Here is a 1,153,433-nt window from a genome sequence, read left to right on the forward strand (position 1 = left end):
ATAAGGTATATTATAGAAACAAATTTTTAGATGTTGAGCCATCACTGCAACCCTGAGATACACCCTATTAGTTGTTTTTTGGTTTGTGAGCAACTGTTGAATTGAGCAGCAATGTCCATTAAGTGAAATGATCTATAATTTCCATTTATATTGTCCTTGGCCTGGTTTGAGATCAGTTAATACTATACGTGTATTGGATACTTTTTTTAACTAAAGTTTTTATAGTATAGGAGTTAAGTATTCTCTGAAGGCTCAGTAAGTCTGATATCATTTGTGGGGAGAATACTCATGATTATCAGCTTGGTATCTCTAATGGTTATTGGTTTATTCTGAGTTTCTATTCCTTTTCGAGTCAATATTAATGATGTATCTTTGTAAAATATACATTTCACCTATGCTTTCAAATACTTTGGTGTAAAGTTAGTCATCTTTGGGTGACTTTTAATGCCTTTATTGGTTCTGAAGAAGTATGATTTCTTCAGTTAATCATCAGTATACCAGAAAAAACTGGTCATCATTTGTTATCTGGGTCCAATGATCCTTTTCATTTTTAAAAACATTTTTAAGTTATTTGGCAAAAATGTAGAGAATAAGGAGTTACTAACAATGTTATTAGACATCTTAATAATAATGTAAACATAGGAAACCCAAAATTTTATTATTTTTGTGGTTTTGAGAGTATTTAATTTTCGACATAGGAAACCCAAAATTTTATTATTTTTGTGGTTTTGAGAGTATTTAATTTTCAAGATGGGTAGCATCAATCACATGAACATAAATATGTGTTCATCCACTGTCATGAACCTAGACTATATTCATTTTATGAACCCTGACTCCAGAGTTTAAATACATCTCTAATGTATTTCACACTAGTGTTTATTAACACTTCTTGTTCTTTTCACATTTGCGTCTTCATAATGCAATACATTTAAGAACTTTAATGTCATGTTTCTGTAAAGAAAAGGATCATCTTTTTTTTTGCCTCATAATTGCAAAACACTTTCACTTTCAGATTTATAAACAGCAATTAGAATAGTGACTCCAACTGATTTTTCACTTTTACATCATTTATTGCCTTTCAATAAATTATGAATATACATCTGCCTTCAGTATTTGTCTACCTACAATTTTGAGTAATAAGCATAAAAGATGTTCTTGTCACAAAGTACAGTGATGACGACATCTTTCCTTCTGGATAACTGAGTAAATGAGAGCATCTTATTTCTTTTGTCCTTAGAAGTATTGTTCATTCATTGATTCTTGAGCGTGAGAAAAATTTTCTAGGATATTGTCATATGAAAATTTATAGTCTGAGTTTGCTTTTAAGAGTCCAGAGTGCTGATTCATTTAATAATCATGAAAAACCAGTTTTTTTTCCCTTGCCATTATGGATGAAAAAAGAAAAATGCTAAGTTCCTGCTGCTGTGGCTAAGTCGCTTCAGTTGTGTCTGACTCTTTGTGACCCCATGGACTGTCCATGGGATTTTCCAGGCAACATTACTGGAGTGGGTTGCCATTTCCTTCTCCAGAGGATCTTCCCAACCCAGGGATCAAACCTGCATCCCTTGTGTCTCCTGCACTGGCAGGCAGGTTCGTTACCACTAGCACTACCTGGGAAGCCCTTAATTTTCTTTTCCTTACCATTATGGATGAAAAATGAAAAATGCCAAGTTCCTAATTGTCCCCAAGTAAAAGCTTAGTAAACGTTGACAGAGATTGTGTCTCTAGACCTCTTTTACCCTCTTGACAGGTGATGTAGGATTTAGTAAGGCAATGCAAAGAAATCAGAAGGATGATGCAACTGATGATTCATTTCACTATTCTTCTAGGTGATTCCATCACTATTGTTTCCCTACTGTAGTCCTTTTCCAAGCATAATTCCTGATGTCACAGCAAAGCTTAATATTTATATGTTTGCTTTTTTTCATCAATACTATTTTTTTTTTTGGTGCACAATGCAGCTTGAAGGTTCTCAGTTCCCCAACCAGGAATTGAGCCCAGGCCATGGCAGTGAAAGCCTAGAATTCTAGCCAACAGGCCACCAGGGAAATTCCTTTTCATCAATTTCTATAGACTTCAGTTAATCCAATGAATAGGTTTGTTTTTGCTGACATTCTCCATAATTTTGTCTTCTGTTTTACTAATTTTTTGAGGGAGGATATTTTTGTTTTTAAATTTACTGAACACTTTCGGTCAGGAAATATAATCCATCAAATCCTTGAAATGTGCAGACTCTGTGATTTGGAACATTTATAAAAAATTTGTTAAGTACTTGAAAAAATATGTATATATTACATATAATTTCTATTTTATATACCAGGTTTTTTTCTCCCTGCAAATCCTATATCTGCTTGTTATATCCATGTCCAGTGCGTGCTTAGTTGGTTCAGTTGTGTCCGACTCTCTGCAACCCTATGGACCATGTAGAGGTGTGCTAAAATCCCCTCTGTGATTTGAATCTTTTTATAGTTTTTTTAGATGTATCTTTCCTTAACCAGCAAATAGATTACATTATCTCTAATCTTATCTGAAAATATGCCTTTGAAAAGATTTTACTTTTTTAAGATTCAGTGTTATTATTGGAACATCTGGATTTACTCTTGTCATTTACTTCTTTTCCTCCTTCCCTGACATCTCTTAGATTTATGGTTTACCATATTCCTCTTTCTCCCTCTTCTGATGATTTGAGAGCTTTAAATTTTTTAGTCATATATTTTCTAAAGTAATTTTGAGAAGTGATGTACCCTTTTACTTTAACATAAAAACAACATTTTTAAGTTTCAAAATCTTGCAAAGAAAGTCAATTCAGTAACACTGACTTTTTAAGCTAATTGTCATAGTAATTTGCTATCTAAAAACACTCCTTAACATAGTAGGAAATTTTACACTACCTTATTCCCAATTCATGTTTCTATTTTATTTCCCCACGTAACTTTTATCTCATTGTAATGAAAGTGTAATGTTTAGAAGTCCTTTACTGATATCCTGTCATACACCTGTTTCTCAAAAATGTGTGAAAAATATATTGAAATTTAAAAAATCTATTTCAAACGGCTATAAACCTTCAAGTTTGAAGACTGTTATCTGGATTATCATTACTATTCAAACAATAAATAAAGACACCATAAATATTACTAATTGCTAGAATGAGACAATTATATTACTATTTTTAAACTATAGATAAAAATGCTGAAAGTGAAAAGGGACAAAATTTTGTTATAGTGATGTCACTTTTTCAGTTATATGCCAGAAATAATAAATTGATCATCAGATTATTTTTAATTATATTTAATTGATAATCTGATTAAGCTTTTTTCAATTTTGTTGAAAACAATTGAAGAACCACCCTCACTGAAGTCTTTTGCTGCTCAGGCCATTTTCTTTCTCAATTCCTTGGAAACTTAAGACATCAAGATGTCTTTACCAAGACATCACTTATTCACTGAGCATCATCTTGCTTATGGAGCTTAAAATTAAGACAATCTAGAGCATAAATATCCCCATAAAACTGGAAATTGCAAATATTTATTGAGGATAACTCTACATAGGTTAGAAGCATGATTTTACATTTAAAAAGTATGCCTTTTACAGAATTAGAACAGAATATAAATATCTGAGAAGAATTAATCCTAATTAAGTAAAGCTGGATTTCTAATGTTACATGAACATTTTTTTTTTTTTTTTTACATGAACTTTCCTAGACTGTTTTGTAAAACATTTACACCTATACATGAATAGATGTTCTGCTTTTTAAAGTATTGTTTAAGGTGTTTTATCAAACTAAGATGCACATTTTAACATCTCTGAAATTGAGATGCAACCTATAATCAATAGCATATTATAGTTTAGTTGGCAGTATTTTTACTAAGTGGTACATAAGGGATTATATATAATCATGTAATAACAGTTTCTTAGATGAATGTTAGAATAAAAATTAAGAGCAAATCAGCAAAGATGTTGGGTCACTACTAAGTTCAGGGTTTATACAACACATACTTATGACTACAATGTTTTAGTTAGGGTAAAATCCACAATATGTTTCAGTTAATTTAAATGTAAACACAAAGTAGAAATGAAAAAAAAAAAGAGAGAAATGTCTCAAAGACAGTAAGTAGCTGGCTTGGGCCACGTAAGAAATTAATATGGATTTACAGAATCTAATAATGAACTGGCAAAGGATAATAATGTTTTTTGAAAGAATCTGAAAAATGCTCTAGTAAATATAAAAACCACAAACTTACCTCTGAAACAAGATGTTTTAACTTGAAGATCTAAGGTTAATATATCAGAAATAAACATGGACATTTTAACTTCTTCTTGAAATCATGCAAATTATATTATTAAGACAGGTTTGAGACATATTCATCAGGCTCTTTATCATTATTGAAAGTGGGGAAAAGACAGTTTGCCTGACAGCAGATTCACCAAAACACATCATGCTTTTATACCAATATTGAATAGATTAGACAGATAGATAAGGCAAGCAACTTTATCATTTGTTTCCTAAAAATAAGGTGCCTTTCTCTTCATGTTATGTTCATGCTCTCTTTGTTTTACTTTCACATGATTCACACAAAGGAAAAATCCTTTTTTGAATAGTCAGTAGACAAAAAAGGAAAGGCAAGGTCATTAAACAAAAACTGTCATAGCTCTATCTTTGTATCCCCACATCGGCCAATATAACTGATTTCTAAGACCACACTTCACCTATAATGAAAATAAATTAACTTTCACTATACTTCCTTGGGCAGTCAGAACAGTCTGCTCAAGTTGAAAGGCCAGGGACATAAGTTTACATCTTGATGAGGTACAGAAAGGTTCTAGGAGTCTCAGGGACCTGAAATATTGTTGGTATCATTTTTGAAAAACAAAAGCTGCCATAGGTATCTTTTGTCAAGTGGGAGAAGGGTAATTATGAAAAGGCAGAAGGGAAAATAGAGAACTAGCATCATCCACTGATGACAGAAATGTTTTTAAACACATCATTTTAACAAAGAGTACATTTGGGATCTGAGGATCTGGATCTGAATCCCTTAAAGGTATCTCTGTCTTTAAGACCCAGCTATAGATTATACTTCTGTTCTTCAACTATATGAATATTTAAGAAGCATGCTTAACTATAAATTTCCCTAAAAAAGTTATTTAACATTTCTACAGAGGTAAAAATGTGCATTCTGAAACGATTAAAAGTCATTTTTCATTTAAAAGAATGATCAATTTCTTCACTCAGCTAAACAAAATAGGCTAGTAACATAAACAAATCAATATCAATGTTTAAAGACCTTTGATAACTATGTACACTAATAACCAGAGCAAAAAAGCAATTTACATTTACCGAGGACAAAAATGTTTCTTTTAAAATCAGAAAGGTCAGATATCTGGAAGCAGATGTTGGTAACTTGGCAAAAAATAAATTCTACATTTAGTTGTTTAAGATCACACTTATAGCTAGTAAAAATGTACATAAGCCATTAGAAAATTATAATTTGAATGTCTTACAAATATGCTAATATATATTAACATAAAACATCGGACTTTTTTTTTGTCAATAATCCAGTGATCTCTAAGCAATGGCCTAATAATTATTTCTAAATCCCATTTCTTAGAGATTTTCTTACCTACAAAGTTCAATAAAAGTATTCTACTTGCTCTAATTTTCATCACACATCATGACCTCAAATCATCTAGAAAGACGTTAAGAAAAGTAGGACATTCCCTTTAGAATATTGGGGGGAAAATTACTATCTTCTTTGTATACAGCAGATAAAGGCAGAGCAATATAGTAGTTGTAATCAGAATGTCAGCATCCATTCGCCAAATATTTATTAAGCAGCTACTATTTTCCAGGCATCATCCTCAGAGCTGAGGATATAGGGGTGAGTGAGAAAGTCACAGCTGCCATTTAGAGTGCTTACTATGTGCCAGGCTCTGGCCTAAGTCTTCACGCATATAAACCCATTTAATCCTCAACACAACACCTCTATGACATGGGTACTGTTAATTTTTTCATTTTACACATAAGAAAATTGAGGCACAGAGAAGTTAAATAACTCACCTAACTAGCCTGCCTCTGAATTTCTCTATTCTTCATCTTTCAGTATAGTAATAGTATTAGAATATAGTAACAGTAGTAGTCCTGAGTCTCATGAAGCTTTTATTAATCTAAATCCTTATTTTCTGTTTTGCCTTTGTGAAAGACCTAACATACAAATAGAACTGGTTATGGCTCAAATAACTGGTGTGACCGTTTCCCTTTTAGAAGTTTCTTTCTGGGAATGTTTAAACAAAATTTTAATGAGCTATACTTTCATCTTATATTGACCCCAAAATACCTAAAAAGCTTGAATGTTCTAAGACTTAGTTTTGTTTAAATAGTTGGGGAAAATGAAAATCCCTTTATATTTTTCTCATTACCACAGGCATAGGTACACAGCATTCCGTCCTTTGGAAAACCTTTCTTTAGTCCCGGTAGGCCTAGTGGGTCTAAGATCATGGGACTCTGCCTCATTCTAGGGATGGGTCCATGTTCAAATTTATTATGCTACGCTGCCTTGATCATAGTTATTGGATCAAGACTACAAAAAAAGACCAAGCATGACCAATCTGTCTTCACTGGGATTGACGAGAGTTGGGAAATATTCTCTTCACAATGGAAGTGATTTGAGACTGCTGATAGCCATCTTCCTAGACTCAAGAGAAAATAATTCCACAATACTGGGAGATATGGAGTAGAGAAATTCAGACGCAGAATTCTTTAATCTAGCTATGCAAGAAATAGGTCCATCCTTGCCTTTTTCAGTTAAATGAGTATAAAGGCTAGAAATAGTTTTAAATTTAAGCGTAAGTGGGTTTCTCTAACTTTCTACCAAGTTTCAATGCATTTTTACAAAAGCATTTCATAAAATATGGACACAGAACAATGGTTATAATATGAATAGAAATTTTTTTTATTCTCTTCCTTTACCCCCTTTTCCCTATGAACAAATATATAGACCTGTCTACAGCACAAAGTATGGTCTATTTTCAAAAGCAGTATCCAAAATATATTCTTATGAATTCTAACTATGTGATTACAAAGCATTATTTTAATAATTCTTTTTTAGCATATGACAAAAGCACAATATAGCTAGAAAGACAAACTGCTTTATTTTAAAACACTGGAAAAAACATTAAAAGGCAAATGTCCATTATATAACCAAGAATGTTAAGCATTTGGAAAATGTTAATCTTCTAAATTGTGGTAGGCACTTCCAGAGAGCTAAATATTGCAAATTATCCTACCAGATGTCTTCTGTAATACCAAAAATACTTGATATGATGAAACACACAACTAATTACCCAAAGTCACCATGTTAGGTTTCAATTTAATTACAAGTAAAAGTTTTGTCCAAGATGTTCCTGACACATGAAGCGTCCAGTTGAATTTCAGAAATGTTAACAAAAGTATCTTCCTTTTTTGCCTGTGAATGTTTGGGTATTGCTGTATTGTTGGCTTATATCCACTACAGATACTGGTTCTAGGCCAGCCCAAGGGTCTTCAAGCATTGAAGGCTTGAAATAACTCTCCAACTCATTAGACATTCTCTTTTCTCTACCACGCCCTGATCCAAATGGTGTAGATGTCCTTGGAGAACCCTTTAGGAAAAAAATCATTAGTTAAAGACATTTAGCAGAGGTAAGAGTGGAACTTTTTTCTTTAGCGGCTAGTGGGGGTCACACTGCTAGTTAAAAATTATGTCTTGAACCCAGTTATGTTCAATTTCAAAGTCCATGCTTCTTTTAATCTAGTGTTTTTAAAAAGTAAACCAATTTGGTATACTTAATAATTTTATGCCCACTGTCAGTTCAAATTCTTTTGGATTTCTAATGTGTTAACTTTGCCAAATGAAAAGCTGATGATGAAATAAGAAATGTAGTTTTCTGTTATTTCTCTATTTTTTCTGGAGGCAAATTTCTGGAGGTAAAATTCTTTTACCCTACAGCTTCAAAATTTCTAAACCTTCCCATCTCATTAGCTCCACACTCAAAGAGGTGTTTTGGTTTAGCATAAAGTTGGAAAACTACTAAGCACATTTAAGTTGTAAACCACAGAATCCTAGAAACACTACAAAGACTTGGAGCAGAAGCCAGTTGTATTCGGAAAACCAAGGTAAAAAAAAGTGGAAGAAGAAAAGAAAAAGGTGCCAACAGTAGGGATATGGCACTAGCCTATAACTCAAGACAGATGAGCTCTACGCTAGGGATTCATTCGCTGTTTTTCCCCCTCGGAGAGCGGGGACTCGGCATAGTCTACTGCTACCAACAGGCCATGCCCCTGACAAAGGAGAGGGAATTAGGGAAACCTCCTGTGCACAAGCGGCACGGTACTGGTGAAAAAGCAGGAGGGCTCCAGAAACAAGTCGGGCTCTGCCACTTTGTAGAGCATTCCAAAGAAAGCTACACTTCTCTGAGCCTCAGTTTATTCATCGGCAACACAGGGCTAACGACAGTATCCCACCTCATAGAGGAGTCAAAATAATCCACGTAAAGGGAGTACCATGCCTGCCATACAGTAAGAGCTCGGCAAACGCTGGCTATTATTACCTGGGGGTGGGTCTGCTGCTGCCCTGGGGAGTAGCCGAATTGCTGCTGGGACCCCGCGGGGGACTTGGAGTAGTTGCCAGGGTAGCCGCCAGGGGACGGAGACCCGAACCGGCCCCCAGGGAAGTTGCCGCCGTGTCGCGGAGAAAGGCCGCTCCCGTAGGGCCTAGATCGGGGCCCGTACGGCGGCGTGTGGTGTGGACTCCCGTACCCGTCCCGCGGGGATGGCGGCCGCGGTCCGCCTCCGCTCGGGGTACCCCGGAAGCTGCTCCCGTTCCCCCAACCTCCTACACCCGGGCCGGGGTAAGGAGGAGTCGGGGGTCGAAAATTCTGTCGCTGCATCTCAGCGGACGACGACAAGGATCTCACTGGCGCGTTCTCCTGCCGGAACTGTCGCGAGCAACCCTTCTCTTATACTTGGCGGTCCTTCACCAAAACACTCCTCCGTCCTCCAGCATTATATAGCACATTGGTTCCGGGCTCACAAAGGTTCCTCTAGGGCGGCAGGATAAGTACGTTATCGAATTGGGTACAGATTGAGTTAAGTGAAGGAAGGAGGCGGAAAATGGATAAAGGAAAGGCCAAACACCGGGGAAGCCCCAGCAATGGCCTTTGAAGTCTCGCGGGCTTTGGTTGGGACTGACCCACCGACTAGACGCCTGCCCAGAGCTGGGTGGGTGGTTAAGGGAGCTCGGCCGGGCCGAGCCCGGCCCCTCCCACCTGGTGCCGGGAGAGGGATGAGTTGTCCGCGGGCGCCCCCAGTGGCCGCGCGAGCGCGGAGTTCTCCACTCGGGGAGCCAGGATTTGTGAGCGGCGCGCAATGCTGGCGTCGCTGGCGAGGGTCGCCGCTCTGCGGAGAACCGGCCTTTTCTCCCGCCCGGGCGGCGGGACGGGGCTGTGGACCGGCCGCCCGCAGTCAGGTACCCTCCGAAACTCGGTCCAGGTGGCGAAAGAGACCCCAGTCCCAGCCTTCCCACTCAGGCGGCAATCTGAGCAGAGCGGTGCGCTTTCCTGTAGTATCCGCTGACCCCGTCGCCCGCCCTCTGACCTTTCGCGTCTCCCCAGCGCCCTGGCTCCGCGATCGCCGAGTGGTCACCCTGCCCGACGTCCGGGTTCCGGTCCGGGCCCCGCGCGGGCCTACCGGGCGGACTCGCCTTTCTCCCTTACTCATCCCTCCTCGTCTCCCATGTTTAAATAACTTGAAAAATGTACCCCCTACCCCCCACCCCTGCAACCAGCTGCATTTCAGAAAGGATTTCAGACTGCATCTTTAAATAACTCGGGGGTGAGACTGTTCGCAGATGCCGGACTTTATTCCCTTCCTTGTTCTTGTTAAATGAAGTCGGGTAAGGGAGGTGATTAGGAAGCAGAGATCCTGATTTTCAAAACGAACATTTGTCCAGAGCTCTTAAAATAATGGCCATTTCACAGACCTTTGGTTATAAAGAAAAATGTGATCATTCAAGAAATGACCCCTAAGGTATAAACACACCTTTGAACCGAAGACCTGGCTCAGAATTTTATTTAGAAGATGAAATTTGGATTTATTGCAGTTTTCTGAAACTATCTTGACTCCCTTCGAATTTGGGGATGAAAGTCTACGGTGAGCCTTGAAATCAGCTTGTAGGAAAAAGAATCTTAGAGAATTTTAGGACTCATTTAATCATAGCCTAATGGGTAGCGTGGATCTGTGCCTTTCAGCCTATGAACATTCTTGCAGCTTCCACTCCTCACCTTCCGTTTGACATATTCTGTGGCATGTGGCAAGCTGAAGAATGTGTTGTTTTCTTAGCTTCTATCCTTGATGAATGGAGAAACACGCAGTTTTTTTGCCATTGTTTGAGAGAATTTGGTTCTTCAGATTTCTCCTTTAGACACAAGTTGTAGAATCAATCAAGGCAGGGTAATCACGTTGAGGCTTTGTGATGCAATTAAGGCCTGAGGATCCTCCCAGAGTACCCTCTTTAAACATACCTCTATCCTAGTGACTTCCCTGGTGGCTCAGATGGTAAAGCGTCTGCCTATAATGCCGAGACCCTGGTTCGATCCCTGGGTCAGGAAGACTCCGTGGAGAAGGAAATAGCAACCCATTCCAGTACTCTTGTCTGGAAAATCCCATGGACGGAGGAGCCTGGTAGGCTACAGTCCATGGGGTTGCAAAGAGTCGGACACGACTGAGCGACTTCTTTCTTTCACTGTCCTGTCCGGAAATTCACCTTCCTGGACATAGTTTAATGCCTGGTAATTGGGCTCTCAGATATTTATTGAATGAATGAGTGGGTCACATCATAACCCACATGAGTGGGTTAGTGAGTCTCACTTGTAATGACCTTTAATGTCATCAAGAGGTAGGTCACCAGTCTACCTCTTGGTGGGAGGGCGCAGAGAAATGAGGGTGGCAGGGACTAAATTACCTTTGTTAATAGTTAAATAATTAGCAAATGATTTGTTGAATTGAGTGAAGTACTGTAAGTTGTCTTTTTACTTGGCTTGTACTTCTGGAATGTTCTTCCCTGTAGCGATATCTTGTTATCTTCCACACATATGAACTTGTATTAGAAACAAGAAATAAAGTGTGAAATTTTTGACGAGTAGATTATGTATGACATTGTGCTCTCCGTTATGTTTTCAGGTATTAATATATAGGAGGAGTGAGGGAGAGCACATTCTTAATTGTATGAAAACTGAAGATTCCACTTGAATCACTTCTGAGTATAGGCAATTTGCCTTTTTACAGATGAGAAAGATTGTCCAAGAGAAATTAAGTGACTGAAACGGGAATCTAACTTCTTGTTCACGGAGTCGAAGAATGGAATCCACGAACATGCAGACTCTCATGGTAGCAAGCAAATAGGATTTATCAGAAAGGAGGAAAGTACAAAGCTCTCAGCATAGACACTGGGGGTGGGGGGTATTAAAGAGTCCCTAAGAAGGTGGGGATTACAGCAGTCTTATATCTTTACCAGTATTAATCTGTACATTTTTGGTTGGCTCCTGTCCTTAAAGTACATCATTTTTGACCAATCAATTTAAAGGTCAAAGTGTTTAACTTAACATCTTCATGGCTTCATAATATGTACTTCATGGCATATCTTTTTTAGACATTTAGAGATTAGTAGATATAACTTTAATTGTGAACATTTGTAAATGTAGCTAGAGTCTTCACAGGTGTTAACCTGGGGATTGCAATCTGACAGCCTAAGCTGATGGGTCTGAGGTCCCAAGACGCATATTTCAATTTGTTTATGTGGTGGTGAGTTCCGGGGGAGAGAAATGTAGGAAGTTTTATGTTGTATTACCTGGAAATAGAAAAGTGAAGTGGGATGATGTATGTGAGAGTATGGTGGCTGCTCCATGAATGAAGTCGGAATCCTGTGAGGAGAAAAGGGCACTTTAACATTTGTGTGAGTAACACGAGTATTGTTCTGACAAAAAGAGAATTGTAGAACTGTTTAGGGAGGACCACCTTTAGAAAACAGGATCCCAAATAGGATAGTGCATTTATTGAAGACACTATTAATGGCTAGGTGATGTCTTCAAGTGACATTGTACTTAGAGGACATCAACAAGCAAAGCGTTAAGGAACTTTCTCAGTACCTATGAAGTATATGGGGATCTCCAAAATAATTGGCTAACTTTCTGATGATGCATGTTTTACACGTTTTATATTAATGCAAGTAAGAGTATCACAGATTTAAGTGTAAATTTAAGTGTAAGTGAAAATGGGAACTTGTCCGTTTCTATAAGACTGGAGTGGGTTGCCATTGCCTTCTCCTTCTATAAGACAGAAAATCTTTATTGGGGTTACCAAAGTTTTTTTTAGTGTTTCTTTTTTTCAGTAGATTAAAAACAATTTTTTTTTGGTAGAGCCGTTTTGAGAGCATATGGCTTCGTGTTTGAAGGAGGAATTGGGATTCCCAGAGCTGCTCACTCTGTTTCCTCCTTTATCTGCCTCCTTGAAAAGACACTTCTGGCACCTCTGAGGAATTTCTAGGGCTCTCCAGAAAGGATTTGAAACCCAATATGTTTGGTAGGCATCAGGTATTAATGAGTGCTGAAAACGTAAATACTTTGGTTAGTTTTTACTACTTATTACCAAGGAGTGAATATTTTCATGTTTCTGCATGGTCAGGGCTTTCTACGCTAAGAAAACTAGAACTTGGGTTAAAGGCCAAGCCTTGGAAGTTAAAAGATGACTGAAATGGTAGAGAGCTTCCAGGAAATTTATGTTTATATTTCATAGGGGTATAAAACTCAGAGCCTTGGATACTTTCCCAAGATTGAGATTGTTAACCCAGTGAAGTTTATCTTTCCCCCTGGAGACATTTATTTACATTCCAGAGAGTCAGCCCAGGGACCATCCCCCTTTCTTCCTGAGGAGAATTTGCTTACTTTAGGGCCATTAGTGGTCTCTGCTTTTTTGCGGGAAGGTGCAGTGCCAGCAGCTGTCTCATACAAACTGATTGGTTTATAATTTGGGGGACCTTTCCTTGGGTTCAGTCCTTGGACGTGCAGGTGAAGTCCACCAGCTCTCATTATGACTCCTGCAACTTATTAATTGGGGAGAAAATGGTGCATGTCTTGATGTAAGAAATAATAACTCTGATCTCTGCTTCAGAAACCACGGTTTTGAATAAGTATGGGTATTAAAGACCATGTATTTTTAATGAAAGCACTTCTTAGGACAGGAGAGTGTATTTAATAGTTTCTATGTTAGAAATGTTTGTTCCAATTTTAGTATATGTGCTCCTGAAGCTAGTCCTGGAAATGTTTGTTCTGGTATCTCTCGGGATCTGCAGAGGATTGATTCCAGGATTCCACCCCCTTGGATACCAAAATCCAAGGACGCTCAAGTTCCTTACTATATAAAATGGTTTGGTATTTGCATATAACCACATGTTCTGTGTTTACTTTATAATACCGAATACAATGTAAATAATATGTAAATAGTTGTAAATACAATGCAACTGCTCTGTAAATAGTCGTGGGAGGCATATTCAAGCTTTGCTCTTGGGAATTTTTTTCTCCCCAATATTTTCAATCCACCATTGGTTGAATCTGTAGTTGAGGAACCCATGGATGGGGGGTGGAGTGGAGCTACTGTGATATACTTAGAGCATAAGCTACCATAGTATTCCCTGAGGCCTTTCAGATTATCTCTGTTTTCCTCTTCTCTTGTTAGCTGTTTAGCTGTTGCATGTTAAAGACTGTCAAGAGTAGAAAAGTAAATGCATCTCTAGGATATGATTAGTTCATTCATTAATAGGATGAGGTCTGCATTGAACACAGTAGATCACTTAACTATCACTTATGTAATGTTCTCATTGATTAAGCAGGTGTTGGAAGCAACTTGTTCTTGTCTCTGAGAGCCAAACTACTGTTAATGATCTTCTTTTCAGTTCTAAGCATGTTTCCATTGTCCATAGTAGTCAAGCACAGGTGAAATGTTTTATACAAGTGTATTTCTTTTTGATTAATATTCAGCCATGTGTAATACGTGTTAATGCATTAAGTCACTTATGAAAGTTTTTATTGAATATAATAAAATTGTTGACAGAATACTTTGACATGAAGAAAAATGTTAAAGAATGTAATTATTCTTTTCCAGATACAATTTTTTGTTTTAAAAGAGTGAATAAAATTTTAATGTCACTAGAATTTGTATCTTTGTGTTTTGTACTCATAAAAGGTTAATATTCTTACTACACGAAGAACCCGTACAGATCAATAAGGAAAAGATAAATGTGCCCGTAGACATATGGGCCAACAAGAAGAAAACATTATTTACAGGAGAAGATAAAAAAAAAAAGAGAAAGTATGAAAAGCAGTGTAATTTCTTGTCACTAAGTAAATGAAAATTAAAATGGTAGTAATGTGCAAATTTTTAACTGTTGAATTTACAACAAACAAGTAAACAAAAAGCTCCCAAAACTAAGCCGTTGTGGGTTATGGGAGCTAGTGGAGAACATTGTTTTCCACGGCTGATGCTGGTATATATTGGTGCTGCTTTTCTGGTGGACAGTTTGATAGTATGTATGAAAAGTTTGAATGAATTTACAACAAGAACATAGCTAGGCCACCTTAAGACCTGCCTCTGTCCTTGGAAACATGCTCCTCATTGTGCCTTCTTAACCCCCCCAATTTTCATTCCATGGGGATAGTCTTGATCCCTGTCTCCTGTACAATGTCACGAACCTCATTCCATAGCTCATCAGGCACTCTATCTATCAGATCTAGGCCCTTAAATCTATTTCTCACTTCCACTGTATAATCATAAGGGATTTGATTTAGGTCATACCTGAATGGTCTAGTGATTTTCCCTACTTTCTTCAATTTAAGTCTGAATTTGGCAATAAGGAGTTCATGGTCTGAGCCACAGTCAGCTCCTGGTCTTGTTTTTGCTGACTGTATAGAGCTTCTCCATCTTTGGCTGCAAAGAATATAATCAATATGATTTCGGTGTTGACCATCTGGTGATGTCCACGTATAGAGTCTTCTCTTGTGTTGTTGGAAGAGGGTGTTTGTTATGACCAGTGCATTTTCTTGGCAAACTCTATTAGTCTTTGCCCTGCTTCATTCCGTATTCCAAGGCCAAATTTGCCTGTTATGCCAGGTGTTTCTTGACTTCTACTTTTGCATTCTGGTCCCCTATAATGAAAAGGACATTTTTTTGGGTGTTAGTTCTAAAAGGTCTTGTAGGTCTTCATAGAACCGTTCAACTTCAGTTTCTTCAGCGTTACTGGTTGGGGTATAGACGTGGATTCCTGTGATATTGAATGGTTGGCCTTGGAAACAAACAGAGATCATTCTGTCATTTTTGAGATTGCATCCAAGTACTGCATTTCGGACTCTTTTGTTGACCATGATGGCTACTCCATTTCTTCTGAGGGATTCCTGTCCGCAGTAGTAGATATAATGGTCATCTGAGTTAAATTCACCCATTCCAGTCCATTTCAGTTCGCTGATTCCTAGAATGTCGACATTCACTCTTGCTGTCTCTTGTTTGACCACTTCCAATTTGCCTTGATTCATGGACCTGACATTCCAGTTTCCTATGCAATATTGCTCTTTACAGCATCGGACCTTGCTTCTATCACCAGTCACATCCACAGCTGGGTATTGCTTTTGCTTTACCTCCATCCCTTCATTCTTTCTGGAGTTATTTCTCCACTTATCTCCAGTAGCATATTGGGCACCTACTGACCTGGGGAGTTTCTCTTTCAGTATCCTATCATTTTGCCTTTTCATACTGTTTATGGGGTTCTCAAGGCAAGAATACTGAAGTGGTTTGCCATTCCCTTCTCCAGTGGACCACATTTTGTCAGATCTCTCCATCAACCCATCTTGGGTTGCCCCATGGGCATGGCTTAGTTTCATTGAGTTAGACAAGGCTGTGGACAAAGCGCCTTACAAATAGCTGTGAAAAGAAGAGAAGCGAAAAGCAAAGGAGAAAAGGAAAGATATAAACATCTGAATGCAGAGTTCCAAAGAATAGCAAGAAGAGATAAGAAAGCCGTCTTCAGCAATCAATGCAAAGAAATAGAGGAAAACAACAGAATGGGAAAGACTAGAGATCTCTTCAAGAAAATCAGGGATACCAAAGGAACATTTCATGCAAACATGGGCTCGATAAAGGACAGAAATGGTATGGACCTAACAGAAGCAGAAGATATTAAGAAGAGGTGGCAAGAATACTCAGAAGAACTGTACAAAAAAGATCTTCACGACCCAGATAATCCCGATGGTGTGATCACTGACCTAGAGCCAGACATCCTGGAATGTGAAGTCAAGTGGGCCTTAGAAAGCATCACTACGAACAAAGCTAGTGGAGGTGATAGAATTCCAGTTGAGCTATTCCAAATCCTGAAAGATGATGCTGTGAAAGTGCTGCACTCAATATGCCAGCAAATTTGGAAAACTCATCAGTGGCCACAGGACTGGAAAAGGTCAGTTTTCATTTCAGTCCCAAAGAAAGGCAATGCCAAAGAATGCTCAAACTACCGCACAATTGCACTCATCTCACACGCTAGTAAAGTAATGCTCAAAATTCTCCAAGCCAGGCTTCAGCAATATGTGAATCATGAACTTCCTGATGTTCAAGCTGGTTTTAGAAAAGGCAGAGGAAACAGAGATCAAATTGCCAACATCCGCTGGATCATGGAAAAAGCAAGAGAGTTCCAGAAAAACATCTATTTCTGCTTTATTGACTATGCCAAAGCCTTTGACTGTGTGGATCACAATAAACTGTGGACAATTCTTCAAGAGATGGGAATACCAGACCACCTGATCTGGCTCTTGAGAAATTTGTATGCAGGTCAGGAAGCAACAGTTAGAACTGGACATGGAACAGCAGACTGGTTCCAAATAGAAAAGGAGTATGTCGAGGCTGTATATTGTCACCCTGTTTATTTAACTTCTACGCAGAGTACATCATGAGAAACGCTGGACTGGAAGAAACACAAGCTGGAATCAAGATTGCCGGGAGAAATATCAATAACCTCAGATATGCAGATGACACCACCCTTATGGCAGAAAGTGAAGAGGAACTAAAAAGCCTCTTGATGAAAGTGAAAGTGGAGAGTGAAAAAGTTGGCTTAAAGCTCAACATTCAGAAAACGAAGATCATGGCATCCGGTCCCATCACTTCATGGGAAATAGATGGGGAAACAGTGGAAACAGTGTCAGACTTTATTTTTCTGGGCTCCAAAATCACTGCAGATGGTGACTGCAGCCATGAAATTAAAAGATGATTACTCCTTGGAAGGAAAGTTATGACCAACCTAGATAGCATATTCAAAAGCAGAGACATTACTTTGCCAACAAAGGTCCGTCTAGTCAAGGCTATGGTTTTCCCTGTGGTCATGTATGGATGTGAGAGTTGGACTGTGAAGAAGGCTGAGCACTGAAGAATTGATGCTTTTAACTGTGGTGTTGGAGAAGACTCTTGAGAGTCCCTTGGACTGCAAGGAGATCCAACCAGTCCATTCTGAAGGAGATCAGCCCTGGGATTTCTTTGGAAGGAATGATGCTAAAGCTGAAACTCCAGTGCTTTGGCCACCTCATGCGAAGAGTTGACTCATTGGAAAAGACTCTGATGCTGGGAGGGATTGGGGGCAGGAGGAGAAGGGGACGACAGAGGATGAGATGGCTGGATGGCATCACTGACTTGATGGCCATGAGTCTGAGTGAACTCCAGGAGTTGGTGATGGACAGGGAGGCCTGGCGTGCTGCGCTTCATGGGGTTGCAAAGAGTCGGACACGACTGAGCAACTGATCTGATCTGATCTGATCTGGACCCTGCCAAACTCTAAAAGGCTTAGAGAATCATTTTTATCTTTACTACTTAAAGAGACATCCCTGGGAGGGTTCCATAGCACTTCACAGCAAGTATCCTAAGTTCTTCTAGACATCTCCTTCTCTTCAGAATGACCTATTGGAAGCTGTTGAAAACAAATCAAATCATAAACATTTTTTTCTGACATATGTATCTGTCTACTCACTTCTCCCAGGCTGTCCCTTCCCTTTCCATCTGTTCCTCCTGTTTTATTTGCAGTTGGTCTGTAAAATAGGGTTCCGTTCCCTTTTTGTGTTTAAAATAGGCTCATCACATTCACCATCTAACACTGCCCCCGGTTCCCACCCTCCCACATCTCGCACTCGCATGTTGTCTTCTTTTCTGTGATAATTAGAATGCCCTTCAAGTACCTATGATGGTGTTTTGCTGGTTGTCCCCTGGAATGGATGACTTTCCCTGATTCGCACGAAGGTCTTCCCTTTGGTCGGTCTTCTTCTGGAAGAAAGCCTCATCACCTACATGGTGAAGTTTCAGGGGTCTCATGGGTTTGTGGGCATTCATATTCTGTAGTTTACAACTGTCATTTGCTCCACGAGTTCCTGGTTCAGCCACTTGTTATCCCTGAGTTATTCTCTTCAGGCTCATTAAAGAGGCCTCAACCCTGAAGCTTTTTTCTCTGGCTTCCTGACTTTTGGTTGTGAATCCTATAACTATAAATTGATTACTTATAAAGTCTCTAAGTTGGTACTGTTTTCTACCCTTCAATGTTCCAGTCTACACTAGTGGTCTTTCTCCTAAATGACTTTTGATTAGCAACGCATTGCATATACTAAGTTCATATTAAAAAATTTGTTTATCACAAATAAATTTTATAGTAAGAACTAAGGTGAGGGTAAGATCTGTAATGTGTGAGGAATATGCTTTCCTTTTACCCAGTGTAAGAAGCCTTGTCATGAAAGAAGGCTTATTTGTAGGTCTTCTTTGATCAGTTTTGGGGAAAAATATGTATGGAAGCTTAAGATCTGGAAATTGATTTCTTTAAAATGATTCATTGATTTCTTACGAAAGTCTTAACGTATCTCCGTTTGATGACTGCTGCTAGCAGTGAAGCAACTTACCCCTGAAATGGAACTCTAACTGGTTGGCTTGGACACTCTACATCCGCTTAGAGGAGACTACCATTTTTCTTCTGCCCATGCCTCATTTCTTCATTGGTCAGGAAAGGCTAGATGGGGCTGTGGTACAAATTAGCTCACAGTCACTGCAGTAGGACCATAGAAGCCTGGAGGACCTAATCGGATGTTTTTAAGGATTAGGGCTGGAATTAAGCTTATATTGCTTCTGTTTATGTGTGATTGGCCAGACCCCAGGCATTTGGCCCCAATCTAATTGCAAGAGAAACTGGGAAGTGAGAAGAGCAGAGGGATTAGGGATTAGCACCCATTGGTACTTTGGTTGTGTAATGCTTTACCTATCATTTGGTAGCCCTTTATTTCTAGTCTTTTTGCATTTTTTCTTCAAGTTTTCATTAAAATAGTAGCATCCAGCCATTTTAAAACTTCTTTGATTGCAAATCCCACAGTAATAGCCAAGTCCTTGCAAGGGAAGGGCAGTTCTGAAGAAACTGAGTGTCAATGAAGCATGAATTATAAACGATTATACGTTCTTACCCATCTTTCTATTGTTTTCTGTGTGCTTAGTCACTTAGTTGTGTCTGACTGTTTGTGACCCCATGGATGGTAGCCTGCCAGGCTCCTCTGTCCATAGGATTTTCCAAGCAAAAATACTGGAGTGGGTTGCCATTTCCTCCTCCAGGGAGTCTTCCCAACCCAGGAATCGAACCCATGTCTCCTGCGGCTCCTGCACTGCAGGTGTAGACTTTACCGCTGAACCGAATTGTCTCTAAATGTCTCATAACTTGAGTGTCACTTCCACACTATCTTTTTACCACTCAAAAATTTTAGTTTCCCTGGAATGTTTTCCAGTGGATTCTGATTTTCCAAGTACTCTGAACCCCTAAAATTTCCTGCCAAATTATACTATTAGGAACAGAGAATTCCTTCAAGACTCAACCTGTGCTAGAAAGAAAATATCCTGCTAACTTTTCTAAATAAAGCTTGGAAGAGATATCCATCTACTGGCTCACTCCTAAGTTCTGGTAATTAAGTTCTCTGTAAAAATATCAAATCAAGAAAGCCTTCTGATGTATATCACATGTTGTATTTGATAGTGATATTCGATCAGTTTGTTTTAGGACTTGACTTTTTGTTTAATGTCTCAGTAGTTGGCTAGTACAGTGGGAGAGGGATGTCATGGTTGCTGCCACACAAATGAGCCACTTGTGTGGGCATCTGTCAATTATATCCACACTGGTGTTCAAATTTATTTGTGTCATGGAAACCTAGGGCCAAATACCAGAGGAGTCCTAGAAGCAACTCTGGCAAGCATAAATTTGATGGCAGCTTCATTATAATTATATTTCTTTGCATGGTTACTCAGCTATATCAACATAATAGCTTTCCATCCTAGAGGCCAAATAAGATAGAGCGATATACAAGCTGCTCACTATATCTCAACAAATTACGTTATAAAGGATGCTCTTTTCAACTGTTTTTCACCCTGAAATCAGTCTATTCTGGTCTTTCATAAGGAAACAAAATACGGCTGTAGATATCTTTTTAAAGTATAGAATATTGAGAATAATATTATTTTCTGTTCCTTAATCATGAGTCATGTGATTGCTTTCAAATCTGGATTATTTACTTAATAGGTATTGGGACTGTATATTACATTGGTGATGAGGATGATAACAACAATTGTTGGTATTAGTGAGCATTTACTATATGCCAGGAGAAGGAAATGGCAACCCACTCCAGTATTCTTGCTTGGAGAATCCCAGGGACAGAGGGGCCTAGTGGGCTGCCGTCTATGGGGTCGCACAGAGTCGGACTGAAGCGACTTAGCAGCAGCAGCAGCAGCAGGAAGTGTACTTTGTGTGTGCCTGTGTGCTAAGTCGGTTCAGTCATATCTGACTCTTTGCATCCCCATGGACTATAGCCTGCCAGGCCCTTCTGTCCATGAGATTCTCCAGGCAAGAATACCGCAAGGTTGCCATGCCCTCCTCCAGGAGATCTTCCCAACCCAGATATCAAACCCAAGTCTCTTATGTCTCCTGCATTGGCAGGCGGGTTCTTCACCACTGACACCACTGGGAAGCCCCCATATAACATTTCACTTAATCTTTGCAAACTCTATGATGTAGGTGTTTCAAATGAGGAAATTGAAACAGAGAAATGTTTACCTTGGTCAAGGTCATTAGGATAGTAAATAGTGAAGCAGAGAATTAAATTCAGTCTCTAAGGTTTATGCTCTTACCTGTTTAAAACTCATTAATTGATTATGACTTAAATATGCTTTAGGGGATTCCCTGGTGGCTCAGACGGTAAAGCGTCTGCCTGCAATGCGGGAGACCCGGGTTCGATCCCCGAGTCGGGAATATCCCCTGGAGAAGGAAATGGCAACCCATTCTAGTACTCTTGCCTAGAAAATTCCATGGATGGAGGAGCCTGGTGGGCTACAGTCCATGGGGTCGCAAAGAATCGGACACGACTGAGCGACTTCACTTTCACTTTAAATATGCTTTAGAAGTCCTTTTTGGTTATCTTCGCAGATCATAAAAGTAAAATGCTATTGGTTGATGTTAAATGAATTCATTTAAAAGTTTTTGCATCATTAAATAAAATTTTACTAATTTATTACGGTTGTGAGTTGACCTTGGTAGTGAAATATAGACTTCTCTTTATAGATTTATGATGAGAAGAGATTTATGAATTGAAGAGATCTCTAAATATATTTCCTGTATCATTTGAAGTAAAACAGGGGCTCCCAAAGAGATGAGTACAGAAGACTCATATTTTTGGAGTCTTATGGACAATAATTGCTTGTCAGTTCATTCCTAATGATATCAAAATATCTTCTCATATTTAAGATCTTTTTCTATGTTTTACTTTCTCTAAAATATCTTGTTTCTCTCTCAATTTGTTCTTCATGTTTTCACTTTTTCTTTTTTTCCCCTGATTTAAGGATTAAGCAAAATTACAGAAATAAGTAACTTAGCTAGTGAAAGTGTTCCATAAATTCTTACCCCAAGACTTAGCCAAGAGTAGAACATTATGAATGCTCCAGGTACCAACATTATTATTAATATTATTATGTATGTTTACAAACATAGGCTCATATTACACATTCTATTCTACAGCTTGAATTTTTAAAATTATTTATTTATTTGGCTGTGGCACTGGGAGTCTCTAGTTGTGGCACAGTTGCTTTGCAGCATGTAGGATCTTAGTTCCCTGATCAGGAATTGAACCTGGTTCCCCTGCATTGCAAGGTGAATTCTCAACCACTGGACCACCAGGCAAGTCCCTGATTTATTTTTTAACTTAGGAATATATCTTGGTCGACTTTATATGTCAGGGTATGTAGATCTGTCTCATTTTTTCTTAACATCGGCATGGTATTTTTTTATATGGATGTGCCAGTGCTTATTTAACATTTCACATGTTGGTGGATTTTTGCATTGTTTTGAATATTTTGCTTCAGTATTTAAAAAACAGTGAGACAATTCACAGTAGAAGATACATAAATGGCCTATTGTTACATGAAGAGATTTTGAATAGCATTAATCATCAAAGGAATGCAAATTGAAGCCTCAGAGAAATATCATATACCCATTAGAATGGGTAACATTAAAAAGATTAACAAGGGACTTCTCTGGTAGTCCAGTGGTTAAGACTCAGGTCCCAGTGCAAGAGACCGGTTTGATTCCTGGTCAGGGAACTAGATCCTGCATGCTGCAAGGAAGATTGAAGAGCCTATGTGCTGCAACTGAGACCCAATGCAGCCAAATAAATAAATTTAAAAAAGGTTAACAATACTTAGTGTTTCGAGGATGTGGAGCTTCTAGAACTCACATGTACTGCTGTACAGTCACTTTGGAAATCTGTTTGGCAGTTTCTTAGAACGTTAAGCATAACCTTACCATATTACCCAGCCATTCCACTAGGTATTTCGTCAAATGAAAACATGTCCAACAAAGACTTGTACATGCATGTTCATAGCAGCTTGATCCACTGGAACCTAAAACGAGCCTACTCAGTAGGTTAGAAAGAATAAAGAAAAACGTATATCCATGAACAGGATAGTACTTATACAAATTCAACAACATGGATGAGTCTCAATATCATTATGCTGAATGGAAGAAGCCACAAAAAAGGGTGTATGCTATATTATTTTAGTTAATATTTTAGAAAATGCTGATTAAACTGTAGTGACAGAAAGCAGATCAGTGGTTGCCTGAGGTTGGAAATGGAGGGAAAGGTAGTTTGCAAAGGGCAGGTGGAAACTTTCAGGTGATGGAAAGTTCTATTTGTGAGTTTGGAAAATGTGTAATGACATGTATCCATCATTATGGTATCATACAGAGTATTTTCAGTGTCCTAAAAATTCTGTGCTCAGCCTCTGTGACCCTCTCTCCTCCAACTTTTTATTTTTCATTAGGCAAATGATTTTACGTGTAGCTTTGGACTTTATTAAATGGGGAATAATCTGGTGTTAGAGGCTTTAAAATTTTTACAGATTCATAAATTGGATTGGTCAAGGGTTCTGTGTTATACACAGTTCCCTTTAGTAATCTGAAGGAAAATATATTTATTTATTTGGTAGTAATAGAGAGTACTTTCAGAATATGAAGAATTCTGCATTCAGTTCAGTTCAGTCGCTCAGTCGTGTCTGACCCTTTGTGACCCTGTGAGCTGGAGCACGCCAGGCCTCCCTGTCCAACACCAACACCCGGAGCCCACTCAAACTTATGTCCGTTGAATCGGTGATGCAATCCAACCATCTCATCCTCTGTCATTCCCTTCTCCTCCTGCCCTCAATCTTTCCCAGCATCAGGGTCAGCTGATGAGTCAGCTCTTTGCATCAGGTAGCCAAATTATGCATTATTCCTTCCTAAAATTAGTAATCAATTATCTTCAAGTATTTTCTCTGTTTTGCCAGATACTGACAATGTGAAACCACTGGAGGGTGTAAAGATTCTGGATCTAACGAGGTGTGTATTGGTTTATCTATGTTTTGGTGATTGAGTTTTCCCCTTCTCTAAAAAAGCATTTGTTTCTTGGATTATAAGAAGGTGCTTGTAAGCTTATCATTGACATTTTGGAAAGACAAATATCCTATAATTTCATTATTCTAAGGACAATTCACATAATATTTACACATTTCTTTCTAATCTGCGTATCTATGTATACTTTAAAAAAATGAAACCATATTGAAATTATAGGTTTATTCACATTTTATGCATTATGTTATATTTTGGCTGTTTTTTCCATGTCATTCAAAATTCAACAAAAATATACGATAATATTTTATTATATAGTTGTCACGTAATTACTTAGTCATCCCCCAGTGTTTTTCTAGTATAAAGTAGACTCCTTGTATGTAAATCTTGGCCTTAGAAAATCTTTCAGTTTCTTCTTTAGGGTAGAATTATGGAAGTAGAATTATTGCATCAAAGGGAATATACTTTTTAAAGCTCTTGATACATATGGCCAATTCACTTTTATAACAGTTTTAATTCTTACTAATATATATGAGCTTGTCTGTGTTGATGGACCATTAAGAAACAAATAAATATAAAAATCTTAAAGATGGTAATGAATTTATTTATCACTGTTAACATTGTAGAGTACTGGCCGGACCTTTTGCTACTATGAATTTAGGAGATCTTGGAGCAGAAGTTATAAAAGTGGAAAGACCAGGTAAAACTGTTCTCTTTAAAACATAGAAACAAGCTAATAAACAACCTATTTTTACAGATCATACTTTATGTTGATTAGCAAAATTAGTGTCAAGTAATAACATGCTTCTTCCTGTGTTTCTTGTGAATCTTTGGAGGGCAGGTATTGATGTCTGGTATTTATGATACAGTATGTAAGTGGGTGGACAGTAACTGACAGTATTGTGGTACTTGCTGTACATGTCTGATCTTTTGAACAGATTTTTAGTAAGCATTTTCCAGAGGTAAAACTAGGTTCATATCCTAATTTTATTTCTAGGGCAAAATAGATAGGGATGATCTCCTTGAATCTATTCCCAAATTAATATTTTTATCTTTGGTGTTTCTACACTTTAAGGCCACTTTGTGCAATTTAAAAAGTATTGGCCTCTCTTCCCCTAGTCACCTTCAAAATTAACTTCTAAAACCTCAGGAACAGTACAGAGATCGAAGCCCTCAGTATGGCAGCACAATTGGCTGTAGTATGTATTAGGGTACAACTGAATCAGGTATTCCTGGTGGTCTTATGCACTTTAATTTCTGTTATATTGAGACTTAAGAGGATGAAGAAGAGATCTACTTAATAACACTTAGGGCAGGAATATCTGCATTTTTCCGTTTGTTTTCTCACTGTTTTACCTCTGCAGACATCTTCCTGTGCAGATCACTACTTCAAAGTTGCCAAATGTTAATTAAAATATTGACTTCTGAAATTCATTATCAGCAAAGTTATGAATGTTGTTCTGTTTCTAATTAACCTTAGCAAGTGTACATAATGTCATAATCTGATAGTATTTGACAGTACTTATGTATACGATATTTCATAAGCATTTTTAATAAGATTTGTATTTTTAAATTTAGTATATAATAAAAAGATGTGTTTGAGTGTCAAAAAAAAAAAAAGAAACAAGCTAATAAATATTTTTAATAGTTCTTTAAATATCCATGTACCTGTATGTGGGACGAGGAAAAAATAGAAATGAAATGATTATTTTTCTTCTCCATTCTTTATTTTCCTCTGAACCTATACTAAAGTTAGATCTCTTTCTACTCTTTACATGCCAAGGGTTGAGCCCTAAGCCAGTTTCTGTAAGCCTCTATTAGAAACACTGGGGCTTCCCTGCTGGCTCAGACGGTTAAGAATCCGTTTGCAATGTGGGAGACCTGGGTTTGATCCTGGGTTGCAAAGATCCCCAGGAGGAGGACATGGCAACCCACCCCAGTATTCTTGCCTGGAGCATCCCCATGGACAGAGGAGCCTGGTGGGTTACAGCACATGGGGTCACAAAGAGTTGGACATGACTGAGTGACTAAGCACACTGGTAAACTGACATGCAATATGATAACAGCGATGCTAATGACATTTAGTGCCGGGCACTGTTCTAAGCACTTTGCCTATATTAATTTATTCAATCTTTCCAACAACCTGTCACCTGCTATTATTCCTAGATTATAAATAAGGACACAGAGACCCAGAGAGATGAAGGGATTTGTCCACGGTCACACAGCTAGTAAGGAGTGTTGGGACATTCATCTCTGATCCTGGTCCTCTTGAGCCCACACAAGAATTGCTGCTGACACTGAGGTTCGAGTGAGCCTGGCCACTTCCCTCACTGCGGGATGAAAGGGAGCCAGGGACCAGGGGAAGGGAAGAGGGGAGAAATAGGTTGTAGAAGAAGGAGGAAGAAAAGGAATCAAAGTCCTTCCAAAAGGAACCCAAATACCCCAACCTAAGTCATTATTTTCTATTTCTAATAAAAGAAACATTTTCCCATTTCATACTTTTAAATATTTTGAAGAAAAAACACTGAAGGTAAGATGAATTCTTTACTTTTATGTTTTTCATCTGACAACTTTCCTTTCTTCTCTTCCCTTTGTCCACCAATTAAACCTATACTGGGTGCATAACTCTCACTCTTATTTGGTGCCTTCTCAACTCTTTGATGTTTAATTCATGTTGCTGTTGATGAAGCTACTTAGAAAAGTGTCGTGTTACCTTCCCTTTCTCTCTAATAAGCACTTAAACCAGGAGTCCACGTTCTCTGCATCGTCTCATAAACAGCTTGTTTTGGAAGGTTTCAAAAATCAGCGTTATTATTTATCTTTCAAGATCTGATGCTGGGACTTCCCTGGTGGTCTGATAGTCAGAATTCTGTGCTTCTATTGAAGGGGGCACTGGTTTGATCCCTGATCCAGGAACTAAGATTCCACATCCCATATGCCATGTACCATGGCAAAAAAAAAAAAAAAAAAATCTGATGCTTATGGATTTGGAACAGAATTCCCAAATCAGTGAAAATGGTCCAGCCTTCTTGAATACTGTGCATGTTTCTATCAGACCCATAAGAGACTAGATTGCAATTATGTCAACATATGAATTCACTGTAAGTGATTAAACGTTATAAAGTTGAATACCTGATCTGGAAGATTCAACTTTCTGCTAAATCTTCTTAGGAGGCCCAAGCAGTTAGCAGAAGATTCTGTGATCAGCATGAGAAATATTACATATTTTATATTACATTTTTTCTGACCCTGCCTTTGTCAGGCTCCAGGTGATAGAAGAGCCTGATAAATCCTGCTTTCCAGAAATAGTGCTTCGTTTATCCAGTCCGTGATATTTATTGCTTTTGGTCATTGCTGGATACACGCTGAATAACGTTCAGTTTCTAGCTGAACATGTTTTTTTCTTTCTTTGTTTAACAGTTACCACAAAACTTCTAATTACCGAATTGCTGTCCAGTTTCAATGCCACATACTTTCTAATTCAGCCATGGGGTCTTCCATTTACAGGCAGAACAGTCAATCTAATTTCTCTTGCTATTTCCCTTGGTCTCTACGTTAAGTATTTGTACAGTTGGCCCTTTGTGTCTTGTTGCTTGAGTCTGTGGACTTGTGAACTTTAATGATCTGTGTTTGGTAGAATTGGGGGTACTGTACCTGTGGGTATAGAGGGCCAGTTGTAGGACTTGAGCATCCGCCAATTTTGGAGTCCTCGTTGGTGCTGGAACCCTCGAGGATAATGAAGGAATGACTGTATTTTTATGAATTTTAGAAATCACTCTTCCCTATTTGCTTAGACCTGTTTCTCCTTTGTTATTTTTTCCCTTTCCACCCCGGGGGACCCTTTCCTTATTTAGAACTTTATTAAGTCCCATAGCTACACACTAGGCATCAAACTTTTTTCCTAGCAGGTGTTCATTGCTCTTTTCCTAACTAATTTCTCTCTTTCCTTTAACCCTTCTGCTCAGCACATTTTAATGTTCATATATTTTGTTTTTCTGAGATAATTATTCAACAGACATGAGGGTAAAGTGATTTGGCAGTATTTTCAAATTTTAGTAGAGAGTTAGTCTTTTTTAGTGTCCACTTCTCCACTTCTTAAATTAAATTTGGTTGGTGGCTTAGACAGTAAAGAATCTGCCTGCAGTGCAGATCTGGGTTCGATCCCTGAGTTGGGAAGATCCCCTGGATGAGGGAATGGCTACCCACTCCAGTGTTCTTGCATGGAGAATTCCATGGACAGAGGAACCAGGCAGGCTACAGTCCATGGGGTCACAAAGAGTCAGACACAACTGAGCAACTAGCATTTTCACACTTCCACTTTCTCTAGTTTCTGAATTAAATTTGGCTGTAGTTTTCTGACTTGGGACTTAGATTGTTCTTACTTGAGTAATCAAAGAACATATCAAGCTTAAGTATGTTTTTTTCTCCTTTTTTTCGAGTTTGTTGATGAGTGTAAACTGTGTGCTGACAGGGCCAGGCAGGTAACCTAAATGAATGAAGTAGGATGATGCCCTGTGTCTGCTCTGCAGACAGTGGTGCTTGTGATCTAGTAGGCACCCAATAAATCTTTTCTGAATGAATGAATATTTTCAAATATCATTTAAAAAAAGAAGTCTGAATTTTTATATACTGCTTCTGGATTTTGAAATCATGGCAGATAGTTAAAAACTTTAAATAGTGTGTGGGTCAAATAAAACATGTTTCTCAAATTGCTAGTTTTACAAGCTTGTGACCTTTAACCTTTCATGTGCCATTAGCACTCACTTTCTGCTTCTCTTAAACCCTGGTTTGTATACTAGAGATTATATACTAGGGATGGGCTTCCCTGGTGTCTCAGTGGTAAAGAGTCTACCACATGCAGGAGATGTGGGTTTGATCCCTGGGTTGGGAAGATCCCCTGGAGAAGGAAATGGTAACTTACTTCAGTATTCTTGCCTGGGAAATCCCATGAACAGAGGATCCTGATGGGCTGCAGTCCATGGGCTTGCAAAAGACTTGGATAAGACTTAGCAACTAAACACCACCACCACCACCACCACCAACAGCATACACTAGGGACAGGTCCGGTAGGGAAACCATGTGTGCGTGCATGCTTGATTGCTTCAGTTGTATTTGACTCTGTGCAACCCCTTGGACTATATAGACCGCCAGACTCCTCTATCCATGAGATTGTCCAGACAGAAATACTGGAGTGGGTTGCTGTGCCCTCCTACAGGGTATCTTCCTGACTTAGGGATCAAACCTGCATCTCCTCCATTGCAGGCAGATTTTTTTAACTGATGAGCCACTGGGGAAGCCCCCCAGGAAAGCCATGTGGGCCTCCAATTTAGATTTCTGACATTATCTCCACCCGAGAGATGAATGTGATCAGAGATGAATGTGATCATTTAAAATAAGCTAATTTAAACCTTATCTTGATGTTGCTTCCTTAAAAATTTTTTTTTTTAATGTATTGAGACCTTCAGAAAAATAGAAGTGGCTGGACTGTCTCCCGACTCTGGGAGGTCCTGGCTGGTCTTGGAGATTCATATTCACACATACATTTTCCATGAAGACTCTAACTGGTCTATTCCTGGGAGGTTGTTTTTGTGGATTCTTGCACTTTGTTTTTCCCCCTGATGTTTTGAACATGTGTTCAGTTTGATACTTAGCATTTATTGCTTTGTGTTGTTTCCAGTTCATCCCCCCGTTAGAACTAATGCTTCTTATTTCCTCTTGTTCTCTCCCCTTCTCTTGTGAGGTTTTTTCCCTTTTTGTTTTTCTTTTTAAATCAAGGAGTCTATTGTTTAGCATCTGTTTTGTTTTCTAAAAGGCTGTGTCTGTTTTTCTTTATCAGTTTCAGTGGGTAAAGTTTAATGGCCTAATAAATTAACAATATCATTTAAATGAGATTAGAATTTAAACTTTAGCCCATACTCACAAATTATCTCTTATTGGACGGGCTAGTAATGCTTAGGTAGTGATTAGTTTCTAGTATCTATATTTAATTGAACTTATACATTTTTAAATTTAAGTGATATAATTTGTGCCTATTAATTGTTAATTCACCTTCTCTGTTCCATCTACATTGTTTGCTTTTTGTGCAAAGAAAACTTTTTTCTGTAACTCTATAGTGTTGTCTTTGAATCAAACATAAGTACTTTTCAGGTCATTTGACGTAGATGTCTCAAAGAAAATACCCTATTTTTGATGGTTTTAAACATTTTACTTTGAAGCAAGACCTTGAAATTTTATTCTAAGCTAGTATTTTAAATTATTTACATTTGCTACTCAATTGCTTATTTTGCTTTTTCTGATTTATTACTGCAGGATTTTAAAAAATAGATTTATTTATCATTATTTTATACCTAGCCTCAAATACCACTTTATAAAGACTTACTTATCATTTTTCTGATTTGAATTATATATAACAAAAATCCTTTACAGACCTAACACTTTGTTTGCACATTTAATGCCAAAAACACTGAAAGAGCTGACTTGTTTGTTGAATCAAACAAGGAGAGTAATTTTTTCCCTTCAAACTTGCTGTTTATATATCTTAAGGCATTTGGATATTCTGTTCTGGATTTTTACTTTCAGGGTTGGGTTTTAGTGAAAGAAATTATGGGAGTGATTTACATGAACAGGGAAAGAATTTGGGCAGTTCTAACAAGCTCCCATGGCTCCTTTAGGTTGCTAATTCCACTGAACTAAGCTGATCTTAGTAGTCATCTGTGAACGTGTGAATGAGTAAATTTGTTGGTTTGAAATGTCTCGTGATGTTCCAAGGTTAAAATAGCTCATGCTGTTATTTTCAGGAGCTGGTGATGATACACGAACTTGGGGTCCACCTTTTGTGGGGACAGAAAGTACTTATTTTCTCAGTGTTAACCGAAATAAAAAAGTAAGAATATTACCCCCTTTTTGCTTTCTTTCTATAATCGTCTTGTAGTAACAAAACTTTTGATAGCATTGTGGCTCGTTTATTTCTACCCTTTTTTTTTTGTGGATATAAGTAATATTTTCAAGAAGTGAGGTTTTATTCTATTCATTTGCCAGTTACCAAATAGAAACAGTAGACCTCTTTATTTTCCTTTTCTACTAACTTAAAACATATTGTGAGAATTTATAATGATTTTGAATGGAAATAATTTTATTAAGGAGAGAAATCACTTGATTCTTTTATGTTTGTTATTCTTTTGGAGATTGCTTATTATTTATATTTGGGATCATTATTTGAAATTATTTTACTGTAATCCTTGCTATCATTTTAACATATCCAAATTGCAAATAAAATCAGTAAAAATGATTTAAATGTTTCTTTCTGAGGAAAATACATTTACTTTAAGAAGAGAATTGATGATATGAATGGCTCTCTTAGTGAACTGTCAGTAATTTTTCTTTATCATAAAGAAACATCTTTATGATATTATTTTAATATGCTTATTTTTAATTTTTAGAGTATAGCTGTTAATATCAAGGATCCAAAAGGGGTGAAAATCGTCAAAGAGGTACAGTATGCTCTGTAGAAGGCATCTTACGCCCTGGGTTGTAATTAGGGATTTGAATATCAGAGTTAAAGTGTTTAAAACATGATTTTGTTGGCAGTCTGAAATTTTGCTCTAGATGTCTTTGAAGAGTTTGTTGCTGTTCAGTCACTCAGTTGTGTTGGACTCTTTGCAAACCCATGGACAGCAGCATGCCAGGCTTCCCTGTCCTTCATCTCCCGGAGCTTGCTCAAACTCATATACCTTGAGTCGGTGATGCCATCCAACCATCTCATCCTCTGTCGTCCCCTTCTCCTCCTGCCTTCTTAGCCAACTTTCTAACTAGTTGGCTTTTCCCATCAGGTAGCTAAAGTATTGAAGTTTCAGCTTCAGCCTCAGTTCTTCCAATGAATATTCAGGACTGATTTCCTTTAGGATTGATTGGTTTGATCTCCTTGCAGTTCAACAGTTTAACTGCTTTTACAGTAAGTATGACTTGCTTTATACTTTCTGGTATATTGTGTATGACATCTCCATGGTGTCAGAGTGTTTAGTTATGGTGCTGTTGTCTATTGACTGAGTGCCTCCTTTGCATCAGATTTTAGGCCTGGGCACTTTGCTAATATTATTTTCTTAAATCTTCATAATTTGCTTTGAAAATGACATATTATAGCCTCATTTTCACAAGAGGCAAAATGGGTCTCAAGGGGCTTGAATGATTGTCTAAAGATCACAGAACTGATAAAGGGAAGAGCTGAAATTTGAACCCTGGGTCTACATCACTGTAGAGCCCAGTCTTTTTCTAACATTTATTCAGATGGTTAATGTGTCCAGACCTGATCTTGGCATCTTTCCTTGAGGGGACAGGGAAGCACAGTGGTTAGGGGCATATTTTAGTGTTCTCTTCTAGAATTTAAATCCTGCCTTCTTTAATTTCTAGCCATGTGACTTCAACAGGTTACTTCTTTATGTATCAGTTGCCTTATTTGTAAAATGAGGGCAATAATAATAACTACTTTTTAAAAGGTTTTTATTTTATATATATAGGGATGAGTGGCATGTGGGGTCTTAGTTCCCTGACCACGGATCAAACCTGTGACCCATGCAGTGGAAGCGCAGAGTCTTAATCACTGGTCTGCCAGAGAAGTCCAATAATACCCACTTCTTGCTGCTAAGTCGCTTCAGTAGTGTCCGACTCTGTGCAACCCCATAGACGGTGGCCCACCAGGCTCCCCTGTCCCTGGGATTCTCCAGGCAAGAACACTGGAGTGGGTTGCCATTTCCTTCTCCAATGCATGAAAGGAAAAAGTGAAAGTGAAGTCTCTCAGTCGTGTCCGACTCTTCGAGACCCCATGGTCTGCAGCCTACCAGGCTCCTCCGTCCATGGGATTTTCCAGGCAAGAGTACTGGAGTGGGGTGCCATTGCCTTCTCCAACCCACTTCTTAGGGTTGTTAGGATTGAATGAATATGTATAAAATGTATAGAAGGGTGCCTGCATAGTTAGCTCTCATTAAGCATTAACTTTTCATTGCGATCACAAAAAAAGGCAATGCCAAAGAATGCTCAAACTATCTCACAATTGCACTCATCTCACATGCTAGTAAAGTAATGCTCAAAATTCTCCAAGTCAGGCTTTAACAGTACTTGAATTGTGAACTTCCGGGTGTTCAAGCTGGATTTAGAAAAGGCAGAGGAACCAGAGATCAAATTGCCAACATCCATTGGATCATCAAAAAAGCAAGAGAGTTCCAGAAAAACATCTACTTCTGTTTTATTGACTATGCCAAAGCCTTTGACTGTGTGGATTCCAATAAACTGTGGAAAATTCTTAAAGATATGGAAATATCAGCTCACCCTACCTGCCTCCTGAGATCTGTATGCAGGTCAATAAGCAACAGTTAGAACTGGACATAGAACAACAGACTGGTTACAAACTGGGAAAGGAGTCTGTTAAGGCTGTATATCGTCACCCTGCTTACTTAACTTATATTCTGAGTGCATCCTGTGAAATTGCGGGCTGGATGATGCACAAGCTGGAATCAAGATTGCCGGGAGAAATATCAATAACCTCAGATACACAGATGACACCACCCTATGGCAGAGAGTGAAGAAGAACTAAAGAGCCTCTTGATGAAAGTGAAAGAGGAGAGTGAAAATATTGGGTTAAAACTCAACATTCAGAAAACTAAGATCATGGCATCTGGTCCCATCACATCTTGGCAAATAGATGGGGAAACAATGGAAACAGTGAAAGACTTTATTTTGGGGGCTCCAAAATCACTGCAGATGGTGACTGTAGCCATGAAATTAAAAGATGCTCTTTGGAAGAAAAGCTACGACCAACCTAGACAGCATATTAAAAAGCAGAGACATTACTTTGCCAACAAAGGTCCGTCTAGTCAAAGCTATGGTGTTTTCAGTAGTCATGTATGGATGTGAGAGTTGGACTATGAAGAAAGCATGGAAGAATTGATGGTTTTGAACTGAGGTGTTGGAGAAGTCTCTTGAGAGTCCCTTAGACTGCAGGGAGATCAAACCTGTCAATCCTAAAGGAGATCAGTCCTGAATATTCATTGGAAGGACTGATGCTGAAGCTGAAACTCCAAAACTTTGGGCATCTGATGCAAAGAGCAGACTCATTGGGAAAGATCCTGATGCTGAGAAAGATCGAAGGCAGGAGGGGAAGTGGACGACAGAGGATGAGATGGTTGGATGGCATCACTGTCTCAATGGGCATGAGTTTGAGCAAACTCCAGGAGATTCTAATGGACATGGAAGCCTGGTGTGCTGCAGTCCATCAGGTTGCAAAGAGTTGGACACGACTGAGTGACTGAAGTGACTTACTGAGAGAATATTCTGATATTTTATCCTGAATTGTGAATATTTCAGACTTGATTTAAAAAATACTTTACAAGTTCATTAAAGTTATTCATCTAAAGTGTTAGATGTGCTTTTTCCATCTAAAGTGTTAGATGGAATTCATAGCTCTTGCTCTCAAGACATCAGTGTACATTAGAGTATTTTAGGCCTGCATGTATGCTTCTAACCAAAAGAAAAGAATTTGCTGAGGTGTCTTTCTTACTCTCTTTGGATACTGCCTATGTCTTCCAGCATACTGTGATAGGTTTAAATTGTAACTTTATGGGCAGGGTTTCTCTTCAGATCTGATTGATAACAATGAAGTACATTTCAAGTAATTAAACTTAAATAGATTTTCTTGGGTCTTAAATCTATTGCTTTCAGCTAGTTATACCATTCATAAGTTTTATATCCGTGTTGTGAGTATGAATCATGGCCAGTAGAGCAGTGTCATGGGTCTTATTTTCCCCTAAAATCTTATCAGGAAAAATTCAAACATACAGAAAAGTTGCAGGAATAGTACAATGAATTCTTAAAATTTGTTTTCCATCGGTGAATGACAGCTTTTATTATTTTTCTCTCCTCTTTAATCCAAATTCCTTTTAAAATTATTTATTTTTAATTGGAGGATAATTGAGGAAGAGATGGTTGGATAGCATCACCAGCTCAATGGACATGAACTTGTGCAAACTCTGGGGGATAGTGAGGGACAGGGAAGCCTGGTGTGGTCTAGTCCATGGGGTTGCAAAGGGTCAGATATGTCTTATGGAGTGAACAAACACCACAAGCAATTGCTTTATAATGTTGTGTTGGTTTCTGCCATGCAGCAACATGAATCAGCTGTGAGTATACATATGTCTCCTCCCTCTCGAACCTCCCTCCCACCTCCATCCCACCTCTCTAAGTTGTCATAGAGCACCGAGTTGAGTTCCCTGTGTTATACAGCAACTTCCCACTAGCTCTCATATGTAAAACATTACCATATGTTTTACATATGGTAATGTATATGTTTTACATATGGTAATGTATATGTTTCAGCACTACTCTTTCAAGTCATCCTATCCTCTCCTTCTCCTTGTGGACTCTGTCCACAAGTCTACTCTCCATCTCTGTCTCTATTCCTGCCCTGCAAACAGGTTCATCAGTACCATTTTTCTAGATTCCATATATATTCATTATGGAATTTTTTTCAGTATTTGTTTTTCTCTTTCTGACTTATTTCACTCTGCATAACAGGCTTTAGGTTCATCCACCTCACTAGAACTGACTCAATTCATTCCTTTTTATGGCTGAGTAATATACCATTGTTTATATGTACCAAACTTATTTTTTCATTCATCTGTTGATGGACATCTAGGTTGCTCCCAAGTCTTGTCTATGTAAATAATGCTGCAGTGAACATTGGGGTACATGTGTCTTTCTCAATTATGATTTTCTCAGGGTATATGCCCAGTAGTGGGATTGCTGGGTCATATGGTAGTTTTATTCTTAGTTTTTTAAAGGAATCTCCATACTATATCAGGTTACATTTTCACCAACAGTGTGAGAGGGTTCTCTTTTCTCCACATCCTTTCCAGCATTTATTGTTTGTAGCTTTTTTTGGTGATGGCCATTCTGACTGGTGTGAGGTGATACCTCACTGTAGTTTTGATTTACATTTCAAAGTAAGTAGAAGACATCATGAAACTTTGCCTTTAAATCCTTCAGAAGATATCTCCTGGGGGTAGAGCTCAGGGATAGAGTGTGTGTTTGTAGAATACATCTCGTATGAGTAATAACATCCTTGGAGGTACATTTAAAATTTATGGTTTTTTTAAACAGATAAATGTAGTTAAATTATTATCATTATTCCCCTTTATTCCTTGTCTTGTTCCTCCAATGTGTTCCTAAATTATATCTAATGAAAACAACTCAGAATTAAGTATCTGGTATTTCAATTGATTTTAATTTTTTTTAATGTGAGTGGAAAGAAGATTTTTTTTTCCCAGAAGAAATGAAAAGGATGATGGCTTCTCCAACATGCAAAATTGTGCTTTTTTTTTTTTTATTGTGGGCAAAATCTAGAATAGATTATTAGTTGATTTGTGAACACCTCAGTGAGGAAGAGGTGATCACCAGTAAAACTAGGACTAAGTTGTTTTTCCCTCTCACTTTATTTTGTAGTAAATTCTTACATCAGGGAAATGTGATAAATGTTTGGTCTCCACTGAAGCAGTTGACTTGTATAAACCTTGTAGACAGTGTGGAGATCCATAAAACTCAGGGTGATTTCTGATGTGTCTGATTTCAGCACTGCACTGTTTAGAATTTTAACAAATGCCTTAGCTAATACTTTAGGGAACATACCTGTTCTTGAAATGAGTTCTCTCAAAACAGAGAGAGAAGGAGAATATGTCATATGGCAGACTCACCAAGAATCAGTATCTAGAAAATAGCTAGTATGCTGCTGCTGCTGCTAAGTCGCTTCAGTTGTGACCGACTCTGTGCGACCCCATAGACGGCAGCCCAGCAGGCTCCCCCATCCCTGGGATTCTCCAGGCAAGAACACTGGAGTGGGTTGCCATTTCCTTCTCCAATGCATGAAAGTGAAAAGTGAAAGTGAAGTCGCTCAGTTGTGTCCGACTCCTAGCGACCCCATGGGCTGCAGCCCACCAGGCTCCTCCATCCATGGGATTTTCCAGGCAAGAGTACTGGATTGGGGTGCCATTGCCTTCTCCGAATAGCTAGTATACATTTATTTAAAAGAAATGTTTATAAAATGGAGAAAAGAATAACTTATGTGCTATGTACTTTTCCAGGGATATTTTACCATTAAATATCAAATGCATACGTATTGAAATCTTGCGTAATAATAAAAGCTACTGGGGGACTCCCCTGGTGGCCCAGTGGCTAAGATTCTGCACTCTCAGTGCAGGGAGGCCTACTTAGGGAACGAGATCGCACATGCCACAACTAAGAGTTTGGATGCCACAACTAAAAAAGCCCACAGGTTGCAGACAGAAGTTCCCATGTGCTGTAACTAAGATCTGGCACAACCAAATAAATAAATAAACATTTTTTAAAAAGTTACTGGGCATCTTTATCAGTAGAACTCTTTAGCTCCTAAACTCAACTTTTCTGTATTTTTCTTATAACTTTATAGAGTCAGACTACTGACTCTTTTTAGAGCACAGCTCTTTTTAGCTTAATTTTTTTTTCTATTGTTACACAAGTAATGTCTGTTCATGGGCAAAAGATCACTATTTTAGCATATAATATAAAATCTCTTTATGTCCTTGTATGCTCATTTCTTCCGATAAACATAATATTATGTATATTGGTTTTTAAAATTTTTTTGTTTACTTTATCCATTCTGAATACTTTTCTATTAGCATAGCTTATTCATTACATTTATTTTCTTGTCTTATTGAAAATTGATCAAATCAAGTTGAAAGTTGATGAATCATCTGAATTCACCAAATTCAGATGAATTTGTGATTCATCTGACTATTTTATGTGATTTGAAATATAACTTATGATCCTATAGAAATCTAAAAATACAAATACCTTACAAAACTTTAAATCTAAAAATACAAATGCCCTACAAAAATAATTTTTATTGTGGTATAACATATATAACATAAAAATGTGGTTTAACCATTTGTACCACACAATTCAGTAGCACTGATTACATTCATAATGTAGTATAACCGTCACTGTTATGTATTTCCCATATGTTTCATTACCCCAAACAAACTCTGTATCCATTAAACAATAATTTTTCACTCCCGTCTCCCTCAGCTTCTGATAACCTCTAATTTACTTTCTGTCTTTATGAACTTGCCTATTTTAGATATTTCATGTAAGTGAAATCATACAATATGTGTACTTTTGTGTCTGGTTAATTTTACTTAGCATAATGTTTTCAAGTTTCATCCATGTTGTAACATGTATTAGAACTTTGTTCCTCTGTATGACTGAAAAATATTTGACTTTATGGATGGGAACATTTGTCTATTGATAACTACTTAGGTTGTTTCCACCTTTTGGCTATTGTGAATAATGCTGCAATGGACATTTGGATATAAGTACCTGTTCAAGTCCCTGCTTTCAAATATTTGTGGTATTTACCTAGGAATGGCATCTTTGGGTCATATGGTAATTCAGTGTTTAACTTTTTGAGGAACACACAGAGTTTTTAAAATTAAAAATAATTTATCAAATGTCATTTGCATAAGGTACTGTACGGCTAAGGCTAAGTCACTTCAGTTGTGTCTGACTTTGTGTGACCCCATAGACAGCAGCCCACCAGGCTCCCCCATCCCTGGGATTCTCCAGGCAAGAACATGGAGTGGGTTGCCATTTCCTTCTCCAATGCATGAAAGTGAAAAGTCAAAGTGAAGTCGCTCAGTCGTGTCCGACTCTTAGTGACCCCATGGACTGCAACCTACCAGGCTCCTCCATCCATGGGATTTTCCAGGCAAGAGTACTGGAGTGGGGTGCCATCGCCTACTATACTGTTAATATGTGCCATTCAAGTTCTGCAGCCAGGAGATGACTGGTATAGAAGCCTAGGTGTATTTGATGTCATTTGTTTTCTTTAGCGCCCACAGGAGAGCTTTGTAAGTAGTAGACAGAAACTCAGAACAGTATGTGGAACAAATTGAAGTGTAACTGTAGCCTTGTGTTTTATTTACACTAACACCCACTCTCCCCCCACATTTCCCAAGCAATACTTGGTAGAATTGTTAGAATCATTAACAGTAAATAAACACATCTCAACTTGGGCTGTCCCTGGAGCATACTGCCCATGTGAGAAGCATCTCAAAAGTTAATTGGCACCTGAAATTTGGAAAGGATGTCTGTATGGCTTGAGATTTGGAGTGCATACCTGGAATCTGTTCTTCTCTGTCCTGTATCTTAATGTATTTATCATTCCTTTTCTGACAGGTGGTCACTTGGATCTCCAGTACCTCTGTTTCAGGAGATCTGGAGGATGACAGCTTATTTCCCTGAGATGCCTCCTAAGATCCCCTCTCCCTAAGTTTTGTTAAGTCAAATAGTTCCATGTATCTACTCCAAATTTGTTGACAACATAACAAATAGGCAGTCCATTTATTTACATTTCCATCTAAAGTTTATGTAAATTCAGTTATTTTCCATCTAGAGCAGAGGTTGGCAGACTGTGGACCAAGTCCGACTTGTTTTGCATAGCCCATGGACTAAGCACGAATTTTACATTGTTAAAGATCATTAAAGAAAAATAAATATGTGACAGGGAATGTATGTGGCCTGGAAAGGCTAAAGTATTTGTTGTTTGATATTTTATGGAAAAAAGTTTGTCTACCCTGGCCCAGACTTATTCTATTTCATTAGTTTGTGTGTGTGAGAATGTATCTATGTTACATGGCAATTAAAAAATTGTTGAATAGTTATTAGGCACTTGGATATGGTTAAGAATTATGTCATGAATTTTTCTATATGACCTCGTACAATTTTTGTGATATTTTCAGAAGATACGTAGTCACAATTGAGATTTTGAAAAGAAGTTTAAGGTTTCAGTGGTTTGTTTTCCTCTATTTCATATATTAGTAATCTGGGAATCAAAATTGGGGTCTTGTTTCTGACAGTTATTGATTTACTGAATTATAGTTTAGCATTTTTTTTTTAGTCATTCATTAAATACATTTAAAACTCTTTGGGAAGGAAGCATCTGGAAAGTGTGAAAGCAATTGACAAGAGTTTACAAGTGTTAGGTGCCAATATGTACATGTTGTAATGATGTAATGTATCATGTAATATAAGGATAAGTAAGGATAAGAATAAGGATAGGGTTGTAAAGACGTGTTTAGTTTTAAAGGAGTTAAAAGATATTTTTCATGTATTTTATGTCCTTATAGTCTAATTTTTAAAATTTCTGAGAATATACTTGGACAGACCACACAGCCTAGATATTTCTTACATTTAATGTAAGCAGAATCCACTTAACACTATGGTATTAACTGAACATTTTAATAGCCATTGTTTAATTGACAGTCATACCTCAAGTAGTTGATTAGAGCCTTCACGTCTATCTAATTACACCTTGTAATTCTACTTTTCCTGTGATTTTTCTGAGCTTTTAGAAAGTGAGGATAATTGTGTTTACTGAAATCAGAATTCATGTGGGGATTTGTTGAAAGTTAGGGAGTCCCTTAAGTCTGACTTGTCTTCATTTCTTCCTTCAGCTTGCGGCTGTTTGTGATGTATTTGTAGAGAACTATGTCCCTGGCAAACTGTCTGCGATGGGGCTGGGCTATGAAGATATAGACGAGATTGCACCTCACATTGTCTACTGTTCCATCACAGGTATTTCCACCCCACACCCTTGTCAGTGAGGAGCTTTTCCAGGTTCTGTGTCTTTCTGTACATAAGAAACCTCTCACTAGCACTGGTTTTCTCAAAGTGGTTCTGCTCTCCTTCCCTGCCAAGGCATTTTAGGTTGTTGAAAATTAATCATTAAAGAACATTAATGCAAATGAACAATTTTCATATATTTACTGGCTGTTTGTATTTCTTCTGTGAATTTGTCTGCCTGTGAAAGTGTTAGTTGCTCAGTTGTGTCCGACTCTTTGCAACCCCATGGACAACCCACCAGGCCCCTCTGTCCATGGGGTTTTCTAAGCAAGAATACTGGAGTGGGTTGCCATTCCCTTCTCCAGGGAATCTTCTAGACCCAGGGATCGAACCCTGGTCTCCTGCATTGCAGGCAGATTCTTTACAGGAAATTTTTCTATAGAAATTTGGCAATTACCAACAGAGTACTATTATTAACTCATATGTAGAATTACAGGTGAAATATTCATTGGCTCTAAGATAGCATAGGAACTCAACATATCATTTCAATATATTCAAAGGTACTAAGCCAAGTAAAGGAAAAGAGTGCTATAAAGTATTCTACATTGTTCAGCTCTTGGTGGTGAACTGTGTGTGTGTGTTTATGTCTTTAGGCTAAAGGGAAAAATATTGAATTAGTTATCTTTACATAGTTTATAAGCACTTAACTATTAATTAGGGATATAGTATTAAAAATTATTCTTAAAATATAAAGTTATAGTGATAGCATTTATGAGAATAATTGATAATATTTTCAGCTTTTATTAATTCATCCACCAAATATATTTACTGCAAGTCTGTGATCCCCCAGGCAGTATTCTAAGGTTCCGAGATACAGCAGTGAGTAACACATATTCATGCTCTACGGCAGATTTACATTCTAGGTTAGGGAGATATTAAATAAGTAAACAGATTCTCTTTTGTGTTTTGTTTTTTTTGTAGTTGAGTCTAGAGACAAATAGGACAAGGGAGATGAGGGAAGGATAGTCTGTTTTATACTGGGAGGTGAGACAAGGCTTCATTGATAATGGGAACATTTAAGCAGAGACTTGAATGAAATAAAGGAGTGAATCATATAGATGTTGGCAGTGAGGGTTTCAGGCAAAGGGACCAGCAAGTGCAAAGGACCTGAGCTGAGACTGCATTGGGCATATTTGAGGGCCTGCAAGGAGGGCCGAAACAGTAAATGAAGGAAAATGTAACAGAAAGAAAATAAGAGGCACGGTGGCTAGTAAAGACTTGTGGACTGCTCTTAAAGAATTAGGCTTTTACTTTGAGTGAGTTTGTAAGATAATAGAGAGTTTTAAGCAGAGGAATGGTACAATCTGATGTATTTTTAAAAGGATCACTCTAGCTACTATGTTGAGAATAGATTGTTGAGTGCAGGGTAGAAGTGGAAGAATAGTTATGAAACTATTGAAATAGTCCAGACTAAAGATGATGGGGACTTGAATTAGGAATTAGGGTGATAGCAAGCTAGTTGAAAAGTGATAGAATTCTGAAGGTTTTTGAGAAAAGTAGATGAGGTTCTCAGATGGATGGGATGTATCAGAGAAAGACTGGAGTTAAAGATGACTCTAAGGTTTTGGCCTGAGCAATCAGAAAAATTGCTGTTTACAGAGTTGAGTGAGACTGCGGAAAGATGTTTTGGTGGGGAGAATGTCAAGAGTTTGGATTTGGAATGTCAAGAGTCTAGCTTGAGATCGCTATAGGTATCTAAGAGGAGATGTAGGGTAATTGCTTGGATCGAATTGTCAGGAGATGTAAAATTTTATAGTTATGAACAAATACATCGTATTTGAAACCTGTGTTTGATCATTTATAGAGTGAGTGTAGACAGAAAAAGGAGAGTGTGAGTGTGTGAGCCTGATGCATTCCAAGTAGTAGATGTTTAGGAGATAATGATGAAACAGTGAAGGAGGTTGTGAAGGAATTTTCAATGAGGTAGGAGGAGAACCTCCAGAGGTAAAGGGAGGCAAGCATTTATTTTCATAGATGGTTTAGGCAGAAAAACATAAAACATAAAGCATAAAGAATATATGAACCTGAATTACTTGCATCTTCTAGATTCACCATGCTCGCCCTCACGGCAAAACATTTACACACGATGTTCCCATTGCTTGAAACCCTGATCCTCTGCCACACCCAGTGACTCTCTCTTTGCCCTTTAGATCTTACCTTGGTTGTCATTGCTTCTGTGCAGACATTTTTTCTTGATCCCTGAAGGTTGGGTTGACTGTTGTCGATCATATTTTGTATTTGCCACTTTTCTTGTCTGTCTCATCCACTATCTTGCAGGCTTTTGTTCTTTTCTTTTATTAAAAAAAAAATTTATTTATTTGACTACACCAGGTCTTACTTGTGGCTTGCAGGGTCTTCGATCTCTGTTGTGGCATGCAGGATCATAGCTGAGATATGTGGGATCTAGTTCCATGACCAGAGATCCAGCCTGGGCCCCCTACACTGGGAGCGCAGAGTCTTAGCCATTGGACCATCAGGGAAGTCCCTGTCGGCTCTTGTTCTATTCTCAGTTCCACCCACAGTGCAGAGCACATGGTGGGGAGTTTCTTAAATCAATGAATGAATAATCGTAACTTGACTGAAGAGTTTTTAATAGTTGCAATTTTTTTAGAGTACCACTTTTCAGGGTAAGTGGTAAAAGTTATGTTTACATTTTCCAAGGACGCTTTCAGAGGATAGCCTGGGCTTAGGGCATTGTTGGCCTAGTCTGTTATTTCTTATATAATTTGTCCATAGCACTATATAATGATCATTAATTTAAAGTACCTAAAGAGTCTAACCCCGGAGGAGGAAATGGCAACCCACTCCAGTATTCTTGCCTGGAAAATCCCATGGACAGAGGAGCCTGGTGGGCTACAGACTGTAGTGTTGCAAAGAGTCAGACAAGACTGAGTGACTGAGCACACACATACAGGGTCTACATCATGAAGTAAATATTCAGTTGCTGTTAGGTCACTATGCCTTAGATTATTTCCTAAGACAGAAAAGTGAAAGTGAAAGTCTCTCAGTTGTGGCCGACTCTTTGTGACACTGGAGACTATACAGTCCGTGGAATTTTCCAGGCCAGAATACTGGAATGGGTAGCCTTTCCTTTCTCCAGGGGATCTTCCCAACCCAGGGATTGAACCCAGGTCTCCTGCATTGCAGGCAGATGCTTTACCAGCTGAGCCACAAGAGAAACCCCAAAATACTGAAATGGCTAGCCTATCCCTTCTCCAGAGGATCTTCCCAACCCAGGAATCGAACTGGGGTCTTCTGCATTGCAGGCAGATTTTTTACCAACTGAGCTATCAAAGGAAACTAGTATATTAAAAACATATTTAAAAAAAGAACCAAGCAAACTTTACTTCTTATATTTCAGTAAATTTATCTTAAAATTAATACCTATCTGAAAATCTTGTTTCACTGTAAAAGCTGCAAAAATGTTATTTTAAAAATATTTATTACTTGTAAAATTATAATAACCGAAATACCCCTATTTCTCTTCATTCGGTTAATTGATATAATACTTTGACTAGGACATATTACTTCAGTATGAAGTGTGCTTTTCATGGTAAATTATCTTATGTGGTGGTATTTTTATATAAAATAAACATAATTGCAACATTTGGCTGATTGTTATTTTAGATAGGATGAACAGCCCGGTGCCATTAACTTCTCTTCTGACTCAGCACTAGGGATAGGTTCTGTTCATAGCAGATCTTTGCCACTACATCTGACTCTTTTTCAGATGTACTATTATATAGATGTACTATTATATAGACGTGTAATCACACTTTTGTTTTTTGTATATCAATACTTATATGAGTGACAGGGTGAGATTTTTCCTTAGACTCTCACAATACAATGGACAGGTTGAGGTCTAAAATATTAAATAGGTGAACTATTATCCGAATTACCCTACTGCTGTAAAAATTCTGCATAACTACCAAATGCAAAATCTCACATGACAGTAAGTGTTTATTTCTCCTTCTTGTGAATGTGGGTTGGCTGGAATTCAGTTCATCTAGACTTGTTAGGTTGGGTTCCAAGTTGCAGGTCTGCTCCGCACATGTCTTAGACTCCTTACACGAGTGGCTACCAAGTGCAAGTTCTCCTCATGGGGAAAGAGCACAAGAGAACAAAATCTCACAAGCACATTTAAGGCCTCTCTCTGCTCATGTCACTCCTGCTAATATTCCTTTGATCAAGGCAAGTCATCTGGCCAAACCTAACACCAACAGGTGGTTCAGTGTACTATTCCAGTGACAGGAACTACAAAGTCACATTGAAAAGGGCCTGGAATCTGGGAAGGGTGAAGATTGAGAATAATAAAATATTTCATCACATCACCCAGCTAAATAAAATGTTAATCCCTTTGGAAAGCCTCACACCTCCCCAAAGTTTCACAGCTGTATCTAACTATGGTTAGAATCAAAAGTTCTTCTGGGCTTGGTTTTGTGACTGGGGAATTTCTCGATTTTCTTCCAGTTCTCAGATCCTGTATTAACATTTTAGTGTGGTAAAGGGCCTTGGAGATAGATGATATAATCCAGTGCATGCTAAGTCACTTCAGTCATGTCTGACTCTTTGCGACCCCATGTGCTGTATAGCCCACCAAGTTCCTCTGTCCATGGGATTTTCCAGGCAAGAATACTGGAGTGGGTTGCCATTTCCTCCTTCAGGGGTCTTCCCAACCCAGGGATTGAACCGTGTCTCCTGTGGCTCCTGCACTACAGACAGGTTCTTTATTGTTGAGCCACTGGGAAGCCTGATACAGTCTAGTGGTTCTCAGCTAAGGGGAGAATGGGAGTATCATGCTTTTTGCTAACAGGGATGGGGTGTGAAGGGGTGGTGTGGAGAGGCAGGTGTGGTCTGAAAAAGCAGCTCTCCTGATTCTATAATCCTCTCCCCACCTCCTGACAGTCAGTAGAAAAACATTCACATAGCTCATTCTCTTTTATTTCCTGATAAGGAAACAGATCCAGAACACCTAAGGGACCTAAGGTCACACAGCTATTTAACGTAAAATGGGTTTAAAACTCAGGCTCCTTGACTTAGGGTTAAGTGCTTCTATGCTTTTTCTGTTTAGACACACATCATTGTTAAGTGATGACATGGACTTTGTGACTACAAGACACTGAGCAGCTCTACTTGAGATTATATATTTTTGTTATTCTCTTTCATGTGTTGTTGATCATATTTGCACTGGTGGAAGTCATGAACAAATCTGCTCATCAGGGAGTTGAAATTTCAACAGATTCTTTTGGAAGCAACCCTCCTTTGTGAGTCATGAGTTTGTGTGTATATAAAGCAAGGGCCATTTCTCTCTCTTTTTTTTAGAAGTTTGATATTCTTGGTAATAAATGTTTGTTTTTTATTTTTTAATAAGACTGATTAGATCAGTCTAAAGTTGCACATGTTATTATTGGGATCCTGGACTTGCCTGATGTTTCCCAGCAGTATTGATGTCTTGTCAGTGCTTTCCAAGCACAAATAATCTGTTCTCACTCACATGTTGGCCTTCTTACTGATGAGAGTAATCTTAGAATGGCCGGGAGATTTACTGTAATGCATTCTGACAGTTGTGTGGTTGAGACTGCCTCAGTCTGTGAAATCTGGTCTGCAGGACAAAAATGCTGGACTGATCACAGGGGAGGAAGGACCTGATTATTTTTATTAGCATGGTCCTCTTAACATTTCAGAAGAGGCTGCATGTGAACATTAGGGGGCAGTGTTTAAAAAGCTATAATTCAGCAGAAATCCCTTTTTGAGAAAACTGTAGTGTTGCCTGTGTACAACTGGGTAGAGAATCACTGAAAGGACATATCTGTATATTTTCAGAAGTATTTTTTTCCAAGGTGACCGTTCTCCACTTCTCTATACGTTTATAAGTATAATGATATTTTCCTTTGCAATTTATTTTTTTTTAGTATTGTGAAAATATATTTTTTCTTTTAATTTTTAAATTGAAATGTAGCTGACATACAGTTTATATTACTTCCAAGTGTGCAACATAGTGATTTTGTATTTTTACATTATGAAATTGATCACCACAATAAGTCTAGTAACCATCTGATATCATATAAAGTTATTGCAAGATTATTGCAATATTCTGATTTTATTCAATAGAACCTTCTATTCTTCTTAGTGAGTCAGCTAACAGTTTGCAAATTTTGTTTATCTTTTCAAAGAACCAGCTTTTAGTTTCACTGATCTTTTTTAATTGTCTTTTTGGTCTTTATTTCATTTATCCTCTCTGATCTTCCTTCTATGAACTTTGGGATTCATTTGTTCTTTTTCTAATTTTTTTAGGTGTAAGTTTAAATTGCTTGAGACTTTTCTGTGTCTTTTTTTTTTGAAGTATATTTTTTTAATATAAATTTATTTATTTTAATTGGAGGCTAATTACTTTACAATATTGTATTGGTTTTGCCATACATCAACATGAATCCGCCATGTGTGTACACGTGTTCCTCATCCTGAACCCCCTCCCACCTCCCTCCCATCCCTCTGGGTCATCCCAGTGCACCAGCCCTGAGCATCCTGTATCATGCATTGAACCTGGACTGGCGATTTGTTTCACATATGATATTATACATGTTTCAATGCCATCCTCCCAAATCATCCCACCCTCGCCCTCTCCCACAGAGTCCAAAAGACTGTTCTATACATCTGTGTCTCTTTTCCTGTCTTGCATACAGGGTTATTGTTACCATCTTTCTAAATTCCATATACATGTGATAGTATACTGTATTGGTGTTTTTCTTTCTGGCTTACATCACTCTATATAATAGGCTCTAGTTTCATCCACCTCATTAGAACTGATTCAAATGTATTCTTTTTAATGGCTGACTAATACTCCATTGTGTATATGTACCACAGCTTTCTTATCCATTCATCTGCTGATGGACATCTAGGTTGCTTCCATGTCCTGGCTATTATAAACAGTGCTGCGATGAACATTGGGGTACACGTGTCTCTTTCAATTCTGGTTTCCTCAGTGTGTATGCCCAGCAGTGGGATTGCTGGGTCATATGGCAGTTCTATTTCCAGTTTTTTAAGGAATCTCCACACTGTTCTCCATAGTGGGTGTACTAGTTTGCATTCTTACCAACAGTGTAAGAGGGTTCCCTTTTCTCCACACCCTCTCCATTGTTTATTGCTTGTAGACTTTTGGATCGCAGCCATTCTGACTGGCGTGAAATGGTACCTCATTGTGGTTTTGATTTGCATTTCTCTGATAATGAGTGATGTTGTGCATCTTTTCATGTGTTTGTTAGCCATCTGTATGTCTTCTTTGGAGAAATGTCTGTTTAGTTCTTTGGCCCATTTTTTGATTGGGTCGTTTATTTTTCTGGAATTGAGCCACAGGAGTTGCTTGTATATTTTTGAGATTAATTCTTTGTCAGTTGCTTCATTTGCTATTATTTTCTCCCATTCTGAAGGCTGGGCAATTTAATCTTGAGTTTACCTTCTTTCCTTTGTATCTTCTGAGCATTAGTTACACAAATTTAGCAATAAGAATGCTCTCTACCACATTTTAAAGTATTTATTTTTTCTTCATGTTAACTTCACTGCTGTTTCTTTCTAAAAGGATAAACATTACATTATGTTATTGACTAGACTAATTTTGTAGTAGTAACATTGTATATACCCTTTAAATAAAATTTTCAATTTTCTTTTAAGAAAAGTTTTTTGCAAGGTACTTTTTTGATTTTTGAAAACAAGTTGCAACACATGATATACAGAATAATGTTATTCATATACAGTTAAAATCATATAAAATATATCTTTCTTGGTACTTTACTCATATGTGATTAGAAGTATAAAGATATGCATGGTAATGAAAAATTGTTTAAGAGAATGATTACCCCTGGGGGAGGGAGAGATGGGGCACAGGGAAGGGATGTGCATAGGACTTCAACCATATTTGTCAAATAAACCAACTGGCAGTGCATAAGTACTTATTATGTTATTTTATACCTTTTTATATTTGAAATAGCAATACCCAATGATTCAGAAATGCCCAAATAATTCCCTCCCTCCCTTCCTTTCTCATTCATTTCCTTTGTCTCCTCCCCACCCCCACCGCTTCATATATATTTCTTGAGTTTCCATGGATTTCTGTAGAGTGTACAGGGCAAACAATGCAGGTGTGGTTCATGCCTTTAGAGAGCTTACAGCCTCGTGTCAGAGACACTTCATAAACAAGTGAAAAAGGCAGTATATGTACCATCCAATTATGCTATTATGAAAGACTCAAACAGGGTACTGTGGTGGAAATTAATAGAGTAGGGGGTGCATAAGTAAATGAGAAGGTCAAGGAAAGCCTCTTTGGGGAGGTAACATTTAATAGACTTAAAGTATGAGAAGGAGCCAGCTATGCAAAGAGCCAGGGGATGAACGATTCAGGCAGAGAGAATACCATGTGCAGAGATAGAAAAGATCTAGCTATCTTTAAAGGCCTGAGAGAAAGCCAATGTGCCTAGAATACAAATAATGGGGAACAGCATGCTTGAGAAGGTACTGCATAGAGGTGTGCAAGTGCCAAGCAGACTGGAAGGGGTTTCCACAGTAGAGGGATATGATTCAAATTCCATCAAAAATCATCTTCAAAAGAGGTAGGAATCAAATACTGATGGACTCATGGAAGAACTTTATTATAAACATTGGTCTTGAAATAATGTTTATGTTTGAGAGAGTAACGATTAAGATAAAATTTTCTTTAGATTACTAAAGGCTCCCATGGTGTTTCAGAATCAATAACAGAGAATGATGAGCCCAAATGGATATGGCAAATCATCTAGCAACTGCATCCAACATTCATATCATGGCAACGATAATACAAAACAAAACACTGCTGCTCTTAGATTCTTATGGAGTGAATTAGTCTGTGTGTCTATGTATATTCTCCTCTTTTTCTACATATTCACCACATAGCCATGTCTTTTAAAAAAGAATAATTAGAAGTCTGCCTGCACTCTAAACCCATAAAGGTTTTGAAGGGGAGAAAAACAAGAAGGAAAGGGAGGAAAACAGGGATGGAGGACAAAAATAGAGAAGGAGAAAAGATGAGAAGGAAGAAGGAAAGGAAGGAGGTAGGGAGGAAGAAATGAAATAAGGAAAGAAGAGACAGAATCAGAACTAAGTTTGATGGAGTAACAGTGGGCAAGTTTTTTTAACCTCTAAAAATAATTGTCCAGTTGAGTTCATGAAGCATCTTTCTAGACTGAAGAAACAATACAGAGATGACATTAAAAGGAGTCCTCATAGTCAAAGTAATTGGAAACTACTGGTCTAAATTATGAGTGTCTCTGCTGTTCCCCTTCTAACAGGACATATTTTTTCCCCCAGAATTTTAGAGTGTTGTGATCATCTGTCCAACTTTATAGTCAGTGATCCCTAGCAAAAGTGTGGTTTAAGATATTTACCATTTCATACCAAACTCATTGTTTAAACAAACAATGACACCATCTCTGCAGGGGAAGAGAAACTTAGCACATAAATACAAGATTTCAAAACACAGCCTATAAAGTTAGGGACTGAGATAATATTTTGTCTGTAGACATGGACAGACTCCAGAAAGTGACTTTATGCCTTCACTGTATCCTCTAAGGGCGTACCCTTTTTATCTTTAAATACTTCTTTCTAGCCTTACACATGTAACAGATGTGTCATACAAGTTGGACTCAGTGGCATGTAAGCGGAAACTTTATTCTTTCCCGCCCTACCTCTGTAAACCGGCACTTCTAACTCATTTTCCTTGCTCATGGCCGAAATCCAGGAAAGTCCTACAGATTTTTTTCTGGTTATTTTACTTCAAGTATTAAAAGGTCCAGTCCAATCTAAAATCAAAACTTCAGACTTATGACTTTTCCCTTTCCCCAAGTTGGGCCTGACTTCCTGGAAACCTGAAGTGTGTGTGTGTGTGTATGTGTGTGTGTTGTGCATGCGCGTGTGTTTGTTGGAAGAGCATAGTCAGTTTCTTCATTCATCCATAATTCTTCTTTTCCCTGTTTCTAGCTGCTGTTTGTGATTCTTTCATTGTCAAGCTTCCGTAGGGAAGAGTAGGTTAATGGGTACGAAAGAACTGGTGCTTGGTGGGGGTAGTTGAACCCTGCATTGGGGGCCTACTGTGAACCTGAAGCTCAGTTGGTGGCTCTTTGTTCTGTGGGGAGCTTTGTAGGCTTCTCTTCAGTCCTTGACTTCTTGTGGTCTTCTGTATATAGAGTCTACCTGTTCAGGTCACTTTTTCCTATAGGCAGCCCTCATGGTAGAATTCCTTTTTTAATTTTTAAATTGAAGTATAATTGGTTTATGATGTTGTTAGTTTTAGGTGTACAGCAGAATGATTTGATTAAATATATATGATTGGTATACATATTCAGATTCTTCTCCATTATAAGTTAGTACAAGATTTTGAGTATAGTTCCCAGTGTTGTATGGTAGGACTTTGTTGTTTATCCATTCTGTATATGAGTTTGCATCTGCTAATCCCAAACTCCCAATCCTTTTCTCCCTTACTCTCTCTGCCATAGCAACCACAATCTGTTCTCATGTGAGTCTGTTTTTCAGATATGTGCATTTGTGTCATATTTTAGATTCCACATATAAGTGATATCATATGGTATTTGTCTCTCTCTTTCTGGCTTACTTCATTGAGTATGATAATCTCTAGGTCCACCTACTACTGCCGCTAAGTCACTTCAGTCGTGTCCAACTCTGTGCAACCCCATAGACGGAAGCCCACCAGGCTTCCCCGTTCCCTGGGATTCTCCAGGCAAGAACACTGGAGTGGGTTGCCATTTCCTTCTCCAATGCATGAAAGTGAAAAGTGAAAGTGGAGTCGCTCAGTCATGTCCAACTCTTAGTGACCCCATGGACTGCAGCCTACCAGGCTCCTCACATGGCAATTCTATTTTTAGTGTTTTTGAGGACTCTCCATACTGTTCTCCTGATTGACTGTACCAATTTACATTTCCATCAACAGCATAGAAGGGTTCCCTTTTCTCCACACCCTTTCTAGCATTTGTTATTTGCAGGTTTTTTAGTGATGGCCATTCTGACTGGTGAGGTGATACCTTACTGTAGTTTTGATTTGCATTTTTAAAATAATTAGTGATGTTGAGCATCTTTTCATGTGCCTGTTGGTCATATGTATGACTGACAACTCTTTCTAAGGAAATTCTTGCTAAAGGTCTTATTACCTTTTCACCTTTTCCTCACATACCCTAAAGTGTATGATAAACTAAGAATGGCAAAACTGGTTTCATAGTCTTTTAGCTTGACCTGTGTTGGTGTTCTGGAACTTATGGCATTCTTTTTGGATTTGAAGCCTTAACTAAACTGAAGCAAGAGAGTTCTGTTTGAACATTCTTTAACTCAAAGTTTGTTGAATAAATATGTTTTTCAAGTAGTAAAAATAACACTAAGTAGGAAAAAACTCTAGATATCTGTCTTCAAAATTTTTAAGTATGAAAAGATACTATTCAGTAAGCTAAGAGTGTTTGGACTAATTTTATATGTATTTTAAATTATTTAGACCCAAATGAAAAAGTCAATCATTCCCATATTCGTTAGGTCTAAATAAATATCTTTTCCCAATAGCAAATACCAACTTAAAGCTGATACTGAATTGTTACTGGGTATAGGGAACATTATGATAATTTTCCTTGAGAATTCTTTGTGAAACCTTGGGATTAAGAAAATCTACTGAACTAGAACATAGATAAAATGATACCCCATTATGCTAAAGAGACAAAATCACTCTTCTTAAAAGTTTTCTGCTGGGTGTAATTAGGGATGTGCAGTGAGCACCATCTCATGACAGTTTTATATATATAAATATGTGTTTGAGCTTCTCCAGTTCTCAGACACTTCCATTTTCCTTGAACAGTTGATTGATAAAAGAGAAATCCATGATTTGAAAAGGAACTTGAACTTTTTTCTCAATGGTTTAAAATTCCAAAAGCAAAGAGATAGCCTGGACCTAGAAATATGGTATAAATCTAGGATCACTTAGTTTTACCTTTGCTCTCTGATTTCTAATGCATGGATCTATTGCTTCCCAGTTTAAAGAACCACTTGAGGCCAAAGACCAACAGAAAGAAGGGAAGACGATGACACTGTTAGTATCAAAGCAGCAGTTATTAAAAAAAAAAAACTTCATAGATCAAATGCTTCATAGATCATGCCAGATAAACATGCCAAGACTTAGCCACAATCTCGAAATCCTGTCATCAGAACTAAATTGTTTCCCCTTATGGTAATAGGTCTGGGATATAAACCCACAAATTAAACAAGCAATGCTAGATAGGAAGAAATGTTATACTTAAAAGGATGAAAAAAATGAATGTTAGATAAAATTTAGAGAGCATTTATTTCATGAATGCTAATGATTTTTTTTCATTCTTTGCATGGCCTTCTGAGCCAGCATTAGTGCAATACTACAACTTTCAGCCCTTATTTGAACCAGATTAACTTCACAAAAGTCAAAATATATTGAGTAAGTAACAGTCATGTACCCTGAAAGATAAGGGATGTTGATATTAATAGAATATCAGATTGTGGAATCAGTGAATCTGTTTTACAAATGACATAAAATTCATAAAAATACCAAAGTTTAAAAAAAAATTTGTAAATATTTGGTTATAAGAAAGACCGTCTGACAGTCTGATTAAAAAATGAGTCAAGGATGTGAATAGACATTTCTACAGAGAGAATATACACATTGCCAATGAGCACACGAAAAGATACTCAGCATTGCTAATTATTAGGGAAATACAAATCAAAACCACAATGAGACACCATCTCACACCCACTGGGAGGACTACTGTCACTACTAACACTGTTGGTAAGGATGTGGAGAAAGGGGAACCCTTGTGCACTGTTAGTGGTGATGTAAAATGGTGTAAGCCACGTTGGATGTTTCTCAAAAAATTAAACATAGAATTACTGTGTAATCTAGTGATTCCATTTTTGGTTATGTATCCAAAAGAATATAAAGCAGGTACTTGAACAGATATTTGCATCATGTTCTTAGTGGCATTATTCAAAAATAGTCAAAAGTGTCAAAAGGACACAACCTGTGTCCCTCAGTGGATGAATGGATAAATAAAATGTGGTATATATTCATTGGGATATTACTTAGCCTTAAAAAGCAAGGACATTTTGACAAATGCTACAACATAGAAGAACCTTGAAGATGTTACGCTAAGTGAAATAAGCCAGTCAGAAGAGGACAAATACTGTCCACTTACATGAGGTTCCTAGAGTAGTCAAATTCATAGAGAAAGAAAGTAGATGATGATTGTTAGGGGCTTGGCAGAAGGGAAAATGGGGACTTACTGTTTGATGGATGCAGATCATCAGTTTAGGAAGATGAAAAAGTTTCAGAGATGAATAGTAGTGGTAGTTACACAACAATGTGGATGCCACTGTACCACACACTTAAAAATGGTTAAACTGGTAACTTTTATGTTATGTGTACTTTATCATGATTAAAAAACTTAAATGAAATAATGCATAAAAATAATGCAAAGAAACAGAGGGAAAAAATTGAATGGAAAAGACTAGAGATCTTTCAAGAAAATTGGAACACCAAGGGAACATTTCATGCAAAGCTGGGCACAATAAAGGACAGAAACGATATGGACCTAACATGCTGCTGCTGCTGCTAAATCACTTTAGTCACGTCCGACTCTGTTCAGTTCAGTTCAGTTCAGTCGCTCAGTTCTGTCTGACTCTTTGCGACCCCATGAAAAGCAGCATGCCAGGCCTCCCTGTCCATCACCAACTTCCGGAGTTCACTCAGACACACGTCCATCAAGTCGGTGATGGCATCCAGCCATCTCATCCTCTGTCGTCCCCTTTTCTTCCTGCCCCCAATCCCTCCCAGCATCAGAGTCTTTTCCAATGAATCAACTCTTCGCAGGAGGTGGCCAAAGTACTGGAGTTTCAGCTTTAGCATCATTCTTTCCAAAGAAACCCCAGGGCTGATCTCCTTCAGAATGGACTGGTTGGATCTCCTTGAAGTCCAAGAGACTCTCAAGAGTCTTCTCCAACACCACAGTTCAAAAGCATCAATTCTTCGGCGTTCAGCTTTCTTCACAGTCCAACTCTCACATCCATACATGACCACTGGAAAAACCATAGCCTGGACTAGATGGACCTTTGTTGGCAAAGTAATGTCTCTACTTTTGAATATGCTGTCTAGGTTGGTCATAACTTTCCTTCCAAGGAGTAAGCGTCTTTTAATTTCATGGCTGCAATCACCATCTGCAGTGATTTTGGAGACCCCAAAAATAAAGTCTGACACTGTTTCCACATTTCCCCATCTATTTGCTATAAAGTGATGGGACCAGATGTCCGACTCTGTGCGACCCTCTAAACGGCCGCCCACCAGGCTCCCCCATCCCTGGGATTCTCCAGGCAAGAACACTGGAGTGGATTGCCATTTCCTTCTCCAATGCAGGAAAGTGAAAAGTGAAAGTGAAGTCGCTCAGTCGTGTCCGACTCTTAGCGACCCCATGGACTGCAGCCTGCCAGGCTCCTCCGCCCATGGGATTTTCTAGGCAAGAGTACTGGAGTGGGTTGCCATTGCCTTCTCCAGGACCTAACATAAGCAGAAGAGATTAAGAAGAGGAGGCTAGAATACATCTGTTGGATCATAGAGAAAGCAAGGGAATTCCAGAAAAACATCTGCTTCTGCTTCATTGACTGTGTTAAAGCTTTTGACTGTGTGGATCACAACTGACAGAAAGATTCAAGAGATGGGAGTACAGACCATCTCACCTGCCTCCTGAAAACCTGTAAGCAGGTCAAGAAGCAACAGTTAGAACTGGGCATGGAACAACACACTGATTCAAAACTTGGAAAAACAGTACATCATGACTTTATATTATCACCCTGCTTACTTACATATGCAGAGTACAAGGTAAATGCTGGGCTGGATGAATCCCAAGCTGGAATCAAGATTGCCAGGAGAAATATCAACAACCTCAGATAAGCAGATGATGTTACCCTAATGGCAGAAAGCGAAGAGGAGAACTAAAGAGCCTCTTGAGGAGAATGAAAAAGGAGAGCTGAAAAAACTGACTTAAACTCAGCATTCAAAAAAAGAAGATCATAGCGTCTGGTCCCATCACTTCATGGCAAATAGATGGGGAAACAATGGAAACAGTGGCAGATTTTATTTTCTTGGGCTCTAAAATCACTGTGGATAGTGACTAGCCATGAAATTAGAAGACACTTACCCCTTGGAAGAAAAGCTATGACAAAACTAGTTCAGTTCAGTTCAGTTGCTCAGTCGTGTTGGACTCTTTGTGACCCCATGAACCACAGCACGCCTGGCCTCCCTGTCCATCACCAACTCCCAGAGTCCACCCAAACCCATGTCCATTGGTTGGTGATGCCATCTGACCATCTTATCCTCTGTCATCCCCTTCTCCTCCTGCCCTCAATCTCTTCCAGCATCACGGTCTTTTCCAATAAGTCAGCTCTTTGCATCAGGTGGCCAAAGTATTGGAGTTTCAGGTTCAACATCAGTCCTTCCAATGAATATTCAGGACTGATCTCCTTTACGGTGGACTGGTTGGATCTCCTTGAAGTCCAAGGGACTCTCAAGAGTCTTCTCCAACACCACAGTTCAAAAGCATCAATTCTTCGGCGCTCAGCTTTCTTTATAGTCCAACTCTCACATCTATACATGGCCACTGGAAAAACCATAGCCTTGACTAGACAGACCTTTGTTGACAAAGTAATGTCTCTGCTTTTGAATATGCTATCTGGATTGGTCATAACTTTCCTTCCAAGGAGTAAGCGTCTTTTAATTTCATGGCTGCAATCACCATCTGCAGTGATTTTGGAGCCCAGAAAAATAAAGTCAGCCACTGTTTCCCCATCTATTTGCCATGAAGTGATGGGACCAGATGCCATGATCTTCGTTTTCTGAATGTTGAGCTTTAAGCCAACTTTTTCACTCTCCTTTTTCACTTTCATCAAGAGTCTCTTTAGTTCTTTTTCACTTTCTGCCATAAGGGTGGTGTCATCTGCATATCTGAGGTTATTGATATTTCTCATGGCAATCTTGATTCCTGCTTGTGCTTACTCTAGCCTAGCATTTCTCATGATGTACTCTGCATACAAGTTAAATAAGCAGGGTGACAATATAGAGCCTTGATGTGCTCTTTTTCCTATTTGGAAACAGTCTGTTGTTCCATGTCCAGTTCCAATTGTTGCTTCCTGACCTACATACAGGTATCTCAAGAGGCAAGTCAGGTGGTCGGTATTCCCATCACATATGGCCTCACCAGATGGTCGACACAGATTGATTATGAAATCAGATTGATTATCTTCTTTACAGCCAAAGGTGGAGAAGCTCTATACAGTCAGCAAAAACAAGACTGGGAGCTGACTGTGGCACAGATCATGAATTCCTTATTGCCAAATTCAGACGGAAATTGAAGACAGTGGAGAACACCACTAGGCCATTCAGGTATGACCTAAGTCAAATCCCTTATGACTATACAGTGAAAGTGAGAAATAGATTTAAGGGACTAGATCTGATAGACAGAGTGCCTGATGAACTATGGATGGAGGTTAGTAACATTGTACAGGAGACAGGAATAAAGACCATCCCCAAGAAAAAGAAATGCAAAAAAGCAAAATGGCTGTCTGAGGAAGCCTTACAAATAGCTGTGAAAGAAGGGAAGTGAAAAGCAAAGGAGAAAAGGAAAGATATACCCATTTGAATACAGAGTTCCAAAGAATAGCAAGGAGAGATAATAAAGCCTTCCTCAGCAATTAATGCAAATATATAGAGGAAAACAACAGAATGGGAAAGACTAGAGATCTCTTCAAGAAAATTAGAGATACCAAGGGAACATTTCATGCAAGGATGGGCTCAATAAAGGACAAAAATTGTATGGACTTAACAGAAGCCGAAGATATTAAGAAGAGGTGGCAAGAATACACAGAAGAACTGTAAAAAGATCTTCACGACCCAGATAATCATAATGGTGTGATCACTCACCTAGAGCCAGACATCCTGGAATGTGAAGTCAGGTGGGCCTTAGGAAGCATCACTATGAACAAAGCTAGTAGAGGTGATGGAATTCCAGTTGAGCTATTTCAAATCCTAAGAGATGATGCTGTGAAAGTGCTGCACTCAATATGCTAGCAAATTTGGAAAACTCGGCAGTGGCCACAGGACTGGAAAAGGTCAGTTTTCATTCCAATCTCAAAGAAAGGCAATGCCAAAGAATGTTCAAACTACCGCATAATTGCACTCATCTCTCATGCTAGTAAAGTCATTCTTAAAATTCTCCAAGCCAGGCTTCAGCGATATGTGAACTATCAACTTCCAGATGTTCAAGCTGGTTTCAGAAAAGGCAGAGGAACCAAAGGTCAAATTGCCAACATCCGCTGGATCATGGAAAAAGCAAGAGAGTTCCAGAAAAACATCTATTTCTGCTTTATTGACTATGCCAAAGCCTTTGACTGTGTGGATCACAATAAACTGTGGAAAATTCTGACAAATCTAGACATCATATTAAAAAGCAGAGATGTCACTTTGCTGACAAAGGTCCGTATAGGCAAAGCTATGGTTTTTCTGGTAGTCATGTACAGTTGTGAAAGTTGGAACATAAAGAAGGCTGAGCTCTGAAAAATTGATGCTTTCGAATTGTGGTCCTAGAGAAGACTCATGAGAGTCTTTTGGACAGCATGGAGATTAAACCAGTCAATCCTAAAGGAAATCAACCCTGAATATTCACTGGAAGGGCTGATGCTGAAACTGAAGCTCCAGTACTTTCCCATGTGATGTGAAGAGCCGACTCGTTGGATAAGACAGTGATTCTGGGAAAGATTGAGGGCACAAGGAGACAGGGGTCACTGAGAATGGTTAGATGGCATCACCAACTCAATAGACATAAGTCTGAACAAACTCTGGGAGATCATGAAGGACAGGAAAGCCTGGCGTGCTTCATTCCATGAGGTTGCAATGAGTGGGACACAACTTAGCGACTGAAAAATGGAATATATGGAAAAAAACAAACCCTTTTTTTCTTATACATTTGAAGTTGGCCTGTATGATTCTGGTTTATAAGAGGGACACATATGATTTGTTATTCAGGAATGTGCTTCTAAACCCTATGCATCAATGATGCTTTTAGTGGAAATTCTCCACTAAAGAAGGTATGTGATGTTATCTTCCCTTTAAAGGTCCCCCCTTCCCATTTTTTCCTCCAGTTTTGATATTTATTTTATCTCTTCATAGGTATTTTGATGGAATATTGAGAGAAAGCATACTGCCATGGCTGTCTGCTCTCATGTTAACACAGAAGTTAGAAGAACCACTTTTGATATATCCCCTGCTATTTCATCTGGCTCTAATGATATCTCCAGAGTGTTCCAGATATTTATTTACATCTGGTGTGAAGTTAGTGTTAATTAAAAACATATAGTTGGCTTTGGAACTTGAGTATATCAGGAGGAAACTTAGTGTTGGTTTATGACTTTGTGGTAAGTCTGTTACCAAGTACTTTCAGGCTATCAGATCATCAGGCCAAGTGATAGTCCCTGAGTGATGATGGAGGAGCATGCTGCTTAATCTAAGTTGCATGTGGAGATGACAAAATCTCAGTCTTTAATCACTTCTGAGTCAAATCACTTTAAGCCCATTTAATATAGGGCTGCAACAGTTACTATTTCTGCAATAGCATCTCATGTTATTTCATTCAGTCGCTCAGTCATGTCCTATTCTTTTCAACCCCATGGACTGCAGCATGCCAGGCTTCCCTGTCCTTCACCATCTCCTGGAGCTTGCTTAAACTCATGTCCATTGAGTCGGTGATGCCATCCAACCATCTCAACCTCTGTCATCCGCTTCCCCTCCTGCCTTCAATCTTTCCCCAAATCAGGGTATTTTCTAATGAGTCGAATCTTTACATCAGGTGGCCAAAGTATTGGAGCTTCAGCTTCAGCATCAGTCCTTCCAATGAATATTCAGGACTGATTTCTTTTAGTATTGATTGGTTGGATCTCCTTGCAGTGCCAGGGACTCTCAAGAGTCTTCTCCAACACCACAATTCAAAAGCATCAATTCTTTGGCGCTCAGTCTTCTTTATGGTCCAGCCCTCACATCCATACATGACTACTGGAAAAACCATAGCTTTGACTAGACAGACCTTTGTTGACAAAGTAATGTCTCTGCTTTTTAATATGCTGTCTGGGTTTGTCATAGCTTTTCTTCCAAGGAGTAAGTGTCTTTTAATTTCATGGCTACAGTCACCATCTGCAGTGATTTTAGAGCCCAAGAAAATAAAGTCTGTTACTGTTTCCTTTGTTTCCCTATCTATTTGCCATGAAATGATGGGACCAGATGCCATGTTCTTCGTTTTTTGAATGTTGAGCTTTATGTCAACTTTTTCACTCTCTTCTTTCACTTTCATCAAGAGGCTCTTTAGTTCCTTTTCACTTTCTGCCATAAGGGTGGTGTCATCTGCATATTTGAGGTTATTGATATTTCTCCCGGCAATCTTGATTCCAGCTTATGCTTCATCCAGCCCTGCATTTTGTGTGATGTACTCTGTATGTAAGTTAAATAAACACGGGACAATATACAGCCTTGACGTACTCCTTTCCCAATTTTGAATCAGTCCGTTGTTCCATGTCTGGTTCTAATTGTTGCTTCTTGACCTGCATACAGATTTCTCAAGAGGCAGGTAAGCTGGTCTCGTATTCCCATCTCTTTCAGAATTTTCCACAGTTTGCTGTGATCCACACAGTCAAAGGCTTTGGTGTAGTCAATAAAGTAGAAGTAGATGTTTTTCTGGAATTCTTTTGCTTTTTCTATGAACTAACGGATGTTGGCCATTTGATCTCTGGATGCTAGCAATTTGACATCATCAAGATCAGCCATAAATATATATATATCCCCTTCCTCTTGAACCTCCCCCCTAGACCCCCACTCCCCATTCCATCCCCCACTCTAGGTTGTCACAGAGTTCTGCGTTGAGCCCCTTGTGCTAGACAGCAACTTCCAATTATCTGTCCATTTTACATATGGTAATATGTATGTTTCAATGCTACTCTCTCAATTCTTCCCACCCTCACCTTTCCCTGCTGTGTCCAAAGTCTATTTTGTATATCTGCATCTCTATTCCTGACCTGCAAATAGTTTCATCAGTACCATTTTTCTAGATTCCATATATATGTGTTAATTTATGATATTTATTTTTCTCTTTTTGACTTACTTTGAATTTGTTATAATATCGCTTCTGTTTTTATGTTTTGTTTTTTGGTTGCAAGGCATGTGAAATCTTAGCTCCCTGACCAGGGATCAAACCAGCACCTCCCTGCATCAGAAGGCAAACCACTGGACCACTGGGGAAGTCCTTCCATAGTCATTTTTAAATTAATAATTTTTATCAGACATTTATAGTTTCAAAAGAAATAGTTCTATACAATTTATAATCTCAAGTCAGAGAATTTGTTCCCAAGAGCTTGGTAGATAAGTGGATTTATATGTGATTCATGCCTGAGATATTTAGAGAGCCAGTGGATGTGTGGAGGACTGTAGTTTGGAAAGTCACTGCTGTCCTGTGGAACAGGGTAAGCAAGAGGAAAACAGTGTTTGGTTGTTTAAGATCCTGTCCAGGAGGCAGAAGGAAGCTGATGGTGCTGACGACACCTGGGGCAGAGGAAGGACTCACCTGGAAAAAAGATAGATTCAAATGTAAAGCGATCCCCACTGATGGGATAGGGGAGGTCTTTGAAGAACCCAGTAAAGTCCCCCATGTGACAAGAAGAGTTTCAACCTCTGCCAGGCCCAGAGAGGGACAAAAATAGCTCACCATGATGGGACCAATTAAGTGAGAGCTTTCTTGCTGAACAGACCTCTTCTCCTCACACCCCTCTAGTTCTGGCCAACCATGGAGGCATTAGAAACTGTGCTGAGCAAATGGAGAAGCTACAGAGATTTGGATTCTGTTCCTATTGGACATTGATGATTTTTCCCAAGTGCTACTGATTTTCTTGAAAGTACTGTTGCCACATAGTAGATATTTATCACATCAGTATTAGTGGAATACTGTGTTATACTTCTTTACTTTTAGTTACAAAAATTATTAAAAATGAAATGACTCTCCAGGTTCCTACTTTGGATTTGAGCACAGTGGTGAGTGTTCTTTTCATTCCTCAAGTTGAATGTTAAGGCACTAGTTGGTAAGCAACTTTAATTAGCTTTCCTGACCTCTTTATAACCTTAGTCTTGTGTCTTAAGTGCTGCTGTCAGTGTGGCCAGGAACATGGTGAAGGATAATAGTGTAATCTAGTGTTCAAAGATTATCAAGCCTTTTCTTCAAATATCTTACCTAGTGGCCCAACACAGATAAAGTGGAACTGCTGAGATTCAGACAGGGCAGAGAGGAGGAAGGAGCATTTTCCCCTATAGACCAGCTGAAATACTGGCCCTGCCATTTGCAACTTAGACGACTTTGGATAAGTTACTGAGCCTCCCAGGTGCAGCCACCTCATCTGCAAATTCCAGTGTCTATTGTAAGGATTAAATGAGATAATGTATGTGAATCGATTGGCATTTACGAAATATTGAGGAAGGGTTGGCTGTTCCTTCTTTGCTGCTGCTGCTTCTTCCTCCTCCTCTTCCTCTTCTTTTCTCGAATACGGGGGCAAGCCGAATGGTTTTCAGGTTCCTCTTAGAACTTATTACTATAGTCAATTATTCTGTGGTTGTGGATATACAATTTTGCTTCATCCTTCTTTCTGCCTCTGTGTATCTATCTGTGTTTCTATGTATCCGTCCACCTACCTTCCTGTCATCTTTCTATTATCTGTATCATCTGTCTAATCTACTTACATTTTTTATGAACCATATAAAAATAAGAGAGGCAGGTGATGTCTCTTTACCCCTGCATTTTTCAATTTGCATTTTACAAACATGTAATTCTATTATGTAACCAGAGTACAATTAACCCAAATCAGGAAATTAACATTGAAGCAATATTATTATATAATTCACAGACCTTATTGATAATTTGTCAGTTGTTTCAACAATGTCCTTAATAGCAAAAGAAAACCGAAACTACTCTGCATTGTATCTGATTGTCTTGTCAGGAAAACCCAAACTACTCTGCATTGTATCCGATTGTCATGTCACAAAAAAAGAATATGTTGTTGGTGAGGGGTGGTGGTGGTGGTGGGGTGCTATACTTTGAGACTGTGTAAATATTCTCATTTGCCTAGCCTATCATCCACTGTTTTTATCACACATTGATGATTCTTGCCTGAGCTTACTATTGTTAGGATGTTGTTAAATAGTGATTTTCTAATTCCATCATTTCTTTATATTTATGAATTTCTTTACATTTATTATTTACATTTATGGCTTTTTACTATGAAGGTAGCTCTCCATTTCCTTTACTGATTTGTATCAATGTGGACTCTTAAATTCATATTTTATTCAATCAGTTACAGTCCTTTATTATCATGATTTATTTTTTATGTTCAAATTACTAGACCATACAGGTATGACCTAAATCAATTCCCTTATGATTATACAGTGGAAGTGAGAAATAGATTTAAGGGCCTAGATCTGATAGATAGAGTGCCTGATGAACTGTGGAATGAGGTTCGTGACATTGTACAGGAGACAGGGATCAAGACCATCCCCATGGAAAAGAAATGCAAAAAAGCAAAATGGCTGTCTGGGGAGGCCTTACAAATAGCTGTGAAAAGAAGAGAAGCGAAAAGCAAAGGAGAAAAGGAAAGATATAAGCATCTGAATGCAGAGTTCCAAAGAATAGCAAGAAGAGATAAGAAAGCCTTCTTCAGTGATCAATGCAAGGAAATAGAGGAAAACAACAGAATAAGAAAGACTAGAGATCTCTTCAAGAAAATTAGAGATACCAAGGGAACATTTCGTGCAAAGATAAAGGACAGAAATTGTATGGACTTAACAGAAGCCGAAGATATTAAGAAGAGATGGCAAGAATACACAGAAGAACTGTACAAAAAAGATCTTCACGACCCAGATAATCCCGATGGTGTGATCACTGACCTAGAGCCAGACATCCTGGAATGTGAAGTCAAGTGGGCCTTAGAAAGCCTCACTATGAACAAAGCTAGTGGAGGTGATGAAATTCCAGTTGAGCTATTTCAAATCCTAAAAGATGATGCTGTGAAAGTGCTGCACTCAATATGCCAGCAAATTTGGAAAACTCAGCAGTGGCCACAGGACTGGAAAAGGTCAGTTTTCATTCCAATCCCAAAGAAAGGCAATGCCAAAGAATGTTCACACTACCACACAATTGCACTCATCTCACATGCTAGTAAAGTAATGCTCAAAATTCTCCAAGCCAGGCTTCAGCAATATGTGAACCGTGAACTTCCTGATGTTCAAGCTGGTTTTAGAAAAGGCAGAGGAAACAGAGATCAAATTGCCAACATCCACTGGATCATGGAAACAACAAGAGAGTTCCATAAAAACATCTATTTCTACTTTATTGACTATGCCAAAGCCTTTGACTGTGTGGATCACAATAAACTGTGGAAAATTCTTCAAGAGATGGGAATACCAGGCCACCTGATCTGCCTCTTGAGAAATTTGTATGCAGGTCAGGAAGCAACAGTTAGAACTGGACATGGAACAACAGGCTGGTTCCAAATAGGAAAAGGAGTACGTCGAGCCTGTATATTGTCACCCTGCTTATTTAACTTGTACGCAGAGTACATCATGAGAAACACTGGACTGGAAGAAACACAAACTGGAATCAAGATTGCTGGGAGAAATATCAATAACCTCAGATATGCAGATGACACCACCCTTATGGCAGAAAGTGAAGAGGAACTAAAAAGCCTCTTGATGAAAGTGAAAGTGGAGAGTGAAAAAGTTGGCTTAAAGCTCAACATTCAGAAAACAAAGATCATGGCATCCGGTCCCATCACTTCATGGGGAATAGATGGGGAAACAGTGGAAACAGTGTCAGACTTTATTTTTTTTTGGCTCCAAAATCACTGCAGATGGTGACTGCAGCCATGAAATTAAAAGATGCTTACTCCTTGGAAGGAAAGTTATGACCAACCTAGATAGCATATTCAAAAGCAGAGACATTACTTTGCCAAGAAAGGTTTGTCTAGTCAAGGCTATGGTTTTTCCTGTGGTCATGTATGGGTGTGAGAGTTGGACTGTGAAGAAGGCTGAACGCCGAAGAATTGATGCTTTTGAACTGTGGTGTTGGAGAAGAGTCTTGAGAGTCCCTTGGACTGCAAGGAGATCCAGTCAGTCCATTCTGAAGGAGATCGACCCTGGGATTTCTTTGGAAGGAATGTGGCTAAAGCTGAAACTCCAGTACTTTGGCCACCTCATGCGAAGAGTTGACTCATTGGAAAAGACTCTGATGCTGGGAGGGATTAGGGGCAGGAGGAGAAGGGGACGACAAAGGATGAGATGGCTGGATGGTATTACTGACTCGATGGACGTGAGTCTGGGTGAACTCCGGGAGTTGGTGATGGACAGGGAGGCCTGGCGTGCTGCGCTTCATGGGGTTGCAAAGAGTCGGACATGACTGAGCGACTGAACTGAACTATCCATATTTGGCTGGTGGGAACAGTTTCAAAATATCTCCTGTATATTTTTTTATATGTCCTTGTCACCCTTTGAGCACTTTCTTAATTTTTAGCACAAGATAATCAACATTTATTCACATTCTCCCCCTGCCATCAACCCCCCCCAACCCTCCTCCGCGCCCCCACGGCACCTGCACTACCCCTGCCCACAGGCCTGATTTTAACTGTTTTTCCAAGGAGCCCTCGTTCCATTGAGTGGAGAATGATATTTAAGAACCAAGATCTGAGCACTGGATTTTGGTCATAATTGCAAACTTTTAAAACCCATTAGTTTATTCTGCAAGTGATTATTTTAACTAGCGTCGTTACATGTTATACTATTTTTTCCTGACCTCATGTTATTTATTTCTCTGCTTTTGGCCTTGGTGTTAACTATGTGTATTTGCTCACTCAGGAAGCATTGCTTAATCACAAGTCTGCCTTTTTGGGAAGACTTTAATTGTTCCCAACTTTGGGGAGTTCAAAGATAACTGGGTTTTGTTTGATATCTTTTTTACTTGGATTCCTTTTATTTTTTTGTTTGTTTCATTGATCTCTATGAAATAAAGATGTGGACTGTATTTAACTGAGTACTTTTCTCTTGGCAGTGGAACAAGGCTAAAGGTGATTCTTGTTAATTTGTTACTCACTTGAGTTATCCGTTTATCTGGGTTTGATTTGAGTTGATGTTTAGTCTCTGTAAAGAGGTCAGTACTGGACGTTTTTGTGTTCTTTGCCTAAAATGTCCCTTCTCAGGCTGACGTAGTGCTGCTATTTGGAGTGTGGGAATCTCGCTATAGGGAATTGGTTTATATGAGAGCCTGGCTGGGCTTTTATTTTCTTTTCTCCTCATGTTTTATATACTCATGTTTTATGTTTCAGTCATTTAAAATTTGATTTTTCTCCTAAAAATGAAAAGTATATAAAAACGATAATTCTCTTTATTCTTTAGTAATTTTATGGGGCATCTGTCAGAACGTGAGCTGCCTTCCTCTTATGCAAATATTGAGTCTTGGGATATAGATATAACTCTTGGTAGTTTCTTTTGAATAGATTCCATGAAAATATATTCGAATTCTTAATCTGAGGACAGATTCTGCAATTTATTTTCATTATATCAGTGATTCTTAATAGTTTTTTCCCCTCCCTATTTGAATAAGTCTTCTGAGATTTAGGATAATCTGTGTGTGTGTGTGTGTGTGTGTGTGTTTATGACTTACATGATTGTGGGTGTAGTTAAAGTCACTTTTAACAGATTGTATTTGCATGATCATCAAAGCTTTTGCAGTTGTAGACTTTATCTGGATGATGAAAGTTTGAAGACCTTTTACTTCTTTTCCATTAAAAACATACTCTATATTGTAGGCAATATAGTATCTTGACACCCAGTTACCCCTAACCCTTGTCTGTCTTATAAAAAACATTGGTTTTGATAGTTTATGTGAAGAATATCATAGGCATGCATGAAATAATATAAAATACAAAAATATGTATCAGTCAAGTGAGTGTTTATTAAGTTTCTACTGTCTGCTTAGTGTTATATTAACTAGTTGGGGAAAATGAAATCTATGTATAAGAAGCAATCATCAAAATATATTTATATATATGAGTATCATCAAATTGACTATCATAAAAGTGGTAATTCTGTAGTAAAGACGGCTATCACTATCATCAGTAAAAACTTTTTTGCTTAGTGTGCTTTTTTTCCTGCATTATAGTAATGCTGCTTAATTTACAAATTTATTTGCCTTTTCTGACTAGGAACATATACTTATTAGTATTTCAGATGTTTTAGTTGCTATACAATTAATCAACCAATTTTGCTGCCTCTCAGTGGTAGACATTAAGGGATCTAAATTTCATAGGTTATCTGAAATTGAGGTAACAAACTGTATTAATCGAATTTTTCGTCTTTGAAAATGTATGAGCTGTTAATACTCATGGAAATATTTTGTAAAAGTGGTTACATAGTAACAAGTGTCAAGATTTCAATACCTATAAAATCATAGCGAGTACCTCTGTGACCTTGGGTAAGGTACTTAATCTCTCAAAACCTCATTTTTCTAGGTAGTAATTCAAATAGGATAATACAATTTACCTCATGTAATTCTTCAAAGACTTAAATCAGATGACACATACAAAGTACCAGCACAATTCCTGGAACATAGCAAGTATTCTATACATGTTAACTATTATTATTATTATTGTCACCACCGTAAATTACCACTGTTGCTTTATGGAGTCCTTGGTTAAGTATTAGTCTTGATTGGTTGGCGTATTTGCAGGGAAGTCTCTTGCTCTATTGAGATTTACAGGAATCTCAGTAGAATCCAGCTGAGGTTAGTTTTGTAATCTTGCATGTAGAAAGGTACATATCTTATAGTCAAAAATTCTGTATCATAACCTAAGGGAAAAAGAAAAAAAATCCACCAAAATGGTGTAACCGTGGAGAATCTAAATTGTTATGCATGTGACAGAAGGACAAACTCTATTAAGTGGAAGGTATAATAATGGGAAATCTTTCAAATTAATAGGAAGATTTTTTTTTTAAATGCCAATAGGCATCACTGACTCGATGGATGTGAGTCTGAGTGAACTCCTGGAGTTGGTGATGGACAGGGAGGCCTGGCGTGCTTCGATTCATGGGGTCGCAAAGAGTCGGACATGACTGAGCGACTGACCTGAACTGAGAAAAGTTGAGTGAAATCCATAAGAATATAAAACTTTGGCCCATTTACTAAATGCCTCATTTAATTCTCACAGTGGAGGAAAAATGTATGACAAGGAAGATGTCCAAAAAGCAAAGCACAGAAACTAATAAACAAAAACAAAAACATTGAGACTGGCTCTGGAGTTTTTTCTGAATCAATCCTATGAAGTTGAATTTAGAAAGTGGCTAACTAGAGTCTTCAGACATCTTGTTTAGATGAAAGAAAACCCAATGGGGCAGGTGTGGAGGTGGTGCAGCTGCTTGGGTCATAGCGAGAACATGGAAACAAACTAGGTGTCCATCGACAGATGAAGGGATAAAAAAGTTGTGGTACACATGCACAATGGAATATTACTCAGTCATAAAAAGGAATGCATTTGAATCAGATCTAATGAGGGGAATGAACCTAAGGCTATTATACAGAGTGAGGTAGGTCAGAGAGAAAAGATAAATATCATATCAGTTCAGTTCAGTCAGTCGCTCTTTCGTGTCTGAATCTCTGTGACCCCATGGACTGTAGCACGCCAGGCCTCCCTGTCCATTGCCAACTCCTGGAGTTTACTTGAACTCATGTCCATTGAGTCGGTGACGCCATCCAACCATCTTATCCTTTGTCGTCGCCTTTTCCTCCTGCATTCAATCTTTCCCAGCATCACGGTCTTTTCTAATGAGTCAGCTCTTTGCATCAGGTGGCCAAAGTATTGGAGTTTCAGCTTCAACATCAGTCCTTCCAATGAATACTCAGGACTGATCTCCTTTAGGATGGACTGGTTGGATATCCGTGCAGTCCAAGGGACTCTCAAGAGTCTTCAACAAACAGTTCAAAAGCATCAACTTTTTGGTGCTCAGCTTTCTTTGTAGTCCGACTCTTACATCCATACATGACTACTGGGAAAACCATAGGTTTGACTAGACGGACCTTTGTTGGCAAAGTAATGTCTCTCCTTTGTAATATGCTGTCTAGGTTGGTCATAACTTTTCTTCCAAGGAGCCAGCGTCTTTTAATTTCTTGGCTGTAGTCACCATCTGTGCTGATTTTGGAGCCCCCCCAAAATAAAGCCTGTCACTGTTTCCCCATCTATTTACCATGAAGTGATGGGACTGGATGCAATGATGTTAGTTTTCTGAATGCTGAGTTTTAAGTCAACTTTTCACTCTCCTCTTTCACTTTCATCAAGAAACTCTTCAGTTCTTCTTTGCATTCTGCCATAACGGTGGTGTCATCTGCATATCTGAGGTTATTAATATTTCTCCCAGCAATCTTGATTCCAGCTTGTGCTTCCTCCAGCCCTGCATTTCTCATGATGTACTCTGCTTATAAGTTAAATAAGCAGGGTGACGATATACAGCCTTGATGTACTCCTTTCCCGATTAGGAACCAGTCTGTTGTTCCATGTCCAGTTCTAACTGTTGTTTCCTGACCTGCATACAGATTTCTCAAGTGGCAGGTCAGGTGGTCTGATATTCCCATCTCTTTAAGAATTTTCCAGAGTTTGTTGTGGTCCACACAGTGAAAGTCTTTGGCATAGTCAATAAAGCAGAAATAGATGTTTTTCTGGAACTCTCTTCCTTTTTCGATGATCCAGCGGATGTTGGCAATTTGATCTCTAGTTCTTCTGCCTGTTCTAAATCCAGCTTGGACATCTGGAAGTTCACGGTTCAGGTACTGTTGAAGCCTGGCTTGTAGAATTTTGAGCATTACTTTACTAGGATGAAAGATGAGTGCAATTGTGCAGTACTTTGAGCATTCTTTGGCATTGCCTTTCTTTGGGATTGAAATGAAAACTGACCTTTTCCAGTCCTGTGGCCACTGCTGAGCTTTCCAAATTTTCTGGCATATTGAGTGCAGCACTTTCACAGCATCATCTTTTAGGATTTGATAGTTCAACTGGAATTCCATCACCTTTACTAGCTTTGTTCATAGTGATGCTTCCTAAGGCCCATTTGACTTCACATTCGAGGATGTCTGGCTCTAGGTGAGTGATCACACCATCGTGATTATCTGGGTTGTGAAGATCTTTTTGTATAGTTCTGTGTATTCTTGCCACCTCTTCTTAATATCTTCTGCTTCTCTTAGGTCCATACCATTTCTGTCCTCTAATGTGCTCATCTTTGCATGAAATGTTCCCTTGGTATCTCTAATTTTCCTGGAGAAATCTACTCTTTCCCATTCTATTATTTCCCTCTATTACTTTGCATTAATTGCTGAGGAAGGCTTTCTTAACTCTCCTTGCTATTCTTTGGAACTCTGCATTCAAATGGATATATCTTTCCTTTTCTCCTTTGCCTTTCACTTCTCTTTTCACAGCTATTTGTAAGGCGTCCTCAGACAACCATTTTGCCTTTTTTGCATTTCTTTTTCTTGGGGTGGTCTTGATCCCTGTCTCCTGTACAATGTCAGAAACTTCTGTGCATAGTTCTTCAGACACTCTGTCTATCAGATCTTATCCCTTGAATCTATTTCTCACTTCTACTGTATAATGGTAAGGGATTTGATTTAGGTCATACCTGAATGGTCTGGTGGTTTTCCCTACTTTCTTCAAGTTAATTCTGAATTTGGCAATAGGGAGTTTATGATCTGTGTCACAGTCAGCTCCCGGTCTAGTTTTTGCTGACTGTATAGAGCTTCTCCATCTTTGGCTGCAAAGAATATAATCAATCTGATTTTGGTGTTGACCATCTGGTGATGTCCATGTGTAGAGTCTTCTCTTGTATTGTTGGAAGAGGGTGTTTGCTATGACCAGTGCGTTCTCTTGGTAAAACTGTATTAGCCTTTACCCTGCTTCATTCTGTGGTCCAAGGCCAAAGTTACCTGTTACTCCAGGTATTTCTTGACTTCCTACTCTTGCATTTCTGTCCCCTATAATGAAGAGAATATCTTTTGTTGGGTGTTAGTTCTAGAAGGTCTTGTAGGTCTTCATAGGATCGTTCAACTTCAGTTTCTTCATTATTACTGGTCGGGGCATAGACTTGGATTGCTGTGATACTGAATGGTTTGCCTTGGAAACGAACAGAGATCATTCTGTTGTTTTTGAGATTGCATCCAAGTACTGCAGTTTGGACTCTTGTTGACTATGATGGCTACTCCAGTTCTTCTAAGGTATTCTTGCCCACAGTAGTAGATATAATGGCATCTGAGTTAAATTCACCCATTCCAGTCCATTTTAGTTTGCGGATTCCTAAAATGTTGATGTTCACTCTTGCCATCTCCTGTTTGACCATTTCCTCTTTGCCTTGATTCATGGACCTAACATTCCAGGTTCCTATGCAATCTTGTTCTTTACAGTATCAGATTTGACTTCTATCACCCATCACATCCACAACTGGGTGTTTTTTTTGCTTTGGTTTCGTCTCTTCATTCTTTCTGGAGTTATTTCTCCACTAATCTCCAATAGCATATTAGGCACCTACCAACCTGGGGAGTTCATCTTTCAGTGTCATATCTTTTCACCTTTTCATACTGTTCTTGGAGTTCTTAAGGCAATAATAGTGAAGTGGTTTGCCGTTCCCTTTCCAGATAGTAAATATTGCATACTAACACATATATACGGAATCTGGAAAAATGGTACAGAAGAATTTATTTGCAGAGCAGCAATGGAGAAACAGACATAGAGAATAAACTTATGGACATGCGGAGAGGGGAGGAGAGGGTGAGATGTATGGAGAGAGTAACATGGAAACTTACATTACCATATATAAAATGGATAGGCTGTGGGAATTTGCTGTGTGGCTCAGGAAACTCAAACAGGGGCTCTATCAACCTAGAGGGGTGGGATGGGGAGGGAGATGGGACGGAGTTCAAAAGGGAGAGGATATATGTATACCTATGGCTGATTCATGTTGAGGTTTGACAGAAAGCAACAAAATTCTGTAAAGCATTTATCCTTCAATTAAAAAGTTAATAAAATTAAAAAAAAAAAAAAACCTGATGGGGAAACTGAAAATCTGAGTGTTAATTCTTGTGTGCCGTTGGTTGGCTTTATGACTTTAGATAAGTCACTTAACCTCTCAGAACTTCAGTTTTCTTATCTATAAAGCAAGAGTTTTTGCCCGTTTCATTCAACTCTAATATACCTTGGTGTACTTTTATGAAATGAAATTTGCATGTAATTCTTAAACTTATTTCTTTTTGGCATTTTATTGTGGAAAATCTTAAAGTTACGTAAAAGTAGAGAAACTATTATAATGGCTCTTGAAGTGCATATTAACCGGGTTAATAGTGATCAAGTTACAGCCAATCTTATTTTGTCTACAATCCTACCTATTCTCTCTTCCCCTGATCACTTAAAAGCAAATCTCAGATGTTAAATTATTTTATTTCTGAATATTTCAAAACATGCCTAAAATAAAAGGACTGCTTTTAAAGCATAAACACCCAATGTCATCACATGTAAATTAAACCAACCCTATAATTACTTAATGGGCTTCCCTGGTGGTTCAGACAGTAAAGAATCTGCCTACAGTGTGGGAGACCTGGGTTCAATCCCTGGGTTGGAAAGATCCCCTAGAGAAAGGAATGGCAACCTACTCCAGTATACTTGCCTGGATAATCCCACAAACAGAGGGGCCTGGTGACTACAGTCCATGGGGTCACAAAGAGTCGGACATGACTGAGTGACTAATGCTAACTAACTATAATTACTTAATGACACCAAGATATTCAACTGGTGTTCAGGTTTTCTCAGTTCTGTCTCTCTGTTTTACTGTTTGTTAATTTGAATTGGGATACAAATAAAAGTCTAACCATTGCGGTTCATTGATATGTCCCCTACATCTCCTTTAATTTATAGTTCTTTCTCAGTCTCTTGTTTCTTACCGTTTGTTTGTTTTAAAAAACCCAGTTTATTTTTTTCTGTTGGTAGATTGAATTTTGCTGATTGCACTCCTATGTTGTTTAATTTTTCTTGTTATTTCCAAATTGACATATCTATAGGTTTGCTCACATTTGGGGTTTTTTTTTTTTGGATTGCAATATGTCATAGAAGGTGATGTGTAGTTCCACTCAGAGGCACATATGGATTGGCCCTGTCTCTTTTTTGTGGTATCAGCAGCCACTGGTGATGATTGCCTAGGTCTATTGTGTGTGTGTCTGACTCTTTGTGACTCCATGGACTGTAGCCCACCAGGCTTGTCTGTCCATGGAATTTCCCAGGCAAGAATACTGGAGTAGGTTGCCATTTCCTACACCAGGGGATCTTCCCAACCCAAGGATGGAACCTGCGTCTCTTGAGTCTCCTATAGGCAGATTCTTTACCATTTTGCCACAGGGAAAGCCCCTTGGGAGTTACAAAAGGATGATATCCTAATCCTGCTGTTCCTTCTTTGTATATTGATTGGAGTACTTTCATAAAAATAATGTTCCCCTCATCAACTGTTTGATTATCCTGAGATAGAGATCACTAAGTAAAGGCAGGATGGCTGTAAATTCTATTTACCAATTATCATAATAATGAATTTATGCCTTAGAATCTTCCAAGGGTGACTGATGATTAAAAAAATATCATTATGAACTCACAGAATTTAACATATTTGATGCGTTTCAGTCCACTGCAGCTCTTATCCTTATTGATTCTCAAAATGGTCTCATCTTTGGTCAGTGGAGGCCTTTTTAAGTTGGCTTGTGCATACTTTTGACATGAGTAGTAGTCCGATAACTTCTTTGATTTCTAATATAATAAGATATGGGCTTCCCTGGTGGCACAGACTGCCAGTGCAGAAGATACAGGTTCAATCCCTGGATTGGGAAGATCCCCTGGAGGAGGAAATGGTAGGCTACTCCAGTATTCTTGCCTGGGAAATCCCATGGATAGAGGAGCCAGGTGGGCTACAGTCCACGTGGTCTCAGAAGAGTTAGACATGAGTTAGTGACTAAACAACAACATAATAAGATATTATAGGTGAACTTTGTACTTTTCCTGCCCTGTCTTGGAATCAACCATTTCCCCGAGAATCTTAATTTCTTTTAGTGGAAAATGGCATTTAGAGACCACAGTCTAGATACTAGGGATGCTCTTTGCTACTGGGTTAGTCTTTGCTTCTAGGCCTTTTCAGTGTTTCAGTGCACAGATAAGAAAATAAATATTTTTTTAAAAATAAAATACATCGAGTGTATAATCTTTTAATTCAGAAATAATTTACACACCAGAAAATGGGCAAAGAAAGGAAGTCTAGACATTTGTACACATTTTAAAGGATTCCCTTATTTATTGTAGAATATTTTATTGCTTCTGTTTTTTCAAGTAAGCAACCTGTTTTTGGAGTTTTTATAGCTGCTGGAATGATACTGACTTTAAACATACTCCTATTTTGGTTAAGGAGAAGAAGGAAACAAAAAGTTAAGGCACGACTAAGAAGAAAAATGAGTATTCAGGGCAAACATTAAAAGATAGGAAGGAAATCTTTTCCCTCTAGTTCCCTTCCCTTGCAATTTTACTCATGTCTGAAAGTTCATTTTGCTTTATAGTCAGTGTTCGTAAGAGCCACAAGATGGCGCCATTGCTCCATAAAATGAAGGTAAGTGAGTAAGGGCTCTGGGAAGTAAACAGCAGAGGAAAAGATGTTCCTCTCTGATTTTTCGTAATTGCCTTAGTTTTCCTTACCTCCTGTACTTGAATATAAAATATAAGTAACATGCTTAAATTTGTCCTCTTTATTTTGGATTTGATCAGGATCGTTTTTGGAATTGTAGAGCTAAAAATAAAATTTAAAAAGAACTATCTGGATCCCATGCTTACCATTTTTTCAGCTTTGTTAAATTATTAATTAATAATTCAATCTTCACATTGCCCACAGAGTAATCTTTGCAAAATGCCATTTTGACAATATCAGTTTCCTGTGGTAAAATTTTTTATTTATTGTCATAAGTATTTGTTGATGTTACTAGTTGTCAGTATTTAAGTACTTAAGGCAAGTATAAGGTGAAAGGTAGAATAAGTTTTGACTCATTACAACAAAAATATATTTTGTTATTGTCAAGTTTCTTTTCTAAAATGGCCACGTGCTAGTTTCCAAGTACATAAACTTTCAAGTTTAATGGGTTCTTAAACAACATAATTGCAATGCCTAGAATATTATTCTCATCATTTCAACATACCTCAAGGCAGTTCTTGTTATTCTGAATATCTTGTGGAAAGGGAAAACTACTATATTATTACTATATTAATCAATGCATATTTATTAACTAAATACATTTAGCTATCAATGTAAAATGTACTTTGCTTCTGATATTTTATCAAATTGAACCCTCATAATTATATCTTTGGGGGCTTCCCAGGGGCGCTAGTGGTAAAGAACCTGCCTGCCAATGCATGAAATGTAAGAAATGTGGGTTCGATCCCTGAGTTGGGAAGATTCCCAGGAGGAGAGCATGGCAGCCCACTCTAGTATTCTTACCTGGAGAATCCCATGGACAGGGGCGCCTGGTGGGCTACAGTCCATGGGGTCACAGAGAGTCAGATATGACTGAAGCGACTTAGCATGTACACTTGCACAATATTTCTATGAGATAAGTGTGAATACTGTGGAAACTGAAACTCAGGGGGATTACATGAATTGTTGAGGATTCAGTACTTCGCAGAGCCTTGGTTGGAATCCAGACTTTTTTCAGTCCTGGAACTCATCGTCTTATTCACTATGCCACGCTGCTTCTGTGAGAGTAACTATTTATATTTCTCTTTAATAGAAATGTCTGGAAGTTGTAATTTAAAGTAATTAGGATATTTGTGCCTCCTCCTTGTTGTAAGCTGAACAAGAGAATTTGTATCACAAGGCAAGTATTATGGTGCCTTTTACTTAGCAAACTGTTTCTCTGAGCATGTTTTCCTGCAGGCCTTATTTAGAAGACTTCATTTAGAGTTGTGCTGATGATGAGAGCCTTCTTTTTGTCCCATTTGAGGCACTGGGGTTCCTGGCTGCTGATACTCCCTACTCAGAGTGGACTGAAATCAATTCCTTCTCTTGACTTCCTGCTGAGAGAACAGGTGGTTCACCAGCACAGAGTGTTCCTGCCTTACGTGGAGCTTCTCTCTGCTCCTGGAGGCCTGCTTTATGCTGGGGATGCTGGTGGTTGGAAAACCACTGTGTCCAGGTCTGGTTTAGGATGCCCTTTACAGCTGTCAACTAGCTGCCCTGGACTATCAATTCTTTAAACGTTTGGTAGATAGAATTCACCATTGAAACCTCTGGTCTTGGACATTTGTTTGTTGGGAGGTTTTGGTTTACTGATTTCATCTCCTTACCAGTAATTGGTCTATTCAGATTTTCTGTTTCTTCATGATTCAGTCCTGAAGTTTCTAGAAATCTATCCTTTTCTCCTAGGTTGTCCAATTTGTTGGTATACACCTTTCCATAGTAGTCTCTTATGACTCTTTGCATTTCTGTGGTGTCAGCTGTGACATCTCCTCTCTCCTTTCTGATTTTATTTATTTGAATTCTTACTCTATTTTTTTTGGTGAGTCTAAAAGTTTGTCAATTTTATTTATCTTTTCAAAGAACCAGCTCTTAGTTTTACTGATCTTTTCTATTGTCTCTTTTAGTCCCTCTTAGATTTATTTCTTCACTGTTCGTTGATATTTTCTTCCATCTTCTAACTTAGAGCTTCATTTGATACTGTTTTTCTGGTTACTTGATGTTTGAAGTTAGGTTGTTTATTTGAGATCATTCTTGTTTCTCTTTGAGATCATTCTTGTTTCTTTATGTAGGAATTTACCAGGTGAACTTTACCTTTAGAACTGTGTTTGCTGCATCCCAAAATTTTGGTAGGTTGTATTTCCATTATTTTTTTTGTCTCAGAGAATTTTTTGATTTATGTTTTGATTTATTCTTTGACACATTGTGTGGTAATAGGTTTGCTGCTGCTGCTGCTGAGTCGCTTCAGTTGTGTCCGACTCTGTGTGACCCCATAGACAGCAGCCTACCAGGCTCCCCAGTCCCTGGGATTCTCCAGGCAAGAACACTGGAGTGGGTTGCCATTTCCTTCTCCAATGCATGAAAGTGAAGTCTCTCAGTCTTGTCCGACTCTTAGCGACCCCACGGACTGCAGCCTTCCAGGCTCCTCTGTCCATGGGATTTTCCAGGCAAGAGTACTGGAGTGGGGTGCCATTGCCTTCTCCGGGTAATAGGTTTAATCTATATCTATTTGTGAATTTTCTATTTTTCTTCTTGTAATTGATTTCTAGTTTTCTGTCACTGTGGTCAGAAAATATGTTTTATATGACTTCTGTCTTCTTAAAGTTTAAGCCTTGTTTTGTTGCCTACATATGATTTATTCTGAGAAATTTCCCTGTGTGCTTGAGAAAAATGTGTATTTTACTGCTGATGGATGAAAATGATGTAAATGTCTGTAAATTCCATTAGGTTTAATATGTAGTTTAAGTTGAGTATTTTCTGTTTAGATGATTAAGCTACTGTTGAAAGTGGTGCAGTAAAGTACCCCACTGTTACTGTGGGGCTTCCCGGGTGGTGCTAGTGGCAAAGAACCTGCTTGCCAGTGCAGGAGACCTGAGACACCAGTTCTCTCCCTGGGTCAGGAAGATCCCCTGGAAGAGGGCACAGCAACCCATTCCAGTATTCTTGGCTTGAGAATCCCATGGACAGAGGAGCCTGGTGGGCGACAGTCCTTGGGGTTGCAAAGAGTCAGACACGGCTGAAGCGACTTAGCACGCGTCACGCACTGTTACTGTTGTTGTTCAATGGCTCAGTCATGTCCAACTCTGCGATCCCAGGGATTGCAGCACATCAGGCTTCCCTGTCGTTCACCATCTCTCAGAGTTTGCTCAAACTCATGTGCACTGAGTCTGTGATGCTGTCCACCATCTCGTCCTCTGCCATCGCCTTCTCCTTCTGCCTTCAGTCTTTCCCAGCATCCGGGTCTTTTCCAACGAGTCACTCTTCACATCAGGTGGCCAAAGTATTGGAACTTCAGTTTCAGCATGAGTCCTTCCAGTGAATATTTGGGACTGATTTCCTTTTGGATTTACTTGTTTGATCTCCTTGCCGTCCAAGGGACTCTCAAGCGTCTTCTCCAGCACCACAGTTTGAAGGCATCAGTTCTTTGGCACTCAGCCTTTTTTGTTGTCCAGCTCTCACCTCCATACGTGACTACTGGAAAAACCACAGCTTTGACTAGATGGACTTTTGTAGGCAAAGTAATGTCTCTGCTTTTTAATATGCTGTCTAGGTTTGTCATTGCTTTTTTTCCAAGCAGCAAGTGTCTTTTAATTTCATGGCTGGAGTCACTGTCCACAGTGATTTTGGAGCACAAGAAAATAAAGTCTGTCCCTGTTTCCATTTTTTCCTCATCTATTTGCCATGAAGTGATGGGACCAGATATCATGATATTCGTTTTTTGAATATTGAGTTTTAAGCCAGGTTTTCACTCTCCTTTTTCACCCTCATCAAGAGGCTCTTCAGTTCCTCCTCACTTACTGTCATAAGGGTGGTATCATCCGCATGTCTGATGTTGTGGATATTTCCCCCCACAATCTTGATTCCAGCTTGTACTTCATCAGCCTGGCGTTTTTCATGATGTACTCTGCGTATAAATTAAATAAGAAGGGTGACAGTGTACAGCCTTGATGTACTTCTTTCCCAATTTGGAACCAGTCCGTTGTTCCGTGTCTGGTTCTAATTGTTGCTTCTTGACCTGCATACAGATTTCTCAAGAGGCAGGTAAGTTGGTCTGGTATTCCCATCTCTTTCAGAATTTTCCACAGTTTGTTGTGATCTACACAGTTAAAAGCTTTAGTGTAGTCAATGGAGCAGTAGATGTTTTTTGGAATTCTCTAGCTTGTTCTATGACCCAACAGATGTTGACAATTTAATTTCTGGTTTCTCTGTCTTTTCTAAATCCAGCTTGTACATCTGGAATTTCTCAGTTCATATACTATTGAAGCCTAGCTTGAAGGATTTTGAGCATCACCTTGCTAGCATGTGAAATGAATGCAATTGTGCAGTAGTTTGAACATTCTTTGGCATTGCCTTTCTTTGGGATTGAAATGAAAACTGACTTTTCAGTCCTGTGGCCACTGCTGAGTTTTCCAAATTTGCTGGCATATTGAGTGCAGTACTTTCGCAGCATCATATTTTAGGATTTTCAATAGCTCAACTGGAATTCCATCACCTCCACTAGCTTTGTTTGTAGTGATGCTTCCTAAGGCCCACTTGACTTCATGTTCCAGGATGTCTGGCTCTATGTGAGTGATCATACTGTCATGATTATCTGGGTCTTTAAGATCTTTTTTGTATAGTTCTGTGTATTCTTTCCACCTCTTCTTAATATCTTTTGCTTCTGTTAAGTCCATACCATTTCTGTCCTTTATTGTGCCTATCTTTGCATGAAAAGTTCCCTTGATATCTCTAATTTTCTTGAAGAGATATCTGATCTTTCCCATTGTACTGTTTTCCTCTATTTCTTTGCATTGTTCACTTAAAAAAGCTTTCTTGTCTCTTCTTGCTATTCTCTGGAACTCTGCGTTCAGATGGGTGTATCTTTCCTTTTCTCCTTTGCTTTTTGCTTCTCTTCTTTTCTCAGCTATTTGTAAGGCCTCCTCAGACAACCATTTTATCTTTTTGCATTTCTTTGCTGTCTATTTCTCCCTTCAGGTCTATTAATATTTGCTTTAAATGTCTAGGTGCTTGTATGTTGGGTGCATAAATATTTACATATATTATATCCTCTTGTTGGACTGACCCTCTGTCACTATAAAATAACCTTTTTTTCTCTTGTCTTTGTCCTAAAGCCTACCTTAGCTGATAACTATAGATATGTTACTTTCTTCTAATTTTTATTTGCATAGAGTGCCTTTTCCCATGCCTTCACTTTCAGTCTGTGTAAAGCTGTATTGTAAGCAGCATATAGTTGAGTTTTGTTCATTTTATCCATTCAGCCACTCCTGTGTTTTTTGACTGGAAAATTTATCCCATGTACATTTAAAGTAATTTTTGATAGTTATAGCTTCCATTGGGAAGCCCTGGTGGCTCAGAGGTAAAGAATCTGCCTTCAATACAGGAAATGCAGGTTTGATCTCTGGGTTGCAAAGATTCCCTGGAGAAGGAAATGGCAATCCACTCCAGTATTCTTGCCTGGGAAATACCAGAGACAGAGGAGCCAGGCAGGCTATAGTCCATGGGGTTGCAAAAGAGTCAGACACAGTTTAGCGACTAACCAACAACAATGGCCTTACCATTACCATTTTGTTAATTGTTTTCTGGTTGTTTTATAATTTCTTTGTTCCTTTCTTTCACTCTTGTTTCCTTCCTTTGTGATTTGATGATTTTCTGTAGTTATATGCTTAGATTACTCTTTTGTGTACCTACAATGGAATTTTGCATTGTGTTACCATGAGGCTTACATAAAACATCTGAAAGCTATAATAATCTATTTTAAGCTGATAGCAACTTGACTTCAGATGTATAAAAAGGTTTTACATTTTCACTCTTCTCCAGCATTTAATGTTTTGATGTCACGATTTACATCTTTTTAAATCTTATGTATCATGAACAAATTCTTGTAGTTATAGGTGGGCTTAATACTTTTAGTTTTAATCTTTATACCAGTTATAAGTGATTTACTCACCATTATTATAATATTACAGCATTCTGAATTTAACCATATATTTACTTTTATCAGTGAGTTTTACACTTTCATGTTTTAATGTTGCTACTTAGCATCCTTTTGTTTCAAACTGAAGAAATCCCTTTAACATACCTTGTAAGAACAGTCTAGTGGTGATAAATTCCTTCAGCTTTTATTTATCTGGAAATTCTTTATCTCTCTTCATGTCTGAAGGACTTTTATTGAGTATTCTTGTTTGGCAATCTTTTTTTTTCTTTCAGTACTTTGAATATCTCATCCCACTGCCTTCTGACCTGCAAGGTAGAATCCACTGATAATCTTATGAGGGTTCCCTTGTAAGTACCAGGTTGCTTTTCTGTTGCTGTTTTTATGGTTCTTTGTCTTCAACTTTTGACAATTTAGTTATACTTGGTACTCCCTGGACTGCCTAGATTTGGATGTTTTGTGCCCCCCCCCACCCCCCGCAAAGGTTAGGGAAGTGTTCAGTCATTGTTGCTGAGTTGCTAAGTCGTGTCCGACTCTTTGTGACCCCATGAACTGCAGCACCCAGGCTTCCGTGTCCTTCACTATCTCCCACAGTTTGCTCAAACTCATGTCCATTGAGTCAGTGATGCCATCCAACCATCTCATCCTCTGTCTCCGCCTTCTCGTCTTACCCTCAATCTTTCCTATTATTTCTTTGAATAAAGCCCTCCCTTTCTACATTTTTCTTTGAATAAAGCCCTCCTCTTCTTCTAAGGGACGACAGAGGATGAGATGGTTGGATAGCATCACCGACTTGATGGACAGGAGTTTGAGCAAGCTCTGGGAGTTGGTGATGGACAGGGAGGCCTGGCGTGCTGCAGTCTGTGGGGTCAAAAAGAGTCAGACATGACTGCATGACTGAACTGACTCCCCTTCTAGGATTTTTATAATGTGTATATTGACCCATTTTCAGTGCCTTATAAATCTCTTAAGCTATCTTCACTTCTTTTTTAGTCTTTTTTTTTTTTTTCTTTTTGCTTCATTGCTTGGTTGTATTCCACTGCTCTGTCTCCTAATTCACTGATATTATCATTTGATCTGGTCTGCTGTTGGTCCTTTCTATCGAATTTTTCAGTATAGTTATTTTATTCTTTATCTCTATACTATCTGTTTGGTACTTTATAATATCATTAATCTCTGTTGAAAAATCTTTCTTTGCTTATGCACTGCTTTCCTGACCTCTGTGAGCATCCTTCTGAGCATTATGTTGAACTCTTTGTGAGATAAATGACTTTTGTCTGTTTCATTAAGATTGGTTTTTGGAGACTTTACTTGTTCTCTTGTTTGGAACATATTCCCATGTTTCTTCATTTTCCTTGAATGCTTGTATTGGTTTTCATGCATTAGCTAAAACAGCACCTCTCTCAGTCTTGGCAGATTAGTCTTGCATAGGAGATAAATCCTGTGTATTAACCCAGCCTGGATTCGTGGTTGCCTCACAAACCTTTGTGATTATCCAAGCCACTGTCTTTTTATTTCATGCCTTTTAGTAGTTTAGGGTATGTGAAGACCCGTCAATGTTCCAAAGGGAAAGACTGTTGTGAGGCCTAGATACAGGCAGATTAGAAGCCAGACCCTCAGGCAACAGCTGGGAATGTATGCTGTCAAGCAGTTTCTGGGGAGAAACTGGGAGATTGGTATATTTGTCTTCTTGCTTTGCACTGAATCTGGGTAGATAGCTGTGTGTGTGTGTTGGGGGGAGGGTATTCCTGAGCCCATTAAAAATCTGCTTATTTCTTTGCCATAATCCAGTTTGACTTATTAACTGCAGGCACTGTTGGTAGTCGGAACCAGGTGATATGGGGGCCCATCTCCCAGGCAGTATCTGCAAAAGTTGGGGCACAAGACATGTGCCCCATCTCTCTAGAAACTCCTTCTAGAGAGATGATGGTGACCTGATTTTATTGTGGGAGTGAGCTGCATAGAGAAGGTGGGCAAGTGCCCACTGATTCCTTCAGGTTTCAGTTAGATGTCAATTAGGTAAGGTCATTTAGATTTCAATTAGTGTCAGGATCCTTAGGCAGCAGCTTGTAGAGTATGCAGTTAAAGCCTTTCTGGGGGAGGACTGGGAGATGGCCGTTTTTGCTGCTCCTCCAGTCTTGAGACCTGTGGGGGATAGCTGTGGTTAATGTTCATGAGCCTGTAATTAGCTTCTTTGTTTGCCATAGTCCCGTAGGACTCATGAATTCTGGCTGTCAGAGATAGGAGTTTTAGGGGACCGTTCCTCAGGGAGGAGCCTTAAAAGCCGGGACACTTGGCTGTGCCGCCTGTACTGTTTGTTCCTTAGGGAGACGCTGGGAGTTTGGAGTTTCCGCCTAATCGTATGGTGCTGCGCCTGGACCAAGGTTAATGGTGAGACTGTCTCAGCCTTTATGGATCTTTTCTGTGTTACCCAATGTGTAGGAGTCATTCTAGTCGATTTCTCTAGTTTCTCAATTCCCAAATTCCTCTCAGAGGGAAGTGCTCTGTGTGGAGCTGTACATCCACTCTGTGCACGGAAGGAGGAAAATGCCTTCTACGTCATCATTTTAGTCCAAAACAAAACAGAGGAAAAAGCCTCTTTAGTTTCTGTAGTAATTAATTTGTTTCTTTCTTAAAAGATAACTTTTTTTTGTAACCAATATTCATTCATTTATTCATTTGGTAACCATTACTGAATTCTATTCTAGATGTTGGCAATACTGCAGTGAATTAAATTGAAAAAAAAAATCTCTTGAGCTTACCTTTGAGTAGGGAGGATACAGAAAATAAATAAACTTTATTATGTATCTTGTGGTGATGAGAGGTATAAAGTCAAATACAATCATGAAAGGGGGATTAAGAGTGAGAAGTAAGAGTGATCTCTCATAAAAGTTCTCCAGAGAAGACCTCTCTGGTAAGGACACATTCCAGTTTAGGGTTGGAGGATGTGAGGTATGTAGATATATAGAATGAAATAGAGGGAGGGTGTTCCAGGTTGCTGGAGGAGCAAGCAAAATATATGGAATTTGGAGACAGATTCATGTAGCTCCTCATATTATCCAACGGTAAGCCTAGGACGGAGGAGAGCAGGATAAAACATGTTTCTGTTCTTCTAATTTTTGCTGATGGCAAAGAAAAGGTGATAGCTTTCCCTTCTGTTTGTAATCCTAAAAAGCACTGTCAGGAGATATATTAATTCTCTTTTTGTTCAAATTTCAGGGCATGGAAACCCACCTCCAGGGGATCTTCCTAATCCAGGGATAGAACCCAGGTCTCCCACATTACAAGCAGTGGCTCAGACAGTAAAGAATCTGCCTGCAGTGTGAGAGACCTGGGTTCGATCCCTGTGTCGGGAAGATCCCCTGGAGAAGGGAAAGGCTACCCACTTTAGTATTCTTGCAGAAGGCGGTGGCACCCCACTCCAGTACTCCTGCCTGGAAAATCCCACGGATGGAGGAGCCTGGTAGGCTGCAGTCCATGGAATCGCTGAGGGTCGGACACGACTGAGCGACTTCACTTTCACTTTTTACTATCATGCATCGGAGAAGGAAATGGCAACCCACTCCAGTGTTCTTGCCTGGAGAATCCCGGGGATGGGGGAGCCTAGTGGGCTGCTGTCTATGGGGTTGCACAGAGTCGGACACGACTGAAGTGACTTAGCAGCAGCAGCAGCAAATACCTATTGGTTGATGACTGAATCAGACTAAACCATAAAGGATTAAGGAGGGGTGGAAATTGGGGCAAACTGGAGAATTTATGCCCTATGCAAAGGGAAGAACGTGGCTTATTGGTTATTGCCATGTGAGGATGTGAGCCTAGGTTTGAGCGTATGTTCTGTTTTTTTTTTCAGGTAAAGCCTATTTTATGTGCTATTTCCTGATCTTTAAACATTGGAAACTAAGTAAAAACTTTTCAAAACACTCTTAAGTCCAGATAAAACATTCATACATGGAGAATCTGGCCCACAAGTGACAAGTTTGCAACGTCTGTGGTGTAACACCATAATTAAATTTTTACTGCCTCCTTCAAAGGAACTTCCCTGGTGGCTCAGACGGTAAAGCGTCTGTCTACAGTGCAGGAGACCTGGGTTCAATCCCTGGGTCAGGAAGATCTGGAGAAGGAAATGGCAATCCACTCCAGTATTCTTGCCTGGAAAATCCCATAGACGGAGGAGCCTGGTAGGCTATAGTCCATGGGGTTACAAAGAGTCAGACATGACTGAGTGACTTCACTTTCACTTTCAAAGGATGGTGTAGGTTTAATACAACAAAATGCTGCAGAATTTCTGGATACAAATGCTTTTAACACGCTATTATACTATTGGACTTCCAGGTGGCGCTAGTGGTAAACAACTTGCCTGCCAATGCAGGGGACATAAGAGATGCGTGTTTGATCCCTGGTTTGGCAAGGTCCCCTGGAGGAGGGCATTGCAACCCACTCCAGTATTCTTGCCTGGAGAATCCCATGAACAGAGGACCCTGGCGGGCTACAGTCCATAGGATCGCACAGAGTTGGACACGACTGAAGTGACAGCACAGCACACATTATAGTATTGCTCTCCCTGGGTGGTGCTGAATATATATCTATTCTTGTTGTCTTAGGGTATGGTCAGACAGGTCCACTGTCTCAGCGAGCTGGTTACGATGCTGTTGCCTCTGCTGTTTCTGGTCTAATGCATATCACAGGACCTGAGGTAAGTATCTTTCTTTAGAATAGTCATAATTTCCCCCCGTTTATTCCAAAGAATTTTTCCTCTTCACTGACCCCATAGGCTTAAACATGAGTCAATTTTAGAAAGAAACAATGGAAAGTGAATGCCTTTAAAAATGGAAGTGTTGAATGTGCTTGATGCTAAATGTCAATATGGCCCCATGGGAAATAACAGTCTTATTAGCAAGAAGCAATAGATCAAGTGGTGAACACATTTTCCATATGCATTATATTACTCAAGCTTAGTAAAGGCACTTTTGTGTGACCTTGGAATATTCCTGTGTGAAATAGAATGGCTGACTAGACTAGTCTGCGGATGTCCAAGGGGACAGAGGAGCCTGGTGTGCTATACTCCCTGGGGTCACAAAGAGTTGGACATAACTGGAGAAGGCAATGGCACCCTACTCCAGTACTTTTGCCTAGAAAATTCCATGGACGGAGGAGCCTGGTAGGCTGCAGTCCATGGGGTCGCTAAAGTCTGACACGACTGAGTGACTTCACTTTCACTTTTCACTTTCATGCATTGGAGAAGGAAATGGCAACCCACTCCAGCGTTCTTGCCTGGAGAATCCCAGGGATGGCAGAGCCTGGTGGGCTGCCGTCTCTGGGGTCGCACAGAGTCGGACACGACTGAAGCGACTTAGCAGCACCAGCAGCAGAGCGACTGAAAAACAACGACTTTGCTTTGACCTATATACATAGTGGAGGGTTTCTTCTTCCCTCTGGAATATTGTAAATGGTTGTTTATTTTCAACTATGTTACTTAACGCCTTGGGTGTAGTTGTGTCTGATTGTTATATGCATTGATTCTGATGTGAAAGAATTATTTGACTTTATAACACTCTTCTCCATGATGATGGGTTGGGAAGTTCCTCTAAAGTATATAGATGACCAAAATGTGGATAGTTCGATCAAAGAAAATGGACTCCTGGGGAAAACTAAACATGCCATTAAATAAAGTAAAAAAAAGGAAAAAGTGTGAACACACTGAGTAAAAATACTAAAGACATAGGTAGTACATGTTCCCTGGTGGCTTAGATGGTAAAGAATCCGCCTGCAGGAGACATGGGTTTGATCCCTGGGTTGGAAAGATGCCCTGGAGAAGGGAATGGCTACCCACTCCAGTATTCTGGCCTGGAGAATTCCATGGACAGAGGACCCCTGGCAGTCCATGGGGTCACAAAGAGTCGAACATGACTGAGTAACTTTCACACAATACATTTTCTAAGTAATAATTCACCTATATATTATGATACATTTAAACATCAAGAATTATATCAATCAATGAAAAAGATGTATTGACCATCTGTTTGTAGTGTTGTTTTAGATACCAGAAATAATTTAATGTTACCCTATAAGTAACAGTTTGGTTGACTAGATTAGACATATACTCATGGAAAAGTTAAAAAATGAAAGAAAATTACATAAAATTAAGCTGGGAGGATCCCCTGGAGAAGGTATGTCTACCCACTCCAGTATTGTTGCCTAGAGAATTCCATGGACAGAGGAGCCTGGCAGGCTACAGTCCATGGGGTTGCAAACAGTCGGGCATGACTGTGTTACTAACACGTTCACTTTCAAGTGGAACATTATGTAGCACTGTGACTTGTCTTTGTCACCCTGTATCTGAGTCTACAATGTAAATCTCCTTCCCTCTGTCCTTAATTCCCCTGCTTCTCCTTGGAGAGAATCAATGCTATCACTTTTCTTTTGCACGCTTTCAGAGGTGTTCCATTCAAAAACAAACACAGTAGTCTCCCATCTTTTAAAATACACAGTTGATAGTGTACTTTCTCAAATTTTCTCCCAGGTTTTGCAGATATAATTGACATACTGCTGCTACTGCTACTGCTAAGTCGCTTCAGTCGTGTACGACTCTGCTCGACCCCATAGACGGCAGCCCACCAGGCTCCCCCGTCCCTGGGATTCTCCAGGCAAGAACACTGGAGTGGGTTGCCATTTCCTTCTCCAATGCATGAAAGTAAAAAGTGAAAGTGAAGTCCCTCAGTTGTGTCCGACTCTTAGTGACCCCATGGACTGCAGCCTACCAGGCTCCTCCGTCCATGGTATTCTCCAAGAAAGAGTACTGGAGTGGGGTGCCATTGCCTTCTCTGAATTAACATATAGCAGTGTTTAACTCTAAGGTGTACAGCATAATGATTTGACTTAAATATATGATGAAATGATGACCACAATAGATTTAGTGAACTATTGTCTCATACAGATACAGCATTAAAGAAATAGAAAATTTTTTTTTCCTGTGGTATGAGTACTCTTAGGATTTACTGTCTTAACAACATTCGTATATATGGTACAACAGTGTTAATTATCTCTATCATGTTGTATGTTACATCCCTAGTACATATGTATCTTATAACTGAAAGTTTCTACCTTTAGACTGCCTTCATCCAGCTCCCACTCTTCACACCCGCTGTCTCTGGTGTCTACAATGTGATCTCTTTTTCTATGACTTTGTTTTTGAAGTATGATTGACTTACAACACTATGTTAGTTTCTGGGGCGCACCATAAAGAATCAGTATTTGTATACATTTCAAAATGATCCCCTTGTTAAATCTAGTTGTTATCTGTTACAAAACAGCAGTATTATATAATTATTAACTATATTCCCCACATGGTACACTTCATACCTATGACTCATTTATTTTGTAACTCGAAGTTTGTACCTCTTAATCTTCCTCATCTATTTCTCTCCTCTACCCAGCCTCCTTCTCTCTGGCAATCAACTTGTTTGTTCCTTATAACTCTTGTTTCTGTTTAACTATGTTCCTTCATTTGTTTTGTTTTTTAGTTTTCACAATTGAGTGAAGTCCTACAGTATTTGTCTTTCTCTATCTGACTTTTTTCATTTAGAATAATACTCTCTAGGTGTAAAAGCACTTGCTCAGTCGTTTAAAATTTTACCATTTTAAAAATTGAAGTATAGTTAATTTACAATGTTGTGTTAATTTCAGCTGTATAGTAAAGTGACAAATGAAAGAAAGTGTTAGTCACTCAGTCATGTCCGACTCTTTTTGACCCCATGGATTGTAGCCCACCAGGGTTCTCTGCCATGAAATTCTCCAGGCAAGACTACTGGAATGGGTTGCTATTTCCTTCTCCAGGGGATCTTCCCAACCCAGGGATTGGACCTGGGTCTCCTGCCTTGCAGGTGAATTCTTTACTGTCTGAGCTGTATATATATATATATAATTTTTTGGATTCTTTTCCATTATAGGTTATTACAAGATATTGAATATAGTTCCCTGTACTATAATAGTAACTTGTTTACCTATTATATATATATTAGTGTGTGTATGTTTATTCCAATCTCCTAATTTAGCTTCCCCCAGTTATCTTCTTTCATAACCATAAGTTTGTTTTCTATGTCTTTGAGTCTATTTCTGTTTTGTAAATAAGTTCATTTGTATCATTTTTTTTAAGATTCCATATATAGGTGATATCATATGACATTTGTCTTCCTCTGTCTTAATACAATAATCTCTGGGTCCATCCATATTGCTGCAAATGGCTTTTCATTCTTTTTGTGGCCAAGTAGTAGCCCATCTTTAATGGTTTTTAAATCTCATAAAAAGTGAAGTATACCTTACATATAACAAAATGAAAAATCTTAAAGGTATGGTTCAGTGATGTTTTACAAATATATACACCAGGATAAATACCACCCAGTTCAAGATACAGCATATTTCTATCACTCCAGAGAGTTCCCTCATACCTCTTCCCAAACAACACCACCTCCTCCTAGAGGTAAACACTATTTTGACTTCTACTGGTGTAGACTAGTTGTACCGATTTTGGACTTGTGCAGATAGAATCCTGTAGTATATGCGTTTTAGTGTCTGGCTTATCTTGTCCAACACAGATTTTTTGAGGTTCGTTAGATTGTTGTGTGTATCAGTGATGGTGTAACATTCTGTTGTATGACTATACCACAGTGTATCCATTGTTCTGAAAATGAATATTTGAGCTGTTTCCAGTTTTTGTCTATTTTGAATACACACTTATTTCCCTTGGGTATATATACCTCATAGTGGAACAGATGGGTTACAGGTTAGGTGTATATTTAACTTTATTAATACTGCCTATTTTCCAAAAATGTACCAGTTTTCCAAAATGGAAAAGAAACTCAATTCCAGTGACTGATATTAATACTGCTGATAGTTATTATTGAAGCTTATTTGAATGTTCAGCTATTATTCCATAGAACTTATATCACAGTGTAATTCTACTTTGCTTTTCTCACATTTGGCCCCCAAATGGAAGGAAACCCAGAGAAAGAAATTTCTCTGTGAAATTTATATAAGAATGCAAAAATCCTCAAATTTCTCTAAAACTTTTTTTTTCTAAAGCAGTGTTCTAGTAAGAGATTTCACACACATGTCTTTCTGCCCCCATACTAACAATACCAATTTTTCAAGAAATAACCTATTTCTTGTGAGAGGCGAAACCTCCCCTATTAAAAAAAATTTTTTTTCTTTTAGAGAAAGCATTCATTTTAGAAGTATTATATCTTATTCTGAATTATCTAATGTTTGCTAAAAATTTCTTTATTCTGTAAGGGGTCATGTAATCTCATATTATTTAAGATGTCAGTTTTATTCTCTATCTCTGTCTGTGTTTTTGTAATTCAGATGACCTGGAAAAATTTATCTTCTCTTTTTTTCTAGAAAGTTCTTCAGAAATTTAACACATTTATGTTTAGTGATTGATGAGCTTTCATATGATAAAAATCAACTGTTACTTTAAAGTCTGAAACAGAATAGCAATAGACATGTCCTTCAGTTTGAATTCATTTACAAATTGAAAAGAACAATAGAGGGAGGATTAGGTAAGAAGCAATTTATTTTTGCTTGACTCCATGAAACAGTTAAAAAATACCAGGCTGAATTATCTGTTTACAATCTATAGGTTTGTGCATTTTTTCTTTTTTGCAGTCTCATTTTCCTCTGATGTTTTCTTTTGATCATGACAGTCTGAGAAGATTTTCTCATCTAGAAAATTTCTTGTTGGGATTACAGGGACTAAGGAATGAGGAGGCAGGTGTCTTCCCTTTATCAGGGTGAGGAAGCTCAGCACTTATGTCTGGTTGGGAGTGAGGATTCTTAATGGTCAATAGTCCTTGTTATAGAGGCTGTTATTATTCCTATCTTTTAAAACTGTCCAGTAAATGCAATCAAAATAGGAGTAAATTATTTTTGTTTAACATTTTATTTAATCAACTTGTTTCTTTTTGTCAATTCTCTTGATATTGTCAGTATCGTGTTGAACTGGGACCCTTCTTGTTTCACATGGCAGAGCAAGATTATTATAGCTCATCTATATATAGCACTGGTATGCTTGGAACTATAATACTGAGTTGGTTTATAAGCACCAAAGATGCCATAGAAATGTCAACAAATTGGAAACATTCCAGAGAAATGTGAAAAAAAAACTTTATTTTTAAAAAACTAGAAAGAGAAAAGTAAATATAAACAGTTTATTTAAATGTTGTAGGACAAAAAGGACATTTATGTATGTGTGAATACCAACACAGAAAGGGAGTATAGATTGGGATCATTGTTTTGAAATATTGTCCATGCATATTTGCTTCTTTCAGATTTTCTCAGCTGGAAGATACTTACTCTTAGCCTCTTTCTTGATGGTCCTATGTAATTTTCATTCTGTTGCTAATTGTATATCTGTCTGTCTGTCTGACTTTAGAATGTAAGTGCCTTAATTCAGGGAGAGTGTCTTTGAGATGCTTACTTTTGTATCCCTGGAGTATAACACAGATAATACAGACTTGGTACTTACTGATTTATTCTTTTGGTTTGATTTGGTTTGGTTGCTGCTTATTGATATGTTTTTGTATTCCTAGGGTATAACACAGATCACTACAGAGTTGGTGCTTATTGATTATTTGTTATATATGAATTTGGAATCTTTAAAGATTCAACTTCAGTTTGATAGTAAGAGGTTGATACGTGTAGCAACAACCATGGCATTCTGGTTGGAGTCCTTTAAGGGATATTGTCACCCTGCTTATTTAACTTATATGCAGAGTACATCATGAGAAATGCTGGGCTGGATGAGGCACAAGCTGGAATCAAGATTGCCAGGAGAAATATCAATAACCTCAGATATGCAGATGACACCACCCTTATGGCAGAAAGTGAAGAAGAACTAAAGAGCCTCTTGATGAAAGTGAAAGTGGAGAGTGAAAAAGTTGGCTTAAAGCTCAACATTCAGAAAACTAAGATCATGGCATCATGGCATCTGGTCCCATCACTCCATGGGAAATAGATGGGGAAACCGTGGAAACAGTGTCAGACTTTATTTTTGGGGGCTCCAAAATCACTGCAGATGGTGATTGCAGCCATGAAATTAAAAGACGCTTACTCCTTGGAAGGAAACTTATGACCAAGCTAGATAGCATATTAAAAAGCAGAGACATTACTTTGTCAACAAAAGTCCATCTAGTCAAGGCTATGGTTTTTCCAGTGGCCACATATGGATGTGAGAGTTGGATTATAAAGGAAGCTGAGCACCGAAGAATTGATGCTTTTGAACTGTGGTGTTGGAGAAGACTCTTGAGAGTCCCTTGGACTGCAAGGAGATCCAACCAGTCCATCCTAAAGGAGATCAGTCCTGGGTGTTCATTGGAAGGACTGATGTTGAAGCTGAAACTCCAGTACTTTGGCCACCTGATGTAAAGAGCTGACTCATTTGAAAAGACCCTGGTGTTGGGAAAGATTAAAGGCAGGAGGAGAAGGGGACGACAGAGGATGAGATGGTTAGATGGCATTACCGACTCAACGGACATGAGTTTGAGTAAACTCTGGGAGTTGGTGATGGACAGGGAGGCCTGGTGTGCTGCGGTTCATGGGGTCACAAAGAGTCGGACACGACTGAGCGACTGAACTGAACTGAAGGGATATACTTGAATGAAAAAGGAGTCTTTTCTATCGAGTAGAGCACTTCATACAAGCCTCATACTCAAAAAATATGAATAGAGAACTTTTGGGTTGTGACTGGAAAAATGTGGTGAAAATACTTGGAAAACCCCTCTACTTGACATGATTAAAAAGCATATAAAACAAGTTTCTTCCTAATGTTTTTGCTTTCTGAATCTTAAGAAAGATTTTTAAATCTTTGTAAGTGGTTACTTTTGAGAGCATTGTGTTCATTTTGAGTCATCATGCTTTGAAAAAGTTTTATAATCAGAGAAAATCCTAAAAAGAATGGCCAAAATTATCTCAGGAGTGAAAAATAATTCTTCAGGGAGAATGTGTGGAGAACTGGATTTGTTTGCCATAGATAAGGCAAATAAATGATTTGAGTACTGTTTTCAGCTATTGATATTTTGGAGGATGTGGAATAATTATTATTTACAGAACAAGGAATAAGAGAAAATGAGCTCATATCAGAGAAGACATTTTAGTTAGCTGAATGAAGAGCTTTATGACCATTAGGGTATTGAACATTGTCATGTGTAAGGAAATTGGTTATGCAGTTTCTATTAGCATGGTGGAATGGAAAGATCTTGTCCTGGCTTGAAATCCTAGTTCCATTTAACACTTCTGAGCCTAGTTTTTTTCATTTGTAAAAATGAGAGTACTAACACACATCCTGGAAAACGTACTCAGATTCAATGAGATAATATGTAGGCAAACACCTGGGAAATAATGCTACCTCCTTTTCCCTGTCTGGTGCATGCCTGGCATGTATCAGATACTCAACAACTGCTCTGTTTCCTCTGGAGATTTTTAAGGAGAGAGGGATAAGCATCTTCCTGGATGACTTAGTAATTTTCCTGCCTAAAGGCAGGAAGTTGGACCAAATGATCCTTTGAGAATTTTTCAGCTTTTGGGGTCTTTATGTACTGTTTACTTTGGAAACTAATACAGTAGAATTTTTTTCTTTCTTTTTCTAAAGTTCTTTTGTAGGAAAGATTGGGTAGTCAAGGATATAGTGTTTGATTCATACTGTAATATTTACATAGTAAAAAGAAAGATGCAAAGTGTCTTGAATGACTATTTGTATTATAGAGAATTTTGATGGCAAGTTATTGGGAGCTTAAATTCTGAGTTAGTATCTTTCCTAGGAGATTGGACTGCATGACAAATCACAGTGAATACTCTGCACTCAAGCATTTTTTATCTAAGTAAAATTAGGGTAAAGTGACTATGAGCTGACTGTGGCTCAGATCATGAACTTCTTTTTGCCAAATTCAGACTTAAAGAAAGTAGGGAAAACCGCTAGACCATTCAGGTATGACCTAAATCAAATCCCTTACCATTATACAGTGGAAGTGAGAAATAGAGTCAAGGGATTAGATCTGATAGACTGAGTGCCTGAAGAACTATGGATGGAGGTTCATGACATTGTACAGGAGGCAGGGATCAAGACCATCCCCAAGAAAAAGAAATGCAAAAAGGCAAAGTGGTTGTCTGCAGAGGCCTTACAAATAGCTGTGAAAAGAAGAGAAGTGAAAGGCAAAAGAGAAAAGGAAAGATAGAAGCATCTGAATGCAGAGTTCCAAAGAATAGCAAGGAGAGATAAGAAAGCCTTCCTCAGTGATCAATGCAAAGAAATAGAGGAAAACAATAGAATAGGAAAGACTAGAGATCTCTTCAAGAAAATTAGAGATACCAAGGAACATTTCATGCAAAGATGGGCTCGATAAAGGGCAGAGATAGTATGGACCTAACAGAAGCAGAAGATATTAAGAAGAGGTGGCAAGAATACACAGAAGAACCGTACAAAAAAGATCTTCACGACCCAGATAATCATGATGATCTGATCACTCACTTAGAGCCAGACATCATGGAATGCGAAGTCAAGTGGGCCTTAGGAAACATCACTACGAACAAAGCTAGTGGAGGTGATGGAATTCCAGTTGAGCTATTTCAAATCCTGAAAGATGATGCTGTGAAAGTGCTGCACTCAATATGCCAGCAAATTTGGAAAGCTCAGCAGTGGCCACAGGACTGGAAAAGGTCAGTTTTCATTCCAATCCCAAAGAAAGGCAATGCCAAAGAATGTTCAAACTACTGCACAATTACACTCATCTCACACGCTAGTAAAGTAATGCTCAAAATTCTCCAAGCCAAGCTTCAATAGTATGTGAACCGTGAACTTCCAGATGTCCAAGCTGGTTTTAGAAAAGGCAGAGGAACCAGAGGTCAAAGTGCCAACATCCATTGGATCATCGAAAAAGCAAGAGAGTTCCAGAAAAACATCTACTTCTGCTTTATTGACTATGCCAAAGCCTTTGACTGTGTGGATCACAAGAGACTGTGGAAAATTCTTCAAGAAACAGAAATACCAGACCACTTGACCTGCCTCCTGAGAAATTTGTATACAGGTCAGGAAGAAACAGTTAGAGTTGGACATGGAACAACAGAATGTTTCCAAATCGGAAATGGAGTGTGTCAAGGCTGTATATTGTAACCCTGGTTATTTAATTTATATGCAGAGTACATCATAAGAAATGCAGGGCTGGAGGAAGCACAAGCTGGGATCAAGATTGCCATGAGAAATATCAATAACCTCAGATATGCAGATGACACCACCCTTATGGCAGAAAGTGAAGAACTAAAAAGCCTCTTGATGAAAGTGAAAGAGGAGAGTGAAAAAGATGGCTTAAAACTCAACATTCAAAAAACTAAGAGTGTGGCATCTGGTCTTATCACTTCATGGGAAATAGATGGGGAAACAATAGAAACAGTGAGACACTATTTTTTTGGGCTCCAAAATCACTGCAGATGGTGACTGCAGCCATGAAAGTAAAAGACGCTTGCTCCTTGGAAGAATAATTATGACCAACCTAGACAGCATATTAAAAAGCAGAGACATTACTTTGGCAACAAATGTCCATTTAGTCACAGCTATGGTGTTTCCAGTGGTCATGGATGGATGTGAGAGTTGGACTGTAAAGAATGCTGAGTACTGAAGAATTGATGCTTTTGAACTGAGGTGTTGGAGAAGACTCTTGAGAGTCCCTTGGACTGCAAGGACATTCAACCATACCATTCGAAAGGAATCAGTCCTGAGTGTTCATTGGAAGGATTGATGTTGAAGCTGAAACTCCAGTATTTTGGCCACCTGATGTGAAGAACTGACCGATTTGAGAAGAGTCTGATGCTGGGAAGGATTGAGGGAGGGAGGAGAAGGTGACAACAGAGGATGAGATGGTTGGATGACATCACTGGCTCAATGGACATGAGGTTGAGTAATCTCTTGGAGTTGGTGATGGACAGGGAGGCCTGGAGTGCTGCAGTCCATGGGGTCACAAAGAGTCGGAAATGACTGAGCAACTGAACTGAACTGAACTGCCTATAAAGGAGGAACATAAAGAGATCCCTAAATGGCAACATGCAGCTTTGAGGAAATAAAGGAAAATAAGCTTAGCTCAGTCAGTTTTTGTTCTGAAGCACCTTCTTCTCACTCATGTTACCCCCTGGACTGGCAGTGTAGAACCATAACCCTGTTTAGTTGTAACTGAAGAATAGTTTCCACATTGACTTTTGAGAAAAAAAAAAGTTTAATTTCTGTCTTTAACTGCATAGTCAAAGAGAAGACATCTGAACATTAAGCATGAAGAGCTCTGAAATATTACAAGGATTAATAAGTCTGTGTAAAAGAATACCTTTAAGTAGAGTCAAATGTACTTTTAGTCATCTTTAGACATTCTTTTTATATATTGAGAATTTGAAAGTGAAAAGTGTTAGTTGCTCAGTCGTGTCCAACTCTTTGCAAACCCATGGACTGTAGCCCTCCAGACTACTCTGTCCATGGAATTTTCCAGGCAAGAATACTAAAGTGGGTAGCCTTTCCCCTCTCCAGAGGATCTTCCTGACTCAGGGATTGAATCCACATCTCCTGCATTGCAGGCAGATTCTTTTCCATCTGAGCCACCAGGGAAACCCATATATTGAGGATAAGCAAGTGCAAAAATAATAAATACTACAGTCTATGGCCTACAGTCATAGTCACTGGAAAAGAACTTTGAACTTGTAATAAAGCTTATATTTATGCTAGTAGGTCATAATTCCTGTCCTGAGGGGTAAGAAATGTTGAGAAACTTTTCATTACAGTTCTATGAGATGCAATTCTACAAGATTTACACAGCCTGATTGAATTAAGGATTTTCAGATTTGGGTCTACTGATTCTTATTTTTCTGTATACTTGAAATCTTTAGAATTGCTTGGAGAACTCTAATACATATATTCCCATGTCTTAGACCTAATGAAACAGAAACCTGAGGTGGTGTTACTTGTATATTTGTATTCTTAGAAAGCCTTCTGAGTGGTTCTGATGATCCACTTCGTTTCAGAATCACTCGTTTAAGTAACGAGAGATACTATTTCTGTTTCTTTCCTCAATCTGTTGAATTCTGGCCTCCATAGGCACCTCACCAATGAAATTGTACTTGGGAAGATTACCAGTGACCTCTTTTTTTAAAAAAATTAATTGATTTATTTTAATTGGAGGCTAATTACTTTATAATATTGTTGTGGCTTTTGCCATACATTGACATGAATCAGCCACAGGTGTACATGTGTCCCCCATCCTGAACCCCCCTCCTACCTCCCTCCCTACCCCATCCCTCTGGGTATTCCCAGTGCACCAGCTTTGAGTGCCCCGCTTCATGCATCAAACTTGCATTGGCCATCTATTTCACATATGGTAATATACATGTTTCAATGCTATTCTCTCAAATCATCCCACCCTCACCTTCTCCCACAGAGTCCAAAAGTCTGTTCTTTATATCTGTGTCTCTTTTGCTGTGTCACATGTAGGGTCGTCATCTCCATCTTTCTAAATTCCATATATATGTGTTAATATACTGTATTGGTGTTTTTCTTTCTGACTTACTTCACTTTGTATAATAGGCTCCAGTTTCATCCACCTCATTAGAACTGATTCAAATGCGTTCTTTTTAATAGGCGAATAATATTCCATTGTATATATGTACCACAACTTTCTAATCCATTCTTCTGCTGATAGACACCTAGGTTGCTTCCATGTCCTAGCTATTGTAAACAGTGCTGCGTTGTTTGGGGTACATGGGATACACATGTCTGTTTCATGTCTGGTTTCCTTGGTGTGAATGCCCAGCAGTGTGATTGCTAGGTCATATGGCAGTTTGATTTTCAGTTTTTTTTAAGAAATCTCCACACTGTTCTCCATAGTGGCTGTCCTAGTATGCATTCCCACCAATAGTATAAGAGGGTTCCCCTTCTCCAGTGACCTCTTAACTCAAAACTACAGTGGATACTTTTATTTTTTTGTGTATGTGTATATCTATCTATCTATCTATATATAGAGAGAGTCTTCCCACATGGCAGTAGTGGTAAAGAACCTGCCTGCCAGTGCGGGAGACATAAGAGTGTTGGTTCAATCCCTGGGTCGGGAAGATCCCCTGTGGGAAGGCATGGCAACCCCCTCCAGTATTCTTGCCTGGTGAATCCCATGGACAGAGGAGCCTGGCAGGCTACAGTACATAGGGTCATAAAGAGTTGGACACAACTGAAGTGGCACAGCATGCATATATGTGTGTGTGTGTGTGTGTGTGTGTGTGTATATATATATATATATATATATATAATATGAATTTACAGTTAGTTTTTCTTGGTTATCTATTTTTAAAGAATATTTAACTATTTATTTATTTATCTGGTTGTACTGGGTCTTAGTTGCAGCATGTGAAGACTTAGTTGCAGCATGTGGGATCTAGTTCCTTGCCCAGGAATCAAACCTGGGCCCCCTGCACTGGGAGTGTGGAGTCTTAGCCACTCGACCATCAGGGAAGTCCCTGTCTATTATATTTAATTTATTTTTTAAAAGATTTTTTGTTTTTTGATGTGGACCATTTTAAAAGTCTCTATTGAATTTGCTGCAACATTGCCTGTGTTTTATGTTTTGTTTTTTTGGCTATGAGGCTTGTGGGATCCCAGCTTGCCAACCAGGGATTGAACCTGCACCCCCTGAGTTCAGTTCAGTTCAGTTGCTCAGTCGTGTCCGACTCTTTGTGACCCCATGGACTGCAGCACGCCAGGCCTCCCTGTCTATTACCAACACCTGGAGTTTATTCAAACTCCTGTCCATTGAGTTGGTGATGCCATCCAATCATTTCATCCTCTGTCATCCCCTTCTCCCACCTTCAGTCTTTGCCAGCATCAGGGTCTTTTCAAATGAGTCAACTCTTTGCATGAGGTGGCCAAAGTATTGGAGTTTCAGCTTCAACATCAGTCCTTCCAATGAGCACCCAGGACTGATCTCCTTTAGGATGGACTGGTTGGATCTCCTTGCAGCCCAAGGGACTCTCAAGAGTCTTCTCCAACACCACAGTTCAAAACCATCAATTCTTTGGTGCTCAGCTTTCCTTATAGTCCAACTCTCACATCCATACATGACTAATGGAAAAACTATAGCCTTGACTATACAGACCTTTGTTGACAAAGTAATGTCTCTGCTTTTTAATATGCTGCCTATGTTGATCATAACTTTTCTTCCAAGGAGTAAGCATATTTTAATTTCATGACTGCAATCACCATCTGCAGTGATTTTGGAGCCCAAAAGAATAAAGTCTGCCACTGTTTCCACGGTTTTCCCATCTATTTCTCATGAAGTGATGGGATCAGATGCCATGATCTTGATTTTCTGAATGTTGAGCTTTAAGCCAACTTTTTCACTCTCCTCTTTCACTTTCATCAAGAGGCTCTTTAGTTCTTCTTCACTTTCTGCCATAAGGGTGGTGTCATCTGCATATCTGAGGTTATTGATATTTTCTCGTGGCAGTCTTGATTCCAGCTTGTGCTTTATCCAGCCCAGCGTTTCTCATGATGTACTCTGCATATTAGTTAAATAAGCAGTGTTACAATGCAACCCCTGAATTGGAAGGCAAAGTCCCAACCACTGGATCACAAGGACAGTCCCAGTTATCTATTTTAAATATAGTAGTGTGTACATGTCAATCCCAAGCTCCCAGTCTATTCTCCCTCTCCTCCCTGCTGGTAACCATAAATTCATTCTCTAAATCTGTGAGTCTTCTTTCAGATTCCACATGTAAGCAATATCATTTATTTGTCTTCCTGCGTCTGACTTACTTCACTTTTCTTATTTCACTTTAGTGACAGAAGACAGGTGTTGGCTACCTACCCCTCCTTAATGTTCTTTTTCCTCCTTGTCTCCCATGATATCAATCTTTCCTAGTTTTCCTCCCACATGTCTGTTCTCTCCTCAATTTTCTTCATGGCCTCCTCTTCCTCAGCCTCCTTTTGAAATGATTGCACCCAGAATTCTGTACTTTGGCCTCATCTATTCTTTTCACTCTTTTATACTCTCTAATACTGCAGTCATCAGCCACATGGGACTGTTAAGCATTTGAAATGTGGTGAGTTTGAATTGAGATGTGCTATTAAGTGTAAAAAGTACATTTCAAAGACATATCAACAAAACCTTGTAAAATTTCTCATTAGTAATTTAAAAAATGGATTGCATTTGGAAATGATAGTATTTCAGATATATTCAGTTAAATGAAATACATTATTAAAGTTAATTATACTGATTTCCTTTTATTTCTTTAGTGTGGCTAATAAAATTTTGAAAATTACATATGTAATTTTTATTTGCTCACATTATGTTTCTATTAGTGTTCGATATGTTCTTCCCAGATAATGTCTCAAACCTACCATGGTTTCCACTACCATATATAATGTTTGGGTGTCAAATTTGTATCTTCCACCCAGTTCTTTTTCCTTTGGGTTTTAGGTTTGCATATTCAACTCTTGATTGAATATATTACTTAAACTGAATAAGCAAACAATTCATCAAACTTCTCTTTCCCTTTATTTTATCTTAATTGAAGTACTAACCCAAACCCAGAAGCTTAAACTTCTGTCCAAACATGTACTAAGTCTGATTGGTTCTGTGTTTTAACTCTGTGACTATTTGTTCTGTCATTTTATTCCTACTGCTGTTGACTTAGTTTGGTCCCTGATCTTTTTCATGAAGAATTGCAGTAATTTCCAGCTTGATTCCCTGCTTCAGATCTCAAACTTTACGATTATTACTCCTGTTTAATCTACACAGTGATGCCAGTGATTATTTTAATTTGTATTCAGTACAACTGAGCTTGGCATTTTTTTCTGGAAAGCTTTAAATTACTCCCTATCCTAGTAAGGGAAACAAATAAATAAACCTAACCTTGCTACATGTGTGATATCAGGCCTCCATAATTTGTCTTTGGTTGTGGTCCAGCTTCATTTCTTATCATGCCCTCACATTCATTCTTTGCTTCAGTCATCCAAACTACTTGCAAACTCTTCTCCAAAATTATAAATAAATTTAAATATGTTTTAAAAGGGTCATAGATTTCTCTGAGAATGTGATGAAGGTTATTGAACCTTTTCTAGAAAATTAACATACAGAATTTTTGCATATAGTTTCAGAGGGATCTTGGAACACTTAAAACTGGGACAAGAACTATTAACCCAAATATGGAAACTCAAACTTCTGTTTATGTCCTTTTGTTTCCCAGGCATTCTTTCTACATTGTATGCCAGTTTTCTTGATTGTTTGGTAGCCTTGATCTCTGTTCTGCTAACAATTATTATGTAACAAGTCACCTTGAAACTTAATGACTTAAAACAAGGGCAATCATTTTATTAACTTTCACAGCTTCCATGGGTCAGGAGTTTGGGGAGGGCTCAGCTGGGTGGTTCTTGGGGTTTTGCAAGCAACGGCTCTGGGGCAGCTTGGGGCTGCCAGTCATCTCTCCATGTAATCTCAGGGCTTTTCCATGTGGTCTCTGTGCTTGGGTTACTTTGGGTTTCCTAACAGTAGGTGACCTCAGAGCAGTCAGACTGTTTATATGGGGCTTAAGGCTCTACCAACACAAGTGTTCTGGTAAAAAAGGCAAAGTCACTGATATACATGTTCTATGACACAGTTGTGAAAGTCATACTGTAACCCTTATGCAAAATTTTATTGATTACAAGCATGTCACAAGACCACCCAGATTCAAGGAGAAAGAAATTAGACTCCTTCTGTTGCTGGAGTAGGCAGTTTCAAGATACTAAAAGGGACGTGTGGAATGGGAGATATTACAGCCATCTCTGGAAAATGCAATCTGTCACAGTCTCTCAACATGCTACAAAGAGCAGGTAGGATTTAGGAACAATCCTTCCACTTTGTGGAGAAATCAGTGGACTTTTGTAGCTTTAATTACTCTTTTCTTGACTTTGCAAAAATTGGTTATGGATTAAATTTTATGATCTCAGTATAGACATAATTTTAGTGTCTGAAACTAATTATCAAAGATAGAACCAGAGTGAATGAAACAGAACAGCTATGTCTTGATACATTAGATAGCAATTCAGAGCAAATAAAAAAGGATGCTTTCACTATTTATTCCCACCTTTTTTTTTTTATTTTTTAACTTTATAATATTGTATTGGTTTTGCCATATATTGAAATGAATCCGCCACAGGTATACATGTGTTCCCCATCCTGAACCCTCCTCCCCTCCCTCCTACCTCCCCATACCATCCGTCTGGGTCGTCCCAGTGCACTAAACCACCTTTTTTTAAAAGATTTTTTTTTGATGTGAATCATTTTGAAAATCTTTATATAATTTGTTACAATAATGCTTCTGCCTTATGTTTTGGTTTTTTGTCCACAAGGCATGTGGGATCTTAACTTCCAGATCAGGGATCGAACTTGCACCCCCTGCACTGGAAGGTGAAGTTTTAAACACCAGGGGAGCACCCTATTCCTACCTTTTCAAATGTGTATTTTAATGACTTGATAATCCATGTAGATTAAATGAATACACTGCCATAGACAGCAGAATGTTAAGTGTTCTGCATGCTGATGGTTTGTTATCATGTTCAAAGGCTGGTCTTAATAAGCCACTGGTTCTATCTAATTTTTGTCATAACTCAATAAGGCTAAAATAATTTTTAAACCAGATTATCTGTTGGGTTTATGTGGCTTATTCTGGCAACTCCATGCATGTGGTTATCACAACTGCATAAAATATTTGTAACCAGTTTATCTTGGAGGGTTCAGGAAGAATTGTATTGGATAACCTATAGTTCTCGTGTGGACAGATTTTTCATCACAAATAATTTCATTCAAAGTCCATAGTAATGGGGGAGGGAGGAGGGAGGAGGGTACAGGATGGGGAACACGTGTATACCTGTGGCAGATTCATGTTGATATGTGGCAAAACCAATACAATATTGTAAGGTTAAAAAAAAATATATAACACACTAAAAAAAAAAAACAACAAAGTCCATAGTGTAGTTCTTTGAGACATCATTTATTGATAAGAAATGAAAATTAAATGAAATAGGTAAACTTATAGGGTAGAGAAAGTCCTCACGAGTTCCTCTGTTTTGTTTCTTCTAGGTATGACTTACCTAAATCATTCCAGATATAGATAACTCTTGACTGAGTTATATAAGATTGACTTCAGAGGGGGCGTGTTAAAAATAGGATTGTTTATATGCTGATCTTAGTGGATGTGAAAGATGTTTCATCTCAGAAATTAGAGTCATTGATGTTTCGTTTAGATTTGTTTCTCTGATCCATTAGCTCAGAAGCTATAGTGCAGAAACTAAAACTGGGAAACTTTTTCTTGAAGAACAACATGAAGCAAAATAACTTTTCAAATTGTTTCTTAGGCCATTCCTTAAAATATCCCAATTCCCCAACCATCCATTCCATTTTCTCCCAGTCTAACCCTGTTTAAACTCAAGAGGACAGCCAGGCCGGATGATATTTTGGGCATCTCACTGTGGGAGCCAACTCAGAATGATTTAGATGGTATTTAATCACTAGACAAAAAAATAGTGTGTTTTGTGTGTTAATGTATCTTTGAAAATTTGTAGTTTTGTCTACTTTTTAATTTAGCAGGCTCTCAGTGAATGGATTCTTCTAGTTATTCTTTGAAGAAGTTTTGGTTTACATTTTCCAGAGTGGTTAAAGTATGTTTCTCTGTAGATGCATTCGATTACTTGCCACTCACTTACATTTTGTAGAACAAACTCTCCTACATCAGAACTGATTATTTCTTACTAACAATGTAGTACAAATGACAAACCAACTCACGCATTTAAAAATTTTGCTTTTGGACTTTCCTGGTGGTCTAGTGGTTGAGACTCTGCATTTCCAATGCAAGGGGTGCAGATTTGATCCCTGGTTAGGGAACTAAGATCCCCCCATGCTGTGCAGAATGGACAAGAAATATAAACAAATTAAAAAATTTGCTTTCTAGGGATTGTCTGAAGAGGAGTGATGATGAACATTGGAATTAGGATAATATATGGAGGCAAGATGGTAGTGAAAAGAACAGAAGCTTTGGGGTCAGGATTCCTGAGTTCTAGTTCTAGTTGTATCTTTTGGTCTCTATGACTTTGACAAGTTAATTTATCCACTAAAATGGGGATACTGTTGGTTCTTGTGAAAGTAAAAGTCACTCAGTCACATCCAAGTCTTTGCGACCCCATGGACTATACGGTCCATGGAATTCTCCAGGTCAGAATACTGGAGTGGGTAGCCTGTCCCTTCTCCAGGGGATCTTCCCAACCCAGGGATCGAACCCAGGTCTCCTGCATTGCAGGCAGATTCTTTACTAGCTGAGCCACAAAGGAAGCCCAAGAATACTGAAGTGGGTAGCCTATCCATTCTCCAGCGGACCTTCCTGACCCAAGAATCAAACTGGCGTCTCCTGCATTGCAGGCGGATTCTTTACCAACTGAGCTATCAGGGAAGCACTGATAGAACTGATCGGTACTTACAGAATTATCACTGAGAGTTAAATGTAACCACATATGTTCAGGCACTTTGAAAAGTTGTACGTACATGACATTATGAACATACAGGAGACCTGAAGGTAGTTTATTACTGGCTTACTAAATACAAAATAGTTAAGAATCCAAACCTGGTCATGAAGGCTTAAGAAAGGCAGTTGAATCCAGTAATGTGCTGGAGGCAGTGGATTGAGGGTCAGCTGATTTGGAGTCTCCTCCCAACGTAGCTTCTAAATGCTTATTACATCTTATACTATTTACTTAACCTAGCTGTTCCTTAGTTTCTCATCTGTAACAAGGATTGCTTCCTCCTAAGGGTTGTGCAAAAAGTTAGTTAGACACTGATTTTAAAGTGTAGTATAGGATGTTGCATTCTGTAAGGCTGATATCTCTAAGTTGTTACCTTTAAAATTTGGAAGGGCAGAAAGCTTTATTATTAGGAAGAAATTCTTAGTGTTAGGTAAGCAAGCATCCACATGGAATCCAGAGAATGGCACAAGTCAGTTTGTTACATTTTCCCATAAGTTGCCTGATGTGCAAGTGAATCAGGAGAATGGACTCTTAGAAAAGAGTCTTAAATCTTTCTTTACTTCCCTCCTCCTGGCATCCCACTTTATTATGTTTTTGGCTTCTGACCTGTGCTTTGTTGGTGTTGAGAAGGAAGTGTGAGTGAGAGATAGATTAGAACTTTGAACCTTTTAGGATGTGATTAATAAAAATGTTCCAGGCTCTAGGTGGAACATCTAAAAACTTGCTCTTGTTGCTGTAGTGCATTACAATGCTAACTCTCTTTTCTTTGTCTCGCCAGGGATCTCTTTGCCAATAAGTAGCAGAGGCTGATCTTTTAACACCTGTATGCTTTGCTGCTTCTCTGCCTCCACTGATAAGAGGAATTAACTATAGAATCTTTTCAAATTCTAAAAAGAGGTGATTTTGGTTGGAGGACTCAGAGTCACTAAGTCACACAGGTGGTAGATTTTTTTAATGCCCATTTATAGGTGAAAAAGTGAAGGTGCTTACAGGTAAATCTACAGCTTTGAGTTTCATGTTTCAGCCATTAAACAGAATTTTCTTCATGTAGAGGAAGTGTTACTCTGTGAAAACTTGTGATTGTCATTATAAGCATTTTTTTTTTTTTTTTTTAGCATCGATGAATGGTTCGAGTAGATTACTTATTTGGAACAGGAGGTTCAGACACTGTAGTTCCAGACTCTGTACTCATGAAGTGTGAAGGCAGGGACCGTGGTGACCGTGTTCTTCCTATTCATTAAAACCCTTGTGTGACCTGAATATACCATTTTATGTTCTCTGTACTGCTCTATTTCTACTTAAAGATTCTTTTCCTAACTAGGGCTGCAAGTCATACTTACAGTTGCTTTCATAATCAAAATATTACCATCATATTAAGAAACTTAATTTCCTGTTGATTTTTCCCCAAATTGACTTAATTTTAATCCCTCCTTTACCAATCAGTAATCAAAGTCTGTGAATTCAAATTTCTAAGGATCTTTTGAATACATACATTCCCTCTTTCCTCTATCTTGATTGAGGTTCCCATATTGTCTCTCTACCCTGAGCCATTTCAAATCTTTCTGGAGGGTCTTCTATCACCACCCCAAGTTTCTTTAAAAAGTCACATTTATACAGTCTTTTATACTCATAAAGTGCTTTTTTATACAACTTTTCTTTAATTTTCATGCCAATTGATGAAGTATATTTTATTACCAACATTTTATAATTGAGAAAAAACTAACAAAGGCTCAGAACTTCCCAAAGCTTATGCAGTTAGTAAATGGTCAAATTCATATTTCAGAAAATAGATCATTGAAAAAACTCATGTGCCCCAGAGTAACAACAAAATTTTCTGTAGGTTGCATTTGTATAATGAATGACTCATTGTGAAATAAAAAATATGACATAGAGACATGGATGTATTTAAGAATAACTTTTTATTTTGGAAATGAAACCAACTTCTTTTAAGAAGTTTTAACGTTTTTGTTTTATGAAGTAATTAGGTTGAGTAATAGACTAAGGAGAAAAATGCTTGGTGACCTTTCAAATTTATGCCTGTTTATTAACTATCTGCCAGCACTGATTTAGAGTTTCTTATGCACTTTTTAACCAAAGTTTTAACAAGTAACTTAGAAAAACAGCATTTTTCCTTTTCCCTTCTCTCCTTTCTTTCCTTTAAAAAATCTATTTCATTTGGCAAACTCTGAAAGTAGTGAGGATAGATATGGGGAAATACAAAATGTTCAACACTCTTAAATTGTATCTGGGAAATAATCTTTTTTATATTCTTAATTTTTTAGTTAAAGAGATTGTGCTGTAAAGGAAACAAATGAACACCTTTACAGGTGAATAGTTTTTTTTTTTACCACCTTCTTCTCTAGACTGAATAATTTTCTAAAATTTTATCAGTAAAAACCACAAACATTTCTGCCATTTTGAAACTGTCAAATTTTATTTTTTAAAGAAATAATTCAGATTTTATGTTTCAAGTTTAAAATTTAAAGGCAATTTTATACTTAGAGAAAAGTTGCAAGCATAGTACAGAAAGTTCCTATACCCTTCATCTGGTTTCCTCTAATGTTAATGCTTTACAAAATCATAGTATTGGGTTGGCCAAAAAAGTTTGTTCAGGTTTTCTGTACCGTTTTATGGAAAAATCTGAACAAACATTTTTGCCAACCCAATACAATGATCAAAACTAAAAATTAACAGTGGTATGATACTATTAGGGTTTCCCTGGTGGCTCAGCAGTAAAGAATGCACCTGCTAATATAGTAGATGTTGTTCAGTTGCTCAGTTGTGTCCAACTCTTTGCAGCCCCATGAACTGCGGCATGCTAGGCTTCCCTTTCCTTCACTATCTCCCTGAGCTTGCTCAAATTCATGTTCACTGAGTCACTGGTGCCATCTAACCAACTCATCCTCTGTTGCCCCCCATCTCCCCTGGCCCTGAATCTTTCCCAGCATCAAAGTCTTTTCCAGTGAGTTGGCTGTTTGCATCAGGTGGCCAAAGTACTGAAGCTTCAGCTTCAGCATCAGTCCTTCTAATGAATATTCAGGGTTGATTTCATTAAGGATCTACTGGTTTGATCTCCTTGCTGTCCAAGGGACTCTCAAGAGTCTTCTCCAGCACCACAGTTCGAAACATCAGTTCTTTGGTGCTCAGCTTTCTTTATGGTCCAGCTGTCACATCCATACATGACTACTAGAGCTTTGACTGATGGAAAAACTAGAGCTTTGACTAAAAGAACCTTTATTGGCAAAGTGATATCTCTGGATTTTAATACACTATGTAGGTTTGTCATTGCTTTCTTCCAAGGAGCAAGCCTGTTAATTTTCTGTCTGCAGTCAACATCCGCAGTAATTTTGGAGCCCAAGAAAATGAAATCTGTCACTGTTTCTATAGTTTCCCCATCTGTTTGCTGTGAAGTGATAGGACTAGATGCCATGATCTTTGTTTTTTGAATGTTGATTTTTAAGCCAGCATTTTCACTCTCCTCTTCCACCCTCATCAAGAGACTCTTTAGTTCCTCTTCACTTTCTGCCGTTAAAGTCGTATCATCTGCATATCTGAGGTTGTTGATATTTCTCCTGGCAATCTTGATTCTAGTTTGTGAGTCTTCCAGCCCAGCATTTCACATGATGTACTCTGCATATAGAGGCTTCCCAGGTGGCACTAGTGATAAAGAACGCACCTGCCAATACTGGAGACATAGAGATGCAAGTTCAATCCCTGGGTCAGAAAGATCCCCTGGAAGAGGGCATGGCAACTCACTCCAGTATTCTTGCCTGGAGAATCCCGTGGGCAGAGGAGACCGGTGGCCTACAGCCCATGGGGTTGCATAAAGTTGAACACGACTGAAATGACTGAGCACACATGCATTCATTCTGCATGTAAATTAAATAAGCAGGGTGACAGCCTTGACGGACTCCTCACAGTTCAATCCCTGGGTGGGGAAAATCTCTTTGAGAAGGAAATGGCAACCCACTCCAGTGTTCTTGCTGGGAAATCCCATGGACAGAGGAGCCTGGCAGAGTTCAATCTGTGGGGTGGCAAAAGAGTTGGCCACAACTTAGCGACCAAATAACAACAATAACAATGATACTATTAACTTCACATTTCATTCAGATCTACCTAATTTTTCCACTAATGTTCAGGTTTTACTTATAATGAGTTTTTAATACATGTGGTATGAGTTGGCAAAAGAAAATAACATTGAAACAGTGAGAATGGAGAAATACACAAATGAATATGTAAAGTGAGTAACTGGGAGGACTCTTAATATTTTTTATATTGTACTTTGTCCTCTAACTATAACTGTATGTCTTAACTCTTAAGTAGAATCTTCTTCTTGTACCTTTGTTGATGATAGGCATACTCGTTTTAGCTATTTAGGAAAATCATCACAAATTGTTCTTACAAAGGCTACATTAACTTAATATACAAAGCAGTTCCTAAGTGACCATGAAAAAAATCATTCTACTGTTGATTATTAGAGTTAAAATTTAGTAAAATAAAAATATTGCTTGATTTCCAGAAGTCTACATATCAGTTTAAACCCACTTCTTCCAACAAATTATAATGAGATTCTAGGACATATTGCTTAACAAGGTCAGTGATGACCCATTTTTTTATGTTGTATTTCTACTTTTTATATTAAAAAGCACACAAGTTAAATAGACTTGTGTCTATAGATACAAGACAAAATATATAGACAAAATATTTTGATGCATATACAACCCATGTAGTAACTGGCTGTGCCTGAATTACCCATTTATCCTCAAATACATTTATTAAGGATTGTGAGGGATGAATTCCTATACCCATTGACATAAAAAATTGTTCAATCACTAAATCGTGTCTGACTCTTTGTGACCCCAGGGACTGCAGCACTATAGGCTTCCTGTCCTTCATATCTCTCAGAGTTTGCTCAAATTCATAGTTTATTGAGTCAGTGATGCCATACAAACATCTCATTCTCTGTTGCCCCCTTCTCCTCCTGTCCTCAATCTTCCCCAGCATAGGGTGTTTTCCAGTGAGTCAGCTCTTTGCATCAGGTGGCCAAAGTACCACCCCATTTTTCTTAGACTTGAGGAGAAGAGATGCACTGGCTTGCACTGTCACAGCATTAGGGTTTCAATGGGGCTCCAGATGTAGAGCTCCATTTCAAGCGTATACACAGCCCCTTCTCTGATTCTGCCTGATTGCACCTGGGAATACTTAGTCATTTGACAGCCGCAGTGTGGTTCTCTGTGGGGTTTCCTGCCTGCTAAATGGTGATTTATTTTTACTTCCTTATTCCTCTGGCATGCTGACAATTCTTAGATGACAGGAATGTGATTATGAAGGATTTCCAGTGTATGAGCATAGTCATCTCTGAATTATACTAGAATACGAACAGGTATGTCCTCTGTAATTATTGTTACCAAATCAGATATGCAAATGACACCACCCTTATGGCAGAAAGTGAAGAGGAACTCAAAAGCCTCTTGATGAAAGTGAAAGTGGAGAGTGAAAAAGTTGGCTTAAAGCTCAACATTCAGAAAACAAAGATCATGGCATCCAGTCCCATCACTTCATGGGAAATAGATGGGGAAACAGTGGAAACAGTGGCTGACTTTATTTTTCTGGGCTCCAAAATCACTGCAGATGGTGACTGCAGCCGTGAAATTAAAAGACGGTTGCTCCTTGGAAGAAAGGTTATGACCAACCTAGATAGCATATTCAAAAGCAGAGACATTACTTTGCCAACAAAGGCCCGTCTAGTCAAGGCTATGGTTTTTCCAGTGGTCATGTATGGATGAGAGAGTTGGACTGTGAAGAAAGCTGAGCACTGAAGAATCGGTGCATTTGAACTGTGGTGTTGGAGAAGACTCTTGAGAGTCCCTTGGACTGCAAGGAGATCCAACCAGTCCATTCTAAAGGAGATCAGTCCTGGGTGTTCTTTGGAAGGAATGATGCTGAAGCTGAAACTCCAGTACTTTGGCCACCTCATGCGAAGAGTTGACTCATTGGAAAAGACTCTGATGCTGGGAGGGATTGGGGGCAGGAGGAGAAGGGGACGACAGAGGATGAGATGGCTGGATGGTATCACCGACTCGATGGACGTGAGTTTGAGTGAACTCTGGGAGATGGTGATGGACAGGGAGGCCTGGCGTGCTGCGATTCATGGGGTCGCAAAGAGTCGGACACGACTGAGCGACTGAAATGAATTGAAACAGCCTTGCATGAAATATAACTTCTAGAGTTCCACTAAATATATGTTCTTTTGTTGTTGTTGTTCAGTTGCCCAGTCGTGTCTGACTTCTTGTGACCCCATGGACTGTAGCACACCAGGGCTCCCTGTCCCTCACCATCTCCCGATGTTTGCCCAAGTTCACGTCCATTGCATCGGTGATGCCATCCAGCCGTCTCATCCTCTGATGCCCTCTTTTTCTTCAATACAAGAGACTAGTTCTTTAGCAGGCCTTTAAAAAGATTTTTAAAATTAATTTTATTTTTGTTTATGTTTATTTTTCTGTTTTAATTACCAGCATCATGATGGTATTAATATTTAAACAATGAAACAGCTTTATGGAGATAAATTCATGTACCATACAATTCATCCATTTAAAGTGTGCAATCCAATGTTTTCTAGTATATTCACAGAGTTGTGCAATCAATTTTAGGACATTTTTATCATCCCCAGAAGAAACTCTAGGCCCATTAACAGTACTCCCTATTCCGTCTTGCTCTCAGCCCCAGGTTCTACTTTTTCTCTCTATGGATTTGTCTATTATGGATGTTTCATAAAAATGATATATAATGTGTGACATTTTGTGACTGTTTTCTTTTTCTTAGCTTAATGTTTTCAAAATTCTTCCATGTTGTAGTATGTATTAGTTCTTCATTTCTTTTTATTGCCTAAAATATCCTATCATATAGCTATACCACACTTTATTTATACATTTTTCAGTTGATGGATATTTGGGTTATTCCCACTCTTAGGTTACTGTGAATAATGCTGCTATGAAAATTTGTGCACGTTTCTTGGGGGAACATATGTCTTTTTGTGTGTGTGTTAGTCGCTCAGTCGTGTCTAACTCTTTGCGACCCTGTGGACTGTAGCCCGCCAAGCTTCTCTGTCCATGGGATTTTCCAGGCAAGAATACTGGAGTGGGTTGCCATTTCCTTCTCCAGGGGATCTTCCAACCCAGTGATCAAACCCAGGTCTCCCGCATTGCAGGCGGATTCTTTACCAGTGGAACCAAATATATCTAAAAAATCAGTGCCAAATTGAAGATCATGAGGATTTACTCCTATATTCTTTTTTAAAAATAGTTTTAGCCTATATGTTTAAGTCTATTGTCCATTTAGAATTAATTTTATATATAGTGGGGCTTTCCTAATAGCTCAGTTGGTAAAGAATCCGCCTGCACTGCAGGAGACCTGGGTTCGATCCCTGGGTTGGCAAGATCCCCTGGAGAAGGGAAAGGCTACCCACTCTAGTATTCTGGCCTGGAGAATTCCATGGGCTGTATAGTTCATGGGGTCGCAGAGAGCTGGACACGACTGAGCAGCTTTCACTTTATATGTAGTGTGAGGAGGGAGTCCAACTTCATTCTTTTAAGCACTTTTTGAGGACCGTTTCTGAATTATACTTGGTATGCTTGTCAAAACTGAAGGTGAGAATTTCCATTGTCTGTGTTTCTACCTGGGCTATCCATGCGGTCTTGTTTACAATAGCTTTGTAGTAAGTTTTAAAATGGGAGGTATGTGTCCTCCAACTTTGTTCTTTTTCTAGATTGTTTTGGCTATTCTTTGTCCCTGAAATTTCCATATTAATTACTTTCTAAGACACCTAGGATTTTGATAGGTGAAATTGCACTAAATCTGTAGATCAATTTGAGAAGTATTGCAATATTAAAAAATTTGAATCTTTTGAAACATGACAGTGAGGTGTCTTTCCATTTATTTAGATCTTCTTTAATTTCTTTCAACCATATTTTGTAGCTTTCAGAATATGTTTGTATTTTTTTTGTTAAATGTATTCATATTTTAGTTTTCTTGATGCTATTGTAAATGAAATTGCTTATTAATTTCATTCTTGGTTTATTTATTCTTTACTGTGTAGAAAAAATATTAATTTCTCTATGGTGCCTTATATCTTGCAAACTTTCTAAACTCACTTATTTGTTCTAAGAATTTTCTTAGTGGCTTCCTTTGTATTTTCTGTATAAATAAGTATGTCACCTGCAAATAAAGTTAGTTTCATTTCTTTATTTCCAGTCTTTTTTTTCTTCCCTAACTGCACTGGTTAAAACCTACAGCATAATGTTTAATTGAAGTGATGAGAGCAGACATCCTTGTCTTGTTCCTAATGAGGAAAAACATTCGGTCTTTCACCTTTAACTATGATTTTAACTTTTCTTCACATTTACCCTTTAAGGGCTTGAAGAATCTTCTTCTATTCCTAGTGTGTTGGTGTTGAATATTTTATCATGAAGGGTTTTATCTTATGTTTATCTTGACTGTTGTAGTTCAGTCGCTAAGTTGTGTCCACCTCTTTGCGACCCTGTTGACTGCAAACATCCCAGGCTTCCCTGTCCTTCACCATATCCCTGAGTTTGCTCAGATTCATGTCCATTAAGTCAGTGATACTATCTAACCATCTCATCCACTGCTGCCTCATTCTCCTTTTGCCTTCAGTTTTTCCCAGCATCAGGATCTTTTCCTATGAGTTGGCTCTTCACATCAGGTGGCCAAAGTATTGGGGCTGCAGCTTCAGCATCAGTCCTTCCAGTGAATATTCAGGATTGATTTCCTTTTTTTCTATTTATTCTTTAGTCAGTTTCAGTAGTTTGTATCTTTTTAGGAGTTTGTCCATTTCATCTAGGTTATCAAAATTGTCAGTGTATAATTCTTCATTTTATTTCCATATAATACTTTTTATTTATGCAAGTTGTTAGTGATGTCCAACTTTCATTCCTGATGTTAGTAATTTGAATAGTCTCCTTTTTTCTTGGATGATTCAGCTAAAAGTTCATCAGTCTTACTGATCTTTTCAAAGAGCCAACTGTTCATTTTGTTGATTTTCTCTGTTGGGATTCTATTCTGCATTTCATTAGTTTTGTTCTAATATGTATTATTTCCTTCCTTTTGCTTGCTTTAGTTCAGTTTGCTCTTCTTTTTCTGATATCTTAAAGTAGAAAACTAGGTAACTGATTTGAGATCTTTCTTCTTTTTTAAGTTGGTATTTACAATTCTTCTTCTTTTTTAAATTGGTATTTACAATTCTAAATTACCTTCAAATACTGCTTTAGCTGCATCCATAAATACTGGTATGTTGTGCCTTTATTTTTATTATCTTGAAGTATTTTCTAATTATATGATTCCCTCTGTTACTGGTGTTTTGGGAGTACACTGTTTACTGTCCACATAGTTTTGAGTTTCTCCAATATGCATGTTATTTACTCGAAATTCATTTCATTGTGATCTGAGAACATATTTTGTATGAAGTCACTCACTTAAAATTTATTTCAGCTTGTCTGATGGTCTAGGATATGGTCTGTCCTAGAGAATGTTCCATGTGCACTTGGGAATGTGCATTTTATATCTGTTAGATATACTTGGTTTATAGTGTTGTTTAAACTTTTTATTTCTCTTTCTAATCCTCTGTCTAGTTGCATTGTTCACTATTCACGTTTCAGGTTTGACATCCCTACTAGTGTTCCTGCAGGGTTTATTTCTCTCTTCCGACCTGTTACTTTTGCTTTTTGTATTTTGGTGGTTCAATTTTTGGGTGCCTGTATGCTTTTGTTATACTTCCTCGTGCATTGATCCTTTTTTTGTTATAAAATCTCTCTGTTTTTCTCTGGTAGCTTTCTTTTTGTTTCTTTTAAGCCTATTTAGTCTGATATTCATATAGTCACTCCAACATTCTTATGTGTGCTGTTTGCATGATATATTCATTCCCATGCTTTTATTTTCAGCCTATTCATATCTTTGAATCTAAAAAGTGTCAGCAAGTTTCTTTACCTGAAAACAAAACTCTTTTAAAAAAAATTGGATTATAATTGCTTTACAATGTTGTTTTAGTTTCTGCTGGACAACAATGTGAATCAGCTGTATGTATACATATATCCCCTCCTACTTGAACCTCCCTCCCCTCCATCCCACCACCCTAGGTCTTCTTCACAGAGAGCAAGCCTCTTTAAATTAGTATTTCACGTGGCAGAAATTGTCGTTTTTCAGCAGTGGCAATTTTGTTTCTAATATATGGATGACAATGTTTATTTAATAGTCAAACATCTCACTATTATGCTGGATAATGTAATGATGTTTTTAGAATATTAGGTATAGTCTCTGCTTTTCAGGAAATTTAAAATATAATATAAAGGATTTATTATCTTATTTGTCCCTATTTGTCTGAAAAGTATGGCAGAGAAAATGTGATTATATTAATATTATAGTGAGAAAGCAGGTGATCTCTATAAACTTAAGTTTGAACTCGCCTCTCACTTTTAATATATTAAAGTCTTAAATCCAAATGATGGTATTAATTTTAAATTTATGGATTCATGCCATTAAAAGTTTTGCCAGTAATAATAGAAGAGTCCCAGAAATTTCCAGTTTTTGTAGCACTATCTTCCTTGAAATTGTGTTGACAAGCAGGGGGAAAAAATTGTTTATTCACTAAGTTGTGTCTGACTCTCTTGCAACCCCATACACTGTAGTCCATCAGGCTCCTCTGTCCATGGGATTTCCCAAGCAAGGATACTGGAGTGGGTCTCACTTACTTGCTTTTGACCTATTCAGCTGTCTTGTAAGATGATTAGCATAGTTTGTGTATAGATTTCAGAAAAGGAAAAATTAGCTTCTGAAAATGACTGAACAACAGCTGGAATTAATGAATAAGGAGGTGAATGAATTAATATGTCAATCAGGTGAACTGTGAAATGTAGGTTTTATAGGCATTATGTGCAATGAAAGACTTAGCATAATTCAAGGTAGTAAAAAATAGAAACTGACTCAATAATGATTAATAATAATGTTGATAAAAAATTTGATAGTTAATTTTTATGGATACTTTTTGTTTGCCTTGTTCAGTCACTCAGTCATGTCCAACTCTTTGCAAACCCATGGACTGCAGCATGCTAGGCTTCCCTGTCCTTCACCATCTCCCGGTGTTTGCTCAAACTCCTGTCCATTGAGTCAGTGATGCCATCCAACCATCTCATCCTCTGTCATCCCCTTCTCCTCCTGCCTTCAATCTTTCCCAGCATCAGGGTCCTTTCTGATGGGTCAGGTCTTTGCATCAGGTGGTCAAAGTACTGGAGATTCAGCATCAGTCCTTCCAATGAATAGTCAGGGTTGATTTCCTTTAGGATTGACTGGTTGGATCTCCTTGCAGTCCAAGGGACTCTCAAGGGTCTTCTCCAATACCACAGCTCAAGAGCATTAATTTTTTGGTGTTCAGCCTTCTTTATTGTTCAGCACTTACATCCATGGACTGAATAGTCCATAGGGTAGCAAAGGGTCGGATACGACTGAGCCATTTTTACTTTCACTTTTCTCACACCCATACATGACTACTGGAAAAGCCATAGCTTTGACTAGATGGACCTTTGTTGTCAAAGTAGTGTCTGCTTTTTAATGTGCTCCCTAGGGCTTCCCTGTTGGCTCAGCTGGTAAAGAATCCACCTGCAATTCAGGAGACCTGGGTTTGATCCCTGTGTTGGGAAGATCCCCTGGAGAGGGGAATAACTATCCACTCCAGTATTCTGGCCTGGCGAATTCCCTGGACTGTATAAACCATGGGGTAGCAAAGAGTCGGACACAGCTGAGCGACTTTCACTTTCATGATTATCATAGCTTTTCTTCTACAGAGCAAGTGTCTTTTGCCTGGTACTATTCTGATATCTTTACATATCAGAATTCAAGGATTCTGATTCAAGGCCAAGGATTGGATTGTCAACTAAGACTGACATAAATTGAAGATGCTAATTAGTATTAAAACTTTACTTAAATATTCTGTCATTGTGAGGGCTTCTCTCAATGTCTAGAAGCTGCTTCTGCTTCTCCTGTGCCTTTTGATTGCTTGACTCTTTGAAATTATAAGTAATATATTTACAGTATATTTATCATATTTCTGAACCCACCCTCTACCAACCAAACTAAACAAAACCAAATGCAATAAAATATTTTTAAAAACATGTCTGAAGTTCCCTCTTAATATGTTTTACAGTGGGAAGCTTTTATTTCATTTGGTTTTGTTTAGTTTGGTTGGTAGGGGGTGGGTGGGTTGAGAAATATGATAAATATATAGTAAATATAAATACATTCTTGCCACCAACAGATATCCACAATAGCAGTTTGTTGTATTTCTTTTGTGTGTATGTGCACATGATATACAATTCTTTCTTTTATTTGACCTTAGAATATTTGTGAATTTATATGATGGTTTTAATTTTCAATTTGTGTTTTCCTTCACCCAACCTTCAAATCAGGATGGAGATCCAGTTCGTCCAGGAGTGGCCATGACTGATCTTGCCACTGGCCTTTATGCGTATGGAGCCATTATGACTGGATTGATACAAAGATATAAAACCGGAAAAGGACTGTTCATTGATTGTAACCTACTGTCATCCCAGGTACCAATCCAAATAACATTTCAGATAATGGAGGAAAAACATATATCTGTGTTATACGTTTTCATATCAAATCCTGTGGTCATGTGCAAAAACAAAAAACAAAACAAGAGGAACTGCTCCTCCTCCCCCAAAAAACCCAACAACAGCAAAAGCTGTTCTGTTTTTGTGTCCTTGATGTTGTAATATTAAAATCAGTGGACCACAAAAATTTTGTTATAATGTGGATATTGCTGTGGAACCAGAATTCTAAAGACTGTTTTTATTAGGTCTGTTACTATTTTTGAGACAGAAATGCAGTTGTCATCTTTTTTGTGCCATAGACCATTTGGGTAGTCTGGTGAAGTCTATAGACCTTTCCTCAGAATTATGTTTTTGAATGCATAGAATGAGATATTTAGAATTACAAAGGAAGCCAATTATATTGACATACAGTTGTTTCAATGTAAAAGCCAAATTGTGTTATAATAGTACGTATGATTTTTCATTAATACATTAAAATAGAATTATCTATTAGAGGATTCAATAACCATTGCAATTTTAAAGTAGTGACTGAAGTAACTATAATATGATAAGAAAATGTGCTTAGTATTTACTGGTAATCAAGTCATACTTAGGCACTGCTCATACTCCTGTGGTTTGTTGCCCGTGTTCATAATGGAACAAAATGCTAAATTTACCAACAAAGGTTCATATATTCAAAGCTGTGGTTTTTCCAGTTGTCATGTATGGATGTGAAAGTTGGACCCTAAAGAAGGCTGAGTGCCGAAGAATTGATGCCATTGAATTGTGGTGTTGGAGAAGACCCCTGAGAGTCCCTTGCACTGCAGGGAGATCAAACCAGTTAATCCTAAAGGAAATCAATCCTGACTATTCATCGGAAGGACTGATGCTGAAGCTGAAGCTCCAACACTTTGGCCACCGGATATGAAGACCTGACCCATTAGAAAACACCCTGATGCTGGGAAAGAGTGAAGGCAGGAGGAGAAAGGGATGACAGAGGATAAGTTGGTTGGATGGCATCTCTGGCTCAATGGACATGAGTTTGAGCAAGCTCCGGGAGATGGTGAAGGACAGGAAAGCCTGGCGTGCTGCAGTCCATGGGGTCACGAAGAGTTGGACATGACTGAGCGATTGAACAACAACAACATACTCCTGTGGTTTGTTGCTTACGTTCATAATGGAATAAAATGCTAAATTTAATTTAGAGGTTAATGAAAATAAAGGTATATTTTTTTCCATTCAAGTTAATTACTTCCCAAAATTCTTTCCATAAGCTCCAGATTAAAAACACTTGGTCTGTATTGCTGTCAGTTATGTTATGCCAAGTGCTAAGCGCTAAGCAGGTAGAATAAAAGGATTATTTAACTCACTCTCAAATTGACATTTTGCCTGCTTTTCACTGGATGAGACCTAGATGTTGTACTGTATGTGGAGGTTGCTTCTGAATAATTTTTCAGGGAGAGGAAAAAAAGAAAATATCTAATTTGTTCAAGGAGACATTTTAGTAAGGGAAAAAATACTTCATAGAAACCTCAGTTGGGAATTTCATATTTAAATGGCATTCATGGGAAAATAGTAAACTTGGAACTCTCCTTTGGAGACTTTTTGTTTTCTTTTAGACAAAATTAAGGTGGTATATAGAGGCAAGAAACACTAGTATGGTTGAAGATAAATACTATTAATGGGTTTTCATTACTAGCTTTGAGTTACAGTCAGAGTTTTAATGGTTATATAAAAGGGTGAAAGAACTCTCTCCAAATGAATGATCTATCTCCTTAACAGAGAGGCAGAGGTTAGGTATGGAGTGAAGTTGAAAGTCTTTTCTTCCCTGCCTTAATTTTATAGCTGCAAGGAACCTGAAATAGGTTAAGTCACTACATAAAAATTGCACACCCAGTAAATATGGAATCCATGAAGGTTTCATGGGTTTGTGACTTATGCAGTCACAGAAGGCACTGGGCTTAGTTTAAATGCTCTGCTGTCACTGCCTTGAAATTCTTAATAATTGTAAAAATTGGAATATAATTGCTTCATAATGTTGTGTTAGTTTCTGCTATACAATGAATCAGCTATATATGTGTGTATATATATATACACACACATATCCTCTCCCTCTTGAGCCTCCCACCAGCCCCCAACTTAGGTCATCACAGAACACTGAGCTGAGCTCCCTGTGCTATACAGCAGCTTCCCACTAGCTATCTGTAATAGTTTTTGTTTTTTTTCTTTTTTTTTAAATTTTATTTTATTTTTAAACTTTACATAATTGTATTAGTTTTGCCAAATATCAAAATGAATCCGCCACAGGTATACATGTGTTCCCCATCCTGAACCCTCCTCCCTCCTCACACCCCATACCATCCCTCTGGGTCATCCCAGTGCACTAGCCCCAAGCATCCAGTATCATGCATCGAACCTGGACTGGCAGCTCGTTTCATACATGATATTTTACATGTTTCAATGCCATTCTCCCAAATCTTCCCACCCTCTCCCTCTCCCACAGAGTCCATAAGACTGTTCTATCTGTAATAGTTTTTGAATGAGAGGCCCTACATTTTTCATTTTGCCTCAGTACTCACAAATTATGCAGCTCGTTCTGTATTTGAGGTTCTACTTAGGTCTCCTGATCTCTACCTGGACTGCTTTTCTTATAGTATATCAATTCTTAACCTGGGAAAAAAATTTCTTGTAGAGTATTATAGAGTTTAATTCTCTTCTGACACCTAACACAGTGATTCACAATCTGGAGGTGTGTGCTTCCCTGGGGGTGGGAATGAAGGTGGGTGAAGTCACAGGTGGGGCTGTTTCAAAGTGAGAGTACAGTAAGTACAGACTCACGCATACTTAGAGTGTGTGTCTAAATCTGTTGTTTGCGTTGCTCCCTGAGGCTGTAAGTTCCATGTGTGCAGGAATAATGTTCATTTTTATTTATGTCTGTAGCCTCTTCAAAGCCCAAGTATTTGTCAAATAGCAGGTCTACCAATCTTTGGAGATAAGTCAGAGAACCACTGTTACCAGTGGATATGCCTCATATCCCTTAGATTTGCTAGGGAAAATTAGAAAAAAGTAGTGAACGATTGACTTAGGATAAGAACTTGATAAACAACTAATGATGAAATGATTTGCTTTTGGTGAACACAGTAGCAGTGATTTAGCCTATTATGTTACAGGTAACCCAGTCAAAGGTTGCTAAAATCACTAGTGTATTTAAGACTCATTAGATCTCTTTTAATAATTGACATAGAACATTATATTAGTTGCAGTGTAAACATGATGATCTGGTATTTGTATATATTGTGAAAAGGTCATCATAATAAGCCTAGTTAGCTTCCATCACTATATAAAGTTACAAATATATTTTTCTTGTGATAGCTTTTAAGATATACTCTTTTAGCAACTTTCAAATGTGCAATATAGAGTCACCATGATGTACTTTATGTCTCCTTAACTTTTAAATTTTATTATTGCAAGTTTATGCCTTTTGACCGCCTTCACCCATTTTGCACATCCCCCATCCCTCACTTCAACCATCTATATATATATATATATATATGAACTTGGTATTTTTTTTTAATAAAAATAAAAAAAAATTTAGATTCCAGATATAAGTGAGATTCATTGATGGACACTTATTTTGTTTTCATAACTTGGCCAATGTCATTGACTACGCTTTAATGATAAAAATCTATTATGCCTTATTCTAGGGCTTTGCACTTGCACACATACTATTTTATTTAACCCTCATAATCATCATTTGAGGGAGAGAGGTAGATGAGGAATTTCTATTTTCATTTCACTTACAAGAAAACTGAGGCTAAGAGAGGTTGACCTGTTTGAGCAGCTGAGTCACAGCAAGACCTCTGGTTTCTGACATCCTGACTGGTTCTCTTGTCCCTGCTTAATGAAGGAAAAGCTTTGGCATTGAGAGACAGGCAAGCTTCAGTTTTCCTTTGGTGAAGCTAAAGAGAAGGCAAATTGAGTAAGAGGCAGGGGAAGCAGAAGAACACTCAGTAATAAGGAAACAAATAGTGAGACTGCCCCTACTTCCCCAAAGCCTGCCAAGAGCTGCAGTAAGACAGTGCAACCAAGTAGGCCCTTCTGGATCAATATCTAATCATGTTTAGATCTGTGAGTGAAAACTGTCATGGAATTTAATGTTACAGATAAGTGCTTCTGTTGAGATATGAGAATCTTGAGAAAAATAGCATTTAGAGTCATGGGATGATGGGATTTTTTTGTTTCAGTTCTAGTTCACTGAACAGTCACTGTGTCCCAGCCTCTGTGCTCCAAAGGTTGGAGTGGAAGGCAATGCTGCTGTTCAGGGTTTACTAGAAGAGGCAACCAAGTTGGATGGAAAAGTTGGAGGTATAGATAGTTTGCTGTGGTGCCCTGACAGGGTTATAGAATGTGGTTGGACCTTATATGTCATGCTTCAGAATTTGGATTTTAACTTTTAAGACTTCTGTTTCTCTCTCTGTAAATTCTGTTAGCTCTTTTCAACCAATGACCATGTTTGCTTGAATCCTTGTTGCTGTTGCCACTTCGGAATAACCTCTGAGCTGTGAGCAGTATCAGAGAGTTTCTGAAGGTGGTGACATGCAGGTAATAATTTATGCGGAAGCCTTCCTGAAGTGTTGTGCAGTGGGTGATAAGAGCCTGTTCATTCTCTGAACCCACTACAGCCTAAGCTCTCTTTTTTTGGATGCTGTGCCTCTACCCTAATTCTTTGGCTCTGGACTCTCTTTTCTTCTGATAAGGGCTTCTTCTGACTTAGGGATCTCTTTTCTCTGTTTTTTTTTTCTTGTCTTTCTTCACTTTCCTGCTTTCATTCTGTGCTCTCAGCCTTTCTCCTTTTCCCTCCCTTTTTCTCCATCTTTCATTGTGTGGCACTAAAGTTGTTAGCAGTTGTCAGGACTTCCCTGGTGGTTCAGTGGTTAAGACCTTGCCTTAGCATGTACAGGGTGCAGGTTGGACCCTGGTCGGGGAGCTAAGATTCCACGTGTCTCACGGCCAAAAAAGCAAAACATAAAACAGAAGCACGATTGTAATAAATTCAATAAAAACTTTAAAAATGGTCCAGATCTTTAAAAAAAAGTTGTTAGCAGTTCTGTTTCCAGATCTTACATCCTTCCACTGTACTACTCAGGAAAGTTTCAAAATCTTTCATTAGTTCCCATGGAACAAAAAAGAAGTGCCCTTGCCTAGAAGTCCTAGAACACAAAACAGTGACCGTTAAGTGACTGAGTTAAGTGACTATTCCTGAACCAATTAATGAGACCGAAAGATAAAGAATACTAATTGGCTTAAGCCATTTCTGGTACAATGGGTGGGGTTAACTCCACCCAAACTATACTGCTATGACTGGGGAGAGGTGATTTCCTTAAAGAATAGTGGGGTTATTTTTTGGCCAGAGGAAGAGGAAAAGGATGATAGGCAGTTCAGTTCAGTTGCTCAGTCGTGTCCGACTCTGTGACGCCATGAATCGCAGCACGCCAGGCCTCCCTGTCCATCATCAACTCCTGGAGTTCACCCAAACTCATGTGCATTGAGTCGGTGATGCCATCCAGCCATCTCATCCTCTGTCGTCCCCTTCTCCTCCTGCCCCCAGTCCCTCCCAGCATCAGAGTCTTTTCCATTGAGTCAACTCTTCGCATGAGGTGGCCAAAGTACTGGAGTTTCAGCCACAGCATCATTCCTTCCAAAGAAATCCCAGGGCTAATCTCCTTTTGAATGGACTGGTTGGATCTCCTTGCAGTCCAAGGGACTCTCAAGAGTCTTCTCCAACACCACAGTTCAAAAGCATCAATTCTTCAGCACTCAGCTTTCTTCACAGTCCAACTCTTACATCCATACATGACCACTGGAAAAACCATAGCCTTGACTAGACAGACCTTTGTTGGCAAAGTAATGTCTCTGCTTTTGAATATGCTATCTAGGTTGGTCATAACTTTCCTTCCAAAGAGTAAGCGTCTTTTAATTTCATGGCTGCAGTCACCATCTGCAGTGATTTTGGAGCCCCCCAAAATAAGGTCTGACACTGTTTCTACTGCTTCCCCATCTATTTCCCATGAAGTGATGGGACCAGATGCCATGATCTTAGTTTTCTAACCCCGTGAACAGTATGTAAAGGCAAAATGATAGGATACTGAAAGAGAAACTCCCCAGGTTGGTAGGTGCTCATAATGCTACCGGAGATCAGTGGAGAAATAACTCCAGAAAGAATGAAGGGATGGAGCCAAAGCAAAAACAATACCCAGTTGTGGATGTGACCGGTGATAGAAGCAAGGTCCGATGCTGTAAAAGCAATATTGCATAGGAACCTGGAATGTTAGGTCCATGAATCAAGGCAAATTGGAAGTGATCAAACAGGAGATGGCAAGAGTGAACATCGACATTCCAGGAATCAGCGAACTAAAATGGACTTGTATTGATGAATTTAACTCAGATGATCATTACATCTACTACTGTGGACAGGAATCCCATAGAAGAAATGGAGTAGCCATCATGGTCAACAAAAGAGTTCAAAATGCAGTACTTGGATGCAATTTCAAAAATGACAGAATGATCTCTATTTGTTTCCAAGGCAAACCATTCAATATCACGGTGATGCAAGCCTATGCCCAACCAGTAAAGCTGAAGAAGTTGAACAGTTCTATGAAGACCTACAAGACCTTTTAGAACTAACACCCCAAAAAGATGTCCTTTTCATTATAGGGGACTGGAATGCAAGAGTAGGATGATGGGCAGCTCATCAAAAACTATTCACCATGCTAACATACTGGGTTGTTTTGAGGTTCTAGTGCAAAAAAGAATATGAAAAATTCTTTGTATATACGAAAGTATTCTGCTGATGAGTAATATTAATTTTATTAGGCTATTGAAAAAGTATTTCCAGTGTTAAAAATATGCTGAGATTAAAATGATGGCTATTGACATTATTTTATCATAATTATTATATCTTTTCATAATAGAGAAATCTTGACTAACTTCACTTAGTCTTTCAATTTAAGATAACATTGATTTGTTTTAGATCCCCAAACCAAACCACAAAATGGTTAAAATCTGCTTTATGTAAATGGGAAGTGCTAGTTCTAGATACTTTTCAAAATAACATAATAGGAAAGCACGTTTTAAAAAAAAGTATTCATTTTCTCTTTTTATATAAATGTTCACTGTCATTAAGCAGATAACATTTGAACTTAATTTCAGCTGCCTGAAAAATGACTGCCATTTCATGCAGTCATAAAAAACATAGTTTTCTACTCATTTTGATTGCATTGCATAGGATGACAAATGAATGATTATAACATTCAATATCAGTTGCTAAAAATGAAATTTTGTACCCTTCTCTTAAAAGTGATCTAATGTACAATAGACAAATTACACTTGATTTGAATAGTAGCTAATAATTAACTCAGAGATGATTGCCTCAACCACAACAAAACCATTTCACTGCAGAGACATGACAGTTGCCGGGATGTGGTTTGTAGTGGGCACAAATTTTTTTGTAGTTTCAAGGCTATAAACTTTTAACCCATGTCATAAAATTCTTTGATTTTTTTTTTTTTTTAGTTTTAATGTGATTTAAAGTTGTCAACTGAAGATTGTCTAATGCCAGCATCTAGACAGTATTCTTTAGATGATATTGGTAAATAACAAGGAAGTGGGTTTGGATGTGGTTCCAATTATTCTGTTGCTCTTATTCTTCTGTTGTGGCTTACAGAAATATCTTTTGGAAGTTTTAATATCCTTCCTGTACTTAATTGCAACCAGGCTCCCCTAATTACTACTACAATGAGTTTTTTTTTTTTTTTTTTATCACCAAACTCCTGTAATTATTTTCACATATAGAATGTTTTGGCATTTTTGATTCACTTTTTCATCCTTGTTTGTATATTGTTCATATTCTGTTGTTCATTCACTAAGTCGTGTCTGACTTTGTGACCCCATGGACCACAGCACTCCAGCCTTCCTTGTCCTTCACTATCTCCCAGAGTTTGCTCAAACTCATGTCAATTGAATCAGTGATGCCATCTAACCATCTCATTCTCTGTTGCCCCCTTCTCCTCTTGCCTTCAATCTTTCCCAGTATCAGGGTCTTTTCCAGTGAGTTAGCTCCTCGATCAGGTGGCCACAGTGTTGGAGGTTCAGTTCCAGCATTAGCCCTTCCAATGAATATTCAGGGTTGATTTCCTTTAGGATTGACTAGTTTAATCTCCTTGCTGTCAAAGAGACTCTCAAGACTCTTCTCCAGCACCATAATTTGAAATTATCAGTTCTTCAGTGCTCAGCTTTCTTCTTGGTCCAACTCTCACATCCGTACATGGTGACTGGAAAAACTGTAGCTTTGACTATATGGACCTTTGTTGGAAAAGTGATGTCTCTGCCTTTGAATACGCTGTCTAGGCTTATCATAGCTTTTCTTCCAAGGAGCAAGAATCTTTTAATCTCGTGGCTGCCGTCACCATTCGCAGTGATTTTGGAGCCCAAGAAAATAAAATCTTCCACTATTCCCACTTTTTCCTGATCTATTTGCCATAAAGAGATGGGACAAGATGCCATGGTCTTAGTTTTTTGAATGTTGAGTTTTAAGCCAGCTGTTTCACTCTCCTGTTTTACCCTCATCAAGAGGCTCTTTATTTCCTCTTCATTTCTGCCATTAGAGTGCTATCATCTGCATATATGAGATTGTTGATATTTTTCCTGGCAGTCCAGCTTTTGATTTATCCAGCTCGGCATTTCAACTGATGTACTCTACATATAAGTTAAATAAGCAGGGTGACAACATACAGCCTTGACGTACTCCTTTCCCAATGTGGAACCAGTCCATTGTTTGATGTCTGATTCTAACTGTTGCTTGTTGTCCTGCATACAAGTTTTTCAGGAGGCAGATAAGGTGGTATGGTATTCCCATCTCTGAAAAATTTCCATGGTTTGTTTTGAATCACACAGTCAAAGGCTTTAGTTTAGTCAATGAAGCAGAAATAGATGCTTTTTGAAATTCCCTTGCTTTTTCTGTGATCCAACAGATGTTGGCAATTTGATCTCTAGTTCCTCTGCCTTTTCTAAATCTAGCTTGTACATCTGGAAATTCTTGGTTCATGTTCTGCTGAAGCTGACTTGGAGACTTTTGAGCATTACTTTGTTAGCATGTGAAATGAGCACAATTATGTGGTAGTTTGAGCATGCTTTGGCATTACCTTTCTTTGGTACTGGAATAAAAACTGGCCTTTTCCAGTCCTGTGGTCACTGCTGAGTTTTCCAAATTTGCTGACATATTGAGTGCAGTACTTTAACAGCATCATCTTTTAAGATGTTCATATTTAAGATAGATAAAATTTTAACTCTCCTTATTGCAGCACATTTTTATGGATAAACTTTGGAATTCAAGCAAGCATAATAATCTGAAATTCATCTTTTTGTACCTCTAAATACACTTTTATTTCTACTTTTCCTATTTAATCTATATCTTTAAATTTTTTTATTGAGGTATATTTTACATATCATAAAATTCATCCTATATTAAGGGTAACCGTTTAATAGTTTTTAGTAGATTTAGTGAGTTATGCAACTATCACCATAAATCATGTTTGGAATAAATAATCTATAGTCACCTCTGGTCTGGGTATTACCCGTCCAGGTAGAATGGACAAGTTCTTTTTTTTTTTTTTTTTTATTTTATTTTTAAACTTTACAATATTGTATTAGTTTTGCCAAATATCGAAATGAATCCACCACAGGTATACCTGTGTTCCCTATCCTGAACCCTCCTCCCTCCTCCCTCCCCATACCCTCCCTCTGGGTCATCTCAGTGCACCAGCCCCAAGCATCCAGTATCGTGCATCGAACCTGGACTGGCGACTCGTTTCATACATGATATTATACATGTTTCACTGCCATTCTCCCAAATCTCCCCACCCTCTCCCTCTCCCACAGAGTCCATAAGACTGATCTATACATCAGTGTCTCTTTTGCTGGAATGGACAAGTTCTGATGGAGGAGGATGTAGGGTTGTGCTGACGCAGAAGAATTCAAGGACTATTATGACTTCTGTGGGCCCAAGAAAATTTTGCCTTTATGCATCCTTTCTTCCATAAACATATTTGAATTATATATTTATAATTGCACTGGTGTAAGTTCAGTTCAGTTCAGTTCAGTCGCTCAGTCATGTCTAACTCTTTGCGACCCCATGAATTGCAGCACGCCAGGCCTCCCTGTCCATCAGCATCTCCCAGAGTTCACTCAAACTCACATCCATCGAGCTGGTGATGCCATCCAGCCATCTCATCATCCTCTGTCATCCCCTTCTCCTCCTGTCCCCTCCCAGCATCAGAGTCTTTTCCAATGAGTCAACTCTTTGCATGAGGTAGCCAAAGTACTGGAGTTTCAGCCTTAGCATCATTCCTTCCAAAGAACACCCAGGGCTGATCTCTTTTAGAATGGACTGGTTGGATCTCCTTGCAGTCCAAGGGACTCCCAAGAGTCTTCTCCAACACCACAGTTCAAAAGCATCAATTCTTCGGCGCTCAGCTTTCTTCACAGTCCAACTCTCGCATCCATACATGACCACTGGAAAAACCATAGCCTTGACTAGACGAACCTTTGTTGGCAAAGTAATGTCTCTGCTTTTGAATATGCTATCTAGGTTGGTCATAACTTTTCTTCCAAGGAGTAAGCGTCTTTTAATTTCATGGCTGCAGTCACCATCTGCAGTGATTTTGGAGCCCCCCAAAATAAGGTCTGACACTGTTTCCCCATCTATTTCCCATGAAGTGATGGGACCAGATGCCATGATCTTAGTTTTCTGAATGTTGAGCTTTAAGCCACCTTTTTCACTCTCCTCTTTCACTTTCATCAAGAAGCTTTTTAGTTCCTCTTCACTTTCTGCCATAAGGGTGGTGTCATCTGCATATCTGAGGTTATTGATATTTCTCCCGGCAATCTTGATTCCAGCTTGTGCTTCTTCCAGCCCAGCGTTTCTCATGATGTACTCTGCATAGAAGTTAAATAAGCAGGGTGACAATATACATCCTTGACGTACTCCTTTTCCTTTTTGGAACCAGTCTGTTTTTCCATGTCCAGTTGAATGTAATTAGTTATTATGTCCATTTTTTCTTCTGATTTAAAAAAAAATTAAAATTAAAGCATTTATGTGTACTCCTAAAGCATTGTTGGTCTTAGGCACTATCAGTTTAGTTCTGTTGAGTTGCTCAGTCGTGTCTGACTCTTTGTGACCCCATGGACTGCAGCATGCCAGGCTTCCCTGTCCATTGCCAACCCCTGGAATTTACTCAAAGTCATGTCCGTTGAGTCAGTGATGCCATCCAACCATCTCATCGTCTGTCATCCCCTTTTCCTCCTGCCTTCAATCTTTCCCAGCATCAGGGTCTTTTCAAATGAGTCAGTTCTTTGCATCAAGTGGCTGAAGTATTGGAGTTTCAGCTTCAACATAAGTCCTTCCAATGAACACCCAGGACTCATTTCCTTTAGGATGGACTGGTTGGATCTCCTTGCAGTCTAAGGGACTCTCAAGAGTCTTCTCCAACACCACAGTTCAAAAGTATCATTTCTTCAGCACTCAGCTTTCTTTATAGTCCAGCTCTTACTTTCATACATGGCTTCTGGAAAAACCATAGCTTTGACTAGATGGACCTTTGTTGGCAAAGTAATGTCTCTGCTTTTTAATACGCTGTCTAGGTTGGTCATAGCTTTTCTTCCAAGGAGCAAGGGTCTTTTAATTTCATGGCTGCAGTCACCATCTGCAGTGATTTTGGAGCCCCCAAAATAAAGTCTCTCTCTGTTTCCACTGTTTCCCTGTCTATTTCCCATGAAGTGATGGGACCAGATGCCATGATCTTAGTTTTCTGAATGTTGACTTTTAAGTCAGCTTTTTGACTCTCCTCTTTCACTTTCACCAAGAGGCTCTTTAGTTCTTCTTCGCTTTCTGCCATAAAGGTCATGAAGTCGCTCAGTCGTGTCTTACTGTTTGTGACTGCATGGACTATAGCCCACCAGGCTCCTCCATCCTTGAAATTTTCTAGGCAAGAGTACTGGAGTGGGTTGCCATCTATGTATCTGAGGTTACTGATATTTCTCCTGGTGATCTTGATTCCATCTTGTACTTCATCCAGTCCAGCGTTTCTCTTAATGTACTCTGCATATTAGTTAAACAAACAGGGTGATAATGTACAGCCTTGATGTACTCCTTTCCCGATTTGGAACCAGTCTGTTGTTCCATGTCCAGTTCTAACTGTTGTTTCTTGACCTGTATACAGATTTCTCAGGAGGCAGGTAAAGTGATCTGATATTCCTATCTCTTTAAGAATTTTCCAGTTTGTTGTGATCCACACAGTCAAAGGCTTTGGCATAGTCAGTAAAGCAGAAGTAGACGTTTTTCTGAAACTCCTGTGTTTTTTCTATGATCCAACAGATGTTGGCAATTTTTACCTAATTAATAAGTCAGCTCTGGAAGAATTTCCTTGAGAACAGCCTAAAATGTGCCAAATCTGTGAAGAAAGACTATCCTGCATCCAGGAAGGAAGTGGAAGCTGAAAGGTGATATTATGCTGTAGGGTGAATAGAGGATGGAAAGATGGAGAAGCAGCAGTCTGTGACCAAAGAATTTGAAAGACTGGAGTCGAGAGAGAGAGAGAGAGAGAAAAAAAAAAGTATATTATCACAAAGTTCAAGTGTTTGGGCACTACAGGTTTGCGCTTGAATCTCCCCAAGAAGCCTAATGCATTCCTGCCTTGAAGGCTTTTGCCAGCTTGCCAGTCCTTGGCTGTTCATGTGTGTGCACTCAGTCACTTCAGTCGTGTCTGACTCTTTGCAACCCCATGGACCATAGCCTGCCATGCTCCTCTGTCCATGGGATTCTGTAGGCAAGAATACTGGAGTGGGTTGCCATGCCCTCCTCCATGGGATCTTCCCAACCCAGGGATGAAACTGCATCTCTTGTGTCTCCTTGATTCTTGTGGCCAATTTTTAATCCCCATCTAATTTCTGCTCTGTAACTTGCTAAGAGTTCCCATTTCTCTCTGAGTTTAAATTTAGGGGATAAATGAATATGAACATTTAACTAATATTAGGATGAGTAAGTAAGAAGGTAAAGACACACCAAAAAATGAGAAATCAGAGGACTTCCAAAGGAAACTACGAAGAATTTTATATAATTATTTTATGTTATTATTTTTTACTATTGGTTCAATTAAATGCAAGTTGACTGCATTAAAGAACATCATTCACTATTTTTTTTTAAAAGAAGTTTAGGCAAGATGCAAGTGTATAGTTGAGGATGCTCTGATTTTGTACAGATGAAATCTTTACTTATATTCATGGACATGTCATATTTTTATATGACGTGGGCCATAGTGAGGGAAACCAGGGCTTTTAACTTGTGCTGATTGGTAATTGGGAGAATGTCTCAAAGGAGAAAAGAATAAAAGAGGAAGACAGATTTCATTGTGATGTAATTTAATTCTCCCATTAGATGCTTTAAAACAATTTGGTGCTTTCAAAATGTTCTGAAAACTAGCAAGATAGTTAAGATAAAAATATAAAAGAAATAGGAGAAAGAGTCATTGGTCTTGACAAATATTCCCTGAATTTAAGTTTTGTCTTTGCAGGATCTTGTAGAATAGTGAACCTAATCGATTGTTCCTAAATGTAAGCTTCCCAATCTTAGAATCAGTTCTATTCTCTTACTAGAGTTAGAACAATTTGGTTTTGTTGTGAAGTTAATCAATTCCACCTTCATCTTTGTGGTTTCTAGGGTCAGAAAATTTTATACTGGTAGACTAAAATATAGTATTACATCCTTCTGTATTGTCTCATTGATGGTGGCTCTTTACCTGCTCTGAGTTATGGTCCAACTGGTTCCTGGTGGAACATAGCTATTTGATCCCAAGTCTTATGTCATCATTGCAGCTAATAGATAAAACATTTAATTTCTAGGAAAATCACTTTGGTTCTTCACAGAATATGTATATGAGGTATAAGGACAAATGCTTTTTTCAATTTTTTTTTGTAGCCTAGAGTTGTTATATACCAGCAATTACCAGCAGCTGATTAGCTAAAGTGCTTAGAAATTTTGATTTTCTGGTTATTTTTATTTTCTAGATAACTGAGAGCAAAAAGAAAACTGTTTTGATTTCAACCATTTTTATAGAAAAATCTTCTAAAATGCTTAGTTTACTTTTCTATTATGGTAAATACTGTATACTAAATATATTTTCACTTTAAACGTTATAATTTTGGTCTTTACTCATTTTAGGTACTAAGAAATTAAGTTGAATCTGAAGTAACAAATTCATCCATCCGTTATTCATCTTTCCATTTATCCACACTTTTTTCTTATGCCAAATTATATAAGTGATAAATAAACCAGCCAGTTTCCTGCCCCCATGAAATTTACATTGTAGTTGGATATATAGACAATAAACAAATGATAAGTCATAAATTTGCATGAGGAAATAAACAGTTTGATAAAGATAACAGGGACAGTTCTGTTAGCCAGGGCGAGGTTATTCCAGATGGAGGGAACAATTAATACAAAAGCCTGAAACAGGACAAAACTTGGCATGTCCTCAGTTCAGTTCAGTCACTCAGTCATGTCTCACTCTTTGCGACCCCATGAATCGCAGCACGCCAGGCCTCCCTGTCCATCACCAACTCCCGGAGTTCACTCAGATTCACGTCCATTGAGTCAGTGATGCCATCCAGCCATCTCATCCTCTGTCGTCCCCTTTTCCTCCTGCCCCTAATCCCTCCCAGCATCAGAATCTTTTCCATTGAGTCAACTCTTCTCATGAGGTGGCCAAAGTACTGGAGTTTCAGCTTTAGCATCATTCCTTCCAAAGAACACCCAGGGCTGATCTCCTTCAGAATGGACTGGTTGGATCTCCTTGCAGTCCAAGGGACTCTCAAGAGTCTTCTCCAACACCACAGTTCAAAAGCATCAATTCTTCAGCGACAAATGGCCCAATGAAAGACATCCCTTAGAAGTTGACATTAACACTAAATCTGGCTAAATAGTCACCTAAATAAATGGGAGGTGACATTTAATCTAAATAATAATCCAATATTCTGTGGTTAGTAGGCCCATTAGAAGTTAGAAGTCAGTAACAGACTGTTCATTCTTGTGGGGAGAGAATTTATTGGCGCGGGTACTAGATCAAGCCTATAGAGCAAATGTTGCGTTCTGGTGCTGTTTTTGTAGAATGACAGTGAAATCAACACAGCATTGCAAACAGTGTTAAATTTTTTCTCCTATTTGGGCTTACTGGAGACTGGTATTGAGAAGGTCAAGACAGGTTCTGGAAAAGGAGTGCTGTGATTCTTAACATAATAATATAAGGTGCAACATTGTGAGAAGTGCTATACACTTGCTGACTTTGGAGTAGACGGTATATTGTATAGACTGTTTACATTTTCCAAAGTTGAATTAAAAACATAATAAAACTTATATTTACTTTATGCTAAACGTTGTTCTAAGTACATTGTATATATTAACTAATTTATTTCCCCAATAGTTCTGTTATCCCTATTTTACTGAGGAGGTAGCAGAAACAGAAGAGCATTGTAACTTGCCTTGTGTTACACAGACAAATAAATAGCAGAGTTGGGACCTGAACTCAATCTGCACAGAGACTGTGCTATACTTTACTCTCCTTAAGAGTATAAGGCTCACCCAGTATTCATTCATTCATTTATTTACTTAAATGTTTATTGAGTTCTTAGTGCCAAGCATGCTGTTATTCCTGGCAATGTTACGATGAATAAGTTGACTGGGGAATATATTTTAGCTTTTAAGAGAGGTATACAAATATAAGAAATCTTGGCCTATCTTTTGGAGAGCAATTTTGGTAAGTAATGTGGTTAGCACTGAGCAGTAGAACTTACCATAATGATTGTACATTGATCTTGTATCTTGCAATGTTGCTGTGTGTTAGTCACTAAGTCATATCTGACTCTTTGTAACCCCATAAACTGTATAGCTCGCCAAGCTCCTTAGTCCATGAAATTCTCTAGGCAAGAATACTGGAGTGGGTTGCCATTTCCTCCTCAAGGGGATTATCCCAACTCAGGGATCAAACCCGTATCTCCTGCATTGTAGGTGGATTCTTTACCATCTGAGCCACCAGGGAAGTCTTGCTGGGCTTGTGTTTTTAGTTCTAACAGTTATTTTAGTGGATAATAAGATTTTCTGTATATAAAGTCATGTCATCTATTAATACAGGTAGTTTTACTTCTTCTGATATAGATGCCTTTTATTTCCTTTTCTTGCTTATTGCCCTAAGTAGAAAGAACACCAGTACAATGTTGAATAGAAGTGCCAAGAATAGACATTCTTTTCTTTTCATGATTTCAGGGCCAAAAATCCAGTTTTTCACCAGTATGCTATTAGTTGTGGCTTTTTACACTGATGCTCTTTATCAGATTGAGGAAATTTCTTTTATTTTTTGTTTGCTGAATATTTTTATCATGAAAGAGTGTTGGATTTTGGCAAATGCTATTTCTGTGACTATTGAGATCATTAACTGGTTTGTATCACCTATCCTGTTAATATGTTATTTGATTATTGATTGATTAGCAACTGACATTGATTTTTGTTTATTGAATCAATTTTGCATTCCTGGGGGAAAATCTCAGTTGATCTTGTTGTGTGAAGCTTGGTATAGTTGGTATATTTAGTTTGCTACTATGTTGCTAAGGATTTTAAGGTCTATATTCAAAAAGGAGAATTGCCCTGTAGTTTTCTTCTTACTGTGATTTTTTTTTGTTTGTTTTTTACTAGTTTTAGTATCAGGGTGATATTTCATAGAATGAGTTGTTTTCTCCTCTTCTAGGTATTGGAAGAATTTGTGAAGAATTGGTACTTTTTATTTAATTGTTTGTTAGAACTCATCAGTGAAGGTAAAAATGCCTGAGCTGCTTCTTTTTTGGGATAAATTTTATGACTGTTAATCTGGGTATTGTATGTCTATTCAGTTTTTCTATTTATTATTTAGTCAGTGTCAGTAATTTGATTCATTGTAAAATTTTTCTATTTCATTTAGCTTATTTAATTTATTGGCAAATAATTATTAATAGTAGTCTTATATAATACTTTTTTTCCTATAAATTAAGTACAAATATTCCCTCTTTTATTCATAATTTTAATAACTTGAGTCTTCTTTCTTTTTTCTTGGTCAGTCTAGTTTAAGGTTTGTTAATTTTGTTGATCTTTTCAGTAAACCAACTTTGGATTTCATTGGTTTTCTCTACTGGTTTCCTATATTCTATATTTCATTAATTTTACTTTTATCTTTAGTAGTTTCTTCCTTTCACTACTTTTGGGTTTAGTTTGCTTTTCTTTTTGAGGTGTCTTAAGGCAGAATGTTAGGTTATTGATTTGAAGTCTTTCTCTTTTTTAATATAGGTGTTTTCAGTTATAAATTTCCCTCTAAGAACTGTATTAGCTTCATATCACAAGTTATGGTGTGTTGTGTTTTGCTTTTATTCATCTCAAGTTACTTTCTAATTTCCTTTGAGGTTTCTTCTTTGATTTGTTAGTTTTTAAGAATGTTTTGTTTAATTTCCACCTGTTTGTAAATTTCCCAAATACCCTTCTGTTACCGATTTCTTGCTTCATTCCATTGTAGTTGGAGAACATTCATTATGGAGTTTTAAGCCTTTTAAATTTGCTGAGGCTTGTTTTTTGGTTTATCTTGGAAGATGTTCTGTGGCTCAGTGGCAAAGAATCCGCCTGCCAATGCAGGAGACACAAGAGACATACGTTCAATCCCTGGGTCAGGAAGATCTCTTGGAGGAGGAAATGGCAACCCACTCCAGTATTCTTGCCTGGGAAACCCTAGGGACAGAGGAAACTGGCAGGTTATAGTTCATAGGGTTGGAAAGCCGGACACGACTGAGCCTACATGCATGCACAGAACACGTTTCATGTGTGTTTGAGAAGAATGTGTATTCTGCTGTTGTTATGGAGTGTTGTATAGATGTTTGTCAGGTCTAATTGGTATACATGGGAAAGTTTCGTGTAACACTTGAGGGGCTATTAAGTTTTTTTTTCCCGAAACAGCTGTATTATTTTGTATTCTCACCAGCAATTTATGAGGTTTATAGTTTTTCCACATTCCTGTCAACACTCACCATTCTCCATAATTTTTACTTTAGCTTTTGAGATGGGTGTGAAGTGGTTTTGATCTGCATTTTTGCATTTTAAGTCTTCTATTTCTGTGTTGATTTTCTGCCTAGTTGTTATATTAATATCTATTATTGAAAGTGGTATTTTTAAGTCTCTGTTACTGTCTGATTGTCTTTTGCTTCCTTCAGTTTTATCAATTTTTGCTTCACGTTTTGGAGGCTCTCATTAATAAATGTATATTTATAATTGTTATGTCTTATTGCTAAATTGAGCATTTTATCATTCTACAATGCAGTTTGTTTTGCCTCTAGTAACAATTTTTGTCTCAAAGTCTATTTGTCCGATGTTCTTATATACTCAGTCTGTTTTTGGTTACCCTTTTCATGACGTATTATTTGCTAGGGCTGCCGTAACAAAGTGCCATAGACCGGTGTCTTAAGCAACCAAGTATTTGTTTTCTCACAGTTCTGGAGGATTGAACTCTATGGTCAAGGTGTTGTCAGGATTAATTTCTTCTGAGGGCCATGAGGGAAGGATCTATTCCAGGCCTTTCTCCTTAGCTTGTCGATGACTATCATTCCCTGTGTTTTCACATCATTTTCCTTCTGCATATGTATGTCTGTGTCCAGATTTTCTCTTCTTATAAAGACATCAGTCATTTTGGATTAGGATACATCCAAGTGACCTCATTTAAACTTAGTTACATCTTAAAAAACCTTATGTCCAAATCTGGCCACTTTCTGAGGTGCTGGGGTTAGGACTTCAGCCCAGAGAAGTTGACACATAAAATTAACAGTCTCAAGTGCTACCTCCCTACATATGTAATTTAAGTTTTTCTAATGGCCACATTATGTGTGTGTATGTGTGTGTGTGATCGCACACGCACGTGCACGCATGCTCAGTCACTGTCATGTCTAACTCTTTGTGACTCTTTGTAGCCTGTCAGCCTCCTCTATCCATGGGATTTCCCAGGCAAGAATACTGGAGTGGGTTGCCATTTCTTACTCAGGGATCTTCCTGACCCAGAAATCGAACCCAAATCTTTTGCGTCTCCTGCAGTGGCAAGTGGATTCTTTACCACTGTGCCACCTGGGAAGCCAATGACCACATAAAAGAAAGTAAAAACAAATGTAATTAATTTAAATTACATATTTCATTTAATAGGCCCCCAATTTTATATTTCAAAATGGAAAATTGATATAAAACTAATGAGAAGATAGTTTACATTTTTTTCTGTACTGTCTTTCACATTTGAAATGTACTTTATACTTATGGCTCATCTTAATTTGAAATATCCTCATCAAAGGCTTAATAGCCACATATAGTTAGTTAATGGCTATTGCAATGGCCAGAACAGTCTCAGAATGCAGAAGAATGGGAACATGCATAGAGAGTCCAGTATTTCCTTTATTCCTTTCCCACTTGTTTGACAGTAAAAAGTGGTATTTAACCATAACCTTTGTCCACTTTCTACTCTTTCCCTATTATTACCTGTGGTAGACCAAACGATGGCCAAGAAAGATGCCCATGTCCTTATCCCTGGGACCTGTGATTATGTTACCTTACATGATTAAAGGAACATCATAGATATGATTAAGTTAAGACTTTTGAGGCACTTCCCTGGTGTTCCAGTGGTTAAGACTTTGCCTTCCAATGCAGGGGGTGGTTTGGGAACTAAGATCCCACATGCCTTGAGGCCAAAAAACCAAAACATAAAGCAGAAACAATATTGTAACAAATTCAATCAAGACTTTAAGAATGGTCCACATTAAAAAAAAAAAATCTTAAAAAAATGAGTTTTGAGATGGGGAGATTATCTTGGATTATCTCCCTTGGCCCAATGTAATTACAAGGTTTTTTTAATAAGAGGGAGGCAGAAAGATCAGAGTTAGTAGTTTAAGATCTGACAATGGCAGTAAGTGGTGGAATGTTGCTTGGGGTCATTTGTAACAGTAGCAGTAGGAAACCAGTTCACCGCTTTAGCAGGTAGATATGGCTACAGAAAGTTATGGTTTTATATATAAATTTTAGTTAATATTAAAAAAATCTTGAGTTCTATATGAATGAGGGGCTATATTAATTCTGATTCAAGTTTTACATCAATGATTAATTCAGCAATTTTAGTTTTTTGGTGGATTTTCATAGGGGCAGAGGATTAAACATTGCTGAGGGACAACTGCCAGAAATTTTGGTGTTGCTCTAGAATCCATATATTTATCTCTAAAATTACAAGAATACTCTTCTTCTTGGTGGGATAGTTTGTTTTTGGTTCAATCCATTCCTCCTGAAGCTGAACCACACTTACAGGGTGGGTGATCAAACAGATACATTCTGAGGTTTTATCTCAAGGAAGCTGCAGAAACAAAGCATGGTTTGAAATCATGTAAACCATTGACTCTTTTCTGAAATGATGACTTCCTTTCCACTAAATTGCTCTGTAATTCTTTTATATTTTTGATTCTATTGACCTCAAGCCAGGCTGCAATAGTAAAATGAGTACATTCTCCTTTGGCCTTTTGTTCACTCTATAAGTGCAGTTTGAGTCTGAAATTTGTAATTCTTTGAGTAAATACATGCTTTTAAAATTCTGTAACTGTAGTTTCAAGTCCACTGTACTAAGATATGTTACTCTCTTATAAGCCACTGAGGGAAAACAAAGTGCATCGTTCAGTCTTTTAACTACAGAAGGCCTTGACTTGAGAAAGTAGCTTGCTGAATCATTTTATTTCTCTGACATTGATACCTTATTGAAAATCTCCTTCATATCTTCTAAATATCCTTAAATTGTTGCAGATTGATTTGTAATAGTATGAAATCGTTGCACAATATTGGTCACTGCCTCCATCATATTATGTAATAAAACTGATTTGTAATATTTAGAGCATAAGTTTTCTGTCAATGAAGCCTGGACTTAATAAGCATCCTTGTTTGACTCACATTAATTATTGAAAAACTTCCTCCTCTTTTTCATCTGTTTCATATTGGTAATGAGGACTTTTCTGTGTTTAACTCATACTTAACATTATTTTTTATGGCAGCATATGAAGTCTTTTTTGTTGCCACAATAACTAACTGGGTATTAAACATTTTTGCTGTTGTTGTTCTTATTCTTGTTAAAAATTTCAACTTGAGTAGTGTTTGACACTCATAAAGACTGAATTTGAAAATGCCACAGACAGAGAAGCCTGGCAAGCTACAGTCCATGGGGTCACAAGAGTCAGACACAACTCAGTGACTAAACCACCACCAGCACCAAGCTGCATGTTGAGGCTTTAGTTTATAACACTGATGCTTCGACTTGGCTGTACATTGGAATCATCTGGAAAGTTTCAAAAACTACTGCCTTTGTCCACCCTAAGAGATTCTGGTTTAATTAGTATGAGGCATGGCCTGGGCACTGGGATTTTAAAAAGCTCTCCAGATCATGCTAGTGTGCAGATGAGTCTGAGAATTGCTGTTCCATAAAATGATTTCCAAACTTACGGTATAGGAAAGTCACCAGGCAGCTTTTTTTTAAACATATTTTTTAGAGCAGTTTTAGGTTTACAACAGCATTGAGAGGAATGTACAGAGATTTGTCATATATCCCCTGCCCCACACATGAAGAGCCTACATCCACCGGAGTGTATCAACATCATTCACCAGAATGGTACTTATTTTAAACCAAGAGTTAACCTACACTGACACATCTTAATCCCCCATAGTTTACCTTAGGGTAAAGCCCGTAGTTTACCTTAGGGTTCACTCCTTGTGTTGTGCCTTCTATGGGTTTGCATAAAAATGTAATGACATATACCCATCATTATAGAATCATGCAGAATATTTTCAATGTCCTAAAAATTCTCTGTGCTTATCAGTTAATTTCCTGTCTCCCCACTCTGGCAATCAGTGATCTTTTTATTGTCTCCAAAGTTTTGCCTTTTCCAGAATGTCACATAATTAGAATCATACACTATGTAGCCTTTTAAAATTGGCTTCTTTCACTTATTGATATGCATTTAAATTTCCTCCATGTCTTTTCATGACTTGATAACGCTTTGCTTTTTAGTGCTGTATAATATTCCATTGCCTGTATGTACCAAGTTTTCACAACTATGAAAAAAAAGCTACTATAAATATCCATGTGTAGGTTTTTGAATGGCCTAGTTTTCAACTTCTTTTGGGTAAATACCAGTAGTGCAATTGCCAGATCATGTGGTAAGATTCTATTTAGTATTGTAAGAAACCACTGAACTGTCTTCCAAATGGCTGTACCGTTTTATATTCCAGCCAGCAATGAATGAGAGTTCCTGTTGTTCCACATGATCACCAGCAATTGGAATTGTCTGTGTTCTGTTTTTTGGCAATTCTAATAGGTGTGTAAGTGTCCAGGGAGCTTTGTAAAAGAACAGATTTCTGGATCTCATATTCAGTTGTTCAGATCCAGCGATCTGGGGCAGGATTCAAGAGCCTGACAGTTTGAAGCAGCATCCCAGGTGACTCTGATGTAGTAGAACCCGTGGGTCACATTTGAAAAGAAGGTGTGTTTTAGAGTAAACCTGTATCTCTGTCACATATCATCTTGATACTCTTAAAGTTAAATGGCATTAAAGTTCCCCCCAAGTTTTTTTTCAAGACTCAAGTCATATTTGAAGCAACTTTCCTGGCTGGTTCCTGTGGGTTTGGTTATGGATGTCACTGTACTTGAAGTTTTAGTTCTGTGAACTCTCAAGGGGCCTTTAGCTTCTCAGGAAACTAACAGAGCAAAGAATGGTTTAGAAAGAACCTTATAGCTTTAAATGACTTTATGGCCCACTGAGCACAGCTTTAACAATGATGATATGGACTAACTGCAGATCAGCAGCTGGTTTGACGGTGGACTTGCAGTCCCTAAGACTGTGTGAACTCCCCATCCTGAACCTTTGAAGGGAAACAGCTGCAGAAGAGGGATGTTTCAAAGGGCCACAGACGTGAACCTCAAGACTCCATTTCTCACATACTGGTGATCAGAGTTAACATATTTGTCTTTTTAATCATGCTTACTCCCACAGACATGTTGTTAATCATGGCATTTTAAAAATGAAAGAATTTAAAAGTTGGCTTAGCTGCTAATTGGAAAATATACTTTACAAAACAATTAGATTTTAAGTAGTTCTGTGAAGGTATTTATTAATTTAAGCAAAAGCTGTGTTTTCTTTGTGTAAAAATATCAATCACACGATTGAAATATATAAATAGAGACAAACATCTTATTGTTCATTGTTTCTTCCTGATGATTATAGTTGAGTGGAGCACAGGACTTTTCTATACTTTTAACAAAAGAAATGCATGTCTGGGGGAGAAAATGCCAAAGATACACAAATGTATAACTTTGAACTAAAACTTTTTTGGTCATTCCACTCCTTAGCAATAACTATGATTCAATGTTTGGTGAATATTTCAGAAAAAAATAGAAGAACTTATTTGATGTGTCAGTGTAGGTTCATCAGTTGTAACAAATGCACTACTCTGGTAGGGGAATCTTTAGTTGGGGAGGCTGTGTATAATGTGGGGTAGGACATACATGGGAAATCTCTGTACCCTCTGCTCAATATTCCTGTGAACCCAAGACTACTCCAAAAAATAGAGTCTGGTAAAAACAAAAAACAACACCCCCCATACAAACAGCAGCGACAACAAACAACTCACTGATGAGACTTTTTTTATATATAATTATTTTGTCTTAATGGTATAATCAACATAATATGGTTTGGGATGAAAACTAGACTTAAGAAATCAGTTTTCATAATGTAGACATTGTGCTTGCTTGGCTTCCCTCCTCTCACGCCCACTTTCCTTCTCCACCTGTGCCTCATTGCTGCATCTGTCTCTTTTTGGAGGTTCCATAGTGCAGGTACTGCTGGTCAGGGATCTGCCTGCAATTTCCTTTGCTATTTGGAGCAGGTGTTTTCAGACCTCCTCTCTGGCTACCCACTGAACAGAATTGAGAGTCCAGAAATAAATCCTTATATTTATAGTCAACAAAAAGTAGCGAGGCAATTCATTAAGGGAAGAATTGTTCAACAAATGGTGTTGGGAAAGTGATGTCCACATGTAAAAGGGTGAACTGAGGTGCTTACCTCCCATCATACACAAAAATTCAGTAAAAATGTATCAAACAACTTTAAGAAGAAAACACAGAACTCCTTTGAGACTGTGGGTTAGGTCAAGATTTTGTAAATAATACCAGAAGAATGGTACATCAAATTTTTAAGTTGACAAACTGGACCTCATTAGAATTCAAAGCTTTCGTGCTTCAAAGGACAGAATTAAATGAAAAGAGATAGACTAGAAGATTGCATCACATATCTAATAAGGGACTTGTATCCAGATTTTAAAAGAACTCTAATCATTCAGTAAGATAACCCAGTTAGAACATGGGCGGAAGATGTGAATAGACATTTCACTAAAGAAGATACACAAATAGCTAATAAGTACGTGAAAAGATCAACATCATTAGTCATTAGGGATAAAAACAATTGAGATATCACTTCACACTCATCAGAAAAAGTATAATTAAGACTTCCTAATTTATTCACAAATAACAAATATTGGTGAGAATATGGAGAAATTGGAGCCCTCATACATTGATATCAATTAATGTACAAAGGTGCAGACACTTTAGAAAACTTGACAACATTGTAAAAGTAAATTAACTATGCCCCAGCAACTCCATCCATTCATCTCTTCCCAAGAGAAAAATGCATGTTCACACCAAAACATGCACGCAAATGTTCATTAATTATAGCCCCAAACTGGAAACATTCTAAATGTCTTTTAACTGCTCAGTGGATAGACAAAAATGTTATAGAGTGGTAAACCACCACTAATAAAAAAGAAGTGAACTGAAACATACAACATGGATGAACTTCAAAACATGTTAATGAAAGAAGCCACACATGAGACACTTCACATATTTCATTTCTACTGCTGCTGCTGCTACTGCTAAGTCGCTTCAGTTGTGTCCGACTCTGTGCGACCCCATAGATGGCAGCCCACCAGGCTTCCCCATCCCTGGGATTCTCCAGGCAAGAACACTGGAGTGGGTTGCCATTTCCTTCTCTAATGCATGAAAGTGAAAAGTGAAAGTGAAGTCGCTCAGTCGTGTCTGACTCTTAGCAACCCCATGGTCTGCAGCCTACCAGGCTCCTCCATCCGTGGGATTTTCCAGGCAAGAGTACTGGAATGGGGTGCCATTGCCTTCTAGGAGATGCCTAAAAAAGGCAAATTTATGAAGACAGAAATAGATTAATGATTGCCTGGCCAGTGGGAATGCAAATTAACTGTAAATGATCACAAAGGTACCTGTTAGAATGAAGAAAATATTCTAAAACTGGTCATAATGGCTCATTTTGGTACATTTACCAAAAATCTTTACCCTTGAAATGGGAAAATTCCGTATGTAAAATATACCTCAATGAAGCTGTTTACAGAAATAAAACTTGTGCAATGCAACCAAACCAGGCTTTACAGGAAAATTTATAACTAAATTCTTGTAATAGAGGAACAGCTAAAAATTAATTGAGCTGTGTTTACTAGTCCATAAAAGAAGAGAAAGAGCGAATATCAAAAGACTCAAAATATCAACAGAATGAAAGTCAGTATTTCAAAAGATAAATATAATGAAGGAAAGCATTCAGGGAGCACACACACAAAAAAGCATCAATTTGCAAAAAGAAGTAATTAAAACGTTTAGACGGTAGTATGAATCAGTTCAGTTCAGTTCAGTCGCTCAGTCGTGTCCGACTCTTTGCGACCCCATAAATCACAGCACATCAGGCTTCCCTGTCCATCACCAACTCCCGGAGTTCACTCAAACTCAGGTCCATCGAGTCGGTGATGCCATCCAGCCATCTCATCCTCTGTCGTCCCCTTTTCCTCTTGTCCCCAATCCCTCCCAGCATCAGAGTCTTTTCCAATGAGTCAACTCTTCGCATGAGGTGGCCAAAGTACTGGAGTTTCAGCTTTAGCATCATTCCTTCCAAAGAAATCCCAGGGCTGATCTCCTTTAGAATGGACTGGTTGGATCTCCTTGCAGTCCAAGGGACTCTCAAGAGTCTTCTCCAACATCACAGTTCAAAAGCATCAGTTCTTTGGTGCTCAGCCTTCTTCACAGTCCAACTCTCACATCCATACATGACCACAGGAAAAACCATAGCCTTGACTGGACGGACCTTTGTTGTCAAAGTAATGTCTCTGCTTTTCAGTATGCTATCTAGGTTGGTCATAACTTTCCTTCCAAGGAGCAACCATCTTTTAATTTCATGGCTGCAGTCACCATCTGCAGTGATTTTGGAGCCCCCCAAAATAAAGTTTGACACTGTTTCCACTGTTTCCCATCTACTTCCCATGAAGTGATGGGACCGGATGCCATGATCTTCGTTTTCTGAATGTTGAGCTTTAAGCCAACTTTTTCACTCTTCTCTCACTTTCATCAAGAGGCTCTTTAGTTCCTCTTCACTTTCTGCCATAACGGTGGTGTCATCTGCATATCTGAGGTTATTGATATTTCTCCTGGCAATCTTGATTCCAGCTTGTGCTTCTTCCAGCCCAGTATTTCTCATGATGTACTCTGCATATAAGTTAAATAAGCAGAGTGCAATATACAGCCTTGACGTACTCCTTTTCCTATTTGGAACCAGTCTGTTGTTCCATGTCCAGTTCTAACTGTTGCCTCCTGACCTGCATATAGGTTTCTCAATAGGCAGGTCAGGTGGTCTGGTATGCCCATCTCTTTCAGAATTTTCCACAGTTTATTGTGGTATTATGAACAATACTTGCCAATAACTTGGGTGGATGGCATCACTGACTCAATGGACATGAATTTGAGGCAACCTGGAGATAGTGATGGACAGAGAAGCCTGGCATGTTTGCAATTCATGGGGTCACAAAGAGTCAGACACAACTGAGCGACTGAACAACAACACTGGCTACTTCTGAACTCCAAACTCCACTAACTGAAAGATTATATTAGGAAACACTGAAGTACCCTATATGGTGCCAATGTTATGTCCTCACTGGGTGAATTAAATGGTATTCATGAAACATTTTGAATGATTGTTTGGGGAAAATGAAATACTAAATTTTCAGCAAGCAAGCTTTCTTACCCTCAAGTTAATAGTTTGGGATTATCTTTTCTAAGTCATATGTTTCATTAAGAAAAAATGGAGAGGACATTTAAATGTAAGGGTAATTTGGGAAAAGTTATAGTAAAAATTAAAGATTATTACTAATCTAAGTTTGCTTTTTTATGTGAAAATTCTGTATTTGTTATAGAAAAGATAATGAAAACTTGCAGAAGAGGATACACACGTGGTTCACCTCTCCTGTCACTGGATGGCACTATGGGCTTGTGAGATGCACTAAAAGCAGGACGTCTTGGGTGGTTCAAATATTGTGCTCATGTCTTTCTGAAGAAGGCTTTTTATATTCATTCTAATGTTTGTAATTGTATTTGTTATCTGTTGGCAAGTACACAATAAAATTTATATTGTGTTTATTAGGTAGGACATTTTAATCTGCATGCAAAATATATATTTTTCTCTATAAGATAGAATCTCAATTTTTTTAAAACTTAATTTTAACCTTATTGTTGAATTAATTTCTTTCCATTTGGTAACCTTCCTTTTCAGGCCTCTGGAGTGGTGGTTAGGAACATAGGCTTGAGCCAGACTCCTGGGTTTAAGTCCTCAATATGCCACTAAGTAGCTGAGGTCTTTGAGCAAGTCTTGAAACAGGGTCTCGCCTTAGTTCCCTTCTTCATTAAATGGGGACAACAGCAATGTTTGCCTCCTGAATTGCTAGGGAGATTAAAATGTGTTTATATATATACAGTGTTGACAGCAGTCCTCACTACATAGTCAGCACTAATAAGTGTTAGCTTTTATTATTATTATTACCATTGTCTCCGTGCATGCTAAGTCACTTCAGTCATGTCTGACCCTGGGTGACGCTATGGACTGTAGCCCTCCAGGCTTCTCTGTCCATGGGATTCTTCAGGCAAGAATACTGGAGTGGATTGCCATGCCCTCCTCCAGGGGATCTTCCCGACCCAGGGATTGAATCCGAGTCTCTTACATCTCCTGCATTGGCAGGTGGGTTCAATACCACAAGAGCCACCTGGGAAGTCCAGTCTCTTCACCACACTCTTACTTTTTTATCAATACTACATCCCTTAACCCTTTATATACTGACAGAGAAGTGTATTGGTTGCCTCAAGAATGATTTTTTTTGCCCAAAGTCTTTACTTTTGATGACCTCTTGCAGTTATTTAGAACGTAAACATTAAAAAATAAAGGTCTTACTTAGCTACTGCTTTTCTTGATGTTTTTAATTTAATTTTTATTTTACATTACAATACAGTTGATTTACAATGTTGTGTTAGTTTCAGGTGTACAGCAAAGTGATTCAGTCATACCTATGCACATATTCATTCTTTTTCAGATTCTAAGTGGAAGGAATGTGCATGTTAAAGTGCTTCAACCAAAATTAAGATAAAAGTACTGATGACATTGTGAGTGCACGTTCAGTCACTTCAGTTGGTGTTTAACTCTTTGTGATTCCTTGGACTGTGTAGCCTGTTGGGCTCCTCTGTCCATGGGATTCTTCTAGCAAGAATACTGGAGTGGGTTGCCATGCCCTCCTCTAGGGAATCTTCCTGACCCAGGGATCGAAACTGCATCTCCTGTGTCTCCTGCATTGTTGGCGGATTCTTTACCCACTGAGCCACCTAGGAAGCCCCACCAATGACATTATATTGTGTTTTCAGTCACTCAGTTGTGTCCAACTCTTTGCAACCCTATGGATTGTGGGCTGCCAGTCTTCTCTGTTCGTGAGATTTTCCAGGCAAGAATACTTCAGTGGGTTGCTATTTCCTCCTTCAGGGGATTTTCCCAACCCAAGGATTGAACCTGCATCTCCCGCATCTCCTGCATTGCAGGATGGATTCTTTTACCATTGAGCCTAAATGTGGGAGTAAGGCTCTAGGATGCTGGCTGCTGCTTTAGACTAGGAGAAGAACTGATATAGCTTGTTATAAGTCCGGGAAATTTACTTCTTTGCTAGTCAACTGTATTACAAACCTGAAAATTTCAGTTCTCACAAAAGAACTCAGTTTTTTGTGAGGTAAATGAAGTAGAGGCTTTTAGCTTTAAATTGGTAAAAATTAATACACTGAAACAAAGCTCGACATAAGTCAATGCAGCTGGTGCTTTACTAAATGAAGGTAAAACTCTTGTTCTTTTTGCTGTTGTTTTCCTTTGTTTTTTTTTTTGGTACTACCACAAACTCTTCTTGACTTTATTTGGATCATTTCCTTAACTTTCCTGTGTTCACTCTTGAATGTCTCATGTGTATCAGAGTGTATGGAGGCAAATTTTTATCAAGAGGATCAATAGTAACAGTATTTGGATTCTACCCCAAAGTTTATATGAAGAGCAATCTAAAAGGACTTGGGATAGTTGCTTTCCTCGTTCTCTTTTAGAAACTTCATTCCTTTCTCTGATGTTGCCTCGAAACATGCTTTATGTCCTTTTAGTTTTTCTTTTCTTTCCTTTCTCCCTCTCTCCCATCCTTCTTTCTGTTTTTTCTATTTATTTAATTTCCTTGTTTTCTTGCTGCTATAAAAATGATCTTATTATAATTTGGGGGCTAGCATAGAAGGCCAAACACTTGTTCATTTTGAGCATTTTGAAAAAAAGGCAAAATCAGTAAGCAAGCTAAAGTAGGTCTGGGTCTGAGACTGAAAACAAATTTAGTGGTAGATAGGAGAGGAAAGAGAATTTTAGAGGCAGTGTGTTGAGACAGAGACTCCTGACAAATGCTCACATTGCCCCTTTCTCCTGGTGGTGATTACTGTTAGGAGACCGTCCAGAAATACAAAAGCTGTTGATGGGAACTGTTTCAGGAACTTCCATTGGTCTGTGTTCTTTCCCTAATTTTGTCTTTTATTTTTGTTTTTGAGACCTTGGAAAGTGGTTTTGAGAAAATGCTTTTCTTCGAGCGGGTAGGACTGTCATACTTATGCCCCAAGGGAAGGGAGTGATAATGAAAGCATTATTGTCTTTGGAAGCACAGACCTACATATTAGGGCAGGCTAAGCAACAGTCATCTGTGTATGAACCCACGTAATGTGACATGAAAGGGAATTTTCTTGACCGCTATTATATCTGGTTTCATGTTCAGACATTCTTATTGATAGAGTCATTTAATCAGTGGTTTGTCTTGTGTAAGATTTTTTTCTGCCCAGGTTTTCAAGATTTCCATCAAATATCCATATAAGGTCTTCAGACAGATCAAAAAGCCTTCATACTTTTGACAATGATGATTTTTACCTCTAGAAATAAAAATTCTCAGTTTTTCATATTTTGTTTCTTGAGAATATGCAATTAAATAATATTCTTATCTTTTAAAAATATTCATTTTGCTAACTGCTCAATTTATGACTTGAAATCTGTTAGTGTTCTTTTTTACTTAAATAACACAATGATTAGAAAAGGGAATAAAAGGAACCTAAAGATGGTATTTCAGTTTGTTCAACAGTGTTCAATTTATGCCTGCTCTTTGTTTTTAATTGTCAAGCGAGCACAGTGGCTTGGCTTTTTTTCTTTGCTATCCTAAGAGTTTTTTTTGTTTTTTTTTTTGAGAAGAGTATGACTGTAAACCAAGAGTTGCAAAATCAAATGCTGAAATATGCCAGCAAGATAATTAAAATAAGTGAACTAAGCCAAACAAAAGACAATAAGGAATAGTGGTAGATATGGACTAAAGAGCCCACATCCTATCTGAGGGCATATTCACTACTCAGTCCAGCCAGTTGCTGTCATGTGAGATTGTGGTCCCAAGTATAGAGTGTGCTTGTAATGTTTAACCGGATTTCTCAGCTCTGTGATGACCTAGAGGGATGGGGTTTTGGCGGGGGGAGGTGGGGGGTGTGTGGCACGTGGGTGGTGGGCAGCAGGGCCTTAAGAGAGAAGATATATGTATACTTATACCTGATTCACATTGTTGTACAGCAGAAACACAACACTGTAAAGCAGTTATACTCCAACTAGAAAAATTAAAAAAAAGCTGTGATCTATAGAATTTGCCAATTTTAATAGTGTAAATATTCCTACATAGCTCATTTGAAGTCTCTAATGTGATCATTACTGAGCATGTTTGAAAGATGGCTCTCATGAGCCAGGAGAAGCCTTCTCTATCACACAGCTAGCCCAGAGTAGCCAAATTTGTATTTTTTTGAAGTAAGAAATCTGAATTTTTATATACAACTTTCAGTTTTTGAAATATTGGGTTGGCCTAAAAATTCCCAAATGAACTTTTCAGCCAACCCAATACTATGTAAACCAAGCAAAACACATTAATGCAATGAATCATGCTCATTGAACTGCCAACCTACAAACTCTGGAGGTAAACTGATAATACTTGTCTTAGAAATCTTATTAGAAATGATGAGACAAAAACCGAGGAGCATACACTGGCGTGACATCTACATTAAGGCCCCCTCAGTGTGTCAGAAATTTTGCTACTCTAGAGTCAAACCACAGATGCTTTTTTGGTGTTCTAAACCAATAGAGTTTTCATGTGTGTTTAAAATTTGTAGAAAGGTGAAAAATTTGCAGTTTAGAAATTCTTCTTTGATTAATAAAAACAATAAATATACTTGGAATTTCTAAAGCTGACTGACCTGGTTTGCCATTTGTGGGAGAAGCTTTTCCTAGATATATTATTTATATCAGTAAACTATGAAAAACATTAATTAATTGAAATTACTAAATTGTCATAAAACCCCAAGTTTGCTGTTTAGCCTATATTTTAATGGATAATATGTTTCTTTAAATAATTTTCATTATTTCTGCCTTTGAGTGTATTCAAAGCACTCTCACAATATTGTTCTGAAGTCACAAACAGGGCTACGAGGAGGTTAGTGATGTCTCACAAACTTGACTGAGAGCTTTGCAGTAAGGGGCTAAGCTGAGACTGAGACTCAGGCCTGTTGACTCAAGATCCAAATTTCTTTCTACCAGACTGCTGAGGATGTCAAAAAGATCCAAGAGTATGCCCTCTTCACAACTGTCTAGCCCTCCAATTGTGGTTAAGGAGTAGGTGGAGGATGTGGCTAGTAGAATGATCACTGTCTGATGAATATGAGAATTGACACAACAAAGCAGAGTGACTCCTTAAGGGCTCTATCATATTACAGTCTTCTAGCATATAAAAACATATTTGTGGATATGTTAGAATGCAGATCATATGCAAATGTGCTGAATTAGGGACATATGAGAATATGGATACATGATACAGTATGTCATCAAAGGCTGCTTCTGTCGGTATATCTTTGAGGTCTTTTAGAGGTGATGTTGAAAAGCCCAAACTCGTCTACAATTTGCAGCTTAGATCTTAAAAGCCATCCAGCCTGTGCCATGTGGCGCATCGTTGATAAGTTCTGACTGTGACATAAACTAGTGAGGTTCTGAAATCAGTTGACTTGATTTTACTCTCTGGTGAGATGTATTAGAACAGTGGAGAAATTGGCCAAGTGTTTGTGTAAATATAGTGAAATATTCTCATTGTTTCTGTTCCTGTGAAGTGACTCCCAAATTAGTAAAGATGACTGTTATATTTGCCAAAACATTTGTGTGTGTTGGTGGGAGGAGGGGGCGAGAAAGTGTGAAAAGAATGTGCTTGTCATGCAAACTCCACTTTGAGCTAAGTCCCCTAGGCCTGTTTCCAATCACATTGCCGCCCCTAAACGCCTCGCATCACTGGAAAGTGTGTTCACCGTGTGTCTTCTCACTAGACCCTGTTACATGAAGGCAGAGAATCCATCTCTTTTCACCAATATATTCCCAGCACCTTGCACACTGCCTAAACAAAGTAATCACTCAATAAATATTTGCTGGATGAAAAAATACAATATAAATACAACCTTTCAAATAAAACAGAATTAGTATATAAAGCCTAGAATGTGTTTTCTTTATTTGGCTATTCTTAGAGTTGTTTTTTCATCACTGAGTTGGTTTTGTTAATGAACATGGCAGTCTTTGGCACTGTGTACCTGTATTCATTGCCTGAATTTTTTGCTTGAAGTGCAGTGACATAATACATATTTTACCTGCTGAGTCATCTGATCACTGACATGATTTCTTGTCCTAATCCACACCTGGCTTTGCGCCTTTCCCCAGAACTCCCATGAGGTCACTTTCAGACGAGTCACCAGTAAAGAACTTAATTATGTACTGCATTCTAGAGAGTACCCCCCTCCCCTGTTATTCTGGGAACCATTCCACAGGAGCTCAGGAAAGCAATGTAATATGACATGGCCAGACAGAAATCATCACCACATTCACCTTTACAGGCTTGGATTTTAGTCACTTAGAATGATCAGATGTAGGCAGAGTTTATAAGTTAGTTAATTTTGTTCTCATGCCGGCACTTGGTTTATAAGCTGTTGTTATATTCAGGGTTGTTTTATGTAGTTCTGTGACTTAAAGTTTCTAGGAAAATGCCTCCCTTGATTATAAAATCTTTCTCCCATGAACTTTGGAAAATGCCTGAAATTCCACCAAGAGAGATTCATTCTTTAGTGCCAAGGCTTTTGATCCTTGATTAATTTTCTATAAAAGTCAATATACCCCAGAAAAGGTGGCATCATAAACAGTCTTCATTTGACACCATTTTTGGTGATTTGGCTATGCATTCCAGCTATTGTTCATCTCTTTCCTTTTTTTCACTGCCAAACAACGTATTATTTGTATTTGAGGTTTTGCTTCCTATCCTAATTTTCTTAACCCTTTGCATTTCACTGTCTTCTCCCCTTCCTCTACTGATACTGCCTTTAATGGCTCATTTCCTTTTTTTGTTTACTTTTAAAATTAAGTTCTAGGGAGTATATAAAAATATGAGAAAATTCTTGTTAAGTGTAAAAATCAGGATATAAAAGTAAGTATAGTCCCAAGGTATGTAGTCCTTTCCATTTGCTGGATATGAGAAAAATCTCTATTTAGGAGAAAATGCAAAAGGTTTGTCTTTTAAAATTGAGATGAGGAAGGCTTTTAAAAAAATTGAGGTATAGTTTATTTACAATATTAGTTTCAGGTGTATAGCTTAGTGATTCAAAATTTTTATAGATTATATTCCATTTATAGTTATCATAAAATATTGCTGTATGCTATATCCTGTAGCTTATTTATTTTGTATTTAGTAGTTTGTTCTTCTTTATCTCCACACTTATCTTGCCTGTCACCCTTTCCCTCTCCTCATTCAGTTCAGTTCAGTCACTCAGTCGTGTTCTACTCTTAGCGACCCCATGAACTGCAGCACTGCCAGGCTTCCCTGTCCATCACCAACTCCGGGAGTCCACCCAAACCCACGTCCATCGAGTCGGCGATGCCATCCAACCGTCTCATCCTCTGTCATCCCCTTCTCCTCCTGCCCTCAATCTTTCCCAGCATCAGGGGCTTTTCAAATGAGTCAGCTATTTGCATCAGGTGGCCAAGGTATTGGAGTTTCAGCTTCAACATCAGTCCTTCCAATGAACACCCAGGACTGATCTCCATTAGGATGGACTGGTTGGGTCTCCTTGCAGTCCAAGGGACTCTCAAGAGTCTTCTCCAACACCACAGTTCAAAAGCATCAATTCCTCAGTGCTCAGCTTTCTTCACAGTCCAACTCTCACATCCATCCATGACCACTGGAAAAACCATAGCCTTGACTAGACGGACCTTTGTCGGCAAAGTAATGTCTCTGCTTTTGAATATGCTATCTAGGTTGGTCATAACTTTCCTTCCAAGGAGTAAGTGTCTTTTAATTTCATGGCTGCAGTCACCATCTGCAGTGATTTTGGAGCCCAGAAAGATAAAGTCTAACACTGTTTCCACTGTTTCCCATCTATTTCCCATGAAGTGAATTGACCTAGGAATGGGTATAGGGTGAGTTTGTAATGGGAGGGCAGGGGGAGTTTGTATTGGGGGGGAGCCAATAAGTTCTAAGAGGAACTTATTTTTTTTTACAAAAAAGCAAAATGGCTGTCTGGGGAGGCCTTACAAATAGCTGTGAAAAGAAGAGAAGCGAAAAGCAAAGGAGAAAAGAAAAGATATAAGCATCTGAATGCAGAGTTCCAAAGAATAGCAAGAAGAGATAAGAAAGCCTTCCTTAGCGATCAATGCAAAGAAATGGAGGGTATTAGGCTTAGTGAAATAAGTCAGACAGAGAAAGGAAACACTGTATGTTATTACTTATATGTGGAATCTAAGAAAAAACTAGTGCATTTAACAAAAAAGAAACATACAGATATGTAGAGAACAAATTAGTGGTTACCAGTGGAAACAGTGGCTGACTTTATTTTTCTGGGCTCCAAAATCACTGCAGATAGTGATTGCAGCCATGAAATTAAAAGATTCTTACTCCTTGAAAGGAAAGTTATGACCAACCTAGATAGCATATTCAAAAGCAGAGGCATTACTTTGACAACAAAGGTCCGTCTAGTCAAGGCTATGGTTTTTCCAGTGGTCATGGATGGATGTGAGAGTTGGACTGTGAAGAAAGCTGAGCACTGAGGAATTGATGCTTTTGAACTGTGGTGTTGGAGAAGACTCGTGAGAGACCCTTGGACTGCAAGGAGATCCAACCAGTCTATTCTAAAGGAGATCAGCCCTGGGTGTTCTTTGGAAGGAATGATGCTAAAGCTGAAACTCCAATATTTTGGCCACCTCATGAGAAGAGTTGACTCAATGGAAAAGACTCTGATGCTGAGAGGGATTGGGGGCAGGAGGAGAAGGGGACGACAGAGGATGAGATGGCTGGATGGCATCACCTACTCGATGGATGTGAGTTTGAGTGAACTCCGGGAGTTGGTGGTGGACAGGGAGGCCTGGCATGCTGTGCTTCATAGGGTCGCAAAGAGTCGGACATGACTGAGCGACTGAACTGAACTGAATACCCTCCAGGTTCCAGGGACAAAAGATTATTAGGACATAAAAGCAGAGGTTATCAGAACTAGAGGAAAAAAGTGACAAAATAGAAAATTGGAGAAGGGCAGTATGTGTGCTCAGTCATGTCTGACTCTTTGAGATCCCATGGATTGTAGCCTGCCAGGCCCCTCTATCCATGGAAGTTTTCTGGCAAGAATACTGGAGTGGGTTGCCATTTCTTCCTTCAGGGGATCTTCCCAACCCAAGAATTGAACCTGTTTCTCTTGCATCTCCTGCATTGGCAGGCAGATTCTTTACCACTGTGCCACCTGGGGGGCCCAGCTGGAGAAGGTACCCTGAACTAACACAACTAAATAAAGTGTGTGGAGCTCTTCCCAAAATAAGACACCACATTCTGTAGAGGAAAGCTCTTGGGCTCCAGGGAACAATGAAGGATATGTACAGGGTCAGTAGGAGTCAACCTTTCTTCAACATTTTAACCTCTGAACTGAACTGCCTAGAGGAGCCTGGTAGGCTGCAGTCCATGGGGTCGCTAAGGGTCGGACACGACTGAGCAACTTCACTTTCACTTTTCACTTCCACGCATTGGAGGAGGAAATGGCAACCCGCTCCAGTGTTCTTGCCTGGAGAATCCCAGGGACGGGGGAGCCTGGTGGGCTGCCGTCTCTGGGGTCGCAAGGAGTCGGACACGACTGATACGACTTAGCAGCAGCAGCAGTGTTCCTCTTAGAACTTACTGGCTCCACCCCCCCATCCCCTTATTACAAACTCACCCTATACCCATTCCTAGGTCGATTCTGACTTAAGGGAGAAGTTATTTTGTGTCTCTACCCATCCATGGATCTTTTGCATAATCATATACTCATTTTTAGCTCAATAAGGTCTTGACCTCTGAAGCCTCCATTGTTGTTACTAAGCCACCTTTGTGGCTTTCCTCACCCTGAACATGAGGCCTCAGGCCTTGAGATTGCTATCTAACAGCCTCTGTGTTTATCCACTTGATGAATGGTAAATAGGGTTGCAAGGAGTCAGAATGACTGAAAGTACTGAGCAGGCACGCATGCACGCATGCATGTGTGCTCTGTGTGACTTTAGTATGCAGAGGCAGGATTTAGGGGAAGCAGCAAACATCAGCCTGTTCTCCTCATCCTAAGAAGATGCCTGCTATTGTCCTGCTTCTCTGGGGAGGTTGCATCCAACTTTCTTCTTTTTCACTTAAAGATTTCTTCTTCTTCATTAAGATTCTCCTCCCAATTAGAGGAAAACTTCCTTTATTTACCGATTTAACTATTAATGACTGAGTGTCTATAGTATGTCTCAGATAATGTTCCTGCTCCTAGGGAGAGAGCACTGAACAAACTGGACAAGTTCTTTCCTTCCACAACCTTCCATGCTACTAATGGACAGAGATAGAGGGGAAATGACCTCTTCTGAATGAGTTAGGGAAGACTTCACTGAGAGATGGGATTTTTAAGCCATAATCCCTTAACTTGTATTTTCTTTCTTGTCCTCTTACATCTTGCTTAAGACTTCACACCTCCAATTATTTTTTTCTTGCATATTTGAATGAATTGCAGGGTTTTCCCTCATCTTCAAAAATAAAACCTCTGTCTTCCTGCTCACCTGCTTGAGCTACGATTGAGTCTCCTTCACCCTTTATGCAAGCTTCGAAAATATTCTTTCACCTTCCACATTCTTTTCGTTCATTCCTTAACCCTTTTTAATATGGCTTCCCCCCCCCCCCCCACTGCTTTATTGATACTGCGTCTTAATAAGCATTTGTGATTTCCTGGTAATCAAATTTAATACCTTGTTTCATTTTTTATTTCCATTAATTAATTAATTAAAAAATCCCAGTACTTTTCTATCTAGGCTGTGACTTTGCTCACAGTATTTCTTTCATATGGAAGGTCCTTTTCCTCATGTTTGCATAGCTAAATTGTTGAAGAGTCAGCTCAAACATCACCTTTTATCCCTACTTGATATTTTAAAAATAAAGTCTCCTGTAGAACAGATTATTTCTCTTGTGAATTATAGTTTTTAACCTTCTTGAGAGATGAAACTTTTTAATTGACTTTGGGGTCTTCCACTGAACCTGAAAGTGGTTTGCATGTAGTAAGTGCTTGTTAGATATTTGCTACAAGCCTGAAGGAAGCAAAAATCAAAAGTAATTTCATTCTTAGAACTTCTTTCAAAAACTAGTGTTTCAGAATAATGTATTATTTTATTCTACAGACAGACATATTTTAAAAAACTAAGTCATTTAAAATGTCGACTCATGTTTGAAGAAGATGTTTGAAACTGAAGACGTGCCATCACAGGGATAAATACGTAAATCATGTCACTAAATGTTACTTTTCTACATTTTCACTTACTCTTCACATTTTTTTAGAGGTTCATAACCACTTTTTGAGTCAAATGATTGACTGGGTCAGTGGTTCATGGTAAGAAATATGTTTGATGTATTATCCTAAACATGCTTTTGAAATTCTGCCTCTCTTTGCTGTCTGGTCTTACCTTCTGGCACTCAATATCCAGTTTCCTCATATGTCTGATTTTCATTCAGATGGATTGGCAAAATTATTCTGAGTATAATGCAAATATGTTTTTCTTTTGAGTTCAGAATATAAAGTAAACATCAATATGATTTAACTATCGTTAGTGATAATTCAGAGAAATGTGAAATGTGTGTGTTCCTTTCATTAAGTTAAATAGTTGCCATGAAGAGAAGGATATGATAATATGTTTTTCTTTGCTAAGTAAATAAAAGTAGAGATTTAAAATTTATATAACAGCTCCACTGGTTTTTGGTGTTTACAGGTAAAATGTTTATAGGTTGAAGTTTATTTCTAATTACATTGGAATAGAAGCCAAGACATAGTTTCAGCAGGGCAGAAAACTTAGAATGAGTACTACTTCAAGTATTCTATAATAAAATTTAGACTTAGCTGTAGATGTTTACTTAATTGAAAAGGATGTTTAATCACTGTTTTTTTTTTTTTTTTTTTTAGACAGGTAAAACAGTAAGATAAAACTTTTTAAGATCAAGGCCTCTCAGAAATCTTAAGGAGCCTGATTCTGTATGTAATTTAGTATAGAATGCCAGAATCCAGAGCAGTTGAGTTCAGGTCCTGGCTTATGTGTTTATTAAGTACACAACCTAGGGAAGATTATTAACCTACTCCATGCTTCAGTTTTCTCATTCGTAAAATGGGTTCATCAGAACATCTCACACGTAAGAGTTCCCTGGTGGCCTAATGGTTAGGATTCCAGGCTTTCATCTTCATGACTTGGGTTCAATCCTTGGTCGGGGAAATGAGATCCTGTAAGCCACTTGGCGTGGCCAAAAATAAATAAAAAACCAAACAAAACATCTCACTTATATTGTTGCTGTGAGGATTAAAAGAAGTATTTCATATAAAATGCTTAGAACAGTGCACAATTAGTGTTCAATAAGTATTAGCTTTTATCATGAATAAATACTAGAAATGTAAAATGATAAATGTAGCATGAATAAGTGGAATTCTTTTCTTTCAACCTGAGATAGTCAAAATACTTTCTCTACTTCCAAATGTTTTTCCTCCTTGGTCCTTAGTGGTCCTGAAGAAATTAGTCTTCTTTAAAATATGAGGGACAAAGCAAAGCGGGTTAAATTGTGTAGAAAGTTTGTCATATAAGAGAATGGCATTAGGATAAAAAAGAGCGATGTCAGGATCTCTTTCTGATGAGGGCTTTTTTGAAGAAGTTTTCTTCCTGAATAATGTGTTCTCCATGAATGTTAGCTTCTTAATTTCTCTTTTAACATATTTCTCCCATTAACTAACTTTTACAGTTAGTTAATGAGTAAGGCTGAGCAGAAGAACATGAAGAGAATTAATCGATTCAGTTAAGGATGTGCAACCTTAGCAAATGCAGAGGACAGCAGAGTGATTGTGGGGCTTCTAGTCTACTCCAGCGATTTGGGGGGCTTTGCAGGGAATATTGGAGAAGGCGATGGCACCCCACTCCAGTACTCTTGCCTGGAAAATTCCATGGACAGAGGAGCTTGGTAGGCTGCAGCCCATGGGGTCTCGAAGAGTCGGACACGACTGAGTGACTTCACTTTCACTTTTCACTTTCATGCCTTGGAGAAGGAAATGGCAACCCACTCCAGTGTTCTTGCCTGGAGAATCCCAGGGACGGGGGAGCCTGGTGGGCTGCCGTCTATGGGGTCGCACAGAGTCGGACACGACTGAAGTGACTTAGCAGCAGCAGAGAATATTAAATGTGAAACCAAGGATATATATGCAGGACAGAGCTGTAACACTAAGGCCTGCTAGAGTGGGAGGGGCTGGGAGCAGAGAGGTTAAACAGAGAGGAGGCGGTGGTATAGGGGTGGCTTAGAGACTAGGGAATTTGAGTGTGAGTTGTAGTTTTGCTCTTCACCAGCTGTGACATCTAGACAACATATTTAAGCTCCCTAGGCTTAGTTTTCTGAGCTGTACAAATGGACATTGTGATACCTACCTCATGTGAGATCATTTGGTTTCACTGATTGCCTCTGTATACTCCATATAAGAACCAGATTGTCTAATTCTATAAATCAATGGCTTCCCATAACCCTTAGAATACTACTGCAGATCCTTACCAGGCCTGTAAGGACCCTTATGATCTGACCCTGGCATACCTCCCTGACCTCACCTTCCACTATTGCCTCTTTTACTTACCATGGTCCAGCTCCAGAGACGTTAATAACAGGGGAGCCGAGTGTGTTGTATATCGAAACTCTTCTGCTATCTTGGTATTTTTTCTATAAATCTAAAACTCTTCTAAAATAGTTTAAAAATTTTGTGAACATTTTCTTACATGGCGCTGTATCCTTCTGTTTCATCATTTTAAGTGCCTACTTTGTGTTCCATCACGTATGGATGTCATAGTTTATTAAACCTATCTCTGATTTGGTGGTGTTTCAACTGTAGCTAGTAGTTTATACCCACATCTTTGACCATACCTGTGATTAGAGGAAGGGTTCTTTTGATATGGAGGCTTGTCTTCTTTTGTTTTATTTTATTTATGATTTCTTCTCTAAGTTTTCCTCTGTATTTTATACTCTTGGGGGATGACTTTAATTTACTTTTATTAATTTTTATTAAAGTATTTGTTGTTTTAGCCACTCAGTCATGTCCAACTCTATATGACCCGGTGGATTGTAGCCTGTCAGGCTCCTCTATCCATGGGATTCCACAGGTAAGGAACCTGTCGTGGGTTGCCATTGCAATGTTGTATCGGTTTCTACTGTACAGCAAAGTGAATCAGTTAAACGTTTACATATATGGGGGGTATGGCTTTAAATACTATCTGTGTGCTGGTGATTCCAGCCCAAGTGATTGTCTCACAGGAATCTCCAATTAAACATATTTAAAGACAGACTCTTATTTTCTTTGCCTTCAATTTGTTCATCTGTCCAACTTCCTTATTTCTGTGAACGCCTTCAGAGCCTACCCAGATATTCAGCCAGAAATCTGGGAGTTACAGCTGGCTCCTACCTTACCATTCTATCTGCTATCCCCTTCCCATATACTTTTTCACATGTTCTGTCCCTTCAGATCCTAAAACATGTCTTAAATTCACTGTTTTCATTTCCATTGCTACCAACCTGGTCTGAACTATCAGCAACTCATGTTAGACCCCTGCATTAACTGGTCCCCTTTCTTTCCTTTTCTTCATGTCATTCTTTGGGTTTAATTACAAATGTAGTGGGAAGCCTGATGAGTTTTAAGAAGAGGAATGACATGATATGATTTGTGATTTTAAAATGATCGTCTGAAGGATGTGGAAATAACAACTCCTTACCCTGATCTGCAAGGACTGGCATTGTCTGGCTTCTCTAAACCTCTTCAATTTCATTCCTTTTCTCTTTCTTTTCATGCTTTGGTTACAGTGGTCACCTTCAGTTTTTGTTTTCTTCCTGTATGCCAGTCTCTTTCCTACCTTAGGGCTTTCTCATGTTATTTTATTTGTTTTTAAAGTTCTCCTCCATTTTCTCTCCCCATGGCAGTTCCTATGACTGTTTGTTTAGTTGTCTTCTTCATTATTCTTAAGTCCAAAGAGGGCAGGACAAGGTCTTTTTCATTTCCTTATGTATAACCAGTACCTAGCATAATGACTCACACAAACCAACACTCAGTATGTATTGAATAAATAAACAGTAATTATTGTTTTCATTCATGCTTTAAAAATATTAGTGTTCAAGTTCTATTTTAGGTGCTATGAGTACATACAAAAGGTTTATAATACATAATTCTTACTCTGAAATAGTTTCCAATTTAAAAGAAGTGATTAATAATGTTGTAGTATGGAGAAGGACGTTATCATTGGAGAAAAGTTCTACCACTTACCTACGTGACCTCCGATAAATTATTTACCTTCTCTGTTCCTTTATCTATCTATAATATACAGAGGTTTGATTAGAGTTTCTTAAAGCTTTGGATCTCAGATATGTGTACAGTTAATGATATGTTGGTTGAATCTTTTCTTCCAGGCTCCATTTTGGTTAAGTCTGGCTGGAGTTGTGGAATTCCCCAGGTGATTGTGATGCACCGCTAGGTTTAGGGACTACTGATTTAGGAATATCTAGCTTTATCATCTCATAGTTTTAATTGTAATATGTGGCAGACTATGAAAGCACATCAGGAGTCAGGCAAATTAAGGTGTTGTATTTGCTCAGAGGCTTTCTTTTTTGGCTTGGGTGATGTGGGAGCTTAGGGCTTTCCAGGTGGCACTTGGGTGATGTGGGAGCTTAGGGCTTTCCAGGTGGCACTAGTGGTAAAGAACTCGCCTGCCGATGCAGGGGATGTAAGAGATCTCCTGAATTCCTGAGTCAGAAAGAGCCTGTGGAAGAGGGCATGGCAACCCACTCCAGTATCCTTGCCCAGAGAATCCCACGGACTGAGGAGCCTGGCAGGCTATAGTCCATAGGGTTAAAAAGAATCAGACATGACTGAAGCATCTTAGCATGCATGCAGCACGTGGGAACTTAATGAAATGGTGTTGTTGAAATGGACTTTGAAGAGTGAATGCAGATTTCGGTAGATGCAGAAGTGGTGCATGATTGGTGTGTAGTCTAGCTTAGTCAGAGGCCAGAATATATGCAAGGAAGCAGTGTAACAGGGAAGAGTCAATTTTGACTCCATATTGGATCTGTTTCTTTGACTTTAACCATTGCTTTTCATTGCTTTTGTTATTATCATCCCACGTAATTGCCTGCCTCAGGGGACCCTGCACCTCTGCCTGAATGTTAAACTAAAATGGCTTTGTTCAGCTCACAGGGAGGCAATCTCTTTGTTGTTGTTTAGTTGCTGGGTCATGTCCCACACTTTTGCGACCCCATGGACTGTAGATCGCCAGGCTCCTTCTGTCCATGGAATTTTCCAGGCAAGAATACTGAAGTGGGTTGCCATTTCCTTCTCCCTGCCTACCTATGAATGGCTGCAGAAAAGAAGAAATGAACACATTTCCTCCTATTTTGCAAGATAAATGACCTTTTAACTTTATTTCCTCACCCTCTTATATAAAAGAAATGGGCATCCAGACCTCAATAAGGTGCTTATTTTGAGAAATTAGTCTGCCATGTTCTCAATTCTCCGGCTTTCCTAATAGAGTTGGAGTTCCTTGTCTCAACACATCATCTGTAGACTTATTGGCCTGCCATGCAATTAACAGAGTGAGCTTGGTACCAGCAGAAAGGAAAAAATTATCCCTTTTGATGCAGTGGGGGTACGATTCTAATCTTGTTTTTCCTCTTTTACTTGTGATGTTTGGTTGTCCTTTTGGAGATGAAAGATTATATTGTTGCATTTTATCTTCATTTTGGTAGAAGTAAAACGAAGTGATGGACATCATGGGGCTGCTTTGGGGAATGGACATATTCTTTCTCAAACCTTCTGGGGCTGTGTCCTTTGAAATCCACATTGACCACCCCATTAGTTTTCTGGTTAAATGCAAAGAATATCAGGACCCATTATTTTATCTAAAATAATAATTTTATTGTCAGAATGATTATTATTAAGCCAAAGTTGGCTGTTTTGTTTAGATGAAACCATATAAAGGCAACATTCTGAGTAAATTATATGGCATCCACATGATGAAATAATGAGCCTAAGTTTAGGGGATGAAAATAATGATCTAATGCAATATTTAGAATGGGTATACAGTATGTAGTTATTAACCTAAAAGTCACATCCTGTATTCTTTTGATCTGTGGAAAATTTGTCATTAATTGCCAGGAAGCCTCTGATTTTTTCATACATAATCACGTCATAGCTGTTGACTCTCTCCCCTTTCTCCTGCTTTAAAATATGTCTTTGTAAATAGTAGATTACTTTCAGATCTGGAATGCCCCTTTTAAACATTGGGTTGCTAAGTTTAGCCCTGTTGCTCTGTTTTTAAAATAGAATTCCACCCCCCCACCCAGACTTCACCTCTGAGTTGTCACTGACAAATCATACTTTGTTTTTTGATGGCAGCTTGTGTAAAATCTTATTTAACCTTCCTCCCTGGTGGGAACCTGCTAGTTTTGAAATTGCTTCTTGTTTTTATGAGCTATCGTTGTGTGGAGAAAATGGATATGATCTTCCACTTGGAAACAGTCTGTGAGATGAAGTCTGACCCTTCATTCAAGCTCACTCTACAGTTGGTCAAAAACAAACACAGAAGTCAAAATTGAGAAGAAAGAATGAGGTAGTAAGGCAAGAAATGAGGAAGCTAGGCTGACCTCTAGCCTGGCATCCAGCCCATGGTTATCCCTGGCAACTGTCTCAGAACAATCTAAGAGCTTCACATTAACCTGTGACCAACGGTACTGATGAACCTATTTTCTGATCAGGAATAGAGAGGCAGACGTAGAGAATGGACTTGTGCACACAGCAGGGGAAGGAGAGGGTGGGATGAATTGGGAAAGTAGCACTAACATTTGTACACTGTCATGTACAAATGGGAGACGCTGTGTAGCACGGGGAGCTCAGCTGGGTGCTCTGTGATGACCTAAATGAGTGGGATGGGGGTGGATGGGAGGGAGGCTCAAGAGGAAGGGGATATGCGTATACTTACAGCTGATTCGCGTGGTTGAATAGCAGAACCTAACACAACATTGTAAAGCAATTATCCTCCAATTAAAAATAACAACAACAGCAATAACAAACAAAAACCTGTGACCATCCAGTAAGCCCACAAGTTGATGCAGTCCTCTCTGTTGTTGGTCTATTGATTATCACTTGACTTTGAATTAGAAAAGTGAAACTAGCAAGCCCCATGGGACTTTTTGCTTGCAGGGCATCACCTTTATTAATGTGCATTCTTGACCTTCAGTAGCACCTGAGCTCCTTAGAGAGTGACTTTCACTAGACGTTTTGAAAGGAACAGCACCTCCACTCCCCAACATAGCTATTATCAAAGAGACACCTTTCTTACGGTAAAACTTCAAACTTGAGAAACTGTCCCCAGTTTCAGGAAGAGCCTTCATGGGAAAATGACTTCTGTTGCATCCCTGCTATCTTTTCTTCTGCTACATTGTTAAGAAATATAATATAGTCAGAGGTATAGACCTTGAGAACAAATTTAGACCATTTACTAATTTTCAAATTGTGTTCTATGTTCACATTTCCTAGGGTGGCATTGTAAGGTCGCCTGTATTACAGCCAGTCCATGGCAGGGTATTAGCTGCTTATGTATTATTTATACATTATTTAGTTTGATACAGGAATTATACCCTTTTTTTAAATAAAAAAAGTTTTGAAACTAATTAGTTTAGGTCAAATGCCCAATATTTTATAGAGAAAGTGTCTAAAGGTCAATGAGGTTAAATTATATACCTACAGTTGACAGAAATTAGGAACCATGAATCTGGACTTCCCATCCAGTACATTTTTTACTACAAAATGTTGATTTGATTTTCCATTTTGAAAGACACAGAAGTGATCTGTGAAATGGTGATTAGCACCAGGCAGCCCCAGGCAGCCCTGGAATGCTCCATGGTTCAAATGCCCAAGACCAGATGGAGGTCCAGAAGTGGATGACTCAAAGTTTATTAGTTTTGCCACCTGGGCAGTACAGCCAAACCAGCTGCCACAAGGCAGTTCCAATTTCAGCAGAGCAGTAAATGAACATAAAAGTGAGTGTAAATCCCAAGAAAAAAGCAAAGTAAAGGAGAATGACTGCTGCTGTTGCAAGGAGATTCATCCAGGCTGAGCTCCATTTATAACTCTTGTAGGAGACACAGCTCCCAAGCCAGGTAGAGGGCAAGGACAGGTTGTAGAACCAAGCCCTGAAAAAAACCACCCCTTGAGTTGCTCCACAAGCCAGTCTCAATTTGGGTTGTCTCTTTTGTTGGCTTGGTAGATTCCTTATCACATCTGATGATAATAGAATAAGAAAAGCCAGCCTATGCAATATCATGATGGTGCTATTAGGCCAGAAGCTTTTTGTCCTGCAAACTATGGAAAGTTGTTATTTGGTCACCTCCTTTCCATAGTTCTGGGCCCTTGAAGCCATGGATAATCATTGGAACATAAGCCCTGTGTGGCAGATCACTGAATCAAGTCATTATCCTCATATGGAATTCAATAATTCAGTTCAGTTCAGTTCAGTTGCTCAGTCGTGTCCGACTCTTTGCAACCCCATGAATTGCAGCACACCAGGCCTCCCTGTCCATCACCAACTCCCGGAGTTCACCCAGACAGACTCACGTCCATGGAGTCGGTGATGCCATCCAGCCATCTCATCCTCTGTTGTCCCTTTCTCCTCCTGCCCCCAATCCCTCCCAGCATCAGAGTCTTTTCCAATGAGTCAACTCTTCGCATGAGGTGGCCAAAGTACTGGAGTTTCAGCTTTAGCATCATTCCTGCCAAAGAAATCCCAGGGCAGATCTCCTTTAGAATGGACGGGTTGGATCTCCTTGCAGTCCAAGGGACTCTCAAGAGTCTTCTCCAACACCACAGTTCAAAAGCATCAATTCTTTGGCACTCAGCTTTCTTCACAGTCCAACTCTAACATCCATACATGACCACAGGAAAAACCATAGCCTTGACTAGACGGACCTTTGATGGCAAAGTAATGCCTCTGTTTTTTAATATGCTATACAGGTTGGTCATAACTTTCCTTCCAAGGAGTAAGCGTCTTTTAATTTCATGGCTTCAGTCACTATCTGCAGTGATTTTGGAGCCCCCCAAAATAAAGTCTGACACTGTTTCCACTGTTTCCCCATCTATTTCCCATGAAGTGATGGGACCAGATGCCATGATCTTCGTTTTCTGAATGTTGAGCTTTAAGTCAACTTTTTCACCATCCTCTTTCACTTTCATCAAGAGGCTTTTTAGTTCTTCTTCACTTTCTGCCATAAGGATGGTGTCATCTGCATATCTGAAGTTATTGGTATTTCTCTCAGTGATCTTGATTCCAGCTTGTGCTTCTTCCAGCCCAGCATTTCTCATGATGTACTCTGCATAGAAGTTAAATAAGTGAGGTGACAATATTCAGCCTTGACGTACTCCTTTTCCTATTTGGAATCAGTCTGTTGTTCCACGTCCAGTTCTAATGTTGCTTCCTGACCTGCATATAGGTTTCTTAAGAGGCCGGTCAGGTGGTCTGGTATTCCCATCTCTTTCAGAATTTTCCAGAGTTTATTGTGATCCACACAGTCAAAGGCTTTGGCATAGTCAACAAAGCAGAAATAGATGTTTTTCTGGAAGTCTCTTGCTTTTTCGATGACCCAGCGGATGTTGGCAATTTGATCTCAGGTTCCTCTGCCTTTTCTAAAACCAGCTTGAACATCAGGAAGTTCACGGTTCACGTATTGCTGAAGCGTGGCTTGGAGAATTTTGAGCATTACTTTACTAGCGTGTGAGATGAATGCAATTGTGTGGTAGTTTGAACATTCTTTGCATTGGTGTTCTTTGGGATTGGAATGAAAACTGACCTTTCCCAGTCCTGTGGCCACTGCTGAGTTTTCCAAATTTGCTGACTTATTGAGTGCAGCACTTTCACAGCATCATCTTTCAGGATTTGAAATAGCTCCACTGGAATTCCATCACCTCCACCAGCTTTGTTCGTTGTGATGCTCTCTAAGGCCCACTTAACTTCACATTCCAGGATGTCTGGCTGTAGGTCAGTGATCACACCATGGTGATTATCTTTGTCATGAAGATCTTTTTTGTACAGTTTTTCTGTGTATTCTTGTCACCTCTTCTTAGTATCTTCTGCTTCTGTTAGGTCCATACCGTTTCTGTCCTTTATCAAGCCCATCTTTGCATGAAATGTTCCCTTGGTATCTCTAATTTTCTCGAAGAGATCTCTAGTCTTTTCCATTCTGTTGTTTTCCTCTATTTCTTTGCATTGATCGCTGAGGAAGGCTTTCTTATCTCTTCTTGCTATTCTTTGGAACTCTGCATTCAGATGTTTATATCTTTTCTTTTCTCCTTTGCTTTTTGCTTCTCTTTTCTCAGCTATTTGTAAGGCCTCCCCAGACAACCATTTTGCTTTTTTGCATTTTTTTTCCATGGGGATGGTTTTGATCCCTGTCTCCTGTACTATGTCATGAACCTCCATCCATAGTTCATCAGGCAATCTATCAGATCTGCTGCTGCTGCTGCTAAGTCGCTTTAGTCGTGTCCAACTCTGTGCGACCCCATAGACGGCAGCCCACCAGGCTCTGCCATCCCTGGGATTCTCCAGGCAAGAACATGGAGTGGGTGGCCATTTCCTTCTCCAATGCATGAAAGTGAAAAGTGAAAGTGAAGTCTCTCATTCATGTCCGACTATTCACGATCCCATGGACTGCAGCCTACCAGGCTCCTCCGCCCATGGGATTTTCCAGGCAAGAGTACTGGAGTGGGGTGCCACTGCTATCTAGTCCCTTACATCTATTTCTCACTTCCACTGTATAATCATAAGGGATTTGATTTAGGTCATACCTGAATGGTCTAATGCTTTTCCCTACTTTCTTCAATTTAAGTCTGAATCTGGCAATAAGGAGTTCATGATCTGAGCCACAGTCAGCTCCTGGTCTTCAATAATTACAGGTTTTCATTTTCTGTATATGAAATACTGCAAGAGTCAGAGGTTGACCCTACAGTTTTGATGACCCTTTAATAGATCTGTAGTTCTTGAAAGCTGAAACAAGTATTATAATGAGAATATGGGCTTAGGGTCATTTTGAAAGAAGTCTAGTAATTTTTATTTGAGAACGATTAGTTAATTAATTTAAAAAGTTAAATAATCTTGATCCTCTGTGCCAGGAACAATGCTTTGGGCAAAAGGAACAGAAAGCTTGACCGAACTGACTTAACAAAGTAGAGGTTGTTTATTATTTTTTCATGTTATGAGAAGTTTAGAGGAATGTGGCACCTGATCAGTTCATTTGCTCAATGACGATATAGGCTCTTTGTGTGTCATCTTGATGGAAAGAAAAAGGGTAAAGTAATATACTAGTTGCTGATGTATTTTGCAATGACTTTGATGCTAAAGGCTGGACCAGGGTTCCATCCACTGGGTCAACTTCTGCCTTCAGATGATCTTTTCAGGAGCGGGTGTTTCTGTATTTATATTTCTCAATTGACCGTTACTCAGGACTTAGTCTCACGCAGTAATGTAATACTGCTCTGTTTTTCTTTGTGTGATGAAAGTGTGGTTGCCTGCATATTTTCTAACCAAGCAGAACAGTTTTCTCTTTCTCTTTTTTTCCTTTTACAATGACATGAAGTGAAATCAATTGAGAATCTTCCTATTATGACCTTTTATTTATGAGTGGAAATAAACAAGCGTCTTCTTCTTCTTTTTTCTTTCTGGTAGGTGGCGTGTTTGACCCAGGTAGCTGCTAATTATCTTATTGGCCAAAAGGAAGCACAAAGGTGGGGCACAGCTCATGGCAGTATTGTTCCTTACCAGGTAAGACGACAACAATATAGGATCAGGCTACTGGAATCTGCAGTTTTGTATGACATGAGTTTGAGAAATGATTCCCTCTTAAAAAAAAAAAAACAAACTTCCAGTGTATTCTGTCATATATCTTTGACTCTAATAAGGTTCTGTTGTTCACTTCAAATTCTGTGTTTTGCACATTTCTTCATCAGCAGATTAGTAACAGGACACTTAAACGGATCAAAAGAACTTGCTGAAAGTGAGTGACTTTTGGATTCATATGATGGTTTGCTTTTGTTTTTCACCAAAAAGAGGCACTGATTATAGCCATTTTATAAAGCCTGGTCTGTTTGTCATGTCAATTAAAAACCAAATGTTACCTACCCCAGCTGACAGTAATATTCTCACAGGCATGGAGAAAGACGAATATTTGCGGGTGACAGATCTTCAGTTTTTGAGAAAAGCAGATGGTTCAGGAACTGCTGTTCTTTATTAAGTGTCTAAACTTGTCCTCAGAAATTCTTGACTTTGGCTAGTGTGAATGAATATGTGAAGAAACCATGATCTTTCAAAAATAAAAACAAAAACTCGTCTTCAGCCTCTTAACAGAGGACAGTGTTGGAAACCAGGGTAATTCATTTCAAATGATGGGCATTCAGGCTGCAGTTTTTGATACATATGGAAAAAGTATCTTTGAGTTGCAAGGTTTTCCAGTAAAATTTCATATCAGAGGATATAAGGAGGTGTTCACCATATTCAAGTTTAAGGTGTATAGTCTATTTTTTGCTTATTTTAAAAGTTAGAATGTCTTTAACAAATGCTTAATGTACACCTCAGTATCCCTCCTGGGTGTTTATATTCAGAGCTCTGGTTCTTTGGTGTGCTTCTCAATTATTTCACTTTGAGGTGAAAAAAAAATTTAGAATTCTTGGCTTTTATTATTATAGGTAAGAGATATGGGAGACTGTGTGTGTGTGTGTGTGTGTGTGTGTGTGTGTATTTCTATTCTTGGAAGACAGAACATGTACTTTTCCTTCTTGAATTGTCCCAGTCACATAAAATGGGATACTGTGCTTATTTGATCAGTTGATTGCAGCTTTATAATCTATAAGAAATAAGAGAAGATTGACTAGTCTTTCCTCAGAAGCCCAGAATTACTTTGTTTCCTCTTGGTGGAGAATGAGTTCAACACTGTGATTAAGGAATAAATGCAAATTTAGCTTGAATGAAACTAGCCTACCAAGATGGATCCTTGATATGCTTGTAGAAACTGGTCTGTTTTCAATTTTTAAAATAGATTTGGGAAATATTTTTATGGGTGAATTACAGGGTAATTATGATTCAGTTTTCTATAATAATTGCAGCTTTGTATCTCATTTGTGTTGTCTGAGTTTTGAGCTGAAAGTCTATAATGGAAGATTCTGATGGTCTCAGGAATAGTTTATGCATCCACTTCATTCCCCTCACTTTTGATTGAACCCCATCTGTGGCATCAGGGACCTCAAATGAGCGAAATAGAAATTTTTGAGAAGTAATGCTCTTTGATTTGTGTATTATTTTGTATACACGTAGTTCTTGATGCCTTAGATTGATCATCCACTTGAGCTCTTTCCTCCCTGTTTTTTGTCTGCCACCTTGTAGAAAATGGGGCTTCCTTGGTAGCTCACTTGGTAAAGAATCTGCCTGCAATGTGGGAGACCTGGGTTTGGTCCCTGGGTTGGGAAGATCCCCTGGAGAAGGCAAAGGCCTCCCACTCCAGTATTCTGGCCTGGAGAATTCCATGGACTGGATAGTCCATGGGGTCATGAAGAGTAGGACACAACTGAGCGGCTTTCACTTTTTGTTGACTATGAGTAGATTAAACAAAGTTTCCCAGGTGGCTCAGTGGTAAAGAATCCACCTGCCAATGCAGGAGACACAGGTTCAGTCCCTGGGTGGGGAAGATCCTCTGGAGAAGGAGATGGCAACCTTCTCTAATATTGTTACCTGGAAATTCCATGGACAGAGCCTGGCGGGCTACAGTCCATGCGGTCACAAAGAGTCACACACTCAGCGACTAAACAACAACACAGTTATCAATGGGTCCACTCCTCTTTTGATATATGACTACCATGATTGTTGTTGTTGTTCAGTCACTAAGTTGTGTCGGACTCTTTGTGACCTGATGGACTGCAGCACGCCAGACTTCCTTGTCCTTCACCATCTCCCAGAGCTTGCTCAGACTCATGTCCGTTGAATCACTATGCCATCCAACCATCTTATCCTCTCTCGTTCCCTTCATCTCCTGCCTTCAGTCTTTCCCAACATCAGGGTCTTTTCTAATGAATCAGCTCTACATGTCAGGTGGCTAAAGTTTTGGAGCCTCAGCTTCAGCATCAGTCCTTCCAATGAACATTCAGGACTGATTTCCTTTAGGACTGACTGGTTTTATCTGCTTTCAGTCCAAGGGACTACCATGATAATCCCTTAATTTAATAGCACATATATATCCCAAACTGTCTCCCAGAGCTCTTCAATATCCTGGGAGCCTCTGTTTGCATGTTCTCCTCTATTTTCTGGGCTCATGATCCATACTGATCTCCACTAACTATAATTATCCTCTCCAGTATTATAGAAGATCCACTCACAAGTACACTAAAAGCCTAGGAGATTATACTGAATATTTTGAAAAAAAATGGAGTTCTTTTATGGATGAAAGTTATACAATCTCCATTAGGACTCTCACCTCTAATAGAAGTATACTGAGCCATCTCTGTATTCCCGAGAAGACTCCCTCTCCCCCAGTCCATATTACCTGCTGCAGGACTTGAGGGAGCTCACCAAATTACATGTGTTCTTTCAGCTACACTGTTGCCTCCACGATCAGTATAAACTGCCCAAGAAACCAACCTGGAGAATGAGACCACAGCCACAAGATCCTTCTCTTACAAGACTGCCAGAATGATTCTGTTGTTCCTTACACATTTGCCTCCGTCATTACCAGGACTCTGAGCCTTCCAGGCCATCTGTTATCACCTGGACAATGACTCTGAAATGGCTCTGTTCACCTTTGACCCAGTCATTTCTTCTGTCATCGGTCTTGGTGGTCTAGGATCCACGTAGCAAACCAAAGCAACAGCCTGGCTTCTCATAGCCTCCTGTTGCTCTTAATGATCTTTACCTGTTGATTTGCATGGATCCCAGACACTTATTTCTCTTAAAGGTGAACACGAATCATTTGGAAGTCCTGTTAAGATGGTGATTCAGTATCCAAGCAATGTTGATGTTGCCCATCACAATGATAAGATTGTAGATCTAGACTTGGCTATTATTGATGACTACACCATCTCATTTATATTCTGCTGGCAAATCCCAATGCTAATTGGATATAATAGTCCATCTATTCTGGGCCTGTGCTGAAGTGGTGAATATGGCTGGAAAAAACATAACTACCATGTTATGTTCTCACTCTTAATTCATGGCTATCTCTCTGTCTTACTTAGCAATCTAGCTATATTCACCTACATGTTTATCGTCTCTCTCGGAGGTGACTATTTCACACCTCTCTCTTGACATTTTCCTCTTCTCTCCTCATCCTTAGCCAAAGACTTTGTCTCATATGACACTAAAAATTGATGTGACCAGAAGAGAATTGCCTCCTTTTTGTTCTCAAGACATCATTGCCTCCTATCACAGTGGATGAACCCCCTTTTCATGTTTTAGCTCCCTAAAGGCATTGGGAGGCATCTCCCAAAAAAGATGTCCTTTTCATTATAGGGGACTGGAATGCAAAAGTAGGAAGTCAAGAAACACCTGGAGTAACAGGCAAATTTGGCCTTGGAGTACGGAATGAAGCATAGCAAAGGCTAATAGAGTTTTGCCAAGAGAACTCACTGGTCATAGAAAACACCCTCTTCTGACAACACAAGAAAGACTCTACACATGGACATCCCCAGGTGGTCAACACCGAAATCAGATTGATTATATTCTTTGTAGCCAAAGATGGAGAAGCTCTAAACAGTCAGCAAAAACAAGACCGGGAGCTGACTGTGGCTCAGATCATGAACTCCCTATTGCTAAATTCATACTTACCTTGAAGAAAGTAGGGAAAACCACTAGACCATTCAGGTATGACCTAAACCAAATCCCTTATGATTATACAGTGGAAGTGGGAAATAGATTTAAGGGACTAGATCTGATAGACAGAGTGCCTGATGACATATGGATGGAGGTTTGTGACATTGTACAGCAGGTAGGGATCAAGACCATCCCCATGGAAAAGAAATGCAAAAAAGCAAAATGGCTGTCTGAGGAGGCCTCACAAATTGTGAAAAGAAGAGAAGCGAAAAGCAAAGGAGAAAAGGAAAGATATAAACATCTGAATGCAGAGTTCCAAAGAATAGCAAGGAGAGATAAGAAAACCTTCCTCAGTGATCAATGCAAAGAAAGAGAGGTAAACAACAGAATGGGAAAGACTAGAGATCTCTTTGAGAAAATTAGAGATACCAAAGGAACATTTCATGCAAAGATGGGCTCGATAAAGGACAGAAATGGTATGGACCTAAGAGAAGCAGAAGATATTAAGAAGAGGTGGCAAGAATACACAGAAGAACTGTACAAAAAAGATCTTCATGACAAAGATAATCACCATGGTGTGATCACTGACCTAGAGCCAGACATCCTGGAATGTGAAGTCAAGTGGGCCTTAGAAAGCATCACTATGAACAAAGCTGGTGGAGGTGATGGAATTCCAGTTGAGCTATTTCAAATCCTGAAAGATGATGCTGTGAAAGTGCTGCACTCAATATGCCAGCAAATTTTGAAAACTCAGCAGTGGCCACAGGACTGAAAAAGGTCAGTTTTCATTCCAATCCCAAAGAAAGGCAATGCAAAGAATGCTCAAACCACCTTACAATTGTACTCATCTCACACGCTAGTAAAGTAATGCTCAAAATTCTCCAAGCCACGCTTCAGCAATAAGTGAACCATGAGCTTCCTGATGTTCAAGCTGGTTTTAGAAAAGGCAGAGGAACCAGAGATCCAATTGCCAACATCTGCTGGGTCATCAAAAAAGCAAGAGAGTTCCAGAAAAACATCTATTTCTGCTTTGTTGACTATGCCAAAGCCTTTGACTGTGTGGATCACAATAAACTGTGGAAAATTCTTCAAGAGATAGGAATATCAGACCACCTGACCAGCCTCTTGAGAAACCTGTATGCAGGTCAGGAAGCAACAGTTAGAAGTGGACATGGAGCAATAGACTGGTTCCAAATAGGAAAAGGAGTACGTCAAGGCTGGATATTGTCACCCTGCTTATTTAACTTCTGTGCAGAGTACATCATGAGAAATGCTGGGCTGGAAGAAGCAAAAGCTGAAATTAAGATCACTGGGAGAAATATCAATAACCTCATATATGCAGATGACACCACCCTTATGGCAGAAAGTGAAGAGGAACTAAAAAGCCTCTTGATGAAAGTGAAAGAGGAGAGTGAAAAAGGTAAACATTCAGAAAATGAAGATCATGGCATCTGGTCCCATCACTTCGTGGGAAATAGATGGGAAAAAGTGGAAATAGTGTCAGACTTTATTTTTTTGGGCTCCAAAGTCACTGCAGATGATGATTGCAGCCATGAAATTAAAACATGCTTACTTCTTGGAAGGAAAGTTATGATCAGTGTAGACAGCATATTAAAAAACAGAGGCATTACTTTGCCAACAAATGTCTGTCTAGTCAAGGCTATAGTTTTTCCAGTGATCATGTATGGATGTGATAGTTGAACTGTGAAGAAAGCTGAGCACCGAAGAATTGATGCTTTTGAACTGTGGTGTTGGAGAAGACTCTTGAGAGTCCTTTGGACTGCAAGGAGATCCAACCAGTCCATCATAAAGGAGATCAGTCCTGGGTGTTCATTGGAAGGAGTGATGCTAAAGCTGAATCTCCAATTCTTTGGCCACCTCATGTGCAGAGTTGACTTATTGGAAAGGACCCTGATGCTGGGAGGGATTGGGGGCAGGAGGAGAAGCGGACGACAGAGGATGAGACGGCTTGAAGGCATCACTGACTCGACGGACATGAGTTTGAGTTAACTCAGGGAGTTGGTGATAGACAGGGAGGCCTGGTGTGCTGCCATTCATGGGTCACAAAGAGTCAGACATGACTGAGTGACTGAACGGAATTGAACTGAAAGGCATTGCTTGTGCACTTGAAATCTTCCATCCCCTGTGTTATCCATCAGTAGATAAATATATGATTACATCCTTTACCTTAAAAAAAACCTGGCCTTAGATACCACCTTCCCCTAAACCCTAATCCCCAACTCCAGGGCATGTCTTACTCCCTTTACCGCCATATTTCTTCTTTCTCTTAATTATATCACACTGCTCTTCAACAGTGTTGGGTGGTGTCCACTGGAAGGAAGCACTGCAGCTTGTGTTCTATAGTGCTATTTGTGCCTCACAGGTAAAGAGCTTTTACAGCACCCTCAAACCTCAGGAGTCTGGGTGCTGTGGACTAGCTAGGGGAAGCTGACTTTCTGGATAGTTCATTCATAAGAAGAGTCTTACTCTTTATCCTGAACGTTTCAAATGTAGGGCCTTCAAAGAGAATTTTTCCTGTTAAATGACCTGTTAATTCACATAGTGATTTCTTTTAAATATAGCCCCCCAAAACTTCCAATTCATGAGAGTGAAGAAAACAGTTATTCAGATAATTAAATAAAATCATGTCTCCCTTTCTTCAGTATGAGCTCACTCAACCAAGGAGTAGAGCAAGAAGCAGTGCTGTGTTATTTCTGGTAGGGACATTATACTGTATATTTAATTTGACATAAGCAGAAACTTAGGCAGTAAATTCCAAGTTTGAAGAGATGCAGCACTTTACTATCATTCCTTAGAAAAATGTCAAAATGATGTTAAATCATAGCAGATTAGATAACCTTGGGAATCTTTTTTTTTTAAACCCATGTTTAAGAGTTTTTAAAAAGCCAAAATGTGAATGACACATATCTGTTTCTTCTTGTATGATTTTTTTTGTACCATAGTTGCACTAAAACATTCATTCACTGAAGTTTGAAAGTACAGTTGAAGCAAGCATATGATTGTAATGTGTATCTTATTTAATTGATAGATTGATAATGACAGTAATAATAATCATGCTGGCTTTCACTGAACACATACCATGTAACTGGGATATATATATATGCATTTTTTTCTTTCTCATTTTACATGGATGAAATGGACATTTAGAGAGATAAAGCTGTAGCTGGGAAAGTCAAAGGGCCTGGGTTGGAACTATGATTTTCAGTTTTCAAAACTTGTTTCCTTTCTCACTGTATCCAAACTGTGGTTCTTTTGATGCTCCTCACAGTGTGGCTACCTGTCTTAGGTTCTTCTGCAGATAGAATTCTTCTGAGCTGTTTCCATCGTTTCTGTGACAAGGTGCATGTGAGCATGCTCAGTCGTGTTTGACTCTTTGTGACCCCATGGACTATAGTCCACCAGGCTCCTCTGTCCATGGAATTCTCCAGGCAAGAATACTGGAGTGGGTTGCCATTTCCTTCTCTAGGGGATCTTCCCGACTGACCCAGGGGTTGAACCCACATCTCAGGTTCAGCCTCAGTCGCAGGCAGATTCTTTACCACTTCAGCCATCTGTGAAGCCCCTCTTTGACAAACACCCTGTTTATTATGAGTTTAGAGGGTCTCAAATCTAATTAGTGACCTGGCTATAGAAGGATATTTGAATTCTTAGCCATGTGCCTCTGAGCTATGTGCCAGTTGTAGGCTGGGCATCTCTGAACTATGTGCCAGTTGTAGGCTCCCATCTACTGTGTTTTCATTCATACTTTCAAATGACTCCTGATAAATAAACTGTAGTTTCTTGAGCCCCCTATGGAATACTGTTTTATTAATAGTTCAGAAAGCCTTCCAAATAAGGAAGAACCAGGCACTTGATTTCAGAGAACTCAGAGGCAATATAGCAAGTGCAGATGAGAGGATTTGAGCTTTGGAGTCAGATAGACATGGGCTCCTAATTTGACTTTGCCACTTAATGTCTGTGAAATCTTGGACAAGTCTTTTTTATCCCTGGTGTTAGCAGCTCCTATGCAAAAAAGGTGAGGGTGATAGTTGTTTCCATTTTCACTGATGTGTTTAAATGAGATATACTGCATGCTCAGAGTTTTGTGTGGTACTTGACTCTAATAAGTATTTGATGAAAGGATGGCCTGTTACTATTTCTGTTGGTGAAATGATAATTATACCTTTGTAAAACAGTTTCTAGGAAACTATGAAATAGTTCCCTATGAATATGACCCATGACAGCTTAGGGGCAGAGTAAATAAACATACATAGCTTATTTACTTTCTTAATGGAATTTCCACTTTAATTTCTTCTTCTTCTTTTTTTTTTTCTTTTGAAAATAAAAAGGAGGACGATGTTCTGTGGTACTTTTCTGTTAAAAAAAAGCTATCCTCAGGTCTTTTTTAGAAACTGTGGTATCGAGCCATTGCCCAAATATAGCATTATTGAAAGAAAGGAAGTTTGAAGAGAATCATATATAGCACCACCACTCAAATGTCAAAGGGAATAGGGCTTCTAGCTTACTGAAGTGTTTAGTTAATTAAGATTTAGTATAAATTCATACTGAATGATGGAGAAGGCAATGGCACCCACTCCAGTACTCTTGCCTGGAAAATCCCATGGACAGAGGAGCCTGGTGGGCTGCAGTCCATGGGGTCACCAAGAGTTGGACACGACTGAGCGACTTCACTCTCACTTTTCACTTTCAAGCATTGGAGAAGGAAATGGCAACCCACTCCAGTGTTCCTGCCTGGAGAATCTCAGGGACGGGGGAGCCTGGTGGGCTGCAGTCCATGGGGTCACCAAGAGTTGGACACGACTGAGCGACTTCACTCTCACTTTTCACTTTCAAGCATTGGAGAAGGAAATGGCAACCCACTCCAGTGTTCCTGCCTGGAGAATCTCAGGGACGGGGGAGCCTGGTGGGCTGCCGTCTGTGGGGTTGCACAGAGTCGGACACGAGTGAAGTGACTTAGCAGCAGCAGCAGCATACTTAATGAAATGAAACATGACAAAAATGATTTTCAAAAGTAATCTCTGAGGAGCCCACAAGGGAGCCTATTTCTATAAAAGATACATACCTACCTCTTTGAGAAGCAAAAATTGTGGAGATTTCTCCTGTTTTAAAAAGTGAGAGAATGACAGAATATTCTGAATATTTGTTCTTGTAACCTTAAGATTACAGTGAACTTTGATAATCTCTACCCAGTAAAAAATGCCGTAAGATTTTTTATTGGGAACAGAGGTGCAAGTGATAGCAAATAGGTTATGTTTCAGAGGTTTCTGCAAGCTTTTGGAACTTAGCACTGACAAGTTAGAATATTCAAAAGTGTTTTTTTTTTTTTTTTTCTTTTTAATTTAAGGTACGAATTGTCTGAATTTCCCCTATCCCTTTTGTTCTAAAGGTTTTCTGCAGGTAACTTTTGATTATTTGCTTTAAATTTTATTTTTGTATTAATCCTTATGAATCTGGGATTCTTTTTAAAACAAAACAAAATCATTTATTTGAAGATCTTGGTTACTTTGAAACCACTTGGCTAGGATTCTGCCACAGTCTTAAGAACATAAGTAACTGGGCAGTCCAACAGGAAGATAAAATTAGGGCAGACATTTCAGCTACCAGCAATATGGCTGCCACCCTTTCAGGTTCTCCTTAGAAAATCTTCACCTTTCTCTAATTTAAAATAAAATCCCTAAATTTAAAACATTAATAAATTAGGCAATATGATGTTTAAGGAGAGCATGTTGCACAAATAATAAACATATATATGACTGTTCAAAAACTATTGTCATTTTTAAAAATGAATATTGCCTTTAACTGATAAATATGGTCTCTTTAATACATTTCACTAAGAGGTAAAATAGAAAGTTGGACCATAAAGAAGGCTGAGCACTGAAGAGTTAATGCTTTTGAATTGTGGTGCTGGAGAAGACTCTTGAGAGTCCCTTGGATTGCAAGAAGATCAAACCAGTCAATCCTAAAGGAAATCAACCCTGAATATTCATTGGAAGGACTGATGCTGAAGCTGAAGCTCTGATACTTTGGCTACCTGATGTGAAGAGCTGACTCATCGGAAAAGACCCTGATGTTGGGAAAGATTGAAGACAAAAGAAGAAGGGGGCAGCAGAGGATGAGATAGTTAGATAGCATTACTGACTTGATGGACATGAATTTGAGCAAACCACAGGAGACGGTGGAGTACAGAGGAACCTGGCATGCTGCAGTCCATGCGGTCACAAAGAGTCGGACACAACTTAATGGCTGAACAACAACAATAAAAGTAAAAAGAGGCACAAGGAAAGGCATTCTTTCACATGGAATAAATCTGAAATTCATTTAGAATCTTACCAGTTTCTGTTGCAATCTCAATATTCTTCTCAATATATGTGCAGAATTGATGGGACTGTATATTGCCTTATGCTTATCAAATTTGGCTAAAATGATTGGCTAAATAATCAAATGCCATTTTGAATATTCAGCTAAGTAATAATATTATTGACTAAATAATATTGTATTATAATAATCAGTGTCATCACCATCAGTAACATTTATTAAATGATTGCTGTGTCTGTTATTAAGTATCAGTACTTTACGTATATTAATTCTATCCTCACAGCAGCACTGTGGATTAGATATAGCTACCATCCTCACTGTCAGATGAGGAAACTGAGGCCTGAGAGGTTAGGTAACTTGCTCAAGGTAACACGTAAGTGTGTAGCTGGGATTCAAACCAAGGTAGGTGGTTAGTCACTAAGTCATGTCCGACTTTTGTGACCCTATGGACTGTAGCCTGCCAGGTCCCTCTGTCCATGGGATTCTCCAGGCAAGCACACTGGAGTGGGTTGCCATTTCCTTCTCTAGCTGGTATATAGGCAGATGATGTGATGCTACTTACTTCAACTGACATGTGTAGTTTCATTGTCTATCTTCATCCCACTTTTAAGGAAGAATTATGTGACATTTTCTTCTACATAATTTCCCCTTTAGGACTGCCAAGAGCAATTGAAGAGGTATCAATAATTCTGTTGTTTACTCCTTACCAGAATCCTTAATTATGCCTTAATAGCAAATTTCATTTGGGAAATCAGGTTGTACATCTTTAAAAGAAATCCTCTGATTGCCTATGCTAAATTTGTAGTAGATTTAAAATCAAGTTATAGTGGAACAGCCATCTCCTGCTCCATCTATGTCATGGGAACAGTACTGTCCTTGAGCAGTAGAGGAGCTTGAGAGGGCCTTAGCTATTGTGAGGCTTATAGTTTCTGGTTTTCAAGTGGTATTTCTGTGAGTTTTGGAGGCTTTGGCAGGAATTGGGGTGGGAAGAAGTGAACGTGGGGAGGAGAGAAGGGGCAAGGGGTAGGGCAGAAGCCAGGTAGGCAGATCTCCAAGTGCTCCAACCCCATTTCAATCAGAGCAGCTCCACTTTTTGTTTATTTGAAAAACAGGGTCCATCACTTAACAATGATTATTTGTCATGGAACAGTCGACCTGTACTGAAGGTCCCACAGGACCAAAAAGTGGGTTTTTTACACATCTGTGTGTGTGTTTCCTTCTTGTTGGTGGTTCCTAGAATCAGTAAAGGGTCTAATCCAGCTGAGATGGAGGTTTTGGCAGGAGTTTGTATGAGGCCTCGCAGAGCCCCTCTGTGGAGGACCACACATGTTACCTCCCAGCTGAGAGTCTAGCCCGGTGTCTCTGTGCAGAGGTCAAGGCTCTTTGCTTTCAAGTTGTGGTGCTGGAGAAGACTCTTGAGATTCCCTTGGACAGTAAGGAGATCAAACCAGTCAGTCCTAAAGGAAATCAACCCTGAATTTTCATTGGAAGGACTGATGCTGAAGCTCCAATAATTTGGCCACCTGATGCAAACAGCTGATTCATTGGAAAAGAACCTGGTGCTGGGAAGGATTGAGGGCAAGAGGAGATCGGGGCAGCAGAGGATGAGATGGTTAGATAGCATCACTGATTCAATGGACATGAGTTTGAGCAAGGGCAAACTCATGTCCATGAAGGGCAGGGAAGCTTGGTGGGCTGCAGTCCATGGGGTCACAAGGAGTCGGATATGAGTTAGTGATTGAAAAGCAAGGCTCTTTGGCTCGGGTAAATCATGTGAAACTGGATTCCAGAAACAGCTGGACCGGGGGATGTCCAGGGCAAATGCTGTTGAAATCCTGAGTAGGTGTGCTTAGCACTGATACAATACTCTGATGGCTCCCTGCTCAAGTGCAGTTTACCTGGGGGGAAAGAACTGTGTTCTGATGTGGTACAAATTACTCTTATAATATAACTCAGTTTTGGGCCCAAAAGCATACAGTGAAAGAAAAGCTATATGATATTAAGTTCTGAAGTGAGCGTATGTTGGAGACTCGAGCACATCATGTCCACATATATAAATGTGGCTGTGAAGTATGCTCTTTCCCCTCCTAGTTCTGTTTCTGGCATTTAGGGGAAGGGGTTCTGCTGCAGGGACTCTGCTCACAGAGGAGTTGTTATGTGTGCAAGCTGAGTGAGGCTCAGTTCAGTTCAGTTCAGTCGCTCAGTCATATTCCTACTCTTTGCAACCCCATGAATCGCAGCACGCCAGGCCTCCCTGTCCATCACCAACTCCCGGAGTTCACTCAAACTCATGCCCATTGAGTCGGTGATGCCATCCAGCCATCTCATCCTTTGTTGTCCCCTTCTCCTCCTGCCCCCAATCCCTCCCAGCATCAGGGTCTTTTCCAATGAGTCAACTCTTCACATGAGGTGGCCAAAGTATTGGAGTTTCAGCTTTAGCATCAGTCCTTCCAATGGACACCCAGGACTGATTTCCTTTAGAATGGACTGGTTGGATCTCCTTGCAGTCCAAGGGACTCTCAAGAGTCTTCTCCAACACCACAGTTCAAAAGCATCAATTCTTCGGTGCTCAGCTTTCTTCACAGTCCAACTCTCACATCCATACATGACCACTGGAAAAACCATAGTCTTGAGTAGACGGACCTTTGTTGGCAAAGTAATGTCTCTGCTTTTGAATATGCTATCTAGGTTGGTCATAGCTTTTCTTCCAAGGAGCAAGTGTCTTTTAATTTCATGGCTGCAGTCATCATCTGCAGTGATTTTGGAGCCCCAAAAATAAAGTCTGCCACTGTTTCCACTGTTTCCCCATCTATTTCCCATGAAGTGATGGGATCAGATGCCATGATCTTAGGTTTTTCAAAAATTATGTTAATAATTTATTTGACCTAATTTTATTTTATTATTATTAAAGTTTTTTTTTTTTTACCGGGTTATGGTTGATTTATGTTGTGTTAGTTTTAGGTATACAGTAAAGTGAATCAGTTATACATACACACACATGCACTCTTTTTTAGATTCTTTTCCCATATAGGCCATTACAGAGCGCTGAGTAAAGTCCCCTGTGCTATAGAGCAGGTCCTTATTGGTTATTTTATACATGCTCGTGCTCAGTCACTTCAGTTGTGTCTGACTCTTTGCGACCCTGTAGACGGCAGCATGCCAATTTCCTCTACCCATGAGATTCTCCAGGCAAGAATACTGGAGTGGGTTGCCATGCCCTCCTCCAGGGAATCTTCCCGACCCAGGGATTGAACCTGCATTTCCTATGTATCCTGCACTGTAGATGGATTCTTTATCCATTGATTCATTTGGGAAGTCCACTTTATACATCAGATCAGATCAGATGAGATCAGTCACTCGGTTGTGTCCGACTCTTTGCAATGAGTCGAAGCATGCCAGGCCTCCCTGTCCATCACCAACTCCTGGAGTTCACTGAGACTCACGTCCATCGAGTCAGTGATGCCATCCAGCCATCTCATCCTCTGTCGTCCCCTTCTCCTCTTGCCCCCAATCCCTCCCAGGATCAGAGTTTTTTCCAATGAGTCAACTCTTCGTATGAGGTGGCCAAAGTACTGAAGTTTCAGCTTTAGCATCATTCCTTCCAAAGAAATCCCAGGGCTGATCTCCTTCAGAATGGACTGGTTGGATGTCCTTGCAGTCCAAGGGACTCTCAAGAGTCTTCTCCAACACCACAGTTGAAAAGCATCAATTCGTTGGCGCTCAGCCTTCTTCACAGTCCAACTCTCACATCCATACATGACCACAGGAAAAACCATAGCCTTGACTAGACGGACCTTTGTTGTCAAAGTAATGTCTCTGCTTTTGAATATGCTATCTAGGTTGGTCATAACTTTCCTTCCAAGGAGTAAATGTCTTTTAATTTCATGGCTGCAGTCACCATCTGCAGTGATTTTGGAGCCCAGAAAAATAAAGTCTGGCACTGTTTCCACTGTTTCACCATCCATTTCCCATGAAGTGATATTAGTGTGTATATGTCAATCCTAGTCTTCATTCTCCTAATTTTAACTGGGAAAGTATTTTCGGTGTTTCTTGCCTCTTCTCTTTCTTACGTTTGAAAGCAGGTGTGAAATGCCAGGTCTTTGTCACTTCATGGAGCAGTGGCATCGGAATTACCTGGAAGCTTGTTAGAAATGTTAGATTCTTGTTTATTCTACTGAACTAGAATCTGAGCTTTAAGAAGATCTCCAGGTGATGTATTTTCATGTTAGATTTTAAGAAGTCAGCTCTCAAGTGTATGAGAAATTCTTTTGGTCATTGCACTATGAGTCCACTAGATGTCATTCTTGTAACCTGGTAATGGGAAGGCCGCCCCCTCCACCCTCCCTGCAAAGTGGGAACTTGGAAGAATCTGTGAATATGAACATGTTATTAGGTGATTTCCTCCCCATCCATAGAGCTACTGATACACATGTTGATTATGTAAGGTAAAACGACTCTTCTTGCTGGTTCACAGTCCTGGAGAGAGATTCCTAGGAATGATTTTCATTTTGTGGAATTAGAACTCATGCCTTCCATTTTTCCTTCCTTTAAGCCTCCTGTTGCTTGGGTGAGTGCTGTCATTATATAACCTTAGCATAGCCTATTCTGCCAGCTGCTCTGACTGACTGGTTCACTTAGAGAACAGCATCTTGGCCTGCTCAACACAGTGACACAGACTAAATGGACAGGTTTGATCTCTGTAGAAATGATTGAGAGCAGAAAGAAAGCAAGGCTGTATTCTGAAATTATCATCCACCTCTGTGTGATTGTTGGAGGAAGGGCAGACCTTTTCGAATTCTTGGGAGTATCTCAGAGGTGGTTTTACAAAGAAATCTACTTCTGCTTAGAAAGAAGTGTCCCAAGTATAATCTTGGAGGGTGTTAGTTTCAGTCATGAAGATGAATATAAAGGACATTTACAGGTATAGTAAGATCCAGAGGGAGATCCTGTATTTCAGAGACATATGAGGCCCCTGGGACAGGTCCTGTTAACAGCTGGTTAGGTCCGAATATTAGGAATGAGGGGTGAAAGGGCTAAGGACTACGCTTTAGAGGATCCAATTTTTTGCTGGATGCCCAGTTTGAGAAAAGTTACTTCTTGAAATAGATCAACCCTTGCAAAATTCTTCTCCCTTTGAGTCTGATGTGTGTGTGTTTTATCTGTTTCAGTTAACAAGGGTAGCAGACAAGTAGTAGAGTAGCAGGTGTGTGTATGTGTGTGTGTGTGTGTGTTTGTGTGGACTTGGGTGTGTTTTGTGTTTTTGTGTGTACTTCCTCTTCTTGGTGTGTGGGAGGGGCATTTATAATCTATAATATCACTAAATGAGTAAAAAAAATGTTTAATTTGATTTCAGCCGAGCAAATATTGATGTGAAAACAACATGGTTATAGCTTAAATATAACTTCCTTTTGTTCAAAATAATTAAGGTGGCCATAGTATTTACTTTGACTCTTAGAGTCCTTTTGCAATGTTTTGTTATTATGTGATTCCTGATGACCCAGTGCAGAATTAACTTTTTTAAGAATGTTACCAAGAATCAGTTTCATTTTTAAAAATGATATCTAAATTATGGAAAACAAACCTAAAAGGCTCATTTTCCATCCCTAGCCAGGGTCTAAATTTCTACTTCTGCAGTTGATGGGATTTTACACCACCATCCCCATCACTGTTAAATTTCCTTTTTAAGTGTTGCTGCTGAAGTTGCAGATGCTACCAGAGATAGCAGCATATTTTTGATGTATTATTTGAAAGCATGGGCCTTGGATTCAGACAGACCTTGGGCAAATTGCTTCATTTCACGAAGCCTCAGTTTCTTCATTTGTAATCTTCCCTGTCTCATGAGTGGTGGTGATGATTTAAGCAGACAGTACAGATAAAGTATGTAGCCTAGAATCAGACACATGCTGTGTGTTCAGCAGATCATACACCATGCTGCTAAGTCACTTCAGTCATGTCCGACTCTGTGCGACCCCACAGATGGCAGCCCACCAGGCTCCCCCGTCCCTGGGATTCTCCAGGCAAGAACACTGGAGTGGGTTGCCATTTCCTTCTCCAATGCATGAAAGTGAAAAGTGAAAGTGAAGTCGCTCAGTTGTGTCCGACTCTTGGCGACCCCATGGACTGCAGCCCACCAGGCTCCTCCATCCAGGGGATTTTCCAGGCAAGAGTACTGGAGTGGGGTGCCATTGCACATACACCATAGGTATATATTATCCCAGTTATTATTCCTACTCCTCTAGCTCTTGTCCTTATCTTTCAGTTGTTAAAATACAGTCCACCAACTGTGGCAGGAGCCCTTGTTCCTACACTTTTCCTCCACCAGATGACAGCTCCAAGTCAAGGAGCTGTCATTTCCCTCTACCTGGCAAGTGTGTGTGTGTGTGTTTGTGTGTGTGTGTAGATGGGTGGCCAGTGAGCAGATCAGTTCAATGCCCAGTGGTAGGGAGGCTATTGATCCTAGCATTGCAGCAAGGAGAGAAGTTCTCTTTACAACCCACACTGAAATCCTCAGGGAAAATTCCCCTCAGTGTCATACAGTGGTGGTCAAGTTCAGCAGAATGGAGACTAGTTAGCTTGGTTAGTATGTTTGGTACAGCCATATCACAGGCTGGCCCAGGGTCTTATTCACTTATTTCTCAAGAGAAACAAACTTGGAGATGCAAAACTGAAATCTCAAATGAATTTTTGCAATATAAGTTCTGGATCGCTTGTTCTTTATAATCTTTACTGCTTTGGAATGACCTTTTTGATTCGGAGAGGACCCCTAGGCTTTGAGTAGCAGCAACTTCTATCTCAGGGGTCCCTGGAACATCACCTAGTTAGCAGCAGCATCAGAAAGCTACTGTGAAGAAGTTTCAAGAGATCTTTTATCCTGAAAGCACCCTTGTAGGAATCTTTGCAGTTTCAATATAAGTTACCTTATGATTTGACATGACGATATTCTGTTGATGAAGAACAATGGAGATTTTGGTGTAATAGCAATTGTATTAGTGTGCTGCCTCACATAGAAGAAGATATAACATATTAAACAATTAATTAAGTTTTTTTTGCTAGACTTTTGGAGTCTGCATTGGAATTATTTTTTGTTTTTACACAATTTATATATATATATATATATATATATATATATATTTGATAATTGTTTGAAAGGCTCTCCAAAAAAACCTTAAAAGGGGTATGAATTGTTCTTTTTTCCTTACCATGTAATTCTTGTTTCAATTGCAAGGAGTCAAATCAGTAAGGTCAGTCCCAGTTCAAAGAAGCTGGCGAAGGGGAGGGTGGTTAGGGAACAAAACTTATAATGGTGTTACTGTGTAGATTGCCAAATAATCTGAGGTTTGTTCAGCAAATATAATGGTGCATTGAGGTGTTGTGTTAATGTGGGGGGCCAGAAAATGAGCTCTGTGTGTAGTGAATCTGTTAAGCGGCAGTTTACGGTTTAACCGAAAAATTGGGAGAAAGTTGATAAGTGCCGAGGAAGCATGAGACCCAATCTGACACAGACTGGGAGGGCGACCGTGGTGGTGGGTGGAAGGAGGAGGAAAGTGAGAAGGGGATTCTGTGGAGTACTGGGAGAAGGTGTGGATGGCAAAATTCTCCATGTGTATACACAGAAAATTAACAGTCTTTATAAAAAAGCAAAGCCCCAAGTATTTAAATGCATGTAGACTCTAGGGCTTCGCAGGTGGCACTAGTGGTAAAGAACCCACCTGCCCCTGGGTTGGGAAGATCCCCTGGAGGAGGGCATGGCAACCCACTTCAGTAGTTTGCCTGTAGAATCCCATGGACAGAGGAGCCTGGCAGGTTACAGTCCATAGGGTCACGAAGAGTTGGACATGACTGAAGCAACTTAGCATGCATGTATGCAAGGATCCCAATTCCATTTTCTTTTCATAGGCTTAATAGAAAGATAAAATGTAGACACTAGTGAAAACTGGTACCACAACTTTAGGAAGCTTCCCTGGTAGCTCAGACAGTAAAGAATCTGCCTGCAACGTGGGAGACTTGGATTCGATCCCTGGGTTGGGAGGATCCCCTGGGGGAGGGCATGGCAACTCATTCCAGTATTCTTGCCTGGAGAATCCCATGGACAGAGAAGCCTGGTGGGCTACAGTCCACAGCATCGCAAAAAGTCGGACATGACTGAGCGACTGTGCACACACATGGAAATCTTAAGGATGGATGAGCTGTTGAGATTATTACATTTTACATATAAAATGATGAAAACAGAATGAGTATAATAAAAACAGTAAACAAAAATGTATAAACGGATTCTGGACAAATAAATTCTCTGTGGATGAGAAATTCATGCTCACTAATAAGATTAAATTTAGGGACGCTATGGACTAGTGGCTCTGAAGTATTTTATTTTTTCTTTCTTTCTTTTGGCTCATAATTACTTTGAGAGGCTGACGAAAGCTTGGAATCCTTTCTTAGAAAAGTCCATGTACCCATATACATGCATGATTTTGCCTATAATTTCGGGAGCTTCTCAGACCTCTTGAGATTCATCCCTGTTTTCCCACTGAAGACCAGCTGAATAGGGTTAGGCTATTGAAATTCTATCAATAACACAAAAAATCTAGACCAAATAGTAATTAGGAGGGAAATCACACCCTGAGGCTGGCAGATCTCACACAAATGTCTGCTTCACAGGGTTTGAAGTTTTTAGAATTAAGGATAGAATGGACTTATACTGAATTTGGGCCTAGGACTAGACAGGGATTGGTGCAGGAAGTTATCTGTGACTATTGTAATAATGCTCACAACTCAGTTACACTCAATCTTCTAAAGGGAGTGAAAGAAACAAAATTCCATCACATTGTTATTCAGTTTTAGAAAATGGAACTCTGATCAGATCAATGTGTGCATGAAGTTAAAATTGAAAGTAATATTTTAAAAAGTTTGTAACTTGTAGGAACCCTGGAACTGCTTTAAACACGTTCATGGAAAGGCAGGAAAATATGTCACATAACAGAGATTAGGAACTCCTACAAAAACTTTGGCATCCATCTCATAAAGTAAAAGAAGCAAATATAAGGGGAAAAAGTAGGCAAAAGATTATTCAAGTGAGAATAGGGAAAGCCTCAAAGTGTGACAGGTCAGGTGTAAATAAGAAGTCAGTCAGACTATAAAGGAATTAAAGAAACAGCACAAAAGGACTGCAATCCAGAAATAAAAGCTTTTTATACATGAAAGGCAGAATGTCACTTGGAAACTCAACGGGACTGCTTGATGATCAGGGTGCAAAAGACGTGCTCACAAGGAAGAAAGGAGATCTAGAGGCTCAGTGAACTCTTTGCTTTGCTCTTTGTTGAAACATAGATATTTCCTCTGTCATCATGTCTTTTGAAGCAAAGAGGTGAGAGATGTAGTATTAGATCAAATAGTGGTTGGGGAACATGATGTTCTACTTGATTGACATGCTGGATATAAGTAAATTGCTGAAACATTCTGTCATCCATTAGAAGAGTCTAAAGAAACTCAAGGGAATAAACTGACCAAAACGCAAAACAACTCACTGCACTTACTCTTTAGTGTGAGTGAATTCCATTCTGGCTTCCATTCTAACGAGGGCACCCTACAATCTATCAGTGAGTCTCAATTCATATGGGTGGACTTCAAAAGTGGTAGGATGGTTGATTACTTAGTATAGTGAATGGAGGAAAATAGCCTGTTTTCTTCTGGGACAGGGTGGATTATCTAAAGAGGTAAATAAGCACCAGGAAAAAAAAAAGAAAGCAAATGTAATTTGTCTAGACTTTTAAGGAATCAGTGACAAAGTTTCACAAGAAAGCTATTCTGAATTGTGTTACCATGGTATTAGGAGGAACATTTTATCACACATAGGTATTAATAAAGGAAACAAAAAGTAGGGTGTATGAGCCTGCTGTTGATGAAGATGTGTAAACAGCGAGGCTGTTCCAGAAATTTCTACTGGTCCTTTTTATTCAACATAGATAACCTAAAAGAGTAAGTACACTATGAAGTTTCCTAAGGTGCGGGACTAAGCTTTTTTGGCTAGTGAAATTAGGAATCAACAGGAATAAGCTTTTGAAAGATAGTTTAAGTGGATGGGAAAGTAGCAGGAAGGCTCAGTACTGCAAGAAGTACTACCCATTTAGGGAAAAAGAAATCAGACCAAGTGTGTAAAATTGTGGGCTCTGAATTATTTAGAAACCTGCTTTCATTTAGGGACCAGGAAAGGAATTTAGAGGCATTGTAGTTGCATCCTTCTGAATAGACCATTGAATTTCAAAAAGTTCAGAAACCAAAGGCCCACGTGAAGCAAAACCATTGTGCCTGTGCATTCTTTCAGGTTTTTTTTTTTTTTTGTATCTCGAAGAGAGGTATGAGAAAGACCTGGTGTTAAATCCTGACTTAGTCTTCAAAGGATTGTTATGAGGACCAAATTAAATATATGTGAAATTGCCTAGTAAGGTGGTCCATGGCAATCTTTGAAAGTAGTATCAGAGGGACGTGATGAAATTAGGCTCTCCTGACTGGAACAAATTATTCAAGCTCTTACCAGGTGTAGGAAGATGCTGATCCAATTTCTTTCTAACTCAGCAACGAGTAGCTTACTTCTTACAAGGGAGACAATTTCATTTTTGCACAGCTCTGATTGTCACTAAGACTTTATTCTTAGCTGAAAGCTACCTTTCTTGTGATTTATAGGCAACAGAGTAACAGAGAAGAAAGGGGACTTGAGAGATCATGCAGACAAAACCTTTTATTTTATGGAGGAATATAAGGTGTAATCATTTCTCAGGAAAGCAAATGGGGGTGAATTGCCGATTTGTGAACTCTGAGCTTCTGTTAGCAGGGTACTCAGTCATAAAGTTCTGTACACATGAAAGTACACACCTCTGTTTAGTTCATAGTTACTAGATGTTTAACTTAAGGGTAGGCTCTTTGCAGAGTGTGGGGAGTACTTGTATTCCATTTTTTCCATTTTTGAGAGTCTTTAAAAAAATTCCTAAGAGACTTGTCACCCATATCAACACTTTCCAATCCAAGCATACTGGAAGTCAATAGAAGGTTCCAAGATTTTAATACTCTTCCTAAACCTTGAAAGAATCTAGTCTTAAATATCTTGTTTTTGTTTTATTTTTCTCACATTTGTATTTTATTGACATGTAGGGACTTCCTGGGTGGCTCAGATGATAAAGAATCTGCCCACAATGCAGGAGACCCGGGTTCTATCCCTGGGTTGGAAAGATCCCCTGGAGAAGGGAATGATAACCCATTCCAGTATTCTTGCCTGGAGAATCCCTATGGACAGAGGAGCCTGGCAGGCTACAGTCCATGCGGTCACGAAGAATTCGACATGACTGAGTGACCACCACTTTCACTTTAATTGACATATAACACTGTATTAGTTTCCAGTGTAAAACATAATTTTGATATATGTATATATTGTGAAATGGTCACCACATTAAGTTTAGTTAGTATCGATCACCTCATATAGTTACAAAAATTTTTTTCCTGTGATGAGAACTTTTAAGGTCTACTCTCCTAGCAAATTTCAAATATTGAAATATGTGTGACATATAGGAAACTTTCTATGTGAAGTAAGTACTGTTGATAAACATCTTTGCTTTCTTGATTATTTATAAATAAGTAAATAATATTTGTTTACTTATATATGTATTTGATAAGTCTCAAGGCTAAGTTAAGAAGTAAGATCCATGGTTATACTCCAGTGTATTTATCTACATCCACTGTCACTCTCAGATTTATCTCAAAATTTGATCCTAATTCATCTGTTCAGTCCCTAAGATGATTATTGTTATAGCTGTTAGAAATGAATATTGTCTCATTAACTTACAGCTACTATAATTACTTGCATGATGTACATTACTATTAATTCATGTTATTTTATTCATCTATACTAATTACCAGCATGCCGTATCACAGAATGTGCCAACCGCACTCACAGAGTAAATTAGACAGACTTAGGACTTGAATCCAGAACTTTACAAAGCCAGGGAATCAGAAACCAACCCTTTTGAAGCTATGCCAGGGTTTCAGACATGGACTCTGTCTGAAAAAAGGAAAAGGGAACATAGACACCTATGTAGTTGACATTTCACAAACTTTATCAAAAGAGTGGAATCTGTTGGACTGATCCTCCAACTTGAAATTTTTTTTTTTTTCCTCCCCACCACCTCTGGCCCCTTCCTTCCCTAAACATTTCTATTAGTAGGAAGTCTTATCTCCTTTTCCTTCCCACCTTCATGCAAATCCCAGGGCCAGGTGACCAAGTGGTGGATACCCAGTGTATTAGCCCCATGGCAGCTATGGTAGCTCCTTGGGTGAGGTACACTCTGGTTCAATGATGGCATTTTATTTTCTTTCTTCCTAAAACTTGGGAAATTATAAATTTAAATTGCCAGCTTGGGATGTGTTTCCACGCACATGAATTCATAAAACTTTGTCTCATTGATATTTCTGTTTGCATTACTTATTAGTGTGTTTATTTTACATGGATATTTAGAAGGCCCTTACTATGCAGACCTATCTTGAGCTCCCCTTGTTTAGCATTCATTACCAGTTTTTAATATGTATCCCACTCTCAGGCTGATTTATTTCATTTTCTGTATTGTAGCTGCTAGGGCAAATCATGTACTATGGGCCAAATCCCTTAGGTGTCTGATTCTTTTGTGGCATGTGAGGTGAGAATAGCTTTTACATTTTGAAAAGGGGTAAGAGAAATCAAATGAAGAATAATATTTTGTAATGCATGAAAATTATATGAAGCTTAAATTTTAGTGTTCATAAGTGAAGTTTTATTGAATCTTAGTCATGCTCATTTGGTTATGTATTCTTTGCATCTGCTATTGACAACAGAAGAGCCTGGGCAGAGACTATGGCCCACAAAGCTGAAAATATTTACAATGAGCCCTTTACAGAAAAAGTTGGCTGACCCTTGTTGTAAAGTGTCTGCAAAGACCCAGTCAGCATCACTCCATGTTCCCCATGGATCTTTTCCTTTCTTAGAGTTCCAGCTTGGATTCCACTTCCTTCATGACCCAATTAAGCATTTGACTGATTGCATAGTTCTCTCATATCAATAGTTTTATATATATTGTTTTGTCTTTTTTCTCCTTCTTTTTTGTAAATGTAATATTTTTGAAGACAGGAACCATATACTGTGTTTAGCAACATAGCATTAAGCCAAGGATTAGACATGAGGTACTTGGCTCCAATGAGGTATTTGCTGACTTTAATTGAAATTCTTTAAGTTGGGTCTTTTAGATTTCATTTAAGGAGCCACAGTGGGGAAGACAAGATTTTGATATACAAATAATTATGTGATCAGTGTTTTAATTGTGGTTTGTATACAGAACTGTGGAAGCCCAGAAGAGCAAGTAACCAGAGGAGTCAGAAAAGGCTCCCCATAGGAAGTGGAATTTGATCTAAATCTTGTGTACGAGGCATGGATGGAAGAGTGCAGCCAAGCGACCTTTCATTCTGTTTCATTTGCTGGGAGAGGGATGAAAACCATCCTAAATCTGGTGTTATCAATTTCATGAATACTTTTATCCTTGCATTACATTATATCCTTGTATATATCTTTTGTGATTGTGTGCTAAGTTGCTTAGTCATGTCTATCTCTGTGCAACAGATTCATTTTGATATTTGGCAAAACTACTTCAATTATGTAAAGTTTAAAAATAAAATAAAATTAGAAAACAACAACAACAACAACAAAAAAACAGATAATTGACTGTAGCCCGCCAGGCTCCTCTGTCCATGAGATTCTCCAGATAAGAATACTGGAGTGGTTGCCATGCCCTCCTCCAGGGGATCTTTCCAACCCAAGGATTGAACCCCCATCTCTTAAGTCTTCTGCATTGTCAGGCACATTCTTTACCACTAGCACCACCTGGGAAATCCCATATATCTTTTAAAATATTTATTTACTTGGCTCCACCAGGTCTTAGTTGCAGCCCTTGGGGTCTATCTTTGTTGCGGCATGCAGGATTTTTTTTTTCAGTTGTGGCCCGTGGGATCTTTAGTCACATCATGTAGGATCTAGTTCCCTGACCAGGGATGGATCCCCACACCCTGTATTGGGAGCACGGAGTCTCAGCCACTGGACCACCAGGGAAGTCCCCTGTACATGACCCATTCTGTTACTGGTTGGGAATAGGGTCAGTTCAGTTCAGTCGCTCAATCGTGTCCGACTCTTCGCAACCCCATGAATTGCAGCACGCCAGGCCTCCCTGTCCATCACCAACTCCCGGAGTTCACCCAGACAGACTCACGTCCATCGAGTCAGTGATGCCATCCAGCCATCTCATCCTCTGTCGTCCCCTTCTCCTCCTGCCCCCAATCCCTCGCAGCATCAGAGTATTTTCCAATTAGTCAACTCTTCCCGTGAGGTGGCCAAAGTACTGGAGTTTCAGCCTCAGCATCATTCCCTCCAAAGAAATCCCAGGGCCGATCTCCTTCACAATGGACTGGTTGGATCTCCTTGCAGTCCAAGGGACTCTCAAGAGTCTTCTCCAACACCACAGTTCAAAAGCATCAATTCTTCGGCGCTCAGCCTTCTTCACAGTCCAACTCTCACATCCATACATGACCACAGGAAAAACCATAGCCTTGACTAGACGGACTTTTGTTGGCAAAGTAATGTCTCTGCTTTTGAATATGCTATCTAGGTTGGTCATAACTTTCCTTCCAAGGAGTAAGTGTCTTTTAATTTCATGGCTGCAGTCACCATCTGCAGTGATTTTGGAGCCCCCCAAAATAAAGTCTGACACTGTTTCCCCTGTTTCCACATCTATTTCCCATGGAGTGATGGGACCAGATGCCATGATCTTCGTTTTCTGAATGTTGAGCTTTAAGCCAACTTTTTCACTCTCCACTTTCACTTTCATCAAGAGGCTTTTTAGTTCCTCTTCACTTTCTGCCATAAGGGTGGTGTCATCTGCATATCTGAGGTTATTGATATTTCTCCCGGCAATCTTGATTCCAGCTTGTGCTTCTTCCAGTCCAGCATTTCTCATGATGTACTCTGCATAGAAGTTAAATAACCAGGGTGATAATATACAGCCTTGATGTAATCCTTTTCCTGTTTGGAACCAGTCTGTTGTTCCATGTCCAGTTCTTACTGTTGCTTCCTGTTCTGCATACAGATTTCTCAAGAGGCAGGTCAGGTGGTCTGGTATTCCCATCTCTTTCAGAATTTTCCACAGTTTGTTGTGATCCACACAGTCAAAGGCTTTGGCATAGTCAATAAAGCAGAAATAGATGTTTTTCTGGAACTCTCTTGCTTTTTCCATGATCCAGCAGATGTTGGCAATTGGATCTCTGGTTCCTCTGCCTTTTCTAAAACCAGTTTGAACATCAGGAAGTTCACGGTTCATGTATTGCTGAAGCCTGGCTTGGAGAATTTTGAGCATTACTTTACTAGCGTGTGAGATGAGTGCAATTATGCGGTAGTTTGAGCATTCTTTGGCATTGCCTTTCTTTGGGATTGGAATGAAAACTGTCCTTTTCCAGTCCTGTGGCCACTGCTGGGTTTTCCAAATTTGCTGGCATATCGAGTGCAGCACTTTCACAGCATCATCTTTCAGGATTTGAAATAGCTCAACAGGAATTCCATCATTTCCACTAGCTTTGTTCATAGTGATGCTTTCTAAGGCCCACTTGACTTCACATTCTAGGACGTCTGACTCTAGATGAGTGATCACACTGTCATGATTATCGGACAGTGAAAGGTCAGTGAAGGGTCGTGAAGATGTTTTTGTATAGTTTTTCTGTGTATTCTTGCCACAGTGAAGGGACAGTGAAGGGTCGTGAAGATGTTTTTGTATAGTTTTTCTGTGTATTCTTGCCACCTCTTCTTAATATCTTCTGCTTCTGTTAGGTCCATACCATTTCTGTCCTTTATCGAGCCCATCTTTGCATGAAATGTCCCCTTGGTATCTCTAATTTTCTTGAAGAGATCTCTAGTCTTTCCTGTTCTGTTGTTTTCCTCTATTTCTTTGCATTGATTGCTGAGGAAGGCTTTCTTATCTCTCCTTGCTATTCTTTGGAACTCTGCATTCAGATGTTTATATCTTTCCTTTTCTCCTTTGTTTTTTGCTTCTCTTCTTTTCACAGCTATTTGTAAGGCTTCCCCAAACAGCCATTTTGCTTTTTTGCATTTCTTTTCCATGGGGATGGTCTTGATCCCTGTCTCCTGTACAATGTCATGAACCTCATTCCATAGTTCATCAGGCAGTCTATCTATCAGATCTAGGGCCTTAAATCTATTTCTCACTTCCACTGTATAATCATAAGGGATTTGATTTAGGTCATACCTGAATGGTCTAGTGGTTTTCCCTACTTTCTTCAATTTAAGTCTGAATTTGGTAATAAGGAGTCCATGATCTGAGCCACAGTCATCTCCTGGTCTTGTTTTTGTTGACTGTATAGAGCTCCTCCATCTTTGTCTGCAAAGAATATAATCAATCTGATTTCGGTGTTGACCATCTGGTGATGTCCATGTGTAGAGTCTTCTCTTGTGTTGTTGGAAGAGGGTGTTTGCTATGACCAGTGCATTTTCTTGGCAAAACTTTATTAGTCTTTGCCCTGCTTCATTCCGTATTCCAAGGCCAAAGTTGCCTGTTACTCCAGGTGTTTCTTGACTTCCTACTTTTGCATTCCAGTCCCCTATAATGAAAAGGACATCTTTTCTGGGTGTTAGTTCTAAAAGATAGGGTAGAGCTGGTATAAAGCTTTGGCCTCAGAGGTCTCATCTTAATTTTGTCTAGTCAATTTTTGCCAAAATATACCCAAAACCTGAAAACCTGAATAATAGTTTTTCCTCCAGCTAACTCCTGGAATCACTTTTCTAGTTTGGTGGGTATTTTTTACAGAGCAATGAAGTTTCCTAAAATGGAGTCTTTGGGCTGTTTGGCTCTCAGTAAGGCAGGCCCATATCTTTTCCCTTCTTCTGTACAAAGGGCAGTATGAATTAAGCTGAAACGAGAAAGTGAGAAAGGGATCAGAAATCAGAAGTGAGAAAAAGATTAGACTTCTGCTTCAGAACTATAGAGTTATCTGGAATATTTTGCAAATGGTTGCTATATCATCAACAGCAAAAGAGATAATTACGAAATATATACATCACAACGTGCTTTTGTAGACACTTTGCATTGTGCTCTACTCAATTCAGTTCAGTTGCTCAGTCATGTCCGACTTTTTGCGACCCCATGGACTGCAGCATGCCAGGCTTCCCTGTCCATCACCAACTCCTGGAGCTTGCTCAACTCATGTCTATCAAGTCGGTGATGGGTGATGGGTGCTTGGTTAAATACTTTACATAATTTATTCCATTCAATCATCATATAGTTATGAAATTGGCCATATCAGGTAGCAGATATAACTCTTGTCCAAAAATATGTATGTAATTTTTTTTATGTTAACCCAGATTTGACTGTGAACCTTTACTGCATTTGGTAAATTGTATTTCACTCACTATTTTGGTGCCTGCCCTCTCCATGGAGTTGCATATAAATCCAGGAGATTAAGCATGGTGCCATGTAAATGGGGAGGACCCTAATTTCCAGGCCTCTAGATTCTGCTTACCTTCTCTTTGTTTCTTGGAATCCCTGGATTTTCAGCCTTGAGTGGGATCCTGGTCTTTGTGGAGGCTGTCAGCCCTGTTGAACTCTCTTAATGGGGTCTTTCTTTATCTTTCCTAGAGTCATAATCTATGTCAGAATGGAAGCTTTTGGTGAGACTCATAGGCGGTATATTGTCTCTTGTTCCCCCTTTAGACAAGGTTATACTTAAGAGTTTTTAATTCTTATTGGAGTATAGTCACTTTTCAATGTTGTGTTAGTTTCTGTTGTACAGCAAAGTGTATCAGGTATATATATATATATATATAGACACACACACACACACACACACACACACACACCCCCTCTCTTTTTGGATTTCCTTCCCATTTAGGTCACCGTAGAGCACTGAGTAGAATTCCCTGTGCTACACAGTCTGTTATCATTAGTTGTCTGTTTTATAAATAGCAGTGTATATATGTCAATCCCAATCTCCCAATTCATCCCACTCCCCTTTTCTCCTTTGGTGTCTGTATGTTTGTTCTCTGTGTCTTTATTTTTGCTTTGCAAATAGGTTCATCTGTATCATTTTTATAGATTTTCCATATATATGCATTGATATGAGATATTTGTTTTTCTCTTTCTGACTTACTGCACTATATGACAGTCTCTGGGCCCATCTACATCTCTGCATGACACAGTGTCTTTCATTTTTATGGCTAAGTAATATTCCATTGTATATATATGCCACATCTTCCTTATTCATTCCTCTGTTGATGGACATTTAGATTGCTTGCATGTCCTGGCTATTATAATCTGTGACAATTTTTTAATTTACATTTTTGTAACCTATTTTCCCTTGGAAAACATAAACCATTCCTACTTCTTAGAGATTGTGAGATGCCCCATTTTACCATCAACTCTTTTGAGCAAGGGTTGTTTCCCTTTTTTTGAGAAGGGGAAAATTTAGGCTTTGGAGGTCAGAAGGCAAAGTTGAAGATACTATATAAGTACTTATTTGATAAGAGAAAAAACACATTTCCACAAAATTTTGATTGATTAAATTAAAATAAAAATAATTGCAAAGCAATTTTTTGGTAATATGGATTTGCTAATGAGAAGAATGGAAGTATTTTGAAGGAGGATAAAATTTCACTTAATTGGGGTGCAAGTTATGGTTTCCCATCATCAGAATTGACTGCAAATATTTATCTCTTAATGCTGATCTGTAATAAGAATTTATATATTTCATCTTTGAAAATGTCTTTTCATCCAATAGTTCAGTTCAGTTGCTCAGTCATGTCCGATTCTTTGCAAACCCATGGACTGCAGCACACCAGGCTTCCCTGTCCATCGCCAACTCCCGGAACTTGCTCAGACTCATGTTCATTGAGTCGGTGATGCCATCCAACCATCTCATCCTCTGTTGTCCCCTTCTCCTGCCTTCAGTCTTTCCTGGTATGATACTGCCAAATAGTAGCATCAGTCCACAAGTATCTGATTTTAATTAAGCATGTTCATAGCCTAGAAGGCATTTATAGAATTTACTAGATTTTTATCCTGATTATTTTCCTTTTACATGTCATTATATTTCAGATTAATTACTTATAATAGAAAGTTAGGTGGGAAGCTCCTTAATTGCACCCAGTTAAAAGAATTTTGAAATTTGGAAATTTCCTTTTCACTTGCATTGAATTTTGAAAAACATTGCTATAGTTTGAGCTCACAAAATATATATTCTCTCCATCTATGTGGGAATGAAATCCTACTTTTTATTTTAACCTTTGTGAGCATGGGAAGTATGTAAAATAGCCTGACATCATTTGTGATTCAGACATTAGTTGTCGTTGAAATGACTTTATTGTTATAAAATTTTGGCATGTATGTGCTGTTTTGTCATGGAAATTTAAGTAGAATTCATTGAAAAACATTCTCAAATTCATAAGAAAAGCTGATTTCCAAAGCTATTCAGTGTTCAGTGTTAGTGATTGGGGGTGGGTTTTTTTTTTTTTTTTTTCAGAAAAGACTTGTTTTGGACTCTGAGTTAAAAAAAAAAATCACAGTAAAACTTTACACTGTTAATCCATAAAACTTTTGTGTGGTGGAATGAGTCAGGATATTCAGCTTATATTTTCTGAGAAAACTTCATGGGACTAACAATGGTTAAGCCACTAGAGCAAATGAAGATCACTATTAACTACTACTATTAACATCCACATGATGAAATTCAAATATTTTCCTCAGTGTTCCTCCTGATAAATAATAAAATGAATAATCTTGCATTTTTACAAGCTCTTTATTTTTTTTCAACCAAGTCTCTTTGCTCCGCATATAATTTTTAACCACCCTAAGTAGTTACATATTTTAGCAGATTCCACTTAAGTTGTATTGGATTATTACTTTTTCCTACTCATGTGGATATTCTTGTCTGTAGTGGTTTCACGCAGCCTCTACAGGCTAATTCTTCAGTCACTTCAAAATCGACATTGACTCTTGGTATGCAGAGCAACTGGGTAGTATCCATGACATCTGTCAACTCATTAAAACCAAGGAAAACCACTCAAAATAATTAGCCTCATTTTTGAATTGACTATATTGATACTGCTCCCAATGTCTTTATTGTTCTTACCAAGACTAATACATAGTCCTACACAAGTTTATTTTCTCTGGACACATTGCTTCAGTTGCTGCAATCAAACACAACTTAATTAAGTTAGCATTGGTAAATGACTTTCCTTGCTTGGCTAACAAATGAACCACTTACTACCTCACTTTGGTTGCAGGCTCATTTTCATTTTTTTTTTTTTTAATATCTGTGAAGAAATTCTTCTGTGATGAGATAGTCTGTTTTCATTTTGTAATATTTTCTGACCATTGAATTTTCTGTGAGTTGGGAATACTGTGATAAGTGCTTAATCTGGAATTAAGTATATTCTTTTAGCCCAGATATAGTATCATTGATATACAAAGTGCTTTGTCATCTGATTCAGTAACAACAAGGTCCATCTTCCAGTGTGTTCTGAAAGTTTGGCACACTTCTCTTCTTATTTTAGCATGATGGGTATCCACTGGTAATAAAAAAGATCATGGTAAGGTAATTCACATGACATTTGAAATGCCGTTATGACTGAGCCACTGTGATTCATAGTACACCAAACAGGTGTGCAAAGCAGTGAGAGTGTGGCCTCTATCACACCAATAAACTTTTTAAAAATTTTTTATACTTTTATTGAAGTATAGTTGACTTACAATGTTGTGTTAGTTTCTGGGGTACGGCAAAGTGATTCAGATATATGTATATATCCAAATATCAGCAATAGCAATATAGTCTTTATATATATGTATATATATAAATTCTTTTCCATTATGGCTTATTACAAGTTATTAACTATATTTCCCTCTGCTATACAGTAGGACCATATCATTTATTTTTAGACATAGTAGTTTGCATCTACTAATCCCAAACTCCTAATTTATCCTTCTTCACACCCTTTCCTCTTTGGTAACCGTAAGTTTGTTTCCTATGATTGTGAATCTATTTCTGTTTTGTAAATAAGTAGATTTGTATCATATTTTAGATTCCACATATAAGTGATATCACATGGTATTTGTCTTTGACTGACTTCACTTAGTATGACAATTTCTAGGTCCATCCATTTGCTGCAAATGGCATTGTTTCATTCTTTTTCATGGGTGAATAGTATTCCATTATATACATTTTATATATATATATATATATATATACACACACATACCACATCTTCTTTATCCATTCATCTGTTGATGGACACTTAGAAAACCACCAAACTTTTGTAGTGCAAAAGCAGACATAGATGTAATCAGATGAGCTTGTCTGTGTTCTAAAAAAACTTCATGTATATATACTGAAATTTGAATTTCATATAATTTTCATCTATTATGAAATGTTATTTTTCTTTTGATGTTAAAAACCGTTTAATATGTAAAGATAATGCTTCTTTGTGGTCATATGATAATGGGCAGCAGTTGGATTTGGCTTTCAGGCTATTGTGTATGATCTATGGTAATTAGTATGATTCTCAGTTGCTCAGTCATGTCCAACTCTTTGCAACCCCATGGAGTGTAGCCTGCCAGGCTCCTTTGTCCATGGGATTCTCCAGGCAAGAATACAAGAGTGAGTTGCCATTCCCATCTCCAGGGAATCTTTCTGACCAAGGGATCTAACCTGCATCTCCTACGTCTCCTGTATTGGGTGGTAATTAGTATTGCGTTGGCCAAAAAGTTCCATAACAGCTTATGGAAAAACTCAAATGAACTTTTTGGCCAACCCAGTAGTATCTCAGAGACACTGAAAAATACAGACATTTAGGTCCTGCCTTAAGAATGGGCAAATAAAGTTCAGAAACCCTGGTTATATTGTTTACCATCAAATCCCCAGCATGTAGTTGCTCAGTAAGTATTTTTTTTTAGTAAGTACATGATAGACAATTTCTGGCCTATAATAAGCCTATGAAGGTCTATTAGATGAGTGAAATTAATCAGTGATTACTATATATCTTATCTAAAGATAGTGAGATTAAAATGAATTGTTTAATCTTAGAGATGTTAAAATAGAGAGGCCAGCCCCGAGGAGCATGAAGTGTTTAGTAGCTGGGGATCATTTTGGTTAGGTTACTAATTTATGTAATAATAACTGAAGAGCATATTATTTTGGTTAATTCAGGCATGAGGGAGGAATTAAATTCTTTAAAAAAGTTGTGCAGAAAAAAATGAAAAAGTTTTTGATAAGGCAAGATTTTTAAGCCAAGAAGCTAGTAGCTATTGCATTTTTCAGAAGGGTGAACTCAGTGCATTTTAGTTATTTTAATATGCTAGACTATTTAACTAAAGTTCCCCCTCCCCAATGAATATATACTTCCAAGAATCTGGTTTGTATCTGCGTGCGTGCATGCTAAGTTGCTTCAGTTGTGTCTGACTCTTTGTGACCCTGTGGACTGTAGCCCGCCAGGCTCCTTTGTCGATGGGATTTTCCAGGCAAAAATCCTGAAGAGGGTTGCCATTTCCTCCTCCAGGGGATCTTCCTGGCCCAGTGATTGAACACCCATCTCCTGTGTGTCTTTGACATTGCAGACTGATTCTTTACTGGTGAGCCACCTGACAAGCTCCCTGGTTTGCTCCAGGGACAGTGGGACATACGATTGTTAAGCAGAGGTACATTTTGTAGTACATTTTCGAACTCATTTAGGCTGCACTCAGATAAAGAACTTGGTAAGATTTTAAGTATCCTCTTTGGCATGGGCTATGTTCCATGAATATGCACCATTTTATTGACTTGAAGGCATTTCTCAGTCCAGCAGCCTTAACCTTGTATTCTGTCACTTATTAGGGCAAGATTGGATGTGACATGGCAATATTAAGTATAAGTTTTGTGTTCGGTTTATTTTTCTGCTGTAAAGGTGGGATACTGGCTATTTCACATCCTAACTGTACTATTGTAGTCTGTGCTTACCCTTCCCTAGCCTTGGTTTCTTCCTCTGAGCAGTTGTAATATGATCTGTTTGAGAGCTTGATTGTGGAGATTAAATGAGACAATACGTGTCAACTGCTGAGCGCAGTGCTTGGAGGATGGTCATAGTGGCTGCTATTTATATTAAGAGACAAATTTCATACTTTAATATTTCTTAATTTAAGATGACTAGGTGACTGTTGACACTGCATAATCCAAGTTCATTATGGACAGAGTGAACAGTAACTACTTACAAATGTTGGCTGAAATGAACTCCAGCCCTTTCATATCCACAGGGTAGACCATGGGTCTGCTGTGCATGTGTGTGCAAGATTTCTTTTTAACAACTATTTTTCTTGTATCCTAACTTTGCTTAAAGAGGGTTAAAGCAAGTTTCGTTAATGAGATTTGTGAGGACTACAAGGGCTATTATTCATTCATCATTCATTGTTTATTTCAACAAATACTGAACACTTACATGTGGCAAGCATGGGCAATCATGAAGAATTGTCTCTGCTCCTGAGGCACTCAGTCGTAGCGGGGAATAGTCAAGTTAGTGATTGATGCAGTAAGTAGAGTAAGTGCGTGGTGATATGGCCATGAACGGAAGGGACACCTGGTTTGGGAGACTAGAGAATATTTTTCCAAAGAAAGAAATTTCTGTTAAAGTGAGATAAAGGGATGATGAGGGGATTGGACCAGCCACAGAGGGAGCAGTGAAAGCATCTGGAGTGGCTTGTAAGGGCCTTGTAAACCAAATGCAAACACTATCCTCAGGGCAGGAAGGAGCCTCTGAAAGATTTTAAGTACACACAAAACATTTGTGTTTAGAAATATAGTTTTGGTAGTGCAGACCAAGTAAGGATTTGTGGGCAAGGAGACCAGTTAAGAGGCTGCCATGGTACTCCAGGCAAGAGAACATGGTGGCCATGGGGATGAAGAGCAAGTAAACAGATTTATGATCTCTTTAACGGTTAGAATTGATGTTACTTAGCCAATCATGAGGATGAGGATGTGAAAGATGGAAAATTAAATCATAATTCCCCAGTTTTTTAATTTAGCCACTGGGTGGGTGTTAGGGCCATTTAGTGAGAGGAAGAGCAGATTTAGTCTGGGTACATGGGGAAATGATGAATTCTTTAGCAGGCATATATATATATATTTTTTTTTTTTTCTTTAGTGCTTTTGAGACCTTTAAATTGAGGCCCCCCCACCGCAACACCCAGTGTCTGTAGTTTAGAAAAGACGTGCTTACATATGTTCCATTTCCCAGGAGGCAGTATTATCAGTTTTTTGCGATATGAACAAAGCACAGGTTCTTCACTCCTCAAAAAAGAGAAAGAAAATTAGAAAAATCTAGGAAGAAATTATTTAAACTTTAACATATTTTAAAATTTTGTGTCAGTTAAATAAAAGTTTATCTTGTGGTTTAGTGGTTGTTTTATCTCTGGCTCCTGAAGGTGGTGGGAACTAGAGATACAGATTTGTGAGTTATTGGAATAAGGATGATAATTAAAATAACTAAGTGAATGAGATTATTGAGGGGGTGGTGGGATGAAGAGCATAATTTTATTTCCCAACTGCACATTAGAATTTGGAGACATTAAAAAAAAATCCTAATGCTTAAGAACCACCACCAGAAATTCTGACTGAATTGCTATAGGTTGACATTGGCTTAGAGAGAGAAGAGATCCCAGTAAAGAATATGGAAGACCACAACATTTAAGGATCAGGCCAAAGAGGAAAGTTAAGACAGCTGGGCTGCCAGGGAGTTCAAGGAAACTGCTCTCCAGGCACGTCAGATCTACCTGCATCATGTATGCTTGTTTCAGATAACAGAAGTTCAGGAACCAACCAACCAACCAATCATCATAGATCTCCAAAGTCTCCATCGCTACCAACTAAAGTGCTCCTCCTGGGATGTATAAGGATGAAAATGACTGCTATGGTTAAAGATTCTGGTACTAAATTTGCATGCCAGAGAAGGTAGCTTGGGAAAGGTATTGATATATGTATCTGCTCTCTCTCTCTCTCCATCCATAAATATATTTATCTTTATTATAGTATAGTGGCTGTAGTAGAGTGTATAGCATATAGCTATTAGTATTAACAGTGATCATATTAAACATAGGAGAAATGCTGAAAGTAGAAACTTGAGCCTGGAAGCAACAATGTAGTTTAAAAAAATTTATATAAAATTCATATGCTATAAAATCCATTCTTTAAAAATGTATAATTCAGTAGTTTTTAGTGTATTCACAAGGTTATATAATTATCAGTACTACCTAATTCCAGAAAAAATTGTAATTTTGACTTGTGTGGTAGGATGAGAATTTGCTTTTAGTCATTCTATTTGTAAAATATAATTTAGTCTAATAGTATATGAAAACAGTTTCAGTTTTAAAAAATACGAAGCAAAAATGTAAAAAAACCCTAGTCTATTAAAACAACTCTGGCACTAAGATATTTACTAATAGTAACTGCTACTGCTGCTGCTAAGTCGCTTCAGTCGTGTCCGACTCTGTGCAACCCCATAGACGGCAGCCCCCTAGGCTTCCCCGTCCCTGGGATTCTCCAGGCAAGAATACTGGAGTGGGTTGCCATTTCCTTCTCCAATGCATGAAAGTGAAAAGTGAAAGTGAAGACGCTCAGTCGTATCCGACTCTTAGCGATCCCATGGACTGCAGCCTACCAGGCTCCTCCGTCCATGGGATTTTCCAGGCAAGAGTACTGGAGTGGGGTGCCATTGCCTTCTCCATTACTAATAGTAAATAAACCCACTAAATAACATAAAAAAACTCACCACTCTTTTTAAAAATTTTATTTTGTTCTCTAGTGCTAAGACCTTGCTCCTAGTGCAGGGGGCTTGATCCCTGTTCGGGGAACTGAGATCCCACACCTGGCAACTAAGACCTGGTGCAGCCAAATAAATAAATTAATTAAATATTTAAAGAATTACATTTAAAAATGTTATTTTACTTCCATACAGTGAGAACCAGCATCATTTGCCGTTAATAGTAGGTAAGAATCAAAATAAATATAATGGAAATTAATAATGTAAATTTAAGTAAGGCAAAGATATTTCTCCTTCAGTTCAGTTCAGTTCAGTTCAGTTGCTCAGTCGTGTCCGACTCTTTGCGACCCCGTGAACTGCAGCATGCCAGGCCTCCCTGTCCATCACCAACTCCCAGAGTTCACTCAGACTCATGTCCATTGAGTCAGTGATGCCATCCAGCCATCTCATCCTCTGTCGTCCCCTTCTCCTCCTGCCCCCAATCCCTCCAGCATCAGAGTCTTTTCCAATGAGTCAACTCTTTGCATGAGGTGGCCAAAGTATTGGAGTTTCAGCTTTAGCATCATTCCTTCCAAAGAACACCCAGGGCTGATCTCCTTTAGAATGGACTGGTTGGCTCTCCTTGCAGTCCAAGGGACTCACAAGAGTCTTCTCCAACACCACAGTTCAAAAGCATCAATTCTTCGGCGCTCAGCCTTCTTCACAGTCCAACTCTCACATCCATACATGACCACAGGAAAAACCATAGCCTTGACTAGACGGACCTTTGTTGGCAAAGTAATGTCTCTGCTTTTGAATATGCTATCTAGGTTGGTCATAACTTTCCTTCCAAGGAGTAAGTGTCTTTTAATTTCATGGCTGCAGTCACCATCTGCAGTGATTTTGGAGCCCAGAAAAATAAAGTCTGACACTGTTTCCACTGTTTCCTCATCTATTTCTCATGAAGTGATGGGACCAGATGCCATGATCTTCGTTTTCTGAATGTTGAGCTTTAAGCCACCTTTTTCACTCTCCTCTTTCACTTTAATACCTCTCAAATCTCCCCTCTTATGTTCACTTACCTCCATCACTGCTGCTGCCCTCTGGTCCATTACCTCTCAGAATACTGCAGGTTCTCATCTCCCTTCTTCCTTTCCTGCATCCCAAGCATCAAAGACCTGTTCTTGAACTTGGCTTTCCTGTCTTGCATGACCTATCTTTGCTTCCTTGCCCATCTTTATCTCCCATTATTCTCTTCCTCCTTATTGCACTTTAGATAAATTTCTTTCAGCCTCTATGCCTTTGTTCCTGCCTTTTTCTCACCTCCCTGGAACACACTCTGCTGCCTCTCTTCATCCAGTAAACTCCTACTTGCCCTTCAGACTGTAATGTCACCTCCTCAGGAAGTCTTCCCTGACCTCAATTCCATGCTTCCTGCCCTTCCCTACTGAGTCAAATCTTCCATTATACAAGTTCAGTCTATATTTATGTATTTATTTTTGAGATTATTTGTTTCATGTTCACGATCTGTGTCAATAGATTATAAATTAACAAGAACAAGAGCTGGACCTGTTTTGTTTATTCTTGTATCCCCCACATATAGTAGAGTCTGGTATACAGTGGGTTCTTAGCACATATTTTCTTGAAAAAAATAAATGAATGAGTAAGCAAATGGACCCACTGTCCTTGATTGGTTGTGTTCTGAGTTCCATATTCTTTCTTGTTCTATCTGATTGGAATGTTTATCTTATACTGGGACCAATATGATGATTATCTGCAGTTGCCTCAAGTTCAGACCTTCTCTTCACTGGCCATGTATCAATAGCTGAAGCTAGTATCGATTACCACTACTCAAAACTAGGCAACCACAGAATTGAAGTCTATTTTTCCAATTTGGCTGATTTTCAAAATCATCTGGAGACCTTTTCAAAATGAAAATTCCTGGGTTTTAGGCTTACTGAATTAGAACTTTTGGTTGGGGCCTGAGTGTCTGTATTCTTAATGAGTTCTCCAGGTAGTTCATATTCAGTAATATTAACACTGCACTGCAGAGTGGTATTTGGGAACCAATTCTTTGGAAAACTTGGCAAAATGCTTTTTGTAACTGTTTTCCCTCTTTGTTTTGGAGATGGGGTGGAGGGTGAGGAGAGAGTGTGTAACAGAGCATGGTTGAGTGCAGACCTTGGTGAGGATGCTGTTGCTGTGACCCATTAAACCCCACTCCACACCTCTGTTACCAGGCAGTGTTTACTACAGGACCGTTACTGGTCCTCCTCCACCATTTGTTGGCACTTCAGTGAGCCCCTCCCCCAAGCAACCAACTGTCAATGAACAGTGGTTAATGGTCCTGCTTAGCCATTGGTCGGAGCTGCAGTGGGCCCCGCCCACAAGCAGCCAACTGTCAGTGAGCAACCGTTAGTAGGGAGATTCAACCGATGGTTGGTGGAATGGCGGTTGTCAGGCTGAGAGTAAGGTAAGAGTTGGATCCCGGCCTTCTACCTGGGGTCCTCCAGCTCATCTGGCCTTGGACCAGTGGGTGAGCTGAGGGAGGGGCCCAGGGAACAGGCTGGGGGCTGTGTCCTGCAGAGCTCCAGAGCCCTCAACAAGGCTGTCCACTGACTGGGCCCAGGCCTTGAGGTGATGGTGAAACTCTACCCTATCCCTACCCCTGCGACCTAATGGAAGGGACAACCAGGCTAAGTCACAGTCTAAAGGACTTGGCCCCAGCTGTTTGGGCAGCCTGAGGAGACTGAGGGCTAGATGGGTCCTGGGCAATTGGCTCCCTCAGTGATGACAGCTGGGCAGGGTCTGGAAACCTGGCTCTAAAGGAGCCACCAACTGAGATCTGTCTCCTCTTAGCCAGAACCTGGATCTCAGAGGGTGGAAGTGAGCTTGGGGACCTTGCCCTTTCTTGTCAGAACAGAGAGTAGCATTTGTTTGGTGGAGATTTATATGAACATCATTACCTGACCGTGACCTGACATCAAGTACGAAGAAGTGTGCAACAACTCACCATGCCCGTCCCTCACCTTTTCTAGAAAAGGGCTTTACCTAAAGCTTTCAAGGAGTTCGAGGTTTTTAAGGCATGAGTCTCCTGTCTCCTTGCATGACCCTCAATAAACCTTTCTCTGCTCCAAACTCTGACACTTTGGTATTATTTGGCCTCACTCTGTGTCGGGCACACGAACTTGCATTTCGGTAACAAACAGACTATTATATTTCTTTGGCTTTTGTGGAAAGAAAACAGCTTCTCAGTTGAGTGCTTCCTGAAGAAACTAACTCCCATTTACACATGTAACAATCTCTCTATCACTTCTTCCCTATTTTACACTGTCAGTCTATTCTAGTCCTGACTTCATATGTCCATACTGCAACAGTTTGGCCTGAACTGTCTTACTATTTTATATACATTTTCATCTGGCCACTCATGGAATGCTACAATCAGCCACAGAGGGAAGGAAGTTGAGATGAGGTAGGGCTGTTCCAAGAAATGATTCTGCAGCAGTTCTGGTTTCTAAGAAGGGGGATGGACAGACATCAGCTTCCATCATATTATTTAAGAGAGATAGAAAAGTTAAATCCAATCTGAGTTTAATATCTGTCCAATTATAGTGGGCAGGAAGTGGCAGTAGATGGAGGAGGAGTATTGGATGGAGGTCAGCAGGGATTCAGGTGGCCCTAAGGATTATGACTTCAAGGATCAGTTGCAATAGACCCTTGTTATTGTTCAATTACTCAGTTGTGTCTGACTCTTTGTGACCTCATGGGCTGCAGCATGCCAGGCTTCCCTGTCCATCACTATCTCCCGGAGTTTGCTCAAACTCATGTCCATTGAGTTGATGCTATCCAACTATCTCATCCTTTGTCGCCTCCTCCTTCTCCAGCCCTGTCTTTCCCAGCACCAGGGACTTTTCTAATGAGTCAGTTCTTTGCAATAGACCCCTAGGCTCCTGTGAATTGTGTGAGTTATTCATGTTGGGAACTGGTGAAGTTTGTTGAAAGGACAAAAGAAACTGGAGATATCTAGTAGTATTTCAGCTTGATGGCTGCTTTAAGATGGTTCATGGCCAGGCTATATGTCCCAGTGGGGCACTGGACTGTGATATTTTGGACAGGTGACAGAAATTCAGTTCAGGGACACGTGGTTCCTGCAACACATGACATTATTCAAACACAGGATACTGCAGCTAAACTGGGAGCAGGGAAGGTAACACACCCTGGGCACCTTGCATCCTGAATTTAGAGCAGTCTGCATATATCCAACTCTGCCCATTAGTGGGAATGGAGCTTCTGATCTTTTGATCAACTGATCTTCTGATCAACTTCTGGGGTTGATTCTCACAGGCACAGCAGAGCTGAATAGTAGAAAGCTGTCCCATCACACTTGCCTTCTTTCCCTTCAGCTTAATTAGAAAAGGGTACCTAGAAGAGGTAGGTAGAAAGGGAAGAAGAAAATAATAATAGTTTTTGCAAAAGTCAGGGAAGGATCAGTTTTAAAGACCCAGTTTCCTTTTGGTTCTTTCTCTGAATTTTTTTTACTTTGTTTACTGAGTTGCCCCAACCAGAAACATTGTGGTCAGTCTTGAATTCTCTTCCTCCACTTCCCCTATCCTTACCAGGTATTGATTGTACCACTGAAATTCTGTGAAATCTCTCTCTTCTCTCCTGCCCTTAGCTGTTCTCTGCCTCCTCTGGTTCCTCAAAGTTTTCCTTCTATACCAAAAATATGAGTGTCACTATCCAGCTCAGAAGGCTTCAGCATTTCCTTCTGACAAATAAGGTAAATATTTATGGAATATTTCTTAGTGTTTCTGTATGCAGCCAACCCTCATTATTCATGGACTCTGTACTGTGAATTTGCCTACTTGCTAAAATGTGTTTGTAATTCCTCAGTCAACACTTTCTTGCTTTCATGGTCACTTGTGCACAGAGCAGAAGAAGACTTGCCACCTGTCAGGCACGTTCCCAGCTGAGGACAAACCCAGTGATGCTCTCCCTTCTTGTGTTAGCTCTCATATGTAACCTAGTGTTCGTCCAGTGGTCTATTTATTATTGTGGTTTTCACATTTGTGTTCTTTCTCGTGACTTTGCTGTTTAAAAACAAAGACCCCAAGTATAGTGCTAAAGTCTGTGTGGTGTTACTGTGTTCCAAAGTACAAGAAGCTTGTGACTTACAGAGAAAATACATGTGTTAGATAAGCTTCGTTCATGCATGACTGATAGTGCTGTTGACTGTGAGTTCAATACTAATGAATTGGTAATGCATTTTAAATAAGGTGTCTTTAAACAGAAATGCACATAAAACAAGGCTATGTATCACTGTAGTGATAAAAATATTGTGACCAGAAGCTCTTAGGAATCTAGCCCTGTATTTCACCCAGGAGAACAGTTATTTTGTAATTTAGTGCTCGCTGCAACTTTATAGAATATAACTTACTGCAAATAAGAATTGACTGTACAGTGATGAAATTCTTTTACACATGCTATCATCCCTGTTTTACAAATATGGTAAACCAAAACTTAAGGAAGTTAAGTGATTTTCCCAAAGTCCAGTTAGTGATGTACCTGGAACTAGAACTCAGCTCAATTTGGTGCCAGAGTTCATGCCCCTAACCGACAGGTTATGAGATCTAAAAGCCTCAGCATGGCAGATGAGTTCTTCTACTACCTGTCCTTCCCTCCTTTCTAGGCTCCCTTTTTCCGTAACCCCTTCTCTGTAGCAGAGGAGCCATATAGGACAAATTTAATGTCTTGAAAATACCATCTTCCCTCCGGCCTCCCTGCTTTTGGGAATGCTATTTTCTTTGCATATCTTGCTTTCTTATTTAATGTAAATTCATGCTTAATTCTTTTTGCATTTCAGTGCTAACTTTAAAAAGCATGTCCATATTGAAACACATAAAGCAAGTTGCAAAACTGTGTACAGAGTGATGCCCCTGGAATCTGTAGTGCTGATAATTGTGAGAAATCCCTGAGGGCGGAATGAGTCTTCAGGGGAGATTTGCGGGATCATGAGAGGTGCTCCTCTCTGTGCACATATTCCCCAAACTTTACTCAACCTGGAGGATCAGAAGTGTTTCCCTCCATGAGAGATAATTGCTGGGTCTCTGTATATGAAAGTGATTGCTTTATGTATAGCAGAGGCTGCAGGAAGAGCGACACCAAGGGATCATCACCTGCAGAGGTTCTTTTCACTATGCTTAGGGTGGGAGTGAAGGGAACACTGAGAAAGAAAGAAAAAAGAAATGAAGGAAGAAAGAAAAAGGAGGAGGAGGAGGAGGAACGAGGAGAAAGGGGAGAAGGAGAAGAAGGAGGTGGGAGAGGAGTGGAAAAAATGGAAACAGTGTGATAGAGATGGAGAGAGAGAGCCAGAGAAGTACACAGTGTAGAGGCACCTAGGTGTTAACTGTGCTCAGCTCAGTTTTAAGATTTAGGATAATTTTCATTTCTCTTCTTTTAGCTTCTTGAGATTTTCTAAATACTTCAATAATTTAAGTATATTAGTTTTTAATAAGAAAAATATTTTTATACAGTACCTCAGCTACAATTTGCACTCATGTAAAAAATGTGAGCTCTACATGCTTTAAACTAACAATAACAAGCTTAGTGTTAATTTACTGCACATAGTGTGTTAAACATTCATCTTAATGAACTCTCAGTCACATTGTGCAAGATGTATTATTGTTACTTTACAGGGTGAGAAACTGATGTTCAGAGAAGTTCCATGACTTGCTCAGGGACTAGTGGAACAAATGGCCCGAAACTAAACAGTCCCAACTCAAAAGACCATGGACTTTTATTTTCTGCTAATTATTTCCATTATTAAGAACATCTAGAAAAAATTAACCAGAAAAGAAGATTCCATTTGACCAGTTCTCAGCTGTGACTTATTCAATTTGCATTCTCTCCATGTCTTCCTGACTGTCACTTTCTTTTTATTACTTGAACAGGGTTTATTGCTGCAAATCATAACTGCTCAGTAAATGTTGATTGGTTACTTTCATTGACTACAGAAGTTAAATACATAGGAAGAGACAGGAACTCTCTCTCTTTCTGTATTAAAGCTTTGCATTCAGTGCTTTATTTGATTTGTTATTTTGATTTCTCCTGCAGCTGGTTAGCACATAGATAGTGGTGATGCCAGGTGAGGGGAGAGTTGGAAAGGTTACTGCACAAAAGAAAATCAGTAATGGATTTTAAGGAATGCAGCTGTGAAGTCAGATAAGGCAAAGCATGATTTCCCCTATACTTTAACTTTCTAAGAGTTATTTAAAATATAGAGAAGACAAATTTGTTACATTTTGTTTTCTCTACTCCAGCTAAATGAATGGCTTTGGCAACTTGCCATTTTAAACATTGTTTAAAAATATTATAGAGAAATCTCAGCTATGTACCAGAGATTCATTAAATTTAATATTTTTAAAAAGATGTTTTCAGTCATTAAAGGCTGTTGGTATTGTTTCCTTAGCATTTTACTTGTCACTGCTTAGAGAGAGCATTCAATATTGTGCTGATATTTGAAAAGATTATTTTAAAAAGTTCATTTTATTTCCTGAGGTATAAGAAGAAAATCTTCTGATCTTCTCCTCCCTAATTTAAAAATCATGTTCACAGGAAATTCTTCATAACTCTTTTAAGTAAACAGGAAACAATTATTTGCTTGAGGATGTGTATATATGTATGTTAAAATTAGTATAATTAAGAAGTACAATGTGCTTTTTTTAAAAAAATCAAGATTATGCAACATATCCTTCAAATAAGACCTGAGGCTGTGTGTATATTTTTGACGTGGTCTTACTGACTTGAGGTTTTTATTTACAGTTTTATTTTGGGGTTTTATTTTTCTGATGCTCTTCCTGTTTTCTTACAAGTCCCATAATGAAATAAGAGTTAAAGCGCTGACAAATTCACATGGAGACATTCTTTGTAACATCATCTGTCAGGTGTCTCCCTTAGTCATCTGAAATTTTGAAGACAATCGAGGCCATTACAAAACATCCTGCACATTTTAGACACTACATCTTTAATTAATTAATGTTCAGAAAGCACTTTGCAATTGATGAGTAAAACTGGCTGTTGAAACATGCTGAATGATGAACTCTTTTTGTATTTTTCTCTTATTTCCACACTAAGTGCATTAATCTGACTTTTAAAATTCTGCCATGGCTTGTCTTAAGCACTTTTTTCTTGTGAACTCTTTTTTAAAAAACATTTTTGTTGGAGTATAGTTGCTTTACAATGTTGTGTTAGTTTCTGCTGTACAGTAATATGAATAAGCTATACATGCACATGTATCTTTGTGCATTATTTAACTTTTGTATAGGGATATCCTCCATAGTTTTACTTCTTCTGTTTTCCTGGTACATATATATTTCTCATCTGGAAAACACCATTTTAGTGTTATTTTAATTCTTAATAGAATTAATTTTTTAATTTGTTGGAAAAATCTGTAATATTATTTGGACAAATAAACCATACATCTATATAAACCTTTAAAGAAATACCTAAAGATCACAGAGAATGCTGTCTAAGAAAAGGGATTATTCTATGAAAAACTCTTATTTATAAGAAAAGTTAATATTTGGCTAAAACCCAGGAACAAATGTGATGGTGAGAAACAGATATGTACTTGATCAAATAACCTTAACAGTTTCAATGCAAGTAATCTAGATATACTGTGCTCTAAGAATTCATAATCTCAAATCCACATCGATTGTCACAAAAGAAGTCGTAGCATAAGTATGTACACACAGAGGATTATTAGTTTGCAGGAGCAAAATCTAGGAATCAAGGTTTTTACTGCATGTAAACAACATATCATGTGACTTGACTGTGTATCATAGTAATAATTACTGCTATTAATAAATAATTTCAGATAATTCATAAATGAAAATTAGCAACAGTCAAATCCAAAGGAATAAAACTGTGATACTATAAATTCCTAGATGATGTGATTTAAAATTAGAAAGATTTTTTTCTTCTTTTACTTTGTGTGGAGAAATTGAAGATTCTAGAAATACAGATATTTAATTCTATAGTTTTCCACTTTGTTATAATAGAATAAAATTTATAGTAAATTTAGATCTGTGAAAAATAATCCTAAAGCTTTATAGATTTTATCCTGAAGAGAATTATGAGATTTAAAAATTACTTTTAAGTTAATAATACCCTCATAATTTGAGGATATTCATTTTGATATATGAGAATTTTCAGCAGGAGAGTGTATTCCTAAAGAAGGGATATAATACAAGAAAGTCCTTCAATTCAAATTTGGAAGATACTGAGGACTTACTTTTGTCTATATGTACGTATTTCTGATTGTCCTTGATTTTGGAAGTTGAGTGCCAGTTTATTTTTGTAAATAAGAGCAGAGATAAGCAGGTGATTTGTCTTTGACTCATTCTGTTTGTGGCACAGTACTTTTGGAAAGTATATTTTCAGGGGTTTTGACAACTCAGTTTTTAATAGAAATGACTCAATGACAGGAGTAATAGAAATCTATGAGGATGTTTCACACATTCTGTAGATAAAAAGTATTTCCAAGTTCAATTAATTATCATAAGGAGTTCATACAAGTAGGTGAAAGATACTTATATAAATCATTTTATGTCTGCAGTTTATTGGCATATATAACTAGGATCTCTTCTCTATCTTGTCAGATACAAAGATTTTTTGACTTATATATATATATATATATATATTTTTTTTTTTTTGCTGTGAAGTAAGACTTGGAATTCTTAGTGAAGCAACCAAGTTACACTGCACCGTACTTAGGGATATATAAACTCATAAGGCAAAATATTAATAAAGTGTTGTTAGGCACTTTGCTGGGCAAGTGCTCATACAAAGGACTGAGATAAGAGGAATATTAATTTAGCTCATGAGCAAGAGCCACTTTCTGGAATGAGGATTAGGAAAATCAACACTTATAGTCTGAATTAATATTCGTATGATTCTTTTTAGTTGTATTTTCTGAGTCAACATTCAAAATGACCTTGTGAAGTAGGTGTTATCTTCATTTTATAGATGACACTAAGGTCCAGATATATTAATTTCCTTAAATCATAGATGAACAAATGGATTTATCCCAGAGCTTCTGGTTCCATATTCTTATCTTTCCATCAAGTGGAGACAGAGGCAAAGTATTATTAATCCACATTGAGGAGATCATCACAATTTTAATGGGAGAAGTAGTACTTGAAAGCCTTAAAGGAAAGGCAAAATCTAGATGTGCAGAACCAGGGATATCTCAAACCGAATGAGTGGTCCGTAAACTGAATTCAGCCTGCAGATGAGTATGGCATGATAAGTACGGTATTTTTTTAAAAGTCTGAATTTGAACAATTAGGTTGAAGAGTATTTTCTAAACATATGGCTTTTATTAAATAGGTATTTTCTAGTGTGCTGTTTTAATTCCTTAAAAAAAAGTTATATTCTTTTGAGTTATTTTTTAGGTGGTTATCCTGGGGACTGCAATTAATGTTTTAACTTATAAAAATCTAGTTCATATTACTCTGTTTCATGCACTGTAGTGACCTGAATGGGAAGGAAATTCGAAAGGGAGGGGATATATGTATTAATACACATATGAGATTCATTTTGCTGTACAGTAGAAGCTAACACAATATTGTAAAGCAACTATATACTCCAATAAAAATTAATTTAAAAATCTACTTCATGTTAATACTAACTTAATTTCAATATTGGGGCTTCCCAGGTGACACAGAGGTAAAGAATCCACCTGGCAATGCAGGAGACACAGGAGACGTGGGTTCAGTCCCTGGGTGGGGTAGATTCCCTGGAAAAGGAAATGGCAACCCACTGCAGTATTTTTGCCTGGAATTTTTGCATGGACAGAGGAGCCTGATAGGCAACAGTCCATGGGGTTGCAAAGAGTCAAACATGACTGAGTGACTGAGCACACAATTTCAATATTGTACAAAACTTTGTCTACAACTTCATTTTCTCCCTCTTTTTTAACTCTTTCCTTTTTGTATTTATTTTATTAGGTTTGGAAGGGTAGAGGTTTTATGACCTCACTTCTTTCTTTTTACTGTTTTCTCCTAAAATGACATAGAATTATTTACTTTAAAATAAATAGTAAATGTCCATAAAATGAGAATTTTGGCTTTGGGGAAATCAGTATGTAGCCTTTCTTTTCTGGCTTGCAATAGTAAGGCCAGTTGCTTACTGTGATCACACTTAGTTTGTGCTAATGAAACAATGCTATCTGCAAAAAGATGTATTAATATGTATTCTCAATAGGTAGAGTATGGTAGAATGCATTGAGAAGAATGAGAGATAGAATCCACTTTCTTTTACTTCTTTTAGTTCATTGAATCTTTGGTTCTAAAAGAGTCAATTTGATTTTTATGATAGTTTTAAGCTATAGGTCTCTGTGCACCTGAATGTGGCTGGTTAGAATAGTAGTAGTGATAGTAGTGGTAATAGTAGAAACTTTTGATAATACAGAATGGGAAAGACTAGAGAGCACTTCAGGAAAATGAGAGATGCCAAGGGGACATTTCATGAAAAGATGGGCTCGATAAAGGACAGAAATGGTATGGACCTAACAGAAGCAGAAGATATTAAGAAGAGGTGGCAAAAATACACAGAAAAACTATACAAAAAAGATTTTCACGACCCAGATAATCACGATGGTGTGATCACTGACCTAGAGCCAGACATCCTGCAATGTGAAGTCAAGTGGGCCTTAGAAAGCATCACTACGAACAAAGCTAGTGGAGGTGATGGAATTCCAGTTGAGCTATTCAAATCCTGAAAGATGATGCTGTGAAAGGGCTGCACTCAATAAGTTAGCAAATTTGGGAAACTCAGCAGTGGCCACAGGACTGGAAAAGGACAGTTTTCATTCCAATCCCAAAGAAAGGCAATGCCAAAGAATGCTCAAACTACCGCATAATTGCATTCATCTCACATGCTAGTAAAGTAATGCTCAAAATTCTCCAAGCCAGGCTTCAGCAATACATGAACCGTGAACTTCCTGATGTTCAAGCTGGTTTTAGAAAAGGAAGAGGAATCAGAGATCCAATTGCCAACATCTGCTGGATCATGGAAAAAGCAAGAGAGTTCCAGAAAAACATCTATTTCTGCTTTATTGACTATGCCAAAGCCTTTGACTGTGTGGATCACAATAAACTCTGGAAAATTCTGAAAGAGATGGGAATACCAGACCACCTGACCGGCCTCTTGAGAAACCTGTATGCAGGTCAGGAAGCAACACTTAGAACTGGACATGGAACAATAGACTGGTTCCAAATAGGAAAAGGATTACATCAAGGCTGTATATTATCACCCTGGTTATTTAACTTCTATGCAGAGTACATCATGAGAAACGCTGGACTGGAAGAAACACAAGCTGGAATCAAGATTGCCGGGAGAAATATCAATAACTTCAGATATGCAGATGACACCACCTTTATGGCAGAGAATGAACAGGAACTAAAAAGCCTCTTGATGAAAGTGAAAGTGGAGAGTGAAAAAGTTGGCTTAAAGCTCAACATTCAGAAAACAAAGATCATGGCGTCTGGTCCCATCACTTCATGGGAAATAGATGGGGAAACAGTGGAAACAGTGTCAGACTTTATTTTGGGGGGCTCCAAAATCACTGCAGATGGTGACTGAAGCCATGAAAGTAAAAGATGCTTAGTCCTTGGAAGGAAAGTTATGACCAACCTAGATAGCATATTCAAAAGCAGAGACATTACTTTGCCAACAAAGGTCCGTCTAGTCAAGGCTATGGTTTTTCCTGTGGTCATGTATGGATGTGAGAGTTGGACCATGGAGAAGACTGAGCACTGAAGAATTGATGCTTTTGAACTGTGGTGTTGGAGAAGACTCTTGAGAGTCCCTTGGACTGCAAGGAGATCCAACCAGTCCATTCTGAAGGAGATCAGCTCTGGGATTTCTTTGGAGGGAATGATGCTGAAGCTGAAACTCCAGTACTTTGGCCACCTCATGCGAAGAGTTGACTCATTGGAAAAGACTCTGATGCTGGGAGGGATTGGGGGCAGGAGGAGAAGGGGACAACAGAGTATGAGATGGCTGGATGGCATCACTGACTCGATGGACATGAGTCTGAGTGAAGTCCAGGAGTTTGTGATGGACAGGTAAGCCTGGCGTGCTGCGATTCACGGGGTCGCGAAGATTCAGACATGGCTGAGCGACTGAACTGAACTGAACTGAATTGCATTTTTAGCTCATTTACGCAGGGATAAGAGAGTTGTATTATTTAGACTTTTTCTCCCACGTCTTATAATACTTTGATCTTTTGTTCACATTGGTAAAATATTAAAATATGATTATGAAACCTTTAAAGCTTTTTCAAAGCTCCAATTGTTTTAAAAATGGTCTGTAAAACTTTGCCATTTTTGCTTTTGTAAAAAAAGTAAGAAAACCTACGTTTGTTGACTGGTTGTTCAGAAAAAATACAAAATTCAGTAATTTCCAAATCAATGTGGATGAGATTGTTTATATGTCTCAGGAGACATTCTAGACCCATCCTAGCTAGTATGGATGTAGTAAAATTTAATACTTTGATAAGGAATATATTGAAAAGTATATGTCATATCATCCACCCCCATCTCTCCCAGTGTACTAAAAATTCTAATCATTAAAAGTCAGAAGCAAGTGGACACACAACAATCCCATCAAACCAAATAACTACATCTGGAAAAATGTCAGGTTTATTTACGTAACTAAATAATGAGTAGTCTTTTTTCATGTCAATCATTTGTGCTCTATATGTATTTTATATTTGTTTCATTGGACAGTTATTTTAGAAGGAGTTTATGAACTTATAATACATTATGCCAAGTGTTGCTGATTACACAGAACTGGTATAATTACAGTTCCTACCATCAAGGTGGGAAGGATGTCTATATATAACTTGAAAAATTTCTTGAGTGTGATAATTATTTAATAGTGCATCTATTCTTATGTAATATTGCTATTTTTATTTTTCAGAAAACACCTAAGATATTTGAAAAAGTAAGCACTGATCTTTAGTGTATTTTTTTTTTTTTTCTTATGTCTCTATGTATCCTGTTTCAGGATGAGGTGGCTTTTTGGATAGAATGAATATGTTTTTTTCAGAATCCTGCAGGATCTAGTGGCTTTCAGAATTATGTTGTCAGAAGTTGAATTTTATTGCCTGTAGGTTTACCCTTCACATGTTTATACATGTGATTAAAAAAGTGAAAAGCTATTTTAAGGTGGAAGTGAGCTTAGCTTATACTGTGTCATCCCGTGAGAGACCATCACTTTCAAGGATTTGGCACTCTCCTTTATTGGATTGGAAGAGGTCATGGGTCACCAGCTTCAGTCAGTTTCTCCTTTTTATGGAAAGGAATACTCCCCAAGTGTACAGAAAGGAGCACATGAAAGAAGATAGAGAGCTTTGGCTTTGCATCTAAGATCATACCTTTAACTCATAATTATAGTGCTAACTATAATGGTTTATGTGGACTTAGACAGTTATAAAAAGTTTTAGCTTATTAAATCAAACATATTTGTATAAATTTAAGAGTATTCATAGGATAAAGAAAAAGAAACCAGTAAGTTTGAAAACTTTATGTCAAATGAAGCATTTCAGATTTTATTTCCTACTGCTTGGATTAGTTCTATCATTAAGATAACTTTTAGACTTTTTTTATTATTCACATTGAATATTTGCAATAATAAAATATGACATATGTCATTGATATTAATTATTAAACCTTTTAAATTTGTTTGTTAATTAAAAAAATCAAATACTAAATTATGTCTGTTTACAAAGAAACATTCTTGTTTTTCCTGCTCATACTAAGATGTTTACTTTCTACATCATAGAAAGAATCTCTAAATAGATATTTTTACCTAACTAATGATCCAAGAAAACACATGTGATGAGTTGTTTAATAGATAAATTTCTTTAGAATGGAGAAAAAAAGTACAAATAAAAATAAGAATGAGCTTAAATAAAAGAGATTTCATATTTAGAAATAAGTCTGTCAGAGGAATTTCCCTCGTGGTTCAGTGGTTAAGACTGAACTCCCAATGCAGGGGATGTGGGTTCAATCCCTGGTCAGGAAACTAAGAATTCCACGTGCTGCTTGGCATGGCCAAAAAATAAGTCTATCAGAGACAATATTCTTTGAACATATAAACTGATTGAAATGACACCTAGGTTCTTGAGAACTGTTTTACCTCTTTGAAGTTGTGATCACCCAGCTTTGTCCATCATCTTTAGAAAATATTTAAATGCTGAAACATATGTGATTACTTAACTACAAAGAGAGCTGCTGAAAAAAAATAGTTTTGCTTTGTAAAGCCATATATTTTAAGATTACACGCATTCATTCATTTTATTGAATATACATGGGATAAGTAGGAATAGACTTTAAATAAACAAACAAAAATAAGTACGGTAAATCCTGCAAAGTGGAGGTTTATGGTGCCGTAAGAACATTATGTGGAGGGATTTGATGTAGCCCTGGTCATCAGGGAAATTTTGCTGTGAAAGTGATGATGAGTTGAGCTCTGAAGAAAGACTGAAAGTTACTAGACATAGGTAAGGGGAATTGTGTTTCCTCTTTCTGGAATTACTCACATATTTTATACTATGTCATGTTTTTACATTTCTGTAATGACCTGAGAGATCAGCTGTAGTTCATCTTTTTTTCAGATGAGGAAACTTGAACCCATGGAGTAACTTGCCTGAATTTCATAGCTAGCTTATGAGAAAAACTGAATCAGGATTTATGATGTATGGATGAGTAATGCAATTTTCATTAAGCCAGATTCAAGAATAAGAATAATCAAATAAAAAATTCTTTTCACTTTTTTATTCATTCATTCATTCACTTAACTTATAAAGCAGACACTATGTAGAAGGCCCTGCACTGTCTGATGTAGAAGATAAAGAAGTAAATGATGTGTGGGCTTTGCCTTTAGGGAGCTTATCGTCTAGTTGGGAATATAAAACAACTGAATTTACAGAGTCAAGTTGTGTCTGTCAAAAAACTATAGATCAAATGAGGGAATTGAGACGAGGAAAGGGTTATGTCCATTTCCAATGAATTTGTGAAGCCTTCCTGGTAGACAAGATAATTGAACTGAACTCAGGTGTGAAAATGAAGGGCATCTGGTGCAAAATGTACTGTGTGAGCAAAGGCAAGAAAGTTGTCAGGGCATCAGCAGGTTGTTCTCTTTAGATGACACCAAAATGGGTGGAGAGAGGGATAGTGGGAAATAAGTTTGGAATAAGAGTTGCAGCTTGATTGTGGATAAATACTATGGATACAGGAAAGCCATTATAAAAAGGAGCATAAACTCATAGTGGCCATAGGTCAATGCTAAGTGCATTGGGTAGAAGATAGAGAGAGGTTGAATGTGTAGGTGCTTTATGGTGTGCTGGTGACACAAAGATAAATATGTGCATCCTAGAGATGGGAGTAAGTGTGGTGTTCAAAACATGGAGAAAGTCAAGTGTGAGAATTTCGTGCCTTGGTTGGGGGGATAACCATTGGGGAAGAATTTGCAAAGGCTTTGTAGGGCAGTGGGGCTTTACCTACTATTGCTCTCTGCTCCTGCTTGATTTCCTTTGACCGTAGGTTCTCTACAAGTAATCATGATCCAGCAGTTGACAATGAAGTGTTACTTAGCCAGGTGCCACCTGTTTGCCGTTCTTCCCGTAGCTCATAAGGCTGCCATGGCCCCTTCAATCGTTCCTTCAACCAAGTTTTATTGAGAGCCTACTACGTGCCAGCAGAGAAGGCAATGGCAACCCACTCCAGTACTCTTGCCTGGAAAATTCCATGGGCGGAGGAGCCTGGTAGGCTGCAGTCCACGGGGTCGCTAAGAGTTGGACACGACTGAGAGACTTCACTTTCACTTTTCACTTTCATGCATTGGAGAAGGAAATGGCAACCCACTCCAGTGTTATTGCCTGGAGAATCCCGGGGACAGCGGGGCCTGGTGGGCTGCTGTCTATGGGGTCGCACAGAGTCCGACATGACTGAAGCAACTTAGCAGCAGCAGCACTATGTGCCAGGCATTGTGCTGAGGTGTTGAGATTAGTGGTAAATGAAGATAGACCCTTTTTCTGTTCTCAAGAGTCTTATAGTCTGGCAGGAAAGACATGTTAAAAAAGTAATACCTTAAAATAAGGTAAGATTAATGTTAATATTAATGATAGGGGAGGAGTATGAGTAGCATGGAAGATAAAGCCAGGATTCCTTTCCATGATCATAACATTTCAAGTGAATTGGAAATAGTCCTATCAGTTCATACTTTGTCACTGCCAGAGTCCTTGACGGCTACCAGGAATGATCCATATTAATTCTGAAATGCATACCATCTCTTCACTGTGTGTAAGGGGATACAGAGAAAAAGAGGTCTCATGGCTGGAAGCATGGGCTTTGAGTCCAACAGCAGTCCTTGTTGGAATTCAGTCAGTACTTATTTGCTGGGTGCTCTTATATAAGCTTCTTGATACCACTGCTCTTAGTTTCTTCAATTGTACAATGAGGAAAATTACATCCACCTCTTTGGGTTGTAGCAAGATTTAAGTAAGAAGAGTATTTAAAGCATAGTGCCTTGTACATACTTTTCAATGAGTGATAGCTTTTAAAATGGCATAGTGCTTGTAAGAGACTAGGATATAACAGGTGTCTTAGTCTTCATGTAGGACTTTAACCCCATCTCCACCAATCACTGCCTGAGGCAAGTGATCTGAATTTGTGCTGCTTCTCCCAAAAGGGATCATGTTGCCGCTTCTTTCTTTTTAACAAACAGGTGTCAAGATTAATTACATCCTGTAAAGGTTTTCTTCACTTTCAGAGTAGGTGCTACATAAGTGATGTTTTATTCCTTTCCTCCAACTAATTTTTCTACAAAAATTGAAAATGCTTCACATCTCTTTCTATTTTTTAAAAGATGCATGTGGCTGTTTACTTCACTTTTAAGGTGATGTGTGGACATTTCTCCTGAAGTAATATTTTGTGTCACTTTATATAGCATTGCCAAAGTCCTTTCTTGCAAATCTTCTCCTGACATGTAACAATTATGAGGTGGGACGGATGTGTATACAGATGCTTAACCATATTTTCTTGATTATAAATAAAATAGTTTAAAAATAAAAAATTAAAAATATAATTACTGCTGCCATTTTCATAAAAAATTCAGAATAAAGAAATATGGGTGTTCTCTTAGGGACAGAAGGATGGCTTGGATTTTTCTTCACTGCACTAGGACACAGATGCAGTCTGGAGAGTCACGTTCAGAGCCGTTAACAGTACAAAACGCAATGCGTCTTCAGGAGTGCACATTCCTGCAGGAGACAGGATGAGCGGGATCCTATTATGCTTTCAGAAAGCCCCTGACACTGTATTCTTAAAAACGAAACATACATAGGACATATCCATCTACTGAATAAGCCCCAGTGTGTAAAAAGGCCATGTTACTTCTTTTTTTCTTTTTTCAATCAACCTAAATCCATCTCTGAACTTCCATCCCATCTCTTGAAGGGAGTTCAGCCTCGGTCTTAAAGGGAGTCCCTCTCTTATTCACAAAGTTGTAGGGGCAAGATCATGGGGGTGTTACACAGAACAGTGTTTGAGGGCAATCCTTGCTTTTTTATTTTATGCTTTAAGTTAATTAATTTATTTTTTATCTGCACCTTGTGGAATGTGGGATCTTAGTTCCCTAACCAGGAATTGAACCTGCACACCCTACATGGGAGTATAGAGTCTTAATCACTGAACTGCCAGGGAAGTCCCTTTAAAAAAATATAGCCACTCCTTGGTATTGTGTTCTGCTTTCAGTCCAATTAGGTTCCTCTCTGATGCCCGTCATGTACTGGTTTTTGCTGACAGGGTGTGGGGCATCCGAGTAGAACAGTTTTTGTGGTGCAGGACTGTCCTCTACATTGCAGTGTTTTTAGCATCCATGATTCTCATGCATTATGACACTGAAGGAAGCTTCTCCTGACTTTCCAAAGCCCCTTTAGTTAGCCCCATAATAGATCTACTTTTATCTTCCCAGCCAGCCCCTTGAAATCTGACTGTTTGGGGCGGATCATGTTACCTAGTATGTGGGGGCCTAGGTTGGCTCAAGTGCCCTGAACAGTGCCTTGCTTGTAGGACCACTTGGCTGTTGTTTTCTGTGGAGAAAAAACCTCCTGAAGTCTGCAAGAGGGAAGCTGTGGGTCTCTTTTTCTGGAGGTTCCACAGAGCTCAATGCTCCCTTAAGCTGGGGGCAATCATTTTCTTCCTCTGGCAGCTCTGTACACCTGTCTGCACCTTCATCCTCTAGTCTCACACCAAACTCAGTGACTTCTCTTATGTTTCCTCCATAGCCTAAGACTTGGAAAACTCTGGTCAGGAAGAGAGGTTCTCTTCTGGCCACTTCTGGTTTAGCCTTGCAGCCTTCCCTGTGGCAAGGGAGTGAAGGAGCTCTGGCCATCTTCTTAGAAGGTAGGGGTGGAGTGCAAGGAGAAACAGAAAATACAAACCACTCAGTGTTGTTTCCCTCTTGGGTTAGCAGCAAAATCAAAAAAGCTAATTAACATCTCAACCTTACCTGCCTCCTGAGAAACCTGTATGAAGTTCAAGAAGCAACAATTAGAACCAGACATGAAACAATAGACTGGTTCCAAATTGGGAAAGGAGTACATCAAGGCTGTATATTGTCACTCTCCTTCTTTAATTGATATGCAGAGTAAATCATGCAAAATGCCAGGCTAGATGAAGCATAGCTGGAATCAAGATTGCTGGGAGAAATATCAATAACCTCAGATATGCAGATGACACCACCCTTATGGCAGAAGGCATAGAGGAACTAAAGAGCCTCTTGATGAAAGTGAAAGAGGAGAGTGAAAAAGTTGGCTTAAAACTCAATATTCAGAAAACTAAGATCATGGCATCCAGTCTCATTACTTTATGGCAAATAGATGGGGAAACAATGAAAACAGTGACAGACTTAATTTTCTTGAGCTCCAAAATCACTGCAGATGATGACTGCAGCCATGAAATTAAGACGCTTGCTCCTTGGAAGAAAAGCTATGACCAACCTAGACAGCATATTAAAAAGCAGAGACGTTACTTTGCTGACAAATGTCCATCTGGTCAAAGCTATGGTTTTTCCAGTAGTCATACATGGATGTGAAAGCTGGACCATAAAGAAGGCTGAGTGCCAAAGAATTGATGCTTTTGAACTGTGATTCGAAAGCCCCTTTGGACAACAAGAAGATCCAACCAGTCAATCCTAAAGAAAATCAACCCTGAATATTCACTGGAAGGACTGATGATGAAGCTGAACCTCAAATACTTTGGCCACCTGATGCAAAGAGCTAACTCAGTAGAAAAGACCCTGATGCTGGGAAAGATTGAAGGCAGGAGAAGAAGGGAAGGACAGAGAACAGATGGTTGGATGGCATTACCGACTCAATGGGCATGAATTTGAGCAGGCTCCAGGAATTGTGAAGGCCAGGGAATCCTGGCATGCTGCAGTCCATGGGGTTGCAAAGAGTCGAATACAGCTGAGTGACTGAACAACAACAACACATCAACAAAATATCTTACCATGACCCTAAACAGATTTTTCATCACATTTCCTTCAAAATAAATGTTCCCACCCTACTTCTGAGGTTCTGATTTCTTTTCCCACAGGAAATCAGAGGTCTTTAATTTGGGCAAATAGGATACATGGCTAGTGGTAACACTGAGGCAAAGGCAGGGAATAATTTGACAGGGTAAAGGGTTGTACTGCTTTTTTTCTATCAAAGTTCCTCAACTAAGCAACAGAACACAAAAAACTATTTGAGCTACTACTTTTCTCAATTCTCCCATGGATAGTATTTTCCAGTTTGATAGAAATGTGAAAATCACTCAGTCGTGTCCGACTCTTCGTGACTTCATGGACTATACAGTTCATGGAACTCTCCAGGCCAGAATACTGGGGTGGGTAGCCTTTCCCTTCTCCAGGGGATCTTCCCGACCCAAGGATCGAACCCAGGTCTCCCGTATTGCAGGTAGATTCTTTACCAGCTGAGCCACAAGGGAAGTTCAGTTTGATAGAAGGGAAGTTAATTCATTCCATGCAGTGGATGTTGTAGGGCATTAGGTTTTATTTTCCTTACTGAACCCCCGGGAGTGGTTTGTGCTAATCCCTGTTTATTTGGTCCTGTTGTCTTGTGAAATCATCAGAACTATGATTTACAGATGGCTTCTTCTCTTCTCCAGGAGCATGATAATAGGACTATATCACATGGGGCTGTTAAAGGATTAGAGGAATTAATGTATGCACAGTGCCTAGAACACTGCTTGCAAAAGTGCTTTGTAAGGGGATCATGATAATGTGTCCAGGCACTATCGATACATCTTTGTGCATTCTCATTTATGCTCTCCTAAACCTTTCTGTGATAGATATTATCATCCCCATTTCAAAGCAGAGAAATATGAGACTTAAAGAGTGTTGTTGTTTTAATTGCCTAAGGAAATACAGCATGTCAGTTGATGAATTGGAATTGGTAGCAGGTACAGAAAGAAGAGGGCTTCCCCAGGTGGTGCTAGTGGTAAAGAACCTGCCTGTCAATGCAGGAGATGTAAGAGTTGCAGGTTCAATTCCTGAGTCAGGACAATCCTCTCGAGAAGGGCGTGGCAATCCACTCCAGGATTCTTGCCTGGAGAATCCCATGGACAGAAGAAATGGGCGTGCTACAGTCCATGGGGTCACAAAAAATCAGATAGACTGAAGCGACTTCACACATGCACACATAGTAAGAGATTCCTCTTCCCAAATGTAGAGCAGAGAGGGGTTTGGGCTCATCTTATTGTAAAAGTCTCAGTCAGTATTGTGCTGAATTTTGTGCCCTCCATGCCTGCACACTGCTTTTGATTGAAAGTAGAAAAATGAAGTAGAAATCTAATCAAAATTACAGAAAGACTGAAATAAAAATGAATCTGGTTGCTTGTTGAAAACAGAGTCCACACCTGGAATACATTTGTTGGGTTCACCTTACACAAACTCCTGTAAAATATATGGTAATTACAGGCATTATTTAGTGAAGCAGGCAGGTGGGCACTTTGGTAATAGATTGCATTTTATTTTCCTTAGGGTAATGAACAGGCTTATGATATAATGAAAAAAATTTGGTTTTGCAATTGAACTCTGTTTTAACACAAATCACTGGAAAAACAAAATTCAGAACATTTTAACATTTTTAAAATTAACAGATGTTTTTCTAGAACTTCACATTTTATATTTTCACAGTATCATGCTCCGAAGTAAATTAAAAGCAGAATCTCCTATTTCGTGTGTGGATAACTCATAATAATTTAGTAAGAGGAGTCATTTTTTCCCCAGAAAAAAGGCATCCATAGTTCCTAATATTTGTGTTTTTACCAAGTAAGAATTTTACAATGTTTAGAGTTCATTTATTGTGAGAAATACTACTCCCCTATCTTTTCACTGGCGAGTCATTGCCAGACTTACCTTGTTTTTATTGTTTTAATATGTGTCAGGATTATTTCCTTTTATAAGGAAGAGACATTTGTAAGGAATAAGACTAACTTAAATTAACAAAATATCAAAATATTTTGCAAATATTCTTTTGCAAAAGTAAGACTTTGGTAGAATTACTGAACACATACATCATAGTTTCATATTCTGACTTTAAAATCAACAAAGAACATTGATAAAACAACTAAAATTCTAGTTTATTGGGTTCTTACTTTGTGCAAGTTTATATCCTAAGGATTTTATCTCACTAATTCTTAATGACAAAGCAGTAAGGTGAATATTTTACACATGACTAAATAAGGTGTTCAAGAAGTTATATGATTTTCTCAGGTACGAATGTTGGCAAATGATGGAGCAGTGGTTTGAATCCAGATCACTGTCACTACCCAGTTCTCATAGCTACTGCATTATGCTATGAAAAATATAGACATGCACAGGTTATTGTGGCCACTTAGTCAAACCTGGAAGACTTGAGTATTTAAGTGTATGAATCAGCTAAAAGTGTTTGTGAAGGGGGTAAGGAGTGTAGGAGAGAAGAGAAATGAATTCCAGGTAGTTCAGTTCAGTTCAGTGGTTCAGTCATGTCCGAATCTTCGCGACCCCATGAACCGCAGCTCGCCAGGCCTCCCTGTCCATCACCAACCCATGTCCATTGAGGTGGTGATGCCATCCAACCATCTCATCCTCTGTTGTTCCCTTCTACTCCTGCCCTCAATCTTTCCCAGCATCAGGGTCTTTTCAAATGAGTCAACTCTTCGCATCCGGTGGCCAGAGTTTGGAGCTTCAGCTTCAGCATCAGTCCTTCCAATGAACACCCAGGACTGATCTCCTTCAGAATGGACTGGTTGGATCTCCTTGCATTCCAAAGGACTTTCAAGAGTCTTCTTCAACACCACAGTTCAAAAGCATCAATTCTTTGGCACTCAGATTTCTTTATAGTCCAACTCTCATATCCTTACATGACTACTGGGAAAACCATAGCCTTGACTAGATGGACCTTTGTTGACAAAGTAATATCTCTGCTTTTTAATATGCTGTCTAGGTTGCTCATAACTTTCCTTCCAAGGAGTAAGCGTCTTTTAATTTCATGGCTGCAATCACCATCTGCAGTGATTTTGGAGCCCAAGAAAATAAAGTCAGCCACGGTTTCCACTATTTCCCCATCTAGTTGCCATGAAGTGATGGGACCTGATGCCATGATTTTAGTTTTCTGAATGTTGAGCTTTAAGCCAACTTTTTTCCTCTCCTCTTTCACTTTCATCAAGAGGCTCTTTAGTTCTTCTTTACTTTCTGCCATAAAGGTGGTGTCATCTGCATATCTAAGGTTATTGATATTTGTCCTGGCAATCTTGATTCCAGCTTGTGCTTCATCCAGCCCAGCATTTCTCATGATATACTCTGGATATAAGTTAAATAAGCAGAGTGACAATATTCAGTCTTGACGTATTCCTTTTCCTATTTGGAACCAATCTGTTGTTCTGTGTCCAGTTCTAAGTGTTGCTTCCTGATCTCCATACAGGTTTCTCAAGAGGTAGATCAGGTGGTCTGGTATTCCCATCTCTTTCAGAATTTTCCACAGTTTATTGTGATCCACACAGTCAAAGATTTGGCATAGTCAATAAAGCAGAAATAGGTGTTTTTCTGGAACTCTCTGCTTTTTCAATGATCCAGCGGATGTTGGCAATTTGATCTCTGGTTCTCTGCCTTTTCTAAAACGAGCATGAACATCTAGAACTTCACAATTCACATATTGCTGAAACTTGGCTTGGACAATTTTGAGCATTACTTTACTAGCGTGTGAGATGATCACAATTGTGCAGTAGTTTGAGCATTCTTTGGCACTGCCTTTCTTAGGGATTGGAATGAAAACTGACCTTTCCAGTCCTGTGGCCACTGCTGAGTTTTCCAAATTTGCTGACATATTGAGTGCAGCACTTTCACAGCATCATCTTTTAGGATTTGAAATAGCTCAGCTAGAATTCCATTACCTCCACTAGCTTTGTTTGTAGTGATGCTTCCTAAGGCCCACTTGACTTCACATTCTAGGATGTCTGGCTCTAGGTGAGTGATCACCCCATTGTGATTATCTGGGTCATGAAGATCTTTTTTGTATAGTTCTTCTGTATTTTCTTTCCACCTCTTCTTAATATCTTCTTCTGTTAAGTCCCTAACATTTCTGTCCTTTATTGAGCCCATCTTTGCATGAAATATTCCCTTGGTATCTCTAATTTTCATTAAGATATCTCTAGTCTTGTTTTCCTCTATTTCTTTGCATTGATTGCTGAGGAAGGTTTCTATCTCTCCTTGCTATTCTTTGGAACTCTGCATTCAGATGCTTATATCTTTCCTTTTCTCCTTTGCTTTTCACTTCTCTTCTTTTCACAGCTATTGTAAGGCCTCCTCAGACAGCCATTTTGCCTTTTTGCATTTCTTTTTCTTGGAGATGGTTTTGATCCCTGTCTCTTGTACAATGTCCATCCATAGTTCATTAGGCACTCTATCTGTCAGATCTAGTCCCTTAAATCCATTTCTCACTTCCACTGTATAATCATAATGGATTTGATTTAGGTCATATCTGAATGGTCTGAATGAGTGGTTTTCTCCACTTTCTTCAATTTCATTCTGAATTTGGCAATAAGGAGTTCGGATCTGAGCCACAGTCAGCTCCTGGTCTTGTTTTTGCTGACTGTATAGAGCTTCTCCATCTTTGGCTGCAAAGAATATCATCAATCTGATTTTGGTGTTGGCCATCTGGTGATGTCCATGTGTAGAGTCTTCTCTTGTGTTGTTGGAAGAGGGTGTTTTGTCTGAACAGTGCATTCTCCTGGCAAAACTCTATTAGCCTTTGCCCTGCTTCATTCTGTCCTCCAAGACCAAATTTGCCTGTTACTCCCGGTTGTTTCTTGACTTCCTGCTTTTGCATTCCAGTCCCCTATAAAGAAAAGGACATCTTTTTTGGGTGTTAGTTCTAAAAGGTCTTGTAGGTCTTCATAGAACCGTTCAACTTCAGCTTCTTCAGCATTATTGGTTGGGGCATAGACTTTGATTACCGTGATATTGAATGGTTTGCCTTGGAAATGAACAGAGATTCTGTCACTTTTGAGATTGCATCCAAGTACTATATTTCAGACTCTTGTTGACTATGATGGCTACTCCATTTCTTCTAAGGGATTCCCGCACACAGTAGTAGATATAATGGTCATCTGAGTTAAATTCACCCATTCCAGTCCATTTTAGTTTGCTGATTTCTAGAATGTCGAGTCTATGGGGTTGCACAGAGTCAGACACGACTGAAGCGACTTAGCAGCCCAGCAGCAGAATGTCGACATTTACCTTTACCATCTCCTGTTTGACCACTTCCAATTTTCCTTGATTCATGGATCTAACATTCCAGTTTCCTATGCAATATTGTTCTTATAGCATTGGACCTTGCTTTTATCACCAGTCACATCCACAACTGGGTGTTGTTTTTGCTTTGGCTCCATCCCTTCATTCTTTCTGGAGTTATTTCTCCAGTGATCTCCAGTAGCTTATTGGGCACCTACCAACCTGGTGAGTTCATCTTTCAGTGTCCTATCTTTTTGCCTTTTCATATTGTTCATGGGGTTCTCAGAGAAGGCAATGGCAACCCACTGCAGTACTCTTTCCTGGAAAATCCCATGGACAGAGGAGCCTGGTGGGCTGCCATGTATGGGCTCACACAGAGTCGGAAACAACTGACATGACTTAGCAGCAGCAGCAGCAGCATGGGGTTCTCAAGGCAAGAATACTGATGTGGTTTGCCATTCCCTTCTCCAGTGGACTGCATTCTGTCAGACCTCTCCACCATGACCCATGCATTTTGGGTGAGCCCACACGGCATGGCTTAGTTTCATTGAGTTAGATAAGGCTGTGGACCATGTGATCAGACTGGCTTGTTGTCTGTGATTGTGGTTTCAGTCTCTCTGCTCTCTGATGCCCTCTCTATGTGTCTACCGTCTTACTTGGGTTTCTCTTACCTTGAATGTGGGGTATCTCTTCATAGCTGCTCCAGCAAAGCGCAACCGCTGCTCCTTATCTTGGACGTGGGATATATCCTCACAGCTTCTGCTCCTGACGTTGGACGTGGGGGAATGCCTCTTGGCCACCGCTTCTGACCTTGGACGTGGGGTAGCTCCTCTCAGCTGCTCCTGCACCACACAGCCGCCGCTCCTGTGCGGCGTAGAGGGTTCTGCAAATAGGGGATTCTATTGCTGTTATTTGCAGTGTACTAAGAGTACTAAGTGTGATGGGCATGATGCCATAGTGTTAAGATCCAAATTTTGGAGACTCTATGTTGAAGAGCTTAAGCATGGTTTTATATGATAGAGACAGTATCATATAGGTTTCAGCCATATAACTTACATAATTATATTCGTGCTGAAGATAAATCCCTTTTGAATAAGTAAGGAGATGGTTTTTGGAGACAAAACTGGTGGTAAGGGGGCCAGTTTCAGTCTTCCATGTGAAAGATGAAGACTTTAGGTCCATGATAGTAGGGAACCCATCTAAGTGTAGTTAAATAAATTTGCAGGATCTAATGATGCTTAGCTCTGGGTGATGAGGAGATGGAGGGGTAGGCAGTAAGTATCAGATTTTCCGCCTATATAACTGGGTAGATTGTAGAGTCAGCAGCTAAGAGAAATACAGAAAGAGGGGCAGGCGGAGAATAAAATGAGTTTAGTTTGGGGGCACATTGGGTTTGGTACAGTCAGTGGTGATGGTGAGCTGTGCTTAGTCACTCAGTTATATCCAACTCTTTGTGACCCCATGGACTGTAGCCTGCCAGGTTCCTCTGTCCATGGGGATTCTCCAGGCAAGAATACTGGAGTAGGTTGCCATGCCCTCCTCCAGGGGATCTTCCCAACCCAGGATTCAAACCCAGGTCTCTCGAATTGCAGGCGGATTCTTTACTAGCTGAGCCACAAGGGAAGCCCAAGAATGCTGGAGTGGGTACTATATCCTTTCTCCAGGGGATCTTCCTGACCCAGTAATTGAACTGGAGTCTTCTGCATTGCAGGTGAATTCTTTACCAGCTGAGCTACCAGGGAAGCCCAAAGTGGTGATTATCAGTAGAAACTGATGATATGAATCTGATATTCTTTCTGCAGGGATTTGAGGTGGAGTCAGGCTTAGGAATCATAAGCCTTTTGTGGTAGGTGCAACTTTCAGAGTGACTGAAATCATGGTGCAAGTGAGCATAGTGGACTATATATGGACCACTGGGCTCCCTGGGTTGGGTGAAGAAAGGGAGCCTACTAAGGAGATAGAACAAAAGTAATTAGAGACAGAGTGAACCAACAGTATGTAGTATCAGAGACACAGAGCATTTCGGGAAAATGATAAATGAGTTGTGGTGCTGTTGTTGTTCAGTTGCTCAAATGTGTCCAACTTTTTGTGACCCCATGAGACAAGGGTCAAAAAATGTCCACTAAATTAAGCCACATGGATAACTTGATTTTTGCAAGAATAGATCTAGTAGAATGCTGTTGACAGAAACCATGATCCATTGGGTTTGAAAGTAAATGTTAGGCTTGGAATTGAGATGGCAGGTAAGGAATTCTCTTTCAAGTATTTTGGTTGATAAAGGGAAAAGATTGAGTAGTAGCTAAAGGTGAGTATTTGTGTGTTTGTGTGTGTGTTGAGGGGGTGGCCTGTCAAAGGACATGGGTTTGCGTAGACTCCAGCAGTTGGTGATGGACAGGGAGGCCTGGCGTGCCTGTCCGTGGTTCATGGGTTCACAAAGAGCTGGACATGACTGAGTGACTTAACTGACTGAACTGAGGGGGTGGCAATAGAATTATCATTCTTCTAGGATGTGGGACAGAGAAGGCAATGGCACCCCACTCCAGTACTCTTGCCTGGAAAATCCTATGGACAGAGGAGCCTGGAAGGCTGCAGTCCATGGGGTCGCCGAGGGTCAGACACGACTGAGTGACTTCACTTTCACTTTTCACTTTCATGCATTGGAGAAGAAAATGGCAACTCACTCTAGTGTTCTTGCCTGGAGAATCCCAGGGACGGTGGAGCCTGGTGGGCTGCTGTCTATGGTGTCGCACAGAGTCGGACACGACTGAAGCGACTTAGCAGCAGCAGAAGGATGTGGGAAAAGAGGCCACTGAGAGGGGAGGTTGAAGATATAGGAGAAGTTATGGCCACTGTGCAGGTCCCAGAGAGGCCTTAGGCCCCAAAGAGACATGGACATACATGAATTTACAGAGTCATTCCTTTACAGAAAGAAAGGAATCATGATGAGTATACTTGTAATAGATCACTTGTATTACATAGTGTAGGTCACTTGTATTAAACAGTCCAGTGATAACACTGCTGCTGGTTTCAGCCATGCAGAGGAGGAAGGAGGCAAATAAATGTGATGAGCAATGAAGAGAGTAGTCAAGGTTCTTACTAGCTTTGAAGTGCTGAAGTTAAGAGTAATTAAAAATCCCTGAAGAGTCCATCAACAGAGGGATGGATAAAGAAGATGTGGTCCATATACACAATGGAAATTAGTCATAAAAAGGAATGAAATTGTGCCATTTGCAGAGATGTGGATGGACTGTCATACAGAGTGCAATCAGAAAAAGAACAAATATCATATATTAATGCATACATGTGGAATCTAAAAATATGATATAGATGATCTTATTTGCAAAACAGAAATAGGGACATGACGTAGACAAGAAACCAATTGACTCTCAGGGGCAGGGAGTCTAGGGGATGGGTGGGATGAATTGGTAGATTGGGATTGACATATATACTCTATTGACACTATGTATAAAATAGATAACTAATGAGAACCTACTGTATAATTCAGGGAAGTCTACTCAATGCACTATGGTGACCTAAATGGGAAGGAAATCCAAAAAAGAGGGATTTGTATCCACCTCACAAAGTGAGGTGACTACTCACTTTGCTGTACAGTAGAAACTAACAACATTGTAAGGCAACTATGCTCGAATAAAAATTAATTTAAAAAATCCCCAAGGAATTGTGCTAGGGACTGTATCTTAGTTCATAGGGATTGGGCAGGAAGAAGCTGGGACTAGTTGAGGATTTAGACTTTAAACTTCGACTTTGGTGACTTTTTCTATAGGTGCTGAGAGGCAGGTAGACAGGATATTTCCTTCAGACTGGTGGTTTTCAAACATGACTGCTTATAGGAGACACTTGGAGAGCTTTTAAAAAATGATGCCAAGGTTACCCTGTGAGCTTTTAAATTGCTGATTTCATGTGGTAGAAAGTCATAAATATTTTTTAAAGCTCTTGGGTGATTTGACTGTACAGCCAGAGTTAAGAACCACTTCTCTAGACCAATGGTCAGATAATGTTTTCATAAAGGGTGACATGGGAAATATTTTAGGCTTTGTGGGCTATACTGTCTCTATTAGAACGACTCATCTCTGTCATAAGTCAAAAACAGGAGCCTAGATAATACATAATTAGAGCATGGGTATGTACCAATAAAACTTTATTTGTGGATGCTGAAATGTGAACTCCACATCTTTTTCACATGTCATGGAAGATTATATTTCTTTTTATTTTTTCCCCCAAAATTAAAAAAAATGTGAAGAACATTAGCTCTTGGGTCATATAGGTGTAGGTTGCAGTTTGCAGGTCCCCACGTTAGACCTTTGCTGCTGAGAGTGTAGGTCCTGAACCAACTAATTCCTCAAAGGGAGTTAGAAATGCAGAATTCTGAGCCTGGAGTGAGTTCTGCTGAGGCAGAATCCGCATTTTAATAAGATTCTAAAGTAAATGATTTGCAGCTTCAAGTTTGAAAATCATTCATCTGCTCTAGCCTGTACTGTCTCATTCCCACTCAGCTCAGGAAACAGGGCAGCCTCTTCATCCCTCTAGTTGTTTCAGTGACCTTTTAATGGAGGTTAGAGAGCATTTAAGGAGAACTCTGTGCTAAGAAGCTGTCATCCAGGTGTTCTGAATTGTTTAACAATTCAGATAGAATGGTTTTAGGTCTTATAGACACAAGTGGAAAGTTGACATTCTGTTATTAAAAGGAAGGGTTTAATTTATATTCTAGCACATATACAGAGAATCTGTCTTCATACAGAACAGCAAAATTGTGGTTCTTAGAGGCAGGACCAAACTTTTCTAAGAAACATCTTGAATTTATTCAACAGCCTCTAATGAGGACTTTTTTGAGACATTAGAGAATTACAACCAAGACTGTCTAAGAGGTCATCTTAGCTTAGCTTTGTGGGAGAAAAGTCATGGAAACCATGAAAGAATAGTAAACAACTAAAACTAGCTCATACATTCACAATGAGCCCATTACTAAAAGAAGTGACCCCTACCATTTTTACATTGCACAGATTAGAAAAATGAATTACTTAGCAAATACTTGCTTCTAAAACTCAGGTAAGTTGGAAAGAATATTAAAGTGGGACTCAACCCACCATATTACAACTTGGATGTGAGGAAACCAATTAACTTTTTTTAAACCTTGCTTTTTTAATCAAAATGAGCATCACGTTTTTGAGACCAATTTTCTTCCCAGAATTATTCTAAAGATTAAATATATGGTAGTGTGCTATGACGACTGAGCGACTTCACTTTCACTTTTCACTTTCATTGCATTGGAGAAGGAAATGGCAACCCACTCCAGTGTTCTTGCCTGGGGAATCCCAGAGACAGGGGAGCCTGGTGGGCTTCCGTCTTTGGGGTCGCACAGAGTCGGACACGACTGAAGTGACTTAGCAGCAGCAGCAGCAGCAGTGTGCTATGAAAAGTACTAATTGTTATTGTGATGTAGATTAACACATAATAGCCTAGGCTATTGTGTGTTCATAAAGAGCTAGACTTAGACGTGTGTTTATGGGTTGACAAAGCAACTGTTAGGACTGTTTACAAGAATTCTCAAGCTGAACCAAAGTATTCATTATGTAAGAAAGAAATAATTTCCCTTTAGCTTCAGTTATTGTACTTAAACAGATTTACTTCCCATTTGACTCTGGTAAGAATAAGATTAATAATGGAACTGTAGCAACTCTGAAACATTAATTCCCTCAGGATGTGGAGAAAAACCACATGCATATAAATGTGTTTAACATTGATTTCCCACTTTATTTACTTTGGCTAATTTCCTTTTAAACTCATGTATATGTGTAGATTTAGGCACCTGTTGAGGAGAACATTAAACACTGACTTATTTTATTCATCTTTTTTTTATTACCTCATTTCACCACTTTTGTAAAATACAAGCTATATCACTTTGTCCTTTAAGCAGTATTTGGACAAAGATGAAAAAGATCATAGTCTCTTAAACTTTAGTGCTATCCTTATATGACCGTAAGGGAATGATCCTTTTGTGACTTCCTACATTCCCTTTCAACAAGTTTGACCTTGTAGAAATTTTAAAATAGGAACTGTAACCTGGTATGAAAAGACACTATGCAGCTGATAGACCTTACCACCAGAAGTATTAATGTCATGCCACTTTTAGGAGTTAAAAGCTCTGATGATAGATTCCTGAAAGGGTTAAAAATACATGCAGAGTAGACTTTTCCAGCCATATCTCTCGGTACACTTCTGTGATGTATACATTATGTTTCAGCCAAAACCAGACTGTTTCTCAAAGGAGCATGCATTTTTCTGTGGTTGGAACTTTGCTTATAATGTTCTCTATATTTAGAAAGCCCCATAGCCACCTTTCACTGACAAAATCCCATCCATCCTTCAGAGCTCAGCTCACAAGCCCCCTCATTCACATATCCTTCCTGATCCTGCCAACTGAATATGATATTTATCTCCGCTGAGCCCTCAAAGCACTTTGTATGTACCTCTCTTATGGCACTTAGCTCATTCGGCCTTATGTTTTAGTTATTTGTGACCTTGACTTCTTTCCTTTGCAAGGCAGCTGGAGAGCAGGGACTATGTCTTCTTTATTCTTGAAACTCTTGAAAGCTAGAGCTCCTATTTCCTCAAGAAGATTTCTTGCAAGGACTAAAGGTAGACAGGTTAAAAAAGGGACAGCTTAGACCAAGTAGTTTCTTTTAATTTTGGAGAATATTGATCAAAGGGGAATATATCCTATTTAATAAGGAAATTGTATGTGAGTTAGCAGTAGAAATATAATATGTTAAGTAGGTGAATGAAGAGATGTGTAGAGACTGTAGAGAAGTCGACAAGATAAAAGGAGGAGGAGATTGGATTTTTGTATGTTGGATTTTTGTGGTCACAAGGATGAAGTCTCTTAAAAGCCCACTTGGACTGTTAACTGATGCTGTTGACATCCCATTCTTCCATCTACTCCTGAGTTCTGTGTCATCACTGACAGCTTCCCACATCAAGCATCTGTGTGTCTGAATTTTTGCCTCAGGCGTTACTTCCATGACATAGACGTTTGCTGAACTTACACAAGGCAACTTAAGATGTTTGCTTAACTTACAAGAAATAGCAGGGAGTTTAGGAGCCTGTGGGCAGCCCTCAACAGTGAGGGATGACAGTCAGTGGTTAAATATTCCACCTTCTTGGTTCCTCAATACGGTAATGCTGAGGTATACTGTATGTGATTTGTCAGAAAGTCCCTGGTGGGATTGAGTCTCAGTTGGCCACAGCAGTAACCTGTTCAGTGACATATTATTTATTTGCTTTTCTCCCTTCCCAGTCTTACTTTTATTTCTCCCTCATTTGTGCTTTCTCAGATCATGTAACAAATAGGGTCTTCCTTTGAACTAGTCCATCCTAAGACAGTCTGATCAAGTAGAGTTAAGGTCTTAGCAAAGAATACATTACCTCAATTATGAAGTTCAGTCTTCACATTTGTAGTTTTATAATGAGAGTCATTGTTCAGTCACTAAGCCTTGTCTGACTCTGCAACCCCATAGACTATGGCACACTCCTCTGTCCTCCCCTATCTCTTGGAGTTTGCTCAAATTCATGTCCATTGAGTTGGTGATGTTATCTAACCATCTTATTCTCTGCTGCCCCCCTTCTCTTTTTGCCTTCAATCATAGATAAAATAAGCATAGTGTAATCACAGTGGGAAAAATGTAGTTTAGTTAGTATCATTTTGGAGAAGGATTTTTGGAGGGGTCCAGGAAGAATTTGTGCAATGAACAAGGAATGGACTTATAAAGAGATAACCTTGAGTTGTAGATAAAAGTAATTATTTTGAGCTTGCATGCTTGAAATGTAATATGTACTGTTCTGCATGCTTCTCATATTTCTTGATGAATTTGACCATAATCAGTGTAAATAAAACACATGTTTTATATGTCTACATTGCACAAGTTGCCATGTCCAGTTGTCATTCCACTGCTATTGCAATATGGAAAGTGAAGCTAGAAGCAGTATAACTGATGAATCTACACTGTCACTCTTTTACATTGGTGAAGAAGTTTACAGAGGACTGGTTGTGATCTAATTTTTTTTTTTTACCAATTACATTTATTTATCACACAAGTGTCAGGATAATATTTATATATACTATTTTCTTAGATTTACAGTCAACTTTCAGGAAAGAAAAAACAAAGCAGAAAGAGAATTCAAAAGTCCACCCCCTGAAGGGATTTAAGGTATGAAAGAAGATACGAGAAAAATTAGGGCTCTTAGGTGATAACTCACATTGGCTTAAGCCAAAAAGAGAATTTATTATTTCACATAACAGAATAGCCCAGTGATAGAGCTGCTCTCAGACCAGCTTGATTCATGGCTTCAACATCCCTAGGATCCTTTTTAGGCCTTGCACTTCATGGGGTAGTTCTATTCTTATACTGTATCGTGGGCTTCAGAAGTTTCAGGGTCTCTTCACCTCAGTAAAAGACAGCACAGCTGAAAGAGAGGTACGCGCAAAATCAGTTGGACCTCATTGACCTGGTATGGCTCACATGTCCATTTCCAAACATAAGTAAGCACATTAACTTATTTTACTTTCTGCATTCCAGTCTGTATGTGAGTAGTTTCTTTTTCTTGACTTGCTGCACTGACAAGGTCCTCTAGGACAATGCTGAATAGAAAGAGCAGGTATCCCAGCATTTTCCTGATGACTGAGAAAAACAGTTTAATGTCTCACCATAAAGTATGGTGTTAGCTGTAAGTTTTTTTGTAGATTTCGTCTATCAGATTGAGGATGTCCCCTTCTATTCCTGAGAATTTTTTCGAAAATCATGATTTGGTGTTGAATTTTCGTAAATGATTTTTTTGTGCATTAGTGAAGATATTATGTGGATTTTGTTCTTTATTCTATTCATATGGTGAATTACATTAGTGAACTTTACTTTCATTCCTGGCATAAACACTATAAGGTCATGATGTATTGGATATGTTTTATAAGTTTCTGAATTTAATGTGTGTGATTAATTTTGATGTCCATGTTCTTGAGTGATATTGGTTGTTTACATATTTCACATAATATATTTATCTGGTTTTGGTATCAGGGTAAAGTTGACCTCATAAAATTAGTTGGGAAATAGTGCCTCTTCCTCTATTTTTTTGAAAAGAGTTTGTGTAGGAAGGTAAACTTATTTTAATTCATGATCTTGCTTTAATTCTCAAGGAATAGAATCAGTTTTACCCAAGTGCATGAATTGACATTGGGAAAAGATTGGTTCCCCTGAAAAAATTGAGGTACTGTTGCTGCAAAAAGAAGAATGGAAGCTAGAACAAGATTTCTCATCACTAAGAGTAGATAAGATTCCCTGAGTTGGTGGGAGAAATGGAGACGGGTGGAATGAGGAGATAGAGCTCTAAATGAGGGGTCAAAAACAGGAGCAGAGTTTGTATCTAGAGGCTGGCCAGCACCCATTCTCATGGAAATCTGTTGGGAGCCAATTTGAGTATCTGAACAGAATTTATTAATGTGTTGGCTGTGACAAGGACTTTGCATGAATTGCTCTTCAAATTGGCATTTGATGAGGACTTAACCTCCTGCCAGCATGCTGACTTTCAGCTGGTGTCATGTGATGCATTTTTTATTGTTGTTTTTTTAATAGACTTTTGGCCACACTGCATGACATGAGGGATTGTAGTCCTCTGACCAGAGATGGAATCCATGCTTCTTGTATTGGAAGGTCAGAGTCTTAACCAATGGAGCACCAGTGAAGTCCCCATATGATACGTTTCTGTGCCTCCATATTTTGCTTACTTCCTACTCTACTTGCCTAAGTGGCAACTCACTTTTCAGTGTCCTTTGCTCTCATACCACATACCAACTCAATCCCCAGAGATGAAAGGTATGAACCTGTACCCCAGGGCAGTGCTGGGGTGAAGAGGTAGTTGGATGGGTTTGAACAGAGCCAAATGGAACTCTCCAATTCAGAGACTCATCAGAAAAGCAGCCCAGGGAATTCCCTGGCAGTCCTTTACCTGACTCAGGTAAAGAATCCGCCTGTAGTGCAGGAGACCTGGGCCTGATCCCTGGGTCAGGAAGATCCCCTGGAGAAGGGAATAGCAAACCACTCCAGTATTTTTGCCTGGAGAATTCCATGGACAGAGGAGTCTGGCAGGCTACAATCCATGGGATCACAAAGATCAGACACAACTGAGTGACTGACACACATACACACCAGTAGTTAGGATTTGGCACTGTCAACTCTAGGGTCTGGGTTCCATCCCTCATTGGGGAACTAGATCCCACAAGCTGTGTGGCATGGCAAAAAAAAAAAAAAAAAGAAAACAACAGCCTAATTCATCCATTTGAAGTTGCTAAAGTATTCTTGTTCTACATCCTTCATCTTAATGTTAATCTTTAACCATGATTTGCTCTTGTCAATCTTGAATTATTTTTCTTAAATTCTGAAATTAAGGGAAGATAACTGGCTGATTTTTTTCCCTTCTGGACTAGCCAGTATCCTTAGAAAGATTTTATAAAATTACAATGTCTGATCATAAAAAGGAGATTTTTTTGTTTCCTCATTACCAGCTGGTCAAAAAACCTACTTGGACTTTTATTGCTCTTAATCTAAGAAATCATTGTATATCAGTATAGGATACACTAGTATCTTGCTCAATTTACTTCAACATTTTTAGAGTCTGCTACGCACTACGTAGCAAGAGGGCTAGACCATGAGATGATCTAGATGAGGGCTCTCCTTTCTGGGAGCTCTGCTGCTGCTGCTAAGTCACTTCAGTCGTGTCCGACTCTGTGCGACCCCATAGACGGCAGCCCACCAGGCTCCCCCGTCCCTGGGATTCTCCAGGCAAGAACACTGGAGTGGATTGCCATTTCCTTCTCCAATGCATGAAAGTGAAAAGTGAAAGTGAAGTCGCTCAGTCGTGTCTGACTCTTAGTGACCCCATGGACTGCAGCCTACCAGGCTCCTCCATCCATGGGATTTTCCAGGCAAGAGTACTGGAGTGGGGTGCCATTGCCTTCTCCATCTGGGAGCTCTACAACTCTGTAAAATGGAAGTGGTGGGCAGTGAGGACCAGACAAGGAAACATTGAAGTGTAATGGAATGTGAGAAGCTGTTAACTTAAGCAGGATATGGTTAGGGCCTGAGCAAAGAATGAGTGGTCAATTAAACTTGTTCTGGAAAGGTAGGTTAAGGATTCTTTATTCTCTGGGGTTTGTTCTCCCAATCTTGCAGTCTGGGAGTTGGCCATTCAGTTAATCTAAGGAGTGATTAAGCCCTTGGGAAAGTGGACTGACGGTGACTCAATTCTGATTTTAGCTAGAAACTAGTTTAATATCCTAAAATAGCAAATCCTTCTTCCTAGAAGGGAAGTTTACTTAAGACAAGAAATAACAAGAGCTATAAATCAAGACCAGAAAGCAACTTGGTGAATATATAGTATTTGGATAGAATAGTATCCCTAGGGACAAGCCTACCCCAACTGTTAGAGTACTCTAATTTAGTGAGGGTGCCTCACTCCTTAACCATGAACCTGTTCTTTCTGCTGCTTTTTCAAAAATGTTCCAAGTTGCTCCCTTTAACATTTTTGGTTGCAACAGCTTTTTTTTTTTTTAATCAAATATTCCAAATTGCTTCATAAAAATACATTTTAGTAAGCACTCATAACAATAATAGCTAATATTAATTGAGCATTTTCTATGTACTAAGTACTATTTTAAATGTTTCATGTGGATTATCCTCTTTGCTCCTTACACTCATGGTATGAAAAAAATTTTATTATCCCACCCTTTTTTTTCTTCAAATAAAGAAGCTGAAGCATGTGGAAGTTAACGTCTTACCCAAGGTCTCGTGGTTAGGAAGGCTGGGTCTAGAGCCTGTGCTATGAAGCTTTCTGTGATTCTGCCTCAGTCTTTCTTTTGAGCTGGTTGAGCCATTAGAGATGATTTGGTATAATCTGTTTTTTGTTTTTAGGATAAGTGAAGAGAGAGCTCAGTTCAGGACTGACCTAGTAAATCAAGAAGCTAGCTCTTATTGTGCTTTCTGACTCACTATGGCCTGGAAACCAACTGCTTCAATTAAGGCCAGCAACTTTTGTTATGAGAAGCAGACTTTTTTTATTCTTCTTTATTGGAATATAATTGCTTTACCATGTTGTGTTAGTCTCTGCAGTACAATGAAGTGAATCAGCCGTATGTATACATATAACCCCCCCTCTTAGACTCCTCCTTCCATCCTACCCATCTAGGTCATCACAGAGCACTGAGCTGATCTCCCTGTGACCTTCAGCAGGTTTCCACTATTTTACACATGGCAGTGTATATATGTCAATCCCAGTCTCCCAATTCATCCCACTCCCTTCTCCCTCCACCTGTGTCTACACATCTGTTCTCTGTGTCTGCATCTCTGTTCCTGTCCTGAAAAAAGTCCATCTGTACCGTTTTTCTAGATTCCACATATACAACTTAACATATATTTGTTTTTCTCTTTCTGACTTACTTTTTTCTTTTAATAAACTTCCCTGGAGTAAAGCTGATGATAAGGTAGAAAAATAAGGCCAGTGAGAATATACTAATACAAAGACAATGAAATTTTTCTGTGTTTTCTAGATATTAACATCTACTTTCTTTCTGTTTTCTCCTAAAAATCCTCTTTTGCAAATGTATCTAGCTTTTCTATATTTGGCATGAATTCATTGCATTGGGAATCCATATACACATTTCATGAAGAGCTACTTTAAATGGTTCTGGATGTAAAATGTCTATTTGTCTCTGTCTTCTAAGCTTTTTGGTATTTTTTGCTTATTAATTTTTATTGAAGTATAGTTGATTTACAATGTTGTGTTAGTTTCTGCTGTACAGGAAAGCGAGTCAATTATACATATACATATATCTGCTGTTTTAAAAATTCTGTTACCATAAAGGTCATTACAGAATACTGAGTAGAGTTCCCTATGCTGTACACTAGGTTCTTATTAGTTATCCATTTTATATATAGTAGTGTGTATATGTCAATCCTAATCTCCCAATTTATCCCTTACCCCCTGTTTCTCCCTGGTACATCTCTGTTGTCTAAGCTTTTAAAAAGTTTTATTTTATTGCTTCATCCTGATCTGGTGGGATCCACCCTCCTTAGGGTGAGAGGGAGTTCAGTCTCCAAAGAGCCTAAGCCTCATCGTCTCCAGACTGAATACTGCCAACTTGCCGATTTATGTGTGGTTTTAGTGAAGCCGTCCATGGATTTAGGTGGGAACACCGAGACTTTTCACCGGAAAATTCACTTTGCATTTCACTTCAATTCCTAGACGTTAGAGGTATGACTGTATGTATAGAGATATTATCTGGTCTCTATATCTGTTTGATTTTTACATTTTAAACTGTAACCTAATTCCTCTTAACCTATGTTCATTCTTACATGTATTTTTCCACTTTCTTTTTTTTTTTCCTTTGGGAAGTAGATGACTGTAAACTGTATGTTAAACAGAACAGTTGTCTTTTTACTGTTATTTTCCATATTTTATTAGGTTTTACACAAAAATGCAAGTGCATTTGCTGCTGACCTGGCATCAAAACAAGGAAGTAAATAAGCCAAATAACATAAAAATCCTTCTGTGAATAAATAGAGTCCCACACAAGTCTCATTCACTAATGAATAAGACAAGACTTGTCATACTGAATGAAACTGAATGGTGTTTTATCCACCACGTATTTGATATGGTACAATTTATTTATCTCATTGTATTAAAAACAGTGATAACACTTTCAAGAACATTGACTTTTGCCAGAGGTACTGCAAACCTAAAGGGACAGAGTAACAGCATTTGCAAAAAGGGAACATTAACTGTATTTCAAACTGTTAGTATGTTGGGCAAAAAGGGAAAAGTTACACAGTCATAAAAATGGAGGAGCCATTCTAAAATTCAGGATCAATGTATAAACAAACCAAACAGATCATTATGTCCTGAACACAGCTCAAAGTGGCTAAAATGTTTAATCTCTATTTGAGTCTTGCTCTGGCCTCTGGTTTTGATGTGCTTAGATGATTCATAAGTTATTTCTACTCAGTTTCTTCATAGGGGAATGGAACTCATTTGACGCAGTTTGACGTGAAGCATGTTTTCATGTTTTCTTTGTCTATATGGCAAACAGGTTGAGTTTGCAGTGTGAGCATGCCCTTTTAATCTGTTTAAAGATTAATTTTGGAAGCAGCATCTGCTCCTGGAGATTATTTTTGACTAGCTTTCTGACTGATGAAGGGTAATCAATCTAGATGGGAATTATGCATACTGGTCTTGGCTACTTATTTCTCTTTTGTGAGTTGTCTTTTTCAGGTTTTAGCAACACATGAAAAGGAGATAAGGTAGGGATCAGGAGAGGAGCTGCACTGGCTTCATTCATGCACAATGCCAAGTGCATGACTCCAGGTCACTTCGGAGCTGAGACTGACAAAGGATCACTGCTCTGTGCGGCCGGTGAGCCCCTGCCTGAGTCCCAGGAAGCTCTACCTCTGACTCAATGACCTTGGTCAAGTTGCTGAACTTCACCAGAATTGAGTTTTCTTATCCAAGAAAGGAAGAATTAGAGTCAATGAAGTTACTTACAGAGCTCTTATTCAGTGAGTCTAAGTAAAAGAGGGAAAGTCACGTTGGTCTGACTCTTTAGGAGCCAGGCACGGCTCTTGGCACCTTGTACAGGAGTGGATACCTAGGTAGTGACCTTTGTTGTTGTTTGTCCTCCTTGGTCTAAAGAAGACATTCCTTTGGGAGAGGCCTCTAGTTGCATTTGCAGCTCTATCTTTGCATGTAAAGGAGTTTCTAATGTGCTGGTGTCTTGATAATATAGCTTCTTGGGGAGAAAAATACTTTCTACACAGAGGCTCTTCAGCTTATCCCATGCTCTGCCAGATCTGTCCTGCTGACAGATGAATGTTCCTGAGCAGTGTGGGGACTAAGTGGAACCTATTCCTAATTCTGGTATCTTTATAGATTGGCTGGGCTTGAGTCTAAAACATCACAGCAAAGCTCTCTGATGTGCTGAGCTGGGCTATGTAGTTTAATTTCTAAGCCTCTTTATCTCCTAAAACCCCAAACTAAACCTCATTCCCTTCCTATAATCTGTGTAGGAAGTCAAAGAGATTAGAGCTGTCCCCAGGAGATCAGAACCCCTCACTCCCCGTCCCCAGCAACAGAAGATCTGAAATAGAAGGGTCTCCTCCTGGGCTGTTTAGACAAGGCTATGGCATCAGTCTGTGATACCTAGTCACAGAGTGGTAAGGAGTAAGAGAGTCCCAACTGTGAAGATGCAGTGACTGCATCCCTAGGTACACACAGCACTTTCAGGGTCTTACACTGGTTCTAAAATGATATAAGGATGATAGATGTGTTATATGAATTTGGACCTCAGTTTCTCCATTTCTATAAAGAAGAAATATCTTTTCCTTTTTCATTGCCATTAAGATAATATGTTTCCTGCATTAAAATTAGGATTTGGATACGTAATGTTTTAAGTATTACAGAGCACTTTTACTTCTCCTCTTATAATACTGATGTGTCAGGTTCTAGGAAATATTTTATAAAATTAGCATTTTAACAATCAGAAACTATCTTTTATAATTTATGAAATCCTGTTATGCTCTCCTAGCAAATTTTAATTGTGATGGCATTAGTAAAGTAAAGTGGTTTATTTAGGTTCACTAGAGCACTAATCTGATTAGGGTATGTTCAATTCTGAGTTAATTTATACAAATATCTTTTATTCAGAATATTGTAACTTGGTCATAAAAATGTAACTCAGGGGTAAATATGCCAAAAATATGTCCTAGTCTTTTGAAAACTTTTTTAAACAGTAAATAATATAGCAAAATGTACTGATTTTTAGGTACTCATTCATATTCAATGACAGAGAATTCTGAATTTTTACAATGATCATTTGGCTGGAGAGTAGAAACAAAGGATCCCTCTCTTTTTCATTTGCTATTTTTGCTGAGCTTTAAATTATACATATGGACAGAAAACTTGGAAATGTAGTGATAGTTTAGGTTCTTGGTTTAAAACAAATGTTGAAATAAAGTCTACCTCACAAAAATAAAAACTTAAATTTTTTTGAAAAACGGAAAGAACAAAAGGAGCTTTAACAGCTTCTTTTAAAAGATGACAAGAAGACAGAAAATATGAATGAAAATGAGGATTCAAATGCAAAAGCTTATAGAAAAGTACTTACAATTTACCTTATTGTCATAAAATAACATTTTGTTGTCAACATCTCTTTGTTGATTCAAGTCAAATTTTTTCCTGACTTACTTGGCTCTGAATAAAAATATAATAAATGTAGCTATTTCAAGAGCTGGATGAAGTGGCTTTTAAAGTTTAAAAAGTATTCCAGTTATTTTGTTTTATTAAAACAATAAAAGTCAGAAACTATTTGTCAGTGTAATATCTGCAATTAAGGTAAACAATTCTTTTAATCATATGTCTTTTAAGTTGATGAAGATATAAAATTTTGTGTGTCCTGAAACCATGGCAAAAATTAAAAAACAAAATAAATGTCATTATTTATTTTCTGATATGTATTTTAAAAGTGGTTCAATTTAAGTCATAAAAGGATAGAAACAACTTCAGAACTTAAGATCATGCCAAAAAAAAAAAAGAATTAAAAAGTTATATTGATCTCAGTCTCTAAATATTGAAAAATGAAAAACATTGACATATTTTGATCTTTCCTCATTCAATTTTGGCAGTCTTTAGCAAAAGAATTTGGTAGGTCTGAGCTTTTAGAAGGCTTTTAAAGGAATACAGATAAATAAGAATACTCTTTTTTTTTCACTCCTCCTCCTCCCCCATCCCCAGTTTATTTCTCAGTACACACAGAAGAATTGGCAACAGAGACTAGAAGAACATTTTCATTTATAATTTCTTCCAAACTAGTCTGTATTACCTTGAAAGAGGGCACTTTCTCTGAAATAAGAGTCATCTGATTGATTCCCTAGTGAGACTGGGATAGTTTTCTATTACCATTAACTTACTAACATACCCCTGAGTTCAGATGTTTTCTTTAGTCCTGTTTTACCTATTTTCCTTGGAAGGATACCAATGGTTTTTTGATTTTGATGCCAGGAAGCTTTTTAAAGTCATTCATGCCAAATGTACTTTTCTGTCATATTTTGGTGGTCATTATGTAAAAAAAAATTTAAGAGGTAAATTAAAGGTAATGTCTTTCTTTTTTAAAACAATATTTCTAGAGCAGTCCTGTGATTTGAAAGTAACTTTCCCTTTACAATTTCTTTTAAATACAGTTCAGTTCAGTCACTCAGTCATGTATGACTATTTGTAATCCCGTGGACTGAAGCATGCCAGGCTCCATGTCCATCACCAACTCCTGGAGCCTGCTCAAACTCATGTCCATCGAGTCGGTGATGCCATCCAACAGTCTCATCCTCTGTTGTCCCCTTCTCCTCCTGCCTTCAATCTTTCCCAGCATCAGTATTTTTTCTAATGAATCAGTTCTTTGCATAAGGTGGCCAAAGTACTGAAACTTCAGCATCAGTCCTTCCAATGAATATTCAGGACAGATTTCCTTTAGGATTGTCTGCTTTCATCTCTTGCAGTCCAAAGGACTCTCAGGAGTCTTCTCCAATACCACAGTTCAAAAGCATCAATTCTTTGGTGCTTAGCCTTCCTTATGGTCCAATTCTTACATCCATACATGACTGTGGGAAAAAACATAGCTTTGACCATACGGACCTTTGTTGGCAAAGTAATGTCTCTGCTTTTTAATATGTTGTCTAGGTTGGTCATAGCTTTTCTTACAAGGAACAAGCATCTTTTAATTTCACGGCTGCACCATCTGCAGTGATTTTGGAGCCCAAGAAAATAAAGTCTGTCACTGTTTCCATTGTTTCTCCATCTATTTGCCATGAAGCGATGGGACCAGATGCCATGATCTTAGTTTTCTGAATGTTGAGTTTTAAGCCAGCTTTTTCACTCTCCTCTTTCACTTTAACATCAAGAGGCTCTTTAGTTCCTCTTCACTTTCTGCCATAAGGGTGGTATCATCTGCATATCTGAGGTTCTTGATATTTCTTCCAGCAATCTTGATTCCAGCTTATGCTTCATCCAGCCCAGCATTTCATATGATGTACTCTGCATATAAGTTAAATAAGCATGGTTATAATATACAGACTAGACATACTCCTTTCCCAATTTGGAACCAGTCCATTGTTCCATGTCGGGTTCTAACTGTTGCTTCTTGACCTTCATACAGTTTTCTCAGGAGGAAGGTAAGGTGGTCTCATATTCCTTTCTCTTTAAGAATTTTCCACTGTTTGTTGTGATCCATACAGTCAAAGACTTTGGAGTAGTCAATGAGGCAAAAGTAGCTGTTTTTCTGGAATTCTCTTGCTTTTGCTATGATCCAGTAGATGTTGGCAACTTGATCTCTGGTTCCTCTGTCTTTTCTAAGTCCAGCTTGAACATCTGGAAGTTCATGGTTCACATACTGTTGAAGCCTAATTTGGAGAATTTTGAGCATTACTTGCTAGTGTGTGAGATGAGTGCAATTGTGTGATAGTTTGAACGTTCTTTGGCATTGCCTTTCTTTGGGACTGGAATGAAATCTGACACTTTCCAGTCCTGTGGTCACTGCTGAGTTTTCCCAATTTGCTGGCATATTGAGTGCAGCACTTTCACAGCATCGTAGAATTTTGAAATACCTCAACTGGGATTCCATCACCTCCACTAGCTTTGCTCATAATGATGCTTCCTAAGGCTCGCTTGACTTCACACTCCAGGATGTCTGGCTCTAGGTGAGTGATCACACCATTGTGGTTATCTGGGTCATGAAGATCTTTTTTGTATAGTTCTTCTGTGTATTCTTGCCACCTCTTCTTATTATCTTCTACTTCTGTTAGGTAGGTCCATACCATTTCTGTCCTTTATCGAGCCCATCTTTGCATGAAATGTACCCTTGGTATCTCTAATTTTCTTGAAGAGATCTCTAGTCTTTCCTATTCTATTGTTTTCCTCTATTTCTTTGCATTGATCACTGAGGAAGGCTTTCTTATCTTTCCTTGCTCTTCTTTCTTTTTGTCCTTTGCCTTTAGCGTCTCTTCTTTTCTCAGCTATTTGTAAGGCTTCCTCAGACAACCATTTTGCCTTTTTCAATTTCTTTTAAATACAGTTATTTTTAAATAATTTTAATACTCACTTCTTTTAAGTGACATATGCTCCTGTTTATCAGTGTATAATGCATGTACTTGCAAATTCTGTATATCATAGATGTTGGAGCTATTATTGACAGTATTTTCTCCAGTGATTTTTCTAGAGATGATCATCTAAATTAGTAGTCATTTAGAAAACTAGTCACTTTTATTTGAATATTTTTGCTCTAGAAACCATACTAGAAACAGGCTTATATAAACAGAGAAGGCTGAATTTCTATGATTAGTCCTGTCCCTCTTAGGATGCCTTCCTTTGCTACCTGTGAAAGGTAACTTTGAATAACATCCTTCTGACTGATTTCCCCACTGTATACTTTTACCAAGTTCTCTTCTTGCAAGGCAGAACCCAAATCTTTAATATGATTTTTTCACCCTCTTTTCTTTCACCTCTATAGTTTACTAGGTTATAGTTTGTTACAAAAGCAATTTTTTTCTCAGTTTCCTTTTGCTGTAAAAGGAATCTCAAGTTTGTAGAATTGAAGTGAGATATCGTTTTTTTTTTTTCTAATTACAACTTTAATTGAACCCACATCATTAAAATAACATTTTTGAACTTTTTCTAATTATAACAATAAAACATTCTCAGTGTTGGGCATTTGGAGATCAGGAAAATACCACAGTTCAGTTCAGTCACTCAGTCGTGTCCGACTCTTTGCGACCCCATGAATCGCAGCACGCCAGGCCTCCCTGTCCATCACCAACTCCCGGAGTTCACTCAGACTCACATCCATCGAGTCGGTGATGCCATCCAGCCATCTCATCCTCTGTCGTCCCTTTTTCCTCCTGCCCCCAATCCCTCCCAGCATCAGAGTCTTTTCCAATGAGTCAACTCTTCGCATGAGGTGGCCAAAGTACTGGAGTTTCAGCTTTAGCATCATTCCTTCCAAAGAACACCCAGGGCTGATCTCCTTTAGAATGGACTGGTTGGCTCTCCTTGCAGTCCAAGGGACTCACAAGAGTCTTCTCCAACACCACAGTTCAAAAGTATCAATTCTTCGGTGCTCAGCTTTCTTCACAGTCCAACTCTCACATCCATACATGACCACAGGAAAAACCATAGCCTTGACTAGATGGACCTTTGTTGGCAAAGTAATGTCTCTGCTTTTGAATATACTATCTAGGTTGGTCATAACTTTCCTTCCAAGGAGTAAGCATCTTTTAATTTCATGGCTTCAGTCACCATCTGCAGTGATTTTGGAGCCCCCAAAAATAAAGTCTGCCACTGTTTCCACTGTTTCCTCATCTATTTGCCATGAAGTGATGGGACCGGATGCCATGATCTTCGTTTTCTGAATGTTGAGTTTTAGTAACAATAAAACATCCTTAGTGTTGGGCATTTGGAGATCAGGAAAATACCACAAGCCTAAGGAAAGACAAAACAAACTGAAAGAAAGTAAAATAAAAATTATTTGAAGTTTTACTACATAAGTACCCTATTATGGGTAGGTCCTTCAAATAATTATACCATTAAATTATAACTACTTATTAATATTCCCTCAATGATATGAACTTATTTTATAAATATATACACACAGGTTCAGATGGCTTTGGATTTTATATTCTGTTCTGTTGTCTCTTGTCCCCTCAGCTACATTCTATTACCATTATTTTAGCTATGAAACAAGTTTGGTGCTCAGTTGCTTCAGTTGTGTCCAACTCTTGTGACACTGTGAACTGTAGCCTGCCAGGGTCCTCAGTCCATAGGATTCTCCAGACCAGAATATTGAGTGGGTTGCCATGGCCTCCTTTGGGGCAGCTACCTGACACAGGGATCGAACCCCTGTCTCCTCTGCTAAGCTACGTGGGAAGCCTGTATAACAAGTTTTGACTTCGATTTTTATAAGCTCTCTAACATTCTTCTCTTTCAATATTTTCTTGTCTATTATCTGTGTTATGTAAGAGAAATTTTTGATTCAAAAATATCAAGTTAAATATGTATGACTGAGTTCACCTGTTCAAACTATCACAATGTTGTTAATCGGCTATGCTGCTGCTAAGTTGCTTCAGTCGTGTCTGACTCTATGCGACCCCATAGACGGCAGCCCACCAGGCTCCCCTGTCCCTGGGATTCTCCAGGCAAGAACACTGGAGTGGGTTGCCATTTCCTTCTCCAGGGCATGAAAGTGAAAAGTGAAAGTGAAGTCGCTCAGTCGTGTCCGACTCTTAGCGACCCCATGGACTGCAGCCTACCAGGCTCCTCCGTCCATGAGATTTTCCAGGCAAGAGTACTGGAGTGGGGTGCCATTGCCTTCTCCGTAATCGGCTATATCCCAATACAAAATAAAAAGTTAAAAACAATTGTCTACAAAAAAAAACTCAAGTTAAAAATATCCTTTCAGATTTTGATTGGCATTGCTTTAAATATAAAAATTAATTGGTTAGCATTTACCTGTTAACCATAATTGAGTCTTTTTATCCAGGTAAATGACACCAGTCAAATAGATAAATGATGCCAGTCAAATCTTATATCCCTGAGCTAAGTTTTGTAGATTTCTTCATAGAGATCATACACTTTATTTCTCATCTATTTCTAGATGTTTTACATGTTTTGGGAGCTGTGGTATATAGGATCATTTCCCATTATGTTTCCCCAATGGTAACTCCTTATGTTATATATGGCTCATAATTGGCAATGTCACCAAAATGCTTCATTATTTCTAGTTAATTCTAATTCATTTCTTGGGCTATATAATGATATTCTCCAATTTTTTCTTTTTCTTTTTTAAATTATTCTTTTTAACTCAATTTAATATTTTTTTTCCTGAATTCTTTAATATTTTTTGTTTCCCTGACATTATTTTATTTGTCTGGTGCATCTTTGTCCAAAAATGAAGACAACAGATAAACATGATAGATCTTCAAGTGCTAAGAGAATGTATCACCCCTGTCTGAGAGGCAGCCTAATCAAACTTACATGTTCAGATACCATATATGGGCTGGGCTTGATCATGATGGTGGCACTTAATACACTTTTATAGGCAAGTTGATTAACTGATTTATGCCTCAGTTTTGTAATCTATAAAATGGGGATGTTTTGAGGATTTAAATGAATAACAATATAAAATGCCTTTGGTAGTGCCTAGAGCATACTAGGCTTCTCTGATAGCTCAGTTGGTAAAGAGTCCATCTGCAATGCAGGACACTTGGGTTTGATTCCGGGGTCGGGAAAATCTGATGGAGAAGGGATCAGGCTACCCACTTCAGTATTCTTGGGCTTCCCTTGTGGCTCAGCTGGTAAAGAATCTGCCTGCAATGCCAGAGACTGGGGTTCAATCACTGGGTTGGGACGATCCCCTGGAGAAGGGAAAGGCTACCCACTCCAGTATTCTGGCCTAGAGAATTCCATGGACTGTAGAGTCCATGGGGTTGCAAAGAGCTGGGCATGACTGAGCTACTTTCACTTCAGAGCGTACTAAGCACTATACAAGTATTTGCTGGTATTGTTATTATTCTTATTTCAAAATTTTGGGAATAATTTCAATTTTAGTTAGTTCAGTTCAGTCGCTCAGTTGTGTCTGACTCTTTGTGACCCCATGGGGTGCAGCACGCCAGGCCTCCCTGTCCATCACCAACTCTCGGAGTTCACTCAAACTCATGTCCATTGTTTCGGTGATGACATCCAACCATTTCATCCTCTGTCATCCCCTTCTCCTCCTGCCTTCAATCTTCCCCAGCATCAGGGTCTTTTAAAAATGAGTCAGTTCTTTACATTATTATCTAAATTTTAATTTAGATTTGTCTTTTAAAATGTATTTTTTTCCCTTTGAACACTTATTTGCATATTTTGATATATTTTGTACTAACAAACGTGATTTGATTTATGAAAATCTTTTCTTCTGTTCCTTTTCCTTTTTGTATTTTGAAACCTTGTCTTTTTCTAATATGATATAAATGATTTCTTGTGCAAAAGTGGAAGACAGAGGGCATCAGAAGGGTTTCATGTCTGGTCATTCCTTTATAGTGTTCTCAGCCCACAAAATCTTGTCCATTAGACCAGAGACTTTGCTAGGTGTCCAGAGTCCTCACGGCTATCACATCAGAAACCACCCCTCTCCTACTGACATTTTTTCCTCCTAAGTTTGATTAGTAATAAAGTGCTTAATTCTTATTTGTTGTCTGTTTTATCTTGTTAAGAAGACAAAGTTTAAGTAGGAACTAAAATCATTTAGCGGCCTAATGTGCTGATCAAGGCAAAATTCTTGTTACTGATCAGAGTATTATTTTGTAAAATTAGCTGATGCTTGTTCTTTCATCATTCTTCCAACATAAGATTAAAAAATAAAAATAACTTATTTTAAGGGAAGCTTTTCATACAGTATTAGATAATTTCATATCATTTGTTTAGATTTCTTCTTTAATAAAATATATTATCTGTATATTATATATTCCATACTTGTATCATTTTGACCATTTTAATACTTTTATCCTTTTCTTCTTTGGTCTTGGCTAGGTTTATAAGTTTGTCTTTTGCATAACTTACTAGATTTTCTGCAGTTTAGGGTCTGACAGTTATAAATTTTAGTGCAATTTTAAATTCTATTGTCATTCTTTATTTCCTCCCTACATTATTTTAGTGAGTCCATCAATTATCTTTTTTTTAGTGTAATTTTTTTATCTTAGTTCATCTTTACCCATTTTGTTCAGAGAGTGCAAAGTGTTTTATTTAATTTCTTAGAGAACATAGATTAATGTTGTCTAAAATTTACTTATGTTTCTTGCCATAGTAACATTAAAATATTCTCTTTACCTCTTACATGCTGTATTTATTTCCCTATGTAGGATATAATATCTTTATGGGTATCATTTCATCTTTATTATTGTATATTCTTTTTTATAATTATACGTTCTTAAATGAAAAAAATTTATTCTGATCTTGTATTTGGCAGTAAATAGCTTTTTGGTTTTTTTTTTAATATTCTTTTAAGATGTTAGGATCCTTTTCTAAAAGCTGTGGTTGAATGGTGGGTAGGGTAAATTTATATCAGTGACCCAGCAGTTTGGAAGAAGTTGGAGGAATGGGACACCTAAAGCCAGGAAGTTTCCTCTGCATGGTTTATTCTCTGTTCATGGGGAAACTGCTCTGCTGTGGATGAGCTTACTGTAACCAGTTTCTTTACCCCCTGGCTTCCCCTCAGAAATACTGTTTGGCTCTGTCAGACCTCTTTCCTGTAGCTCCTGCCTGCTGTTTCAGGCAAATCCCCTACTTCAATGGGAGAGTCAGGTTCCTAACTCATTTCATCTACCAAAATAAACTCCAGATGGATTAAAGATTTACATGTAAAAAATTATAAAACTATTATTACTTGAAAAAATATGGTAAAATATTTATGTACACTTTGGGTAGCAGTGTACATTTTAAGTCCAATACAAGGGCAAATTAAATTACTGATAGATTTAACTATTTAAAAATGTATAACATCGGTATATGAGGAAGCTCGCTCCATATACACTATTTATGGCAAATAAAAATATTTATAACATGATTTGATTGTCAAAGCATGAATCCTTATGTATGAAGAATTTTTGCAAATTAATAAGAAAAATGTGAAAATTCTAATAGAAAACCACACAACATTAAAAGACAGTTTTGGGCTTCCCTTGTGGCTCAGCCGGTAAAGAATCTGCCTGTAATGCCGGAAACCTGGGTTCGATCCCTTTGTTGGGAAAATCCCCTGGAGAAGGGAAAGGATACCTACTCCAGTATTCTGGTCTAGAGAATTCCATGGACCGTTTAGCCCATGGGATCACAAAGAGTCAGACACGACTGAGTGGCTTTCACTTTCACTTCAAAGTTGAGTTCAATTCAGTCGCTCAGTCTTGTCTGACTCTTTGCGACCCCATGGACTGGGGCATGACAGGCCTCCCTGTCCATCACCAACTGCCAGAGTTTACTCAAACTCATGTCCATTGAGTTGGTGATGCCATCCAACCATTTCATTCCCTGTCGTCCCCTTCTCCTCCTGCCCTCAATCTTTCCCAGCATCAGGGTCTTCTCAAATGAGTCAGTTCTTTGCATCAGGTGGCCAAAGTATTGGAGTTTCAGCTCCAACATCAGTCCTTCCAATGAGTATTCAGGACTGATTTCCTTTAGGATGGACTGGTTGGATCTCGCTGCAGTCCAAGGGACTCTCAAGAGTCTTCTCCAACACCACAGTTCAAAAGCATCAATTCTTTGGCACTGAGCTTTCGTTATAGTCCAACTCTCACATCCATACATGACCACTGGAAAAACCATAGCCTTGAGTAGACAGACTTTTGTTGGCAAAGTAATATCTCTGCTTTTTAATATCCTGTCCATGTTGTTCATAACTTTTCTTCCAAGGAATGAGCGTCTTTTTATATCATGGCTGAAGTCACCATCTGCAGTGATTTGGAGCCCCCCAAAAAATAAAGTCTGCGACTGTTTCCCCTGTTTCTCCATCTATTTGCCATGAATTGATGGGATTTAGTTTTCTGAATGTTGAGCTTTAAGCCAACATTTTCACTCTTCTCTTTCACTTTCATCAAGAGGCTCTTTAGTTCTTCTTCACTTTCTGCCATAAGGGTGGTGTCATCTGCATATCTGAGGTTATTATTTCTCCTGGCAGTCTTGATTCCAGCTTGTGCTTCATCCAGCTCAGGATTTCTCATGATGTACTCTGCATATAAGTTAAATAAGCAGGGTGACAATATTCAGCCTTGACGTACTCCTTTTCCTGTTTGGAACCAGTCTGTTGTTCCATATCTAGTTCTAACTGTTGCTTCCTGACTTGCATACAGATTTCTCAAGAAGCAGGTCAGGTGGTCTGGCATTCCCATCTTTTAAAGAATTTTCCACAGTTTATTGTGATCCACATAGTCAAAGGCTTTGGCATAGTCAATAAAGCAGAAATAGATGTTTTTCTGGAACTCTCTTGCTTTTTCCATTATCCAGCGGATGTTGGCAATTTGATCTCTGGTTCCTCTGCCTTTTCTAAAACCAGCTTGAACATCTGGAAGTTCACTGTTTACGAATTGTTGAAGCCCAGCTTGTAGAATTTTGAGAAGTAGTTTGCTACTGTGTGAGATATGTGCAATTGTGCAGTAGTTTGAGAATTTTTTGGCATTGCCTTTCTTAGGGGTTGGAATGAAAACTGACCATTTCCAGTCCTGTGGCCACTGCTGAGTTTTCCAAATTTGCTGACATATTGAGTGCAGCACTTTCACAGCATCATGTTTTAGGATTTGAAATAGCTCAACTGGAATTCCATCACCTCCACTAGCTTTGTTTGTAGTGATGCTTCCTAAGGTCCACCTGACTTCACATTCCAGGATGTCTGGCTCTAGGTGAGTGATCACACCATCATGATTATCTGGGTTGTCAAGATCTTTTTTGTACAGTTCTTCTGTATATTCTTGCCACCTCTTCTTAATATCTTCAAAAGACAGTTCATAAAGAAGAAAGTACAAATAGCTAAGAACATGAAAGAGACATTCAATGTCATTAATAATCAAATAGATGTAAATCACAGCAACAAATTTAATTTTCTTTATTATATTGATAAATGTAATAAAATATATTTATACTGATTTGGTACATTATGGAAATTTCTCTTTCAAATACATTCTTTTTAATCATTGAATAATAATTCATGGTTTGGATGTAACCTGATTTATCTCCCTGTCCATGGATAGTATATTGTTTCATTTTTTGCCACTATAATAAATGCTGCCATAAACATTCTTTTATATGTGAATAAACTGTAGCTATTATATCTACAGGATGTGAAAATGAAATGTGAACGTGAGAGTCACTGAGTCGTGTATGACTCTTTGTGACCCCATGGACTATACAGTCCATGAATTCTCCAGGCTGGAAAACTGGAGTGGGTAGCTTTTCCCTCCTCTGTGGGATTGTTCCTAGACCAGGGACTGAACCCAGTCTTCTGGCATTGCAGGCAGATTCTTTACCAGCTGAGCCACAAGGGAATCTCAAGAATACTGGAGTGGGTAGCTTATCCCTTCTCCAGGGGATCTTCCTGACTGAGGAATTGAACTGGGGTCTCCTGGATTGCAGGTGGATTCTTTACCAAGTGAACTATGAGGGAAGCTTCAGAATTGCCATAACTAACGGAAGATCAGCCCTGGAATTTCTTTGGAGGGAATGATGCTGAAGCTGAAACTCCAGTACTTTGGCCACCTCATGCGAAGAGCTGACTTATTAGAAAAGACTCTGATGCTGGGAGGGATTGGGGGCAGGAGGAGAAGGGGACCACAGAGGATGAGATGGCTGGATGGCATCACTGACTCGATGGACGTGAGTCTGAGTGAACTCCGGGAGTTGGTGATGGACAGGGAGGCCTGGTGTGCTGCGATTCACGGGGTCGCAAAGAGTCGGACACGACTGAGCGACTGAACTGAACTCAACTGAATTGAACAGTGTTGTAACTATTCCAGGTGAACAGCCATGGGATTGAGTCATATGTATACATGTATCCATTCTCTCCCAAACTCGCCTCCAGCTAGGCTCCCACATTGAGCAGAGTTTCTTGTGGTATACAGTTGGTTATCCTTGTTGGTTATCCATTAAAAAAATTTTTTTTTAACTGCAAATAATTGGTTTACAACTGTGTTGGTTTCTGCCATACATCAACATAAATCAACTATAAATATACATATGTCCTCTCCCTCTTGAACGTCCCAGCTACCCCATCCCATGGCTGATTCCCATCCCACCTCTCTAGGTTGTCACAGAGCACTGTGTTTAAGCTTCCTATGTCCTATGTACAGCAAATTCCCACTATATCCATTTTAAATTTATCAGTGTGTACATGTCCATTCCAAATTCCCTAACTATCCCTTTCCCCCATTCTTCCCCCTAGCAACCATAAGTTTGTTGTCTAAGTCTTTGAATCTCTTTCTGTTTTGTAAGTAAGCTCATTTGTATGATTTCTTTTTAGATTTCACATTTAAGGGATGTCATACAATATTTCTCCTTCTCTGTCTGACTTACTTCACTCAGTATGACAATCTCTGGTTCCACCCATATTGCTGCAAATTGCATTATTTCATTCTTTTTAAAGGCTGAGTAATATTCCAAGAAATGCTATTTTAATAGCCCTCTCACACTTGCTGAATTTGACTCTCTTTTTATATGTTTCTTGGATATTTTCTTTTACTATGCATATACTTTTTATTAGCCCCTATATTTTCTTTATCAATATGTAAAACCTCTTCAGTGAATAATATTTTTGCAATCCATTTTTCATCTTTAACTATGTTTTTATTTTTTATACAGTCAAGTGTGTCTGATTTTTCTTCTAGACTTTTTGAGTTTTCTACCTTTGATTAAAAAGGCCCTGATTAAAAGGTCTCCCTAACATTTATTTTCCTAAATTTTATTCTATTTTTATTTCTACAATTCTACCTTTAGTCCATATGAAATATGTTTCTCTATATGATGAGAACTAATGTCCAACTTAATTTGCTTACAAATAGATAGTTTGACAACATTTTGAATAGGTTTTTTTTAAACTGAATAAAATTCTGTGTTAATCAGCTTCTTATATATATTGGAAACTACTACTGACTCTCTTTCATTACACTAAATTATTTGTGTATTTTTTGTTTAATTAAGATGATGTTTTAGTAAGTTTTAATAGATGATTAAGTAAGTCCTGAGCATATAACTATTTTCATATTTTTTCTCTTCTTATACATTTATTTTCCATATGAATATCAAAACATTCAACCTAATTTAAAATTATTTTAATTCAAACAGATTGTTTTCAAAGTGTATACTTTTATAGTATTTGGATTTTATAGATTTTATTATAGTATAATAAAATCTTTCTAAGGATATCATTTGCCTACCTATTAGTTCAAATCTTTTGTACTTAAGAGTAAAATTTGTAACTACATAGGTTTTTTTCCTTTTGTGAATAGAAGTTTTTTTTTGTTTTAATATCTGAATGGTGCTTGTTTGGTATAAAATGTTGGTTCTCTGTATAGCATATCTAGTCACCTTATCAAATTAACCTGAGTTGTAGTAGCTTTATTTTTAGGGTCTTTTGAATTTTCTGGGTATAAAATATATGACTAAATATCATTTTGACTAAATGATACTTTGAATAGATATTTGACTAAATATCTATTATGATATTTACTTTTTAATCTTCATTTTGTCATTTCAATAATTTTATTTAAAAAAATTTTTGCTTTTGTGTGGAATATTATTGCTTTACAATGCTGTGTTATAAGAATTTTATGTAAATAGAATCATATAGTATGTAGCTTCCAGAATTGCCTTTTTCATTATACATAATATCTTAGTGATTGATTCAAGTTACTGTACCTATCTATACTTTATTCCTTTTTATTTCTGAGTAGTATTCCATGGAGTGAGTACACCACAATTCTTTTTAAACCATTCACCCATTGAAGGACATTTGTGTTGCTTCTAGTTTTTGGCTATTATCAGTAAAGCTGATAAGAAGCATTTGTACAGATTTCTTTGTGAACTTGAGTGTTGTTTCTTAGGGGTAAATATCCAGAAGTTCAGTTGTTAGGTTGTTTTGTAATGGTATGCCTGGTTTTGTAAGAAATGGCCAAACTATTTTCCAGAGTGACTGTATCATTTTACTTTCCTACAAACAGTGGTATGAGTGACCTAGAATCCCTGCCTTCTTCCCAGCGTTTGGTGTTAGCATCAATTTAAAAAGTTTAGCTTTTCTGATAGATAACTCATTGTGGTTTTAATTATCACTTCTGTAGTCACTAATGATGTTGGTCATCTTTTCATATGTTTGTTTGCCATATGTAGATCTCCTGTAATGTCCTTTGCTCATTTTCTTGTTGGATTGTGTGAATTAACTTTTTTTTTCTTTTTTACTGTTGACTTTTGAGAGTTCTTTATATATGCTGCATACTAAGCCTTTGCTAGATACGTAGTTTGCAAATGTTTTCTCATACTTTTTAGTTTGCCTTTTTATTCTTTTTTTTTTCCAATATGCCTTTTTATTCTTTAAGCAGGGTCTTTCTTAAAGCAAAAGCTTTTAATTTTGAGGTAATTTTATCAATATTTTATAGATTCTAATTTTGGTGCCAAGTCCTAGATCTGAAAGGTTTATGTTCTGCTATTTTTTATAAGTTTTGTTTTTATATTTTAGTCTGTGATCCATTTTGAGTTAATTTTTATATAAAGTGTGAGTTTCTTTCTTTCTTTCTATTTTTTGACCTATGGATATCTAATTGTACTTTTGCTAAATGAGCTACTATTATTCCACCATTGAATTGCTCTTGTACTTTTCCCCAAAAGTCATTTGAATGTTACCAGCCACTCAATATTGTTTTAGCTCCATTCTTATTTTGGAGTGCATGTATTATTGCCTTGCCATGTTCCTGACTCACTTTTATTGCATATTTTTACTACTAGCTTCTTAAGTGGTCCATTCTCTTCTTTTCCTAATATGATGTGTTTGGAAGACTAATGAGATTGGAACAGTTGAAAGTTTTGGTCAGGCATAGGCCACTGGCTGGCCTCTGGATGATCTGTTCTGGTCAAGTGTCACTTTCTAACTCCCCCCAACTATGGTTAAGAGGGGGACCATGTTCTAGAGGACTAGGACACTTAAGGGACAGGGGTTATAAGCAAGCAGATTGTAGTAAGTGAGCTGTGATCTGGTTAGGCAGTGACAGCATTATTAAATATTATCTGTCAATAACCAAGAGGTTCTTTAAATGAAAAGCATCATCTTTTTTCATTTTCTCATTTGTGAAACAGAGGAAGGGACATTTTTACATTTGCTCTCTGAGTGTTGGATAACTTAACCCTGAGGTAGTGAAAAGAAATTACAATGCCTTATTATGCACTGGAACCCATAAAGTGTAATACTTTTCTAACCAGAATTTTAATATTCACCAGGGTCTTGAAATAATGCTTTATTCTTTGTCTTGCTCCCTGCCTACAGTAGAGTGCTAGAAACATATTTGGAAGTTATTATGACGAGAGATGTAATTTTAAAGAAGAATATCAGTGTAAAGTATGTTAACTAAGTTTTTTGGTGTAATAAGATGCAGCAGAATCATAAAGGAATGTGTTCATTTATGGAGCAGTGAGTTCCTGTTACATGGAACAGAAGGCAAAGTTCATGTTTACTATTGCAAATGGATATCGTAAATGGATAGTTCTTCATGGATTTTGTTGATTGAATTTCTTTGGCTGATGACAAAGGTACTAAAAACTAATGCAAAGAGAGATCTGATAGCAGGAATTTAATTTTTTTTTTGTTTACCTAATTATCCACTTTTGTATATTGCTAGCCAACTCTAAGCCTATAGACAGAATCCCCAATATACTCATGAATCCCCTGATTTATTACAGAAAGGGAAAATATAATTTTGTCCTGAATTTGAAGAGAAGTGAGGAGAGTTATAATTTTTAGTCAGTAAAGATCTACTTTCCCCTGATTTTTTTCTGGCCTCAAAGATATACTAAGTTCAGTTTGTATTTTGGGTAGCTCTCACTTCACATTTTTCCTTTTCTGATATCTGTAGGAGGAAAGGAGGAATTGATTCAAGAGCTTGGATGTCTCCTTGTCAATTTACAGTCTGGAGCCACTGTTGAGGTCTGCTGCCAAGAGGCATATGGGGAAGGAGAGGAGTTGAGGGACTGAGATCTTAGATCTGTCTACTCATTGTCTTTGGTGGTCATCTCGGACGAGTAGCCTGGTCTGCTTCATTGTTTAATCTGCAGTGTGCAAAAAGAGTTAATGAAAGAGCTGTATTATTTAATACCATTTCCATGCCAGTGGCTTCATTAATCAGTTTCCAGTTATTGTTCCATATACTTCTTGCAGCATGGGCTTCCCTGGTGGCTCAGAAGGTAAAGAATCAGCCTGCAACGCAGGAGACCACAGTTTGATTCCTGGGTAGGGACATTCCCCTGGAGAAGGGATAGGCTACCTGTTCCAGTATTCCTGGGCTTTTCTGGTGGCTCAGAAGGTAAAGAATCTTCCTATAATGCAGGAGACCCCAGTTTGATTCTTGGGTTGGGAAGGTCCCCTAGAGGAGGGCATGGCAACCCACTCCAGTATTTTTGCCTGGAGAATCCCCATGGACAGAGGAGCCTGGAGGGCTATAGTCCATAGGGTCTCAATGAATTGGACATATTCAGCGGCTCAGCACAGCACAGGTACCATGATAAAGTTGTAGAAGGCTGCTATGGGCATATATGGTCTGCAGGGAGATCAAAGAACTTTAGGGAAATCAGATGCTGAGATGAATTTTGAAACATGAGAAAGAGTTAATAAATCAAGAGGGTAGGGAAAGGGTATTCTGTTGACAAATAATAGTGTTCTGTGAAGTTATGTGGGTGGGTAACTGCTGCTGCTGCTAAGTCGCTTCAGTCGTGTCCGACTCTGTGTGACCCCAGAGACAGCAGCCCACCAGGCTCCCTTGTCCCTGGGATTCTCCAGGCAAGAACACTGGAGTGGGTTGCCATTTCCTTCTCCAATGCATGAAAGTGAAAAGTGAAAGTGAAGTCATTCAGTCATGTCCAACTCCTAGCGACCCCATGGACTGCAGCCTACCAGGCTCCTCTATCCATGGGATTTTCCAGGCAAGAGTACTGGAGTGGGGTGCCATTGCTTTCTCCAGGGTAGGTAACTAGATGGGGTGAATTGCTGCTCCTAACTGTGATGAAGGTTTCTTGAGACCTTTCTTGAGGTTTCTTGAGATGAAAAATGAAGGAATAAAAGTCAACAGATTATGTCAACTGCTTTTTCCAAAGATTACATCTTACATACATTGCTATGTAGAATATAGATAAATAGTGAAAACCTACTGTAGAGCACAGGGAAAGAAAAGAAGGTGCACTCTGTAGGACATCCATTATGTTAACCTTAAAAGTACAATCCAATATATACTTTAGGTGCATAAAAATACTGTTTGATCCCACTTATGCAAGTCTACTAGAGTAAACAAATTCATAGATTTATAAAGTTCATTGGTGGATGCCAGGGGTCAGGCGGGAGTGGGAGAGGGAGGAATGGGACTTAGTGTTTAATGGGGACAGAGTTTCAGTTTAGGAAGGTGAGAAATTCAGGAGATAGATGATGGTGAGTGTTGTACAGTAATGTGAATGTACTTAATGCACAGTTAAATATTGTTAAAATAGTATGTTTTATATTATGTGACTTTTACCACAATTCAGTTCAGTTCAGTTCAGTTCAGTCGCTCAGTCTTGTCCGACTCTGCGACCCCATGAATCGCAGCACACCAGGCCTCCCTGTCCATCACCATCTCCCAGGGTTCACACAAACTCACGTCCATTGAGTCGGTGATGCCATCCAGCCATCTCATCCTCTGTCGTCCCCTTCTCCTCCTGCCCCCAATCCCTCCCAACATCAAAGTCTTTTCCAATGAGTCAACTCTTTGCATGAGGTGGCCAAAGTACTGGAGTTTCAGCTTTAGCATCATTCCTTCCAAAGAACACCCAGGGCTGATCTCCTTCAGAATGGACTGGTTGGATCTCTTTGCAGTCCAAGGGACTGTCAAGAGTCTTCTCCAACACCACAGTTCAAAAGCATCAATTCTTCGGTGCTTAGCTTTCTTCACAGTCCAACTCTTACATCCATACATGACCACAGGAAAAACCATAGCCTTGACTAGATGGATAAAAACATTAAAAAAAAAAAAAAGGCAATTAAGACAGACAGATGCCCACAGTAACTGATTTTGAATCTAAGGTCAGTGTTTCACTTTCCCAGTTGAGAACAGATAAGTCAATTGAAATGCATTCTAGGAGAGGGATAAATTAGCTTGGGATTAGTATACACACGTACACACGTGTGCGTGCACACACACACACACACACACACACACACACACACACACACTACCATATATAAAATAGATAACCAAGAGGGACCTACTGTATAGCACAGGGAGCTCTACTCACTATCCTGTAATAACATATATGGGAAAATAATCTGAAAAATAATGAATTCATGTACTTATATAACTGAATCACTATGCTGTATACCTGAAACACACAACATTGGAAATCAACTATACTCCAGTTAAATTGAAAAAAAAAAAAAAGGATCATGTCTGTATGTTTCATCTGAATTCTCTAAGTACAGTCGGGGAAATTCTTTTACTGGCTGTTTGTGCTGCTGTGATTTGCGTCACCACTTTCATGGACACAACCCTACTTTGTTATCTTATTTTCACTTGCCTGGACCATTATACAAGCACACCCTTTCCTCTTTCCAGTTACCCCACTCCAGTATATACTCTCTTGAACCTCAAAGAAGAGGTTTGATCAGGTCTCTCTCCTGCTCATGAGTTTACACAAGCTCTGTAAAGTTTATTCATTAAAACCCAGCTTCCTTAACCTGGAGGCTGTTAAAGGATCAAAGCCATTTTTTTTTTTTTTTTTCTGACTGTAGCTTCAGTATTTCCTTTATCGATCTTGACCAGATCAGCTGCCTGGACACTTTAACAGAATTCAGGCTCACCATTCCTCTGCCTCCAGTCTGGAAGGATGATTGACCCTAATGCCTTGTGCCTGCTGATATGCTTTGTCATCTGTCCTTCAACAAATATTTACTGATTACCTACTGTCTGCTGGGCACTGGAGACTTAGTGCTGGGCCAAACAGTAGATATGACTCTGCTTTCTAAGGAGGTCAGGAAATGCTTCTTTGAGAATTCCCCAAGGCATGCCGCCATCCCTAAGACTGTGTACTAGCTCTGAATTGCAACTAATTCACAGAATATGGCAGGTCTTTCTGAATAGTTGTTAGAAAAGGGCTTTTTCTTCTAGGCTTGGGCCTTTAGTCTTGCCCCAGGTCTTTTCCTTAGATATTAAAATCTCGACCAGGTTTTGGTGATCTAGTGTCTAATATTTGAATTCTAATACCTACCGCTTGTGTTATTTGTTCCTTTATCAAGACCAAGTCTAGGTGATCTGAGGAACTAAGAACTCTTTGTATGTTTTCGTTTGATTCCTAGATGTCACTGAATACAGTTAAAATGTATTCAAAAGCATCTAACTTAGTCTTAAATATACAATATACACACAATATGATAAGGGCAAGTAGGAGCAGTAGAAATATGTTGTGTGGTTCATGTGGCAGTGTTTTGTTAGTATTAAGAATGGTGTGTAATTAAAATTTTAATAAATAAATTATTTATTTGCTGGTATTTTTTTAGTAGTTAGTATGTGGCAGGCCCCATGCTAAAAGTTACCATATGTATTACCTCATGTAACAATTTAAACCTTGGGAAAAACTGTCAACACACCTTTCATTGATCACATATAACACTTCCTTGGGCTTTTCACAGTTTGGACTTTGGTTTCTTATTCAGACTTACTTTCCACGCTCTTTGAACCCTTGTGACAAACATATTCCTGGCCATCTTGTGTATTGTATTAGCATATTTTTTTCCTTTCTCTAGAATTCATTCTTTTCAAAATCCCATACTTGTGATTCTTATCTCTTCAAGATACTCCAGTCAGTCTATACTGAATATGATTTTTGGCCCTGTTCTTAAATAAAGTAGATGTTCAGCAAATATTAAACATCAGATGCTTTGGGTAGATTTGCTAACATCTCATTTATGCTAGGAAGACATTCTGTAACAGCCAAATAATCAATGAGATTTAAGATGGTTCATTGCTCTTCATCCTGCCATCTTAAAGAACTAACCAGAGTGAAACAAACATCCTCTCTAAATCATATAATCATTAAGAATCACTAGTACTTATTTTGAGAACTTCCAATGATTTAAGAAGATTTTAAATTGTGTTTGAATAAAGCAGGTTCTAAGAAGTCTAGTATATAGCTGTTTGCACCACTAGGTACTCAATTTTTTTAATGAATGGATCCTATGAGATAGATACTATTATTATCATTTTAAAAATGGGATGCCTGAGACACCAAGAAGTTAGATACCTTGCCTGGGTGGTACAAAATAGCAAGCAACAGAGCTGACACCTTAACTGATATGTCTTTGAGGCTTGGCAATATTCCCAACTCTGTCAATAGTTAATCCAGATAAAATCGTAAATGGAGTATCATTTTATATTCAATTTCATTATTACTCGTTTTCATGTTACCCATCTAGGAATACTTAGACTCCCAAATATTGTGATTAGTGACTGTAGAAAAATATTAATGTCACTGCTGATGCATGTCATATCTGGTAAAAAAGTACATGTTAAAGTGCCTAAAATCACAGGTTATTTTGTAGAAAAAATAGGACTAAATTTATTTAAAAACAAACTTTCAAAATATGTTTATAAATCTGCTAAAAGCTTTGCTTGAACTTTACAGTGCCTTCTCCTCAGAATAATTGAAAAAAAATATTAAAAACTTCTTCTAAATGGTCAACAGTTGCTGTTTTTTTCACTTTTTAAAATGTTACTAAGAACACATATGCCAGATTTCATTTAACTGCATTTTTATAGTTCAGTCATTAACCTACTGAAAAAAAGTAGCTTAAATGGAAACACTGACATAAACCTTATTACACTGGCTCCAATGTGTTGCTATCATAAAGTATCCATCTTCTATATGTGTATGTTTTCATAGGATACTATTGAAAAGGTAATGGAAAATTAATGTTGCAATGGAGAATTTGATTCTTTGTATATATATTTAAACACTCTAGCACAGTGTATGTTTACAACATCAAGCAGTTTATTTGGAATTAAGGTTTATCATAAATTTTATGATATTTAAAACATATTTTACAACTGGCCATATATTATTTCTGCTCCCTATTTTGAAGTTTATCTCATTTCTTTGACAAAATATTTGTTATGCGTCTCTCCTTGGACTGGTACCATACTATTTATAATGTCTTCAATAAGAAAAATAAGTCTTAGGTGATCAATAACACTATCCCTTACAGATCATTTTTCTGATTAAATTTGAAAATATACTCTGCCATGGTGGGATAGTGTGTCAAATGGTAGAAATAACTGAGCATGAAATAATTTAAAAGATATCATCATTGAAAGGTAGCCTTACTGCTTATGGAAATGTAAATTGATGCTGAAGCTGAAGCTCCATTACTTTGGCCATCTGATGTGAAGAGCTGACTCACTGGAAAAGACCCTGATGCTGGGAAAGATTGAAGGCAGGAGGAGAAGGTGACAGCAGAGGACCAGATGGTTGGATGGCATCACCAACTCAATGGACATGCGTTTGAGCAAACTCTGGGATATGGTGAAGGACAGGGAAGCCTGGCGTGCTGCAGTCCATGGGGTCACAAACAGTTGGACAAGACTGAGCAACTGAACAAATAACAGCAGACGCTATGGAGAATAGTATGGAAATTTCTTAAAAAGCTAAAATAGAGTTACCATATGATCCAGCAACCCTACTCCTGGGTATGTGGCTCTAATTTGAAAAGATATATGCACCCCAATGTTCATAGCACCACTGTTTATAATAGCCAAGACATGAAAGTAACCTAAATGTCCATCAATAGACGAATGAATAAAGATGATGTGTACATATACAATGGAATATTACTAAGCCATAAAAAAGAATGAAATAATGTTATTTGAAGCAAGACAGATGGACCTAGAAGTTATTATTACTTACTAAGTGAAGTAAGTCAGATAGAGAAAAATATCATGATATCACTTATATATACATATATATATATGTATATGTTCTTTTTCATGTTCTTTTCCATTAAGTTTATTACAAGATATTGAATAAAGTTCTCTGTGTTATATAGTAAGTCCTTGTTGTTCATATATTTTATATATAGTAGTGTGAAATGTTAATCCCAAATCCAAATTTAACCCTCTCACCCTTTCCCCTTTTGTAACTATAAATTTGTTCTTTATGTCTATTTCTGTTTTGTAAAAACATTCATTTGTATCATTATTTTAGAGAACAGTGAAAAAGCCAGCTTAAAACTCAACATTCAAAAAACGAAGATCATGGCATCTGGTCCCATCATTTCATGGCAAATGGAGAAACAATGGAAACAGTGACAGACTTTATTTTCTTGGGCTCCAAAATCACTGTGGATGGTGACTGCAGCTATGAAATTAAAAGATGCTTGCTCCTTGGAAGAAAAGTTATAACAAACCTAGACAGTGTATTAAAAAACAGAGACAGTACTTTGCCAACAAAAGTCTGTATAGTCAAATCTATGGTTTTTCCAGTAGTCATGTACAGATGTGAGAGTTGGATCATAAAGAATGCTGAGTGCTGAAGAATTAATGCTTTTGAACTGTGGTGTTGGAGAAGACTCTTGAGAGTCCCTTGAACTGCAAGGAGATCAAACCAGTCAAACCTAAAGGAAATCAACCCTGAATATTCATTGGAAGGACTGATGCTGAAGCTGAAGCTCTAGTACTTTGGCCACCTGATGCAAAAACCGACTCATTGGAAAAGACCCTGATCCTGGGAAAGATTGAAGGCTGGAGGAGAAGGGGACAACAGAGGACAAGATGGTTGGATGGCATCACCGACTCAATGGACATGAGTTCAAGCAAACTCTGGAAGATGGAGAAGAACAAGGAACCTGCGATGCTGCAGTCCATGGGGTCACAAAGAGTCGGACATGACTGAATGATTGAACAACAAAACAATATATATGTGTGTGTATCCCTTGTGGCTCAGCTGGTAAAGAATCTACCTGCAACGTGGGAGACCTGAGTTTGATTCCTGGGTTGGGAAGATCCCCTGGAGAAGGGAAAGGCTACCCACTCCAGTATTCTGGCCCAGAGAATTCCATGGACTGTATAGTCCATGGGGTCATAAAGAGTCAGACATGACTGAGTGACTTTCACTTTCATATATGTATGAATCACTTTATTGTATACCTGAAACATTGTATATCAACTATACGTCAATAAAAAGTCAAACACACATTAAAAATAGTTATCATCCACCTCTTCCTCCTTGTCCTCATGGCATAATCAGAGAAACTTGCCTATGTAGTTTTCATAGAGAAGGGAATCAAGGCTATAGGAGTGTGGGAACATCTGCAAGCCTGTAAGGTAATTTCTTTTTATACATACTTGATAGAGGTGTAGATGTGTGGAACAGTAGTAAATATGGAAGAATTTTGTGATTTGAGACTATAATAAATGTCTTGTCGATCTAATCATCTTACCTATCAATTTGTGAATCTTGAGAAGAAATGAGTACTTTTCCTCTAGACCTAGAGCTTCTACCACATTGTAGGCAATTTTCAAGAAGGGGGTTGAGAGCATTGATGTTTTGAAGCTGTGTACCTGTTGACAGATTACCTATCTATGCTTCAGCTTTCATCCTGGTAAAATGGAGATAATATAATAGTAGTATCTAGCTAAAAAGGTTGCTGGGAGGCTTACAAGAGTCATTACATAATAAGAATTCAATAAATTTTACTATTATTATTATTTAAATAGCAAGAAGATTTAAGTTAGTTTGAGAAGAGTGGCAAAGCAGAGCCAAATAATCTTGGGTTCTTGTCTTGGTTTCTTATTTGTGTTCAGCAAAGCTGTTGTACTCTCTGAGACCTGATTTTTCTTATAAGTAAAGTGGGAATAGTCATACATATTTTGCAGGCTTGTTGAAAGAATATTATGAATGTAAATTACCATGCAAAGAGTCAGACCCAATACTGAGTGCTTGATGAATGAGGCCATTATAATTATTTACCAAAAAAAAAAAAAAAACCCCACACATAATCAGATTGAGTGCCTAAGGACACTATGTCTTAACAAAGTAGCATTACTTTACTCAGGAACATAAAGAACAAAGGTTAGTGTTCTCCAGAATTCATGTAGTTGACATTACCTCTCAGCCAAAAGAAATATATTGCAGAGAAAGTGGTTGTAAATGCTATGTTCTATTTATACATGATGAGGGTGTTGTGAACTCTGGAGCCACATTTTAAATATCTTGTGTGTGAGGGCTTTCTTGTTTCTTACCTTATAAAATTTTCTTGTTTTAAATGTCTCGAAGTGCATGTAAACATATATAAGCTAGTCCCAAACACTCATAATAAAATAAGCAACATCTTCTCGACCAGACCATTTTCTTTCTTTTTCACTGTTTTATTGTAATCCTCCTATCAGGATTTCGTGTTTGATCTTAAAATCACAGAATTTAATAGCTGGAAGGGATCAGTCTAACACCCTAAATTTGTTTGTCAGGGATCTATGACCTGACAAGTTGAAGTGATTGCCTAAGGCCATATAGTAAGTTAGTAGCAGAATTCTGGTCTTTTGTATCAAAGACAACATTCAGGGGTGAGAAATGACACTGGATCAGGACAGAATTTAAGCTTTTATTATTTAGGAGTGGTGGTACTGGGGCCCTACAAAGTGTAGTCCGCATATGTGTATGACATTCAGCATATAGCTGAAAGAAAAGATTGGATAAGGCTGGTGCTGGGGACCCTTATCTGGTGGCAGAGGCTGACCCATACATTCTAAAGCATCTTATGATCTCAGTTATGGTCAGGTAATATTATCTGGAGAAGGCAATGGCACCCCACTCCAGTACTCTTGCCTGGAAAATCCCATGGATGAAGGAGCCTGGTAGGCTGCAGTCCATGGGGTCGCTAAGAGTCGGACACAACTGAGCGACTTCCCTTTCACTTTTCACTTTCATGCATTGGAGAAAGAAGTGGCAACCCACTCCAGTGTTCTTGCCTGGAGAGTCCCAGGGATGGGGTAGCCTGGTGGGCTGCCGTCTATGGGGTCACGCAGAGTCGGACACTACTGAAGCAACTTAGCAAACAAACAAATATTATCTAAGGGCTTTCCATGTGGTACTAGTAGTAAAGAAAACACCTGCCAATGCAGGAAACATAAGAAAGATGGGTTTGATCCCGGAGTTGGGAGGATCCCCTGGAGGAGGGCATGGCAACCCACTCCAGCATTCTTGCCTGGAAAATTCCATGGTCAGAGAAGCCTGGCGGGCTATATCCATGAGGTCACAAAGACTCGGACACTGCTCAAGTGACTTAGCACACATGTAGCATGCAATATTATCTAAGGATGTCAGGTTGAACCACAAAGGTAAGCATCAGGTAAATATCTCAGCAGTGGGCTGTGAAAAGAAGAGAAGCGAAAAGCAAAGGAGAAAAGGCAAGATATACCCATTTGAATGCAGAGTTACAAAGAATAGCAAGGAGAGATAAGAAAGCCTTCCTCAGCAATCAGTGCAAAGAAATAGAGGAAAACAATAGAATGGGAAAGACTAGAGATTTCTTCAAGAAAATTAGAGAAACCAAGGGAACATTTCATGCAAAGATGGGCTTAATAAAGGACAGAAATGGTATGGACCTAACAGAAGCAGAAGACATTAAGAAGAGGTGACAAGAATACACAGAAGAACTGTACAAAAAAGATCTTCATGACCCAGATAATCACAGTGATGTGATCAGTCAGACTCACCTAGAGCCAGACATCCTGGAATGTGAAGTTAAGTGGGCCTTAGGAAGCATCACTACGAACAAAGTTAGTGGAGGTGATGGAATTCCAGTTGAGCTATTTCAAATCCTAAAACATGATGCTGTGAAAGTGCTGCACTCAATACGTCAGCAAATTTGGAAAAGTCAGCAGTGGGCCACAGGACTGGAAAAGGGCAGTTTTCATTCCAGTCCCAAGAAAGGCAATGCCAAAGAATGCTCAAACTACCACACAACTGTACTCATCTCACAGGCTAGTAAAGTAATGCTCAAAATTCTCCAAGCCAGGCTTCAGCAATACATGAACTGTGAACTTCCAGATGTTAAAGCTGGTTTTAGAAAAGGCAGAGGAACCAGAGATCAAATTGCCAACATCCGCTGGATCATTGACAAAGCAAAAGAGTTTCAGAAAAACATCTATTTCTGCTTTATTGACTATGCCAAAGCCTTTGACTATGTGGATCACAATAAACTGTGTAAAATTCTGAAGGAGATGGGAATACCAAGCCACCTGACCTCCCTCTTGAGAAACCTATATGCAGGTCAGGAAGCAACAGTTAGAACTGGACATGGAACAACAGACTGGTTCCAAACAGGAAAAGGAGTACATCAAGGCTGAATATTGTCACCCTGCTTATTTAACTAATATGCAGAGTGCATCATGAGAAATGCTGGGCTGGAATAAGCACAAGCTGGAATCAAGATTGCTGGGAGAAATATTAATAACCTCAGATATGCAGATGACAACACCCTTATGGCAGAAAGTGAAGAAGAACTAAAGAGCCTCTTGATGAAAGTGAGTAGTAAACAGTAAAGAGTAGTCTTCACTAAAATCCCAAGTGATCAGGCTCTTTGAAGCGTGATATCTGTTACAGGGAGAAAATTCTATCCCTTGCAAAAGTGCTTAGAAAACTTACTAGGTTAGTAGGTTCTCAGAGTCCTATCAAAGTCACTCTCAATTTAGGATAATATTCTAGTCTGAAAGATAAAAGGGATACTTAGTAGAGAAATTGAGGCAGAAACAGATTCCCCGAGCAGGACAACAAGGTGGGTATTTAGTATTTTTAAGGAATGCAGCATAGGGAATATTGTGCTTTCCTGTGTTTGCAAGTGAGCCGGGTACATCTCAGACCCAGGATATTCAGAGTATAAGACAAATTTCACTGACTGTCCTGACTAGATTCAAAGATCATTGGTGGCCTTCCCTCCTGGTTAGTATCTATTGTTATTAGCTACTTTAAAACTTACTCATGGTTAGTAAACATCTTCTTTTAGCTATGGCATTTTCTAAAGACTTTTTTTTATTGTTGTTGTTTTTGTCTTTGCTGTTCCAAAATCAATTTTTAATTGATACGATGAGTGCCTATGGCTTTATTCACATTTTGGTTTTAGAATGCTGCTCCACGTGTCAATAAGACCATTTAATAATTTGAACTCCCGAAAGACAGAAGACATTTCAGTTCTTTTAGCCCTCTTGTTTCTCCCTTTATCCACAAGATCATAAGCTTTTATGTTGGACTTTTGAGAGTATATTATTCATATTTGTCTCCCCATGCCTAATATAGTATTCAGAAGTTATGATAGGTGAATGTTAGACAGGTACTGAATGAATGAATGTTGGTGGCTTGAATAAATATTCTGGGACAAACAATAACTTATTAACTTTTGGATGTTTTGTGGCATGTGCTGAATGTTCTTTTGATTTTCTTCATAAGAGTACCTATTTGAAAATAAAATCTATGAAATTCTTTATAAATTATAATATGCTCTGCTAAAAGCGGCCTTGTCACTGATTTTATTATTATCTTGGGAACCTGGAAAAAGCACACCCTCTGAATAAGGACCCAAGTCTAGGAGTAAGGACAGTACTGAAATAGACCAACCTTTACAAAGCCAATTCTTGATGAGATCAAGGCGAGCTTTCAAGTAATTCAGCGTGCCTGTCAAAACTCAACAGAAACATTGCAGAATTTTATAGGAAATTAACATAATCCAGAGCTTTTGAAATGTAAGCTTTATAATGTTTAGTGGATACATTTGTAGATATGTGAAAAAGCTGGAAAAAATAACTGATAAGAAAGATAAAAAATAATCAACTGAATCAGACACAGAGATGATCCAAAAACTGGAATGAATAGACAGGGACTTCTGCTTGCTGTCCTGTGGATCTTGTGGAATAGTATTGGGTTAACCAAAAAGTTCATTCAGGTTTTTCTGTAACATCTTGTTGAAAAACCAGAACAAACTTTTTGGCTAACCCAAATAGCACATCACCCAGCTTTCTCTCTCTCTCTCTTTTTTTCCCTCAGCGTCCCTCAGAGTATACTGTATCCTGATACTATATACTGTATCTCTGAGACAAGTGAGATGGAAACCTTGTCCCTTAGGCAGCCTCTTGAAAATCCTACACATTGGATGTACATTTTGGTCTTCTTTTTTGCTCTCTGGCAGGAAGGCAATGGCACCCCACTCTAATACTTTTGCCTGGAAAATCCCATGGATGGAGGAGGCTGGTAGGCTGCAGTCCATGAGGTCGCTAAGAGTCGGACATGACTGAGTGACTTCACTTTCACTTTTCACTTTCATGCATTGGAGAAGGAAATGGCAACCCACTCCAGTGTTCTTGCCTGGAGAATCCCAGGGACAGGGGAGCCTGGTGGGCTGCCATCTATGGGGTCGCACAGAGTCGAACATGACTGAAGCGACTTAGCAGCAGCAGCAGTAGCAGCAGGAAGCCAGCAGCTGGGAGATTTTTCCCAATAATGATGCAATGGGGGGAGGGGTGTAGAAAATGAGTGGCACAAATTTTCTTATTGGCTTTGATGTGGCTGGTTTCACACTCACCTGGGGACCTGGGATTCAGGAGCCTCTTAACCATTTTCTGGATTTCTTACAAGGGGAATTGGTCTATACATTGTTGTTGGGGGAAGAGGGTCTGGGGCTTCCTATTCTGCCATCTTGTTGATGTCATCTGACATCCCACCTAATGAGATCTTAGTGATTCATCCCTAACACTGCTTTATTAATTATTATTATTAATAATAGTGCTTTATAATTAATAAATAACAGTGTGTCAGACTCACTCATATATATTAATAGTGTTTTATAATAGTGTTTTAGATTCACGCATATATATTTTTTTGTCTCACTATTCCCTTTTGTATCTCATTCTTTCTAGGTTTTAGTTTTCTTCTTTATAAAGCATATTTTTAAATAAATTGCTTTGGTGAGGATCTGGTGGTGATAAACTGTCTGAGTTTATTAGTCTAAAAATGACATTATTTCAAGATTATTCTTTGAGAATATTTCAGTTAGGTATGAAATCCTATGTTGACATAGTTTCTGTATCTTAGCACTATCCCCTGGCTTCTATTATTGCTCTAGAGGTTTCTGCTACCAGCATAAATGACATTGTTAAAAATGACAGATAACCTCTTGGATGATTTTAATATCCTTACTTTTTTTTTTTTGATATCCTTCAGTTTTATTCTGGTTTATTTAGATGTAAATTTCTTCTTATTTATCACATTTGTGATCCATTGAGCTTACAGAATTAATTCTGGATATTTCTCAGACATTATTTTTTCATATATAGCTTTTCCCACATTTTCTCTATTCTTTGTACCTATAACTCCATTTGGATGTTTTAATTTTAACCTCCTTGTCTCTTGCTATCACTTTTATATTTTTGATCTCTTCTCTATACGCTTAATTCTAACTAGTTTTTAAAAACCTCTATTCCAGGCAACAATTCTCCTTTCAGATTTCAGATAAGCTCTGTAACCTGCCTGTGCATACAAAGTTGCCTTAGTTGTGTCTGACTCTTTGTAACCATATGGACTATAGCCTTTGTCCCTGAGATTCTCTGGCAAGAAAACCGGAGTAGGTTGCCATCTCCTCCTCCAGGAGATCTTTCTGACCCAGGGATTGAACCCATGTCTCTTACTTTTCCAGCATTGGCAAGTAGATTCTTTACCACTAGCACCACCCGGGGAGCCCGTAATCTGTTCATTGAGTTTTGAATTTTAATAACATTTTTACTTTTAAAAACTATACCTTGGTCTTTAAAAGGTGTACCCTTTTTTGAGAGTAAGTTATACTTTTTTTCACATTTGAATCTATCCCTCATTCAAAACTTATTTTAGCCATGGTTATTTTATATTTTTTATCTAGAAACACCATTAGTTGAATATCTTGTGATTCTGATTCTGGTCTTTATTGTTTCTGCCAACTCCTGCTCATGGAAACTTATTTTCTTGTATATTGTGTATGTTGGATTGTAGACTCAAAGATAATTGGACTAGCTCAGTGTAAATCCCTTTCAATTTAACTTGAGGAAGTCCTTCTAAGTTGGGTTTGTATTTACTTCTTGCATAGCATCCTAAGGGACCTAATGGAAAGCAGGGGCCATTTTCTGGCTTTTGCTATTCAGACCCTACCCATAGATTTGAACTGCTTTAGGGAAAAACTGGGAGAAGTAAATGGCAATCCACTCCAGTATTCTTGCCTGGAGAATTCCATGGACGGAGGGGCCCAGTAGATCCATGGGGTCGCTAAGAGTCGGACATGACTGAGCAACTTCACTTTCACTTTTTACTTTCATGCATTGGAGAAGAAAATGGCAACCCACTCCAGTGTTCTTGCCTGGAGAATCCCAGGGACAGAGGAGCCTGGTGGGCTGCCGTCTATGTGGTTGCACAGAGTCGGACATGACTGAGGTGACTTAGCAGCAGCAGCAGGGAAAAACCATGGTTCACATTATTCAGAAAAGTCTATTTTTCTCCTATCTTTTCTCATGAAATAGATCTTTCTTATTTACACTTTAACTGATAGAGTAGCCTTTTATGTTTTCCAACTTTATGATGGTGTTACCAACTTTGAAAAATTTAGGACGAGTTTTGGAGAAGGCAATGGCACCCCATTCCAGTACTCTTGCCTGGAAAATCCCATGGATGGAGGAGCCTGGTAGGCTGCAGTCCATGGGGTCGCTAGGAGTCGGACATGACTGAGCGACTTCACTTTCACTTTTCACTTTCATGCATTGGAGAAGGAAATGGCAACCCACTCCAGTGTTCTTGCCTGGAGAATCCCAAGAACATGGGAGCCTGGTGGGCTGCTGTCTCTGGGGTCGCACAGAGTCTGACATGACTGAAGCGACTTAGCAGCAGCAGGACGAGTTTGGAAGTGGGTCAGTGTTACAGAGAGGATTCCTGTAGAAGTCATGGTTGAATATCTGGGAGTGAGTTAGGTCACAGAGTTGAAGGAGAAGAAGGAGAGGGTGACTGAGGAGAAAGGCACAGGAATCCCACAGAGTAAGAGGAATTGGGATTGGAAGGAAATAAGACTGTATAGTTTCTCTCCAGGGTAAAACAGGAGTATGTGGTTGGGGGCGAGGCAAGGAGATCAAACAAAAGTGAGGACTTTGAGGGGACTTCCGTAGGGTCCAGTGGTTAAGACTCTGTGCTTCCACTCCAGGGGACTCTGGTTCCATTCCTGGTTGGGGAACATTTTGTGCAACTAGGATCCTGCATGCTGAACAGTATGGCAAAAATGTAAAAATTTTTTAAAAAGTGAAGACTTTGAGAAAAAAATATTGTGATTAAGATGTCATTTGAGAGTAGTTTTCATGAAGTGCTGAATGGGAGTCATCCAGGCATAAAAGGGAGAAATGAATGAATGGTAGGGAATGGAAACAGAGAGGGACAACTATCTGAGAGCAAAATAGTTTGTCATATACAGTTAGGTAATTAAAAACTGATTATTAATTTAACACTGTGTAGAGAGAAGTTCCTGAAGAACTTAAATTATTTGGTCTTTGCAAATGTCATTCTTTGCTCAGAACAACTGATAAATAAGATTTCTTGATCATTTTTTTTTAAAAAAACACCCTATCTAAATGATTCAGTTCAGTTCAGTCACTCAATTGTGTCCGACTCATTGCAACCCCACGGACTGCAGCACGCCAGGCTTCCCTGTCCCTCACCAACTCCTGGAGTTTACTCAAATTCATGTCCATTGAGTCGGTGATGCCATCCAACCATCTCATACTCTGCCATCCCCTTCTCCTCCTGCCTTCAATCTTTCCCAGCATCAGGGTCTTTTCTAGTGAGTCAATTCTTCGAATCAGGTGGCCAAAGTATTGGAGTTTCAGCTTCAGCATCAGTCCTTCCAATGAATATTCAGGACTGATTTCCTTTAGGATGGACTGGTTTGATTAGCTATCATATTTAAAAAAAATAGAGCTTTGTTAGATGGAAAGTATAGATTAAGGTAAAATAAATTGGCATTCTCTTGGTGTTTAGTCAAAACTTTAATTTAGAGCCTTGTATAAAATTGCAAAACATAGTTTATTTTTGAGGGGATAATATTAAATCAGGTTTTAAATAAAGCAGTGTTAGTGATACTAACACTGAAGAAAATGAAAGATCACACTCTATAGATTCTTCTGGATGTCAGCAGGGTCCTTGCTCCTATATAGGTCAATCAGTTTGCCCTGCTTTCTTCAAACTTTTCTGTGGAACAGTCTTCTGTGAGGAATTAATTGGTATTCTTACCAAAAAATATTTCATCATCAAACTAATTTGGGAAACTTTTTTTTTTTTTTAATTCCAGGTCTCTTTTGGAGTTTCATAAATATTCTAGTACTTTAAGGATTTTGAAAAGTAGGATAAAAAAGCTGTTGAACTTTCATTTCCCAAACTTATTTGAATGCAGAGAAGTTTTGTGTGTGTGGTGCAGAGAGAGAAAAAGAGAGGGAAGATTGTTATTAACATACTCCATAGTATGGAGGGTTTTGTGAAACTAATTTGGGAAATGCTGGCTTAAAATCTTCAGTTTTAAGAAAAAATTTTTTTCAAATAAGTATCAGTTCAGTTCAGTTGCTCAGTCATGTCCGACTCTTAAGGTCCTCCTAATATGTCAGGCCCTGTGCAAAGCAAATAGATTATAAGTCTACAAGATATAGACCCAGCCTTCATTTTTTTTTTAAGTCTTTATTGAATTTGTTACAATATTGCTTCTGTTTTATGTTTTGAATTTTTGGCCTCCAGGGCATGTGGAATCTTAGGTCCCTAATCAGGGATTGAACCTGAACCCCCTGCATTGGAAGGTGAACTCCTAACCACTGGACCTCCAGGGAAATCCCTGGACTGGGCATTCTTGTTCACTGTTTCCCTCAAACTCCACTATGCAAGAAAACTCTAGTCATATACTGACCCTGAACTTGCATCATATAGCACAGTTTAAAAGATCTAGGATTAAATCTTTTTGGTTCTATAGAGTAGAAACGCAGTCAAACTAACTGATAAACAGGGATGGTGTTTTGATGATGGTTATTCTAACTGGTGTGAGGTGATATATCTCATTGTAGTTTTGATTTGCATTTCTCTAATAATGAGCGATGTTGAGCATCTTTTCATGTGTTTATTAGCTGCCTGTATGTCTTTTTTGGAAAAATGCCTGTTTAGGTCTTCTGCCCATTTATTGATTGGGTTTTTTGTTTTTCTGGTATTGAGTTGTATGAGCTGTTTTTATATTTTGGAAATTAATCTTTTGTCAGTTGTTTCATTTGCTATAATCTTTTCCCATCTTGAGGGTTGTTTTTTCACCTTGCTTATAGTTTCCTTGGCTATGCAAAAGCTTTTAAGTTTAATTAGCTTGTACTTGTTTATTTCTGTTTTTATATCCAATATAAAATATTGGATATATAAAATAGAAAATATTGTATATATCCAATACTCTAGGAGGTGGGTCATAAAGGATCTTGCTGTGATTTATGTTATAGCATGTTCTGCCTTTGTTTTCCTCTAAGAGTTTTATTTAGTTTCTGGTCTTACATATGACCCAACAATTCCACTATTGGGCATATACCCTGAGAGAACCGTAATTGAAAAACACACATGTACTCCACTGTTCATTGCAGCAGTATTTACAATACCTAGGACATGAAAGCAACCTGTATGTCCATGGAGAGATAATGGATAAGGAAGCTGTGGTACATATATAAAAGGAATATCACTGAGCCATAAAAAGGAGTGCATTTGAATCAGTTCTAATGATGTGGATGTCCCTAGAGCCTATTATACAGATTGAAGTAAGTCATAAAGAGAAAAACAAATATTATTTATTAATGTATATCAGATCAGATCAGTTGCTCAGTCGTGTCTGAAATCTGGAAAGATAATACTGAAGAACCTATTTGCAGGGCAGAAATGGAGATGCAGACACAGAGAACAGACTTGTGGACATGGGGGTGGGGTGAAGGAGTGGGTGGGATGAATGGAGAGAGTAGCATGGAAACATATACACTTTCATACAAAAAATTGATAGCCAGTGAGAATTTGCTGTATGACTCAGGGAGCTCAAACCAGGGCTCTGTGACAACCTAGAGGGGTGGGAGATTCAAGAGGGAGGGCACATATGTATACCCATGGCTGATTCATGTTGATGTATGGCAGCAACCAGCACAATATTGTAAAACAATTATCCTTCAATTAAAAATAAAGGAAAAAAAAGAAAAAAAAAAGGATGGCGGTGGTAAGAGGAGACTGTTCTAAAGCTACAGAAATTTTGCAGAAACACAAGTGTAGTGTCATTTTATGAGAATCAAGATGCATGCCATCAGGCACATGGCAGTTACTTGGTCCCTGTCTGTTTCTTTTGTATCAGTTCAGTCACTCAGTTAGGTCTGACTCTTTGCGATCCCATGGACGGCAGCACGCCAGGCTTCCCTGTCCATCACCAACTCCTGGAGTTTACTCAAACTCATGTCCATCGAGTCAGTGATGCCATCCAACCATCTCATCCTCTATTGTCCGTTTGTCCTCCTGCCTTCAATCTTTTTCAGCATCAGGGTCTTTTCTAGTGAGTCAGTTCTGGAGTTTCAGCTTCAGCATCAGTCCTTCCAGTGAATATTCAGGACTGATTTCCTTCAGGATGCACTGGTTGGATCTCCTTGCAGTCCAAGGGACTCTCAAGAGTCTTCTCCAACACCACAGTTCAAAAGCATCAATTCTTCAGCGCTCAGCCTTCTTCAGAGTCCAACTCTCACATCCATACACGACTACTGGAAAAACCATAGCTTTGACTAGACAAACCTTTGTTGGGAAAGTAATGACTAGTCTAGTCTTTTGTCTACGTTTTAGTCTTTCTGAGGCTTTCTTACTTAACTTAAGCCTAATATGGTTATTCCAGCTGCACTTCCACGTGGCTTTTGAATTTTTAAGCTGATGTAATTGATTCCTGCTTGGTGAATCTATTGGCTGGCTTGTGAGTGATATCTGCATAATTCTAGTCAACTAGGGACGAGGAACAGTCAGTCACACCATGTATGGTGCTGCTTCTTCAGGAGGGTTTGAGGTGGAGTGGAAATTAAACATATTTAATGTCACTGGGATGAAGAATTTTAGTGTTTGAGAACATAGGCAGTAATAAATTATTTACAGCATAATCAATTATGCCTAGAAATTCTTAACTAGCTCCCACCTTTATTTGCAGAGTATGAATCCCAGAGGAACTAAAATAAATTAATTATTCAAACAGAGAAATAAACTCTAAAATAAAATAGAATCTCCTGTTACCCTTGACCTTCTAGCTAATATGACCTGTTGGCAGAGGTCATAGAAATATCAAGTATCTTTTCTTATGTGGTTATGGAGTTGAGAAAAGAATTATTGCTTTCTTCATCTGTTGACCTATTGGAAGGGCTACTGAGATTTTTTTCAGGTTGTTTTGGAAGAATGCTCCTAATGGCTCTTGTGTTAGATTACTTTGGAAGGGACAACTTCCTCATTGGTTTAAATTCTGATGCAAAAGAACCTTGCATAATGCTCCCGTGATCTCAGTTGTGGTGTATGTGCCCATGTGAGTGAACCCAACTCTTTTGGGTCACCAATGACTGAAACAAGAATGTGCAGAATAATATTCGGAGTGCATTTTTTTTTTCTTCTGAGTATGTTATGCAATGGAAATAGTTGAAGTATTGAGACTTCAATTCTCTTGCAATTCAGCATGACTCTCTCTGCTGAAGGCTAAGGCTCATTTCCCCTGCTTCTTATATCCACATGCAGACAGTGTCTACTGACCTTTCCATCTGTCGATGGAAAGATGAAAGATTCAGGCTTCACTTTATTTCCAGATTCATGAGGACTTGAGATAAGAAGCAATTAATCCATGCTCAGTTCTGATTTTTGCCTTCTGATTTTTAGTTTCCCAGGGAGAGAATTCATTGATCATTTATTCTTCAAGGATTCCAGCCTCTGATATAGTTATTTCTTACTGTATAGTAGCAATTCATCATTCTGGTCTCTACCTTAATCTCACAGGCATGATAGATGGCCCGAGTTAGGCTCCTAGGTCCTGATCATCCAGGAGAAGGAAGGAGTCCTTTAAAGAATGGGTTCAGACCCTGGAAGGTAATCATCTCACCAGGGTCTTACCAGCCCCTTGCAGCCTACCACCTTTTCCATCACTTGCCTTAGAGAAGTCTGTAAATACATAAGATGGAACCTTCCCTAAAACTTTTTCTGGCCCTGCAGTTGACTTGTTTTAGATACTTGCTTATCCCATGAGAACTACATATCACTTGCTCCTGTGAGTCAGCTGGGCCTTATCATAAGTGCTTACTCTTCACTGAATAAATTGAGTAGCCATTAGTTCTTCCCATAATCTTTGAGCCAAGCCCAAAGATGTTTTGAGAATCTGTATTCTTTAGATTCTAGAACTCATTTTATACTTGGATGGAAAATAAATGTTACTTCCAGTTAATGTTCAACTATTAGGTAGTAGCTATCTGGGGTATTTGCTGAAAAGAATAATAAGGCTGATCCTATATGTTTAAAGACAGAGTGCCAGAGTTACATAGCAACATCTGCCATAGGTACCAGATTAGGGTGATGACGATAATTTGATGGTTGGAGAAAATAGAAGTGTGAGTAAATCCTGAATGGTCCTGCCCTATGGAGATATGCTGGGAGATTTCTCTGCATCATCCTACAGGACAACAACTTCCTTGCCTCCAAATACCACAGTGGGTTAAGAAACCCTTGGCTTTGAGCATTAAGGAGATAAAGGAAGACATCTTTCAGACAAATAAATGGACCTGACAATGGAAGGACTGTCTTGTGAATGGGCTAAATTTTGACCATAGTAAAATGAGTAAGTAATTAATGAGTAGGACTAAACCTTTCATTGTTCCAACTACAGGATATATATGTAATTATTGGAGTTATATTCTCCATCTCTCCTTAAACTTATCTTCACCCATAAATTTAGGCAGTAAACTGTGAAGAAGGAAGTTTGTTTTGGGAATCAATTCTTAGTATGTTTGCCATTCTCAGTGAGTTCTCATCTCCCCCCCCCCCCCCACTTTATTTATTTATTTATTTTTTTGGAGGCTAATTACTTTACAATATTGTATTGGTTTTGTCATACATTGACATGAATCCACCACGGGTGTACATGTGTTCCCCATCCTGAACCCCCCTCCCACCTCCCGCCCCATCCCATCCCTCTGGGTCATCCCAGTGCACCAGCCCCGAGAACCCTGTATCATGCATTGAACCTGGACTGGCGATCTGTTTCACATATGATAATATACATGTTTCAATGCCATTCTCCCAAACCATCACACCCTCGCCCTCTCCCACAGAGTCCAAAAGACTGTTCTATACATCTGTGTCTCTTTTGCTGTCTCGCATACAGGGTTATCGTTACCATCTTTCTAAATTCCAAAAATATGCGTTAGTATATTGTATTGGTGTTTTCCTTTCTGGCTTACTTCACTCTGTATAATAGGCTCCAGTTTCATCCTCCTCATTAGAACTGATTCAAATGTATTCTTTTTAATGGATGAGTAATATTCCATTGTGTATATGTACCACAGCTTTCTTATCCATTCATCTGCTGATGGACATCTAGGTTGCTTCCATGTCCTAGCTATTGTAAACAGTGCTGCAATGAACATTGGGGTACATGTGTCTCTTTCAACTCTGGTTTCCTCAGTGTGTATGCCCAGCAGTGGGATTGCTGGGTCATATGGCAGTTCTATTTCCAGTTTTTTAAGGAATCTCCACACTGTTCTCCATAGTGGCTGTACTAGTTTGTATTCCCAGTAACAGTTTAAGAGGGTTCCCTTTTATCCACACCCTCTCCAGCATTTGTTGCTTGTAGACTTTTGGATCGCAGTCATTCTGACTGGCGTGAAATGGTACCTCATTGTGGTTTTGATTTGCATTTCTCTGATAATGAGTGATGTTGAGCATCTTTTCATGTGTTTGTTAGCCATCTGTACGTCTTCTTTGGAGAAATGTCTGTTTAGTTCTTTGGCCCATTTTTTTATTGGGTCGTTTATTTTTCTGGAATTGAGCTGTAGGAGTTGCTTGTATATTTTTGAGATTAATTCTTTGTCAGTTGCTGCGTTTGCTATTATTTTCTCCCATTCTGAAGGCTGTCTTTTCACCTTGCTTATAGTTTCCTTTGTTGTGCAAAAGCTTTTAAGTTTAATTAGGTCCCATTTGTTTATTTTTGCTTTTATTTCCAATATTCTGAGAGATGGGTCATAGAGGATCCTGCTGTGATTGATGTCAGAGAGTGTTTTGCCTATTGTTTCCTCTAGGAGTTTTATAGTTTCTAGCCTTATGTTTAGATCTTTAATCCATTTTGAATTTACTTTTGTGTATGGTGTTAGAAAGTCTTCTAGTTTCATTTTTTTTACAAGTCATTGACCAGTTTTCCCAGCATGACTTGTTAAAAAGATTGTCTTTTCTCCATTGTATATTCTTGCCTCCTTTGTCGAAGATAAGGTGTCCATAGGTGCGTGGATTTATCTCTGGGGTTTCTATTTTGCTCCATTGATCTACATTTCTGTCTTTGTGCCAGTACCATACTGTCTTGATGACTGTGGCTTTGTAGTAGAGCCTGAAGTCAGGCAGGTTGATTCCTCCAGTTCCATTCTTCTTTGTCAAGATTGCTTTGGCTATTTGAGGTTTTTGTATTTCCATACAAATTGTGAAATTGTTTGTTCCAGTTCTGTGAAAAATACCTTTGGTAGCTTGATAGGGATTGCATTGAATCTATATATTGCTTTGGGTAGAAAATTCTCACTGTTTGCAGATAACATGGTCTTATACATAGAAAACCCTAAAGACTCCACCAGAAAATTACTAGAGCTAATTAATGAATATAGTAAAGTTGCAGGATATAAAATCAACACAGCGAAATCCGTTGCATTCCTATACACTAACAATGAGGAAACAGAAAGAGAAATTAAGGAAATAATTCCGTTCACCATTGCAACGAAAAGAATAAAATACTTAGGAATATATCTACCTAAAGAAACAAAAGACCTATATATACAGAACTATAAAACACTGGTGAAAGAAATCAAAGAGGACACAAATAGATGGAGAAATATACTGTGTTTATGATCAGAAGAATCAATATAGTAAAAAAGAGTTCTCATTTTTGCGTCACTGACACTGTCTCATCTTTCTTACCTCATTCTTCTCAGTTTTGCCAGAAAGCCTTCTGTGTAGCTTCTAGTATTTGTTGAATTGCTTACTTTGCTCTGATCCAACATAATACATCAGCCTTTTTTAGAAACTTTGTTTTTTATCAGAGTATAGTTGATTAACAATGTTGTTATAGTTTCAGGTGGGCAGTAAAGTGATTTAATTATACATATACATATATCTATTCTTTTCAAATTCTTTTCCCATTTAAGTTGTTACATAACATTGAGCTGAGTTCCCCATGCAATACAGTAGGTCTTTGTTGGTTATCCATTTTAAATATTGCACTGGGTACATGTCAGTCACAAACTCTCTTAACTATCCACTCCTCCTAACTCCTCTCTTCCAGTAACATGTTTGTTCTAAGTCCTTGAGTCTGTTTCTGTTTCGTTAGTACATTCATTTGTATCATTTCTTTTTAGATTCCACATATAAGCGATATCATACAGTATTTCTTACATCACTCATTATGACAATCAGTGCATCAGCCTTGATTTGACAAAATGTGTTTAGCTCTTGTTATGCCAGATGTTGTCCTTGGTGTGTGGGGTAACTGCAGCAGGTTCTAAGTTCTTATCTGCCAGCCAGACTCCTATGCTCACTTAGAGGTCACGGTCATTGCTTCATGTGTCTTTGTTCAAAGGCTTAGGCTTCTGCTTTTGCCTGTATTCTCTGAGGATTTTATCTAGTTAACTAACAGGGTGCTATCCTTCTACCCTGTGACTTGCTTTCACAACTTGTCATGTGGGAATTTGGAGGCAAGTCTCTGAGCCTCATTCCCATAAATGCAGCCTCTGCCTATAAATCTTAGGAACTGACTACCTACTGAAGGACTTCCAAGAATTCAGTTCAGTTCAGTTTCTAGTAGTGTCCGACTCTTTGCAACCCCATGGACTGCAGCACACCAACTTTCCTGTCCATCATCAACTCCTGGAGCTTCCTCAAACTCAGGTCCATCAAGTTGTGATGCCATCCAACCATCTCATCCTCTGTTTCAAGAATTTGTCCAAATGTCTTACTCCATTTCCTACCTATACCCCCATACTTCATCTGGCTGAATGTTTCCCTCAGCCATGCTTATCCAAACTTTCTATATCCTAGGCTGAAATTCTACTGTTAACTAGATCTATACCCTAGTGTCTCTTCAGGTCTAGTGGGCAGGTCTAATATCGGTCTTTCCAGTAATGCCAACCTTCTGTGTGCCCTGTTTGTCATTGATAAATCTTGAGATATGATGAAATTAAAGTATGTTTGGAAAACCTTTTTGATAATCTACTGTTATCTACTTTACAATAATATTCTTATTGAGGTTTAGTTAATATTCTGCTCTAGTTTATTTTTTTGCTTGAAGGTGAAATGTCATAATGACAGCCTGAATAAAGTTCTAGTCTATGATAAGACTTTTAACATGTCTTAGATAAGTGTAGGCTCATTGATAGATACGGTATTTTCATGGATGGTACATAACTAGTACAAAACTTTATTTGTTGTAACATTTTGGGGTAAAACAAAGAGTACTTGAAAAAGGCTCAACATAGTCAAGGAATTTTTTACCTTGAAGTGTTCCTGAAAAATCAATATGGATTCTTGTCCAGAATTTTTTGCCACTTTCCATTAAATAGGAGGTGCTTTTGGCAGCTTAGTCCAAACAATCTAGCTTGAGATTCTTTATAACACAGGTGATTCAGAATCATCAGTTTCTCATGCATAGCTTCCAGGAAAAATAACACCATGTCATTGTACATTATGTCCAGGATACATGATGGGTGCCTTCCTGAAGAACAGCAAGCTTTCCCTATAAAGGACTTCTAAGAAAAATAATATCTACCGATAATTTGTGAAGATAAAAATCATGACAGTTTCCATTTCCTTTCTTGCCCCTGACTCCATATCTAGTATCAGAAACTGAGTGAAAATCCTAAATTTATTTTATTTAAAATAGGATTTAATTGATTTGAAGGACCTCAAGGAACATTCAGACTTCCTATGGAATTGGAAAATCCTGACCTGGATCTGGGGTTGTAGGAAATCAGTATGTAGTATTGCTTTCAAAGTGGTTCTAGAATTCAAGACAATGTAGAAATGAGTGTGTTCAAAATGGCTTATTTCCCATGAAAAAAATGTGTAGACAAATAGGTAATAGGTGAAATTAGGGGCTTCTGGCCTGCTTTATCACTTGTTGCAGAGTTCCATTCCATAGGACATTGTTCTTCAGCTGTAAGCATTTGAGGCCTCCTTGCATCTGGCTCAGCCAGCTCCAGTGCCATAAGGTGAGCTGAACTGTTAGCGGTAGGAAATAGTGCTCTATATTTGTCACAGTGTACTAGCACAGACCCAAAGTCAGTAACTGCTTGACATTCCAGAAAACATTCTCATGGCAATGAGTTCAACTCCATGGAATGTCTTTTTCCAGTGGACGATGAAGTCATTTTGCAATGGTTACCTTTTCGGGAAGAAAAGCTTGTGAAAACTTAAGTAGCTCCAGGAGGGTTTGAAGTTTGTGTTCTTGTTTTTGAAGTAGACACACCACTAACTGTATGTACCTTTTTTAGATTGGAGAGAATACTGACACATCAATACGGTAGTTTGAGGCTTCAATTCTTTACAAGAGAAACATCCCAGCCATGAATGTTTGCAGCGCAGTCTGCTGCTCTTATTTAGTTCCTATGGTGGAAAATCTGCTGGAGGTGTGTGTACATAGTATGTGGTCATTTATCTTGCCTGGTATAGGGAGTGAGGCAACCAAGGGGATGAAGAGAGAGTTTGCAAAGTAGATAAGAGTCCAGAAATCAAGATCCAAACGCTTAGAATGTACAGGGGGTTCTTTTTATGTGCCAACCAGCATTATTAGTAGCTATTTAATAATAATGATATTTATTGAGTCCTTACCTTTTATCAGAGATTATTTTATGCATCTCACACTGTGACCCTAACCTCACACTGAAACTTCTTTGCTCCAGTAATCACTGACTGAAGCATTTTATATTTTGATTATCCGTAGTCTCCTGTCTTCCACCTTGCATTCAACTACTCACCACATTATGGCCAGTCCTTGACTTAATCAGGATTTCTTATCCACTGACACCTCTCATATGCCCTATTCATAACTTCCCCCCATTGTCACCATTTTTAGATATTTGTTACAGCAGTATCCCACTTCTCAGTACCAATTTCTTAGTCCATTTGGGATACTATAACAGAATACCATAGACAGGCTGGCTGAAACAGCAGGCATTTCTTTACTATAATTCTCAAGGCTAGGAAATCCAAGATCAAGATGCTGGCATATTAGATGTCTTGTGAGGGCCTGCTTCCTGTTTCAGAAATGGCTGTGTTCTTATTACTAATACCAACATTGGGGAGTTAGGATTTCAACAACTGAATTTGAGGAGGATACTGGATTGGGTTGCCATTTCCTTCTCCAGAAAACATTCATTTTACAGCAAAAGATATTCTTCTGAAAATTCTTATTTAAAATATATTTATTAAATACTGTAGCAATAATAACATGGGACAAATAATTATTTAAAGAATTGATAATCTTCTTGCTGTTGTTGTTCAGTCACTAAGTCATGTCCTACTTCTTTGCAACCCCATAGACTGCAGCATGCCAGACTTCCCTGTCCTTTACTATCCCCCAGAGTTTGCTCAAACTCATGTGCATTGAGTTGGTGATGCCATCCAACCATCTCATCCTCTGTTGCTCTCTTCTTCTCCTACCTTCAATCTTCCCAGCATCAGGATCTTTTCCAATGAGTCAGCTGTTTGCATTAGGTGACCAAAGTGTTGTAGCCTTAGCTTCAGCATCAGTCCTTCCAATGAATATTCAGGACTGATTTCCTTTAGGACTGACTGGTTTGATCTCCTTGCTGTCCAAAGGACTCTCAAGAGTCTTCACCAGCCCCACAATTTGAAAGCAATAATTCTTCAGTGCTCAGCCTTCTTTATGGTCCAACTCTCACATCTGTATAGTCAAAGCTATGCTTTTGAGTGTATGGATCTTTGTAGGCAAAGTGATGTCTCTGCTTTTTATTAAGCTGTCTACTTTTGTCATAACTTTTCTTCCAAGGAGCAAGCGTTTTTTAAAATTTCATGACTGCAGTCACCATATGCGGTGGTTTTGGAGCCCAAGAAAATAAAAAATTTCACTGCTTCCACTTTACCCCATCTATTTGCCATAAAGTGATGGACTGGATGCCATGATCTTAGGATTTTGAATGTTGAGTTATAAGCCAGCTTTTTTACTCTCTTTTTTAATCCTCATCGAAAGGCTCTTTGGTTCTTCTTACCTTTTCGTCTTTAGAGTGGTATCATTTGCATATCTGAGGTTGTTGATGTTTCTCCTGGCAGTCTTGATTCCAGCTTGTGATTCATCCAGCCTGGGATTTCACATGATGCTCGAAGTTAAATAAGCAAGTTGCCAATATACAGCCTTGATGTACTCATTTCCCAATCTTCATCCTAATAAATCTACTTGGTGAGCCTTAGTCTAATTATATCCTGGTGACTGAGCTGCTAGGGCTTCCCAGGTGGCATTAGTGCTAAAGAACCCACCTGCCAATGAGGGAGACATGAGACGTGGGTTTGATCCCTGGGTTGGGAAGATCCCCTGGAGGAGAGCATGGCAACCTTCTCCAGTATTCTTGTCTGGAGAATCCCATGGACAGAGGAGCCTGGCAGGCTACAGTCCGTGGTGTTGCAAAGAGTTGGACATGACTGAAGAGACTTAGCAGGCAAGCACGCATACACAGCTGAGCTGTTACTTGGTATTTACTTTCCAGTGATTATTAACTAGTTATCACTGCTTAAAATTAAAAATATATGTATTGGTAAAAATATATTTCATGTTATGGTTCAGAATTAATGAAGAAACAGCCATTTCTTTATTAACTGAAAGAAAATGAACCCTCTCCTATAATATGTAAACTTGAACATGTCACTGATCCAAAATTTTGGAAACCTTACTTCCCATTATACTTGTTAATACACATTGTTACTTCATATTACTTATCTACTTCCCAACTCACTTTTCCCTCATAAAAAAAGCAGGCAAACAAACAACCTGTATAACTTCATAATTATGAACGGTTTGTTGAGACATCTCTGCTCAAAATCCTTGTCCTCCACTCATAGCTCTGTTGCAGACTTCCTTTCTGTAGTTTAAGAAACACTAATGCATTAGGTATGGCACTAATTTTGCTTTTGCCTGGTGGATAAGGGAATATAAACATTTAAAATAGTTCATGTAATATCTTGGTGGCATTGATTTACAAATCAAGCAAAAATGTAAACAGAAAAAAACTCAATTATAGTGTTCCGAGATCCCTTTTAGCCACAACCCTATTATATGGAAGCAATCATCTGAGTGATTTATTAACATTTTATAACCATTTATTAATTGCCTCATATTCTTCAGATACCATGAAGTAGGAAGAATAAAAGAAAAAAAAATACAGTCTACTAACTCCAATCTACTTATACTGTGCAACAGAACTTTCTGTGATGATAGAAACGTTCTCTATCTGGACTGTCTCCTGTGGTAGCCACTAGCCACACGTGGCTATTGAATGCTTGATGTTTAGCTAGAATGTTGGTAGAAGTAAACTATTACTTTTTCTTAAAAACAGCTTTATTGACATATAATACACATACACTAAAATTCACTCACTGAAACTGCACAACTCACTGGTTTTTAGTACATTCATAGAGTTGTACAGCCTTTACCATAATCGATTTTAGAATATTTTCATTGCCCAAATAAGAAAGCTGTTACTTGTGTAGTCACTTTCCACATTTCCCAAACTTCTTCAGCCCCAGACATCCACTAATCTTTCTAGTCTCCATGGATTTGCTGATTTTGGTCATTTCCTGTAAGTGGAATCACAATTTGTATTCTTTTGTGACTGGCTGATTTAATTTTAGTTTATTTAAATTTAATACTTATGTGTGGCTAGTGGCTACTGTAAGAAACAAGTAATACAGATACTTAAGTAATGATGATGTTTAAGTAATGTTGAGTATAGAAGGTAATCCTGTAAAGGGGGCATGTGAAAAACATCAGAGAGATTAGAGATAATGCAGACAGAGCCTAGAGATGAGACTGTTTCCTGAAGGAGGGGATGGTACCAACTAATACAGTGGTATAAGAAAGAATTGTTTCAGTGATAGGATAGGAATCCTGATGACAAAGGGCATTGGAATGTGGTGGTTGGTGAAGAAGTGGCATTTTTATATTATTTAGAGATGGAGGAAGGGAACAATTTCAAGAAAGCTTGAGAGGTATGTCAAGACTGGTACAAATTTTATATTGTTTCTAATATTTTTAGTATTAGCATGAGCTTCTATGTAGCTAGAAGAAAAAGATACAGTGGAAATGAAGACATTAAAGATGACTGAGCAGGGTTCTGAAGGATGTGAGTGAGTACAGGTAGTACTCAGGTCATTAGCCTAGGAATAAGCCCTGACAGGAAAGACAGATGTTATCTTTCCCAGAGGTGGGCATAAGTGAAGAAAAAGTAGGTGAAGATGCAGAGCAATTTTTACATAGAAAGAAAGGAAACTAAAGAAACTCATTTACTCAAAGAAAATGGGAATAAGGCCTTCTGAGGGTAAAGTTCGGTTCCCCTGATCATCACTGTGATCAGGTGTGTAGAAGTGAGTTCTGATAAGTACTTAAGAGGGGCTTGAACTATGAGAAGTATCAATTATTTACATATATCTGGCTTCCCAAATGAACATGTCTCTTAAAAGGAAAAGACTTTCTCAGGTACATAAAGCCACATGGGGTCCAGTGATCTAAATGTGTCATTTTTCACTTACTAGGAAGTGAAAATTACCCAAAAGTTTGTATCTCAGATTTTCGAAGACAAACTATAGCTCCATTACTCGTCTTCCTTCCACCCCATTCTCCTTTCTTTTCTCCTCCTTTCCCTCATTTCCTTCCTTTTTACCATCTATTCTTCTTAGACTTTGTAGAAAACAATGTGCTATATCATTTTCTTTGCCCTACACGAAAAATTGGAAATAAAACACAAAACTGGGAATATCCAACATTAATCCAAACTATAATGAATATAGAATTTAATATTATGAATTATAATAAACCTCCAGTATTTTCTTTACTATTCTAAGTTACTCATTTTTCCTCCCTCCTCCAATGTTATAACAATTGGTGGATGAGACAGGAATTGCTTTGAGAACCTCAAACAACAGCTATACAAATATAATAGAAAAATATACTAATTAGTTGATATTGATTTAATTAATATTACTTTAGAACAAGGTTTATATATACATTTTGAGTAATTAAAGCTATTTTTGTGGTATTCTCAATATGTAAAATTATATATTTATGTATGTATTTATTTATTTTAGGCTTTTAAAACCAAGGATGGATATCTTGTAGTTGGAGCAGGAAATAACCAACAGTTTGCAGCTGTGTGCAAGGTAATCTGTAATATTTGGACTATTTGGAATGGGTAGATAATATATACAACAATTCATTTTGCGCAAAGCCAGAAAATTCAATTTTGCCTAGAGGAGTGTTGCTAAATCTATACTAAACTCAAGACTCCCTGTGTTAGCACCTTAAAGCATGCCCTTTTTATGTTTACAATGTTATGAACAGAGTCCAACTTAACACTCTGTTTTTTTTTTTTATTTTGTTGTAAAATTGAGGTATATGACTATTTTTAAGTGAAGAATCATAGTAGCTTAAATTATGTTAAAACCTGACCTGTCTACCAGTGCAAACAAAAAGGGAAAAAAAGACTTTTAAAAGGGTTTTTTAACACCAGGATTTTTTTTTTTTCCTGAGAAGAAGAAAGGAACAGAAGAATTAGGAAACAACCAGAAAACAATTAACAAAATGGCAATAAGTACATACCTATCAATAATTACTTTAAATGTAAATGGACTAAGTTTACCATCAAAAGACATGGACTAAATAAGTTGATTAAAAATAAAGGCCTGCAAGAGTCTCACTTCAGGTATAAGGACATACACAGACTGAAAGTGGAGGGATGTAAAAAAGATATTTAGCGCAAATAGAAGCCAGAACAAAGCTTTGGTAGCAATACTTATATCCAACAAAAGAGACTTTGAAACAAAAACTGTGATGAGAGACAAAGAAGGGCATTGCATACTGATAAAGGGATCAATCCAACAAGAGTATGTAATATTTGTATACTTATGCACCCAACATGAAAAAAGTGAAGGTGGAAGTTGCTCAGTTGTGTCCAGCTCTTTGCAACCCCTATACAGTCCATGGAATTCTCCAGGCCACATGGGAACACCTAAATATATAAAGCAAATATTTACAGACCTAAAGGGAGAACCAGACAGCAATACAGTAGTAATAGGGGACTTTACTACTCTGCTTACCTCAAAGGACAGATCATCCAGACAGATAATCAGTAAGGAAACACTGGTCTTAAATTAGACCAGATTGACTAAACAGATTTATAGAGAACAGTCTATCCAAAAGCAATAGAATACACATTCTTTCTCAAGTGCCCATGGAACATACTTCAGAATAAATCATATGTTAGGTTACAAAACAAGTCTTAATACATTTAAAAATATTCAAATCATACTAGGTATCTTTTCTGACCACAATACTATGAAACTAGAAACCAATTATAAGAAGACAAGTGGAAAATCACAGATATGTGGAGATTAAACAACATGCTACTATAAAAATGACTGGTATCAATGAAGAAATAAAAAGAGAAAAACAAAAAAACAAAAAACCCTTGAGGGCTTCCTTGGTGGCTCAGTGGTAAAGAATCTGCCTTCCAATGCAGGAGACACAGTTCAATCCCTGATTCAGGAAGATCCCACATGCTGTGGAGCAACTAAGCCTGTGTGTCATAACTATTGAGCCTGTGTTTTAGGGCCCAGGAGCCACAACTACTGAGCTCATGTGCAGCAGCTACTGAAGGCTGCATGCCCTAGAGCCCATGCTCTGCAACAGGAGAAGCCACTGCAATGAGAAGCCTGCACTCTGCAACTGGAGAGTAGCCCCCACTCATCACAACTAGAGAAAAGCTCATGCAGCAACAAAGACCCAGCACAGCCAAAAATAAATACATGCTAATACACTTCAGTCATGTCCAACCCTTTGTGACCCTATGGACTGTATGTAGACTGCCAGGCTCCTCTGTTCATGGGATTCTCCAAGAATACTGGAGCGGGTTGCCATTTCCTCCTGCAGGGAATCTTCCCCACCCAGGGATTGAATGCGTGTCTCTTGCGTCTCCTACGTTGGCAGGCAGGTTCTTTACCACTAGCGCCACTTGAAAACCCAAAATAAATACCTCAAGTTATAAAAAATACCGTGAGACAAATGAAAATGGAAATACAACATACCAAAACTTATAGAGTGCAGCGAAAGCAGTTCTAAGAGGGAAGTTCATGGTGATAAATGGCTACCTCAAGAAATAAGAAAAAACTTGAAGAAATAACCTATATTTACAACTTAAGGAACTAGAAGAAGAATAAGCAAAGCCCAAAATTTGTAGAAGGAAGGGAAGAACAAAAGCAGAGCAGAAATAGAGTAAGAAGACAATAGAAAAGATCAGTGAAACCCAGCAAAGGCAACAAAACACAAATAAAAAAGTGGAACTATATCAACATAAAGAGATTCTGTACAGCAAGAAATCATTAATGAAATGAAAATGCAACCTACTGAATGGGAGAAAATATTTGTAAATCATATATCTGATAAGAGGTTAATATCCAAAATAGGTAAGAATTTATATAACTCAATAGGAAAAAATATCACATAATCCAATTAAAAAATGGGCAGAAGTTCTTAATAGACCATTTTCCAAAGAAGGCATATAGATGGCTAATAGGTACATATACAGATGCTCAGTGGGAGAGAGACAATAAATAAAACTCCAAAATGATCCATGGTTAAGTGCCATGCAGAGAATTAAAATAGACTACTGTGTTAAAATAGTGACTGGATTGTCAGGGGAAAGTCTCTTTTGAAGAAATAACCTCAAAATGAGATCTGAGTGATACTCATAATGCAATAGTGATAAGGTTTTTCAATATAAATATTAACATAAAATGTTTGCAATACTAATATAAACATAGTACTCAAAATTCACAAAAAGCCTGTAATTATTCCATAGTGCTAATACAGACTATATGGCTTAGTGGTAAAGGATTCACCTGCCAGTGCAGGAGACAGGGTTTGATCCCTGGGTTGGAAAGATCCTCTGGAGTAGGAAATGGCAACCACTCTAGTATTCTTGCCTGGAAAATTCCATGGACATAGCAGCCTGGCGGGCTACAGTCCATGGGGCCACAAAGAGTGGGACACAACTGAGCATGCTTGCATGTATGCCAGGATAAAAGTGGGTTTTTCTTTTTTATTTCTACTTCTATGAAGTGGTAAAACACAAAAATGTTTATCTGTTGTCCCCAATTCCTTACACAGAATTTCTAAAAAATTCCTGAGTTTTGAAAGTGTCCCTTGTTTTTCATAATAAGCCCCGTTCAGTCACATCTGAGTTTATTCTGTTGAGGTAACTTAGGATGGGGCCCTAGATAGTCTCAGGATAGGTTGGTCACCAGAAAGACCAACTGATCAGAGGGTTAGAACTTTCAGCCCCACCTACCAACCTCCAGTAAGAGGAGAGAGGACTGGAGATTGAGCTGTGTGTAAACCCTTGAACTATAAGATTCAGAGAGCTTCTGGTGAAGGCAGCAAGGTGGCGGGAGGGTGGGAGAGCATGGAAGCTCTGCACTCTCCTATCTCTGTGCATCTCTTCTGCTTGGCCTTTGTAATAAACCAGTAGCAGTAAGTTAAAAAAAAAAAAAAAAAAAGATGTTCAGTATCTTGACTCATCAGGGAAATGCCAATTAAAACCACGAGATCTTACCTCACACTTGTCCAGAATGGCTATTATAAAAAAAAACAACAACCAAAAAAAAACAAAACAAGAAAAAACAAATGTTGGTAAGGATGTGGAGAGAAGGGAACCCTTGTGCACTGTGGATGGGATTGTAAATTGGTGTTGCCCCTATGGAAAATATTTAAAAATAGAATTACCATATGATGCAGCAATTTCACTTATAGGTATATATCTGAAGAAAATGACAACACTAACTTGAAAAGATACATGCATTCCTATGTTCATTGCAGCATTATTTATGATAGCTAGGATATGGAAGGAAAAAGGACTTTTTAATACCAGGATTTTTTTCTCTTCTTTCTTTTTCTGTTTTAATCTCCACAAGATATAATTAGCCCCGAATATAATTGGTCTACAAATGTATTTACCACTAGAAAATTTGTTCTTCAAAGTAGCCTTTGTTTAATAACTACCTTTCTACAAAATTCATGTTTTAACTTTTTAGCAATTGTCATGTTAAAAATGTTGCTCCTACATAAGATCTAAATAAAGGTCTTGGAATCAGTAAAGTTGAAAATATTCTCAATTTTTAGTATTGCTTAATGTTTTTATTTGATGTTTTTACTATTTATCCAGTCTCTGGTTTTTTGTTTTTATTTAAGGCTTTAGTTTTCAGTTCATTTTTTAGAGTTCTAATCCCAGGCAATAATCTAGTTAAAAAAAATATATGTAAATTTTAATTTTTCTTACATGTAGGGAAAGGCCTTACCTATTGAGGATTTTTTTTTTCTGGTTGGGAAAGTTTTGTTTTGTTTTGTTTTGTTTTTGTACTAACCATACTACTGTGAGCTTTTAGTTTTATTAAGGATGGCTGTGAATTCCTTAGAGGAGTCTTATTTATTGCAGTTAACTTATTATGTATAAAATTGTTTATTGCTGTGCCTCTTTCATATGAGAGGTTAATGAGCACAGCTAAAAACCACAGCAAAGGGGTGGGAAGTATCACAGAGAAGGTGACAAATGGATAGTTCCTATTGCAGGAAGGGTTGGAGGTGGGAAAGAGGAGAGCTTTTATAATGGTGACTCTGAGTAAGTGTAGAGAAAATTGATTCAAACATTTGATCTGGGATCAAAGAACCTTTGTTATGAACGGTCAATGTTAAAAATATAAAACATACGGAAGCTGTTGCCTGTGAAGTCATTTGCGTACTCTGGCTGCAGAGATGTAAAAGCCAGTTCATCACTATAAACGAGGACAGATTTTTTTCCTGGGCCATATGTTTTGGAGTTTTCTCTCTCCAGAATCAGGATGGGGAGGGGGTAGAAATTACTGGTTGACATATTCTTCACTGTTGAAAATAACTGCACTGAATTCTTTTTATTTTTGATTCATTACTGCTGATCAGTTTGAAACTTTTGAACTTCCTCATAAATATCCATAAGAACTTTTTTTGGAAGAAGATTTTTATTTCAAAGCAGAATATTTACCATAAGTTTTAGTACTAAAATATGACTTATTGTTATGGTGTGTTATGACACATTTTTTAAAAAAGAGAATAGCAGAGAGGGCCTTGGAGAATGGCATACTTGACCTTGTTTTTACCATATGTGAGTAGGAATGGTAATCCCTGTTATGAGCCATTAAGGCAGCGTCTATAAAACTCTTTGAGATCCTCAGAAGAAAAGTTTTATGTGTACGGCATTTTTATGTTATCTACATCATTTACTAGGGATCTTGAGCAAACATTGAAATCTGATTGACTTTTTCACCTTCATAATTATATCCTTACATGTAAACTTGTCCTAAAAACCTTTTCTGTTAAGGGAAACAAAAAATCACCTTTCTTTGTTTGATTCAAGATTCTCCCCCATCGCATTTATACTAAGTGAGTTTTTCTAAGTTTTTTTTTTTTTTTTAATTCAACTCTTTTTATTACTGAGGGTGTTAAAATTCAGTCTGGCCTTATAGAATATGAGGATACAATGTGATGACAATTTTGATCCCTATCAAAATTATTCTTTTACCAAGTAAGGTTCACCATGAAAGATAGGGCAGCTCTACCTCCTGGGGAGAAATGTGGCAATATTGTTTGCAACAAATGAGAATTTACTTATGCCAGATCTCTTTTGAAAAGAGAATTTGATATACTGGTTGGTTAATACTTCTTGGGGAGGGTCCTATTAGAATGCTGTTATTGTCAGGGATTAGAGGGGAGTAAGAGCCTTGGGTTCAGGGGATTGGGGTTCAGAAAATTTCCTGTATATAAAGTGAACCTTGGCTTATAACAAATCCTATTTTATGTCCCTTAACGTGATACAGAAGAGCAGGGAATGTGAGCATATGTAAGCTATTTTAAGCTGATTGATGCCAACACTAATGGGTATTCCTATTTGAAATACACTGACATCCCTTTAAAAGTCACATAGACTGAAGGTTTCTTTTGTTGGAGGCAATAATCATTGGTTTTCATCTTTTGCATGCATAGGAAATCTCCTTGAGCCCCTTCCCCAAAGATTTTGACAAAGTATGTGAGGTGGGGTGCAGGAAACTTGAATTTTAATAAGCACTATAGTTGATTTTTTAGCAGGTGGTCTGAGGATATTATAATTCTAGGGCATTCTGTGAGTCTTGAAACCAGTCAGGTGATGTCTGGCAAGGTCATTTTTGCTAAGCATCTGTGTCCTCATGATTCAATGAAGATTATTACATGTAACTGTACTAATATATAACTTTTGGGGTTCTAGAAGAGATTAGGTAAGTAAGACAGTACAGTCCCTTGCTCAAAGTATAAACTTAATAAATGACCTTTCTAGTATGATGTAATTAGTGTGCAGATTCTGGTTGCGGGTGAAATGGAGTTAGCACATTTCTCCCTGTCTCATTCACTTGACACAGTGATAAAACCTGTACAGAATGCATGGAATATCTATACGAGGACTTTGAAAAGTAATCAGTAGCAGGAAAATTAGTAAAGAACACCAGAATTTTGAAATAGCTCTAAACTGGCAGTAGGTTTTACCAGTTTTCCCTCTGATTATTCGTTTACATGAACACAGCCTGAAATCTGGATGTGGGAACGGGGGAACAGAGCTGACTTCCAGGAGATGCCCTTATTCCTGGTGCAACAAGCATGAAAGTGAGCTCTAATGTCAGGGAGACATTTTTTCCCTCTTCCTCATTTCCTCACACCCCAGCCTCCAAGCAGTCCTGTAGTGGCAGCAACAGATGAGCAGGAGCCAGAACTCTGAGGAAGGGGACCTTTCCTATTTATTGCTGGGCTGTGATTCCAAAAGACAGAGGTGAATCCTTGATGCATTTTTCCTCTGTCCTCCCACTGATTGGCCTCTGCCCTGGAACTATGCTGAGGAGTAGGGTAACTAGAGGGAAGCCCTGGGGAACTGAAAAAAGGTTGCCAAGGTGGAAAAGCTTTAGAAAGTGATCTGTGCTCACCGCTGAGTTGCATATGTATTGATCTGATCTTAATCAGGACACCAGAGATGTTGAGAACTGTGTTAACAAATAGACAGCTTCTCAGGTGGCAGCATGAGCATTTAGTGGGTCACAGGTGGAACTGATTCAAAAGCACTTCAAAGGCTTTGAAAACTGAACTAACACTAAAACCAAAGCAAGTAGAAGGTAAGTTGGGACTTGTGGTCTGGATCTGACCAGGAGAACTTCTTGCTAAAAACAACAAAACAAATGTTTTCTTTAGGATTTAAACAAGACCCAGAGGCTTGTAACATAATATTCAAAATATCCAGGATTAAACTCCAGATTACTCAGATTATGAAGAACCAGAACCTGCATGAGAAAAGACAATGGCATTTCCAAGATGACACAGATGTGGGGATGCAGTCATGAAAATTTTAAAGCAGCATTTATAAAAATACTCCAATAAGCATTACAGACACTATTGAAATAAATATTTAGAAAAGTAGAAATGTCTGGCACAGAAATAGAAGATAAGAAGAAGAACCAAGTGGACATCTTAGAACTGAAAAATAAAACCACCAAACACAAGAACAAACACTTCACTAAATGAGCGCAGTAGCACAATGGAGGGAACAGAGGAGACAGTCAGGGACTTAAAGAAGGATAAATATTAGGTTGACCAAAAAGTTCATTCAGGTTTTTCCATACCCGAAACCTGAACAAACTTCCTGGTCAACCCAAAAGAAATTATTCAGTCTGAACAACAGAGAGGAAAAAAGTTCCTTCCCCAAAATGCAAGAAAGAACACATTTCCAGGACCTGTGGGACAATAACAAAAAAGTCTAACATTTATGTCATTGTAGTCCCAGGAGGAGAGGAGAAAAAAAATATTGAAAAAATAGTTGAAAAAACAATTAATGGAAACTTCCAAAATTTAGTGATTGATAGAAACCTACAGATTTAATAATTTCAGCAAGTTCCAAATAAGAGAAATCCACATAAATCCATGCCCAAGCACATAAAAATATTACTGCTGAAAACTAAAGAAGAAACATTTGAAAGCACCTAGAGAAACTGACCTATTACCTTTGGGGGAACGTGACTAGATTGATTGCAGATTTCTTGTCAGAAACTCTTGTCAGATTTCTTGTCTTGACAAATTTCTTGTCAGAACCTAGAGAGAAGTTGCACAGCATGTTTAAAGAGCTGAAAGGAAAGAGCTGTCAATACAGAATTCTATATCTAATGGGGATATCTTTGAGAAACGAAAGTTAAGTAGATAACCTCCCCTACCTTCCCCCCTTTTTCCCATCCTTCTTTTCAAAAAAAAATTTTTTTAATTGTATTTAAAAAAATTTATTTTTGCTCATACATGTGGCATGTGGAATGTTAGTTCCCCAAACAGGGATTGAACCCACAGCCCCTGCCTTGGAAGCACAGAACTTTCACCACTGGACCACCAGAAAAGCCCTCATCCTTCTTTTTTGAACAAACACATGGTTTATTATTTCTTTGGGGAGAAACAGTACCTACTTGGAGTAGTTCACATTTATTTAATGCTTACTGTGTCAAGTACTTTCACTTGCATTATTTCATTTTGTCCCAGGCAGCATTCTATTTCAAGTTCCTAAAGCACAGTTATGACTACAGCACTTGAAGCAGTCTCTAGAAAGTTCTGAATGCTAGCAAAGTGGGACAGAAGGATCATTACTTTACCCACTATTTACCATCAACTATCAAAGAGAAAGGAAGTCTAATAAGTCAAATTTTAAGAAGGATACATGAATGCATCCCAGTTACCATTGAGGGCAAACACTGAATAGTTTTTTATGACACTTACAGTATATTCTGAATGAGACCACATTTATAAATTTAACATGAGGGCTAGTGAAGACACTTGTTTTTTCTTGAAATGACTTATTCACTCTTAGCAGAAGAGCTGCTGCTGCTAAGTTGCTTCAGTCATGTCCAACTCTGTGCGACCCCATAGACGGCAGCCCACCAGGCTCCCATGTCCCTGGGATTCTCCAGGCAAGAACACTGGAGTGGGTTGCCATTTCCTTCCCAATGCGTGAAAGTGAAGTCGCTCAGTCATGCCCGACTCTTCGCAACCCCATGGACTGCAGCCTACCAGGCTCCTCCATCCATGGGACTTTCCAGGCAAGAGTACTGGAGTGGGTCGCCACTGCCTTCTCCATAGCAGAAGAGGGTGGGTCTCAATTCCTGGATAAGCCTTGAGGCCAATTCTGGGATCAGGTGTGGTGACAGGGAGATTTTTAGAAAGGGCACTGTATGTAGCGTCACTTTTTAAAATCCAGGAGAGTAATGCTGTCTTTATTATTCCTCAAGGAAATAAATAAGTGGAACATGTGAAAGAGAAATTGTACTGTTGAGATGTTCTCTTTCCTTCAGGGAATCTTCTTCACTTCTCTCTCCTTTGTTAAGATGATTAATGGCTTGATTTTATTTAAACTGTGGGAAACAAATGAAACCATTAAGTGTTTATATTTAAACCAAATACATTAATAGAGGTAGTGAAACTTTCTGTAGGCCACATGGCCTGCCCCAGCCCGTAAATGCTCCTTCTGACTTTCCAACACAACTGCCAAACACTGCCTCCACACATTCTTTTTAAAACTTCTTTTCCATTCCAAATCCACTTGGTACTTTCATTACGGTCTTGTTAAAATTGCAAGATGTCCACTGAGACTTACAAGATAGATTTTCTCTTTATTGAGGAGGAGCAAAAGAGGAAGTATATGAAAGCATTTCTATTTGTTATTCCTTCAGGGAGTCATATTAAAGAAAAATAGTGACAATTCTATAGGAAGAATATCTTTTAATTTGACATTGTTTTAATGGTGAGCATTTGAGGTCAGTGTGTTTGCCTCCCCTTGATTTTAGCACCTTGTACAACATCCTGGATAGGACTACTGGGACAGATAATATTATTTTATTTACATGTGGAACAAATAAGGGGATGTACCTACAAGATACATGTTGATTGTGGGCTTGATGTAAGTGCAGACATGCACTTATGATATTTGTTCTTAGAATTAGGTCTGTTTTACCCAATTTTGTACCCATAGCCCAGTTTCCTCTAGACAAGACTTACTGTGAGAATCTAATAACTCCTTTCCTATCTTCTCATAAATAGGTACAAGATATTATGAAGGTCTGAGAACTTTTCCTGTGTTCCTATATGTAGATACCTGCTTAAATGTAGTTAAAAACTTCTTAAAGATGACAAACCCAATCACCAGTATGACCCATCCTAATTGCATAATCCTTCTGTATATATATATCCATGTTAAGAGGTATAAAGCCTAGCAAGGAATGGTCTTGGGGGTGGAGTGGTAGGCCCTGAACTCTAGTACCCAGAGGCAGGTACACAAAAATTTTGTGAGTTACACTTTAAAATTATTTTTCCCTTTTAGATCTTGAATTTGCCTGAACTGATCAATGATTCCAAGTATAGAACTAACCACCTTCGGGTACAGAATAGAAAAGAACTTATTAAAATATTATCAACACGGTAAGCTTGGCTCTACTCTGTACATTTAAGAATTAATATGTTATTAGCGTTTATCTGGTATTTTTTGGTGTTCTCTTCAGCTTACTTAGATTAACTTAAAAGTATCTTTCATTTCACAGAATTGGTTAGTGGAAATATGTTTTAAAGCTATGTTTTACTTTGTCTGAAAGCATTTTACATGTCTTATAAAGTACTGTATCATAACAATGATATGAATAAGAAAGTCACAATAACTTGAATTAAGTTGCTTCTTTATGGTATGTGTTTGGCTTTAGTTGATCATAAATAGGAACAATAATAATTCAACATCATTTTTTACATTTACTATATGAAATGCTCTCTCTATATAAGCTAATTTAAACCTTATAATAATCCTGTGAGAGAAGTTCTATCATTCTTACTTTACAGATAAGGAAACTGAGACAAGGGAGGTTAGGTCAAGAGTTTGTTGGCTTTTCTGAGCCTCTCCTGTGTAGTTTGTCATGATGATGTTTTAAAAATGGCAAATCAAGTTATGGATCATAAAGGATTAGTGCTAATCAGTTAGAGTATTTGATTTCTAAATTATTTCATTCATGTCAGGTTATGCTTTTGTTTGCCCCAGAAGAAGTTAATAATTCATACTCTTTCCTATCAGTTTCACTTTTGTTTACATCTAAACTTCTGAATCTAAAGGAACAGAATGTGGTTTTTGTGGATCTAAATACCCGTATGTACTGTTCTTCAGTGTGGAATGTTTGCTCTCATCACACCAGTAAGCTAAGAACTTTTGTTCAGATACCATGTCTTGTCTTTTAAAAAAGGCCCTTGTGTTTCCATGTAGCATAGATATATCAAACCTCTTAGGCTCACAGATATATAGAACAAACTAATGATTACCAGTGAGGATGTGGGGGAGGGGCAGTATAGGAGTTGGGGACTGGGAGGTATAGACTATTGAGTGCAAGATAGGCTACACGGATGTATTGAACAACATGGGGAATATAGCCAATACTTTGTAATAATCAACCAGGACCTACTTAAAAAATAGAAAGACAAACAAGGGGACTTGCCTGGCAATCCAGTGATTAAGACTTCACCTTCCAATGCAGGGACTGCAGGTTTGATTCCTGTTCAGGGAGCTAAGATCCCAAATGCCTTGTGATCAAAAACTAAAACATAAAATAGAAGCAATACTGTAACAAATTCAGTAAAGACTTTAAAAATAGTCCACATCAAAAAATATTAAAATAAACACACAAACAAACAAAACTTCTTAGAAAAACACTTCTAATTTATTTATTTATTTATTTCTGTTCCCTTATTTAGGGATTTCTACACTAGTCAGCATTACTTACTTGGTCTTTCCTGGATTTTAAGCACTTCTCTACACTGCCTGTATCTCCTTCTTCAATCAATGGGGCCTCTGTGTGTGGGACTGATATGCATAGAAGAGGGGAATGAGAATTGGGCTCCCCTTCTTTGGTCATTAGTTAAATAAAACTCAGATTCTACTGCAAAGTCAGAGAGCCCTCAGTCATTAACCTTTCACCCAATAAGAATCGGCCATTTAGCTCTGCTTTTTGCCTCTTTGCCTGTCATGCAGTTTTTAATTCATTAATACGACGACTTTTTCCTTTCACACAACGGTTACCAAGTTTCAATAATAGACACTTGTGAGAACCTTATCAAAAGCTCTTTGATAGTCTAAACAAATCATATCCATGCTGTGAGAAGAGTGGACCCAAGAAAAATACAAAACCTAGGCAGATGCAAGTGTCCTCTTGTTTCTGAATTGTCAGCACTTTTATAACTTCAAGAACTACAAAATTATTGGTTTCCTATGTCCTAAAACTTGTATTCTTTGCTAAATTCTGTTATAGAATTCTGCTTTGTACAGACTTTTAACATCATCTGTAACAGTTTAATTTCTAATTTCTCTCTTTGGGGTGAATTAAATAACCTGACACCTTCTTCTTTCTACTCTTATATACCCAGAAGTGGGAGTTTCAGCATTTTAGATCCCATAGGTTCTTGTGTCTTTATTCAGACTTTAGGAATCACACTTGTAAAGAACAGGCTAAAGGGTAGTCTTAAGAGAGGAAACTTGATCGAGGTGGGTCCCATCATCATACAGCCTGCAGTTAAAACACAGACTACCACTGCAAGGCCCTTGGTTGCCTGGGGGCCAGAGTCCCTGCCCTCTTCATTTGCTGTATGGATGTATTTTGGTGGTACTTTGTGGGATGCAGTTCTTCACTTTCTTCTCAAGTATCGTCTTCTCCATGGTGGATCAAATAGTAATGACCAGGGAAGATTAGCATATTGGTTTAGTCCCTTTGATAACTTTTTCATTTGTTTTTCTGAACAAATATCCATGGGTTCATTAGTACCATTAATTACTGGGCTTTCATAAGTATGTGTTAGTTGCTCAGTCATGTCCAACTCTTTGAAACTCCAGGGACTCTAGCCTGACAGGCTTCTCTGTCCATGGAATTCTCCAGGTGAGAATACTGGAGTGGATTGCCGTTTTTCCCTCCATGGGATCTTCCTGACCCAGGGCTTGAATCTACTGTGCTGCAGTCAGATTCTTTACCAGCTGAGCTACCAGGGAAGCCCTGGCTTTCAGAAGTCTCTGTGAATGTTAAAAATATCTCATTTTCATGATTTTATGTTTTTCTAATATTCAAAATATTAGTGGCTCTATATTAATTAGAGGATTAAATCTGGCTGTTTTGGTCTGACATTATGGCCTTCCACAATCTGACATAACCTTTCCATTCTACTTTTTCTCAGTATAAAGAATAGTATAGAGAAGTGAGTTCAGAGAGAGAGTGGGGGTGGGGGATGGCAGGAACATCATGCTGTAAAAGTTCCAATAGACTTTATGATGAAGGAGTTCCTTAAACTTGAGAAACAAAGGAAAGTATTTGACCATAAAATGAGTTAGCTTATCAACAACTTCTATTTTCTGTCTAAACTAATGGTAGATCTTTTTTCTGTCCAATTTTATTGAGATATAATTGATATATAATGTTGTATTAGTTTAAGGCATACTGATAATGGTTTGATATGTGTATATATTCTGAAATGATGACGATAACAAGTTTTAGTTAACATCTATCATATCAGAGTTACAAATCTTTTTTTTCCCTTGTGATGAGAACTTTTAAGATCTGCTCTCTTAGCAACCATCACATACAATACAGTATTATTACCTATAGTCACCATTGTTGTTTAGTAGCTAAGTCACGTCTGACTCTTTGTGGTCTGTTCATGGGATTTCCCTGGCAAGAATACTGGAGTGGGTTGGCATTTCCTTCCCCAGGGAATCTTCCTGATCCAGGGATAGAACCCAGGTCTCCTGCATTGCAGGCAGATTCTTTACTGCTGAGCCACCAGGGAAGCCCAGAGTCACCATGCTGTATATTATATCCTCAGGAGCTATTCATCTTGTAACTGGAAGTTTGTACCTTTTGACCACCTTCACCTATTTTCACGACTCTGAAGAGATGTCCTGAAGAGAATACTCTAGCTGGTAGAGTTCAAAGTTTTCGAGCAACTTAGAGTCAGCAAAACATTCTTCATCACATTAAGAGACTTGAGGGGCTCAAGAGTTTCAGTGGAACATGCTTCCCCATTGTTCATTCTCTTACTCATCTATTTAGCCCATTTATTGACTACCTACTATATGCCAGTGACTGTTTTGAGCCCTAGGAAAATGGCATTAAAAAACCAACATAAAAATTCCTATATTCCTGGATTTTCATTAGAATAAACCTTGCAGACTTTCTATAAGACTTGTAGGGCCTCTTCCATAAAAACATTTGTTTTGGTATGCCTCAGAAGTTAGTTGTTCATATTTCTCATGTAAGCTTTTTGTAAATTTTGCTTCATAAAAGTATTACAGCTACAGCCTGTTAATTATTAATTATTTATTGTCCTTTTTTTTGAGTATGTTATAGTACACATGCTACAAGTTTTATATGTGTGGTTTTCCTATCATTTCTATAGAAGAGCATTTTTTTTTTTTTTGGTAACTTTAGCTACGTTGCCATGTGAAATGCCACGCTTTTTCTTGTCTGCTATTAAATATTGAATCATAAAACTTTCCCTTGATGCTCATAGACACTTTTTTATGCCTGTGTTTCTGTTTTAGAAAATCTCCAAAATATATAAAAATGTAGAGGGATTTGTTATAGTGAATTTGCATTTTGCCGCTGCTACTGCTGCTAAGTCGCTTCAGTCGTGTCTGACTCTGTGCGACCCCATAGATGGAAGCCCACCAGGCTTCCCCGTCCCTGGGATTTTCCAGGCAAGAACACTGGAGTGGGTTGCCATTTCCTTCTCCAATGCATGAAAGTGAAAAGTGAAAGTGAAGTCACTCAGTCGTGTCCGACTCTTAGCGACCCCATGGACTGCAGCCTACCATGCTCCTCTGTCCATGGGATTTGCCAGGCAAGAGTACTGAAGTGGGTTGCCATTGCCTTCTCCAGAATTTGCACTTTAGGCAACTTAAAAAACTCTACTATGATGGACTCACAGTGTTTATTAAAAAAAGAAAAAAACAAAAAACTTCTTACCCCTTTCATCTGACTTGATATCTAAAAGTGGAAACAGAAGCACCTGCTCTCCTAAATACACATGAAGTTCCCCTCATGGGTTTCAAAATCTTCCGTCCAAAGCATTTTTACCAAGTTTCTATTAATTTCCTGAGTAATTTCCCAAAGTAACTTTCCTGCCTATGGCAAACGTTCATTTAAATGTTTTAGAATCTGGTAATTCTCTTTGAGTTCTCTGAAATTCATAAATTCTTTAGAAAGTGCCTACCAGAAATGTCAGTCACTTACCTCACTTTTCTGTTATTCTTGCTAAATTCAGTTTGATGTTACTCTCTGAGCATGGTCCGGCCCGTTCAGGAAGGGAGCTGCATGTTTTTGTCATCAGCTGGGTTTTCCACAGCCAGCACACACACAATCCCCCTCAAGTGCTCTCAGGTGTTACTATTCCTCAACTGTCGCCACTAGCACTTTTTTTTTTTAATTTGAAGGTGGAAGGCTTTCCCCTTGAGCTTGCCATTTTATCCAGGGTGTTGCAGAAAGTCTGTTTACCCAGCTGCTAAGACCAAAAACGAGATGCTGCTGCTGCTGCTAAGTTGCTTCAGTCGTGTCCAACTCTATGTGACCCCATAGACTGGACTATGCAGTCCACCAGGCTCCGCCGTCCCTGGGATTCTCCAGGCAAGAACACTGGAGTGGGTTGCCATTAAGCATGTTAAAAGTCAGTCCCCAGCTAAAATACAAAAGAAGAGATATAATGGAGACTCATCCAGGGCCTGTTACAACAAACCCCTTCTTTGCAAAGCTAAAGAGCAACAGACTCCTCGTCCTGGGCCACCCACATGCAGGACCAGAATTTTTGCAATAGTTCAGACCTTGCAGGAGAGACTGAAAATCACGTTGTGTATTGATGCTAAGAAGAGAAGGATAAAGATGATGTATTAGTAGTTGGGGAGAAACAGTAGGAAGACATGAAATGAAGATGAAGGGAAGGAGAAACGAAGGGGAAAATAGAAATACAATTCCCTTTATTCCTCCCCCTTCCTCTCTTCATTTCTAGCGGCCACCGACTATATGCCCTTGTCCTGTAGATGCAGAGATGATAGAAGTGGTGGGCCCTTGGTCTAAGTAGGAAAACAAACAAATAAAGCAATGAACTAAGTAGTGAGAGTGAAGTGCCACTGTGCACATACACCCAGGGTGCTAGGGGCTCAGAGAAGGGGCCGTTCCCTCAATTTGGGCAAGTCAGGGAAGGCTTCCTGTAGGCAGTCACCTGAAATGAGTCTTAAAGGACAAATAGAAATAGGCAGGTAAAGAAAAAAGATAGTTCAAAAGAGGAAATATCAAACTGAATGTAATTTTATACAGAGAAAAAAATTAATCATAGGAGAAGAAAAGAAAGTAGCTTGGAGAAAAACTGATAACAACTTTTAAATTGCTTTTTGAAAAATGCCACAAATATTAAGGAAGTGTATATCAGTACAGTCCTGGTGAAGGCAGTCCTAAAATGTTGGTTGTCCTAGGTTGTCATAAATAAAATGACAGTGTCAGATAAATTACCTTTTATTTTTAAAGTACTGTGGCAATTCCTTCAGTAAAATAAATCATTATTTTCGGTTTATAATGATCTGAGTTTTAAGTCAAGTAATTGAATATCTACTTATTTTTAGACTTTTATATATTAATATATCATGAAATTAAATGCCTTCTTTCAGAGCCTTCTAAACAGAGGTACTAAACAAATATTTGTTGTACTGAATCCAGAACTTATCAAAGAGCTTCATCTCTTTAAATTTGATGTCAGGTCATTTTTAATAGACTTGTTCAGAATATTGGAGAGTTGGACCTGGAACATTTTGGGGGCTGTTGATGGAAGGCTTGTGACTTCAAAGATGCCTAAATATAATGTTAATTTTTAAAACCTGACATCTTGGCTCCTTTAGGCAAATTTGGTCATTTCACTGCCCTGACTAGATCTTTCATGGAGTCCCCACAGCTTTGAGGATAGTTTAAACTATTTATCTTAACATATGTAATTGCAACTCCCACTTTTGCCTAGACCATCTTATAATTTAGCCTGGTCTTTTAATCTGCTGTGTCTTCACATATGCTCGTCGCTTTTCACTAAAATGATGAAGTTCCTTTGTCCTTTAAAATGAGCACAAATTTTGGGAGCTTTTTCTGTCATTTGTCTGTTTTAAGTGGCTCCTCCTATGTTGCTATGTGAAAGCATCTATTACACTCAACTGTCATTCATCCTCCTCCTTGACAAAACAGTAAATTTCTTAAGGCAGAGACTAGCTTTTGATTTTCAAAGATTTTTTTTTTTTTAGAGCAGCTTTGTTGCTGCTGCTGCTGCTAAGTCGCTTCAGTCGTGTCCGACTCTGCGCAACCCCATAGGCGGCAGCCCAGCAGGCTCCCCCATCCCTGGGATTCTCCAGGCAAGAACACTGGAGTGGGTTGCCATTTCCTTCTCCAATGCATGAAGTGAAAAGTGAAAGTGAAGTCGCTCCATCGTGTCCAGCTCTTAGCGACCCCATGGACTGCAGCCTACCAGGCTCCTCTGTCCATGGGATTTTCCAGGCAAGAGTACTAGAGTGGGGTGCCACTGGCTTCTCTGTTAGAGCAGCTTTCAGATCAGATCAGAACAGATCAGTCGCTCAGTTGTATTCGACTCTTTGTGACCCCATGAATCACAGCACGCCAGGCCTCCCTGTCCATCACCAACTCCCAGAGTTCACTGAGACTCACGTCCATCGAGTCAGTGATGCCATCCAGCCATCTCATCCTCTGTCGTCCCCTTCTCCTTTTGCCCCCAATCCCTCCCAGCATCAGAGTCTTTTCCAATGAGTCATCTCTTTGCATGACGTGGCCAAAGTACTGGAGTTTCAGCTTTAGCATCATTCCTTCCAAAGAAATCCCAGGGCTGATCTCCTTCAGAATGTACTGGTTGGATCTCCTTGCAGTCCAAGGGACTCTCAAGAGTCTTCTCCAACTCCACAGTTCAAAAGCATCAATTCGTTGGCGCTCAGCCTTCTTCACAGTCCAACTCTCACATCCATACATGACCACTGGAAAAACCATAGCCTTGACTAGATGAACCTTTGTTGGCAAAGTAATGTCTCTGCTTTTGAATATGCTATCTAGGTTGGTCATAACTTTCCCTTCCAACGAGTAAGCATCTTTTAATTTCATGGCAGCAATCACCATCTACAGTGATTTTGGAGCCCAGAAAAATAAAGTTTGACACTGTTTCCACTGTTTCCCCATCTATTTCCCATGAAGTGATGGGACCGGCTGCCATGATCTTCGTTTTCTGAATGTTGAGCTTTAAGCCAACTTTTTCACTCTCCACTTTCACTTTCATCAAGAGGCTTTTGAATTCCTCTTCACTTTCTGCCATAAGGGTGATGTCATCTGCATATCTGAGGTTATTGATATTTCTCCCAGCAATCTTGATTCTAGCTTGTGTTTCTTCCAGTCCAGTGTTTCTTATGATGTACTCTGCATAGAAGTTAAATAAACAGGGTGACAATATACAGCCTTGACGAACTCCTTTTCCTATTTGGAACCAGTCTGTTGTTCCATGTCCAGTTCTAACTGTTGCTTCCTGACCTGCATACAGGTTTCTCAAGAGGCCGGTCAGGTGGTCTGGTATTCCCATCTCTTTCAGAATTTTCCACAGTTTATTGTGATCCACACAGTCAAAGGCTTTGGCATAGTCAATAAAGCAGAAATAGATGTTTTTCTGGAACTCTCTTTGCTTTTTCCATGATCCAGTGGATGTTGGCAATTTGATCTCTGGTTCCTGTGCCTTTCCTAAAACCAACTTGAACATCAGCAAATTCATGGTTCACATATTGCTGAAGCCTGGCTTGGAGAATTTTGAGCATTACTTTACTAGCATGTGAGATGAGTGCAATTGTGCAGTAGTTTGAGCATTCTTTGGCATTGCCTTTCTTTGGGATTGGAATGAAAACTGACCTTTTCCAGTCCTGTGGCCACTGCTGAGTTTTCCAAATTTGCTGGCATATTGAGTGCAGCACTTTCACAGCATCATCTTTCAGGATTTGGAATAGCTCAACTGGAATTCCATCACTTCCACTAGCTTTGTTTGTAGTGATGCTTTCTAAGGCCCACTTGACTTCACATTCCAGGATGTCTGGCTCTAGGTCAGTGATCACACCATCGTGATTATCTGGGTCGTGAAGATCTTTTTTGTACAGTTCTTCTGTGTATTCTTGCCATCTCTTCTTAATATCTTCTGCTTCTATTGGTTATAGCAAAACTGAGAGGGAGGCCCAAAGAGTTCCCATATACCCTCTGCTATCCTGTTTCCTGCCTCCCCCCAGCCTCTCCACTATTAACATTCCTCACCAGAATGGTACATTTGTTATAACTGATTCACCTATATTGATACATCATAAGAGACTATGTCATTTTAAAAATTTTTATTTCTAGTGCATATTTAGGTTCCTGACACTAGGTGTTCTTTGAGTTAGTGAACACATGAATTAATAAGGGGCAGGCAAAGCCATCCAAATTTGGCAAAGCAGCTAAAGGAAAAAGACCCAATGTCAGGTAAAGTAAAAAGAGGAGAGCAGTGGTAGCTAGAAATGACAACTTTTTCTAAACGCATCTAGGAGGCCTGTGTTATGATCACAGAATGTCAAAAGACCTGAAAACCAGAGTCTTCCACTGACTGTGGACTTGAGCAAATCCTCGGATTGCTCTGAGCATCAGGTTCTCTTGTGTACAGTGTGTCTAACAATACCTACATCATGGTGAGAATTAAAAAACAGAACAGGCATGAAAGCTGCCAGCACGGCCCTCGGCATATGACAGTGTTCAGTGTATTGTAGGAGAATCTCAATCCTTAAGAATCATAAAATCCTAATTTTTTGCCATCAGAGTTCTCCTATATCTTTTTTTTAATTCATAGATGCCATGTTTTGAGAGATTTTTCCCTTCCAAACTATAATTATTATATGAATTACCTTTCACAATTTTCATTTAATAAAGTTTCTTTTAACTGCCAATCAGATTCTGATTAGTATAACTAGTGTTATTGTACTGATTTGATTTAATTTTAACAGAAATAAAGCATGACAGTCTACTTGGCCTGTATGACCCTGTTGCAGCTAAATAAATTATTTCTGTTCAACTTAAAAAAATTAAAAATAGCTCACAAGATTCAGGAATACATTTAATTTTGTACAATGATCTTAATAACGGTTTCTTTTTTCTTTTTTTCAAACCCAAGGTGGGCCTTAATAGCTCATATACTATTCCCTTTCAAGAAATACTATGTTTCAGTGTAGGCAGTGAATTTGGAACTTGTGAACATTCCACTTAAATTATTCCACACATTTGTGGTTGTACCTTCATAAATAATGAAACACTTTAGTGTGTTTCTCAGTTGCTATGCTGTGTTAACAGCCTCTATGAAGAGCTTCAGTCAGGGGCTTTGAACTCTGAAATAAAATGTATCCATGAGTTTTCCTGTGTCATTTTTATGGTTAAGTTTTTCAAAGTTTTAATGGGTATCTCTGGCTTTCCTGAAAGCTGTTGACTTTACCTTCTGTTAAATAACGTATTGTTCTTGTGCTTAGTTGCTCAGTCATGTCTGACTCTTTGCTACCCCATGGTCTGTAGCCCTCCAGGCTCCTCTATCCATGGGAATCCTCCAGGCCAGAATACTGGAGTGAGTTGCCATGCCCTTCTCCAGGGGATCTTCCCAACCCAGGGATTGAACCCAGGTCTCCCGCATTGCAGGTAGATTCTTTACTGCCTGCAATAAAGAATTTCCTGGTGCCTGGTCTGAGCCATCAGGAAAGCTCAAGTATCCTTAATTTTAATTTCTAGTAAAAAAAATAAAACCACCACATATTTTTATCTCTTGCCTCTTCTCCTACCCCTGTCTTAAATCCTTATTTCAGTCCTCCCTTCTACCTGCCTTCCATGGCCCCATCTTCCTGTCCTTATCCTGTCTTTCACAATTTGGATTCTTTTTTTTTTTTTCTTTCTTTCTTTTTTTTTTTTAAATTTTACTTTATTTTTAAACTTTACATAATTGTATTAGTTTTGCCAAATATAAAAATGAATCCATCACAGGTATACATGTGCTCCCCATCCTGAACCCTCCTCCCTCCTCCCTCCCCATACCATCCCTCTGGGTCGTCCCAGTGCACCAGCCCCAAGCATCCAGTATCGTGCATCCAACCTGGACTGGCATCTTGTTTCATACATGATATTTTACGTTTCAATACCATTCTCCCAAATCTTCCTACCCTCTCCCTCTCCCACAGAGTCCATAAGACTGTTCCATACATCAGTGTCTCTTTTGCTGTCTCATACACAGGGTTATTGTTATCATCTTTCTAAATTCCATATATATGCGTTAGTATACTGTATTGGTGTTTTTCTTTCTGGCTTACTTCACTCTGTATAATAGGCTCCAGTTTCATCCACCTCATTAGAACTGATTCAAATGAATTCTTTTTAATGGCTGAGTAATACTCCATTGTGTATATGTACCACTGCTTTCTTATCCATTCATCTGCTGATGGACATCTAGGTTGCTTCCATGTCCTGGCTATTATAAACAGTGCTGCGATGAACATTGGGGTACACGTGTCTCTTTCCCTTCTGGTTTCCTCAGTGTGTATGCCCAGCAGTGGGATTGCTGGATCATAAGGCACTTCTATTTCCAATTTTTTAAGGAATCTCCACACTGTTCTCCATAGTGGCTGTACTAGTTTGCATTCCCACCAACAGTGTAAGAGGGTTCCCTTTTCTCCACACCCTCTCCAACATTTATTATTTGTAGACTTTTGGATCGCAGCCATTCTGACTGGTGTGAAATGGTACCTCATAGTGGTCTTGATTTGCATTTCTCTGATAATGAGTGATGTTGAGCATCTTTTCATGTGTTTGTTAGCCATCTGTATGTCTTCTTTGGAGAAATGTCTATTTAGTTCTTTGGCCCATTTTTTGATTGGGTCATTTATTTTTCTGGAGTTGAGCTGGAGGAGGTGCTTGTATATTTTTGAGATTAGTTGTTCGTCGGTTGCTTCATTTGCTATTATTTTCTCCCATTCTGAAGGCTGTCTTTTCACCTTGCTGATAGTTTCCTTTGATGTGCAGAAGCTTTTAAGGTTAATTAGGTCCCATTTGTTTATTTTTGCTTTTATTTCCAATATTCTGGGAGGTGGGTCATAGAGGATCCTGCTGTGATGTATGTCAGAGAGTGTTTTGCCTATGTTCTCCTCTAGGAGTTTTATAGTTTCTGGTCTTATGTTTAGATCTTTAATCCATTTTGAGTTTATTTTTGTGTATGGTGTTAGAAAGTGTTCTAGTTTCATTCTTTTACAAGTGGTTGACCAGATTTCCAGCACCACTTGTTAAAGAGATTGTCTTTAATCCATTGTATATTCTTGCCTCCTTTGTCAAAGATAAGGTGTCCATATGTGCGTGGATTTATCTCTGGGCTTTCTATTTTGTTCCATTGATCTATATTTCTGTCTTTGTGCCAGTACCATACTGTCTTGATAACTGTGGCTTTGTAGTAGAGCCTGAAGTCAGGTAGGTTGATTCCTCCAGTTCCATTCTTCTTTCTCAAGATTGCTTTGGCTATTCGAGGTTTTTTGTATTTCCATACGAATTGTGAAATTATTTGTTCTAGCTCTGTGAAGAATACTGTTGGTAGCTTGATAGGGATTGCATTGAATCTATAAATTGCTTTGGGTAGTATACTCATTTTCACTGTATTGATTCTTCCAATCCATGAACATGGTATATTTCTCCATCTATTAGTGTCCTCTTTGATTTCTTTCACCAGTATTTTATAGTTTTCTTTATATAGGCCTTTAGTTTCTTTAGGTAGATATATTCCTAAGTATTTTATTCTTTCCTTTGCAATGGTGAATGGAATTGTTTCCTTAATTTCTCTTTCGGTTTTCTCATTATTAGTGTATAGGAATGCAAGGGATTTCTGTGTGTTGATTTTATATCCTGCAACTTTACTATAGTCATTGATTACTTCTAGTAATTTTCTGGTGGAGTCTTTAGGGTTTTCTATGTAGAGGATCATGTCATCTGCAAACAGTGAGAATTTTACTTCTTCTTTTCCAATTTGGATTCCTTTTCTTTCTTTTTCTGCTCTGATTGCTGTGGCCAAAACTTCCAAAACTATGTTGAATAGTAATGGTGAAAGTGGGCACCCTTGTCTTGTTCCTGACTTTAGAGGAAATGCTTTCAATTTTTCACCACTGAGGATAATGTTTGCTGTGGTTTGTCATATAAAGCTTTATTATGTTGAGGTATGTTCCTTCTATTCCTGCTTTCTGGAGAGTTTTTATCATAAATGGTTGTTGAATTTTGTTAAAGGCTTTCTCTGCATCTATTGAGATAATCATATGGTTTTTATTTTTCAATTTGTTAATGTGGTGTATTACATTGATTGATTTGCGGATATTGAAGAATCCTTGCATCCCTGGGCTAAAGCCCACTTGGTCATGGTGTATGATCTTTTTAATGTGTTGTTGGATTCGGATTGCTAGAATTTTGTTAAGGATTTTTGCATCTATGTTCATCAGTGATATTGGCCTGTAGTTTTCTTTTTTTGTGGGATCTTTGTCAGGTTTTGGTATTAGGGTGATGGTGGCCTCATAGAATGAGTTTGGAAGTTTACCTTCCTATGCAATTTTCTGGAAGAGTTTGAGCAGGATAGGTGTTAGCTCTTCTCTAAATTTTTGGTAGAATTCAGCTGTGAAGCCGTCTCGACCTGGGCTTTTGTTTGCTGGAAGATTTTTGATTACAGTTTCAATTTCCGTGCTTGTGATGGGTCTGTTAAGATTTTCTATTTCTTCCTGGTCGAGTTTTGGAAAGTTGTACTTTTCTAAGAATTTATCCATTTCTTCCACGTTGTCCATTTTATTGGCATATAATTGTTGATAGTAGTCTCTTATGATCCTTTGTATTTGTGTGTTGTCTGTTGTGATCTCTCCATTTTCATTTCTAATTTTATTGATTTGATTTTTCTCCCTTTGTTTCTTGATGAGTCTGTCTAATGGTTTGTCAATTTTATTTATCCTTTCAAAGAACCAGCTTTTGGTTTTGTTGATTTTTGCTATGGTCTCTTTTGTTTCTTTTGCATTTATTTCTGCTCTAATTTTTAAGATTTTTTTCCTTCTACTAACCTGGGGGTTCTTCATTTCTTCCTTTTCTAGTTGCTTTAGGTGTAGAGTTAGGTTATTTATTTGACTTTTTCTTGTTTCTTGAGGTGTGCCTGTATTGCTATGAATTTTCCCCTTAGGACTGCTTTTACCGTGTCCCGTAGGTTTTGGGTTGTTGTGTTTTCGTTTTCATTCGTTTCTATACAAATTTTGATTTCTTTTTTGATTTCTTCTGTGATTTGTTGGTTATTCAGCAGCGTGTTGTTCAGCCTCCATATGTTGGAATTTTTAATAGTTTTTCTCCTGTAATTGAGATCTAATCTTACTGCATTGTGGTCAGAAAAGATGCTTGGAATGATTTCTATTTTTTTGAATTTACCAAGGCTAACTTTATGGCCCAGGATGTGATCTATCCTGGAGAAGGTTCCATGTGTGCTTGAGAAAAAGGTGAAACTCATTGTTTTGGGATGAAATGTCCTATAGATATCAATTAGGTCTAACTGGTCTATTGTATCATTTAAAGTTTGTGTTTCCTTGTTAACTTTCTGTTTAGTTGATCTATCCATAGGTGTGAGTGGGGTATTAAAGTCTCCCACTATTATTGTGTTATTGTTAATTTCTCCTTTCATACTTGTTAGCATTTGTCTTACATACTGCGGTGCTCCCGTGTTGGGTGCATATATATTTATAATTGTTATATCTTCTTCTTGGATTGATCCTTTGATCATTATGTAGTGACCTTCTTTGTCTCTTTTCACAGCCTTTGTTTTAAAGTCTATTTTATCTGATATGAGTATTGCTACTCCTGCTTTCTTTTGGTCCCTATTTGCATGGAAAATCTTTTTCCAGCCCTTCACTTTCAGTCTGTATGCGTCCCCTGTTTTGAGGTGGGTCTCTTGTAGACAACATATGTAGGGGTCTTGTTTTTGTATCCATTCAGCCAATCTTTGTCTTTTGGTTGGGGCATTCAACCCATTTACGTTTAAGGTAATTACTGATAAGTATGATCCCGTTGCCATTTACTTTATTGTTTTGGGTTCGAACTTATACACCGTTTTTGTGTTTCCTGTCTAGAGAATATCCTTTAGTATTTGTTGGAGAGCTGGTTTGGTGGTGCAGAATTCTCTCAGCTTTTGCTTGTCTGAGAAGCTTTTGATTTCTCCTTCATACTTGAATGAAATCCTTGCTGGGTACAATAATCTGGGCTGTAGGTTATTTTCTTTCATCATTTTAAGTATGTCTTGCCATTCCCTCCTGGCTTGAAGAGTTTCTATTGAAAGATCAGCTGTTATCCTTATGGGAATTCCCTTGTGTGTTATTTGTTGTTTTTCCCTTGCTGCTTTTAATATTTGTTCTTTGTGTTTGATCTTTGTTAATTTGATTAATATGTGTCTTGGGGTGTTTCGCCTTGGGTTTATCCTGTTTGGGACTCTCTGGGTTTCTTGGACTTGGGTGATTATTTCCTTCCCTATTTTAGGGAAGTTTTCAACTATTATCTCCTCAAGTATTTTCTCATGGTCTTTCTTTTTGTCTTCTTCTTCTGGAACCCCTATGATTCGAATGTTGTAGCGTTTAATATTGTCCTGGAGGTCTCTGAGATTGTCCTCATTTCTTTTAATTAGTTTTTCTTTTATCCTCTGATTCATTTATTTCTACCATTCTATCTTCTAATTCACTAATCCTATCTTCTGCCTCTGTTATTCTACTATTTGTTGCCTCCAGAGTGTTTTTAATTTCATTTATTGCATTATTCAATATATATTGACTCTTTTTTAATTCTTCTAGGTCCTTGTTAAACCTTTCTTGCATCTTCTCAATCCTGTCTCCAGGCTATTTATCTGTGATTCTATTTTAATTTCAAGATTTTGGATCAATTTCACTATCATTATTCGGAATTCTTTATCAGGTAGATTCCCTATCTCTTCCTCTTTTGTTTGGTTTGGTGGGCATTTATCCTGTTCCTTTATCTGCTGGGTATTCCTCTGTCTCTTCATCTTGTTTAAATTGCTGAGTTTGGGGTGTCCTTTCTGTATTCTGGCAGTTTGTGGAGTTCTCTTTATTGTGGCTTTTCCTCGCTGTGTGTGGGTTTGTACAGGTGGCTTGTCAAGGTTTCCTGATTAGGGAAGCTTGTGTCGGTGTTCTGGTGGGTGGAGCTGTATTTCTTCTCTCTGGAGTGCAATGAAATGTCCAGTAATGAGTTATGAGATGTCTGTGGTTTTGGGGTGAACTTTGGGCAGCTTGTATCTTGAAGCTCAGGGCTGTGCTCCTTTGTTGCTGGAGAATTTGCTTGGAATGTCTTGCCCTGGAACTTGTTGGCCCTTGTGTGGTGCTTGGTTTCAGTGTCGGTATGGAGGCGTTTGATGAGCTCCTGTCAATTAATGTTCCTTGGAGTCAGGAGTTCCCTGGAGTCAGGGTTTGGACTTAAGCCTCCTGCTTCCAGTTATTGGTCTTATTTTTACAGTAGTTTCAAAACTTCTCCTTCTATACAGCACCATTGATAAAACATCTACGTTAAAGATGAAAAGTTTCTCTACTGTGAGGGTCACTCAGAGAAGTTCACAGCTTTACATGGAGAAGAGAAGAGGGAGGAGGGAGTTAGAGGTGACCCAAATGAGATGAGGTGGAATCAATAGTGGAGAGAGTGGGGTAGCCAGTAGTCACTTCCTTATGTGCACTCCACAACTGGACCACTCAGAGATGTTCACGGAGTTATACAGAGAAGAGAAGAAGGAGGAAGGAGATAGAGGTGGCCAGAGGGATAAAAGGGGGGAATGAAAAGGAGGGAGACAGATCCAGCCAGTAATCAGTTCCCTAAGTGTTCTCCACCATCTGGAATACACATAATCTCACAGAGTTGGGTAGAGTAGAGAGGGGTTAGGGAGGAGACACAGGCAACCTGGTGGAGAAAAAGGAGAGTCCACAGGGAGAGAGAGCAGTCAAGCCAGTAATCTCACTCCCTAGTGAAAAATGGGTCCTGAAGATTGGGTTCTTAAAAGTACAAAATTGGTAACAAATACATAAAAGCAAAAATTCAAAATCTAGAGTAGAGTTTGGAATTTCAAAAATACGATGTTAAAGAAAAGAAGAAGGAAAAGAAAGAGAAAAAACGAACAAAGAAAAACAAACAAGGTCGTGAAAATTATAAAGAAAATACAGGTACAAAATTGATAACTAATACCAAAAAGCAAAAATTAAAAATCCAGAGTAGAGTTTGGAATTTCAAAAATACAATGTTAAAAAAAAGGAAGAAGAAACATAAAGAGAGAAAAAAACCAAACAAAAACAAACAATGTCACAAAAATTATAAAGAAAATACAGGTACAAATTTGATATCAAATACCAAAAAGCATAAATTAAAAATCTAGAGTAGAGTTTGGAATTTCAGATATACAGTGTTATATAAAGGAAGAAGAGAATGAAACAAACAAACAAAAAAAAGTCACAGAAATTATAAAAAAAAACCTGTAGGTACAAAATTGATAACATATACCAAAAAGCTAAAATTAAAAAACTAGAGTAGAGTTTGGAATTTCAAAAATACAATGTTAAAGAAAAGAAGAAGAAAAAAAAAAAAAACAAGGTCAAAAAATTATAAAATATATATATATATATGAAGTTTGCTGAAGAAGAAAAAAATAGGGTCTTTTTTTTTGCAAAGTAATAGGTTATAAAAGTGAAAATTAAAGGAACAATAGAGGACTTAAAAACATTTTTTTTATTTAAAAAAAAAAAGAAAGAATGATCTTAAAAATAGTAAAACTATATCTAGGACTTTCTCTGGTTTTGTTGTATTGTGGGTTCAGTTCATTTTTGGCTAGTTCCTTGGTCCGACTTGTATTTCTCAAGATCTATAGGCCCCTTCCTACGTAGTCCATAGTAACCACGGGGTTTTAATCTATTGCCCGTAGCTTCCAAGGCGTTTCCCTCTGTTATAACTTCTTCTGTTTGCTGGTCTCTTCAGTGTCTGGCTTCCGCGCTGACACAAAGGGGACGGTGGGGGAAACTTTTTTTTTGGGGGGGGGGGCTCACTTGTTCAGTCGCGCTGTCGGGAGGGAGGGAGGGATGCTGCAAACAAATAACACTGGCGTGCGCTCGCAGTGCCTCAGCCACACTGGGTCTGCCCCCGCTCACGGTGCATGTAGCCTCCCTGCCCACACTGCTCGGGCTCTAGGTTGTTCAGCCGGGAACAATCCGAGGCCGGCCCTGGGCTGCATGCACCTCCCAGGTCCAAGCCGCTCAGGTTCAGGCACTAGGGTAGTCCTCAGAGGCGCAGACTCAGTTGGGCCTGCATTTTGTGCTCTTCCCAGGTTCGAGCAGCTCAGGTGATGAGGTGTTTGGTGAACGCCAATGCTGCGACTTATCGCCTCCCTGCCACTTGGTTATCTGGGTGTAAAACCAGCGCACCTTGTCAGGCAGATGTTGACCGTCCAGACCCCCAAGAAGTTTTAGTTAGCAAAGAAGCCTGCTTACAGTTTTATAGATAATGTCTATCTGGGGCTGCGATTGCCCCCTTCCGGCTCTGGCTGCCTGTCACCGGAGGGGGAAGGTCTGCCGCCGGCTATCTCTGTTCAGTTCTTTGTTCCATGCGCAGGCCTGGCGGTGTCTTAGGTTGGGGCTGGCTTTTCGCGTGGTAGATATCCCACAGTCTGGTTTGCTAGCCCAAATTATTTCACTCAGATAGCGCTCAGGGTATTCAGGCCAGATTTTTACTCTAAGCGATGCAGCCGGCCCCGCGCCTCCCTGCCCAGCCCCCGCTTGCTAATGGCGGATGCAGGCGTCTGCGCTGCTTCTCCGCTGGGGGAGTTACTGTAGGGCTCGCAATCTGCGAGTTTTAATTGTTTATTTTTTCTCCCTGTTATGTTGCCCTCTGTGCTTCCAAAGCTCGGCACAGATTCGGCAGTGAGAAGGTTTCCTGGTGTTTGGAAATTTCTCTCTTTTTAAGACTCCCTTCCCGGGACGGAACTCCATCCCTCCCTCTTTTGTCTCTTTTTTTTGTCTTTTATATTTTTTCCTACCTCCTTTTGAAGAGTTGGGTTGCTTTTCTGGGTGCCTGATGTCCTCTGCCGGCATTCAGAAGTTGTTTTGTGGAATTTACTCGACGTTTAAATGCTCTTTTGATGAATTTGTGGGGGAGAAAGTGTTCTCCCTGTCCTACTCCTCCGCCATCTTGGCTCCTCCTCCAATTTGGACTCTTACCATTAAATAATAGGGAGATATCATGTATCACCTTCCTAGGTGGGTTTTACCTTTTTGCACGAAGGCTTCATTGAACAGTGGTTTGCTTAAAGAACAGGAAGGGTTTTATCAGTGGCTGCCTACATGATATAATTTAGAAGAGCTAGAAGGAACCTTTATTCCATGGAATATAACTGTTCCTTATACATAGTTTGCTGGTTTCAGAAATTCTACAATTATAGATTTGAGGGACTTAAAATTTGGTTCACTCTGAAGCTTCAAACAGCACAGGAGGAGTTAAAGCATAAAGTCTTATTCCTTAGAGTTAATAAAATTTCCCAGGCCTTTTCTTCAGACTAGATTTTAATATGGGAAAAGTGGAGAATTCACCAAAGCCCTGGCTGCCTAAGGTGGGTGAAAAGCAGAATGAAGGCTGAGAGCAGTCGGGGACCTCAGAGATTAAGTTTCCTCACTGACACTTTTGCCAGGGCTGGGAGGTTCTGAAGTCTCTTTTAACCCTGATTAATTCCTCCCCTTTCTAAACCTGGCAATCTTTGACTCTCCCATGTCTACATGTTTTTAATACAACATAGAAAAACTTATTGTTTTCTCCCATGGAAACTTTTATGTTGGTTTAATATTCTCTTTCCCATGTGATCCCACTTTAAAATCTCTTCTGCCAGCCTTTTCCCCACTCCCTGACTTCTAATAGTATCTTATGATGCTGAATTTTATGTGATTTATATATATCCTCAACCTACATTTTTAGTTTATTGTAACCTCCCCCGCAACCTTGCATAAAGCTTCAAATTGTATCATTGAAGGTTTATCTGGCTTGCACTGCAGAGGGCTGATTTGGATAAATGGATCTGACGTTTGCTGAGGGTCACATTTGTTTTCTTATGCATTCCATGGCAGCTCTGCCATTATCAGCTAATAGATGGTCTCTTGTAAAATGTCTATATTTTATGTGGTACATTTTCTGAATGTTGGTTATTTGGAAATAGATTTAAGTGGCTATGTGTTGTTACTATAAAATCAGCCTGGAGGGAGAAAGAATGAAAGAAACCCAGTCCTGGAATGCATCCTTTTGGCTTACAGAATGCAAAAGGACCCACTGCAACTCCAAACAAGCTCCTCGTGACCGGGGCTCTTTCCACCCTGTTAAGAGAATTCTTTGTGACTGAGAATCAAATGATGTCTTTAAGTGAGTCAGGGTGGAATGGAATGTCATCCCACTCCTACTTTCCTCCTCCTTTTTTCCAGGAGGGCTATAAACCATTCCACACTGCATTTTAGTAGAAAGAATTAGGTGGTAGGGGTGGGATATTTATATGTATGTGCAGGGCGGGTGGATGATGGTGGAGGGAGAGTATCCAGTAAACTCTGTTTCCCTGGATAAAACATTTAATACCCTCATCTCTCCATTGGAACTTAATGTATATTTTTAGATTTATAGAATGTTAGAATCCTAAACACTTGGAGAGCTGGATAGAACTTGGGATAGCATAGAACTTAACCCCTTCCTATGTGTAAGAACTTGGAATTTAACAGCATCATGACCAGAGACCCCTTGAAATCTGGTGGGAGATTCCACAAAGCTTGAAAGGCTTTCCTTTTAGAAGGATGTAGGCACAGCTCTCCAGACTTTGTTGGCTGACCTTCTTTTGCTCTTGACTTTTGAATTGGATAGAGAATCTGGAGTTTGACTCGGTCTCCTGACACTCAGACTCCCAGACTCATTCCTTCCCTGCCCAATTTCCTGCCTGTCTTTGGCTCAGACTGAGTTCTGTTCTGCAATAACTTTGCCCCCCAACTTGGGTCCTATGCTTATCTCTTCTTACCTTCAGCTTTGCAGCATAGGCCTTCCTCGGTCCTTTGATCTTACACCAACTGATGTTTCTAGGAAGAGCTGACTCCACCTCCTTCCCAGTGCTGACAGCTGACATGCCTGCTGAGCTCTGATTTCCACCAGCTGTTCAGCATCCTGGAACATTCCCTAGTGACCAGCTGCTCCTGGCCGTCTTCACCTGGACATCCACGGTAGTTTTGGCAAGCTGCTCACTTCTTCCAAAGCCAGACTAGACCTACCTTAGTTCTAGTTTAATATGTTTTCCCCAATATCACACAGCTCACTGGTGAGGCTCAAATTGGAATATATTGATTATCAATGCCTTTTCCATAGTACTCACAGGGCAATCGTTTCTATTTTTTTATAACTAGGAATTTTGTGTTTAGAATAATCTTGGCTAGGAAAAGAAACTCAGTGAACATTCTGCACCCCCCAACCAGGTACACGCGTGCACACATACAAACACACACACACACAACTTTTAATCTTTCAGTTTATATAAATTTGTGTTTTTCTTAATGATTTTTCTTCCCTCTATTGTGAATTGTTTTTCTTTTCTCATTTGCTAACTTTGGAAAAGGAAAAATCCAGACATTGGAATGTCTGAGTTTATTTAAGTCTCAGTACTCTGTTCAATTTAATGAAGGGAAACAAAAAAGGAAAATCAGAATGCTGGCCTGGATCTTTGTGGCTCTGGGATTGGCCCTTTTTGGTGGTCACTGATAATATACTGTATTTGGAAAATAAGAGTAATTGGTGGTTCCAAGCTATTTTTAAACACATTAAAATATAGAAATATGTTCTAAAATATAGACATTTAGAACTATTAAAAACAGAAATTGTGAGAAACATAATCATTTTGTAATAATTTAAAATACATTTTATAAAATAGAAAAATAAAAAGATTTATTTAGTATATTCATGAGGTGGAATAGTAGACATAGGTCACATTGCACAGCCTGCTAACAGAGAACATATATTCGTTTTTAGTGTCTATCTATGCAGCATTTATAAACACTGATTACAGACTAGGTTACAAAGAAGACATTATTAATAGTAAACTTCAAGAAAGTTAGTTCAAAAACTAACCATAATGAAATATTCTAAAAATTAATACCAAATTTCAATAGGTAAAACACAGCATGTAAGCAAAAAAATTTAACATGGGATGAAAATTTTAAAATCATATTTAACTATTATGGTAGAGCAAACCATCCTAAAATTTGCTGTTTTAAAATGTATCTGAAAACTTTTTCTATGGAGTTAGATAGAAAATACTTTAGACTCTGTGGACTTTGTCATCTATATCATAGTTACTTTACTATTGCAGTGAGATGGCAACCGTAGAGAATACTTTAATGAATGAATGTGACTGTATTCCAAAACAACTTTATCTATGGACATTGAAAATTGAATTTCATACATTTTTCATGCATTATGAGATATTATTCTTTTGATTCTTTTCAATCATTTTACATGTATCCATTTTTTATTGAGAACAAAGAATTTACTCTCAACAATTTTCCTCCATATCATATAGCAGCATTAGCTATAGTCAACATGTAACATATTACATCCCTAGTATTTATTTATTTTATAGCTGGAAGTTTATACCTTTTGAACACCTTCTTCTAGTTTCCCTTCCTTTTACTCTTTGCTTCTGTTTACCACAAGTCTGGTCTTTTTTTCTGAGTTTTTTTTTTTTAAGTACTACATCCAAGTGAGATCATACAGTATTTGTCTTTCTCTGTCCAACTTATTTCACTTAGCATAAGACTTGCTCACTTTTTATGTTTGAATAATATTCCATTGTCTATATTTACTACAATTTCTTTATCCATTTATCTATTTGTGAACGTTTGTTTCCATGCATTGGCTATAGCAGATAATGCTGCTGTGCACATTGGGATGTAAATATCTTCTCAAGTTAGTGTGTTCATTTCCTTTGGATGAATCCCCAGACATGGAATTGCTGGATTATGTGATAGTTCTATTTTTAACTTCTTGAGGATCCTCCATAGCATTTTCCATAGTGCTTACCAATTTACAAGCCCACCAACAGTCCAAAAGAGTTCCCTTTTCTTCACAGCTATGACAGCATTTGTCATTTCTTTGTTTTTGATGATGCCATTCTAACAAGCATAAGTTAATGTCTTATTGTGGCTTTAATTTGCATTTTCTTGGTGACTAGTGATGTTAAGTATCTTTTCATGTGTCTTTTGGCCATCTGTATGAATTCTTTAGAGACATATCTACTCAGGCCCTTTGCCTATTTTTTTAAATTGGGTTATTTGGATTTTGCTATTTAATGAATTATTTATATATTTTGAATATTAACCCATTTTCATGTATATAGTTTGCAAATTTTTTTCCCACTCCACAGGTTGTCTTTTCATTTTGTTCATGGTTTCTTTCATTGTGCAGAAGCACTTCGATACAGTCCCACTTGTTTATTTCAGTATTGTTTCTTGTAGTTTAGGTGTCATATCCAAAAAATCATTGCCAGCACCAATGTCAAGGAGCTTTATTTCTCTGTGTTTTCATCTTGAACTTTCATGGTTTCAGATCTTACATTTAAGTATTTAATTCATTTAAACTAATATTTGTGAGTGGTGTAAGATACAGGCACACTTTCATTCCTTTACATGTGAATATCCAGTTACATTTATTTAAAACTCTCTTTTTCATTGAGTATTCTTAGCTCGCCTTTGAAGTATTAATTGACCATATACACTCGGGTGTATTTCTGGGCTCTCCATTCTGTTCCACTGGTCTGTTTTTAATGCCAGTACCAAATTGTTTTGATGACTACAGCTTTATAGCATTGCTTGAAATCAAGAAGTGTGATACCTCCTGTTTTGCTCTTTCTCGGGGTTTCTTTGGCTACTCAGGGTCTTTTGTGGTTTCATATAAATTTCAGGTGTTTTTCTACTTCTGTAACAAAATGTCATTGGGGTGTTGATAGAATTTGAGTTGAATTTATAGATGGCTTTTGATGGTATTGACATTTTAACAATATTAATTCTTCTAATCCATGAACATGAAATACTTTTTTATTTGTGTTTTTATTATTTTCTTTCATCAGTACCTTGTAATTTTCATAGTGGAGATCTTTCTCCTCTTCATGCCAATTTATTCCTAAATATTTTATTGTTTTTGATTCTATTATATGTGAGATTAATTTCCTTATTTCTATTCTCCTTCATTTATTTCTGTTCAAACCTTTATTGTTTTCTTTTTTCTTCTAACTTTGGGCTCAGTTTGTCCTTCTTTTCCTAGTTCTGTAAGGTATTCATTTTTAGCTCAAGGGTTGTACAAGAAGAGGTGGACTAAATGTGCTCCGTTGGTCATCGTTTTCAAGCCCTTGTTTTGAAACATCAATGATTTATTATTATTATTATTGCAATTCTGAGAGTTGACTGGGTGGTGCTGTTGGACTTGGAGGAGCCCATTTATGTGGTTGTTTTCAGTTAGATGGTTATCTGGGCTAGAAAGACTAGGATGGCCTCACTCATTTGACTGATTGGGGTTGGCTGCTGGCTGGAAGGAGGGACTTGGATCTCGTCCTCATCTTTTTTACCTGTCAAGCTAGAGAGGCTTTCTTTCCTACATGGTGATCTTTAAACACTAGTTAAAAAGGCAAAAGCAGAAGCAACAAGGCCTCTTGAGGTGTTGGCTCTAGAACTTGTACAGTGTCTCTTCCATCACATTTAATTATTCAAAATGAGTCATGAGGCCAGTTCACATTCAAGCTGAAGACAAATAATTTATTAATGTGTATTATGAATCTCTTTGGAGAAATGTAGCAAGCAGTGATTTCCAAACTTATGTGGCCAAGAAAAGTTTCTTTCACCTTCTTACTCCACTAATTCCAATTCCTATTAACACATCAAGTGATCCTAGTGTACCTTGCAATACAGCTTGGGAAATCAGATAATCTAATCTAATTTAGAGAAATAGGTACTAAAATGGTATCAGATATAATTTTATGTTGAAAGAATACACACTACATTACACTACCCTACAATTAAGTAGAGCTTATCTTGGGTATTAAAGTTAGAAAATCTAGGACTTGAACTTGTGTAGGAGTTCTAAATTTTACTATTGTATTACACTAGAGTGGAAATTACGTATTTCTTGGGCTGGGTGGTTTATTTTAATACTGGAACAAAAGAATTATGTGTTAATTACCTAAGACAGATTGGAAAGGCTGTGGGACCTTTCCAGATTTTATCCAGGGTTTGGTAAATACTAAATTTAGACAAAGAGTTGGAAATTGGGAGAAAATTAAAGCTGGTCTCTGAATATGTACTACTAACTATAGGTTGTTTACTAAAAGGATTTATGAAGAAAGTATTAAAAATAGTACTGCATATTATATTAAATGAATAATTTTTAAATTAATTAATTTATTTTAATTGGAGGTTAATTACTTTATAATATCGTGGTGATTTTTATCATACACTGACATGAATCAGCCACAGGTGTACATGTGTTCCCCATCCCAAACCCCCCTCCCACCTTCCTCCCCATCCCATCCCTCTGGGCTGTCCCAGTGAATCGGCTTTGAGTGCCCTGTTTCAGGCATCAAACTTGGACTGGTCATCTATTTCACACATGGTAATATATATGTTTCAATGCCATTGTCTCAAATCATCCCACCCTCGCCTTCTCCCACAGAGTCCAAAAGTCTGTTCATTATATCTGTGTCTCTTTTACTGTCTTGCATATAGGGTTGTCGCTACCATCTTTCTAAATTCCATATATATGCATTAATATACTGTATTGATGTTTTTCTTTCTGACTTACTTTACTCTGTATAATAGGCTCCAGTTTCATCCTCCTCATTAGAACTGATTCAAATGCATTCTTTTTAATAGCTGAGTAATATTCCATTGTGTATATGTACCACAGCTTTCTTATCCATTTGTCTGCTGATGGACATCTAGGTTGTTTCCATGTCCTGGCTATTGTAAACAGTGCTGCGATGAACATTGGGGTACACGCATCTCTTTCAATTCTGGTTTCCTCAGTGTGTATGCCCAGCAGTGGGATTGCCGAGTCGTATGGCAGTTCTATTTCCAGTTTTTTAAGGAATCACCACACTGTTCTCCATAGTGGCTGTACTAGTTTGCATTCCCACCAACAGTGTAAGAGGGTTCCCTTTTCTCCACACCCTCTCCAACATTTATTGCTTGTAGACTTTTGGATAGCAGCCATTCTGACCGGCATGAGATGGTACCTCATTGTGGTTTTGATTTGCATTTCTCTGATAATGAGTGAAGTTGAGCATGTTTTCATATCTTTGTTAGCCATCTGTATGTTTTCTTTGGAGAAATGTCTGTTTAGTTCTTTGGCCCATTTTTGGATTGGGTCGTTTATTTTTCTGGTATTGAGCTGCATGAGCTGCTTTTATATTTTTGAGATTAATTCTTGGTCAGTTGCTTCATTTCCTATTATTTTCTCCCATTCTGAAGACTGTCTTTTCACCTTGCTTACAGTTCCCTTTGTTGTGCAAAAGCTTTTAAGTATAATTAGGTCCCATTTGTTTATTTTTGCTTTTATTTCCATTACTCTAGGAGGTGGGTCATAGAGGATCTTGCTGTGTTTTATGTCAGAGAGTGTTTTGCCTATGTTTTTCTCTAGGAATTTTATAGTTTCTGGTCTTACATTTAGATCTTTAATCCATTTTGAGTTTATCTTTGTGAATGGTGTTATGAAGTGTTCTAGTTTCGTTCTTTTACAGGTGGTTGACCAATTTTCCCAGCACCACTTGTTAAAGAGATTGTCTTTTTTCCGTTATATATTTTTGCCTCCTTTGTCAAAGATAGGGTTTCCATAGGTGCGTGGATTTATCTCTGGGCTTTCTATTTTGTTCCATTGATCTATATTTCTGTTGTATTAAAGGAATAATATTTTTAAGGAAAATTTACAACTAGGAGAGTTAACCATGTAATGAAAAACAAAGTCAATGTATAGAAAATAGTACTTTCCTATTTAATCCAAAGATGTAATGAAGGAGAGATTCTTTATATGGTCAACAGCAGCAACATAAAATACAAAACACCTAGAAAAAATAGTAATGAGATATATGAGATTTACCTGAAAAAAAATTTTTCTTGCCTAGGAAGACTAAATATTGTAAATTTATCAGTTTTCCCCATTACTAATAGTTGAACAAAATTCCAAATACCATTTCAAGAGGGTTAGTTTTGGAATTTAATACAGTCTAAAATTTATGTTGAGAATAGGTTTATTAGATAGATTATTAAAAAGTTACTGGAGAGGATAATCACTAATATATATTAGAACAACTCTAAGTGTTAAAACACTATAAATAAATTAAAAAAAAAAAAAAACAAAGTAGGGGAAAAGTTTCCAATAATAACTGCAGATAATGGTAGTTATTTTACAAGGAATATAGACAGATCAGTAAAAAGCCTACAATAGTTTAACTTGAAGAAATCATAAAAGCTGAAATCCTCATGTGAAATTAATATATAAAAAGTATTTGGCCCTACTCTAGTATTCTTGCCTGGAAAATCCCATGGATGGAGGAGCCTGGTAGGCTGCAGTCCATGCGAAGAGTCAGACACGGCTGAGCAACTTCACTTTCACGTTTCACTTTCATACATTGGAGAAGGAAATGGCAACCCACTCCAGTGTTCTTGCCTGGAGAATCCAGGGACGGGGGAGCCTGGTGGGCTGCCGTCTATGGGGTTGCACAGAGTCGGACATGACTGATGCGACTTAGCAGCAGCAGCAGCAGCAATTAAATATATACAAATAAGGATTTCTCTGATGGTCCAGTGGTTAAGACTTCACCTTCCAATTCAGGGAGTACAGGTTCAATGCCTGGTCAGGGAGCTAAGATCCCACATGTCTTGTGGTCAAAACACTAAAACATAAAATAGAAGCCATATTGTAACAAATTGACCTAGTTGGTAGACATACCAGTGATTTTATTATAAGCTTTAAGTCATTAAGGACCAAGAATAGCACAGACCTGTAGAGGTCAAATGAAATGTAAGAAGTTTATGCTATTTAATGAAATTCTTCCTGTCAATCAGTTTCTGTTCTTAATTTCATTTTGTGTGATATCAAAATTAAAGGTATTTCTGATACTTTTTCAGCTTTTATGTTATTGTGGATAAATTAATAAATTTTAATAATGTCTTATACATTTTACTTTTTTCAGTTGTAGGTTTCTCCTTTATACATTCTTTGAAAAAGTTGTATATTTTCCTTGCTTTTACTTATGGAGATGGAAAGTATAAACTTGGTAAGAAGAAAAAGGACCATGTATTTTGTTTGTGTGCTACAAAACTTTTCATTTTTCAGTGGGAAAGAGAATGTTTTGATAAAGCACAGTCTACCAATGACTTCTGCTTTAAGTAGCAGAATCTACTAACAATTTATGCATGCCTTTTGAAGTTGTTTACTGTATTGTTCAAGAAAACTTACATACTTATTTTAATTGTAACCATATAAAGCGTCTTAAAGCAACATGTACATACAAGGGCTGTGCATTTGAGAAATGTCAATAATATGATAATTGGTATGGGGAGAGAGCAAATTAGCCAAGATGATGTGTTTAGGTTCTTTTGCCCCACATTTGGTAAATAATGACTTTGTAACAGCTGAGATCATTTATAGCACTGCACATGCCTATCTTGAGGTTTATGTAACAGCTGAGAGCACTTATAGCACTGTGCATGTGCTACACAAGGTACTTCCTTGGTCATGGGTTGTGTGCAGTATGCCTGTATGAGCTCCATCCATAAAGCGGCAGGAATTACTGCTGCCGCAGGGCAGTGTCCTTTGGGTCAGCCACGAGAAGGGAGAATATAGCGTAAATATTGCTATGGCTGCTGTGTGAGCCAGGAGAGAAGCTGTGTGTGGTTGCGTTGTGCTATGTTATGTCTACTGCTACAGCTGCTGTGCCAGCCTGAAAAGAACAAATGTGTCTGCATTTCCTATGGCTCCTCGCATCTTCTGGCCTCTAAGCTCGCACCTTGCCTACCCTGGGTTCAATGAACAGTGTGGACAGTGTGAACAGCAATACAGCTGGTGCTATGAACAGGATGAAGAGCAGTACAATTGGTTACCTCATTTTTCTCATGCAATACTAGCAGTTGAATGTGACATTTGCTTATCAAAATACTATTTTCCAGTGTAATAAGACTGCTAAAAAGATTGCATTTAGGATACCTCCTTAAGTAGCCTTTGTTTTTCCCATTTTCAAAGAGTTTCTAAGTCTAAATTGTTCATTCTCTAAGATAGCAGCACCCTAGCATTACTGACTTATCAATGGCACTTTTCATCACCTCCTGAAAACACTCTTCATATTAGAAGACTACGAGTATGATATCCAAATTTAGTAACAAAAGCCTTACAGATAGCTGTGAAAAGAACAGAAGCGGAAAGCAAAGGAGAAAAGGAAAGATATACCCATTTGAATGCAGAGTTCCAAAGACTAGCAAGGAGAGATAAGAAAGCCTTCCTCAGTGATCAATGCAAAGAAATAGAGGAAAACAACAGAATGGGAAAGACTAGAGATCTCTTCAAGAAAATTAGAGATACCAAGGGAACATTTCATACATTTCTAGCTGTCAATAACTTCCTGTGAGTATATCGAAAAAGAAAATAAATTAAAGAATTTCCCTCTCAGAAACATTCTTGAGAATGAGCCAGATTTATAACTTGGCATTGGGAAGTCTATGGGTGAGTGATGGGGTGAATAAGACCTAAATTTTACTTGAGTTATAATGGTTAAATTCAAAATTCCTGTCTCCTCCATATTCCTCTTCCAATATTTTGTTATTTTCCCTTTCTTTTCTTTCTCATCTACATTTAGGTTTGGTTTGTGGCCTAGAGGAAAGTCATGCCAGCACCTTTTCTTTTCCTTCATGTCATGCTCCAGTATAGCTCATAACATAGAACAAGGAATATATTATTAATGCCAGAGATATCTATGGTATGCTTTAAAATAAAATACAAACCGTTTAAATTTGTAAAGCAATTAAATTAATACTTAAAGTTAGAGGATTCACTAACCACTTATTCAACCTAAGTTGTATCTTAGGTTCAGATTCAGTTCAGTTCAGTGACTCAGTCATGTCCAACTCTTTGTGGCCCCATGGAATATAGCACGCCAGGCATTCCTGTCCATAACCAACTCCTGGAGCTTGCTCAAACTCATGTCCATTGAGTTGGTGATGCCATCCAACCATCTCATCCTCTGTCATCCCCTTCTCCTCCTGCCTTCCATCTTTCCCAGGATCAGGATCTTTCCAATGAGTCAGTTCTTCTCATCAGGTGGCCAAAGTATTGGAGATTCAGCTTCAGCATCAGTCCTTTCAATGAATATTCAGGACTGATTTCCTTTAGGATAGACTGGTTTGATCTTCTTGCAGTCCAAGGGACTCTCAAGAGTCTTCAGTACCACAGTTCAAAAGCATCAGTTCTTCGGTGCTCAGCTTTCTTTATAGTCCAACTGTCACTTCCATACACTACTACTGGAAAAACCACAGCTTTGACTAGCTGTACCTTTGTTGGCAAAGTAATGCCTCTACTTTTTAATATGCTGTCTAGGTTGGTCATAGCTTTTCTTCCAAGGAGCAAGCATCTTTTAATTTCATGGCTGCCCTCACCATCTGCAGTGATTTTGGAATCTGAAAAATAAAATCTGTCACTGTTTCCTTTGTTTCCGCATCTATTTGCCATGAAACAATGGGACTGGATGCTGTAATCTTAGTTTTCTGAATATTGAGCTTTAAGCCAACTTTTTCACTCTCCTCTTTCACTTTCTTCAAGAGGTTCTTTAGTTCTTCTTCAAATTCTGCCATAAGGGTGGTGTCATCTGCATATGTGAAGTTATTGATATTTCTCCCAGGAATCTTCATTCCAGTTTGTGCTTCATCCAGCTGACATTTCACATGGTATACTCCGCATAGAAGTTAAATAAGCAGAGTGACAATATACAGCCTCGACGTACTCCTTTTCCTATTTGGAACCAGTCTGTTGTTCCATGTCTAGTTCTAACTGTTGCTTCCTGACCTGCATAAGATTTCTCAAGAGGCAGGTCAGGTGGTCTGGTATTCCCATCTCTTGAAGAATTTTCCACAGTTGTGATCTATACAGTAAAGGCGTTGGCGTAGTCAATAAAGCAGAAATAGTTGTTTTTCTGAAACTCTTTCTTTTTCGATGATCCAGTGAATGTCGGCAATTTGATCTCTGGTTTGTCTGTCTTTTCTAAATCCAGCTTGGACATCTGGAAGTTCACAGTTCATGTCCTGTTGAAGCCTGTCTTGGAGAATATTGAGCATTACTTTACTAGAGTGTGAGATGAGTGCAATTGTGCAGTAGTTTGAACATTCTTTGGCATCACCTTTCTTTGGGATTGGAATGAAAACTGACCTTTTCCAGTCCTGTGGCCATTGCTGAGTTTTCCAAATTTGCTGACATATTGAGTGCAGCACTTTCACGGCATCATCTTTAGGATTTGTAGTAGCTCAACTGAAATTTCATCATGTCCAGTAGCTTTGTTCTTGGTGGTATTTCCTAAGGCCCACTTGATTTCCAGGATGTTTGGCTCTAGGTGAGTGTCACACCATCGTGCTTATGTGGATCATGAAGATCTTTTTTGTATAGTTCTTCTTTGTATTCTTACCACCTCTTCTTAATATCTTCTGCTTCTGTTAGGTCCTTCCGTTTCTGTCCTTTATTGTGCCCATCTTTGCATGAAATATTCCCTTGGTATCACTGATTTTCTTGAAGAGATCTCTAGTCTTTCCCATTCTGTTGTTTTCCTTTATTTCTTTGCATTGATCACTGAGGAAGGCTTTTTTATCTCTCCTTGCTAGTCTTTGGAACTCTGCATTGAAATGAGTATATATTCCCTTTTTTCTTTTGCCTTTCACTTCTCTTCTTTTCACAGCTATTTGTAAGGCCTCCTCAGACAACCACTTTGCCTTTTTGCATTTCTTTTTCTTGGGAATGGTCTTGATCACTGCCTCCTGTACAGTGAGTGTCAGGAACCTCCATTCATAGTTTTCAAGCACTCTGTCTATCAGATCTAATCCCTTGAATCTATTTGTCACTTCTACTGTATAATTGTAAGGGATTTGATTTAAGTCATACCTGAATGGTCTAGTGATTTTCCCTACTTTCTTCAATTTAAGTCTGAATTTGGCAATAAGGAGTTCGTGATCTGAGCCATAGTCAACTCCCAGTCTTGTTTTTGCTGACTGTATAGAGCTTCTCCATCTCTGGCTACAAAGAATATCATCAGTCTGATTTTGGTATTGACCATCTGGTGATGTCCATGTGTAGAGTCTTCTCTTGTGTTGTTGGAAGAGGGTGTTTGTTAAGACCAGTACATTCTCTTGGCAAAACTGTTAGCTTTTGCCCTGCTTCATTTTGTACTACAAGGCCAAAGTTTCCTGTTACTCCGGGTATCTCTTGACTTACTACTTTTGCATTCCAGTCCCCTATAATTAAAAGGACATCTTTTTTTGGCATTAGTTCTAGAAGATCTTGTAGATCTTCACAGAACTGTTCAACTTCAGTTTCTTTTGCTTTATTGGTTGTGGCATAAACTTGGATTACTGTGATATTGAATGGTTTGCCTTGGAAATGAACAGAGAACATTGTGTTTTTTTTTTGAGGTTGCACCCAAGTACTGCATTTTGGGCTCTTGTTGACTATGAGGGTTACTCCATCTCTTCTAAGGGATTCTTGCCCACAGTAGTACATATAATGCTCATCTGAGTTAAATTTACCCATTCCAGTCCATTTTATCTCGCTGATTCCTAAAATGTTGATTTTCACTCTTTCCCTAAAATCAGACCGTAATCCAGGGACTTGGGTACAAGTAATTTGTTAGGGAAATGATCTCAAGAAACACAATCACTAAGGAGGAAAGTGAGGCAGAGGACAGTGCAGCCCAGCAAACTCACATGGTGGTGGTGGTGGTGTTCACTTGCTCAGTTATGTCCAACTCTGTGACCTCATAAACTGTAGCATGCCAGGCTTCCCTGTGCTTCACCATATCCAGAGTTTGCTCAAATTTATGTCCATTGCATTGGTGATGCCATCCAACCATCTCATCCTCTGTTGTCCCCTTCTCCTCCTGCCTTCAGTCTTTTCCAGCATCAGGGTCTTTTCCAATGAGTTGGCTCTTTGCATCAGGTGGCCAAAGCATTGGAGCTTCAGCTTCAGCATCAGTTCTTCTGGTGAATATTCAGTGTTGATTTCTTTTAGGATTGACTGGTTTAATCTCCTTGCTGTCCAAGGGACTCTAAAGAGTCTTTTCCAGTACGACAGTTTGAAGACATCAATTCTTTGGCACTCAGCCTTTTTTACTGTCCAGCTTCCACATCCATTGGTGACTAGTGGAAAAAACATAGCTTTGACTATATGGACCTCTGTTGGCAAAGTAGTGTCTCTGCTTTTTAATACACTGTCTAGGTTGGTCATAGCTTTTCTTCCAAGGAACAAATATCTCTTAATTTCATGGCTGCAGTCACCATCCACGGTGATTTTGGAGCCCAAGAAAATAAAGGCTGTCACTGTTTGCATTGTTTCCCCATCTATTTGTCATGAAGTGATGGGACCAGATGCCATGATCTTCATTTTTGGAATGTTGAGTTTTAAGCCAGCTTTTTCACTCTCCTCTTACACCTTCATCAGGAGACTTTACTACACCTTCATCAAGAGACTCTTAATTCCTCTTTTCTTTCTTCCATGGTGTTGGAAAAGCCCACATGTGAAGAAGAGGTACAAGCATTTGGGGTAGGCAGCTATCAGCAGGCTGGAACTGTCCTTAGCTGCTTTAGAACTCATGTTGGTTAAGGGCATGTTGAGTGGGTGTCTACAGCCTCTGCAAATATTGTTGTCAGAGGGTAAGAAAGACTGAATAGAATCATGGTTAAGATAAGTTGATGCACCAATTAGACTTCTTATCTTTCAGTACCTGCTCCATCCTATTAGTTGTGAGATATTAGGCAGATTTGTGGCTTTCATGTTTCTTTTTTTTTTTTTCATTTGTAAATTGGGGTTAATAATAATCCTTACCTCTGTAATTGTTGAGAGACTTAAATGAGCAAATGTAGGTAGGGCCCGCAGCAGTTGCCTGGCATATGGCAAACACTTGTTAAATATTCAGTTCAGTTCAGTCACTCAGTCATGTCCAACTCTTTGTGACCCCATGGACTGCAGCACGCCAAGCTTCCCTATCTATCACCAACTCCCGAAGACTACTCAAACTCATGTCCATTGCATCAGTGATGCCATCCAACCATCTCCTCCTCTGTCATCCCCTTCTACTCCTGCCTTCAGGCTTTCCCAGTATCAGGATCTTTTCCAATGTGTCCGTTCTTCGCATTAGGAGGCGAAGAACTCCAAACATTTTGGAGTTTCAGCTTTAGCATCAGTCCTTTCAATGAACATTCAGGACTGATTTCCTTCAGGATTAACTGGTTGGATCTCCTTGCAGTCCAAGGGATTCTCAAGAGTCTTCTCCAACACCACAGTTCAAAAGCATCAATTCGTTGACGCTCAGCCTTCTTCACAGTCCAACTCTCACATCCATACATGACTACTAGAAAAACCATAGCTTTGACTAGACGGACTTTTGTTGGCAAAATAATGTCTCTGCTTTTTAATATGCTGTCTAGGTTGGTCATAACTCTTCTTCCAAGGAGCAAGCGTCTTTTAATTTCATGGCTGCTATCACCTGCTGCAGTGATTTTGGAGCCCATAAAAAAAAAAATCTCTCAGTGTTTCCATTGATTCCCCATCTATTTGTCATGAAGTGATAGGACTGGATGCCATGATTTTAGTTTACTGAATGTTGAGTTTTACATCAACTTTTTCACTTACCTCTTTCAATTTCATCAAGAGGACCTTTAGTTCTTCTTCACTTTCTGCCATAAGGGTGGTGTCTGCATATCTGCATATCTGAGATTATTGATATTTCTCCTGGCAATCTTGATTCCAGCTTGTGTTTCATTTTAGTAATCTGGCCAGGTAGCAGTTAGTGAGATGGTAGTTAATTTTTTTGAGCAATAGAGTTCTATTGATGAAGTCTAAGTGTTCAGTCTTATTTGGCAGCGTGTCCTATTGACCTATATTAAGTAACCACAGAAAAACCTTTAAAAAATCTTGGTTGCTTCTAAACCTTGTTTCTCCTTGTGCATTTATTATTTTAGGACTTATATAAATTTTTAAGAATTTTGTTTAAAATGAAATTGGCTCCATTTAAACCAACTTGATTACTGTCATTACAAGTTTCCACAAATCTGATAATGATAGTATCTAATTATCCACAAATCTGATCAATGACATCCTCTGGGCCCTCATTTAAATTCAACAAGAGTAACTACCTTTACTCCCCATGATTGAAACTGAACTTTTTTGTCATATCTTTACTGGCTTCCAATTCACACAATTATTTCATTATGTGATCTGCTATTTTCTCCATCTTATCCAGAAAGATATTTTGAATGACATTGTTAGAAGCTTTTTTGAAATCCAGGAATACTTTGCCCATTTTATTTCCCTCACAACACTGTTTAGAACCCAATCAAAAAAGAAAATGAGCTTGGCTTGGGATGATTTTCCTCTAGGAAAACTATACTGGTTATCTAATACTCATAACTTCCTCCTGTAAGTATTAAAAAAAATGTACTTTAAAGTCCTTCATTCAACAAATATATATGGAGCTCCCATTCTTCCAAGCAACATTTTGAGTCCCAGGGTTACTTTTCCAAGATTCAACATCAAATGAACCAAATCCAGTTTCCTCATATTAAAAAATGGGCAACAATCATGCATCCTTACAAAGTCATTGCTATGATTTAGTGAGTTAAGTTACGGAAGCACCTAGCACATGCCAAAGTGAAGAAGGTACTCAATATATAAGTTTCCTTTCCCAGGTTCCAAAAGAGTCATTTAACTCTCTGTTTTAAATGGGTTGAAAATAACTCATTTACCCATTGATGTATCAATCCATCCATCCATTCATCCAGATAGGTGTACATTCAGTCACCTTTCATTACTCACTTCCTTATTTATTAAGGTGATAGAGTATTGGAGGAAGATGGGAAGAGCTTGGATTTTGGAGTTCATAGTATTTATGTTCTAATCCTGGCTCTAATTCTTGCTAATGGTATGATCTTGGCAAGTCACTAAAACCTCTCTGTGCTTCAGGCTCCTCATCTATCAGATGGGAACAATGATAGTATTTATGGTGTAGGATTGTTGTATTAAATGTGTAATCTATATTAAGTGCTTAAAACAGTGTCTGGCACAAAATATATGTCATATAAATGTCAACTATCAAATGTCAGACTCTGTTCTGGTAAAAAGCTACAACAGAGAGTAAGGCAGACTCACTTCCTGTCCTATAGTACTTAAAGTTAGTGGAGATCACCATATGCTCTATGAAGCCATGAAAAGGCTTTAATCAAATCTGCTTGTTTCTTTTTGTTGTTGTTATTGTTGGTAAGGGTTTGAAAATCTTGAAAAAGAATATGATGAACATTTAGTTCTATTTATATCTTGCCAAATTGTTTCAGCAGTTTTGTTAATGTATATACACAATTAGATATAATTATATGCACATATAATTGTGAGTTCTGTTTTTGCATTTGCTTAAGTTTTTTTGTGTATATTGTATAAAGTGCTTAGTGTGTATTGGCTATATATTTACTTTAAATTGCTCATGTGCTAATCTGTTATATAAATATTCTGCAGTATATGAAGGTATTTTGCAATTCTCTAGACATTTAAGATATATAAAATGTTTTGCTGCTTTGGAAGTCTTTGATTTGGTTATTACTGTACAAATGGAGTCATTCAAACTGAATGAACAGATTTATAGTTTTTATTATTTCTTAACCAGTTGTTTTCAAGAAAATTTGAATTAATTTATAATACCACAGTAGTGTATAACCATTAATTTTTGCTGCTTCTTAGAGTAGCTAATGATACCTAAAATATTTTAGCTTATATTTCTTAAATTTTAAGGGGATTGAGCATGCTTCCCTCTGTTTACTTATTTTCATCTTTCCCCTTTGAATGAAATAGTTCTCTTGTTGATGTGTGGACTATGGATTGCTTAAGTTCTTTACATATACCATACTGAGGATAGGTAAAGGATGTAGATGTATATAGCTTATATAAGAAGACTTTCTGGAAAAGCATATCTGTTCTTTTAAAATATTGAAGGACTGTTATTGGGAAGAACATTGCATGAGGCTCCCCAGGATTTGCCAAGGATCAATAGGTAGAAGTTTCCAGGGGCAAATTCTAGGATGTATCTGGACATTTGCTTTAAAATTTATAGGACTAGTTCTCACCTGGAAAGAATCTTAGAATCAGGGAAAGTAGATTAGTGTGAGTGGAACTAGGAAGAATGAGAAATAACAGAAAGATTGGAACACTGGAATTCTTATTAAGAGATTTCCAAATGTGAGGTGAGTTGCTTCTGAAAATACTGTCCTCCCTGGCTAACCATCTTCTCTACTGTATACCTGCCAAATCAGGTTAAATGACCACTTTTCTGGGTTTTAAGAGTTGGAGGAAATTGCCAGTAAAACTCATCCCACCTCTGAGATCCATTTTATAGCCGATAACTTTTTCTTTATGTCATTGTCATGTTAGTGTATTATGTATAGTAAAAATAATGTTCCTTTTCCTAAGGCTATTCATGGAAGAAATCAGATGAGAAAATGGGTAGATTTTTGAAGCAATAGATTTTCATACTTCATTTGAAAATTTCCTTTGTTTAATAAGTTTAAATTAAATTCAGTGTAGACGTATTAAAAACAGGGTTTTGAAACAGGAAAATGAGCAGGATATGGATAAGAGAGGGGCTTCCCTGGTGGCTCAGACTGTAAAGAAACCACCTGCAATGCAGGAGTCACAGGTTTGATCCCTTGGTCAAGAAGACCCCCTGAAGAAAGGAATTGCAACCCGCTCCAGTATTCTTGCCTGGAGAATTCCATGGACAGAGGAGCCTGGTGGGCTACAGAGTTGGACACGACTGAGTGACTCACACTAACTATGGATAAGAGAGATGAAGACAAAGAAGACAGAAGTAAAAGTGACAGAGGAGAATAGAGCGAGGAAATTTGGGAAAGCAAACTACCACGTATTTCTTTCACACACACACGAACACATACAAACCTAGGAGAGAGTTCTATGACATTAGAAGCTATTTGAGCTAAGTCGCCTTCTCAAAGTTCAGAAAAACTTATTTTACCTTAAAAAAAAGTTGAGAAAAGTACTGAGATCAGATCCTATGCAATGTTATTATAAGATTAAAAAATGGAATAAGAAGAAAAATATTTCTATAGGCAGTGAAAACATGCCATAGAGATATGCCTATAAAACAGATAAAAATGAAAAAAAAAAACATTAAAATTGGCTATTTAGGGTCTCTTGAGATTGCATATGAATTTTATGCTGGGTTTTCTATTTCTGCAAAAAACATTGCTGGGATTTTACTAGGGATTGCATTGAATCTGTAGGTTACTTTGAGTAATTGACATTTTAACAATATTAAGTCTTTGAATCCATGAACATGGGATGTTTCCATTTATTTGTGTCTAATTTCTTTCAGCAATGTTTTGTAATTTTTATACAGTCTTGAAAAGGAAGGAAATATGCTACAATGTGAATGAATCCTGAAGACATTATAAGGCAAATACTGTATGATTCCACTTATAAGAGGTACATAGCCCAGTCAAAATGGTAGAGACCAAAAGTATAGTAATTGTTGCCAGGAGATTAGGAGAGCGGGAGGAATCGGGATTCATAATTTAATAGGTATAGAGTTTCAGTTTTTCAAGACGAAAAGAATTTTGGGGACAGATGGCTGTGATGGCCCCACAAAAATGTGAATGTATTTAATGTCACTGAACTGTACACTTAATATGGTTAAGATGGTAAATTTTATGTTATGTGTAGTTTAAAAAAGTAAAAAGGGGAAAAAATTGTGATCCCTTAAAATTTTTAAAAATATATTCATATAAAATGCTAAATGATATGCATAAATCAACATTCAGTTCAGTTCAGTTCAGTTCAGTCGTTCAGTCATGTCCGACTCTTTGTGACCCCATGAATCACAGCATGCCAGGCCTCCCTGTCCATCACCAATTCCCAGAGTTTACTCAAACTCATGTCCATCGAGTCAGTGATGCCATCCAGCTATCTCATCCTTTGTTGTCCCCTTCTCCTCCTGCCCCCAGTCCCTCCCAGCATCAGAGTCTTTTCCAATGAGTCAATTCTTTGTATGAGATGGCCAAAGTATTGGAGTTTCAGCTTCAGCATCAGTCCTTCCAATGAACACCCAGGAGTGATCTCCTTTAGAATGGACTGGTTAGATCTCCTTGCATTCCAAGGGACTCTCAAGAGTCTTCTCCAACACCACAGTTCAAAAGCGTCAATTCTTCGGTGCTCAGCTTTCTTCACAGTCCAACTCTCACATCCATACATGACTACTGGAAAAACCATAGCCTTGACCAGACGGACCTTTGTTGGCAAAGTAATGTCTCTGCTTTTTAATATGCTATCTAGGTTGGTCATAACTTTTCTTCCAAGGAGTAAGCGTCTTTTAATTTCATGGCTGCAGTCACCATCTGCAGTGATTTTGGAGCCCCCAAAAATAAAGTCTGCCACTGTTTCCACTGTTTCCCCATCTATTTCCCATGAAGTGATGGGACCAGATGCCATGATCTTCGTTTTCTGAATGTTGAGCTTTAAGCCAACTTTTTCACTCTCCACTTTCACTTTCATCAAGAGGCTCTTCAGTTCTTCTTCACTTTCTGCCATAAGGGTGGTGTCATCTGCATATCTGAGGTTATTGATACTTCTCCTGGCAATCTTGATTCCAGCTTGTGCTTCTTCCAGCCCAGCGTTTCTCATCATGTACTCTGCATATAAGTTAAATAAGCAAGGTGACAATATACAGCCTTGACGTACTCCTTTTCACATTATTTCTGTATAATAAGGTTATGGTTGATTTTGTTTCTTCTTTTGTGCCTATTAACATTTAAATATTTTCTACAACAATTATATATTGCTTTATTAGTAGCTTTTTACAAAGAGATCTTGATTTAAGAGGCTTATTTTTTGATATCAGCCACCCTGGTGTGAACAACTGGACACTGGCAACGTGGGCAGCTTTCCCATATCATGTTTGCAATGATGCTGCTGAGGCTGTAGGGACAGTCACAGCAATGCTTGTCTGTCCAAACCATTATAATATATGACTTCAGTTCAGTTCAGTCACTCAGTCGTGTCCGACTCTTTTCGACCCCACGAATTGTAGCACGCCAGGCCTCCGGTCCATCACCAACTCCCGGAGTTCACTCAGACTCACGTCCATCGAGTCAGTGATACCATCCAGCCATCTCATCCTCTGTCGTCCCCTTCTACTCCTGCCCCCAACCCCTCCCAGCATCAGAGTCTTTTCCAATGAGTCAACTCTTCGCATGAGGTGGCCAAAGTACTGGAGTTTCAGCTTTAGCATCATTCCTTCCAAAGAAATCCCAGGGCTGATCTCCTTCAGAATGGACTGGTTGGATCTCCTTGCAGTCCAAGGGACTCTCAAGAGTCTTCTCCAACACCACAGTTCAAAAGCATCAATTCTTTGGTGCTCAGCTTCTTCACAGTCCAATTTTCACATCCATACATGACCACAGGAAAAACAATAGCCTTGACTAGACGGACCTTTGTTGGCAAAGTAATGTCTCTGCTTTTCAATATATGACTTACTCTTTACTTAAAATTTGTGTGAAGCAGAACATATTTTGGAACTGTGATCATTAGTATGGATAGGAATTATTAATGAGGCAATAATTAATCTGACTTGTAAGACGTAGTGCCTGAGCAGCTTAGTAAGTGACCTGATGTATTTAGGAGCAAGGTCTATGAAAATTCCATCATGACCCTCCACTAGAAGGCAGTAATAGGAGTCCCTGGATGGATGCTTTCCCCATCTTTTGTGTGGCTTTTGGATTGACATGCAGACAGAGAGTTAGTGAATGCTAGCAGGACAAAAAAAAAAAGATCTTAAACCATAATTTATCAGTAATATGTAGAGATAAATTCCTAAGAGGAAATAAGGTCTAAGGAAATTACAGGAAATATTAAATCTGTGATTCTGTTTACGGTAGAAACGCAACCAACAAATTCCAGCTGTTTCTCTGTGGGTTATAGAAGTGTCACAGGCCTGTTTATAGTTACTGCATTGCAGACTCCAGCCTGGTTCTTATGGAATCCCACTGGTTTGGTTTGGGTTTACTCAGATCTGTCCAAAGAGGTATTTCCTATAGGCAATACATTTATGGACTGTAGCCCTGTACCACATTTTTGTTCCTATAATATCTATTCTAGTTTCCTCTTCTTCCTGCCAACAGTTTGCCTCCCAGAAATGTTAGTATAGTTTTATTTATTTAACAATTATGTAGCACTTGTACCATTACAGTGTTCTGAATACCTTCAAAGTATTAATTCTTCTAATTCCTTGTGACAAATTTATGAGCTAAATAGTACTTCTTAAACCAACATAGAAAGCAAAAACCTTGAATGACAAGAATTATGATTTGTCCATGTTAAAGTTAATAGTTTCTATGTGAAAAAATAAATACTGAGAAGCCAGAAGACAAGCTACAGTTTAGGAGAAGAAATTTGCAATGAGTGTAACTAGTAAAAGATTCGTATGTAGACTATGCAAATATTCATGTAAGTCAATAAGGAAAGAAAAGCAGTTCGACTGAAAAAGGACAAAGGATATGAAGAGGAAAGAACCAAAAGAAAAAAAAAAGTCTATGAAAAGATGCTTAGTTTCTCCAGTTGGGAAAAAATACAACTTAAAGTAACCGTGAGATTCCATTCTACCTCTATGTGATTGGCAAAAGTTGCATCTGACAGTAACAAAAATTGGTGAGAATATGGTAGAAGCAGAAATTGACATCAACCATATTGAAGAGCAATTCGGTAAAATCTAAGGCAGCTGACAATGTGCCTACTTTATGACTCAGCATTTCTTGTGCCTACTTTATGACTCAGCAGTTCTATCTCTGTGTATACATTGTAGGTAATCCATCCCATAAGAACAGAGAAATGTGTAAGGTTCTATTGAAGCATTGTGTACAATAGTGATAAACTGGATACAATGGATCATTAATATGAAAAAAGATAAATTGTGGAATATTTGTATAGGCAGGTGCCCAGTGGATAAAATGAATGAGCCAAGTCTATATGCACACACATGTATAGATCTTGAAATTAAAATGTTCAATCAAGTTGCAGTATACAGGTTAAAAATACACAACATGATAGTTTATAACGCCTGTGGTGGATTTGTTCAGATATACACACACATATGTAATATGAGTGCAGTAACATGAACAGAGAGATGCACAAGATCTAGGATGGTGGTTACTTCTGATGTGAATAAAAAGGGGAATAAAGTCAAGGAGAGGTACAAAAGGGGCTTTGTGTTTGTAAGATTTTGTTTCTTAAAAATATGAAGCAAATATGCTGAGATGTTATTAAAAATGTGAGTGGGTAAGGGCACATAAATATTTATGTTATTTTATTTTCTATTCTTTTTTTTTGTGGTTATTTTCTATACTTTTCTACTCCTGTACTTTTGGGCATATTTGAAATATTTCACAATAGTAAAATACAAAAACTAAATTTAATAATTTAAAAATTAACTCTAGTGGATAATACTCCTAAATTTCCTTTTAAAAATCTTTGGTCATGTTGTGGGGTATTCCTTGGTGGTCCAGTGGTTAGGACTCTGTGTTTCCACTGCAGGGAGCCTGAGTTTGATTCCTGGTTGGGAACTAAGATCCTGTATGCCACACGGTGTGGCACCTCCTTCCCCCCAAAAAAGGACATTGAGGAAAATAGTACTTGGAGAAGAATACTTCAGAAACAACCATAATTTAAAAACATCTTTGGGAAGCTTTGCTATAATATTCAGATAAACTCATTCAAAAACTTTTATGTTATATGGATGCTTGGTGCATGCGTGCTGGGTCTCTTCAGTCGTGTCTGACTCTCTGTGACCCTATGGTCCTCCAGGCTCCTCTGCACGTGGGACCAGGCACATGCACCAGATAAGAATACTGGAGTGGGTTGCCATGTCCTCCTCCAGGGAATCTTCCCGACCCAGGGATCCAAACCCTTGTCTTTTATGTCTGTTGCATTGGCAGGTGGGTTCTTTACCAGCAGCGCCACCGGGGAAGCTCTTTGTAAAGTTTTGTATTCAGTTTTCACCGGCTTACAAAATAACACATTTTGTAATTCTCCGATGTTTTTGTTGTCTCTGCAAGATATTTATTTAGCTTTTTAGGTTTTCCCCCAAACTATTTTGAATTTAAAACACAGTTTTCTGGGTCTAGTCATCTGTGTATCAAGAAGGTGGTGTGCTAAGAGAGCTTTCCACTATTCTGGAGAGCCACCTTCATGGTCTAAGAGGGAAATCCACCAATTTTGTGTGTGTGTGTGTGTGTGTGTGTGTGTAAGGGGATGGAACTAATATGTGAAAATGCAAAAGATTAATGGATTTTAGGTTTCAGATGTATAAATATCTAAATTTATTTTCAGAAGTCTGTAGTTGGTAAGTCCATGATTCTATCATAGAGATAGTATAGCAAAAAGACAGGTATACATTTCTACTTATGCATAAAGATACAAAATTTTTAGTAAGTTGATTCATATTTCCAATTATATGAAGAAATCATTGTGTGAATTAAAGAATGCTTTTGGAACATAAAGCCATATTCTAATATGTTCGTATCTTACATTTGAATCTTGTGGTTCTCTGGATAACATAGAAAGTCCCTAAATCAAAACATTACAAGCTAATGTGACTGAGGTGAAACCTTGGGTAGTTGTCAGTTAACCCTAGATAAATGGTGAATTGTGACCTGCCCTTACTGGTTAGCCTTGCTTTGATTGTTTTTTATAAAAGTTTCCATGTCCTCCAAGAGTCACATAACCGGAGCAATAGGATGTTTGCCCGAGTTGTTTTTTAGGAACTTGGAGTCGGCTGTGTCCACTTCCAGCTTGAGATCGCTGAGATGAATTAAGACCTCTGATCCTCTCTCTGGGCATGTGCAGATATTGGCTCTGTGACCTTTTGATGTCTGAGGGCCAGAATCTCCACCCTCATAGCAGGCTAGTGCTGCTATTCTCTGAGCACGTCTCTGACACAGAAGCCTGTGGCTTGGTTGCATCTGCTCAGAACAACAACCACCTTCCTTTTTTCGTATCTGCAATTACCTTTTCCCATGCTCTCCCCAGAGAAGGCAAAATGGCACCCCACTCCAGTACACTTGCCTGGAAAATCCCATGGACGGAGGAGCCTGGTGGGCTGCAGTCCATGGGGTCACTAAGAGTCGGACATGACTGAGCGACTTCACTTTCACTTTTCACTTTCATGCATTGGAGAAGGCAATGGCAACCCACTCCAGTGTTCTTGCCTGGAGAATCCCAGGGACAGGGGAGCCTGGTGGGCTGCCGTCTATGGGGTCGCACAGAGTGGGACACGACTGAAGTGACTTAGCAGCAGCAGCATGCTGCTCCCCATGCCTCAGTTTTTATCCCTTAAATATCCCCAGCCCCTTGGCCTTCAGGGAGACAGATCTGAGACTTTTCCCCTGTCTCCTGTCTTGGGTACTTTCAGAAGAAGCCCTTTCTCTGCTGCAAACCTCATTGTCTCAGTGTTTGGCTTGCTGTGCACTAGGCAAATAAACAAACTCTTATTATTCCCAAAGAGTCATATATTCATTCATTCAGCAAATGTTGAGTGCCAACTATATTTTAAGTGATGGGGCTATAACAGTCAAGAAGCAGTCTGGTTTTCTGGTATGCAAGGAGGTAAAGATCTTGGGGAAGAAAGCAGTTGGATGGATTTGAGACATCTAAAATTTGTGATTTATGGAAAGGAGGAAATTGGAGGCAGTAAGTTTTATTGTTTAATTAATTAATTAATTGGCTGTATTGCCTCTTCCTTGAGGTACATGAGCTTTTCACTGTGGCACATGGGATCTTCTCTCTAGTTGCAATGTGCAGGCTTCTCATTGCAGTGCTTAGACTTCTCTAGTTGTGGTGCACAGACTCTTTAGTTGTGGTGCGTAGGCTCAGTAGCCCTGCGGCATTTAGGATCTTAGTTCTCCTACCAAGGATTGAACCTGTGTCTCCTGCACTGGAAGGCAGATTCTTAACTACTAAACCACCAGGGAAGTCCCTGGAGGCAGTAAGTTTTTAATCAATTATTGCCATAGACCATGTGTTATGAATCAAAGGCCTGGATAGTGATAGTAATAGTGGGAATAGAGGAAAAAGGTCAACTTTTGAAAAGTTGATTCTTCAGTATAACTATATATAAATTATAAGAAATGATGAGAAGACAAAGTTCCACATTTAGCCAAGGGTTTGAATTCAGGCAAAGTGGAATATTAGGTTTATGGGGAAAATGGAGGTTGAATCATCCATGGGCAAGTTGTGTTTATAGGGGTAATACTGCAGCTGAGTGGAAATATTCTGTGGTAACCAGAAAAGGAGAACTGAAGCAAGATCAGGACTAGAAATATGAATTTGGATATCATCTGCATAGCAATAACAAGATTCCTTAAGTGCATAAAAGAAAATGAAGACTATTGGGACTAGAAGGAAAAAGTGAAAGAATTAATAAAAGAAACAGAAATGGCCAAAGAGCTATTAATAATCCAAAAAGGTATTGTATCATAGGAGTTAAATACAGGATAGATCCACAGCATCAGATACTGCACAGAAAGCAAGCAGGATGAGGACTGTGGAAAGAATATTGGGTCTGTCAAGTGGTCACTGTCGACCCTTGGAGACTGGGTAACAAAAGGTGTTGATGACCAAGTCAGACTTCAGAGGCTCAAGCAGTGATGATAGATTGGAAGCAGATAAATAGCATAGTAACAAAAAGGTGTAAGAATGTCTGGAAAACTTATTTTTCCAATTGAAAACTTGCTTCTGGTTGACAATAATATGGAGGATACTGATGAGGAGGTAGATTTAAGAAGCATCAGGGGTAGACAGCATGGGGCCTCCGTCAAGTTTCTTTTTCTCTAAACTCATCGGTCTCCTTCTGTTCTCAGTATCAATGTTGATTTTGAGTATCAATGTTGAGGTCCCCTAATGAAAGACCTCTCTGGGTTCCTCTTTGCCAGTGTAAATGCAATATCCTTAGCAGAGCTCATGACGTGCCTCATACTTTGGTTCTAACCTCCCTTTTCCATTTCATCTTCAGCTACTCAAGATACAGGAGATTTCAGATTCTTTCCAGACTGGGTCTTTGTACACCTTGATCTTTCTGCCTGAAGATTCTTATTCCCATCTTTCACATGGAAAATTCTAACTCATCCTTCAACACCTGGCTCAAGTGTCACCTCATTTTTGAACCCTTTGTGACTCCCCCAGGCCCTGTGCAGGTCTCCCTCTTTGGTGCTTCAGCTGGAAGTTATTCATTCATATTTTTGTCTCAGCATCCTGCACTGTAATTCATAAATATTCATAACTGTGTTCTCCATTAGACAATGTGGTCTCTGGATACAATGACTTTCTATTTTATTGTTGTAACCCCCATGACTGGCACACAACAAACCTGTGAAAAGCATAGGAATGAATGAGTATTCATGTAAAGAGATTTGCCTTGAGGCATATTGGATGAAAGTGAAGAAGCATCTTAGTGCTAAGTGAAATAAGCCAGACACAGGAATACAGATACTATGTGATCTCACTCACTTATATGTGGAATCCAAAAAAAGTTGAACCCATAGAACCGGAGGGTAGAATGCTGGTTGCCAGGGGATATGGTGTGGGGGAAATGAGGAGATACTGGTCAAAGGGAATAAACTGTCAGCTAAAAGATGAAAAATTCTGAGCTCTAATATACAATATGGTTATTATAGGTAATAATACTATATCAAATGCTCAAAACAAATAAGTGTTCTAACCACATACATAGAAATGATAACTGTGAGGTGATGGATCCATTGATTGACTTGATTTTGGTAATCATTTCGTAATGTATACGTATTTTAAAATCATCGCATTGTTCTCCTTAAAAAATCCTATTATACAAACTATTATACAAATCAAATATATGTGATTTTTATTTGTTAGTTATATCTCCAAAACATTGGGAGGGGGGAAGCTATATGAATTTGAACAGGTTAATTTTTCTGAATCTGAGTTTCCTTTTGATCAAAGGAGAGTAATACTTACCTTATAATGTGCTTGTGAGGATAAAATTGATAAGATATAGATCAAACAATTAATGACCAGCATTTATTAATAATTTCCTTAATGAGTAATAATTAAATATTAATTAATGAAATAATCACCATTTGTTATAACAATTATTAATAATAATTTATTGATTATTTCCAAATCTTACCTTCGTGGCATGGATCTCTTACTAGTTGCTCTGTGGTCTTGAATTTGGCTGCAACTTTAGTCCAGTCTCTAAAGAGAAGAATTCGGGTTTGTTTTATAGGTTAAATTTTGATGTTAAGAAATTTAAACTCAAGTCTTCCTAAATGGTGTAATCTGATTAACAGTAACCATTTGGCATCAAGTGAATTCAACAGAAATGTAGAATTAAATATATGGGTTGGTTTATTAAGTTCACAATTAAGTCTGAATTGTTTTATGAGTCTCCAGATAACTTCCCAGAGGAGGCCCCTAGCTTCAGGGCCAGATCCAAGGACACCCTTCTTGTCTTAGCTCAGGATTGTGTTGCCCTGAGTGATTTAAATCAGCTCTTTCCATTTTTTTTTAGCAAAATTTTTGTGGTTCAAAAAAACATGTGTTTACAGGGTTTTTTTTTTTTTTTTGCATAGATAAAGGAAAGGATTCTACATCAGATTTAGATCAAGAGATAGATTTTCAGAAGAAAATGATGGGTATGTCCTCTGGGAGCAGTGGAATGCAGTGATGTTTGGTCTCTGACTGATTGAGTTTAAGGCTTTTGTGAACACGTCCACGCCCACACCCACGCAAATACACAAACAGTGGTCACACTTCAGCTCCAGACGCTGCATTTCTCTCCAACCTCACATCCAGAGTGCATCCGATGTTTTCCATAACATGAAATAAATCCCTCTCTTTTGCTCAGTGGTGAAAAGCTTATATAAATACTAAAACTTCAAATATTCCCCTGAGTTTTTGTTGGCAAGTCTGCAGCTACGGGTTTGTTTAGATATTGACATGCATTTTCTGCGCATATCTTTCAGGCCACTTGGGTGAGTTCAATGGTGATAAATTCATTTGTCTTGAAAATGTACCATACTAACCATTATAACACTCTGTTTATTAACACTTAAATAATTGATACCCTGATTGGAAAGGTTCCAGGTTCAAAGTACCACTTCTATTCTTTCAACATATATCATTTTGGTGATGTCTATCTATCTATCTATCTTAGGAAATCTTGGCCAGGTGATGACTTTAACAGTCATTGAGCAGAAAACACGGATGTGAAGAATCCACTAATTCAAGACATTTAATCTTGCGTTGTAGTGTTCCCGTGACAGGATATCTTTCAGTACTTAGAAGTGAGAAATTTTATTATATATTGAATAGGGATAGTTAACATTATTGGGCCATAATTAATGTGTGTAGTGAAACGTCTTTATCATAATGGAGAAGAAAAGGAAGGCAATATTTTTGGAGGCAGTAATAAATGCCTGGGCTTTCCAGGTGGCTCAGTGGTAAGAATCTGCCTGCAAGTGCAGGAGACAAGTGCAGGTTTGATACCTAGGTCAGAAGATCCCCTGGAGAAGAAAATGGCAGCCCACTCCAGTATTCTTGCCTGGGAAAACCCATGGACAGAGGAGCCTAGTGGGCTACAGTCCACGGGGTCACAAAAGTCCAACAGAGTCAGATTTAGTGACTAAAACAACAACAACAACAACAATCAATGCCTGGCGTATAGTAGGAACTCCTTAAATGGTTGTAAAACAAGTGGATATATAAATAGGATTAATTACATTCCTAGTGAAATGTACTCCTACCTTCATTAAAAAATTTTATTAGATCCTTATATAAAAATTTATGATTGAACACAATTGTTCATATTTTGTCTTTCAGAGACTACATTAATTCCATCTTTTTCTTTTTATCTGTTAGATGGCAATAAAAGAAGTATGGTTAAAATATTGATACTGTATTTATCTTTTTTTTAAATAGTGGAAGAAATCAATTTCTTTGACAAATTCCCATAGAATCTACTGCTCTGAGATTAACTCTAGCTATGTCTAAAAGAGCTCAATAGAAGCCCATTAATATTAAATATTTCCACATTTCCAGTAGTTCTTCCATATTGATGAAGCATTAATACTTTAATACTTCAATATGTGCTGCTAATAATTCACTACAGCTAACTCTTTAAAAAAATCCCTTTTAGCCTATATTATTACTTAACTAAAAAAAGTTTACTATTTTAACAGCTAACAGTTCTAAAATTCTTCATATATTATGAACTATGAGTGTTGAGTTGTCTTTGAGGATCCAAGTTTTTTTCCCGTATTCACTGTCTTAACAGAAAACCAAAAGACAATATATTTCATTAATGAAGTAGGTCCCCTTCCCTTAAGACCTATTAGAGGAAAAAGGACATCAGATAAGTTTTTGTGTCTGAGAAGTCCAATTCTAAGTTATAGTAGAAACAAACAGAGGTAAAGGGCTTGGATGAATTTAGATACTAGTCTTTGCATGTCTCCATTTGTTCTGATCAGTAAGCCACAGTGCAAGTAACTAAATAGTTAAGGTTGTTTTTTTTTTTTTTTAGGCCAGTAGTTGTGCCTATTAATTCTGATGTGCCTTAACTATAAGGTAGATAAAACATATAGCTTTCTTTTAAAACAGATTCACTGGTTTATTTTTTGTTTTGAGGAATAATTTAGCATATCTGTGTCTATCTTAACTTCATATACTATTCCTGAGATCTAAAAAACCACTTTGTAAATGACATTATGCTCAAAACTGTAGTAACATTATATTATCATTATTAAATTCATCAAGTGCTCAATACCACATTTGAAGCTTGGTTAATACAAAAGCTCATTTTATACCTAATCTTTCTTCTCTGAGGGACTCTCTGTCAAAAAGTTCATAGAGGAAGAAGTAGGAGGAATTTCAACTCTATGGTGGGTTTTTAAACAAGGGGACCTGAGTGACTGTTCTTATCGCTTGCAGGGCAACTCAAGTTGTTTCATGTTGGCAACATTCTGTCAAAACTAGGCACAAGGAAAGTTAAAGAAACATATTTTTGTCATTATCAGTTGCTTTCAAAGAGGGCTGTATGAGAAAAAAGGTTGTGTTCTTTAAGTATAAAGGTGCATCTGTTTTTCAATCTGTTCCTAGGTTTAAAGAAGAAATGACCAGCAAGTGGTTACAGCTCTTTGAAGGAAGTGGCGTCCCGTATGGCCCGATTAACAACATGAAGAATGTGTTTGCAGAACCCCAGGTTTGTTTTTTGAAATTTTTAGTATGTTTTGGTTAAAAACACAAGAATTTACCTCTTTTTTTTCTATCCAGACTGATTCATATAAATGTACATTAGCCATTGGTCTTGAAAAGTCATATCACATGATTTTTTACTCTAGGTTAAATTATGCATCTGAAATAAAAAATAATCAGAATTTGGAACTGGCTGTCTACAATTGTACCTTTATATCAATTAGATCTAACATATTTCTCCAGCAGTCACTACATGACATTTTCAAGGTTAGGGCATTTATTTTTTCCTGAAAAATGGAATAAAAACAATTGAGAGTTGGGATCAGGCACTCAGAGATCATTCTCTGCAGGAAGAAGTAAGAGTAAGAAATGCATAATTTTCAGAGTCACAGTTCCCCTCTCACCATATGGCTATTTTAAAATGGACAGAGAAGTCATCATTAATTTTGCTGATTAGAGACATCTATATGCTTTGAATAATGTGCAATATTCATGAAGAAGAAATAAAATTGAATAGAGATTCATGCTGTACATTGTTTACAGACTCCTTGAGTTTCAGAAATTGGGATCATCTGAAAAAATATTTCTTCTACAACACTGTTCAAATGATTATTTTGAGATAAGGTCAGAATAATAAGTTTTGATGTTATTCAATCAGCCTCACTGCAAGCAATTTACCATTGCTCAAAGTCACATATTAATTCCATAATGTAGAGGAGCTCCCTTTTTCTGGAAACTTTCACTGTGATTATTCATGTATCTTGTCAGCTTGCAACATTTCAAAATTATAGTATTTCTCTTCATTTTTTTCATTCTTATAATGGTAGATTTTTCTTTGAAATAAGTTGCTGAAAATGGAATACACCTTTTAAGGGAAAAAACTGACCTAACTAACTTTGGTACCTTTGTCTTACACAAATATCTGTTTAAAGGAAAATTGAAATGTATTCAAATCAATGATTTCAGTATTTACTGGAGGAGAAAAAAACAAAGATGATTAATGCAGGAATTCTGCTGTGCTATTTTTTTGGCCAAGATGGTGATTATGGAAAGGCTTTTTTCCTAGTGAAAGAATGGTCAATAAGAATTGGAGGAAAGGGAGTCCTCCTGATACGGACTGAGTCTTTGTTAAGGGGTCCCCACTACACTACATTGGTGGTGAATGCCAGTGATTCCTTGTGATGAGGTAGCAGTGTATATGCCCTGAATATAACAGACCAGAGGGGCAGTTATCTCACTTCATAAGTTTGAATGAGGCCAAGCTTTGGCTTTAAGCTGTTGTAGAGGAATGGGTGGGTTTTACCATTATTCCCCTGCTTACAAGTAGAACCGAGGTGTATAGGGCTTCCTGTGTAACTCAATTTAAGGGTACATTTCTGTAGAGATGATTCCTGAGAGTTCTTCCATCAGCGTTTCTGTTGGCTCCCCCTGTGTTTCATTAGGAATAAAGGCTCCAAAGCAGGAATGTTATTTTAAAAATTATTAGATATATTCAATGACTACTTATTTTTTAGGCTTTGATAAACAAGGATCTAAGGTCCCACACTTAAAACTGTTCACTTTGTGGGCTGGCTCAAATTGAATTTTGGGTAAATAGGATTTTCATTCTCAATTTTCCCTTGTAGATCAGTTTAATTACTTTCAATTTTGGATCGGAACTCCTTTGGACCTACAGGAAATTTGTAACATTGGTCTGTGGCTTATTTTTAGCACTGAAACAAAATTTCAAATGGAGAATATAATATATCCTAAGCCAGGATACCAATTTTTTCTGCTCCCTCAAAAGTCTCTGAAAAATACCTTCTTATCCACCAAAACCAAATTCTAATTGTTACAGTCCTAGCATGAAAAGTTCTTAATCATACAGTTATGGTTATTGACAGTCATACTCTAGTTGCAAGAATAGAGTTGGTTTCTTTTATACATGATTTCATTCTTCTTTGGAATTTAAATACCAAAATCTGTGTATAAAAGTATCTGGAGTTTTAGAAAGACTAGAGAACAGTGTAGTATTAATACATTTTAAATATGAGCGAAGATTACTATGACAATTGTATGTAGGACTGTTTGGCACAAGAAATAAAGGTATCTCTTTTCCCATGCCTGGAAGTGTTCGGCTATTTTAGAAGGATTCTCTATCATTAGGTATTTTGATAGGACTGTAGAAGATGAAAAAAACAGGGAGTTAAAAATTTTTTGTATATCCAGTTTTTTAAGGAATCTCCATACTGTTCTCCGTAGTGGCTGTACTAGTTTGAATCCCCACCAACAGTGTAAGTTTTGTCCGTACCCTCTCCAGCATTTATTGCTTGTAGACTTTTGGATTGCAGCCATTCTGACTGGTGTGAGATGGTACATCATTGTGGTTTTGATTTGCATTTCTCTGTTAATGAGTGACTGATGGTAGGAATGCAAACTAGGATAGCCACTATGGAGAACAGTGTGGAGATTCCTTAAAAAACTGGAAATAGAACTGCCATATGACCCAGCAATCCCACTGCTGGGCATACACACTGAGGAAACCAGAATGGAAAGAGACACATGTACCGCAATGTTCATCGCAGTACTGTTTACAATAGCCAGGACATGGAAGCAACTTAGATGTCCATCAGCAGACAAATGGATAGGAAAGCTGTGGTACATATACACAATGGACTATTACTCAGCTATTAAAAAGAATGCATTTGAATCAGTTCTAATGAGGTGGAGGAAACTGGAGCCTATTATACAGAGTGAAGTAAGTCAGAAAGAAAAATACCAAGACAGTATATTAATGCATATATATGGAATTTAGAAAGATGGTAATGATGACCCAATATGGGAGACAGCAAAAGAGACACAGATATAAAGAACAGACTTTTGGACTCTGTGGAAGAAGGTGAGGGTGGGATGATTTGAGAGAATAGCGTTGAAACATGTGTATTACCATATGTGAAATGGATCGCCAGTCCAGGTTCAATGCATGAGACAGGGTGCTCAGGGCTAGTGCACTGGAATGATCCTGAGGGATGGGATGGGGAGGAAGGTGGGAGGGAGGCATTCAGGATGGGGAACACACGTACACCCATGGCTGATTCATATCAATGTATGGCAAAAACCGCTACAATATTGTAAAGTAATTAGTCTCCAATTAAAATAAATAAATAAATTTTAAAAATTTTGATAAAATAAATTATTAAAGAAAACATGCCTTAAGATAATATCTAAAAGAGAAATACTCTGAAAGTTCATTTAACAAACCTTTTTATTGTATTCAACATTTACTATGTACCAGATGCTAGGGATTTAGCATGAATTTAGTAATTCTTTTACTTTCTGAAAAATAAATTATAAGTTGACTTAAGCAGCAAATACCCAGTAAAATTTCACTGATGCATGAATCAGGGGATGAGTGAGTTGGTTAACTTTGTAAAGTACAGGTTTCCAAATAATCAAGTGGCTACTATCCCCCCTGTGTGGCACTGACTGACTCTTATATGTGGAGCTGGCTGAGAAGCCTTTGAAACTCCAGGGACTAAGCATAATACAATAGCCAAGACCATGGAATCAGAAGTGTTGAGAAGTTTTATAAGATTTCTAGGCTTCAGTTTCCTCAACGCTAAAGTAATGAAATAGAACCTTTTCTCTATACTGTAAAGTTAAATGGGATAATGTTTATCAAAGTCACATAGTAGGGATTGTTAAATGGTAAATGTTCAGTAAAAAGTAATAGCTCTGGTTATGGTGCCCTTCACAGTTATATTTTACTAAAAGATATCTTTTACTTATCATCATGTAGTGGATAAAGGCAAATCCAGTGTAGCTGTGAGGATGGGGATCATCAGCTTGACATCAAGCTCTAACTAATATCCTTTTAAGGAAATGCATCCGCAAACTTTGTGCCAAGAAGTGCTCAGCCCATCATTTTTCTGATTACTGAAAATCTTTTTGTTTTCCATTTTCTATAAAAGTATGATTTCCGTTCAAGGTGTCCTCCCTTGTTTTTCCCCTGATGAGCTGTGGAGTTTCTTGGCCCCCGGTACATGGAACTGGCCACTTCTGTTCGGATGTGGGACTGCGCCACTGGCGCCCGGGGCCCAGCTCTCCATGTGCGCCTGGCCAGCACAGCTGCTAGTACAACTGAAAATTGATTTGGGTGAAGTACAAGGCCTGGAACATGGCGCAGGAAGTGAAACTTTGATGAAGTGAAAAGGGGTATGTCTAACCAAAAACAAAAAAAATTAGAAGCATCAAAGAGCAGGAGAGAATTTTTTGTGAACCTACTTATCAAGTGGACCATTTATATTTCATCTCTGGTTTGAACATGGTAGACAAGTTTACTTGATGGTTGAAATTATTCCTAACCAAAATAATGTCTTCATAGTCTCATGCTCTAAGAAAACTTGCCATTTGACTCAATTGAAACTACAAATGATTTTTTCCTTGGATAGATGCAAGGTTGTCTACCTTTTATCCTCTGATTATATGCTGCAGTCCTTTGCACAGTTAAAATGATCCTGCAGGCATCCACTGTTAAGTCAATCAAGAATACTACAGGGGGTTTTGGTCTGCATTTACTGATAGCTCTGAGAAGTTTTGATCCAAAACCCTTTTAGTGGGAGTTTTATTGTTTTTTTCTCCCTCAGAGATACATTATCTGAGGAAAACTATGCATTATAGAAGTATAATATAGATTATCTGCATATAGATTTTAATAGTCATGTTTCCAAGTGCTTTCTTAAAATACCTTCTTTTACTCAGGCCAAAATTGTGCAGTACATTAAAAGAATTCTTAAAAAGCTTAAAAATCTTACTAGATGGCCTCAGTATGGTCCTATTTAACATGCCCTTGGGTTACTAGATGGCCTCAGTATGGTCCTATTTAACATGCCCTTGGGGACATGTGCATGAACTACATTGTGGTTTGAGGTTTTCCAACCCAAATAAACTTAAAAGAAAATGTAGCTTTTAATAGAGACTATTCAAATTCCTGCAAAAACAGGTATGGATCTCACCACTGAGAGGATTTAAAAGCATTATTATCTACTATGAGAATCAAAGGAGAATTTGTTATCCTGCTGTTTCTATTTTGCTCAAGACCGTATATTTGGTGATTCTAGTATATGGCCATTTTTGAATGAACTGCTCAATTAAAATATATATATTATGAATAATTGAACCTCTGATGAATATTTTTATTTCTCCTTGATGCCATGACCTGTGAGTGGGAAAGAAAGGGCAAAGGGTGTCGCAAAACTGGTGTTATTTAAAAGAGTCTTCATATTTGTACCACACAAGTTGAAGACATCAGGTGTAAGACATCACCCTAAAGCATCACTTCTGAGAACTATTGGGAGGGAATATCAGAACTGAAATATCACAGCTGGCCCTGATTTTAACTGGTGCCAAACACCTGCAGGCCCTAAAAGGATACCAAAACAAAACCCCACCCTGTGGCAGCAAGCCAGCCCTTAACAACCCTTCCTTAACTTTGCATCACCATCAAAATTAATTTAACATTTTCTACAGAAACCTTATTCTTCCTGTCCCAGAAGGCCATTACAACTCCTTTAGCCAATCTTTCATATGGGATAAATATGTCATAGAAACAAACAGAGTGAAGTCTTGAAATATTTGATCACTTAAAAATTATCTGTTGTTTTCATATCATTATTTGTGGAAGCCTGTGAAGTTGGAGGCTTTATTAATCTCTAGGTTAGCTCATAGTCTCTAAGTGATTTTGTTTTAGCACATTTTGGCAAAATATCTGAGCATCTGGGGGAAAAATCCTTCAATATTCGTATAGTAAGTGTCAGAAGCTCCCCAAAATACAGAGCTATTCTTCAAGCCCTTTCTACCTTACACACACAGGCATGCATGAGCACACATGAACACACATACACACATGCACCGCTGATGTATTCCAAAGATTGCTTTTTGAATGACATTCATTAGTTGCATAGCCCTGAGAGGGTTATACAAATCAAGCAAAACTATATCCTTGTTTCTAATACTGCTGGGAAATATGTACATACAGTGCTCCCTGTAACTGGAAAGCAGTAGATGAAGATCTGAGGTAAAACAGTTTGTCTGGATATAATTCTTAGTAGACAAGAGATGAAAAAGTAGAATTTATGTTCATCTTTGAGTGTATATGACACATTTCAGATGATGAACAAATTCAGACATATTATTTGTATTGTGTGTGTGAATATTCAGTCCTGAATATTCATTGGAAGGACTGATACTGAAGCTGAAACTCCAATACTTTGGCCACCTGATGTGAAGAACTGACTCATTTGAAAAGGCCCTGGTGCTGGGAAAGATTGAAGGCAGGAGAAGAAGGGGAAGACAAAGGATGAGATGGTTAGAAGTTAGATTACATCACTGACTCAATGGACATGAGTTTGAGTAAACTCCGAGAATTGGTGATGGATGGGGGGGACTGGCGTGCTGCAGTTTATGGGGTCACAAAGAGTTGGACACGACTGAGTGACTGAACTGAACTGAACCACTCTAATGGCAGGAAGTGAAGAGGCACTAAAGAGCCTCTTGATGAGCGTGAAGGAGGAGAGTAAAAGAGCTGGCTTAAAACTAAATGTTAAAAATACCAAGATCATGACTGTGTGTGTGCTTAGTCAATCAGTCGTGTCTAACTCTTTGCAACCCATGACTGTAGCCCTCCAGGCTCCTCTGTCATGGGGATTCTCCAGGCAAGAATACTGTGTGGGTTGCCATGCCCTCCTCCAGGAGATAGTCTGGGGATAGATAGATAGATAGATAGATAGATAGATAGATAGAAATAGGGATTGAACCTAGGTCTTCTGAATTGCAGGCGAATTCTTTACCATCTGAGCCAGGGAAGCACCAAATCATGGCATCTGGCCCCATTACTTCATGGCAAATAGAAGGGGAAAATGTGGAAGTAGTGACAGATTTCCTCTTCTTGGGCTCTAAAATCACTGTGGATGGTGACTGTAGCCATGAAATCAGAAGACATTTGCTTCTTGGCAGGAAGGCTATGACAAACTTAAACAGTGTCTTGAAAAGCAGTCTGTATAGTCAAGTCTATGGTCTTCCCAATGGTCACGTATGGTTGTGAGCGCTGGACTGTATAAAGAAGTGGAGTGCTGAAGAATTGATGCCTTCAGACTGTGGTGCTGGAGAAGACTCCTGAGAGTCCCATGGATAGCAAGGAGATCAAACCAGTCAATTTTAAGGGAAAATCACCTGTGAATACTTGTTGGAAGGACTGATGCTGAACCTGAAGCTCCAGTATTTTGGTCGTCTGATGTAAACAGCTGACTCAGTGGAACAGTCCCTCATGCTGAGAAAAATTGAGGGCAGAAGGAGAAGAAGGATGTAAGAGGATGAGATGGCTGGATGGCATCACCGATGCAATGGACATGAACTTGGGCTAACTTTGGGAGATGATGAGGGACAGAGAAGCATGGCAGGCTGCAGTCCATGGGGTCCAAAGAGTCAGACACAACTGGGTGACTGAACAGACAATCAGACAACAATAGTCTATATTTATAGAATTTTTATTTTTATTTATTTATTTTTTGCATGATTACATTTTATTTTTTCATTGTTCTGAAATGGGAGAGAATTTCTTTAATAGACTTCTCTGTATCAAGGACAGTAATCATATCTTCTTAATAAAATCAGATCTCCAGAGCCCAGGATATTGCCTAGTAGGTGCTTAATAAGTTTTTCTTGAATCAAAGAATTAATTTTTCTCAATTACTGTTACTGGGGCCTAATAAAAGAACAAATAGAGTAGTTCCATTAGTTTCTGAATAACATAAAACCCTTTGCTGTTCTTAGATGATAGTTAATGCTTCCTTACAGCTTGAAAAAAAGAAAGAAGTACTTTAATCTTTGTCTTTTGGGCCAACAAAGTAGACATTGTCATTTTTCTTTACAAGGTGTTTTTCACATAACACACATACACATACACACACATCATGGAAAAACATGTAAAAAGAAATTGGACTTCAGTATTTTCAGTGCCGTATAAGCATTAGTCCCATTCACTGTCATCAGTTCAGTTCAGTTCAGTTGCTCAGTCGTGTCCGACTCTTTGCGACCCCATGAATCGCAGCACGCCAGGCCTCCCTGTCCATCACCAACTCCCGGAGTTCACTCAAACTCGTGTCCATCGAGTCGGTGATGCCATCCAACCATCTCATCCTCTGTCGTCCCCTTCTCCTCCTGTCCCCAATCCCTCCCAGCATCAAAGTCTTTTCCAATGAGTCAACCCTTCGCATGAGGTGGCCAAAGTATTGGATAACACCCCTATAAAATAAGTATTTTTATCTTCTGCATGCTGCTGCTGCTGCTAAGTTGCTTCAGTCGTGTCCGACTCTGTGCGACCCCAGAGACGGCAGCCCACTAGGCTCCCCTGTCCCTGGGATTCTCCAGGCAAGAACACTGGAGTGGGTTGCCATTTCCTTCTCCAATGCAGGAAAGTGAAAAGTGAAAGTGAAGTCGCTCAGTCGTGTCCGACTCTTAGCGACCCCATGGACTGCAGCCTACCAGGCTCCTCCGTCTATGGGATTTTCCAGGCAAGAGTTCTGGAGTGGGAATTTTTAATATTAATATTAATTTTATTTATGCTATTTTGTTTTCTTCTTATGGATTTGAGTTATAGACTTGAGTTGGATTTGATGTCCTTTCCTTATTCCAACAGAGATTTTTTCTTTGCCCTTATTCACCTCCTTTGTACTATTTTGTCAAATATATTTCTGTATCCTATAGGTCAACAATATACTTATTTACATATAGTTTATTGCAATATCATTTTAAATATGTCAAGAGATTAAAGGAGGAGAAATATGCAGTTATACTGCTTTTTATAAATGGCTAAGTGATTATCTTACTGGTATTCTCTATGTGTGTCTGTGTGTGAGTTCATAGTGCTGTATAGTATCATGTAGTTTCAGCCTAAAGAATTTTCTTTGGTATTCATTATAGTGTATTATGTACCAAGATATTCTCTTAGCTTTTGTTTACCTGAGTTTATCTTTAGTTTGCCTTCATTTGTGAAAGGTAGTTTTGCTGGATACAATATTCTTGTTTGACAGTCTTTACTTTCAGCACTTTGAGTATGTTGTTTCACTGCCTTCTGATTCCCATGGTGTCTGATGAGATGCTATGTGTTAATCTTCTTGGGATTGCTTTATGTGATGTCGTTTTTCTTTTGGTCTTTTCAGAATTTTCTCCTTGTCTTTGAACTTTATGAGTATGCTGTGTCTGGGTGTGTATCGATCTCTTTACATTTATCCCAGTTAGAATTCATTGAGCTTCTTGGATGTGTAGATTAATGTTTTCCATAAAATTTGTAAAGTTTTAAGCCATTATTTATTTGATATTCTTCATCTTTTTCTTCTTCTGGTACTCCAGTTATGTGTATGTTCATCATTAAATAGTGTTTCACATTTGTCTGAGATTTTGTTCAGTTTTCTTAATTTGTTTTTCTTTCTGAAATTCAGATTGAATAATTCCTATTAGTCTATCTCTAAGTTTGTTGATTCTTTCTTCTGAAAATTCAAATATATAATTGAGTCCCTTGAGTGAATTTTTCATTTCAGTTATTGCACTTTTCAACTTAAGAATTTCCATTTGGTTCCTTTTAATAATTTGAATATTTCTCTTTATTGATATTGTCTCTTTGATGAGTCATCATCCTCACATCTTCCTATAATTCTTTAAGCATGCTTTCCTTTTGTACTTCAAACATATTTATAATAGCTGCTTTGAAGTTTTTTTCTGCTAAGTCCACTGTCTGGGCCTCTTCAAAGGCAGTTTCTATTGCCAGCTCTTTCTTTCTGTGTATGGGATGCACTTTACTGTTTATTTGCATGTTTTGTAATTTAGATCCCCCTACCCCAGTTGTTGCTTTGTTTGTTGCTTACTGGGTCAAACAACATCGTGTGAAACGCTGGACTGGATGAAGCACAAGCTGGAATCAAGATTGCCAAGAAATATCAATAACCTCAGATATGCAGATGACACCACCCTTATGGCAGAAAGTGAATAGGAACTAAAGAATTTCTTGATAAAAGTGAAAGAGGAGAGTGAGAAAATTTGCTTAAAACTCAGTATTCAAAAAGCAAAGATCGTGGCATCTGCTCCCATCACTTCATGGAAAATAGATGAGGAAACAATGGAAACAGTGACAAGACTTTATGTTCTTGGGCTCCAAAATCACTGCAGATGGTGACTGCAGCCATGAAATTACAAGACACTTGCTTATTGGAAGAAAAGCTCTGACCAACTTAGAGCATATTAAAAAGCAGAGAGATTGCTTTGCCATCAAGGGTCCATCTAGTCAAAGCTCTGGTGTTTCTAGTAGTCATGTATGATGTGAGAATTGGACCATAAGGAAAAACCAATACCGTATTGTAAAGTTAAAAAATAAAAAATAAAAATAAAAAAAAGAATATTAAAAAAAAAGAAAGCTGAGTGCCAAAGAATTGATGCTTTTGAACTGTGGTGTGGAGAAGACTCTTGAGAGTCCCTTGGACTGCAAGAAGATCCAATCAGTCTATCCTAAAGGAAATTAATCCTGAATGTTCATTGGAAGGACTGATGCTGAAGCTGAAGCTCCAATATTTTGGCCACCTGATGTGAAGAACTGACTCATTTGAAAAGATTCTGATGCTGGGAAAGATTGAAGGCAGGAGAAGGGGATGACAGGATGAGATCATTGGCTGGCATCATCAACTCAGTGGAATGAGTTTGAGCAAGCTCTGGGAGATGGTGAAGGACAGGGAAGCCTGGCGTGCTGCCGTCTATGGGGTCACAAAGAGTCGGACGTGACTGAGTGACTGAACTGAGGTCAAACAACATGATTTGACTGCATTGATATTGTGAAGTCTTTTTTGCACAGCTCCTAACGTTCCAGCTCAGATTGGTTCTACTTGTTTTGTCTTTTACCAAGTGCTCGCTCTTGGGTAGACATAATCCAGTTAGTGGTCAAAGATTGTTCTCAGCCAGTTAGGTTTTTATCCTTTACACTTGTTTGTGTGTATGGCTTAGAGGCTGTTATGAGTTCAGAGAGTTTACATTATTTTGCCCTACTTTTAGCCAGGGACTAGTCACTTGGGGACTCTCTCTGGGACTGGTTTTGCTTTCTCAGAAGCAATTGCTCAGGCTTCTAGGGACGAGTGTGATTTTAGTTTTAAACATAGCTTCCTAGACATTGCCCCTGGGTCAGAGTAGCTTAATACCCAGTCAGTGTTTGGTCAAAAGTTGTTTGAACTCTCATGCCAGTGAGACTTCTGCTGTTCTGTGTTAATGGATCAGACTGCACTGTGGTGAATGGTTGGGTTTGTTTAATTTGTTTGGGTGTCTCACAGAACTCAAGAAATTTGTTTACACACTACATTACTGTTGTATTACAAAGGATATTAAAGGATATAAATCAACAATGAGATGAAAGATGCATAAAATAAAGTCCTAAATGAAGGATCTTCTGTCCTGGTAGAGTTTGAGGACTGGTGTGGTGTCACATGGAAGCATTCTGGTTACCCAACCTGGAAGCTATCTGAACCCCTTTCCTTTGGGGTTTTATGGTGATTTCATTACAAAGCATGATTGATAAAATAATTGACTGTTGGTAATTGAGTCAACCTCCAGCCCTTCTCCCCTCCTCGGAAATCAGGAAGTAGAGCAAAAGTTCCAGCCTTCTATTTAATGTTTGGTTCCCCTGGCACTTAGAGCTCATCTTTAGGTGTTTCCTAAAAGTCACCTCATTAACGTAAACTCAGATGTGGTGAAAAGGGGCTTGTTATGAATAACAAGATACCTATTTCACCTTCATGACTCTTTCAGGAACTGAGGATGAGAGACCAAATATGGCAAAAGATTCTCCCATTGCTTTTATTGCTCAGGAAATTCCAAAGGTTTGGGGAACTGTGAGAGAGAAATATATATAACTAAATATGTATTTCAGATGACCAAATATATATTAATATGTCTTATTAGTCAAAATATCACACTTGGTGGTTTCAAGGTGATGGGACTCAGGCTACAAGTTCTGCCTAACTTTCTGTGGGTTGTGGTTCTAATGTCACTTTAGTTTTCCAGACTTTTGCAGAGGTATCCAAATCTGTGCTGTGTATGCACCACCTAGATCTGGGTGGTGTTGTATCTGTTAGTTCAGTTCTCAAAATGTGGTTTGTTGAATTTGACGCATGCATATGTATGCCCAAGATTTCATAAACAACCTTATGCAGTCATATTCCCAAGTTTCTCTCTTATGATCTCCTTGGTAACTTCCAGTAGGGAACCTCTTTCTGGTCTTGTGGCCAGAATGCTGTGACTGTAGTTACCGTGTTCTCCTGTGTACTTCCGTAACTGCACTTGTCTTTGGGACCAGGTAGCAGCAGGACAGAGACAGAAAAAGAGCAGTGGATTTGACTCCACTTTTTTTGAAACTTTAGTTTCATCAGACTTAAAGGAATGTTCCCCTTTCTTCAAATTTTGGCTTTAGCTGGCTGCCATCATTGCCTCTTCTAGTCAAAGTTGCTGCTACCACTTGTCACCTAAGCCTTGGCTGAAAGCTGGGGCAGGGGAATGGATAAAAGAAAGCAGAAACCAGATTTCCACGCTCTCTGAGTTATACGTTCTCTTTTCCTATTATTCCTTGAACTAAAACAATAGGCTTCTCCTGGAGCTTTCTTTCTTTGCACCTGTGTTCGTTTGAGCTGCTATAACAAAAACATCATTGATGGGGTTATAAATAAACAACAGAAATTTATTTGTCCCATTTCTGTGAGCTGGGGAGTCCAAGATCAAGGCACCAGCATAGTCAGTATCTGATTGTGCTTAGCCGTTCAGTTGTGTCCGACTCCTTGTGACCCCATGGACTATAGCCCTCCAGGCGCCTCTGTCCATGGGGATTCTACAGGCAAGAATACTGGAGTGAGTTGAAATGCCCTCCTCCAGGGAGTCTTCCCAACCCAGGGATTGAACCCAGGTCTTCCTCATTGCAGGAGGTTTCTTTACCATCTGAGACACTAGGGAAGCTCAAACTGTTTGTGATTAGAACCCACTTTTTGTTTCATAGTCATTTTTTTCACTTGATCTTCTCGTGGTGGAAGGGGTGACAAGGGAGCTCCCTGAAGTCTCTTTTATCATTTATTATTATTTTTAATAAGAATTGATGATCTTTCACTATAGGTGACAATATGTGCAAACACCATGAAGAAATAATTACCAGCACCCCAGCAGCCTCCCTGAGGTCTCTTTGATATGGATGTTAATCCCACTCCTGAGGGCTCCATTCTCTTGACTTAATCTCCTCCCCAGGACTCCCTCTCCAAATACTGTCCCACTGAGGGACTAGAGTTCAAAGTATGAATTTGGTAGGGAGTGCACAAACATTTATCTATAGCAGCATCTAAGTGCTCATTTTGTTTCTGGGGGATGCAACACTAAAAAACTGAGAAATTTACCACTTGTATGATGGTATTTGAATTCTATTCTTCCCTATCCATCTGCTGCTGTTGACTTTGGGTCCTCTAAGAGCTCCTCCACTCATTCTGTCCAGGTTTTATAGCTACATTCAAGAGGAGGCAGTGTAGCGTATACTTACTGCTTCATAGTATCTGAAACCTAAATGTTTCACTTTAAAAGCAAGTATTTCTTAATATTTTAAAAAACAGTTTCCAGATCATTTTTCTTTGAAAGAATCTTAACATAGTTGTTAATTTGTAGTACTCAAAAAGTTCATATACTTTGCAGCTACTTTTTCATGCAAATTAGAATTTTCAGGAAATGTCTAATCAAACCAAAATATAGAAATGAATGAAGAGATTAATAAATAAATGGAACTACAATATACTCCAACTTCTATACTGATTGTCAGGCAAGTAAATGTTGTAGGTTCAAACATTTATATGAATGTATTTAGACTAATACAATGTTAGGGATTTGTTTACTTTTTTTTTTTTCTAATTAAAGAAAGGGTTTCTGTTAAAAGGAAAGAAAGAAAGTTTTCTGACCTATGGGAACGAGTGGTTAGGTTGTTCTTAAACGACTTTCCTTAAATGTCAGTTTTCTATGTTGGTCATTTGACAATTACCTAGCACTTATCTAGCATTCTCTGGCAAATGCAGTGTTTTGGAATATGAAGGAAAACAAAATTCTCAGAAAGAGGAGAAAGATATCAGAGCCTGCAATGGTCAGGGGGACTGAACAAAAATAAATAAATAAAAAGAGTCTATTTTCTTGTTTCTGAGCAGTACTAAATCATTCATCTAATTTTTCTTGGCAAATACAATATAAGACTGCAACATCTTGTGTAGTGCCAGGAAGTGAAGAAGTGCCCACAAAATGATGGGAACATGGCAAAAGTACAAAGGTGGCAACTTCAAAGAGTTCCCAATAGCCACATTAGGGCAATTTGAGTAACAAAATAAATATAATTATAGTAATGGATTATAATCCATAGGATAAAGTCAGTATCCATGACTCCATACTAATATAAATAAATAGTTGAATCAATCAGTGAGTGTAGAGGAATGGAAAGAGCTCTTTCGATTGTAGAATTTCAATGAATAAACATAAAGGAATGAAGGAAATTGAAAATTATCTTTAGGTAAACATACTAAAATTATGACAAAAAAGAGGATATCTGTATAATCACAATGTATCTCTTTACCCTCTCTGTTACAAAGGCAAAACTTTTGACTTCACAGTGGGGAACTCTTACTGACATCAGCTTAACCAAGTGATTCAAGTTAGTATCACCAGTAATAAGATCTGACAGCATTGTGAATCTTTTGTTATGAGGCATAATCACTTTCTTGCCCCAAATGTATAACTTGAATCTAATCATGGGAAAATATATGACCAACTCAAATTGAGAAATTCTATAAATTGCCTGACCAGTGTTTTTCAAAAATGTCAAGATTATGCAAGACAAAGACTAAGATTGGAGATTATGGCAGTTATTTGCAATGTGGAATCCTAGACAGGATCCTGTTCTGGAGAAAAGCACATTAGCATGACACTTGTCAAATTTCCAAGTCTCTAGTTAAGTTAGTGACATTGTATCAATTTTAATTTTTTGGTTTTGATAATCTTATTCTGGGTAGATAAGATGTTAATAGCAAAAGCTGGGTGATGAATATTTGAAAACTGTGCTTTGCAACTGTTTTGTCCTTCAAAATAAAAAGTAAGAAACCCAGAAATTTTATTTCAAATACCTCACATTACATAAATACAAAGGCAAAGAGCCTTGCCTTAAGGTAACTAAAGCATGAAGTGGCAAAAGTGCTCTGTGCGTGTATGCATGCTCTGTTGCTTCAGGTGTGCCCTATAGAACCTGCATAATAAAATTTCAAATGTTATTGGTTCTCAGGTTTCCATCACTTAAAAACAACACTTAGCAAAATATCAGAGGACTCTTACATGCCATTTCATTTGTTTTCTCATATTTCAAATTGATTATGTCTTTCTTTGCTGTTCCAGGGACATGAGATCCTGAGTAGTATGAAGCCTGAACTATTATTGATATTTCTGCATTTTAGTTGAGATTTTATTTCTGATGCCTGAGGACTCTGAGACAGCCACACACTCAATCAAATTTTCAGATCTTTTCCACACAACTGTAGTTGATCCCTTGTCAAGAATTTAAATGAAAGCTAATTTAAATTCATTTTTCTTTAGAAAACAGATTTTTGCTAATTTATAAAATGTAATTAAAATGTTACCAGAATGCAGTTACTCTTGGAAATACTTCTCCACAGATTCTCATTTTTGCAAAATAGATATGTCTCATTTAACTTTTATGAAAAATGGTTAAATTTTCAAAATTCATTTCAGAAGCTATCCAATTTCTTAGTAGTACACTAAGTGTCAATAGTTGTTGTAAGCCCTTTTATGTCATCAGACAGTGGTTCTCAAACAGGTTGTATATTAGAGTCACACAGAGAATTCTTCCAAAATCTAGATCCAGGAGCTCTAGAAACATGATATCTGATAATACAGGTCAGTATGGAGTTAGGGATATCTGAATATTTAGAAAATTCATCAAAGATTCTACTATAGAATCACAAAATGGTTTGGAGAGGAGATAATTTTGTAGTTATGAACACAGTCTTTCTAATTGGGACAAACCTGACTTTTATCTGGGCTCTGCCACTTACTCACTGGATGACTCTGAGCATTTCTTGACCTTCATATGCCTTTGTTTCCTCTTCTGTAAAATAGAGGTTTTAATGATTTTGACCTCATTAATTTAAAAAAATCAATGATATAAGATAGTGCCTATAAAGTATTTAAAATGAGGGCACTTTTTTATTGATTAGTTTCTTAAGATGATCAGGTGTTTTCTGGAAAATGCCATAGTGGAAGGGAAGGAACGTCAGGCAAAAGTAGCAACCAAGCCAAGAAAGTGATGCTTTTAAACTGTGGTGTTGGAGAAGACTCTTGAGAGTTCCTTGGACTGCAAGGACATCAAACCAGTCAATCCTAAAGGAAATCAACCTTGAATATTCATTGGAAGGATTGATGCTGAAGCTGAAACTCCAATACTTTGGCCACCTGATGCAAAGTGCCAACTCACTGAAAAAGACCTGATGCTGGGAAAGATTGAAGGCAGGAGGAGAAGGGGACAGCAGAGGACAGGCATCACTGACTCAATGCACATGAGTTTGAGCAAACTCTGAGAGTTGATGAAGGACAGGGAAGCCTGGCATGTTGAAGTCTATGGGGTCCCAGAGTTGAATGTGACTGACTGACCAAATAACAACAACAACAACAAGCAAAGAAATGGGAGGCATGAAAATGCCTGGGGAGATGTGAGAAGGTCAGGTGGTGTGTAATGGCTGGACTATAGATTGTGGATGAGATACAGTAGGAGGTGAAGATGGAGAACCCAAGAGTCATTTCATGGAATATGGTATGCCATGCTGATAAGTTTGATCTGTATCCAAATTGTTTGTCAGAACTTGTGGTCTGATGCCAGCTACTGGAAGTGCAGTAGATGTACTCATACCAACAGCAATGTATTCTGATGATCTCGGGTAGCTATGAAGCCTAGGAGAACGCAGGATGCAAGTATGTCTGTGTACACCTGTATATGGCTTAAAGCTCAACATCCAGAAAACTAAGATCATGGCATCTGGTCCCATCACTTCATGGCAAATAGATGGGGAAACAGTGGAAACAGTGTCAGACTTTATTTTTCTGGGCTCCAAAATCACTGCAGATGGTGACTGCAGCCATGAAATTAAAAGACGCTTACTCCTTGGAAGGAAAGTTATGACCAACCTAGATAGCATATTCAAAAGCAGAGACATTACTTTGTCAACAAAGGTTCATCTAGTCAAGGCTATGGTTTTTCCAGTAGTCATGTATGGATGTGAGAGTTGGACTGTGAAGAAGGCTGAGCGCTGAAGAATTGATGCTTTTGAACTGTGGAGTTGGAGAAGACTCTTGAGAGTCCCTTGGACTGCAAGGAGATCCAACCAGTCCTTTCTGAAGGAGATCAGCCCTGGGATTTCTTTGGAAGGAATGATGCTAAAGCTGAAACTCCAGTACTTTGGCCACCTCATGCGAAGAGTTGACTCATTGGAAAAGACTCTGACGCTGGGAGGGATTGGGGGCAAGAGGAGAAGGGGATGACAGAGGATGAGATGGCTGGATGACATTACTGACTCGATGGACATAAGTTTGGGTGAACTCCGGGAGCTGATGATGGACAGGGAGGCCTGGCATGCTGCGATTCATGGGGTCGCAAAGAGTCGGACACGACTGACCAACTGAACTGAACTGAACTAAGTGTCTATTAGTCCCATGGTAAAGATTCATTGTAGGAAATACAAGTCCTAAGGTCCAAGCTGTATTTGACCCATCCTATCAAAAAACATGCATTGTCAGAGTTATCGAGAACTTAATCATTATACCTATTCATTCTTTGCTTTATACTTTGTCAGCCAGAAATCTGAGAGTGAACCTCTCATAAACTCAAATTCTGGTATTAATCAAGCTATATATGGCATGTGATGACTTGCTATGGTTTTTACAGCAGTCACATATGGATGTTAGAGTTGGACTATAAAGAAAGCCGAGCGCCAAAGAATTGATGCTTTGAACTGTGGTTTAGAGAAGACTCTTGAGAGTATCTTGGAGTGCAAGGAGATCAAACCAGTCAATCCTAAAGGAAATCAGTCCTGAATAGTCATTGGAAAAACTGGTGCTGAAGCTGAAACTCCAATACTGATGTGAAGAACTGACTCACTGGAAAAGACCCTGATGCTGGGAAAGATTGAAGGCAGGAGGAGAAGGGGACGACAGAGGATGAGATGGTTGGCTGGCATCACTGACTCGATGGATGTGAGTTTTAGCAACCTCTGGACGTTGGTGATGGACAGGGAAGCCTGGCATGCTGCAGTCCATGGGGTTGCAAAGAATCAGACATGACTGAGTGACTGAACTGAACTGATGGCACATGAATGAGCACTGTGAATAACTACAGGAAATCAGATACTTTAATGTATAGATATGTGTCGGCATGTTGGGGAATAGTGTTTATTGAACTGCAGCCGAACTCACATGTGCCATTGTAAACCCTACTCCTGGCCATCTTGGATTGTGAAACCAGTTTTAAAGAGCTTTCTCCAGGGTAAAATTCAAGTCCTAATCCCGTGGAGGTCCATATTACTTATCCTTAAATTGTAACTAAAGTGGGGAAAGCCAGGATCTGACTCTGTGGGGACACCCATATGAGTGGGCAGACACAAGCTAAGCATGATGCTGTTCTGAACTCTGGGGTCTTCTGACACAACACATACAATGGCATCATGTCATTGAAAAAGTTGCTTTTATCCCCCAAAGGTTTATGAGTACAACTGTTTATTTAAACTAGAAATAGTGGTGATTGCATAGCATAGAGCTCAAAGAAGTATCTTTATGCAAACTGTAGTAGAAGTACAATTAGATAAGAAATATTTTTTCAGAGTCTGAGAAACTTGGACTTTGGACAGGAAGATGACTTAGGTAAGACGTTGATGTGTCATTGTCACTTCTTCAGTTGTAGCAGTGTGACTCTGGTAGCAAATGTTGCTAAAGGGGAAGAGAATGCATGTGTGAGGGCTGGGGTATATGGGAACTTTATTTTCCTCTCAATTTTACTATAAGCCTAAAACTACTCTAAGAAATGCAATCTTTAAATATGAAAAAAAGATTCCCTAAACGGTATCGATACTACCTTAGACTAGACTTTTCAGTATTGAAATGGAGCTCAGTTTGTTGTCTGAGACCTAAAGATTCAGAATTCATTCATAATCAGATATTTCATGAGTACCCACTGTGTACAAAGCGGTATGCTAAACACTGAAGAGAATGAATAGCAGTATTTGGTTGATTCCAAACAAATACAAAACTAATAAACATGAGTACCTTGTTATTTGTTTGCTGTGAAAAACATATTTGCCTCAAAGTCTGTAATATGTTATATCTATTTGTTAGGGTATAATTTTAGGGTATTAAGAAACTCATAGGGAGCTGTGTTAATAATTAGGATATTGTTGATTAAGATGAGATTTAAAGATAATTGGAGTTAAATTTTTTTCTCACTTTTTATTTTTAAATAGTTAGATTCATAGGGAGCTGCAAAGAAGTTTCAGAGAAGTTCTATGGACCTCTAACTTAGTTTCTCCCAAGATTGCATTTTACATAATTATAGTACAATGACAAGGTCAGGAGTCTGACTTTAGTACAGTGTATGTGTATAGTTCTATGCCATTTTAATACACAAATGTGTTGAGTTATGTAACCACAAACACATTCAAGACATTGAACTGTTCCATAACCACCAAGATCTCTGTTAAGCTGCCCCTTTATAGTCACATCTACCGCTGCCTCATTCCTAATTTGTCTTCTGTCACTATGATTTTTTCATTTCAATAGTGTTATATAAATGGAATCATACTACAGTATGTGACTTTGAAAAAATGACAGCTTTATTGAGATATTGTTCACATACTATAAAATTACTCTTTTAAAGTATATACTCCTTCATTTTTTAGCCCATTCACAGAATTGTGCAACCATCACCACTAATTTGAGAGCATTGTTGTAATCCTTAGCAGAAACATTAGTGTTCACTCCCTGTTTTTCCCTCCCCTAGCCCCTAGTAACCACTAATTTATTTTATTTTCTGTTTCTATGGATTGTTATATTCTGTATGTTTCATGTAAATGGAATCACTTGCTGTGTCCTTTTGTGAGTGGTGTTTTTACTCAGCATGAAGTTTTCAGGGTTCCTCCATGTTGTACTGTGTTTCAGTGTTTCATTGCTTTATATGGCTGAATAGTATTCCGTTGAATAGATATACTACATTTTACTTATCCATTCATCAGTTGAAGGTCATTTGGATTATATCCACATTTGGCTATTATGAATAGTGCTTTTATTGCAAATTCATATATAAGTTTGTGAAGGTATATATTTTTATATCTATTGGATAATGGAACTTCTGGATCATATGGTAATTCTATGTTTGGCTTTTCGAAGAATGGGTAAGCTTTTTTCCAAAGTGACTGCCCTTTTTCATAATCCCACAAGCGATGTATGAACATTCCAATTTCTCCACATCCTTGACAACACTTATTATCTGTCTTTCCTTATTTATTTCTACTTTCTTTTCTTGCCCCTCTCCCTGCTTCCCAAGCTCTCTTCTTTTTTCCCTTCCCCCTTCCTGTCTTCCTTTCTTCCTCTCTTCCATTCTTTCTTTTTTCTATTTATAGCCATATTACTGGGTATAAAGTAGTATCTCATTGTAGTTTTGATTTGTATCTCATTAAAGATTATGATACTGAAAATATTCTAAAATGATTATTGGCCATTTGTATATCTACTTTGGATAAATGTCTATCCAAATATTTTGCCCATTTTGGGAATTGGTTAATCTATTATTATTGAGTTCTAAGAGTTCTTTAGATCTAAGTTCTTAATCAAATATATGAATTAAAAATATTTTCTTCCATTCTGTCAATTGTCTTTTTACTTTCTTAATGGTGTTCTTTGAAGGACAAATACTTTTAATTTGGGTGAAGTTTCATTTATCTATTTTTGGTGTCGTATCCAAGAAACTGTTGCCTAATTCAAGGACCTAAAAGTGTATGATTATATTTTCTTCTAACAGTTTTATATGTACCTTTTATATTTAATTCTCTGATCTATTTTGAGTTGAATTTTGTATATAGGGTGAGATAGGAGTCTAACTCTTTTCCTATGCATATGGATAACCAGTGGTAAAGCACAAATTGTTGAAAGATTATTCTTTCTCTCATTGAATTTTCTGGCATCTTTATTGAAAATTATTTCACAGTAAATATGAGGGTTTGTTTCTGTTCCATTGGTCTATATATCTATCCTTTTGCCATTACCATACTGTATTGAACTGTAGTTTTGTCATTGTTTTGAAATGAAGAAGTGTGAGTACTCCAACTATCTTTTTATTTTTCAAATTTTTTTTGTCTTTCCAGGTCTTTTGCATTTTCATATGAATTTTAGGAATAACTTGCCAGTTTCTGCTAAGTCAGTTGGGATTGAGAAAGTAATTGTATTGAATTTGCAGATCAGTTTGGCAGTATTGCCATTTACTAATATTAAATCTTCTGATTCATGACAATATGTCTTTCCATTTAGTCTTCTTTATTTCAAAAATACTTTTTAGTTTTTATTGTACAAGTTTTGTATTTTTTGTTAAATTTTACCTGAGTATTTTATTCTTATTGATGATGTGGAATGGAATTGGTAAATGGAAATTAGTTTGTTAATTTTTCTTTATATTATTAATTACTATCCCATTGAAATAAAATGCACTTTTTGTACATTAATTTGTATCCTTCAGTCTTACTGAACTCATTTATCAGTTTTAATAGCATTTCTATTTGGAAGGATGGTGGGGGGGTCTTTGGGATTTTTATATACACAAGATCATGCCATCTTCCTATCTAATGTGAGTGGCTTCCTTCTCAATTTTTGCCAGAATTCCATAGATAGAACATCCAGTACAGTGTGGATAGAGTAGCAAGAGCGGACATCCTTGTCTGCTGATCTGATCTGAGGGACACAGCATTCAGTGTTTCACCGTTAGTATGACATTTGCTGTGGTCTCATAGATGCCTTTTTATCAGGATGAGGCAGTTACTTTGAATTTGTTGTTGAATACTTTTATCATAAGGAGGTATTGGTTTTCTGTGTCTGTTCAGTTGATCATTTTTTATTGATATATTGTATCACATAAATTGATTTTTCAGCTTTCAAGCCAAACTTATACTTAGTCATGGTATATAATCCTTTTTATGTGTTGCTGTGTGTTTGGTTTGCTAGTATTTTGTTGAGAATTTGTTTTGTCTATATTCTTAAGAGTTATTTGTGTGTAGTTTTCCTGTTATGTCTTGCCTGGTGTTAGTTTCACAGTAATATTGGCCTCATGTAATGAGCTAAAAATTCATGAGTTGCCTTCACATATGTATGGGTATAATGTTTTGAATTAGTTAAGAGAAGAAATAAGTATATATTTGTTATGTCTTTTGTATTTTCACATTTGTCTTTACTGGTGCTCTTTGTTTTTTTCATATGGGCTTAAAGAACTTTTAATATGTATTATAAAGCAGGCGTGTTAGCAAGACATTCTCTCAGTTTTTGTTTATCTGAGAATATCTTCAATTCATATGCACTTCTTAAAGATAATTTTTCTGTATGCAAAATTCTTGAGTCATGGTTTTTTTCTTTAAAAATTTTTTAAAACTTTCAGTATAGCATCCACTGCCTTCTAGCATATGGTTGTTTCTGGTGATAAGTCAGCTGCCAGTCTTATTGGTATTTCCTTTGTGTTTCAGTTTGTTTTCTCCCAGTTTCAACAGTTTTTGTTTATTTTTGGCTTTCAATATTTTGTTTAGGATGTGTCTGGGGTGGATCTCTTTATATTTATTCTACATAGAACTCTTTGAGCTTCCTGGGTGTGTAGACTAATGCTTTTGTCAAATTTGGGGAATTTTAGCCATTATTTGGAGAAGGCAATGGCACCCCACTCCAGTACTCTTGCCTGGAAAATCCCATGGACGGAGGAGCCTGGTAGGCGGCAGTCCGTGGGGTCGCACAGAGTCAGACACGACTGAGCAACTTCACTTTCACTTTTCACTTTCATGCATTGGAGAAGGAAATGGCAACCCACTCCAGTGTTCTTGCCTGGAGAATCCCAGGGACGGGGAAGCCTGGTGGGCTGCTGTCTATGGGGTAGCAGAGTCGGACACAACTGAAGTGACTTAGCAGCAGCAGCCATTATTTAAATATTTTTGTGCTTGTTATTTTCTCTTCTCTCTGCTGATTCTCTCATTATGCCTAAGTTGGTGAACTTAATAGTATCACACTTTTTGCTTTTAAAAAAATTATTTTTAAACTTTGTTTCTCAGATTGCATAATTTCTAACAATCTATCTTCAAGTTTGCTGATTCTTTTTTCTCCCAGTTCAAATTTACTTTTTTTAGCCCCTCTAGTGAATATTTTACTTTTAATCCTTTTAAAATAATTTTTCTCTTTATTGATATTCCCTATTTTCCAAGACATTTTCATCATTTTTTCCTGTAATTCATTAAGGATGGTTTCCTTTAGTTTTCTCAATATCCTTATGAGGCTATTTTGAAGTCTTTATCTATTAAGTCTGACAATTGGATACCCTCACAAGCAGATTCTGTTACCTGGTCATTTTCTTGTGTATGAATCACATTTTCATGTTTCTTAGTATGTCTCATCATTTTTGTTAAAAACTAGACATTTTCGTTTTCAATGCTTCTTGTTATTTTGTGTATTTGTTTAATGCCTTTTGTGGACTGATTTATTGAGATCTTTCTCAATATTGAGATCTTTCTCGCCCCCAGAAGGTATAGCCTCAGATATGTGTAGAGTCACCGTGAGATTACAGTGGTTTTAGCAGAGCTGTCTTTGTCTCTGCTTGTGTGTGTGTGTGTTGTGTTCACTCAGTTGTGTTCAACTCTTAGCGACCCCATGGACTGTAATTCATCAGACTCCTCTGTCCATGGAATTCTCCAGGCAAGAATACTGGAGTGGGTTGCCATTCCCTTTTTCCAGTGGATCTTCCCAACCCAGGGATCAAGCCTGGGTCTCTTGCATTGTAGGCAGATTCTTTACCATCTGAGCCACTCAGGAAGTTCTTGTCTTTCCTTTAGCTCTTCTAAATTGTCCGCCTCTGTTGATATCACATCCCTATTCTGCTGTTGCTGCTGCTACTGCTGCTAAGTCACTTCAGTCGTGTCCGACTCTGTGCAACCCCATAGACGGCAGCCCACCAGGCTCCCCTGTCCCTGGGATTCTCCAGGCAAGAACACTGGAGTGGGTTGCCATTTCCTTCTCCAATGCATGAAAGTGAAAAGTGAAAGTGAAGTCTCTCAGTCATGTCCGACCCTTAGCTACCCCATGGACTGCAGCCTACCAGGCTCCTCTGTCCATGGGATTTTCCAGGCAAGAGTACTGGAGTGGGTGCCATTGCCTTCTCCTGTTAAGCTCCATTAATTTCTAGCTTGTTTCTGTTTTGTTTTTAGCAGTGCCCTTGAGCATAAATAGCTCCAAGGTCTGATAGAACTAAACTGATCCCCTTTTTCTGGGATAGTTTTTGAGTCCAGTCTTTGTGTGTTGTTCTGATCCTGGGGGTGGGTCTACTTAGCTTTCTTTTTTCCTGGTCCTCACTGGTAAGTAAACTGTGAGTTTACTTTTTTTTTTTTTTTTTCTTTTCTTTTTAGCCTTGTGTTAGCCTACCAGCAAATCTCTATTGATTTGAGAGCATCCTTAGTCATGAACTTCCCCATGCTCTTTCCAAATATAGTCAGTTCCTTTGGGAGAGCCCTGAACTTTCTTTTATTATTGTCTTCTCTCTTTGGATGAAATCTCTGAGGCACTGCTCTGAAGTTGGAGGCAGAGACAGTGGCCACTTCTCTCAGAGTGATACCCTGCTTTGTGAACAGGATCCTGGGAGGGGAGTAATGTCAACTAAAAAAAGATATACAGCTTGAGAGGTGTGAGTTAAATTTTATCTGGGGCAAAATGAGGATTGCTGCCTAGGGTGCAGCATCTCAGATAGCTCTGAGAGACTGCTCCAAAGCAGCAGTGGGGGAAAGTCAATATATAAGGTTTTGGTGAAGGGGGAGTTCAATACCATGAAGCACTCATTTTACAAAAAGGTTTTTGTCAGTCTTGAGGATCTGATGTCTCCATGAAGGGATTTAGTGCTTCTCTAGATATGAGGAGATGCAAGGATTGAGATCATAAAATCTGTTCCTAAAAACATCCAACTATCTAAAAACCTGTCCCACCAGATTCCCTGGAGCACAGAGTGCCTCACTCCACCCTGAACTCCCTCAGGGGTTGCTGAAGGCCAACAGCTATAGCAGGATGGGGTTCAATCTCTGTAGAGGCAGGTGGCAAATGCCTTTGTTGTTCAGTCGTTGGCAATGCTCTTGGTAAGTGCCAATTTGTAGTTGACAGTGGTAACTTCTGTTCTTCTTTGTTTGCCTTTCCCAGTATGGAAACTCTGTCCTATGATCAAGCTGTGGAAAGAGTAACTAGGATCTAAATATCCTTGGCTTGTGATACTTGGGATAGAGTCTCTGTTCTATGGATCTTTGCTGAGTGAAAGAAGACAGTGCTGGACCTCTATAAAGTTCTTGTCTGAACTAGAGACTCTGTACTACTGAACGAGGGGGTGGAGTAGGGGGTGAGAAATGCTGTTGGCATGCATTTTCTAATTTTTTTTTAAACTGGCTATGGCCTGTGGGATGTCAGTTCTGTGACCAGGGATTGAGCTGTGCCCCCTGTATTGGGAGCATGGAATCTTAACTACTGGCCCACCAACAAAGTCTCAGCATGCATTTTCTGAAGAGACACCTTAGCCCTTGGTTGGGAGCTGGGTGTGTGGGTAAGGAACCCCATGGTCTTGGATGCAACCATGAAGATTAGAACTTCTCCTGATCTCAGGAGCCACTAAGAGACGGGAGTTGCTGGAGCTGTGGTTCAAGTGCCAAAGAACTTGTCTGTTCTTACTGAGATTTCTTCAGTATTCTTGCCTTGAAACCCCCATGAACAGTATAAAAGGGAGAATGATGGGACACTGAAAGAGGAACTCCCCAGGTCAGCAGGTGCCCAATATGCTACTGGAGATCAGTGGAGAAATAACTTCAGAAAGAATGAAGGGATGGAGCCAAAGCAAAAACAATACCCAGTTGTGGATGTGACTGGTGATAGAAGCAAGGTCCGATGCTGAAAGAGGAATATCGCATAGGAACCTGGAATGTTAGGTGCATGAATCAAGGCAAATTGGAAGTGGTCAAACAGGAGATGGCAAGAGTGCATGTCAACATTCTAGGAATCGGCGAACTAAAATGGACTGGAATGGGTGAATTTAACTCAGATGACCATTATATCTACTACTGCAGGCAGGAATCCCTTAGAAGAAATGGAGTAGCCATGATGGTCAACAGAAGAGTTTGAAATGCAGTACTTGGATGCAGTCTCAAAAATGACAGAATGATCTCTGTTCGTTTCCAAGGCAAATCATTCAATATCACAGGAATCCACATCTATGCCCCAACCAGTAACACTGAAGAAGCTGAAGTTGAACAGTTCTATGAAGACCTAAAAGACCTTTTAGAACTAACACACAAAAAAGATGTTCTTTTCATTATAGGGGACTGGAATGCAAAAGTAGGAAGTCAAGAAACACCTGGAGTAACAGGCAAATTTGGCCTTCGAATATGGAATGAAGCAGGGCAAAAGGCTAATAGGGTTTTGCCAAGAGAACACACTAGTCATAGCAAACACCCTCTTCCAACAACACAAGAGAAGACTCTACACATGGACATGACCAGCTGGTCAACACCGAAATCAGACTGATTATATTCTTTGCAGCCAAAGATGGAGAAGCTCTATACAGTCAACAAAAACAAGATCAGGAGCTGACTGTGGCTCAGATCATGAGCTGCTTATTGCCAAATTCAGACTTAAATTGAAGAAAGTAGGGAAAACCACTAGACCATTCAGGTATGACCTAAATCAAATCCCTTATGATTATACAGTGAAAGTGAGAAATAGATTTAAGGGACTAGATCTGATAGATAGAGTGCCTGATGACTATGGATGGAGGTTTGTGACATTGTACAGGAGACAGGGATCAAGACCATCCCCATGGAAAAGATGTGTAAAAAAGCAAAATGGCTGTCTGGGGAGGCCTTACAAATAGCTGTGAAAAGAAGAGAAGCGAAAAGCAAAGGAGAAAAGGAAAGATATAAGCATCTGAATGCAGAGTTCCAAAGAACTGCAAGAAGAGATAAGAAAGCCTTCCTCAAAAATCATGCAAAGAAATAGAAGAAAACAACAGAATGGGAAAGACTAGAGACCTTTTCAAGAAAATTAGAGATACCAAGGGAACATTTCATGCAAAGATGGGCTCGATAAAGGACAGAAATGGTATGGACCTAACAGAAGCAGGAGATATTAAGAAGAGGTGGCAAGAATACACAGAAGAACTGTACAAAAAAGACTTTCATGAACAAGATAATCATGATGGTGTGATCACTCACCTAAAGCCAGACATCCTGGAATGTGAAGTCAAGTGAGCCCTAGAAAGCATCACTATGAACAAAGCTAGTGGAAGTGATGGAATTCCAGTTGAGCTATTTCAAATCCTGAAAGATGATGCTGTGAAAGTGCTGCACTCAATATGTCAGCAAATTTGGAAATTCAGCAGCGGCCACAGGACTGGAAAAGGTCAGTTTTCATTCCAATCCCAAAGAAAGGCAATGCCAAAGAATGTTCAAACTACTGCACAATTGCACTCATCTCACACGCTAGTAAAGCAATGCTCAAAATTCTCCAAGCCAGGCTTCAGCAATACGTGAACTGTGAACTTCCAGATGTTCAAGCTGGTTTTAGAAAAGGCAGAGGAACCTGAGATCAAATTGCCAACATCCGCTGGATCATCGAGAAAGCAAGAGAGATCCAGAAAAATATCTATTTCTGCTTTATTGACTATGCCAAAGCCTTTGACTGTGTGGATCACAATAAACTGTGGAAAATCCTTCAAGAGATGGGAATACCAGACCACCTGACCTGCCTCTTGAGAAACTTGTATGCAGGTCAGGAAGCAAGAGTTAAAACTGGACATGGAACAACAGACTGGTTCCAAATAGGAAAAGGAGTATGTCAAGGCTGTATATTGTCACCCTGCTTATTTAACTTACATGCAGAGTACATCATGAGAAATGCTGGGCTGGAAGAAGCACAAGCTGGAATCAAGATTGCCAGGAGAAATATCAATAACCTCAGATATGCAGATGACACCACCCTTATGGCAGACAGTGAAGAGGAACTGAAAAGCCTCTTGATGAAAGTGAAAGTGGAGAGTGAAAAAGTTGGCTTAAAGCTCAACTTTCAGAAAACGAAGATCATGGCATCTGGTCCCATCACTTCATGGGAAATAGATGGGGAAACAGTGGAAACAGTGGCAGACTTTTTTTTTCTGGTCTCCAAAATCACTGCAGATGGTGACTGCAGCCATGAAATTAAAAGACACTTACTCCTTGGAAGGAAAGTTATCACCAACCTAGATAGCATATTCAAAAGCAGAGACATTATTTTGCCAACAAAGGTCCATCTAGTCAAGGATATGGTTTTTCCTGTGGTCATGTATGGATGTGAGAGTTGGACTGTGAAGAAGGCTGAGGGCCAACGAATTGATGCTTTTGAACTGTGGTGTTGGAGAAGACTCTTGAGAGTCCCTTGGACTGCAAGGAGATCCAACCAGTCCATTCTGAAGGAGATCAGCCCTGGGATTTCTTTGGAAGGAATGATGCTAAAGCTGAAACTCCCGTACTTTGGGCACCTCATGCAAAGAGTTGACTCACTGGAAAAGACTCCGATGCTTGGAGGGATTAGGGGCAAGAGGAGTAGGGGACGACAGAGGATGAGATGGCTGGATGGCATCACTGACTCAATTGACGTGAGTCTCAGTGAACTCCGGGAGTTGGTGATGGACAGGGAAGCCTGGCGTGCTGCGATTCATGGGGTCACAAAGAGTCAGACTCGACTGAGCAACTGATCTGATCTGTGGTGGTCCATATAGGACTTTATGCTTCAAAATCCATGCAACTCTATACTGTAAAGAGTATGTGTGTCCCCAAAAAATCAACCAGCATGTCAAGAAAACCCAAGGTGCAATCTAGAGTATGACAAATGAATGACATAACTACCCTGAAAGAGACAGGGAGGAAAGGAGCTGAGCTAAGCAACTTTGGGAAACAGTGTTTTGACTTGCTACTGTAAAGATAGAGACAAAAATTACAACATGCCTACAAATGTACGCTATGTAACTGATAGATTTATTTTTCAAATGGGCATGGGTTAGAAATTCTGCAACTACTTTACATGTATATTAGGGTTGAAAACGTATGTGAATATATCGTAGATAATGAAAGCCATCTTTTTATTTTCTATGTTGTAAAAGAATTTATCACTAATCATAGAAAGAATAATAGAATGAACCATGTGATGCTAGATTGAAAATACCACTATTAACCCTTGTGTTCTCAATATAAACAGAGACACACAAGTACATATATATATATGTATGTATGTTTGTGTGTGTGTGTGTATATATATATATATATACATGACTTGGTTCATATGTATACACATGATGTCCAAGAAGCAGTGAATCCCCAGTAGTCATGAACATATTTTGCCTCCAGGTCTTGCTTTTTAAATATCATTGTCCATTAAAAAGTATCAGAGCTTATTGGAGTAGTAGTTGATTCCAAGGTTGAGTAGAAAAATCCAAGATAAACTTGGACATTTGGTGATGCCAGAAAATAAGGAAATACTAAACAATAAAAGAAAAAAAAGTATGGGGACATTGAAAAGATGTAGGAACTAAGCTGAAAGAATTCCCAGTGGCCAAATTTAGAACAAATTAAAAAACAAATGATTCAAATGACAATAAAAAAAAAACCGTCAGAATTATTTGAATTACAACTAAAATAATAAAATAAATATCTTTTTTTTCATATTGGCATAATAGGTGATAAAATAAATAAATGGAAGTTAAAGGACAAGTCTTCTTTACAGATGTATTTTTGTTAATAAATGTAGAAAGAATGAAGGAAATAGAAAGAACCATTAGAACATCACTGTAAGATTGCTGTAAGAAAAATGCACCAGTGAGTATTTAAGTTAGTGGGTAAATGTTATGGAAAAGCATAATATGTGCAATATATCACCATTCTCCCCCCCAAAAATATTTGCTAATGTGTGTGTGTTCATTTTTAGCTTCCCCAAGGCTCAGATGGTAAAGCATCTGCCTGCAATGTGGGAGATCTGGGTTCATTTGCTTCAGTCATGTCCTATTGTTTGTGACCACATGGACTGTGGCCCACCAGACCCCTCTGTCCATGGGATTCTCCAGGCAAGAAATACTGGAATGGATTGCCATTTCCTTCTGCAAGGGATCTTCCCAACCCAGGGATTGAACCTATGTCTCCTGTGGCTCCTGCATTGGCAGGTGGATTCTTTACCTCTTGTTCCACCTGGGAAACAACTACAATAGAAGGAGTAATAACCTTAAAGCAGAGAAAACTCAAAGACATACTTCAACTCTGTAGTCTGAGCAACATCAGATCACTAATAATAAAGAATAAGTAGTAGTGATTAATAGTAAGTCAGTCATTTGGAATTGGATTCTAGCATAGGAAAGGACATTGGTGGAAAAGCTAGTGAAATCTGAATAAAGTCTATAGTTCATTTCATTTTGTTATTTAGTCACTAAGCTGTGTCTGACTCTTTTATGACCCCATGGGTTGTAGCCTATCAGACTCCTCTGTCCATGGAATTTCCCAGGCTAGAATATTGGAGTGGGTTGTCATTTCCTTCTCCAGGGGATCTTAATATTATTTTCTTAGGTTTGATAGTTGTACCATGGGTGTGTAAAGTGTTGGTATTAGAAGAGCTAATTATTTCAGAGTAGATAATTTAAATAAACAAAAAAATGAATAAAATAAATACTTAAAATAAAATAAATAATTTAAGCAAAAAAATAAATAGAATAAACAAAGACAAAAATAAAATGACACTGTGTAGGAGATGTCATAAGATGCATATGTACAGCAGATACAAAAAAATTCTTTGAGCTGAAAGTAAGAAAATGTTGCAAAAATCCTGACAGCATATGTCTGAATTAAGTCTCTGAAATAAATTGTTAGAAAAGCAGAATTTATAATAAAAAGTGTTGTAATGGGGTGATAATCATAAATGATAAGACAAGCTATTGGTAAGTTTCATTAGCTTATAATAACAAACAAAGTTTATTTTTGCTTAATAATACAAATGAATTTTCCTTCAGTAGGGGAGCCTTCCATTGCCAAGACAAAGGCAGTGTGAATTTGATGAAACTCTAGTGCAGAACTATGATGATTTGCAAAGATGTCCAACAAAGTTCAACTTTGTTGAAAAACTCATTCAACTGCTCATTCATTCCACGTGCTAAATAAATGACAGAGTTACCGATAGTATGTGAATATGATGCTTTAGAATTAGACTAATTTTTTGAAAAACCTTTTGATTTTAAAGTTTGGAAATAAACAATAGACATAAAGAATAATTAAAAGGAGGTACTGTGGAAGTTTTTATTGTGGTAGAAGAAACAGAAAAGTCCTAATAAAGATTGTCACTCAATTCCTATTTAGAGGATACTAATAGCAAGTTTCCTAGATGTGTGGAATAAAGACAATTCTAAAAAGACCCACAATATTCTTACAACACTAAAATGCCTATTATTGTCAGTATATAGTGTTGAATATAATTAGAAGGACTAGAAATGAGACAGGTTGAAGAAATTCTGGTGTCAATTAAAGTTAAACTTTTTAGGAGCTTTCATGGTTTGAAAGAAATTTGGGTGAGAAAATCTGGGTTTCTGTCCTACAATCTTGAGTAGCTTTAACCCTGTAAACCTCAGCTTTGTTATACGTGTGTGAAATGACAATAATATTGATCTCCCAAGCTTATCATGAGATCAAGTGAAATAATGGTTAGGAAAAGAATTTGATAAAATATAGACCATTATATTTTTAAGAAAAGGCTACAAAATTTAAGCAACTAGCACTCTTTCAAGTCATTTGGTCAGTAGGGAGGAGAACAGAACAAATTCTTGGTCTGGACAAACCAGATTCGAGATGAGGGACTTGCCACCCTGTCTGTGCTCTCACTTCTGTGGTACTTCTTGTGTGTGAACAAAAGCAGCCCAGGTAAAACAAATTGAATCAAGGGTCTTGTTTTGCCCTTAGAAGTTGGCAGTTCACTCCTGTGCCACTGCAGAGTCACTGAAGGAGGTGTTACTGCTACAATTCAGGTGGCAGGAGAAAGGATGGAAAAGTATAAAATTGAACAACAAGGGGGAAAGGACAGGGGTGGGATGAATTAGGAGATTGAGATTGACATATATACACTATGGGTACTATGTACAAAACATAACTAACGAGAATCTACTGTGTAGCACAGGGACCTCTACTCAGTGCTCTGTGGTGACCTAAATGGGAAAGAAATCCACAACACAGGAGATATATGTATACATATGGCTGATTCACTTTGCTCTACAACAGAAACTAGCACAACATTATAAAGCAATTATATTACAATAAAAATTAATTAAAATTTTAAAAAAAGTATAAAAGGGACACATTTGCTTATAGTTATCCTTCAGATTGGCAGGTATAATTGCCACTATTTTGGTTTTATAGCAAGATTTCAACCCAGAGGTAGTAAACAATTTTGTTGCAAAAGTAGCTGAAGGATTTTTTTTTTCTGATTTCTCAATTTTAATTTTAATTGTAACATACACATAACACGAAATCTAACACCTTAACCATTTTTAAGTGTACAGTTCAGTGGTGTTAAGTCATCATGTCCTGAAGAATACTAGTGAAAATTAGTACTAGATTATGAAAAATAAAAGTAAAACTGGGAGTGGTCAAAATAGAAGCAGTGCTGTCTTTTCACTTGTCTACAATTAAATGGGAGGGGATCCACATGAATTTATTGTTACAGAGTCTTTAAGTTCTAAAGTATTGCATTATTAACTGAGCAATTAAACAATTTAATTTCAAGGACTTCCTTCCCTTGTTTTCACCCTCCTTTCCTCCCTTTCGCCCTCCCTCCCTTTCTCCTTTCTCTTTCCTTACTAATCAAGCACATGGCTTTTGGAATCGGAGCCATTTCGGTTGTCTCTGTCACTAGTTACGTCATCTTGAACAAGTCACTCTTCTCTAAACCTTGGTTTCCTCCTTTGTAAAATGGTGACTATAATATTGGCAATTGAAAGGTTGTTGTGATGATTAAATGAGATAACGTAAATATTGCTGAGTCCAGTATTTGGTACATACTTTGTCCACCTGATGCAAAGAGCTGACTCATTTGAAAAGACCCTGATGCTGGGAAAGATTGAGGGCGGTAGGAGAAGGGGACGACAGAGGATGAGATGGTTGGCTGGCATCACCAACTCAATGGACATGGGTTTGGGTGGACTCCGCGAGTTGGTGATGGACAGGTAGGCCTGGCATGCTGCAGTTCATGGGGTTGCAAAGAGTCGGACATGATTGAGTGACTGAAGGCCCAATAAATGTAAGTTCTTATTAAAGTTTCCACTATTGTCATTCCTTCCCATGTGGCTCAGATGGTAAAGAATCCTCCTGAAATGTGGGAGACCTGGTTCAATCCCTGGGTTGGGAAGATCCCCGGAGAAGGGAAAGGCTACCTAGTCCAGTATTCTGGCCTAGAGAACGCCATGAGACTGTATATACATGGGGTTGCAAAGAATTGGGCATGACTGAGTGACTTTCACTTTCACTATTGTCATTACTAGTCCTCCCTAGTGCTCAGTGGTGTCCAACTCTTTGTGACCCCGTGGACTGTAGCCCGCCAGGCTCCTTTGTCCATAGAATTTCCCAGGCAAAAATACTGGAGCAGGTTGTCATTTGCTGCTCCAGGGGATCTTCCCGACCCAGGGATCAAACTTGCATCTCTCGTGTCTCCTGAACTGGCAGACACATTCTTTACCACTAGTGCCAGCTGGGAGTTTGTTGAGGGCCTCCTGTGTACTACTCACTGTTGCTGAGTGAGTTCACATATCTTTTAATAATCCATGCAGTTCTATAAGTAGATATCACTATAAATTACTATAATATCTAATAATCTACATTATCAGAATATTTTCTTCTTTCTCTCCAACTGTAAGCTCTGCTAGTTTGGTGGTCTTGTTTCCTAAGGAAAGAATACCTCTACCAGGTGATGCATAATAATTCATTGACTGGAAGATGAGATTGCCGCTTGACTATATGGGGATTCTCTGAATGCCACTGAAACAACAGGCTTCACTGAACCAAGGCTGTTACTGCTGGCTGGTAATTGACCCTGATTACCAAGGGAAAATAGGGTTAATATTACACAACAGGCTCCCCTGGTGGCTCAATGGTAAAGAATCCATCTGCCAATGCAGGAGACCTAGGAGACACTGGTTTGATCCTTGACTCTGGAAGATCCCTGGAAGAAAGAAATGTCAACCCCCTCCATTATTCTTGCCTGGGAGATCTCATGGACAGAGGAGCCTGGAGGGCTACAGTCCAGAGGGTCACAAAAGAGTCAGACACGACTTAGTGACTAAATAATAACTACGTAATGGGGGCAGGAAAACCATGTCTGAAACTCGGGGCATGCTTTTGCGAGTCTCTTAGTAGTCCCAGGTCCAATAGATAGTGACAGAAGGAAGTTAGATCCATTAGTGACAGGCTTGTGACCAGTCACATAAAGACTGTAGCAGCTATATATATTTTTCCTCTTGTTCATGTTTGTATGAATATACATATATATTTGTATATGTTAACTTTCTTATATCTCCTCTTTCTTAATTTACAGCTTTTGAGAGATTATTTTCCGTTTACTGCTAGGTAACAGAAAATTCAATGGGACTGACTAAATTTGGGAAATAATGCAGCACAGGGATGCATACCATGACTTTGGAGATTTTTGTCTCTACTGTTTGGTGAGACGATGTCTTTATTTGCACTAAGAATAGTTGCAGCTTGTTAAGTGGAAATACTGAGTTGTGTTGTTGTTATTTTTTATGGAAGGGTACACATGGATGGGAGCTGCCAAACAGGTAGACAAGTTACTAAGTTGTTTCTCAGCTGAATATCCTCCCTTCTATATTATACTTGGTGAGGCTGGGTTTGGGATGCTAAACCATATTTCTACTTTGCCACCTGACTTCTTGTTTCAATCTGAGAGGAGACATGAGAGGGAGTCAGCAAGGTAGGAAGTGGAGGGAAAGTGTTTCTCTTTCATGTTTTTCTCTGCTTTCTTCCCATGGACTCCAATTCATTTCTGGCTTCCATGATCATCACCCCAACAGCACTCCTTTCACTGTGACAATGGCAGTTCTTCTTATGTGGCAGCAGCGGAATCAAGCTTGCAGTTTTCCCAACATTTGAAGAATTAACTTCAAAATTAATTGTCTAGTCTCAGGTAAATCAGCTGTATTTCACCAACACTTCTCAGAAATCTGAGTTTTAGCTTCAGGGCCCCTTCCTCTAGGGTTCTAAGTTTGATAATTCTAACTGTCTCTAACTATTGCTTCCCCTGCTCCTAGGAGTGGTAACTGCTTCCTATAGTTGCTACCTTTGAAACACCTTTGAGTTCCCTTTTTATCTCCTCAGTTACCCAGCTAACAACTTCATTGGAGAATTGTTGTAATTAGATTGTCCCTGAAAAGAGAAATGGTATGGTTTCTGTCCCCCAATTCCACCCTGATTGATACTAAAAGTTTTCTAAAAACAATTTAACTTGGAAAAAACTTTGTATATATATTAAATGTACCATGAAGCAAAACATCTCATAAATATTTGACATTTTCCATCAAGGGGATATCTAGACTAGCTGTCCTATTCTCTCTTAGTTTTGGTTGATTACTTAGGCCAACATATAGGCATTGTGGGTTTTCCTGGTAGCTCAGCCAGTAAAGAATCTGCCTGCAATGCAGGAGACCAGGGTTCGATCCCTGGGTCAGGAAGAGCCCTTGGCGAAGGGAATGGTTACCCACGCCAGTATTCTTGCTGTAGAATTCCATGGACAGAGGAGCCTGGCGGACGACAGTCCATGGGGTCACTTAGAGTCAGACAAGACTGAGAAACTAACACTTTCACTTTTACTATAGGCAATGTAGGAATAACCTCCAAATTACAAGCCAACGTTCTTCTTATTTGCATATTTACAAGTCATTTTCTGTCTCTGCTGCCTAGGGGTTCACACTACTATTGTAAGGTTCTACAATGCCAGCAATTCTCTTCCTTCATAGTAAATCCCCATGTTGTTTATTTATTAAATCCCAGTAAGAAACTTCAACTGACACAAACATTTCAGTTAATTTCTAAAAAATTCAGGATTCAAAATCTTTTACATAAACCATTTTATGCATAAATACTCAATAATGTGTCATAATTAATGTCTGCCAAACTGTTAAGTGACGCTGACAATGAAATATTGAAGTAAATGTCCCTTTTATCCTTCTTTTAATAATAAGTCATTTATAACATTATCTATAGAATTCAGAAAGACATGAAGAATGTTCTAATAGCAATGACTGAGATACTGAGAACAAAGTTGCGATTTTTATTTCTTTCAGTCAATAATATCAAACCTCCAAAATCAATTTTATTTAACACACAGACATCTGGAACATCTACAGATTTCTAACATGAGACTATCAGCAGATATAATGAAATTTAACATAATTTAAAGGAAGCAGAAAATCTTACACCTTGACATTTAATGTCTATCTTAAGAATTATAATTTGTGTCTATTTCCTCCACTGGAAGAACTGTGATTTCAAAGACAAAAAGATATCTTAGATTTTTTTTTTAGCCTAATACAGTGTCTGATTGTATTAGTTTTCTATTATTGCTAAAACAAATTTTCACATAATGGGTTAAAATAATACAAATATATTTTCTTATAATCCTGGAGGTGTGAAGTCTGAAATAGGTCTTACTGGGCTAAAATCAGTTGGGGGCTCTAGAGGAGAATTCATTTCCTTCCTTTTTCCAGTTTCTATAACTGCCCATACTTCTCATGACTTCCTTATATCTTTAAAGCCAGAAATGGTCAGTTGGGTTTCCTCATACTATATCACTTTGATTCTTGCCTCCCTTTTTCCTCTTATAAGGACCCTTGTGATCATACCCAGATTATCCAGGTTAATCTCCTTGACCTTATCTCACTTGGAAAGTCCTTTGCTGTGTGAAATAACACATTCACAGGTTCTGGGGATTAGGATGCGGACATCTTTGAGGGTTTATTATTCTGCCTGCTGTGCTGGTCTATTTGAAGTCTCTTAGTCGTGCCCAACTCTTGGCGACCCCATGGATAGTAGCCTGCACCAAGCTCCTCCGTCCATGGGATTTTCAAGGCAAGAGTACTGGAGTGGGTTGCCATAGTACAGAACAAATATTATTGACTCAGTGGACACAGTACGTTGTATTTTGGACCTAAAAGTAGGGACAAAAATTTTCCATGTAAATATTTATTATGCAGTGGCTAAGGGTCTTGTGCAGTTGTAGGCAATGCTGTGGTCAGCAATTCTTATTTTTAGAGAATGGCTTTTAATTGTTGTATAATCATTAATTAATTATTACTTATATATTATGATAATGTTTTATTAATTATTTAAATATCTATTATTTTCAAAGATTGCACATTGGGATATGGGAATGCAGATTTATTTAGATGGTATTTGTCTGACTTGAAATATTGACTGATAACACATAGTAAGACAATGAACATGTTCATATTTATCTTGACTTACTTGGGTATTTCTTGAATAAATTCTTTGAAGCATTATTTCTGGCTGAGTTGATAAGCTTGATTTAAATTTTAGTAGAACCACCAAAATGTTTCTCAAAAGGCTGTGCTTATTTACACACCAATCAAAACTGAATTGTGGTACTTGTTTTCCCTTAGCATCACCAGTACTAGATATTATCAGCCTTTGCAGCTTTCACTAATCTGCTCGGCAAAAAGAGGTGGCATTTGCATTTTATAAACACTGGCACTAACACTTTCATTTTCTAGAGTGAAAATAAGAAGGAGAATTATTTAATGTGTGTTTGTTTTAACTGCTAAAATCTTTGCCTATTTTTTGATTGGATTTTAATTTTAATGCTTGTATATTATGGATTTGAGGGCCTCCCTGATAGCTCAGCTGGTAAAGAATCCACCTGCAATGAGGAGACCCCAGTTGGATTCCTGGGTCAGGAAGATCCCCTGGAGAAGGGATAGGCTACCCATTCCAGTGTTCTTGGTCTTCTCTGCTGGTAACGAATCTGCCTACAATGCGGGAGACCTGGGTTTGATCCCAGGGTGGGAAGATCCCCTGGAGAAGGGAACAGCTACCCACTCCAGTTTTCTGGCCTAGAGAATTCCATGGACCATATAGTCCATGGGATCACAAAGAGTCAGACATGACTGAACGACTTACTGAACAACTTTGATTTCACTTCACTTCATTATGGATTTTAACCCATTTTCTATTTATAAACAGTAAAATTTTCCACTAGTGTTGCTTGCCTTATAACTTTATTTATACTTTTTTTTGTTGATTGGCAAACAGAACATTTTGGTTTTTAATGTACTCATATAAGTCAGTTTTTTCTTGTCTTTGTTTAAGAAGATCTTTCGTCTCAAAGTTATTAAAATAGTCATATTTGTTTTTTCTTTGACATTTTTATAGCTTCATCTCTAGCTCTTTATTACATTAAGAATTTTTGTCTACTTTGTGAGATCAAAATATACCTTAGTTTTTTTGTTTTGTTTTTCATTCAAGTGAAAAACCAAATATCCCAGTGCCATTTATAGTTGTAGTCTTCCTTTTCTTGCTGGTTTGAAATATTACCCTTATTATGACAAATTTCACATAGACATAGATATTTTTCTGGGTTTTTAATTCTGTTTACTGTTCAGTATATACATATCTGGATTAGTTTCTCGCTGGCTTTTAATTACCATACTTGCATAGTATTTAGGTCAATTTTTCTTTTTAAAAAATGTTCTTTCTTGTCTCGATCTATTTTATGTAGAATTTAGAATGACATGAGAGACTTTCTTTAATTTATAGATTAATTTGGGGACAAATTTACACTTTTACAATATTAAATCTTCCCATCCAGCAGCATGGTGCAGCATGGCGTTTCTCTCAGATTTAAGCCTTATTATATTCCTTAGGAATATAATAGGAAAAGGAGTACGTCAAGGCTGTATATTGTCATCTTGCTTATTTAACTTATATGCAGAGTACATCATGAGAAATGCTGGGCTGGAAGAAACACCAGCTGGAATCAAGATTTCTGGGAGAAATATCAATAACCTCAGATATGCAGATGACACCAGCCCTATGGCAGAAAGTGAAGAGGAACTAAAGAGCCTCTTGATGAAAGTGAAAGAGGAGAGTGAGAAAGTTGGCTTCAAGCTCAACATTCAGAAAACTAAGATCATGGCATCTGGTCCCATCACTTCATGGGAAATAGATGGGGAAACAGTGGAAACAGTGTCAGACTTAATTTTTTGGGGCTCCAAAATCACTGCAGATGGTGACTGCAGCCATGAAATTAAAAGACGCTTACTCCTTGGAAGAAAAGTTATGACCACCCTAGATAGCATGTTTAAAAGCAGAGACATTACTTTGCCAACAAAGGTCCGTCTGGTCAAGGCTATGGTTTTTCCAGTGGTCATCTATGGATGTGAGAGTTGGACTGTGAAGAAGGCTGAGCACCAAAGAATTGATGCTTTTGAACTGTGGTGTTGGAGAAGACTCTTGAGAGTCCCTTGGACTGCAAGGAAATCCAACCAGTCCATTCTGAAGGAGATCAGCCCTGGGATTTCTTTGGAGGGAATGATGCTAAAGCTAAAACTCCCGTACTTTGGCCACCTGATGTGAAGAGTTGACTCATTGGAAAAGACTCTGATGCTGGGAGGGACTGGGGGCAGGAGGAGAAGGGGACGACAGAGGATGAGATGGCTGGATGGCATCACTGACTCGATGGACGTGAGTTTGGGTAAACTCCGGGATTGGTGATGGACAGGGAGGCCTGGCATGCTGCGATTCATGGGGTCGCAAAGAGTCGGACACGACTGAGCGACTGAACTGAACTGAACTGATATTCCTTAGTAAGACTGACAGTTTCCCTAATGTATGTTTTATTTATTTACTTTATCATTACTTTTAGTTATCATATGAGTATTTGAATTCTGAATGGAATCTTTATGGGTTTCATCTTCTAATTTGTGCTGGCATATAAGATAGCTGCTGATTTTATATATTGTCTCCATCTAGATTACTAAACTCATTAATTTTAATAATTTTCTAAATATTTCACTGGACATTAGATTGTTGGTGAAGAATGCTAATATTTTTTCTTACACTATATGCTGATTCCTTATATCTTGTTCTTATATTTAATATATTTGCTAAAACCTACTTTTTGTCCTTTTTACTATGCTCTGGAAGAATTCTTATGATATTCCAGATCACTAACTGAATCTTTATCCCTATCCGTATCTATCTTACTTTTACTCATCTATCAATTTGTTTTATTTCAGTCACAATGCTTTTAATTTCTAAAAATTCTCATTATTTCCTTTGGTCCTTTTCTTCCTCTTCTTTTTTCCTGCGTCTGAAGAGTTTTTTTTTTTTTTTTTTTTAAGAATGCAATGTTTCCTTTAGTGTCATTGCTTGTAATTATAGTACTTTTAAAAGTTCTTTCTATTTCAGAAATTCTTTTTTTTAATTTTATTTTATTTTTAAACTTTACATAATTGTATTAAAAACAAGTATCACCTTCATTATTTTTTTTAATTTAAATTTATTTATTTTAATTGGAGGCTAATTACTTTACAATATTGTATTGGTTTTGCCATACAGCAACATGAATCCGCCATGTGTGTACACGTGTTCCCAATCCTGAACCCCCCTCCCACCTCCCTCCCTGTACCATCCCTCTGGGTCATCCCAGTGCACCAGCCCCGAGCATCCTATATCATACATCGAACCTGGACTGGCGATTCATTTCTTATATGATATTATACATGTTTCAATACCATTCTCCCAAATCATCCCACCCTCTCCCTCTCCCACAGAGTCCAAAAGACTGTTCTATACATCTGTGTCTCTTTTGCTGTCTCACATACAGGGTTATCGTTACCATCTTTCTAAATTCCATATATATGCGTTAGTATACTGTATTGGATTGGAGAAGGAAATGGCAACCCACTCCAGTGTTCTTGCCTGGAGAATCCCAGGGACGGGGGAGCTTGGTGGGCTGCCGTCTATGGGGTCGCACAGAGTCAGACACGACTGAAGTGACTTAGCAGCAGCAGCATACTGTACTGGTGTTTTTCTTTCTGGCTTACTTCACTCTGTTTAATAGGCTCCAGTTCCATCCAACTCATTAGAACTGATTCAAATGTATTCTTTTTAATGGCTGAGTAATACTCCATTGTGTATATGTACCACAGCTTTCTTATCTATTCATCTGCTGATGGACATCTAGGTTGCTTCCATGTCCTGGCTATTATAAACAGTGCTACGATGAACATTGGGGTACACGTGTCTCTTTCAATTCTGGTTTCCTCGGTGTGTATGCCCAGCAGTGGGATTGCTGGATCATAAGGCACTTCTATTTCCAGTTTTTTAAGGAATCTCCACACTGTTCTCCATAGTGGCTGTACTAGTTTGCATTCCCACCAACAGTGTAAGAGGGTTCCCTTTTCTCCACACCCTCTCCAGCATTTATTGCTTGTAGACTTTTGGATCGCAGTCATTCTGACTGGCGTGAAATGGTACCTCATTGTGGTTTTGATTTGCATTTCTCTGATAATGATTGATGTTGAGCATCTTTTCATGTGTTTGTTAGCCATCTGTATGTCTTCTTTGGAGAAATGTCTGTTTAGCTCTTTGGCCCATTTTTTTATTGGGTCGTTTATTTTTCTGGAATTGAGCTGCAGGAGTTGCTTGTATATTTTTGAGATTAATTCTTTGTCAGTTGCTGCGTTTGCTATTATTTTCTCCCATTCTGAAGGCTGTCTTTTCACCTTGCTTAGAGTTTCCTTTGTTGTGCAGAAGCTTTTAATTTTAATTAGGTCCCATTTGCTTATTTTTGCTTTTATTTCCAATATTCTGGGAGGTGGGTCATAGAGTATCCTGCCATGATTTATGTCCAACAGTGTTTTGCCTATGTTCTCCTCTAGGGGTTTTATAGTTTCTGGTCTTAACGTTTAGATCTTTAATCCATTTTGAGTTTATTTTTGTGTATGGTGTTAGAAAGTGTTTTAGTTTCATTCTTTTACAAGTGGTTGACCGGTTTTCCCAGCACCACTTGTTAAAGAGATTTATTTTTTAGAGATTAGTTCTGTTTGAAACATTTTTATCACTCTGTTGGTTTTCTTTAAATGTTTGGGATTCTAGTTAGTGTTTTAGTAGTTGTATTTGAAGGACTCAGTTGAATGTTTTTGGTAGTTGGAGAATTATTTTTCAAGGACAAAAGGAATTTCTATTCCTTCAGCAGTGAATTTGGTCAAATCTTAGGATCTGTGGCTCTAGCAGTTTTATGGAGAAAGAAAGGCAAGTGCTTCTAGGAGCTCAGGATCTGACGCTCTCTTCCTTTATAAAGGTGTTTAACTTTGGCATCTGGAATAGCACTTGCTTAATATTTAATCCAAATGCTATTATATAGATTAACCAAAGACCTATGTTAAAGTTTTATTTTTTATATTGAAGTCTTAGACACATGCATTTTCTCCTAGTATTTCTTTTTTTTTTTTTTTTTTGAGCTTTCAAGTAAGATTTATTTTTTTTCAAAAGTTTTAAATTTTATTTTATTTTTAAACTTTACAATATTGTATTAGTTTTGCCAAATATCGAAATGAATCCACCACAGGTATACCTGTGTTCCCCATCCTGAACCCTCCTCCCTCCTCCCTCCCCATACCCTCCCTCTGGGTCGTCCCAGTGTACTAGCCCCAAGCATCTAGTATCGTGCATCGAACCTGGATTGGTGACTCGTTTCATACATGATATTATACATGTTTCAATGCCATTCTCCCAAATCTCCCCACCCTCTCCCTCTCCCACAGAGTCCATAAGACTGATCTATACATCAGTGTCTCTTTTGCTGTCTCGTACACAGGGTTATTGTTACCATCTTTCTAAATTCCATACATATGCGTTAGTATACTGTATTGGTGTTTTTCTTTCTGGCTTACTTCACTCTATAATAGGTTCCAGTTTCATCCATCTCATTAGAACTGATTCAAATGTATTCTTTTTAATGACTGAGTAATACTCCATTGTGTATATGTACCACAGCTTTCTTATCCATTCATCTGCTGATGGCATCTAGGTTGCTTCCATGTCCTGGCTATTATAAACAGTGCTGCGATGAACATTGGGGTACACGTGTCTCTTTCCCTTCTGGTTTCCTCAGTGTGTATGCCCCAATCTCAAAAATATACAAGCAACTCCTACAGCTCAACTCCAGAAAAATAAAAGACCCAATCAAAAAATGGGCCAAAGAACTAAATATGCATTTCTCCAAAGAAGACATACAGATGGCTAACAAACATGAAAAGATGCTCAACATCACTCATTATCAGAGAAATGCAAATCAAAACCACTATGAGGTACCATTTCACGCCAGTCTCCTAGTATTTCTAAATATCATATAACAGAATAATCAAATTGGAAGCATTGATCTAAATTAAATCCTGCCTAGTAAATAGACTATATTCTCTGCTTTAATGCCTGTTTTCACTTTGGCATTTTCTATCTTTTATCTTTTGTCCAAAGCTGGGGCTGGAGAAGAGTTGCTGGAATACTCATGACGTATTTTCGAGACAGGGACCATACAACTGTGATTTGAGTTTAGGATTCACATAAGGAAACAGTTGGAGATAAAGCTGGAGTCAGGCTGTGAAGATGTTTATATTTATGTTTAAGTAGTTTAGACTTTATTCTGTTAGCAGTGGAGTATTTCTTATGTGTTCTGAGCAAGGAAGCATCATGATAAAAGCAGCTTTATTTGACAGTGGTCTCCATAATAAATATAAGGGAGAAAGATTATGAGAACATTGTGGTAATCTAGGATGAGATGATAAGGGTCTGAGATAAAGTTTGGGAAGCTGGAATGGAAAGACAGTGACATATAGAAGAGTCTGAACAAAATAACGTTACGTTTTAGTGATTTCTTGGATGAGACAGTGAAGAAAGAGGAGTGCTCAAAGGCGACATGCAAAGTTTCAAGCCTGGGTTGCTGGAAGAGGTAATATAGAAGTAAATAAGGAAATAAAAAAGAGGCAGCTGTTTACTTCCTGACTTTAGCTGTCATTTTAACACTTAGACACAATTGTGTTTTATATCTTGAGCTCCTTTATATATTTCCTGTCCACTGAAGCTGAGAATATCCATTGATTAGATAAGGCTGAGAGGATGAGAGGAGGGATGTAAAAGATGGTGTTTGAACTTTGTGCTGGTCAGACCTGAGGACAATCTGGTTGCAATATCTTCCATTTTACTTGTGACCAAACTATTCAGTGCATCTGGCTAGCTGGACTCAGTCCAGTTCCCATTCTGGACCATAATGAAGGATATCAGACTGGAATCATTTCAAGAAGTTGATTCATGAAAAAATTAGACCTCGACCTGTTCATCTATCAAGAGAAATTGCAAAATTTTATGAAGATTGTTACCAGTAAAAGTTGCTTTAAAGGTACATAAAAATTTTCTTTTCAGGCCTCCTAGTAAGTTTATACTTCTGTTGCTGTTGGTGAATGTACATTCAAGAAATTCATTCTTCTCATAATGGCCCTGTCTTTTCTCAGTAACTTAGTTTCACTGTGCCTGTCTATCTAATGAGTTGCATGGGCATAGTAATTACAGGGTTGCATAACGATTAAATGAGTAAATACAAGTAATGTGTCATGAAGAGTACTTTGCTCATAGTAAGCTCCCAATAATTATTCTTTTTTTTTTTTTTTTTACTCTTAGGAGTCGCAGACCAAAGAAGGGCATCTCTCCTTTTTACTGATCAAGTTGTGATGTTTAAGGCAGTGGTCTCAAACTTTAGTGTACTTTAAGATAATCGCCACAGTTTATTAAAACACAGGTTACTGGGCCTCCTCCCCAGAGTTTTTGATTTGGTTAGTCTAAGATGGGGCCTGACATGTTCCCAGATGATGTTGATGGTGCTGGTTGGGGACTGAATTTTTGAGAACCAGTGGTTTTGGGGGCTGGAACGGGGAATGAGGTGTGGATTTGTAATGGAGTCAGTTTCTTTGCAGTTAGGAATTCCATACTCTTCTGGCTGTACATCCTGAACTCCAGTCTGCTGTGCTTTTTGTTTTCTGAGCAGCAGAAACCAGTCAGCAGGTGACAAATTTCATTACTCCACTTTCTTTGAATTTTCCCAGGGATTACTAAGTATACAACTGTTAGTGCTGGCACTTTTCTGTTATTTTAAGGATTTGTTGGTTTTTCCAAGGTGGTTTTTCCCTTGATGCCAGAAGATGTGAATAAGAACATGCTGAGGATGTTCGGTCTGTGAAATATTGTAGAATTTATTTTTTTCATTTAATATTAATTTTAATCTGTGCTTTTTTTCTCATCCCTTTTAATTCTCATTTAATTAGTCAGAGTTACAAATGGCATCACTTATAAACATACTTGTAAGCCCAGCAATGTGGCTTTCAGCATTTCTGTAATGAAAGTTTAAACTACTTGGAACTCTAGCTTACATTCTTTTAAGTCTTTATGATCTAAATATTCTTTTCCATGATGCCAAAAAGGTTCTGTGTGATCATCTAAAGTTTGAAATTCTTTTCAAATCAAAGGCACTGCCAAATGCAGAAGCAACTGTGTGTGAAGAAAATGTGTGGAAACACCAGTCATTACAGGTTGGTTTATAAAAAGAGTTGCAGATTGATAGGTCTTTGAAAAATGTTTGGTGACACAAAACTCTTTCAATCAGTTCCAAATCTGGCAACTCTCTTGTTTCGTTAGATTTTCTTCCCTTCACTTTTCTCCTCTCTCTAACAGAGACAGACACATCCCTTTTCCTGCGTCCCATTTTAGATGACTGATGGAAAAGTAAACACCAAATATGAGCATGTGGGGATGGTTTATTTCTTTTTACATTGACTAGAAGGCAGTGTTGAAAGGGAGACACTGCTGTCATTTCACAATGTAGGAAATTTAGAAAAGGTGTTAGAGCTGTTTTAAATAATTTCTTTTTTTGGATTATGCCATTCATGAGGGTATGTAGTCTTTCCTTTATAGCAGGAATTTGTTTAAAGTATATTTGAGATCTCTTGGTGACAAATAAACAATGTGTTCAAAAGAAAGCCCTGTAATTTTTTCATTAGATGATTCATGCTTAAAAATGTCAAATGATCAGGAATGAAAGAGCCAATGATTGGGTCATTTGAAACATATGGTTCAGGAGTTATTTTGCATGGAAACTCTAAATATGGAATCTCAGTCCCTTCTTTTACCCTTGCAAAAAGAGCAGAGTCTGTTGTGCCTAGTTCTTTCAGTTTTACATCTTAAATTCAGTACCGTCTTGACCTGTGAAGCAGCACAGAATAGTGGTTAGATGTAAAGACTAGAGGTGAGTATTTATTCATTTAGCAAAGTTGAGAAAACTATGAAGCCTTTTATGCATCTATTTCTTCATTTGTAAAATAAGATAATTAGTATACTTACCTTGAAAGAGATGAAATAATACACATAAGGCCCTTAAAACAGTTTCTGGCATATAATAGGCACAATCAGTCTTAGCTTTTATTACTGACCTTAAGTGGACTTCTTTAGTTTGATCAACTATTTCCCCCAAAGAGAGAAGATTATGACAACTTCAGTGTAAATTGCTACTTGGAATATCATCTAGGAATGGTTCAGACTTAAAGTGACTTAAATATTATAAAATCAAGCCCATGTTTATGAAAAGTAAAGTAGTGATATTTTGGTCATGGGTTATATTTCTACATATGAGAAAATGCATGCCATTACAGTAATTTCCCCATATTTTAACAACAGGAAATTCTTTTAGGCCAGTAGATTTTGGATTCTTTTGCTTAGTGAGAAAGGACCTGTGATTTTTACTTTTGTACTCTTTTCTCTGATGAATGAAAACTTTGTACAAAAAAGGATGATTTTTAAATTATATTGAAACTTAAGACTGGCTCAAGTTAAATATAACTTCACCTAAAGTAATTCCTCTGAACTGGATATTTAGACTTGAGATGCACATTGAAGATATTTTGGAGATATTAAAATAATGTATCTAGATTACCTATAATACCAAATTTCTGTTTGTTCTTTGAATCTTCTGACTCATTAAGTCAATAATATCTATTACTTTTGGGGGAAGAGATTGACCTGGCTGAAAGCAAGAGAGTCATCATTTGCCTTTGGACTTTCAAATAGAATTGATCATGTCTATAATAAGATGCTGAAACTCCAGTACTTTGGCCACCTGATGTGAAGAGTTGACTCATTGGAAAAGACTCTGATGCTGGGAGGGATTGGGGGCAGGAGGAGAAGGGGACGACAGAGGATGAGATGGGTGGATGGCATCACTGACTCGATGGACGTGAGTCTGAGTGAACTCCAGGAGTTTGTGATGGACAGGGAGGCCTGGCGTGTTGCGACTCATGGGGTCGCAAAGAGTCAGACACGACTGAGCGACTGAACTGAACTGAACTGATAGTAAGATGATAATCTTGAAGTAAGTACTTTTTGTTTGAAAAGGCATTCTTTTTTGAGAAAGAAATAAAAGATGTATGTTATGATTTTCTTATAAATAAAAGGGTTATCATTGAACAGAGCCTGGGTCAGAACACAACACAGCTCAGAACATATGGGAAGTTCCCACAACATGGTTGGGAGTGGGGGGAGAGAGTCATTGAAAGGGAATAAGGTCCAGAAAGCTGATGGAATATCTTCCCTTCTTCATCCTACCCCCTTCAGGTGAGATCTTGAAAGTGAGAGGGAGAAGCAAAATATTAATAGATTTGTCTGAATTGAAGAACATTGAAAGTTGATGCTCCCAGTCACTTGGGAAAACCCTGGAGATTGCAGGATCTCTGTCATAGCAAAATGTACAACATGATGTTGGAATGGTAGAGGATCAATGGCTGATAGGAAGGGCTGAAGGTATGTGGGGTGGGGTCCTGCATCTGCTTAGTGCAGCAGAGAGAAAACTGAAGGCTTCTTCGTCCCTGTTCCTGCTCCATTATCCCACTTCCAGGAGGATCAGTGGACCAAAAAGCACAGTGCAGAATGTGGAGACCTCACCACCAGGCACAATGGCAAACTCCATGGTCATCAACAGTGGGTGCCAAACTGACACCACAATAGTGGGCCAGAGAAATCTGTGTCAATAGCAGACAATCCCCCGTGGACTAGGCAGAATGCAGGACATCTCAACAGAAGCCAGAAAGAACTGGTTGCTCCTCTTCATACAGACAATACCATCTTGGGAAGAAGGAAGAGGAAAGTTTTTCTTTTGTCAAGTTATTAAAAAAAAACCTTTTGTTTGTTTTGCCATCAGTAAAAATGAGGCTTATAAAGAAAATACAATCAGAGATAGAAATTAAAGTGAGTTGAAGAATGTAAATTTCATCCCTACTACAGAAAGTATTAATTAAAATAATCTTTCTGTGTTCTAAAGTACATGAAAAGTTGGGTTTTCCAACTAGAAATGGGGCAAAATATACGCAGTTTGTTCAGCTTCAGTGTGGACCACATGCCCCTAGAGTTCTAGTGTCTGGAGATTTTTAACCTAATTGCTCACCTGACTTCAATTTCTTTCCTTTAAAGCCTATCCTGCATATTTCTGCCCACATAATCATCTGCCTGTAGTCTGCCTCTTTGGTCAACTATTTCCTTAATTCAAGAACCTCAATGATATATTTGTTTATGCCTCGAAGTACTGTGATTCACTCTAAAGGTTTATTTGTTTCTTGCTTTCTTGCTATATTTCATTCCTTTTGAACAGTTCTAATTATAGCATAGCAAGTTGGGAGTAGTTCTGTAACTTTTAGCTGCAGAAGATGACTATTTGGAATCAGTTTTCTTCCTATGCCTTTATTGGTGTTCAAAATATAGTATATATTTTTTGGCATGAAGATACAATTGTTTTAATAAAGAATCAAGCTGACCAAAGCAGGAAGTATATATAACCCTTCAAACACTACTGCTAAGCAATCGAATTCAGTGACCACACTGAAACTTGATAAAAGCATGCTTACAATTTAACTTTGTGGTATATTGAACTCTTATATATCAATGTGCCTGTTTCATAGGTTTGTAAGCTGAAAGTCCTTAATGCTAACTTAATACAAACAAGATAAAATATTCTTAACAGAGTGTGCTAACCATATGCAGGATTCATTTGATGATATTTTTCATTTTCTTTATAAAATATATCTTAGAACCACTAGTGATTTTTGTTCAGAAGTTTAAATCACAAAAATGAAGTGATATCATGGTGAACCATGGGATCCATCATCTCTAAGGGTTTAAATATCAAATTCAGCTAACATAAACTGAATTCCTACTATATCACAAATAGCTTAAGTTCAATGCTTTTGTATTATGTCATGCATTCATTTAATCAACATCCAGTATTTTTTTTTTTTTTTCCACCATGGGTTACATGTGCTAGGTTAGGTACACATGATGAGATGGAAGGCATAGTTTAGCAATTCAAGCAGGGTATAGTGTAGTCAGTCAATTGGACCAATAAACAGGTAACCGTTAGGATAAAGATTTGTATAGGTTGTTCTTGGAGACTAGAGAAGGAGCTGATTTCACTTGGAGGTAGTCAGGGAAGGATTTCCTGAGTGTTAGTCTGTATTATCCAAATAGACAAAGAAGGCATTCAAAACAAAGGGGAAGGGTGAATATGATACCATTCAGTTCAGTTCAGTTCAGTTGCTCAGTCGTGTCTGACTCTTTGCGACCCCATGAATCGCAGCACACCAGGCCTCCCTGTCCATCACCAACTCCTGGAGTTCACTCAGACTCACATCCATCGAGTCAGTGATGCCATCCACCCATCTCATCCTTGTCGTCCCCTTCTCCTCCTGTCCCCAGTCCCTCCCAGCATTAGAGTCTTTTCCAATGAGTCAACTCTTCGCATGAGGTGGCCAAAGTACTGGAGTTTCAGCTTCAGCATCATTCCTTCCAATGAAATCCCTGGGCTGATCTCCTTCAGAATGGACTGGTTGGATCTCCTTGCAGTCCAAGGGACTCTCAAGAGTCTTCTCCAACACCACAGTTCAAAGGCATCAATTCTTCGGTGCTCAGCTTTCTTCACCATTATAGAACCTCAAAGACTTTGATGTGACCAGAACATGAGACTCATGTTGAGAAAGTGGTGAGATACAAGTATTGAAAAGTGGGGTGGCAGCCAGATTGTAAGCTATCTGATTTTAACCTCACAAGAACTCTGTTGGGTGGGTGGTGTCATGCCTGTTTTAAAGATGAGGAATCAGACTTGGGAGCTTAAACATCTTGCTTATGGCCACACAGTAAGCAGCAGAGTTATATCTCCTGACTGCAAATCTAGTGTTTTTCTCACTACCGCCGTAGAGGAGTTATTGGACTTGTTTCTTAATGGCCACTTTTGTTTTAATAATACAATTAGTCATAAAATATGATCAGTCAGAAAATGTGAGCAAATATTGAATTGAGGCTTTCCTGGTAGTTCAGCTAGTAAAGAATCCACCTGCAACACGGGAGACCTAGTTCGATTCCTGGGTCAGGAAGATCCCTTGGAGAAGGGATAGGCTACCCACTCCAGTATTCTTGGGCTTCCCTGGTGGCTCAGACCATACGGCAAAGAATCCGCCTGCAATGTGGGAGACCTGGGTCAGGAAGATCCCCTGGAGGATGACATGGAAATCCACTCCAGTATTCCTGCCTGGAGAATCCCCATGGACAGAGGAGCCTGGTGGGCTAAGGTCATGCCAGGGGTCACCGAGAGTTGGACACAACTGAACAATTAAGCACACACAACTATTGAATTAGAATTACATTGTGGTTGTGAACAATGTTATTTAGGTAACTACTCAAAAATGTTTTAATAATAGTAATAGTTCTTGCTCTTATAACAGGTGGGAAGTCCCTATCCGCCTCTACATTTATATCCTTATAGTTTGTGTTGAACATGAGATATTTTATTTATTTATTTGAACATTAGATATTTTAAAAATGTGTTTCTACCACAAGCATGGAACAGTATTTAGTTTAGTCTTTCTGAATGCCCACTTGTCCAGAAGCCTGGGAGGAGAGACCAAATAGATGAGGGAACAGGCCTAAGGAGTGGGTCAGACTGGAAGGGTGGCCTCGTGTGGATTTTTATATGAGATTGGTCAAAATCATTGCTTAATTTGTTCAGTAATAAGGATCCAACACTACTGGATGATTTAATGCCTTAGAGTAACTTTACAACAGCAGAAGCATAAAAGAATTTATTTTAGAACTCTTAAAACAAAATTTAGCCATGTCTTATGTTCCTTTGGGAACCACAGATGGAAAAAATGTCTTTTTTTTAAGGGAAAATTGGTTAACTGAGGGCTTTCTCTCCTTAGGGGAGGTCCATGTTAGACTTTAGCCAGGTGTATGGGTCTATGTACTTTATCTGGAATGGAGGTAGGGAACCTGTAGGATTTCTTATATTCTTTTCTGTTTTTTAAAAATTTGTTGGCTGTGCCATGTGACTTGTCGAATCTTGGTTCCCTGACCAGGGATGGAACCCGGACCATTGGCTGTGAAAGTATGGACCCCTACCCATTGGACCACCAGGGAATTCCCTCCTTATATTCTTAAAGAGATCCAATAAAGCATGAAAAAAAATAAATATTTTAAGTGTGGCACCACAAACTGAATGTGAGAGTGTGTGTGTATATTTATGTGTTTATGGGTGGCCTCAGATTACTTTTAATCTGTAGTGTTGAATTATCCAAAGTTCATCTTAAGTAAGCATGCAAGAGATTTTAAAAGACATTTCATATTAACATTTGACAATTTTTTTTTTTAATGTTAAGGTGACCTACTGATTCCATCAAGTCATCCAAACAATAGTATCAGCATTAAGTTCCAGAACAGTAAAGCTTTCATGTGAATGTTTAACATGTGAATTTTAAACATGTATTTTAATTATAATGAAATTAAATCAATACTACGTCATTAGTCTATCTGCTCATGTAAATGAGAAAATTGTGGTCTTTAAGTGCAGTTTGGTTGGTTAAGGTTAACAATTTCTGCTTTTTAAAATTCATGATAGGCTACTAAGCCTCCTGATAAACCCTTCCTTCCACTCCAAAAATGTTTTGGGGTAATTCAAAATAGAATGTGAGTTACTAAATAACTGTAGGTGCTGAAGTAATATAGTTTAATAGTTATGAAATGCAAGGAGCATCATTATGAAGTCTGTATTAAATGAAGAGCCAGAGTGTAGAAAGTGATTCAACCATAAAAAAATGGATTAATAGTACATTGAACAATAAAATTCAAATCTGGGAATCATGTTTGCATAATCTAAAAGTTTTCTACATCCTCAGTTGTTCTTTTAAGTATTTATTCTTTTTAAAGAGTGCCTCTGAAGCTTCTTTCACTTTGCACAAATTATTGGCCTCAAAATGTAAATTTAATAGTATTGCATCTAATCTAAGTTTTTTAGAACAGTAATTAAATATCAATATTCTTCTTTGAAAACTTATCTATGAAAGCTACAGAAAAAATATATAAATGAAAAATCCAGAATTTTATCCTCTCTGAGATAGTTTTATTGATTTTTATGCATTCAGAAAATATTCTTTGATATATTTTATACTCTTTTAAAAATCTGTTTTGAAATTTAGCTGAAGAATCACTTCTACTGTTTGAGGGTAAGAAAATTCTATGATTCTATGTTCAATCTCTTTAGAAAGAGTTCTTATAACTTTGTTGTTGTTGTTGTTCAGTCACTAAGTCATGTCTGACTCTTTGTGACCCCATGGACTGCAGCACACCAGGCTCCTTTGTCTTTCACTATCTCCCAGAGTTTCCTCAAACTCATGTTTGTTGAATTGATGATGCTTTCTAACCATCTAATCCTCTGCTGCCCCTTTTTCCTTTTGCCGTCAATCAGGGGCTTTTCTAATGAATCGGCTCTTCACATCATGTGGCCAGAGTACTGGAGCTTTAGCTTCAGCATCAGTTCTTCCAATGAATATTCAGGGTTGATTTCCTTTAGGATTGACTGGTTTGATCTTCTTGCAGCCCAAAGGACTCTCCAGAGTGTTCTCCAGCACCACAATTTGAAAGCATCAATTCTTTGGTGCTCAGTCTTCTTTATGATCCAACTCTCACATCAGTATGTGACTGCTGTAAAAACCGTATGCTATGCTTAGCCTCTCAGTCATGTCCAACTCCGTGTGACACTATGGATGGTAGCCTGCCAGGCTCCCCTGTCCTTGGGATTTTCCAGGAAAAGCCGTAGCTTTGAGTATACGGACCTTTGTCAACAGTGATGTCTTTGCTTTTAAATATGCTCTCTAGATTTGTCATAGCTTTCCTTCCAAGGGATTCCCTCATAGCTCAGTTGGTAAAAATCCGCTTGCAATGCAGGAGACCCTGATTCTATTCCTGGACCAGGAAGAGTCAGTGGAGAAATGGATAGGCTACCCACTCCAGTATTCTTGGGCTTCCCTTGTGGCTCAGCTGGTAAAGAATCTGCCTGCAATGCGGGAGACCTGGGTTCGATCCCTGGGTTGGGAAGATCCCCTGGAGAAGGGAAAGGCTACCCACTCCAGTATTCTGGCCTGGAGAATTCCATGGACTATACAGTCCATGGGGTCGCAAAGAGTCAGACACGACTGAACGACTTTCACTCATACTTTCCTTCCGAGGAGCAAGCATCTTTGAATTTCACAGCTGAAGTCACTATCCACAGTGATTTTTGAGCTCAAGAAAATAAAATCTGTCACTGTTTCCACTTTTTGGAAAGTGGCTTCTATTTGCCATGAAGTGATGGGACTAGATGCCATGATCTTAGTTTTTTTTTGAATGTTGAATTTCCCACCAGCTTTTTCACTCTCCTTTTTCACCCACTTTAGTTCCTCTGAGCGACTGAACTGAACTGAACTAACTATGAGGAAGAAGAGGTTTCATAGTCTAGAAAAAGGAGTATAACAAATCGAGTAAGAGCTTGAACATGACAGAAATGGGAAAAACCTATAAGAAAGGGTACCTCATGCTCTGAGACTGTCAGGAAGAAGTGGGAGAGGAGCATGGTGGATTAAAGGTGAAGGGACAGAAAGTAGAGGGAATTCCTGCTTTGTTCATTTTCTCAATAAAGTAGTAGGCAAAATTATTTGTGACTGATCAGCTTAGAAGCAAGGCAATCATGAGGGATGTGAGGATGGGAAGTTTTGGAATGGCTACTCTTAGAATTGGATGGGAGCTCACTAACTAAGGCCAAGCAAGTAGTTAGCTGTGTGATACTGAGATCCATTACTTTAATAAGCATTTCCTAAAGCCATGCTACATGTTAAATATTTGGTTAGGCTGTGGGGATACAGATATGAAAGACCTGGTCCTGGTCTCCTGGGTCAGGAAGATCCCCTGGAGAAGGAAATGGCAACCCACATCAGTATTCTTGCCTGGAAAATCCCATGGACAGGGAAGCCTGGTGGGCTGTAATCAATGGGGTTGCAGAGTTGGACATGACTTAGTCACTGAGCACACAAATTACTAGTTACTATGTGGATGCTGCTCTGGGAGCTGAGAGTAGAGACATTTTTCTCAGCCTGGGGAGAAGAGAGAAGTTGATAATTTTTCTTAAAGGAGAGTTTCTTAGACCCTTTTATGTACCTGGTTAGCTTTACTATCATCAACACAATGGCCATGAATTTGAGCAAACTCCGGGAGAGAGTGAAGGAGAGGAAAGCCTGGCATGCTGTAGTTCTTGGGGTCACAGAGAGTTGGACATGACTTAGCAACTGAACAAGCTTTACTTTATGCATTTAAGATGATACAGTTTTCAAGTAAAGTCAGAAGATTCTAAAAAGGTAAGTTATTCACTAAATGATATCTGACAGAACAATATAAAATAAACCACAAAAATCTTAAAAAAAAAAACAAAAAGCATTCACAGTCTTTCAGTTGTTAGTGACCAAAACCCAATTTAAAGTCAAGACAAAAAAAAAATGAAGCTATAGATTCATACTATTGCAATATGTTGGAGTCACTCCTGGTTTCAAGAATGGCTGCATTAAGGGGTTCAAATAATATCGTCAGGGTCTTTGTTTTACTACATGTTTGAGAAAGGAGCCTCCTTTTAAAATTTTTAATATTTTCAGCCTCACCCTGCAGCATGTGGGATCTTAGTTCTCCCACCAGGGATTGAACCCACACCCCCTGCAGTGGAAGGTGAAGTCTTAACCACTGGACCACCAGAGAAGTCTGAGGAAGGAACCTCTTTACTCCAGCAGTACCTATGAGCCTGTATTCCCTTTGAGAATAAAAATGTTCTTTTGCCAAAGTAGTGTGGCAGACTCCTGAGCCCCAGGTGCAGCAAAACTACATTCCCTATCAAATCTAGCCACTGAATATGATGAGAAATATTTGCCTTATCATTATAAAACAAAACATCCTATTCTGTATATTTTTATTAAAATTTGGGATAAAACTATAAAGTCTATAATGCTAATCAGCTGAGTACTTTTAAGGCTTTAATTAATAGATTAATTATGAAAGCTTTACCTTTATTAAACCAAGTAGTCACCAATTATTTCATTATAATTCTGAATATACACCATGTGCAACTCTGGTATTTAGAATGAGTAAACAATAGAAAACAAATGTACATTAGATCTTAGATGTGGATGTAGCCTAAATTTATGTGTTTGAGAAATAATTTTTATGGTTATACAGCCCTGAATAGATAAAGCATTATAAATCCTTCATTATGGGTTCTCCTTAACATTCAAATGTACTGGCCTCTTAACAGAGATTTTGAAGATTCTGAATTTAGTACAATCCATAGGACCATTAAACACTTTTTATAATAATGTTTAATATAAATAGGAAACTATTAGATAGTGCAAATTTAATTTTCTTGAGACTTTCTAAAAAGTCAGAACACAGTAGCATAAGGGTAATTTTAGACTAACTCCACTATGAGCAAGGAGATTTATATTTGGGGAAGCTTAGAAAACAATTTATATATTTTATGGGATTAATCATTATGAGTCATTTAATGTGGCCTATTGCATATGTTTGAATTTCTTTTTTTCTGTTTTTAGACTAATGACTGAGATACCTACAAAACATACTGTTTCCGTTACTTTATTTAACTTTACAACCTTAGTGGCATTCATCTGTAGTCGGTCAATTTAATTTTATTATTGATGTTGCTCTTATATTAAGTCAAGTAAGAAAATACCTCCAAGGTGAAGCACATCATGTTGTATTTTGGTAGTTAAAATTTATTACTATGATTAATGGCAGTGATAACTATTATTATTTTTGCATCATTAAGCATTGACATTTTTGACATAGGAAACCATCACCACAGTCAAGGTAATGAACATATTCATCCATTTAGTATTAATTTTTAATGCTTGGATTTTGAAACTATGTTTGAAAACAGTTTGAAGGATGAAAGTATTAGGGTTATTACTGATTACCAGATAAATGGTCTGGTATGAAAGATATAAAACAATATAAAAAGTTTAAAGTTTGTGCATAGCCTACTATAGAAAATGAAGGCTTATGACTCGATTTTCACCATCAAAATATTCTCTTTCCACCCTCTTAAAATAACCAGATAAGGTTACAGTTATGGTCACCAAGTTTTTTTGTTTGCTTTTTTCTTTTATTTTTTTCCCCTTTCTTTCTTTTTTTGACAGCAGGGCATTCTGCCCTTTAAGTTTCTAGTCAGAGTTTGATGCTCTGTAAAACAGAATAAGAACCATTGTTATATAAGCACCACATGTAGGCAAGGTATGTTTGGCTTTAGTTCAGAATTTTAAAGATTAGAATACAAAAGCTAATAAGCTGGGTAATGTTTTCAAGAAATACTTCTCAACACAAACCAAAGCAAAGATTAAGTCTGGGTGCTGATGACACAAAGGAATGATAAAAAGTAAGCATTCAGATTTCACCAGGGACATTTTCTTGAGCAAAGTCTAAATACATAAGAGCCCTGTCTCTGTATTAGTGGGTATACAGATGAAGAAAGATTGATTGAGATGCTTTGGTGCTGTCCAAGGACAGGAGCAAGATGCACAGATAAAAGATGGCTCTTCTTTAGAAGGCTCTAAAGTGAAGTTCAGACTAACTTCTCCCTAGGCATTGAGATTATTCTGTTTATTTATTTTCAACTTTCTCGCTCAAGAAGATAAAGCAGCCAGTAGGACAATCTGGGCAAAGAAGAATATGTGTTAGAATAGTAAAATAGGTCTGAGAAGAGGTAAAACACAAAATATGAAATGCTGCGTAGTCTAGCACATTCAGAAGTGACCTCCGGTTTCATTCTGAGATTTCTAGCAGGCAGCACAAAGAAGGAAACTAAATTGCTTATATAAGTATTAGGATTTTCATAGGATTAAAATAAACAGTTGTTCTAGAGAAGCAAAATTCTTCTACTAAAGAGACACATTTCTCTTGTTAATGCTTATAGAGTTAGGGAAATGATGGTTTCTTTCATTTCGTCTCAAATGTTGTATAGAATCTTCTGATTTCCAAAATACTAAATGAAAGTTGGGCATATAAAGTGAAATAAAAATTTCTTACCAACATTACTTAATCCCTAGAAAAATGCTTCTGACATTTTGAATCATGGAGTAGATTATTGTTTTGAGCACCAACTAAATGCCAGTAATAACTAAGGTGCTGTCAGACTTTGGAAACCAGTGATATTGAACATATTTTATGCATGCTCTTTTGCAGGTTCCAAAGTACTCTCCCATTTATTATCATGTCACATTTTTACAGTGTGTCTGAGGATTACATAGTATTATCCCTATTGACAGCAGTCTGCATACTGGTTTGAGGCCAAGGTACTTGCTTAAGCTCACACAGCATTGAAGTGGTATAGCTGGAACTCAAAATAAAACCAAATCTTTCTTTCTTAAAATAATGTATTTTCCCCACTATAGCAAATAAAATTCAATTTTGCAAGGAAAACCTCTCACTTAATCATATATCATTTCTTTCTAAGACTTAATTCACATTTTAGTAGCATACTTCTATCTATTGTTTCACCTTGATAATGTGGAATAGGTTGGGGAAAGGACAGGCATAATAAAATCGCTACCATTTATCAAGTACCATACCATTGTTTCATTTGGTTATTAGTGATACAATAGTCCTATAAAGCCAGTCTCATTGTTCATATTTTGCAGATGCGAAAACTGATGGCAGAAGAAATAAAAAGTAACAGAGCTGTATGTGACAGAGTCAGAATTCTAACCATGTCAGTTTGACTCCAAAGACCTTGTTCTTGATCATCACACTGTGTGACTTGGCAACTTTCATGATATTAATCAAGCAAGTGTTCATGATGTTCTCACACATAATTAAGTGTGAGACCACTGTTGCTCTGCCTTTATCAGGAAAGTTACAGAAAGTATAGCTATTTGCATAGGCTACTAGGTAAATACCCATCTACCCTCTAGGGAAAATTAATGTTGGCAAGAAGTAGAATTTTCTTTACCACTTTTTGTATCTGTGTATAAGAGCAGGGCTTTGGGGTTTCCCAAGATGAAGCTGCCAGCATAATGCCCATTAGGTCCTTAAAGTGAGTAGTGAAGAAATTTACTTGTGCATCTGATCAAGGGGGACTGTTTGTAGATGTCACAGTAAAATCTCTACTTTAGAATCAGCACATTAGCAACTTCTTCCTAACCTTCAATGTGGAGTTTGAGGTAGTGAATGGTGCTGTCATTTTTAGTTCAGCTGGCCAAGGGAAATTGTGGTTTTAGAAATCAGAGGATGAACCTTATCTCACTTATTTTAGATTTCAAAGCAATCATTTTTCTCTGTCACTGTCCACACATACTCTCATGCTTTTAGTTTATTTTTATTTATATATTAATATTTTATGTCTTTCTTCAGGTACTATAGTAGGCTTTGTAGTGAGTGCAAAAATGAGAAAAATAAATATGCCTCTACCTTAGAGTAATTTGTAATTCTGCAGAGGGTGAAGAGAAAAGAGAAGCATTTCAGATGAAAAATTTTGGGGCTATATAAGCCAAAGGCCAAAGTAAAACAGAACCATGAAGAGTCAGTGCATTAGTAAGTAGAGAGATGGAAGTGAAACAATGATGAGATATCAGTTTACACTGAGTAAAGTAGCAAGACTTGGCTGGATAGAGCCATGTGTTGACACAGATGTGGAATATAGAGGCCAACATGCACCTCTGTTGAGATTCCTGCCAGTGAAGACCTTTTGGAGAATGATTTGCCATTATTTGGTCAATAGGCTTACTTATTCCTGTGATCCTGTGATTCTGCTCTTTATTCCTGTGATCCTGTGATTCTGCTCTTTGGCATATATCCCAAGAAGAATTCCAAAACAGGTCCATGAGGGGGAATGTATGAAGATACTCATTTCTGGTGGCCAGGAATTCAATGTTAAATGTGTAGGTAAGGGACTTATGCATTGGTCCAATGGTTAAGAATCCACCTTCCAATGCAGGGGATGTGGATTTAATTCCTTGTCAGGGAACTAAGATCCCTGTGAGCCTCAAGGAAGAGCCTGTGGGCCATGATGAAAGATCCAACATGTCACCACTGAGACTTGATGCAGCCAAGAAAACCAAACCAAAACTTTAGGTAAAATGTAAGCAATGCACAGAAGGATCACAAAAGACCATGGAGAAATAAAAGAAGCAGACTGACATCTATCAGTGTTCATTTAAGTAAATTAATGTGTGTGCATAAAACTAATACATATTTTCCAAGAATAATTATGAATAAAAGGATATAATGCATATTAGAAAGTTTTCCTGTGGGAGAAGGAGTCTAGGAATGAGAATTGGGAATAAAAGGGAAAATAAATATAACACAAGTACTATCCACGAACCAATGAGGATAGTCTGTGAGAGTAAACAAGTAGAATGTTCAACTCTCTACAGTAGGAAAAATAAAAACCTTGGGGATTCAAGGAAGTAAAAGTTCACAACTTGAAAAGTTCAGGAAATATTTCATGAGGAAATGGCATTTGATCTGTGTCTCAAAGGTTGGGTAAATTTGGACAGAGAACACAAAGGATGGCATGCTGGTATAGGTGGTACATACAGAGATATATGAAGAGGGCCTTCCAAAGAAAAGGATCAGGATCTGCAAATGCTTGGTAATACAGAGGCAGGGGTAAGGGTTCAGTGAGGAGAGAGGTATTCACTTCAGTTGGAATATATGGTATAGATGCTGCAATAAAATAATAGCTAACATTTAGTACTGTCAGGCTGTTGGCTGAGTCATTTATGTACCTTTCCTATTAATCCTCACAATAATTCTATCACATCTGTAATCTACTCATAACCATCATTATCATCATCCTCTTTACAGACAGGAAACCATGGCCTAAAGAGTAACTTTCTAGCCACACATCCTCTAAGTGCTGGTCATGATGAAAAGCCAGGTATATTTGACTCCAAAATCTGTGCTCTTAACCTCCATGCTAGATTCCCTTTCAAGGCCATGCTCTGTATTTTTCTGTCAGTGTATATGCAGAGGGGTTGGGTAGTGAAGTGGTTAAAGTAGTCAAAGCTTGGCCCTGTGTTATGTATGGCTTTAATTATCCCTTACTACTGATTAGTATGATAGCAAAAGGATATTCGAGAAGGAAGCTGCCCATATTATAAAGCCCTGCCTATGTTATAAAGGCCTTTCTGCTCATGTGTCTCTCATTGAAATGATGGAGGGGCGCTGCCAACATCAAACTAAATAAGGAGAAAACATTTATAAGCACCCTTTTAACCCTGTTAGAGCTATACATTCTGAAATCCCTTCAAGTAACAAGTGGGTAAGAACAAAAGGGGCAAAACTGGCCTTTCAACTACAAAGACTGAGGTTTAAGCTCCAGAGAACCCCATTTATCATGCTGCCTTGTTACTGTTAAACTCCAAACTTCAATCTGGTTTAAGATCGGAGAAATGGCCACATCTATAAGATAGGCTTCTGTGCCTTAGCTTATTGAGCTGGAATGTAGCACATCTCATTCTGGGCAATATGGGGATAGAATTTGGTTCCTTGGAAATGAATAGCCAGGTTCATGACTATGCCTATTCCCACATTTTGGAAAGTAATATTTGCAACGTGAGAAACCATTAAGTATAGAAGCCCACCAATGGAAAACAAAAGTTGAAATGTTTAGAAAGGACTTTTAGTGATAGGCCATATGACCTGAGGTTTCAAAAATGTCTGTTTTTTATTTATGTCTTCCTCTTTCTCGCATCTCTACCCATTTCTCAAATTCTTCAGTGGCTATTTACACATCACAACATCTGGGATTGGGCTTACAGCACCTGCTATAAGAAGCAGAGATTTTTCCTGCTAACACATGCCTTTAAATGGCAAAATTTAAATGAATATTTCTTATTTAGTTCAAAAAGAGTATGGTTTAAAATCTGGTTCTAAACAAATATACAGCTTAAGAAACTGTAACAGCAACATAATTTTAAGAGAAGAAATACCCAAACATGAAGATCTTGATAAAGGAATAAAACAAATGAAGGACTCAACACACAGACTGAAAACAGACCCTTCATAGTTTGGACCTGGAAGACTCTGCAGTACATCTGTTTAACATCTTGCAGTTTGAAGAACTCTGCCTTGAAAAACCTTCTGTACCAATGACACACAGAATAAAAGGTTATGTTATGACTTTCAGATGGAAACCTGCAAAAGTTTATCTGCTGGACTAAACCATTAACTCTTACTATTTCTGATTCTGTTAGAAATATTTCTCATGTGTGAATTATAATTAATATTTTACGTTTACATCAGAAAAGCAGAAAGAATTTTTAGTTGGAGAGAGAGAACATGCTGTGGAATGAATAGAATGTTTGAGTTGTGATGTCTAAATGGAACTAAAATCCCCCCAGTCGGGATTTTATAGAGTGAATTGTAATAATAAGCATATATGCCTATATATTGGGTTGGGACCAAAAGCACTCTATTTGAAATGTAAGGATGTTGCAAAACCTCCGTCACCGGCAACATTCATTGAAAGTTTTGTTGAGACAACAGGATTCTATTTGCTTCCAAGTATGGGTGCAGAAAAATGCCTTTACACTGGTGTGGCAAAAATCATACTGGGTAAGGAAGTAGTGTCATTTGGCATAAAGTTGTAAAAAAAAAAATGTAAATCCCTTTTGTGATTGGTTTGCTACCAGAATTACATTGTGTTTGCTTGCAATTTACTTGGCTCTCAGGGGTAAAAATAGAGAGAGCAGTTCTTACATACACTGGGTTCTCCAGTGTTTAGGTGTCATGTGGATGTGCGTTTCCTTGATCTGCAGGAAGGAGATAGTTGCTTTTTCTCTAATCACAGAGGAGGCTCACTACCAGCCTCTTGCCTCTGTGTGCTCAGCATCCAGCAGACATCTCCGAAATGCTATTTGAAGCTTATTGTGCAGCAAGTGTGTGTGTGTGTGAGTGAGCAAAGGAGAAATATCATTTTCTTCGGAGACATACACACCCTTGAACCCAGATGAAGCAAGAATCTGCTATGCAAGGGGCTTGCTGCGAGGAATTTTTCCATGTGCATTTTATTATGCTGAGGCTGACCATGGTGACAAGTTATGCATTAAATAGCTATCTGTCTTTTGTGAAATTTCACATTCTCTTCTCTTTGTAGGGAAAGTGATGTAATACTCTATTGCTTGTATAAACAATATCATTTCATTAGAGGGTGTCGTTTCCCCTCACATACCATAAGCAGCATGCATCGCTGAGATGCATCATGGACTTGGTTGCAGAATGATTACCTGTGCTCTTGGGGACAGTGAGGTGCATATACTCACACTGTTAGTAGCCAGAAGTTTTCACTGGGGAAATAAGTTTAGTATACTGTTATTAATTTGGTTTAGAAAATTGCTGCAGAGTGCTCAGACAAATAAGATGTAGCAGAACACATGGTCTTCGTTATTCAATAACTATCCCTCTGCAAAGGAAACATGGTCTATTTCCCATTTGAGAAGGAGCTTACAACAAACTAGTAAATATGGAGAGAGGGCTACATATGTACTATAATTTTATGGAATTGTTCTCCTCATGCACTTATAAAGCCCTGCCCCACTTCACAGACTCACACAGCAGGTCCACATCGATGTATTCCCAGCTGGAATTAGCATAATCATTACCACATTATAAACAAGCCGGTGGAAAAATAGCCTGAGAGATTTAGATGGCTTGTTTTATAAATGAAGGCAGGGGGGGGATGGAGAACCAGATAGTTTTGGAAGGAATCCTCCTTTTTTCCCTCTTTAGAAATAATAGGTTGGAGCTCATAAACCTCAATTAATAGCATGGAATGAGGAGGCAGAGTTGAAAGGAGTCATGACATATTCAGTATTCCTGGAGAAAAGTCAGGGAAAGGTTCACCACAGAGCCCCTCCACTGGAAGAAGTTCTCATTCGATGATGGAAATGTTGAGCCTTTCTTTTTTCTTTTCTATTGGATCACAAGTGGAAAACCTTTCTTCTGGTTTAATATAGTTCCTGTTGGTCAGGGTCTCTGGCTCTTTCTCCTTTCTCTATTGTACTTTTTCCTGGAGTTGACTAGATGAGAAATCCGGATATAATAGCTAATTCCACATTTACTGCCAAGACCAGAAATAAAATATGATGTAAAATATGGCCTTACCTGAAAGCTTCAGGACATTAAATGCTGTTAGATCCAGGTTGAGTTGAAAAAAAAAAAGAACCCAAGGCAAAGAAAGGAAAAGGATTTTATGAAAGTAAGAGATGGTACATGTGTCCAGGTTCTAAGAGATCAGACAACAGGATGAAAAGAGATTTAGTGTGCTGTCCTTTTTTTCTTCTTTCTTTTTTTTCTGTTGATTTTCCAGGCAGACAGAGAATAACTAAGTAATATGCTAGTCACTGGAGAATCATGGGTGTGTGCATTTAAACTTCTGACTCAGGAATTACCCAGAGAACTGTATTATTCTCAGGAAGATGGTGTTGGTGAATGTGGGTGAGGCAGTGCACTCTCTATGTGTTTATTACATCTTTTGTGGCCTTGTGATTTGTTTGTAAGATGGTTGAATTTGATCAGATGGGCTTAACCATGAAGATCTATAAAAGAGATCCACATTCATATGTAATGTGGATCACATGGATTTGAACATCTGAGGGAGTTAATCTTTAGATATAGTATTCAAGTGCTTCTCAGCTTTGATGGGAGATTTCTATTTGGAGTAAAGGTAAGGTTTTTTCTTCCTAGACTTACACTCAGATCTGGAAGACCATTAAGTCTAGTATACCTGTGGGAAGGGAATGCACATATATCAAACTGGTATCGCTGTCTGGTCTGCTGGAAGTTCACTGAACCCCTGCACGATAACTTCAAATTTCATCAAGTCCTGAAGTGACTTAATGTTTCATTATAAATAAATTATCAGATATGGAATGTTTTATTCTTATAAATTGGCTTTTTCCATGATTAAGAAAGAGGATTGGATTAAAACAGGCCTATTTCAAAGTAATGTGCCTATTTTTCCATTATATGTTTGCAAAGTTAATAAAGTAATTGATATTGCAAAGACTTTGCCAAAAGGCAGGGCATTTCTAGGCCTTTCCATTAAACCATGATGTCCAAAAGAGCTTGCTTAATGTATTATTTATTGAGCACCAATGGAATATTCAATATAGTATAAGAACAAAATTAAGCCAGTGTATTCATGGTTTGAATAAAAGCATCTAAATATTGTTTCCTATCATAATAGAATCTTAGATTTATAGAACAGAAACGGACCCTGGAGGATTTCTGGTCTAAACAAATCATTTTATACATGAAGAGTCAGAGGCTTAGAGAAGGGAAGTGATTGACTTACTCTAGGGCCAGCTAGAATTAGAACTCAGTCCTATTGGTTCTCTGAACACCAGAAGCTTCCCTTTTCCATTGGCTTCATTCCCAGCCATCTTTCATCCTCTCATCATTTTTGCCCACTTTCTACAGCATCTTTTCAGCTGAATTCTTAGCCTCTGGACTTTCCCAACTCTAGTCCATCTTGCACACAACTGTAAGATTAACTTCTTTAAAGATATTTTAGGAGTAAGGATTCCTTCTCTGCTTTATTCAGGATTCTCCAGAAAAATAGAAACGGTAGGAGATAGGTAAATAGATATAAATAAACACATCAATAAAATAAGAAATTGGTTCACATGATTATGGAGGCTGAGACATCCCAAGAGCTGCAGTTGGCCAGCTGGAGATCAAGGAAAGCCAATCATGTAGTTCCAGCCTGAGTCTGAAGGACTGAGAATCAGGAGAGACAACAGTTTAAGTCTAATCTGAGGGCAAGAGAAGACCAGTGTCTCAGCTCAGACTGTCAGGCAGAAGAACTTCCCACCTACTTATCCTTTTTGTTTTATTCAGGTCTCAGCTGATTGGATGAGGCTCACCTACATTTTGGAGAGCAATCTGTTTTATTCACTCTTTGGATTCAAATGTTAGTATCATCCAAAAACCTCCTCACAGGCATGTTCAGATTAATGTTTGAACAAATATTTGAGCACTACGTGGTCCAGTCACATCAATACATAAAGTAAACTAAAATACCTTCCTTAAGAAGTTAAAAAGTTATATCTTCTTCTTTTTTTTTCTTTTTAGTAGAGCACTTTATTCATTTCAAAACTCTTTCATGGGCTTAATCTTACTAGATCTTCTCTTGGACACAGAAAGAGGAGGGAATGCTTACTTTGAATGCCAGATTGCTCCAAGGTACTAGGAAACCCCATTACTGTTTGTTTTTCTTATTATAAAAGAAATACATGTTTACCATAAACATGCAGATAATAAAGATAAATAAAAGGAGGAAATAAATATTTTCCTTAGCTCAGGGATCAGAGGAAACCTCTTTTATAGCTTTTTAGGCTTTGATGTATATAATTAATTTTACAAAATATTATACATAATGCTCCTTCTGATATATTATCATTTTCCATTCATATATATGGCTTCCCTGGTGGCTCAGATGGTAAAAGCATCTGCCTACAATGCGGGAGACCCGGGTTCGATCCCTGGGTGGGGAAGATCCCTGGAGAAGGAAATGGCAACCCACTCCAGTATTCTTGCCTGGAATACTGAAAAGGATTATTTAAAATCCTTTCATAATACAGTTGGCTCTTGAATAACAGGTTTGAACTACACAAGTCAACGTGTGTAAAGTTTTTTTTAATAAATATGTACTGTGGTACTACACAATCCATAGCTGGTTGAACCTGTGGATGTGGAACCCCAAGTATGGAGGGCCGATTATAATGTTGTTATATGTGGAGTTCCCACTATGGGTGGGTAGCAGCCCAACGCTGAGTTGCTTAAGAGTTTATTCTATATGTTTTATGGATGTCTGATAATTTGTTAGCTAATTCAGTCCTGGATGTCAAGATTATTTCCATTTTATGCTGAGATAAAACTTTGAACATGCAGCTTTGCAAACGTGGGTAGTAATTCTTTTAGGAAAAATAACTCTTACAGGTGAATTTTTATTTTCTTTATCACATTAACTCTAAACTATTTTGCCTTATTTTCATCTTCTGATCCTAGTTATGATTTCTGCACCTTTCTAAAACAAATATAATTTAATGATCTCAGTTTTGTGTTGTATTGAATTCTTTTCTTTTTCACATATGTGAATTTTAATTCTCCGAGTTAGCTGTCAGCAACTTGAGGGGAAGGATTACATTTTATATTTTTGTGTAAATCAGTTCAGTTCAGTTCAGTTCAGCTGCTCAGTCATGTCTGACTCTTTGCGACCCCGTGAATCGCAGCATGCCAGGCCTCCCTGTCCATCACCAACAATTTCACTCAGATGACCATTGTATCTACTATTGCGGGAAGGAATCCCTCAGAAGAAATGGAGTAGCCATCATGGTCAATAAAAGAGTACTAAATGCAGTACTTGGATGGAATCTCAAAAACGACAGAATGATCTCTGTTCGTTTCCAAGGCAAACCATTCAATATCACAGGAATCCAAGTCTATGCCCCAACCAGTAATGCTGAAGAAGCTGAAATTGGATGGTTCTATGAAGACCTACAAAACCTTTTAGAACTAACACCCAAAAAAGATGTCCTTTTCATTATAGGGGACTGGAATGCAAAAGTAGGAAGTCAAGAAACACCTGGAGTAACAGGCAAATTTGGCCTTGGAGTACAGAATGAAGCAGGGCAAAGGCTAATAGAGTTTTGCCAAGAGAATGCACTGGTCATAGAAAACACCCTCTTCCAACAACACAAGGGAAGACTCTACACATGGACATCACCAGATGGTCAACACCGAAATCAGATTGATACATTCTTTGCAGCCAAAGATGGAGAAGCTCTATACAGTCAGCAAAAACAAGACCAGGAGCTGACTGTGGCTCAGATCATAAACTCCTTATTGCTAAATTCAGACTTAAATTGAAGAAAGTAAGGAAAACCACTAGACCATTCAGGTATGACCTAAATCAAATCCCTTATGATTATACAGTGGAAGTGAGAAATAGATTTAAGGGCCTAGATCTGATAGAGTGCCTGATGAACTATGGACTGAGGTTTGTGTATATATGTATAAGCAAATATATAGTAGTTGATTTGAGTTGTTAGTAAATTTATTGTGGGTTGTTGAGTACTTTCAGTTCAATAGTCTAAAACCTAAAGAAATTATCTTGTATAGTTTCTATTAGCTTTGAAAATTTGATGATCACCAGTTTAAATAGTAGATACTCAATCTTTCTATCAGTTGACACATGTTTTTGAACACTTCCTTTGTGTAGATTATTGCAATGGTTATGTTGGAAAGTGGCATGAAACATAAGAGACACTATTTCTGTCATGTAAACATATAGCTACAATCCAGATCATATATGATAGATATAAAATTTGGGAGGCACTCTTTTGTTTGGCCTGGTATGACATTCTGTGAGGAAATTGTTCCTTTTAATTAATGACATAAATTCTGCCCTTTGTAAATATGATATTCCCTGTCTCTCTATTGTTTGGGCTTTTACTTGATACTGGCCTGTTCTAGACTTTCTGCAGGCTTGATTAATTAATTGTGGAAAGAAAACATTGCATTCTAAAACTGTAATTCTTTTTTTGCAACAACTAAGGATGCAGCCTAATAAGACTTGGAATGATTGCTAAATTTAAATTGAGTATGAAAGTAGAGCAAACATTAAAGAAATGTAAGCATCTGGTTGAAACTAATTTAGGAGAAAAATGTAAAGGTTATCATCAGTGTATTTCTGCCTAAAGAGTTTATAATCCAGTTGGAAATTTAGACACACACAACTTTCTAGTAAGTCAGTTTCCTATGGTGATGTAATTAAATATTAACATAATGTGATTCAAAGATATCAGTTCAGTTCAGTCACTCAGTCATGTTCGACTCTTTGCAGTCTCATGGACAGCAGGATGCCAGGCTTCCTTATCCATCACCAACTCCCGGAGCTTGCTCAAACTCATGTCCATCGAGTCGGTGATGCCATCTAACCATTTCATTCTCTGTCAGAGAATTCAAAGATATAGGCAAGAACAATTATTGTGACTAAGAAAACTGAGTAAAAGACATTTAAGCAGGCCCTTGAAAGGTAGGGTTTTGGTGTGTGAGCTGTCTCAGTTCAGTTCGGTTCAGTTTCTCAGTCATGTCCGACTCTTTGGACCCCATAAATTGCAGCACACCAGGCCTCTCTGTCCATCACCAACTCCCAGAGTCCATCCAAACCCATGTCCATCGAGTCAGTGATGCCATCCAACCATCTTATCCTCTGTCATCCCCTTCTCCTCCTGCCCTCAATCTTTCCCAGCATCAGGGTCTTTTCCACTGAGTCAGCTCTTAGCATCAGGTGGCCAAAGTATTGGAGTTTCAGCTTCAACATCAGTCCTACCAATGAACACGCAGGACTGATCTCCTTTAGGATGGACTTGTTGGATCTCCTTGCAGTCCAAGGGACTCTCAAGAGTCTTCTCCAACACCATAGTTAAAAAGCATCAATTCTTTGACACTCAGCTTTCTTTATAGTCCAACTCTCATATCCATACATGACCACTGGAGAAACCATAGCCTTGACTAGACGAACCTTTGTTGACAAAGTAATGTCTCTGCTTTTTAATATGCTGTCTAGGTTGGTCATAACTTCCCTTCCAAGGAGTAAGCGTCTTTTTAATTTCATGGCTGCAATCACCATCTGCAGTGATTTTGGAGCCCAGGAAAATAAAGTCAGCCACTGTTTCCCATCCCAAGAAGTGATGGGATTGGAAGCCGTGATCTTAGTTTTCTGAATGTTGAGCTTTAAGCCAACTTTTTCACTCTCCTCTTTCACTTTCATCAAGAGGCTCTTTAGTTCTTCTCCACTTTCTGCCATAAGGGTCGTGTCATCTGCATGATATTTCTCCCAGTAATCTTGATTCCAGCTTGTGCTTCATCCAGCCCAGCATTTCTCATGATGTATTCTGCAGCATTATAACTGTGGGGATAGGATGAAGGGGCAGTATGAATATCTGAAAATACCTATTTATTCCTGGAATGTTGAAAAGTCTACTTTGGTGTAAAAAGAAATGGATGAGGGAGGAAGAAAGTGGTAGAAGATAAAACTGAAAAAGTAGCTTGCAGTCTGATTTTGAGAAATGTTCTGTGCCATCCTGAATAGCTCAGAATTCATTCTATTGGGTATTGGCAGGGAGTGAGGAGAGGGTTTTAAGTAGAGGATGGCACAATTGGTTTTATCTCTTAGGATAATTACTCTGAATTTGTCACAGAAGATAGATTGCAAGAGCTAGACACTTGAGGTGAGAGAACAATTGAGAGTCTTTCCAAGCAATCGTTTAGGATGGCTACCCATAATCATAAGTTGAAAAGACAACCTACAGAATGGGAAAAATATTTGCCAACATATTTGGTAAGGGGAAATTCCCTTGGACAGAGAAGCCTGATGGTCTACAGTCCATAAAGTCACAAAGAGTCAGTCACAACTGAAGTGACTTAGCACGCACTATCCAAAATAAAGAACTCATGCAACTCAATAGCAAAAAATAATCTAATTAAATAGGACCTGAATAGACATTTTTTCAGAGAATACATATGAATGGCCAACAGGTACACGAAAAGATGCTCAGAATCACTACTCATTAGGGAAATGCAGCTTAAAACCACAATGAGATATGAATTCACACCTGTTAGAATGGTCATCCTCAAAAACACAAGAGATAACAAATGCTGGTGTGAATGTGGAGAAAAAGGAACCCTTGTCCACTATTGGTAGGATTGTAAATTGGTACAGCCACTTTGAGAAACAGCATGGGGTTTCCTTAAAAAATTAAAAATAGAACTACCATACGATGTGGCAGTTCCACTTATGGGAATATATACATAGGAAGCAAAAATACAAACTTAAGTGTATATATGCACCCCCATGTTCATAGAAGCATTATTTACAATAGCCAAAGCATGGAGACAACGTAAGTGTCCACTGATGGTTAAATGGATAAAGGAGTTCAGATTATCTGTCTCTCCATCTATACTCAGCCATAGAAATAAAGAACTCCTACCATTTGTGACATGGATGGATCTTGAAGGCATTATGATAAATGAAGTAAGTCAAACAGAGATAAATACTATATGATCTTATTTATATGTGGAACCTAGAAAAAAACAGTGACACCAAACTCACTTAAAAACAGATCAGATTTGCAGTTACCAGAGGCAAAGCAAGAGGGAGGGAGCATTGGTTAAAGGTACAAACTTAACAGTTATAAGATAAATAAGTACTAGAGATGTAATGTACAACTTGATGACTATAGTTAGCATTTCTTAATGATATATAAGAAAGTTGTGAAGAGAGTATATCCTAAAAGTTCTTGTCACAAGGAAGAATTTTTTCTTCTTACTGTACCTATATGAGATGGTGGATGTTTACTAAATCTATTGTGGCAATCGTTTCACAATAGATGTAAATCATGTAAATAGATGTAAATATAAACCATGTTGTATATCTTAATTATGCAGTAATATATGTCTATTATTTCTCAGTAAAACTGGAAAAAATTTGTATTTATAACAGTAGCTCTATTGTCTGATGAAGAGACACTTTAATTGAATTTAAACTGTCCTGGATTGTGTCTGTGACTTTGGGTCATCCAGTACTTTTATGGAATATCAGTGTCTTACATCTTCTCTCCTGATGTTGGTTGCATCTCTTTCTATAAGATGGGAGGATTTGTACTGTAGGTATATCTGTTCTGTGCTTAGTCACTCAGTCATGTCTGACTCATGCAACCCTGTAGCCTGCCAGTCTCCTCTGTCCATGGGGATTCTCCAGGCAAGAATGCTGGAGTCGGTTGCCATACCCTGTGCCAGGGGATCTAGTTATAGCTAGTGATACTAAGTTTTCCTGATCTGTAACAGCCTGGATTTCATCTTCTGTTCAATCACTAGTCTTTTATGAGGTTGCATTTGCTTTGGGGAACAAACTGCTCCATTCCACGCTATGGAAGGAGGAGGAGGCAGATCCAGTCAAGAACTATTTCTTCCTGCCTGAGTGGAGGATGGCTATTGTTGCCCTCACAGTGAGGCATTTGTTATAACAATATCCCGAGACTTACAACCAATAAAGATTCATCCGAGAACCACGTAACCTTTCCCTCTGGAGAAAACATTAAATTTGCGAAAGTGACTATTTGAACATTAAAAAAAAATACATATATACTAACATACTTCTCTTTGGTCCCCAGTTTCATTTCACTCAGCAAGTTCTCTCTGTTAAAGAACTACTGCCACCAGAGTTACAGCTCTTTTCCCTTTTCCTGTTACCCTCATGGGCTCTTCTGCTATCCTGTCAAATGGCTAGACATTTTGCCAGGTTCCCATACATTTCACCTTTTTTCCTCAGGACCTATTTACTATGTGACTAGAGTTCTCCTGATCTGCCTAGGATGTCTCACTGAAGCATTTCCCTGCCTCCGGCTTTCTCTTTTACTCATTTGGCCTGTTTCCTTTTATTGCCTCTCGTGCACTTTTTTCCTTCCATGGCAGCCTGCTCTATTCTTTCAGGCTGCAGCGTCCTTGTCTTTGCAGTGACTAGTTCCCTGAAGGCCCTCACTCTGCTGTCTCGGGCCCTCTGCCTTCAAGTGGGCATGCTCTCTGGTTGATATGCACTCCTGGGACCCCTCCTGATTATCTGCTTGGGCCACTTTTGTTTTTATAGGTTACATCTTTCTTGCTCTCCCATTCCCCACAGTTTCTGCTGAATTTCCTATTTATTTTTTCTCTAAATATCCCTTCTCTTGGGAGGGAAAGAATTGACTTCCAGGCTGAATGCTACCAGGAATCCTATCATCTCTATAAACATATGTAACCAATACTCACATATAACTTTAAAACATATTTAAGCTCTCTCTCACAAGGTTTGTAAATAGAAAAAATGGTTTAGTTAAATCACAAGGAAGGATACAATCTAATACAGACAGAAAGAGAAATAAATGTATGTTGTGCCAGGTCATAATAAATACTGACAATTCAGACTGATATATGTTCATTCATTCACTGAACATTCATGAATGGGATACTGTATGTGCTAGGTTCTGTGGATTTGAGGCAGTAGAAGACATACTTTCTATACACAAGAAATAACAGTCTAGGGATTTCCCTGGCAAAATAGTGGTGAAAATTCCATGCTTCCACTGCAGCAGGTGTGGGTTTGATACCTGGTCCAGGAGCTAAGATCCCATCCCATATGCCATGTGGCATGGCCCCCCCCCCCAAAAAAAAAAAAAAAATATATATATATATATAATAAAAGAGGTAATCATCTACTTGGAAGCACAAACATAAATACGGGTGATTACAATAGAACAGGATGAATGCCATAATATAGGCACATACAGATAATCTTGAGAACACACATAAGAGAGAGAATAATTATGAGCCAGCCCAGGAAGATGCTGCACTGTGGTGGTGCTCAGTTAGCCGGTCTGAGAATGATAGAAAGACTGCTATTTAGTAGGTCAGCGTCACCTCCTGGTCTGCCATCTGTGAGAGGCCACTTTCAGCTCAGATAAATACTTTATTGGAATCATTAAACTTGAGCTTCAGGCTCTTGGAGAGCTTTATCAAACTTTTAGAGTGAAGATTATCCAGAGGACAAAGGCATCTTTGAGGTGCTTGAGAATTGTTCTGGAGAGGTCATAGATTGGCTTTTCCCCATGTCTCAGCTACACTTTCCCTTCACAGCATGAGAGCAAAGTAGTAACATCTGTTTCTGTGTGACTATCCTGTGAGTCCATTGAAGGGGACAGGCCGTGGTTTAGTGGAGCATGTGACTTGTAAGGAATTTCATATGGAGAGAATTCTACTGTGTGGTTCTGAAATGAGGGAAGAGAGGAAGTTACTTTTATTACTGTGGCATATGAGGCCCCTCTGTCCTGAATTCCTCTTTCTTTTTCTAATTTGTAACCATTTCCTGACTGACATTCAGGTTGTATGCTTTCTCATAAGTTCCCTGATGCTTACATCGGTTCACAGCTAGGGCTGCGCTAGGCTAGCCTGGAGCCTGGTCCCCACACCTGGGCTTATACTAGATTGATCACATGGTGGGGCCTGGCGCTGTCCTGCCAGGGCAGATGGAACAGTTCAACCCTGTGTTCATCTGGCACAATTACCAGGCATTGAAGGGTTTGTCTGACTTGCTCCACTCATTTTCTTTGTCAGCATAACTGAGATCAAAGTCCAAGCAGGATTCATAAATGATAACCTAGAACTTTGCCCAAACACAGAGGCTACTATCTGGGTAATGTCTTCCATTATGCTTTTCCCATAGGCAGGGAAGGAAAAAGGCAAATTATGCTTAAGTACAGCCTTTATTATGCTGAACCATTCCCATCCCCCACCACCACATTGTCATATTAATCAATTAGTTCAGGGATTTGAGATTTCCTGACCTAATCACAGGACTTGGGAAAGACTGATTTCTGTTTATATGAAGCTGTGGCTGTGATTACAGACTTGGTACCTGCCTGAGCTCATGTCTGTCATTCTGTACATATTCAGGGTTTGAGATGGTTCTGGCTTTTCTGGGAGTAAGGATGAATGATCTCTGTGTTGGCAAGCAGAGATAATTTACTTCCAGAAAGCATTTTGTTCAAAATAATATTGACAAACAATGTTCAGAATGGCAACATAGTTTATGGAAGTAATTGGATGGGTAATAACTTTGGACTTGCATTCCAGACTTTAAAGAATACGTTGTGGTGTTCTGAGTTTACTTTGGTCATATTATACTCTCTTCAGAAATGAGTATTAGTGCCTTAAAGAAAGAAAGGGAAATATGAATTTGTCGGTATGGCCTCGAGTTAGGGAATAACTAGGAATTCACTACGGAGAAGGCAATGGCACCCCACTCCAGTACTCTTGCCTGGAAAATCCCATGGATGGAGGAGCTTGGTAGGCTGCAGTCCATTGGGTCGCTAGGAGTCGGACACAACTAAGCGACTTCACTTTCACTTTTCACTTTCATGCATTGGAGAAGGAAATGGCAACCCACTCCAGTGTTCTTGCCTGGAGAATCCCAGGGACGGGGGAGCCTTGTGGGCTGCTGTCTCTGGAGTCGCACAGAGTCGGATATGACTGAAGCGACTTAGCAGCAGCAGCAGCAGCAGCAGGAATTCACTAAGAGCAATGATTCTCTTAGAAAATAACATTCAGATAACACAAAAGATTTTTATTTAGTTAGAAAAATTTATATGATTGTTCTCTATATTGGTGTTTTCTTTTAGAGAAAAAGACCAGGAAAGTCAAAGTCGAATGTTACAGCCCTTGGTGAATGCCATTGTATATGCTTAATGTTTTCTTTATCAAGATAATTGTTTTATGATAATAAATGATAATCCCTCAATGGATTTTCAGAAATCACAGCTTGTCCGTGTGACTTCTCATTGTTTTCTGAAAATAGGTATCTATATATTTACCTTTGTATGTGTAGACATATAGCTATTTATATTTACACAGACTGCTATGCACCATTCATGGTGGTGGAGCGCTAAAGTGTAGATTCCTCCCCCACCCCCATTACCTTTATTCAGTTGCCGTGTTATCTGAGTGTGTGCACATCCATCTTCAGGGCTCTCAGCTATGCTGTTTCAAATGTTCTACTTTCTTTCTCAGAAAATGTTGATATGTTTTAGAAATACTGAATATGCCTCCAATCAGAGTAATTCCCATCCCAGGAAGGTGCTTGGAGTAGATAACTCTGGCTAGACCTTCCTGGTGGACTCTTGTTGAACTTGACACTTGACTTCTTTGGGTCTCACCTTCCTAACCTGTAAAATGGTGATAATAATGACTATCGTAAAGGGTCTTTTAGAAAGATTAAAATAAAAGAGATCATGTATAAAGGATGTAATGTTTTGAACTCTGGCTCTGGTGTCAAGCAGATGTGGGTTTGAATCCTGACTCTTCTATGTAAGAGCTGTGTGTGTATGTGTGTGTGTGTGTGTGTGTGTGTGTGTGTTCGGTCGCTCAGTTGTGTCTGACCCTTTGTAACCCCATGAACTGTAGCCTGCCAGGTTCCTCTGTCTATGAGATTTCCCAGGTAAGAATACTAGAGTTGGTTGCCATTTCCTCCTCCAGGGGATCTTCCTGACCCAGGGATCAAAACTGCATTTCCTGCATCTTCTTTTATTGGCAGGAGGACTCTTTACCACTGCGCCACCTGGGAAGCCCAAAAGCCGTGTAACCTTGGGTGATGCATTCAATTTTCTGTGCTTCAGCAATAAATTAGGTAAGGCGTGTAAAGAGCATAGAGCCTGGCACATAGTAAGTACTCAGTAAATACTCACTGTTATTATTAAAGGCTAAAACTATGCAGTTGTTAACTTTTTTATGATGAACCAACAAGAAGACCATGTCTAAGTCCGCTGCTGTGCTGTGCTTAGTCCTGTCTGGCTCTTTGTGACCCCATGGACTGTAGCCTGCAAGGCTCATCTGTTCATGGAGATTCTCCAGGCAAGAATACCAGAGTGGGTTGCCATGTTCTCCTCTAGGAGATCTTTCCAACCCAGGGATTGAACCCAGGTCTTCTGCACTGCAGGCAGATTCTTTACCATCTGAGCTACCAGGGAAATCCAAGAATTTTGGAATGGGTAGCCTATCCTTCTGCAGGGGATCTTCCTGACCCAGGAATTAAACCGGGTCAAGAACCAGGGTCTGCCACATTGCAAGCAGATTCTTTACCAGCTGAGCTACAAAGGAAGCCCATGGCTAACTCTGAGGGTGAATGATTTCTCTAAACTTACTCTAACAACAGATGTGAAGAGTCTGGTGGCATATCAAGTAGCATTTTCATTCATTTATAACATGCCAACTTTGTGAGGGAATGAGTGTATTCGTAGGTTTGAGCTAGAAGTGTGATTACATGTATTTATCTTAAAGACACCTGGAATCATTTAGCTTGTCCATGTTTCAGAACTCTTCTATGATAAATATGAGAGTTAATCAGCATTTGTAGGGTTACAACCTCTCTATTACTGTGTTTTGCTGTGTGGATGATTTTAATGACCATTGTTTTAAGAGTAAAACTGAATTTTCTATTTCAGATAAAAAAAATCAGACTTTTGTAGAAGAGATGTATCACATTTATTGATAACTGCAGTCTGCAGAAAACTGTGTCCTTTCCTTTGCCAAATGTTTTTCAGTTTCTCACATACTTTCCCACCTTCCCATAGTTCTGCTTCTGAGCCTCCTAAGGGATTTTCCTTCTTCCAGGATTTCTTTAATTCATTTTGCCTGCCTTCCAGATACACTTAACTAAAAGCTTAGTGTTTGTTCATTTCACTCTCAGGCCTAATGGTTCCTCATCTTGACCACCCCCCCCACCCAAATTATATTTCCATGACTTCTTTCTGTATGTCCTATCTCACTAGACTGTGCTCTTCTTTCATAAAGCATATATTTTTATATATTACATAATTATGGTCACTTCAAATGAATCACTTCCTCATGTCTATAGGAATGACCTGGTCTCCTAAATGATATTTGATAGATGACTTCAAATTTTGGTGGTGCTGCCTATACTCCTCCCTTTGGCATAAGCTATTAGCGTATCATTTTCTGAAGTAGAATGGATATTCATGAGCCCCTGGAGCTGGCCTAGTCCTAATATCCCACATACTTCATGGCCAAAAAACAAAGCATAAAACAGAAGCAATATTGTAACAAATCCAATAAAAAATTTTTAAAAAATGGTCCACATGAAAAAGATCATTAAATAAAAAGACCGATGGACTTCATCCCTTTCTGATAAAATATTTCTGGGGTAGGACCGGAGATTTTGCATTTCTAACATTGTTTTGAGAATGGATTATATTTGAAAGTACATGATATCTGAGCACTATCTGATTGTTAAAGTGCTCTGTACCTTCATATCTCTGTGTGGTTTTACATGTATTGTGATTGATCTTGTAGGATTTTCCCAAATCTTGTAATTCTTGTAATTCTCTTCTCAGATTCCCAGGTCAAATGCAACCTCTTCAGTGATCTTTTATGATTGCCTTAGGCAGGGCATGCCCATGGAACAGTTGTTTTACGGTCTGTTCTCTCCAATTTCTTAGCAATTTATTTTCCCTCTTATAGTATTACCACTGCCAATTCTATATAAAGGGTGCATGTCTTGGCTTTGCTACCAATATATAAACTCTTTGAAGGCCAAGGTTTTGTTGGTACCCTACCCAGATTCCCTTGGAATTCACTTTATTACTTCTGTGTATCCATCCTCCAGTACACTTTGATCCTACCAACGTGAACTTGTAACTTTCTTCAGAGGGCCAAACTTGAACTACTAGGGCCATTTCGCTCAGACATGTGGAGAGCTGGAATTGTCTGAAGTTTACATCCTCAGCAGAGTGACCTGCAGCTAAGTGACTGATGGAACAATATGACAGCCCAGCTCCCCTTCCTTGGGTGCTCCACAGCACTCACAAGATTGGGCTGAGGCAGGGGCCTCATTTGAAATCAAACCTGTGTTTGACTTCTTCCTCTTCCCTGTCCTGCTTTTCTTACTCCCTTAGTGGATTTCTCCTGAGAGCACTTTCTTAATAAATCACTTGGAAGGTGTTGTGTAAGTGCTTGTTGAATGAATGAGTGCTAGAAAAGATGTAGATTGTCATAGTTAGAAGCATGAACCCTGGAGCCAGACTGCCAGGTTTAAGTCAGAGTTCTACCACTTACTGGCTCTGAGAGCTTGGGCAAGTTATTTGGCCTCTTTGTACTTCAGTTTCTTTATCCATAAAGTGGAATTAAAATGGTACATCAGGTTGTTATGAGGATTAAATAAATGAATGTTTGTAAAGCACTTAGAGTGTTTCCTGGCTTAGAGTAAATGTTAATTAAGTGTTTGTAAAAGACAAATTACGGAGAAGGCAATGGCACCCCACTCCAGTACTCTTGCCTGGAAAATCCCATGGACCGAGGAGCCTGGTAGGCTGCAGTCCATGGGGTTACTAAGAGCCGGACACGACCGAGCGACTTCACTTTCACTTTTCACTTACCTGCATTGGAGAAGGAAATGGCAACCCACTTCAGTGTTCTTGCCTGGAGAATTCCAGGGACAGGGGAGCCTGATAGGCTGCCGTCTATGGGGTCACACAGAGTCGGACACGACTGAAGCAACTTAGCAGCAGCAGCAGCAAAAAAACAAATTAAATAAAGAATATTTTGAAAGAAAGTAAAGAAAACATAAATAAGTGGAAAGACATACTGTGTTCATTGACAGGAAGACAATATTGTTAAGATGACAATACTACCCAAAGTGATCTACAGATTCAATGTAATCCCTATCAAAATCCTATTGGCAATTTTTTTTTCCAGAAATAGAAAACCCATCCTAAAGTGACTTTGAATAGCCATACTAATCTTAAAAAGAACAAATTTGGAGAATTCACACTTCCCAATCTCAAAATTCACTACCAAACTATAGTAATCAAAACAGTGTGGTATTGGCACCAATGGAATAGAATAGAGAGCCAAGAAATAAACCCTCACATATGTGATCAGGTGACAAGTGTGCCAAGACCATTCAACAGAGAAAGGACAATCTTTTCAACAGAAGTTCTGGATATCCACATGCAAAAGCATTAAGTTGGGCCCTTACCTAATGCCTTATAAAATTAACTCAAAATGAATCAAAAAATTAATGTGTTATGACAGAATATAAAACTCTTAGAAGAAAACATAGGGGGAAACCTTCATGACTTTGAATTTGACAGCAATACCTTGGTTATGATACCAACAGCATAGGCAACAGAAGAAAAAATAGATAAAATGGATTTCATTGAAATGAAAAACTTATACATCAAAAAGTACTATCAAGTGACAGACAACCTGTAGAACTGGAGAATATATTTGAAAATCATATATCTGATAAAGGATTAATATCCCAAATACATAAAGAACTCCTACAATTCAACACAGAAAAACAACTCAATTAAAAAAATGGATGAAGGACTTGAATACACATTTCTCTGAAGAAGATAATACAAATCATCAAAAAACAGATGAAAAAATACTCCACATTATTATGCATTAGAGAAAAGTAAATCAAACCTGTATATTGTCACCCTGCTTATTTAACTTATATGCAGAGTACATCATGAGAAACTCTGGGCTGGATGAAGCACAAGCTGGAATCAAGATTGCCGGGAGAAATATCAATAAACTTAGATATGCAGATGACACCACCCTTATGGCAGAAAGTGAAGAGGAACTAAAGACCCTCTTGATGCAAGTGAAAGAGGAGAGTGAAAAAGTTGGCTTAAAGCTCAACATTCAGAAAACTAAGATCATGGCATCCGGTCCCATCAATTCATGGCAAATAGATGGGGAAACAGTGGAAACAGTGGCTGACTTTATTTTAGGGGCTCCAAAATCACTGCAGATGGTGATTGCAGTCATGAAATTAAAAGACACTTACTCCTTGGAAAGAGTTATGACCAACCTAGATAGCATATTCAAAAGCAGAGACATTACTTTGTCAACAGAGGTCTGTCTAGTCAAGGCTATGGTTTTTCCAGTCGTCATGTATGGATGTGAGAGTTGGACTATAAAGAAAGCTGAGCACTGAAGAATTGATGCTTTTGAAATGTGGTATTGAGAAGACTCTTGAGAGTCCCTTGGACTTCAAGGAGATCCAACCAGTCCATCCTAAAGGAATTCAGTCCTGAATACTCATTAGAAGGACTGATGTTGAAGCTGAAACTCCAATACTTTGGCCACCTGATGTGAAGAACTGACTCATTTGAAAATACCCTGGTGCTGGGAAAGATTGAGGGCAGGAGGAGAAGGGGACGACAGAGGATGAGATGGTTGGATGGCATCATCGTCTCAAAAGACATAAGTTTGAGTAAACTCTGGGAGTTGGTGATGGACAGGGAGGCCTGGTGTGCTGCAGTTCATGGGGTTGCAGAGTCTGACACGACTGAGCAACTGAACTGAACCGAACTGAAATCAAACCCACTATGAAATGCCACTTCATATCCATCAGGATGGCTATTATTAACAAAGAAATAAACAAATAAAATAGAAAATAACAACTTGGTGAACATGTGGAGAAATTGGAACTCTCATGCTAAGTGGTGGAATATAAAATGGTACAGCTACTGAAGAAAACATAGCAGTTTTTTCAAAAAGCCAAACATAGAATTATCATCTGCTTCAATAATACCTCTCCTAATTATATATCCCAAGGAACTGAAAACACTCAGACAGATTTTTGCACACCAATGAGGATAGCAGCATTATTCACAATAACCACAAAGTGGAAACAACCCAAGGGTCCGTGAACAGATGAAGGTATGAACAAAAGGTTGTATATGATAGAATATTATTAAGCCATAAAAGGGAATGAAATTGTAATACACGCTACAGCATGAATGAACTTTGGAAACACTATGCTCAGTGAAATGTCAGACACCAAAGGGCAAATATTGTATCATTCCACTTATGAGGTACCTAGGATAGGCAAATTCAGAGACAGAAAGTAGAATAGAGGTTAGGAGGGGAAGGGGAGGTGGGGAATAGTGTTTAATGGATATAAAGTTTCTGTTTAGAGTATTAGAAAAAAACTTTTAGAAATATATAGTGGTGATGTTTATACAACATTGTGCATCTATTTAATGCAACTGTATACTTAGAAGTGGCTAAAATGGTAAATCTCATGTTCTATCTATTTTACCAGAGTGAAAAAAAAATGCATTAACTCTTGCCTTCCACTTTGCTGTTCCTGTTCTGTCTCTGGAACTTTGATATCTGTCACACTAATGTTTCTTTCCTTTCTCATGAAAGAAGTCCGTGTGAGTTGTCTATGAGCCTTTAAACAAAGTTTCTGAAGAGCTGTAAAGTTTTAAACATTCAATTAAAAGCAGACAAACAAAAGATCACTGTGGATAAACATGAATAAATAAGGGAATAATTAGATTATTGGAAAATTCTTTAGGTTTAGTCAGAATTTGCAATAACCCCATGAGTGCAGTGAGTCCAGTTTAATTATTGATGCCATAAAGCAGTCCGCGCCTAGAGTTTTTTTCAGCTTTACCGTTTATGATTTTATAAAAGCTATCCATATGGGTCCAGTTGGTTTGGGCTCATAGGCAAATTGGTCTCCAGCCAGATACTCCATCTTCTTATGTATCACACACCTCTCCACAGAGCTGAAATGTTCCCCTGAAGAGAAACTTTAAAAAAGCCCACAAACTCTAATTTAGATTTGGCAATCACTAGGCTGTGGTGTTTGAGTGTTTTAGACTTAGCAATAAATAGTGTTTTAAAACTTCCAATGTCTGTGTCTTAGTTGCTGTGCTTTCTGTATCTACAGTCAAAAGCCCTAGATGTAAGAATAATTAAATTGCACAAGAATAAATTAAATTACTCATTGGTTAAGATGGTCCTTCCCACCCCATAGCCTGGAGGAGGACATGGCAACCCACTCCAGTATTCTTGCCTGGAGAATCTCCATCGACAGAGGAGCCTGGTGGACTTCAGTCCTTGGGGTCAAAGAGTCGGACATGACTGAGCAACTAAGCACAGTGAAGTGAAATGAAAGAAAGGAAGGAGAGAAGGTGCATTTGTATGTGAGATAGTGTTCCTCAAGAAAACCAGTTTATATTTGACAAGTCTCCATAACGTTTATTCTGACCTATTTTTGCCTTTGCCTCTCATACTGTTACATCTTTACCTTAAGACTCTTTAATCTTCATTTGAGCGGTGCAGTGTTGAGGGATCTGGGGGACAGAGGACTGACTCATTCAAACATATGACATTTTACATCAAATTTCTTTAAAAAGAATACGATGGGGGTAAAAGAACAAATTCCATATAGCAGCTTTCCAAACTTCAGCCAGTCTCACATTTATTTCACACAAAACTCCTTTAATTCCTTTCTGGAACAAGATAAGGTATGAAAGAGACAGAACAATAATCTGTCAAATTGTTTAATACAAAACATTTTAGGCCTTGGACATGTCATATTATATTTGCTACTTAGATTCACACCACCTTTTCTACTGTTGTTGGTCTAGGGTTCTTAGGTGAAAGGGCAGTTTGGTATAAATTACACTGTTAAAAACATGTTGATGTTACTGGTGGATCTGTTCTTGTAGTGTGTGAATATAATATATCTGCCCATCCCTTGTATATGGAGTCAACAGTGGCAAGACATGAGTGGTAGGTATAGCTAGACTGACCATGTGAACACTTAGTCAATACCCACTGGCTAAAATGTGAGCATTTGGAGAGGGTACACGCACGCACACACACACACACACACACACAGGCTGTGTGTATTTATGTATACATTTCCCCCACTTTTTGGGTGGAGGACCTTACAAACAATGACATGGCCACTGAACAGAGAGACAGGAAAAAGAATGGCCACATGGGAAAGGGCAGCATCTAAGTATAAGTTGTAAAACTGGTTTCTTAGGTTTTCTTGGTCTTTTCACAGGAGGCAGAGAATCATTCTCACAAAGAGTTAACAGTATCAGAGCATCCTCCCTTCTGGCAGGCACAGAACTCCTGGAAAGTCTCTTAGGAGTGATATATCTTAAGTTAAGTGGAAATCCTATACCCCAAGGATCTTAGATTCCTGATTAGAGATTATACTGAGAGAGACAAATTAGTTATTTCCACCCAGCTCTCCAAAGCTCACTTTGTATTGACAATTCGAAGTAAACCTTATATTTATTCACCTTCATTGAAGAGCTTGCACAGTGGAAGTTTGTTGATGTGCAGTGAAATCCCTAGTGGGAAATTACTAGAACTCACAAGATGAGGAATATTTGTTTTCAAATGGAGTTTTAAATTGACCTTGATAGTTTTCAATGTTTCTTAATTAGTGTTTGCAAATCTGCTGATTTTACGAAAAATCTGTTTCTTGCTGTATTAGAGTATAGCATCACAACAAAATTAGCATTCCATATGTTGTTTTGTTAAACATACTTGGTGACTTTCTTTAAAATCCCTTGGGAAATGTTTTGAAATTTGTTGAAACAAACATGCAACACTTGAAATTAAATGGTGATTATCACCACATTGTCCTTTCTTTAAAGCATTGCTGCTATTTGGACTCAGTGAGGAATGCTATCATTGAACACATTTTCTGCAGAAATTACTCTCAAATGGGTAAGACCTAGATACAAGCCTTTTTGCCTAAGTAAGTGTAGCTTGCTACAGAATTCTAGTAATGCCATGACACCATGATGAAGCACATTTATTTTGCCAGAGGCTGGAGTGGCAAAAAGCATCCATAAAAGCCTTTATGAGGGTATTCTCTTCTCTAAATGCAAAGAGAAAGTTCAGTTCCCTTTTCCTAAAATCTTCTTCAGAACATCTGAGTAGAAACAGAAGAATATATTTCATCTGATATTAGAGAACTGAATTGCCTCTCATTGATAGTACTAATCATTAACAGTTACTCATTTATTGAAAGTGAGATGTGGAAAGAGTTGTCGTGTGTCTGTCTTCACTTTAGGCTTACCGTTTAGTCAACTTAGATTTGGTAGTGAACAGTGAACATCTACTATACGCCAGTAATTGTGCAAGGAGCTAAAGTTACTGACAGAAATAAGACACGATGGCATGAAAGGTTCTGCTCTGTGAACATCATAGCTTAGCTGAGGAGATAACGGTTACCACACTATAGTTGGGGGGAGGGGTTCAGGGAAGAGTTCAAAGAGGAATAGGTGCTTAAACTTAAAAGGTGAATGTCAGGTTATCAGGTTGGAAAAGCAGGAAAGAACATTCCAGGATGAGCGACTGACCCATATAAGGCACTGAGGTTTAAAGGCTGCAGGATGTCAGTGTGATGGTAATTCATTCTGTGTGGCTAGGCAGGGTGCTTAGGATGGGCGCTGAGGAAAATGTATTTGGTAAAGTAGATGGATGTTTTCTGCCCTGCTGAGGACCTTGAACTTCATCTTGTAGGATACAGAAGGCTAAAAAAATTTCAAGAAGGGACAGAAATTAAGCAGTGTTGTGTGAGCAGAATGTGAGGACACTGAAGACACCAGTATTAGTTAAGCTATTTTTAATCTCAACTTTTATTATTTTTTAATTTCTTATTTGTTGGCCATATGGCATATGGGATCTTAGTTCCTTGACCAGGGATCAAACCTGTGACCCCTGCATTAGAAGTGCAGAGTCATAACCATTGGACTGCCAGGGAAGTCCCAAGGAGCTATTTTAACAGTCTTGAAAAGGATCCTGAAATCTGTGTCTCTTGCATCTCCTGCATTGGCAGGCAGATTCTTTACCAACTATGCCACCTGGGAAGCAGAATCATAACAGTGGGAATTAACAGGCTGTCCTTTTTAGGTCTGAGAGAGACTTAGGAAGAAGAACCAATTTAACTGTAAAGAATGAAGGCCGAGAGAGTCCCAGTGAATCCCAAAGTCTGTGGTGTGCTAATTGAATGGGTAGTAGCATCATTTGTTGTTAAGGAACATAGTAGAGATTTGAGAGAAAGTAAATGAGGTCTGGCTTGGACACGATGAATTGAAGGTTATAGTGGATTGTATTGGAAGTGTGTTTTTTCCTTGGTTCTGATAGATAAACCAAGCATTTCCTCCCCTTTTCTTGATGGGTTAAGGCTTTTATTGGATTGGCCAAAACTTTCTTTCGAGTTTTCTAATATTACAGAAAAGCCCAAAAGAAATTTTTGGCCAACCCAATACTTTCTATGAGAGACGGGTCCAGGAAAGTGGGTGGGATTTAATGCTTGCTGCCACTTGCATTATCCACATGGCACTGAAGGAGCTCTTGTCCTTATCTGTGGCTTCCATCCTGTGCTCACATAAAGATTTGTTAAAATTTTAGCTGTTTTCTTCCTAACTGCTGTCACTCACCTCATCTTCCTCTGCTTTGCCAAAGGAAAAATAGTTTCTTTGACTCATTTCTCCTCAGAAGGGCTTTTCAATTCTTTGGAAATTGGTTCTGGTTGTCTTGATACTTCAGCTCTAAGATGTGCTCAAGAAAAATCATTGTAAACTTTTTTGGCTTTTTCTCCTTATGAGGGTAAGGACCTCTTGTGCTTTTTTATATCGTAAGTGGAATCATGAAATCAATTCTGACAACTAAAACATTGAAAATTATTTTAGAACATGAAAAACAGAGTTGTGGACAGCTGCTGGCAGGTAATTAGATCAAATAAAAAGTAGTCTTTCTATGACGTTAAAGAGATAAACTTGGTGGTATCAGTACTCAAAAATTCATAATAGAAATCTGGCTACACTTAATAGGCTTTTCTCAATTATTCCTCAGATCAGGACTATTTCCATTAAGCTGTAGTTACCTACTGTTTCTCATACCTATAATACCTTGAAGACACCTTGCAACTAAGGGTAAATAAAGCAAAATGCAAAACAAAACAAAACTGTGGTGTGTTCCTAAACCATTAATAATTTAATGTGGACTCATTGGTTTGGAAACTCGTATTATGACAATTCAAAACCTATTTGAGCCAACAGAAAAGTAGAAGAAGAGGTAGTTTGACACATACATGTTTTTCTCTGCAAATTAGATTGGAAGGGGGATATGGTCAGCAAATTTTTTCTGTAAAGAGTCAGCCAGATTATAAATATTTTAGGTTTTGCAGGCAGTACGGTCTCTATTTCAGTTATTCTGTTGCAAATTAACTTTGCTGTAGTAGAACGTAGCATCTATAGACAGTAAAAATGAATGGATATGATGGATTCCAATAAAATTTTCTTAACAAAAGCAGGCAGTAGCTGGATTTGATGTAAGGACTGCAGTTTGTTGGCCACTGACCTAGAGAATTGATACAGATAATAGGGTGTACCACATTCCCACTCTGGCAATGGCAGTCAATCTATATCACAGATTTTTACAAAGAAACTCATTGAACCCAAGGCTAATCTATGTAATGAATCAGAATATTTGCCTATGAGACATAGATCCTATTCTTTGCTATGAATGACACTTAAAAGCAGTAACAAATGTCTACTGCATGGTCACTCCTTTATGAAACAAGCCAAGGAATCAATTATTACATAAGTAGGGTGAGTGGTTAAGTAGTGTAAGTGTATACACAGTATGTATATATAAATATGCCACTTTAAAAATATGTATGGTAGGAGAAGGGATCATACTTGAAATTGTTTTATATGAGAATTCATTTCAATTTATTTCATTTACTCATCTTAAGTTATGAATCAAAATCTCAGTATCTTTTCTTGTTAGAGTTATGTCCTTTTCCTTAGACTACCAGTTGGCATCTTGAGAATGAAGATAATTGCATGATGTGAAAAAGGCTTAATATTTCTAAGCCCTGGGCTCCTATAGGATGGCCTCCTATAGGAGGGACTGGGGCTAACTTTCTGTACCCAAGGATGGATTGACTCAGATATCCCTAAAGGTTAATTTTCCTTTCTGCTAGTGAAGCAGACACTCCAAGAGACATATTTATTAATTCAGACAAGACTTTTCATCTACTGACAAGGAAGATAATTTTCCAACTTCCAAAAGGCCCAATTTTATTCTGGTCTAGATAAAAAGCACTTGCTGACTGTGTTCTCTTAGAAGTTAAGCCATGCCTAATTTCCTGTTCCCTAGGAAGAATGGTGACCCAGAATGGATGACCAAGCCCTTCAACTAGAAAAAACTGGATTCTGCAGAAGTAGGATGAACACTGGATATATGTTGTAGATGTAAGCAGGGAATATTTTCAGGGCTGCTTTGAAAGCGGTTGAAGAACAGTCATAGTTCATTGTTATCATCTTCCCACATCCCCTTTTAGCAGTATTCTCCCAAATCTTTATTTTAGTCATCCACTCTTAAAATTCTAATACACAGTTCTTGTCCCTCAGATCTTTTTTATCCAGACACTTTCAATACCTAGTCTCTGCTCATAGTCACATTGGGCGGAATCTGTTAGTGAATTAGTTCACAAAACACATTGATGACTCAAAGTGACTAAATTGTGATGTTGTTTAGGTGGATGCTGCAATGTAAAAAGGGAATGTGGTTTTGATTAAAGGAATAAAGGTCTAATGGTGGAAAAGTTTTTATTGGGGCATAGGCTATCACCATCATATCTTATATTGGTTCATATCTTATGTTGGTTCATTTTTTCTTTCATTCAGCAGATCTTTATTGAACATCTGTTATATTTGAGGCACTCTTTGAGTCCTGTACTTGCTTTGCTTTAGGTGGAAGCTGAGGTGACTTGCCCTAGTCTTTGCGAGGATCATCACACCCCTGCTCTGCTCAGATCCTCCCCCACTGCAATCAGCAGAGTTTCCAAGGTTGAACATGAACTCCCCCAGGTTACTTCTCTCATCTTATTTCATGCCTCTGTCCAGCATCTGCTCCAGCCCCATTGACCTGCTTGATGTTCTTCAAGCCAACTAAGCAAGCTCATGTTTAGGAATCTTGCGTTTGCTGTTCTTTCTGTTTAGAATGCTCTTTCTGGAGATATCCATTGGGCTTATTCCCTTATTTTATTCAGGACTCTGCTCAAATGTCACCTCAACAGAAAGGCTTTATTTGATGTGGTGTTACTCCTTAATTCTCTGTTCCCTTTTCTTGCTTCATTATTTTCATAGCACTCATCATCACCTGGCATTATACATATTTATACTGAGTGTGGCTTTTCTCTTTGCTAGCATATAAATGTAAACTCCATAAAGTCAGGCATTTTATTTTGTTCCCTGTATTATTAGCACCTAAAAGAGCCTGGGGATAATATATATTCGATCAATTTTTAGATTGTTCAATGACTCTGCTTCCCTTGGATCATTTACAATCCAGTCTTCTTAATCTTCAGTTTGTATCTTTTGTCCAAATAAACAAGGAATAGCATTACTATACCATAAGTTATCTGTTCAGGGAATTTAATCATAAGAAGTCTCTGTTACTTACCGAAGACACAACTAATATTAGATCCATGAAGTTCCTTTCCTGGAGCCCTGTTTTTAAGATATTTGGCCATTGTGACTTTGGTTCAGCTCTGTTGTTATTTTTACATGGTGCTAATGTGTTCCTGACATATTTCAGAGACCAGGCTTGTCATTTACTTTGAGGGGTCCCATGAATTTCTCTCTTACACTTTTGAAATGAAATTTCAGAATCGAATCAAATTTATTGTTTCAATCAAACTGGATTTGATTTACAGATGTCTGATCCCTTAAAAACAGATCTAAAAAAAGAAAGCTTCCATCAACTTCAGTTCCTGTTTTCTTGTCTCCTCCAAACAAGAACTAAGGACTTTCTACAAGACATTTTCCATAAGACTTTATTGTGTTAAAAACATCGGTGCATGTTAAACTTAGCACGTTGTACTTGCCTGTGTTTCAAGGTTTGTTTCATCAGGGAAGTAGTATAATCCACAAGTAAGTTGTGTATGCTTTCAGAATGTGATTATTGCTCATAAAAATGGTTTTAATTGAAAATTTTATGTCATGGATAGCCTATGGCAATCTTAGATGCACATACCTATATTTATGTGTCTATAATTTATTTTTTAAGATTCCCTATACAACACTATTTTGAAATTACTAAAGGGGTTTTCTTTCTTTTTTTGTTATTCATCTGGGTAACTTAAAAAAATATTGCTGTTATATTCAACTATTGGCATGGTTGCAGGCAACTAAAAGCTTAAGAAAATTATTCCCCATCTGTCCCCCCCAAAAGCCACATCTTAAAAGGTCACAAAAGGAAACACACAATTCAAATAATCTCCATGCTGTATCTGAGATTAACTTGGACACAGATGTTTTAACTTACAGTTTGATCTGGCGTAATATATACATTTAACAAAATCCTGTTTTGTATTGCTTCTATAAACACTGAAGTCTGATAAAAGTGTATTGATTTTTCTGCTATTTAAGAGCTTTTGAACCAGTGCTTAAAGCAAGTTGTCTCCAAGGCCTAAATTAACTCTTTCAGCTTTTGACGATGGTTTCCGTGTAGGGGTATGTGTGTATACATGCAAGTATGTGTTTGTTTATGCTTGAAATGGATTAGAATGGCAAACCGTTTTGTGGTCTGCAATATTTTACTTGCTGGGGATAATCATTAGACTTTGTTCTTGATTTCTTTCTTAGAAGATGAAATGATTCAACACTGTTCATTACTGCTCATTTCCTAACCACACTGTAATCATTACAGGCCTAGATATTATCTGAACAGTTACTGAAAATATTAATGCAACATGAATAGGGTTTTCCTCTCTCACTCTGAGCATTTAAATATGGATATCATACTTCCTCCTCTTAGTCCTTCTGCCTTTTGTCCAACTGATCTTAATATGAGAACCTTGAAGGAAGCAACTCAGGGAACATGAATCCAGTTTATCTGTCTTGCTTTCAAAGTTATTCTTGCACTGTCTTCCTTCTTGGCCAACATTCTAATACAGTAAAGCCTTCCTGCATATGAGTGAGTTCCATTCTGAGAGTAAGTTCATAAGTCCAGTTTATTCCTAAATCCAACAAAGTTAGCCTAGGTACCCAACTTTTACAGAAAATTCCAGACGCATGAAGTGACTTACATGATTGGACATACAACGCATGCTCACATCTTTGACAGTTCTCAACTTGAAGGTTCCTATGTAGCAGATTTACTGTATATCACAAGGTAGCTTCTCACCCTTGAGCAGTAGCGTGGAAGCCACCACAACTGCAAGTAGGCTTCTCCAAATTATGCATCTTCAAATTAGAATTGTGATAACTCCTGGGGAAAAAGATATCCCCAAATTGAAAATATTAAAAGAAATATAAAATTCAGCAGCAATACAACCTTTTGAAGGTACAGAGACTTTTGCTAAGAGGAATCTCTTAGGATAGTTTCAAAAGATAGGTTTTGAACTAGATAAGACACTTTCTCATATGAGGGCCTATTGGACTTTGTCATTTACCAAAAGTCTTCACACAAATGATTTCATCTGAGCCTGAATATAACCTTCTGAAGTAGATGTTTTAGAGATTCCCACATCGCAAATGATGATGACGCAGTCTCTGAGAGCGGCTACGTGGTGAGGCAGGACCTTAAAATCTGCATTTATTCTTTTTCACTAGGCAGAAAGCTCACATCTCTCTGGATATAATGGACAAACAAGCATTTAATTTAGTGGAAAGTTAATGAAATGACTATTTTGTGATGTTGGACCACATTTCTTCATTTTTAAATTAGTCATCTGGGTACAAAGTAAGCATACAGGTAATAAGACTACTTATCTATCAGTAAATAATATTTATCTTATCAGTCTTATACACACATACACACATGCACAAACACCTCTAGACCAGGGGCAAAAGCAAATGCAAAACCCCAAACTAGAAATCTATAAAGTTTCTTAGAAAGTATTCTCTCTACCTTAAAAATCTCTTGGGACTTCCTGGTGGGCCAGTGGCTAAGACTGTGCTCCTAATGCAGGGGGCTCAGGTTCCATGCCTGGTCAGGGAACTAGATCCTAAATTCCACAACTAAAGGTCCTGCATATAGCAACTAAAGACCTGACACAGCCAAGTAAATAAATAAATATTAAAAAGAAAAGGATTACAAAAGTGTTTTATATACATATATGGAGATTTTCTTTCATTTACATTTTCTAAAATGAAAGTGTCTTCCTTTGGCAGAAAACCCTTAAATTCCTTAGTGAGGGAATTCTATCAGCAACAGTAGAAGGGAAGATAGTAGTCTAATTCTGAAGGATGTGGGTTTAAATCCTGGCTCTGTGACTTACTAGCTGTGTGATCTTGAGTAAGTTAACTTTTCTCTATGATCCTTAGTTCTTGTCTGCACAACATAAATAATAGCAACTATTTTGAAGGATGTTTAAAAGATTGAAGGGAATATACGTATTGGCCAAGATGATTTTAAAAAATCGAGTGTTTAATGTATGGAAGGAATAGGACTTTGGATCCTGAAAATCATCGTGGAACATTTATACTACCAGGGACATGTAACTCCATTACCTGAAATGCCAAGTAAGGGAGATGACATATAGAGGGCAGGGAGTTTACACTGAAAGGAGCTGCAGAATCCTAAAGTGAAAGTGAAAGTGAAGTCGCTCAGTCGTGTCTGACTCTATGTGACCCCATGGACTAACCTACTAGGCTCCTCCGTCCGTGGGATTTTCCAGGCAAGAATACTGGAGTCGGTTGCCATTTCCTTCTCCAGAGGATCTTCCCGACTCAGGGATCGGACCCAGGTCTCCTGCATTGTAGGCAGATGCTTTACCATCTGAGCCACCAGGAAGTCAATAGAATCCTAAAGGGATACCTATCCCTCATTTTCCTCCAGTGGTTGAAGAACCTTTGGCAAAGTCTCCATTCGCCTGATCAGTTACGTGTGAAAAATCAGCCTTTGGCTCAATATCTCTTCCCATGTGTCTTTGACTTACACTTGTTCATTTTACCCACTAAACTTGCTTTTATTATCTCTGGCTCCTTAGAGCCAGCACATCTCTGCAGGAATGAGCTGGATCTGATTTGGATTCTCACATCTCTGACAGAACTGTCAGCTTCATTTCCATCACAAAATCTTGGTTGCCTGTAAGGGTGTCAGAACTTGATGTTTCCCATTCTGGGTTGAATTGGCACAGCTGGGGCAGGGAAGAATCTTCCATACACTTTTGAACTGAGCAACTTGGACTGACAGGTCACTGAGAAGATACAAATGTGGGTTTGAATCTCTTGTAAGACCTCAATTATCTGAATGTGAAAGGATCATTGAAAAGTAAACCTTGAATTAATTCATTGATAGTTTAGAGTTATATTATTAAAAACAATCAGACCATCTGATCCTTTTGACCTGTGATCTATTCCGAACAGAAAGTGGCATTAAAAAGTTTTTCACTTTGCTTTTAATCTTAGTAAACTTTTAATCACAACCTAAATGATAAGGTTAATATTGTTTTTCATTGAATTATTTGGAAAAATTAATAGGCAGAAATGTATGTAGTTATTCTCCGGCTGAAATGTGAAGTATGATATCCAGAGTTGATGACATGTAGCTTGCCCTCATAAAGATGAAAGCTTCATCACTACACTGTTATCAAACCTGGCTTGTATAGTAAGGAAAGTGTAGGTCTTAAGAGAAATGGCTCCACTGGAATACAGTAAGTCTTCTACATACAAACATCCAAGTTGCAATTGCAAACTTTCAAAGATGCGAATGTACATGCCATCAACATCATATTTGAGTGAAATTGCAGCTTGCTCTCCATCTCCAGTTGTTGATGATCCTTCAGCTGTATCATTTCCCACCTCGTCTTCCTCCAGTCAGTAACTCTTCTTGCCTCTTCACTCAATTCCAGCCCCTGTATGCCAGCTGTTGTACTGTACTACTGTACTTTTCAAGGTACTATATTGTAAGGTTAATTAAAAAATTTTTTGTTTGTGTGTTCTTTATGTATTATTTGTGTGTAAAGTATTATAAACCTGTTATAGTACAGTACTATATAGCTGATTGTGTTATTTGGATACCTCGGCTAACTTTGAGACTTATAAACAAATTGGACTTGAACCGACTCTCAGAGTAGAGCTCATTTGTATGTAGGGGGCTTACTATAGTGGCTCAGTGGTGATTATATTACATTTCATAAAATAAGAATTTTCCTAGTTACCCAGAGTTGCTACTGCTTTTATTTGTAAGACTGATTCATTGCAAACATTTTTGGTGGACATAGTGTATTTAGTTCACTGTTTTTTAAATGGAACATATGAAAGATAGTTTTTTCTGAAAAACACGGGGTTAAGAAGATTGATACTTATTTTTTCATCTATTTATTCAACAAATATTTTCTGTGACAGTTCTTGTATAAATTCAGGCTTTAGGAAAAAAGATGTAACCATGTGAATAATGGGGCAAAAGATTTCTAAGCAGAGAGAACAGCATGAGTGAAGCCCTTGGGTGGGAAAGACCCTGGCAAGTTTGCAAAATGATTGGAACTTAGTGAAGGACGGGGAGAATGAAACAAGAGACTGAAAGTGATAAAGTAATAAACATGAGAGGCTCTTAATGTGCGTGTAGCTATTGTCCTTAATTTGATGTCACGAGCCTGCTGTACATTTTGTGATGTGTGTGATGTCTTTATTTTGTGATGTTCTGACGTCATTTCCTTGTCTTTCTTCATTGTTGTTCCTTCTTTGACTTGGCAGCAGTTATTGCTCTGATTCTGGTAACTTGATCTTCTTTTCTTTCTAATATGCTTTCTGTTGGTTGAAGAATCAGATAACCAGACTAATTAGAATTATGTTGAATTTAAGGGTAAAAAAACAAACAAACTATGAATTTGGAGTATAAACTGTCTCCTCTGGGCAAACTCTATACATTTTTATACACAGACCCATTTCCTTCTGGACCTCAGTTTCCTCCTGTATAAAAGCTGGCTAGAGACCAAAACATCACATCAGTGCCCTTTTAGTCAGTAATTTGATTTACAGTGGTTTTATAAATGATCTTTAAAAATTAATTACATTTGTTGTGCTTTCCATAGTTAAGCATGCCACGTCTTAACTATCTTCAAGTGTTAACTATGTCTTTAAATAATTGTACTCTCAATGCATTAATATTTACTAAAAGAAACTAAAAAAAGTGTTGAGGATCCTTGTCTAAAAGAGGATCAATATTTAATTATAAATCATCTATTACATTTTTCTTCTGCTGAGTATAAAATACATTGTATGAAAATGTGAATTCAAGTGAAAATTACAGTTTTGAGCTCCATGCCTAATGATTTCTGCATTTTCTAAATGCATGTATGTATTTTTCTATTCCAAAAATCTGTACTCTAAACTTGCTGCACACAGGAGTGTCCAGTTGTACATGGACACACAGCTATTAACTGAGGGGAGAAGCTGTTTCTTCTATTCTGATATCAACTGCTGCACGTGCCACAGTACTTTGGGCAAATCAGATGATCAGAAAGATGTTTATTGAATGAATGCGTAAGTGAATAAAATCCACTGGCTTGAATCTGGATTTGAGCCTTTGCTAACCGCCCCAGAAGTCATCATCTAGCTGCTTTTCTGTCTTCAGAAAAGCTGTTGTCAGGCCCGTTTCTTAAAAATAAAGTGTGAATTTGTGGTACTCTAGAATGCTCTGGGATTATATAGGAATGTGTAAGATGGTCTTCAACTGTCTTAGGAGAAAAGAGTTAGTAAGCAACACTCAGGTAGAAATAAAATAGTCAGACGGTGGTCAACCTCAGCAAGGTATTTGCAAAACAGCCATCAAGTGACATTCTTTCTTATTTGGGGATTAGAAGTTGTCCACTTACCTCCAAACCTCCCTCCTGGCTAATTGCAGGGGAGAGATGAGTGGAAGGCCAGGTGCTGGACAAGTGCTGACAGCTGTCCTGAATGTGGCATCTTATTTCCTGCAGGCCCAGGTCTGCTTAGCATTACACAGTACTTAGCTTTGGTTAGGATGTGGTCAGTGTTTGTTACAAGGTGTATGAGAAATTGGCTTTTCAGGAGGAAAGCTTCCGAAAATGTACACTGTGTGTGTAAATTTTAGTTTAGAAGATTGCCTCTAAAAATTCAGGTGTGTGTCAGGGGTACAGAAAATTTATTGGTTGGACAGCAGCAAAAATATTTCTTTTGTCAACCCAAGGGAAAAATCCATAAAGTTTATAGTCTATATTTGAAAATAAGTAAATTCATTCCTAGAAATATTTGGAGATCTCTGGCTCTCAGATGGTTTGGGGTCCATTCATCCATCAGTGGTCAGATGATTCTGAAGAGTTTTGTAGGGGTCAGTGAAGGGAAGATGAGGATTTGGGGTGAAGGGCTTGTAAGGATCACAGATACATTTGTGTTACTACAATCCTTGAAGATCACAAGGAAGTAGTGGAAATTATTTATTGAATGAATCTGTGCTTAAACTTAATGGGGATTATCTTTAAAGAGTAGCAGTGGAAAAAAGGCATCTGGGAAAAAAAAACCTTAACACTTCTGGAAGAAATTTATGATTTTATTCTCATTATATTACTGTAGTGTTTAAACTATTAACTCTTTCTTAAGAATATTGATGATGTGTGAGGTCCCTAACGGCTTTAGATTTCAGTGATGCTGTGATTAATGAAGAACAAAGGGTATGTCTGAGAAAGACCTGGCATGTCCCCTTATTTCTAAATCAAAGGTGTCATTAGCAGCATCCGTTGTGGCATCAGACTTCTGTGAAACAAGAGGAGACAGAATTTAAACCATGTGGATAAGTGATTCATCTTGAGATATGCATTGTTTGGAGAATTGGCTGAGAAACCCCTGGACTGAGGGAGATTACACTCACAAAAATGCATCTCAATGTGTGAGCACAAATGTTCACTTTCTTTATTTTAACTTGAGCTGTGACCTCTCAAAACTGCTTGCTCAGCCTTTCTTAATACCAGAGCAACTTAAAAACAAATCATATCTTTTACCAAAATTGCATAAAAGCAGGTCCTCTGGGCCCAGGGCTTTGACAGGATTCATTCTGAAATGATCCTGTGTCATGCAACCTACACAGCAAATTTGTTACTTTTATTACAGAAAAATCATACAAGTTTTTCCAGAGTCCAGCTGTGGATCTTTAGATTGTCTTCATGTTACTCGGAACAGAACAACTGTTTGAATCAAAGCCAAAGATGTCCTTGAATCATTTGGTATCAGGGCACTAATGAGCTCTGCAGACATTTCAAATTCCTTTCCTTCTGTCTCTCACCCGCCCCTTCCACCCCTTCCACCTTAACCAGGTGTGACTTAATCCAGTCTATTTCCCCCCTAAGTAATAAGCTGTAACACACACACATAAAATTTATGTATATATAATTTTTCTGTACTGTAAAGTGAGTTTTCAAAATAGTGTTTTTTCTTTTTAAATAAGAGCTAAATGTTTTACTGATCTGCTTTTATTAATAGGTATGTAAAAACGGAGCTTCAATTTTCATTGTATCCTAGGGTTTATAGAGATGACAGATAACTTTCATGATCTGTTAAGCCAACCCTTGGTTTTCAGAGATGAGAGCCCTGAGGCTCAGAATTTGAAGAGATTTACTCCAGATCACACAGGTAATAGCTGGTAGGGCTTGACTAGAACCAGGCCATTGAATTCCTGGTGCTTTTTTCCCTGGAGAGTGTGATCTGAGAGGTTTATAATTCTAATTTTTCTTACTTTTCTCCACTTAAAATTGCATGTTATAAATGGGCATGTGTTATCCACATATGAGACTTCCTTCTTGTTTTTCATGGTGAATTTATGAAATTATATAATTCTGAAATCATGTTATGTGAACCTATGATTTCTATGTGGTATACTCACTGCTCCCCACCACCACCCCCGCCCCCACCCCCCGCCCCCCCCACTCCTCTTACCCCATCTGTCTGATGAACTCACACTGAAAACCAAGGCTCAAATCCTCTGTGAGTCTCTGTGCCAAGTAAACCCTTCTCTAGACAGGTGAACCTCCCCTCTCCCCCAGCAGCTTGTCCTCTATCTACACCCTAGCAACTCTTTGTACATTTGTGGCTATGAGCACTCTTTACATTGTGTTATGTTTATTTATTCATTCATTAATTTTTCTTTATCCTTAGTTCTGTAATATAGAAAATAAAATTATTGGATGAACTTCTGAATAATTTAAAACCCCTTTAACTTTTATTCCTAATTATGTTTCTGAACAAGTATGGCACCTTGAAAGAGATTCTATTAGTTCAGTCTCCCCACAGATTATGGGTGAATCAGTTTTTGCTTTCAATTAACTGGCACTTATTGAGCTTGATGGACGTGAGTCTGAGTGAACTCCGGGAGCTGGTGATGGATAGGAGGCCTGGCGTGCTGCGATTCATGGGGTCACAAAGAGTTGGACATGATTGAGCGACTGAACTGAACTGAACTGATTGAGCACCTAGTATTACAAATAACTCCTAGAATTGCTCTTGTAGACACCTTGCCACTGAATCCTCACAACAGTCTTGGGGAATTAGGTTGTCCTACTCTATGGACAGACAAAGAAACTGAAACACAGAGTCCATGTCTTGCCCGAGGTTTATTAAGTGGCTGAATCTGAAATTGAAACCAAATCACTGGAATCAATATTCAAGATCCCCCAACCCCCATTATATTCATCCTTATCTCATTAAGCATTTTTGTTTTCAGTATGTCTTATACTTCAACAATATAGGGAAGTGGTTGGTAGTTGTGGTGGGGGGAGGAGTTGGGAGAAATTTCAGAAGTTTAAGAATAATTCTTTGGATTGTGTGCCTCACATGTTTTGTTCAAATTCACGGCACCGATGTAAAAAATGTTTAAACTGTTATACTGTTGAAAGAATTGGACTAAGTCTCCTTCAGTTTTTGTTATTGTTGCCTTTATTTCTGTTTATAACTTATCTTAGTTAACTTCTTACCATCATTATTTTTAAAATGGGGATGAGTTCCATATTCTAACCCCTGGAAGATAGCTCTTAATTATCCAAGAATCACAGAGAAAAGAGGATGGATGACATTTGAGTTACTAGCTAGTTCAAAACAAGAAGTTGTCTAGTTGCTTCTTTCCACGAAATTATTTGTCAGAATTTCTAATTAATATCAAACATATACTTCAACTCCATTTATCCCCTTCTTTTAATCTCAGACATCCTATCAGTTCTTTAAGTGGGCCTATATAGAATGGTAAAGCGGAAGAGAAATAAAAAATCTCTTTATCTGTTTTCAAACCAATAAAATTCTATAAAGCAATTATCTTTCAATTAAAAAAATAAATTGATTAAAAAAAAAAGATTTAGCACCCAGGAAGCTACTCCTTTTTAAATAAAGTTTTTCAAAAAAATAAAAATCTCTTAGGTTTCTTCAGATTGAATCATGTGTACCTGAATAGTTATGTCATGTGTAATGCTTGTCTTTGGTTGTGAAAATTAGACAGTATTGCTGAATAATCAGCTTTTATAATTTGCTGTTGCTTGGATTGGGCATTTTGTGTTAGTACTGAACAGTAAGAGATGGGCCCTTTTATTTGCAAAAAGATAAAAAATAAGGATCATGAAGTTCATCTAGCTTTTTGAGCAATTCAGCTCTAATGGCAGAAAAGGAATGTGTTTTTAAGAAAGTGAAATTAATGAAAAGTGTTCATCTGTTGGTAGAGCAGTAGTTTGAAGATTGAATGTTAGCAGCTTTGCAGCTTTTGGTTATTAACTCTATTTTGTCTTCTGTCTTGCAGCTGTCAAATAAGAGTGGCAGGTTTTGAAAAGGCAAGAGAGAAAGAAGTTAGAAAAAGGGGTATGCCCTCACCAGAGGAAAATGCTTCTCAGATATGATTAAAAGCTTTTGAGATAGCTACTTCCAATCCATTGAGAGCAGAAAACATGCGGATCAGGAAACTCAGAAGGCTCTTAGAGGTCTGAGTATTATTGCAGACCTAGAATGCTAATGTTGGAATGAGGTTATCAGTTCAGTTTGTTGCTCAGTCTTGTCCGACTCTTTGCAACCCCATGGACTGCAGCATGCCAGGCCTCCCTGTCCATCAACAACTCCTGGAGTCTGCTCAAACTCATATTCATTGAGTCAGTGATACCATCCAACCGTCTCATCCTCTGTTGTCCTCTTCTTCTCCTGCCTTTAATCTTTCCCAGCATCAGGTTCTTTTCCAAAGAGTCAGTTCTTTGCAGCAGGTGCCCAAAGTATTGGAGCTTCAGCTTCAGCATCAGTCCTTCCAATAAATATTCAGGACTCTCCTTTAAGATTGACTGGTTTGATCTCCTTGCAGTCCAAGAGACTCTCAAAAGTCTTTTGCAACACCACAGTTTGAAAGCATCAATTCTTCGATGCTCAGCTTTCTTTATAGTCCAACTCTCACATCCATACATGACTAATGGAAAAACCATAGCTTTGACTAGATGGACCTTTGTTGGCAAAGTAATGTCTCTGCTTTTTAATATGCTGTCTAGGTTGGTCATAGCTTTTCTTCCAAAGAGCAAGCTTCTTTTAATTTCATGGCTCCAGTCACCATCTGCAGTGATTTTGAAGCCCCCCAAAATAAAGTCTCTGTTTCCATTGTTTCCCCATCTATTTGCCATGAAGTGATGGGGCTGGATGCCATGATCTTAGTTTTTTGAATGCTGAGGTTTAAGCCAACTTTTTCACTCTCCTCTTTCATTTTCATCAAGAGGCCCTTTAGTTCTTCTTCACTTTCTGCCATAAGGGTGGTGTCATCTGCATGTCTGAGGTTATTGATATTTCTCCTGGAAATCTTGATTCTAGCTTGTGCTTTGTAGGAGGAAGCTGTTCAAAATAGCTACTGGGGAGTGTTGTCCAGGTAGTCAGCTAGACCAGGAGGAGGGAGATGTCAGTGTTTTCATCATTTTAAATGCAAAGGCTAGGCTGAGTTTACTTAGAGCCATTGTTTTCAAATATATTTCTCATCCTTTTACTCTTTTGTTAAATGAAATATCAATACAGAAAACTGATTTTAAGAGCTGGTTTGGTTGATGCAGGGGAGAAGGTAGACCCTGCCCTCCTAAGCTTCATCTTTCCTTTTATAGCAGATTCTGAAACATCAGATTTTTTCCAGACCTAGTTTGGAAACCATACAATCACATTTGGAAATATGGTTGGTGAGCTCCCTGATCATCTCATTGCCCTGGGGCCAAGGAGAGTGAAACTCAGTCTAGTGATTCTCAAAGTGTGACCCCAGTAGGATCAAGATCACTGGGAAACTTATTGGACAGACAAATTCAATGTCAAAATGTCTTGGGTGGGGCCTAGCAGTCTACATTCTGTTTATAACTACAGTTGTCAAGACCATCAAATTTTGAGAATCATTACTAGGGCATTGGTTCAGATGTTTATATTTCTCAGACCAGTTGTATTGCTGGGTCCCCAGAGAAGCAGACACCAAAATAAGATTGAATTTACGAGGTTTCTAGCAGAGGAAACACCTGTGAGAGAATAAAGCTGGGAGGGCTTTCCAAACTCATGCACATCTACTCTGAATGAAGGAGAGAGGAAAGAAGATTGAGTAGAAACATTTCAGAATGTTAGTTCTAATATCTGGGACATTTTCATTGCTTGTTTTTCTCTTAAAAATGTTATATTTTCCTGAGGGGGGAAAAATTTGTAGGAGGAGGAAGTGTATATCGAGTAAATTTGGATTGTTTTCTGGTCATTGTCAACCGATCTATTGAGACACTATTTTGATATACTCCTCTGAAGAGTTCAGTTCAGTCCAGTTGATTCTCTCAGTCATGTTCGACTCTTTGTGACTCCGTGGACTGCAGCACGCCAGGCCTCTCTGTCCATTACCAACTCCCAGAGATTACTCAAACTCATATCCATTGAGTCGGTGATCTCATCCAACCATCTCATCTTGTGTCATCCCCTTCTGCTTCTGCCTTCAATCTTTCCTAGCATCAGGGTCTTTTCAAATGAGTAAGTACTTCACATCAGGTGGCCAAAATATTGGAGTTTCAGTTCAATATCAGTCCTTCCAATGAACACCGAGGACTGATCTCGTTTAGGAAGGACTTGTTGGATCTCCTTGCAGTCCAATGGACTCTCAAAAGTCTTCTCAACACCACAGTTCAAAAACATCAATTCTTTAGTGCTCAGCTTTCTTTATAGTCTGACTCTCACATCCATACATGACTACTGGAAAAACCATAGCCTTGACTAGACGGACCTTTGTTGGCAAAGTAATGTCTCTGCTTTTTAATATACTGTCTAGGTTGGTCATAACTTTCCTTCCAAGAAGTAAATGTCTTAATTTCATGGCTGCAGTCACCATCAGCAGTGTTTTCAGAGCCTCTCCAAAATAAAGTCTGCCACTGTTTCCACTGTTTCTCCATCTATTTGCCATGAAGTGAAGAGACCAGAGGCCATGATCTTAGTTTTCTGAATGTTGAGCTTTAAGACAACTTTTTCACTCTCCTCTTTCACTGTCATCAAGAGGCTCTTTAGTTTCTCTTCACTTTCTGCCATAAGGGTGGTGTCATCTGCATATCTAAAATTACTGATAACTCTCCCGGCAATCTTGATTCCAGCTTGTGCTTCTTCCAGCCCAGTATTTCTCATGATGTACTCTGCATATAAGTTAAATAAGCAGGATGACAATTTACAGCCTTGACATACTCCTTTCCCTATTTGGAACCAGTCTGTTGTTCCATGTCCAGTTCTAACTGTTGCTTCCTGACCTGCATACAGCTTTCTGAAGAGGCAGGTCAGGTGGTCTGGTATTCCCATGTCTTGAAGAATTTTCCACAGTTTACTGTGATCCACACAGTCAAAGGCTTTGGCATAGTCAATAAAGAAGAAATAGATGTTTTTCCGGAACTCTCTTCCTTTTTCCATGATCCAGTGGATGTTGGCAATTTGATCTCTGATTCCTCTGCCTTTTCTAAAACTAGCTTGAACATCTGAAAGTTCACGGTTCACATACTGCTGAAGCCTGGCTTGGAGAATTTTGAGCATTACTTTACTAGTGTGTGAGATGAGTGAAATTGTGCGGTAGTTTGAGCATTCTTTGGCATTGCCTTTCTTTGGGATTGGAATGAAAACTGACCTTTTCCAGTCCTGTGGCCACTGCTGAGTTTTCCAAATTTGCTGACATATTGAGTGCAGCACTTTCACAGCATCATGTTTTAGGATTTGAAATAGCTGTACTGGAATTCCATCACCTCCACTAGCTTTGTTTGTAGTGATGCTTTCTAAGGCCCACCTGACTTCACATTCTAGGATGTCTGGCTCTAGGTGAGCGATCACACCATCGTGATTATCTGAGCTGTGAAGCTCTTTTTTGTACAGTTCTTCTGTGTATTCTTGCCACCTCTTCTTAATATCTTCTGCTTCTGTTAGGTCCATATCATTTCTGTCCTTTATCAAGTCCATCTTTGCATGAAACATTCCCTTGGTGTCTCTAGTTTTCTTTTTTCTTTTCTTTTTTAACTTTACAATATTGTATTGGTTTTGCAATATATCAAAATGAATCTGCCACAGGTATACATGTGTTCCCCATCCTGAACTCTCCTCCCTCCCCATACCATCCCTCTGGGTCGTCCCAGTGAATCAGCCGCAAGCATCCAGTATTGTGCATCGAACCTGGACTGGCGACTCGTTTCATATATGAGATTATACATGTTTCAATGCCATTCTCCCAAATCATCCCACCCTCACCCTCTCCCTCTCCCATGGAGTCCAAAAGACTGTTCTATACATCAGTGTCTCTTTTGCTGTCTTGTATACAGGGTTATTGTTACCATCTTTCTAAATTCCATATATATGCGTTAGTATACTGTATTGGTGTTTTTCTTTCTGGCTTACTTCACTCTACATAATAGGCTCCAGTTTCATCCACCTCATTAGAACTGATTCAAATGTATTCTTTTTAATGGCTGAGTAATACTCCATTGTGTATATGTACCACAGCTTTCTTATCCATTCATCTGCTGATGGACATCTAGGTTGCTTCCATGTCCTGGCTATTATAAACAGTGCTGCGATGAACATTGGGGTACACGTGTCTCTTTCCCTTCTGGTTTCCTCAGTGTGTATGCCCAGCAGTGGGATTGCTGGGTCATATGGCAGTTCTATTTCCAGTTTTTTAAGGAATCTCCACACTGTTCTCCATAGTGGCTGTACTAGTTTGCATTCCCACCAACAGTGTAAGAGAGTTTCCTTTTCTCCACACCCTCTCCAGCATTTATTGCTTGTAGATGTTTGGGTAGCAGCCATTCTGACTGGTGTGAAATGGTACCTCATTGTGGTTTTGATTTGCATTTCTCTGATAATGAGTGATGTTGAGCATCTTTTTATGTGTTTGTTAGCCATCTGTATGTCTTCTTTGGAGAAATGTCTATTTAGCTCTTTGGCCCATTTTTTGATTGGGTCATTTATTTTTCTGGAATTGAGCTGTAGGAGTTGCTTGTATATTTTTGAGATTAGTTGTTTGTCAGTTGCTTCATTTGCCATTATTTTCTCCCATTCTGAAGGATGACATGATCCTCTACATAGAAAACCCTAAAGACTCCACCAGAAAATTACTAGAAGTAATCAATGAATATAGTAAAGTTGCAGGATATAAAATCAACACACAGAAAAATCTTGCATTCCTATACACTAATAATGAGAAAATAGAAAGAGAAATTAAGGAAAGAATTCCATTCACCATTGCAATGAAAAGAATAAAATACTTAGGAATATATCTACATAAAGAAACTAAAGACCTATATATAGAAAACTATAAAACACTGGTGAAAGAAATCAAAGAGGACACTAATAGATGGAGAAATATACCATGTTCATGGATTGGAAAAATCAATATAGTGAAAATGAGTGTACTACCCAAAGCAATTTTTAGATTCAATGCAATCCCTATCAAGCTACCAACAGTATTCTTCACAGAGCTAGAATAAATAATTTCACAATTTGTATGGAAATACAGAAAACCTCTAATAGCCAAAGCAATCTTGAGAAAGAAGAATGGAACTGGAGGAATCAACCTGCCTGACTTCAGGCTCTACTACAAAGCCACAGTCATCAAGACAGTATGGTACTGGCACAAAGACAGAAATATAGATCAATGAAACAAAATAGAAAGCCCAGAGATAAATCCACGCACATATGGACACCTTATCTTTGACAAAGGAGGCAAGAATATACAATGGATTAAAGACAGTCTTTTTAACAAGTAGTGCTGGGAAATTGGTCAACCACTTGTAAAGAATGAAACTAGAACACTTTCTAACACCATACACAAAAATAAACTCAAAATGGATTAAAGATCTAAACGTTTAAGACCAGAAACTATAAAACTCCTAGAGGAGAACATAGGCAAAACACTCTCCAACATACATCACAGCAGGATTCTGTATGACCCACCTCCCAGGATATTGGAAATAAAAGCAAAAATAAACAAATGAGACATAATTAAACTTAAAAGCTTCTAATTTTCTTGAAGAGATCTCTAGTCTTTCCCATTCTGTTGTTTTCCTCTATTTTTTTGCATTGATCGCTGAGGAAGGCTTTCTTATCTCTCCTTGCTATTCTTTGGAACTCTGCATTCAGATGTTTATATCTTTCCTTTTCTCCTTTGCTTTTCACTTCTTTTCTTTTCACAGCTATTTGTAAGGCCTCCTCAGACAGCCATTTTGCTTTTCTGCATTTCTTTTCCATGGGGATGGTCTTGATCCCTGTCTCCTGTACAATGTCACGAACCTCTGTCCATAGTTCATCAGGCACTCTATCAGATCTAGTCCCTTAAATCTATTTCTCAGTTCCACTGTATAATCATAAGGGATTTGATTTAGGTCATACCTGAATGGTCTAGTGGTTTTCCCTACTTTCTTCAATTTAAGTTCAATCTGGCAATAAGGAGTTCATGATCTGAGCCACAGTCCACTCCTGGTCTTGTTTTTGTTGACTGTATAGAGCCTCTCCATCTTTGGCTGCAAAGAATATAATCAATCTGATTTTGATGTTGACCATCTGGTGATGTCCGTGTGTAGAGTCTTCTCTTGTGTTGTTGGAAGAGAGTGTTTGTTATGACCAATGTGTTCTCTTGGCAAAACTATTAACCTTTGCCCTGCTTCATTCCATATTCCAAGGCCAAATTTGCCTGTTACTCCAGGTGTTTCTTGACTTCCTACTTATGCATTCCAGTCCCGTATAATGAAAAGGACATCCATCTTTTTTGGGTGTTAGTTCTAAAAGGTCTTATAAGCCTTCATAGAACCGTTCAACTTCAGCTTCTTCAGCATTACTAGTTGGGTCATAGGCTTGGATTACCATGATATTGAATGGTTTGCCTTGGAAATGAACAGAGATCATTCTGTCGTTTTTGAGATTGCATCCAAATACTGCATTTCGGACTCTTTTGTTGACCATGATGGCTACTCCATTTCTTCTAAGGGATTCCTTCCCACAGTAGTAGATATAATGGTCATCTGAGTTAAATTCACCCATTCCAGTCCATTTTAGTTTGCTGATTCCTAGAATATCGATGTTCACTCTTGCCATCTCCTGTTTGACCACTTCCAATTTGCCTTGATTTATAGACCTGACATTCCAGGTTCCTATGCAATATTTCTCTTTACAGCATCTGACCTTGCTTCTATCACCAGTCACATCCACAACTGGGTATTGTTTTTGCTTTGGCTCCATCGCTTCATTCTTTCTGGAGTTATTTCTCCATTGATCTCCAGTAGCGTATTGGGCACCTACAGAGCCAGGGAGTTCCTTTTTCAGTATCCTGTCATTTTGCCTTTTCATACTGTCCATGGGGTTCTCAAGGCAAGAATACTGAAGTGGTTTGCTATTCCCTTCTCCAGTGGACCACATTGTGTCAGACCTCTCCACCATGACCCGTCCGTCTTGGGTGGCCCCACATGTCATGGCTTAGTTTCATTGAGTTAGACAAGGCTGTCACCTGTGTGATCAGATCACGGGTTTATTAATCATTGCTCTGACCACAAGTCTAACTCCTATGGGAAAGCTTTTGTACTAGCTATTTCTTTGCTGGAATGTACTTCCCTCTTCAGTGCTTCTCCTTTGTGGCTAACCATTAAGAGTCGGCTTACTGTGTGTTAGTTGCTCAGTTGTGTCCGACTTTGTGACTCCAAGGACTCCAAGGACTCTGTAGTCCACCAGAGTCCTCTGTCCATAGGATTTCCCAGGCAAGAATATCTGAGTGGTTTGCCCTTTCCTCCTCCAGGGAATCTTCCTGACCCAGAAATCGAACATGGGTCTCCCACATTACAAGCAGATTCTTTACCATCTGATCCACCAGGCAAGCATTGAGTTGGCTGGGAACATTTAAGCAATCCCAGCGCCCAGGCTCCACCACCTAAGCCCAGTGAAATCAGTCTCTGATTCCTTAACTACTCAAATGATTTTCATGGGTGGAAAAGTTGAGAAGTACTGTGATGTTTTCTCATGGGTGTTATTTAGGAGAAAAGATCCGTCCTATCCATTCAAACTAAATTAGCTGCTCTAACACTTTCTAATAGGACATATTACTTTCTGATAGTTTATTCTTGATTTATTTCTCTGTTTGTTTTGTGCTTTTTACCACCAAACAGAATATAAGCTTAATGAAAGCAAAGTTTTGTCTTGTTTATCACTTTGCCCGAGATCTCAGAATGGATTCTAGAGCTTGTAAGCACTTGATCAATATTAATTTATACTTTTCATGTGCCAAGCACTGTGTTAGGACCCAGGGATTGTATAATAATGAATAACTGTAGAATAGCAACAGATACCCTTCCCTCTGCCAAAGTAGTGTTCTCTGTCTTCATTAAGCTCACAGTCTAGTGAACTACTTTTTTTCCCCCTAACATTTTATTCTATTCTGTTAAAACCTCAGAAAAGTAAAGTAGTTAAAAAGGAAATTTTTTATGACATAAAGATGTCAGTGGCATCTCTTCATTGTAGTTATCTGGCATCTCTTCTTTTCATTGTAGTTATCAGCGACACATTTACATGGTTAAATAGACTCAGTGATTTATAGAAACTGAAATGACATTTCAACCCTGCCTTATAACAGTCTGAGCTGTGGTTTCAGGGCTCTGCAATTTCTTCAGTCCTCCCTTGCTGCATAGTGCTACCAAGGAACCCTGAGACAGTGCGGCGTCCTCCCCCACACAGCAGGTCCTCAGTGGGATCCTCCTGGTGGTCCAAGACCAGAGCTGAATCTTCCTGCTGTGGTTGGCCTGCAGGAAGTACTCTGTAGTCCCTCAATTCAGCCAGACAGACACATGAAAGAGCCCAAGAACACACACAGAGTAGACACATAAACAAGTGTACACTCATCCATTTTTATGGAAACAGACATAAATGGTGTGGGGGTGCCTTGGCACATGGAGTGTCTAGATTCTAGAGGGTTTAGTCAAGAGACAGTGGCTAAATCTTGACAGCAGAAATTACAATGAAGGAAAAGCTCGGCTGGGAGATCCAGACTAGGGCATTGCAGGCCAAATGATGATCCATGTGCAAAGTCTAACAGGCTTTAGCAAACACAAGGCCAAGGCAAGTAGGCACTTTTTGCTGATCTTGATTCTGCCTGTACTGGAACAAGATGGCTTGGGGATTAGGTGAAGTCAGTGTTTCTTCACCTTATCTTTCCTCCTCAGAGAATTCACTATCTGGGTCAAGATAAGAGGGTAACTTGTATATATAACTTAAATAGAGCAGTAACTTACTCTGTCATAGTTATTGTTTCCATAATCTCAACTTTGACTAGCTTATGTGGATTTATTTCTTTAATCATTAAGCTATTAGAAAATCTTCATCTAGAGCTTTGGTTTTGTAATATAAACTTATAGAGAGAAATTTGTTAGTTGATTGAAACCTGAGTGTGAACAAGATATATTTTTCAATATTTAGTGTATATAGTCTGTTGGTTTGTCTGTATAAATGAGATGACAAACTCTTGGTTTGCCAGAGGTAGTGCCTTTCTACTTAAAAATATAGTCCTCTAGCTACTTCCCTGGGGTCCAGTAGTTAAGACTCTGCACTTCCACTGCAGGGGCCATGGATTAAATCCCTGGTCAGGGAGCTAAGATCCCAACATGGTGTAGCCAAAAACAAAAACAAAAACAAAAACAAAAACCAAAAAAAGCATTTAAAATATTAATGCTTTAGTGAAAATACTGTAACACTTGTAGTTTCTCCAGGTATAACATCTACCTCATTATATTGTCTTTTAAATTGTTGTGTAAATACCCAAGTCACTGTTAAAGGCCAGGCTGGAATCCCAAAACATCCTAGGTGGTATATCCACACCTGCCTTGCACTTAGTTTAGAGCTTAAGTAAGAAATCAGCTCACTGTGACTCCACAAAGCAAAAAAGCAAGGCATTCAAATGTGATGGGTCAGGAAGAAGGCACATTTCTTAATGAATTTATAATTGTAGATTTGTGTGAAAATGTACTTGCACTAGCATAGAATAGTGCAATTAGTTTGGTTCTTTTTTCTTTAACTAGTTTCATTAAAACAAAAAACACCTGTTGTTAATTTTGCTGTTTATTTAATCATGAATTTAATATATGTTTATTATGTGCCAAGTACTATGATGGGCACTGAGTATATAATGGTTAAACGTTTTTTTTTTTTTAAGTTTACAATTAGTGGAGGAGACAGGGCATTAAAAACTTCATAATTACAGGTATGGCCTTACTTGATTGATAAAGGTAGTAGGAGAGACTGATGTGGGGATATAATTTAAATGGGCGATGGGACAGCTAAGTGACATTTTAGCCTAGAGAGTTAGCCATCTGCAGGATACTTTATATTTCAGAGTCCAGAAAATCTGCAAAACTCTTATACTTCATGTTTTACTTTCGAATCTAGGAAAGGAAAATGGACAGTAACTTGTTTTAGTTTTATTGGATTATTGGAGAAAGTATATAGAAATGAACTTTTCTGGGACTTCCCTGGTGGTCCAGTGGTCAAGACTCCATGCTTCCAAGGCAGGCAGTGTGGGCTCCATCCCTGGTTGGGGAACTAAGATCCCACATTTTCTCCTAAAATATGGTGATTGTGGAGGAAGCCTAAATAAAGGGGAATACTTTATTTTTGTTTCAAAATTGTGATTTTATCCCACATTGTAATACCCTGCCTCCCAAATGAAGTATGTATATGTGTGTGTATAATCTTTTTCCTGATGAATATCGGGTAAAGACTGTATGTGCACACGAAATAAGAAACAAGAACTCCCACAGGCTAGAATATTTGAATAATTTCTGCAAGATGTAATAAAAATAGGACCTGATTTAGAGAGGTTCTGCTCAGTCTGCCATTTACAGCAGGGAAAGGAAATATCCACCTGGAAAGTAAGCAGAGAGAATCTTGAAGTGCCCTAGATCACCTCTGTGTTTGTAAAGACCAGTCCATGAAACTAAAGACAAGAAATCGTAAGGCACAGAAGTGAATGTTCCTCCTCCTGCATGTCTAATCTGGGAAAATTTCAGGAAACATAATCTTTCCTCTTTATATTTTGGTACTGAAAGTATTAAACAAGAACACACATGCACTCTCTCATGGAACTTACTGTAAATTCCAATCATGGACAAACATACACTGTTCTTTATAAGCATAAAAGGGAAAAGTCACTCTTCACTGACTTTATTGAGATTGCTTACAGAACCAATAAGCAAACATAAAAACATCCCTATCTTCCTTACATGGAAAATAGATCATCACAGACTATAAACCTTCACCTATAATCTGGTCTGAAAACGGAATCATCCTTGTCAAAACAGCCACAACTGGCAGGATCATGAAATATATACTTCACTGATAGAATCTAAAAGTTATTTCTTGATTGAGGACATATTAACAAAGTGTGTAATGGTTTTAGTCTCTCTCAACACATTGTATTTGAATTCCATTATTACAGTTCATAACTAGAACTAAAATTGAGTTACTATCTGCCACTAAACAATATAATCAAGTCACAGGGTCTTAAGAGTGTTTTTCATTAATAAAGGTGCTGCAAACATAATTCATAGTTTGAGTATTTGATAGTCCTCTTTTTGGGGGATACCAGTTTTTCATGTGTCCTAAAGATCCTCCTGAGAAATCTATATGCAGGTCAAGAAGCAACAGTTAGAACTGGACGTGGAACAGCAGACTGGTTCCAAATTGTGAAAGGAGTACATCAAGGCTGTACATTGTTACCCAGATTATTTTACTTATATGCAGAGTACATCATGCAAAATGCTAGGCTGGATGAAGCACAAGCTGGAATCAAGATTGCCAGGAGAAATATCAATAACCTCAGATATGCAGATGACACCAGCCTTATAGCAGAAAGTGAAGAAGAACTAAAGAGCCTCTTGATGAAAGTGAAAGAGGAGAGTGAAAAACTTGGTTTAAAATTCAATATTCAAAAAACAAAGATCATGGCATCTGGTCTCATCACTTCATGGCAAGAAGATGGGGAAACAATGGAAACAGTGACAGACTTTATTTGGGGGGGCTCCCAAATCACTGCAGATGGTGACTGCAGCCATGAATTAAAAGACACTTACTCCTTGAAGAAAAGCTATGACCAACCTAGACAGCATATTAAAATGCAGAGACATTACTCTGCCAACAAAAGCCTGTCTAGTCAAAGCTATGGTTTTTCCAGTAGTCAAGTATGGATGTGAGAGTTGGACTATAAAGAAAACTGAGCACTGAAGAATTGATGCTTTTAAACTGTGGTGTTGGAGAGGATTTTTGAGAGTCCCTTGGACTGCAAGGAGATCCAACCAGTCCATCCTAAACGAGATCAGTCCTGAATATTTATTGGAAGGGCTGATGCTGAAGCTGAAATTCCAATACTTTGGCCACCTTATGTGAAGAACTGACTCATTTGAAAAGACCCTGTTGCTGGGAAAGTTTGAAGGTGGGAAGAGAAAGGGACGACAGTGGATGAGATGGTTGGACGGCATCACCGACTCAATGGACATGAATTTGAGTAAGCTCCGGGAGTTGGTGATGGACAGGGAGGCCTGGTGCACTGCAGTCCATGGGGCTTCAAAGAATCAGACACAACTGAGTGGCTGAATTGAACTGAAAGATCCACTCTGGCCAAATGTTGGTATAGAATTCATTTGTACTGCTTACAGCAAAACCTTTTATTGAAGGCCTGTTCTTCTCCTGCCAGTTATTGCTTCACACACAAAATTAGGTGACTGGGTAAGACCAAATGCTCTGGAGTTAGGTTACTCCAACTTTCTCTAACCCTTTTGCCTGAGTTTCCACATCTCTATATTGAGAGACTGATAGTAAATAGCTCTTGCGTTGGGCACACTGTTAGTCCTATGCCTGTCACATAGCACATGCACAGTATATATTAGCTCTCTATCCAGAAAGGTTAGGAGAACAGTGATTTAATGTTGCCAATATGTGGCATTTTCTATAACAGTAATTATTCTGACATTATTAATCTTTCCTAGATGTTGTCATTTTTCCCCCATAAAGAACCTTAGGTTAGCTCTATCTTATTTTTTATTGAAGTGTAGTTTATTTACAATGTGTTAAATTCTGCTGTAAAGCAAAGTGACTCAATTATACACACATATAGGTACTTTTTCATATTCTTCTCCATTATGGTTTATTCTAGGATATTGAATCTAGTTCTCTGAGCTATACAGTAGTACCTTGCTGTTTATCCAGTCTATATGTAATGTGTGTGTGCTTAGTCATTAAATCCTGTCTGACTCTTTGTGACCCAGGGACTGTAGCCTGCCAGACTCCTCTGTCCATGGGATTCCCTGGCAAGAATACTAGAGTGGATTGCCATGTCCTCCTCCAGGGGATCTTCCTGATCCAGGGAGCAAACCTGAGTCTCCTGCATTGCAGGCAGATTCTTTACAGTCTGAGCTACTAGGGAAGCCCTCTATATGTAATAGTTTGCATCTGGTAACCCCAAACTCCCAATCCTTCCTTTGCCTGTGCCCTTCCCCCTTGGCAGCCGCAAGTCTGTTCTCTATGTCTGTGAATCTGTTTTAGTTTTGTAGATAGATTCATTTGTATCATATTTTAGGTTCCATATATAAGTGATATCATGGAGAAGCAAATGGCAACCCACTCCAGTATTTTTGCCTGGGAAATCCTATGGACAGAGGAGCCTTGTGGCTATGGTCCATGGGATTGCAAGAGTTGGACACAACTAACTTAGTGACTAAACTACCACCACCATAAGTGATATTACAAGGTATTTGTCCTTCTCTTTCTGACTTATTTCACTGAGTATGATCATTTCGAGTTGCGTCCATACTGGTGCAAATGGCGTTATTCCATTCTTTTTTATGGTTGAGTCGTATTCCATTGTGTATACATATGTACCACATGTTCATTATCCATTCATTGTCAGTGGACATTTAGGTTGTTTCCATGTCTTGACTATTGTGAATTGTGTTGCTATGAGCATAGGGGTGCATGTATCTTTTTGAATTATGGTTTTGTCCAGATATATGCTCAGGAGTGGGATTGCTGAATGATATGGTAATTCTATTTTTAGTTTTCTGAGGAACCTCCATACTGTTTTCCATAGTACCTGGACCAACTTACAGCTCTATTTCATATATAGATATGACTTACTGAAAAACTAAACCAGTAAAAAAAAAAACAAACACTAACTTATTAGGAAAATACAATTTTTTGAATACAAAAATTGGCAGCCTGATAATTTGCTTTATAACATATTATCCTCAAATAATGGTTAACGGTTATCTGAAACTTTTGAAAACAGATTCATTAAATGAGAAGGTATGTCAGTGAAGAAAGATATACTTTGAAATACTCAAAGCCAAGTCAAGAAAAAAAAGGTGAAAAAAATAGCCTGAAAATTTCTGTCTTAAGACAATATAAAAGTTTGAACTTTTATAGTTAATTTAAAGTAAAAGAATATGTAAAATAGCCAGTGGGAATTTGCTGTATTATCAGGGAGCTCAAACTGGTGCTCTGTGACAACCTAGAGGGGTGGGCTGAGGTGGGAAGTGGGAGGGAGGTTCTTGAGGGAGGGGACATATGTGTACCTATGGCTGATTCATGTTGATGTATGGCAGAAACCAACCCAAAATTGTAAAGCAATTATCCTTCAATTAAAAATAAATAAATTTTAAAAAATTAAAAGAATTTTTTTTCTTGACAACAGAAGGAGATAGATTTTTCTTGGGCTCTAAAACTATTCTGTCCTACATGAGTAGATCTTTCTCTAATTCTTATAATAAATACATTTTAGTATTATATATTTATCTTAAAGTAATCATTTAAAAACCAAACTTCCTTGCCATTGATAATTCAAAATATATCATCTCTGGAATTGTCTAATGACCTTTAGTGATACTGAATCAATGATTTTACTTAAACTTTCAGACAATTAAGCTTAAAATCAGTTCTTAAATATACAAAATCAAAAAGAATGTTTCTAAATTAAACCAATGGCTCTTTTTGTATCTGCAGCATGCTTTAATTTCTACCACATATGTGTAAATTGGCAAAGTACCTAAAAGGCTATAATAATCCTGATGGCTTGGAACCAATGTTTTACCATCATTGAACAAGCCCATCTACTCCGAATCTTTGGATTAAGACAAAAACTCCATCCTGCCATGCACCTGGTCAGTTGTGCAATCCTGACCAATGAACAGCTGCTAACAATAAGGGTATTGTGCTTATGTAACACAGTTCAGGGCCTGATGGTTAGTCTCTTGATAAATGGTGAAACACTAGGGAATATTCTCTTGCCAGGATGCCTGCTTCATGGAAAATACTATGTCTATGTTGACCTGCACCCTTAAATCTTCTCTCTATATGACTTGGTGGACTTGGGTTCTGGAAGATCACATTAGCCTTCCCACTTGGCTTTGAGGGAGTTAAGGATATTTCAGCCAAGAAATGGCCATACAGTGTTGCAGCAAATGTAATTTTAGGAACTGTTTTCTGTAGACTTGTTTCACCACGTTAACAAAAATCTGTATTATGTTTCTTCCCATCGATGTGGGTGTGTCCTTGTGTGTGTATTCAAGAGAGGCTTCCGTTTGTTGAGTGATCTTCATGCAAACATCTTGGAGTGCTTTACAAAAGAATTTTAAAAATTAAACCAAACAGGATATGAAACTGTGCTGCCAAACAAGTAAGTCTTTAGGCATGATTTAAATTTAGTTAATGACATAAAGAGCTAAATCTGTGAAAGGAAGCAAGTTCCTTGGATCAGAGAAAAAAGAAGCAGAAAACAGATACTCATATTTTGTAAGTCTTCATTTGAGTAGCTCCAAAAATATTCTTTTAGAAGTGTAGTTGGAAAACCCCAGGCTAAGTGAGTTCCAAGGAACAGTATTTTAGGGAAAAAGACCAGATAATGGCTCCCGTGTGCATAGCAATCTACAGATTACAAAGTGTTTTCCCAGCTTTGATGACAATCTTACTTGTCACAAAACCCACCAAAGCTAAGGAATATGTTACTCCATTTTACAGATGAATAAACTGATGACAGGAGAAATTAAGGGATTATACTAAGGTCATTCAGCTAAGAAGTGATTGATATAGGATCTGAATATGGATTTTGATCTAAATCTGGTGTTCTACTTACAGTACCATGAGTCGAGTCTGTGGCATGTCCTTTATGCTGGATACATTTCTCATGCCACTATACATCTCTGTCTGATATAACAGCAGTGACTCTGGCTTCCTTGGATAACGTAGTATTCTTCTCTCTCTTAGGAAGGACTGCTGATATTCCTAAGTGAGAAATTTGAAAACCAGGGTCTTCTAATGCCAAGTACATAGCAAATGATAATACTGTGGCTTAATCCTCTCAAAACATTTAAGCTGACTTTGATGGTTTGCCTTTCAAATTAGCCTCTAAGCAGTTGCCAGAATCCTCCCTGAATCAATGTGATTGGATTCAGGCAAGTCTCAATGTTGCAGGTAGCTTCTCTTAGCTGTAGATTAAGAATTGGGGAATTCTTAATGAGCTTCCTGTCCTCTGCTGACTTGGACCAAGTATGGTTATTCTAGAACTTCTTAAGATTCCACAAGCATTGTGGTTTTAGACAGGGAGTCATGGCCTTGTGCCTGAGGAGTGGGTGATACAGTATGTGGATTGATTCTCAAGACATACAGTGTTCAGGGTCATTCAGAACTGACTGTGCTCGCTGCCTAGTTTTGTTGTTGTGTTTTATTGCCTTTTCCTTTAAAAACACGTTTAATTTCTTATCCAAGTTTTAGACATTTAAAAGTTTACATTTTCTCTGGTACTCCTTTAACTTTAGACAAAGCCAGGAAGAACTCCACTTTGTGACTCTCAATTGTTTGGCAAAACACATGTGATAGAATCCGACAGCCAGCAATTGAAACCTTGTCTCTGTAATCAACTCCTTGAGCAGGTCACTCAAGCCAAATATAAGCCCAACTAAGGCCTTACAAATAGCTGTGAAAAGAAAAGAAGTGAAAAGCAAAGGAGAAAAGGAAAGATATAAGCATCTGAATGCAGAGTTCCAAAGAATAACAAGGAGAGATAAGAAATCCTTCCTCAGCGATCACTGCAAAGAAATAGAGGAAAACAACAGAATGGGAAAGACTAGAGATCTCTTCAAGAAAATTAGAGATACCAAGGGAACATTTCATGCAAAGATGGACTCAATAAAAGACAGAAATGGTATGGACCTAACAGAAGCAGAAGATATTAAGAAGAGGTGGCAAGAATATACAGAAGAACTGTACAAAAAACAGCTTCACGACCCAGATAATCACGATGGCACGATTGCTCACCTAGAGCCAGACATCCTGGAATGGGAAGTTAAGTGGGCCTTAGAAAGCATCACTACGAACAAAGCTAGTGGAGGTGATGAAATTCCAGTTGAGCTATTTCAAGTCCTGAAAGATGATGCTGTGAAAGTGCTGCACTCAATATGCCAGCAAATTTGGGAAACTTAGCAGTGGCCACAGGACTAGAAAAGTCAGTTTTCATTCCAATCCCAAAGAAAGGCAATGCCAAAGAATGCTCAAACTACCGCACAATTTCACTCATCTCACACACTAGTAAAGTAATGCTCAAAATTCTCCAAGCCAGGCTTCAGCAATATGTGAACCGTGAACTTCCTGATGTTCAAGCTAGTTTTAGAAAAGGCAGAGGAACCAGAGATCAAATTGCCAACATCCACTGGATCATGGAAAAAGGAAGAGAGTTCCAGAAAAGCATCTATTTCTGCTTTATTGACTATGCCAAAGCCTTTGACTATGTGGATCACAATAAACTGTGGAAAATTCTGAAAGAGATGGGAATACCAGACCACCTGACCTGCCTCTCGAGAAACCTGTATGCAGATCAGGAAGCAACAGTTAGAACTGGACATGGAACAACAGGCTGGTTCCAAATAGGAAAAGGAGTTCGTCAAGGCTGTAAATTGTCACCCTGCTTATTTAACTTTTATGCACAGTACATCATGAGAAACACTGGGCTGGAAGAAGCACAAGCTGGAATCAAGATTGCCGGGAGAAATATCAATAACCTCAGATATGCAGATGACACCACCCTTATGGCAGAAAGTAAAGAGGATCTCAAAAGCCTCTTGATGAAAGTGAAAGAGGATGATGAAAAAGTTGGCTTAAAGCTCAAAATTCATACAACGAAGATCATGGCATCCGGTCCCATCACTTCATGGGAAGTAGATGGGGAAACAGTGGAAACGGTGTCAAACTTTATTTTTCGGGGGCTCCAAAATCACTGCAGATGGTGATTGCAGCTATGAAATTAAAAGACACTTACTCCTTGGAAGGAAATTTATGACCAACCTAGATAGCATATTGAAAAGCAGAGACATTACTTTGCCAACAAAAGTCCGTCTAGTCAAGGCTATGGTTTTTCCTGTGGTCATGTATGGATGTGAGAATTGGACTGTGAAGAAAGCTGAGTGCTGAAGAATCAATGCTTTTGAACTGTGGTGTTGGAGAAGACTCTTGAGAGTCCCTTGGACTGCAAAGAGATCCAACCAGTCCATTCTAAAGGAGATCAGTCCTGCGTATTCTTTGGAAGGACTGATGCTAAAGCTGAAACTCCAGTACTTTGGCCACCTCATGCGAAGAGTTGACTCATTTGAAAAGACTCTGATGCTGGGAGGGATTGGGGGCAGGAGGAGAAGGGGACGACAGAGGATGAGATGGCTGGATGGAATCACCAACTTGATGAACATGAGTTTGAGTGAACTCTGGGAGTTGGTGATGGACAAGGCAGCCTGGCGTGCTGCAATTCATGGTGTCACAAAGAGTCGGACACGACTGAGCGACTGATATGAACTGAACTGAACTGAAGGAAATGGAAAAGTGGAGGAACACTATTAAGGCAGTCAGGGCCTTGCAGTAAGCCAATTAACCTAAGCATGTTACTTTTTACCTTACGTTTCAGTACACTTTTTGCAGATTTTTACCTTTATGCTTATTTTTAAAACATTAATGTAGACTTCAGCTATCTTGCCTTCAGCCAATAAGCACAGCCTATCCAAAAGATTTATATGACTTCCATATATCATTTAAGCATTTGAGACAGGAAGACAATCCATCCCATGTGGAACCATCAGAGATAAAAGATAGTTGGAACTGCATTTCCAAATTGGCTGCATTTCCCAGTCTGGCCTCTTATATGGCACCTTCTCTGTCATCCTTTCTTCTTTCTGGTGATAAGTTATCTCTGGCTGCATTGTGCTAACCTTTGGGCATGGCCTTCCTCCTTGAGCCTGAGTTTGTCTCAGTATCACTTTTCTTGCCTATTCTCTATTCATTTCTTTCAACTTGACTTGACTTTAGCTCCTTAGCCCCTGCCTCTGGATTTGCTTTTTACCTACCTTTGCCAATCTGCCCTTAGTTTGATCTGCTCTGAGCCTCTATTTTTTGAATCCTTATCACATGACTGTCCATCATGTGTTACCCTCAGTAACTTGACTAGCTGAATATATGCCTGCTCCTAATCATTTGAGTCTTCCTCATCTCAATGTGTTAGTTGTGTTTCTCTATATCTAGCACTGTGCTTCATGCTCTGGAAAGAATATGAAATAATACAAGATAGGGCTCTGCTCACTCTTCTATCTTCCTGGACTATTCCTTTTCATGTATGTCCTGAACTTTCAATGGTCCACATCTCTACCAGCCAGCCAGACCTTGGTAATCATTTCTTCTTTTAAATTCCTTTAGCATTTGTTGTCCAGGTGGCTCAGGATCACCTGAAAGATGACTCATTGTTGCCTGATGTTAGTATTATGGTAAGCTCTTGCAAGGCAGGTCTTCAGATCCTCAGTCCTTGGCAGTGTCTTGCATAGGCTAGATGCTCAATGACTGCTAACTAGTTTTCTGTGGAATATGTGCACAGAAAAACTGAGAATACAACTGTATCATATAAGCTAGTTCTAAATGGAACCATATAGTTTTAAATGTTGAGTAGTGTTGTCCAATAGAAATTTATGTGAGGATTGAAATATTCCTTTTCCTCATTGTCCAGTATAGCAGGCATTTACTGCATTTTTCTGTTAAGCACTTGAAATATGGCTACTGTGACTAAGGAGCTGGATTTAAATATAAAAAACTAGAGAAATATCATGTGACATCCCTGATATGTGGAATTTAAAAAGAAATGATACAAATGAACTTACAAAACAGAGAGAGACTCACAGACTTAGAGAATGAACATATGGTTGCCAGAGGAAGGATGGGGGGAAGAGATAGGGAGTTTGGGAAGGACATGTACACACTGCTATGTTTAAAATGGATAACCAGCAAGGACCTACTGTATAGCACATGGAACTCTGCTCAATGTTATGTGGAAAAGAGGGGAGTTTGGAAAGGAGGGGAGTTTGGGGGAGGATGCATACATGTATGTGTATGGCTGAATTCCTTCTCTGTTCACCTAAGATTATCTCAGCATTGTTAATCGACTATACCCCAATATAAAATAAAAAGTAAAAAAAAAAAAAATTTAACCATAATTAATTTAAGATTTAAAAAAAGCTGTAGTGTGTGGAGTGGCTACCAGACTGAATAATGCATGCTACAGGAATGTGGAGAATGGAATGGTAAGTGTGAACTGTGAATTGGGAAAGTTCTCATGAAGGAAGATGCACTTGGATCATACAGATGGGAAACAGAGAGAAGGAGAGGTATATTTTAAGTGAAGTGATACAGCAGGAGCTCTGAGGTGATTAAAGATGTTATGTTTGGGATGTGAAATAAAGTTTGAAGACCTGAAATAAAGCAGAGTTTGAGAACCAGAGATCATAGTAGCAATAATAGCTACCACTTATTATACTACAGTGAAAGTGAAAGTTGCTCAGTTGTGTCTGACTCTTTGTGACCCCATAGACTATACAGTCCATAGAATTCTCCAGGCTAGAATACTAGGGTAGGTAGCCTATCCCTTCTCTAGGAGATCTTCCTAACCCATGGATTGAACCCAAGTCTTCTGCATTGCAGGCAGATTCTTTACCAACTGAGCTATCTGAGAAGCCCAACAAGTCACCTGTTAATTTAATCTTCACAATATTATGACTCAGAAAATATAATTTGACCAAGGATACAAATTAATATATGGCAGACATGAGATTTGTACTAAAGTCTGTCTAGGTTAAAAACTTAGGCTCTTAACATACTATATTGTCTCATTCTCTGACATGTTAAGAAAAACTTAAAAGTAGAAAATTGCCCAAATGTCCCTTCATCTGCTTAATGGGTAAACGATGGAATACATGCAATCAATGGGATACTGCTAAGCAATATAACAAGTAACAGAACTAGAAATAAATGTAACAGTATGGATGAATCTCAAATGAATAATACTAAGCAAAAGAAACCAGATGTAAAGGCTGCATACTGTATGATTCTATTTATATGACGTTCTAAAAAGGTAAATTTTATAGGGACAGAAGGCAGATCAGTGGCTGTCATGAGCTGGTGGTGAAGGGCAGGAAATGACTACAGCTAAACAAGAGAATTTGGGGGCAGGTGATGAAAATATTCTATACTTTGATTGCAGTGTTGATTACATGATTCTGCATTTGTCAAAACTCACAGAATTGTGACTTGTACATGGTAAATTTTCCTATATGTAAAAACACTTCAGTAAAGTTGACTGAAAAAGAAAGGCTTACAAGTAGTTCCAAGTTTATTTTCACAAAGGCAGGTGGGAATATGGTTGGTTATTCTCAGGCTATTTTGAAAAAATAAATAATTCTAAATTTTTTGTGTCTAAACATATCTTCATATTTATGATATGTATATATACACATACAACCGCATATAACAGAAAAATGATGTAGGAATTGAAGACTCTTAAATGTGTGTGTGTGTGTGTTTGTCTAAAGCAGTTAAATTTGTATTTGACATGAGTTGACATAGTACATGTTTATTCAACTTGGTGTTTATTTGCCATCAGCATGGGAAAGAGGGTGGAGGTGAAAGAGGAAGATATATTTTAATTAGACCCGAATGGTAAGATGTCATATAATTTATTCCATTTTCCTTTTAAGTGAAAAATAACTACCATATGAAGTCATGGGCCCTTTTGAAAACTTACTTTAAAATTTCCCAATGCATAATGTAATTCTTGTTTGTATAATAAAACCATTTGTATGAGACAGTAATACAATGGATATCTTTTTGCATATACTAATGTTCTTCTTTAATATTTCCAAGAAAACTGTCACACAATTAATCATCTAAAAGGCTTACGTGACTTTGTCTTCACTCGTTTTGTTGTGTGTTCATAAAATCCTAGATACGTCTAATTTTTAGGCAGAGTGGACGTCAAAATATTTTACATGCTGCCCTGTTGTCTATGAGTAGATAAGGGGTTATCTCTGTTTTACAACTGAAGAGGCAACATACAGAGTAGTTTTATAACTTTCCCATGGTCACGTTTGTAATGCTCAGTGATTAATCTTAATAAAGAACTATAAACAAGATTAATGAATGATTATGATTTAAGCATTTATCTTGGTGTTCTGCCTTTAGCATTTCTCCAGGTTCAAGCTTTATTAGCATCATGTATAATCATACATAAATAATCCTAGTTAATCTTAAAATAGTCTTATTAGGGAAAACATAAATTACAGGATGTATAATTTTTTTTAATAGACTGCATTTACTTTTTTGGATAAATACTTTTTAAATTTAATTTATTTTTGTTAACATATAAATAGTTTAAATTTTTTTTTTTACTTTATACTGGAGTATAATTGATTAGCTGTGCTGTGTTAGTTTCAGGTGTATAGCAAAGTGATTCGTTTACATATACATATATCTATTCTTTTTCAACTTCTTTTCCCATTTAGGGTATTACAGAATATTGAGCCAAGTTCCCTGTGTTATACAGTAGGCCCTTGTTGGTTATTTATTTTAAATAGAGTACTGTGTATATGCCAGTCCCAAACTCCCAATTTGTCCTTTTCTCCACCTTTCTCCTTTGGCGACCATAAGTTTGTTTCTCAAGAGTAGACTGCGTTTACTAATGTGGAATCTGAAGTGATGAATATGAATATGTTCAGTGCTGGCCTTAAAGCACTGAACAAATGTTACTATATTCTACTTGATTTTATCTTTCTGTCATTTATTTGCCACTTTTTCCTAGAATCCTGAGTAGTACAATGCATACATTTGCAGAGAAAATTGATGTCTGACATTTTTGCTATTTAGGAAATAATTCTCTTGCACTACAAATAAATATATAATTTAATATCAACATCTACATATAACAAAGTTTCAGAGAGTGATGTAATTAAAATGATAGAAATGAAATTGCTTTTGAACTGATACCAAATCAGTATTTGGTGTCATTGTGACTTGTCACTCTGTTCAGTAATCTTGGAGCATTATTTAAATGTGTGTGTTTGTGTGTGTGTATCCTCAAGACTGTTTCTCGGCAACATTTTTTATTTATCCCCTTTAGTTTTCTCTTTGTCTAGCTCAGACTTTTCAAGTCACCAAATGGTTGCCTCGGGAGAACATGCTGGCTAGATGTCTTCTCCCAGTGATAATGACTACTCCATGCTTTAGTTTTCAAAGAAGTTCATTGTACTGCTTTTCTCCAAATGTAGTCACAAATCCTTAACTAAATCACCCCAGATCATCAGAGCTTACGCTGTCACTTGTACGAGACATATGAAAGATTTGGAGATGACAAAGGGAGAACACAGCACAGGAAAATAACTCTCAGTAGTAACACAAATCCATATACAGCACAGACTCTTTTCAGACCAGCTGCCGACCTCTCTCAGCCTCCCCCACATAGCACAGGTAGCTTGCTCTTCACCACCAAAACCACTCAGGCCTCCAGGCTGGGAATCTGGGCCAAAACTTTGGCCCCAGATTTACTTGTCCTACTCTGAAACTTTTCCAGGCTTATTCATACTGAGAACAACTGTCCCCTTCTGGGAAACCCCTTCTCTCTTCACAGGATTATGGTCAGGTCCTCTGTGGCACCAACAAGAAAATCTTACGTTGGCCATCATTGGTGCATCTCCTGAATCCAATGTTTACACATGACCAGTATAAAATAGAATGAAGTACAGCTGTGTTGGTTAAAGTAGGATCAGGAACCCAAAGTCTCATGGGCTTGGGCTTCCCCAAGTTCGCCTCAACCACTCCCCAGGTTACTCTGCTAGGTTTAGAATGAAGATCACATATTTAAAAAAAAATTTTATTGGAGTATAGTTGCTTTACAATGTTGTATTAATTTCTACTGTATGGCAAGGTATACAGATATCCACCCCGCTTTTTTTGGACTTATTTCCATTTAGGTCACCACAGAGCATTGAATAGAGTTCCCTATGCTAGGTTCCATTAGTTATTTATTTTATACATGGTATCATCAATAGTGTATATATGTGAGTCCCAATTTCTCAATTCATCCCACCCAAGATCACATTTTTAAAGTATCTTTTCTCCTAGGAGTAGTTTATTGACAGCCTTCTTTTTCTGTCTCATTATGGAATCATTTTTGCTTTAGAGAAACCATTGGCACTGGCACTGATAATGAAATAAAGGAAGGAATTTTTTTTAATCAGATATAAGGGAAAAAAACTGTTCTCATATACTTACTATTCTGAGAAAGAAACCCATAATTTTAAGACTTACAATGAACTAGACAGGTGCTTTTAAACATATATTATCTGCCTCAACTCTCTGATGAAATTGTTAGTTTCCATATTATAGTTGATGCAAATGGGTGCCTAAAAAAGGTGAAGTTATTTGGCTTAGGTCATGATGTTTTGAGGTAATGAACCATGTGATGCTAAAAGCTGCATTCTTTCCATTCCCATTTTCCATCCGTGGAAGCTTCAGGAAATGTATTATGCTTCTTTAATTTCTGCTAGAATGTATTATTGTGCTGTGCATGCTAAGTCACTTCACTTGTATCTGACTCTTTGTGACCCTGTGGACCCTAGCCCACTAGGTTCCATTGTCCATGGGTTCTACAGTCCATAGAGTCACAAAAAATATAGTATTATGATCTATTAATGCCTTGAGCAGAGAAGTAAGTGGAGTAGAGGCTGTGAGCCTTGAAAAGCACTTTGTACAAAGAGGGGAGTAGTTAATGAGCAAGTTGAGATTGGTAAGATCGACAATGTTTAAGAGGCAGAAGACATACACAGACTGTATTGTCCTGCGCTGTGCTATGCTAAGTCGCTTCAGCCATGTCCAATTCTTTGCGACCCTATGGACTATAGCCCACCAGGCTCCTCTGTCCATGGGATTCTCCAGGCAAGAATACTGGAGTGGATTGCCATGCCCTCCTGTAGGGGATCTTCCTGACAGGGAAGATCCTGAGTCTCTTAAGTTTCCTGCATTGGCAGGCAGGTTCTTTACTACTAGCACCACCTGGGAAGCCCTCCATATGCACCCTACTATGTGTAAAATAGATAACTGATAAGGACCTACTGTATAGCACAGAGAACTCTTGCTGCTGCTGCTGCTGCTAAGTCACTTCAGTCGTGTCCGACTCTGTGCGGCCCCATAGATGGCAGCCCACCAGGCTCCCCCATCCCTGGGACTCTCTAGGCAAGAACACTGGAGTGGGTTGCCATTTCCTTCTCCAATGCATGAAAGTGGAAAGTGAAAGTTAAGTCGCTCAGTCGTGTCTGACTCTTAGCGACCCCATGGACTGTAGCCCACCAGGCTCCTCCATCCATGGGGTTTTCCAGGCAAGAGGACTGGAGTGGGGTGCCATTTCCTTCTCCAATGCATGAAAGTGGAAAGTGAAAGTTAAGTCGCTCAGTCGTGTCTGACTCTTAGCGACCCCATGGACTGTAGCCCACCAGGCTCCCCCATCCCTGGGACTCTCTAGGCAAGAACACTGGAGTGGGTTGCCATTTCCTTCTCCAATGCATGAAAGTGGAAAGTGAAAGTTAAGTCGCTCAGTCGTGTCTGACTCTTAGCGACCCCATGGACTGTAGCCCACCAGGCTCCTCCATCCATGGGGTTTTCCAGGCAAGAGGACTGGAGTGGGGTGCCATTGAACTGTTAGTACTCTGTAATGACCTACATGGGGAAAGAATCTTAAAAAGAGTGGATATATGTATATGCCTAACTGATTCACTTTGCTGTACACCTGAAACTAACACAACATTGTAAGCCAACTATAGTCCAATAGAAATTAAGGAAAAAAAAAAAAAAAGAGGCAGAGGACAAGTCCTCACAGAACTTCTCAGACAGGGACATGGAAAAAGAGAAACTTTGGAAACTTTCAGCAACTCCATGCTGTGTAGCTCAGTGGGCTGCTAGATACACCCTCTACTTTTTCTTTTTGCCATAAAAAGAATACAATAAAATTTCAACTTAATGTTGACAATGTTGAACGAGCTACAGCTATATCACCACTCTCTTCTTCTGAATCACTCAGCTACCACAACTTATTAAGCATGAAATGTGGAAGCCAAGATATAGAGACAGTCTTTACTAACACAAGTGAGTGAGTGAAGTTGCTCAGTCATGTCCAATTCTTTGCAACCCCATGGACTGTAGCCTATCAGGCTCTTCCATCCATGGAATTTTCCAGGCAAGAATACTAACAAAGTTTGAAACATTTTAATATTTATACCTACTTATACCTGTGACTGTTTATACTTGTGGGCTGGGTAGGATCTGACTTTGTTTCAATGGTTGATAACCTATGATCTTAAATTTACTAGATTAAACAATTTATATTCAACAAAAGCAGTTACTGGTACCTTTCCTCTGCCTAAAGTTGATGGGAAAATATCCTTAATAGGACACATACTTGGAAAAAAAACAGCTTAAAATAACACTAAATCCTGGACATGTTTCAGGGCTAATAGTCACATTCACATGTAGTGTGAAATCTTCCTTTTATTCACAACATGGCTGACATGTTTATAAGGTGGAGTTCTTTTTCAGACCAGAGAATCCCACAGATGTCTCATCTGGGAGGACTTACGAACTATGTGACTTACTTGTTATTGTTAATAAAACAAACTGTTCAATTTAGAAATCATTTCTTATCCTTTTCATGGGTTTTTGCACATTTCCTTCGTAGCTTTAAAGGGATCCTTTGTATTTTTAATAGTTTAATCACACTTTCCAATAAAAATAGATAAAAAATAAAACTACCGTAGGCATTGTGAGTCTACCACATCCTTGGAAGCCACATTGATATCTTACTGATGTTAAAAGGGCCACAGAGGCACAGACAAAGATCTCCAACTGCTTTTGTGAATGTATAGAGAGCATTTTGGTCATGTTGCATGTTGTAGCTGCCAATATAAGTTTTCATAGTTGTTTAAGAAATTGGATTATTTAAATATGTACAAAGTATTCTAAGTCAAATACTTAGGAAGTCAAAGGAGAATGTTTTAAGGTCCTATCAGCTAGTTAAGAAAACATAAGTCTTCACTTCTGTGAATGGACTCTATGCTGACAGCTTCAATTTTACCTGTTTTTTAATACTTGAACATATATTTCATTGCCTGATTGAGGTCCAGTATTCAAGGATGGGTGAGATCTTTTCTCAGTCTATTATATTTAGGTATTAAAGTGTTCATTTAGTTCTCCTCTTCCTTGCCTTCTCTATCAGTTACCTTCTCCATTGCCTCCCTAATTTAGGGGCTCATATACCAGTGCATTGAACAGATTAGTGAAAGTCTTAGTAATTTTCACATGATGTTTATCCATACCTATATTACCATGTTCCATTATTCAGAATCCCTTTTTTATCACTAGTGATAAATATGTTATAAAATTCATGAGGTCAAGGATCATGCAGTTTTTCCTTTTAATTTCTATATTACCACTGTGGCCAAGTGTCTATATCCAATGGATGTTAAATGAATATTTGATAATTGGATGAATTAATGCCACCCATTTCTGGATAGAAAAACTGAAGCACATGACCTTTGAGACTGTTTTAAGTTAAACAGCAGGTAGGTAGAATGTGAGGAAATATCTCATATCTTTTTGTGATTCTAATCAACCTTTATCAGACTTGTTTCAGTAAAAAACTGTTTTTCATCAGATCTGTTTCAGTCAGATATAATTCAATTTATTATAACAAGTGTGATCTACTTTATAAGCTTGGTGTGCAAATAAGGTCATGTGGTAGTCAGCAGTGCTGTTTACCAAATATTCTCAGCTTCCTGCCTCCTGGTAACATGATAGAACTGTACTTCCTGGCTTTCTTATAGTGGGAATGGGACCATGTGACTTGATCTGGGCAAAATGTGAACAGAGGGTATGTCATTCTTAGGACAAAGCATTTAATATCCAGTCAGAGACCCTACAGAGTACTCATTCTCTTTGGCACAGTGGACTGATAAATGCTTGAGATGATGCTTCTCTGTCAACTTGGGTTCCTGAGTGATTAAACAGAGCAGAGTCCACTATGGACCCAAAGTTGTCGTTTGGCTTGGGGAAGAAATGAATCTTGGTTGTTTTAAGCCATTGTTTCTGTTCCCTGATGATGGGAAAGATTGAAGGCAGGAGGAGAAGGGGAAAACAGAGGATAAAATGTTTGGATGGCATCACCGACTCGATGGACTTAGTTTCAGTAAGCTCTGAGAGTTGGTGATGGACAGGGAAGCCTGGCATGCTGCAGTCCATGGGGTTGCAAAGAGTCAGGCATGACTGAGTGACTGAACTGACTGTAGCATAATCTAGCTTATCCTAACTGATGAAAATACTTTCCTTATTTTTCCAATTAATCTTTGGGATAAGAATAATCATCTCTCTTCTCGATCAATTAGTCCTCCAAAATTCTGTTCTTTATTTTATCCAAAAAGCTTAGAAAAAAATACTGAAGTCTTACCAGTCCACGACTGCCTTTTCTCTATCTCTGCCATGGTTTCTCACAGACAGGTGGTTTTTTGTCCACTAGAGTGAAACTACCCTTGCTGGTCCAGATCTCTGCATAGGTCTAAATAGTGCTAAATGTCAAGATATCAGCTATTTAAATTCATACTTACATCCTTAGCTGTTTCTCAAAGTGTAGCAATGTGACAGGGTAGTTGAACCACAGAACTCACAGTTGACCTTGAACTACATGAGTGTTAAGGGTGTCAATATCCCATGAGGTCCAAAATCTACCTGTAACTTTTGATCCCGCCACCCAAAATTTAACTACTAATGGCCTTTTGTTGAATGGAAGCCTTACTAATAACAAACTAGCTGATTAACATATATTTTTTATATTATATCTATTATATACTGTATTTTAAAATAAAGTAAGCTAGAGAAAATAAAATACATGAGGAAGAGCAAATACATTTACACTACTTAACTGTATTGATACCATAGATTTATGTCATCTAAGATGAGTTTTTTGAGTTTGGAGCAGAGAAATGTTTATTATTGCAGGACCATGAAAGGAGAAAAGGTGGCTCATGCCCTGAAAAGCCTCTTGCTCATCGAAGGGTTTCTGGAATGCCTTTTTAAAGGGCAGGTGAGGGAAGATGATTTGCAGGATGTGTTATGGGCTTGTGTGCAATTCTCTGGCTGATGGTGAGGCAGCAGGGTGGTGTCACAGGTTAACAGGCATCAGGGTCCTGTCCCTGTACTTAACATTATCAGTCCTTAGGCTCCAGGAGGCCTGGGGCTGTGTGCTCTTGGTCATCAGGTAGTTCTTCCATTTGTTTCAGGGTTTGCATGTCTGCAAAATGATAGGAAAATTTACATTAAATACTATTATCTAGGTACTTCAAAGAGGAGCTAAAGCAGATATGAGGGATGGCCTGTCCTGGAAAGGCCTCACAAGGTCCTGCTTGGTTACAATTCCTCTCATTTTTTGGTACTCCTCCATCCTGAGGAGAACAAGTTTTGAGCAAGAGAAGGAATAACGGTTAAAACAGAGAAGTTAATCATTATCTTGGTGGAGGTCTCCACAGGATCCGGCTTGGTTACAATTACTCTGGCAGACACTGCTCCGAGAATGGCTTCTGAGTCTGACAAGCTGCTCCACTTTTACTCCCAGGTACATTTCTCTCCTCAATGGCCAAAGCAGACGTCACCATTAGTGGCTCTGATGCTTTTCAACGTGTATTTTAAGCCTGAGACACATCTCAGTTTGGACTAGCTGTACTTCAGGTACTAACACCTTATGCACAGTGTGGCTTTAGGCTTTTGGTTCTTCACTTACTGAATGACAGGATTTGTAAAGAATATTTTAGTCCTCAGTTTTAAAATTCTAATTCTGGTTAAAGCTCACCAATGATGATATACAAAGTTCTTCCTCATCTCATAAATATGCACAAACAAAAGAAATCATTATTAAATATCATCCAACAAGTAAAATGGCAGATTAACTAAAGGGAAATTTTACTTACATTTATTAAATTATATCATAATTATGTTTATATTATGACAAAGTTAATAAAAATTTTAAAAAGTTAGAAACAAAATGCTCAATACAGTTGTATATAGGAAAAAATGATAAATCTCATGAATAAATCTCTGATCAGTGTTTTGGGGCTGTCCTTATAGACATGAAAGTGTTAGGGAAATAGCAAACCCAGAGTGGCCAGAGCAAGTGGGAATCTGATGAGACATCTATTTGGAAAGGAGCTTATTGGGATGTGCAGAAAGTAAGAAATACATATGGATATTATTTGGAAAAGAAGATGGTAAAAAAAAAAAAGTGAGGTAACATGGTAACTTTGTCCAGTAGATGTCAACCACCATGCCAAACCCAGCATCATTGCATATAGGGTACCAGTTTCCAAACCTTTCACATGTGATCCATGACTTCCATTGGGTTGGCCAAAAAATTTGTTTGAGTTTTTCCACTCCATAAGATAGTTGCAGAAAAGCCTAAATGAACTTTTTGGCCAACCCAATAGAACTAAAACTATTTCCTTTAAGCTGAAATGGAGGGAGGGAGCATATTGGACTTTCAAAATATTAGCAAAGGAGTGGTGATTTCTAAAGAGATCATCATCTCTATTATCTCTAAGATTGTATCCTTTCCCAACCACAATTCTAAACATGATGGTGGCTATAGAGATGGAATCGTAAGAGACACCTAACTGGCTCACCTTCCTCCTCACTTCCTCCTGGACAAAATGCTCTCTCTGTTTCCTGCTCCCCATTTCAGATGCCACAGGAAGCTGCCCTGGTTTGTGGTCAGATGCAAGAAAAGGAGGTTGAAACCAGCACTTTCAGGGAAGCCTCAGAAGCTGGTGCTTAAGATTTGCCTGCCACCCCTTGTTATTCTTGTTACAGGATGCCACAGCGTCAGGGGAATTTTCTGAGAAGTTTGTGGGTAGCTTGTGCATTCTCATTAATTAGGAAATTAGATTGTTGACTATAAATTGGAGATTTAGGAATGTCTTTATTTAAAGTTGAGGAAATGAAGCGTGGGAGGTTAGATGATAGCTATGCTGTTTACACCAAATTGCAGTGGTTTACTTGCTTTTGCTTTGGGGGTCATATTAACTTCAGCACCAAAGCCAGTCCCCTCAGAAGGCTCAGTTCCCTGCCAGATGGGTTTGTTTTACAAGATTTCCTGTATAAGCATGATTCTAAGTAATACATGTAATCTTATTGATTGCAAGTCTTCTTTCTCTTCCCCCAAACTCTCCATCTGATTTTTTATTTCAAGATTGTCTTGTCCCTTCTAGAAACAAACTTAAAACCCAATTGTTTTTCATTTCTAAAGTCAAGTTTCCCTAAGCTTACCAGCTTGTATATAATACATAATAGATTAAAATATCTCTGTTCACTAGTATAATTCCAGATTTCTAGAGTCCCACTCTTAAGCAGTCCTTTTTGTTTCTTTCTTTTCTTTTAAACTGAAGTATAGTTGATTTATAATGTTGTTTTAGTTTCTGATATACAGCAAAGTGATTCTTATATATATATATATATATATATTCTTTTTTGTATTCTTTTCCATTATGGTTTATTCAGTTCAGTTCAGTTGCTCAGTCGTGTCCGACTCTTTGCAACTCCCTGAATCGCGGCACGCCAGGCCTCCCTGTCCATCACCAATCCCTGGAGTTCACTCAAACTCATGTCCATTGAATCGGTGATGCCATCCAGCCATCTCATCCTCCGTCGTCCCCTTCTCCTCCTGCCCCCAATCCCTCCTAGCATCAGAGTCTTTTCCAATGAGTCAACTCTTTGCATGAGGTGGCCGAAGTATTGGAGTTTCAGCTTTAGCCTCAGTCCTTCCAATGAACACTCAGAGATCAAATTGCCAACATCTGCTGGATCATGGAAAAAGCAAGAGAGTTTCAGAAAAACATCTATTTCTGCTTTATTGACTATGCCAAAGCCTTTGACTGTGTGGATCACAATAAACTGTGGAAACTTCTTTAAGAGACGGGAATACCAGACCACCTGACCTGCCTGTTGAGAACCAATATGCAGGTCAGGAAGCAACAGTTAGAAGTGGACATGGAACAACAGACTGGTTCCAAATAGGAAAAGGAGTACATCAAGGCTGTATATTATCACCCTGCTTATTTAACTTCTATGCAGAGTACATCATGAGAAACGCTGGGCTGGAAGAAGTACAAGCTGGAATCAAGTTTGCCAAGAGAAATATCAATAACCTCACATATGCAGACGACACCACCCTTATGGCAGAAAGTGAAGAGGAACTAAAAAGCCTCTTGATGAAAGTGAAAAAGGAGAGTGAAAAAGTTGGCTTAAAGCTCAACATTCAGAAAACCAAGATCATGGCATCTGGTCCCATCACTTCATGGGAAATAGATGGGGAAGCAGTGGAAACAGTGTCAGACTTTATTTTTGGGGGCTCCAAAATCACTGCATATGATGATTGCAGCCATGAAATTAAAAGACGCTTACTCCTTGGAAGGAAAGTTATGACCAACCTAGATAGCATATTCAAAAGCAGAGACATTACTTTGCCAACAAAAGTCCATCTAGTCAAGGCTATGGTTTTTCCTGTGGTCATGTATGGATGTGAGAGTTGGACTGTGAAGAAAGCTGAGCGCTGAAGAATTGATGCTTTTGAACTGTGGTGTTGGAGAAGACTCTTGAGAGTCCCTTGGACTGCAAGGAGATCCAACCAGTCCATCCTAAAGGAGATCAGTCTTGGGTGTTCATTGGAAGGACTTATGCTAAAGCTGAAACTCCAGTACAGGATATTAAATATAGTCCCCTGTGCTATTAGGACTTTGTTGTTTATCTGTTTTATATACAGTAGTTTGTATCTGCTATTGTCAAACTCCTAATTTATTCTTCCCTCACTCCCCTTCACTTTCACTTTTCACTTTCATGCATTGGAGAAGGAAATGGCAACCCACTCCAGTGTTCTTGCCTGGAGAATCCCAGGGACGGGAAGCCTGGTGGGCTGCCGTCTATGGGGTCGCGCAGTCAGACACGACTGAGGCGACTCAGCAGCAGCCGCAGCACTTTTCCTTTGGTAATTTTGTTTTCTACGTCTGTGAGTCTGTTTCTGTTTTGTAAATACGTTCACTTTTCTTTTCTTTGTCAAGAGACATACACATTCAGAATTTCTAAAGAATCAAGGTAGAGATGTTTTTCTTCCTAAGTTTTGTGGATTAGGTTCAATTAAATAAATGTTCATGTGTTTAAAGGTATGCCCATGGAATGAGGATGGAGCTCAAAATTCTCTGATTAAAGACAGTTTAAAAGGTTGAATAAAGTGCTGTCTTGACCTTAAAAATCAAATACGTCTTTAGTTTGGTATTCATAGTATTTAAGTACATTTTTTAGGAGTTATGTTCAATACTCTGTTCCAGTATTTCTTGGTTGAAGCAGCATGTATCACTGTCATTTTAGTATAGCAACATACATGACATTCTATGAATCTGAAGCCAATTCTAGTACAGAAGAGGAGAAAGGGGCTGTGTTTTTTAGGTGACATATTTACATGAAATTCAGAACTGCTCATGATAGTAGAGAAACAAACAAATCCAAGCCCATATGAAGGATCCTGACCTTGGATGATATGAAAAGAACCAAATAACTTTCCGGGTAATAATTGCAGAAACTGGAAATATGTAGTGTGTTACTTCTGGAGGTACACTCTAAAATTTCCTTGTTGTTCAAGTTTATCTTCTATGTTGTGCTGACTGAAGCTCCTAACTCATTAGATCAGGAACCACAGGGAGAAACTGTGGACCTGTGGACACCAGGCTGCCCTTGTGGACTGTAACCACCGAGTATGTATGTCTTCGCCACAAATCTCTGTGGTGTTAGTGCAGTGGATTTCTGAGTGACAAAATTATACTGCTTCGAAGCATTTTTCTGCAGGGTTTGAGTCTGTTATGGAAATAATGATGTTAACCACACAAAACCTTGGCTTCACATTGTGGTTCATTAACACAAAATTCCATGATGTGGAGGATCACAGTAACCTCACTCTTTTCCCTTCCAGTATTGAATGGCAGCCCCTCTGCTGAAGAAAGCCCAAGTCTGTAAAATATTCTGCAAAATAAGATCTAAACATTCAAATGGCCAAATTCAAAGTGTATTTAAAAATCCAGAATTGCCCTTTGCCCAAAAGTGTTCATTTAAAACATCTAGCATATTAAATTAGAAATACTTCCTTCAGCCTTTTATAAACAAACTATTTCAATTTTGCACTGGAACTAAAAATGTTTACTTATTTCATAGACCTCTCCATACCACAATACTGAGGATTTTAAGCATGGGTTCACCTTTAGATAATCGCAGGTCAACTTATAGGTCTACCCTTAAGCTATGGGTATATATTTACTCAGAAAGTGTAAAAGTATTAGTCACTCAGTTGTGTCCACCTCTCAGTTGTGACTCTGTCCATGGAATTTCCCAGGCAAGAATACTGGAGTGGGTTGCCATTTTCTCCTTTAGGGGATCTTCCCACCCCAGGGATAGAACCCACATCACTTAGGTCTCCTGCATTGGCAGGCAGATTCTTTACCACTCCACCACCCAAATACATAATTAAAAAAGTAGTTTTCTTAGTATTTTTATTTGCCCAAGATAACTCATTAGAAAAAAAGTGTTTTCTTTTTTACTTGATTTGAAATAGTCTATGAGTTTCTAGAAGACAGAGATTGCATTTTATTCATCTCAGAATTCCTAGCAGAATCTTGTGTGATGGTTTCAACAATGAGCAAAGCCAAAAATATTTGTGAGATTAAAATTAAGCTCCTGTATAACAAATGATATTTCTATATTGAAAAGTAGGATTGCAAGTCAGTTCCCTTGAGATTTTATTCTGAGTTTAGATGGTTCTAGGACTTGCAGTCTGTATAAATGATGGCCCTTAGGCCTGTGCAAGGCAGGGGAACTTGGGTCTAGGGCAAGATAAGTAGGCTAGAAATGGAAGAAACATCCCAGTCTCGTTTAGTATGTCCTGTTTTTCAAAATTCAACTCATGGTCTTGCTATGCCTTATGCTAATTAAAAAGCATGACATCTGATTTAACATTTCATATTTGATATATATAAGCTTGCTCCATTGTCTGCTGTTTCTAGCGTGATCATCCCAATGTGCAAACCTAATCATGTCACTTCCTGTTTGAAATTCTTCAATGGCTTAAGACATCAAGATAAAATCACACTGCTTAGCATGATTTACAGTGAGTTACACTAGGCTTTTATACTGAAAAGTAGGATTGCAAGCTGGTTCACTTGAGGTTTTCTTCTGAGTTTAGACGGTTCTAGGACTTTCAGTCTGTACAAATGGTGGTCCTTCACCACTCCCCAGCTCTCTACTCTCTTCTCCAGGCAGCTGGAAGCACCCACAGCCTTCTGTCAGTCAGTCCCCATTCTGCTTCCTAGACCCTTGCACAGGAGAGAACAGGGCCTCCTCAATGCAGGGACGAGATTCCACGAAGATGTCTCCTCTCTGCCTGAGGTGTATTTTGAAGGGATAAGACAATACTCTGTGTGCCTTTTCTGGGTGTTAACAAGTAGCTTTTTCTATCTGCCTCCTCTCAACAGGTATTGGGGTTAATAGCAGACAAACAAGCTCCCCATAAGGACTGTGATGTTACTCTGTTCTCCTCAAACAAAGCACAGTGGGGATGGTTGTGGGTTCCTTGAGAGTGACTTGAATCTGGTTTATTATTAATTTTCAGTTTGTCTTCCCAGATCACTGGCCCTTACTCTGAAGTTGGACACTAGAAGCATCTGTCTTTAGAATGTGAGAGGATGGCATATTGTTCCCCTCCTCTTCTACTAGTTATCCCTCATAAAATGTAAATATATATTCAAGGGAAGGAGTTTACCCCCATTCATCCTTTTAATAGCTTGATGACCTTAGTGTAACCCTTTTGAAGCCTAAAATATCTATGCTAAATCATTAAGGGCAGAAAATCATTTTCCTTCCAGTTGAGGGAGGGGCATTCTGAATCCCCCATGCACTTTCAAAGGAAAGGAATCAGATTGTAAGACAGAACCAGTTTGGGATGCTTTCTGTAAGCCATGATGCTCAGTAGGAGGGAGTTAAACTTTCCTTTTCCAAGAAATTATCACACCCCTCAGTGAACAGCCTCCCCTTTGCCCTCTTCCCATTTGCTGCAAAACTGGTGTGCTTGAGATCTGGAAGTTCACTAACACCTCATTGTGAGTGGGAAGAATAGAACAGAGTGCCGGGGAGCAGGCGAGGACAGGAGGTCAGTGCGTTGACCTGGATTTGGAGGCTATGGTTCCTTGAACAACTTCACCCCCGCCCCGCGGGCTTCCTTGACCCGCCTTACTCGGTGTTGGGGGCTATGCGCCCTCTGCTGGGCCGAGCAACACCTGCAGCCACCACATTAACGCATTTCAAGCTTTTGAAATGCGTTTTCAGGGGCAGATTTTCTTCTCAGGAGCGATACTATGCTGGTGCAAGATGATGGTCATGAATACAGAGAGTTAGGTTGTTGAGCATAATTTCATGTCTGATCTGAGAAAACGAACAAGAACTCATTTTACGTTCCACCCGAGTCAACTCCATACCCACCTGTTTCCTTTCTCTGCCTTAGAAGATTTTTGAGGTATTTGAACACTTTCCCTATGTGTAGCCTAGTTTTTTTTTAAAATTAATATTTCAATTTCAGGGCTTAAAACTTCTTTTGAATTTTATGTGCTTACTCATTTTTTTGTGTGATTCAACAAACATTATATATACCAGGCACCGTGCAGGGTTGTCAGGGCACTAGACGATGGAGGATGAAAGAGACGTTTGGATAATTGAGCAGCTCAGTCCAGAGAGAGACATTATGTAAAAGGACATTAATGGGACTTCCCTGGCAGTCCAGCGGATAGGACTGAACCCCCACTGTAGGTGGCACAGGGTTCAATCCCTGATCAGGGTAAAACCCTGCATGCCATGCAGCACAGTCAAAAATCGAGGAAAAAGAGCATTAATATTAATAAGAAAAGGGACAAGTTCTTTGGAAAGCACTGAGGTTGGGATAACAACGCTATAAAGGTAGAGAAGCTAAGATATACTTCATAGGATAGAAAGGTAAATACTGAGAGATGTTTGTGTGTTTGCCTGTCGGGCAAAGTGGTCAATAGCAGATAGTAGGGGGTAGAGTGAAGGAGGAAAGACTAATAGAGTTTTGCCAAGAAAATGCACTGGTCATAGCAAACACCCTCTTCCAACAACACAAGAGAAGACCCTACACATGAACATCACCAGATGGTCAACACCGAAATCAGATTGATTATATTCTTTGCAGCCAAAGATGGATAAGCTCTATACAGTCAACAAAAACAAGATCAAGAGCTGGTTGTGGCTCAGATCATGAACTCCTTATTGCCAAATTCAGACTTAAATTGAAGAAAGTAGGGAAAACCACTAGACCATTGAGGTATGACCTAAATCAAATCCCTTATGATTATACAGTGGAAGTGAGAAATAGACTTAAGGGACTAGATCTGATAGATAGAGTGCCTGATGAACTATGGATGGAGGTTCGTGACATTGTACAGGAGACAGGGATCAAGACCATCCCCATGGAAAAGAAATGCAAAAAAGCAAAATGGCTGTCTGGGGAGGCCTTACAAATAGCTGTGAAAAGAAGAGAAGCAAAAAGCAAAGGAGAAAAGGAAAGATATAAGCATCTGAATGCAGAGTTCCAAAGAATAGCAAGAAGAGATAAGAAAGCCTTCTTCAGCAATCAATGCAAAGAAATAGAAGAAAACAACAGAATGGGAAAGACTAGAGACCTTTTCAAGAAAATTAGAGATACCAAGGGAATATTTCATGCAAAGATGGGCTCGATAAAGGACAGAAATGGTATGGACCTAACAGAAGCAGAAGATATTAAGCAGAGGTGGCAAGAATACTCAAAAGAACTGTACAAAAAACAGCTTCACGACCCAGATAATCATGATGGTGTGATCACTGACCTAGAGCCAGATATCCTGGAATGTGAAGTCAAGTGGGCCTTAGAAACCATCACTACAAACAAAGCTAGTGGAGGTGATGGAATTCCAGTTGAGCTATTCCAAATCCTGAAAGATGATGCTGTGAAAGTGTTGCACTCAATATGCCAGCAAATTTGGAAAACTCGGCAGTGGCCACAGAACTGGAAAAGGGCAGTTTTCATTCCAATCCCAAAGAAAGGCAATGCCAAAGAATGCTCAAACTACCGCACAATTGCACTCATCTCACATGCTAGTAAAGTAATGCTCAAAATTCTCCAAGACAGGTTTCAGCAATATGTGAACTGTGAACTTCCTGATGTTCAAGCTGGTTTTAGAAAAGGCAGAGGAACCAGAGATCAAATTGCCAACATCTGCTGGATCATGGAAAAAGGAAGAGAATTCCAGAAAAACCTCTATTTCTGCTTTATTGACTATGCCAAAGCCTTTGACTATGTGGATCACAATAAACTGTGGAAAATTCTGAAAGAGATGGGAATACCACCTGATCTTCCTCTTGAGAAATTTGTATGCAGGTCAGGAAGCAACAGTTAGAACTGGACATGGAACAACAGACTTCTTCCAAATAGGAAAAGGAGTATGTCAAGGCTGTATATTGTCACCCTGCTTATTTAACTTTTATGCACAGTACATCATGAGAAATGCTGGACTGGAAGAAGCACAAGCTGGAATCAAGATTGCCAGGAGAAATATCAATAACCTCAGATATGCAGACGACACCACCCTTATGGCAGAAAGTGAAGAGGAACTAAAAAGCCTCTTGATGAAAGTGAAAGTGGAGACTGAAAAAGTTGGCTTAAAGCTCAACATTCAGAAAACGAAGATCATGGCATCTGTCCCATCACTTCATGGGAAATAGATGGGGAAACAGTGGAAACAGTGTCAGACTTTATTTTTGCAGATGGCGACTGCAGCCATGAAATTAAAAGACGCTTACTCCTTGGAAGGAAAGTTATGACCAACCTAGATAGCATATTCAAAAGCAGAGACATTACTTTGCCAACAAAGGTCCGTCTAGTTAAGGCTATGGTTTTTCCTGTGGTCATGTATGGATGTGAGAGTTGGACTGTGAAGAAGGCTGAGCGACAAAGAATTGATGCTTTTGAACTATGGTGTTGGAGAAGACTCTTGAGAGTCCCTTGGACTGCAAGGAGATCCAACCAGTCCATTTTGAAGGAGATCAGCCCTGGGATTTCTTTGGAGGGAATGATGCTGAAGCTGAAACTCCAGTCCTTTGGCCACCTCATACGAAGAGTTGACTCATTGGAAAAGACTCTGATGCTGGGAGGGATTGGGGGCAGGAGGAGAAGGGGACGACAGAGGATGAGATGGCTGGATGGCATCACTGACTCGATGGACGTGAGTCTCAGTGAACTCCGGGAGTTGGTGTTGGACAGGGAAGCCTGGTGTGCTGCGATTTATGGGGTCATAGAGTCGGACACAACTGAGTGACTGAATTGAACTGAGAGTGAAGGAGTGGTCCTGTGTGTGACTCAAGAAAGCAGAGCCTGTTGAGAGGCTGAAGTCCATTAAGTGTAGAGTGGAGCAAGCCTAGAGTGGTAGTTTTGAGCCAGCTTATGAAGGGCCTTCACCAACATGCTAAGCAGATTGGATTTTATTCAGCTGGAGGTGGGAAGTCATGGGAGCACTGTAACCAGGAGAATATAATGACTGCTCTCCATTTATAATTTTTATTCATTTTTGGCTTCACTGGGTCTTATTTGCATCACATAGGATCTTTCTTTGGGGAGTGTGGGCTTAGTTGCCCCAAAACATGTGGGATCTTAGTTTCCCTGTCAGAGATTGAAGCTGTGTCCCCTGCATTGGCAGGAGAATTATTATTATTATTATTTTTAATTGTATTGGTTTTGCCATACATCAACATGAATCTGCCATGGGTATACAACGTGTTCCCCATCCTGAACCCCCCTTCCCACATACCTCCCTGTACCATCCCTCTGGGTCATCCCAGTGCACCAGCCCTGAGCATCCTGTATCCTGCATTGAACCTGGACTGGCGATTTGTTTCATATATGATATTTACATGTTTCAATGCCATTCTCCCAAACCATCCCACCCTCTCCCTCTCCCACAGAGTCCAAAATTCTGTTCTATGTATCTGTGTCTCTTTTGCTGTCTCGGACACAGGGTTATCGTTACCATCTTTCTAAATTCCATATATGTGCATTAGTACACTGTACTGGTGTTTTTCTTCCTGGCTTACTTCACTCTATATAATAGGCTCCAGTTTCATCCACCTCATTAGAACTTATTCAAATGTATTCTTTTTAATGGCTGAGTAATACTCCATTGTGTATATGTACCACAGCTTTCTTATCCATTCATCTGCTGATGGACATCTAGCTTGCTTCCATGTCCTGGCTATTATAAACAATGCTGCGATGAAGATTGGGGTACACGTGTCTCTTTCAATTCTGGTTTCCTCGGTGTGTATGCCCAGCAATGGGATTGCTGGGTCGTATAGCAGTTCTATTTCCAGTTTTTTAAGGAATCTCCACACTGTTCTCCATAGTGGCTGTACTAGTTTGCATTCCCACCAACAGTGTAAAGGGTACCCTTTTCTCCACATCTTCTCCAGCATTTATTGCTTGTAGACTTTTGGATCGCAGCCATTCTGCCTGCTGTGAAATGGTACCTCATTGTGGTTTTGATTTGCATTTCTCTGGTAATGAGGGATGTTGAGCATCTTTTCATGTGTTTGTTAGTCATCTGTACGTCTTCTTTGGAGAAATGTCTGTTTAGTTCTTTGGCCCATTTTTTGATTGGGTCATTTATTTTTCTGGAATTGAGCTGTAGGAGTTGCTTGTATATTTTTGAGACTAGTTCTTTGTCAGTTGCTTCATTTGCCATTATTTTCTCCCATTCTGAAGGCTGTATTTTCACCTTGCTTAGAAATTTCCTTTGTTGTGCAGAAGCTTTTAATTTTAATTAGGTCCCATTTGCTTATTTTTGCTTTTATTTCCAATATTCTGGGAGGTGGGTCATAGAGGATCCTGCTGTGATTTATGTCGGACAGTGTTTTTCCTATGTTCTCCTCTAGAAGTTTTATAGTTTCTGGTCGTATGTTTAGATCATTAATCCATTTTGAGTTTATTTTTGTGTATGGTGTTAGAAAGTGTTCTAGTTTCATTCTTTTACAAGTGGTTAACCAGTTTTCCCAGCACCACTTGTTAAAGAGACTGTCTTTTCTCCATTGTATATCCATGCCTCCTTTGTCAAAGATAAGGTGTCCATAGGTGTGTGGGTTTATCTCTGGGCTTTGTATTTTGTTCCATTGATCTATATTTCTGTCTTTGTGGCAGGAGAACTCTTAACCACTGAACCAGGGAAGTCCTTACCCTTCAGTTTAGAAATATCTCCAGACAGTAGAAAATGGATAAGGGGTAAAGGAATGTCAAAATACCAACATGAGGCTATTTAACAAATTGTTGCAGTAGAAAAGAAAAAGGAATGAGGGTGGAGATCCAGGGGAAGGGATTAATTGGAAAACTGATGGTGGAAACCCATTGGGTATAGAGAATGAAAAAGATGGATGAAAGGAAGAAGGCTTGACTATTCAACAGTGATACCAGGGTGAGCAGAAAATGACTCACAGCCATGAATTTCACTTTGAATTTGAGATGACTGTATGTAAGGATACCCACTGTATATGGGTATGGAAAGATGGGTTTTGAGCTCAAAGAGAGGCAATGGCTAATGGGGAAGATTTGGCACGCACCAGCTTGAGTCTGAGGTACCAGTGAGAATGCCATGAAGAGTCTTTATAGAGACAGGGGGATAGAAGCAAACTTGGAACATTTCATATTCTATTTTACTTAGTAGAGTAAGGTGACTATTTTAATACCTCCTTTTAAAATATCAAATGTTGTCAAGGATGTGGGTTTTGGCTCTTAATGAGAAACCTATTCAGAAATAAGTTTTTATTTTAGTTTTTTAATGTACTTCTACATGATAGAGTCTTGAGTCTTCTTTGTGGAGTTCATTAGCTTTAGCATCTTGGATTTATGTCAATGTATGTTTTCAAAAAATCATTAAATCAGAAATGACTTAAAAATGAACTCTGCATGAACTTGGTCTATACAGGTTAAGCCTCAATTAAGCTATAAATGTGATAAAGTGTCAAAGATTGGGTTCACATTGTGCATTTCCATTTAAAAGAAGATTGGGTTCATTTTGGGTGGCCTTTGGGATGGGAAAATGGAAAAAGATCTAATTTCTTATGATCTTGAGGGAATCAACATTTATTTTCTAAAAATCAATGGATTTATTTTTTATTTAATAAATATTTATTTATTTTTATTTATTTGCCTAAACCAGGTCTTAGTTGTGTCATGTGGTGTTCAGTTCCCTGACCAGGGATTGAACCCGGGCCCCCTGCATGAGGAATGTGGAATCTTAGCCACTGGACCACCAGGGAAGTCCCTTCATTTTAAAATCTGTATTCATAGGCGTAACTAGTTCTAAAAAAATGCCTAAAATTTTAATCTCTTAATGAGGAGGGAGGAATTTAGGGATTATGCTGTAAAATCTTCTGTTTTATAGATGAGGAAACTGTCCAGTAAATTTAAGAAGCACTGCAGGCTGTATCTTATGCCTCTTTAGGGGATTCATAACTCACATTGTCACATTAAAGGGTCAGAGGAGTTCTGCAGGAAAGAAAGTACTGATTTTGTTTAACTAAGATTTCCCAGTCTTATATGATGACTAACCCAGTATTTCTGAGTTTGAATAATGGTGTTTTAAAAGTTTGCTTTGTAATTACGTGGAGTAGTGTAAAATTTCAAATTGTTAGCCATAAAACTAAGTTTAGTTAGTGAACACTATCGATTCCTTTATATTTTGGGGCATTGTGATAGTTACCTAAGAACATAAGGATTACTCACTGCTGCTGCTAAGTCGCTTCAGTCGTGTCCGACTCTGTGCGACCCCATAGACAGAAGCCCACCAGGCTCCCCATCCCTGGGATTCTCCAGGCAAGAACACTGGAGTGGGTTGCCATTTCCTTCTCCAATGCATGAAAGTGAAAAGTGAAAGTGAAGTTGCTCAGTCGTGCCCAACTCTTAGCAACCCCATGGACTGCAGCCTACCAGGCTCCTCCATCCATGGGATTTTCCAGGCAAGAGTACTGGAGTGGGGTGCCATTGCCTTCTCCAAAGAACATAGGGAACATAAGGATTACTCACTAGATATCAATAATAATCATAGTAGTAGTAGTAGCTAAAACTTGCTGCTCACTCGCTGCTAAGAAATTTGCTAAGTATTTTACATATGGCATCTCTTTTAATCCTCCCAATCCTGCCAAGAAAGTGAGTAGTATTTGAGTACTGCATATGTAAGAAATGAGAAAATTAAGGCTCAGAGGGCTGAAGTTATTTTCTTAAGGTCATAGACCATGTGAATTACAGAACTGGGATTCAAATATATCATGAAATGTTACGGAAAAAGTAATGAATTTGAGTCAGTTCTACTGAGGTGAGCCAACCAAGAGCCTGTTATAGAGAGTGAAGTAAGTCAGAAAGAGAAGAACAAATATCATATACTAAGCACATATATTTGGAAACTAAAAAAATGGTACCAATGAACCTGTTTTCAGGGTAAGAATAGAGAGACATAGAGAACAGACTTGTGGACACAGTGGGGGAAGGAGAAGGTGGGAGGAATTGAGAGTAGCATTGACACATATACATTATCATATGTAAAATAAATGGCTATTGAGAAGTTGTTGTATAATGCAGGGAGCTCAGCTCAGTACTCTGTGACAACGTAGAGGGGTGGGATGTGATGGTGTGGGGGATGGGAAGGAGGTCCAAGAGGGAGGGGACATATGTATACTTATGGCTGATTATGCTGTTGTATGGCAGAAACCATACATTGTAGGAAACCAACAAACCAACACAACATTGTAAGACAATTATCCTCGAATTAAAAATAAATTAAAGATGTTATGGAAACATACCTGAATGAAATTTTTGGCCAACCCAATAGTTTCTGTCTGATCCCATCATTCACATTCTTAACACAACAGCACTGTTCTTAGAGAATATACAGCCTAAATAATATCCACAAACATTCTCAAGATGGGCTTCAGGTATCTTGACTTCAGAATCTCAAACTGTCATGTCTAATGTTAATTCTTGATATTGCCTTGACAAGTCTTCCATATTTAGCAGACAGCATGACCCCTTTCTCTCTAAATCTGAAGCTCTTGGTCTCAAGCTGTTCTTTGTTGGGATATAGTATCTCGTTTCTTCCATATTACATAATGCAACATATATGAAGTAGATGAGGATATAGCTAATTTACAACTTTCCTGTATGGTTTCTGAATATTCCTTTAAAATCTTTTTTTTAAGTGGGGAAATTGAGCACTGTATTTTAAGTCTTCTTTATACACTCTAGGCAATACTTAAACATTTAACTCTTAGCAATTTGTGTTTTTAATGGAACAGGGTTTTCCTTTTGGGTCATTTTCATAGAGTAACTTGGGCTGTCCAAACATATTCTGAAATACGTTGGGGATTATGGTTTCAACACATGTAAGCCTAAGGCCAAAGTATGAGTAACACATGATATTTTGTTACATTTCATGAACAAACCACTGTTTTGTGGTATAATGCAAAACATAGCTAAGTAGTTTAGATCACTATCAGGCATTACAGGGTTAGGTTTTCAATTTGTGTGATTACTGAAAGCTCATTAGAAGTGTATGCTCTAGCTCTAGGGAATGCAGCCTAGAAAACTGTGGTTTCCCTTGTGAAAATGATATATTTTTAGTTCATTTATTGTGTTTTTAGTTTATCTCAATTATATCCCTTTGTACTTTTAGGACAATAGTTGAATTTACAAATAAAATAAACTTACAAAATCCATTTACCAATGAGCCAAAAAGGTTAAAAAAAAAAAAAAAAGAAAGAAAAGGAAGAAAACATATTATTTTTATTAACTTAAGCTCGGTCTCTGGAATATCACAGATTTTCTATCAGTGGAAACACTATTACAAATTTTTCTTTTTAGGTAGTATCAACTGTAATGTGGTAGAAAACTCTAAATTCAAGTTCTGGCTCTAGTATACACTAGAAAAGCATTTTGACTCTTTGATTTTTGGTTTCCTCCCTTAGAAAATTGGCCTACCATCATGTGCTCTGCTATATGAGAGCTCTTCTGAGAATGCTAGGAATAAGATGAGCTTTACAATTACTCATACATGGGGTCGTTTTCTCTTTCTGACTCTGTGATCTTGATTAAGTTATCTCTGAGCGTTGGTTTCCTTATTTGTTAAAAAATTATGATGATAGTGTCTACATGATTGACTTATAGGCACATCTCCTTTCATTGCACTAGACTCTGTTGTGCTTCAGGATATTGTGTTCTTCACAAATTGAAGATTTATGGCAACTTGTGCATGCTAAGTCACTTCAGTCATGTCCAACTCTTTGCGACCCTATGGACTGTAGCCCGCCAGGCTCCTCTGCCCATGGGATTCTCCAGGCAAGAATACTGAAGTGGGTTGCCATGCCCTCCTCCAGGGGATCTTCCTGACCCGTGGATTAAAATTGCATCTCTTATGTCTCCTGCATTGCAGGCGAGTTTGAAGCAACTGTATATTGAACAATTCTACTGGCACCAATTTTCCAACAGCATTTGTTCTCTTAGTGTTGCTGTGTCACATTTTGATGATTCTCACAATATTTCAAACCTTTACAGTATTATTATATTTGTTGTGATGGTCCTTGATCAGTGATCTTTGTTGTTACTGTTATAACTGTTCCTGTGTGCCAGGAACAGCACCCATATAGGATGGTGAACTTAATTGATAAATGTGTGTGTTTTGGCTACTTCACCAAATTGGCCAGTACTCTGTCACTCTCCCTCTTCTCTGGTCTCTCTGTTCCCAAGAACACAAAAATGTTGAAATTAGGTCAATTAACCTACAGTGACCACTAGGTGTTCAGATGTTCAATAGAAGAGTTTCATGTCTCTCATTTTAAATCAACAACTAGAAATGATTAAGCTTAGTGAGGAAGGCACATTGAAAGCTTAGATAGGCTGAAAGTTGTGACCCCATGGACTGTAACCTGTCAGGCTCCTCTGTCCATGGGGGTTCTCAAGACAAGAATACTGGAGTGGGTTGCTGTGCTCTCCTCCAGGGGATCTTCCCAACCCAGGGATGGAACCCAGGTCTCCACCCATTGCAGGCAGATTCTTTACTGTCTGACTGAGCCACCAGGGAAGCTCAAGAATACTGGAGTGGGTAGCTATCCCTTCTCCAGCAGATCTTCCTGACTCAGGAATCAAACCAGGGTCTCCTGTATTGCAGGTGAATTCTTTACCCCCTGAGCTACAAGGGAAGCCCAATTAAGCACAGATAGTTGATCAAAACAGCCACAACATTCCCTTAACCCAAAGTCTAATCCAGAGCAAGGTCCAACTCCCCTCAACTTTGTGAAAGCTAAGAGAGGTGAGGAAGCTGCAGTAGAAAAGTTTGAAGCTGCAGAGGTTGGTTCATTAGGTTGAAGGAAAGAAACTGTGTCCATAACATAAAAATGCAAGGTGAAGCAGCAAGTACAGATATAGAAACTATAGCAAGTTATCCAGAAGATCTACCTGAGATAACCAATGAAAGTGGCCACACTAAACAACAGATTTTCAATGTAGAAAAAAATGTTTTATTATTGGAAGAAGATGCCATCTAGGACTTTCATGGCTAGATCGGAGAAGTCAATGACTGGCTTCAAAGCTTCAAAGGACAGGCTGACTCTATTAAGGGCTAATGCAGCTAGTGACTTTAATTTGAAGCCAATGCTTATTTACCATCTGAAAATCGTAAGGTCCTTAAGAATTATGCTAAATCTACACTCTGCTGTATAAATGGAACAGTAAACCCTGGATGACAGCTCATTTGTTTATGACATGTTTTATTGAATATTTTAAGCCCTCTGTTGAGACCTATGGTTTAGAAAAAGAAGATTCATTTCAAAATATTACTGCTTACTGATAACGTGTCTGGTCACTCAAGAGCTGTGATGGAGATGGACAATGAGATTATTGTTGTTTTCATGCCTACTTTAACACACAATAACCAAACTATGAACCATAGAGTAATTTCAACTTTCAAGTCTTATTATTATTATTTAAGGAATACATTTCCTTAGGCAGTAGCTTCCATAGAGAGTGATTCCTCTGATGGATCCAGGCAAAGTCAATTGAAAACATGCTGAAAAGGATTCACCGTTCTACCTGCCATTAAGAACATTGATGACTCATGGAAAAGGTCAAAATATTAACATTAACAGGTTTGGAAGAAGTTGATTCCAACCCTCATGGACGACTTTGAGGAGTTCAGGACTTTACTGGAGGATGTAACTGCAAATGTGGTGGAAATAGCAAAAGAACTAGAATTAGAAGTGAAGCCTGAAGATGCATATGAATTCCTGTGATCTCATGATAAAATTTCAGTGGATGAAGAGTTGCTTCTTATGGATGAGCAAAGAAAGCAGTTTCTTGAGATGGAATCTACGCCAGATGAGCATGTTGTGAAGATGGTTTAAATGATAATTGTGTGCATGCACTCAGTCATGTATGACTCTTTGCAGCCCCACAGACTGTAGCCCTCCAGGCTCCCCTGTCCATGGAATTTTCCAGGCAAGAATACTGGAGCAGGTCACCATTTCCTACTCTAGGGGATCTTTCTTACACAGGGATTGAACCTGCATCTTTTGTGTGTCCTGCCTTGGCCACATGGGAAGCTAAAATGACAATTAGGGATTTAGAATATTGTATCAACTTAGTTGATAAGGCAGAGGCAGGGTTTTAGAGGATTGGTTCCAATTTTGAAAGTAGTTCTCTGTGAGTAAGCTAGTATCAAACAGCATTGCATGTACAGAGAAATCTTTCATGAAATGAAGAGTCAGCTGATGGGCCCAACTTCACTGTTCTGTCATTTTAAGAAGTTGCCACAGGCACCCCAACCACCTCTTTCAACAACCACCTGTTCCATCTGCCATCAACATCGAAGCAAGACCCTCCACCAGCAAAAAGATTATGACTCATTAAAGGCTCAGATGATGGTTAGCTTTTTTTTTTTATCAATAAAGTATTTTAAAATTAAGCTATGCACATTTTAAAAGACACAATACTATTGCATATTGAATAGACTACATGAATGTGTGTGCATGCTCAGTTGCTAAGTTGCGTCCTACTCTTTGTGACCCTAAGGACTGTTGCCTGCCAGGCTCCTCTATCCGTGGGATTTCTCAGGTAAGAATTCTGGAGTGGGCTGCCATTTCCTTCTCCAGGGATCAAACTCCCATCTCCTGCTTGGCAGGGGGATTCTTTACCACTGAGCCACCAGGAAAACAAATAGACTACAGTATAGTGAAAACTATTTTTTGTGCATTGAGAAACAAAAAGATTTGTAAATCACTTTATTGCAATATTCACTTTATTGTAGTGTTCTGGAATTGAACCCATAAAGTCTCCAAGGTATGCCTGTATTGTGGAGGTTAAATTAGATAATGTATATAAGTATCATAGACCAGAATGGGATGCAGGGTAGTTTCGCACTCCATGTTAAATTCTTTTCCTTCTTCCTTACAAAATATGTGTTATAATGATTTTGTTCTTTTATATACTTTATATAAATATGAATACTTTTAAAATTGCACTTAAAACTATTAATAAATAACATGAAAGCAACAGATGTGGCTTATATAATAATATACCTGATACCTGAAGAACTGGACCTAGTTTGATTCAACAAATTTGCTGAATTTTTGCTATGCAAATACATTGGGCTAACGAGAATTGATCTCTTTCTGAAATCTTGATAAGTCTGCTTTTACAGAATAGGGAGTTTTTGGTTTTGTTTGTTTTTTGTTTCATTTTTCGCAAAGTAAGAGTTCATCATTGGCAATATAGTAGCCATTACTTGGTAATAATCTATGTCCTCAGTTTAAAATAAGAACACTGACCTATTTTAAGAACTGAAATATTGTCTGCAGAGACCATCCTTCTGTGTAATCTAGAGGTCTTTCTATATGAGGGCAGCAGGATGAGGCTCTGAAAAAGATCTGTGTGAAGGAAACAATGTAGCATCCATCTGGGAGTCTTAAGTAGATGCACATTTGCTGAAATAGTCTGACTTGTGATTTTGGAATAATCATTTAAATTGGGCTGTTTATCTGCAGTGCCTTTAACTTAATTCTCAGAGACTTTTTCTCTCCTTGCATTGACCATCAGGAAGCTTAAAACTGAATCTATCATCCAGCTATAGTCTCACCTTGTGATATTTTAGCTGGTCTCTCATTTTTCTTGGCCCTGATTTTTAAATGTGTCTTTTATTAGTGATTTCATAAAGTTTATTGAGTAAGGGGGAGTATTCATATAATAAATAAATAATTCTAGTTAAACTTTTTGTTAGAAGAGACCAAGTTCCCAAATGAGCCAGACATTTGACTATTAATGGGTAAGAAAAACCTGGGTCAATATACATTTCATCTGCTCTCTCTTGGAAAATGCAATTTTTTAGGCAATCCCCAAACTGAGTGTTTGTAAATGGGGTATTCTTAGGAGAGACCAGCAGATCCCCACAATTTCTGAACTGCCCTTAGAATCAAGTGCTAGTTTGGACAACAGTCCTGTAACAGTGTATTATGTGTGGCTCCACCTGTGCCAAGGGAATTTATTCGTGCTTATGGCTTCAAATTCCATCATGAGCCTCTGTGTTGCTCCATGTCAGTTTAAGATTAATTATGGTAATTCTCAAAGCAACTGAGTATCTGTCAGAGTTTCCGTCTGAATCGACACTCCTGCCCGATCCAGAAGTGGGAAGGGTGTAGAAAGAAGTAGATTTAGGGGAAGGACATGCCTTTTTGACATTTCCCCTGAGCAAGATTGGTTCTCCACAAGGCTTTGATGTCCCACTGTTAACTGCACACAGACACCTTCATGTATACTTGCTGTGCATTTTCTCTATCTCATTCTTTTATATTTAATCAAGACATATCAGATTTAGTAATGAAACTCCAGAATGACCATATGCTTTGAGGTATAATTCCTTTTCCAACATTAAAAATGTAAAAGCTATTAGACTGTGAATCTGTAAATAGTTATTCTCTCATTCAAGTTACCATAATTTATCAGTAGATTCAATTGTCTTTAGTATGCCACTTATATCCTTTTGCTGTCTCATGGTAGTTAGTAATGACTTATTAAGGATAATACTCTAGGAAGTTTTCCATTTTAGATCACTGATGGTGAGGTGTGATTGAGAGATGTCTTTGTCTTTGATGTCTTTTTCAAACTTCAGGAAATAGAGTTATTGGATCTTCATGCAGAGTGTTGGTTTTATTTTAAATCAAATGCTATCCCTATGTCATATGTGCTCCATTGAGTCTCTTGGGGCAATAATCCTGTGAGGAAAACAGTCACAAGATATACTGAGTTATGCAGTAGCATTACTACTATTATTACTGCTCGGTAACTGTATTTTCAGTATCTGCCAAACTTTTTAATAAAGATGTTATATATATTATCTTATGTATTATTATTATTATATATTATCTTATTTGAACTTCATAATCCTAGAAAGCAAATATTATTATCCTCATTTTGTAACTCTTTAAGGGCAGTCTTCACTTTACAGGTGAATAAACAGACACAGCAGAGAAGGTGATGGCACCCCACTCCAGTACTTTTGCCTGGAAAATCCCATGGATGGAGGGGCCTGGTGAGCTGCAGTCCATGGGGTCGCTAGGAGTCAGACACGACTGAGTGACTTCACTTTATTTTTTCACTTTCATGCATTGGAGAAGGAAATGGCAACCCACTCCAGTGTTCTTGCCTGGAGAATCTCAGGGACGGGGGAGCCTGGTGGGCTGCCGTCTATGGGGTCGCACAGAGTCGGACATGACTGAAGCGACTTAGCAGCAGCAGCAGCAGCAAACAGACACAGATAGGTTAAGCCATTCATCCAAGATTACAGCCATTGAGCAGCAAAGCTGATCTTCCGACCTGGGCAGCTTGAATGCACAGATGTTCTTTAACCACTATCATAGAGCCACCTTCATAGTCATTTTTTATTGTCATTATTTTATAAATTTATACTGTACTAAAGCATTGTTGGAAGCTAGATTACCCCCTGATTTGGTGCAGCCTCCCAAATGAGACTGTTATGATGATGGTTATGATTATAAAAATGTGTTATGAAGTTTCAGTGTATGTGGTGATATATCTGATGACTAACATTTATTGATTATGGCCTGTCAGTCATCATTCAGAGTTCTTTACATGTGTTAAGCACTTCTCCAGTGGCCTGACAACTGGACCCTCCCCTAGTCTCAAATCATATAAGGAACTGGCTTCCCCACCCCATGGAGCAGACAAGGGAATCTGTTACTTGTTTCACCGCCTAGTGCTGTACCACAAGCTCCAGTAAAGCCTTATCTGGAAAAAAGAAAAGGACCCCCCCCCAAAAAAAACACACACACACACACACACACATGTTTTACATGCATTAAAACATTTAGTTCTACTATTACTTAAGTATCATTAAGGATAACAACTTCATGGCAAATAAATGGGGAAAAAGTGGAAAGAGTGACAGATTTTATTTTCTTGGGCTCCAAAATCACTGTGGAGGGTGCCTGCAGCCATAAAATTAAAAGACACTTACTCTTTGGAAGAAAAGCTGTGACAAACTTAGTGTATTAAAAAGCAGAGACATCACTTGGCCACCAAGGTCCATTTAGTCAACACTATGATTTTTCCAGTAGTCATATACAGATGAGAGAGTTGGACCATAAAGAAGACTGAGTGCTGAAGAATTGATGCTTTTGAATTGTGGTGCTGGAGAAGACTCTTGAGAGTTCCTTGGACTGCAAGGAGATTAAACATTGTTGTTGTTCAGTCACTCAGTTGTGTCCGACTCTTCACCACTCCTTGGACTGCAGCACTCCAGGCTTCCATGTCCTTCACCATCTCCCAGAGCTTGCTCAAACTCTTGTCCATTGAGTTGGTGATGCTATCTAAACATCTCGTCCTCTGTCACCCACTTCTCCTTCTGCCTTCAATCTTTCCCAGGGTCTTTTGTAATCTGTCAGGTCTTCTCATTAAGTGGCCAAAGTATTGGACTTCAGCTTCAGCATCAGTCCTTCCAATGAATATTCAGGTTTGATTTCCTTTAGGATTGAAGCTGAAGCTCCAACACTTTGGCCACTGAGATGAAGAGCTGACTCACTGGAAAAGAACCTAATGCTGGGAAAAATTGAGGGCAGGAGGAGAAGGGGGTGACAGAGGATGAGATGGTTGGATGGCATCACTGACTCAATGAACATCAGTTTGAGCAAACTCAGGGAGATGGTAAAGGATAGAGAAGCATGGCATGCTGCAGTCCATGGGGTCACAAAGAGTCAGACACAACTTAGCGACTCAACAACAACAATTACAACAACAACAAGGATAATAACAGTTACTTTGTTGTTGTTCAGTCACTCAGTTACTAATTCATAGAATTAAATATATCCATATATGGTGTTGGAGAAGACTCTTGAGAGTCCCTTGGACTTCAAGGAGATCCATCCAGTCCATCCTAAAGCAGATCAGTCCTGGGTGTTCATTGGAAGGACTGATGTTGAAGCTGAAACTCCAATACTTTGGCCACCTGATGTGAAGAGATGACTCATTTGAAAAGACCCTGATGCTGGGAAAGATTGAGGGCAGGAGGAGAAGGGGACAACAGAGGATGAGATGGTTGGATGGCATCACTGATTCAATGGACATGGGTTTGGGTAGATTCTGGCAGTTGGTGATGGACAGGGAGGCCTGGCGTGCTGTGGTTCATGCGGTCACAAAGAGTCAGACATGACTGAGTGACTGAACTGAACAGATATATGCAAAGTACATGGAAGGCATAGTGTTCTGTAAATGCTAGTTATCATCCATATGTTACAGGCGAGGAGACTGAGACTTTACTGCGGTTAAATGCTTGCTCACAGGCACATAACTGTTTAGAGGCAGAGCAGGGCTTTGAACTGAGACAGTCATGTTCCAGAGCACATATTCATGTACCACACAAGCAAGAAAAATCAGGACCTTTATGAATTATTTCTTTGCTTTTACTTGCTCCATTTCCCAATAATTGAGGTTTTTGGTTTACTCATGAGAAGAAGTTTAGTATCAAGGTTTAGAGGAAACAATTTGGAGTTAGCCTGCCTAGATTGGCACACCATCCCTGTCCCTTGATAGCTGTGCAATCTTGGAAAATTTACCTAAATTCTCTCTGCTTTGGGTTTCTCTTCATACAATGGAGATGATTATCTATTATATATTGGGTTGTTATGAAGATTAAAGGGGAAAAACCTATATAAAGCTATTTGTATAGTGCTGGGCATATGGTAGCATTCAAATAAGATTAACATATTATTATGAATATTATAAATAAAATTATGTTTATAATTCACAAGTATACTTTGAAATTTAGAGTCACAGATTAAATCTTGGGGGCCAAATTCAGTGAATACTTCTAGAAGCTATACCAGATTCTCTGAAAGTCTATGAGTATGATTGTCTTACATTGAAAGTCAGAGTGTGGGCTATTATCACAGGGGTTTAGGGGGAACACTAGCTGGAGTAGAGACTAGGGGCATCAGTTGAAAATGCCAGAATGTTTGCTATGTTTATTTGGGGCCCTTATAAATAGTGTTTAGGCAGTTTATTCCTATCAAGAGTTCGCTTAGCTTCATCATGACTATTTTCTAGACCTGGGGTAGATGGAGAAGAGAGAGAGTGACAAAGAGCACACAGAGTGACAAAGAGCACACCCAATGACGATTAACACAGTGACAAAGAGCACACCGAGATATTGGATTACTGAGTGAAATGGTCATAGTGAGTAAAGTAAGTTAGACAGAGAAAGACAAATATATGATATCACTTATATGTGAAATCTAAAAAAAAAAAAAGATACAAATGGACTTATTTACCAAAAAAAGAAATAGACTTGCAGACGTAGAAAACAAACTTATAGTTAAAAGAGGATAAGGAGGGAGCAGTAAATTGGGAGATTGGGATTAACATATACACATTACTATGTATAAAATAGATAACTAATAAGGACCTGCTGTATAACACAGGGAACTCAGTAGTTTGTAATGAACTATATAGAAAAAGAATCTCAAAAAGCATGGATATGTGTGAAACTGATTAACTTTGTTGTACAGCAGAACTAACACAACATTGTAAATAGTTATACTCCTATAAAAATCAATTTAAAAAAGAGCCTGCACACATAATGACATCTTGGCATTATCTCTTTCTCATTTCTGGCTCTTTTTTTTAAAAAATTCATTTTTATTGGAGCATTTATAATGCTGTGTAAGTTTTTAGTGTACAGCAAAGGGAATTAGCTATATGTATACATATATCCCTTCTTTTAAAAAATTTATTTATTTTTTATTGAAGGATAATTGCTTTATAGAATTTTTCTGTTTTATGTCAAACCTCAACATGAATCAGCCATAGGTATACCTTAATCCCCTCCCTTTTGAAACTCCCTCCTATATCCCTCCCCATCCCACCCCTCTAGGTTGATACAGAGCCCCTGTTTGAGTTTCCTGAGCCGTACAGCAAATTTCCATTGGCTATCTATTTTACATGTGGTAATGTAAGTTTCCATGTTACTCTTTTCATACATCTCACCCTCTCCTCCCCTCTCCCTATGTCCATAAGTCTATTCTCTATGTCTGTTTCTCCATTGTTGCCCTGTAAATAAATTCTTCATTACTATTTTTCTAGATTCCATATATGTGCATTAGAATATGGTATTTATCTTTCTCTTTCTGACTCACTTCACTCTGTACAATATGTTCTAGGTTTATCCTCCTCATTAGAACTGACTCAAATGTATTCCTTTTTATGGCTGAGTAATATTCCATTGTGGATATGTACCACAATTTCTTTATCCATTCATCTGTTGATGGACATCTAGGTTGCTTCCATGTTCTAGCTATTGTAAATAGTGATGCAATGAACAACAGGATACACGAGTCTCTTTCAATTTTGGTTTCCTCAGAGTATATGCCTAGGAGTGGGATTCCTGGGTCATACGGTGGTTTTATTCCTAGCTTTTTAAGGAGTCTCCATACCGTCTTCCATAGTGGCTGTATCGATTTACATTCCCACCAACAATGCAGGAGCATTCCCTTTTCTCCACCATTTATTGTTTGTAGACTTTTTCATGAGGGTCATTCTGACTGGTGTGAGGTGATATCTCATTGTAGTTTGATTTGCATTTCTCTAATAATGAGTGATGTTGAGCATCTTTTCATGTGTTTGTTAGCCATCTATATGTCTTCTTTGGAGAAATGTCTGTTCAAGTCTTTTTCTCACTTTTTGATTGGGTTGTTTGTTTCTCTGGCATTGAGTTATATAAGCTGCTTGTATATTTTGGAAATTAATCCTTTGTCAGTTGTTTCACTTACTATCATTTTCTTCCATTCTGAAGGTTGTCTTTTTACCTTGTTTATAGTTTCCTTTGCTGTGCAAAAGCTTTTAAGTTTAATCAGGTCCCACTTGTTTACTTTTGTTTTTATTTCCATTACTCTAGGAGGTGGGTCATAGAGGATCTTGCTTTGATTTATGTCATCGAGTGTTCTGCCTGTGTTTTCCTTGAAGAGTTTTATAGTTTCTGATCTTACATTTATGTCTTTAATCCATTTTATCTTTGTGTATGGTGTTAGGAAGTGTTCTAATTTCATTCTTTTACATGTAGCTGCCCAGTTTTCCCAGCACCATTTATTGAAGAGGCTGTCTTTGCCACATTGTATATTCTTGCCTCCTTTGTAAAAAATAAGGTACCCATAGGTGCATGGGTTTATTTATGGGCTTTCTCTCTTGTTTCATTGGTCTATATTTCTGTTTTTGTGCCAGTACCATTCTGTCTTGCTGACTATAGCTTTGTAGTATAATCTGAAGTCAGGAAGGTTGATTCCTCCAGCTCCATTTTTCTTTCTCAAGACTGGTTTGGTTATTTGGGGTCTTTTGTGTTTCCATATGAATTGTGAAATGTTTTGTTCTAGTTCTGTGAAAAATGCCATTGGTAATTTGATAGGGATTGCATTAAATATGTAGATTGCATTTGGTACTATAGTCATTTTCATAATATTGGTTCTTCCTACCCAGGAACATGGAATATCTCTCCATCTGTTTATGTCGTCTTTGATTTATTTCATTAGTGTCTTACACTTTTCTCTGTACAGTTCTTTGTCTCCTTAGGTAGATTTATTCCTAGATATTTAATTATTTTTGTTGGAATGGTGAATGGGATTGATTCCTTAATTTCTCTTTCTGATTTTTCATTGTTAGTATATAGAAATGCAAGTGATTTCTGTGTATTGATTTTGTATCCTGAAACTTTCCTTAATTAGGAAACTGACTAGCTCTAGTAATTTTCTGATACTATCTTTAGGGTTTTTCTATGTACAGTATCATGTCATCTGCAAACACTGAGAGTCTTACTTCTTTTCCAATCTAGATTCCTTTTCTTTCTCTTTCTTCTCTGATTGCTGTACCTAGGACTTCCAGAACTCTGTTGAATAATAGTGGTGAAAGTGGACACTCTTGTCTTGTTCCTGATCTTAGGGGCAATGCTTTCAGTTTTTCACCATTGAGAATGGTTTGCTGTAGGCTTATCATATATGGCATTTACTATATTGAGGAAGGTTTCTTCTATGCCCATTTTTTGAAGAGTTTTAATCATAAGTGCGTGCTGAATTTTGTCAAAGGCTTTTTCTTCATCTATTGAAATTATCATATGATTTTTATCTTTCAATTTATTAATAAGGTGTATCACATTGATTGATTTGCATATATTGAAAAATCCTGCCTTCCTGGAATAAGCCCAACTTGATCATGGTGTATGAGCTTTTTGATGTATTGCTGAATTCTGTTAGCTAAAATTTTGTTGAGGAGTTTTGCATCTATGTCCATCAGTGATATTGGCCTGTAGTTTTCTGTTTTGTGTTGTCTTTGTCTTGTTTTGGTATTAGGGTGATGGTGGCCTCATAGAATGTGTTTGGAAGTATTCTTTCCTCTGCAAGTTTTTTGAAAGAGTTTTAGAAAAATAGGCATTATCTCTTCTCTAAATGTTTGATAGAATTCTCCTGTGAAGCCATCTGGTCCTGGGCTTTTGTTTTTTGGGAGATTTTTTGTCATAGCTTCAATTCAGATCAGATCAGTCACTCAGTCGTGTCTGACTCTTTGCGACCCCATGAATTGCAGCACGCCAGGCCTCCCTGTCTATCACCAACTCCTGGAGTTCACTCAGACTCACGTCCATTGAGTCAGTGAGGCCATCCAGCCATCTCATTCTCTGTCGTCCCCTTCTCCTCCTGCCCCCAATCCCTCCCAGCATCAGAGTCTTTTCCAATGAGTCAACTCTTCGCATGAGGTGGCCAAAGGACTGGAGTTTCAGCTTTAGCATCATTCCTTCCAAAGAAATCCCAGGGCTGATCTCCTTCAGAATAGACTGGTTGGATCTCCTTGCAGTCCAAGGGACTCTCAAGAGTCTTCTCCAACACCACAGGTCAAAAGCATCAATTCTTCGGCACTCAGCCTTCTTCACAGTCCAACTCTCACATCCATACATGACCACAGGAAAAACCATAGCCTTGACTAGACGAACCTTTGTTGGCAAAGTAATGTCTCTGCTTTTGAATATGCTATCTAGGTTGGTCATAACTTTCCTTCCAAGGAGTAAGCGTCTTTTAATTTCGTGGCTGCAGTCACCATCTGTAGTGATTTTGGAGCCCAGAAAAATAAAGTCTGGCACTGTTTCCACTGTTTCCCCATCTATTTCCCATGAAGTGGTGGGACCAGATGCCGTGATCTTCGTTTTCTGAATGTTGAGCTTTAAGCCAACTTTTTCACTCTCCTCTTTCACTTTCATCAAGAGGCTTTTGAGTTCCTCTTCACTTTCTGCCATAAGGGTGGTGTCATCTGCATATCTGAGGTTATTGATATTTCTCCCAGCAATCTTGATTCCAGTTTGTGTTTCTTCCAGTCCAGCGTTTCTCATGATGTACTCTGCATATAAGTTAAATAAACAGGGGTGACAATATACAGCCTTGATGAACTCCTTTTCCTATTTGGAACCAGTCTGTTGTTCCATGTCCAGTTCTAACTGTTGCTTCCTGACCTGCATACGAATTTCTCAAGAGGCAGATCAGGTGGTCTGGTATTCCCATCTCTTTCAGAATTTTCCACAGTTTATTTGTGATCCACACAGTCAAAGGCTTTGACATAGTCAATAAAGCAGAAATAGATGTTTTTCCCGAACTCTCTTGCTTTTTCTATGATCCAGCGGATGTTGGCAATTTGATCTCTGGTTCCTCTGCCTTTTCTAAAACCAGCTTGAACATCAAGAAGTTCACGGTTCACGTACTGCTGAAGCCTGGCTTGGAGAATTTTGAGCATTACTTTACTAGCGTGTGAGATGAGTGCAATTGTGCGGTAGTTTGAGCATTCTTTGGCATTGCCTTTCTTTGGGATTGGAATGAAAACTGCCCCTTTCCAGTCCTGTGGCCACTGCTGAGTTTTCCAAATTTGCTGGCATATTGAGTGCAGCACTTTCACAGCATCATCTTTCAGGATAATAGTCTCTTGTAATCCTTTGTATTTCTGCATTATCTGTTGTAAACTCTCCTTTTTCATTTCTAATTTTGTTGATTTGATTCTTCTCTCTTTTTCCCTTGATGAGTGTGGCTAAACGTTTGTCTATTTTGTTTATTTTCTCAAAGAACCAGCTTTTAGTTTGATTAATCTTTACTGTTCTTTTTTTTTTTTTCTTATTCATTTATTTCTGCTTGGATCTTTATGATTTCTTTCCATCTACTAATTTGGGGTTTTGTTTTTTGTTGTTATTGTTCTTCTTCTTTTTCCAATTACTCTACATGTAAAGTTAGGTTGTCTATTTGATGTTTTTCTTGTTCTTGAGATAGGATTGTATTGCTATAAACTTCCCTCTTAGAACTGCTTTTGCTGCAACCCATAGGTTTTGAGTTGTCGTGTTTTCATTGTCATTTGTTTCTAGAATTTTTTCAATTTCCCTTTTAATTTCTTGAATAACCTGTTGGTTATTTAGAAATGTGTTGTTTAATCTCCATGTGTTTGTGTTTTTTACACCTTTTTTCTTGTAATTGATATCTAGTCTCATAGCATTGTGGTCAGAGAAGATGCTTGACACAATTTAAATTTTCTTAAATTTACTGAGGTTTGATTTGTGACCCAAGATGTGGTCCATTCTGGAGAATGTTCCATGTGCACTTGAGAAGAAGGTGTATTCTTCTGCACTTGGATGGAATGTCCTAACAATATCAATGAGATCCATTTCATCTAATGTATTATTTAAGACTTGAATTTCCTTATTAATTTTCTGTTTTGATGCTGTGTCCATTGGTGTAAGTAAGGTGTTAAAGTCTCCTACTATTATTGTGTTACTGCCAATTTCTCCTTTTATGTCTGTTAGTGTTTGTCTCATGTATTGAGGTGCTCCTATGTTGGATGCATAGGTATTTACAATTGTTACGTTTTCTTCTCGGGTTAATCCCTTGATCATTATGTAGTGTCCTTCCTTGTCTCTTGTAATCTTCTTTAATTTAAGGTCTGTTTTGTCTGATATGAGGATTGCTACTCCAGCTTTCTTTTGCTTCCCATTTGCATGGGATATATTTTTCGATCCTCTCACTTTCAGTCTATATGTTTTTTGAGGTCTGAAGTGGGTTTCTTGTAGACAGCATATATATGGGTCTTGTTTTTGTATCCATTCAGCCAGTCTGTGTCTTTTGGTTGGAGCATTTAATCCATTTATATTTAAAGTGATTATTGATATATATGTTTCTATTGCCATTTTCTTAATTGTTTGGGGTTGATTTTTATGGATATTTTTTTCTTCTGTTGTATTTCTTGACTATATAAGTCCCTTTAACATTTGTTGTAAAGCTGGTTTGGTGGTTGTGAATTCTCTTAACTTTTGCTTGTCTGAAAAGCTTTTTATTTCTCCATCAATTTGAATGAGATCCTTTCTGGGTACAGTAATCTTGGTTTTAGATTTTTCCTTTTCAGTATTTTAAATATGTCCTGCCATTCCCTTTTGACATGCAGAGTTTCTGCTGAAAGATCAGCTGTTAAGCATATGGGGTCTCCCTTGTATGGTACTTGTTGCTTCTCCCTTGCTGCTTTTAATATTCTTTCTTTGTGTTTAGTCTTTCTTAGTTTGATTAGTATGTGTCTTGGTGTGTTTCTTCTTGGATTTATCTTGTATGGGACTCATTGTGCCTCTTGGACTTCAATGCCTATTTCCTTTTCCATGTTGGGGAAATTTTCAACTATAATCTCTTCAAAAATTTTCTCATACCCTTTCTTTTCCTCTTCTTCTTCTGGGACCCCTATAATTCTAATGTTGGTGCATTTGATATGGTCTCAGAAGTCTCTGAGACTGTCCTCAGCTCTTTTCATTTTTTTACTTTATACTGCTTTTCAGAAGTTATTTCCACCATTTTATCTTCCAGCTCACTGATTCATTCTTCTGCTTCAGATATTCTGCTATTGATTCCTTCTAGAGTATTTTTAATTTCAGTAATTGTGTTGTTTGTCTATGTGTGTTTATTCTTTAATTCTTCTAGATCTTTGTTAATTGATTCTTACATTTTCTCCATTTTGTTTTCAAGGTTTCTGCCATCTTTACTATCATTATTCTGAATTATTTTTCAGATAGTTTGCCTATTTCCTCTTCATTTATTTATACTTCTGTGTTTCTAGCTTGTTCCTTCATTTGTGCAGTATTTCTCTGCCTTGTCATTATTTTTTTTTAAGTTATTATGTTTGAGGTCTCCTTTTTCCAGGTTTCAAGGAAAGTTGAATTCTTTCCTTGAAGAAGATTGAGTTCTTCCCTCCTTTTGGTTTCTTCCCTCCTAAGATTGGTCCAGTGGTTTGTGTGAGCTTCATATAGGGTGAGATTTGTGCTGAGTATTTGTTTGTTTTTCCTCTTATGGGGAAGGATGAGTGAGGTGGTAATCCTGTCTGCTGATGATACGGTTTGTATTTTTGTTTTGTTTGTTGTTTAGGTGAGGCGTCCTGCACAGGGTGCTACTGGTGGTTGGGTGATGCCGGGTCTTGTATTCAAGTTGTTTCCTGTGTGTGTGTTCTCACTATTTGATACTGCTTAGGGTTAGTTCTCTGGTAGTCTAGGGTGTTGGAGTCAGTGCTCCTACTCCAAAGGCTCAGGGCTTGATCTCTGGTCAGGAACAAAAGTTTCCACAAGTGGTTTGTTATGGCATTAAGTGAGATTAAAACAAATATCCAAAAATGAGAAACCAAAGATGAACCCCAGACAAATGACAGTCACAAAATCAGGCAAATAATAATTAAAATAATGGAATACACACACACACACACATATATATATACACCATTGAACAAAGTGAAAACAGTTCAACAAAAATAAAGTACAGTAGATTGATCCAGTGGACAAAGGAAATAAAAAATTGTATTTACCAGTTAAGAACAAAAGTAACTTAAGCACAAACTGGAAAACAAAACTAAAGCAAGGTGCCAAGTGGAGAATAAAGCAATGAAAACAAAACTAACAAATATGTTGAAAGGAAAGGAAAGAAATAAAAGAAAGAATAGATATGCAAAGTTAAATAGAGGTAGATGAAGAAAATTTATATACATTAAAATTAACTGCATGGGGAAAAGAACAGTAGGAAAGGTAAACAAAGGAATAAATGTAGAAAAAAACAATAGGTTTAAAAAGACAAAAAAAAATGGAAGAAGAAAGAAAAAATAAAAAGGAAAACTCCACAGAACTGCAAAAGCCCAACGTAGAGTCAGAGGTTTATAAGAACAATAGAAAGTGTGACTGCATATACACATATACATATACACCCATAATCAAAATCAAAACAGTCCAACAAAAATAAAGTACAATAGACTGACCAGGCAAACAAAGGAAACCAAAAATTATATCTACCAGAAGAAAACTAATTAAAGCACAAATTGGAAAACAAAACTAAACCAAGGTGCCAAGTGGGGAATAAAGCAATGAAAATAAAACTAACAAATATGTTGAGAGGAAAGGAGAGAAAGGAAAGAGAGAAAGAATAGATATGCAAAGTTAAACAGAGGTAGATAAAGAAAATTTCTATACATTGAAGATTAACTACAAGGGGAAAAGAATGGTAGGAAAGGCAAACAAAGGAATAAATGTAGAAAAAAGAATAATAGGTTTAAAAAATTAAAAATAAAGAAAAAGAGGAAAAAAAAAAAAAAGAAACTCCACAGGACTGCAAAAGCCCAACGTAGAGACAGAGGTTTATGACAACAATAAAAAATGTGAATGAGAGAAAAAAAGAAAGCTCAAAGCTTAATTAGATTTCTTAGTGCCAATAAAATTGACAACTACAACTGAGGGGGAAAAGAGGAAGAAAAAAAAGAAAAAAGTTCAAAAGAATCTATAGAACAAGTCAAAAAATAAGAATAATACATGTTTTTCTTGAGTCACTACTGTCAGAGTCCTTTCTCTTGCTGAGAGTCACAGTCCACAGTCCACCTCACCTCCCTAGGATGCCCTCCAACACTGTGCTGACCTCTGGACCTGCTGTGGGGGCAGCTCAGATTCTAATCTGGTTCTACTTCTGTGTGTTCTTGCCTCCAATGTCCACAGCTATCAGAGCTAGTGTGCTTTCTTTTGTGGGAGCTTTCAATGGTCTATTATATATTCCATAAACACAGATTTGTGTAGTTGATTATGTGGATTTAATCTACAGCTTGTACAGCTGGTGGGAAGGTTTTGGGTCTTCTTCCTTAGCCACACTGCCCCTGGGTTTCAACTGTGGTTCTATTTCCACCTCTACATGTGGTTCATCCACTGGGGTTTAGCTCCTGAGGCTGCCCTGGAGGGTTTGGGTTTGCCCCTGTGAGGGCCAGGTGTGGAGGTGGTACGGCTGCTTGCTTGGGTTGCAGGGGTTCTAGCAACACCAGGTACTCAGAGGGGTTGGTGGCTAAGACAGCAGGAAATATAGTTCTCTAGAAGGGTATGGCAACCAGTATTGGCCAATATGCTTCAGTATTCTTGCCTGGAGAACCCCGTCTCTGACAGAGAAGCCTGGCAGGCCACAGTCTACAGGGTCGGAAAGAGTTGAACACCACCAAAGCAACCCTACATGCCTAGATGCAAGACTTTTTTTTTGCCCGTGGCAGCTCTGCCTGAGTGAGAGTTGAGCATGAAGGTGGCACAGCTGCTTGGCTTGCAGGGACCCTGGTGGTGCCAAGTGTGGAGGGACAGGGACTGCCTCGGCTGCAGGAGTTATGGTCCTATCAGAGTCTTTTTTCTGGCCTCTTGTAGCTGGTAATCAGAAGGCCTCTGGCCAGTCTTTCTCCATAGCTCCACCAGTTCAGTCAATTAGAGGGCTCCCTTGTCTGGGGTCCTTCTCTGTTGCTCCATGCATCAGACCCATAAAAGGACCCCGCTGGTTGGGGTCCTACTCTGTAGATCGGCGGTCAGGCACTTAAAGGGGCACACTGGGTAGGGTCCTGCTCTGTAGTTCAGTGCCTTAGTCGTTTGATGGGCCAGCCTCTCTATTGCTCAGCTGCTGATGCTGGTGTGTTGGGAGAGAGAGGCTATGGTGATGGCCCCACCCCCTGCACGTTATTCAGCAGTATCACCTTGCTTCTGTGGCTGCCTGGCTTTCCTCCACTGGCATTTCTCAACATGATCTCCTCCTTCACATCCCCTCAGTCCATCTTTCTGCAGTCAACAGCAGCCCTTGCCTTAGGATTGCTGCACAATTCCTAAGCTCCAGCTCCCACCCGCTGTGCCTTCCAGGAAACCAGCGTTCCTGACTGGGATATGTATGGCTGTGGCAAGGACTGTTTGATTCTCATTCCATTTAGGTTGCCACAGATCAGCTATTTCACTCTCAGCCTTAAATGTTTCTCTGACTCAGACAGTTGCCCCTGTGTGGTGATCAGACCCCTGCTTCAGTTCCCCGACCTGGTGAGGGCAGGTCCAGTCCTACTAACACTCCTGTTTTTCCCCCTAGTTCCTTCATCCTACCGAGTTTTACGTGGTTCTATATATTCTTTTCTATTGGTCAGGTACCCCTGTCCAGTCTCACTGGTGTTTTGCATACACTTCTGTGTCTGAAGGTGCATTCCTGATGTATCTGTGGAGAGAGATGTAGCCCACATCCACCTACTCCTCCTCTGTCTTGTTCTCCTCCATTCCTTCTTTTGTGATTCTTTTGTTCTTGGAAGATAAGCCAAGTGATGTAGGCTTCTTGCAACAGCTGACATGCACAGTTGCTGTTCTCTCCCAGTATTATCATGTACCCAGTATTTCTAAATAGCACAATAGTGAATGCTATGGATTATAGTCTTGATTTAATTAATTTTAACTTATTTCTCTTGGGTTTTGAATATCTTATCTATGCTTATTCATATGCCTAGGATTTTTACAGTCGATGCTCTCTGAAAGCCTATAGTTTCCTTCAGGGAATAACCCTGGGAAGGAAGGAAAGAGATAAACAAAACCATAAGTAAAAACAAGGCAGTGTTTGTTTCAAAACCCATTCCATTATCCAGTTGACTTTAAGGGACATTGCTTTATTTTTCTTGTTTTCCCTTCATTTTGTTGAGTTCAACATTCAAGAAGACAAGTTTCCACGTGACTACAACCTACTTTCTCAGTCTGTTTTGTATGATGGCAGTTTAGAGGATATTAATATTTGCTCTGTTAAAAACCTTTACTGTTTTATATTAGTTTAGGAAACACTGACATATGCAACATAACCACAATTGCTCTTTTGCTGGACTTTGGAGAGCCATTAATAACCCAAATGAACATGTCAGTGTCCAAGAGGAGATGATCATAAGCTGTGTTTATTGGACTGGCATCCTTCTTTCTTGCAACATCTTAAGTTACTGTTTGCAGGCATGCTTTGAGACACAATTTATACAGTAGTCATTTTCATAGAGGAAAATAAGAAAAAAGTGCCACAACTTCATGGTAATTGTGCTGTTATTTTTCAAAGATTAAATAAATATCATCCCACATCTTATTAAAAAGAAAATCTTAAATTCAAAACTTATTAGACTGTTTTTCCTCTGTATTGAACTTAAGAAAAAGAGGAAAATGACAAAAAGAGAAAAAAATAGAATTAATTAAAAAAAAACATGCTCTAATTCTATACTGAATTCTGCATCTATCACAAATCTAATCTAACAGTTGATATCCCTATCTTCAGTCAGGTTGCTGAAGGTGCTATAAGCTTCTCAAGCCTCAAAGATGTTCCCTTCCTCCCTTCCCCACCCATGCTTCCTCCTCTTCTGTCTCTTCCTTCTCCTTCTTTTTACACATGCAAGGCAGAACAATATAGATTAATAAATTACTGATAATTTTTTTCTAATAGAGATTAAGACAAGATATTTCTGGACATCTTTATCTCCCCAGAGAATCATTTTCCTAGAATCTTTCAATCCTAGCGTAGTAAGCAGAATGATTTATTGTGGTGTTTGAATTTGTGTCCTTTAATTCTAAGGTGAGAATAAATTTATATTTGCTGTCAAGATATGAGTATGCTAGAAAAATACTGGACATGAAATCAGAAGGTCTCAGTGACCTTGTTAAGTTCAGACCTAGATGGGCACCCTGCCTGAAACAGAGCATGTACTCAGCACATATTTGTGGAATGAACTTCATCTGCTTGTGCTTTGACTTCTGATGAGAAGATGTTCAAAGAAGATGTTGGACAGAATATGTGACCTCTTAGGTTTCTTAGAGCATGAAAATGGGGTTCTATGGTGTTTTATAGTTCCTTTTAAAAAAATATTTAAGTTGATATATTTTCACTTTTATTTGGCTCAAGAAATTTTCTTTCTTTCTTTTTTTTTTTGTTTGTTTTGTTTGCATGGCACGTGGGATCTTAGTTCCCCAACCAGGGATCAAATCCGTGTCCCTTGCAGTGGAAGCTGAGTCTTAACGACTGGACTGCCAGGGAAGTTCCAGTTTTCTGTAGCTCTTTGTTTTAGATAACAAGTAAAGATCATTTGGGAGAAAATATAACTTTTAGATGGCTGTGTATAATAATAAGGCCTAATACAAATTTTATTTTGAAAAATCAAGCCTTCCTCCCCACTTATGCTTTGTTCTATTGATTGTATGTGACATGCTTTTACATTTAAAGAGTAAGGCCCTTCTCTGCACAGACAGTGAAGCAAATAATTGTTGCTGGAGATATATAAGACTTTGCTCTATTGAAAGTCACCCAGACCATTTAAACTGTTTAATATTGTTAGAGTTTAATTGATGCCCTTAATTAACTCTTGGAAACTGGAGCAATTTCTTGTACTGTCAATGTATTTTGTATACTTTTGATTTCAGGATTACAATCTAAAATGTCAAAAATATATGATTTCAGAATGCAATTGATGTTTATTAAATGCCTAAATCTATATAGTTACATATGCTATCTTCTTTATTCTTTAAAGAAATCTAAAAATTAGATATGATAAACTAGTTTTGAGAAAATCAAGACTAAAATTCAAGTGACATGGGCAAGATCTAAAAGCTGATAAATAATGGAATAGGAATACAAACTTAGTCATCCTCAGAAAAGAAGAAAAATATTTCAGGAATAAAATAATCCATTTCAAACATGTGGTAGACTGTCACTGTGCAATTAAAAGAAAGAGCTAAGGCCATGAAGGTAGTAGTAAGCTGAGGGCTCTTATGCTCCTTGAGCATAGGTTTTCAGTAGAAGTGGGGCGTGCCCCCCCCCCCGCCCCCACCTTCCACCTTTCACCTTGGAGGAGCTGAAAGCTTCAGGTGACATTCCATTCTGAATGGTGTGGACTTGGGAACAACACATTTTTATTTGATTAATGTTGGTTATCATGGCAAAATTTTTCCATTTGTATATAAGTGAACCCAGATAGTAAAGTATGAAAAGCCTATCTTTAGGTGGACTAAAGGTCAGGAATAGTTATGACTTTTTTCATACCATACTACAAGGCAAATGATTATTATGTCTTTTTTTTTTAACTCAGACTTTATTTTTCAACTTTTTAAAAACTTCTTGCTTAATATTTGAAAAAAAATTCCAAAGGCATTACCTCTGCTTCTTACTATTTTGGAGGAATCATTCCTAAAGACTGGATTTCTGTCTTTAAAAGATGGACACCATTTTAAGGTCTAGAACACCTTTGTCATGTAGGTAGTAATGAAAACTCTTAGATGATCAAGGTTAGATGAAAGCTCTGAGAGGTCATCTCGTCCTGGGCTTTGAATAAGATCTCGTCCAAGGTTTCTATCAAGCTTGAAGCTTTATACCTTTGTACTATCTGAAGTTTGCCCCTGAAAATGTATGCTTTTGACATATTTTTTAAAGAAGTTTTGATTCTCTTGGCAAAAGAGCTCAGATGTCCAGTAAAATTCAGATATAAATTTAACTGCTTAGATTTCTTTTTTTTTTTAAAGAAATTATTAACTGACTAGCTCTTCAAGGAAAAAAAGAAATGACTACTTAAAAAATTAATTGTAGATCCTTCCTAAGAATACCATGTATAAAAAAACTTAGTGGTATTATATTAAAGAGTTAAGCTTTAAAATCTCAGAAGACTTTAAGTCAAAACATCTCAGAAACTTCATAACCTTTAGATCTTTGCCTGTAAATTGATTCTAAATATTGAAAATCAATTACTACATATTTTTCAGTGGAGAACTATGATTGTATGTGTGTTCTTGTTGGTTTCACTGACATCCCCTCTGTGCCATTCAAAAATGCCAAATAAATGATTATTTCTTACATTATACCATTTGTCCAAAATCATGTCTTACTTCAGGTTTTTCATATTGACTCCATCAGACTATTTCAGATCATATTTTTCTTCCTGGTTTTAGTTGCCTTTTATATACTTGAGAGAAAAAAAATTTCTACATTTTATAATGCTGCTCCTTACTTTAAATGTGTATTTCTTATAAACTGTTTAATTCTTTTTTTCTAGAAGGCATTGTTCTTGGAGATTTCCACTGATTTCCTGTTTTAATTTTGACCAGTTTTTTGCTAGAGCTGTTGCCAAGCTAACATCTCAAGAATTATTTTCAAGGAACACTTGAACTGGCTTCGACATTATATACCATTTTCTCTTCCTTTCGTGGTCTTTTCATTCCTATTTTGTTGGAGTACTACTTAGCATCACTTTGTAGTTGTCTAACTTCTCAAAGTTAAAGACTAGACTTGCTCTATTCAGTCTTTCTTCCTCATCTTTGTTAAGTGACAACTCTGTGTCCCAGTTGCTCAGGTCAGAAATCTTAAAACCATACTTGACTCTTTCTCTCACACTCCACTCTACCCAACAGAAAATGCTTTAACTGCCAAAATATATCAGGATGTAACCAGACCTCCATTGTAACTGTGTGTATCACTCAAATGGTAGGCATTCTTCTATCTTAGAATTGTACAAGACCAAATAAATGACTTTGTCATCATTAACAAACTGGAACACTCAAGAGGTGGCAGCTAGGCTGGTAGCATATTTTGATACATTCTGATTTGTATATGAAATTGTTTTCCATTGCATATCCTTGGTGGTATTTGGTAGTTATTTTCAAATAATTTAGGGACTGTCAAATAGATGGAAATAGTAAGAAGTAATGTTGGAGTTGACATGATCTATCATTTACACAGCAAAAAGTAGTTTTCATAACTATCTCATTCGATTGTCGTCATCTTTCTAGGTAGCTATTTTTATCACTGTGAGGAAACAAAGGTGCAGCATCTAAATGGTTTGACCTAACCTTGCTGATGGTGATGACATCAGAATTTGAATCTGATTTTTCTGTTTCTGAATCTTATACTCTTTTCATTGCTTTTCTTCTGTCCTCTATGGGGCATAATTAAGACTAGCATTCTGAACTGATAGATTCTCACTAAACAGAGATGGACACTCCCATAATTTGTGCTTGATGTTAGAATGTGTTCCAGAGATGACAGGTTTTTTATCAGGGCTGCTGTTGGGGTAGACACAAGTCTCCTCCCACTTCCCCCAAGTCCCTGCCCCCTCTCACCCTGGCCAGGGATACTGTGGAAATTCCACATTGATGAGGTCACTCTTTGGGATGCCTTCCACCTATTCCTTCAGAGATGAAATTGTGTCATTTATAAAGGCCCATGGGCACGTTTGCTTCTATAAGAACCCATATGTCAAAGATCCTGCTGGGTCTTCTTGCATTCTCATTTCAGTAGAACTACTACTAATTAAATTATTGTAATGGCTAAATTATTAGTCATAACCCCTTCTGTTTTGTCTATTAATTCTTTAATATTTAATATTTGTATTGATTTCTTTCATCTTATAGTAGGCCAATATATTTCAAAGGAAAGAACTTTCCTGACAGTTAACAAAATAAATTCTGTTTTTCACATTTCCAACTTAATTTTCCTTATTTTTCTTCACTCATAGTACTTAAACATTTTATGTTAAAATCTCAACAGAAATAATTTCTGACAATTTTATGGTTTATTGTTTCTGTGTTTGCCAATCTTTATACATTCATAAGTGGTCTTTCCATTAGGTTTATGATTTTTGTTTTGAAATTTTTAACATATAATAAGAGTACATATTTTCATAATATGGTTTTTAGAATCTAATACAGAATGAAAATTTTAGTTTTATAATCAAAGTAATTCTTACCTTTTATCTCATAGATTTTGTCAGCCAAGCAAAGCCTTTTAAAAATTCCCTTTTCTCAAATTCATTTATGATGTATTACCAGGGTAATGATTAGTTTTAAAGTACACTGCATCCCCTGAATACGAACCTTCAGGTTTCGAGCTTTTCGAAGATGGGAACATTCATTCCATTAACATCAGGTGTGAGTGAAATTGCAGCATGCCCTCCATCTCCTATTGCTGATGATCCTTCAGCTCTACCATCTTCCACCTCCTATTTTTCCTCCAGTCAGTAACTCTTCTTGTCTGTACACTTCATGCCAGCCCCTGTATGCCAGCTGTTGTACTGTACTACTATATTTTTCAGGATACTGTACTATAAGATTAAAAAATTGCCTTTTTTTGTTTTTTATGTATTTGTGTGTTTTTTAATGTGTTTGTTTTTTGTGTATTATTTGTGTGAAAAGTATTTTAAATCTGTTACAATACAGTACTATGTAGTCGATTGTGTTGGTTGGATACCTAGGCCAACTTTGTTGAACTTAGAAACAAGTTGGACTTACAAACATGCTCTTGGAATGGAACTCATTCATATGTAGGGAACTTACTGTACATGTTGGAGATTTGCCTTTTCATCTATCTCTCTTTTCACTTGAGTAAAGTCACTTCATGATGACTCAGACTCATTTTTCAAAATGTAGATATGCTTTTTCCTTTCTCTTAGTTCTCTTAGATTGGGCTCCCCAATGACTCAGCAGGTAAAAAATCTGTGTGCAATGAAGGAAATATAAGATACTCAGGTTCGATTCCTGGGTAGGGAAGATCCCCTGGAGAAGGGAATGGCAGCCCACTCCAGTATTCTTGCCTGGAGAATCCATGGACAGAGGAGCCTGGTGGGCTTCAATCTGTGGGGTCGCAAAGAGTCGGACACAACTGAGTGACTAACACTTTCACTTTCAGACAAAGACTGTAGACACTGACTGGATTTATTTTAACTTTTGCCCTAGAAGATGAATCTTAGGGTATTTTCGAAAGTAACCAGTAAAAGACATGTGAATGATTTTAGGACAATATGGTAAAAAACAAAAACAAACAAAAAACCCCTGGGTGTTATAGTTGAGGACTGCGTAGTATGATTTTTCTCTGGATTATAACATTTGATTTAGAAAAAAATAGAAAGAAATAGAAAGAATGCTGATATTTCCCATTAGGAGACTTATCATACTTTATATGATGTTTGTTTGCTACACTGCTTCCCTTGTGGCTCAGATGGTAAAGAATCCACCTGTAGTGCAGAACCCAGGGAAACCTGGGTTTGATTCCTGGTTTGGGAAGATTCCCCTGGAGAAGGGAATGGCCACCCACTCCAGTATTCTGGCCTGGAGAATTTCATGGACTGTATAGTCCATGGGGTTGCAAAGAGTTGAACATGACTGAGTGACTTTCACTTCACTTTACTTCTTTGCTCTACTACTTCCAGTTCAGCTTTCAAATCTGTCCACAGAGTTTTCACTTTTGATTCTGACTTTCTGCAGTAACAACGGATAATTTGGTGGCTTTCTTCTATATTTTACCTTTTCAATGAATGAAATCTTCTACACATCGTTTAATACTGCCAGGATAGAGACACGGCCAGTGTCCAATTTCCAAAATCATGTATGACCACAGGAGTGATGCAGTGGATGACTCTAGCACTTTTTGAACAAGGCTGGTCTGGATTTAAGCCATAGTGTGATGACGTAAAGTTGTAGCTGACAAGATGGAACCCACACACATCTTTTCCCAACTCTGGGCTCAGTGACATCACCTTGGCAGCTTGAAATACCTTGATGGGAATATTTATACCATGGGAATCAGCAAAATTTTCAAACCAGATTCTTCCCTTGACCCCAAAGAGCTGGTTGGTTAACATTTACCAACACAACACTGGTTTGAGCACACTTAATTTGTGTGACTTTGCTCAACATACTTAACCTATCTGGGTCTCATTTTCTGTTTCTGTAAAATGTGGGAAGCTTGACAAACTACCTACTTGACAAACTTTTTGAAAAAAAATTACATGAGATAGCTTAGATTATAATATTTAGCATAGTATTGAGTTGGCCAAAAAGTTCATTTGGGTATTTTGGTAACATCTTATGGAAAAACTGGAATGAATATTTTGGCCAACCAATAAATGGCTATAATAATGATAATGATAAAATAATCACTTCAAACTCAAATAGATTGTTTATGTTAATTTGCAGAACTCCTTTACTCACCGTTAGCTAAGTAGCAAGAGGAACAAGGTTATAAAACACTGGCAGAAACGTCCGTTTTAAGTGAGCATAATTGTAGTGAGCGCTTTCTCTTATTAGTCTTTAAACTTCTTTGGTTTAAGTCAGCATCTATTTTCAGTATATACCATATGGCAAACCACCATAATGAGTATAGTGAGGAGTATGTTTTGTATTTTTCAGTCCATTTCCTTTTGCTGCTTCTGAAACAGGGAGAAAAACAATTCTATAACTATGCCCAGTGGTAAAGAAAACACCTGCCAAGGTGGGAGATGTGGGTTTGATCCCTGGGTTGGAAATATCCCCTGAAGGAGGAAACGGCAGCCCAGTCTTCCAGTATTCTTGTCTGGGAGATCCCACGGACAGAAGAACCTGGTGGGCTACAGTCCATGGGGTCGCAAAAGAGTCAGACATGACTTAGTGACTACACAACAATAGCAAAGTATGCACTGACAATTTATCTTGTGTTTTTATTTATTCTATCTTCTAAGATATTTTTATTATATTTATTTATATAAGATATTATATAATTATAATATTTATTATTATGGCAGGTTGAGAAATAAATGGGAAGCAAGAAATTGAAGATACACAAAGAAGTCAACAATTAGAGCCCAGTGAATACAATAGGAAGATGACTGTAAACTAGGGAGTTTTCCATGTTTGTGCTTTTCACTTTTCCTGACTTCCTCCTTGTAACAATCAGTGATTAAAATGAACTGATGTGAGGCACAGAGTTAATTGTTATTTACTCTTTTGCTCCTCTCTTGAGAGGACAGGGCGTCAAGGGATGATTGGGTGGAAGTACCTACCTAAGGAGAAGGAACTAGGTTAAATCTCTCAGGCTTTTGCTTATACAGCAAAGGAGATCACCACAGGAGGCTGGTCTTGACCTGTGAGTCAGCCATGAGGCTGATCAGATGGGGCTAGAGTAAGGTTTCCTGACACATGGAGCAGTTGGAGAAATCTGGTGATAAAAGTAAGAGGGTGCTTCACTAGCTTGAGAAGAAGGTAACAGGCAAGGGAAAATCAGAGATGCAGGATATGAAATCAAATGACGGAACTTTCTGTCTTAATGTAGACCATCTGGTCATCTTATCTTTAAAGCAGTGATTTCTCAGACATTTTTCATCTTATATCATGATGACCATATGTCTCAGATTTCCTAGGATGGGCTGGGTTTCAAATATTTTTGCCATTGTTAGACCGTAGGTCCTAAATTAGGATTGGAAAATATGATTACTATTCTTACACCCTCCTCTTCCAACTTTTGTTACCTTTATTTCATTCAGTTTCCAAGTCATTAGCAGCATCATTTAGCAGCTGTCCAAAGCGTGGTTCTCAGGTCTGTGTATCAGAATCACCTGGAACATTTGTTAGAGTACTGGTTCCTGGGCACCTGCTCCACCCCCGTAACCGCCCCCCCACCCCAAAACCAGATTCAGGAGGCTCTGGAAGATATTCAGATATCTGTATTTTTCACAGGTGACCCATGTGATCACGAGGCAGCTGGCTTACAGACAGGTTTTTGGAAACCAGTGGGCCAGTCAGTGCCATGCACATCTTCCTCTGAGCATTGCAAAGCCTCTTACAACAGGGTTTCTCATATGGGGGCTCTTTGACTTGTGGAATATTTGAACTCCTGAAATTTTTTCTTAAACTTTTTATCTTTGTTGGGCTATAGCCGATTAATAATGCTGTGATAGTTTAAGGTGAACTGCAAAGGGACTCAGCCACGCATACGTATGTATCCATTCTCCCTCCAACTCCCCTCCCATCCAGGCTGCCACATCAGTTCCGTTCAATTCAGCTCAGTTGCTCAGTCGTGTCCAGCTCTTTGTGACCCCAAGGCCTGCTGCCATATAGCATTGCACAGAGTTCCCTGTGCTATACAGTAGGTTCTTGTTGGCTGGTTATTAATATTAAACTTATGAGTATGGATCCAAAAATGATTCCCTGGGAGAGGACCATAACTTTAATCAAATTCTCAGTGGAGTTAATGGCTGAGAAAGGATGCAAACCCAAGACTTTGCATCTAGAGGCCAAGGATACAAGGAAATCATCCAGATGGTGAAAGGTACTTTTTTCCAATGGTTTTAGACTTTATTATTCTCATATTTTATTTCGATTTGTTTGTTTTCATCTTCTAAAATCAGAACTAATTATTGATTAAATAGTCTCTTTTCTGGGTTTAAGGAAAACACACACACACACACACACACACACACACTCCTACAGACACACCAATGACTTATTCTAAAGCAGTGATTCTTCTCTCAGATAAGTATTTTCAATTTTGTCAACCAGCGATGTGTGTGTGTTTGAAGGGTGATGGTTTGCTGATGTGGGATGATCTGATCATCTTCTTTCAGTCAGTCAGTCAGTTCAGTCACTCAGTCATGTCCGACTCTTTGTGACCCCATGGACTGTAGCACGCCAGGCCTCTCTGTCCATCACCAACTCCCGAGTTTACTCAAATTCATGTCCATTGAGTCGGTGATGCCATCCAACCATCTCATCCTCTGTCGTTCACTTCTTCTCCTGCTTCCCTGTTTTCTCAGCCATACCCCGCCTCCCCCGCCACCCAACCCCTTGCCCTCTAGCTTCCCCCGTGTATCCACCAAAGGAGGTTATGGATCTGTGATCCAGTGAAATCCTGTCTGTTTTAAACTTTGGGGTTAATATTTTCCAGCTGTGTTGCCTCAACTCTAGGGAGACTTTTTTCCTTGACAAACATTTGTGGTTGAGAGAGCCAAGCAATAGATTGGAAACTTGAGGGCTGTGAGTTCTAACTCTGGGTCTGCCCTGACACAGTGTGTGACCTTGGGCAATTCATTTGATCTCTGTCCAAAGTCTCTGATGCTTGATAACAGGATTTTCTAGAAATCCCCCTGCCAATAAAGACATATGGAACCACTCCTTGGTTCCACAAGGGAAGGCTACACTTCATTATCCTTCAGGCTTTTAACTCTCTTTCTCCACTTGCCCACCTCCCCACGCCAGGGACAGCACAAGTCTTTTTTCCCAAGTCTTGATAGTACTTTCTTGCTTTTCTTTCCAAAAACACAGCAGTTCTATTCTATCTTAGCCCTCCCCAGCATTCAAAACTTTGTCCCCAAACACATACTCAATAGAATCAAATTGCCCAGGCAGTATGAATTGTTCAGACATGGATTCTGCCCTGGACTTCACATGGCTACTGTAAACAGAAGAGAGTTAAATTTCTCTCTCATTTTTTGCATTCTACAAAGTACAATTTATTGTTTTATGAGCCAGCACAAATCATTTTTATACTCCCTCTACTTTTTAACATCTCCTTTTATAGAAAATGATTAAGTTAATAAATTTTATTAAAAGCAATACAATTCCAAGAATTTTTTTTTGGTAGAAAATATGCACTATTTCAGCTTTTGGACTTTGTTAGATTATTTACTCAGATAATATGTGTCTTTTAAGTTTTGGGAATGCACACACACACACACACACACATCCCAGTACATAATCAAAAATTTGGTGGGGTGGCATAGAAGAAAATTATGTTTGGTAAGGAACTTTTAAATTCCTGATAATTGCCATTTCCTAATTATAGAAGAGGCTGGAGCAGTAGAGCCATAAATATTTTTTCTTACTGATATTTTGTTCTGCCTTCAGTCTCAAAGTACCATGTCCCACTGAACACTGGGTTTTTAAATTTTAGTCAGTTTGTTTCTGCTAATGGTAATTAAAAGTCCTTTGACATGCTCAGAAGAGTCAGCCTATGGTTCATAGTAAACCAATCCAATAGACTTAAGTTGGCCAGTTTGTGGAGTAACTTAGGTTGTGTGTTGTAAGTCAGACACCCTCTGGCTTGGAGTGGTGTTGGTGGCAACTCTTCTGGGATGGAGAAGCTTCCTTCCCCTTGGAACCTCCCTGACTCTCCCCTTGGTCTGAGCCTGCCTCAGAACTCTGCACTCCTGTAATGTCTCCCAAGTAGCTTCCTTTTGCTGTGGAGCATCCTCCCCTCTCTCCACCAAGATCTCTTTTGGGTAATTGCCAACCTGGAAATTGCTTAATAAACTATCCGCTTATTATTCCTATGCAAAGGAATACTATTACAGTAACAGTAATGGGCTAAGCACTTTTTAGAATACTTTATGTATAATTATGCATTTAATTATCATCCTGGGAGGTCTTTTACATACCCAGTCTTGAGATGAAGAACAAGACTGGTAAGGTTATTTGTGTAGACCCACACAGGGAGTCAAGGAAATGAGTTGAGACCTATGTGCTTACCTAATGTGCTTCTTCTTTTAAAAATAGCCAGATGTACCTTTATATTATATGTGGTTTTAAAACCATGATGGTTAGACCCCAACCACAAGAAGAACTGCTGTATATGTGAGCATGAAGTAGAGAGAGGAGGAAGCAAGTGGAGATGGCTCTGTCTCTCCACACTTTCTTCTCTGTCTCTTTCACACACACACACCACATGCATGCACACACACACACCATCAAGGTGAACAGATCATCTTTTCTTTGTTTTCACACTGGACTTCCAAATAATATTTCATCTGAAGGAAAAGTGTCTCTGTAAAATACAAACAAGCTGTGAAAATCACTGCTGTCTAGAATCCCACTTATCATTGTGCTTTCTTATCTCTTCCTCCTCCTGATCTGGAAATGCTAATGTGACTCAGATGTTAGCTGAGGTCACCCTTGTCTCTGAGGTCACCCTGTCCTTTGAGATTTAACTAAAATGGTCTCAATCCCCCGTTTCATATCTCCTGGAAGGTTCCAATGCCATCCCCCAGATTTCTGCCAAACCTCGACCTGATTCTCATGGATGGTTTTTCCTGGTAAACTCTTGACCTCCCTCATCTTATCTCCCCAAGCTGTCTTGTTCTGTCTTCTCCATGCTGACCCTGAAGGAGAACTCAATCCTTTTTTCTTAACTAGCATCCCCAAGTCATTCCTGTTCATTCCCACATGGCACCATTCCTATGGAATGGTGCTTCCTGTAGGAAGCAGGAGAGTTTTTATATCCCAGTAAAATGCTTAAGAAGAATAGGAGGCCTCCTTGTTCTTAAACATTATTAAGCCACTTCGCCACCAGGAAGTTCCTCTTGACTGCATTCCTTTACCACCACAGATCCTCTCGCTCTCAGCTCCTTCTCCTCTCCCATCTCCCCTCCTCCCTTCCTTCTCATCATCTCTCCATTCATAATCCCTCAGCTGTTCATCTAAGGCTGTTTGCTGCCTGCTTCTTAACTATGTCTCCCAGGATCTCACCTTTTCTACCCAAATAACTTATTAGGGTATTCTTCTAAACAGAGACAGTTTTCTCTCCAGGAGGAACTCTGCTACAAGCTCTTGCAACGAATTCCCTCCAGTTAGTGGAGTAGGTTAGGTTATGTGTTGTAAGTCAGACACACCTGAACACAGTATAGCTCTACTGGACAGAACCAGGCTGAATAGCAGGTCCAAACCAGAGGCTAACTTTTATCCATGTTGAAGAAGTGTCAGGGGCCTATGTAAAGCATAGGTAAACAATTTGTCTTTTTTATGAACATTTACTATTAAGAGTGATGAAACACCTTTTACTGAGTACTTCACTTTTTTTTTTTTTTGAATTGAACTTATTTCCAAAACAGGAGAAGAGTCACAGGTATAAAAAACAAACTTAGAGTTTCCAAGGGGGAAAGAAGTGAGGGATAAATTGGGAGCTCGGGACTGACATATACGTGCTGAGTCACTTCGGGTGTGTCCAACACTTTCTCACCCTATGGATGGCAGCTCACCAAGCTCCTCTGTCCATGGGATTCTCCAGGCAAGAATACTGGAGTGTGTTGCCATGCCCTCCTCCAGGGGATCTTCTGACCCAAGGATTGAACCTGTGTCTTCTGCATCATACACACTACTATATATAAAATAGATACCTAATAAGGACCTACTGTACGCATGTGTGTGTGCTCAGTCACTTCAGTTGTGTCCCACTCTGCGATCCTATGGGCCGAGAATGAGAGCCCGCCAGTCTCCTCTGTCCATGGGATTCTCCAGGCAAGAATACTGGAGTAGGTTGCCATGTCCTCCTCCAGATGATCTTCCTGACCCAGGAATCAAACCCACATCTTCTGTGGCTCCTGTATTGCAGGCAGATTCTTTACCACTGACTCATCGGGGAAGCCCCAAGGACCTACTCTATAGCACAGGGAATTCTACTCTGTATTCTTTAATGGCCTATATGGGAAAAGAATCTAAAAGGTAGTGGATATTAGGTGTATGTATAACTGATTCACTCTGCTGTACAGCAGAAGCTAATGTGACACTGTAAACCAACTATGCTCCTATAAAAAATAATTATAAAAGAAAGTCCACATTCTGTAATGTACATGTTAATATCTTCTTTTTTTTAAATAATAAAAGAAGTAAAGCAACTTGTCCAAAGGGCACAGAATTAAAAGCATGGGGGCCTACTTGGACCCAGCTCTGACACTTTCAGACTCTTCTCTGCAACCCTGTGTCACTCAACATAGTGGTCAAAAGAATACTTCTCTTCCTAAATGTTCCGGTCCATTTTCTGGCATCCTTACTCCATTGGGATAGTTCTTTAGGTTCTGTGTCATTTTCTTGCCTCCCAAGACACTCATAAAATTTGAGGGATGCAACTATTTTCAGCTCCCTTCTGGGAATATGTTCTTTTCCCCCAGTATTCAGTAAAGAACAGGTACTGATGAACCTATTTGCAGGGCAGAAATGGAGACATTGGAGGCAATGGAGGCAGCAATGGAGACATTTAAGACAGCAATGGAGCTGGCTTAAAACTCAACTTTCAAAACACTACGATCATGGCATCTAGTTAGGTCCAGTCCCATCACTTCATGGCAAATAGATGGGGAAACAATGGAAATAGTGATAGGCTTTATTTTCTTGGGCTGCAAAATCTCTGCAGATGGTGACTGCAGCCATGAAATGAAAAGACACTTGCTCCTTGGAAGAAAAGCTACAACCAACCTAGACAATGTGTTAAAAAGCAGAGATATTACTTTGCCAACAAAGGTCCATCTATGGTTTTTCCAGAAGTCATGTACAGATGTGAGAGTTGGACCATTAAGAAGCCTGAGCACTGAAGAATTGATGCTTTTGAACTGTGGTGTTGGAGAAGACTCTTGAGAGTCCCTTGGGCTGCAAGGAGATCAAACCAGTCAATCCTCAAGGAAATCAGTCCTGAATATTCATTGGAAGGACTGATGCTGAAGCTGAAGCTCCAATACTTTGGGCACCTGATGCGAAGAGCTGACTCATTGGAAAAGACTCTGATGCTGGGAAAGATTGAAGGCAGGAGAACAGGACGACAGAGGATGAGATGAGATGAGATGATTGGATGGCATCACTAACTTGATGGACATGAGTTTGAGCAAGTTCCAGAAGCTGGTGATGTACAAGGAAGCCTGGCATGCTGCAGTCCATGGAGTCACAGAGAATCGGACATGACTGAGTGACTAAACTGAACTGAATGGAGACACAGACGTAGAGAACAGGCTTGTGGACACAGTGGGGGAAGGAGAGGGTGAGATTAATTGAGACGGTGGCATGGAAACATATACACTACCGTATGTAAAATAGATAGCCAGTGGGAATTTGCTGTATGACTCAGGAGTTCAAACTGGTGCTCTGTGACAACCTAGAGGGGTGGGATGGGGTGAGGAGGGGTGGGATGGGGTGAGGAGGGGTGGGATGGGGTGAGACGGGGTGGGAGGTTGGGAGGGAGGTTTAAGAGGAAGGAAACATATGTATATCTATGGCTGATTCGTGTTGATGTATGGCAGAAACCAATACAATATTATAAAGCAATTATCCTCCAATTAAAAATAAGTAAATTAAAAAAAAAGAACAGAGCTAATTTGCAAGTCATGTTAACTGTATATTTGGATATCTGTATTCTTTTTTCTTGTATTTTTAAAATTAATTTTTGTTGCAGTATAGTTGTTTAACAATGTTGTGTTAGTTTCTACTATACAACAAAGTTAATCAGCTATATATATATTCCCTCTGTCTTGGATTTTCTTCCCATTGAGGTCATCACAGAAAACCAAGTAGTTTCCTAATACAGTAGGAAACCTAATATAGTAGGTTCTCATTAATTATTTATCTTATACATAGTAGTGTATATATGTCAATCCCAATCTCCCAATTCATCCCACCCTCCTTTGCCCCCTGGTGTCCATATGTTTATTCTCTGTGTCTGTGTCTCCAATTCTGCTTTGCAAATAAGATCATCAATACCATCTTCCCGGGAGAAGGCAATGGCACCCCATTCCAGTACTCTTGCCTGGAAAATCCCATGGACGGAGGAGCCTGGTAGGCTGCAGTCCATGGGGTCACACAGAGTCGGACACGACTGAAGCGACTTAGCAGCAGCAGCAGCAGCATACCATCTTCCCAGGTCTCACATATATACATTAATATACAATATTTATTTTTCTCTTGTGGACTTACTTCACTCTGTATGACAGTGTCTGGGTGCATAATTCAAAAAGATACATGCACCCCAATATTCATTGCAGCACTATTTACAGTAGTCAGGACATAGAAGCAACCTAAATATCCATCAACAGAGGAATGGATAAAGAAGGTTGGTATATATTTTCAGTGGAATATTACTTAGCCATAAAAAGGGATGAAATTGATTCATTTATAGATACGTGGATGAACCTGGATATCTGTATTTCTAAATAAAGTGTGCTAAGTAAACATTCTTTTCTTTTTTCTTTAAACAATAATCAGCAAGTTTGTGGGGAAAGGGTCCAGAGAGGCATGGCCCTAATCCTGATTTGACATCTCGTGTGTCCCCTGGCAAGTTGTTGGTCTTCCCTTAGATTCTGTTCTGTGTGATATGTACAATTCCCTACCATAGTGCATGGCATTCAGAAAAAGCTCAAAACATATCAGTTTCTTTCCCTTTATATTACAGTTGAAATTATCCCATTAGTGTATTTTCTTAGTACTTGTTCAAAATAGCAAATGGTTTCAACACTGGAAGTGGGAGGAAGGTAATATGATGAGTATATTCTACTTTTCCAGTTTTCCTTAGATTTGACATACGTTTTTCTTATAAGAAGAAAAGATATAATCATATGGTTTTTATTCTTCAGTTTGTTAATGTAGTGTATCACATTGTTTGATATATGTATATTGAAGAATCTTTGCATCCCTGGAATAAGTCCCATTTGATCATGGTATATTTTCACGTGTTGTTGGATTTGGTTTGCTAGTATTTTGTTGAGGATTTTTGTGTCTGTGTTCATCAGTGATACTGGCTTATAATTTTCTTTTTTCTATGATATTTTTGTGAGGTTTTGGTATCAGGGTGATAGTAGCCTTGCATAATGAACTTGAGAATGTTCCTTCCTCTGCAATTTTTTTGGAATAGTTTAGGAAGGATAGGTGTTAGCTCTTCTCTAAGTATTTGATAGAATTTGCCTGTGAAATCATCTAATCCTGGACTTCTGTTTTTTGGAAGTTCTTAAATCACAGCTTCAGTTTCAATACTTGTGATTGATCTGTTCATATTTTCTATTTCTTCCTAGTTCAGTCTTAGAACTTTGTAACGTTCTAGGAATTTGTTCACTTCTTCTAGCTTGTCCAGTTTTTGGTGTATTGTTGCTTGGACCTACTGGATAGCACAGGGAATTCTACTCAACACTCTGTAATGACCTACAGGGGAAAATAATATCAGAAAGACTGGATTCAGGTATATGTATAACTGAGTCACTTTATTATACACCTGAAACTAACACAACATTGTAAATCAATTATACTCCAATAAATTAAAAAAAAATCATACTTAGGAAGGCCCATTTCGAGTTGGAAAAAAATTGGGGAGTACTTTAATGAAATAAATATTTATTTATATATTTTAAAAAGGAAATGAAAACAGAGGTCTTTCTAAATGCCAAGAGGAAGAAGCCTGTTATCCAGCTCCTGCTTTTAATGATGATTGAAAAGCATATAGACAAGAAAGTGGAGATGACTTCAAGCTCCAGGTGGTGAAGTCCTCTGTGAGGTTTGGTGGCAGGTCAGCTCTTGAAATGTTTGAAGGATTGAGCATAGTTCTAACATCCACAAAGGGAAAACATGTAGCTTGTATTCATTTGAATATAGCAGTTTGCTGACTTTTAGATTTTGGATTTTTATGTTATCAGTGTTGACTATATTGAGTGATTATATATCCACATTTACTATGCTTTGTTGTTTAAATGGGCTAATTCAAAGTCAGTGCTCAGCACAGTGAAGCTAGGTGGTTAGCACCAATTCAACGACTTGGAAAATATCTTACCTCAATAACCATAAATGCAAAACATTACCATGGTGCTTAGAACCACTGACCAGGCAGAGAGGATTGAATCATCAGAGGATGCTGTTTAATTTCTCCTTAAGTCAGTGATTCCTATCAGGTGAGACATCCACAGCCCTCAGGCTGTCCAGCACACACTAGGGTTCCTGTCACCTTGAATGGGGAGATGTCACCTGACAGCCAGTCCTACTCCTTCTAACATCAGTAACTCTAAGCTAAAAGGAAATATGTGTCTGAGATAAAGTGATCTTTCTCCTTCCAGGTTCTCAATTATTTCTGAAAGTGAATATTGCAAAAACTTTGACTCTGTTTAAGTATGCTTGTGATATGGTATTGATTCTTAAACCTCACTCATCACTGTTGCCAGGTTCCTAGATGTCACCTCACATAGGTTCTGATTGAGTTAATTTGGGGTAGAATCCAAAAAGCTTGGCTTTTCCAAAGTGGCTTCTTGAATATTTCCATTACAGGTAGTATCTATCTTTCAAATAGCTACATTACAGGCAACCAGTACATACAACTGAGCTTCCTTGGTGGCTCAGACAGTAAAGAATATGTTTGCAGTGTGGGAAACCTGTGTTCAGTTCTTGGGTTGGGAAGATCCCCTGGAGGAGGAAACGGCAACCCACTCCAGTGTTCTTGCCAGGAAAATCCTATGGACAGAGGACCCTGGCAGGCTACAGTCCATGGGGCTGCAGAGAGTCAGACATGACTGAGAAACTAACACACAGTGCATACAACTACCTCTTTTTCTATCTCTGGAATATCTCTGTTCTTCCACCTTCTCCTCCATTCCTTCACCCCAACCCCATGTGTGTTTTTTTATGCAAATATCCTTGATTTCTATTGGTTCTTAAGTGAAGAGGGTTCAGCAATGGGAATCAGCACAGGTAATTCTAGTGCAGGGATCTCAGCAAGTCTGATTTGCATGAACAGTGCCTGAACCCTGGTCCAAAGCTGTATTTGCGTTGCTCATCTCTCTTGTTCAAGGAGGGTTCCACTGAAGACAGAAACATCTAGTTTAAGTAGATGAAGAACTTTTTAAAAAATTGGGCTGTAGTTGCTTTATAATGTGTCAGTTTCTGCTGTACAATGAAGTGAATCAGCTATATGTATACATATATCCCCTCCCTCTTGGGCCTCTCTCCCACCTCCTCCCCCTGCCCATCCCACTCACCTAGGTCACCACGGACCACTGAGCTGAACTCCCTGCAGTATACAGCAGGTTCCCACTAGCTAGCTGTTTTACACATGGCACTGCACATATGTCAGCTCCCTTCTCCCAATTCGCCACCCTCCCATGTCTACCTGTCCATTCTCTACATCTGCCTCTCTATTCCTGCCCTGCAATAGGTTCATCTGCACCATTTTTCTAGATTCTACATCTGTGGATACAGATTTTATTTAGGGGTCTAGGTGCTTCAAAACTGTTGGAAGAGCTTGACTAGAAGGCTGACCTAGACACAAGCTTCCAGAGCCCGTCTGCTGTACTCAGTCAAAGAAGCCACCATCCCTCTGTCAGAAGCCAATAAAAAGGAAGCCATTGCTCCCAGAAGGCTGTTTCTGCTGCTGCCCTCAGCCCTCAGGAAAGCAACAGTGAGCCAGGAAGAACCAAAGGAAAGCACACGGAGCCAGGAACAACCAAATTCAGGAGCCACATAGAAAGTGGGATGCTCTGGATTCTGCTTCTCTCCCCATTGTATTCAAAATAAAATTTTTCTGTTAAGTTCATCTTATTGGTGGAAACTAAGAACTAAGTCTTGCCTGGAACCCTAATTACAAGAGTGTCTTGGGTTACCCCTCCCCCTCATAAGTTTCAACTCTCCAGCCTCTAGCTAAATAGGAGGGAGCTAGAATAGATCTTGGACCAGTATATTCTCAGCATCCACTCATTCCCCTGAAGCATCACTTCACTATATTAAATTTTCCTAAGTATCATCATTTATAAAGTTAATTTGGGTCCTAGAATTCTGTGAATATTTTTATTATAGTCCGTGTTTCTGTGAGGAGGAAAACATTTCTAGGATCAAAGAACATTCTTATCAATATATTTTTAGATTGAAGCTCTTTATAATGTGGAGACTGCCTTTTTGGAGGCACATATGTATATGCATATGTATAGGTGTTTATGTTATATGTGTTCTGTGAATGCGAATGATCTTGAATAGTACATATTCTATAATTAGTATGGAGGTCCATAATGATCCACTGGAGGCCCAGCCAGATTCTGAAGTTCCATAATAATTAGTGTGTGCGTGCTCAGTCGCTTCAGTAGTACCTGACTCTTTGCAACCCTGTGGCCTATAACCCACCAGGCTCCTCTGTCCATGGGATTCTCCAGGCAAGAATACTAGAGTAGGGTGCCATGCCCTCCTTCAGGGGATCTTCCCAACCCAGGGATCACACCTGCATCTCCTGCATTGCAGATGGTTTCTTTGCCCACTGAGCCACCTGGGAAGCCCATAGTAATTACAGTAGATAACATTTATTGAGCCTTTACTTTGCACCAGGAGTCATACTATGTGTATATGTTCTTATACTGAATTCTTACAATTCTATGAGTTAGGTGTCATTATTATCAGCCCATTTCAACAAAAAGGAAGCTGAAACTAAAAGAGTAAGTGACTTGCCCAAGATCTGTAGCTGGTCAGTGGCACAGCTGGGACTTGAATCGAGGACTCCAATCATTCAACAAAATTAATACTAGTATAACTTTAGTGTAGGTATTTTATTTTAATCTAATACCAGATGGTGTAATTTGTTCTTTCTCTGTCTCTTTCTGTCTCTTTGCTGGTGCATGTGTGTGCATGTTCAGTTTTGAATATGTTGAGTTTGGTGTCCCATAAAGCCTTCTTTTATCTTCTCATCTTTGTTTAGAAGGAAGCTTAGGATAAAAAAGTTTATTCATCTACAGCTCTGAAAGAAACACTAACCCACATTTGTCCAAATGGTGAGCAGGAAAGGAGAACGTCTAGGTTCACAGCTCATCAAAAACTAGAACACTCTTGTGATACTTCACCATCTGGTGGTCAGAAACTCAAGTGAGCCATCTGGGCACTAACTAAGCAAAGACTCTGTTATCGAGGTACCCTCTAACTTAGCTGAGAATTCCGTTATAACTTGGCCATTAGCCAGTTCCAAAGACTGGTGGCTAGCTGTCATGTAAAATTGAAATTCTCAGTTCAGGCTCTAACCCATGCAGGTTTTGCGTATATAAGAATCATGTGCCTTCCTATATGCCACTGTCAGAGGTTCTGGTCCTTTACTCCACTGAAAACCATTGTCACTGAGGCCACTTATGATCCCCCGGTTGTCATGTACAATTGCATTTTACACTCTTAACTGCTTGTCCTTTCTAAATTCTACCCTTTGATCATTTCTAGAAATGTGCTCTCTCTTCTACCTTTCCTTCTTTTTCAGACACCTCCTTAAAAGTTCCTTTGTTTTGTCCCTAAAATTTAGATATTTATCAAGGTCCTTTGTTTGGCCTTTTGGGTTCAATGGGAGCTCTTGGAAAGTCTTAGTAACTTCTGACTCCTAACTTCATCCCCACGGAAGAGGGATGATTAAGTGGGATCAAGGGCAGTGACATTTATTAGAACCAGGTGCAGGGGATTCTCTCACTCTCTATCTATCTCCTGATTATTACTCTGAGTCAATCCCTCTCTTCCTCCCATGAAACTGGGAACAATATGGGTTTGGAGTCATTATTGCTGGGGAAGTACCTTAGTCCTGTGACTACCTTGGTGTCTGGATTAAACAGTCTCTATTTTGCTGCTGCTGCTAAGTCGCTTCAGTCGTGTCCAACTCTGTGCGACCCCATAGACAGAAGCCCACCAGGCTCCCTGTCCCTGGGATTCTCCAGGCAAGAACACTGGAGTGGGTTGCCATTTCCTTCTCCAACGCATGAAAGTGAAAAGTGAAAATGAAGTCGCTCAGTCGTGTCCGACTCTTAGCAACCCCATGGACTGCAGCCCACCAGGCTCCTCCATCCATGGGATTTTCCAGGCAAGAGTGCTGGAGTGGGGTGCCATTGCTTCCTCTGAAGTCTCTATTCTAGGCCATTGCAAAACCCCTTGCTTTGTCCTCTTGTTGGCCTCAGTCTGCCTTTCCTTTGACACAGTTTTCCTTGTTACCAGAGTGGTCAGATGACCTGTGTTTCAGTGTAGGGCAAATGGCCTGAGCAGCCTACTAGCTTACTGTATGTGTTGTACATCCTTTGCATCTGCCTCTGATTTTAGAGCATGGATGGTCCAGTCTTGCTCACCCAAGGGCTTTCTACATTGGTGAAGGCACAGTGGTAGAGGGTTACAGTGAGAAAAAATACATGTTAGCCTGGTTCTTGATCCTTAAGCTTGCCTTTCCTTGAGGAATTCATACTAGGAGTTTAAAGGTAAAGAGTAGAGCTTGGGAAAAAGGCAGCAAGTCAAAGTTTAGGATTCCTGCTTCTGATTATCTTGTAATAGATTTCCATCATAGTCATAATGTATACTACCTACTTCTTATTCTATGTATCCTTCTTTTGCTTCTAAACAACACTCAGCAGCCACATACATGCCAACATTTCCAGTCTTCTTGTCTTCAGTCCAATAGTCCCTACTACATGCCAGATATGTATAGTCATGTGTCATCAGGAAATTCTTCCTTGGTTGCTCCACAAGACCTCAAACATGTCCCAAACTAAACTCATCATCTTTCCCTCTCTCATCCCCTGAATCTGCCCTTCTTTCTCTAGCTCAATAGTAACAAGTATTTAGGTCAAAAACAAAGAGGTCCCCCTTAACTTGGCCCCATGTTCAACCTGTCGTTAAGTTATACAGAGAGGAGACTTCCCTGGTGGTTCAGTGATTAAGGTTCTGTACTTCTACTATAAGAGGCACAGGTTCATTCAATTCCTGGCCAGGGAACTAGGATCCCACATGCTGTGCATCCAAAAAAAAAAAGAGAGAGAGAAAGAGAGAACTATTATGACCTTTTTGTTGTTGTTGTTGCTCTTTGGCCACACTGCGTGGCTTACATGATCTTAGTTACCTGACCAGGAGCCAGGGATTGAACCCAGAACCATGTCAGTGAAAGCACTGAGTCCTAACTACTGGACTGCAGGGAAATCCCCAGAGGAAACTTTAAAAACAGTTTCCTTGAATCCACCCTCCTTTCCTCACTGTCACTGCTTCATTCAGGCTTTCCTCATTTCTCACATGTTTTATAACAACAGCATCCTAAGAGGTCTCTCCACTTCTAACAACCCCCGATAATCTCCAGTTCTACATGGAATGGAGATCAGTTTTTCAGAACAAAACTGAAAACCCTCATCTTGCTCCTTTTACCACCTGTGCTATGTTCTCATGGAAAAACATCTGGTCTCAGAGCACGTGTTCTCATCTGTGCCCCAGGGGTTGCCACCCCCTGCTCCTTCTGCCCCAGGGGTCCTCACCCTGAAGATACTGCTCCAGAGCCAATCCCCCCTTTCCTCCTGACCTCTGTGCTCGGGGCTTGTTCCTTCCCTGTCATTTCTCAGCACCCTTGGCTTTTCTCTACCATAGTACTTGCCCCCATTTGCTCCTCTGTTTTCTCATCTTCAGCTAAATGATGATCTCAGTAAGATCAGGAATTAGGTCTTCTTTATCTCTGTGTGAGTCCAGTCAAGTACAACCTAATGCTTACTGAGCATAGTTTATGTGGTTTAAATCAGTGAACTATGTATTTATCCAGAAAGAAAGAACCTGTGGGCCACACTTCAGGATGTGTGAGATTGAAATAATTCACCCAATCATTTGTAATCAGAGAGTCCCTCCTATAGAGGGTAAGTGATAAACCAAGGCAGAGAGAAGATTCTCTGTTCTTGCCTTCCTGAGGGTTCTTAGGGTGCTCAGAGGAAGACCTTTGAGGATAGCCTTGCAGGTAGACTCAATTTGTCCAGAGGTATAGGGACTCTGAAACTACAGCTATGAATATGATTTGGGGGACCTCCAGGAATCGTGTGTTGCTGGACTAAGGGATGGGAGTGTGGCAGGAGAAGGGGGTAAGTTTTGAAGGACCTTCAGAGGGTTGTCATTGACCTTGACCTTGACTGTGTTGTCTGCAGTCACATAGTCTGTAGTAAACTGAGTGGGGAATCAACTTTATTTGAAAATAAACTGGAAATTGTTTAGCATTGGTGATCAGAGTTAAAGACTGCCTCATCTATCAGATTATGTACATATCATGAGATATCAACCTTGTGAATCTGGATTATATATTTTATGCAAATATAATTTGACATTACATGCAAAATATCAAGAGGAAAATATTTATGACCCTTTAAAAGATGTCAATCCATAAGTGGAGCTCCATTTTGTGAACTGCAGAGTTAGAATGAGAAGCTACAGAGTTGAGACAAACCATCTCTAAATATTTGAGGCCCATTTCAGTGAGGGAAATAAAATCCCAGCACTTCAGAGGAGACAGATGTCAGGGGTAGCCTTCCTATACCCCCCTGACTTCTGGCTTCTGGTTCTCCATTTAAACCTACACTTAGGCACAGATCGGCCCTTACCTCCCCCTCAGTTAGTTAGTTCAGTCTACTTCCTAGTACTACTTCTACCCCTTCTCTGTGCTGTAAGGAAAACTGCTCTCCCTGCACCCCTTCACTTCACCCCTTCTTCCCCTTTGCTCCTCCAGTGGCCTTAGCCCAAACCTGGAGTTCTCTGATGCCAGCTATGTGTCAGGTCATGCTGAAGAAGGAAACCCCTTGTCTTGCTCCATGCTGGATCTCAGGAAATGGGGGAGGAGAATTTTTTCCTCATTATCTCTTGTTTCTTCAGTTCACATGATAGAACACCTATTCTCTGTTCACAGTGGCTCACTCAGTATCTGAGAACCAGGATGCTATTTCTTAGGAAGGAAGGCATAACCACAAAACAAGGATAAGTAGAAACTAGAAATAGCAGATCTCTTATTGTAACATCATTTGTGGTGAAAGGATCTTGCATGTGCACAATTGTAATGTTGGGGCTTAGTTGATGTCTTTCTCTTGTTCTCATTTCCTATCTTAAATGGAGGAGAGGGCTCTTGTGACATGAACACAGGGAATGTAAGAAAATCAAAGTCAAAAACAAATTTTATTTTTTGACTGCCTACTGTATGCTAAAACTTTTCTGAAACCTCATGACAGAAAGATAATGAGATATATGCTCTGTCCCCAAAGAACCCTCAGTTTAGTAGAGAAGGTAAATATGTAAAAAATATTTAAGAATTTACATAATACAGTACACATAAGATTCTGAGCTAACAAAATGGGAGTTGATTAACTGTTTGGGGTGTGTGTGTGTGGATATGTGGGTGCATGTGGGTGTGTGTGTCAGAGAGAGAGGGAAAATCTCATTTGTTTCATATGAAATACCTATGAGACAGTCATTAATATCTCTCTTTTATAGATTAGAAAACTGAGGTTCAGAGTGGTTGTGTAATTTGACCTAGGTTATCTAGTAAGTGGTTAACTTGACATTCATACCCAAATCTGTCTGACTGCAGAGTCCAGAGTTATTTTATTTCACTCCACTGCCTCTGATCTTCATAACCCCATGGTCCAGGATGGTAGAAAAGAACCACAGTATGAAAACAGGAAACAGTATTTGCTATCATGAGCACTGTATGGGAACATAGGTATATCGTGTAGCTTTTCTCTGGTTGATTCTCTGTTTCTCTCAGCACTATTTATATGTAACAGGAAACCATATAGCCTTCAACAGGCACTCCTGATTTATATTTAATAACACCTTTTCTTTCTAACTTTGTCTGTTTATTCACGTTATGGATTTTGAACATAATTTGCATTCTGGAAGAAAGTTCAGATTACCATGGGACATTTGTCCTTGTCACCAGCTGTTGTGATTTAATTTTACAGACTGAACATTCAGACTGAACATTCAAGAGGTTGTTTTTACTCATCAAAGAACCAGATCAGCAGTTGGCCTACATGTGGGTAAAAGAGTAGGAAGGTAATACCATAGATTTCTTGGATGAGATGCTTCCTATAGCTTTTCGTCATTTCTAAGACCTAAGTCCTGTCCCATCTCAAAACCCTGAATAGAGTGTGACCAGAGAGTTGAGATCCCCTTGCTCATGGACAGGGCTCTCTTTTTTTTTTATAGGTAAATAGAGGTCTGCCTTATTGCCACATGGATTTGAACTTTTTTTCCTTGAGTTTTCCCCAGTTTATATAGTGAAATGATTGCCACAAGTTTAGTTAACATCTATCACCTCACATAAATATAATTTTTTCTTTGTGATAAGAACAATTAAGATCTTGTGCTATGCTTAGTCACTCAGTCATGTCAGACTCTTTGTGACACCATAGACTGTAGCCCACCAGGCTCCTCTGTCCATGGGGATTCGCCAGGCAAGAATACTGGGGTGGGTTGCCATGTCCTCCTCCATGGGATCTTCCCAACCCAGCTATCGAAACCAGGTCTCCCGCATTGCAGGCGGATTCTTTACCATCTGAGCCACCAGGGAAGACTAAGATCTTAGCAACATTCAAACATGTACTCTTTTCAATGGACATTTGTACCTTTGGCCACCTTCACCCTATTCACCCACCCACCACCTTCCGCTTAATGACAGCCACAACTCTGATCTCTTTTGTTTTTTAAATTCCACATATAAGTGGGATCACAGTGTTTATCTTTCTCTGTCTGACTTATTTCACTTAGCATAATGTTCTCAAGGTCCATCTACGTTGTCACAAATGGTAGAACTTCTTACTTTTTGTGAATGGATAGTATTCACAGTTTCTTTATTCATTGTTTCATTGGTGGGCTCAGGTGGTTTCCATGTCTTGGCTGTCGTAAATAATACTGCAATGAATGTGGAGATGCAGATATCTTTGGGATAGTGATTTTGTTACTTTTGGATATACACCCAAAGTGGAATTGCCAGATGATATGGTAGTTATAGTTTTAATTTTCTGTGGAAACTCCATACTGTTTTTGATAGTGGCTGTACCAATTTACGTTCCCACTAGCAGTGCACAAGGGTTCTCTTTTCTCCACATTTTTGCCAGCATTTGTTTTTCTCTTGTTTTAGTCTTTGTTTGCTTTCTCTGATAGTGGCCATTCTGACCGGCGTGGGGTGATATCTCATTGTGGTTGATTTGCATCTCCCTTGTGCCTGGCAAATCTCATGGACAGAGGGGCCTGGTGGGCTGCAGTCCATGGGGTCGCTAGGAGTCGGACACGACTGAGCGACTTCACTTTCACTTTTCACTTTTATGCATTGTAGAAGGAAATGGCAACCCACGCCAGCGTTCTTGCCTGGAGAATCCCAGGGACTGCAGAGCCTGGTGGGCTGCCGTCTATGGGGTCGCACAGAGTTGGACACGACTGAAGCGACTTAGCAGCAGCAGCAGTGATTTAACGATGCTGAGTTCATTTTCATGTACTTCTTGGCCATTTGAATGTCTTCTTCAGTAAAATGTCTGTTAGTGAAGCATTGATACACTCCTTTGCTTGCCTTTTGCTAGAGAAGAATTATGTTCTTTTTTCTTGGGGTGCAGGGAGATGGCATAAAGCTTCCGGTGAGTAGGTGCCAAACTTTCTCTGCTGAGTCTTCTACCTCTGAGTGCTCTGCTAAGTGTTCTGTGATTGCCACTGGTGTTGCTGTTCAATCATTTGTCCTTTGCAGTTCACTTCTCACTTCCTAGTCTTCCTCCCTCAGCATGAAAGAAACTGGACAGAAATGAAAAAGAAATGTGGAGCCATGCCTCCAATTCCTTTCTTCTGACTTTCTTACTAAGCTTGCTCTGCCTAAACAAGAAGAAAAATATTAAGTTATATAGGTTCTTGCACACAGGTTCTGTAAAATCATATTAATTAATTCAAAAAACATTTAGTGTTAACTTTATGTCACATACAAATTTTTGAAAAAACAACTTGTTTCTTTGCCTCTTCATAAAAGAGGTTTAGAATCTCTCACTTAAAAATATTTAACAACAATGACTATTTTATGAGTTCTCTTGGAATTTAAGAGCAATAGTATTTCTAAATTTCACTAAAATAACTGTTAGTAACCTGTATATTTTGTAAGTCTGGATACAGACTGCATTGTCATGGGAACTTTCTTCAGTCAAGGGAATTTTTTAAAGTATCTCTGGGAGAATATCTTCAAAAACCATGAAAGAGAGACGGAAAGAGAATCAGAGAGAGATTTACACAGGTTTCTTCACATATTATAAAACAACTATATTAAAAATATTATAAAATTAGCTAGAGGAAGAATTATGAGTGCCTTACACATTCTTTGAATTACCTGGAAAAGGTACTCAGTAACTTTGTCTCTGTAAAGTTCCTGTAAAGACGTATTTTAATAAAATCGAAATTTGCATCCTTTTGAAAAGTTTTACTTTTTCTATCAAATCTATTTAATCTTAATATTAAGGATTAAAAGAGAATCTCTCCTTTTTAAAAATAATAAACTTTTTATACATGATACATCCGATTTGCAGAATCTGACATCTTTGCAGAAAGGCAGGCCTACACTGAAATAGACAGACTCAGCTCAATGTTTTTGAACATTTTAAAGTTTGCTCTGAATGAACTGACAGGCATACAAGTGTTTATTTGGAGTCTGTTGTCAGTGTATATGTTGAGGTCATCTGCACCTCCAGCCAGGATAATGATACCTTTTTAAAATTAATTTTTATTGGGATATAGTTGCTTTTCAACGTTGCATTAGTTTCTATTGTACAGCAAAGTGAATCATGTATGTATCACATACATGATCATATATGTATACACATATACATATATACCCTCACTTTTGGATTTCCTTCCCGTTTTTATCACCACAGAGCATTGAGCAGAGTCCCCTGTGCTATGTAGTAGGTTCTCATTAGTTATCTATTTTATGTGTGTGTGTGTGTGTGTGTATATACTCAGTCATGTCTGACTGTTTGCAACCTCATGGACTGTAGCCCACCAGGCCCCTTTGTTCATGGGATTCTCCAGGCAAGAATATTAGAGAGGGTAGCCACTCCCTTTTCCAGGGAATCTTCCCGACCCAGGGATCAAACCTGTGTCTCCAGCACTGCAGGGAGATTCTTTACCATATGAGCCTCCAGGGAAGCCCATCTATTTTATACTTAATATTGGTAGTGTATATATGTCAATCCCGATATCCCAATTCATCCCACTTCCCCTTTCCTCCTTGGTATCCATGCATTTGTTCTCTATGTCTGTGTCTCTGTTTCTGCTTTGTAAATAAGATCATTTATACTAGTTTCTCAGAGGAGGCAATGGCAACCCACTCCAGTACTCTTGCCTGGAAAAATCCCATGGACGGAGGAGCCTGGTAGGCTGCAGTCCATGGGGTCGCTAAGAGTCAAACACGACTGAGCGACTTCACTTTCACTTTTCACTTTCATGCATTGGAGGAGGAAATGGCAACCCACTCCAGAGTTCTTGCCTGGAGAATCCCAGGGACGGCGGGGCCTGGTGGGCTGCCGTCTATGGGGTCGCACAGAGTTGGACACGACTGAAGCGACTTAGCAGTAGCAGCATACCAGTTTCTTCAGATTCCACATATATATGTTAATATGCAATTTTTTTTTTCTCTTTCTGACTTGAGTCTGTATAACAGTCTCTAGGTCCATCCAGGTCTCTACAAATGACCCAGTTTTGTTCCTTTTTAATGGCTGAGTAGCATTCAATTGTATGTATGGACCACATCTTCTTTATCCAGTCCTCTGTCACTGGACTTTTAGGTTGCTTCTATGTCCTGGCTATTGTACATAGAGCTGCTGTGAACAGTTGGGTGCTTGAATCTTTTTGAATTATAGTTTTCTCAAGGCCATTTTAAACTCATTTTATTATTTGGAAGTGAGTCACTAAGACAGACTCATATTCAAGAGAAGAGAAATTAGACTCACCTTTTGATGAGTAGGAGTATGGAATGATTACAGATGTTAAAACCCTATAGTCCTTATATGAAGTAAATAGAGTAGGCAAATTCATAGAGGCATAAAATAAAGGCCCACCCATAGAGGCCCATGAGGCTGATGGGCCCCATCTGGGACACGATCTCCCGCAGGACTCGCACAGCATCATCGTTGCTCATGTTCTCGAAGTTGACGTCGTTCACCTGCAGCAGCATGTCGCCTGGCTCGATGCGGCCATCAGCAGCAACAGCCCCACCCTTCATGATGGAGCCGATGTAGAGATTACTAGGGGTTGGGGTGGGGGAGAAAGAGGAGTTTTTGTTTAATGGCTACAGAGTTTCTTTGGGAGGTGCTGAAAAAGTTCTGGAATTGATAATAGTGATGGTTACACAAAACTGTGACTGTACTTAATGCCACTGAATTATACACTTAAAATGGTTAAAAGGGTCAATCTTACATTATATATATTTTACCACCACAATAATATAGTCTGCACTCATTCTAATTAATCAGTGCCTGACTTTTGGTCCTAATGTATTCTAAATATCCATATTTTATGGCTACATGCTTGCCTCCAAAGTATTCATGAAGGATGTGTACTTCTAACTCCTCCTTGTCCTGGCAGGGATTTCACAAAGGCAGATATTGATAATGAAAGGAGTGCTGACTTGTTAGCACTGGCCTATAAGATCCAGCAAAGTTTGAAACAAGCTATTTCCAATTTTATTTGGTGAGCAACCCAACAGGGGAGCTACTTATTACATGTAAGGATGCCTGATGAAGCACACATTTCCATTTATATTTGATGAATGAAATTTTGTTTCACTCCAGAGAAAAGTCACTAAAAGGGAAGTTATAATGGATATTTTTAACTTCTAAACCCAGTTTCCTCTTTCTATTCATCAAGAGCAGGAAAAGCCAAATAGCCTCCATGACTCACACAGTTGCACTGGGACTCAGTGAGAACTGTGTTAAGACTGACCACCTATTGAGCGGCAGGCCCAGAACCTTTATAGTCTTGTCACATCTGGCACCTTCAGTGAAACATTTGAATTTAGTATCTGGTATGAAAAAGTGTGGCTGAGCCATAGGAACCAGCATCTCTGAAAGGTAATAGAAAAATAAGTGTTTAATAGTGAATGGGGGATACTCAGCCCTGGGATAATTTTATGTGGTTCCAGACTCTGGGCCATTCCCAGAAATAGAAATTTTGGTATATTTGTTGTTAATTCTTTAATGTCAGACCTTAGTTAGTAAACTACTGTAGCCCGTGGTTCACTAACCTTAGAAAAGTGGTTGTCCCCATTTCAGTGTGATGGTCCTTTATTAGGAATGCCAGAGCTTGGTTTCTTCCTGTTTTGCCACTGTTTGAGGACCCCAACAAATGTTCTAATCCATTTACCTCTGTGATTTCTTAGTTTTACAACAGTGGTAACATTTCCCTGCTAATTTATGCTAACAGCATGAAAGATACTTCCTACTTGGGGCTTAGTATCATGGTGTTTCTCCTTCTGACTTTTTGGGAATGTTTGGAAGTATTTGATAACATTGTTACCTGTGGTGATTCTGCTTGAATTTTTCAGAAAATGATGTGGAGTAAATACTTGCACATATCCATTACATATTATCAAACCTACTCATACTTTCAAATAATGTGCCACAGTACCGTGCATCGAACCTGGACTGGCATCTCGTTTCATACATGATACTGGATGCTTGGGGCTAGTGCACTGGGACGACCCAGAGGGATGGTATGGGGAGGGAGGAGGGAGGAGGGTTCAGGATGGGGAACACATGTATACCTGGAGTGGATTCATTTTGATATTTGGCAAAACTAATACAATTATGTAAAGTTTAAAAATAAAATAAAATTAAAAAAAAATAATGTGCCACAGCAAAAGCTCAAGTTGGTCCCTATTTCAGTAATTTACCTCTATAAAATAGTAAATTTCATTAAAAATAAGAGTCAGTTGCCTTTAGAAGGCAAGGTAAGTAGCCCTTGTCTTCAAACATCTTGCAGTAGTTTTTGGTAGCAGGTTTGTAAACACGATGCATTAGATGTAAGGTGGTTTATAAGCATAGATAATTGTTAACTACTAGTTAGGTAAAAAATATAATCAACCTACTTTTGGTATTGATCATCTGGTGATGTCCATGTGTAGAGTCATCTCTTGTATTGCTGAAAGAGGATGTTTGCTATGACCAATGTGTTCTCTTAACAAAACTCTGTTAGCCTTTCCCCTGCTTCATTTTGTACTCTAAGGCCAAACTTACCTGTTACTCCAAGCATCTCTTGATTTCCTTGTTTGCATTCCAATCCCCTATGATGAAAAGGATGCTTTTTTTTGGTGTGAATTCTAGAAGATCTTCTAGAATTGGTCAACTTCAGCTTCTTCAGCATCAGTGGTTGGGCCATAGACTTTACTGTGATGTTGAATGGTTTGCCTTGAAAACGGACTGAGAACATTCTGTCGTTTTTGAGACTGCATCCAAGTACTGCATATTGGACTCTCTTGTTGAGTATGAGGGCTACTCCATTTCTTCCAAGGGATTCTTGCCCACAGTAGTTGATAATATAGTCATCTGAATTAAATTTACCCATTCCCAGCCATTTTTATTCACTGATTGCTAAGATGTAGATGTTCATTCTTGCCATCACATGGACCTGACGTTCCAGATTCCTATGCAATGTTTTTCTTTACAGCATTGGACTTTACTTTCACAACCAGACATATCCACAACTGAGCATTGTTTCCACTTTGGTCCAGCTGCTTCATTCTTTCTGGAGATATTAGTAATTGCCTTCTGCTCTTCCAAGGAGAAGTACTATACAGCAAAAACAGGACCTGGAGATGACTGTGGCCTAGCCCATCAGTTCCTTATTGCAAAAAAATCAGACTTAAATTGAAGATACTAGGGAAAACCACTAGGCCATTTATATATGACCTAAATCAAATCCCTTATGATTATACATTGGAGGTGACAAATAGATTCAAGGGATTAGATCTGGTAGACAGAGTGCCTGAAAAACTATGGGCAAAGGTTCATAACGTTGCATAGGAGGCAATGACCAAAACAATCCCAAAGAAAAAGAAATGCAAGAAGGCAAAGTGGTTTTCTGAGGAGGCTTTGCAAATAGCTGAGGAAAGAAGAGAAGCTAAAAGCAAGAGGGAAAGGGAAAGACATACCCAAGTAAATGCAGAGTTCCAGAGAATAGCAAGGAGAGATAAGAAGGCCTTTTTCAATGAACAGTGCAAATAAGAGGAGGAAAACAATAAAATGGGAAAGAGTAAGATATCTTTCAGAAAACTGAGATATCAAGGGAACATTTCATGCAGGGATTGGCACAATAAGGGACAGAAATGGTAAGGATCTAACAGAGGCAGATGACATTAAGTGGTGGCAAGAATATAGAGAACTATACATAAAAGATCTTAATGACCCAGATAACCACAATGGTGTGGTCATTCACCTAGAGCCAGACATTCTGAAGTATGAATTCAAGTGGGCCTTAGGAAGCATGACTACAAACAAAGCTAGTGGAGGTGGTGGAATTCCAGCTGAACTATTTCAAATCCTAAAAGATGATGCTGTGAAAGTGCTGCACCCAATATGTCAACAAATTTGGAAAACTCAGCACTGGCCACAGAACTGGAAAAAGTCAGTTTTCATTTCAATCCCAAAGAAGGGCAGTGCCAAAGAATGTTCAAACTCCCAGACAGTTGTGCTCATTTCACATGCTAGTAAAGTAATGCTCAAAATCCTTCAAGCTAGACTTCAGCAGTATGTGAACTGAGAACTTACAGATATATAAGCTGAGTTTAGAAAAGACAGAGGAACCAGAGATCAAATCTCCGTCCTTCTCTGGATCGTAGAGAAATCAAGGGAATTCCAGAAAAACATCTACTTCTGCTTTATTGACTACATGGAAGCCTTTGACTCTGTAGATTACAACTGTGAATTGTTCGTAAAGAGACGGTGATACCAGACCATCTTGCCTGTCTCCTGAGAAACTTGTATGGGAGTCAAGAAGCAACAGTTAAAACTGTACATGGAACAACTAATTGGTTGAAAATAGGAAAAGAAGTACGACCCTGTATATTGTCACCCTGTTTGTTTAATTTAGATGCAGTGTACATGATGTGAAATGCCATGCTGGATGAATCACAAGCTGGAATCAAGACTTCTGGGAGAAATATCAAAAACCTCAGATGATACCACTCTAATGGCAGAAAGCAAAGAGATAATAAAGAGCCTTTCGATGAGGGTGAAAGAGGAAAGTGAAAAAGTTGACTTAAAAATTAACATTAAAAAAGCCTTCAAAAAACTAAGATCATGGCATCCAGTCCCATCAGTTCATGGCAAATGGAAGGGGACAGAGTAGAAGCAGTGATAAGATTTTATTTTATTTTCTTAAGCTCCAAAATCACTATGGATGATGACTGGAGCCACGAAGTTAAAAGACACTTGCTCCTTGGAAGGAAAGCTATGACAAACCTAGACAGCATTTAAAAAGCAGAGACATCACTTTGCCAACAAAGGTCCATCTAGTCAAAGCTATGGTTTTCCCAGTAGTCATGTAAGAATTTGAGAGTTGGAACGTAAAGAAGGTTGAGCACTGAAGAACTGATGCTTTTGAATTGTGTTGCTGGAGAAGACTCTTGCAAGTCTCTTGGATACCAAGGAGACCGATCCTAAAGGAAATCACCCTGAATATTCACTGAAAGGACTGATGCTGAAGCTCCAATGCTTTGGCCATGTGATGGAAAGAGCTGACTCATTGGAAAAGACCCCAATGCTGGGAAAGATTGATGGCAAAAGGAGAAGAGGGTGACAGAAGTTGAGATGGTTAGATAGCATCACCAACTCAATGAACATAAATTTGAGCAAACTCTGGGAGATAATGAAGGACGGGAAAGGTTGGCATGCTCAGTCTATGGTGTTGCAAAGAGTTGGACAGAACTTAGTGATTGAACAACAAAAAGTTAAATGAAATTGTAGAGTGATTTATTTTAAAAATTAAAGCAGATTCAAGGTTTTCCCTTGAGCAATATGACTCACACTTGGATTCTGAAATACCGTTGGTGGAAGAGAGTAAGAGAAGCTATGACTGAATCACTCTTATTTGATCATCAGTCATGTGTGTATCAGAAAATTCTGGTTAATTTGGCACTTTGTGTTAATTTTGGCACTTTGCTGGTGCCTGCTTTTGAAAAACCTCAAGACCAAAATACGTAAGCACATACATGTCCCAATGTGATGAAAGCTTCATTTGACTGCTTCCAGAAAAGCAGTTCTTTTCTGCTTCGAGTGAGAAAAGGACCTAGTGTCAGAGAATTATGTGAATTTGACCTTTCTGCCTTGAGGAGTTGTTCAATCCTACTGTGCAAAGGTCTTCTAGAGATCAGTAAAGGAGAAGGGGAAATGGGGCACACATTAGGAAGAGGATGGAGTAGGGATGCAGTGCCTGGGGTGTAAAAGAACATTGGGGAATGGTGATGGAGATAAACATGTCAAACATGGAGATAAACATGGGTGAAGGAAAAGGGAGTAATGACTTGCTTTTGAGATAAAGATAGGACATGTGCACCACAACTAGCCCTCAATTGCCACTACTAGAGAATAAGCCAAAAATAAATTTTAAAAAATATTTTAAAAATAAATATCAAGATATAAAGATTGAATTGAGTGAACAGTGGGCTGACTTAAAGTTTGGGGGATGAATGTGATTACTCAGAAACTATTTTTTCTGCATCTTCTGATTCCATCTTCAGAATTTGTACCATTTGTCTGAATCTAGCTTGCATTCCCTAACATACTCAGTTGCTCAGTAATAACCCCAATTTCACTTGATAGTACTTGTCAACTTAAAAAATATTTGCAACCTTAAAGTTGAGAGTTATCTCTTATTCGGCAGAAATTTTTAGTACTTCAAACACAGGACACAATGTCTCAAGTAACCCTGAGAAAACTGCTCTGAGGAGGTGAGGAGAGGGACATTTTGCAACAAATGGCAGGTAGTCTGAACATCAAAATATTGTTAATTAAAGAGAATCGTATATCCCAAGTTAAGGAATTTAGTTCTTTTCTATGTGTGGGAAGATGCAGGAGTCTGAGCTCACTGGAATCATTCCTTTGATATGAACCTCCATTATCTGGGGCCAGAATTCTGTGTTTTCAAATTCTGAATTTCCTTAGGGCTCACCATAGTGGGTGGCTGCAGTCTGACACCTTTTTTTTTTCACTTCCTTAGTTTATTAAAGGTGACAATGATATGTTAGGCTGTGTATGATGTTAGCTGTGTATGATGTGTATGATGTTAGGCTGCTAGATGGCAGGTATTCTTTCCTTCCTGAGTGCCCTCAGGGCTCACCAGTTCACCATTAGTGGTGCCTGCAATTGCTGATGACTGTAACTGTCTTTGTTTACTGATATGGCAAGAAATATTCCATTTCTCATACTCTTTTTATATGTATCTTCCTGACTAGATTGTACACTGTGAGGTCAGGACCACATCTATTCTCCTAACTGCACCATCTCCAGTGCAATACCTGGCAAAATGTCAGTGCTAACTGTTGACAAAAGAAGTTGCCTGATATAGATGCTGTAAGAATTAAAGACAAGGGTTATAAAGGACTTTATTCCATTTCTGGCTCTTAGTAGGTATTTTTATTATTTGTAATAATAATATGAAAATCCTCTTTCTCTGATTCTTGCTTGATTGGTTATAAGGGACCACTGCAGTGAAAAAGCTATAACGATTCAACACTGTGTTTAAACAAGTATGTGAGAATGTATAAACTCTCCTTAAGATGCTTGCTAAAAAGACTTCAATTCAGGAGAATTTAAAGCAATGCTTGGACCTTCTTAATGAATCCTTCCTTCCAACTTCCGGTGGATGTCTTTTTCCATTAAACCTAGTAAGTCAGAAAATCAAACAGTGAGACCAGAAGAGCTAAAGCTAACCATGGGAAGTGAAATAAATATTTACACATGGCTTCCATAAGCATGATATATGTTTATACCTTTAGTATGTTTTGATTTGTGTATCCTACCACCTCAAGATGTAAGCTTCTAGCAGCTGGGATCCTTATCCCGGATGTATTTTGTATGTTCTTTATTGTATTTAATGACTATCAGAGTTCACCAATAAATATACCAGACTTAGTGGAGATGCGTACATGGTTAATTCAGCAAGCATTCTTATCTACAGTTTTGTGTTTTTGCTTGGCTGCTGTATCAGTAGACCCAAAGACTCAGCTACAGCTGTCCTGAGAGGCTAGGTATAAAAATGCAGGTGTTCAGCATTAGCAAATAGTCCTTATTATATGGATCGACTTTTGGCAGCTAGTAACGATGTTTCCTGAGATTGAAAAATGATTTTCTACCTTAAACAGTGGTTTCACATTACTGGAATGCTGAACTTAAAAAAAAAAAAAAAACCCACACAAAATTCCTCTCATCAAGTAGTACTGAGAATGTTTTTGTTAGTTGTATACATTTCATGATTTGTATATTTTATAGTAGAATGTAAGCCTTTATTTTTAACTGTTGTGGTTAGGTTTAGGTCCTTTGCCAAATGAAGCAGACTATGAAGAAGTAGGAAGAGTAATGCGACCTGGAGTTCTGTTCCTGGTAAAGGGGACCAGGGCCTGGCTGGAAGCCAAGGAAGGACCTGGGGCTGGAGATGTTTTCAAAGTTTTAAACGTATTTGGGCGTTTTTGTGTTTTGCTGTTGTTTTGCATCATCATGTATTAGCCGATCCCCTTTCATCCTTGTTTACAAGGAGTTCAAATGCTTTTTGTGATATAATTCTTAACTCTTCATATACCTTAATCTGAAGGTCATGACTGGGCAGAATTTAAGATCTTGTTTAAAATGATTTATGGGAAGTTAAGATATTCTCTGTTTGTAGTTCCTCTGTTTCCTATATATCTACCTATGCAGATGACACTACCAGTACGGCAGAAAGTGAAGAGGAACTAAAAAGCCTCTTGATGAAAGTGAAAGTGGAGAGTGAAAAAATTGGCGTAAAGCTCAACATTCCGAAAACGAAGATCATAGCATCCGGTCCCATCACTTCATGGGAAATAGATGGGGAAACAGTGTCAGACTTTATTTTTCTAGGCTCCAAAATCACTACAGATTGTGACTGCAGCCATGAAATTAAAAGATGCTTACTCCTTGGAAGGAAAGTTATGACCAACCTAGATAGCATTTTCAAAAGCAGAGACATTACTTTGCCAACAAAGGTCCATCTAGTCAAGGCTATGGTTTTTCCTGTGGTCATGTATGGATGTGAGAGTTGGACTGTGAAGAAGGCTGAGCACCGAAGAATTGATGCTTTTGAACTGTGGTGTTGGAAAGACTCTTGAGAGTCCCTTGGACTGCAAGGAGATCCAACCAGTCCATTCTAAAGGAGATCAGCCCTGGGATTTCTTTGGAAGGAATGATGCTAAAGCTGAAACTCCAGTACTTTGGCCACCTCATGCGAAGAGTTGACTCATTGGAAAAGACTCTGATGCTGGGAGGGATTGGGGGCAAGAGAAGGGGACGACAGAGGATGAGATGGCTGGATGGCATCACTGACTCAATGGATGTGAGTCTGAGTGAACTCCGGGAGTTGGTGATGGACAGGGAGGCCTGGCGTGCTTCGATTCATGGGGTCGCAAAGAGTCGGACACGACTGAGTGACTGATCTGATCTGATTGATTAGACCAGAGTATGAGCTATATAGCTTGATATCTGTTAGCCTCTAGGTTAAAAAATACAATACTACTAAAAACTTTTAAGTACAAGGCAAAGACGTTTTCCTTTTGGAATATTGTAGAAAAAATTACAGAAATCACTGGCAGAGGGTTAGTGAAGCTCGTATCTAATATATGAGCCCTTCACTGCTTGCTTGGGTGTTTGTTGAGGCAATAGAGAAACCAGGCTAGCTAAAAAGTAAATGACAAGATTGTACTATTGCATGGGGTGGCCCTTGGGGCTATCACTGAATTGATCTTAAGGAGGGCTGATTCTGTTAAATAATTTTCCTTACTTTGGCAACACATCACTGACTTTTTAGAATCTTTACAAGGCAGGTAAGCCTTGATATCAAGGAAAACCAAACAAACCAATGTCAATTATCCGAACTAAGCTCCACATTAGCAGACCTGATACGGCCCATGGCAGGAGAATTCAGAAAAGTTTCATGTGTAAAGGTTTCCGCTTTATCATCTTACCTTCTCCCTTCTTCAGGTCTTTGCAGCAAAGTGCATTTCAGGTTTTTGTTAGACATATGAAAGGCTCAGTTTCAAAGGCTTGGGTTTTCACATCCATGTCAATATCACAAATTGAAATGTGACCTGGGTACCTGGCTGCATACTTTCTTTAAACCTGAGCCAATAATACTGCAAAATGTGAGGGGAGGCCCTCTTTCATCTCACACTTTAAAGTGAAAGGTTTGTTGATGTAACCCAATTTCCAGTCTGCAGAGGTCACCCTGTAATGTAGTGCAACAATGATAAGCCCATCAATTCTGTTTGATGTTCAAATTTTCCTCCCCCTGGATTTCACTCCCACTTTGTTTTGTAAAGTGAGTTTAGTAATAGTGATATTCTGGCTTGCCAACATGTGATGATATGATTTCCCATGACGTTCACCGAGTGGCTTTTTAAACTGTGCAGGTACTTTGCAGGGATTATATCCTGGATATAATTAAGAGGGGATGATAGAAATAGACATGTTTTTACATACTTTAGACAATGTTCTTGGGAAGGGTAAGTGATCAAATGCAGAGATACCAACTCTGGCTTTCCTGTGACCTCTGACAGTAGTGAAAGTTGTTCTGTATTGTAAGCATTTAGTGGTCAGTATGAAATCAGTTGGTGGTCTCTGTATGATGCAGCTGTGTGGGTTTGAACTGAGGGTTGGGGGAAGGAGGAGAATGAACAGGAACCATTGTTGGGGAGCAGGAGGGCATGAGATAATGCCTCTGGCACACAGTTGTCCTTGGTGAAACGCACGCAGCTTAACATCAAAGGCCACACTGTTGTTTCTGGTCCTGGCCCTAAGTTAAGAAGTATTAATAGAACCAGGGATGAACACGGGCCAGAGTCCACTACCTGGAATACTGGAAGGTCCAAGTTGGTTGGGGATCAGGCCAGTGAAATAGAGTTTGAAATACATAGAAGAGCCAATGTTTAGCCATTTATGATTTATAAAAACATATGATTCAGTGTTTTCATTTCACTTTATTTTATGATTCAACTAATTCTATCTTTGTTAGCCATACAGTTTTTATCCTTCTGAATTAGAAATACCCCCACACCACCCCTTTCTCATGGAAGTCCAAGGTTATAGTGGGGACCAGCAGCTCCCTATTGTGACAAACATCTGTTTTCTTTGTTGAATGCTCCCTTCTGGAAAGGAGAGACAGACAGAAAGACACATTCAAACTATAGGGTTGGAGGTCACCTCGGAAGCTCTATTTATGCTTTTTCCTCCCGTTGAATCATCCTGTTGATAGTTATTTACCCTTTGATAAGGATCTCTGTCAGCAGCAATGGCAGCATTCATTGTGAACCCTCTGCTAAGTACAGCTTCTGCTAAGACCAATGGGCATTACTAGATGGGGTGCCTGGTAGTAGAACAAGAAGTGAGACCAGAACTCAGAAAGATACCTTTCAGGCGAGTCGAAAGTCTCCGTGTTGTTTTCAAGCCCTTATGGTGATGAAGGATGCCATAGTGGATTCTACTAGCCCCATCTCCACCATTGACTCAACTGCACAATTTTGGGCAGTCACATAACTTCTCTAGTTAGCATTTCCCACACAGTAGACCATTTCAGAGGTTTAGAAACTATAGTATGAAGTCCTAGGGTTCCTCTGAGTTATCTTGGAGTGGCTGCTGAGGAGGGATGGAATGTCCTCATGGGTTCAGCCTGTGCTTTCCACACCTCTTACTTTTCAGCCAAAGTAGCTCTATTTTTTGTGTTTTATATTTGAAAAAAGCATTCCGCAACTGAAATAAAAAAAAAAAAAAATGAAGACTCCTGGGCCAAATGACCTTTAGGCCTACTGCTAACTCATTGAGGAATTAGAATTTTTCCTCTAAATATCACAATGTACAATCTGACAGTAAATGCCGTATAATACAAGGAGAATAATTTTCTTCCTTTTCCAAGCATATCTACTGAGAGCCATAAAATAGAAACATCTGTCCTGCTGGAAATACTGGGAGAGGAGGGAACTTTCAGCCTTCCTTCCAGGCCCCTCCCAGAGGAAAGGGGGGCTTATTTGGCTGCCTAATTGGGGCGGGGGGAGAGTCACTGACTTTGTGTGGCTCAGGCCCCCTGGGTTTTCTTGCTGTCAGCCCAGTCTGCTATTAGCTAGGTTTGTTCTTTGTCACTTGGGGCAACTGAAAAGGGCAGGCTGTGCTTCTGCCTTGGGGTGAAACCTGCAGTTTGGGATGGGTGTGGGGAAGTTGGGTGCCTGGTTGTGACCTTAGGTACCAGCCACAGTTTCCGATCCAGCTTTACTGGTAATGAGGTTGATGGATTGATCCTGATGTGCCCCTGTATCCATTTCTCTGAAACTGCTGGAGTGACAGAGAGGGAGGAGTTTTCTTGCAGAAAATGTAACAAACTCAGTCCTTATGCATGTATGTATGTGCTCAGTTGTATCCAACACTTTGGGACCGCATGGACTGTAGTCCTTCAGGCTCCTCCATCCAATTTTCCAGGCAAGAATACTGGAGTGGATTATCATTTCCTTCTCCAGGGGATCTTCCTAACCCAGGGATTGAACCCGTGACTCCTGCATCTCCTGCACTGTCAGGTAGATTCTTTACCACTGCGCCACCTGGGAAGCCCAACTCAGTCTTTATTCCTTGGCTACTGATTCTAGATTTCCCCAGTATAGGGGACATCTTCCCCCACCCCAGTCTCTTGACCTGTATAGCAGTGGCTTCCGTGACTAGATTAAGAACCTGCTCTACTATATGCCTCTTCCCTTCTTACCACCTCTCTTATTCTGGGCTGTGCCTGCAGTTGGTGCATAATGATTACACACTGGCTTTATGAGCCGATCTCATTGCTGATTGCACTCTTCTGTCCTGGTACCTGGCTTTTCCTCATGTTGCCTCACAGTTCAGTTTAATTCCCAGCCTGGTGAACTGCTGTAGGTGGATCATGGTCTCCACCAGAAAGCAGGGATTTAGTCCTGGTTGACAAGAGCAATTGGCTGAACCACAGTGTTCCATGCTCAGACATGCCTGACACTTTCATCTCAGGATCCCTTTCTCTGTTCCATCATGAGCAGATGTGCCTGCCAGTTGCAAGCTGTCAGAGAACTGTGCTGTCTGGTGTGAAATTTGCAGCTCCAGGATGAAGCCTCTGCCATTCCTTTGCCTCGTTTCATTTCTAGTATTTGAACTTGTCTGTTCCTTTCCCATTCAGAACCCTAACCCAGTATCCACTCATCTCTCCCCCAACACACTTCACCTGGCCTCTTCCTTTTATCACTGAGTTTTTAAAAACTCATTGTCACTTCTTCCAAGAGGCCTTCCATCTTCCCAAATCTAACTGGGTCACCTTTTTCTGTTTTTCTCCTTCTTTGCACCCTATTATTCCTTCTTGCTGTTAAATCACAAAGCATGACTCTGTATTCGTTTAGCACTTTCATTCACTAAGCTCCAGGTGGGCAGGTGCTATTGTGTTCAGTATCTGGTACAGGTCCTTGAAGTTGAAGAATATTTGTTACATGACTGAGTTATTTAACCCGCTGTGGGTCAGGGTGAGGAAGAAGGTGATGCTGACTCAGAAACTGAATATCTCTGAAAGGAAAGCTAGTGCAGTAGACAATCGCCAGTCTGACCTGCCCTTGGGGTGGGGGGAGGGGAGTGCTCTGCACACACTGCTCAAGGATCAGAGGACAGGTGGGGCTGAGTGCACCTGAAGGCCACGGGCCTTCAGTACCTGCCATGTGACAGGGCAAGGCAGGAACAGATGGAACGGGTAATATCAGGGCTTCCAAGCACCTTCTGTGGCCCATTTCACTAGGGGCTGGACAAGAAGCCAAAAGTCTTAACCTTAAATCATAAGATCAAGGCGCTTGAAGAATATTAAATAATACTGGGAAATGTATATGACTTAATCTGTGTGTTTGGCAGGAGAGGGGCAGGAGGAACTATCCAGTCACTGTAGGACCTCTGTGCCTTGGGTATCAGTGAAGTCATGCTACTGCATTTTAGGGAAACACACTCAATGAGAATCCACATGGTACAATATGACTACCCCACTTTTATTCCTACTAATACTATCAGATACACCTGACAAAACTGTTGACCAAACTGTAGATAGAAAGCAACTGACCTGTCATTTTCGTTGAATACACTAGCAAAACCTTTGCTAAAATGATGTTCTGATGTCCCAAATAATGTCATATTATATTTTCAGTTTACAGATTAGAACTCTGAAACACAGAGGTTAGTTTATTTGACCAAGTTCATACTTCCCCAAAGTATCATTTTCTACTGTAACTCTAGGTTATTTGGTGTGTGATCTTAACATTCTGTGTAAATATACAAGCACCTCACATCCCATACAATCCTGGGAGTTAATTAAATTCCTTCAAAAAATACACAAGATTATCCACAACTATCTGAAGAGGGGTATGAAAAATATACTTTACTTTTCCTGTTTAAAAGAAAAACATTACGAAAGTCTGAAAAAATTACTCTTAACTATAAGAAAATATTGAAAATATAGCAAATTATGAAGATAAAATTTCCCTGCCATCCTACCAACCAGTGTTAATTACTGTTAATATTTTTGTGTATTTCCTCTAAGATCTTTTTATGTGTATATATAATAACTTTTGAAGTTATTATATCTTTTTACTTAACTCCTTATTTGTATTTTAGTATCCTTTATATCACTAACATTTTCTCACACATTATTCTTCCATAATCTGATTTTTAGTACATTTCTAAATTTTATATTGGAGTATAGTTGATGTTTTATTTTATATTGGAGTATGGTGGCTTGGTGGTAAAGAATCCATCTGCCAGTGCAGGAGATACGGGTTGAATCCCTGGGTTGGGATGATTCCCTGGAGAAGGGAATGGCAACCCACTCCAGAATTCTTGCTTAGGAAATCCCATACACAGAAGAATCTGGTGGGCCACAGTCCATAGCATCACAAAGAGTCAGACATGACTTAGCAACTGAACAACATGGTTGATTCAGTCAAGAACCAACATGTTGTGTTGGTTTGGGATGTACAACAAAGTGATTCAGTTATACATATAACATTATGTCACACAGAGTCGGACACGACTGAAGCGACTTAGCAGTGGCAGCTGCAGCATCTATTCTTTTTAAATTCTTTTCCAATTTTGGTTTTTACATAAAATTGAGCAGAATTCCCCGTGCTACACAGTAAGTCCTTGCTGGTTATCCATTTTAAATATAGCAGTGTGTGTATGTGTTGGAGAAGGCAATGGCAACCCACTCCAGTACTCTTGCCTGGAAAATCCCATGGACGGAGGAGCCTGGTGGGCTGTAGTCCATGGGGTCTCGAACAGTCGGACATGACTGAGCAACTTCACTTTCACTTTTCACTTTCATGCATTGGAGAAGGAAATGGCGACCCACTCCAGTGTTCTTGCCTGGAGAATCCCAGGGACGGAGGAGCCTGGTGGGCTGCCGTCTATGGGGCCGCACAGAGTTGGACACGACTGAAGTGACTTAGCAGCAGCAGTGTATATGTGTATCTCAAACTCCCTAACTATCCCTCCCCCTCCCCCATACCCCCTTGTATTCACAAGTTCATTCTCTAAGTCTCTGAGTCTGTTTCTGTTTTGCAAATAAAACGACCCACAGAATGGGAGAAAACATTTGCATGTTTAGTAGGTTTTATACATTTCATTATGTGGATATATTCTCATTTGACTGTCCCCTTATTGTCACATGTTTTAATTGTTTCTAATTGATTTTAGATGTGCCTTTTGTAAATAGTATATAGCTTTTTGGGGTTGCACAGTGTCCCCTAAAAGGTATCTTGAAGTCCTATCCCCCAGTAACTGTGAATGTGACCTCTTTTGGAAATAAGATCTTTAGAGACAGACTAGAGTTAAGATAGGGCTTCCCAGATGGCTCAGTGGTAAAGAATCTGCCTGCTGATGCAGAAGACACAGGAGATGCAGGTTCAATCCCTAGGTTGGGAAGATATCCTGGAGGGGAAAATGGCAACCCACTCAAGTATTCTTGCCTAGAAAATCTCATAGACAGAGGAGCCTGGTGGGCTGGCAGTACATGGGGATGCAAAGAAATATTCATTGGAAAGACCTATGCTGAAGTTGAAACTTTAATACTTTGGCCACCTGATGCAAAGAGCCATCTCAATGGAAAAGACCCTGATGTTGGGAAATATTGAAGGCAAGAGGAGAAGGGGGCGACAAAGGATGAAATGGTCAGATAGCATCACTGACTCAATGGACACAAATCTGAGCAAACTCTGGGAGATAGTGCAGGACAGGGAAGCCTGGAGTGCTGCAGTCCCTTGGGTCACAGAGTCAGACACAACTTAACAACTGAACAACAACAAATGCTTGAGATTAGGAGTTGAGCAAATTTACTTTTTCTCTCTTTTCCATTGTTAGCCCTTAAAATATTGATAATATCTCACATTTATTGGTTAAGTACCGTACTATAGTACTAGTATTTACATGTAATAGCATCTCTGTTCTTTACAGGTGATGAGACTGAAGAGTTGAGAGAGTATGGCATTTCCCAAGGTTACTAGGTATCCTTCCTGGAGCCATCACTCCAGAGTCTTCTATTCCTAGAGCCATGTTCTCTACCACAGTACTATCAGACCTTCCAATAAATTCTGGGGGTTTAGACCTAATTAGGTTTAGACCTAGATTAGACATCAGAGAAGGCGATGGCACCCCACTCCAGTACTCTTGCCTAGAAAATCCCATGGACGGAGGAACCTGGTAGGCTGCAGTCCATGGGGTCGCGAAGAGTCGGACGTGACTGAATGACTTCACTTTCACTTTTCACTTTCATGCATTGGAGAAGGAAACGGCAACCCACTCCAGTGTTCTTGCCTGGAGAATCCCAGGGACGGGGGAGCCTGGTGGGCTGCCGTCTATGGGGTCGCACAGAGTTGGACACGACTGAAGCGACTTAGCAGCAGCAGCAGCAGCAGATTAGACTTAGATTGTGAAGTTCTACATTAATTATATCTTCTATTTTAAGATCTTATTGTACATTTTATTTTAGTATCAAAGATAGGTTGATCGATGTGTTCATCAATGTTGATTGATTAGCTGATTTCTAAGTCCGTGTAGCCCATGATCAGAGACCTGATGGGCTTATATTAAATGTTTGCTCAGATCAGAGGTGACTCAGTCACACATTTACTTTCTATCTCCTTGTTCTTTTCTCAGTACTAATGTTATATATTCGTTATCTACTGCTGCATAGCAAATTACCCCAACACTATATGAATTAAAACTAAAAACATTTCTTATTTCAGTTCTTGTGTCAGGAATCTGAGCAAGGTTTGACTGGTGTCTCTAGCTCAAGGACCTCCACAAGTCTATAGGCAATGTACCGGGTCAGGGCTGCATTCTAAACTGAAGACTACTGGAGGGCAAGATTTGTGGTTACATTTGCTTTTCTCATAAACTGTTGGATTGAGAGTCTCAGTTTCTTGTGGACTCTTGGCTGGTGACCTCTCTCAGTTCCTTGCCAGTGGTCCTCTCAAGTGGAAAGGTCACAAAATGAAAGCAGGAGTCCTTGGGGAAGGAGAAAACATGAGTGCCCAAGGCAGAAGTCAAATCTTTTTGTAATCTAACCTTGGAGGTATTATTCTGTTACCTCTGCCACTACTTTTCTTCTATTTCACCCTTTTTTTTAGGAATGCCTTTCAGCCTCAACTTGGCTTTATAATTTTAATAATCTGTAGCTTCCCCTTTCTTCTTTCTGCTTGCTTTTTTAATTGTTGTTGTTCTAAGAAAGCTTTAATGCCCACTGCCACATAATTGATTTGAGTTTTTGTGTCATTGCTTCTGCCCTACTACCTTCAATGGAAATTTAATTTTAATAATGTGATTTTAGTGTCATTGTAATTTTTTTTCATTTTTATTGTTACCCTTTTAAGTTTGTCCTTTTGTCTTTTCACTTCAGCCAGTTGTTTCCGTAAGATCATTTCTGCCCATTCATGGTTTTCTTATCTTTCATTGAGGAAATCAAACATCTTCTTGAAATTTCTTCTAAGTCCTGAAATACATGTTACAAAGCATTTTATCCTTCTTTATCTCCTGGATACTATTTTTTTCTGCAAACTATTTTCTCCATATTGGTTTTCCTCTTACTTATTTTCAAACAAGTGTCCTGACTCAGTATTTTTTCAGTCAACAAGACACTAGAATTTCCTTTATATACTGTGAGACTGAATTGCTTTCTTAGTTGTGCACATAAAGGGTAAGTTTATGTATTTGTCTACCATTTGATAACAGGCTTAAAAATTATAATGTACCCTCTATTCTATGGAACAATTGGCTTGTTCTCTGCCTTCTTCCCGGCAATCTTGATTCCAGCTTGTGCTTCGTCCAGCCTGGGATTTCGTATGATGCACTCTGCAAAAAAGTTAAATAAGCAGGGTGACAATGTATAGCCTTGATGTACTCCTTTCCCGATTTGGAACCAGTCTATTGTTCCATGTCCAGTTCTAACTGTTGCTTCTTGACCTGCATACAGATTTCTCAGAAAGCAGGTTAGGTCATCTGGTATTCCCATCTCTTGAAGAATTTTCCACAATTTGTTGTGATCCACACAGTCAATTTGAGAGAAATATCAATAACCTCAGATATGCAGATGACACCACCCTTATGGCAGAAAGTGAGGAAGAACTAAAAAGCCTCTTGATGAAAATGGAAGAGGAGAGTGAAAAAGTTGGCTTAAAACTCAACATTCAGAAAACTAAGATCATGGCATCTGGTCCCATCACTTCATGGCAAATAGATGGGGAAACAATGGAAACTGTGAGATATTTTATTTTTGGGGGGCTCCAAAATCACTGCAGATGATGACTGCAGCCATGAAATTAAAAGACACTTCTTTGAAGAAAAGCTATGACCAACCTAGACAGCATATTAAAAAGCAGAGACAGTACTTTGCCAACAAAGGTCCATGTAGACAAAGCTATGGTTTTTCCATTAGCGTAGATGTGAGAGTTGGACTATAAAGAAATCTTGGTGCTGAAGAATTGATGCTTTGAAACTGTGGTGTTAGATAAGGCTCTTTAGAGTCCCTTGGACTGCAAGGAGTCAAATCTGTCCATCCTAAAGGAAATCAGACCTGAATATTTATTGGAAGGACTGATGTTGAAGCTGAAACTCCAATACTTTGGCCACCTGACTAATTTGAAAAGACCCTGATGCTGGGAAAGATTGAAGGCAGGAGGAGAAGGGGATGACAGACAATGAGATGGTTGGATGACATCACCGACTCGATGGACTTGAGTTTGAGCAGGCTCTGGGAGTTGGTGATAGGGAAGCCTGGCTTGTTGCAGTCCTCAGGGTCACAAAGAGTCAGACACAACTGAGCAACTGAATTGAACTGAACTGCCTTCTTCCTCTGGTTTTAAGAATTGATTAAATACAGGAAATTCTGTAGCATTTGTGACCCCGGAGTTGTGTCTATACCCATGTTCTGAAATTTACTGTTCTACCTCTAGAGCTTCTCCTACTATGTTTACTACCATGGCTTTCTGATTCTCAGTCTCTGGCTGTGATAAAATTTGGGGGAGATGTTAGGGATATATATGTATCTCACTCTAGCTCGACTATCATTTAATTATTGCCAATTTTCTTAGATTTAGATTGTCTCTTAATATTGATTTTAGTTGTATTTTTACTTTTTGTGTGTGTTTCTATGGGAAGAAGTTAGGGAGATTGCACTAGTGGCTGTTACCAAACATTGTTTTGAAAGAAAAGTATGTATTGATATAATACTAGCCTTTTCAATCTGTTTGCTACTGTGCTGCCTAAAGCTCTTTACAAAAGGCATAGATCATGTCATCTCCTTCTTAAAGTTCCTCAGTGTTCTTTCTATCCAAACTCCTTAATATGGAACATTTGATCTGCTTCAGAATCTCATGTCTGCCCAAGTCTCCAGCCTCACTCCTCACACTACTCCAACCCTGTATGCCTTGATTGGTGGTATTCCCTTGCTTATTATTTCCTTTCATTCAAGTCTGTCTTAAAAATGCTTGTTCAAGACTCAGCTCCAGCTGCCTAAAGAGGAGACTTGATAATTTCATCTTTGTGCATGAGTTGGTTTCAGTACCCCATGGCTGGGCAGAGGAGGTTTCTAGGTACCTCTGTAATCCCAGAAATTGGTACAGTGTCCAGTACATATTAAAAGCTTTAAAAAATAATTGCTGATTCAAAAAAATCTTGGATATGTAAGTAAATTTCCTCTTGCTCTCCCTGGTGATGCAGATCCACCTCCAGTGTGGGAGACCTGGGTTTAATCCCTGGGTTGGGAAGATCCCCTGGAGAAGGGAATGGCTACCGACTCCAGTATTCTGGCCTGGAGAATTACATGGACTGTACAGTCTATGGGGTTGCAAAGAGTTGGATGCAACTGACTTTCACTTTCACTTTCCTAGTAAAATGAAAGGAGTGATACATATGGGGGCTAGTTCTCTAGTTCTTCTTATCTCTTAAGGATTCATAATCCAATTCTTGAGGTTTTGTTATTGTTGTTTAAATGGATGGATGGTATTTACTTATTTATTTTTAAGGTGTATTTATATTTATTTGACCACACCACATAGTACCTGGGATCTTAGTTCCCTGAGCAGGGATCAAACCCATGCCCCCTGCACTGGAAGCACAGAGTTTTAACCACTGGCCCACCAGGGAAGTCCCTTATTTTTGACTAAAACGGAAACCTCTTATGATGTAAAAACAACTCATAAACTGCATTGTGACTTTATTGCCCACTACCTCCTCTCTATGACAGTTGGCTACTGTCAGCCTTCCTATTGGCATCAATGGCTTCAGATGGTAGCTAACTCTTGAATGGACATTCCTTGAGTGTATGTAAGAGGCTAGATTCAATCCCTTATCTCCTTCCCCACTCCTTCAGTCCATATTCCACTCCCTTCCTGGATTGTTTATGGTTTCAACAACCAGAATAACCTGGGACTCACCTGATCAGTTGTATGGATTTCTAACATTTGCCCAGATAGGCTGTAAATCTTTGAGCAAACTCTTCACCTCTTTGGGTGTCTCACTTTTAACCTCTAAAAAAAAAGTTGACCTGGTTCACTTGGTTATTTCATATGAAATCTGACTATTAAGTGGCAGGAAAGTAATGTTATTTTTCCCTTTCAGAATGCTATAATTAGTTTCTGTGGAAATGATTTTGTTGTCACCAACAGTATTATGGACTCCTGTGTGACACAGTAGCAAGTACACATCAGCTGTTAAGAAACAAAGATCTTGCTTTCCTACTGGAGACATATGGTTAAAACCACAACAACAACAATTACAAAAAGTACCAAAAGGATATTTTGCACCCACAGAAAAAAAAATTCAAGGAAATTACTTTTAAGTCATATATCCCTGACTTTTCCTTGAAGTAGCTACATCTCATAAACACCAAAGAGCCCTGATTTAATTTTTTAAAATTTGATGTTAAGCTACCAGTCACTTCAGCCACAGGGAAATGGATAGAGTTCATTAAGGAGTGAGAAGTAGTCTTTTGCTGTTGTCACTTATGAGGATGAAAAGTATATGAAGAGCTCAGGCAAAGAAAAAAATTCATTTCTAATTGCAGTACAGCCCACAAGCTTGCACGTCCTATAACGAGAAACCTCCTTGTTAGCTGCCAAAATCTGCCGTCCAATCTGTCTGGTAGTTGATTTCGTTATTACATTTTGATGTGCCCTTGACAAGCTTTCGCACACAAAAACTCAACACCTCCTCCGGAGCTCCTTCAGTACCAGAAAGATCATGGAGGGATGACAAAGGCTTGGGCTTGGCTCTTTATTATTCACATAGCTGGAATGTTTATAAACAGAACAGAGTGTAACGAGAGCAAATGCTCAACCACATCAAGCAGCTCCCTTCTCTCGCATGTCATTTAAGTATCGACTCCATCTCATCCTGCACTCTGCGCATCACACACACAAAGACCTTATCTAAGTGCCTGAGAACTGTCCTTAGGAGTTTAAAAATGTGGACAAACAACTCTCTTTTCTTTTGATAATTCAGATGCATTCTTCTACCCCTTTGGGTCTGTAGTATTTGGTGTTTTGAAATCATCTTGACATGATGCCCTGATCTTGGTCCCAGCAATAGCACTGGGCCACTCTCTCTCCTCAGATCATCCTCATGGCTCCTACACCTGGACTGCATTCAGGAAAAATAGAAGGGATTCAAATTACTATTAGTCTCATGAAATGTATTTACTATCAACCTCAGTAAAACTTAAGAGAAAGGCAAGAAAAAAGGCCCATGCCACAATGCCTTCACCAATCTGATTTTATCCTCACCCCTTCTCTTTTCCATTCACTGGTGTTAATGTGATATAAGTGTTCTGGCTGAGCTTCAGTGGAAAGGTCATAACCCACTCCTCAGGAGTTAAACATTCCACTTCAGCATCACTCTTAGATACACTTCTTCATTGCAAAGCAGAATTCTGTCCTACACACTGAGCAAAGTATTCCTTTGCAGACTTGTCCATTGCTAAAACCCCAAATGTTAGAAAGAAAGAGATGGATTACAAAGGCAGTTCCAAGATGTACTTTAACCCCAGGACCCTGTGATTGTCTTGATTTCGGTGAATCAAAATGATTATGGTGAATCAAAATGATTATGATATGCCAATCTTGACAGTTTTTGGCAGGGTTGGGGAGAGGCAGTGGAGAAAGTATAACGGTATGATTTACTACAGTAATAAAAACACATGTCAGGAGATACATTTCATGAAATGCCTTTAACTAGAGTGATCAACTTTTCTGAGATATCCAAAGGAAAATATTTTTCAATCCATGCGTATGTTTCATTTCTTGTATACTCTTGTGCTATGCTACTGACGGTTTAAGTTGTAGGGTACATGGAGCCTCCTGTCTCATTGTGTTTGCCAAAACTGTATTGCTTTTAGAAAAATAGTTAATGAAGGATAGAAGGAAGAGAGAAAGGGAGAGCCAAGAAAGGTATATTTGTGGAATAACTTTTATAGCCATGTAGTCTCATAATCATTAGGTGTTTTACATATGTTGTATGATTTAATATAATAACCAGAACACAGATCTCTTCAAGATAGGAATTATTCCCATTTCCCAGATAAGGAAAAGATAAAGAAAGATTAAGTAACATTCCCAAAGTCACACAACTAGTAAATTAAAATCTAGGTCAGTCTGATGCCAAAACCATGCTTCTTCTTACAGCAGCTTTTCTTTTCTAAAAGAGAAACGATGTTGATATTTGAGCACTTAAATTTGACCCTAATACACAAAAACTCCCAAACAAAATATGCACCTCAAAGGGACATTTGAAAATTTACCGTGGTCAATCAACAACTGGTAGCAGCCTCATGGATACAGTACTAATGATTCTAGTTGAAATGAGAAACAAATATCTTCACTAGCTCGAGGGGATTTGTTTGCATGTGAGATGAGCTGGGATTCCTAGGTTATTATTCTTTCTTGTTTTAAAAATATAATTGAACTCACTGTCCTAAGAAAACTCTTCCTTCTGTTCCACATATAACCTATTCCAGATGTGAGACCACTTTCCTCCGATAATTGGTGTTTCACTTTGACTGGTTTGACCTTTCTTAAAACCCTCTCCTCTCTCAGACTATTTAGATGCTCATTTCCAGACTGAAATAAAATTTGGACCCTAAAGTGAGGAATGTCTACAAACTGAAAATTCCATTTCAATTCACACACTGCCCTCGAAACATTAGAACCCAAAGGGAAGGAAGGACTGATGATCTCCCAAAGACCAAAGATCCAGTCCCACTCTGGTATGTTCCCATGGCTTAGCCCCTCTTCCAGGCCAGACCCTCGGCTGGGGCTTTCTTGGCTTGGAGTCATTTTGCTGCAGTTAACATTTAGTTCACACATCATTAGGTGAAGCCCCGGTTACAAAGATACACTGCTCTTGTCATTGCAGAAGTATGCTGAATGCACCTGCAGTTTGAAGTTTTTGTTGAGGGAATAGACTCAAATGAATGAAAAGATTTGAAACCACTTACTTTTTTGTGACTCCACCTGCTGTGGTATATTTTTGTTGGACAGGATAACTAGAGGTGTGTTTATGGCTTTAGGGAAAGGATACATTAGGGGTTACATGGTTTTAAGGCTATTTTTTTTTTTCTTTAAAGCTATAAATCAAATTTCCATGAAGATAGTTATATACATATAATTATTATAGACTCTGTGTGTGTGTGTGTGTGTGTGTGTGTGATACTTTTTTTCCCCTTTGGTGAGTCAGGAAGGGATCATTTCTTTTGTTGTTGTCAGTGCAGGAACAATTTGGTCATGGCAGTAATATGTCAGTATCATACCTGTGCTATATTTGACAATAACAACAAGATCAGAATCAAAACTAGCTTTCCATTTATATGGGGTTCCCAGGTGGCACAGTGGTAAAGAAAAGGATCTGCCTGCCCAGGCAGGAGACATAAGAGATGCAGGTTCAATCCCTGGGTTGGAAAGATCCCCTGGAGAGGGCATGGCAACCCACTCCAGTATTCTTGCCTGAAGAAGTCAATGAACAGAGGAGCCTGGTAAGTTACAGTCCATGGGGTCACAAAGAGTCAGACATGACTGAACACACACACACACACACACACATACACACCATTTATATAAAATTCTAGTTATCAGATTCTGCTTTAAATGTCTTTCAGGAGAGCATATTCTGTATCAAGTGTTCAGTGATACATTTTGATTAGTAATTAGTAATCTCATCTAATAATCTCATGAAGTAAATTTTTTAATCCCCATTTTACAGAGGAAGGACCTAAGATTAAAAAAGATATGTGACTTGTGAAGCTCCTGTGGCTCTTAAGTGATAGAGCTGAGATCCTTGGTCTATTGACACCAAATCTAATGACCTACTACACAAACACAATTAAAAACTTCAAAGCCCCAAATGGCAATCAAACACATCGTCCCTCTGTTAGTATGTATCAAGTTTTCAGTTAACCTGTTCATTTCTACCTATTCCTTCTACATGGCATTTCTGTTATTAACCCCTGCAGAGTTACAAGTAAGAATGATTATATGATGGGATCACCTCTATACTGAAGAGTTTCAACTCATTGAGATGGAAAAAGAAAATTGTTTTGATTTTTACCAACTGTTATATTGGACTGCTCTCCTGGTTTTCCATCTCTTAACATCCTGTTGGAATGACTCCAAACATTTCCAGTTTTTTAAAATGTTGGTCTAACCCCATACTCAATTTAAAGCCTTCTCTTTCTCCCACCAAAGCCTAGATGTCTCCTTTAGAGTGGAGAGGGATGTGCTTTACCTGGCTCAGACTTACTTTCTTCCCGTCCTCTCCTAGACTTAGATCCTTATCTATTGGGGTCAGGAAGGAGGAAGAGCAGAGACAGATTTCTTTTCTTTATTTTCAGCTTTAATGAGGTATAAGTGACAAAAAATTTTAATATATTTAAAGTGTACAATGTGATGATTTACTATATGCATGCATTGTGGAAGGATTCCCACCACTGAATTAATTCACACGTCCGTCCCCTCCCATATTTATCATTTTCTCTCTTGGCTTTGGGTGAGGTGGACACCTCTCTCTCCTCCCTAGATACCCCGTGCTACTCATGAAGCCAACACTCACCTCTCACCTCTTCTTAGTCCTCTCCTCCCATGAGCTTGGGAAGGGACATAGGGTCATTGTTGGTGCACAGTAAGGACTCTACATCTTAGTAAGATTTTGAAGAGGTCTCTGTGTTCAGTTATAAGACCCGTGATAGATATATAGTGGTTAAAGTACCATTGTGCGTTAGTCGCTCAGTAGTGTCCAACTCTTGGTGACCCCGTGGACTGTAGCCCACCAGGCTCCTCTGTCCATGGGAATTTCCAGGCAAGGATACTGGCATGGGTTGCCATTTCCTTCTCCAGGGGATCTTCCTGACCCAGGGATTGAACCCTGGTCTCCTGCATTGCAGGCAGATGCTTTACCGTCTGAGCTACTAGGAAAGCCCAAAAGTATCATTAGCTGCTGTAATAAATAAACCCTCCAATAATGATTATATAGTTTTCACAAAAAGTCTCCTGACTGGAAGTGTTGCTGTGTATAGTCCTTCAGGCTGAGAAAGGCTCTGCTACATTTAACATGAGTCTGCAGGGTCACCCTCACCTTTCTATCCATCCAGTGGAAGGGATGAGACTGAAGGCATGGGAAAGAAGGATTTTGGGGTCCGGCCCAGAGTGACATACATCATTCCTGTTACATTTCATTGGCAAAAACTTAGTCATACCTAATTTATGCTTTCATGAATTCCACAGGCTGGGTGTGAGGGGAGGTGGATGGGAAACATAGTCTCAGGTTGGGAAGCTGTTTCTCATTTTGCAATAAGAAAGGAGAGTATGAACCTTGGCTAGACAGCTAATCAGTTTTGTCACAGGACAGCATTCACAAATTGAAGATGGCACAGGAGTGGGACACACATGAGTAGACACAGCCAAGTACTCCCGGAGTGAGCGCCTCCCTGCAGATATTGGATGATATTTCCTGGGCTTTAGTTTCTAGCAACCACAGGGCCTCCTCAGCTTGCCTATCACTGAGTGCACACATCCAGGTCTGAGCCCATCAGCCCTCAAGTCCTCAGTCTCCTTGAGAACTCCCCACTTCCCACTGCACCTGCTGCTCTGTAACCGTCTCCATCATGTCCCACTTGCCATACCCTGCTCCCTCACTCTCCAGACTCCTCATCATGATCTGTCATCCTTAACTTCCCTACAGCCTCCACCTTTTCTTGGAAAAGTTCCTTCACTTTCTTGCTCTAACTATAATCCAACATGGATGTCCCCTGAGCACACTGAGCTCTCTAATGAGAACTCTGATTTCTGCCTCCTCCACATATATCAGGGCTAGAAGTCCAGGTAGGTTTCACTTTTATCTCTTTTCTGCTTCTGACTTTTCTTTCCTTGTTCTGTCTTTGACACGCCTGTTATCAGACTTTGATACCCTCGTTGTTTCCTGTTGTCATTTGTTGGCCTCCTTATCTACTGAATTATCTACCACTCTTATCTACTGAAGAAGTCAGAATTTGGCTCACTGTCTCAGTCATGACCACTTTCCCTTTTACTTCTAGCAATTTCTACATCCAAGCAGATAATTCAAACAACACCCAAGGTTCTGTGTTCTGTGACCTCTTTGACTTCCATGATCTCTACAACTGCCTGTTGGCAACAGTGACATACTAGAGGTTGTGCCATTTCAGAAAACTCGATTTCCTGAAACAACCCAGCATGACCATCATCTCCTGTGTTTCTAACTCACTCACTCAATTCTGCCTTTATAAGAACTCTTCCATTAAGCAGACACACCTCTGCTGGGTATCTTTCCAGCTGCTTATCATGTTACCATGTTCCTTGTACCTGCACTTCTCTGCCTGCTGTCTGGGGGTCCTTTGCCCAGCAGTATGACATTTCCTGTGACCTTATGTTCTTAGTCCTCTCTCATTTTTTTGTAGTCAACAGGTAAAAATCCCAAATGTCTACCTATGTCCCACCTGAAACTGAATATTGCTAGGAAAAAAAACATACATCACTGACTGGAATCACTTCAAATTTATGACCAAAAGTCTCAAATGAGCTGTAGTCTTGGTTTCCATATATAGGTAACAGGAAGATCCTAGTACTTTAAGTGACAAAATTAAAATCTCATCATCATGTCCCCAAACTGGCAAATCGTTAGTGTACCAGTGTATCTCCAGTACTATAGCAAAGAATTGGGGCCCTATGTCATAAAGACATGGAACTGGTCACTGTTACTGCTTTTGTTTGTTTAATTTTTAATTAAGGATAATTATTTTTAAAATAGCATCTTTTTACTTATTTATGTGATATATAAATATTTTTAAAATTTCTAAAAAAAAGTAATATAAAAGTATTGTTTTTAAAACCATCAACAGAAAATTATTTCTCTCCTCTTGGTGTAATGAATTTATAAGTGTTTGGTTACTTACACACTTGGTTACTCCCTCCAACTAGTCTGTCCTAGGGAAGGTCCTCTGTGAGTGGGGTGGTTTCTTGTACATGTGTTCTGAAATTGATCCATACCACAACCGTGACCAGTAATCCCTTTTTAGCATTCTGTCCACCAGCTGGTTGTACCTCAGGTAGGTGCAAGGCCATTCATCTTGGAACAGGAGGGCTTCAATTCTGCTCAGTCTTCAGCAGAAGAAACATACCAGAAAAGTTCAACTATTCAAAGAAAATATTCAGAGTGTAATCCATGGGCCAGCAGGACGGATATCACTTGGAGGTTTGGTAGAAATGCAAATTATCAATCCCTACCCATTTTGGATTGCCACTGTGTCTCACCAAAATTCATGCATGAAGTCCTAACCCCCAGAACTTTGGACTGTGACCTTATTTGGAATAGGGTCTTTACAGAAGTAATCAAGTCCAAATGATACCTCATTTGGTAGATTGAGGTAGATCCTAATTTAACTGGTGTCCTAATAAGGGGAGAGATTTGGATCTGGAGAGACACGCATAGAGGGATGATGCCAACTACAAGCCTCAAGTAGAGCAATCTGGAACAGATCTTTCCCTCAGAGACCTTAGAAGGAACCATCCTTGCCAACACTTTGATTTTTAACTTCTAGATACCAGAATTTGAATACATTTTTTTAAAGCCACTCAACTTGCTGTCCTTTGTTATAGTAGCCCTAGCAAACTCGTACTCACTGTAGAGCCATGAATCAGAATCTGCATTTTAACAAAATCATCAAGTGACTTTTTATGCATTTAAACTTTGGAAAGATGGAGTTAGAATGCTTTTAAGAGTAAGTAAGAGAAAACCTAACTCAGTCAACAATAAAGAGGATTGATTGCAGTGGTTCTCAGCCTTGAAGGAGTGTTAGAGTCATCTGGGGAGCTTTTAAAAAATACAAACGCCAGGGGCTTAGCTCAGAACACTTAAATGGGATGGGTCCCAGGTATCAGTATGCTTCCCGGAGGAATATGATGGAAAGCCAAGGATGAGAACTACTGATTTATTGACTCAAGTAACTGAAAATCCTGCATAGTGTGGACCCTGGGTGTGGTGAATCAGAGCTTGGACTTTGAATCTATGTTCTCCATATGTTTGTTTTGTCCTCTGATGACTTTCTTCAAGGTCACAGAGCTGCTGCTGGCAGCAATTGTGACTGCACTCTTCCTTAGTTACCTTCAGAGAAGAGGGAGGGTGCTTTGCTTTAGTGACTGGGCCAACATATAACATTGCTAGTGAACTGTAGTTAAGGACTGAGGGTCACTATGCACTGAAGAGTTTAAGCCTGGCTTATGTGCCCATCCTCAAATCATTAATGCTGATGATGGCGAAAGGCAACTGAAAATGGCTTAGGCTAAAGGAGGCTAATCTCAGAAGCTAAAAGTGAGTCTATACCCCTCCAAACTGCTGGGCTTTTACAGAATGGGAGAGGATTATGTGAAATTCATGGACTTAATTCAGTCCATTTTAATATTCCATGTGGCACTAAATACAGTAAATAGAAAAGAAGAAAGGAAGGAATGAAAGAAGGAAGAAAGGGCAGAAGGAAGGAAGGGAGAAAGAGAGGGAGGGAGGGAGGAAGGGGCTCTGCTAAAACAAAGTAAATAAAGCCAGTTAACACAGAAGGTTTAAATAAGATCCAGAATTTCATAACATAATACTCAAATTGTGCAGGTTTCAATTGCTCATCATACCAAGAACTAGGGATATATCAAATCAGTAGATGCCAAAACTGAGATGACAGAGATGCTGGAATTATCTGACAAATATTTTAAAGCAGCCGTAATTAAAATGCTTGAACTAGCTATTATTAGGAAGTGCTTGAAACAAATGAAAACAATAGAAAGTCTAAGCAAAGAAATGGAAACTCTGAGCAAAGACAGAGAAGATATAAAAAAGAATCCAATGGACATTTTGGAACCACAAATAATTTTAAAAAATTTATAAAAACTCAATAGTTGGATTCAACAACAGAGTGGAGGGGAGAGAGAAAAAAAAGCTATAAATATTAAGGTAGAATGATAGAAATCACCTCATATGGACAACAAAGAAAGTAGACTGGGGAAAAAAGGAACAGAGCCTCAGGGACCTGTGGGATTTAACACTCCTGTTATTGGCATCCTGAAAGGACAGAGTAAAAAGGGTGGGGCTGAAAAAGTACTGGAAGAATTAATAACTAAAAACTTCCCAAATTTGACAAGAGACATAAATATAGGGATTTAAGAAGTTGAGCAGATCTAAAAAAAAACAAACAAAAAAAACCCCAAAGAATTCCATGCCAAAACACATCATAATTCTGAAAACTTTTGGAAAACTAAAGACATAAAAAAAATCTTTAAAGCAACCATTAAAAATAACACCTTACCTACAGAGAAAAAAACAATTCAAATGTCAGAATATTTCTCATCAGTTATCATAGAAGTCAAGAAAGAATTGGCATAATAATTTTCAGTTGCTGAAATAAAAGAATTGTCTTCCCAGAACTGCCTATAAATCCTTCTGGAATGAAGGACAAGAAAGACAGACAGATGAAAAAAATCTAAGAGAATTTGTCACTGACAGACCTACCCTCAAATAATGGCTAAAGGAAATTCTGTAAATAAAAATGAAAGTTGGGGTAGAGGAGGGATCTTGGAACATAAGGAAGGAAGACAGAACATGGTAAGTAAAAATATGGGTAAATATACTAGACATCTCTTGAATTTTCTAAATTATGTTTGAATGTTAAAGTAAAAATTCAGACTGTCTGATGTAATTCTAAATGCATGTAGAGAACTATTTAAAGCAATGATAAACAAGAATGGATAAAGAGATGCAAAGGGTAGTTAGGTTTTAAACTGGCAAAATGACAATACCTATGGACAGTTAAAAACACATATAAATAATGTCTAGTGGAACCACTGAAAAGCCTGTATAAGGAGATGCAGTTCAGAAACACTACAACTAAGCTATACAAAGAGATACAATAAAAAGCACTATATCTAAACTAAAATAGAATTTTTAAAAATATATACAAGTAACACACAAAGGCAGGAAAAAAGAGAAAAACAGGAAACACAAATAAAATGGTAGACTCAAGTCCTAAAATTAAAAAAAAAAAAAAAAAAAACCTACATTATAGGTAAATGGTTGATAATGAAGTGTTAGTTGCTCAGTTGTGTCCGACTCTTTGCAACTCCATGGACTGTATCTGCCAGGCTTCTCTGTCCATGGAATTCTCCAGGCTAAAATACTGGAGTGGGTTTCTATTTCCTACTCCAGGGGATCTTCCTGACCCAGGGATTGAACCTGGGTCTCCTGCATTGCAGTCAAATTCTTTACCAACTGAGTCACCAGAGCAGCCAAGGTAAATGGTTAAAATAAACCAATTAAAAAATAAAGATTAGCAGAGTGGATTAAAAATATGACTATAAGAAACTCACTTCAAATATAATAAAAGTGGTAGATTGAAATTTAAAAGATGGAAAAAGGTATTTTGAAAACATTAATCAAAAGATGGCAAGAGTGACTATATTAACATACAAATAAAGTCAACTTCAGAGCAAAACTTCAGATAGGGTATTATATAATGAGAAAAGGGTATATACATTAAGAAGAGATAGAAAATTTTAAGTGGGTAATTTAAAATTACCCTACAGTTGGAGATCCCAACACTCCTTTCTTAGTAACCAGTAAAACAACTGGACAGAAAATCTGCAAGGAAATAGAAAACTCAATAGCACCATCACCAGTAGGATGTTACTGACTTCCAACAATAGCAGAATACGTATTTTTTCCAAGTGCTCACAGAACATATACCAAAATAAACTATTCCCTGGACCACAAGGAAAACCTTAACAAATTTAAAAGAATTGAAGTCATAGAGTGTACCCTCTGACCACAATGGAGTTAAATTAGAAATCAATAGCAGGAAAAAAATAAACTCTCCCAAGTCTGGAAGGCTAAACAGCACACTTGTAAACAAGGAAATAATCCATGGATAAATGAGGAAATCTCAAGAAAGGTAAAAAGCAAAAACTGAATACAATGAAAATTAAAATGCAATGTATCAAGATTTGCAGGATGAAGCTAAAGCATCACGAAGAGGGAAATTTTTAGCACCAAATGCAAACATCAGAAAGCATGAAAGTCTTTCAACAATAAGCTAAGCTCCCAACTCAAGCAGCTAGGAAAAAGCAAAATAAAAGAGATACAAAAGAAAGGAATTAATAAAGATAAGAACAGAAATCAATGAAATTAAAAATAGAAAAGTCAATAGAGAAAAATCATTGAAACAAAGAGCTGGCTCTTTTTTTTTTAAAGGACTGCATTTTTATTATTTATTTATTTGTTATTTGGCTGTCCTGGGTCTTCAGTGCTTGTTTGGCTTTTCTCTAGTTGCAGTGGGTGGGGCTATTCTCTAGCTGTGGTGTGCAGTCTTCTCATTGCTGTGGCTTCTCTCGTTGTGGAGCACAGGCTCTAGGGTGCACAGGCTTCAGAAGCTGTGGTGCGTGGGTTCAGCCGTTGCAGTTACCAGGCTCTAGAGTATGGGCTTGATTGCTCCACAGCATACAGGATCCTCCTGGTCCAAGGATGGAATCCATGTCTCCTGCATTGGCAGGCAGATTCTTTACCAGTGAACCACCACGGAAGCCCAAGAACTGGTTCTTTAAGAGATTAATAAAATTGGCAAACCTCTCAAAACAAAGATGAAAGACGTCATAAATGAGAAATAAAAATTGGCAGGCATAAGAGCTCATGAAACATATTTCACTTTTTGTTCTATAATAAAATAAGAAATATTAGAAATATAATAGTAACCATTTATCAATCCTATACTAAGTTTTAAAGCACATTGTATGTGTTATTTTATTCAATCTTCAGGGCTCTTTAACAGTCCTTTTGCCAAATGAGAAAGCTGAGGATGCTGACAAAATAAGCCCAGCATCGTGTGGCTGCAGACTTTGCTCACATCATTGTGCCCTAATGCCTTCTAATGTTTCCGTTACAGTTAAGTCTATAGTATGAATATTTCTCACTGTTGTCTCCTTCTCTGATATGACTGGACTCCACCTCCTCACCGGTCTCTCTGGCTCTCCTCCAATCTGACTGCAGCCACAGATGTCTTTCTCAAGTCTATACTTGTTCATGTTTACACATTGTCACTTCAAGAAATTAAGTCAAAATTCTTTGACAGGACAAGCCTGCATTCCTGAATTCACTCACCTTTTCCTTGCACCCTGGCCTCTACTCTCAGCATTGCTCCCTATTTTGACACCTCTTTTTTTTAAATCTCCTTTTACTGTGCATTCAATATCCTATCCATATTGGATTTCTCCCACTTACCTATGCTTTGTCAGGCCCAGACTTTTGCAGCCAGTGCCCTCCTCTGCCTGGAGCACTTTTTCTGACTCTTCTGGTCTGAACTCTCGCTGACTTTTCATCTTAGACATCACTTCTGAAACACTTTGTGCTTCTACAAATTTCAGTCCTCATTGGTTTGTGTCTCTCTTGGCTTGAACGTATTATATAAATCATGTTCACCACTGTGCTTCCAGTTGTTCAGGAAAAGTTGAAGTCATTCATTCCTAAAAAAAAAAAAAAAAAGGCTTGTGTACTCCTACATTACTATGTATAAAATAGAATACTAATGAGAACCTACTGTGTAGCACATGAAACTCTACTCAGTGGTCTGTGGTGACCTAAATGGGAAGGAAACTGAAAAAAGAGGGGACATGTTTATACATGCAGCTAATTCACTTTGCTATACAGTAGACACGCATACCATTGTAAATCAACTCTGTGCTGCACTAAGTGGTTTCAGTCATGCTGACTCTTTGAGACACTATGGACTATAGCCCACCAGACAGCTCTATCCATGAGATTCTCCAGGCAAGAATACTGGAATGTGTTGCCATGTCCTCCTCCAGGGGATCTTCCCAAATCAAGGGGTCGAAACCATGTCTCTTGCGTCTTGTGCCTTATCAGGCAGATTCTTTACCCCTGTGCCGCCTGGGGAGCCCACACTGTGTGCTACCCACACGTATAATTACAGACAACACTCTACTAGCGTCACAGATACAGCAAAGAACCCAGGGGCCTGGCCTAACTAAACCTGTATGTTTAACTACTCATTCTCCATGAAAATACACCAACTTTTCAACACATGAGAATGTATGTGTATGTAGTCAATGTGTATTTTATACATATGTTATGAAACATTGTCATGATACAAGAGAATATTCTATATATAAATATATAATTAAATATAATTATTGAACAGAATAGATTCCCTTTCAACTTTATAGTTATGCCAGCCTAATTCATGTCCTCTATCACCTTCCTTAACTCTCTGAGTAGACCAGATTCAATCAAAATTTATTTTCTTAATATTTAGCACCCCATTCCTATTCTCTACTCTGTGGGTGAGAGACCATCTCTTCATTGTCTAATAAGTCATTGATATGATTTTCTAGCTGTCTTACTATCACCAATACGGATTCTAATACTGTTTGGTATTTTGAAGACCATCCCTATATCAACTGCCTTTCCCTCAAAAAAAATTAACCTGGATCTCCCTTCATCTGTTTTTAAACTAGTCATGTAAACAAAATTTTTCCTTGTTTATTTTTAAATTTGATTTTTAATTTCCCATTGGAAAAAGCTATTCTCTTTCAGAAGTTAAAGCATGTCCACAGAGGCCACAATTTTGGGTCTCCATCCAGCTTCTTCTGTGGTTGATGGACATTTCTGTGGCTGTTCAGTGGTTCACTGTTATTTTTGGTTTTCATAACTGCTTGTCTTTTCTTATATCCTCATGAGTATTTGAGTTAGGAAGGTCACATCATGAAATGTGAATATGACACTATTTTGAACCAAAAGGCCCTGTCTGTCCTTCAAAGCACGTCTCCTTCTGCCTTAGTTCACACTGTGCTGTGTGTGGCTTAATCACTCAGTTGAGTCTGGCTTTTTGTGAGTCCATGGACTAGAGCCTGTCAGGCTCCTCTGTCCCTGGGGATTCTCCAGGCAAGAATACTGGAGTGGGTTGCCATGCCCTCCTCCAGGGGAATCTTCCCAACCCAGGGATCAAACCCAGGTCTCCCGCATTGCACGCAGATTCTTTAGCATCTGAGCCACGAGTGAAGTCCGGGAATACTGCAGTGGGCAGCCTATCCCTTCTCGAGGGGAACTTCCGGACCCAGGAATTGAACCGGGGTCTCTTGCTTTGCAGGCAGATTCTTTACCAGCTGAGCTACTCAGGAAGCCCTAAGTGGCACTGCTGCTGCTGCTAAGTCACTTCAGTCGTGTCCGACTCTGTGAGACCCCATAGACGGCAGCCCACCAGGCTCCCCCGTCCCTGGGATTCTCCAGGCAAGAACACTGGAGTGGGTTGCCATTTCCTTCTCCGATGCATGAAAGTGAAAAGTGAAAGTGAAGTCACTCAGTCGTGTCGGACTCTAGCGACCCCATGGACTGCAGCCTACCAGGCTCCTCCATCCATGGGATTTTCTAGGCAAGAGTACTGGAGTGGGGTGCCATTGCCTTCTCCGCTAAGTGGCACCAAGCCGCTGTAATTCTTGGAAGAGAAGTGACAGATTAAGCAACCGGGAGCTTGCTGGACAAGGTAAATGAAGTTTTCACAGATTATCTCTTGTGGTCAGAGTTTCCATTTCACACATTCACTCCTAATAGAAAATATACTCCTAGGAAGAAATAGCATTTAGTACTTTAGTAACCAATTGGTTCTTTCAAAAAGAGAAAGAACAGACTCAAATTTTAGCCTTTTACATCTCTTCCTTTGATAGTATAGTTTAACTTTAAACTACACTTCCTTTCCAAACTGATTTTGGTAGAACTTCTGAATGTTTAAAATATGTGACTGATTTTCATTGTTGTTACTGTTGTGGTTGTTTATTGTTTTAAGTAACCTTGGCAGGAAATGAGTTTGGGAAGCAGAAGAGATACCTAGAAAGATATGTATAGTATCGTCTAAGGTAGCAAAAACTCCTTGCAAAATTGAACGTGAGCATGAAGTCGCTCAGTCGTGTCTGACTCTTTGCGATCCCATGAACGGTAGCCTACCAGACTCTGCCGTCCATGGGATTTTCCAGGCAAGAATACTGGAGTGGGCTGCCATTTCTTTCTCCAGGGGATCTTCCCAAACAAGGGATCAAACCCGGGTTGCCTGCATTGCAGAAAAACGCTTTACCGTCTGAGCCACTCAGGGAAGCCCTGCAAAATTGAAAGAGGAATTATTTATCTCCAATAGGATTAATAAAATCACAATTCATACAATTTTTGGCATTGAAACATAAAATTTGCTCCAAATCACAGGTAATTTTGTTTCAAAGACTATTGTTACTAATATTGCAATGAATCTGTGTTTTTAAATATCTGATTGAAATAACTGTTTTCAGTTATTTTGAATATATACCCAGAAGTGGGATTTCTGGATAATATTCTATTTTTAATATTTTAAGGCACTTCCATACTCTTTTCCATAACTGTTACACCATTTTACATTCCCACCAACAGTGCATGAGGGATCTAATTTCTTCAGATTCTTACTAAAACTAGCTATTTAATTTTTTTAAAAATAATAGCCATTCTACTGGATATGAGGTGATACCTGATTGTGGGTTTGATTTGCATTTCCCAACTTATTAGTTGGCAAATTAATGTCTCTGCTTTTGAATATGCTATCTAGGTTGGTCATAACTTTCCTTCCAAGGAGTAAGCATCTTTTAATTTCATGGCTGCAATCACCATCTGCAGTGATTTTGGAGCCCCCAAAAGTAAAGTCTGACACTGTTTCCACTGTTTCCCCATCTATTTCCCATGAAGTGATGGGACCAGATGCCATGATCTTAGTTTTCTTAATGTTGAGCTTGAACACAACTTTTTCACTTTCCTCTTTCAACAAAGGTCTGTCTAGTCAAGGCTATGGTTTTTCCAGTGGTCATATATGGATGTGAAAGTTGGACTTTGTGATGTGAAGAAAGCTGAGCGCTGAAGAATTGATGCTTTTGAACTGTGGTGTTGGAGAAGACTCCTGAGTATCCCTTGGATTGCAAGGAGATCCAACCAGTCCATTCTAAAGGAGATCAGTCCTGGGTGTTCTTTGGAAGGACTGATGCTAAAACTGAAACTCCAATATTTTGGCCACCTCATGTGAAGAGTTGACTCATTGGAAAAGACTCTAATGTTGGGAGGGATTGGAGGCAGGAGGAAAAGGGGATGACAGAGGATGAGATGGCTGGATGGCATCACCAACTCCATGGACGTGAGTTTGGGTGAACTCCAAGAGTTGGTGCCAGACAGGGAGGCCTGGCATGCTGCAATTCATGGGGTCGCCAAGAGTCGGACACAACTGAGCGACTGAACTGAGCTGAACTTATTAGTGACGTTGAGCATCTTTCATATGAGTGTTGACATCTGTGTGTCTTCTTTGGAGAAATGTCTTTTCAAGTCTCTTGCCTATTATTTGGTTATTGAGCTATTCAAATTTTGGTTTTTGAGTTGTAGGAGCTAAATTTTTCCATGTTATTTGCATATCATCTTAGATGAAATATTTGTTCATGTCTTTTGCCCATATTCTAATAAGATTTCTTTTACTACGGTATTTAGGTTTTGTTGTTGTTTGCTTGTTAGTAGGAATACTAGTCCTTTGTCAGTTATGTGGATTTCAAACATTTTCTCCCATCCTATAGCCTATTTTTTACCCTTTTTAACATGGGTACTTTGCAAAGTTCTTAATTTTGATGCTTTGTAAAAGTCTTATAGTTTTATATTTTACATTTAAATCTATGAAACATTGCTGTATAAGGTAGGTATATTTTGTTTGCTTTGTGTCTTTGCCTGTGGATGTCCAATTTCTCCAGAACCATTTGCTGAAAAGGCCCATCTTCCTTCTATGAAGTGATTTTGTACCTTCATCAAAAATTAATTGGGCATATTTGTGGGGGTCTATTTCTGGATTCTTTCTTCTGTTCCATTGGTGTATGTTGTCCCCCTTCCAATCTCACACGCCTTGATTACTGTAAGCCACATAAGTCTTGAAATTGAGTAGACTAATTCCCCTCACTGTATTATTCTTTTTCAAAACTGCTTTAGCTAGTCTGTACCTTTCAACTTAAAATTTAGGAGACGTTTGTCTCTATCTTGCTGGGATTTTGATAAGAATTGCATTAAGCCTATTCAGTCATCCTCAATATCTGTGAGGGATTTGTTTTAGGACCCCTTGCAGACATCAGAATCCAAGGATGTTTGAATCCCTTTTACAAGATGGCACAGTACAACTGGCCCTGCAAACCCACAAATACAAATTGTTGACTTTATATCAATATTGAGATAAGTGGCATCTTTTCTATGTTGCGTCTTCCAATCCATGGACATGATGTGTCTCTCCATCTAGTTAAATCTTCTTTGAATTCCTTCATCAGCGATTTGTAGTTTTAGCATACAAGTCCTATCCATGCTTTGTTAGATTTACACTTAAGTATTGCATTTTTATCTTTGAGAAGTTGTAAATGGTACCATATTTTAAATCTTGGTATCAAAATGTTCATTGTCAGTATATAGACATACAATTGATTTTGGTATAGTTAACTGCCCTTATTTGGGTGACTGAAGCCAGAGAACACTTTGGCATAGGAAGTAGAAGATAACCAGCTAATATAATAATAATAGCATTGAAAAATTTATGATAAAACCCCCAGATGTCAAGATAGAGTCCTGAGTCCAAGCTCAAACTCATCATGAATTAAAATTTAATTTTTCCCTCATTTCTGCAAATCTCATTTGCTACCCTGTGATTGATTCCTTCTTACGAATGACAGTATTCTCCCATGTTGGGGATTTCATAGCAGTCTAGACAATGCCTTAACTTAAAGCCACTTAGCATTTTGTGCCATTATAGAAAGATATATTATTTCATTTTTAAGCCAGTATCACTAATATGTGCCCCTCCATCCTAAATTAAAAGGTTAGTAAAATGAAAATGTAATGTCACATTTTGGACCTTTCGGCTTTTTAAGGAGTAAGTCCACATGAGCTCGTGTCTTAATCTTCATGGAAAGTTTATTTTTACAGAGAAATGCAATCGTTTTCTTAGGTCAAAATAGAGAGGAAGGATTTACTGTTAAAATAACCTAAATAAATAGAGATAATTTTTTTAGGTTTGATAGTAGATGGATTTGGTTCTTTAAAAAATTAGAGTCAGCTGTTTAACACCTGCAAAAGATTCAGGATGTATTATGTTCAAAAAGTGTTAACTTTTTAAAAGGGAGAAAGATCAGCAAACAGAAAAAAAAAAAATTCTTAGTACAGTAAATGTTAGCATCTGAGGCTCTCTCTTTGGCTCATTCATGAGTGTTACTTAAAGGTCTGTCTGAGGCTCATTAGGCCATTTAAAAGCACAAGCCTATCCATATGTAGACCAAATGTTTAAGAAAGGATTGCACATTCACAGAAAAAGTAAAAGAAAAAAAAAAAAAAAAACGCATAACAATATTGCTTTGAAAGTTCCAGGCTACATACTATTGTCAAAGGTAATTATATTCCCCACCTCCAACAAAGGATGTTGTTTCATGAGATTTTATAGGGAAAAAATTCCATATTTAACATAGGTAAACTCCTGATCTGGAGGGTGTTTTGATATCTGATATGCGGTCTTTGGTTATGGTGGCCATAGTTCCCAGATCCAAATCTGGGATACATGGCAGGGTAGCCAAGGTCATTTTAGTTGGGAATGACGGTCTTGTACTCAAGTCGTATTCCAGTAAGTGAGGCTCTAGAGATAGTCATGACTAATGGGATGAAGTACTACATCCAGTTTACTACTATGATCCATTCAAAATGAGGTAACATTCATATTTACATTAGGAAAGTTCTTGCATCTTTTTAAAGCAAAACTTTGTGTGTTCATCTTTCTACTAACAAAGATAACTGAAGACTTCTGAGACATGAACCTCAAAACACCCTCATCCCTCTCTATAGTACACCCTACGTACTGGAGACCTTGAAGAAGTTACATAGAAAACTGAGGGGAAAAAATCCCTTTCCTCTCCCTGGGAGGAGGAAGGGAAAAGTTAAGCATTTTTGTTTGTTTTTATCTAGCTTGAAATATTTTTATTCCTTGTTAATTTTGTGAAATGTAGACCTAAATTATATTAATATTATTTCATTCTAGTTTTTTGATGTTTCTAAAAGGAAAGGATTTGGAAATTAAAAGTCAATATGTAGTGTGAAAATCAAAAGGATCAGTTCTATTTCTATTATTGCTATTATTTCAATAGATCTTAAGAGTTTGTAATATGTCAGGAATGGAAACAGGATTCTTTTTCATTTTGTAGTTTTTCAGTTTACCTTCCTTGCTTTATATCAATAGTTTATTATTCAAAAATATACTCTAGATGACTTTTCTGCTTGATAAAAATCCTGGACTTTTTCAGTTATTGGCAATTTTAATAAAAGCTATTTCCCTGTTATTCTCTGTAAATTCCAAAGGTTTTGATGTTCTGGTTAGGAAAGTGAAAGTGAAAGTCGCTCAGTTGTGTCCGACTCTTTGTGACCCCATGGACTGTATAGTCCATGGAATTCTCCAGGCAACAATACTGGAGTGGGTAGTCTTTCCCTTTTCCAGGGGATCTTCCCAACCCAGGGATCGAACCCAGGTCTCCCTCACTGCAGGCGGATTCTTTACCAGCTGAGTCACCAGGTAAGCCCAAGAACACTGGAGTGGGCAGCCTATCCCTTCTCTAGTGGATATTCCTGACCTAGCAATTGAACCGGAGTCTCCTGGATTCCGGGCGGATTCTTTACCATCTGAGCTATGAGGGAATGAAAAGATGCTCAATATCACTAATCATCAGGGAACTGTAAATCAAACCATGATGAAATATCACTCCCCCACCAACCCTTTAGAATGCCTATCATCAAGAATACAAGAGATAACTAGTGTTGGCAAGGATGTGGAGAAAAGGAAACCCTTGTACGCTGTTGTTGGAATGTAAATAGGTGAAGCTACTATGGAAAACAGTATTGAAGCTCCTCAAAAAATTAAAAATAGCACTACTATATGATCCAACAATTTTACTTCTGGGTATATATTTAAAGAAAATGAAAGAAGATATAAAAAGATATATGCGTTCCTATGTTTTTTTCAATGCTTTAATCATTTATTTATTTTAGTTGACGTATAGTTGATTTACAATATTATATTAGTTTCAGGTATATAGCACAGTGATTCAGAATTTTTATAAATTATATTCCACTTAACATTATTATAAAACAATGGCTGTATTTCCCCATGTTATGCAATAGAGCCCTGTTTCTTATCTATTTTATACATAGTAATTTGTATCTCTTCATCCCACACCCCTATCTGCCCCTCTGTTCATCCCTCTTTTACTAGTTTGTTCTCTATATCTGTAAGTCTGTTTCTGTTTTGTTAAATATGTATATTCGTTTGTTTCACTTTTTAAGTTCCACAAAAATGGACAACAGAGTATTTTCTCTCTCTGACTTAATTCACTAACTTCACACTCTTCATGTCCATCCACATTGTTGCCAAAGGCAGAATTTCATATTTTTTTATGACTGAGTAATATTCCATTGTATATGTACCACATCTTCTTAATCCAGTTACTTGTTGATGGACACTTAGGTTGCTTCTGTATTTTGGCTATTATAAATAATGCTGCAGTGATATATGGAAACAGTGGAAACAGTGGCAGACTTTTTTGGGGGCTCCAAAATTACTGCAGATGGTGACTCCAGCCATGAAATTAAAAGATGCTTACTCCTTGGAAGGGAAGTTATGACCAACCTAGATAGCATATTAAAAAGCAGAGACATTACTTTACCAAAAAAGGTCCGTCTAGTCAAAGCTATGGTTTTTCCAATAGTCATGTATGGATGTGAGAGTTGGACTATAAAGAAAGCTGAGCACCAAAGAATTGATGCTTTTGAACTGTGGTGTTGGAGAAGACTCTTGAGAGTCCCTTGAACTGCAAGGAGATCCAATCAGTCCATCCTAAAGGAAATCAGTCCTGAATATTCATTGAAAGGACTGATGTTGAAGTTGAAACTAATACTTTAGCCACCTGATGTGAAGAGCTGACTCATTTGAAAAAACCCTGATGCTGGGAAAGATTGAAGGTGGGAGGAGAAGGGGATGATAGAGGATGAGATGGTTGGATGGCATCACCAATTCAATGGAGATGAATTTGAGTAAACTCTGGGAGTTGGTGATGGACAGGGAGGCCTGGCTTGCTGCAGTCCATGGGGTCGCAAAGAATCAGACATGACTGAGCGACAGAACTGAACTGATACATGCGTTCCAGCTTGAATGAGTTCATGAATATCTAAGTAGCATAATGAATGATAAAGGATACATATATGTTTTTGAGTTAATGTTTTTATCTTCTTCAGCTATATACTCAGAAGTGGAATTGCTAGATCATATGATCATTCTCTTTAGTTTTCTGAGGAAACTCTAAACTGTTTTCCGTAGTGGCTACACCAATTTACATTCCCAACTATAGTGTACTAGAGTCCCCTTTTCTCCACATCCTCTCCAACATTTGTTATTTGCTGACATTTGGATAATAGCCATTCTGACAACAAAGAAGGCAATGGCACCCCACTCCAGTACTTTTGCCTAGAAAATCCCATGGACGGAGGAGCCTGGTAGGCTGCAGTTCCTGGGATCGCTAGGAGTCGGACACGACTGAGCAACTTCACTTTCACTTTTCACTTTCATGCAATGGAGAAGGAAATGGCAACCCACTCCAGTGTTCTTGCCTAGAGAATCCCAGGGACAGAGGAGCCTGGTGGGTTGCCGTCTATGGGGTCGCACAGAGTTGGACACGACTAAAGTGACGCAGCAGCAGCATTCTGACAAGTATGAGGTATATCTCATTGTGGTTTTGATTTGCATTTCTTTGATGATTAGCAATGTTGAGTATCTTTTCATGTGCCTGTTGGCCACTTGTATATCTTCTTTGGAAAAATGTCTATTCATGTCTTCTGCTCATTTTTAAATCAAGTTCTTTTTTTCTTTGATAATGAGTTAAAGGAGCTGTTTATATATTTTGTATATTAACCCCTTATAAATCGCAAGGAGACCAGTCCATTCTAAAGGAGATTGGTCCTGGGTGTTCTTTGGAAGGACTGATGCTAAAGCTGAAACTCCAATACTTTGGCCACCTCATGAGAAGAGCTAACTCATTGGAAAAGACTGATGCTGAGAGGAATTGGGGGAAGGAGGAGAAGGGGACGACAGAGGATCAGATGGCTGGAGGGCATCACCGACTCAATGAACATGAGTTTGGGTGAACTCTGGGAGTTGGTGATGGACAGGGAGGCCTGGCGTGCTGCAGTTCATGGGGTCGCAAAGAGTCGGACACGACTGAGCCACTGAACTGAACTGAACTGAATTGTATCATTTGCAAGTGTTTTCTCCTGTTCAGTAGGTTGTCTTATTAGTGATACTTTATCATTTATTATGCTAGTTGAATATTCATGAACTAATTCAATTTAGAAGCTTTCTTATAGTATTCCTTTGATAATTTCATCATCACGGTTCTTCTTTTCTAGATAGATTGTTTTAGCTTCCCCTCCTGCTTTCCATCTTTGTCTTTTAGCTTTACAATTCATTTTTATACCTCATCAATTGAATCTATTGAGCCCATATTTTCTTCTTCATTGAATGAGAGAGTACATGTTTTTTGGGGGGTATGTTTTCTTTTCTTTTGTTTTTTAATGGATGCAATGAGTAAATTGAGTAAATGTGTTATAGTTGATTTACACTTTTTCTTCTGCTCCCTTGTTTCCTGTTTCCGTTTTTTCCCTGTTTTCTTTTTTGCTTGATTTTGTCTTTACTTTCATTTTGCGACAGTATGTTGTAGAGAGTTAGAAGTATGGGCCTTGGATCTGAATTGAAAATTTGTGAAACTGGCCTTACAACCTTGTAGCTTGTGACATTGGGCAAGTTACTTTAGTCTTTTCTTTTTCAACCAAAATTTTAACTGGATCTGCTTGTCATCTAAAGTGAAATGCTCTAAGGCCTACTGACCATTTTACTTCTGAGTTCTGATTTGTTCCAATAAATAAAAAAACACATATTGTTCCCAATCACTAGAATAGTTGCTATGGTGCTTTTTTCTTGAAATTATTTTTGTCTCCAAGATATCATTAATAATAAAAAAATTTAAATAGCTCCCAACTCCCTCAGAAATTGTATTAAACAATAAGATGATTATCAAACTATTAAATTATACAATATTTAAGAAGAGATAATAAGATACAAAATTGCTAGCACATTTTGACCACAATTATAGTAAAATCAGTATGCGAAAAAAAAAAGTGTGTAAGGAAAAATACTCAAATGTTAACATTCTTTGTGTTTGAGAAAGAGATTATGAGTAATTTTTCCTTTTTTTAAAAAATTTATGTATTTTCCAAATCTCCTATAAATAAATTTTATTTTTGAGTTAAAAACAATTTATATATAAATAATTAACATATATAATATATATTATATTGTATAATAATCTATAAGATAGAAATAAAATAGCATATTTGTGGATGAGATTAAGTATTTTAATTCTCTATTAATATTTTAAAGAAACTTTGGAGGGAGTAAACATTCTGAAGTTTCACTATGAAATTCTGAAATGGAATAGATTTATTTAAAGGCTAGCTTGTAGGACTGTTAGGCCTGAGTGCATAGTTTGCCAAATGAATAAAGAAAAGGAAGAAACTTACATAATTCCATAAGATAAAGACCCAATTTGGTATTTCTTTGAAAACTTATCATAAGCAGGACTTGTTCAGAAAGCCACAGATTAATATTTGTTCCAATTTCTACTGCTCTGCATTTTTCCATCTATGTTTACTCATTTTAAGCCTATTAAGTAATTAAAAAGAAGCCTTTGTTGGAGCAGATATCTCATTTGTTCTAGAGAAGATTGAACTATCCAATTAATGGCGATTGATGAGTCCAAGTTCTGGGGAAAATGAAAATAATGCAAAGGGAGTATTTTATTTTTTACATTTGATTTTTTTAAAAATCATATATTTCCAAGCAAAGAGAGAGCAGCATAGTTTGTTTAGAATGTAACTCTCAAAGGATAAAGAATATTATTATGAGTGATTGCCTAATGAGATACTTTAACAAACTTAAGTGGAATAGCTGTCTTCTCAGATTTCAGATGGAGCCTTTCTGCTACTGACCTGCTGACTTTCATAAAGACAAACATTTCCCTTGATCCATAGCTCCTTCCTTCTCATCATGTGAAGGGCATCATATAGCAAAGGCAGGGAACTTTCTTTGAATCCTGGTATGAATGAGGTGAGATGTTGGCAGACGGCTCATTTCTTACAAATAGGAGTCTGTTTGTGCAACTCAGATTCTTGTGGCAGACTTCACTGGGCATTTCTTATTTAATCGAGTAGTTGGGAAGTTGGATGGATAGATTGGAAGGTGAAGAAGTAGGTGGGGAATTGGATGGGAGAGAATGGTAAAGAATGAATGATGAGGATTAGCTGTGCATATTATTTTACTCTGGGTATTCTCTTCCTTAATTCCCATGATTTACCCCGTGGATTTTCCACATTTAGGCAATAAGTAGCCACTGTAAATTACCACTTAATAGGATCAGTTCCTCATGTCAGAAACCTCAAGTGTTCCAACAGAAAGGGAAATTAATATTTGGCTTTTTATTTTCTAAGGATTGGTGCATAAGGGCACCATACTCCAAAGAGTTTCAAATTTGTGTTTAGGTAAATGAATTTGTTCTCTTATGCATTTGGAATAGCAACAAAAGCTTCATATTTGAACTTTTCTTGTTAAGTCAAAAAAAAAATGCAAAAAACATGTGGAGCTTGGGCCTTAGGCCAACATGGTAAATATAATGGTTACAACTTGGTTGTCTGCGACTGTTGCCTTAAAGTTCTTTTTAAAACTTGTATTTACAGTATCGTTATGTGTATGAACAAGAACATTATTGTGACGTGAGTTGACTTCTGTTCAAAAAAGGGTTTAGAACAAGGAAATGTTTTAGACTTTCTACTCAGTCACCTTTATATATCCTCTATAAATCAAAAATTATCTTTCTTAAGTGTGACTTATCCTCATAGTCATTAGGTTTTATATATTAATTGTTGAAAAGCTACATTTTCATAGGTCTTACATAAGTCACATTAATGAACTAGTAAGAGAGATTCATTCATATAAACATTTAAGCTGGAATCTTTAGGAGGACCTAAAAACTGTGACCTAAAGTCACTGATAAGGTCTATTTTTCCTTCAATGGCAGAGTCCATAAAGACCAAATATACTTGGGTCTTTTGAATTTGGCTCTCCAACTTTTCTTCTTGAGGGCAGAATATGACGATCTAGGAAAAACAGAGATTCAGGCTGTCTACTGTTGGAGAACTAAGGATGTCAAAGAATACAGATGGAGTTCATAGGAACAGGGGAAATAAAACAAAGCTTAATGTAGTCCTAGAGTGATCTGTACTCTCCTTGAACATGCAAGAAGTCATTTTTGTGTTTAAGGTCAATCAGTATTGTCTCATGCTAAGATATATTGTGTGTGAGACTGTGGTAGATTCCAGAAAAGTGATTAATTTATGTGAAAGACTTTTTTTTTTGTCTCTAGGATTGACATAGGACCAGAGGTTTCCTCCTCACAGCCATATCATAATCAGAAGCCATGCTGTTTTCTGATTGTGAAATATCATAGCCACAGGGTCTGGAAAGAGTCAAGGTCAGCATGATCCATAATTCTCCCCAGAAGGCAGGTCCAGATTTCTGGTGAATGTGGAGTCAGAAAAACCATGTTGGATGCATTAAACATTCAATGGAGTGCCAAACCAAGATATCTTGCTATGTCTACTCCATAAGATGATGACTTTGATTTTGTCAGTGGGGCCAGAAATCATTAAAGTCCATTGGCTTAAGAATACTACATTCATCTTCATACTAGGGCCATCCTAAGATACCAGGCTTGTGGTATGGTATCCATGTCAAATGGATCTTTCCATCTTTTAGACTCTGCTTAGAGGGACTCTTCTATAATATGCTATTATAATTCCCCTTTCTCCAAACTTTCAACAAGCACATTCCTCTTTTCTATGAAGAAATGGTGTAGGGCAGGGAATGGGAGTGGGAATATGAAAAGAAGAAAATGTGTGTAAAAGTCAAGAGAGACACAAAAATTTGTTAAGTGTGCACCATGCAGCAAAAATGCTTATATCTTTTCTTTTTTAATTCTCGAAACAATACTCTGTTTCATAGATGAAGAAACAGAGGTTCATAGTTGTCTTGCCATTACATAGCCAGGAAATGGGAGAACCTACATCTCTCTGGTGTCAAAAATTATACTGTTTCTACTATGTCACTCTATCTCAATCTACCTTAGTCACACTTTAATGGTCTTTTTCAATAAACCCTTTTGAGTGTATCTTATATCTCAAGACTGCACGAGGTGCTAAACATTGGAAGGTTATGAAATGGTGTGTTAAATGGCTATAGAATTAAGAGAAATTGAAGAACACAAAGAAGGTAGCTATTTTCCTTGCAGTTGACACAGATGATCATGTGGTCTAAGAAAACTATAGTGAAGGCACAACATTTGTCTTCCTCTTAGAGCAGGGGTAGAAGCTTGCCAGGTTAAGAAAGCAAACAGGTGGAAGATGAAGTAGTAAAAATATGGTATTTCAGGTCTAGGAAGTAAGAACTGCAAAAACAAAAAATTTGAAAACTTGAAGCTCCTAATTTATGAACTTCCATGATGCAGTCTCTGAAAATGAACAAAGTCTCTTTTAATGTGTACTGAGAGTGGAAGCCTTCACTGAGGGGAAACTGGAAGAGAGATATGGAGCTGAACAGTTTGTTAATGATGTGAATGTGCCACCACAATGGACATTTTCCTTAACCCAAGAAAAACTCACAGAGCTGTACTGGGGATGGTGTCAGGGCAGAGAGTGGAGGTGGGGAAGGGACAGTGGTATAGGAGAGAAGGTTCCAGTAGTAGGGCAGATACAAACAGAACTCACTCACCAACACAAACCTTCATTTAAAAATTCTGCTAGAGGGGGGCTTTTCTGGTGGTCCCATGGTTAAGAATTAAAAAAAAAAAAAATCTGCTAGAGCATGGTAGGTCTTGTAGCCTTCACCCAGAAGTCAGCCAAAATTGACTCAGTTGGCAGAATTCTACCAACGACAGACTTAATTGTGGTGAGGGATGTTGGGGAAGGGGAGGAGGATGGTGTTCAGATATTCATGCTATATGCTAAGTGTTAAGAAATGACCTGGTTAAACTGAGGGAAAAGGAGTTTTGAGGTGGTTCATCTTTATAAGCACACCTTTTCACTCTTATTATTAGGGCTTTGGAGAGAGGAAAGGTGTAGATACTCCTGGAGGATTATGGAGAGCTCCTTCCTGAACTAAGAACGATCCTAATCTCTACCCTCAGTTCAGTTCAGTTGCTTAGTCGTGTCTGACTCTTTGTGACCCCATGGACTGCAGCATGCCAGGCTTCCCTGTCCATCACCAACTCCTGGAGCCTACTCAAACTCATGTCCATCGAGTTGGTGATGCCATCCAACCATCTCATCCTCTGTCGTCCCTTTCTCCTCCCACCTTCAATCTTTCCCAGCATCAGGGTCTTTTCCAATGAGTCAGTTCTTTGCATCAGGTGCCCAGAGTATTGGAGTTTCAGCTGCAGCATCAGTCCTTCCAATGTTTATTCAGGACAGATTTCCTTTAGGAGGGACAGGTTGGATCTCCTTACAGTCCAAGGGATTCTCAAGAGTCTTCTCCAGCACTACAGTTCAAAAGCATCAATTCTTCAGTGTTCAACTTCCTTTATAGTGCAACTCTCACATCCATACATGACTACTGGAAAAAGCATAGTTTTGACTAGACAGACCTTTGTTGGTAAAGTAATGTCTCTGCTTTTTAATATGCTGTCTAGGTTGGTCATTGATTGATATTTCTCCTGGCATCATGGGGTTCTTAAGGCAAGAATACTGAAGTGGTTTGCCATTCCCTTTTCCAGTGGACCACATTCTGTCAGACCTCTATATCAATAACCTCAGATATGCAGATGACACCACCCTTATGGCAGAAAGTGAAGAGGAACTAAAAAGCCTCTTGATGAAAGTGAAAGAGGATGGTGAAAAAGTTGGCTTAAAGCTCAACATTCAGAAAATGAAGATCATGGCATCTGGTCCCATCACTTCATGGGAAATAGATGGGGAAACAGTGGAAACAGTGGCAGACTTTATTTTTCTGGGCTCCAAAATCACTACAGATGGTGAGTGAAGCCATGAAATTAAAAGACGGTTACTCCTTGGAAGGAAAGTTATGACCAACCTAGATAGCATATTCAAAAGCAGAGACATTACTTTGCCAACAAAGGTCCATCTAGTCAAGGCTATGGTGTTTCCAGTGGTCATGTATGGATGTAAGAGTTGGACTGTGAAGAAAGCTGAGTGCTGAAGAATTGATGCTTTTGAACTGTGGTGTTGGAGAAGACTCTTGAGAGTCCCTTGGACTGCAAGGCGATCCAACCAGTTCATTCTAAAGGAGATCAGTCCTGGATGTTCTTTGGAAGGACTGATGCTAAAGCTGAAACTCCAATACTTTGGCCACTTCATGCGCAGAGTTGACTCATTGGAAAAGACTCTGATGCTGGGAAGGATTAGGGACAGGAGGAGAAGGGGACGACAGAGGATGAGATGGCTGGATGGCATCACCGACTTGATGGACATGAGTTTGAGTGAACTCCGGGGTTGGTGGTGGACAGGGAGGCCTGAAGTGCTGCCATTCATGGGGTCACAAAGAGTCGGACATGACTGAGTGACTGAACTGAAGTTGGTCATAGCTTTTCTTCCAAGAAAAGCTTTAATTTCATCTTTAATTTCATGGCTGCAGTCACCATCTGTAGTGGTTTTGGAGTCCCACAAAATAAAACTTCTCACTGTTTCCATTGTTTCCCCATCTATTTGCCATGAAGTGATGGGACCAGATGCCATGATCTTAGTTTTCTGGATGTTGGGTTTTAAGCCAACTTTTTCACTCTCTTCTTCCATTTTCATCAAGAGGCTCTTTAGTTCTTTGATTTCTGCCATAAGGGTGGTATCATCTGCATATCTGAAGTTACTGATGTTTCTCCTGGCAAACTTGATTCCAGCTTGTGCTTCATCCAGCCTGGCATTTCGCATGATGTACTCTGCATAAAAGTTAAATAAGCAATGTGACAATATACAGCCTTGATGTATTCCTTTCCTGATTTACAGCCTTGACGTACTCTTTTCCCAATCTCTACCCTAGCAAATATTATTTCCTTTAGTAGGCAAGACCAACCCTTTTCTTCATATTTGTTTTCCCAAATACATTATAGAGTGACTACTTATGAGCTTGAGCTTTGGGAGAAAATTTTCAAGAACTGACTCTACTACTTATGAGCTGTCTGATCTTGAGCAGCTTAATTTACTTATCAAATCCTCACCTTCCTCATCTGTGAGATGAGAGTGATGGATAGTACTCATGAGGTCTATGTGAAGATGAAATTAGATAATAAGGACTAGAATTGATGTAACTCTTGAAATATATCAGGTGTTGCTCTTTCAAAATGCTTGACATGCATTCTGCCGTTTAATTTTTTTTTCATTTTTTAAATTTTATTTTATTTTTAAACTTTACAATATTGTATTGGTTTTGCCAAATATCAAAATGAATCCACCAGAGGTATACATGTGTTCCCCATCCTGAACCCTCCTCCCTCCTCCCTCCCCATACCATCCCTCTGGGTCGTCCTAGTACACCAGCCCCAAGCATCCAGGTGCCTTTTAATTTTTTAAAATCATGGCCATATTAGGGAGCTATCATTAAGAGGTGAAATAAGTTTCTCAGAGTTGCACAAGTATCAGAGCGTGGATTTTGGACTATAGCGGTCATACTCATTGGTTATCAGGGAGGTTAGAGCATTTGGGGACATTTGCTAGAAGATATAATCTTGAAATAAAGTTTAGCTAGCTAGAGACTTCCTGGTGGGCTAGTGGTTGAGAGTTGGCCTTCCAAAGCAGGTGTTCTGGGTTCCATCCCTGGTCAGGGAGCCAAGAGCCCATATGCTTCATGGCCAAAAAAACAAAACAAACAAACAAAACATAAAGGGAGCAATATTGTAACAAATTCAGTAAAGACTTCCAAAATGATCCACATGAAAACAAAACAAAAAAGATTAGCCACTTAGAGAAGCCTAGGTTTTTTTTTTTTTTTTAATTCAAATCCGATGTTCAGCATATTCCTCAATATTCAACTTTTGAAGCCTTCATCTTCCTTTAACTTTACAGCCACTTTAACTGATTTTCAGTTCTTCACAAATCTCGTTTACATGAAGACAGTTAAAATATTTGCTCTTTTCATGACCTGGCAAGTTGAAGAGTTGTACTTCTTTCAGTTACTGTTTTAAAATGATTTCATTTCAACCTGTGGAAAATAGAAGTCAGCATATCAAACCCTCACAAAAACATCATCCCTCCATGTTCTTACCATACTTTTGGGAAACATTCCCTTAGAGGTGTAAATATCCATTGTATAATCAACACATCTGGATTTTTTGGGGGGTGCATATTCATATAAGTTCAATTCCATTCTGGTTGTATTAGCCTTTGCTATCAAAAGGGATCCCCAGATGTTGTAAGCATTAAGATCTAGAATTTAACAGGCTGCCTTTTTTTTTTTTTTTTTTTTGAAAGTTTCTGTCAGAGACCTTGAGTGTGAATGAAGAAGACTGCCTTTCGTCCAAAACCTACCAACTTGTTTCCATGCTATAAAGAGCTGACATGGGGAAAGTTTAGTGAGGGTGTCAGGGCTGCTCTGACATATCTATCATGGTTTGCAAAGTGTGCGATCAGGCTCTTGGCAAAACCCTGAGGAGGGGAACTTCTCCAGCTCTGGCTCTAACCTGCCATCCCTCTTTTGAGCTTGGCACTTAATGAATCGGTCTTTGGCTTGCTTGCATCTCAGAGTCAGGCTGGAATAAGCTTCATTCTCAATGTAAGGCTTTTCAGTTTTGTCTCTAGTATTTCCTTTGCAATAGAAATTTTATTAACATTCATAAATAAAGTTTTCCACATACTGTCATCTATCTCTTTTTCACCTAACTTATCCCAGATTTTCTGGGAATTGTCTGAAAATGATTCACATTGTAAGTGAACAATTTCCACATTGTTCTTGCTGGTCCCTAACTAGAACTTTTTCCTTGGTTAAGTCAGTGAGAAATATGTGAATTTCTTCTCTTTGGTCTTGTTAAACAAACAAACCAAAGAATACATAAAACAATTCTTGGCATCAGTGGCAAGATTTCTTCTCTTTAGAAGATATCACTGTGTGGGAAATGGTGCTGCACTTCCCAAGATAAAATTAACACCATATCTCAAGAAAAAGCAGGAAGAATCTGGATCTTATGCCTAGAGAAATTTTGGGGGGTTAGAGAGTCCACCACTAGTGAGCCACCTGGTCATGCTGATGACCTTTGTGTTTTCTGATCTAAGTCTTGGTTTCAGGAAAGATTATGATCAACACTGATCTTAAGATGAGTACCTACAAGGTATTACTGAAGAGGGTTGAAGTTGCCATTTGTCCTCAAATGACCCCCACAGAATTGCCCCCAGAGACGGTTAGATAGCATCACTGACTCAATGGACATGAATTTTAGCAATCTCTGGGAGACAATGAAGGACAGGGAAGCCTAGCGTGCTGCAGTCCTTAGGGTCTCAAAGAGTCAGATATGACCTAATGACTGTACAACAACAGCAAGCACTGCATTAAGGAGCTGATGAAACTAAGGCCTGGAGAGATTGAGTAGATTTCCCAAGGTCACCTCGCTAATAAGTGGCAGATTTAGGGCTAGAAATCTTTTCTGAGTACAAAATATTTATCTACTACGCTATTCTACTGCTATTCCATCAAACAATATTATTTTTTTTCTAATATCATATGTCTAATGCACTTCTACTTAGTACACTGTGTGTGCACACCTGCATGTACCACATTCAACACATATCTGTTAATATTTCAAAACACTCTTTTAAAAAAACTCAATATTTTTTTATTGGCGTGTAATTGCTTTACCATGTTGTGTTAGTTTCTGCTGTATAACAGCATGGATCAGCTGTATATACACATATATCCCCTCCTTCTTAGGCCTCCCTCCCACACACCCCCCATCCCGCCCTCTAGGTCATCACAGAGCTTCCTGTGTTATACGGCAGATTCTCACTAGTTATCTATTTTACACATGGTAGTGTATATATATATATATATATATATATATATATCCGGAGAAGACAATGGCACCCCACTCCAGTGCTCTTGCCTGGAAAATCCCGTGGACAGGGAGCCTGGTAGACTGCAGTCCATGGGGTCGCTAAGAGTTGGACGTGACTGAGCATCTTCACTTTCACTTTTCATGCATTGGAGAAGGAAATGGCAACCCACTCCAGTGTTCTTGCCTGGAGAATCCCAGAGGTGGGGGAACCTCGTGGGCTACTGTCTATGGGGTCGCACGGAGTCAGACACGACTGAAGCGACTTAGCAGCAGAAGCAGCAGCAGCAGCAGCAGTAGTGTATATATCAGTGTTACTCTCTCAATTTGTCCCACCCTCCCCTTCCCTCACCGTGTCGGCATGTCCATTTTCTATGTCTGTGTCTATTTCTGCCCTGAAAATAGGTTCATCTATACCATTTTTCTAGATTCCACATATAAGTGTTAATATATGATATTAGCTTTTTTCTTTCTGGCTTACTTTACTCTGTATAATAGACTCTAGGTTCATCCACATCACTGCAGTATTTCCAAGTACTCATAAATGCATTCTGCATTAATCGTCACATACCATCAGACGGGAATCACAGAAACAGAAACTTACACTTGTGTCATCATAGTCTCTGAGCCAGTAGGTACCTTTGAGTGAAGGTCTGAAGTCAGAGGTATGGGTCTGAGTTCAAACTAGGGGGGCCCATTGCGGGCAACCCCTCATTTCCTAGGAAGACTCAGGTTATCCCTGCTCAGACTATATCTTATGTTTGGAGTAAGTGGACCATCCCAGTCTCTAAAGGATAAATTAATGTGGGAAGGCTTCTTACCCATGTGCTATTGTGAAGTAGAAATGACATACAAAGTCAATTATAGCTCTTATTTTTCTTCCCATCCTGTAGTCTTTATCAGAACCTCCAAACTCCATGTTTTAACCTCTTCTCTGAAGCAGTTGAGCCTCTAAGAAGGTGTGAGAATGCTAATCAATCTAATGTCATGTTTCATTTGCTCCTGACAACATTAACTCTTCATTTTCTTCATACTTTGTAAATATGTGAATATTTATTACTATGGGAGAAAACACTGCTGTCTACAATGACTGCAGCTGAAAAAATGATAATAAACATGAGAGATTAACAGGGCTCATGAGAGGAAGCAGATCAGGGATGGTGAACCAGGGTCTGTGGAATGTAAAACAACTGTCATCCCAAGAACAGCTAAAATGTTAGACATGCTGAAGGACGTTGTGTTGGCGGAAAGTAATGAAAGGGAGTTTCAGATTGTAGTGTGTAATTAACATTTGCATAAATATTCATACCAGGGTACTTTGTGGATAGTAGCAGATATTCAAAATATATACACTCAGACACACACATGCACAGCTAAGAGGCACAGAAAAATGTATATTTATGAACTCATCATTTAAGATCTGCTTCAAAACTCATTTCTGGAGCTAAATCTTCCTTTATTTCCCCTACAAAGAGCACTTGCATTTCATTTCCAACTCTATAACTTCTCTGTTTATGACTCTATTATTCCTCTAGAACCTTGGCTTACCTGGCTGTTGCTTCCATAGCACCTAGCAGGTAGGTAGTAAATGATCAACTCTTGTTGTTCAGTCACTAAGTTATGTCCAACTCTTTGAGACCCCATGGACTGCAGCATGCCAGGCTTCCCTGTCCTTCACTATCTCCCAAAGCTTGCTCAGATTCATGTACATTGATTTGGTGATGCCATCCAACCATCTCATCCTCTTGCCCCCTTTTCCTCCTGCCCTCAATGTTTCCCAGCATTGGGGTCTTTCCCAGTGAGTTGGCCCTTCACATCAGGTGGCCAAAGTATTGGAGCTTCAGTTTCAGCATCAGTCCTTCCAATGAATACTCAGGGTTGATTTTCTTTAGGATTGACTGGTTTGACCTCCTTGATGTTTAAGGGATGCCCAAGAGTCTTCTCCAGCACCACAATTTGAAAGCATCAGTTCTTTGGTGCTCAGCCTTCTTAATGGTCCGACTCTCACATCTGTACATGACTACTGGAAAAACTATAGCTTTGACTAGATGGACCTTTGTCAGCATATGATCAACAATGATGGTCAAATGAATAAGACTGGTCAAGGCGAGAATTATGTGGTTCAGTTTCATTTAACTAACAGATACTGTGCACCAGACACTGTGTTAGTCACTGAGGAACAGGAATATCTCAAAGACCTTTCAGCCATTTCTTGTCAGTGGTCCCAGGTGGTGGCTTGACTGCACCTTGTTGCTGTCAATTCATTTGATGAATCAGCCAATGAGTTTTTTCCTTGGTTCTTACAACATGTCTGACGCTTTCAGGATTTCTGAGAACACAAGGTAGAGAAGTTTGAAGCAAGTACTAGTCTGTGTCATAAATGCTGTGCTTGGCGCATGTCCAGAATTTCTGGAAAACAGAGAGGGAGAGATTCCAGCTCAGCCTGGAAGACTCATAAAGACTTCCAGGTTGTGTGAACTGAGTCTTGAGGGAGTGGGAGTTACTGGGGTGGGTATTGGAGGCAAGGTGAGCCTGAGCACATTCTGAGATGGAGAGAGAGATGTGAGAAGCCTGCCAGCAGTCAGCATGGCTGTGGCTGGGGTTCCTGTGCTTAGCAGCCTTTGGGGAGGGAAAGGTGGTCCTCTCAGGTGAGAGCGGCAGGCTCAGAAGGCCAGAACTGAAACTGTTAGAGGGGCCAGGGAGAAGGAGGCAAGAGGAGGTGAACAGATCAGATCTCTTTTAAGTGGAGAACAGATCAAAGAGCGGAAGAGATCAACTCAAAGTGTAAACTGAAAAGGCTGAGGCTAGAGGCTGGGCTTGCCTTGATCCAAGTCTTGGGAATCTTCTGAGATGGAATACAGATGCCTTGGCATGCCCATCTCTAACTGTCCCAAGTTCAGGACTAGGGAGGAGCTGAGGATGCTGCCTCCTTCAGGGCTAGGCCTGCTCACATGGTCCGCATCAAAGAGGAAGAAGCAATTACACCCTGTGATTTGCGTGGAACATTTACAGATGCTTTAAGTTAAACATTTCAGGGTATCAACTCTTAAATAGCCCTTTGTTGAATGGACTTGTACTTTGATTTCAAAGTCAGTTTTATCTAATTGGTGGCTAAGATCAGCCTTAGCATTCAGTGTTGAAACATTACATTTTACTATCCAAATAATTGGTGAGTTAAAAATGCTTCCAACAGTTTATGACTCATAGTTTTCAACTAATAGATGAAGAAAACCAAGGTGGGTGACTGTAGATGCCTGATTTAGGGATAGGCTAAAGTGCCACTGTATTCTCAATGTGATTTTTGGCCTGATACTCTCAAGTTATCCCAGGCTTTCAGCCTATGCCTGAAGTTAAGAGAGCCATTTAGAGTCAAGTTCATTATCTATATGATGTACAGCATTTTAAGTTCTCAATCGTACAGTATTTTTATGTGTTGGAAAGATCTGAGAGTAGGTTTTGATGGACATGAGTGAAGGTTGAAAGCAAGAGGTTACTGGATAGGGAATACACAAAATTTACTTCTTTTGAAGTTTTATCAGATTGGTTAAATTTGGTTCAATTTGTCAAATATTTACGGAGCACATTGCTACATACAAAATGTGGTACCATAGCCTCTGACCATCCAAGATGGGCCTCACAGGCCCCTTGTCCAACCGTTAACAACACAAGGGAAGTACACAGATAACTGAGATGACCGTGCATGGTGTAGTGAGGCCAGCTTCTGCGGGGGGAGGGTGTTGAGTGAGTAGGTTTGTGTGTGCTGGTGAGAGAAATAGTGACCTGGGGAGACAGGGAGCTCAGGTCACACAGGAAGGACACCAAACAAGAAGGTTACGTGTGAAAATAGCTCACCTATCTAGAAAAAGGACCTTAGGTAAGTTATCCAGACTCCAGAGGTGGCTTGCTCATCTCTCAGATAAGGATGACAAAGACTTCCCTTCTCACTCGGAGGTTTGTTATGAAATCCAAATATGTCGCTTAGTCTTATAGAACTAAAAATATCAATATATTGAGTGCTTACATGCTCTTCTTGATGCAAAGAACTGACTCATTTGAAAAGACCCTGATGCTGGGAAAGATCGAAGGTGGGAGGAAAAGGGGACGAAAGAGGATTAGATGGTTGGATGGCATCACCAACTCAATGGATATGAGTTTGAGTAACCATCAGGAGTTGGTGATGGTCAAGGAGGCCTGGTGTGCTGCAGTCCATGGGGTAGCAAAGAGTTGGACACAACTGAGCAACTGGATTGAATTTAACTGAATTACCTGCTCTTCATTGTTTAGCAGAATCAGAATTGGAACCCAGGCTATTTGATTTATCCCATGAACCACTAAATTCTGAGAGCCTTCCTGAGTTTTTTCCTTTCTTTTTTGCTGGGATTTGCTTTATTAGAAAAATCTCTGTGATTGCTGTAGACAGCTGCATGTATCTCTTGATTTACAGGGAAGGGTGGAATAAGGACGAGGAAGAAGGTGACACTGTGGGTGGATAATTCTAAATTCTGTGAGTCAAATACAATTCCTGGGATTCTGAAGGTGCTTGGAACCTCTTGAAAGATTGCCTTTCACACTGCATTTTAACTTACACAGTGTACGTATATAAGTTGGCCTGCACTCACATATCCAGTCCTATCTGAGGGCTGGAGCCTCTTAAAGCATTCAAGAGAATTTGACTTTTTCTTAACCAATGGGTTTTTTCCAGCCTTACTTGAATGGAATCTTGTAGGAGTTAAGTGATCTTAAAATGGGAAACTAAGCTTTGAATCTAATCAGGGTATTCATCACAGGAAACCTTCCCAACAGACTAGTGTTTGAGTAAGTTGCAGTGTTGAAGGAAATAAGCAGATCACTCTCAGTATTCTGGACAGTTTTCCAGTTGTTCTGCTTCAAATCAATTATTCATATTTTTGTTGTGACTGAAAATGGACAGATCTCAGAGGAAATGCTCCAGGACTTCCCCTGGTCCTAGAAATCAAATGAAAGAAATGTATTCATTGCCTATATTTATGGTTTTATGTCTAAGTTATAGCCCCTGTTTGAATCAATTCTTTTCCTCAATTCTTCCCTTTTTTGGCCATGTGACATGTGGGATCTTCGTTCCCTGACAGGGACTGGACTCATACCCCCTGCATTGAAAGTGAAGAATCTTAACCACTGGACTGGCAGGGAAGTCACCTTTTCCTCAATTCACATAGCAAAGGAGACTTGCTGAGCAGGCAGGACATTTCGTTAGAGTCTCTAGGAGGTGTGTGATGCAAAAAGAAGTGTTGATTCTTACGGAGCTTCTTAAATGGATCTGTAGTGGGAGCCTAAGACCAGATATCACTCTAGTCACTTATTAAGGAAAAGAAGCATCCCAGATACCAAACCGAACCTCACATTCCTTCTAAAGAGCTTCCGGTAGCAGACCCAGTCTGAAAATTATAAGTAAGGGTTGGGATTTGGGGGAAACCTCTTCCTCCTCTTTGGTTTGATTGGTAGCAGTCCTGCTAAAAGCATGGTTGTTTTTATCATTCTTTTCTTTTATAGTTTCTTCAGGAAAGCCCCAGGCTTCTGAGGCCAGATTCTGCTTCCCTTGGAGATTTTTTTTTTTTTTTTTTAATATGAGGACAGGAAACATTCGTTTGGCTTCTTCACTTTTGTGACACAGTTGCCCACTCCCCAACCCACGCACCCTCATTTGATACCTCCTGAGAAGTCCTGCCAACATTAAACAACCACCTTTTAATGTGGCTTTGGCTGAATTTGTCCTAGGAAGTAAGTGTGGCAGAGCACCCCTATCTCAACGATTCCAGCCACTTCTAAAAGCTGAGCTCACCCACTGCTCACTGCAGGGTTCAGAGGTGTAGGCGACTGTGCAGTGCCGGGCAGCCTGAGGGCACAAGCTGCTTCAGCCAGGCAGGCAGGCTGCTCCGAAGACGAACACTGCACTTTTCAGAGAGGAGCTGCTACCTGCTGTTTTTGATGATCATCTGGAAAAATTACAGAATTTATTTAGGGAAATAGAGAAATACATAGCAATCAAGGGAACTGTTCAAAGTCCACAAGCCATGACAGCACTGGTAGAAGGTGAATTTCCAGATTTCTTTTCTAACACATTTAATGTCATAAACTGCATTTAGTGGCTGTTTATTTTCAACTGTTGTGAGGCTTTAGAGCAATTCTAAACATGTAACATGCTCTGCCACCTCGATTTGTTAAATCTCCACTGAGAAGCTCTGTGGAGTAAGGAAGCTTACTCTGAAGGAAGTAAGTGGGGGCATCCCCCTACCTTGCAGCAGAGAAAACTGACTTGTAAAAGAGTTTATGTGTAGCCTGAAGCCAAACAGTGAGTTAGTGGGAGACGTGTTCTAGAAAGTCAGCCTCAGGCTCAGAGCCCCTTGGGTACCTCTGGGCCATGGTTCTGACCATTAACTGACACAGCTTGCCAAGGTAAAGCAGTAGACATGCAGAAGAAAAGCAAAAATTATCATGAGATCCACTTAGGTTACCTTATCACAGAATGCCACTCTCTCTGTCATCAGCACTTTCTATAAACACAGCCAAGGACTAATCTCCCCAGATAACCCTCAGTTCAGTTCAGTTCAGTTCAGCCGCTCAGTTGTATCTGATGCTTTGTGACCCCATGGACTGCAGCAGGCCAGGCCTTCCTGTCCATCACCAACTCCCGGAGTTTACTCAAACTCATGTCCATTGAGTCGGTGATGCCATCCAACCATCTCCTCCTCTGTCATCCCCTTCTCCTCCCGCTTTCAATCTTTCCCAGCATTAGGGTCTTTTCAAATGAGTCAGTTCTTCGCATCAGGTGGCCAAAGTATTACCACCTCCAAAAGCCTGGGGACTCTGCAGGACTCAGGGCAGCCAGGTCTTCCTCTGATTACCTAGGTGGCAATAAAGAGATACTTGTCAGTGACTGCATAAGTCTCTTTTTCATCTTACTCTGTACTGGATGGCAGGCAGACTGTTAGAACAAGTTAGGAGAAATTTAAAATCAAATTTCTAACCTTTAATTCTGTTGAGATATTTTTTTCTAATGTGAAAGAAACTTGGCACTGTTTCAGAGAAGGAAAATAATCCAGTGGAAAATACATTTTCCTGCAACATTTTCTGTAAAAACATCAAAGTCAAGAAAACCAAGTGAAATCATTATTCATTACCTCTAAGAGCCTCAAATTACCTTTTCTCAGCTTCTTGGTCGCTGGGCATTCATCTACCTTTTCCTCCCCTGTGTGAGCAGCAGTGTTGTCTGGAGCATGTGGTATTGGTACAGTAGATTTATGTGTATTTTAAAGGCACTGAGTCCACCTCACTTTAACCTTCTACTTTAAGGGTCAACCTACTGTAAAGCTACTTTCAGTTTCATAGTAATTTATCAAATTGAGTCTGCTCCATGCTTTCAGGATTGAGAGAACTGTGGGGTAAGGTGTTCTTATTAATACCCTGTGAGTGCCAGTGAGGGATTTCCAGCTGGATGAAAGTTCCCTGAAGTGCATTTTTCTGGGCTGCTTTCTCATCCTGTGGAGCACTCACCTATAAACCAGAGCCAAACATGGAATCCTTTTACAGTCAAAAACCATGCTACTCTTAAATCAGCCCACATGCTGTGCAAGAAGATTTTGACTAAGATTGGTTCTGTTCTGTGCACATAACCATTCTACCATTCCTGTCCCCACTATTTTAATACCAAGTGTCAACAACAACAACAAAAAATATACACAATCTACAAGTTGAGAGTAGGTTTTATTCGGTGGCAATGTTAGGACTCGAGCTGGGAGACAGTATCTCAGGTGACCCCGAGAGAGCTGACTCAAAGAATGTAGGGGAGGAACCAGGCTATATACAAGTCTGTAGCAAGGGGCAGGTAATCTGAATATTAAAAGATTATTGTTAATTAAGAAAAAACTAAATCTATTTCACATGAAGAGATTTAGCAATCTTCTATATGGGAAGATGCAAGTGTCTGAGCTTGCTGAAACCGTTTCTTTCATATGCATCCAGCTGTCTGGGGCCAATCCTGCCTTTATCGTTCACACTGTTGTTGCTCAGTTGAGTCCGACCCTTTGCAACCCCATGGACTGCAGCACGCCAGGCTTCCCTGTCCTTCATCATTTCCCAGGGTTTGCTCAAACTATGTCCATTGAATCCGACATGTTGACATACCAATTCCTTGTTTACTGTAAGAGATGGCTGATTTGGTAGATGGCCACCTCTCACATCCCCCCAGCTTCTCAGAACTAGGGAGGAAGTAGCTGATGGTTTCCAAATAGCTGGCTTTGTTTCACCTGGGCTTAGAAATTTACATTTGGAAAAGGCTTGTTTACTGGTAGAATGTAGAGCAGAAAGTATATCTGCCTCTAACTGATATCCACTTCAAGTTTTATAACAAGAGAAATATATATACTCTGTGTATGTGTGTGTGTGAGAGAGAGAGAGAGAGAAAGAGTAGGTGGGGTGGGGGGGAAGGAGGGAGCAGGAGAGAGAAAGAGACAGGATATGTATATGTATACCTGTGTTGGCCTGTCTTCTCTACGATTGGTGGTTGTTTCCTGGATCCAATTGAAATGGCTTTTCAAATAATTTTGCCCTGGAGAGCTCAGCACAGGTGAAGTTCTCCATTGGTCCATAGCATTCCCTCAGAAGGTGTTTTTTGAGCCCTCTTCTCCCTTTCTACAGATACTCAAATTTCTTTGGCGATTGGAAGGAATGGCAGTACCATTTTATAGATTTCCTAAAAATTGATAGATTCATTTTATGTTATAGAAAAAGAGAGCCAGTAAAGTTTATCCACTTGCTCAAGATCACACTAATGAGTGATTTTATGAAACTTTTGTTCTTGACTCCAAGAGCTGGCAATAAAGCAAATACTCTTCCTCTTTCTTCGTATCAGGCTAACTGATACTCAGACTTGTATAATCATAATCCCAGGTGGTCATTCATATATTCAAGAGCTTCTCAAACAAAAACATCGATCATCTTTTTCAAGCATTGTACCAGATTTGGGGGCCAATGATCTGAAGTTATAGGTGATGGTACTAATGGTTTTGAGGGGGTATCAGATAATGTCAACACCTGGTCCCTGTATTCTCTGAACCTCCAGTCTATCTGGGGAGACAGAACTCTAAAACATCTTGCTGCTGCTGCTGCTAAGTCGCTTCAGTCATGTTCGACTCTGTGAGACCCATAGATGGCAGCCCACCAGGCTCTGCCATCCCTGGGATTCTCCAGGCAAGAACACTGGAGTGGGTTGCCATTTCCTTCTCCAATCATGAAAGTGAAAAGTGAAAGTGAAGTCTCTCAGTCATGTCTGACTCTTCGTGACCCCCTGGACTGCAGCCTACCAGGCTCCTCCGTCCATGGGATTTTCCAGGCGAGAGTACTGGAGTGGGGTGCCAATGCCTTTTTAAGAGCATAGAAAACATGTGTTCCCACATAGAGTGTGACCCAAGTATAGGAGCAGCTGACTTGTCCAGGCAAGACTTATATAGCATGTACTACTTTCTGGAGCACTGATAAGAACCAAGAAGAAAAAAGTAAAACCTATCATAAGTCAACAGGTTGTCTAAAATCCCATGTTAGAAAAGCATGGGCCCTGTAGATCCTTATGAATCATCTTTGTTTAGATACAGTGTTTACAAAGTGGACTAGAGGGTTTTCCACCAATTCTGGACATTTTCAGGCTTTTGATGCAGAAGAACTGGTTTATGTTTGTTTGCTTGCTTGCTTGTTTTGTTTTTGGCCATGCTTCATGGCTTAGTTCTCCCACCAGGGATTGAACCATGGCCCTTGGCAGTTAAAGTGCAGAATCCTAACCACCAGACCACCATGGAATTCCCAAGAACAACTGGTTTTGAGATTAAGTGTTACTACTTGCTGGCTGTGTGATCTTGGGCAAGTCAGTGACTTCTCTGAGTACCATCTTTTCTCTAAATGGTGATAGCAGTATCTATTGACAGGGACACTGTGAGGGTTAACAGAGGTAATGTTTGGGGATATGGAGTTGATAACACTGCTTATTGATACAAGGGGCCTCTTACAATTATCCTCTTGTGATACTTAATTACAGTGGACTAGAAGCACAGCACTGGAAGCGAAGTGGATGTATAACCATGCAGGAAGACACACTGAAGTGAAAAAGGTTCCAGCTCTCAGGCGACCAAAGGGGACAGGTCACTTAACAGATCATAAGCTCTCATGATAAATGTCCAGGTCTGATTCAGCATGAAGATATCATTATATTAGGACAATACTTCCGGGCCTATTCAGAATGAGTTTACCCAGCCAGATCCTAACTAGCAATAGCTTGAAAGGATTTATCTAAAAAAAGGATTTGTCTTTTTTTTTTTCTCTCTTTCTCTTTTGTTTTGAATTGTAACCATTATAGCAACAACTAAACCAGCTAGTACTTCATGTGTTACTGTGTTCCAGATACTATCCTGAGGACTTTATATTGTATTAATTCATTTAACCCTCAGCAACATCTCATGGAGGATAACAGTAGGATTATATCTATTTCACAAATGGTGAAGTTAAAGTTCAGTGGAAGTAACTTTTCTGAAGTCACACAGCTATCAAGTGATAGAGTAATGATTTTAACCAAAGCAGTCTGGCTCCAAAGCCCACACTTTTAGCCACTGTATAATTGATATTAAGTTGATACTTTTAAACCCTCATTTGTCAGTTATGGAGAAAATATCTGAATATTTGCCTTTCAAGTTTGAGTTTTTGGACATTCAGAAATTACCAATTTTTACATGGTTAAATTTATGAATTCAAAATGAATTCATCCTTGCCCACATGAAGTTTAGCTACTCAAGTTTACCTTATTCTATATCTTTTATGTTTACTTTTAATTTTTATTTTGAGATAATTAAAGTTTCACAGGAAGTTTCAAAAATAGTATAGAGCACTCCTGTTCACCATTTATCTAGCTTCCCCTAATGGTTACATTTTACAAAATTATAGCTCACTATCAGAATCAGGAAGTGGAACAGTGTGTGTGCATAATTCGATGCCATTTATCACATATGTACATTCATGTAGCAGTCTCTGCAATCAAGATACAGAACTATTCCATCATCACAAAGCTTTTTACGCTTTCATTTTTATTCAAAATGTTTTGCTTCATCTGGAATGTATTTTGGTGTTATTGAGAAGTAGGGAATCTATTTTCTAATTTCTAATTTTCTCAGAACGATTTATTTTAACCAAATCATCATTTGACACTAATTAGAAATTTCACCCTTACATTCTAGTATGCACGATGACAAACGCCAGATCTTTCAGAGGTTAGGGCAGTTGTTCTTCCAATTTACTGCCTTACCTTCTAAAATTTGGGTCATGGCAGAAGTGGGATTTGATTTTTATGCCATCAGAAATAACAGAGCTTACCTCAGGGTCTTGGACGACCTAACTGTACTGTTGTGAAATTAGTGCCTTCTATTTCATTGAATTTACTTGTAAGTCTCTTTGGAGCAGCCTGGACGGCTCGGACCACCTGCTGCACTTACTAGTACCTCCTTTTCAGGGCAGCACATCTCAGAAACTCAGAAGGGAGTGGTCATGAGTTAAGAGTCACAAAACTCAAAGTTTCATCACTTTAAAAATTTCCTTAATTTTTCTTCAGCTTTCTCATCTGTAAAATGAGAAAAATAGTCTCTGCTTCAGGGTTATAATTTTTATAAGATTAATTGAGGCAATATATTTTATTTATTTACATGTAATTAATTTTATTCTTTTTTATTGAATACAAATGGTATAAAACATTGTATTAGTTTTAGGTATACACCACAATGATTTGATAATTGTATATATTGTGAGATGATCACCATCGTAAGTCTCGTTAACATCTGCCCTGGTGGCTCAGATGCTAAAGAATCTGCCTGCAATGTTGAAGACTCAGTTTCAATCTCTGGGTCAGGAAGATCCCCTCGAGAAGGTAATGGCAACCCATTCCAGTAGTCTTGCCTGGAGAATCCCATGGACAGAGAAGCCTGACAGGCTATAGTCCATGGGAATGCAAAAAGTTGGACATGACTGAGCGACTAACATTCACTATGATGAAAGCTTTTCAGATTTACTCTCTTAGAAACTGCCAAATACGCAGTACAGTTAGCTATAGTCACCATGCTGTATATTACATCCCCATGATTTATTTACTTTATAACTTTCGACTCCCTTTAGCCATTCTTCCCAGCCCACCACCACCTCTAGCAACCACCAGTCTGTTCTCTGTACCTATGAGCTTGTTTTTGTTTGGTTTTTAAGATTCCACACGTAAGAGAGGTCTTATGGTATTTGTCTTGTCTGACTTCTTACACTTAGCATAGTATCCTCAAAGTCCACTCATTTTGTCACAAATAGCAGAATTTCCTTTTTTATAGCCAAATAATATTCCAGTCCCAGAAAAACATCTATTTCTGCTTTATTGACTATGCCAAAGCCTTTGACTATGTGGATCACAATAAACTGTGGAAAATTCTTCAAGAGATGGGAATACCAGACCGCCTGACCTGCCTCTTGAGAAACCTATATGCAGGTCAGGAAGCGACAGTTAGAACTGGATATGGAACAACAGACTGGTTCCAAATAGGAAAAGGAGTACATCAAGGCTGTACATTGTCACCCTGCTTATTTAACTTCTATGCAGAGTACATCATGAGAAATGCTGGACTAGAAGAAGCACCAGCTGGAATCAAGATTTCCAGGAGAAATATCAATAACCTCAGATATGCAGATGACATCACCCTATGGCAGAAAGTGAAGGGAAACTAAGGAGCCTCTTGATGAAGGTGAAAGAGGAGAGTGAAAAAGTTGGCTTAAAGCTCAACATTCAGAAAACGAAGATCATGGCATCCGGTCCCATCACTTCATGGCAAATAGACGGGGAAACAGCGGAAACAGTGTCAGACTTTATTTTGGGGGGCTCCAAAATCACTGCATATGATGATTGCAGCCATGAAATTAAAAGACACTTACTCCTTGGAAGGAAAGTTATGACCAACCTAGACAGCATATTAAAAAGCAGAGACATTACTTTGCCAACAAAGGTCCATCTAGTAAAGGCTATGGTTTTCCCAGTAGTAATGTATGGATGTGAGAGTTGGACTGTAAAGAAAGCTGAGTGCTGAAGAATTGATGCTTTTGAACTGTGGTGTTGGAGAAGACTCTTGAGAGTCCCTTGGATTGCAAGGCGATCCAACCAGTCCATTCTAAAGGAGATTGGTCCTGGGTGTTCTTTGGAAGGAATGATGCTAGAGCTGAAACTCCAATACTTTGGCCACCTCATGCAAAGAGTTGACTCATTGGAAAAGACTCTGATGCTGGGAGGAATTGGGGGCAGGAGGAGAAGGGGACGACAGAGGATGAGATGGCTGGATGGCATCACCAACTCGATGGATGTGAATTTGAGTGAACTCCGGGAGTTGGTGATGGACAGGGAGGCCTGGCGTGCTGCAATTCATGGGGTTGCAAAGAATCGGACACGACTGAGCGACTGAACTGAACTGAATATTCTATTGGTGCTTCCCTAGTGGCTCAGATGGTAATGAATCTGACTGCAATGCAGGAGACCCAGGTTCAATCCTTGGGTCTGGAAGATTCCCTTGAGGAGGAAATGGCAACCCACTCCAGTATTCTTGCCTGGAGAATTCCATGGACAGAGGAGCCTGGTAGGCTACTGTCCATCGGGTTGCAAGCAGTCAGACACAACTGAGTGATTAACACAGTGTTCCATGTATTCCATTGTACATATATACCACAATTTCTTTATCCATTTATCCATCAATGGACACTTAAGTTGTTTCCATGTCTTGGCTATTGTAAATAATACTACAACAAACTTGGGGGTGCACATATCCTTTCAAGTTAGTTTTCATTTTCTTTGGATAAATGCCCAGAAATGAAATTGCTGGATCATATGGTAGTTCTATTTTTAAAATTTTAAGGAACTTTCATACTGTTTTCCATAGTGGCTGCACCAATTTACATTCTCACCAACAGTGTACAAGGGTTCCCTTTTCTACACATCCTTGCCAACACTCGTTATTTCTTATCTTTTTTGATAATAGCTATTTTAAGAGGTATGAAGTGATATCTTACTGTGGTTTTGATTTGCATTTCCCTGGTGACTAGTGATGTTGAGTGTCTTTTCAAGTACCTGTTGGCCATCTGTATGTCTTCTTTGAAAAATTATCTATTCAGATCTTGTGCTTATCTTTTAATTAAATTCTGTTTTGCTATTGAGTTGTATGGGCTCTTTATATACTTTTGGATGTTAACCTCTTATCAGATACACGATTTGCAAATACTTTCTCCCATTGTATAGATTGCCTTTTCATTTTGTTGATGGTTCCCTTTACGTGCAGAAGCTTTTTAGTTTGATGTAGTCCTATTTGTTTATTTGTTCTTTCATTGCCTTTAAATATATAGCCTAGGAGGGCCTCAACATAGTCTAGTGTTTTTGTGATCATTATCATTTCTAATAATATAACATTTCCTTTATTTATGACATATATTTTTATTTATATATGTATCAGTATTGTCTTTAATCATGATGGTGTTTCCTATTCCTTCTTAAAAGGTCAGTGTAATAGAGTCCTAGAATTGAGGGAAATATGGTCATTGTAAGATTTGAGCTTGAAGTTGATGATCAATGTCTTAGTTCATTTAGGCTGTTGTAACAAAAATATGAACTGGGTATCTTATAAATAACAGAAATTTTTTCTCATAGTTCTGGAAGCTAGAAAGTCCAAGATCAAGGTACCAAGAGATTCAGTGTGTGGTGAGGGTCCACTTCTTGGTTCATAGATTACCATGATTCCACCATGTCCTCAAAGAGCAAAAGGGGAGAGGGAACTCTATAGGCCCTCTTTTTTAAGGGCACTAATTCCATTCCTAAGGGCTCTGCCCTCATGAGCTAATCATCTTCCAAAGGCCCCACCTTTAAATACCATTCCCTTGGGAATTAGGTTTTGACATATGAATCTAGAAGAACACAAGCATTCAGTCTATGGAAGTTAAAAGCAGAAACATGTTCTTTCCTCCCTGGATGATGTTCTCATGGCAGTAGCTTCTTCTATGAGTAGCAGTATCCATTCAGCAGCTTTCCAGGTGGCACAGTGGTAAAGAATCCACCTGCTAATGCAGAAGGTGATGCAAGAGATATGGGTTCCATCCCTGGGTCAGGAAGATCCCCTGCAGTAGAAAAAGGCAACCCACTGCAGTATTCTTGCCTGGAAAATTCCATCGACAGAGGAGCCTTGTGGTCTACAGACCATGGGGTCACAAAGAGTCAGACATGACTAAGCAATAGAGACTACTCTGGCTTATGAAAAAATTAGCCTTGCTGTAAGCTGCCTACCTCCAGTGGGCAGCTGTCTCTTGGGACCTTGATAAGCTTAATTTGGAGGAAACCACAATATTGTCAAGGGTATACGAGATAGCTTTGTATGAAAGCTTTGTGTTCAGAAAGCTAAGCTGTGTGACCCTCCTGCCCCCTCTTCTCCCTTTTGTGTTTACAGCCCCACTTGGGTCAGATGAGAAGTCCTATTCCTTAAAGAAGTCCTTACAAAGACTGTGGGTTTTCACACAACTCTGGCAACTAGAAAACTACTCACCCTCATTGTCCATCTTCACCTTGGAAAACACCAGCATTTGTCCCAGGAGTAGCCCTAAGTATACTATAATTGCCCAAGTAGAGCTTCTTGCCTAGAAAATCCCGTGGACAGAGGAGCCTGGTAGGCTGCAGTCTGTGGGGTCGCTACGAGTTGAACACGACTGAGCGACTTCACTTTCATTTTCACTTTCACACATTGGAGAAGGAAATGGCAACCCACTCCAGTGTTCTTGCCTGGAGAATTATAGGGAAGGGGGAGCCTGGTGGGCTGCTGTCTATGGGGTCGCACAGAGTCGGACACGACTGAAGCGACGCAGCAGCAGCAGCAGCAGCAGCAGCAGAGCTTCTTTAAACCTCTAATACTAACTCAGATTACATGAATCTGTCTCACACTAAAGAAAAAAATCTGCCTTAAATGATTAGTATACAGTGAAGTAAGTCAGAAAGAGAAAGGTATCATATATTAACACATTATATAGAATCTAGAAAAAAGGTACAGGTGAACCTATTTCCAGGGCAGAAATAAAGAAAGAGACCTAGAGAATGGGCATATAGACACAGCAAGGGAAGGGGAGGGTGGGCTGAATTGAGAGAGCAGCACTGACATTTACACAATACCATGTGGAAACTAGATAGCTAGTGGGAACCTGCTGTATAGCACAGGGAGCTCAGTTGGGTGCTCTGTGATGACCTAGAGGGCTGGAATGGGGGTGGGCGTGGGAGGGAGGCTCAAGAGGGAGCGTATATAGGCATACATGTAGCTGACTCACACTGTTGTACAGCAGAAACTAGCACAGTATTGTAAAGCAATTATACTCCAATTTTTAAAAGTGGCTGTAATAAAAAAGACTTGCAGTTGAAAAAAATAAATGAAGATCTGAAACCCCAGCATGAGCTATGAAACTACTGCAATAGATCCTCTTTATTAAAAAAAAAATAAAATAAAAGAGAGGCAATTTGGGAAAAGAAGAGAATTTCTTTCCTTTCTTCTCTGCTTCATCCTCGTTTTGTTTTGGGAGGTGTTTTGTTTATGTGCATAGGAGTGTTTTGCTTCTGAGTTGTGACTATAAAATCCAGGAATGATGCTGTGATGTTCATTTCCTAAAGAGGCACTCCTACAGGAAATTGGGCTTCAAGAAAGGAAAAGTGTGTGTTTTCCTGAAGGAAGTGCTTGTAGAAAGCTAAATCTGGGAAACAAATCATGGAGAAGGTATAAATAAACTTCTGGCGCTTTGCATTTGAATGGTGAGATAGTACCTTTGGTCCCAAGGAAAGCAATTTCTTTTTGGACACGATCCTTAAGGCATGTGAGAGATTCAGGTTTAATTTTAAAACCAGCGCCTTTATTCTTCTCATTTTCCCTAAACCACCTGACCACAGGCACATACTCTGCAACCACCAACACCAGGATACTTACAAATGGGAAAATTGAATTCCACTTAGAAAAGAAGTATTAGAAATCTCCACGGATGTAAGCCTTAAATATTGTTTCTAAGTAAGCTCTGGTGGGTTTTTGTTCCTTTCGAAAGAATTGACTTCCTATGTTAAAACTTGCTGGGTTATAAATTGTAAGTGAAATCTTTTTTCCATGCCCTTAAAAACTTACTGACAGCAGAATTTTAGCAAAGAGTAGATTTTATTAGAAGCAAAAACTGAAGTAGAAATTTTGAATTTTTAGCACAGATGATATCAAATGTCTTTTTTCATGAAATTGCTTACTAATATTTATATACTTTGAATAAAATGAGATGGAAATAAATTATTCCTTACATTGTGGGTTTAGAGAATAGGACTTGGCCTTGGTAAATCTTCCTGGATCTTCACAATATCCACACAAGAAGAAAAAGCAGGGAGTTGTTTCATGAAATATAACAGAGATGACCTCAACATGGGGTGGGGTGGAGGTTGGGGGGTGGATGGTTTTCCAGCCATCTCTCCTCATTCTGTCAGTCACTAAAAGGTTCCTGGAAAAGGTATGGGGGTAAACCCTCAGCTTTATTACTGAAAGGAGTCAAAGGATGGGTGCACTGGCTGGCCGAGCAGCTCTGTTCAATGGACACCAACAGCTTCTACTACAGATGGTTCCTCCGTAATGGCGAAGTGCTATAGGTTACAGTAGTAGTTTTCAATGTCAGCATACATCGAAATCACTTGAAAGACTACTTAACATACATATTGCTGGACTTCATTCCCAGAATTTCTTACAGATCTGAGGTGGGGCTCAAAGCTTTATTTTTAGAAGTTCCCAGGTTTTGCCGATACAAGTCAGGGATGAGGGAACAGCTTTGAGAATGTATCATATTGAAGATTTCCTTGAAATCATCACAGATGAAAGAAACACAAATCTTACTTCAAAAAGCACTGGAAGTCATAGGATCATTACTGAAATTTTCTGGAAGAAGGGGCAGGGGTATGGGGTATACATACACTATACCATGTTCAGCAAACTTATAAAAGAATTTTTAGACATTTGTTCCTGCCTTCAAAAGTTTTACTTCTCACTAAAACTCCCAACGTTGCCTGGGTTATAAAACACTCTCTAAATGGTAGCTGTATGGTGGGCCACCTATTTCTCATTTGGCAAAGTGTGGTAGAATGGCAAATGGAAATATGTTGCTACATAGATAATCTTAAATTTGCTTTTGTTTATTTACATAGAAATAAGTTATTCGAAAATTTTTCTTCTACAGATCTTAAGAACAAATTACTTGTGATCCATTTCACAGTTTATACAAAGAGTAAGATACAGTCCCATACTCTATTTTATATTAATAGATTAGTAAGAGGCACTGAAGGGGATAAGGCTTTAATGTTTTATTCCAGAGTCCTTATCTTTGGAGGTTTCCTTCTACCCCATTCCTCCTCCATCCTCCTTTCTATAGATCTCCATAAGAAGGATGGTTTTAAGGATGTGCCTCTGTGTGTGTGAGAGAAAGAGACAGAGACATGGAGAGAGAGATAGAGAGAGAGATTAGGAAAGATTTCTAAAATCATGCTTGAAGACAAAGAGGTAACAAAAACTTTCTAGTCATAGTTAGACCTAGTCCAGGGGGAAAAAAGATGCTAAAGCCAGATCCTTTTATTTGAGTAGAGAAACTAGACAATCATCATCAATTTATTGAAAATTCAGCCCTCGTCCTTATCAGAGGTTTTATCATCATTTGATTCTCTTTTCCCCTGAGACCTTAATTTAAGAACATTTCCCTTAAGAATCTTTATTGGCAAAGATGCCACCTAAAATAAATTTAAGCTTTGCCTATAGCTTCTCTATATTTGGAGGGTAGAATGCAGCCCTCAAAGTTTTAGATGAGTTCCTGCTAGTGAAAGGGAGTTCAGAAGTAGCTTGTGGTTGCGGGTTAGTTGATGTTCACTCAAGTTAGGATCACCATTTAACAAGTTTGGTGACACTTCTAACTCAGAGTACAGCAGTATCAAGCACCGAGGAGGGCCAGTCAGGGACCACTGGTCAGGGAAGGTGGAAGGGTGGAGAAAGCTCACACTGGAGCCCTCTGTGGTGAACAAGGGTGGGTGGGTGAACCTCCTCATCTAGGGGTAACTCAAACTCAGGCTGTGTGCGTTTACAGTACAATCTCAAAATCAGGATTTTTGTTGTGAAATCTTATAATTGAGCCACCAGTTTGCAACTCTGTATTGAACATCTCCATGCCCATTCCTCTTTGTCTATTCAACCCCCTCACCAAGCTGTGTCTCCATCATTTGGAAACCTGAGCACTGCTGGTCATGTCTTTCACTGAATCAGAATTTCAACATTCACCCTCCAAATGTGCCTCATTCACAAGATGGAGTGTCCAACCTGAGGAGGCAGATCCCCAGTGGAGCGGTTGGCATTTGCAGGCTTCACATTTCCCTAGAGTTAAACTTAAGAGCAGACATCACATCTTTTTCTTTAAATCCTTGGGTTTTCCTGCCATTGGATCTTGGGAAGATCCCATCACCTTTTTCCAGTGATATGACAACAAAAGTCTCTCATATCACTTTCAGTCACAAGATTCATCTAAAATGTAATTTCTATGTCAATTACAGTGGAATCATAAAATCTCTGAACTTATTTTAAAATGATAGCTCCCATATTTCCCAAGCCCTGGCTTGGGATTCAGAAGTCTGCTGGTAGGACTTCCCTGGTGGTCCAGCTGAGGATGCCACACTACCAGTGCAGGGATTTAGGGAATGCTGTTTTGATCCGTGGTGGGGGAACTAAGATCCCACATTCTGTGTGGCCAAAAAAAAAAAAAAAACATTGAAAAAAAAATCCAGAAGTCTGCTGCAGTGGAGGACAGAAGAGGGGTACATGACTGGCTTCAGTTGCAATTTGTCACCTGTCTTTTATGCCTTGACCCTTATTCCTGCCAGGACAAGAACCCAAGGAGAGAGTAGGACAGAAAAAGCCTCACTTGACTGGTGTTGGATGATCTGGTGTAGACCTTCTGGACTTGGAGACAGCTCAAAGCTACACTCTTTTATAATGAATTTTTCATTCATTTATTTAAAAAATAAATCTCCCATGTGCTTAATGCCACTGTGTACACATTATCTCCTTTACCTCTCATAATAGCACTATGAGAAGAGAGGATATTATAAGGCTTGATTACACAGCTAGTAAGAGGCAGGAAAGCCCATGTGCTAGCCACTCTAACCCATTATACTCAAAGCTATCCTCTCCTGATGTGCTTTTATGAATTTACTCTGAGTGTCTCCCACCCAGCAAATCAGACCTCAGGTCCCTCAGCTCAGACAGTGCCTCCCCTGCACTTGGCCTAATGTTAGTATTTCCTTAGTCCCAGCCTCTGAACCCAGGAGGTATGATAAACCTTTCCTCTTTTCTCAGTTGTCTTATTTAAGCTTCTTGTATTAAGCTTGAGTGAAGGAAGATTTTTACATGATCAGACAGTGTTACTATAATAAATGTGATCATTTGCCATTTCATAGGTGGATACTAAGTTAAGAGTTGCAAAGCCAGTTTTTGCTACCTCCCTGCAAGTTCTGCAAAGGTAGTCTAGAACCACAGCAACCTGTTATTTTGTGTTTAACCTTTGTTTGGCCTAACCAGGACAGAGGTGGAAGACATTTTGTTTTAATATCCTGTAGCACCTGTGACTCCTGCTCTGGAGCTTGGTATCCAGAGGTGGTCAGTTTGAGTCTTTTCTTGGGAAGTATCAGTTGAGTACAGAACTATTTGAATTATCCTTTCAATCACTTATTCTTTCAAATTCCAGTGGCTCACCTTCTCCAACCCCTGGCTCTCTCAGCCCTCTCATGTCAAGTTTTGTATTTTCCTTCATAGTCTCTTTCCTTTTTTGGGAGGGAGGCATTTTGACCGCATAAGGGGGTGTAATTTGGCATCTACCTCCCTTTTGCCAGTAGAAAACTAGCCAAAGTTATTAAACTAAAAACTATTTTAAACTTTATTTCACTTCCCATAGTGATGCTATTTAGCCAACATTGAAAACAAAACAAAAAAGAAATACAACTACTCACTCTCCTCCTACTCCAAAGAGTCAAATGATTTCCTGAGATTCGTCATAGAGCGAGTTAAGTGTCTCTAAAAACCAAGCACCATAGTTCTGCTGTAGTTTCTGTTTAATCTCCCAGTTTTGCCCAAAGCCATGAAGTCGACCTCAGAGCTGAGCCTCTCTCCAGCCCTGACTCCCCAAATGAAAACCATGTGCCTGTGTGGCTTTCTTTTGTTTTTCTTTTTAAAGTTCTTCTCCATTATTTAATGAAACTATTTAATAATTCATAGGTCGTAAATAATAGGGTTCACATTGGCTGTTATCAATTAAGTGATATTAACACAGCACTTGTTCTCAGAAGCAAATTTAAGTCTGGACCTGTTTAAAGCTGATGGTTGCACCCTGGAGGAAGCTAGGAACTCTTTGAATTTTTACAAGTCAGACTACACAGGACAATCTATAAAAATAATATATATGTGAAATACTTAATACTTGCACAGCTCCCATCCATCCTTTCCTCCTTTCATGAAGGCAATTTATCAATCGAAACTCCCACCCTGGATAGTGTTACTTCTGACTCTGGTTTAATGGGAGAAAAGATCAAATTCACAGAGGAGTTATATCATATTCCAGAAATCGGGTCACAAATCAAAGTCTCTACACCTACTGAGCTGTGAAGATGGCTCCTCCTTCCACCTGTCAGGAGCTGAGTTTGTCTCAAAAAAGAATTGCAGGGATATGACTTGGATTATGAAAGTCACACTTTTAATACTATTGAATCAGTATTTTTTTAAAAGCTCTCTTTTGTTTTTCAAACAGACTAACCTAGTACAAATAGGTCATTCTTGAGCATTTATTCATTTCAGTTGTACAGCAGAGAATGAGTAGTTTATGGCCACCGCAGCAAACACAACAGAGGTGATGATATGAGGGGTGAGACGGGGAAATTTTGCGTCTATGACCTAATTTGCACAGTTGCAAAGAACACTTGACTGACTTTTGCTGCCTTCTTAAAGCCCCTTCTCGTATTTTCTGACTTCCCCACTCCTGCCTTTTGGGAACCCAATGTCAACTCCACCCTTGAACTCTCCTTATTTCTCACAAAACAAAGACACAAAAAAGCTCAATTCATGCAACTTCCTTGGCAGCCCAGTGGTGAAGACTCTATGCTTTTAATGTAGGGAGTTGATGTTCTAATCCTGGTTGGGGAGTTAAGATCCCACATGTCACGTGATGTGGCAATAAATAAATAAATAAACTCTCACTGTAGTCCTATAAAGACTTCCTTGGTGGCTCAGACGGTAAAGTGTCTGCCTACCATGCGGAAGACCTGGGTTCAATCCCTGGGTTGGGAAGATCTTCTGGAGAAGGAAATGGTGACCCACTCCAGTATTCTTGCCTGGAAAATCTCATGGATGGAGGAACCTGGTAGGCTACAGTCCATGGGGTCACAAAGAGTTGGACACAACTGAGTGACCTCTGGTTCCTGCTTGGTAGTCCTATAGAGTAGGTCATTTTTTGTTTTGAAAGTTCAATTCTCATTTCTTGAAGATGGTCTCACTAGGAAAGAAGGTGAGATAAAGTAATTTACAGCTGAATGTGATTGACTCTGTCCTGAGCTCTAGATACCCAACTGTGAGCTGGACATAGATACTAGGATATATCCACTTACAGCAGCTTAAACTCAACATGTCTAAAACCAAGTTTATCTTTGCTCCTCCTGCTGTGTTTTCTATCTCAGTGGATAGGTACAAGCATGTTCTCAAACGTACAAGGTACTAAATGGATAATCTGCCCAGACTTCTCCATGTCCCTACCTCTCGGTATTCAATCAGTTGTCAAGTCCTCACTTTACCTCTTCACTGTATCTTCTTTATGATTCTTTCTCAGTTTCACCAGACAACCCTAACTCTAACCCTCACTGTCATTTCAGTGCCCAAGCCCACAGGTCTGCTTGCAGTTCCCCCAACCAAACAGCCCGTTGATACATATCTACATATCAAGCTATTCCCAGCTCTCATATCCCCACCTCTACATCTTCAGATTTCTCTGAATCTTCTGATACTTCTTCATGCCCTCCTGCCTCCATTCTGGAGCTGCTTATCAAGGGCAACTGCTCATTGAGTGCCCTGCTTGGATACAGGCATTATAAAAGATGAATTTGTGAATGTGCCTGCTGAGTGGGCTGAGGGGTGTGTTCTGACTTCAGCATGTCACCCTGGTGGGTGCTCAATACATTGATGTGGACTTTTGTTGAGGACTGAAAGTTAGAGACTTTCCAGCCTGGCACAGTAAGCCCCTCTCCCTGATTCCAATGGGCCAGAAGAATGGACACCAACAAGGAGGAACACTAGTTCTCAGTTTTCTGGGTCCTATTATATATTATGTAATGTAATATTCAGTTCAGTTCAGTTCAGTCTCTCAGTCGTGTCCGACTCTTTGCGAACCCATGATTTGCAGCACGCCAGGCCTCCCTGTCCATCACCAACACCTGGAGTTCACTAAAACTCTTGTCCATCGAGTCGGTGATGCCATCCAGCCATCTCATCCTCTGTCGTCCCCTTCTCCTCCTACCCGCAATCCCTCCCAGCATCAGAGTCTTTTCCAATGAGTCAACTCTTTGCATGAGGTGGCCAAAGTATTGGAGTTTCAGCTTTAGCATCAGTCCTTCTAAAGAACATCCAGGACCGATCTCCTTTAGAATGGACTGGTTGGTTCTCCTTGCAGTCCAAGGGACTCTCAAGAGTCTTCTCCAACACCACAGTTCAAAAGCATCAATTCTTCGGTGCTCAGCTTTCTTCACAGTCCAACTCTCACATCCATACATGACCACAGGAAAAACCATAGTCTTGACTAGTTGGACCTTTGTTGGCAAAGTAATGTCTCTGCTTTTGAATATGCTATCTAGGTTGGTCATAACTTTCCTCCCAAGGAGTAAGCGTCTTTTAATTTCATGGCTGCAGTCACCATCTGCAGTGATTTTGGAGCCCAGAAAAATAAAGTCTGACACTGTTTCCCCTGTTTCCCCATCTAGTTGTCATGAAGTGATTGGACCAGATGCCATGATCTTAGTTTTCTGAATGTTGAGCTTTAAACCAACTTTTTCACTCTCCTCTTTCACTTTCATCAAGAGGCTTTTTAGTTCCTCTTCACTTTCTGCCATAAGGGTGGTGTCATCTGCATATCTGAGGTTATTGATATTTCTCCCAGCAATCTTGATTCCAGCTTGTGCTTCTTCCAGCCCAGCGTTTCTCATGATGTACTCTGCATAGAAGTTAAATAAATAAGCAGGGTGACAATATACAGCCTTGACATACTCCTTTTCCTATTTGGAAGCAGTCTGTTGTTCCATGTCCTGTTCTAACTGTTGCTTCCTGACCTGCATATAGGTTTCTCAAGAGGCAGGTCAAGTGGTCTGGTATTCCCATCTCTTGAAGAATTTTCCACAGTTTATTGTGATCCATACAGTCAAAGGCTTTGGCATAGTCAATCAAGTACAAATAGATGTTTTTCTGGAACTTTTTCCATGATCCAGCACATGTTGGCAATTTGATCTCTGGTTCCTCTGCCTTTTCTAAAACCAGCTTGAACATCTGGAAGTTCACGGTTCACGTATTGCTGAAGCCTGGCTTGGAGACTTTTGAGCATTATTTTACTAGCGTGTGAGATGAGTACAATTGTGTGGTAGTTTGAGCATTCTTTGGCATTGCCTTTCTTTGAGATTGGAATGAAAACTGGCCTTTTCCAGTCCTGTGGCCACTGCTGAGTTTTCCAAATTTGCTGGCATATTGAGTGTGGCATTTTCACAGCACCATCTTTCAGGATTTGAAATAGCTCAACTGGAATTCCATCACCTCTACTAGCTTTGTTCATAGTGATGCTTTCTAAGGCCTACTTGACTTCACATTCCTGGATGTCTGGCTCTAGGTGAGTGATTACACCATTGTGATTATCTGGGTCGTGAAGATCTTTTTTTTACAGTTCTTCTGTGTATTCTTGCCATCTCTTCTTAATATCTTCTGCTTCTGTTAGGTCCATACCATTTCTGTCCTTTATTGTGCCTGTCTTTGTATGAAATGTTCCCTTGGCATCTCTAATTTTCTTGAAGAAATCTCTAGTCTTTCTCATTCTGTTGTTTTCCTCTATTTCTTTGCATTGATCACTGAGGAAGGCTTTATTTCTTCTTGCTGTTCTTTGGGACTCGGCATTCAGATGCTTATATCTTTCCTTTTCTCCTTTGCTTTTCACTTCTCTTCTTTTCACAGCTATTTGTAAGGCCTCCTGAGACAACCATTTTGTCTTTTTGCATTTCTTTTCCATGGGGATGGTCTTAATCCCTGTGTCCTGTACAATGTCACAAACCTCCATTCATAGTTCATCAGGCACTCTATCAGATCTAGTCCCTTAAATCTATTTCTCACTTCCACTGTATAATCATAAGGGATTTGATTTAGGTCATTCCTGAATCGTCTAGTGGTTTTCCCTACTATCTTCAATTTAAGTCTGAATTTGGCAATAAGGAGTTCATGATCTGAGCCACAGTCAGCTCCTAGTCTTGTTTTTGCTGACTGTATAGAGCATCTCCATTTTTGGCTGCAAAGAATATAATCAACCTGATTTCGTTGTTGACCATCTGGTGATGTCCATGTGTAGAGTCTTCTCTTCTCTTTTTGGAAGAGGGGGTTTGCTATGACCAGTGCGTTCTCCCAGCAAAACTCTATTAGCCTTTGCCCTGCTTCATTCCATATTCCAAGGTCAAATTTGCCTGTTACCCCAGGCTTTTCTTGACTTCCTACTTTTGCATTACAGTCCCCTATAATGAAAAGGACATCTTTTTGGGGTGTTAGTTCTAAAAGGTCTTGTAGGTCTTCATAGAACCGTTCAACTTCAGCTTCTTCAGCGTTACTGGTTGGGGCATGGACTTGGATTACTGTGATGTTGAATGGTTTGCCTTGGAAACGAACAGAGATCATTCTGTTGTTTTTGAGATTGCATCAAAAGTACTGCATTTCAGACTCTTGTTGACCAGGATGTCTACTCCATTTCTTCTAGGGTGTTCCTGCCCACAGTAGTAGATATAACGGTCATCTGAATTAAATTCACCCATTCCAGTCCATTTTAGGTCGTTGATTCCTAGAATGTTGATGTTCACCCTTGCCATCTCCTGTTTGACCACTTCTAATTTGCCTTGATTCATGGACCTAATATTCCAGATTCCCATGCAATATTGCTCTTTACAGCATTGGACCTTGCTTCTATCGCCAGTCACATCCACAACTGGGTATTGTTTTTGCTTTGGCTCCATCCCTTCATTCTTTCTGGAATTATTTCTCCAGTGATCTCCAGTAGCATATTGGGCACCTACTGACCTGAGGAGTTCCTCTTTCAGTGGACCAGATTCTGTCAGACTTCTCCACCATGACCCACCCGTCTTGGGTGGCCTCACAGGGCATGGCTTAGTTTCATCGAGTTAGACAAGCTGTGGTCCTAGTATGATGAGATTGACTAGTTTTCTGTGATTATGGTTTCAGTGTGCCTGCCCTCTGATGCCCTCTTGCAACACCTACCGTCTTACTTGGGTTTCTCTTACCTTGGGCTTGGCGTATCTCTTCACGGCTGCTCCAGCAAAGAGCAGCCGCTGCTCCTTACCTTGGACGAGCAGTATCTCCTCACCGCCGCCCCTCCTGATCTAATATTAATGACTGAAGCAGTGGAAAATCAGGGAGGCAAGATGGTAGATTGGTTTTTCACCAGTCAAGCCAGAATCCCTCCAGAAGCCCTAACCTGTGACTTTAAAACCTTAACCTAGAGCAACTTCTACATATTATTTCTATAAATTTCATTAATCAACCAGTGACAGTCTATTAAGTGGTTCTTGTGTTTGAAACACTGAAATAATAGAATTATTAACAGTCAGAATAAGCTCAGTGATATATGAGCAAAAATGATTTAGTTAATAAATACTAGCAAAATTGGCTAATTCATTTCTGAAAAAGTAATTTGCAAGTTTATTAAAGATTTAAATGCAAAATATAATAATAGGAGGAAACACAGGAGACTGCTACATAAATTGGAGAAAGCATGAGCATGGCAGCTAAAGTAGACACTATTAGATTATATAAAAACTGTGTATCTATTAATCATGAAGTGAAGTGAAGTCGCTCAGTCGTGTCCGACTCTTTGCGACCCCATGGACTGTAGTCCATCAGGCTCTTCCATCCATGGGGTTCTCCAGGCAAGAGTACTGGAGTAGGTTGCCATTTCCTTCTCCAGGGGATCTTCCCAACCCAGGGATTGAACCCAGGTCTCCCGTATTGTAGGCAGATGCTTTACTGTCTGAGCCACCAGGGAATCATAGTCACACATATAAAGGCAAATACTAAATTTTGTGGCACTTAAGACATTGATAATATGATGCAACACTGTAAGTATCACTAGAAAGGAAAAATTAAAAACAAAAATAACAAGTGTGGTATGCAATCAGCTGTAAAAAGTGACTTATTTTTAAGGATGTAAAAATGTACCTCTTTGAATCAACAAGTATGACAGAAAGCTAGATGAAAACAACATGACAGAAAAATGTCATCTACTCACCTCTAGTGGGAAGATAACTTAGTACAATCTTTCTGGCTGCAATATTGTACTTATGTACCAAAGATTTTAAAACATGCATCCTTTTGACCCACAGATTTTATTTCTTGGAATTTATGCTGAGGAAATAATCAAGAATGTGTAAAAGATTAAGCTACATATTTGTTCATTGCCATAATATTTATAAAACCAAAACCTTGAAATGATTTAAGTGTTCAGAAATCAGTGATTAGTTAAACAAACTATAGTGTATCTACACCAGAGCACTGTTGTAGTCATTAGAAATGATGCTAAAGATGAAGATTAATCGGCATAGAAAGATCTTCAACTTTTTGATTCCATTCCTCCAAGAAAAAAAGTGTATATATATATATATATATATATATATATATATACATATATACACACACACAGAGGAAAAAACCTAAAACTAGAGTGATATTTGAGGGGGTTACTGAGTTTGGTACCATAATGACAACTCTATTTTTCTCTTTTTTATTTATATATTTTAATTAAAAAATATATAATCTGTACAATAATGAAAAATTATTCTGTATTTCAAATGAGAGTCATGTCTTTAATAGATTTTAAAAATTATTTGAAATATTAGGGAAGAATACAAATGAAAATTATCAAAATAAAAATATAAACTATGTCCTTGACTGTGGTCATTTGTATAAAATTGTATTGTGTGCAAAGTAGTGAGTACTCTAGCATAAAAACTAGTTTCTCCCTGTTTTATTGCTACTTAGATTAATAGCAAGTCAAGTTCCTATTTCTGTCTTATGGATATTTAAGACTCTAACCTCTGCAACCAAATCCAACAAAATCTTGTGAAAAATTTGAGAAAACAAAAATTCTTGGGAAGTAACCAGGCACTTAAAAATTAACAAGTATTCAGTGTAACCTGACCTCAAGTGTCACATTTTAACATCTGTTTTTTATGTTATGATACTTATTTGTGATCTGGTATTATTAAGTAATGAGGAAAATATCTAACTGTTACCATAGGTAACAGAGCAGTAACTTGAGGCTGATGGGTCGGCATGCTTTTGTCTATATAATGTAATTCAAATAAAGTCATAACATTATGGCTATAGCCTTCATCTGTCAAGCATTTATACACTTTTTTTCTCTGATAAATGAACTGCTAGGCTTTCTGGCTGGTTAATAATATTATAGCTTTTGGTCTTCCATTTAAAATTGCTATCAGCCATTTGGAGATTTAGGTATATACATAAACATTTTTAAGTGATTCTGCAGTGGCTTTTTTTTTTTTGTGAAAGAATTTGGAATATTTTAAATACTACTTATTGAAATGGATTCCACATACTTGTATTTGAGCCAGTGTCCACACTATTGCCACAAACTCTGGGAACAAGTTCTTATAATATTAGAGACTACAAAAATATTTATTTATAACCTTCTTCTCAAAGACTATGTAATATAAAAATTTAAGAAACAGATTTCAAAGAGACCACTTTGAAAAGGTGATTGAATATGATTCCTTCAGCTTTTAAGGTTGATTTGGAGAATTTCTAGGCAGCATTCCTAAAATGCAAATTTCATTATGCTACTGCATGTTTAATTTAAAACTTTCAATATCTTTCATCACCCTTAGGATAAAGTCCAATTTCCCTAACGCAACTTACAAAGCCATTCATGATCTGGCACTTGCCAGTCTTCTAAGCTCACCTTCCCTCACCAGCCCATCCCATTCTACCTTCTACCACACAGAGTTTCCATCAGGGCACTGGCTATACTCTGCTCTCTGGCATGTGGGCCTTTGCTCATGCTGTTTTTCCTGAAGTTGTCTGGTCATTCTTTCCCTTTTCTGTTCTCCAGTTGTCTATATCCCAGTCTATTCCATGCTGTTTGCCCATCATCATGATCATGATTGTGAAAGTTGCTCAGTCTTGTCTGACTCTTTGTGACCCCATGGACTAAACAGTCCATGGAATTCTCTAGGCCAGAATATTAGAATGGGTAGCCTCTCCCATCTGCAGGGGATCTTCCCAACCCAGGGATCGAACCCAGGTCTCCCTCATTGCAGATGGATTCTTTACCAGCTGAGCCATAAGAGAAACCCAAGAATACTAGAGTATGTAGGCTATCCCTTCTCCAGTGGATCTTCCCTACCCAGGAATTGAACTGGGGCCTCCTGCATTGAAGACAGATTCTTTACCAACTGAGCTACCAGGGATGATGATCATCACAATGGTCATCATGAACTCTCCTGCGCTCTAGCTGTCTGGTGTTGACATCCAGTCAGTTTCTGCATTTGTAATCTCCCTTGGGAGATTTTGGTTCCCCTTGTTCTTCCCTCTTTGGACCCTTTGGTAACATACCAACTGGAGTCAGCCCTGGAGAGCCATACATCAAGGGGTCTTGAGATGTTTGGGACCTCTACCAGCCACTAACTTGAGAACAGCAGAGTGAAAAACCAGGTCAGGCAGAGTTACCAAAGTCTACAATAGAAAACTCAAAAGCAGAATGAGGTTGAAAATTGGGTGAACACAGAAGAAGGACTGGGATGAATAAGAAAACCTGATGAGCAGGATAAGGCAAGAGATAGTCAACTGCTGAAATAGGGAGGCAGGGAGTTTTAGTGCAAGGACATGCAAGCTCAGGTGAAACGTCTGAGGCAGCCTTCAGTTACCATGCAAGGCACATGCAGTGCTGGTGTGCTGGTCATGAATCCAGATTCCAGTCTCTCTCCTACTGTATGTGACCTTAGGCAAGTCACTTAATTGCATGTGGTTTTGGTCATATGATTTGGTTAAGTCACAAATTCTTGGGGACTGTGTATTCTCTCCTAACTGAGCAACTTGGATTGGATTGTAATTGCCCGAGTCTGGCACAAAAAAATCCAGAGGGTCAAGGGGATATGGCAGGGGTTCACAAAGATATAGGATAAAAATATCACAACTGCTCCAAGTATTGATTTTATATACTGGGGTAATGTTAAATATTATTTTTTTAATCCATAGAGAAATGGATATACTGCAGAGTCAGATGCAAAACTTGAATACAGTTTTAGGGTACAGTGTGAGACTACAAAGAAATTTTATCCACAGTCAGGCCTCTGTAGGCTTTTCGTCCAAATCTTTGAGGGATCCCTGTTTATTCCTGTCTAGTATTTGGGACCTTTCAGTGGACACGTGTGAAAAGCAGAGACTACAGTATTTATTACTCAGGCTCCTTCCAGCTAAACAAGATTCTTTTTAAGATAAAAATTAGGGTAATGGGTTAAATATGAACTTTGTTAATAGTAGTGTTTACTTTCTTTGAAACAAGTAAAACATAGCCTTAATGTAACCAAATACACTTACCTATATTACATTTTTGCTTGCTGACTGCATATATCTTATATTAAAGCTCATCTTTTACCTATCACTTTTGAAATAGAACAAATACATAGTGTTTGACAACACAAAAGAAGCTCAATGACATGTTACATGAAAGATTTTAAAACAGACCCATATCTTCTTTATGTCTTCTTAGGTTCTACCTGGATTTATAACAGTAGAATCCCCCTCCCCTAGTCTTTATGAATTCAAGCTACCAAAAGCACAGATAAGGTTCATTTTTCCAAATACTCCAACAATGAGTCTGGTGACAGTAACTGGGGCTTTTGATGTACCCACTTGAGTGACTGTTCCTGCAAGAATCCTAAATAGACAGGTTCTGGAGCCAGTCTGCAGCAGCTTTCTTCACTCTAAGGATGTGTTGATGGGTTAAAGCAGGACCTAAGCAGTCACTACCTGTCAGTTGCTGTGTAAATGAGAACCTCTTGATTTAAAAAAAAAAGAAAATTGAGGAGTAAATCTCAGTGTTTGGGGCTAACAAACCAGATTAGCACAGAGCTGTGCTTTCATTTAATCTATGCCTCACTCAAGTGGCACTCATTCAAGCTGCATTTTTTCCTTCCCTCTCTTGAGAGGTATTATGGACTTTCTTTACTGAGTGTTACATGGAGGCCATTTGAATAGTTTGCTGTCTGCACCAGGGATGGCAGATAAAGGATGCTATCAGTGCATCTCACTGTGAGACATAATGGTGAAATGCTACAATGCAGGGAATTTTATTTGGGACTGCAATTTAATAAATGATAGACTATCTCTAGGTCAGATCTAGTCCAGATCAGTCACTACCATCTGTCACCAAGCTACAGCCAACTGGCAGCTGGTTGGTGGCCATTATGAAGTCCATTAGTAATTTCAGTTCATTCCTTAATTAATGGACATACTTACGCACAGAACATTCCATAATTGACCATTTTCTTCAGCGGCTTCATTCCGTTCCTATAACCTGGACATTCTTTGCCTTGGAGGAGTGTCTTCTGGTTTTCAGTTGCTACAGTGGGGATCAAGTTTCTTCTATGACTGTTTCTGCATATATGTACAATCTGTGAAGGGGTGGAAGGTTTGGAAAATTTTGCTTTGTGTAGCTTGAAGTAGAAAATATGATTCCCAATGAGACTTCTGGAGTTGGAAGCATGTCAAGACTGCCCTTTCATGAGAGAAGGACTGTATATATAATTCTGTTCCAGGATGAAAGCATGCCTTGTAGAAGCCTATGACCAAGAAACCATCCATTTAAATACGAAGAAAGCTGGCCTGTGTTTGGGGCCATTTTCCCAGTCAGTTTTTATTTTATCTGAACGATTCCATCCATCACAGATCGACAGAGTAGAGGACTTCCTCTTTTTGGGTTACCAACAAGCACATTTTGCTACCAGTAAATTCTCCTAAATATTAACCATGATGAATAACACCAATTGGAGGAAAAAATTAAACAAAGAAGGCTGAGAGCTGTGAAAACAAAACAAGAATGCAGCTTTTCAACTTAAAGAAATTCTAGCTCACTTTCATACTATAATGTAGGAGAGTCTCGGCAGAATCATATTTTTGCTCTATTTTTGTATAATAAATACACATATAATCAAGTGAAAACAGACCTTGGTGCATTGCTCAGCCATTCCCATGCTGTGATGACACAGCTCATGTAAATGCTCCTTGGGAATTTTGGCTCATTCAATGAGAAAGCAGTCAGCTTTAGACCAAATATAGTCAATTCCAACAAACAGTCAAACCAGTTGCATGAAAATAAAATTTTCACTTCTCTACTGGTTGTTTTGGAATCATATTGACAGAGATAGAAGATGGACTGATCATTCTAAAACCACATGTTTCTCCACTCCAGATATAGTGGCCCTGAGGATCCTGATGAATCTGCATTTTCTTACGATGCCTGTAGTCCTCTAAACAGGACCTTCTGGAGGCAGGATCAGAGAGGGTGCTCCCTTGAATCTGATCAGTTGGAATATGGATGCTGAGGAGGTCCTGGGCTGGAGTGGTGGCAAAGGACCAGAGAGTTTTCTGTTCCCCACAACCCTGTACACACAGCTTTCACCCCTTCTTTATCTGATGAGTCTGGAATGCAGGCTATGTGCAAGTGTCCTACCAAGGCAAGAGTTTCTACTTATAAGGAATTAACTACATGGTGAAAGTAAATTACATTTAGATGGACCTAACCCTTTATTTTGTACATAAACCCTGATGATGGCTTCATTTCAGCAAGTGGCATTAGAGGAAAGATACCTCGGCTCACGATATCACATTTAATATCTAACCATCTAGAATTGCTTCTTCCTGAATTGACAGTCAATGAATGATGAGCGAGACTTCATGATTTATCCATTGATTCCTTCATCCAATGAATGAGACAAATGGAAGTTAAGGAAAAATCGAATCCAAGCCTTCATGAGGTTTTCGTTCCACTAGAATTCATGGGCTGGGCATGAGGACAAGGTACCGGAGAACAAGTGGGAATCAAATGTGTAAGATTTATGGCAGATGAGTGCAGACACAGAGAGCTAGTGTCTGTTCCTGAGGGACTTTTGTTAACTTTACTTAAACCAGTGGTGATTAGGTTAGCCTTGTTAAACCAGCTGTGATTAGGTTGGCACTCAACATACAAAGCAAAACAAAACAACCTCAAATCCTCTTAGCATTTTAAAACCCTCCTCAAGCCGACCTAAAACAAATCACAAATCCCCGAAAGGTACTTTACATCTATCACTTGGGAAACTCAGTCCAAACAGACCAAACAGATAATTTAATCCTCTTTCCTAGAAAGTCAACATTTTGAAATTTCTTGGCTCAGAAAAGAAACTACAAAAATCATAAGAATATGCATTTTAATAGTTTTGTACACTTTATAAAACTGGTGCCCTCTGATCTACCATTCTAATGAAGACAGAGAAAAGTAGGTGTTTCTAAAAGATGCTTGGCCTAAAAGCTCACATGTGAAAGTCTATATTTGTTTGATTGTGTTCCTTTGGACCAATAATATAGTAACTGATTTTCTTTTTATGGAAGATAATTTTGATTTTTACCAAAATTGAAGTCTGCTGAGTTCCTGGTATTTGAGTATAGCCTGACGTTAGAGAGGTTATAGACAATAAGAGAAGAAGTACCACTAAATTATCTTATAATGTAAATCTTGTCCAAGGGTAGATTTTGAAGGGGGGATAGCCAAATATTATCTTTTACAAGTTGTGCTCTTAAGGGTTTGAACATCCTAGAAGGATATGGGATATAAATAAACAAATCGGTAGGTTTAGAAACACATTACTAGGAAATATGAGTTGGTAAAGACACATCAGGGGCGCATACGTAAGAGATGGCTGATACATTGTTAAACATCATGCATGTGTAAGAGAGATTTTCTTTTGGTTTGAACATGGAAGGAATCAATACATTTCTATAAAGTTTTAAGGACTATTGAAACTAATAGCTAACTAACATAATAAAATGCTCCTGAAGTACTATGAGAAAAATGGGGGTCACACCACTTCATAAGCCTATCAGGTATATTTCCATGAATCTGGATGTTGAGTGCTCAGGTAGCACTTGGGTACAAGATCCCAAATTTAGCAGGAGATAGATGGGCTGGAATCTTGCAGTCTCTCCTTTCCCCAGCTGGCATGGGAGCTGCTGTTTCTTTTACTTTTGCTTATAGCAATATTTGCAGAAGCATACAAAAAACACAGCTATCTCAACTGATCATTGGGCAGATGATCATTTGCCCTCTGGAATGTCTTGTTTCCTTGAAGTCACAGTTCTCTGAAAGAGGATGAGGTTGGCTTTGATTTGACAGAGACAGTTTCTGATACTAATTCCTGGTCATAGACTCCTACTTCTGATTTTGACTTTCATTTGTGTGTGTGTTTGTGTTTATTTTTGGCTTCACTGGGTCTTTGTTGCTGCACAGAGGCTTTCTCTAGTAGCAGTGCATGGGATTTTCATTGAAGTGGTTTCTCTTGGGTGGCATGTGCTCTAGAGTGCAGGCTCAGTAGTTGAGGTACATGGGCTTAGTTGCCTCATGGCATGTGGCATCCTAGTTCCTGGACCCAGGATCAAACTTGTGTCCACTCCAGGTGGATTCTTAACCAATGAACCATTAGGGGAGTCTCTGATTTTTATTTTCAGTTAAATTACAAAACCACAGGAAATCTCTACCTAGCTTAGTTTTTTAGAAATAACTTTTTTTGGGGGAAAAAAAAAAAAACAAAACAAAACCTGACTTTCCAGGAAACAGAGTTGCTAACCTTATATACTACACCCCGTTACTTAAGGCACAGATTGAGGATATTGAGCCCTTAACCACTACACATTGCAATTGTCTATTTGCTCTTTGCATTTTCAAGATAGAAAACCGTCACCTGCTTCATTCTCAGTACTATCTCTTTTTAGACACTTGGCAGCTGTTGGTGAATCAACAAATGCATCCATATTTATGTATTTCCTGTCTATTTCCTTAGAGGATTCAAGGCAGTTTGTAACAAAACACATGGGATACAGAACAAAATTAAGATAAGAAAAAGACCGGACACCATGTGAAGGAAATGGAAATGTATTTATTCCAAGGGCAAGGGCCTAGGCTGAGATCTCTTGAGTACTAGACTAAACTCTCAGTTGAGGCAAAAAAATGAACACATGATTTCCTATGTTACTTTCTTAACCTGAGGAAACAGAACATACAAAGAGGATTTGTTCATGTAGGAGTGCTAGCAAGTGGGAGGGCCTAACACAATTGACTGTTGCCCCATCTGACCCTATTTGTACCTATCTGGTGTACTTGTCACCTGGAGAACCTACTCCAGTATTCTTGCCTGGAGAATCCCATGGACAGAGGAACCTGGTGGGCTACAGTCCATAGGGTTGCAAAGAGTGAGACAAAGCTGAAGCAACTTAGCGTACACATGTGGTATACTTGGTCCTCCCTTTATCCTATTAAGAAGAAGAACTGATACTACGTATAAAATAGATAACTAATGAAAACCCTCTGCATGGCTCAGGGAACTCCACTCAGTCTCTGCAGTGACCTAAATAGGAAGGAAATCCAAAAGAGAGGGTGTATATGTATACATAGAGCTGATTCACTTTACTGTACAGTGGAAACTTAATAGAACATTGTAAAGCAAATACACCCTATTAAAAAATTAATTTTAAAAAAAAGTGTAAAAAAATAAGATCTGGAGTTGGCTGAATGCAAGGGCCTGGACTCTGAAATCCAAATATAGCAAATGGTTTATTAATCTCTCCTCTGAAGTCAGTACAGTGCAATTTGAATATGTATTATATGTGTAATATTTATGTTTATTGTGCATTTGACATGTTATACAGCATATATATATATGTATATGTTTATATATATATATAAATTTATACATATCAAACATATGTATGTTTCTTTCATATGCATGAAAGCCAAACTTCTATTGGAATCAACTCTATATCTTTATTTACAAAAAACACAAATTGGAAACAGATAAAACATGAATAAACTAATTTTATTTAAGGTTTGAGGAAACCAAAGGAAAATCCTTTTAAACATCTATTTTGCCATCATAAACGGGGCCTTTGACTGCATTTACCAGGAGCCCATTTTTATAGCCCTGTTAAAACTCTAGAAGGACACAAAGTAGTTGAGAGAAATGGTTGACCAGAGCAGGGCCTTCTCAGGTGGGAGCTATTCTGGGCTCCTTCCAGGTCCAGTTTCCCACTGGTCACTGCAGCTTGGTCTTGTTTCCCCTCCCAGGATGCGTGCATCCGGTGGTCTTCTCATGCAGTTGTATAGAGTCTTGCTACTCAAGGTGTATTCTGGCAGCATCAGCACCACCTGGGAGCTTGTTAAGAGGGCAGTCTTGGAAATAAGAATTTTCTAACCCAGCTCTCCAGGGGATTTTATGCATGCTAGGTTTTGAAGCATTGACCAAGAGAACACGTCAGCTTAAATAAATGAAGGAGTGAATGGATGAGTGAATGAATGGGTAATCTAAAGAATAAAGAGTATTCTTTTACAGATATGTATTACCTAAAACTCTCTTTTTAGAATCCTAATATCTAAATGTTACAGTGCGTTTTCTGCCCTGGTAGAAAGGGACAGCTTAGAATTCTTACCTATTATTAATTGTTTAATTATAAACAATTGAGTTTTGAATTCCTGACTGCTCACTTTTTTCTTTCCTTTTTTAAAAAATGATCTTATTTTTAAATTTAATTTTAATTCTTAATTGAAATATACTTGACATATAACTTTTATGTAAGGTGTGCAACATGTGGATTTGATGCATTTATATATTATGCTCTGATTTCCATTGTAGATAACATCTCTAAAAATCACATAATTACCATTTCATTTTTTGTGATGAGAATAATTAAGAGTGAATCTCTTAGATGTTTTGTTGTAAAAGTATTCTCTTCTAGACAAAACCCTACCTATTAAGTACATGGCCCCCATGATACACTAAGAATCATGGAAAATGCTGGACAGTAGAGACCTGTCCTTTCCCACAGCCTTTCCAAACCTTTCCATTTGTTTCTTTCTCTCTTTTAACTCTTGGAATTTATCAGAACTTTGTCTCCTTGCACTTGGCTTATATGTCTTCCTAGAGATAACCTCTTGAATTCTGTAATTAATTGTTTATACCTACCTACAATCCAGTTTCTCAGCAGACTTAATCCAGGTCTCCAGTTCTCAGAATTGTTGTGCTCATGATGGAAGTTCCAGACTTCTTCCATGGAGAAATTGGATTTTCTCCCATTTCTACTGCCTCAAACCCTTTGACAGCCTTGATTTGTGAGGATAAGTTTTCTTAGACAAGGAACTTGCCAGAGGGAGTAAGGGGAGTTTAGGACTTTATAGCGAGGCAACTCTTGGTAAAAAATGATAGGTAACTCTATAGTAATATAGGGTCCCTGGTGACTTAGTGGTAAAGAATCTGCCTGCTAGTGTAGGAGATTCTGGTTCGATCCCTGGGTCAGGAAGATCCCCTGGTGAAGGGAATGGCAACCCACTCCAGTATTCTTCCCTAGAGAATTCCATGGACAGAGGACCATGGTGGGCTACAGTCAGTCCATCGGGTCACAAAGAGTCAGACACGACTTAGTGACTGAGCATGCATGCACATACACGTAATAGATATAAGTATAATGGGTAACCTTATGGTCAGGAAGGCAACAGGTAGAAGATAATGTTGAACTGTTGGCAGCTTTGGCTGCTTTGGCTCTGGCACTCTGGTCTCAATTCATATCCTAGCTCCTCCATTTAAAATGACTGGGTGGCTTCACATATTACATAGACTCTGCATCTCAGTTTCTTTGTTTGTAAAATGGGGCTAATCAACAGTGAAAGGAAACAATCCATATGGTACACAATAAGCAGTCATTAACTACTGGCAATTGTTACCTAATATGTACTAAGCTTCATGCCTCAGTTGCTAAACTTTTTCTTAGATGTCTTAAAGGTCAACATCTTATACCAGCATAATATGTTCATGGAGTGAGACTACCTTGAGAACAGGATAAAAGAGAAGCTGAGGCTTTCCTTATGGTCGAGTGATGTGGGGTTGCAGGTTCGATACCTGATCAGGGAACTGAGATCCCATGTGCTGCATGCATGGTATGGCAAAAAAAAAATTAAAATTAAAATTAAAAAAATGCATAGAAAGAAGCTTAGGCTCTGTGTTCTGGAGGATCTTGTCATTGGGTTGGTTCCTCACCTCTGTGATGGTGCACACTATAATGGGATACACAGGTGCTGCTTGGAATAGGCATTTCCATGCAAGAAACAAGTTTGATCATCAGGGGAGGGGTTTGTGCTTGCAGCCAAAAGCCTGTGCACTAAGAAAACAAAGAATGATATATAAACAAGGTGCAACACTTGCATGGCAGGTGAAAGATGAATGAGGCACTTAAGCAAGGCTCTTGAGACAGAGCACTGTGTGTGATTGAAAGGCTGCACTGACTGCGTATATTGTGTTTGGAGAAACAGGTGAGGACCCTGTGGGCTGTCAAATACTGAATAATATATTAGTAGGATGGTATCATGTTATTGTTAGTGACTCCTTCACTCACTGTTAACTAAGGCAGTAACTTTCTCTCCATATAAGGACTTCATGACCTTTGAGATTTTCTATTTTGCCTTTTTCAAGTATACTTTTCCATGCTATCTACAAAGATGTGTCATGATTTCTTTAGTAGGAAATTTATTATTGTTGTCCCCTGGAAGTTATTCTTTAGCTTATCCAAGAGATATGAATTCATTTGTGAATCCAAAAGCTAGTTCCCAGAATGCAAAGTCTCAGTGGATATAAAGCTGCAACATTTTGGAAACTACTTTGCAGACAACCTTCTTCATCTTCAGGAACAGAATCTGGCCCACTGGACCATTCTCTTTCATAAGCATTTTTCATTTAGTTGAGTCCCCATGGCCTTTAGAGGTCTTTTTCATCCTGCACTTATACTTTGACAAATGTAGACTGTTCCATTGAAAACATTCAGTTATGCCCTTCATGTCTGATAGCTGTGCTGGGGTTCAGTAAGAAAAACCATATTCTTCCATGCAGGGGTGTGTGTGTGTGTGTGTGTGTGTGTGTATTAGTAACTCAGTTGTATCTGACTCTTTGCAACCCCGTGGACCATAGCCTGCCAGACTCCTCCTTCTATGAGATTCTCCAGGCAAGTATACTAGAGTGGGTTGCCATATCCTTCTCCAGGAGATCTTCCCAACCCAGGGATTGAACCTGGGTCTCCTGCATTGCAGGCAGATTCATTTTCATCTGAGCCACCAGGGAAGCACTAATGTCACTATAAATTTAATCTAATCTTTTTCTCTAGCTCTGCATGAATCATAAGGGTGAAATATTTATTTACAATAGTCAGAGGATTTTGCATACCCTAGGAATGTTGTGGTTCTAGACACTTATGTACAAAATCAGTCAAGTGTAATTCCTTTCATTGTTTATTTTCCTTTAATATTCGGGGCTCTCTTATTCATAGAAATTTGTATCCTGCAGTTTTAACTTTTCTGTTACATTAAATAATTTTGTTAACATAATTTTAACAGCTCCGCATATATTTGTATTATTATTTATTATTCTATATTTGAAGATTTAGGTTATTACCAATTTGATAATACTACAAATGTGGTGAGGTGAACATTTTTGTATGTGGATAAGGCTTTTTCCTTTTTTAAAAAAACTGTTTCTTGGGCTTTCCTTGTGGCTTGGTGGTAAAGACTCTGTCTACCAATGCAGGAGACATGAGTTTTAATCCTGGTCCAAGAAAATCCCACATGCTATGGAGCAGCTAAGCTTGTGCACCACAACTGTTACGCCTCTGCTCTAGAGCTTGGGAGCCGCAGCTAGTGAAGTCTGCATGCCACTGAGCCCATGTTCCACAAAAAGAGAAACCAATGCAATGAGAGCCTGAGTACCACAGCTAGAGTAGCCCCACTTGCCACAACTAGAGAAAAGCCCATGCAGCAGTGAAGACCCAGCACAGCCAAAAATAAATAAATAAATAAAGTGAAACTGTTTCTTTAGAACAGAAGCACAGAACTAGGATTATTTGGTCAAATGGTACATTTTTGTCTTCAAAAATTATATATATAAATACTGACTAAATCCTTCTCAAAAAAATATACATTTAGATCTTTACCTTCCAGGTGAAAATTGTGTGTCTTCTTTCACCCTTGAAAGGTACCTCCTTGTTTAAGACTGTAGTGAAGTGAAAATTGCTCAGTTGTGTCTGACTCTTTGCAACCCCGTAGACTATGGAGTCCATGGATTTCTCCAGGCCAGAATCCTGCAGTGGGTGGCCTTTCCCTTCTCTAGGGGATCTTCCCAACCCAGGGATCAGACTCAGGTCTCCCACATTGCAGTCAGATTCTTCACCAGCTGAGCCACAAGGGAAACCCAAGAATACTGGAGTGGGTAGCCTATCTCTTCTCCAGTGGATCTTCCCAACCCAGGAATTGAACTGGGGTCTCCTGCATTGCAGGCAGATTCTTTACCAACTGAGCTATCAGGGAGGCTGTTTAAGAATATACATATTTACAAAGGTTGCAAATAAAATATGGTTTTTCATTGTTGCTTTGGGCACATAGTGTCTTACTGCTTGACTATGTTTCACTGCCATGGCTTTTCTCAATTAAGTATATTTGTTTAGGGCTAAATGGTGCTTAAAGAAAAGAGGAGTTCCCTTAAGTTCTCACCTATGGGGAGAAAAGGGGGCTTTACAACTTCTTTGAATATATATATATATATATATATATATATATATACATATACATATATATATAACCTTATGTAAGTAAAATCTAACACCTCAGAATATAGCTGCCTCACTAGAATGCTGTTCTATAGATGCAATTCATGGGTTTGTTACACAAGAGAGACATCTTCATTAAGAAAGCTTTGCTTTGTAGTTAGCCGAGCAGCTCCCTCTCTGCGATCTATTGAACGCTCGACACAAGGGTTTGTAAAAAAAAAAAAGAAGAAGAAGAAGACTTTACATAACAAAATGATAACAATAATAATAATTACAGCCAAATATATTTAATGCTTGCTGCTGCTGCTGCTAAGTTGCTTCAGTCATGTCCGACTCTGTGCGACCCCACAGATGGCAGCCCACCAGGCTCCCCCATCCCTGGGATATTTAATGCTTACTGTGTCCATTCTGAAGGAGATCAGCCCTGGGATTTCTTTGGAAGGAATGATGGTAAAGCTGAAACTCAGGTACTTTGGCCACCTCATGCAAAGAGTTGACTCACTGGAAAAGACTCTGATGCTGGGAGGGATTGGGGGCAGGAGGAGAAGGGGACGACAGAGGATGAGATGGCTGGATGGCATCACTGACTCGATGGATGTGAGTCTGAGTGAACTCTGGGAGTTGGTGAGGGACAGGGAGGCCTGGCGTGCTGCGATTCATGGGGTCACAAAGAGTCGGACACAACTGAGTGACTGGACTGAACTGAACTGAACTGTGTACCAAAAGCTGTCTAAGACATCATGAAAGTGAAAGTGTTAGTCCCTTAGTCGTGTCCAACTCTTTGCGACCCCATTAACTGTAGCTCACCAGGCTACTCTGTCCATAGAATTCTCCAGGCACAAATACTGGAGTGGTTAGCCATCCCTTCTACAGGGGATCTTCCTGACTCAGGGATCAAACCTATGTCTCCCACATTGCAGACAGATTCTTTATCATCTGAACCACCAGGGATAAATATCTTATATAATCATCTCAAATCATGCCTTCATCCATTAAGGAAAAACTTGAGAAAGTCAATATTTAGGAGTTACCAGCAAATAATTGAATCCTACAAATGAACCCAAATAGTGAGGATAACATGCATCTTTGTTTATATGGTGCACATCACCCATAAAGTATCAGCCTGTACCTGTGCGAAGTCACTTCAGTCGTGTTCGACTCTGCGATCCTATGGACCATAGAGCACTGGACTCCTCTGCTCATTGGATTCTCCAGGAAAGATTACTGGAGTGGGTTGCCATTTCCTTCTCCAGGAGATTTTCCCCATCCAGGGATCAAACCTGTATGTCTTAAGTCTCCTACATTGGCAGGCAGGTTCTTTACCAGTAGCACCATCTAGGAAGCCAATTGGAGCAAACAAATCACTGAAATAGAAGAAAGAAAAAATTGATGTGGAAAAAGGATTTGGTTTTAACTTTCTACCAGATTATTGAAAATGGCAAAGCTTGGTGCTCTGTGATGACCTAGAGAGGTGGAATTGGGAGGAGGTGGGAGGAAGCTCAAGAGGGAAGGGGTATATGCATATACATAGCTGATTTGCATTATTGTGCAGCAGAAACTAACACAACATTGTAAAGCAATTATACTCCAGTGGTAATCAACTAAGTTAAGCAAACCAGAGACAAGAACTACGTTTCTTGCTGCTCCATTGAGATACGACAGTGCTATGAATATCTAGGCTGAAAAATGTGCCTATAAGGCATTTTGATAACATGTGATTGAAATTATGAGTCACTGGATGCAGAAAGTCAGCTGGGAAAACAAATGTATCTGAAAGGGGCTTAGGCCTAACTCTCAAACAAGTCCACGTCTCTTCTGTTTTAGTTTCTGTGTCTGACCATCCCTATTGGTCATACCCCATGCTCTAGCTAATTCAAGCCAAAATTATATGTATGTATATATGACTCAGCCCTTTATGACCAATAAAATCTTAGTGTATCCAAAAGATCAGTTAACTACAAAGTTATCAGTGACCCTGCTCACACTGATCCATATCATCTCCCCAACCCCTCATCATCCAGGCTCCTTCCTAAAATAGTTTTCCTTATCGCTTGCCCTGGAGCACACACATCTGCCTGCAAGCAAGATATTTCCCCACCAATACAAGTTCCTGTGGAAACCAAACCAAAATGTAAAATGCAAGCACAAAATTTAATGAATTTTACAATGGCCACCTTAGTGCTTCCTTTTTCAGAAATATCCCAGTTATCGTAATGGTCGTTTTCTGAACCTGAGTGGATTGTGTGAGTGATGAGCCATGTGGAAGGAAGAGGTGATATTGCAATGTCCCTGATCTCTCTGGGGCAAGGACTGTCACTTGCTTGCCACTTGGGTGGCTCTGGTTCTCTGGAATGGCTGCCATAAAGTAAACATATGCTCTTGCTTTCTCATTCAGGCAGAGGACTGAATAATTACATTTATCAACGGGTGTTCTGCTTTGCAGCTGTTTAGATATCGTGTGTGCCCACATCATTTCCTCTGTGGTTTCCGGATGCTGAAAATCTTTCCTGGTTAAACGTCTATCATACTGTGTCAAGAGCGATAACCAGTCTTAAACATATTTGGCATGCATGACTTTATTAAAGAAGACATGGTTAGGGAAGCAGATGCTGGTGCTTTGTTATAACCTGCTGGCCTTCATATTCCTGTGGATGTATGAAGGGAAAGCTTTACAACTCCAAATAAGGAGATGTCTTACTGTTGTTTGCTCCCAAGTTGAGTTTACAGCACATTGCCATCAAGGAGGGAGAAACAAAGCCCTCAATAAACTATTACTTGCATCTTGCCATACCCAAGCTTCTAGGCAGCACTCAAGCCAACAGAAGAAATGACAAATTTCTGAATCATTTGGACTATGTGGTGTCCCCAGTGCTCTCCCCGTGTGTCTGTGCTGAACTCAGGTCAGGAACACTAGAATAAAGAGACAGCATACTGTGATAGAGTGTAGGCTCTGTCATCCGAGAGAAGGATCTGCCACTTTTTCCCTCTATTTGTGATCTTAGTCAAGTGATTTTAGCTCCCTAAGTCTGCTTCTTCATCTATGAGATATTTATGAGATAATAACACCTATGGCACTCGACTTTTGTATGGATAAAATGAGACAGGGCATGCAAATTGCCCCATGTGTGGTGGGCAGTGCTCACCTCACACTCATCTCCCTCCTTTCTTTACATTTGTGCTGGTTAGACTGTCTAATTTTGACACATCACTTAGAAAACTCTGCCCTCTCACAGAGCCCACATGATTTTTTATGGTCATGCTCTATTTTCATCCAACTGACTTTTTTCTTTCTCACTGCTTTTGTTCGATTGTTCCCTGAAAGAGGAGACTGGTTGGCAGTGATTCACACTGAAGTGATGATTTCTTGAACAACAAATGTACGTGAGTAAGAAAAGTGTTTACTTCCATGACACTGAATAGGATCAAGAATTATTTCATTAAATAAAGTAGATGGCGTTATACATCTTCGATTGGACACCTGGGCTTTGCCTTAGAATCTCCAGAGCATCAGGGGAGCAGACAACTAAATCCAGTAAGAAAGATGAGACAATCACAACCTCCTGACCTGTTCTTAGACTAATCAAAACTCAGTTTCCCCAGGGGACAGTTGGATAATTCCTAAAAATGAGGGAATGATTTGGTTCTTTCTAAGTGAAGACAGCAAACACAAGCATCCTACCGACCACTTCTTGGAATGGTTCCTTCCACATGGCTTTGCAAGCTGCTGTGCTGGAGAGAAAAGAATACTGTCTCAGCTTTCACCAAAGTTTGTAGCAACTGATTCTGGAATAATTTCAATAATGGTCCCAATGCCAAGGATGATTGAATTAAAGATATTAAGTCTGGACTTCTAATATTCTGACTTTAAAATTCATAAATCACCTTTATATTTCACTGGATTCTATTATATTTTCTCCTTGTTGTTCAGTCACTAAGTTGTGTCTATCTCTTTGCAACCCCATAGATTGCAGCACATCAGGTTTCCCTGTCCATCACTATCTCCTGAAGTTTGCTCAAATTCATGTCCATTGAGTTGGTGATGCCATCCAAACATCTCATCTTCTGTCACCCCATCTCCTCTTTCCCTCAATCTTTTCTGGCATCAGAGTCTCTTCCAACAAGTTGGCTCTTCGTATCAGGTGGCCAAAGTATTAGAGCTTAAGCTTCAACATCAGTCCTTCCAATGAATATTCAGGGTTGATTTCCTTAAGGATTGACTGGTTGGATCTCCTTGCAGTCCAAGGGACTCTAAAGAGTCTTCTCCAGCACCACAATTCAAAAGCATCAATTCTTCATTGCTCAGCCTTCTTTATGGCCCAACTCACATCCGTACACAACTACTGGAAAAATCATAGTTTTGACTACGTGGACCTTTGTTGGCAAAGCAATGTCTCTGCTTCTTAATATGCTGTCTAGGTTTGTCATAACCTATTTTCAAAGGGGCAAGCATCTTTTAATTTCATGGCTGCAGTCACTGTCTGCAGTCATTTTTGAAGCCCAAGAAAATAAAATCTTGCCTTTAGTAGTAGTTGCTAATTTTCTTATTCCCTGGGATAATTCATATTGGGAAAGTTTGGAGTACCAAATTAAGCCTGAAAAGTATAGCTTAGAAGAGGACATGATAATACTGTAAGGACCTTTGTTTCTGTCAATGTGGGGGACCATGTGAGCAGAGAAAGCCTACTGGTACAGAAGTTGCTAGAAAACATGGATGCATGAAACTGTACTCTGGCTAATACCTAGGGGCTTAGAACTTTAACTCCTTGGGCCAAGAGAAATGGGGATGGGACAGAAATCCTGAATCACACACTAGGTGGAAGGTTCAACTTCAGAATAAAACTTGAACATCTAAAGGCTAGCATTTTCCATGGGTGAACTAGGTAAAAAGCAAAACATACAAAAAGTAAATTTAAAATCTGTACTGAAGACTGAAACAGTAGGGATTTTGGCTTTGACTTTGGCTTCTGAAGGAGAGAAAGAAAAAAATTCTCTCATGAAATATCTTAGCCACATACCTACCATCATGCAGATAAGGCAGAAATTAATTCCATTATAAGACTTCTAAATCAATAAGAATGCCAAAGACTGTTCAAACTACCGCACAATTGCACTCATCACACGCTAGCAATGTAATGCTCAAAATTCTCCAAGCCAGGCTTCAATGGTACGTGAACCGAGAACTTCCAGATGTTCAAGCTGGATTTAGAAAAGGCAGAGGAAGCAGAGATCAAATTGCCAGCATCCGCCGGATCATCGAAAAAGCAAGAGAGTTCCAGAGAAACATCTATTTCTGCTTTATTGACTATGCCTAAGCCTTTGATTGTGTGGATCACAACAAACTATGGAAAATTCTGAAAGACATGAGAGTACCAGACCACCTGACCTGCCTCCTGAGAAATCTGTATGCAGGTCAAGAAGCAACATTAGAACCGAATATGGAACAACAGACCAGTTCCAAATCGGGAAAGGAGTACGTCAAGGCTGCATATTGTCACCCTGCTTATTTGGCTTATATTCAGAGTACATCATGTGAAATGCTGGGTTGGATGAAGCACAAGCTGGAATCAAGATGCTGCGAGAAATATCAGTAACCTCAGATACCCAGATGGCACCACCCTTATGGCAGAAAGCAAAGAGGAACTGAAGAGCCTCTTGATGAAAGTGAAGAGGAGAGTTAAAAAGATGGCTTAAAACTCAGCATTCAAAAAACGAAGATCATGGCATCTGGTCCCATCACTTCATGGGAAATAGATGGGGAAACAATGGAAACAGTGAGAGATTTTATTTTCTTGGGCTCCAAAATGACTGCAGATGGTGACTGCAGCCATGAAATTAAAAGACACTTGCTCCTTGAAAGAAAAGCCATGACCAACCTATACAGCATATTAAAAAGCAGAGATATTACTTTGCCAACAAAGGTCCATTTAGTCAAAGTTGTGGTTTTTCCATTAGTCACGTATGGATGTGAAAGTTGGACTATAAAGAAAGCTGAGCACTGAAGAATTGATGCTTTTGAACTGTGGTGTTGGAGAAGATGCTTGAGAGTTCCTTGGACTGCAAAGAGATCAAACCAGTCAAACCTAAAGGAAATCAGTCCTGAATATTCATTGGAAGGACTGATGCTGAAGCTGAAGCTACAATACTTTGGCCACCCTGATGCGAAGAACTGACTCATTTGAAAAGACTCTGATGCTGGGAAATATTGAAGGCAGTAGGAGAACGGGATGACAGAGGATGAGATGGCATCACCACCTCAATGGACATGAGTTTGAGCAAGCTCCGGGAGTTGGTGATGGACAGGGAAGCCTGGCATGCTGCAGTCCATGGGGTAGCAAAGAGTCAGACACGACTGAGCAACTGAACTAAACTGAAATCTACAAGCATGAAGGTTAATGTAATGTAGTCCTGTTTTGCTGGTGTGTCACTTGGATGAAGCAAATGCAAATCATCTCTGGATAAAGTACAACTGTACAACAGACAAATTTAACAGTTGATTAGACATAGAATAAGAGAGAATTCATGATCTGGTACACTACATATGAATGAGATAATTAGAACTCCAGCCCAGAGAGACAAAGAGAGCAAGTGTAAGAGAGGCAGAGAGGTGTAGAATGATCACATCTGATATCTAGCTAATATATATCTACTTGGTCTTCCAGGGAAAGACAGAGAATATATAGCTAGAGGCAGTATTTGATTATGGTTGAGGATTTTCCAGGGCTTTTGAAGACCTAATTCCTCAGATTCATGAAGTTAATATAAAATTGGTTACATAAAAATGAGATTAAATAAAAAATCAGTTGAGACCTAGAATGATGATAGAAAAGCAAAAACATAGAGAAGATTTTTCAATCAGCCAGAGAGAGGGAATAAAACCAGACTTGTGCTCAGCTTATTATGGTTTGACTTAATATTTTTCAGTATATGGTGATGTGAAAGTGATAGGTTTTCAATGGAAAACATACTTCGAATTGTTCCTGGACCAGCAATATGCAGTAGACTCTCTCATGATGCTAGGGCAGCATCAGCAAATGCAGCTCCCAGTCAGCCACATGGTCATGAGGGTAAGCAACAGATACATTTATAACCTCTCTGTACATAGACAGTCACTTTTGGAGTTCAATAATTTACATGACATATTCAACACTGTATTATAAAATAGGCATCACATTAGATGATTTTGCCCAACTGTAGGCTGACGTAAGTGTTCTGAGCAAGTTTAAGTAGGTTAGGTTCAGCTATGATGATTGGCAGGTTAGGTGTATTAAATGCACTTTCAACTTATGATGACTTTATCAGGACGTAACCATGTCATAAGTGGAGGAAAATCTGTACATATAAAGGAATGGCAATTAGACCAATTGATGACTTCCTAAAACAACAGTGAAAAGCACATGGCTGTGAAATAATATCATCAATGTGCCAACAGAAAGTAACTGTCAGCTTAGAAATGTGTAACCAGTACCATACAGCTATCTTTCAGAATGAGGGCAAAATAAGATAACTTATATGAAGATAAAAACCAAGGGAATTTACTATGAATAGATAACTATGGAAATTCTAATAAATATCCTACATGAAGAGGAAATGCAACCATGGAAGGAAGTCCTATGATTTAAAAAAAAAAAAAAGGAAAAATTCTGGTAGGCATGAAGGAATCTAAAAGCATTGACTTTGAAAACAATGTTAATAATGTCTAATTTTTAATGAAAAAAGAGATAGAACCAAAATATTGAATGACAATAGCATATAGTTATTATTCCCAATCTATATACTGAGACACCCATGGCATCTAGGGAATGCACCGAGGCACCAGAAGATGTTGACATTTTCTAAGAGATACAGCAGCATCTATTGGACACAGCATGGACTGTTAGCTCAGAGCAGTTCATGGTTTCAGCTTTGAATTGTACTGTTCCTTTTGATTACATTATTATTTTTTTTTGAAACTCGATTTTGAATAAATGTTTCTGTGAAAAAAAAATAACCCAAGATAAAAATCAATATGAAACAAGAAAATGATAATACTCAGTTTTATTCTGAGATCTGAGAAGTTGTGCCATGCCTAACAAGTACATGATATGCTATATGAAAGTAATTGAGTTATTGGAGAAGGAAATAAAATCATTTTTCCTTTCCACACTAGTAAAGTAATGCTCAAAATTCTCCAAGCCAGGCTTCAGCAATATGTGAACCGTGAAATTCCTGATGTTCAAGCTGGTTTTAGAAAAGGCAGAGGAACCAGAGATCAAATTGCCAACATCCGCTGGATCTTAGAAAAAGCAAGAGAGTTCCAGAAAAACATCTATTTCTGCTTTATTGACTATGCCAAAGCCTTTGACTGTGTGGATCACAATAAACTGTGGAAAATTCTGAAAGAGATAGGAATACCAGACCACCTGATCTGCCTGTTGAGAAATTTGTATGCAGGTCGGAAGCAACAGTTAGAACTGGACATGGAATAACAGACTGGTTCCAAATAGGAAAAGGAGTTCGTCAAGGCTGTATATTGTCACCCTGTTTATTTAACTTATATGCAGAGTACATCATGAGAAATGCTGGACTAGAAGAAACACAAACTGGAATCAAGATTGCCGGGAGAAATATCAATAACCTCAGATATGCAGATGACACCACCCTTATGGCAGAAAGTGAAGAGGAACTAAAAAGCCTCTTGATGAAAGTGAAAGAGGAGAGTGAAAAAGTTGGCTTAAAGCTCAACATTCAGAAAACGAAGATCGTGGCATCCGGTCCCACCACTTCATGGGAAATAGATGGGGAAACAGCGGAAACAGTGCCAGACTTTATTTTTGGGGGCTCCAAAATCACTACAGATGGTGACTGCAGCCATGAAATTAAAAGATGCTTACTCCTTGGAAGGAAGGTTATGACCAACCTAGATAGCATATTCAAAAGCAGAGACATTACTTTGCCAACAAAGGTTCGTCTAGTCAAGGCTATGGTGTTTCCAGTGGTCATGTATGGATGTGAGAGTTGGACTGTGAAGAAGGCTGAGCGCCGAAGAATTGATGCTTTTGAACTGCGGTGTTGGAGAAGACTCTTGAGAGTCCCTTGGACTTCAAGGAGATCCACCCAGTCCATTCTAAAGGAGATCAGCCCTGGGATTTCTTTGGAAGGAATGATGCTAAAGCTGAAACTCCAGTCCTTTGGCCACCTCATGCAAAGAGTTGACTCATTGGAAAAGACTCTGATGCTGGAAGGGATTGGGGGCAGGAGGAGAAGGGACGACAGAGGATGAGATGGCTGGATGGCATCACTGACTCGATGGACGTGAGTCTGAGTGAACTCCGGAGGTTGGTGATGGACAGGGAGGCCTGGCGTGCTGCGATTGATGGGGTCGCAAAGAGTCGGACACGACTGAGCGACTGATCTCATCTGATTGTCAAATGGCTACTAAGTTTTTTGGATACAAATGTGTGTTAAGTTGTTTTGACATAATCACTTAAGCAAATTATTCTTTATTTTTTGCCTAAAAGCACTGTGAAAAAAGTAGTGAGACACATAATAGGAACTGAGAAAGTTTGAGAACATCTGGCATGTAAATGGACATAAGGATAAATGGATAGATATTGATTAAATATCTATTTTGTTCAATTAAATATGAATGTTAAAATTTCTAAAGGAAAAGAATAGTGAAAGTATAGATGTATATCTGCCAAACAAGTAAATGTGGGGGAAAATTGAATGTGGGGAATCAGTCTCAATCTCAAAAAAAGCAAAATGGGATTTTTGTTTGCAATATAAGAAAGCCAAACCAAAGTTTTAAGAATTAGAAAGGAAAATGCACCTATAATTACTCAGAAATGATATGACTTGAGTTACTAATAAAAGTATTTTTCAGTTATAAAATAAAAATGTTAAAGTTAATTTCATTTTTATATGCTAGAAATAGAAAAGTTTTAATGAAAAAGAAGATTCATTCTACCATATTAAGTAAAATGGACTGTTTTTGTTAGGGATAAATCTAATGAAAATGTGCAAATCTTGTATAAAAAATGCTTACACTTTATAAACAGTTTTATAAAAATACTAAAAAATGACTTAATAAAATGGAAATTATTAAAGTAAATGTTTAATGGGAAGTAAGGTAATATTGGGGAGAAGGCAATGGCACCCCACTCCAGTATTGTTGCCTGGAAAATCCCATGGATGGAGGAGCCTGGTAGGCTGCAGTTCATGGGGTCGCGAAGAGTCGGACACGACTGAGCGACTTCACTTTCACTTTCCACTTTCATGCAATGGAGAAGGAAATGGCAACCCACTCCAGTGTTCGTGCCTGGAGAATCCCACGGACAGAGAAGCCTGGTAGGCTGCAGGCTACCATGGGGTCGCACAGAGTCGGACACAACTGAAGCGACTTAGCAGCAGCAGCAGCAAGGTAATATTGTAAGAATATTATTTCTGCCTAATAGGGTTTTCCTGAAATTCAATAGGCTAACTTTCAAATTTATAAAGAAGACTAAAAGGCTAGGAAACCCTGAAGACAAATCATGAGGCAAGGTGGGGCAAGGACATTAACAAATGAGATGTTATGCAGTCAGTGTGGGATAGGCAGTAGGGTAAACAGACAGACCCTTAGGAAAGAACCAAGAGCCCAACATGCACAGAAATGATCTACAACAGGGTTAGTATTTCAGAGTCATGAGGAAAAGGACTGTTTAAACATTGTTCTAAGGGAAAAATGATATCGAATTCCCTTTCACATTATACAGGAAATTAAATTCCAGTTTTTCCAAAGAAGTCAAACTAAGGAAAATCCAAATTTAAAACATCTGAAAACAAAACTTTTTATTTTGTGATAATTGTAGGTTCTCATGCAGTTGTAAAAAGTACTACAGAGAGATCTTATGAACATTTTACCCTAGTTCCAGAAGGGTAACATCTTGCAAAGCTATCTTAGAACGTCCCAACCAGGATATTAACATTGACACAGTCAAGATACAGAACAGTTCCATCACAAGAATCCCTCTTGTTTTCATTTTAAAGCCACACCACCTTCCTCTCCTCCACTCCCATCTTTCCTCCTCCACTAATCTGTTCTCTATTTCTAGAATTTTATCATTTCAAGAATGCCATGTAACATATTGTGCTTCCAAGGTGTCTCAGTGGTAAAGAATAAACCTGACAAGCAGGAGACACAAGAGACGTGTGTTCGATCCCTGGGTCGTAGAGATCCCCCTGGAGGAAGAAATGGCAACCCACTGCAATCTAGCTTGAGAAATTCCATGGGCAAAGGAACTTGGTGGGCTTTGAGTGACTGAGCACATGTAACATATTCTATAGGTTACATATATAAACATAACCTTTGGGGGCTTGCCTTTTTCACTGAGCCTAATTCCCTGAAGATTCATACAGGTTGTTGTATGAATCAATTGTCAGTTCCTTTTTATTGCCTAGGAGTATTTTCTAATATAGATGTAGCACAGTTGGCTTAATAATTGACTGTTTGAAGGATATCTGTGGTGTTTCCAGTTTGGGGCTACAAATAAAGCTCTATGAACATTGAGGTGCAGGCTTTTGTATGAACATAACTTTTACTTTATCAAGAATAAATGCTCAGGCATGCAACTACTGGGTCATATGCAGCTGCACATTTACTTCTTTAAAAACTCCCAAGCTGTTTTCTGCAATCACTGTACCATTTTACTTTCTCATCAGAAATCTATGAGTGATCCAATTTCTCTTTACCAATATTTGAGTCCATGTGTTCTCAGTCAGTCAGTCATGTCCAACTGTTTGTGATCCCATGGACTGTAGCCTGCCAAGTTTCTCTGTCCATGGGATTTTCCAGACAAAAATACTGTAGTGAGTTAGCTGCTACTTCCTCCTCTGGGGGATCTTCCCCACCCGGGGACTGAACCCACGTCTCATGCATCTCTGTCATTGGCAGGTGGATTCTTTACCACTGTGCCACCTGGGAAGCCCTTGCTAATATTTGATGTCACTTTAAGAGTTGTAGCCATTCTGGTAGATACTTAGTAATGTTTCCTTGTGCTTTTAATTTGCATCTCCCTAATGGCTAATGATGTAACAACTTTTCGTGTGCTTTGCCATCAGTATATCTTTTTCAGTGAAATGTCTGTGCATGTCTTTTGCCTATCTTCTAATTAGATGTTTTTTTTTACTGTTAAGTTGCAAGAGTTCTTTTTATATAAATGAGATACTAGTTTCTTTGTCAGATATATTGCTTGCAAGTATTTCTCCTAGTCTTAGCTTTTTCATCCCTTTAAGGTGATCCTTTTTAGAGCAATGTCAAATATTTATTTCTAAGATTTTATAGTTTTAAATTATGTATTGAAGTCCATGATCCATTTTGAGTTAATTTGTGTTTGAGTTATGAGATGAGACTTAGGTTGTGATTCTTTTTTTTTCCCCTTTTTCCCAGTTGCTCCAATATAATTTGTTGAGTCTAGCCTTCTTCCACTGCATTTACACCTTTGCCAGATATTATTTGGGAACATCCGTATGGATATATGTCTTGAGCTCTCTATTTTGTCAATTTATGTATTTATCCCTCTGCCAATACCATACTCTCTTAGCAGTGATGTACTATAGAGCAATTATTGGTATAACTTTATGTCATATAGACTGATTCCCTTTCACTTAATTCTTATTTAAGTCCTTCTGGGGCTTTTGTCTTTCCAAATAAATTTTAGAATAAGCTTTTTATAGATTCAAACAACTTTGCTAGGATTTTAGTAAGTTACATTGAACCTCCTCAAAGATAAATTTGAGAACTGACATCTTTACAATGTTGATTCTTCCTATCCAAGAACATAATATGCTTCCCCATTCATATAAGTCCCCTTTTATTTCTTTATTAGCAAGTGAGTGAAAAAATAAAACCATAATATTTTCAATTTATGTTCCAATGAAGGACTTAAAGCCAGAATATATAAATAACTCTATGAATCAGTGAGAAAAAATAATTAAGCCAATAGAAAACATGCAAATCACTTGAACAAGCATTTCACTGAAGACATATAAATACCTACTGAGCAGAGGAAGTATACTCAACCTTATTGGTAATAGGACACATCACTAGGAACACAGCTAGTGGAGGTGATGGAATTCCAGTTGAGCTATTTCAAATCTGAGAAGATGATGCTGTGAAAGTGCTGCACTCAATATGCCTGCACATTTGAAAGACTCAGCAGTGGCCATAGGACTGAAAAAGGTCAGTTTTCATTCCAATCCCAAAGAAAGGCAATGCCAAAGAATGCTCAAACTACCACACAATTGCACTCATCTCACACGCTAGTAAAGTAATGCTCAAAATTCTCTAAGCCATACTTCAACAATACGTAAACTGTGAACTTCCAGATGTTCAAGCTGGTTTTAAAAAAGGCAGAGGAACCAGAGATCAAATTGCCAACATCTGGCGGATAATCGAAAAAGCCAGAGTTCCAGAAAAACATCTACTTCTGCTTTATTGACTACACCAAAGCCTTTGACTGTGTGGATCACCACAAACTGGAAAATTCTGAAAGAGATGTGAATACAAGACCACCTGACCTGCCTCCTGAGAAATCTGTATGCAGGTCAGGAAGCAAGTCCAGAAGCAAGTATGCAGGTCCAGTTAGAACTGGACATGGAACAACAGACTAGTTCCAAACCGGGAAAGGAGTATGTCAAGGCTACATATTGTCACCCTGCTTATTTAACTTATATTCAGAGTACATCATATGAAATGCTGGGTTGGATGAAGCACAAGCTGGAATCAAGATGCTGCGAGAAATATCAGTAACCTCAGATACCCAGAGGACACCACCCTTATGGCAGAAAGCAAAGAGGAATTGAACAGCCTCTTGTTGAAAGTGAAAGAGGAGAGTGAAAAAGATATCTTTAAACTCAGCATTCAAAAAACGAAGATCATGGCATCTGGTCCCATCACTTCATGGGAAATAGATGGGGAAACAATGGAAACAGTGAAATATTTTATTTTCTTGGGCTGCAAAATCACTGCAGATGGTGACTGCAGCCTGAAATTAAAAGATGCTTGCTCCTTGGAAAGAAAGCTATGGTCAATCTTGGCAGCATATTAAAAAGCAGAGACATTACTTTACCATCAAAGATCCATCTAGTCCAAGCTATGATTTTTTTCAGTAATCTTGTATGGATGTGAAAGTTGGACCATAAAGAGAGCTGAGCACTGAAGAATTAATATGTTTGAACTGTGGTGCTGGAAAAGACTCTTGAGAGTTCCTTGCACTGCAAGGAGATCAAACCAGTCTATCCTAAAGGAAATGAGTCCTGAATATTCACTGGAAAAACTGATGCTGAAGCTGAAACTCCAATACTTCGGCCACCTGATGCGAAGAACTGATTCAGTTTGAAAAGACCCTAATACTGGGAAAGATTGAAGCTGGAAGGAGAAGGGGCGACAGAGGATGAGATGGTTGGATGGCATCACCGACTCAGTGAACATGAGTTTGAGTAGGCTCTGGGAGTTGGTGATGGACAGGGAGGCCTGGCATGCTGCAGTCCATGGGGTCACAAAGAGTTGGACAGGACTGAGAGACTAAACTGAACTGAACTGATTGATAACGCAATCAAGGAAATAAAATCTAAAGCCTCAACAAGATAACATCACACAGGGATTAGATTGGGAAAATCTAAAAACTCTGAGGACATCAAGTTTTGCTAAGGATATAAAGCAACTGAAAATAATATTCACTGCTGGTGAGAATGGTTGATAAATCATTTAGAAAAATAAGCTGAAATGTATGTTGCATGAAGAGATGGGTTAAGAGCAGCATTACTTATCATGGTGAAATAACTGGAAACAACAAAAGAGTAGAATGAATTAATAAATTATGATAAGTTTATGTAATGGCATACTTTACATGAATCATCACAATTGGGCCATGGCCACAAGCTTCAAAATTAGATGAATATCACTAATAATGCTGAGAGAAAAAGCAAGTCAGGAAGGATGCAGACTCATGACTTCACTGATATAAATAGGTGAAAGCAAAGACTAAATTGTTAAGAGATATGTGAATATGGAGTACAGATTTTTTAAAAAAAGGAAATGATAAAAAAAATTCAGGGAAATGATTATTTGGGGATGGAGAAGGGAGGGATTGGGGCAAACTTAGGACTTTAAACATTTTGTTAATGTTTTGTTTCTTAAGCTGGGTGCATGGGTGGTCATTTGATTAGAACTCAAACTATGATATATATTATAATACCTCTTTGGATGATTAATATTAATATTTTTAATTAGAGAAAAGAGGGGAAGGTCTGTGTCACATGCATTGTTAGCACCAGAAAAAAGTTAGGTTACAGTAATTGTTTCAAAGGAAATAAGAAAAACAATGTCAGCATTTAAATCTGCTTTCTGTTGTGCAAGTAAAGTTAGGCAATTACATGTCAAGTTTTTATGAATTTATATGTTATCTTTGCTCTTTTTTGTGGTCATGGTTTTCAGGAACAGTTGAATTAACTTTTGGCTTGTTAATTTTAAGTTATGCTTTCAGTTATGTAACTTTTCAAATATTTTTTATTGAGCCAGAGTAAAGAGTACACTGATAAAATGTACAGTACAATAAATGAGATTATTCCAGTGCTTTTTTTTTAACTTCCTATGTGAATATTAAAAATATTCAATATTAAAAATATTGGAAATGGTTTTCTAAGGTTTTCTCAAGAATGTTATGATTATTTTCTTCAAGTGTGGCTAGATTCACTTTACATGTAAATGTGATGCCTATTGTTTTGCTGAATTCCTAGAGTTACCCTTTTCGGGTTTTTTCCATGGTTAATGGCTATGATCCTTGCAGAGCTTCTCAGCATGGCCTCTGGAATGTGCAATATCTAGGAAAGTTTCAAGATCACCTGGAAAACTTCAGGAAACTGAGGGAATTACAACAGAACAATGGAACTTGATAATTACATTCTTAAAAATGAGTATATTTTGGTCAAGAGAACTTTAGGGATTTATTAAAAGCTTCAAACAAGAGTACTCCCTCCATCTCCCCTACCCATACAAAAATGAAACCAAAAGGAGCCACTTACTACTTAAATAAGCAAATATTAATAACTAATATATTTAACTCAATGAAGCCTATAAATACTGTTGAACATCTACCAGATAGTGCCAGATAATGTTCAAAGTACTGAAAATGTAGCAGAAAAATGAACAGATATTGTGTAATAATAAGAGACCAGTGCAACTCACTCCAGTATTCTTGCCTGGAAAATTCCATGGACAGAGGAGCCTGGCGGGCTACGGTCCATGAAGTCGCAGAGTTGGACAGGACTGAGCACATATACACATGCTTCTTAAGGGCAAGGACTTTACTTTTTCCTGTGGCCCAGTTTTCCCTTAGCACTTAACAAATCACAGCACATTAGTAGGCACTTAATACTTATTATTACTCATTACCATTAATACATTTAACATTTGTTTGTTGCATGAACAAATGTGCCTCAGAGCCACATCAGTCAGTTCAGTTCAGTCGCTCAGTCGTGTCTGACTCTTTGTGACCCCACCAATTGCAGCACGCCAGGCCTCCCTGTCCATCACCAACTCCTGGAGTTCACTCAGACTCAGGTCCATCGAGTCAGTGATGCCATCCACCCATCTCATCCTCTGTCGTCCCCTTCTCCTCCTGCCCCCAATCCCTCCCAGCATCAGAGTCTTTGCCAATGAGTCAACTCTTCGCATGAGGTGGCCAAAGGACTGGAGTTTCAGCTTTAGCATCATTCCTTCCAAAGAAATCCCAGGGCTGATCTCCTTCAGAATGGACTGGTTGGATCTCCTTGCAGTCCAAGGGACTCTCAAGAGTCTTCTCCAACACCACAGTTCAAAAGCATCAATTCTTCAGTGCTCAGCCTTCACAGTCCAACTCTCACATCCATACATGACCACAGGAAAAACCATAGCCTTGACTAGACGGACTTTTGTTGGCAAAGTAATGTCTCTGCTTTGAATATGCTATCTAGGTTGGTCATAACTTTCCTTCCAAGGAGTAAGCGTCTTTTAATTTCATGGCTGCAGTCACCATCTGCAGTGAGCTGGTCCTTAATGGAACTAGAGTTTGAACCTAGTCTATTGATAATGAAAAACAGATGCCATTTATTCTGAGCTTGGGCTTCCCTTGTGGCTTAGCTGGTAAAGAATCTGCCTGCAATGTGAGAGACCTGGGTTCAATCCCTGGGTTGGGAAAATCCCCTGGAGAAGGGAAAGGTTAGCAGTATTCTGGCCTGGAGAATTCCATGGACTGTATAGTCCATGGAGTCACAAACAGTTGGACATGTCTAAGCGATTTTCACTTCACTTCACTTCATTCTGAGCTTACTCTGTCTAAGACAACATGCTCACTGCTTTGCATTTTTTAACTCACTTAATCCTCACAAACTCCTGAGAAACAAATGTCGTTGTCCTGTTTTGACTGCTGAGGGTTCTGAGCTTCAGAGTACTTAAGTGCCTTGCCCAAGATCACCCTCTAGATCAGTTCAGTTCAGTCGCTCAATCGTGTCTGACTCTTTGTGACCCCATGGACTTTAACACACCAGGCTTCCTGTCCATCACCAACTCCTGAAGCCTATTCAAACTCATGTCCTTCGAGGTGGTGATGCCATCTAACCATCTCATCCTCTGTCATCCCTTTCTCCTCCTACCTTCAATCTTTCTCAGCATCAGGATCTTTCCAATCAGTTGGTTCTTTGCATCAGGTGGAAAAATATTGAAGTTTCAGCTTCAGCATCAGTCCTTCTAATGAATATTCAGAACTGATTTCCTTTAGGAATGACAGGTTGGATCTCCTTGCAGTCCAAGGGACTCTCAAGAGTCTTTTCCAACACCACAGTTCAAAAGCATCAATTCTTCAGCTCTAGCTTTGTGGGTAAAGTAATGTCTCTGCTTTTTAATATACTGTATAGGTTGGTCATAGCTTTTCTTCCAAGGAGCAAGAGCCTTTTAATGTCATGGCTGCAGTTACCATCTGCAGTGATTTTGGAGCTCCCCCTCCAAAAAAAAAAAAAAAAAAATCAAAAATCTCTGACTGTTCCTTTGTTTCCCCATCTATTTGAAAGAAGTGATGGAACCGGGTGCCATGATCTTAGTTTTCTGAATGTTGACTTTTAAGCCAACTTTTTCACTCTCCTCTTTCACTTTCATCAAGAGGCTCTTTAGTTCTTCTTCGCTTTCTGCCATAAGGATGGTGTCATCTGAACATCTGAGGTTATTGATATTTTTCCCAGCAATCTTGATTCCAGCTTGTGCTTCATCTAGCCCGGCATTTCACATGAGGTACTCTGCATATAAGTTAAATAAACAGGGTGACAATATGCAGCCTTGGCATACTCCTTTTCCTATTTGGAACCAGTCTGTTGTTCCATGTCCAGTTCTAACTGTTGCTTCTTGACCTGCATACAGATTTCTTAGGAGGCAGGTCAGGTGGTCTGGTATTCACATCTCTTTCAGAATTTTCCACAGTTTGTTGTGATCCACACAGTCAAAGGCTTTGGTGTAGTCAATAAAGCAGAAGTAGATGTTTTTCTGGAACTCTCTGGCTTTTTTGATGATCTGGTGGATTTTGGCAATTTAATCTCTGGTTCCTCTGCTTTTTCTAAATCCAGCTCCAACATCTGGAAGTTCACGGTTCACATACTGTTGAAGCCTGGCTTGGAGAATTTTGAGAATTACATTGCTAGCGTGTGAGATGAGTGTAATTTGTGGTAGTTTGAACATTCTTTGGCATTGTCTTTCTTTGGGATTGGAATGAAAACTGACCTTTTCCAGTCCTGTGGCCACTACTGAGTTTTCCAAATTTGCTGGCATATTGAGTGCATCACTTTCACAGCATTCTTTTAGGATTTGAAATAGTCAACTGCAATTCCATCACCTCCACTAGCTTTGTTCATAGTGATACTTTTTAAGGCGCACTTGACTTCGCATTCCAGGATGTCTGGCTCTAGGTGAGTGATCACAGCATCGTGGTTATCTGGGTCATGAAAATCTTTTTTGTACAGTTCTTCTGTGTATTCTTGACACCTCTTCTTAATATCTTCTGCTTCTGTTAGCTCCATACCATTTCTGTCCTTTATCGAGCCCATCTTTGCATGAAATGTTCTCTTGGTATCTCTGATTTTCTTGAAGAGATCTCTAGTTTTTCCCATTCTGTTGTTTTCCTCTGTTTATTTGCACAGATAGCTGAGGAAGGCTTTCTCGTCTCCCCTTGCTGTTCTTTGGAACTCTGCATTGAAATGGGTATATCTTTCCTTTTCTCCTTTGCCTTTAGCTTATCTTCTTTTCTCAGCTATTTTTAAGGCCTACTCAGACAACCATTTTGTCTTTTTGCATTTCTTTTTCTTGCAGATGGTCTTGATCACTGCCTTCTGTACAATGTCTCGAACCTCCATCCATAGTTCTTCAGGCACTGTCTGTCATATCTAATCCCTTGTATCTATTTGTCACTTTCACTGTATAATTGTAAGGGATTTGATTTAGGTCATACCTGAATAGTCTAGGGGTCTTCCCTACTTTCTTCAATTTAAGTCTGAATTTGGCAATAAGGAGTTCATGATCTGAGCCACAGTCAGCTCCTGGTCTTGTTTTTGCTGACTGTATAGAACTTCTCCATCTTTGGCTGCAAAGAATATAATCCATCCGATTTCAGTATTGACCATCTGGTGATGTCCATATGTAGAGTCTTCTCTTATGTTTTTGGAAGAGGGTGTTTGCTATGACCAGTGCATTCTCTTGGCAAAACTCTGCTAACCTTTGACCAGCTTTGTTTTGTACTCCAAGGCCAAATTTGCCCGTTACTCCAGATAGCTCTTGACTTCCTACTTTTGCATTCCTGTCCCCTATAATGAAAAGGACATCTTTTGGGGTGTTAGTTCTAGAAGGTCTTGTAGGTCTTCATAGAACCATTCAACTTCAGCTTCTTCAGCATTACTGGTCAGGGCATAGACTTAGATTACTGTGATATTGAATGGTTTGTCTTGGAAATGAACAGAGATAATTCTGTCACTTTTGAGATTGCATCCAAATACTGCATTTCAGAGTCTTTTGTTGACTATTATGGCTACTCTATTTCTTCTAAGGGATTCTTGCCTGCAGTAGTAGATATAATGGTCATCTGAGTTAAAGTCACCCATTCCAGTCCATTTTAGTTCACTGATTCCTAAAATGTTGATGTTCATTCACTCTTGGCATCTCCTGTTTGATCACTTCCAATTTGCCTTGATTCATGGACCTAACATTCCTGGTTCCTATGCAATATTGCTCTCACAGCATCAGAGTTTATCACATCCACAATGGGGTGTGTTTTTGCTTTGATTCCATCTCTTCATTCTTTATGGAGTTATTTCTCCAGTCTTCTCCAGTAGCATATTGAGCACCTACCAACCTGGGGAGGAAGTTCATCTTTCAGTGTCATACCTTTTTGCCTTTTCACACTGTTCATGGGGTTCTCAAGGCAAGAATACTGAAGCGGTTCGCCATTTGCTTCTCCAGTGGACCACATTTTGTCAGAACTCTCTGCCATGACCCGTCTGTCTTGGGGGGCCCTACACGGTATGGCTCATAGTTTCATTGAGCTAGACAAGGCTGTGGTTTGTGTCATCAGTTTGGTTAGTGATCTCCCTCAAAATCTCAGCCAGGCCCAGACCACAATGCTTCCTCTTTCCACAACCTTTGTCTCTATGAGAGCCAGAATATCCTTGGATACCTAGAAGGGAGCAATTCAGTGTATTCATTAATTGGGCTGCATGGTGTCAGGCAATCCATTTGAATGATTCCCCCTCACCCAATAAATTGACTAATTTATTTTACAGAATTGACCACATCAGCTAGTTATTTTAATGATAAATCAAATGATGCTTTTCTACTTTTTCTTTTAGTAAGTCTCCAACTGATGGAGTCAGTTTAGGGTCAGACATACCTACATTATAATCTAAAGTCAGATACTTATTAATTTATAAAATCTTGGGAGTGTTTTGTTTAACCACTTTAGGCTTTCATCATGGTATTAGTAGAAATGCAGGCAATAGCAATTCTTATCTAGTTAATTAATCCTCTCACTAGGAGGATTAAATGGAGGTAACTCTTTAGTTCCTGACACAATGTCTGACCCTTGAGTTTTGTTGAGCAAAAGCTGCTGTTGTTATATGTATCATTGTAATTAACCTTATGCTTTATTTCAATATCATCTTTGTTCTGTGACTTTCACTGACCTCCTTGACCTACATCTTTTCCTTTCCTTCCAAGATACACACAGTTACTTACTTTTGCTCATTGGATATTACTCCTTCATTATGGAATGGAAACTGTGTTGTAAAAAATTGGCTCAGGTCTCTTTTTGCCTACCTTCTAAATATAGGCACTTTGAATGCCAGTTCATTAATCCTTTTACTCTCAGCTCTTTCATGAATGGATAGATTGTTTCTCTTTTGGGCATCTTTGTTAATGTCATTGATGGTATTACATTGATTTTTGATAAGGTCTTTTACACATATCCTTTGTGTCCATCCTTTGATGCTTTTGAACTGTGGTGTTGAAGAAGACTCTTTAGAGTCCCTTGAACTGCAAAGAGATCCAACCACTCCATCCTAAAGGAAATCAGTCTTGAATATTCATTTGAAGGGCTAATGCTGAAGCTGAAACTCCAATACTTTGGCCACCTGATGTGAAGAATGGACTTATTTGAAAAGACCCTGATGCTGGGAAAGATTGAAGGTGGGAAGAGAAGGGGATGATAGAGGATGAGATGGTTGGATGGCATCACCAACTCAATGGACATAAGTTTGGGTAAACTCCGGGAGTTGGTGATGGACAGGGAGGCCTGCCATACTGCAGTCCATGGGGTTGCAAAGAGTCGGACACGACTGAGCAACTGAACTGAACTTTGTGTTCATCAGTTAATAACAATACTCTATCTCTCTCTTTTTATTTGTATATGGCTTTCTAATTCTACTCTTGACTCAGATCCCTTGCTTTTCCTAGAGATTTTCACTGCTTATATGTGTGTGTGTCAGGGTCACTCATTCGTGTCCGGCTGTTGTGATTCCATGGACTGTAGCCTTCTAGGCTCCTCTTTTCATGGCATTCTCTAGGCAAGAATACCAGAGTGAGTTGCCATTCCCTTCTCCACACTGCTTATATAGTGGATATTGATTTTTGTGTTATGGTTTTTTTCCCCCTATTTTTTCCTTGCTAGTACTATATTATAGACTTTTTTCTGCCCTTCCTACTATAGGACTTTATTAAAAGACTTTATTACTTAAACTTTTATTTCCCACATGGCTTTAAGGTATACATTTTACTCTTTCCCCCCATCGTTAATACATTACCATTTGACTCTATCATTAGGCTGTCAATCTGTAAAACTCTTGAGGAAGAATGAGAGACCTTATTTTAAATAGGCCTGATACTTTGCGAGAGAGATTGGTGCACTGTCTACAATTCTATTCTTATCAAGAAGAGGCTTTTGAAATTTCAAAGAAGAAATTCAATTTTGAAGAGCTACCAAACCATGAAGGATTGAAGGAAGATAAAATAAGTTAAAGGAAGGACAAAGTACACATCAGAATTCTCGGGAAGGTCCTTCACCTTAGTTTAAAATAACTCATTATGCAACAAAGAATATCCTGAGTGGCCAGACTGAGGTTCCAGGCATGAAATTTCCTTCAAGGAAAATGGCAGTTGAAGTTCCCTAAGGCTGAGGCTCCCATTACGTTGTTAGTGGTCAGAAAAGAAAACACTTTACATTTGAATTTCTTGGTTAAGATAATAGAGATCAGGGTGCTGCCTTTGGATGAGAGAAGTAAAAGGAGATATTTAGTAAAGATTACAAAAGAAATGTTATACAAATGGTAGCAAGTGGCAGTTCCTGCATTTCTGGTGAAGTATACTGGGACCTAAGTCTAAAGTGCAGCAGCAGAGAGTTGTGTTAAAATCCAGACAGGCTGCCTGGATCCTGAGGTTCTCAAATATGTTATTGAACAGAGCAGGACTCGCCTCACAAACAAGGCTGGAGAGTTGCCTAACATTCAGAGTCAGCAGGCAGAGTTTCTAGGGATGGCACTGCCACAGTCTCAGTTGTTCTGAGATTACCTGACCTGATTCACAAAGCAAGTCGATGGAATTCGCTGGACCTCTGATTTCACATTTTATAGGTAGGTGGCCACCAAGCAGGGGAAGAAGTCAATTCTTTCTGAAAATGGGGGCTTGGAGTAGCCCATTTACCTCATAATTGTACAAACACTCCAGCAAATTAGAAATGGAATTACCTTGCTTTGCAAACATAAGAAGAATTTGTATTTCTGCTTTAAATCGAACAATTTTCAATGCAAAGGAATTGATCCAGTTCGATAAGAAATTTTCATATTGGGAATGTCACATATAGGCATCAGTGGGGGAAGAACTGAAAGGAGTACACTCCTTAAGCTGCTTTCATGCAAAACTTCAGTCAGCTGCTAGCTTCTGCTTTGCAAAACTTTGACATCTGTCCCTTGACCTTTACCAGCTACCCTTTCACGTTTGATACTTCACGTTTGCTACATGATTAAAATTCAGCGTTAATTAATTTTAACACTATCAGTTAAGTTATATTTAGCTAAGAACACTCACTTTTGTCTTTTGTGAGTAGCACTGCAGTATTATTACAAAGAGGTAGTCAGGAGGGCAACAGAGATACGAGAAGAGAAGAATGATTCAGTGTGCAGATAATTGTTTCAAGTGAAATTTAGCGTGGTATTTTTGTTCCTGTCCTCAGTAGAACTGAGATTTAGCACCTCGAGTTGGCATTTAGCCCCCACCCCCACAAAGGAGGAGGCTGTGCTGGGCGGGTGCTGAGAATGAGCCTCACCAGAATGAAATTATAGCACAGTTCTAACACTGGCAAGAATTTTCTCTGGCCAGCTCTCGGCTGCAAAGCTGGTGATGCCAAAAGAAAGGCAAGGCATTCCTAGAAAGGATCTCCTTCTGGCATTGGCTTCACCCTTAATGAGGAGGTTTGACATGGTCATTTAAAAAGCATCATTCCCAAAGTGGCAACCATTCCCAAAGAAAACACTGGAAGCCAGAATATTTAGCCACAGAAGGGTTATAGTTCTCACCTTAAAAAGTCACCCAGGAGGTTGTCTTCTTGATAGCTTATTCCATAATGCAACCAATAAGCTCACTGAAAACAGATAAAACTAAGGAAATTTGTCCTCTCTCCCTGAGTTTTCCAAGTGAGAAAACTCTTTTTTGGCTTTGTTGGGGCTTTGTTGCATTACAGGGCTTTCTCTAGTCCCAGGGCGTGGGGGCTTCTCTCCAGTTGCAGCGCGCAGCTTCTCTAGTTGAAGTGTGTAGCGCAAGGGCTTATTGCAGTGAGTGGGCTTCTCTAGTTGTGGCACTCAGGCTTGGTTGCCTCTAAGTATGTGGGATCTTAGTTCCCCAACCAGGGATTGAACCTGAGTCTCCTGCATTGGAAGGTGGATTCTTAACCACTGGACCACGAGGGAAGTCCCAAAAAACATTTTTATTAGTTTATTTATTTCATGCTGTTTTGCTCTGTGGAAAGATAGTCCATAATAAAGATAAGGATATGCAAATCTTGCTTTAACCTGAAACTCAAAATGCTGTAGAACTATTACAACTACTACTCTTTAGGATATTAGTGTGAAACTGTGGTCCATAAGCTCACTGGGCCACTGCAATACTTCTGCCCTTTTTGTTGTTGTCATTCAGTTGCCTAGTCGTGTCTGACTCTGCGATCCCAGGGACTGCAGCATGCCAGGCTTCCCTATTCTTCACCATCTCCTGGAGCTTGCTCAGACTCAATGTCCATTGAGTCAGTGATGCCATCCAACCATCTTGTCCACTGTCGTCCCTTTCTCCTCCCTGACCTCAATCTTCCCCAGCATCAGGGTCTTTTCTAATGAGTTGGCTCTTTGCATCAGGTGGCCAAAGTATTGGAGCTTCAGCATCAGTCCTTATAATGAATAGTCATGATTGATTTCTTTTAGGATTGACTAGTTTGATCTCCTTGCAGTCCAAGGGGCTCTCGAGAGTCTTCTCCAGCACCACAGTTCAAAGCATCTGCCCTTTAGATCCAAGTACAGAATAGCACAAGAGAAGCTCTGCTCCTGGTAGACAGTGCAGGTGAAGACAGCACTCCGTATGTAATTCACCCATATGTGTCTCAATAAGATGCAGTGATAGCAATAATAAACTGAATTTGGGGGTTCTTTGATGCAGTATACACAGGCTGCCGCCAACTGGTAAAGACCTAACTTACAAAAACAACTTCATAGCATTTTCACTTGTGTATGACACAATATGTTTCCTCAACAAGAGTTAATTAATTATATAATTCAACTTTTGTGTTCTAGAATCTAGTTCCATGCCCTCATCACATCTTCTACCCACAACTGGAGGGCACTTGATCTCTGGCAGCTTTTGTTTTCCTGCCCACTCAGGGGGAAAAATGACAGCCTCTCTGTGCCAAGGATTTAAGTAGCTCTGTTTTAGTAGCCAAGTATGATTGTTTTTGTTCAGTCGCTAAGTTGTGTCTGACTCTTTGCAATTCCATGGACTGCAGCATGACAGGCTCCTCTGTACTCCACTATCTCCCAGAGCTCACTCAAATTCATGTCCATTGAATTGGTTATCTAACCATCTCATTGGCTATCTAACCATCTCATCTTCTGTTGTTCCCTTCTCCTCCTGACTTCAATCTTTCCCAGCATCAGGGCCTTTTCAAGTGAGTTGGCTCTTCACATCAGGTGGCCAAAGTATTGGAGATTGAGCTTCAGCATCAGTCCTTCCAGTGAATATTCAGAGTTCATTTCCTTTAGGATTGACTGGTTTGATCTCCATGCTATCCAAGGGACTCTCAAAAGTCTTCTTTAGCACCACAATTTGAAAGCATCAATGCTTCAGCACTCAGTCTTCTTTATGGTCCAACTCTCACATCTATATATGTACTGGAAAAATGATAGCTTTGACTGTATGGTCCTTTGTCATCAAAGTAATGTCTCTGAATTTTAATACACTGTATAGGTTTGTCATAGCTTTTCTGCCAAGGAGCAAGTGTCAGTTAAATTCATGCCTGCAGTCACCATCTACAGTAATTTTGGAGCCCAAGAAAATAAAATTTGTCACTGCTTCCACTTTTCCCCCTTCTAATTGCCATCAAATGATGTGAGTGGATGCCTTGACATTAGGTTTTTCTAATTTTAAGTTTAAAGCCAGTTTTTTCACTCTTCTCTTTCACACTGATTGAGATTCTCTTTAGTTCCTCTTCATTTTCTGCCGTTAGAGTAATATCATCTGCATATCTGAGGTTGTTGATATTTCTCCTGGCAATCTTGATTCCAGTTTGTGATTCATCCAGCCCAGTGTTTCACATGCTGTACTCTGCCTGTAAGTTAAGTAAGCAGGGTGGCAATATACAGACTTCTCTTCCTCCTTTCCCACTTTTGAAACAGTCCATTGTTCCATGTAAAGTTCTAACTGTTGCTTCTTGACCTGCATACAGGTTTCTTAGGAGACAGGTGAGGTAGTCTGGCATTCTATCTCTTTAAGAATTTTCCATGTTTGTTGTGATCCACAGAGTCAAAGGCTTTCAGTTCAGTTCAGTTGCTCAGTCATGTCCGACTCTTTGCAACCCCATGAATCGCAGCACGCCAGGCCTCCCTGTCCATCACCATCTCCCGGAGTTCACTCAAACTCATGTCCATAGAGTCAGTGATGCCATCTAGCCATCTCATCCTCTGTCGTCCCCTTTTCCTCCTGCCCCCGATCCCTCCCAGCATCAGAGTCTTTTCCAATGAGTCAGTTCTTCGCATGAGGTGGCCAAGTATTGGAGTTTCAGCTTTAGCATCATTCCTTCCAAAGAACACCCAGGGCAGATCTCCTTTAGAATGGACTGGTTGGATCTCCTTGCAGTCCAAGGGACTCTCAAGAGTCTTCTCCAACACCACAGTTCAAAAGCATCAATTCTTCGGTGCTCAGCCTTCTTCACAGTCCAACTCTTACATCCATACATGACCACTGGAAAAACCATAGCCTTGACTAGACGGACCTTTGTTGGCAAAGTAATGTCTCTGCTTTTGAATATTCTATCTAGGTTGGTCATAACTTTCCTTCCAAGGAGTAAGCGTCTTTTAATTTCATGGCTGCAATCACCATCTGTAGTGATTTTGGAACGCAAAAAGATAAAGTCTGACACTGTTTCCACTGTTTCCCCATCTATTTCCCATGAAGTGATGGGACCAGATGCCATGATCCTCGTTTTCTGAATGTTGAGCTTTAAGCCAACGTTTTCACTCTCCACTTTCACTTTCATCAAGAGGGTCTTTAGTTCCTCTTCACTTTCTGCCATAAGGGTGATGTCATCTGCATATCTGAGGTTATTGATATTTCTCCCGGCAATCTTGATTTCAGCTGGTGCTTCTTCCAGCCCAGTGTTTCTCATGATGTACTCTGCATAGAAGTTAAATAAGCAGGGTGACAATATACAGCCTTGACGTACTCCTTTTCCTATTTGATACTAGTCTGTTGTTCCATATCCAGTTCTAACTGTTGCTTCCTGACCTGCATATAGGTTTCTCAAGAGGCAGGTCAGGTGGTCTGGTATTCCCATCTCTTTCAGAATTTTCCACAGTTGATTGTGATCCACACAGTCAAATGCTTTGGCATAGTCAATAAAACAGAAATAGATGTTTTTTCTGGAACTCTCTTGCTTTTTTGATAATCCAGCAGATGTTGGCAATTTGATCTCTGGTTCCTCTGCCTTTTCTAAAACCAGCTTGAACATCTGGAAGATCGTAGTCAATGAAGCAGAATTAGATGTTTTTCTGGAATTCCCTTGCTTTCTCCATGATCCAATGAATATTGGCAATTTGATTTCTGGTTCCTCTGCCTTTCTAAACTCAACTTGCACATCTGGAATTTTTGGTTCAAGTATTGCTGAAGCTAAGCTTGAAGGATATTGAGCAGAATCTTGCTAGAATGTGAAATGAATTTAATTACCTGGTAGTCTGAACATTCTTTGGCATTGCCCTTCTTTGAGATTGGAAAACTGACCTTTTCCAGTCCTGTAGCCACTGATGTTTTTCAAAATTTGATGCCATATTGAATGTAGTGCTTTTATAGCATCTTTTAGGGTTTGAAATAGCTCAACTGGAATTCTGTCACCTTTACTAGCTTTGTTTGTAGTAATGCTTCCTAAGACCCAGTTTACTTTACCCTCCAGAATGGCTCTGAGTTGACCACACCATCGTTGTTATTTGGGTCATTGAGACTTTTTGGTATATTTCTTTTGTGTTTTCTTGCCACCTCTTCTTTATCTCTTCTCTTCTGCTGGGTCCTTTCCATTCCTGTCCTTTATCATGCCCATCCTTGCATGAAATGTTCCCTTGATAGCTCCACTTTTCTTGAAGAGCTCTCTAGTCTTTTCCATTCTGTTTTTTCCACATTCTTCATTCAAGAAGGCTTTGTCTCTCTTTGCTATTCCCTTGAACTCTACTTTGAGTATATCTTGCCCTTTCTCCTTTGCCTTTCACTTTTCTTCGTCCCTCAGCTATTTGTGAAGACTCCTCAGAAAACCACTTTGTCTTCTTGCATTCTTTCTTCTTTGGGATGGTTTTGGTCACTGCCTCTTGTACAATGTTATGAACTTCTGTCCATAGTTCTTCAGACACTGTCTAGCAGATCTAATCCCTTGAATCTATTTGTCTCCTTCACTGTATAATCATAATAGATTTGATCTAGGTCATACCTGAATGGCTTAGTGGTTTTCCCTATTTCCTTAAATTTAAACCTGAATTTTCCAATAAGGAGCTGATGATCTGAGTCATGGTCAGCTCCAGCTCTTGTTTTTGCTAACTGTTTAGAGCTTTTCCATCTTTGGTTGTAAAGGACATAATCAACCTGATTTTGGTTTTGACCATCTGGTGATATCCATGTGTAGAGTCATTTCTTGGATTGTTGGGAAAGGGTGTTTGCTAAAACTGTGAGCCTTTGCCCTGCTTCATTTTGTACTCCAAAGCCAAACTTGCATATTATTCAGGGTATCTCTTGACTTCCTTCTTCTGCATTCCAATCCCCTATGATGAAAAAGATATCTTTTTTTTTTTTTTTAAATTTTGCTATTAGTTCTAGAAGGTGTTGAGGCCTTCATGAAACCAGTCAACTTCAGCTTCTTTGGCATCAGTGGTTGGGGCATAAACTTGGATTACTGTGATGCTGAATGGTTTGCCTTGGAAACAAACTGAGATCATTCTGTCATTTTTGAGACTGTGCCTGAGTACTGCATTTCAGACTTTTGTTGACTACGAGGGCTACTCCATTTCTTCTAAGTAATTCTTGACCACAGTAGTAGATATAACTGTCATCTGAATTAAAGTAGCCCATTTATGTCCATTTTAGTTCCCTGATTCCTAAGTTGCTGATGTTCAATCTTGCCATCTCCTACTTGACTATGTCCAATTTACCTTGATTTGTGGACCTAACATTCCAGGTTCCTATGCAATACTGCTCTTTACAGCACTGAACCTTACTTTCACCACAGACACTTCCACAACTGAGTGTTATTTCCACTTTGGTCCAGCTGCTTCATTCTTTCTGGAACTATATGTAATTGCCTTTTGCTATTCCCCAGTAGCATATTGGATACCTTCCAACCCAGGGGAGTCATCTTCTGGTGTCATATCTTTCTGCCTTTTCATACTGTTCATAGGGTTCTTGTGGCAAGAATACTTGCAATTTCCTCCTCCAGTGGACCAGGTTTTGTCAGAACTCTTCGCTATGATCTGACCTGTCTGTCTTGGATGATCCTGCAGGGCATGGCTCATAGCTTCATTGAATTATGCAAGTCCCTTCGCCACAATAGGCTGTGATCCATGAAGGGGAGTAGCCAAATGATTCAGCATCAAGCCACCTTTCTGCTGGTTGGGCTCTGATAGAACACCCCTGTCCTAGTAACTGCCTTGACTCTTAACCCTGAGGTCAAGTCTACTTTGTTTTCTGGATGTGTGCTGTGCTAAGTCGCTTCAGTCATGTCTGACTCTTTGCAACCCTATGAACTGTAGTCACTAGGCTCTGTCCTTGGGATTCTCTAGTTAAGAATACTGGAGTTGATTGCCATGCCCTCCTCCAGGGGATTTTCCCTACCCAGGGGTTGACCCTGCTTCTCTTATGTCTCCTGCATTGACAGATGGGTGCTTTACTACTAGTGCCATCTGGGAAGACCCACTTTCTTGATGAGACACCAAATACCTATCTTGGTCCAGTGCATGAGAATGAATCAGTCCTCCAGGATGGGGTTTCTGGCTTTTTTTCTCAGTTGCCCTAGTTTTCTCAGTTTGTCCTAGTTATAAAACCTGGTCTTATCGGTAAGGTCTTGTGACCACTGAGAACATCTTTGGTTTCAGTCTCCTGCTCAGGCCTCTGACTAGGGTCTACTCTAACCTGGGCTCCCTATCAGCTGGCTCTGCTCATGGCTTGTCACAGTGGCTTTGATTTGTCCACTTTATGTAGTCCCTGGGCCTCCTGGATATTCTGGTTCACCTTTCAAACTGGACTGACTGCCCACACCTTCCACTGAAGAAATTTCTAGGAGCACATATGTACTACAGTAGGCTCCTCTGTTTCAGGTCCTGGGTCCTCTCATATTCTGTCTTTCTGCAGTTGACCTTGGTCCAATCCTGCTTGAGGTCATGGAGGAATAGGCTGAGCTTTAATATATAGAGGATCAAAAATAGATGAAAGGGGGGAATCACACCCTGTATTTAAGAGCAAATAACATTTTTAAGACTAAGGAGACTATAAAAATGAAGTTGGCTAGCCCTTGAGTCTTCTAATTCTTTTTGGCTTCACTTGGTTTAATATAAAACAAAAACATTTTAACCTCAAATACTTTCAAATTAGTATTTCAAAAATCTCTGTTTTGTAATGATTTTTTTCAATGGATTGAATAGGTATCTTTCCACATCCCTTGAGATTGAAGATAAATTTATTTTGTAAGTTATTTTTCTCTCTTTTTTTACATTTTAGGTGTTACACAATGACCTCATTATGGAGATGAAGCATCCAACTGTGGGGAAAATATCAGTCCCAGGTTTGAAAATCTTTATTTTTCTTAACTCCTTTCTTCATAAATTTATTCCGTGTGCTGATATCTCTATGTAACTTATGATCCTCCAAACAGCTTGTAAAGACATTATCCAGATTTTTTATTTTTGATAAAAGGGGAATCCTAGAATCATACCCACAAGCATGTTTGCTAAGGCTATAGGCTTGTGTCTTCACTCTGATTGTCTGGGTGACAAAAAGTGCTTGTGTTACGTAACTCCATTCTGTGGAATCATGGACTCACGTAAGTGTCGTATATCACTGCTGACAAATAGATGGCGATAGATGTGGAAAATATTATCAAATTGTACTTGGCTCATATGAGAATGAGAAAGCAAGCCAGTCACCATAGAGGCGGTGTCCAAGCAAGGCCAGGGCATTTTTTTTTTTTTTTCCCATACTATGGTTTAGTGTATGGATCTTAGCTTTGTTGAGATCAAAAAACCAAATGCTTTCAGTAAGTCCAGAATATATTGAATTTGTAGAAGTTGACTTATACCCAACAGACTCACTGAAGACATTTTGGCCTTAAGGTAAATGGACAAGTTTTTCAGGTCCAGGGAGTGTTTTTCCAGTAGCCGGAAGCCTCAGGCCTAACTCTCAGAGTATTCAAATTGTAGCAACAGCTTGCAATCAACTCATCAGCCCCCACAGACCATACTTCTCTAGTAATCATGAAATTACTATTCCTCAGATCTGCTGTATCTGTTCTGGCCACTGCTGGAAAGCCCCTCCATGTACTTGTCCACTGAGTCCCTTTCTTTCCAAACTATGCACAAATCATTCCTTATTTTTTCTTTAATTCTAACAGAGAATGATAAAATTAGTTAGAATATAACTTTGGTTATTGTTTTCCTGAAACTATATCCTGTTTGCCTTGCTTGAAATTTGAGTATTTCTGAAGTCCCTCAGTCACCTCAGTCAAATGGCCTAAGTGTTTACTTCTATAGGTATCAGATATCATTTGTTGAATAACTGCTATTATTAAGTTGTTTTGGGGTATAATCTAATTATAAGATTTGGGAGCAGCTGGATAAAAATGTCTCAGGACAGATTAGACATGGCCATTGGCCAAACGAAAAGAATGAGAGGAGGGAAGTATGATGAATAAAGCATATTGGAGGAAATTCTGATATTCAAGAGTATACAGAACATTATATTGAATTAAGGGAGGTAAGTAAGGTAGAGAGTAGGTATATCAGAGATTGGGATCACATATTAACAGGGAAATGCTATTGGGTATGGGACTTCCCTGGTGGCTCAGTGGTAAAGAATACGCCTGCAATGCAGGGGATGTGGGTTAGATTGCTGGGTCAGGAAGATTCTCTGGAGATGGAAATGGCAACCCACTACAGTATTCTTGCCTGGGAAATCCCATGGACAGAGGAGCCTGGCAGGCTACTGTCTGTGGGGTCACAAGAGTCAGACATGACTTAGCAACTAAACCACCAACACGAGGACTAAATCAGACACAACTTCGAAAAATTATAGCCTACTCATCAATCGCTCACATGGGCTGGATGACAGCAGTACTACCATATAACCCCACTATAACACTATTAAACTTAACCATCTACATTATTATAACTTCCACTATATTCACTATATTCATAGCCAACTCCACCACCACCACCTATCACACACAAGCTATGGGCTATAGAAAAGTAGTGAAAAAAACAGCATGTTGATAAAAGCTAAGAAAATTACTTATTCATTTATATAATTGAGCGTATATTATGTGCTGATAAAATTCTCAGATGTACAGCAATCTCTTTTAAATCTCCTTTTGGAGAATTTTATTTTTCTTTAATTTTGATAGGACCTAGGCATCTTTTTGCTATGTCTATCTTATTGACTAACCTTATATTCTCTCTGTAGAATTATCAACAAAAGAGGTCCCAGATTTGAGGTGGAATGCATGTGTTTAGACTATTTTTGGAATTAGTATCTGAGTGTCTTTTGAGAGAAGCACATCTGGACCCCCATGAAGGGAAGAGGCAATTCCACTCACAGACATCAGATAAAAAGTTACTATTCAGTGTGTCTCAGTGGGAGGCTACTCAGATAGGACAAGAGATATTAAATGCAAAGAGAATGTATCAGTAAACAATTAAATTTTTTTCTATGGGTTGTTATTTTCATTGATTTTATTTATCAATGATAGTTCTGCATTTCTTTGTAAGGGATGTCCTCATTGGAGACCTCATGAATGCCATAGAAATAGCTCAGATTTTCCCATAATGCCTCAATGCCACATTACCAAAACAGGTAATGTGAGTAGAGTTAAAAATGATTTTATGCTCCACTGTTTTCTAGTTAGCCAGTGGAGACACATTTTTTAATTCATTAAATGTAGCTCTACAGTTTCACATATATATCTGCATCTTTATACTTACAGTGACAATCATAATTAAAACTATTTATTTATATGTCCTTTGTTATTAGTGAACCTCTTGTGAACAGTACTGAATTTTCTATACGTTGCACTTATTTGCTTGAAGGATTGTCTGTCTTAGTCATTACTAGAAACTTGTTTCTTGGAGAATAATATTTATGGCACCTTTTAAAGAGAGGTATAATCCACAACATTCCCTCAGATTCTCATATTAGAATTTATAGGTCTAATATAGGTCTCCTATAGGTCCTCTATAGGAGACGCTAATTGATTAAAACCTTAAAACTACTAGTCCGCCAATGTTGGGAACTTACAGGGATGGGAAATTATTTACCTCTTCAAAATTTCTTTTTGCTGCTTAAATAATTATTGTCCGCACTGAATACATTGTTCCAATATTTGTAAGCCTTATCCATATTAAAATAAACCAAGTAGTATAGTCCAAACTGTCTCCTTTATTAATTTATATCTATTTGTAACATACTATCTTTTCATATCATTTCCCACTACCTCCAATCTCTAGTAAACAATTAGGAAATTTAATTTGTGTATATGCATGTCAGAGTTAAAGCTTGCTAACTAGTTAATGCTCATGAACTATCAGTAAATGTGAGTTGTAGTTTTGCTAATACTTGTGTTCTTTTTCCATACATTGTTTGTTAAACTACTATCTCATTTGACCTTTATAGTCTATTTTACAGATAAAAGTAGAGAAAAAAACTGATTATTAATTGGAGTAGAGATGAGAAAATGCATCATGTCTCTCTTTGCCCAACTTGAGTCATCCAGTGTTCTGCGAGTCCCCAGTGAGTGGAGTGTCGTTAGTTTTAGCTCACCATTAGTTTAGTGACAGACATGTCATCACATTGGGCACAAGTTACTAATTTGCTCACAATTAACTAAGGTACCCTGGTTGAGTGATAAAACCTTAAACACACCCACATTCACACACATAGCTCAAGTCACTAAGCCTACCACGTTCCACACACTCTATGATATTCTGGTAGTAAGGTTGTACCCAGGACAGGCCCAGTCACTCATGGAACTTACAGTTTGCCAGGGATTCTTTGTTTTTTAATAATAAATTGAGAAAAATGAGACAGGCATTTCCACGGAGAACCAGAGGCAACAGCAGAATAATCTGAAAGCTCAGATGAGAGAGACCTCGCCTAGAGTGCAGGTCAGGAAAGCTGTCCCTGAGAGTGGAATGTAGACAGACATCTGACTGATGACCAGTTGCCAGCTGGGCCAAACTGCTGTGGGCTGAGGGAGGGGTGTGGAGATGCTGAGCGAGGTGCTGGAGGAACTGAGACAGGGCTGGAATAGAGGGGACCCTGGAGAAGTAGCCAGAGGCCAGGACAATAAGACCTCAAGAGGAGGTAATGATCACATTAGAGACAAGTCAAAATGTAAAGGAGATCTAGGCTGAGGTCTCAGATCTCAACCACCTGAGCCGTGCGTGGAGGCAGGGTGGGGGTGGGGTGGTGGCGGCGGCAGGGTGGGAGAGACCTGGAGGAAGAGCTTGGGAAGAATCTCAAACCTATTTTTGGCAGATGCTCTCATTGACTGCTTTTAGGTGTGATTTCTAAAATGGTTCTAACTTCATGGAAATTTTTCTTTTTCTTTTTTTAAAATTTTTGACCACATTGTGTGGTATCTGGGATCTTAGTTCCCTGACCAAAGATTGAACCTGTGCCCCATGCAGTGGAAGCAAGGAGTCTCAACCACTAGACCACCAAAATTTTTTGTAAAACTTCTAATATCCTGAATTTTAAGCTTTGAAATTGAAAAAAATTTCATTTGTTAATTAGTGAAATGAAAAAAAGGACATTAAATTTCATACCACATTTCCTCAGTAAAAGGCCATCATATAAACATCATCTTATTTGTGACTTTAGTGGGGAGATCTTACATTAGTTATCACATACGGAAGGAGTGCCACTTTCCACTGAGCACATTCTCCATTTTCATCTTGTGATTACCACTGGCTACTGGCCTTTTAGCCAAAAAGGAACACACTGTCCTTCCATGTACTGTGTAGGTGCCAAAACAGCCTTGGCGCTGAGTTCCAAACTTCAAAAGATGTCACTGAAATACAATTTGACGCGTAACTCTAAAGTTTCTCACCATAACTTGTTCCCGATACCTCCTGGTGAATGTACGTGGTCGTTATTTGATTCTAATAGCACTTCTGGGAAGTATTTGAGTGGTGAGTGTGTCAAGGTTGTGAGAAGGCACCAGTGTTCTATCCTACAAAATGATTTTAAATTGATTTACCTTTGTCTGCTGGTCCCCTGATCTGTTTTCAGAAAGCAGCTTCAAGTTCTTTTAAATAAAATTTTCTTAACTTTTTTTCCCTCATAGTATTTTAATATTCATATTTGGAAACTGCAACAGTTTTTAGCTCGTGGGCGTTGGGTGCCAGAAGAACAGTCATTGCTATGAATTAATGTTGTTGTTGTTTAGTCACTAAGTCGTGTCGACTCTCTGTGACTCCATGGACTGCAGAACCCCAGGCTTCCCTGTCCTTCACCATCTCTTGGAGTTATGAATTAATGTAGCTCAAACCAAATTATCGGAGTATTGACATTTGGATTTTATGGCTACTTTTTTAGAATGTGAATGTACTTCTTTATTTGATGATCTAATATACTGTATTTCTGAATGTTTTGCAAGACTTTTTTTTTTTAATAAGTGATGATCTGAAACATCTTTATTTTGTAAGCTCCTGAAGGGCAAAGACACTGTTTTAACTCTAACCAACACCCTTTATACCAAGGTAGTACTTAACAGATGTTTTCTGGATGATGATTAGGATAAACAACTATTAGATGAAAAATAACTGAAATTACTTTTGACAATTTAAAGCAGTATGCGTTTTTTACGAACTGATTGGCTACCTATGCCAGCTACCTGAAAGAGATTTATTTTACGTCTTTAGTTTGTTTCCAGTTTGAAGTACATATATTAATTGGAGTGACCACCTAGTATCTTGCCAGTTACAAATCTTCCTCTTCTGTGCTATACAAGGCTTCAGCTTGCTTTTTAAAAACTTACTTCTAGCTTTCTATCTTCCCTTTACATAGAAAATTAGATGATGTTTCAGAAATCACAAATCCTCAAAGTTTAGTTAAATTACTATAATGGATAACAGCCGTGGGGAAAAGTTGTCACAAATCTTACTAGGGAAAAAGACAAAGAGGAACAAAAGTTTCAGCTTATATTCCTCCATAAAGTTTAAATATGTTGGTCCTTATAAGGAATCCTAAGTAAAACCAATCTGAGAGTGAAAGGTGAGGTAAGTTATTTCTTCCAGGTAGGAAAATCTTTTAGATGACAACAGGAAGAGTATGTAAAGTTTTCACATTGTGTATAGTGTATAATCTATCTTCTAGAAAGAACATACTCCTTCGGGGACCAGGGCTAAGCTGTAAAAAAGAGGACAAAGATGAGAAGAAGGTTCTACAGTGTGTTAACAGAATGAGAGAAAGCTGGCAGGGAAGTGGGTTTTCAAATAGACTAGCCATGGTACTTCCCAAAGCCCTCAATTAGTTTTAACTTGATTAAACTCTTAACCCATGGCAATGCCCTGAGAGCTAAATAAATCAGCGTATTCTCAGATGATTTGACATTGAGTGCCTGCAGCCTTCTCTGGAAGGCCTGATACAGTGAGGCAAGGTCTTAAACATTATTACCATTCAGTGAAAAATGAATAGCTAGAGTGACTTTCCTTCCTACGAGAGCAGGGAGGAAACAGGAGGAGGAAATAGCATCCCCAGGAATGTCTTTCCATCAGGAACTGGAGAAGCCCTAAGAGCCAAGTTACTGTCGCTGATATAACTTAGGGATCTCCATCAACGATGCTTATCTATGCTGTGAGGAAGAAATATTTCGTGAGAGCTGGACTTTCATGCTCAGGGAATTTACGTTCCTGTTATTCAGAACCGGGAAAGTGGCCAAGATCTCAGTTGTTACTCTCCAACCATCCTCGTCAACCCCGACACTAAGATAAGTGAATCTGTCTAAAGGACCAGAAATTCATGTTACAAATTAGTCCTAAGTTATCAATGAAGTTCTGGGGTGCACAGTTATTTTCACTATTAGAAATTCATATTTCCAAATATGGCTAAAGAATTTTCCCAGATACCTACTTAATTGGACTTCTACATTGGGGTGTTTTCTCAAGTGTCACTGTATGGAATGATCCTTGAGGTTAGAGGTGTATTTGACATCATCTGAGTCGACCACTGAATGTTGAAACAAATCTAGAAATCAAAGCAAAATAAAGGCATAAATCAAAAACCACAGGGAAAGTGGAAGTTTCACTGATAGTACAGCAAGTTTGGGTATCTTTATCTTGAAAGTTGGAACAGACATTTTCAGGGGTCAATTCTTGAGTCCTTGCGGTAATTGCTACTTTCAACTTTCATTGGGTACTCAGAGAAGTCTTTTTCTGGATCAAATTTAAATACTGAATTTATGATAGATCTTTCAAGAATAAATTAATTAAATATAATTAGTCATGAGTCTCAAAGAGTCAGCCAGGACTGAGCAACTCAACTGAACTGAATTGAGGCATGCGAATTGGGCTTCCCTGGTGACTGAGATGGTAAAGAATCCACCTGCAATGCAGGAGACCTGGCTTCCGTCCATGGATTGGGAAGATACCCTGGAGAAGGGAATGGCTACCCACCCCAGTATTCTTGCATGGGAAGTCCCATGGACAGAGGACCCTTGTGGGCTGCAGTCCATGGAGTCGCTAAGAGTCAGGCATGACTGAACGACTAAGCACAGGACATGCATGTGACGTGTGTACATTGGTTGGAGGAGTAAAATCAGACACTAAGTAATAACTAAATGCACAAGGCTTGAAATTATCTTTCAGTTTGGACTTCCATGTTGTGGAGTTAACTTGGATAATTAAGAAGTGACATTAACTTTGCCTCCAAGTGGGCTTCAGGGTAGAGAAGTTGCTTGACCTCATTGCCAGGTTTATTCCCGACTGAAGAAGGTGACTTTAGTCCTCTCTGAAAGAGGAAAGGCTTGGTGCTCCTGCAGCATTGCCAGGTAGAAACTCTATGGTCCATGAAAAGATGGCAGTTGGGCTGAATGCCATGGGAAAATTGTTCTCCTTAAATCCATTTCCTTAAGATGTCAAGATTAATTCTGTTAAGAAGACTTAAACATAAAAAAAAAAAAATATCAGTAGAGTAAACCACCTTTTGATTTAAAAAGATTATAGTTGAATTTTGACTAGGCATACACTGTACTGTAAATACTAATAAGAAGTGTTGGTGGAGGCAAAGAAATGGTAGTGAAAGGGGTAAATAAGAACTTTCAGGGGACTTGCCTGGAGGTCCTGGTGGTTAAGACTTTTGCCTCCCAATGGAGGGGATGCAAATTCAATTCCTGGTCCAGAGCTAAGATCCCATGTGTCTTGTGCCCAAAAAAACAAAACATAGAAGCAATATTGTAACAAATTCAATAAACACTTTAAAAATGGTCCACATCAAAATAAAAAAACAAAACACCTTAGATAAACCCTTCAGATAATTAAACCTAACCAATGGGTCATTTGCAATATCCCACTTACGCCATCACCTTCCAACTTTATGGATTTATTTGGCATTGAACTGGGTCTGTGAGGTTCATTGCTTGTCTCCTTTTCAGCAGAAGTGAAGGCTGTCTTCTGTGTTAACTGTGTACTGACTTTTATGGAACCCTATCTCCCAGCAGTCATATCTTTATCTGGCATGGCATAAGCCATCACTGTGTCCCTGGGCTCATCCTTTGACTGAGATTAGGGCACTGCCTAGAGGAGGAGGCATGAGGGACCTTGAAGTGCTTTCCAACTTGTCCTTCATCAGAACATCATGTAAGTCACGGTGGCTGTATAACGCTCTGAGTGGCTGACCTGTTAGACCTCCTCAGAACCCTGTGTCTGTTGAAACTGTTCGTATGAACTCTATATTCCAGCTTATTGCTAGAAATCATGTTTTTCAAACAATGAAGCAAAAAAAAAAAAAAAAAAAACCCCTAGTTTTAATTAACTTAAAAATTAAGAAAAAGTACAAGACATCTGGGGATATTTCAGAAGAGTATATGGTAAAATAAAAGCACCAAGATGCTTTAGCCACAGAAAGAGAAATACAACCCTACATAGATTTAAAAAATATCCTCAATAGTTTACATCCCATAAACTTGTAATGAACTGCTTTCTCTTTGTTGATGGGCCTTCAAGTTAATATGTGACCTTAAGTAACTGACTTCACCTTTTAGTGCCTTTTCTTACTTTCATGGGATTGATCTTTGCATTCTTTTAGTTTGAAAGAAAAATATAATTTACATTGGTGCATATAAATGCCTTTTGTGAATAGATTTTAATAACATCATTGCATGTGGACCATTCAAATTTGAAACAGAGGAATGTATGCCTTGTCTATATGTACTATATAGATGAGTTGTTTATGCATATGATTTATTTAAGCTCTAGAAAAATTCTGTGAGCCATACATTATTATGTCCATTTTATGGGATGAGAAAATTGAGATTTACTAAGTGTTACAGCACCAATTGGAATCCAGGTCTGAATATGTCTGAAATCTGTCCTCTTTTTTCCCATTTCCTACTGTCTCCTAAAGTTGAGCCAAAAAAGAAAGTTGAACCAGTTATTGAATTTTTTTTATCTTACAACTTTAGTCTCTAGTCTAAAGACTGATTAATATATTTTACAAGTTTCATTTAAAGATGAGCTTGGAAATGTATTTAAGAATGTTTAAATTTCAGTAATTTAAACTTAGATTGAGCTTCCCTCCTTTAGGGATTAAGTTTGTTTTTTAGTCTATTATTATGTTTCTATGAAAAAAGGTCCACTAGCAAATACATTGTTAGGCCATTTCAGTATTCTCAAGAGCATATAAGTGTAAATGCACCAAAACATGTGGATTACATTTCCCTCAAGTTGTGCTATTTTCACACATTAACAGAAAAGCAGTTTGAAAGGGGGAGAAAAAGAGAAATGTTTGGGAAATATATGCACATTTCAGTTATCAAAAGACCCACGGTGCTAAGCTGCCACCTTGACTTACCCAGATTTCTCATCTTTGCAGTGATCTGTCCTTGCTACATGGGCAGATTTCTTCTTGCTGACTGGCGGCTGGTTTTGTTTCCAAGTTCAAGCCAATTCCCTTTGAGCAACTTTAATTAACCTGCAAACAGTGTTGTGTTGATATAAGAATGTTACCATGATTTGTTTTCAAGTGAGTGGTTGATACTATGGCCAGAGCAAGAATTTAAAAATTAGGGACTTCCCTGGTGGTTCTGCCTGCAATGCAGGAAACTGGGGTTCAATCCCTGGGTCAGGAAGATCCACTGGAGAAGGAAATGGCAACCTACTCCAGTATGGACAGAGGAGCCTGGCAGGCAACAGTCCACAGGGTCTCAAGAGTCAGACACAACTTAGTGACTACCCCCGCACCACCACCTGATGGTCCAGTGGATAAGACTCCATGCTTCCACTGCATGGAGCACAGGTTCAATCCCTGCTTGGGGAACCAAGATCCCCCATGCCACACGGTGAGGCCAAAAAAAAAAAAATGGTGACAAATTCTGTATGATTCCACTTATATGAGGGACTTAGAGTAGTTAAGTTCATAGAGACAGAAAGGAGAAAGGTGGTTGCCCAGGACTAGGTGGGGAGGAATGGAAAATTAGGGTTTAATGGATAAAGAGTCTTGGTTGGTGAAGATGGGAAAGTTCTGGGGATGGATGGTGGTGATGGTTACAACAGTGTGAAAGTACTTAATGCCACAGAATTGCACACATATGAAAAAAGGTGGAAATGATACACTTTATGTTACATATATTATTGCAATAAAATACAGGATTGCTAGAAAAAATTAGCTAACTTCTAGGCTGTTTTCCCATTTGCATGTGTTGTACATGTGTGGTATAGAGTGGAGTGTGTTTGGGCTTCATCAGGGGAATCTGAGTACAAACCCAGCTCTACAAGAAATGGTTGGAGACACTAGACACTTCCTAATCTGTCTCAATAACATCTGTCTTCTCTGTAATATGAAGATCAAGCACTTCTTCACTTACGATAATTAAATAATAACACATGCCAAGGGCTCAGTGAGTGGGAGTAAGTGGAGCAGTATCTACAGTAGCCATGACTCTTGGGGGAAAATAAAACAAGCCACACGATTAGTTATTTTTCAAACATGGAACATTGGAAGAATCATGCATATTCTCTAAAGAGAGAGTAAAACAAATCATTTTTTTGATTTGTTTTTTGATTTGTTCAACTTTTGCTGAACAAACATTTCTCTACCATCTACTCTGTGCCAAGTGCAGACTGACGAGGAGCTTGTCTAATGAGGCATGTGGCAGTGAGCAATCAGGTGAGTCACAGTGGCAATACGGAAATCTTGGGACTCTCACTGCCAGTTGTGTGTTGGGCCAAACCAGCCCCTTTATCTTCCAGCTTTGGAGCTCTTGGATAAATATGTTGTCTGCAGAGTCAGTAGATACCACAGCCATGTGAGCGCATCCTCCAAAACCAGCATTGTGCTAGACAGATCACTCAGGTGAAAACAGTGATTCAGAGATCATAGACAAGAACGTAACAGCTTGTTTAGGGAAAATGAGAGGAAAACCACAATATGGCGCAGCATTTCCAAAATACACTCTGCAGAAACTACTTTCTTGAAGTCTTCATAGATGTCTCACCAAGAAATGACTTTTGTCCCAACAAGTTTGGGAAGCTGCCTTAAAAAAAGGTCTGTGGATTTTCTTTACTTAGACATTTCTCGGATGCATTAACATTCTAAGATAGCTTTGAGTCTTTAAGAGGGAGATGTCAAGTTTCCCTAACTTATTTGACAATGGAGCCCTTTTCTTTCCAGAACTCTTATTAAGATCCCATGGAAAAGCATGTTGTGGGTCACCACACTGAGAACATGTGTACCTTGGAGCCACATGAAACAAATTGTAATGGTCATTCACTAGAAAAATTAGCTAGTTGACACTAACAAAGGGTGAGACAGCCAAAATAGAAAGCTGCCCATCTTCTGAGGATAAGAATTTTTCTTGTTTCTTAGCTCAAGGGACCAAGGAAGGCGTGAGGAATATCGGGAGGGGTTTCTTTTCCCTATGAGGTCTGAACACCTATGAACACTGGGCAGGAGAGAATCCACCAGGAGTGTGGGTGTCTGGGTGGTCCAGTGGCTGTATTTGGGGAGGGAGTGCTTTACTCCAAGTTGGCTCAGCTCCCACTCATGAGCACCTCTTTCCAAGGCATTAATAATGGAAATGGATTGAGGGCAACACCAAAGTGCAGATCAAGAACAGCTCCCACGGTGATGCTCTTGCACTAGAAGCAGAAGCTATCCTGGGATCTAAGGAAATTGCTTAAGAAGAAAATACTTTCTCTTCATTGAGCCTCAGGAAAGCTACATTAGTAGAATCCTGCACAATGGTTCATACTCTCACTTAGAAAATGGAGTTGATTAAGTGGAAGGAAAATTTTAAAATGTGACAAAGATGATGAGGTGATTAAGGGTAGGGTTTAAGTACAAGATGTGGAGAATTTAAGATGTATGACTGAGTAGCGATGACAGCGGGGTATATGATAGCTGCCTATAAATACCCAATTAATTGCCTAATGTGGCAAATGAGAAGAAACAGGCTTTAAGCACCAAAAGGAAAGCTGGATTTGAAGTCTATTAGGGAAACAGTATTTACCACTAAGGATGATTTGACTGCCATCAAAGGGAAGTCAGTGGAGTTATTTGGGTAAAGATTCAGGATGAAACTTTTCTTTCCTATATCCTGGTGTCAGCCAAACTTTTTTTTTTCCTTTAAAAAGGATGCACACATTTTCATGTTTCTTAGAAGCAGAAATCGAAGAATAGAGCACAATATTTAATTTGCTCCAGGATGTTGTGAACTGGTCACAACATTTAGGATTGCTTCAAGACTCTACACGTGTTTTCCCTTAAACTGAATTATAGCAATATCCTTGCTGGTTAGAATCACAGAAAATCTATGCATTATGTTACACTGTGTGTGGAGATACACTTTGTGATGTAAAATGTAATAAGGATTGTTGTTCTGTTGCTAAGTCGTGTCCAACTCACTTCAACCCCATGGAGTGCAGCACGCCAGGCTTCCCTGTCCTTCACTATCCCCTGGAGTTTGCTCAAACTCATGTCCATTGAGTCAGTGATGCCATGCAACCATTTCCTCCTCTGTCGTCTTCTTCTGCCGTCAATCTTTCCCAGCATCAGGGTCTTTTCCAGTGAGTAATAAGGATAGTTACCATCAAGAGCAGGTGATGAAACTTGCTAACACTTTTGACTCTGCATTTAAGTGCTTTTCATATAACAGATTCTAATCTTTCTATTGCCACTCAGAGAGATGTTGGTATCCCCATTTTACAGATGAGCAAACTGAGCCTCAGAGAAATTAAATAACATGACCGAGGTCACACAACCAGTAAGTGGCAGTGAGTTTGCATTCAATTGTGAGTGACTCAAAAATCCATGCCCTCTTATTGCGATGTTATGCTGCCTCCTGAAGGCATTTTTGATCATCACTTTTATAAACTTAAGACCAATGGCTTAGTATATAGGAAGCACCTCTGAGAATGAGACAGTTTGCTTCTGTTTGAGAGCAGGTAGTCACAGGAGCATTATCCATGCTTAACCCAGGCAGGGCCGTGGCTCAGCTTCAGCAAGCAGCTTGGCCGGGGCTATGCAGGGAATGGAGCAGACAGGGCTAGAAGGTAGTTGGTCCTAGCTCCCACACATGCAGAGCTGGTGTATGGAGGAGCTCCGTCAGATCTCAGAAACAGCATCCAGATTTGATTATAACTTCTCTGTGTTGTCTTTGAAGCTTTTTTGTTATTTCTTCCCTTGCCTTGCAGAGTTTAGATCTATTTTCACATAAACAGAAGTGATTCCTCCTTTCTGAGCACTTCATTGTTGGTGGCATTGTGGAATGTCCCAGGAAAGGGGAAACGGGGCCAATTAGAAAGGAGAAATTTCTCTTCGGCTTGCATGTTTATATGAAAATGCCAAAGCCACCAGCTGTTACAATAGCAGGCCTCGTGTAAGCCCTCTTCCAACTGTCCTGCAGCACACATACAGCAGGGGGAGATAAATCCAGTAGATTTATCTGCTCCCCCCACCAAAGAGTCATTCTGCACTCAGGAGTTTTACAGGAAATATGCACCTTGGTATCCTGTTTGTTTCAGTTAAGAAGTTCCGAAATTACAAGCATGGAAATGACAATTCAGATGTTATTTTTTCTCTATTAAACACCTCACCTCAGCTTACTACAAGAGTATTTTCCTTCAATAGAATGTAGGCTGAAAAAAAAATTAATTTCACATTCCTATTTATAGGACATTTGAGACAAACAGCCATCAGTGTTACTGTTACCTCATTCTCCTTTTTTAGCCATCAGGACTGACTGCTTATGTCTTTTGCATTCATGGAACGCATTTCAAACCTAAGGAATTCAGTTCCATAGCAGGACCTTAGCAGAGATGATATATATCATCTTGTTTGGCTATCTTTATAATGCTTTCTTCTTTTCTTAAAAAAATATAAATGGTGTATTAGGCCTGATGGAAAAACCAGGTCTGACAGGAAGGTTTTAAAAAAGTAAGTTACCTAAACAATTCTTCTGGAATCATTCAAGAGAGTAGGGTGGAGTAGGCTTTAAAAGCAAAACAATATAATCCTGAAGATTGTATTTTTAAATGAAATTTAATTGGAGGCGTTTCACTGAATTGAATCTGTTAAGGCATCTACCCTGTGAGTGCTTCCCGTGGAGGCAACCCCAGGCCTATTTCCTTCCCCTGTGGCCTGGAGTCCAAGGCGAGCTGCCAGTTTCATGGACAGGAGCATGGCTACAGCCCGGACTCTTGCCCACCTCTCCAGAGCAGACTGCAGGCTGTGGCAGCATGCTCTTTGAGAGGAGAGAACTTCTCCTTGGTGGTGCTGCAGGCTCATCTTTCTCTATTGTTCCAATTTTATTTGTTTTTTTAAGTTACTATTGGAGTGTAGTTAATTTACAATGCTGTTAGTTTCAGGTGTACAGTGTGCTGTGTGCTAAGTTGTGTCAGTCATGTCTGACTCTTTGTGACCCCCTGGACTGTAGCCCACCAGACTCCTGTCCTTGGGATTTTCCAGGCAAGAACACTGGAGTGGGTTGTCATTCCCTTCTCCAGGGGATCTTTCCAACCCAGAGATCAAACCGCATCTTTTGCCTCTTGCTTTGACAGCCAGGCTCTTTATCACTAGTGCCAGCTGTACAGTAAAGTGAATCAATTATATGTATACTTATGTGCAGTCCTATTAAGATTCTTTTCCCACATAGATCATTACAGAACATTGAGAAGAGTTCCCTGTGCTATACATTAGGTCCTTATTCAGTTCAGTTCAGTTCAGTTGCTCAGTCGTGTCCGACTCTTTGAGACCCCATGAATCACAGCACGCCAGGCCTCCCTGTGCATCACCATCTCCCCAAGTTCACTCAAACTCACGTCCATCGAGTCGGTGATGCCATCCAGCCATCTCATCCCCTTTTCCTCCTGCCCTCAATCCCTCCCAGCATCAGAGTCTTTTCCAATGAGTCAACTCTTCGCATTAGGTGGCCAAAGTACTGGAGTTTCAGCTTTAGCATCATTCCTTCCAAAGAAATCCCAGGGCTGATTTCCTTCAGAATGGACTGGTTGGATCTCCTTGAAGTCCAAGGGACTCTCAAGAGTCTTCTCCAACACCACAGTTCAAAACCATCAATTCTTTGGCACTCAGCCTTCTTCACAGTCCAACTCTCACATCCATACATGACCACAGGAAAAACCATAGCCTTGACTAGATGGAGCTTTGTTGGCAAAGTAATGTCTCTGCTTTTGAATGTGCTATCCAGGTTGGTCATAACTTTCCTTCCAAGGAGTAAGCATCTTTTAATTTCATGGCTGCAGTCGCCATCTGCAGTGATTTTGGAGCCTCCAAAAATAAAGTCTGCCACTGTTTCCACTGTTTCCCCATCTATTTCCCACGAAGTGATGGGACCGGATGCCATGATCTTCGTTTTCTGAATGCTGAGCTTTAAGCCAACTTTTTCACTCTCTACTTTCACTTTCATCAAGAGGCTTTTTAGTTCCTCTTTACTTTCTGCCATAAGGGTGGTGTCATCTGCATTTTTGAGGTTATTGATATTTCTCCCGGCAATCTTGATTCCAGCTTGTGCTTCATCCAGCCCAGCGTTTCTCATGATGTACTCTGCATATAAGTTAAATAAACAGGGTGACAATATACAGCCTTGATGAACTCCTTTTCCTATTTGGAACCAGTCTGTTGCTCCATGTCCAGTTCTAACTGTTGCTTCCTGACCTGCAAACAGATTTCTCAAGAGGCAGGTCAGGTGGTCTGGTATTCCCATCTCTTTCAGAATTTTCCACAGTTGATTGTGATCCACAGAGTCAAAGGCTTTGGCATAGTCAGTAAAGCAGAAATGGATGTTTTTCTGGAACTCTTGCTTTTTCCATGATCCAACGGATGTTGGCAAGTTGATCTCTGGTTCCTCTGCCTTTTCTAAAACCAGCTTGAACATCAGGAAGTTCACGGTTCACATATTGCTGACGCCTGGCTTGGAGAATTTTGAGCATTACTTTACTAGCATGTGAGATGAGTGCAATTGTGCGGTAGTTTGAGCATTCTTTGGCATTGCCTTTCTTTGGGATTGGAATGAAAACTGCCCTTTTCCAGTCCTGTGGCCACTGCTGAGTTTTCCAAATTTGCTGGCATATTGAGTGCAGCACTTTCACATCATCATCTTTCAGGATTTGAAAGAGCTCAACTGGAATTCTATCACTTCCACTAGCTTTGTTCGTAGTGATGCTTTCTAAGGCCCACTTGACTTCACATTCCAGGATGTCTGGCTCTAGGTCAGTGATCACACCATCGGGATTATCTGGGTCATGAAGATCTTTTTTGTACAGTTCTTCTGTATATTCTTGCCACCTCTTCTTAATATCTTCTGCTTCTGTTAGGTCCATACCATTTCTGTCCTTCATTGAGCCCATCTTTGCATGAAATGTTCCCCTGGTATCTCTAATTTTCTTGAAGAGATCTCTAGTCTTTCCCATTCTGTTGTTTTCCTCTATTACTTTGCATTGATCGCTGAAGAAGGCTTTCTTATCTCTTCTTTCTATTCTTTCTGACTCTGCATTCAGATGCTTATATCTTTCCTTTTCTCCTTTGCTTTTAGCTTCTCTTCTTTTCCCAGCTATTTGTAAGGCCTCCCCAGAGAGCCATTTTGCTTTTTTGCATTTCTTGTCCATGGGGATGGTTTTGATCCCTGTCAGGTGTACAATGTCAGGAACCTCATTCCTTATTAGTTATCTATATATTTTATATACAGTAGTGTGTTTATATGTCATTCTCACAATTATTCTCACAATTTATCCCTTTCCCTCTTCCCCCTTGGTAAACATAAATTTGTTTTCTATGTGTATGACTCCATTTCTGTTTTGTAAATATATCATTTGAATTTTAGAAGTTCTTTGTTCTCATGGTAGCTCAAATTATAATCAAAATGGCACCAAGGTGTTTCTCAGTCTTTTTTTGCCTGCAGATAGCAGTAGGATCTCTGAGTCTTCAGAAAGTATGACAGCTTACTCCATATTTGGCATTGGAGATCCAACCAGTTTTAATAATGAATGCCTCTTCATTTGCACTGAATGACAAGCAATATTCTTCCTGGTCTATTTTCCTACATCCTGAATTGTGAAATTATCTAGTAAGGCCAAAAAAAAAAAAAAAGGGTGTTATTTAAAACACATTAGTCTTAAAGCTATAAGAACTCCAAACCAAAGGTAGTTATTCTAGTTGAAATAACAAGATATTTTCTATGACACTAGATTCTTTTCACTAAAACAACAACAATAAAACACTGAACCAAACATTGCTTGAAGATAATTCTTGGGCTCTTTGCATTCAGTCATTCCCCAAACCCTCTGCCTGGGATCCAGATGCTTTTGAGGGCAGGATGTTTTTGTAAAAAAAAGAAACCCCAAAACTGTGTGTTTCCCTTGAAATAAAAAGTAACCAACTTACTTTTAGGCCTTCACATCATTCATTTAAATATTTGAGACTAAAGAAAAAATGAACTTTAGAATCAGAAGCTTCTGAACTGAATGAAAAAGCAAATTTGACTTCTCTTTATCATTAGCTTCCACTGTCTTTATTTAAAGGAATATGGGGATAATAACAAAGAAAACTAAAGGAAGGCAAATAAAGAGGGAACAACTGGAATCTTTGGTGAAAAAATAGAATAAATGCATATATTTGAACAGTTTCTGATATGATTTAAATCTTCCACTTCTGTCAACCAATGCAGCTTCTCTTGTACACAGGGAAATGCTCTGACAACTCAGCTTCTTCCGGTGCTTTTCTTGAATATCAAGCATCACCCTCTAAGTTTTCAGCCATGTATTTTCTTTGGACCACTCTTCTTTGCGCTTATTAAATACTTCACATATATGAAAGGAAATGTCAACATTTAAACTTTCCCATGAGGTGGGAGAAAGAAAAAAGTTTATTTCAATGCTCTTCTACTTAAACATGTGGAACTCTGTTATAACATCATTTTTTATTTTTGCAATGGAATATATGGTTGACATCTAAAATGTGGTTGAAACCATGACCTGCTCCCCTCCCCCCAAAAAAAGTCTAAAAAGCAATCTATACTGTCCACAGACAAATCCTGGTGCCAATCCTGGTATTACAACAAAATTCACTTTTGTGTTTTTATATTATAGGTATTATGCCTGTTGTTTCCCCCACCCAAATCTACGTTCCTGCAAATTCTAATGTCAATTTATTTTTGTTTTCTAATAAGAATGTCAATCTCAGTATGTTAGTGAGAATTAAGCCTTTGAAATATACTTTTCTATTCTACAACACTCTGTTAAGACTGCTGGATTATTTGAAAGTATGTCAGCTTTTTTATATCTTAAAAAATTTTTTTTAACTTTTTAAATTTTATATTGGAGTATATTTGATTTATAATGTTGTGTTAGTTTCAGGTATACAGCAGAGTGAGTTAGTTATACATATACATATGTATAACTTTTCCCATATAGGTTGTTGCAGAATATTGAATAAAGTTTCCCATACTATACAATAGGTCCTTGCTGATTATATTACGTATATAGCAGTGTATATGTTAATCCCAACCTCCTAGCTTTTTCTTCCTTCCACCTTTTCCGTTTGGTAGCCATAGTTAGTTTCAAAGTCTGTGAGTCTGTTTCTATTTTGTAAATAAATTCCTTTGTATCATTTTCTTAGATTCCATATATAAGTAATATCATATGATATTTTTCTTTCTCTGCCTGGAAAATCTGTCAGTTTTAGACTTTAGCAGATACATATATTTTGAGCAGATGTACAAAAATACATATACATATTTTTATTAACATAAGTAGTCCAATCCTATACTTATGGCTTATATATCCAATTTGAAGTGTGTGAGCATTTATGCGACCCATTTTAAAATGTTTTGTAAAATATTTTAAGTATTACACAAATGTCAGTTATTATTTTTATATATGTGAGGTCTACTTTGTGCTGAGGGAAATTCAGTGATATTGGCTGGAGGCAAGAGACTGAATAAAGTAGTATAGGCTGAGAACTGGGTTCCATACTTAAGGGAAACGTTATTTTAGTTATGATGATTCTATAATACAGTTAGCAATATCTCTACCTCTAAGTGAGAACTGTTTGAATATGTTTTATCTGCCTTATTTACTTATTAAATGCTTTTGAAAATGTTTCAGTGACTTAAGACTTCAAGTCTGTATTTCACAAATAGAAAAATTTACCTAAACTGTAAGACTAAAAACAGTTTAGTAGAGATTAACCTAACTTTTTTCTTTTTAATAACATAGATGGTCTCTTCATAGAGCTCATAATAAAAAGTATAGTATTAATTGTACTTGGAAAAAAAACCCTCCTTATATACTTCCATACACACAAGCTATGTCTATAGAATGTAAATTGTATGATAAGAAAAAGAAAACTATGCTATTCATAAACCTTAGCACCCCCAAAACTATCTTAATGGTGTATTTTAAAAATGCCATTAGTCCAAAAGATCTTTCATTGATCCCTGGATCTTACATCAAACTACAGAGCAGACTAGCAGGATTGGTTGCCGTAGCGGGATGGGGCATCCCAATGACGTAAGAACCTGGACTTGACCCATCACACATGGGTGTGGATAAGAGGAATGGCAGGGCACAGCCTGTGCATGGGCTATGGAGAGGATGCCAACCCATCATGAGGGGCATGATGACTGGTAAATACAGTGTGACTCAGCAGTTAAGAATCTGCTTGCCAATGCAGGAGATGCGGGGTCAGTCCCTGGGTTGGGAAGATCCCGTGGAGGAGGAAATGGCAGTCCACTTCAGTGTTCTTGCCTGGGAAATCCTATGGACAGAGGAACCTGGTGGACTACGGTCTGTGTTTGTGTTAGTTGATCAGTCATATCCTTCTCTTTGCGACCCCATGGACTGCAACCCACCAGGCTCCTCTGTCCATGGAATTCTCTCAGCAAGAGTATCAGAGCGGGTAGCCATTCCGTTCTCCAGGGGATCTTCTTGACCCAGGAATCGAACCCAGGTCTCCTGCACTGAGGGCAGATTCTTTACCGTCTGAACCACCGGGGAATTCTTTACCATCTGAGCCCTCAGGGAAGCTATATCTTGAGAGCCCCAAATCCTGCGGCAGAGGAACCTGGTGGGCTCTAGCATTGCAAAAGAGTAGGATATGACTTAGTGACTAAACAACAACAACATTTACCTAGAGATGGCAAGGGGACCTGACAGAAAATGCAAATAGAAATGGTAGGTTCAAGGAACATCACAGAACCCTAACAACGAGTATGCAGTGGATCCCATGTACATCCTTCTGCTTGGCAAGGCCTCAGTCACAGGGTTGGTATTCAGAAACAGAACTCAGATCCTGGCATAAGAAAGAAGAAGGCAAGAACAAGATGGAATCATTGATTTTTCCCATATTCTGTGAAGACAAGTTTGTCAAAATGGTTTTAAGGACAGAACAAAGCCCCCGGGGAGAAGAGAGAAACTACTCTTCGTAACTTGAGCAAAAGCTGAGACTTGGCTTCAGGAAAGAGTCAGCTTTACTCTGGTGAGGCTCATTTCAGACTTCTGACCTCCAGAAATGTAATAGAATAAATTTGGGTTGTTTTAAGTCACTAACTTTGAGATCATTTGTTACAGTGGCAACAGGAAACTAAACCTTTCTCTGGACTTTGTCTAGAATTTTGTTTGAAGCCTAAACAAGCTAGGCAAGGCCCCAAATGAATAAGTCAATGAAAGAAAGATAGTTGTCCACTCCCTTCCCCCAATACCAGTTGTAGATTCTTGGATTGAGCCTTATATAAAGTTGCTCCTTTATAATGGAATTTTTCCTTTTTAATTTACATATGTTTTGGAATGATTTTTACGTATGCATGTCTGCATGCTAAGTCCCTTCAGTCATGCCTGACTCTTTGTGACCCTTATGGACTGTAGCCCACCAGGCTCCTCTGTCCATGGGGTTCTCTAAGCAAGAATACTGGAGTGAGTAGCCATTCCCTCCTCCAGGGATCTTCCCGACCCTGGGATCAAACCTGCGTCTCCAGCATTGCCAGTGGATTCTTTACTGCTGAGCCACCAAGGAAGCCCTTCTGCTTGTGTAATTAAATCCAAACTTCTTAGCATGCTGATCAAGCCTGCTACTTGCCCATCTACTTCCTTCCTGAACCCCTGTCATGCTGAACTTAGCAAGTTTCCTTAAAGCACCGTTCTACTTTGCCTCTATTATTTTGCATGTGTTGTTTCCTCTGGAGTGAGCAGCCTTTATTTTCTGTCTTTCCTGGATAACTTCTACTCAACTGAATCAGGATTATGTTTAGCTGTATCAGAGACCCCAAATAACAAAGTTCTTAAATAGAAGTTTAATTCTCTTTCCTGTGACAATTCAGAAGTCGACAGTTTGGCACTGGTGTGGTATATCATCTCTGGGATGTCCACAGGAAATCAGGTTTCTTCCAGCTCATTGCTCTGCCTCCCCTGGAGTATGTCTTTGTCTTCATAGTACAAGATAGTGTTTAGAGCTCCAGCCATCACATCTGTGTTCCAGACAGAAAAATGGAGGGAAGCACAAACAGGAAAAGGAACACATCTCAGTTTATCTTCTAGGGGAAGGTTCCTGAAATGTATCAAATTATACCTCTGCTCACATATATTAACAAGTACTTAGTCACTTGGAAAGAGGCTGGGTTATGTAGTTTTCATCTTGCAGTGAGGGGTGGCATTGGCTTTACTAAATATCAGATGTTATTAATTCTGTGGAAGAATTAATGGACAATGAGCCATATCCATCACACTATCACTTGAAATTCAAATTATAGTGTTTCTGTTCTGGGAAGACATTCCTAACCTCGACTGTGATAGCTGTCCCTGCTTTGTGCTCCCAGACATCCTGTGAATACCTTACCTAACTCTGTCAAATGCCTTTATTACCCTGGCTCTCTCTCACTCGGGAATGTGAACCATTTGAGGCAGGAACTCTGTTTTTATCACTGTATTGCCTAGCAAAGTAGCTGTAAAAATTTATTTATATTGAATGAATAGATAAGTTAACTCAAAAGTTTTCAGAAATTTTGAGATTTGAGGAGATATTTTAATGTCAGCTGTACTGTATTTTGTGCTGTTAAAATAGTTTCATTTCTAGGCAATTCCTAGGCAATTAATACAGTATACATCCAAATATATAGCCTGTGTAGTTGTGTGTGTATGTGCATGTTTTATGGTTCTAAAAGTTAAAATTCTGTGTATGAAAAGACATACAAGAATCCTCCTTTATCTGTGGTTTCATTTTGCACAGTTTTAGTTACCGGCAGTCAACTGAAGTACGAAAATGCTAAATACGAAAGTCTAGAAATAAACAATTCATAAATTTTAAATTGTGTGCTATTCTGAGTGGCATGATGAAATCTCGTTCCATCCTGCTCCATCCCACCTGGGATGTGACTTGCCCCTTTGTCCAGCGTATCCTGCCCTATACTTGGAAGCCGTCTTTGTGATCAGATCCACTGTCTTGCATGATAGTGCTTGTGCTCAGGTGATCCTTGTTTTGACTTAATAATGGCCCCAAAACACAAAAGTAGCGCTGCTGACAATTTGGATATGCCAAAGATAAGCTCTAACGTGCTTCTGTTAAGTAAAAAGTTGCAAGTTCTGGCATTAATAAGATAAGTTTGTTGAGGTTGCTGAGATCTACAGTAAGAATGAATGTTTTATCCATGAAATTGTGAAGGTAGAAGAATAAATTTGTGCTAGTTTTCCTGTCGTCTCTCAGACTGCAAAAGTCATGGCTGCAGTGGATGGTAAGTGCTTAGTCAAGGTGGAAAAGTTACTAAATTGGCACAATAAAATATTTTGAGAGAGAAAACATTCACATAACTTTTATTACAGTATATCATAATACTCTATTTTATTATTGTTGGTAATCTCTTATTGTGCCCAGTTTATAAATTAAACTTTATCATAGGTATGTATGCATAGAAAAAACCTAGTATACACAGGATTTGGTACTATCCAAGGTTTCAGGCATCCACTGGGTTCTTAGAACTCATCCCCCACGGATAAAGGAATGCTACTGTACTTAGATGTCCTTCACATTCTCACTCCAATTTTCCCTGTAAAGGTAGAAAATTTAGAAATTTAGAAAAAATTGTGACCAAGGGATGTTTATGTCAGTTTAATCCATTAAAATGCAGCAGATTGCATGTGGACACTAATCTGTATTAATGCGACTGAAGTATGTAAGTAATTATAACACTATACAGTTAAGAAGTAAACTAATAAATCTACTGAGTAATAAAAAATACATAGTTTTGTTTCTAGCCATTTTTGTTCTGATATGCCTCTTTTATGAAATGTGTTTTAACAGTGCCATGGTACTACAAATATTAGAAAAATAAGTACTATGGTGTGGAAAATCCAGACTCCTATAGCATTCTTTTAGTTTAAGCAACTAGTTTGACTCTAGTAAGATTAATTTAAGATTGGATGGGACAATAAAAATGTCATTATTGTTTTCAATGTGTAGGTCTTTTTTTCTTAAGAACACTGTGGTGGTCATTAACAGATATTTATCATCTACTAAAGGAATAAAATACACAAGACTTGAAAATTAATGTAACAACAATAATAATAAAAATACTTGATACTTCCTCTTAAAAACTTATAATCAAGGGGGGCAGAATTTGTCTTTTATTAAAAATGGTAATGTGTTACAGGAGCTGTCACCTGAGGTTAACTAAGGAAATGAATTACTGACAATAAGAATCAGGGAAACCATTTCTGGAGGATATTCTATGGGATTCTTTCCTGAATTACCTGGTGGCATCCTCTACCTTAAGAATTGTTAAAGAAAAATTAATTAGCAGAGTATTTTTCAACTTGCTCCTTAAAAGTAGTGTGACTGTATGTTCTAGTTCACCCAGGACTGTCTCAGTCTATGCCTGTTGTCCCAGTATAATTATTAGTAGTGTTCGACTACTTCCCTGAAGTCTGCCGTATACAGCGTGCTCCTTCATCCTCAGCAGGATGCATTCACTTCTCCCTTCTTCCCCACTTTGCACACCAAATGCATATAAGTCTACGAAAGAGGGCACCTTAGTCTTCTTGAAAGCTTGGTTTCTGGCTGTGGTTCCAATTTTCCTGTTACCACCTGCTGAATATCAGCCCATTCTCAAACCTTGCAGATTGTTTCAAGTTCCTGTGGTTTATAGATAAAAGCCTTTATTCTTGGAGGAAAATGTACTTCTTTTCTTTTTTTTTTTAAGATTCCCATGTTTGAGTTCACAAAAATCATTTCTTTAAATTACTGTTAGATCATCCAGCACTGGATAGATATGCTTTCTCAAATTCAGTCATTCAATCTACTGTAATTAATTTAGCTTTTGGCCTTTAAAAATCTTTTCTCCCCCCCCGAAGGAATGAGTTATTCTACAGAAGTGAATATTTTGTGTATATTTTTGAGTCAATCTATAGATATAGGTGAATCACCAGAGCTTATCATTTTTGATAATCCTTTTGAAGTGTTTGTCTTATTTGATGAAATTTTATAAATTGACTTAAATACTTTTTGGCTTTCTTAATTAATATGGTTGGAATGAAACAAAACCTTTTCTGTTTTTATAATCATTAAGAATGCTAATTCTCTTTTTTAAGTTAGTGATGTCTTCATGGACTTATGAGACATAGGAGATTGTGTGTCCTTTTTATGTAATCTTTGAATTAGTGTCTTTTTTTATAGCATATTGTTCTTACTTTATTGCTTCAAATGCTCCCTCTTTTGCCCTTGTGCATGCATGCATACATGCTAAGTCGCTTCAGTCATGTCCAATTCTGTGCAGTGCTATGGACTGTAGCCTGCCAGGCTCCTCTGTCCATAGAATTCTCCAGGTAAGAACACTGGAATGGGGTGCCATTTCCTCCTGCAGGTAATCTCCCCAACCCAGGGATAGAACCCTCATCTTTTACATCTCCTACATTGTCAGGCAGGTTCTTTACCACTAGAGCCACCTGGGAAACCCCCTTTGCCCTTATGAACTATTTATTTTTATCTGCTAGAGGTTCAAAAACAACATCAGTATAATGATCAGAATTGTTAATAAAATTAAGGTAAACTTGCTCTAAATGATCAGCATCTCTGATGGGGAAAATCTATGGGTTTTTATGAACATCACTTTTGGCTGCACAGATAATTTTTTGCTTGCTTTTTGCATGTTTTCCAAGTAGTTGGGTTTGTAGAATAGTTGACCTCTAGATAAGTAAAGTGTTTTTGTAATTCCATTTGAAAATGAGTGTAGAAAATTGAGGTGTGCACCCCTATGGAGAAAGTTGAGGTCAAGTAATTCATTCCTGAAGCTGTGTGGTCATAAAGCTTCACATACCGGGCTCAGAACTAGTATTAACCAATCAAACTACTCCCCAAGGGGTGCTCACTTCCTAGGTCAACTCTTAAAACACTCCACATAGCCATTGAGGCTTTCACATACTTGCTTAGTGAATGGACAGAGAAACAGGAAATCAGAGTGAAAATGGATGCTATAAATCTGTTTTGTACAGAAATGTGTTGAACAACTTTTAGTGAGGGCAAATGCACTGCATTAGATTTTAGGATTTCCCAATACTGCCTAATTCATCTGGGAAACTGACTCTTTCTTTTGTTACACTTCTTTTTTTTCCCCCTAATTTAAGACTCACCAAAATTGTTAATGCTTGTAATTATTTCAGAGTTTTGGAAATCAGTTTTCCTTCTGTTTTATCAAAGGTTACAAAACAATCCTTCTACAAGTCACAGGGAAGATAAGCAATTCTACAAAGTAATTTTAATAACTTATCTACTGAAAGACCAAGCATTCTTATTGCCAAAATAATGCCTTCAAAATAATAGGCGAAATAAAAACTGAAAGATTTGCTCTAATTTATTTAAAAGAGAGCTCAATAAGTTATAGCAACCTATTATTATTATATATTTTATATATTAAAGTATTATATGAAGTTAGGTAAAATGATTCACAAATATTATGTAGATTATTATACTATATACATATATATAGTATAATAATATATGTACACATATATTTGTTGTTCTTTAGGAATAGATGTTAAACATTAATCCTAAAAGGTTCCCAGTTATCAATGTTTCAGGGAGTTGTCATTTTCTCATCTTATAGATAGAGATCGAGAGACAGCCACTGATCATGTGGATGTTTGCTATATTTTGGATTTTTAGATGCTCACATAGAACCTGTAGGTTAAGACACTCTGTCTTGCCCAAATGCAATTACATTTCCTGACAAAATTACTTCTGCTGCTGATGGAATTTAAATACAGATTGTAAAACCTTGAATAGACTTCTGGGTTTTCATTTTATGTTGGTTTTTCCCACAAATTTCATACTTTCAAGCTACCCCAAATACTGCAACTGTGAAATATAATGACTAAAGTACTTTGGCAAAAAAAAAAAAAAAAAAGAATACCATAGGTTTATCCTGATCTTCAAGATCTAAAATATCTTGAATTTTCATGGTCATTAAGTGTTTTCCCACTAGTAATATTCAAGAAAGAAGGGAGGAAAAAGTTAAATGAAATGGGTCACTTCTTTTTAATTGCAAATCAACAGTAAAACCCTTTAAATGGATCAAATGCTTGTTTTTGGAAAATGCATATTTCACAGTAATATTTGATACTTATTTTTGGTAACTGCTTACCATACCATGCAATTTCAACTGTGGTATTACTGGGGTTTGTTTCTGCACAGAAGAGATAGCAAAAACAAACAAATTAAAAAAAAAACAACCAGATTTATTTGAGAGCCATTAGAGTTACCTCAATACCTCTGAAGGTTTTGAAAACAGCCCTACTTTACCATCTGTAACCATTAATGTAACTTGTAGCGAAAGGAGGTGGTCTTAAGGGCCAGCACATTCTAATGAGCTCTGCTCTTAGTGAGTGTCCTTGGTCCAGTTACATACGCTGACCCACAATAGATGTATTTTATTTCTGGACTCAACCACTGACTATACCTGAGGTCTTTGGCAGGACATGATGTCTCCAGTTTGTCTTCCAGAAAAGCAAACATCCAGAGCATTCTTAGTTAACTAAGAGGTATACATGCTAAGTCACTTCAGTCGTGTCCGACTCTTTGCAACCCTATGGACTGTAGCCTACCAGGCTCCTCTGTCCATTGGATTCTCTAGGCAAGACTACTGGAGCGGGTTGCCATGCCCCGCTCCAGGGGATCTTCCTGACCCAGGGATCAAACCTGTGTCTCTTACATCTCCTGCATTGCTAGGCAGGTTCTTTACTACTAGTGTGCCTGGGAAGCCCACTAGAAGGTAAACTATATGCTAATAGTTACTATGCATTGAGTTATCTCTGTCAGACCCTGGATCAGGTGCCTAACATACACTATTTAAAAATACTCTTCCATCTCGCAAGGTGGATACTCATTTCTTTGCTTTAGGGATTTGGAAACCAGGATTCAGATTAAGGATGTCTTTAAGGTCACAGAGCAGGTGAGATGCAGGTCCCGTGTTCCAAGTGATGTGAGTCTGATTCTACAGTCACTGCACTGTATCCCCTTTTTGCTTTCCTTCTCCAGTGGAGAGAATCTGGTCTGATTTTAGACGGATGCACTTTATTCTTTTAGAGAGCAAGCCCAAAATATTAAACTGTCTAGCTTAAGTGTAAAGTGAGTGGATTATTTCTGTACTTCATCCCTTCTCATGAAAATATAAATAAATCAATATAGGTACAGTCTTCCCAATTCTTTTAAAGAAGTAGCATCATAGAAGCAAGTCATCATATAATGTCAGGGGGGTGCAGGATACATATTTTTAAAACTTTTGTGTATTTATTAATTCTTTGGCCATGGGAGATGTGGGATTTTAGCTCCCCGACCAGGGATAGAAACTGCGCCTCCTGCATTGGAAGCACGGAGTCTTAACCACTGGACCACCAGGGAAGTCCTTGATACATGCTTTGAACACAGATGAGACTTTCAGAAATGGTTCAGGTTGTGGAACTGTTATTGCGCTTTTTTTCCTGTTTGTAAAGTTTCTGTTTAAAAGACTATTGGGTTGAGATATATTGTCCTTCAGTGTCAGCTAATCTCCTGACCTCTCACCTGCGGTCTGCCCATCGTGAACCTTTGCCAGTCTCCTGCCGAGCCACACTGCAGTTTGCAAGGAGCTGCCCAGCGGTAGCCTTCATCCTGTGCTGTGAGAGTCATCCAGGTGTCTGTGAGCTAGAACAAGTCAGCTCCAAATCGAGTCATATTCTGTGCTTAGAATCTGCTACTGATTCACAATGGGGCCTTTGAATTGGTTTTTCTTTTTCACTATGCCTCAGTTTCTCAATTATCAAAATAAGGAAAAAAGACGGGGGGACCACACATATTTTGAAGGGAGAGCTTCACCTTAGTGTGAAAGAATTTTTGTGTTTTTTTAGGACTTAAGCCCAAGTTTATTACATCATTACTTTTTATTTTTCTCATTTTTATGATTATTTCTCTTTAACTGGCATGTGGACCTTCCAAATCATGCGAAAAACCTTACTACCTGGGTTTGAGTTTTAATATTCTTCTGGAATTTTCAGTTGTTAACTAGTTACTGTTACTTTTGTAGAACTTAGAGGCAACATTTTATATCAGTGTTATTTTCTGTGTATTATTTTAATTTCGAATGTTAGCACTTCTCTCTGGAAGGGATATTTGACGCAGAAAAGTTTTGCACTTAGCTCAAAAATGCAATGTGCTAAATCAAACACTTGCCGATATACTAAAGGTGTAAACTAAAGCTGACCAGTCCCTAGTCGGCTGTCTCTTTTTCACCCCATGCCTGTGCAAGACATTGCTGATCGACCCTGGGTTCTTTCTTACCAAGCATACGGGTCATTTGACTTTAAAGAACCTTTCTTGATAAAAAGTTCAAACCTTCATTTGGAAGGGGCATGCAGGATAAAATCAATTTGTCATTCATGAAACAACGCCCTGTGTAATAAACACCAAACAAACATAAATTATTTATCCTCAGGGAGCGCTCTGCAACCCTAATGAAAAGACACTTTGTAGTATAGTGTAGTAGAGTGGAACCTATAGAGAAGATCCTAAAATTCTTACAGATTCTGTAATGAGGATCTCATCTACGGAAACTACTTTGTAAAGAAATGAAGTTTTGTGTTAAAAAAAAAAAATCTCACTAACAGAGGCAAGGATGAGAGAATTCGCTTTTCCACTGTAGGTGGCTTTTTGTAACACTTCATCTGGAGAGGTTGCCTGGATTCATGTTCACCAAACACTGGCAGAGCTCATATCCTTGTGCCTGGACCCAGATATTAGTCTCTTAGGATAGCTCCTACATTTTTTTTTCTCCTTAGCTTGAACACAAAGGCACATAGGCACATATGGAGGTAGCCTCAGATGGGACACTGTTATCTTTTTCCATGAACCTCAGGATTACTCTTTAGGAAGTGGTAAGATAATATTTTGTTAAGGGTTAGAGTAAAAAGACATCAGATCCAAACTGAATAGCTATATCCCTATTGGTGTTCCCTGTGTTCCCTTGGTGGGCTTTCTTTTTGTATTGGTTGGTTTTGTTTTTGTCATCTTTTTTTTCTGTTTAATTTTGTTTTTGTCATCTTTTAATCTAAATATGAGTGACATATTTTAGTGATGTGTGCTGTGCTGTGCCTAGTTGCTCAGTTGTATCCGACTCTGCGAACCCATGGACTGTAGCCCACTAGGCTAAAATCCTCGGGGATTCTCCAGGCAAGAATACTAGAGTGGATTGCCATGCCCTCCTCTAAGGGATCTTCCCAACCCAGGGGTCAAACCCAGGTCTTCCACATTGCGGGCAGATCCGTTACCAGCTGACCTAACAGGGAAGCCCAGTTTTAGTGATGCTTGATGTTAACTTGAGAGGAAGAATCAAGTGGCTTGCAGTATGCTAAGTGACCAGAAGCTGCACTAGGGGGTGCCCTCCTCCAGGAGTCCTGACATTGCCAGGGGTCTGGAGAGAGTTGTGTGTGTGCATGGTGCTGGATGCACTAGTTGGACTATCCCAGAAGGTCTTTAATCATTTCCTTGGGGGCCTTTGTTCTTCTCAAGGCTCTTTGGGTTACAAGAAACAGACGTGCACTTAAGTTGCCTCACGGGAAGCAGGATTTATTGAAAGTTCGTGCGTGGGAGAAGCTGAATGACCAGCTTCAGCACGGACAGAAGCTCAGCGTCACTGCCCTGGCATCTCGGTCTCTCTGAACTATCCCGCACTGCCTCACTCTCCTCTCCCTTCCCACCTGGCTTCCTCTGTGGATCCGTAGTCACTCCCTGCTCATAAATCCAGCAGGTGTTTGACTTACTCTGGGTACCCCAGCTCTGCCTACCACTCCTTGTTAGCTGCAAGCCCCCGCTAACTAGCTCAGTGGCTTAACTCCCCACTTCTTAAGTCCACAGAGAGGATTTAGGCGCTGCTTATCTTTCCAAGTCAATCCATTAATCATAATGTCAGACAGACGGAGACCCAGAGGTTAGGTGCCCTTGAGTCAGGGCTTTCTTGGTTTAATCAGCTATGGCCAGAGGTTGCAGAATCAGATTGTATACATCGTGGCTGCCTTGGCAGTCTCTTCTTTAGACCTGTTTTCCCACCGCCCTTATAGGTATGAGGATACAGTGATCAAGCCTGGAATTAGAATTGTAAGAATAAGCTGGATTTGCCTGGGGAAGAGTGTAGCAGTGCAGGATCCATTTCCAAAATTGGCTCCAGAGAGTTTCAAGTTGTGTGTAGAAATTGAGACCATGTGAAATTTGCATCCATCTTCACTATTTTTTCCTCTGAGATAGAATGATTTCAGAAGCACTCATTTTTCCTCTAAATATCACCATTGGCTTATATCATAACTTAATGATCTAGGATTTCTCTCTGTCACCCAAAGGGAGGCAAAGACCACAAAGAAAGGACTCTACAGAATCAGAGTGGATCGTAGACATGGAGGCTGTGCATGGAGGCAAGGAATATTAGTTAAGATTGTACACCTGCTTGGTACCAAGCTTATGTTTTTCTTACCCTGACCTTTCAAATTAATGACATATGATGTTAATAGTAGCTAGGGATCAGACCTAAGAGCTGTGAAGTAATTTTTTGTGTAGAAATGTACTTCTGTGGTAGGTAATGTGGGGCTGAGAGTCTTGGATAAGGAGGAGATTTTCCACTCCATTGTTATTTTCTGGATGGCTTTTACCAAGTACAAGTCAAGCCATGATTAGAGACCATTTATCCAGCCCCTTTGGCCTCCTTCCAGCCTCCTAAGAAATGTTAACATGTACATTGACCAACACTCCCACCCCCATCTTGAGAAGAAGAGGTTAAGTATCACTGTGAACAGCACCCTTGGAGAAACAGATCAGGCAGGATGGCTCAGGGGTCTGAGATCCTGTCGGGTGTTCCTGCTTGTCTGTCTCTGTTTCTATCCTTGCCTTTGAAAAAAGTTGCCCAACCTCTTTCCGCGTCTCAATTTTCTCATCTGCAAAATGGAAATCCATTCCTCTCAATGACCTCTAAGGACCTTTGTGAAGTTTGCTTATTCATGATGCTAAGAATGCTTGGAACTTGTAAATACTTCCTGAGAAGAGCTGGTATCTTTCCTCTCCCTGTAAGAGGGGAGGAAGCATGCAGCATCTTTTCTGTTCATCTGTAATTTAGTCAGCTTGTGTACAGACTGCATTGAATCAAATGCTGAACTCCAATCCTAGTGTTTAAACATATTAAATACAAAATATGAGTAGTATAAATTGTGTGAAACACTTTGGTCTCCTACTTGGAGGCCTAACAAGATTTTGATGCAGGGTCACCGCAAACATTATACAGATGCTGCTGAGAGTAAGTGGAAGTCTTTTAGTTGGTGGCTGGAAAATAGTCTAACAGCAAAAGTACTGGAAGCCCATCACTGGGGGATTTATAAGTGGGCCAGGGAAAACTGAGGGGAACCAGTCTGCACTGCTCATGGGTGGGCAAGGCCTGGAGGTATTTGTTTATTTTATTTGCACATTAACTTTTATAATGCTATTTCTCTAAAGAGCACACAAAAGTTTTACAGATAACAGACTCCAAACTTTAAACTCTTCATCTTCCAGCAGCTTTGTAGGGGTTTGCTGCCACAATTAATCAAAAAGAACATCCACCTATTTCTCCGTTTAGAAAAATAAAACTTTAAGACAAGGGGGTTTTCCATCAGTGTTTAAGGATCGAGGAAACCACTGCATGTCTCTTTTTCCTGAGCTCTCAGTTCAGGATTTTCATTAATAAAAATACAATAGGTTTCACATGATGGAGGAGTAAAGAGAAGCATACTTCTGTGGGGGAATTATGGACAAACTACGAGGATGAGTGTCATCTTCCACGTGGAATTGTAACTTTTGTGGTTCTTGTTATCCACAGGATCTTTAAATTATGCATTTTTCTTTCTTCTTTTTTTCCAGAAGTGGTCCTTTTTGGCCCTTCTTTGCTCTGATGTTTGAGTAGTGACTTGTAATCTCTACATCACCATGATTGTATTTCTCCAAAGTTACATGGGATATGAACAGGGCACCTAGTGAACCTTTATAGCCTAAAAGAAATGTGGGGGCAGAGTGAGTACATGTGCATGTATGGCTGAGTCTGTCTGCTGTCTACCTGAAACTATCACAACATTGTCGATCGATTATCAGATCAGATCAGATCAGATCAGTCGCTCAGTCGTGTCCGACTCTTTGCGACCCCATGAATCGCAGCACGCCACGATCAACTATACTCCAATGTAAAATAAAATGTTTAAAAAAATAAAAGGAAGGAAATATGAAACTCTGACCTTTTCCTTTTCACATCATGCTGTTTTCTGTTTCATCCTGGCCTGTATTTTTAATTTTACTATAAAAACCTAAAGTTTTTCATATTTTTCTCTGGGGCAAAGCTCAAGAAGAAAAGAAACTCTGAAGTGTGGTAGAAACTGTTGACCAGGAAAGTTTGAAAATGATCATGTTTTGTTTCAGTTTTCAGAAACCATAAGCTGACACAGAGAAACCTCGGCAATTACACATATCAGCGAACTCCTCTGTCTGAGAAGAAGGGAGAGATTTATGGAATCCACAGAGGCTGGGGCCACATAACCCAGTTTGAGCTTAGAAGGCTCTAGCTCCTTAATGCCAAGTCAATTTTGGAAATGATTCTCTTTTGCTGACAGTACCCTCATTACTGATTGTGTAGAGTAATTTATCAGGCATTTCTTAAAATAAACCCTTCATTTATACTAATAGGACTTGGCAGGAAGGAAAAATTGGCAGGACTTGGAGTTCCTAGGGTGGGTTTTTTCTTTTCTTTTTTAAATTTTTTCTGTCTTTAAAAAATTTAAAAACACCAATGTGGAAGAGTTTTAAACATTTTGAGGAAACAGTTTTAGGGGCCAGCTTGAAGTTCATTAAAGCATAAAGAATTACATTATAAATCTTCAAAATGGAAGAAGGGATATATTTCCAAGGATGAAGTGCACCAAAAGAAGAAAATAAGTACAATGTCACTGATTTTATCTTTCTGCATTCTTGGGGCATTGAGTTCCTCATGTTGAAGACTTTGTTACTTATTTTTGGTGTCACATGGGGTTTTGAAGGAGCTCATGTCAGTTTCCTTCTCTGTGTATAGTTATAGTCTCCTCCTTGAAGTTCCTATCAGCTAGCTGTTTCTCTTTAGTTATGCACATAATGTAGCAGTGTTGTTTATATATACCAAGATATTCTCAAGGCTTTCTGATTATCTGCATATTCTTAGCCTTGGGCTTCCAACAATACATTTCCATTTTACATTCCCTTGGAATTAAATGGACGTCACCAGAATTGATAACCTTGCCTGCAGAATAAAATGATAGCCATGTTATCATAATAATACTTACGTAACAACTGAAATTTCAGGCTAAGAAAAAAATGCTTCTGCCCTTCTTCAGCATTAGGGATGATTAAGGACTAAGAAACAAACTCTGGCAAATGTTCTAGTACAAGGGATACACACACACATACACCGCCGTATACCTAGACATGTATACCTACTACATGTACATAGATGTATTACATGTACATATAACACACATACTCATACACACATTGGTACACACATATTTGTGTGTGGATATATACAAATATATATTATAATGAAGTGTAAAGTTACAGCATGCGTTGAGGCTTTGGCATACCAGTAGTTACTTACGTTCAGACCGAAACAAAAAAATAAATGTTTTCTGAGAATGAATGGAATTCTTTAAAATTTCAGGAGTAATGTGGGTCAAGTGAAACTTACAATAATGGGTTAACAATTGTTTTCCTACCATTGAATTAGCAACTCCACCAGCTTCTCAGGCAAGACAGCTTCCTTAGCTGACTTTTCAAAATTGGATGGAAGTTTATCACTCTATTTTTATCCTCTTTCCTATGAAGACATTAGAGCTTATTTGTCAAAAACTCAATTTTTATATTGTTATGTAATGTTCAAGCTTTTGCACAATTGATATAGGTTTATGCATGCCTCCTCCCCAAAAATGTCCAGAAGAAAATACATCAAAATATTAATAATAATAATGTTATGATGTTAAGGATAACAATTCTTTATCGGTAGCAAGATTATGGATAATTTTTAACTTCTCAATTTTATTTAGCATTTTTTCTAAATATTATCAATATTATAATATTTTTCATATTTATAAAAATATTTCCATGAAAACAAGATAAAAAGGCATATACCTTATCTTTTAGAAGTACAGTATAGATAAATAGAACATTGTTTTTCCTAGAAAGTTTAAAATATTATTTTTTCTCAATAAACATTATCAGGGTTTTACATAGTTCTAGTGTATCCTTGATATCCTTATTTTTATTTTTTTATATCCATGTTTTTTAAATGTGCTTCACTGATTCATCAATAACTTCTACTTCTTTACTTTTCTCATACTTTTATTGCCGATGTAAATATTTTTACTTTGTTTCCTTTCTTTTCACTTTCAGACTGTCCAGTATGATAAGAATATGCAAAATTTCCGGGTATCATCACTAGTGTATTTGGTTTTTGTCTGTGGTCTATGAAGAAGACAGGTAGTAAATACATGAGATTTTGAGGTTTCCTTATTTTCCTAATCAAAGGTTTCAAACAAAATCTTTATCAGAACTGCTTCTAGAGCCTCCAAATTTTGATCATTGCCTTTAATTTCAAGCTAAGGGACTAGAAAAGGTCTAGAAAAGTTCAAGGGAAACATGTATGTGGATTGGCACACAAACTCATTGTTCCTGAAAATAAGAAGGAGAATCCAGAAAGAAATTTCATTGTTGTTAAGGTTTAAAGCAGTGCGGTGGGTCTCATGCTTTGACCCTTTCCTGATTAAATCCATCTCATGAAATTGCCATGTTCTTGTTGAGCAAAAGCAACAGGAGACTGGAAGAATACAGTTATTTCATGATGAAGATTCTGTTTATCCTAGTAGCCTGAAGTGAAGTGAAGTGAAGTGAAGTGAAGTCGTTCAGTTGTGTCTGACTCTTTGCGACCCCATGGACTGTAGCCTACAAGGCTCCTCTGTCCATGGGATTTTCCAGGCAAGAGTACTGGAGTGGATTGCCATTTCCTTCTCCAGGGGATCTTCCCGACCCAGGGATCAATCCCGGGTCTCCCGCATTGTAGACAGATGCTTTACTGTAGGATACCCAAAACCTCAGGAACGTTCACTATACTCCTTTAATCTTTCTGACACCCAATTGCCTTTTCCTTCCCTATCATGCTTTTGTGGGAAAGGGAAACGGTGAATAGGAATGCGTGAGGGGACAACTTCCCACGTGTAGTTCTTCCTGTATGAGTGCTGTGTGGTTACAGGGTTGTGGTAGGATATTGGGGTTTGGTTGATTCTGCCCTAAGGATATTTCATCTTGATCATGGTATCACTGATTAGTTAGACTTCCAGCCAGAAACTGAAGTGGAAATTGGGACTTTTATTAAAACTCTGCATAGTGACAACATTCTGAAGCTTGTCTTGTGGAGGCCAGCTGGTGCTAGGAAGGGGACATGTTTTACTCCTTGTGGTCTTGCAGTCTCCACTTTTTGGGGAATCCCACATAGAAGGAGACAGAACTTTCAGGCCCTATAGGCCAGCTGGCTTTAACAGGGTCAGAAAGCTTTTCCTAATTAGCTTGCCTGCGTATATCAACTGTACTTCAGTTTAAAAAAAGAAAGAGAGAAAGCTGAAAATAAATAAAAACAAAAAAATGAAAAATAAAATATTTTCCAAGTGACTTCACTTACCAAGGAACTTGGTAAGAATAAAAGTTTTGGATGTTTAATATTCTTATTTCTCCTTTGTTTTTCTTTAATATTGAGGAAGGAAACTTTTCAGACAGGTTCAGTCAATTTCCTCTGAAACTAATGAGCAAAACTAATTGGTCCATGTTAACTTTAAGGCAGGAAAGAGGCAGTAGGGGTTGCCCAGGAGGGGGAGTAAGACTCCAGCTCTGTGTGGGAGAGTCTCAGTCCAGTGCTAATCTCTGAAGGCCTCTAGCAGAAATGGCCCTCGCTCAATTATTGAGAAAATGTACTGATGTTGAGGTAGATATGACTGAATGTTGGTATATTTAGACTGGGATGCTAGATTTGCTTGTACCTCTGAACTTCTCAGTTTTCACAATTATCTTACCTGGATCACTATGATTTACTCACCCAGGAGGTTTTGGGTCCTGAGAAAATTAAGTCATGCCTTTTAAAATCATATAAAACTAATTTGCACCAAAAAGCCAGTTAGAGTCTAAGCTTGTAAAGGGCAGTGTTATCTGAATTATTTTTGATGCCTCAGTGCTGAGCCATGGGAGTGTGATTCAATCTGTGCTCGCTAAATGAATATGTATTAAATTGTTGAGTGGGAAAGGCCTTTGACAATGCCTAGATATATCTATCCATTTCTTTAGAACCTTCTTCTTAGTCTAAAAACCTAGCATGACAAGGGACTTCCCTGGTGGTCCTCTGGTTACGATTCTGCACTTCCGCTGGAGGGAGGGCAAGTTCAGTCCCTGGTCAGGGAACTAAGATCCCTTAATGCCACTGTGGCACAAAACAATTAAATAAATAAGTAAAGCCTAGTATGCAAGTTGATATTGGCAGGATGGCTTGAGCCTTATTTTCAAACAAATAGAATCAGGTGGTTTAGAGCACAGAGAAGGCAATGGCACCCCACTCCAGTACTCTTGCCTGGAAAATCCCATGGACAGAGGAGCCTGGTGGGAGCTAAGAGTTGGACACAACTGAGTGACTTCACTTTCACTTTTCACTTTCATGCATTGGAGAAGGAAATGGCAACCCACTCCAGTGTTCTTGCCTGGAGAATCCCAGGGACGGGAAGCCTGGTAGGCTGCCGTCTATGGGGTCGCACAGAGTCGGACACGACTGAAGCGACTTAGCATCAGCAGCAGCAGCAGTTTAGAGCAGTCGTGGGAGATGAGTGATCTCAGAAGCTTGTGAAAGATTATTTCTGTTCCACTCATCGGCATATCTTTGTAGTTATCTGAGACTTAAGCTCCTCTGCTGATCCCCCTGAGACAGAGCTAAGAGCATTCTTGTCATTCTCATTTTCAGTGTTTCAAGTGGACCATTCAGAGCTGCTTAGGTCATCCTCTTGTCACAGCTATTTTCTAACACTTTTATATCATTAAAATCCTACAAAACTGAAGATTAAATTCAGAGGACCAGATTCACTTGCTTTGGGGAGGAACTCTCATAGACTAATCCCTTATTAATACCCTGGGAATTCCTGATCGCTTGGGCCAGAGGGTGCCCCTTCTTTGACCTCTGTCTAGTTCACCTTTTCTGTAAAAAGGACTGAGGAAAAAAAAGTTTAAACCCGTTATGAATATAATGCTAACATGACTTAAAATTTCCTTGTTAATTATTTGTCATGGCATTATTGGACTTGATTAGAATATATGCAGGTCTTAAACTATGGTCAGATAGAAAGGGCACTGAACTAGGAGTTAGAATCTGGCTTTCCTACTTATGCGTTTGATTCCCTTGAGCCAGTCACTAATTATGCTGAGCCTCCATTTCCTCAAATAAACTTCCAATTCATCCCACCCACCCTTTCCCCTGTGGTGTCCATACATTTGTTCTCTACATCTGTGTCTCTATTTCTGTTTTGCAAATAAGATCATTTATACCATTTTTCCAGATTCCATATATATGAGTTAATATACGATATTTGTTTTTCTCTTTCTGTTTTACTTCACTCTATATAAGTCTCTACTGTAAAGCAAAAACAAAAAATTAGTTAAAAAACAAAAATAAAATGAGACTTTACTTACTGTCAGAAATCAATAATATTAACATATGTCTATCTATATGACCTATAAAGGCAAGGTAATATTGCATATTACATCTTGGTAGCAAAGTATTCTTGCAGAGACCAATTAGAAGAGAACATTCACATTCTAATCAAGGCCAACAGCTAGATGGTTTTAGTCTGGTGACCTTGCCATCACCATACTGATAACTGATAAATTTTTCATTTTTCTACATACATTTTATCAACTGAAAACTGCCTCTCAAAGTGAGCCAGAATGTGTACAGAATTGATATGAACTGTTTTGTCTGTAAGGAAATGTAAACTGCTGCTTTGTCCATGGACAAGAGGGCTGTCCTCGGATTAACTAGGTCTGACTACCTATTTTTCACTAGTTCTTTAAAGATAGGAAGCATGACTAAGTTAGCTCAATGATATGAATTCTGACAAGGTAGTAGTCCTCCTATAGCTAGTAACCCAGTCCTTACACTAGCTTCAGATTGTCAGTTGCAAAGAAGTTTAGTTCTAGTTAGGATAAATTTGATATTGAGATTTCTTTGCACCCAATTAGTAACCAGGAACTTGAGGTAGATGCAAGAAGAGCCTCCAAGACTTTTTACACAATAGCTGGGCACTAGTGGTACACATATAAACATTTTGTGTCTTACTTAAAGTGCACAGCACCATTTCCAAAGTCACATATGAAGAAAAATAAAAAGTTGCACTAGATTCTACTGTACAACAAAGCAAATCAGCTATATGTTTACATAAATCCCCTCTTTTTTGGATTCCCTTTCCATTTAGGTCACCCCAGAGCACTGAGTAGAGTTCCCCAGTGCTATACAGGTGGTTCTCATTAGTTATCTGTTTTATATTTAGTATCGATAGTGTCATATGTCAATCCCAGTCCATCCTACACCCTCCTTTTCTCCTTGGTATCCATACGTTTGTTCTCTACATCTGTGTCTCTATCTCTGCTTTGCAGATTAGACCATCAACATTGTAAAGGAAGTATACTCCAATAAAAATTAATTTTTAAAAAGTTAAGGCATTAAAAAATTGCATGTAATAGCCTCCTAAATTGGTCAATTTCAGTGAGAAAAATAAGAGGGAGCAGAGATTTTGCCATTGCATTACAATTTAGCAAAATCATTACTTAGGCTTCTGCTTGCATTTTAGTTAAAAGAAAAACAATTTAGCATAATGAATGGCTTGATTTGCCCTATAGAAAGTTAATAAGTGGAATATTGATTAAGGCTAGTAGGAAACACAATACAGAATTCTCATACGTTCTTGTGAAACTGGAGCACATTATCTCAGAAGCATAATGACAATAATGTGCCGAGAGCACAGTTCTAGAAGTAAGTAATTACAGTGAATTACAGAAACATAAAGATGGCAGCTATTCATGAATTTGCAATGATTATTGTCTGAAAGACATGTTATAGAGTATTCTTATTTTCATGTGTTCAGCATAACATTTTTGATTAACAAGAAAAAAAATATTGTCTCAGCTGTGAGGTTGGCCTTATCAGAAGTTATTTGGCTTAATCTGGCAATTATATTGGTTATTAAAATATATTCATAGACTAGAAATAAAAAGAGTTCATTTTCAGAAACAATTCTGAATATTTTGGCAATTATATTGTTGCATATTATTCAAATAAATGAAAAAGCCATGCCAAACAATTCTGTGTGAAAATAACCAAGAGGAAAATAGAATTAATTCCTATAATAAGAGAAAAAAACAATCTGAAATATACATGGCTCGTGGACACAGGAATAGTATTTAAGATACTTAACAACAGCTAAGCCTGGACCCTCACCAAAAATGGTGGGATACTGGTCCTTGACATTGGAACAGTAGTGTTGAAGGTACATCCTGACCTGGATCATTAGAAATTTCAGTGGGATCTCAAGGATGGCATAGAGTATAGAGAGTGGCAATTATTAAGTAATTAATATATTGAGATTTTAGTAGCCAGTATGGGTGTACCAGTGCACACAAGCTGAATGTCAGCCATAAGAAATACCTACTAACCCAACAGTAAACATCTTATTAATTTCTCGGTAAATTTTCCAAATAGAATCTGTCCTGATCGTGGCCTTCACCATTAGTAATAATCTATAAGCCCAGGACAGGTGTGAACAAAGAAAGAAAATATCAGGTACATTGCTAGATATACCCTTTGGAGATACCTGAGTTCCGTTTCTGGTAATGAGAAGACTAGCTTGTAGCTTCCCAGGCCTACATTGAATAATTAAAAACAATGAAAATTCTTTTGTTAATTAAAAAAAATCTATCTGAAGTACCGAGGAACTACGAAGAAAACTAGGATTTCAAGGGTCAGCATCCCAAAGGGAAGGAGAACGTATTAAACTGAGAGCTCTATGTACTCCTTCACTTTCCTCACCTAAGAACAATAGTATTTTTAATGCACAGAATAGGGCATTGATGCTTTTGAACTGTGGTGTTGGAGAAGACTTTTGAGAGTCCCTTGGACTGCAAGGAGATCCAACCAGTCAATCCTAAAGGAAATCAACCCTGAATATTCATTAGAAGGACTAATGCTGAAGCTGACACTCCAATACTTTGTCCACCTGATTCGAAGAGCCAACTTGCTGTAAAAGACCCTGATGCTGGGAAGGAGTGGAGGTGAAAGGAGAAGGGAGCAACAGAGGATAAGATGATTAGATGACATCACTGACTCAATGGACATGAGTTTGAGCAGACTCTGGGAGATAGTGAAGGAAAGGGAAGCCTGGCTTGCTGTAATCCACGGGGTCAGGAAGAGTCAGACACAGTTTAGCAATTGAACAACATTGAGGTCCACCAGCAAGTGATGGCTTAGAGCTTTCACCAGCTTTACTGGGTTTGAGTTTAGAGATACTTAAGGTGATCTGGATTGAGGGGCCACAATCTCAGAGAAAAGTGAATATTAGAGATAACATAAGCAGACTCAAGGGTGGAAAGTAGCTAGGGATCTAGGGACCCAAGGATGGACACAGCAGTGAGTTTCCTGGGATTTCAGTTTGCCTCATATATCCTCAACTGGGTGTTGAAGAAGCTGGCAACCTACAACTTCTGAGACTTAAAAAAAAAAGCCCCAAGAAATACCTATTTTCTCATACCAAAGAACTGAAAAGTTGCAGATTAGAATGACAGAAGATATTTTAGACTTTTCGATAATAATCTCCGTACTTCATTCAAACACTGTGCGTGCATACACACACACACACACACACCCTGTAGTCCCACCCTCACCGGTCAGCAAAGACAGAGGAGGGCTCTAGAGTTCTGCCTTACCCAACTGAAATGAGACCCTTTCCAAAGCCCACACCCATAATAGGGTGGTGTCAGAAAAGCCCAGATTGGAAGTTGAGTTAGGTTTTGTGTTTAGTAATTGTGTCTTAAAGTGAGTGAAATGAAAGTCGCTCAGTCGTGTCCAACTCTTTGCAACTCCATAGACTAGTCCATGGAGTTCTCAAGGCCAGAATACTGGAATGGGTAGCTTTTCCCTTCTCCAGGGGATCTTCCCAACCCAGGGATCGAACCCAGGTCTCCCACATTGCAGATGGATTCTTTACCAGTTGAGCCACCAGGGAAACCCAGTGTCTTAAGAAGCTGCCCAAAATAGAGAATTCTAAAGAGAAAAAAAGTCTATTTTATATTATAATTCTATTGATTAAAATATATAAATAGAAACTAATTTTTATCGTGTACCTTTTCTTTCAAAGCACTGCACTAGGTTTTATACTGATCAGCTCATCTAATCACCATAAAACTCAATGTGGTAAATGTAGTTTCCAAATTTAACGAATGAGTAAAGAGCAAGGCTGGGCTTCCCTGGTGGCTCAGTGGTAAAGAATCTGCCTGCTAATGCAGGAGATGCAGGTTCAATCCCTGGGTCAAGAAGATCCTCTGAAGAAGGAAATGGCAACCCTCCCAGTATTCTTGCCTGGGAATTCCCATGGAGAGAAGAGCCTGGCAGGCTATATAGTCCATGGGGTCACAAAAGAGTTGGACATGACTTGGTAACAAAACAACAACAAAGAACAAGGCTCAACAACAAAGAACAAGGCAAGTGTTCAAGTTCCTTTGATTACTAAATGCCAGAGGTAAAATTCAAGATCAGAAATGGCTGATCCCACAGACTGTCTTCGAATAGGATTTATCGATTAGGATTTATCGAAGACAGTCTGTGGGATCAGCCATTTCTGATCTTGAATTTTACCTCTGGCATTTAGTAATCAATATGTATATATGTATTAATGTACTACGAATGGCTTCTCCATCACTGAAGTTTCATTACTGTTGGGTGATTTTTAGGTATATACTAGTATAAAAAACTAAATGCTTAATAGAAAGCCAACATAAAGTGGAGAGTTTTATTAAAATATCTTTTCTCTGAAGTTCTGATTCAGATTTAAAGAACAATTCCAGTGGATAATAAAATATAAGAACAGATAGTCTAAATTATTTTCAGACAAAGAAAATTATAAATAAATTCAATGCAATAATGAAAGAATTGAAGAATATTATGTCATTGCATCTTTACTTATGTACATGACTCTGATCACTTTACCTTGGAAAAATATAAATTTGAGATGTTATTGGTGATTTTTTTAGGAACACTCTTTAACTTATAGGGTGCTGAATAAATATTTGAATGTGATCTATTTTAGATAGAGTATTCTATTCTGTCCTTAGACAATGACTGATGGTCATGACATCCATCTGTAAGCAATGAGTTAAACTGCTTATTTGATGCTGTCCTTTTATTTGCTAGTCAAAGGATATTACAAATGATTGAAAGGATTTATAAAATGAGGTGGCTAAGATTTGTTCTTATTTGTTTCCAGCTGAAAGCCTAATATACTTAATGCTTCCAGGATATGGAGGAGCTAACAGATGTCAAAAGAGCAGAGAAAGCTATTTTGCAAAGATCATTCAAAAGCCAAACAAAAATCTTTTCTCTTACAAAATTCATAAACTTTATTTATAAGACATTAATTATATTTGACAGAAAATGCATTTGCTGTTTACATAAAATGTATCCTTTTCCTTTTCAATTAAGAAAATAAAAGTTGTTATGATAAAGGTAAGACCACTGGATTAAAATCAGTGTAGCATAAGTTTGTCTTCATCAAATAACCATTACTGTAAACTATTTGTGTAACTCTTTACTGTCTATAAGTAAAGTATTTTGCTTAAAGATGGAAACAAAATAATTACAAATCAAGAATGTTTTTACTCACTAGTTTGCTTAACCATATTCTAACTGATCTGAGCTTCCAAGAACTAACATTTCGTGCTAGATGTTTCATGTCATAAATATAGAGACTGGATTTACTTTAGTGATCAGCGGTCTGTAAGGCTTGCTAACTGGGTCAACTTGGTATGCTCGAAAGAATAACCATAATGTTGCACGTTAGAATTTTAAGAACAAGATGGTGGTTTGAAGGAATAAATTTCTTAATACTGTTTCCATAGGTCCCATATAAACAAACAGTAGAATGTTGGCAATTTTTTGCAGTCAAGGCCAATGTTTAATAAAGGCAGGAAAGCATAAAAAATGGAAATATTATTCCTGGATTTACATTTTATCTTACCTCTATCCAAATTCTTACTGTTAAAACAATCTAAAAATACATTTAAGATCTCACCTAGCTGCCACCCTGCTCTTATAAACATGCTACTTTAATAAATTGGTTTGTTTCTGACAGCTACTCCCTTTGAAATTAATAAGAAATACTATGAATACAGCACCTAATTGGCCTTACATTCTTCTATATTACTTACCTCTTTTGTTGTTCTAATCTCTTATTTTTCTGGGAAAATTCCTCCCACACACTTGGAGATTGAAAAAAACCAATCTGATCCTGCCCCTCTGGCCACACTTGATTGGCTAAGTGTTGACCTAAGATGGGTAAATATGAGGTATTACCACGGAAATTTTGCAAATATAATGGAAGAAAGAGTTCCTATCAGGTGGCCAAAATGGTATTGATTTAATTTTTAAGTCATATTAAATCTATATATCTATCTTAAGACACATCACGACTAGAAATATGTACATGTGCTCGTGCCTTAGAATAGAAAGGAGTAATGTATGGATGTGAGAGTTGGACTGTGAAGAAAGCTGAGCACCAAACAATTGATGCTTTTGAACTGTGGTGTTGGAGAAGACTCTTGAGAGTCCCTTGGACTGCAAGGAGAACCAACCAGTCCATCCTAAAGGAGATCAGTCCTGGGTGTTCATTGGAAGGACTGATGCTAAAGCTGAAACTCCAATACTTTGGCCACCTCATGCGAAGAGTTGACTCACTGGGAATGACCCTGATGCTGGGAGGGATTGGGGGCAGGAGGAGAAGGGGACAACAGAGGATGAGATGGCTGGATGGCATCACTGACTCGATGGACGTGAGTCTGAGTGAACTCCGGGAGTTGGTGATGGACGGGGAGTCCTGGTGTGCTGTGATTCATGGGGTCGCAAAGAGTCATACAAGACTGAGCGACTGAACTGAACCAAACTGAATGTATATTAAAGAAGTTTTCATCTGAAACAGGACAAGAGTGGTTAGCTAAATAATTTTACAGAGGCAGTATCATCTGTACCTGTTCCAATCCTGTCCACATCTGTCAACCTCATTGTCAGGAGGCTCTGAGGCCAATGACCTTGTGCTCAACACTGGTCACTGTCACTAGACTTGTATATTATGAGTTTATATTGAAAACCATCCCTTCAGTGAGAAGAATGCTCCAAGAAGAATCTTCAACTGACCCAACTCCTCTTGTTCCAATTCCACATTTACTGGCAACCTGTCAATTCACCGGCAACCTGTCAATTCACCCAAAGAAAGTATGCTGATAGAATGTACTGGATTTAAGGCAGCCATTTGGTCAGTACTCTTGCCTGATAAATCCCATGGACAGAGGAGCCTGGAAGGCTGCAGTCCATGGGGTCGCTGAGGGTCGGACATGACTGAGCGACTTCACTTTCACTTTTCACTTTCATGCATTGGAGAAGGAAATGGCAACCCACTCCAGTGTTCTTGCCTGGAGAATCCCAGGGACGGGGAAGCCTGGTGGGCTGCAGTCTATGGGGTCACACAGAGTCGGACACGACTGAAGTGACTTAGCAATAGCAATTTGGTCAGTGTGACTGTGGTTACTGATGCAAATTGATAAATCCTCTTCTTGTAATTATGTTTCCATGTAGTTGGCTATAGGCTTCCTCACTAGCTGGGTGGTAAAGAAATCTGCCTGCAATGAGAGGAGCCTGGTAGGCTATATATAGTCCATAGGGTTGCAAAGAGTTGGACACCATGAAGCAACTGAGCATGCACACATAGTTTTCAATTATGAAAACATGAATATCTGTGCTCTGTGTGACAGCTATATACATTAAGGAGTGGCAGCCTGGGGTCTATTTCAGTATAGGAAGTTTTATTTTGAGTGTATCTGCTTTCTTGGGATGGAGAGATAAGAACCAGGTGGATGGAATCTGGGTCTTTTTCTGGGTCTTTGAAGCACAAGGCTGGGTCTAGATGGAATTCCCTTAGACCAGCGATTTTCAAACCTGTCTGTATAAAGATCATGTAGAGAGTTTGTTGAAAGTATGCTTCCTGTACATGGGATTCTGATTCAGCATCTCAGGTACAGTACAGCTAGCCACATTTTAAAAAACACTTCCTGGATGGTTTTGCTGTATAGCCATGTTTGGGAATGACCACCTTAAACTCTATCTTTGTATGATATTCAAATGTGCTTCTTTTTACTGATTTTTAAAAAACAATAATCAGATTTACTGAGTTACCACAACTGTAGGTCAGTAAGCATTGGTAAATGTTCTTGGGGCAGCAGCTGGCTTCCGAATTTACTTTTTATGATTTTCCCTGTTTGTTGGGTCCTCCTCCCTCCCACAGTCTCTCCCTACCCGTCCCCCTCCCCCACCAAAGGATTTCTTTTACTTTCTTGTAAACTCAACCATGGGCTTCCCTGGTGGCTCAGGCAGTAAAGAATCTGCCTGCAATGCAGTGAGACCCAGGTTTGATCTCTGATTCAGGAAGATATCCTGGAGAAGGGAATGGCCACCCACTCCAGTAGTCTTACCTGGGAAATCCCATGGACAGAAGACCTTGGTGGGCTACAGTCCATGGGGTTGCAAGGAGTTGGACATGAATGATCACACACACACAAACTCAGCCACACGTGTAAACTATTTTTAAAAGACAGCCAAAAATATCTTTTATCGAGGTGGTTTTACATGATAGTTAATCCATCTTGTTTCCATAAACAGAAGTTCCATGTTCTTCTTAAAATTTAATTAAAACCTTTTTTTCATTCTCCAACTTTATGCTACAGACATTCAAGAAATACAGAAGTTTACAGCAATCTTAATATATGGGCATACATTGGAGATACTGCAGGTTCAGTTCCAGACCCCTCCAATAAAGCAAATCTCACAGTAAATTAAGTCATATGGATTTTTTTGTTTATTAGTATGTGTTAAAATTATGTTTACACTGTACAGTAGCCTATTAAAAGTGCAAAAGCATTATATTTAAAAAACTATAAATAGTTTAATTAAAAATACTTTATTGCTAAAAATTGCAACCCATTATCTGACAATGCAGGGTTACCATAAACTTCCATTTCTGAAAAATGCATTATCTTCAAAGTGCAGCAGAGCAGAGAGCAATAAAAAGAGGTATGTCTGTATATCTTTTCCAGTACCCTTATTATTGTTGTTATTTTTTTTACTGACGAGTAAATATATACCTTGTTATTTAGTCACTAAGTTGTGCTTGACTCTTTTGTGACTCAATGGACTGTAGCCTGTCAACCTTCTCTGTCCATGGGATTTCCCAAGCGAGAATACTGAAGTGGATTGCCATTTCCTTTTCCAGGGAATCTTCCTAACCCAGAGATTGAACCCACAATCCTGCATTGGCAGGCGTATTCTTTACCACTGAGCCTGCAGGGAAGCCCAAATATATACCTACAATAATACTTTCCAAAGTGAGTTCTATAGAACATGAATTTGTAGTTATATGGTCAAATAAGCTTGAGAAACACTGAATTAAGCAGAATCACAGATTTCCTTGGTGTAGAAATTGTGTGGCATGTAATATGCTTGTGCCTCTTTGAGAATAGGGTAATTCATAGAATGGATGTACTTCCTGAGCCACTTGAGGAAAGCTGGCCTGAAGTGAAAATGACCTCCATAGGACCCAAGAAGTAGTTGATAGCAGAACCAAGATCAGAACCCAGTTTTTCTAACTCTCCCTTCCTCTTTCTTATGACAGTGGAACATTCTGTAAGTAGCTACTTGTGAAACAATTTCCAGTAGTGCCCCATCCTCAAACTGAAATGCTTTTAGAGCCTGTCTTCTTTCACTAAGTGAAAGAAACATTGGCTTGTCTCCCAAAACCAGCTCAACAGTCATGCTCCAGAAGTTCTTTAAGGAAAATAAAATCTGAAGTAGAAAAGCGGGGTTCAAGATCTCGATCTGAAGTAGAAAATCGTTATTTCCGTAGTATTTCCATTCAAATCAGTGAGGAGACATTGTCATCTTGTCTGATTTTTAAGAGAGTTTCTGCTTTCTGAAAAATCATAGTTTTTAGTTGGCAGGAAACAAACTCCCAAGAACAAGTTGTGACAGAAAACTTTTTTAAAAACTGCTTTTGGATTTCAACCAGTAGAATGTGCACAGTTTCTTTCTTGACTGTTAGTATAGCCTTCCTTCTATTACCCAGAAAATGGACTGTGGGAACTAGGGAAGGTGAAGTGCAATATTATTTACATTTTTGTGCCAAAACATTATGAAATGAAATGGTCGAGCATTCTGAGTGAGTGCAGCCTATGAAAATTAATAGGAACACTTTGAATATGTGATCTTTTACTTGAAGCAGTAGAAATGAAAAGAGTCTTGTCGAGGTAATTTTTCGTCCTCTTTTAAATGTTTCTTCTTCTTCTTTTTTTTTTTTTTTTTTTAACACTCTCAGTTGTTTATAATAACCTCTTTGGATTTTAGACCTCAAAGTTCTTTCCTTTCAGAATTTCCTTTTCTCTGTTTGTCTGTGTACCAAAAATACCTTTCAGGGAAAAAAAAAGACGATGACTTGAGTCCAGTAAATACTAAATGATGTCTAATGGCATTGAAATAGGACAATGAGGGTTGAGCATTGGGTTTGGAATCCATTGGTTAGTGTCCCAGTTAGTCACAAACCCATGAAAACAAGGGGATATATAAAAGATATTCCAATGGAATGAGAGCATTCTAGATATTTTAAGGAGAGAACTTCTAACTGAAAGGTAAGGATGACATCAGTATTTCTGAGAAGGCATTTTGTAATGTGGAAACTTGGTAGATTTCTGCATTAACAGGAAGCATATTCTGGATATGCTTCCATAATAATAATTCATAATAATGAGAAAACAAAAGAAGAAGACAGAAAGAAATATTGAACTTTTATTCTCTGTTAGGTTCCAAGTTAAGCACTGGGCATGTATCATTCATTGTATTATTGTATTTTTCCTCAAAAGCTGAGAGACGGATTCTGTCCTATTTCATAAATGATGCTGAGAGAGCTAACAAGCTAGAGTAACATGTTCAAAATTTTATACCATAAATGCAGATTGAAGATTTGAATGCAATCGTTTTTCTGACACCACAGCCCTGGTCCTCATCACAAAGCTGTATTGACCTCCTACATCAGGTGTGACTACACGTTATATGTTTTTTTATATCTTTGCCATCTGGGAGAAAGGGTTTGACTTTATACAGTGAAACAAAACCAGTGAACCAATGAAAGTCTGGAGCTAACTAGAAACTCTCTGGAGTTTGAGCATGAAGTAGGTACTAAGATAAAGGATGGCAGCAATGGATGAGCCTGTGACCAGTCCCTGGGGATGAGCTCAGGCCTTCCTGGAAGCTGAACCTCCAAAGAGCAAGTCAGGATAGATCCAGGGTGGACTGAGATAGGAGCAAAATCATAAGTGAATCAGGACATTTCTGAAAAAGCATTTTCTACTGGTCATAACTAAGTTTCTTCAATTTGTAGGTCAAACTGAGGGGGTCTCCCTTAAGTCCTATCATAACTTTTCCTATGTCTGATAGGATAGAGAACAGAGTAGGTGATACACAATTTAATTTTATGCATTTTACGTTAGTTTTATGAAATAACACAACATGAACTGATTTTGTAAACTATAAAGCCGACCTTTGCTTATCAGTATTTAAAATACACAGCAGTGGGTTATCATAAGAGCCCAAGTTGAAATGTATACCTATTTTCTCATCACAAAAAAAAAGCCCTGACTCCTGGGCAAGTTCTAATAAACCAACTTTTCATTTGGAAAATATGACCACTCTCTTCATAATACACAACTCAGTTATTTCAGTTTCCTAACTCAGGATCTCTCAGATTACACTGGTTATCTATCCTCTGAAGTCTTTTCCTCTTTTTATATTTATTCTCTGAATTACTGGCTGCATCAATCACTAAGCTGCTTCTTCACCCTCATGCCCTACATCCATCTGGTCAACAGGATCCTCAGTTCCAAGTCCTATACACCTCTCAAATTTATCCCTTCAACTGTATCCCTAAATTTCCCATCCTATCTACCTGGTAAGCTAATAGACTTTCTCATGTCCACAGTTTGGGTTAGGTGCTGATTCCCAGCCCAGTTTATTGTTTTTAAGCTTCCAGCATTGCGTGATAAAAAGCATGGATCCCAGAAGAAATGGCCAGGGGTTGCTTTGCTTAGAAGAGGTGATGCAAGTAAATGGGGAGTACTTTTAGGATCCTCCGCCTCTCAGTATTAGACTGGTCCTCTGTATACCCTTTACCTACTGATCAGAATTCAAATCCTATAGCCTGGAATGCAAAGATTGCATAAGCAAGACCCCACCCATTCTCCCTGCCTGTCTTGCCCCACTCTCAAACTCTTGCTGCACGCATTAGCCCTTCAGACATATTTGCTATTATTGTACAGATGTCTGATTTCATGTTACTTCATCTGCTCAGAGTCCCTACTTCAAAATACAAGCATCAGCAACTTTGGTGGAATCCCCAGGCACACAGATTCTCCATGCTGGCTTATACCCATTATACTTCCTCGTGCTTATCAAATTGTGTTGTAATAATAACATGCTATTATGTCTTCCTCTCTATCCAGTGACTTTCTTGAGTCAGTGGACAAGAATCCCATGTTTTATTTATCTTTTATCCCAAGTTCTTTGCATAAAGCTTGGATCAATAAATGCATATGTTGAATGAAAGATTTGCTGATATTAATGAATTACAGGGAATGACTCTGGCTCCTTTGTTACAAATTCTGTTGTTTTTATGTGGTATCCTCCTTTAGCAAAATATTTTGAGATCTCTACAAATGAATAAATAAAAGAAAACAATCTATTTAGGAATGCTAAGGTGGAATATTAAGATACTGAGAAGATATAGGAAAAAAAATTAAGTTAACCATAATAAAAGGTAAAGGCAGAATTCACTGCTTGCTGACAAAGCTTTAATCAAAATAAGAAATGAATCTTAATCCGTGTTAGCAAATATTATCTCCTAGTACTAAGGGGTAACTTTTCAAAGTGTTTTGGTGTCTTGGATTTTAGACCAAAATACATTATTTCCTCTAATGCTATAAGGTTATAATCTCATCATTTATTTTCTCTTTATCCTACATGCCTTGTGAATGCTACTTAATCTCTCTGGGCACCCTAATTCTTACCTTAAAGTGAGAGAAATGAAAACTATCTCACAGAATTATCATAATTATCACGTGTAGATCCAAGGAGGTAAAATGTCTGAGTTCCTCAAATCCTGCCTGCCGTAGTTAGCACTTACTAGTAAATGATGCTACTTTCTTTTGTTTAAAAAAAAAAAATTGTTAAATGAAATCTACCCCCACGCTATTAGGTTCATATATGGGTAATAGCTTACCATTCTTTATTACAAAGTACCTAGCAAATCTTGCAAATCTCTGCAGATCTTTGCTGTAGGAAGATGACCGTTAACTCTGGATGTCAGAGTGTCCACTCTAGTGGAGTGGCTTTGCTCCACTAGAGGCCAAGAGTGTGGGCTGAAGAAACCCATAGCCACCTTGGACAAAGGGACTCCTATGAGCATATAGTGGATCCTAGACCCAAACAAATCTTCAATCATATCTCCAAAATCCTAAAAGATTGCCAGAGCTGCCTCTCCCATGCAGGGAGTAAGGAGAACTCCGACCTTCTCTGTGTGCACCATAAGGCCCTCTCGACCTCCTAGAACTGGTCCTCTGACTTATCCTCACACTCACACCAAAATGTTTTCATCTTAACTAGCATCAAGGCTATTGCCATATTTTGATAGATATGCTTAGGAATAGCACACTACTTTTGAAAACTTCTAAAAAAAGGGTATGAAAAATATCCTGTGAGCTTTGTTTGAAATATTGACAGAAGCATGTTTTCTTAAAGAAAATTATCCAAACAACCAGAAGAAAAGATAGGGGAAAGGGATAGACAAGGGTGGGTTGGCTGATGGTTGACATGTGAAACCCTTTACCATTCATAAAATATTTAGGTTATTTGAGCTAAGGAGGAAATTGCAAAGGATTAGGTTTATAGCACTTGACCACATCTCAGAAGTGCTACTCTGTAAAACTTGTCAAAAACCAAAAAAGAAAAAAAAAGGAAAGCAATCCCATTAGGAAACCTGGGCTTTGTATCCTGTCGTTTATTACATTTGTCAGTTGAAGCAGTAAGGATTATGGCAGTAGATTTATTAATTTTTCAGAAAACCTGGCATGGAGAAGCTTTACCCTTGGCACTAGCCTGGGAAATGTGGTAAAGGTAGTTTGTGAAACAAGCAGAATACTGAGTACCCGCCGCGAAAAAGTCATTACCACCGCAAACCTGTCAGAGACAAAGCCAGGTGACAAATTTAGAAAGGACTCTCTTCCTGAAAATCAGCAAGATTTTATTCAGAATCTTTTTGTCTCAAGGAACATTCTTTCTTAGCACATGTGTGAAGGTGGCTGTAGTCACTGTGGCCCCAGAAAATGGCATGGTGCTCCAGGAAAATATTGGTTTTCATTTCTAACATTCAAGAATCACTGTCATGAGTGTTCAAACATTCATTCTTGCCTATCCAGCCAAAAAGCAGGACTTGCTCCTTTCCTTTACATAATGGTGGGGCTGAGTTCCCTGACAACCTCTTGCTAATGTCCCCTGTCCTGATCAGTAGGGGTGGCTTTGTCTGAGGGTGTCTGTGGTCTGGGGGCGTTACACTCATGGCTTTGTAAGATCTTTGCTGTTCCTGCTGGATTCCACAGAGACCAAGGTTTCTCCTTTTTCTGCCTCTGCTCACCATAGGTCTAATTTTCTCTATTTCTTTATTTTCTACCCAAGAATGTGTACAAGGTATACAGAGGGTGCCATACTATGTACAGAAGTTGAGACTATAGTGTCCTAAATTTGCAGAATCTGCAGTTATAGAATATTCTTTACTGTATTTAAGACATTATTTTAAGCCCTTTACAAATATTGATTAAGTGAATCATATAGTCTCTACACTAGCCCTGAGGTAGATGCCATTATTACTACAACCTAAGAGATGAGGAAACCGAGACAGAGGCAGTTAGACAGCTTGGCTAAGGTAACATAGCCTGTAAGTAGAAGCTGGCTTCAGGTTCAATGAGTGGCAGCTGGCTTTGTGTTCTGGACTCCCCTGCTACCTTATCTAGAGCAGTCCCAAGGTGCTGGTCATATGCATTTCAGATGAACCAGACCTCTGTCCGCATGGAGGATGTTTATGTTGTGAGTATAAACAGGTGAAAAGGGGAAGACAACACATCTAAGGAAGTGCACAAATATCAAAAATTTCTAAACACTCTCCTTGATGGAGTCAAAAAGATTTAAACATTTGGTCCTCATACTTGGGCATGCATACACATCAGTCCTTGTACTTGGACATGCATAAACAAATTTATTAATTTTGCCCCCACTTGCAGAAGTTTCTTATTCCGCATGTCTTGGATCCTGGAGTCATCTGCATTAATGTAAGCACTCTCAAACAATTCAGAGCATCTTGAGGGTGTTTGAGATATATTTCATTTGAGACCTGTGCCTTGTACTCATAGGCTTGGTTTAATTCAAGGAGGATGGAAAGAAATTAAATTTCATCCTAAACATCTCCCATGACTTGTTGGAGTGTCCTAGATAAGAAACTCTATAGAACACAGATTCATCTTCCTAGGCAGGTTTTTCTTGGACAGTGAAGAAGGGGTTTGGAGAAGTTGACAATAGTAAGAGTCTAAGATCTTAACCATGAGAATGAAGACTTTTTTCTGCAGAGATTGCCCCTTCTTCTGGGAGGGACAGCAGAGGGCAGTGTGCTCCTCTCAGGAAGTAAGTTTAGAAATGAAAGCTTATGGACATTTCAAATTGGGCTGAACTTTAAAATCTTTTTTATTGTATATGCTCTGGACATAGGAATGTTCTAAGGCACTTCAGTCGTGTCCGACTCTTTGCAACCCCATGGATTGTAAGCCCACCAGGCTTCTCTGTCCATGGAATTCTCCAGGCAAGAATACAGGACTGGGTTGCCATTCCTTTTCAGGACATAGGAATTGGGGGGAAAAAAATAACTCCAAGGATGTTATGTACCATATAGTTTATCAGATTTCTTTAAGCCCCTGTGATCCAGGATAGATGTAATGAAAAATGCCCTCACAGTTGAACTTGATAAGGACTTGACCTCGCTAAGGACTTGACCTCACACATGAGCCAATACAGCTCATTTGAACAAGCAAAGAATCAACTTATAGTCTTGTATCCCTTCTAGCAAATGTAGGCACAGTCTCAGAGAAACCCAATCATTAAAGTGAAAAGAAAACAGAAACTATTTCCTACAACATGAATTTAAAGAACAAGCTTACTCCTGCCACTCTGCCTGACCCCTTGAATAGAAACAGAGAATTGAAGTGGAGAAAAATTAAGCTAAATAAGAGGAAACAGTGAAATTTTGTAGACTGTGGAATAGTCTCTCTGGGAACATTTTGGAAGCCCCATCACTTAGTCATTTCAAACTAGACCAGACAAATGACTTGAAGATACGCTATGAGAGGCAGTGTTGTAGGGAATAGATGAATGAATTTTTTTCTGTCCCCTGTGGAAATTTCCTCAGTGGTGTCAGCACTCACTCTCTCTCTCTCCCATACACACACACACACACCATTACTCGCTTTCAGATTGTCTCCTTTCTGCCTTTTCAATTTGATCATCGCCAAAATAGCATTTTAAAACCCCAAAAGCTCTTTCTATTTCTGACTCTATGTTTACTGTCTATTCAAGTCCCCCTTTTCTTCATCAAGGATCAGGTTTTCTGTTCAGACTATAAAATCCTTCCAAGTTTCCTACTGTCATCTTTAAAGTGGTGTAAAACCTTCCCCCAATATGTCCTAGTGATTCCAAGGAGCAAGCAGTAGCGCTTCCTTTCTGAGACCCATTGGGGAATCAAGAGGATGACCCAAGTCCTGTCAAGTGTGGATATACATAAGCTGTACATTTCATCAGACTCATTTAAAATAGCCACCAAAAAAATCACTGAGCCTCCCTGGCATCCCTTGAGTAGCACATGCTTTCATGGCTAGGTGGTCTAGGAAGCACAGTATCGAAGAGCCAGCTTCTTGCAAATTTGGAGCTCAAAGTAGGGTATTCAGTGTAATCATTTCCCCTATTTCTTATTCAGAGTTTAGCCCATTTTGTACCAAAAATTATATAAATGACTGGATTTTATTTACTTTTTTGTTCCATTTTGTGTTTGCTACAATAAGAAATTTGAATGAACATAAAAGATTACTAATGGCTTTCCATTTAAACACGTGAACTTGCACTCCCTGATTCTGGGAAGGTAGAAATTGGTTCATGTTTCTTTAAAAAATATGTTTAGTCCAGGCTGTTGATCACAATGAAATAGAATTAAAAATGTCAGTTTTATATTTTCAATGGTAATTTTTTTTTTTTTTGGAAGGCAAAACTTTTCTGTTACACTTCATTCTTTTCCTTTCTCTTCTTGCTGCTTGTGGTCAAGGTTAAGCAAGATTCTCTACTCGGTCTTCTGACATATAATAGGAGAATGAAACAATTATAATTATAATCACGGTAGTAGTAACAAAAAGCAAGTACATATAAGGTAGTTATAGACATGCCAAATATTGCTGTAAGTCCTTCCTTGGTATTATTCCATTTTATCCTCACAATGATTCTATAACAGAAAATATTCTCATTTTGCCCATTGGAAGATTGGTCTTAGAGACTTTCAACTGCTTAAAATTATGCAACTAGTATAGCAGGAATCAAGCCAATTTTTTCTGACTCCAAAGCCTGTGTCTTTAACTACCTGCCATATGCCTCAGAAAGACACATTTTCACTTAAATCTTAATGAAATCATTATATTTCCTGTGGTCCCCTCTTCCTTAATGTTGTATCTTCCTATTCCATCCTCAAGCAGGAAATAAGAATATCTTCCAAAATAATATTTTTGAACTTTTAAAAATAGTAGACACTTATTATGAATTTTTGCCAGATGTTAAGATTGTCACATACATAATATAATCATGCAAATAGAGATGGATTTTAGATGGCCTAAAGAAATCAAGCAGTGGTTCTAAAGAAAATCATGTGGTATATTGAAAGCCATTTTTAGTATATTCATGCTATTGCATTTGATATTTAAAAAAATTATTAAAGCATAGTTGATTTACAGTGTTGTGTTAGTTTCAGGTGTACAGCAAAGCATTTGATGTTTGTTAAATACTAATTTTATTCGAGAGTATAAAGCATACTATTACAATCCATAGAGAGAAGGGTCATACGCTGATTACATTTGTTTTTGGAAGATGAAGAAAAGAGTGATTTCTATGACTTTTTATACCTAGTCATTTAGAAAGATCAACTTCACTGTGTGAAATATATTCACTTTCCATGTGAAAAGTCCATGTAGTAGAGTGATTAAATGGTATATGAGATTTTGAGACAGTAGTATTTTATTCATTGTTTCAAATTTGCTTATGATAATCATTTAGGAATTGATGATTGTCTGGGAAAGAAAGGCACCTTAGACCTCATCTTGCTTCAAAAAGGTTACACATTTTGGCAGCAGTACACACCTTGTGCAGAAATATAACATTGGACTTAAGATTAGAAAAGAGGTGCTGAGCAAAAATTTAAGCAAATGTTGAATTGAACAATCAAGTATTGATGTATTTGTTTTTTTCTCCATGCCAAATATAATGCAGACTCCATGAGAGCAGACACTTGATGATTTTTAATTACTTGCTATCTTTCTCTGGAGAAGAAAATGGCAACCCACTCCAGTACTCTTGCCTAGAGAATCCCGTGGACAAAGTCCATGGGGTTTCACAGAGTCAGACATGACTGAAGTGACTTAGCAGCAGCAGCTATCTTTCTAGCATCTAGAAAAGTACATGGAACATAAAAGACCCTTAATAAGTATTTCTTAGATAATGTGAACTTTAAGAGAAGGAATTCAGGTGATTCTGCACCTTTCCTTGTATCTATTTCTTATTTATGAGGGGTAAGAGCAGGATTGTCTACCTTATTCATCTTAAGAATATCACTGTCTGGGCAGTTGCCCTTCTCAGACAAAAAAAAAAGAAAAAAAAAAAAAAACCACTTTGTGAAATCAACATTGTGGATGATTCAAGGACTGAATATCTTAAGTGAAAGCATCTGTTAGAAAACATGATAAGGTATTCAGGAACAAAGTCCTTGTCATTTATATGTTCTGAATGATGCCCAGCTTCCCATGGGTAAACACCAAGTCCTAAACTGCCATAATAAAAGATCAGTGCCTTTGTCATGCAAGTGCAGTGTTTCTCCCAGCTTGAGTGCAGAAAACAAATGTTGGCAGCAAGGAACTGATTCTGCACCCATGTGGAATAATTTAATTCCATTAATAATGCTAGAAATGTTAAGAAAACTGTTTTAGGGGAAAAAAGGCAAAATATGGGGGCATACCAAATGAATTTTTTTATCTGAACTCCAGGATTCATTTGTTTTCCATTGTTTGCTGTACTTATTCTGGATCTGTTTTCACTTTTATTTGTGGTCAGCTTCAATATGTCTACACGAAAGCACACATCAGAAGTAAAAGGACTCTGTCTTTTTATAGTATGACTTCAGACAGTTGGACAGTTTTAGGGTTCACTGGCTCCTGGATCAGTTTTCCCATGCCTGCATGAAGCATGCTAGTTAATAGACAGCAAAGAAAAATGACATTTTCTTTAAAGGTACATGCATCCAACCCATTGTGCTAAGTTCTGGGCTCAAACCCTGTCAGTCTGTGGATCCTCGTGTATAGCTTCCCAGCTGGACTCTGCCCCTCAGAAATTCTCTTGTACTTTTCACTGGCCACAGTGGAACTCATCCTGGTGTGTCAATGGGTAGAATACAGCTGGCTGCATGTAATATACTGTTTGGGTAGGGGCACAAAGCCAAAAAGGCATTGATTACTATTTATATGGGCCTTCACCAATTTCTGGATGTCAGAAGACATGAACTCACTGCTTCTAAATAACTCATTCATCAAAATAGACATGAACATTTTTCTTTCTTGGGTTTAGTTGGGGGAAAAAAAAAAAAAACATTTTCTGGTTTCCTCTCTGGAAGCCAAAGTATGTTTGGGATTCTCCACTTCGACCCAAGCTGACCACACCTTAAAGCAATGTGACTTGTTTTTACTCAGAGAGGGGGTATATGCAAGTTCCTGTGGCCATGAGGGTATGACAAAGACACTGAAACTGGTTTGAGCCTTCTCGAAGATTTTCTTACAAACTTCAAGTTCTTGGAAACCATTTGGCGTGCAATCACTTTGGTATCCTGCAAATGTGAATCCAGTCTAGGAAACTGTTAATGCCTCCACTATCAGGAGTCAATAGTTTTTCTGTGCAGTTGACTTAATGGCAGTTGTCATTTGTTTTATGGCCTTGTGAAAAGAGCACATATTCCTTTGGGGTTGTTTTTAATATAAAAGTGCTAGTGCTTTGCTTTTGAACATATTAAATGGTTCCATGTGTATTATCAAGCTGTTGTAGTAGTGTAAAATGAGGGTGTTGGTCTGACTTCGTCTGAAATCATAGTGTATGTGTGTGTGTGTGTGTCTGTGTGAAATGTCATCTAAGGAGACTCAGAGACGAATTCCAGAAGTGTAGAGCAGTGAGCGAAGGCTCCTTGAGACAGTGCATGCATCATGGAAAGCACCTGGGGAACCTTCTGAGAAACAATGGGTATATATACCTCCAAATCCTCAAAAATATCAAGTATCCTAGCAAAAACCGTTAGGTTTAATGAGATCTTTTATCTATAAAATAAAACTAAAAGCTTAAAGTAACTTCAAGTTTACAAGTACCTAGGGCTAGAGATTTTGGGCTCAATTTCAGCTTTTAAGAAGAAGGATGTCTAAACCCTACAGTATCGACAGGGTTTTGTTCTCAGAGGATTCCAGGTGGTCCTGAAGAGTCGGTTTCAGGGTTTCATCAGACTTGTGGTCAAGACTTACTGATATTCACCCCAAAGTCTACCCTGTTTTAAATCTATTTTACTCTGTCCATGCTTCTGTGAATGTTGAAAATAATTTCCTCTGAGAAACTCTTTGAGCACTGAGATTCTATTCATGACAGGTTTAGCCTTCTCCTTTCAACCATTATCATCGTAACCTCCCTCTCCAACCTCATTTTCCTGTCTTTTCTGGCCTTTGTCAGTCTTTTCTTTCAATTTTACAGAATTATTGAAACTATGGTGATTATGATTAATCTTGCTTTCTTATATCCATCCCAGGGGTATTATATACTCCTGGTTTTGTTAATCTGCCTTCTTTTGTTTGTTTTGCTAGGACTAAATTATGAATGTTGGTCTTGAGCTCATGTTCTAACTCCCACAGATTTGAATTCAGATTGGCTCTACCACTTAACCAGGTTGCTTAAGCTAGGACTTCACAACATTTTTAATGTCATGGAATACATTTTAAAATGATACTATTTGTACAAATGCTGGGATAAAAACACTGGAGTAAATGAATGGGGCTGCTTGAGGCAGAGGCCTGAGAATCTGGCCCAGCTGCCTTAAGGGATAAGATGATGAATAGCTCAGAAAAATCCTAACCTATTCTCTGTGAAGACCCACTTGAACTTTCTATGTCAGTTTCCTGGTCTATCAAATGGAAATAAGAGGGACATCTACTACCAACCTCTTAAAGTTATAAAGGTTAAGTGAGATCATGCCTATAAAGCACTTAGCACAATGCCCATCGCCCAAAGAATGCTAATTAGTAATGGGAGTAGTAGAAGTCATGGGAGTTTAGTTGCAGTAACTCAGTTTAGAATCTCACAAATTAGAGAGAATCATTGACAACCCATAGGCCATTCTGTTTGCATTTTCAAAGAACAAAAGTATATTATTTGATGCTTAATGTTGTAAATAGTAAATCTTAATGTGAGGCCTAACATGGTAGATTTTCAATAAATCAAGACCACTGTAAAGGAGGACTCTGGAAAGAATGATGTCAAGGCAGGTAGAGTCTGGAGGAAATTATTCATTTTCTCAGCAGAAATAAGCAGACTACCCAAGGACTAGGTCATGAAACTAAAACTTAGTCAGTGAGCTGAGATTTAGGAAAGGATGATAGCCATTGAGAAGGGGTCTATAGAAGGAAGCTGGTCAGCCAGACAGAAGCTCAGTATCATGAAGAGGCTAACTTAAGGGGCAGCTTGAGTTTTGATAGAAGGGCCATATACCTATATGGAACATGTCCTTGGGTCACCTTGTCCTTACCCTGTTTGCCAGCAAGGGGAAGCACTGGAGTACGCTTAGCAGTGGATTTCAAACCCAGGAGAACCACTTAATTCCTGGTAGCATTTGAAGGACTCTTTTCTTAAAGAGGGTGAGGTGGTTGGATGGCATCATTAACTCAATGGATATGAGTTTGAGCAAACTCTGGGTGATAGTGAAGGACAGGGAATCCTGGCATGCTGCAGTCCATGCAGTCACAAAGAGTCGGGCATGACTGAGTGACTGGACAACAACAACCATTTCTTAAAGACTGGCCTCCAGCCTCATCTGCAGATGGAGGGCATCAGATAGCCAGTGACAGAAGCCTGGGCCTCTTGACAAGTGGGAGGGGCCATCTGAAAAGCTAGGAAGCCTTAGATGTGCAAGGATTGTATTCAGCCACATCTGAATACAGATGCATCCACGTGCTTGGGCACTGTCTCCTCCCTCACTGCCCAAACTGTCTACTTCCAGCCATGCTCGCTGGGGACATTGCCTCCATTCCCCAAGTCTTACTCTTCTGCAGTTTCACAAAGCCTAGTTGGTTTAAATTTTTTGCCCTTCCATTGTCCAAGCCTAATAAGGAAGTCAGTCAGCTGTGTTTTGGGATAAGGAGTTGGTGGTGAGGAAGAACATTTTTGTAAGGGCCTTTTGATCTTTAAGAGGCTGTAAGTGGCCCAATTTCCTGCTTTTATGTAAAAATTTCTCTTGTATGTGTCATTCAAACAGACTGTTTTCCTTTACGAATATAATTGTTGTCTCTTGGAGATTTTATAGGAAACAGAATGCAAGCCATCCCTAAGTTAGGCAGAAGAGGAAAGCATATGACTGTATTTTGCTCACCTCCCAGATTTTTCTTTCTTATTCACTGATATCTGTCTTCAGGAATTGCATATCTCAGTGGGAAGGCAAGCTGCTCCTAGGTAGTTCATGCCTAATCCTGACTCTGTTCCTGACCAACTATATGACCTTGGGCAAGCTGCTTCACACCTTTGGACCTCAGTTTTGTTATTTGGGAACTTAGAAAGTTGGACTTGATAAGGTAAATTTGATCAGCAGTACATTGTAGATGGTGAAACATGATTTGAAGATGATGAATCCACTTTATTTTAAATCTCATACTTTGCTAAGTGACTCCATTACATCAAAGCCTAGGTATTCTTATCTTTAAGCAAGGATCTTATACAGATTTTTAAAAATAATCCTTGTAAAGTTCTTAACAGTGCCTGAGTATTGCAAGGGCTAAATAAATTTCAGCTCATATTATTTTTCCCACCTATAGTTTTCCATATATAATTTTATATAAACCTATTATTCTCTACCATATATGCTAATAACCTATTGCATTAGGGTGGGCAAATCAAAAGGGCTGTAGTGACACTATATTTTATTCTACACATACAAGTACATTTATGTGTATACAGGTGTTCTCTCTCTCTCTCCATTCTTTTCATCATTTCTTTCTCTCTTTCTTTTTTTTTCTTTTCCTCTCTCTTTTGCTGTCTCTCTCACACATACACATAGACATACACACAGATGCATACACACAGACACACACACACTCTAAAAAAGGTAGCTGAATTTCCCACCATCAACAGAATCTAGGATTAACTCAGGTAAAGAGACATTATACCAATATTTGGTTTCATGAGCTCTTTCACAAATCCTTCCTTTTGAACCAATGGCCCATGAAAACAACAGGTCAAATTTTAAGGCTAAGGAGGTTGTTAAGGCCATTCCTCAGCAAATCCACTGTGTGCAAAAGTAAAGGTCCTCCCTGCATATGGAAGGAACAGAACCTTGATGAGTGAGGGCATCACAGCTCTACTTACTGCATTAGCTATGGCCATTGCTCTCACAGCCAGGCCTTGTTTGGTTGTTTTTGTTGTTGTTCAGTCACCAAGTTGTGTCTGACTTTCCGTGACCCCATGGACCACAGCATGCCAGACCTCTCTGTCCCTCACCATCTCCCGGAGTTAGCCCAAGTTCATATCCATTGAATCAGTGATGCCATCCAACCATCTCGTTCTCTGTTGCCCTCTTCTCCTTCTGCCTTCAATCTTTCCCAGCATCAGGGTCTTTTCCAATGAATTGGTAGGGGTTTCCAAACAAGTCAAAGAAGGAGTCTGAGAAAAGGTGAGACTGGAGTCAGAGAGAAATGTTTGGCTGTATCATCTTTTGTGAAGAGAGGCTCTTTTGAAAGAGGTTTGGAGATTATGAACTGCAGATGAAATGTGTTATCTACCATACAAGCCCTCAGTCACTAAGCCACCCACAGCGATGGCTCTGAGGGGACACAGAATGGGAAGGGACAGAATACTGGCTCTAGATAGTTAAGGTTAACGTCAAAGGAATGATTTCAGTGATCCCAGACTTGCATCTTCCCATACATAGAAAAGCACTAAATTCCTTGAGATACCTGTTTATCTGTAATAGTAATTGTGTGATGTTCTGACTACCTGGGCTTTGTTTCAAAACCTCCCATATATCCTGGGTCCTCCAGAGTAACCCCTCAGAGCAGTCCTGGAGGCTGCCTCACAGGCTCAAAGTCCTCAGGAAGCCCACCAAATAAAACAGAATTCTCAACTTTTAGGCTGTGCTTTTTTTTTTTTTTCAGTCAACAGACCAACTCCTCTGTTCAATATTACACTTCCCAGGTGTACTTGAGTGAGCTGTTTTTATTTTTGTTGAGTGGATTTTGATGCAATTAGAAGTTGGGAAGTTTTTGTGCAGAATGCAGGCAACTCCGACTTTTCATTTGTTTATTATCTACTCAAAAACCATTAATATGTACCAACAAACTGTGGAAAATTCTTAAAGAGATGGGAATACCAGACCACCTGACCTGTCTCCTGAGAAATCTGTATGCAGGTCAAGAAGCAACAGTTAGAACTGGACATGGAACAACAGATTAGTTCCAAATCGGGAAAGGAGTATATCAAGGCTGCATATCGTCACCCTGCTTATTTAACTTATATTCAGAGTACATCATGTGAAATGCCAGGTTGGATGAAGCACAAGCTAGAATCAAGATTGCCGGGAGAAATATCAGTAACCTCAGATACCCAGATGACACCACCCTTATGGCAGAAAGAGAAGAAGAACTGAGGAGCCTCTTTATGAAAGTGAAAGAGGAGAGTGAAAAAGATGGCTTAAAACTTAGTGTTCAAAAAACGAAGATCATGGCATCTGGTCACATCACTTCATGGCAAATAGATGGGGAAACAATGGAAACTGAGAGATTTTATTTTCTTGGGCTCCAAAATCACTGCAAATGGTCACTGTAGCCATAAAATTAAAAGACAGTTGCTCCATGCAAGGAAAGCTATGGTCAATCTAGACAGCATATTAAAAAGTAGAGACATTACTTTGCCAACAAAGATCCGTCTAGTCCAAGTTATGATTTTTTTTTTCAGTAGTCTTGTATGGATGTGAGAGTTGGACTATAAAGAAATCTAAGTGCCAAAGAATTGATACTTTTGAACTGTGGTGTTGGAGAAGACTCTTGAGAGTCCCTTGGACTGCAAGGAGATCCAACCAGTCTATTCTAAAGGAAATCAATTCTGAATATTCGTTGGAAGGACTGATACTGAAGCTAAAACTCCAATACTTTGGCCACCTGATTCAAAGAACTGACTCATTTGAAAAGACCCTGATGCTGGGGAAGATTGAAGGTGAGAGGAGAAGGGGATGACAGAGGATGAGATGGTTGGATGGCATCTCTGACTCAATGGACATGAGTTTGAGTAAGCTCTGGGATTTGGTGATAGACAGGGAGGCCTGGCATGCTGCAGTCCATGGCGTTGCAAAGAGTGGGACAGGACTGAGTGACTGTACTGAACTGAACTGAACTGTAGTTTATTGGCATTGTGCTAGGTGAAAGTGAAGGTTGCTCAGTCATGTCCAGTTCTTTGTGGCCCCATGGACTATACAGTGTATGGAATTCTCCAGGTCAGAATACTGGAGTGGGTAACTTTTTCCTTCTCCAGGGGATCTTCCCAACCCAGGGATTGAACCTATGTCTCCCTTATTACAGGCAGATTCTTTACCAGCTGAGCCATAAGGGAAGCCCAAAAATACTGGTGTGGGTAGCCTATCCCTTCTCCAGTGAATCTTCCTGACCCAGGAATCAAACTGGGGTCTCCTGTGTTATAGGCAGATTCTTTACCAACTGAGCTATGAGGGAAGCCCTCATTGTATTAGGTGGTAGACATACAAATGTAACTAAACCTAGATTTCTACCTACAAGGAACTTGCATTCTTAATAGAGGCAGATGAGAAAGCCAGCAACTGTCAGGATTGCAGTTAGATGCTGTGGAAGGTATCTTTTAAAGAAGGCACAATGGGAACACAAAAGAGAAACCTTGATCCCAGGGGGTTCAGGGGAGGAGAACTGGAATAAGGTAGCAATGGAGGAGGGCAAGGGTAAAGATCTATGAAAAGAAATTAACACACCGAGTAACTGAATGTAAAGAGCCTGTATTTGGAATTGTGTTAGTGGCTAGGGCTCTTAGGATAACAATGATATCATTTGTTAATGGAAGGAATACAAGACAACTAGCTATTTTGTGCACAATCATGGTGGCTTTGGTTTTCTCCATGCAAAATTTGAAGATCTGTGTGATATGCCATGAAAATAAGTTGTCCAGCAAACCACTGTCATTTGGGTTTAAATGGAGGCTGAAGCCATGAGTGTGTATGTATGCCCTCTTTTTTTCAAGTTTTACTTAATCTTTTTTAATTGAACTATAATTTACATTGTTGTGCTAGTTTCAAGTGTACAGCAAAGTGATTTAGTTATACATACACACATATGTGTGTGAATATATATACATATATATTTGTTTTTCAGGTTCATTTCCATTATAGATCATTACAAGTAATTAAATATAGTTCCCTGTGCTGTACAGTAGGTCCTTGTTGTTTATCTATTTTGTATATAGTAGTGTGTGTATGATAATCCCAAACATCTAATTTATCTCCTCTCCTTCAGCTAACCCTTTGGTAAGCATAAATTTGTTTTCTACATGAGTTTATTTCTGTCTTGTAAATAAGTTCATTTGTGTCGTATTTTCAATCCCACATATAAGTGACATCATATGGTATTTGTCTTTCTCTATCTGACTTACTTCATTTAGTATGATTATCTCTAGGTCCATCCATACAAATGGCATTATGTCCTCCTTTTTTAAGGCTGAATGATGTGTGTACTTCTTTAGAGAGATAGTCTATAGATTTGATAAAAGTAGATCACAACATGTGTGAGGAATAACCATTTTTAAGGGTTGAAATGAAAGAAGTAGAGATAGTGAAGAAAGAAAAAACAGAACTATATAATTCGAATACCAAGAAGAATTGTATCATATAAGCTAAGAGAAAAAGAACTTCTAGAATGAGGTAGTGATCAACAGAGTCAAATACCACAGATATAAGATAATGTCTGCTGGGTGTCTCCATTTACTTATTTGGGCTTTTTGCTACCAAAGACTATGTCTATTCATGTTTCATGAAGTAATAATGGCTTTGTTGTAACTACATACTCAGAAAATAAAGTAGATAAGAACCCTAGTTATGTAATCAGATTTGTGGAGAATAGAAACTATAGCAAAATCAGGCTTTATAGAGTATGAATACAGTTCAGAAACTAGAAGTTCATTCAAGATACAACAAAATTCATGCATTTGGGATATCTTGTGGCCTCCTGAAGGAACTATGGGAACAGAGAGGATGTCCCATGACCCCTCTGTATAAGAGGCGCTCTGTGATCTCTTTTTAGTCTGCCAAATCCTTGGTTCTCTATAGAGATCTGTATGCTTTTGCTTCACTGCCATATTGCCATTTCTAGACCATGCTTTCAAGGACAGAATCCAATTGGGCTAGTTAACCCCCATGTTTCTATTTAGAGAGGGACTTCCTAGTCTATAAATTGGTAGTCTTTGGGTCATTTGTATACCCCGACCCTCTGAGGTCATCTGTAGCCAGTAGGCAAGGTAATATGTATGTGCCTACATCTTCATAAAGAGCCACCAAGAATTGCTTTCTTCCACAAAGGTTAGCGGATCTGAAAGATACTTCCTGTTTTAAGTCCTCTGCTTTAGTATCATGGACATTGGTAATGTGAAAATATTAGTCTACCATGAGCCCAATGGAATGGTCTGTCATTCCATTTCAATAGAATTGTGGAGACAGAAGCCAGATTTTGGATTTTAGTAGATTGAGGAGTGAATATGGACCAGTATTTGTGGGAAGGAAGGTAGGAAGATACAGCACCAGAGCTAACAGACCATTTGCTTCCACGACAAGATTGTCTTTTAAGATAAAAATACTTGTAATAGGAAAAATAGAGAGAAGTAAAGGGTCCACACGTAGAGGAGGAAATGATTGATAGACTGGGTCCCTAAAGAGCTGGAAGGGAATCTGACAAAGCACCATTGTTCACTTGATCCATATTTACAGGCCCCAGTGGGCAGCCAGATATTACTGGGTGTGGAGAAATTCTAAGAGCGATATGGAGAAGGACTGAAATAAAAGTGAGAGAATGGAGAAATACCATGCCAGTGGGCAGCCAGAAAGACTAAAGGGAATAGGAAAAGAAGAAAAATAGGAAACTGAAGAATCTGTAGGCAGGAATTTGACCAAATATCCCCAAGGGACACCTTATGAATCCCTGAGGATGTTCTGACGACTCTCAGGGTTGTGCTTATTACTCTGGCTGCAAGAAGAAAAACAAAAGCAGGCCTTGGTTGTGATATCTCTCATAACTCATTACTACAGCAGGCAAGTCCCCAGGTAGTCCAGAGCTTCTTATTTTGCATCAATAAGTATTTACTGTTGTTGTATCACCTTAGTGATGATTTTTTACCATACATCCTGTCTGAATTTCTTGGAACCATCTCTTTTAAAAAATTTTAATACCAGAAATAGTCCCTGTGGATAAGTCAATTAGGTCTTAAAAATAGAACCTTTGTTAAAAAGCCATTACAATTTCTCTTCTGGTGTTGGGCTCTGTCATTGATAAATTGCCCCCAGGCTCCTCTCTTAATGTCTTAGGTTAAGACTGTCTGTGGTACATACATATACCAGAAGCACTAAGATTTTTTTCATTTAAAAATAGATTCAAAGGCAAACATATTTCAAGTGGATTTCCTACTACGGGGATTTCAAAAGCATAACACTGGAGAATGAAGGTGGAAACTGGACTTTTGCATTTGTACTCAGCAAACGCAGTTTCTACTGCCGTAGTTTTTCATTTCCTCCACCTAGCTCTATTGCAGTGCTGACTATAAATGTGAGTTGAAAGTGGTAGATTTTGTGAGCGTTTGAGACCTCCATTTTCTGCTTGGAGAAGAATATGAGCTTCTTAGAAGTTTCCTCCTTTTCTTTCTTTTCCTCCTCTTCTTCCTTCTTCTCTTTGTCTTTCTCCTTATCTTCTTCCTCCTCCTTCTCTTTCTTTTGAAAGGAGAGGAAAAGAAAGAGAGTTATTTGAAGGTGAATTAAAAAGTGATATTGAGGGACTTCCCTGACAGTCCAGTGGTTAGGACTCCATGCATCCACCGCAGGGGGTATGGGTTTAATCCCTGGTCAGGGAACTAACATCCTGCATGCCATGCAGCCAAAAAAAGTGGTATTTATATTTAAATTTTCATTTCCTTTAAGTTTCAGATCTGGGATTCAAATAACTCTGAAGTATGAGAAGAGCCAGACAGCTGTCCTAGTCCCATGAAGTTGTCTCAGTTCCTCCTGATAGACTTCAAACTGATTTGTTTCTTTATAATCTGATCACTAAATAATAACCATCATTTATTGAGCATATAGTAGGTGGCTCAGAGAGTAAAGAATCTGCTTCCAATGCAGGAAATCTGGCTTCCTTCCCTGGGTCAGGAAGATCTGCTGGAGAAGGAAATGGCTACCCACTCCAGAATTTTTGTCTGGAGAATTCCATAGACAGAGGAGCCTGGTGGGCTATAGTCCATGCGGTTGCAAAGAGTTGGACATGACTGAGCAACTAACACTTTCACTTTTCACATTTTCACTGAGGATAAAAGGGGAATAAACATTGATTCCTTTCCTAAAAGACTTCACTATCCAGTAGTGACCATTGGATAATTGTGAAATTAATCAACAGTTCTGGGGAAGTGGAAACTAGAAAGAGCAAATGACAGTGAGCTGTAGATAGAACATTTCTCCCGTATTCAGGGTCATAACAAGTTGTTAACTACATCTTTAACTTTGCTCTGACTGAAGAAAGCAAAATATATTCCTTGCTTTAAAACAATATTCCCTAAGGAAAGAACTTTGCCTATAGCTATGAAGCTGATTGATGTTCTTAAAGCCCAAGGAGTCTTTGCTGACAAACCTGATTGCCAATTCAGGCAATCTGAATTGTGTGCGTGTGTGTGTGTGTGTGTGTGTGTTTAGAGGTAAGAACTAAGGAAAAGGAAAGAGGAAAACCTTCAGGTAGGGAGAAGCACTTGTGTGGATGAAGTAATTTTACTATTTTTTTTTTAATCTTAAAATGACGACTATGGGAGAGGATGGAATAAGCAACACAGAGAACATAGATGATGGAATATGGTATGCATCAGTTGGGTAATGATGCTAGCCACGATAACAAACAACTCCTCATCTTGAATTATTTCTTGTTTGCCCCTGTTAAGGTCCAGTGTAATCATGAGGGAAAAGGACATCATCACATGCAGTCTTTCAGGAATCCAGGCTCTTCGTACCTTGTAATGCCTCCATCTTCAATAGGTAGTCTCCAGGTTACTGCAAAATGAGCAGAGAGGAGGAAGGGTGGTAGCCAAGTCTGGAAATGGGCGTACAAAACCCTCAGCTGTGTCCCATTGGATAGAATTCAGACTCATGGCCCAAAGTTAAATGCAAAAGAAACTGAGGAATGTAGTCTTCTTTATGTCCAGGAGGAAAATACATTATTTTGGTGAACATACGGCATTGTCTCTAACTGGTGAACCTATTTGTGTGTGTGTATGTGCACATGCTCATGCATGTGTGTGCATGTTCAGTCGTGTCTGACTCTTTGTGACCCCATGGATTGTAGCCCACCAGGCTCCTCTATCCATGGAATTCTCCAGGCAAGAATACTGGAGTGGGTTGCCATTTCCTTCTTAATCAAGCTAAAATGGGTAGTGATAAGAGTCATGGACTGACTGCTTTGTTTTTAGGATTACTTAGAAGAGTTTGGGGAGAAGGCAATGACACCCCACTCCAGTACTCTTGCCTGGACAATCCCATGGATGGAGGAGCCTGATGGGCTGCAGTCCATGGGGTTGCTGAGAGTCGGACACGACTGAGCGACTTCACTTTCACTTTTCACTTTCATGCACTGGAGAAGGAAATGGCAACCCACTCCAGTGTTCTTGTCTGGAGAGTCCCAGTGACGGGGAAGCCTGGTGGGCTGCCATTTATGGGGTCACACAGAGTCAGACAGGACTGAAGTGACTTAGCAGGAGCAGCAGAAGAGTTTGAATCTATATACTTATTATTTAAATATCTCTACACCTCGAGTGAAAAAAATATTTTTAAAGTTTCAGATTTGAGGAAACCTAATTTGAAGTGAATAACATAAGCTGAAGATTCCTTCTTCTTTTCTTTCTTGCCTCCTCCCATCTTTCTTTCTCTTCCCTCCTTTCCTCCCTCCCTCTTTGTTTCTTTCATGTTACATATATTCATCATGCCAATTACATCCCATGAATAAAGGAAAATGGGGTGTGAAATTTAATGTGTGTTCACTTTGAAGGAGATATCTCCTCCCAGCTCTGACTGTCAGCGTTGACTCAGCTCACTGAGTAAGCTAGGATGGTACCCCAGATAGTCCTTCAGTCCTATCAGATTGTCCTTCCTAGCTATCTGATGGTCAGAACAGATACTCTTCCAGTCTGAAGGAGCTGTCTCCTTGGATTAGGACTACAGGGGTACTTATGTTGCCAGTTAGTTCTTACAGCAAACTCCCATGGCAGAGAGACCAGCCTTTCAATTTAAGCATTGCTGTAGAGATAAATCATTGAGTGTGGTAGAAAAAATAAGGAAAAATAAACTACTCACAAGTTCCAATATTTTGTATATGTATTTCCTTCTTTTCCATAAAAGTTCATTTATTAAGTGCTCTGAACCACATAATTAAGAAGGAAACTTGTGCTCAAAATGTAAAACCATAGTAAGTAATCCAAATGCTGTGTATTCGCAAATCCTCAGATTGCTCAACTAACTGTCTCTAAGTTTGAAATGGCAGTTGCTAAAGCATACCACCAAAGATTACTTTTAGCAACAATAGCAGCTGGCTTTGAAATTAATTTGAAAATGAATATAATTTATAACAGGTCCACGACACAAGGTGAAGTCATTCCTGGCATCCTTCAACTGATACACTTTTTTACAGTTTAGGGCAAAGCACTTAGTAGTCAGGAAAATTACACATAAGATTGTATTTTATGATTTTTTTTCCCTAGGAGTGTATGAACAAGCATTACAAACACGCTCTACACCTGTAAGACCTAGTATTACGCGTAGGTAACTAGGGAATATCCACTACACCAGGAAGAAATCTGCACAATGAATCAGGCAGAGAACAGCTGGCGGAGAAATCAGACGGAGAATCAGAGTAATCTATGGAAGGTATTTGAGTTTGCTATAAACATTTTGCAAGCCTTGGGTGAAGAAGTTAGACCTCTGGGCCTCACAACCAAAGCCTGGGCCTGCTGTGGGCCAGAGAAACGGTTTTCAGAAATCACACAGCTCAAGAAAGAATTATCCTTTGAACAGTATGTGGGGAATGCAGTTGGTTCAACTTGGGTTGTTTTTGAATCACTCACAGGGCGTCCATCTTCAGAAGAATCATCCCCAGGTTTCCAGAGAGTTTGCCTCTTGGGTGCCCTGACTTTGCACTGCTGGCAACAAGTGTATCACCAGACAAGGGAAGGGTATTTCTTTTAAGTATGAAGTACGTGCTGAGCAGGAAGGAGTCTTTCTTTGCCTATCCCTTAAGGCACATCTCAGTGGTGAGGGACTGAGAATGTGGCCAAGAAAAGAAATATGTTTTAGGTTTGGAAAAGTGGGATGGAAGTTTGCTTTCCTTCACACCCCAACCCAAATCCACTAGACTGTCCTATCTTAGTTTTCTTATTTTTCTTTTGGACACATCTTTGTGTCATACATAATTATAAAACACAACAAGTGGCTTAAAGGAACTCCCGCTTCATACAAACAAAGGAAGAAGCTCCATGAGCTTGGGCCACAGTAAACAGGAGCACTGGGGAGGGAAAGAAAAGCGTAGGAAAGAAAAACACAAAGACACAGATTCTGGAGCTAAGTCAGAGCGCAAGGTCAGATGAAACCCACAAGAGCAAATGGAAGAGAACCGAAGGTGATAAGGTGCGTAGGAGGAAGGTGCTTCTCAGCTCTGAGACACTCTGCTGTGGGAAGATCCCACTGGAGACAGGCACCTGTTGTTTTAAGACTGGAGCCTCAAGAAAGCAAACCAATATTGTCAAGCAATTATCCTTCAATTAAAAATAAATAAAATTTTAAAATTAAAACAGTAAGATTGGAACCTCAGGAAACACGTAGAAGTCTTAAGTGGCTTGGGGAAGAGGGAGGGAGCAAAGAGGCTGAGACAATCAGAAGCAAGGGGCCCATGGAGCTGCCCACATTTAGAGGTCAAAGTGCTGATTCTCTGCTCACCAGCTTCAACCTGATTCTGATTGGTGGCCCCCAGCTTCTTGTCTAGTCAACTGTAATGTGAAAAACTCTCACTTCTAATAAGTTTGGACAGAGGGAGCTTGGGCCTGATACTGACCCAAGGGTCAGTCCTCCACCAGGGTGTTTCCAAGCCTGAAACTTCAGGCCTGACCCTTCCTCCTCACTGTGCCCAGTAGACTTGAACTGCAAGGCCCTTGACCACCCTCAAGGGAGTCTTTACCATCGAACTCTCCTTGGGTTCTAAGCTGAGATCACCAAAGGGAAAAAGCCACAAGAGCTTCAACTTCTCAAGAGCAACAGCAACAGAACTCCCTGACACCATCAGTACCATCCAGCCACAGAGGGGCCTACTGTCTCTCAGTGTGGCTTTGATCCCCCCAACACGGAGATTGCCATTTCAACACACGCTGACAGCAAGGTCTTGGAAACCTGTCCTGTCCTCCACCTTAAACTCCATGATGACAGGGGTCAAATGGCCGCTTGGAAATTCATGCCTGGATCCTTAGGTGGAATGTGGCCTCTGTCTCATCCACGCATCTCTTTGGAGCTGAAATCCAAACATTCCCTGTTTCTGTTAGAATTCTGAAATCAAAAATAAAACAGATAATTGGAATATGAGAGAACAGGAAAATAGCAGTAACCACAAAGGAGAGCATCTATGTTCAGGTTTACTTTGCTGGTAAAAGTGAGTGTGTTCATCAATTCATGAATAAAATGAAGCTGCCCAAGAGCTAGAAACTGCTTGGGGTGAAGACTCCTTCATCCACTGTATGTCTCGTTGTTGGGGCTCAAGCAGTGGAGTGGGGTGAGGATTATGGACCATGTGGTCTTTAATGTTCCTTGCTGGCTTGAGTGCCTGTGAAACTAGCATTTAATATGTTTTCAGCATTGAGTGAGATCCCCTTCCCCTGAAATAATTGCACAGTTGAGGAGAGACGAAAAGGATGAAGAGATGGACAGAGGTGCCAGGAGCAGGTGCATACATCAGGATTTCCAAACCTCCCTCACGTTGCTCTCTGCAGTTTGTTTCTTCCTCTTCTTGCTCTTATTTCCTGTGTCTGACTCAGATTTAATGTGTATTTAATGTGTGTGACTTAGTAGACTGCTACTCAGATTTAGTAGTCTTGGGACTTTCCTGTGGCCCAGTGGTTAAGATTCTGTGCTTCCATTGCAACAGGCATGGGTTTGACTCCTAGTCTGGGAACTAAGATCTGTCATGCTGTAATGCACAAACAAAAAAGACATTTCAAGAACACAATATTAAGTGAAAAAATCCAGGGACCAAAGAATACAGTGCAAAAATCCACCACTTATGTTCATTTCAAAACCTACACCAAACTGTACTGTACCTTGTCATGAAGATATATTTAGGTAATAAAAGCTAGAAAACACATGAGAAGGATACACATCAGTATCATTATAAGGGTAACAACCAAGTCACCCTCCACCAGCATCACTGTACCTAACCTTCATTGCTGAGAACTTTTCATCTGCCAAACTCATTGGCTCACTGAAGCCTCTGGAAAGGAAAGGAAGGGGTTGGGCTGGAGGGAACCCTGAATTTTGCTGTATGTGAAATGAATATAGCAATGGGCTTCCCAGATGGCACAGTGGTAAACCACCTGCCAATGCAGGAGACTTGAGAGATAAGAGTTCGATCCCTAGGTTGGGAAGATCCCCTGAGGAGGAAATGGCAGCTCACTCCAGTATTCTTGCCTGGAGAATCCTATGGACAGAGGACCCTGGGGGGCTACAGTCCATGGGGTTGCAGAGTTGGACACAACTGAGCAGACACACACACAAAGAGCAAAGTGGCACAACGTTGACAAATTACAAATTGGGGTGTAGTGTCAGTCATTGTATTTTTGGTATTCAGTGTGTTTGAAATGCTTCATAATTTTTTTTCTTGGTTGAAATAAGAAAACAAAAGCAATAACCAAAATAAACATGCAGACCTTTAGTTATAAAGGGTCCCTTCTGCTGATATCCACTGATGAAGTGTGTTCTCCCCAGACCTTTAATGGTGCCCCTGGGTGGCTCAGTCCTCTTCCCTTTTCTCTATTTCCAATCCTGACAACCTTGTCTGATCCCTGCCTGTCAGACCACCAACCAGCTGAGGCCTCCACAGCCTCTATTCCAGACTTGGGCTATTCCCCACACTCCAGGGCCTGCGTTAGCTCCCCACAGAGATCCCCAAAGGGTACATCAAACCCAACCTGCTTAAAATAGGACACCAATCTCCCAAACTACGTCTCCCCATCACAGTAAATAGCATCACCTTTAGAGTGAAAACAACTATTTAATTCTGTCTTCTTTCTGTCACTCTCAAAATCAACTCATTAGCAAGTCTTACTGGCTCTAATTTTAAAATCCACATTCAACCCAGAGCACATCTGGGGCTCCTGCTTCCACCCTGCTCCAGCACCGCAATCTCTGACCTTGTCCATTGACAGTCATCACCTCCCAGTTCTAGGCCACACCATCTTGTCTTCAGATGGCTTCTTTGAAACCTTCCCAGGGCTCCCTTGTGATGAGAACTAAGTAGAGTCATTTCTGTGTCTGCAGAGTATACATCCCTGGGCCACCAGGGCCTCCAATGCCCATCTTTTCCCTCTCCCTCCTCCACAGTCACCATGACCTTCTGAGGCCTTCTAGCTGTTGCTCTCTCTATATATTTTTTTTTGGATTTTTTTTTTAACTTTTAATTTTGTATTGGGGTATAGCCAATTAACAATGTTGTGATAATTTCAAGTGAACAACGAAGGGACTCAGCCATACATATACATGTATCCATTCTCCACTAAACCCTTCTCCCATCTAGGCTGCCACATAACATTGACAGAGTTCCATGTGTTATACGGTAAGTCCTTGCTGGTTATCCACTTCGAATATAGTGGAGTGTACATGACCATCCCAAACTCCTTAAGTATCCTGTCCTCCCAGCAACCATAAGTTCATTTTCTGTCTGAGTCTCTGTTTTTTAAGTAAGCTCATTTGTATAATTTCTTTATAGATTCCACATAAAAGGGATGTCATTTGGTATTTCTCATTCTCTGTCTGTTTAATTCATTCAGTATGACATTCTCTAGGTCCATCTGCTGCTGCTGCTGCTACGTCACTTCAGTCGTGTCTGACTCTGTGTTCCATCTATATTGCTCCAAATGGCATTATTTCATCATTTTTAATGGCTGAGTAGTATTCCAGTGTATATATGTACCACATTTCATTTACCCATTCCTTGGACTTTCCAGGTGACACTATTGGTAAAGAATCCACCTGCCAAGGCAGGAGATGCATGAGACACAGATTCAGTCCCTGGGTAGAGAAGATCCCCTGGAGGAGGGAATGGTAATCTTCTTGCTGTTTCTCAAACAGGCCCATGCATGTCCAAGGGGCTATAGCTTGCTGGATACCTCTGCCTGGATACCTCTTTACCTAGAGTTTTAAAAAATCTAATTTTTTCCTTTTTTTTCTTTCTTGACTGCATCGCATGGCATGTAGGATCTTAGTTCCTCAACAAGGGATTGAACCCTTGTCCCCAGAATTGGAAGCATGGAGTCTTAACCACTGGGGCCTCAGGGAAGTCCCTTTACCTAGATATTTTTATGGCTCTCTCTCCTTCTTTTTATCTCTCTCTCACTCTCCACTCAGGTCTCTGCTCAAATCTTATCTATTCAAAGAAACTTACCAAACCACCCATCCAACATAACAGGTTGTGGCTTTCTTTCCCCTTGCCTGGAGTCATTTTTCTAGAGCACTGTCTGGCCCATAGTTCAACACACAGTTCTTGTAATATTGAATTAATACTACTGCTCAAGCACCAGCTGGTGGCAGTCGTCCACATGTTCATTAACTCACTTCCTAGCCACCATAGCTCTATCTAAGCAAGTCCTACCCAAGCAGGACAAAGGACTGATGCTCAGAGGGTGTCCATGGGCTTTCATGGTGCCAATGCCACAATCAGAATTCAAACCCTTTCCTTTTCACTCTAATCTTCCCCCATATCACACTGCCTCTCTCAAAAGAGGAAAGTGAGAAGAAGCAACATGTCTGCTGTCTGCTGCCAGGGTTTGCACTGGTCACATTTACAAAGTTGTTATGATCTTCACGAGTATTCTGAGAAACAAACATTATCTCCATTTTAGAGATGAGAAAACTGAACCTCCTGAGAGGTTAAATATTTAGCTTCAAGTGACCATTCTCAGTGACAGAACATACCCAGGGCCTGCCTCATCCACAGCCTGTGCTTTCTTAATGACATCCATCCTACTTGCCGAAAAGTTCCCTTTGAATTCCCATAAAAGGCCCTCCCCGCATCCTGTCGACATCCCAGGCTGGCCAGTCGATGGTCGCTGTCTTGTGAAAGCGTCCAGCTCTCTCTTCTCCCCTTTCCTCACCCCCTCCCCCTGCCACTGAGATCTCTCCCCAGAACTTTCACCTTCTACTCATTGCTTATGCCTGCTGTGGCCTCAAAGGAGCAATAGTTTCCGTGGGCCACCCAGGAGCTGGACATGAGAACACAGGTTAGGTCGAGGGGAACAAGTAGGAGAACAGCCAGTGCTGGAAGACAGACGGTGCCGACTTGCAAATGGGTTTATTTGCTAGAACTTCTTTGGAGGAGTAGTCATGTGAAACTCGAAACACATTTCCCCATGGAAACAATGTTATCAATGATGGATAGGGTCTTGGGGTCATCCATGAACTCTGTGTAATGTAAACGTCCAATCATTTATTGGAATTATTGAAGCTCGTTAGCCTGTTAGCATCCGTCACGTCAGTTCTGTGGGGAAATAGGCTTTTGAGTTCCAAATGGGGACACCAAGCATGCTTCTCTGCACATCATTCAGCTCGTGCTCCTGTCTCTGGGTGAGATTCTCCTTACCGCTGCCCCCTAGCCCAGCTGGAATTCAACAATGGCTGCTTGTCTGTTGGCTTCGGGGGGTGGAAGGTCTGGGCATTTGAAGTGGCCAGGGGGAAGTAAAGGGCTCCGAGAGCAAAGGAAGCTTCCCAGAGCAGGCTCCTCTGGTGGGTTGGTAGGCTGCGCTTAGCACCTGTGTAGAGTAGTGGCTCCAATTTCGGGGCCAGGGCACGTTGAGTGCTTTTCTGTGAGGTGGTACGGTGACCTGAGACAGAATGTGAACAGTGAGTAGGGAGGTGCCCACCACATGGGCAGCACATACTGATGTGGGGCTGTTCCCTGTGTGTGCCCTAACATCTCTGGAGAATTCTGATGAGATGGGTGGTGATGCAGAGTCATAAAAAGTCCTCAGAACAGTAATCCGAAGATCCTGGTCATTGCTCTGCTTCCTTAATTGAGGACTCTAGGCAACACATAGCCTCTCAGACCCTTATTTTCCTTTTATGTTAAGTGGGAAAACGAATCATCCCTTTCTACAGGGTCATTGTGAGCATCTTTTCTTTTGATATGTATGTGAAAACACTTTCTATCCCATTCAATACTATCTTAGTGTCACATCTGGTATGACACAACAGGCCACATGGTCTCCAATACAGTAAGTCCTCCACTTACAAACAAGTTCCATTCCAAGAGCACGTTCATAAGTCCGACTTGTTTGTAAGTCTGACAAAGTTAGCCTAGGTACCCAACGAACACAATAGGCTAAACAGTGTGCTTAGCTGCTCAGTCGTGTCTGACTCTTTGAGGCCCATGAACTGTAGCCTGGCAGGCTCCTCTGTCCGTGGAATTTTCTAGGCAAGAATACTGGCATGGATAGCCATTTCCTCCTCCAGGGGATCTTTCTGATCCAGCGATCAATCCCATGTCTCTTACATCTACTGCATTGGCAGGTAGGTTATTTACCATTAGCACCACGTGGGAAGCCCCCGTTATATAGTACTATATTATAATAGGTTTATATAATACATTAAAAAAAAACACAAAAAATAAAGAAAACATTTTTAATATTACAGTACAGTACCTTGAAGTGTAACGTTCTAGTTACATCACCACTGCTTTTACACTTGTTTCTGGACACCGTGGGCTTGAAATAAAAGCCCTGCAGTTCTGTTCTGCAGTGCTGAAATGCATGCTATGCGTGCTATGCAGTGAAGTACACAAAGGCACAGCCACTTGTAGAGGATGCGTGCATGTGAATTAGCATGTGACTCGACAGGTGAGCACACGTTTGCATCTTTGAAAGTTTGCAACTTGAAGGTTTATATGTAGGGGACTTACTGTACTCCGATATTCTTAGGTGTTCTGTCATGAAACATCTAAGGAAGGGACATTTGCAAACTTGCATCCATTCACTATTTTTTTTAGCACTCCTAGTAATAAAGAATTATCTGATGAGAAAGGTTTTGGCCGTGACACACATTTTGTTTCAGACCATCTCCATTTCCAGCCGCTCCTGCCTCTGGTCCTCCATATCTGTTTGCAGCTGCTTCAGATCATGCAACACTGTGCTCTGTTGGCTGCCTGGTCTCCTTTTATCAGAATCCACGTTTCCAGCAGTGCATTTTCCCTCTTTTTTCCTGCTAGAGGAGAATCTAACACATAGTCCTTTTTGTTTTTAATTCTCCAAATAATTATCAAATAGATCATATTTTAGTTGCAGATTCTTGGAGGAAGAACAAATCTTTATTCAAACTCCAAATATAGAAATGTTAAATTGAAATAGTTTGTATTTCAAGACTCTGGACATATAGCAAGACACACAACTCAAGGAAGTTTCCTATTTGGAAAGCATTTTTTTTCCTACCTGTGGAATTATTTCTCTCCTAGTTTGTGATGCGTAGTTCTGTGTGGAAAGTGAACATTGACCTGATTGACTTCTTTTAAAAATGACTATTCTCTGTATGAGAAGTCAACCTAGTTAGAGCTTTGCCCTTTTAACATGTGTTCATAAACTTATTAGTTACTTAGCCTTCTGTTTTAAAGTCCCACACTGCATTATGCTCTTTTGAAATTGAAGTTGTGGACACAAACCATTTTCACATTGAAGAGATGTTAAAAATAACAGTGTCCTGCAATGTTTCTCTTGAACCTTGCCTTTCAAGAGCTTGGTACAGGCTCCATCATTACTGTACAGTCACCGACTTTGAGATCAGCTGCTACAAGTTTTCCTCTATTTGTTTCTAGACCGAATGAGTCCATAAGAGGGTTGATTCTAAAACGTCCCAGCTGGACACTGGTGAAGGTAGAATTTAAAATACTAAGTTCTCTGCCAAAGCCAATTCAGATAGTTTTCTCCAAGAGATGAGTTTGTGGAGAACTGTGGCAAATATTGAACTCCTTAGAATTCAGTTAAGCAGGACCTCACCTTTATTAATGTTTGAAAATCAGTAGAAATTGATAGAAATTATTCTCGAAATTTTTGGAACATAAAATGCCCACCATGAAGTGCCAAGACTCTGAGTGCATCCTTTGTTACCCAGGGTTGATCAGGTATCTTTTGGGCTGTAAAAGCCTCCCTATTCATCTTAAATTAAGCTTCACTTGTGGCTCAGCTGGTAAGGAATCTGCCTGCAACACGGGAGACTTGGGTTCGATTCCTGGGTTGGGAAAATTGCCTGGAGAAGGGAAAGACTACCCACTCCAGTATTCTGGCTTGGGGGTGGGTGATGGTGACAGTTTTCCAAGGATGTATCTATCATTGGTACCTGTTGTCAACATTTTTATCAGTCATGCCAGGAAAGATGTAGGAGGCCATACATTTGCATCTGTTACAAAACCAATGACATTAATTGATTAGCTACCTTAAGTATTAAAAGCATGCATGTGGTCCACTTCATGGGGATGTTATTAGAATTAGAATACCAAAAAGTTTCAGTTAGCTAAAGCAGTGGCCATATTAACCCTATTGCAGGGTTTTCTTTGACTAAAAACTCATTGCAAATAAACTGATGATGTGTGTGTGTGTGAAAGTCACTCAGTCTTGCCTGACTCTTTGCGAACTCATGGACTATACAGTCCATGGAATTCTCCAGGCCAGAATACTGGTTCAGTTCAGTTCAGCCACTCAGTTGTGTCAAACTCTTTGTGACCCCATGAATCGCAGCACGCCAGGCATCCCTGTACATCACCAACTCCCGGAGTTCACTCAGACTCACGTCCATCAAGTCAGTGATGATATCCAGCCATCTCATCCTCTGTAGTCCGTTTCTCCTCCTGCCCCCAATCCCTCCCAGCATCAAAGTCTTTTCCAATGAGTCAACTCTTCTCATGAGGTGGCCAAAGTACTGGAGTTTCAGCTTTAGCATCATTTCTTCCAAAGAAATCCCAGGGCTGATCTCCTTCAAAATGGACTGGTTGGATCTCCTTGAAGTCCAAGGGACTCTCAAGAGTCTTCTCCAACACCACAGTTCAAAAGCATCAATTCTTCAGTGCTCAGCTTTCTTCACAGTCCAACTCTCACATCCATACATGACCACAGGAAAAACCATAGCCTTGACTAGACGGACCTTCGTTGGCAAAGTAATGTCTCTGCTTTTGAATATGCTATCTAGGTTGTCGTAACTTTCCTTCCAAGGAGTAAGCGTCTTTTAATTTCATGGCTGCAATCATCATATGCAGTGATTTTGGAGCCCCCCAAAATGGTCTGACACTGTTTCCACTGTTTCCCCATCTATTTCCCATGAAGTGATGGGACTGGATGCCATGATCTTTATTTTCTGAATGTTCAGCTTTAAGCCAACTTTTTCACTCTCCACTTTCACTTTCATCAAGAGGCTTTTGAGTTCCTCTTCACTTTTCTGCCATAAGGGTGGTGTCATCTGCGTATCTGAGGTTATTGATATTTCTCCCGGCAATCTTGATTCCAGCTTGTGCTTCATCCAGCCCAGTGTTTCTCATGATGTACTCTGCGTAGAAGTTAAATAAGCAGGGTGACAATATACAGCCTTGACATACTCCTTTTCCTATTTGGAACCAGTCTGTTGTTCCATGTCCAGTTCTAACTGTTGCTTCCTGACCTGAAAACAGATTTCTCAAGAGGCAGGTCAGGTGGTCTGGTATTCTCATCTCTTCCAGAATTTTCCATAGTTGATTGTGATCCACACAGTCAAAGGCTTTGGCATAGTCAATAAAGCAGAAATGGATGTTTTTCTGGAACTCTTGCTTTTTCCATGATCCAGCGGATGTTGGCAATTTGATCTCTGGTTCCTCTGCCTTTTCTAAAACCAGCTTGAACATCAGGAAGTTCACGGTTCACGTATTGCTGACGCCTGGCTTGGAGAATTTTGAGCATTACTTTACTAGCATGTGAGATGAGTGCAATTGTGCGGTAGTTTGAGCATTCTTTGGCATTGCCTTTCTTTGAGATTGGAATGAAAATTGATCTTTTCCAGTCCTGTGGCCACTGCTGAGTTTTCCAAATTTGCTGGCATATTGAGTGCAGCGCTTTCACAGCATCATCTTTCAGGATTTGAAATAGCTCAACTGGAATGCCATCACCTCCACTAGCTTTGTTCGTAGTGATGCTTTCTAAGGCCCACTTGACTTCACATTCCAGGATGTGTGGCTGTAGGTCAGTGATCACACCATTGTGATTATCTGGGTCATGAAGATCTTTTTTGTACAGTTCTGTGTATTCTTGCCACCTCTTCTTAATATCTTCTGCTTCTGTTAGGTCCATACCATTTCTGTCCTTTATCGAGCCCACCTTTGCATGAAATGTTCCCTTGGTTTCTCTAATTTTCTTGAAGAGATCTCTAGTCTTTCCCATTCTGTTGTTTTCCTCTGTTTCTTTGCATTGATTGCTGGTAGCCAATCCCTTCTTCAGGCGATCTTCCCAACCCAGGGATTGAACCCAGGTCTTCTGCATTGCAGGCAGATGCTTTACCAGCTGAGCCATCAGGGAAGCCCAAACTGATTGATGGTAAAAGGTACCTTATGATTTTCATCTGTAAAAATAAAGGTATAGTATCTAGAATAAGGAAAAAGACAGGTCTTTTATATTCTGAGCATCTAAAACATGTATTTGATTTTGATATAAAGTATCTGATTAGTGGTGATGGTTTAGTTGCTAGGTTGTATCTGAATCTTGGGATCCCCATGGACTGTAGCCCGCCAGGTTTCTTTGTCCATGGATTTTCCCAGGCAAGAATACTGGAGAAGGTTGCCACTTCCTTCTCCAGGTGATCTTCCCAACTCAGAGCTGGAACCCCAGTCTTCTGCATTGCAGGCAGATTCTTTACCAACTGAGCCACCAGAAGATTCAGCCAAATGAATTCAGGTTGGAATCCGGCAGTGAAGAGCCAGGATGATGAAAGATTTAAAGCCCTAGAATAATTTTAAAGGATACGAATGTTTCTTTTAATTTAAAGAAGAAAGAATAAAATAATAATTATTTACTATAGAAAAACATGTTGGAATATAAACTGAACAACCAGAAAGATTTAAGTATATGACAGGTGTTTTGACATGGTATTGTATTAGGGTCCTTTCTAATCTTTCTCTTCTAGGAAGTTATGTATATGCTTTTGGGGTGTAATTTTATAAAATGGTGTCTTTTTTAAAAATTGGAACTTTGTAGTATTTTCTTTAATAGTCTAAATTGTGACTGCCTGGTAATTTATTGAGAAGATGAAAATGTTTAGTGTACTGCCCAGTGTGTTAGCCACCAGCCACATGTAACCACTGAGCCCTAGAAATTTGCCATTCCAATAGGCAACTGGAGTTTAATTTTATTTTATTTTAAATTTAATTTAAATACCCACATGGAGCTGCTGGTTATGATTCTGGGCAGTATTTGTTAAAATATTGTCCTTTTCTTCCATTTCTCCTTGCTAACAGCTTTAGGATTTGGTCCTTTGTCTCTTCCAGATTCACTGAGAAATTTAAAAGCAAATGTGTAATATAATTAATATCTAATTTTCAGATTACTAAATGTGGAATATTATTTTGTAGATTACTTCTGGATATTTCCTAAGTTCCTCAAGTTTCGTTTTATCTTCTGCTTCAAAACACATTCCCCCATTTCTTGCATGTTGAAATATTGATTGTAGAAATTAAGTTCTTTTAGTACTTTCCTTCTGACAGCACCCACATTCTCCTGCCAGAGCTCTAGAAACAGTGTTTCCAAAAAAGGACCTGCATTAATTGCCCCCAGCCGGGAGTGAACAGATTTGTATGACATGGTAGGCAGTCCCCCAAGGCTTGCCAATGACTTGGCGGAAGAGCATATTTGATAGTTGTATTGTATATTCTCATTTGGTTTCAAAATTTTCAAAAAGATAAACATCTTTTTGGGTTCAAAGCAAAGTTTATTCTTGGTTTGATGTAAATCTTCATTAATCTATTATTAGCCTTCTAGTCCAGAAAAATTATTTCTCTATGCCCCAATTTCATGATTCATCCAGTTAAGTTAGAGAAATGTTTAATATCTTTTATTGGGAAAAAAATCACTTGTATTTTCCTTTTCTTCAGATGAGATGTTATTAGGAAATGATTAGTAAAAAAAAAATGAAAATCACTAATCAAATGTAAGTTATTGCTTTTTTTTGGCTTCCCTTTTATTTTTATTTTATTTATTTATTTATTTTGGTCATGTCAAATCTTAGTTGTGGCACATGGGGTCTTTTGCTGCAGTGTACAGACTCTTTTTTTGGTCATGACACTTGGGCTTAGTTGCTCTGTGGGATGTAGGATTTTCATTTCCTAACCAGGAATCAAATCCGTGCATTGCACTGCAAGGAGGACTCCCTGGACCACCAGGGAGGTCTCTTTATAGCTTTTAAAAAAGTTTTTATTTTGAGATAATATTCTATTTATATGAAATTGCAAGAAATAATTTCTTCACCCAGTTTCCCTCAATAGTAACACCTTACATAACTATAGTGCAAAATCATAGACAGGAAACTAACACTGGTAGAATTCACTGATCTTATTCAGATTTCACTAGTTTGCACGACTCGTTAGTGTGTGCATGTATTCAATTCTATGCAGATTTATCACACATGTAGATTCGTGCTAACACAACCATGCCCCAAAGAACAGCTTCATCACCAGGATCCCTCATGCTACTCCTTACAGGTATTACTACTCTCCACCCTCTTCACTTCTATAATCCTTCTCAACCACTAATAGTTCTCCATCTATATAAGTTTGTCTTTTCAAGAATGTTCTATAAATGGAGGCATACACTTTGTAACTTTTGGATTTTCGCTTTTTTTTTTTTTGCTCAGCATAAATTCCTTGAGATCCATCCAAGTTGATTTTATTGCTGAATAGTAGTCCATGATATGAATGTGACAAAGTTTAACTCTTCACCTGTTGAAGGATATTTGGGTTGTTTCCAGATTTTGCTATTGCAAATAAAGCTGTGTTGAACATTTGCAAACAGATTCCTGGGTGAACATCAATTGTAATTTTTCCGGGATAAATGTACAGGAGTATGATAGTACAATAGCTAGATCATATGGTAAAGTGTATATAGTTTTGAAAGAAACTGTCATACTTTTTTCCAGAGTGATTGTAACACTTTACATTTCAGCCAGCAGTGTATGAATGATTCAATTTTTTGTTGTTGCATCATCACCAGGATTTGGTGCTATCACTGTTCTTTCTTTTAGTCATTGAGATGCAGTTTTAATTTACATCTCCATGATAGCTGGTTATATTGAACATCTTTGCATGTGCTTATTAGCCACCTGTGTGTTTTGTTCTGTGAAATGTCTGTTTCAGTTTTGCTCATTTTCTGATTGAATTGTTTGATATTTGTTTTTGACTTTGTCAATATTTGAGTCTCGACTATGTTCTTCAAGTCCATCATTCGTCTCTTCATCCTCTTAACATAGTCTTTTACAGAAAAAAAAAATGATGAGGTCCAATTTATTTGTTTTTCCTTTTATGGATTTTGCTTTTGATGTCAAGTTGAAGAACTATTCACCTAGTCTTAGCTTCAAGCAATTTTTTTTACAAGTGTTTATTTTGAGCTTTGTAGTTATTTACATTATTTACATTTATTTCTGTGATGTGTCTTAATTTTTTTATAGAGTGTGGGACTTAGGCTGAGGTTAGGCTGCCTAAAATGGCCAGTTACTCTAGAATTATTTGTTGAAAAGGCTTTCTTTTTCCTATTTAATTGATTTTTCACCCTTTTCAAACATCGATTGGTCATATTTATAGGGATCTATTTCTGGATTCTCTTTTTCCATTGACTTGTGTTTCTATCTGTCCACTAACACCACACTGTCTTCATTATTACAGCTATTTGTAGTACTTAAAAATAGATAGGTTCTTCTCACTTCATTCTTTTTCATAATTATTTTAGCTATTCTAGATATTTTACTTTTCCTTATAAAAGTTGACTGTGTTTATAAAAAAGATGTCTTTCTTGGATTTTGATAGCAATTGCATAAGACATGTATCAGTTTAAGGAGAGTTGACACATCTTTACTGTTGATTTAAAAAAATGCACAACATAAGAATTGCAAGTTAAGTTTTATCTGGGGCAAAATGAAGACTGCAGCCTGGGAGACAGCTCCTCAAATAGTTCTGAGAAAATGCTCCAAAGAGGCAGAGGGGAAGATCAGTAAGTACATGATTTTGGTAAAGGAGTATTTGCATGCTATATATTTTTACAAATTTTTACTTTCAACTTCTGCTATTAAATTTGAAATGAGTTTCTAATAGTCAACTACTTTTAATGCTTTCTGCCAATCTCTGCCTTTTAATTGGCAAGTTCAGATCATCTACATTTCAGTAACTGGGAAGTGATACCACTTAAGAATTTTTCCTGTTTTTGCTGTTTGTCTTCTCTTGCCTTTCTGTGAGTTATTGAAACATTTTCAGAATTCCACTTTCATTGATTTAGAGTGTATATTTTTGTTTAGAATTTTTAAACTGGTTGCTTTGGTTATTATGTTATGTATATGTGTGTGTGTATGTGTGTGTGTGTGTGTGTGTATACACATGCATAACTTATGACAGTCTACTGGTATTGACATTTTTCCAGTTCAAGTGAAATATAGAGACCTTAACTCCACTTAGGTTCTTTTACTGATCCATGCATATAATTTTCCCTATATACCTTGAGCACCACATCAGATGCTTAGGTGTTATAATTTTGCTTCAATCATCAAATACAATTTTTAGAACTCATGACAAGTATGATAGTCTATTACAGATCTTCCTCGACTTATGACAGGGTTACTTCTCAATAAACTCATCATAAACTGAAAATATCATAACTTGAAAATATGTTTAATACACTTAACCTACCTTAAACACACCCAGAACACTTAAATTAGCCTACAGTTGGGCAGAGTCATTTATCATAATACTTACTTTATACTGAAGGTTGAATATTTCATATAATTTATGAAATACTGTACTGAAAGTGAAAAACAGAATGGTTGTATGGCTACAGAATGATTGTATGTATCTTGATTGCTCACCTTCACGATTGTGTGATTGACTGGGAGCTGTGACTTGCTGCCACTACCCAGTGTCACAAATGAGTGTTGTATCATGTATTTCTAGCCATGAAAAAGATCAAAATTCACAGTACAGTTTAACTTAATATGTTTCACTTTAACACCATTGTAAAGTTGAAAAATCATAAGTTACTCCATAATAAGTTGGTGACTGTGAATTTATCCCTATTTTTACTCATTCTGATAGTCTTCCTTTTTGAAGCTTGAAATCCTCTTTCATTATTATTTCCTTTCTGTTAAAGTAATTTCCTTTAATCATTTTTAAAGAATAGGTTTGTTATTAACATTTTTTTTAAGCTTTCCTTCATTTGAGAGTGTCTTGATTTTCCCTTCATTTCTAAAGGCTATTTTTTTTTTTTTGGCCAGATATAGAATCCCCAGTTGACAGTTCTTTTTTTTCAGTAATTTTTAAAAGCACCACTTTCTCCTGTCCTCCATGGTTTCTGATGATACATCCCCTGTCTTTCTAATTGTTTTCCCCTTGTAGGTAATCTGCTTTTTTTTTTTTTTCTGATTGCTTTCAAGATTTTTCCTTTGCCTTTTGTTTTCAGAAGTTTAATTATGATTTGTCTTGGCATGAGTTTCTATGAGTTTGTCCTATTTGGAGTTTGTTCAAATTCTTACAGCTATAAATTTGTATCTTTCACCAAATTTGGAAAGTTTTGTCCATTATTTGTTCAAATACTTTTTCAAAAAGTTCCACACTTTCCCTCTCTTCTGAGACTTCAGTGATAGAAATGTTAACTCTTTTATTATTGTCTTTATTGTCTCTTCATTTTTTTTTGTCAAATACATTCTCTGTCTGTTGTTAGATTGGTAAATTCTATTGATCTGGTTTCCAGTTCACTGATTCCGTCCTCTGAGCTCCACTCTGCTGTTGAGCCCATCAGTAAGTTTTTATTTTGATTATTATATCTTCCAGTTCTACAATCGGCATTGGGTTCTCTTCAAAGATTTCTACTTGTGCTGAGTTTTGTATTTTTCATTTGTTTTAAGAGAATCCATGACTATTTATAAAGCACTTTTATGATGTCTATTTTATGATCCTTGTCTGATAATTTCAACAGCTAGTTTATCTTGTCATTAGCAGCTGGTGGTTACCTTCTCTCATTCAAGTTATGATTTCACTGGTTGTCATTATAATGCAAGGTTTTTGATTGTATCCAGGACATTTTGAACATTATATCATGAGATTTTTGCTTCCTATTCAATCTTCTCTTTCTTAAGCAGGCTATCCTTCTGTTGAGGTGTAGCATGAAGGCCAAGTTAGTGTGTATGGTCAGGCTCCCACTGGGCTCTCTGACCCCACTCAGCTTTCTTCCAGATTTCCATGACACTATCCTGGCAGAGAAATTAGATTGTCATCTGTCCCACTGAGTGAGGAATAATAGATCTGTTCACCCTTGATCTTGGAGACATTACACAGCTGGAAAATCAGAGAGCCACTGCCTGCTTCTGTGGCATTGGGGTGAAGGTGGTAGGAGAGATCAGTTCTCAGCCTGGCCCCAAGCATGGCGGTACCACAAGACAGGGTGACAGAAGGGTCTCTGTCATTGCTGTTGGCCAGAATACTTCTGATATTGACAACAATATTTAGGTTTTATTAGGCCACACTTTCAGAGAAGGCAATGGCAAACCACTCCAGTACTCCTGCCTGGACAATCCCATGGACGGAGGAGCCTGGTAGGCTGCAGTCCATGGGGTTGCTAAGAGTCAGGCACGACTGAGCGACTTCACTTTCACTTTTCACTTTCATGCATTGGAGAAGGAAATGGCAACACACTCCAGTATTCTTGCTTGGAGAATCCCAGGGACAGAGGAGCCTAGTGGGCTGCTGTCTATGGGGTTGCGCAGAGTCGGACACGACTGAAGCAACTTAGCAGGAGCAGCAGCAGCAGGCCACCCTTTTCCTAGTCTTTTGGCTAGGAGGAATAGACTTTTTCTTGGCTTTTCTTTTGTCTGTGTTTGTTAGTGGTTTGGGACTGATGGCATCTGTAGTGTCCTGTCCAGAATGCATAGGAGGCTATAAGGGAAACCAGAAGAATCTCCTTGGTGTTGTTCTTCAAGTCTCAAGGTCTTGGCAGTCATCTGCTTGTTTCCACTGATCAGAATTTCTCTGTACTTTTTGTTGCCTTATGTCCAGAGATTTTAGTTGCCAGAGGAAAGACTTGGGAGGAAAGTGATCAGAAATGGAAATCTAAGGTATTGTTTTTTATGTAATGAGTTTCTCAGATTTCACTGTCCATTTCCTTAAGGGTAAAATAAACAATCTCCCTTCAGAAAGTTTTTTTGTACTAGATTTCAGACTAGATCCTAAACATGAGTTTGAATCCCTGTTGGCCATCATGAAGCAGAAGCTCAATTCTCATTGCCCCTGCACCTCAGACCCTGCAATGTTAATTACAAGACAAATTAGAAGAACTAACACTTTGCAAGGGTTAATTATTGCCAGGTCTTGTGTTAAATGCTTGGCAAACATTTTCTCATTTAATTTTCCAAACTAACTTTTGAACTAGATACTATTATCATTCTCAATGTTATGGATGAGGACACTGATGCTAAAAGTGGTTAAGTAATTTGCCCAAATCCAGGCAAGTAGCCAGGAAGTAGTAAGACTTTTCCAATTTAGTGATTCAAGTTTAATGCTTATTCAAATTTAGATAGCAAGCCCTATTTCCAAAGATTCTGATGTAGTAGGTATAAGGCCAGGCCCAGCAATATGCACTGTGACTTGTCAAGCTGGAAAATTGACATAGGAAGACCTTTATGTCAGGAGGCATCTATCTTGTCTTTGACAAAATGGCTCTGACCAACAAGGATGGAGTAAACAAGCATACCTCTTCTTTCTAAAGAAAACAGGGATTTAGAGATGTTTCTTTCTCCTGGATTTTGCCCAAAAGGATGCCCAGAACTTTCTCAAACATGGTCTGTGGGGTTTGCTGCACGTTCACTGTCATACCACTGGGCTGGGCAATCAGACTCACTTTATTCATTTATTTTTAAAAAATTTGTTTATTTATTTGGCTGCATCAGATCTTAGTTGTGATGCGTGGGATCTAGTTCCCTGACCAGGAATCAAACCCAGGCCTCTTGCATTGGGAACATAGAGGCTTAAGCCATTGGACTACCAGGGAAGTCTTAGGGTGGCCACTTCAATGTTTCCTGAATGTTCTGTTTCATAGAAAACAGAATTATGGTTATCTTTAAAATATGTATTATGTATTTGCATGTTTTCAACTCTGTAACATTCCTTACATAGAGTGTCAACCACTCAATCCTTTTCTAGTGAAGAAAAGGAGTCTCTCCTTACATAAACAGTTTTATACCTCTTAGTGTAATTTTAAAGTATAAAAATGTTCAGAGAAATTTTAATCCAGGAAGGACTCTTATACTTATTATTCCTTAGACTTTTTCTTTCATGGGAGTCAAGGGTCATGTATAGGAACCTTTTCATTGGAGTATTTCTTACTTTTTTAAAGGATACAGAAGATAAATTATCTCTATATCCCCACTCAGCAAGGACTTTCTTACTCATAATAATCTACAACTCATTATCTGGGACCGGGTCTGGTTTTATGGACCTTGTGAACTTAGAGACTTAAGAACAGTAATGTTTTAAATCTGTTTCTCATTAATTTGGGATCTATGGCCACTGAGATATTTAGATGATCATTTTGAGGTTTATCTTTGTGCTTTCTTAAAAAAATAAAATCCATGAATGAATTGTTGGCTTAATTATGATTACACAGGAAATGTTTTCAACTGCTCCTAAAAATAAAAACACTGACACACAGAAGAAGTTCTTTTTGTGGCGAAGAATCGATTTACTAATTATAATCCACTTGTGTGTATTATTAAGGTACTTTTACTATAGATTTACAAGACATCTCTGGCCTAGTTTAATTTATTTGTAAGAACTGGTATGTTTCATATTTTTCATTTACTTAAGGTGGATTGTTACTCAGGCAAAATTAATGAAGTTCCAATGTGATAAGAACGTCTTCTCATTCAGCATCTACTGAGGATCAGTTTAGTTGAGTTCAGTTCAGTCGCTCAGTCGTGTCCGACTCTTTGTGACCCCATGAATCGCAGCACACCAGGCCTCCCTGTCCATCACCAACTCCCAGAGTTCGCTCAGACTCACTTCCATCGAATCAATGATGCCATCCAGCCATCTCATCCTCTGTCGTCCCCTTCTCCTCCTGCCCCCAATTCCTCCCAGCATCAGAGTCTTTTCCAATGAGAAACACTGGGCTGGAAGAAGCACAAGCTGGAATCAAGATTGCCGGGAGAAATATCAATAACCTCAGATATGCAGATGACACCACCCTTATGGCAGAAAAGTGAAGAGGAACTCAAAAGCCTCTTAATGAAAGTGAAAGTGGAGAGTGAAAAAGTTGGCTTAAAGCTCAACATTCAGAAGACGAAGATCATGGCATCTGGTCCCATCACTTCATGGGAAATAGATGGGAAAACAGTGGAAACAATATCAGACTTTATTTTTTGGGGCTCCAAAATCACTGCAGATGGTGACTGCAGCCATGAAATTAAAAGACACTTACTCCTTGGAAGGAAAGTTATGACCAACCTAGATAGCATATTCAAAAGCAGAGACATTACTTTGCCAACAAAGGTCCATCTAGTCAAGGCTATGGTTTTTCCTGTGGTCATGTATGGATGTGAGAGTTGGACTGTGAAGAAGGCTGAGCACCGAAGAACTGATGCTTTTGAACTGTGGTGTTGGAGAAGACTCTTGAGAGTCCCTTGGACTGCAAGGAGATCCAACCAGTCCATTCTGAAGGAGATCAGCCCTGGGATTTCTTTGGAAGGAATGATGCTAAAGCTACTGAGGATATCCTAACATATTTCACAGACATTAGCCAATCCCACCCTTAGTGGAAGAAGAGAACCAAGTTTGTGTTCTTGGAAATTGCAAAGAGTTCCAGGAGGGGAAAGAATATTACTTGTGCATTTAATTAATATATAAAATAGTATGGGACTTGCCTGGTGGTCCAGTAGTTAAGAATCCACCTTGCAATGCAGGGGACATAGGTTCTATCCCTGGTCCAGGAAATAAAATCCCTCATGCCATGGAGCAACTAGAGAGCCTTCATGCCACCACTAGGGAGTCAGTGCATTGCAATGAAAGATCCTACATGCTGTAACTAAGGCCTGACACAGCCAGATAAATAAATAAATATTTAAAAAGGTAAAATAACTGTCTTCACATTTACAATGACACTATAAAAAGCCAAAACAATATTTCAGATATTCAGTAGTTATTCCTTTTTTCTATGTGTATTAAATACTTTTAAGTAATTCAGAAGATTCTAGGAAAACATAACCAGAGATTTCATTTCTGAGAGTCAGCATGACATTTTGTAAGTAGAAATCTAAAGAGCTAATAAGGAGAATGTGGGAAAGAGGAAACAATCAATAGGAAAGTCTTTGTACACCACAATAGAGCTGTGCTATTATTATGTGAAATTCGCAACACCCACAAGCAAAGAGAAACATGGAAAACAAAATTAAATTAATGTGCCTTTGTAAAAATTATAGTCTCATATAAATAAAAACCAAGACTTGTTTTCCAAATAGAAAAGCAGTCATTAAAAATCCAAAAGACGTCCTTCCAAAGAGGAACAAGAAACAATTTTTTAACATCTGACCATGTTTTCTGAACTATTTTACACTGTTCATAGAGTCCCACATAATATTGTCATAATGAAAAATTAACTTCTAAACAAATTAAAGTAAGGTAAAATTTGGCATCATGGTACCAATATCCAGGTAGTAAAACCTTCCTTTGTGTGAACAACAAAATTACTTTTTATTGCCTTATTTATTTCTGAAAATAATAGAAATCCTTTCTCTTCCATCCTATATTCATGTAACAAATATATTTTGAGCATCAAGGGGCTTCCCTGGTGGCTCAGTGGTAAAGAAACTGCCTGCTGATGAAGGAGATGTAGGTTCAGTCCCCGGATTGGGAAGATCCCCTGGAGAAGGAAATGGTAACCCACTCCAGGATTCTTGCCTAGGAAATCCCATGGACAGAGGAGCTTGGTGGGCTACAGTCCAAGGGGTTCATGGACCCCAACACAACTGAAGCAACTAAACAAGGAAGTGCAAACAAAACAGATATGATTCCTGCCCTCATTGAGCTTAAAAATACTCCTGAACACCTGTTTTCACGTGCTCTATGAGTCTCTGTACTAAAAACTGACACACAGCTCCTGGAACTTTTCATCTGCAGAACATTGCAGGTGTTTGTCCTCATGAGGAGCATAAGTGCAAGTTGGTTTCATAGTCAACAATACTGCTTCAACTTGCTTTTGGCTCCATTTGACAAGATTTATTTTTCTAGAGTGTTGAGGTCTGAGTGTATGAACACTTTGAGTTTCGTTCTTTTAGAAACTTGAGAACTGAGTTCAAAGCCTTGTTACACTATATCACTGATTAATACACACATTCATATTCAACAAATATTTGTTGAGGAAAACAGACGCAGCTCCCTGCCTCTGTGAAGCTTACATTCTAGCAGAGGGAGTGAAAGAATGGTAGACGTATTTGATAAGTACAGCGGAAGAAAGAGAAAGTTGAACAGAGTAAGAGGAACTGGAAGTGGCAAGGTCAGAATGGCAGGTTAAGATGTTAAAGGTGCTTAGGGTGGACTTCACTGAGAAAGACTTGAAGGATTTGAGGAAATGATCTCTGTAAATATCAGAAAGAAGAATGTTCCAGGCGGAAGGAAGAGCTGGCGTGAAGTCCCCTAAGGATGAGCCTGCCTGGGTAAGAAAACCAGTGCAGTGGAGCAGAGTAAATAAGGGGAGGAGGGCAGGAGGAGATGTCACAGGGGTAACCTCATAGTGCGAAGGTTAGTGAATTATTAGGAATCTAACAGCCCATTGTCAATAGTCAAAGAGGGGAAGTTTTGCAGAGTGTAGAGTTTTTCTTTCTTTCTTTTTTTTTTTATGTTTGTACACCAAAGTTCCCTTGAAATGGTACATAAGTAGACAAGTCCTAAAGTCTGATGTGTATCCAAAGTGCTTACAAGGAAATAGGTGATGCAGAAATGAAAAAGTCAATTGGATTCATTATTCCTTTTGAGATTAAAAAGCAGTATGAAAATATTTTTTTTTGCTATTAGGGAGCTGGAGGTGGCTATCCTTCAACAAAATTCTGAGCCATCAAAAATTACAAAGGTATAGCTTTGAAGAATTTTGAGCAGAGAAGTGGCCTGATCTGAATCATGTTTTTAAAGGGTGACTCCAGCTGCCTTGTTTGAGAATATATTGCAGGGAAGCTATGCAGGCAGGGAGAGCTGATAGGAGCCCTCACAGAAATCCAAGCAAGATGTGATGGTGGCCAAGGTTAAGCTGGTTGTAAAAAGTGTTGGATTCTGTATGTATTTTGAGGGTAGAACCAAAAGGATTTGTTGATGGGTTGGACATGGGATGTCAGTGGAAGAGGAGCATCAAGATGACTCCATTTGGATATCTATGGCAAAATATATTAATTTGCATGTCTCCTTCATTCTGTATTTCATGTTTCTAGTATTCTTGTTTTCTAATCTAAGAATATATTAGGTCTTTTTTTTGTTGTCTAATACTTCCTGCTGTATCGTATTCTTTTATACTTGCAACTTGAGTTGTTGTATTAGTCACTCAGTTGTGTCTGACTCTTTGCAACCCCATGGACTATATAGCCCATCAGGCTCCTCAGTCTATGGAATTCTCCAGGCAAGAATACTGGAATGGGTTGCCACTCCCTTCTCCAGGGGATCTTTCTGACCCAGGGATCGAACCCAGGTCTCCTGCTTTGCAGGCAGATTCTTTACCATCTAAGCCATATTAGGTTGTTGGTTGTTGTTTGTTTTTTTTTTTTTTTCTGTCTAATACCTCTAGTAGCTATTTATTGAACAATTAGTGTGGTAGGGGCAGTGTGGAGTTGAAGTTGAGCAAAATATTGATTCTGGTCTCAAAAAGGATCCCAAGAGGCAACACTATTAGACACGGAGATAAACTATAAAGGAGAAATAAATCAAATGTTATAGAGAGTCAGAGAATAGAGATGTTCCTTTGCACTGTGAAAAACAGAAGGAAAGCTCAGCATCAAGTTACCCTGAACAGAATTTTCAGAATAATGTGGGTTTCAGGGTCACCAAACCGATATGCATTCTAGGTGGGCACAAGGACCCACACAGCATCCAGTCCAGGGCAGAATGAGTGCAGGGTGCCTAGAGGGAACATCTAGGGGGAAAGATTGGACAAGTGGTCCTTCTATTTCAGAATGCTTTGGACCAAGGAGGTGGGAGAAAAGATCAAAAGTGTGGAGAGGTGTGAGGGATAGTTCAGAGACAAGATCGCTGGTGTAGCAATGTCTCAAAGGTAAGACTGAGGATTGGGATGTTGTTATTGGGTGGCTGTTGTTAGTCACTAAGTTGTGTCCCATTCTTTGTGACCTCATGGGCTATAGCCCACCAGGCTCCTCTGTCCAGGGGACTTCTCAGGCAAGAACACATTCCCTTCTCCAGGGAACTTCCCGACCCAGGGTATGAACCCATGTCTCCTGCATTGGCAGACGGGATCTTTACCACTGAGCCACCTGAGAGGCTGGTGATACCAAAATGGAAATAGGGACACTGAGGGAAAGGACCTTTGCCTAAAATCTTCCCATCTGGACTACAGAGGGAAAGTGAATCAGAAAAGCTCAGATCAAGTCTTGCAATGAATCCTGAGCAACCTGTTTTCTCAGCAGCAGATTTGAGGACGTAATTTTCTTGATCCACTATTTGCTTGGACTGTGATTGTGATTTGTGGGCTCTCAGAGACTTGGATAAGACAAGAATATTGTTGATATGACTGATTCCTTTAAGATAAAAGGTTAAAAAGCGCAAGCAATTTTTATTAAATTACAAGACTTTCCAAGGTTTACAGAAGAACTTTTCAAAGCTCATTTGAGGGAAGAGCCACAAATAACCACCTGCTTGAGCTCTGTTCAGTTCCTCCTCTCAAAATTGAACCGAAATGCAATCTGGCTGCTCTGCCTGGAAACTTCTTCCGGTATTTTCCTTAATGGAGCGCAGAAGCAGGGGAGGTGAGGAGAAGGTCACCACTTTGAAGGTCTATGAAGCTTAAAATGTTCTGGCTACAGACTTCAGCTGAACCAATTTTGTTTTCCATGGTGAAGTCGAACCAAACAAAATCTTGGGCATGTGCCCAAAAAGCTTGTATTGAATATTAGAATTTTAGAAGGCGAGAGAAGCTGGAGGATTGATTATTTTGGCAAAGAGCACATTGTCAGCAAGGTGTTTCTTCACCCTTCCTAGCGTTTTCAGAAGTGTTGAAAATAATTAGAAGCAAACACAAATGTTGGAAAAAATCATTCCGGGGGGAGTTTCTTCAAGCCTGATGTTTTTCTGAGACCTTAGCTTAAAGTTTGGGTAGCTCACTTTGAGGGGAGATGGCGTGTTTGCTAATGAATATGAATAGCATTTCCTTATGGGCCATATATTTTTTCCAGCAGGAAATGGATAATCTACTATGACATTTCAGTGGGTTGGAACAAGACAGATAAATCAAATACAAGTTACCCTGTTTCTTTTTCAAATGAAAGATAAATGCCTTAATGGATTAGCAATCATGAAATATATAAGTATTTATAATACAGTACTGCTTTATAACACCATCTGCCAAAGAATGGTATTTATTCAGCCACTGATATGAGAACAGATTTTCTCCCACATTATGCAGAGAGGAAATATATCCTAGTGTTAACGAGCATGCACTTTGTATTTAGCCAGCCTAAATTCTAACAGAATTCTTTAGTTGACTGGCTGTGTCATTTTGATAACGTTACTTAACCCCACTTTCCTTTGTTGATAAAATGGTATAATAAGCATCCTACTTTTTAAAGTCATTCAGTCTATCAAACAAGGTAATATATGAAAAGCATCCCACCAAATGCCTAACACATGTGAGTACTCAATAAATAATAGCTGTTCTTATCATTTCACTGGTCAAAATTGACTGCACACAAAATGAGAATTTAGAAGTATTTGGAAAATCTGAACTGAATACTTTTGAAAGGAGTGCTGAGGGACTAGATGTATGAATCTCTGCTCTGGTCCAGGCAAATAAGTCTCTGTATTAGAATTGAGACATAGAATCAGTCTCCATAGGCTATGTCATATATAACTGTCATATAGTGTAGTGACAATTCCTGAATAACACCAGTTTAAAGTAATTCAAGTGGATTCCCTGCTAATATACCATGTTCATCATGGTTCACAAGGGCTGGCGGGCAGTCATTATCTCACATATTGCCGAGCTGTTATACCAGAGAGACCGTGTGGTCTTATGTCAGCAACTGAGTGTTCTGACCTGGAGGTGAGGCATACATATCCCTCCTATTCACAGTTTGTTGGCCAACACATGACCTCACTCAGCATCAAAGAGATCAGGACATCTCACACTATCATGGTCCTAGAACAAGGAAGCTGGACATCTGAACATTGATGACAACCACAGAACCACAGACAGTTGAAAACATAATCTTACTTCATAGGTAGAAGGACTTTAGTTATCTTTATAGAGTCCCAAAATAAATTCTGTTACAGCAGTAGTGATCCATGGTGCCTCTGATCTCTGGGTAAGACGGGTGACTTGTCCAGCTGGTGGTACACACCACGTGTTGCCTGGAGTTTCTGGGATGCCTGACCGCATAAGCAGTGTCATCGATTGAGTCCTTCTGTTCAAGATATCCAGAGCCATTTTTATTCTCCATGGCCTTTTTCCACCATTCCGTGCTAGTTGAAATGGTTTTATCTGTTTTTATCTCACATCTAATGGGTTTAATGTGTTCTAACTGTATGGTTCCATTTGGCGCCTTGGATGCTATGCTGAGAGGCGCCATATAAAAAATATTGTTATTGTTATGATGATGAGTTCAAGCAGTGGAGGGGAAATTGTGAAATAACTTGGTACTGGAGCTATCATTATTTTCAGAAAAATGAAATTTGGCTTCTTATTGCACTAGTAAGCCTTGAAGATTAAATGATATCTACAGCATGTATCTTAGCAATGGGCCAAAGAAGTCAAAATAAAAACTTTTGATATAGCATTTCATATATTATAAAACAGATGTTTGCTTTTAAGTATTCTTGATTTTTTAAAAAAGTTGACACCCATATCAGACATTTAAAAAGCACAACAGATGAAAAGACCTACACATTTAGTTTTAATTGTATTCATTCTTGCTTCCATCATGATTGGACTGGCCAGCTTTGTTAATGAATTTAACCCTTAGTGTTGATCCTTGGCCAGTTTGCTGTGAAGTTGAGCAATATGTTGTTTCATTGCTTTAGAAATACATCATGGAGATGTGAGGTGCATTGAGTTCTGGAAAAAAAAAAAAGGAATGTTGAGGTCCCTTCCCTCATGATGATGTGATATTATGTTCCCATTACTTGAATATTCATTATGGTTTCCCACATGTTTTTGGCTACCTCTGTTTCCTGCAACTGTTTACATTATTAAGTTGGTCTGGATTGTAGAAATGTAGCTCGAATGCTGTGTGTAGTTAAAGTAGCTTGTGATGTTTGCATGGAATGGGTAGATTCCGTTTTTAGCCTCAGAGTCGTGGATGGTTTCTAAGAGGAGATGAGATGAAATAGTCAGGGTCTTATTACTGAAGGGCCTCAAACCACAGATGGAAAACACGACACAGGGCTAGCTGGAGGAATTTTCTGGCACACCAGGAACTGGGCCTTCCCTGTGCCTTCAACCAGATAACTTTCTGCAGAGAACACAGTGAAGGCTTCATTCCTTTCTGGCCGGGTAGGGAAGAAAGATTTGGAGAGCACTGCCTGGCTCAGAAACATGAGGAATCAGAATATATTCATGGGGCTATGTTTCCAGGACCTCCTACAAGGAAATAGGCGGTCTATGACAAATTCGTGTGAAAAGATGAGGTAGTAAGGAGTGCATATTGCATAAGAAATCTGATAGCACTGTGATCTAGAAAGACAGAGGGCATAGACTGTCAGAAGATGAAATCTGAAACTGTCCTTGGCATGTTCCACTCCAAGACCCGTGAGTTTATTTTTCAACTTAGATAATTCTCTTTTTTGCTTTTTTCTTTTTACTGGGAAACAGCATGGCCCGTTGGCAAAGGTTCAGGATTTGGAGCAAGTCTCTCTGGCTTTAAATCCTGGCTCCTTTTAGCTCTGCGACCCATTTAGCTCAGTGACTTCCCTGCTGTGTCGCTCGGTTTTCCCCATTTTACAAATGGGGACCATGACCTTCTGACCGTATCCTAAGGGCTGAATGAATCAAATGTGCAAAGCACATATGACAGTGTTTGGCACATAGGAAGTGTTTGTTGAGTAAGTAAATAAGTCTCATGTTTCCAAAGTTCCTTTTAACATATCTAGTAAAAAGTTAGTTTCTGGTGTACATTATGATGCTGTCGGATATAGTGAGTATGTACTTATCTGGTGACTTGGTAATCGTTCAGACTCCCTTAGCCTCCCTTTTGCTATCTGTAGGAAAAGGAAAACATATTTGTCTCCCTACCTATTTATTTGAAAAGTGCTTATTATGTCCCATGTGCTTAAAAAAAGTTTCCTTCCGTATAGCACAGGGAACTCTGCTCAGTGTTCTATAATAACCTAAATGGGAAATGAATTTGAAAAAGAATAGCTACGTGTACATGTGTGACTAATTCACTTTGTTGTACACCTGAACCTAACATAACATTGTTAATCAACTATACTCCAATATAAAATAAAAATTACAAAAAGAATTAGTATTTGAAAACAAAACTCTCCTTAATTAAAATGAAGAATAGAACTTTTTTTTTTTAAAAAAAAGAGTTCCTCCCTTTTCCTTTAAATAATCTTATCCTTGATTGTTAAAGAGTTTTAAAAGTTAAAACTTTTGTCCCCAGCTTGCTGTCATGAATCTGAAATGAAGTTCACCTGTTCATGTCCTGGGACATTTGGGACTGAAATGAACTGGAGACAAGGCCCCTAGCTGAGGAATCTGGGGTGCTGAGGTCAGCACTGCAGCATAGAAGGAGAGGCAACAGCAGCAGGTGGTGTGTGCTGAGGGCTTACTGTGTGCCTGATCCTGTTCTAAGAAGCTTTAAAATCCTCACAACTGTAGATGGTAGGGACCATTATCACCCCCATTTCACAGAGAAGCATTGAGGCACAGATGATGAATTACCCAAGGAGACTAACTCAGTTCATGACAGAACAAGGATGTCAACCTAGACCCTCTGGCTCCCTAGCCTCACTCTTAACCTCCCTACTGTGTCACTCCTCGAAAACAATGATTATGAAGTCAGCACAGCTGTAAGTGTGTCTGCTGTGTGCCCTTTACACATTTCATAACCTCTCTGAGCTCCATGTGCCTTTTCTGTGATATAAGGATAAAAGGCAGTAATAAATGCAAAAAAAAAAACAACAACCAAAAAACCCTATCTAAGGTTATTGTGAGGATACCATGTAGATAACAAATATAGTCCCAGGCCTGGCATACAGAAAGTTCTCACTGAGTAGAGGCTGTGGATGTCAGATGTCATCATGTATGACTAGAACCTGGGGCAGATTCCTCCTCTTCTAACTCTGCATTTTCTCAGCCTCTGGCTGGTTTATCGGTTCAGCCTCCCAAGAAGGGGCAGAAGTTGAGGTCAAAGGCGTTGTCACTTTCCTAGAATCAGATATACTGTCCATGAGGACCAAGGGCGGTTCACACACAGTCCTCATGGAGAGGTGGGTCTAACCCATAAGCTGTGCCATCCAGTCCCCTTCCTGGTAAGGGCTTTGACCTCCAATTATTAGAGTAAGTAGGCTCCTCACAAGGACAGCACTTGGGGTTCCAGGTTTGGTACCACTGATGTTCTGGAGACTGCTGCGGTGTGCATTTTTCCTGAGCATTTTTCAGTTTGATTGCCTTTATAAATGCACAGGAAAAACATCCACACCTTCATTAATCCCTACATGGCTTTGACTCAGTCTCAGAGAGCTCTGCATTTCATTCTCTGCCTCTTTCTGTGGGGCACAGAGTCCACATTTCTTTTAAAAGTACAACTGCCCTAATTCCTACTCTCAGGTCAATGGAGATGTGACTGTTTAAGGCCAAGAATTCCTCATTGCAAGAAATGCATTTATCTCCAAACTTATGAACTATACAGGTTAATTTTTCATTCATTTTATTTGTTTCCTTTGGAAATAAAACATTTTGATGCAATAGATTTTTGATATAGAACTTAGATAGTAGAAAAGCCTGCCTAAACAACTGATTGAAACTCTCAGCATCAGAGAGGTTGGAATGAATACAACTGCCTTGGAAATATATTGCTTTGAAATGAAGACACTTAGAAGGAAATGACCTCTAAATTTACATATCCTGGCCCAAATTATTCCCTGAATTCCAGACTTGCATAGCTAAAGGCTTCTCTCCTTGGATACCTCATTGGCATCTCAAACAGCATTTTCAATGCGCTTCCCTCCTGGCTAAGTGAGTAAAGAATCCTCCTGTAATGCAGGAGATGCAGGCAAAGCAGGTTCTATCCCTGGTCAGGAAGATTCCCCTGGAGTAGGAAATGGACTTGTATAGCTAAAGGCTTCTCTCCTTGGATATCTCATTGGCATCTCAAACAACATTTTCAAAAACAAATTTGATTTCTGAGACTTCCCTGGCTGCCTGGTCCAGTGGTTAAGACTCTGCCTTCCAATGCAGCAGGTGCAGGTTCAATCCCTGCTCAGGGAACTAAGATCACACATGCCTCAGTGGGCAGCCAAAAAAAAAAAGGGGGGGGGGGGAAGGAATGAAAAAATGAATTTGACTTCTGCTTCTAACGAGCTTTGTCCATGAATCCATTCAGCCTTTCTCATCAGGTAAATGGCCCACCAGTTATTCAATTCAGAAACAGGAGTTTTCCTTTGATCTTTCTCCCTCCCCAGCTACCTTGGGTCTTGCACTTCATCAGCAAGCCCTCTCATTCTATCAGGAGAAAAGCTCTCAAATACATTCACTTTTTTCAAATTCTGTAGGCACCACCCTAGTGTAGGCCACCGCCATCTCCTCCAATATCCCCAGAACAGCCTCCAAGCTCATTTTAGTGCTCTCTCTGCCCAGCTACGGGAATACTGAAGTCTTGTCACTGCTCTGCTTAAAGCCCCAGTGGCTTCCCAGTGAACTCAGAATAAGATTCACTTTACTACCATAGCCTGTAAATCCCTGTGCCTCTCTTTCCAATTTCATCTAGAAATTACCAGATAATATTCTAACCACACTGCAACTTTTTTCAGTTCTTAGACATCAAGCCTGTTCTCACTGCCTGGAGTCTTCTTTCTTTTAATGTTAATAGCTTTTGTTTTAATATTAATAGCTCAGCTTTGGGACTTCCCTGGTGATCCAGTGGTTAAAACTTTGCCTTCCAATGCAGGGGATGTGGGTTCAATCTCTGGTCTGGAAACTAAGGGCAACATGCCACGGAACAACTAAGCCCATGTGCTGCAAGTAAGACTCAGCACAGCCAAATAGATAAATAAAATAAATATTTAAAAAGAAGAAGAAGAAACATAGTAAACTTAATCTTTGGCAGTTTGAAAATACCTTCATATTTGATTAACCATTTGACTAGGTATACAATTCTAGGTTTGGGGCTTCCCAAGTGGCTCTCATGGTAGAGAACCCGCCTGCCAATCCAGGAGACTAAGAGACACTGGTTTAATCCCTGGGTCAGGAAGATCCCCTGGAGGAGGGCATGGCAACCCACTCCAGTATTCTCTCCTGGAGAATCTCATGGGCAGAGGAGCCTGGCGGGCTACAGTTCGCAAAGAGCTAGACATAACTGAAGTAACTTAGCATGCACACACACACAATTCTAGGTTTAACATCATTCCCATTTAGAAATTTGAAAGCGAACTTTACTTTCTTCTAGTTTTTAGTAGAAATTAGTGAGAGCAGTATATATTGCAACATTTGATCTTTCAGCTTTTGTCCTACTTCTATTCTAAGATCTGTCTCTCTGTTAACCATTGATTTTTAAGAAAAGAGGCTTGGAAATTCGATGGCTGTCAAGTGATTAAGACTTGGTGCTTTCACTGCCAAGAGTTTCGGTTTGGTCCCTGGTTGAGGACCTAAGATCCCACAAGCTGCCTATAGTGTGGTCAAAAATTTAAAAAAATAAATCAATTAAAAAAAATGTAAAGAGTCTTTAAAAAGACTCTTGGGAAGGTGAAATGGACCAGTTGGCATCCACTTCCTGTCAGTGTCCTTGTAGAATATCCTGTGCTTCAGCTTTCTTGACCTCTTTGCCCATCGACATGATCCCATTGGTGTCATTCTTAAATTTGTTGAAATATCTCATACACTAGTGATGCTCCCTCCCATCCTTTTCACTCATATAAAATTTTATGTTTGTTTGCTTAACTTCTATACCTTTACTTCAGTGGTTTATCAGGGGAGAGTGAAGGCAATATATACATTCAAAGTCCCAAAATACACCACTTGAAATTATGGTCATTTGCCATCATTTAGATGTACTGTAATTTATTTGACCAGTGCAAAAGGAAATGGCAACCTACTCCAGTATTCTTGCCTGGAGAATCCCATGGACAGAGGAGCCTGGCAGGCTGAAGTTCATAGGGTCACACAGAGTCAGACACTACTGAAGTGACTTAGCATGCACACGTGCCCAAGTTTGGATCATATTTTCCTAATTTTATCAATATTACAACTATTTGACCTCTTTATCTGGTAGGAAGGAGTTTGGGATAGACCTATGAGGATAGTACATGAGAGAATGATTGCTAAACACCTGCTCCTAATAAGGTACACTTTGGAAGCTAAGAACAGATGAAAAAGTTTCTTTCTTTCTTTTCTTTTAAATACAGAATCCCACACAAAAAGGGGTATTGAATATTAGATTTAGAAATTTGTATAGACCGTTGCCTATCACATTTGTCGACGTTTTTGATTACATCCATAGAGGAAAAAATTTTTTTATTAAAGCAGGATTTCTCCATTCAAGTATGTGAATACTTAAAACTCTTGATATCAGGTTGGAAATTTTCCATCCAGAAGGATTGTACCATTTTCCACTCCCTCTGGTCACAGACTTCTTAAACATATACTGTGATATCTATAAGATTCACTAGTTTTGTAAACAAAGTTGTATCTCATCCTCTCCATACTCTGATTATTACTGATGTTGAGTATTACCCACATTATATTCCCCAAATGTTCAAACCAATCCTGCATAGGTATTGCCAACCTCATTTTAGAAATCTATGGACTGAGACTCAGGAACTTTTAAGAATTCTCAGGATCACACAGCTTTCAAGTGTTTGAAAGCATATGCGAATGTAGACGTTGCTTTGCCAAAAAGTAATTTAAGAACATGTGACTTATCTGCTCATCTTTTTTTTAAACGGAAAATCAGATTATTCATTCTTTCTGGACCTTAGATATAAATAATTATGTCAAACATGTTCTACTTCTTGAAACAAATACATTTGAAGAATATATTTTGTGCAGAGCCTAGACTGAGGAATGTCCCAGGTATATAGGATCATTGCACAGGGTTGAAAGAATAGATTTCAATTGACTCAGGGAAATTTCGCTTTCTTTGGGATCTGAATATATCACTTTATTTGTCCTGTTTCACATAGAGATGTATATTTTAAGGGGCTGTAAATTTTTGTTTTTTCATAAACTACATGGCCAAGCAAAACAGCAGCCCCCCTGTCCCCCTTATCCATGGGTTCACTTTCCAAGGTTTCAGTTACGTGTGGTCAACCATGGTCTGAAAATATTAGAAAATTCTAGAAATAAATAATTTATACATTTTCAGTTGTGTGCTGTTCTGAGAAGAGTGATGAAATCTCCTGTCATCCCCTCTGTCTCTTGGATTGCCTCTTTGTCCAGCGTATTCGTTCGTTAGGCACTTAGTAGCCATCTAGTTTATCAGATGGATTGTCTGTCAGTGTCAAAGTGACTCTTCTTTTACCTTGTAATGACACCAAAGCACAAGAGTAGTGATGCTGGCCATGTAGGTATGCCAGAGAGAAGTCGTAAAGACGTCTTTTGAGTGAGAAGGTGAAAGTTCTCAGCTTATTAAGGAAAGAAGAATTAACTGTGTGCTGAGCCTGCTGAAACCTATAGTAAGAGCAAATCTTCTATCTGTGAAACTGTGAAGGAAAAAGAAATTCTTACTAGTTTTGCTGTGACACTTCAGTCCACAAAAGTTAAGGCCACAGTGCATCATAGATGCTTAGTTAAGTTGGAAAAGACATCAAATATTCATAGTAAGATATTTTGGAAGAGACCACTTTCATGTCACTTTTATTACAGTATATTGTTGTCATGTCATGTTCTGTGTTAGTAGTAGTTATAGTGGTTCACTTACTGTGCTTCGTTTATGAAATGAACTTTGTCATAGGGATATATGGATAAGAAAAAACACTATACATAGGGTTCAGCATCATCTGTGGTTTTAAGGATCCAAGTGGGGTCTTGGAAAGTATCCCCTGCAGATAAGGGGGTGCTACTGTGTTTAAGGAATTTTTAAGAAATTGCAATTTGAAAACTGCAAGTACAGTCCAGGTAACTATACCATACTTTGATATTATTACATGGACAAATCTCAGCTTCAGAATCTTTCTAAAATCAATCATATGCAAAATACCTGGTTTCTGAAGGGGCATATGGAAAAGTATATAAATTTTGTCAACTGCGATATGGCTTACTTAGTAACATATATTTGTTTAAAGAAGCCTAAGCTTTCCAAATATATCATATCCTCCAGGTGTCTTTATCCTAGCAAGTCTAAAAATTACCAAGTAATACCATCCCACCAACCTAAATTCTTTAAGATATTTTTGTGCAAGGTGTTACATGCCCTTCATCCTAAACTGGCAGCATAGTGTTCAGTGTGGATCTGGAAGCTCCCAGGGAAGGATAGGAGTGACACAAGTTAACGGACACAAGTTGACCTGCCCTTTCCTATGGCTGGACCTGAAAAATTCCCTCATAGCATCCTTGCTGGGAGGTAAAAATCCAAGTTCTAGGTGCCAATAGCACAATACTCCAAAGTAGATGAGTCTCAAAAACATAATAAGTGAAAGATGCAGACAGTAAAGGCCACATATTATAGGTTTCATTGATATGGAATATCCAGAATAATCCATAGAGACAGAAAGAAGTTAGAGGTTGCCAGGGGATGTGGAAAGGGGAGAACTGAGAGAAACTGCTTAAAGGATGAGGGTTTTAGTGGGAGCGATGGAAATATTTTGGAATTAGATAGAGGTGGTGGTTGCACAGCATTACAAATGTCATGGAACAGTTCACTTGAAAATAGTGGATATTATGTGAATGTCACCTCAATTAATTCTTTTTTTTAAAACTAAGTCCAAGTTCCTGAACCTAACATACCTGGACTTGGAAACGGATACTTCCTAGCTGTGTGATGTTTGGCAAGTTTTCTCATGTCCTAACCTGGATCCTACCTTTAACCCTTTTACCTTAAATCTCCATCAGTATCCATACAGGATTGCCATGAGGGTTTATAGGAAGTGATGTGTGGCCTTTGGCACAGTGGCCAGCACAGCCCAGGTTCTTAGGAAACGGTAGTTACCACTGCTAATGCTCCTGGCACGGGGAGCAGTAGTGATAAATGGTAAGCCTGCTTTATCCCAGATTCTTCAAGAGTCAAATGACTATTTCTCAGTTGATTGTTTTACTTCAGGTCATTTGCTACTGCTGCTGCTAAGTCGCTTCAGCCATGTCCGACTCTGTGCAACCCCATAGACGGCAGCCCACCAGGCTCCCCCGTCCCTGGGATTCTCCAGGCAAGAACACTGGAGTGGGTTGCCATTTCCTTCTCCAATGCATGAAAGTGAAAAGTGGAAGTGAAGTCGCTCAGTCGTATCCAACTTTTCGAGACCCCATAGACTGCAGCCTATCAGGCTCCTCTGCCCATGGGATTTTCTAGGCAGGAGTACTGGAGTGGGGTGCCATTGCCTTCTCCTGGTTAGGAAAAAAGCCATGTGACTTTGACTTCAGCCTGTATTTTTTGGCAGAGTCCTTTTGAAAGACAAATTTTAGATGAAAACTATGGTTAATGTCAAAATCGCACACATCCCTAAAACACTGGATTATCAGCTTTCTCAGAAGCATAGGTGACACCACCTCCCAATGTGTATGGTTCTTTCTTGAAAAGGGACCAACCCATGAAAGAAAACGGTTATGCACTGGAGCATTTGAAAGGAACCTGCCTCTTGAGAAATTTGTATGCAGATCAGGAAGAACAGTTAGAACTGGACATGGAACAACAGATTGGTTCCAAATAGGAAAAGGAGTCCATCAAGGCTGTATATTGTCACCCTGTTTATTTAACTTATATGCAGAGTACATCATGAGAAACACTGGACTGGAAGAAACACAAGCTGGAATCAAGATTGCCAGGAGAAATATCAATAACCTCAGATACGCAGATGACACTACCCTTATGGCAGAAAGTGAAGAGGAACTCAAAAGCCTCTTGATGAAAGTGAAAGTGGAGAGTGAAAAAGTTGGCTTAAAGCTCAACATTCAGAAAACGAAGATCATGGCATCTGGTCCCATCACTTCATGGGAAATAGATGGGGAAACAGTGGAAACAGTGTCAGACTTTATTTTTCTGGGCTCCAAAATCACTGCAGATGGTGATTGCAGCCATGAAATTAAAAGACGCTTACTCCTTGGAAGGAAAGTTATGACCAACCTAGAAAGCATATTTAAAAGCAGAGACATTACTTTGCCAACAAAGGTTTGTCTAGTCAAGGCTATGGTTTTTCCTGTGGTCATGTATGGATGTGAGAGTTGGACTGTGAAGAAGGCTGAGCGCAGAAGAATTGATGCTTTTGAACTGTGGTGTTGGAGAAGACTCTTGAGAGTCCCTTGGACTGCAAGGAGATCCAACCAGTCCATTCTGAAGGAGATCAGCCCTGGGATTTCTTTGGAAGGAATGATGCTCAAGCTGAAACTCCAGTACTTTGGCCACCTCATGCAAAGAGTTGACTCATTGGAAAAGACTCTGATGCTGGGAGGGATTGAGCGCAGGAGGAGGAGGGGACGACAGAGGATGAGACGGCTGGATGGCATCACTGACTCAATGGACATGAGTCTCAGTGAACTCTGGGAGTTGGTGTTGGACAGGGAGGCCTGGTATGGGGTCGCAAAGAATCGGGACACGACTGAGCAACTGATCTGATCTGATCTGATGAGGAGGAAAAAAGAAAAAAGAATTTCCCTGAGCTTCAGAGAAGGAAAGCTTTGGACATCAGTTGGAAATTGCCGTTTATCTGGTGTGGATGGTATGTGTGACCCAAACGTGCCACTTGACAGTTTTAGGAGGTCTGTGTCCTCTCTCCATCAACAAATGGCTTCCTCGCCATTATCTTTTCTGAATGGAATTCTCCTAGATCCTAAGGCACATTTCTGCTTTATGGACTGACATTATGTTACCCACATGTACTTGGGTTTTATCTGTTCTTCCTATGGGCTCCCAAATCCAGAGGAGACTGGAAAAATCTTTATGAGATGGAAACGTACTGTTCTGTAGTCTTCCTGTGACTCTCTCATTTGTTTTCCCGAAGGCTCATCAAGTGAGATGTAAAGGACAGCCAACATAAATATCATTTATTGAATGAGGCAGCAAAGGTAAAATCTGTCGAAACAGTATGTTCCTCAGTGTCCATCAAGCCTGTGCATGAAAGAGTGAGAAGATGAGGCTGCTAAGGTTCTGGAAAGTACATGGCCTTCAGTGTGAGATGGTTCAGGTGGATGAGGATTTGCATCTTGTTGCTCTTAGTTATTAGTTATGTGTGCATGTGTGCATGCTGTGGTCAGTTGTGTCCACTTCTTTGTGATGTCATGAACTGTAGTCCATGAGGCTCCTCTGTCCATGGAACTTTCCAGGCAAGAATATTGGAGCAGGTTGCCATTTCCTTCTCCAGGGGATCTTCTTGACCCAGGGATCAAACACCATCTCTTGCATTTCCTGCATTGGCAAGCTGGTTCTTTACCAGCTGAGCCACTGGTGAAGTATATGACCTTGAACAAAACCTTAGCATGTTGGACTTTAGTGTCATTATGTGAAGAGTTAGGATGAAGGCCTTCCCTGGTAGTCCAGTGGTTAAGTCTCTAAGCTCCCACTGCAGAGGGCATGAGTTCGATCCCTGGTCAGGGAACTAAGATCCCACACGCTGCATGGTGGAGCCAAAAAGTTTGGGGAAAAAAATGAATGAGGATGATAAAATCCATTCCCAGCAGTTGTTGAAATCCTTGCTTTAGTTATCCTGTTTGTGGTGGCTCAGTGCTCAGCAAAGAGCTGAGAATACATATCCATTTCCCACTGCACTGCAACTGTCAGACAAGGTGATGGGGTGGCTTTTGTCATCATAGTGGCTGGCAGGTTTTGTGCATTATGTGGATTTGGGGATGCTTACTTTGTGCTTTCTGTTCATTACATCATGTAAACCCTTTCATCAAGAATGTATGGTAAACATCATACCCGATTTAGTTGTGGAACACGAAGCTCAGAGAAGTTATATAATTTGTCCAAGATAGCTCTTCTTGAAAGTGAAAGAGCTGATACACAAACAGAAGTCTCTCTGACAAAGAAGCTTGCACCCGTAACCTCTTCTACCACCTAAATGCTTCACCCAGACTCTGGGTGAGGTCTAGTTGATCTGCAGTCTGTTGAACTAAATCTTGGAACGTTACACTGGATGCTGAGTGGTAAACACTTGGGTTACCTTCACCTGGGGTCAGATTTCCAGAGAGACACTATGTACCTGTGTCACTGTTCTCTGGGACCCAGAAAGTCAGTTCAGCTGAGTGACTTACCCCTGCAAGTCTTTGCAACGGGCCTGGCACACACCAGGCACATTCATGCAGCCCCCAGCATGGTGGATGACCACTGCACAGTTGTCTAAAGCGAAGTCAAGGGAAGCCACATGTGCAAATACATTTCTTTCCAAAACGATGGCCCATCTGCAAGGGTGTAACGGGCAGTGATATTCTTGGCATTCATTGCAAACACCCCAGGCTGCTCGGGTAATGAATTTCCGAGGGTTAGTCATTAACAGGCTTCCTGCTTTCCTCCCGCTCTGACAGGCCCAGCTGTGAGATACAGTAAGTTCAAGATGTCAGAGGCCAGGCCGCCTCCCCTTCTCGGGCAGCACACGACGCACATCCTGAAGGAGGTCCTCCGATACGATGACAGGGCCATCAGGGAGCTGCTCAGCACTGGAGTGGTGACCCAACATGAGGTTGAGTGACAAAGGAAAAATGCTTTTCTGCAAAACCACATCTGAATACGTTTTGCTAGCAAAGACAAAACAGCCCTTTCTGGACCCTTCTCCCCAAATCTGGTGCCTGCCACTGAAGAGTTAGAGGAATTCCAGATTTCCTGCCTGGCGTCTCCAGAATGGCTCTGGTATCAGTGAATCTAGTGCTTTCTAAATGTACCCCACCTTTCATTCCTCACTGTTTTCCCCCAGATAATAGATTAATTGCAGATTTTTTTTTTTTTTTGGTGAAGATTTTTTTTTTTCTGGAAAAATGCATTCCTCATTCTAATTACATTAATAGCCTAAACGTTTGCCCCTCCAGCCCACGCAGGTCTGAAAAAGAGCAGATCTCTTGATGTTCTTTACTTGCACATAAAGTCCTCATTTAAACCTTTGTTAGGAAGTCAAAGCAATAAGCAGAATGACAGGCTCGGTGATTGATTTTAAACAGAATAACTTAATTTGAGCTCATGAACCCTTTGTTAATCTGTAATTTAAACCATGGAATTTGTTAATGTCCCTTATAAAACCGAACTTCATTCTCCCCTGTGGGGGTAAATATTTGCTTTATGTTGTGTTTCTTTGACTATTTCCTGAGACATGCAGAAAATCACCCCCATCAATGAATTTTGGGATGTGTAGGTATCTGCATGATACCTGAGTGAAGAGTGGTTCTTTTATTGGTACCTTATTTTGAGCCAAGTGCAAATGCAACACATTTTTAAATGAATGTCAGATGAGTATCTAGGTATTAAATAATGTCTGTGTGTGTATGCTCAGTCATATCCTACTCTTTGCAACCCCGTGGACAGTAGCCCACCAGGCTCCTCTGTCCATGGGGTTTTCCAGGCAAGAAAACTGGAGTGGATTCTCCAGGGGATCTTCCTGACATAGGGATTGAATTAACATCCCTTATGTATCCCGCATTGGCAAGCAGATTCTTTACCAACTGTACCACCTGGGAAGCCCCAAATAATGTCGAAATAATGACAAATAGGAAAATGAAAGGAAAATATTTCTTTATATTCTGAGTATCCACTGAGTAGAAGAATATAGCATGTCTTAGTATTAAGTATTTGCATTTAAGTATTTGTCAGTGAATTAGAAGTATAGAAACATTTCTGTCCAGAAGGTGGTAACTGATTTGCATCTATGTTCCAAGATGAATTGTCACTCAGATTGCCAGTCACTCAAGCTTGGGTACAGACCAAGGAATTAGATGACGTGTGATCTATATCCTGATATGATGACAATTCTCTCTGTTAGGCACATGTATCTTAAAGCCATGTCATTACATGCCAAATGGTCATTGAAAGTTAAATTACAGATGTTCATTTTTCAAATTGTGATTTAGAGCTAGTTTTCTTATTGTATTCTTTTTCATTGGAAGGATTTGAGCCATTTATCCATGCTGTAAGCCTCAGTGTGTTTCTAGAATTAAGAATTCCAGATAACTAGGACATTTGTCTGCTTACAAACCCTTATGGGATTTTATAGAATAATGCCTACTAATTCTAGAAACAGTTATTGTCTTCTCTGCTTTCCTCTTTGTGGACATCTTGTTCTGAAGAACTCCTGCTGTTATCCTACTAGTTAGAATTCCATCATGCAAGGGTAATTTGATACCTTCTGCAGTACTTTTCCCCCAATGGCTAATTCGTAGATAGATATTTGGAGACGTTCACTTCAGGCCAGACATCTAAATGAAATTCCTCCATGTATATACAATTAGTAATGAAAATGGTAAAAGGCTGGATGACAGAGATTTGGCAAAACCACATATCCTGAAAGATGTTTCTCCACCATTATTCCCCCAGTGATCCAAGTTGATGTCTTGAAATGCAAATTACTTGGTTCCTAAGCAGTAATCCTAAAGATCTGGGTCATCATATGTAGCAGGACATTGATCATTCAGAGAGGGTCACAAAATGCCTCAGAAACCTTAAAAATGTAGTCTTGGTCCACAGCAGAGTCACCATTGGAGACTATCTCCAGTGTAAATGTGTATGTAGCTGTTCAGATTTCTGCCTACACAACTCAAAATGATCCAGAAGAACTTTGAACCTGTTCATCCCTCAACAGATATTATTTACTCTACTGATTTAGTGAGAGAAATAATTTAGAATGTATCTCAAATTTAGGTAGAGAATTAGTCCTGGAAGAAACATTGTGTTTGCTGAAATTTGTAACATGTCCCAGATCAAGTTATGCCTATAGACAATGTGTTGTTTTAACTATCAGGATGTATTGTACATTTCCAAAGCTGTACATATTGATACATTACCATATTCTCCCAGTTCTCTTTGTGTCAAGGCCTGGCTTCTGACAGGCTGATGTCTGAAGTTGTTCTTCAAATTTCTTAGCAACTCCCAGGTTTAATCATTATGGAATTGAGAGAGTATCCACGAGCAACTAAATTTCCTTTCCTTGATTTTTTTGCTTAAACTTCCTGCTGCCATGGTTTTCTGGTTAATAGAGCTTATTTTCCAGCTTGCAGTCTCATATGCTGAAGGTTTCCCCAGAAGAAGAGAAATGAGCATTGTTTTGTGGGACTCCTCTGGTTACTTGGTGTTCTTTCCATGTTCAATCCATCTACTAGGAGTTAGAAGCACAATCAAGATTAAAAAAAAAAACAAAAACTACGGCAAAGGAGGTTTCACACAGGCTATTTCATACTACTAGTTCCTAGCTCGTTAGGCTATAACCTAGGTAACCCCACAGAGGGGGTGCTTTTGCATAAGACTTCAACACCCCTGTTTTCTGCCTTTTTCAGGGAAATTCACACCCACTAGTCTCTATTTCACCTGAATTTGATGTCTTACCACCAACTCTTTGGTCCCATGATATTGGTGTGTTGTCTACTTTTATGGGTGTGAGTGTTGCTTGTTACTCTTCCAACTGGCTCAAGGCTGCCTTCACGAACAGGAAACGTTCTCCAGGTCCTGGACCAACAGGCACTGAGAAAGAACATCACCAGAACTGAGCAGATTGGTCAGATCATCTGCGTCTGCTCTGATGGCTCATATGGCAAAGGAGACAGGTGGAAAAAAAGGCACGTTCCTCAACCTCCATTCCCTGACCCCGGGCTATTTGTTTTCAAACACATCCTCCAAGATTAAGAGATTCTTCTTGCATTCACTTCTCTTCGGGGGAGAATATCCACTGCCATGAGTCCCTAAATTCTTGAGTTTCTTCAGACACAATGTGCCGGGAAAAGTGGCTATTCATTTTGAGAGTAGTATCAATGAGCCTTAGAAGGAGAGACTGTCAAGCTCATTTCTTCTCCCTCTCCATTTTGGAGTACGATCATTATTTTGCTAAAGAGGATGAGAAAGTTTGGGGGGAAAAGGTTCATAATTCTATTTCAAACATCTGTTGGAGAAAACAACAACAACAAAACATTTATTTATTTTTATAGCAATGACTTTTTATTGTATATTTGGGAGTGATACTGAGCTGGAAAGAATGAAGCTGGTTCTGAACTGCTTCTGAGAACCTAGCTTTTGCTAGTCTTACTAGTTTTTTATTGGAATGTAACTGCTTTACAAAGTTGTGTTAGTTTCTGCTGTACAACAACATGAAGCACCATATGTATACATATATGCCCTCCCTCTTGAGTGTCCCTCCCACCCCTACTCCCATTCCATCCCTCTAGGTCTTCACAGAACACTGAGCTGAGCTCTCTGTGTTATACAGCGGCTTCCTGCCTGCTATCTGTTTTACACACGGTAGTGGATATATGTCAATGCTACTCTCTCAGTTCATTGCCTCCTATGTGTCCATAAGTATCTATTTTAAATATAGCAGTGTGCACATGTCAATCCCAAACTCCCAATCTATCCCTCCCAGCCACTCTTCACTCCTGGTAACCATAAATTTGTTCTCTAAGACTGTGTGTCTGTTTCTGTTTAGTAAATAAGTTAATTTGTATCTTTTTTTTTCTTTTTTTTTTTAATAAGAGGCTGTGGTGGGCAGGATAATGGCTCATCAAAGAAGCCCATGTCCTAATCCCCAGAACCCGTGGATATGTTACATTCCATGGCAAAAGGGAATTATGATTGCTGATCAGCTGACCTTAGAATAAGGAGTTTATCCTGGATTGCCCTGGGGGGCCCAACATAATCACCAGGCCTTTAAGTGTGGAAGAGACAGTGTCAGAGTGATGGGATGTGAGAAAGACTTTCCCGATTATTGAAGGATTTGAAAATGAAAATGAATGAGGGCTGTAGGCATTTTCTAGAAGATGAAGAATGCAGGAAAATTGGACTCTCCCTTAGAGCCCCTGGAAAGAATGTAGTCTTGCTTGACTTTAGCCCAGTGAGACCCATTTTGGACTCATTTTGGACTTCCGATCTCCAGAACTGTAAGGTAATGAATTTGTTTTGTTTTAAGCCACGGCATTTGTGATATATTGTTATAGCACCAATAGAACACAAATACAGAGGCTGTTCTTCCTTAGTTTAAAAGTCTAAAGCAACAGGAAAATCACTGTCTTGCAAAGTGACTAATTGACACCTCCCTGTAGTTCCATTTTTTTCTTCTTTCTCTTTTTTATCCCTACTTCCTTTTTGACTTTTCATTTTCTCCCCCATCCTTTCCCTGTGGCCATGTTTATTTCCTCCCTGTCCTTTTATCTCCTTTCCTTTCTTCCTCCTCTTTTTGTCCATGTTGTGTAGGTGTGGACTCCAAAAGCTGCCACTGACCTCAAGAAAAAGACGACTTGCTCAGTGATCTGGAAGCTAACTAGTAGTAATTCTGGCCATGACTTCAGCTTCACATGCAATTTTGGCTTAATCTCTGGGTGGGGTGAGCCCTAAATAACTGGCTGCCTCTTTTTCTCCCTCAAAACTCAGGGAAAGAAATGAAGGGGTGTTCCAGGTGTCATCCCAGGCTGGAGCAGAGCCTTCAGGCTTACCTGTCACACGCCCTCACTGCTAAGAAAAGGCACCAATAAAGTGGAATACAGAGCAGAGCCTAGACTCTGTGACAGTGAGGTCTTGCTGTTGTGATGGGCCTTCCATCAGAGAAAGGGGAGGGAGGGCTTGATGGTCGAGAGTTTTGTTCCAGCACTTGGCCTTGCCCTGTGTTTCTTGCTTTTTCTTGGAGAAGTCAAGGCTACCAGCCTTCATAGGAGATTAGTATTTTGCTCTTAGTAATTGCAGTCAAATGGCCTCCAGAAGAGTGGTACATTGGGACATCCCTGATGGTCCAGTGGCTGAGATTTTGTGCTCCCAATATAGGGGGCCCAGGTTCAATCCCTGGCCAGAGAACTAGATCCCAAAGACTGTGACTAAAGATCTTGCATGCAACGAAGTCCACGGGAAGCCAAATAAATAAGTAACAGAGTAAAAAGAAGAGTAGTACCTTCTCCTCTGCCTTGGTTTTGCCATCTGTCAAACAGAACACAAAGATCCTCACAACTCCCTTCGCTTTCTCCTTTCAAGAAGATGAAAAACATTCAGACACATCGGGTCTTTTCTCTCCCCATCCCTTTCTTTGCAAATGAACCCCATGTCAGTCTGTTCAGTTCACACTGGTTTCTTTGTCTCCTGACCACAGAGGTTGGAGGAGTACTTCCTGCTGCTGGTCTGCATCTGCATCCTTTCCTCTGGCCCAGAACTTACGCACAAATGCTCCACCCGTGAAGCAAGACACTCAGCTTCAGAACACACAGCCGAGATGCTGAGAGGAGAGAAACTAATGTTAAATGACCACAGGGAAATATCTTTCTTTCTACCCCTTTACCTCTTGGAGAACGCTAAAGAAAAATTTGGAATTCCAAAGCGTTTCTTGGTAGGAGACATGGCAACACATATTCGTCCCAATAGATTTGGATTTATGCTTTGAGATTTTACAAAGAACTTCCTAGCTGTTCTTGACTGAAGCTTTGAAATATACTGCAAATGAACATCCATATATTCTTTCTTTGCAGAGGGTCAAGAAAATCATAGCACCCATTTTAGAAGGACTGTTAAAGATTTACTATTTCAGGGGATAGAAAATAAACTATTTCCAGTATTGTTATAGATAGCCAAACACGCTTGCAAATGGCATTGACACAGATGAGGAGGCAGAACAGAAATACAATGACCTACAGGTCACCTCTGGAAGAAGTGTCCAGTGAACAGGACCCTGAATCTTCTCAGCCTGATTTGCTGAACTGTGCAGATGGAAAAATACGACAGAGTTAGAAATATCCAGTTAGTAGAATTTCCTTTTCTGGGCCTATGTTTCCCATCTTTTTTTTTTTTTTTAATTCACTAGAGTACAGATGCTTTACAATGTTGTGTTAGTTTCTGCTGTACAGCTGAGTGAACCAGCTTTATGTATACATATATCCCCTCTTTGTCGAATTTCCTTCCCATTTAGGTCACCACAGAGCACTGAGTAGAGTTCCCTGTGCTATACAGTAGGTTTTCATTAGTTATCTATTTTAGACATAGTATCAATAGTGTATATATGTCAATCTTAATCTCCCAATTCATCCCACCACTGCTTCCCCACCTTGATGTCCATACCTTTGTTTTCTATGTCTGTGCCTCCGTTTCCTATCTTCTGAATCCCGAACATGTGTTTGGTTCTCCAACTTTGCTTTGAGTGAAAACCTAAGTGAAAGGGTATGCCCAGCATGCGAGCAGAGGTGGTGCTCAGGCCTTGATAAGCGACTCACTTAGCTGAAGTCACCGACAAAACCCCGCAGAGATGACATGATCAAAACTCTTCCTTTTGTGTAGCTATACTCGTATGACCCAGGTGACATGAGGTGAAATGAGTAGCTTGGTAAGCCTCTGTGTGGGTACATTTCTGGGGGAAGGTTTTTTGAACTTGGGAGAATGAACAGTCAGAGCTAGAACAGGCCTGGCTGGGGGAGGAAGAAGATTCTGCTGGTAGTCAGACTTAGTACCTTTCATTTCCTGAGCACAGTGGAAGTAGATTTTCTCTACTCATCCCATGAAATAAGAGCTCTTATTATATTCCCTCTCCCTTTCTTTCAGGATGCATAATAGATATAGTTCAACAATGGTGGCAGATCTTCTCATGAGTTTTATGACTGGGGTTAGATTTGATGCTTTATAATAATAATACCACAAGCAACAGTATCTGTTAAAGTCTTTATGTATAAAGCACTGTCCTGGGACTTCCCTGGTCATCCAGTGGTTTAGACTCCATGCTTCCACTGTAGGGAGCACAGGTTCGATCCACGATTAGGAGTCTAAGTAAGATCCCACATACCTCACAGCATGATCAAAAGGGAAAAATAAATTAATAAATAAAGCACTGTCCTAATCAATATATTGTACTAACACGATGTGCCTAGGAAAGCCTTAAGGCTACTGCCTGAAGAGAGTAGCAATGGATACACACACACTTCATGTCACAATGGACACACTCACACCGTGTGTCACTGAGCGTGTCACAGTGGACACACTCAGGTCCTCTGCTCCACCAGTGTGAGTGACACCCCCACCTTCATTATCACAGACACTACCTTCAGATCATGTCCCTAGAACTCATGCACCCTAGGACACTTTGGGATGTTCAGAAGGATAAAGGGCAAGACATGTCAGGAGCAGAAAGACCGTAATCCATTCATTTCAACCTTTGCAAATGCTCTAGAAACAACAGGATTTATAAGAGGATCAGCTTAACTCAAACACTGTCAGCAAAACCCTCAGGAAAGTCTCTTCAGGCTGCCACCTCAGGGAAATATCACAGTTTTTCAACTGTTAAATGTCCTAAGAACATATACTTCTACCAAAGAGGACCTTAGAATGCTCACCCCACTCCAAAAGATTTTTCTGTGTATGAATTTATAGATACAGCTTACCATTTGTGATTCTTTTTAAAGGTTGAATAGAGCCATAAGATTGCTGATGAAATAGGTTAAAAGTAGCTCTCCCAAAGACCACTGCTGGGAAAAATGAGAGAGGCTGAACACTTGGACTTAACCACTTAGGGAGGCACCGTTTAGTGTCCTAGAGAACAACCAGCACACTGCTGAAATCGAGACATGGAGAGAGAAAGACATCCAGTGGAAACAAATGCTGGCTTATCAGAGATACTGAACAACGTCAGGAAATGAGGGACACTCATTTCCAGGGAAATTTCAGCTACTCCTTGGAGAGAGAAAAGAAGTATAACAGATATCTAGGATAATATATATGACTCTAGCAGGAGTTGCAATTTTTATTAGTAGGAAGATATTCGTGTAAAAATCTACTCTATAGGTAAATTCAATGAAACATGAAAGCCCCTCAAATAGAAAATACAGTAGTAAACCATAAGAACACTTTTTTCAATTTGTGGGAGCAATTTCAAAGTATTGGAGTGGAAGGGAGAAGGAAATACTTGGTGTTTGTCTGTTAACCCATGGACAATGCATTTTCTGATCTCCACAATTGGAAGTGATCTCTACATCTCATTTGCTATCTCAGTCCTCTGTATTTATCTGGCCATAACACTTATCACACCCTCAGTTGTAGTTACTGGTCACCCATTGCTGTCTCCCATTAAACTATATTATTGTGGGTATCTTAGTCACGCTTGCATCTCCTGTGATTACCATGGTGCCTACTCAGTAGGAGACACCATAAATATTAGTCCAATAGACATTCTCTCACTCACCAGATTACATGTTCGATGAGAGAAGAACTGATTATGTTCATTTTTTTAAACTCATAGAGCCTGTGATAAATGGTTTTCAAAGATGGCCACCATCAGTACCTCCCACCCATTATACACATGCCTCTCTTTCCATCAAGAGATGCACTTTGTTTTCCTTCTCCTGGAACCTGTACTGGTCTGGTATCTTGCTTTTTTTTTTTTTTTTTTTTAAGCCTTTTATTTTAAATAATTTTATATTTACAAACATCATTAAAATAATACTTTAGAATTCCCATATACTAGTTTCCATGAATGTTGACATTTTGCATAACCAATGTACAATTACCTAAGCCAGAAAATTAACATTGATACAATATTTTCAGTTAATATACAAAAAATTCTACCAGTTGTCTCACATTGGTAGGCAGAATTCTGTAGTCCCCAAGATTTCCAGCCCTTCATGTACCACTCACTTTCTCCTAGTTATTCAACCAAACACTAATCTAAGTGCCGCTATGGGAGGATTTTGCAGCTGTAATTAAGGTCCAAAATCAGGTGACTTTAAGACAGGAAGAAATTCCTTGATGGCTCAGGTGGTAAAGAATCTGCAATGCAGGAGACCTAGGTTCAATCCCTGGGTCAGGAAAATTCCCTGGAGAAGGAAATGGCAACCCACTCCAGTATTCTTGCCTGGAGAATCTCATTGACAGAGAAGCCTGGAGAGCTACAGTCCACAGGGTTGCAAAGAGTCCAAAAGACTGAGCAACTCACTTTCACTTTTCACTTTCAATCTTAAGATAGGAAGATTAACACTTAAAATAGGAAGATTAGTATCTGGGTGGGGCTGACCTGATCACATGAGTCCTTTAAGGCTGAGTCTAGAGGTCAAAGACATTAGGCCAAAGATTTTAAGCACAAAGAGGGTTTGACATGAGATAGCTTTTCAAAAGTGACTCACTTGAACCAACAGAAAGGGGTAGATGTGATACAGTGCCAATTCAATGCCAAGCCTTGAAGAAGCTTAGCATCTTCTTTTGCTTTTGGAAATTAACCATCGTGGAAGACATCTGACTGGTATCCATGGAGGAATCCTGTGATATTTCATGCCTACTATCTTCAGAGAGAGAGAGAGGAGCCAGTTGGAGAAGCACAAAAACACTAGACATGTGAGTGAATCTTCCTGAGTCTCTAACCCACCCCTGCAACCTTGTGAGTATGACTAAGTGACACCAGCCCCTGCGCAGTGGAGCAGAATGACCCAGCTGGGACTTACCCCTATTTCTTACCCACATAAACTAAGATTGTTTTGTTCCACTGTTGTAAGATGGTTCATTATCAACAAAGGTCTAACTTTAAAAAGAAGTTCAATATTAAATATAGTTTGATCAAGAGCTCACAGCATCTTGGCTGACTGAAATAGTGAATGATATGTGCTGTGGCTTATTATTTTTTCCAATTGAAAAATGCCAGTCAAAAATCTGCTTTTGTTGAAAATTCTTCTGTAATGACCTGGCCTCCTATTGTCACCTAAGAAAGGGAACAGGTTCCACTGGACAATGTAGTGCCCAGGGACAGCACTGACCAGATGCAAATTCCTTCCCACTGTAATGAAATTGAGGACACTAGGAATCAGAAATTATCATGTTCTCAATCTGGAAAGAGATTAAGTTCAGGAAAAGTTTGCGTTATTGAGGGGTTTCCAGGGTAGGCAGCCTCTAAACTGGCACCCCCATGAGCCTCACCGCTGCCTAACACCTTTATGGTCTTCCTTCCCAAAGTTGGTCTGTGGACACAACAGCATAGAGCAGAGTGGCTGGTACATCACTTCCCACATTAAGTTATAAAAAAACTAAAGAGTCTGTTTTCTTTGTCTCTGTCTCTCTGCCACTCACTCTGGGGAAAGCCAATTGCCATGGAATGAGACATCGCTACATAGGAGCCCACATGACAAAGAACTAAAGCTCTGGCCAACAACCAATGAGGATGTGAATCCAAGAATCACAGAAGTGCCTTCGGAAGCAGCTTCTCCAGCCTCAGGACTGCCTGGCAATGACTGTAGCCCTAGCCAACAGCTTATTGATCTCTCAGAACTGTGCAGCTTACCCAGACTCCTGACCCTCGGAAACTGTGTGAAATAATACATTTTTGATATTTTAGCTTTATGTTTAATGGATTAAGTTAGCTTTATTTTGAGGCAATTCATGACACAGCAATAGATCACAAATATATTTCCCCATTATATTATGGCAAAAAGTCATTTTCAATAGGTGACTTTCAACCTCAACGTTGTGATTTTCATCAGTCACACCCACTGTTAAGTGTGATGCAGCCCTGCGTGGAGGCATTATGAAGAGAAAGGAATGGAGTTGCTTGCTGTGTGTTGGCCTCTGTGTAGGAGTCTAGGGTGGAAATGATGGCAGTGATGTCAGAGTTGGTGGGTGGGAGCCTGTGGAACAAAAATACTGATAAGAAACTTCTGAAAGATCTCCTCAGAGTAATCTCTGCATTCACAGGATGTTCTAGACCCAGTGGTTCTCAAGAAGGATGGGAGAAGTCTTTCCCAAAAGGGACATTTGGCAACATCCAGAGACATATTAGCAAAGGTTAATAGAGTTTTGCCAAGAGAATGCACTGGTCATAATAAACATCCTTTTCCAACAACACAAGAGAAGACTCTACACGTGGACATCACCAGATGGTCAATACTGAAATCAGATTGATTTTATTTTTTGCAGCCAAAGATGGAAAAGCTCTACACAGTCAGCAAAAATAAGCCAGGGTACTGATTGTTGCTCAAATCATGAACTCCTTATTGCCAAATTCAGACTTAAATTGAAGAAAGTGCAGAAAACTACTAGACCATTCAGGTATGACCTAAATCAAATCCCTTCTGATTATACAGTAGAAGTGAGAAATAGATTCAATGGATTAGATCTGATAAACAGACTACCTGAACAACTATGGACAGAGGTTCCTGACATTGTATGGAAGACAGGGATCAAGACCATCTGCAAGAAAAAGAAATGCAAAATGGCAAAATGGTTGTCTGAGGAGGCCTTACAAATAGCTGTGAAAATAAGAGAAATGAAAGGCAAAGGAGAAAAGGAAAGATATATCCACTTGAATGCAGAGTTCCAAAGAATAGCAAGGAGAGATAAGAAAGCCTTCCTCAGTGATCAATGCAAAGAAATAGAGGAAAACAATAGAATGGGAAAGACTAGAGATCTCTTCAAGAAAATTAGAGAAACCAAGGGAAGACTTCATGCAAAGATGGGCACAATAAAGGACAGAAATGGTATGGACCTAACAGAAGCAGAAGTTAAAAGAAGAGGTGGCAAGAATACACAGAAGAACCAAACAAAAAAGATCATCATAACCCAGATAATCATGATGGTATGATCACTCACCTAGAGCCACACATCCTGGAATGCAAAGTCAAGTGGGCATTAGGAAGCATCACTATGAACAAAGCTAGTGGAGGTGATGGAATTCTAGTGGAGCTATTTCAGATCCTAAAAGATGATGCTAAAAGTGCTACACTCAATATGCCCACAAATTTGGAAAACTCAGCAGTGGCCACAGGACTGGAAAATGTCAGTTTTCATTCTAATCCCAAAGAAAGGCAATACCAAAGAATGGTCAAACTACTGGACAATTGCACTCATCTCACAAGCTAGCAAAGTAATGCTCAAAAATTTTCAAGCCAGGCTTCAACAGTGAACCTTGAACTTGCAGATGTTCAAGCTGGTTTTAGAAAAGGCAGAGGAACCAGAGATCAAATTGCCAACATCTGTTGGATCATTGAAAAAGCAAGAGAGTTCCAGAAAAACATCTATTTCTGTTTTATTGACTATTCCAAAGCCTTTGACTGTGTGCATCACAAAAAACTGTGGAAAATTCTGAAAAAGACAGGAATACCAGAGCACCTGACCTGCCTCTTGAGAAATCTGTATGCAGATCAGGAAGCAAAAGTTATATCTGGACATGGAACAACAGACTGGTTCCAAATAGGAAAAGGAGTATGTCAAGGCTGTATATTGTCACCCTACTTATTTAACTTATATGCAGAGTACATCATGAGAAATGCTGGACTGGATGAAGCACAAGCTGGAATCAAGATTGCCAGGAGAAATATCAATAACCTCAGATATGCAGATGACACCACCCTTATGGGAGAAAGTGAAGAAGAACTAAAGAACCTCTTGATGAAAGTGAAGGAGGAGAGTGGAAAAATTGGCTTAAAATTCAACATTCAGAAAACTAAGATGATGTCATCTGGTCCCATTACTTCATGGCAAATAGATGGGGAAACAGTGGAAATAGTGGCTGGCTTTATTTTTCTGGGCTCCAAAATCACTGAAGATGGTGATTGCAGCCATGAAATTAAAAGATGCTTATTCCTTAGAAGGAAATTTATGACCAACCTAGACAGCATATTAAAAAGCAGATACATTGCTTTGTCAACAAAGGTTTATCTAGTCAAGGCTATGGTTTTTCCAGTAATCATGTATGGATGTGAGAGATGGACTATAAAGAAAGCTGAGCACCGAAGAATTGATGCTTTTGAACTGTGGTGTTGGAGAAGACTCTTGAGAGTCCCTTAGACTTCAAGGAGATCCAACCAGTCCATTCTGAAGGACATCAGTCCTGGGTGTTCATTGGAAAGACTGATGTTGAAGCTGAAACTCCAATCCTTTGGTGACCTTATGCGAAGAGCTGACTCATTGGAAAAGACCCTGATGCTGGGAAAGAAAGATTGAGGGCAGGAGAAGGGGATGACAGAGGAGGAGAAGGGGATGACAGAGGATGAGATGGTTGAATGGCATCACTGACTCAATGGACATGGGTTTGGGTGGACTCTGGGAGTTGGTGATGGACAGGGAGGCCTGGTGTGCTGCAGTTCATGGGGTCACAAAGAGTCAGACATGACTGAGTGACTGAACTGAACTGAGACAGCATATTAAAAAGCAGAGATGTTACTTGCCGACAAAGGTCCATCTAGTCAAAGCTATGGTTTTTCCAGTAGTCACATATGGATATGAGAGTTGGACTATAAAGATAGCTGAGCACAGAAGAATTGATGCTTTTGAACTGTGGTGTTGGAGAAGACTCTTGAGAGTCCCTTGGACTGCAAGGAGATCCAGCCAGTCCATCCTCAAGGAAATCAGTCCTGAATATTCATTGGAAGGACTGATACTGAAGCTGAATTCCAATCCTTTGGCCACCTGATGTGATGAACTGACTCATTTAAAAAGACCCTGATCTGGGAAAGATTGAGGGCAGGAGGAGAAGGAGATGACAGAGTATGAGACGATTTGATGGCATCACCAACTCAATGGACATGAGTCTGAGTAAACTCTGGGAGTTGGTGATGGACAGGGAGGCCTGGCATGCGACAGAACATGAGGTTGCAAAGAGTTGGACACTACGGAGGGACTGAACTGAACTGAACAGGGGCAGCAAGGGGGACCATGTGCTTCTGGTGAAGGAATGAGTAGAGGCCAGGGTGGCGATAAACATGAGCTCAGGACAGTTCCCAACAAAGAACAGTCTAAAATACCCATAGCAATGCTGTTGAGAAAAGTTCTAGAGGAAGCTGATCCTTGACAGATGAGCAGGTACCTGACTCATCACCTCTGTGTCCTTTTAGAAAGTTTTTTTTTTTTTAACATTATGTAATTTTTAGGGAGGAGGGAAGTGGGTTCACCGAGCTATAATATGATCTGCAGGTAAAACCTACACGTGTAGTCTTTATCTTTTTTTTTTTTTTTAATGGAAATGTGAAATCCTTATTTTGACTTCTTGCACTAAGTGTGTTTCTAAAGTAGAGGGAGCTAGAAGTTTCCTAACATCCCAGTGGTTAAGAATCTACCTTCCAATGCAGGGTACACGGGTTTGATCCATGGTCTGGGAACTAAGATCCCACATGCCACAGGGCAGCTGAGCCTGCTCACCACAACTAGAGAAAGCCTGTATACCACAACGAAGACTCAGTGAAGCCAAAAATAAAAATAAAGTGGAGGGATACAAAACATTTTCATTAATGGAGAGAGCTCAGTTGTTCTTCACAATAGCAGTTACATTAAGGAGACAAATCAAATTGCAGGGGAAAAAATCTTAGTTCTTAATAGTATCAGAGAACTATAACACATTCAGATACCAATTGCCAGGCCACATTCCCCTCCTGGGCCATAGTTAACTCTGAAGAGTATGGGTCTTTGATGAAATGATTTCTGAGGTCCTTATGAGATTTCAGGTTCTTTAATTCAATGATTCTTTTATTTAGGGTCATACTATGGATGCTCAGAGAATGCCATATATATAGACAAAACTAATGGACAGGTTTGAACAATAATGTTTAAAGAAAAGAAGACACTTTAAATGAGGAATTAAGAGTAGCCCCTTTGGGTATCTGGTGATCCAGAACTGTAGAGAAGTAGAAGTTAGCAAAGTTAACAAATAAAAAATGGGATAATCCACACATCACTTGGCACATCTTCCTAATTCTTTGCTGGATGGACCCAGTAGATGGTTTACTCTGGGAAGAGTTGAGGTGTGATTGAGGCTGAAGTGTCCAGCATGGGAAGGGTCTAAGGTCAGAGCTAGGAGATTGGATCTCAATTGCAGCCTCAACAGAACCCAGCTGATCTCTTGATCAGCACACACCCCAGTATCCCTGAAAACCTACAGATATGAATATCATAGAATCTTTGCTATAATGTGGAGTTTTTGAAGGGGACCTGAGGACATGAAAACCAGGGTAAGTACTTGTTTAAAACATTAATCTACATTTGCAATTCTGCCCAATTGTTCTGACAAGGTGAAAATGAGGGCCAAACAACTCACCAATGAGCTTCCCATTGGAAAAAAGTTACCTCACCCAAGGAAATAATATTTCAAAGAATTAAATGGAAGAAGCACATTTAAAGGTCATAAGATAGAATTTAAGTCTAGATGATGACTTTTCCTTGGCCCTAATTGTCAACTCCATGGACCTAAACAAGTTACACCTAGAAGATATGCAAAGGGAAGGGCATTTAGCCACCAGACTTCCGTACCAATCTGTTGATTTTATTCAACTATCAGAACATAGTCAGGTTCCAGATCCACCCATTACTTCTCATGTCTACCGTCTTCATTTTAACCCACACCCTTCTTGCTAGCCCTTCTGCCATTCCTGTACTTTCCTCCAAACCCAGTTTAAAAAGTCACCTGCCTAGTAAGCCTTTTTAAAATTCATTCTAGTCCATTCTGATTGTATCTGATTACTCCTTTGCTCCATAGTCAATGACTGGCTTTATTTTTCCATCAACTGCATTGCTGAAGATCATTTTATATGCGTTTGTTAAGTTTTAGACAGATAGAATTGGAATAAGGTGCTCAACATCCAGGAACTGGAAATCGAGATGGGAAGACAAGGGACTTCCCACGTGGTCCAGTGGTTAAGACTTCACCTTCCAATGCAGGGGGTGCAGGTTCGATCCCCAGTCAGGGAGCTAAGAACTGACATGCCTCATGGCCAAAAAAAACACATAAAACAGAAACAATATAGTAACTAATTCAATAAAGACTCTAAGAAAATGATGGGGAGGCAAGACCTTTATATAAAATTTATGCAGATTTACTCACTGTGCTACGTAAGAAATGCCAGTGGTATTGGAGTTCAGGGGAGGGAATGATCTCTGTAATCTGGTGTGTTTAGGAAAGTAATTATGTAGCAAACACACATTCCTCTTCAAAGAAGAATGAGATTTAAATAAGCAGAGGCAGGAAGAGTATTACAGGCACAGGTGAGCAAGCTGGGGAGGCAGGACAGCCATGACCAATTTGGAAACAGAGCTCTTGAGTAAACAGATTTAGTGAAAGAGGGCTGCTCTATTGGAAACAGACAGGAAGACTAGAGAGGGACAGATTTTAGAGGGTACTTGAAGGTAAAGAGGGTAATTTTTTGGTGGGCACTGGGTGCCACATAAATATTCCAGCAAGGAAGTGACTGACTTACTGCTGTACTTTGGAAAGATGGCCCTGATGGGTGCAATAGAACACATGGAATTATAGAAGGAGTGGTTCCAGTGCAGCTGGGAGTCAATAAGGGGCTGGACCAGAGATGGTCATCTTATACATCACTTCATACATATTGTGCCATACATCTAAGTCCTATCAGCTTTACTAGATGATGAATTCTTTGTAAATCAGAAATGCATTTCCCTTATTTTAGAGCATGTCCCTTGTCTATCTCATGCTCAGAATCCATTGTCTGTTGATGTGTCAATGTTGGGGCTTCCCAGGTGGGGCTAGTGGTAAAGAACGCACCTGTCAATGCAGGATACATCAGAGTCCTGGGTTTGATCCCTGGGTCAAGAAGATTCCCTGGAGGAGAGCGTGGCAACCCACTCCAGTATTCTTGCCTGGAGAATCCCATGGACAGAAGAGCCTGACAGGTTACAGTCCATAGGCCTGCACAAGAGTCAGACATGACTGAAGCGACTTAGGGTGTATGCATGAATCAATGTTATTGTTATAATTATTCTGTACATTTTTATCAGACTTACCTGCTCCAAATAGGTTATAAACACACAGCATTGGAATGGGCAATTGTAAGAATTTGGAATCTTCAATATATTCTCTATATAATATATTCTCTAGGGCCAAGGGTACAGAGCCATTAAATTAGATCAATCATATTCAAGCTGTCAATCCTGAGGGCTTGTTGGAAGATGGAGCCTTGAAAAACCACAGCCACACTTTCAGAGCTCTAGAAACTTACTACCTCCTCAAGCTTCAAGATTCAACCTTCTCGGGAAGAAGATGTATTTATACAAAGTCATGGTTGTGGTTACAGTTAGTGCATGGGAGACATTGACACAAAGTCTGAAAAACTCTGAGGCCATCTGTCTGCCTGCTCTGTGGAAAGTACCAGTCCCTATTACAGACTGAGGCTGAGCCCGTATGCCAATTTGCAAAATGGCACTGCAGTTAATTATGGGACTCTCCCTGGTCAGTTTAGTCATGGCCAATTAAAATGGCTTTAGCAGTCTCCTTGGACCCTAAATTCTAGGCTGCCTTCTTCTACTGTTTAACACTTGACTGTCCGCATGCTTTCTTTCCCAAGAGAGACTGGACGTTTCTTAAGGACAGAGTTTGTGTCTTGTACCTCTTTTGGATTCTGGTGCAAAATAGCAAGATGAATTAGTGTTCAGTAAGTAGTAGTTGAATTGGTCTGTAGAGAAAGCTCGCGCTCTCAGAAATCTGGAAGACCAGCTATTCTGTCAAACTCATTTTTCAGTGGTACAGATGCACTCCTGGTTTTAGTCTGAAAGGCTTGAAAACATAGTTCTATGTGTTCTAAAGGCTAAAAAGTGGCACAGAGGAAGAGTGCAAACGGACATGCCCAGCTGTTCAGTTCTACCCTTGGCATTGATGAAGCCACAGCTTGCACCCTTGGCTGATTCCTATAACTGACTTTTACTTCCCTTTCCTGGCATAGGTGAAGCCCCAGAATCTTTCTGAAGCACTGCTTTAGACAACCACTGGAAATAAACCTGAAGTGACACAAAAAATAAAATCCATTTGCCACTTCAAGACCACTGATGTAACAACCAGTTGCATCTTTGGAAAAATTTCCTATAGGGGCAACATAATGTGGACAATAATGCTAGCAGGAGGTACACTTTACTGGGTATTTAAATGATCTTTCCCTACATCCATTTCCCCTCCAAAGATCACTTTATTCCATTCATGGTGACCCTATTCTTACAAGGATAATTTTAGGGTGGACTTGTGATGCAGTTCTCATTAATGGGATGAGAGAAATCTACTGGAAGCTTCTGGAAGGTTAACCTCATCCTTTCTTACTGAATATGAACAAGAAATAATGTAGTCCTGCTTGCCATAGGAAGCCAAAATGTGACCAGGAGAGGAAGCAGCTTTGGGATGAACCAATGCCAAGAATAGCATACGGCAGAGGGAAAGAACCTAGGTTTTTGACAATCCATCAAGTTGTCAATCATTCTGTGCTGGAAGCCTGCTCTTCTGGATTCCAGCCTATATGAAACACACATTTAGTTATTGTTTTAGCCAGTTTGAGTTACTATTTCCGTTGTTTGCAGCCATAATACCTCTGGGCAGGGGAATTTTTAAACTTGATGAAGTTTTTCTCAGTTAATCCTCATAGTAATTCTTTAAGGTTGGTATGACCTTCATCCCCATTTCTCGGGGGAGGAAACTGAGAATTTGATTCCTGAAGCAAATTTCCAAAAGTCATGGAGCATTTTTGCATTGGAGCTGTCATTCGTACTCAGGAACCCACTCTCTTAAACATTATGCTAGAGTCAAGCTGTCTGTCAATTTATTCCACAGGGGAAAAAGAAAAAAAAGGAAAAATGTAAAGACTGGGCATGTTTGAATTTCTAGGAAGTCTTTTTTAACACATTAAAGGGAAAGAGATCATGTGTCTGTACCAAGTTGAAGACATAACGAAGCACCCAATGCCACCTGTGACTTAGAAGTCTGCATACAGAAAGTGTTTTATTTGGCTTCTTTCCTCCCAGCAGCCTGGAGCTCTATTTGAGAAGGAAGGAAAGCTTCACCACCATAAATCAGAGGTTCCTCTGCAAACTCCACATAGCGTGTCTCAGGCCTGCGGAAGGTGGAGTTCGTTTGCTGGGACAGTCAAGTCCTTTGGGTTGGGTTATTGAATCATTGGGAGGGATGAATTTGTGAACATGCATCCCTCCCAAGGCTGCCACTCTTGACAAATGCTGCACTCAGCACTCAGGTCCCCACTGTGAATAGACACTGTCTGTGCCACTCCTGGAGGGGCCTGTGCAGCCTGGAGCTGTTCCAATATTCCACATCATCAGCCTTCTAACTTCCCCGGGGTCAGCCATTCCTTTTTGGACAGTACCCTTTCCCAGAATTCAAACATACAAAACCTTTCTCTTCTTCAATATATTACATGTTCTTCCCCCCTCCCCACCCCACCCACTCCTTTTAATTAGACCCTGGATGGAGTTCCAAAACATTTAAAATCAAGGGCTACTTGTGATTTTTTTTCAAAGAATATCTTTCTTTTGTGTTATTAATCACTTTAACCATCTTGAAGCCTCTTTTGGCCAGAGGATGGTCTCAGATGAACGAAGTTTCTCTTGTGTTATGGCTTGTCATCAAAACTTGAAAGAATCTTTAGATAAAATGTTTTTTTTTTTAATTTTATTTTATTTTTAAACTTTACATAATTGTATTAGGTTTGCCAAATATCAAAATGAATCCACCGCAGGTATACATGTGTTCCCCATCCTGAACCCTCCTCTGTCCCCCCTCCTCATACCATCCCTCTTGGTCGTCCCAGTGCACTAGCCCCTTAAATAAACATTGTTTAAATTGTTTATTGTTTAAATAAAAATTGTTTAAATAAACAATTAAACAAAACTTCTGGAAAATATCTTTTGTGTCATATCCATGTGTGCAAATGTTGACTGGAAATCACATGCAGTCTCAAGGTTCATTATCGAATATTATCTCTCCAAACATTACCAAAAGGGTTCTAACATTTTGATAAGCATTTTTAGACAAAGCCTGTGTGGACGCAATTTTTACATGTTCTGTGGATTTTCAATAATATACTGCAGGCACGAATGTGTACTCCATGGTGGGGGGTGGTGGTGTGAGTAAAGTTTTCCTCAATATATAACATTTTTCTTTTTACAAAAATTTCAAGCATAACTCTCATCCAAAAATGGCAAACTTTAAAAACTAAGATCGTAGAAAATTTTCTAGGGAATTGGCTTCACTGTAAGAGAATTTTAGGGTTTTTTTTTGAAACTTAACCTTTCTACACCAAGTGCTGACAGTTAACATAGAGGCTAGACTTGGAGATTTTGGGGTCTGGAAATAAAAGCCTGGTTGAGTTATTAGATACTCGAGGATTCACTTTTTATGATACTGACTTTTGTTTGATTTAACATTTCTACAGTATGCTCATCATGTTAAATTGTTTCTACACATGTGTATGCCGTATATTCTGAAAATGCATGGTGACAAACCAGACGTGATGGAAACGCCGAAGATCTAAACAAAGCTCTGGTGTCCTTCGTTCTCCCAGATAAATGGCTATTCCACCCCTCTCTATTTGTTTAGTTTTATTCCTCTTTTTCTGTGTGTCCCTATACTTCCTTCACCTTCCCAGTGAGGGAGAGTATCCTATTTCTCTCTCTTTCTCTCTTTTTTTTTTTTCTGGTAAAGCCTGCATTATCTTCCTTTATCTTTTCTTCTTTGCTTAGATTGGACAGAGTGAGGGTTAGAATGGAATTTTAATTTCTAACAGTACTTTCTATGTCTCTGATTTTCCCTTTTTCATTGAAACCTCTTCTTGTTTTCTGGATGTCATTTTGTTTCAAATCTCTAAGACTGTTCACCAAAAGTTTTTCCTTCATTTAAAATAATTGTCTTCTGTTTCCTAATTTACGTACCTACTTCCTGTCACACTACCTCTGAAGCCACAATACAGTTAATAACCACTTGTACTAAGGGTTAATTTGACCAATGGTTCAGTTGGTGTCAGCCTGATCCTTCTGTTGAAAAGTTCCCCATCAACCTTCCCTCTTACATTTTCAGCATCCATTTCCAATTATTGCCAAATTCATTGCTTCATTGGTGACTGTAAAATGGTGATTTTTTCCCCTTAATTAAATCCATTGTTATTAGATAAGAATTTTTAAAAAGTTATGATCAAGCTTCCATTTTGAATTATAGCTTCTATATTTATTTTATATTTCCAAGTGTAAGTAGAATTTCATCTGATTTTTTTTTTTTTTTTTTTTTTACTGAAAACAATTTAGAAATCATTGAGCCAGGATCTCTAGGGTACCTTCTAGCTCTAAAGGCTTATGATTCTTCGACCTGTGCTGAACCAATGTTTCATGACAAAACAAAGAAGTCCAGCTGATAGAGGTTCTGTTGTGATGGCACAAAGGTAGCCGGCTAGATTCTTCTGCTCTGGAGGAGACTGGATTTTGATGAAGCCATGGACAGTCCCTTTGGGCAACAGCCTCATGTTGACTCAAGGGAGAATGACCTTCAAGCCTTCAGTTCTTAGAAGTCATGCAGAATGATTTTTATGTCAAGTTGTACAAGTATGTAAGATATAAAACTGGGATTAAAAAGCATAACAAATATAACTTATCCATTTTTCTTCCCCTCATCATTCACTATGGGATCTTTAGTTTCTTCTAAAGGGTCCTGCAACTACTCCTGTGGTTTATGGAATAACAGGCTCTCCAGTGTTCTTAGAAACATGGCAGCATCCATCATTAACCTCTTCTCATGACCTATCACCCAACGGCTTGGCTGTTCTGAAACCATAACCTACAAGAATCACTCCTGAAGAACACAGTTCTGCTATATTCTCTGAACTCCCTGATGGGCTGCTCTGATCTCCTTCAAAGTGGGAAGAATTCCCTTCCTCCACACTGATGCTCCATTTCATTACCTGAATAGAAAGGCTATTCTCTTGTGCACACAATGATTTACGGAGAGTTGAGTGAACAGCCCTCTCCAGCTGAAGCCACTGCCTCCTCTCTGGTGACTCAGGCACCTGTTTATGGTGCTTAGGAGACTGGCTCACCTGAATGACAGCCGACTTTATTGCCTTCAAATGCTCCTTCTCTTGCTTGGATGTGCAGGTGGCCCTGTGTCCTAACATGAAAGAGGATACTGTTGGACCCTTTTTCAACATGAGAGTTGCAATGACTCCAGTCATGCCAAGTAAAGCAACAGGCTGGAAGATAACCTCAGACGTCTTTTCCAGACATCCTTTTCCATGTGGAAGTTGACACTGGCTTCTCCCACATAGGGTGGTTCTGGAGAAAACTGAGATGAAACCTTGTTGTTAAAAGGATTGTGTTTATTCTGAGGTCCTTGCTGTCACTTCAGGGAAAACTGACTGCAGAAGGAGAAGCAGGAAAAACCAAATCGGCAAGCCTTGGGAAGTGTCCTAATCTAAGACAACATTTAAGAGCTAATATAGAAAAAATGTACATGCAAAAGCCAACAGAGAAAGTGAATCACTTGATTTGCCAAGTAAACCAATGTTGGCTCTTAATTATTGTGTAAATCTCTGAGAAAAGTTATTTTTCTCACACCTTTGCTTGATTCCAAGCTTTCTTTTGGACAACATCTTGGAGCTATGAAACATCCTTGTAGAGATTAAAGCAGCTGACTAGACCTGCCACCAATAGGAAGTTCTCCTGTTACCCTCCAGGCATCAGGGGATGATCCATCAGGTTGAAATTGTGGGGAAGTAGAACTCATTAATTTATGAAGATTATGAAATGGCAAACACTAAACTTTAAGTTCTTAAAGTCTGGTTAATAGAAACAATTTTACATAAAATTCTGTTTACTCCTAATCCAAAGTAGTCAAAAAGACCCACTTGTTCTGTGGAGTAGGGGACCCTGTATCTATCATCAGTGGATGGGATTTCTTTATGGTTGTGTTATAGAGAGGACCATCTTAACTCCAAGGCACTTCCTCTAGTTCAAATTGATCCTCTTTTTTCCTATGGAAGGCAATACCCAATGATCAATGTAGAATATCTATTATTTGTAGCACACATCAAGGGTGTGTGTGTGTGTGTGTGTGTGTGTGTGTGTGTGAGCTCTCAAGATCTCCAGTGCCATTAACAGAAGAAGAACATAGATGTGCTCAGTATTAGAACAAACAATAAGGCTCTTAGAGGGATGGTCACACCAAATTGTACTTCCCAATGAATTTGAGTTAACATTAATTTAAAGGTAATAAAGATGTTACAAGGGAACATTGACCTTTTTGAAAGTTGTATCCATTTAGCTGCATAAACAGAACAATAAAGTCACTGATTTCTTGATCTAATTTTAACGAGGAGAAAAAGGAGTTATCAGAATTAGTACTTTAGCAAGTAAAACCAGTTTCATCTTATTTCATTTATACTAGAAGCACTCATTTGCCCTCATCTATTTCTTAGAAAGATTCCCCACAGTTTAGGGCCGCGTGTCCCTGGCTGTTTTCCACTCTCCTAGGTTATGTGGATCATTTGATTTTCTCCGCTTAGCAGAGATTTTTTACTGCCTAGCCCTCAGCTCTGACAACAGAGTGCCCAGTGAAAATATCTTCATGGTTCACTCTCCAAGTCTCTTCTCATGGCTCAGCTGTCCTGTCTAACTGCAAGCAAGCAAGAGATTACACCAAGACAATCAGAACTTGGCATCCCCAACTGGAGTTTGTATGTTTGCTTGTTAATAGCACAGGCTTGTTAATTATGTATCCATCCAGCTCATGAGATGCAAGAGGTGAAGACCTTTCCCATGTGTATTTGGAATCAAAGCAGTGTGCCTTGGTGGTTTGGGACTTTGGACCCAATCACTCAGCTGCTTTTTATTTCTCGAATCAACCCCATGTGTGACTTGAGGACCTTGAGGATGTGGGAGCAGCAGTTCCACTGAATCAGTTTCTTTTATTTGATCCATAGGTAACATTGTTTGTTGTTTATTTGTTTGTTTATTCATTTGTTTATTGTTGTTTATTCTGACTCCTTGCGACCTCATGGACTGTAGCCCACCAGCCTCCTCTACCCATGGAATTTTTCAGGTAAGAATACTGGAATGGGTAGCCATTTCCTTTTCCAGGGGATCTTTCCAACCCAAGGATTGACCCTGTGTCCCCTGCTTTGGCAAACAGATTCTTTACCACTGAGCTACCTAAGAAGCCCGTAGGTAACATTCACATGGAAGTTAATCACATAAGCCCTGAAGTTCCAGCTGCCTTAAGGGCACATCTTTGTTCTGACATATATTCTGTGTGATCTTAGAAAAGTTTCTTAACCTCTCTGTGTCAGTTTTGTCTATAAAAGAGAAATAATATGTATGTTTACCTCATAGGATTGTCATGAGGTTTAAGTGAGATGATGGTATAAATACTTAGGACAGAGTAAGGTATTCTTAAAAGTTAATTGCAATAATTATGATAAACAGTCTAAGACTGACCTTCTAGAAGTTAAGGATGGGGCTTCCCAGATGTACTTTACTTGTTTCAGTGTTTCAAAATGCTTGAAGAGTGAAAGTGTTAGTTGCAGAGTTGTGTCCAACTGCGAGACCCCATGGACTGTAGCCTCCCAGGCTCCTCTTTCCATGGGATTCTCCAGGCAAGAATACTGGAGTGGGTAGCCATTCCCTTCTCCAGAGGATCTTCCTGACTCAGTGATTGAACCTAGGTCTCCTGCATTGCGGGCAGATGCTTTACCATCTGATCCACAAGGGGATCATAATACAAAGTACTGCTTAATTTCCTGTATGTTTTCCTATAAAGCAGTTGATATGTCAATAGCTCATCCTCAGTCTGAAGGTACAGACAAACCTCACTTGCCTACGCCAGGGAGGGTCCTACTGATCCGGCACCCTACTTGGGAAGCAGGACACGCACACAACCACAGACACAGTCTCCGATCTGTTCAGTTTCCAGGAACTTCCGTCACAGAAAAGTTCTGTGTACCAGAAAGAGGAATACTATGATTATGGCTCATCAAATCAGACTGAGTTTTCTTTCACTTCACCTCTCTTGTAACCTTAGTGAAAAAAATAAAAAGTAAAAACAAAAACAGGTGACACACAGCCAACCTGCGGGGTAGTAAGTCAGAAGGACAAGTGGAGGGACACGATGTTTGTCCAAGTCACACGAGGAAATCAACCTGAGTGTCCAGCAGCCAAATCATTCAGTTGCATTATAGGGTAGCTGGGCTTCCCTGGTGGCTCAGTGGTAAAGAATCCTCCTGCAGTGTAGGAGACTCGGGTTCAATCCCTGGGCCAGGAAGATCTCCTAGAGGAGGGCTTGGCAACCCACTCCAATGTTCTTGCCTAGAAAATCCCATAGACAGAGGAGCCTGGTGGACTATAGTCCATGGGATCACAGAGAGTCAGACACAACTGAAGGGACTGAATGCACAACACACCACAACACGGGGTAGCTAGTAGTAACGATGGTTGTACTGGTGGGGTTGGAGGTGGTGATGATGGTGTTGAGGTGGTGGTGACGGTGATAGTGGAAGAAGAGGCAGTAATATGAGTAAGCTCTAGATTTTTTACCACATGATTCAATGGTACTTCAAGGGTGCCATAGCAGATATACTGGCTTGGAGAAGAACCAAAGTTTGCTGGACTCACTCCTTTACAGTCTTCTCCAAAATATGCTTTTCCACCACTTCTGCCTGCTTTTTTTCATGGAACCATACCTACACATGGCAAAAAAATAAGGATCAATATTCCCACACCTGTCTCACCTGAGCTCCTTGGAGACCTGGCAGTGAAGGTTTCCTAAGAACCCTGTCTAAACACTTGTATTTGAGTCTTCCTCTCTGGGGATTCCTATTTCCCTTCCTGGATCCCCAGCCAGACAAGGCCAGGTGGTTTTCCATGCCATCACACTGAGGTTAGATTCAACCTCAGTCCTCCAAGGGAAAGGTACCATTTCCTTTCTTCAATCCCCTGGAGCCAGCCTTCCTCCTGTGATGATTGGCCTTCTCCCAGGGTGACTCATCAGCCCAGAGCCTGGCCTGGTGCTGACCCCTGACGTCTTCCTGAGACAGGGTGAGAGCTTCTGGGAGGGAAGGCAATCATTATATCATTCCCGCGACGAGGCTACATAAACACTTCCCTTCTCTAATGAATGGGCTCCAAAGGGCAGGCTGACTAGTCTTGGTGTGGCCCACCTCAGCCAAGGGTGTGGATGAGAACTTAAACTAATGTCGGTGTTGGGAACATTTAGATATCAATTTCCCAACTTTTTCTCATTACCACAAAATGTTAATACTGGTGTGGAAGGACCATCACCTTTTCTTTTTTTCCTTTTAAAAGACTTGACGGAAGCACAATAAGAAACCACCCTATTAACAGTGCACTGTCCAAAAAATGTCAGTGTATCATATGCCTTGGAGCCTAGGATATGTGAAGATGAGTCTTAAAGGACATGGGAGAGATAGGCATGCTTGTAAATGAGGCAAAATAATGCAACAGCTAAGACAGTATGTGATAGCTTTGAGCAGAGGTAGGCTTGAATTGTGACCTTGAGGTAGGAAAAAGGACCAAGGGAGGTCAGGCATAATCAGTGGTGGGAAGAGTGGTTTAGGGGTGAAGTTCAAGGGCAAAGAAAAGGTTGGATGCTATGGAGTATCACGAGTCCTGGAGAGTATTTTGAAATGAATTCCATGCAAAATGAGGAAGTGATCAGGGGACTGAATGATATGATCTGACTTTTGTGTTGGAAAGACCCCATGTATTTGGAAGATGACTGGGGTGGAAACAGAACCAGAAGCTAGAAACCTGCTGGGAAGGTAATACGGTGGTTGGAACTAGAGGTGGTGATCAGCCCAATTGCTGGGAGGGGTATTGGGGCGGGGTTATGGGGGCAGGATGTGGAGTCTAGATTCAAATTTATTTTAGGTATAGAACCACAGAGTTCAGTAATGGATTAGAAGAGCAGCGAAAACAGCGAGTCAAGACAATCTGTGAAGTTTCCAGCTGTAGCCATTAGGCTGTGAGGATTATAACTGACTGAAGTGGAATATACAGGCGTGAGGATCTGCTTTGGCAGGAGAATCATGAGTTCTGCTTTTGAGACATTCCAACAGAGTTTCAAGGCGGCAGTTGTTTATCCACGACCTTTTGGTGTCTCGTGAGCCTGTGTGCTGGAGACACAAAAGTAGGAAGGCTGAGCTTCCACAGGGAGAGAAAAGTGACAGGACTAACTCCTAGGACCTCCAACATTTTGTGTTTCAGAGGAGGAGGCAAAGAACACTGGAAAGAAGTAGCCAGAGAGTTTTGATGAAAAGCAGCAGAGTGTGGTACCCAGAAGTGGGAGGGGCCGCATGCTAGGTCAGCTCCCCGGGCCAGGTGCCCTAAAGGCTCAGAGTGGCAAGCATGGCACAAGCATTTGGTGCCAAACATCTTATTTGATCCCTGACGTGGCAGAGCTGGACTTGACCGGGGCTTCCCCTCTCCTAAACCCGTGTGTACTGGCCCACGGCAGCCATCTTCCCCTACTCTGCCCCCAGTGTGGACTGAGAGACTCCAGGAAGAGACGGACGTGGCTTTCCATGAAGATTGAACTGCAAAGCAGAGAGAGGCCCCATGCGAGGGTTGCAGCAGTGTTTTTGGACAATCCAGAAAAGCTTGATTTTCATAGGAAGCAATAATGAATGGCATTCTCAGCCTTGTGCTTTAAAGCAGGGACAGGTTTTCTGAAAAGCCAATCACAGAATGTTGAAGGCCAGGTCCCCTTTGAGGATGGCAGCCAGGGGCATCCAAGCAGGGACCCGATGGATGGATGGATGGGGGTGACCTGTGCATTCTCAGACCTCGGAGGGGAGAAGGTACTGCCAGCACCACCGGGCCTGCTCACTGCCAGGGTTGGGGAGGTTGAAATGGGGAAAGGTACCTGGAGGAAGCTGGAGCAGAGCCTGGGTAGCCAGCCTGTGTGTGTGTCCAGCTGGGGCAGGGTGGTGGCCCTCTGCTCTTAGACCCCGAGCCTCGGCGCTGCTCTAAGGGACGCTCTGCTGCTTTCCTCCCAGAGCTGTCAGAGTCAGTTAGGCTGAGACAAACAGCCTGTGGCCTGATGCTGCATGATTGTGTTGTATTTGACTGATTTTATTTTGGCACAAAGGCTCCAGGAAAACGCAGACGCGCTGGAGCTTGACTGTGACGGATGGAGCCGGGGGGAATCGGGAGTTAAGCTGTGCCCTGAGGCAGGTCCACAGGCCTGGCTGCCGGTACAGAGCCCCGCGGGCGAGGATGTGGGCCCTGCCTGACCTATAGGTGGGTTGACCGGCTGCCATGGCTCCCAGGGGGACTTCTGGAAAGCAGGGGACATTGACCTGTGGCTTCTGGCTGGGCTTGGTGGTTTGGAAGCACATGGTCTGCAGGGCTCCCTGGGAGGACAGCTAGTTTCAGACTTGAGGTCTGTGTCCTCTGTGGGGCCACTGAGGGGAGAGGGCTGGGAAATGGGCCGTGGAGTGTTCATGCCTCATGTCTCATCTCTAAACACCCTCATTCCAACAAAGGGGTCCCTCAGAGGTCCTCACGCTATCTGACTATGAGCCTTCACTGTCCACAGAAGCAGAAACAGAGTGATGGCCAGGCCTCACATCCCCCTCCTCACACTCCCTGGGGGTGGGAAGTGAACTCTGCTCATAGATTCAGACCCCTTGCTGTGGAAGCCCGCATGTCACATGGTTAATCCCACCATCACCAACATCTCCTGCAACCATGAAATAAGTGAATGGACCTCCTTTGACTCTGTGTTTGCCTGCTGGCCATTGTTTTAGTTCACTGGGCTTTTTCTCAGCAAAACTTCAGAAAAGGTCTGTCTTCTCATTCTTACTTCCCATTCATTTCTGAGCCCAAACTCCTCTCTTCCAAAATCACCAGTGGGCAGAGGTAGGAAGAAAGGTGGGCTCTGAAGGACCTTCCCATGTCACCTCCTGGGAGATGGCAGTTCCTTCCCCTGGGTATACAGACCTGGGACTGGGACTAGAGAGCCCCTCCCCCATCCTCCTCTATCACCACAATCCACACAGCATCTGGGTGCGGGGAGGAGGGTATCCCTAAAAAATGACAATTAGGTCATACTCTCCACTTGTTTCCAAAGCTTCCGTTGTTGTTCAGTCACTAAGTTGTGTCTGACTTTTTGCAGCCCCATGGTCTGCGGCATACCAGGCTTCCCTGTCCTTCATTATCTCCCAGTTTGCTCAAATTAATGTTCATTGAGTCGATGATGCCATCCAACCATCTCATCCTCTGCTGCCCCCTTCTCCTCTTGCCCTTAGTCTTTCCCAGCGTCAGGGTCTTTCCCAATGAGTCGGCTCTTTGCATCAGGTGGCCAAAGTATTGGAGCTCCAGCTTCAGCATCAGTCCTTCCAATGAATATTAAGGGTTGATTTCCTTTAAGATTGACTGGATTGATCTCCTTGCTATCCAAGGGATTTTCAAGCATCTTCTCCAGCACCACAGTTCGAACGCAAAATCTCCCATAGTTTCCTTTTACAATCAGACAAAATCCTAACTGTCACCCTGGCTCTGACCCTACCTACCTCTCTGGCTTCATCTCCTGCTTCTAGGCCCCCAGAACACCACTCCTCAGACCCTGTCCTAGCTGCTCACCTGTCAGGTCTCTGCTCCCTGTCAGGTTACCTGCTCAGAGTCCTAATCTTACAACCTGTACAAAGTGGCCCTGCTTTTCTCCCTGAGCTTGCCTTCTGTGAAATACCTGCCAACTGTAAAATTTGTGTGGTTGCATTTCTACCCCTTCTCTCCTGTGGAAGCCCAGTTCCATGAGGGCAGGCATTTTTTCATTTCTCATTAAGCACAGACAGCATGCTTGGCATGTCATGAGAATTGTTCAGTATATAGTTATCAATCACTGAGTCAATAAAGGTTGCCATATGAGGGGTGATGGGGAGGCAGGAGAGTTGCTGGAGAGGTGAGCAACTCAGAGAGTGCAGGCCTTTGGGTCTGTTTTGAATCTGATTGGTCTTGACCTTCTAGGAAGTGAGTGAGCCACGGATATGCTTTACCCAGTTTAGATCAAAGTCAGGTTGTCCAATGATCACTCTAGTCACTGGTGAGAGTGTCTTGTGTCTCCTAGAAACAGAAATCCCATGTGAAACATTGCAGTGGGTCACCAAGAGCCTTCACTAAGGGACAAAGCCTGGAGGAGTTCAAGTATGGGAAGGGCCAGAGAGCAAACTTGGCCCTAAGAGACCCCGAGATGGTTCATGTGTTATGAGAGGAGAGCTCCCATAGATTAGGGACAAACCTTTTAGGTAAGTGAAGAAGAGGTATGTGTACTGCCATGCTACATGTGTAAAATAGATAGCTAACGGGAAGCTTCTATATAGCACAGGAAGCTCAGCTTGGTGCTCTGTGATGACTTAGATGGGTGGGATGGGAGGGAGGGACAAGAGGGAGGAGACATATGTATACATATGGCTGATCCACACTGTTGCACAGCAGAAGCTAAGACAACATTGAAAAGCTACTATACCCCAATTTAAAAGGAAAAAAAAAAAAGCTTTCTTCAAACTCATATTCAGAACTCCCACAAAGAATCAGTAAAAGTGGAGTGGCTTTCCTGGGCCCCGCCCCTCCACTTGGTCCCCCTTCTGCTCCTCCCCAGCAGTGACGTCCCAGTTACTCTGACACCACCCCAGGCCCCGAGGGGCTGGGCAGGAGAACTGGATATTGTACCACGTTGCCCTTCCCTCTGCAGACAGACTGGTGCCCTCCCAGCCTGATGGACAGGATAAGGGTTCTGTGCGGGGCCCTCCCTACCAGTCCTGGAGGCAGGCCCTCCAGCCCCTCCACCCCTGTTTTGGCACCTTGGCTGCTATAAATACACCCTGTGAAGGTAATGACGTGATGGAACAGAAGTGGCTCCAAAGCCTGCTGGCTTGGGGCTATTGTGTCACAGCACACCTCGGAGAAGCACATAAAAAGACAATCGACTCGGGAGGTAACTCACGCACAGACCGAAAAGGAGAGAAAAAAATGAAGGCAGAAAATGCAACAACAAACAAAACTCTTTAAGACTCCATTCTGAGTGTTCCCGAGAGAATGAACAGGCTCCAAAGAGGTAATCTCAGTCCCTGGAGCACAGAACATGGTTTTTATAAACTTCCACAATTCCCTGCTCCTTTTTTTTTTTTTAACATTTCACCCCCACAATACACTTTTTTCTTAAGGAAATTAAACACAAAACACCTACTGTACATTTAATTTAAAGAGGGAGGGGAAAAAAAAAACAAAACAGAAACCCTCTCAATGTTGAAATGTCATTAAACAGGGTGACGCAAAGTGGAGAAGCCAGGAAATTGAGTCTTTAACCTGCCACCCCGTCCCTGAGCCTGGCTGTGTGCACCTTCATTATACATTGTTCTGCCCCAAAGCAGAAATGAAGCTTGATTCTGAAAACAAAGAGCAGAGAGTCAAAGAGGAACTTCCACTACAGAGGGGCAGGGCCTGAAGCTGCCCTCCAGGGCTGGGGATACAGGAAGCCTGAGGACCACAGCCTCTGTCACATGGGAGCTGCTGCTGGGCCTCCACGAGGAGGAAAGAGCCCACACAGGACAGTCTGTGCTTTCTAGGTCTACAAACTTGGCTTGTGCATCTCCTTAAATTTCTTCCGCTTTTTCTGCTCATCTCAAATCTTTCTGTCCTACAAGGCCCAGGGCATGTACCATGGTATCTGTGAAGCCATCTCCAAGCTCCCAGACTTTTTCTTTTTTTCAGGCCCCTCTCTGCCCATGTGCAAATCAGTAGTTCACACTTTGAATTCTGAGTTCACGGCCACGATCCACCAGGTTGGACAAATTACTAGGCTTCTTTATGTGTCCTTGTCTGTGTAGACTTAAAAAATACTCACAATGAAAAAGTTGAGAATTATGTAATTTTTAGGACTTCAAGCCTAGGAGGCAATATCTCAAGTAACACTGAGAGAACGCTCTAATGAGATGAGGGGAGTAGGAGGTTATTTAGAAATTTAGTAGGGGATGTAGTCTGAACTTCAAAAGATTATTGTTAATTAAAGAAAAGTATCCCAAGTAAAGTATCCCAAGTAAAGGAATTTAGCACTTTTCTGTGTATGGGAATATAACCAGAGTCTGGGCTCACTGAAATCATTCCTTTGATATGTATTTTGGTTAGCTGCGGCTAGCATCCTGTGTTTTCACATCCTGAGTTTCCTCAGGGCTCACCATGGGGAGTGGCTGCAGTCTGATGGCTGCTAGATGGCAGGTATTTTTTCCCTCCTGAGTGCCCTCAGGGCTCACCAGCTCAGTGGCTACAATTGCTGATGACTGTGATAGCCTTGTTTACTGATCTGGCAGGACATATTTCACTTCTCATCTGTACGGTGAGCTAGTTGTGTGATGAGTGAGATTGTGCCCATGAAACACTGAGCCTGGGGTGTGGCCCATGGGAGGTTCTAAGCCAGTGTCATCTGCCTGAGTCCCTTCCTTGCCAGGCATCCCCGTTCAAGCACCTGAGGACAGAAATACACACAATAGTCAGGGGCCCGGACTTCACGGCCCCGAGCCCATGGGAAAGCTCATCACATATTTGCATTTCTTTCTTGGTACCCATCACCTTTCTTTCTTATACTGGGGTTGTATCTCCTGTCTCCTGCCAAGAGGGTTGCCTTTATTTTTACCATTTGGCAGGTGAGAAAATCAAGGCTCCTGAGAGGTGAACTTGTCAAGATTCCTGAAGTAAGAACAAGGGTAGTCTGTGTTAATATGGGGATGACCCATATCCATCAGTCGCCAAAGCCTCAGCCTCTGCTACCCACTCTTAGCGATTTGCAGACAGAATTTGGATCCTGCAAACATCAGGTGTACAAGGCTATTGAGCGTGCATTTGGTTAGTATCCTATCTGAAATTAGAGCAAGTAATGCTAGTTTGTATTTTCATCTTTCCCAGGTTTCAGTAATATGTTTTCACAGTAAAGGAAAGATTGGGGGTTTCATGAAGAAATTATTCAGTAAGTTGTTCTCCATGTCTGGTTATATGTGTGCCCTGCTGGGGATGAATGTGGACAGCTGCTTTGTTCATCTAAAAACTGTGAAGAGGAATTGAGGGACCCAAGCTCATCTGGGTAATGGTCATAGAGTTGGTTAGAGCACCTGCCTCCTACTCAGCTCTGAGGGCATCGGACTTGGGGTGGAGATGTCATCTTCCTGGGAGGGTAGGATGTTCCAGGCTTCTCTTTATCCTTCACCAGTGTTGCTGGGAAAACCTGGCTTAGAATCAGGCAGGTGGCTTGCAAACTCTGCAGACTGCTGAACCCAGCAAGGGCCTTCTGCATCAGGCCCTGAGGGAAGCTGGGAATTCCCATACTTAATGAGTCCCTTGGTGGCCCAGGACCTTGCAAAGAACACTGTTTTCTCTGGGGAGAACGTGGCCTTTGTGAAGCAGGCTGCCTAAACTGGTGCTAGTGTCTGTCACTCAGCACCACCTTCTTCAAAGACACTCACTTAGTCACTCAATGACTATTACTTAAACCATGACCATGAGCCTAGTAGATGTGAAAAAAATCTAATCTTTGCTGCTATTAATCTCCAGAGGTCAGTCTACAAAGCTAGGTGGCTAAAACAACAGCCCTTGTTTGGTATCAAAGGAATATTCCTGGCCCAGGCCTGGGCTGGATGTGTGCCAATGGACACTGAGAAAAATGGAATAAATGCATACAAGGGGTTTCACCCAGGAAAATCAGGGAGTCCTCTCAGGAAACTACCTGTGTGCTTGAAACGATGGACAACAGAGAAGCTGTGCTTCTAGAGGGAGCTGAAAGAACTCAGAACAGGGTGAGAAACACTGAGAGGGGTGAGGGTGGGCTTCATCATAAAAATGGCACCTCATTGATTTTCATTTCTGAAATGATTGATCTGTGCATGATTTTTTCTCAAAGAATTTTAGGTGGTTTACAAAAGCATATGCAATTCAACATATAAGATAAATGAGAGCAAATATACATATAATAACAAGTCCAGAGATTATATTTGGCCCATTGGGCATAAAGAAATAAATACATTTGGCAGGGTGTGTGTATGTGTTGTGTGTGTGTGTGTTGGAGTGAAGAGGGTGTCTAACTCTGACCTTCCTGTATTAGGTGTTTCATCTTGTGATTCATACTCTATTTAGCTTTGGGAAGCTTGCAGTACATTGTAGAGTAGGTATTACAAATGACTTCCAGCTCTGACGTGAATTGTAAGCAAAACTAGGTTACAAAGAATTGGGAAAGTCACCCAGAGACCTTAGTGACCAATGACTGGGAAGGTCACTAGTGAGAAATGGCTAGTGAGGGAGAAGGTGATGGCTTGGCTCATTCTGAGTCTCCTGCTTCCTCACCAAGATCCTCTGGTCCCCTCTGGCCAGCAAAGCTCCCCTTTCTGTTTGTTTCATCTTATTGGTAGTTCTACACAAGCCTGGCCCCTGAATCTCTGTCTCAAGTTGGTGTAACCCTTTAATTCCGTGAATCTCCACAATCCACACTGTTTAGAATTAAAATTGCTTTAGAATCCTAGACAGAACAGTTGGTGTGCATCCGTTTAGAAGTCATCCCTGACGTGTCCTGGAAGTTAAGGGCTTGCTGAATGGAGCTTCCAATTCCTGTGTCCTATTCTTCTTTGGCCTCATCTTCCTGAAAGGGTAGCAAACCAGGGGCTCCAAGAGATCTTCTCTGGCTCAAAAATCAACTATAAGAGCTAGAAAAGACCTCAGAAAAATGCATATAATCCCCTCATATTACCAAGGGAGAGCCAAGCCCAGACAGGTAAAATTATTTTCCAAAGTTCAGAGCTCCTGACTCTAAATCAAGGTCCTTTCTGTCATCCTGGGGCCTGGACCACTCCCTGGCAGAGCCGAGGTGAGGCAGCTTCTTTCTCTGGTCAAACTCTCCTCCTCTGAACTGCTGTGCAGCTGTATTTGGGTTGAGAAGTAAGTCTATCTGGGCCTCAGTCAGAACGAGGTCACCTGAAGAACAGCTCCCCATGCAGGGGACCCCAAATCCACACTGTCCCCTGGATAAAGACTCACAGAACGTGAGAGAGAGATAGTTCTCAGGGAAGGAAGAGAGGTGGGTAGTCTTGGTGAGACTGTAGCTCTGATCAGACTCCGGTCTGTTGAGCCAGATGTTCCACATGAGAACTTTCTTGGACATCAGTTCCCCATGGCAGATACAGGCCCACTGTGACCAGGTCACTCTGGTCCTCAAGTCTCTTCTGACACAACCCATACTTTGGTTGTATGCCTCACCCCCCACCTCAGAATGAATATAAATAACCTCCTTTCTTGGCTAAACCTTCCTTTATCAATCCCTGGAGAAAGGAAAAGTGCTCTTTCATCACACACAAAGTGAAGGATATCTAGACTTCCAACCCGAGCTGTTTGGGGGCATGAAATGGCCTCCATCTCCATTTCCAGATGTTGCTCCTCATCCCTTTGTCAAAAAGAGAAAGATCAGCATTGTTCAAAGGACTTGAGGGTCTTGGAGGGAGCCTCTGTCCACCCAATAGGGCTGGTGATGTTGACCTATCTGGCCAATGACCATCAACTCTTGGGCATTTGATGTGTTTGGACATTGAAGATCACGGGAAAGGTGAACCTCTCTAAGGGCAATACTGGGTGTCTGTCACCCACGATTCACCCAGCTTCCAGCAGGCATACCATGCTTCTTGGCCAGCCAACCATCCAGGGCCTCTCTGATGGTGCTTGCACCAGCAATCATTATGACTTTATTATAGCTCCTTTCAGCAAGTCGTGAATTTTTACAGCCAAATTACAAGTCTGTTTACAGTTAAGTGGCAGCAAGTACTTTTAAAGCAAGTACTGTAGATATTTTTTACGACTGAGTTTGCACATCAGAAACATAAAGTATATAGGCAGAACCCAGAATGCCAGTCAGACTGCTTAGGGTTCAACTAAATAGGGTAAATAAAGGGGCTTTGTGTTTGCCTGATGAAGGCAGGTCCCCATCAGACCAAGGCTTAGATTCCATTGCCAAACCGTGAGGTCTTTGTATATACACCAAAGATGGGTTGATCCTATAGTTTAAAACAAAGAATTTGCTTGATTAACTGCACTAAAATTAAGATAATCACACTGCATCTTAAAACATTGCTATTGTATGATTCCACTTGAACAAGGTACATACAATAGTCAAATTCATAGAAACAGGAAGTAGATGGTATTTGCCAGGATAAAGAGGAGGGATGAATGGGGAGTTACTGTTTAAAGTGTACAATGTTTCAGTTTGAAAAGATAAAAAAAGTTTGGATATTGTGGTGATGGTTGCACGACAATGTGAATACCGCTAAACTTAAAAATGGTTAAAATGATGGGATTTCCCTAGTAGTTCAGTGGTTAAGACTGTGCTTCCAACACAAGAGGCATGTGTTTGATTCCTGGTTCAGTTCAGTTCAGTCACTCAGTCGTGTCCAACTCTTTGTGACCCCATGGACTACACATGCCAGGCTTCTCTGTCCATCACCAACTCCCGGAGCTTACTCAAACTCATGCCCATTAGGTCAGTGATGCCATCCAACCATCTCATCCTCTGTCATCCCCTTCTCCCGCTTTCAATCTTTCCCAGCATCAGGGTCTTTTCCAATGAGTCAGTTCTTCGCATGAAGTGGGCGTAGTATTGGAGTTTCAGTATTCAGGATTGATTTCCTTTTTTTTTTTTTTATTGTAATCCACACAGTCAAAGGCTTTGGCATAGTTAATAAAGCAGAAATAGATGTTTTTCTGGAACTCTCTTGCTTTTTCGATGACCCAGTGAGTGTTGGGAATTTGATCTCTGGTTCCTCTGCCTTTTCTAAAACCAGCTTGAACATCTGGAAGTTCACGGTTCACGTATTACTAAAGCCTGGCTTGGAAAATTTTGACCATTACTTTACTAGTGTGTGAGATGAGTGCAATTGTGTGGTACTTTGAGCATTCTTTGGCATTGCCTTTCTTTGGGACTGGAATGAAAACTGACCTTTTCCAGTCCTGTGGCCACTGTTGAGTTTTCCCAATTTTCTGGCATATTGAGTGCAACACTTTCACAGCATCATCTTTCAGGATTTGAAAGAGCTCAACTGGAATTCCATCACCTCCCTTAGCTAGCTTTTTTTGTAGTGATGCTTCCTAAGGCCCACTTGACTTCACATTCCAGGATGTCTGGCTCTAGGTGAGTGATCACACCATCATGATTATCTGGGTCGTGAAGATCTTTTTCGTACAGTTCTTCTGTGTATTCTTGCCACCTCTTCTTAATATCTTCTGCTTCTGTTAGGTCTATGCCAGTTCTGTCCTTTATCGAGCCCATCTTTGCATGAAATGTTCCCTTGGTATCTCTAATTTTCTTGACGAGATCTCTAGTTTTTCCCATTCTATTGTTTTCCTCTATTTCTTCGCATTGATCACTGAGGAAGGCTTTCTCTCCTTGCTATTCTTTGGAACTCTGCATTCAAATGGGTATATCTTTCCTTTTCTTCTTTGCCTTTCACTTCTCTTCTTTTCTCATCTATTTGTAAGGCCTCCTCAGACAATCATTTTGCCCTCTTGCATTTCTTTTTCTTGGGGATGATCTTGATCACTGCCTCCTGTACAATGTCACAAACCTCTGTCCATAGTTCCTCAGGCACTCTGTCAGATCTAATCCCTTGAATCTATTTGTTAATTCTACTGTTTAATCATAAAGGATTTGATTTAGGTCATACCTGAATGATCTAGTGGTTTTCCCCACTTTCTTCAATTTAAGTCTGAATTTGGCAATAAGGAGTTCATGATTTGAGCCACAGTCAGCTCCCAGTCTAGTTTTTGCTGACTGTATAGAGCATCTCCATCTTTGGCTGCAAAAAATATAATCAATCTGATTTTGGTATTGACCATCTGGTGATGTCCATGTATAGAGTCTTCTCTTGTGTAGTTGGAAGAGGGTGTTTGCTATGACCAGTGTGTTCTCTTGGCAAAACTCTATTAGCCTTTTTCCTGCTTCATTTTATAGCCCATGGTCAAATTTGCCTGTTACTCCAGATATCTCTTGACTTCCTACTTTTGCATTCCAGTCCCCTATAATGAAAAAAACATCTTTTTTGGGGTGTTAGTTCTGAAAGGTCTTGTAGGTCTTCATAGAACCCTTCAATTTCAGTTTCTTCAGCTTTCCTGGCCATGGCAGAGACTTGGATTACTGTGGCATTGAATGATTTGCCTTGGAAACAAACAGAGAGCATTCTGTCATTTTTGCGATTGCATCCAAGTACTGCATTGTGGACTCTTTTGTTGACTATCAGGGCTACTCCATTTCTTCTAAAGGATTCTTGCTCACAGTAATAGATATAATGGTCATCTGAGTTAAATTCACCCATTTCAGTCCACTTTAGTTCACTGATTCCTAAAATGTTGATGTTCAGTCTTGCCATCTCCTGTTTGACCACTTCCAATTTGCCTTGATTCATGGACCTAACATTCCAGGTTCCTATGCAATATTGTTCTTTACAGTATTGGACTTTACTTCTATCACCCGTCACATTCACAACTGGGTGTTGCTTTTGCTTTGGTTCTGTCTCTATTCTTTCTAGAGTTATTTCTCCACTGATCTCCAGTAGCATATTGGGGACCTGCCGACTTGGGGAGTTCATCTTTCAGTGTCCTATCTTTTTGCCTTTTCATACTGTTCATTGGGTTCTCAAGGCAGGAATACTGAAGTGGTTTGCCATTCCCTTCTCCAGTGGACCACATTTTGTCAGAACTCTCCACCATGACCCGTCCGTCTTGGGTGGCCCTACATGGTGTAGCTCATGGTTTCATTGAGTTAGACAAGGTTGTGGTCCATGTGATCAGTTTGATTTGTTTTCTGTGATTGTGGTTTTCATTCTGTCTGCCCTCTGATGGATAAGGATAAAAGGCTTATGAAAGATTCCTTATTGGGGAACTATTAATAAGATCCCACATGCTGTATGGCATGGCCAAGAAAGAAAAAAGTGAAAATGATCAATTTCATGTTACATGTATTCTACCACAATAAAAAATTCTTTGGAAGCTGAAGACATGTATTATTGTCTTCAGGTACAGGATAGGTATTTCAGATTGGAAGAAAAAATGTATATAGCAATCCCTTTCTTAAAACAAATATTTAGCTTCCTATTCTAGTCTTGGATAACACTGATATCCAGGTTTAGTATTGTTATTCCATCGCTCAGTCATGTCCGACTCTTTGCGAACCCGTGGACTGTAGCATGCCTGTCTTCCCTATCCTTCACCATCTCCCAGAGTTTGCTCACACTCTTGTCCATTGAGTCAGGGATGCCATCCAACCATCTCATCTTCTGTCATCCCCTTTTCCTCCTGCTTTTAATCTTTCCCAGCATCAGGGTCTTTTCTAGTGAGTCTGCTCTTTGTATCAGGTGGCCAAAGTATTGGAGCTTCAGCTTCAGCATTAGTCTTTCCAATGAATATTCAAGGTTGATTTCAAAAATTTAGTTATGATTATTATTTTTGTTTAGTAATAAGCATTATTAAATGCTTATTATTTAATATGCTGTTTTGATTAATATATTAAAATATTTTAGGTTTATCATTTCAGCCAGATTTGCCTGAGTAACAATGGAAGATGGTATTTTTATTTTATATTTCAACCTTTAATAATTCTTGAAAGTGAAAGTTGCTCAGTTGTGTCCAACTCTTTGCAACCCCATGGACCATACAGTCCATGGAATTCTCCAGACCAGAGTAGCCTTTCCTTTCTCCAGGGGATCTTCCCAACCCAGGGATCGAACCCAGATCTCCCACATTGCAGGCGGTTTCTTTACCAGCTGAGCCACTGGTATTAACGGAAGCCCATAATAATGGTTATTATTAAACTAACAAACAAAAAACTCCATAACTAAATTTTAACTTTGTTTTAAAATTTATAATGAAATAAATGTAATTAAGTAGAATTGAGCAATGTTAAATGATATAGGTAGATAGATAATTGTTTAATATAAAATGGAATAAAAGTAGAATCACTAAACTTAAATGTTTTTAAGATTTTATTTTTTTCCAGTGATCTTATTCAAAAAAGAAAGACAAAAACAAAATTATACATATTTAGAAGTACTAAACATTTTGACCATAAATAAAAACAATTTTACATGCTGTATTCCAAAGCCAGATAAGTGCTCAGATATTTCCTCTTAGGAACTCGGCCAGATATTTAGATACTATGGTTTGTTGGCTTTTTTTTTTTTTTTTTTTTTGGCTTCTAGCAAGAAAGGGGTAAGTTTCAGTCTAAGTTTATTCATTTGAAAGCAAAAATGAGACTTTGCTTTTTTTATTTTTTAAGAGAGTCCTTTCTGCCCATGGATTGCTATCTAAGAACAAAAATTTCAAAATAAAATTAATTAAACATAACTTCCTACCATGTGTTAGAAATAAAGCTCAACATAACAGAAAGGAAGAAAAAGGGTAGAAATAAGTTTTAGATCTGTATGAGTTAGCTTTATTTTGGTGTTTTCCAGCTTTATTAAGATATAATGGACATATAAGTTTAAGGTGTACAACTTGACTTGTTGCATGTATAAATTGTGAAATGATTGCCATATTAAGTTTAGTTAGCACATCCATCCATTCATGTAATTACAATTTTTTTTTTGTGGTGAGAACATTTAAGATCTACTCTCTTAGAAACTTCCAAGCATATGATGCAAATATTATTAACTGTAGTCACCTTGCTAGATATCAGATCCCCAAAACTTACTTGTCCTATAACTGGAAGTTTTTGTCCTTTGACCAACCTCTCCCCATTCTCCCTATGCCCCAGCTCCTGGCAATCTACTAATTTTCTGAGCTTTTTTTTTTTTTTTAATAGTCCACATAGAAATGAGATCACACAGTATTTGTTTTTCTATGCCTAATTTATTTCACTGAGCATTCTGTGCTTCCAATCATAGATCAGAGTCCTTTTCTGTGTGATAATTTCATCATTTTCAACTTCAGTCCTTTAAAATGGTAAATTCGGAAGTTCAGTTATAAAAAGAACTTCTAACAGGAATACAATTATTAAATATTCTCTTTGTTGGAAGTAAGGATTTATTCATCAGGAGAAATATTTGACCTAAGTGTGAGTGTGAGTGTGTGTGTGTGCATGTGTGAGTGTAGACTTGTGGCAGGGGGACTCTGTTTTCTGATGTGTGATCGTGAACTTTCCTGGCTTCTGCGCTCCTTCCTGAGAACCCTGATGATTAGATTCTTTCTCAGCTCAGAACTGCAATCTCTGTACCCTGAGCTGGTCTCCTACCAGGGTGTTCTGTGTTGTACTCCCAGAGAGAAATCAACATCACTGAGGCAAAGTTCTATAGCAGGTGGTGCTTAAAATCTCTCTCTCACCTCCCTGGGCTCAGAATTTCTCATTCTAATTGTTCCAGCCTGTGAAGAACAGGTGTAATAATCTTAATGTAATATAGCCACCACTTATTAAGTTGTCATTCCGTGTCAGGAGTTATGCCTGTAAAAGAGTGCCTAAATGAAGCTGTCATGTAGCTTTTATTATTTTTATGTGTGTTGCCTCATCTAATGCTTGCAAAAGACCCTGTGAAGTTGGCGTTATTACTCTTCCCATTTCACAGCTGAAACAACTGAAACTGAGATGAAGCACATTATATTGCCAATGTCACAATTGTTTGCCCAAAGAGCTTGAATCCGGATTTGTTTAACATCACAGCCCATTCACTTCACCACAGTGTTATTTCTGGATGGGATCTTTGACTCTGAATTATGTAGAAATGAGAGGGTGTGTGGACAATACCTGAGACACTCTGCATTTTATAGCTATAATCTGAGACAAAAGTCTAGCATTATCCTCACCACAAGTGAAAGAGTAAAGCAAGGAAAGTTTGCTAATTGATTTATCTTAGGAGGGAGAGTCAATTCTTACTTTTAATTCCTAACACTAGTAAATAGAAGTCTAGTTTCATTACTTTATATTTTCAAAATGCTCAAAAGTAACTTTTTTTTTTGGTAAGGTACATATATAAATCAATAAGAAAAAAAAATCACACTCAACCTCAATCTAATAGAAAAATGGGAAAGTCATTTAAAAAATATGGACCAGAAGTTGGTTAGGTAAATGTTGGAAGATCCTTACAATTAAATACCAAGTGACTGTTAAAACCCAGTGAATTCTTTGTAGCTGCAGAAACCACAATGAATTACTAAAGAAGGGAGAATTTACAAGATAAATAGTGATTTTATTGAGGAGTACACTTTTCTGTAGATATGTTCTATTTCAGTTCAGTCCCTCAATCATGTCTGACTCTTTGCGGCCCCATGAACTGCAGCATGCCAGGCCTCCCTGTTCATCACCAACTCCCAGAGTCCACCCAAACCCGTGTCCATTGAGTCGGTGATGCCATTCAACCATCTCATCCTCTGTTGTCCCCTTCTCCTCCTGCCCTCAATCTTTCCCAGCATCAGGGTCTTTTCAAATGAGTCAGCTCTTCTCATCAGGTGGCCAAAGTATTGGAGTTTCAGCTTCAACATCAGTCCTGCCAATGAACACCCAGTATTAATTTCCTTTAAAAAAATGACCCTGGATAGTATGGTTCCACTTTTGGAGAATATACACTGGTATATCATACGCAGAAGAAAATCTTTGGAATGAGATAGCCTAAAATACCCAAAAACTATCTCCAGGTGGTCACTTATTTTTTAATTTTTCTTTATTCTTGCTGCTTTTTCTAAAATGAACATATACTGCAAGCAGAGTAATAAATTTTTTATTAAGTAAAAGAGAGTGGAGACCCAATCTTTTGTTGTGGCAGAAATATAGCCTCAACCTTTTCCAAAATCAACAGTTCCTCCTCGGGTCACCTGGGCCAGAGCTCTGCCAAGGGTGGGCTGAGGTCTGGAAAGCCATAGATCACTTGGGAGAAAGGCCACTGGACACTCGGCTTGGTTTCCAAGTGTGACTTGGACAAACAGGGTGTCCCTCCACCTGCCTGTCTGACTTACTACCCCACAGGGCAGCTGCATGTCACCCCAGGTTCACTCAGCTTCTGCTCATGGGCGGTGGGCCAATGTGCACTTGCTGAGTGTTGTTCTATTTTATGACAGTCAGAGCCGGTCACTGGGTGCAATGAAACATGAAGACAGCAAAGGTGTGAGCTGCTGATTTCTCCCACCAGATCCCAGGGAGGGGAGTGCAGTGGGGAGAGTTATCCTGAGCATCCAGTCTTCTGGCGCACGGTTGCCTTTGCCTGGCTTGACTTTCTGCATAACCTCATCTGGAATTCTGTTTTCTCCTTTTTACCTGCTTCCAGATAGTTCATGAAAGATTTTGATGAGCCCACTTGTCTGGTTATTTTGGCACCTTCCAGACAGGCTGGCTCCAAGGTTATGAGGTAGTTTGGACTCATCTAGTACCTTTATCAGGGAGGTTTTCAGAAGAGCGACTTCGTCTGTATGAAATTCCAATGGAGTGGAGTGGCGGCTTTTAGAACCAACGTGTCTGAGTCTAAAAACAGCAACCTGGTTAGACGGGGTCCACCCCAGGATGTCTTCCGGCGACATGCTCACTTTACCAACTGCCTCTTTAAGTCAGGTTTCAAGGGCCTAACTCACTTTTCAGTTTCCCTGTTGGAAATTGGTGACAAGAAGGGGAGCCTCCAGAGCTGGAAAGTTTCAACCTATTCTGTCTGGTCCTGTATTAGCCTGGATTTAAGGTGTTTTGATTTTTGTTGGTTGTTGTTTCCGGGTTTTTGTGTATAGTCAACATGGAATATGCTCTTCCAAGGCCTGTGCAGGGCCCATTGAGTAGATGAAGTGTCTGAGACAGGAAGTAATCATAGGCTTAACCAGAACTATATCTCAAGCTGTAGACAGAAGATTAAGACCAAGGATGATGGATGTTAGGTCAAAATATGAGAAAGATGGCAAAATGCCCAGTCTGAGAAGAATGAACTTTTATGGGAGGATAGCAAGAATTGTAAACTTAGGTTGGTATTTTCTATCTACAGAAAAAGAGTTAACTTATCATGTGTTGGATTTAACATTGAGTTGCCTGCCTATAGATGCCTGTAAAAATATGGACCATTTTTATAATGAGATATGAACTTGACAGTTGATTCATGTTTTTAAAGTGTTGTTGGAATGCAAACTATGAGGGGATATTAGGGCATTTAGAAGGGATGGGAAGTAAGAATGCCTATCTGTGTGCCTAATGTTGATCAAGAGTTTTAGTGTTCTGTTTGATGAATGGCATTCTTTTGATGAATTTGACCAATCTGATCAGCCTGTGCTGTATCTGTCACCTTGTAATTTTGCTCATTTGCTCTTCCAACTGTGGATCAGTGCTTCATTATTTATGGTAATCCATGTTTCCCTTCACAAGAAGGATCCTTTATCTTTCTGGGTCCAGTACCCAGGACAGCAGATGGCACACAAAATACATTCACTACTGTAGCCTTTATTTTATGATTGGCTTTTACACATAGAAACTATGGTAGACCCCGAACAAAGTTAAAATGCCTTTACAGAGAAACTTATAGGCTTTTGTTTATTAGCCTTTGGTTGTTTTCTTGTAACAGAGACCGCGCTAACACAGGATTTTGATTTAGGGAAAGAAGAAAGAAAAAATTATTATAGGTGTTAAAATAAGCCCAAGCTTTATTAATATATATCATTGTGCCTTCCTGCCCTTTCCAGCCCCTTCCCTGTGACCATGGCTGGCAGGCATAACTTTCCATTTTTCCTGTAGACATCCAGCAAAATAGCCAGAGTAATGTTTTTGCCCTAAGATATTGCTTAGGGCTGGGGAGAGACCAGAAGACCGAAGAAGATAACTAACAAAGGAAAACAATGCAAAGCAACTTGCTATGAACTTGAACAAAGTCCTAGGTTTTTATTGCTCTTTTGAAAATAATCTAAATTTTGAATACTGTTGAAAGTCAATGTAATATTTAAAAATCCGATTTGTGAGTTGCTACAAGAACCAGTGCGTTCGTGGTGGCTCAGTGGTAAAGAATCCACCTGCCAGTGCTGGATACGGATTTGATCCCTGGGTCAGGAAGATCCCCTGGAGAAGGAAATGGCAATCCACTCTAGTATTCTTGCCTGAGAAATCCCATGCACAGAGGGGACTGGCAGGCTACAGTCCATGGGATCTCAAAGAGTCAGACATGACTTAACAACTAAACAACAACAATAAAAACCAGTGTATAGTGATTGTCAATAACAGATATTTTATGACTAATAACACAATCAGTTAAATATGATAAGCCAATAATGGCAGTAATTAGTAAACAATAAATATTAGATTAACCTGTGCCTACTGATTTTCTGGAAGACAGTAAAGGAAAAGGAAGCAAGTTCACCCAAATCAAGCCAACTTTGGCCCTAACACCATCCACTTCCTTTTTTTCCCATTCTTCCTTTCTTCTCTATCCATTTACTCCTTTACTTAACAAATATTCATTAAACCACCTTAATGTGCTAAGCTGAGATCACTAAGATGAACAAGATAAGTTTCCTGCTTTCTTTGTAGGTTTACTGTGAGAAGGCTACTGATGAGTGGCACTTTCTGCTGAACAATAAGATAGAAGGTCATGAATTATCCAAGTAAGCTGACTGGCTGAATCTACCTGTTTTCTACAGTATCAATATTTGTAAAGCAGGGTCTTTCAACTTTGGCTACATTGACACACTGACATTTAGAGCCAGATAAGTCCTTGTTGTAGGGGACTGCCCTTATGTGGTGGGATATCTGGCAGTGTCCCTGGTCTCTACCAACTGGACACCCATAGAACCATCCAGTTTTGCCAACCAAAAATGTGTCCAGATATAGTCAACATCAAGAGAATTCATGTTAACTAAGAACTGCTAGTGTAAAGGAGCCATGAAAATGAGCTTTCTTGATGTTGTTTCTCATATTGCAGTGTTTAGAGATGGATGCTAAAGGAATTATGAAGGAGGGAGGGTGTGTGTATGTGTTTGTGTGATGGTGTGGGGAGGGTACACATGCATATGCATACACTCATGCACCCCAGGAGTCAGCTAATTTTATATGGAGATAGATGGACATATCAACAATTTAAATTTAAGATCTGTTGGTGTTTTGTCCTAAACAGTCTTCTACAAGATCTTGCATTTCAAGAAACAATATTGGCTTTTATTTGACATATTTACAGCAGCAGAATTTACTGAGGAATAAAGAATGCATCAGTTAAACTTGCTGTGACAGATTGCTTTTGTTTCCTAGAAGACCCAGGCCATATACATTATCCTACAAAAGTCTTAATTCCATGTTTACAATAGCTATCTTTCTATTAGTTTCAGATTGGCCAAATTTATGACACATTAGGCCTGTATTTTATGTTATTTGTAAATTCCTGCCCATTTTATGTGTCTGAGATCATAATTTTACTAATTCAAATGATTCTGAAGGTTTCTGGTTGTTGTATCTTGCTCGTATGACATATTGTTGGTCATATCTATGATTTATTTGCTGATGAGTCCTTGGTCAGGAACACAACTTCCAATTATCCAACTAATTATAACATTATTCTGTGGGAAAACTTCAGCAGCTGAAACTGTTGACTTAGCTAGAATCAAAAAGAGCAGCTTAATAGCAGATAAACTAAAATGAAAATTGTGTTTCGGTTGACAATCTCCAATGTTCAAGAGACAAGAACTAAGTAACTCTATCTATCATGGATGATACAGTGCAGTTTCCCATGCTGGATGGGGCCACACTTGTAGCTTTTACTGTCAAGATGGCCAATTGGGAGAATTGTTCTGAAAAATTTCCAAATTGAAAATATAATTGCTTTGTTACTACATGATGCAGTAACCCGGGTTCTGAAAGACTACACACTCAGGCCATTAAGCATATACAAAAACAACTGACTTCGCCATGCTTCAGCGTGGGCTTTCGTTCTCACAACAGAAGGCTCCTTGGCTTTCAGGTAACTTGTACTCTATGCAAGGTCCTACTGTATTGGGAGCTTGACCCAATATGGGAAAAGAACTTGAAAAAGAATAAACACGTGTATATGTATAACTGAATCACCTTGCTGTCCACCTGAAACTAACACAACATTGTTAATCAGCTATACTCCAGGACATAAAATAAATGTTAAAAGAAGTTGAGAACTGGGTAGTCTGGATCTTTGTGGGGTTAGTAAACTTTATTCTCTGCCTGGATCAAAAGGTAGTGCAAAGTAAATCAGAAAGGTAGAAAAGCCATATCAGGAATTATTAGATTATGGGGCAAAGTGGTTTTCATATCATTGCCAAGCTCTTCCTGTTATATGCTTCCCACACAACAAAGAGGATGATTACTCATATTGTGTGGTTGCTATCTGGTGCCAGAGGAACCTTCTTCCCTTGTCATTCTTTCAAACTGTTCTGGGACAGTGCAAAGATGATCACTAAAGGAGGACTTCAGGGGTAGAAAGCATACCTGTCCTATTTCCTGAGAGATAGAAATTCTCTAGCAGGGAGCTTCCCTGGTGATCCAGTGATTAAGACTCCACGCTTCCAAGGCAGATGTCTTGGGTTCGATCTCTGATTGGAGAACTAAGGTCCCACATGCTGCATGGTGTGGCCACAAGAAAAGAAAGAAAGAGAAAGAAATTCTTCTATAGGATTCCAATTTAAAGGAATGAACCTATAAGATTGCTGACTTTGAATACTAGCCTACACAGTTCTATTTGTATAAAACATAAAACATTTCTAAAGGAGGAGCTAGAACCATTGTTTATGAATATTTAGTTTCTAAGAAAGCCCTCAGACCTGAGAAATATCAACAAAAAAGTGGGCTAATATGGGGGCACTTTCATTAATGGCATTCCAAAATACGGCCACAGAGGACAATAGATCAGGAAGATTCTATCAAAGAACAGAGAACTGGCCACAAAAGCAAAGGGTCAGAATGATTCTCAGAAAGAACAGGGGCAGCTTGACTAGCTGAGCAAATCCTCCTTCTACTATGCTGTTTCTGTTCAGCTGCACATTCATTCATTTATTTAATCATTCATTCAGCAAACACTGTTACTTATAGTGTCCCGATGTTACAAAATTACATGAGTGAATAAAACCAAAGTTTATATGTGCGATGATGTAGTGACTACAAGTGTTTCCCACCCACTCTGCTTTTCTGTTCTTTCTCCCCTATCGGATTGTGTATGTTGGGTGTGTGTATGTTGGGTGTGTGGCTGTGAGGTGTGCCCATCACCTCATAACCCCAAACCTGAACTGGACTTCAACCCTCAAATAAGATTTTAGTTTCTCTTACTGGGGACTGAGTGAGTATGTTCATGGAGACATCAAAGAAGGAAAAAACATATGCACATAGTAGTACTAAGACCCCATCTTCAGGGTGGGGTCTGAGCAGCATCCATGCCCAGGCTCTACCTGTAGGGGGAGGGGGCAGGGCAGAAGAAGCCTGTCCCCAGCCTAGATGGTCTGCATGCAGGAGTGGCAGGCACTCTTCACTGGAGAGAAACTAGTCAGATGATCATTGCCCAGGGAAGTGGAAAGTATTGCTTAACCATGAGCCTAAAGAGAAGAGAATGAAATTGGATGAAAAATAATAGCCTCCGCCACATAACCCCACTCTTCTGAAATCTTTAGTAAGAAGGAGAAAAATATAGAAACTGTATTAGCTTATTTTAACAACAAGGCTGTGCTTACCAGAGGAGACCCAAATTAGCACAGGAATAATTTGCTTGTGTTAGAGACACTTCCCACTGATAGACCTTGCTGCCATTCTTCACGGTGAAATGGGTAGCATCCACCGAATGAGATCAGAATCCTGGAAGAAGATGGTTGGAATAAAAGGATGGGGCAAGAATGGAGAGGAGAGGGAATGTACCCCTTGCTGCCCATCTTGGCTTCAATAATCTCTGTTTAAACCTGACATTTTATTCTTGGTGGTTCATTCCATGGTGTTAAAATACTCGACAATCTATAGTCCCTTAGAGTCTAAATGTCACAAGGAAGGTTAATGCTTTTAATCTCTTACACCATTGATGCAAAAATATGTTTGCATTGTCAGAAAGATCTGGTGCTTGGGGAGTTCTGAACAGATGAAAAATTCCCACTAAAACTGATGATGGGAGAAAAGTGGCCCTGAACATTCTGTTTGATGCCAGGGGAATGGAGAGCCATCTACTTCATTGAGGAGGTTTTCCAGAGATTTTTCTTTCCCCTTCTCCTCATTCCTGTGTGAGTCATCGAATTGCACGCCCTTATTTATCCCCCTCTTAGGTATAGATGACTCACACATTTATTTTTGTAACTATGACTTCCCTTCAAGCCCCACACTCATATCCCTGTGTTACCAGTCATGTCCACTGGGATGTTCCCTGGGAAATTCCAACACAACCTTATTTCCCTCAAAATCAGCTTCCATCTACCTTCTCTATGTTATTTCTTGGGCCATCATACACTCAGTCACTCACCCAGGAGTTCCTTTTGTGTCCTCCGTCTCTTCCATTTTCCGTTTAAACACTTAAAAAGTCCTATTCATTTTACCTCATAAATAACCCCACCCTTAGGGGTTCTTAAATCACTTTTCATTCCCTCTTAGCCATAAATACTGTAATAACTGATTGGCAGGTCTCCTTGTCCCAGTGTTCTTGACCACCAGCTGAACCCCCAGATTTATTTTCCAGATTCCTGCTATAAGGATCTAGTTGACCATCTCACTTCCTCATGCAAAACCTCTCAGTGACTCCTTGTGAGCAAACTCACAAAATTCTATCCTTCCAGAATCCTCTCCACAGTCTGGCTTTCCTTGAGTCTTTGAATTCATTGCCCTCAGTTCCTCTGCCAGCCCCTCTACGCCTTCTGTTCACCTCTAATTCCCTTGAACACACCTTGCTGGCCGATTGCTTTCGTTCCTGCTTTTCTCTTCTCCCATAGTTTTTCTTACGATGTCCCTTACTTGTGCTATACAGCTCAGCCTAGGAGCCCCTTCTCTGGTGCTTGGTTTTCAATTGCCTTCTCTTGACTCTTTTTCTGGGTTAAAGGTCCTTGTATGTGACACTACAGTATCCTAGGCATTCCAGAGTTCAGCAACTTACGGTTTGGCATTGAAATGATGTATGTGTCCTGCTCACCTGGTAGACTATTTTTTTCAGGGGAAGGAACTATGTCTTGGTCACTCTTCATTCATAAGTGTCTGGACCTGGCACATTCCCTGCTGTGACAAATGCTTCTTTCTTTGATGTGGCCTCACATGTGAGGAAAGCATGTTGTGGGCAGAACAAAGGGTGACTGTGAGTGAGACAAGAAGATCATGAGAATCTTTAGAAAGTTCAACAATGGATGCCACTTGCCTTCAACCTGCTGATGTTGTCCAAAGAAAAGGGCCGAGGAACTTCCCTGGTGGCCCAGTGGTTAAATCTTCACTTTCCAATGCAGGGGATATGGGTTTGATCCCTGGTTGGGGAAATAAGAGTCCATGGCCTTGCGGCCAAAAAATAAAAAAGAGAAGCAATATTATAACAAATTCAATGAAGACTTTAAATGTGGTCTACATTAAAATTAAAAAAAAATCTTAAGAAAGAGAGAACAACTTTTTGATAACAATGGGTAGTTTACTTTGCAGCAAAATGAACACGGGCATGCTCAGTTTGGTGCTCAGTTTGGTCTGACTCTCTGCTACCCCATGGGCTGTAGCCCACCAGGCTCCTCTCACCATGGAATCTTCCAGGCAAGAAATACTGGAGTGGGTTGCCATTTCCTTCTCCAGGGATCTTCTCGACTCAGGGTTCAAACCCACATGTCTTGGGTCTCCTGCACTGCCAGGCAGATTCTTTACCACTTGCACTTAATCAAAAGAGGAAGAAAATATTTGTGGTAATTTCTAGCTTGAGGAAGGAAGTCCAAAGGCTCCTCAGTCTGCCCTTTTCCTAGACGTGAGCACTGACCAGTCAAGATTCTTCTTTGGGACCATAAATGTCTTCTGTCAATCCACAATTTTCTCTGGCCCAACACGGTTGCCTACATCCTTGACAACTTTTGCATTTTTGTTTTCATTTATCTCGGAAGTATTTTCTAATTTCCCAGGTCATGTCTTCTTTGTCCCCATTGAACGTTTAAGATGCTGCTATTTTATGTCCACATATTTATATATTTTTAAAATGTATTTCTATTACTGATTTCTAATTTCATTTCATTGCATGGGATGCTATGTTTTATTTGTTTTCAATCCTTTTAAATTTTCTGTGACTCCTTTTATTGCCTAACATGATCTATCCTACAGAATTTCCTATGCACTCTTGAGTATAATATGTGTTCTGCTCATGTTGAGTGACATCTAGAGTTGTGTATTAGATCTAGTCACTTTCTAGTGCTTTTGAAATCTTCTATATCCTCATTATTCTTTGCAGTTGTTTTAACCATTATTGAAAGTGTTGTATCAAAGTCTCCAACCATTATTGATGAGTGGTATGTTCTTCCTTTTCATTATGTTAGTTTTTGTTTTATGTATTCTAAGGCTCTGATTGTATGTGCACATGTGTTTATAATTGCTGTGTCTTCTTGCTTATGTAGAGCAACATGTTCTACAGCAGATTCTTGCTGGAATAAAGAACAGCAGCAGGAATGTGAACTTTTATCCTAACCAGTATACAGCAGGACAGCCTCTTGTCCTTTAGTCAGTGAAGCCTCCATTGTCATTTTGAAGACCTCAAAGAAATGACTAATGTTCTGCTATTCTGTGTTTGGCAAACTGCAGACATACCCTTAGGATGGTTTGCTTCTACAAAGCAACCCCATGGATGTCTTGGAGGTCCTGTGACATTGCACAAGTCTGAATGCCAAACAGAAAATAATTTTTATAGTTTATCTATTTGTTATAGTCATGCCATTCCTTCTACATAGGAAATTACCCATGTGGCTATATCTTTAAAAAAATTGCCACCCATGATCGCCTTCCAAGGTAGTTGCAAGACGGGTCACTAATGCAACATTTAGCAGATAACTTTCTCCCTCAGTCTATGATTCATGTCACTCACACTGGAATGTACCCCACAAACAGATTTGGTGTCAAATCTGGCAGTCACTCTGCTCCCCCAGAGACCTTTGATGCTTCATTGCCCAATCACTAGTGATGACCACTAGGTTCTAAGCTGTTAGATTCATGAGGTAGAAAAAACAACTACCCACAAAAGGGCATAGCACCTCATCTGCACTCCTTGCTTCAAAGGTTGCTTCTCATAGTGATCTTGGCCATTTCTTTGGAAGCTGGGACTTGAGGTATGTAGATTTTGTGTTCATGTCAGTCTTTTGTTCCTGTATGAGTTTACTCTTGCAGCAGTCATTGTACATAATGGCATCAGTATTTGGAAGGAGGATCCCATTAGTGCCATCAAAAGGATGCTCCATTTTGCTTCCAGGTCCAGACAATGTTTGAAACCAGAGAAAGTCTTGCACAATACACAAGCATTCCAGATACTGCAAATACTTTTCAAGTGTCCATGAATCTAAGAGATGTTGGAAATTCAGAGGACTGAACTTTAATGGCACTAAAAAAATTTTTTAAGAGAAATAATCCAAATATATGGTGCATCAACTTGAAGAAATTTGGAGTGTCTTTTCCCACTTGTTCTTCTTCTAATCTTCCTCATGCCTCTAGATATTTTCTCCTTTTTATTTTATTTTAATTTGCTGGGGGGGGGGGGGGGGAGGGCGGGCAATGCTTCATGGCCTGTGGGATCTTAGTTCCAAGTCTAGGGATCAAACCTGTACCCTCTGCAGTGGAAGCATGGAGTCCTAACCACTGGACCACCAAGGAATTTCCTTATTTTTTCTTAAATGAAATTTTCAGTATTACATTTCATTCTGTATGTATATATATATTCGTCCTTCCATACTAGCACATTGTTTCTCCTCCAGAGCTTTAATGCATCAGTTCACAAACACATATATGTATTTGAGTGAGTATTCACAAGTCATATACATATCAATGGCAATATGACAAGTCACCTGAGCTGGCAGATCTAAAAAGTACTAACCTACCCTAAGGATTTTTGAAGTTGAATGTTTATTCTTGGAAGATTGGGACATTTTCTTAAGAAGGGAAAAATACTATGTACTCAGATGGTACGAGGAAATAGCAATCTCATGGTTTACTGTAACTGAATATGAATTCTCCTCACACCCCCCATACTCAGGTCACTTTCAATTACCTAGTGAAAAAACATTTAGAAATTCTTGAAAAATCTGGAATTGCAGAAGTTCCCTGGTGGACTAGTGGTTGGGATTTCAGGATTTTACTGCTGTGGCCTGTGTTCAATCCCTGGAGTGAACTGAGATCCACAAGCCATGTGGAATGCCCTCCCAACCCCCACAAAAGAAAAGTTTCAAATGGCTTCAAACTAGAGTAAAGGTTACCAAGTCTGAGGTGACTTTTTTCAAAGGCTAAACTTTTTTGTCTACCAATTTCCCATGGACTCCCTCACTGAGGACTCCATTATTCCTACAGAACCTTGTCATCTGTCCCTTGCTTTTCTCCCTTGTTATGTCATCCCATTTCTTGGCCTTGTCTTCTGCTATGGTAATCTTCATTTCCTCATTTTATTGCTGAAGAGGCACTGGGGGCCTCAGAAAGCCCTGGCTCTTCTACATTTGCTTCAAATGCCATCAAACCTAAGATAGAACTGAGCTGGGGGCTTGCTGTCCCCTTTCCTCCAGTGGACAGTTGGTGTCTCCAGATCTTTCAAGTTGAATGACACCCAGTTCAATAGCTTCCTCCTCAAGAATTCCCAGCCTGTACTTTGTGGACCCCTTCAAAGACATATCATATGCACGTGCACACATACAGATATACACAGACACACCGCAACACAAACAAACTCAAGAAAACAGCAAGTTTTGCCTGGGTGGCAGCAACTTGCATGGCTGCTGAGGAGTTCCAAGTTGAAAAGTCCATCATCGGTGTCATGGAAACAGAATGCTCTTCAATGGGAAATAGGTGGGTGACTTGGCCCTTCCTGGGCAGATCACACAATGGCTCCAGGTTGACTTTTGATAAGGAACATGGCAGAGTTCAGTGTGCTTGTTAGATAGAAATGCCACAGATCAGCTCCTGGAAAGTTTTCTACCCTAATCAGCCTCAGTCTGTTTATTTTCAAATCTACGTGTCGTTCTTTTAGGCAGGTTTCCAGAGGGATCATCTGGAGGTAAGTGTATTTCCAGCTTCCTCCCCTCCTAATAATGGCCAGGAAGAAACTGACCCAACCAAAGAAGTTGTACTTTAAGCCTCCACGGCACCTTTGCTGGAATTTTCCACAAGTTCCTTATTCTAAGTTGTACCATTTCAAATTGTACCTAATTCTTAATTATTTGAATGATTTCCACATGTATGATCACACTTGTTTCATTTTCAAGTATTTTGGTTCGTGCACCCAGAAGTAAGAGATGTTTTTAGCAGATATACATAAATATATTGTTGGCTGCCCAAGTACAGGCTGTCACCAGGCTGCTCAGCCCACGGAGCACAAATGTGTCCTTTCACAAATCAGCTTCTGATTTATGAGACGGAGATGTTCCTCATTGATTTTTACTTTTCCAAATGCAAGTAATGCATGGTCTACTCCAATATTAGGCTCTAATTAGATAGCTTTTTGACGTCAATTTTTTTCTCCACTTTTAGGGATATGTCTCTGGAATATGTCTCCAGGAACCTGAACAGCAGGATATACTTTCATGCCTACCTGGAGCCAATTTGTGCTGGGGAAAATTGTTTGTGTTGTTCTCCTTAAGGAGGGCTGTGTTAAATTAAATGGAACACTCCTTTCCAAATGTATTTACATACAAAATTTAATAATGTCAAATGGCACTCTACAGGATAAATATGGGGAGGTATTACTTGCATATACTGATAGCTTAGTTCAGCTCCTCTGGTTCTTTGTGATCCTTGGTGTATACTGGTTCTTTTCATTCTGGTAGGATATGTGCATCCAGGTGATCTAGAAGGTGTTCCAAATCATCAGGTTAGCAGTTTAAAATAAGTGAGGTCAAACCCAACAGCATTTTATGGTGTTCAATATTTTGACCCTTTGAGGAGATGTCAAGTATAAATTTAGTTCACAGTTGCATGAAACTGACGTACTCACCTAAGGGTAGCACCAGGAGAGATTTACTGGACTTGCTGAGAGCAACCTTGAAGTGATGTCTCCCAGCTCATTGAATGACAAATTGAACAAGGAGTATTAGGAATTCTGAGCAAGGTTTTCATATTCTATGTAGTATTTCTCATTGTGAAGATATGAAAAGTCTTTTTAACTTTCCTATTTGCTTCCTATCAGTGAACCATCGAGAAATTGAAAAAGATTTGACTCACTATATTTGAATGAATATGGATTATTCTTGGTTGGGAAGGTCTTTGAGGGTGAAAAGAAAGTTCCATTTAGGTCAAAAGAATAGTGAATGAAGGGAAACAGAAAGAAACTTGCTAAAATTTAAACTTAATTTTAAACATTATATTATATCCTAAAATCAGATATATAGCCAATCTTTGTAGGGACTTCTAGGTTGACTGTGCTGACCAGTGAGAGGGCAGGCTCTGAGACACAGATTCTGGAGAGGGGTTGAGAAAGTCACCCTTTATCATAGGCACTAGTCTTCGTCTGCTTGGGACCCAGCCACCCCACATGACAAAGCTCACGTTGTAAAATATTATCAACAGTGAGCAGCACTGGGTGAGCATGCTTTGTCCCCCAGAGATACCCCAATCTCAGTCTCTACAAACCCACAGAGATGATCCCAAATCATAGGCCCCAAGAATATACTCTTCTGTGATTGCAGAAGGTGCATACTTAATCCTTTATATACTGGAAATAACTTCCAATGAGAAGTTGTGTACATATTTACCCCTAGGGCCTAACTCCACGGGGAGTGGGAGAGTACATGGCTGAGGAGTGGAACAGCTGCCCACCTGCAGCTTGGCTGAGGTGGTTAAATTTTTGTGGCCTAGAACAGGATTCTGCTTTCAACTACTTCATCACACGGCTGGTCCTCCACGGCCCCCACTGAAAAGGCTCCTGCAAACTACCTGTGATCTAGTCTCAGCAAGAGTGTCTAAAGGGTAAGCATTCCATTTGTGCTTCCACTAAAGTTGGGAAGAGAGAAAGCTTCACACTTGAGTTTAAACAATGTCCTAAATTGGATTGTGTTTTAATGCTGTGCCCTTGATTTTTAAGGGGACTCTGTGTGGCATCTTTCCCTGTAGCTCCCATCACTCAGTGTTCCCCAGAAAGACCCTACCAGTGGGATTGCCTTGAGAAACTAATACAAGAAAAATACATTTGCTTCCCTGTAGAACTAGTACCTTTTTTCTTTGTTGTTCAGCCTCTCAGTCATGTTCAACCTTTGCAACCCCATGGACTGCAGCATGCCAGGCTTCTCTGTCCTTCACCATCTTCTAGAGCTTGCTTAAACTCATGCTCATTGAGTCATGAGCCATTGGATGGCTCATTGATGCCATCCAACCATCTTGTCCTCTGTCGTCCCCTTCTCCTCCTGCCTTCAATCTTTCCCAGCATCAGGGTCTTTTCTAATGAGTCAGTTCTTTGCATCAGGTGGGCAAAGTATGGGAGTTTCAGCTTCAGCATCAGTCCTTCCAATGAATATTCAGGACTGATTTTCTTTAGGATTGACTGGTTTGATCTCCTTGCAGTCCAAGGGACTCTCAAGAGTCTTCTCCAACACCACAGTTCAAAAGCATTAAGTCTTTGGCACTCAGCCTTCTTAATGGTCCAACTCTCACATCCATGCATGACTACTGGAAAAATCGTAGCTTTGACTAGACAGACCTTTGTTGGCAAAGTACTGTCTCTGCTTTTAAATAAGCTGTCTAGGTTGGTCATAGCTTTTCTTCCAAGGAGCAAGTGTCTTTTAATTTCATGGCTGCAGTCACCATCTGCAGTGATTCTGGAGCCCAAGAAAATAAAGTCTCTTACTGTTTCCTTTGTTTCCCCATGTATTTACCATGAACTGATGGGACTGGATGCCATGATCTTAGCTTTCTGAATGTTGAGTTTTAAGCCAGCTTTTTCACTCTCCTCTTTAACTTTCATCATGAGGCTCTTTAGTTCCTCTTCAATTTCTGCCATAAGGGTGGTGTCATCTGCATATCTGAGGTTACTGATATTTCAACTAGCAATCTTGATCCAGCTTGTGCTTCATCCAGCCCAGCATTTCACATGATGTACTCTGCATATAAGTTAAATAAGCAGGGTGACAATATACAGCCTTAATGTACTACTTTCCCAACTTGGAACCAGTCTGTTGTTCCCTGTCTGGTTCTAACTGTTGCTTCTTGACCTGCATACAGATTTTTCAGGAGGCAGGTAAGGTGGTCTGGTATTTCCATCTCTTTTAAGAATTTTCCACACTTTGTTGCGATCTACACAGTCAAAGGCTTTGGTATAATCAGTAAAGCATAAGTTGATTATCTGCATATCTAAGGTTATTGATATTTATTCTGGCAATCTTGATTCCAGCTTGTGATTCATCCAGCCTTTCTTCTTATGGAATGATAAAGCTGTACCTCCCATTTTTGGCTTCGGCAACCTTGGGACTTAAAGCCTAATTTTTATGTGTGTAGCTGTATGAGTACATAAAGCCTGTGTATTTACATTCTTTTGTCATCTTTCCTTTTTTTCTTTCTCTTTTTCCTTCATGAATTTTAGTCCTACTGTCATCAATTACTCTGAGAAAGAGATGGAGGTACATCAAATAATGATTAAAAAGTAGAACAGTGTTCAGCAATTTTCAAAGTAAAGATTGTTTCACCTCAGCATGACTATTGGCCAATTTCTAATGACAACAATGTAAATCATGTTTATTGGTTATTGAACTAATTATGAATTGAGTTGTATATGGTGTATCTTTTAAAGTATTATATATACATATACACATTAAAACACAGAAAACAAATTCAAAAATACTTTTGTGATTTGATTTGTTTCAGGAATTTGTCAATTCTACTTCTTAAAGATAGATTAGACCCTTTAAAAAGAACTGATGTTGGAAAGAGATCCATGGTTTGGTGAAAGAGTTTCTGAAAGAAACAATGGAGAGAAAACATATGAAACCATTCTAGAAACTGTTTCAGTCTGTCTAGAGACGTTTAATGTAGCTGCTTATCTATAATCCAGAAAGATGAACTTGTGCATCCAGCAGATTTGGTAGTTCTTCCCTTCTGCCATCTTTTGGAAAGTTTGATGTTTACCATCCCATGATCCTGGACACGACCAAAAACTTGCTTCTCCAAGCTCAGTGTCTATAGAGCACAACTTAGGAGTTACTCAGACAATCTACATGTTGCCCAGTTGGGATAAGAATGGACATGCCTTGGGCAATCTCTCCTGTTACTGCCAAGTCCTGTGCTCTTTTTTCCTGTAACCACTGCTTCTGTACAGGTCAGAGAACAGTCTCATTGGCAGGGAAAATGTGCTGCCAGGCCTCCCAGGGGTGGGGATGTTATCCTTGTCACAGCTGGAAAACAGCAAGTTGAGCTTGGATCACAAAGTGTTATTGTAAGCCACCAAGTTCATGTGTAAGAAATGAGAGAATTGCAGAATCTCCACTGAATGACTAAGACAAGCACAGAACCCCTGAGTGCAGAGTGCATCTCATAAGAAACTGATAACCAGATCTGCTCACACCCACGTAATTAAAATAAAATCACCTCTTCCCCACTTCCCAATCTCATATTAATACAATCCCACCCTCAATCAAAATGAAGTCAATGATATACATGTATAAATTCCAGCTTTGCAGCTTTGACTATCCTTTCCCAAATGATGAGAATTGCTTGAAATAACAGTGATTTCTCAACTAGAAATACACTAAGTAACTATAAAATGTCACTCCCCAACTATTTCTTCCCTAATATAGAGGCTAAGACTGAAATCAAATGAAGAAAAATAAATATGACCCTTATTTCTAATTTGTGGGGTGCAGTTTAAATAATTTCAGTAGATTTCTATATAGCCTACCCATTTTTTTTCCCTCTCTCATGACCTAATGAAATTTCCAAACACACACTATTCTGTGAACAATGGACATGATAAGGGCTGGAACAAATTCTTCTTTCTGTCCATATCTTTGAGTCTTATTTACCTATTTCTGTGCAACTAGAATGAATGAAATAGGATAAGATAGATATCTCTGACATTTATGAAATAAATCCTTCTACAACAAACCATTTATAATACTCATAGACTAGGTCACAAACTGATCCATCCTCTTTATCTGCTCATAACTTTGGATCAAACAATGAAACTGAGTTTGCCGAGTCAGTGGTGAGAAGTGCTTCAAGATCAGTCTCCTGCTGTTGCCATGGCTGGGCTCAAACCAGGATGGCAGTTAGTTACCGTCAGTTAACCATGCTACTTCCATATGTGTGATCCGGCTGGTGGTTCTGGCTCAGGGTAGCTGAGGAACTGACCCAGTGTGGAGTCAAGACTTATTAGTTTCCAACCTTGACGAGACCATCTCAGAGGTGACGGGCAGATCCTGAGGCCAAAAGAGACATCAAGTAACAGAACAAAGTCCTCCAGGGCTTGTGAAGAAGAAAAGTAGTGCTGATCATAAGACAAAAGGCTGGGCTGGCTAAATGTAGCAAGAGGATGCATGATTCAGTGTTTGATAAATCAGGATGAAGGAATACAAAGCAAGGTGAGCAAAAGTGTTCTCAGAAGCAAAACCTCAAGTAACAAGAAGGCTGCTGCTGTTCCATCTTGGAGGGCTGTCTGCCATAGACCCGCTGCAGTACATGGGAAGATTCCCACTTTGAGAGCCGCCAATACCTGAAAAGCCTAAGGGAGTTTAAAGCCCTCCTCGTGAGCCTCTCCAGTGGCCTGATTTTGGTCCTGTGGGTCCTGAGTGACCCCTAGAGACCCAGCCCCTTCCAGCAGCACCCCGTTATGTCTTCCTTCCTGCTCTAACCAGCTGAGAGGCCAGCTAAGGGCAATGCCAGTGTCAAGATGGCTTGTTCTGCTCCTGACTTAACAGAAAGCCCTGTAAATACCACTGGTACTAGGCTGTTGCAGAGCCTTTCTTGGCAAAAACCCTTGTGCTAGAAATGGTTCATCAAGTCTTATCACAGGATCTGTCTCAATGTTTTAACATATGTATACCGATGGCTGATTCATGTCGATATTTTGCAGAAAATAACAAAATTCTATAAAGCAATTATTCTTCAATTAAAAAATTTAAAAAATACATAGCAACAAAAAGACTTAAAAAGCAGAAAACAACCTATTGGGAAACACTGTAATGCAATGCCCTGCTTCAGATAAGGGATCATCCCAAAGAAATAAATAAAAGTGCAAAGTGTTAGTCACTCAGTCATGTCCAACTCTTTGGGACTCCATGGACAGTAGCCCACCAGGCTCCTCTGTCCATAGAATTTTCCATGCAAAAATACAGGAGTAGGTTGCCATTAGAAGATTCCATTCTCCAGGGGATCTTCCCTACTTAGGAATCAAACCTGGGTCTCCTGCATTGCAGATAGATTCTTTACCACCTGAGCCACCAGGGAAGCCCCTTTAGAATCCAATCCCAGGTAATAAATCTTCAGTAGAATCTAAACCTGTTGCTTAGTTTCAGGTCCACATCTTATTGGATCAGTCATTCTGTTTAAAGGTTTTTGTTTGCTTTATTTTCTGCATCTGCTTTGATTTGCCTGAGTTAACACTGATTTTTATCTTTGATTGTTTTCATTAATAAATTACTGAAAAGGCTTAAAGCACTTTAGTATGCCCAGTTCCTAAGATAATATTATAAAGCATAGTTATGCTGTTTCAGGGTTAGTTATTCCCAATGGCTTTTGTCCCAGGGATATGGACTTAAAGGCTTTCTCCCTCCAATGGTGGCAGAGGGGTGCTGCTCTGTGTCAGACAGAAACAAGTATTTCTGGAGCATGATCCTTTGTAGGTAAGAATCAACTGATTCATTCCTTTCTGGGCAACAAAATACTGATGGCAACACACTGAGTCTGTCAGGTGGGTTCTTAATTTAGAACTTTTCAGAATTAAGATTTGATAGTGGGATCTTCCCTGGTGGCTCAGTGGTAAAGAATCCACTTGCCAATGCAGGAGACACAGGTTCAATCCCTGATCCGGGAAGATCCCCCATGCTGCTGAGCAACTAAGCCCGTGGGCCACAATGATTGAGCCTGTGTTCCAGAGCCTGGGTGTTGCAATTACTGAAGATCCTGTGCCCTAGAGCCCATGCTCTGCCACAAGAGAAGTCACCTCAGTGAGAAGGCATAACACTGCGACTAGAGAAAAGCCCACTCAGCAATGACAATCCAGCATAGCCCCAAATAACTAAATCTTAAAAATTTATTTTTAAAAAAAGATTTGATAGTATGAGTGAACTCAGGCACTGAAGTTTTAACTGTATTTTTTTTTTTCCTTTTCATGTAGGTACTCTTTTTGTGCCCAGTGTAGACTAGATGTGGATGATACAAATATAAAATGTGGTTTCTGCCCTCAGAGAACTCACAAGCTACTAGGGGAGAAAGTCTCAGATAAAAGCACGGGATGGTAAGTATTTTGATGAATTTGCCTACGATGGCATTGGACTCTGAGGAAGCAGTTCTGACACACTTCCTGGAGAGCTGAATCTTGAAATAAGCATTTGCCTGATGGGTTTAGGGTAATGGATTCCATAAAGAAGGGCAAGGAATCAAAAGGAACAAATCGGGAGGGCTGGTTGAGGGGGACAGCATCAAAGAAGCTTGGTGACACTGCAGGAGCTGGTGGTGCTTCCTTTTGCTGGTATTTGAGAGGCTCTAAAGTATTTGCAGCAGAAGAGTGACATGTTCTGATTTGTGGGCTTTTTTTTTTTTTTTTTTTTTTAAGAAAAAATAATGTGGCAGCAGAGTTGTATATGGGTTCAGAGATGTGGAAGGGAGACAGAGACCAGTTTAAAGATGAGTGCAATCTCCAGAAAGATGCTGGGGAGGACCAAGATCAGGCCAAAGCAGGGAGACAAGCTGGAAGGGGGGCATCCGAGAGATTTAAAAAGGATTCATGTAGACATGAGTTGGCAAGACTGAAGGCTAACTCTCAGACTTTGTGGATGAATTCTGGTACAACTCATTGTAGTGGCAGATCATCTTTTTAAATTACAGCTTTATTGAGGTATAACTGACATATAAAATTATAAGATATTTAATGTGTACGTTGTGATTTGAATCATGTATACATTGTGCAAGGGCTCCCCTCATCTAGTTAATGTACATACCCATCACTTCCTTCTTTGTGTGAGAACATGATACAGTGATATCCACCAGATATCCTCAGACCTTATTCATCTATAGCTCAAGTCTTACCAGCCTCTCTCTATTTCTTGCAAACTCCTAGCCCCTGCAACCACTTTTCTACTGTCTGTTTCTATGAGTTTGACTTTTAAAAAAACCCACATACAGGTGATATCATGCAGCATTTGCTTTTCCCTGTCTGTATTATTTCACTTAGCATAATGTGCTGAGGAATTGATGCTTTCAAATTGTGGTGCTGGAGAAGACTCTTGAGAGTCCCTAGAACTGCAAGGAGATCAATCCTGTCAATCCTAAAGGAAATCAACCCTAAATGCTCATTGGAAGGACTGATGCTGAAGCTGAAGCTCCAATACTTTGGCCACTTGATGCAAAGAGCCGACTCATTGGAAAAGAATCCAGTGCTGGGAAAGATTGAAGGCAAAAGGAGAAGGGGGCAGCAGAGGATAAGATGGTTGGATGGCATCACTGATTCAATGGATATGAATCTGAGCAAACCCTGGGAGACAGTGAAGGACAGGGGAACCTGGCGTGCTGCAGTCCATGGCGTCACAAAGAGATGGACACGACTTAGTGACTGAACAACAACAACAACAACAAATGCTCTCAAGTGCTCTTTTCACTCAAAAATATACTGTTTTATTATTTTCATGTCAATCAATATGCACCCTGAAGTCATTTAAAATGCCTGCACCATTCTTTGGGTACATGTATACCATAATTACTCTAATCATTTTCTACTTGGAGATCATTTAGCTTCATAGCTTTTACTAAACAATGCTGTCTTAAGTGTCAGGTTTGGAACTTGATTTTACTCACTTACCAGCTCAGAAGTAAACCTGTTGCTGTGTTGTGGATGCTGGCAGAAGACACAAGACACCTGGATCAGAGACAAGGGACTTTATTACCTATATCACCAGAGACAGCAGAAGCATCAGCATGTCACTGGTTCTACTGGCCCTCTGGAATGCTAAGAAAAGAAGTAATTCCATGGACCCAGATGGATGCTGTGAATGCAGTAGGTTGGCATTGAGGCTGACGAATATCGGGCTTTGGGAATCTACTTCTGCTGTGTAAGCAGTAGGAAAGCCCTCTCTGTCCCAGGAGAAGACATTACCTCATCCTTCAAGGTCACTTGCTTTAAGCACTATTCTGAGACATGGCCTGAGTAAAGAAATAGGATGCTGCATTCTTGGCATATCCAGCAAGGTGTGTAGGAATACAAGAGAACCATGAAGGACTATCTCTGAACAATAACCATCCTTTCCTATACATTTGAAAATATCTTTAGGAGGGAATTCCCTGGAGCAAAGTGTTTTTAACTCGTTGCTTTCACTGCTGAAGGCCCCGGGCTCAATCCTTCGATGGAGAACTAAAATCCCGCAAACCATATGGCCAAAAAGAAAAAAAAAATGTAAAAATATCTTTAGGATAAATGGAAAGGACTGGAGTTACCCAACCAAAGAGTTTATACTTCTGTAGACATTCTGTACCTGTTACTAGATGACTGTCTAGAAAGTTCCTCTTGCAGGTTTGCTTTCTCAGTTATGTTCTAGAAAATGACCATTGTTGTTCCTTTGCTGGCTCAGGAATGACATTTTTCATGTGAGCTTGCAGGCCCATGGTGGTGTTCTCTGCTTTTCTGGGGATATGTCTCATTTGAGCCAACAGGGTATTTTAGCGGAGCCATTTCCTGATTGGTGTCAAGCTGAAAACAGATCGCTTGCCTCAGGTTGGTGGGAACAGGAATGCTAAGATAAGCAACAGCCTGGCCTCCGCTTCCCACTGGCCTCCCCACCCACCCTCCCAACCTACAGCAGGTCATGTCTCTTCCTTTTCTGGAGCCCCAGGTCCTTGTTTTCTCATTTGATCTCACACTACAGACAGGTGGTACTTTGTGTCTGTGCTTGTAGGTGAATTTTAATGACATTTCAAGGTATCCTGAAAAAACAAAATACTTCTTTGGATTGCTTTTGTCAAATAATAAAATTATTTGACATAAGTCTCATTGAAACCAGATGTGGAAATATGTAATTCTTACTTTTTTACTATCCTTCCCTGGGGCTCTTGGCTTATGCCAATCTGAATTTTGATGTTGAAAGCCTCAGGGCTCTCTTTTTTTTTCCAGGTGTGTTGTCTTTCATATATTGGAAAACTCTGGGAGAGGACCCTTGAGCAGTAGCTCACACTGTTAAGCGCAAGACTGAACCATCAGAGATTTAAATCAGGAGGGGAGATTGGTTCTTGGATCAAGTCCTCTCCTGGACTAGGACTTGGGCAGGCATCCTGGTAGTGGCAGGAGTCAGTGGTTTGGGGCTTGGGAAGCTCTTTTTAATTTTTTTAATAGATTTATTCATTTATTCATGGCTGTGCTGAGTCTTCATTGCCATGTGAGGGCTTTCTCAAGTTGCAGCAAGTAGGGGCTGCTTTTGGGTGAGGCGCAGAGGCTCTTACTGCAGCGGCTTCTCTTGTGGAGCACGGGTGCTAGGGCATGTGGGCCTCAGTACCTGTGGCCCATGGACTCAGTGATTGTGGGACACGGGCTTAGTTGCCCTGCAGCATGTGGGATCCTAGTTCCCAGGCCAAGGATTGAAACTGTGTCCCCTGCACTGGCAGTCCAAAACTTAGCCACTGGACCACCAGAGAAGTCCCTGAAACTCTGCTTTTATCACAGACTTTTTGGTGTATTCACTTCTTTTGGGTTTCCTCTTCTGTTAAACAATGCCCCGACGGCTCAGCAGTAAAGAATCCACCTGCAGTGCAAGAGACACGGGTTCAATGCCTAGGTCAGGAAGATCCCCTGGAGGAGGAAATGGCAAACCCCTCCAGTATTCTTGCCTGGAAAATCCCATGGACAGAGGAGTCTGGTGGGTTACATTTGATGGTGTCGCAAAGAGTAGGACACGACTGAGCACTCACACCCTTCTGTTAAATGAGAATGCAAATCTCTGATGCTGACCTCAGTTAGAGAACCACCTGGAAAGCCCTGGATTTTACTTACATGTGTAAGACCCAAGTAGATCCCCAGGCATATTTTCTATCCCACGGGAGCCTCTCTCCTTTATCTACACCCCTTACCCCAACCAGTGGCTCGCCATTTTCTCCACGTGCATCCTGGTGTTGGGAGCACATCCTTTGAAATACCCATTGGCCAGATGTGGGATCTGCTTGATATGGATAAGCTGGGTGCTCTGCAGGGGGAGACCCTGAGTGCTGTGCCCTCCAGGTGCTTGAATTTTGCCGCCTACCAGGGAAGCACATCCTTTTCTACTAGGATGTTTGAAGGAAAAGTCTGTAGTACCTAAAGAGCCATGTTTGAAGAAGACTGGCCCTAATTTTCTTCTGATTTTGTGATGTCTGTAAGGAGTGTCCTGCAGGCAGGAAGATTCAGTCATTGTTATGGTCTCAATGTTCATGTTTCCCAGCCCCACAATATTCATACATGAAAGCCCCAACTCCCAGTGTGACTGGATTTGGAAACAGGGCCTGAGAAGAGGTGACAAAGGTTAAATGAGTTCAAACAGCAGGGCCCTAATCTGACAAGGTTGGCGCCTTCATAAGAAGAAGAGGATATACCAGTCTTTTCTCTCTCCGCCATGTGAGGCCATGGCAGAAAAGCATCTGTCACAAAGTTCTCAGCAGTACTCTAACCTGCCGGACCTTGATCTTGGACTTCTAGCATTCAGAACTGTGAGAAAAGACATTTCCGTTATTGAAGCCACACAGGCTGTGGAATTTTGTTATGGCAACTGAAGCAGATAGACAAAGCTGTGTAAGCACTCCAGAAGCAGCCACCATGACTGGGCAGGAGGGAATCCAGTCACTTTCCAAGACTGGCATTTCACTCTGACTGATTTAAAACCCGTCTTTTCAGATTGCTTTTTGGGAGAACACAAATGCTAGGAGAACCAAAAAAAAAAAAAAAAAGCTGAGGATGTGGGCTTGGATTTTTTATTCTTAGCTGTGCTGAGGTATTTTTCCATCTTTCTATGAAATGTGTGCAGATCCCAACAATCCAAATGCTCATCACATTTTATAGGCAGCACTTGCTGAATCATCTGCCTTGAGATCTCTACATCAAAGTTTTCTGAAAGCAGATAAATCATATTTACCATGAATCCATGCACCTGGCATGACTATCTGCGGCCAGTAAGAAGATTAGCTGCAAGATGAATAAATCCACAAATGAATGAATGAGTAGTAAATGGAATGTTGCTGTTCAGTTGCTCAGTCATGTCTGACTCTTTGTGACCCCATGGATGGTACCACACCAGGCTTACCTTTCCTTCACTATTTCCCAGAGTTTGCTCAAACTCACATCTGTTGAGTCTGTGATGTCATCTTGCCATCTTATCCTGCTACTCCTTTCTCCTCTTGCTCTCAATCTTTCCCAGCATCAGGGTCTTTTCCAATGACTCTTGACTATAACGTCTGGTCAGTTTTCCAGATCATTCCATGTTTCTTCTATGCTTGCAGTAACCTTCTTCACCCAAGGTTTTCTATATGTTTCTTTTCAAATAACCTAAAGAAGCTGATTGGGATACTTTTATCGAGTTCCAGTCTGTAAGGGGATGAAAATTTAGAAGTAGCAACTCAAGGACCATCCTTCTTAAATATAAAGTATGTTCCTTCTTAAATATAAAGTATATAGATGGCTTCCTTGGGCTCCATGCCAAAGTTGAGATGTTCAGATCATTTAAGTCTGTTTCACAGGCTTAAAAGAAGTCAAGTACCCATTAGTTCTAAGCTCAAGAAGCTGCTTCTTCTGTCTGCCAATATCAGAATGCCCAACTCACAGGGTAGTGAACCAGTAGTTGTATTTTCCTTTCTCTATGTTACAAAGTCTAAGGTGGGATGTCCAGGGCTGATATCCTAATTCAGTGATCTTTTAGCTCTGTAGCCTTTTTAAAAAATGTTTTCCAGATGGTTTTAGCCCTTCCATGCATAACATCTGCTTTCCAGTCAGCGAGGAATTGGAAGAGCACATCTTTGCCTCTTTATTTTGGATCCCGTAATCCAGCCCAGGGAGTGGTGCGTTCACCTCCTTGGCCAGAACTCCAGTGTACAGCTCCCCTTAGACACCAGGCTGAGAGGAAGGCGAGGAAGGACTTGGTGGAGGAAGTGTGTTGACTGAACCAACCTCCCCTGTATTCTACACCATCTCGAGGAAGAAGAGGGAGCTTTCAGAGAATCCCAGACAAGACTGAGAGATAGGGAAATAGGAGTGGCTTCTGAGAGTCATCAACCAAAGATTCTGGGCATTCCCTTCTCAGCCTTAAATAAACTCCACGGAGGCCCAAGTCTGTGTCACCTTGTTCCAGTCTAAATAGCCAATCCAGGATGAGGCCTTCTTCCCAATGTAGGTCAATCGGCTGAGGGTCAGGTTGGAACAGTTCATTGGTGGGGGTGAGGAGTTATGCAATGAACTGATGGCTATTTTCAGAGAAGGAAGGTCATGTTGAATCAGGAAGCCAGGAGGTCTACCTAACCTTGAGGGGCTGAATGGGAACGGCAAGCAGACTCTTCTAAGATTTCCTCTTGTCAGCCCTCATTAGCCTCCTGAGATGGTTTTAGGGACCTTGAAGAACAGAGCTCTAGTCTTAGCACCCCAAAACACGTGCACATCCTAGCTCTGGCCAATGACTTTGGGCAAATTATTCCTTAGATCTCTGTTACCTCCCCTGTGAAGTAAGTTATATCCTGGAAATAACGATGGAGCATAATCACACTCTAACAAGCCTAAAGCTTTGTGGACAGAGAAGGTGTTCTGATTTCTAGAACAGTACACTCCTCACCAGCCATGTCCTCTTTCAGGAATGGTTGGGGAGAGATAAGTGTGTGTACAGAGCAGGCGTCTGCTGGAACCAAGAGCCAGGTCTCATTGTTTGTAACATATGTGAATAGAGAAGGTAAAACCTCATGTCTCCCGGCTCACTGGAGCTCACACAGAACCCAAAGGGTTAAAGCAACTTTCCAAGGAGCTACACACAAAAGTCTCTAAGAGGCTGTCCAGTAAGATAGTCAGTCGAGCACACTACATTCAATGAGGTCATGGTCCCACGTGCATCCTCTTCTCCTTGGGAGAAGGTATATAAAATATAAATAAATGATCAGGTTACAGAATGAACTCTGAATGACCAATTTTGGTTCAAGTAAAGGCCTTCTCCTGCCTCACCATTCTCCAACGATAAATCTTTCAGCAGCAGGTTGATCCCTCTCAGAAACAGACCGTCTAGCAATGTTTCCACCTTCTGCCCCTGTTAGGATGGAGTGAGTGCGAGATGGGGGCCTGGACACACACACAACCCGCCGCAGACTCACGCCTGGAACAGCTTTCCTCTTTCAAGGGCTGACTGGTTGATACTCTGGCTGCTGCTGGGAGCGAGAGAAGAGAGAACAGGTTACAACATCACTGGTAACAACAATTGCAAGAACCATCTGCAGAAGGGAGCCATGGATCTGACTTCCAGGGGATAAAGCTCTGAGGTTGGAGGGACCAGGCTGAGCTCTACTATCAGAAAGACTGGCATTGTCCCTGCTAAGGCTTCCATCCTCTTAGTTTTCCCTGGGGGTAGATGATTTAAAGGTTGTTCTGAGTCTTTGCAAATTCATAACACAAGGTGAATGTGTTCATTTCTCCCAGGTCTATCTGTGCCCACAGGAAAAGTAACATGAGGGAAGGAGGGCATCAGTGTTTCTCAAGGGATGCTGTGGTGACAAGATGCTCAGGGTTGAAGGGGAGGGCAGAGGAGGACCCAAATTTATGAAAGTGCTACTCTGACCAGACATAGAGGCCACTCCTCCCAATGGGGATGCTGTTTTTGATCAACAACTGGGAAAAGGTTATTCTCCTTTGTCGTGTCTCTCTGGTTCCCTTGGTGTATGCTTTCCCTCCAAGTTACATAGGGCCAGATCACGTTAAAGTGACCAGTGCATCTCGACAAAGCGCCACTGACTCCCGCCTTTGTGGGAGGCTTCAGGGTTGGCTGATGCGCTTCTGTGATACAGAGGCTGCCTCTGTGGCCTAATGAGCTGGCCACTTAACCTTTAAACCTCAGCCATCCATGTCCTCAATTTCTTTCATATCCTTGCGCCTGTCCCTTGGCTTGCTGGTCTGCACTCCTTTGCATTATTGACAAGGTCCTGGATGGCCCCTACTGTGTCTTTGTATGAATTACCAAAGGCTCCCAGCTCTTGGCAGACAAACTAGACAGCATCCCTCTTCAGACTGAGGCAGTTGAGCCAGGGCACGTGGCGGCACATGGCATGCAGACTGGTCCTCAGCCCCAGGTGCACCCCTCCACTGCACGTGGATGCAGGCGTGACTCTGATTGGCAGCAACACCTTTCTGTTTGCCTCCAGCCAGAGTGTCACAGAGGGGTTGGCCACGGGGCAAGCCAGGCCGCGCTCACTCTCCAGGCTCCTTTGACTCTGGCATCAGGGGACTGCTGGATCCTGGCATGAACAGGGGCAGCTCAGCTCTTGCCACAGAGATTTTCATCTCATTTATTCACTTAACAAATACTCAATGAACATCTTCTAAGAGCCAGACATGTGTAAGGTGCTGCGGGCATCAGGGGGACACCAGGAAAAATGTGATCCTCATGGACGTCAGAGTCTAGGTGGGTGACACGCAGTGTGATCTTACCATGCACCCATGCAGAGGAATTTATGGCTGCAGTGCTGAGAGAAGCAAGAAGTGAGAGTTGGGTTGCAGTATTTGTAGTAAGACCAGAAGGATATGACTAAACCAAGGTCAAGAGGAGGAGCAGTCCAGCCTGGAAGAAAGAAAATTATATATATGTCAAGGCTGCGAGGCAGGGTAGACACCCTCCAGGAACCAACGGGAGAGGGTGTGGAAGGAACAAAGCTAGAGAAGGAGAGAAGTCATGGGATGAGGGTCTTGAAACGCACACAAGATAGGTGTGGCTGGCAGGCAGAGGCTTTCCAGTCACAGTCTTCAAGTAGAGGCAAGACTGAGAGGCTTTAAGCAGGAAACTGAGGCGACTCAGTTTGGGATTCATGAAGATGGTGTGACAGACATCTCTTGTTGCCAGAAGCCGTGCTACCTGCCTGATTTGGCCCCATGATAAACACCTGCCCCTTGACTGGTGGCACACACCTTTCCTTCATTACCCCTCACCCTGCCACACATTTTCCATAATGGTCCTTCACCCCTGTCTCCACAAAATGCTAAACTCCACATCTGCATGGGCACCTTCTTGACTTGGTTTCCCCCTCAGCACTTCCCATGTTCATTCTTGGGACCCTTTTTCCCTTGGGACCCTTTTTTCCTGTTGTAAGAAGTGTGGTTCCAGTCACACCATCTTATAACCATATGCCAACTCCTTACCAAGATTCAAATCTGGCTGCCACATACCTGTGAACCTGGTCTATTGTACCTGTTAATCTAAAGACCAGGAATGCTGTTGCAGATCCTTTACCTTACACATATATATGTGTTTGTGTTTTCTCCAAGTGCTCCATACTTAGCAGACCACAGAAGGTCAGAGTACGGTGGTCTGATGAGCTGCTTGGAGTGTGCGTCATCAGTGGACCCTACTGGATTCGCAGCAGCCATGTGGTCCCCTTGGGGGCCAGGCTGCATCTGGTGAAACCTCATTTCAGCATAGGTGTTGGTGACATGGTCGAGTCCTGTAGTGAGAGATTCAGTTGCTCCTTCCCTTGGTGTCTGGTCTACACTGCCTCATGCAGGGAAAGGTGGGGGATTTCTGTCTAGCCACTTAGAGACAGAAGGAAGAATAAATTCCAGCACCTGGAACCTTCAATCAAGTCACACTTATCTCTATCCCTTGGTATAAGTGAAAAGTTGGAGACAGAAATATACTTTAAGAAAGGAACAAGTGTGCTTCCTGGAGATCTTTTGGCAAAAAGGGCTATTGAAGGTGTAGTGTAGTTGGTCAAGGGAAAAATCCTCCAATCAGACTTTTTGATTCAAATTCCAACCTTATCATTTCCTAGGTATGTGTCTTAGTCTGCTGGGGCAGCCTTATCAAAAATAGCTGATTCACTTTGCTGTACAGTAGAAACCAACACAACATTGTAAAGCAACTATACCCCAATAAAATTTTTTTTAAAAAGAAAAAATATATAAAAAGAAGAAAATGGATAGTAATGTATGGTAAACAGCAACAGTGTATTTCTCACAGTTCTGAGATCAGGGTGTCAGTGTGGACAGGTTTGGTGAAGGTTTTCTTCCTGGCTTATAGGTGGCTGCATTCTCTTTGTGTGCTCACAAGAAAGAGAGAGAGAGAGAGAACACGTGCTGTAACATGTCTTCTTGCAAGGGCACTAATTCCATCACAAGGGCCTTATCCTCATGACCTCATATAACCCTAATTGCCTACGAAAGACCTTATCTCCAAACACCATCACATTGGGGTAAAGGCTTTAACATGTGAATTTTAGGGGGACACAAACATTCAGTCTGTGATATTCTGTCCCAGCCCCTCAAAATAGCCCCTTTCACCTGCAAAATACATTGTTTCCACCTCAATAGCCCCCTTAACTTGTTCCAGTGTCAACTTCAAAGTCTTATATCCAAAGTCTCATCTAAATGTCAGTTAAACCAGATACAGGTGAGATGCCAGGCATGATTCATATTGACACAAAATTTTGCCGTCTGAACCTGTGAAACCAGACAAATTCTGTGCATCCACAGTACAGGGTGGGACAGGAAAAAGCTAGACATTCCCATTTCAAAAGGAAGAAATCAGAATGAAGAAAGGGGTGACAGGTCCCAAACAAGTTCAAAACCCAGCAAGGCCAATCCATCAGATCTTAAATCTCAAGACCTCTTTGGTTTGGTGCTTCACTCCCCAGCCCACTGGAGAAGCAGCATCTACGTGGATCAGGAGGGTAACCCCATTCACGTGGCAGTCTGTGAGGGCATGGGTGGGTGGCCATCCTGATCTTTGAGACTGACACAGAGCCAGCCTTCCCCCCCGCAGGACAATATGACGTGACATTGTACCTATTGAAATTAAGCAACCTCATTGGGCTCATCTGCAATGGAGCAAGTAATGCTACCTGCATTAGAAGCACATTTGCAAACAGAAATAAAGAATTGGGATTGACATACATACACTGTTAAAACTATGTATAAAAGACATAACTAATGAGAACCTACTGTATAGCTTAGGGAACCCAACGCAATGCTCTGTGATGACCTAAATGGAAAGGAAATCCAAAAAAGAGGGGATTTTTATATATGTGGACTTCCCAGGTGGCTCAGTGGTAAAGAATCCACTGGTCAGGGGAGGAGACAGGAGACACAAGTTCAATCCCTGGGTCAGGAAGATCCCCTGGAGAAGGAAATGGCAACCCACTCCAGTATTCTTGCCTGGAAAATCAGGTGGGCAGAGGAGCCTGGAGGGCTACAGTCCATTGGATTGCAAAGCCTATCTTGATTGAGCACATGCACACACACACACACACACACACGTATATATATGTATACGTGTGGCTGATTCATTTTGCTGTACAGTAGAAACTAACACAACATTGTAAAGCAACTATACCCCAATAAACTTTTTTTTAAGAAAAAAAAATGCATATTCCAGGCCCCCGCAAAAAGCACCAGAGCAGCTCCAATTGGGCAAGAGCCCCAGGGATCTGCATTTTTAACTAGAGCTTCCGATCATTCTGATGTACCCTGGATGCTGAGAATCACTGCCACCAGGGAACTCAGCACAGGATACTGAGTCATTATTTCCCTGCCTTTGTTTCATTAAATTTATTTGTATGCGCTTTAATGTTATTACCCATTTGAGTTTCTGTTAGCATTTTATCCCTCCTGAGTTCCTCTAGTTGTATATCTTTTTCCTTCAGGGTGGGGTTCAGGGCAGTTTTCTGCTTTGGCTGATGCTTGTGGTCCAAGACTTCTTTGCCCCCTCTAGCTTGTTTACTGCTACTGACCACATCATCCCCTCGCTACCCTCAATCATAACAGACAGTCCTGCCCACTCCCTCCTGATTTATCCTGTATTATGTTACCTTCTTACCCTCCTCCACCTCAACCCCCCCTGCTCTTTGGCGATTTAAGGAGCTGTTTTTATTGTTTCTAGAGCCAACACATCTGTCATATATTTCCCTCAAACTTAAAAACATCGGAAAATCACTGGTTACTTAGCACCAAGTGAAGCCTGCGCTAGATGACCATCTCTTCTGTAACTGGCTGTCCCTGTGCTACACAGTAGGTCCTTATTAGTTATCTAGTTTGTATATAGTAGTGTGTATATGTCAATCCCAGTCTCTCATTTTTGTAGACTAAGCTTTCTCCACAAACACAGAAAATTAAACTGTGATTGTAATTGAGGAAACGAGGTAACACAAAGCGTGTTAAGGGTGGACGGTGAATAGATTGGAAAGAATTGGTCTGCTATTATTGGAATTATAGGGATAATGAAAGTCTTACTATTTAGAAATAGAAATCAAGTTGATTTAACCTAAACAAATGAAGGATTTGCTGGAAAAGTTCAGAGAGCTCCCAGAAACATCAAACACAGAGCACATGCAGGAACCAAAGGGGCCTGGGCAGCCGATCCTCCTGCAGAAAGTGGGCAGGGCAGGAACCTGGTCGGGTGCTGGGTGGTGTCCCTGTAGCTGGTCACTTCTAGATTCAGAGCCTCAGGCAGAGGTTCTGATTGATTGAGTTCTATCATGTGTCCTGTGTCCACTCCTCCCTTCCCCCAGCAGGGAGGGACCTTCCCTTAGAACCTCCTTCCTCCTCTCCCCCATGGTTCCTCCAAAATACTAAGAAGATTTGGATGTTATGTAGCTTTATGACAAAAGTCCACTCCAAATATGATTCATATTCCCCTTTTCCACTGCAACAGTCCATCAGTTATTGAGGACATCTGTTTTTTTCAGGCACTGAGCTAGAGGCTTCAGTTGTAGAATCTCTAGTCCTTACCACAACCCTCTAAAGTATCTAGCAAGATGTACTTTTTCCCAGGTGGTGCAGTTGGAAAGACTCTGCCTGCCAATGCAGGAGACGCCAGAGAGGCGGGTTCAATCCCTAGGTTCCGGAAGATCCCCTGGAATAGGAAGTGGCAACCCACTCAGTATTCTTGCCTGGAAAATTCCACTGGGCAGAGGAGCCTGGCAGGCTACAGTCCATGAGCTCAGAAAGAGTTGGACATGACTGAGCACGCATGCACTTTATACAGTTGAAAAAACCGAGCCTTGAAGAGGCTAAGTAAGTTTCTTATGGCCAGACGGGTGACAAGGGATGAACCTAGAATGGTCTGACCGCAGAACTGGTGGCCTGTCCACTCCAACACACTGCTGCCTCTGTGTACTATTTTCACCTGAAATTTTTCTTTGTTTCCCAAGTTGGTTATGCAAATAGAACTTGTTCTGTAAGAGCTAGTACATCCTCATTTGGCTAATAAAGGGTATTAACAAGGTTCCTTCCATCCATGCCCTTCTATGTTTCTATAACTGTATTCTGATGGCTGCCATTTTGAAATGGCATGGAGTGTTTAACTGAAGAACAGATTAGGATGATGTTGGTGAAACCAGCATCAAGTATGACACCATGTTCTTTGGCCTTATGTAGCCATCCCTGGATGATTGTACTCCCCTCCCAAATCAGATCCCTGGAATCTGTTTGGAAATTAACCACAGGCCTGAATCCTTGTGGAAGTGGCTGCAGAAAATACAATCTCTGCCGTAGGGTTAGAGATATGCCAATCACCTTTTATTCTTCTGAATGAATATATCTCAGAAGAGAATCAAAAGGGCTTTTTCAAAGGAGAAAGTGTCCACATCACTTTCATGTGGACAAAGTGAGGGGGGAGTTCTTATTTACCACTCCTGAAGCTATCTCGGGCATATGTGGTTTTATCTAGACACTAAAGCTCCTTGGACACTGTTCAGAGCCATATTCCTGATTTCATTTGGAACTCCCATTTGAAATTACAACTAGCACCAGGGCATTAAAAGGCATCCACTTTGGGTGTATTCTGCCTTTATGAGGGGTTGTTTCTGATTCATTCAATTGTGCTGTAAATGGACATTTATGAAGCACCTGCTTGGGGCTAGGAATTGTATCTGTATTGAGCCCTTACTTACAAAACAGAAAAACTCCTTAGCAAGGGGTGTGGAGGTGTGAGTGAGAGCAGGTAGACATTAAAACATAATGAAGATGCCTGCTTGCTAAGTTGCTTCAGCCATGTCTGATGCTTTGCAACCCTATGGACCATAGCCCGCCAGGCTCCTCTGTCCATGGGGATTCTCCAGGCAAGAATACTGGAGTGGGTTGCCATGCCCTCCTCCAGGGGATCTTCCTAACCCAGGGGTTGAACCTATGTCTCTTGTGTCTCCTGCATTGGCAGGCAGGTTCTTTAACACTGGAGCCACCAGGGAAGCCCAGGCTGATATAAATGTCATGTTTTGAATGCCTAGAGAGTATAGTAGAGGAACACAGAGAAGGGAATCACTAGATGTTTGGGGGTAAATTAAAAAAAAAAACAAATCATAGAAGTTGCACTTGAGTGCAGTTGTAATTAAAACAATTTAACCCTGAACTTATATGCAGAGTACATCATGAGAAATGCTGGGCTGGAAGAAGCACAAGCTGGAATCAAGATTGCCGGGAGAAATATCAATAACCTCAGATATGCAGATGACACCACCCTTATGGCAGAAAGTGAAGAGGAACTTAAAAGCTTCTTGATGAAAGTGAAAGAAGAGAGTGAAAAAGTTGGCTTCAAGCTCAACATTCAGAAAACTAAGATCATGGCATCTGGTCCCATCACTTCATGGGAAATAGATGGGGAAACAGTGGAAACAGTGTCAGACTTTATCTTTTTGGGCTCCAAAATCACTGCAGATGGTGATTGCAGACATGAAATTAAAAGACGCTTCCTCCTTGGACAGAAAGTTATGACCAACCTAGATAGCATATTCAAAAGCAGAGACATTACTTTGCCAACAAAGGTCCATTTAGTCAAGGCTATGGTTTTTCCAGTGGTCATGTATGGATGCGAGAGTTGGACTGTGAAGAAAGCTGAGTGCCGAAGAATTGATGCTTCTGAACTGTGGTGTTGGAGACGACTCTTGGACTGCAAGGAGATCCAACCCATCCATTCTGAAGAAGATCAGCCCTGGGTGTTCTTTGGAAGGAATGATGCTAAAGCTGAAACTCCAGTACTTTGGCCACCTCATGCGAAGAGTTGACTCATTGGAAAAGACTCTGATGCTGGGAGGGATTGGGCGCAAAAGGAGAAGGGGACGACAGAGGATGAGATGACTGGATTGCATCACTGACTCGATGGACGTGAGTCTGGTGAACTCCGGGAGTTGGTGATGGACAGGGAGGCCTGGCGTGCTGCGATTCATGGGGTCGCAAAGAGTCGGACATGACTCAGTGACTGAACTGAACTGAACTGAACCCTGAACATTAAGTAAGAGGTTATTTGTAGGCTGAAGGACAAAAGTCTGCAAGTTTTAGAACATACAAAGTACAGGATGACTGTGAATTATATAGGAGGGGAGTAATAACAGAATGAAAGGAGAATTTTAAAAGGAGCTAAAAGAGGCCATGACATGAATAGTTGTATATGTCCTGCAAAGGTGCTTGCATTATGTTAATAGGAAACCATTGAATGTTTTCACCCAGAGAGGGATATGATTAGATTGTATTTGTGTTTTATTGGAGTGTAATTGCTTTACAATGCTGTATTAGTTTTTACTGTACAATGGAGTGAATCAGTTATGTCATTGTTCAGTCGCTCAGTCATGTCTGACTCTTTGCGACTCCATGGACTGCAGCATGCCAGGCTTCTCTGTCCTTCACCATCTTCCAGAGCTTGCTCAAACTCATGTCTATTGAGTTGGTGATGCCACATAACCATCTGGTCCTCTGCCAGTCCCTTCTCCTCCTGCCTTCAATCTTTACCAGAATCAGGGTCTTTTCCAGTGAGTCTGTTCTTAGCATCATGTGGCCAAAGTATTGGAGCTTCAGCTTCAGCATCAGTCCTTCAGATGAATATTCAGGACTGATTTTCTTTAAGATTGACTGGTTTGATCTCTTTGCTGTCCAAGGGACTCTCAAGAGTCTTCCCCAATAACACAGTTCAAAAGCATCAATTCTTTGACACTCAGCCTTCTTTATGGTCCAACTCTCACATCCATACATGACTACTGGAAAAACCATAGCTTTGACCATATGGACCTTTGTTGGCAAAGTAATCTCTCTGCTTTTTAATATGCTGTCTAATTTTGTCATAGCTTTTCTTCTAAGGAGCAAGCATCTTTTAATTTCATGACTATACGTATACATATATCCACTCCCTTGGACCTCCCTTCTCCCCGACCCCACTGCTGATTGTATTTTAGAAAGACCATTCTGTTGACAGAATGAAATAGAAAAAGATGGGGATTAGGAGACTTTATAAGCCAGATTACAGGTATGATTTTACCATTTGGTAAGGGTTTATGGAAGAATGAGAAGACTCATTGTCTTTCATAGTTTCTCTTAAAGTATAACAGCCAAAAGGATCTGATAAGAAAATGTGTAGCATTTTCAGTAGGAAATAAGTGTGCTTATTTTCTTCTACAGGTCTGAAATCTTAAAAAAAAAAAAAAAAGACAGTAGGTCAGTATAGTATATCTTGACTTTTTAGAACATAAATTGTATATAACATGTGTCAAATTTTATCCTCTGATCCATAAAATGGTTAGCAACAGAATACTCAGTTATGGATAATTAATAAGATATGAAAGAATGCTATTTGTTAATTGAAACTTTTACATTAGCTGTTCACCCCCTGGAAGTACTTATTTCCCATTCATTGCTATACTTAAGGACCACTTTGAAACATCTATCATGTAGCATTGAATGAGATGGGAAGATGTGGACTGCTTTAAGACACGTCAAAATGAATAAGTGTTTTAGAAAGCTGTTCTATTTCTAACAGAAGCCAGTGAAAAAAACAATGAGCTAGTCTCCAGTGTTAAGATGGGAAAATATGAAAACCATCCCAGCTTACTCCACTCATCACCATGGTTTCATCATCTATTACACAGTAAAACAAACATAGCCACTGACTATAACCCTTAATGAGCATATGTGACTCTGATAATATTTATCAGGTTTATTTGTTTGAGGCTGACTGAAATGAAAAGAAAACATACAGCGTTGGGTCATTAGTCTCTTCTGACGTGTGCTGTAACTCTAAGGAAAACATTAGTAACCTATTTTTAGCAAGTACCTTCATCCACTGAAACGATAATGGCCCACGGAATAATCCTTGGGATGGAAAACAGAAATTCCCAGAATTAAACGTTCTTGCTCATCTGTTCTATGGTCACAGGAAATCTATCAGCACCGTCATTTCTCATCAACATTGAGAAGTGTTTTACATCAGACCGTTATGCAATCTTCTCCAACTAGACTGCCTTTCACCTTCATCTATGCTAAGCCAAGGTCCTCCCAGCCAAAAGAAACGAAAAACATCACCTCCTCCAGGAAGACTTTCTTTCTTTGGTAAACGTTATCACTTGTACTTTACATTATTTTCACTTACGTAATCTGTTTATTCTATGTTCTTTCCCTAACTCAAAAATGTTATTCAAAAAACTCATACAGAAATAATAGGAATGAGACATTATTCTAGACGCCACAGGGGTGTGTATGTGGGAGGTGGCAGACAGATGAAAAAGTTTCTTTCCTGCAGGGGTATAGACCCAGCAGGAGGGATGAAGCAGATGAATAGGATCAAAAAGTAGTCTTCAGTGTTGTTTCAGCTCAGTGCCTAAGAAGGAGGTAGCCCCCTGCCACCAAGCCCTGGTACTCACTGGTTGACAAGATTGTGTGAACATGGTGTGGTGGCCACAGTCCAGGCTCATGGGGTGGAAGCAGAGGAGGCCTGGGAGGGGTTTGGAAACTAGCCAGAGGCATTGGTGATTCAAAGCAGGGCCTTTGGAATAAATCAAACAGATATGAGTTAAAACATAGTTAAAACAGAGGGGATGTTCTCTCTGCACGATTTTGATAAGTTACATAATCACTTTGAAGCATAGAAGATGTTATAACTAAATAAGATACTGTGAAAAGACTTATTATATTACCCATGCTATAAGTTCTCAATAAAGGGCATTTATTATCCTCGTTGCTATAATTTTATGCTCCTCAGAGAGTGTGTTTCCCTTATTCTTCACCCAGTGAGGAATCACAGCAATAAATTATGAAATGTCTCCCAAGACAAATGCTGTATATGAAACAGGGGTGGGGGAGTTGGTGGGATTCAGAAGAAAAGAAACTCTATGATTTGTGAGGAAGAGATCAGAGAAGGCTTCTTGGAAGAAAGGCCATTTCAGCTGGTTTGTAAGAGTCAGGTATGATTTGAGGAAGCAGTGATCTAGGAGATAGACCATCCAACTGTGACCCCAGTGACAAATGGAGAACATTTCTGCACCTTTTCCTTGGGACTCCAATATGAATTCCAGGCATTTGCTGGATATTCTACCGGAAATGGTAAGCTTCTTAGAGCAGGAACAATGATATTTACTTATCCCCACAGAGAAGCCAATAAAAATAGAATGAAAACTTTTGTTGATCACCTGGGCTTATGTGGAAGCCATTCCTATAACTGAAAGCTTAATCATACACTTAAAAAACAGAAAAGGAAGCTTGGTGAAAGCTGGGGTGGATCCAGGGAGCAGGATACAGCCGTTTTCCTAGATGGTTTAATTTGTGTGAGCTCCATCTCTACTCCCTGAAGAGCCTGGTATGTGTAATAGAATCACGGTGCTTTGGGTTTGTTCATTTTTTTGTAATTTCTCATTCATTGGTAAATTATTTTATTTGTAAAATTTCCAACATGTTTTCAGCTATGCAAAGAGGCAACCTTATGAAGTTGTTTAGTTTGAACATGATCAGAAGTATTAAAAGCCCAAGAGCACCATGGATCACATGGTTGGGCTTAGAGTGAGAGCAAGTCCCAGGGAAGGGAAGGGGAACTTACTGCCTCATTACCCTTTCCCCTGAGGAGATTCTCCTTTTAGGGCTACCAGGTTTAGGGGTTCATTTTGCTAAAAGAAGTTGTGCTTTCCTTGACGGGATCTTCTGTAGAAGGGAATAAGCTACTGAGATAATAATATCACAAAACGGTGTTTCAACAAAACTGATTTTATTTGTGCAGCACCCTGTTTTTCACATTCCACGTGTAAGTGATATGATATTTCTCTTTGTCTAACATACTTCACTCAGATGGACTCTCTAGGTCCATCCACGTTGCTGCAAATGGACCTAGCAGCAATAATTTTGTTCTTTTTTATGACTGTGTAAGATTCCATTATATATATGTACTGCATCTTTTTTATTTATTCCTCTGTTGATGGACCTTTAGGTTGCTTCCATGTCCTGGCCACGGTAAATTGTGCTGCAATGAACATTGCGGTGCATGTATCCTTTTGAATTATGATTTTCTCTGAATGTATGTCTCAAAACAGACATAGAGTCACAGATGTAGAAAACAAACTTATGGTAACCGTGGGAGGGATAAATTGGGAGATTAGGATTGACATATACACACTGCTATATACAAAGTAGATAACTACTAAGGACCTACTGTATAGCACAGGGAACTCTACTCTGCAATGGTCTATATCACAAAAGAATCTAAAAAAGGGTGCATGTATGTGTATGTATAACTGATTCACTTTACTATACTTTGTAAGTATAGCAACTTTGTAAGTCAACTATATTCCAATAAATATTTTTTAAAACTTCAAAATAATAAATAAAATTATGCAGCCCCCCAAACTAATTTTATACTATGCTATATAACTGCCAGACCACCTGACCTGCCTCTTGAGAAACTTGTATGCAGGTCAGGAAGCAACAGTTAGAACTGGACATGGAACAACAGACTGGTTCCAAATAGGTAAAGGAGTACGTCAAGGCTGTATATTGTCCCCCTGCTTATTTAACTTATATGCAGAGTACATCATGAGAAATGCTGGGCTGGAAGAAGCACAAGCTGGAATCAAGATTGCCGGGAGAAATATCAATAACCTCAGATATGCATATGACACCACCCTTATGGCAGAAAGAGAAAAAGAGTCTCTTGATGAAAGTGAAAGAAGGGAGTGAAAAAGTTGGCTTCAAGCTCAACATTCAGAAAACTAAGATCATGGCATCTGGTCCCATCACTCAGTCAGTTAGTCAGTTCAGTTGCTCAGTCGTGTCCCATCACTTCATGGGAAACAGATGGGGAAACAGTGGAAACAGTGGCTGACTTTATTTTTCTGGGCTTCAAAATCACTGCGGATGATGATTGCAGCCATGAAATTAAAAGACGCTTCCTCCTTGGAAGGAAAGTTATGACCAACCTAGACAGCATGTTAAAAAGCAGAGACATTACTTTGTCAACAAAGGTCTGTCTAGTCAAGCCCATGGTTTTTCCAGTAGTCATGTATGGATGTGAGAGTTGGACTATAAAGAAAGCTGAACCCTGAAGAATTGATGCTTTTGAACCATGGTGTTGGAGAAGACTCTTGAGAGTCCCTTGGACTACAAGGAGATTCAACCAGTCCATCCTAAAGGAGATCAGTCTTGGGTGTTTATTGGAAGGACTGATGTTGAAGCTGAAACTCCAATACTTTGGCCACCTGATGCAAAGAGCTGACTCATTTGAAAAGACCCTGATGATGGGAAAGACTGAGGGCAGGAAGAGAAGGGGACAACAGAGGATGAGATGGTTGGATAGCATCACCGACTCAACGGACATGGGTTTAGGTGGACTCCAGGAGTTGGTGATGGACAGGGAGGCCTGGTGTGCTGCGGTTCATGGGGTTTCAAAGAGTTGGATACGACTGAGTGACTGAACTGAACTGAACTGATATAACTAAATAGGCCCAAAAATATAGATACTGATATTGAGGATAATAATGATACTAAAGAAATAAATATATATTTAAAAATTTGCTTTAAATATTCATTCCACATGCTTTTTATAGAGAAAAGTGAAAGACTGAGCTTTTCTCTATAAAAGAATTTCTCTATTTCTCAAGAATAAAATAAAAATCTCCTGTAAGTCTATCATTCTTAGCATTATTTTATATGCCCTTATTTTATAGATAGATAGTTTTAAAAAGCAGAAGAATGTGAATATCCTGTTTTACAACTGAATTTTTTTTTCCAGTTGATATGTGACCTTGTCCATAAAAGTGTTTAGCACAGTTTTAATTTTTTTAGATTTTAAGTTTCCTCCTCAATATACATTCTCACTTCACCTTCAGTGTCTGGTTTGGAGTGTGGACTGAGGTTGGAGTGTTTCCTTCCACTTCTTGAGTCCTGAGATTGGGTGGAAAGAGCCACTTACCCTTAATTGGTTTAAATCTGTCTGTGTTTCTACCTTCAGCCACATGATCAGTATAATAATGGGAATGAAACAATTTGGGCCGATAAGCAATAATGGATACCAAGACAAGCAGATATCAAAAGGGCTTTGCTTTCTTTGGATGGGGAGTAAAGTGGTGAAGCATGAAGCTCCCTCAGTCATTCTGTGACCATAGCGGGAAAGCCCTGACCTGCTGGAGAAAGGCTTCCTCCTATGGGCTTTATGGGACGGGCAACAGCGGCTTTTCGTCTGTTCTAAAGAGGCATCCCAGGAAAGAGTGGACCAGAGAGGCCTTGTATGGAAGAGTTCCGGTTATCGTGGGAAGGGCTTTGGCTCTGGAGCCAGCCGCACAGGCATAGTCACACTTATTGGCAGTTTTACTTAGCAAAGTGCTGTCTACCTATAAGAGGGGGAAGACAGTACCCACAAGTTGCAAGAATTCCACAAGTGCATTCCAAAGCAAGAGTGTTGTGAGATGCGGGTGTTGTGAGACAACCAGACAGCAAGAATAAAGAGGAGTCAGGGGGACAGAGAGAAAGTGAGGGATACAGGGGACAGAAAGAGGAGTCAGAGTTTGGGGATATTGTTAAAATGCAGATTCTAATTCCAGGGGTCTCAGATGAGGCCTGCGTTTTGGCCTTCCTAGCCCCTACCTCCTGGTGATGTTGATCTGCTGGTTTGTGGGCCACTTGGATAGCTAGGTTTTAGGTCACAAATGAAGCTGGATCTCATCACCCTTACTTTCACTGCCTAGAAGCCCTCCCTACGACCCATGACATGGCACTCCTGGATGTGTTCAGTATTCTCTGTGCTCTGCTTGCTCACAGCATAGAGAACAAAGCTGATGCATGATAGACCAAGGAGATGTCCCGTCACCTCTGCTTATCCTTTGTAGCTTCATTGGAAACTCCCTTGCCACTGGAGCTGAGCTCCTGGATCAGAGAGCACTGGCGGAATCAGGGCCAAGGCCTGGGTGGAGGGCTTCTGGCAGGGGAGGTGGGGAGTGAAAGGCTCTTGGTGTCACCACTTCTCATCGTTATTGGATGTTCACGTCTCACTGCACAGGAAACAGCTTCATCTGCAGTTTCCCTCACGAGTTCAGGGAGATCAAATCACTCCTCAGTAGAAGGCAGGTAAGAAGGGGACTTGTTTCCCATTGGCAAGAATTTCACCTGTGGCCCGAATCCAATCGCAGGATTCCGCACATTTGAGATGCAATTGAAGAGCAACAGATTTGGAGTCAGAAGAGCTAAATTTGGAAAAATGACCTGTTCATGTCCTTGAACTAGCAACCTAGCCTTCCTGAGACCAGAGTTTTCATCTATAAAAAAGAGATTATCAAATAGCACAAGCTTTCTAACAACCTCACTATGAAGAAGAAGTGAAAAAAATATAAGGGAGAACTTAGAAAAACAAAACATTATGAAATTATAAAGGATTATAGAAACAAGGGTTCTAAGGCAGCTTAGCTACCCAATTGCTGGACTATAGAATTATGTCCTGGACTCTAAAATCCTATTAGGTGGGACCTAAGTAAACCCAAGGAAGGACAAAGCAGAGAGAAAGATGCATAAGCGCTCATCTGTCCTGTGCCTACATCTTTCACATGGTGTAGTCACTCCTGCTGCCAAGGTTGGTTTGCTAGTCAGGGACAGCCAAGGCCGGACTCCAAATGGTATGAGTATGCATTTAGCTTAAAGGTAAAGACATCTACCTGCTTTAACAAGGCACATTCGAATAAGAGAATGGAGTCCTATTTCCTCCATATCATTGATACTAAAATGAAAACAGCCCCTCCTCCCAAATCCAATGTAAGGAGGGAAAAGAACAAAGAAAGTATTCACGGCCCAATTCTCCTGAAGAGTTACACCCACTCTGGAAACCTGCCAGCTTCCTACCATTATTCTTTTCAGCTCCTTGACTTGAATGAACAAACCCCATGCCCTTGTTTAGAAGAGATTGGTGCACAAGCCCTGTATAGGTTTCTTGATGTATTAGGAAGAAGCAGAAATAGCTCAGAAACTGTGGACCATACAGAGCAGATGAGGGAGGTGCCCAGAGGAGGGTGCAGAAGTAGGCACTGGTTGTAAATGTTCCCCATGCTTCAGTCCACCAGGTCCCTCCATCAGAAGATGTTCCTATGAAACTGAGTATCGTGAAAGTGAAGGGTACACCCAATCAGCTGGGAAAAGAAACGATGAGAAAGTCAAATAATTAGCTCTCTTTGCTCAAAGAAAGGCTCTTCCCTTTAGCCATTGGAACCTGCCAAAATGTTATCTTTTGGTGTTTCTTTCTTCAACATCCAATAAGAAAATTAACATCCTAGACACATATTGCCTTTCTCTTACCTCCTCCTCCATCACAGCACTCGGCATTCTACATTTTATTTTGTTTTCTTCAGTTTTCTCTTTTTCATCATCATAGTGAAAGTTTCATGAAAGTCTGCTTTCTTTGTTTCCTATTATATTCCCTCCACCTAGCATGGCCTGAAAATAATAGATACCCAATAAATATCCCTGAATGAATGATACCCTGGTACCAATGTCCATGAACACTGCCTTCACTTTATCGTTTTAGTCTTGTGCTTTTTCCTCATTCTTCTTGCCTCCTTCAATATTTTCTTTAGCCTGTTCAATCATCATCATCATCACCATCACAGTAAGCATCACTTACAATTGTATTTCTGTTTGTGGAAAATTTGAAGACCTGTGGCTCTCCATGGCTAAGCCTCCTGGGAATTATTTACTGGGCACAGGGAGTTGAACTTACCCTTCAAGTTGTAAATTTCCCAACCTCCTTTAGTCAGGCTGCTTCCTTTGCGACACCCACTTTTCAGGGCATGTTTCTCTCCAGGGCATTTAGGAGAAGTGACTAGGTTAGTTAGGTACAAGAAAAAGTCATAAAATCACTTTCCTGGTGATGGCATAAATCAGAAGCAAATGGTATGCTGATCTTCTAACTCCCTGAATTACATAGTGATTTCTAAGTGGCAAGAAACAAATTTCTCTAGTATAAGCAATTTCGTCACAGGCAGGAAAGTATCTTTGGAAAATGTCTGACATATAGTAAACACTGCACATTTTTGGAATGAATGTGTGGATGAAATCCTCTGCCTGCTTCTTTTTTCCCTCCTATGTTGGTGGCTCGAACATGTGGATTTGTGGTAGAGTTAACTACATGTCCATACTTTTTTTCTCCAAAGCCCAGCTGTCCCCATATAGCCTCTGTCTTCCTGTACATAAAGCATTCCTTGTGCATCTGGAGACTCAAAAAAAGGACCCCGCCGGTCTGCACATGAAATTTGCAGTGCTACATGGCTGCACCTGTGGGCTGTGTGATCTGGAATATATTTGCGTTTCCCGGTCACACTTGGAGCAGTGAGATTTGACCTTTAGAAAGCAGTGGTTTGTTGAGAGCCTGTCCTTCGTTCTTTTTAAATCATGTACACATTGCAAGAGTCAGACACCTCTGCCTACTGAAAGCTGAAGGAATGTGCCTTGAAGCCAAGTCTAGACAGAATTCCAAGGCAGGGGAGTCAGTGGACAAGGAAATCACCACAGGGTCCATGCCAACTTTCTGTCCTGAAACTTTATACCATTTTTGTATTTCTGGATTTGAGCCAAAAGGGAGGCCTCTGGTGCCAAGAATGACCATAACAAGTGGGTTGGGGTTTCCACTGGAGGTTAATTTAAATGTTCTACCTTCCCCCAGCTCCTCTTTTAAAGTGCGTTATGTTTCCTGAGGCAACCCCAAGATTTTCCAGGCCTCTGGTTTGCTGAGGGAAGGAGCAAAGGGAGGCTAAGCGATGCTCCATCATTTCTTAGTTTACAGCCACCTGTAATCAATCATCAGATGAATGGGGATTTACAAAAACAATTGAATTAGGAAAAGACTAATCCCAACTGTCAGGGCGATGAGTAAACTACAAACCAAAGTGAAGGAGACAAGCGCAATCTTTCCGCCTTTCTCAGTGCAGATGCCCGATTCAGCGGAACCACTCACGGCTGAGCCAGCCTGAGCCGCAAGGCTGGTACCCCACTAAAATCTGGCACTCCTAACCCTCATGTGGTTCAGAGCCTTTATCTTAGATTGCCCATCTCCACCCATTTCAAAATCCATGTCCTCAAGGCAACGTTCTCCCAGTGTCTGACTCTTGTTATTTACTCTCTCCCACTTTTCCCCTCAGCCCACACATCCGACCAGCCCTGCTGATTGGACTTAACTGTTCATTCACACCAACCTTCACTGCTAAAGCCCTGGTCCAGTCCTGCTCTCACCATCTCTTACCTGGCCCATCACATGGTCTTGTGCTCATCCGCTTATGACCATGTGCTCAACCCCAGCCCCACTCAACCCCATTCTCCATGTTGCACTGTGGATCTACCATGTGCATCTGGCCTTGCCCTTTTCAGCCTAACTTTCTAATTTTTGATCACACCAGAGAGTATATGGTTTATTGACTCTGCTGGATCATGATCTGCCTTGATCCTTGCTTTGTCCACTTCCTGAACATCCCTAACTTGCATCACCATCATTTACTTCTCAATGGTTACACAAGGTTGCATGTTCTAGAAGTCTACCCACAGGCATCACCTTGGGCCAAATATCCTTTCTCACTCTGCTCATAACTTCCCGTGTAATTTTGAAATTGTTTGATGACATCTCCTCCTTACACTCTCAGCTCCTAGACAGTAGGATGGTACCTACAATGCCTGGCCCAATATCTAAAATACAGCAGGTCCTCGAGAATTCTTTATTGGGCTCAAATGATCATCCTCACTTTCTGCTCAGGCCCATTTTCTTGGCACTGATCCCATGACTTATTTTATTTCCTGCCCTGGCAAGGGTGCAGGCTGTCTTCTGGTGATACTGTCACTGGTGTTTGGTGTGTGACCCCTTCAATTCTGACTCCGAGGGGACTTCTAGTTGCCCTGAGATCCAGCCCTGACCTCACAGTTGCCTTTCTGCAGTTCTAAGAAAGATTTTCATTGAGGAATTAATTCCCAAAAGACTTTGAAACTAGGACTATTGAGCTGAGTATATAATCATCTTAAATTAAAAAATCATACCAGAATAAAGATGGAGAAATGTAGGGCTACATGGAAGAGGTCACAGCTCCATAGATTCAAAGGGCTGGGACTCTAATCTGGAAATGTTAGTAGTCCTAGTACTCACTTGGTATGAAACCTGTGGGTTTTTTATTCTTGCTTGTTTTTTTTCCCCTGTGTTATACCATTACCATTACCATTGACCGCTCAGTCATGTCCGACTCTTTGCGACCCCATGGACTGTAGCCTGCCAGGCTCCTCTGTCCATGGGATTCTCTAGACAAGAATACTGGAGTGGGTTGCCATTTCCTTCTCCAGGGGATCTTCCCAACCCAGGGATTGAACCCGGGTCTCCTGCATTGCAGGCAGATGCTTTATCCTCTGAGCCACCAGGGAAGCCCCTACAGTAGGTCCTTATTAGCTATCTGTTTTGTATATAGCAGTGTATGTCAATGCAACCTCCAAATTTATTTCTTCCCCCTTTTCCCCCTTGGTAACCATAGGTTTGTTTTCTATGTCTATGACTCTATTTCTGTTTGGGGGCATATACCTGGAAAAAGTCATAATTCAAAAATATACATGTACCGCAATATTCATTGCAACACTGTTTACAAAAGCAAGGACATGGAAGCAACCTAAATGCCCACTGACAGATGAATGGACAGAGAAGAGGTGGTACACACGCACACACATACACAAGGGAATATTAGTTAGCCACAAAAAATTAAATAATGCCATTTGCAGCAATATGGTTGGACTTAGAGATCACCATACTGAGTGAAGCAAATCAGAGGAAGAAAGACAAGTATCATATGATATCACTTATATATGGAATACAAAAAAAAAAGTACAAATGAACTTATTTACAAAATAGGAATCAGTGCTTTATTTTTCTAAATTCTGGCTGCGTATCAGCACAACCTATGGAACTTCTAAAAAACGGATACCCAGGTACAATTCCAAAGATTTAGTTCATCTGGGTAGAATCTTCTAGAAAGCCCCCTGGGTTTTTGAGCATCCACAGTTGAGATGGGATGGTTTATAGAGAGTTTCTTCCCATCAGATTCTTTAGCCAGAGCAAAACTGGTCTATTGCAGATTTCACAAAAGTTCAGGTGATCTCTCTTTAGCACAACTTCATCTGATGCTTCAACTTGAAATTTCACTATGTGAGGAATTCATTGAGAGAAAAACACTGTGAAAGGATCACATTTATGTTTTTGTAACAGTTAATTTAAGCACTGGTGGGCACTGGCACATGTAAATATAGACCCAAAGCAACTATAACACGTTATATGCATACCTCCACAGAATGCAGGGTGATAGGCTTTATTGCCTGTGACCTGCTGAAGCAACATCCCTTTAACTGGATTGCATATTTGGGGAAAGCCTGGAGACTGGCCTTCATTAAGTTAGGTTGGAAGACATCTTCAAGGGTGAGGGGGCTGTCTGAAAGACACAGGATACTCTGTCATTGCTCACAGCTCACACTTCTTTCTCCCTCTGCCCCTCCCTCCTTTCTCCTTTCTTTCTTTCTCTTTCTCCTTCTTTCTCTCTTTCTCCCTTTCTTTCTTTCATTTATGTTAAGCAAGATGAACATCATGTATATCAACCCCTGGCACTATAACTTAAACTTAAAATTTTTTTTTCCTTGTTGTTTTTCAGCTATTTCAAGTCTTCTAAATTGCAGTTACAAGTTCAGAATTCTGTGCTGCATTCCTTTGGGTCTTAGAAGAACATCCACCCTGAGAAGGAAGTAACCTAGCAGAGGTTAAGTGAAGGTGTTTGATACTCACTTGGTATTCACGTAGGAGACAGTAGATTACATGACTTAGTGCTTGCAAAGCAATTAGAATACTGCCTTGAGTCCAGTGAGCTTTAGATAAGTGTCTGTTAAACAGAAACAAAATAAATGTAGTGGAAAGCTGCTATTTTTGCTTCCCTATGTCACTCCATTTGGGTTTCATTTGGCCTTCCTTCCCCAATCAGTGAAATTCAAGTGGGACCAGAAATCCCAAAGCCTCCTTCTCCAGTCTTTCCTGCAGAGAGCAAGGCTTCCAGGAACAGGGCTGTAGTAAAACCTTTATGGGGGCCTTTTCAGCATTTTTGTTTTCAGTGACCCCTTCCTCCACAGAAAATGATAAAAATTGCAGTTTATGACTGCTTTCGTACAAGTGAAGTGAAAGTTGCTCAGTTGTGTCTGACTCTCTGTGACCCCATCAACTATACAGTCCATGGAGTTTTCCAGGCCAGAATACTGGAGTGGGTAGCCATTCCCTTCTCCAGGGGAATCTTCTCAATCCAGGGATCGAACTCAGGTCTCCCACATTGCAGGTGGATTCTTTACCAGCTGAGCCACCAGGGAAGCCATCAGGGAAGCCGTCAGGGAAGCTTTCGTATAAAGCTGGACATAATACAAGTTGTATTCATTATCATTATATTATGCTTTTCTTCTGATTAAAAAAAAAATGTAAAATACTTTTGTGGCTCCTTAAAGTATCAAGAGCCCTAAGCACTGTGCCTTGTAGATAAGTTGAACTTGTCCTCTGGTCTCATAGTAAAGGCCTTTACTTTGGCAGTTCTTTTCCTCTCTAGGACAATATGGGAGTGTTTTGTTTTTGAATTTTGGGAGAAGTCAGATTTCATGGAGAAATTATAAGTCAAAGTCAAAGCAGCTCAAATTCTTAACTATCATTATGTCTGTGTGTGCCTATGAATTTCTCATTATACTTCACACATACACACACGATTGGTCTCTGATGGAAGGAGTTTGCAATCTGGTTGATAGGTCCTTAATTTATCCACATCCCAAACATTTTCCTATGAAGATCCAGACAGTAAATGCCATTCTAGCCCTATGCTATATAATTATGGTCCTTTGACTGTAAGCAGCTACCTTAAACTCTGCTTGACTTAGGCTTTAAAAAAAACGAGTTTATTGGAAAGTTACTGGAGAACTCTCAGAATTAAGGAAAAACTTCATATCATTTTTCTTAAAGATGTTATGCTATGTGGTGTTTCAAAAGCCAGGGTGAGCAAACTGGGCTAAAATGTGAAAGGATGCCATTGGATGGATTTGAGAAGGGAAGTGGTGAAAGTGCTCTGAGTTACATTTTCATGCACGCCTGCAGCTGCTGTGCGGCCAGTGGATTGTAGACGTGTGGTGTGAGATTAGGAAAGTTTAGGAGACACATTTTGGTGGCCACATAAGGAATGATGGGGTTGTGCAATCATCAGTGGGAAATGACCATGCAGAGAGCTAAGCATGGAGGCAGAGCAGATTTTCAAGACTGAGAAAGGAGAAGAGGTATCCAAATTCCTCCTAGAGGTTCCTATGCTTTTGACATGACAAACTGGTCAACAGTTATGCTACCTACCAATAAAAAAGACCAAAAAACAGATTAAAACAACAACAACAACTGGACAAGAACCATGTTTGAGAATGGTATCAAAATTATTGTGGTGGCAATTTGAGGTACCAGTATATTCCCATATGGGAGTGACAAGTCAAGAGGAGGTATCTGAATCTGGAGTTTCAGGAGAAGTCCAGGGAGGTCTCTTTTCAACTTTTATGCAGATGATATTTAAGGTGATGGATCTGAATGAATTTTCTAAGTTAAAGATATAGATAGTAGTAGGCCAAGAAGGCACTCTCAGGTGAGCCCATTCACATGTAAAGTTTCCTCAAGAGAGGCGGGTAGAGGGAAAGTTGAAACAAGATAGCAGGCTTGGTGTCCCAGCAACTCAGGGAAAATGCATCAAACCTGTAGAGAAGTAAAGCCAGGAGAGAGCAAGGCCGCCCACAGCCTCATTTGGGTGACCTTAACCAAGGCAGACTGAAGAGTATGGTGGAAATAGAGATCTTACTAGAATGAGTTGTTTCTTTCTTCATTCTACCTAGAACAATGGGGAGCAGAGAATGGGTGTTAACTGGAGGGGTGTTTGTATGCTGATGGCAGTGATCCAGGACAAAGGGAAATTGTGACGATTTAGCAAGACTGGAACCAAGTCTTTGAAGAGACTAGAGGGCAGGAGATTCAAATGTGTTATCCAAACAATTAACATTTAATGGGAAAGGGAACTTCACCCTTATCAGAGACAGAGGGTGGAGGATAGGTAGGTCAGCAGATACAGTTGGGAAGGGATGAAAAAGCTCCTGGCTAATTGTTTTCTCAATAAAGAGGCAAGCTCATCAACCAAGGGTGGGCGTGATCATGATGTCAATGTATGAGGGATAGGAAGGAGTTGTTTGGGCAAATCTAAAAGTGAACATGAAAAAGAAATACATGTAGGGTGGCCTGGCATTACTGAGTGTCCATCTGATTTATCAACGTGAAATATATGAGATTAGTCATGTTGCTGGAGTTTTGTCCAGCAATGTTTAGTTGCACTGAGAGTAGCTGTGGCTGCTATTATTAATAATAGTACTAGTTAATATATATTGAGTGCTTAATATGTGTCAGACACTTTTAAAAACACTTTACAAGTGCTTCCTTTATGATGTGTGTACTTTTACTATAGGCACAGAGAGGTTAAGTAAATTGTTCAAAGTCACACAGCAAGTAGGGGCTGGAGTCCATTACAGAGCCAAGGAATTAGACTCAAAAGACCACATAATTCACACATCATGAAGTTGTTACTAGGAAAAACAAGGCATGGTGTATAAAGCATCCAGCACAGTCCCCTGCCCATAGGAAAAACAGCATTTAGAGAATATGATCTATTCCATAGAATTTTGGTAGGTTTAAAAAAGCTGAAACATGTGAATTCTGAGCCTAGCACCTGAAGTATATAAATGCTGGTGCCCATCTGCTCCGCCCCCTCCCACCCCGGCTAATCGGACTCTAAATTCTGTCATTTGATTGCTGAGACTGTGTCTCCATAGGAGATCACCAGGTGGCGCCACCAAAGAACAAGTCTTTGACTTACCTTCAGATGCAGGTGGGCCCAGATGCACCTTGATAACAAAAGAAGTGTTGTTGTAAGTAAGGGAATAGATAGAGAGAGGGATGGAGTTGCATATATTTGGGCCAGCAAATAAAACAGAGTGTGTGTATCCACAGAGACTGTTATGGGATAGACAGGCAACAGGGCCAATGCAAATTTCTTGGGCTTGCAAGCTAAATAATGAGACAGAAATCTTGCCTATTCTTTCAAAGCCAAGCTACACTCCAAAACTGTTTAATCCACAGGTCAGACAAAATTTCAAACAGTGGCATGGATGTGTCCTTATTTCCTTCACGTGCCGCCAGCACAGGTAACTGACCTGCAGAGTTGTAACTCAGAAGTCCTGCACCCCCGCCCCCACCTTCAGTCCTGCCCAGCCTCTCATTTGATAGCCATCTCTGGAGCTGCCAATTCCATCCAAGGTCAACAAATGAAAACATCTAGTGTTCCAAGGAGTGTTGCCTCATCAGGAGATTATTCTGGGCATCTTCCTTTGTGCAGTACCTGCATTCCAGTCATTTCTCTCTGAATGGCGACAGCCAGCCACAGAAACAGCCCTGCATGCTTTTCTTATCTCTGTTTGCCTCCAAACAGTGATGTAATGAGATTAAAATCTCTGCCTGTTTACTGTATCATCACCAATAGCTCAATGACTCTATGATGTTCTGGAAAAGGTATACATACAATTAAAATATAAGTAGAAAAAAAATTTTTTTAAACCCCAAAACTCCCACCTTGCCACATTATCATGGTCTGTGGGTACATTTTCCAAGTTCACCCTCCCCCCAGCCCTGGCCATCTTCATGCCTTTCTATTGTTTCCTGGATCACCCCACTAGGGCCATATGTATCTGCTTGTAGCCAGTGCAACTGAACTCCCCAAACACAGATTCCCATGAAAACTGAACAAAAGAGGAGGGAGAGGCAGAGCATGTTAAATGTCTCATTAGGCCTTCTGTCTGATTCTCATTAGATTCGCTGACTGCTTCTCATTAGGCCCATTGCCTCAACTTCTTTCAGGCTCTGAATATGTAGGCCAGTGCTTATTGTCATGGTTGGTCGAGAAGATCCATTTCATTTATTCATAAATTGAATGTGGCTTCTGAAAAGTCCCAGACAATGTCTTTTGGCAAATTTAAGACAGGCTTACTGTTCTTTGCTATTTTTTTTTTTTTTCTTTTTTTTTTGAGCAATCTGAAGCAGGGTGGGCAGAAGAAATAATTTAAAAGACCCAGCACGAAAACTTCAAACCCTGCTGCAGAACTGGGGCACAGGGAGGTAATTGTTGCAGCCAAGAGGCTGGCCTGATGTGCAGACATCAGTAACGGGTGACATCATGGGCAAAGTCACAAATACCACTAGGTTCAGAAAGTAACCATTGCGGATATAACGAGATGCCCAGCGGACAGGCCGTGGAAGAGGGTAGCTGTCAGAGCACATCAGTGAGCTGCAAGTTCATCTTCCCTGCCCTCTGGGGATGTTTGCCCATTGTATTGAATTAAGAGCCAGATAATAACACAGAAAGTCACCACGCAGTTGAGTATTTCACAAGTTATGTGTGTAGTGCATTGCCCTTGTGAAAAGAAATCACTTGCATCTCAATGCGCTTCTGAGTATAAATCAAGTGCTTGATCTTGAAACTGAGCAGGACCCAGTAGGGGCTCCTGGACTTGGGGAACCTTTCTGCTTAGCCTCCATGACCTTCCCTGAGTTCCAAAAGGAGGATTAGAACAGTTGCTAATCCAGGAAGGGAAGATCAAGCAGCGTCCTGGGAGGAGTAGCAAAGAAACAATAGTACAGCCCAGGGGCAGGGTCCTGGTTCCACCTCAAGGATTACTCATACAAAACCTTTAAGCCCTTTTACAGAATTAAAAACCCAACAAATGGGACTTCCCCAGTGGCACAGTGGTTAAGAATCCGCCTGCCAAGGCAGGCGATATGGGTTCAATTCCTGGTCCAGGAAGATTCCACATGCTGCGGAGTAAAAATCAAACAAATGGAAGATGTCAGCATTCTCCACACCAGAGAAGAACTCCTGAGGCCAGACTAAAGGAACTAGAGAAGCTCATTAGGAAGATTACAGAAGGTGAGATTAAAGGAGGGCAGGCCCTGCATATACTCTAGTCTTATCAGCAACCCCACCTTGAACCTTGCCATAAAATTCCTCCCCAGACTCCACTGGGTTGGGACACAGAGTTTTTGGGAGTGGGAGACCACTGTGTCCCTCTTTGCCTGGGAAAGCAATAATAATAATTCTTTTATAAAAAATAATATTAACTAATAATAAAATAGAGTTAATATTATTGGAGTTCCCTGGTGGCTCAGATGGTAAAGAATCTGCCTGCAATTCAAGAGACCCGGGTTCAATCCCTGGGTCTGGAAGATTCCCTGGAGGAGGAAATGGCAACCCACTCCAGTATTCTTGCCTGGAAAAATTCCACTGACAGAGGAGCCTGGAATTCTACAGTCCATGGAGCCGCAGAGTCTGACACGAATGAGTGACTTTCACTTCACTTCAATAATAAAATGAATAATAATTCGTTTCTACTTCACCCAAAACTCTGTCTCCAAGATTCGATTTGGCAACAGGGTACGGAGGCTGAGCTATCTTCCACTGGAAAGAAAGCTCCAAGATATGGCAGGCTGGGAATAGGACTTACACATGACAAGATGTGTGTGACATCAGCAGACTTGGCCTTGACGGTCCCATAAAACACATATCTCCAGTGGGAGAAACAGAAATTGATGAACATTTTCTCCAAAAGTGGTAAACAAATGCGTTTGTTCTCTGTGTTCTCTCTGATCTTGTTTTCTGCCTTGATGTTTGAATTTCTCATTTGGTGAGCATGATATGGTCCCAAGATGGTTTTGAGTCATCTGGCGCCTCAAATCAGAGAAATGATATTCCTAAGGAATTTTTTTTTTTCTATTGGAGTATAGTTGATTTACAATGTTGTGTTAGTTTCTGCTGTACAGCAAAGTAAATCAGTTACACGTATACATATCCACTCTTTTTTAGATTCTTTTCCCATACAGGTCATTACAGAGTATTGAGTAGAGTTCCTTGTGATATACAGTAGTTTTTTTTTTTTTTTTTTTTATCTATTTTATATACTGAAGGGTGTATATGTCAGTCCTATCTCCCAACTTATTCCTCCCACTCTATATCCCCTGGTAACTATAAGTTTATTTCTACATCTGTAACTCTATTGACTCTACTTCTTTTCAAAGTTCATTTGTACCTTTTTTTTTTTTCAGTCCAGGAATTATCTTTTATCCCCTAGACAGTCAAGTTCAAAGGAGGTAACCTTTAGAAAGTAAACACTTCCCCCTTAAGTGAATGTGTAATGTGAACGTTAGCTAGAGGCCTCTAGAGGAAAGTCAGATTGCCCAAGAGAGACATTAATGAAATTAATTATCACCCTAAAACTGGACACCTTTTCCCTGCCCCATACCTCCATGTAGAGGGTAGAGCAGAGGGCAGAGAAGAGGTGCCTCTGTATGAAACCTTCTCCCGGTCAGGAAGTGAAGTGGGTATTCCCTAAGGAGGGAGGCGGGCGATGACTCAGTGAGGAGGCAGCGGGTGTGGTTCCTTCCAGACAAGCTCCAGCTGCTCCATAAGCCGGAAAGACATGGTCACTTCTCCTTTGTGGGTTTTGCCCGAATTTGCAATGTCCCATTTTTGAGATAAAACTGGAATCCTGTTTTTATCCTATGCCATATGAAGAATTTCCATCTCAGGACATGGCCATATCAATGAAGTTACATAGTTTTAAGGTTATTTATTGCTTTTGTATCAAAGTATGTGGTCAGTTGTAGAGGACCTACATGGAGTTTAGAGAATAGAAATTTCTGCTATGAAAGGGCATGGTCATTCCAAAGATGCTTCTTTGAAAGTTTTTTTTTTTTCTTTTTTCCTCCTCCTCCAACATTGACTTCTAAACGAGTATCAGCATCCTCAATGAGCCGCTCTCATCTTGCTGTAAGCACTCTTGCTTTGGAGGATTTGACTTCTGAGCATTTTAGGGAATCTGTATCCCAGACTGCTCATTCACAACATTCCCAAACAAAAAATTTTTTTTCTCTCAACTGGCTCAATGTTTCATGAAGTCCTTCTAAGATGGCAGGTCTCTGTGCATTAATGTCTGAAAGAGAGATTCTTATTGGTATCATGATTGTGGGGATGACATAAAAATTTTGGCTGCAAAGCTCTTTAGCAAAAATCCCAGTTCAGAGACAGGCTAGAACAATGGGCTGAAAATGATCTTGGCCTTTCAAAGTGCTTTATCCTATCCAAAGTTCCAGTGTGAGAACTTGATCTCCCAGAAAGTATTTCTTTTATTGCCAACCACAGAGAATCACTGACAAAACTAATTAAAGAATTTGAACCTCATTCTGTCTTTCGTTAGCTGACCCTCAACCAGGGGCTGGACTCGAAACAAAGATGCTCTGAACCAACAAGATACAGAATGTGAGGCTCTCACCGGGGTAAAGAGGGCTGCACGCTCTCATTCTCTGCTTAGAAAGAGCTACTTGAGCGCGAAATACTCTTTCCACCCTGCCCACTTTTTTTTACAATGGAAAATGCATTGGGTTGCCATTAGAAACAATAAAGTTTGAAGTTCCTAAAAGTCATTCACTTATTGGACTGGACTTTCCACCGTTTTCTTGAATTCCAGGAGCCAGGTCAAGGCAGTGAGTTCTCATGGAAAATTAAGCACTTTTGCAAAGGTACTTAAAGAAATATGCCTGTTTCAGGTTTCAGATTCTCAAGGGGATGATGGTAGGTCTTTGATTCTAGGCTTAAGTCAATGAAATAGACTTCCAGATATGAATGGACTTAGACTGATGCTGAAGCTGAAACTCCAATACTTTGGCCACCTCATGCGAAGAGTTGACTCATTGGAAAAGACCCTGATGCTGGGAGGGATGGGAGGCAGGAGGAGAAGGGGACGACAGAGGATGAGATGGCTGGATGGCATCACCGACTCGATGGACATGAGTTTGAGTGAACTCCGGGAGTCGGTGATGGTAAGGGAGGCCTGGAGTGCTGTGATTCATGGGATTGCAAAGAGTCGGACACGACTGAGAGACTGAACTGAACTGACTGATGTACAATCTGACCAGCCTACTGAAAATCTCCTGCTTCCAAATTTCTGGTCTTATCCTGGGTATTTACGTTTCTTCCTCTTTAATTTTTTTTCCCCCCTAGATTTTAAGATTTCGTAGTTTGGCAGTCATAGGAATGATCACATGGAATGGCATTTATTGATTATCTTGGCTGTTTGAAGAATGACTATTTTAAGATTGTGGAATGATTTCTGAAAGTTACATAGTCATCCACTGGAGTGAAGGGATCCATTCTAACATGAATCTTTATTAATTTGTTAGACTGTTGCCATAAATTTAAAGAAGAAGGGCCTTAGGAAGGCTCCTGGAAAAAAAAATTATTTTACTGATCTGGAAAAATATTAGGCTTAGAGATTCATAATTTAGGCTTAAAGAGCAGAAAAACAAATACTATTTCATTTTCAAACGTATTTACTTTTCCATTTTAACTTTGGTGACAAAAAAATAGATTTTGGTGTAAGAGCCATCACATAAAAATAAAGGCGGGGAGGCTCCTGTCTCGAGTTGTGCACTAACCAGACTTACTGTTATTCTACCGATTGGTCTGTGCAATCTGGTCTGATCACTAGAGATTGCCCTCATTGAAAAAGGGTTTTCTAAAAGTATTTTACATCAAGTGAAGGCCCCCTTAATCCAGAATAAAGCTGCGTATATACAAGAGTGACTAAATATAAACAGAGGTCAACTCAAGCATGTGCTCAGAATGGAGGCTCATGCGCTGCTTTAAGTCTGGCTGAAGCATCCTTCCTGCTATGTGCACGCCTTAGGCTGTCACCCAGGGAACCAGATGCAATGCTTTGGCATGTCATCTAATCCCTTCACTCTGGAGACCTAGCCTTCATTGCCAGATAGATTCTCTTGCAAATGACCAAATACTTGACTTTGAACTTTTAGGGAAAGATTTAATATGGGGTGATCAATGAGTGAAACTACATTATGCAATCCCAGAACTATGCAAAAAGTAAGGAAAAGAAAAGGGAAATTAACATTCTTGGATTATTTGACCAAGAGAGCATGAAAATTCCTTTCAGTAAAAACCTCTATGACAATGGGGTCTTGAAGGAACTACAACTGAAAAGCCAAAGAAAACTGAAATAGCTGTATGTATTTTTTTTTTTTAATCTCTATGTTCAATTGTGCTATGTAGAAGCCACTATTTTCTCCTCCCTTAACAAAATCTTGGGTGTATTCCATAACTTCCTGGTCACATTTGGTAATTAAAACTTAGTGTGGCTTAATTTAAACCCTTAATTGCATATCCAATTTACAGCTAGTGCTGTGACTCTGACTGTTTAGAAAGAGGATTGGGGCCAAGATCTGGCTCTGGATCAATGCTGTCCTGTTCCTCCTCTAGACCTCACTACTTGGGAGCCTGGAGGAGAGCTAGGGGACTTTAGAAGCCTTCCTTAACTGTCTACTTGCTTCTGGAAGGGAGGTACCTCTGGACTTTGTTCTGATTTTTCCTGATTCCACCTACTACTTGGTGTTTCCCCATAGGTGTTCTATGGGGATTTTTAAGTTTCCCCACCCTCCCCAATTCAGCCTCATCTGCCATTAGTTCTCTGTGCATATCCCAGACCCTGACTTGGTGGCTCCTGAAGGAATCCCCTGGCTCCAGCATCCAGCTCCTCCACTAATATCTGGCTCCCATAGGTGGAGCCAGTGAAAGGCTGGGGTCCTCTTTCACATCATTCAAGCATGGAAGAAAACTAGGTAGGCTAGAGATCGTCCTGCCCTTCCCAGATATTTCTATCATAGTCCCTCCAAGTTCTGATACTCATACCTTCAGAAATTTCTAGACTGAATGAAGGTCACAGGTTGCGTATTCCTACAAGCTTTGCCACACCTCAGGGCTAACGCATCAAGCTGTTCTAAGAACTCTGGCATTCACCCCTCTAGGGAAACATCCTAGGGAGGGTCTGACAACTTTGGGAGTTCAGAAGACCTCCAATTAAAGAATGAGATGCCAACTTCCCTTTAATGCAAGTATTCCACTCATTACAAATGATTCTTATGGAGCCCCCTCACTGTGTTTTGGAAGAGGAAACACATTCTTCTTGGCTCCTTGAGAGTAGACTGGTACCAGGGTACTGAATTTCCCACATGGCCCTGACTAAGCTCTCTTCTCTAGCAGGGGAGGGAGGGCCTGGTTGGATAGTGCTTGATGGCAGTGGGACCATCCTGCTGCTTTTCAGACACCCTAAAGGGTAGTGTCTGGTCCTCATGTATGATGACGTCTTATGGGTCTTGTCAGAATAGAAAGATACCTCTGATTCCAATAGTATTAAATATCTTGTTATACTGGCAAAATTGGACATGACTTAAAAGTGACTTTTATGAGAGGAAATGCGGTTCCAAAAAATGCAAGTTCTGTGGTAAGTGAGGGACAATTGAATGAAAGATTATATTTCATACAGCCTGTTTTCACCAGTCTTGAAATAACTTTTATATGTAGGGCTTAAAGAATGAGCTTTTTCTTCATGAACATTAGAGGAAGGAGACCGAGTTGAGCTCAGTTTCCCAGATCACAGGCAATGAGCCACAGGACAGATCAAGATTGAGTCATGGAGTATACATTGTATCACATACCACTTGTTTAGAATTCTCTTGTGAAAGTGTAAGTGAAGTCGTTCAGTTGTGTCCGACTCTTTGCGGCCTCATAGACTGTAGCCTACTAGGCTCCTCTGTCTATGGGATTTTCCAGGTAATAGTACTAGAGTGGATTGCCATTTCCTTCTCCAGGGGATCTTCCCCACCCAGGGATCGAACCCAGGTCTCCCGCATTGTAGACAGATGCTTTACCATCTGAGCCACCAGGGAAGTCGGTGAATTCAGCTACTAACTTAGAGCCTAAAGACCTCTGGGCCATCTGTGTATCCATTCTTCCTCCATCCTTCTGCCCATCCATTGGTCCATCTCAGGTGTCTTGATGCTGCTGCTGCTAAGTCGCTTCAATCGTGTCCAACTCTGTGCGACCTCAGAGATGGCAGCCCACCAGGCTCCCCATCCCTGGGATTCTCCAGGCAAGACAGTGTCTTGATAGTTATCAATTAAACTGTTATAGCACAGTGTTTAATTATGTGGTCCTAAAAAGTCAGTTGCAGCAGAATCATCTGGAGTATTAACAAGTACCCCAGATAAATCCAGTTAAAGTTTGGGAAACTAATGAGAAATTCAAGTTTGTGAAACTCTGGGCTACACTGAAAACTATGGTATTCTTACCAATGAAATCAGTGGTTAGTCTTCTTAGTGACATTCCCCAGGCCTGAATAACCTCATGAAGAACCTTCCCTTGAGACCTAGTCCAACATGTTTTATTCACATACAAATTTTAACGTGTATATCTAAATAAAGTGTGTCTGCCAGTGTTTGCTCAGTATGTGAAAGGCTTTTTTTTTTTTTTTAAGTTCAGAGAGTTCAAATCAAAAGTAAGCTGACTTCCTGTCTGATCTCCTTATAGCGCCTAATAGCAAGGACTTTTCACCTTCTGAAATTATTGTTTACTTATTTGTTTTCAGTTCATTCTCCATCTTTGCAAATTTGAAGGTAAATTCCTTGATATTAAGAATCTTGCCTGTTCGTTCACTATGATCCCAGTACCTGGATTAGAACCCAGCATATAAGAAGCCTGCAGTTAGCTTTTGTTACTGACTCAACAAGCTACATAAATATACATGAGTAAAAGTGGAAACAGTGGATGACTTTATTTTTGGGGGCTCCAAAATCACTGCAGATGGTGATTGCAGCCATGAAATTAAAAGACGCTAACTCCTTGGAAGGAAAGTTATGACCAACCTAGACAACATATTAAAAACCAGAGACATAGCTTTGTCAACAAAGGTTTATCTAGTCAAGGCTATGGTTTTTCCAGTAGTCATGTATGGATGTGAGAGTTGGACTATAAAGAAAGCTGAGCACCAAAGAATTGATGCTTTTTAACTGTGGTGTTGGAAAAGACTCTTGAGAGTCCCTTGAACTGCATGGAGATTCAACAAGTCCATCCTAAAGGAGATCAGTCCTGGGTGTTCATTGTTAGGACTGATGCTGAAGCTGAAACTCCAATACTTTGGCTGACTCATTTGAAAAGACCCTGATGCTGGGAAAGATTGAGGGCAGGAGGAGAAGGGGATGACAGAGGATGAGATGGTTGGATGGTATCACCGACTCAATGGACATGAGTTTGGGTGAACTACAGGAGTTGGTGATGGACAGGGAGGCCTGGCATGCTGCAGTTTATGGGGTCGCAGAGAGTCGGACACAACTGAGTGACTGACCTGACTGAAAACACAAATTTTGCTAAAACAATCAGAATACACTGAAGTGGACTAGGAGATCACAGAGGACTAATGAGTGGATGGGGTTAATTTTGGAAATATTTCTAGAGGTACCAACCTTGAGCTGAAATCTGAAAACACTTCTGAAAGGTGTCAAGAATGGAAAGCAGAAACTATCTCCTCATCTGTGTTCAGGCAGAGGCCTTGAGGCAGAAATTGAGAAATGGATTCTGAAAAATCAGAAGCCCAGCTTCACTGGAGCAGAGAAACCCTGGAGAGAAAGAACACGTGAGAGGGGCACTGAGGTGGGGCAGGTGGAGGGGAGTTGGAATCAATGGTCAGAAGTTTCTCTTTAGTCCAGATGGTAATAGAAGGCCACTGGAGGGCCATGTTTACACATTTTCAAAATCCAATTAGGATACCACATGTTTTTATGGTCTAATCACCCATTTTGGACCCATTAAATAAATTAGTTGAAAGAGAAAAACAAAAGGAAAAATAAAACGATGTGTCATTCATGAGCATTAGGAAATCATGGGACAAAAGTGCGAAGTTGGAGTGTTTGACCTGGAACCAAATTAATCCAAATGTGATCTTGATGACTGAGTCTCCAACTGAACCAGGTGCATGCTGATGTTTGAAAATATGAATGGATAAGAAGAAGAGGAAAAAGAAAGAAAGATGGTGGTTTGGGGGTGAAAAATAGGCATCTCTCTCTCTTTGGATGGTTTAGACATCCCCCAGCTGAGGGTGGAAGGTTGGGCTCAGCTGATTTCTCATGCTCCATTCCAAGCTCTAGAATCTAACTGTTCTGTAAGAGCACTGGTTGAGATGCAGGAGGAGGAAGCAGCTGTTGGGGAGGAATTCCCTCTGGAGATTAAGGAAAGCCAGCCGTCCAGATGGGCTCAGACAGAGAGAGAAGAATAGAGAGAAAGCAGCCTCGGGAAGAGCCTAGGACTGTGGTACCTACTGTCCATCCTTTCTTCTGCCTTCACCACAAATTAGAACCTACAAAAAACAGTGTGTAATGACCCAGCAAGAGTGGGAAGACAGAGAGAAGGCTGTTTTCTTGAGACAGTTACCATCCTCGTTTTCCTGTGCTAAGACAACTTTATGGTTTAGAACCCCATGACTCAAAGTGTGGTTCCCCCGTGGGGGCTGCCACAACCCCCAGGGTCTTGTGAGAAATACAGAGACTTAGACCTCACCCTGGGGTTACTAAAGAAGAATCTGCACTTTCACAATCTTCCCCATGTGATTCATAAGCATGTTAAAGTTTGAAAAGCACTGTGTTAGAGGATCTGGAGCAAACTAGATAAGATAAAATGAGAGGTGAGGAAAGTGAGTGAATTGTAACCCCGTGGGACAGGAAGCAGAGTAAGTGGTCCCACCCCCCAGTCACAGTTAAACTTGGACAGGTTACGGGAACTGCTCCAGACCCACCCACATATATCCAACCACGGAGACTCAGACTCACAGACGTACACTTGTGTACACAAATGCAAGTCGCTGGGAATTGCATCGGTGGGAGAATTTCTGCTCTTTCCAACCTCAGATCAGCTAGTTTTGTTCTTTACAACGTGACTTCAGAGCTACTGTCTCTTCCCTGCATTACACCCAGTTCCTTTCATCAATTATGTTTTATGTTCTTTCCCTGTTTTCCTTCATACTTCACTCTGGTCTCTTTCTTGAGTGCAGCCCCAGGTCAACCAATAACCGGCGAGGCCAAATCAAGACAGTTAGAACCGTAGTTATTTGCCATTCAGCTGGAAAAATAATGATTCCCCAGCTTCTCAAGTGTGGAAATTTCCCGGAACCAGCCTCTTTCCAGGGCCTAGGGACCCTCCTGCATTAGCTCCAGTGAACTTTCCCTCACTCGTAAGTGTTTACTTACACTCCTCTTGAGGGTCCAGACTTGCTGAGCTCACACTCCACCGTGTTTCTTCCCATCACCTCAAAAGTTCCTTATTACCTTTCTGTGTTGTTTTTTAGTCTCTGTAAAGGGGAGGGCATTAGCCTGACTTAGGGCAGCGGTTTGACCCTGTTCCATGACTCTGTGGCCCTGGTCAAGCTCTTCAGTCTTCAGGAGCTGCGAATTCCTTACCTGTAGAATGGGAATAATAATATATGCACAGCTGCTATTATTATTTGAAATTTATCATTATCAAAGAGGCAGTGTAACCTAACGTTCTCAGCATGGCACCTGCATGTAGCAAGTACTTAAAAAATGATAAATGACATCAATCCAGGGACTTTGATGATAAATTCATTAGATAATCATGACTTGTAAGAAGCATGAGTCTATCCAAATGCCTCATTTACATTGTGATTACTTCAATTCTCTCTAGGCAGGGTTATGCTAAGATTTATACAGGTTTTAGGTAAGAAGATTGTCTATTCAATTACACTAATCTTATACCCAGAGAAATTAAAATAAAAATGAAATAAGGCAAAAGTATTAAAAATCAGGAAATGTATCCTGATCAAGCTATAGGTGTACTTTTGGACTCTCAGGATCTATGACAAAAATTCTAAATAAAAGGCAAAAAAACTTGACCTTGTTTAAGTATTTCCACATTCAGAAAGCTTCTACATATCTGTGTGAATTACGTGGCTGCCAGCACACTAAGGCCATCTGCAAGCTACCATCGGTAGTCCAAGTAAAGAATGTCTGATAACATCTTATACTGGGATTTTTTTTTTTTTAACTAAAAAGTCACTTCTGTGATTGCAGAAAGTTTTGTCCCACGCAATTGACTGTGCTGTTTTAGAACAATGATAAACACAAATGGCATTTCACTTCAAACTACGGAAATACTGCATGATTTCTGCTCCTTTGGCTGACCAGCCATTTATCACAGGTCATTTACATAGGGCTGGACGGCTTGGTAAACTAATCACTCAGCTCCTTCATGTGGTACTGTGTTCTTCTTAGTACATGATGTGAAATTAGTTTGATGATTTCAGTTCCTCCTCTTGGGATCCACAATCCCATTCGTAGACAAAACCAAAAACAATTTGGCTGAACCTACCAGTCTGGGCTTCCATCAGGGGATGATAGTGTCTCGATGCTGGATTCATGGACAGTCAGTTACTCAACTTTGACTTCTGAGAGGACGCTTTGGGTGAGGACAGAAATAAAAAACAGTAATTTATAAAGAAAAAAGTGATGTCTATGGGTGCATAGGTGTACATATGCATGTATTATTTTAGAACTTTGAGACAAGTTTTTATTTTTTTAATTTATTTTTAATTGTAGTATAATTGCTTTACAATATTGTGTTTGTTTCTGTTGTACAACAGCATGAATCAGCTGTGAGTATACATGTCTCCTCCCTCTTGAACCTCCCTCCCACCTCCCCCATCTCAAACCTCTAGGTGATCAAAGTTTTTATTTTTGCTGTATATCTATCACAGTGTTTGAAACTTAAAGAAATGAATTTTCTCTTCAAATTTGGATGTGTATATAAATATCATTTGTCTGGACTGAGCACACTCAATGCTGTGGCTTCTTGGTCTCCATCTGCTCTGAAATCATCGAACTTTGTCTGTACACATGTGCAGATGTGTGACTTCACGAGTGTATGTGTGTGTGGCTGTGGTGGTGTGCTAATGTAGGAGTGCAAATATTCTGACAGAATTTCAAAGGGCTGCTTACTAAAATTTTGATCATGATGTATTTTAGCAGCTTTGAAAAAAAAGAGAACCATTCCTTCAGTTTTTTTCCACTGGTTTATCTTCCCAATCTCTCACAGCAATATTTCTTGTCTCACACACTCTTCCCAAACTTTGCAACTTTTCCACAAAAGGTGGGGTTTAAATCCACTGTCTTTGAAACTGTGCCTTTTGGTAACTACCCCGATAAATAAAATATTGTGGACTTGAGGCTACGTGCCTTCTGAGGCTGGGCCATAAAGAGCTTGTAGTGTCTGTTTCTCTCTCTCTTAGTCTCTCCCACATGTGTTGGGAGCTCTGAGCTGATAGGTAAGAAGTATACGCTCCTTGAAGCAGCCATGATGGAGGCAACCTAAGGAGACAGCACATCACAGAGGGAGTTGTGCCTGAGAAGCTCAGGGGTCCAATTCCCAGTTCTCTGAGTCTTCTTGGTTGAGGCAGTGAACTTGCGTGGGGCCAAGGGAGCTTTCAGAAGACCCCACACCCTACCCTCATGCTGCCCTCGTCTGAGCCAAGTACAGCCAGGTTTGAGCCCCCACAGCTGAGATGGAGTGATCCAGATGGGCAGTGATAAATTGCCCCCTCAAACCATATCCAAATCGCTGATGTGTAAAATTTGTGGAACCAAATTTTAAATAATTTAACTCAAAGACAAACCAAAACATTTGACTGAATCCACTAACCTGGGCTCACACAGGAGGGCTGTTGTGACTTGATGTTGATTTGGTGAAAGTCAGTGGCTTCTGAGAAGGAGGCTTTGCCTAGAGAAGCAGATTTATTTTTTAAAGTGTACATAATAACATTGTGCTAATGCAGTTTCCTGGTTTTAATACTGAAATATAGTTACATAAAATGAAGACATTGAGGCAAACTGGATGAAGAGTACATGGGATCGTTCTGTGAATTTTTCCAACTACATGTGAACCTAATTATTTTTAAAAAAATTGTAAGTGGTAAATATGAGTACATTTGTGTGTGTGTGTTGGGGTGGGGTGGAGGATGTGGTGAATGGATTGATTTGGAATGGTAAACATTCTGGTGGAACTTCTGGTGACTCAATAAAAGTTCGATCATCATGTATAGTAGCTACTTGAAAACAAAAAACAAACATCAAATTTAGATATTTTTATTAATTCATTCATCACCATCCCCTCAGTCTCATGTCAAATTTAAGAAGTGAGAAAGGGCATTTTACTTTTCAGTCAACTCACGTGATGTCCACACTGGAAAACCATTAAATGCGTTAATAAAATGGATCTGAAGACCGTAAAAGAGGCCCCACCTCTCTCGGTGGGTTCCAGGTTCTTCCAGGCTACTGAGAGGACTTGGAGATGTGACTGCCAGGCTGCAGGTGATGATCTCTGAAGAGAAAAGCTACCGAAGTTGGCCTTCATCCCAGGAATCAGTTTGAACGGATGACTAAGGAGATGATTTTTTCAACAAGGGAAAAGGAAATAAGGCAGAGTTACACAGCTTCCCTAAGAAAATTGTTCCTCAACTTTCTGAATTCCCTTTCTGGTTTAATTATTAGGTTGATTTTACTGGCAGTTGGAGGAAGGTGGCAGACATAAGGTATTAGAGGTCTAACACAGAATTCACAGGACCTGTAGAGCAGGTGGGAGAAATTGGGAAAGACCAAATGAAAGTGTAAAACATACAATTAGTCACTGTATGGAGTGTCCTGGAAATCTACTCATTTCCCAATAACATACCTAAGAACTGTGCTTTTATAAAACTAAAAAAATTTGTTTTCATTTTTGGCCTCACAGTTCGCAGGATCTTTGTTGCCCCACCAGGGATTGAACCAGTGCCTGATGCAGTACAAGCATGGAGTCCTAACCACTGGCCTGTCAGGGAATTCCCAGAATTGTTGCTTTAAAAAATACAAAAACAAAAAGGTATCATTGTAGGCAGAGCCTTTTAAATGAAGGAGAGAGAATTACAGGCAGGAGATACTGCTGTGGATCCTAAACATTGAGAAGACTTTTTCTCCGCAACAGTCTGATGATCATTGAAGGAGTCAGGAGTGAAAAGATGGACTATAAATTCAAGATGAAGCTCAAATAATAGGCTCTTGTCTCAGAAAGAAGACCGATTAATTGATAGTGGCGTGAATGGAGGTTTTTTAGTTTGCATGGGTTGATGGCGTGTGCACGCTTGTGTGTGTGTGTGGATGGGTGTGTGCGTGTGCGGGTGTACATGCTGGTTTTAAGCAATTGACGCAGTAAAATAAATTAGTGCAGATTGCTGGAAATGGCTGTGACCAGACACTTTCAAACTTGGCTGACCATTAGAGCCTGTAGTGTTTTTAAAGTGTAGATTCCCAGGCCTGACTCCAGACCTCATGAGTTAGAATCTTTGAAAGCAGAGCCCTAAATTCTAGATTTTTAAGTTCTCCCCAGGTGATTCTTTATATCACTCAGCTTTGGAGAACTAGGTAGGAATGAATGGATGTTTCAGTTTCCCATCCTTCAGGTGACACTGGCATTTAGCCATTTCTATTCAACCACGCTGAGCTAACAAGACTGTCCATGGGCAGATCCTGATGGAGCCTTCCAGACAATCAACTCCGGAGACAACAGCAGACCCGGTGTGAACTCTCCACCGTGTGGGAAACATAGTCACAGAGACTTTATTACCAGATTTGTCTATTTTAACCCAAGAATCCACTTACACATATCCCCCTAAATCTCTTTCCTGCTTCCTCCCTTGACACAAAAGGTCCCCAGGCTCTGTGTAGCAGTAGGAGTTGGGGTGTGCCAGGAGGGACGCCCTCAGGAAAGACCCCCTTCTCAGCTGTATGTCTGCATTCAGTTAGATTGGCTTCAAAGATCTGGTATTTTAGGGATTCCTCCAGACTGTGAGCACTTGTTGTTAAAAGGAATGGGTGCTCATAAAATTGGTTCTTTATGAAAACAGCCTGTCTGGCCAGATTGACAAAGGGAAAAGGGCTTTACTCAAAAATGGATTCTTCTCAGTCTTGTGATCAGCAGAGTTTTATCTTGATTGTCTCCATCTCATTCAGGGAGGGTTAACTTATATTCCTTATAAGCCCCAAACCTGAATGGCTTGACAAGATTAAATTTTTCTTCCCATCTCAATGCACTGGAGGCCACTTGGGTTTGTGTTCTACAGGGTTACTCAGAGACCCAGCATCCTTTCTTCTTGTTTTGCCACTTTCCAGGGTCTCAGACTATCCACTCAAGTCTTTGCATTAGGCCAGCATGCAAGGAATGAGGAAATAATATGGAAAATCCAAGGGAGGTTTGTTGTGGTTACAGAATAGGGATTTTGGGAGCTAGAACTCAGGTTAATGGCCTCACTAACTGCAAGGGAGACTACAACATGTAGGCTAGCTATATTCTTAGAAACAGGCTTTGATGAACATACAGTCTTTGCCACCATCTCTTTGACAGCTTTGAAAATATGATGTGATGAGAATATATTTATCTGTGTGGCTTCCCTCCCCCACACCCATAACCCACAGCTACTCATGAGAAAAACATCACACCAATCCCCACTGAGGAATAGTCTACAGAATGCCTGAGTACATTCCTCAAAGCTCCAGAGTCAGTCATCAGACACAAAGTCTGAGGAACTGTCATGACCAAGAAGAGCCCAAAGAAACCTGTAAGTAAATATAATGTGGTGTCCTGGGAAAGGAAAAAGGGTTTTAAATAGAAAGGAAGGGAATTTGAGTACACTAGGGACTCTGATTAATAACAAGGTATCAATACTTGTTCATTAGTTGTGAAAAGTGTGTCATAGTAGTGCAAGATGATAATAATAGTGGAATCTGGGCTTGGGGCACGTGGGGACTCTCTGTACCACTTCCACAACTTTTCTATAAAACTAAAACTGTTTCAAACTTTTTGAAAGGTTAAAAATTTTTTTTAAGTGAAGTGCCCTGAAACCCTACTATAGCTGTTTTCCTGCCAGAGCCATGAAAAACCACTTTGTCTACTAAGAAATGATTACTCTGGTCTCCCCATTAAACTCATTTATTTAACTTATACCTGTTCCTTTTGCCTTTCCTTACCTCCACGTGGTCATTTCTCAAGAACAATTCTTAATACCATGCTTCATGCTCCTCTAAGACCATGGACCGAAACAATAAATAATGTAAAAAATTAAAAGCTCTTATATTTCTGTTTTAAAACACACAGATATGTCCTTAGACACACGTGTACACACACACATACACACACACGATTCAGGAAACCTCTCACCTGGTTTTCACTGGGATCACTACTTTTAGACTTTTCCAATCACAAACTCTGTTATTAACAATAACTTACACAGAAACTTATTTTCATCATATTTTGCCCCTTTTCCATGTCATCTCAAAATGTTTTGTACAGAGTTTATCAAATATATTTAAAAATTTCACCAAAAGTTAGTAGAGTAGAACTTCAGAATAATATTAATACAGAAATATTTCTCATTAAAAAAAGATTTCTTATTTAAAAGTTCTCCCAGATTAATTTGGAAAATACAGTAGTCCGTAATACAATCCTGGATATCTACACAGGCATGTAGAAAAGTCTGAGAATTCCCACGATAAATAGATTTATCTCGTTTGGTTTAATCCAACATTTCTCAAACTGTTTTGACCTGGAAATTTGTTTTGTTTTCATTTTTCTTTTTCCCTGTGTTATCTATTATGCACTAACCTCTTATGGAACTAGTGATTCTTTAACTGCATTTGGATAATATTACATTCGAAAGTGATGTTAAATAATCTTTGACTTCTTTCACACATTCAGAAAGAAGGGAAAAGAAGCTGTCTTTTTTCAGTCATAGGCTAATACTAAACCATGTTTGGCGAGCTTATTGGGTGGATTAAAGGACAAACTTAGCCTACATAATTATCCTTCTTCTTGTCTGGTGAAGACCAGTGCAAAGTGTCTGGGTGATCTGGCAGCTTAGTGTTGATGAAACAGGCAAAATCTGATGACTTTCATTAAATCAAGAACTCCAATCTCAGACAAGAAGTAGGAAGACTGGTGCCTGGTTGTTAACAAGGGGGGGCCTAGGAAGGAAAGTCAGTTAGGAAGGGGGATAAAGGAGTGGGGGCCTTGACAGCCCAGCCACAAGCCTTAATACATGTCCTTAGAGCTGACATCTATCAATCATTTATTGTGTGGTAAGCACTTTACCCAAGAAAGCTTATTTAATGTTCACAATAACCTCTGAGACAGGCTCCCAATGATCCTTACTTTACATATAAGGATGGTTGGATTTCTTTGGAAGGAATGATGCTAAAGCTGAAACTCCAGTACTTTGGCCACCTCATGTGAAGAGTTGACTCATGGGAAAAGACTCTGATGCTGGGAGGGATTGGGGGCAGGAGGAGAAGGGGACGACAGAGGATGAGATGGCTGGATGGCATCACTGACTCGATGGACGTGAGTCTGAGTGAACTCCAAGAGTTGGTGATGGACAGGGAGGCCTGGCGTGCTGCGATTCATGGGGTTGCAAAGAGTCGGACACAACTGAGCGACTGAACTGAACTGAACTGAACTGAAGAAACATGTTCTTGGTCAGTAAGTCGTGAGGTCATGACTCAGATTCAAACAATCAGGCTGTAGAGCCCAAGCTTGTACCACTGTGTTATCTGGTGTCACGTCTATCAACTTTTTTTTTTTTAATTATTAGACTGAACTGGTGACAGCTCTTCACTATTCTCCTCCTGCCCTCTCTCTCTCTTCCCTTTCTTTTGCTCTCCATGTTAGTATGCCCTACTTGTCCGACCCACAACCCTTTTCTGGAAGGAGTCAGGGCACTGGTATGTCCCCTCCAAAGTCTATATTTCTGATAGAGGTGGAAGGTATGGCATTTCCTCACACTGGGCAAGATGTACCTCTTCTCTCCAAGTGTGGTTACTTGGTAATCACTCTTGTTGACAAGCGACACTAGCTTTGCAAACAACTCCATCCACTAGCACCTACAGCCTTGGCTATCAGCTGCCATGATCATTGGAAGACCCACCCTCTAAGCAACCACCCTCCCCCACTGCCACTTACCACTGAGGAAATGCTAGACACTTGAGGAAGATTCTGTGAAAATCAAAGAACAGTTGACAGGATGGAACCTGAGGATAAGCCCCATCACGATGCCTAGCGTTGTTCTTAGGGGCCAAAATATTCCCAACACCCACCAAGATATGTCTTAGGAAAGGTGGTGTTTTGCTATCCAATGGCCCCATAAGGGAACATTTGCCTTATTGCAGTCACTACAGTTTGATGTTTATTCCTTGGCTTTCTTGGCTCTTAAGGGAAATACATTTTTGAAAATTATTGTTTTCATTTTTTATTATTTGATCAGGGTGGATGCCTGTTACCTAATCTCAGAGAGCAATGCATGTATCAAACAAAATGGAAATATACTGTTTTCCATTTAAAAGTGTAATGGCCTACAGGTCATTACACTGAGGTTGGACTTGCCGATGTAGAGCCCATGGATTCCTGTCACCTTGACTCACCTGGTTCTGATTCTTATTTTTTCTTTTCTTTTCTTTGCCCTTTAAACTCCAATTTGCTTTTTTTCTAATTACAAAAACATGGTAGAAGAATCTAAAAAACATATATTAGTGGGGGAAAATGAAGAAGAAAATAATGATCTTTTATAATCCCACCATTCTGCAATAACCACGGTTAACATCTTCCAGACATTTTAATATGTATACTTGCATGCGTAAGCCAGATGTCAACTGGGTCTCTCTGCTCTTTATTATCTAGATAAGATGCCTTGGTCCTTCATTTCATTGCTTTTCTTGGGATTTTGGCAACTTCCCAGGATCTCACATTCTAATGATCACCTGTGACTCTAACTTCCTGCTTCTTCTGAATTCCATTCGCTACTCTTCAGCTTACAGCTGTTCCTTTATTTTGCTTTGGCCATAGACCCAAATGTGGAAATAAGGCTCTTTCCTTGATTGGATAGTAACAACAAATCATCCAAACAAGGAGTTTTTGATGCGTAGCCGACTTCAAGTTCAGGATGTGAAGGCCATTACACTTGAATATTAGACATATTTTTCCTTAGAGATCTTGGTCTTTAAGCTATGTTAGTCAGCCATGCACTTTCGCCCCTATTTCCAATCTGTGTTTGCTTTCTCCCTCTCGCAAGCAGAAATCATATTCTTCGCTCCCCCCCACCCCCACCCCATGACAAAGCATTCAGTTGTCTAAAGATCTTGCTCACAAACTTAACTTCAGGAATTCCTTTTCTATACACAAAAGTCTTCCCCAAAACTTCTATACCAACATTATCAAGAGGGCTGGAGTTATTGGATAAGGACCACTCACATCCCCAGGTGTGGCGTGAAGTTTCCACTGAGATACAGAGATGCAGTGCATGGTGAAGTCAAGGGAAGGGAAACTAAGGCATTCCACATGGTGGGGATTTCAAAGGAAATGCTACAAAACTGAGTTTCATAGTTCTGAGGCCCCTCCCTCACATCATAAAAAGACAAGAATTAAGACTGAGAAAAACTTGAGAAAAACTTCACTGGAACTTCCCTGGGGGTCCAGTGGTTAAGAATCCACCTTCCAATGCAGGGGACCACGATTCGATCCCTGGTCAGGGAACTAATAGGCCACATACTGCAGGGCAACTAAGCCTGAGAGTCATAACTAGAATCCTGAGTCCACATACCTCAGCTAGAGAAGCCCATGTGCCACAGTGAAAGATCCCACATGCTGCAATGAAGATCACATGTGCTACAACTAAGACTGATGCAGCCAAAGAAATAAGTAAAGATTAAAAAAAAAAGAAAGAAAGACTTTACTGAATAGAGCAGTTAGTGAGCTGTGAGAATTCCCATCTCAGTATGGGGACTGGATGCTTTCCATTCCACATCAAGTGCTTGGTTAAAAGAGCAAAGCTTCAAGGACCACTCAGAATTGATCTGACATGTGTTCTCCTCCATCAGGGAGATACAATAGGCTGATGTCTGACTTGTGCTTATAAAACTTCAAAGTGGAGCTGGGCTAGACGCACTAGGCTGAGACTGCCGGCCCTCAGAGCAAAAGAAGGTACATATTTCTTATGGACCAGAGGTGGCCTTACAGTTAGGGAGAGCTGGTCAGACCATCTTAAATGCAGACTGAGAGGATTTCCTGGGGGCCCAGGGACTTACAGAGTTCCTGTCCGATGGGCTGCTGTGAGGAGGGTGACTGGTTGGCAGGAACACATAACAAAGTCCTGGGAGATGGATTCAAATGAGTCCAGTGGAGTAGGGGGCTTGGGAGAGGTTAGCAGAGGGCTAACCAGAGAAAGAGAGCTTCGGCCTCCAAACAAACTTCAAGATCAAGACTCCTCTCATTACAGAACCAGTCAAAACTTTTCCTGCCCCCGTCCCTTCTACCTCACCCCCAAGAACCCTGATCAGGTCAGAAACCACAGTTCACAAAGCAAGACAATGGGGGGAACAGTGAGGGAACAGAGTAGAGAATGAGGAGGAATCAGTAACCCTTCCAGACATTGTGCCTGCAAAGGGTCTGAGTTAGAGAAGTTTTATCTTAAAACCAGGTTCTAAAATTTGAGAATTAACTGCTAAAATGAATGTTTGCATGTGTGCTAAGTTGCTTCAGTCATGTCTGACTCTTTGCAACCCCATGGACTGTAGCCTGCCAAGCTCCTCTGTCCATGAGATTCTCTAGGCAAGAATACTGGAGAGGGTTACCACACTCTCCTCCGGGGGATTTGCTCAACTCAGGGACTGAACTCACATCCCTTATATGCCTCCTGCATTTGCAGGTGGGTTCTTTACCATTAGTGCCACCTGCAAAGCCTGCTGAAATGGTTAAAGCAAAGCAAAACATGGGGCTCCCTAAGTTTCCATCTGGAGAAGTCACCCTGCCTAATGAAGTTGGAAGAAGTGGTGAAAAACAAAGATGTTAACTGATGAATTTCCCTGGATTGTGTGAACTATATCATAACATGATTTTGAAATTATTAACAATTACAAATAATTGTAAGCAAGTATTAACAATTCTGTAACTGAAGAATTTTGGTTGTTTTGGGGAACTTCCCTGGTTATTCAGTGGTTAAGACTCTGTGCTTCCAATGCAGGGGTTGTGGGTTCAATGCCTGGTCAAGGAACTAAAATCCTACATGCTTCGCTGCATGGCGCCCTCCCCCCACAAAAGAAAACCTCAAAACATTGGTTATTTCTTACTTTTCTCTATCAGCAGCGATAATATGATCCCTTTGTGTAAGTTAAGAATCTATTTAGAACAACTTGTAAGGTTGCTGGATCAAGGCTTAGATTATGATGAAAACAGTCAATAAATTGTCAAATCACAATTTACATTTCATTCATGCATACACTTGTCACAGAACATTAGAACCTTCAAGTTTTGCCATCTTTAAAAAAATTTTTATTTATTAGTTAGTTGTAGCATGCAGGATCTGTTAGTCGTGGCATGTGGGATCTATTTCCTTGACCAGGGATTGAACTTAGACCCTGTGTACTGGGAGCACAGAGTCTTAGCTTTGGGCCACCAGGGAAGTTCCAAGTTCTGCCATCTTAAGGTGACTTTGCTCTGCTGACTCTGATCCCTTGTGGGTTGATTTATCATGTGACTGTCAAAGGACTAAATTGTTGCCTAGTTTTTAAGCTGGTGTTTTCCTTCATTCTCACTTCTATATTTATGAACGCATTTTAGAAATACAACCTGTTCATATATTAGAAGCTGCCTTAATGTTGTTTTTGTAGTTCTTAGGATTACAATAGAGAACCAAAAATGCACCGTTATTTGTATGTCTTGGATAAATCACCTCTACTTAGGGTGGGGAAACAAATTAAGCAGATCAAAATTTCTAGCCTCATAGTTTTCTTTCTTTGTATGTTTAAAAGGTGAATTTATTTATTTTAATTGGAGGATTATTACTTTACAACATTGTGTTGGTTTTTGCCATACATCAACATGAATTGGCCACAGGAATATATGTGTCCCCCCATCCTGAACCCACCTCCCTTGTCCTAGCGCACTGGCTTTGGATACCCTGCTTTGTGCATCAGTCTTGCACTGGTCATCTATTTTACGTACGGTAATGTACACCTTTCAATGCTATTCTGTCATATTTTTCTTCTGAGAAAGATGTGACTGCTTCTCTTGACCTCACAGCCTCTAATGCTGTAATTAGGGTTGATTCAGTAAATACAGCTTCCGGCTGAGGGGGTATTGTTGGGAAATGTTCTGGTCTTGACCTGTGCAAGGAATACAAGTACTATGGGGTTTTGGGGGCCTTTGGCTATAGGAAAACACACGTATTTCTTAACCATCTTAAGAAATATCTGAAAATAGGATTTCAATGAGCAGCAATCCCCTCTGTCTATATTTGGCTATAAAGTACCTTCCCATGAAATATAATTCCTAGCTGGCTGTCACTTGTCATTCTCCCTGTGTTCAATATTCACCAACATAAAGGTCCTATTTTGCCAACTCCCAGCACTTAATTTTCATTCTCATTCATTTTACGTTTCTCGTAGAGGGAAAATAACACTCAATTGTCAAGGGGATTGAATGAATTGTAAATAACAAATGTTATCTTACTCCCTGGAACTTATCTCAGGCTATGTTATGGATTTACCAGGTCCCACAAGATATCAAAGATATGAGTCTTAAAGGGGAAAAGTCTCCATACTAGTATATGAAAAAATTCCTAAATTCCAGAAGGGTGAATGAACAGATGGATACTTTGGGGACATGTGTGTGTGTCATTTTTGTTTTACATTTCTTTGGCTCTGCAAGAGAACGCGTTTTCTACAAAGTATGGTAGCTGAAGTGAAGGATAATATTCAACTAAACCTGGAAACAAGAAATGAGAAGTAAATAGTTTAGCAAAAGTGTGGTTCCATATGTTAATTTTGAAGAGTTTCGTTATCGAAACACAGATTTAAAACAATGTGGCCATGGACTAAGACACACAAAAAAGTAAATAGTGATTGATGTGATGGAGAACACCTCTCTTACCTAGAGGTGTAGATGCCATCTGACGCACTCACATATGTATTTCCAGGTTTTACTCATTACAAAAATCTAATGTTTTAATAAACTTCTATAAATGTAATGATAGGATGATTTTTTTTTTTTTCCTGAATGGTGATTTCTTACACAGAAAATAGAACACCAAGTGGTTCTAGCAATGTGGAGCACTTAACTATTGCACATTTTGCCGCAACATAAGAATTAAGAATTCCAGATAATCCTGGTGGCTCAGAAGATAAAGAATCTGCCTGCAATGCAGGAGACTCAGGTTGGATCCCTGGGTCAGAAAGATCCCCTGGAGAAGGGAATGGCAACCCATTCCAGTATTCTTGCCTGGAGAATTCCATGGATGGAGGAGCCTGGTGGGCTACAGTCCATGGGGTTGCAAAGAATCAGACACAACTGAGCGACTAACACTATTACTGTTTATAACAACACAGCAGTTTCTAAAACCTGCTGCTAGTGCCGCTAAGTCGCTTCAGTCGTGTCCGACTCTGTGCGACCCCATAGACGGCAGCCAATAAGGCTCCCCGGTCCCTGGGATTCTCCAGGCAAGAACACTGGAGTGAGTTGCCATTTCCTTCTCCAATGCATGAAAGTGAAAAGTGAAAGTGAAGTCGTTCAGTCGTGTCCGACTCTTAGAGGAAATGTGGACTTTGACCCCATGAGGCATGGTGCTTGAATTGAGACTAGCATTGAACCCTAGAAGGTTACTCACTCTGTGAAAGACCTTCATAGATAAGCCACCAGGAGCAACTTGAAAAGCGGCACCACGCTTTCTCTGCCCAGGGCTCAGGGAAGAGCAGAAAAAGAAACAAGTTTCCAGCCTGCCACATGGGCAGTGACAGTCAAATTGTCAAATTAACACTTCTAGCTGGTACAGAATCTCAGCTCAGAAATTAAGACGAACACAGCTCTCACACAGGTGAAATGCTTGGGTATTTTGGAAAAACAAAACCATTAAGGATTCAGAGCTAAAGGGACTTACAGAGAATAAAAGAGAGACCCTTTATTCTTTCCTTTCAGATAGGTTTTTAAAACTGTGATGTTGTTATAGTTTATCCAACATATTCGTTTGTTTGTAGCTGACAATGAATCTGTGATAGTTTTGGTCTACATACAGCTAGAATCGAACAATGAGTAACCTTCTATGTGAGAAATCACCATTTGGCAAAAAAAAAAAAAAGCCTATCTGAAAAAAGTTAAGATGTACTTGCAAGAAAAGCATTGCACATATGATAAATAATTATTCACCACAGGAAAGTCAACAGGCACAGTTAATAATGCACCCTCAATGTCTCCACTCCCTCCAAGAACTAGAAGTTATAGAGCAATCTGAAAGATGCTAGAAAGCAAGATTATCCATGATTATTAGGTATTTTATTTAAAAGAAATGTAAAACATGATGGAAGACATGATGCTGTGTAATAGAATAATCTAATTAAACAAAATAACTAAACTTAGTTTATTTTTACAAATGAAAAAATTGTAATTAAAAATTCAAAGGATAAAGATCACACTAGACAACTCATGCGAAGAGTTGACTCATTGGAAAACACTTTGATGCTGGGAGGGATTGAGGACAGGAGGAGAAGGGGACGACAGAGGGTGAGATGGCTGGATGGCATCACTGACTCGATGGACGTGAGTCTGAGTGAACTCCAGGAGTTGGTGATGGACAGGGAGGCCTGGCGTGCTGCGATTCATGGGGTCGCAAAGAGTCAGACACAACTGAGCGACTGAACTGAACTGAACTGAAACATGGTAGAAGGGAGAATCAATAAACAAAAATACAACATCTGGGGAATTACCTGCAGTGTAGCACCTGGAATTACCTGAAAGGTAAAAGAGAATTTAATCAAGAAGCATAATAGATTTAGGCAGGCTAAAATGCATCAAAGTAAAATTTCAGAAAGGAAAAGTAGAGTGAAAAGAGGCAATATTAAAAGGATAACAGCAGAGGATTTTCCAGAATTGGTTATGCATGTCAGTTCTCAGATGTAGGACTCCCAGTGAGCCTACGTATATGTTAGTCACTTAGTCATGTTCAACTCTTTGAGACTCCATGGACATGGTAAGACCCCATGACATGGTAGCCTGCTGGGCTCCTCTGTGCATGGGATTCTCCAGGCAAGAATAGTGGAATGGGTTGCAATTCCCTTCTCCAGGGGATCTTGCCTACCCAGGGATTGAACCCAGGTCTCCCTCACTGCAGGCTGGTTCTTTACCATCTGAGCTAACAGGGAAGCCCATAGATTAAAACAGAATCCTCACTTAGAGACATGACAGTGGAGTTATGGGACACCAAAAACAAGGAGAAGGTATTATTAATATTAGCTAGGAAATAAAAAAAAGATATTTTAAATAAAAGAATGATAATTTGACTGAAAATGAACTTCCTCTTACCAAAAATAAAGATCTGAAGACCATGGGATAATATCTTCAAAGTGCTGGATCCCTTTTTGTTGCAAACAGCTATCAGGGTGGGATTCTACAAGTAGCTAAACTTCTGTTCAAGAGAAAAGGCAAAGCAAAGATATTCTTATTTTTCTAATAGCTAGTGATGTTGAGCATCTTTTAATGTCCCTCTTGGCTATCTGTATGCCTTCCTTAGAGAAATGGCTGTTTAGGTCTTCCACCCATTTTTTCTTTTTTTGATTGGGTTTTAATTTTTTTTTATATATTGTACTACATGAGCTATTAGCATATTTTGGAGGTTAATCCCTTGCCAGTTGCTTCATTCCCAAATATTTTCTCCCATTCTGAGGGTTGTCTTTTGTCTTGTTTATGGTTTCTTTGAAACTAAAACAGTATTGTAAGGCAACTATACCCTAATAAACAAAAATGACATTTTCAGACAAATAATGAGTGGGAGTTATTTCTTTAAAGTGTCTGATGAGGTAACTACCTAAGTGTGTGGTCAAATCAGAAGAAAGTAACCTTGGAGGGAGGAGTAGATACAAAAAGCTGTGGCGAGCAATGATTGTTAATACAAGAGGAAAATCGAAAGAGTATTGACTATTAAAAATATTTTTTAAACTATTTTGAGAGAGATTTAAAAGGCAGATAGAACTAAAATGCTAGAAAACGACACCATAGAGGATGGGAGATGCTCCATACAACTACTGTATTTTGAGTTCCTTATAATGTTTGGGACAAAAGTAAAAATATGAATTTGCTGCATTAAATATACTTACTAAAATTTTAAGATAAATTTGTGAAAATGAAATAGAATATGTAGTTTTTTTATTCCAATAGATGAGAGGAAAGGAAATGTACAAGAAAAAAATAAAGGCAAGGGAAATAAATAGAAAACATAAATTAGCCCATATACTAGCATTCATAGTATCCATATAAATAAACTTATCAATGCATACAGCCTCTCACACTGAATTTTATTTTAATGATTCTAATACTAGTTATGATAGTTATTAATGCTATTCACTAAATATTTATTTTTTATTTTTTATTGATTTACATTGGATTGGCCATAAAATTCATTCTAATTTTTCCATAACATCTTATGGAAAAACCCAAATGAACTTTTTGGCCAACCCAATAGAAACATATACATTATGTACATACATATGTAAATATAGAGAGATTGATTCCAGAATTCCAGATATAATATAAATCTAAAAGTGGATTTCACCTGCCTGCCCCCTAGGAATGAGAGGTAGCAGTTGGTTATGACTGGTAACTCATAAGCTGGAGTCATGTGTGCCACACAGGGTTGGAAACCTTCACATTCAGGGCAAGATGTATCAACTTTCCCCCTTCTGCTGCAGAGAGTGATTGCTCTAAACCACAGGGTAGAGACAAACTGGAACAGAGCTCCCCATGCTGCCTTGAGAGACTTGCAGCTTGAAAGAGAGAGAGAAATCTTCCTTGTTTTAAGCTATTGAAATGTTAGAACTATTTATTATCACAGCATGACATAGCTCATCCTCTCTGATATATATGAGAGAAATATATGAAATGTAAAGTAAAAGAGATGAAAGTAGAGAGATGAGAAAAGAGATATAGGAAAACATTAATCAAAAGAAACCAGCATATTAATATTAATGTTAGGTAAAATATTCTTTAAGACAACAATGAATTATTAAGGGAAAATAAATAAAGAGAAAGTATAAAATATATTGTTGTATCAGAATAAAAGGAAAAATCTGCCAGGAAGATAACCATCCTGAATCTTTAAACATCTAATGCCATAGCCTCAAGATATATGAAGTCAAAAGGGCGACAGAATTACAAGGAGAGATGGATAAGTCCACAGTAATATGCCAATTCTTGCAGTCCTGTTTCCCTTTGCCAGGCAATGGTGGATGGCTCCCAACATCACCAAGAGCTGAGCAATGGCATGTAAAAAGCAATCCTTATTAGGGCTCTGGGGAAAGGATTATTTTTTTCTAATGAAAATCAAGGGATGCCTTTTAAGCCTCCACCCCATATTCTGTCTTTGAACAGGACTACATGAGAAAGTCATGGTTGGAAGTAGCACTAGCCTTCAGGCTCATTAATTATATTTGTTGCTCTTGTTTAGTCACTAAGTCGTTTCTGACTCTTTGTGATCCCATGGACTCTAGTCCACTAGGCTCCTCTGTCCATGGGATTTCCCAGGCAAGAATACTGGAATGAGTTGCCATTTCCTTCTCCAGGGGATCTTCCTGACTCAGGGGTTGGACCCGCATTTTCTTGTTGGCAGGAGGATTCTTTACCACTGAGCCACCTGAGAAACCTCCTCAAATGAAACTTGCTCAGTGGTGTCTGATTCTTTGTGACCCCATGGACTAAACAGTCCATGGAATTCTCCAGGCCAGAATACCGGAGTGGGTAGCTGTTCCCTTCTCCAGGGGATCATCCCAACCCAGGGATGGAATCCAGGTTTCCCACATTGCAGGTGGATTCTTTACCAGCTGAGCTGCAAGGGAAGCCCAAGAGTACTGGTGGGTAGCTTATCCCTTCTCCAGCGGATCTTCCTGACTCAGGAATTGAACTGGGGTCTCCTGCATTGCAGGCAGATTCTTTATTAACTGAGCTATCAGGGAAGCCCCATTATTATATGGTATTTTATAAAACTCCATTTCTTTGGCCAGTGTCGGTGCAGCCCAAAGCATCCTAACAATACAAAGATGAGCTTGCCTTATTTGCTATCAATAATTATGATCAAGTTATGACAATTAAAACAACAAGGTATTACTGAAGAAACACAAGTTGACCAATGAAAGACAACATACAGATGTGTGCACTTGATATATGACAGAAGTAGCCTTACAAGTAAGTGAAGACAGAATGGCTGTTAAACAGATAATCCTGAATAACTCCATTTTGAAAAATACATGTTAAAAATACTACCTCGGAAATATTACATTTTACCTAGTAGAAACATTATCTATTTCTGCAATACAGAAAATTACATTCCAGAAGGATTTTTAAAGATATAAATATGGAGAGCAAAATTTTTAAATATTTCAAAGAATATATTGGAGAGATGTTAAATTTTCTATTGTGTGAACTTTACCACAAGTTTTGAAAAAATACATGCTTATAGATAAAGACCTAATAATCCATATAAAATTATAAAGTTAAATTTTAAAAAGGAATACATTAATTTCTTTATAAATATTCTTTATCTTTATAAATTTGAATTAGAAAAGAATTCCTTAAACAAGACACATAAACCACAAATGGTAAAAACAAAGAACGATAAATTTAGTGACATTAAAATTAAAATCTTTTGTATAACACAAGGCAATTCAAAGTGAAAAAGCAAACCACAGACCAGGAAAAGATATTTGCTTATACTTGCAACCAACAAAGAATCCATATTCAGAATATATAAAGAACTTCCTCACAGTAATATAAGAAAAAAAACAATGTACTTTTAAAAAAAAATGACAAAGGATATAAATAAGTGGTGAACAGAAGAGAAAACCCTAGTGACCAATAAACATATGGAAATACACATTGATCCCAGCAGTGACAGGGAAATGGAGATTCAGTCAGCAATGAAAAGTCTCTTCACACACACCAGTTGGGCAAAAATAGTCTCATCATAATAAGCGCAGATGAGGATGTGGGGTTTGGGGACTCTCAGATCTACTGTGGGGTGTAAATTGAAACAGCCCTGGGTTGGATATCACCAAGCTGATCCCAACTTGCACAAGCTCAGACTCTGCAACCAGGTACAGATCCTTGAGAAATGTACTTGCTTCCACAGGACCCAGAGAGCAAGACCTTCACTTCACCCTGTTTACAACAACAAAAGATCAGAAAGAAACAGAAAGACTCATACATGAGGCATGAACAAATTATCCATCTTATAGGGGCTTGTGCGCTTGCCGGCTTAGTTGCTCAGTCTTGTCTGATTCTTGTAACCTCATGAACTGTAGCTGGCCGGCTCTTCTGTCCATGGGATTTTCCTCGAAAGAATACCGGAGTGGGTTGCCTTTGCCTCCAGGGATCCAGGGATCCAGAGATCAAACCTGTATCTCCTGCGTCTCCTGCATTGCAGGCAGAACCACTGGGGAAGCTGCTAACTAAACTTAAGATAGTAGCTTACTAAACAGCAGTTAAAGTGAATATTCCTTGGTCAATGATATCAACATAGATCTATGTTGAGGGAATAAAAAAACAAGTTGCAAGTGTATTATATAATTTTGGTAAATTTAAAAGAAAAAACAAATAATACTACATATTTACTTAAGTGTCACAACATAAAATAATGGATGAGGAGATTATAAAAACTTTAAGACCGGTGAATTCTGTGTAAAAGAGAAAGAAGTATATGCAGCATTTCAAACATATCTGCCACATTTCTTTCTGTAAATGAATAAATGGATCTGAAAGAAATATGTTAAATACTGCATGTGTGCTTGCTAAATTGCTTCAGTCATGTCTGACTCTTTTTGACCCTAAGGACCGTAACCCACCAGGCTCCTCTGTCCATGGGATTCTCCAGGTAAGAATACTGGAATGGGTTGCCATGCCCTGCTCCAGGGGATCAAAACCATGTCTCCTGTGGCTCCTGCATTGCAGGTGGATTCTTCACTGCTGAGCCACTGGGGAAGCCAATGTTAAATGCTAACATTCATTAAATCTTAGGTATACTTGGATGTCTGTACAATCTACTTGAAATGTAATTAATTACTTTGCATGTTTAAAATAGAATCAGGGTACAAAAAGTTAAAAATGAAAAACAAGTAACAAATTATAACATAAAGAAAAAATTAAATAAAATTAGTTATTAAAGAAGGTGACAAAATTTAATAATATAGTTGGAAGGAAGACATCCATTCTGTTTCTTGTAAAGTAATTAGCCTCCAATTAAAATAAAAAAAAATCATATATATAAAAAAAAAAGAATGCAAGGGTGAGAAAGGAAGATGTGTTAGGTGTCTACCCTGAGTCGACCCGTTGCTTGCAGCTTTTGGAAAAGCTCTGGGCCAGGTTATCAGGGACTCAGGTGCAGCTGAGCTCAGGAGCTCTGAACAGGTTTGAATCTGTAAGTCTGGAAGCAGGTGGAGGTGGTGGAGGGGTGGACCCCAGGAAAGGAAGCAGAAAGTAGGGTCCTTGAACCTTGACCCCTCATCAGGACAGGCCACCTCCCACAACACCCCTGCTGGGCCTTGCTCTCGTTTAAAGGCCTCAAGAAGTGAGCACGCTCAGGTCTCTGTGCTGCTGTTGTCAACTTGGCCTGACATCCTCTCCTGCCCGGGGCTGGTTTCATGGGCCCCTGACCTACATGGCCATACACCTTTGCACACTCAGAAGAGCCCCGTGCTTGGTTCCGTGCTCCATTGGTGCTTTCTTGACAAAGGCCCTGCCTTTCCATCAGCCCCTGGGCCCTTCATATCATGTAGCTGGTCCTGCTTGTGGCACCGACACATCAGCCCTTGTTGAAAGACCTTCGTATCTCTCCTTGTCAGCACTGCTCCCGATGTGCACATGGCGTCCACATTTATATTACTTGCCAGGCCTCTGCAGGGTTCTGCCCTGGCTGCCTCTGGTTTACAGCTTTGGTCTTGTGGATCCATCTCTGCAGCACTAAAGAATGTCCAAAGTGGGATTGCCCTTCAGCCAAGGAGCTCTGGGAAACTTTGGTATCTGAGGCCAAAGGTCACATTCAACTTGATTTTGACATGCAAATTCTATTTATTGTCAGTGAAACTAATGACAAGAATGTAAAGGACAAGTGGAATAAGAAATGAAGTTATGTTATTTCAGAAGTGATCATTTGGGCTGTGTTTAGGTAAACACGGAGAAGGCGATGGCACCCCACTCCAGTACTCTTGCCTGGAAAATCCCATGGATGGAGGAGCCTGGTAGCCTGTAGTCCATGGGGTCGCTAAGAGTTGGACACGACTGAGCGACTTCACTTTCACTTTTCACTTTCATGCATTGGAGAAGGCAATGGCAACCCACTCCAGTGTTCTTGCCTGGAGAATCCCAGGGACGGGGGAGCCTGGTGGGTTGCCATCTATGGGGTCGCACAGAGTCGGACACGACTGAAGTGACTTAGCAGTAGCAGTTAGCAGTAGGTAAACACAGTCTGATTGTACACAGCAGAGAGTCTTACATAGTCCGTATCCACGTCAGTCACCTGCCTAATGCTGGCTTTCACAGATACTGATTATCTGACTCTTAGGTTGTATACTTCAAAAATGTGTTTAAAAATAAAAGATCAATCGTATTTCCAAAATTAAGACAGAGATAATTAACTGAGACATCTACTTTTGGAATGGCAATTCTGGAAAAAGAAGTTCAGGCCCTCCACCTAGGACCTTAAAGGCTGGATCCTAAAATCTCCAGGCCTCATACTGAGCTGTTACCTAAGTTCCATAGACTTCTCAGGGAGTTTTAAGGCAAGAATCCCAGGGAAAGGAGGAAAGGATAGCTCTGAGCTCCATGAGTGGAGGAACCAGTTCTGGAAGGAAGACCTCTCCCAGGGCAGGGCTGAGGATGGGCCCAGCGCTGTGGTGCTCCTGTTCCTGGTGGCTCCGTCATGTTTGTGAGCAGAAAAATGTTAACCGTGCCTTGTGGTTGATTAGGTTTGAAGCTTATATTATATTGGGGGAGGGGGAATTCCCTTCTGTAGACTCATTAATTCCTGGATATGCATAACATTCTGTGGTAAAAATAAGAAGCATGCCCGGAATGGAGGGGACAAATATACAGGAAGTTTGCCTGTGCATTTTATACATACTGTGCTCTGTGGTTAGGAGGCAAGAGCACCCTCACTCATGACATGTCACTAGGCTCCTGGGGAATATAAACCAGTTGTCTCCAGTGGCGAAGACTCAAGCTCCCACTGGGAAAACAGTAGAAGGAAATAGACATAACAGGGACATATTTGATTTTTTTAATGTCATGTGAAGACCACAGGGGCTTCCCTGGGAGCTCATTTGATAAACAATCCGGCTGCAATGTGGGAGACCTGGGTTCAGTCTCTGGGTTGGGAAGATCCCCTGGAGGAGGGCATGGCCACCCACTCCAGTATTCTGGCCTGGAGCACCCCCATGGACAGAGGAGCCTGGTGGGCTGCAGTCCATAGGGTAATAAAGAGTCAGACATGACTGAAGTGACTTAGCATGCATACATGAAGATGGCAGAGAGTCTGTGATATGAAAGACTGAAATTCCTCCTTGGTCTGCTTATGCTGAGTAGATAGATAGCATCATATCAAGCGGGGCTCAAGAGTCTGGAACAGAGCAGCTGTCATCTCAATGCTGCCACAACTCCTGCCCCATGCAAGGCAATTCACCTCTGTAAGCTTCACTTTGCAGACCTGCAAAATGGGGGTAATGTTGGGCTCTTCATCTTAAGGCTTTGGGGATTAGACAGGATCCTGTATGAAAAATGCTTAGTGTAGAATCCCACACTCGGGAAGCCTTTGGTGGATGATTACAAGCACAGGCTGCGAGGTGGTCAGGTGGGGCCTCCAGTGCTCCAACCCTATCTCCTGTCCTTAGATTCATTGTGGGGGTGCCCATGTTACAGCAGTGGATCTAGAAGCCAAGAGAAAGGAGATATGCTTTAGTTCTTCTGAGGCTGAGAGTCTGGATGTGTGGTGGGAACTAGCAGGAATGAAGGAGGCAGAGGAGGTATGAGAAAGGCCTCTGAGAAAAGCATTAGGATTTCCTGTTTCCATTGAACACTAAATGATCCCTTGGAGAATTAGTCATCCCTAGCCACTCTGGGTTACTAATTTGAAAATCAATGTATCTAATCCACTCAGTTCTCCACCTCTGGAGACAAGCACCTACAGCAGGCTCTGGCTGGTGCTGGAGACTGTCCCTTCACTTCTGGGGGTCCGGGTGGGCACTTCAGATCTGTCCCTTCACTTCTCTGGGCCCAGGTTGGAAACTTGGACATGTTCTTCACCTTTCTGAGCCCAGGTAGGTGTTTTAGGAATATCGCTTCACCTCTTATAAGCCCAGGTCTCCTCACCTATAAAATCGGGTTATCATTCATGCCTTTAGGGTTAGCCTGTATTCTGTTTAATATGTCCCCAGAGAAGAGCTATGTTTAGAGGATGCAGTGACATCACAAATAACATTTTTTGGCATGTCTCTCAGATGATGGATCAAAGAGTTAGCTTTTCTGACTGTCTGCAGCCTGGTTCCATCAGCTTTTCCTCCTCCTCTCCTCCCCCAGCGTCCCCAGAGACATGGGAGCCCTCGTGAGGACTCCTCAGCCAGCCAGCCAGCCTCCATGCTGTGTGATGACCTGAAAATCCAGTCATCTGAAGACTCTGACGTGAGCATGAGTCACCTCACTCAAAATGTTATACTTAGGAGGATAGTGCTACGTGTTTGCACAGATAATGGGATCATGTCTCCTTGAGACTTTCCAGTCACATGTTAGTCAGAGGAGCCCCAAGTCAGAGGGGAGAGCTCACCTCCAGATTCTGCAGGGGACTTATTGACGCTCCCGAGAAGGAGTGTTAGTAGCGTATATATGTCAATCCCAATGTCCCAGTTCGTCCTGCCATCCCTTCCCCCTGTGGTGTCCATATGTTTGTCTCTATGTCTGTGTGTCTATTTCCTTTTTGCACATAGGTTCACCTGTACCATCTTGTACAGATTCCACATATAAGTGTTAATATATAATATTTGTTTTTCTCTCCCTTCATTTTTTCTCCTGCTGAGAAATTCAGAAAAGTAGGTTTCCAGATGCTCTTCTGCTTGAATTTTCATTCAGTATCTGAGGGTTTTCAATGCCACCCCAATTTCTACCCTAGATCAACTACACATTATAACTTCTGAGTATCACACAGCGTTTCTGTTTGGGCCCTGCATTTATGATGAAAAGAGAAGCTGGGTTAATTCCAAGGTAAGTCTTCACTGGGCTGAAGTAGCTAGTTGCCTATTGAATTGAGGGAGGGGCTTGGGAGTTTGGGGTGAGGGGACAGGAAGGAGGAGTGGGAGAGTGCTGCAGTGATGTCTTCCAGGAGAGGATGCTTAGTGCAACAGTAGGTTCTATGCCAACAGTTTATGCTAAGTCTTGATGGCTCAGTGACGTGGCCTTAGATGTCACAGGCCAGTGGGCACACTAGCAGTGTGATCTGGTCTATCTGATTCACAAATTTTAGAAGCTGTGTCTACATGGACCTACCATAAAAGACTGAAAAATAAAGTAGCCTGTTCTCTACCCAGTTGCTTTACCAAATAAGAGGAAAACCATTTAGAATGGAGTTATCTGAACTTACTGATTAAAGGCAATGATAGCAGTCCTCCCCAGACTGGCTATCAGAATTGAGAGTGATTTCAGTGTGACCTTCTGTGACCATCTGTGACTTCTGCTTCAAGCCCTTCATCAGATCCCTGGGCTGCCCTGACAAGGTCATCATGATCTGATCCTTGCCTACCTCTCCTCTGATTGCCTGCCCTTGTTTTTACAGGCTCTATTTCAAATGTTCTGATCTTGAAAAGTCCCAGAAGGCCAATATTCATCCCCCACATTCTTTAGAAGATGCTGGCTAGCCCACCTAGAATAATCCACCCTCTTGTCTCCATCACCCTCTATACTACCCTCTGAGCAGGTCCCTCACCTCCCATGGGCTGGATGCCCCGAGATATAGTGTGTACTCACTGCATCATTTACTGCCCTTGCCATGGTACTACTCTCTCCATGTTGTTCTCATCTGACCTTGTGTCTCCCTCCCTCTGTTGCAATGTAAGCTCCATGAGAACAGAAGTCAGCTTCAGTCCATCATGCCCACAGGGTGAGGCCTTAAGCTGACACCAAGTAGGTTTTCAACAAAAGAACAAACTGAATGAACCTAAGATTAGACTAGAGAAGACTGAGGCACATGTTAAAAGATGGAAGACTATGTAAAGAGGAAAGGAGTTTAATACCCCTGCCACTCAGGTCACAGCCATGAGGACAAGTAAGCACACATCCCAGGAGAATCATCTTCCCTAGATAAGCCATGTCTCTAGGCCCAAGGCACACACTGCTGCTTACCTACCCAGTATCCCGGGGTCTCTTCTTCCTTATGAAAGCATCCCAAGGAGATGTTGTTCAAGGAGACAGCATTCCAGATTTTAAAAATAAAAGCTACCTTTATCACATTCCCTTGCAACCGAGACAGCCATTGCAGGCAGTTCTCATCAGTAAGAAGCAGAAATTCCTAGGGATTCAGGGAAAATGCAGTTTTTCTGATGCAAGTGTCACCTTTCCTCCTTAAGGCATCCATTTTCCTCTTTCTGCCTGGAAAACAGAGGGGAGGTGAGGGTGTAATCACCGTAGAGAAGATGCTGCAGTCTAAGGAAGGCAGGTCGGAAAGACAAGGAGCCTTGGACTTTGAAAATGTGGCAGTGCCTACCTGCAGCTGTATCATTGAACAACGAAAAGAATCTGGTTAAGCCACAGCAGACTGATTTGTTTCATGAAGAACCTAATTTCTAAATGACTCAGGCCTTCATCTCCAGGCTCCTGGAGTGAATGCATCTGAATGGAGGTGGGAGAAGGAGGAAGCCCTAGATTTGAGCTTCTATTTTACGTGGCTTATTGCTTATTGCACAAAGAAAAGTAGGAGAGTCCAAAGGTTTGGACATTCAATGCTCAACCCTCAGGCCCCATTAGTCCCACCACTGTGGGGACATCTTATTAATACGTGTTCAGGAATCATAGGAAATCAGATCAACAAGTACAAACCTTCCCCCACCCCACCCTTCCTGTGACATCTCCCTTGCCAGTGTCCCTTCCGCCTCCCACTCTTACCACACAAGCTGCCTTTTTTGGCCTTTGTGTGATGACGTATGGCCACTTGAACTTCTTCACTCCTCTGTTGGTCTTTTGTGGAGAACCGGACGTGAGAAGCTCACGTACATAGCAGGATCTCTATTATCCAGGCATGTTTATATTACCCAGACATGTCTCCCAGCTGAGATCAACTCTCAGAGTGTTGTCCTTGAACATCCACGTCTTCAATGGTTTACAAACTTCTCCTATAGCCCGGGGAGGCCAAATACTGTATCTTAGTGATTGTGAGTGTGTGTGTGTGTGTGTGTGTGTGTGTGTGTGTGTGTCTATGTGTATATGCTATAGAAATAACCTGGGGAACATTTAAAACACTTATTTCAATCTCCCCCTCCTGGAAATTACGGTTCAGTGGGTGGAACCCAGGATTTGAACTGTTAAGAAGCACAGCATATTTCAGTGGCAGATGGTCCTGGATCAGACCTGAGGAAATATGACCCATGGTGGGCCTAAGGTGGGTCTGTGTGGGTGAGCTGCTCCCCACCTGAGAACAAGATTTGAGGAAGATAAAACTGAGATTGGGTAGGGGTGAAAGTGGAGGTTGGCGATAAGGGATAAGGGAATAGAAAACTGGCAGGAGGACAGGGAATGATACCAAATGAAAGGATGAAGTTGTCACAAGACGAGTCCACCTCCACAGAGGTCTGGACCTGTCAGCGACAGGATGTTAGTACTGAATTGTTTGCTTGGCTTAATGACTGCCAACTTCTTATTGTAGGTGTTAAACTAATAGAACACAGGAGGCGTAGGCAATTTAGTGATACTATTCATTTTGCTTAAAGTATTTAAATTCAGCTCTGTTGACTTGGTCAAACTTCTCACTCAGAATTAGATTATTTGTACTCAGGAGACTGAGTGTGTAAACGTGTGCAAGGGAGAGGGGAGTGTGGCGTGTCTCAATTCATGTCACATCTGTGCAGTCGAGAGAATTCTTATTTTAGAGAGAAATGAGACAGATTTAGAAAGAAAAGTTCATTACCTCTGGGCTATGGGCTCTTTTTTTTTGTGGGGGGGGGGGTGGGATGGCGGTCAAACCAGCAAGAGTTTTAAAGCCAAATGTGAACTTTGTGAGAAAACAAGGTTCACAGTGGGGCGTTTGGACCCAGGACTGCAACCCGAGGTGGAGCTGGCCAGCCGGAGTGCTTAGAGCCACGCCGAATTTGAGCTAATGAGGATTAATTGGGCCTTCCTGTGCACCAGGCGGAGGGTAATTGGGCCCCTGGACTCGTTGACCTTTTTCATTCACTCCACATGTAGCAGGGGCTCTTGGTTACCATGTTTGGAACTTCAAGAGTGCCACATTTAAAGCAGCAGCCACATTCTTCTGCCTGTCCGTCCATGCTTCTTTGCTGCTTTTCTTTCTTCCTTCCATCTGTTCTTCTTCCCGCTTTTTAAGGGGGGCAGAGTGGCCCGTGAGTGGGCTTGTTCTGCCAGTGGAAGACAAACATCACTTGTTGTCTGGCTCTCTCTCTGGGGGTGCTGAGGGCATCACTTAATGAGGCTCTAGGCTCAGCAGTGGAGCTGAGAGTCTGAATAGCAGGGCTCTGCTCCTGGTTGGTAGTGGCAGCAGCCCCCTCCCAACCTCTCAGCTCCGGCCAGCTAAGTCCCTACTTCCTGGCTTCTGCCTAGGGGCAGTGGCCCTGTCTCTGCACCTTGATGACTTGCTTTTTTTTTTTTTTGCCACTAGCTGCCTGCTGGGTTGGCTCAGTCTTTGCTTCAGCCAGCAGAGGGCTGAAGTCCCCATAGACACAGGCCAAGGCTGATTTTGCATTTGGCCTGGACCTCTATGGCTGCTGTTTTCCTGTAGCTAAGATGACAAGATTTCTGAAATGATACCTCTGAGTGCAACCATCCTGGGATCCAAATAAGATGAATAGCAGGTGGATTCACCTTTATTCTTTTAGGATTTAACAAGATCATTCACGTTGCATCCTGACTACACCTACAGCAGGGTACCCTGTCCTCTCATCCAGGACACTCTGCCTCTGTCCTCTCTGCCCACTCCTTTCTTTTTTTTTTTAAGTTTTTTTTTTTTTTTGATGTGGACCATTTTTTAAATTCTCTACTGAATTTGTTACAATATTGCTTCTGTTTTATGTGTTGGTTTCTTGGCTGTAAGGCACGTGAGATCTTAGTTCCCCCATCAGGGATTGAACCAGCACTCCCTGCATTGGAAGGCAGTCTTAACCACTGAAAGCCCAGGGAAGTGCCCCCGACCCCTGCCTCTTTCTTAGATAACACATAAAATACCACAAGTTAGGATGTTACCTAGAGAAGTTCCCTAGTTCCCATTATTCTCCAAATGCTGTCTGAGCCCTGAAAGTTTAAGACACCCCTATCTGGACTCTCACTTCTATGCTCTCAAAGGAGGTTCACACTTTGTTATGCATATGACAGATGATTTGTAAGATACACCAATGGATATTTTTTATTTTCATGTCTCAGGAAAAAATAACCACTGATCAAAACAGCAATTTTGTGGATTTTTAAATTGGAAGCTAGATGATTTTTAAATAGTTGGTATAGATAAATATATCCCTCAAATAATTGCACAGGTGCATCCTGGTATATTAAAAATCAGGAAGGAGGCAACCTCTTGATACTCCAGAACTCACTCTAGCCACCTGGGCTTTTTGTAGTTCCACACGCTGCACTGTTCATGGCCTTGAGCCTTGCCTCCAGGACTGCCCCACCTGCCCTGCTCTCGGCCCCAGCCCCATGGGGAGCCCACACAATTCCCATTCACTTCCTAGATCCAGCTACTTCCTCTTCGAATCTTTTATGACCATCAGGAAGAGCAAACCTTTGCCCTTGCTGCCTCTGGGTGTCTGCATGGTGTTCCCTTGCACTGCCTGGCACAGAGTAGTACAGGTCTTGTCAGTGCCTGTTTGTTCCAGGGCTAAAAGATCCTTTAGGGAGGAGTCGGGTCTCCTTCACACGGGAATCTTCGCTGACTTGTCTGCTGCCAGGCTCATTATAATGCTCAAAAAAATACAGGTCTATGGAATAAGTGAATGAATGAGTGAGTGGATGAATGAACAAGTGATGGAGGAAGAGCTCCTGTCCATCTCATCAGAAGGGTAATCATAGTAAGGCCTCTTTCTAGAAAGTTTTTATAAATATCAAAGCTTTCGGGACAATTTATGTCAGAAATCTGTCTACACCAGGAAAAACATATTTGAGAGGATGCTGTAATAAGACAGACAGACCTGCATTCTAAATCTGGTTCTGACAAACTAGTTTGATGATCTTAGACAAGTTTCTTAACTAATTCTCAGTTTCCTCATTTGTAAACTGGAGGTAATACCAACAATAATTCATATTGAGAAAATGAAAATAGCCCATATATACATAGATGGGCTTCCCTGAGGGCTCGGCAGGTAAAAATTTGCCTGCAATGCAGGAGATGTAGGAGATGAGGGGTCAGTCCCTAGGTTGGGAAGATACCCTGGAGTAGGGCATGGCAACTGACTCCAGTATTCTTGCCTGGAGAATTCTCATGGACAGAGAAGCCTGGTGGGCTACAGTCCTTAGGGTTTCAGAGTTAGACACGACTGTGCTCACGACTGAGTACACATATATACATATATAACTATTAGCATGGTATGGGGCACACAGAAAGTGCTTGAAAAAATTATCTACTTAAATGTTTTCTTTTCTTAGCATGTACAGTCCTGTCTTCAGCCACAGAGGACACTGGGTATAATGTAAAATATACTTAATTACTTGATATTTTCACTGGGAGCATCCCATACTGAACTGACTTCTCTGTGTTGGCGTTCACTGTCTTCCCCACTGCTATCAGGACACCAGATGTTATTCTTCCTAGGTCCCTTCTACCTCTGACAGCCTCCTAGCACATTTCTTCACTCCTGTAAGTCCCCTTCTGCTGGTTTTCCATCTTCTTCTGTAGCTTCATGCCTCATGGATCCTATTAGACTCTTTACAGACTCCCAACATCTACTTCACAGAGGAAGTGAAGGACAAAAAGCAGGGCTGCTCCCATGCCCCTGAGTGCCCCTTTGCATTTGCTTGCCTCATCTCATATCTAAGACTGACTTCTATGGCATTCCCTTTGGGGTTCTGTTCCATCTTAAACCTTCTGCCTCTACCTTATCCAGAATCTTTTCTTTACTGATATCCTCCCTTCTTCATGCCAACTTTCTTAAAAATCCTCCCCCTTGAAACAGACTCACAAATAAAGCAGAGCCTTCCTTTCTTGGATCCCTGAAAAGTTCAAGGACCATTAACTCTCTCCCCGCTTTCACAGTTAACTTTCTGGACAAGGGCTGCTTTCTTGTCCCCACTTTCCTTCTTGCCAGGCCCTCACCTGTCATCTTCCCTCCCTTGGTAATCTACTGAAAGTCCTGCCTCTAAAGTCTTCGGGATTTCCCTGGTGGTCCAGTGAAGATGCCACACTCCCTGTGCAGGGGACGCAGGTTCAATCCCTGGTCGGAGAACTGGGTCACACATGCCACAACGAAGACCTGACACAGTCAAACAAATAAATAAATAATAAATAAATATTTTTTAAAACTTATTTAAAAAATTAAGTAGCTGACAAACTTGGAATTGCCAGGTTGAATGGCTGCTCTTCTCTGGTGTAAGCTCTCGGCAGCATTTATGGCATTTACTGGCCCTGCTCATTCCTTAAGACTCTCCTTTGTCTTGGTGTCCATGGCTTTGCCTTTCTTTTGACCATTTCAGCTGCTCCCCCACTTTCTTTGTTTATCCTCTGACTCTTCCTGTTACCCTAGGGTTCTATCTTCAGCTGCTTTTCTCACCACATGCCTGTCCTGGACAATTTCCCTACTCTTGCACATACCCCAACTGTCACCAATTTTCCCAGGCCCCCAGCTTTTATCCCTACCTCTCTTCTAATCCCAGACCTTATTTCCGGCGAATCTACTCCCACATGTACCTAGAGCTTGACATATTCAGAGCATAAATCATTACTCTCAGTTCAGTTCCAAAGCTCAGTCGTGTCTGACTCTTTGCAACCCTGTGGACTGCAGCACGCCAGGCCTCCCTGTCCGTCGCCAACTCCTGGAGGTTGCTCAAACTCATGTCCATCGAGTCAGTGATGCCATCCAACCATCTCATCCTCTGTCATCCTCTTATCCTGCTACCTTCAATCTTTCCCAGCATCAGGGTCTTTTCAAATGAGTCAGCTTTTTGCATCAGGTGGCCAAAGTATTGGAGTTTCAGCTTCAGCATCAGTCGTTCCAATGAATATTCAGAACTGGTTTCCTTTAGGATTGACTGATTTGATCTCCTTGCAGTCCAAGGGACTCCCAAGAGTCTTCTCCAACACCACAGTTCAAAAGCATCAATTCTTTGGCAGTCATTACTCTCAACCCTGAACAAAGCCCATTGGCCTCCATTTGGAGCACACTTTGATCTAACTCACAGACTGTGACTTGGATGCCTGACCAAGCCATGGTTTACCATTTTGTCATACTGGACAAGTAACTTTGACTCTTGTTGTCTCAGTTTCCTCACTTGTAATATAGAGAGATTAATTCTGTAAGACCTGAAGCCCACCAGTAAGTATATGGATGAATTGAGGTGAAGTATGTAAAACTGGGAGCATAAATGAAGTCTTTTTGCTAAGACTTGCCTTCTTCCTCCTGCCAGCCATGGGCTTTCATCTTCATCCTTCTTCTACAGTCGGTCCTGACTCTCTGAAGCAGACTCATTTTTTTCCCACATAGATGCCCCCTTCCCTGAAGCATGAATTTCATACCTCCACAGATCTCTATTTGCAGCCTGTTTTCCCCTCTCAATTGCAAGCTCCTGAATCTGCACTGAATTTCTGAATTTTCACATTAGGCAGCCAACAAACCAGGAGCACTTTGACATTCAACAAACATTAGGTGAATTGCATTGAGTCGAACAAAGCTTTTTAAAAATGACATTATACAGGGACTTCCCTGGTGGTCCAGTGGTTAAGAATCTGAAGTGGATGAAACTGGAGCCCATTATACAGAGTGAAGTAAGCCAGGAAGAAAAACACCAATACAGTATACTAATGCATATATATGGAATTTAGAAAGATGGTAACGATAACCCTGTATGCGAGACAGCAAAAGAGACACAGATGTATAGAACAGTCTTTTGGACTCTGTGGGAGAGGGCAAGGGTAGGATGATATGGGAGAATGACATTGAAACATGTAAATTATCACATGTGAAACGAATCACCAGTCCAGGTTTGATGCATGATACAGGGTGCTTGGGGCTGGTGCACTGGGACGACCCAGAGGGATGGGATGGGGAGGGAGGTGGGAGGGGGGTTTAGGATGGGGAACACGTGTACACCTGTGGCAGATTCATGTCAATGTATGGCAGAACCAATACAATATTATAAAGTAAAAAAAATAAATAAACAAATTAAAAAGAAAAAAAAAGAATCTGCCTTCCAATCCGCAGGGCAAGTGGGTTCAAACCCTGCTCGGGGAACTGAAATACCACATGCCTTGGGGTGACTAAGCCCACGTGCCACAACTAGAGGAACCTATGCTGCAGTGGACATCCAGCACAGCCAAAAAAAAAAAAAGTAAGTAAATAAAAATTACACAGTACGGTACACATTTTCAATAAGATTCTAGAAAGAAGAAAATAAAGTCCACAACTTTAGGTCTTTTTTTGCTTCAAAATGTTGAAGTCCAGAAAATTGAGTTTACTGACAGGAGGACTGCAAACTCCTTAACCAACCTGGAAAAGTTCACTAATCAAAATGGCTATTTCTACTGCAACCCCAGGAAACTTTCTGGAGTTGACTTCGGTGTTCTTGGCAAATCCCTAGTCAGGCCCTCCCATCCAACGCGTAATTGCCTTCGTTATCAGTTCACTGCTGTGCGTGCACTTTTTTTTTTGGAAAGGTTGGTTGGAATCTCTCTCCAACTTTTCTTGAGAAAAGCTGAAAAGATGGAAACTTCTTAAGTAATTGATTTAGCTTCCCTGAAGCTGCTGGTTCTTGGCAGGTCAAATATTGGAAACTGCAGTAAGATTCCTTTTTCTGTTGTGTTTTCAACATTTAATTCTTAATCCACATAAAAGTGCAGTTGCTATGAAAGAATGTTGTCGGGTCACTCAGAACACAGGAAAAGAAAAGGATGGTCTTCTAAGACACACACACTCTGCAAAGGAGGTAGACAGTTCTCCTTATCCTTACATTTTTCTTCTGGAGAAATCCTGAACTAGGGGTCCAGGGAAAGGCTGGAAGAAGACTTTGGGAATTACACAGCCCAGGTCACCAGGATGCCTGCCTGTTGCTGGGACAAGAGGAAAGAGAGGTGTCTCTATTCCGTCCCTGCCTCCTCTTCTGTTGGTCTGGGGTGCAAGCAGAGGGATGCTGCAGGATTGTATGTGGTGTGTGTGTGTGTGTGTGTGTGTGTGTGTGTGTGTGTGTTGGAGGGAGACTCTCTGCAGACTTCCCTTTGATGCCTCCTGAATGTTGCTTTTCCCTTTCTCTTCCTTTCTCTCTACGATGCTTCAGGGTCTCAGCAAACTGTGAGAAGTTAGCTTTCAAAAATGACACCTTGGCCAAAAGCCTGGGTGAGGCTTTTTTCTCGGACCCCTCAGGATACACCCTCACGCCTATTCAAACCTGGGATATGAATGACACCACTCTGAATAGACCAGGCTGGCACATTTTACTCACTCGATGTGGACCCACCCCTTCTGTGATCAGTGAAGGTTTCAGAAAGAGGAGGGTGAGGAGTCGCCTCTCTCAACAGTGGCAGAGCACTGTGCAATGCGACTGCACATCATTAACCAGACTGAGCACTGGCAAAGCTGGTTCTTCCCACAGAAGAAGAACAGATTAATCAGAGGAGGTCAGATCTCCACTGCTGAGACCCAACCTCAGAGTTTCCATAAAAGAGAGCGTATGGGACTCTCTCCTCTCTCTTCTCGTCAGTTTCATCATCAACAAACTGAAGATGGTAGCATTTGCCTTGCAGTGCAGATATCAGAATTAACCAACATAGCAAAGAGCCAGGGAATACAAAGCATGCTTTCTTTTGCATATGTTTTTGTTTGTTTGTTTGTTTTACCTCTATTGTTTTGCTCACTTCTCTGTTGGCAACTCTTTCTCTGCCAAAGACTCCTATTCTAATTCAAAGCCTCCTGCACCTCTCAGGCTTGTCCAAGTGAAGGCATCATGAGGCCACCTCTCTACCAAGTGTTTGCCATTGACAGCCAGTCTCTCAGCACGCTCTGAGTGAGGGACAGCTGGGGAGCAGGTGCTTGTGAGACCCAGTCTCAAGGCAGGAAAAGAGGAGGGTCCTGTGTGTGTGTGTGGTGTGTGTTTTTATATGTTGTTTTGCACACACTCTAGGGTTTGTTAAGGGTTGAGGTACAGGGCTTCCCAGCTGGTGCTAGTGGTAAAGAACCAGTTTGCCAACACAGGAGACATAAGAGACATGAGACTCCGGTTCGATCCCTGGGTCAGGAGAAGATTCCCCTGGAGGAGGAAATGGTGACCTGCTCCAGTGTTTTTGCCAGCAGAATCCCATGGAGAGAGGAACTTGGTGGGCTACAGTCCACGAGGTTGCAAGAGTCAAAGAGTCGGACATGACCGAAACGACTTAGCATATACAAATGAGATATGGGGAGCTGGGGTTGGACAGAGAAGGCTCATTTAGAAAACAAGGATATTTTGGAAGGAGAGACCACAGTGATGATGACCAGGAAATACTAGAGAAGAAGAGAGCTTCACGGGGTATGTGAGCTACAGAGAGGAGTGAGGGGAGAAGGACTGTGTTCCTTCCCCCACAATTCTCCTCAGACTGCCTTCAGAAGCCTGTTGGTGCCTCACGACAATCCTTAGGGCTAGCTTTGGGACCCTGAAAACATCTCTGTAGTCACCACCTGGGTTTCTTTTATTCTCATCACTGATGTTCTTGTCTTTTTGCTCATGTTTCCTCAGCTCTGGCATTACGACTGTTCTCCAGACTCCCATGGACCTCTCATCACTCCTTCCAATACACTAACAATATTGTCTTTTCTCATATTTCTTGTTGACTGTATTTTTCTTTTCAAGGAAGGGAAAAAGGTTTCCATCTCCTCTCCACATATCCAGCCACAATGCCTTGGACAGAAAGAGCTATTTCCTACAGAATTTGGTGTTTTTGTTCTGCCAGACTTTAACTCTTTGCCACTAAACTGAAAACTTGAGAGGGAACTCACTTTTTTGCATGACTTCAATCATCTTCAGAGCTTCCATAAATCTCATTCTGTTTACTACTGTTCTCCTTTGCTACTACTGCTCTTGGACTCTTGATTTTGAGGCTGGGAATATAGTACAACTTTTTATCTAGAGAAGCTCAACTAACAGGAGATTCAGTCAGGACCCTTAATGGCTAGGAGGGTGGGGATAAGACAGGGCACAATACAGAGCAAATTCCACAATCAGTTGATCTGACTTATGAAGGAGGGCTCAAACCCATGCCCTCTGCAGGGGAAGCTTGGAGTCCTAACTCTGAGGAATTCCCCAAATTTTTAATTCTTATAAAGCTTGGAAAACTGTTCCAGCATCTATATTCATTGCTCCTAAGCAACCCCAAAAGTTTATATGTTTAAGAACTCCATTTCTTTTCTGTCCTTTTAACAGTCATTATTATTATCTCTTGGAGAAGGCAGTGGCACCCCACTCCAGTACTCTTGCCTGGAAAATCCCATGGACGGAGGAGCCTGGTAGGCTGCAGTCCATGGGGTCGCTAAGAGTCGGACACGACTGAGCGACTTCACTTTCACTTTCACTTTTCACTTTCATACATTGGAAAAGGAAATGGCAACCCACTCCAGTGTTCTTGCCTGGAGAATCCCAGGGACGGGGGAGCCTGGTGGGCTGCTGTCTATGGGGTCGCATAGAGTCGGACACGACTGAAACGACTTAGCAGCAGCATTATTATTATCTCTTCAAAACAGGTCTTTCGATAGACAAAGCAATCTTCACTTCAAACAAAATTGGAAGTCTCACACTTCCTGACTTCAAAACTCATTACAAAGTTACAGTGATAAAAATAGTGTGGTACTGGAATAAAGACAGTTATGTTGACCAGTGGAATAGAATAGAGACCCAGAAATAAACCTTTGCATATATGTCAAATAATTTTCTATATTAATGCCAAGATCATCCAATAAGGAAAGGACAGGCATTTCAACAACTTGTGCTGGGAAAATTGGATGGGTACACGAAAAAGAATGAAGCTGGACCCTTTATACCATATGTAAAAACTAACTGAAAGATGGATCAAAGACTTAAACATAAGACTTAAAGCAATAAAATATAGGGGAAGAACTGTATGACATTGGATTTGACAATGATTTCTTGGATACAAACCTGCGGCGGATTCTTTTCGATATTTGGCAAAACTAATACAATATCGTAAAGTTTAAAAATAAAATAAAATTAAAAAATGTAAATAGAAAGCAAAAAAAGCACAATAGGAACAAAAAAATAGGTAAAATGGACTACATAGGTAAAAACATCAAAATTAAACATTTCTGTGCACCAAAGGACACAATCACCAGAGTGAAAATAGCCTATGGAATGAGAGAAAATATTTCCAAATCGTATGTTTGATAAGGGATTGATATCCAGAATATATTAATATAAATAACTTCTACAATGAAACAACAACAACAAAAAACACATAACTTGATTTATAAAATGGATAATGGATTTGAATAGACATTTATCCAAAGAATAGGAAAAGATGTTTAGCATCACTACTTATTAGGGAAATGCAAATCAAAACCACTAGAAGACAACACCTCATACCATTAGAAATAGCAAGCATTGTCAAAGACATGGATACATTGGAGACTTCGGCACTGTCTATAAGAATGTGAAATGTTGCAGCCTCTATGAGAAACAGTACTTTAGTTCCTTAAAAAATTTAAAGATAGAATCATCAAATGATCCAGAAATTCCACTTTTGGATATATATCCCCAAAACATTTAGATCTGGATCTCTGGAAGAGCGTTTTGCTTTTAAATGTCTACAGCAGCTTTATTCATGATAGTCAAAAGAAGGAAGAAACATGAATGCCCATTGATAGATGAATTGATAAATGCAATGTAATATGTACATATGCTAGAACATCATTCAGCATTAAGAAGGAAAGAAATCCTGATACATGTTAACATGTGGATGAAATTTGTGGACATTATACTAAGTGGAATAAGCCTGTCACAAAAGACAATGATTATGTGATTTCACTTATAAAAAGTTCCTAGAGTAGTCAAAAGTCACAGAGACAAAGAGTAGAATGGTGGATGCCAGGGGGTCAGGGAGAGAGAATGGGGAGTTGTTTATGAGAGGAAAGTTTCAGTTTTGCAAGATGGAAGAGTTCTGGAGGTTGATTGCCAACCACGTGAATGTATTTAATACCACTGGACACTTAAACATGGTAGAGATGGTAAATTTTATGTTATGTGTATTTTAATCACAATTTTAAAAAACAAATGGAAAATCGGGGCTTTGGCTGAAAGCAATGGTTGGATGCCATTCTTCTATAGCAGGTCCGGGACTGAATCCTATCTATCACATCATTAATGTTAAGCAGGTGGCTGGACCTTGGTTAAGCCTCTGTTTCTTCATCTATGAACATTGGACACACATTTCCTCACAAGGCTGGAGTGAGAATTAAATAAGAAATCACTATGTGTAAGGTACCTAACACAAAGTTTAGTACATAGAATGTGCTCAATAAATACTGGTTCCTTTACCTAATATTCATAAACACACATCAGTGAGGACCCATTGGAAATGAGATCTATGAGCACAGGTCAGGATCCATTGGAAATGAGGATGATGGAGGAAATATGGACAGTCTCTTGCTAGCAAGCAATGACATACATGTACCTTGCAGACAGTTCCTCACAACTGTTCTACTTGAGATAAAGGATTGGTGCCTATGTCACTCCAGATGCTAAAACCAGTGATGTGTTGAAGCTGTGTTTCTAGTGTTTCTGTGGGGCTCTCCTAACTGCCTTGGCTCCTGACCAGTGTTCACAAGGAGACACTGCCACACACAGATATACATATTTTCCACTGGAGATGAAGGTTGGGTGAAGAAGTGAAGTGAAGTCGCTCAGTCGTGTCCGACTCTTTGCAATCCTGTGGACTATAGTCCCCTCAGGCTCCTCTGTCCATGGAGATTCTCCAGGCAAGGATACTGGAATGGGTTGCCATACCCTCCTCCAGGGGATTTTCCAAATCTAGGGATTGAACTCAGGTATCCCGCATTGCAGGCAGATTCTTTACCAACTGAGCCACCAGGGAAGCCCAAGAATACTGAGTAGGTAGCCTGTCCCTTCTCCAGGAGATTTTCCCCATCCAGGAATAGAACTGGGGTCTGCTGCATCGCAGCCAGCTTCTTTACCAACTAAGCTACAAGATTAATGAAGGTGGGGTGGGGGCAGGAAATTACTTACATATGTGGTCAGCATGCATGGGCTTCCCTGGTGGCTCCACTGGTAAAGAATCCGCCTGCAGTGTTGGAGACCTGGATTCAATCCCTGGGATGGGAAGATCTCCTGGAGAAGGGAACCGCTACCCACTCTGCTATTCTGGCCTGGAGAATTCCATGGACTGTATAGTCCATGGGGTCACAAAGAGTTGGACACGACTGAGCAGCTTTCAGTTTCACTTTTCATGGTCAACATACTGTCATTTTTCTTTCCATAACTGGTATTTCCCAGTTTTACTCAGAAATGCTCACTATGCTGTGGCTTTTGCTGGAATACTAGTGGTTTCCCAGAAAAATCTCTGCTTCTTTTTTAAACCTCCACTAGACAATCTCACGATCCTCGAGTGGCAGACTGGGGTTAGGGTTTTCTGTTCTTGAACCTTAATATGTAGACATTCAAGGGAAGCCTCAGAGTTTGAGGAATGTGTTTGACCTACCATGAGTGACAGCTTGTCCATCCTGGGTTGAATGTCATAATAACTGATACTTTGTCTATTGCAAAAATGTCAGTCGAAGCTGTTTCTGGGTGCTCAGGGAAGCACTCTCTTAGGTAATAGGGTGGGGAGGGAGAAAGGAGGACAGATGAAAAAAGAACTTGAATTCTGCACTGTTCATGGCCCAATTGACGGCAGTGACCTTTTTGCTATGTAGGAGTCTAACTTTATCTTATTAGTCAAGAAATCCTCAGACGTCCAAAGTCACCACCTATAGGAGGGGTATAATTTCAAAAGCATTATCAACCCTTTCTTCCTCCAAATCTTTCCCTCTCATGATCTAAAGTGTCTGAAATAATTTCTAAATTCCATTTGATTTTTCTCATTTATAGTAAGGAAAGAAAGTGTGAAAGTGTCCAACTCTGGTGGTGGTTGCTTAGTCACTAAGTCATGTCCTACTGTTGTGATTCCAAGGTCTGTAGCCTGCTAAGCTCCTCTGTCCATGGGATTTTCCAGGTGAGAATACTGGAGTGAGTTGCCATTTCCTTCTCCAGGGGATATTCCCAACCCAGGAATGGAACTTGGGTCTCTTGCACTGCAGGCAGATTCTCTACCATCTGAGCCACCAGGGAAGCTCATATATTAAGGAACGGGTAGTAAATTAATGGCTTGTCTAAAACTTTTCCCTGGATGAGTTTATCAAGTCTGTTACTCTGAGTCTGAAGTTGCTGAGAGGTCCCTGGAAGGAGGAAAAGAAGGCTCAGAGTGTGTGTGTCATGTGACATAACATAGAAAGGCAGATTGGTCCACTGAGGGTCCTTGAACCGGCAGCATCACCCAAGGATGCCAATGCCCTGGCCCTCTTCAGACCTATGGAATCAGAAACTCTGGATGTTGGTCTTCAACCTGTTTTAAGAAGCCTCCAGGTGAACCAGATGCACCAACAAAGTTCAAAACACTCCTTTATTGTCCACTGGAGAAAGAAGTGGCAATCCACTCCAGTATTCTTGCCTGGAGAAATCCATGGACAGAAAAGCTTGTCAGGCTAGTTTATGGGGTCACAAAGAGTCGGATATGACAGGGTGACTAACACTTACTATCCACAATCCACAATTCCTGTGCTCTGAGTACAGACTGGGCTCCTAGGTTTTGCACTTAATTTTATCATATATTTTACTCTATTAATCACAGCAGTCCTTTGAGGTTGGGAGGTCTGGTCTATACTCTTCCTGTCCAGGGATGGAAGGACAGCCTTGTGATGAACCAGTGGTTCAGGCTTTTCACCTAGGACCAAACAGATGTGTAATGAGGAAACTCTTTTGGGCCGTGACTCTCATAACCTCTGTTTCCTAAAAATGTCATTTATTTTTCCTTAAGGTCTTAAAGTATGAAGATAGGAGCATACTGTCTTCTGAGTCTTCTACTGATTGACACCACATGTGATTAAGAGACCATTCAGTGAATAAATGCCCAGAATGCACTCAGCATAGAGCATATTCTGGACACTCTAAAATCTTCCTTGTAATACCCCTCCCTTCAAATTTTTATTTCTAGCCCTTTTTTATCAGGTTGCTTTTTCCTCTGTCATTTCTCTACCAATTCCTTCCTGTGTAAGCATATCCCATGTTTTCAAGCACAGCTCAATTTTATACCCTCTGGAGCTGTCTTCCATGCTCATATCAGAAGGCTCACATCCTTCTCTCTGCATTCCTATTGTCCTTCATCCTCACAACTCCGTCAATCTCCCCTCACCCTCAGAGAGCCCAACACCTTATAGACAATTCAAATCATTTGTTCAATGGGGAAACGAACACACACTGAAAAAAGTACAGTCATTCTAGAACTATATGTCTCTTATTTCTGTCATCATATACGAGATGTGACTGACATGGAGACATTTTATCTCATATTCTTTCTCCAGGTACATTCAAAGATGCTGTATGGAGAAAATATTCTCATCTCTAATATCTATTTGTTTATTCATTTTACTCTTCACTATCAAGTCTCTGATTTTTTAATAGCTTTTTAAGCTAGTTAATTTATTTATTCATTTTTGACTCCACTGGGTCTTTGTTGCTGTGTGCAGGCTTTCTCTTGTGGTTAAGAGAGTGGAGCAGTATGTGGGCTTCTCATTGGGGTGGTTTCTCTTGTTTCAAAGCACACACTCTAGGGTGCATGGGCTCAGTAGTTTTGGTTCATGGGTTTAGATGCCCCATGGCATGTGGGATCTTCCTGGATGAGGGATGGAACCCATGTCCCCTGCATTGGAAGGCAGATTCTTAACCACTGGATCACCAGGGAAGTCCCCACTATCAAGTCTCCCGTATAAATAGTCCACAAAGATAAATGGCAAATAGGTTCAGTTTGAGTGCCCATCAAGCACTCTGCTGTGCAGAACTGAGTCTTTTGCCATCTAAACACAACTAGAAAACTTCTGTACTCCTTGATGATGTCCATCATAGACAAGGACTCAGGGACAGTGAACACCATATGTTCACTGAGCTTATCTTTAGTTGCCTCCACTTTCTTTGATTTACTGCATCTTTACCAGCTTCTTTCCTTTAACTACTCATTTTCATTAATTTATTCATAACTTCCTCAGTGGGCCTATAGTAGCTGCCTACTCTGTGCCAGAAGTTTCCTTAATGCTGGGTTTGGGGATTCTAGGCAGAAAAAAACCCAGGAGTAAAGGCAGGGGCACAAGACAGCTCCAAGGGCTCCTGCTGCCTGCTTTGCCTTTGCTCACACAGGTGCCCAGAAACACCTGCTCATCCAGTCTTGGGAGCCTCCCTGATGCCTGCAGGTGGCACTGACCATCTGCACTATGTCTCTGCCCTGTGTTTCAGAAGACCCAGATCGTGGTGCCAACATATCTGTGCATGTTTGCTTGCCCATCTCTCTCTACCACCCATCAGCGACTGGGACTGTCTTCTTCATGTCTGTGCCCTGGGTCTCACCATGTCCCCCAGATCCTGCGCTTAATGTATCTTCAAATGAATGGACAGATTGTTGGAGAGAGGAGTAAAGACATCTTAGTTCTGGCCAATAAAGGCTAATATTCAGTTCAGTTCAGTCGCTCAGTCGTGTCCGACTGTTTGCGACCCCATGAATCGCAGCATGCCAGGACTCCCTGTCCATCACCATCTCTCAGAGTTCACTCAGACTCACGTCCATTGAGTCAGTGATGCCATCCAGCCATCTCATCCTCTGTCGTCCCCTTTTCCTCCTGCCCCCAATCCCTCCCAGCATCAGAGTATTTTCCATCTATACAATTTCAACTTAATCTGCCCACTTACTTGAAAACAATAGAGCTGAAGCATTATGTGTTGGGGAAAATACATGTTTTTCATTTGCTATAGATTTACTAATACTAAATCTATCTTATTTCAACAACAGACATTCTAAGGGTTATCAGGAACCATGAGTGGCTGGGGAAGCTATTTCTGTCCACTGGTCATACAGTCCAAGAATGGCCCAGAGTAGGGCCTTCCTGTGCCAGGTGGTGGGCACGGATGCAGCTAGAGGCAGGATTTGATTTCAAGTAGCAGCCAAACCTCAGCAATGGCCTCTGGCTTTCTGTGCTGGGAGGGAGTCTAAGGGCTTACAGAGAGCCATGGGCTCAGAGAGTGAGTCATTTCCTCCTTCTGGCCCTCTGTGGGGTTGGCCTGCAAGACTGATTTGGAATGGATTTGGAGTGACCCCCTGATGCATTCTTACCCCCCACCAAGTAGCCTTAAAAAATATCTTTGTGCCTAACCGGATGTGAGTGAAATTAAAACATGACTCTGTGCTCGCCAGTATCGTAGGTCATCTAGCGGAGGGGTGGGGGTGCAGCTGGTGAGAGATGTTTGTGTTGTCTCACCAGAAGTGTCTCCTGGGGCGGAGGGGGATGTCGGGGGCGGCGGGGGGGGACATCCTCGGAAGAGGGACAAGCTTAGCCTTTGGCCGGAGTTTCATAGAACAGCTACTGCACAAGGCCACGTCACTTCAACTCCTGCCCTAGCAGGACCCACGGGAAACAGTGGAATCTTGCAGGAGAGTGGGACACACAGGCACAAGCACACACACTCACACACTCGGACACCGTGGGGTGGGTGCATTCTGTGAAGGGATTCCTTCGCTGTCAGCACCTGACAAGTGCTGAACCTGAAGATTAGCAGGTCAGCAGGGCTGGAGTTGAAGGGGGCGGGGGCGGTGATGGGTAGAAAGCACCTGCCCCAACACATTTCCTTGGTGACAACAGGCCTTGGTGACAAGGCACAGGCTTCCTAATCAGCTGAGCGTATCAATAGACGCTGAGAGCGCCCTGGGGAGAAAAAGTCAGAGGAAGTGAGGGAGTCAGCTCCAGTTTGCTAAAAGAGAGATTAAATTTCAGCCCCTGGAGGAAAACAAAAAGTGAAAATGAAAAGTGAGAAATACTAAATGCCGGGTTGATTTTTCGTGCATATATTGTCTTCTTAAATACATCCCCATCTTCTGATTGCTCGTGAATGACAGGCATGCTATTTCGACCAATGCTGCCAAGATGCTGCCTGGTGTGGTGGGCATCTCCCTGACTTCTCTTTGTGGTGAAGGGAGAAGGAAGCCTGACCCTGCACCTTCTGTCTGATCCAGCGCAGCTGCATTTTCTCATTCCTGAGAACCGGACGAGCTCGCTGAGCCCTGGGCTGATATTCTGTACCATCTTTGGTGCAGCTGTGATTTTAACTGGGGGAGCCGACTTGAACCTCTCTAATCCTTACTCCAGACACCTCGAACCCCTGAGACTGGTGTGCATGCGTGCATGAGTTTTTAAGGGTTTTTCAGCTGTGCTGCTGAGAAAGTAGTTCCAACCAAACTTTAAAAAAAAAGAAAAGAAAAAGTCGGGTGGGGGTTAGTGACACAACTGCCTGATTCTGGTCACAAACTATTTCTGTCACTTAAACATTTACAGCAGCAAAAATAATATTATCCTATGCTCACCTACATACGTCTTTGAATTCCTCTTTCCTTTTTGGTGCTTGAGTGATGGATACCATGTGTCTCTGTCATCTATGAACTGTGGAACAATTAACCCAGAATTAAAAGTATAAGATACTTGCAGGGTCAGGGGTAAGGCGGGGGTGAGGTTTGGAAATCAATTGCAACTAGTCTTAGAAATACACATCCAACTTTGAATTTTTTTTTTCTCAAGACTTGAATTTGGGGAATGGAGGGAGCTGTTTTATGAATGGATATAGGCCTGGCACATGAAACTCGTGGGATCTGTCTGAGGGCCTCCTCTGGGTCAGCTGTGACATCTGGCTCTGACGAATCTGGCATATTGTGACTCATCGATACGCAAATAGTAATCCTCGATAGTGACCACTTGTGATGCCGACGAACAATGTCAAATGCCAGGGAATCGCTGTGGCCGCCCCAGCTGCTGGCAGAGTCACCAGGCTCCAGGGCTTGTGTCCCACTAGGACCTCAGCCCCCACGTCATTGGCTAGACACTTCACAAACTGGCAGACTCCGAGCTCTCCTCTCAGGAGAGCCGAGTTGAGGGCATGTGACTCTGATGGCAGATGGTCTGAATTTGAACCTGGCTCAGCCACACCTCAGCTGAGAATGTGACAAGTTATTTAACTTCTCTGGGTCTCAGTTTCTTAATCTATTTAAAAAATAGATACAATTAAGGTAAAACTTCTGGTTATTAAAGTAGTTAAGGTGTATTGAAACTTCTTATGGGGCAGGCACCGTTCTAAGCATGACACAGAAATTACTGCAGTAAATTTTAAAACACATGATGGGGTGGGTACATTTGCCCATGAGGAAACTAGCACACAGCCATAGCAATTGTAAGAGTTGGATCTAGAGTTCTCTGTGCTTTTCCCGAAACTCTAGAGCAGTGATTCTCCACCAGTGGTAAATTTACTCCCCAGGGGACCTTGGACAATGTGTAGAGACATTTTTGTTTGTCACGACTGGGACAGGGGAGGGTTGTTACTGGTATTTACAGGGTTGAGTAAGGGATATTGCTTAACATCCTACAATGTGCGGGATCCCCACCCCCAACCCCCTCAACCAAGAATTACCCAGCTCTAAATGTCAACAGTGTTGAGGTTGAGAAATCCCGCCCTGGAACCTGTCTTCTTAGCCATCACTCTAACTCGCTGGATAACATCTACCAGGAGGAGTTTAGGAGGATAAAGTGGAATGATGCATATAAAGCACTAAATGTAATGCCTGGCACATAGTAGGTGTTTAATAAATCAAGAGTTTCATTGAAGAATGGGTAATGCCAGTCATTGGAGGGGTTAGGAAACTGGTTTCATAAATGAAGAAAGCTTCATAAATGAAGAAAGTTTCATAAATGAAGGACATTGTCTTCTTGCTATGTGTCTTACTCTTGCTCAGTTCTAGAACATCTCTGAATTTTTTTCCTCTGGAAGTTGAGTGGGTCAGGAGATGGTAATTTAAAAACTCACAGGTCAGCAAACACTGTACAGTAAAAGGTAATTTGAGGGAAAGAATGATTTGAGTTTTCTCTTCATTGTACCTCCTTTCAGTCAGGAGAGCCATTCTGAGCCCCAAGCAAACATTTGTCTTTACTGAAAGTTGCCCGAGAACCTGTGGCTAAAAGGGTGTGTTGTCCTGTCAGGGATGTCAGAGAGGCCAGCTAATGCTCAGTCCCAGGCTCCTCAGAGCTCCTCCACTGGCCACTCCATGGGGTCAGAAACAGGGAACGGAAGACGCTTAAGCCAGTAGGTAATAGCAATCATAACTCTGTAACTAGTGCATCTCGTTACTGTCTGCCACACACTTGACACTCTTCCAGCCTCATGACAAATATTAACTAATTTCATCTTCATAATAATTAGATGAAAGGTTCTATTTTTAGCCCCACTTTATATCTGGGGAAATCAAGGCACAGAGAGGTTATACAAATTGCCAGAAGCACTAAGACAGAAAGTGGCAGAGCTCAGAAGCTAACCCATGCAGTGCGGTGCCAGAGGCTACATTCTTGTCCACTAGGATGAGCAGCCTCTGCCTAGAAGGGTTCAGAGGTCATCTTGCAAAGGTAGGCAAAGTTTCCGAAGCTCAACAAATCAAGGTCAAGAGACAACATTAGTAACTGAAATACACAATTAAGTCACCTGTAGCTTTATCAGCTTTTAAATATTTCCTGTGAGGGGCAGAAATTGGTGAGTACTGCTAGTCATCGGTGGGCTTCCCTGGTGGCTCAGATGGCAAAGAGTCTGCCTGCAGTGCAGGAGACCCGGGTTTGATCCCTGGGTTGGGAAGATCTCCTGGAGAAGGAAATGGCAACCCACTCCAGTATTCTTGCCTGGAAAATTCCATGGACGGAGGAGCCTGGCAGGCTACGGTCCATGGGGTCACAAACAGTCAGACACAACTGAGCGACTTCACTTTCTTCTTTCTTCTAGTCATCGGTGGAGGAGACTTACACAGGCGTGGTTTCAGGTGGGAGGAGAACTAATCAGAAGCTGTCATCCTGACCAGGGTATAGAGAGAGAATCTGGGGTTACAGAGAAAGTCTGAAGTATCGATCTACAGCTGTGTAGATCTATCCCTCACCCTAGCCAGGGATTCACAAATGCACACCTTCCATGAACCACTAGACACATTTTCTCAGTGTCTGCCACGTGTCCAGGGAACCGGCCAGGGCACGTGGGTATATCAACACAGAGACATCACCACTGCTACAGGAAGAACTAACCATACACTCTCTGAATATAAAGGTCAGCCTATTCAGAGAGATGCATTTAAATACAGAGTTGCTCTATGATTCTGTCCTATGTCAGAACTGTTAGTCTACATTTTAAAGGATTCAAGGATCCAGAGGAAATGAGTTTGGTAGAGAAACTGAGTTGAATCCCTGAAAAGTCCCTTGCACACACATGAGGCTCTGGAGTTTTGCCATCTATGAACATCACTTGTGATGCCTCTTAACTGTAAATAACAGATATCTGACCAGTTACATCATCTGTCAGCTGAAAATGCTGGCATTAGTTATCTACCCACCTGCTACCCGATAGGCAGGAATGGTGGTAAGAAAGGTTTGTAAATGCATTGATGTTTGTAGGATCATTAATGTATATTGATCTTTAAAGTTCTCACCTTTTTATGTTGAAAAGAATCTGAGTTCTTTCATGTTCTTGGGGCAGCGCACGTATCTGGCCATGTACATGTGGCTCGGACTGAGACTTAGGATGAGACCGGAGGCTAGAATGATGCTCTGTACTCTGTGCACCTCTGAGGAATTCATATGGATTTGTCCCTACACAACCTCCCAAGCTTTTCTAATCCCCTTGTAACTAAAGGCCATGCAGTTGCAGAACAAATACCAGGATTACTGTGACAATCTGTGTGGCTACAGTCACTGCCGTTTGCTTAATAGCCTTCTACCAACCCTCAAGCCCTCCTCTGCTGCCCGCTTCCCCAAAGGGTTGCAGCGCCTACCTGGTGAGAACCACCATTTTGCCAAGTCTAGTGGCTGTGTACCAATCCCTGTCTTTACAGGCACCCACACTGGTCTGCATAGTTGTCCACTCACTCCCTCCTTCTGCACTCTGAATTTGACTGGCATGATTTTAGCCACTTCTCTAACTGGTCATTCTTTTGCTTTCCAGCAGTGATTCCTTCTTTCAGTTTCAGACTCCTCTACATATACCAGGACTAGCTGGATCTGTATACTTGGAATTCTCAAAGTAATCTCAAATGTAATTTGTCCCACATTTCTTTCATTCTATTTCCATACTATACCTGTTCCATTCCATGAGTTCTGTATTTCCATGAACATCAATACCATCTTCCTAACAATTCTGTCAATTAAAAGAGAGTGAATGGAGACTCAAAATTATCCTTATTCTCCCCAGTCCAGGGAACTACCAAGTCCCACAAATTTACCTTTGAGTATAGCTTGACTCCATTTCCTTCCCACTGTCATTTTCTTGTTTAGCTCATTGTCATTTCACCCTTGCACAACTGCAAGTGTCCTTTGCTGCTCTTCCTGCCTCCAGTATCTCTCCCTTTGGAAACTATCTGTGCCATGGTCAGTTACATCTGGGCTACATATGGTCTTTAGGTCAAAGGCTCTTTCATTTTAGATTCCAAAAAATGTTATTGTTGAAAGTAAGCATGATTACAACATAGACTGGTATTAGCATAGATGCCACACCAGTAGACACACAGATTAATGCAACAGAACAAGAGCCCAGAAATAAACCCATGAATATATGGCCAATGAATTTACAGCAAAAGAGCCAAGTACATAATGGGAAAAAGAAATTCTTTTCAATGAATGGTCTTTGAGAAACTGGACAGTCACATGCAAAAAAATAAAATGGGACCACTATCTTACATCATACTCCAAAATTAACTCAAAATGTATTAAAGACTTGAATATAAGACTTAAAATAATAGAATTCCTAGAAAAAAAAGACAATAAGCACCCTGACATAGATCTTGGCTATGACACCAGAAGCGAAAGCAACAAAAGCAAAAATAAATAAGTGGGCCACATCATACTAAAAAGTTTCTGCACAGCAAAGGTAACCATCAACAAAATGAAAATGCAGCATAATGAGTGGGAGAAAATGTTTTCAAATCATTTATATGTTAAGGGGCTAATATCCAATATACAAAGAATTCGTACAACTCAGTAGCAAAAAGATGAAAAAAAAAATCCGATAAAAAACAGAAGATATGAATATATATTTTCTCCAAAGAAGACATACACAAGGCTAACAGGTACATGAAAAGATGCTCGACAAAAATCACAATGAGATGCTACCTTATACTGTCTAGAATGGGTATTATAAAAAAGACAAGAATTAACTAATGTTGGTTAGGATGTAGAGAAAAGGAAACCATTATGTACTGTTGGTGAGAATGTAAAACAGGACAGTCATTATCAAAAACAGTATGAAGGTGCCTCCAAAAATTGAAAATAGGTCTATTATATGGTCTAGCAATTCCACTTTTGGGTATTTATCCAAAGAAAATGAAAACACTAAGTTGAAATGGTAATATACACTCCCATGTTTATTGCAGCATTATTTACAATAGCTAAGATATAGAAACAACCTAAGTATCCACTGATGAACAAAATATGGTGTGTGTGTATGTATACACATATACATATATTGATGTTTTTCAATCATTAAGTTGTCTCTGACTCTCTGCGAGTCCCTGGACTGCAGCATGCCAGGTACCTCTGTCTTCTACTTTCTTCCACCGAGAGAAGTCGCTCAGCTGTGTTCGACTTTTTGTGATCCCTTGGACTGTAGCCTACCAGGCTCCTCTGTCCATGGAATTTTCCATGCAAGAGTACTGGAGTGAGTTGCCATTTCCTTCTCCAGGGAATCTTTCCAATCCAGGGATCAGACCCGGGTCTCCCACATTGTAGGCAGATGCTTTACCATCTGAGCCACCAGAGAAGCCTATCTTCCAGACTTTGCTCAAATTCATGTCCATTGAGTCAGTGATGCTATCTAACCATCTCGATTCTCTGCTGCACCCTTTTCCGTGCGTGCATGCTAAGTTGCTTCAGTTGGGCTTTCTGATTCTTTTCAACCCCATGGAATATAGCCTGCTAGGTTCCTCCATCCATTGGGATTTTCCAGGCAAGAATACTGGAGTGGGTTGCCCTGCCTTCTTCCAGGGGATCTTCCCAATCCAGGGATAGAACCCATGTCTCTTATGTCTCCTGCTTTGGCAGGTGGGTTCTTTACCAGTAGTGCCACTTGGGAAACCCCAGGAGTCTTCTCTAGCACCACAGTTTGAAAGCACCAATTCTTTATCACTCAGCCTTCTTTATGGTCCAACTCGCACATCCGTATATAACTACTACTGGGATTTGATTATATGGACTTTTGTTGGCAAAGTGATGTCTCTGCTTTTTGATACTCAGTCTAGGTTTGTCATAGCTTTCCTTCAAAGGAGCAAACATCTTATAATTTCAGGGCTGCAGTCACTGTCCATAGTAATATATATATATATATATATATATATATATATATATATATACACACACACACACACACACATACATATGCGATAGAATATTATTCAGCCATAAAAAAGAAAAAAATCTTGCCATTTGTGATAATGTGGATGGACTTGGTGTACATTATGCTAAGTGAAATAAGTCAGACAGAGAAAGACAAATATCATTTGATCTCTGTTATTTCTGGAATCTTAAAAAAAAAACAACAAGCAAACCTTAAAAAACATAGACACAAAAAATGCACACACACAAAACTCAAGCTCATAGGTACAGAAAACAGTGGTTAGGGGTTTGCTTGGTGTGTGTTCAGAGAAATAGGAGAAGGGAGTATTAGAAAAAAAAAGATACAACCTATTCATTCACTCAGTTAACTGAAAAGTACTATTTCAAGGAAAGTGCTGCTCAGCATTTCGTAGCGAAAAATTTTATGATTACAACATAAAATCTGAGGCTATTTTGGATGTCTTAGTATCTTTGTGTGTGTGTTTGTGTGCGCACATAGACACATGTATTCCCTACATCAACTTCACAAGAGCTAAAGTGTCAGTTTGCAAGTTTCTAGAAGCATTTGGGTTTTTTTTTTTTTTTTTTTTTGAGTGGGTAATCTACAGTAGAAATTGAGAAAATCAGACAGGCAGTTACATGGAAATTAAATTAAAGTTAATTACATTAAATTAAAATGTAAGCTCCTTTAAGACAGCTGTTCATGATCCCCTGTTACGCCTCAAAACACTTAGCAAAGTACCCTGTATAATGTGATTGGGTTCAAACCCAGGAAAGAGGGAACTTGCATTAATCAAAAGCAGAGGACGGCAGTTGAACCTCTACAGGTTAACATATGCCAGTTGTTGAGAAGAAAATGGAATGGATGTCAGAAGCAAAATATTTGCGTGTGATGAGTTGGAGTTTGAGAATTTTTATTTTCTTATTTTTTTTTTTTACTGGAAGGAAAGGAAGCTCAAAGAAGCCAAGAAGATACTCATGGATGAAATGCTTTGCACATATGGGATGGAAAATTGTGCTGTATTAAGTCAAAAAGCAGCTTCTGAAGAATGTATTATGGCTGCAGCTTCACAGGTGCCTGACCCACTGGCCCCTCTGTATCACTGCACCATGTGTGTGACCCTGGTCCTCCACTCCAGCCACCATGTGGGCAGATCGTATTCAGGGAGGCAGAAGCTTCTAGAACTGCTGGAGCCACTGCTCAGGCCAAAGACAGTCCCCTCCTTCTCACCCTTTTATCCACACACAGGAGCATTAAAGAACTAAACAGCTCTCATCTCAACTTCCTCCCAACCTCATTCTTTTGGCTCATCCTCCTCTGAGAAGCAGCTGTTTTTCAGCTGATGTCTAAGCTCACACACTCTGAGTGAAATAACTGGATTTCTTTATAAAGGAAAGCACTCCTTTGCTCTGGTTTGTTTTAATTTCTCCCAAATATCATTCCTACAGGGTTACCTCACTTTACACATTTTTAATTCTCCTCAGGAACATATGGTTTACTCAGAGTTATATAAATTCAATATTTGCAAATTGAAGCAGGGTTGAAATTCACCAAGAAAGGATGCCATTTAAACAGACCATGTGGAGAATCCTTTTAAATTTTTTTAACATGTTTTTTTTTTTCTTTTTCTTTGTGGTTTCTTTTCCCCCTGAAGCAAAGGATCCTTTGATAATGCCAATGATTGATTCTCTTCACTCCTTTCCCAGAAATCTACGCTCTGTTTTTTACAGGCTTAGTAGGTTTTGATTGATTTGCACTGGGATTTCTCAGAATGGGACACCCCTTGTTCGCGGGTGGGCAGTGACTCTTAGGTCTGGGGCTAGCTTCATGGGTCTCTCCTCATTTTCTCAGCTTGTTCTTAACCCTTCAAAAGTGGTGGCTGGGTAGGAATGTAGTATTTAATAAAGATATAAGAGGGCTTCCCTGGTAGCTCAGATGATAAAGAACCCACCTCCAAGGCAGGAGACCCACATTCAAGCCCTGAGTCTGGAAGATCCTTTGGAGAGGGACATGGCAACCCACTCCAGTATTCTTGCCTGGGAAATCCCATGGACAGAGGAGCCTGGCAGGCTATAGTCCATGAGGTCGCAAAGAGTCAGGCATGACTAAGTGACTAAAACACACATATACAAACAAGTGCCACCTCCTTAAAGTCATCACATTGAGATAGCCTAGAATTTCTGGCACAGTACTATGGAAGTTGTTCTTAGTTCAGGTTTTGAAATGCCACTAGAAGGACAGCCTACCAAACCTATAGTCATAGCTTGCCAGTTCCAGGGATAGCTGTGGTCCTGCTGTGTTCTCAGGCCTGGTCATCAGAAAACCTGGTCTTCAGTGACAGGACCAGAGATGCATTCCCTCCCTAGTCTCTGCCTTTCCTCTACTGTAGAAGTATCAGCAGCTAAACTGTCATGGTACCTATTAGATGCCAAGCATGATTATCACCACTTTACACGTACGAGCTCATTTCATCTGCACAGTAACTCGGTTCAGAAGGTGCATGATCAGCATCGGTCTTCGTTTTGCACGAAGGGAAGCTCAGGCACAGAGGGGTACAGGTCACACACTGGGGGAACTGGGACTCCACGGCTACAGCAGCATACAGCATGGACTAGGCTAGGAAGGTGCCAGGTCTGACTCCACCCCTGACTGTGAGCAGTATCAGTTTGTCAGCATTATGCCACAGTGACAGGTGACTTTGCACTCAGTAGATGGGAGGCTTTGCTGTCTTGTATTATTTAATCCTTACAATACTTCTACAATCCTTGCAATTATCCTTACTAACAAGTGAGGAAGCCCGGTATATAACCCACACAAGGTCACAGAACCGTCTAATTGAGGGGCAAGTCCATCCACTGACTTTTCCCACTGTGGTGTGTATGGTTCAGTTTTCTTTCTAGGAAGAGTCAGGTCACCATGAAAGAGATTTTAGAGTAGCAAGATGGGTGAGGGGTGTTTGCAAACAGAGTTAGAATTCTGAGACACCTTATCTTGCAAATTTGACTCTTCTTACTGGTCCACTGCCTCCCCAAACTTAAAGGCACAAATACATGCATATGCGCTGATGCCCATACGTACACACATATTCTAGCTCATGCATGTCGTGTGTGGGCCCAGGCACACACGCACAGATGTATACACATGTGCACATACGCCATAATTATCTGCTTCATGAAATAAGACTTTCCATTATAAAATGCAGAACTTTTACAGTGAGATAGAATAAGCTGAGCAAACTTCTCGCCCACAAAGTGCCTCCTGGGATCCCCTCCCTCTAGAGATCCCCTCCCTCCAGAAGGCAGGGCTTGATGGGCTCCATGGTTGTTGTTCAGTTGCTCAGTTATGTCCGAAAATTTGTAAACCCAAGGACTGCAGCACGCCAGGCTTCCCTGTCCTTCACCATCTCCAGGAGCTTGTTCAAACTCATGTCTATCGAGTTGGTGATGCCATCCAACCATCTCATCCTTGGTCATTCATTTCTCCTCCTGCCTTCAATCTTTCCCAGCATCAGGGTCTTTTCCAGTGAGTCAGTTCTTCGCATTAAGTGGCCAAAGTATTGGAGCTTCAGCTTCAGCATCAGTCCTTCCAATGAATAATCAGGACAGATTTCCTTTAGGATGGACTGGTTGGATCTCCTTGCAGTCCAAGGGACTCTCAAGAGTCTTCTCCAACACCACAGTTCAAAAGCATCAATTCTTTGGTGCTCAGCTGTCTTTGTAGTCCAACTCGCACATCCATACATGACTACTCGAAAAACCAAAGCTTGGACTAGACGGACCTTTGTTGGCAAAGTAATATCTCTGCTTTTTTTTATATGCTGTCTAGGTCTTCCAAGGAGCAAGCATCTTTTAATTTCAGGGCTTCAGTCATCATCTGCAGTGATTTTGGAGCCCAAAGAATAAAGTCTGTCACTGTTTCCATTGTTTCCCCATCTATTTGCCATGAAGTGATAGGACCAGATGCCATGATCTTCATTTTCTGAATGTTGAGCTTTAAGCCAACTTTTTCACTCTCCTCTTTCACCTTCATCAAGAGGCTCTTTTGTTCCTCTTCACTTTCTGCCATAAGGGTGGTGTCATCTGCATATCTGAGGTTATTGATATTTCTCTCAGCAATCTTGATTCCAACTTGTGCTTCATCCAACCTGACATTTGCCATGATGTACTCTGCATATAAGTTAAATAAGCAGGGTGACAATATACAGCCTTGATGTACTCCTTTCCTGATTTGGAACCAGTCCATTGTTTGATGTCTGGTTCTAACTGTTTCTTCTTGACCTGCATACATGTTTCTCAGGAGGCAGATCAGGTGGTCTGGTATTCCCATCATGGTAGGTGAATGGAATCTCAGGACTCATCCCTGTTGCTGGTGGGAGACATGGCTTGTTCAAGTACAGATAAAGGAAAGGCCCTGCTCCCTGTCTTTGAGCTCCTCAGGAGTCCCTTACAGGGGTCAGCTCCCAGGGAAGTCCCACTGCTCCTCATCCTCCTGTGTCCCCTAAGCAAGCAGAGGGGTCTCCCTCCTCCCACGTGCCTGGACCCTGAGCCTCACTTCCACTTCCCCTTGAACTTCTCGCTGACCCCTGCAGCCCTCTGATAATGGCCCAATTCACTCATCTGCACTCTGTTGCCATGGGTCAAAACTTTGCCTCGACTTACTGACAGGAGTCTCCCTATGCTTTTTGCCATTTCAATCTTCCAAACTGCCTGCTCCTAAGGTTTTTAAAAATATGAATGTATTTAGGTTATTTTTTTAGAAACTTACCAAGGCTTCCCACTCCTTATAGAAACACATCCTCAATCCTCAGTTTATCAGTTCAGTTCACTGAGTCACTCATTGTGTTGACTCTTCGTGATCCCATGGACTGCAGCATGCCAGGCTTCCCTGTCCATCACCAATTCCTGGAGCTTACTCAAGCTCATGTCCATTGAGTTGGTGATACCATCCAACCATCTCATCCTTTGTCTTCCCCTTCTCCTCCTGCCTTCAATCTTTCCCAGCATCATGGTCTTTTCCAAGGAGTCAGTTCATCAGGTAGCCAAAGTATTAGAGTTTCAACTTCAACATCAGTCCTTGTAATGAATATTCAGGACTGATTTCCTTTAGGATTGCCTGGTTTGATCTCCTTGCTGTCCAAGGGATTCTCAAGAGTCTTCTCCAACCCCACAGTTCAAAAGTATCAATTCTTCAGTGCTCAGCTATCTTTATAGAACAACTCTCACATCCATACATAACTACTGAAAAAACCATTGCCCTTTTTTTGTTTTGTTTTGTTTTTAAACCATCGCTTTGACTAGAAAGATCTTTGTTGGCAAAGTAATGTCTCTGCTTTTTAATATGCTGCCTAGGTTGGTCATAGCTTTTCTTCTAAGGAGCAAGTATCTTTTCATGGCTGTAGTCACCATCTGCAGTGATTTTGGAGCCCAAAACAATAAAGTCTGACATTGTTTCTATTGTTTCCCCATCTATTTGCCATGAAGTGATGGGCCTGGATGCCATGATCATAGTTTTCTTAATGTTGAATTTTAAGCCAGCTCTTTCACTCTCCTGTTTTACTTTCACCAAGAGGCTCTTTAGCTCTTCTTCGCTTTCTGCCATAAGGGTGATGTCATCTGCATTTCTAAGGTTGTTGATATTTTGTCTTACTCTCTATGCCTCAGTTTATCATTCAGGGCCTTTTCTAATCTGTTTCAAATGTAACTCCCCTGCTCACTCTAACCCCTTTCCTGCCATCATGCACACCACCTTCTGTCCCCTGGGTGACTTTATTAACTTGGAACACATTGAGAACTCTTATTCCTTCATTACTTTTTCCTTGAGCTTTCTGTGGCCTCCAGCCTCTCTCCAACTCTTGAATTCCTGTGTCCGAGGCATAGCGTACCTGTAAATCTTAGGGGCTTTCCTTCCCTGGTATTCTACCCAGACCTCATCACATGAAATCCCTTTCAGATAGAGGAGTAGAAAAATAGCAACATCAATATTTCACTTAGCATGGCCAGGGCCTGTTTTAAGCACGTCACACCCATCAGCTCCTTTAATTCTCTCATAAGTGCTATCCTCCTTTCATAAATGAGGAAACTGAGGCACAAACAAGTCATGGACCTTGAGATCACGTGCACTGAAAGTGACAGAGCCAGGAGCTGAAGCCAGGCAGACCGATTCTGATTCAATCTCTGTTTTAAAGTGCTTCCCCCAGGATCAGGCAGCATGCAGTCTGAGGAGGGCAGGAAATGGTCCACATTAAATTTTGTGTCTCAGAGTACCTCAGATGAGGTGCTTTGGTGCCTTTTTACAACTGAGGGAGCATGTGCTGATGCCTAATACAAATTTAGGGAAAAAATGAAGAAAGCTTTCTTGATGAGTCAGATCATTCCAGCTCCTGCTGTCTCAGGATGGTAATGAAAATCCAGAGAGGGGAACATATTCTCAATGATAGCTTTTGTCTGACATTCACTTTAAACCAAAGAATGCTGATGGAAGAAATGATGCCTCTTAGAGTCTCTATCGAGGCAGACCTACGAGTCATCCGGAGCTACATGGGGCATCTTTAAGCCTCATGACCTAACTTTAATGTAGACTTCGCTCTCAAAGCCCTGCAGGACCCAAGTGACTTCTCAATTTTCCCTTACATACAATGTTCACCTTGGCATTTCCAGGTGGCCAGGGTCACAGCCGAAGCTCTGAGGTTCCCCTGGGCCTTCCTGGGAGGTTATGCACTGGGCTGCACTGCAGAGGTGAGCACCATGGGGAGCTGAAGTGATGGTGGGCCCCGAGGGGATTTCATCAGTCCTCAGCTCACTGCATAGATATAATCAGGCCAGAATATTAATATTGTGGTAATTGCTTTCCCCTTCGTGTTTACAGGGAGAGAGAAACAGCTGGGGCGGTTGACATCTGAAACAGGAGTGGCTGATCGTTCCTTGCGCAGCAGATGGGCTTGGGTTATGAATAAGCAGCAAATGTGAAAAAGAGATTCTCAGGGTTGAGCCAGGCTTGCTTCGTGCAAAGCCAGTTAACCCTTGATGCTTGCCATGGGTCCAAGGTCTGGGTTGTCAGGCTGTTTCTCACCATCAGAGATCTTATAGCACCAATGGTGATGAGTCCTCAAGCAAAACTGCCCTGGGGGAAATGCACGAGAAGAGCCGATGCACATCTGAAGAGTTAAGTGTGCGTTCAAGACACTTTCCCTGTGAGGGACATGGGTTTTGGTCCCTGGTTGAGGAACTAAGATCCCACATGCCTCGCAGCCAAATACACACACAAATGTGTTATCTTATAGTTCTATAAGTCATATCTGCAGACTTACTGAGTTAAAATCAAGGTGTTGGTAATGCTGAGTTTCTTTCCAGAAATTCTAGGGGCGGGCTCATTTCCTTGTTCATCCAGTTATTGGCAGAGTTCAGTTTTATGTGATCCTCCCATGCATGGCTGGAAATGTAGCCCACAGCCTGTATTCCAGCTCCTAGCAGCTGTGTAAACCAACACCTTTCAGGTGAGGTGACATCCTGAGGAATAGGGAGTTCATCAAATTCCTGGACATGATGTGATTTGACAGGTGTCAGAATGCTCCCATTTTCTACCAATACCTCCTCCCTGGCCAAATTCTCACTGATGTCTCCAATTTTATATTTGGGAAAATATTCCTTCATGTTATATAACTGAATGAAGCTCATTAAAATGCTGTCCTTGAGAGGGGTGACATGTTGAAACTGATCAGCATTGAATATTAGCATATGTAAATTAGTTTTTCAGATGCTCTCCAAGCTGCATCATTCCCAGCTTTCAGAGAGCAGCTCCCTCTGGAGCTGGACACATGCTGGGGAAGAGGAGGGCCCTTGAGCGTTATGAACACCTTGAGGATCTGCTTTTCCTCGGCTCTGCCTCTTACTAGCCCTGTGCCCTTGGGCCAAGTCGTGACCTTGGGATGACATGTAACCTTCAAAATCTTCCTTTGAAGAAAGAGTAATAACAGGTACTATGAATAGGTCATAGGAGGTCATGCAGATTAAACAGGGTAAAGATCGTGAAAGTACTTGAAAACTGTGAAGTAGTATACAAGTGTAAGGTGTTAGGATGATGGTTGGAGTGAGGTCCGTGGCCGTAGCCCTAATCATGGGAAGTATGGAACGTTTCACTAACTACATATAGTATTGGGGGGATGGGTGGGTAGAAGAGCTTGGACCTCTTTATGGCTCAAATAACTAACACGTTCACCAAAGGTGACATGAAGCCGCTCAACAGAAACAATTCCTGAGTGGCAGTTATAGAGTGGATTCCTGCCAGCATTACACAGAAAGGTACATCAAGTTCCTGTTTCTGTGTAGTATCAAGGGATGATCTAACCTAACCCAAGGTGGAGAATTTAACTTCTTCCATGGCCACCAGGGCAGAGAATACAAAGCAGGAAACCCAGGGCTAATTTGGAACCACACAGAATGAGGAAGAGCTAGAGGGGAAATGGAGTGAATGCTAATCCTTGGGCCCCAGGCAGAATAGATTGTCAATATTTCCAGATGGGATTGGCAGGAAGCAAAAAATTATTAGCCATGCCTGATGAAGACTCTTCTAACATTAACTTAGGGCAACTTCATCAGCAGGAACTGTGAGAAAAAGCCATGACACAATAAAACGGGGTCTTGAGAAAAGATCTGCTTGTTCAGAGAAGCACCACACAGGTGGAAGAAAGTCAGCAGAGCTTGACAGCAGACCATCCCCAGCCTGAGCTCCCAACAGCTCCTAAATGAAGAAAAATGGCAAATTTATAATAGTGCCATTAAAAAAACTTATTTGTAATATATATTAATTGCATTGGCTTGTGTATTAAAATATGTTTATCCACTTTCAATGAATCTCTTCTTTTATTGTCAGAAGACCTAAAGTTAAGGACTCTTGCAGGTATATTTACAAGTAAACACATGGCCCGGTAGATAGGTTGGCTTGGTGATTATAATCAAGATGTTAATGTCTACAGTTTACCATTGCAGGCCAGCTGCTTGTGAAATAGAATATGATTTCAGCTGGGCTGGCAACTTGGTTTGCTTGACAAGACACAAAATTTTAATCTGAGTTCTCTGCCAATTTCAACTCTAAAACTCTCACCATTTTTAACCCCAAGCCTTCACTTGATAGCACCTTCTTATAACTTCATGTACATTGTCTCCCCACTTGGCATGATATATATATGACCACTTGGGCCTCTTCACTGTTCTAAGAGTGACAGTAATTCCTCTTGGTGGGGGGCTTTATTTTGGATCTCTTCCTAAACTCCTGAGTGAATGAAATCTCAGAATTGCCTGCTGATTCCTACACAGTACAAAGCTGAGGTTCTGACCCTTAATTCGATTAATTTTTCTCTCTTTACTCCTTTCCTCAGGACTTTTCCTGGTCCTTTTCTTTATCATAGCACATGGTTTAGTGGTTCCTGTCACACCTGCCAGTTTAGGGCTGCAGCCTTTTCCAAAAGGCCCCAGTCAAGTCTTAGGATCATTACAGGGATTCCATTGTGTTCTCACAGTCCATTCACATGGAATCCCTGTGATGACCCTAAGACTTGACTGGGGCCTTTTGGAAAAGGCTGCAGCCCTAAACTGGCAGGTGTGGCATGAACCACTAAACCATGTCCATGTATTCTCAGTCCATTTGGGCTTCCCCTGTGGCTCAGCTGGTAAAGAATCCAGCTGCAATGCGGGAGACCTGGGTCTGATCCCTGGGTTGGGAAGATGCCCTGGAGAAGGGAAAGACTACCCACTCCAGTATTCTGGCCTGGAGAATTCCACGGACTGTGCAGTCTCTGGGGTTGCAAAGAGTTGGACACAACTGAGTGACTTTCACTTTCACAGTCCATTCTCTTTGAGTTTCAACCATTCAGTATCCTAGTCATCTCCTGCTTTGGCTCCTGTAGGGTTCCAATTTTCACTCCATCTGATCCCTCATATGGGCCACATTCTTCTTGAGGTGCTGACATTCCTGAAGTTGTAAAGCACAGCTCTCAGGTAAATTCCCCATATGCCAAAAATGCTAAGAGTCTCTCCCTGGAATTGGAAAAAATGCTCCTCATCTTACTTTTGAGTGAACATAAGAGAACCAAAATCAAACTTTTGGTGCCACAAATTATTCAGTGTTTAGAATCAACCACCTTCACTCATAACTCTTACGCTAACTTCCCACCTCAAAAGCTGCCCCTGCAGAACTGGGCAAAATATGACATGAATGGCCACACCCATGGCTCCCATCCAAGGCCATGAGCCATGACAATCCTTCATGTACAAATGAAGCATACCATGTGGTCCCATTAGCTGGTCACAGCTGTGGGCCAGGGATGGGCACTGCGGCCAAAGGCAGCCATCTAGAAAGAGGTCAGCAAACTGGCAGATTGAGGAGAAGCCCTGGTCAACAAGGCACTCTATGTTAGAAGATGACTAACCAGATCATTCTTTGGGGAGTTTGAACCCAAGCTACACAGTAACTTGAGGACTTGACCACAGAGACAATGAGGCAACAGAGCACCCCAGTGGCTGAGCCCTGGGGTAGAGAAAATCACAGGCAACAAGGTCTGTGTTTTGTCCTATACGGCATTTCAATCCTGATAAAGAAAGGTCCCTTTCCACATCTTCTTTACTCATTTATCTGTTGATAGACATTTATACAGTGGGACATTACTCAGTCATGAAAAAGAATGAAGTAATGCCATTTGCAGCAACACGATGGACCTAGAGATTATCATACTAAGTGAAGTCAGTCAGAGAAAGATAAATATCCTGTTATCCCTTACATGTAGAAGCTAAAAAATAGATACAAGTGAATTTGTTTACAAAGCAGAAACAGATTCATAGACATAGAAAGCAAACTTATGGTTACCAAACAGGAAGGGGGTGGGGAGGGATAAATTGGGAGTTTGGGATTAGCAGATACATACTTCTATATATAAATTAGACAACCAGCAAGGACCTACTGTTTAGTATAAGAAACTCTGCTCAATACTCTGTGATAACCTATAAAGGAAAAGAACCGAGGTCTTCCCAGGTGGCACTAGCGGTAAAGAACCTGCCTGCCAATGCAGGAGACATAAGAGATGTAGGTTCGATTCCTGGTTTGGGAAGATCCCCTTGAGGAGGGCATGGCAATCCACTCCAGTATTCTTGTCTGGAGAATCCTGTAGACAGAGGAGCTTGATGGGCTACAGTCCATAGGGTCGCAAAGAGTCAGAAACAACTGAAGCAACTTAGCATGTAGGTACAAATATATAACTGAACCACTTTGCTGTACACTTGAGACTAGCACAACGTTGTAAGTCAACTATGATCTAATATAAATATAAATTCTTTAAAAAAATTAAAAAAGAAAAGAATGGTCCCTTCCCTCTGCATCCTTATAAGAAGTAGCTTCCAACCAAAAGAACTGGAGTACCTCTGTCCTCATCTGAAAGATTCAAAAGGCCTGCCTCTTATTCCATTATCAATGCTGATCAGTATCCTCTTCCCCACCCTGATGCTTGAGCAACATAGGATTTATGTGTCCTCAGCTAGGCCACTCCTGGAAAAGAGAGGTTGCTTCCTTAATCCCTTTGATGCCAGAAATCAGTACTCATAGAGGAAAGAGAGCCTCAGACACACCTACCACAAAGCCAGTCCCTGCCAAGGTTCTGTCCCGATCCTCTATGTCTCTATGTGGGCAAACTCCCCACCAAAGCCAGGGAACCAGGAACTTTGGGTTTAAGTAGTGACAGCAGAATTGGGCCTGAGCTGAGTCAGCCTCAGCCCTTGGCAGGGCCCCAAGAGAAAGGAACAGCAAGTTGAGGGTTACTTAAGATAGGGACTTTTTAAAGTCTCCCGCTGGGGATGCTTTGACAAGCTGGCCAAGGTGCCTCCTTTCCCTTGCCCCGCCTCATCCCCCAAAACGACAAAGTGCAGGCTGTTGCCTCCAGGTGAGCGCAGTCTGGGGAAATGAGCAAAGCAAACAAACACTCAGTGTGGTTGATGGGTTCCCAGGCTCTGTTTCAAAGGCAGTCCCTTATGGCTTTGTTTGCTCCTGTTTTTCCCAGCATAGGTGTTTGATATCACACAGATCTATTCTGAGGTTTCCAAGGAGAGAAGTATTTAGTTTACAGCAGGTAGCCAAGAGTTTCCCAGTTTGAAAAAGGGAATAAGTTACCCATCCAACAGGTATACTTGACAGCCCCCAACGGTACTGGTATCAAGACGCTCATGGCACATGAGAAAGTTCAAATCAGGTATCTTGCAAAAAAGCACCGATTGCAATGGCCTTTTCCTGGACAGCTTAGCAGCATTATCTGACCTTGGCTGAAGGGCAGCCTCCTCTCTGGGAAGTCACTGCCCTTTCCCAGCCTCCCATATGGTGGCAGAAGGTCAAGCCATGAGGTGATTGCCTAGGCAGGTAAGTTTGGAAAAGATTAAATAAATTTTAGAGAAAATAGAAAGTGAGATGACTATAATAATGGGACTTGCCAATATTTGGAACTCATTAAACTCTTCTCTACTTTGCCTCTAACCCAGATGTGATGAAAGGGTCAGGGGAGCTTTTATTTTGTTTCCTTAACTCTATCTTGGGCAGGTACCAAAAGTGTTAGCTTTTACGAAGGAAATAAAAAAATGTCTTCAGTCATGAGGAGGAACATACAAACATCCCTAGGGCTTGCTGTGGGTCATGAAGAGACAGAGATGAAAAGGGTGGAGCCCCAGAGAGGGGGTGCAGGTAGAGGGGGCTACACCTGTGTTGTAAGATGCAGCCTGTGGCAGCCACAGGGAATGAAAGGCAAGGTCTGCAGTCTTCTCCCCATGTCCCTCACCAGTGGTGGGCTATATTCCTCTTGTCCAGAGACCAGCACTCCTCACCCTAGTAAGCCTGCCCTCAGAAACCATCTTTTGGAAGACACGAACAATAGACAAGGTATAGTATGTCTTTTGATCCCCCCTTGTGTATTTGCATTTTAACAGCAGAAATGGTTTTATTTCTGACTTCTTGAAAACAGTGACTCTTTTGGAGATCTTAAAAAGGAACCTGAAGGAAAATTAACACAACATGGGCAATGACACCTGCCTAAAAGTTAGCTTAATACTGGCACTTCATTCCTGGAATATAAGGTAACATTGTTGGCAAAAACTTTCTTTAAAATCTAATCAGTTATGTGGAATCTAGAAAAAATATATAGGTGATATTTGAAAAGCAGAAATAGAGACATAGATGCAGAGAACAAAAGTAAGGATACCAAGGGGGAAAGGAGGGAGGGATCAGTTGGGAAATTGTGATTGATATATACACTCCGTTCTGTTCTGTTTAGTCACTAGGTCGTGTCCAACAACTCTATGGACTGTAGCCCACCAGGCTACTCTGTCTATTGGGATTTCCCAGGCAAGAATACTGGAGTGGGTTGCCATTTCCATCTCCAGGGGTCTTCCCAACCCAGGGATTGAACTGATGTCTCCTGCTTGGCAGGCAAATTCTTTACCACTGAGTCACCTGGGAAGTCCCGGATATAGATTATTATGTATAAAATAGATAACTAATGAAAACCTACTGTATAGCACAAGAACTTTACTCAGTGCTCTGTGGTCACCTAAATGGGAAGGAAATCCAAAAAAGAGAGGATATTTTTAAATATATAGTTGATTCACTTTGCTGTATAGCAGAAATTAACCCAACATGGTAAGACAACTATACTCCAATAAAAAGTAGTATTTTTATCACTTTAATGATAATTTAATATTAATAAAAAAGAGAAAAGAGATCTAAGATAACAACAACAAAAGAAAAAGGAAAATAAATCTAAACTTAGTTTAGATTTTTCTAAACTTCAGGGATATTAAGAAAGACTGACAAGGGCAAGCAGGGTGTGAGTTGTCCTCACATGCACTAGCCTTGTGTTTGAGTGACAGACAATACCTGAGCATCAAGTGTGGGAATTCCTTTCCTACTCCTGCTATCAGTGAATGGTTCACAAGGCCTACAAAAGAATACATTTCTAACCATAAGAGCCACTTGGACAGATGCCTCTGCCCTGGGCGTGTCCAGGTCATGTTCTCCTGAAATGAAATGCAGCCTGGGCAGAAGGAGAAGATCTGGGACAAGGGCCCAGCCACAGAGTTGGCACCATGCTCCTCTATTCCTTTGACCTGTAGTGTGGCATTGCTGCTGGCCAGGGATGCCAGTGAGAGTCAACAGAGCTTACATCCACAGTGCTTGCTGTGAGCAGGCACTCTCTTAGATAGTATCACATAATCCCCATCATACAGATGGTGAAACTGAGGCTTAGAAGAGTTAAAACATTAGCATAGCATACACCCACAGATTGACTGAATGAACACCCAATAGGGTACTGCTTATTCTGAGAGAATTAAAAATTGAGTGACATTTAATTTCAACGTTTTGAATCTTTCATTTCCCTCCCCTGTAAGATATTGTCTATGCATGGTTATCAGGAGACATATGGCAGAAGAGTGATTCCTTCCCTCCCTCCTTCATAGTTCAGGTGGCAGGAATAATCCACACAGACAATTCATGAATAACTGACCTTGGTGATCCTACCTCAAATTATGTCTCTAAAAAAGATGCTTTTGATTTGAGGTTAACATTAAGTAAAATATATAAAAATACAACTGTCTATATGTTTAATAAATCCCATTTATTAAAAGCAAAAAGGTATTCCATAAAAATTCACACATTTTATGTATATTCAAAGTATGACTTGATTAAGGAAATGAAAAATTCCGACACTTTTAGGTTGTTCTATTAATAGGAGACAATCTAAAATGACCAACTATAATTTTACATTTTATTTTCCTTCCTGACCTTCTTTTAACAAAAAAAAATCAAACTAAACTATTTTTAACTGAGCTATGATCAACATACAATATTACATTAATTTCAGGTGTATGAAATAGTGATTTGATACTTTTATACATTATGAAATGATCACTCTAATAAAAACAGTTATGATTGAAACTGAGTAGGACCCTGTGAGGTTCCTGGGCACAGAAGGGAATGGAGGGGATTCAGAAATAATGGAGAAGCAATCAGGAAACAGTGGTAAAGTTTTGGGTTCTGTCTCGAGTAATACATAGAACAATATCTTTGAGCTTTTTACAGAACTAAAATCCCCCCAAAATGGAAGATATCAGTATCCTTTATTCCAGATTAGAGGAACCAAAGTGCCCAAAGAACTATGGATGGAGGTTCATGACATTGTACAGGAGACAGTGTTCAAGACTATCCCCAAGAAAAAGAAATGAAAAAGGCAAAATGGTTGTCTGAGGCCTTACAAATACCTGAGGAAAGAAGAGAAGCTAAAGGCAAAGGAGAAAAGGAAAGATATACTCATTTGAATGCAGAGTTCCAAAGAATAGCAAGGAGAGATAAGAAAGCCTTCCTCAGCAATCAGTGCAAAGAAATAGAGGAAAACAATAGAATGGGAAAGACTAGAGATCTCTTCAAGAAAATTAGAAATACCAAGGGAACATTTCATGCAAAGATGGGCACAATAAAGGACAGAAATGGTATGGACCTAACGGAAGCAGAAGATATTAAGAAGAGGAGGCAAGAACACACAGAAGAACTATACAAAAAAGATCTTCATGATGCAGATAACCATGATGGTGGTGTGACCACTCATCTGGAGCCAGACATCCTGGAATGTGAAGTCAAGTGGGCCCTAGGAAGCTTTACTATGAACAAAACTAGTGGAGGTGATGGAATTCCAGTTGAGCTATTTCAAATCTAAAAGATGATGCTGTTAAAATGCTGTACTCAGTATGCCAGTAAATTTGTAAAACTCAACAGTGGCCACAGGACTGGAAAAGATCAGTTTTCATTCCAATCCCAAAGAAGGGCAATGCCAAAAATGTTCAAAGTACTGCACAATTGCACTCATCTCATACAGTAGCAAAGTAATGCTCAAAATTCTCCAAGCCAGGCTTAAATACTACCTGAACTGAGAACTTCTAGCTGTTCAAGCTGGATTTAGAAAAGGCAGAGGAACCAGAGATCAAGTTACTAACATCTGCTGGGTCATATAAAAAGCAAGAGAATACCAGAAAAACATCTACTACTTCTTTATTGATTATCACAAAGCCTTTGACTGTGTGGATCACAATAAACTGGGGAAAATTCTCTAGAGATTGGAATATCAGACCACCTGACCTGCCTCCTGAGAAGTCTGGAAGCAGGTCAAGAAGCAACAGTTAGAACTGAACATGGAACAACAGACTGGTTCCAAATTGGGAAAGGAATACATCAAGGCTGTATATCGTCATCCTGCTTATTTAACTTCTATGCAGAGTACATCATGTGAAATGTTGGGCTGGTTGAAGCACAACCTGGAATCAAGATTGCTGGGAGAAATATCAATAACCTTAGATACGCAAATGAAATCACCCTTATGGCAGAAAGTGAAGAAGAACTAAAGAGCCTTTGATGAAAGTACAACAAGAGAGTGAAAAAGCTGGTTTAAAACTCAACATTCAGAAAACTAAGCTCATCGCATCCGGTCCTATCATTTCATGGCAAATAGATGGGGAAACAATTACAACAGTGAGAAACTTACTGTAGATGGTGACTGCAGCCATGAAATTAAAAGACGCTTGCTCTTTGGAAGAAAAGCTATGACCAACCTAGACAGCAAATTAAAAAGCAGAGATTACTTTGCTGACAAAGATCCATCTAGTCCAAGCTATGGTTTTTCCACTAGCCGTGTATGGATGTGAGAGTTGGACTATAAAGACAGCTGAGCACTGATGAATTGATGCTTTTGAACTGTGGTGTTGGAGAAGACTCTTGAGAGTCCCTTGGACTGCAAAGAGATCTAACCAGTCCATTCTAAAGGAAATCTGTCCTGAATATTCATTGGAAGGACTAATCCTGAAGCTGAAACTCCAATACTTTGGCCATCTGATGCAAAGAACCAACTCCCTGGAAAAGACCCTGATGCTAGGAAAGATTGAAAGCAGGAGGAGAAGGGATGACAGAGGATGAGATGGTTGGATGGCATCACCGACTCGATGGACGTGAGTTTGAGCAAGCTCTGAGAGTTGGTGATGGACAGGGATGCCTGGCATGCTACAGTCCATGGGTTCACAAACAGTTGGACATGACTGAGTGACTGAACTGACTGACTGAACTGAAAGGAACCAGAGAAACTCTTCAAAAGACCACCTGATACTAGATTAAAGGAATTCAGGCTCCTTGCACAACCCAATCCTTTTCAGCACCCTCATCCTTGAACCATTGCTATAAAAATCCTCACCAAATCCTCCTGAGTTCCAAAATACACTTTTTTTTTTTTTTTTTGAGGCAGGAGCCTGCAGTGTCCCCCTTTGCCTGGCAAAGCAATAAAGCTATTATTTTCTGCTTCACCTAAAACTCTGTCTCCAAGTTTCCATTTGGTACTGATGCACAGAGGTCGAGTTTTGGGCAACACTATCCATCATCATACAAAGTTTTTATCAACTATATTTCCTGTGTGTACATTACATCCCTGTGACTTATTTATTTTATAACTGGGAGTTTGTACCTCTTAATCCTCTTCACCTATTTTGTCCATCCTCCCACCACCCCTCTCCTCTAACAAACATCTTTGTTCCCTGTATCCATGTGTCTCTTTCTGTCTTGTTTGTTCATTTGCACAGCAAAGAAAACCACCAACAAAATGAAAAGACATCCTATTGAATAGAAGAGGATATTTGCAAATTTCTGATAAGAGATTGATATCCAAAATATATAAGGAACTCATACAACTCAATTACATTGCAACAAAAAGCTCCTAAAAACACATTTTAAAAATGGACAGAGAAGATGAGTAGACATTTTTTTTTCAATGAAGACATATAAATGGCCAACTGTTACTTGAAAAGGCATCCAGCATCATCAATAATCAGTGAAATGCAAATCAAAGCCACAATGAGATATCACTTCACACATGTTAGGATGGATATTATAAAAAAGACAGGAGAGAAAAAGTGTTGGAAAGGATATTGAGAAAAGGAAACCCTGTGCTCTATTGGTGGAAATGTAAATTGGGGCATTCATTAGGGAAAACAGTATGGAGATTCCTCAAAAGATTAAAAGTAGAATTACTATATAATCCCTCAATCTCACATCTGAGTATATATCCAAAGGAAGTGAAAAAAGGATATTGAATAGATATCTACATCCCCATGTTATTGCAGTAATATTCACAGTATAAAACAACCTAATGAATGGATAAAGAAATGTTTGTGTGAGAGAGAATATACATTAAGTGGAATATTATTCAGCCATGCTGCTGCTGCTGCTGCTAAGTTGCTTCAGTCGTGTCCAACTCTATGTGACCCCGTAGACAGCAGCCCACCAGGCTCCCCCGTCCCTGGGATTCTCCAGGCAAGAACATTGGAGTGGGTTGCCATTTCCTTCTCCAATGCATGAAAGTGAAAAGTGAAAGTGAAGTCACTCATCGTGTCTGACTCTTCACGACCCCATGGACTGCAGCCTACCAGGGTCCTCCGTCCATGGGATTTTCCAGGCAAAAGTACTGGAGTGGATTCAGCCATGAGAAGGGAGGAAATCCTGCCATTTGCCATACAGATAGAACTTGAGGGCGTTATGCTAAGTGAAATAAGCCAAACAGAAAAAGACAAATACTGCACGCCATGACTTATATGTGAATTCTAAAAACAAATAGCAAAGAATTCAAACTTAGAAATAGAGAGTAGAAAAATAGTTACCAGGGATGGGAGGTTGTAGAAATACAGAAAGGTTGGTAAAAAGGTACAAATTTTCAGCTATAAAATGAATAAAGTCAGAGGATCAAGTGTTGGTGAAGATGTAGAGAAAAGGAAAGCCTCATATACTGTTGGTAGGAATGTAAATTGTTGCAGCCACTGTGGAGAACAGTATGGAGATTCTTTGAAAAATTAAAAATAGAACTAACATAAGATCTAGCAATTCCACTCCTGGGTTTTTATCCAAAGAAAAGGAAAACACTAATTAGAAAAGAGATAGGCACCCTTATGTTTGCTGCAGCATTATTTTCAATAGCCAAGATAAGGAAACAACCTAAGTGCCCATCAACAAATGAATGGATAAAGAAGATGTGATATGTATATATAATTGAATATTCTGTGCCGTGCTTAGTCCATCAGTCATGTATGACTCTTTGTGACCCTATGGACTGTAGCCCACCTAGCTCCTCTATCCATGGGGATTCTCCAGGCAAGAATACTGGAATGGTTGCCACGCCCTCCTCCAAAGCAAATTCCCAACCCAGGGGTAGAACCCAGGTCTCTCGCTTTGCAGGTGGATTCTTTGCTTTCTGAGCCACCAGGGAAGTCCATGAATATTGAAGTGGGTAGCCTATCCCTTCTCCAGGGGATCTTCCTGACCCAGGAATCGAACAGGGGTCTCCCACTTTGCAGGCGAATTCTTTACCAGCTGAGCTACCAGGGAAACCCACGATGGAATATTACTCAGCCATAAAAAAGAATGAAACAATGCTATTTGCAGCAATACTTATGGACCTTAAGGGCACTATGCTAAGTAAATAAGACAGAAAAACAAATACCATATGATCCCACTTATGTGTGGAATCTGAAGAAAACTTTCATAAGTAATAAAAATTATGCCATTCACATTGAATAAATAATAATCTTTATAATATTCAAAATTATATAACTTTCAATAATTGTAAGAAAACATCCTTGTGATTAAAAAAAAAAAAAAACTTAGATATATGTATTAAAAATTGATTCAGTTGGGTCTACTTTGGCTGTTTTACATGAAGGCACCCTGAACTATTTTGTTCTTACTGGTGTGTATAGACTTTTGATTGCATCCTCAGTATGTATCCTCGAGCAGAATCGTTGGGTCAAAAAGGCTGAACTCTTTATAGTTCTTAACATTCAGGACCTAACTGTTTTACAGAAAGGTTTAAACAGTTTTCTTTCCCATTAGCAGATTGCAGGAGTCCCTGTTTCCAGTGTTGATCATTTGCAATTTATCTCTTGCCCTGAGAATGATCAACTTATCTCCTTTAGTTAAGGTTCTGTTAATAAATAAGTATTTTCTTTACTGAATTAGGGGGAAATGTTTATATGTGAAAAATATGAAGCTTCAGATATTTGCCAATTTCTTTTCCTGAGTTTGATGTTTATGTTTTCCTGCTGCTGCTGCTGCTGCTAAGTCGCTTCATTCGTGTCCGACTGTGCAACCCCATAGATGGCAGCCCATCAGGCTTCCCCATCCCTGGGATTCTCCAGGCAAGAACACTGGAGTGAGCTGCCATTTCCTTCTCCAATGCATGAAAGTGAAAAGTGAAAGTGAAGTCGCTCAGTCGTGTCCGACTCTAGCGACCCCATGGACTGCAGCCTACCAGGCTCCTCCATCCACGGGATTTTCTAGGCAAAAGTACTGGAGTGGGGTGCCATTGCCTTCTCCTATGTTTTCCATATGTTAAATATATACCAGGTAACTTAATAATCACTTCCTTTGCAATATCTTTCTATACCTTCTCATCTTTTCTATTTTTCTATTTCTTTTAACTACAGAAAGCTTGTACTCATTCCAAGCTCAGTTAAATATTAAATATTTAATAAATAAAAATCAATTTCCTGCCAAATCATCAATTTCATAAACCACATTTATTGAACAATTCCATTGATTCATTGGTCAATTTTTATATGAGTAATATACCATTTGTATTGTTGTTGCACTAAAATATATTTTAATATCTTTTAGAGCAAGTCTTAGCTATTCTCATCTGCTTTTTCTTCCATGAACTTTAAAACCATTTGGTCAAGTTCCAAGCACAAAAGAAGAAAAATAATTATTTCAGGAATTTGTGAAGATATCAAATCTATAAATTGTTGGTCTATCTATCTACCTCATTTTGTGGCAAATTTTAATTAGATGACTTTGCTGTTTCATCACTAAGTATGATGTTTAAAATAGATGTTCCTGATTATGATAAGGAAGTAGCCATCCATTTCTACTTGTCTTTTGTTTTAAAAAAATCACATATGGTGTTGGAGTCTGTCCAAGTCATTTTCAACATCTATTGAGATGATCATATGGTTTTCTCATTATTCTCCAATATGGACTCTCACTCTAGTTAAATTAATCTGCTTGCTCATTTTTTAATTTTATGCTTTTGTACTAGTCCCCCTCCCCCCCTTTTTTAAACTTGATGCTATTCTGTATTAGTTAGCATCTCTAGGTACAAGTAATGGAAAACCAAAGTGCACGCAGCTGAAACAGAAAAGGAACTATTTCTGATTACCTAACTGGAAAGTCCGGGAGTAGAGTCAATTCAGGAACCCTAAGGATGTCAGGAGGCTTCTGTTTTGCCTTGCTCTAGTCTCTGAAACTTCAGACTGTCAGCCTCACAAGGTAGAAGTCCAAGGGGAACAGAGTTTTTCTTTGCCAACAGCTGACACAGTCTAAAGCAATTCTCTCTTTGATCACAAACTGCTCACATGCTCAAGCATGTACCAATCACGGTGGCCAAGTAGCATTAATTGACTGAAGCTTAGGGTATCTGTCTCCATTGAGACTGTGAGTAGGGTGGGCTGAGAATAGGGGATAGGTTCTACAGGGAAAATAAAGGTGCTATTACCATAAGAACAAGGATGGATTCCAGATGGACATATCCATCAAGTGTCTGCTATAAACCTTTAATGGCTTGAACCCTCCCAGGACTGTCGAACTGAAATGATTTGTTTTTTTCTGACCATGGTGTTTCTCCATGTTCCCCATCCCACTGGGCTTTTACCTCCTTTTGGTGTGATAGCAACTCTGCACCAGCCACGCTGTAAAACTAAGGGTTCTAGAACCCCACAGCTCAGTCTGCTTTTAGCCTGAGTTGCTTCTCTGGCTCAGAGCTGACTTAGCATTCCCCTTAGAAGTTGTCCAGTTTGAGGAGAACCTTGGTGTGCTATTGCTCACCAAAGGGCTGTGGGCTGGGGTATGGTCTCCCCATCTTCCCAACTTGGTGACGGGGTCTTCTGCAGGACAAAGACTCAACTGATGATCCTAATACAAACACAAGGGACTGAAAACCGAAGAAGTTGCACTGGTTCCCAGGTTTTATAAAATCTTTCCCACTGTGCTTTCTGATTGATAATGCTATTTCCTTGTTGAGAGAGGAGGGTGCAGCTTCCCTGTGTTTTCTGAGCTAAGAACTCCTCAGACCTTTCTCCTTCTGCCACTCCTTCCCCACCTCCACCATTCTCCACAAAGGTCCCTCTTCTTTGGTAAGCCTCAAAAAAGAAGTAGAGCTGACATCAAATGTGGTGCCTCCCAGTTTAGAATGGTAATTGGCCTTAGCAGGAGCCTCTCTCCAGGGACATTCAGTCTCAGTGGAGCAGGAGATATTCCATCCCTCTCATTACTACTGGGGCATTTCAGAGGATTAAAAAGGGAAACCCACGCAAGGTTGAGGGGAAACCACTTCTAATCACCTTTAACATGTGAAAAATTCAACTAGAGGGAAATACTTTCAATCTCCCCACCTCACAGAAATGTTGCAAAAATGAGAAAATTAAATTTTGGAAGCTGAAACTGCCCTTTGAAAGACACAGGTGTGTGATTGCCAACTGTGATAATACTGACGCAGTATCAAGGGCTTACCAGGGACATGGTGATGCGGAGAAGGCTGCTTTGTGTGGCTTCAGGTAGGGCTGAGGTCAGCTGCTCAGAGGCAGTTTAGTACCTCGAGGCTGTGGGTGGAGAAGGCGCTGGATAGGGCTGGTGAAGTAACCCAGGTAAGTTTGCCAAGATCCTGAACAGGGTTTGACGGCACAGGCTAAGACTGCCTTAGTCCACTGCTCAGTACAATTCCTTCCTTGTGAATCTGTTTGTGTTGCGTTGAAACCACGAGAGGGATTTGGTGGCTCTCACCAGCTAAGAAACCAGTTAACATTCTTTATTTACTTGGTTTCCCTTCTCCTTTTCATCTTTTGTCTCTGCTTTAATTTTCCTAAAAGCTTTCTGCACGTGTGCCTGCTGAGTCATTTCAGTCATGTCCCACTCTTTGTGACCCTATGGACCATAGCCCAGCAGGCTCCTCTGTCCATGAGGTTCTCCAGGCAAGAACACTGGAATGGGTTGCAATGTCCTCCTCCAGGGAATCTTCCTCACCCAGGGATTGAACCCGTGTCTCTGGTGTCTCCTTCATTGGCAGGTGGGTTCTTTACCACTAGCTTGTTATACTTCAGCAAATTCCCACACCTACCAGGATGAATTGAGGATTGTAGGCAAAGCGTAATTTCCATGAAGGCTCATTCAAGGTTCACTACTAGATTCACAGCTGGAAAAGTACACAGTGTGGGAAAATGAGCAGCATCTAATCAAAGCCCTGCCTGCAGAAAATGATCCTATGTTGTTTAGAAACCTGTGAGTCTTGCTCCATCTTGAATATAAAAAGATGTATAGACTCCTTTCCTGTGAAAGGGGAATAACACACTGTTCTTTATAAGTCAAGAATCTTCGGACATTTGGCCTAAGATGCTATGCATTTAAAAAGACAGTTACATAATATTTACATTAATATCTGACTGCCCAATAGGATTATTATTCATCTATATCATCAGATTTTCTAATCAACAGACATCATAATTGTTGGTGCACTCTCGAAATGCTAGGGTATGTGGCCTATGATAACATTAATCTGGGCCCACTTGTCTGGGCACTGCTGGGCTTTGTCCTTCATGGCACGACTGTCCATCCTCACTGAAAACTGAGAATTCAGAATTCATCTGTGAATCTGGGAATCCTGTCTGACATATCACCCTGCGCTATTCTTTTCCCTTTCAGTTTCTATAATATGAAAATATGAAGATAACAACCTTGCTGAGGCTTCTCTAATACCTGAAATGTATTTGGTTATTAGATGCCCTCGGATCCTTCAAGGTATTAGGTGCTATTGGTACAAGACATTTGAATGTATTTGTAAATAGGCCATGAATTCCCTTTCTTTATTTTTAAAAACTCCAGATGTTAAAACACAGAGAATATTAAAATCACATATTGCCCTGAAATATGGTTTTTGTTTAAAAGTACATAGAAGCTGGTCATCTTGAATCTATAACATTTTAATATTTAAGAAAAATGAAAGGGGAGGGACTATCATATTATTCTCATATAATATTCTTCTCATTGAGCATCTCTCCTCTGCAATATTCCAAGCAGTGAACACAGGAGGATTCTTAACCTGTAGGGCACAGCCCCCTAGGAAGGCATAAATCATCTCAGAGAAAGGGAGAGGTTTGGAAAAAATCATATTCAAGAATATAATATCGGGCTTCCCCGGTAATCCACTGGTTGACTCATGCTGCCAATGCTGGGGCCACAGTTTCAATCTGTAGTCAGGGAAGTTCTGCATGTGACATGACTCTCTCTCAAAAACCTATTAAAAATTAATATAATTTCACTTTATAATGGGGAAAATGTTTCATAATACAAAGAAAAACTGATCAAAATTATGTGACCAAATAGAATTACACAGAAGGTAAAAGGATTCTTGGCCTGTGGCCTGGTGGAGTCCCAGTATTATGCAATGGCAGAGAAAGAGACAGAAAGGAGAAGACAGAAGAGTCTGCAAGGACTGAAAAAGCTGCTAAAATAGGTGGAACCCTCTATTTCCTTCTTAGAGTTGTTAACTTATCTGGAACTTATGATCAGAAAGACAAGACCAGATGTTGTGATATTTCTCTGGGAAAGGGCATATATTTATTGTATGTATTCTTGTACGTGTCCCATACAGTCTTAAGTAGTTTCTTTTACCATGACAGTGTTAGAGGGTAAATTACTCCTCTAAGATTATTTATAGATAGTGGTCTGAACCAGAGGGTTTCTTTCCCTTGTTTGGGTGATGGACCCTTGGATATCAAATTTCCTCCGTCTGCACTGTTGTCCCATGAAACTACTTGATTCTGGTGAACATGGAGCTTGGCAGTACTTGATGAAGCATATTTATGAGTTAAGTCCAAATGAATCCAAAACATATGGATTAAATTTCCCTTGAAATATCTAAATTAAAGGTGGAAAGCACTTCGAAGAATGCACTGGGGATCTGCTGTTCCTCAGGCCAGTTTTAAAGTTGGAGTTATTTTTCCCCAATCAAGAGAGTTGCAGTTTTGCCCATGTGGCCCAGTACTTGAAGGCCTCCATTTTGGCTCTCCCATGCTACTGCTATCCCAGGGCACAGGGACCTTGATATTCTAACAGTGACCCCACCAAGACCCAGAGGGCCATGCATCAGGCTGAACAGAGAACACTTTATTGAGTGACACAGCTTAATGTCCCTTCTGGGTTCCTGCCTGATCCAAATCCTTAAGCACAATTAATGCCAAATGTATAGGAGTAAAGAGGGAGTTAGGAAGTCATCCAAAAAGCATTTCGAGGCAGAACAAGGATCACATTGGCTCTCCGTTCCACAAGCCAAAGTTATGGTGCATATAGCTCAGTAATGTTTTAAAAGAAAAATAAAACAAAACAAAACAAGAAAAGCTATACAGTCCTCACGTTTCTTCGTTCAGAGAGAAGCCAATTTCTCTTAATATTTGGGACAATTCTATAATCGATGAACTTTATGTTGAACTTATGTCTTTTGGCATTTGACATCTTGAATCGTAATAGTAATAACTTCAAATAAAGTTGCTTCAAACAGCTCCTGAAGTTTTATTTCCTCTCTGTTTTTCCTTTGTACATACTGAGGATCATCCAAGGATCTCAAACCAACATGAGTCTGAATAAGGTTACTTCTAAACTCACCACACTTCTGCATATCTGTTTGCTTAGGCTTGGAAAAAAAAAAAAAAGTTTGTTGTGTATTTTCTTATCATTACAAAGACTGTATTAGTTTGTTTGTTATTTGCTGTTTGTTTTCAGAAGATTTCCCTCTGGTCTTCAGCCTTAAAAGAATATTCTAATGAAGTTCAGGCCTGTCCACAAATAAGTTGAAATCTGGAAATCAATATCTGGTTATTTGCTCTGTCAATGATCAAAGAGATTGATTATATTTTCACTGGGAAGAGAATGACTTTCTTCAGGTTAATGCCTCCTTCACCGAGGCTAGTGAATTGTCAGAATTCAATATTCTTAAAACCTGACCATTGTGCACATTTTATTAGAGCCTTGGGTTGTAATAGTCTTTGGAATCAAGTAGAATTAGGCATTTAGGGAGCCAGAAATGTTTTTCTGATCAGTGATTGGTCTATGAGATTGCAACTGGGTCAAAGCAAGCGGCGATTATTTTACCTAAAGGAAAATAGTTCTCTCCCTCTCACCTAAAGGAAATGAGAGAAAATGCCTGTATTTAACGACATTTTAAAACCCAAGTGAGTCTGAATTTTTTATTCTTTTATAGTTAGCACTCATTACAAGTAAATATCCTCATCAAAATAAACTTGTGCTGAATAAGTTCCTGTTGTCAAGAACTATAAAGTTGTCATTGTTCTACTCTTTTTCAAAATTCAACGGTCTTATAAATCTACGTAGATGAACTTGGAGGTGAATTTTTCATAAACTGACATTGTGGGGAAAACAAATTTAGAAAATTTCAATCAGAAGGCATGTTTGTGGAGAGAAATAACTGATACAGTTGTTTATATCCAACAAATGAGCAAGGGAATAGCTAACTTGTTCCCTTAACTACAGGGTCATTACCTTTCCATCTAGATTTTATCCTGGTCAGTCTTCCATAGGGGGGAAATTATGAAAACATTGCAACAGATGACACCCTTGTAATGTATGGGCCATGACCCTCAAGTAAGAGTTCAGGCTTGGTCTAGAACAAAGTAATACCACTCCTGAGTCTATGAGCTTCCCCTGAGAGCCTGAGTATTTTAATGAGAGATCATCTCAAATAGAGATGCTAAATGTGTGATGACTGCTTTAGGGTGTATCTGTTCTGTGCAGATACTTCCTCCATCCTGTCATCATCCTCCAGGCTCCTTGGGCCAGACCTCCCTGTGCCTTGACCCCCTGGTTCTCTCCCACAGGCTTTAAATCTGGCTCAAACTTGCTCTCTGACTAGAGGGAGCAGTGGAATTCTCCATTAAGTATTCAAGACTCCACATCTGGCTTTTCTTCCATGTTTCTCTAATCAAGTTATTGGAAACCAACTTTTCATGGCAACCCACTCTCAAAGAGAGTACTGATATTTCTGTTTCTCCTTGTCACAGACTGAGCATTCTCCTTTTAGAGAGAGGAGGCAAGATAAAAGTCAATTCACTTCCAACAAATTAAAGGACTTTTTACATGTAGAGGTGATCCTGAAGAACAGTGAAACTTCATTTTTACCTTGTGCCCTTTGTTTCAAGCACAGTGGTAGGTGTACGTATATTTGTTATGGACACAACTTTTCTTTTATTTTTGCACCAATAGACCAAGATTACCCTAACTTGATTAACATTTGAATAATTCAGTTTTTTAAAGTAGTAATATTATGAATAAGATCAATTATATCTAATGAAGAGAGTTCAGTTCAGTTTAGTTGCTCCGTCATGTCCGATTCTTTGCGACCCCATGGACTGCAGCACCCCAGGCTTCCCTGTCAATCACCAACTCCTGGAGTTTGCTCAGACTCATGTCCATTGAGTTGGTGATGCCATCCAACCATCTCATCCTCTGTTTTCCCCTTCTCCTCCTGCCTTCAATCTTTCCCTGAATCAGAGTCTTTTCCAATGAGTCAGTTCTTGGCATCAGGTGGCCAAAGTATGGGAGTTTCAGCTTCAGCATCAGTCCTTCCAATGCATATTCAGGATTGATTTCCTTTAGGATTGAGTGGTCTGATGTTCTTGAGTCCCAGGGACTCTCAAGAGTCTTCTCCAATACCACAGTTCAAAAGCATCAATTCTTTGGCAGTCAGCTTTCTTTATGGTCCAACTCTCACATCCATACAAGACTAGTGGAAAAACCATTGCTTTGATTAGACAGACCTTTGTGGGCAAAGTAATGTCTCTGCTTTTTAATATGCTGTCTAGGTTGGTCATAGCTTTTCTTCCAAGGAGCAAGTGTCTTTTAATTTCATGGCTGCAGTCACCATCAGCAGTGATTTTGGAGCCCAAGGAATAAAGTCTGTCACTGTTTCCACTGTTTCCCCATCTATTTGCCATGAAATGATGGGACCAGATGCCATGATCTTAGTCTTCTGAATGTTGAGTTTTAAACCAGCTTTTTCACTCTCTTGTTTTACTTTCATCAAAGGCTCTTTAGTTCCTCTTCACTTTCTGCCATAAGGGTGATGTCATTTGCATATCTGAGGTTATTGATATTTCTCCCAGCAATCTTGATTCTAGCTTGTGCTTCATCTAGCCTGGCATTTTGCATGATGTACTCTGCATAGAAGTTAAATAAGCAGGATGACAATATACAGCCTTGATGTACTCCTTTCCCAAATTGGAACCAGTCTGTTGTTCCATGTCCATTTCTAACTGTTGCTTCTTGACCTGCATACAGATTTCTCAGGAGTCAGGTCAGGTGGTCTGGTATTCCCATCTCTTGAAGAATTTTCCATAGTTTCTTGTGATCTACACAGTGAAAGGTTTTGGTATAGTCAATAAACAGAAGTAGATGTTTTTTAGGAACTCTCTTGCTTTTTCTATGTTCCAACCATGTTGGCAATAAAATAATGCAAGAAAGGATTTTAAAATTTTGTTTCTTTTCTTTTTACACTCACTTCTTCAGACTGGCACTTGACCTAAATAGTCACATAGGATTCTTCTGGGAACTTCCATAACATTAAGTGCATGGCAGAGAAGTAGGCATGTTTTGGCATTGACAAATGATACAAAGTTTCTCTTTTGGTTAGTTCTGCTGCTGCTGCTAAGTCCCGACCCCATAGACGGCAGCCCACCAGGCTCCCCCATCCTTGGGGGATTCTCCAGGCAAGAACACTGGAGTGGGTTGCCATTTCCTTCTCCAATGCATGAAAGTGAAAAGTGAAAGGGAAGTTGCTCAGTCGTATCTGATTCCTAGCAACCTACCAGGCTCCTCCGTCCATAGGATTTTCCAGGCAAGAGTACTGAAGTGGGGTGCCATTGTCTTCTGAGGCCTTTGTAAAGATTCTGTGAGTCTAGGAAAACAAGATTATGAGGTCAATCATCCTTGTCCTTTGTCATTAAAATGGACAACTGCTAACTGCTTTTAATCCTCCTGATAGCTTCCAGATAGCATCTAAAGAACATGTTCCAACTATAGTGGCCTTAGGTCTGGCTCTCTATGGCCACGTGGACAAGAACTAAGTAATTCACTCTCCTTTTTAAAATAATCTTCACTCTTTATTTATTTATTTATTTTTGGCCACGCAGCATGCAGAATCTTAGTCCCACAACCAGGGACTGAATCCATGCCCTCTGCAGTAGAAGCTCAGAGTATTAACCACTAGACCATCAGGGAAGCCCCAAGTAATTCATTCTTTTTTTTCCCCTTAATTTGACTGCGCTGGGTCTTTGTAGCTGAGTGGGCTTTTTTTTAGATGCCACAAACAGGGGCTACTCTGTAGTTGCAGTGCACAGGCTTCTCATTGCGGTGGCTTCTCTGTGGAGTGCAGGCTCTAGAGCATTCAGGCTTCAGGAGTTGCGGCACGTGGGCTCAGGAGTTGTGGCTCTTGGGCTCTAGAGCACAGGTTCAGTAGTTGCGCTGCACAGGCTTAGTTGTCCTGTGGCATGTGAGATCTTCCCAGATCAAGGATCAAACCAGTGACTCCTACTTTGGCAGGCAGATTCTTTAATACTGAGCCAACAGGGAAGCCCTCAAGTAATTCATTCTTGACAGTAATTGCAGTTTCCAAGGATGGAGTATTCTTGACTGCTTGGGGAAGCATTAAGCAACAACTGAAAGTATTCAGATTTAGACCATCTGAATTTAGCCTCCATCCCTTGTTAGCCTCTGTGATCTATAGTAAGTTCCACCACTTCTCTGAGCCTCCAATACCATACTTGTCAAATGGAGATCATAAAATCTACATCTCAAAGTTTTCATGATAATTAAATCAGATAAGGTATGTGGAAGGTCACAACACATCTTGACCACACTTCTCAGCATTGGTGGACTAATTTCAAATCCGTTTGCTTATTGTTTTATTCTCTTCCAGTGTAAGAGTTCAGTACAAAATTTCTGTTGTTGTAGAATTTGTTTGATCTGCCCAATTTCACTAGGTACCAAGGATTATTCAGGGCAATGCTTGCAGGTCTTGCTTGCCTTGATAGCAACAGAAACCAGCATCTTTAGGTTTTCTGTTCCTCAAAGAATTTGCAAATTGCTCAAGAGAAACAGAATGGGGAGAATTGTCGCAAGTGTTTACTTACATCGTGTAAACACATAATTGTGCTTTTGTCATATCAATAACCTCAGATAGGCAGGTAATTTTTTTTTTTTGCCACTCTAATGGCAAAAAGCTAAGAGGAACTAAAAAGCCTCTTCCTGAGGGTGAAAGAGAAGAGTGTAAAAGCTGACTTAAAACTCAATATTCAAAAACTAAGATCGTGACATCCGGTCTCATCACTTCATGGCAAATAGAAGGGGGAAAAGTGGAAAGAGTGACAGATTTTCTTTTATAGCACTCCAAAATCACTGTGAATGATTTAATTCACAGTTAATGATGTTAATGATTTCATCACTGCAGTCATGAAATTAAAAGATACTTGCTCCTTGGAAAGAAAGCTGTGACAAACCTAGACAGCGTATTAAAAAGCAGAGACATCACTTTGCTGACAAATCTGCATAGACAAAGCTATTGTTTTTCCAGTAGTCATGTATGAATGTGAGAGTTGGATCATTAAGAAGGCTGAGCACTGAAGAACCGATGCTTTTGCATTCTAGTGCTGGGGAAGACTGAAGAGTACACTGGATAGCAAGGAGATAAAATTAGTCAGTTTTAAAGGAAATCAATCCTGAGTACTCATTGAAAGGACTGATGCTGAAGCTCCAATACTTTGGCCACATGTTGTGAAGATCTGACTCATTGGAAAAGACCCTGATGGTAGGAACGATTGAAGGCAAGAGGAGAAAGCGGTGACAGGGGTGAGGTGGTTGGATAGCGGCACCAACTCAATGGACGAATTTGAGTAAACTCCTGGAGATAGTGAAGGGCAGCCTGCTGTGCTGCAGTCCATGTGGTCACAAAGAGTCAGACAGGATTTAGGGAATGAACAACAATAAAAACAACTTTTGACAAAAAAATCACTTGATGTATATATGTGCATTTCAAAGGTAGTAGATACTAGATTGGTAGTTTTTCATGTTATATAAAATAACTGAATGCAATTCCTAATATCCTATCATACACTGTTAATGAACTCTTGTTTCTTCCACAGAAAAATCCCAATCCAACTTGAATTTCATAGTCACTTGAAAGGCTTTTTTGAACTAAAGCCAGTCAGTATGCATTTAGTCAGAAGCCACATTTCTTCTTTCACTCAGATCAGTCCTATTTGAGTCAATAGAGAATAGTAAGAAAATACTCATCCACTTCTATATTATATACCCAATAACATTTTTAATATCATATCTTATTTTTCTTGACAAGTGTAATAAAAAATGGGGCCAGAAGGAGGAGATTTCAGAAAATATGGAAAAGAGAAAAAAGATCATATGATATATATTTTCTGAAATGTAATACAATGAACTCTAAGTGGGTATACAGCATCAAACATACACAAAACCTTACAGAAAAAAAGGCACAACTTTAGATCATAACCCTTGCAAAGTTACAGATGAGGAAAGAGAAAAACAGACAATCAATTTGGAAATTGATGTAACTCTTAATCATGATGCTCAGAGTCAGTCTGGTAAAAAGGATTGGAAAAATCCAGAATAAAACTTCATGAATATCTCCCAGTTGAGGGAGACTTAAACAAAAGAGATTGTGAAGGATCTTGGGCAGGAGATGATAAGAAATAGGGAAAGCTCTGAAATATTAGAAAACCCTTGTTAGCAGTCCAAAAACTCACATGAGATCCAAAAGCAAAAGGCTGGGCAAGACTCTTCAATTTGCTCAGAGTGGGAAGGGGACAGCTGCTTTAAAGTTGTGGATAAAGCTGGGGAAGGGAACACAGGGAGTAGATTACATAACTTCCTAAGGATCTGTCCTGAACGGGTGTGGAAGAAGAGATTTCTGTACTGCAAGGTAGCCAAACAGGATGAAGAAATGCCCCGGGCCAGGTGATGTGAACCCCTTAACCAAGTTGTTGGAGGCAGAACCATCGGGCCACCAGGCACAATGCCTCTTTGAGACAGAAAAGCACTGCTTTCCCTTATTCTGTCCAAGCTCTTGGAGAAAAGAAGTAAGGTTCAAGAAAACATACACTATCCCAACTCCAAACTGAAGCTCTAAAGATAAAGCCAAGAAAAGGTGGCAGAATGTCCAGAAGAATTCATCTGCCTGTTATCAGAACAAAGATCTAATAGACGTTATAGACTTACTCATAGTAAATGAGGTGAAAAGAAATATGATGCTAACTGGTTACATGGAATTAATGTCTATCTTATGATAACTAGGATAATGTTGGTAAATGTTTCAACAATAGGCTTTCTGGGGGAAAAAAATAAGCAATTTGTAACTTTTGCCAACTGCCATGATGTAAATATTCCAACTACAGTCAATTCAACCTGCCAAAGTGATATCACTGAATGTGGAGTTGAGAAGAGATGTAAAGATTTGGCACTCATGAATCAGCTTCACATACCACTGATGTAAAATTCCATTGCAGTAAGTGTGGAGGAAAGGAAAAGCAAGCATAAAACAGATACTGCTGTGCTTTCTGTAAAGAGATACCAGCCAGGAAATAGATGGAAATTCCCTTCAGTGAGTATATTTCTTTCAAGAACTTAAACAGAAAAAAAAATTTTTTAAAAGAAAGACATCAAGAACAAAACATTAGGGAATTCCCTGGTGGTCCAGTGGGTAAAGCTTTGCCTTCCAAAGAAGGGGCTGTGGGTTTGATCCCTGGTTGGGGACCTAACATCCCACATGCCTGGCTACCAAAAAACCAAAACATAAAACAGAAGCAATATTTTAACAAATTTAATATATACTTTACAAATGGGCCACATCAAAAATAAATAAATAAAAGAACAAAGCATTAAAACAATAGAATACAATTTCAAAGCTAAGGAAACAAATTCAGGATCAGAATCAAATAATTACAGAGCGACTGAAAAAATCAGAAATATCAAGACCCCAGTTGACACCACTGAAAACTAGTGAACAAGGAAAAAGTCTTTTTATATCAATGAAAGAATGCAGAAAAAAATGAAATCAAAACAACTTTAGAAATCAATACTATCTAATATAAAGATAAGTGATATGTTTGAAATCAAACATTCAGCAAATGGTAGAGAAAATACATTCTCTGGATCAATTTCATTTATAAATGTAAATTTAAGAATCTTAAAAAATTGGCAAAAAGAAACAGCAACTTGAAAGAAAAATACTGCATAATCAAATATGTTTTTCTTAAGAATAAATCATATACTTTTCTATATAAATAAGTTAAAAGGTAAAAGCATATTTATTTCAAATATGTCAAAATATAATTAAATAAAATTCAACATTAATTGCTAGCAAAAAAAGGAGTCTTGATGTAGAACTCAATGGATATTCATGTGACATTCTGTGTGTATACATGTATATGTGTATTTTTATATGTATATGTGTAAATACATGCAATGAAAAGCCATCACCAAGTTAAGAATGAAACACGAGAAGCATTCTCATTAACAATGAAGACAGGAATGCCCTCTATAACTACTGTATTAAACATTTTATGTAAATAATAGAGCAATTAAGGAACATGTATACATCAGATATAATAATTGCAATGCAGATGCAAAACTTATCATTATTTATATAATATACTATTGATATCTAGAAAACAAGAGAATGAATTGAAAATAATTAGAAAGAATGATATCATTTAATAAGGAGCTAGTTACAAAATTAAAACTTAAAAGGCCAGTAGTCTTTCTATGTGCAAAAACTATCCAATTAAAAATATATTGGAAAAAGCATTTCCTTTACAATAGAAAAGTAGAAATTATATATTTTATGTAAATTATGTGTATATGAGGGACTTGAAAGAAAACTCAAGTGTTAGACCGTATCATGGCTTGGATAGGGATGTTGAATTTTGAAAAGATTCATTCTTTATTCATTCACTCACTCAAAAAATATTTGTTGAGAACCTGGTGCATAGCAAGCACTGTTCTAGGGCTAGGGGAGTAACAAACAAAATAGACGAAAGTCCCTGACCTCATGGAGGGGGATATAGTGAGGGGAGACAGGCAATATAACATAAGTGATATCTTATGAGTGCTGTAAAAGAAATGTAAAGCAGGGCAAAGAGATAGAGTGCTAAGATTTGCCTAAAAGTGTGTTCTTTCAAACAGCATGGCCGGAAGATTAGGGAGGGCCTCACTAACCGATGGCATATTTAAAGCCATGACCAAAGGAAGCAAGGATGTAAGTCATGTGCAAAGTCCTTAAAGTGAGAGAGGATTCAGGTGTTTAAATACAGCAAGCAGGCCCATGTGATTGGTGTGGAGTAAGAGAGAAAGTAACCAGAGATGAGTTGAGAGAGAAAGCCAGGACTGAGCCACATCAGGTCCCTTGGTCCCTTGGTACAACTCTGGCTTGCACTGAGTGAGATGGGGGTCCTAGAAAGTTTCTGATCAGAGACATGCTCAGGCTATATTTTATAACTATCAGACGTGTCAGTAATCTTAATTCCAAACCTATACAATCTGACTTGTTTAAATGACTCACAGTTGGATGTGTGTTTCTTTTTCTGCTAGGAAGATTAAGAAAATGATATTAAGCTTCATCTGGAAAAATCCAGTGTGTAAGAACAGTTACTAAAATTATGACGGAAAAGAGAAAGAAGGTAATATGCATCAAACCAGGTATGAATTATATCATGAAGCTGTCATAATTAATATATTTTGATACTGAAGATCTTATAAACATGTGGATTTCAGTATTTGATAATTCTGAAATCCTAAACCAGTATTAAAAAAGTAGTCAATGAATAATGTGAAGAACAGGCAGGACATATCAAACAAACAAAATACTTGTGAAGAAGGTTTGTGAGGTTTTATGTAGTTGTTGTTTAGTCACTGAGTTGAGTCCAACTCTGTGACCCCATGGACTGCTGTGCACCAGTCTTCTTGTCCTTCACCAGCTCCCGGAGTTTACTCAAACTCTATTTAACCATCTCGTCCTCTGTTGCTCACCTCTCCTTTGACCTTCAATCTTTCTGAGCATCAGGGTCTTTTCCAATGACTTAGCTCTTCACAATAGGTGGCCAAAGTATTGGAGCTTCATTTTCAGCATCAATCCTTCCAGTGAATTTTCAGAGTTGATTTCCTTTAGGACTGACTGGTTTGATCTCCTTGCAATTCAAGGGACTCTCAAGAGTCTTCCCCAGACCACAATTTTAAAGCATCACTTCTTCAGGGCTCAGCCTTCTTTATGGGCCAACTCCCACATCCACACATGACTACAGGAAGAACCTTAGCTTTGACTATATGGACTCTTGTTGGAAAAGTGATGTCTCTGCTTTTTAATACATTGTCTAGGTTTGTCATCGGAGAAGGCAATGGCACCCCACTCCAGTACTCTTGCCTGGAAAATCCCATGGATGGAGGAGCTTGGTAGGCTGCAGTCCACGGGGTCGCTAGGAGTTGGACACGACTGAGTGACTTCACTTTCACTTTTCACTTTCATGCATTGGAGAAGGAAATGGCAACCCACTCCAGTGTTCTTGCCTGGAGAATCCCAGGGACAGGGAGAGCATGGTGGGCTGCTGTCTCTGGGGTCGCACAGAGTCGGACACGACTGAAGCAACTTAGCAGCAGCAGCAGGTTTGTCATAGCTTTCATTCCAAGGAGCAAGCATCTTAATTTCATGGCTGCTGTCAATGTCTGCAGTGATCTTGGAGCCCAAGAAAAGAAAATCTGTCACTCTTTCCATTTTCCCCCCTTCTATTTGCCATGAAGTAATGGGACCAGATGCCATGATCTTCGTTTTCTGAATATTGAGTTTTAAGCCCTCTTTTTCACTCTTCTCTTTCACCCTCATCAAGAGATTCTTTCATTCCTCTTTGCTTTCTGCCATTGGAGTGATATCATTTGCATATCTGAGGTTGTTGATAGTTCTCCTGGAAATCTTGATTCCAGCTGTGAGTCATCCAGCCTGGCATTTCACATGATGTACTCTGGATAGAAGTTAAATAAGCAGGGTGACAATATACAGTTTTGACATACTCCTTTCCCAATTTTGAACCAGTCAGTTATTCCATGTCTGGTTCTAACTGTTGCTTCTTAACTTATATGCAGTTTCTCAGGAGACAGGAAAGGTGGTCTGGTATTCCCATTTCTTTAAGAATTTTCCACAGTTTGTTGTGATCCACAGAGCCAAAGGCTTTGGCATAGTCAATGAAGGAGAAGTAGATTTTTTTTTTTTTTAATTCCCTTGCTTTCTTTATGATGCAATACATGTTGCCAACTTGATCTCTGGTTCCTCTGCCTTTCCTAAATCCAGCTTGAACATCTGGAAGTTTTTGGTTCACATACTGCTGAAGCCTAACTTGAAGGATATTGAGCATTACCTTGCTAGTATGTGAAATAAGCACAATTGTGTGGTAGTTTGGGATTGCCTTTCTTTGGGATTGGAATGAAAACTGACCTTTTCTAGTCCTGTGGCCACTGCTGAGTTTTCCAAATTTGCTGGCATATTGAGTGCAGCACTTTAACAGAATCTTCTTTTAGGATTTGAAATATCTCAGCTGGAATTCCATCACCTCCACTAGCTTTGTTTGTAGTAATACATCCTAAGGCCAATTTGACTTCACACTCCTGGATGTCTGGCTCTAGGTGAGTGACCACACCATTCTGGTTATCTAGGTCATTAAGATCTTTTATATATTTATTTATTTGTATTGTTCTTCTGTATATTTTTGCCATGCCTTCTTAATCTCTTCTGCTTCTGTTATGTCTTTGCCATTTCTGTCCTTTATCATGCCCATCTTGCATGAAATTTTCCCTTGATATCTTCAGTTTTCTTGAACCATCTCTAGTCTTTCCTATTCTATTGATTTCCTCTATTTCTTTGCATTGTTCACTTAAGAAGGCTTCCTTATCTCTCCTTGCTGTTCTCCAGAACTCTGCATTCAGTTGAGTTTATCTTTCCTTTTCTCCCCTGCCTTTTGCTTCTCTTTTCTCAATTGTAAATTCTCCTCAGACAACCACTTAATCTTCTTGGATTTCTTTTTCTTGGGGATTTCTTTTTGATTTCTTTTCTTGGGAGAAGGCTTTTGCTTCTCCTCTTTCCTCAATTGTAAAATATCCTCAGACAACCACTTTATCTTCTTGGATTTCTTTTTCTTGGGGAGGTTTTGGTCACCTCCTCCTCTACAATATTATGAACCCCTGTCCATAGTTCTTCAGGCACTCTGTCTACCAGATCTAAGCCCTTGAATCTATTCATCACCTCAACTGTATAATCATAAGGGATTTGGTTTAGGTCATACCTGAATGGTCTGGTGGTTTTCCCTCCTTTATTCAATTTAATCCTGGATTTTGCAATAAGGAGCTCATGATCTGAGCCAGAGTCAGCTCCAGGTCTTGTTTTTGCTGACTGTACAGAGCTTCTCCATCTTCAGCTGCAAAGAATATAATGAATCTGATTTCAGTATTGACCATCTGGTGATGTCCATGTGTAAAGTCATCTCTTGTGTAGTTGGAAGAGGTTGCTTCCTACAACCAGAGCGTTCTCTTGACAAAACTCTGTTAGCCTTTTCCCTGCTTCGTTTTGTTCTCCAAAACCAAACTTGACTGTTATGCCAGGTATCTTTTTACATTAAAACTGTCTATGATAAAAAGAATACCAGAATAAATTTCAGTTATTTAAAAATATGTGCATACAACAATAAATTCACAAAAAGTTGAAAAGGTAGTTTGGGGAGATATATATGTCCAAACATATGTCATTTGCCAACAAAGGTCCATGTAGTCAAAGTTGTGATTTTTTCAATAGTCATTGGACTATTAGTCATCATCAAACAGCCACTGGAAAAGACCCAAATTCTGGGAAAGATTGAAGCCAATAGGAGAAGGGGGCAGCAGAGTATGAGATGCTTAGATAGCATCACCAACTCAATGGACATGAATCTTAGCAAGTTTCCAGGAGATAGTGAACGACAAGGGAGCCTGGTGTACTATAGTCCATGGGGACAGAAAGGGTCAGACACAACTTAGAGACTGAACAGCAAAAATAATATGTGTCTATAATGTGTGTGTGTGTGTATTGGAGTGCCATTAATCTTTAGAAGCAGAAATCCAAATACTGACCTTATCAAGGAAAATAGTAAACAATATATAAAATACCAGTATAATACAGATATGAAAATTCAAATAAAAATAAAAATATAGAAAAGATAATTAAAAAAAACAATATTAAAACACATATTACTGAATAAAGGCTAACTTACTGAAATAGAAAAAACACCTTAAAGTAAATCTGAAAAATAGCAACCTGATAGAAACAAAGACACAAATATAAAATATGTAAAAATTTGTTCAGGCTACTTTTGAGTTATTCAAATAAAGAAACAAGATAATATTTTCCTACTACTATATTCACAAAAATAATTAAAATTTGATCGATAATGTCCAGACCTGGTCATGTATGTCAAAATGAAAGTTGTGCATTGATCCAGCATTTCCATAAGATATATCAGCATAACTTATAAACATTTTAAATATAGCTACCATCTGATGAGAATCGTGTATAAGAATAACAATACAGATCATTGAGAACAATATAGATTTATATTGTTCAGGAATAAAGATTAAAAATAGACCTATATATTCATCATCACTAATTTTTAAGGAAATGTAAACCAGAACCACAATGATTTGCATCATCAGGAGGAGAAGGGGACAACAGAGGATGAGATGGCTGGATGGCATCACTGACTCGATGGACGTGAGTCTAAGTGAACTCGGAGTTGGTGATGGACAGGGAGGCCTGGCGTGCTGCAATTCATGGGGTCACAAAGAGTCGAACTTTTTTTCACTGAACTGAACTGAATTGAATACTTGTTGGGATGGCTATTATTGAAAAGACACAAAAATGTTGAAGAGGTTGTACAGAAAAGGGAACACTCATTCACTGTTGGTGGGAGTGCAAATTGGTAAAACCACTATGAAAAACAGTATGGAAATTCCCCAGAAAGTTCTTTGTATGACACTGCTATTAATATTTCACTTCTGCAAATTTATCTGAAGAACACAACACTGATTTGAAAAAGATACCTGCATCCATATACTCATTGCAGCATTACATACAATAGTTAAACTATGGAATCATCCTAAGTGTCCACGGATGGATGAATGGGTAAAGAAGATGTGGTATATATACAATAATGGAATACAACTCAACCATAAAAAATATTGAGATGATGCCTTTTGCAACTACATGGATAGACCTTGAAGGTATCATGCTAAGTGAAATAAGTTAGAAGGGAAAAGACAAATAAATACTGTATGATTCCACTCGTATATGGAATTTGAAGCTCAAAACAAACAAAATAAAATAAAAATAAACTTTACAAAAAATCAGATTAGGGAGGGAAAATGTTGGGAGTGTGGGTGAAACAGGTGAAGGGGTTAATTGTATGGTGATAGATGGTAAGTAGATTTGTGATGAGATTTGTAGTGTATACAGATGTCAAATTATAATGCTATATAATGGTGAAACATATAGCTTTTAAACATAATACAGAATTTAATACATAACAAAGAAGCTTTCAATTCAGTGAGAAAGGGATGCTTACTGTAATACAATTTGCATAATTGGTCATCAATCTGGAAGTAAATAAGACTGAATCCCTACCTCACAGTTTATCAAAAATAAATTCCAAATAGATTAAAGTTTCAAATGCCAAAAATGAGTAAGTCATTTAAAAAGTGCATTTATTCTCTGACCATATGATCCCCCTCATAGAAATTTACCAAGATACGTTAATAATTTTCCAAACATTGTCTGTAAAAAAAAAAAAACAAAAAAAACACGACCTGGAAACAGCATGTCAGTCAATAGAACTCTAATTAAATTTTTTAAATGTGCATTCATACAATAAAATGCCATGTAGCTATTTAAAAAAGAATAAAGCAGATCTTTGTTTACACGGAAAGATCTTGTAGCTATTTCACGTGAGGAAAAAATAAAGCAAAGTTAAAAATTACTGTGTTTAGTATGTTTGTGTAAATTTTTAAAAGAAGTTCTACATAAATAATAATTATATTCATTACATCAATAATAAAAAATAATAATGCCCAGCACTTATTTAATTATGACTATGTGCCAGGTGCTATTTTAAGCACTTTACATGCTTAAACAACTCTAAAGGATATGCCATCTGTGAGTCAGAAAGCAAAGTCAATTACCCATGGTCTTAGCAAGTGATGGAGACGGTATTCAAAACTAGGCTGTACAAGCCCTAACTGCACTGTTGGCTGTTAATCACAGTGTTGTAGACACACACACGTACACACATGCATGCTTGTGCACATACACACACAGTTATTTTCTAGATACAAAGAATTATTAGTTTTAGCTACCAGGGGGTAGAACAATAAAATCTGGGTATTGGAATATAGAATATTTTCAGTCACTTTATAACTTTCTGTACTTGTTTGATTTCTTTAAAAGTGCAAGCAGATTTTAATTTTTCTTGCTGAAAAGAAAACTTAAGAGAAAAAGAAAAGAAAAAAAAAAAAGGAGGGATCCCAAGTGTCCTCAGGAACTCAAGGGAAAATCAAGCCCAGCTGGATTAAATCTCTCGCTATGGCACAGAGCAATGAAACTTGAAGTTCCTGACCCCACGAGTAGCGGGTCCTTTGCTTTACACCCCCATTCCTGAGCCTGGACTGACTTGCTGGAGCAGAACGTGGGCGCCGCTGTGTTGCACTTCCTATCAGCAGAGAGATCAGAGAAGGATGCTGCCCTCTCTATCATGTCTCTCCTATCGATTGATCGAATTCTCTCCTTTTTTGTGTGCCTGACACAGTGATACCCGGGAACCTAGAGAGGGCTGCTGGACGCCGAACAAACGACGGTGCCGGCGGGTGCTCACTTATCCTCCCCCGGGAACGCAGGCCCGAGGAGCCAGCACTGGTCGGCTAAGTTCCTGGCACAGGGGCTTGGTTTCTTTGGCAGCGGAGAAGTCACCATATGTCTCCGGGCACCAGCTAGTTGGCCACCTCCAAAGGAGGAGTCACTGTATCCATCACTAGAGGACTCAGGTGTCAAGCATGCTGGCAAGCTCCTAGCTGCCACCCGACACCACCAGAATGCTATATTGTTCTCTCCCTGGTTCTGGGAGAGGGCAAGAGAAGCGACCAGGCCATTATTGTTGGGCCACAAAGAAAACCAGCCCTCCTGCAAATCCCCACTTGGTGTGAACAGACAAACGGGAGAAAATGGCAAAAATGAAAGGACTTTGTAGTGTTCCAGATCTCTTCCTCCGTGCGCTGTTTTTATTTTCACCCCTTCAAATCTTGTCTTCTTTTCTCCAGTGGTATGTGGAAAGGGTGCCCATCAAGTCCTAACAACGAACGCTTGACTCACAGAGCTGAGTGGTCAGAACACTAATAGGAGGAAAACACAGAATTATGTTTATAAGGGTGTGGGTATATGTGCAAAGAAATTTCTTTCTTTCAACAGTGAGGAATCACTTCCAGCAGTGAGGAATGTGTATATTTACAAGGGTGGAGTTTAGGACAGTGTGAAACAGTTTGCAGAATCTCAAGAGGAAGTATTTGGAAGGTGGGGGTGGGGACAGGAGTAGGTTTTCCAGATATCATTGTTCTGGCTGCTTCATGAATAAGATTTCTTTAAAAAAGAAAAAAAAAAGGTTAATCAGACTCATATCAGGTTTTTGTCTTCTTCCTTAAAAAGAACCTATTTACCTTGGTCTAAATCAGTGGTTCTCAAACTCTTTGGTCTCAGTTTGCACTCTTTAGAAGAGTTTTTGTTTTGTTTATTATGTTTATTTGTAGTTAACATATTCTTAAAAATAAATAAATAAATAAAACGAATGCTAGACAAAACAGGTACAATTTATGTTAACTCATATAAAAAAAGATTTAATAAATTAAAATGTCAAGATTGTTTACTGAATTATTTAAAAAATAAATAAATGAAACAAAAATAGAGATGTCAAAAAATAAGCTATTTTGATATAACAATGAAGTTCTATTACATAAATTTTGTATCTGCCAAACAAAAAAAAAAAAAAAGAAATTAAAGCTAAAGAAATTAAAAAATTTTCTAATTTGTTAAAATGATAATAATAAACTTCTATCATGTTAATGTAAATAACATCCTATTTTAAAAAATTGACATTCCAAAATAAAAACAGAATTATTTTACATTTTTCTGACCTCTTTAATGTCTTCCTTAATAGAAAACTGCTAGATTCTTGCATCTGCTTCCATATTCAGTCTGTGTTGTTATTGGTGTTATAGGAGTCTGTAGAAAACTCCACTGTACACTCTTCAGAAAATAAGAATTTAAAGACAGATAATGCCTTAATACTACTAGTGTTATGAAAATAGTTTTAATAGAATCTCAGTGACCCACAGGTAACCCTGGGTCACACTCGGAGAACTACTAGTATGATTATCAAGCAGGCAATTGAGTAACTTGTGGAAGTATGGAAAAATCACTGAGATGACTGGAGTGAATGAAGTATTACCAGCACTATTATTTCCACTGCTAAAAAGCTACACATCAGAAGATGAGTGCTCTGGGTTTCAGTTCACTTCAGTTCAGTCACTCAGTCATGTCTGACTCTTTGCAACTCCACGAACCGCAGCACACCAGGCCTCCCTGTCCATCACCAACTCCCGGACTTTACCCAAACTCATGTCCATGGAGTCGGTGATGCCATTCAACCATCTCATCCTGTTGTCCCCTTCTCCTCCTGCCCTCAATCTTTCCCAGCATCAGGGTCTTTTCAAATGAGTCAGCTCTTCGCATCAGGTGGCCAAAATATTGGAGTTTCAACCTCAACATCAGTCCTTCTAATGAACACCCAGGACTGATTTCCTTTAGGATGAACTGGTTGGATCTCCTTGCAGTCCGAGGGACTCTGTAGAGTCTTCTCCAACACCAGAATTCAAAAGCATCAATTCCTCTGCTCAGCTTTCTTTATAGTCCAACTCTCACATCTATACATGACCACTGGAAAAACCGTAGCCTTGACTAGATGGACCTTTGAGGAAGGCCAATTATGATTTTGAAAATCAAGCCATGTCAGGTTTTGATTTGAGAAAAGCATGTAGAAAAGACACATTCAGTTAAACAACAGTCCAGCTTCTCTCATGCTGATGCCATGATTTCATGACTGGGTGATCTGGGATTTCTGATGAATTCAGTAATTGAGAGTTTGGGAACTTTTAGAAATTAGAAACCCAGGGCTTTTTCCCCCTTAAAATACGTGTTTAGAACTCTGTGCCAAGTTTGTTTTGCATAAACGGCAACCTAACTGTAATTCAACTGCAGCTTAAAATGGACAGGGCAGGTTTTTGTCTTTTGGTTGGGAGCTCCTATTTATCTCTCAAGAATTTGTAAGGCGCCCATGAAAAAACAGACGGAAAAGCCTGCTGAGAAGTTAGTGCAATAAAATATAAGATTTATTTGTTTGTTTCTATGTTTGTTTGATTTTTGGAAAGGTCTATGTGGGATAGCTGCCATGTTAAAGTCCAAAGTCTGACCATTGGGGAATACATGGACCACACAGAAATTTGACCTTCAGGGAATATATATTCACCACACAGACAGTTAAAAATGGGAATACACAGTAAGATGTTTAATACAGTCAAATTCAATAATAATTACTCACAAGGTCATGAATCCTGAAAAACACAAATTGGCTCATGGCAAATAAACTCAAATAAGCTTTCTGAAATACTAGATTACATGTAAAAGAAATTTCTTCCCCCAGTAACTAGATAGACTAGTATATATTTAGAGAACTGTGGGTTTGCAGCCTAGAATCCCAAAGAACAAGAACACACACCACACTTCTTGGGTTTGGATGTTCTTGCTTTGTGGATTTGTTCAACCCTAGCCTTGCTTCTAGATTCAGAATCCTGAGATAACATCTTAAATATTTAACATTTACTGATAAGCATGTTCTCTCTAGCTGTAAAATCTTTGGCAAGTGAAATAACCTATAAAGGAATCATTTTATCATAAAATAGATATAATGATAGATTCTTTGCACAATTGTGAGGATTCAATGAGATAAAACATGCACTGAGCCTCATTCATTGCCTGTTACTTAGAAAACACTCAGAAAATTTGCTCTACCACCACTTACCCCCACCTAGTTCAAAAAGACAGGGCAATGGATAATCTTCAGGACCTCAGAACTTTGTATTTTGGCCTGCTAGAGAAATACCTTATCAGGAGAAATGTGAAACTGTCCTATAGCTTAGGGATGGGTGTATGTGTGTGTGCTAAGTCTCTTCAGTCATGTTTGACTCTTTGCGACCCAATGGACTGTAGCCCACCAGGCTCCTCTGTCTGTGTGATTCTCCAGGCAAGAATGCTGGAGTGGGTTCCTATGCCTGCCTCCAGGGGATCTTCCTGACCCAAGGACTGAACTCGTATCTCAAGTCTCTGCTTTGGCAGGTGGATTCTTTATCACTAGTGCCACCTGGGAGGCCCATAGCTTAGGGATGGGTAGAAAGCTGCAACTGAGCACAGCCATGTGGAATTGGAGTGAAATGTCATAAGGTTAACTATGTGAAAGCAAACCAGACCAGAGTTACTATTCAGTGTAATCAGTTAAGCAAAGATCTGCTTTTCTGGGTCTTAATAGCCTGCAAAGAGAAGTGTGTAGAATCTAGAAAAATGGTACTGATGAACCTATTTGCAAGGCAGTAATAGAGACGCAGGCACACAGAACAAACTTGTGGATGGGATGGAGTCGGGTGGGATGAACTGGGAGAATGGGATTGACATATGTTCACTGCCATGTGTAAAATAGTTAGCTAGTGGGAAGCTGGTAAATAGTGCATGGAGCTCAGCTAGGTGCCCTTTTGTGACCCTATAGGGGTGAGATGAATGTGGGTTGGAGGGAGGGGATATATGTATGTATACATACAGCTGATTGACTTCATTGTTCAGCAGAAACTAACACAACTTTGGAAAGCAACTATGCCCCCAATAAAATAAATGAATAAAATCGGGGAGGTCAAGCCTCCTCAGTTTAAGAGAAAATAAAAGAGAAGTTAAGTTTGGGAAACATAAGCACAGGAGTCAATCAGGTAGATTCTGTCTTGGGATTATACAAGTTTACAAATAGCACCATCTCCGGTTGCATCAACCACAGCGGGATGACATTATCGGGTCTAGCGGGCCCTACACTGTACAGACCGCAGCCCAGGCAGTCTGGGGTCAGTCAGCAAACAGTGCTTCCCATGGCTTGGCCCAGTGCATGGGGAAGAGCAACAACAACAAAAAGTGATGCAGCAACACTTTAACTTGAAGACCAGAAATGAAGACACTACTGGTGACAAGGTAAAAATATTCTTATGCAGTTGCTGATGAATTTTCTCTTTGTGTACCATAGATTAATTTAAGCACAGACAATATTTATCATCCTTGACTAGCCAAGGTGTACATACTGCAAAAGGAATTTTCTTTTCTTTTTTGGAGGTTGAGATTTCTTTCTTATGAGGGAAGGACGCACTGTCATTTGGATAAAACTGCTAACTTTTGAGTCTGTTTAGTATTTGATGAGGAAACTGTGGGTGAAGAGCCAGACTTGACCTTTAGACTTGTTTTCCCTCCCATGGTCACCTCTGCTTCAGTGCAAACAAAAATGACTCTCCTGGGGGCTGTGGTGTTTATGTGGTTGAGGCAGGCAGAGCAGAGACTCTAGTTAAGGAGGAGAGCAGTCTGACAGCTGTGCCTAACCACTCATTAGTAGATGTTTCACGTGGCCAAGGGTGTCATGTCCAGCACAGCACCAGGGTGGGGCTTCTAAAACTAATCTTAAATTCCCAGAGCGGCTCCTCTATCTCAGCTTCATCTTTCTCATTATTTAGTTTTCTCTATTCTAATAGAGTCTCTCACTCAATGTGTGCATGCGTGCTAAGTCGCTTCAGTTATGTCTGACTCTGTCACGACCTTGTGGACTGTAGCCCACCAGGGATTCTCCAGGCAAGAATACTGGAGTGGGTTGCCATGCCCTCCTGCAGGGGATCTTCCTGACCCAGGGATTGAACCCACTTTTCTTATCTCTCTTGCATTGGCAGGCGGGTTCTTTACCACTAACACACCTGAGAAGCCTGTCTCCCTCCCTACTACTATCCAATTTTTCATCTTTTTATCTTTCTCAGTATTTTTTGTGTCCTCTTCTCTTCCCCAATTTCTTTACTTTTTGTATTAACAGATCTTAGCATGAACAAATATTTAAAATGGCTCTATCTTAATAGGACAAATATGTCATTTCCCCTCAATCTAACTTGACACCAGTATGTTTGAATATAGCCTCTATATAGCCTGTATACATTCCACATTGTAGTTTTCTCATCCTTGAACTTTGAGTACATATTCATACATGTGAATTTTCTGCCACTGCTATAAATTTCCTTTCTGACCTCTCTGCCTACTGATAAATTATCAGTATTTCACACCTCAGTTTAGATGTCGCTTCCTACATGAAGTTCTTGCAATCTTCACAGGTTCTCTTCTTCAGATGGTCTCCATATTTTCTCATTTGGTGATCTGATCCAACCTTGTAACTTTATTCACTACCTTTGATATGAATACCTTTGATATGATATATAGAACTCCAATCTACAATCCTAGATCTAACTTTGATTCTGATATGTCTATCAACTACTCAATGGATATCTCCTCATGGGTGACCAGTTTATCCTGGAGGACAATAAATTTCTAATAATATATCAGTAACACTTAAATTCATATACATCCATGTGTGGGCACACACACACACACACACACACCACACACACACACACATATCAGAATATTAATGAACACATATTCCCATTCAGTCCTCAAAAGCAGATTGGGTAATCTGGTGCTTCAATTACTTTAAAACTCTCTATGTTATCAATGCAAATTGTTATTTTCTGGGCTTTTCCTCATTCCCTGCCTTGTGTGAAGTAATTGCCCTCTGACTAAGGCATGGTTGATCCACGGTGCCATCATGTGACCATTCCCTGAGGTCCTTGTCCTCCTCAGCCTCCGAGGAACCTCTAGTGGACATGCCTGAGAGTCTTGCACTGTATACATCTTTTGAAGGATGCGAAACTTAGTAAGGGATCATGAAATGTGGGATGCTCTGAGATTCTTCTAACCCTCTAATCGTCCATCTGGAGAGAAGCCTGTAGCCCACTTTGAAAACGTTCCTCGTAAGTCAAACTATTAGAAGTACCACAGCCATAACACGTATGGGGGTTTGTTCCAAGCCCAACTATGCAGGATACTAAAGAAAGAGGTCAGACTGACATGTATTCTAGTGCCTTCCAGATACAACAGAGAAAATGCATCTCTGCTGGAAATTGCCATGGTAGTTTCCACAAAGAGGGTTTGTGCATTCCTTTGTTGTCTCTCTGTCAGTAGGCTGCTTATGTTTTAAGAGGATTTAGAAGTTGAAAGGAAACTGAGGTCCTCTATTATGTACTTCTCCTTTATCAAATAGACTAGAGTGAACTATAAGTGCATTACATATTGACCATTTAACAAAGGCATTCAATTACGTATAAATTTGAAGCCCTAATAGAAGACACTGATTTTCTATACTGTGTCCATGCTCTGTAAATTTAAAGTTAACTATGAGAAGATTATTTTCTTTGATTTTATTAAAAATCAAGCAAGCATACACATTCTGAGTGCCAATAACAGATAAAAATACAAAATCAATTAAAGCAATTATTTACAGATTTGGACCAGTGAGTATCAAACTTGTAAGGCAACAACTTATTCAGAAGGAAGAAAATTTTTAAGAAATAGCCCATGATGGATTTGCATTATTAAAATATATGGAGAAAACAGCATCAGGGAAGTTTAGGATGAGAAGTTTCATCAATTCTTGTCAAAGGTCCTCACTACTACCTTCAACCTACTTTTCAGATTTCTGAAAGATCCATCTCTTTCTTTCACTCCCTATATAAACTGAACCCTGACCGAGACCCACAGATACAACTGATTATTCTTCTAAATGAAAATTTTAAAGCCACCAGTCTATGTAAAAATTTATAGCTACATAATAAAATAATGGCTTTATTCTCAGTTTCCTTTCCGTTACAGAGTAGAGAAGCCAGTTTTATGAGTAACTCCTAGCAATGCCCAAGTTAAAATCTGGTGTGTTGGAAGCTAAAACCACTGATGAATCATCATATTGATGAATGGCCACACAAATTCAGACCACACAAGACTTCAAACCAGGCCTAAAGTAAGTGAATCGTCAAGCATTTCAATTTCCTTGTGAAAAAAAAAATTGATTGTTGAATTAATATTTTAAACTTACAATCTGGAAGAATTGAGATGACATAAATGTCTCTTCATGATCCTTTTCCTCTCCTTGACTCGATTAATAGTTTCAGTTAAATGACTGGTATTAGTTACTACAGAGTTGCTTAAATTGCTCTATAAATTTATTCAACATTTTTTTTCCTCAAAGAACATTTGTTTAAAAATGTTGTTTGACTTTTGCATTTGTTTTAATTCATTTTTTCATTAAATGATTTACAGACTTTGAAAATCCTAAAATAAATTGTACATTAAAAACATCCATAATGCTATACTGTATATGAAAGAAAAAAAAAAAATGAATGACCAAGCCATCGAGATCCAAATAGTCATTTCTTAGAGACATGCTAGGGCCTTTATTATTATTACTGTTGTGAACTATTGTTTGGATACTACTACTTCCAAACTGGAAAACACTTTCCAAATTGTATTCTAATATGTTTAACTATAACTTATATTTTTTTAAGGGTTTGTGAGTCAGATTATTGATTCCAATAAATCATGCAGCTTGATTTCTATTGTCATTTACAGTTGTTCATGGTTCAATCACAGCTTGTTAACTGCTGTTGGTTATTGCCTTCTCTATGGCATCGTTCTCCCGTAACCTTGACTTCAAATTTGACAGTAGGGCAAGTAGACACGTCCCAGAATTCAAAGGGGGATGAGAATGAATCCGATTTCTTCTGACCCATGGAAGTAACATACAACTTTTCTGAAATAGTCTTTTATTTTTTAGAGCAGTTTCAGGTTTACAGCAGAGTTGAACAGAAGATACAAATTTCCCATATGCTTCCTACCTCCACATATAAACAGCTTTAACCACCAACAGCATCCCACACTGGAATGCCATGTTTGTATAATCAATGAACCTATATTGCTACATCATTATTATGTAAAGTTTATAGTTTACATTAAGAGTCACTCTTGGTGGCCTACATTCTATGGGTTTCACCAAATGTGAAATGACATGTATACACCATGATAATGGCCTACAGAATAGTGTCATTGCACTAAACATCCTCTGTGTTCTGCCTGTTCATTTCTCCCTCCTCCCCAGCTCCTGGAAACCACTGATTCTTTTACTATGTCTATAATTTTGCCTTTTACAGAATATTGTATAGTTGGAATTGTACAATATATAGACTTTTCAGATTGAAATCTTTCACTTGGAAATATATATTTAAGGATCCTCCAGGTCTTCTAATGGTTTGATAGCTCATTTCCATGTAGTGCTGAATAGTATTCCATTATCTGGATGTACTACACTTAACCCATTCACCTGCTGAAGGACATTTTGGTTGCTTCCAAGTATTGGCAATTATAAATAAAGCTGCTATAAATATTCATGTGCAGGCTTTTGTGTGGATATAACTTTTCAAATCATTTGCATAAATACCAAAGGAGCATGGCTGGTAAATCGTATGGTAAGAGTATGTTTAGTTTTGTAATAAACTGCCAAAATGTCTTCAAAAGTGGCAGTGCATTTTGAATTCCCACTAACAGTGACTGAGAGTTCTTGTTGCTCCACATTCTTGTCAGCATTTGGCGTTTTCAGTGTTTTGGATTTTGGCCATTTTAATAGGTGTATAGCAGGATCTTATTTTGATTTTAAATTCCCTGAGATATGATGTTGAGAATCTTACCGTATTTTTATTTTCCATCTGTGTATTTTCTATGATGAGGTGTCTGTTCAGATATTTTGCCCATTTTAATCAGGTTGTTCGTATTCTTATTGTTGAGTTATAAGAATTTTTTTGTGTGTTTTGGATAAAGTCCTTTGCAAGATGTGTCTCTTACAAATATTTTCTCCCAGTCTGTGATTTGTCTTCATATTCTCTTTACTATGTATTTTACAGTGTGAGGTTTTATTTTGATAAAGTCTATCTTATCAACTATTTATTTTATGGATTATGCCTTTAGTGCATATTTAAAAAGTCCTCACCATCCTCATTGTCATCTGGATTTTCTTCTGTGATATCTTCTAGGAGTTTTATAGTTTTGCATTTCATGTTTAGGTCTGGGATCCATTTTGAGTAAATTTTTGTGAGGGCTATGTGTTCGGATAAATTTTTTCTTTTCTTGTGTGTGGGTTGCCTTTGATCATTGTCAATGATCAGTTGACTATATTTAATTGGGTCTATTTATGGACTGTATTCTGTTCCATTGATCTATTTACCTATTCTTTTGTGAATACCACACTATCTCGATTATTTTAGCTTTATATTAAGTCTTGGGCTTCCCTGGTAGCTCAGCAGTAAAGAATCTGCCTGCAGGGTAGGAGACATCAATTCAGTTCAGTTCAGTCTCTCAGTTGTGTCTGACTCTTTGTGACTCCACGGACTGCAGCATGCCAGGCCTCCCTGTCCATCACCAACTCTCGGAGTTTACTCAAACTCATATCCATTGAGTAGGAGACATAGGAGACACAGTTTTGATCTCTGGGTCAGGAAGATTCCTTGGAAGAGGAAACGGCAACCCGCTTCATTATTCTTGCCTGGGAAATCCCATGTACAGAGGAGACTGGTGAGCTACAGTCCATGGGGTTGCAAAGAGTCAGACAAGACTGAGCTACTGAGCATGCACACACACATAGCAAGTCTTAAAGTCAATAATGCCAGTTCTCCAGTTTTGCTCTTCTCCTTCTATATTGGCTATTCTTGGTCTTTCACTTCCCCATATAAAAGTTAAAATCAATTTGTCAATGTTTACAAAATACCTTGCTGGGATTTGGGGATTGCAGTGATTCTATAGATTAATTTGGAAGTTCAGTTCAGTGTGGTTGCTCAGTCGTGTCCCCATGGACTACAGCATGCCAGGCTTCCCTGTCCATCACCAACTCCTGGAGCTTGCTCAAACTCATGTCCATCGAGTCGGTGAAGCCGTCCAACCATCTCATCCTCTGTCATCCCCTTCTCTTCCTGCCTTCAATCTTTCCCAGCATCAGGGTCTTTTCCAAAGTGTCAGTTCTTCACATCAGGTGGCTAAAGTATTGGAGCTTCAGCTTCAGCATCAGTCCTTCCAAAGAATATTCAGGACTGATTTTCTTTAGGGTTGACTGGTTTGATCTCTTTGCAGTCTAAGGGACTCTCAAGAGTCTTCTTCAACACGACAATTCAAAAGCATCAATTCTTTAGTGATCAGCTTTCTTTATAGTCCAGGTCTCACATCCATATATGACTACTGGAAAAACCAAAGATGTGACATTTTGAAAATGTTCAGTATTTCTACTCATGAACATAGAGTATCTCTCCATTTGTTTAGGTCTTTCTTAATTTCTTTCATCAGAGTTCTAGTTTTTGTCAAATAGATCTTATATATATATATATATTTATGCATAAATATTTTGCATTGTGGGTGCTAATATAAATGACACTGTGTTTTAATTCCAAATTCCACTCTTTCATTAGTGATATATTAGAAAGCAATTGACTTTTATATCTCAACCTTGTATCATCCAACTTTGCTACAGTGGCTTGGTAATTTCAGGAGTTCTGTTTTTAACTCTTTCAGATTTTCTACATAGATTATCATATGAACAAGGACAGTTTTCTTTTCTCCTTCTTAATATGTATATTTTTTATTTCCTTTCCTTATCTTATTACATTAGATAGGACTTTGATTACAATGTTGAAAGAGTGGTAAGAAGGGGAATTCTTGCTTTGTTCCTGATCTTAATAGGAAAATTTCTAATTTCTTACCATTAAGTATGATGTTAGCTGTAAGTTTTTGTAGATATTTTTTATCAAGTTGAGGAAATTCCCTTCTATTCCTAGTTTGTTGAAAGTTTTTGTTATGAATGGATGGTGGATTTTTGTCAAATGCTATTTCTGTATCTACTGACATCATCATGTGGATTTTCTTCTTGTATAATAACATTGTGATAAGTGCTAATAGAAAGAACAAGGCAATCATTGAACATTCTCTAAGGAAGTAATATCTGGGTTAAGACCTGAGATATGAAAATGACTCATTCATAGGAAGATTTACAGGAAGAGTTTTCCTGGAAGAGGGGAATTACAGGAGAAGGGGATTAAGAGGTACAAACTACTAGGTATAAAATAAATAAGAAACAAGGATGTAACGTACAGCACTGGGAATATAGTCAATATTTTATAATAACTTTAAATGGGCTATAATTTGTAAAAATATTGAATCACTACATTGTACAACTAAAACTAATATACTATTATAAATTTACTATACTGCAATAAAAAAAATATACATATGTATGAAAAAGTGAAAATGTGAAAGTCTTAGTTGCTCAGTCATATCTGACTCTTTGCAATCCCATGGACTGTAGCTCACCAGGCTCCTCTGCCCAGGAATTCTCCATGCAAGAGTACTTGAGTGGGTAGCCATTCCCTTTTCCAGGGGATCTTCCTAACCCAGGGATCAAACTCAGGTCTCCTACAGTGCAGGAAGATTCTTTATTGTCTAAGCTACCAGGGAAGCTTAGACACACACATATATATCTGAAGCTCAGAGAAGCAATTCAGACATTAATTTGACAGTTACCATCAAATGGATGGTATCTAAGGCTATGAGATAATATGAAAACATCAAAGGGGGAAATGCAGGTAGAGACTTGGGTCCAGACCTAAGGTTTGAGGACTTCATCATTCAAATTAAATAGAGAAGAAGGAACCAGCAAGAGATTAAGAAAGAGTGGATGGAAGGTATGAGAACTAGTAGATGTCTCTGGTGTTAAAGTCAAGGCCAGTGCTCAACTGTGTCACATGTTGCTAAGGGGTTAGAGAGGGTATCAGAGCTTTAATTAATCAAAAAAGGAGATAATACTTTGATAAAAATTTGGGGTACCTGTGAATGAATAAATTACTGAAAAGTTATAATAAAATATTCAAGGGAAGGTGACAGTTTTTGATCACCCTTTTAAAAAATGATATCTTCAAAGACACTCTCTTAAATTTTTTTCCTTTAGGAGAATGATGCCTGGGGATAGCAAATACATCTAAGGAGCAATGTTTGCATTTGTGTATAAATATATAGAATATGCTACTGTCTGTAGAGGAGGTTAATTTTCTGCTGACTTTTCTAAATATAGAGAGAAAGATGGAAAGTGATTGCTAGGAGGAACAAGAGCCTGTTTAAATGTGTTCTTTCTGAATAATTTTGTCCCCCCAAAGTTATTTTTGATAAGATGATGAAAGTAAAGAATTAGATCCTGACAGAGGATCTAATGGTGAAATAGTACCAATGGACTAGTAGTAAAATTCAGGATGATGTGAAAAGACAAATAGAAACATATTCTGATAACTGGCTGATGAAATTCCAGGAAAGAAATGTCAAAAAATGAAGACAAAGTCAAAGTTCCTGAAAAAATAAACTATATAAAGCCTAATGGTATTAGGAGGGAGAAAGTTCTGAGGGACTGGAAAAATAAATTCTGAAGTCTTCAGTACAAATTGAGAATAAACAGAATAAATAGAAGACTGGGAACCAGAAAGAGAGGATTTGAATGAGTGGAAATGGAAGGAAATTACTTGAGGCCTGTATAAGGGATTGATGGGGCTCCATATAAATTATGGTTAGCACCTCTTGTCACACGATGATTAAAAGTGTGTGAAGATGACCAGGGATGAAAAAGGGGTCTGAGGACTGTGAAGTATTTGGTCGGGTTCAGAGAAAGTACAACATCCTCCTGACAGGGCTAGATCACATTCCTTGCCCTGGGTAGCATGCAACTGTAGTGAGCAATGCCAAGTGGTGATGTCATCCACTGTGGAGCATTTCCACTGTCTTTTGGAAATTTCTAGCTGGGGAGGGGTCAGAGGGCCATATAATTATAAAGCATGACATGGAGACCACAGGTGGTTGGTTTGGAAAATAATTGCCTGACCCTTTTAGAAATTTTGTGGTACTGTATTACCTGCCTCCCTGTCACTCCACCCCACCTTGGAATTTAGCATAAAATGTCTTTCTTTGTAATTGTGTTCATCCAGACTGTGTTTACCCAACTCTATTGTTAAGTTCCTTGAGGACCAGAGAGTCTGTATTACTCATCTTAATGTCCACACAGTTATAGCTTAGGATCTTAAGCATAGAAGAAAATAAGCAGAATTTGTAGGCTTACCCTTCACCAAAATGTGAGTGGTTTTTCACTGACGAGGGTTTCAACAGCCTGGAAAAAGTCATTTGAGGTTTTGGATGTGCTGAATCTTCACTTTTTAGACACTAAAAAAGCACAAGGTCAGTCTATTTTAAGCACTACTCAAGATGTAGTCATTATTATGAGACATGTGTTTAAAAAGATATTTTCTAACATTTCTTTCTGAACACCCATTTCAGAGGTGTGTGTCACTGTGGCTAACCAGTATCAATGTGACTGACGATTCCTGTTAATTTGTGTGCGTCTGTCCTTATATGACTGTGGAGAGGAGTCTGTAGACTGCTTAACTAATGCATTTGAAAAGCTATTCCTCCAAAGACAAGAACAAACTTGTTGAAAATTACAAACGAAATGATCTCCTGATATGAGTACCAGCGTTCCTTCCTTGAGCTCACTTAAAGAATACATATCTAGGACTGTGTGCTATAAAGTGACCATTTAATGCACTTTCCAAGTGCCAAAAGTCCAAAAAGTATTCGTCTTTCCACTATCCCATTCAGGCCTCAAAATAATCTCAATTTATTTTCATCAGTCAACAGATGAAGAAACTGAGGCGCAGAGAGGTCAGGTTCCTTGGGACAATACTGTGAGGTAGGTGAAAGTCTAGCATTTAATGACAGGTGTTCTGACCAGAAAGCGCATACTGTGTTTTTTTTTAACTAAACAATATTAATTTTTCTTGTAGTAAGAGCTTAATAAATACTCACTGAATTAAATTCAACAATCCTAATACAAAATGTAAAAAGTCATGACCAAAATGCAACCAAAATTTAATCAAATGCAACTTTGCTTTGTCTCCCTTTGTTCTTTTAAAATTTATATGTGGGTCGGGGGTTGTTTTTCCCACCACCAAGACTTTTCCAGTCAATCTTGGGTCACAGGTAGACTTAAAATCATTTCATTTTTTTTACGATCTCTTTCTTTCCCAGCTATGTTCAGCTCCCCAGAGGTAACCCTTTAAAATATATATATTTGGCTGCCTCAAGTCTTAGTTGCAGCATGAGGGATCTTCTAGTTACAGCGTACAGAATCTTTTTTAGCTGTGGCATGTGGGATCTAGTTCTCTGACCATGGATCCAACCTAAAATCATTTTAAATTTCAAACTGGCCAATTGAGAAATCAGAATGTCCAGGTTAAGATACAATTATAATTTCAATTTCATTGTAATATTAGATGCCCCCATCCGATCCTCCTGTTGAAGCCTGTATTGAACAGTCACCCACAGTCCTGGAAGAGGTATGTTTAGCCTTTCTCTCTTTTCCCCCCAATTTTTATTCAGCCAATGACTGGTAACCTAGCCCCTTCCCACTCAGATGCTGGTTCTCAGGGGCTCCTTTCCATGCCCATTCTTTGCTAATGAACCTCCTTCCTTCCAAGTACCCTCTCAAGTAAGACTTAAATAGCTCCAGACCTTTTCTTCTCTGGGGGGCACATGAGAAACTCTCACATCCTTTGCCCTGCCATGAATGAGAGATTATTTCCACAATGCAGTTCTCTATTCTCTCTTTTTCTTGCTATAAACCATTTTAAACCACTTGTTTCATGCAGCCTTCTCAGGCATGAATAAAGGGTGCAATCCAAGATGAACCCATAGTCTGAGAACATACTTCAAGCTCTCCATCTGGCTCTATACTTGAAGCTAAGTAAGTGGCAATTCACTCCCAGACTGCCCTGCCTCTGCCCCCCAAACTCCCTTGAGGTAGGAAATGGCTCAACAGCAAAAAATTCTCTTGAGAGATAAGGCCTTCCAACTCCTTCATTATACTTTCTGATTCCCCTTTCTGGCACTAGTTTGATGAAGGTCTTGTGGGATTGGTTGTCCATCATTTATTTCCCTTATGAAATCTGCATTTTGATTTAGCCCTTCATTTTGAGTTTCAAGATCAAACCTTGCCACTTCAGAAGAAATCTTAATTTTAACATTCTGTTCTACAAAGGATATTTATATTTTATTCTGGAAATGAACTATATTAATAAGAAAAGGCTGTTGACCTGTTGATATTAAAGTAGAATTTAAATGAAAAGAAATTATTAATTAGGTTTATGGGATCATCAGCTCTAAGAATTGAGGAAGAAATCAGTGGGCAATTGAATTGAACTAACATTTTATTTGGTCAGTCATCCAAATCTACCCAATAATTTGTTGATTCATGTCCAGAATTTACAGATACAAACAGGGGTGATTTGGTTGACTTGATAAGCCATATCACTGAGCTTTTGTAAGTTGTAACCAATTTCTAAAGACAAAGTTCCTTTGTTTTTTATTTGCTTTTAAATATTTATTTATTATTTGGCTCTGCTGGGTTGTAGAGCAGAGGATCTTTTAGTCGCAGTATGTGGAATCTGGGCTTCCACTGGTGGGTCAGTGGTAAAGAGTCTGCCTGCAATGTAGGAGACCCAGGTTCAATCCTTGGGTCAGAAAGATCCCCTGGAGGAGGAAATGCAACCTACTCCAGTATTCTTGCCTGGAAAATCTCATGGACAGAAGAACCTGGTGCGGCTACACTCCATGGGGTCACAAAAGAGTCAGATAAAACTTAGCAACTAAACAATAATATGTGGAATTTAGTTCCTTGAACAAGAATCAAATCTGGGCCCCCTGCATTGGGAAAACAGTCTTAGCCATTGGACTACCAGGGAAGTCCCAAGACTCCTATGTTTTCATGTTTTCTAAAGATATGCCATTTACTGGTATGGCAAGGTAGGACTGAAGGAAGGAAGGAGATACAATTTCTTGAAGAAGGTACAGAATTTTTTCCCTTACTTTAAAGTAAAGTGCAAGAGCATTTTGAAGAGTCTAAAACTGAGAAACACGTGCACTCTGTTGCCTTTCATCAATTCTGAGGAAGTTGAAAGTTTAGACATTTCTTGGGTGAAAAGTATTCCATGGTAAAACAAGGTGTTTTCTTCTGTTTTAATGTTGTGGAATAAAAGCAAACCTCAGTTTCTGCAAATAATAAGCTAGTCTATTCTTACTGGGGGAAAAAAAGCTGTTTGATTATTGTATTAATATGGGGCTAATTTGAAAAAAACTAGAATCGAGGTTTTCTTACTCCTCATACAGACCCTGAGATTGTATATCTAGTTCTTTGTCAATGTATAGGTCAATGAACCCATCAATTTAGATTTTGGGGGTTTGAATAGTGCCTTAGGCCACAAACCCAATCAGCTTAGGTGCATTAAATCCAAATTGTCATGAATTAGTCATTAAGATATTTGAAGAAAAGGGACAAAGTTAATTTTGGGAACAGTTGCATATGTAATATTTCCTCTATGGAAATGTGGACAGAGATATCTATTATTATTTATTTCAAATTATAATTTCCTAGAACATTAGAGTTTTCCAAAGCTTTTAATGGAAGCTACCCAGAGATGCCTAATCAGCTTTAAGCACATAATTTCAATTTTATTGTTTTATGTTTTGATTTCAAATGACAATTTTTAAAGAAAGAGTTCCTCTGCTTTTTAAAAAATGTCCTGTCAAAACCACTTCTGTATTTGCTATGCATGCAAAATATTTCTGTATGTACACTTGGGAATCAAACGCTTAGCTTGATCCTGAGATTTCAGTACGAGTGTCATATGTTTTCTCCATCAGAGGTGATCAAATGAGCTAATCATGGGTACCAAGTTCACAGGTAAGAGACCTAATGAAGTACTGTAACTCTCTTCCAACCTGATGTGCAGCAAAGTTTCATGGGCCAAGTTATTTCATTGGAGGTAGTCAACCACCTAACTCTGCTTATATGACTTCTGCTTCAGGTGCTATAAAAACAGGCAAAAAATAATAGTATTCTTTTGGTTAGAGATTTACTTTTGATGAAGCTGACTTAGCTGGAAGTTTGCCACTTATAAAGATCTCCAAATATCTCTGGAACTCTTTTAAGAAGGAACTGTACTGCTCTGGCTCTACATGCCCTTAATATTCCTCTTGCTCTAAGATCCAATGGAAAGAAGATGAGAAAAGCATTTTCTTGACTTTCAAATATGGGTAAATTACATGGGAAATCCTGAAAGTCTCCTGCCATCCTTTATAAGTTTCTGAGTTGTACTCAGACAAGCAAGATCTAACATGCATCAAGGTGGCAAGTAGAGGCATAGATTGTATCCAAAGAACTACATTTTGTTTGCCTAGTAATACAGTAAAGAAACATTTGTATAGTAAAAGGGCAAAGTGAAAGTCAGCAGTATGCCTAGCACTGACTAGGGTGGATATAAAAACTAGAATCGAGTGTAGAAGTTAAGTTCAGAAACTACAAGAGGTCAGGGGAGCAGGAAGACTTTGCTGAACCCTGAGAGACAGTAATTTACTGGCATCTGACTATTTATAAAAGAAAACTTGCCTTCCTAGCAGTAGTAAAGGCTATATTATAAGTGCTACTTGGTGGCCAAAAGGATTAGGAATTATCAAAATAAACAAAGATGAGAGATATTATGAAGTTAAAATTGGCAAGACTTAGCAATAGATTGTTTGGGGACCATCTGCTTGGTGAGAGGACAGATTGAATGAAAATAGATGGTAACCTGAATGCTTGGTGGACTGATTAATTTGAGTGGGGAATTGTGGGTTCTTGGTGACTTAGGAAGGGAAATATAGTTTGGAATATGATAAATGACAGGACATATAGAGATAGAAATTAAATATTAGAAATCAGAAGAAAGGATAAATTTGAGAGTCCCTGTGTAAAGGTGAGACCGGAAGCTATAGCTTTGGTTGAAGAGACCACAGGAAAGGACACTGGGATTGGGTGGATGGAGCAAAGCAAAAGAGGGAAATTGAGAAGTCAAGAAGCAAGCAAACTCCCAACTTTTTCTACCAGTATGCAATACAACATAGTCCCTTTGTGTTGTATTAATTATAAAATAAAGTTAAATAGAATGTAAAATATAAAATACAATTAAATTTTCACAAATCCAAATATTTGATGCGATAATTTTTAGACAATCTTGAATGTGTTTATAAGTATGATTCAATGAAGCTTGTTTTGTGGGCAGACTTAACAGATTTTTATTGTTTTGCATATTTAGAAGAATTCAGTTCAGTTCAGTTCATTCGCTCAGTCGTGTCTGACTCTTTGTGACCCCATGAATCGCAGCACGCCAGGCCTCCATGTCCATCACCAACTCCCGGAGTTCACTCAAACTCACGTCCTTCAAGTCAGTGATGCCATCCAGCTATCTCATCCTCTGTTGTCCCCTTCTCCTCCTGCCCCCAGTCCCTCCCAGAATCAGAGTCTTTTCCAGTGAGTCAACTCTTCGCATCAGGTGGCCAAAGTATTGGAGTTTCAGCTTCAACATCAGTCCTTCCAATGAACACCCAGGACTAATCTCCTTTAGAATGGACTGGTTGGATCTCCTGGCAGTCCAAGATACTCTCAAGAGTCTTCTCCAACACCACAGTTCAAAAGCATCAATTCTTTGGGGCTCAGCTTTCCTCACAGTACAACTCTCTCATCCACACATAACCACTGAAAAAATCATAGCCTTGACTAGATGGACCTTTAGAATCCAATTTTCAACTTAATTTTACATGTTTCCATGTAATTCCATTAAGAGTTCTAGTTATACAGTGGCCAGCAATCAGTTTTCCAGGGCTGTCCCAGTTTTAGCAGTGAAATACACATCCTGAGAAATCTCTTAGTTACAAGCAAACCAAGATGATTGCTAACCATAGTTCTGGATACTAATATGTCCTATAGAAACTCTGGAGTAAAGGAAAGCAGAATACTATTGTTATCATTCTTGTTCAGTCTCTTAAGTTGTGTCCAACTCTTTGTGACTATTATTAGCTTTTCATTTTTAGATATAAACTTTTCTTCTTTTCAAAGCCTTCTTATGGTAGGAAACTTGCTAAGTAAATGATGAAACATATAAAGAGGCATGAAAGTCACTCATAATCCTACTATTTAGACATAACTCCATCTATACATATTTTCTGGCTTTGTTTAGATCCTGTTATATTTTACACTGTTCTCTTCATATTAATTATAACATAAGCATCTGTTTTGATGTTAACATTTCTTTGTAAACATAATAGTTGATGATTATATAATATTTCACTGGAACTTTTTTAATGTTCTTCTTAGTTAATTAATCACTGAGAACATAGACTTTGACAGTTTTTCAAAATGATTGCACTGCAATGAACATAGTCATTGTTTAAGTTTTAATCTGTTCTTTTTAGTTTTTCTAAAAACAGAAGTTGAGATGAAAAGATTTATGATCATGCATAAAACTGAAAGAATGTATGCTTTAAAAGAAATATTCTCTAGATAATCTGACCAACCAAAAATAACTGTAGGTATATTAGCATACTTGGGTTTTCCAAAAGAAGTGAGGCTCAATGTCAACATGATTCCACACACACTCTGAGAATGTAATTATTTTATTAGGTTTTCACTTTTATCATGATCAAGAAACCCAAATACTATCAAACAACTGAGGAAGCACTTACTACGAAGAATAAAAACAACTTGGAAGAAACAGAGACTATACAGTGTGAAGCAAACTATATTAATACACATGTACATATATATATAGTATATTATATATGTATAGTTGACTCTCATTGTTTTTAGTAGCTATATTCTGTAATGTCACTATAATATGAATTAGGGAATACTGAATCATTGTTCTCATGGGAAAACACAAACTTAGATTCTTCTGAGCCTCTGGTGATATTTTCATCAACAGATCAATACATAAGCAACATAAAGCAAGAAAATGTGGAAAATGAAGCACTAAATTTACCATGAAAAGGATACTTGTTTACAGTATGAGAGCTGAAAAAGAAAGACAGTGTATCACCTTGTTTGACCTTAGCTGGGAATGTGTATATCACTTGACTCAATTTTTTTTTGCAGTTCTACATGTCTGTGAATGATCATGAAAGTGCTACTACGAAATCTGAGAATAAGGAGGATCATCTGTGTGTGTGTGTTGTGTGTGTATTCATACAACAAAAAGTATTTCTTGGAAGTTAAAAACACTGGGAACATCAGAAATGGAAAATCTCAATAGTGGGTTAGAAAATAAAGTTAAGGAAACCTTCCAGAAAACAAACAAACAACAAAAACAAAAAAAAAAGCAACAAGTTTAGAAACCTCTAGAAAGGGAAAAAAAGGCAAAATACATATAAAGGATCAATTATTAAAATGGATTCTGACTTTTCTAGGTCATATTGAAAGCAAGAAAGTGATGGAGTAATTTCTTTTAACATTTGAAGGAAAAGGAATTCCATGTTAGGATTCTATACCTAGCCAAACTATCAGTCAATTGGATGGATAAAAATAAAAGTCATTTTCAAACATTCAAGGTCTCAAAGGTGCAGATCTCCCTTGCACGTTTTTTCAGGAAGCTAATGGAAGAAGTTCTTCACCAGAGGAGGTAGTAATCTAGAATTAGGAAGAAAGAACATTCAGACAGACACGTCAACACAGAAGAGAAGCAAGGAAACATTCATGATGATGAAGAAGGGAAATTCCAGGATGACAAAGGGTCCCCAGAGTTGAAAAAATCAGTACAAATGAGAGCCCTTTGACTCAAAAGACAGGTATGTCAAGGGCATGTTATCATCATGATACCTGCTCTAACAGTATGTTTTTAATCTGACAGAATGACTAAAAGAATTGCGTCTTCAAAACAAAGGAGCATGTCATTACAGAGGGAGTCATGAGACATAGGAAGTAGGGAACCCAAATAAGGAGAAAAGCAAAGGGAACTCTAAGGATGAAGGACAAAGGGAAATCCCAGGATGACAGTTATTAAACAGACCTAGAGATGTATCAAAACAAAACAGAAACAAGGAATTGGAAGACAGCTGATGTGATTTATCTAGTGAAAAATTAGTTCTCACAGAAAGGTTTTTGTTAATTGTTAAACAATTAACAATACATACATACAAAGAAAATAAATGTTTATATTAATGAAAAACAAAAGTACCAAAAAAATCATCATAGTACATCATATTTTCAAGGGCATAATAATACTAACATTGAATATTGATTTAACCTCAAAAGTATGGGAGAGTAGGCCAAGAGGGAACGTTAGTGTTAGAGATTGAAACTTAATCTATCAATATGGGAAGTCAATGGGTAATATCAAAAAGGGATGGATCAATGGAGTGTAGTATAGTATTATTTAATAAATATGCAAATGTGTAAATACCAGAAGTAATAGATAAAACAGTCAAAAGTGTTTGCTTTGGGGCAGAAGGACTAGAGCAAATGAAAAGGAATAACACAAAGAACCTCTCTGTTTTTTAAATAAGCTTCTTAGAATGATTTAACTTTAAAACTTGTACGTTTATTTTTAGATCAATTAATAATTTAGTTGAAAATATTGTACTGAATTCATACTTCTTCCAGCAGATAAATCATTTAAAATTTACTACTGATAACAGTAATCTGGACTGGGAGGATCATCTGCTCCAGCAATTTTGACCAAATTGATTAGTTACTTTCCAGGTACTGCAGTTGTGCTTATACAAAGGGTATAAAAGGAAATTCTCTGGAACTGGTCTCCAGCTACCCAGGCCTCCCAGTATTTTGGCTAAGAATGTCTTTCACTTAACAAAGAATTATGACCAGAATTGGATTGCAATAAGTTAACCTTTCATTTAATTTAGTTCCTAATGTTAGATTGGTACTAAAATCTATTTATGGACTTTTCCCTTTTCTACTTTCTTCCAGGAACATTATCTGGCATTCTAAACTTGGGGAAAGTCTGTATAAGAAACCTCTAAATCTTGGCAGAAAATAAAGTTATTAGAGGTCTCATGAGTAAGACCAAGCTGTGGGATGTTTCAGAACTGACCTTCAAGATCATCTTTTCCAACCTCCCCATTTTACATGTTATAAGAAACTGCAGCCAAAAAGGACTAAATGATTTAGCCAAGGCCATACAATTATTAATGGCACAGAAAAGATGAGAACTCGAGTTTCTTGACTTCCAGCTCAGTGGTTCTTTCACTACATTACATTACAGTCTGCTACAACAAACTACGCTACCACACACAACGTAAGGAAAACACCATGCTGCTCTACACTACATCACATCACATCACACCATATCGCACCTCAGTACTCCGTACTGTACTATCTTTCAATAGACTACACCACACAGCACAATACTCAGTTCAGTTCAGTTCATTCGCTCAGTCGTGTCCGACTCTTTGCAACCCCATGAATCGCAGCACGCCAGGCCTCCCTGTCCATCACCAACTCCCGGAGTTCACTCAGACTCACGTCCATCAAGTCAGTGATGCCATCCAGCCATCTCATCCTCTGTCGTCCCCTTCTCCTCCTGCCCCCAGTCCCTTCCAGCATCAGAGTCTTTTCCAATGAGTCAACTCTCTGCATGAGGGTACTACATCATACCAAACACTACTATACTACTCTGTCATCACTATTTTGTATACAGTGTACTACACTATACTTCCCTGGTGGCTCAGACGATAAAGAGTCTGTCTGCAATGCAGGAGACTTGAGTTCAATCCCAGGGTTGGGAAGATCCCTTGGAGGAGAACATGGCAACCCCCTCCAGTATTCTTGCCTGGAGAATTCCATGGACAGAGGAACCTGGTAGGCTACAGTCCATGGGGTTGCAAAGAGTCAGACACAACTGAGCAACTAACATTCTACACTACAGTAAACTACACTAAATTGCACAACATTATATTATTAAAGAAATAGCCTGAACAAATTTTAATGTTCAATCATTTAGATTTAATCCACAGGAGTCCAACTAATATCCCCAAACTGCAAGCTCAGTTTAGCTCTAGTTCTTGAGCTGATACTGACCCTATTATTGCACACTTTCCCAGTGCCTCCTGCTCTGGGCATTAGGATTCGTTTACCGTCCATGCAGTGGGCTGCCCTTTACTAATTTCCTTGATTGAGTTGGTTGATAATCCAGGGTCACTGCCCCAGGGTTGGTCCCTGGGCTCCTCCTTGCATGGAGTCCCATTTTGAAGACTTGTTTCTATTGATGGCTCCTAGTGCTCAAGTCTCTTCTGTGTGCTAAAGTATATAGGATTTAAGTTTTGTTTTTGGTGCCCTTTCCAACAATTTGAGCAGGACCCCAGCTCTTAACCCTCTGGACTAAGAAGAAGACCACAGCCTTACTATCATCTTTCCCTCTCTCCCACACCAAGGACTGGAGTTGTACAATAGGAACTTGGGCTGGAAACATTGTCCCTATCCCCTACAGCAGTGATAGGGAAGTTAGATTTTTGAGAGCATTTGGCTAAACTCTTGGTCCTTGAAGTCAAATCTGGATTTATCACTTACCAGCTGGTGACCTGAGTATTACTTCCCTCACGTATGAAATGGAGACAATAGTGACATTTATACCATAGGTTTGCCATGGGGATTAAATGTAATTATGCATAGCAGGCTCCTTGCATACTACCTAACATACAGTTAGTGCTGAATAAATATTAGATATTTTTATTACTTCATTTCACCCTTAAAAACAAAACCTTAGTCACATTATTTGAAACTGAGGGACAGAAAGTTTGTCCACAATCACCTAGTTAGAAGGGAGGCAAATGACACCAGGAGTCTGTGTTCTAACTCCTTCCATATCCTTTCTTTTTAATAATCAAGCCCCCGGCCAGTCTGAATTTCTGAGCAATGCTCTGCCCACCTGTTGGGTGGCTCCAGTTTGGAACCCCCTGGTGCCAGGCGTCTGTCTGAATCGTGACGGGAACATGTTGATCCCTGTTGGACCTATGCCTAGCCCACCCAGCAGTAACTTCCCCGCCAGCCTCTGCAGCAAGGACAGCTCTCTCAGCTCCTGTTCCAACCTACAGAGCAGGGCTGGTGCCAACTCTGCTCCCTGCCCCAGGCCTGTCTGGCTGCAGGTAGGCTGCTCTGACTCACCGGAGAATCCTGAGCTCTGACTAATCCTTTGTCTAATGTCTTTTGCAGGGTCAACATGATAGCCACAAATGGAAGGGCAGCAGGGAAGAAAGGAAAGAGGAAAAGGAAGAAAGCTTGTTTTCCTTATAGGCTCCATGAAGTCAACAGGAAATGGCTCAGTGTAGATCAACCAACCACCTTACTGTCCTGAGTAAAAGGCAAGACTGATATCTTTCTGAGTGACTGAAGAGTTAATCACGACTTAGGTAAGACTTTATCACCTAGAGTTCCGTGTTCGGATTTTGGAGAATTCCCTTTGTTTCATCCCAGTGCATTCACTTCATTGCCTGTGTCTATTTTAATAGCCTGGAATGTAATTCCCTTTGCCCAATATTCTTTTTCACTATGGGTTTTTCCGCCCCTCGGGGTGGATTTATGCTTCTAGCTGAATGATTACTCAGTGAATCTTCGCCAAAGGATGTTCTGTTCCAAGAATGACACATCTCTTTGGGGATGGCTGTCTACCTAACAGGGGTGGGTGGGAGGTCAGGGGAAGCCCCTACCCAGGATAAAATAGTTTCTTTGTGTGCTTGGAGAAAAACACTCAGATGATGAACAGCCTGACTTGGGGGCTGTGAGTGGGTGAACCACTCCAGTGAAGTCGTCCTCAATGCTTCCTCATAAGGAGAGATTATGAATTTAATGAGCAGAAGAATTCTGACAAGTCTTAAAGCCAAAGGCAATTAACAAAGGCTGAATTCCTTGCAGCTATGAAATGATTCAAGCTTAATGAAATTATACATCCATATATCTTTATATTTAAGACTGTATTGCTTTCTTTTATTTTTGTACACGGGTATTTCTTACTATGCGCGTCCCCCCACCCCCGGTTCCCCAGGAGATGCTACATGAAAGAAAAGTGCTGTGGGCCAATCTGATTGGAAATGCTGCAGGCCAGAGCCCCCTCCCTCATTGCTATGAGGTAGCTTGGTCTTTAGAAACTGCCTTCCCTCAACCCTATGTCTGTTCAATGTGGTGACTGATTACACTGGGCCATTGTAAGTCAACAGCAAAATACCTTCATATGACTGAAAAAAAAGTTAACTTGAGGTTTTCATTTCATAACTATATTATTATACCAACTCTGGCCTAGATGCCCCAACTCAGTCTTTTTCCTGCTTTATTCCACATTACTGCCAGACCAACCTAAATCCAACAATAAGTGGTCACTCTCCTAAATCAAACAAGGAGTGGTACCCCAGGATAAATCTTTTCTGAATCACTTCATTTTAAAGATCTTCCAGAATTTCCATCTATCCAACCTTATTTTCCTCCATTCTCCTAATTCCTGACATTGCCTACTAGTGTTCTTAAAATCTCATAATTTCCTAGATCCTCCTTGTTCTGTTCTAACTGCCTGAAATATTCAACTTTTGCCCTTGAACCATTTGAACTAATCAGTAATTCTTTAAGTCCCAATTTATTTCTTATCTCCCTTGAAGCATTTACTAAATGTGCACATATTCATGAATGTAATTGTTCTCTAGATGCTTTCAAGATTTCTAAGTTATATTAATGGTGATTATATTTTCTAATCTAAAAAATTAAAATGTTCAATCTGATGAAATGGCACCTATGAAAGAATGAAATAAAATCTTAAAGATCATTGAAATTCTGAAATATATGAGATATCCTGGAATACCTGAGTTAGTTTCAAATTTATACAACATGTTCTCATGTGACACAATTTAGCAAATAATTATTTACCCCCATAAGATGTTCATATTGTTAATTCTCAACAGCACTTTAGGTCATTAGATGCCATGACATATATGTTTTAGTTCTTCTGACTTCCCCTGGCATATAGTACATGTATAAGATTCCCCAAATCTTTTTTAGTATAAAAAGAAAACAAAATAAATGTAAACACTTTTCAAAAAATGTATTGATCATTTTATACTGCAGAGTTGAGATGGGAGCTAGACAGTTTCTGCTTAGGTTATTTTTTTGATAATTTCTGCATTTCCACATTCTATCTTATCATCAACCCTTTTCTCATTTATAAATGCCATCCATTAGGAAGAGACACAGGATGTCCTGTGCAATTCAAGAGTCCACTTAAATAGAACTTTCCCTAAAATAATAATACAGGATGAGGTAAAGAAATAGAGCCCTCATCCCTGTCTGGCTTCACACATGGCTATATTGTTCTTATACATCCACAATATTGCTCTGAAGGTGTAAGCCATGACTCTTGCCTAGAAAATTCAGTATTGTGTAATGTGTGACTGAGACCCTGACAAATACTCTAGGTTCAGGGTTAGATCAGTACTCTGGATCATGAAATGACAACCACATTCTGTCCATATTTCCATTGTAAACTTGTTAGTAAATTAACTCTTAATAATAATTATAAGATTCCAGTAGATTGGCATAGCATAATGGCAGACCCTAGATTTTCCCAATTGCCTTACACATTCAGAAACATTTTAAAATTGGAACAGACTTGTCTGATTCTCTCTTTATGAATCCCACATTTCCCATCAAAGACCAGAATATATAGAACTTGAGTAACTTCACCAGGACTAAATAAACAAACAAAAATCCCACAAAAACAAAACAAACAAACAAAACTCTGGAGCTTATACCTGGCCAAAACCTACACGTGTGTTAAAATTAGAAATGAGCAAAATATTCACTAAAATAGAAGAAGGTCCTTAGCCCTACTGCATACAGTCTTACATGAAAGAATACTTATTATCATTATTGTTGGGATGTCAATATGATCCTTGTATGCTGCAGTGACCATAAAGCCTTTACTCTGAAAATGTTTCTTCAATGATTTCTTAGGTTTCGGAGGCATGCATGCAGAACTGGAAGTGAGGGAAGAAGAGGAAAGCCATCAGCCTAGTCTCAGCAGTCGTCTATAATATAACAATCAGCAGAATACTAAAGGGCAAAACCATAGTGATCTCTTACCCTGGTGAAAAGTAATAGATCACTTAGCTGGTCTTCCAAACTTGTAGAAATGTGGAGAAGGCTATATGATTGAAAATGTCATCTATTTGTATCCATCCATCACTAAATCCAGTAATAAAAAAAATGTAATCAGAAAAATAATGTATTGTGTGTGTGTTTTTTTTCCCTGAACAGAGAATCTTTATATTTTGGGTCACAACAGAATTTATTTTCCAAATCAGGCCAGTTTGAAAAGGAAAAGGGGTCTTTGTTAATACTTCTCTGGAAGAACACATGTAAATTGGGACATAATGCTAAATTGGGATTCAGAATGTATCCTAAAAGATTAAAATTTAGATGGTGCTTAAAAGGATGCATTGTAATAAGAGATGCAAAATAAAATAACAAACAGATCCCCCAAAGTGCATATGCAGTCTTGGATATTAAAAAACGACCCCTTATCTTTGAATCTCAAGATAGTCAAAATTTCTAAAATGCTTCTTTTTGGGAAGCAAGTTGAGAAGAGCAGTCCTGGGACACAGGCCAGGTGCCCACAAATCAGAGCTGCAGTGTTTCTCACCAGTGGGGTGGAGGAGGACCCCAACTTTGACTCCTTTAGGACCTTCTTTTCCTCCTCACTGGCGATTAGTCATGCTGTGGTGTTTAAAACTGAAACGTTCATTTTAAATACTACAAAAATGTGGCACAGAGCGCAGGCAAGGCATCTGTTCCAGCAAAATGTTATGTTTTGATCATTTTCAAAAATGATTTTTCTGTTTTTAAAGAAAGTGTGTGGACATGGAGATGAGTCAGTCAATCTGAGGGGTACTGTATGCTGGGTTATTTTGAAAGCTGTAAAATTTAAAAATACATGGAAAGAAAATAATTTTCCTTAAATATTATTTCAATTTTATTCTTTGACTTAGTATTTTTTTTTCTTTTTTAATCTTTCCATAGCATCACATTCTTTGCCAGGAGGAAAAAAAAGTCATCTTGAAGGCAGCTATAGAACCATCATCATATGAAAACCTAGATGCAGGCCTACAAAAATGGTTATACTCATATTTGTAGATCTAGGTGATCTTCACTGAAAATATGGTGATAGAAAGCAAAGGTAATTTACTTAGGTATATAATTGCATTTCTTTTTAAAACACTTCCTGATTATGTAAATTTTACCCCAAAATTAATCTATACCCTGACTAGGGCTTCTACCACTTTAATACTAGCCCTAGTATTACTCAAGTGAAATTGTATATAAATTGCATCATAACCTCAATATTTTCTATCCTGATCTTCATGCCCCTTAATTTTCTAAATGAAATTCATTTAGTATATTAACATTGATAGCCTGAAAAATGTAGGCTATTCCTCAGAATTAGAACATTTGGAAACTCCAACATAGTACACTGTAAAACAGAATTTCAATATGCTTTCTCTTACTTTTCTATCTTTTTTTAGTATTGCAGTAATTCTATTCCTCAGAGCCTTAAAAGTCAACTGTAGTGTGCTGTCTGTGAATACTCATATGTAGTTTGGTCTCATTTATACAGTTTGAGTCCCACAGAGAGAGGAACATACAAGTTCTAGTAGAGAATGAACACACTGACTTGTGTTTTTCCCAAATAAAATCATGTTACTTTCTGTGCCACTTCTTTATCTGGAGAACTGGAGAGAAATGACAACTATCTACCTTCTGATAGATTATTGAATTCTGAGATGTCAGAAATCATTTGCATTTGTAAAGCACCTAGCTGGAGTTCACAATACAAGTATATCAACTGAAATAAATCAGAACAGCTAACCATTTTTATCTTGATCTGTTCATTTTGGCCATGTAAAGCAGAACAATCAATTGGTCCAACCATTCTGAGATACAAAGTGGCTGTTAAGAAAGCCAAAACACCAGATTGGCTGCTTTTTTTAATTGGTGTTTTTCACGATATGAAAATATTGGGTGAAAATGAAAAAACTGAGTCAAAGATCCAGATGTTTGATCCTCCCATTGCCAAATAGCCACACATTTTGTAGCATTCAGATTTGTAACTGAATTTCTCAGCTTTCACCAGAAAGCCTGTCATCATATAGATATAGCCTTCTAAGGAGCTATAAACATGAAACTGATATGGTCCCAAGAAAAGCATCTCTTTTACCCAAGATAACAGTTGCTTGTGCATCTGCTGTTTTCTCCTCACTAGGCAGCTTCCTGGACAGGAAGGGCACAGGATCCATTGTTCAAAATCCTATAGTGTTCTTTTCTTTATTTAGGCCTGAATCTGCTTAGAAAGGAGAATACCTGTGTAAGCCAATTAGTAAGGACCATGACAAGAAGAGCTTCTTTTCTAAATTGGTCCATTTAGTAATTCAGATATAGATGCAGGAGCTGTCATGGCAGCATCAGGAGGGGCATGAACTGGACCCATATTTTCTGGATTGATTTGTCTTATTATATCCTAACTAGGGCTTCTATTAGACAGCAAAATTGTATACATCAAGCCATTCTACCTGTTTAAATTCAGTCTGCTAACAACACTTACGTCAAAGGAGCTTAGCAAAACTAAATAATAGTTGCCTTAAAGATGTGTGTCGAGGAAGGTGGGGTGGAAAAGGTTACAAGTTAAATGTACTGTTTTTTTTTGCCTATTTTTAATGGCTGACATTTGTTTGCATCGCGTCTTCTGTACCCGGGCACATATTAATTCAAAGCCACAACCACAGTATGCATTATCTGCAATTTTTCTTTTTTTTCCTCCTTGGATTCACTCCTCTTGAAATATCACATTTTAATTATGTGCATAGCAATGACTTCATTGCTTCTTAACTCAGCAGCAGCCAACTCGTTTTCCCCTGATGGTATGATGACCTGTCCTTGTGGGAGAAACCCATCTGTTTATATTCTTTAAGCTGTATCTACACAAGGAACAGGTTTTGTATGTTTTGAAACCATCTTTCCTCATTTCACTACTCACTGCTTGCCTAGAAAGGAGAAACTAAGAAAATTGGAGGAAATCACTGGGTTCAATAAGCATTTCTAGCAAAACCAATAAACTATGAACATACTTGACATAAAGTACATGGCCTGAAAATTATTGAAGATTATGGATTTCAAATCATTTAAGTATTTGATCTCAGTGTCAAATACAAGCATATATCACTTAACATAGGCTCTGGTACATGGCATAAAAAATAATAGTTATATTTTTCACTGGGATTATATTGAATATATGGAGGGACTGGGAGATAAAATATTTGCCTCTTGGTAATGTGCAAATGCTAATGAAAACTCTTTTAGCAGCCTGCTTGTCTATCTGATACTAATAATAGGTCTATAAAGGAAAATGATTCTACCTGTCTGGCATAAATTCCTGGCTTGACAGTAAACATTGGTTGAGATGTACTTAATAGAGTATCTTAAAAAAAATTTTGTACTGTCAACTTACTTTTACAAGTAATTGGGGAAGATTGTTATCACCTGTCACAAGAAATCTTTCCATGAGAAGGGTTTATTCCAGGAAGAATGCAATGTTCATGTGTAGAGATTTTTGCCCCTCTATATAGCTTCTAGATTCTACCATGAATAGAATGGTCTTTGGTGATGATGGTTTGGTCCATTGTCAATTAGAGGGGTTCCATATAAATGAGATAATATCTCAGATTTTATCCAGACCAAATTTAATTTCAATCCTGGAATAGAGCTGGTAAAAGCTTAGAGAAGTCTTCTCAATCCATAGGGAAGGAAGATCTTCAAGGGAAAGAATGAATTCCTTTGCACACAGTCACTTATTAAAGAGCTAGGTTAAGACCCATGAGGGTACCAAGCATTGTCTAGTCTACATGTGGTGGTTTAGTCACTAAGTCATCTCCAACTCATTGAGACCCCATGGACAGTAGCCTGACAGGTTCCTCTGTCCATGGGATTCTCCAGGCAAAAATACTGGAGTGGGTGGCCATTTCCTTCTCCAGGGGATCTTCTCAACCTGGGAATTGAACCTGGGTCTTCTGCATTGCAGGCAGATTTTTTACCAACTGAGCTACGGAGTGAAGCCCTGAGGGTCTAGTCTAAGCAATGTCAAATTTAGCCCAGATCCAGAAGCCCATAATACTCAAGCACAGGCTTAAACATGCCCAGTCCTGGAATTAAAGCAAACTTAAATTGCCAGGATAGCCTTAGATCCTTCCTCCTCAACAGTTAGGAGCTGGAGATAGCTTATTAATGTCTTGAGCTTATGGTTCAAGAGTCTGGGAATAAACAGGCTGTCAGTACAGTCCACTAGAGTGGACTGCTTCAGCTTTACTTCCTAGTCCCACCATGGGATGCAGACTGCATAGGGCTTCTGCCCAGGTCACAAGTTTTCCCATCAATTCCTTCACATTCCCTTCCAATTTTTTTTTTTTTTTTTCTCTAGTTCAGAGAGATCTGAGCTTGGCTGTGGACCCCAGCCACATTACAAAGCATATCACCATTACTTGGAAAAAGAAGGAAAAACATAGAAAACATACTAGGAACTAAGAGGGCAGAAAAATCACTTTAGGTTGGAAAATGTTCCCAAAGGGAAAAGAATATGTGTTGGGTTTAAAGGTAGACAACAGCTGAAAAAGACATTCTATGAAGGCAAATGATGAAAGAGAAAGGCAAATCTGAATTGCAGGGAGTAGACTGGAAGTGAATAATTACACAGCTAGAGTTAGGGAAGTGGCTCTGCTAGCATCACATTGATCTAATGGAGACAGGGGAGGAGCAAGACCTTGGCACCTCTAATATTGCCTCCAGCAGCCTCATGAGGTTCACTGGAAGAAGGGACATGGTTTTTATTAAACAATTACTCCTTTTCAGAAAATGTTCTTTTAGACAGATATCAGTAATATGCCCCATATCCTGCTGACATACGTTTCATTGTTTTTGTAATGAAATTATTATTTCATCATTATTATTATTATTGGCCAATAATTGAAAAGTAAAAATGTGTCACTCAGTTGTGTCTGCCTTCGCAACTGCATGGACTGTATGTAGCCCACCAGGCTCCTCTGTCCATGGAATTCCCCAAGCAAGAACACTGAGGTAGGTTGCCATTCCCTTCTCCAGGGAACCAACTATTATTATTAGCTAATTATTAATCTGTTGTCTCTCAGATTCAAATCCATCTTTTGTTGTCAGCTTTATGTTCAGGTCCTGGGACCCTGAAATTGCATTTCTGTCCATCAGTGGGTTCTATATGAGGCCCTGCTGATAGAGGAAGCTAGAGTAGGACTGCAAATAGGACTTGTTTTTCTCTGCCTGTGACTGTCACTGGAGCAGGGCTTCTTCCCTCCAGCAGTATAGTGCACTCAAGCAAAGCTGAATCTCAGTTCAGTTCAGTTCAGTCACTCAGTTATGTCCGACTCTTTGTGACCCCATGAACAGCAGCATGCCATGCCTCCCTATCCATCACCAACTCCCGGAGTTTACCCAAACTCACCCACTCCAGTACTCTTGCCTGGAAAATCCCATGGACGGAGGAGCCTGGTAGGCTGCAGTCCATGGGGTCGCTAGGAGTCTGACACAACTAAGCGACTTCACTTTCACTTTTCACTTTTATGCACCGGAGAAGGAAATGGCAACCCACTCCAGTGTTCTTGCCTGGAGAATCCCAGGGATGAGGGAGCCTGGTGGGCTGCCATCTATGGGGTTGCACAGAGTCGGACATGACTAAAGTGACTTAGCAGCAGCAGCATGTCCATTGAGTCGGTGCTGCCATTCAACCATCTCATCCTTTGTTGTCCCCTTCTCCTCCTGCCCTCAATCTTTCCCAGCATCAGGGTCTTTTCAAATGAGTCAGCTCTTCGCATCAGGTGGCCAAAATATTGGAATTTCGGCTTCAACTTCAGTCCTTCCAATGAACCCCAGGACCGATCTCCTTTAGGATGGACTGGTTGGATCTCCTTGCAGTCCAAGGGACTCTCAAGAGCCTTCTCCAACACCACAGTTCAAAAGCATCAATTCTTCAGCACTCAGCTTTCTTTATAGCAGCCGAATCTAGTTGGCAGTTTTTCCTACACTGACAGAGTGGGTCTCAGGAAGCCCCCTCAGAGGCACCAGCACTTGTGGAGCGACGCCTTCTCATAGGCCTGGTTCCTGGCTCTAAATAGGCTGTTCCTCCAAGCTTGGAAGTGTTAGCAGTCTCCTCCTCTTCCCTTGCTTCCCCCATGGTTGTGGGTGGTGGCTCTTTGCTGCAGTGGCCACCTCCATGATACCTTAGAATTCTTTTACTCTTCTAGTTCTTCCACACATAACTAACAACACTTTATACTGGAATCTCTCCATTAAAATAATTGGGATGGCTTCTATCTCCTGACTGAATCTAAGGCTCACATAGATTAACTAATCTATTTGACTTTTTAAAGTTTCCACAGCTAACTTGGAACTTATATACTAGTTTATCTGAAGAAACCGTTTATTCTTTTAGCTCTTATCATGATAGCTTTCAGTTAGATACTTGCAGAGACAGAATTATTATTATTTTTTTTTTTACTAAGTATAACTCACTTGAATTAGTAGCAACTACCATGGTTTTCATGCTGTTCATACTGTTCATGGAGTTCTCAAGGCAAGAATACTGAAGTGGTTTGCCATTCCCTTCTCCAGTGGACCACATTCTGTCAGATCTCTCCACCATGACCCGCCCATCTTGGGTTGCCCCATGGGCATGGCTTAGTTTCATTGAGTTAGACAAAGCTGTGGCCCTAGTGTGCTTAGATTGACTAGTTTTCTGTGAGTATGGTTTCAGTGTGTTTGCCCTCTGATGCCCTCTTGCAACACCTACCATCTTACTTGGGTTTCTCTTACCTTGGGTGTGGGGTATCTCTTCACGGCTGCTCCAGCAAAGCGCAGCCATTGCTCCTTACGTTGGACAAGGGGTATCTCCTCACCACCGCCCTTCCTGACCTTCAACGTGGGATAGCTCCTCTAGGCCCTCCTGCGCCCGCGCAGCCACGGCTCCTTGGACGTCGGGTTGGTCCTCCGGGCCACCGCCCCTGGCCTGGGGCATGGGGGTGAGGGGTAGCTCCTCCCCTCCGCCGCCCCTGACCTCGCACACGGGGTTTATTCTTTTTTGATCCTTGGGGTGTCTCTGGCTCTAGCCTCAAACTCTGGTTCCTTGGTTAGACACTTGACATTTCCGTGGCGATGAAAGTGAAAGTGGAGAGTGAAAAAGTTGGCTTAAAGCTCAACATTCAGAAAACGAAGATCATGGCATCCAGTCCCATCACTTCATGGGAAATAGATGGGGAAACAGTGGAAACAGTGTCAGACTTTGTTTTTTTGGGCTCCAAAATCACTGCAAATGATGACTGCAGCCATGAAATTAAAAGACGCTTACTCCTGGGAAGGAAAGTTATGACCAACCTAGATAGCATATTCAAAAGCAGAGACATTACTTTGCCAACAAAGGTCCGTCTAGTCAAAGCTATGGTTTTTCCTGTGGTCATGTATGGATGTGAGAGTTGGACTGTGAAGAAGGCTGAGCGCCAAAGAATTGATGCTTTTGAACTGTGGTGTTGGAGAAGACTCTTGAGAGTCCCTTGGACTGCAAGGAGATCCACCCAGTCCATTCTGAAGGAGATCAGCCCTGGGATTTCTTTGGAAGGAATGATGCTAAAGCTGAAACTCCAGTACTTTGGCCACCTCATGTGAAGAGTTGACTCATTGGAAAAGACTCTGATGCTGGGAGGGAATGGGGGCAAGAGGAGAAGGGGACGACAGAGGATGAGATGGCTGGATGGCATCACTGACTCGATGGACGTGAGTCTCAGTGAACTCCAGGAGTTGGTGATGGACAGGGAGGCCTGGCGTGCTGCACTTCATGGGGTCGCAAAGAGTCGAACACGACTGAGTGACTGATCTGATCTGACCATGGTTTTGGGTGATAGAAATCCAAATAGAACTAGTTTCGGCCAAAGCAAGAATTCCTTGACTCACACCCACACATGGGGAAAAGCAGAGGATTCAGTTGGCTGCAGAACCAGGCTTCAGATGCATTACGCTTGGGGTGAGGAAGTCTCGCTATCACTGCCCTGACCCCCAGCATGGTGTACACACATGGCCACACCTCTGCTTCCTGTTTCATTTTCTCAGATTGAAGGCAACCCACCTGCTGATTTATATGTTCCAATTTCAACATCAGAGAGTTAAAACTTGCTTTTTCTCTCTCTTATCTCATGCTCAAAAGTTTCAGGAGAGGGCTTTATTGGTATGATATGGATTGGGAGTCCATACCTGTGCAGAAAAGCTGAGGGTGACAAGAATATTATTCCAGCTAGGATTATATGCTTTCTCCTGCAACAATAAACAGTGGACAAGGGAGAAGGATTTATAAACCAAGGGACACTCCTGTTTACACCCCAAAGTTAAAGTCGAAGAAAGATTTCCCAGCAGAAGGGTGCATACTAGCCTAGGCAAATGAAACAATAGACGTCCCACACTTACAATAGACTTTACATTCACACTTGTGTGTCTATAGGGCATAATAGCTCATACTGCTATGCTTTGTAGAAATATACAGTCAATCATTATTTTAAAAATTGGTCAATTTTTTTAGTAAATGGTAGTCCTATCCAGGTCTGTCTAATTGCAGGCAGATTCTTGATCATCTGAGCCACCAGGTAAATCCAGTCCTACAAATACTAGATTTTGAAATGTCTTCCTTTTAAAAATAATATTGCCATAAAGTCTTTCCTAATAGTTTAAATGTTAAAAGTAAAATTTATAATTATAAACTTCAGTATTCAATGATCTTTCAGTCAGTAATTCTGGGTCTAATGGTGCCATTCTTTAGGATGCAAAAAGTTCATTTTAAAACAAATTAACAAATTTTAAACACCATGTCCCAGGCTCTAATTTAGTTTTACATTCTATTAAACCCCACAGTGACACCAAGAAATGATCATTGTCATTCTTTTTTATAGGAGAAAACTAAGACTTGGTGAGATTAAACAGATTAGTCAAATTTATGAAATTATGAAGTGGTAGATTCAGGATTACAACACGAATCTAAATGAATCATACTCCCCTCTTCTATTCACTATGTTTGGAATTTTCAGTTGAGCTCCGTGAAGTACTGGGTTTGGCAGAGCCCACTTGGGGCCACCTCATGTCCCAGTCAGCTTGTCTCATGCATCTGACTCCACCTTTTTCCCTCGTCTACATTAGACGGAATCTGTCTGTATACCGTGCTCATTCCAGGCTTCTCAAAACTCTCTTTAGAATAAATTACTTCAAAACAACTTAATATTGGCAGCATCTTTAGCCTCTACTCATGAGATGCCAGTAGCATTCCCTTCCCCAGGTGCAACAATCAGATATGTCTCTAGATATTGGCAAATGTTCCCTGGATGACAAAATCACCCCCAGTTGAGAACTACTGTTTGTTTGTTTTTTAACTTTTTTTTCTTTTTTTTAGGGAGAGCAGAAAAAGATAATAAGCCTGTCTGTAATCTTAAATAAGATAAGCTCTTGATAACCAAGGCATTAAAAAAACAAATGCAAGATTAAAAACTAACTTTTTATTTTATGTTGAAGCAGGTTTCCCTGGTGGCTCAGATGGTACAAAAATCCATGTGCAATTCAGGAGACCTGCGTTAGATCTCTGGGTTGGGAAGATATCCTCCAGTATTCTTGCCTAAAGAATTCCATGGACAGAGAAGCTTGGCGGGTTACAGTCCATGGAATCACAAAGAGTTAGACATGACTGAAGCGACTTAGCATACATGCATAGCTGATTAACAATGTTGAGCTAGATTCAGGTGGACAGCGAAGGGACTCAGCCATACATATACAAGTATCCATTCTCCCCTAAGCTCCCCCCCATCCAGACTGCCATAGAACATTGAGCAGAGTTCCTTGTGCTATACAGTAGGTCCTGTTGGTTATCCATTTTAAACACAGCAGTGTGTACATGTCAATCTTCAACTCCCTAACTAACCCTTCCTCCAGCCCTTCCCCACCAGCAACCGTAAGTTCAGAGAACTATGTACCTCATTGGGACAAAGGCCAAGGATGCTGTTAATGAGTTCTAAAGATGTTTTTTAAAAAAATGAATTTTACAAACTGGAAACGTGGTTTTACAACATGCTGTGACCTGTACCAACATGTACCTAAGTACAAGATGATGCTAAATGCTGGTGCTTTTATTGCAACTTTTATCTTGGTCATTACATTTTCAAGGTTAAATGAACTTTGACACATGAAGAGGAGTCCTTCTGGTAGAGAATGGAAATGGGGAAGCCTTGCAGCACTGGGAATTGCAATGGCAAAGGCATTAGATGAGCTTAATGATCTAAAGAGTGGCCCTACTTGCAGGATTAGGGAATGAAGAACAGAAAGGGCATGAGGTTCTGAGAGGTGAGTTAAACTCAGGATGCAAACTGGAAAATGAATAAGTGACTAGATTAGTGAAATAGTGTTATAAAATAGTTGGAACTATGACAACAGATAGGAAGTATAGCAACTTTCTAATATTTGTTAGAAATTTCTTTCTAATAATTCTGAAATGAAATTGAATTGAATTGAGATTCAGTCATTAGGACTTTAGTTTTGATTGGGTAGCTCAAGCATCAAAGAAAGTTCTTTGTTTCAGAAATTGGCTAATTGGGTTTTGATGATGGCATTGCTTTGTCTCGGCTTCAGCCCTCTACCCGCCCTGTCGCTGCCAGGCTTCTCAGCTATATCCCCTTCACCATCTCCCACTCAACCTGCCCTACCGCTGACTTATATCTTCCTCCAGCCTGTAATCCTCCACATTTTCACTGTAACTTCTCTTGCTGATACAACTGGAGACCTGCATGATGTCAAATTTCATGTCAAGAGATGTCTTGGCAGCGCTGGATGCTACTGATCCCTCTTTTCTTTGTGAAACACTTCCTTCTCTTGGTTTTTGTAACACAATCCGCTTTCTTTTTTCTTCTATCACCCACCCTTCTTACTCATCATTATATGACATATATTTATTGAGTCTATACTCTACACTATATTCCAAGAGCTGGGGTATAGTTGTAAAGAAAACCGACAAAACACTCCAACCTCATAGAGCTTGTATTTCAGTGTGGGGAGGCAAGTGATAAAACAAACACAAAAATTTGCAGTATATTAGATTAGGATAGGAGAAGGCAATGGCACCCCACTCGAGTACTCTTGCCTGGAAAATCCCATGGATGGAGGAGCCTGGTGGGCTGCAGTCCATGGGGTAGCTAAGAGTCGGACACGACTGAGCAACTTCACTTTCACTTTTCGCTTTCATCCATTGGAGAAGGAAATGGCACCCCACTCCAGTGTTCTTGCCTAGAGAATCCAGGGACGGGGGACCCTGGTTGGCTGCCGCCTGTGGGGTCGCACAGAGTCGGACACGACTGAAGTGACTTAGCAGCAGCAGCAGCAGATAAGGATAAACATAAAGAAGAAAAAAATTAGAAAGAGGTATTAAGGTGTTCAACTTTGAGAAAGGAGATTAGGGAAGACCTCACTGAGGTGACATCTGAGCAAAAAAGTTGAAGGAGGGGCCACATGAGTGAATGTTGGGAGCCTGTTCAAGCCAAGGGAATAGCCAGAGCAGATGCCCAATGTCAGGTGCATTCCACTTGTTTGAGGATCAAAGAGAAGAAGCTGAAGCTGAAGCTCCAATACTTTAGCCACCTGATGCAAAGACTCATTAGAAAAGGCCCTGATGCTGGCAAAGACTGAAGACAGGAGGAGAAGGGGATGACAGAGGATGAGATGGATGAATGGCATCACTGACTTTGGACATAAGTTTGAGCAAGTTCTGGGAGTTGGTGATGGACAGGGAAGCCTGGCATGCTGCAGTCTATGGGGTCGCAAAGAATTGGACATGATTGAGTGACTGAATGAACTGAAAGAGGAGAAGCCTGAGAAGGTAAAATCATGGATGAAGACTGGATGGTGAGAAGAAACATTGCTTCGGGACTTGGTAGACTTTTTGTTAGGAGTTTGTCTTTGTATTCTGAGATAGAAATCTGGATAAGTTTGAGCAAATTGACAAGATTCCACTTGTTTGACAGAATCACTCTGGCTTTTGAATTAAGAAGAGTACCTGGGGACAAGGATAGGAGCAAGGAGGCAGGTATCATTCAGTCTTTGAACCAGGGTGATCATTGCAGTTGTGCTAAGAGCATCTGGATTCTGAAAATACCTAGAGGTACAGATGCTATTATTTTCTTGAGGGGTTAGATGTGACTGTGAAAAAGAGAGAGAGAAAAAGAAGTTAAGAATTACTCCAAGCTTTTTGAACTGTACAAAAGCAGGATTGAGTTGTATTAACTGAAATGGGAAAGATTACAAAACAAGTTTGGAGAGGATATTCAGAGCTTTGGTTGTAGGATGGTTCACCAATGTAACTGAATATTTGTGTTTAGTGAGATTTTTCAAACTAGAGAGGTATACTTGAGAGCAGCTGGGTACACAGGTGGATTTGAAAGTGATAATATTGGATGAGATCACCAAGAAAATGGGTTTTGATGGAGAAGAAAATGAGTCTGAGTGGGGCACTCCAAAGTGAAGTGGTTTGGTTGATGAAAGAAACAATGTGGGAGACTGAGAACTGACAGTGAGGCAGGAAGAAAACTAGATGTGGTGCACTGAAAGCCAAATAAGATGCATGCATCAAGCCGGGAGTGAAAACCTGTGTCTACTGTGGCTGATAGGGAGGATGGCTACAGGTCATGGTTTTCCAAGCACTGTCTTCTATCACACCTGTTGTTTTAGCATAATTATTAACAGTACTACCTTTTATTTTCATAATTGAAGTGGTCAACCAACTGGTAGGTCAAGTAATGTCAACTGAGGATTGACTCATATTAAGAAATGTAAAAGTGATTAAGGATTTTGACATACCCAGTTGTGGTGGAGATCCTAGGGGTCAGGGCCTGGGCAGAGAGAGCTCAGGATAGAATGTGAGTATAAGAATAGGAGGTACTGAGTACAGACAACAGAATAAAGAAGTTCTGCTAATAAAAGGGATCATACATTCCAGTCAGATCACTTTCTCTTATTTTACCTTTTCTAGAAGGGGATGTCTAGAATGAGTGATGGAGATTATAGGGGTATTCTGTAAGAGACACCCCTGTATTGTGTCAAAGCTTTCTGCTAAAGTGTACATGGCAAAGCAAGCCAACAGAGAAGTATGTAATGCTCATGACTAAATGAAGTTTTCCTTGTTGTCTAATCACCATAAGTAAGAGTATTAATAAAAGATATCCTGATTCCAAAAAAAAAAAGGGATCAGAAAAGTTGATGGTGGCTAGAAGGCATTTTACTGTCAAGAGTGGGAGGGGTTTTTTATTTGTTTTGGTAAGAGGGGCTTCTCCATCTCCTTTTCTAGTCCTCTTCTTTTCTCTGTCCTCCAAATGATGGGCTTCATAGAGGTTAGTCCAAGCCATCTTTTTATTTTAAATTCTCTTCCTTGGTGACCTATTGATTTTCATAGCTGTAAATACAACCTAAATGTTAACAACTTCCAAACCAAAAGCTCTGGTTTCTTCTCTTTTGCTCAGATATATAAATTCAACTTCCTGATTTAGATGGCTTCTTGAATATACATCTAATGGATATCTTACACTTGATCCCTCTTAAAGTGAATTTTTTATACTCTTCCTCACCAAATCTACATTTGTATACATCTGTCTCATCCTGCACATGGTTACCAGTTGCTCATGCCAAAAACCTAGTGATTATTCTTGACATTTATTTCCCTACTCATCTCCCTACTCCTTGTTATTGCTATTGTTCAGTCATTAAGTCATGTTTAACTCTTTGTGACCCCATGAACTGCAGCATGTCAGGCTTCCTTGTCCTTTATTATCTCCCTGAGTTTGCTCAAACTCATGTCCACTGAGTTAGTGATGCCATCAAACTATCTCATCCTCTGTCACCCCCTTCTCCTCCTGCCCTCAATCTTTTCCAGAATCGGGGTCTTTTCCAATGAGTTGGCTCCTCATATCATGGTGGCCAAAGTATTGGAGCTTCACCTTCAGAATCAGTCCTTCCAATGAATATTCAGGATTGATTTCCTTTAGGATTGACTGGTTTGCTCTCCCTGCCATCCAATGGACTCTCAAGAGTCTTCTCCAGTACCCATTACTCTTCACTAAGTCATGTCAGTTCTACCTTAATATAAAAATAGCATATTATACCATTCCTGAGTCTATTTTTATGCAGAGTCATTCTTTATCTTTTATCTTCTCTATTCTATAACAAAGGGGATTTATCCCTGAATATTATGTTTACAGGCCTCCATGGCAGATGGCTTCTGTCTTCCTTAAATGAAGGACACTGACAGGATCATGGAGAACAGGAGTAAAGGGGAGAAAAGAGTACTTCTTTCTCCACCCCATGATAGGTGGCATCTATGCAATGGCTTCAGCTTTCAAGCAGGTAACTCTAGCCCAGGAGCTCCAGTGGTGCCATTTTCTCTCCTAGTTCCTCCAGCTGAGACGGATGAAAGTATCTGTTGTTTAAGTTCAAGGATGTTTCACTCTCCTCTATTGGTTTAGCTCTTCCATTGCCTGAAGAGCAACTCCAGAGATTATATTTCTTTTAGTTTTCCTCTATTCTAAATAGAATGCTTTCTAGCTGCCTTTTCTAATTGGAGCCTCAGAAATACTCATATTCATCCACTTTTCTCCTCTTCAAGAACAACTATTTTCTAAGCTATCATTATCTCTTCCGTAGACCACTGCCCTCTAACTGGTATTCTCCACCTCTAATCTTTTCTCCCTCTGATCCATTTACACAGTTGTCAGAATGATCTTTAAAAAACTTAGTATCTCCTTTAATGGTTTTCAATTCCATGGAGAATAATAGACTATCTCCTTAAGCTGCCTACAAGTCCATGCCTACTTTGGTTCTCACTATTTCTCCAACATCATCTCACTCGTTTCCATCACACACCCTTCTCCCTCCACCTCCTACAACCTTACCCTTTTTATGAAACTCCTACTCACATATCATGTAAAACTGGTCCTCTCCCTCTACCCTGTTATTTTCTCTTTTGGTTTTCTGGTCTTTGCCTTCCTCTGATATATCCTGATTTACACTTATGTATTTACTTACATATTTACTCTTTTCCCCTTTTCAATGAAAGTTTCAAGAAGTCACAAAACAGGATTGTAGTGTTCTTCATTATTTAACCAGTGCCAGGCACAGTGCTTGACCTGTAGAATGTGTTCTTAGAGTTTGAGTTTGTATATATGAATAGTAATTAACCACACTGGAGCTTCCCTGGTGGCTCAGTGGTAAAGAATCTGCCTTCCAGGGCCTGCCAGTGCAGGAGACTTGGGTTCTATCCCTGAGTCAGGAGGATCCCCTGGAGAAGGAAATGACAACCTACTCCAGTATTCTTGTCTGGAAAATCCCATGGGCAGAGGAGCCTGGCAGACTACATACAGTCCATTAGGTCTATAAGAGTTGGACACAACTTAGTGACTCAACACCATTACTACCGATTATTCACATTAGCATTGTCTTCACTCTGGTTTTACTGGTCTTTCTCTGAAGCATAACTAATAACAAAATAAGCTGTGATTTATATTTAGAGTCAGTAACGGATCAAGTCCCACTCTACAAGGTATTTATTGGCTGTATGCTTGAAGGGAAACTAAAGAAACTGTGGTTTGGGGAACCAGAACTTAAACACTCACTAATCCTTTCTCTGCCTATCTTCTCCTACTCTCTTTTAAGTAAGCTTACCAGTTCATATTTCCAACTCTTCGAAATGTGCTGCAGTATGAAAGGAAAATCCAAGGTTCTCAGAATGACATATAAGGCTGCTATGAGCCTGCTTCCTTATTCTTGGATGACCACTTCCAGCTCCCACAGCCTGTTCTCAGGCAGTACCTCTGTCTCAGAAATACCACTGTTTCACACACCAGTGGGGTCTTCCAGCCCTTCAATCCATGCCATTGCCTCATCACTCCCTTTGCTGAGAGTGTTCTCTTCTCCATGTCAGCAGAGACACCCCAGTCAATTCAATTTCATGAGCCAGGACAAGGAGCTCGTCTACTGTAGAGCTTCGTTCACCTGCCGAGCCACTCCTCCCTCTGTGTTTCCTTAGCACTTGATGTTTCTCCTGAGGCACTTTATCGCATCATATTTCAATTCTCGTTTAAAGGTCTCACCTATGTAACAGACTTGGAGTAAGACCATGTCCAACACCCAGTGCAAGGTCAGAAAGGTGCTTCACAAGCTTTGAATGGATGATAGGGATGGCTTCTTTACACTTTCATCATCTCAATTTTTTTTTTTTTTCTTGCCAGTCTTCGGTTTGTTTCCTCTTTCATATCAGTTCCCAAGTTGGTCTTCTTAGTGGGTTGTTCCCCTTTCCTGAAACTCTTCCCTTTGTAGCTTTAGCTCAGTCACCACCTACCCATCAGTTCCCCACGCCACCTGGCCTATTGACTCTGCCTCCTGTTCTCACTCTGCCTTCCTCCCTGCTTGGTGGAAAATCTGGTCCCAGTGCCTCTACTTTCCAAAGCAGGGGAAGGAAGAGGCTGTGTCAGGGCTGTGATCTTGCTTCTGAGGGTGGAAAGGCACAGAATGGCCCTGCCACCCACTGCCCTCCCCCCACCTCATCTTCCTCAGGGGTAGGAGCAGTCCCAGGGCTTGATGAGCTAATCCATTCTGCCTCAACCAGGAGGGTACAGTGGGAGGAGACATTCTGCAAATCAAAGAAATAATCAGAGGCTCATTTGCATGCACTATTGATTTTGGTTCCAGGACTTGTTAATAGCAGCAGAGAATGAGACCTCATACCTGTTTACGCTGTGAAGCAACCTTTCTACCTTTTCCATTCCTGCAATATTAGGGAACAATTCTGGCATTTAACTAGTGAGAAACTGCAAGGCCAAGTTCCTCTTTGTGGACTAATCATGATGAACTCTAACCTTTCTTAATGAAACAGCCTTTTCGCTTCTTCAAAATCATTTAAGAAGGCGGACAAAAAGCAGTGGTACTTCCGTATGTGTATTGCTCTGTTTCTATGACTGGTACCAGAAATGGTTTGGTTTTCTTTCCCCAGTGTTCTTCCTCAGATGGAAGGACTAGGAGAAAGCCCTGCAACCCCACAAGTCCGCCCGTTTGTTGAAATCAGTTCAAGATCATCCAGGTCTGCAAAACTCGGCTGAAGCAGCTTGTTGCATAATTTACCAGAGAAAAGAGGGCCATCTGGAGAGCCAATCTGGAGAACTAAGCAAAGGCAGAGTCTTTTTTTTTTTTTTTTCCCTCTTAAGTTCTCCTGATTGACTCCCTGCCTATATTAGGCCTCAGCAATCCTTGGCCTGTAGCCTGAAAGATGGTGGTCCAGGTCAAAAGTCTTGGCCTTCTGGCTTGGAACCCTAGCAATGAAAGGTCTGGCCCACAACTACGAGTAGCCCCCACCCACCATCGCTGTTCAAGGTTCTCAGTCAACTCCCACCAGTCTTAGCCCATGACACTGTGGGGGCCTGTGTCATTATGGAGGACAGCTGGTTTATGCATATGCAGAGGAGGCAGCTACCCACGAGGGATGTGGGAAAGCTCTACCAAATTAAAAAAATAATAATAATAAAAGGAAAGAAAGAAAACTGCCTTAACCTCTAATCAAGGAGTAACTCATTTCTTCCACAGAGATTAAATTCTTTGTGTTAAAGCAATCTACTTCCTTTGAATCTAGAGCCTGATATGATTCTATAGAACAGTTAACATAATAAACTATTATCAGAGGATGATATCTTCTCAATAATTTAGGTGATCTTTCTAGGAGTGTACAGTGTTTGTATAGAACTGCCCCTTCATGGAGCCTGGGGACAAGGCTAGAGATCAGGGGCTCCATCAGCCAGCCCCTGACTATCTCCCTCAGCATTTCACCCTTCCCACTGCTCCTGGCGGCCCTGGTGGTAGGTGTTACTTATGTGCTAGCTCCAGTTGGTCTCTAGTGATTTCCTTGAATATTTCACCGGGCAGGTTTCTGGGTTGGAAAGGAAAAAAAAAAAACAGTCATTGATTCATGAGGTCTGCCTCAGGTGTGGGTTGAAAGGATGTGCCAGGAATTTTCCAGTGCTGTTTTCAACACTTTTATCAGTCTGCATGTTCTAATATGGTCATACATAGATGTAGTCAATGTCCATAGTATAATTCAGCCAGTAAACATAAAATATATTTGAATCTGACATGGACAAGTTGTATAATTAGGCCTAATTTCTCATCTATAGGATAGAAATAATATTTATTTATTAGAAATAAATAGAAATAATATTATTAGAGCTTTAAAGAATCTACTAAGGACTACTTCATAAATCCTGCCACATGTTCAATTAAACATGTTTGTTTTCCTTTCCTTCCTTATGTGGTTCAAAATGTATAGATTTAAACAAACCAATTTTGCAGGTCCAGCAGTGTAGAATTTCTTCCCTGTGTGCCTCAAGGGTCCTAAAGTTCAGACTTCAGGACTCGGTTTCTTGAATGGCAGTGCACCTTTGGCTTCCTTTCCTGCCAAAACGTTGAATTTGGCCGTGTTGGGTAGTGGAGGATTTGTGCAGTCTTGCATGAACCTCTACCGTGCCTCTGCTGAACAATGTTCTAATTATGGCCTTTCAGTTCCAATGCACCTGCCCATTTCGCTATCAGAAAGAAAAATCTCTCTTTTCTTCCTCGCTTCACTGTTATACTTTAGAACCATGATTGTTTGGCTGTAATAGATATTGACTGGAGAAGAACAAACCTCAAAGGGTTTGGATTAAGTTCTCTCTCTGATAAACATGATGGAGTTCAAATGCTCCAGGGAATCCTATTCAAACTATCTTGACTTTGGGAGCCCGTGAAAACTAGAATAAAAATGCCTTTTTTGTCACTTTCTTTGGTTTGCTACTATCAGAGGAGACCAAATTGCAAGACTGTGTTACTCCGAGTCTTTAGCTGCAATAGTCTTATAACGTGTTTTGAGATCCTAGGAAGACAATGTTTATGTACATGTAAAATACGAATAACAAACTGGTCTTTGGTGTATCAGGGATCCTTACCTTTTTTCCTGAAACTCCTCTGGACTATCTAAATGACAGTCTGGTGACATTTATAATCCCCTTTTCTAAGTAAATATATTTTAGCTGCATAGGTTAAAACACATAGGATTTAAAAGACACCAACAGTACTAAAATATAATTTTCTCTGTGAACAGATTAGCTTCTCTTGGGATGCAAAAAGGTCTTTAAAAATAACATTTGTTGAGTTTTTATTATTAAAAATATCCATGTTCAGTTTTTAGTAAAGACATAAAATTTGGAAATTCTAATTAAAGTATTAAAAATTAAAAATAAGCTACAGCTTCAATTAAAAGAACTTTTTGAACATCGATTTATATCTGAGAGGTGGTTACATTACGAAAGATAATTGCTTGCTCGTTTTAAACACAAAACATAGTAAAAGTACAGATGAAAAGTGAGCATAATCTTTGAGAATCTTCCAATCAATACTTAATCCTGGAGTTTTCCAGTTAAATGGGATACAGAAGTTCATCTAATCCTGGAGTATGGAATCTGGCCTGAAGATCAGATTCACCTGGGAAATTTTTTTTTTTTAATTTAGATTCTCAGGCTCTATCCTAGGCCTCCCAGCAGAGAATCTCCAGAAACAGGGCCAAGGAAACTACTTTTAAATGCTGCTTAGGGACATCTGATTATCAGCAAGAATGGGAAGCACTGATAACACAACAGTCTCCACCCCACCAATGCAGCCTGCTCTCTAATCAGATCTTTAAATGCTTCTTCTAAAGGATTTTTGGTTTGGAGATTCAGTTCTCATACCCCAGTACAGACTTAAACTGGTAGCATCATGGTCTGTGACAGTGACCAAAAAACAGGTTAACACTTCAGGTTCTAAAATCATGCTTTCTACTGAGTTATGTCCTCATGGACAGCTCCCTCCTACCCCCTGTGCTCAAGTGCACAGCACAGGGGTGGGCTGGCCCTGGCACAGCACTTGCTGGCCAGGGTGAGAGTGACATCTGAGGGGCGACCGGCGTGGGGGGCTGATACTTGGAGTGCCTCTCTGGATCTGGATTGTAGGCTTTTTCATCCTCTTGAAGTCTACATGCTGCGTTTTATTCATTAGCACCTACGAGGGATTAATTGCCATCAGGCATGTAGGTGGAATTCCTGGCAGGGAGCAAGAAATGGAATAGGTTTGATGACAACCAATGATCTGCCAAAGCCCTGTCAGAAGGAGAACAGAGTCTTGCTGTCACTCATCCACCCCTTTAAATTCAAATGAAGATGCTTCTGGGTGGGGAGGGGGAGGGGGTTGGCACCAGTCCAACTTTGCATTGAAGATACTGTACATTTTTACTGTATATGCGAACGTCCCTGCTCCTGGTGGTGCTGTTTCTAAAATGAGAGAGAGAAAGAAAGAAAAAGAAAATGTGAGGTCTTCAGTCTGGCCAGTTGCACTTGCTGCTTTCTGTAATGTCAGTGGCCTGAGGTGACTCAGACATTCACCAATGGACTGATAACCAGGGGTCTGCACACCTCCTGGAACTATCTGCCTAGTTTTCTGTGTACTATATACATACATAATAGTGTTCTTCATTTTCATGAGGAGGCTTTGCTCCAAAAAAAGACTGTGAAATCTTGCATTACAGTATTGAGGCTGTCGTGGGCCACTCGGAGGTCCTGGTCACAGAAATAGAACCAAGATCCCCTTGTAGGAAGAATTTCAAGCTCTCAGTAAAGCCCCACTGATCCAAACTGCAGTTTTTAGTAATTTCACAAAATCATAAACAACAGGCATGAGCTGCTGGGGTGTGGAACCACATCCCCCAATGACAGTGGGTTATAGTAACAGTGGGTGGCAGTGCTCATATATTTAAATCAGATCAAGTGATCCCTGATAAATGCCACGCATGTTCTTAACTTTCCCAAGTAACAAACTTCAGCAGCTCAAGTCAAACTCAGCCTTTTCCGCAGGTTTAGCCCCACCTCGCCTTCTCCTTCTTGCAGCTCATTCTCCTTCCTGCTATTTTGTGTGGCTGGGAGGGAGCAGACCGGTTCCAACCTCTGCAGTGCAGATCCACTGCTATTCACTCAAGTCAAGGAATGACTCAGCCACCTCACAATGTTTTACTGAAGGAAAACTGCAGAATCTCTGGTCTCAAATGTTTAGCAGAATGCTAGGAAACTATCTATCTTGGGTACGTCTATGGGTGAAGAGAGGGAGTTCAATTAGACGACCCCATAAAAGTGTTTTGGAAGCTAAGAAGTCAGTGATTGTTTAAAATTATGCCAGGTTATGACTAAATTCTATGTAACATTATGAGATTTTACAGCGAATGTGCCTTTAAGAATTTTATCATATTAAATTACTTTGTATTTAATTTTGCTTTTCCATGCTTGGAATGACTACATTTTCTTAAAGTGAAGTTTTAGTCACTTCAGTCATGTCCAACTCTATGACCCCACGGAATGTAGTCCACCAAGTTCCTCTGTCCATGGAATTCTACACGCAAGAATTCTGGAATGGGTAGCCATTCTCTTCTCCAAAGGATCTTCCTGACCCAGGGATTGGACCCAGGTCTCCTGCAGTGCAGGCAGATTCTTTACTGTCTGACTGCAAATGTTATGGCAGTGCCATTTGCAGGTGGAATTAAAACAGCATTAATTAGCTTCATTGAATTGTTCCCTGACTTTAGTCTGAGAGTCAGTAACAAAGGCTATGGTTTTTCCAGTGGTCATGAATGCATGTGAGAGTTGGACCATAAAGAAAGCTGAGTGCTGAAGAACTGATGCTTTCGAACTGTGGTGTTGGAGAAGACTCTTGAGAGTCCCTTGGACTGCAAGGAGATCCAACCTGTCATCCTAAAGGAGATCAGTCCTAGGTATTCATTGGAAGGACTGATGTTGAAGCTGAAGCTCCAATACTTTAGCCACCTGATGTGAAGAGCTGACTCATTTGAAAGACCCTGATGCTGGGAAAGATTGGGGGTGGGAGGAGAAGGTGACGACAGAGGATGAGATGGTTGGATGGCATCACCGACTCAATGGACATGGGTTTGGGTGAACTCCAGAAGTTGGTGAAGGATAGGGAGGCCTGGCATGCTGTAGTTCATGGGGTCACAAAAAGTCAGACACGACTAAGAAACTGAACTGTACTGAACTGAACAAAGACACCGTATATTTCCCTTGGCTCTTCTGGATAACTGGTCCTTCATGGCTCAACATGATACCTTAAAGCATTCCTGCCTCAGACCAAAGGAACACACCAGTTACAGAGATGCCATGTGGGTACATGCTTCTAAGAGAATTGGTGGTTAACAAGCCAGTTTATCCTTATTCTGTTGAATAATAATATTATTTTTATTGAATATTGAATAATAATATTTTTACCACCAAAGTGGTATCCATGAGCTCTATGTTAATTATATTAATCAGTTGAAGTTTACATATTAGTATTTTCAAGAAATATCAGATACCAGTAAGCCTCCTGTTAAAGCCATAGGGTTACTATAAATGGCTAAAGGATAAAGAGGAACTCAGGGTGTGAAGCTAGGAGAGGGGAAAGTTTGAAAATAGAACTGTTTCTCTACATACCATCTTGTGCCCTGATATTTGGAAAACACAGCTTCACATTGCTGTGCTGTCCATGAGGCACTATTGTGAAGCAGGAGGGAGACTGGGGGAAAAGAGAATGCGAATGAAAGGGCAGAGAGGAGAAGTGCAGATATAGGTGTACACCATAGGCTCAGTGTGGGTTTATCTGCCAGACTAGAGAAAGGGCAACATCATGTAGGAATGATCCTTCAGAAACTCACTCTGTACTCTTTTAATCCATTTCCACTGAGTGGATGGACTAGTCTGCTTATTTTCAATCAGGTGAATGGTGTATGGGGTCCAAGCAGAGCCTCCCAGTCTCACACGGGCTGGCAGGAGTCAGAGGGCCTTGACGAAATGTGATTTCCCCAGTGCCTGTCTGTGGTTGCCCAATCCCATACTCCTCTCCTTTCAGCCCTCCAGGTACAAGCTGTATCCTAGGACTGAATAACATCCCATTAGAATTTGGACAATATCTCATTTTCTAACTGTTTCCCAACTTCCTTTTCTCTCAGAATTTACCTGTTCTCCTTCTCATTCCAACAAGGTCCCGCTTTCCGCTTGAGTCAGAGCAGGCATTGTCATGTCTTTAAATTGGGTACTACAATCTCTGATCAAATGCCAAATTGCTCTTAAGTCAGAATTTAATAATTCAGGTTAAGAATTGGCCATTTCCACAAATCACTCAAGGACTGGATGGATGGACAGAGAGGACTATGTATTTTTTGGTTAGTCTTTAAATATCTCAAGTGGAAATGGCAACCCACTCCAGTATTCTTTCCTGGGAAATCTCATGGACAGAGGAGTCTGGTGGGCTACAGTCAGTCCATTGGGTTGCAAAGAGTCAGACATGACTGAGCGACTTTCACTTTACTTAAATGTCTCAAAAGCTTTAATAGATCCTCTCCCTTCTTGTGGGGTCAGTAAAAGCTTTCTCCAAGCAAAGTTCACCCACTACTGCTATTGATGCTTCAAAGGACATCTACAGACCCACTCTTTAAGCCAACCTTTTCTGTCTTGTGTAGGATCTGTAGCCAGGATGCTCACTCATTGAGCTTCAGCTTTAGATTTGTTCTTATGCTTTGCCTCCCAATGTAGACAAGATATTTCATTTACTTCATCTCTTTGTCCCAGTTGCCTAGTCTCGACTCTTCCTGACCATGATTTCTGAAATTCCAACTTATTGATAGTGGGTGATTATAGAGCTAGGAGTTTATTTATCACTCTGCATTACATCATGTAGACAGGGATTGATAGATCTGGAGGAGGAAACAATATTTAGCACCTACTAGGTGCTGTACATTTTGCATGAATCATTTCAGAATCTATACAACCATACCATCAGGGAGTTATTATTATCCCTATTTTGAACATGAATAAACATAAGTAATTCTCCAAACTTACACTAATAAGAACCAGCAGAGCTGGGATTCAAATCCAGATCTGATTTCAAAATATTTGCTATCTTTGAATACATTAACTTAAGACTTACAGACATCACCAGCCTACCTTCTTACCTAGAACCATGTATTAGAACCAATATATATTCTATTGTTATTAGATTAAGCAAGTTCATTACTATTTCAAGAAACACCTGATATAAGCTTTCCACAGATATTATACAAATTCTAAAGAATCAGAAAGATGTAGTCCTGTCTCTTAAAATTCTCTCAGTCTGAGGAAAGTTAAATAATACATAACTATGATATAATATAATATAATCATATTTGTTCATTAAGAAAGTTAGGATGGGATTTGTTCAAGGAGTATTTAAAAAAAAGGCAGACCCAACGCTTTAGTAAGGATTCTCAAGCGAAATGAGATGGGGTAAGTGTTCCAAACAGAAAGAACTTCTGAGCAAATGTACAGAGGCAGGCAAGCAACTGGAATGTTCTGGAATCTGTGAGTAATCTGATGTACCTAATGAAATACTTCTCAGATATCTGCTTCTAAATACCTCTAAAGAATAGAGTGAAAGTTTTTAATGTGAGATTCGGGTCAGGATGGAAATAATCTTACCAAAGTAGAATTTATTTGATATTTTTTGCTTTATTTTTAAAATTAGCAAAAATTAGTATTTGGAATTCTAGTCCAAACTTTACCTGTGTTTGTTTATAAATAATGTTTTAAAATTGCTTGCCATGTGAATTAGCATTTTCATGGAGGGATATTTGAAGCTCTGGGAAGATGTATCAAGCATATCCCGTGGGTTTTATGTGTGTCCTGGTTACTTCATAAACTTTGTGTTGTCTTGGCTACCTCATAAACTACTACCTCAGAGTTTATGCCATTCTGTCTCATTTGAGAAGCATGGACTCAAATAAACATGTACAACTAAATTGTGTTCAGAGGTGAGGCTGAACATCGAAGCTAGGCTTAGTTTATGAAAAATTCAGATCAGTGAAGTAACAGGATCATATCCAGATTTTTATTTATCAAAGTAATCTTTTCATGTAATATGTGTTTTAAGTTACAGTCTAATTATGCAAAGCAGTTGGTTATATCAAGAAAAATAGATTATTTGATCAACATTTTCCTAAGGATGATGATGTCATTTTCTCCTTCAGCCATTATTTTTTTCCTCACTGATCTCTGTTGCACACACGTAGTCACACCTGTCTCAGGGATTTGTACAAACCCTCTCTGACCAGTGTTCTTAGTACAGATATAGCCCAATGATGGGCAGGTGCATAGGATGGTAAATCGCACCTTGAAAACATAGAAATGCTGGATGGTTTGCAAAATAATTTGTGTGAATCAAATTAATATCTGAAGCAGGAAAAAAATCAGCATCTGACTTGGAACGTGCCGATTTCAGTACAGTAAATTTCATGAAAAAAAAAAAAAATCTGTTCTACCAAACTCATTAGCATTTGATAAGGTTGGCTCAGATTTCTTTCTTTTTCATTTTTTTCCCCTTGGACTACCTGAGCTCCTGACATCAAGGCTGACCTTACCCCTAGGTCACTGGAGAAGGCCCTCTGCCCCCTCTTCCACCCTCAGTGATGCCTGAAATACTTTAAGTAGGAGACCAATCAATCAATTTTGCCTCCACAATATGAGTAACACCTAGACCTAAATTCATACAAAGAGATGAAAGCTGAAATCAGACGTTTCCTAAGGCAACAAGTATGGGTCGATAGAAGGAAGGACAGCACACAGGGGTGCTCGAGGCCAGAAGGAATACCAGCTGTACCAAGTTTCAGAGAAAGCAAAAAAAAACCCAAAATAAAATAAATAAAGATGAGATTATGAATAACAAAGCCAAATGTCACCTATTCCAGTTTTACCCAAGGCTTGTACTAATGAAACTACAATCTACTCAGTGACCCCATGATGTAAAACATGCTTCTTATGCTGGCAGCTTGTGCTGTTAAAGGTGAAAGACATTAGGATTATAATAAAATATGAAATTTATTAAAATTCTAATGAGAAAGTATCATTTGGACTTCCTGCAATCAAATTTGAACCCTCTCCAACAAATCAGTTATAAATGCATAAAAAATTCTTAATTTTAATCCAAAACAATGAAAAGTCCCATAAGCAAGAAATATAACAGAGTAAGCAAAACACAAATCAAAATCATCTTTTAGAATGCAGGTGAATATGGTGAGACTATATGCCATAGGTTTCACAGTTCAAATCATTTTTTGTGTTTTCTCCAAATACATTCAAAATAGCAATAGGGAAAGGATGTATGATTATCATGTTTGAACAAGTGTCAAAAGGTTAGCTTGATGAGTGCTGTGAAGGAGCAAGTAATTTGATGTAGGAAAATATTAACAACCATAAATAAACTCAGTGATGAATCAAGTACTTTATTTTCCTATATTGAGATAAGAATAATTTAGAATTTTACAAAACAAATGAGTTTACTCTGTCTACTGAAGTTCATTTCTGCTCTTATGGCCATAACTGACTCTACGGAAGAAATACTACTTAGATGTAATAAGGATACTTGTGAGAAGTTAGAACAATGATAAGGTGGACAGGATACTTGAATCCATAATTAATTTGCATTGTTTTTCTCCTGAACTTTTTGTCATGAAATTTGCAAAATAAACACAGGTGGAGGACATATGTATTACTTGTACTAGTTTGTGATAGGTTGGCAACTGAATTTCCAGAGTTTTCCTCAGCCATACAAAAATTGGGCATCTCAGTACCTATCTCTATTATTGAGGCATATCTTTGAAATCTGGTTTCAGTTGGTAAATGTCCCACGCTGTTATCATGTCATTCACATCCTTCTTTCTGGCACATCCTAAGAATTGGTTTCCTTTTTACCTCCCATGCCTCTAGAGTTCTCTGAACTTAAGGGGCACATTTTCAAGTTTTTTGTTCTATCAAGCAAAGGTAAACTTGAGGAAGAATGAAGTATACACAGAACCTCTCAACTGCAGGTAGCCCTCTGGATGTGCAGGTTCTATATCCTTGAATTCAACTGATCAAGGATAGAAAATTTTCAGAAAAAAAATTCCAGCAAGTTCCAAAAAGGAAAACTTGAATTTGCTGTGTACCAGCAACTATTTACATAACATTTATATTGTGTTTACAACTGTTTACATAGCATTTATATTAAGCATTATATGCAATCTAGAAATGATTTAAAGTCTATGGAAGGTATGCATAGGTTGGGCTTCCCAGGTGGCTCAAGTGGTAAAGTATCCACCTGTCAACACAAGAGACACCAGAGATGCGGGTTCAATCCCTGGGTCAGGGAGATGTCCTGGAGGAGGAAATGGCAACCCACTCCAGTATTCTTGCCTGAGAAAACTCATGAACACAGAAGCCTGGTGGGCTACAGTCCACGGGGTTGCAAAGAGTCGAACACGACTGAGTGATTGAGCATAAGCACATAAGCACATGTGTAGGTTATATGCAAATATTACACCATTTTTATATAAAGGATTGAGCATCCATAGATTTTGGTTTCTGCAGAGGTCCTGGAAACAATCACCCAAGATATTGAGTGATGTCTATATGTATTAGTTGCAAAATGAATAAGATGATAGAGGAGGAGAAAGATAGATCAACTTTTATCTTCTTATCTCTTTTGTGACACTGAAAACAGATAAAATTCTAGATAAACAAAGACTTTCTAAAATAACTGCATGAACTCTTAGACTAGAATTCAGCTTGTTCTATATGATATAGATCTTATTCCTAAATCTTCTGATTTAAAAATAAGGATAAAATATTAGGAAACATTGGATGATTATGTTTTATGGCATTTCTTGGTTAGAACTACAGATACATGATGGCCACAGAGAATGAGCTGTTGAATGTGAGCAGATTTTTCAGTTATAGGAGTTTGCCAATTTAACCATTCCCTCCACCCCCCACATAATATTTTTAAATGAAAACTTCCTAAAATGTGTTAAAATAACCTATTTCTAGTAACTCAAAATATTTGTTCAGTATTCTGTAGCATATTCTTCAGTATTATTGAAGTATACATAGCTACTTACCCTTAAATTCAATAACCTCACACTTTTTTGTGAGATGCTGAATCTATTTTTTTACAGTTTTCCTGCATTGCCAAAGTCAATCAGGTGATGACCTAACTACACTTATGCCTTCTGGCCTTATCCTCCTAAAACACACAAATTATAATCTACATGAGTTGAAAAATCAGGCTCTCAAATTTGTAGGAATTGGATTTAAAGTAGAACTAAATGGGGACCTGAAAAAAGCTTGTGATATTTGTGGTTATTATTGGTCGCTTTTTTGTGAAATTTCATCTGTGATCATATTCCAAAAATTTAAACTGTTTAATAAATGACTCGTGGATAAGTGAGTTAATAAAAAATGTTTTAGCTATAATTTAGATGAAGCATTCATATTTTGCAAAAATAACATGTCATTTCACCTATGTTTCAGGTGTAAGGTATATCCTGCTTGATATAACAATAATCTGCTGAGAGGATTACCAAATGCAGAAATCTCATAATTTAAGTCTTTGGCTTTCCTACAGAGGCCAACCTTGTCTAGGGTACAATAGTTCTAGTCTTTTGGATCCCTGAAGCGATTAAAGGAAACACTGAATTTGCTGATGCTGCTCATTTATTTCCTTGGTATTGTCATTCCATCATGGTTACTGGGAGGGGTCAACAATGCATTTTAAAAAAATGCAAAGTAGTTTTTAGTTTTAGTGAAAGAGGATGACCAAATGTCTGACAGAATCTCTTGAGGTTAACAAAATGGGACGATGTCCAGTTTCAGGCCACAAAACAATACAGAAGAATGAATGTGATATGCCATTTCTAATGGGGTAGGACTTTTGAAAACAGTCTTTTTTTATCCTGGTGTTGATTATAAATAGGAACTGCAACTTGCCAGACTTATATACGTCTCGGTACTTATACATACAAGCCCAGAGACTACAGCCTTATGTAACACTATGAACACATTTGCATTTACATTTGTACAATTAGCTTAAAAACTATTATGGGAAAAATTATTTGAATTGTCAGAGGATACTCAGTTATGTGTTTTGAAATAAAACATCACAGCTATATTGTATTCTAATTTGAAAAATATCCAGGCATATACAAGGAAACTAAAATAAAACTATAGAAAAGCAATATCTTATTTATTAGGTAACTAAGGTGTTAGATATTTTAATCCCTATGAAACAAATCTAGTTTCTAGAGACTACTGACATATTTGATCAAGGTTGATATGCCACTGGCTTCCTGAGATTTCATTTAATTAAAAACACTTAAATGGCACTTAATATGAACAATAGATTATTCTAAGCACTTTATAAATAATAAGTCATTCAATCCTCTTCACAATCTTAGAAAATATGTAATATTAGTATCCTCATATTACAGATGAATCAACTGAGGTACTGACAAGTAACTTGCCCAAAGTGGATTTTGAGGTCAGAAATCTGGCTGAGGACTCTATGCACTTAATCACTACTGTAAGTTACCTCACTAATTCACATCCCATGGCACCTGGAGCTATGCCACTGCTGCCAAACATACCCACTATGCTAGCATTACTGGATCACAAGACAAGTCAGGACTCAATCACATGCCACATTCAGACCAACTTCCTCACTCAACAGACAAAGCTTTGAGCCCAGTCTTCAGTTCACACTCCTCTCCTTCCATCATAACACTTCCTCTGGTCATTCTCTTAGATGGGGGAGAGGTGAGGCACATGGGAAAGAGATCATTGCCTGTCAAGGAATTTAATTTGCATACACCAAAATCATTCAAAAAATATAGAAACTCAAAATAAAAGGAGTTGCAGTCTCAACCCATTTGTTCCTGGAGATTCCTTGGTCCCTATGCAAATTTACACCCACCTCATCCCAATAACCGCTTGCATAAAAGGAGTATTGAGAAAGATGCCAATTTGTCAAGCTATGACATCTGTGCATTAAAGCAATGCAAAGTAACTTGCCTGTGGTTCTCTTAATTTAGAAAGGCCACTCAAGTGATGCTTCCAGACCTAGCATTAAGTGGCAAATTACATAATTTCAGTTTCAACTGTTCAATCAGTGACAGAAATTTTAAATCTGTTTAACCAGCTAACTCTACCCATTCCAAAATACTCAAGATCCAACAAGCCCCAAGTACCATAGGATGTATCAGAACATCTTCAATTCCCGTAGCTACTCATTCCTGGGCCACTAGAAAGCAAACAGCTCATGGGCTCACCATCAAGTTATACCTACATTTACTTATAACATGACTATCATTTATTAATCCTTAGAGGATTATTTTCAGAGAAGGCAATGGCAACCCATTCCAGTACTCTTGCCTGGAAAATCCCATGGATGGAGGAGCCTGGTGGGCTGCAGTCCATGGGGTCGCTAAGAGTCAGACATGACTGAGTGACTTCACTTTCACTTTTCACTTTCATGCATTGGAGAAGGAAATGGCAACCCACTCCAGCATTCTTGCCTGGAGAATCCCAGGGACAGGGGAGCCTGGTGGGCTGCTGTCTGTGGGGTCACACAGAGTCGGACACGACTGAAGCAATTTAGCAGCAGCAGCAGCAGAGGATTATTTTAGGAGGATAAAAATAACAAAAATAATTACCTTGATTTGGACCATTTTGATCTTAAAGTGCTTGGAAGAGACATCCACGAGGAACAGCTCTAGGGCATTTGGAAACGTTGGTGTTGAACTCACAAGATGGAGTGGTTTAGGGATATACTTTAAGTGTTTTGAGTTATTTCATATACATAAGTTAAAAGTTCATTGGCAAAAGTTAATTTGTGGCCAGACTGTGAAAGATTTTATATATTAATAGCAAGAAATTTGTAATTATTTTATAAGCAAGGACATGAGACATTCCCTCTTCCCCCAAGAAGTCTGTGAGTATATCCATACTTAAGAAGCACATCTGGTCATATTAAATGAATGTAAATAAGAGATTATAGGAAAAATTTTAAAATAAATGATGACATATAGAACCAGAACCATGGAAATGGAAATTCCTGTACAGAAAAGTTAAGAACAAAGAGAAAATTTAATCTTTATTAAAAAATGGAAACAAACTTTTGGTTTTCATGAAAGTTATACTGTTCTATTTAATTTACTCTAAGCAGAGAGGCAGAAGAAAGAAATCTAGGCAGCAAATCAGGATGCTGGACTGAATTTGAAGAAACAGGAATTTTATGAGCATGGGGATATCTAATATTTACTGTTATGTGGTTTGTTTTGCTGTTTGACAAAGGAAGAGCATATAGAGTATAGCAATGGTAATTCCTAAATCCAAATGAATTAGCAAAATCCAAGCTTCCTCTGCTTATAGATTAGGGTTTGAGTCCATTTCATCCTCATCTCAAAGGGCAGGTTTCTTTGGAATACCTGGGGTACTTGAGTCTGGGGCAGCAGAACTGTGTGTGCTCTTGGCTTGAGCAGGGACAAATATATATTCTCCACAGACTCCTAGAGCTCTCCAGCTAAGTTTGCCAAGCTGAGTACATAAACATCACCTAGAGGGAAGACAGGTTCCATCCCTGGGTCGAGAACATCCCCTGGAGAAGGAAACAGCTACCCACTCCAGTATTCTTGCCTGGAGAATCCCATGGACAGAGAAGCCTGATGAGCTACAGATCATGGGGTTGCAAACAGTTGGATGTGACTGAGCGACTAACACACAACAACAGAGAGAATGTACACTTGATACTAAACATTAACCTTCTGATAAATCTCCAAACACTGGCTGTTCTCAGTGCCATGACAAACCATGGCTTCCTTCTTCAGGTTATAGGCACAACACTGTCAAGGTACCAGGTGATCTCAAGCCAGATGGTGTTCAACAACAGGGATGTAGGAGTGAGTAACACATGGTCCCTGTCCCCGTCCCTGTAAAACACATGGCCCAGTGAGAGGGAAGCTATTTTTCCATATAATTAAAAATCAGGACAAGAGTTTATAAATGGTGAAGATGAACAATGCAGAACGCCAGAGGACTCATTGATTTTTTAGAGGGTCACTCATCATTTCTCGTTACACTTCCAAGGCTTCTCCTTCCACCTAGGGCACTCAAGAGATGAAGTGTCTGGCTCCCAAAATATCAGACATCAAACATCTATGGAGATTATTTTTGCAGACGCTTCATATATATTAAGGCCAGCACCGTTCTAAAAGGAAAAGAGATCGTAGAATACGGCTAGCCATACTAGATATGCTATCTTAGTGTAATTCTTCTAACAGTTATATGGAGTTGGTATTATTATTGTCATCTAAGAAATGAGGAAGCAAGAACACAGAAGTCTATACAACTTGTCAGAATACAAACCCTTATCTGCCCAATTTCAAAGTTCTCACTTTTTCCACAATGTCATGCTCAGTCTCCCAAGGCGGGGATTATGAAATATTTCCTCATTGTTTAAAACAGTATGTGCATTGTAGCATGCATATATAACATTATTATACCTAGACACATACACATATGAAGCATCATTAGTCATTAGGCAAATTTAATCAAAAACACAAAGAGATATAGCTACATAAACAGAATGATAAAGAAAAAACAAACAATGCCCCCCACTTTTCAAACATTACAATACCAAGCACTGGTGAAGATTTGGAGCAGTTGGAACGCTCGTATCTTGCAGGGGTAATGCAATCACCAGCAAGTTAGCCACAGTGGAAAAGTTTGGCAGTCTACTATAATACTAAATATATAATTACATAATCTATCAACCCCACTTCTACGTGTTTTATAGAGGCACATGAAAACTTTTGGGCACACAGAGACCTGTATGTGAATGGTTAAAGTAATTTTCTTCATAATAACCCCAAACTAGAAATAACTCAAAACTTCATCTATTATTATAGTTACTAAATTGTAGTACATTCACATAAAAAAAGTATGTATGTAAATACATATCCATAAAATGGAATGATACTCAAAAGAAATAAGGAACAAACTATTGACACATGAATCCCTTAGAAGAAATGGAGTAACCCTCATAGTCAACAAAAGAGTCCGAAATGCAGTACTTGGGTGCAATCTCAAAACAACAAATTATCTCTGTTTGTTTCCAAGGCAAATCATTAAATATCACAGTAATCCAAGTCTATGGCCCAAACCTAATGCCAAAGAAGCTGAAGTTGAAAATTTCAATGAAGACCGACAACGCCTTCTAGAACTAACACCAAAAAAAGATGTCCTTTGCATCATAGGGGACTGGAATGCAAAAGTAGGAAGTCAAGAGATACCTGGAGTAATAGGAAAGTTTGGCCTTGGAGCACAGAATGAAGCAGGGCAAAGGCTAACAGAGTTTTGCCAGGATAACACAATGGACATAGCAAACATCCTCTTCTAACGACGCAAGAGACAACTCTACACATGGACATCACCAGACGGTCAACACCAAAATCAGGTTGATAATATTCTTTGCAGCCAAAGATGGAGAAACCCTATACACTCAGCAAAAACAAGACCAGGACCTGACTGTGGCTCAGATCATAAACTCCTTATTGCAAAATTCAGACTTAAATTGAAGAAAGTAGGGAAAACCACTAGACCAGTCAGGTATGACCCAAATCAAATCCCTTATGATTATACAGTGGAAGTCACAAATAGATTCAAGGGATTAGATCTGACAGAGTGCCTGAAGAACTATGGACAGAGGTTCATAACATTGTATAGGAAGCGGTGATCAAAACCATCCCCAAGAAAAAGAAATGCAAAAAGGCAAAATTATTGTCTTAGGAGGCCTTATAAATACCTGAGAAAAGAAAAAAAAAAAGAAAGGCAAAGGAGAAAAGGAAAGATATTACCAACTGAATGCATAGCTCCAAAGAATAGCAAGGAGAGATTAAAAAAAAAAGGCTTCCTCAGTGATCAATGCAAAGAAATAGAGGAAAACAATAGAATGGGAAAGACTAGAGATCTCTTCAAGAAAATTTTAGATACCAAGGGAACATTTCATGCAAAGATGGGCACAATAAAGGACAGAAACAGTACGGACCTAACAGATGATGACAATATTAAGAAGAGGTGGCAAGAATACACAGAAGAACTGTACAAAACAGATCTTAATGACCCAGATAACCACAATGCTGATATGATCACTCTTCTAGAGCCAGACATCCTGGAATGTAAAGTCAAGCGGGCCTTAGGAAGCACCACAATGAACAAAGCTAGTGGAGGTGATGGAATTAGTTGAGCTACTTCAAATCCTAAAAGATGATGCTGCACTCAATATGTCAGCAAATTTGGAAAACTCAGCAGTGGCCACAGGATTGGAAAAGGTCAATTTTTATTTCAATGCCAAAGAAGGTTCATCAGTTCAGTTCACTTCAGTCGCTCAGTCGTGTCCGACTCTTTGCAACCCCATGAATCGCAGCACGCCATGCCTCCCTGTCCATCACCAACTCCCAGAGTTTACCCAAACTCATGTCCATTGAGTCGGTGGTGCCATCCAGCCATCTCATCCTCTGTTGTCCCCTTCTCCTCCTGCCCCCAATCCCTCCCAGCATCAGGGTCTTTTCCAATGAGTAAACTCTTCGCATGAGGTGGCCAAAGTATTGGAGTTTCAGCTTCAACATCAGTCCTTCCAATGAACACCCAGGATAGATATCTCCTTTAGGATGGACAGGTTGGATCTCCTGGCAGTCCAAGGGACTCTCAAGAGTCTTCTCCAACACCACAGTTTAAAAGCATCAATTCTTCGGCACTCAGCTTTCTTTTTAGTTCAACTCTCACATCCATACATGACGACTGCGAGATGGACTTTTGCTGGCAAAGTAATGTCTCTGCTTTTTAAAATGCTATCTAGGTTGGTCATAAGGTTCATACTACTGCACAATTGCACTCATGTCACACACTAGCAAAGTGATGCTCAAAATTCTTCAAGCTAGACTTCAATAGTACATGAACTGAGAACTTCCAAATGTTTAAGCTGGATTTAGAAAAGGGAGAAGAACCAGAGATCAAATTGCCAAAACCTGTTGGATCATCTAAAAAGCAAGAGAATAACAGAAAAGCATCTATTTCTGCTTCATTGACTATGCTAAAGCCTTTGACTGTGGATCACAATAATCTGTGGAAAATTCTTAAAGAGATGGGAATACTGGACCACCATACCTGCCTCCTGAGAAATCTGTATGCAGGTCAAGAAGCAACAGATAGAAATGGACATGGAACAACGGACTGGTTCCAAATTGAGAAAGGAGTATGTCAAGGCTGTATACTGTCACCCTGCTTATTTAACTTCTATGCAGAGCAGACCATGTGAAATGCTGGGCTAGAGGAAGTACAAGTTGGAATCAAGATTGCCAGGAGAAATATTAATAACCTCAGATATGCAGATGACACCACCCTTATGGCACAAAGTGAAGAGGAACTAAAGAGTCTCTTGAAAGTGAAAGAGGAGAGTGAAAAAGCTGGCTTAAAATTCAATATTCAAAAAATGAAGATCATCTGGCCCCATCACTTCATGGCAAATAGATGTGGACACAATGGAAGCAGTGACAGACTTTATTTTTGTGGGCTTCAAAATCACTGCAGATGGTGACTGCCGCCATGAAATTAAAAGACGCTTGTTCCTTGGAAGAAAAGCTATGACAAACCTAGACTGCATATTAAAAAGCAGAGACATTACCTTGCTGAGAAAGGTCCATATAGTTAAAGCTATGATTTTTCCGGTAGTCATGTATCAATGTGAGAGTTGGACCACAAAGAAAGCTGAGCACTGTAGAATCAATACCTTTGAATTGCAGTGCTAAAGACTCTTGAGAGTCCCTTGGGCTGCAAGGAGATCAAACCAGTCAATCATAAAGGAAATCAGTCCTGAAGATTCATTGGAAAGACTGGTGCTGAAGCTTAAGCTCCAATACTTTGGTCATCTGATGCAATACTTTTCATTGGAAAAGACTCTGATGCTGGGAAAGATTGTAGGCAGGATGAGAAGGGGACAACAGAGGATGAGATGGTTAGATGGCATCACTGACTCGATGGACATGAAATTGAGCAAGCTCTGGGAATTGGTGATGGACAGGGAAGCCTGGTGTGCTGCAGTCCGTGGGGTCACACAGAGTCAGACACAACTGAGTGGCTGAACTGAACTGATTGACACATGAAAGGAACATGGAGGAATCTCAAAAGGATTATGATAAGTGAAAGAAGCCAGACACGGAGGCTATATACATGTTGGATTCATTTACAGGACTTTCTAGAAAAGGTAAAACTGTCGGGGCAAAATTAGATCAGTGGTTGTTAGGGGCTAGGGTAAGTGAAGAGAATTTATTATAAAGGAGAATAAGAAAACTGTTTGGAGTTATAGAAATATTCTATAGTTTGATTTCAGAGGTGCTTCATGGCTCCATGTTTGGAAAAACTTGTAGATACACTAGTCACTAAAATGGACTATTTTGCTTTATGTAATGTTAACCTTATTCTAAAATGCCTAGAACTATATCCCACTAAAGGGTGAACGTCTCTAACCTAAATTAACTTCAATAATCCTTAGGTTAACACCTTATCCCCTCCACCCCCCCACACCCACATGCACAAAGATCTTCCAGAAAAATGTATTTTAAAACAAAAATCTCTTTAAACCATTCTTATTTTGTTCTTTTTAACAAATCCCACCCACAAGGTGCCATCTTTTATGGAATATTTTCTAATAAGCAAGGATACCAGAAAACAATAAGAATAATTTGTTCCATCCACCATCATCCTGCTGCAGATGCAGACAAAGTATGAGTGTGAAAGGATTCGAGCCTCTTAGGAAGATTAATGGAAACCCAGATGGAGGGACTCCTAAGGAACTAACAGCTTCATCTGAAATCTAGTGGAAAACAATTGTCTTAGAGTCATGTGAAATGCTATAAAAGTTATAACCAAGTCCTACTGCCCTCCAGCACTGCTTGACAGCCCTGTGGGGTCTGAGAGCAGAGGCCTGAGAACAGAGATTTATCCCATAAATTAAGCTCCTAATATCCCAGCGGAATATTTTGTTAGCCCCTTGGCCATATGTAACTGCACTGCTAACTGTCACTTCAAGAGAACATTCTAAAAATGAGGTGGAAAAGGGTGCAGGACAGGGAGTATTTAATTGAAAAGAAAAACCCACCAAAACTTTGTACAAATAAAAATAAAAATTTAAGAGCTTATTTTGCAATTCCTTTAAACTTGCCTCATGTCCCAGTGTCTAAACACGCTTGGGGCCATCTTTTAAATTATTTTTCTCAACCAGTGGGGTGTCCTTTTTAAATTACTGAAGATGTCCAAAGATAGTCATGTTTTTAATATGAAAAATGCAGGACTTTTTCTGAGAATTTCTACTTGCCCTACCTATTACTCATTTTCTAAGTTTGCTAAGACCTTTGAGGGAAAGGGGTATAAACAACATAAATAATGACACATTGCTAAGTTTCCTTAACAATGGAGAATAGGACAGAACCAGAAATTTTGTCCCAAAAGTGTCTGAATAAAACCATATATGGTATTAAATATTATTGAGTAGTTCATGCATTTTCAATTCACTGTAATGCTCTCCTCTGTGCTCACCAGTTCTTCAAGCAAGGTTAAGTCAACCAGCAAGAGGAAACACTTATTTAGAGCCCATATGAAGAGGAAGAATCATGAACAGTGAATAAACATGTGGAAGCAGGTACATTATCATCCTCTATGTATTTTGGAAGTCCATAGCCTTCTCTCTCTAATCCAAGGGGCAAGATTTCAAAATATAGTCTTTACTGGAATATTTATCTAATTTATCATCATCTGACTAAAGCCAAACGCTAACCACAATAAATAATTGTTTCATTAAAAAATTAGTTGTAACAGCTCCAGAAGATGAATCATTCAGCTATATGCACACACATGTATGCCCCTTCTGGCTACCCATTTGCAAAACAAACAAACAAAACAAAGGCTAATGAAAACACAGAGAAAGCAGAATGAGTCTAACAAATTCCCACTATAACTGGTCCCTAATTCTCCATCCTTAGTAAATACTACTATAGAGTAAATTCTTACAGATTGCTGTGCAAATGTCCCCTGAATACATCCTGCAGAAAGACTAGTATTTCTGTTGGGGTGTAAGTGAAGAGCTGCACAGGAAACTGGGAGAGGTACTTTTCTTTGTGTAATTTGTTTCTTGGACTCGCAATACTGCTTACTTTTGCTTAATTGCTTCCTTAATCTTGAAGGATACCCTTTTCTTTCCAATCGTTTCCATTTCTTCTCCAACTCTTATATCCACATCTCCTTAGGTAGACTGGGGTGTTATGACCGAGAAGCACAAAGTACTTTACAGGATAGATCACTAATGTTTTCAAAAAGAGCTCATGCAGAGGATAGACTTACGTACAGAGGCGGTGGAGCCAAGGCCTAGGTAACTGCACAGTCTGGATGGTTCTTTTGTCACTGCTGCTCAGCTGACAATATCCTATGACTGATCAATTATTTCTTTCCCAAGCAGTGAAGCTAGTGTCATCCAAGGGCTTCCAGAAGAGACAGAAGATATTTCCTCCCCGGGACCATGGACCCAAGCGGGATATGGAGCAGCACGTGTTCCCGGGTTCCGAGCAATTTGCTTTCAGCAGGGCTAATGAGAGCTTCGAGATCTCTGCAGTCATCTCCAGAAAGGGCTCAGAGATACGCGCAGGAAACTGAGACCCAAGTGCCCACGCATCACAACTTCATTCAGCAGTGGTCCACCACAGTGCCGCTGCCGTCACGGTCCCCACCCAGGGGAGGGCTGCTCCTAAGGCCAATGGACTCAGTGCTGCAGTGAAGATGCAAAGCTTCCGCTCCCTGTACCCATACCTGGGCCGTTCCAGCTGACCTGGAGCAAAGGAGGCTCTTCTGGGCACTGATTCTCCCTGAAAGCCGACCAGGTGGAGCTCATTCCGGCAGGCCTCCTTGCACCCTCACCTCTTTCCTGGTAGGATCCAGAGATCTGCCCCGCCTCTCCCGTGGGGGCTGCTGGGTAGGGCCTCTGCTTCCCATGGATCACAGTGCAGTTCCCCGCGGCCTCGCCGAGTGTTGTGAGCTCAACAAGTGTTGCGGTAGGGCGCTCAACTCTTCCAAAGGAAGGCCCCACTAGCATCTTGGAAGCTGCAAAATAAAGGTTTGTGTCTCTCTCCACCTTGCCTAGCTCTGCCAGCTTGGCCTCCTTTTTGTTTTTTTAATTTTATTGTAGTATAGTTGCAATGTTGTATTAATTTCTGCTGTACAGCAAAGTGATTCAGTTATATACATTTTTTCATGTTCTTTTCCATTATGGTTTAAAATAGAATATTGACTGTTGTTCCCTGTGCCATACAGTAGGACCTTGTTGTTTATCCAATTTGTGTAATATTGATAGTTTGTGTCTGCTAATGGCAAACTCCCAGTCCAGCCCTCCTCCCATGGTTTCTGTAGCTTTTTTAAAAATTTAGACCCTGGGTTACCTTGATTTAGACAGAATCTTAATTTAGAGTACCAGTGAGCATAACTGATTGTTTCAAAATGATGCAGTTTGTGACCTGAATTAAAGCAAGAATAAGACCTTAATTTCCCCCACTACTACACACAGGAGAAACAAGCCCCATTGTCCAGGACTGAATGCAGTACCATTACATTCATTCCAATCTCACCCCATTACTCTAACATAAGAAAGCAGGCCAGACTGTAAGTGACCAAGGGCTCAATAGTGTATTTTATTCACATCTTTAAATATTTATAAATTGCTTGTGCTTTACTTGTGAAAATAAATGCAAAATGAGACTGAAAAATTCTGCTCCACAATGTCAAGCCTCTGTGGAATCCCCATACCATCAATAAAAATCTTAATGTATTGTCATCTGTTGCATCAGTAATGGTTAATCCACAATGATTACACAAGAATAGTTTTACTTGAGTTAAAACAATAAAAATTTAAAGATTTTTTCTTTAATTATTCCCCTAACAGAAATAAATGTGTTTCTCTAGAGATGGTAATAATATAAATGCATTTTATAAGACAGTGTGTCTTACCTTTGAAAGAGATTACAAATCCTAGGTGTTAAAATTTCTTATTCAGTGTGGGCTCTTTTTATATAATTTTTGATGTGTAGTTTCCTTTCTTCTACTTGAATGCCAGATGCCAATTGGAGGGGAGCAGTGATGGGTTGATGGGTCAAACTTGGAAGAGACTGAGGGAAGACTAATCATTTTGTCCCGGAGAGGGAAAATGTAGCCAGGAAGAAAGAAATACCCAAAACAAGGCAAGACAAGAATTAAAATGATTATTGAGAGTAGAGGTAATGAGGGTAGGTAACTAGGAATCAGAATGTCTATTTTTAGGGCAGCACCTGTCCTGTTTTGAAGGCATGTATAAGAACTTTAAGGAGTGATGTTGAGCTGAAAGCTACATTGAGAATGCACATTATTTCAAGGGACCTTGCTTTGTTGGATAGATTTGATATCTATATCGCTGATGTGTAAATCACTAATCTTCATTATAATGTTCATCCTTTCTTGCCTCTATTCTAAAAATCTATTGTGTTATATATATTCTAAAAATCTATTCTGTTAACATGTTAATATACCAAATATTCTATTTGGAATAAATATATTCAATTAGCATGTGAATATTGCAAATATCAATATCAGCTAGCATCTCTCCTTTTAGTATTTTCAGTAAAAACCAGGTCTGTCAAACATTTCAATTATAAAATAATTTGGAATGTGGAAAAGAGATCTGATGTACAAAGAGTATTGGCATGAAAAGTACATTGACATGTTAGACAATATTCTAAAAGAATACTGCAGCCTTGAATTTGAACTTAGGTAATTTAACAGTAGTAGATATAATGGTCACCTGAGTTAAATTCACCCATTCTAGTCCACTTTAGTTCGCTGATTCCTAGAATATTGAGGTTCACTCTTGCCATCTCCTGTTTGACCACTTCCAATTTGCCTTGATTCATGGACCTGACATTCCAGGTTCCTGTGCAATATTGCTCTTTACAGCATCGGACCTTGCTTCTATCACCAGTCACATCCACAACTGGGTATTGTTTTTGCTTTGGCTCCATCCCTTCATTCTTTCTGGAGTTATTTCTCCACTGATCTCCAGTAGCATATTGGGCACCTACCGACCTGGGGAGTTCCTCTTTCAGTATCCTATCATTTTGCCTTTTCATACTGTTCATGGGGTTCTCAAGGCAAGAATATTGAAGTGGTTTGCCATTCCCTTCTCCAGTGGACCACATTCTGTTAGATCTCTCCACCATGACCCGCCCGTCTTGGGTGGACCCACGGGCAAGGCTTAGTTTCATTGAGTTAGACAAGGCTGTGGTCCTAGTGTGGTTAGATTGACTGGTTTTCTTTGATTATGGTTTTAGTTTATCTGCCCTCTGATGCCCTCTTGCAACACCTACCGTCTTACATGTGTTTCTCTTACCTTGGATGAGGGGTATCTCCTCACCGCCGCCCCTCCTGACCTTGAACATGGAATAGCTCCTTTAGGCCCTCCTGTGCCCGCGCAGCCACCACTCCTTGGACGTGGGGTTGCTCCTCCTGGCCGCCGCCCCTGACCTTGGACGTGGGGTAGCTCCTCTCGGCTGCCACCCCTGACCTTGAGAAACCTATATGCAGGTCAGGAAGCAACAGTTAGAACCGGACATGGAACAACAGACTGGTTCCAAATAGGAAAAGGAGTACGTCAAGACTGTATATTGTCACCCTGCTTATTTAACTTATATGCAGAGTACGTCATGAGAAACGCTGGGCTGGGAGAAGCGCAAGCTGGAATCAAGATTGCTAGGAGAAATAGCAATAACCTCAGATATGCAGATGACACCACCCTTATGGCAGAAAGTGAAGATGAATTAAAAAGCTTCTTGATGAAAGTGAAAGAGGAGAGTGAAAAAGTTGGCTTAAAGCTCAACATTCAGAAAATGAAGATCATGGCATCTGGTCCCGCCACTTCATGGGAAATAGATGGGGAAACAGTGGAAACAGTGTCAGACTTTATTTTGGGGGGGCTCCAAAATCACTGCAGATGGTGACTGCAGCCATGAAATTAAAAGACGCTTACTCCTTGGAAGAAAAGTTATGACCAACCTAGATAGCATATTGAAAAGCAGAGACATTACTTTGCCAACAAAGGTCCGTCTAATCAAGGCTATGGTTTTTCCTGTGGTCATGTATGTATGTGAGAGTTGGACTGTGAAGAAGGCTGAGTGCCGAAGAATTGATGCTTTTGAGCTGTGGTGTTGGAGAAGACTCTTGAGAGTCCCTTGGACTGCAAGGAGATCCAACCAGTCCATTCTGAAGGAGATCAGCCCTGGGATTTCTTTAGAAGGGATGATGCGAAAGCTGAAACTCCAGTATTTTGGCCACCTCATGGGAAGAGTTGACTCATTGGAAAAGACTCTGATGCTGGGAGGGATTGGGGGCAGGAGGAGAAGGAGACAACAGAGGATAAGATGGCTGGATGGCATCACTGACTCGATGGACGTGAGTCTGAGTGAACTCTGGGGGTTGGTGATGGACAGGGAGGCCTGGCATGCTGCGATTCATGGGGTTGCAGAGAGTTGGACACGACTGAGCGACTGAACCGAACCGAATTTAACAGTAGACCTTACCATCTTACTTTTCACATTAAACCAAAATATAGTTACATGCTAACTTAAGAAGGCCAAAGGAAAAAGTGGTGGGCTGATCTCACTCTAGACTTTGTCTCATTTTTCTTTGAGCATTCATCTTTTCCTCTTGGCACCTAGAATTCTGATAAGACTTCTGGGCTGAACAGACATACTGTAATCTTATGCATACTGAAGTATTAAAGGTCTTATGTTAGGTTTTCCCCAGATACTTATATTTTCAGAAGAGAATTTCAAGGAGAGCATGATGTCTAACACACACAAGAGTCTTTAGTAATGAAAATCTAAGAGATGAGAAAGAGTTTTGTGGAATATAAAGGGTGTGGCTCATTCTCCTAGGAATAAAAATCAACTTTCCTACCTGAGAGTGGTCAGTAGAGTAGAAAAATTTTTTGTTTGTTGGGGAGGCAACATTTAAGAGATCCTGCTTTAAAAGATAAGCTTTGAAACAGGTTATGAAAGAAGCAATAGATTTGAATTCTTAAAAGAGGACGGCTGGGAATCATCAAAACCATAGGGGGAGCAAGAACAAAGTGAACAGAGAGGAGGGTGTCTCTAACACAGACTTAGCTCTAATGAACCCAAACAATCCTGGAATCAGTGAGTACATTCTGAAATATATTTTCTGAAGATACAATGGCTAATTACTTATTTCTCTCCACTATCAAATTGCCAACATCCTATGGATCATCGAAAAAGCAAGAGAGTTCCAGAATAACATCTATTTCTGCTTTATTGACTATGCCTTTGAATGTGTGGATCACAATAAACTGAAAGAGATGGGAAAGCAGACCACCTGACCTGCCTCTTGAGAAATCTGTATGCAGGTCAGGAAGCAACAGTTAGAACTGGACATGGAACAACAGACTGGTTCCAAATAGGAAAAGGAGTACGTCAAGGCTGTATATTGTTACCCTACTTATTTAACTTATATGTAGAGTACATCACGAGAAACGCTGGGCTGGAGGAAGCACAAGCTGGAATCAAGATTGCTAGGAGAAATATCAATAACCTCAGATATGCAGATGACACCACCCTTATGGCAGAAAGTGAAGAAGAGCTTCTTGATGAAAGTGAAAGAGGAGAGTGAAAAAGTTGGCTTAAAGCTCAACATTCAAAAAACTAAGATCCTTAGAAGGAAAGTTATGACCAACCTGGACAGCATATTAAAAAGCAGAGACATTACTTTGTCAGCAAAGGTCCATCTAATCAAGGAGATCAGTCCTGGCTGTTCATTGGAAGGACTGATGTTGAAGCTGAAACTCCAATACTTTGGCCACCTGATGCAAAGAACTTACTCATTGGAAAAGACCCTGATGCTGGGAAGGATTGAGGGCAGGAGGAGAAGGGGATGACAGAGGATGAGATGGTTGGATGGCATCACCGACTTGATGGACATGGATTTGGGTGGACTCCAGGAATTGGTGATGGACAGGGAGGCCTGGCATGCTCCACTTCATGAGGTCGCAAAGAGTCAGACACGACTGAGCGACTGAAATGAACTGAACTGAACTGAACTCCACTATCTTACCTTTTATCTTTTGACCAATTGATTAAAAAAAAAAAAATTTGGCTGCATTGGGTCTTAGTTGCAACTTGTGGGATATTCGTTGAGTCATGGGGAGTCTGTCAGTGCAGCATGGAGACTCTTTCACTGAGCCATGTGGACATTGTAGTTGCAGCACGTGGGCTCGGTTGCTTCACAGCATGTGGGATCTTAGTTACCTGACCAGACATTGAATCCACGTCCCTTGTATTCCAAGACAGATTCTTTACCATTGGATCACCAGGGAAATGCCTCCACTATCTTACCTTTTAAATGCAAATTGAAGTTAACACAGGGGTCACATAAAGTTTTCCAATATTTTACCCTGGAAATTTAATTTTCTTTCAATTTTGAATCATATTTCATGTAGAAAATGTATACCAGATTCTATCCAAGGGGACTTTATCTTTAAAATCCTCAAATTTCTATCAGTTTAATTTATGATAAATTACTTTACATTAACATGACCAGTGACATTTTAATGTTATATTTTCTAGAATTTTATAGCCTCACAAAATAATTATAATGTATACTTAAAATTGAAAAACGGCTCAGCTGGTAAAGAATCTGCCTGCAATGCATGAGACCTGGGTTCAGTCCCTGGATTGATTGGCAAGATCCCCTGGAGAAGAGAAAGGCTACCCACTCCAGTATTCTGGCCTGGAGAATTCCATGGACTGTATAGTCCATGGGATCACAAAGAGTCTGACACAACTGAGTGACTTTCAATTTCATACTTTTCTTTCAACTTGAAAAATAGAATAGTCCATGGGAACTGCGCATATATACATAAGTTGCAGTGATTTTCCAAATTCTTTATTCAATCTCCTTCTTAGTAAAAGGTAAGACCCTCTTGTGACTCATTCTTTCTCCCTATTTTATTAATTCTTTAATTTCCTAGAAGCTTCTTTGTTTTGGTGGTCCGGTAGAGAAGCACTCACCCAGAAAATGAACTCAAAAGACTCTCCCATGAGTTCTTGGTTCACTGTTTTTTTTTTTTTTTTCCCATGTAGTTTGCCTTCCAAGAAAGGCTGGAATGAACAAGACAAGCAGTAGATAAATGAAACTGGATTTTTCTCTGTTGTTTGTCTAGAACATAATAGGCAAGAAGATTAGTAAGTAAAATGATAGGTTTTTTTTTTTTTAATTTCTCTAGAATTGTTCTTGAAACATACATATGCATATCATTCTACATGTTTGTGGTAGATTTGGGAAAGAAGTAAGAATGCTTTTCCATTTAATCAAAAAAGTAATACCAGTATATCAATGTTTTCTGCCAACAAAGTAAAAACTTGATTAGAGCTATAGGAAGTGTTCTTTCTAATATTCATGTGGATAAAAACATGAAATATCTGTTTTCCTAGGTCAAAACTAGTTGGGTATTAGAAATTTCATATAGTCCAATCCATGGGTGAATTAACTGGTTAATTCTTTCACTATTCAAGGAATAGCTATACGTGGTCATGGCTTTCATTCCTGGATGAACATGTAACAATTTATTAAAAAGAATATTCTATAAAAAAATGTGAGATAATAGATACTGATTTCACTCATAAGGATTTCCCTTGTGGCTCAGATGGTAAAAGAATCTGCCTGAGAGATAGGAGACGTGGGTTCAGTTCCTGGGTCAGGAAGATCCCCTGTAGAAGGGAATGGCTATCCAGTCTGGTAGTCTTGCCTGGAGTATTCCATGGACAGAGGAGCTTGGCAGGCTATAGTCCATGGGGTCACAAAGAGTCAGCCACAACTGAACAAGTAACACTAAAAGTTTTCACTCATAAAAGTAGATAAGAAAGACAAATGAAACATGTAAAAGTAAATAATGTAAAGAATTATCTACCATAATCAAATAAAACATACCCGGTAATATTGATGTTTAGACATGAGACCCTCTGCATATAATGCAGTCTGCATAAAGTTACTATAGATACCTTGACAAGTTATATATACATTCCTAAAAAAGAACATTGATTTCTGGTAATTACATAAGGATGTTAACACATTGTTTAATAAAAGAAACACTATCTTTTCTAAACTAATAGCCAAAATTATTTGTAGTGGACAAATATTAAAGGTTTTCAACATGGAGGGAAATATACCTGTCAGAAATACTTGGGAATAGGTTTTAGGCTCTGGCAAAATAGCAAACAGATATAATCCTCTGATTCCCTTCTTGCCGATGCTGCAAATAATACTAATACTGTAAAACCAAGAGCCATGTTGCTACATCCTGATAAACCCCTGGAGAGAGAAAGTGGGACTGAGTAAAGGATGATACAGACACCCAGAAGGGGGAAAGTCTAAGAAGCCAAGGGCAGGGTAAGACCTTTTCATTGCATGTATGTATGTGTATGTGTGTGTGTTTTCAAACCACCTTCTTACACATATCACTGGGCAAACACTGTCCTCTGTGATTCTACTCTGAGACAGGAAACAGGCCATACTTCTTAAGAGCAGTCCAGGGATTGTTCCCTACACTGTTAGGATTGTTCCCTACACTGAATTCTAACAATTAGCCCAGGCAATTCATGAGTATTCCTTCCTTTGTTTCTCCCCATCCACCCTAAAGTCTTAAGTGATTACCAGCAAGGGATGTAGCTTTGGGAAGGAAGGAGTTTCTAGATGGAGTTTTCTGTGGGGCAGAGCCATCTCCTGAGGTTCCTGAGGTTTGCTAAGGTCAGTAAAGAACAATGGACCCATACTTTGATGACAGAGGCTTTTTTCAATGAGCACTAACACACACACACACACACCCCCCTCTAAACTTATTCGAAGGGGCACAAGTTAGGGTCTGGACTTCCATCCCTCCCTTTGGGTGTATATTGCCAGGTAAGGATGAGATCCTAGAGAATAATAATAAAACCTCTTAGTAATATAACTCCTTTGAGAGACAAAAAGCTAAACAACCTATCCCCATGAAGAATTGTCTAGAGAGAATAACTCCTTAAAGTCCGAACAGTAGGTTTTTTAAAGAGGTAAGAATGGATATTGATGAACAGAAATAGAAGTAAATAATTATCAAGAGGCAATTGGGAAAATTAAGTATGAAGTTTAGATTAAAAACTATAAAAAAGTATTGAACAGTAGATTGGATAGAGTCACAGAATGAAGAAGTTTCTGTAAAATCAAATGAGTTAAATTATGTAGGAAGGAGCCAAAAAGAAAGGAAAAAGTGGTGGAAATTTTTAAGTAAAATTTAAGAGATATGAAGGATAAAGACAGAATTGTAAGCATTCATTTAATAGAAGTCTTAAAATGAGATAAAAATAAGTAGAAGGAAGGAAATAATTGTCAAACTAATATAGAGATTTTACCATAAATTAGGAAAAATTAAATGCCTCAGGTCAAAATGACTTAAGAGAGTGAAAGAGTATTTCTAAAGGGGGGTGGGAAACAGTGTCCAGATCTATTAAAATGAAATTTAAGAATATCAAAAACAAAAATCAAAAGTACAAAAAAGTAAGCATAGGATAGAAAAATAGAATAATAGATTTTAACTGATAAATATAAATATATGGGTAGGTTTATATTCAGCAAAGAGAGGTTTCATATTATTTTTGAACATACATATAATACACAAACTGTGATGTGTAATATCAACATCATAAGTTTTCTAATCTTAAGGCAATGAAATTATATGTCAATAATGAAATAATGGCTTAAAAGCTACAAACTATACCATTTAATAACATTTTTGTTGAAGGTATAATACCATTAAAAACAACAAAATGATTTTTCTGAAAGAAGAAGAAAACTCAGAATTTCCTAGATACAGCTGAAGAAGCACATAGGGGAAATTGAAAATATTAAATACACTTCTCTAAAAGGAAGAAATATGGAAAGTAAATGAGCAAAGCTTTCAACTCAGGAGAAGGAAGTGTTTCAAAATAAATCCAAAGGTATCAGAAATAATATTAAAGATAATAGCAGAAATTAATGATACAGAGCATTAAAACAATAGGAAATAGTAGCTAAAGAAAAATCTGGAGTTTTTTTTAAGAGAGATAAGATGGGAAAATCTGGCATTGAGGGAAAAAGGTAGATGGTAAAAATATAAAATAAATTGAAAAATAAAAAAATATATAATAGTTGTAAAAATTCTATGAACAGTTCTATGAAAATATATTTTATAAACTTGTTAAGCTTTTTCCTATCATAATATTGCCAACATGGCACAAGAAACAAGAGAAAAACCATTAAATAAGCCAAAATACAGTTTAACATCCTTTGTTCCTAATGCAGAAACTCAGATGCTATTTTATATATGTTCTTTCAAATTTCCAAGAAATAGATAATGTTTATTTTATGCAAGTGGTTTTTAAAAAACACATAGGGAGAATTTATCAACTTATTTTATGTGATTTGTATTATTTTCATACCAACATAATACAGGGAAACAGCTATAAAGTCCATTTCCCTTCTTAAAGTACATGTGAAATTCTAATGTTAATTTATTAAGTCTGTATTGTGTTCTACACATTCTATATAATAATATCCCATATATATATATAAATTGTAACATATTGTTATAACTATATATGTATACAGTTATAATCATATATAATACTGCAATATATTACCTTCAGGTTTATCCAAAGAAGGCAAGTATGTTTGGCCATCAAAAATTAATCAACATGATTTGCCACACATTAATCAACATGATTTGTCTATGAAAGAACACATACTTGTCATAAAAATTAAGGAAAAAACATTTAATAAAATTTAAATAAATAACTGATATTTATGATAAAAATTGGAGACAAAATGTATCCTTTAAGTTGTACAGTGGAAGTGATAAATAGATTTAAGGGACTAGATCTGATAGAGTGCCTGATGAACTATGGATGGAGGTTCGTGACTTTGTACAGGAGACAGGGATCAAGACCATTGCCAAGAAAAGGAATGTAAAAAAGCAAAATGGCTGTCTGAGGAGGTGGAAAGAAGATAAGTGAAAAGCAAAGGAGAAAAGAAAAAATATACCCAGTTGAATGCAGAGTTCCAGAGAACAGGAAGGAGAGATAAGAAACCTTCCTCAGTGATCACTGCTAAAAAATAGAGGGAAACAATAGAGTGGGAAAGACTAGAGATCTCTTCAAGAAAATTAGAGATACCAAGGGAACATTTCATGCAAAGATGGGCTCAATAAAGGACAGAGATGGTATGGACCTAACAGAAGCAGAAGATATTAGGAAGAGGTGGCAAGAACACACAGAAGAACTGTACAAAAAAGATCTTCACAACCCAGATAATCATGATGGTGTGATCACTCACCTAGAGCCAGACATCCTGGAATGTGAAGTCAAGTGGGCCTTAGGAAGCATCACTATGAACAAAGCTAGTGGAGGTGATGGAATTCCAGTTGAGCTATTTCAAATCCTCAAAGATGATGCTGTGAAAGTGCTGCACTCAATATTCCAGAAAATTTGGAAAACTCAGCAGTGGCCACAGGACTGAAAAAGGTCAGTTTTCATTACAATCCCAAAGAAAGGTAATGGCAAAGAATGCTGAAACTACCACACAGTTGCACTCATCTCACATGCTAGTAAAGTAATGCTCAAAATTCTCCAAGCCAGGCTTTAACAGTACATGAACCTTGAACTTCCAGAGGGTCAAGATGGTTTTAGAAAAGGCAGAGGAACCAGAGATCAAATTGCCAACATCTGCTGGATCATCACAAAAGCAAGAGAGTTCCAGAAAAACATCTATTTCTGCTTTATTGATTATGCCAAAACCTTTGACTGTGTGGATCACAATAAACTGTTGAAAATTCTGAAAGAGATGGGAATACCAGACCACCTGACCTGCCTCTTGAGAAACCTGTATGCAGGTCAGGAAGCACCAGTTAGAACTGGACATGGAACAACAGACTGGGTTCAAATCAGGAAAGGAGTACGTCAAGGCTGTATATTGTCACCCTGCTTATTGAACTTATATGCAGAGTACATCATGAGAAACGCTGGACTGGAGGAAACACAAGCTGGAATCAAGATTGCTGGGAGAAATAGCAATAACCTCAGATATGCAGATGACACCACCCTTATGGCAGAAAATGAAGAAGAACTAAAGAGCCTCTTGATGAAAGTGAAAGAGGAGAGTGAAAACGTTGGCTTAAAGCTCAACATTCAGAAAGCTAAGATCATGGCATCCGGTCCCATCAATTCATGGCAAATAGATGGGAAACAATGGAAACAGTGGCTGACTTTATTTTTCTGGGCTCCAAAATCACTGCAGATGGTGACTGCAGCCATGAAATCAAAAGGCACTTACTCCTTGAAAGAAGAGTTATGACCAAACCTAGATAGCATATTAAAATGCAGAGACATTACTTTGGCAACAAAGTTCCATCTAGTCAAGGCTAACAAGGCTATGGAATTTCCAGTAGTCATGTATGGTTGTGAAAGTTGGACTATAAAGAAAGCTGAGTGCCAAAGAATTGATGCTTTTGAACTGTGGTGTTGGAGAAGACTCTTGAGAGTCCCTTGGACTGCAAGGAGATCCAACCAGTCCATCCTAAAGGAGATCAGTGCTGAGTGTTCATTGGAAGGACTGATGTTGAAGCTGAAACTCCAAGACTTTGGCCACCGATGCAAAGAGCTGACTCATTGGAAAAGACCCTGATGCTGAGAAAGATTGAAGGCTGGAGGAGAAGTGAATGATAGAGGATGAGATCGTTGGATGGCATCACCAACTCAATGGACATGAGGATGGGTAAACTCCGGGAGTTGTTGATGGAAAGGGAGGCCTGGCGTGTTGCAGTCCATTGGGTCACAAAGAGTCAGACACAACTGTGCGACTGAACTGAACTGAAGTTGATAAAAGCTTTTGTCAGAAGCTTGGGTCAGACATTTAACTTCAGAAAGTTTTAAGAAACTTATTTTATAATATGAGACCATATGCTGCTAAGTCACTTCAGTCGTGTCCGACTCTGTGCGACCCCATAGACGGCAGCCCACCAGGCTCCCCCATCCCTGGGATTCTCCAGGCAAGAACACTGGAGTGGGTTGCCATTTTCTTCTCCAATGCATGAAAGTGAAAAGTGAAAGTGAAGTCACTCTGTCGTGTCGACTCTTAGCGACCCCATGGACTGCAGCCTACCAGGCTCCTCCATCCATGGGATTTTCCAGGCAAGAGTACTGGAGTAGGGTGCCATTGCCTTCTCCGGAGACCATATGAAGATGCCCATGTAATCACTTTCACTCAGGACGTTTTCAAAAGTCCTGGACAAGGCAATAAGAGGAGAAAAAGGAACAAGAGGTAATTATTGGAAGGCATGATGCAAACTGTAACCATGACTAGATTATATGATCATTTACCAAACAAAATTCCTGAAAACCAACAACCTTTAGAAATAATAGGTCAGCAAAATAACCATGTAAATGAGATTAATTTAGAAATATTGTGTTCCTCTACTCCAGCAATAGTATCATAATAAATGGAAAATATATCATATCATAACTCATGTGTAAAGCAAGTAAGGAATAAGCTTAAAAATACATTGAGCAACAGAAAATAATGAATAAATGAAAAGGAATAACATGTTCATTGGTGAAATGAATGAATACTGATTCATCTGTAAATTCATGCGAGTTCTGATAAAAATTAGGACAGGATGTTTTTAAGAACTCTGCCAACTCACTGTAAAATTAATGTAATGATACAGAATCATAAATCACTAGATCAGTTTTTAAAAGTAGTATAGAGAAAGATGACTTGCACCATAAGGATTTAAGACACATTGTAAAGTTACATTAATAAAATGTTGGCCAAGAAACACACAGCTCAATGATGAAATAGATCTATGTACATGTGGAAACCTCGTATATGAAGTAGATAGCACAAAACTCAGTAGAGAAGGCAAGGCTTATTCAGTCTTGTTAAAACTACCTCATTTTATAGAGAGAAAGAAAATAAGATCATTTCATTAAGTGGAAAAAAAGGAAAAGGACCAGAGAAATAAATGTTTAAAGATGATGTATAAAAATCTAAAAAATATAGTAAGCTAATGGCTTTATATCTAGATGTGAAGAAAGACTTTTAAAACACATCAGTGAACCCAAATGCATAAACAATATGGGAAGAAAAGGATGTATTTGTCATAATACTTAGAATTAATGTTTAATAAAGTCATAGGCAAAGCAAACAGAAATGGCATAGTAAAATGGTATTTGAAACATCAAAAACTAACAATTTCACATGTACAAAGAGATTTATTCTTTAAAATATGATATATACATATAATAGAATATGATTTAGCCTTAAAAAAGAAAATCCTGCATTTCCCAACATCATAGATGAACTCGGAGGTCATTCTGGTAAGTGAAATAAGCCAGATATAGAAGGACAGATACTGCATGACACCAATTACATGAGACAACTAAAATAGTTGAACTCATAGAAGTAGAGAATAGCATGGTGGTTGCCAGGGATTGGTTTGTATGTGGGGGGAATGGGTAGGTATCAATGAAACAGTACAGTGTTTTAGCCATAGAAGATGAATAAATCCTGTATAGCATAGAGCCTACAGTTAATAACACTACTGTGTTCCACATTTAAATTTTTGCTAAGAGGTAGATCTTATGTTAAATGTCCTTGTCAGAAAAATGGTAATAAATTAAAAGGGCAGAGGATACGTTTGGGTGAGATAAATATGTTTATGGTATTGGTTTCATATATATTTATCTCCAAATACATCAAGTTGTACACATTAAATGTTACAGCTTGTTTGTATGTCAGTTATAACTTCAGTAAAATGATTTAAAAAGATAAAATCAGAAAGACAAAGAGAAAAAATACATGATTTAATAGAATAGTGGTCCACATACGTGTATAGGCAATTCATTAGAGAGGAGTCTTGAGTAACAAGTCCATGAAGAAGAGCTCAAACTTACTTGCTAATAGGTATAGGAAGCTCATGCAGCCAGTAATTTGGCAGTTCAACCCACTCCAGTGTTCTTGCCTGGAGAATCCCGGGACAGCGGAGCCTGGTGGGCTGCCGTCTATGGGGTCGCACAGAGTCGGACACGACTGAAGTGACTTAGCAGCAGCAGCAGCAGCAGGGGAAAGTGAGTGGGAAAATTTTCACAACTCAGCATATTACCCAGAGAAATGCTTCTTTCTATTTGTTTATGGTGGCAGGGCACTAGAGGCAGCCTAGACGTCACTCCATAGGGAAATGGACAAATGAAATGTGTTTGATACGAATACATGTGCACTCCAGACTTGCTAAGTTAGAATTGCTGTGATTGGGAGACAGGAATCTGTGTTGACTCATGGAATTTTTATGTCCTTAATGCTAGAGAAAGCAACTAGTTTATGCTCAGTGGCTGACATTTAGTATAGTAAGAAGATCAAATAGATATTTTAAATCTATTTGGGGACATAGTATTCTTTGTATGTGCGCACGCACACATGTGTGTGTGTGTAGGGGGTGGTTGTTCTCTAGAAAAACAGAAATGCAGTGTCATTCTTGTGCGGTTGTGGCAGGGAGGATATTTTGTGAGGGACTTATGGGATGGAAAACTGTTCCTTATGTCATTGTTGTTGATAATATGGGGTTGTTAGCTTAGTTTGCTTATGTATATGTTCATGTGTGTGTGGTGGGAGCTATCTCCTGGAGAAGTGTCTTAGCAGATGAGTTTGTATATGGGAAGTAAAACTGTGGAACTTTGAGCCTAAAGTTCTGTCATTTTGAGCCCTAAGAGACAAAGACTGATTCCGAACAGTGAGTAGAAGGGCCCCCTTCCACTCTTCCGTCACGCTGAGCTCCATGGGGGCTGAGCAATGGGAATAGCAGGACATAAACCCCTAGACACTCATCCTTTGGGAGCATAAGCAGTAAAAGGTTCAGAGAAGCTTTATGTATGTGAGTGGAGGCCTAAAAATCTGGTGCCTAATATGTCAGAGAGGTCAGTTTTGATGTTACTAACCAGAGAGCCCCAACCAGACAAGAGGCATTACTGGTGGGGTCATTAAATATGACTAAGCAGACAGCTCAGCAAAGCAAATGGGTAATTCAGGAAATGGAGAAAAAGGTTGTGTGATCTATAATCAGCTCACCCTCAGAGAAAATAAGAATGTTTGAGGTCCCAGAGGTGTTGGGTCAAGATCCACAGGATATGACTGGGTTCATTAGAAGCTGAGGCTGTTGGAATGGAAGGTCAAACAAGTGGAGAAAGGTGAACAGCAGTGAGTCAGAATATCCACTGTAATATTTAAGTCACTAGTGATGACAAAAGAAAAGGGGCCAAACGTGATGAATCAAGCGAAGAAATGGTTGAGGAAGGTGATGCTGAGTCGTGCAGGATGATAAATGATGGTGAAGAGACTGATAAAAATAAATCATGTGGACTTCCAGTGTAGAATTGATCAGTAATCAGGAAATTGCACTGGGAAGTGAGGCCCAGACTTTTAGTACATTAAGCGGAGGAGAGGTACACAAGTAACCAGAAGAGCATTGATGAGGTAACTAGGTCATCAAGGGAAAGGCCAGGTTTCACAATGCAGATGATGGTTTGAAGTGAGACAGTGAAAAAAAATTACAGATAAAAGTAAACTTGCTCATAAATGAATAAAACTTCTAAGAGACTTAAAAATAAAAGGTACTAGAAGTTGGGTCAAAGTTGTTTTTTTGTTTTATTGTGTTGTGTTTTGTTTCTCCCTCTATACTTACAGCATAGAGCTCTAAAGTGACTTACTATCTCTAACAAAAACTCGTGTAGGCTGGGGGATATAATCTTGTTCCGGTTACACTTTCTGCGGTTTAACACAGATGGGGAAAGTATTTTAAGAAGCTTAGCTATTTTGCTAAATGTTTATGACTTGTAAATTCCCAGCCTTTTAGAATTATCCAAATGTGTTGACATTGATGGTGAATTTGAAGGGAAATTAGCCAAATATGTTTGTCTAATTAGCCAGCAGGGTCTAATAATAGCTGTCTGGGTTGGCGTAAAAGTCATGGCTACTTATTTATTGCATGGGGTTATGTTCATACTCTTTCCCTTTGAAGTTTAGATTAAAAATTCTTTGCCCACCACTTTCTAGAGAGTAACTGGAAGAGTTGTCCCTGCAAGAATCCCCAACCTCTTCTTTGTACAAAGGAAAAAAAACATAGCCTACTAGTTCCATTTCACCTGAAGTCTGACTCTTCCAAACTTCTATTTCTGTGCTTCTCATAAGATACAGAGAGGAAATCACCCACTCTACTTTTGGCTACGTGGTCTTGAGAGATGAGAAGTTTGACTTTCTTGTGATGGTTTTCAGTCTCTTGGGCTGCATAGTTTTATAATTCAGCAATTATATATCATCCCTGTTTAAGTAACTGTAGCAGTTGTATGTAAAGTTGTAATAATTCTGTCAGATCAAAATGGTAATATTTAGCCGGTTACCACAGGACTGCCTGTGGGGAGTAACATAGGAAAATGAATACTGTCATTTAAGTGAATATTACTTCAGATACTCTCCAGGTATTTTGTATTCAATGTCATTCATCTTCACAGACTGTACTGTATTACTTTTTATTATAAATTTGTTTGACACATAAGAAAAAATATTCATGAGCCCATAGGCTATATTGGAAGGCATTTTCTTTAGACCTGAATATTTCAGGCTCTGAAGTCTATGCCTTTTCCCCAGTTGATCAGTGTTGACTTACCTATTACTTAAGTAAAATAGACCTAAAGTGAAAAAATTCTCATAGTCTTGGTCACCTGTGTATTAGGCATACTGGTTTGTAGCAAAATGTATTTTCTATTGTAAAGATAACATTGAAAAAGATGATGATGATGAATGGTTGTCATTTGTTCATAGTTCTCCACCCAGTGGATGGGTAAAATAGTAAAATAATTACATATGGGTGTTGCTACTTATATAGTGGGCCTTAGAGTAAAATATTGTATACTGGATATCTCAGCCTATGAGTAATATAAAAAGCAGATATACTATAAATGTAATCTTTTTTTATATCAAACTTATTAGTGATCCACTCCCCCAATCACCTGAAATCAAGTCACTTATTGGAACTCACTCACCACCAAGATTGGTTAAGGCACTATCTTATAAGTGTTTCTGTACTGATTCTGCCATTAATGAACACCTAGCTTTCCAGACTTCATTTTTTATCTATAACATAAAGGAATTTTTTAAGTCTTTTTTAACTGTAAAGTTCTTTTATTTGTTCCCTTTTAAATATCATCTTGTAGTTTAAGCAGGATGGGGTAAAACATTAGTATTTTTATTTAAAATATAATGCCATTTCTTCCTCTTATTTTTATATAGTGTTTAAGTATCTTTATGTTTGAAATTCATGGAAAAGAGTATTACTTCTGTATTTTTCTTGTAATGATTTTTTTGTTTCAGCATTTTCAGCTGTTTAGTAAATTTTACTTAAGAAAAAATGCTGAATAATAAATATAATGAGATAGTTTCTTTGTTTTAACTTTAGTGTGTTTTTAAATCTGTAGGTCACTTTTTTGTGTGCATTTTTGGTTTTGTATTTAGTATTGTTGACAATGCTACATCAATTTGGCCCCAGGATAGTAATTAACAACCCAGTCAGAGGTTGCTAGTAATTTCCCACTTATTTGGGAAGAAGATTTTATTAAGTTGGAATCATGAGTATTAGGTAGAGAAGACTTTTGAAATTACATTCAGCATAATAGAATATATATAGAAAAGAAGTAACCAAAATTAAATTAAAATTCAAGTCTAGAAGTTAACAAAACAGGAGTTTTGAAAATAAGACAGTCTTTTTATAAAAAAAAAGGCTATTGTTGACCTCCCAGTATGTGTGAGAATGTGTTTCAGGTCTTTAGTTAGAAAAAAAATCAGAACAAAATTTAAACTCCACAATGATAGCTGAAAAAGAGTAGAATGTCTTTATTTTTAAAATTTGAATGCTTTAAAGTTATAAATGTGTATTTAATGGTCTTCTCTGATCTTGACTGTATAATAAAGGAAATATGAAAAGAAATATAAAATGTAGGGGAGGCAATAATAGTAACAATATTGTATATAGCATATATAATAAAATGTATATATTAATAGTAAGCAAATAATGTGAAATATATGTTGTTCCCAAATTTAGAGCCCTGCTGAGATTGATGCCCAATCACAGTAATGTATTCTGACCTAGAAACATGAGTCACGTGGTAAATGGTAAGGTGGTGAATCGTGGTCATTGGGTGATAGCAGCTGATGTTTGGGAGAATCCTCATAGTGATCGCCTAGCAGGTCTCCAAGAAGCTTTTGCTTTTGTTATTTATTCATCCACTTTAATATGCATAGAAAGAAGTTAAGTGTTAACTAAAGTTAGTATATTTGTGGAAATAAATATTGTTCTAACTTAGAACATAACTGCAATTTAGGTATTAATAGAATCTTGGTTCTTTTTTTAAAAAAATAGAATGACTAGAATATTTCCAAATTAAAAGTTTTGTTGAAATAAAATTCAGTAGAAATTTACTTGAAAATTTTCAACATTTTTTTAAGTAGGTCGATGGGCAATAAGCTAAAATATCACTATCTTTGCCTTCATTTATATATGCTTTTTTCACATGTATGACTCATGTTGTAGAGATTTTGCCTCAGAAATTATCACTATTATGTCTGTGTTTTGTATGCTGAATTGTGCAGATCCTGATATTATGTTATAAAAAGATATAAAAGAGTCATAGAGTGTTATACTAATGTCCTCCTCTAGGGCTGTATAGCAGAAAGTCTTTGACTCATGACATATTAGAAATGCAAGAGCCTTTAGCCATCATTTCGATGAGAATTGGCAAACCACCACCTGGGACCACATCCAGCCCAATGCCTATTTATTTATGCCAAAGAGCTAATAATAGTTTTTCTATTTTTAAATGGTTGAAAAAATAAAAAACAATACCTCACTAAATGGGAAAGTTATATAAAATTCAAACTTCACTATCCATAAATAAAGTTTTATTAGAATAGAGTCATTCATTTCTGTTTCCATATTACCTATGATGGCTTTCTTGCTCCACTGGTAAATATAGTTGTGACAAAGAGTGTATGGCCCACAACACCTAAAATGTTTACTATCTGGCCCTTTATAGAAAACATTTGTAGACCCCTGATCTAGACAGCAAATAGGTTCCCTCTCTGGGACTGATCCTCAAGGATTGCTAAGACCCTGTTTGAGAACGATTCTTTTTGTGAGCTTCATAGAAAAGACCACAGTGATAGACAGTCAATGTTGACAGTCAGTGTCTATTTGAGATAAGGGAGAGGGACAGTGGTAAAGGTTTAGCATTTTCTAGTCAAATTTCTAATGTGCATGTTTCATTGTTACTGAGTGTTAAAGCTCAGTGGAACACAAAGTTATTACCTTTCCAAGTCTTATTTCCATTATTCCTGGTATCAAACCAACCATCTGAGGCAACCTTAGTGCACATTAAGAATCATGGAAAGAACTTTTCAAAAATGCACCTCCCTCCATGCCAATACATACAAAATTATGATTTTATAAGTTTAGTGTGAGGCCTTGGACTTCTGATTGAAACTTAAGATGTTGAAACTTAAATGATGTTTATCTAGGACTGAACTAATATACTAACTGCTCAGTGTATGTGACTATTTAAATTCAAATTAAATAAAATTTAAAATTCAGTCTCTCTGTTGCATGAGCCACATTTCAGGTGCTCAATAACTATGAGCCTAGTAGCTTCTGAATTGAAGAGATCAGATTTCCTTTGTTGCAGAAAGTTCTGTTGGACAGGGCTGATCTAGGTGATTTCAGGATCCCAATTTAATCTCAGAAACTCACTAATCAGGTTTAGAAAACAGCATCAGCAGATTCATTTTGATGTTTGGCAAAACTAATACAATTATGTAAAGTTTAAAAATAAAATAAAATAAAAAAAAGAAAACAGCATCAGTTTGTTTTAATTCTGTCAGAAATGAGCAAAAAAAAAAAAAAAGAGAGAGAGAAGGAAGAAACTCAGGCTCGAGAGGAAAATCTTCCTCTACTATCTAACTCATCTACTTAACCATTAAGATGACTGAAAAGATACATAAATTGAGTACATTTTCATGTCAGATACTTGGAAGAATTTTCATAAAACATAGTGAGGGGAGACAGGATTAAGATAGAACTGATCGATCTGTGAGTCAGTGGATACAATAGAGAATCCTGCCTGAAGAATAAGACTTTAAGATGATGGGAGAACCCCACAGGCTTCAGGAAATTTATAGTTGATGCCTGAGTGCAGGTGAGCCACTGTGAAGCCAGTGGGCAGCACTGACAGCTCTGATAAAGTGCAGGGATACTAGCTCCCTAATGCAGGAGCACAGTGTTCTCTCCCTGAAGGGTGTGCCACTGACATCATGCTTTGTAACACACACTGCTTGGTCCAGCACCTCATGGATGTAGACATGCCACTTAGAGGAAAGGTGAATCATGGTGAATACATCCTCTGAAATAGTGTTGACTGGCATGGTTGACCTTGCTTGGCTTCACTTATTGAAGTAGCCTTTATACCATAATCAAGAAGAAGTCTGAAGTGACAAAAAAATATCTACCGCAAACCTATACTTTTCTTTTCCCACTAATTTGGTGTATGAGAGTAGCACAGTGTATTTTACAGTTACTATCTTACTGTCCTAGTGCTGAAAAAATCAAACAAAAGAGAAATTAACAACTGTAAAGATGAACAAACAGAAAGGTCACCAGATATGCAATATATAGTCAGTAATCCAAGAGCAGAAAGCTTATGGAAGACTAAATGCTTCTGCAGATCTATGGACAGATTTATTGCAAGAAATCTGAGGAAATGTTTAAAACCTTTTTGTGATTCAGGGAGCAGTTGTGTCTCCAAACAAGGCACCTATCAGAAAAGATAGCTTTCAGGTGAAAGATCATGAACAGGGGTTGATTATAGCATGAAGGCAAAAATGTATGTTGAATATTCCAGGAAACCAAATCAGAGAATGGCTATACCAGATTGAGAAAATTTAGAGTAAAGAATTAGGGGGATAAATGTGCTAATCAAAAATACAAAGTGCATCCCTCAGAAGTCAAAGATACATACAGGAAAACACAGAGCAGTTATGGAAAAAACAATTCCCAAAGAAATAATGGTAGATTATTTTCTTGGTGGTGGAGACTTAAAGCCCAGGAAAAACCATTTATCCAAAACTGTGATGTTGAAAATCCTGAATTAAAGAAAAATTAAAGCATGAAGATGACATGGGGGGGTGGGGGATAAGTTTGTTTATAGGAGAAAAAATTCAAGTTGACATCAGACTCTCCACAATTTGAAAAATACAGAAGAGAAACAAACACAAGATTCTTGAGAGAAGTATATTGAAACCCAAGAATGTTATAGCCAAACAGGCTATCATTCATATCTGAGACCAATAGAGTGATATTAATAGATATAAAAGGACTCCAGATGTTTTTACCTACATTTATTTTCTGAAAAAATAAGATTGGAAAGAAAAAAAAAAAAAACTTGAAAAAGTAATCCAGCTGACTGAGGAATGAATCAAACTAAAAAACTAAATACTGAGAATTATGTGTTATGAAAAAATGTGGTGAATAATTAAAACCAAAGGGGAATAGATTATGTCCTAAAAAGAAGGGTAGTGAGTAAGAAACCAAAGAACCAATATTTAAATCTCTGTTGTTAATATAGTGAGACGTTAGCAATAGAAAAAAGGTTTAAGTAATTCTTCCAAGAGAAACTAAAAATATTTAAAAAAAGATAGTATTCTGTGTATGAAATCCCAAATTACACCAACAAAATCTTAAAGTGGGTGTGAGTAATTGCTTGCAAAATGTTTCATTTTATGTGTGTGGGTAGGGGATTCTGATGCTTTTGAACTGTGGTGTTGGAGAAGACTTTTGAGAGTCTCTTGGACTGCAAGGAGATCCAACCAGTCCATTCTGAAGGAGATCAGGGATTTCTTTAGAAGGAATGATGCTAAGGCTGAAACTCTAGTACTCTGGCCACCTCATGTGAAGAGTTGACTCATTGGAAAAGACTCTGATGCTGGGAGGGATTGGGGGCAGGAGGAGAAGGGGACGACAGAGGATGAGATGGCTAGATGGCATCACTGACTCAATGGATGTGAGTCTCAGTGAACTTTGGGAGTTGGTGATGGACAGGGAGGCCTGGCGTGCTGCAATTCATGGGGTTGCAAAGAGTCGGACACGACTGAGCGACTGAACTGAACTGAACTGAACTGAGGGGATTCTCAAACACGTGTATTTTATTTTTGAAGTGATAGAGATAGAATTAAATAAATACATATAAAGATATTTTAAATGTAAATTAACCATTCAGTTCAGTTCATCTCAGTCATGTCTGACTCTTTGTGACCCCATGGACTGCAGCACGCCAGGCCTTTCTGTCCATCACCAACTCCTGGAGTTTACCCAAACTTATGTCCATTGAGTTGGTGATGCCATCCAACCATCTCATCCTCTGTCGTTCCCTTTTCCTCCCACCTTCAATCTTTCCCAGCATCAGGGTCTTTTCAAATGAGCCAGCTTTGGCCTGTAGTTTTCTTTTTTTGTGGCATCTTTGTCAGGTTTTGGTATTAGGGTGATGGTGGCCTCATAGAATGAGTTTGGAAGTTTACCTTCCTCTGCAATTTTCTGGAAGAGTTTGAGCAGGATAGGTGTTAGCTCTTCTCTAAATTTTTGGTAGAATTCAGCTGTGAAGCCGTCTGGACCTGGGCTTTTGTTTGCTGGAAGATTTTTGATTACAGTTTCAATTTCCGTGCTTGTGATGGGTCTGTTAAGGTTTTCTGTTTCTTTCTGGTCGAGTTTTGGAAAGTTGTACTTTTCTAAGAATTTGTCTATTTCTTCCTCGTTGTCCATTTTATTGGCATATAATTGTTGATAATAGTCTCTTATGATCCTTTGTATTTCTATGTTGTCTGTTGTGATCTCTCCACTGTCATTTCTAATTTTATTGATTTGATTTTTCTCTCTTTGTTTCTTGATGAGTCTGGCTAATGGTTTGTCAATTTTATTTATCCTTTCAAAGAACCAGCTTTTGGCTTTGTTGATTTTTGCTATGGTCTCTTTTGTTTCTTTTGCATTTATTTCTGCTCTAATTTTTAAGATTTCTTTCCTTCTACTAATCCTGGGGTTCTTCATTTCTTCCTTTTCTAGTTGCTTTAGGTGTAGAGTTAGGTTATTTATTTGACTTTTTTCTTGTTTCTTGAGGTGTGCCTGTATTGCTATGAACTTTCCCCTTAGGACTGCTTTTACTGTGTCCCACAGGTTTTGGGTTGTTGTGTTTTCATTTTCATTCGTTTCTATGCAAATTTTGATTTCTTTTTTGATTTCTTCTGTGATTTGTTGGTTATTCAGCAGCGTGTTGTTCAGCCTCCATATGTTGGAATTTTTAATAGTTTTTGTCCTGTAATTGAGATCTAATCTTACTGCATTGTGGTCAGAAAAGATGCTTGGAATGATTTCTATTTTTTTGAATTTACCAAGGCTAGCTCTATGGCCCAGGATGTGATCTATCCTGGAGAAGGTTCCATGTGCGCTTGAGAAAAAGGTGAAATTCATTGTTTTGGGATGAATGTCCTATAGATATCAATTAGGTCTAACTGGTCTATTGTATTGTTTAAAGTTTGTGTTTCCTTGTTAATTTTCTGTTTAGTTGATCTATCCATAGGTGTGAGTGGGGTATTAAAGTCTCCCACTATTATTGTGTTATTGTTAATTTCTCCTTTCATACTTGTTAGCATTTGTCTTACATACTGTGGTGCTCCCGTGTTGGGTGCATATATATTTATAATTGTTATATCTTCTTCTTGGATTGATCCTTTGATCATTATGTAGTGACCTTCTTTGTCTCTTTTCACAGCCTTTGTTTTAAAGTCTATTTTATCTGATATGAGTATTGCTACTCCTGCTTTCTTTTGGTCCCTATTTGCATGGAAAATCTTTTTCCAGCCCTTCACTTTCAGTCTGTATGTGTCCCCTGTTTTGAGGTGGGTCTCCTGTAGACAACATATGTAGGGGTCTTGTTTTTGTATCCATTCAGCCAGTCTTTGTCTTTTGGTTGGGGCATTCAACCCATTTACGTTTAAGGTAATTACTGATAAGTATGATCCCGTTGCCATTTACTTTATTGTTTGGGGTTCGAACTTATACACCGTTTTTGTGTTTCCTGTCTAGAGAATATCCTTTAGTATTTGTTGTAGAGCTGGTTTGGTGGTGCAGAATTCTCTCAGCTTTTGCTTGTCTGAGAAGCTTTTGATTTCTCCTTCATACTTGAATGAAATCCTTGCTGGGTACAATAATCTGGGCTGTAGGTTATTTTCTTTCATCATTTTAAGTATGTCTTGCCATTCCCTCCTGGCTTGAAGAGTTTCTATTGAAAGATCAGCTGTCATCCTTATGGGAATTCCCTTGTGTGTTATTTGTTGTTTTTCCCTTGCTGCTTTTAATGTTTGTTCTTTGTGTTTGATCTTTGTTAATTTGATTAATATGTGTCTTGGGGTGTTTCGCCTTGGGTTTATCCTGTTTGGGATTCTCTGGGTTTCTTGGACTTGGGTGATTATTTCCTTCCCCAGTTTAGGGAAGTTTTCAACTATTATCTCCTCAAGTATTTTCTCATGGTCTTTCTTTTTGTCTTCTTCTTCTGGAACCCCTATGATTCGAATGTTGTAGCGTTTAATATTGTCCTGGAGGTCTCTGAGATTGTCCTCATTTCTTTTAATTCGTTTTTCTTTTATTCTCTCTGATTCATTTATTTCTACCATTCTATCTTCTAATTCACTAATCCTATCTTCTGCCTCTGTTATTCTACTATTTGTTGCCTCCAGAGTGTTTTTAATTTCATTTATTGCATTATTCATTATATATTGACTCTTTTTTATTTCTTCTAGGTCCTTGTTAAACCTTTCTTGCATCTTCTCAATCCTTGTCTCCAGGCTGTTTATCTGTGATTCCATTTTAATTTCAAGATTTTGGATCAATTTCACTATCATTATTCGGAATTCTTTATCAGGTAGATTCCCTATCTCTTCCTCTTTTGTTTGGTTTGGTGGGCATTTATCCTGTTCCTTTATCTGCTGGCTATTCCTCTGTCTCTTCATCTTGTTTAAATTGCTGCGTTTGGGGTGTCCTTTCTGTATTCTGGCAGTTTGTGGAGTTCTCTTTATTGTGGCTTTTCCTCGCTGTGTGTGGGTTTGTACAGGTGGCTTGTCAAGGTTTCCTGGTTAGGGAAGCTTGTGTCAGTGTTCTGATGGGTGGAACTGTATTTCTTCTCTTTGTTCAGTCGCGCTGTGGGGAGGGAGGGAGGGAGGGATGCTGCAAACAAATAACACTGGCGTGCGCTCGCAGTGCCTCAGCCACACTGGGTCTGCCCCCGCTCACGGCGCGTGTAGCCTCCCTGCCCACACTGCTCGGGTTCTAGGTTGTTCCGCCGGGAACAACAATCCGAGGCTGGCCCTGGGTTGCATGTACCTCCCAGGTCCAAGCCGCTCAGGTTCAGGCACTCGGGTAGTCCTCAGAGGCGCAGACTCAGTTGGGCCTGAGTAAGTGGTGCTGGGAAATCTGGTCAACCACTTGTAAAAGAATGAAACTAGAACACTTTCTAACACCATATACAAAAATAAACTCAAAATGGATTAAAGATCTCAACGTAAGACCAGAAACTATAAAACTCCTAGAGGAGAACATAGGCAAAACACTCTCTGACATACATCACAGCAGGATCCTCTATGACCCACCTCCCAGAATATTGGAAATAAAAGCAAAAATAAACAAATGGGACCTAATTAAACTTAAAAGCTTCTGCACATCAAAGGAAACTATTAGCAAGGTGAAAAGACAGCCTTCAGAATGGGAGAAAATAATAGCAAATGAAGCAACCAACAAACAACTAATCTCAAAAATATACAAGCAACTCCTACAGCTCAACTCCAGAAAAATAAATGACCCAATCAAAAAATGGGCCAAAGAACTAAATAGACATTTCTCCAAAGAAGACATACAGATGGCTAACAAACACATGAAAAGATGCTCAACATCACTCATTATCAGAGAAATGCAAATCAAAACCACTATGAGGTACCATTTCACACCAGTCAGAATGGCTGCGATCCAAAAGTCTACAAATAATAAATGCTGGAGAGGGTGTGGAGAAAAGGGAACCCTCTTACACTGTTGGTGGGAATGCAAACTAGTACAGCCACTATGGAGAACAGTGTGGAGATTCCTTAAAAAACTGGAAATAGAACTGCCTTATGATCCAGCAATCCCACTGCTGGGCATACACACTGAGGAAACCAGAAGGGAAAGAGACACGTGTACCCCAATGTTCATCGCAGCACTGTTTATAATAGCCAGGACATGGAAGCAACCTAGATGTCCATCAGCAGATGAATGGATAAGAAAGCAGTGGTACATATACACAATGGAGTACTACTCAGCCATTAAAAAGAATACATTTGAATCAGTTCTAATGAGGTGGATGAAACTGGAGCCTATTATACAGAGTGAAGTAAGCCAGAAGGAAAAACATAAATACAGTATACTAACGCATATATATGGAATTTAGAAAGATGGTAACGATAACCCTGTATACGAGACAGCAAAAGAGACACTGATGTATAGAACAGTCTTATGGACTCTGTGGGAGAGGGAGAGGGTGGGAAGAAAAAAAAAAAAAAAATGAGCCAGCTTTGCATCAGGTGGCCAAAGTATTGGAGTTTCAGCTTCAACATCAGTCCTTACAATGAACACTCAGGACTGATCTTTAGGATGGACTGGTTGGATCTCCTTGCAGTCCAAGGAACTCTCAAGAGTCTTTTCCAACCCCACAGTTCAAAAGCATCAATTATTCGGCATTCAGCTTTCTTTATAGTTCAGCTCTCACATCCATACATGACTACCGGAAAAACCATAGCAACTTTGTTGGCAAAGTAATGTCTCTGATTTTTAATATGCTGTCTAGTAGGAAAAAATTATTTTTAATTTATAGAAAGTAAAAGAAACAAAGAAAATTTGGGTGCATAAGAAACAGATCTGAAAATATACAAATAACAAGGAAACAAAAAAAAATTAATGAAATCATGAAAATAAAAATGAAAATCATAAGTAAATAAACATGATTTTTCACTTCTGGCCCAAACTCACTGCCTTTCCATGAACTAAACACAGTGATCTTGTCCCCTTAATACATGAGCAACTATTCTTCTTTATTTCAAGTTTGATCATTTTATATTTTGTTTGGAAAGCTTCTTGAGGAAAACAGAAATAAATTCCCATTGCATGGTTATCCATAATTTTAGTTCTACTACAAGCAGTAGTCAAAAAGTTACAGAGATTTTGGGAAGGATTTTTCTGACTTCATTTGTTTTGTTTTTAATTTATATTTAATTGGATGATAATTGCTTTACCATGTTGTGTTGGTTTCTGCTGTATAACATCATGAGTCAGCTATAAATGTGTGTACGTATATAATATATATCACCTAGCCCTCTTGAGCCTCCATCTCACCGGGCCCCATTACAGAGTACCAAGCTGAGCTCCCTGCGTGCTACAGCAGTTTCCCAGTAGCTATCTAGTTCACTCTTGGTAGTGTCTATATGTCAGTGCTACTTTTGAAGTTCTTGGTGATCGTTTAGTCAGTGGTCCTATCTCATCTTGTGAACTTCTACTAGTATTCTATGTTTGTGCCTTGTCCTCTATGTACAAGGCACTATATAAGAAATATTGAATATATATCTGTTCAGTCATTCATTTGGCGAATATTAAATAAGACCTACCTTTTGCATCAGATCAGATCAGATCAGTTGCTCAGTCGTGCTGACTCTTTGCGACCCCATGAATGGCAGCATGCCAGGCCTCCCTGTCCATCACCAACTCCCAGAGTTCACTCAGACTCACGTCAATCGAGTCAGTGATGCCATCCAGCCATCTCATCCTCTGTCGTCCCCTTCTCCTCCTGCCCCCAATCCCTCCCAGCATCAGAATCTTTTCCAATGAATCAACTCTGCACATGAGGTGGCCAAAGTACTGGAGTTTCAGCTTCAGCATCATTCCTTCCAAAGAAACCCAGGGCTGATCTCCTTCAGAATGGACTGGTTGGATCTCCTTGCAGTCCAAGGGACTCTCAAGAGTCTTCTCCAACACCACAGTTCAAAAGCATCAATTCTTTGGCGCTCAGCCTTCTTCACAGTCCAACTCTCACATCCATACATGACAACTGGAAAAACCATAGCCTTGACTAGACGAAACTTTGTTGGCAAAGTAATGTCTCTGCTTTTGAATATGCTATCTAGGTTGGTCATAACTTTCCTTCCAAGGAGTAAGCATCTTTTAATTTCATGGCTGTAGTCACCATCTGTAGTGATTTTGGAGCCCAGAAAAATAAAGTCTGACACTGTTTCCACTGTTTCCCCATCTATTTCCCATAAAGTGGTGGGACCAGATGCCATGATCTTCGTTTTCTGAATGTTGAGCTTTAAGCCAACTCTTTCACTCTCCACTTTCACTTTCATCAAGAGGCTTTTTAGTTCCTCTTCACTTTCTGCCATAAGGGTGGTGTCATCTGCATGTCTGAGGTTATTGATATTTCTCCCGGCAATCTTGATTCCAGCTTGTGTTTCCTCCAGTCCAGTGTTCCTCATGATGTACTCTGCATAGAAGTTAAATAAACAGGGTGACAATATACAGCCTTGATGAACTCCTTTTCCTATTTGGAACCAGTCTGTTGTTCCATGTCAAGTTACAATCCTTTTTGGGTTACCCCACTACCCTCAAAGACCTCCCTCTGTTTGCTTTTCCAACTCCGCACTCATCATTCAAAATGGAAATTTAATCAGAAAAAAACTCTCCTGTTTAGATCACTCTGGTTGACTTGACCTTGTCCTTAGAATAAAATCTCAAGTCCATCACCTGATCAGATGCTTGGGCTCTACTCAAGACTCTGACTTCACTTTCCACTGTGATCCTCAGTGCACTGCAGGTCCTGTGCCTAGAAAGCCCTCCTCCTTTACATTTGCTTATGTTTGGCTCCTTCTCACAACTGAAGTCTCAGCTTAATGTCACCTCCTCCAGGAAGTCTTCTCTGACCACTCTCATAAGAGCAGCTTCCTTCCAATCATTTCCCTCCCACCCCCATTTGTCTTCAGGGCACTTATCATATTCAACACAATTTGTTTCTCTGTGGATGCTAAAAGGGAACTTCTAATATATCTTATTTACCTAATCCATCTCCATCTCTCCAGCAGGCAGAGTACTCCCCACCTCATATTAGAATCTAACATGTTGCTCTCATAGTGCAATTAACCCCACCAAGGAAATCAATCCTGAATATTCATTGAAGGACTGATGCTCAAGCTGAAGCTCCAATACTTTGGTCACATGATGTGAAGAGCCAACTTACCAGAAAAGGCCCTGATGCTGGGAAAGATTAAAGGCAGGAGGAGAAGGGGATGACAGAGGATGAGCTGGTTGGATGGCATGACCGACTCAATGGACATGAGTTGGAGCAATCTGTGGGAGACAGTGAAGAACAGGGAAGCCTGGCGTGCTGCAGTCCATGGGGTTACAAAGAGTCAGACATGACTGAGTGACTGAACAACAAAGTTACAATCAGGTGACAGGAACTTGTCTCTACTCTGAAAAATTTGAACAGGATCAGACAAGGCCAACCACTTCCTTTCCTTGAGGGCCAGGCAGCTTCTTTTGATAGTCTTTTTATGGTACACCTCAATTTTAGAAAAGCAAAATATATGGAGGAAAAAACACATTTACTTTAGGGGCATGGAAAAACAGGCATCAACAATGCTTTGTAAAGTTTATAGAATCCAAAACATTAAAAAAATGACACAATAAAACAATAGATTACAATGGTTATTACACAATATTCCATCATTATCAACTATGCACTTGACCCTACTGGATGGGTAGATGTGGGGTGGTATCTTTACCTGAAATATGACACATCCTTAGTCCCTGACCACCTGAGGGAAAATTCATAGACACACACATTTTCTGCAAGGTCACAGCTCTTCCATCATGTGCATGAAGAATGACCTTCCCTCTTTTCCTATCATCTTGCCAATACTTTACCTTTGCTAGAGCAACTATAACACCCTTCTCCTCTTCTGAAACTTGTCTTAAGTGAGATACATTCTCAATCCTTTTTAAATGACATTCAAGAATGAAAGTAAAGTTATTGGGGGGAAATGGTATCTTCCCCTTTAACAGTATAGTTATAGGTTTTTGGAAATGGCCCCAAAGATATTTCACAACATATATTACTGTCAACAATCATACATAGGAAATAGTCCTAATTATCTTCATATTTCATCTTACAGAAATGCTTTTTCTCACTATTTCACCACACACATCCCTAACCCGTGAAAATTGCTCACAATGAATAGAAGGTGACTCAGAATTCCCAGAAGACCACAGATCCAGGAATGTAGTTTCTGCAAACTAACTGTCCCTCACTATCTTAGTTCATTTGGACTGCTACAACAAAACACCAAAGACTATGTAATTATTTATAAACAGTAGGGACTAGAAAATGACTTAAAAGGCCCTGGGGACTGTAAGAGTACAGCCAGGGCTTTGGGTCCTCACCATTCTTTAGTGTGTGTGCACAGGTGTGCTTTTAGTTGTTTTATCAGATTTTATTAAGAAAGTGCCCTGCAACTCAAAAGTTTTGAATACCACTGTAATAGATTCTTGCATCTCAAAGGTTACAGTATCAGCACACCTGGGAAATTGTTAAAACTGCAGCCTTGCCCCACTTTGGAACTTCCATGTCAGAATCTGTCTTTTATAAGATCATTAGCTCTCAAATTTAAGGATCATTGTCCTATTTGATCCCCAGAGTCACTTTTAGCTAGAGCACTGTGCTCTAATACACATTTATGCAATATATATTTTATCTTTCTTTGCTTTGTTCTGGGCAGTTTGGTCAGAGAAAAAGAAATCCATCATGGATATATAGCATCAAATTTTGAATGAATTTAGATGGGGCATGTGAATTGAATAAGGTTCCAACTTTATCTTATTTTTAGTGATAATAACTAGAGCAAATGAAAGTTACCTGGCCTGATTTGATTATACATCTTGTTCTTCCTATGAGAAAAATATCCTATAATTAGTGGGAAAAAAAAAGAATCTTCCAAAAATGGTTCAAAGGAGATTGGGAGAGTGAAAGAAAAGCCCATTAAATATTGATAATGGTAAAATCAAGGGTGATGAGTCCTTACAGTGGTAAAATGTTTTAGAGTTTACTGAATATTTGAATATTCAGCAACTCATTGAAGTCGTTAACAATTCAGGGTAGAAAACAAATTAAATATTTTCAACCACAGTTTACAAATAAGGCCTGAACCAGTAGTCTATGATAACCAAGGCTGGTACGTATCATTTCTCTCCCTTTTCCTCTAACTTTATGTTAAAACAATGTTAGTTCAAGCATAAATGTACTTGGAAAAGGATGTTTTTACAATATTCACAATGCCTGAGGTTGATATTTTTTCAGTTGTAGAAATGTCTCTTTTTTTGGTTTCCATTTTTCTTACACTTCCCTGTAATTGTTTTTTTACCTTTTTATTTTCTCCGTCCACTTTTCCCCATCAGCTTCTTCCTTCCTGTCTAACTTCAGCAGCATCCGAGGCAGACTCTGCTACTTTGCAGTAGTGGATTCTGTTTTTTCCTCCCCACCTCTGCCCTCACAGAGGCTCCATCTTTCCTATGGCCACCTGCCTCTTCCTCATCCTTGCTGGAACTCGGGCTCAGCTCTGTTCTACCTCTTCCTCTCCACCTGGCCCAACCACTGCTCTGCCAGGCCTCCCTTGACTGCCGAATGTCGTTATGGCAACCGACAGTCAGTGGGCCGAGGAGACACCATGCTGAGACAAAACCAGCAAGAAGAGACACTACGTAGCATTTATGGCGGCTGATAAGACCAAAGTTTTGGATCGCCCCCCCGCTGCCCCTTGCTGTGAGGAAGAGAGAGGAAAATGTGAAAATCATATCAGTGGTGGTAGATCTCCCAGGAATGATTTCTGACCTGATAGAATGGTTGGAAGACTCTGTTGTAGGCTTTGGTTGAATTGTTCATGTAACTGCTTTGTATGCCTAAACCAACATTTTTTGATTCAGCATCTCCATTTCCAGTGCTAACCCCACAACCATCAGAGAGGGAGATGAACATGATTCTATGTTGTAGGTGTAAAAGTGCAGGAGAAAATATTGTTTGCTCTGTTTAGTACAACATATTACTACATCCCGGCTTTATCTGTATTGTTAGCTCTGATGATCATGGAGAGGGGTATATGATAATTTTACACTGTAAAATGCACACACTAGGATTTAATGGGAATGTTCTTCTTTGCAGCAAAACAGACAAAAACCCAATGAGGCCATTAAAGGTGATTGCTTCATATTTTCAAAATATCTTCAATGACTCAAAATGATGGAGGTATTGATGCAGGTTTGATCTCTGGATTGGGAAGATCCCCTTGAGAAGAAAATGGCAGCTCACTCCAATATTCTTGCTGGGAAGATCACATGGGCAGAGGAGCCCGGTGGGCTGCAGTCCAGGGGGTCATACAGAGTTGGACACAACTGAAGTGACTAAGCACAGCACATTGGGAAGAATATGTCTTTAGCTATCACTTAGGATCACTTAGAAAAGTAGAATTAAAAATAGGGATTGTTAGAATACTGGCTTCAGTGTCATTGTACCTGCAACAGATTTCTATGTAATATTCAATAATGTAGAATACTAAAATGCTGAAGCTAGCAGAGGAAGATTAGTTTATCTTTCAGTCTACAAATGAGAACAAGGCCCAGAAAACAAGAGGGCTTACCTGTGGGTCACACACCTTCTGATCTTTGTCATCTTTCCATTAAACCTGAATTCAGCCCAGAAAGCTAAAACAAACTTACAGAAGAGTCTTTTGGTCTTTAAATAGTTGAAAACATAGTGTGCATGCACAAAAGATCAGGTTCTCATTCTCATAGACCCATTACACCATATGTTGTTGTTGTTGTTCTTTGGTCACTAAGTCATGTCTGATTCTCTGCAACGCCATGAACTGCAGCATGCCAGGTTTCCCTGTCCTTCACCATCTCCCTGAATTTGCTCAAACTCATGTCCATTGAGTCACTGATGCCATCCAACCATCTCACCCTCTATAGTCTCCATTCTCCCCTTGCCCTCAATCTTTCCCAGCATCAGAGTCTTTTCCAAAGAGTCGGCTCTTTGCATCAGGTGGCCAAAGTACTGGAGCTTCAGTCCCAGCATTAGTCCTTCCAGTGAATATTCAGGGTTGATTTCCTTTATGGCTCTGCAGCAAATAATCCACACTCAGTCATAGTTCCCACAGACACTGTCTCGCTGCCTTTGGATCTTACTTTAGACTTTGGCAGGGAAGACTTCACTGTGATTATCAAAACAATATAAAAGTTACAAGATTTAACAATATAAAAAATAAAAAATGAAAACAAAGGGGAAGGGGAGGTAAAGCAAGAGGGTAGTAGTAAGTACGCTAAATTATTCATTTAATTAAAGAAAATGAACAAACATTGTGTCAAAGAACACATCAAGTTATACATTTGTTTATTGTTTAAAAGTCATAATGCTAGTCATCATAAGTCTAAAAAAAAAAAATCCCAGAAAGTCTTTAAAATTTATTATCTTTTAGAGAAGGAACAAGAGGGCCTCATTTTTTTAGACCATTTCATGTGGTATGACTTCTAAAGGTATGTGTATACTTGTTTAAGTGTAAAACTGACATTCTCATTAATAGGGATTTTGTTAAATAAACCCTGAAATGGAATACTTGCCCTCCATTGAGAGAAATGAAGTTACCCTGTTTATTCTGATAGAGAAGAATGTCCATGATTAGAGAATAAAAGAAGAAGAAATTAAGTTACAGAATCATATATAAAGCATTGTCTACAAAAATACATTCTCCTGTCTGTGTGCATTTCTATACATTTCTATATTATAAAAAAAAGATATGGAATGACACACACCCAACTTTTAGATTTCAGAAGAGAAGAAATGAGAGAAACTTGAAAAAAAAAATTTCTATTATCATTTGAATGTTTAAATGCTAACATTATCTTTCAGTATTTTAAAATATTAAAACAGAAATTATAGAACTTAAAAGTCATAAAAATGTATAGTTTATTTTGATGATATGTTTCACAAATATAATTTTATCTAAATTTTATACAAACACATTTAAGTATAATATTAAAGAGAAAAAAGCTTTATAAATTATTTATTTGAGTATGTTTCTGACTTTTTTCTGGTGGGGTATAAAATAAAAAAGTGTATTAAGAAAATATATAGAGCAGTTGGATTCAATTTGAAAATAAACAGTATAATGAAGATTCCTCCTTGGTAACTAATCAATTTTGAAATATAATAATTTAAAAATTTTGCTTTCAAATAGGTAAAATTTGTCTAACCTAAACATTAAATTTTTCCAGTAGTCATGTACAGATGTGAGAGTTGGACTGTGAAGAAGGCTGAGCGCCAAAGAATTGATGCTTTTGAACTGTGGTGTTGGAGAAGACTCCTGAGAGTCCCTTGGACTGCAAGGGGATCCAACCAGTCCATTCTAAAAGAGATCAGCCCTGGGTGTTCTTTGGAAGGAATGATGCTAAAGCTGAAACTCCAGTACTTTGGCCACTTCATGCAAAGAGTTGACTCATTAGAAAAGACTCTGATGCTGGGAGGGATTGGGGGCAGGAGGAAAAGGGAATGACAGAGGATGAGATGGCTGGATGGCATCACCAACTCAATGGACATGAGTTTGAGTGAACTCTGGGAGTTGGTGATGGACAGGGAAGCCTGGCATGCTGCCATTCATGGGGTCACAAAGAGTTGGACACGACTGAATGACTGAACTGAACTGTACTGAAACATTAAGTGAGATAATTACCTGATTTTATTTTTCCCTTCTCCATTAATCCATTTTACTATATTGAGAAGTTTAGTGAATGAATATAAAGTCATAATGAAATCTATGATACTTAGGAATATATCTACCTAAAGAAACTAAAGACCTATATATAGAAAACAATAAAACACTGATAAGAGAAATCAAAGAGGACGCTAATAGATGGAGAAATATACCATGTTCATGGATTGGAAGAATCAATATAATGAAAATGAGTATACTACCCAAAGCAATCTATAGATTCAATGCAATCCCTATCAAGCTACCAATGGTATTTTTCACAGAGCTAGAACAAATAATTTCACAATTTGTATGGAAATACAAAAAACCTCGAATAGCCAAAGCAATCTTGAGAAAGAAGAATGGAACTGGAGGAATCAACCTGCCTGACTTCAGGCTCTACTACAAAGCCACAGTCATCAAGACAGTATGGTACTGGCACAAAGACAGAAATGTAGATCAATGGAACAAAACAGAAAGCCCAGAGATAAACCCACGCACCTATGGACACCTTATCTTTGACAAAGGAGGCAAGGATATACAATGGAGAAAAGACAATCTCTTTAACAAGTGATGCTGGGAAAACTGGTCAACCATTTGTAAAAGAATGAAACGAGAACACTTTCTAACACCATACACAAAAATAAACTCAAAATGGATTAAAGATCTAAACATAAGACCAGAAACTATAAAATTCTTAGAGGAGAACATAGGCAAAATACTCTCCGACATACATCACAGCAGGATCCTCTATGACCCACCTTTTATTGGAAATAAAGGCAAAAATAAACAAATGGGATCTAATTAAAATTAAAAGCTTCTGTACAACAAAAGAAACTGTAAGCAAGGTGAAAAGACAGCCTTCAGAATGGGAGAAAATAATAGCAAATGAAGCAACTGACAAACAACTAATCTCAAAAATATACAAGCAACTCCTGCAGCTCAATTCCAGAAAAATAAATGACCCAATCTAAAAATGGGCCAAAGAACTAAATAGACATTTCTCCAAAGAAGACATACAGATGGCTAACAAACACATGAAAAGATGCTCAACATCATTCATTATCAGAGAAATGCAAATCAAAACCACTATGAGGTACCATTTCACGCCAGTCAGAATGGCTGCATGTAAGTCCAAAAGTCTACAAGCAATAAATGCTGGAGAGGGTGTGGAGAAAACGGAACCCTCTTACACTGTTGGTGGGAATGCAAACTAGTACAGCCACTATGGAGAACAGTGTAGAGATTCCTTAAAAAACTGGAAATAGAACTGCCATATGACCCAGCAATCCCACTGCTGGGCATACACACCGAGGAAACCAGAATTGAAAGAGACACATGTACTCCAATGTTCATCGCACCCAGGACATGGAAGCAACCTAGATGTCCATCAGCAGATGAATGGATAAGAAAGCAGTGGTACATATACACAATGGAGTATTACTCAGCCATTAAAAAGAATACATTTGAATCAGTTCTAATGAGGTGGATGAAACTGGAGTCTATTATACAGAATGAAGTAAGCCAGAAAGAAAAACACCAATACAGTATACTAATGCATATATATGGAATTTAGAAAGATGGTAACGACAGCCCTGTATGTGAGACAGCAAAAGAGACACAGATGTATATAACAGTCTTTTGGACTCTGTTGGGCGGGGGGGAATGATTTGGGAGAATGGCATTAAAACATGTATAATATCATATAAGAAATGAATCGCCAGTCCAGGTTCGATGCAGGATACAGGAAGTTTGGGGATGGTGAACTGGGATGACTCAGAGGGATGGTATGGGGAGGGAGGTAGGAGGGGGGTTGAGAATGGGGAACATGTGTGCACCCGTGGCGGATGCATGTTGATGTATGTCAAAACCAATACAATATTGTAAAGTAAAAAAAAATAAATACATAAAAATAAAATGCAAAAAAAAAAGAAAGAAAGAAAGCTATGATGGTGACTATTGTCTTCCATATTTATTGGTAGTTGGGCCAAATCCCAACTGGCTGTGCCCCCTCTCTTTTCCCAAACCAGCTTTGAATGTCAAGTTCTTTGTTTCATTAGCTCACTGAGAGCACAAAGAAAAATAAACAGTGGACTGAAATTTGAGCTTTAAAGTATTGAAGGGTTCATGGTTTTGTTTTGGGTTTTTATTTTTGACTCTTGTTAAAAGTATAACAGAAAAAGAAACCTTGAGCTCCCTTAAGATCTTTAGCTGAAAACTGGCAATTTTGAAACAAATGAACAGATTATTTTAGCAATAAAATTCAGACACTCTGTTGTACACCTTAATATTTCATAATATTGCTTCCATAAAGTTCTCAAATTTGAAAAAAAAAGCCATACAAAGTTTTATAATTTATAATAATATATACAAGATGGATGACAATATATTCAAGTGTGTAGGATGTGCACATTAATAAGTATTTGCTATGTTAGTTTCATTATTTGGATCGTATGTATTTAAATATATTTTTATTTTTTGGTTGACCAAATGTCCTGGAAATTTTTTTAAAAGTATGCTATGTGTGATGCAGAGAATAGTAGAATGTGATTTATTGTAGTTTCTTATGTCTTAAATGTATTAATTCCTTCTTTAAACAGAATATACAAAATTAAAAGAACAATTTAGATTCAAATGAATCATGAAACAAATTCCCATATATGACAAAAAATAAATTTTAGCTTACTGGCAGTATTTTCTTAAAACATCTCCTTTCCAAAATAAATTACTGAGAGTGGAATAAAGATTTTAGTTTCTTTACATTGAAGGTTGAGATTTATGACAAGATTAAGAAGTAGATTCAACATTTATTTTCTCCTTTCCTGCTTTGTATAGATATAGTGAAGTTATGGTCCAAGCCTGGTATCCCCTAATATGTGTATTTGAATTTTATCTTCATTTTCTGAATATCATGTCTTAGACTTCCTGAAATCAGTTGTTTCTTCTGCATATAAAGGCTGTGTATATTACACATACACCATCAAGTCCCCACAGATTTTTGCAAATAGCTGGAATAATGTCCAACTTTGATGGCTTGGTGACTACTAGAAGGTATTTATACTTTCTTTGGTATTAGCAGAAAAATTTCCAAATTCAGGTCTTTCTCTCACCTTGCTTCCTCACCCACCAGACATACCACAATACCTCTCCAAGTAATATGTACTGTACATACACATCTTAACAATGAATTTCCTGGACCGTGAAAGCAGGGACATACCCATCTCCACTGCAGAATTAGAAGATCTGATTCTTTACTTGCCTCTGTGGATCAAAATGTCCTCCCAAAGGCTTGGGGCTGGTGCACTGGGATGACCCAGAGGGATGGTACGGGGAGGGAGGAGGGAGGAGGGTTCAGGATGGGGAACACGTGTATACCTGTGGTGGATTCATGTTGATATATGGCAAAATCAATACAATATTGTAAAGTTAAAAAATAAAATAAAAAAACAAAGGCTGTAAACAAACAAAAAGCAATAGAAGAAGGCAGTGGGGGCCCTGAATTTTAGGTGTATATCCACAAAACATATTACATCTCAGAGTCCTGTCAGGACCCTTGTTTTATGATGAACCATTGGCTAGACCTTTTTTATTTTTATTAAAAAATTTTTTTCTTGTATGTCCTCTCATTTCAGTTGACTTCACTTTAAGGTAAAAATATGTTTGGGAAACTGTTGGCTACTTGTTAATTAGGGAGTGTGAAATATCTTATCTTGAAATATGTGAAGCTAAAATCTTTAATTTCTGAAAACAACTTTGTAACTTTTGTGCAAAGTATTTGTAGCATACTGGTTTATTAGGAATATTAGAAACATAGCAGTTTTCTTGCTTCTCCTCTCTCTTAAACATTATTTTCTAGTATAAAGTTAATAAATTATCAGTGTGCCCATCTGAAAATATAGATGAACTTTGAAATGAAATGAAATAGCAATCACTGTTTATCATTCCTAGAGAAGAGATTTTCTCATATTTTCAAGTTTCTCATCTATACATTATTTTTAGTTGAAATCACTATGTGGACAATTTTATAAAGTGCTGTAATCTACTTGACATTCCAAGTTACTAAAGTCTAGAAGTTATTAAATCATTAAAAAATACAAATTGCTCAAGAAAATACATTTTATATGCATTTTCTTGCATATATCATACATATTATGCAACTATCATGCATAATGTTATCATATTGCGGCAACAACTGTTAGCATTTTAGTACATTCTTTTTCAGTCTTTTTTTGGTGTTTATTTTCCTTTTTGCTCAGTTGTGTCCAACTTTTTCCAACCCCATGGAGCCCACCAGGCTCCTCTGTCCATAGGATTCTCCAGACAAGAATACTGGAGTGGGTTGCCATGCCCTTCTCCAGGGGATCTTCCCAACCCAGGGATGGAACCTGGATCTCTTGCACTGCAGGCAGATTCTTTACCATCTAAGCCAACAGGGATGTCTTCCTTTTCCACAGTTGATATTATATACTTCCCTGAAACATTTTACTTTTGCTTTGTGTTACAGAATTTTCCTATATCACTATAATTTTACATTAAAAATATCTTCATTAGCATTTTTGATGGCTGCATTGTAGTATACCATAATTTAGTAAACTATTTGAAACTTGACTTTTAAGGGTGTCGTTTGTTTGCAAGGAAGCTTTGAGAGGATTTATTTCATTTGACTATTTAACATGGAAGTTCTTGAAGCAGCAAGTGAATGTAGGGTATACCAGGTAACAGGGAACATACGAAGGGCTCTGGGGGCAGGGTCAGGTAGCCACATGTGAAGGAAGGACAGATGGAGTGAGTGCCAGCGAGGGATTGCGTCCATCTAATACAGTGAACTGCTGTGGGACACCAATTTGTCTTCCAAGAGTTCTCATGGCAACAGACCACAAGAGCTGAGTAAGAGTGCCCAGAATTGTTCCAGATTGTATTGTAAAGCTGGAGGGATTGACTTAGTCTGCAGCACCTTAACAAGTTATCAAGCTGTGGCCAGAGAAATCTTTAAATTAAAGCTACTCCAGTGTTTTCCACAAAGACCAAAGGCATCAACATGAGGTTACTCAAAGGTCAGCATTGACTCTGGTCTGTTGTAAACCCAGAGGATCAATTTGGCAGACTGAAGGGTTTATCTTGGATAGTGAAACTAGACATATATTAGTATATTTCTTTTTACTGTTACTTTCCCTTCAAATTAGTTTAATATTACCAGGTGTCCTTCACTGCTTTTATTGGCTATCAAACTATTGTCAGTTAGAAAAAGTTAATCCTTGTAAATTCACCAGTCACTATGGTGTTTTGATAGCTTTGCTTTCTGGGTTCATCCTTCCTTCCTTTCTCCCCTCCTACCTCCCTCCTCCCCTCTTTCCTTCCCCATTTTCTTCCCTTCCTTCTCTCTCTTTCATTTTTTATTTTAGATTCATGTTATAAAATCTATTTAAAGCTAATGGGACTAGAATATGAAAACTAATACAGAAATGTAGACTTCTTTGATGACACATATTTAACAACCTCTTCTCTGATTTCTTCATTAGAAAAAAAAATAGAGAATTGTCATATTGGACTCTCTCAAAAGAAAAAAGAAAAAACAAGAAAGAAAGAAGAGAAAAACAGAATGGATACCCACTATTGACAAAAGAGAAATTTGGATGAAATTCAGGAATACAGAATCTAGGTGAGAACTAACTTAGGTGAGGATCAACCAGCCTGACTTTTATCTCATGCAAAGGATCAAACTATGTGGGACCTGAAAGGACAGGAGCCCATGGGCACCCTTAAGAGAGAAGGGAGATGGAGAACACAGTAGGCCAGGGAAGCCCAGAACGAGAACTCGTAGCTTTACTGTTGCCTTCTTCAGAACTACAGGCCATGCTCTCAGCCTGCCACACTTTACCTGGATGGTACCCTGACAAAAATATAACACTGAGACACTTGGCTCCATTTAAGAGCAGTTGTTCAACATCAGGGAAAGGGAGACATGCTCCAGCTATCTTTGGGCTAGTTAAGAAATATGATAATAAAACAAAATTAGTGCAACTTACCTTTAGCCAGAACTTTAGGAGGTGGCAGCTCTGACTTTGGTGAGGATGACTTGTTGAGTGAAGTGGGAACTTACTACAGGGTCACTAAGACAGTCACACCAGTTAGAGAAGTTGGTGGTGCCCAGTGAACTCTGGTTCCCACCATAAATAAGTCACTGCCGTGGATCTTCTGGTTATGGTTCCCTCACTACTAATCACAGACGGAAAATGGACTCTACAATTAAGCTGTTAAACCACTCTGCTTTTGTTTGGAACTATGTTGTGTCCTTGGGACAGTTTCAGCTTCAAGTAAGGGTAAGTAACAGAATTAAACAAGCAGGGATTGTCATGTGAAGGATAAATAAACTGCAAAGAAAAAAATTACTCCCCTCCCTCCAACTTTATTGAGGTATAATAGACAAATAAGTTGGTAAGATATTTAAAGCATGTGGCATAACAATTTGATCCATATTTTCATTGTGAAAGGATTCACCCCATTGAGCTAATGCATCCATCACCTCAGATACTTACTTATTTTTTCTTTTTGGTGAGAACATTTAAATTTTATACTTAGCACATTTCAATTATGCAATATAGTGTTATCAACTAGAGTTATCATATTATACATTAGATCCTCAGAGAAAGACAAATACCTCATGGTATCACTTAAATGTGTAATCATAAAATTTTTTTTTCATAACTCATGGAAACAGGAGAAAAGAAGTTACCAGGGACTAGGGTGGGGATAATAGAGATGGGACTAGATCTGATAGACAGAGTGCCTGATGAACTATGGACGGAGGTTCGTGACATTGTATAGGAGACAGGAATCAAGACCATCCTCAATAAAAAGAAATGTAGAAAAGCAAAATGGCTGTCTGAGGAGGCCTTACAAAGAGCTGTGAAAAGAAGAGAAGTGAAAAGCAAAGGAGAAAAGGAAAGATGTACCCATTCGAATGCAGAGGTCCAAAGAATAGCAATAAGAGATAAAAAAAAAAAGCCTTCCTCAGTGATCAATGCAAAGAAATAGAGGAAAACAATAGAATGAGAAAGACTAGAGATCTCTTCAAGAAAATTAGAGATATCAAGGGAACATTTCTTGCAAAGATGGGCACAATAAAGGATAGAAATTGTATGGACCTAACAGAAGCAGAAGATATTAAGAAGAGGTGGCAAGAATACACAGAAGAACTGTACAAAGAATATCTTCACAACCCAGATAATCATAATGGTGTGATCACTCACCTAGAGTCAGACATCCTGGAATGTAAAGTCAAGTGGGCCTTAGGAAGCATCACTATGAACAAATGTAGTGGAGGTGATGGAATTCCAGTTTAGCCATTTCAAATCCTAAAAGATGAAGCTGTGAAAGTGCTGCACTCAATATGCCAGAAAATTTGTAAAACTCAGCAGTGGCCACAGGACTGGAAAAGGGCAGTTTTCATTCCAATCCCAAAGAAAGGCAATGCCAAAGAATGCTCAAACTACCGCACAATTGCACTTGTCTCACATGCTAGTAAAATAATGCTCAAAATTCTACAAGCCAGGCTTCATCCTTCAGTGAACGTGAACTTCCAGATGGTCAAGCTGGTTTTAGAAAAGGCAGAGGAACCAGAGATCAAATTGCCAACATCCGTTGGATCATCGAAAAAGCAAAAGAGTTCCAGAAATACATCTACTTCTGCTTTATTGACTATGCCAAAGCCTTTGACTGTGTGGATCACAATAAACTGTGGAAAGTTCTGAAAGAGATGGGAATACCAGACCACCTGACCTGCCTCTTGAGATATCTGTATGCAGGTCAGGAAGCAACAGTTAGAACTGGACATGGAACAACAGACTGATTCCAAATAGGAAAAGGAGTATGTCAAGGCTGTATATTGTCACCCTGCTTATTTAACTTCTATGCAGAGTACATCATGAGGAACGCTGGGCTGAAGGAAGCACAAGCTGGAATCAAGATTGCCGGGAGAAATATCAATAACTTCAGATATGCAGATGACACCACCCTTATGGCAGAAAGTGAAGAGGAACTAAAAAGCCTCTTGATCAAAGTGAAAGAGGAGAGTGAAAAAGTTGGCTTAAAGCTCAACATTCAGAACACTAAGATCATGGCATCCGGTCCCATCACTTCATGGCAAATAGATGGGGAAACAGTAGAAATAGTGGCTGACTTTATTTTTCTGGGCTCCAAAATCACTGCAGATGGTGACTGAAGCCATGAAATTAAAAGATGCTTACTCCTTGGAAGGAAAGTTATGACCAACCTAGATAGCATATTGAAAAGCAGAGACATTACTTTGCCAACAAATGTCCGTCTAGTCAAGGCTATGGTTTTTCCAGTTGTCATGTATGGATGTGAGAGTTGGACTATAAAGAAAGCTGAGTGCAGAAGAATTGATGCTTTTGAGCTGTGGTGTTGGAGAAGAGTCTTTAGAGTTCCTTAGACTGCAAGGAGATCCAACCAGTCCATCCTAAAGGAGATCAGTCCTGGGTGTTCATTGGAAGGACTGATGTTGAAACTGAAACTCCAATATTTTGGCCACCTGATGTGTAAAACTGACTCACTGGAAAAAACCCTGATGCTGGGAAAGATTGAGGGCAGGAGTAGAAGGGGACGACAGAGGATGAGATGGTTGGATGGCATCACTGACTCAATGGACATGGGTTTGGGTGGACTCCAGGAGTTGGTTATGGACAGGGAGGCCTGGCGTGCTGCGGTTCATGGGGTTGCAAAGAGTTGGACATGACTGAGTGACTGAACTGAACTGAACAGAGATGGGAACAAACCCTTAATTTTTAAAAATAATATTAATGAAATCACTGATTAGTTCCAAACATGGGCACCAATCTAAGGAATTTAGAGGAAATATTCCATCACCACTCCCACCCAGGAAATAAATCTACTAGAAAATTAACAGTTAGAAAATTAACAGTGAAATGTTTTTTTAAATATGTTTAATTGTTTTCTTAACTGATGTTAAACTCCATCAATTACATAAAGTAAAACTTGACTTTCAGCTCAGTTCAGTTCAGTTCAGTCGCTCAGTCATGTCCGACTCTTTGCCACCCGATGAATCGCAGCACGCCAGGCCTCCCCCTGTCCATCACCAACTCCCTGAGTTCACCCAGACTCACGTCCATCGAGTCAGTGATGCCATCCAGCCATCTCATCCTCTGTCGTCCCCTTCTCCTCCTGCCCCCAATCCCTCCCAGCATCAGGGTCTTTTCCAATGAGTCAACTCTTCACATGAGGTGGCCAGAGTACTGGAGTTTCGGCTTTAGCGTCATTCCTTCCAAAGAAATCCCAGGGCTGATCTCCTTCAGAATGGACTGGTTGGATCTCCTTGCAGTCCAAGGGACTCTCAAGAGTCTTCTCCAACACCACAGTTCAAAAGCATCAATTCTTCGGCAGATTTTTTAAATTCCCCAAATTAAAATACAGTAGAGTCAGTGAAGAGCAGATTCACTACTTTAGGAAAATAAATTAGTGAAATTAGTAGTCAAGCATTCAAAATTTTTTGTACTTTAGGGGAGAAGTATGAGATAACTATGATGGAGAAAAGATAAAAAACAAGGAAGAAATGCCTAGGAGTAAACCTGTAGAAATCATATTATTCACAATTGATTTGGAAAAAAAAATGCAAAAATTACTAAATCATTGATAAAAATGTCCCTGAGTTGAAAATTTGATTTTTGGTTATGACAGAGGAAAATATTAATGGAGGTAATTGGACATAAACATATTTGAGTGAAATATTTTAATTTCTGATAATGTAAAAATTCTTTAAGCATCCAGTAGGAAACAAAAGTTGCTAAATAAAAGGAAGAAAGATCCAGTTGGCATCAGACATCTCAGTAACAATAAATAGTAGATAGCAGGTGTCATGTTTTGCAGTTTTCCATGAAAATATTCTTAACCTAGAATTCTATAGCCGTTGAAACTATCATTCATTTATGAAAGCAACAGAAGCTCATTCTTAGTCAAGAGAGTTTTACAGAGTAATCCATTTCTTCTAAGTGATTACAAGTCAGATGCTCCAAAATAGCTTTGTTATATACTAGCAATAAGCAGTTTAAAGCTATAATAGAAAAAGGTATTTTTATTAAGCAACAAAAGCATAATATAAAATGTCTGGCAGTACATTTAATGAGAGGTGTGCACAATATGGTAATACAATCCACGTAGCAAGTATTTGTTTAATATATACTGAGTTTCCAGTATTGAGAACATACTGAGGGACACATAAGAAAATTTGAATATGAACACCAGTCTCCTAAATTAAACAGGAAAAATCAACAATGAAAATATGTAAGTTATCCTCTAAATGTGTCTATCATCTATCTTTGTCTCTATCTACTAATTGAACTATTCTTCTGATTATTTTAGAATTGAGAAGTGATTTAGAGAGATAATTATTGTAGATATACAAATGAGCATATGATAGGAAAAAAAAATTTTTTTTTAATGAGATAGCTTTGTAGAGAGAGGCACAGAATTTTAAAAAAAAATACAAAAACAGAACTTTTTACAGAACTTTTATAGTTCAAGTAGTGCTGGTATGAGCCCAAGACAAAAAAATAGAATACAATCAAGTGCAAAGAGCACCAAATGTGTGTATATGTTACTATTATATTAGTATTTGATTAAAATGCCCTTTCAAATTAGTGGGGAGAATGGATATTGTTACGGTTGAGCTACCTGGTTTAAAAAGATGTTAAATGTTAGAAAAATACTGGTGAATGTTTCTTTAATTCCTGAGTGAAGAGCTATTTTTTAAAATAAGCCTCCAAAGTTAAAAACTATAAAGGAAAAGAGTGACATGACAGTGACATAAAACGCTCTGCTAGTCTCAGCCTCCTATTTACATAGTAGAGAGAGATTTCTGGGAAGCAACTGTCCAATCACCTGCATTTTCCAACATGTTTACTGAGGTGAGGCCACATGGGTATTTTTCACCAATGGAATATGTGTGTGTTTGGGGGTTATTTCTGGACCAAGGTGAATGTGGAGCTCCACATTCTCTACATCTGCTTGCCAGTTCAATGCATAGGGCTTCCCTGATAGCTCAGTTGGTAAAGAATCCACCTGCTATGCAGGTTTGATTCCTGAGTTGGGACGATCTGCTGGAGAAGGGATAGGCTACCCACTCCAGCATTCTAGCCTAGAGAATTCCATGGACTGTATAGTTTATGGGGTCGCAAAAAGTCAGACACAGCTAGCATTTTGTGTCATCACACAATGAAAGGACCTGGGCTTAAAATAATTGCATGAAAAAAGCTGCCCATTGACCAGGATATTGTGGTATGTCGATATGGTAAAGTATAATGCAGCAATAAAATGAAATAAATATTTTCTGTGTTGTTATTTGCATTAGTAGATCACTCCCAATGTGTATCAATGGTGAATAAAAAATAAATTATACATTCATGAGCTAAGTAATCATGAACATTTTATGTAGAAACTCCTAGGCTCGAAGTAGAGATTAAGACAGAACCAAAAACACTGCCCACATCTCTTTACTTCAAATCATTTCTTTCCAAAATATGATCTTCTCTCTTATAGGTATAGGTCAGTTGATTAGATCATAGAAAGGAAGGGTTTCCCTGGTGACTCAGTGGTAAAGAATCCACTTGTCATTGCAGGAGACATGAGTTCGATTGCTGGGTCGGAAAGAGCCCCTGGAGAAGGAAACGGCAACACACTCTAGTATTCTTGCCTGGGAAATCCCATGGACAAGGAACGTGGCTGGCTACAATTTATGGAATCTCAAAACAGTCAGACACAGATGAGCGATTAAACAACTCTTATTTAAGTACTTCTGTCACCTGGAGATGCTGCTTCCCCTTAGCCTCTGAGTCTTTTAATATGTTATTCCCTCTGCCTGGAACACAGTTTTTGACGGCCAACGAAATGCCAACAGTTGGCATTTGAATCATTGTGGTGATTAATTTTATGTGTCATCTTGATTGGGCTAAGGGGTGCCCAGATAACCTGTGAAACATTTCTGGATATGTCTGCAAGGATGTTTCTGAAAGAGATAAGCACTGAATTTGTAGACTGAGTAAAGAAAAACACATTCCCCAGTGTGGGAGGACATCAGCCAGTTGGTTGAAGACATGAATAGAAAAAAAGACTGAGGAAGGGTGAAGTTGCTGTATGCTTGGACAGCCATCTTCTTCTTTCTTCAGACATAGGTATTCCTGGTTCTCAGACTTTTAGATTTGGACTGCCTTATCCTTTCTTCCCCTAGCTTCCCTTGTTCTCTAGCTTGCAGATGGCAGGCCATGGAGCTTTTCAGTCTCCATAATTGTATGACCATTACTTACAATAAATCTCCTCATACATAATTTATTAGTTCTGTTTCTCTAGAGAACCCTGACTAATACAGATGTCAATACAGATATGTCTTAGGTTCCTTTACTTGTATATAATACCAAAAAAAACCAACCCTCATATACACACATCCAGATCCAACTCATAAGCTTCTTTTATTGCCAGCTCCCTCACCCAGAAAGATTAAAATTCCCTGGTGCCCGCAGGCTTGGCCTAAAGAAGAGACACCAGGCTTCCTTTTCGTGCAGCCCTTTGGGTGTAGCTGCTGTTCCCGTTGATCCCTGCTCTATGTGTGCCCAACTGGTTTACCTCTTTGATTCAACCTCATCTGTTATTTACACACATTCAAACGAGCACTTAACAATAGTGGTCATAGCAGTCCCTTAGGTTTTTCAGTCCTAGAAATTTCTACTTATTTAGCCAATGTCTTCTAATCATCTAAAAGGAGACTCAGCTCATAATTAATAAAAATTGAAAAAGCCAGGTCCTAAAGGAATTTCTCAAGATTTCTACTGATTCAGCATTCTTCACTCGCCCACTGCAGACCAGTCACATTTCACTTATCCCAGGGCCCTTAATTTTGATGTTTCTTCTTCCTGGAAGATTTCCCTGTGTCCCTCACCCTTGGTCTTGCTGGGTTCCCCCACCAAGGATTCCTAAATACCTTTTACTTCCCTGTGACCTTCTCTGTGCTAGACTATCTCTTGTCTGTGCTCTGAGCTTCCTCAAGGCAGAGTGTGTATTTGTCAAGGCTCTCGCTATATCCATAGGACCTGGCATATGGTAGCTGCATGATAAATAGAGCTGAACAAATAAATAAAACAAACTGTGGCGAGAATAGAGCTTGCATTAAAAGTTTATCTCCACTTTCCCCCTTTATCCCCAGGAGACCCCATCCTCCAGAATTTAAAGAAGAAAGTTGAACCCTTCTCACTTTAAGCCTATCTTAAAAGCTGCTTTTAGAAACTCCAGTGCACACTCACACACCATTATATGTTATTTTAGGCTGGTGTAATAATAAAACTGTCAATCCTATGAATAAGAACTGTTTCTTTACTTGGATTCTTGCTCATGTTCGTGTATATTTATGTATTACTAGAAAAGCAGCATTCTTAAGATTTCTTAGATTGTTTTGATAAGATGTGACTCTACTTTTCCCAGCCTTTCTTATTATAAGAATCTTTAACAAGCGCTTTAAACAGTTTTGCACATGCTACCTTACATTTTCATGTGATGTAAAGTGTAGCAAAATCCTTTTTTTTCTCCAAAGAATTTTTCTTAATAATATTTAAATAATGTAAGTGTTTCTGCTTTTGTAATGCTCTCTGTGCAAATAGAATAGTTGCCAATGTTTATCATGGGAAGCACACCAATTCTTTGGTTTCTGGTGAGGGATAATTACAATGATTATTATTTATAGGGCAAAAAATTTATACTATATATCTTTAATTTAAAATGCTTCTTTATTTAGGGGTGTTAGCTGCAAGAGTTTTTGCTGTTAGCAAAAAAAAAAAAAAAAAAAAGGTTTTGATGTTAGCTAATCTAGCAATTTGTTTAATGCCTAAATTCATGTGACCTTTACAAGAAAACAGTTAAGTCATTCACTGAAGATGTGTGGCTCCAGAGGGCAAAAGTCATGTGTGTAAGATCACAGAGAGCAGCCAACTCTTGGATGCCCATCCCTGTGACCATCACTGCTTTGTTGATCTTAGGTAGAAAAGTGGGCCAAAGGTAGCAACTTCTCTTGACCATCACAGGCTGCCTCTGAACAGTGTGATTCAGGGAGGAAATAGAAACAGAATTCTCTATCTCCACTGAAAAATGAAAAATGATAGAGAAAATAAATGGAGACATAGAAAAAAGAATATGTGGAATTTCAGACAACTGGCTTAGACTTGGTCCTCCCTTCCCCACCTTCCTCCTCTGTCCACTGTTGACTGTGGACTTCTGTTTTGTAAGTCGATCCAAGGGAACAATGGAGAATGATGGTGAGTTCCTCACTACCTCATTCACTTACAGCATTTGGATCCCTCATGAACACAGACCCTCCCCCCTCCAGTGAACCCACTATATCTGGGAGTTTGATGAGGCTTATTGTGTGGACAAGGTGAGTGTGTTATGTTTATGACTAAGGGGAGACATTGACATCCCTAGGAGTCCATGTTTTCTGTTCAAATCAGAAAGAATGCAATTGTGTTCTAAGACACAACCAACCAAGAAATCCTGGCATATTCTTTCTTAATCCTGGTATTCTCCTATGCTAGCCAACCACTTACACTGAAAATGATGACACTGAAGGAGAGGGAAAAATATGGCAGACTATTGATTTTTTTTCTTTCTATTCTTCTTTACTCATCAATAAACCAAAGATATAAAGTGTTGGTAAACTGTGCACATGTCAAGAAATAAAAATAGTTGTGTTAGTCTCACTCAGTGTTTCTACAGTCCTGGTAAGAATGAAATACATATACACATACAGGGTACAGAATATGAATTGTCTAATTTTGGTGATTTAAATTAGGTGTTAAAAGCTCTTATATTTACATCTAAAATTCTCATTGCACACTGGTTCATGATAATAATTAAAATATTTAATTTTTTTCTTTACATTTAAACAACATTAAGGGACCTCTTTGGCGGTCCAGTGGTTAAGAATCCACACTTCCACTGCAGTGAGCCCTGGTTTGGGAAATTAAGATCCCACATGCCACTCAGTGTAACAAAACAAAATGAAACAAATAAAACTTTATTTTAAAAAAAGCCACAAAAGGCAAAAATGTTAAATAGCAAATTAAAATAACACAAGTTGAGAGAGCTACCAATGAACAAAAGGAAAATACTTTATATTTTAGTAGTTTAATGGAACTCACCCTTGTTTTTTGAACAATTCAAAAAATTCTTATTTTTCACTGAGTCCCACAAATCATAACCCTGCTTGAGAGAGAAGACAAAGAAAAGTCAGAGCTTCACTGTAGCCCAGAGGTGGGCTTCAACCCAATGTTGCACTTGTGTTCACTTCAGACTTCTTTAAGCATCACTGTCCTGCATCTTTCACCTATAGCCTTGGTTTCTCAGCAGCCCTTGAACTTTTCTCTTGGCTTAAATAAGCTGTGTGTCCTTTGTTATAGGAGCATTCCCCTGTTCTGGATTCCAGTTGTAATTTTGTAACTTCCAAAGTGACCTAGATACATCGGGACATTTTTATTCATTCATTTATTCATTAGGTAAATATTGAGAACTTATAATATGGCAAACACTGTCCTATGTGAACTGCTATGGACTGAAGTATGCCCTCTTAAGTTCATGTGTTGAATTCTGGTTTTTTTTTTTTTTTCCACCTGTTGAAGTCCTAATCCTCTATGTGATGGTATTTGAAGGTGAGGTCTTTGGGAGGTAATTAGGTTTAGCTGAGGTTATGAGGGTGGGATCCTCTTGATAGGATTAGTGCCCTTACAAGAAGAAACGAAAGAGCTTTCTCTCTTTCCCCTTCTTCCTCTCTCTTCCTTCATCATATGAGGACACAGTAAGACAGCTCTCATCAGAACCCAACCATGATAATACTTTGATCTCAGATTTTCCAGTCTCCAGAACTGTGGAAAGTAAATATCTGTTGTTTCAGCCACCCAGTCTATGATATTTTGTTGTAATAGCTGATGAAGACATAAAAAGTCTGGTTCCTACTTTTGTGGGATAAATAGACATTAATGAAACAAACACAAAATTCAATACAAACTAAAACTGTAGAAAGTGCTGTAAAGAAAAATAGCAGGACACCAAGGAAAAATGAATGGGTGACCTGATTTAGATTGAGGTATCTTAACAAGAGATGATTTAGGGAACAGCACTCTAGGCAGAGGAAACAACACGTGCAAAAGTGGGAAGAGTTTCATATGGAGAAAACTGACAAGAGGGTCTGTGTGCCTGTAAGTATAAACACCAGGGGAAAACTCGAGTGGGCTCCTCTTGGGCATTTCCCTCTTAAGTCCTGTTTTATTTTATACTTTTTATATTATTTTTACTGTGTGTGATAAAGTAAGTCTCAGTAAATGAAATTCAGAGTAACAGAACTTTCTGGACTTGAAGCCAATGAACAAAATCAATGAAATAGAAGTGTGCATAACATCTTTGGTACTTTGTATGTGATTTGGGACAAGTCACTTTTCTCTTTGTGCATCAGATATTTCATCTTAATTTATTTATAGCAACAGCCACCTTTAAAATGAAAGACAGGGCAGATAAAGTCCCCGACATGGACCTCATAAAAAATAGCACTCAGTCAGTGAAAGTTAATAGTATGAGGAGGCCAGGACAGAGTATTTGAGATGACAGGGAGGCCTGGTGTGCTGCGATTCACGGGGTCGCCAAGAGTCAGACACGACTGAGCGACTGAACTGAGGTGAACTGAAACTGTCTCCTGATAGCCTGGGATCCATGGCTATGTGCTTTATAGCTGTAACATATATAGTGTGGTCTATATCGTATTCAGTTCAATTCACTTCAGTCACTCAGTCGTGTCCGACTCTTTGTGACCCCATGAATTGCGGCACGCCAGGCCTCCCTGTCCATCAGCAACTCCCAGAGTTCACTCAGACTCATGTCCATCGAGTTGGTGATGCCATCCAGCCATCTCATCCTCTGTTGTCCCCTTCTCCTCCTGCCCCCAGTCCCTCCCAGCATCAGAGTCTTTTCCAATGAGTCAACTCTTCGCATGAGGTGGCCAAAGTATTGGAGTTTCAGCTTTAGCATCATTTCTTCCAAAGAACACCCAGGACCAATCTCCTTTAGAGTGAACTGGTTGGATCTCCTTGTGGTCCAAGGGACTCTCAAGAGTCTTCTCCAACACAACAGTTCAAAAGCATCAATTCTTCGGTGGTCAGCTTTCTTCACAGTCCAACTCTCACATCCATACATGATCACTGGAAAAACCATAACCTTGACTAGACGGACCTTTGTTGGCAAAGTAATGTCTCTGCTTTTGAATATGTTATCTAGGTTGGTCATAACTTCCCTTCCAAAGAGTAAGAGTCTTTTAATTTCATGGCTGTAATCACCATCTGCAGTGATTTTGGAGCCCAAAAAAATAAAGTCTGACACTGTTTCCCCATCTATTTCCCATGAAGTGATGGGACCAGATGCCATGATCTTAGTTTTCTGAATGTTGAGCTTTAAGTCAACTCTCTCACTCTCCTCTTTCACTTTCATCAAGAGGCTCTTCAGTTCCTCTTCACTTTCTGCCATAAGGGTGGTGTCATCTGCATATCTGAGGTTATTGATATATCTCTTATTATTACTGACTACCAGGTACTCCTGGCTTCCTAGGTGGCGCAAGTGGTAAATACCCCATCTGCCAGTGCAGGAGACATAAAAGATGAGGATTCAATCCCTGAGTCAGGAAGCTTCTCTGGAGGAGAGCATGGCAACCCACTCCAGTGTTCTTGCCTAGAGAATCCCATGGACAGAGAAGCCTGGTGGGCTACAGTCTATAGGGTTGCCCAGAGTCATACACAACCGAAGCTACTTAGCATGCATGCATGCATTGCTTCTGCTAAGTCGCTTCAGTCATGTCCAACTCTGTGCGACCCCATAGACAGCAGCCCATCAGGCTCCACAGTCCCTGGGATTCTCCAGGCAAGAACACAGGAGTGGGTTGCCATTTCCCTCTCCAGTGCATGAAAGTGAAAAGTGAAAGTGAAGTCGCTCATTCATATTCGACTCTTCGCGACCCCATGGACTGCAGCCTACCAGGCTCCTCAGTCCATGGGATTTTCCAGGCAAGAGTACTGGAGTGGGGTGCCATTGCCTTCTCCGCATGCATGCACTAGGTACTGCACATTAGTATTGTGATAAGCTAAATAGTCTCTCTTTTCCTTTTTTAAGATTTTTTGATGTGGACCATTTTTAAGGTCTTTATTGAATTTGTTACAATATTGCTTAAAACATGTTTTGGTTTTTTGGCCCTGAGGCATTGTGGAGTTAGCTCCCCCAACCAGGGATCAAATCTGCATCCTCTGTGTTGGAAGGTGAAGTTTTAACCACTGGACGCCAGGGAAGTACCCAAATATTCTCTTAAAAAAGAAGCTGAGAAAGCATTGATATAGTCAGTTTCATTTTAAACACAAACACTAAGCAACTGAATTGACCCTACGACTCTACAACTTGGAAAATAACTATTCTGGGATGCTCTGAAGACTCTGACACCACAGCAAGTTTTATCTCATAGGTTGAAACACTTATGTTATTGAAAGGGGAAGAGTGCAAGGAGAAGCACGTGTTTAACTCTTACTTGTAACTGACCATCTGCTCTACTAAGTGAAATGATTACAGAGGTATCTCTTCATACCTGGAGGCAACCTGGTGAGCTCAGTGATCCACATTAGAGACTGTGATAACTGCACACATATTTCTCAGGGGCATCATGTGTCAAAAACAAGACAAAACCCTCTAGTCCTTTTAACTGAACCTTGAATGATCCATTCATCTAGTTATTCAACAAATATTGATTGAATATGTACCATGTGCAAGGTACTGTTCCATGTTTTGGCATAGAACATATCATTGTCATTCCCAAAGCAGTTCCTGATCTCTGAAACTATGCTATGCACTCAGTCTTGGAAACCACAACACCAATTTCCATTAAGAACAAGGGTTATACACGAAGGCCAAGAGTTGAACCTGGTTTTTTGCACTAAGATATTGCTTTACAGAAATTTCCTGTACATCTGAACCATTTTTCCCCCACTTTCCAGCTTGGCAAACTGATAGAAAAAACACCTCTTATCTAATCATATCAACTTATCCAGCCCTCCTTTATAGAACTTAGCACATATTATATTTTGTAGAATAGAAATCATCTGTAAGCTATGTACTCACATAGACTATATTATTTAAATGTTTGGTGAATTCAGATTTAATAGAAAAGTAACAGTTTAAAGAATGAATTTTCTCAGTGTTGAGATGAGTGTACCTTATACTCTCAAGTAAATTTAAAAGTGCTTGAATGTATATAATCAAGCAAGTTGTCTCTGAGTCTACTGCACTTCTATTAAACCAGCTATATCCCAAATTTCAGTGTGAAAAAGTCAGTGGAGACTAAAGGGGTCATATGGAGATTTGCAAAAATAGTTCTAAATTTATGAAAGTTAGGTCTACTGAAATAAGAAAATTTTGAAAAGGAGCCAGCATGTTTTTGTTCTTTAAACAAAGTTTTAAAATGTCTAGCACTAGAAGTTTCAGAGAAGGCAATGGCACCCCACTCCAGTACTCGTGCCTGGAAAATCCCATGGATGGAGGAGCCTGGTGGGCTGCAGTCCATGGGGTCGCTGAGGGTCAGACACAACTAAGCGACTTCACTTTCACTTTTCACTTTCATGCATTGAAGAAGGAAATGGCAACCCACTCCAGTGTTCTTGCCTGGAGAATCCCAGGGATGGGGGAGCCTGGTGGGCTGCCGTCTATAGGGTCACACAGAGTCGGACACGACTGAAGTGACTTAGCAGCAGCAGCAGCAGCACTAAAAGTTTAGATGATAAGCAATATATTTAATCATTTAAGCGAGGTGTGCATATTAAAGCCTGTGATCAAATCCAGCCTGTAAAAGTTTTATTTTTCACATTAAAAAAAAAGTTGCATTTGAATCTCCTTAGGTGAGGCCTGCATTCCCTTGTTTAGCCACCAAGTCTCAGTTCCGTTCAGTTCAGTTGCTCAGTCTTGTCCAAGTCTTTGCAACCCCATGAACCGCAGCATGCCAGGCCTCCTTGTTCATCACCAACTCCCGGAGGTCACCCAAACCCATGTCCATCGAGTCAGTGATGCCATCCAACCATCTCATCCTCTATCGTCCCCTTCTCCTCCTGCCCTCAATCTTTCCTAAAATCAGGGTCTTTTCAAATGAGTCAGCTATTCACATCAGGTGGCCAAAGTATTGGAGTTTCAGCTTCAACATCAGTCCTTCCAATGAACACCCAGGACTGATCTCCTTTATGATGGACTGGTTGGATTTCCTGGCAGTCCAAGGGACTCTAAAGATTCTTCTCCAACACCACAGTTCAAAAGCATCAATTCTTTGGTGCTCAGCTTTCTTTTTGGTCCAACTCTCACATCCATACATTACCACTGGAAAAACCATAGCCTTGACTAGACGGACCTTTGTTGGCAAAGTAATGTCTCTGCTTTTGAATATGCTATCTAGCTTGGTCATAACTTTCCTTCCAAGGAGTAAGCATCTTTTAATTTCATGGCTTCAGTCACCACCTGCAGTGATTTTGGAGCCCAGAAAAATAAAGTCAGCCACTGTTTCCATTGTTTCCCCATCTATCTGCTGTGAAGTGATGGGACCAGATGCCATGATCTTTGTTTTCTGAATGTTGAGCTTGAAGCCAACTTTTTCACTCTCCTCTTTCACTTTCATCAAGAGGCTTTTTAGTCCTTCTTCACTTTCTGCCATAACGGGGGTGGTGTCATCTGCATATCTGAGATTACTGATATTTCTCCTGGCAATCTTGATTCCAGCTTGTGCTTCCTCCAGCCCAGCATTTCTCATGATGTACTCTGCATATAAGTTAAATAAGCAGGGTGACAATATACAGCCTTAATGTACTCCTTTTCCTATTTGGAGCCAGTCTGTTGTTCCATGTCCAGTTCTAACTGTTGCTTCCTGACCTGCATACAGGTTTCTCAAGAGGCAGGTCAGGTGGTCTGGTATTTCCATCTCTTTCAGAATTTTCCACAGTTTATTGTGATCCACACAGTCAAAGGTTTTGGCATAGTCAATAAAGCAGAAATAGATGTTTTTCTGGAACAATTTTGCTTTTTCGATGATCCAGCGGATGTTGGCAATTTGATCTCTGGTTCCTCTGCCTTTTCTAAAACCAGCTTGAGCATCTGCAAGTTCACAGTTCACGTATTGCTGAAGCCTGGCTTGGAGAATTTTAAGCATTTCTTTACTAGCGTGTGAGACGAGTGCAATTGTGCGGTAGTTTGAGCATTCTTTGGCATTGCCTTTCTTTGGGATTGGAATGAAAACTGACCTTTTCCAGTCCTGTGGCCACTGCTGAGCTTTCCAAATTTTCTGGCATATTGAGTGCAGCACTTTCACAGCCACCAACTCTTACATTCCCTTATTGCCCTTAAACCAGCAGTCCCCCACCCCTGGGCCAAGACTGGTACTGGTCTATGACCTTTCAGGAGGTGACCAGTGAGGGAGAAAAGCATCATCTGTATTTACAGCCTATCCCCATCGTTCATGTTACTTCTTGAACTGCCTCCTTGTCAGATGAAGAGGAGCATTAGTTTCTCACCAGAGCTCGAACCCTACTGTGCTTGAATCATCCTGAAGCCTTCCTATCTACCAAGTCCATGGAAAAATTGTCTTCCACAAAACCAGTCCCTGATGCCCAAAATTTTGGGGACCACTGTCTTACACCCTGCCCTTTATATAGGTGTTTGGTCCCTAAATTCGTGTTTGGATCTGGTTCCCCTTAGCCTTAGGGCAGAAATCTGTGTCATTTTACAGGGAACTCAGCATTAACCTAAAACTATTAAGATAAAACTATAGCTGAATAGAGGGAGGCAAGGTCTCTGGTTTGGTTTACATCAAGATTTGGAAAGAGAATATGGACACAAATCCTTTCCCTATAATAAAACATAAAATAGAAAAAAAAAAAAAAAGACCAGCAGTAGAACACCTGCCAGATCAGTGAGTGGGTGTTCAAAATGGAACACCACGTGGAGCTGATGCTCCATCTGTGTTGCATGCTCTTACTCACCCAGAGGGAGACCCTGGTGCCAGCTTGCCTTCCTATGGGATAACAGTGCCATGGAACCTGCAGGCACCTAGCCACTCATGCTCAAACAGCCTTGAATCCTAGATCCCTTCCCTCTCCCTCTTCCCCTCCTCTCATTTCAGACTTTCACATGGCTGACTCCTGCCCTTGGCATATGCTTCATTTTCAGCTTAGTTCTCAACTGGACACCCAGCTAACTGTCTCATATTACCACATTTATTCCTTTTTACTTCTGGCTTACTTTATAACTTTTGTTTTTATGCTTTGGAAAATAGGGTAGAGCTAGTTACTCTGTTCCTAGCTGTACTAAAGCTTCATGCTGAAAGAGCTTCTTCTCTAGAAACCTGCGTTAGAGCATTTGAGAAATGATGCTAGTAATTTACAAACCTCACAGGGTACCATTGGGATTATAAAACATTCGAAGAACAGAAACAGCACTATTTATACAACAGAGAACTTTCTGGTTTTTTTTAGAGGATCCTTTTATACATGTATTCAGGTATTAACTATTTGACACATAGAACCAGAAAGGCAGTGATTTGGGCTCCAAAATCACTGCAGATGGTGATTGCAGCCATGAAATTAAAAGACGCTTATTCCTTGGAAGAAAAGTTATGACCAACCTAGACAGCATGTTAAAAAGTAGAGACATTAATTTGCCAACAAAAGTCCATCTAGTCAAGGCTTTGGTTTTTCCAGTTGTCATATATGGATGTGAGAGTTGGACCATAAAGAAAGCTGAGCACTGAAGAATTGATGCTTTTGAACTGCGGTGTTGGAGAAAACTGTTGAGAGTCCCTTGGACTTCCAGGAGATTCAACCAGTCCATTCTAAAGATCAGTCCTGAATGTTCATTGAAAGGATTGATGTTGAAGCTGAAATTCTAATACTTTGGCCACCTGATGTGAAGAGCTGACTCACTGGAAAAGACTCTGATGCTGGGAGGGATTGGGGGCAGGAGGAGAAGGGGACGATAGAGGATGAGATGATTGGATGGCATCACTGACTCAATGGACATGAGTTTGAATAAACTCTGGGAGTTGATGATGGACAGGGAGGCCTGGCATACTACAGTCCATGGAGTCGCAAAGAGTTGGACACGACTGAGCAACTGAACTGAACCTGAAAGGCAGGGGCTATAACTATGCCTAGCTCAGTGCACCTGTTACATTCAGCTTTTGTACATGTAAACATTCATAGAAATGAACTTTATGGATTTGAATAAGGACTTGATCACTGATTGGGATCAACTAGTAAGTCTTCTACTCCCTGACACAGGGCAATCAATGCTTTTATGCAGGGGCAAGAGAAATTCAGATGGGGCAATGAGTGAAAAACAATAAAGTGATCACGAGTACCATATAACTGTATTTCCTTGGGCATGATCCTGGGTATTGTGCTTAAATGAACTGAGAAGAGTAACTTAGGAGAGCCTAAATTCAACATCATGTAAGAAAAGTTGGGCTTAATAATAATAGCAGCCCTTGTTTTTTTTTATTTTTTTCTTTTTGTTTGTTTGTTTGTTTTTAATGGATGCACCCACTAAGGGTTAGGAGCTATAATTGACATTTTTTCATATATTACATTTTTTGGATTTCACAAAAGTGCTATCATTATATTATAGAAAAGGAAGCTTCTACTAAATAGCTGAGCAGAGATTCACACCCAGGTCTCCCTGGCATCAGAGTCCATATGCCTTCAGCTTTGCCAGGCTGCCCCAATTACACTCATGATTTGAAAACTATGGCACTGGGAGTCACGAAAGGAAACTGTCCATCTGATTGTGATCCAAACACCAGAAAGGCAGGAAAGATAAAAATAAAGGAGGAAGGTAGAATAGAGGGTAAGAAAGGCATCTGGGAACTGATTTCACAAAAATAGAAGAGCAATTAAATTGATGTCTTCCAAAATGGTCTGGACTCACACACCTACAGCCCTGGCTGCTCTGTTTTATCTCATTAAATGCCTGGCTATGGATGGACAGGTTTGCCATCTGTTTAAATAATAGTTTTATGTTCTTTATGAACTGAGCTGCAGTGTTGAGGACAATTAAAGCATCACTTCCACCACCATCTCTCTCGGCGGGAACTCTGGTATTGCTGGACCAACGTGCCACCGCCGCCCTGGCATCCGCTCCCAGCTACAATTTCAGTGCTTTCCCACCTAACCTTCCCAGCAGAGGTAGGCCTTCCTGGCCAAGATGCAGGCTGTACAAGCATGAATGCCCACTCAGAAAAGAACAGAAGACAGATTAGGAAGAGTTCCAGCACCCTCCTTCTTGGCAATCCCAGACTGACGGATGTGACTTCCTGTGAAATCTAACGATAAGCTATTTTCAAAAATTCAATTTAAAATGAGTGGGCAATCATGGGGTTTAATTTGAAAGTGACATGCTTAAAGCTAGAACTGGAAGAGAAGCCAAGTGGCTGCACTTGTGACAAAGGAAAGAGATCCAGGCTCTGCAACCATTAGGGACACTCTAAAAGAGAGACCCAGAGGGGAATAGGAGAGGTGCATCCTCAAGACATGGCTTTGGAATGGAAGACGGGCTCCTGCGCTCCCAGATTTAAATCAGGAAAGCATCACACAGTGATGATAAAAACAGCCGTGCTAGTATTTATTGGACAATAGCTGTGAACTAAACACAGTGCTAGGTTCTTTATTAATCAATGCATGCAATCATTATATCAACACTAAGCTGTAAAGACTGTCATTAATATTATGAGTATTTCTATTTTACAGATAAGGAAACTGAGGTTTAGAGTTTAATTGGCCTATTTGATGTGTAGATGAGGTGAAATTTTAGACAAATCTTTGATACAGATCTAACAGTTTGTCTTCTATTGGGTGACCAAAAGTTTACTGTCCAGACTGAGACACTTTAGAAGTAGAATGGGGTCCTGTTGATAATAATGTCAGGGGAACAAGCATAATAGATTGAGACTGCCCTGAGCCAACTTCCCAGAAAGCCCAGTCACCCTATTCACACTGCTTCCCTAATAAGTTGAATCTGAGGGTAAGTATGTGACAGTATCTCAGAACAGTTCATATTTACTGTTTCTGGTGCATTGCAATCATCTTTATTATTTTTTAGTAAATAATTTTTCTAAAGAATTTGGGTCCCTAACACTACTTGTCTCGACCCAGGATCCTTCTGGGAAAAAAAATCAACCTCTATTCAATTCTAGAACAAGAAAATGATTTTTGACAACACTGGAAAAGAAAAGAATAGACCATAACCCTATATGCATGTTTTCTGAGAACTGGCACTCAAAATCCCATAGATGTATGTGTGTGTATAATGTGTATGTGTATATAATATGTTTATGCATTTATTTACATATATATACACAAAAATTCATACATATACATATTTTTTAAGCATCCTTTTTACAGTTTATCATGTTGTTATTTCTAATTTCCACTGCATTTCAAACTGGTTTGGGTTGTTCAGAAATCTTTCAACAAATTGTCAAATAGTGATTCCTTTCACTTCTTTAGTGTTAAAGTTGAGTTTGGATTTAGTGCATATTTCTTTCCTTCTGTTATGACTGTGTACCTAATACATTCTACTAAAGAGCTCTATGAGAAAACCCAATGTCTCCAAGTGAGCATCTACTAATATTTATACCATAAGAAAATCATTGTGATGAAAGTATCTGTTTTGCTTGTCTGATAAGTTATGTCAGAAAGTAGGTTCTAAAAATGCAAAATCTGAGAAGAAAAATACATTTTTCCACTTTTTAGCAACACTTAGGAGAAATTTTTTAAGAAACAAACAAGATGTGGGCCTTCATGAGCTATCTCATTATGGTATTAAAAAGCACAATTTACTCTGAGCCCTGAATGCAAAATTACTAAAAAGGAAAAAAAAAAAAAAGATTTTTTTGCTTCTTTCCTATCTCAGTACATGTGTTCTTATCTACCATATTCTGTTGCATTGAAAATATTTTAAATATTTTAAACAATCTTGTGCATGGCAGAATATTTAAGAAAAATGATTTCTCTCTTCATTATTGTCTCGCGTGGTGATTCCAAGCTCAACTATGAAATTATGTGATCCTAACCCAGCAGATCACAAGCCATGCCAGCTTGAGTCAGCAAACCCTGGGAACCCTGGGTCACCTTCTCTGAGACTAGATAAAGGTTTGCATTCAGGTAGTTTGTTCTGGGGAAAGTGAGGCACAGGGAAGATTAAAATAAGTGAGAAGGTAAAAGCAACAAAGGACTGTTCTTAGATTGGTTACCATTGAGGTCAACAAGGGTTTAGCCTTGCCAGGACTTTCTGAGATGACTGTTGAACTGTGGCTTAGACCTGTCTGTCCAAGGAGAGGGAAGGGTGAGCATTTATCCACAGCTTTCTCTTCTCCACTTACTAAGGATTGCCCCACATTGCATGAGCTCTCTCACAATTCTGCTGTGTGTGTGGGTGAGTGCCAAAGAACTCCCTGAGAAGTCATGTCTCATGGCATCTGAATGGCTCCTGGTGGAAAGTTAGAAGTAGGGGGTGCAGCTGAGGTGGGCTACAGTCAGGTTACATCTGTGCAAAGTTAGCTCAGTTGTGATGGTGAGAGTGAGAGATGGGCCTTAAAGACAGGAGGCCCTGGCACATAGGAGAGGCCTGTGCTGGTCATACTTTTCACTTGATCATCACTGTCTCTCTACACTACAGCTCATACTAGGTTTCCTTGATTCTTGCACAAATCTGACCAAGGTTAATGCGATTGCCCACTTACGGCTCTTATTAGGCCTAGAAGAAGCTAGAGGCTTCATGCCTTCACTATGTCATAACGATTCTTACTTTTCGTGGTAGTAAGAATCAGTTACTCCTTCCAGTATGCCAGCCCCTTTCTTGCTGCTCTGTTGGCATGTGCATGTGTGTAATGTCACTTCAGTTGTGCCCAACTCTTTGCAACCCCATGGACTAGGGCCCACCAGGCTCCTCTGTACATGGAATTCTCCAGGGAAGAATACTGGAGTGAACTTTGGGGTACATGTGGCTTTTTCAGTTTTGATTTCTTCAGGGTATATGCCTAGAAGTGGTACTGCTCGGGTCATGTGGTGCCATGGGAATTTGTTGTATGACTCAGGGAACTGAAACTGGGGCTCAGAGGGGTGGGAGGGAGATTCAAGAAGCAGGGGACATATGTACACTTGTGCTTAATTCTTGTCGATGTATGACATAAATGAAACCAATATTATAAAGCAATTATCAATCAATTAAAAATAAATATTAAAAAAAAGAATACTGGAGTGGATAGCTGATCCCTTATCTAGGGAATATTCCCTACCCAGGGTTTGAACCCAGGTCACCAGCTTTGCAGGCAGATTCTTTACCATCTGAGTTACCAGGGAAGCCCCTCTCTTAGTATGTTGGGCCAACATGCGAACAGAAATGCCCAGGCATTAAGTAAGTTCACAGCCTTGGGTAAGTGAACCTCATTGGTGAGTATCCCCAGTGGAATATCCTGGGGATAATTCAGTATCCTCCCTGACCCCAGAGAGCCTACAGTAGGAGATGGGAGCACATATTGCACAGTGGGACAAAGAGGTCACAGGGTCATGTGAGAGGGACCAATCCTACTTCTACTCCTTAAGTCCCAAATTGTTTATTCTAAGGACTCACATCCTGGGGCTATATTTATTGTATATGCTTTTCATGTCATGGCAGGTCCTTTCTCAAGGGGACTCATTTTCCCTTAAGCTTAGGGCTTGCTTCTGTGACCTGCTTTAATCTGGAAACTAGGCAGGAGATTTCTATTTCCATTGTAGTGGATGACATGCCCTGTGCCCTCAAACTCACAGAAGGTACAAAAGAATCTCTATGTTCAATTTGTTCAGGCTCACTACGGCACAATTGCACTCATTTCACACGCTAGTAAAGTAATGCTCAAAGTTCTCCAAGCCAGGCTTCAGCCTCAGTGAACATGAACTTCCAGATGTTCATGCTGGTTTTAGAAAAGGCAGAGGAACCAGAGATCAAATTGCCAACATCTGATGTATGTTCGAAAAAGCAAGAGAGTTCCAGAAAAACTCTAGTTCTGCCTTATTGACTATGCCAAAGCCTTTGACTGTGTGGATCACAATAAACTGGGGAAAATTCTGAAAGAGGTGGGAGTACCAGACCACCTGACCTGCCTCTTGAGAAACCTGTATGCAGGTCAGGAAGCTACAGTTAGAACTGGGCATGGAACAACAGACTTGTTCCAAATAGGAAAAGGAGTACATCAAGGCTGTATATTGTCACTGCTTATTTAACTTATATGCAGAGTACATCATGAGAAATGCTGGGCTGGAAGAAGCATAAGCTGGAATCAAGATTGCTGGCAGAAATATCAATAACCTCAGATATGCAGATGACACCACCCTTATGGCAGAAAGTGAAGAAGAACTAAAGAGCCTCTGATGAAAGTGAAAGTGGAGAGTGAAAAAGTTGGCTTAAAGCTCAACATTCAGAAAACGAAGATCATGGCATCCGGTCCCATCACTTCATGGCAAATAGATGGGGAAACAGTAAAAACAGTGGCTGACTTTATTTTTCTGTGCTCCAAAATCACTGCAGATGGTGACTGCAGCCATGAAATTAAAGACACTTACTCCTTGGAAGGAAAGTTATGACCAACTTATTAAAAAACCTATATTAAAAAGCATAGACATAACTTTGTCAACAAAGGTCCATCTAGTCAAGGCTATGGTTTTTCCAGTAGTCATGTATGGATGTGAGAGTTGGACTGTAAAGAGGGCTGAGCACCGAAGAATTGATGCTTTTGATCTGTGGTGTTGGAGAAGACTCTTGAGAGTCCCTTGGACTGCAAGGAGATCCAACCAGTTCATCCTAAAGGACCTCAGTCCTGGGTGTTCATTGGAAGAACTGATGTTGAAGCTGAAACTCCAATACTTTGAACACCAATGTGAAGAGCTGACTCATTTGAAAAGACCCTGATGCTGGGAAAGATTAAGGGCAGTAGGAGAAGGGGACGATAGAGGATGAGATGGTTGGATGGCATCACTGACTCAATGGACATGAGTTTGAGTGAACTCGGAGTTGGTGATGGACAGGGAGGCCTGGCATGCTGCGGTTCATGGGGTTGCAAAGAGTCGGACACGACTGAGTGACTGAACTGAACTGAACTGAACATCCACCCTATTTTCCACATCCTAGCTCTTAGTATTCCATTATTTTTCTTCTGATCTTAGGATTCCAGTCTTTTCCTCCTTTTGCCAAGGTGGCCTATTGAGGTGCAGTCTTTTTGTTCTACTACCATTATAATTAAATCCTAAGTCTGATTATCATGAGTCTGCCTTGTAGATTCAAAAATTTAGATCTCTTAAAATACTTCCATGGAAACTTCTTGATTTGACAGCATGTTTAGAGTTGATTTTTGGCTATCTTGAGTCATGCTATTTATATAGTTTAAGGTTTTAAAAGCAACTAATCAAAGCCAACCAACTCCACAGTCCTTTGATGATCTCTGCTCCAGTACCATTCAAGAGCCATAACCTTTGGCTTTGTCTATTAACTGTACCTTCTTCCCTTCAGCCACCCTGAGAATCTTAGGAATTGTGGGGCTACTGCAGGCCCAGAGTATCTTGAGGCTGTCTCAACAATGCAGCTCTTATCACAATCTAGCCAGGAAGAGATCCTAAACCATACCTCATCCTGAAGTTCTGTTTTCTAGGGGCACTTGCTAAGTTGACTGCCTTAGTCTGGGGTCCTCCAGAGAGCAGAGCTGGAGCCAAGGATTGTGTGCAGGTAGGCAATGGCACCCCACTCCAGTACTCTTGCCTGGAAAGTCCCATGGATGGAGAAGCCTGGTAGGTTGCAATCCTTGGGGTCACTAAGAGTCGGACACGACTGGGCGACTTCACTTTCACTTTTCACTTTCATGTATTGGAGGAGGAAATGGCAACCCACTCCAGTGTTCTTGCCTGGAGAATCCCAGGGACGGTGGGGCCTGGTGGGCTGTCGTCTATGGGGTTGCACGACTGAAGCGACTTAGCAGCAGTAGCAGCAGCAGTTTGTTTTAGAAAGTGATTCCAAGGAACAGGAATGGAGGCTGGAGAGAGCGAACCAGGGAAAGGTTTCAAGTCAGTGCAAAAAAAAAAAAAAAAAGTACTCTCCTATTGGTCCTCCTGAGGGCGACTGGGCCTCCCTTCCTCAAGATCCTTAGGAAAGCTTTGGAGAATTTGCTTCAGAACTGCCCACCTGAACAATAGAAGAGAACAGCATTTATTCATACTTCTTACTCATTGGTCAAGAGTATTCACTCTCTCGTGTACACAGGCTGCTGACGTATGATTTCCATACGTCAGGTATGTTTCCATAATACCTGTGCTGTGATTAAAGAAAAAAAAATGTCCCAGGGCAAAAAGTGAAAGATTTGAGGTGCTATGGGGCCAGATACACCTGTTAGACACCTGTTAGCAGCTGGTTTCCATAGCAAGGTTTGCAGAAAAAGTGGGTCCAATGGATGTGAAACTGGACACAACAGATGTCTCATGTAGATTGTGAACCTGCTTGTAAAAGCTATATAGGAAATTCTGGGCTGGGGAAAAAAGAAAAAAGTGATGAAATTTCAACATATATTTCATAGAGTAGTTTTGGTTTTATATATACACCTATGACCCATGACTAAAACTAAATTCTGTTGGTTTTGCTAAAATAAAACTCACATATTATTCCTCAGTAAATGCTTTGCATAGACACAACTGAACCAGGATTTCAAAGTAACGAAATACCACTAATCCTCTGCAAACTGACTTCATCTATAATCAACTTAAAAGCAACTCTACTTCCTGATAGCTCCAAATTAGAAAAGAAGATGATAAAAATGCCAAGTTTACTTTGTTTGAAATGTGTTTGAGTCAGGGAAACAGTATCAGCCTTTTTATTATATGAAATAATACTGATTTTTCTCTCCCTAGTCAGGGTCCATTTTCTCCTGTCTAGGCCTGAGGGTAGCCATCTGCTTCTTCCATGCTTCTGTCTAGCATTTCACACAATCTAGCATAAATTCTCTGGATTCCAGAACCGTGAAGGTGATAACTGTGCACAACGCCAAGGGGAATTACCTATTTGTAAACACAGAAAGAATTTTGTACTGTGAACTTTGGGGAGATTATGACATCATGTTACTAAATGAAGTAATGCATGTAAAGCATTTAGAACAGTGTCGAGGACAAAACAAGAAATAATTAGGTTTATCACAACTATGATGACTATCATCATCATCATTACCTAGAAGTATCCAAATCTAACAGAATAATCACTAGTCTAAGGGTTAGAAGACCTAGTTTGTAGTCCTGGTTGGATCATTTATCAGTCTTGTGGCTTTGGTAAGCCATTTCACCTCTCTGAGACTCAGTGTTTTTATCTCTAGAAGGATAATAAAATTCCATTTCACAGCTTTGTTAGAAGATGAAATAGCATGAGTTATTTGTGACTTGTGGATTTAGAAGTGCTGTAACAGGATAAGTATTTCCAACGCATTTTTGGTTTTGATCAACTCTCTGGTGATGCTGGTGGCAAAGAGCAAGGCTTAGATTCTGCAGAACCCAAATAACCCTATTGTTTGTAATGCCATTTATTCTCCTCACCATTCTGACTCTTGATTCCATGTGTAATAAATATTTCTTTGAATTTCAGCTTCTTATTTGATTCTGGTACCTCAGACCAATATATATATATATATATATATATATATATATATATATATATATATGTATTTATAAAATTCCTCTTTTCCCATTGAAGCAATCTGAGATTTAATTTTAATTAATTCAACAAATTGAAAGAATGATAACTTCTTTCTTTTCCTACATTATTCTTTTTTGCACTTGCCATATTTTCCAAAATGAGAATGTACTTGTTTATAATCAGAAAAAATATTTAATGAAAAGCCAAAGGCCTATATGCATTTCATCCACATATATGAATTTCTAACCAGAAACTTAAAGATTAACCTATAAATCTCTGCAGATGAGACAAACTGACTATAGTTTTTGAACAACATAAGACTATAGAATGCCCAGTGGGAATGTACTTTGGGCAGATTTTTATTTCTGTAAAGAAAATAAATGTCTTTTAGAGTGAAATTACAAAGTGTATTTGTTTTATTTTTTCTATGCTATGTGTGACTGTGACTAAATCAAGCAGCTTACCACCCTAGTAGTAGTCTTTCTCTCCCAAGTTTAGCTCAGGGTTTTACATTGAATTATTCAGGAATAACCCTTTTTATAAACTTCTCTGATGAATGAACAGTAAATATAAGCTTGTAAAGGCTGATCCTTTAGGGTTTCAACTGTCAACACAGGAAATATAACAAATGATATAGAAGATGAGAAGTCAGCAGTAGACCCCAGTCTGAAATATTGTACTTCTTACTGGCTTTTGTATGATCTTCCTAAAAGACAGCAAAGCACTGCCCAATCAATTGAAATCATATTAAGCAAAAATCCAGGCTCAAAATGAGGGCCAGCAAAGACAAGATGAGATCCTGGAAAATCTGACAAAGGCCAATGATTTAACTAAGCCCACAGCAATTATTAATAAAATATTCAGAACAGAGGCTGGAAGGATTATTTCAATTCAGATCCTGTGGAGTGAGCATCGAGACAAAACTTTTAAAATGATGTTGTTTTCCATGTATTCTTTGTTGGATGTATATGGAATTTATTTAATTAATCTTTTGCCTCTTTTACAAGCTTTTAAAATGAGAACAGCAGATGCCTTCAATTTCCAATGACTATACAAAAATCTTTTGGAAAATATAAATAATTGTTTTTCAAAGTTTTCATGGAAGCATCTTGAAAAAGTAGTCTTAGTGATTGTGGACTCTGGAGGTGACAGATCTCAGACAAGTAAACTATCATTTTAAATCTTGTTTCCTTCTCTATCAAATAAGGATAATAAAAATGTAGACCTTTTACCACTTTAGTAGTGTTATATTAAATAAAGGCAAGAGATTACAATTCTTAGTTACTGTTCTTTTTCTTTACTTGGTATATTTTGACCACCATTTACAGACCAGGAGCCATGATAGACACTGGGAACAAAAAGTCAGACAAAACCTCTGTCTTTAAAATGCTCGATGCCTAATGTATCAGTGTGATCAGTTGCTAAGTCATGTCCGACTCTTTGCAATCCCATGGACTGTAGCCCACCAGTCCATGGGATTTCCTAGGCAAGACTATTGGAGTGGGTTGGCATTTCCTTCTCCAGTGGATCTTCCTGACCCAGGAATGGAACCCATGTTTCCTGCATTGGCAGGCATATTCTTTACCTCTGAGCCACCTGGAAAGCCCAAGATGAATTCATACAGGGAGTCAAAAGAGGGTGAAAAGTCTCTTGTATCAATAGTAGAGCTATTCTGTGGACATGTTGTAGTTTTGAATTACTGCCGTCTGTGCTTAAGTATATGTATTCACATATTTATTTGGACATTTTTGTGATTATGTTGAAACAGCAGGACTGGAACTCCCTAGGTAAATTCAGTTTAGTTCAGTTCAGTTGCTCAGTCGTGTCCAACTCTTTGCAACCCCATGGACTGCAGCATGCCAGGTTTCCCTGTCCATCACCAGCTCATGGAGCTTACTCCAACTCATGTGCATTGAGTCGGTGATGCCATCCAACCATCTCATCCTCCATTGTCCCCTTCTCCTCCCGCCTTCAGTCATTCCCAACATCAGGGTCCTTTCAAATGAGTCAGTTCTTCTCAGCAGGTGGCCAAAGTATTGGAATTTCAGCTTCAACATCAGTCCTTCCAATGAACACCCAGGACTGATCTCCTTTACAATGGACTGGTTGGATCTCCTTGCAGTCCAAGGGACTCTCAAGAGTCTTCTCCAACATCACAGTTCAAAAGCATCAATTCTTCTGTGCTCAACTTTCTTTATAGTCCAACTCTCACATCCATACATGACTACTGGAAAAACCATAGCCTTGATAGACAGACCTTTGTTGGCAAAGTAATGTCTCTGCTTTTTAATATGCTGTCTAGGTTGGTCATAACTTTCCTTCCAAGTAGCAAGTGTCTTTTAATTTCATGGCTGCAGCCACCATCTACAGTGATTTTGGGGCCTCCCCCAAAATTAATTCTTTCCAAATATCTTTTACCATCCACTAATGGAAAATTAGGGTTTTCCAGTGGAGAAGTGCTTCTACATCTCAGAACTTCTTTGCTACTTGGTCAGACATGATATATTCTATCCTAGTCTTTTTTATTTTTTCCACCAAATCACCTTGTATCCTTTAAGCAATGATCCCTTCTAGATGGTCCTTCCAGACAGAATGAAATTTGAGGAATTCATCATTCTAGACAAAGTGAAGAATTATTTAAGTGTCTAAGGATAAGGTTTATTAAATACCTCCTGCTGCATTAAAGTGGGCTTGAACTTAAGCAACCTGGAAATTTGCTGGAAGAAAATAAGTACATTCTAAGGACCCAGACAGCATATTAAAAAGCAGAAACATTACTTTGCCAACAAAAGTCCATCTAGTCAAGGCTGTGGTTTTTCCAGTAGTCATGTATAGATGTGAGAGTTGGACTATAAAGAAAGCTGAGCACCGAAGAATTGATGCTTTTGAACTGTGGTGCTGGAGAAGACTCTTGAGAGTCCCTTGGACTGCAAGGAGATCCAACCAGTCCATTGTAAAGAAGATCAGTCCTGAATATTCATTGGAAGGACTGGTGTTGAAGCTGAAACACCAATACTTTGGCCACCTGATGTGAAGATCTGACTCATCTGAAAAGACCCTGATGCTGGGAATGACTGAAGGCAGGAGGAGAAGGGGAAGAGAGAGGATGAGATGGTTGGATGGCATCAGCGACTCAACGGACATGAGTTTGAGTAAACTCCGGGAGTTGGTGATGGACAGGAAGGCCTGGTGTGCTGCAGTCCATGGGGTGGCAAAGAATCAGACGCGACTGAGTGACTGAACTGAACTGAAGGGAACTGAAGGATCTGTGGAAAGCAGTTACTGTGAATACTAATCAAGGTGCTACTATACTGATTCTAGTAGCTTGTGTCAAATAACTAAGATCATATGCAAGGGTATAGGTGGGTGGAGGGCGGGTGTGAAGAATTAATTGGGAATTTAGCAAATGGCAGTTACATCAGGAGAAAGATACTATGCTTGAGTTAATTTGCAACCTTCAGGTATCTCTGGCATTTTTCTCCTGAGGATACTTTGAAAGAAGAACCAAATCAAGAGCCTCTTTAAAGGATCAACCACACTGAGTTAATACCTGTAAGAAGAATTGCTACCATGTAGGTGAAATGCAAGGAGAAAGAAATATACCTGTATCTATTTTTAGAGCCTGTGATTCCACTTAATTCATTAACCATTGTTCACATATAATCTTGCAGGGAAAAACATGGCCTCTCAGTAGGAAGCAGAGCTCAGTTGGAAAGGTGTCTCTTGTGACTGTAATTAAAGAATCAGATACACACTTGTCTCATCATTGAATAAAATGGATGAATTATTGCCTTGAAATCAAAGGGCAAAATATCTAGCCACACAAGGCAACTAAAGCCATTATAAGAATTCTTCCATGTAAATGCAGAAGTACACAGCTTATTTCAATGCCATGTTCTATTCTTAGAGTTAAAGCTGTTACAGAGTTGGAAATTAAGGGAAGGAGAGAAGAGGTGCTCAGAAAAAGTTTCAAGTATCTCTTTAAAGAATGTCAATCAGTTTAACAGATATATGATTAAATTGTAATGTGGGACTTATAAGGGTCAAATCCCAGAAAAGAAGGTTTCTTACTGATTTCTTTGAATATCTCCCTCCTTTTACAGAAAAGAAGATTTTGAAGAAGAAAGATTAAATGACTTGCTAAAAGTCACACCGCAAGTGAAGAGGTTCCGTGAGCCCTTTGGCTTGTTTACACAGCATGGAATGTCAGATACCCACATCAGATCCTGCCTGGTATGATTCTTGCTGACTGACTCCTAAAATTGAATAGCTCTTGCTCCCAGGGTTTTGGTGTCCATGGCTCCCAAATAACACGGAGTGTTCAATCTGAAATATGTCAGGATTATCAATCATGTCATCTTTACTGGTGAATTTTACTCTCTTTAGTACTTGGTTCCCTTTTTCAAAGGCAACATAATTACATGCAAGCTCCTTTAAGGGAAATGGGATACCAGTTTTCAAGTCTTTATTAGGAATACTCAACCAGAGTCTCCAAATCCTTTATAGAAAGAAGCAAGGCATAGTTACTGGAATATTTAATTAATTGTATCTGAGGGGCTTCATCCACTGATGCTTGCACTTCAGCCCCACTCCAGCCAGACTCTGCATTAAGTCAAACGTGCAGAGAGATCAAGAACCCCCATCTCCAGGTTTAATGAGGTTAAACCATAAGGGAGGCCAGAGGAGGAGTAGGCTTCCTGGGATGGCAGTACCACAACCAAGATGGAAAGGTGATGATGGTGTCTTTGCTGTGTGTCCCAGGTCAGCTCTGAGGGGTGATGACAGACTAGTGCTGTGGGGAGAGTGATTCCAAGAGTGGGAAAGAATTCTTGGCCAATCAGAGGTGGAGGAATGACTACATACATGCCAAGTGTGGCCTATGGGGGCAGGCAAAGACAGGTCACTGTGGCCAGAGACAGAAGAGATGTCCCGGGAGTCAGGGTTCTGTGGTTCAAAGAAATGCACTCCCTTTTTTCCAGGAGACCAGAGGGTTTAGATAAGAAAGCTAGAGAGTGGATGACCTTAAATAAAAAATAAGTGAAAGTTCTGCTTTGAGTAACTCCCCACACAACCCTTCCTTTTTCCTCTTCCCTCTCTCCCTTTCTCCCTTCCCCTCTCCCCTCCCCATCCCCCACCCGGCTTCCTTTTTTTTAAAATTTATCCTGAAAATGTATTTCTAAAACCATCTTGCTTTGAGGTAACTTACAAGGAACTCATAGAAAGAAAAAAAAGTAACTGAGAAAATCAGGCAGGAGGGATAAGGAAGAGGAGGTGAGGAGGGTGGAGGTGAAGAACCAATAAAAATATACTATAAATGAAGATAATAATATGGTTACCTTCTACTAAATGTTCACTAAGTCAAATGACATGAAGTAATTTGCATGAATCAACTCATTCAGTCCTCACAACAACTTTGTGAGGGGGGTGCTGTTATTACCCCATTTTATAGATGGAGAAACTGAGACACAGGGGTATCTCACAGCTAATAAATGTCAAAACTGAAATTCAAGCCAACGGCAACCCTGGAGCTCCTTCCTACCAACCAGCCTTTGCTGTTCCTTTAAAATAGGTGTGATTTGTTGCCATAATACATTATCAAGAGTTCCATACTCAGTTGTACAGAGTTTTACTCTCATCAGTCAGGGCAAAGAGAGCCAGAGCTTTGAAGGATTAGCCAGAAAGATTCCATCATTGTGTTTGCACAAGAGGTGGGGCTTCCTGGACACTGGGCTGGATGCAGAAGACTAAGCAGGCACTTTGGTGTTCTTCCTGTTGGGGGTCAAAGCCTTCCATTTCCACCCCGCTGGCTTATGCCAGCCTGGTGCTGGGAGCAGCATGTGAATCAGCACCTTTCAGGTGCCCTTAGCTCCATCCCACTGAAGGATCTGCATGGGTCAACACCAAGTGTAGGAGGTTTGAAAAAGTTATGTATGATTCAAGTGTATGACAAAGAATGTAAATGACATAATCTGTCCTTTCATTGCTAGGTTGACTTTTATGACAAAATTCAAACTATATGTAAACATCATTTATTTCTCATTATTTTAAAAACTATAAGGAGTAGTGAGACAAGAACATTTATAAACTATTTGGCTCCACGTGAATTTAGAATGATGTGGATTTTTTCAAAGGCACATTTGGATGCAAGGAGTTTATGATGTAAAAGAGAAAGATGAGCAAACCACATTATAAAGCAAACAAAATAATAAGAAACAGAGACCTTGGACATAGGTAGATACTGCAAAGTTGAACACTTTCATTTCTAAGAGGGCCAATAAGGCTCTCTTAAAATGCACTAATAAAGTGCAAGGGCTGCACAGATGTGTAGCTTGAATTTAGATTTAAGGACAGTTGTGAGCTGGGAGCTCAGAAAAAAATGTCCTTTCTGGCCCCCATCAGACCTAAAACCCTAAAACTTAAAATCTTAGAGCTTCTTCCCAAGTTCTCCGGGGAGTTTCATGAACCCGTTCAACATTCAGCACCTCTATAATTCATCTGTATACCGAGAGGTTTTTAACAAACTTGATCTTTTTAAAAAGTTTTCCAAGTAGAAGAAAAATTATGTATGGTTGTATCTGATATGAGTAACACAATTGGTGGTTTGTTTATTTAGGAGTCTGCAAACTTTCTGTAGAGTCAGATAGCAAATATTTTAGGCTCTGCATGCTATATATGGTCTCTGCTGAATATATTTCTGTGTGTGTTTCAGTTTAGTTCAGTCGCTCAGTCATGTCTGACTCTGCAACCCCGTGGACTGCAGCACGCCAAAGTTTCCTGTCCATCACCAGCTCCTGGAGCTGATTCAAACTCATGTCCATCGAGTAGGTGATGCCATCCAACCATCTCATCCTCTGTTGTCCCCTTCTCCTCCTGCCCTCAATCTTTGCCAGCATCAGTGTCTTTTCCAATGAGTCAGCTGTTCACATCAAATGGCCAAAGTACTGGAGCTTCAGCATCAGTATTTCCAATGAGTAATCAGAGTTGATTTCCTTTAGGATTGACTGGTTTGATCTCCTTGCTGTCCAAGGGACCCTCAAGAGTCTACTCCAGTGTTTAATAATCCTTAAAAAAAATGTAAAGCGATAATTATCTCAAGGGCCATATAAGAAGAGGTCATAATCAAAGGTCAGCAAACTTACTTCTCTTGTATTTAAGCAATATTACATTTATATTGATTACATTACTGATTAATTTCCTATGAACACTTTTTTTTTCAACACCACATGGAACATTTACAAAAATTGATGAAGGAATGACAGAGGACAATATGGTTGGATGGCATCATTGACTCTATGGACATGAGTTTGAGCAAACTCCAGATGATGAAGGACAGGGAAGCCTGGCATGCTGCAGTCCATGGGGTCACAAAGAGTCAGACACCACTGAGGGACTGAACAAAAATAAACAGCCAGAGAAGAAATATGATAGATTTTCTAGATCAAGTCCTAAAATCCCTGCAGTTTCCTAAGAACATTGGGGCCATACTCGAGACCAAACCTATTTTCATTATAATAGATGATGTATTTTCCTTATTTGCGTTCAACCACTCATGTGGATACAGTGAAGTTTTCTAAAAACTGCCTGACATGTTACATCTCAACAGATTGAATGCATTAGACTCTAGTTGTCTTCTGCTGAGACAAACATTAAAGAGATTCATGAAATGTAAAACAGTGTTACTTTCTTCATTTTTGTTTGGAAAAAGAGTCATTTTCCATCAAAATGTGTTGTTTATGTTGAGATATAATGAGTATATTATTGTTATTGTCAAAATAATTTATTTGTATGTATTTAAAATTTCTCAGTTTCTAACTTGGTAAATATTGACAGATATAAACCACAAAGCTTCCTGGGGGTCTTTTATAATTTTTTTTTACTTTTCTTTTCTTTTCTTTTTTAACCTTACAATATTGTATTGGTTTTGCCATACATCAAAATGAATCCGCCACAGGTATACATGTGTTCCCCATCCTGAACCCTCCTCCCTCCTCCCTCCCCATACCATCCCCCCGGGTCGTCCCAGTGCACCAGCCCCAAGCATCCAGTATCATGCATCGAACCTGGACTGGCGACTTGTTTCATATATGATATTATACATGTTTCAATGCCGTTCTCCCAAATCATCCCACCCTCTCCCTCTCCCACAGAGTCCAAAAGACTGTTCTATACATCAGTGTCTCTTTTGCTGTCTCGTATACAGGGTTATTGTTACCATCTTTCTAAATTCCATATATATGCATTAGTATACTGTATTGGTGTTTTTCTTTCTGGCTTACTTCACTCTGTATAATCGGCTTCAGTTTCATCCACCCCATTAGAACTGATTCAAATGTATTCTTTTTAATGGCTGAGTAATACTCCATTGTGTATATGTACCACAGCTTTCTTATCCATTCATCTGCTGATGGACATCGAGGTTGCTTCCATGTCCTGACTATTATAAACAGTGCCATGATGAACATTGGGGTACACGTGTCTTTTTCAATTCTGGTTTCCTCAGTGTGTATGCCCAGCAGTGGGATTGCTGGGTCAACTTTCCAAAACTGGACCAGGAAGAAATAGAAAATCTTAACAGACACATCACAAGCATGGAAATTGAAACTGTAATCAGAAATCTTCCAGCAAACAAAAGCCCAGGTCCAGATGGATTCACAGCTGAATTCTACCAAAAATTTAGAGAAGAGCTAACACCTATCCTGCTCAAACTCTTCCAGAAAATTGCAGAGGAAGGTAAACTTCCAAACTCATTCTATGAGGCCACCATCACCCTAATACCAAAACCTGACAAAGATCCCACAAAAAAAGAAAACTACAGGCCAATATCACTGATGAACATAGATGCAAAAATCCTTAACAAAATTCTAGCAATCAGAATCCAACAACACATTAAAAAGATCATACACCATGACCAAGAGGGCTTTATCCCAGGGATGCAAGGATTCTTCAATATCTGCAAATCAATCAATGTAATACACCACATTAACAAATTGAAAAATAAAAACCATATGATTATCTCAATAGATGCAGAGAAAGCCTTTGACAAAATTCAACATCCATTTATGATAAAAACTCTCCAGAAAGCAGGAATAGAAGGAACATACCTCAACATAATAAAAGCTATATATGACAAACCCACAGAAAACATTATCCTCAATGGTGAAAAATTGAAAGCATTTCCTCTAAAGTCAGGAACAAGACAAGGGTGCCCACTTTCACCATCACTATTCAATATAGTTTTGGAAGTTTTGGCCACAGCAATCAGAGCAGAAAAAGAAATAAAAGGAATCCAAATTGGAAAAGAAGAAGTAAAACTCTCACTGTTTGCAGATGACATGATCCTCTACATAGAAAACCCTAAAGATTCCACCAGAAAATTACTAGAACTAATCAATGAATATAGTAAAGTTACAGGATATAAAATCAACACACAGAAATCCCTTGTATTCCTTTTATAATTTTTAAGAGTGTGAAGAGGTTCTGAGACCAAAATATTTGAAAATTGCAGTTCCAGAGAATAATTGTATAGAACAGATATATTTTTTATTTTTAATACAGTTCCCTGGTGGCCCTGATGGTAAAGAATCTGCCTGCAGTGTGGGAGACTAGGGTTTGAAATCCATGGGTTGGGAAGATCTTCTAGAGGAGGGAATAGCTACCCACTCCAGTATTCTTGCCTAAAGAAATTAGTCTAGATCTGAAATTTCTTAAAAAACTGTCTGTCCCTTCTCACCACTAGACCATCTGCCATACACCTAAGAAAGAAATACACAGAGCAAAGGTTATCACCTTCCAGCATCCTTTGTCAAGGATTTCAGACAAACTCAGTGGAGTTTGGATGGACAGGATCCAAGCTTCAACTAAAGAAGAAGAAAAAAAAAAAAAAATGTCTAATGGGCTGTAGAAACAGAATTGGGAGAAGAGTGAATGGCTAACAAGGAGTAAACCATGGCAATTATATTAATTCAAGATGGGAAAGTGAAACCAAATGAGAAGCTTTCATTTTTAATTGGATTAAGTGATTCCTTAAGAACTGTGGGCTTCCCTGGTAGGTCAGATGGTAAAGAATCTGCCTGCAATGCAGGAGTCCTGGGTTTGATCCCCTGGAGAAGGGAATGACAATCCACTCCAGTATTCTTGCTTGGAGAATTCCATAGACAGAGGAACCTGGCAGGCTATAGTCCATGAGGTCACAGAGTCGGACACCACTGAGCGACTAAACACACATACACACACAAGAACTGTGCAAATGCTGTTCATTTTCAAATTTCAAAGAATATATTTGCTTTAAGATTGAAAGCAGTTGTAAAATAACACATAGAAGAAAAAAGAAAAAACAAGTATATTTATGTCCAAGCAGTTTAATGACTTGGGAAAGTGTTAAGAAATGTATACCTATGGCTGATTCATGTTGAGGTTTGACAGAAAACAACAAAATTCTGTAAAGCATTTATCCTTCAATTAAAAAATAAATTTTAAAAAATGCATTGTTTATGGATTTAATTTTTTATTTTTTAAATGCACTTTTATCAAAGTACAAAATATATTCAGAAACATATATAGCTGATTTGTGTGCAGCTTGAGTTGTGTTCAACTCATTTGTATTTTCACAAAGGATGATCACAGAGTAAGCACCACCCAGAGGAAAAACTATACATCATCATCCTTGAAACACCCCAGTCACTGTATCCTTTTTTGCCTCAAATGATTTATATAAAAATAATCATCTTTACTTCTAGTGTCATAGATCAGCGCTTCCTCTTTTAGACATTTATATAAATGGAATCATTCATCATGCAGCCTTTTGTATCCAACATTTCTGTTCAACAGTATGTTTGGGAAATTCACACACATTGTTAGGTGTAGTGGGTGAGTTACTGGTTTTCATTATTGTCAAGAATTAGAAAAAAAAAGAATTAGATTATATAAATCCCATAGTTTATTTATCCATTCTATTTTTTTCATGGACAGTACATTTTTTTCTAGCTTTTGGTTGTTATAAATAATTCTGTCAAGAACATTCTTCTCCATGAATTTTTTGTGTATGTTTAAGGCATCTCTCACTTCCACTGTATAATCATAAGGGATTTGATTTAGGTCATACCTGAATGGTCTAGTGGTTTTCCCTACTTTCTTCAATTTCAGTCTGAATTTGACAATAAGGAGTTCATGGTCTGAGCCCCAATCAGCTCCTGGTCTTGTTTTTGTTGACTGTATAGAGCTTCTCCATCTTTGGATGCAAAGAATATAATCAATCTGATTTCAGTGTTGACCATCTGGTGATGTCCATGTGTAGAGTCTTCTCTTGTGTTGTTGGAAGTGGGTGTTTGCTATGACCAGTGCATTTTCTTGGCAAAACTCTACTAGTCTTTGCCCTGCTTCATACCATATTCCAAGGCCAAATTTGCCTGTTACTCCAGGTGTTTCTTGACTTCCTACTTTTGCATTCCAGTCCCCTATAATGAAAAGGACATCTTTCTTGGGTGTTAGTTCTAAAAGGTCTTATAGGTCTTCATAGAACCATTCAACTTCAGCTTCTTCAGCGTTACTGGTTGGGGCATAGACTTGGATTATTGTGACATGAATGGTTTGCCTTGGAAATGAACAGAGATCATTCTGTTGTTTTTGAGATTGCATCCAAGTACTGCATTTTGAACTCTTTTGTTGACCATGATGGCTACTCCATTTCTTCTGAGGGATTCCTGACCGCAATAGTAGATATAATGGTCATCTCACACTCTAGTAAAGTAATGCTCAAATTCTCTAAGCCAGGCTTCAGCAATACATGAACTGTGAACTTCCTGATGGTCAAGTTGGTTTTAGAAAAGGCAGAGGAACCAGAGATCAAATTGCCAACATCCGTTGGATCATCGAAAAAGCAAGAGAGTTCCAGAAAAACATCTATTTCTGCTTTATTGACTATGCCAAAGCCTTTGACTGTGTGGATCACAATAAACTTTGGAAAATCCTGAAAGAGATGGGAATACCAGACCACCTGATCTGCCTCTTGAGAAATCTGTATGCAGGTCAGGAAGCAACAGTTAGAACTGGACATGGAACAACAGACTGGTTCCAAATAGGAAAAGGAGTACATCAAGGCTGTATATTGTCACCCTGCTTATTTAACTTATATGCAGAGTACATCATGAGAAACGCTGTGCTGGAAGAAGCACAAGCTGGAATCAAGATTGCCAGGAGAAATATTAACAACCTCAGATATGCAGATGACACCACCCTTATGGCAGAAAGTGAAGAGGAACTAAAAAGCCTCTTGATGAAAATGAAAGAGGAGAGTGAAAAAGTTGGCTTAAAGCTCAACATTCAGAAAACTAAGATCATGGAATCTGTTCTCATCACTTCATGGGAAATAGATGGGGAAACAGTGGAAATAGTGTCAGACTTTATTTTTTGGGGCTTGAAAATCACTGCAGATGGTGACTTCAGCTATGAGATTAAAAGATGCTTACTCCTTGGAAGGAAAGTTATGATCAACCTAGATAGTATATTGAACACATGGAGGCCTGGTGTGCTGCAATTCATGAGATAGCAAAGAGTCGGACATGACTAAGCGACTGAAGTGAACTGAAGGCATCTCTGTTTGGTACATAACTATGGATGGAATTGCTGGATCATGTGCATATTTAAGATTAGTAGGAACTTTGAATTCTCCAAGTTGTTGCAACAGTTTACACGCCACACAGCCAATTTTTGGATTCTTAATTTTTACATTTTTAGCTGTTCTAGTGGATTTATAGCAGCATCATTGTTTTATTTTCCATTTGCATTATGTTTCAGATTGAACACTTTTTCCTATATTTATTGGCAAAGTAGATATCCTTTTCTATGAAGAGACTATTCCTGTTCCTCCTTCAGAACAGATCAGATCAGTCGCTCAGTCGTGTCCAACTCTTTGCGACCCCATGAATGGCAGCATGCCAGGCCTCCTGTCCATCACCAACTCCCAGAGTTCACTCAGACTCAAGTCCATCGAGTCAGTGATGCCATCCAGCCATCTCATCCTCTGTCGTCCCCTTCTCCTTTTGTCCCCAATCCCTCCCAGCATCAGAGTCTTTTCCAATGAGTCAACTCTTTGCATGAGGTGGCCAAAGTACTGGAGTTTCAGCTTTAGCATCATTCCTTCCAAAGAAATCCCAGGGCTGATCTCCTTCAGAATGGACTGGGTGGATCTCCTTGCAGTCCAAGGGACTCTCAAGAGTCTTCTCCAACACCACAGTTCAAAAGCATCAATTCTTTGGTGCTCAGCCTTCTTCACAGTCCAACTCTCACATCCATACATGACCACAGGAAAAACCATAGCCTTGACTAGAGGAACTTGGAGAATTTTGAGCGTTACTTTACTAGCGTGTGAGATGAGTGCAATTGTGCGGTAGTTTGAGCATTCTTTGGCATTGCCTTTCTTTGGGATTGGAATGAAAACTGTCCTTTTCCAGTCCTGTGGCCACTGCTGAGTTTTCCAAATTTGCTGGCATATTGAGTGCAGCACTTTCACAGCATCATCTTTCAGGATTTGGAATGGCTCAACTGGAATTCCAATACCTTCACTAGCTTTGTTCATAGTGATGCTTTCTAAGGCCCACTTGACTTCACATTCCAGGATGTCTGGCTCTAGGTCAGTGATCACACCATCATGATTATCTGGATCGTGAAGATCTTTTTTGTACAGTTTTTCTGTGTATTCCTGCCACCTCTTCTTAATATCTTCTGCTTCTGTTAGGTCCATACCATTTCTGTCCTTTATCGAGCCCATCTTTGCATGAAATGTTCCTTTGGTATCTCTGATTTTCTTGAAGAGATCCCTAGTCTTTCTCATTCTGTTGTTTTCCTCTATTTCTTTGCATTGATCGCTGAAGAAGGCTTTCTTATCTCTTCTTGCTATTCTTTGGAACTCTGCATTCAGATGTTTATATCTTTCCTTTCCTCCTTTGCTTTTCGCTTCTGTTCTTTTCACAGCTATTTGTAAGGCCTCCCCAGACAGCCATTTTGCTTTTTTGCATTTCTTTTCCATGGGGATGGTCTTGATCCCTGTCTCCTGTACAGTGTCACGAACCTCATTCCATAGTTCACTAGGCACTCTATCTATCAGATCTAGGCCCTTAAATCTATTTCTTACTTCCACTGTATAATCATAAGGGATTTGATTTAGGTCATACCTGAATGGTCTAGTGGTTTTCCCTACTTTCTTCAATTTAAGTCTGAATTTGGCAATAAGGAGTTCATGGTCTGAGCCACAGTCGGCTCCTCGTCTTGTTTTTGCTGACTGTATAGAGCTTCTCCATCTTTGGCTGCAAAGAAAAAAAAAATAGTGTTGGTCATTACTCAGTGCAGCTTTAATCCTGGATTATCCATACTTTCTTATTGATTTATAGTTCTTCAATATATACTAGATATGGTTCTGTTATTTATATACACATTACAGATATTCTTTAGCCATATGTGGCTTGCCTTTTCATTGTGTCTTTTGATAAATAATAGTTCTTATTAATAGTTCTTATAGTTCAACTTATTAATCTTTTATGTGTTGATTTTTATGTTGTATTTAAAAAACCTTGGCTTTCCTGAGATTATAAAATAATCTTCTTTGTTATTTTCTAGAAACTGCAGTTTCACCTTTCATATTTGGATAAGTGATCTAATTACAATTGAATTTTTGTTTATGGTATGAGGTAGTGATCGAAAAGCTCTTTTTATTTGAAAATGCACTTGACCAAGCATCATTCACTGAAGCAATTGGTCTTTCACTCTGAAATGCTCTTCATCATAAATCAGGTATCTACATATGAGTAGGTGTCCTGGATTCTGTCTTATGTTCCATCGGTCTATTTGTCTGTGTTAGTGTACACCATTGACTTTATTCTTCTTCTAGAATATCTGGTCCAGTATTTACCATTGTACTTAATTTCCACATAGATATTGTAATTAATTATCTATTTTAATTAAAATTAAAATCCTCTGAGATTTTGATGAGAATTACATTGAATATATAGATTAATTTGAGGCCATTTGGTATTTGAAAACAGCTCTTCTGATTCATGTGGAGTACATTTATTTCATTTATTTAGGTACTCTTTTTCTATCTCTCCATATTGTTTTATAATTTGCTGTATGGAGGTTTTTCACATCTTTTGTTACATTTATTCCTAATATTGATGTTAGAGGTGCTAGGTAAGTATTAATTTTCTCTTTAAATTGCATTTTCTAATGGTTTACTTAGGAATAGTTTATTTTAAAATATTATTAATTTTTGAGTCTTCTGTCTGGCAAAGTTGCAGTATTTGCTTACTAAATAAAGTAGTTTATCTAGATTGTCTATATTTAAGTTGTCTACAAATAATAATTTTATTTCTTTCCAATTGTTATACCTTTTATTTCTTTGTCTTGCTTTTATGCACTAACTGGGATATTTAGAAAAATGTTGAATAGAAGTGGTTGGGAGTATCCTTGTTCCATTCTTGAACCCCTGGATGGACATGGTAGGGAACTTTAAGTTTAATATCTGTAGATTTAAAAAAAAAATCAATTACATAAGTTCCCTTCTGTTTCTAATTTGCTGAAGATTTTTTTTCAACTAAATCATGAATGTTTATTAAATTTGATCCATTGGCTGAGATGATATGATTCTTCTTTTTATTCTGAATGTGGTAAGTATTAATACATCAATTGACTTTGTGTTAAATAACCTTATATTGCTGGAATAAAACTTCTGAGTCGATCTAGTTCTGTTTTTATGTATAGCAAGATTAACTTTACTACTATTTTCAGTGGTATTTTGCAACCGTATTCCTGATAGACATTGGCCTGCATTTTCTTCTCTCATAAATGTCCTTTCAGGTTTTTGCATCAAGGTTATGCTGGCCTTATAAAATGAATTGGAAGTGTTCTCTCTTTTCCTATTTCCTGTTTTTGTAAAATTTGGATAAATTCACTGGTGATGCCATCTGGACCTTCAGTTTCTTTGTAGGAAAGTTTTAAATTACAAATTCAATTTCTTTAATAGATATAGAATTATACAGATTTTTCTATTTCTTTTTTGTGACAGTTTCACAGTTGTGTTTTTCTAGGAATTTGTCCATTTTTTTAACTTTTCAAATTTATTGGCAAAAAATAATATCTTCTTATCTTTGTAATGTCAGTAGGATCTAGTAATGTTCCTCTTTTTTTATCTCTGACATGGGTAATTTGTATTTTCTCTTTTATTCTCAATATTGCCAAAGCTTTACAAGTTTTGTTAATTTACTAGCCTTTTGGTATTCTTCTTTATTGAATGTTTATTTTCCAGTTTATTACTTTCTGCTTCTTCTGTTTTTCTTCCTCTCTTTTTATATCTTTATTTAGTTTTTTTAATTGATTAATATTGATATATGCCAATAAATAAAATATATGTTTCCTTCTAAGTACAGTTTACCTGTATTTAACAAATTATATCATGGCTATATTATGAATCACTTCATCTCAAAACATTACTTAGCTCTTACTTGAATTGCTTCTTTGAATCATTAATTTATTTATAATTCTATTGTTCATTTTCTAAATATTAGAGATTTTCTAGTTATATTTTTATATTGGCTTCTCATTTAACTTTACTGTATTCAGAGTACATGTCTTAGAAGAGTTCAGTGCTTTGAAATATTTTGATCACTGCTATGACCCTGAGTTTGATCAATTTTGGTAAATGTACCAAGAGTTATTGAAAAGAATAAGTATAATGCAACCTTTGGGGGCTTTTTTCTGTATCAACTTGTTCAAGTTAATTTTGTTCTTCAAATCGTCAATATCTTTACTGATATTTTTTGTAGTTTTTCATCAGTTACTGAGATATATAGATTGTTAATTTCTCTATAAGTCTTAAAAGTTCTTTAAATCTTACTTTACTTGTTTGAGCTTATATTATTATATGCTTATACATTCAGAATTTTTTAATCCTCTTGGTGACTCAATCCTTTCATTATTATAAAATATATCTATATCTCTAATAATGCTGCTTGTTTCAAAAGCTAGTTTGTCTGATATTAGTATGGCAATATCAGCTTTCTTTTGATTAGTGTTTGTGTGATATTTTTTTTATCCTTTTATCTAAAAAAAAACTGTATTCTTATATTTTATGTAACTCCACTGATCATAGTTCTGCTCTTAATGCAGTTGTTTCCGGTAATTTAACTCCACATGTAATTGAAATTTTTCCCTAGTCTGAAAAATCTGTGTTTCAAACGGGAGTGTTTAGTCAATTTCCATTTGATTTAATTACTGATATTTGGGGTTTAATCTCCTATCTTCCTATTTACTATTTATCCATTTGCTCAATATTTCTTTTAATCTCTTCTCTTTAGGAATATATTTTGCATTTTTAATATTTACTTCACCCTCTTTGTTAGCTTATTTGTTATATATTCCCATTTTCTTTTAGTGCTTGAAGTGGATTGGTAAGTGTTTCCCCAAAATTCATGTCCATGCTTCAGAATTTGACCTTTATTTGAAAATAGCATCTTTGCCATGGTAATTTGTTAGCATGGGATCATGCTGAACTCACGGTGAGCCCTACATCCGATGGTTTTTGTCTTTGTAAGAAGAAAAGACGCATAGAGAGGCACAAGGGAAGAATACCATGTGACAATGGAGGCAGAGATTAGGGTAATAGCTGCTGCAACCGGAGAGACATCAGGCGTTGCCAGGAGCCGCCAGAAGCTGGAGGAGATGAGGAAGGATTCTTCCCTGCAGACTTCAAAGGGAACATGGCTCAGCCAGTACCTTATTTTGGTCCCCTAGCTCCCAGGACTGTGAGAGAATAAATTTCCATTGTTTTAAGACACCCGGTTTGTGGTAATTTGTTATGGCAATCCTGGGAAACTAATACAGTGTTTACCCTAGATGTTATGAAATGTAACTTTGACAGAGTCCAATAATTGGTGTTGTTACCAAATCCATGAAAGAATCTTAGAACATTCTAACTCCACTAACTCCCAGTTTTGTCTTGGAACACATATATTGTTTTCTCAGTCAATGATAATTTAGGCTTATCCAAATATTGACCTTTTCTGTTATACTTCTTTCCTTGAATTTGCATCCTTCCAACCTGTATCATTTTCCTTCTGTCTCAGAGGACAGATTTATTGATTTATTTGCTGATTTATTTAGTGAAGTCTGTTGGTAAATTCTCTCAGATATGTGTGTTTGTGTGTGTGTGTGAAAATGACTTTATTATGCCTTTATTTTTCCCAACATTTTATTATAATTGTTTTCAAATATCCAGCAAAGTTAAAAGAATTTTATAATGCAAACTTGTATGCATGTATACCATGTAGATTCTAGCATGAGCAGTTTACTACACTCGCCTTGTTAAGATCACATATCTATCCATTTGCATCCTCATCTAGTCTATGGAATTTCTTTGATACACTTAAAAACAAATTACACATCTTATATAATTTTCCCTAAATATTTAGATTTTTGTCATTAAATAAATGACATTTATTTCTTTGTTTTTTATTTACTTTTTGACATAAGATTTACACAATGAAATGCTATATATTAAGTGTAAATTCACTGAGTTTTGACAAACACATACACTTTTGTTATCCACAGAATGTTCCCTCATGTGTCTTCTCAGTCAACCCCTGTCTCTACCCTCCTGGAGTCAACCACTATTTTTGATTTTTATGCCACAGATTGTTTTGTCTGTTCTAGAATTTTATACCTTTTTCAGGTATAAAAGGTTTCTTTCATTCAGCATACTGTTTTTTGAGACTCATCCATGGTTTTTTGTGTATTTTTTCTTTTTTATTGCTTAGTAACGTTTCATTGTATGACTATATAACAGTCTGTTTATGGACACTTGAGTTTTTCTAGTTCTTGGTTATAATAAATATAACTGCTGTGAACATTTCATTGTTATTGAGCAAAATATCTAGAAGTGGAATTATGTGTATTTACTTTTATGGAAGCCAATTTCATAGAAAACCAGGTGTCACTAGTGGTAAAATTCCCGACTGCCAATGTTGGAAACATAAGAGACATTCAACCTCTGGGTCAGGAAGATCTCCTGGAGGGGGAAATGGCAACCCACTCCAGTATTCTTGTCTGGAGAATCCCATGGACAGAGAGGAGTCTGGTGGGCTACAGTCCAAAGCATTGCAAAGAGTCAGGCATGACTGAAGTGATTTAGCACACACACTTTTATAAAAATATGTCAGAATTTTTCAAAAATTGTTCACCACTGTACCACTAAATAATGTTTAAAGAGTACCAGCCACACTACAGACTCACCAGTGTGTCGTGTTGTCATCTTTTATTATTATTATTAATGATCCATTCTTGTGGCTATATTATAATTTGCTTTTCCTTGATGAAAAGTATTATTAAACATTTCTTATATTGACTATGTTCTTTTGTAAGATGTGTATTTGAATCATTGCCCATATTTTTGATTGGGATATTTGTCTTTTTATTATTGCTGCTGCGGCTGCTGCTAAGTTGCTTCAGTCGTGTCCGACCCCGTGCGACCTCATAGACAGCAGCCCACCAGGCTCCCCCGTCCCTGGGACTCTCCAGGCAAGAACACTAGAGTGGGTTGCCATTTCCTTCTCCAATGCATTAAAGTGAAAAGTGAAAGTGAAGTTGCTCAGTCGTGTCCGACTCTTCGAGACCCGATGGACGGCTGTCCACCAGGCTCCTCTGCCCATGGGATTTTCCACGCAAGAGTACTGGAGTGGGTTGCCATTTTATCAGAATTCCTTAGACTAATCCTAGATGCCCAACCATTGTCTCGTATTTAAACTGCACATATTTTCTCTAGTCCATGGCTTGCATATTCATTTTTAATGGTATTTCTTGATAGCAGACTATTTTAATTTTTATGAAACCTATTTTATCATATTTTTGTAGGTATTAATTTCTGTGACCCATCTAAGAAATATCTGCCTTATATCTAGAGAAAACTATAATTCAAATGGCTATGTGAACCCCAATATTTATTACAGTTCTATTTATAAAAGACAAGACATGGAAGCAACCTAAATATTTACCAACAGATGAATGGATTAAAAAGATGTTGTGTGAGTATATACATATATATACATATTAATACAATAGAATATTACTTAGCCATAAAAAAGAATGAAATAATGCCACCTTTCCACATATATGCATATGCATTCTACAAATGTTGATATGCTAGATTTTCATTATCATTCAGTTAAAAATATTTCATAATTTATATTATTATTTTTCTCATGGATTATTTAAAACTGTTGTTTTATTCCCAGTATTTGAGTTTTCTTTAGTTATTTTGGGTTTCCCTGGTGGCTCAGATGGTAAAGAGTCTGCCAGCAATGTGGGAGACGTGGGTTTGATCCCTGGGTCAGGATGATCCACTGGAGAAGGAAATGGCCACCCACCCCAGTATTCTTGCCTGGAGAATCCCATGCATGAAGGAGCCTGGCATCCATGGGGTCGCAAAGAGTCAGACATGACTGAGTGACTTCTTTTTAGTTATTTTATTGTTATAGATTTCTAATTGTGGACAGAGTACAAACTCTGTATGATATCAGTTCTTTGAAATTCATTGAGCCTTGCTTTATGGTCTAGCATATGGTCTACTTTGGTGAATGCATTGTGTGTGCTTGTCTTTTAAGTTACTCCTTAACCAATGTAGTATCCAAAACAAGAGCTTGGGAAAATCACCAGAAACTCTTCAGTGGGCTCTGAACTCTGAATTCTAGTTTTGACTTGCCATTGTAATCAGCCTGCAAATACTCCCAGTGTACTTTTCTGTATCCTAGCCTGTCACTGATGAATCAGCAAATGCATCCAGGGGAAAGCAACCTTGACTCTTGGGCTCAGCTCCCCAGGTGTCCCTTGCCTCCTCAAGTTATCTTGACTTGAGAGCTCTATGATTCTTTATATATTTTTCTATATTCTATCCAATTATTCTAGTTGTTCTCAGCAGGAGGACTGGTGTCTAATGCAAACTAATCCACCATTGATGGGAATGGAATACTGAACTCTTCATTTTAAAAGATGAAAAATATCAGACTCTAGATATTTAAGTCCTGAGCTTTAAGTTGTAAGGCTTTTCAATAGAGTTAAGCAAAAAAAAAAAAAAAAAAAAATCTTGCTTATTCATTAATATTTTGAGGGTTATTCTTAATAATTTGTGACAAAGCATTTCATTTTTTAAAGCAAATTATTATAAAGCATTAGACTCTAGCCAGAGAAGGCAATGGCACCCCACTCCAGTACTCTTGCCTGGAAAATCCTATGGACGGAGGAGCCTGGAAGGCTGCAGTCCAAGGGGGTCGCTGAGGGTCGGACACGACTGAGTGACTTCACTTTCAATTTTCACTTTCATGCATTGGAGAAGGAAATGACAACCCACTCCAGTGTTCTTGCCTGGAGAATCCCAGGGATGGGGAGCCTGGTGGGCTGCGGTCTATGGGATCACACAGAGTCAGACACGACTGAAGTGGCTTAGCAGCAGCAGCAGCAGACTCTAGCGCCACATAACAAATAGTTGTATTTTAATAGATTTTCCCTTAAAAAGCAGAAAATTGTTTTGATTTTGCAGCACCTTAAATAGTGCCTGGTATATGGGAAGGTAGTGTATGTGCTCAGTCATGCCTGACCCTTTGCAAGCCCATGAACTGTAGCCTGCCAGGCTCCTCTGTCCATGGGATTTTTCTTTCAAGAATACTGATGTGGGTTGCCATTTCCTTCTCCAGAGGATCTTTCCAACCCAGGTATCAAAACCGTGTCTCTTGTGTCTTCTGCATTGGCAAGCAGATCCTTTACTGCTGCACCACCTGGGTAAGCTGAAATCAGAAAATTATTAAGGTTTCTTTGAATGACATATAAGATTGTGCAAAGAAAACTTTTATATTATTATTCTATATGTGGGCTTCCCTCTTGACTCAGCCAGTAAAGAATCTGCCTGCAATGCTGGGCAACATTTTCCCTATTAATATAGCCACAATCTGGACTTGATCATCAAAATTGCTAATTAGTTTTTTTAAACATTCTCCATCCATTGTTTCTATCACAATTTCAGCTTCCAGCCTTATTCTAGGTTTTCCCAATGAGAAGGAAATAAAAATGATCAGTTCTTGGTTGTAACCATTTGATCAGTCTCAAAATCCTAGTAAATTGAAAGCTGAAGAACAAATATATGACTTCTACTTGGCACAATTGACATATTTTTGAATAACTTTGTTTTTGCAGTGATAGGTAAGACAATCTATAAATTAACACTTTGCACAAATAATTTTCATAAACTGAGTAGCTGTGCTACCTAAAATATTAATCCCCTCAAAGTGGCATTTGTGAGAAAAGAAATCATAAGAGATGAAATGTAGTTATTTCATGATCTTCAAAGTCCCTTTCTAAAACTAACTCTGATATAAATCCACTTTAATTAAAATTGGAATATGATTTACATGATAAACTGTAGAAATTAGAGAATTTTTATTTTTTAAGCAATATTTGTTCATTTATTTTAAAATGAGGTATAGTTGATCTACAACATTAGTTTCAAGTGTATAATATTCAATATTTTTAATAGATTGTACTCCATTTAAAGTTATCAAAAATAGTGAGCATCCTTGTGTTGTTCCTGATTTTAGAGGAAAAGCTTTCAGCTTTTCATCATTGAGTATTATATGTGATGTATTTTAAAATACTTTCTTTTGTAATGTATAACCCCCAAACCAGCTACATACAAAGCATTTTTGCTCTTCTATGGACAAACCTATTCATAATAGGATTTTAAATGAAAATATTTATGTAATGTAAACAGCATCTTCAATTGTTACTCTTCATTTATCCCTCTTCAATTTTTCCCTCTTCACTCTCTGGTTCTTGAGAGAATATATTTTATTGAATTTCTAGTTCAAGTGTCAATAGACTTCTTCTTATGCATATTGCAATTTACATTTTCTTTAGCTCTCTTCTCAAAAAGAACTCTAAGGCTCAAACATTCATCGAGCAAGCCAGGTTCTATTGAACTGTAACCTGTCAGTCGTGTAGAAGTTTTCTCTTGTCATTAACTGACTGTTAACATTTTAGAATCACAGACAACAATGAAGTATTTGTTACTGGGCTGACTTAATTCTACAATATCAGGAAATCAGTAACTAATGAGCCATTTGTTCTTACAGTTGGCTGATTACAGGAGAGATAGGATCTAAGTTTCTTGCAATTTGGCAAAGTCCATTGCTTTAGTCTAAATTATCTGGTCTTTGGTATTGACCTGGGGACCACAGAAACCTTACATGAAGTTGACCCTCAAAAGTGTTCATGTGGAAAACTCTTAATATCTTTAAATTTTCCAGGAAGGAGAAAGAGAGCTAAAGAAATCACTAGAGATGGGAGAAGTGGGTGGGTACAATGACCAAAACCTTCAGAACTCATTACTTCTTTCTTCTGATATGAGTTCTACATGTGGACTTTAAGTGCTTTACTAGAGAAGAGAAGAGAAGAGAAGAACATAGTAAATAAAAATGGGCCTCAATATATCATGATGACATGATGCACTTAAAATAGTGTCATGAGTGTACAGCATGGCAACGATAATTAATAGGATAGTATTGCATATTTGAAAGTTGACAAGAAAAAAAAATTCTAACTATATACAGTGATGGATTTAACTGGATTTATTGTGATGATCTGGAGAAGGCAATGGCACCCCACTCCAGTACTCTTGCCTGGAAAATCCCACGGATGGAGGACCCTGGTAGGCTACAGTCCATGGGGTCGCTAAGAGTCGGCAGGACTGAGCGACATCACTTTCACTTTTCACTTTCGTGCATTGGAGAAGGAAATGGCAACCCACTCCAGTGTTCTTGCCTGAAGAACCCCAGGGACAGGGGAGCTTGGTGGGCTGCCGTCTATGGTGTCACACAGAGTCGGACACGGCTGAAGTGACTTAGCAGCAGCATTGTGATAATCATTTCACAACATATATAAAAACTGAATTCTTGTGGTGTACACCTGAAACTAACATGTTATATGTGATTTATGTCTGAATAAAAAAATGATAAAATGAAATTAAAGTTGAAATAGTGCCATAGGAAATCCCAATCAGAAGCCAGTGAAAATATAAATCCAGGAGAAAAGTAAACATTAAGACCTGTAAGCTATACATTGTACTAATGAATTAACTCTTCTCCTGTGATGGTGAACAACATTAGCATGTACCATTCTTGACAGAATTGAGGTAATTGTCACTACATTCAGTTTCTGTATTCTGTGATTCAGAAGAGAATCCCTCATCGAGAAAGTGATCTAAGCTATTAAGCATTTTTCAAGCTTTTCAAAATTCAAAATGTATTAAAGGAAATTGAAAAGTTCAAGATGATTGCTTTGTTTCATTAAATACTAAATAGCAAGTTATCTATTAAGTGTTTTTTCATACTTTAAAGAAATTAAAATCAATTAAAGACATTAGATTTTCAAAGACTTCTTACTGTTTTTCCATTATAATTCATTATATTGGCGCCTGACTGTTTTAAATTATTTTGAGAGAAACAGTTACAGTGTTTCAGAAAATTCTAGACCAGTGCACTCTGAAAAAAACTGTCATTTTGGAGCTAGTGAAGAAAAGTGGATTCCTAAGAATTCTGGAAAAAGTTAAAAGAGTCTCAGATCTGACTTTAAGTCTCTCTTTTGGAAAGACAAGTTATTTTATATTTCTTTTTTTTTTTTTCATATGAAACCTAGCCATTTTCCCTGGAAAGTAAAATGCAACCTTGATTTTTTTTTCCCCCTTTGAAGGCTCTTTCATTTTACCAGAACTTTAAGGTACCTGTTAAAATTTAATCTCCTTGGATTGAGAAATTTCAGGTTTACATTTCTCTCCTTACTGAACTCTATAAGGCTGGTGGTGATGGTTCTTTAGAAAAATTCTGGTCTCTTCTTGTTCAACCACCAGTCTCCCCTATTTTACTCCAAAAGGATGTCTGGGAACATCCTTCAGAACTACTTGCTACTGCTATGGCTCACCTTCAAATGTGTTCATACACTTTAATTTGCTTGGAAAGGTTAAGATGAAGATGAAATATGAAAAAGATATTTAATCCTCTTGATGGTTCTAGTAATGTCTTATAAATGCTCTGAAAATAATGGAACCTCAAATTTATTCTTTTGGATCCCCAGCCAAATTGTGAAACACTTGGATGGGTGATGCATAATTTCCCATTAGTTACCTTCAATAGCCTGTTGCTAAAATGTAGGAAACTTAGTGCAAACCACGGAAGACCACTTGGGTGGTCTTCTCTTGCACTGATGAGTAGACAATTCTAATTTGATTAGTAACCCCTCATAAACCCATAGAAAGTGACTCTAATGTTAATTATAACACCCCTCCCCTACAAAGAAACTGCATTCAATTTATGAAGTAGTCCCACAAACACAGACATATATACAAAAACTTGAAATTCTTAGGAAAATAAGCAACACAATTTCATTTAGCTGGACAGTCAGTAAGTTAGTGATTTTGTGGTTTGACCTGCATATGGTACATCAATCATGGCAAGTTTCTCTCTCTCCTCATTCCAAGTAAAACCACCACTTCCCACGCACCGTGTCATTACCATCACAATAGGATCTGCGCAGCAATAGAGTTTGGATTGGATCCTTTTCTTTAAAGCCCTATTTGAAATCTCAGCTTCCTTCCTGTTGCAACTTAGCTTTAAAACAGACTTCTAGTGATCTTGGAAAATTACTCTCTCTTTTACTTCAGTTTTTGGTTCTATTAGCTTGAAAGCCAGTTTGGATTTTCTGTTTTCCCACAAGAGATCAGGTTTTCCTAAGTATACCATCATTTTTTTTTCTTTCTTTCTTTCTTTCTTTCTTAAGATGAGGAAACACATACAGGAAGAATGGAAATAAAGTGTCCATGGTTCTATGGGACATGAATTTAAGTGCTTTACTTAGCAGAAGCATAATTTTTACTTACCCAGTTTGATGACAACCCAGTCCCCAGTTAAAGTACTAAATCATACAAGTAAGCGATCAGCTATCAGACATACTTTGCAATAATGCTTACTATCACATTGAAAATATAAAATTTAATATAGCATAGTAAAATATTTTCTATGTAACCTAATTTTTCAGACACCCAATTTTAAATTTGAAGTTAAATGAACTTGAATAATAACAATAACACAGCACAGCTACTTTTAAGGGTGCCAAGTATTTTCATACACATGGACAAACTTTGCCTCAAAATGTTGGCAGTTGGGCAAGGAGCAGGTACATTGCTCCAATTTTACGCAACGGGAAATTTAGTAACCACAGTGGTATACTTCCTGGCAGGATCTTAGTGGCTAAAAATATCTTCTCCTCTAACTTCTTATTTTCACTTCAGTTAATTCCATTCTTAAAATTTCATTAAATAGATATTCCAGTTAAAAAAATTTTTTAAATCAAACAAATCCATGCCTTGTATCCTTTGGAGTTGGCTATTTAGAAATTCACACATTTAGATAATTTCATTCAATCAACTTTTTTCTTAATATAAAATTTGATAACAACACTAACAACATTAAGTTTTGCACCCTACAATTTCCACCTTGCAATTCACTTTTACATTGTTTTTTTTAATTAAGTTATCACCCTAATCTGTGATGTTAAAATTATTCACAACTTTGTTTTTAATGTGTAAGCAGGATCAGAGAACTTGAGATGGCACCCAAGTTCTAAATTTCATGTAACTTATAGCCAATAGATGAACACGGATTTTCTCATTTCAAATCCCATTTAGTCTCCACTGTCACAGTGCCTGAATGGGCCTCAGCTCTTTCTCTTGTTGGGGAGAAGGGACTGGAAAGGCCCAGAGAGAAGAGATACCTAAACGTGTTGAAACAGGTGAGAAAAGCAGATCTTGGTAGGGACCACACAGTCTTGTGAGTGTTTGAGATATTCCTGTGGGCTGTCCTGGTGAGTCAGATGATAAAGAATCTGCTTGCAATGTGGGAGACCTGGGTTTGGTGCCTGGGTCGGAAAGATCCCCTGGAGAAAGGAATGGCTACCTACTCTAGTATTCTTGCCTGGAGAATTCCATGGATGGAGGATCCTGGCGGGCTACAGTCCATGGGGTCCCGAAGAGTCAACATGATGAGAAACCAACACTTTCACACTTTTATGCGCTATAGTGAGTGGCCTGGAAACTGAAATAGTTCTAAGTTTTTCCATTTAAAAAAATTGTACCTGGGAAAGCCAAAAAAAAAAATCTTCATTTTTTTCTCTTTTTCTTCCTCTTCCTTATCTTCCCCAGAATCTCTTGCCTCCAGGAACCTAACTTCAGTCTCACAGTAAGGATATCAGCAGTTATTAAAGGAGCTTTTTGTTGACTAGCCTGAAAATCTAACCACCATTATACTTTAATTTTTTTTTTTCCAGCACAGAATTAAATTTCCTATATACTGGTTACTTCCCTTTTTCACTTATAAATATCTCAGGAAGGATTAGGGAAAACCAAAATTTCAGAGTAACTTATCACTAAAATATTTGCTCTTTTCTCCTTTTATTTTTCTACTTGCTGGCTGACCTAGACCGTTTCCATGGCACCTGTTCCCATCTGCTCCATGCTGAAGTCTCAAATGTAGGTATAAATTACTTTTTCAACACATTCCTGCTACTCATTCTATTAAGTGCCCCAACCAAATATGAGTTTCTATTGGCCTAAAAATAGATCTCCTGCCATCTGGAGTCCCAAGTTTCTGCATTTTCTCTTTCACCTCGGAGCAACTCCAGCAGTCATAAAAGAACTTCACCTGATGTAATTGTATCTGCTTCCAACTGCTCCTAACGCATTCTGGAGCTTTCGTTCTGAGTGAATAATTCTCCTGTGTTATCATCAGGCTTCCTGAAGGGATCAGATGCTCATTCATTTGGACATTTTCAAATCATCAAGAAAAACTTAACAAATCCCGGAGTTTGATTTTAGCTTTAGTCTTAACATTTTTAAAAGTATCTTATACTGTACATCTGTAAACTAGGTCTAAAAGCTCTCAAATCACTCAAAATCCTTGTGTTCCCCACAATTTTTGAAAACCAAAGTAGGTAAAAGAGATCAAGTTGTTTGCTAAAGTTTTATTTTTCCATTGAAATATTTAAAACCCAAATATACACTTAAGCTGAATTTGTCTGAGGTTTTTTTTTTTCCTTCCATTTGATTTTCTAACAGTGAATTCATGGATAACCTTGTAGTGTCTGAAGTAATTCTCTGCACTGAGATTCAGAAAACAGATCGAACATTTTACACTACTCTTTAGCTCTGTCACTCAGTCAACTAGACCTTTTCCTTCACTCAGTGGAGGTACTGTTCACCTGATTCCTGAAATAAAAAACTAAGATGCTATTCTTAGTCCAACTTTCTTCATGTCTCAAATGCATCAAGATATGAAATGATCAATTATATATCTCTGAAAGTGTTAGTCGCTCAGTTGCATCCAACTCTTTGTGATCCCATGGAATGTAGCCCACAAGGCTCTTCTATCCATGGAATTTTCCAGGCAAGAATACTGGAGCAGGTTGCCATTTCCTTCTCCAGGGGATCTGCCCAACCCAGGGATTACATCCGGGTCTCTGCTTTGCAGGCAAATTCTTTACCATTTCAGCCACCAGAGAAAACTCTTCGTGAGGCCATGGACTGTAGCCTGCTAGGCTCCTCTCTCCTTGGGATTCCCCAGGCAAGAATACTGAGGTAGGTAACCATTCCCTTCTCCAGTGTATCTTCCAGATGCAGGGATCAAACCTAGGTCTCCCATACTGCAGGCAGATGTTTTACCATCTGAGCCACCAGGAGCCTGTATATCTCTAGTACCCTTTGAATTCATTCATCACTTCTCTACTTCCACAAAGTGTACTCTAAGTCAGATATCTCCCTGAAGCCAGTTGACACTCCAAGATTCATTTTCCTCTCCAAGGGCCAAAAATATCTTGGTAAACAAATGTTTTAAGATGTCATCCTCTGCTTAAAAACTTTTAGTATCTTCTTACATCTTGACATAGTTTAACAAGCCTCCTAACCTGTGTGTGTGTGTGTGTGTGTGTGTGTGTGTGTGTGTTCTCAGTCACTCATTTGTATCCAACTCTTTGTGACCCTTTGGATTATAGCGCAGCAGGCTCCTCTGTCCATGGGATTTTTCAGGCAAGAATAGTGGTGTGGGTTGCCCTTTCCTTCTTCAGGGGATCTTCTTAACCCAAGGATTGAGCCCACATCTCCTGCATTTCAGGCAGATTCTTCACTGCTGAGCCATCAGGGAAGGCTCAATCTCTAACTTCAGTTAAAAATTCTGTGTTTTTGAATAGAACACATTGTAGCAAGTCCACAAACACTCAGAATAGCATGTTTACATTCAGTGGGGCGATAGGCAAAAGCTATACCAACGCCAGATTTCAGGAAAGTTCCCCAGATGTTATGGATAGCAAGCACAGGAAATTTTGTTTTGTTTCAAAATGTTAAGTGCATCTTTAATCAACATTTGGAAAGTTCCAGACTCTGCAACCTACCTTGGATTCTTCCCCATGCTTTTTAGGTAGTATTCAGATTTCTTTTCTTAACCTCCTCTCTTTCTTGTCACAGTATTTCCCTGGGAAATCTCACCCACTCTCCTGACTTTCCTTATTTCTGATCTGCATATCCATCAAAACTCCTTCCACCTCTTCTGAATCCTAGACACAGATTTCCAAATAACTCTTTGGCCCCTGTCCTTGAGTGTACTACAGCACATTAAAATCAATCCTATCACCTACTATGTCCCTTCCCCTTATTCTACACCCACACCTAGTCCAGAAATGCAACTGCTCCTGGGGCTCCTAGCTCAGCAAATGACCAACCTCAGGTAATCAATGTGAAGTGAAGTGAAAGTCGCTCAGTCATGTCCAACTCTTTGCGACCGCATCAACTATACAGTCCATGGAAGTCTGTAGTCCAGAATACTGGAGTGGGTAGCTGTTCCCTTCTCCAGGGGATCTTCCCAACTCAGGGATTGAACCCAGGTCTTCTGTATTGCAGGCAGATTCTTTACCAGCTGAACCACCAGGGAAGCCCAAGAATACTGGGGTGGGTAGCCTATCCCTTCTCCAGCAGATCTTCCCAACCCAGGAATCAAACTGGGGTCTCTTGAACTGCAGGTGGATACATACGCATGTAATTAATGCTGCCTCACAGAATCTACTGACTTCTATTTTCCCCAAGTCAAGAAGTTCCAAGGCCCTGCCAACTATATATTTTTGATGGTTGTCCCATCTAATCCCCTTTTATCAACTAGGCCATTTATTTCAATGGTCCACAGGTTTTTCCAACTCCAATCTATTGTAAAATAGTTTTACTCCTGCTTTTCCCAATTAGCTAAAACAAACTAAAAATGCCTTAGCATGTATATCAAGTATCTTTATATTTTGGGCACAGCCTTTAAAAAAAAATAGGTCTTCTAAAATTCTCTGAACAGTATCAACTTTTATCAAATATAGTGATTGTCCTACCAAAACAGTCACCTCTGAATCACCAAGAAACTTGTTAGAAATGCAAATTCTCAACCCCCACCCCCCAAACCTACTGCATCAGCTGTCTGCAGTTCAACAAGCCTGCACACTGAAGTTTGAAAACTACTGCTCTAGACATAGTAGTTTGTCATTTTTACAAACATACTGCATCCTTTATACCCTCATACGTTTGTTCTAGACATTTCTTATATCTTGAGAGCTCTTCCCTACTTAACTGTTTCCAAAATGCTTATTCTTCCTTCAGGAAGCATTTTAAAAGGAATCACTTCCTGAGACTTTTCAGTTTCTCCAGGCAGAACTACCGCTTTTTCTTCCCTCCAAAGAACTGTATTATATACCTCTTCTCTAGTACCTTTGACTTATAGTTAGTTAAAAATAGATTTATTTTCTCTTGATAAATTAGGAACTCCATGAGTGCTTCACAGTTGATTTTCTTTAGTAAATGCTAGTGAGGAAGGAGCTGTATCTTACTCAATAAGCATAAGTACTCAATAGAAAGAATTAAATGGAAAAGAATTATTGATACATTTACATTATTATTATAATAAGGAATAAAACATTTACTAATTCAATTTATTTTATATACAATTTTAATTTAAAAAATTCTCCTTTTAGTTTAGGTTATTTTGGTGGAAAAAATTGAAAATGTTACAAGCAAAGATTGTAACAATATGTATAAGCAAATGATTCATTGAAAGGTCAAAATAATAACATAAAATTTCTGAAGTAAAATTCATGGCCCATTATATTTAAGCTGCAAAGAAATTATAAAAGTATATCAGTGACTCTTAAGATAACCATGTCATAAAATAATTATGATTTGCTAAACATAAAGAGTAGAGACATTACTTTGCCAACAAAGATCCGTCTAGTCAAGGCTATGGTTTTTCCAGTAGTCATGTATGGATGTGAGAGTTGGACTGTGAAGAAAGCTGAGCACCAAAGAATTGATGCTTTTGAACTGTGGTGTTGGAGAAGACTCTTGAGGGTCCCCTGGATTGCAAGGAGATCCAACCAGTCCATCCTAAAGATCAGTCCTGGGTGTTCATTGGAAGGACTGATGCTGAAGCTGAAACTCCGACACTTTGGCCACCTCATGCAAAGAGTTGACTCACTGGAAAAGACCCTGATGCTGGGAGGGATTGGGGGCAGGAGGAGAAAAGGACAACAAAGGATGAGATGGCTGGATGGCATCACCGACTTGATGGACAAGAGTTTGTGTGAACTCCGGGAGTTGGTGATGGACAGGGAAGCCTGGCGTGCTGCAATTCATGGGATCAGAAAGAGCTGAACATGCCTGAGCAACTGAAATGAACTGAACTGAAACATCAATGTATTATTTCCAGAGTTTCAATTCTAATAGATTTAGATTTTCTTAAACTTGTAGAAAATTGATTTTTCTAACAAAAACTAAAATCTCTTTTATAATCATTTACTAAAAATACTAAATGTTAATGATTCACATGTGGGATTATTCCTACTATGATTTGTAGAGCACAACTTTCCAGATTAATACTCAATTAATATCCTGTGAAACATAAGTTGGCAAGTTCACTGTTGAATAATTCCGTGATTTAACTTTGCAACTCCTTGGCTATGTGGCCTCAAAATTGAGACATTTGAAAAACGATGCTATCGTTTTCAAACCATGGTGATGTGAAAAAAAATCTCTTATGAAGGCAAGCATAGCAATACCATGTTTTGCTCTGTATCTATAAAAGCGACTGTGCTACTCACAAAGCACTTTCACATGGCTTAACTCATTTAATTAAACAATAACCTTTTTAGTATCAGAAAGTATGATTTTTTCACTTAACTGAACACTGGTCTGAATTCAAAGGCCTGGGCAAAAGTCTCATACTAATAAGTTCACTTGTTTGTTGATTTATTAATTTACTTCAAAATATATGTGGGATGTCTACTATGAATGAGACATTGTTCTGGGTATGGGACATATGCTTCCTCAACCAGCTTAACTCCTAGTGAGGGATCAGATCATGAGGACACAATGATGAGTGTTTTCATGGGGTGATTCAAGGTTTCCTAGGAACAACAATAGAAGAGGCAGGTGATCCAGAGGTGTGTTACTGAATACAGCGTCTTAGAAATAGGAGTTATGCAGATGAAGGGAGGGTCACAGGAAGAAGAGATTCTAGGGGCCGTAAGTAGCATGCACAGACCTTGGGCTGCCTGTTGAAATAAATAAGGACTGTTGCAACACATTGTGGCATGGAGAACATGAGATCAAGAGATCCAGGCCAGAAATATAAATTTGGAAACCATCAGCATGAAAATGGTATTTGGAATTATAGAGAGGTTAAATTACCCAGACGAAGTGTGTTGAGTGGGAAAAGACAGTGTTCAGTAATGAAATCCAGGAAGGCACTTCACTGCCACTTCACTTTCAAGCAACTGCCGGTTGCTGGAAAGGAAAGCTACATTTCGGAATGTACAGGGAGCATCAGGGGTGGTAGGTATCATACCTGGAGAATATTTAAAGAAAAGAATAATCTCTGCCAAGTGCTGTGAACCAGTCATCATGACACAGAGAAGAATGTCTCTCCTTCCACAAGGGTGCCCAGATGGGAAGGGAAGGAAGCTTATGGAGTTTCCAATTGCAGGCTTCTGCTTTTCAGTCAAGTAGAAAGCAAGACCATCATAGGGTAGGGAAGGGAGCGTTGGAACATGACCACTGTGAGCAATGGTCCTGTAAGCTCACCACCCATCCTCAGAAGTGAGACAACACTGAGCACCCAATTTAGAGTGAAAGTGAATTCCTCAGTCATGTCCGACTCTTTGCAACCCCAGGTCTATACAGTCCATGGAATTCTCCAGGCCAGATAACTGGAGTGGGTAGCCTTTGCCTTCTCTAGGGGATTTCCCAACCCAGCGATCGAACCCAGGTCTCCTGCATTGCAGGTGGATTCTTTACCAGCTGAGTCACAAGGGACGCCCAAGAATACTGGCGTGGATAGCCTATCCCTTTGCCGGATGATCTTCCCGACCCAGGAATTGAACTGGGGTCTCCTGCATGTAGGCATGGAGATTCTTTACCAACTGAGCTATCAGGGAAGCCCTTAAGCGTAGAAATCTTGAATTTTTAGTGAATTCAATGTGTGCAGTTGAGTAATTTATCTCCAGCAGGAGACAAAGAAGCAGAGAAGGCAGGCAGTTGGGTTGATTTTGAGTAAGAGTTTTGCCTGGAAGTGAAACAGAAGGATAGTAGACTGACAATCCAGATGAAATAGTATCATAGCTGGGACTAGTGAGATAAGTCAACTCTTTGTGACCCCATGGACTGCAGCATGCCAGGCTTCTCTGTCCTCCATTATCTCCTGGAGTTTGCTCAAATTCATGTCCATTAAGTCAGTGATGCTATCTAACCATCTCATCTTCTGCCACCCACTTCTCTTTTTGCCTTCAGTCTTTCACAGCATCAGGGTCTTTTCCAGTGAGTCATCTCTTTGCATCAGGTGGCCAAAATATTGGAGCTTCAGTTTAAGCATCAGTCCTTCCAATGAATATTCAGGGTTTATTTCCTCTAGGATTGACTTGTTTAATTTCCCTGGTGTCCAAAGGACTCTCAAGTCTTCTCCAGCACCACAGTTCAGAAGCATCAGTTCTTTGGTGATCAGTCTTCTTCATGGTCCAGTTCTCAGCTCCATTCATGACTACTAGAAAAACCATAGCTTTGACTATATGGACCTTTGTCAGCAAAGTGATGTCTCTGCTTTTTAACATACTGTCTAGGTTAGTCATAACTTTTCGTCCAAGGAGCAAGCATTTTTTTAATTTCATGGCTGCAGTCACTATCTGCAGTGATTTTGGAGCCCAAGAAAATAAATCTGTCACTGCTTCCACTTTTTCCCCTTCTATTTGCCATGAAGTGATGGGACCAATGATTATAGTTAGACAAAGAGATTTCCTGTGATGATGGGAGCTCTAGTCTTTCCAGAGACTAAAGGAGGAAATGTTTGAGGTTAAGAATATGAAGGAACTGTGTGTGCTGAGCTTTCAGATCAGTTCAGTCACTCAGTTGTGTCTGACTCTGTGACCCCATGAACTGCAACATGCCACGCCTCCCTGTCCATCACCAACTCCCAGAGCTTGCTCAAATTCATGTCCATTGAGTTGATGATGCCATCCAGCCATCTCATCCTCTGTTGTCCCCTTCTCCTCCTGCTCTCAATCTTTCCCAGCATCAAGGTCTTTTCCAGTGAATCAGTTCTTTGCATCAGGTGGCCCAAGTATCGGAGCTTCAGCTTTAGCATCAGTCCTTTCGATGAATATTCAGGACTGCTTTCCCTTAGGATAGACTGGTTTGATCTCCTTGCAGTCCAAGAGACTCTCAGGAGTCTTCTCTGACACCATAGTTCAAAAACATCAATTCTTTGGTGCTCAGCTTTGTTTATGGTCCAATTCTCAAATCCATACATGACGACTGGAAAAACCATAGCTTTGACTATACATAACTTTGTGAGTAAATTAATATCTCTGCTTTTTAATATGCTGTCTGGTTTTGTCATAGCTTTTCTTCCAAGGAGCAAGTGTCTTTTAATTTCATGGCTGCAGTCACTATCTGTAGTGATTTTGGAGCCCAAGAAAATAAAAGTTTGTCACATTGTGTCCACATCTATTTTCCATGAAGTGATGGGACCAGAAGCCATATTAGTTTTATGAATGTTGATTATTAAGCCAGATTTTTCAATCTCCTCTTTCACTTTCATCAAGAGGCTCTTTAGTTGCTCTTCACTTTCTGCCATAAGGGTGTTGTCATCTGCACATCTGAGATTATTGCTATTTCTCCCTAAAATCTTGATTCCAGCTTGTGCTTCATCTAGTCTGGCATTTTGCATGATGTACTCTACATATAAATTAAATAAGCCAGGTGACAATATACAGCCTTGATGTACTCCTTTCCCAATTTTGAACCAGTCCGTTGTTTCATATCCAGTTCTAACTTTGCTTCTTGACCTGCATACAGATTTCTCAGAAGGCAGGTAAGGTGGTCTGGTATACCCATCTCTTAAGAATTTTCCAGTTTGTTGTGATACACACAGTCATAGGCTTTAGCATGGTCAATGAAGCAGTAGTAGATGTTTTTTCTGAAATTCTCTTGCTTTTTCTATGGTACAGCAGATGCTGGCGGTTTGATCTCTGGTTCCTCTGCCTTCTCTAAATTGAGCTTTAATATCTGGAAGTTCTCAGTTGATGTACTGTTGAAGACTGGCTTGGAGAATTTTGAACATTACTGTGCTATCATGTGAGATGAGTGCAATTTTGTGGTAGTTTGAACATTCTTTTGCAGTCCCTTTTTTGGGGATTGGAATGAAAACTGGCCTTTTCCAGTCCTGTGTCTACTGCTGAGTTTTCCAAATTTGTTGGCATATTGAGTGCAGCACTTTAACAGCATCATCTTTTAGAATTTGAAATAGATCAGCTGAAATTCCATCACCTCCACTAGTTTTATTCGTAGTGATGTTTCCTAAAGCCTGCTTGACTTTGGACTCCAGAATGTCTAGCTCTAGGTGAGTGATCACACCAGCATCATGGTTATCTGGGTCATTGAGATCTTTTTTTGTATAGTTCTTCTGTGTATTCTTGCCACCTCTTCTTAATATCTCCTGTTTCTGTTAGGTTCATTGTGTCCATCTTTGCATGAAATGTTCCCTTGGTATCTCTAATTTTCTTGAAGAGATCTCTAGTCTTTCCCATTCTATTGTTTTCCTATTTCTTTGTACTGATCACTGAGGAAGGCTTTCTTATCTTTTCTTGCTATTCTTTGGAACTCTGCATTCAGATGGATATGCCTTTCCTTTTCTCCTCTGCCTTTCACTTCTCTTCTTTTCTCAGGCATTTTTAAGGTCTACTCAGACAAACATTTTGCCTTTTTGCATTTCTTTTTCTTGGTGATGGTTTTGATCACTGCCTCCCATATGATGTCACGAACCTCTGTCTATAGTTCTGCAGGCACTCCATCTATCAGATCTAATCCCTTGAATTTATTTATTAACAAAAACAAGACCAGGAGCTGACTGTGGCTCAGATCATGAATTGATTGCAATACTCAGACTTAAATTGAAGAAAGTAAGGAAACCTTCTAGACAATTCAAGTATGACCTAAATCAAGTCTCTTATGATTATACAATGCAAGTGACAAATAGATTCAAGGGATTAGATCTGATAGATAGAGTGCCTGCAGAACTATGCTTGGAGGTTCATAACATTGTGCTGATTTTATAAACCCTAAAGTTAACTGAGTTTTAATGTTGGGAATGGGGAGGAGGAAGGCTATGAATCTCCAAGTCTGCCATAGATGCTGACCAGCCCTAAAAAGTGTGTCCATGGAAGGCTAAGAGGCTTCTACTGGAAAACAGAGTCTCAAGAAAACAAGGACTTAGCCTGATGGGGGTGATGGGTTACAGCATACAAGAGGAATTGGGGGCTGGTCAATCCCATCCCTTAATTGAGAAAGATGTGGTTGTGGAAGATTTAGCTGTTATGAGGGACACAGTATCACCAAGGGAGAGTCAACTCACTTAAATAAGGGAAGTAGATGGAGTAGAGGTTAGCAGGTGAAAGAGAGTTCTAGACAATGAAACTGTGGTTTCCAAAATGGCAGGGTAGGTGGGGAACAGTGGGAAAGTGGATTAGGGAAGATGCAGGGCGGAGTGGTGAGTATGAAATGATGGAAGAGGATTCATGTCCAGACAAACCCATACTATTTTTAGTGACTAAAGTTAACAAGTGAATAATTCAAGGTGGAGACACATGTTATAGTGGTGTGTGCATTTGTTATACCAAGGTTCAGATGAAGCCAGAAAAGGCACAATAATTGCTTCAAAATGATTAAAAAAAAAAAAAAAAGGCTATACTAATAGGAGACTCTTTGTATTTAATGGATGTTCTATCCTCAAGAAAAATTCACACCTGTTTGAAAAAACACCAGCTTGCATGGTTACCTAGCCAAGAATGTAGAACCTACGGATCTCACTGAATGGAACCTGAACTGCTGCTGCTGCTGCTAAGTCGATTCAGTCATGTCCGACTCTGTGCGACCCCATGGACAGCAGCCCACCAGGTTTCCCCATCCCTGGGATTCTCCAGGCAAGAACACTGGAGTGGGTTGCCATTTCCTTCTCCAATGCATGAAAGTGAAAAGTGAAAGGGAAGTCGCTTACTCATGTCCGACTCTTAGCGACCCCATGGACTGCAGCCTACCAGGCTCCTCCGTCCATGGGATTTTCTAGGCAAGAGTACTGGAGTGGGTTGCCATTGCCTTCTCCGGGAACCTGAACTAGGACTAGAGAATCAGCACTTACCTGTAGTTTGGCAATTAGAGCCCCTCCCTTCTTGAGAGACTGACATGGAGCAGGGAGAAAGTAGTCAACAGCCAAATAGCCACGTGACAGAAGGCTCTCAGGACTGTGACCTGCAGAGAAGGATCTGCTTTCCCTGTCTCAAGTTAGTTAGAATGTTTATCTCTGCTACTCTCATATTGCATGCACTGCTGAGCTTGCTTAGTCTTTAGGAAAGAACCTTTCAGGTGAAATGGAGCCACACATTTTCTCTCACTTTACTCAGGAATGAGAATAAAATGGGTCTCTTTTTTCAGCTTCAACTCTTATGATCTCTCTTATGTGCCTGCCTATCTCCCTCACCCCACCCTGGTTATCAGTTAATTAAAAAAAAAAAAGCAAAACATTTAGATTTCAGCCCAAAGCCATCCAAAGCAATAATATTAACCCATTGCAATCCCTTAAACCATCTATCTAATAGAGATAAACGCACAGTTCTTTAGGTAAAATGCACAGTCTTTTAAATTTCCTGTCCTTACACCTGGACTTACATCTAGCATCTGGGTTCACAGTGTGCTTCGTAATGACCCATAATGATAAGGATAAAATCTTCAGATCTACATTAGATATCCATGGGCTCCTCTGGGTATCTGCATATACCTGCCTCCAAAAGGAATTATTTGATTAATAATCAAGCTCTTTGGAAGAACTGATGGCCCCTGACTTTGAGCAAAAGTGTCCTGGCATCAATTCTTAGGATGCTGGCCCTGGCCATTTGCCTCTTTCTGGAGGACTACAACCAATGTCTTCATTTTCACCTAAATTCCAACCTCTGTATGCCCACTGGCACTTTCCACAACAGAAATGTCCTCTCAATGGAACATGGAAAACCTCTGGATTCTTTGCAGCTGTTGAAGACCTTGAAAGCCTACAGAACTACCTTGGCTCACCTATCTGCTTACTCTCTACAGATAGAGAAGGCTGAATGGCTGCATTCAGGAATTCAGAGTTAAAACTGGGTAAGCCTTAGAAAATATGCCACTTTGTCAGAAGTTCTTCTACTCTTCTGAGGCAGCTGCTGCTGGTAAGTCGCTTCAGTCATGTCTGACTCTGTGTGATCCCATGGATGGCAGCTCACCAGGCTCCCCTCTCCCTGGGATTCTCCAGGAATAGGTTGCCATTTCCTTCTCCAATGCACGAAAGTGAAAAGTGAAAGTGAAGTTGCTCAGTCCTGTCCGACTCTTAGCAACCCCATGGACCGCAGCCTACCAGGCTCCTCTGTCCATGGGATTTTCCAGGCAAGAGTACTGGAGTGGGGTGCCATTGCCTTATTATTTCAAATAGCCAAGATTAATTTTGCTTGTTTTTGTACTTTATATAAATAAAATATACATGTATGTGAACATTTGGCCTGGCTTATGTTATTCAACATTGTTTGTGAGATTTATCTGCCTTGCTCTATCTGATTGTAGGTAGCTAATTCTCACTGCTGTAAGCATTCAATTGTGTGGAATTTAGAGTCTTAAACCTGAGATTCAGGTATGGATCAATACATTTAAAAGTACACACAATCAACCAGGAACTATTTTTCTTTTTTTTGCCACACCAGACTAGATGACAGTTATTTTGGTCAAAGAGTTGGAAGCATATCAAAAAAGAGTTTGATTTCTAACTTGGGTTTCTGAGAAGGGAGCTGAGTCCCAAGGTATGGTATTAGAGGACTGGGTAGAAATGTTAGAACTGCAGATATATTTGGTAACAAATAGACCTGTGACCCCTTTCCTTTGCATAACACCAATTTCCACCACCTCAGAGGTTCTTCACTACTTGGAGTTAAAGTCTCTCATATAGTGAAATATCTAACTGCAGAGCTTTTATTTCCACTCTGTATTCCTGTCTTTCACTGTAGCTCAATTATCTCTGCCTCTTTTTAGTCATTTGAAAACACTGGTTGTGAACCATTTTTATCCAGATGCTTAATTCTTTCATGAAAATCTTCCAAGCATTTTCTCTATCAATGACAACCCTAATTTCTAATAGGATCCCTATACTCATCCTTTGGAGAAGGCAATGGCACCCCACTCCAGTACTCTTGCCTAGCAAATCCCATGGACAGAAGAGCCTGGTAGGCTGCAGTCCATGGGGTCGCTAAGGACTGAGTGACTTCACTTTTGCTTTTCACTTTCATGCATTGGAGAAGGAAATGGCAACCCACTCCAGTGTTCTTGCCTGGAGAATCCCAGGGACGGGGGAGCCTGGTGGGCTGCCGTCTATGGGGTCGCACAGAGTCGGACACAATTGAAGGGACTTAGCAGCAGCCGCACTCATCCTTTCCTATACAAATCATCAACTTCTCTTACTCCTCTCTATGTCTTCTCTAAAAAGTCACTGAAGCTGCTTACAGTCACCTTCCTCTTCTAGGTGGGACCCCACAGCTCTGGGAAGCCTTTTCTCCCCAACTTCAGATGGAGGACTTCTGACCTGTTGAAAGAAAGAGCATGGGCCCCCTTTTTGAAACCATTCTGTGCCCTGGACTCACAGTCTCTGAGCCTCTGCTGGAAATGGTAGCCCCTCAGATCTCTGAATTATCTTCCCGGAAGATATTAGAAGAATTATTCTTCTACTGTCTTGGAGAATAACTCCTAGCGTCTGCCTATTGACATGGCTCATCCATACTTATCATCTTATGAAATAGTAGCTTGGCCACACCTAGAGTGTTCTCTTCCTGACAATTTCTCATTTTTTACAGTATGGATAGGCCAATAACTTTTCAAATCTTTCAGTGTCGCTTCCTTTTTTTCTGAGTAATTTCATTTGTAAACCATATCTTCCTTCTCTCATTTTATTGTAAGCATCAGGAATAATCAGACCACTCTATCAAAATCTTGCTTAGACTTTATCACGCTCTCTAACACTTGTCAATATTCTACATGTAGTGGTTCAGACAGTTAAGAATCTGCTTGCAAGGCAGGAGACCTAGGCTCAATCTGCAGGTTGGGAAGATCCCCTGGAGGAGGGCATGGCAACCCACTCAAGTATTCTTGCCTGGAGAATCTCCATGGACAGAAGAACCTGCCAGGCTACAGTCCATGTGGTTGCAAAGAGTCAGACATGACTGAGTGATTAAACACAGCACAGCTCATTTCCTTAGCTCTTTTGGCTGCATTCTGGATAATCTATTAAAATTGATCTTACAGTTTTCTATTTCTAATATGAAAAGTCTTTTCAGCTATGTCTAATATGCTATATAATTTATCAGTTGACTTTTAAATTCAATTTATGTTTCAAATATAACATTTCTTTTTCTTTAAATTATTTTTTTTAATTGAAGGGTAATTGTTTTACAGAATTGTGTTGGTATAACATTTCTTTATGGTTCTTTCTCCAAACCTATTTGGACTTTATTTTTTTAATAGTCACTTGTTTCTGGTTCGCCCCTTACTCATTCATTACATTCCAATAATTACTCATCATTTCTTCATAATAATGTTATAAATTTTTATTTTACAACCTAACAATTGTCATGATCTCATATTTTGTTTTAGAATATTTTTGGAGACATAGATCCATTGCTTGTGATTTCTGCTGGCCCCAATCACAATTTCTTTTCCATTGTGTGCATTGAATATAATTTAATCTGGGGAACTCTTGAGGCCTGATTATAGATATAATTTGTATTTGTTTCTGCCAGAAAGCAGACAATGCTATCATCCTGGAACAAGCTAAATCCTATTCTTGGACCTTCTAAAAGGTCTCTGCCCAATGGGAAATGTTCAAGTATAGCTTTTCCATCTTGTGGCCAGAAGGTTTAATCTTGGAATCACAGCTCTGATAAAAAAATGTGCTTTCAGCACAGTCTTCCTTTTCCTTGTTACATTTTGCTCACCATTCCCGACTTACAGCTCTCTGCTCTGGTTTCAGGTTTCTATTCTTTTTGTTTGTGTTTTTGGATATAGGAGATTTGTTTTATTTTCCAGGTAACGCAGAAATACAGTTAAGATTCTACTATATTATTTATTCATTAATTTACAAAAACAGGACATAGGATGTTTTAACTAGCTCAAAATTCTGTATATTTTCTTTCCTCTTTATTCATCCAAAAGTCAAAAAACTGCAGTAATTTATGCAGAATATTTTGAGGGGAGGAGTCTTAGAATTAACTGAGGGTGCACCAGAAATCTGTGCTGGTTCCCAGCGTTCAATGTCTTCTTTACCTTTACACATAAACCATGATTCTGGGTATAAAAACAAGCATGCAAGTTTGTTGTTTCTGCATTCTTTTTTTTTTTAATTTAAATTTATTTATTTTAATTAGAGGATAATTACTTTACAATATTGTATTGGTTTTGTTGTACATCAACATGAATCTGCCACGGGTGTACACGTGTTCCCAATCCTGAACCCCCCTCCCGCCTCCCTCCCCATACCATCCCTCCGGGTCATCCCAGTGCACCAGCCCCAAGGATTCTGTATTGAACCTGAACTGGCGATTCGTTTCTTATATGATATTATACATGTTTCAATGCCATTCTCCCAAATCATCCCCCTCCTCCCTCTCCCATAGAGTCCAAAAGACTGTTCTATACATCCGTGTCTCTTTTGCTGTCTCGCATACAGGGTTATCATTACCATCTTTCTAAATTCCATATATATGCGTTAGTATACTGTATTCAGAGAAGGCAATGGCACCCCACTCCAGTACTCTTGCCTGGAAAATCCCATGGATGGAGGAGCCTGGTAGGCTGTAGTCCATGGGGTCGCTAAGAGTCAGAAACAACTGAGCGACTTCCCTTTCACTTTTCACTTTCATGCATTGGAGAAGGAAATGGCAACCCACTCCAGTGTTCTTGCCTGGAGAATCCCAGGGACGGGGGAGCCTGGTAGGCTGCCGTCTATGGGGTCGCACAGAGTTGGACACGACTGAAGTGACTTAGCAGCAGCAGCAACAGTATACTGTATTGGTGTTTTTCTTTCTGGCTTACTTCACTCTGTATAATAGGCTCCAGTTTCATCCACCTCATTAGAACTGATTCAAATGGATTCTTTTTAATGGCTGAGTAATATTCCATTGTGTATATGTACCACTGCTTTCTTATCCATTCATCTGCTGATGGACATCTAGGTTGCTTCCATGTCCTGGCTATTATAAACAGTGCTGCGATGAACATTGGGGTACACATGTCTCTTTCAATTCTGGTTTCCTCAGTGTGTATGCCCAGCAGTGGGATTGCTGGATCATAAGGCAGTTCTATTTCCAGTTTTTTAAGGAATCTCCACACTGTTCTCCATAGTGGCTGTACTAGTTTGCATTCCCACCAACAGTGTAAGAGGGTTCCCTTTTCTCCACACCCTCTCCAGCATTTACTGCTTGTAGACTTTTGGATCGCAGCCATTCTGACTGGTGTGAAATGGTACCTCATTGTGGTTTTGATTTGCATTTCCCTGATAATGAATGATGTTGAGCATCTTTTCATGTTTGTTAGTCATCTGTACCTCCTCTTTGGAGAAATGTCTATTTAGTTCTTTGGCCCATTTTTTGATTGGGTCATTTATTTTTCTGGAATTGAGCTGCAGGAGTTGCTTGTATATTTTTGAGATTAGTTATTTGTCAGTTGCTTCATTTGCTATTATTTTCTCCCATTCTGAAGGCTGTCTTTTCACCTTTCTTATAGTTTCTTTTGTTGTGCAGAATCTTTTAATTTTAATTAGATCCCATTTATTTATTTTTGCTTTTATTTCCAATATTCTAGGAGGTGGGTCATAGAGGATCCTGCTGTGATTTATGTCGGAGAGTGTTTTGTCTATGTTCTCCTTTAAGAGTTTTATAGTTTCTGGTCTTATGTTTAGATCTTTAATCCATTTTGAGTTTATTTTTGTGTATGATGTTAGAAAGTGTTCTAGTTTCATTCTTTTACAAGTGGTTGACCAGTTTTCCCAGCACCACTTGTTAAAGAGATTGTCTTTTCTCCATTGTATTTTCTTGCCTCCTTTGTCAAAGATAAGGTGTCCATCAACAGTATTTTTCACAGAGCTAGAACAAATAATTCCACAATTTGTATGGAAATACAAAAAAGCCTTGAATAGCCAAAGCAATCTTGTTTCTGCATTCTTATATCATTTTCTTTTTTCATACAGAAAACCCTAAGACAATACTATGTTTTATGCACTGGAAAAATGACATAATTTCCATAGAAGCAGTATACCATACACTGATTAATTTACTTTTACAAGTTTGGTTGTCATAGTCCTTTTATTCACTAACCAAACATTATTGGATTCCACTTAAGTAATAGGCAATGTGAAATATCTTTTGACCTCAGGATGTGGTAACTTAATTAATTTTTAGGTATTCAACCAAGACCTTAATAAGTAAACAAAATACAGTGTCAGAACATCTTTAAATTAGGCAACTGATGAAAAGTTTCTTCCTATCCACTCTCTAAATTTAAGTAAGCTCAAAAGATGATATAATTTGATTTGAAGAATCAGAAATCTTCTGGACTTTTGGATGAATAAAAAGGAAAGAAAATATTTAGAAGTTTGAGTAGTTAAAAAGAAATCCTGTTTTGTGTTTTGCAAATTAATGAATAAATATAAATTAAATTTAGTAATTATTAAAGAAGCCCACCACTCATGCCACAGCTCATGCCCCCTCAAAGTAATCCCAGATTTAATACAATGAAGAGCAATAAAAATATTTTCCAGTGCAATGCTTGCTTAAGTTCATAGGGCTTTGCCTAGTTCTCTTGCAGCCTAGAGAATTATGTGCCTATTAATTGTCTTCAATAGATCCAATTATGGTTGTGACCAGGGTTGTTTAAGAAGCATGGACAAAGAAAGTGTCTAAATAGTTAAGGAGAGTATAATCAAATACTGGATTATTACTCAAGGACACCAGGGTCCTGAGATACTTATGTGTGAGCAGAAATCCTAAA

The 1,153,433-nt window shown here is 39.2% G+C and overlaps 2 protein-coding genes and 2 long non-coding RNA genes across 9 annotated transcripts; 3 read left to right on the forward strand and 1 right to left on the reverse strand.

Moving 5' to 3' along the window:
- Window positions 1-5,800: 5,800 nt before the first annotated feature.
- On the reverse strand, window positions 5,801-9,194 carry MPLKIP (M-phase specific PLK1 interacting protein). Its single transcript, XM_027539177.1, has 2 exons — window positions 8,584-9,194; window positions 5,801-7,635 (listed from the first exon to the last, which is right to left on the reverse strand). The coding sequence occupies exons 1-2, from the start codon at window positions 8,920-8,922 to the stop codon at window positions 7,435-7,437; spliced, it is 540 nt and encodes a 179-aa protein (XP_027394978.1). The 5' UTR covers window positions 8,923-9,194; the 3' UTR covers window positions 5,801-7,434.
- A 50-nt stretch (window positions 9,195-9,244) lies between these two features.
- Window positions 9,245-841,844, forward strand: SUGCT (succinyl-CoA:glutarate-CoA transferase). Of its 6 annotated transcripts, none has more exons than XR_003510718.1 (14): window positions 9,245-9,500; window positions 23,936-23,987; window positions 24,623-24,696; window positions 30,794-30,879; window positions 31,436-31,486; window positions 40,529-40,649; window positions 85,174-85,265; window positions 116,606-116,749; window positions 166,661-166,756; window positions 291,282-291,353; window positions 301,646-301,743; window positions 351,915-352,017; window positions 397,160-398,064; window positions 403,924-403,999. XR_003510718.1 is itself a non-coding variant. In XM_027539173.1 (14 exons), exons 1-14 carry the CDS (start codon window positions 9,401-9,403, stop codon window positions 841,756-841,758), a joined length of 1,182 nt encoding a protein of 393 aa, XP_027394974.1. In that variant the 5' UTR covers window positions 9,245-9,400; the 3' UTR covers window positions 841,759-841,844. The 6 variants fall into 6 exon arrangements, 5 of the variants coding, with proteins under 5 accessions (XP_027394974.1, XP_027394973.1, XP_027394976.1 ...); XM_027539173.1 differs by lacking the exons at window positions 397,160-398,064; window positions 403,924-403,999 and adding exons at window positions 670,360-670,423; window positions 841,730-841,844; XM_027539172.1 differs by lacking the exons at window positions 397,160-398,064; window positions 403,924-403,999 and adding exons at window positions 670,360-670,423; window positions 779,960-780,694.
- Window positions 9,509-11,331, forward strand: LOC113891308. Its single transcript, XR_003510719.1, has 2 exons — window positions 9,509-10,183; window positions 11,213-11,331. It is a non-coding gene; the product is annotated as an uncharacterized LOC113891308 (long non-coding RNA).
- On the forward strand, window positions 789,464-790,895 carry LOC113891309. Its single transcript, XR_003510720.1, has 2 exons — window positions 789,464-789,905; window positions 790,643-790,895. It is a non-coding gene; the product is annotated as an uncharacterized LOC113891309 (long non-coding RNA).
- Window positions 841,845-1,153,433: the final 311,589 nt, after the last annotated feature.

The sequence above is a fragment of the Bos indicus x Bos taurus genome, chromosome 4, assembly GCF_003369695.1.
Source record: "Bos indicus x Bos taurus breed Angus x Brahman F1 hybrid chromosome 4, Bos_hybrid_MaternalHap_v2.0, whole genome shotgun sequence".
Taxonomy (NCBI): Eukaryota; Metazoa; Chordata; class Mammalia; order Artiodactyla; family Bovidae; genus Bos; species Bos indicus x Bos taurus.

Coding starts and splice junctions, on each gene's coding strand:
- MPLKIP (XM_027539177.1), bottom strand. CDS start 8,922: ATGCAGCGACAGAATTTTCGACCCCCGACTCCTCCTTACCCCGGCCCG. Junction 7,636..8,583: donor AGCAGCAGACCCACCCCCAG/GTAATAATAGCC, acceptor TTTTTCCTAAAG/GGTTCTCCAAGGACATCTAC.
- SUGCT (XM_027539172.1), top strand. CDS start 9,401: ATGCTGGCGTCGCTGGCGAGGGTCGCCGCTCTGCGGAGAACCGGCCTT. Junction 85,266..116,605: donor TGCATATCACAGGACCTGAG/GTAAGTATCTTT, acceptor CCTTCAAATCAG/GATGGAGATCCAGTTCGTCC. Junction 291,354..301,645: donor AGTTTGCAGCTGTGTGCAAG/GTAATCTGTAAT, acceptor TTTCCCTTTTAG/ATCTTGAATTTGCCTGAACT.